The sequence below is a fragment of the Ceratotherium simum genome, chromosome 23 (assembly GCF_057802395.1).
Source record: "Ceratotherium simum simum isolate JZ-2026a chromosome 23, ASM5780239v1, whole genome shotgun sequence".
Classification (NCBI taxonomy): Eukaryota; Metazoa; Chordata; class Mammalia; order Perissodactyla; family Rhinocerotidae; genus Ceratotherium; species Ceratotherium simum.
The window spans coordinates 34,937,139-36,055,393 of record NC_141922.1 but is presented as its reverse complement, the minus strand read 5'-3'; the positions used below and the strand labels follow the sequence as shown (position 1 = coordinate 36,055,393).

General features: G+C 37.0%; 8 protein-coding genes, 1 non-coding gene and 1 pseudogene across 23 annotated transcripts; 6 read left to right on the top strand and 4 right to left on the bottom strand.

Annotated features, from left to right (window-relative positions):
* The first annotated feature begins 42,205 nt into the window (after nt 1–42,205).
* FZD6 (frizzled class receptor 6) lies at nt 42,206–72,296 on the top strand. 2 transcript variants are annotated; one of them, XM_087447563.1, is made up of 7 exons: nt 42,206–42,374; nt 43,556–43,640; nt 61,940–62,136; nt 64,106–65,123; nt 67,818–67,966; nt 69,424–69,852; nt 70,864–72,296. In XM_087447563.1, the coding sequence occupies exons 2-7, from the start codon at nt 43,566–43,568 to the stop codon at nt 71,030–71,032; spliced, it is 2,037 nt and encodes a 678-aa protein (XP_087303689.1). In that variant the 5' UTR covers nt 42,206–42,374; nt 43,556–43,565; the 3' UTR covers nt 71,033–72,296. The 2 variants fall into 2 exon arrangements, with proteins under 2 accessions (XP_087303689.1, XP_014643588.1); XM_014788102.2 differs by having other exon boundaries at nt 42,228–42,374; nt 43,309–43,640.
* Nucleotides 72,297–98,777: 26,481 nt separating this feature from the next.
* On the top strand, nt 98,778–109,607 carry CTHRC1 (collagen triple helix repeat containing 1). Its single transcript, XM_004431237.3, has 4 exons — nt 98,778–99,049; nt 102,960–103,181; nt 105,204–105,420; nt 109,450–109,607. Exons 1-4 carry the CDS (start codon nt 98,897–98,899, stop codon nt 109,590–109,592), a joined length of 735 nt encoding a protein of 244 aa, XP_004431294.1. The 5' UTR covers nt 98,778–98,896; the 3' UTR covers nt 109,593–109,607.
* A 9,399-nt stretch (nt 109,608–119,006) lies between these two features.
* SLC25A32 (solute carrier family 25 member 32) lies at nt 119,007–137,467 on the bottom strand. The gene is made up of 7 exons (XM_004431238.3): nt 137,120–137,467; nt 129,001–129,151; nt 127,053–127,138; nt 125,810–125,970; nt 125,333–125,446; nt 124,873–125,018; nt 119,007–120,407 (listed from the first exon to the last, which is right to left on the bottom strand). Exons 1-7 carry the CDS (start codon nt 137,271–137,273, stop codon nt 120,272–120,274), a joined length of 948 nt encoding a protein of 315 aa, XP_004431295.1. The 5' UTR covers nt 137,274–137,467; the 3' UTR covers nt 119,007–120,271.
* A 230-nt stretch (nt 137,468–137,697) lies between these two features.
* On the top strand, nt 137,698–168,543 carry DCAF13 (DDB1 and CUL4 associated factor 13). 2 transcript variants are annotated; one of them, XM_087447562.1, is made up of 12 exons: nt 137,742–137,864; nt 141,150–141,237; nt 142,659–142,858; nt 143,437–143,544; nt 147,305–147,394; nt 148,934–149,089; nt 152,656–152,733; nt 155,103–155,185; nt 159,502–159,666; nt 164,950–165,085; nt 166,555–166,718; nt 167,874–168,543. In XM_087447562.1, the coding sequence occupies exons 3-12, from the start codon at nt 142,712–142,714 to the stop codon at nt 167,959–167,961; spliced, it is 1,215 nt and encodes a 404-aa protein (XP_087303688.1). In that variant the 5' UTR covers nt 137,742–137,864; nt 141,150–141,237; nt 142,659–142,711; the 3' UTR covers nt 167,962–168,543. The 2 variants fall into 2 exon arrangements, with proteins under 2 accessions (XP_004431296.1, XP_087303688.1); XM_004431239.3 differs by lacking the exon at nt 141,150–141,237 and having other exon boundaries at nt 137,698–137,864.
* Nucleotides 168,544–228,232: 59,689 nt separating this feature from the next.
* On the top strand, nt 228,233–845,678 carry RIMS2 (regulating synaptic membrane exocytosis 2). Of its 9 annotated transcripts, XM_087447558.1 has the most exons (31): nt 228,233–229,250; nt 344,295–344,327; nt 344,729–344,815; nt 368,132–368,342; nt 430,262–430,572; nt 523,159–524,084; nt 543,793–544,001; nt 545,509–545,628; nt 548,315–548,414; nt 549,344–549,467; nt 551,135–551,181; nt 554,488–554,600; nt 560,546–560,593; nt 564,310–564,440; nt 568,748–568,919; nt 571,069–571,222; nt 604,208–604,276; nt 609,652–609,808; nt 611,756–611,872; nt 634,726–634,905; nt 635,815–635,924; nt 636,736–636,768; nt 682,623–682,723; nt 705,944–706,116; nt 706,979–707,230; nt 755,162–755,403; nt 836,539–836,680; nt 840,638–840,750; nt 841,078–841,179; nt 842,598–842,737; nt 843,161–845,678. In XM_087447558.1, the coding sequence occupies exons 1-31, from the start codon at nt 229,075–229,077 to the stop codon at nt 843,377–843,379; spliced, it is 5,112 nt and encodes a 1,703-aa protein (XP_087303684.1). In that variant the 5' UTR covers nt 228,233–229,074; the 3' UTR covers nt 843,380–845,678. The 9 variants fall into 9 exon arrangements, with proteins under 9 accessions (XP_087303684.1, XP_014643590.2, XP_087303681.1 ...); XM_014788104.2 differs by lacking the exons at nt 344,295–344,327; nt 344,729–344,815; nt 560,546–560,593 and having other exon boundaries at nt 228,380–229,250; XM_087447555.1 differs by lacking the exons at nt 344,295–344,327; nt 344,729–344,815; nt 543,793–544,001; nt 560,546–560,593 and adding an exon at nt 543,602–543,669 and having other exon boundaries at nt 228,380–229,250.
* Nucleotides 438,055–438,161, top strand: LOC147914003 (U6 spliceosomal RNA). Its single transcript, XR_015555997.1, has one exon. It is a non-coding gene; the product is annotated as a U6 spliceosomal RNA (small nuclear RNA).
* Nucleotides 629,006–629,323, bottom strand: LOC147914002 (ragulator complex protein LAMTOR5 pseudogene; annotated as a pseudogene).
* A 59,341-nt stretch (nt 845,679–905,019) lies between the features above and the next one.
* DCSTAMP (dendrocyte expressed seven transmembrane protein) lies at nt 905,020–912,478 on the top strand. Of its 2 annotated transcripts, XM_004431244.3 has the most exons (3): nt 905,020–906,048; nt 910,783–911,091; nt 912,404–912,478. In XM_004431244.3, exons 1-3 carry the CDS (start codon nt 905,020–905,022, stop codon nt 912,476–912,478), a joined length of 1,413 nt encoding a protein of 470 aa, XP_004431301.2. The 2 variants fall into 2 exon arrangements, with proteins under 2 accessions (XP_004431301.2, XP_087303241.1); XM_087447115.1 differs by lacking the exon at nt 910,783–911,091 and having other exon boundaries at nt 905,020–905,846; nt 912,404–912,428.
* A 24,001-nt stretch (nt 912,479–936,479) lies between these two features.
* On the bottom strand, nt 936,480–1,014,904 carry DPYS (dihydropyrimidinase). 2 transcript variants are annotated; one of them, XM_087447554.1, is made up of 10 exons: nt 1,014,419–1,014,904; nt 999,417–999,575; nt 994,451–994,630; nt 992,762–992,951; nt 981,008–981,164; nt 979,630–979,771; nt 977,159–977,301; nt 947,194–947,401; nt 938,246–938,376; nt 936,480–936,903 (listed from the first exon to the last, which is right to left on the bottom strand). In XM_087447554.1, exons 1-9 carry the CDS (start codon nt 1,014,680–1,014,682, stop codon nt 938,272–938,274), a joined length of 1,548 nt encoding a protein of 515 aa, XP_087303680.1. In that variant the 5' UTR covers nt 1,014,683–1,014,904; the 3' UTR covers nt 936,480–936,903; nt 938,246–938,271. The 2 variants fall into 2 exon arrangements, with proteins under 2 accessions (XP_087303680.1, XP_014643594.1); XM_014788108.2 differs by having other exon boundaries at nt 936,480–937,572; nt 1,014,419–1,014,704.
* Nucleotides 1,014,905–1,032,984: 18,080 nt separating this feature from the next.
* LRP12 (LDL receptor related protein 12) lies at nt 1,032,985–1,114,123 on the bottom strand. Of its 3 annotated transcripts, XM_087447553.1 has the most exons (9): nt 1,113,657–1,114,123; nt 1,070,341–1,070,397; nt 1,068,295–1,068,363; nt 1,052,536–1,052,671; nt 1,045,848–1,046,118; nt 1,043,506–1,043,708; nt 1,040,635–1,041,739; nt 1,038,966–1,039,098; nt 1,032,985–1,035,279 (listed from the first exon to the last, which is right to left on the bottom strand). In XM_087447553.1, exons 5-9 carry the CDS (start codon nt 1,045,916–1,045,918, stop codon nt 1,034,413–1,034,415), a joined length of 2,379 nt encoding a protein of 792 aa, XP_087303679.1. In that variant the 5' UTR covers nt 1,045,919–1,046,118; nt 1,052,536–1,052,671; nt 1,068,295–1,068,363; nt 1,070,341–1,070,397; nt 1,113,657–1,114,123; the 3' UTR covers nt 1,032,985–1,034,412. The 3 variants fall into 3 exon arrangements, with proteins under 3 accessions (XP_087303679.1, XP_004431303.1, XP_004431304.1); XM_004431246.3 differs by lacking the exons at nt 1,045,848–1,046,118; nt 1,068,295–1,068,363 and having other exon boundaries at nt 1,113,657–1,114,122; XM_004431247.3 differs by lacking the exons at nt 1,045,848–1,046,118; nt 1,068,295–1,068,363; nt 1,070,341–1,070,397 and having other exon boundaries at nt 1,113,657–1,114,122.
* Between the last annotated feature and the right edge of the window lie 4,132 nt (nt 1,114,124–1,118,255).

Here is a 1,118,255-nt window from a genome sequence, read left to right as displayed (position 1 = left end):
TGTTGTTTGGAATTTATCAACTTGGGAGCATGTCTCTGTTTAATATAGAAACAGTTTTTCACTTCTGGGGGAGAAGGGAATGAAGGACATATATGATCTTCCCCTCTCCAGAACAATCTGGATTTCTCCACGACAGTGACCAGAAGTTAAACCATGTTACTGGAAATTCATCTGGCAATTTTTTCATGCATATATGATACAGGAACTGATTCTTACTATCCTATTAGCGTAACACTTTCTATTGCAAAGTTTGTGTCAATAAAGTCATCGATTTCAAACATATGGACAGTTACAGAGCATCTTTACTGGAACTTTATATTTGTATGTAGAGCTGCTTAGATTTTAGCTTTTCTTTTAAACAAAGGGTTTTTACATAAGTGATCCCTGTGAATGCTCCAAAAAGCCTTGTGCACTAGGTAAGGAGAATGCTATTAGCTCCCATTCACAGTTATAAGTATTTATAGAGCACTCAACCAGTAAGTGGTGGAGCAGGGATTCAAGGGAAGGAAGTTTACCTGCAAATCCAGTGCTTTTTCCACCATATATCACGGTGCCTTTCCTGGCAAGAAGGTCTAGCGTGGCTGGGAGACTCAGCCATTTGGAGGGGAATAGTCATGGAGCCTGAGACTAGGCCAAGCCCAAGTCTAAGAGGGGGGTGGCAGTGACTAGAGAGGGATGGTGAGCTCTTGGGGAGCTGGGTCTGGCTAGGCTCCCTTATTCCTCCAGAGAGGGGGACCTTGACCTCGTGTGAGAGGACACCTTCAGTGAAGGTCTGAAAGAGGAGAAACTTCACGATTCTGAGGAGATTGAAATTGCACCCTCAGAAGAGCTGCTGAGACCCGAAGGTGAGTGAAGTCATGGCAGCCAAGGACCCCTGTTCTCCCAATGCCCTGAGCACTCAGATACACAGCAAAGGACCGTACCTCCTCACCCTTTCCCCGCTGCCCACCCCTGCCCCCACCTGCCAGGCTCCCTGAACACTCCGCTTTGCACTGTCTAAGCCCTGCTGACCTTCGCCTGTTTATGACCCTCCCTGGCTGCCCGGTCCATGTTTGCTCCTCTAAGCAGGTTCACAAAACCTGCTCTGCTGAACCAGATGGCAGACATGCTTTGTTTGGCTGTCATGGTTTTAAAACTTGAGAATTTCATGGAAAAGTCCCGGTCTGGTAGAGACTTCCAGTTTAGAACTCCAATATCCATTCTCCCCTTCTTCCTCAGATGGGCCCATGCCCACTTAAAATAAAGATTACACTTTCCAGCTTCCTTTGCAGCAAGCAGTGGCTACATGATTAAGTTCTGGCCAATGAAATAAAATGAGTGAGGCATGGAAGCTTCCAGGACATCTCCTGATAAAAGAATGATCGGGCCCTTTCTTTCTCCTTTTTCCTTCCTGCTTTCTAGAATGAGGAGGTAATGGCTAGAGCCACAGCAGTCCATTGAGTCATGAAGTGACCTTGGGAATGCAAGACACGCCATGCTGAGCAACAAGTTAGAAGAAGCCTGGGTGCCTGATTCCATTGAGCCTACATGAGCCCAGGACAGCACACCCCAGACCTCTTTTTGTGGGAGAGAAATACACCTGTGCCTCCTTTAAGCTGCTGTTTCGGGTCATTACTCACAGCCAAACCTAACCCTAATTGATGTACAAACTTTCCATCTTCTTTTGAAAATTTGTAAGATCTTTCACCCCTGGGCCCTCGTTTCTTCTTAGATACAGTCAGCTGGATCTGATAAGCCTGCATTAGCTGAAGCTGGGGGTCTCCAGATTTTGAGGGCCCCCACCACACATTGTGACTTACAGATGGCAGCCTCCCCATTTGTGTTACCTGCTTGAGCCCTGAGACATTCGTGTTTGCAACCCCTGCACCAAATTGTGTTCCCAATATATTGTTTTCATGTTTTTTTCAGGAGTCATTGAAATATAGGAGGTCCTTTTACCCCCTCCCGCCAATCTGGGAAGTCAATCTCAGGAGAATTTTCTGAGTTGGCAAATTACAGATATGACTTAATATTTAAAATTATATATTCACTCTCCCTTTTATTTACTCCATATGTATTTATCAAGAAGCTGCAATGTGTCAGAAGTTGGGATACAGTCAGGAATAAAACAGAGCTGGTCTCTGCCCTCATGGAGCTGGCATTCTAGTGGAGGAGACAGACAATGACCACATAAAGAAATAAATCATCACAATAATTTCAGATGGTGATGAATGCTGAAAAGAACGTTCACAGGAGAATGGACTGGAGGGAGGCAAGAAAGGAAGCAGGAGACCATTTAGGAGCCTATGGCAGCAGCCCTGGGGAGAGATGTTAGCGGCAAGGAATAAGGTAATGGTTGTAAAGATGGATGGAAGTGGATGGATGCTGAGTACGTTTTGGAAAAGAAAACATTAAGATTTGCTGATGGATTGGGTTTACAAAGTGAAGGGAGAAATCAGTGTGATTCCTAAGTTTTTGGTTTGATCACGTTAACCTAAAAATGAAGAGCCGAAATGAGAGGCAGAGAGGTGTTTATTTTGGAATCAAAAAATTACAATTCGGGGAGCACAGATTGAGATAGAAACCCAAATAGTATCCTGCTAGGGCATAAAAGTCAGGGGCAAAGAAGTTAAAGGCAAAGACAGGAGGTTGTATTACAAAGAATTTTAGTTGCACTTGGAGGCAGAAGCTAGTTTTGGCTAAACATTGATTGACTATTGATTCTATCTTCAGAAATTCCACAGTCCTCAGTCTTTGTGGTCAGGATGTCCGTTCTCCTGCTGACTTCTCAAACAGTTGCTTATAAAACAATTGCCATTTTGGCCCAGTCCAAAGGTTTGGCCCAGTCCAGATTCAAGACAGCAAGGCAGTTTCTCTGGAAAGGCAGCTCCAACTCCATTTTAAAATGGCTCCACCAAAGTCAATTTTATCAATCAACAGAGTCCTTGGTAATATAGGTAAGACAGGATGAGAAAAGTTTTTCCGGAGTGGTTCACCCAGGTGGGCTGTATTTCCCAGTCTCCCTTACAGTGAGCTCCTAAACTATTTCAGCAATATTTAATTCCCTTAAATTACTTCAAATTGTTCCCACAAACCATCCCCCATAAAAAACATTAAAAGCCAGCATCGGAAGGACTGTATACATAATTCTCTTGGGAATATGGAACTATTAGAAGATTCTGACATGATCAGAGAGTAGATGGCCCTGATTTTTTAACCCAGCAGAGAGCTGAGTCTGGGCACTTACTGCCAGAGTGAGCTCCACAGTTTTAGTTTCTTAGCAGGCATTCTCCAGGTAGAACTCTACTCTAAAAGGAGAAGGGATAAATATCATTGCCCTTTCTGATCCACATAGCCCTTTTCATAACATTGCCATGTGCCAGAGAGAGAGCTGAAAAGTTTTGTTTGCTTTTTAAATTTTATTTCATTATTTAGAGAATATCTCCTTCTGTTCTAATAGATACATCAGCCATGGGATGCCCTATGAAACGAGAGACAGCCAGGAACAGAGAACCAGGCTTCAGGGGCACAGACAAAGGCTAACCTGGCATCTTATAGCTGTGCGCCAGGGGCAAATCAAGGAGCTGCTCAGAGGCTCACTTGCTGTCAGTGGAAATAATAGCATCTTTCTGTGTTGTGAGGATTAAGTGAGCTAACAAATGTAGATAACGTGGTGTCTGCCACATAATAATAATTACGGCCCTGGGCCAGGCACAGTACGAGGTGCTTGACACATGCTACTTGTAATCAATAGAGCAGTCCTGCCAGGTGGCCTCGTCAGCACCACTTTAGAGATGAGGAAATGGAGACTTAAAGGCCCAAGGCCACGCAACTGCGAAACAGCAGAGCTGGGATTTGAACCCATGTCTGCCTATCTATAAAAACCCACGCTCAGAGGGCCAGCCTGGTGGCATAATGGTTAAGTTTGCATGCTCTGCTTCAGCGGCCGGATCCTGGGTGTGGACCTACACACCACTTGTCAAGCCATGCTGTGGCGGCATCCCTCATATAAAGTAGAGGAAGATTGGCACAGATGTTAGCTCAGGACCATCCTCTTCAAGCAGAAAGAGGAAGATCAGCAGCAGATGTTAGCTCAGGGCCAATCTTCCTCACCTAAAAAAAACCAAAAACAAAAACTATGCTCTGTCCATTGCACCACGAGTAAGTGCTCAACAAATGTTAATTTCTTCCTGTCATGATGGATGGCAAGTGACTTCACAGCCCTTTTTATAGCGTCAGTGTCTCAGCACTTCCAAGTTGTCTGTGCTAGTGCCAGGATCAATGACAGTACCCCAGATACAAATCTGCGAAATTTCACCTTTGTTTCTTTTAACTTTTTTTCTTAACAGCAACAAAGGCAGTAGCTGTCTTTTGATTTGTGCCACAGTATTAAAATTCCTTTGAAGGTAATACTAATAAACTTTTTGAGTCTTTCTAAAATATATTGCAAACCTAAGTATTACAGATAGTAATCCTCCTTCCTCTTTGTTCCAGAATAGGAAACTGAAGGCCTAGGCTAGTTGGGTCCCCAAGGAGAAAGGACATGCCAGTGCAGAGGGCCCCACTGTGCCTTGTACCCAGCGGCCTCTCAACCACTGCTTGTGGAAAGGAACGAAACGGAATAGAATTGTTTTCTAGTTTTAAAAAATTAACAGATGGAAAGAATTATGATTGCTCAGCACGATGGTTGGCAATATGGCTGCACACTGGAATTACCTGGGGCCTGGTCCCACCCCCAGAAATTGTGGCTCAATTGGTCTAGGGTGCAACCTGGACTTGAAGAGGTTTCAAAACTCCCCGGAGGGTTCTAATGCACAGCCAGGGTTGGGAACCACTGGCTTAGCAGATCACAGAATTAGTGTCTCCAGAATTCTCTGAGAGGGGTCTTAAATCAGAATCCCTGGGTTCAAATCCCAGTGTCACCACTTACTAGTTTTGTGACCTCGGAAAAGTCATTTAACCTCTTCATGCCCCAGTTTGGCCATTTATAAAATGGGGCTAATCGTGTCTCATGGTAGCAGGAGGATTTCATAAGGATATATGTGTAAAGCACTTAGCACAGTGCCCAGCATATGAAGATAAACACAAGGTTGTTTATTATTGTCCAACTGTGATCCAGCCCTGAAATTTCCAGGACGTGGGCAAAGCCTGGCATATAAAATTCAGCTCTCAAGCGTAAATGTACCAGACAGCTGGCTCCTCATTTAAGTACTTTGTTTCTTCTCACACACCACAAATGTACCTTTTTTCAAGATAAGCACTTCTTATCCAATACAAAATGTACCTTGGGCACCCTGGGATGAGGAGCACAACCATCTTCAGAAATCTTCCTGAGGAGCATGTGCTCAGCTCTGGGCAGAAGCACCGACTCAGGATATCACGGAGGAAGAAAACTTGCTTAGTTGGTTTTGAGCTCTAGAAACTTTATGATGTCCCTTTAAACTTCTCCGAGCTTTCATTTGCAAGCTCTCTGGAGGGCAGTTTTCCCCAAATTGGTAACTAGCAAGTGAGATGATTTTAGATGTAAAGGGGTCCCATGGGAGGAGCTGTATGGCAATGAATTCGGGGTTTCCACATTTTTCTTTTGCACCAATATCATCCAGAACCTGCCATTAACTAGGCAGCGCTATTCTCCAGGAAGGGAGAACTCAGTTCCAGCACATCTGACTAAGCTGGCACCCCCTGCAGACCCACTGCAGGCGCATTTGGTTCTCCTCGTCTGTTGAAGACATCTCAGTTTTCTCCCCGTCTGGGACAACCAGGACAGACAGAGTAAATACGTATTCAAATACTTCACTTACGTGGACAGAGAAAATTCAATCCTCCTAAAGAGGAGCTCCTCCTACAACAGCTTTGAGATGCCTGGAAGAGGAAGAATAGGGAAAACTCACCTACTGATTCTTGAACAAAATCAAGGCTAGTTTTTGCCTCTGGACAAGGAAGACCGAGTGGATGAGACTGGTGATCCTACACTCACTATTGAAACCTCGATCACATTTACAGCCTCAGGCCAGGGGCCTGGGATTCTGACGGCTGGGCTCAGTTTTAGGCTGGGCTACTGTCAATCTGAGCAGCACAGTGGGTGGCACAGCTCGTGGGTCATGATCGAAATAGGGCTTTATTTTTGTCTCTAACTGTCCCTTTAAAGTGTATTTCATAAGGGAAGGGTTTCCTCTGCCATCGTCAACAGCCCTAAGACTTTTCTGGACACTTTTAGATAACAAAAAGCCCTATAGTCACTGAAAGTTGCAAACATGGTCTCAATTCAGGAATGAGAATGGCAAGTCCTAGGAATGTATCAACATGTCAATCAATCTTCACTCAAAGGTGAGATTTCTCCCCCTCTTGCCCCTTGTCAGGGCCTGTAGGAAGTGGTTAACCTGCCACAGGGACGGGGTTGTGATCAGCTCCTATCCCTTCTTTGCTCACCGATTCTCTCCTCCATTCTGGAGTTTGCCAAAGCATGAAAAGAAAAAGAATCAAGAGTTCTTACTGGACAGTTAGAAGCTTGCTTCCAGTTTCCAGGGTCTTCTGATGCTTAAAGTTCTTATTTATTTGTTTCTTTGGTGGTTTTGTTTTGTTTTGCTTTTTGCCTGGGAATTTTCTGTGTCCTCATAAACTCCCTTGCTGGGCTTCTCCAACAGCAATTCCTATGCTGGGGGCCACATGGCTGCCGTTCCCCACTCTGCCCTGGTTCCAGTGTCCACTGGGTACAGATTCCCTCTGTTGAAGCCCATCACCCTCCCACGCTGACCTCTTGCTCACCTGGGCAGCTTCTGCCCCAGCACACGGTGGGTGGTCAGAGGGGGGCCTCTGTGCAGAGGGAACATTTGAGGCAAGACCTGAGTGACCAGAAGGAGCCAGATGCATGAAGAACTGGGCAGAGAGGAGTACAAGCAAAGTGAGGGACAAGTGCAAAGGCTCTGAGAACAGCTGAGGCTCAGGAAAGGCCAGTGTGGCCGGAGCAGAGGGAGAAAGCAGCAAGGGGTGGGAGGTGAGAAGGGAGAGCAGGGCAGAGGCCAGATTGGGAGGGTCTCAGGGGCGTAGCAAGGAGTTGGGAAAGGACCCTCTGGCTACTCTTCGGAGAATTAGATGGATTTGGATATGTTTTAGAGGTTGAGCCCATAGAACTTGTTTTGGGGGGGCCTAGAATTGGGACAGATAACAAGTGAGGAAATCAAAGATGATTCCTAGATTTTTGGTTTGAGCAATTGGCTGGTTGATGGTGTCATTTACTGAGAAAGAGACGACAGGGGAAGAACGGGTTTGGGAGAGAAAATCAAGAGTTCCGTTGGGCCTTTAGGTGTTCAGTGCCTATTAAACATTTGAATGGAGATGTTGAGTAGGCAGTTAGATTTTTCAAATCTGTAGCCTGGGGTGGAAGAAGATAGTCAGGCCTGGAGACACAAATTTTGGAGTCATTGGTTCCAATATGTGGGGTTTTCTTCACACCACCAAGCAATTCTTTGAAACCAGCTAAGTGTCCTTCAGTGACACCAACTGGGTGTAATTCAACTCAATTCTGACACTACCTACTTGGAGATAGCATCAGACCCTACAGATTAAGGGTTCAGTCCCACAAGACTGCTCCCCCGACCAGCACCACCATTTCAGATGCCAATCGCAAGTCCAGGTTGTCACCTGTGCTTCTGACAGACTGGCTATAGATCAGAGATTCCCAGCATCCCCTCCTTGAGTTTGATTAATTTGCTACAGTAACTCACAGAACTCAGAGAAACATTTTATTTACTAGATCACTGGTTTATTAAAAAAGGATATAACTATGGAATAGCCAGGTGGAAGAGATGCATAGGGCAAGGTATGTGGGAAGGGTGTAGATCTTCCTTGCCCTCTCAGAGCACACCACTCTCCCCACATCTCCATGTGTTCACCAACCAGGAAGCTCTCCAAACCCCATCCTTTTGGATTTTTATGGAGGCTTCATTACACAGGCAGATTGGTTAAATCATTGGCCATTAGTAATTGAACTCAATCTCCATCCCCTCTCCCCTCCCAGGAGATCGATGGCTAGGACTGAAAATTCCAACCCTCTAATCATAAGGTTGGTTCCCCTGACAACCAACCCCCCTCCTTAGGTTTCCCAGGGGCTTTCCAAAAGCCGCCTCATTCACATAACAAAAGACACCTTTATTGCTCTCATCACTTAAGAAATTCCAAGGGTTTTAGGAGATCTGTGCCAGGAACAGGACGAAGACCAAATATATATTTCTTATTATAAATCGCAATATCACATTGGCAATACGTGATATTTAAATTCATGGGACTGCATGAGCTCACCTCACCAGAGAATGTTCAAAGAGAAGATTTTCCCCTCATTTTATGGATGTGTTGATGCAAATAATCCATAATCAATCTATAAATCAAAATTGGGGTGAGTTTATTATGAGCCAACCCTAAGGACCATATAGCCCAGGAGAGTACCTTCACACCCCACTCCAAATAAGTGGGGTGTACAGAGTGGTTATATACCGTGTTAGAACAAAGAGCATATATCACATATGATAGGAACTCAGCAGGTCAGTGGTCACAAGGTAAACACAGCAGGTCAGTAATTAATCCTCAATCTCTAGGAAGAGATGCTTATCCTTAAGGAAGTACCAATGCAGGGGGAAGCTACATCCCTATCTTTAAGGGCGTCATTCTTGTCTTTGGAACATTGTAAATGTTTAAAGCAGATGTACAATGCCTGCTCAACAGGCCATGTCAGGCCTTTTTGGGAAAAAAAGGTCAGGCCAAATTAGTTTTAAACCAAATGGCTTCCTTATGTACTCCAATATATCCTATTGCTTTTCATTTATTTATCATTTATTTATTCATCAGATGAGAAACCTATGCCCAGGAAAGCTGTGTTCCAAATTTTCATAGCCAATCAGCAATAGAATCCAGATTAGAATCCAAGCCTAATTCCTGGATTGGGTGACCACTGAAGGATTCTGGGATGTGGGACTTTCAGTGCTAAAACCGTGAAAATCTCAGGCAACCCAGGATGAGTTGATCCCCTTATTCCTGGACCAATGATCATCTAGCCATTTTCTTCTTCAGTATCAGCAGCTGAGAAGGAAGTGACTTTGTTTATTCTTGTCTTCAAAGGAAGATTGTTTTCATTCTGTTCAATTTTTTTCTATGTCAGTGAAATATTATGTTCATTTGAAGGAGATTTAGCTTTTCCTGAGAGGAAATTGTGGAACAGTAATTACCATGTTTTTCTGCTCCTCCTGGAATAATCAGAGGAGGAAAGAGAACCTTTCTGATGGTACCACATGATTAGCCCTCAAGACAGTGTTGAAATCTAAGCTGGTGGGAGAGGGGCTGGAGAGAATAAAGTTGCCCAGACAGAGCTCAGCCTCTCCCCTAACTCAGTTACTCCTCCTAAGCAGCTACTTCTCCTGACCAGCTACTCCTCCCTACTCTTCTGCTTATATTGCTGTCACATGCTTTCTCTCCCATCTTTTACCTTTATCTCTCCCTAATACTACTTCCTAGCTCTATAAATTTGTCCTCATCAATGTACCTTGCATCTCACAGTCAACGGCCCACTCTCCACCAAACTGCTCAAAACAGAAACTCTGGAGTCACCTTTGGCTATTCCCTCCTCCTCTGTTAGTGAATCCTGTTTCATCCACTTGCCAAATGTCTCTCACATCTACCTTTTCCACTCATGCCTCACAACCACCACCTTCGCCCAGGCCACTACACCTCCTGAATTTCTGGAGAAGTCTCATTACCTCCTTGCCTCCCAATTTGCCTCTAATCCAGACTCCACACTGCTGACAAAATTACCTTTCTAAAATGCAAATCTGAATTCAGCACTTACTGCCCTCAAGACTTAAACTCCAATAAGACTGGTTTGAGATGGATTGACTCCATAAAGGGAGCCATAGGCATGAGTCTACAGAAGCTGAGTGGGGCTGTTGAGGACAGGACATTGGGAACATCACTCATTTATAGGGTCCCTAGGAGTTGGAGTTGACTTGACAGCATGTAACAACAACAGGACGGGCTTACTAAATATTTGCTTCAAAATCTGGCTCCTTCTATCACCTTTAGTCAGTTTCTATATTCAGATCAGAAAATCCTTTTGCATCTTCTCATTGGGAAGATGGGTGATCATCTGATGTTTGAGATTGCTTTATACGTGGCAGTGATTCACTGGAGGAATGTATGGGGAACATCCCTTATTTTCTCTCAGCTACTATCCCAAGCTTCAGTCTCTCTCCCTCCAGTCCAGCCTACCTTGCTGCACAGTGAATCTGCCAAAGGAGTGGCTGTGTGTGGTGGGAGGATCAAGGGACCTCGGTAGAATTCCCTCTCTACCACTTTCAATCCGGGCAAGTCATTTAATCTGTCTGAGCCTCATTTGCCTAATCTATAAAATGAGGGCACTCCATAAACGTTAACTAAATCAGAACCTTCCCTGTTCTAAATTTTCAGTCGCTCTCATTGCCTGACTTGAGAACCAATTTCTCAGTCTGGCTGGTTTTCAAAGCCCTCCCTGTCTTTGTAGCTCTAACCAACTTGCACATATTTTGTGCTTCCAACCAGGCTACTTGCAGCCCTCTGAATGCCCATTACACTTTCTGCCTTTGGTGCAAATCTCCACCAGAGCATCCTCTCTCCACTGCTGTTGGAATCTTGTTCATCTTCCGAGGTTCAGTTCCAGTGCCACCTCATTCCTCTGAAAATTTCTTAATGCTCTTAACCAAATGTAACATCTCCCTCCCCCGGATGCCCAGCGCTCTCTCTATAGCTTCTGGCACCAGTCTATCCATGTTATTGATGTTCTTGTGCTCGTCTATAAAGTGGTTAGGATACTTCACTTTATTGTAAGGGTCTTGGCTCACAGAACATACTGTGTTGAGCATTCTACAGGCTCAGCAAATGTTTATTAGATCGAAAGCACTCATGGGACATAAGGTATTAGCAAAGTCTACACCCTAGATGCTTACTTAGGAATCCATTACTTCATTTGTTCATTTATTAAGCATTTACTGGTGCTTTTTAAGTCCTGGGGATATAGAGAGAATTTTAGACAGAGTTCCAACTCTGAATGATCTCATATCATAATCAGACAGCTAAAATATAATATGATAAATATATAACAGGAAATCAGAAGATAAATAAACACAAGTATAAATACTTTATTATTACTGACTACAATGAAATGCCTTAAAAGATTCTATTTGAGTCTGTAAAATCCTAGCATTTAGATACGTAAACCTCACCATATCAGCTTAGAAAGGGGAGCAAGGGATTATTACTTGCTGAATGCCTACTAAGTGCCAGGCAATATATATAGAATCTCATTGTCAGAGATATTGTGGGATATTACTATTATCCCCATTTTATAGATGAGGAACCTAGATTAAGAGTTGCTGCATAACTTGGATAAGGTCATACAAGTAGAAGTCCTCAGCCAATTTTTAAACCCAGGACTCTGATATCGACTGGCCTGTGATATCAACTTCCCAGGCAACAGACAGCTACCTGAAGGCCTGTGGATAGTCTGTACTTTGTGCAGGTGTCTGTTCTAGGGACTTGAACTATTGATACGGAGCTGTGGGGATTTGTGTCTCGGCCAGAAGACTTAGACATCAAAGGAACCGGGGTTATTTGGCCTGGTGACGATAAGACCTAAAGGAATCATTCAGCCAGGAGAGGTAAGATATTCCAGGTGGCAGCTCAGGAAAGAATGGCCATTTTGAAGCCGGAACGCAAAGTGCCCTCCCTGAAAACCTTTGAAAACCCCCCGTCTTTGGAAGCACCACCCAGGGCTCTCAGGAAGGAGTCGAGGCCTGTTCCTGGTGTTAGTTCTTATCCACTAACCGCAGCTTCCAGCCAACTACTAGAACAAGAGAACACAGGGGAACCTCCCGTAAGCACGGGATCATGCAGTTTGGAGTCCTGTTGAGAGAAACATGCTGTGACTTTAAAGAATTTAGAAAGAGAAACAGAAGCTAAACATTCTCAAGACTTTGTGGAAAGATTATGAAGATCGTTTTCTGGAAATAAAATGTAATCATTCCTAAAGCAGATGTTTTTACCATCAAATAGACAGAAACAAATTATATGATGTGAAAAGGTTTTCACATTTGTGTATAAAAATGTGAGGCGGTAAAGAGCAGACTTTGTATTTCTGCCTTTACCCAAAGACCTCTAAATTCCACTATAGGTATGTTTTCCCTTGCAGGGAGGGGAGGGCAGTGGCTGGACGGGCTCAGTCTGAGTTCACGTGGAACGTGGTGAGCACTGTGCCTATTACTGCAGCTGGTATGAACATCATTCCACAAACTTAGGTGTTCAAGAGATAAAACAAAATCATTTTTTAGTTCTATTTTCTACTATAGTCCTCTTTCCTCCAGGTGCAAGAAATGTAATATCAGTCTTTTCAAGGTTCTCACCTTTCCTAAGAGATAGCTGCATACCAGGAAGGCCAAAACGCTGGGTGGGGGTGTGTGTGCACAAGAGAGCCTGTGGATGTCTGTCATTATCTACGCTCATCGACATCTACCGAGGTGTTCATCGCTGCGTCTGGACTTTGGCCTGCGTGATTCCTCATTCCAGTCTGAAAGGTCCTTTCTTACCCAGTGGTGTTCTTACATTCTCTTGGGTGCACAGGAAACATTTTGTGGCTTCTAAGCCATACTGGGCCCAGGAAAGCAACTCTGCGCTGCTAAGTTCCTACACGCTTCTGTGCAGTATGGGGGCCTAAGAGGTGATTCCATTGCTCTATGCTATGCTGGGTTCAGTAGCCTCAGTGCGGCTATTCAGGGCCTTGGGCCCAGTCAGATCATGCTGCCCCTCCTCCATCACTGTCTTCCCTCCCTTCTGGGGACTCGGGAAAGAGCCCTCACCCTCTCACTCCAATCATACAAATCTATCTTGGGTTTCTCTTGACCCCCCTCTTTCTCTGGACTGCACCTTTAAATTTCAAAGCCAGGAAGATACTGTGTGATGGGGTGTGGAGGTTGCAGGGTATCAGAATATACTGGGGGAAAAGACTACCCCAAAATGGACTCACAGTTTTCTGTTTTGTTGTTGAGTCTAAATGCCCCTCCTTCTAAAAACGAACAAACAAACAACAGTAGGGTTTTTTTCAATTACAGAGACATATTTCAAAATGTTTATACCCAATTTATTTAACTTTTATTATTTATCATATTTCTGACAGTTACAAATACTAATTTTCTCTCCAGGAAATCAAGATGCTCTGAGTTGTTGGGATGTTTTATGTTGAGATATTGGTGGGGGGCAACTTATCATGTGGGAACACAAACCTAGAGAGGGGAGGCACATTTTCTTGCCCTCTGAGACAGGGTGAACGGCTGTAATTTGGCTAGCACACCTGGATGTCAGCCCTTTCTTGACCCAGGCTTTGGCGTGATGCCTCTCGAGAGAGGGGAAGACAGCAGCCCCATGGCCTTAATCTGGTAACAGACCTGGCTGTACAAAGAAGCAAAGCAGGTGATCCCATTTACATGATTTGAGGGCAGTTCGGAGCCCCTGCCTGCCTCAGACATCTTCCTCACCAGCCCGCTGCTGTCTGGCTCTCCCCTTCCTCTGAGGAAGCTTTGTTTCATCAGAGCTACTTCTCTGGTTTAGAAGGCATATGTTGGAGGACCCTGCCTTTACTTCATGTGGAGAGAAAGCCCTTCCAAACGCTTCTTGTCTCTTGTTGGCATCTGCAGACTGAAGTGCAATCAAAGGAACTGGGATTCTTGCAGAGTGTTCTCTATTCCTTCAGAAAGAATATTCTCTCTCCTCTTCCATTTTCCCATAATAATTCCTCTTCTAAGCCCCCATTGCCTGATGTCTCCATGCTGCAGGGCTGTCTCACCACAAGGGTCTTTGACTTCTATATCCTGACACCTTTGGAAAATCCTGAGGAAGAAACATGACATATGAGAAACTTCCTGCCTTCCTTCCTGCCTCTGAGGATTCGTGCACAGCATAATGGGTTTTCCTGCAACAAGCTTTCAACTCTAGGCATTCAAAGTTGGTAGAACTTGTTAGCTCTTTCTTCCTTGTTGACAAATTTTAGCTGCAAGCTGGGGCATTATTTCCTTAGCTTTTATTGTCTTTCAGAAACATGGGTGCTGAAACAAAGTGCTGAAGATATTTTCTACTTTTCATTGGGAAGCAATTTCTGACTTGCTCCAGTTTTATGATGTGTTTGCCCATGGTGCTTCGGAGTTGAGCTGCTAGACCACTCTGAGCAATGGTCAGCAGAAGTAGTGGGGTTCCTGGGATTACACAAAAGGCAGGAAATTCTCTTATTCTTCTACCAAATTCTCCATTTACTACTGAGGCAACCTGGAGAAAATAGTTGGAGTTTTTGTGCTTAGTTTCCTACTCTGGATTCAAGTTGGAGAAAACAATGCTGATTACATTTCTAGCAGCAGCAAATAAAATTGTAAGTAAAGCTATTTTGGTATAAGTGTCGAAATAATTTTTTATCATAATTAATGGGTTGTCACACATTAATTATTCATAGTTTAGGATCTATAATAATTTGTTCATTTTCCAACCTGGACATTTAATGTTACATTTAGTGTAGAGCAGAGATTTTCAACCTTTGCTACACATTAGAATAATCTGAAGAGCTTTAAAAAATACTCAGACCAGGCTCAATCTCAGAGATTCTGATTTAATTGGGGTGGGGTCGGGCTAATGTATTAGTATTTTTTTAAAAGCTCCCCAGGTGACTGTGGTCTGAAGCTGGGTTGGGAACCACTGATGGAGGAGAAAGAACACGGGTTTTGGGGTTAGACAGACTTTGGTTCAAATCCTGGCTCTACCATTTACTGGTTGTGGGACTTGGGGTGAATTACTGAATGATTTTAAGCCTAAATTTCCTCCTCTCTCAAAAGGAAGATGAGGTGGAGTTTAATGCGCTTGTATTGAAGATTAAGTGAGGTAACGACATGTAAAATGTGAAATTGCCTGACAGAGTCAGTATGTTATAAATATTTGTGCTCTTCCTCTTTTTTATAATTGATAGTTTTTAACAGATTCCAGTGATAATGCTTTAGAGAAAGAGAGGCAAACCCTGAAGACCTTCTGTTTAGAATGGAAGTGAGGGCAGATTTGGTGCTCATCAGGGTAAATAGCGAGGGAAGATGAGGTCAAATCTCAGTTTGCTCTGTGATGGGTATCATATAAGGGGTGCAGATCACAGCTCCATAATCACAGCTCTCAGAACATTCTGTTGTTTTTTTTTTTAATTAAATCTTATAGCACCACACTATAGAATCTATATTTTAAATTAAATATTTAACAAACTTCTGTGTTTTTAGATATCATAAAGTGCTTGGATTTTCTACTCCATGTACTTTTTATTTGCTTGTTCTCTGATGGTGGCTGTCAGTAAGAAGTTTACAACTTTAAAGACAAAGCAATATTTGAAAATACCCAGTAGAACAAGAAAACTTTAGTTTTTTTATTTTGACAAAAGGTAATTTATCTGATACTCCACCTGTTCCCCTAAACTCCTGTTTTGCCCCCCTAACTGTAAACAGCCTTGAGATTGCTCTCTAAGTGTCTTGAAATGAAAGCTATGTAGGAGGATGATGCTACCCAGGCCATCAGTAGACAACAAGAGCTCTGCAAGCCAGAGCAGGACTCACGCTCCATGTTACGTCTTTGAGGGCTCAATGTGACCTTCTCTGGCAGTGAACACGAGACACCAGAAAAACCCCGGACAGGCTGAGGACAGGAGGAACAAGGAATTCACAGGGCAGAGGAATGAGGAAGAGCTGGTTTGGGGAGAGAAGTGGAAGGAGAATAATCCAATCTTGAGATAAATCCGATAAAGTGGAACATGGCCCAGCCGATTGTTTTTGAATAACCTTGTAGAAACTTTGTTGGAAATCGGTTGAGCCGAGAGTCAAACAAGTTGGTGACTCTGGGACAGATCTGTTTCCTCTCAACACCAAAGAATGAGGAGCTAGTCTGGCTCAGGGAATGACCCCTTGTCACATTGCTTTCCCTCCCGCTTGTTAAAGGACATGGATATTAGGTACTACAGGGACAAAAGCAATCATGTAGCTAGAAGAGAACCTGGGTCATCTGGTCTAGACTTTCTCTCAGCAGAGCAATGCTCAACTCATAAGAAATAAATCCCCAATTCATATCTTTTAAAAGAAAGGAGGTTAAAACGTTTTTATAGGGGCTGGCCTGGTGGCGTAGCACTTAAGTTTGTGTGCTCCGCTTTGGCGGCCCAGGGTTCACCGGTTTGGATCCTGGGCGTGGACATACGCACTGCTCATCAAGCCATGCTGAGGCGGCGTCCCACATAGAGCAACTAGAAGGATGTACAATTACAACATACAACTATCTACTGGGGCTTTGGGGAGAAAAAAGGAAAAAAGGAGGAAGATTGGCAACAGACATTAGCTCAGGGCCAATCTTCCTCAAAAAAAACATTTTTATAAAAGCTATGTACATACAAGTATATATTTTATGTCACAGAGCGTGGTCTAAGAGCTTGGGCTCAGGAGGAGGACGGAGGTCTCTTCAAATCCCAGCTCCCCAGTTACTAGCTAGGTTGCTATCATGCTAAGCCTCGGCTTCCTCATCTATGGAATGAGAATAACAATACCGCAAATCTACATCAGAGATTTGACGTGAGGATGCAGTGCTGATGCTGGGCACAAAGCGGTCACTCCAAGTGAACCATTGATGTTGAATCTGTGGGAAAAATTGCATATTCAGAATTGATGACGTACGGTCTGCAAAGCACTTAGAACAGTGTCTGGCACGTAGTAGGTGTTGATTAAACCTCAGCCATTGTCATCAGTGTCATCGCCCTCCTCCCTGTCACCACCATACTAGCCTGGATTTCATTACCTGTGATGATTAGTCCCAAATTAAGTTATTCTTGTGATACTTTTCTTTCTTTTCCCTCTAGTTGCCACTGAATTCCTCCTAACATGAATTTATCCCATTATTTCCCAAAATGACTCAAAAAAGTGTTAATCGGCTCCACGTGATCATGAGACAATATTGGATTCATGGTAAATATTCAATGTATATTTGTTAATTAATATTTCAAAATGTTATCTCTATATACATCAATATATCCATGGTTTGACAATGGGACAGAACACTTAGAATTGAGACTTCCCAAAATCATCATGACTATATACTGTGATATAGAAGTTTATTGGAGTTGACCAAGCTTTGTCATCAAAATTGTTTCCTAATCAAATTCTGGCCTAGGAACACCATAGCATGCCTCTGCTTAAAGATGAGATGGGTCTCCTCTTGGAGAAAGTCCTGGTAGGGTCCTCATTGGTGCAATAGGATGCCAGCTTTCCTCCTGCTGGTCTGCTTCCTAGAGTATTTGCTCTCAAACAATATCTCTACCTGCCAGTATTCCAGAGCCTTGTAAGAGTGGATAGCATCAGTCTGATCTTTTGCTTCTAATTAAGCCCCAATGAGAAAAGGGATATTTACTAGTCATTGGCTGAAGAATGTGTGCTTCACTCTTCCAGGTACTCTAAATGCTAGAGTTGTATCACACTGAATCCAAGGCTATACATGAATATTATTAACTGATGTTTATTGAACGCTAACTAGTACTAGGCATTATGTAAGCACTCCACATTCATTATCTTACTTAATTCTCAAAATAATGCTTTGAAGGAGAGTCTCTTATTATTCCCCTATGACCAACACTGTGAATTGCCTACTCAAAAGTAATTTACATCCCTTTCCTCCTTCTACATGACTGAAATGCTGATGTGAGGATGAGGGTTCAGCAGTCATTTTGCAACTATGAGGCAACAAGCATGAAGACAGAGGCCTCCATGCTAAGGATGTCAAAGCAGAAAGAGAGAGCCTGGACCCAGACAACATTCATGATCAGCTGCATTGGCCCTTGGATGGCCCAACCTTGGACTTGTTATTATATTAGAAAAATAAACCCTTAAATGACAGATCCTATTGTTCCTTGAGCCAAACATGTTTCTAATTAATGCACCTTATTTTATGAATGAGGAAACTAAAACTCAGTGAGTTTGGGTAACTTTTTCAAAGTTATGCAACCATAGGTGTCAGAGACAGGATTTGTATCCAAATCTGCCCAACACCAATGCACATGCTCTTAATCACAAAAACAGCTGCCCCGTCCTCTCATCAGTGTATTTCCCTGTTTACCACGGCTCATCCTTTCCAAACTACGTATCACAGAACTTGGAGATTATTCATAGATGAATCTCAGAAGAAAAGCTTCAGTTAAAATAAGAAACACTGCAACACGTAGTCCTTTTTTTTTTTTTGGAGAACCACAGTACACATCAATATATCAAAGTTTCTGAGAAATCCTGCAACAGAGAAACCTGCTTGACTTTGACTAAGTCAGTGGTTCCCAAACGTATTTGACATTGGAACACATTTTTTAAATGACACTCCTATTAATATCCTTCAGAACACTGTTCCCTAGAACACCAATTTGAGAGGTCATTCACTGAATTTTAATTGTTATTTCCTCAGCTTTGGTTTAAAGTAAAAAAAAAAAAAGTGAATCACAAACAATTTGCTACTTTGTGAATATTCTTAAGGATTTTGTCAACTATGCAACTCAGAGTCCCCTATAAAGTCCCAAATGATAAATTTCTTTGAGAATTTGGTGCTAGGACAAAATATGTGCCTCCTGAGGAAGTTGTCTGCTTCCTTTTTTCCATTAATGAGAATTATGTGACTTACCGTGCCTTCTCTTTTGCTTTGGCTTTCCGGAAGCTCAGAGACAAATGGGCTTGACAATTGCTGGCTCAGGTTCCTGTGTTTTACGTATTTACGTTTTCTTTTATCTGACCTTGATTTTCCTCTTTATTTTCCTTGGTCCTGATTCTGTATTTGAATTTTGTAGGTATTATTGTATATGTTCTTGTGAGTGATGTTATATTCTTTGTGGAATGGGGTGGAGTATAAACAAATTAATTAAACAAAAATCAAGACTGTCCTCAAAAAATATGTCACATGGCCTCCTTGTCAACATGGTCATGCCTGTGGTGCCTGATCAAAGAATCAAGTTAATTTATTTAAATGAATACTATAAAACTTAGGGCCGGCCCCGTGGCTTGGTGGTTAAGTGCGTGCGCTCCGCTGCTGGCGGCCCGGGTTCGGATCCCGGGCGCGCACTGACGCACCGCTTCTCCGGCCATGCTGGGGCTGCGTCCCACATACAGCAACTAGAAGGATGTGCAACTATGACATACAACTATCTACTGGGGCTTTGGGGAAAAAAATAAATAAAATCTTTAAAACTTAAAGTTAATGTCTTAAAAATATCTAATAAAAGGAAGGGAGTAAATCTTCAAAGGGGGGGATATATTCTTAGAGATGAAACATAAATGCCTTTACTTTTATTTGAATATATTCTAATATAAATTGAATTTTTATTGGAATTAATTCCACTTCTCTAGATTGCCAAGCTAAATCAATGTCAATTCCACCAAATTAGGTAACCAAATTAATAACAACCTTGCAGAAAAATAAAATTAAGAAAGACAGACATGCCCTGTGATGTATACCTGTTTCAGGACACTTAATTTAGTTAACTTGGTTGAATAACCCTTACTTCCTTAAGAAGGAATAGAATTTGCTACAATTGTCAACACAGAGAGCAGTAAGTTATTCATGAAGTTGGTGACTTGTGCCTTTCATTGAAGGGGCAATCTGACAAGCCCCACATCAATAAGGAAATGTTAACTAAGGGCATACTGTGAAATTCAGTAGGAGATACAAAGAAATATGATACAGATATTGACTCCTCAACTGTTGAGGGGACAGTGCTCAAGTGTTGAGTACCAGCGGGGAGTGGCAGTTCAGAATATGTTATTTGCAGCCACTGTTTTCAAACAAACTCCTGTAGAGCCTCTTTCAGACGTTATCAAATGTATTGATAAATTTCATTGCTCTGTATGGCTTCTCTTAGATCTTTAAAGCTCTAAATTCTAGACTTTAATCCAAGGCCTGGTGACTGCTTGGATAAATTTCATGTGTGAAGATAATATTCTGAAATATTGACGTTTGCTTCTTTCTCCCTACTCTTTCAGGCAGCAAGATGTCCTCCTTATGGCTCTCTTACAATATAAGTGCAAAGAAACAAAAGGAGTCTGATTTTAGCTTTTGAGTTTCAATGTAGTCCTTCGAAACATAGGACAGAGAAAAAAGTTTGAGAGAAAAGGATTTTCAAGAACAAAAGCCAAATCCCTTGTTAGAGTTAGTTAAGCTGCATAAAACAGAAAACGAAAAGGCTTAAATAAAGGAGTTTATTTCTCTTTCTTATAAAAGAAGTCTGGTAGTGTAGAGCTGGCACTGTCATCAGATACTCAGACTCCATCTGTATTTCAGTTCCCTCCTGATACCGGCTTGCAGCTGCAAGATTACCTCCTAGTAAAAGATGGTTACTAGAGGCTGGCCCAGTGGCGTAGTGGTTAAGTTCACATGCTCCGCTTCGGTGGCCCAGCGTTTGTGGGTTGGAATCCCGGATCCCGGGCACAGACCTATGCACTGCTTATCAAGCTATGCTGTGGCAAGTGTCCCAAAAATAAAGTAGAGGAAGATGGGCACGGATGTTAGCCCAGGGCCAATCTTCCTCAGCAAAAAGAGGAGGATTGAAAACAGATGTTAGATGTTAGCTCAGGGCTAATCTTCCTCACCAGAAAAAAAAAAAAAGAAGATGGTTGCTAGAACTCCAACCATTATATCCACACCTGAGGCAATAGGAACTAGGGAAAGGCAAAGAATATTCCTTCCCACTGAGTCAGCTCACTTATACAGCCATCTCAGAAGTCCCACACAACACTTATGCTTATATTTCATTTGCCAGAATTTAGTCACATGGCCGTGCTTAGCTGCAAGGGAGCCTGGAATATATAATCTTTCGTAGGGTACACAGCTGACCTAAATAAAATCAGCACTCTGTTACTAAAGTAGAAAGGGAGAATGGATATAGGGTTGCAAATAGCAGTCTCTGCCACATCCCTGAAGAACTCAAGGTGTAAAGTTGAAACCATAAATAAAAATAGAAAATAGGTCTTGATTATGCAAGTGCAAGTTTTCTCACCCCAGATGAGATAAGCATCCTTTGGGCTGGGTGATGTGAGGAGGAACTGAAAGGAAGAGAGGAGCAAATAGATGTTGTGGGTCCCTGAGCAGGTTCCTGTGCCCTAAGATTCATCACCGGATCCTCCAGGGAAACTTAGATAGAATGAGGGTTCCAAAAGCAAGAGTTCTGTGCCTAGCTCCCTGGTGAAGACCCAAGAGGTCACAAGCCTCATGGAATTGCCCCAGACCTGTGGGGTGCAGTATCTGTAATAGAAATGGCAGCCTGACACGTCTATGCAGGCAGAGCCTGAGACAACTGTATGAGATCTCATATAACGTTGGAGTAGCAAGGAAGAGCATCCAAAATGTATGTCCCCAAGCCCTTCTCACTCCATTATGAGGGGTTCAAAAATAGCTGAGAGAGGCCAGCAGCCCTGAAGATGCTTTAAGACTGAGACGAGAGGGATGCAGGGTGACTTTCTTGGACCAACTACCAGAGACCAGATGGAGAGCCCAGATGTCCTAGGAATTTCCTGTGGGGATGATGTGCATCTCCATAGATGCTGGCAGGAACAAATGCCTCCCCCTCCTCCAACACTGTGGCTCTCTGAAAACTCTCCAGAATTTAGACATAATCCAGGGAATGGGAGGTGGTAGTGAAAACCCTGAATTGACTGAAAAAAACAAATCCTGATTTGACTGAGTTTTCTCTAAAATGGCTAGGATTAAGTTCTGCTACCAGGCAGAATGGGGGCTTGAGATTAAAATTAAGTTCAGTTATATAAAAAAAAATTTTTGTACCACTAAGTGTATGACTTGCGAAAATTCATCTGCAACGTGTGCTTTCTCAGATTGTCGTCTCTCACTCTCGAAAGTCGTTCCGCTCAGAATGTTTCCTTCTTCAATGGTGTATGAAAAGTAGTGACAAATGAGCATTTTGCTGTTTCAACCCAAGTTATATTGAGTGAGTAGAATTTTGCCATCATGTTGCTTCAATAACGTTGAACCTCACATCTATGACTCAGAAACATCCTCCCCATTCTCCACCAAGCAAATACACAGATGGCCTAAGATGTATTTCCCAAACTTGGGCTGCATCTAAGGTGAACAATTTGCCCTGGCTTGCCCAGGGCTTCTCAAGTTTCAGCAATGCAAGTCCTGGGGCCCAGGAATCCTTTCAACAGTCCCAGGCAAACCAGGAAGGTTGGTCACCCTTGCTGTAGCAGAATCACCTGGAGGGCTGGTTAAACACCAGTTCCTGGGCTCCACCCCAGAGCTGCTAATTCAGCAGGGGTGGGAGCGGAGGCACAAGATTTTGCGTTTGTAACGAGCTGCGTGGGATTTGATGCTGCAGGTCTGTAGACCTCGTTGCATTGGCCTAAGAGGTCGCAGTTTTTTCCCAATATTAACATAATAAAGCAATTATGTTGATCCGTGTATTTTATCAGTGACAAATTCATGGCAAAAGCTTTGACCAACATCTTAAGTTTTTCTTGTCTTCTTTTACAGCAATTCCCTGACCAGGTCTGCTCTGTGGGGCTGAACTAGAGCTAATCCCTGGGGGGCTTAGCCTAGAACCTGCCCTTCTAGTCCTTCCAGAAGTTCTATAAGCCCCTAATTTTTATATTAAATGCTTTTGTGCTAAAATCAGTGAAAGAGTGTTCTGTTATCTGTAACTGAATCCTGAGAGATAAATCACAGGACACCAGAACACAGGGCTTGAGAAACAGTAAAGAAAAGGGGAAAGGAGTTTGTGCACATTTCAGGGAGCAGGGGAGAAGGAAAAGTAGAGATTTTCTGTGAGTGCAAAAGCCTGTCTAGGCAAAGAGGCCCCTGCACACCTCCACCATTTACGAGCAAAACACTTATAAACCCAGCTGTAGAAAACCATATCAATAGTACATTCCTGAACAATTACTATAGTCAGCAGAGAAATGACATCATTGTCCTCTCAACCAGAACAATAAGCCTGGCTCTAACTCTGTATACAACAAAAGAAAAATCTGTTTCTCTAACAGGTGGAAATAAACATGCTTAAAGCTTATGGTGATCATTCTGTGGCCTAACTAGCCTCCCCCACTACAATATCTTACCCTAGAAGATTACAGATCTGAACACTAGACACAGTGTTCACCTGAGCCGAGGGAAGTTTGCTAGAACCAGACACCCAGGTCCTGCCATACTATGAGGCTTAAGCACAATCCGGAAGAAAGGAGTCCCCAAATTCTCACACATCTCCAAAGAAATCAACTTCAAAGCCATGCCTTTTGAGTTTTTATTTAAGCCTTAAAAATTTAATTCATCACACCAGGTAGAAAGGAAAAAGAGATGGTAGATATACTGTCAACTACGAGGTCACTAATTTGCTAAATCAAGCATGGAGGGGGAAAAATAAACCATGAAATCTCAATGTAGACAGCCCTCGATATTAACTCAAATGTGCCAATTAAATTCTTGAAATTGGATTATGTATGTAGAAGGACCCGGTGTTAGATATCATAGTTAATATTTCTCCTGATAAAGCAGCACTTCTGCTAGGACTCGGTGAGTTGGTCAGCACACACTGACAGCCCCATCCGTCAGCAGCTGCGTTGATACACTCTGGAAAGTATTGCACATTTTTTCCATTTTATTTTATTTTATTTCTAAATTTCATTTTACTTTCCAGTTTTATTGAGATATAATTGACACAACATTATGTAAGTTTAAGATGTACAACGTGATGATTTGATACACATATATATTTCAAGATGATTACCACAATAAGGTTAGTTACCACATCCTTCACCTCATATAGTTACCTGTTTTGTGTGTGTAGTGCGAACACTTAAGATCTACTCTCTTAGCAAATTTCAGGTATATAATACAGTCTTGCTACCTATAGGCACCATGCTGTGCATTAGATCCCGGAAGGGCTGCACATGGCGTTAGCCTAACTCTCTTATGCCATTGTAGGCACCTGACACTGCCATCTTTGACTCATTTTAAAAAATCCTTTTCTGACTTGAAAAATAATTGCAACTGACCCTTTTTATGTAAACTTGATTACTATTCTGTAAGGTCCCATTCTCATAAGACCAAAGAATCAGCATAATCGTTTTTTTAACCCTCTCAAAACTTGACTTCTTATCCCAATAGAAACTTTCCCCCCACAGGGCTATATATAAGATATAAAATCATCATATGTTGCAGTGTTTACATTTTTACTTCTGTTTTTCTCTCCTGCTGCACTTGCAATGAACTTACTGTAATAATTTCATCCATTTATTGGAAGGCACTTGATATACAACAACTCTTTAAGTTATGGGGCAAGAGCAGAAGGGTGGTTGAGCATGTAATGACTTGTTTCTACTCTTGCATATCTCCGATCCTTCCTCAACACAGCAGCAGGGCCTTTGCAAAATTTACACCCAATCATGTCTCTTCCGCCTAAAATCGCTCAACGGTTTCCCATTGCACTCAGAATAAAAACAAACCCCTTTATATGGCCCACAATAACGGGCCTCTTGTCTACAGTTTTATGTCAGTTAATAAGTGTATGCTGTGCTGGCACAAAGCAAGTGCTCGGTAAATCTTAGCTATCCTTCCCCCTTCCCTCCTCACTCTCTTCCCCCTCCTCACTCTTCTATGACAAGGCTTTCTGTGATCTGTCCCTTGCCTCACTCTTCACTCTAGCCACCTTCTCCCTCCTTCAGTATGCTACATCCACATTCATCATCTTTCAGATACTTGAGCACATCAAGCTTTCTCCCTTTTCAGAACCTTCCCCCAAATTGTCCCCTCCCTTTCTTCTAGGTGGTTCCTTCTCATCTTTTAAGCCTGATGGCTCCTCCTTAGAAAAGCTTCTATAAACCAACCAGACATAACAGACATGGATGAATCTCGAAAATATTATGCTAAGTGAATGCTGGACACAAAAGGATACATATTGAATGATTTCATTTATAGACATTGTTCAGAATAGGCTAATCCATAGAAACAGAAAGTATATTAGTAGTTTCTAGGAGATGTGGGGAGAGAAAAGTGGGGAGTGACTGCTTATGGGTACAGAATTTCTTTTTAGAATGATGAAAATATTCTAGAATTAGATAATCGTGATGTTTGCACAACATTCTAGATATAGTAAAACTGACTGAATTGTATAATTTAAGTAGGTGAATCATGGTATGTGATTTAAATCTCAATTAATAAAAATTATATTGGGTTGAGAGTTAATAATTTTGTGCCTTAATCCACCTTCAGCTATTTTCACTTGAGAATTATCTAGAAATGTACCATAAATCCTCCAAGATGCCTAAGTCATACATTACCAATTCATGTCTTTATATTAAATATTGCCATGTCCCTGGGTCCTCTTTTAAAACATCTATGAATTGCTTCAAGGGTAGTTGCCACATGGAGTCTCTAACACCTCATGTGAGTGAATTGTCAGACCCTAGAGAATGGGCAAAGAATGGGACGCCACCTTTTCCTGACTTATGACTCTTGAGTTGGGAGGGGAGAGGAAAGGTAAACATTCCTGTCTGGGATCCTATTATCAGATAACTCTATCTGCTTAGAAATGAGTTTTAACCTTTCTAGTATTTCCTTCTAATTTTCTAAGTGAAACTAATATTAATTGCCATTCACGCATCACTGGAGTTTTGTTAAGATTTATGACATATTAAGTCTGAGCCAATCAAGCTGGGAAAGGCAGCAATGGGGCCCAGGAGGAGGTATGAGGAATGGGAAAGAAGGAGAGGAGAATTCCTGTCTCTTCATTCACAAAATAACACTTGTTTGGCCCCCATCATAGGGCTATTGCAAGGATCAAAGGATGCCATGTCTGTGCAAGTGCTTTGTATCCACAGCACACCGTATAAATGAAAGGAATCATTACTGTTTAATGAGCCAGAGAGACAGTTCACTAAATTATTAGTGGTCTGAGTTGCTGTTCAGTTCTCATGTGTAGAGAATTTTCCATAGAAAATTTTGGTCTTTGAAAGATTGATGTGTTACAAATATAAACTAATAGTACAGTCATTGACTGGCATAAATTATCCTGCAACTGTGACTAAATGACATGTCAACAAAAATCTAAAGTACGTAATAAAATTTTCTCGCTACTTTGACAGAATTTGAGACAGAACTGAGAATTGAGACAAGGATATGAAAGCACTTTGTTAACTGGAAAGTGCCAGATAAATGCCAGTTATTATTATAAATTGAACCAAGGAAGTTTTGTTCTTTTTGCTTTTTTTTTTTTTAAGTTCATGTTGAAAAACATCAACCAATTTCTAATTCAGTCCCATGACAGTATTTATTGGTGCCATCGCTGGAAGGTCCTGAAAAATTGATGACATTAAGATGAACCAAGTGATAAACAGCCCAGCACATTGTATTTTAAGTACATGTATTCCTCACATGTTAAAATTAATGTAGGTAAACTTCCTGGTATGCATTTCTTGTCTTAAAATTTGCTATGTGAAACATTTTGATGCTGAATAAATGAATACGTTTCATAAACTGTAACATTCATTCATTCCTTCATTCATTCATTCGACCAATAGATTTTGAGCTCTTGCTGTCTGCCAGGCACTGTGATAAGAACTAGGGATGCAGGGAGGTGTAAGTAACTCTCCCTGCTCACAAGGGGTGGGGTCCTCCATTTAGTGGGGGAGGTGGCAGATCCACAACTACATGTGACACTTGGGCTACGCAAACACTCCATGGGAGGAACTGAGGAGGGGACCTTCCCAAACCCGGAAGTGGTGGTCTTTTCTACCGTTGTTGCAGGGGTGGAAAAGAGAAGGAAGAATTACAGAAGAAAAACCAAACTTAAGAAAGTGAAGCCATCAGGCAAGTAGAGGAAAGAATTTCAAAAACCAAGCTCTCTCCAATCCCGGGAAACATCACAGGTGTCAAGTGGTCTCCATGAACACTGAGTTTGATTTAAGTTAATCTAGCCTTTTGTCTATTAAATGCACCATGGATTTCAATAGAGTGTATATACTCTGCAGACCCAATATGTTTATCATAAAACTCCAACATAATTTGCCCTACAGTGAATTCAGACATAGCACAACTGTATGAGCTCTCAATCTCCTCAGCAGACTCATCCCAATCAGTTCATTAATCCCACACAATAATGCAACCCTGCATTTTACATGACTGAAATTTTTGGACCCCACTTACGGGACTTTAGGGGGATTTACAGCTATGGGTAATGAAAGTTGTCTTTAGACTAGTGGTTCTCAAACTTTAGTGTGCATCAAAATCACCTGGAGGGCCCCTTAAACCACAGATTGCTGGGTCCCACCCCAGAGTTTCATATTCAGGAGGTCCTGGCCAGGGTCTGATAATTTGCATTTCTAACAAGTTCCTAGGTGATGCCGATCTGCTGGTCCAGGGACCACTCTTTGAGAACCACTGCTTTAGACTATGATAACATAAACTTAAAAGAAATAAAGGCAAAGTATTCATCAGTTTTTATAAGCATTTTAAAATAACTTATAATGATTTGTTCTAATTTAAAAAACAGTGCAGGGCACATTGAAAGAATTGAAAAATGGAGATAATTACAAAGAAGAAAATATAAATCACTTAAAGTCTCAAACCCGGAAATAACCACTGTAAATGTTTGATATCTTTCCTTCCATATTTCTTTTGATATGTGTGTATATGTGTATACATGTGCACATAATTGAAATCATTCTGTATATACAATTTTATATCTGATTTTTTTTCTTTTGGTATTCTATTTTGACCATTTTCCACATTATTTAAAAATTAGCTTATATAAGGCACGTTAATAATCAGGTTATTGCTGTGAGCAACTAGGGGTCAAAATGACCAGTTATATTGCTATTTTTCTGGGGAAAGGGTCCACTGAGCTCCTTACTCCATCATTTTGGAAGTTCTGCCTTATCCTTCTTTACTTTTTTTATCCCTGATCATCAGTTGGTGGGAGGAGCATGAGTAAGTATTTGGTCAACAATCAAATGCCTTCCTTTTGTGGAAAGGTTCTCTTGAGCAAATAATAGGAGAGTTCACATTCCAGGATCTTCCTATCCTCTGTATCCCCAATGCCTCTAACCATTAGTGAATAGTATTAACTTTGAATAAGTACAGTAGGTGTAAGTTATCATTATTGTTGAGGCTAAGATCAACTTATTAATCACAGAATTGGCCTAACTAATTGTTTTAGCATTCCTAAGGAATCTGGTTTTAGGTTGGTGGATAAAAATTTAGGGTGAGAGTAAAGTTTAACGGCAGATCTACAACTTCAGAAATTTTTAAAAATGTGTATTAATTATGTAAGTAATGATGCCTATCATAGAAAAAAGAACTATATCTTTCCTTCCCAAACAAATTATTGTCATTATTTAGGCACTCACTCTGGTTAATAATCACTCTAGTTTTGGTCTAGATAACAATCACTCTGCTTTTGGTTAAATTCTAACTCTTTTCATTTCCTTTCCACTATAGCTTACTAGTTAAGAATTTAGACTCAGAGTCGAAGTCTAGTCAGAAACACTCTAGGTATTTCAAGTAGAGCATTTAAATACTCCTAAATCCTCTAGGATTTAGCTGTGTAACTAATCCTTACAGTTACAGGATAGTTACTGTAAAGGAATAGTTACAAAGTGTTGGAAGGAATAGTTACAAAGTGTTGGAAGGGCTGAAGGAGCAAAAGGGGACAGTGAGATAACGGAGAGATTAGTAACTACAGGAACCTGCTACCACCCTGAGGCCAAAGAAGAAAAGAAGAAAGTGGTGTTACCAGCCCCATCAGGCATTCATCACTGTCACTGCTGAGGCTTACTATTGCGGGAACCACTGACACCATTGAGGCCTACTGCTGCCACAGCTGCCACCCACTGGCCAGCAGCAGCTGAGGCCCACTGCCACTGCTGCTAAAACTGCCAAAGGACACTGCAGTCTGGGCCATCAGAGGCTTCCCCCTTCTCCCACCTCCCCCCAGTGCCTCCCATCGGCACTGGGAGTTTATTGAAAAGAAATATAGTTTTCAGGACCTAGAATTCAGCGCTGTCCAGTAGGACCTTCTGCAGTGATGAAAATGTTCTATAATCTGTGCTGTCTGATACAATCGCCACTAGCCACATGGGAACTATCAAGTGCTTGAAATGTGGCTTCTACGACTAAGGAACTGAATTTTAAATTTTATTTAATTTTAAATTAATGTAATTTGAAGAGCCACATGTGGCTAGTGGTTTCCATATTGGAGAGCACAGATTTAACACCCTGCAAGGCAGAGCAGATCATGGAATGGCTGGATTGGAGCTGGGAGCAAACAGGCAAATGACTGGCAGAGGGTCAAAGGTCAGAGAGACTTGGGTTCCCATTCTGGCTCTCTCACGTACTTGTTGAGTAACCCTGGGCAAGTTACTCACCTCTAGACGCCATCTGTAAAAATGACAATGATAATAATACCTGCCTCCTAGGGTTATAGAGTTATTGGCAAAACCAAACGAGATGCTGCAACCATTCAGCAAATGCCTGACTCATGGTAAGTACCCAATAAACGTTCATGATAATTATCATCTAAAATAAATCTTTCCAAAACTTTTATCATGGGGGGCGGGGTAAGATGCAGGAAGTCTACAGAGCAATGGCAGTCTAATTTCCCTCCCAATGTTTCTTTTAGCTATAATTCTGCGAATATATTTGCTGAACATTTTCTCTCTCTTTCTATGTTATTCTTTGTCTCTGTCTAGCAAGCGATTTCAGTCCTTCTATTCTTCTTATAGGAGAGACTAGTTTTTTTTACTTGACTGACTTAATTTTCATACTATTTAAAGCCATACTATTATGGAAAACTGACTTAATTATCACATAGGATAGAAGTTCACAATTATGTCAAAATAATGTATGTAGGACCTGACACAGTGATATCAGTTTTCTTGCTATTTACTGTTTTGTTCCCAGGGCTGATTTTTCTCGCACCACTATGACATGCTAGGAGGCTTTAACCATAACACTTTGCACTAACATTTTTTTTTTTTTTAAAGATTTTATTTATTTATTTATTTTCCCCCCAGAGCCCCAGTAGATAGTTGTATGTCATAGCTGCACAGCCTTCTAGTTGCTGTATGTGGGACGCGGCCTCAGCATGGCCGGAGAAGTGGTGCGTCGGTGCGCACCCGGGATCCGAACCCGGGCTGCCAGCAGCTGAGTGCTCGCACTTAACCGCTAAGCCACGGGGCCGCCCCCTGCACTAACTTTTTATGTTTATGTCTAACTTTTCCTTATCATATTCTTAAAGATAAGATTTGTAAATGTTTTATAATAGTTCTAATACATTGTGGGGCTTAATTTATTACAAAATACATTATTTGTGCCAAAACTATTTCTCCCACAATCTCTTCTGCTCTTTTGGTGGTTTAGGAGAGCCGACTAGCATCTGATAACTTATTTTTTACACAAATAACATTGATATGGCCTATATATTGTCAGCTGCTTAGAGAACAATATTTCAATTGAAAATGACAGGAATTTCACGAGGCATAACCATCCTTGCCAACCGCATTGAAGGAGCATCTTATCTTGGTTCAAGTCAGAAACGGTGCTAAGGAGACACAACTTGGAGTGAAATGATTCTATCATGAGGGTGAAAAAAATATATTTTTTTTTCACCGCTCAACTACATTGTTAAACCTAGTACATTTCTTAGATAATTTACAAGGGAGCCTTTTGAGGAAAGGCTAAACATAAAGGGAATGTTAAGCCTTAAATGGAACCTGACCCAACAACAACAAGATTAGCCTGCATGCAGCTGCAGTGGGCTGCTATTAGTATTATGTGATGACATGGCCATAGGCACATCAGACCTTTCACTTAAGCCAGCCAAAGTCATGTATTGTTATGAATTTTTCCTGTGGATATGCTATTAACACTAGTGGGAGCTCTTTATGTTAAGTAAAGAAAAAAAATCACAAGGCCCACGTTTGTTCTGCCATCCTCTTCTTCTCATATGAGATCTAGTCCCCATATCTGGGAGAGTTACCCTTAAGGATGTCGTGTGCCAAGACTTGGATCCATTTTTTTTAAAGCATCCTAAGGCACTAGAATGTGGAAGGAAATAATTTGCTACAATCTTCCTTTCTAACTCTGAACCATATTTAAACCAATGATAGGGGCTGGCCCGGTGGCGCAAGCGGTTATTAAGTGTGTGCGCTCTGCGGCGGCGGCCCAGGGTTTGCCGGTTCGGATACCGGGCGTGCACCAACGCACCGCTTGTCAAGCCATGCTGTGGCGGTGTCCCATATAAAGTGGAGGAAGATGGGCATGGATGTTAACCCAGGGCCAGTCTTTCTCAGCAAAAAGAGGAGGACTGGCAGATGTTAGCTCAGGGCCGATTTTCCTCACCAAAAAAAACCATAAACCATTGATGGGAAATCAGCCCCCGCTCATTAGTTAGTGCTATCTTTCAATTTTAAGTGATTTCCGCACTGGTTATGCATACGAGACTGTCACTTGAAGAGGATCACAAGAAAGCACATGAGAAGGTTCAGATGAAGAGGCAAACAGTTGTTTTCCTACACTTTAGAGGACACAGAAAGGGAAATGTAAGAAAAGCAATAAAACTTATTAAGCATTTACCTGTTAACATTTGACAGTGCTATTCCTGCTTTCCAAACAGACTCTATCACATTGCCTGTCCCCTCAGTTACAGCTGCTGTGACACCCTGGATTCTATTTAGCACCATATGAAACTCCTGGCATAATACCTGGACAAAAGAGGGCAATTTCTGTCTAACTTTGGCTTTCCAGACCATAATACTCGATTATCAACAAGAGGATGGCCTGGCACATTCTCGGGGAACAGAGACTCACAATATGGGATTATTTAATCTTGAAGGGCTTTGAATTTCCACTTTCTTGCACTCTCTACAGTCCCCAACACTCCTACATAATTCTATTTCTGATAAAAGGAGTAAGAGAAAGTGGAGGCAGTGAATCACGGGATATTGCAGCTGCAAGCTGTCCTGGGAACCACAGAATCAAGCCCCTGCCTTACACATTGAAGGGAAGATTCCAAGAGCTGGAGTGACTTGGCCCAAGTTTTCTTCTGATTCTTTCCATGACACTGTGCTATACACCATGAAAATGCATTGGAAAAAATTCATGGTTTCCATCTGGTAGAGAATGGGTAGCGGAGGGACTGTCAGGCACCATCCTAAGGGTTTTATGTACATTCTCTCATATAATCCTCATACCAAATCTATGAATTATTATTATTCTCATTTTTCAAATTTATAAACTGAGGCTTCGAGAGTTTAAATCACAGAGTTAGTAAATAGCTGAGCCAGGATTCAAACCCAGATATTTCCGACTGAAAAGGCCATGTATTCAAACCACTATGCTATACTATATTGTCTATGTATAATATTACTCATTCTAAACAAGGAAGCATTGTCAAGACATGGAGAGTAATTTGAGGCCCCCGGGGATAGTGAGATCCCAGGAAACATATCTAGATCAGGAATCATCTCTTAGTAATATTAATAATAATAGTGATAGCTACCATTAACTGAGTGCCTACTAAAAGCCAGGCACTTTATATTTGTTATTTCATTTAATTATCACAACCACCCTATGAGGTAGGAATAGTTATACCCACTTTTCACATGAGGGCACTGAGAATTAGGGAAATTAAATAACTTTCCCAAGTGGCACAGTTGGCAAGTGGTAGAATGAGACTTAGAGTTAAATCTAAGTGACTTGAAACACCATGCTCTCCCTCATCTAAGACGAGTGCCTGGCCCATGGAATCTGCTTAATAGATACTGAATGCATGAATAAATGAATGAAAAAAATGAATGAATGGGAACTGGAATGGAGTATGTATCTGTTATGTATTGTCCAAGTAGGCCTTGATAAGAAGCTCTTAAAAACAAATTAGTAATAAATACATAATGTTTTGCTTAGCTCCAAAAGGTAAAACCGGGACAAATCAGTGGAAATTGCAGACTTCCTCTGGCTTCCTGTACAGGAACCCGGCTGCAAAAAGTTCATTGCCTAGATGACCTTCAATTCTATGATTCAAAGATTCTAAGAGAGTCAGTGTCTCTATAGAGGCATAATGAAGAACATTCCAACAATGAGAGCTGCCTCGTAAAGCAGTGACCCGCCCATCTTTGAAGGTGTTCCAACTACATGACCACCTGCCGGAAATGCTGTAGAAGAAATTATTAAATTGGGTGGTGTAGAAGATTGTTTGCAAAAATGGCTGCAGTTATTCCCTTCTCTCTATCCATTCTCCTTTACAAGATGACTTTGAAGCTCCTGCCATTGAGAGAGATTCCTTGAATCTGGGCTAGACTTGTGACTCATTTTACCCAAGACAATGCAACAGAAGCAATATTATGCCAGTTCTGAGTCTAGGCCTCAAAAAGCTTTACATAGCTTCACTCTCCTTCTAGAAACCCTAAGACCCATGTGAACAAACCCTAGCTAGACTAGCCTGCTGGAGAATGCCAGAGTATACAGAGAAGTGCCACAGCCAATAGCCATTCAACCTCTAGAAGCAGAGCCACCTAGCTGACCTGGAGCTGACCACAGATGCATGAGAGAGCTTACCTGAGACCAGAAGAACCACCCAGTTAACTTGTAAATTCCTGGGCAATAGTAAATGGTTGCTGTGTGATTCTCAAATGCACCTCCTGAGATGAAGGGAAGAGATAGGGAACGCCTGACATCCCAGTCAGAATAGGTCATGCCACCATCATCTGTCTGTATTCCAGAAGGCTTCCGGGGACTTTCCTCAATGGACTTAGTAGGCAGCATTAACTGGGCATCTTACAACTTGCCAGGCAACAGCTTTAATGCTTTATGTAAATTAATTCTTAAGCCTCAGTGAGAATGTATTACTATTATTGAACTGATTTAACAGATAGAAACCATGGCAGAGAACCAAAGGAATTGATCTAAGGTACAGAGTTAGTAAATGTCCAGCCCAGGTTTTGAACCCAGGAAATCTAAACCTACAGCCCTTGCCGTTAGCCACATTACACTGCCTCTTGCTAGCCGATGTAAAGGGAAGATAGTCTTCAGGGACTATGCTTATCTTCACAAAACCTAGTAGCTGTAAGTATTCCTCCAGTGCCCTTCGCTAGGCTCTTTTTACAGAGCCTGGGATGTCATCAAATACCTCATTTATTTTCCATGCTTTGCCCACCTCAAAGTTGTTTCTCTTAGCTCCTGTTTCTAAGGAACTTCACTTATTATACTTGAAGTTTAGAACTATGATCAGGAGAAATGTTTAGGGCCGGCCCCGTGGCTTAGTGGTTAGGTGCGCGCGCTCCGCTGCTGGCGACCCGGGTTCGGATCCCGGGCGCGCACCGACTCACTGCTTCTCCGGCCATGCTGAGGCCGCGTCCCACATACAGCAACTAGAAGGATGTGCAACTATGACATACAGCTATCTACTGGGGCTTTGGGGGAAAAAAAAAAATAAATAAAATTATAAAAAAAAAAAAAAGGAGAAATGTTTAAAAAGATTCATTACCAAAAGCATGGGAGCAATAAAAAAAAAAAAAACACTCCTTGTCCAAAAGAGAATCAATTTTCCCATATGAGAGTTTCCATCCTACCCAGAAATAGAAATGTGCATAAATTAGGTCTAGAAAAATATATGAGATGGCCTAAGGCAAAAGGCTTAAGCAGGGAATCTTATGCTAAATAAAATTATAAAAGCAGATCTAATAATCATACCTAATGTACAAGATCTGTCGTTTTTTCCGCCCTGCAGCTCACGATAGTTGCAAAATGTCTCAAGTCACTGTTTTTCTTGTTGAATACAATGGACTGCCAACACTTGAACCATCGTTAAACCAGTCCAACAGGAAAAAAGCCAAGGAATGTATCCATTCCAACATTTTCTCCAGTCTGGTAGTGTATAGCTCTCTGCTGTAAAATCTCTTAAGTGGGGACTCCAATTGCCAAACTGGATGAAACATGACCAAGACATAGACACTTTTCTAGAAATTTCCTCTGCCTTATCTAATTTCTCCATTAGAGCAGGCAGTATCACTCATTTCCCTTCCATTGTATGTGGGGGTTTTTCTGACACCTCTTGAGGCCCTGACGCAGCACTCTCCACCTCCCCCCACCGACACACACACAGTTAATGTGGGACAGTGGGCATCCCCTATTACCCCCAGCCCCATTCTATTCTAGGGATTTGACCACTGCTTCTAGGAATAGTAGTGTAAACACCTGTGTGTCTACTTACAGACCTTCCTTTTATCTCACCCATTTGTCTAATTATTCTAGAGCATTCCTGTAATCTCAACTCCTTCTTTCCTATAGCTTTTTAAGGCCCTGATACGGACCCCTAACTTCTCCCAGCTCTTTAAATTAACCATCAGGCTCTCAAAAGTAAGATGCCAGTCTTGTTCTTAGAAGTTTTCATGGAACCCTTTCTTTTTCTTTCTTTCTTCTTCTTTTTTTTTTTTAATGGACTTGATATTTCAGAGCAGTTTTAGGTTCACAGCAAAATTGAGTGGGAAGTACAGAGTTCCCACTTACCCTCTTCCCTGACAGATACACAGCATCCCCCACTATCAATATCCCCCATCAGAGTGGTACATTTGTTACAACTGATGAACCTACATTGACACATCATTATCACCCACAGTTCATACTTTACATTAGGGTTCACTCTTGGTGTTGTATATTCTATGGATTTTGATAGATATGTAATAATATATATCCACCACTATAGTATTATATGTAATAGTTTCTCTGCCCTAAAAATTCTCTGTGTTCTGCCCATTCACCCCTCCTCCACCACCCACTGGTGGCAACCACCGATCTTTTTTATCATCTCCATAGTTTTGCCTTTTCACAAGTGTCATATAGCTGGAATCATACTACATAGTGTGTAGCCTTTTTAGATTGGCTTCTTTCACTTAGTAATATGCATTTAAATTTCCTCCATGTCTTTTCATGACTTGATAACTCATTTCTTTCTAGTGCTGAATAATATTCCACTGTATGGATTTACCACAATTTATTTATTCATTCACTTACTGTCTCAGTCAGCTTGGGCTGCTATAACAAAATACCATAGGCTGGGTGGCTCAAACAACAAACATTCATTCCTCGCAGTTCTGGAGGCTGAGAAGTCTAAAATCAAGGTGCCGGCAGATTTGGTTTTTTGTGAGGGTCCTCTCCCTGGCTTTCAGATGGCAACCTTCTTGCTGTACCCTCACATGGCAGATAAAAATAAAGCTCTGGTGTCCTTCTTTTTATAATGACACTAATCCCAAAATGGGGGCTCCATCCTCATGACCTCATCTAAACCTAATTACCCCCCAAAGACCCCCACCACCTAATACCATCACATTGGTGGTTAGGGCTTCAACATATTAATTTGGGGGGTGGGGACACAAACATTCAGTCCATAACACCTACTGAAGGACATCTTGGTTGCTTCCAAGTTTTGGCAATTATGAATAGAGTTGCTATAAACTTCAGTGTGTGGGTTTTTGCATGGATATACATTTTCAACTCATTTGGATAAATACCAAGGAGTGTGATTGCTGGATTGGATGGTAGTATGGCAAGAGTATGTTTAGTTTTGTAAGAACCTGCCACACTGTCTTCCAAAGTGGCAGTACCATCTTGCATTCCCACCAGCGCTGAATGAGAGTTCCTGTTACTCCACATCCTTGTCAGCATTGGTATTGTCAGCGTTCTGGATTTTGGCTTTTCCAACAGGTGTATGGTGGTATCACATTGTTGTTTCTAGCATTGTGTTTTAATTTCATTTTTGTCCTTTTCTGTTGTATATACACTACATTGTGAGGTTTTCCTTCAAAATGTTTTTATAAAAGTAATACTCACTCGATAAGAGTCCCCTTTGCACATCAGCCTTTGCCTTAGACTCTACTTAATCCAATCGGCCACAAGGGACCTAACATTAACAGTTTCTTATACCTCCTCAAAATGTATCTTTCTATCTCTCCTTTTCATCTCTGTCCCTCCCACCATATTCTGGTCTCACCCAACTGAAGCCTAGACCTGCCAATTGTGGGGTTTTTTTGTGAGGAAGATTAGCCCTGAGCTAACATCCGTTGCCAATCCTCCTCTTTTTGCTGAGGAAGATTGGCCCTGGGCTAACATCCATGCCCATCTTCCTCTACTTTATATGGGACGCCACCACAGCACGGCTTAACAAGCGGTTCATCGGATCCAACCAGCGAAACCCCGGGCTGCCTAAACAGAGCGAGCAAACTCAACCGCTACACCACCAGGCTGGCCCCTAAAGCAATTTTTAAAATCACATAGTCATTAGCAGCCCATCATGCACAATGAGGTGTAAAGTTGGTTTTGCATATCAAAGGAAATTAATTTAGTTATTATCTAAATCAGTAAATTTGAGGCAAGAAGCCCTTTTCTAGATGCTAAAAAGCTTTAGGGAAAACACTAGTTCTAATATTTGACTTAATGGCTGCTTTGCTGGAAAAAAGGACAAAATATTAAATATTAAAGATGACCAGATGATAGGTATTAAAGCCACTAAACACAAAACCAAGTAGGGTAAACTCACAGACACAAAATGTAACTCAGAGCATTAGCAGAGCTGAAGCTGTTTTTCTTTAGCATTATGAATCTCTTTATTTGCAAATGACAATACCAGAGCTCCAAGGAGACAATCTTATACATTAAACTGTCATTAAAATATGTGGCTCTTTCCTGCAGTGTCATGTTACTACTGCACTGAAATTTTTATTTTCCAGTAATACTGGAGGTAGTAATTAGAAGGTGTATTATTTCTAGCCAACCATAATGGATACAACCACAGTGAAAGGTTAATCGCCATGTTACAAACACTGCAGCAATTAGCTTTTAGAGCAGGGAGCGACAGTTAATGTACTTCAAGTGAAAGTTAGTTTTTAAATAAAGGCTATCCTCTGTATTGTGTTCATAGACTCCCCTAAATAAAGTCAATAAGCCATCAAATTCATACATGTCACTTGGAGGGACTAGAGCGATAGGTAGAGCTTTCAAGGTCTAGGCAAAGAAGAGTTTGGGAGAGAACTTCAGGCAGGAAGAGCCATGCAGCCCAAGTTCCTCTCTTTCCTTGCATTCTCTTCTGTGTCTCTGCTCAGCCCAGCCTGCTCCAGCTGAAGTCTCCTCACTGCTGTTTGCTCCTCAAGCCCCCACTGCCTAGGCATCAGGTCAGTGGTCACAAGCAGGTTACCCCCCTTATATGTGCAGGACCCAGGCAAGAAGAGTACAAAGGAAGACACCATACTATATGTCTACATAGTTAAAAGTCATAAATCAAACTAAACAAACTGTTAAATAAAATATGTCTGTCCTCCTACCTTTATCTCAAGATAAAATTTCTTTAACTGTGTAAAGCTATATTTTAATGAGTATGGGCAAACTATCAAAGATGAATAACTTTATTATTGTGTGTGTCTGAATAGTCTGGTGACAGCTGGAAAGGTTTGGATAAGCAATAAAAACTTACACAATATATAAATTATATAATTACTCCATAAAATTTATTTTCTTCCCTTTGTTTTGGCAAAATCACTTAATTATGTTGTCATAGTCAAGATTTTCATATAATCAGTGTTCTATTAACAATAATGCCAAGTTACATAACATTCCTGAATTATTGTAGCTCTTGGAATTTTATTTACTTATTTTTTTGATGAGGAAGATTGGCCCTGAACTAACATCTGTGCCCATCTTCCTCCATTTTTCGTTTTTTGTACGCGCGATGCCACCACAGCATGGCTTAACTAGCGGTGCGTAGGTCCACACCCGGGATCCGAACCTGCGAACCCAGGGCCGCCGAAGCGGAGCTGAAGAACTTAACCACTACACCCCCGGGCTGGCCCCTGTAGCTCTTGGAATTTTTAAACTTCATTTTAACTTGGAGAAACTTTGCTCAGCTAAGGCAGTAGCAACTGGAATTGTCAAAAAAATTCTTAATGCAATATTTATTTAAAAAATGAGAAATTGGAGTTTCTGGTCTTACATGTAAAGAGCTTAAAAGTTGTCACTCTGTCCTAACAAATAAAAAGCTGAACAAACTGAAAATCAACAACTCTTCTTAGATCCATCAGAGAATTGAGGTCACAGGTCTCCATTGGAGAAACAGACAGACAGATACAGAGAAGCACAATTGACCACAGCAGAAACCTCCGGGGGAACCAGGAGAGGGTAGGAAAAACTGAACTGTAATTGAGGAATTGCTGAAGGCTCAGTGTGGACAAGTCTGAAAGTTAAAAACTCCACGGAGAACCAGTGTCCTGGGGCGAGGCGGGGAGGGGGCGGGGAGTGGTGGTGTCGCTACCCTTCTGTGAGTTTTACTTCCTGAAGCTCTACCTGGTTCTTACAGTGAATATCAGAGAAAAATCCCCTCATGTTTCTGGCAGGGGGAGGGGAAAAGGAAGCATTTTGAAATAACGCCAGAGCATTCTGTTCTACTTAACAAGGCCTGCCCTCTGGAGAAATTATTTTACCAGAGCCTAACTTATTATGGTTTTATCAGAGCAGAAAAAGCATTTGATGAAATCCAACACCCATTCATGATAAAAACTCTCAGCAAACTAGGAATAGAGGGGAAGTGCCTCAATTTGCTAAAGAACATCCACAAAAACCCTACAGCTAACATCATATTAATGGTGAGAAACTAAAAGTTTTCCTGCTAAGATCAGGAACAAGGCAAGGATGTCCCTTCTCACCATTCCTTTTCAACATCACACTGGGAGTCCTAGCTAAGAAAAGAAGACAAGAAGAGGAAGTAAAAGGTATACAGATTGGGAAGGAAGAAATAAAATTGTTTTTGTTCATAGATGACATGATTGTCTAGGTAGAAAATCTGAAAGAACCAACTAAAAAAACTCCTGGAACTAACAAGTGATTATAGCAAGGTTGTAAGCTACAAGGTTAACATAAAAAGTCAGTCGCTTTCCTATATATCAGAAATGAACAAGTGGAAGTTAAAATTAAAAACACAATACTATTTACATTAGCATCCCACAAAATGAAATATGTATAAATCTAACAAAATATATACAAGATCTGTATGAGGAAAACCACAAAACTCCAATGAGCGAAATCAAAGAATAACTAAATAAATGGAGAGATATTCGATGCTCATGGATAGAAAGACTCAATATTGTCAAGATGTCAGTGCTTCCCAACTTGATCTATAGATTCAATGCAATCCCAATCAAAATCACAGCAAGTTATTTTGTAGATATTGACAAAATCCCCAGAAGAGCCAATACAACATTGAAGAGGAACTAAGTTGGGCACTGACACTATCCGACTTAAAGACTCACTATTAAGCTACAGTAATCAAAACAATGTGGTGTTGGCAAAAGAATAGACAAATAGATCAACGGAACATAATAGACAGCCCAGAAATAGACCCAAATAAATATAGGCAACTCATCTTTGACAAAGGAGCAAAGGCAATACAATGGAGAGAAGATCGTCTTTTCAACAAATGGTGCTCAAACAACTGGACATCCACATGCAAAAAAATGAATCTGGACACACACTTTACACCCTTCACAAAAATTAATTTAAAATGGATCATAGACCTAAATGTAAAACACAAAACTATAAAACTCCTAGAAGATAACAGGAAAAAATCTAGAAGTCCTTGGGGTTGGTGATGACTTTTTAGATACAACACCAAAGGTATAATCCATGAAAAAATATAACTGATAACCTAGACCTCATTAAAATTAAAGACTTCTGCTGCAAAAGACAATGTCAAGAGAATTAGAAGATAAGCCACAGACTGGGAGAAAATATTTGGAAAAGACATATATCTGATAAAGGATTGTTATCCAAAACATGCAAAGGAACACTTAAAATTCAACCACAAGAAAACAAATAACCTGATTAAAAAATAGGCCAAAGATCTTAACAGACACCTCATCAAAGAAGATATACAGATGCAAATAAGCACATGAGAAGATGCTCACATCATATGTCATCAGGGAAATGCAAATTAAAACAACAATGAGACACCACTACACACCTATTAGAATGGCCAAAATCCAGAACACTGACAACACCAAATGCTGGTGAGGATGTGGAGCAACAGGAACGCTCAAACATTGCTGGTGGGAATGAAAATGGTACAGCCACTTTGGAAGACAGTTTTGGCAGTTTCTTATAAAACTGAACATACTCATACCATATGATCCAGCAATCAAAGTCCTTGGTATTCAGCCAGAGGAGTTGAAAACTTAAGTCCACCCAAAAACCTGCACAAATGTTTATAGCAGTTTTATTCATAATTGCCAAAACTTAGAATCAACCAAGATATCCTGCAGTAGATGAATGGATGAACAAATTATGGTACATCCAGACAATGGAATATTATTCAGCACTAAAAAGAAATGAGCTATCAAGCCATGAGAAGATGTGGAGGACTATTACCAAGTGAAAGAGGGCAATCTGAAAAGGCTACCAACTATGTGATTCCAACTATATGACATTCTGGAAAAGGCAAAACTATGGGGACAGTAAAAAGGTCGTGGCTGTCAGGCGTTAGGAGGGAAGGAAGGATGAATAATAGGCTGAGCACATGAAATGATGTGTAGCAGAGTTGGTACTAAAATCTAGGTTGACTTCTAAGGCAGTTTAACTTTCTATTGCAGTTTCGCATCAATAAAACTATAGGACCTTCCAGGGCTGGAATCCCATTGCCGCCTGTGCCTCAAGTTGGTGGCCAGACTCCCCGAATTAATAAAAGCGGTTTTTTTGGAACAGTTATCCAGGAAGTTACTCATTTTTCAAGTAAGGTCACTTGGGCAATTGACAGAGCAAATTGGCCCCGTTTAAGAATTCTTGGCTCCTGAAATCCGAAATGAAGTGGGTTCTTTTAAAGGAAGCTGCATTGAGGGGAGTCGCCAGAGCTTCAAAAAGTCCTTCTAGGCTGCACCCCTCCGGAGGGGACAACGAGATAGGGCCCAGCCCTGTGCTTCAAGCTCCATAACAGACGGCAAGGTGGAGGGGACTTCCCGGCCCCACAGCCGGACCCCGGCACCCAACACCGTTCACCCGGCCCCGCCCGGGTCAGCCCCGAGCCGGGGCGGGCGGGCGCGGCGCGGGCGGGGCGCGGGCAGAGGGCCAGGCCCGCCGCCGCCTCGAGCCCGGACCTGCCCGCCCGACCTGGCGGCGGAGTCTCGCGGGATCGCTCAGCTCTCGCTCCCCGTGCGGCTCCCGAGGCGGCCGGAGTCCCGGACACTCCCCGGAGCCGTCTCAGGTCGCTGGGGGCCGGTGGGCTGCACGGGGACGGGAGGGAGAGCTGCCTGTGACCACCGCCCGAGGTGAGGCTCTTCGGCCACGACTGGGCGGCCGGCGGGTCCCGGGGCGAGCGGGGGCCTCGAGGGGTGCGGGGCGGGCTGCGGGCGCGCGCTCGGGGCCGCAGGTGCGGGGATGGCGGCGGCGGGACAGTCCGCAGCGCCCAAAGTTTACGGAAGTTGGGGCCAGCTCCTGCAAGGCGAGGCGGGTCCCCGCGGCGCCGAGCGGGCAGGGGCGCTGCTGCCGGGCTCTAGGCCTGGGGCAGGTGCCCGGCGCTGGAAACCTGGGCACCGGTGTGTGGAGGGGCGGGGGTGCGCTTATTCGTGACTCAGGGCCCACAGCCTCCCTCCCACAGGCACTCCGTCGTCCTCCCGGGACAGACGTGCTCGTTGTCCCTTTCAGAGAGATCACTGCTCCCCCCAGCCCATGAAAACTAGTTTCGCTCCTCCGCAGGAAGAATCCTAGAAGCTTCCCCCTAGTTGGCCTTTTGAAAAACAGAAAAGTATATCCCCAGTAGACCGCCACAAAAACGGGCTCTTTAGAGTCTTTAAAGAATGTAAGAACTCCTTAGGTCTTAAGGAATTTCCCTGGGACGCAGTTTTCCTGTGCGTAATAAGATATCCAACAGGGGCCCTTAGAGTTTATGATTCTATTCATCCTTTTTAACTTATTCTCGATCCCCAGCATTACTTTTTTCTCCATCTCACTCAATCCAATGCCCTCTTTTTACCGTGTTGCATAGAGCACAGAGCTTCGATCATCGGTTCCCTAGAGATGAGACTTCCTCAGCAAATGATATATTCTGTGCCAAGGCAGGTGGAAAAGTATCTCGACAGGACGGAATTTTCCGTCGTTTTTCCAGCGTTAGTTACCTAGGGTGAAAATCGTAACTCCACTTGGATGTCCGCATTTGAGTTTATGACAGGTGTTACTGATACACCCTCTTGGTTGTTTTTACAGTAATTGACCCAGAACTCATATTCAGGAAGAGAACTTCCTTCAAAATTGTAAAATGATGAAATGAGGAATTTGAACATTTTGTCATTGGGTGGAAGTCTGAGAAAGAAAAATGCGATTAATCCAAGCCATGTGGTAAAATCAGGAATTTGAAGAAAATGGAAATGTTTCCATTCTTGTGGACATGTATTTTTCTGCCCCTCATAAGAGGGCACAGTCTTTTCACCTGTGAACCCATTACTGTTCCCAGATGTGTGAAAATGGCCTACAACATGACATTTTTCCCGAATCTGATGGGTCACTATGACCAGAGTACTGCTGCTGTGGAAATGGAGGTGAGTAGTTCTTCATACCTTTACAGAAAAATAGTTGATGTTCTGTTCTGGAATAAAGTATAAATGTGACTTTTTAATAAAAAACACATAAGGGATTGTTTGAGTTGTGTACAAGCCGTATTTTGGATAAATCCTTTTGAAAATTAAATCCCCCTACGAAGTTTTGTTTTGTGTACGTTTCTGGCCCTGTTTAATGGGTTTGCTTAAAATAGGGTTTGTTTTATATGAAATATAGTTATGAATGATTTCGAATATCTTGCACCTGGCAAATATTTTGCCTTCCTGAATCAATTATGGTAGTTCCTCTAATAATGTGAATTCTGAATTTTTCCTAATTAACTGAACATATAATCTATATTGCCTTGACTAAAAGTGTCTGGACTACATATATTTTCATAAGTAATTGTAATGTTCACTTGGCACAGTTTTCTGAAGCAAATCAATTATTGGAAGATTTGGGGGCTGTAGATAGTGTTTTGCTACAAAGTGACTCTTTTAAAAGCATAACATTTAAGTATTGTTTGTAAGATACTTGTTAAAAGAAACCACATGTCAGAGGAGAAGCAGAGTGATGCTAAAGATTGCCTTAGGTGCCTCAGTGACTTGCCTCTGGTTTAGAGATATGCAGATTGCTGGGGAGGTGTGAGAAGAAAGTTACCTGTAGAGACAGGAACCTGCCCTCCTGTGCAGATCTCTTAGGTTGATAAGCCTCATGAAGGAAAGAAGACAAATGTTTTTGTGGTTTTTCTCTAGAAAAGCTGTCCCAGGATGGTAAAGGCTTTTTTCTCTCAGATTGTTCCTAAGAGATGAAACCCTATAATTTTAATATAGACACTACTTTAAAAACTGACTCAATTTGATTTTGCAGCTTCAAAAGTCTTCCACTGTTGTTTAGTTGAATAGTTGTCCAACTACCTTATTGTAGACTCATGTCTAAAATAGGAGGGTTTTTAAATACTAAGTAGATGTAGTTTAAAAGGATATTACAAATTATATTATTGTAATCTTGCAGTGGATTTTTTAAACCAGTGCAAGATGTTATTTTGAACACTGAGCAGATGATGCAGTGAGGATTTCATTGATTAATCAGAACCATTTTGATGGTTTAATCTGATTAAAATAAAGTATGTCCTGAGAATGCCTTCAAGGAATAATTATATCATTCATTCACGTTTTCTCTGATATATGTTTCTCTAATATATGTTTTATAACTCATATCTTACAGAGTTCTTAAAAATGTTTTTTTTTTTAATCTGGTTTCCTTTCTGTATAGTAGGTACATACATTTTAAGTTTGAATGCTAACATGACCTTATAAATTCAGATCATTTAGAGTTCATTATCATAGAGTTCCATTATAAAGACAGGGGAGGGATGCATCCCTGCTATTCAATCCTATAATTGTAAGATGATGAGAACCAGTTTTTGTTCCACACGTCTTTTTAAAACCAATTGTTTCTGACAAAAAAAAAAAGTTATTTTTTAATTACCTAGCTTTTTTTCCCAGGTAATTTTGTGTCGACATTATCAAGAAGGCCTTTTTGTTCTTACCTCCTTTATTTGATTGCTAACATTACCAATCTTTTCATTATATAATCTTCCTTATACACTGAACTTTCTCATAGCCTTTACTGTTAAGTTTTCTTCTATAAATCATACTTCAGTAGGTTTAAGGATATAAAAGAAGAGAGCCATCAAATAGTCATTTAATACCAGCATTAACCTAAGTCTACAAAAGAAGAAAGGGAAATGGAGAGGCGAAATAATACCAACATGAGTCAGACTTTAAATCCCTATATATGATCTTTTGGTCTATGGTATTGTGCTTTTCCTATTGCCCCATCTTTATTTGTCCTTAGCCAGTGACGTGTCCAAAATCCTGTAATTTGAGAGTTGTAAGTGACCCTAAATATCATGCAGAACTTCTTAACCTCTTTTATGCCATTGACCCCTTCTCAGAATAAGAGAATGTTTTAAAGTTTAAATAAATAAAATGATTAGGATTACAAAGGAAACCAGTTATATAGAAATAAACTTCTATTTATAGCCTAGCTTAAGAACCCTGAACCCTTCATTTTACAGGTGAAGAAACTAAAGCCCAGAGAAGTTATGATTTATCCAGGGCCTGAGCACTGTAATCTGATACAGTCTTCTCTGTCAACATGGACCATAATGTCATCTTTAACTGTTTTTTTGTTGTTGTTTTTACCCTTGACCTTAATGGATAAAAAAGAAAATATATTCTAAGATTCAGAATGTGGTGTGTTGATTTAAGTCCTTGCTGCTGCTTTGCAAACTTCATTTCGATAAAAATTAAACTGGGAGATTATTTTTTGACCTCCATTCAGCTGTATAGGTATATAATATATAATATCCCTCTGTTCTCTTTCTCCCTCTCATCTGTGCCTTGAATACAAATTCACATCAGAATTTTTAGATCAACAATAAAATCTTTAGCCTTCAGTCTCTCCCCTCTGGTGATTTTATTAAAATGCAAATCCACTCAGTCCACTTTGGGGTTAAAATTCTTCACCATTTCCCTAAAGCTGGAAGAATAAAGTGTGGCACCCAGGATTCTTCATGTGGGACCCTGCCTTCCTGTCCAGCTTCCCATTTCATCCCTTCCCACGTTACACACTCTGCTTCAGCCAAACCGACCTGTTTGTAGAACACAAACCCATATTACTCTCTCCCCTCTGTACCTGTGCACATGGTTGTATCCACTGCCTCCTGAACTCTCCACCTACCTTTCTTCATCTGCTCAGTTTCTTCAGGTCTCAATTAAAACAGTAACTCGGTGCTTAGTGAAGACTTCTTTCAGCTTTCTCCTAAGCATGTTTAATCAGCTCACTCTCTCCACTCTGATAGTACTTAATATATACGACTGTTCTTATACTGATCATGCTGTATTGCAGTTATTTACATGGCTGTCTCACCAGATTGCAACTTGTTGAGTAGAGATGGTGTTTATTCGTTTCTATCCCTAATGCCTGGTATAGTGCCTCTGAGCATGGTAGATGCTCACTGGAGGCTAAATGAAGAAAACATTTCCTGTCCTAATAAATCAGCAAATAGAATTTTCCCTCCAAATCTTTACCTTCCACCTCTATCTTCTTTGGTATTTAAGTGCAGGACAGTATAATATTTTTAAGTGGTTTACATATCATCCACTTTTGTTCTGCCTGAGCCTAGTTCTAATAAAATATATCAGTTGATATCCTCTATATTCTTTCCCATATTAGCTTGACACGTTTGTTAGAATTTATTTAAAGAATTTGATTTTTAACCATTGATATTTATTTATATGGAGTGAAGGAATTCATCTTCCGTTTGGACCATTTTATTATAAACTATATGTGTCAGATTTTTTTCCAACCATTGTACTTTAGTCCTTGAGTTTATAGTCCAGTCAAGTACTAACTTATAACAGCATATAGCTTGGCTTTTACTATAAAAAAGTGTTTTATCGCTTTTCTAGGTTGGGTTTTATACCTCCAATCCAACCTCCTTTGTTTCCTGCTGGTCCCTATTGAATCTCCAGTGTTCACTATGAATCAATGTTAGGATAAGGAGCTGAAGAATTATCTGATGATTGTAGCGACCAATTGTGCTTTCTTAGCTACCACTAATTCCATATAAGTCAAGAGCTCTCAGTCCTCTTTTATGCCTTAGTTTTCATTTTGTGTGATGGCTATCCTGTCTTATAGAATTTATAGCATTTGTGGTTATTGCTGATCTGTGATTATATGAGATGGTTTATAGCAGTGGTTCTCAAAGTTTAGTTCGTAGACCAGCAATTTGTGAGCTTGTTAGAAATGCACGTTCGTGGACCCCATCCCAACCTACTGAATCATGATCTGTGAAGATAGAGCCCAGGAAATTGTGTTTTAACAAACTGTCCAGGTTTTTCTTGTGAATGTTAAAGTTTGAGACCTACTGGTTTAGAGCAGGGAATGCAAAACTTTTTCTGTAAAGGGCCAAATAAATATTTTTGGTTTTGCAAACCATACAGTCTCTGTCACAGCTATTCAACTCTGCTATTGTAGCAAAAAAAGCAGCCATAGACGATACGTAAACAAGTGAATGTGGATGTGTTTCGATAAAAATTTATTTACAAAAACTGGCCCACAGGCTGTAGTTTGCTGAACCCTGGTTTACAGTACTTGAAAGTATTCTTAAGGATTACACATGTATAGCATGTAACAAATAAACATTGTGCATTCTATTTTTATTTTTTAATTGAAGTATAGTTGACATACAATATTGTATTAGTTCATTCTTTTTAATAGGTTACCTGAGTTATATGTTATTTATATTTTATGATTTATATGAATTGTATTTATTTTCCACATAAATTTTTTAAGTCACATTTATCACAAACAAAAAGGATTCGACTGGGATATCCTGGTTCTTTCGTTTTGTTTCAGAGAGTGCTTGAAACAAGGGATTCAGTTTTTTTCTTATTTTATTATCTGAAGCTGAAGTCATTTGTGTTACTAAGAGTTAATTTACAATTCTGAGTAGCAACTTGGCTTTGTAATGAAAAGGATGTTGTACAGTCTAACTCTCCCAAGTGGAAAACAAATGGCTGCTGGTTTTCCATTGTGTTCCTTTTTGTTTCATATCTAGAGCATTGTTTCTCAAATTGTGAGATTGATGTCCCTTGAGAGACTGATTTCATCCAGAAAGAGCTGAGACTGATCTAGGGAAAATGGAAACAGGAATATTGTATTTTTCTTTTTGAATTGCCTTCACTGAGGTCTAGACAAAAGCAAAGTCATGTATTGTGTTTGGAATAGCATGTGGTCGTTCCACTTGTGAACAGTCTAAAAGGAAGTGAGCCAAAAAAAATCATTTCCTTTTCACCTGTTAATATGCACTACTAAAATGTCTATTCAATTGAAAATCTAAAGGGATGGAGAAAAACTGTATAAACAAACTTTTAAGAAAGGATGTATTTCTATTGGGCAGTGATTTAAACATTTTCATTTTTCTACTTTTAGAAGAGTCTAGTGGACCCCTTCCTTTCCTTCTTATTCTCTACTGTTACACCCCATACACAAGGAAAGAAATATGTAGTGTGACTAACCTCTTTATTTTTCAGGGAAGACTTTCTGAAGGTAGCTGTAACTATTCTGAAAGTAAGCTAATGAGTCATTTAAAATGAAATACATATTGAAGAGTGTTCCAAGTCACTTGTGTGTATTATGGCTACTGTTGTGTTTTAAATGTAGAAACCACAAGCTTACCTTCCTTTGTCATGTTGTGTTGCAGTAGTAGAGAAAGTACCTTCTCTGCTTCTGAGTCTACAAAATCAGGGTTAGACCTGTATGTGAACAGAGGACAATATTTCTCCTGGGAGGCTCTGCTGATAGGCACAAGATTCCTACAGGACCATTCGTTGATATTCCATTGTCTAGGATATTATTAGTTATGCCTTCAGGAGAGCCTGTTCACAAAGGGACGTGGTTCTTTCAGACCATGTGAAGACTGTTGTGTTGTGATTATTTCCTTTCCTTGAGAATGTGGCATGTAGATAGTGAAGCCTTATTACCCTAGTTTGTACATTTGTCACATATTCATTCATTAACATTTCTAGAATGTGCACCTGGCTATGTAGCTGCCCCACAATTATAGTTTTTCAAGTTAGAAGTTTTAAATTAAAAATGAATAGACTCTTCATTGGACAGATTATTTTTAATGCCAACCAGTTACTATGTATATTTGTCTAATTTCCAAAGGAAAGCTCTTTTGGAGAAATCATTTGAAGTTTGTAATGCTATCTGTTAGAAATATTTCAAAAATAACAAGTTTTCCATTATGGAAATAATGCACATTCCTGCTTTTTATTCTTCTCTTGTACTCCAGACTCCGCTTTGCATTTTTTAAAGAAGCTGACTTGCCTGAGATTGGTCACATTCATGAAAATAGGTGGCAGACTGCACGCCACTTTATTATACAGTAGTTCATTAACATCCTCAGAGAATTTACTCAAGACCCTTGTAACCACTTTGACAGTATTTGCTCTGTGAGGTGTACACATTTAGGACCGCCTTAGATCTTTAGTGATTCGGTTGTCTAGCTAAGGTCCATCACTTTTTTTTTCCAATCACTTTTTAGACTTCTTTACTTTCTTTCAATTTTCATTACCATCACCAGAAGTTGGCTTTCTTTTTGGTGCCGTTTAAAGTTAGAGATGAAATGAAGCTTTTATCACTTCTTGAGAGTTACTGCATATGCCACGATGAGTAGAAAGCGTAAATCATGAGCTGAGAATTAGATGCTTAGAAGTCACTTGGCCTTGTCCACTGATGAAGTGGCTTACTTCTCTGTACCAGTGGGATTCTGATTCATGCTTCAGAAAAGTGACAAATGTTTAAATATCCTGTGTCTTTAGTACTGAGAGAGGCAAGGCACAGCCAAGATACTGCCACAAGATCACTCTGCTTAGGCTTAGCTTTACATATTTTTTAAAAAATCAAAATATCTTTCTTCTTTTGATTCTTCTCTGTTAGAATTCTAACCTAGACTGTCTCTTTAGGATCTTACAGCGCCACCAACCCCAGGCCCGTATTAGATTCCTTCCATTATCATGTCATTATAGCATGGGGAGCTAGCTGGTGTGTTTCAAGGAAAAGGTGGTAGTATGGCAGAAGTAGGCATTCTGAGAGTGTGAGCAATATGCTTATGCCTCTTTCCCATGTCTTTAAGATCTGCTCAGGCCACTTGAAGATGGAATGCTTTTGGGTACACCTGAGTCATGAGTAAGTGAATTATAGATAACACCCAGTTCAGGAGAGCTATCTTGGGTTGATTATCTCTAGATGTCCCATAGTTGTGTCCAGTCTCTAGCAGGAACTATTAGCAAAACCAAGGTGGGAAGTCCGTTTTACTTATGTGAGGTTGATCTCCTCATTGCCACATATCTATGGCCTCGTCAGCTTTAATGTCCTAAATATGATGGGCCAGTGTGATGTCCTGTAAAATAGTGATATGGTTAGAGTCTCTGATAATGAAATTGAGGCACAGAGCCGAAAAGCTGATGTTACTCTAAGGTAGTGCTTCTCAGACTTTGGTGTGCATCATAATCATCTGAAAGCTTGTTAAAACACAGATCACTGACTCCACCTCCGGAATTCCTGAATCAGTAGGTCTGAGGTGGGATGGAGAATTTACATTTCTAACAAGTTCCCAGGGGATCCTGTTGTTGCTGATTCAGGAACCACTCTTTGAGAACCACTGCTCTAAGGCAAGTTGGTGAAGATGTGTTGCTGTCCTTGCTGAGGGAAAGTAAATTGCTTTTGGAGAAATTAGAGCTGCATATGAGGTACCAAGGCTATACTGATCACAAGACTGTAAAGAGACCACATCTGGAAAAGCACCTTAGCCGTTTGGTTAAGAGTGCTTAAGACAATCTATTAATAACATATCTAGTTGTACTGGAGAGTTAAAATGGACAGGTGCTAAGAATTACTACCTCTGAATATCTTTTTGATGGTGTCACTAATCTCTGAAAGCCCCCTGGTCTGCAGTATTACTTTTGATTTTTCTATCATGGCAGAGGGAGACCTCTAATGGTTTTCGTTTGGTTCCTTCTACCGTAATAATGTTTATCCAGGAAGCCAGTATGGTGATTATGCTATTGCTAAATACAGCTGTTTAAAGTATACAAGCATGGACTTGGGAAATTACAGTGGGTTGGGTTTGGGGTCCCACTGAGCCCCTGTCAAAAGGCTATTTATCATCTGACCTCCAAAAGCCTGGTTTCTGAGGCTAGCACATTGAATCTAGAACCAGTGCACCCATATCAGTATATCTTAGCCCCATCTAAAATTGTCTTCTTTCCTCCTTAATCCAGTACCCTCAGAAACGAATATAAATGAACAGTGTCTTACAAGTAATGTATAATCCATTTTTTTCAGATTTTATTTTTGACTTGACCCTCCCGGAGCATCCTGGGGTAGAATTCTACTTATAGGTTGAGACATTGAAGAGTGGTGGGGATGGTGTATGAGGCTATTTATTTTCTTCTTACAAAGTAAATCTCTCAGATGAGGAGTGTCTGCTTCAACAGACAAGGGATGAGGGTCTACTTTGAGGATTTTGGGTTCAGAGCACTATGTGAGTACTCTGAACCTTATCATGTATCCTCACTTCAGATCTCAGGGTCCCACTGCTTCCTTATCACAATATCACTATATCTCTTATGTGAAAGTGAAGTAAATATAACTGATATAATTTGGCAACCTGCAGGATCAAACTGTGCATTTGGTTTTCAACTTCTTAAGCCTGAAGTCCTTTTAATCCTGTGTTCCACTCCACACGTCGACCCAAGAATTCAGGGATGCCAGTTTGTCACTCTCTTCCTAAGCCAGACAGTGCCACTAGAAGCACTTACTTCAGCCCATAATCCTTGAATACTTTATGCTCTTCACACTGTTTTCTGCTTCTCTGGCAGCAGCCACTCAGCCTTGCCTTCACTGGGTACATCATTCTAAGATGTTCTTGGAATCTAAGTGATTATAAAGATAATGCAATTAGCTGTTTTTCTATTGTATGCCATGGGGCTGCCAGGTTTCTGTCTCTGCTGACAAAATGTTCTCTGCTTTTGGCCCCAGTTAGGCCAGAAAAGCAGTTCTAGAATTCCTCTCATTCACTGAGGTCACTTACAAACCATTCTTTATATAATTGGTGTTCCAGTTGATCTTCTTGGTTTCAAACAATAGAAATAAACTTTGACTAACTGAAGCAGAAAATGGATGGATATTCGACAGCTTGTCGAATCAATGGGGAGGCTGGAGAACCAGGTTCAGGATTTGGGAGGAACAAAGGGAACCAGGACACAGCTAAGATCATGCTACAGGATCAGTCTGTCACTGATGCCAATGGCATTGGACTCTTCTTGAACCATTGTCCCTGGACACTTATTTTGGCACTGTGGGCATTATTGATCTCACTGCAGTTGCCTCAAATAATCTAACTATATCTATTGTTTTGTACAACCCTCTCCCCAAGAATTACAGTACCTAGAGCATCCAAATGGCGAAGCTTAGATTGTGTTCCTGTGTTTTTGTTCTCAGGTTGCATCCCTGCATCCCTTCTTAAGCTTCTGTAGCATCCCACCTACTTTGGGATTCCCCAAAATAAGACTGCTGGGGAGAGAGAAATGATAAATGGTTACTCCAGAGCTCAGTGCAAGACAGAATTACCTACCAAGGAGAAAATTTCATTGTTGTTCCTATAGTTGTTTTGAAATTTATGTTCAGCTCTGATACTTAAGTCTTTGTTACCCTCTTCATAAACTTTTTGAGCCATAAAGTGTCCTTAGAGATCATCCAGTAGTTCATCACTCTCATTTTACTGATGAATGCTCTGAGACACAAAGAAAATTACCTGCCAAAGATGGCACCAGCAGTTAATGGCAGAGCTAGAACCAGAATTACACTGCTGGCATTATTTCCAGCAAAGGGATAATATAAAATACTCCATGTATTTTGGTTCTTGTTGTCTGTTTATCATAGTTTGGCTTTGGCTATTTTTCAGAATGGAAATATGAGTTGCCTTCTTAATTACTCTCATTTTCTTCATCCTTGCTAATACTAACTGCCACACAATTTCTGCCAGGGACTTAAAGAGCCTACCTTTTATTTCTCTGAGCGTTAAAACTGTAATCAACAGGACTATTTTAGTTATTATTGGATGCTAGAATCTCAAAGCATTATTGATATTTTATATTGTGGTTAGTTATTGGATGAGTTTCTGTGCCGCCTTTAAGAATGAAATTTAAAAGGAGAAATTCATGAGCAAGACCATGAAGGCACTTAGGTTACTGAGAGAGTTGAAGGTGTGTCACGAAGAGGGAAGAGAGGGAATAGACTGTAGAGACTAGAAAGTTTGAATCCGTTCAGTTCACAGGTTTACATAGCACTCACTGTGCTAAATACTAGTTTAATAATATGATGGAATTCCAAGTATAAGATTAAGGACATGAGAAATGTCACAGTGAGTCAAGTTAGTAGACTTTCCATCTCAAGGTTTGGTTTCTGAGAGTAATACCCAAGATATTTTGTGGGAGAACATAAAAGATTCCTACCAAGATTTTTACTTCAAAGGATTAGGGAAATATGCTCATTCTGTTTATGTTTTCAACCAATTGGGATGAGTTCAGTAACAAGCTGACTACCCATTATTTAAAGTGCTATTATTTGTTCTAAAATTTTTTGTTCCAGAATTACCTGCTTAAGGAGGTACATGCATCATCTGGAATGTGATAAACATAGTTTGACATTTTATAGTCTTTATGTGTCCTGTGAACATTTATTTTCTCAAACTAAGGAGTTTTGTTTCATGTAGAAGATTCCCGATCCTCCTTTGGTATCTTTTTCTCCTTTATCTTTATTGGCATCTTGCTCTTGTGTTTTGGGAAAGGTGATTTTCAGGGAGATTTGGGTGGCAGCATAGTGTCAGGATTAAAGAGGGCATACTCTGGAGTCATCTGGACCCAGGTTCATATCCTGATTGCCACTTACTACTTACGTGACTCTATAAAAGGTGCTCTTAGAGCCTCAGTTTCCTCGTCTGCAAGGTGGAGTTAAGAACATCTCTCTCATAGGATTGTTGTAAAAAGAATTGGTATAAGAAAAAACACAGTGCCTAGTTTATGTAAGTGCTGAATAAATCAAAGCTCTGATTTATTATCAGTAGCCATTGGATTGGTAAAAGTATCATTAGATCAGGAATAAAGGCATTTAAATTCTAATTCAGACTAGATTTGGAGATTTCAATAACAATTTCGGTAAGAAATTGGGTTCTGTTTTCTTGCTTGTCGTCTGAGAGTTTGGATTAGGCTGGTGGTTTTCAAACTGTGATCTCTGGAGGTGCTTTGAGGTCACTGGTAGGGACAGGGAACAGTGAGAGATATCTCAGAGGGAGGGCTTCCTTTTCAGCCAGAGCAGCTATGCTTTTATTTATTTAATATATCGAGCTTCTTTGTAACCTCTTATTTAAAGAAAGTGTTCCTTGTCAAAATATACACACACACACACACACACTCTGACACTTTGAAAATAATAGACTTAAGAGTCCTCTCACGTCCCTTCCAAGTCTAAAATTCTTTAAGTCTGTCAGTCTGCAACAGAACTTAAAAGTTGGTGGCCCGTACTGGATCTGACCTGAAGACGTGTTTTGTTTGTCCTGCACAGTGTTTTAAAAGTTTAAAGTGCCAAAATTTAAAATTTGGGAGATTTCCCGTAAAAATCCAGATTCTGTTTTCTTGTGAAAAATTCATATATCTGACAATTTTGTGCCCAAATTCCCAAATAAAAGTCTGCTGGAGTTGAGTAGCAGCTGCTACCCAGCTACTCTCTCTATAGTCTTATACCCCTTTACTTAACCTACACTCTGAAGGTATTTGAGTTTTCAGCATCTGATTCATCCTCTGCAGACTGCATGAATAGCAACATTATTGGGTTGACCCATGTTGGTACTCTAGAAGAATTAAACAAGGGATGTAACTTGCCATGTTTGCTGTGTAAGAAAATTGTTTTAATATAGTAAAAATAAGTGTTACTTTCATTTTGCCTGGATTATAAATCCAGTTGTTTTGTGCTGACCATCAATTTGGCATAGCTGTTGCAGAATGTCTTCTGAGTTAGAAGAATTAAACACTGTGTTTTAATTCTTTCCACCATAGGATCTGATTACTAGAAACTCAGAAATTTTAGGAGCTAGGCTTATTTGAGACAGTAAACAAAGAAGTAAATGCTACCAGTTGCCTATGCCTCCCCTTCTTCCACCTCAGTCCCAGAGGAGGATACTCACGCAGTCTAGGCATTCTCCTCCTTGGGAGAGAGAAAATTGAGAACAGTACTCTGCCGTTTGCTCGCCAACAAGCTCCTGTTAGATGGCAAAGCGTCAGGTCTCAGCATCATTCAATTAAGGGAGATACAGTATACCAACTCTGGTGGCCCTGTCTTTGCTCAGTCACTTTGCCCCATCAGGACAGGGTGAACTCTCCACCAGTCCGATGTCCTCCAAGGCTATTGTCCTCTAATTGTTAGGTGTGGGTTCTGTATGTGCCCTTTAAATCAGACTTGTTAATTTTAGTTTGTGATCACATCTCATATTTACTTATTAATATTTTTGTCTGCTTGGCTTTTCATTTACTAAGAAATATACATTGAAATTTCTCATTATGATCATGGAATTGTTCATTTCTCCTTGTAGTTTTGTTGCTTTTTACTTTATATATTTTATGCTGTTTTATGTTATACAGTGTTCAGCAATGTATTTTAAAGTAAATTTGTTGCAGTTTATCCAGAATCTGAATGTTTTGTGGCAGGAGATATTTAGTTGGTCATGCTGATAAAAGTAGAAGTCGTCATTCCTTCTTTTTATCTTTCAGACATTTCTCAAAGTTTATAGTTCACTGAGGAGACCTTTCCCTGTTTTTTTGTGTAGCTATAGATTTTGTTTTTTTATTTTTAAACTTTTTTTCTCATTTCAATGGCATTCAGAGAGGAAGGAGATGTTAATATGTAAGTTCAGTGCATTCCCCTTGAATCAGAATTTTCATCTTCTCTTACTCTACATGTTCTCTTTAGGTAATTTTATTCAGTTATTTCAATTACCATTTCTATAATGATGACTTCCAAATCTATACCTTTAACATAAAGTCTTTCACCTGCATAGCTCTATTTAACTGCCTGCTGGTAGATATCCACACTCAGATGTCCCATGGGCACTTCAAACTGTCCATCAACAGGTGAATGGATAACAAACTATAGTATAGCCATACAATGGAATACTACTCAGCAATGAAAAAGAAGGCCCTGTTGATACACAGAACAACGTGGATGAATCTCAGAATAATGATGCTGAGTGAAAGAAGCCAGACAAAAAAGAGTACATACTATATGATTCTGTTTAAGTAAAATTCTAGAAAATACCACTCTCTAGTGAAAGAAAGCAGATCAGTGGTTGCCAGAGGTGGGAGGTTACTGGGGGGATGGTGGTTAGAGGGCAGATAGGAGGGAGGGATTACAAAGGGGCAAGAGGAAACTTTTGGTGGTGATGGATATATTTATTACCTTGGTTGTAGTAATAGTTCCAAAGCCCATCAAAGTGTACACTTTATACGTGTTCAATTTATTGTGTGTCAGTTATACCTGAAAAAAATAAACCCTCAATATTAAAGGCTTTTAACAGAAAATCGACAGTCCCTGCTCACCCTTTTCCACATCCACCGCGGTCCTCCTCCCCAAAGGAAGCCACTGTGAACTCCTTTGGGTGTTCTGATACATAGGCCATACTCTAACTAATATGCTTTGTCTGTTATTTATTGATTCATCAGTTTACAACTTTAGGTAGTGTCTGTTTTTTTTCCTCTTATGGTAGTTGATAACTCATTTCTCTTACTCCACCACTTTTACTTCTGCTCCCAACCTCCTGATACAGTTTTTGTTTAAATCAGTAGTCAGTGCTAGCATTACTAGGAATATTAAGTATTGTATACTGCTGAGTCAGGTAGTATACTTTGATTGCATTAATTTCTTTAACATCTTACCCTCCATAGTTAATACAGTAATTGACTTTTCCCCCATTTGCTTTGTTTTCTATGTACCTATGGCTAATTTTTTTCACATGTCCCAACAGACTTGTCAGACACCTAGCAGCAATTTTCCCAGATGCTCAAAATATCATATAATCTGTCAGTTCAAATCCCCCATTCCTGTCCCCTTGGAGACTTTCCTTCTTCACTGTCTGTCCTCCTATCAATATGCCGTGATTGCTTTCTGGACCAGATACATAGCTGTCACACTGAGGCTTCCTTTTGCCATTCTCCAGTATTGGATCAACTAATTCCTGAGTCCCATATAATTTTCTTTCCTGCTTTATTCATATATTTCTTCAGTTTGTTTCAGGAATAGTACATCCTCTAGTTGCTTCCTAAAAAGAAATACTTGAAAGTTAAAATTTTTGATTCTTTATGAGGCCACAAAGGTCATTATATTATCTTCACTTGAATGTTTGGTTGGGTATAGAACTCTAGGTCAACAGCAGTATTCCTTCAGAATTTGAGTTATTTCTTCCTTGTCTTCTAGAATCTGATATTATCAAATATTCAGAATTTAATTCCTTTACGTGTGACTTGTTTTTTTCTATCTGGAAACATTTATGACCTTCTCTTTATCTTGATGCTCTGAAATTTTTTATCAACATGCCTTGTCATTGTTCATTCATTGCTCTGGATATTCATTCATTTACTCAATAAATATTTGTAGAGAAATCACTGCACACACACACACACAAACACACACACTGTTCTAGGCACTGGGGATATAGCAGTGAACAAAATAGACAAAATCCCTTCCTCTCATTGAAATTTACATTCTAGTGATGAAGGCAGGAATTAAGAAATAACCTAGTATATAATGAAATATCAGATAGTGATAAGGACTAAAAAGAAATACAAAACAGAATAATGGAACAGAGAATGACAGGATAATTTTTTCAGTAGGGTAGGCAGGGAATGCCTCTCTGAAGTGGTGGTTGAGCAGAGACCCAAATGAATGAGAACACAAGCCATGTGACTATCTGGAGGAAGAGTGTTCTAGGTGAAGGGAACAGCAATACAAAGATTCTGAAGCAGAAATATGCAAGCGATGATGAGGAGCAAAAGGCCAGTTTGGTGGCAGTGGAGTGAATAAGAGAAAGAGTGGTAGGAAATGAAATTGGAGACGTAGCCAGGGGCCAGGAAATTTAAGGCCTTGGTAAGGACTTCGGAATTTATTTTATTGGAGTCTTTTGAACAAGGACAAACTTATATTTTAAAGAACCCCCTTGTGGGAGTATGGATCGGTATGGAAATTGACTGTAAAATTAGCAAGAGTGGTAAGTAGTGAGACCTCTTGGTAGGCTATTTCAATAGTCTAGGTGAAAGATGCAGTGGCTTAGATGTAGTAGCTTAGTAATAGTGATAAATGGTCAGATTTGAAATATATTTTCAAAAGAGAGCCAACGGAATATGCTGATGGATTGTTTAGGGGTGAGAGGAAGAGACGAGTAAAGAATCAATCTTTAGATTCTTGGCCTGAGCAAGTTGGTGAATGGTGGCACCACCTTACTGAGATGGGGAAGACTGAAGGAGTGTTTGGGAGATAGGGTGCGGTGGGATTTAGTTGTGTTTTGGACGTGTTGAATTCGAGCCTAGAGAAGTTGTCCAGGAGGCAGATGGTCATCCGAGTCTAGGGTTCATAGGAGAGATGGAGGCCAGAGATAAATTTGAGAATCCTTTGTGTATCATTGGTGTTTAACATCCTGGTTCTGGATGAGTTTCCCCTGATGCGTGAGTATAGATAGGTAGAGGTCTGAGGATTGAACTCTGGAGCACTTCAGTATTTAGAATTGGAAAATGGAAGAGGATCAGAAAAGGAACAGCCAGTGAGATAGGTAGAAATCCAGGAGAATTCATATTCTAGAAGCCAACTAAAAAAAGTGTCTCAGGAGGAGGACAGGATCCACTGTGTCACGTATTGTTAAGGGTTGAGTAGGATGAAGACTCAGAATTAATCATTGGATTTGACAATGTAGAGTTTATTGATGACTCTGACAAGCAGTTTCACTGGAGTATGGGGACAAAACCTGATTGGAGAGTGGGCTCAGGAAGGAATGGGAAGAGCAGAATTGAAGAAAGTGAGTAAATACAACTATTTTGAGGAGTTTTTCTATAAAAGAGAACAGAAAAATGGAACAATGGCTGGATGGGGATGGAGAAAGTTAAGGAAAGATACTGTTCTTTTTTTTATGGTGAGAGGTAATAGAGTAAGTTTGTATGATGAGGAAATCACTGTAGCATAGGGGGGAAATTAATTGGAAGAACAGGAGACAATTGCAGGAGCAAAGTCCTTAACTAGTCAACTGGAGAGGGATCCAGTGTACAAATGGAGGACTTGGTTGATTAGGAGTTCAAGCTATTCATCCACTGAAATAATGAAGGCAGAGAATGTGAATAAGCTATAGGTAGGTTGGTACATTTGGTCAGAGGATAAGGAAATTATTTTCTGGTTCTCTTTTCTCAGTGAACTAGGAACAAAATCATGAACTGGGAGGGTGGGGCGTGGAATTGGGGGTTTGAAAAGAGAGCAGAATGTGAGAGAGATTCTGTAAAAGAGAGTTAATTGACTGAAGTTTTAGCCCAGAAATGTTTTAGTAGTAAAACTGTAAAGTATGATGCCAGCCTTTTCAACCTCCATTTTCCCTGTTGTTTCTTTCTGAAACTCTTTTAGTCAGGTTTGGACACTTGGACTGATCCTCTGATTGGGAGGAATTTCTCTCTGATTGTCCCTCTCTTCCCTCAGCTTTATCTTCTAATCCTTCTATAGAGGTTTTTTTTTTAATTTCAGCTGTCATATTATTTTAATTTTCCATAGCATCCTATTCTTGTTTAATGGATGCAATAGCTTCTCATTTAAGATATTAAAATTTTTGTTTGTTTTGTGATTTATTTTGTTTTGTTTTCTTCTGTTCCCTGCATAATCTCTGTTGCCTCCAAATTTCCTTTTATCTGCTTGTTTGTTTTGGTCTCTTTTATGAGGCTTTCTTCAAATGCCTGATGATCCTTGGTTGCTCATTTATATTTGTGTAGGACAGTCACACAAATATAGTATTCGACACTGAAAAGCTCCATGTGCGTGAGTGGGGCTTGTTCCTGGTGGGCTTCATAATAAGGTGAGCTTGAGGTCGACTAGCTTTTTCATTGTCAGTATGTAAAGGTCTTTTCTCCAAGACTGTTGAGTTTTTGAGGAGTTGGTGGGTATTTACCTGTCTGCTGAGCTTTTGGGGAAGGAAGCAGGAAAAGGAAGGTGAGGGCTTCACGTTTCCGTAGCTAGACTGTTACTCATTCTCCCTCTTGTCAGTCTGCACTGTATTCCTGCCCTGCTCTGTGCCTGATATCCCAAGTGTAGAACATCTCTAGCTCCTTTTCTCCTGGAAACAACCCTGGTGGGGTGCAGTGGTCATCTGGCTGCCTATTGGGGCGGGGAAGAGGGGTGGTGACAGAGAGAGGAACTGACTTGTAAACGTTACTCCAATTTTAGCCTTTTTTGCTAAAGGTACCAGCTTTTGGTACCTGGAAGAACTGAGACTCTCAGATTCTTTAGGGCAAATCAAATTCTCATCTGAATCCCTCCACTCCTACTTTGTAATCCACCCCATGTCCCAGTAAGTCACTTAGCACTCCTCTAATAGCTTTCTGTCTCTCCAAGTTTGGGGCTTTTTTAGTTGTTTTGTTTTGTTTTTGTTCTTTGGAAAGCTCAAATACGCTAATGGAGTCTCCTATTCACTTACTAATGGATTAGTACCTTTTTTTAAAATTGTCATTTTAGTGAGGAAACAAGGAGATAAAACACATGTGATCAATCTACCATGTTTATCTAGAACCTATCTGTACACTCTCAAGTGTAATCATCACAGGAACTGACAATTATAGAGTGCTTACTGTATGCCAGACACTGTTCTAAGTGCTTTACATTTGTTAACTTAGTATTCACAACAGTCTTATGAGACAGGTACTATTATTATGGCCGTTTTACAGGTGAAGAAACCAAGACACAGAGAAGTTAAGTAACTTGCCAAAGTTACACCAGCCAGTAGGTGTGGGACTAGGATTCAGACTCAGCTGTCAGACTCTAGAGAGATTTCCTGATTAAAACTTGCCAATAGTATCCCATTCCTTTATTTTAAAATCCAAGCAACTTAGCATGTCATTTGTGCTCTCCATGATCAGGTCCAGCGTACCTCTCCAGGCTCATCTCTCTCTACTCTGCCCTTGACTTCACCCTTTTGACCTTGTATTCTAGTCACATTGAACTTCTTGCTCTGAAATCACTATGTTCTCGAGATCCTTATGCCTTTTTCATGCTGATCCCTCTGCCCTAAATATTCCTTTATTCTCCTGAACTCTTTGTACAGTGTTAAGATATTTCAGCATATGCTTATAAATTGAATATTTGTATAATTTATTTCACCTAGCAATCAACTAATGCTTTTGATTTCTTTTGATTTAGTGTCTTCTTAAAAAATGTATAATTGAATAAAATAATAATATTTCATTGTGTATGAAGGTTCCAAAGTCTAACAGACTAAACAAGATTATGTAATCAAAATTTGATTGTATTGAGAGTGATACTTAAAGATTCTTTTGGAGCATAAGTGAAAAACTATATACTTTAAACAGTAAATGAATTAATTTCAGTCATTTGTTATTAAAATGTTTTATAACCTTGCTGTTTTTCTTAATAGCTTTTTCTTCCTCTTGCAAATCTGGAATGTTCACCAAATGTTGAAACTTTCCTTTGCAAAGCTTTTGTACCAACCTGCACAGAGCAAATTCATGTGGTTCCACCATGTCGTAAATTTTGTGAGAAAGTATATTCTGATTGCAAAAAACTAATTGACACTTTTGGAATCCAATGGCCTGAGGAACTTGAATGTGACAGGTAAATTATGTTTTCTACTGAAGGGTACTAATGATATTTTAATATTGGTGTTAGTTTTCCAGAATGTTAGTGATAGGCTTTCATTGTTTAAGTCACAGATGTTTATTGCACACTTACTATATGCTAGGTGCTGTGGTGGTAAGTGCTGTGGACACAATGGTGAGCAAAACAGACTTGATTCTTGTTCTCAGGGAACTTACAAATGGGCTGGGAGGAACGGAGAGTAATCAAATAGTTATACAAATAAAGGCAAAATTATGACTGTGCTACGTACAACAAAGGAGAGAACATGTAATGGTGTGTTTTTGACCTAAACCCGGAGGGCGGGGGGTGCAGGGCAGGGGAATGAGTCTTATTATCAATTCACTGACCTTTTAACTTTTTAACCTTTTAACTTGATTAATTACTTTTGTCTCCTATTCTCTAGTGGTTGGGGGCTTGTAATTTGGAATATTTGAGACCTCATGTAATATATCTGAGGAGGAAGCTGTCTACTTTTTTGTTTCTTTATCGGTAGCTTGAAGAAACTATAGAACCTTTGTGGAACTATACACTTCTGGTAGATGCATAATCATTTTCAAGAACAATTGAGTAATATATAGTATGGGAAATCCCCTTCTATATAAACTTTTATACAAACAAGGAATCATGCACAAGAATATTGATTGTAGCATTATTCCTAATTTTTTAAAAATGGGAAAAAGTCTGAAAGTCCATTGTAAGAATGATTAGTAAATTGTGATGTACTTACACACTAGAATATTACCATACAATTGATAAAATGAATGTAGTTGACCCACATCTGTCAATATAGATAAATTGAAAAACTATAGTGTTAAGTAAAAAAAGAAAATTGCAGTATGATATATATAGCATGATGTCATTTACATAAAGTTAAAAACCTGTGAAACAGTACTGTGTAACATAGTTCGAAAATAACATAGTAAAAATATTTAAAAATGCATGAGGAAAATAAAAACTGAACTTGTGGTAATGAATATTTCTGGGGAGAGAGAAAAGAGAATAGGACCAGAAAGGGGTCTCAACTGTATCTGTAACATTATATTGCTTTATTTAAAAAGATATAAAGCAAAACTGACATAATATTAAGTTGAAAAAGCTGGCAGATACATGAGTGTTCTTTTTATGGGCATACACTTTATTATTTTCTGTTCTTATCTAAAACATATTTATAATGCCTGCTCATTAAAAACCCCCACTAATTTTTACACCATACAAAATCCTCCAAAATAATACCTGTAGGTAGAAACTCAACTAGTGGTAAAATTCTGTACAAAACAGAAATATGTCTGTGTGGCACTCAGGTCTGCCCATAAACCAGGGAGACAAACAGCCAAACTGAAATAAAATGGTGATGTGAGTTAACCTGGTCCTCAGCCTGCCCTTGGTGATCTTCTTGCCCTTCTCTAAGAACTTAGAGATCACTTGAACTCGACCCTGTCAGGCCAGGAAAGGATCTCATTTCAGTCATTTTAGTTGTCATCACCTTACTCACGTTGTTGATCTACTTGGCTCGTGGGCATTAGAAAATAAAAATTAATTTCCCCATGACTTGTATTTCGTATGCTATAAACAGACAAGCCAGCACTTTTTTGTCTGGAGAGTACCAATCAAGATAAATTCTTTCTTAAATATTTAGTCTTGAAAGCAGAAATTATTTTAAAATTATTAATTGATTAATTGTTTTCCAAGTACAGGAATTTTCATATTCACTTGCCTTGTATTTAATATATATTTTGGTATGTCGAGACCTCATTAACAACCACAAGTTTTTAGTCAACTTCAAAAAACTTTCTACTCAACTCTAACCTGTAATCTATTTAGGTTTGTATGTCTTCCCATGAGTTATGAATGCATAAGGCAATATTTTATAGTTGGAAAGCGTAGCATTAAAAGTGACTCATTAAAAATGTTGACTTCCTATATTTAATTTTTATAATCTTTACAGATTACAATACTGTGATGAGACTGTTCCTGTAACTTTTGATCCACACACAGAGTTTCTTGATCCTCAGAAGAAAACAGAGCAAGTCCAAAGAGACATTGGATTTTGGTGTCCAAGGCATCTTAAGACTTCTGGGGGACAAGGATATAAGTTTCTGGGAATTGACCAGTGTGCACCTCCATGCCCCAACATGTATTTTAAAAGTGATGAGCTAGAGTTTGCAAAAAGTTTTATTGGAATAGTTTCAATATTTTGTCTTTGTGCAACCCTGTTCACATTCCTTACTTTTTTAATTGATGTTAAAAGATTCAGATACCCAGAAAGACCAATTATATACTACTCTGTCTGTTACAGCATTGTATCTCTTATGTACTTTATTGGATTCTTGCTAGGCAATAGCACAGCCTGCAATAAGGCAGATGAGAAGCTAGAACTTGGTGACACAGTTGTTCTAGGCTCTCAAAATAAGGCTTGCACCGTTTTGTTTATGTTTTTGTATTTCTTCACAATGGCTGGCACTGTGTGGTGGGTGATTCTTACCATTACTTGGTTCTTAGCTGCAGGAAGAAAATGGAGTTGTGAAGCCATTGAACAAAAAGCAGTGTGGTTTCATGCTGTTGCATGGGGAATACCAGGTTTTCTGACTGTTATGCTTCTTGCTATGAACAAAGTGGAAGGAGACAACATTAGTGGAGTTTGCTTTGTCGGCCTTTATGACCTGGATGCTTCTCGCTACTTTGTCCTTTTGCCACTGTGCCTTTGTGTGTTTGTTGGACTGTCTCTTCTTTTAGCTGGCATTATTTCCTTAAATCACGTTCGACAAGTTATACAACATGATGGCCGGAACCAAGAGAAACTAAAGAAATTTATGATTCGAATTGGAGTCTTCAGTGGCCTGTACCTTGTGCCATTGGTGACGCTTCTTGGCTGTTATGTGTATGAGCAAGTGAACAGGATTACCTGGGAGATAACTTGGGTCTCTGACCATTGTCGTCAGTACCATATCCCATGTCCTTATCAGGTAAAAGCTATCATTTGTATTGTTTCACTATTTAATTTTAACATAGAAAATGTTCCCTGGAAATATACTTGAATTAGTCATGACCATAAAATTAGATTTGAGGTGAGAAAATCCAATAGACATAAGGAATGATTCCCCATCATTGCTGAAACTGGAGTAAGTGTCTTAAAAGTTCTTTCCTCAAGTTTTAGCTTCAGTTACAATAGTAAAGTGCCTCCTCTGGCTGTTCTTTTAAAAAATAAATTGGGTTGCAAAGGCAGATTAATAGTAATAAAGAACAGAGTCAGAAGAACAGATCTTGTCATAGGGAGAAAAAGAGAAGTAACTTCTAGTGAATTGGGAGTTGTTTTAAATTATTCAGTGCTAGTAGGGAAAAACCTTATTTGAGCATATTTAATTTGATCATATTATCTTATCATTTTTTGCATATATGCTTATAAAAACAGAACTTGATTTTTGCCTAAACCATCCTGTCGTTTCTTAACTGAAAAAAGCACAATTAAAACAAAATATGTTTCGGGGCCAGCCCTTTGGCCAAGTGGTTAAAGTTCCACGTGCTCCGCTTCGATGGCCCAGGTTTGCGGGTTCAGATCCTGGGCACCGACCTATATCACTCACCAGCCATGCTGTGGTGGCATCCCACATACAAAGTAGAGGAACATTGGCACAGATGTTAGCTCAGGGCTAATCTTCCTCAAGTGAAAATAAAGGGAGATTGGCAACAGATGTTAGCACAAGGTGACTCTTCCTCAGCAAAAAAAAAGTTTCATATGTTTCTGATGTTTATGATTAGTATAAAGGTGGTGCTTTTAAGATTAAAAAAGTAAATTTCTGAAAAGAGAAAATTTCTTAAAGGGTTTTAGTTGAGGTTTTTTTAATAGAAATTTTGTTTTTTAATAGAGTTTATACATTTTTCTTGAATGTTTATATATGGCGTTAATTAGTTATATTGATTGTGAGTGCTGTCACCATGGTATATCAAATCAAGCAATGTGTGGGCTGAATTATTTTACATAATAATTTATACTCTAGAAAGTTACTGCATTATAACATAGTGGAACCTATTTTATATACTGATATGTGGGGATAATAGTTTTACTTGCCTTACATATTGTCCAGTCTGTTATCCACAGTCTGTTTTTACTATATACTTAATAAGGGAGCTGTGTCTTTAAGTGATCTTGCTATATGAAGTGTCTCATATATACCTCAGTATTTTTGGCAAACAACTATTACATACTACTAAAAAAGTTTAAGATCTGTGATTTTTAAAAATTATGTTTCATGTAAAGAAAGAAACTATAAAGTATTAAAAGATAAAATGAGAAAATTCAAATCTTAAAGTGGACAAGGACTTTGTAAGTCTGAAATAAAATTCATGAACTATAAAAAAAAAAGATTGCTAAATTTGACTAAGTAAAAAAAATTTTTTAGAGATTCTGCATGGCAAAACAACCCACCGTAATCAAACTCAGAAGACGAACTGGGAGAATTTATTCACACATCACATCATAGTTGAAGAGCTAATTTTCTTAATTTCTAAAGAATTCCTGTAGATCAATAAGAGAAAAACCTGACAATCTGATATAAAAATGAGAAGAGAATATGAAGAGGGATCACAGAAAGGAAAATCAAAAAGCTATTCTTACATATGTGAAAAATGTTATAAAGAAATGCAAATTAAAATTACAATAAAATTATATTCCTACTTACAACATGGCAAACATCTAAAGGTTTTATAACCACTATGTTGGTGAAACTGGCAAAATATGCATTCTCAGACTCTGCTGTTCAGTCAGTTCAGCCTTCTGTGGAAAGCAGTCTGACAGTATCACCTGCACATACTCTTTGATCCTGCCCTTCTGGAAATGTGTCGACAGATCTGCTCACAAATGTGAGAGATTACACACACAAAGATAGTCACTGCAACATTATTTGCAATGGCAATAGGTTGGAAATAACCTAAATATCCATTAATAGGAGTCATTGAATAAGTTATATTCATGCACACAATGCTACAGCCTTCAAAAATAAATGAAGACCTCTGTTTGTGCTGATATAGAATGGTCTCCAAGAAATATTAGTAAGTGCAAAAATCAAGCTATAATACAGACTGTGTAGTATTTTGATACTTGTGCAACATTTAAAAAATAATATTTGAAAGTTTATGCTTGAAAGAAAAGTATGAATTTTCATGAAATTTCCACATTTTACTGATGTTTATTTTGCTCTAACCAACCATGTTTTTATAACATAAACATCAACAATACATAAAGTCTCTAAAATAGTATGTTGTTATAATGAGTTTAAATGTGTTTTTTATGGTGGATTAAAGTGAAGGAAAATAGATAAATATTTAGAGGCAAATAATTTGGCAATTATAAGAGGCTGCTGTACTTATAGGAAAAAAAGGTGTCGGGAAATCAAGCCAAGATTTAGGATATGCTTCCTAAATTTATTTGGTTTTCCCTTTCTACCTATATATTTTGATACACAGATACAAGTTCTTTGTTCAGAACTTTGGTAAAGAAGGTATTACACTTAAAGCATTATTCATTATATTATATCAAACATTTTATAATAAAACAGACTGAAGATTTATATTTTTTGTTCATTTTATATTTACCATATAGACTTTTCTCCACTTTAAATGTATCACTGACATTTTTGTTATTCACTGTTTTTTTTTTATAGGCAAAAACAGAAACTCGACCAGAATTGGCTTTATTTATGATAAAATATCTGATGACATTAATTGTTGGCATCTCTGCTGTCTTCTGGGTTGGAAGCAAAAAGACATGCACAGAATGGGCTGGGTTTTTTAAACGAAATCGCAAGAAAGAGTAAGAACCTATTGAATTATATGACATTGTTTTAAAATAAATAGATCAAATAACAAGGACCTCTTCAAATCATCATTGTACGAGTGTTTTATTATATCAACTGTTGTTTCAAGTTTTGAAATCTTTTTCGTAGAGAGATATGCTTTATTTTGGCATTGTTATAGTCTTTGACATATACTATTCTACTGAAATATGAATGAAAGATTTGTAAAATGTGCATTTGCTTTCCATAGCTTATAATATATCCAATATTAGTACTGCTTTCATTGGATTCATTATTTTGGGCATAGCATTTTCAATAATTTTATCCTTTTTTATCAATGATAAAAGATTAAATGGACTCAAATGCATGTAAGGAAATCTATAAAGTATGATTTAAGTGTGACGTGTTATGATCATTATTTACTACATTTAAATTTTATTACATATAGTACTGACTTAAAATTTCCTTGCCAATTTGCCTTGCCTACGATGGTAAAAATTCAAACTTACGGAATATTCTGTAACAATATAGTTGATTTACATTTATGAGTAAATAGTTCATCTTAGTTATTTATGTATGTTGTATACTATGTACTATCAACAATGTACTATAGAGTTTTTTAAACTGTTTCCCATTGGTTTGATTAATGATTTTTTTGTGGTAAAAGTTTCAGAACTGTAGTTAAAAATAAGTTTTTAAAGTCTGAAGAATTGTGCTTAACCAGACTTTAATTTTTTTGCACTATTATTGTATGTCTATCCCATATTTATGTACGCACACTAACTTCAGTATAACTTGAATGCTAAGTTTAGTGTTAGAAGGCAAACAATTAAATTTAACAAAGACCACTAATTATATTCTATGTCTTTTCTCTTCTGGTTTACTTTTACATTGGATATATTTATATATGATACCCATACAGATAGTCCCTACTTTATGTTGGCTTAAGTTTCCTTATCCTCCCTTATCCTTTGATTTCGCCTATGTAATTTCTTTTTTTGTTGTTTTAATTTTTTTTATTTATTTATTTTTCTCCCCCAAAGCCCCAGTAGATAGTTGTATGTCATAGTTGCACAGCCTTCTAGTTGCTGTATGTGGGACGTGGCCTCAGCATGGCCGGAGAAGCGGTGCGTCGGTGCGCGCCCGGGATCCGAACCTGGGCCGCCAGTAGCAGAGCGCGCGCACTTAACCGCTAAGCCACGGGGCCGGCCCTCACCTATTTAATTTCTTAGCAGTCTACTATTTATGCTGACAAAGCAACTAACAGTGTATGCACAAAAGATTTCACTTCGTGTCAATCTACTTACATCTCATAGTATTTATAATCTCAGATTTTATAAATAATATAAATCATATAGAATTTCTAACTTTAATGAATAAGGATTTCTGGCACAAGATATGTGATATGCTTTGTGGCTTCTACTATAACGCTTAAGATTTATCAAGTAAATCTTCTCCTTGGATTTTCTTACAGTCCAATCAGTGAAAGTCGAAGAGTTCTACAGGAGTCATGTGAGTTCTTCTTAAAGCACAATTCTAAAGTTAAACACAAGAAGAAGCACTACAAACCAAGTTCACATAAGCTGAAGGTCATTTCCAAATCCATGGGAACCAGCACAGGAGCTACAGCAAATCATGGCACCTCTGCAGTAGCAATCACTAACCATGATTACTTAGGACAGGACACTTTGACAGAAATCCAAACCTCGCCAGAAACATCAGTGAGAGAGGTGAGAGCAGACGGAGCGAGCACCCCTAAATCAAGAGAACAGGACTGTGGGGAACCTGCCTCCCCAGCAGCATCCAGCTCCAAACTCTGTGGGGAGCAGGCCGACAGGAAAGGCCGGGCAGGCCGCGTGAACGATAAGAGCAGTGTATCTGAAAGTGCGCGGAGTGAAGGAAGGTGAGCTTTGATTTTGTTCTCTGAATCATGACTATTTTGAATACTGCGTTATACATTTTTATTAAAACGTAACATCTGGAAAGAAAGCATTCTGTGAGATGACATCTATACCCTTAATCCAAGAAAGTTTGGGTTCAGCCTATAAATATGTCATTTTCTAGTTTAATTCTTAGCTTTGAGAACTTTCACGTATGTTGTTCACGTAGAACAGTGACGTTCATTTCTGTGGTAATTGTTAAGAGTTATGTGTATATTTAGGTAAGTGTTTAAGATTCATCTGGAATACAGGCTGAGTTTTAATTGGTACTGCATTATGGTACTGTCTAAAAGGTATTTGTTAGTTTACACAAAGATGATTATAAAATGTTTTTATTTTCTGAACATGAAAGGATATTAGCATTACCTTTAATGAATTTTCCAGATGGTCATAGTTGCTCCAAACACAGGTAAACATCAAATTAACCAGAATGCTGACCACTGACTACTTTAAGGTCTCAAGGTTGTCTTACCTCACCCTCCCAAACTAGGCCAAATGCACCCTCTCTCTGTTTCTCTAACAGCTTTTGCGTACCTGGATTGTAATTAGATACGTGCTTTTATCCTCCACTAGATTTGTAAACTCCAGAAAGGCAGAGCTGAGGTCTTACTCATCTTTGTGTTCCCATCCTCTTATACAGTGTCTGATCTATGGTGGGAAATCAATAAAATATTTCTTAAACCGAGGGCAGAAATCCTGTCTTATTAATTGTGTTCACCGTGAGACATTGTCCTCAGTCCATGCATGGGTGGTGCTTGACAAAGTTTCCAAAGTTAGCAAAAATTGTATTTGAAATAAATTATTTGTATTTTGAGGTATTAGAGTATACATAAAGAGTTTTAGTTAATTATCCTCTGATAAAGGTGGACATTGGTTGCGAGTAAAAGTCATGAGAAGTGGATAGCAGTTACAAGGACATTTGGCATCTGTGCTTTGGTATGTATATATGTCAGCTTTTCTTCTTCTACCTATAGGATAACTCCAAAAAGTGGTGTTACCGAAACTGGCCCGGCGCAGAGCAACAACTTGCAGGTCCCCAGCTCTTTAGAGCCAAGCAGCCTGAAAGGCTCCACATCACTGCTCGTTCACGCGGCCTCAGGAGTTAGAAAAGAGCAGGGCGCTGGCAGTCACTCAGATACTTGAAAACCAGGTTATCCCATTTCTTTGAAGCGGCTTTGTGTTCCACTGGAGGTGACCAATACACTGTCTTGTAAGAATCACTGTTTTCTTCTTCTTTTGCACTTAAAGCTACATTGCCTGCTGTTACACTGGAAAGAACAATATACCTGAAAAACAGAAATGTTCAGGTTAATAATATTTTTTAAATTGTGTGGGAGGAGAGAGTTAGAGGAATCTTCCTTTTTTATTTATGAAGATTCTACTCTTGTTAAAAGTATTTTAAGATGTACTATGCTATTTCACTTTTATGATATAAAATTAAGATTTTTCTTTGCTGAAGTATTTAAAACTTATCCTTTTATCTTTTTTTATGTATTTGAAAATAAATTTATATGTATTTGAACTTTTTTTAGAAATCCTGGAAGATCTATTCAAATATTTTTATTATCTTATTCTGATATTTTAGCACTACTTTGGTAGCTTTTACACTGAATTTCTAAGAAAATTGAGAAATAGTTTTCTTTTATAGTATAAAAAATAGTTGACACACCAAAAGGTGTTATAATGGGAATTCAACTAAAAACACTTACTCTACCTTATCATCTTCAATGTGTGCATTTTATAAGGTCTCATTATTTTAGGAATTTCACAGATCTATTATGCAACTAAGGTGCGTACTGAAAGAGTGTCCACTGTTGGTCATCTCCTGCTGCTCGCTGATCCTGAAGAGTTAGTAGATGAAATGTTACTCTTTCATAAATTAAGCCAAGTGCAATTGATCTTGTTTTTTAATGTTTCATGACCACCCAAGATCATTATTATGACCATTTACAGTTGCTTGTACTTTTGTTTTAACTTGTTTTTTAACATTATAATTCTACAAACGCTTTGTGTTTGTGTAGTATCTTTTCCAAACATTGTGTAGAATTCATTTCTGCAGCTAAATAGGATTTTGTTCAACATTCAAAGGTGTGTTAGCAATATTAGTGCCAATGAAGTGGAAAAAAATGTAGTCCTGATAAACCAAATGAAATGTGTTTTGTATAACATACTTTAAAATGTTAGAATTTTCTTAATTTGTTTCCAATTAAGTATTATTCCTTGAACAAGGTTTTCTGATGCTTTTGGTTTTTTTCTGTATTTAGCATTCTGTTAAAGCATAAAAAGAAAATTATCATGTACTGTATGGAAAATGTTGTAAATATTAACTTTTCCACATTTGTTAACTTTGTATACAAAACTTTGTTTTATGTGATCTTTTCAGTAATAAAATTTTCTCTATATAAGAGATTTGAGAGTATTCTGTGGTTGTATATAGTGCTCCCGGCCCAGAAGCGGTGTAATTTTTCAGATCAGTGGCTCCATGACTAATAAGTCAGAAGCTTCTTTTTAAATGGAGAAGAAGAAGACAGGACTCTCTCTTTTTAATTTGTCACAATTTCTTTGCAAAGAATAAATTAGACAGCCATATTTACCATAACTGTTAAAGCCAGTGGGAGACCTGGGGTGTGGGGTGAAGCAAAGGGAACCCAGGATCCTGCTTTCACTCCTGACAGTGGGAAATAAAACAATATCATCCTCAAGACACTAAAAAAAAACCTGAAAAGATAGTGAGAAATTGCCAGGCTATGATCTGGGAGAAGAAAAATTCACACTGCCAACAAGCCCAACATTTGGAGCTTCTTTTGTCCGGGGAGCATTTGATGATTTGGAAAAGGTGGCTGAGAGGTTGAACAGTGCCATTAACAAAGTCTGGAGGACAAGGGGAAGGGGGTGCTGCACACCACACTACACTCAGAATTGTGACCTCAAAGGAGTGTATCTTAGGAGTAAGGGTGAACTGTAAGGAAAGCAACCCTGCTTCAAGTTACCTGGGTGGACTAGAAAAACCTCTGACCCTGGAATTAGAATAAGCTCTGGATTGCGTACCCTCAGGCACCAGGCGGAAGCAAATGAAAATCTTCTCTGGAGGAAGTAAGTGTCATTCTACATACTCTACAAATACTTTTAAAATACAATGTTTATCATATAATCAAACATAATCAGGCATGCAAAAAAACAATGCATGAACAAGAATTGGCATAAACATCACATGAGAGAAAGATCCAGACGTACTCCTGAATTACCAGGCATAGATTTGTCACTTAAAAAGATCAGCAAGGAAAACAACGAGATACCACTACACACCTATTAGAATGGTTAAAATCCAAAAAAGTGACAATACAAATTTCTGGTGAGGATGCGGAACAACGGGAACTCTCCTTCATTGCTGATGGAAATGCAAAATGGTACAGCCACCTTGGAAAATAGTTGGGCCGTTTCTTACACAGCTAAACATGGTCTTACCATATGATCCAACAATCATGCTCCTAGGTGTTTATCCAAGTGATTTATGTAGATACTCCACCCTTGAGGTGCAGTATAACTATCTACTCCTTAAGTCTGGGCAGCACATAGTGACTTCCTTCCAAAGAATACAGTAGAGCAAGGGGCTGGGGAAGAGTCACTTTTACAATGGAGAAACTTGACAAATACTACCTCAGGCAGGTGATGGAGGTCAGCAGCAACAGTAATAAGTCACATTGAGAGTATGTACCCTTCATATGATGTGATGAAGATGGCGCTTGACCACTGTGACCTTCCTCCCCCAAATCCATAATCTCAGTCTAGTCATGAGAAAAACATCAGACAAATCCTGACAGACGGACGTTTTACAAAATACCTGACCAGTACTCCTCAAAACTATCAAGATCATCAAAAACAAAGTCTAAGAAACTGTTACAGCCAACGGGAGCCCAAGGAGACATGATGACTAAATGTAATATGGTATCCTAGAAAAGAAAAAGCACATTAGATAAAAACTAAGGAAATCTGAATAAAGCATGGGCTTTAGTCATTCAGTTCAGTGAAAATTTCTTTAATTATGTGTGTGATAATTTCCTCCCCTCTGCTTGCTCTTTTTCATTGAAATTTCTTTTAATTAGAAGACATCCTGGATGGATCGTCTAATTTTCTCATTTTTCCTCTCCTTTTGTCGATCTCTTTGAATTTTTGTTCTCTTTATAAGAAAATTTCTCAAACTTCTAAATTTCTATTGAATTTTTATTTTGGCTATCATTTTTTGATTTCACAGAGCATTTTTATCTCTGTTCTTTTTAAATAGCATCTTTTTGTTTTATGATTCTTTTACATATGTTTGAAGATATATAATTGACTTTTTAAAGGCCATATAGAAAACTTTAATTTTTAATATTTATTTTGTAAGAGATGACTTTATTATAGTCCTTAATCGCTCAAATAATTTTGTAGTTGATTTTTCCTGGTGGGTGATCTTTTCATCTCAAACAATGGTAATTTCATTTCTCATCTATTAGCTAGAATTTGGAACCAGTAATCATTAACAGTGGTAGCAGCAGACATCTTTGTCTTGTTTATTTTAATGAAAATGCCTATACTACTTCATCATTAAGAACAATGTTGGCATTTGATATGAGAGATATTTTTTAACAAGTTAATAAAGAATCCTATTCCATTTGACAATTTTTTAAAAATTAGCAGTAGGTGTTTTATCAAATGGCTTTTTGCTATCAGGATTAGTCAAGGTAGGCTAACTGCTGTAATAAACAATCCTCAAAATCTTAATAGCTTAAGAAACTGTTATCATTCATGTGACAGTTAGGTGCAAATGTTTTTGAGGTAGCCTTCCAAGTGATTACTCATGGACCCACCACTTGTGACTCTGCCATCTTGTGACTCTGCCATCTTGTGACTCTGCTGTTAGGGCTTCAGATTCTTCTGCAGATTTTTCTGCACCCAGCCGGCAGGCGGAAGAAGCGAGAGTATACGATTGCACACGAAAAATGTTATGAGTCGGAGTGGGAAGTGGCACACATAATTTCCAGCTACATTTCGTTTGCCAGAACTCAGGCATAGACCCATACCTAACTGCAAGGGAGGCTGGGAAATGTAGTCTAGATGTGTGCCTGGGAGGGAGAAGAAACAAGCTTAGTGAGCAATCTGCCAGCAACGTTTCAACCTACAAATGTGAGGTAGTCAATACATTTCCTAATATAATGCCATCCTTTCATTATTTGAATAACCCTAATTGATCACAATGTATCATTTATTATACTGCTGGATTTGATTTGTTAGTGATTTATTTAGAATAAACATACGCATCTAGATCCACCTATGTTCTAAGTGATTTCTCAACCACGGGCATAATATTTGTAATCCGCAAGCTTGGATTTTAAAAGTATTCACTTTTAATAGCAAACTACAAAACCGTCATTTAACTCAAAAGAAAACAGCAGTTTTTCTTTTTCATGGGACCAGAGTCTTTGATGCAAAAAGAGCCTGCTATTTCAGAGTTGGTGGTATTAATTTTTATAAGAATTACGTAGCATTTTTTAACCGAGAAAATTGACCTAAATTACATAATATATTTACATTTACAATAACAAGGTTGGCATGAGTAATGTGCAGCTAAACTCAACAGCAGTAAAGATATGATAAGGCAGCATTTCACTTTGAAAGTCGGCCACAAATCCTCAACAGAACTTTGTGGAATGCTATCTTTCAAAAAGATTCAGTATATCCATTGGGATCCATCACTGCTGTGCTATTCATGGTACCGAAGGAATCTTCTCTAGACTTTTGTCCGAAAACTAGACCGAAAACAGCTTGTAATTGCCACCCATCATCAAAATCACAGTTTTAATGCTTCCTTACTTCTCAGAAATGTGCCATTGGTGGGCGTTTCCAGTTACTACTGCTGGAAAGTTTTAACATTGCCCAGGCAGGCACTGGTACTCTCAGGAAATGAAAGACATAATTTTTAATAACCACAAGAAGCCCTGCTGTTACTTTTCTGCATGGAAAGCATAATCTTTAATACCTCACTTATGCCCACAGCACAAGTCAAAGACTGAAATTCCAGATGCTGAAGATTTTAACAGTGGCCACTGTGATCTGTCATGTGCAGAAGAATCAAACTTTCATTAACTCATAATGGCAGTGTGTCAACAAAGAGAAAAGAGAAGAAAAGGTTAAAAGGTGAATCCAAAATTATCCAAAGACATTGGGACCTGGAGCTCAACAGTAGTGGAAAGTGGCACAGTAAAGTTGTCATGGACATAGCCGGAGAAGTGGAAACAAAAAGGAGCAAGGTGATGAGAAGTGTGATAAAGAAAGGAGGCCTGGAAGTGGTAAATACTAACTAGAAATGAAAATAAATGAAAAAATAGTTACTAAAATGAATAAATTTTAGCAGCCAAATCTGAAGTTTTTATTTTCCATCCCTAGATGGAAAAAAGGGAAAATCAGAAAAAACTTTTAAGAAGAGGTTTTCTCATTTTCCTCTACAAAAAGAGAGGGTGAGAGAGGGCAAATGTACCTAAGTTTTGATAGAAACATCTTAGAGAAAGGTCTTCAAATAAATCATTTTCCAAACGCATGGGGTAGGTCATCTTCATTTACACACAACACAGTTTAAATATTTCCTACTCACTTGGTTTCACTTATACTGGGTTTTAGCATACCTAAGTGGAAAGAGTCTATTAAACCCTACCTTTAATACTTATGTTTATAAATACACTAGTACATATCATTACATTTAGAATATGTTGAGAAAAGAGGCACAAAATCAACAGAGATTAAGGAAAAGTTTTTCCTAAATGCAAAAGAAAATAAAATATCTTCTCCATCTTATTTTTCAGAATGCTAACTAAAGTTAAACTGCCTAGTTTGTGGGTTTATTTCCTTAGGCGCCTATTCTAGGATCTAATTAGTTTCACTGTCAGGAAATATATAAATCTGAACATATAGACTCCAGACTTTATCTGGAAAAATTCACCAGCAAAGTAGGAGCTCCCCTAGTGATTTTAGTCCTTCCTAATGGCCAGTCCAGTGGTCTCCATGAACACTTTCATAAAAAGAAACCTCCAGAGCCCATAAATAAAGTTGACCACTGGCAAAACCCTTGCTGGCATTTTCAACCTCTTAACTGCCACCCCTAGTAGTGCAGCCTCCCAGTGAAGGAGAATGGCACGCTGTGTTTCTAGAACTGACCTTGTTGGCAGGCTGTGGGCAAATAAAAAGTTCAGTAAAACAAAACAGAGGACTGTGTTTCTTCAACTGACAGCCATCACTGCCTCTTTGTCACTGGTCCTCAGACTCTGGGAAGGGTTTTCCAGGCTTGCCCAGCAAACACTGAGAGGTCCAAAGACTTTCTTTATGAAAGAAAGACCAGGAAAGGGGCGCACAACACATCCAAAACAGGGAGGAGGGTGCCTCGGGGACTTCAGAGGCAGGGCAGAGTCTGGCTACCCTGGACACCCCTGAAGAGACCAAGAACAACATAAAAATCTGTTCTCTCCACTCAACAAGTGTTCAGAGTGATGGAGGAGACCGAGTCCACACATGTAAGAGGTAAGAATATCTAAAGAATTAGCAGTTAAAAAGAATGAAACCTAAATGCACTGACATGGAAGCCTTCCAAGATATTGTAACACACAAAAAAACAAGTTGCAAAACTACACTTACACGATAATATCATGTATGGAAACAACCCCCAACCCACAGAATGGTACTATATGTTTTCTGTTGTTACGTATATATGTATGTAAGTGCATAATGATAGCATGTATGTAAACAACCCCTACCCCACAGAATAATGCTATATGTTTTCTATAGTCACATATTTTTGTATGTGAATGGATAGGAGAAGACTCTGGAAAATGTGGTAATATGGGTTATCTCTGTGGAGGGGATCAGCATTGCAGGTGCTGATCAAAGCACACTTTAGCCTGATCTATAATGTTTAAATTTTTATAAGGAGAGTCTATTAATATATTGCATGGTATGATATAAAAAAACGTCTGAGCACATATCTAGCTAATGATGACACAGTGGGCCCAGACACATCTGCCTGAGAGGGTCTGGCTGAGTGCAGTCATTGCTTCACTGGATGTGAGCCGCACACCTGCAGGCCAGGGAGGGGCAGCCCACACCACTGAGACCCGGAAAGTCCACCAGTTCATCCAGTTCAAACTCCCTTTGTTTTCTCCCTTCTGTGCTTCTCTCTGTCCCCAAAACCACTTTCTCTTTAGTTGGCAATCACCACATGTATTTTGGGAACCTCTGTACCTACTTCTTTTTCTTCTGTCCCTTCCCAAGACTCTACTCCCATCTTCACAAATAAAGCCCAGGCCTGCCCACTTGATTCCAGCACCAGGAGACAGAGGAGGCCAGAGGACCAGCCCCCGAGGGTGTGATATGGGGGCACACGAGGGAATGAAGAGAGGCTACAGTAGGCTGAATTCAGCAGAACACCCACGATGGCAAATTCCTTCCAGCCACCCCCTGGCCTCCCCTGACACACACAGACCACCACCACCTCAAGTGCCCCCAGCAGTGGGTAATTCATCACTACAGTTTGCTTCTATATTCATCTCTTTCAGGCTGAGAAGCTGCAAGAGTCTGAGGTCTGAAGGCCAGGGAGAGTCTAAGGCGTGCATGGCTTTCTGCAGAAGGCGGACCCCTGTTCTCGGGAGACTCCCTCAGTGTATTCACCCACAACCCTTAGAGAGATGCAGTTGGCCCAGGCTCCTGAGTTCTGGACTGAGGGATAGGAACCCAAGGATCTGAGAAGGAAGTTGGCTGTTTATAGTTGGCTCTGTCCTAGTAGCCAGGGCTAGGGTTTCTCTGGGACCACCCAGTTCTGATCAATAGTTTCCACCTGGCTGGGTAGTTCCAAACTTAGGCTGAACTGCAAAGGGAATATGTTTCTTGTCTGTACCTGCCCACTGCCTAAACTGCTAAGAGATTAGGTCTTGATTTTAGAATTTGACCTAGTCCTTTTCCTCAGGCCAGGTGAGTCGACTCTTCCTCTTAACATGTTTGCCAAGAGCGAAAATAACATTCTTAACCACCTGATGCTTAAACCAAAGATTCATTATTTTTAACCAAGAGGGCAAACTGTTCCAATAGGAATACTGTATACATCAGCCTAAGGCAAGGCCCAGCTGTCCTGGGAGCTACCAGCACCTGCCAGAGCAATTCTTCTCTCACTACTAGACCTGCTATTCACTTCTAGGATACAATCAAGACGAAAATGTAAGTTATATTTCGGCAAGATAGCATACACACTATAGACCCAGAACTCAGTAACTCCTGATAGCTATTTTATTTGTATATTTTGGGTTAGTTTTACGGTTTCTGCAGAACTAGAGGCTGGTGTCCAAATTGTATTGTGTTCCTCCTATGAGCTGAAGCACCTGCTACAGTCCCTCCTTATCATTTTCTAGGGGTGGGGGTGAGGTCATAAAGTCAGCTATTGTCTGTAATTCAGGCCGCAGGCAAGGTCCTCACAGGATGGAACTTTATACCGAGGAGTTAAAATTTTGTGTTTCATACGAAGAACAGAGGCCTATGACAACAATACAACCTTGTTTTTTTTTAATATATATTTTACTGAGGTACCTATTCCATATTGCTTTGGACTTGGAAACAGGGCCTTTTCCTGGTTATAAAGGCCTACTTACTAAGGCAAACTGAAGGATGTACTTGGTATTCTAGGTTTCAAAATGCATAAGTATCGAACGTGCACTTTGGGGGAGAGTGGCTGTAAGCTTTTGAAACACCACTTAGGAACCTCTAAGGAAACCCCACATGAAGGCCCCATCATGCCCACTCAGGTAAAGGCGTCTCTTCTGGAAACTCCCATTTTCCCTTGGGTGACCTGTTCTAAGGTCTAAACTCTGGAGGAGTAGGAGAAGGAGCACCAGCAAGCCCACGTGCCTCTCACATTAAGCCACATTCTCCAGTAGCAGGTTTAACATTAACAAAAGCAGAATTTTTGTCTTCACCTGTCTGACTTCTGCGTCAATCTCTCATTGCTCTCTGACTTAAGTATCATTTATTAGGAACCTCAAACACAAAAATTTAGCATGCGGTCTCAAAAATTAGGGAGGTAAAACTAAACAAGGAACCACTCATATAGCATAGAGATTTCTGGTAAATCTAGTGGTAAATCAAATGGAAAAAGACAGATTTTGCTGTCTTCCCAACCCTGTGTTGCTAATTACAGTTTGGTTGGGTAAAAGTAAAGATTGAAAAAACTCACACACTTCAACAAATGGTGCTGGAACAACTGGACATCCACATGCAAAAAAATGAGTCTAGACACAGACCTTACACCATTCACAAAAATTAACTCAAAATGGATCACAGAACTACATGTAAAACACAAAACTATAAAACATCTAGAAGATAACATAGAAGAAAGCCTACATGCCCTTGCATATGCCGATGACTTTTTAGATACAACACCGAAGGCACAATCCATGAAAGAAAGAATTGATAAGCTGAACTTCATTAAAATTAAAAACTTCTGTCCTATGACAGACAATGTCAAGAGAATTAGAAGACAAGCCACAGACTGGGAGAAAATATTTGCTAAGGATACATCTGATAAAGAATTGTTGACCAAAATATACAAAGAACTCTTAAAACTCAACAATAAGAAAACAACCAACCAAATTAATAAATGAGCAAGAGACCTTAACAGGCACCTCACTGAGAAAGATATACAGATGGCAAGTTAGCCATCAGATCCTACCAGGAGCAAAGGGGTCCAGGGATGTGAGTGACAGAATGTGTCCTGGCTCCCTACCCACCCCATACGGCCAGATAAGTTGCAAAGGGTCGGGGTGGAATTCCTGAGACCTGAATGGGTTCCTAATTTTCAAATTGTGAAGATTTCAAGGTCTTAGAGAAGTAGAATCTCCAAAAAGGCACTACTTAGGCAGGAAGGAGTTCTAAGTGGCTCAGCAAGAAGGCCAGGCAGGGAGAGGGCCAGAAGTAGCCACCTCACCCCAAGTTGCCCTTGGATCATGGAAAGGATCTAGAAATATCCAAGTGCTCCCAGTAATAAGAACGAGTGATATTATTTGTCAGATACTGTCCCAGGTGCTAAGGATACAATGGAGAGTAAGAGAAAAGGCCCCTGCTTTCACAGAGCTTATATTGCAGGGGGTGTCAGACAATAAGCAAGTAACTACATATACAAAGAAGATAAACACATGAATTCAGATAGGGATTAGCATTATACTAGAATATTAGTCAGTGATATTAATTGAAGCATCATTTATTATAGAAACTTAAGTGTCTACAAATACATGACTAGTTATATAATTTATCCCATTCAATGGAATACGGTGAAAATATTATAAAGGACAAGGAAGAACTATAAATGTTCATAGAGAAAGATGTCTGGGAAGTATCGTTAGTGAAAAAAAGCAGGTTATAGCATAATACGTTCCAACGTGTGTGTTTTTTTCAACAGCACCAAGCATTTAACTCAATTCTGACACTATCATCTATCTGGAGATCCCACAGGTTAAGGGTTCAGTCCCAGAAGACTGCCCCCCACTTCAGATGCCAACTGCAAGACCAAGTTGTCACCAGTGTTTCTGACCCACTGCTATAGATCAGAGGTTCCCACAAGTACCTCCTCAGGTTTGATTAATTTGGTAGAGTGGCTCACAGAACTCAGAAAAACATTTACTTACCTTTACCAGTTTATTGTAAAGGACAGTATAAAAGATTCAGATAAATAGCCAGATGAAGAGGTACATACAGCCAAGTATGGAGAAAGAGACTGGAGTGTCCATGCTCTCTGAGCGGCCACTCTTCCAGCATCTCCACGTGTTCACCAACCCAGAAGCTCTTCAACCTCCGTCCTTTTGGTTTTTTATGAAGGCTTTATTACCTAGTCATGATTGAGGAAATCATTGGCCATTGGCGATTGATTGAACCTCCAGCCCAGCTTCCTTCCTCAGAGGTCAGGGGAGTGGGAGTGAAAGTTCCAACCCTCTAATCACATTGTCAGTTCCCCTGGCAACCAGCCCTGTTCTTTGGAGCTTTCTAAAAGTACCTCATTAATATAAACTTAGGTGTGGGGTTTGTTATCAACATCAAGATAACTTTATCTTCCTCATCACTTCAGAAATTCCAAGGATTGTCAGAGCTCTGTGCCAGAAATATGGACAAAGACCAAATAAATATTTATTATAAATCACAATATCACATATGTATACAATAATCTTATTTAATTTATATTCATATACTGTTGGGTGTGTATATTTAATGACTAGAAACTATGGACAATGGTTCTTTTGGAGAAGTGAGATTATGGTTAGGGTTAGTAACAGGGAGACTGTTTACTTTCTGCTTTATATACTATATTGTTTGATTTATGAGTATATGCTATTCCCCATCCACCTCCAAAACTGGAGGGGGGAGGGGAGTGCCCAAAGTGGTAAGAAAGAACATCCTCTTTTGCAAACTTCTATTACTTGATTTGTTTGATTTGACATTTCAGCTAAGGCATATTGCAGTTCAAGATATACATCAACATGAAGATAAGCAGCTTTATGAATTTCATTATCTTCAATATTATCCTAGAATTTTCAAAATTATTGCTCAACAAATAAATACTTCCTTTTTTTCAATTTTGAAAAAAACGCAATATGCTTGTTCCTACATGTAAAACAATATCTACATGACAGGTAAAATTTTATTCATTCCATATATGATATTAATGCATATAATACATAGTTGGTTTTACCTCCTACTGTAACTTGGTCTGCAACTTAACTTTGATGAGTGATCTGTGTCTTTGGATAGAGATCCTGGAAATATTTGACATGTTTTAGTCCTATACTGAATTCTAAGTTAAATATTTCAAGATGGCTTTGGTCAGCCAAGCCTGACTGCTGGTATGCAGACATGAGCAAATCACCAAGAAAAACAATTAAAACACTTACTTTGGATGTGCAGCTTGGAAACCAGCATATCTGTTGAGCTTATTAACCATGACTCACAACCACATGTGTTAAATATACTGACGAATTAAATGTTTAGCTCATAGTTCTGGATGTGCTGAGATCTAGGATTATTATAATTCCAAGAGAAAATTGGAATTGAATTAGATATACTGGACTGGACTCCTAACTTCAAGGCCAAGAGTTTGCTAATAATGCACCCTGCTGGGCTCAGACGGGAGGGGAACCTCCCTGTCTCCTTCTGCCTTCTTTTTTCCAGAACTCTGTCAGGCAAGAGGGGAAAAATATCTTTGCAGCAGCCTGTGGTGTAACTTGGATTCTTGCTTCTGATGCAAAGTCCAAGAAACTTAGAACAAAAGCAGTCCTGGTGACGAGTTATCAGGGGAGGAAAATCTGCACTTCCTTGCCTTCTTAGGGAATCCCCAGCATCCCCCAGGACAATTCTACTGGACTCTGGGCCCCCTCCAGCAGTGGAAGCAGCAGAGGGAGTGCTCACTGGCACACTGTCATCTTCTCTCAGCACATTCCTGGCCTTGGGGGTCATCCCTCTGCAGTGGGAGTGCCCCAGAGCTCCAGGCCACCGCAGCCAAACCTTGCTCTCCAGAAAGGAGCTAGTACACTTGCTCACTCTAAACTGTAAATAGTGATGGGGTATAGTCTTCTCAGATAAATGGATAAACAAACTATGGAATTTTGCTATGGAAAAGAAACTATGGAAAGAAACAAACTAATGATACTTGCAATAATGGATGGATCTCAAAAACATTACATTCAGCAAAGGAAACCAGACACAAATGAGTACACAAGGAGTATATAGTCTAGAAGTGGGTGAGTGATGAGGCTAGACCTGCTAAGGGGTCAAAGTTTGTATAGGCATGTCTAGCATCTCTTCGTAGAATATGTGGGTATATGTCATCTACTTGGGATGATCCAAAGTTCTGAGTAAAAAGAAACAGTCATCTTTAAGATCCTGTTATACACGTCTGTATCCTCAACCAGAAGCTGTTGGTTACCAACCCAGCATTCATCCTCTCATCCTTTTTCATTACAGAAGCCCAGTTTACTCAAGCAGCAATTCTATTCTACATGGAGTTTCTTCTTGATTCGCTTAACTCCTTCATGGTTATCTCCTTCCTCTGGTTAAGGATTATTTTAGGGTTGGGTATGTGACCCCCTTCTGCCAATGAGATGTAAAAGGGCAGGGGGCTGCTAGGAAAGATTCTCTTCATCTTAACCACAAGAGATGGTCCTCTTCTTTTCTAGCCATTGTTGCATCCATCAGGGACACCTGGACTGACTGTCTCCAAGGGGGGATAATGATGTGGGGACAAAGCCAAAATCCTAAGAGTGGCAGAACATAAAGATGGAAAAAATCTGAATCCTTGATGATGTGATTGAGTCACTGAATTAATCAACTCTGCAGCAACCCTCCCTCTGAACTTCATGTTAAAACAGAAAATACATTTCCTTATTGTTTAAGCCACATTGAGTTGAATTTTCTGTTACTTGCTGCTGAAAGCATCTTAACTGGTATGACAACATAGCCCCCAGTAGAGAGTGTCTGTCACATAAAAGCCACTCAATAAATGTTTGTTGAAATATTATAAGAACGTATATCTCAGACCCTCTGATCACTTCATTGGAGTTGCATCATTTCATGCAAGTAAACCTGAATTTGAGCTTGTTTATACTGCAAAATGAGTAGCACAGTAAGAGGACAGGGCAGGATTTATGTGGAGTGAATACATCTGGGAATCGCTGGTGGTCAGGAGTCAGCAGGGAATGCCGCAGTAACCATCTGGCTGGGGAAATGTGACTTATGCCTACAGGGAGTTCAACCTTCAGTATGAAATCCTTGAAAATTCTGCTATAAACATGGGGAATGCTGGCAGAGTAGGAAAACAGTGATAAGCTGAAAGCTTTTCCCAATCCGAGATCTGGTGAAGACAAATGAAACACATAGCCTCTAGAACAAAAGGTTTAAAGCTTTTGGATACCCCCTGAGTTACTGCACTCTTTTGTACTTAGAGAAATGCCACTCCATACGGATCTGCTTTGCATATTGCCTTAGCCAAAGTGATTTTTACAGTGAGGGAAATGGCGATTCTCAGAAACCTTTGTTCAAACAATGACCCAGAGCCATGACTTCATGGGGACCTTAGTCAACACTGTACTATTCCACCCAATTATACCCAACATTTTTTTAAACAGACTTTATTTTGTAGAGCAGTTTTAAGTTCACAGTAAAATTGAATAGAAGGTACAGAGATTTCCCGTATACCTTCTGCCCCCCACACACATAACCTTCCCCATTATCACCATTGCTCACCTTTGTTACAATTGATGAACCTATATTGATATATCATTACCCCAAGTCTATACTTTACCTAAGGGTTCACTCTTGGTGTTGTACTTTCTATGGGTTTACAAATGTATGATGACATGTATCCACCATTATAGTATCGTACAGAATAGTTTCACTGCCCTAAAAATCCTCTGCCTATTCATCCCTCCCCCACCACTCCTGACAACCACTGATCTTTTTACTATCTCCATAGTTTTGCCTTTTCCAGAATGTCATATAGTTGGAATCATACTATAGTATGTAGCCTTTTCAGATTGACTTCTTTCACTTAGTAATATGCATTTAACTTTCCTCCGTGTCCTTTCATAGCTTGATAGCTTATTTCTTTTTAGTGCTGAATAATATTCCATTGTATGGATGTACCACAGTTTATTTATCCATCTACCTACTAAAGGATATCTCAGTTGCTTCCACTTTTTGACAATACGAATAAGCTGCTATAAAACATCTATGTGCAGGTTTTTGTGTGGACATAAGTTTTAAATTTGTTTCAACTCATGTAAATACTAAAGAGCATAATTGCTGGATTGATATGGTAAGAGTATGTTTAGTTTTGTGAGAAACCACCAAATTGTCTTCCAAAGTGGCTGTACCATTTGCATTCCTACCGGCAATGAATGAGAGTTCCTGTTGCTCCACATCCTCGTTAGCATTTGGTGGTGTCAGTATTCTGGATTTTGGCCATTTTAATAGGTATGCCATGGCATCTCATTGTTGTTCTAATTTGCAATTCCGTAATGACATATAATGTGGATCACACCTTCATATGCTTATTTGCCATCTGTATATCTTCTTTGGTGAGGTATCTGTTCAGGTCTTTGGCCCATTTTTTAATCAGATTGTTTGTTTTCTTATTGTTGAGCCGAATTTTTAACTTCATTTTGGTGACAGATTTCAAAAGAGATTGATCCTCTTCCCAATCCGAGTCTATCCATCTCTTCTAGATGCTCTGAAACTCCTATGAAGGCAAGGCTAGAATTTCAGTTCAATGTGATACGAATTATTTAACATCTATTATGTGCCCAACACATTGTTTTAAGAATTATGGAAGATAAAGGAAATGTCAGGTACAGTCCCTGCCATCTCGGCAATTTTTGGGGAAACCAAAAATATGGCAATGAAAAAAATTAAACAACAATAAAGGACGTAAATTGTTAATTATCAAATGTGTGGTATCCCCTCTAAGTACTTCCATACGAAACTTTAAAAAATCTAATTGAAACTCAAATTTTCTATATAAATACATTTAAAAGTTATTTTATGAAAGGTGATGATCAATTAGTCAAGTCAAGTATTTTACTGAGAACTATTAATCTATAAACTTAGAAACAGTATATACATTTCCTTTTTACTGGTACACTAAACTACAGCAGGCAGAATAGAAGAGAGAATGGAACAATTGTCTTATTACACCTCTTTCAAATAGATAAATTGGTGGAGAACCTGTAAGTGGAGAAAATGTATCACAAGGACACATACTTTCTTCTTGGGGGTGGAAATAAAGCAACCAGTGAGCTAAAGTGTAATAATGATCATTAAAATGGAAGTATGATAGCAATCATTAATAGCAATTTGGAAATAAATGCCTAATAATTGAGTTTCTGCCAATGGACCAATTCTTCAGGAACCTGAAGACTATACTGAGTTCAAGAAAGAATATAAGCATTAAGAGAGAGCCTAAGTTTCATCTGAAGAATTATCAAGAGATAACAAAACGCCTGTGGAAAAATGACTGACCACAAAATACAGCTTCTCAGTGACGTTTCTCAGACTTGCACAAGGCTCCTCAGTGAGTGGGGCCCCACAAATGATCACCACAGGAAGGAAAAAAAGCACATTCCATTGAGATTAGAATCCCTAGGAAGGCAGGAAGCAAATATTACAGACAAGACTCTGAGTAAGCAGGGAAATTTGTGTAAGCTTCTTGGACTTTGCATAAAACACTTATGAAAATGGATCTTCTCAGGAACATTCCACTGCAACCACACTGAAATGGGGCTATTTCCCTAAAAATAGAACTGGGTTTTCTCACTAGCCTTTGTGTACTAGAAAAACTACCAGTACAAGAAGAGAGTAGGTATCATGGGTTAATGTCTATGAATGGAACTTTGTGATACATCTTTTGAATTTAGGGTTCACTTGCCCTGGTGCTTTATCCTAAGCCTGCCTCCTGGAGGTCTCCCATTTCCAAAAGATACCCAGAACTACTGATGATAGGTTGGACAAACAAACCAGGACTTTCTTGTGGTTGACAGGAATGGGGAAATGGTGAGATTATCACTACTGAGAAAGACAGTATTTTGTGGCAGACACTCTCAGCTGTCTACCCAATAGTCAACCAGGTACACCTGCCACTCATCCTTCTTCCTTGCTAATAAAACCCAAATGTTGTTCGCTGTCCTCCAAGCAGCCGTGTCCTTCAAGGGAGGCACAGTCTCTTTCTTGCCCCATGGGGCTAATGTCTCTTGCCAAGTGATTTGTTTTAGGCAACAGGCATGTGCCACAATCCTGGCCAATGAGACAGGAGGGAAGTGTGCAGGGAAGACTCTGGAAAGAATTTTCTTACTCTCGAAAGAGAACACACGACAGGGTCATTTCATGTTTCTGCCTCTGGAGGAATGCTAATCTATATTTATTTATTCATTTAATAAATGTTTATTGCTCGGCATGTGTCCTGAAATCCAAAGTCTATCTGTTCTTGAACTGGAAAGGAATGGCTTTAAAAATATAAGTGAGTTTCAAAGGCACTTTCTAATAAAATCCTGTTCTTTAAAAATAGAGTGGAAATGTAAAGGAAATAGCAGACCAGAAGAAGTAAGGGCTGGGTCTCTAGCTAGAGAGTTCTGAAGACCTAGGTCGGTGGAAAGGTCAGGGAGAGGAAATGCATGCTGTGGACAAAGGCTAACGGCAAGGAGATAGGAAGTGGAAGAGCAGCACCAGGGTTCCAGGAAGATCAACCAACTCCCAAACCCAGGAGGTCACCAAGGATTCATAGGAAGAGGTAGTGCCAAAGTCCCGGGCTGGGGCGCAGAACCAACAGTCCAAGAACCTGGGAAGACCAACGCGTGCTTGAACAGGGTGAGACTTCTAATCTCATAATAAGAGTGTTTGCTCTGCTGTGGTTTTAACTTCCCCGCTGCACAGGCATGTGTGTGCTCATCCATGTGCATGTGGTGAAAGGGAGCCTGAGTCCAACCCAGCTGGGTGGATCCTCATTACAGCACCGACCAAAGTTCTGCTCCTGTCACAGGGGCCTCTCCTGGATTCCTCCTAGTTCTCCGGCCTCTTCCGTGGGGCTCTTGCTTCTTCTGCCCCTCCTGTAAATCGTCTGTTCTCAAAGTGTGGTCCAGGAAACTTTGGGGGTCCCTGATACACTCTCAGGGAAAATGTGCTATTAAAACTATTTTCATAATAATAATAAGATGTTATTTGCTTTTTTCACTCTCATTCTGTCGTGCGTGCACCGTGGAGTTTTCCAGAGGCTACATGATGTGTGATATGGCAACAGATTGAATATAGAAGCAAATACGAGAATCTAGCTGCAAAGAGATTTGCAAAACTGCAAAATAATGCCACTCTCCTCATTAATTTTTTTGTTTTAGAAAATATAGCTATTTTTCATTAAAATGCATTATTTATTCTAGCATATAATGGGTTAATTATTGTAATTTTTAAATAAATTAATAAAAAATATTTTAAAAATTTCTCAGTTTCAATTTCTAACGTGCGGTGCCTGGACCAACAGCCTCAGAGCTTATTAGAAATGAAGATTCCTGGGCCCCTCCCCAGACATATCGACTCAGAAGCTCTGGAGGTGGGACCCAGCAATCGGGGTTTGACAAGCCCTCCAGATGATGCTCATGCTCATGGAAGCTTGAGAGCCACTGCTCTAATATATCCATCCCCATCATCTTTCCCAGGTGAGCTGAAACGCGTGCTGAGTCTTCTGAATGTGAGTCTGGAGAGGTTGTGGTTCCTGCTCTGGGTTAGGCACCTGTCTTAGTCTGCTAGGGCCACCACAACAAAATACCACAGGCTGAGTGGCTTAAACAACAGAAACTAATTTTCACACCGTCCTGGAGGACAGAAGTCTGAGATCTAGGTGTCAGCAGGTCTGGTTTCTCCTGAGGCCTGCCTCCTTGCTTGCAGATGGCCACCTTCTCACTGAGTCGTCACATGGTCTTTCCTCTGTGCGCCCTGAAAACTGTTCCTCTGCTGTACTTTCTGTCCCAGTTGAGGGCATCCCAACCCGTGAGTTGTCACCAAAGCTAGAAGTGCTGGTGGCAGATCGTTGTAATCTTCTCACTCTCTCCAGCCACCCCCTAAGACCAGTCAATCACTAAATCCTCCAACTGCATCGCCTAGATTTTTCTTGTCATCATCTCCTCCTCACCAACCCAGCTATTGCTGTGCAAGTTCAGATCCTCGTCATCTCTCACCTACACCAGCAGGCCCCATCTTTTTCCCTTTGAGGAAAATATTTTTGTTGTTAGTGCTGTCCAGTCGATTCTGACTCCTAGTGACCCTGTGTACAGCAGAGCAGAACCCTGCCCAGTCTTTTTGCACCATCCTCTGACCTTCCGGCACTATATCAGATAATGCTATGCTGCTATTCATAGGGTTTTCACGGCCAATTTTTTCGGAAGTGGGTGGCCAGGTCCTTCTTCCTAGTCTGGAAGCTCCACTGAAACCTGTCTACCATGGGTGACCCTACTGGTATTTGAAGTACCAGTGGCATAGCTTTCAGCATCACAGCAACACACAGCAGCCACAGTGTGACAACCGACAGTGAGTGGTGTGGTTCCTTGACCAGAGATGAACCCAGGCTGCAGTGATGAGAGCGCCGAATCTTAACCACTAGACCACCAGGGCTGGCTGAGAATGATATACTCATATATAATGCACAGGACACTCCCTCGGCTATGGGCATGCAGCACAGATGAAACAGGCTCCAGACCCTGGGCAGTTTCCTGGCCCCCAGCAGGAACCAGAGACGGTCCTCAGATTGGTCAGGACACAGCACTATCGCTGAGAGCCTCTGGCCTGCATGACAGCAATGGCCTTATAGAAGATCTTCTGGATACAACTGGATCCCTCAAGTCCAGCCTCTACATGCCGCGGGAAGGTTCCGCCTAAACACCTGGACCAGGCCAGTCCGGGACAAACCATCTGAACCTTCTCACTGACTACAGGACAAAACCCAATTACCTTCACAAGGAACACAGACCTCCCCATGCTCCAACCCCTGCTGGCCTCTCCAGCCTCATTTCCGGACACTCTGAGCCTTGCACCATAAGCTCTGGCAACCGCAGCTCTGCAGTTCCCTGAACACGGGCTGTTCCTTATCTCTATGCCAGTCCACATGCAGCCACCTTGACTGACACTCTTCTTTCATTACTCTCTGTGCCACACTCTTTATAACAGACAGATGTCACCTCCTCCAGGAAGGCTTCCATGGCAGTGCCTCTTCCTCTCTTCCTGCTCCCCATCTCAGGCAACCTCTACTCACCTCTACCACGGCATTCACCACCCTGTTCTACACTCATGTCTTCAGAAATCTGTCTTTCTCCCTAGACTCAGAGCTCTTTGAGGACAGAGACCATGTCTTTTTCTTAGTTTTATTCCCAGTGTCTAGCACAGGATCCTAATTCATGGTAGATGCTCCAGAAACGTTAGTCGAGTGAACGAATGACTTCCTGGAATAATGGAGCTAACTAACTCAAGTGGCTCAAGAGTCAGAGAGAATCCACAGGGCAGGAGGGGATTGGCACAGTTGCTGGGCAAGGCAGGGCTGGGTGGGATATCTTCCAAATGAAAAGTCCTGAGATAAAGTGGAGAGGAAAATGGTGTGCCTGAGCCCTGCCGTTTAAAGCCTGAGGTCTGTCCCCCTACAGCTTCGCTCTCTTACGCTGGCTGTGCTTCAAGACTCTTTCAAGAGCAGGTGTCCAATTTCAGTCCCCGAGACATGCACTACCTATTAAGCTCAGTTTTGGGGATTTAGACATTGCCAATTCATAGCCTATTTCTGGAATGTAATCTTTGTCTTCTAGAATCAGCTGCAATTGCCCTTTGCAAACTACCCCAAATAGGAGGCCTCACAGGTACCACTGCACATTCTGACAGTACCTCTGCTCCCACGTACTCACCGCCAGAGCAACTGGACTATTATTAATGCAAACATCATCCTCGATGATTGTTTCCACTCTTAGCACTTCCTGAAATGCAGCAGATAACAGCAGAGAGGTTTAGACCATCCTCTTGAGCACAGTAGACCAAGGCTCCTCTCTCCCTTTTGTGACAGCCCTTCAGATTTTGGCATCTTGTCTGCTCTTAGCCACCCTGCTCCAATTTTTCAACTGTTCCTTCTTTGAGATGGTTTCTAAACTTCCTCAGGGTCATGCTCACTTTGCTTAGAATCACTCCTGTGCTATCTTGGCCAATGTTCCCTTAAAACATGTGGCCTGGAATAGAACACAGTATTCCAGCAGTGTTCTTAACCACTCAGGGCAGTTTATGTCTTTCAACGCACTTATTTCTTACAGTGGTTACGACATCACTAAGATTACCTTGGTTTTCAGTAGCCATATCATCCTGGCCTTGATAATTGTGGAATCTGGAGCAATATAACTATAATCAGAGCCGAAACGCAGGACTTGGCCTTTGTCTATGTGCATGATTATCGACTGGGGAGGAGAGGTGACGCAGAGATAGCCTAGGGATGTAATATTCCAACCATAACCTTGACATGTCATCAGACACTTAATAAAGGGTTACCAAGAAGCAGAAGTTCCTGGAGACATATTAAGCAGATGCTGAGGATGTGACCTGCTCCTAGAAGAATTTTACCTAAACGAAAGGGGTAACTTCTATGCCAAAATAATTAACTAGGACATGAATACAAATTTCCTGTGATGCCCAAGAGAGCAATCACCTTGAAAATTAAGGCCCATCCCAAGGACTCCAGTTACCTGATGAAGAGATTTCACAATGAAACCATGAAGGGATCAGGCTCCAGGGCCCTCTTATCACCCCTGGTATGGGAGTTACATACAACTAGTGGCAGCATCTAACTGGCGAATTTAAGCTACAAAAGAACCTTTGTATATGGTTGAGATCAGTAGATGTTTGTATCTGTTTAATGAATAAGTGAGTTTTTATTATCTCTTCTTATCAATTTCAGGTGACTTTCTTCTGTATAACAATTCTTTGGTTTCATTTGGCAAGTGGCTAATTCAATATTTGCCCTGCTCCCCCCACCTCCTAGACCTATCCACCCTGATCTTTTTTCTCAGAAACTGCTGCCAAGTGGATCTTTCCCATCTGGCTTTGCTGCAGGCGGCTTGAACTCTCTCTTCCAGCTTTGGGTCATCTATAAGTTGCAAAGCATGCTTTCTATAGAATCCATAAATAAATTAGAGGGTCAACAGTGTCCATAAAAATAAGGATCATTAATCTAGGCAAGAGTTAGAAGGAAAAGGTCATGCAAGGATGTTTCTGATAATACTGATAATTATGTAATACTCATGATTCTGATAATACTGCCGAAGTATCTGATAGTATTTCCAAAGGGTTATTTTCAAATCATGATAAAAAGCACAGGAAGGGAGTTTGCCTAGACTGAATTCTAATTTTCTACAGGGTGATGAGCAAGCCTTACAGCTGATAACTTCTATGCCATAACTGACAATGAATTATTCCATTAACTCTTATTTTTTCTTTGGATGGTTACCTTTTTCTATGTTTTGTATCCAAACCTCTTGACCTCTTTCTCCCTCCTGTCACCAGTCCATTCTCATGCCACTGGTTAGCATTCTTTATTGGGCAGTTTGGGCAGAGGCGCAACTGCATTCAGCTTGCTTTGTCATTTGCTAAAACTCTGGTAGGTGAGGGAGGAGATGAATATTATTGGCTTGTTTCAATTTCCATTGCAATGACCTGACTTTACATCAACAAAGCAATCACATCCATAACTGTCAGGAGGAGCTGGGGGGAAGGTAACCAGAAATCATGGTTTAGCTGATGGGGCTAGAGATCTGTTGGAGATCTGAAGGAAGACCTGGGTGTATTTTGTAAACCTAAATGTTTTGAGATGTAATTCCAAATATCCTGCTTACTTTGGCTTTCTTTTATCATAAAACAGGCAGTTCTTTGTGCCTTGAAAGAGACACACAGGCTGCAAAGAGTCATCTGAACTGCCCAGAAATGTCTTTAATCTCGACCATTTTCAAACACAGATCTCCATGGTGAACAATTTTGAGGAATTCTTACAATGCAGAGTCTGTTCAGAGGATGCTGATTTGAAAACCTCTGTGCACAGGGCATAATGAAGAGGGGAAGAAATTGTACAGCTTCGGGTAACTTAAGAAAGAGGAAAAGGAAGAAAATTTGATGGAAAACGGAAGACTACCCAAGTAGAAAGCATATCACATGCTATGATTCAGAATAAATAAAATGTTAACTCTTCCAGGTCTAACATAGACCAGTGCTTGCCCTCAGCACTGCAAAGGATGCCATTTACCAGTAGTATAAATATGCACAAATAAAAAAGTATACATGTGAAATGTACTTACGGTGCTTGCAGGCAAGATTGCAAGCAAGGGACTTTCACTCATCTTTCATCAATGATTTAGGTTCCACAGTTTTCCCATCAACTTTTATTCTCTTGGAACTATAAAAATTCCAGTCATTCATGAGCTGGTAAGGGTGCTGCATACTTAATGTTTATCAGTGCAGGATGTGGATGGATTAACCATTTAATACCAACCCAAACAGTCTGGTAATGGAAGTATTTAGGAATGCGGATGAAGCCACTACATTGTTGTGGATTTTATGACCAACTGTGCGTGCATGTGTGAACATGAGCCAGTGGAGGGAGGAATTCAGTCCCCCCTTTCTAGACTAATCAGTGCTGTTTGCCCTCAGATCCATTCTTCATACTTCTGTTCTGCTGTGTAACGCAGGAGGCTGACCTCTACAGGCTCTTTCCCAGGCTCCTGTTTGTGGGGCCTCTAGCTGGGTTTGGCCAATCAGAGATTGGAGGGTGGGAAGAGGGGAGAAGCCAGAGTATTGCTCATCTTCCTTCTCTGGCAGTGGCTTCCTCTCTTTCATGGCTCCAGCTTCCAATGGATGAGCCAACATGATTCCGGCTTTGACTGGTCACTCTATGTCTCTCCAGCTTAGCAGTGGCAGCAGCTTACAGCTATGGCCAATTTGGGGTTGCTTCAGCGTTCCCTGTTGAGCTTCTAGCCTTTGTGGTCAATTTTCTACATTAAATTCCTTATGCTTTAAATACTCAGAGTGGTTTCTGTTTCTTAATTGGATCCTGAATGACACAACTGATGTACAGGTTAAGTGTCATCTATTGAATTATGGCTTCCTTTAATTTTATATAGAACCCTCTACTTTTATAATAAAAACAATAATAGCTAATATATATTGAGCACTTTATAAGTACCAGGTAAAAGTACCTACTAATTGGGGCCAGCCCAGTGGCATAGCAGTTAAGTTCACATGCTCTGCTTCTGGTGGCCTGGGGTTCACAAGTCTGGATCCTGGGCACAGTTCTATGCCCTGCTCATCAAGCCAGGCTGTGCAGGTGCCCCACATAAAGTAGAAGAAGATGGGCACGGATGTTAGCCCAGGGCCAGTCTTCCTCAGCAAAAGAGAGGAAACCTCACCTCCCCCAGAAACACCTCTTTTTTTTTGGGGTTCCGGCCCTGAAGGAGTGGTAGCTGCTTCTTCAGTAATCGATCTGGTTTCCCTAAGCCTTCTAGCTTTCCAACATCTGGGTAACCAGTCTCCTGTATTAAATCTCCGGTTGAAATATCTAGCATGGTTTATGTTACTCTGACTAGACCTTAACTGATACAAGGGTTCTTCTACCTTAATTCCAGTAAGTTTCCCATGGGTTCTAAAAAATTGACACTTTAGCCCATTTATTTCTATATTTATTTCCGCTATACTGTTTATGAGATCTTATCATTAATATCACTGCTTTTCATTTCCTTTTTTTTGCTCTTTTTAAGAAAATATACAAAAATTGTCAAATAATTGCACAAATACTGTTTACAAAGATAGAAATGCTGCTGAAAGGGAATTTTTGACTGGCGGGCAGTGATTATGTGATGCTTTGAAACGTTCATCATCAGCTGATTCATGAAGATACACGGCATGCGAAGAATGATTGAGAGATATGTGACGCTTAACAATCTAGAAGTGGAGAACCTCCCGTATTTGCTTTCCTGCAAAGGAAATATAGAACTCTGCTGGCTGACTCCTACACTAGTGTGATTAGAATATTTTTTTGACAATTCTGTCAAAAAATGGTGACATTTTGACATTCTTGTCACCTGCCAGACTGGTTATATTATATTTTTATGATATAATATTATAAAATTTATATTATAAAATATGCAGCTTATATTATAAGGAGGCAAGTGATGAAAATCAAAAGCTTCCAGCTATCATCTGTTGATATATGTGGTAGAGAGACTTCTAAGATGGCCCTCTAAGATGTCTGCCCTGTGGTGTATAATCCCCTCCCCTTGAGTATGAGAGAACCTGTGAATATGACGGATGTCACTTCCATGATTAAGTTACATTATATGGCAGAAGGGATTTTGCCGGTGTAATTAAGTTCCCTAATCAGTTTACTTTGACTTAATCAAAAAGGAGAATATCTTGGGTGGGCCTGACTTAATCACGTGAGCCCTTAAAGGGGACTGCACCCTTCCTAAAGCCAGAGATTCAAAGTGTGACAGAGAGGACCTATGGCAGAGGGCCACCTGGCATAGACCTGACAGTGGCCTCTAGTAGCTGAGAATGGTCCCCAGACAACAGACAGCAAGAAAGCAGGGATCTCAGCTCTGCAACCACAAGGAAATGAATTCTGCCAACAATCTAAGGAAGCTTGGATGCATCTTTCCCTAGTCAAGCTCCCAGATGAGGACTCACCTGGCTGACACTTTGACTTCAGCTTTCTAATGTACTAACCTGAGCTGGACTCCTGACCCACAAAACTGGGAGGTAATAAACTTGTGTAGTGTTAAGTCACTAAGATCATGGTATTTGTTACATGGTAATAGAAAAATAGTACAATCAATGAGAGGAGGGTCTAGATTTCATTTGCAACAGCAGCAAAATACATAATAGCTACAATAAGAAATATATAAGACCTATATAAAGAAAAATATAAAATTTAACTGATGCATAAAAAAGGATTAAGGATTTGGAAAAATGGGAGACATATTATGTCCCTAAATGGGAAGATTAAATGTTTTAAAGATGTAAATCTTAAAGGAGTTTTTATGACAGATAAGAAATGCATTAACAGTTCAATAGTAAAAAAAAAAAAAAAGTAAAATATTTGAACAGAAAATATGCAGAACATTCGGAAAGCTTCGGGAAAGATCACTGGAAATAGCATCCAGGACCCTAAACTAATCCATAATCTCTAACTGGAACTAAAATCTATAATGGTAGAATGGGCTTAAGTTTTAGACCAAGAAAACTCAACTGGACTGAGACAGTAAATTCCAGAGGTGGTAGGCTAAATGACTTTGCAAACCCACGAAGGTATAGAAGTAAACATGAGACAGTGAAGTTAATCAAACCCACAGTGTGGGTACTTTTGTGAAATTTGAGGACCTGGGAGACAAGATATGTGAAAGCCCTCTGTTTGCTGTAAAGCATTTATGCATTATTACAGATTACCTTTGAAATACAGATATTGATATCTGGTTTACTTATCTTACAGTGTAATTTGATTAATTATGTGGATGTGTAGTTTAAAGAGTGCATCCATACAGGATTAGGTCTTTGCTGAAACCTCAATCTGGACCCCAAATTTACTTAAAGAGGGACCATCTGAAGTCACTGGGTGACAGCAGCAGCAAGGGCAGCAGGAATTGCGATTGGATAGAAGATGGACTCTGGTGGTGCCCTCCCCTCCTCTCCTCTTCACCCTGTGACTGCTGCCACCACAGTGGTTTCACTACATGAGGGCATCAGCTGGGGCCATTTTCAGCTTTACTCAGGGCCAGTTTCACGTGTGAGTGACTACGCGGCTGCACTTAAAAGGGTCCCACCCTTGGGGGGGTACTACTGTTCTGTTGACACTGTCTTGAAATTCTTTTTTTTTTTTTTTTTGTGAGGAAGATTAGCCCTGAGCTAACATCCGTTGCCAATCCTCCTCTTTTTTGCTGAGGAAGATTGGCCCTGGGCTAACATCCGTGCCCATCTTCCTCTACTTTATATGGGACGCCGCCACAGCAAGGCTTGCCAAGCGGTTCGTCTGTGCGCGCCCGGGATCCCAACCTGTGAACCGCGGGCCGCCGAAGCAGAGCGCGCGCACTTAACCGCTACGCCACAGGGCCGGCCCCTTGAAATTCTTAACAATTTTTTAACAAGGAACCCTGCATTTTTATTTTGCACTGGGCTTTGCATATTATGTTGCCAATCCCGGCTTCAGAACCCATTTGGGCTTTGCTTCTTCTGACAGACAGGAATGAAATTTACCTGTAGTTAGGCACTGGACCAGGAGTGAGCATTCTCAGAACTGCCCTGACCTGCCCTTCTCTTTAATATCCATCTGTTGGCCCACTATAACTTCCTGGAACCTGGCTGGTTCTCTAAGGAGAACCCTGCGGAGCTGAATTTGACCTCAGCAGCACTGCCATTCTGACAGCAACCTCCACGTTGTTACAGGTGTGGCAAGACTTCCGTCCTGCCTGATTCCAGCCAGTGGGTATAGAGAAGCTCCTGCTCCAACCTGACCTTACCTGGTGCCTGGCCTGGTCCCTGAGGATGCTTTCTTCCAAAACGGACCAAGGAGGACAGATGAAAGGAGGGACAGAAGAGGTTAGAGAAAGATAATATCAATCAGAGGTCCAGAATGCTTACTCAAAGGTGAACTTCTCCCACTGAATGTTGCTTAACCTCCCTGGGCTTCAGTTTCCTCGCCTGTGAAGGGGCCAAGCAGAGGAGGTACCAACACCCACAGCACTGCGAGAGGACGGAGGGTATGTGTCAAAGACTTTGCGTGGTTCCTGGAGCTTAGTGTTAGCACTGGTTATGAAACACGGGTTCTTCATCGTTTGGGTCATGGGCCCCCGGGAGAACCTGATGATACCTATGGTTCCTCCCCACTCCCCTCAAAAAATGTCACCTCCCAAAAAAGAGCTTGCTGACGGTGCCAGGGTTTGACAAGATTGACACGGTGCCAAGGTTGAATGCGGTTCCTGGACCCAGGTGAAGGCACGGGTCCCTACAATGTTCATTTAGGCGGTGCTGTCTCCACTCTCATCCTCGAAGCCTCCACCTGTGGCGCCCTGACCCCGGCCACCGGGTCCGACTCTGCAGGCGGCTTCTCCGCGCGGTCTGCACAGCCCCTCGAGGGTCCGGGCGGGCTGAGTGGAGGCCGCAGCAGAGGGCGGGCCCTCCTCTCGGCCCGCCCCTTGTCGGGCTCGGGGTGGGGGGTCCGGCCTATTACGGGTGGAAACTGCGGGTGTCCAGGGGGCGGGAGGGAGCGAGGGAGGGAGGGAGGCGCGCGGGTGAAAGGCGCATTGATGCAGCCTGCGGCGGCCTCCGAGCGCGGCGGGCCCAGACTCTGATCACGTCCCGGCGCCCCGGTCTCCTCCTCCTTGTCCTGCTCCGCGCGTCCCGGGGCCGCCGCGCGCCATGCGCCCCCAGAGCCCCGCCGCCGCCTCCGCGCAGCGGCTCCTCGGCCTCCTGCTGCTCCTGCTGCTGCAGCTGCGGGCGCCGTCGAGCGCCTCCGAGGCCCCCAAGGGGAAGCAAAAGGCGCTGCTCCGGCAGAGGGAGGTGGTGGACCTGGTGAGTCCGGTGGCGGGGACAGAGCCGCGGGCCGCCCCGGGAGGGCGTCGGTCCAGCTGTTGGGGGTGGGGGCGGTCTGTGCAGCTGGGTGTCTGTGTCTTGCGTGCGCCTGGGTGTCCCGCTTTGTCTGAGTCTACGTGTAAGGAAGGACCTGGGCTATGCGTGTAGTGGAGTCCTGGAACTCGCAGGGCAGGCCAAAATGAGAGGGACATCGTGGAGCAGAGATGCGACGTGAGTCGGGTGGGACGCCCCAAATTACAGGGAGTCGCCCAATAATTTCTGGCTTCTGTGTCCCCCCGGGGAGGATGGAAAGAATTAGGGCTACAATGAGAGTAGAATGAAGAGCTTGTGTAGGTTAGAACGTGGGCCTGGGAGCTGCCTGGGAGACCCTGGACTCCCTGGTTCCCTGGGTGGGCCTGGGCCAGGGCCCTGCAACGTGTCCTTTGTTGGGGCTGGTGGCCACGTCTGCCAGTAAGAGAGAATAACAGCCCTCACAGAGCATCCGTCCAACTCTTTGTAACTTGAAGACTGTGAGTCATGTTGGGTCATCTTCCTAGGGAGTATGGACTGCAATTTACTTTGTTGGACGACCACAGCTGGGCCAGGAGTGGTTTAGAGGGTTTAAGGCCGGAAATGGAAAATGAAGGGGCCGGGTACCGACCATCCGGGGACCCATTTCATTGTTCTATTTAGACAGACGGGCAGTCAGTCCTTCCAGATGCCCTGGGTCTTCCGCCTGTGGCCACCAGGTAGGAGCATCACAGCTGAGCTAAGGGAGAAGGCAGTTTCTGGGGTAGCAAATCAATAGCCCAAGTGCTTTCTGCCAGGGCTAATCTGTGGGAGGTCTGTCTGCTTACAGCTCTTTCCCTCTGGACGTCAACAGCCCCAGTGGAGGCAGAGCGGTTCTCTGCCCTGTGGCAAGAGTGATCCTTTCACAACTACCATGATCCTTGGCACATAATACTCTTCAATCCTTAAGCCAATCTTATTTGCAGACAAATATGGTTTATCAGTATTGCAAGACCAAAAAGAGGGGAGCATATTTTGATCAAAACTGTTTTGAATTTGTTAAGCTGCCGTTGTAAACTAGGCTAATAAACCAAGCTCCCTGGCAGCTAGTTCTATACCAGATTCAAAAGCTCTGGAAAAAAATTCCTGCACTTTCACACTGCACTTTTTGGTGACATGCTGTGTAATTTTGCTCCACAAAGCAGACTGTGTGTTCAGGACTGCATTTCTAGTTTAAGTGTCGAAATTGTTAAAAACTGTACCAAGTGAGTGTGGTTCATGTGCAGTTTGCATTTTATGAATTTGTAATTATAATACACAAAATATCCCTTTTCCCCATAAAGCTAGCAATTTTTTTATTTCCCTCCAAGGATTTACAGTACCTGCGGTTTCCCACAACGCCAGCCTAACTTGGAAAAGCTTATTGTGCAGCCAGGCTCAGGTGCATCCTGTAGATTGGATTTGGTTTTGCTGGAGAAAAAAGGTCCACATAGTCATTAAAAAGGTTTCAACACATTCTATAAAGCAACTTCTTTGTACAGGATCTTTCAAAGCATTCCTTTCAAGCTTCCAGCAAGCTCTGCCCCCTGGTGGCCAGTGAAAGAAACAGGGGTTCATTCCGCAGACATTTATTGAACCCCTACCTGGTACTAAGCATGCTGAGTTAGCATTTTAAAGTGAAAGAAGACAGATGTAATACCTGTGGAACCGAATTCAGTAAAATTATGTGGTCTCTGAAATGAAGTTTTTAGATAAAAAGCTGAATAAAGATTCTCAACCATGGCAGTGATAACGTTTTTGGACTAGATAATTCTTTGTTGTGGGGACCATCCTATGCATTGTAGGATATTTAGCAGCATCTCTGGCCTCTACCCACTGGATGCCAATAGCAATCTCCCTTTGAAGTTGTGACAACCAAAAATATCTCCAGACATTTGCCAGTGTCCCTTCAGGGACAAAATTGTCCCTGGTTGAGAACTACTGATATATGGGAAAATAAAACTTTGTGTAGCATCTTGCTCTGAGGGGAAAAATAGTGAAAAAGCTCAATACCAGAAGAAGTCTTATTATTTCTCCCTTCCCACTTGAAATCTATGTCCGAGCATTGCATACATCTGCTAGTGAAAGTGAATGAGATTACTAAAATGAAAATTGTCTAAAATAAACCAAACTATTTCAGAATATTTTATACTTGAGCGTGTCTTCAAATACTTTTGCAATTTTGTTAAATACTTTTATTATTATTTCTCTGGCAGTAAATAAATGGCAGTGTCTCTTTTTTTCTTACATATCAGGAAAATGGCAGTAGTCAAAGTCACAAAAATCATTTATCAAAACAAAGATCAAATTGGTGATGTGAGAAGCAAATTGATTGGCAGAAAATTAAATACATAAGGATCCTCCTAGACAGTGTCATTACTGGATTTTATAATATGACCATGTTTATTCCCAGATGTAGAAATGAAAAGATAAGCTTTGAAGTTCTTTTAATATATAAGGAATCTTGTTTTTTTATTCTTACTGGACGGTATATTTATACAGAATGATAGTAGTGAAGAATTTACCCAAACAGAGGAATGTTAAAGTAAAAATTTAAGTGGATTGGGTTTGAGGTTTGGAGGGTCCTAATACATGGACCAATTCAGGGATAGACACAAGAATGAGACAGATGGAGATCAAAATATCACCTTTACCACTGATCCAACCACATTGGTGTGCGTGGCGTATGTGTTAGCTGGCAGGTTTGCTAATGTTCTCTTCCCCAGGCCCGGAGCCTGGTACGGTCCACCCAAGGGAGTGGACATACTTGCCTAGCGTCACTGCCTCACATGGTCTTGGGGGAGTAATGAGAATAACCACGGCTGACATATGCAGTGCTTACTGTGCGTCAGGCACTGTTCTAGGCACGTTTTATATATTATCTCACTTAAATCTCATACAAACCCTACAAGGTAAGAATATTTATTATTTTCCCCATTTTACAGATAAGGAAATAGGCACTGAAATGTTGAATAACTTGCCCTATCTCACATAGCTAATAAGTGGTGGAGCATAGGATTAAAATCCAGAGAATCTGGCTCTAGAATCCATGCTCTTAACTTCTATATAATACTATTGCCGCCCCCCCAACCAAGAAAAACAAAGAGAATCCTAGCGCTTAAGAGGTTTGGTAGAGTACTGCCACCCTATTGAAGACCATTGGTCACCTCAACCAGGTCATTTACTCTGAGGCTGGAGGCCAGAAGTGCTGCCCTAGTGACACTTCCTCCACATAAAAACAGGGAGGAGAAGCAGGAGGTGTGCATATCCAACTTAGAGATACTGGCAGTGTAAGATAATTATTGACTGGTAGATTATTTTATAATCCAGCTCTAGGAATTTATCTTAGGGAAATAATTCAAAAGAAGAAAAAAGCTATATGGATGAAGATTTTCATTTCATTAATATTGATAGAACAAATAGAAATAACCTAAGTATCCCAAAATAGTGCAGTGTTTGCATAAAATTTTAAAAGTATGGTTCTGAAATCCAAGTCCCTTTACAACATATAGGGCTAGAAGAAAAAAGCAGCATATCAAATTATGTCCGCCTTGGAATAAAGCTATGTAAAAATTGCTTTTAATGGGCAGTAGAAAAAAGCAGGCAAATGAAAACATTTTGTCTTCTTCTTTGATGTGTGTGTGTGTAAAGTCTGTGCAATAAAAAGAATAGGAAAGAAATCTCAATATCTTGGAAGTAACTTTAAAATCAATTCTCTATAATAACTTATTTAGAACATGGGCAAGTGGTGTGAAGAGATTCTTGACTCCAAAGGCTCAAAATAGAAGCAATTCTAATCAGATTGAGTCTTTGAATCTTAAATGGTGAGAGATCCCCCCCCCCTTTCCTTTTTTTGCTGTAGTATAATGGAATGTGCTTACAAGGGCCTGCAGGGGTACCTGGGCGAGACGGGAGCCCTGGGGCCAATGGCATTCCTGGTACCCCTGGGATCCCAGGTCGGGATGGATTCAAAGGAGAAAAGGGGGAATGCCTGAGGGAAAGCTTCGAGGAGTCCTGGACACCTAACTACAAGCAGTGTTCGTGGAGTTCGCTGAATTATGGCATAGATCTTGGGAAAATTGCGGTAAGTGAAGTCTGAATTATTTTAAAATTGAAGCAAAACTTAAGGGTTTGCATAGTTGAGTGTTAATTTTTGGTGAGATTTTATTTTATTTTTACTAAAAGACTTTTTTAAAAATTAACAAGTAGGTACCATGTGACTTTTAACTTAAAATTAATGAAAAAAATTGATAACATGTCAGAGTTAATTTTATAAAGGTATTTCTAAGACAAATAAATTACTATATTGTTTTAACCTTAATAATACCTAAAATAACTTACTGTTTTTTGTTTTTTGGTTTTTTTGGTGAGAAAGATTAGCCCTGAGCTAACATCTGTTGCCAATCCTCCTCTTTTTGCTGAGGAATATTGGCCCTGGGCTAACATCCGTGCCCATCTTCCTCTACTTTATATGTGGGATGCCGCCACAGCATGGCTTGACAAGCAGTGTGTAGGTCTGCACCTGGGATCCGAACCTGTGAACCCCAGGCTGTCAAAGCGGAGCACACGAACTTAATCACTACACCACTGGGCCAGCCCCAGCTTACTATTTTTTAAAAAATGCAAACAGAAAGGGAGAGCATAGATGCCTGTGTTGGACAGTAAACAACGTTCCAATCTTGTTCTACAGTGAATTTAAATTTGAATTAGTTTAAGAAATTCTGCTGTGGCTCCAGACATAGAGGTGGGAAGAAATTTCCAAGAAATTACCACATGATAGCAATTATCTAGAAGTGGGAAGTCCATTGGTATTTGTCCTTATTCTGGGTTGCAGGCCCAGCTTAAAACTGCTAAGCTTAAGAGAAGTGGAATGGACCAGAAATGTACTACAGTGACCATTTAAAATTATTCTGCAACATTTAGGGGGAAAAAATTATTTAAAATGACCTGTCTGGCAATGCATTTTGATTAATGATTCAGTCATTTTGAGTAATGTTTGCTTCAAAAGTAACTGGCAAGTCAACTGAGATGGCATCAAGTTGAAGAGGTTTGTGCTATTTCTAAGCCTCTTTGTTCTTTTCTTGACCGACTCTCTACGTGGTTCCATATCTGCAATAAATTGTTACTTAATATTAACCACTACTACCACCAGGCAAATAGAAGGGATTTTATTTTTATAAAACGCTAAGGTTTTAAGATGCAATTTGTGTATTATCCCTGCGCCTCATCTCAGCTCTTTAATGTCTGCTCTATTATCCATTAAAATATTTGAGACTGTCTTGGTTTGATTTTTGTGTGATAGAATTTCCATATAGCTTCCATAATTTTGGTGACTCTGACCATTTTTATTTTCATATGTGATTTCTTAGAAAGCATTTTATTAAAATGTTGCCTCCTTCTTAAACATCTGACATTGACACTAGTTGCTTTTTTATAGTTTGTCAAAAGTTGCTGAGTTCTCTAAAAGCTAGCTCTGTGGACTCTGAATTATTAATATGTTCCTTTTAGCAGTGGTCAGAATGGATTTGGGAGCCTTATGCAAATAAAAGATAGTGGGACCATGAGCCAATAGACAGACAAAATTTTTCAGACCAATTAGAGAAAAAAACCCTGGGCCTTATCATTGTGTCATACAGGTATACTGTTTGCTATTGCTCAAAAAGAAACAGGTCAAGAGTAAATGTACATGCACAGTGCTAGTCTAGGATGTAAGTTTCACGGGGCAGGGATTCTGTTTTGTTTACTGCTGTATCTGTAGCATCCAGCACATAGGGCTCAGGAAATATTTTTGGAATGGATAAAGAAGTAAATATATAGATTGGTTTGGTCTAAAATACTGAAAACTGGCTGGTTTTGGTAAAACTGAAAGATACATTCAATGGGGTGATTAATTCTAAGAATGCCATAATTTGATTTTCTTAGCGTTCCTAATATCAGAGTCTCTTATCTACCTTGCAGAGAATCTCCCTCCCTCTATAAAAGTTAAGCTTTTTAATTGCAGTTTGGGGGAAAAGGATAGTTAAATAAAAATCACAATACAATTTGAAAGCATCTTTTTAATTGAAATTGAAAATGCTAATTAAACCCTGTTTCTGTGTTGTGATAGGAGTGTACATTTACAAAGATGCGTTCGAACAGTGCTCTGCGAGTTTTGTTCAGTGGCTCACTGCGGTTAAAATGCAGAAACGCCTGCTGTCAGCGTTGGTATTTCACTTTCAATGGAGCTGAGTGTTCAGGACCTCTTCCCATTGAAGCCATAATTTATTTGGATCAAGGAAGCCCCGAAATGAATTCAACAATTAATATTCATCGCACTTCTTCTGGTACGTAGAATAGTGACACTGCAGAATGTGCCTCATGTCTTTAGAGACCAAAGATTAGTTTTGCGTCCACTATCATGTCAGGTCATAGCAAGTTTTCTGTCCATAATTCTCCATCCTGGTTGCACTTCAGAATTTCCAATGGATCTTTAAAAAAAAAAAGTAGATGTCTGGATCCCATCTCTGACTGAATCAGAAACTCAGGGGGTAAGACCCCAGCATTTGTATTTTTTAAAAGATCCCCAAGGTTGAAAATAACCGAGTTAGAGGAAATGGCAAAACAGCCAATAATGCCATAGAGCAGTGGTTTTCAACCTTGTCTACACATTGGGCTCATCTGGGGAACTTGAAAACATCCCCGTGCCTAGGTACCACCCCTCCAGGGAGTCTGACTTAGGGGGTCTGGGGGGCAGCCTAGGCACTGGGACTTCCAAAATCTAATGTTCAGCCAGGGTTGAGAACCACTATCTTAGATTGATAAGGAGGCTGTTTTCTCTGCCTTGTCGTTTAAAAGGGTAGATACAGTCTGCTGGATTTGTAAAAGAGAAAATTTCTATATTGTTCCTGCATCCTCTGTTTGTTTCTTCCTAGTATGAGAGAAAAGACGTTTAGTTAAACCAGTGGTCACTTAAGCTGTAAGAAAAAGAAATATTGGTTTGTTTTGTTCTGTTTTAAGGTTCATTTAAGAAAGTTTAGAAGATACCAAAAAGTAGAAGGGGAAAAAAACTACCTATGAGTGTTATAACCCAGAGACACCACTATCAATATTTGGCTGCCAGCCATTTTGGTTTCTTGAGTTGCTGTGGGGGTGACACACATGGCAGCACATGCTGGGAGAATCACTGGCTTCATTTCCCTGATTTCTTGAAGGGATTTCTCACTAATCTTGTACTTAAAAATGGGCAGAGGGAGGGGCCCACCTGGTGGCATAGCGGTTAAGTTCGCTCACTCCGCTTTGGTGGCCCGGGGTTTGCAGTTTCGGATCCCGGGCGTGCAGCGACGCACCGCTTGTCAAGCCATGCTGTGGCGGCGTCCCATATAAAGTGGAGGAAGATGGGCACGGATGTTAGCCCAGGGCCGGTCTTCCTCAGCAGAAAAAGAGGAGGATTGGCAGATGTTAGCTCAGGGCTAATCTTAATCACAATAAATAAATAAATAAATAAAAAATGGCAGAGGGAAGAGAAGAGATCTCCCCTACTGTTAACCAGAGGGAATTATATTTCAGCATTCTTTGGGGGTCCAAGTCAGATACTGAACCTGAAAACTAATATAGCACATTTATCCCTAAGAAATCGAGGGCATCCTTTCAACTTTCTTCCTCAAATCCCCACAATATCCTCGAGATATAAAGAGGGTATTTTAACCCCCTCCCTTTGCACATAGAGAGGCCCAGGGAAATAAAGTGTTTCACCCAGGACAGTGGAATCAGTGCTCAGGAGAGCAGAGATCAGAGCCATGCTCTCTTATCTCCCCAGCCCTCTCTTTGATCAAACTAAGTAGCCTTTTCACTAAGTCCTCAGATACATGTCCTGGAAAGGAAGATGTGCTTTCCATCTGAGAAGCAGTCTTGTCTCTAAAATAAGAAAAATCTAGGTATAAAATATAAAATGTGATTAGGAAGTGATATGTTTAGATCATAGTTGATATAAGCAACTTACCTTCTATTAAGTTATCTTTATGGTGTGTGTGTTAATATCTTGCTCTAACGGAAACCCTAAAGCCCAGGAACTGTAACCTATACATGCATATACTTTATAAATTATTCAACAGAGCATTTCCCAACCATGGTTTTGAAACTTAACAGTTGGGTAGAATGTCAGAAGTAATTTGTCATTCATAACAGTTTTTGTATTAAGATGAATTGAAGGTTACCTCTATAATAAAAGCATTTTCCCTTACACACTGATGCTCTCTCTTGAGGGAAAGGAAGGGGGATGCACTTATAGTTAGCACATCAGAGGATGACTTAAAGCCTTGGGTGTGCCCATGGGAGTTTGACAGACATTTGAATGTCATCCTGTTACCCGGGTCTAGGAGGAAAACAGATTGAGAACCCCTAATCCAACATATTTTAGGTGCTTAATAAGCTGCAATACTACCTTATTGCAGCATAAATGTTCATTCATTCAAAAGACATCATTTCGTTTGTTAAAGACCATGAAGTGACCATTGGACTCTCTCCGTGTAAGGCTGACGCTAGACCTGAGCTTATCTGACGTCCTGCAGGGTGAAGTGAACGTTTCTAGGCTGTGGATGTCAAGACCTCAGAAAACATGAGTATTTCTGGGCATGCTCACCTGGCGTGGTACTGAGAATACTGGATTAAATGGAATTATGGGCACACTGCTTAGTTCTCCCAACTTTGAAAGGGACGTGAACCAGAGCTAGGTCCCTGAATTCTGAGAGACTTGCCTTAGAGTCACTGATGCGACAGCTAATGGAAGCCGACTGCTTCGGGCCTGCATCCCCGAGGCTCTGCTGCAACGCGCTAACCTCAGCCAAATAGGAAACCCAACCAGTCACATGAGGTCATCCCTACACGACTTATATGTCAGCACTCATTTTCTTAAAGAATCGGCCAACCTGTGGTTCCTTTTCTCCCTGATACATCAAAAGGGCTGTATCTTTTTGCCTGTTAAAATGACCAATGGGGGAATTTTTTTTTAATGTAGAACAAGAACCTTGGTAAGATGGACAGCAAGTTGTGTATTAGAATGTGAAAGTCCAGAGGACCTGAGAAAGGGTATATATTTATAAAGCATAAGAACACGGAGGAAAAGCAGGATTTTTGTTTTCTCACTGTGGCGAAATTCTGTGTAAAATGGGATTCCCAGATTGAAGGACTGGCATAATGATTGTGCTAGAATTTCTTTTAATATTATAAAAGTCCTTTCTTCTACTTGAATACCATCAAATGTACAGGTAAGTGTTGGAAAGGGCTTTCTTTAAAAAAAGACTTACATATCAAATCAAAGTCTTTGCTTCTAAAAGTGTAGGCTTCCTTTGTTTAGTCAAATAAATTGCTTTTTGTTTTAGGTTATTTCTGTAACTAAATGAATTCTGGTTTTATGGTTGAAACCTTTAAGAAAACCGCCTGTTAAGCTTATATCATAGAATGGATATTTATACAGATCTTCCTCAGTTTCCGATGGGGTTACGTCCTGATAAACCTGATAAATTGAAAATATCCTAAGTCAAAAATGCATTTAACACATCTCACCTACTGAACATCATAGCTTAGCCTAGCCTACCTTCAGTGTGCTCAGAACACTTACATGAGCCTACAGTTGGGCAAAATCATCTAACGCAAAGCCTATTTTATAATAAAGTGTTGAATATCTCATGTAATTTATTGAATACTGTACTGAAAGTGAAAAACAGAATGATTATATGGGTACAGAGTGGTTGTAAGTGTATCGGTGTTTACCCTCATGATTGCGTGGCTTACTGGGAGCCCAGCATCACAAGAGAGCATCTACAGCATATCACTAGCCTGGGAAAAGATCAAAATTCGAAGTATGGTTTCTACTGAGTGTGTATCGCTTTCCCACCATTGCAAAGTCAACAAATTGTAAGTCAAACCATTGTAAGATGAGGACTGTCTATACATCTTTAAAAAATATTTATGTACTAATTCAGAAAAAGAGAACTTATCTTTATGAAACCCTCATCAAGTATTAGGATTTTTTTTTTTTTTAAAGATTTTATTTATTCATTTTTTTCCCCCCAAAGCCCCAGCAGATAGTTGTATGTCATAGGTTCACATCCTTCTAGTTGCTGTACGTGGGACTCGGCCTCGCGCTGGACGGAGAAGTGGTGCCTTGGGGCGCGCCCGGGATCCGAACCCGGGCCGCCAGCATCAGAGCGCGCGCACTTAACCGCTAAGCCACGGAGCCGGCCCTAGTATTAGGATTTTTAAATCACTGTACATTAAATAGATTTATAATCTAGCTTGCTAAAGTAATAAAATTTAACTAAAAGTTTTTGCTCTTTCTTCTCAAGAGAGATGTAACTTTCATCTTTGTTTTGCAGTGGAAGGACTTTGTGAAGGAATCGGGGCCGGATTAGTGGATATTGCTATCTGGGTTGGTACTTGTTCAGATTACCCAAAAGGAGACGCCTCTACTGGATGGAATTCAGTGTCTCGAATCATTATTGAAGAACTACCAAAATAAATTCTTTAATTTTCATTCCCTACCTCTTTTTTATTATACCTTTGAATGGTTCATTTTAGTGACACTTTATATAATTTTTGTGTATACATCTGAAAGAAAAACAAAACTAACATGTTTACATACCAAAGTGTGATTTCACACTGTATTTAAATCCAGTATTATTCATTTTCCTTCAATCAAAAATGGTTTCAGGATTTTGTAGTTGATTAGAATACTTTCTTCATATTCCCATTCCCTGAACCTATAATTTGGAATGTCATTGTGGTCTTTAAATTTTTCCTATTCTCTTAGTATAGCAATTTTTAAAATATAAAAGCTACCAGTCTTTGTACAAGTTGTAAATGTTCAGAATTGTTTTATATCTGTGAAATAAAACTTATTTCAAACAACTTTAATATCTTTAACCTAGTTGCCACTAAAATTACAGCTTCTAGTACTTTATATCTGAAAAGTTGAGTACAAACCTAATTTTGTATTTATCCATTTAACAATCATTAAATTTTAGTACATGTATAGTACTGTTCCATATTTTGAGGGATACAAAGAGAAAGGGGTAATTATGTGTCAGTAAATACACTAGCACTTTAGGAATTTTATCTTTATTTAACAGAGAGTAAAAAGGCATGGACTCTGGTCCACCAAATTGCATTTGATAAGGAGGCTAAGATACATACAAAAATAACAATAAGGATTAATATGTTGATTGCCATAAAAGTTATTGAAGCGGGTGGTATAATTCAAAGGAAGATCTATCACTCCTGGCTGAAATGATCAGAAAGAATTCATGATGAAGGAAGTACAGATATAAGACTATTAAAGTAAATCCTGGGCTTGAATTGGAAATATCAGTATGAACTCATAAAGTACTTTATCTTAAATAAAGCTATGAAACAATAACAACATAATCTTCTAGCTCTGTGTACTGAGAAGGCCTAGAAACAATGACTGACCTAGTAATGCCCATATTATGATCTCTACATACCATTTCCTACTAAAAGGAACTAAGGTTCTTTGAAGAAATGGGTGATCTCAGCTCTGGGGCAGGACACGTACAATATGAGCCTGCAACACCTTGGCGTACTAGAAAAGAAGGCAACTATGAAAGACAGCTCAAAAGGATCCAAGAGCCAACTTGAATTGGTTTCCACTGGCAAAGATGATGCGATTTAAGCACCAATAAAGATAATAACTGGAATGGTCTGAAACACATCCAATATATTTAAATATATGAGTTCATAATGATATTAAAATAAAATTCATTGGTCAACTTAGAGGATGCCAGCAAATTATTACTTTAAAAGCTGGTAAATAGAAAAAACCAAGCATTTATTCTGCTTTCTCTATATGAACTATATTTCTGGGTAACCAAATTGTTGATGAATGGAAATTTCTCTTTGTAGAAGAGTGTGTGTGTATATGTGTGTCTGTATTTTATAGTAATATCGTATATTAGTATAGATAACAAATGAAGAAAGAGTGATAGAATATCACCCTTTTCCAAACCCTCATAAATTAAGAGATCTAGCAGTGATCGTCAACGGCTGATAACATTCCAAAAAGACAGACCAGACTATGTGCCTCCAAATGAAAGTACATAACACCACTCAAGAAGTTTTGCCAAGAAACAATCAAACTTGGATCTGATTTAGCCTCCAGATATAACCATGAAATTTAAGGAAATACAGGGGATAGAAGAACATGTTAATTGACATAAAGGGTTATAATCAGCAAATCCAGCCTGTGGGAAATTTGAAAGACAACTTAGTTTCTTCAACAAATAAATTGCAAGAAAAGAGAAAGAGAGAAAAAAACATATGGATTAAAAGATGTAGTATCATATCAACCCATTTCAATGTTTGGACTCTATTTGGATGCTTGAGATAGTTGAGGACATTTGAACATGGACTGGATATTTGATATTAAATGATTACATATTTTTTAGGTATGATAATGGTATTATGGTTATTTTTAAATACTGCTTATCTTTTAGAGATACTGAAATATTTAAGATAAAGTGATATGATATCTGGAATTTGCTTCAAAATGATCTGGAAAGGAAAAGTGGGTGAGTGGGGGTCTAGATGAAATAATGTTGCAGATAGGTTGAAGTTAACCATGGGTAAAAATTTTGATAAATGGGCACTGGGATTAAGGAAGTTTTAGGTGGGGACAAGAACATTAGCTAAGACCTCTTTGCGTTGGTGCAGACTGTGAAGATATTTGTGTCCCACGTGAATACCTACCAAAGGGCATCCACTGCAGAGGAGGCTCTCAATAATGAAGTGGACAAAATACCATGCTGTGGATGTCAGTCAGCTTTTTTCCCCAGCCACTCCAGTGCTAGTTCAATGGACCCATGAACAAAGAGGCCACAGTGGCAAGGAAGGAGGTTATGTATGGATTCAACAACATGGAATTTCCCTTACTAAGGCTGGCCTGGCTAGCACTACTGCCAAGTAGAGACCAACATTGAGTCCCTAATATGGCACCATTCCCTGGGAGGACAAGCCAGCCATATTAGACCTCTTCTATCATGGAGGAGCAGAGATTTGTTCTCATGGAAACAGACATATATTCTGAATACAGATTTGCCTTCCCTGCCTGTAACGCTTCTGCCAGCATTACCATCCATGGACTCAGAATGCCTTATCCACGGTCGTGGCATTCACAGCATTGCTTTTGATCAAGAAACTTCATTTCACAGCAAAGAAGTGCAGCAGTGGAGCTCACTCCATGGAATTAACTGGTCTTACCACATACCCCCATTACCTGGAAGTGGCAGGGCTAAAAGAAAGGTGAAATTGCTTATTAAGGACTCATTATGGTACTAGTTGATACATAACATCCTGAAAGAAAGGGGTTCTGTCTTACAGAGTGCAGTATATGCTTTGGGTGAGAAAGCATTATACGGTGTTAGCTCTTCTATAGCCAGAATACAAGCGGTAGAAATGGGAGTGGCTTCTCTCACTATTAAACCTATAACCCACTTGCAGATTTTTTGCTTCGTGTCCTGGCAACTTTGAGCTCTACTGATTTGGAGATCGTAGTATCCAAGAGGGGAATGCTTCCAACAGGAGACACAACAATGGCTCCACTGAAATGGAAGATGAGATTGTGTATTATTTTCATATTGGCTGCATATCAAATTACCACAAATCCAGTGGCTTAAAACAACACAAATTTATTTATCTCATGGTTTCTGTGAGTCAAGGGTCTAGGTACAGGTTAGCTGAATCCTCTGCTCAGGGTATCACCAGGCTGAAATCAAAGCGTTGACTGGGACTGTGATCTCATCTGAGGCTCAGGATCCTCTCCTCACTTCATGTGGCTGTTAGCAGAATTCAATTCCTTGCAGCTGTATTATTCAAGTCCGTTTTCTTGCCGTCAGCTGAGGACTGCTCTCAGATCCCAGAGGTTGCTCTCAGGTCCTTGCCACATGGCCTCTCCTCTTACAACATGGCTGTTTTTCTCCCAGACCAGCAAGAGAACTCTTCTGCTTTTAAAAGACTTGCCTGATTAGGTAGGTTGGACCTACCCAGGATAACCTCCCTGTGGATTATAGTCAACTGATTAGGGACTCTAATTACACTTGCAAAATTCCTTTTGCCATATAACATAATCATGAAGGTGATATCCAGTTGTATTTACAGGTCCCAACAATGCTCAGGGGGAAATTATACAGGGTGTGTACCCCAGGGGACAGGAACCATGGGGTCCATCTTAGAATTCTGCCTACCACAGACTGCCACCTTGCCATTTTGCACTCCTTATACCACTGACCCAACAGGTGAAAAACAGAAGGTTAATCTATTGGCTATAGTGATTGATCCCAATTACCAAGGGAAATTGGTTGCTGCTACAGTGGAAGCAAGGAGGACCATGTCTGGAACCCAGGAGATTTTCTGAGGTTCCTCTTAGTACTTCCAAGGCAACAGTAAAGGTTGATGGAAAACTACAAGAACCAGAAAAAGGCAGGATGATTGAGGATTCAAATGCTTCAGGAAGAAAGGTTTGGATCATTCCACCAGGTAAAGAACCCAGAGCTGTGGGTTCTGGCTGTGGGCAAGGAAAATATGGAATAGGTAAGTGAAGGTGGAAGCCACAGATATCAACCATAATCGTGACAAATGACAGAAACCAGGACTGTGGTAGCTTTGCATATTTTCTCCGTTATATGCATGCATTTATTTATATATGCTAATCCTTTTCTTCCATCCTCGTCTTCCCATTTTTATTTTATATAGAAGTTGGTGGAGGTCAACTTTACAATACAGTCTTTAGTTAACAGAATATTCAGTGGGACCATGACTGAATGTGAGGAGTAATTAATATAGCCAGCAATGGGTTAAGTGACTGTTGGGGCTTTGTGTCTTTTCACTTGTAAGAAGGGCAAGAACTTCACTTATCAGAAGGATAGCTGCATCTTGCTAGGCTAAAATATCGACTTAATTGCTTTGTTGTTATGCAGGAATTCAAATGTTGTAGAAGGGTGCATACGGAAGCTGAGTAGTCAAAGGGGTCGACTGAGCCACTTATCAATTTATTGACCCTCAACTCCAAATTCATCCTTCAGTACCTGCTCTGTGATAATGCACTGGACTCGAAGCATTTCTCCTTTTGAATGAGCATATTAAGTAGAGGATACTGGAGAGACACTGCAGGAGGAAAGAAGCTTCTCTTCCTGGTTTTGGTGTACTGAAATTTGCTTTCTCTTGCTCCTGCTGCATGATGTGTCAGTGGTGTGTGTGTGTTTGTGTGTGTGTGTGGACACCTGGCAGTGCTTTGCTCCAGTTGCACACCCAGAATGCACAGTCTGTCAGCAACCTCACAGCCCCAGCCCAGGTGGCCTGGGATCACCTTACTGCAGTCTTCTTGAGAGGGACACCACATGCTCCTGGCCTCCTGCTTGTAGCAGTGCCCTGGACTCCCCAGCATGCCCACCCAGCCGTCTCAGTTTGCCTTCCCTCTAGAGGGTTATTCCTGAGGCCTTTCCAGTGTGGACAAGGTCTGCTCCTGGCTTTGCACCTGCAGAAACGTCTTAACTCCCTTGGCAACCTGTTCACCAGCCTGGGCTTGCCTGTGTGCCAGAGGATCATTTCCTGTTTATCACATGATTCTAAACCAGCTCTGGCCCAGGCAAACCAGCACTTTCTCACCACCTAGTGTTCTGCAACCACACCCTCTCCAATGAAGTCTGAATGCCAGAGGGGATCCTCTTTCAAGCTCGTCCTTCCTTGGATACTCTCCCTCAGCCCTAGGGTTCCGTTTAGAATTCTCTTAACATATTTACATTACTCTATCCTAGCTGAACAATTCTTTAAGCTTCTCCTGGCTAAATTTCTGTGTGTTCTGTCTCCTGGTTGGACCTAGATTGACAGAGGCGTGATTACTTGATTGATGAGTTTGTGACAAGGAAGTGAGCATGAGTAGCACTTTCTCTCATCTCTCTTTGGGAATAAGCTGCTCACAGAAAGTGTGCATTCTGCCCCATTCTTCCTTGCCACGAGGCAAGGCTGTAAAATAGTCTGGGTCTAGTGTTGTCTGTGGCTGGATGGGTGTGTCTGAATGATTCTGGGGCTTAGTATAAGGAAGCCCACTTTTACACGATATAAGACTCATTCTCTAATTTCAGCCGTATCATTAATAAAGATCATATTTCATGCTCCACTTATCTCTTGTTTTGTCTATTTCTGAATTAGTTTAGAAACTGGGTGGGAAAGAGGTTAATGTGAATTGTTAACAAAAGCAGCCTTTTGACATGTTGAGTGTTAACTGGTTTCATCACTTTCTAGTCTTGAGTAGAATAAGCCTAATGTCATAATTAATATATACTGAAATTTAATATAAACACACAATCCTGTAATATTTGATGTCAGAAAATATACTAGGGACAACTTTCAAATCATCCAACTTTTGTACAGTGGGCCTTCTACATAAGCAGATTTTAGTTATTTTTCTAAGTTTACTGGTGAACCTTCTTTTATGCTTTTCATAGTCAGTTGAATAATCTCTAATTTTTACAAACACTAAATAACTTACTGTTTTTCTGTAAAACTAAAAACATTTTAAAGAACCTATACGACACATGTAAAGGTCCCAAAGTGCTCACTTTTCATAAAGGCGACAGCAATATCCATAGAAACGAGAGTTCACCAACATCATGACAGCTGATGGGAAAGTGATATATAGACTTTAGGGTCTATACAGATTCTGTGTCAGCTAAGAAGCTTTCGGTCGCAGCAAGTAATAGAAAAACCCAATTGAGAATGGCTTAAAAAATAGAGGAAATTTATCCGTTCACTCAATTGAAAACTACAGAGGTACATGTTGCTAGGGGTGAGAATTGATCCAGAATCTCATATAATAAGATTTAGGACCCAGTTTCTTTCTTTCAAATTTTTATTGTCATTTCCTTGGTGTTGACTCCATTTTGGACACACTCACTCCCCTCAATACATGATCCTAAATTGGCTTTGAGGAGCTCTGAGAATTATATGAGTCTTCATTCATGAAACAGCAAAGAGAGAATCTATGTCAGTACACTCAGAAAAAAATGTCTTTAAGAGTCATTCTGACTGGACCAGCTTAGGTAACTGTGCCAATTCCAAACCACTCACTATGAACAGAGATGGCACAGTCAGATTGGCTCTGCTAATTAGGGCCTTCCTCTGGGGCAGGTGAGGCACATTCCATTTAAATCACAAAGGTAAGAATGGAGGGAGGGGTACGTTCTGAAAAGAAATTCAGGCTATTACTCCAAGAAGGAAGAGAAAAAGATGCCGGGCAGCCAATAACTGGTATTCATTAGAGATACTTCCAGACTCTATTTTCTATTTACTCAGAAAGAAATTTAAGACCTTAAGTAACCCAAAACTTCACATATTTTCTGCATGTTACCTAACACTTTTTTAGAAAACAGACATAAAGGTTAAATAAATCATTTCACAGTATTTTATTTAAGTAATTTTATAATCACTAAAGAGACCCTGCAATGAAAGTGGTATTACACACTTTATCTGGAGGATTTTAAATTCAGTAAAGGGTCCACATTCAAAAGAAAATCCTCCCTCTGATAAAACATGAACTCAAACATACTTTTTAGTTGATATCCCTTTTTTAGTGTGGTGTTTAAAAAACAACTTTCTAAAATCGCCAGACCACAAAAGCACATATTGAAACATAACAGCCTTCTTTTCACAAGGCATGGCACCCATCATTATCTTGGATCACATTCTACATGTTCCTTCTCCGGTGCCAAGCTCCAGCAAGCTTTTTTTTTTTGGCCTGTATCTTAATCTTCAAGCATTCTCCCTACAATTATATTCTGGCTTTCCCTTTGCCCACCTCCCCCACTTCTACTCCTTCCTAGACTCCCAGTACTTTTTTTAAGCTCAAGTTCTTTACCTTTCCTTCATCTGCTGAAATCCAAGAGCCTATAGTGAAACGAATACTTGCAGTTTGCCCCGCCTGTTCGGCTGCTTGCAATCTGTCTGCAGCCTCTATAACTTAAAGCCGCTTAAAGTTATCAGTGGCATTAATCTTCATCCTACTGAAGTATTTACATGGTTGATAACCCCTTCTTTTTGAGTTTGCTCCTCTTATCTGGTCTTCTTGTTACCCCTAAGATGTAGCCAAGTCTTTCTGTTCTAGTAATGATTCTCACTTCTCTTTTATCCACCAAACAAAACCCAAACACGTTTAGTAAGGGTCTGAGAATTCTCATTTTCTGGGCCCAATCTTTCAGCTTTCTCTTCTACTTCTTCCTTTCATTACATTGATTGACAACTCACCGCTCGAGACATGTCACATGTGCTTTTTTCTGTGGTTCCCTCAAGGTTCCCTTTCAAATCTCTTCCTTGAAGGCCCAGCTTAAACGTTTTCCCCTCCATGAACTCTGCTCTAGTTCCCCCCAAGCTATAAACTACCTCCAACTCCATCAAGCAAGTCCACACTACCACAGCTCTTGGCTAGATATCTGGGAAAGCTTACTAACTAGTATCCCTGCTTTTTGCCTGTCTCTCTTTTCTCCATACAACCACTAGAATGAGCTCTCATACAGTCTAAACCGCTTACCAGCTAATGCTTACAGACCCAGGGACAGTGCTAAGCACTTTACTTGGATTAATCCACTTAATCCTATCAATAATCCTATGAGCTACGTACTTTTCACATCCTCATTTGTGTAGATGTTGTTGATGATCCACCCAGATGCCTTTCACAGGACTGGTGCAGCCATAGCCCAGCTGCTGCGGGTGTTGGCTACTAACAGCTCACACCTCCGCCTCATTTGGAGGATCGCCTTTGGCTGAGGAGAGGAACCTAGCCACCCCTCCAGCCCCTTCTCCTACCGCAGGTAGTCAATGTGGGAACATAATAGCCCAGCCCCTCACCTCTGGGCAGGACAATCTCTGTGGTCCAATCCACACTGCAGAGCGCACTGTAGGGTCAGGCTGAGGTTGGACTTCTGAAACCTCTTCTTCCCCTGCCATCTCCTGTTTTCTTACTCCATTACAGATTTCTCCTAAGAGCACTCCCTCAATAAATCACTTGCTCAAGAATCCCCATCTCAGGCATTGCTACAAAGGAACTGACCTAAGACACCCTTTTACAGATGAGGAATCTTGAGATAGAGAGGTGAAGTGCTTTGCCTGAGGTCAAACAGAAAATGTGAAAGCTGGAGTATGAAGCCAGACAGTCTGGCTCCCCAACCTGCACCCTCCTGTCACCCTGTAACGGCCACTTCTCCAACCTCCTCTCTGGCCACTCATCCCCTCCAGCCGCCAAGTTAATTCCTGTGTCTTCGTATTTTGTATTTTTTCTGCCTAGAATGTGTTTCCTCCATCTCACTGTGGCTTGCTTCCTCACTTATGTTAAACTGTTTCAAATATTACCCCTCAATGAGACCTTTCCCGACCCCAACTATCCTACTTAACATAGCAACACTATTCCCAACTCTGCCTTAGTTTTTATAGCATTTAATACCTGAAATTATATTATGAATAGATTTGTATGTTTTCTGTCACGCACACTAAAATGAAAATTCCCCAAGGGCAGAAATGTTGTCTTATTTTCTGTTCTACCCTCAATGCCTGGTAACATCCCTGGCACAGAGCAGGAGCTCAGTAACCATTTGTTGTTGAATGAGTAGAATGAGTTCTCTTTTCTCAGCACTCTTACAGGGCTTTGTAAAAATCTTCTTGTGCGTTCTTAATCTAGAACTGTGGTTACTGAAGGCTTATTCTGCAAGCTTGTATTCTCTTAGAGGACAGGAATTATGTCTTATTAATTTGGGGGTACATAGGAGGCATTCGAATAATGGCACTACCTCTAAAACTCCAAATATCAACTGCAGCTTATCTTTCCATACAGGGACTAATATCAGGATTTCATATGAATTATAATACAACCCAGAAGTATGAAAAAATATATCACATTTAATTTATAAAGCATTCCTTGCATGTTACAAGAGATTACAGTGAATACAATTAGGTACTTATTTCATCTTTATTTTTAAAACAATGCCATTTTCAAAATATAAAAAATAGACCTATTTTCAAAGAACCATTTAAATATGGCTTTGAAAACCACAATGCTTTATTTACAACAAATAGATGTAATACAACAGCATTCATAGATGTTGATGATAAATAAAAATATTAGTATCCTTTTGGAGTAGGCCTTTATATTTATAGATATTTACAATGACTCATAAAAGTAAAATCAATAATGGCCCTTAATGTAATTTGTATTTAAGCCTGAATATAAACAACCAATGTAGATTAATCATTTATTTGGGATTTGGACCCATATATTCAAAAACTGAAGTAGGAAGTTCAAGTTTCTCATTTCCATATAGTTTGTCAACAAACACATCCCAATCATTCCAGTATCTGTATAAGGTGCTCTATTAGCAACTCCAATAAGTGATTTATAGCCAAACATGCTAAATAAGAGCTGATATGAGTATCTATGCCAACAAATAATAATAACTGGATCCAGGATTACATTTTAAATTATGGAAGAGCCTCTGGAAAAAAAATTAGCAACAGAATGACAACAGATGTTAGATATTTCTTGAATTAACAGAAGTATATCTCAAATTTCTCTAGTTAGTGCATTCCAATTGAATTAAAACTAAAGCACATTTATAGTGCATTATTTTTTCTCACCCAAATCTCCCAATTCTAGAATGCTCTGGATTTGGGCAATGCCTTTTCCAGCAAATCCTTAAAGTTTAATTTACCCTTGAAACAGCAATGACATTCTTTTAAGAAGCCATTTTCTTGCTACTGCACAGAGGTCAATTTTAAAGCCAATCCAGGCAAATAAGGTCAGAAAAAGCAGCACATTCATCTAATCCACTTAGCAAATGCTGCAAGTCAGCTTCTACTTGAACAACGAAATGGAGAAATTTGTGCAACTCTCCACTTGAGGTCAGTTTTACCATTGTGTAGATGGCAGCCATTTCAGGCAGACGTAGCCAAGTCCCAAACACGTGGGGAAGGCAAAAAGAAGAAAAATATTACCAGGATTTAGCAGTCCTTTGACTTCTAATGATTATAGACCAATGTCGATTATGAGCCATGTTGCTGTGCAGTATTCTTCTGAGTTTTACATCTCAAACACAAGGAAGCATGTTGTTGCCTTTGGTAGATGTACTGGAATTATCTTCTTTTAGCTTACTTTTTCTTTTCTCTAAGGTCAAGTAAAAAATGTGAGACATTTTCATATACCACAAAGGTAATACAGCAGGCTGGAGTCACTCTAATCAAATTGGGGGCAATTCCTTTGTAAAATCCACCGATGCCTTCTTTCCTTTAGAGGGAAAAATAGACACATGCTTAATATCCTACATAGCGAGCCAGAAGATAACAAAAGTTTAACTGACATTGGGCAAGAAGCCAGCAGTCACACCTCACTGTGATTTAAAGTCCATGTTTTCAATGTCCTGAAGTAATGTAGTTTACTACACTATGAACTACATTTGTAGGGGCTTACACCCCTTTTGTGGACTGACTGAGGAAGAGAGGGAAGGGATATCCCAAAACCGAACTGAAAAGTGCTTTAATGATAACCATCTTTCAAATGCCTGTAAATGTATGAACATGCAGGAGTATTAACTGATCTAATGTAGGCATTAAAAATCTCATAGCTTACCAAAGTCAGCAGCAGGAGGGAAATAATAAAAATTAGAGCAGAAATAAATGAAATTGAAAACAAAAAAACAGTAGAAAGGATCAATGAAACAAAGAGTTGGTTCTTTGAGAAGATAAACAAAATTGACAAACCCTTAGCCAGACTCACTAAGAAAAAAAGAGAGAAGGCTCAAATAAATAAAATTAGAAATGCAAGAGGAGAAATTACAATGGATACCACAGAAATACAAAGGATTATAAGAGAATACTATGAAAAACTATATGCCAACAAATTGGACAATCTAGAAGAAATGGACAAATTCTTAGACTCACACACCCTCCCAAAACTGAACCAAGAAGAAATAGAGAATCTGAATAGACCAATCACAAGTAAACAGATTGAAACAGTAATCAAAAGCCTCCCAAATAATAAAAGTCCAGGACCAGATGGCTTCTCTGGAAAATTTTACCACACACTCAAAGAAGATTTAATACCTATCCTTCTCAAAATATTCCAAAAAATAGAGGAAGATGGAACACTTCCTAACACATTCTACGAGGCCAACATCACCCCGATACCAAAGCCAGACAAGGACAACACAAAGAAGGAAAATTACAGGCCAATATTGCTGATGAACATAGATGCCAAAATCCTCAACAAAATACTGGCAAACCAAATACAGCAATACATTAAAAAGATCAGACACCACGATCAAGTGGGATTTATACCAGGGACACAGGGATGGTTCAACATCCACAAATCAATCAATGTGATTACACCACATTAACAAAATGAGGAATAAAAACCACATGATCATCTCAATAGATGCAGAGAAGGCACCTGAAAAGATCCAACATCCATTTATGATAAAAAAAAAACTTTTAAGAAAATGGGTATAGAAGGAAAGTACCTCAACATAATAAAAGCCATACATGACAAACCCACAGCCAACATCATACTCAATAGGGAAAAACTGAAAGCCATTCCTCTGAGAACAGGAACAAGACAACAGTGCCTACTCTCGTCACTCTTATTCAACATAGTACTGGAGGTTTTCGTCAGAGCAATTAGGCCAAAAAAAGGAGAAAAGCAATCCAAACAGGCAATGAAGAAGTGAAACTCTCACTATTTTCAAACGACATGATTTTATATATAGAAAACTGTAAAGAATTCATTGGAAAACTATTAGAAATAATGAACAACCACAGCAAAGTTGCAAGGCACAAAATCAACTTACAAAAATCAGTTGCATTTCTATACTCTAACAATGAACTAACAGAAAGAGAACTCAAGAATACAATCCCATTTACAATCGCAACAAAAAGAATAAAATATCTAGGAATAAATTTAACCAAGGAGGTGAAAGACCTATACAATGAAAGCCATAAGACATTATTGAAAGAAATCGACGATGACAAAGAAATGGAAAGATATCCCATGCACATAGATTGGAAGAATAAACACAGTTAAAATGTCCATATTATCTAAAGCAATCTACAGATTCAATGCAATCCCAATCAGAATCACAATGACATTCTTCATGGAAATAGAACAAAGAATACTAAAATTCATGTGGGGCAACAAAAGACCCCGAATAGCTAAAGCAATCCTGAGAAAAAAAGAACAAAGCTGGAGGCATCAAATACTCTGACTTCAAAATACACTACAAAGCTATAGTAATCAAAATAGCATGGTACTGGTACAAAAACAGACACACAGATCAATGGCATCGAATTGAAAGCCCAGAGACAAACCACACATCTACGGACAGCTAATCTTCGACAAAGGAGCTAAGAACATACAACGGAGAAAGGAAAGTCTCTTCAAAAAACGGTGCTGGGAAAACTGGACAGCCACATGCAAAAGAATGAAAGCAGACCATCTGCTTTTGCCATTCACAAAAATTAACTCAAAATGGATCAAAGACCTAAAGGTGAGACCTGAAACTATAAAACTTCTGGAAGAAAATATAGGCAGTATACTATTTGACATTGGTCATAAAGGGATCTTTTCAAATTCCATGTCTACTCAGACAAGGGAAACAGAAGAAAAAATAAACAAGTGGGACTCCATCAGATTAAAGAGCTTCTACAAGGCAAATCAAACCAGGATCAAAATGAATAGACAACCCACAGGTGGGAGAAAATATCTGCAAATCATATATCCGACAAGGGGTTAATCTCCATAACATATAAAGAACTCACACAACCGAACAACAACAAAACAACCAACCAGGTCAAAAAATGGGCAGAGGATACAAACAGACACTTTCCTAAGGAAGATATACAGATGGCCAATAGGCACATGAAAAGATGTTCAACCTCACTAATCATCAGGGAAATGCAAATCAAAACTACACTAAGATATCACCTTATACCTGTTACAATGGCTATAATCACCAAGACAAAAAACAACAAATGTTGGAGAGGTTGTGGAGAAACGGGAACCCTAATCCACTGCTGGTGGGAATGCAAACTGGCTGCAGCCTCTATGGAAAACAGTATGGAGATTCCTTAAAAAATTAGAAATACCTTATGATCCAGCTATCTCACTACTGGGTATCTATCCAATGAACCTGAAATCAACAATCCAAAGAGGCTTATGCACCCCTATGTTCATTGCAGCATTATTCACTATAGCCAAGAAGTGGAAGCAACCCAGTGTCCTTCGAGTGATGATCGGATAAAGAAGATGTGGTATATATATAAAACGGAATACTACTCAGCCCTAAAAAAAGACAAAACTATCCCATTTGCAACAACATGGATGGACCTGGAGGGTATTATGTTAAGTGAAATAAGCCAGAGAAAGAAAGACAAACACCACATGATTTCACTTATATGTGGAAGATACACTAACACACATACAGAGAACTGTTTGGTGGTTACCAGGGGCACAGGGGTTGAGGGTTGGGCACAAGAGGTGAAGGGAAGCATTTATATGGTGACTTACAAACAATAGTGTACAAGTAAAATTTCACAATGTTTATTAAGACATCAATAAAAAAAATAATTAAAATAAAATAAAATCCAAGATAGGCATTTCTCCTTGAAACATGAAGGCAGGCCCCCATCCATAAAAGGCCCGTGCCAGTGAGCCAGGGGCCTTTGGGGGCCCAAGCCTGCTCTAGTTCTGGCAGGACTCCTGGCCCAGTCTCTGACTCCCCAGGAGGAAGGAGTGAGAACCCTCTGACACCGAGGACACCCGCCAGCTCTTCTTCTCCGTGGGAGACCTTTTAAGCTTGAGTTGGTTTCAAGCTTCAAAAACACTGTTTAGTTAAATTACGTAAGTCAGGAAACAATGGTTAGCCTGAAAAATCAGTGACAGTCTTTTTTTTTTAATAATGATGTCAGCATGAAGTTTCCAGGCTTTCCTTAAAGGTGCAACATATTAACTGTCAACAGAAACAGCCACGGCCCAGGCAGGCAACACTCCCTGGGCTTCGTATGCATTAACTCATTTATCAGTCCTAACAGCCCAGGAGGTTGGTTAAAAAAAAAATCTCATAGATGCTAGACAACTCTAAATACAGCACACACAAAAATAAAACTTTATTTCCATAATGCCTAGAATAGGAATATGGCCTCGAAGCTTGTCACTTAGGTTCTCAATAAATATTTACTGAATTGAACTAATTTAAATATCTTAAACATTCTATTCTGGCTTTTTAGAATTAAAAAGAAATATGAGGATGTCTATCTATTACAGTTTATTCCCATGCTGAAGAACAAGCACCTCTTCCATACATGGAGACAAGTATACGTAAAAGTTATAGTGCCATAGCCCATAGCGGGGCCTTCTTAATTGTATTAAACTAGGTTTTTTATGACTTCCTATATTCAATGCCATTCAAATATTTTATATCTAAGTTTTGTTTTATTAATTTGTCAAAGCACTTTCACAGATCTCATTTGATTTTTCTAACAACCTTGTCAGCCTAGGCATTCTAATTTTCAAATGAAGAAATCAAGCCTCAGAAAGATTAAGTCCATGGCCCTATATGTAGGAAATGGGAAAGCAAGGCCCACCGGCTGTGTTTCCGCCATAGCACGCTAGCCTTTGCTATAAAACTAACATCAACTGGACAGTTTAAGATTTGCAAGATACCTCCTAAGAGCCATTGTGATACACCACATGCTCTCACCTCCATGTCTTTGTGATTACATCCAATACGCCCTTGTAAAACATGTGTTGATCCTGAAGACGAGCTCTCACAACTTGATATGGGTACGTGGCTGCTACAGCAAATATTTTGGATAATGCTGCAACAGATATATATTCTACTGTGCTCTAAAATGACAAGACAAAACATGTTTTTCTTTAGACAGGATTTCTTTAAAAATTATATAGGAAAACATTTAAATGAATCTTTAAGCGAAAAACTCTGTTTACCCTCTTAACACAAGCTCTGTGCAATTAAGGGGTACTATTTTTAACATTCGTGTGTCATTAGCCTATAAAATATTTAACTATAAATTAAATTAGTGGCAGAGTCAGTACTCATTATCATAGCAATACTACCAAAGTAAATGTGACAAAATTTCCATCTATGAAATGGCCATAAAAGTAAATGATACCTTTTTTTTTTTCAAGAATCATCTTACCAGTTGGGCTTCTGGCAATCTATTGATATGCTGGTTGTATTTCAACTTCAACAATTCATATGCCATAAATTGAAGGGCACCATGTGATGTTCCAAACAGCCCAGGAACAAATCCCTAAAAGGGAACAATTAAAAAAAAAAAAAGCTAAACTAAGCAAGTTCCCAAGGGACCACAGCTGCCTGGTAGCGAAGTCAGGAACGGGTGACCTCGATGTGTGACTCAGCGAAATGGTTACTTGACCAAGTTTCAGCCAGTCCTTCTCACACCCACCAGTCTCAGGATGATACGTCTTACGGTAATGAAGACAGCCTAAAGTACAATTTCAATACTTTAAACTAGCTTTCAGTTTTCATTAAATTGTTTCTTGCCTAAGTTTGGCTTCTTTTTAGGACTACAGATCATTCAGAACTTAGACAATAAAGCCAAGGGAAATTACAATTGTTAGTTATTCAAAATATATTGATGATAATTCATTACCTTATACAATCCACGCACACCTTCATACTTATATATTTTCACAAGTGTATCAAACATTCCTTTATACTGTCGCTGTGGGGCGTTAACAACACCATCATACTGTAACATAAGGCGAGTTTTTGTTACCCATAATGGGTTTGTGATGCAGAGGGTCATGGCTCCTAAAATCAGATTAAATAAGATTATTCAGCATACAGGTAACTTTCTCACTTATGACAATACAAATTAAGAACAGTCCATTTATATAAAGAAAGAAGTTGCCCAGGGGCCATACCTACAGGCTCTAATGCACAGTCAAACGGTAGACATAGTTTTTCATAGTGATAAAAAGTTCCTCATGTGGTTAGTGAGAGAGAGAAATGTGAAACACTTTCCCTTTGAGGTGTGAGAACAGTAAAGATACTGTGACTCCTAAACAGTGTAGTGAACAGATGGAAGTCCTGGGAAGCAAACTTTAATAAGGAGATACAGATACTTAGGAGCAGGACACAGTATAACCTCGAGAGGCTGAAGATTAGGGGAAAAGGACCAGGAAGTCAGCACCTCAATAATCTGTGCATGTACACACATATTTCCACCCCAGCTTTACCACAATCTTCCTCAAAGTAGCTGCTATACCTCAAAAATTAAAGAACTAAGCAATGTAATAAATAACATTTTACATTCTTTATAGAAAGTAACAACTTTGTAAAAAAAAAAAAATTCTTCTGGTTAAGTTTCATCATTTGTTGAGTTTCCTACACAGTTCTTTATTCAACAAATATTTATTAAGTCCTGTTGTGATTCAGGTCTCTGTTAGGGGCTAGGTATTCAGTAAACAAGGTATCAAAGTATGAGTTATAAAGACTTACGGGTCCTACTTTGTTTTCCCCTTCTGAATATTATACATACATGAATATTAGACATACATGAGGCAATTAAACAAGGCTACTAAATTGTCTAACATGAAAACTGAAATTATACTTTAACTGAAGAAACACTATACTGAATCATCTTAAACTAGTAGGATTCATAACTTTTCCAAATTTTACTTCCCTTTGTGATAAATAAAATTCTTGAAATCAATCCCAAGTAATCAGTAAGAATACCTGCTTTCTAAGAAATTTCATGTGATAACTGATTAGTATAGTTAGACAAGCATATTTAAACTCTGATGTTCAAAGGAAAAAAGGCAAATAAAATAAAAAACAAAAGTGAAAATCAAGTTGGAAGGTGATGTTTTATATTTCACACACTGCCTTACCAGCTTCGGCAGCTGAGACGAGGTATTCTGTTGCTTCTAAACGTTCAGCTCTTCCTTCTGTCTTATATGATTTGATGGCATTGTAACTAAAAGAATTAAACATGAGCAGCTGGATAAATATTTGAATAGATGTCATAAAGCAGTAAAGCCTGTTTTAAAATGTGTGTAACTTAACAACAGTACCCCAAAAGTAAAAGTCAACACATAATGCAACCACAAAATGAGACCTTTTCAAGGAAAGATTTGCTGGAAATGGTTTACTGTAAGACTATACCACCCCTCCCCCTAAATGTATATGGCTAGCAATACATATGTAAAATATTTTAATCACACACTCATCAATTAATAAAAACAACAGAAAGGAAAACTGGGAGGGGGAAGGGTGGTGCAGTGATTGGGCAGACAACACAAAAGAGAAACAAAAGGCACCTAACAAATACATGCTCAACACCTATGTTCAGGGACTATGGTTGGCAGTTCTGACAGATAAAACACTCATAGATCCTTCCGAGCAGACTGACGAGGACCACAGCAGCACACAAGCAATCACAATAAAAGACAATATAGACATTATCATAAGAGATTCAGAAACTATGACGGAGATCACCAAAGACTTTGTGTAGCGGGTAGCACTGAGCTGGTAGGGAGAGACAGGTACAGTTTCACTAGGGAAACAGATGAGCATGAGCAAAAGTTATAAGAAGGGTGGATGGGAAGACAGAGAAAATTGAGCCCCACTTAAATGATAAACTGACATTTGGGCTTTATTTGGCAGAAAATAGAGAGCCACTAAATGTTTCTCAGCTGGGGAGTCAAATCAGCCTATTCTCTCTGACTTTAATTTCTACTTTCCTCTTGGAAGAAGAAAGCTAAATAAATCCTTCCAAACTTTACCAATACCATTCTAACATGAAACAAGTATATTGTTTTATTATAAGAAATTCTCATCATATAAACCTTATATCCATATGGCTTGTCCTTAGAAACTCTCTTTGGAGAAGGTACACAACTCCGAAATTCATAATAGAATAAATTTTATACATATAGTTTCATCCATCTAAGTACGTCTTAGAACTGAAAATAAGAAAAATATTTAAACAATACTAAGGCCGAATTTTATTTTGCTTGCACTTAAATATTTTAAGATTAGTTTGCTATTCTATGAAAGATAAAGCAAACTATATGATACAAAAGAGAAAAAGGCAAATATACCAGGTACTGATGTTTTCCTAAAAATGCTGTCTATTAAAACCAAGAAAAGCCTCTCCATTATGGATTCAGTTTCAAATATCAGAGGCAGCTCAGGGCAGCAGGTGCTCCTCCACTGAAGTGCAATGATGCTTTTTTCCCACACTCTTGTACACTCAATAAATTGAATGTGCCGGCCACAGGCGCTTTCTGTGGCTTCTTCAGTGAGCATGCAATGGCCCTTTTTCAAATGGTGATGATACCGGACAGGTGAAAGAGTAAAGAAATGAATGAGCTAAGAAGATGATGGAGCAGGTCAAACAAGAGCTAAGAAGGAACATGCCTCAAACTCTCAGCCATGAACTGGCCTTTACTTTCTGTTCCCAACAGGGATCTCCTGTGGTACATGTTCTTATGAAGACCCCAAGACCTGCCCTCTTCTGCTTTTCCAACTTCATTATGAACCAAATGTATTTTGCTAAGACATCCTCCCGAATTCATCTCACAGAAACGGCTTCTGTAAGAGTGTTTCTCTATCTCATCTTTTCACCTTCTTCCTATTAAGAACTTTCTTCCAGACCAAATGCCTCTGCTAATAGCTGACCGAGAATGAAACTGAGATATTTTGCTCTTTCTGACCCTTCCAATTCAGAGAAACTGATTAAATGCCTCATCTTGCTTCATCAAGTGATATGTAAAAAATCACTGAAAACAAAAGTTCCTTTTATTTAATACTGTAAAATCTCCCAGATCTACTCACAAGAAAAAGTAGAGTCCCCAGGATAAACCTGCACCCCACACATTTGGGGTTACTCCTTGGTAAAGTCCTCGTACTCCATCAAGTTTCCAAATGGTGGTCAAGCAATGCAAAATTCCTTTATATTTCGGTCTCAGTTCCAATCCATCACTCACTGCAGTAAAGGTCACATAAAATTAGGTGAGAAAAAAGTTCTAGGTATCACATATAAACATAAGTATTACAAAATCAGTCATACTAAGGAGATAAATTCAGAAGAAAACCTTTTTTAGGTAGAGAAAATTATTTTCCAGGATTATTTAATATGTTAAAATTAATACATTTGTGAATTTATCCAAGTTTTAAGTGCTTAGTATGCCCTCAATAAAAACTTGGATAAAGATGTGAGGAGTGGCAGGAAAGAAAATACGGAGGATGGGGTAAACTTTTTTCCTCGAGATTCTCTTTCTACCCTCCCCACCAACACACACAAACCAAAATCAGAATAGAGAGTAGAAAAAGTATCCTTCCCTTCCATTGTTTTCTTACTCTCAAAGGTTCTAAATTAATAAAATATAATAGGGTAAAGCAAAAACTAAGTTACATTATATACATTTTATGTTTCTTAAGGGAAATTCAAATCTGTTTTGGAAATTGAAGAGATAACACTTACTTGACTAAATAACTTTAAACTTCTATTTCACAAAAGACTCCACAAGGAGATTGAGAAAAAAATATTTGTAGTAGAGAGTTAATATATCTAATATACAAGAAGTATCAGCAAATCAATAAGAAAAGGACAAACAGCCGCTAAGAAAAATTGGCAAATTATATGAACTGTCAATCCACAGAAAAATACAAATAGCCAAGAAGCACTGAAAAGATGTTCAACTTCACGGATAAAATGCAAATTAAAGCCAGTCAGCTTTTTTTTTGCCTTCCAGATTGAAAATGATTTTAAGGTTTGTTAATGCTCAGTGTTGGTGAGGGTGTAGGGAAATGGGCACTTTCATGCCCTTTTTGAAAGCAGTTTAACAGTATCTAATAAAAACTTAAATGTAATACTCTTTGACCCAGCAGTTCCATTTCTAAGAACATCTCCTATAGAAATACTAGCCCAAATCTACAAAGATGCACATAGAAGGATGTTCACTGTAGCATCTTCTGTGACAGCAAAAGTGAAAGTAATCTCAATATCCATCAATAGGGAAATGTTTAAAAATAAACTATGATACGTCTATACTATGGACTACTCTAAACATTTTAAAAGACTGAAATAGGTAGAAAGATGTCTGATTATATTAAAAATGCATATACTAATTATTTTTAAATCATCCTCTGCATCTATATATGTATTTTTATCTATCTTTGGGTATGCGTGGAAAAAAGAATGGACTGAAACATTGCATATGGTTAACAGTAGCTACCTACAGGCAATGAGACTGGCAGAGGGTGGTTGTAGGGGGAGAATGATACAGACAATTCAACAATCCAAATTAGAGGGTGTAAAAAGTAAACAAAGATGACATATGACTTTTGTAATAAAATAAAACAAAGCAGCCATAGGGAAAAGTTTTTTAAATTTCAATTATTTCTGTTATCCCTCACCCAAGAACATTTTCAGATGCTTTACATCTGCAACTGAAATACAACAGAACAAAATTTAAAAATCTTTTTCATGTAATAAATATTAAACTAGCATACAATCGTTAAAAGTGGCTTTTTAAAAAGCAAAACATGCACGCTGTAGAAAATTTACAAAATATAGAAAGAAATGAAGAAAATAAAAATCACCCACAAAGCCACCACTCAGAGATGACTGCCCTTATTGTGGTACAGTTCCTTTCTTTTATCTGTGGATATAAATCCCAGTTCTCTCTCTCTAGACCAGACCTTGCTGCTGATCTTCAGATCTATATAGATACATGCAACTAACAAAAGCTGTAGCTAGATATTTTGCTTGAACATATCCAAAACTGAACCAGTTTTCCTCATCTCTTCTGCAGCTGCTCTTATTCTAGTGTTCTGTATGGCTTAATATACAGCACTACCATCTACACAGATGCACAAGTCAGAAACCTGGGGACCATCCATGAACCCTCCTCCCTCCAAATCCTCTTATCAATTAAGAAGTCCTTTTGATTTTGTTATCCCAAATCTCTCCTGGACCTGTCCACATCTCTCAGTTCGCACTGTCATTATTCTACTTCAGGACACCATAATTTCTCAACTAGCAAGAGAATTTAAATTAGTCTTCTTGCCTCCAGTTTTGATGCTAAGCCTCTGGCTCCACCCCCCCACCCCCCATTTATTACTGTAGGTTGAGTAATCTTTCTCAATACATGCATTTCAATAAATCATTTACCTACTTAAAACTATTCTCTAGCCCATAAGATAAAGAACATATACATAAGTACATAAGACCCTTCATCACTCACTCCTGCCAAGAGTCTCAGTCTCCTCTCTATTCTCTCCCTGCATTCAATGATGCTGCTGTACTGAACTTCCTGCACAGTGCCTGGCTCACTGAAGTCTACACTTTAAAACATTTGATGAAAACTGCTAGCATGTTCAACAACTTTCAGTTCTCATACAGTCTCTGACCTTAAAGCTTACGCACAGGTTATTTTGTCTCCCATGAATGTTCTCTGTCTCTCACTCACCTACTCCTTCACACAGCTAACTCTGATTCCTCTTTCAGGTCTCGAGTTTAATAATCACTTCCTTTGGGGATCCCTTTCCTATCCCCTAGATGAGGTCAGGTTTCTTTGCTTCCATGGCATACCATACTTTCTCTACCATAATAAAACACTCTTTATTGCAATTATTAGTTTTTTGTTCAATTATTCTGGCTTCCCAATAGGAAGACACTCTGTGAGGGCAGAGACTACTACTTCTTCATTGTAATATTTCTACTTCTATCACAGTGCTTTGTACATGGTAGGCTCTCAATATATATGTGTTCAAAAATTTTTTTTAAAAAAAGCAAGATTGGCACAGATGTTAGCTCAGGGCAAATCTTCCACAGCAAAAAAAAAAAAAAAAAAATCAATACATATTTGTTCACTTAATATATCCTGAATATCTTCTGTTTCCTTTCCAGGTCCACTGTCTACCCCTCTCTACCATGTTCTGCCCCAGAAGCCTGACCTTGCCTTCCAGCTTCTAGTTGAGTTGGATTAGTGGGGAGCCCTAGCAGGAGATCAGAGGGATGGAAGAGAACAGATGCAGGTATTTATTCTTCCAGTCCCTTTCCTATGAGGTTGCCTTGGGCAGGCTGCATTCCTCTATTAAAGGTCACAGCTCCTCTCAGGGTGGCCCTTTCTCTATGACTCTCTCCCCTTGTCCTTTGGCCCTTCAGGTGGCAACTGTTTCTAGCCCCAGAATAATGCAGTATCCTCGTGGTTTTCCTATAAAAATGTGAGCAACATTTTTGTTAACAGTCCTTTTAAGCACCACCTCCACCACCACCACCACACCCCAGAATTATCTTATTTTGAATGTGCTGTTTCCTACAGGGAAACAGAACGAAAGAGAACACCAAATTTATAATCTAGATTATATTTTTATAAAATTTGTATTTTACTATACATAGTTTGTATACACACAAACTCAAGAGCATATTTCCAAGAGTATATTTTCCCCACTCAAGAGTATATTGTGAGCATTCCTCCGTTATTAAACAGGCTTCCAAAAAATAAGATTTAAAAAAATTGATGATGGTTTTCTCTCTCATAGATATCCTACCGTTTGTGCAACCATCCCCATAGCTGATATGTGAATTGTTTCTCATTTTTTTGCTATTACTAACAGGTCTCTAGAGCATATTCTGTACAACAATTTGTACAAATTATTATATCACTAGAATTAACTATTAGAAGGGGGAATTAATATGGGTCAAAAGGTATAAATTTAAGGTTACAAATTCATACTGAAACTGCCTCACAGAAAGTTTCTACAGATTACAGTCCACTAGTCATACACAAGCATGCCCAGTTCACTGTCTCCTTGCTACTACTTTAATGGAGCCTGGCAAAGAAGAATCACTGACTGTTTACTATTGCCAAGCAAAGGAGGAAAACTCAATCTCCTTCATCATTAACCTAACAAGGTTACACCATGAAATGAGATTAAAGCACACCGGGCTTTGTCAGAAGACCTGGGTTTGAAATCTTCCCTAATTAGCTATACAGTCACAATCTTTCTGAGGTTCAGCATCCTCATGTATAAAATAGGGATAAAGATCACCTATGTCACAGGTTGTTATGAAGTTTATACAAGGTAAGTTTCAGAGCAAGTAACATTTCTCTCAAGAAATGTTTTGCTGTGTACTTTACAATCTTTCTGATGCTTCCCGCCCCCGACAATTCCTATGTCCAAGCCCTAAGCAGGGCCTCCCTATCACTTAAGCTTCTGGTAGAGAGAACTACAATCTCAGCAGGGGCTTTCTCACCTCCACTGCGCCTCAATCCATTGCAGTCTGGTTTGGACATCCACCCATTACTGCAAGTGCCCTAGTTAAAGACCTCAGAGTGTACTCGGGGAGTCCTCTCTTCCTTACTAACCCTTGAGGAGCACCTGACATTGTTTACCTCCTATAACACTCTTCTTTGGGCTAGTTTCACACCACAGTCTCCTGATTTTCCTTTTACTTCTTTGGCTACGAAATTTCCTTTGCAACCTCCTTCTCTTCTGCCCATCCTTTAAATGCTGATTTTTACAGGCAATCTGTCCCAATAGGGGAAGTCTCTCGATCACTAAGTAGCTGCAATCACGTCCCTGCACTATAGTTTTTACATCTTTAGTCCTGATCTTATTCCTAACATCTAGACCTGGCCTCATTTTTACATGGCATAAAAGATGTGTCAATCTGGCAGCTTCTTAACTTTCTGGAATCATTTTCATTTCTACCTCTAGCATTTTACCCTTTAGCTATACCAAACTACCTACTTACGGTTTCACGCTAAGAGCATATGCTATGGAATCAGACTTCCTGGGTTTGAATCCCAATTCTAACACTTAACTGTGTGACCCTGAGTCAGTTACTTGATTACTCCGTGCCTGAGTTTTCTGATCCATAAAATGGGAAAAATAGAACCTAACTAAAAATCACAAACAGTTAAGTGAGTTAATACATAAAAAGCCCTTAAAATCATGCCTGGCACATAGCAAGCATTCAATAAGTATTAGTTTATTTATGTTACTGGGTCTTGCAAAACTATATACATACAAAACTGGACTGTAGGCTATTCTTGTTACCGGACTCGACACTTTGGTTCCTCGATTAACTTATGGATTATTAGGTTTTCAGATTATTTTATTTAAAAAAAAATTTTTTTTTTACTGAGGTCACTTTGGTTTATAACATTGTGTAAATTTCAGGTTATTTTAGAAAATCACTACTTTTACACCTCAGTCACGTTCTTTGTTGGGGCTCTCTCTCATCATTCTTGATGATTTAGAATTATATCTGAAAGTCAGAAGAAGCCTCAATGATCACGTAATCCCACCTTTCCACCCAATACAGGAATATCTTCTAACCTCTGTCATCCAATTTCTGAACCACTTCCAGTCATCACCAGTTTCATTTCTGAGCACCAACACTTTGCCAGGTCAAAATCTGCTTCCCTGTAATTTCCACCCAACCTCTCTCTGCCCTTTAGATCAACCCACAATAAGGCAGTTTCCTTTCCCACATGGCTGATCTCTAAACACCTTAAGTCCCACTCCACCTCCCATGCTAAACTAGCTCCTCCAGTCATTTCTCACATGAAATGATTTGTTTTTGTTTTTTTTTGTGAGGAAGATCAGCCCTGAGCTAACATGCATGCTAATCCTCCTCTTTTTTTTTTGCTGAAGCAGACAGGCTCTGAGCTAACATCTATTGCCAATCCTCCTCTTTCCCCCCGCCCCAAAGCCCCAGTAGATAGTTGTATGTCATAGTTGCACATCCTTCTAGTTGCTGTATGTGGGACGTGGCCTCAGCATGGCCGGAGAAGCGGTGCATCGGTGCGCACCTGGGATCCTAACCCGGGCCACCAGTAGCGGAGCGCGCACTCAACCGCTAAGCCACGAGGCCAGCCCTGACATGAAATGATTTCTAATCTTTCTATCACTCTGGACACCTCTGAGTTCCAATTTGAACTGAACTCACTGAAATATTCCAGGTTTGGTTTAACAGTACATTCAAGACTAACAACCCCTGTCACTAGATATTACAATTTTATTACAAGGGCTTAAATTTTATGAAAGTATAAAAACTTTAGCATTAATGCTGATGGCCAATCAACTATTTTGATTTCAGTTATTCATCTTCCTAAATTTTCCTCTTTTCTATCACCATTTCACAGCCACACTTTATGATTACAAAGCCCTGCTTTGACTCCTAGATCTTTAATTTTGTCTTCCCATCCAATCTCAATCAACTTATCTGTCACTTCAGCCCTAATACTCTCCCCATTTCATCAAGATTACCAATCTTCTCAGGAACCAAGAATTCTCTTTCTTCAGGCATGGTGTGCTTCACAGCACTGTTTAAACTCATCAGGCCAACCCCATTATTCCTCAGTGATCATCTCAACTGTCCCCCCTTCTGCTCCTAGACAAAACGCTGAAGAGAGACACCAAGTCATATAGGTCTGCATCTGCAGCCAAGTCCAGAATTCTTTTCTTCATGTTCAAGCCATTGTATACTAGGGATTTCTAGAGGTAGTATGGTGAGTGATTAAGTGCCACAGGGTTCTAGAGTTAGACTGCCTGGGTTCAAATCCTAGATCCGTCTTTACAAACTTGTGACTTGGGCCAGTTAGTCAATTTCTATTATCCTCATCTGTGCAACAGGGATAATAAATTCACAGGTTTGTTCAGAACAGTAAATTAGATAACGCATCTAAAGCTCTTAGTGCATTGCCTTGCTCCTAGTAAATGCTCAATGAATGTTACTTATCATAATTTTTATTTGTGCATGCATCATAAACTCCATGGAAATTATATGCCTTTGTGGGTTTTCTTCTAGGGATAATACTCCATAATTTTCACTGATTTTCCTTCATAGAATGGCTTCTCGCCTCCTCTCTGTCAAAATATTAGTCTTTCTACGGGGAATCTCAAGATCTGATGGAACCATCAGCAATTTATAATTTTGATAGTCTACCACTACTCATATTTTGGTATTTGGATTTATTTCATTTTGCCCTTGATTTTATGTCGTCTAGAATTATCTTTTATATGACTAAGTCTCAAGCCTCCAATTAGACTCTAAGTTCCCTGAGAGCAAGAACTTTGCTTAATGCTTCAGTATCTCACACAGCAGTCTAGAAATATTAAGAGAACAAAATATTGGGGAATAGAATTAATCTGACTCTTTAAGATAAACCACTTCTGCAGATCTAATCCTCAAGGCAGAACTTAACTTGTAGTAATAAGAAAACTGACATGCCAGAAGACAGTTTCCAAGTAAAATTATCAGACCTTTGAAACTATCTTTTCCAGAATTTAGTGCTGAATTTATTCTAAACTACTTTGTTAATTTCAATATACTTAATTCACTTAACTCAGTGCACTTAATTCAATAAGCCTAAATAAAAAGCAAAATAGTATTTGGATTCCAGTGACTTATTCCTTCACAGGACCTTGTACCACACTATAAACGCCAAAAACAAACCTTCAAGGGAATCCTATCCCAAACCTACTCCCAACCACCTGCTGAAGATTACACCCTACCCCTGGCACTTGCCTTTTCCTCTCAGCCGCGCTGCCAAACACGTGGCTCCCCTAAGATTTCAAAGTACCCTCAAGGGTGAACGATTTGCACGTGTGAGGGCTAAGCCCTAAAATGTGACAATCCCTTTCTTATTTTACAAATCAGGCTCGGAATCCTACATTCTACACCAATAAGGACTTTTCTCAGACTTCTCTCTCCATCCCTTAGTCTTGGGGAACCGGGGCGACGGCGGCCACACCTCTTTACCAGGCTCCCCTTCCTCAAATCTAGTGCCAGGTGAGCCCGGACAAACAGCATCTTCTTCAACTCTTGCTTGGTTAGTATGAAGAGACAGGGGAGACCAAGGCTTCCTTTTGCGTCTTTATCCCCCAAATCGGGGTGGCAGCAAGGAGGAGCGCAGGGTCCTGAGCGGGCTCTTACCGGCGAAGCGGATCTTCACCAGGTCGAGCGGGTGCAGCGCGAGGTTGGACAGGACTCCGCCGCTCACGCCCGCTACCAGGTTCTCGTACCGGACGTGGCGGAATATCGTGCTCCACGCCGACGACCCGGACGCCGACTGGCCCTGACCCGTCATAGGCTCGGGGCCCGCTGATACCACCGCGCCTAGGGCCGCGGAGGTGGGACCAGATGCAGTGGCCGCCACCGTGAGGACGGTCCCCGCCCTGAAGCAGGAGACGCGGGACGCGAACCCACTTCCGGGAGCGGTGCGCGGCCTCAGACGCCGGGGCACCGTCAAGAAGCCGAGAGCCCCTGGAGCAGCGGAGCATGAGAGGCGCGCAGGCGTAGGTCACGCCGGCAGACAGCGAAGGAGGCGGGGCGCCCGCCTCTGCCGAGGCCCCGCCCCGCCCACAGCTGCGGCCCGCTCGGGCGGAGGGACGCCGATGAGAAAGCACCGCTGGAGAACCGCCCCCGGCCAACCTGCGCAAAACTACGAAGCGCCGCAGGGTCCAACTGGATCGACGGGTTTCCACTCCGGGGAAGTCACGTGACAGGAAGTAGTCTAGAAGAAGCGGATGTGGCATGTGCCCGAGGAGGCGGAGGTAACCCGAACGCTGAGGGCGAGGCTGGTGGAGTCGGGGAGAACCAGCAGCAAAGATGAAAGTAAAGATGCTGAGCCGGAACCCGGACAACTACGTCCGCGAAACCAAGTTGGATTTACAGCGAGGTGAGACTAGTTAGTAGGGAGGCCTCCAGCCTTGGGTCTGGCCTCAGCTTCCACCGAGTAAAGCTGGGGGGAGGCTGGCTCTCCAGGCTCGTTCTTTTCGCCAGGGCTGACTTTGTGTGAATAAGGCCGTTGCGCGACTCGGTAGCAGACTTGTCTTCAAGTCCTTTTTCTAAGAACTTTCTCTAGTGGTACGTGGGAAAGTTGGCTCTATGGCGAACGCTTCCGCCTCCCTCCTTCCAGGTGCTGCTTTCTGATTGTTCTTGGGTTCCATTATTGAGAAGTGGAACTTGAATGAGCCAAACTCGTGGATTGAAGGATTTAACAGTTAAATAGGCTTCTTGAAGCCTTCCTGCTGCTCTAACTTCCGGCCACTTTACTACTTAAAATTACGTATTTCGGGATGTGGAAAGAGACAAAGATGAAACTTAAAGCCATCAGTTTTCTCTTATCAACAGCTGTTGGAATTGGGAATGGATAAAATGAAATTGAGTTTTATTTATCCGTTACTGGTCTGTTCCGCCATTAACATGCTGACTGCTTATGAATTATAGTTTATGATATCTGAATGACAAGGGACCAACCATATATGAACAGAGTATTCTAAGTGAAGGGTATAACAAGTTCAAAGGCCTTAAGGCAAGTATGACTTAAGGCATAAAAGAAGGGCCATGTCGTCAGTTTGAGTAAGTGATAGAAGACGAACGAGGCTGGAACAATATTTCGCTGTTTTGATTGAGTAGTAGTTATCAACATATATGTGAGCATAGCTAAGAAGTAAATATATGGCCTCTACTCAAAAGATGTTTACAGGTTAAGTAACAAGACAGTAACGTTTCTAACATATAAATTAGGTTGTGTCACTTGGACTTGACATCATCCCTACTCCTTGAACCTGGTCCCATCTTCCTCTCTGGTTTCACCAGTCACTACTTTTCCCGCAAGTAGCTCACATTTACTCTCGCGAATCTGAGTGCATTTCAGGCATTTTCTTTCAGGCATCCTGTGGCGCTCACCCTTACCCAATTTCTCTCCTTCCTCTGGGAAGCTTTCTCTGAACAATAACCTTTCCATACTTATCTCCTGCGGATACCCCCCCTCATTTAAGCACCCCTCCTCTATGTTTTTATCACGTGTTTTTGTACTGATATCAGAGTGTTTATCACATTGTCTCATGGTTATTATTTTGATTATCAGTCTTTTCCATCAGACAGCCTGCGGAGAGGAGTAGAATCATATTTCTTTCTATATCCGCTGTGTTTAGACAGCACCTGGCACATAGTAGTTGCTTTATAAATGTCTATATGAGGGAATGAGTGAGTGACTGGCTGGTCATAGAATCCCAATGTTAGAAGGTTATTAGTCATCTGATCTTGTTAAGGGTCTTATTTTCTATAACATCTTCCTATTCTTTATCTTTCTGAGGAAAGGTTAATGGATAGCAAAATGGAACAATAGAAGTAGTGGAACTCTTTAAATCATAAAATTAAAAAGACATTTGTTGTCTTCCTTTGTTTTTTCATTCTTGTTTAGGTTTTATTTCCTTGTAAATTTTGTGCAGTATTCAAATATTTATTTGAGTATTCTGATTCATAAACCCAGGGTAGGCATCAGGGAAACTGTATTTTTAAAACTCCCTTGGCAATTCTGACGTAGGTCGTTAACATACAGATCTGTGAGAACAGCCTACATAAGTACATGCCATCAGTTTGTTAGCTGTGGTATCCTCGTAGCCTTGTGACGTATTGCAGGTGTTCCATATATATTTATTGAATGTTTATTGTTGACTGAGTGTATGAATTTAGAGGGAGGCGTGGTTGTGGTGATTTGAAAAACTTGATAGAAGACATGAGATTTAAGCTGAATATTTTTAAAGGATTCATGGGTTTCAGATAGGTTAGGATGAATGTTGGTGTATGTTCTTATTGGAAGAAATGGCTTCTGCAAGGATTCAAGAGCGGGAAAGTGCTAGGCAGTTTTAGGTGACAGTGAATAAACCAGTTTGGCTGTAGCTGAGTTTCAGCAAGTACTACTTGGAGCTGAAGAGGTAGGTTGAGACCAGATTGTGGAAGACCAGAAAGGAGCTTGAACTTCATTGCATTGGTCAGAGGTCTCTAAAATGGAGGTACTAGGCTACCCATTGCAGAGTGGCGAAAAACAATTAAAACTTCAATTTATATTTCTTATATTAAAAAAATAATGTTTACTTTAATAAAACTTACACTGACACTGACATCCTTGTTTCGGCTCTATGTTAAATACGTAATCACATGCTTTATGTGGTACTTCAGGTATCCCAAGAAAAGACTGGAGGGTTGACAAAGGTGTGCCTGCTTCTGCCTTCAGAATATTGTAGCATATCACAGTTTACATTTATTGGGGGATTCTGTTATTTTAAATCATAGAATCTTTATAATAATTTGTAAAGTGTTGGAGAGGGACCATGAAAATCTTTTTTCCTGCAGAGGTAATATCCTTGTAAAGTTCTTAGAAGAGCTGTGGAGCATGACCATGAATTAAGCATTTTTAAAATTAGCTAAACTTTTTGTGGCTGTGAAGACTGGGTAGCAGTTTTTATTTTGAAAATAAAAAATACATAACCTGCAACTTTAAGGTCCATTTTAGTGATTAATTTTCAAAAAATCTTGTGCTATGATCATTTTGAAAATGTATATTTGGAAATGTTTCCATCATTTAAAAAATTTTGTACTGAAAATGATGGAAGTGTCATGTATAAGAATTCATTTTTGCCAACATGAAAAAATTGGTAAAAAGAATGATCTACGTTGTTGTTTTTTTGGGTTTTTTTGGTGAGGAAGATTAGCCCTGAGCTAACATCTGTTGCCAGTCCTCTTTTTGCTGAGGAAGATTGGCCATGGGCTAACATCCGTGCCCGTCTTCCTCTGCTTTATATATGGGATGCCTGCCACAGCATGGCTTGATAAGGTCCGTGCCCAGGATCCCAACCTGCAAACCCCGGGCCGCTGAAGCCGAGTGCACAAACTTAACTGCTATGCCACCAGTCCAGCCCCCTTGTTTTTTTTTTTAACTGTTAAAATTATTAAAATGCTGAATAGTTGTAGGAACGGTTATTGACATCAGAGTAGATGGAAATTTTCCAGACATACTTCAGAAATAACCTTTGCAAAACTGGTAGATAGGACTGAAAATTAAATATAGTAAATAAACATAGCCAACTATGGATGTCTTCTCTTTGGATCTGCTTGTACCGGCAGTCCTCACTTTGCATAGTACGCTGTTAACTGAACCAGTCCCGCTCTTTGACAGGTTCACAGTGACTGAAGTCACAGCTGTTACCACAAAACCGTGCAAAACAAGGAATTGGTTCCAGTATGCCTGTGGTCCCAGTGACACGGTACTGTGCAAAGCGAGTTCTGCCTGTATCTTTTCAACTATGGTAGTGATTAAAACCAAACATTGAAATAAACTAAAGTTCAAACCTTTGAGTCGCTCTGTCATACTGTTAAATTGAGATTTTTTTTAAACAAGCATCTTTAATAATGTGCTGTCACTAAATAAGTATACATATGTTGAGGAGGAGAGACCTGCTCAAAAACTCTGTTACTAATGGGGCACACAATCAAAGGAGTTTGAAGACTACCACTATAGGGAGGCTTTGGAAGTTTTTGAGCATGGGAGTGACATGTAAAAAGCTGTTTTAAGATGATTAATCTGAAAATAGTGTAAACTGCCACCAAATAGAGTAAGGATGATATTACAGTAGTCCAAATATAAAGTAATAAAGGCCAAAACTAAGTTACTAGAGGTAGGAAAAGAAGGGAAAGAATGAATAAGAACTATTTCAAAGATAGTGGAAGCAGGACTTTAAGTTTTGGCATTGGGGAATGTGGAGGATGGAATACGTAAGAATGACTGACATTTGAGCTTGATTGAATGTGGGATATAGTGCCGTTGACAGGGAGTGAGAAAGAAGAGACAACAGGATGAAGTCATGGGGTAAGAAGATGCGTTTACTTTTAGACATTGAGGGTTTTTTAGACATGTGGGCTTAGAATTATATCCTAAGTGTAATTGTTAACTGAGACAACATGTTTGGCAGCATAGCATAATAGTTAAGAACATGGGTTCTGGAGCCAGACTGCCTTGGTTTGAATCTGTCACTTCATAGGCAAATTACTTCTCTGTGCCTCAGTTTCCCAATCTGTAAAGTGGGAGATAGTAATAGAACTTAACCCATAGAGTGCTGTGGAGATTAAATGAGTTAATATATTTGGAAGAGTGCCCAGCACATGGTAAACTCTGTGTTTTTTAAGTAAACAAACATGGAAAGTGCTCAATAAATAATAGCTGTAATGGTAATCACCACACTGTGTGCCTATCAGTGCAGTATTGTTATCACTGGAGATTAATAGTGTTCCCTGCCCCACGGGGAACTTCGGGTTCAGTCGGGCAAACATTTATGGTGCCCTTGTTTTGTGCCAGGCGCTGTGCTAGGCAGGAGGAGTACAAATGAAGAATGTAGTGGAAGCCCTGCCCATGAAAGCTTACAACCCAGTTGAAGAGTGTAGTAGGACACAGAAAACGAAAAGTTGTGTGTGTATATAGAGTCTCATTATTTTGCAAGATGTATGCATTCCATGGTTTTCTGGTAACTTTAGAAAGGTTTCTGGACAAAAGGTCTTCTACTTTTGTATTCTTCACAGTATTAGGAATAGAACAGTGTCTTATAAAGGATTATTGAATGATTAGCTGAGGAAGACCACAGAAAATATTAAATGTGAATTGTTTTATTAAGAGGAGTCATTCTTATTTCAGTTCCAAGAAACTATGATCCTACCTTACATCCTTTTGAGGTCCCACGAGAATACATGAGAGCTTTAAATGCTACCAAACTGGAACGGGTATTTGCAAAGCCATTCCTTGCGTCTCTGGATGGTCACCGAGATGGAGTCAATTGCTTGGCAAAGCATCCCAAGAGCCTGGCTACTGTCCTTTCCGGGGCATGTGATGGCGAGGCAAGTGTCACTCTAAACGTTGATATTTTAAACTAAAAATAGTTGTATATTACAGATGTTCTTCCTTTAGTTTTAGTTGCTCTGGGTTTTAATTGGTTTGATTTCATTTTTCTGTATCTTATTTTCTTTTAATTCTCAAAACTAAATTCTGTTTGAATTAGTAATTCATTAGTTTCTTATCTAAACCTAAGAAATTAAAACAGTAGTAACTTAAGGCTCAATTTGACAGTAAATAATAAATGATGTTTACAATAAAGATATTTAAGTGCGAGTTTTTTCCACAGAGAATGTTATTGATGATTCAACATTTATTTCCTACTCCAGCAAGGAAAGAAAGCTTTGAAACACTTTATACTAGAATCAGTGGAGTATTTAACAGATTGAATTTTCTACTTGTTGATATACTTATCCATATGCATTGCATTATTTTGATCCAGAGCATTTTGTTTTTAGCTGTCTGGTAGAGTGATTCGTAGCTTTTTGAGTGTTGAATTTATTTTTCTTGGAATGTAGTACACCTGTGCCTGAATATTTTATATTTACAGTTCACTGAAATTTCCTGGTATGCTTTATCATAGGTTAGAATTTGGAACTTGACTAAACGAAAATGTATCCGTGCAGTACAAGCCCATGAGGGTTTTGTACGAGGAATATGTACTCGCTTTTGTGGGACTTCTTTTTTTACTGTAAGTATAATGCAATTAAATCATTAACTCTTTTCAACATGTATAAGACTGATCTAGTTGAATATCTTCTGAGTTCATTTATTTGTTCCAAGGCCCTTTTGGAGTTTCACAATGCAAAATAACTTACTAAAACCTTGAAAAGTCCTAGTTTTCTTTATGTAATCCAGCTTTTCCCATACTTTTTTATTTTTTATAAAAATTTCTTAACATATTATTGAACTGATATTTATAGAACACTGAGAAGTAGGATTAATGAAAAATGAGGCTAGAAAGATAGTTTGCCCTGCTCTGGAGGATTGTCAGTGCTAAGGATGAATAATTTGTGCTTCCTTTTTCAGATAGTATTAAATCATTTAAGGAGCTGTGTGTGTGTGGTAAAATATACATAACATAAAATTTACCATTCTAACCATTTTTAAATGTACATTTCAGTGGCATTAAGTACATTCACATCATTATGCAACCATTACTACTGTCTATCTCCAGAACTTTTTCATCTTCCAAAACGGAAACTATCCATTGTACAATAACTCCCTGTTCCCCCTAGCCCCTAGCCCCTGGTAACCACTGTCCTATTTTCTGTCTCTATGTATTTTGACATTCTAGGTACCCCATAGAAGTGGAATCATTAAATATTTGCCCTTTTGTGTGTGACTTATTTCGCTTAGCGTAATATCCTCAAAGTTCATCCACATTGTAGCTTGTGTCAGAATTTCTTTCCTTTTTAAGGCTGAATAATAATATTCCATTGTATATATATACCACATTTTGTTTATCCATTCATCCATCAATGGACTTTTGGGTTGTTTTCTATGTTTTGACTTTTGTGAATAATGCTGCTATGAACATTGGTGTACAAATATCTGTTCGAGTTCAGTGAAAGTTTTTTAACGGGGGAATGACGGAATCTAGTCTGGGCTTTGAGATGATTAATTTGACAAGAGTAAGTTTGGAGGTTTGGATCGGTTTGGAGGCTGGGTAATCTGGGTAAGCAATAATAAGAGTCAACACTGGGGAGTGAAAACAGTGGAAAGTAGTTGTTAGGTTTGGAAGCATTTTGGAGGTTTGACAGGCTTGACAACTGAGGAGTGCCTAGGAAGATGGTGGTTCTGTTACAGAAATGAGGAAGTCAGGAGTATCAGCAAGTTTAGAGGAGAGTGGAAATGGAAAGGATTTGGTGTGATCAGCGGGTCTGCCACTGGGCTATTGGAGTGAAGACGTCTGTCAGACCTTTACAGATGCGGGTCTGGAGCTCAGGAGGGAAGTCAGAGCTAAACTTGGCATCATCAATACAGAATAATGATTGAAGTCATGGTATGGCATCAGTGGGGGGAAGTGAGGGGAAAATGTAGAAATACAGAGATGTCAGGGAAATAGCCTTGGGGAATGCCTCCACTCTAGGAATTGGGAAAACTCAGAGAGTAGCTAGAGAGCTGGAAGAGCTACTGGGGATTCTTTTAAAGAACAGGTTGAGTAGCATGCTGGGTGCGAGAGCCAGATTGCAAGAGAATAAGGAAGGGAAGGGGTGACTTTTGGGAAACCTGATAGCCACCTTTAAATATTTGAAAGATTGTCATGTGAAAGAGGAAATAGACTTTGTTGTTGTTCCCTATAGGAGCATTAGGAATAGATGTTAATGTTAAAAGATTTGATTTTGGTGTAAGGAAAAACCTATTTGCTGTCAAAAACCAAAGTAGGCTACTTTGCATAGTCTTTAGTTGCTTTTCACTAGGGGCTCAGACAGGCTTCGTGACTCAGACAGGCTTCGTGACTCTGTACTGTATGTTGTGGAAGGTGTTGGGTGGGAAGTGGGAGCAGACTGCAGCTAAACTTCTTCCCGTTGCTGCTGCTTCTGGTTATAGCCCAACCAGAGGATTTTCTATTGTTTTTTTTTTTTTTTTTTACTGCTTATAGTGAATGAAGGCTGAAAATGTTTCTTGCTCACTATTCATTTCTCATTTTCTTCAGATAGTTTTAAGTAATGTTTGCTTGGGTAAAGATAAGACACATGTGAAAACTACTTGCTGGCATAATTTCATCACTTAATGTTTTAAAAAATGTTTAGTACACAATGTTGCAAAAGATAAACCTTTATTACCTAAATTTCTTAGTATCTATGATATCCCAATTTGTGGTCCATTCAGGTTCTTCTTCAGCTTACTCAGCCTAAAGGAGAGAGAGAGTCTAGCCAGGCACATATTCTTGTTTGGCTCTTCATTTCTACAAAATGTTGAACCTTTCTCAGGATTGATGGTCTAGTAAGGCTTATACTCAATAGACTGTGTAGAGCAGCTTAGTCATTTACAGGGAAGTTCAGTCTTGAGCTTGCAGACGTTATTTATCAGAAGCTTGATTGAAAGAGTCTTCACAGAGGGCATGCTCAATGACAGTTTATCCTGTCTTCCAAAAATGCTAACATATTTCATTGAGTCAAGCCAGATCAGCCAAGACCTCAGTACCTAGATTACATCTTCCTGGCTCCCAGTAGAATTGTTTCCAGAATTGAGTTTGGTATGATACCAGTAGCTCAGATTCAGAGTTATTAATAAGATAAAGCCCTATTTAATACTTTTTGTCTATCATAAAGATGTTGTTAAGGGTTCTGTTTATTAGCATCTTCAACAAAAGAAATTCCTGTCTGACCCTAGTACCAAAATTTCTCTCCTAATCACTTATCTGTTTTAATATCATGGCCACTGTGGATTGTTTTGCAGGAAAGGCTTCTCTTTTTTAATTTTCTGCAACAAGGGAGCTAAATTTACACTCCTCCCATAGATAAATACATATCTTTGTTAATATTTTTATTTAAAATGTGGATGTGGATTGTATATAATATAGAAATCTACAAAAAAACAGAAAATTAATGTACCCTGTAATTCTACTTTCGGTTAAAACCAGCGGTTTGGTATGTCTATAGTTGTTCAGCATCACATACATGATTATTTTATGTTTTTAACTCCAAACCGGGTTATATTATGTATTCTATTTTGCAACTTATTTCACCCAGTATTTTGAACATATCTGCCACATACCCAAGTCTGAATGACCATAGTTTATTGCCTCGCCTTGATTTGGGCTAAGATGCCACCAGTTCTACCCTCCATTGCTTTTTTACCATCTGTGCAGCTGTCAGCACAGTGAAAAGGCAGATGATGTCTATGAAAATAGTTTTGACCTCGTGGTGCCCTGAAGTTCTCAGGGTCCTTCAGAGGTCTGTAGTTCACAGTTTGAAAACCACCAATTTGATAGTTTCTGGAGTTTTGTCATGCGAAGAAGGACTTTATCCATGCCAAGATTATAAAAATGCCTTCTCTAATATTTTCATGTTTTTTATTTCATTTTTTACATTTAACATTATCTGGAATTTTATTTTTATGTCAGGTGTCAGATTGGTTCAACTTTTTAAATGACTAACCTGATATTACAATACCATTGTATTGCAACCCATTTTTCTCCCTAATTTGAAATGCCATCCTTATTGCAATATGTATTTTTTGCTGTATTTATGACCTAACTTTAGTCCTACTCTTTATTTTTCTTTTGCTCTACTCATAGTATTTTATTTTTAATTTTATGTACTGTATGTATTTGTCACAAACCTTAACTATAACAACGTAAGATATAAATGCGTCAATAAATATACTGAAAGAGTACAGTATGTGTTATTTTTAAAACTGAAGATGTTTATTATTTGTATATGTTGGCAAGTTTATAATTTATAACTGTTGTTCATTATCATCATCATCATAAATATTTCTAGGTTGGTGATGACAAAACTGTGAAGCAGTGGAAAATGGATGGACCAGGCTTTGGAGAAGAAGAAGAACCATTGCATACAATATTAGGAAAGGTAGAAAAATAAATTGACACATACTTTGTCTATTAAAATTCTTCTCTTTTACTTAAAATTATTTTATAATTTTTATTTCCAAAAAAGATGAAAATAAGAAATCAAAGACTTTAGGCTGTAATTATTGACCTAATTTAAGCAATACTTAATGCAATTAAGGTCTTTTGCAGCTAAAGAATTTGAACAGTTCTTTGGTGTTCATGGTAGTAGTGTTTGATTTCTGTCTTTAGCTAAAGGATGCAATGAAACATTTCCTATATAGCAAGACCATGGGAAGAAGTCTGTAAGGTAAAACATCAGAAAAAACAGTGCATCAGCTTCTGTCTGATTTATATCGTCATAGATCTCACACAAAGCTCAGAATTTCTTACTTGAAAGAATCCTTTAGGAAATGAAGAAATGTAATAATATGATGCTTTTTATAACTCTCATATACATTTCTTACAACATTATTCTGCAAATCAGATGATGTGGTTTAGTTATAGTTTAAGTATAATTCAGAACATTTGGCCTACCCAGGTTTTATAATGCTTACATTTTAATATTAAGCAAAATTCAAAAATTAGATTTAATCTTTAAATATATGCATTTTCCAAAGCACTTTGTCATTTCAGTATTTTAGTATATATTTAGGTTCTACTTTTTAGGTTTCAGAAGTTCTAAATGTTCTTAAAGGGACATGGAGGGTGGGGTATGAGTATGAGATAGAAATAGTTTGCAGGTGGTAAAAAATTAGTAATTCCTAAAACAAAATTGGTTTCATTCTTGTAAAATGTCTTTTCTCTAGGTGTTCCAAAAGATTGTTGAAATATTTAGCCTTACCCCTATCTCTGTGTTATTGGGGATTAATTCTTACTGTGGAAAAGTTTATAGGACTTGCCCTTATGAATAGAAAATAGTAGAAACCTGCAGATGCTGCTAAGAGTTCTTAAAAGCTTAAAGTATTGGCTAAATATTTCCCTTTAATTTGCTTTGCAAACATTTTTTTCCCATATGGTCCAAAGGCAGACTATATTCTGGACTTGAATGGATTAATCACATATTTTAAGTGAATAATGCCAAATTTATGAGATTATATTTCTTTTAACAATATTAGCAGCCACTCTCACCAATTTTATTTCTCCCTCTAAATTTTAATCCAGTTGTTGGTATCTATGTTTCTGTCCTGGGAATCAGTACTTCATGTGTTAAATGTGGAAGGATGTTTTTTAGAAATTGCCTTTGCATTTCATTAGTTGGTTCCAAGATCCTTCAATACCCAATGATGATTTAAAAATTACTTCAATGATATGTATTCAGACTTAATTAAATACATCCCACGTTACCATTTTTCTTTATTCCCAGAATGTATGATAAGAAACATCACTCCTTATGGTACTGTTTTCTCCTTTAAGTAAGGGCTTCAAAGAAGTTTCTTCGTGAACAGAGATTTTCTCAGAAAAAAAATGAGAGTGGAGATAAATATATTTGAAATGTTATTATGTAGATTTGAAGTATTAACGAGAAGACCCATCTATAACAACCTCTTTGCTTTTAAAGACAGTGTATACAGGAATTGATCATCACTGGAAAGAAGCTGTTTTTGCCACATGTGGACAGCAAGTAGATATTTGGGATGAACAAAGAACCAATCCTATATGTTCAATGACCTGGGGATTTGACAGTATAAGTAGTGTTAAATTTAACCCAATTGAGGTAATGTTCCTTTTTGAAATATTTTCTGCTTGTTTCCTTATTATTTAATAATTTCAGTTCTGTTTAGGAAACTTTTGAATGTGATATAAGAATTTTCTGAGTTTTAATGGTGTTCTGGCATTTGGTCAATTTTTAGATTCTATCTGAGTTCTGATACCTTTGGTCAAATCTTGACATATTTGCCCACAGTTTAGTCCCAGATACCAGAGTTAAGCAGTGTCAGAGGAGGGTGTGTGCATGTGCTCGTGGGGGTAGAATTGAAGCAAATACTGTACTGTGCAACTTGAGTTTTACTCATGCCTTCAACACTCATGTTCCACAGATGACATAATTGTATCTTTAGGAAAATGTTAACTCTCCTGGAGGTCAGAAGGATCATTGAGCACTGTTTTCTCTAATTATTTGTAAGTGACAAGGGCACTGATGCTTTTTAATAATCTGCTTGATTATATTGTACCTCATGATAATTAGTTACAGTTATATTTTTCTTTGCTCAGAACTCTGAATTGTGGTTCCTGTTTCTTCCAAGTCTAAGGGAGAGTTGGAGATTGACCACTACTTATCGTTTATTCAGGTCTGAACTTAGGAAAGGAGGCTGCCCCGAAGGCTAAGCTAGCCCTTGAACTGCAGATCTTTCCCAGAGCTTTTTCCGAATACATAACAATAGGTGAACTCATTGTTCAGAAGACTCAGCAGAGGTGCCTTTTCTTGCAGAAAGAACGGGAGATTTTGCTGCATGTATAAGCTGATTTTAGAAGTTATCATGAGAGTATCATGTTAGGTGGTATAAAAGAAAATCCTGCTATTCAAGTTTTACGTTCTCAGAGACCTAAGCTGGTAAAAGGAGAGAAGAAAGGCCAAGTCAAAGTAGCAGGGTATAAAAATACAGAAATCGTGTGATGTGTTGGAACATGAGGTCCTCCAGTGCAACCTGGAGGTTGGCCTTGTGCTGCTGAGAAGTCAGTCAGAGACACCCTGCCCCAGCACATTCCTGCATGAACACTTCTCAGGGGAGGCTACAGCTCTAGAGCCGGGGGTGGCAAACAATGGTCTGTGAGCCCACTGCCTGTTTTATTTTATAAGTAAAGTTTTACTAGAACACAGCCACGGCCTTTTGCTTACATATTATTTGTAGCTGCCTTGGCAATACAACTGCAGAGTTGAGTAAACGCTATAGAGACCATATGGCCCACAAAGTCTAAAATACGTACTCTCTGGCCTTTACAGGAAAAGTTTGCTGATCCCTAGTCTAGAGTATCTATCTCTACTATATCTTCCTCACTCCATCCTCCATCTCCGTTCCCTCTGTTCCCCTTGGTTGTCAAAGTGAGATATGGCATGAAGCGGCAAGCCAGTTTTGCAGGGCCAGGCCAAGGTGACACTAGGCTACAAACACAAGCGCTTTGTGGGAATATTGTATGTCCTGCTTGGTGTGGAGCTAAGCTGGAACTATATTTCCTGCCCGTGTGCTTTTGCACGTGCTTTTGACCTTATACAAGTCACACTTTCTCTATACTTGTTTGTTTCTTTCCTTCTTTATTTTATGAATTTTTTTTGTGTGTCTGAGGAATATCAGCCCTGAGCTAACATCCATGCCAATCCTCCTCTTTTTGCTGAGGAAGACCAGCCCTGAGCTAACATCTATTGCCAGTCCTCCCCCGCCTTTTTTTTTTTCACCTTTTTCTCCCCAAAGCCCCAGTAGATAGTTGTATGTCATAGTTGCAGATCCTGCTAGTTACTGTACGTGGGACGCAGCATCAGCATGGCCTGACAAGCAGTGCTTTGGTGCGCGCCTGGGATCTGAACCCGGGCCGCCAGTAGCGGAGCACACACACTTAACCACTAAGCCACAGGGCCGGCCCCTGTTGCTTTATTTTTAAAAAGAGATTGTCTTTCGGTGTACTTCATAGGTTTGTTGTGAGTGTGAAAGGTGATAATATATGTGAATATTTTTAAAAGGCACTACCCAAATTTAAGATGATGATGTTACTATTTAAAAAAAACAAAAGAAACAGACAGATATTTATTCCTACCTCTCTGAGGGAGAAACAAGATCATTTGCTTCTCTATTTTGGTGACACCTGTGTCAGAAGAGCTGATGGCCACTTCTAAAATCATAATTAATTATTAGTGATAACCTAGCGACCATATATTTCAAATTTGCCTGTGTAACAACTGTATTTGTTCGGCTTTTTTTTTTTTTTTAACCTTATGAACTGACTTAATGGTAAAGACAAATGGTGTGCATATCTCTTATCCTATGTGAGACTTACTAGAAAGGGCATGTTGCTGTGAACAAGTGGAGTGTATTTGTCTCCTCTAATCATTAATGATTAATTTTCTGTTAAAATATTGAAGCCTAGAATTCTGATAAAGCCAGAAGTTTATGCTGAGTATTGCCACATTTTTCAGTGTGAAAGTCGGCTTTCAGTCTAGGTAGAATTTTTTGTTTTGCTCAGATCAAAGTCTTTATTTTAAGAAATGGAACCTGGTCAGACCTTGAGGTGACATAGTGAGAAACTAAGAAAGGTTGAGAGGAATCACTAACTAGGGGAAAGTCTCAGGAAGTGATTTAAAAAGGAAGGTTTTGGAAAGGATTGAGAAGAGATCACAATTATGGCATTAGCTCTGTGATGTTTTATTTGAACTTTGTACAGACATGTACTAGGAGTTAGCTGGCCATACAGCTGTTTAGCAAATAACACTTCTTGTTCCTCCTCCATTTGCAGTAGGAAGTAATTAGTAGGCAGAAGCCAAGAGTTAGTCAGGAACCATGAGTGAGGAGGAACGGTGCTACAAAGGGTGGGATTCAGGGCTCTACTGGTAGCTAGAGGGCTTATTTTCATGTAATGCCAAAGGTTATCTAAGTACCTTGCACATTTATAACTGACTTACAAATAAATTAAATATTTGAAACATCTTGAAACTGTTAGACAAAAGACAGGCTTAATTTATACAGAATTAATAAACAAAAGGAAATGTTTAACTACTAATAAGGTAACAATTTATGTAATTAGGAAATATTGCCATACAGATACTAACTTTTAAAGGACACTACCTAATGCTGCTCAGTTGCAGTAAAATTGACGTATTCCCACATTGCAGTGGGTGTTGGTACAACTCTTTGGAAAACACTTAGCCCTGAATATCAAATGCCATAAATTTGTTCATACTTTCTGATTTGGTAATGCTACTACTGAAATTTTATCCTTAGAAAAAGAAGAACTAAATGTATGAAAATGTTTATTGATGTGTTATTTATAATACTGAAAAACAAAACAGGTCCAAGTTGAAGAATTGATAAGTAAAATATGTTCTGTTATAAAATAGAACACAATTGTACACTGTCATCACTGGCATCTAAAATACGTGCATGGGGATTTAACAATGAAAATGCGTGACTTAGGTTGCTGAGGTTGTGATTAATTGTACCCTCTTAAAATGGACTTTATGGTTATACCTTGCATCTTAAACATTAAAGGTAATTAAATCATCTGTTCACTGCATGAATGAGGTTTGCTGCCAAACCTGGCTTTTAACCTGGTGACTCTCATACTTATTTTTAGACATTTCTCTTGGGAAGTTGTGCTTCTGACAGGAATATAGTACTGTATGATATGAGGCAAGCTACTCCTCTGAAAAAGGTGAGTTTCAGTTTCTTTTCTGCTTTATACAGTTGTTAATGCAGTCCTCTGTAAATCGAGTGACTGAAAATATGAAGCAAATGTTTTTTCAGAATTAAAATTTTTTTTTTTTCATAGAGATGTTCTTAGACCCCGAAGTGATCATAATGGCATTCTCTCGGCTCCCTGTTGCTTTTTAGAGACCCTTACATTTCCACTAGGTACTATATCTAGTCTTCTTTGTGTCTTTCAAAATGCCAGTAAATTTTAGGTATCTAGTTAGTACTTATTGAATTGAAAGTTTGTGAATTAAAAAGTACAGTCATGCACTGCATTCAATGTTTCAGTTGACAATGGACTGCATATATGGCAGTGGTCCCATAAGATTAGTACCACATAGCCTAGGTGTGTAGTAGGCTATACCATCTAGGTTTGTGTAAGTACACTTTATGATGGTCGCACGATGACAAAACTGCCTGACACATTTCTCGCGATGTATCCCCATTGTTAAGTGACCCATGGTTGTATTGCATTCCATTATTTCAGGCCTCATGATTATCATATACATGTACAGTACCTTATTCCAGAAAGTTTTATAACTTATTCACATAACCAGTTTTGTTTAGTTCCATGCTGATGGGTACTGGTCTGACATTTCCTTCAGACAAACACTTTCCTGTTCAAGGTGCCAGATTTCCCATTAGTTCTCAGGCCATCATTCCAGGACTTACGTATCAAAGCTAATACAACCGTCAGCTGACTCTAACGAGGGAGAGAAATATTGTCGGTAAAGAGAGGAGTGCCGTTATAAAGAAAAGGATATAAAGTTGATTTCAGATGTTAAAATTGTGAGTACAGAAAGGGCTAGACATCATTCATGTACCACAAGTCCATTGTCATAGTCCACATGTGAAAGAAATGCTTTTTAATATTTTTGTTTCCACATCATTTTTATAACGTAATAAATTCAGAAATATTAAAAGTAGAGTATATTCATTGAAGTGTGGACTAGATAAATATGATAATCTTTTCAAAGTACCACTTTAATCATTTCACTTATTTATGTGATAATAGTGGTAGGATCCTACATGAACTTCGGTGTTAGACTTTAAGCAGGTAACCTAATCTGTGTTTTTCCTCTAAAATGGTGATATTAATAACTACCTTGCAGCACATTGGTGAGAATAAAACATGATACTTTAAGCATTTAGCAGAATGCTAACCTGAAGTACTAGTTTAACAAACAGTAGTTTCTGCCCCGTCTGCCTCTCCATTCTCAGTTTTGTTTTTTTTGGTGAGGAAGATCTGCCCTGAGCTAACATCTGCGAATCCTCCTCTTTTTGCTGAGGAAGACTGGCCCTGGGCTACCATCCATGCCCATCTTCCTCCACTTTATATGGGACGCCTGCCACCGCCTAGCCTGACAAGCAGTGCGTCGGTGCGTGCCTGGGATCTGAACTGGCGGAGCACGAGCACTTAACCACTTGCACGACCAGGCCGGCCCCTCTCCATTCTCAGTTTTTAATGGCGCTCCATTACATCTAAGCTGAAGAAAAGAACCGTAGCCTGCCTGATTTTCAAGGCCCTCCAGAATCTCGTCCTGATTTGTATTATATTCATTCATTTGTTTCAGTTAGTAAGGCAACATTTTAAATAGGGTTTGTCACCTGCAAGTCTTGATGGATGCAGAGATGCTATTTTTTATTATTTCTTTGTTCTATCCACTAGACTTGCAGTGTTTCTTCTGTCTCTTCTTTCCTAAATGTAGTAGTTCTCAATTAGGGGTTGTACTCCTCCCACCAGGTGTATTTTGGGGAATGTGGGAGGGGCGTTTTAGAGACTACTACTGGCATTTAATGGACAGGTGCCTGAGAGGCTAAACATCCTATAGTGGACAGTCACACACAACAAAAGGTTATCCTACCCAAAATGTCCCTTTTGAGAAACACCGTAATCTACTGTCCTTCACAGGTCAACTCAAATCATGCTTGTCTTTTGAAATCTTTCTTCTCCATGTTAACCCTAAGCTCACCATTAATTTTGCCCCTAATTTGATACTTAATCACTTACTGCTTCATTGTTTATATTTTAACTTTTCTTATATATGTCTCATTTTCCTGACTGAACTATAAGCTATTTGAGGTCAAGGGACCATTTATTAAGCACTTTTATATTTTTGATATTTACCACTCTGCCTGTGTATTCAGGAAACAATTATTGATTGATTTCCTATTCACCAAGTGAAGTACTCTGCACATAATAGGTGTTTACTAAATAAATATTTGCTTAAATCAATGAGAAAAGAAGGAAAGGAAATGAAGTAGGAAGTTTATTCATTTTAGAGAGAATTAATTTCATAGTAATGGGTTAGTGTGTGCTTCTTTTATCAGGTCATCTTAGATATGAGAACTAATACAATTTGTTGGAACCCTATGGAAGCTTTCATTTTTACTGCAGCAAATGAAGATTACAAGTAAGTTTTCCTGTTTTTAAAACTTACTTATTCTATCAGAAATGGCTCAGTTGTATAAGTCTCACTAATGAAATATGTTTTCCTAGGTAGTATTCCTTCATATATGTTAGAAAACTGTCATTTGTTTTGCTGAAAAAAATATTTTCCAAATTGGAGAAGAGCTTCTTAGAAGAATATTCTGTTTTCAAAATAATATAGACCAGTAAACTATGACCCATGGACGAAATCCTGTCTGCTGCCTGTTTTTGTAAAGTTTTATTGGAATATAGCCACACTCATTTATGCATTGAATATGGCTGCTGTTGTGCTGTAATGCCCGAGTTGAGTAGTTACAACACAGACCACATGACCCACAAAGCCAAAAATGTTTGTTATCTGGCCCTTTACAGAAAATGTTGGCTGATCTCTGATGTAGATCATATAAATAATGACTGAACCGTATGTGTTTTAATAGAAACTAAAAATATCTGCCTTCAAAATTTGTAGCTCTTCAGGTGGCTGATACTCATGTAGTCATGTTATCAGCTATCACTCCTACTTCAGTAAGACAAAAGAAAAAATATAGTTTCAATCTTTACCTTAATATTTGCAATATATTATTCTGTGACTCCATGTAAAGGTGACTTAGCAGCCTTATGTTCTTGATCTAGATGGAATTTTAGACTCCTTATATATTGCTTTTCACATTGGCTATCTTATTTTATCTTTTCAGTATCCCTGTAAGGTGGATAGGACATGTATGTTATCCCCTTTTTAGAGATGAGGCTATTAAAGTAGGAGTTTTAATCTCCTGGTGAGGAAAGAGTGTTTTATTCATCTTGTTTGTGTGTGTGTGTGAAAGATTAGCCCTGAGCTAATATCTGTTGCCAGTCCTCCTCTTTTTGCTGAGGAAGATTGGCCCTGGCCTACCATCCGTGCCCATCTTCCTCTATTTTATGTGGGATGCCTGCTGCCGCATGGCTTGACAAGCAGTGCATAGGTTTGCACCCAGGATCCGAACCCACCAACCCCACGCCACCGAAGTGGAGCGCAGGAACTCAACCACTACGCCACCAGGCTGGCCGTTATTCATCTCTTTTATCCAAAGCATTTATTGTAGTGCTTTGGGTATGGTAGATTCTTAGTACGTGTTTTTTTGAGAAGGTGGAAGTTTGTTTTGGATTGAACTTTAGATCTTCTGTGTTTAAATTCTGTGTTCTATTATTTATGAAAGCATAAATTAGCTCAGAAATAGGATTTATAATATGATGTTTTAGTGGTACCAACTGAAAACATCTATTATGAATTTCTATACTGAAAAGAAGCTCAGTTGGACTCTCATTAACTAGCAGTACCAAACCAAATTAATTGAAATCCTTTTAGCCTTTATTGACATTTTGAAATTAAATGGCCTTGTTCAAGTTAAAGGCAATAAAATAATGGCCTGCTGACCAACCTTGTTAAGGTTTCTAAAGTTTGTTCTAATTAGCTATTTTGGCAAGATATCTTTTTTTAGAGTATCCCTGCCATTCCTCATTTCTTGCATTGGGAAGAATTACATATGGCACCTGAAACAAAGAGCATATCCTTTGTAAGGAGCGACTGTTAGATAGATTACCATAATTATTCTTACTTGAGAGTGATCTTGCTGTGGTATCCTTTTTCTATGTTTTTAATATTTTCTTTCTTTTATTACCCTTTAAATAGTCTAATCATTATGAGTTAGAAACCCAAGTTCAAGTCTTGACCCAACCAGTAACTACTGTAGAAATTGGAACAAGTCATGGGAACTAGCTCTGTGCTATAGTTTCATTAACTGTAAGATAAGAGAGTTGGTGGGCCAGCCCCGTGGTGTAGTGGTTAAGTGCACGTGCTCCGCTGCTGGCATCGTGGGTTTGGATCCCGGGTGCGCACCGAGGCACCGTTTGTCAGGCCATGCTGTGGCGGCACCCCATATAAAGTAGAGGAAGATGGGCACGGATGTTAGCCCAGGGCCAATCTTCCTCAGCAAAAAGAGGAGGATTGGCATGGATGTTAGCTCAGGGCTGATCTTCCTCACAAAAAAAAAAAAAGAGAGAGTTGGAATAGGTGATCCCTAAAAAGTCTTGTAACTCTTGAAACTTTGTTTATGTAAACATTTTTCATCCACATGGGTTGATTTGCTTGGGATTTGAATAAATTTTTAAACTTTTTCTCATGTAGAAATTAAAACAGTTTATTAAAAAAACAGATTTTTTAGAGCCAGCCCTGATGGCCTAGTGGCTAAAGTTCAGAACACTCTGCCTTGGTGGCCCAGGTTCGATACCCGGGTGCAGAACCACACCACTCATCTGTCAGTAGCCATGCTGTGTGGCAGCTCACGTAGAAGAACTAGGACTTAACAACTACAATATAGAACTGTGTACTGGGGCTTTGGAGAGGGAAAAAAAAAGAGAGGAGATTGGCAACAGATGTTAGCTCAGGGCAAATCTTTCCCAGCAAAAAAACAACAGATTTTTAAAAAACAAAACAAACCTAGTTGAGAACCACTGCTCTAGACAGGAACTGTCAAGTAGTTGTCAACTCAGAAATTTAACCTCAAAGATCAGTATGACCTTGGCTGACAATCCTGCGCTATGTTGGAAGATTTTAAAAAAGAACAGTGAGTTGTCTCTCGATGAGAATTTCATGGTATTTGGGTTATTTTATATTAACATCAAAGACCTTTCGTAGTAATGGTATTAAAAAATACTCTTTTTGAAGTGTTAGGTTTTTTAAACATTTTATTTTGAAATAATTTTAGACTTACTAAAAGGTTGCAAAAATAGTACCTGTCAGCCAACTTCCCCTAATGTTAATGTCTTACATAACCACAGTTTAATTAGCAAAACCAAGAAATTAACATTGGTACAGTACTATTAACTAAACTATAGACTTGATTCCATCACCAGTCTGTCCACTGATGTTCTTTTCCTGTTCTAGAATCCAACGCAGGATCCCACGTTGCATTTGATTGTCATATCTCCTTAGTCTGCTCAGTCTGTGACTGTTCCTCAGTCTTCCCTTGTCTTTCACGACCTTAGCACTTTTGGAAAGGGCTTAACTTGTTAGTTATTTTGTAAACTGCCCTTAATTTGGGCTTAACTGATGTTTTCTCATTATTAGATTGAGATTATGCATTTTTGGCAAAAATACTACAAAACTGATATGCCCTTTTTGACACATCAGATCGAGTACATGATGTCAATATGTTTTATTACTGGTGATGTTAACCTTGATCACTTCGTTAAGGAGGTATCTGCAGGGTTTCTCCACTATAAAGTTACAATTTTTTCATTTTGTAATTAATACATATCTTTGGGGAAAATACTTTGAAATTATGTAGATATCCTGTTTCTCTTCAAACGTTTTCTCGCTAATTTTATCATCTTGAAGTGTTTTGATGTTAGGAACTTGGTCCCAGTAATGCTGTATTACTATTGTCCACTGTCTGTGGTGGCTCATTTGAAGCACTCTTCTTTTGGCTGTTGGTTAAGAATTTTTAAACCTTGAAAATTGTGAAGTCATTGTTTTTACCAATTGTGCACAAGGTATAGTTTTCTAATTTTAGTACACCCTTTGAAAAGCTGTGCTCGCTCTTATATATCACTGACAGGGGTATAAATTAGTGCAACTTTGTTGAAATGATTTGTCAACTCGAAAGCCTTAAAAATGCTCATGCCTTTGGACTTAATAGTCCTACTTGTAGGAATCTGTCCAGATTTCATTGAATCTGTCCCACTCAATTAAAGATTAAATGTCAAAAATTGAAATATCAGTTTCATTTAAGAATTATTTATAATAATAGTTTCCAATTTTTTATTAATAAATTATTTAAATAAGTTATTTTAACTCATATTTAAATATGTAGCCATTAAAATATTTTCAAAGATTATTTAATGGGTAAATGCCCATAATATGCAACATGAAATATCAGAATACAGAGCTCTATACATTGTTATCTCAATTTTATTAAAAGTATATATTTAAATAGCAGAGTGAAAACATTAGAGATAATTACACTGTGCTGACTTCCTCTGGGGGATGGAATTAAAGGTAAGTTTTGTACTCTTTGTACTTTTCTGAAATTTCTACATTTTCTACAATGAGATTTATAAGGATGAAAGTATGTAAGTATAATCTTAAGGAATAATAAAAGCTGTTGATATTTTTCCTATCTCCTACCTGCTGTGAAAAGAATTGAGCTGTTTATTTACATGTGCATTATTTAGCCAACGGCCTTACTTTCACTAGTGTCTTAGTACTGCATATGCTTCTATATAGAAATTTGTATCAAATAATTAAAAATCCTTTTACAGCTTATATACTTTTGATATGCGTGCACTGGACACTCCTGTAATGGTACATATGGATCATGTGTCTGCGGTGCTTGATGTGGATTACTCTCCCACTGGGAAAGAGTTTGTGTCTGCTAGTTTTGATAAATCTATTCGCATCTTTCCCATGGACAAAGGTAGAAGCAGGTATGTTACTACCAATAAACCATTTGTTTTTGTTTGATTTTTCCTTGTCTTGATCATCATTTATCTTTTTTGAAAGGTTATTTGGTTGTGTGTATATGATCGGCTCATAACCAGGCATTGTGACTTGGGGTACCAACTTCTACTGTATCATCTAGGGGCAAAACATCAGCCTACTGGGCAGTTTCTTTTATGGAACAGGGTATTATCTTTATATAATTTGTTGATATGAAATCTTAGTGTTTGCCTTAGAGCAAAGCCTTTTATTTTAGAATTATTTTTAAGTGTTCTATAGTAAACTTTTCTTTTTTTTTTTTTTTCTTTTTTTCTCTTTTTTTTTCCCAGAAGGTCTGGGAAGTTATTTTTTATTTATTTATTTATTTTTATTTATTTATTTATTTTTTTTGTGAGGGACATCAGCCCTGAGCTAATATCCGTGCTAATCCTCCTCTTTTTGCTGAGGAAGACTGGCTCTGAGCTAACAACCATTGCTTAATCCTCCTTCTTTTTTTTTCCCCCCAAAGCCCCCCAGTAGATAGTTGTACGTCATAGTTGCACATCCTTCTAGTTGCTGTATGTGGGACGTGGCCTCAGCATGGCCGGAGAAGCGGTGCGTCAGTGCGCGCCCGGGATCTGAACCCGGGCCGCCAGTAGCGGAGCGCACGCACTTAACTGCCAAGCCACGGGGCTGGCCCCTATAGTAAACTTTTCTTAAATAAAGACTTTATTTTTTTTAGAGCAGTTTCAGGTTTACAACAAAATTGAGAGGAATAGAGTTTTCCCATATATCCCCTGCCTCTACATATGCATAGCCTATCGTGTTATCAACATCACTCACCAGAATGGTACTTTTGTTACCAAGGATGAACCTGCACTGACACATCATAATCACCCAAAATCCATAGTTTCCCTTTGGGTTTACTCTTGGTGTTGTATATTCTGTGAGTTTGAACAAGTGTATAATGATGTGTATCCATCATGGTAATATCATACAGAGTATATTCACTGCTCTAAAATAGGATGAACTTTTAAAAATTTTAATTTGATAATGAAGAACTTATATAAGTTTTTCCCCAATACAACTTAAGAGCAACTAATAACAATAATACCTTACATTTGTTATTTCTTACTTATTCAAATTCATTTCTTATACCCTAAGGCAAAAATTAAAAAGAAAAATAACAGTTTAAATTGTCAGGACCATTGTCCGTCCATTCCACTTAGGTATCTGACCTGGAATGATGAAGAGGTGAGAGAGAGGAATACTCAGCTTTCCTGTTCTCTGTTTGTGTGTGTCTCATCCTATAAGCACACTGAGTGTAATTGTAGTGTTTAAGACATGTGTTGTTTTGTACAGCTTGGCCCTCTACTACATATTATACATTACTGAATATGGTATAGAATTATACGTCTATATTGTATTATATCATATATAATTGTATTGAGGTAGTTTACAGAAAACTATGGCATTTTAAGATTTTCAAGGGTAATTTTGACTGTGTTTAATTTTTTGCTTTACAGGCTGATTTTAAAACCTAACTCCTGTGGAAAATACAGCCTCTCGTAATAGCATACTATGGTTTACAGAGCACTTTCATACACATTCTTGTTCCTTAGTAAGGCTTTATATGTATTCCTGGAAACATATTCAAAGCAAATCCAAGTAAACTGGAAGAAATTTTCCTATAAAACTAAAATGCAGTATAATATATATATAAACAATAAATGCATGCATATGCATATATATATATATATATACACACACACACATATATACATACTTGATTGAGTGGCCTAGTCTTGCTTGATGGAATTCTAGTTCATTGGGGAGAAGATGGAGTTGGTGAAAGATAACAGGGAATGATTGGTGGTGGTAGAAAAGGAAAGGAGACAAGTGAGTAGAATCAGAGAAAGGAAGGAACAGAGAACCTGTGTAATGAGGGTGGGAGGTGATGATCTGTGCTGGACAACAACAGTGTGGAGCTGGTAAAGCAGTTTACCCAGCTTCATAAAGATTGATGATAGCAGAGAATTTTTCTGGGACCCTTCCTTCACTTAAAAATCTGTAGAACGTACAATTTGGTGTTGTAACTACCACAGAGTGAAGAAATCTCACCATTTTCTGCAATAATGAGAATTTTGATCCTTACTCTTAATGATAACTATCCTAGTTTCTACAGTGCTGAAGGTTTCTGAACCTTCTGAAAGAATGATGTTCGTTTTTAAAGGCATATCATGACCTTCTCCTGGCTCACTGCCTTTCTGTTCCAGCAGGACCAGGACTAGGGTGCACCTAAGTGAGGTGCCTAGGGTGCAGAATTCAAGGAGTTACTCATCTCAGGGTAGTGCAAGTACCAGCCCTGCATCGGCACCACCCTGAGAGTGAGAGCCTCCTTAAAGTTGACACTGTAGGCGCCTCACTTGCCTCACTCTAGTCCCAGCCCTGTGTTTACAACCGAAAGATCTTTCAGACAGAGCCTCCTCCTGAGAGTTGGTCAACTCGTCCATTTTTGGTCATGGCCAACCTGCTTGTCTAACTCTCTGGTGTTTTTACTTGTGATAGTTGCGTCTTTCTCCCCTCTAATTTCAGGAAGCTGTATAAATTCCTAACCCATCATTTATTGCCAGCAAATAATTGTCATCGTCACAATCAATCAAAAAGGTGTTGGAATCAAAAGCATACTGACTGGAGTGTTCTGATGACTTAGATCTTCATTCCATCATCTCCATTGTAGAACTCATGGTGCTGGTTCCTATATGGCTGTTGCAACTAACTTGATATTCTCCAAACTGTCACGAATGGTTTGTTGGGGTTATTCAGTCATGCCCAAGGCAAGGCTGATAGTTTCCATTCTTCTCACCTCTCTGGAAAATATTAAGAATCAGGAGAATGTGGCCCTCCATCATTTCTTGGCGCCAGAACCTCCAAAGGTAGTAGGACAATACTCTTCTAATATGGTACAGAAGCAGACACATAGCATGGGAAAAGAACAAAGAAAGAGTAAGAGAAATGGAATGTATAGGCACCTTTGTTCCCAAGGGCCCAGCAGCTTAGTTCAAGCTGAATTATTCCAAAGCCAATGTGGGCAACTACATGCAAGTCTAGCTAAGAAGCTCAAATTATTCAAAAATTGTATGAAGTGTGGAGTTCTTACCATTTCTGGGGAATTCTCTCCTGATATCACTTGGAGATTCTGTAATCACAGTCTAAATATGTGTTACTTCCTTTTGGGTTTAGATATAAGTGGTGTTCCCTCTGACCTTTGCCTTTGTCTGCTTGAAAGCTAGTTCTAGTTTGTTTCTGTGGTCTGCTCTAGTTTCCTATCATTGCAAACATCGAATAACATAGGCAGTGCTTTGAATGATCTGTATTTTTAAAATATTTTCTTTTGAAACACCTTAAAATGGCTATAGTATTTTCAAAATAAATTTTGAGTAGATTTTTAAAAACTACAGTTGAATCAGTATTTGAAAGTAAGCTTCTATGGGATTTCATTCCATATTTACTAAGCAAACAAGTAAATCAATTGCGTTCACATAGAACAATTATTTTGACTATGTATGTAAAGAATTTAAGATTGAAAATGTGTTTATCTCCCAATAGTATAACTTGTAGTGAGCTTTATGTATCCATCATGTGTGCAAGCATAAACATATCGAGAAGTTAAGAGCTCTGCATAGTTTACCATTAAGGAGGAGTCTAAGTTGATTAAGTGACTAAACCGTTGGATTTGACTGGTCTAATACACGAACAGGTGATTTTTAATGGTTACCAAAGCCTGATTGAATTTCCTAGTATTTAAATTTATTGTGTTGCCATGGGAAAAAAGAGGCCTTTAAATAGGTAGAGATTATAAGAATTGAGTCTTGCAAAAGCAGAGCATTGAGAGAAGAAAAAGCAGTCTTTGTCTCATCTACTTTTCATTTTAATAGGACATTCTTTCTAAGCATCCTCCTCCTTTTAGAAATAAATTTCTTATGGTTTATCTACATGTTCATTCTGGAGCTCAAAACGTATCTGTTAGAAACAGTGTAAAAAGTACACTTTTGTGAGTGTACTTCAGAGAGATGTTTGGGTTTTTTTTGTTTTTTTGTGTGTGTGAGGAAGATCAGCCCTGAGGTAATATCCGTGCTAATCCTCCTCTTTTTGCTGAGGAAGACCAGCTCAGAGCTAACATCTATTGCCAGTCCTCCTCCTTTTTTTCCCCCAAAGCCTCCGTAGATAGTTGTATGTCATAGTTGCACATTCTTCTAGTTGCTGTATGTGGGACGCGGCCGCAGCATGGCCGGAGAAGTGGTGCGTCGGTGCGCGCCTGGGATCCGAACCCGGCCCGCCAGTAGCGGAGCGCGCGCACTTAACCACTAAGCCACCGGGCCGGCCCCAGAGAGATGTTTTATAGATACGAATCCTCTTTGGTTTGGTCATCATCTGTGGGTTTTCTTTTACTGGACAGAGTTTGCAGAGCTTGTTTTCTTTCTCTCAAGTAGTCTGCATTTTGAATCATTTAATCCAGGTATGGAAAATTTATTTCTCCAGAAGTCTGCTCTTTTTATTTTTTCTGACCTTGTCTTTTGCTTGCTTTTTAATGCTCTTCTTAACACTTCCCAATATAGTATCTTCTGTGAATTCACTTAGCATGTTTCACAGCCTTTTCAACTAGGTATGATATTTGACATCTCCATTTATTAAATGATTCTTACCTCAACTCATCAGACAATTCTGTAGCCTTCTCTTTCTTTTCACACATGTAAATCATCAGGTCTCACTTCTTAAGCTTTTTAAAGTTTGGACAAAACAAAAATCAGACATTAGAATCAACATACCAGCACGTGCTCTTTGAATGCCATTGCATTTATTTTATTTTCCAGTAACATAAAAAAAAAAAGTGTAGTGGTTGACCTGAATTGATTTGGAGGGGGGAGGCTTATTAAAAGCAATCCGTTTCTTATTGTTACAAAATTACTCCAGCTTCAACATATTTTATTTGTATTATATGCCTTCAGTTATTTTGTGAACTTTTCTGGGCATCTAGTTTTGCTTAGTATACTTGTATTGTTTTTCTTATTGGATTGTAACTTCTCTGAGAGCAGGAATTTTTTTAATTCCCCAGGACTTAGCATAGAAGCTTGTTGATTTGGTTCAATAAAAATACATTTAAATGAATTTGAATTCTCTTTTATACTCTCTTAAGACTCAAAAATGGTATCCTGATACTTGATAGGCAGTGGTTAAAGAAAATCTGTATCAAAATCTGAAGGGTTTTAACTTTAATTCCTCTTCTATAGGGAAGTCTATCACACAAAGAGAATGCAACATGTCATCTGTGTGAAATGGACTTCCGACAGCAAGTACATTATGTGTGGATCTGATGAAATGAACATTCGTCTGTGGAAAGCTAATGCTTCTGAGAAATTGGGTGTGGTAAGAGACCCCATTTTGTTTCATTGTCATAAAGCCAGTTTCTAATTTTATTGGATATCATTATATTGTAAAGAGAATTTATTTGAAGTGCTTTAGATATTTTGATAAAATTGGCATTGTTGTGATACAAAAAAATAAGTTAGCAACAAAACGGACACTGCTGTATTTAGATTTACTTTTCTCGTGTCATAGGCACCTTTAGAGGCCTTTGTTAATTCAGATGTTTGGTGATATTTGAACCTTCTTAATTCCTGATGTTTTCCTCAAGGTAGGGAGAGAAGATGTAGGGACTAGAAGCTTAGAACACCTATTTCTTCTGTTACAGGAATAGTAATCAGGCAGATCAAAGGCTGCAAGTCCCTGTCTTTAATATCAAAGACACAGTGAAACACTTAACTTTAAAAAAAAAATGCAGGGCCGGCCCCGTGGCTTAGTGGTTAAGTGCGCGCGCTCCATTACTGGCGGCCCGGGCTTGGATCCTGGGTGCGCCCCGACGCACCGCTTCTCCGGCCATGCTGTGGCCGCGTCCCACATACAGCAACTAGAAGGATGTGCAGCTATGACACACAACTATCTACTGGGACTCTGGGGGCAAAAAAGGAGGAGGATTGGCAATAGATGTTAGCTCTGAGCTGGTCTTCCTCAGCAAAAAGAGGAGGGATTAGCGTGGATGTTAGCTCAGGGCTGATCTTCCTCACAAAAAAAAAAAATGCAAAAGGCTTCAGACTTTATAAAAGATTCAATGGAGATAAAACAAATATTATCATTGGCTAGCTACCTCTGGGTTGTGGGGTTATGGTTGATTTTTGTTTTGTTCTTGATGTTTTTCTGAATGTCTCGTGTTTTCTTTAATAAACTTATAGAGTGCTTATATCAGAAACAAATATTAAGTTTAAGAAGGAAAGGCTTAGTGTGAGTTATTTTATACTTAGCCCCAGTAGGAAAATCAAGATATGATAAGCAGTAAAGACAATTCTGTTTTAAGTTTAATGATTGGTAAGCATTACACTATGTCTAGGTTTCAGTTCATCATTAAATGTTCCTGTAAATCACATCATCCTTAACATTTGTTAAACAAAGCCTAGTTATTACAGAATTGAAGCCTTTTTCTTTTCTGTTTCAGTAGTTATTTTTACAGAATAAAAATTCGAGTGATTAATTTAGGTGCTTATTCTATGTTATTTATGCCTAGGTAAGGTCCAGCTCAGTGGTCCGCCTAGCCCTACTCCCTCAGCACAGCTGTTCTTCGTTTGGTGGCATCTATCTGCATTGTAGGCGTGCTGCCTAAAAGGAAATTTAGTGCTCGCAGAGCTGGTATTACTAATGTAACCTTGTAAAGGGTAGAATTACATTTGGTTGCATGTCATAAAATTTTAGTTTTGGGGGGAAAGGGTGCTTCCTAGCTTTGTTATACTGAAGCAAAACAAAGAACACACCATTCATTAAAATATCAAAATGCATTTTTTCAGCTCACATCACGAGAAAAAGCAGCCAAAGATTATAACCAGAAGTTGAAGGAAAAATTTCAACATCATCCTCATATAAAACGTATTGCTCGACACCGACATCTACCAAAATCTATCTACAGCCAGATTCAGGAACAGCGCATCATGAGGGAAGCTCGGCGACGAAAGTATGTTTGGGGGCGTTTGACTCTATCTCAGTACTCTTTTCTAACTTACCACTCTCATCTCACCAAAAACAAACAAACACCTGCCTTTCAAGGGAATAGTTTATGTGCTGTTGTACATTAGAGGTGTTTTTGAAGACTTTGCTGGGCTTTTTTCTTTTTCTTGATAAAATGGGGAGCAGTGATCATTTAAGATTGTGACAATTTCCATTGAGAATATATTTAAAAGACAAACAGTGAAAATAACTTGGATCAAAATGAGAAAATGCTTCCGCTCATACTAAAAAAAACTGTTGTAAATATATAATGCTTAAAAGATGATTTCTAGGGGCCGACCCAGTAGCATAGTGGTTAAGTTTGCGTGCTCTGCTTCAGCGGCCCAGGGTTTGCAGATTTGGATCCCGGGAGCGGACCTAAGCACGGTTCCTCAAGTGATGCTGTGGTGGCGTCCTATATACAAACTAGAGGAAGACAGTCACAGCTGTAAGCTGAGGGCTAATCTTCCTCAGCAAAAAGAGCAAGATTGGCAACGGATGTTAGCTCAGAGCCAATCAAAACAATAAATAAATAAAAAATAATTTCTAATGTAGCTTGAACTAAGGGGGTATTGTGTTTTTTCCAAATTAGAGAATGCAAAGAGCTCCTTGTACACATTTCTTAAATAAAAATTTTTCTAATATGCTTCATCATAACATTTGGAACCTAACATTTTGGCTCTAAAGCAGAGCTCCCCACCACTGCCACCACCATTTCCCCTGTGAAATAGTCTCTTCTTTGCAATCCTTGAATTCGTGCAAAGTATTATAGAAATTCTAAGGCAGAGCTCTTTTTTTTTTTTTTTTTAATTAGACTATACAAATGATTATTATTTTGCTGCCTTTGGGAAGATACGGGGTTGAGTCACTTGAATGTTTTAATAACTGTTGCAGGCTTTTAAACTTAGTTAAGGACACTGATGTCTTAGAAGAAGCAATTAAATAAGTTAACAAATTTGATTTCTAGCTACTTTTTACCTAATCTCATGGTGAAAACCTTTTTTTCAGTTGGTAGTTTTCCAGTGAAAGAAAACACTTTGTGATTTTTCTGAGAAAGTTTTCTTTGGCTAAGGTGATTCCTCATAAACTTGCTTATATCTTGTATATTTTATTTTATTTCTAGGGAAGTGAATCGTCTCAAACATAGCAAGCCTGGATCTGTGCCAATTGTGTCAGAGAAGAAGAAACACATAGTGGCAGTTGTGAAATAATATTTGATATTCCTACCAATGCTGATGTATAATTATTTGTTACATTTTAATTTGCGAACTCTAAAAATAAAAATACTGGCTCTAGCATAACGAACGGTTTAGTCAAATGTGTAGAGCTTTGTCGTTGGTCATTTTAGCTACCCTGAAAAATTACCTTTAAATAAGGTGGCCTGGCTGATAAGACTATGCACCGTTTTATGTGTGATCTGCTTTCTTATTTCGTTGAAGAATACAGTATTGCAAACTAACTGATTTTTTGCTGTTAGAAGTTTCAGCTGTACCTTCGCTCTGATCTATTGTTATAGACACTGTACATTTGAATTTACATTTCAGACCGGACATCTCCTTTGTTACCTTTAATATTATTTTGGGCAATTATTGCAGTGCTTCTTCCTACAATTCCACATAACATGTAAAAGAATTATGTCAAAAGTTTTTTTAATTGCATTTGTTTTTTGTGTTCTATTTATGTTGTGTTTTTGAGACTGTAAAGATCATCAGCCTGCATTTATATAACTTTTATAAATAGTAATAATTGTAGTTTATGGTCAAGTCAAGATAATAAAACATCCTTTTTCTCAACATTGTAGCTTTGATCCATTTCTGCTAAATAATTTCTCTTCAATCTCACTAAATTGTAAGTAGTTCTGTGTGACATAGCTTTGGTTTTTGTGTTTTTAAAATCATTATATATACTCTATTATATATATAAACCTAAATTTTAGGACATTTTCAGTGAAGAAAAGATTTTAAAAATCCAAAGAAAAAATACGTTTAAGAATACATATATTTGTAGTAAAAACATAAAGAAATACACAGGGATGATAAAGATCAGAATTTGGAGAGTGGGAGGAGGATACAGTCAGGGTGGGATACACAGGAGACACCAGCTCTTTTAGTAAGATTATTTCTTAAGCTGTGTTTAATTCTATTATTTTTTGTGCTTTCTTGGATATCTTAAATATTTCATTATATTTTTCTTAAGGCTAAGAAGAGATCAGTCATCTACCTTGTAATCCTTATGATCTATTGTAGGCCTCAGATTACTTGATTTTCAAGGTGAACCAAGTTCTCTTGTGTGCCTATACTGCTGTTAGTTTGGGTGTGGTTTCAAAGAAAATACACAAATACTGATCCATGAACATGAGCTTTTGTGTCACTGAGTCCTTCAAGAAGCATGTGCAAGAGATTTATGGGAGGGAACTGTCTGTGAAGGATGAAGAGGAGGGAGCAGGAGCAGGTGGGGAGAGCCTTCTGTCTCTACAGTAGGCTTGACTCCTGTGATAGGAGAGGGGGAAGGAAGGAGGACTGGGTAGAAAGAGACTCAGACTGTAGTGCAGTTCTAAAAAAGGTTGGGCCAGGCTGATGGGGAGTCAGTCTCATGTTGTGCAAGAATGGGCCAGCGCTAGTACCCTCCCCATGCTCAGTCAGTGGCAGGGAGCAGCCCTGGGGAAGCATGGCCTTGCCGTGAACGCAGTGGTGAGTCCAGAGGTCTGGCAGCTAGCACCCCTCAGCTAGGACTCGGTCAGCTGTGCTTCCTGCAGCCAGTTCTCTTGGAGGAATTCTGAACAGAGTATATCTATAGCTGCACCCATTGTACCACACAGATCTACTTCTCACAGGTTTGGGGAGCAACTCCATGATTCCCATGTACCTCTCTTAGAAGAGGGAGTTTGGTTGGATGATTGGTATCCCCTGTCACTGAAGGACCACAACTAGTACTCATCCTCTCTGTCTTCCATCATCCATTTAAAATTTTCCTCATCCACAGCTACCACCTTAGCAGGTCTTGGTGGCCTACCTACGGGTGTGACCCAAGCCTTCATTCGTGAGGGGTCTGAACCCTTGGTAATCATAGCTTTCTCAGGCTGGGGTTGTTACATATATCCATTCACAGTTGCAGTGGAGCAAGGGAATACCAATAGGCACCAAATGGATGGCCTGTGTTCTGCATGTATTTGCCCATCTCCCCCACTCCTGCTGATCAAAGTTGATTACTTCTGCCAGGAGGATGACTGCTCTAGCCTGCTGGTCCCTGGACATAAGAAATGCAAAGTACCTTGGTGACAGTCATGGCATGTACTTCAGTAGGATTTTTGCTGTGTTCCCTAGCAAGAGTGTACCCACTTTGGCAACCAGTACTTCCAACCCTACAGAGCCCAGAGTTTTAGGAATGCGAAGCAGAGTCCTCCAGTGGGTCAGTGGGAGTGATGGTAATTGATTCTTTCCCTTGGTTCTCGGACCCATATAAAGGTTTGTGACTTGATGCATATACTGCATCCTGAAGGATGTTGTGTCCTTTCAGCATGTCATATCTGAGCTGGTGCTTACCTTATGTCGTTAGTAGGCCATTCTAGTGATCGATGAGGCTGTATTTCAGGGTAGTGTGTATGTGGGACAACTAGTGGGTCTTACGGTTGGCCCCACTCTCTCGCCTCCTTTGCTTTGAAGTAGGTTCCCTGGATGAACACTATACTGTGTGGGATTCATGCCTGTGAGTTAGGCATTCCATAAATGCCCAGGTGATGGTGCTGGCTGAAGTTTATGGCTCTGGTATCTAGGGACACCAGAATAGGTATCCCTGTAAAGATGATTTGCTGACCCTTCTGGAATCGGAGGGATCCAATGTAGGCAAGTAGACACCAAGTGGCCTGTTGTTCTCTTCTAGGAATAGTGCCGTACTGGGGCACAGCATTAGTGTCTGTTGCCGACATCTGGGACAGTCACAGACCTAGTAGCTAGATCAGCTTTGGTAAATGGGAGTTCATCTATTGAGGTCGTTCATAGCCTCTTTATCTGCCACAAGCCATTCCATCCATGTGCCCATTGTGCCTCTTCCAGGCTGGCTGATGTCAACTGATGGAGTCATTTTGTCGACTTGGTGGTTCAGTGCTTCTTCCATGGTAGATGCTTTCAGGTGGACGTTACCATGTTATACAAAAGTATTTACTCTTGATGCCCACTCCCTCATGTCCATCCACATACCTCTACCCCAAACTTCCTCGTCTGATCTAGCCCTTTTCCTTCCACACTTTGACCAGAGGGCCAGACATTGACCACTGCCCAGGAATCTCACCTAAGGCCACTTCTACATAAAATGACCAGTTACCTTGCTCGCAGATCTGCCCATTGGGAAGATTTTCCCGCACTACCATCTTTCAAGGCTACCTCTTTTTATGCATATATTGCAGCCGTGGTCCATTTGTGTCTTACACTCACAATTTGAGCCAAGCCAACCCATCAGTAAACTAAGCTTGGGCATTCTCTTCCTCCTCCAGCTGGTTGTACCCCCTCCCCATATGGCTGTAGGTGCAAGTGGGAGGAAGGCACTGATGCAACTGTGCTGGGTGACGTGGAGTTCTGTGTTACTTGCTTACTTGAGCATCTTACTTGTGCCCTCTGGTCCCGCTTGGACTCAATCTCAGATGTACCTTTTTTGTCTTCTGATAGGCTGCTGCTGAGTTTATACAATTTTATGTCTTGGTGGGTCTGACTAAACTCACCTTATAATGGGCAGTTCTGGACACATGTTTACTTGGTGCTCATGATCAAGATGCTCAGTAACATGCTAGGAACTATTTCTCAAAAGATATAATTCTCTGCTGCAGATGGCATGGCCTTGCTCTGGAACCCTAGAGTCTTGTGTTGTGATTCTCCCATTGGAGAATTGCCGTAAACTCCACACTACGCCTTTTCCCAGCACTGATGCTTTCTACACTGTAAAGTTTGCTGGATCTTGTGGTCCAAGCTTCAGGACTGCTTGCATCACAGCCTAGACCTGCTGCAGAGCTATTGCCTGCTCTGGGCCCCATGCAAAGCTGGTAGCCTTCAGTATTACCTAACATATGAGCCAGAGCAGTCAGCCTAGGTGTGGAATGTGTTGCCTGTAGAACTCGGAGGGGCCTACCAAGCACAGTGCTTCCTTCCAGTGCAGCAGTTATACTTTGGAAGAGATATCATGGCATGATCCTGGACCTCTAAAAAGTTGCTGGTGTGGCAAATGGCTGAACCTTCGTAGGATTACTGTCTCACCTTTTTGACCGCGTGTACCTTACCAAGGCTTCCAGCGTACTAGCCATCTCTTGCTTGTCCAGTCCAATTAGCAGGAAATCATCAATGTAATGGATAAATGTAATGTTTTGTGGGATGTCCAGTCTGTCTAGATCTCTTTGGACTATGAGAGAGTGCAAGAGAGTTAACAGCCCTGGGGGAAAATTAGATGAATATTGTTCATTCCATGTGAAATTGAGCTGTTTCTGATCCTTTTTTCTAACCAGAACAGAAAATGCATTTGCCAAATCGATAGCTGCATATCCTGTACCTGAGGCCTAGCAACGTATCTGCTCTAGCAAAGATACGATGTCCAGCACAGCAATTAATCAAGGCTACTACTTTTGACCACTTGTGGTGGTCTACATTACAGTCATTCTCCAGAATCCATCTGGTTTGTGCAGAGGTCAGACTGGCAAATTAAACTGAGATGTGAGAAAGACCACACCTGCTCCCCCATTTTTTAGGTCCTTAATGGTGGTGCTAATCTCCCCACCCCTAAGGCAATATTATTTTTGATTTACTATCTTGGTGGGGAGATGGAGTGAGATTTAAGAGGTTTTTATTTGGCTTTTCTCACTATCACAGCTCTTCCCTGCAGATCAAGGACCAAATATGGTGGTTACTCCAACTATATCATTCCCAACTATGCACTTGGGAACTGAGGAAATGACAACTTAATAGGTCCAGAGACCCATGGACCTACTATAAGTTAGACTTTAGATAGATCTCCATTTATTAAATGACCCCCATAAGCTGCCGTTCTAACGGGGTTGTGATGACTCTTCAGGTCTTTGGGAATCAAATGTCAACTCAGACTTTGGGTCCAATAGTCTTTGAAATATCTGGGTATTTCCTTTTCCCCAGTGCACAGGTACCTGAGTAAATGGCCATAGGTCCTTTTGAGGAACTATTATAGCATATACTCGCTGTGGGTTTGTGAGATCCTTCCCCCTAAGGAACAGCCACCTCTTCAGTCAGTGGTTCCAGAGATGAAAATTGACTCAGGTCTGGCAACTGAGCAAGAGATTGTGCCTTTTTGTTCTGACTACACTCGGCCCCTACTCCTCCATTCTTGCCTTTTTCTGGTTGTAGATGTCAAGGAGTATCCTCATTGGATGCCCATGTATTTTGCCTCAAGGACACTATGCTTCGTTTCCACAAATCCCTGCAGATTAAAGCTATTTGGCTGCTTCTCCAAACCATTATGGCCTCCTGGCTTCTAATGGTTAAGCACCACCACCTGGCCCCTATTACTGGTATGTGTTTAGGGGCAAGGGCATGAGCACTATGGAATTTAAAGAGCCCAGCTCTGTGACTGCCTCTCCTACCATTAGCTCTGGCCTACAGAGGAGAACCAGCACTGAACGTTTGGGTGATGTTAGTGCTCCTCTCTCCAGCACATTCCTGTTGACCTTGGTGAATGATGTGTCTTCTAGGCTTTCCCATGGAACATAATCTGGTAGTCTTCTGGCCTTACATAATATATCCCTCCAGCATGCCAACTCCCCTCAGCTCTTTATTTCTTCCTTTACTGGCTTCCAGGGCAACACAGATGTTTCCACTTTGCTCAATATTGACCAGCACTTTCTCCAGGCTTCTAAGAGCCACCCTAGCAGTGAGTTTGCCCCATCCCTTAGGGTCCTTGCCAGGGTGCTAAAACCCATGACATAAGAAAGTGCCCCCAATTTGATGCATTCTTCCTTTTTCAGTGTTATGTTCCTGTCCCTTGATCAAGTACCCTCAAAATCCAATCCCACCAGTACTCCCCTGGCTCCTGCCAGTATACGCAAGCTAATTCTCGCAGCTCCTTTGGTGTGTAATCTCATTCCTCTCTTGTCAGGCCCAACATATCTCCAACCAAGAAATGCTGGAATTTAACTCTAGTTATTAGCTGGGCTGCCCAGAGTGTAGATGGGGAGTGCTTCACGCCTGTTGCCTCCACATCCTCAGAGATCTCCCACCTCATGTGTCAAAGTCCTGTGTTTTCCCTACCAGAGCTCTGTCCTTAGCAAAACAGACTTACATTGGCTGAGCATTTAAATGTCTCAGGAACTCTGCAATTCTTGTTATCAAATCCTCTCTCTGCTCCTCAGGTCTGTCTGCACTTTCACTGTAAGAGATAAGGGCTTCTCTGTAAGCTAGCAAAGACTGGTCTCTGGCTCCCTGCTTAGCCTTTAATTGTTAATGTCAGTTTCTCATCATTCCTCTGCAGGGCACCAATACAATTTAATAACCAGTGACGCTGTGGTCCTTATAAACGTTGCACCGCTCATATCTTTCAAATGCTGAATCATCACACCTAGAAGGGAAGTTTCTTCCATCAGGACATTTTCCTAGGTCATGACCCCTGAAATCTTCAGCAATTGGGCCGCTTAGAATGGGGCCATTTTTATCTGCCAGGCAGTGAGTGAGCCTATCTCCAAACTCCATCTTACTGCCTATTTTCTTGACCGACCCCTACTACGACCTAGGTCTATTCAGGTTCTCAGAAACAGACGCCAAAACAGGCTTAGACAAGCAAGAGATTTATTGGAGGGAACTGTCCGTGAAGGATAAAGAGAAGAGAGCAGGAGTAGGCAGGGAGAAACTTCTGACTGTATTGTAGCCTTGACATCTGTGACAGGAAATTGGAAAAGAAGAAGAATTGGGTAGGAAGAGCCTGAGACTGCAGTGCAGTTCTAAGAAAGCTTTAGCCAAGCCAATAGGTAGTCCTTGAGCCAAAGTTGCCTATTAGAGAAGTCCTAAATCCCACAGGAATGGGCCAGCACTAAGACCCCCGCGGTGCTCAGTCATTGTCTGGGAACAGCTGAGGAAAGTGTAGCCTTGGTGGGAGCCTGTGGTGGATCTAGGGGGGTTGCAGTTGGGGTTCTTAGTCAACTATGCTCCCCACTGCCAATTCTGTTGAAGGAGACTTGAGTGGCACATTTCCGTGGCTGCCACAGCTACCCACTTTTATACCCATTGTCATTATGATTTAGTCTCTATTTGTATTTCTATATAGGAAATCTCAGATCATTTACTAAGTGCACAGTAATTTTTTACTTATCCTAAACTTAATGTAAGTGACAGTGCATTTCATCTGCAAAGTGCTATTTAAAATATTGGTCTCAAGTGATATTAACTTAATATTGGTCTTAAGTGATATTAACTGTCATGGAATTAGACGTGACCAAGGGAAAGAAAGGAGCCAAGTTCAACACTTAGCACTTGGCACATAGAGGGTGCTCATTAAGTGTTTGTTGACATAAAATAAAACCCAGACTCATGTTCGTGGTAGAATATTTACTATATATTTTTTTGACTTAACCCTTTTCTCCTAATTCCTTTGTCCTCCATGAGCCTGGGAATGCAGAATATCCCTATTTAAGGAGAGTGCCTTGTTAAAATATACCTTGTCCTGAAATATTAAAAAATATATTGTCCATATGCATGAACAAAAATGTGACAATTTTCATGGTGCTAATATCAAAAAATTTATTTGATAAAATAAATAGTTAATTAAATTCAAGCCATTGAATTCTGCATCATAACTGGTTAAATTCACCTTTATGAAAATATTCAAGCTATTTTTTGTCATCTATACCTTCCCTCAATTTGAATCAATTAATTAAAATAATTAATTAAAATCCTTGAAAATATATCCATACACAAAAAGGCACTCAAATATCTAAATTGGGCCAAATGGCTGTTACAAAATATCTTTCTGATTTTGTTGTTTTGTTGAAGAATAATCACTATAACTAAAGCAGGCCCCAACCATGATTCTTTTTTTTGTGTGTGTGTGGAAGATCATCCCTGAGCTAACATCTGCCAATCCTCCTCTTTTTGCTGAGGAAGACTGGCCGGGGGCTAACATTCACGCGCATCTTCCTCCACTTTATGTGGGACACCGCCACAGCATGGGGGCTAACATTCATGCGCATCTTCCTCCACTTTATATGGGATGCCGCCACAGCATGGCTTGCCAAGAGGGGCATCAGTGCACGCCTGGGATCCGAACCGGCGAACCCCGGGCCGCCGCAGCGGAGCGTGCGCACTTAACCGCTTGCGCCAGCAGGCCAGCCCCCCAACCATGATTCTTAAGGCATGGGGAGAATGCGTGTATCAGATGGTGCACTTAAGAAACAAAGCCCTAGTTTTCCCCCTTGCCTTATTTCTTTCTCACTATGGTATTTTTTTTCTTTAATTTTACAAAATGTAAGGAGGACCGCACATTTCTCTACTTATTGAAGAGAATGGGCAAGAGTTTTCAGTGGTGGAAAAACGCTATTACAGAGTCATCCACAAGCCATCTGACCACTTTTGAAAGTTTAGATATTTGCCATCTTCCTTTTTCATTTTTACTTGAGGAGAGTGCTGAGGGGAATGATGGAAGGTGAATGGTCACAGAGCTTACTGTCGTGTATGATGACTGAGTTCTCAACTTGAAATCAAAGGAAGATGGCGATAAAGTCGATATATAGGATAAGTATCTTTTGAGATATAATTGACATATAACATACTATTTCCAGGTGTACAACATAATGATTCCATATTTGTATATATTGCAAAATGATCACCACAATACGTCTAGTTAACATCCATCACCATACATAATTACAGTTTTTTTTCTTGTAATGAGAACTTTTGAGATCTCCTCTTTTAGCAACTTTCAAATATGCAATACACTATTATTAACTATAGCCACCATGCTGTAAATTACATTCACAGGACTTATTGATTTTACAACTGGAAGTTTGTACCTTTTTAAATTTTATTTTATTGAGGCCATATTGGTTTATAGCATTGTATAAATTTCAGGGGTACATTATTATATATCAGTTTCTATATCAACTGCATCGTGTTCACCACCAATAGTCTAGTTTTTGTCTGTCACTGTGCATATGTGCCCCTTTACCCCTTTCACCCTCCCCCCACCCCCTTCCCCTCTGATAACCTCTAGTCTGTTCTCCTTATCTGTGTGTTCATCTTCCACATATGAGTGAAATCATATGGTGTTTGTCTTTCTCTGTCTGGCTTATTTCACTTAGCATAATACCCTCACATTCCATCCATGTTATTGCAAATGGCCCGATTTTGTCTTTTTTTATGGCTGAGTAGTGTTCCATTGTATATATACCACATCTTCTTTATCCATTCATCCACTGATGGGCACTTGGATTGCTTCCACATCTTGGTTATTGAAAATAATGCTGGGATGAATATAGCGATGCATAAATCTCTTTGAATTGTTGATTTCATGTTCTTTGGATAAATACCCAGTAGTGGGATAGCTGGATCATATGGTATTTATATTTTTAATTTTTTGAGAAGTCTCTTTATTGTTTTCCATAGTGGCTGCACCAATTTGCATTCCCACCAGCAGTGTATGAGGGTTCCCTTTTTTCCACAGCCTTTCCAACACTTGTTATTTCTTGTCTTTTTAATAATAGCCATTCTAATGGATGTAAGGTGATATCTCATTGTAGTTTTGATTTGCATTTCCCTAATAATTAGTGATGTTGAACATCTTTTCATGTGCCTGTTGACCATCTGTATATCTTCTTTGGAAAACTGTTCAAATCCTCTGCCCATGATTGCGTTGTTTGTTTTATTGTTGTTGAGTTGTATGAGTTCTTTATACACTTTGGAAATTAACTCCTTGTTGGATATATGATTTGCAAATATTTTCTCCCAGTTGGTGGGTTGTCTTTTCTTTTTGTTCCTGGTTTTCTTTACCTTGCAGAAACTTTTTAATCCGATGTAGTCCCGTTTATTTATCTTTTCTTTTGCTTCCCTTGCTTGAGTAGACATGGTATTTGAAAGATACTGCTAAGACCAATGTCAAAGACTGTACTGCCTATATTTTCTTCTAGGAGTTTTATGGTTTCAGGTCTCGCATTCAAGTCTTTTACCCATCTTGAGTTAATTTTGTGTATGATGTAAGATAGTGGTCTAGTTTCATTCTTTTGCATGTAGCTGTCCAGTTTTCCTAGTACAATTTATTGAAGAGACTGTCCTTTCCCCATTTCATATTCTTGACTCCTTTGTCCTAAATCATATATCCAACAAGGAGTCAATTTCCAAAATATAGAAAGGAGTCAAGGAGTCATATACTCCTTGTCATGTGTATGCATGTGTTTACTTCTGGGCTGTCTCTTCTGTTTCATGGATCCACGTGTCTGTTTTTATGCCAATACCATATTGTTTTGATTACCATGGCTTTGTAGTATAGTTTGAAATCAGGGAATATGATGCCCAACTTTGTTCAACTTTGTTCTTTTTTCTCAAGATTGCTTTGGCTATTTGGGGTCTTTTGTGTTTCCACACAAATTTTAGAATCGTTTGTTCTATTTCTGTGAAAAATGTCATTGGAATTTTGATAGAGATTGCATTGAATCTGTAGATTGGTTTGGGTAGTATGGACATTTTGACAATATTCATTCTTTTAATCCACAAACACAGAAAACTTTCCATTTGTTTGTGTCTTCTTCAATTTTTTTCAACAATGTCTTATAGTTTTCAGTGTACAAGTCTTTCACCTCCTTAGTTAAATTTATTTCTAGATATTTTATTCTTTTTGATGCAATTATAAATGGGATTGCTTTCTTAATTTCTCTTTCTGATAGTTTGTTGTTAGCGTATAGAAATGCAACCAATTTTTGTATATTGATATTGTATCCTGCAAATTTACTGAATTTATTAGTTCTAATAGTTTTTTTGATGGCATCTTTAGGGTTTTCTATATATAATATCATGTCATCTAGCATTTTTTAGAGAACAGTATAAAATAATGTTAAAAAAATAAGAACACTTGGTGCATATATTGCAAATATCCAGGAAGGGGAAACACTTCTGAAATGAGTCTTATTCCTCTGGCGTTGAAGCTTAAAATTTCAATAAAAAACTTAATTTTTTTCTCAAAAATATTTAAGAAGAGTCTGGATTCACAGGTCCCAGTTACCTGGGAGCAGGGCTTTTTACCTTTAGTCCTGTGATTCTCAACAGGGGTCAGTTTTGTCTTCCTAGGGACATTTGAAAATGTCTGGAGACACTCTTTACTGTTATGACCAGGTGGGGCTGGGGGCTTGTTATAGGCATCTAGTGGGTAGAAGCCAGGGAGGGATGCTGCTAAACATCCTACAATGCGTAGGACAGCACCCCCACAACTAAGAATTATCCAGTCCAACATGTCAATAGTGCCATTGTTGAGAAACCTTGCTTTAGTCAAATTTAGCCAAGCCACTGCAGAAATAACAACAGGGATCCTTCTCTTTTTAAATCAGAATTCAAAACCGCAAATTTTAAGAGGTTTGTAATTCATTAAGAAAATAAAATTTCCAGGTAGGAAAGCTGTTTCATTATCTAGCAATATCTTACTCTTACAGGCAATAAGAATGAGTCTAACAGGAAAGAGCATCCTTCCCTTACAGCCTCCCTCTGGGTAATCAATTCCAGTCACTGAGGTCAACTTTTAAGTGATTTCCAAAGTTGAGTACAATGGAAGTTTACTTAATAGTTTTTTCTTTGTCTTTCACTGCTTGACTCTAGTCTTTCTCTTTTGCTGTTTTCCCTGCTCGTGTTTTGGCTGATCTAAAATTTGGTTGCACCTTAGCCCGGTGAATGTCAATGTATATACCACCTAAAATACAAAACAACCCTAGTATGGTGTTTGCCTGGCATCTTGTCAGGGCATTGGGTACTATTGACTTGAAGTACCACCTGCTGAGTCATTGGCACTACCTCCTTCTACAACCTGTGGTTTCCATAGTGATGTCTCAGTGAATTGCACTCAACCAAACCTGACGGGTTAAAGACATGAGCAATTTCCTATAATTTGAGCTTTTTACTAATCTAGAAATGGAACATGATTTTGACCATTTTGAAACGTAACTTTACCAGTCAAAATCTTTTGGAATAAAATGGACAGATATGTTTTAAGAAGTGAGGTTGTTAGGGTAGAACCCTGAAGAAGGAAGTAAGGATGGTGGTGATATGAAAGGGTTGCTTCAGGAGACAGAGAAACATTAGTAAATACAAAGGATTTATAGTAGCCCCTTAGGAAAGAGAAGTTGCATCAAATGCTTTGTTATTAAGTCTTACCACTTGGTCACTGCTACAACTATTATCTTTGATAGAACCAGAGAAAGCAGATTGTTATTCAACTTATTTTTTTTTAAATAATCCCAACTCATCTTATTTTCAGAAAAGAGGAAGGGAAAAGAGCAATTGATTTCCCCCACCTGTACCTATCTAGTGATGTGGACATAGAACGGTCTTTTTCTCTTTTCCTTCCTTCCTTTCTTCTTTCCTTCCTTCCTCCTTCCCCTCCTCCACTTCCTCGTCCTTCTCCTCCTCCTTCTTCTTTCATTTTCTTCTACATTTTTACGTTTACAGAACAGATTAGGAATATTTTTCAAAGTTAGCGTGACATCCATATACTAGGGAAACTTAAGGACTATGTCATAGGCAAGAAGGGATACTCAGGAAGTCAGGCTTCTTAAGTCCTTAGAGAACATTCATGGTCAGCTTAGATGTTTGAGCAATAAATCCAAAATTGGTTGCAACCCAGTGAACATTGGTGATTTATACAGGGCCATACAGGTCCATATTAGAAGGTACTAAATAAGTATTTGATTATTTGGTGAGAGGGATTTAAAAACATCTAATAGATCAATGTTTTCCAGTTTTTTGGTATTATGACACTCGTAATAGCGCTAATGGTGCATACATTTTAAAGTAAACTTTGATCCTTTCCCTTAAAGTTATTGAATAGCTAGAGTTAAATCAGGGCCAAGAACTCTTTCATTAAATGAATGAATGACTTATTGAATGAGCATTCTTTCATTTAGTCAGCGTTTATTGAGTCCCAGCTATGGGTTTATATGTTTTTAAGTCAGCTTCATGCCTGGGTCTCTTCACAAGCGCTGAAGCTAATGTCCAAAAATGAAGTTAGTATTTTGCTCCAACTCCCAAATTTCATCTCCTTCTGCATTCCCTGTTTCTACGTGGCACATCACCCACAAAGATACCCAGACAAATCCAGGTGTGAGGAAGCAAATTATATTATTAATAATAATAGTAACAATAGCTGCTAATATTTACTGAACACTTGCAACACTGCAAATGCTTTGCATGCACTTAATTTAAATTAATTTACTTTTAATTCTCATAAGAACCCCAAAAGGAAGGCTCTATTATAACCCATATTTAGTCTGTGTACTCTGCGCTCAGTCTATAAAAGATTCTGAAAGGAGCTCAGTCCAAAGGAGATAGACATGAAAACAGGTAATTGCACTACATTATGAAGCCCGAGCAGGAGACTAGAGCAGCCCCCGAGAGGAAAAGGCTAACTTCCTGCTGGGAAAGAAGAAGCCCTCCAGAGGTGAATGATGTTTATCATATGCCAGCTAGTTCTGGCTTATTGCACCGGTGAGTAGAAATACAGCAAAGTAAATTGTGATCCTTCTTTCAGATACATCACTATTAATGAAAGAAACTGTTGCAGCAATGCTATATCATCAGAAACTTATTACCCTAGGTCTAATAATATGCACGGTTTGGGCTAATGTTCTCCAGAGAGATAAGAAAGTTTTGGGATAGCAGTTTCATTAAGTACTAAAGATTAATGGATCAGAAAGAACGACAAATATATCTAAGGTTCTTAGGGCACAGGGCTGACAGGGTAAGTGTTAGTAAAGATAAAGGCTGGTGTGAGAAGCGGAGGCGCTGAGCCAGAGCAGGGCGTGCTGCAGATCCTGGTGGACAGGCCCATGACAAGATCAGCCTGAGGCGACAGAAAATAGGCTTCCAGCAGGTGCACACACGTGCTGGTGCATACACAAAGCAGTGGAGAGAAGGCTGGCAGCAGCAAAAAGGGAAGACATCTCTTCTGACCTTTACACCCATAATTCACCTAAAACAAAGGAGAGGCTCAGTTTTACTTTTAGGTCCAGCTTTAAAAATAGGCCTGAATGATTTTGTGATTCTCCTTCTCCTGCTCCCACTGAATAAAACATCTGTTTATTGCAACTAAACATAAAGATTAAAAATACAGTGACAGGTTGAATTCATGCATTGATTTGAGCACACTATAGTTTTATTGTAGATTGGGGATCATTTTGTTGCAAGGAACAATATTTTTCTCAAGGCAGTTCAAGAAATTTGTGAGGAGGACTCTCATAGAAACCCAAGGACAGGAACCCGGTACAGCTGAGCCAGATGCCCAGGGCTCTGGAACCAGGAGCCGGAGGGCCACAAGGAGACGAGACTCCTTCTGCATCTGCTCTGTGTGCTCTCAACCAACTGGCCTCTTCTCCTTGAGGGTAATTTCTACTCTTTCCATAACTTTAGCTCTTCATGTCCCTAAACGGCTGTCCCAGCCTGACTCAACATAATATTTCAGTTCCAATACCCCATCAATTGGCTGCTTACTTCTATATCTTTCAATTTAAGTTCCCCAGAAAGGAAAACCCTTAGCTGGGATCACCTATTTGGGGGCAGAGGCTTTTGTGGTAGAGTCACTCAGAGGCCCTGGTTAGCCAGTCTGCCCTTAACCACTCACATAGCATGGGCTAGAGGTGGGACATCTTCAAAATGAGCTCTGGGTGGGCAGCCCCCAAAATGCTTAGTAAATTTCAGTTAGTCATCAAAATAAGTAGCAATATCATATCAGTCTACTGATCAATAGCAAAATCATATCATACCTACTTTTGTTAGGGGCAAGGAGGTGAAGGAAACAAGAAGGACTTGGGAGTCTGAAGTAGGTGACAGGTCACTCCTGAGTTGATAAAAGGGCACAGAAAGAGGAGGCTGATGTCAACCTTAATTCATTTTGACTGCTTCTGTTTTCCTACCTCCTCAATTCCAGGTCTCCTGATGCTCACCCATACACCTCCTAGGCTCAGTCTCGCCTCTTAGCTTGGAATCAGTTGTGCTCCCTAGACTCACAGTATCTCCCTGGGTCTGGGTATAGATACCAACTGCCATCCTTTCTCCATGTGGCTCCACCCTGGGCCCCGTGGTGAGTAGTGCCATGGAAACCTAACTAGCTCCTACCACATTGGCTTCCCTGTGACTGGATCCAGCTAGTACGTGCCCTGCCTGCTGGCATAATGGACACTTTGGTAAGTGCCTTTTCTGGCTCCTAAACTGAACCACCACTCAGAAACCCTCCCTCTGTGCTCTGACCAACCACTGATTAGCCCCAGGATTCTGCCCAGGTTTACTAAACCACAGCACTGCTGAGTGCACTGCGGCCATTATCAGCCGGTGGAGCCCCTATTTTGCCAAGCCAGAGCTTCTCTCTTGCTGCAGAGGTCCAGTATGCCTTGCACCCAAGAAGAACACGAAGTTTGCAGACTTCATAATTACCTCGAAGGGAATTTTATCTTCACCTTAGCAGGGATAAAATAGAAGCTCTGTACAGAGGTGGTGTTGTCTTGCTAACACATTCAAAAAGCCTCACTTTGCATGATTTACGAAGCTTTTTGTTGGCTTTAACACCTTGAACTTCCTCGTGAAGAAACTTATTTCCCCAAGGATTCCTTAATCAAAACAGCACAACAGTAGATTGTGAAAAGTTACCTTAAACAATTAGAATTGGTAGAGAATATAAGCCCAAATATTAAGTTTGGTGTGATGGTAATAGACGTTCCCCAAAACTTTTGTTCTCAATATTAGTAATTTTAATTTAAAATTCATTTGGACTTACATGTGTTATCACAGTACATAGAATCCCAAATATAAAAGTTTCAAGCTCAAATATAGCAACTAAGTAACTAGAACCAATATATTTGAGTCTAGTTTAAATTCTATAAGGAAATAGGTAAGGAAATTAATTTATAAAAAGCGATCTTGTTAATTAGATTCATTGTGAAGCTTTGAATAGCATTGTCCATTCTGATTTATAATTAATGAACTCAATTTCTCTTGTAATGAAGAAATTTCCTATTCATCCGTCAGGGACTTTCAAATCACAATCATTCATTTTATGAGGAAAAAATGAGAAATATTTCCTAGAGGAAACTATATTTTAAAATAATTTTACTAATCATGTTTTGCTTAAATTGGAGTAAATAAGGTAGGAGAAATTAATTATTCCAAATCTGTTTATATTCCATAATAACTAATGATGCCTGTAGTATGTGACTATAAGCAAAACACTTATCCTCTCTGGGACTCGTTATGTAAAATGGGTATATTAAGATGGGTATACCTACACCTTCACAGAGCTGAGGGTTTCTAACAAGACAATGCCACACCCTAGACAAACAGCAATCTTGACAAAGATGCTTGCTTCAATATCTAAGAATCAAAGCAAAGGGTAAACTTGGGTGGTGTTTTTTATTTGAGTCGGCCAGTGGAGGTAACTCTTGGGCATTTTTCTGCTGCCCTTAAAAACATTTCTGAAATCCTTGGCTGAAATCCTACCTCTTCATTAAAATAACACTTTAGTAAATTATCATAAGCACTGCGCACTGGGCGTGTGTCCTTTTTGTGGCTGCCCAGTATCTACTTTGATGGAATCTGCACTGTGTGATTCTTGGAAGTGATGGAGCTGGACACTTGCTCTCCCCATTCCGTTATGGGCAAAGCCAATTGGATGCTCCTGCCCAGTGCTTTGAGTCTGGGGTTAGTGAAGCTATTATGCAGGGACGCTTTTGAACTGATACATGGATGTGCATGTGGGAGCAGCCGAGGGCAGCTGTGGCAGTCATGTCCATTGAGATATCCCAAACAGACCATTCCTGTAGTGGGACTTTGGCCTGGTTCCTGCTCCCTAACCTTCCCTGGCTCCCATCAAATTTCCAGCCTTGGAGTCCAGCCTTCCTATCCAATCTGTGATCTAACCTATACCTGTCCAACAAATTCCTTTTCTGCTGAAGTTAGCAATAGTCAGTGACTGTCTGTTTTCAAGAACAAGCATATAGCTCCTGGCCTAATTCATTAGGAACAATTTCATTAGGAAATTACTTTTGGTACTTACATTAGAAAGGATTCTAATTTATTAGCTTTCTTAAGTAAATTTTGCCTTTCTGACCATTATTTTTCTTTAAAAAAACAGTCAAGTGGAAGCTCTACAAAGAATGGTGAACCCTGTACAGTCTATCTATCTGGGTGTCTTGCTTATGAACTGCCTCCTCTTCTGGCTTTGATGGGGACATTTTTCTCCTATTGGGGCAGTACAGTTCCCTCTCTCTTTTCCTTTGTTACCCTGTCTTGCTCTTTGCAAGACCATTTTTTTCTCATCTCTCAATTTGTGCCCCACCACCAAATTCCTGCCGCTGATCCACTGGTTGGTCAAGGAAGGAGGATTCCATAGGAAGAAGGAACACAATGGAAGGGGAAACTGCGGCCACCATCTGGGAAGGGGAGAAGGGACAGGAAGGAAAGCTTATCGCATTTCTACTTTTGTAAACTTCACCCTTTTATATTCCCTGTGCAGTTCCTGTTTTCCACTCTTGGGGTAGAGAAATGAGAAAGAGGTAAAGGTAGAAGAGGAAAGAATGCCTTCTTGTCACAACTTCCTATTCTCAGCCCCGTATTTCCAACTAGACTGCAAAGGACTTTGTGTTGTTTATTGTTGATGTCTCAGCACATAAACAGAATCTATTATATCATAGATGCTTGATTGAGTTTGTTGAATAAAAGTGATGGATCTCTTCGACATAATTTAGATAGATTCTTATTCTAGCTGTATTAAGGCTTAAAATAAATTTTTATGAGCTGGTTTGGGAACTTATCCACAATCTGTAACTTGTTCTATTAGAAATTATATTCCAAGAGTCAAACAGTGGTCTTACAAGTAAACTTTTGAAAAGCACTTTCAGGTGGGCTAGGGACCGCCCTTCTAGTGGAGGAGTGCTGTTAGCAGTGCTGACTTAATTAGTAAAGGATATTTGAGCTCAAAGTTGGAGTTGATAAAGAAAATATTAACTTAATATATGAATTGACTAATAACTGTTCTCTGTTTAAAAAAATTTGTTCAAATTCTGTCTTAGCAGTAAATCTTTACCAGGTAGCTAAAGTGAATTTTAGTAAAATATCTAAGAAGTGTTTTTGAAAGTGCCAAAGAAGCTTCAGGGGCCTCCACAGCTTGAAGATTGTCCACAACCACGAACACTCCTCTTCCTACCATCGTTCTAGACATCAATTCCTGCCTTCTCCTCTAGCTGCCATACCATCGTCCCACATCCCAGCGCTCAGCTTCTTCCACCTTCCCTGCAACATGCTAGCATTGCTCCTCAAATTAGTTTGATAATTACCCAGACACTAGACTTTGCTTTTGGAGGTCCTTGGCTCCTCCCTGTCCTTCCATCGGTCATCAAGTCTTAAATATCTCCTGATTGTCTTTGAATCTTCCCTCTCTTCTTCATTACCCACTGCCAACACGCCAATCTAGCCCACCATTATCCCTCACTCAGACTATAGCAATGGCATTCTAATGAGTCTTTTACATAAATTTCTCCCTCTTTTCGTTTGTTCTCTACTCTTTGGCCATAGTAATCTTTTTAAAAAGCTAATTTAACCACGACTCTCCTGTGCTTAAAAGCCTTTCAATAGCTTACTATTGCCATCAGAATAAAGTCCAAAGTTCTTAACATGGCTCACAAGGCTCTACATGGTCTGTTCTCTCAATCAACATCACATCCCTACCTCATACCACACTCCTCCTCCACCTCTCTGCTCAGCCAACTGGACTTCTCTCAGTTCTTTGATCACACTGTGATTTCTCCCACCTCAAGACCTTCCACAAATTGTTCCGTCTGCCCTCAAGGTTTGTCCCACATTATTCAGGTCTTCTCACACATGATTTCCCCAGAGGAAACTTTCCTGACCCCACAGTGCAGGTAGATCACTTGTTACATAATCCCTGAGCGCTTCTCTGCTAACTACGAGCTCTAAGAGGATGTGGACCACACCTATCTTATCCTGGGGTGTATTGTCAGCTCCCTGACCTCTCTGCTTTGTCATATCCCCCAAAACTCTCCTTTTCCCTATATCATGAGGAATAGATGTTATTTGTTTCACTATTTTCTCATTTTGAACTCTCTCTTAGAGAAATGTATCCAGCAGTTAACATCGCACCAGCCTGGGGTCAATGAGAGATGTCTCTAATCAACTATTTCGATAAGCAATTTTAGAGAGAAAGAATGGTAGAGTAGTTAAGATCGTGGTCCCTCAAGTTAGACTGCTTGGGTTCAAATCCTGACTTTGCCAGTCACAAGGAGGGCAACCTTGGGTAAATTACTCAACTTCTAGCCTTGACTGAGTTTCCTCATCTGTAAAATGGTAGTAATACCTTAAAGGGTTGTTGGGAGAATTAAATGAATTAATATACATCAAACATTCAGAATGTGCCTGGTATATAACACATGCTGTGCAAGTATTTGCTGTTAGCACTTCTTGAACATGGACTCTGTGCCCCATGAGACTAGCAAAGTTAACCCTGTGAGGGTACGGCTTGTGTTGCTCTTCTTTATTTTGGCTTGCCCAATGACTCGCACAGTGCCTAGCACTAAGTAGTTGTACACTAAATATTTGGAGCATGAAATCAAGGATGACTGACAGAATAGTCATCATTTGTTAGACATCATCATAGTGGAGAGTAGCAGAGATGGGACCTAACCTTTACTGAGCGATTTCCATAAACCTCCCCTCCTTATCTGAGAATGGCAGAATAATTAGCTTTTTCTCAGGACTGTTGTGAGATTTTAGTGACAATAAAGTATATAACATACTTAACGCAGAGCCCAGCACACTAAGCTCACCAATTATCACTCTCTGAACTTAGAAGCTAGTAGGTCTAACTTTTGCTTTTTCTGGGTTCCAACATTAGGTTCTCAGTTCTGCCTTCTTGGCTGTCCTCCTTTATTATGGTGGTTCAACAGGAAGATCTGTCTTCTCAATCTCTGATCTTTGTTATAAAATGTCTATGAAAGGCCAGCAGACGTCTCTGCTTTCAATATTAGCTAACACTTTCCCTGTCGAGAGCTTACTCCATCCCTACGGATATTGAGAAGATAAATGGAAATGATTACAATGTACTTTCCAAATATAAAACATTGTACTATAGGAGTTTGCCAAAGGGATTAATACAACCAGATATCTGTAGAGGAACTTTATGAAGACCCTGTGTCTCTCTCAACCTTAATGTCTAAGATTGTAGATATGATAGAAATCTGTAAATACCATGTAGAAGCAAATATATTAAAGTCTAGGATAACTGCATTACCCAGCTATACACAGTGTGTTCTTTCTTCAGACGCTATGATAAACGAAAAAAATGGTTGCCATAGAGATAGTTAAACTATGCCCTTTGGCTAGCAGATTTGAAGTCCATTTCAACCTAGGAGAAGAGAATGTATTTTGCCTTTAAGTGATATTTGCAGATAATTTCTATCACAGTTGCAACATGAGTTATTAAAGCTCAAATGTTAAACCTATAAACATTGCACTTTATGAAGCCTTTTGTTCTTTTGGTAAAACTTATTTTAACATTTATGTGCTAACCTTAAAAGCTACTAACTTTTTGCCTTGGAAAATATAGTTTTAAAGTTCTTCCCCTAAGATACTATAAAAATCTTCCTTGAAATCTATTCTACCACACAGTTGACTTCATTTTCTTTGCAGCTCATATTTTACTTTTGAATCATTTGTCAGGGGCAATATGTAGTATTGCAAAGGGTGTACCAGTACAGGAAATGCTTATGAAACATGGAAACCCATTTAATAATAACTCGTAGTAATCAGTTAGCAGAAAAATTTGTGGATGGTAATATTCAGATCTTTGTGTAGTCACTTAACCTGTTCTTCAAAATTCAGAAAGTAATTACAAATCCACAGCCAGGAAAATCTGCCAGTTGATGCAAGCATTTGCTCCAGGGAGAAATTTGTCAAGGTTAAGCTTATTTTGCCTGGTTGGGTAAGATAGGTTCTGTGGATAACAAAGAGGAAGCTGGATTTTTTTTTGTAAATTGAATGAATTTTATGTCATCATAAATCTGACCACTGTTCCCTGAAAGATTACTGCATAAATCCATTTTTCAGGTGTGATAACTTAAAAGAGACTTTTATTCCCTAGGGAAATAATATTTTCCCTTTTTTCCTGGCATTGGGGATTCGGTCATGACCTTCCTTTGCCCAGGCCAAGGTTTAGATAATTGCTTCCTTCCTCTATGCTGGTGGTGACTATTTACATCAGTGTATGTGTGTGTGTGTGTGTGTGTGTGTGTGTAAGTGTATGTGTTTAATTGGGCAATTAAAGAGAGCAAGAATAGTAGAGAAAAAGTACCTTGCCAAATATCCTAAACTCCTAACCAGGATCCCTTAAAACTCTAAATTTGGCTGAGTAAATGATCATATAGCTTTTTCCCCATCTTCCCTCAGTCCCCAACCTCCAATGTCTTTCTGTTAAATGTAGTAAAATCAAATGAGTCAATATGGATGAAGATCTTTTAGGAGCTGAAAAGGAAGGCCATGAATCATTTAAGGTAGGATATCAGTTTTCTTTTTCTCTGAGATGAAGTGAAAACTTAAGCAATTATACACTTCCTAGGTTAAGAGATTGAAATAGGAGTCATACATTTTTCATGTTCTTGTTTATTATGCATAAAATCAGTTATTTTATTTCTTCATCTAAGAATCTCTTTAATGTTTGTACAAGGAAAAGCATGGCAAACAGTGAAAATTGACTAACCTAAAACCCATTTCCCACCCTCTTCTCCATTCCTAACCCTCCATTAAAGAGGCCGGAAATGCTGAATATTTTCTTTCTACCTCCCTTACAGCTAGGGTTGGTCGTGTGAATCTGTTCTGGCCAATATGGCATAAGGAGAAGTCTACTATGATCTTTCTGGGAAAAGCTTTCTTTCCTAATAAAGGGACAGATGTGATTGGTGTTACCTCTTCTTCCTCCTCCCTTCCCCTCTTCCCTCTTTATGCCTTAAATGTGAACATGATGTCTGGTATTGTGGTGGCCATGTTGTGGCAATGAGTCCAAAGTGTGAGGCTAAAGATGGCGGAATAGAAAGATAGAGGGCCGGCCCCGTGGCTTAGCCGTTAAGTGCTGCGCGCTCCGCTACTGGCGGCCTGGGTTTGGATCCCGGGCGCGCACTGATGCACCGCTTCTCCGACTATGCTAAGGCCGTGTCCCACATACAGCAACTAGAAGGATGTGCAACTATGACATACAACTATTTACTGGGGCTTTGGGGGAAAAAAAGGAGGAGGATTGGCAATAGATGTTAGCTCAGAGCCGGTCTTCCTCAGCAAAAAGAGGAGGATTAGCATGGATGTTAGCTCAGGGCTGATCTTCCTCACAAAAACAAAAGAAAAAAGAAAGATAGAAAAGACCAGAGTCTTTGACGAAATCATTCAGCAGGAGATCCAACCTCCCATCATCTTCTAATTACATGAGACAAATAAATCCCTATTGGTTTAAGCTACTGTTAGTTTGATTTTCTCAATACTTATAGCCAAGAAAAGATCCTAACTAATAAAAAATTTGGTTTGAGTTTCAGTCTGAGAACCATCCCTACCCCAAAGGAAAAGTTAATACTTTCTGTTTTATTTCTTATCTATTTTAGGTGAGATTATTCCAACTGTAGTAATCATTATAAGCTTTTTTCAATTCAGTAACCAAGCTGGACCTTTCCAAAGACTGGAAGAAAAGTGATAAGTTTGGTGTTATGCAAACATTAGCACATTATCAAGATGTGCATGTAACACACTACAAGAATCAATCTTAGGGTGATAATACTTTTAACCAGTTTGAGAAATGAGGCCAATTACAGACTAGGAAGGAGCAAATTTAAAGTTAATCCCTTTTAATCAGAGGTTCAGGTGGCTTATATCAAGGCATTTTCTGAGAAAGTTTAGGACACTGTCTTCCACAAAGTAGAAAGCATATCTTCCCTGTAAAGATTCTTAGTTTTTCTACCCCAATTCTGTATCTCTGGGAATAGAACATACTCTCTTGGCATACTCATCTGTTTTCAGTAGAACGATGTACAACTCTTCTAAAGCGCCTCTCCTGTCAGCTCCCCCTGGTCCTAATTAGTACTCCACAGAATGGTAGATATAATTCTAGAGTTTCTAAGCTGTCAGCTGCAATGCCAGGTATCTATCAGCTTCATCATCTGATGCTATCAAGTTCCCCATGATCTCCCCGTCACTTCAGATAGCCAGTCATGTTCAAGTTAATGTCACTCATTCTGAACCAATTTTCCGTCAGTTATGGGAAAACAAAGCTAAATAGTTTATACTACTATTTAACAGATATCAGCTAAACTTTGAGTATATACACTCATAAAAAGGACTCCCCTAACAAGATAGCCTTTTATGCTTCTTTGAAAAATTATTTCAATTCAATGGGCTATATACATCATCAAAATGGGCTATATACATCATGGATACATCAGTGTTGATTCTGGCTTCAAGTTTGTGTGTCAGATCATTCAATAACAATTATCAACTGCTTTTGTTTTAAATTGAAGTTAAATTCACATAACATAAAATTAGCCAGTTTAAAGTGTACAATTCAACAGCGTTTGTTATATTCACAATGTTGTGCAACCACCACCTCTATCAAGTTCCAAAACATTTTCATCACTCCAAAAGAAAACCTCATACCCATTAAGCAGTCACTCACCATTCTCTCCTTCCAGCCTGAGACAATCACCAATCTGCTTTTGGTCTTTATGGACTTACTTAGTCTGGATATTTCATATAAATGGAATCATACAATATGTGACATTTTGTGTCTGGCTTCTTTCACTTAGTATACTATTTTTGAGGTTCATCCATATCATAGTATGTATCAGTACTTTATTTCTTTTTATGGCTGAATAAATAGTCCATTGTACTTATATACCACATTTTCTTTATCCATTCATCCATTGATGAACATTTGGGTTGTTTCCACCTTTGGGCTATTGTGAATAGTGCTGCTATAGACATTTATGTACAAGTATTTGTTTGAGTACCTGTTTTAAACTCTTTTGGCTATGTACCTTGGAGTGGAATTGCTAGGTCATATGGTAATTTTATGTGTAGCTTTTTGAGGAACCACCGCACTATTTTCTGCAGCAGCTGCACCATTTTAGATACCTACCAGCAATGTACAAGAGTTCCAATTTGTTCATATCCTTACTAACACTTGTTGTTTACTTTTTTTTTTTTATTACAGCCATCCTAGTGGGTGTAAAGTAGCATCTCATTGTGGTTTTAACTTGGATTTCTCTAATAATTAATAAGGTTGAGCATCTTTTCATGTGCTTGTTGGCCATTTGCATATCTTCTTTAGAAAAATGTCTATACAAGTTCTTTGCCCATTTTTTAATTGGGTTGTTTGTCTTTCTGTTGTTGAGTTGTGAGAGTTCTTTATATATTTTGGGTATGCGTCCCCTCTTGGACATGTGATTTGCAAATATCTTTCCAGGTATACGGGTTGTCTTTTCAGTTTTTTGATAATGTCCTTTGAAGCATGAAAATTTTTAATTTTGATGAAGTCCAATTTATCTATTTTTCCTTTTGTTGGTTGTGCTTTTGGTGTCATATCTCTAAGAATCCATTGCCAAATCCAAGGTCATGAAGATTTACCACTATGTTTTTTTCTAAGAGTTTTAGGGCATCAAATGTTTTTTGTGAAGTTAGCACAGCATGACTGCTGAAAAGAAAAATAAAAAGGAATAATATTTATGTACTAATCTGCTCCAGAGAGAGCTTATTTAATGTCAAAGACATTTTGTTTTCAGTTCTGTATAATTAGAAGTTGGTCCTGGATTCTGCTATCTAGACATCACATTGTCCTCTTAGCATCTAATTAACTGAGATTGTTAACTGGTGAGCTAAGGGAGAAAAAGACAACTTACCGAGAAGGTCAGCATACCCCTCGGAAGACAGGCAGAGGATTCGGTGACAAGACACCAAGCTTCTTACCAAATGAAGGCTTAACGGCACAAATCAATCTTTGCTATGGTTCAAAATATTTTACCTAACACATAAATTTATTTCATTTCTTAAACAGCTCCATTAGTGAGTATCTTTCATTGACTATCAAGGCAGAGCCTCCACCAGTAAGATGTTAGCAACAGCTTTGAAATGAGTAGTAGGATGTCCTCATAATGCTAGCCCACAGGCAGGGCCAGCCTTTGGAAAACTGGACTAGAGATTAAGTTTGTGTTTAGTACCTATTGTACCTACTAAGATTTCAAAGAAAGATAGGACAGCCTTTTGACCAACGTGGGCCCCAAATATGAATGATTTTCTTGGTAGAGTCTCCATAGATTTTTAGCTTTGCAGGTTAAGAAATTATTTTTATTTTTACTTTTTTTTGTGAGGAAGATCAGCCCTGAGCTAACACCTGCCAATCCTTCTCTTTTTGTTTGCTGAGGAAAACTGGCCCTGGGCTAACATCCATGCCCATCTTCCTCTACTTTATATGGGATGCCGCCACAGCATGGCTCGACAAGTGGTGTGTGTGCACGCGCCTGGGATCCGAACCGGCGAACCCGGGCCGCCGCAGCAGAGCGCGCCTGCTTAACCGCTTCCGCCACCGGGCCGGCCCCAAGAAACTATTTTTTTACTTACAAAATTGTTCAAGTTTAAGGGGAACTCATTCATTCTGACAACTCACAAGAGGCTGCTTTATAAGTTCGGATGTTAATTTCAGAATTTACAGTGGGCAGAATTTATATCTGCCCAGATGCCAACATTGGCTATTTGCTTCAACTTCTCTCTCTTTATGGTAAGTCCACTTGGGAGAACAAATTGTTCGTGCTGCATTTTGGTAGAAATTCAGTAAAAGTGTGTGTGGTGAGTCCAGGTAGTATGGATTTTTATCTGGCCCTCTCCACTCACGCTATGAGGGAACTTACGTATAAATATTAGTGATTTTCCCCAAAGACATTCTGTCTTTCAACAGGTACATTGTTCATTCCCGTATGCAGCTTTTCTCTTTGGTGAGTTCTAGCATGGATAAAACCATATTCAGAGTATCCAGGAACATCACTCATTCACATCTCTCTACCTTCTATAGCAGGGGAGAGCTTGCTCTCCTATTAATCTAAAGCCCTCTTACCACATGGCTACCCCCTGGCTTACACTTTGAGTAATCCAGTAGTTTCAGTAACTTAAAGATAATCCTCTGAGCCACTCACGTAGGAGGAAGTTAATGGTGTTATTTTATCCTGCTTTTTTCTCTCAAAAAGCAAGAAGGAGACTGAAAAAAAGGTGAGTGCTTTTAGCACTTCCTTTCTTGGACACCAAACCACAATGTTACTGTGGACAAACACTATATATTTAGGGTTTCTCAGAATGGGCTCAGTGTATCACCAATAGTACACAGGTTGATTTCAACCGTCACCAGAGAGCTTTTATTTATACACTTATGTTAATGTGTGTTAGAAAAAGATCTAACTAGCTATCAAACTCATGGTGTCATAAATACTACTGCTTAGGATGAAGCTAAATTGTGAAAATTTTTTTTTAATTAATTGTTTTAAAGAATTACATTAAACAGATAAGAATATAGTTGGTATGAGGATATGACAAAGATGGTAAAGTTAATACCCAAAAAATAAAATTTGGGAAACACTGAATTTATTTCTTATCTTATATTAAGTAACAAAGTTTCAGCAGCATAAATGCAATATATCTTGACAGCTGACTTAATACATCCAACTAATCACATCCTATTCCGTCTTCTACTTTGACTGGCTATAAATGCTTTTCGCTTACCCCTCAACTGCTTGACATTACAAAGTATCAACTTCATTTGGAAAAATGCTTACTACGGCAAGCTCGACATGGGACAACTTCTCCCAATTTTCCTTTTCATCCAAGCATTCAGATTCAGCATTTATCTGTAAATGCACTCCCTTGTGATTATGCCTTGTCCCAACTCTCTCTTATCAGTAGGTTAGCCTTGCCTTTCTCCTTGTCTTTCTATCTGTTCACCCACTCCTGAGCTGCATCTCTCTTGAAACTTCCATTTAGCAATTTATTTTCCTATCTGACACTAAATCTACATTCTTTTCCTCATCCATGACATTCCTATCCACTCCTCTTCCTAGTTCTTTCTGCCTACTGCAACAGTTGGTGAAAATAATGACAACAAAAATAGTTTGATGTAATTACTGGCTATTTTTGTAAAATTAAGTGTAGCTTACCCCTGCTTTATTCTAGGTATATTCTAATTAAGTAATTGACATTGGTCCTCTAAAGTGAAAGTGTCCTTCCGTCTGGGGAGGCTGGATAAACTAATAGCACCTAGCTCTCTTGCCTTCCTTTTCTTAGGTCTGAGGCAGACTTCCAATCCTCCTTCTGTCATGACAGCACAACAATAATCAGAGGCATTTGACAATACCACTGAGTAGGCTACAGTTTTTTGACAAACCCAGTGACTTTCTTAATTGAACTAAGAGACAATGGCTGCATTTGAGACATGATTATAAACCACTTAAAGTGAGTCATTTCTGCAGATGCAGCCTTTCCAATTTTTATTAGTTTTAAGATCAGAAGCTAAGCTTTCCTTGAACTCATCCTAACATTTTGGAGTTATGTCCTATTTGGAGCCTGAATGGATTACTGTGGTCTTCCACGTGATTCCTCAGCATCTCCACATTCATGCGCTAGTCTATGTCCTGTGATGGGCCCTCCTCTCTTACTCAGGTGCCCAAACGGAAAGTAACCTTGGCTAACAAGATTTTTATTGATTAAAACTTGTCACTAAAAAAGATAACCCTTCCCCAATGAATGTGCGGATTTAAGAGTCTAGTACTCCTGTCCATAGGGAGGCAAGAATAATTGAAATGTAAATGCACTTTATGTTGTATCAAGTGGGGTAGGATGAAGGTTCTAGAAGTACTGGAGGTATAACTATGAGAGACAAAGATAGATCAAATGAAATGTAGAAGTTAAAGAGACACTTGGGGAAAGTTCCAGAAACATGGGAAACTAGAGCAGGATAGGAGATTGTAAGGATGCTAGGAGAGTCCGATGGGAGAAGTACATTAGCTTTGTACAGATAAGTTATTTAGAAAAGGCTTGGAAAGAGGAAGCAGCAGCTTAAATCACTGCATCTGAACAGACAGAGGAGATCTTAAGATGAGAAATTTGATGAAGAGATTTAGAATGGATTCCAAATAGAACTGCTCAAGCAGTATCTGAAAGTTGCAGAGAAAAAGCTATCTTCAACTGGGACCAAGACAGTACCTGGTGGCTAGAACTGAGCTGAATCACCAGCTGACCTGGCAGTGAATTTTGAGTAACAGTCTGTAAAAATTGGGTTTAATGAGTTAAGAAGCATCAAGCTGATTTAAGCAGACAAACTGTATTCCTGTCACTCTGGATAATTTGTATCCTGAAATTTCCCCACTGCAGAACAAAGCTATGTTGAAACCTAAGTAACTGACTGACTGGGCTGAGATAACAAGACCCAGAAAGGAAAGGAAACTAGAGACAAAAAAAATAAAAGGAAAAACCATAGTCCATATGGGAGGTGGTGATGGGGAAACTTACCAGTCATGGCATTCTAGAAAGATTCTCTCTGGGGGTTGCTCTGATATATTTTTGTCCCAAGGTATAAAAAGGATTATTTTGGAGTATGAGATCTTTTTAGTACCCTTCAAATCCTGCCACATGTAGTCCTGAGAATGAACTGAGGTGGGTCAAAATGCACTTTTTTTTTTCCACTGCACACTGAAATCCAATGTGTAACTGAAGCATAAGTGAAATACTTTTAGGTACATTTTCCTTCAAATCAAATTTTCCCTGGGTCAGAAGTTAAACCAAAGAAACACATGGCCAAATTCTTTATTCTCTATTTTTCTACCACATTTGCTCCATTCTTCCCTACAGGTAAAAGTTCATATTGGCATTTAAGTTTGGTGAGCAATGAGATGTTTTTGATTGCCTAATTCAAGTTACTTTTAAATTATTTTGTTTGGGATGTGATAAAACTCCAAACAAATTTTTCTTAGAGTTCTTCCCTGCTCCCCCAAGACCAATTCTATTTTATTTTTTTTTGCTTGAGGACGATTGTCACTGAGCTAACATCTGTGCCAATCTTCCTGTTTTTTTTATATGCGGGATGCCACCATAGCACGGCTTGATGAGTGGTGCGTCGGTCCACGGCCGGCATCTGAACCCGTGAACCCTAGGCTTCCGAAGCGGAGCGCGTGAACTTAACCACTATGCCACCAGGCCGGCCCCCCAATTCTATTTTAAAATAGATTTTTTTGTAGGCTTGTTTTTAAAACAAAGCTGCTAATTGAATCCAGTGGTTAACATAGGCAGTGCAAAATTTTGATTTTAGAATGTGGAAAAGATTTGGAAGTTTATTAAAATGAAGTGACTTGGGTGGTAGAATCAGACCTCTAAGTGAACAAAGAAAAACAGGGCATTTGACACTGTGCTATCTCAGAAATGGGAGACCCGTGTCAAGTGTCAGTAATGGATGGCACCTGGCTCACGGACAGCCATCAACCAGATACGGCAAACCCGAGGATACTCTGTGGGGTTCTTTCTTTAGTGCCCTGCCCCAGGTACTATGGTGGGATAAAAAAACAGAGGGGGCAGTCAGACAAGGGGAGAAAGAGACGATCCACACTGCAGGTAAAAAGATGAGAATTTCATAAACACGCACTTGTGCCAGAAGTGTAGGCAGAATTTGACATTTGCACATACAAGCCTGAGGGAGCAGGTGGGATGGGTAGGGGTTACGCGTAAGGCTTTTTTTGAGAAGGGAACATAAAAAGCTGCCACACGTTGTCTTCCTTCTCTACTGTTCCTTAGTCTTGCTTTCACACTGCTTCCTCTACATCTTCCCCTCATGGTATTAACAACTGCCACGTCTCACGTTAGGAAATTGTTGAAAAGGAGCCACACTATGGTTGATACCCAAAACTCTTCATCTCCAAGGCAAATTAAGTGAGAATTCATGTCCTCCTCCTGCCTCCTCCATCTTCCTTCCCAAACACAAGCACCTAGGTGCGCATGATATTCAGGCTGATTGTAATCCTCTGTGACTTTCTTTCCCACCAAGGTGTCCCTGATGCCTTTCTAAATGTTTCCTGTCCCTGTAGAACGGCCCTGTTCAGACACCATATTCTCTCCACTACACCCATTATATACACTCAGTGGATACTCATGGAGAAGATCCTGTAAGTGCGTGTAATCTCCCCTGTGTCTGCAGCTTCCAGGGATTCTAAACTCTCTCACTAGCCCACACTCAGCCTATAGCAATTCACTAAAGGAATTAGTTGTATTTTTCTTACCTGTTTGTATGGTACCTGGAGTTTCTTCCTCCTATGCTCAAGCACAAGTAAGCCAATGTTCTCAACCTATCTCTCTTTGGAAATTTCTGTCTTTCCTTGGATTTCAATGTACTTTGTTGCCCTGTGATATCAGCTCTCTGATGGATTTAAGAAAAGGTATTTGGATTTTGGATTATGTTGATTATCCTGCTTTTTCTTTTTATTAGGGTGGAAACAATATTCTTTCCAGCGTTCTACATCCTAGATAGAAGTGGAATTATGTTCACTTTTAAATATATTGGATTGGGCTGATGGCAAAATAAGCATGCAGATATTTCTAAGATATAATAATTGCAAATGTGAGACACAGACATGAAAATTCAGATGTCATCTGTAGATGTGATCATCAAAGCTGATAGAATAGGTGATATTTTAGGGGAAGAATAAACTGGAAAAAAAGAGCTGATGGTTAGAGACAGAATGAAATCATTGAACTTACTGTAAAAAGGATAATGTTTGTGTACATGTGTGTGTTTGATGGGAAGCAGATGGTTGAACAAAATAATAATTATGCTTTCTTTATTGTCTGCTGTCATTCCAGTTTTATATATGATTTCCTTTTGCCTGTGCCTTTTAGTTAAGCAGAACTGCTCCTAGAGAATCATCTGAAAGTTTTTCCTCTCTTCTTTCTCAGCTAGTTAATATTGATACATTCTGGCTTTATCAGCAAAGAAAGAAGTCACTATTTCTTTTATGTTTTCTTTCAAATTACTTTAATTATTTAAAGTGACGCTGCTCCAAATAGCTAAAGTCTAATTTTAAAAAACTAATGATGATTCACTCATTTCCTCTGCCAGAGCCACATCTCAGCCCAAAGGCTCAGGATGGCAGCAGCCTGAGGTTAATTCTGGAATCACAGGCTGCTTGCTTGAGAACGGTTAGTTTCACTGCTCGTCTCTTCTAGGTGGGGAGCTCCCACTGATTGCATGTACAGAATGACAGAGGAGAATTAGGCTTTCGGTTTGGGAGTTAGGTATTTTGAGCAAAATTAAGGATGGTGAAGGTAGGGTGGATTAGGTTGAAATAAACCCTGTTCTGACAAAGCCCTTAAAATATACACGCATATACGCACGTACTAGATAACAAAGCCAGTATCCACCCTTGAGAAAAAGGTAAATCACCAAACATCTGCAGTGTCCTACTCATTTTCTGGCAGCGTAGTGTGATAATTAAAGTAATTAAAGCTGTAGACTTTGAGTTATGTCCCAGCTGCATCATTCACTAGCTGCGTAACCTTGAAAAGTTATTTGATCTCCCCAAGTTTCAGTTTCCTCTCATGTTATATGGGGATTAATTAACATCACTAACATTTGTTGATATATGCTACGCACACAGTGTTTATTCACTTTATTTATTTATTTATTATTTTGAGAGGTCATAAAATTATTTAGAATAATAAAGCATATGTATATATCTTATCTATTTTTGATTTAGTAAGCTGGAAAAAGGGTCAGAAGAAAATATGTGGACTTAAGCACAAAAAGAGGATGGAAAACACAGAAAAGAGAGTAAAAGATAAATGGGACACAGTGAGTAGGCTTTACACATGTAGCTGGAGTCCCAGGAAAGGAGAGAGAATGGGGAGAAGCTTATTATTGCCAGACACTGCTCTGAGCACTTTACAGATATAACTTATTTAATCCTCATGAAAACTCTATGAGGTAGGGGATATTCTTGCCACACCTGTGTTACAGGGAAACCAAGCACTGAGAAGTTAGCTAGTTGCTCCAGGCCACACGGCTCATAAGTGGGGGAGCTGGGATATAACTCCAAACAGTCTGGCTTCGCAGTCCACATTCTAAGCCAGTCCTATTCTGAGGACTTTACATGTATTAACTCATTAAATGCTCACCAAAAAACCTATGAAATAAGTATAATCACTATCCTCATCTATAGGTGAGAGAGGTTAGGCAATTTGCCCAAAATTACACAGTTATTTAATGACAGAGCCGGGATACAATCCCAGCAAGTCTAGCTCTAAAGCCCACAGTCATAATGATTCTGCTGTAACCGCTTTCAGTAACAGTACGTACATCATAGAGTTCTTGTGAGAATTAAATGGGATATGACATTTAAAGCACTTAGCCCAGTGCCTGGCACACACTCAGATAGTGTTGTTACTATTACTATTATTACTATTACTGATGATCATCTGATGGCTTGTGGCTTCCTAAGAGCACAAGTAGCAATTGAAGTGAGGTGGGAGTAGCAGGAATATGTAGAACACTGCCTGAAATAGGCCGCCATTGCTTTCTTGCTGTCTCTTCCTAAGAAGAGGGCGCTTGCTGGAGAATCCTCATGTCCTGTTCATTTACCCCCATTGCATACCTGCAATACAGCAGGTGACTGGATGCCAGAAAAACTGTAGAGAAAGAAAAAGGGCCATAAACCTTTTGCTGGGAGTTGTAAAATTTGATAAAATTCCAATCTGTCTAAACCAAGGGCAAGCTAACACAGAATACCACTTCATACTCCCCAAATGATCCTAAGGCATTTATAATAGTAGGAGATTTTTCATAACCTTTACTCTGTGCCAAGTACTTTTCTAAGTGCATACATATTAATTTATGTATTCCTCTGAACAGCCTTATGAGATGAGTGCTATCATTCTGCCAGTTTTACAGATGAGGAAACTGAGGCCCAGTGCCAAGGCCACACAGTCAGTAAGTGGTAGAGCTGGGTTTTGAAACCAGTTTGGCTCCAGAATTCAAGCTCTTACATTCCTCTTACAATGGTTCTAGCTTTAACACTCTTCCCACATTACTGACTGCTCATATATCTTATGAAAGAAACAAAAGATGAAATATATCATTTTGAAGTACAAGGTAGGCATTTTCTTATGAAGTTGTTTTGAAGTCCTTCCAAATTAAGGATGCCTCCCATCTCTCTGCGTTAAATTGCACTTTGATTCTTTTACCTGTAATGCTTTCAACCCTTCACCCTTTCAACCCTTTCAACACTTCAAGGTGAGATTCTTGATTACACAAAAGTTCTAGATCCATCTGGCAGGCTTGCTCGGCATTGGGGTGAATAGAAGTGTCTTCTTGCACCCACAGCCGAGCACTGTGGGGTAGTCAGATGGTAGGAAGTGGTGGGGTGGTGTCCCCCTCTACCTTTTATGATTTTTCCTAGGGTAGAAACTGTTGGTACATACTGGCAACCAATGACAACTTTGTTTCACCTTATTTGAGATCCTGAGAGATTAATTTCTCCTAATTTATTTATGAATAAATATATATAATGTAATACATATATATTTCTATATTCTACATATGATATATAAATTTTATATATATATCTCAAAAGACCAAGCAAACAGGATTTGTAAACAAAGGAGATTTAGGGGATTTGTAGGTCTTACATGTTCTTCTTCCTTAGTGCAGATAGACAGCTTATTCCTTTTTTTGGAAGGGGCACAGAACAATTTAATGTACCTTGTTAAATAGCAGTAGGCAATAGTCATGGTCTGCTAATCCCATCTGCTTCTCATGAGAAGAAAAAAGCTCTACAAGGCACTCGGCCACCACCCCTAAGAGATCTTCCTGAGGGTTTTACATAACCACGTGTTTTGCTTGTTTACTACTTGGTGGTACTGGAGTGAACAATCTATGCTGATGTGTAATACATTGATTAATGTATTTTCCAAACTCATGGCCAGATTGGAATGTTTCTATAGGTTACATGTTATAGCATAATCTATAAATATAAATGTATACTATTTTATAATACTTTTAGAGATATTAGTAAAAGATTTTAAAAAATAAGAAACAGAGAGTATAAAGCTAAAACTTTCTCTTGAAACCAGTTTGACTCCAGAATTCAAGCTCTTACATTCTTCTTTGGATAGTTGTGGTTATTACATATGTGAATTTGTTGATACTACCTTGATGCTAACAGTGAATTCTTTGAAGGCAAGGCTTTTATTTTGTAGCCCACAGAGAGCCTAACATAGTAACTTCCATGTAGTAGATACTTCTTAATATCTTTTGAACATAAGAATGATTAAATAAATAAATACATACAGATGGATAGATTCTATTGGTTCTGTTTCTCTGGAGACCCCTGACTAATACTGGCCCTCATCCCCAGGGTCCAAGGTGGCATTCCATATTTCAGACAGCGGTATGCAGGAAGGCCTGTGGGAAAAGAAGCCAAGGGCAAGCTCCTGCTTTCTTTTAAGAGAGGTTTCCAGAAGCTCCCACAGGGCATTTCCACTTACATTCCATTGGCCAGAACCTAGCCACACCAGCCACATGAGCTGCAAATGGGGCCAGAAAATGTAGTCTTTATGCTGGGAGTAATGTGCCTAGCTGAAAATTCTAATACCATGTAAGCAAGGAAAATGGATATTGGGGACAGCTAGCAAGCTCTTCCACAGTTTTCAAAATGGCATCTTCAAAGTCATTTCAATTAAAAATTTAATTTATTAAAATTTTTGTTTTCTGTGATAATTTTAGAACTTAGCTCTCATGATGATGTAACTCAACTATACAAAATAATTTCTTAGAGTGGAAAACTACTTGGCAAACATATTTTCACCATCACATTACTTTAATTTTCTTCTAATGTACAAGAATGAGAACCCCAACCATGCCTTTCATAACATTATTATCTTCCCTCCAAGCAATATTTAAATGAAAATACAAAATATTAAATTTATTTTTTGAATACAGCAAAATGCCTTTTTTTTCCTTTCCCAGAATACAATCCAAAGTCACCGAATGATAACTTTGTCTCATTTGTTTTTGTTTTATTTTTTTTATTTTATTGAGGTCACATTGCTTTATAACATTGTATAAATTTCAGGTGTACATCATTATACTTCTATTTCTGCGTAGATTACATCATGTTCACCACCCAAATACTAATTACAATCCATCACCACACATATGTGCCTAATCATCCCATTCGTCCTCCTCCCTCCCCCATTCCCCTCTGGTAACCACCAATCCAATCTCTGTCTCTATGTGTTTGTTTGTTGTTGTTATCTTCGACTTATGAGTGAGATCACACGGTATTTGACCTTCTCCCTCTGACTTATTTCGCTTAGCATAATACCCTCAATGTCCATCCACGTTGTCACAAATGGCTGGATTTCATGGTTTCTTATGGCTGAGTAGTATTCCATTGTGTATATATACCACAACCTCTTTATCCGTTCATCATTTGGTGGGCACTTAGGTTGCTCCCAAGTCTTGGCTATTGTGAATAATGCTGTAATGAACACAGGGGTGCATGTATCTTTACACATTGGTGTTTTCATGTTCTTTGGATAAATATCCAGCAGTGGAATAGCTGGATCCTATGGTAGTTCTATCCTTAATTTTTTTGAGGAATCTCCATACTGTTTTCCATAGTGGCTACACCAGTTTACACTCCCACCAGCAGTGTATGAGAGTTCCCTTCTCTCCACATCCTCTCCAACACTTGTTGTTTCCTGTCTTGTTAATTATAGCCATTCCCACAGGTGGGAGGTGAACAGTGTAATTGTTTAAGAAACAGAATATGTTGGAAATAGAATAGAAAAAAAAAATCCAGTGAATTTCATTGTCCCAAAATTCATGATATTAAAAAGATGTATGCAGGGGTTAGGGGAGGGATAAATAGGCAGAGCACAGAGGACTTTTACGGCAGTGAAATTATTCAGTGTGATATTATAATGGTGGATACATGTGTCAAAATCCAGAATGTACAACACCAAGAGTAAACCCTAACGTAAAGTATGGACTTTGGGTAATAGTGATGTGTCAATGTTGGGTCATCATTTGCAGCAACTGGTACCACTTTGGTGTTGATAATGGGATGTTGATAATGGAGGAGGCTATACATGTATGGGGGCAAATGGTATATGGGAAATTTCTGTACTTTCTGTTCAGTGTTGCTGTGAACCTAAAACAGCTCTAAAAAAAAGTCTATTTTTTAAAAAAGTTGTACATAGTGTCAATTTTTGTGAATCCAATAACATTTTTTATTCATTTAACAAATATTTTTTGTTCTCTTACTATGTTCTAGTTATGGCAGAAGATACAAGCATCCTTAGGGACTTTTAGAAACATCTGGGAAATAATCTGTTGAAAGATAAGACTTCCTATGGTCGAGTAGATTGAAGACTCAGGTATTACTATCTAGAAACTGAAGGAACACACTGGTATTTGAAGATAGGAAAGAACAGGCTCATCTTTTATTTTTTAAAAAACTTTAAAAGTCAATATTTGTTTTTAAAATAAAATTTTATTTCTTTCAAAGTAATTTTAAAAAGCTAAATAGTCCTGAATTAGTAGGAGAGAGGCTAAGCTGTTATAACAAAGATAACCCTACATACAATGGCTCAAGTAAAACAGAAATTTATTTTTCTCTCATTTAACAGGCTGAGGTTGTAAGCCAGTCCAGGAGGCTGGGTAGCTCTGCTCCAAAGGGTCATCCAGGGACTCCCAAATCCCCTAAGGTGTTTTTCTTTTCTGTATAGTTGAAACTGGCTCACCACCTATTAACCCTTGTTCCAGCCTGAAGGAAGAGGAAAAGAAGAAATGAACACCAAGCAGCTTTCTTTAAGGACGTAAATTGGAAGTATTGACACATCCCTTTTCACATCCTACTGGCCACTTTAGCTGGAAGGAAGGCTAGGAAATATAGTCATTAACTGAACAGCCACATGGCCAGCAAAAATTTAGGACATTTTATTACCAAAAGGAAAAGGAGAAGAATGGATATTGGGGACAATTATAGTCTCTGTCTCAGGTACTTTGAGGCTTTCCTCGAATGTCTGATGATTCTCGGCCATCCATTAGTATTTAAGAATAAGGAACTAAGGAACTGAATTGAAGATTGATCTGTGATAGTGGGTAGCATTGAGGGAGAATTAGGCTTCACTGTTGGTTCATTCGACAGGTAGCCAGTTTTTTCTTTGTATGTCAATATTTGCAGGTCTTTTCTCTGTGACTGTTCAGTTTTTCCAGAAAAAAGTGCTCCAATTCTGCTTAAGCACAAGTATATGAGTTTTTTTGGGGCTATTGTAGCAAAGTACCACAAATTGGGTGGCTTAAAACAACAGAAATTTGTTCTCTCACAGTTCAGAAGTCAAGCTGTCCTCAGGGCCATGCTCTGAAGGCTCTAGGGAAAGAGCCTTTTTCCTTGTCTCTTCTTGTTTTTAAAATAAACTTTTATTTCTATCACAGTAATTTTAAAAAGCAAAATAGTATTGAATTAGTAGGGGAGAGGCTAAGCTATTGTAACAAAGATACTTGAGTCATCTATCTGATGGCTCCAGGCAGTCCTTGATTGCTTCTGATGGCACCTGGCAATACTTGGCATTCATTGGCTTGCAGCTGCACCACTCCAGTGTCTGCCGCCATCTTCACTTGGCCTTCTCTGTGTGTCCCTATGTGTCCTCTCCTCTTATAAGGACACCAATCATTGGATTTAGAGCCCACTCTAATCCAAAGTATGATCTTCTTAATTACATCTGCAAAGATCCTATTTCCAAATAAGGTCACATTCTAAAGTTCTGGGTGGACATGAACTTTTGGAGGACATTTTTCAGGTATTAGTACCTATGTCTTGGAATCAGGGCACGAGAGGTGGTCCATTAGATTTTCTTAATCTCTTATGTTAGTTTTTTGTCTTCTACTTCACCCTCAAGCCTGGGAACTCAAGTCCAGAGCCTCTTTGATTCAGGGTCCCCATATATGTATGGTATCTTGATGAAAGTGTTTGGGTATATGGTTGGAGAGGAGGATGGGGGATGGGGGATATGGAGTCACAGATTGCATGAGATTGGGGAGGGGACCTAGAGAGTCTAATCATTTTCTGTCCAGATTTTTCAAACAATCCTTCTTTCAGCCCCAAACCTTACCTCTGCCATTTGCTGTATCTTTGGCCTTCAAGTTGAAGCCTTTCCATGGTTCTAGGGTTAAATCTGCTTTGTTGTCTTTAATATCCTACCTCCCTGCCTCCCTTAACTCCACCCCCAGCAAGCACTTAGATTTGGGCCTAATCCACTCTGCTAAGTCTGTTGCCACGTCTCCCTCCTTTCATGGTTAGGCAGATGTTCAAATCATATTAAAAGATACAAGAAAGGTTGAGTTTTATGTGGGCTCATGAGAATCACGAGGTGTCTGAAAGCACTAGGCATAGTAATCGCTATATAGGAAGAATTTGAAAGATATACCTTAAATCTGAATTTCTTGTGAAAGGGGAGTTTTCTGCAGAACAAATTATCATGCCCTAATTTATCTTTTCTGTAAATCTAGATCTTCCTATGTCGCATTTGCATCAAGGAGGCTAATACTAAAATATCCTCTTTCATTTAGAAATATTCTCTTACAAAAAAAAAGGGTAAGTTTTAATATGTTTTAAAGAAGCTTCATTTTTGAACAATAGGGCCCAATAAATTTTACAATATTAATTTGTTTTAAAAAGAAATGCTTGTTTTTAATGTGACATTTGAGAAATATAACTATCTATATTTATTTATTATTAATTAAATATGTTTATTTAATATAACTATTTGGAAAAATATATTGCCTGGAAATTTTCATATGCAAATACAACATTAAAAAGTTGTTCAGTATATTTAAGATTCTTAAGGAATCAGTAAGTTTATATTTCCAGTTAATATAATTATATAGTTACTAATATTTTAAAGATAATAACATTTTAATTTAAAATTTTATTTTAAAATAAATTAAAATCCGAGTAGATATCATTTAAGAAAGAAATATGCAAATAACAGTTATTGTAGTCATTTGAGATTTTTCATCAAATTCTTAGCTTTACTTATGATAACGCATTGGTATGTGTTTAATGAAAAAAATTGCTTCATATAAATTACAAGTCAATTTGGTGTTTAATTAGGAAAACATAGGTTATTTGGACACTTCTCTTGCCTCTTTTGTATATTAGAATTTAACATTTCTGTTCACAATCTTTCTTTAAAGAAAAGTTTTAGAGGAAATATTTGACTTTGGAGTATAATTCATTTCACTCCCACTCCCTCTCTCTGCTTCGGCCAGATAATACTCTTATTCAATCATATGATATAAATCTCTCTCAAACCAATTTGAGCTATTATAGGTTCATTAATCCTATGTATTGGGGCTTTGGGTTTCATATGATAGCAGCAAGAATAGACTTGACAGTTGTAGGGGAACAGCTCGACGACCTTGCATGTATTCACCACATAAGCAAGACTGAATCGCAGCTAGCTTGGCAAATCCTCATGATTTTCCCAGAACATGGGAGCATGAGGGGCTTGCGAGTTGCTGCTACGTGGCCATTTCCCACTCGCCAACCTATCTACCAGGGAGGGTGTCATGACACAGTTTTTCCTCATCTCCTGGGTTCTAACGAGGTATGAGGTTTTCTGCCTTGCCCCACCTCCTACTTAGGGCACAGCTGCAGCCTATAAAACTGCTTAGCTGCAGTGTGGCATTGGCTTCTCAGCAACAGGGTGTCCCATCGTTTGTGCGGCAGTCATCAGGCCGTTTGTGTTTTGGTGTTGCCATGCTCAAGGGCCACAGGGAGCTGGCACCTTGGGATAATCTTCCTTTTGCTGTCTCTGTAAGCAATAAATGGTCTGAATCTAAAAAAGGGCTTACTGTTTCTTTTCTGGCCAAATCTCTTAGTCAGGCCTTGTCTTGTACTTGACGGTAATAAAATAGCTAATAACCAAGTTTGTCAACCTCTATATATACATCTTAATTACGTCAGGAAAAAATGGATTATTCAATAAATCATTTTGGGACAACTGGCTGTTTAGGAAAAAATCTATATCTCTACTTCATTTCTTACAATGTCCCCCTTCCCAATTCATCTAGATAAAATATTTAGTTGAAAAAAAGGAAAGAAACCATGAAAATGCCAATGAGAAATGGGTACATTTTTAAAAATGCTTTTTGAGATGAGAAGGCATTTAGTATGGTACAAAATGCAGACTTTACAGAGCAAAAGAATGATGATAAAATGGATAACATAAAAATTGAAATATTTATATCAGAAAAATATACCATAAAATTTTGCAAAAGAAAAAAGGGCAAACTGGAAAGTATATTCTCAACACAGGTGACAGACAAAAGACCCATTTCCATCGTATGCAAAGAAGTTTTAGAAATCAGTAAGAAAAAGACAAAAAAGGAGAGAAAAAGACATTTTGCAGTAACTCCCCACAAATGGCTGATAAACATTTGTTATTTATAATTAAAGAAATGAAATTTAATAGCATTAAATAACATTAATATAGCAAAAATAAATACCATTACAAATAATATAGTAAAAATAAATAGCATTAAAATAGCAAAAATATTATTTCTGATCTATTAGATTGGCAAAAATTAAAAATAGTTGTAACATCCAGTGCTGGTGAGGATGTAGGGAAACAAGCACTCTTGCACAGTTGAGGGGAGCATAAGTCTGTGCAACCTTCGTTAGAGGACAGCATTTGACAATCATTAAAAATGTAACATGCATCTACCATTTGACCTAGAAATTTTTCTTCTAGGATACACTTGCATGAGTACACAAAAATGTGTAAAAAAGATGTCCATTGTAGCACTGTTTGTAATAGCAAGAAACCTGGAAATAACTTGGAAAACTGGAAATAACTTTAATGCCTATCAACAGGGGATTTGTTTAATAAACTATGGTGCTTGATATAAATGGAAAACTATTTAAAACATTAAGAATGATAGAGCTCTACAGTACTAATATGGAAAGGGTTTCAAGATAGACATATATATATATATATATATATTTTTTTTTTTTTTTGGTGAGGAAGATTTGGTCCTGAGCTAACATCTGTTGCCAATCTTCCTCTTTTTTGATTGAAGAAGAGTGGCCCTGTGCTAACATCTGTGCCAGTCTTCCTCTATTTTGTATATGGGATGCTGCTACAGCGTGGCTTGATAAGCATTGTGTAGGTCCAGGCGCGGGACCAGAATCTCATACCCCAGGCTGCCGAAGTGGTGTATATAAACCCAACCACTATGCCACCAGACCAACCCCCAAGATATATTTTAAAATAAAATTGAAAATTGGCAGAACAGTATGTATATTATCTCATTTGCCTTAATTACACATTGTATATGCATAGTAAATTTCTGAATGATTTTGGAAGAAACTATTAACAAAGTTTACCTCTGTAGAATGGAACCAGGGATAGGGTGGCTGGCCTTTTTTCCCCCCAACAATAATGTTTTTAAAGATTATATATAAAATCTTGGTGCTAAATGTTTTTTTGTTGTTGGTTTAAGTGTACAAATGATTATTACCTACACTCCAACACTAATGTGAACACTTTTCTCAATCCCAACCTTCATTAACCATCAACACCACTAAGGTATAACTAATGTGTTCTTTTTAGAGCAGATATTCCAAATTAACAACATGACTCATCTGGTAGTGTTGCTACAAATAAAGTCTGCAAACTTTAAACCTAAGTGTTCACTTTTGTTTTTAGTACTAATACATCTCAACCTTGTCAGATGCTGGCAAAAGAAAAAGGGGCAAACTTTTGATTTTTTTTTTTTGGTTATGAGTATAGTTTATTTTTAAAAAGCTATTTAATAAAAATTCTAACAACTTACACCACACAAATACTGTGTAAATTTCTAAATCTGTACAAATTCCTAAAGATTTTTCCTAAATCATAATCTTCAAATTTAAATTTCAATTTTTCTGTGAGTCAAAGCATTAAGAATAAACAAAGGCTCAGCTCATTTTATACACTATTGGAGAAAAAAGGAGTTAAAAACATTGTCCAGGTCCTCAAGTAGCTTACAATTTTCCTAATAAAGCATTAAAAAAGGAAATAGTTCTTATCTGCACTAAGTCTAAGGATGGAATGATTTCGAAATAAGAGGCATCTGTGTTGTAAGAGCTAGAGTAACTGGAAAGCACCTCCTTCTGGCAGTGCGACTGGAACAGAACTTTGAAAATGAGATGATTTAAATTTTTTTTTTTTTTTTTTGTGAGGGAGATATGCCCTGAGCTAACATCCGTGCTAATCCTCCTCTTTTTGCTGAGGAAGACAGGCTCTGAGCTAACATCTATTGCCAATCCTCCTCCTTTTTTTTCCCCCAAAGCCCCACTAGATAGTTGTACGTCATAGTTGCACATCCTTCTAGTTGCTGTATGTGGGACGCCACCTCAGCATGGCCGGAGAGGCGGTGCGTCGGTGCGTGCCCAGGATCTGAACCTGGGCTGCCAGTAGCGGAGCGTGCGCACGTAACCGCTAAGCCACCGGGCCGGCCGAAAATGAGACAATTTAGAGGAGAGGGAAGCAGCAAGGTCATTTCAGCAATATACCAGCACTTGCACAGGCATTAAAGCAAGAATGAGCTTTGCATTGTGGGGGATGTCCCTGTCTGAAACAAGTGTATGTTTTAGGCAGTACTGGGAAATACAACTTATACAAGTAGGATGGAGTAGGATTGTGGAGCGCTCTCATTTCTCAGAAAGAGAAGCTTGGCCTTGATACTCTGGGCAATGGAGATTCTTGAGGAGATGAGTAGTGACATGATGAAAATAATTATTAGAAATATTAATCTGATAGCCATATACAAGACAGATTGAAGTAGGGTGAACTGTACTGGGGTAATGACAGTGGAAAAGGAAAGAAAAAAAGTGAAAGTAGAGAAAATAGTTAAATAGAAGGATTTAGGACTGGTATAGATTTAGGGGATGCAGTGACGGAAGGAGTCAAAAACAGTTATTTTTTCTAGCCTACAAGCCTGGTAGAATTGATAAAAGTGCTCTAGGTAACACTGTTAATTGGTTGATTGAAGCTAATGAGAACCATATTTCTCCACCCTTTATGTACCTCCTGGGTATAATCTTCTCTTCCTTTCAAATTCAGGATCATTTTATATACATTAAGACTTTTTCCCCAGCCATTTCTTCTGTCATTTTTTTCTCAATTACATTTGTAAAGACCCAATCTACAATTCCCCCTGATATCAATGCTATTTCTCTTTTATTTTTAACTTCTCTAAGCTTTCTTCTGAGTTTTTATATCTTCTTTTTCTATCTCTCAATATTCTTTCAACTCTGTTAAATCTCATACTCCCAATTATTACTAAACACTTGAAGCCATTAGGGAGTTATCTTTGTACCAGCCCAGCAGAGCATCCTGTGGAGTAGAAGGTAATCATCAGGCACCATGGGGATCTATAATTACATTGATGATTATGGTAATAGTCAAAGATGTCCCCATGTCTTCAGTCTTGTTTTGCTGAGATTTTCCTGTTTTTGATACCTTCTTTTTCAGGAAACCACATGAGTTGACTGCTTAAGAATGATCTTATAGACTTTGTAAAAATATTATATGCTGTGTCACAATAAAATGCCCCTTTCTTGTAAAAGCTAAAACATGAAAACTTCTGAAGTTCATTCTGGAAGGAAAATCTCTAGGAGGAGAAGCCAACTAAACTACCCTAATTCTTTCACCTCCATTTTCATCTTCCCTTGGGAAGATTTGTGCTGTCCCACTTCGAATGATGCTGGGTACCAAACTCTAGTCCAAATGTAAACCTTATTTCATTCCTTGGTTTTTCTTAGGACAGAAGAAATAGGTGGTCATTTTGAAAATGTTACTAAATATTAAGATAGAAGAAAAAATTAAAGAAAATAGCAAACAATAAAGCATAAAAGATATAAGATTTTAATGATGAGATAATAATAACTATACAGCAACCTTAAAGGATTAGTTCAACTTTGCAAGCATGGTGTCCTCCCCTTTCATCTCTCTGCCTCCATATGACAGGGCATCTTATTTACCCTCACAAAAGAGCTGTTTTCTTGACATATTGACTCATTCTTGGACCAAGGTTTAGGAGCCTGCTTTAAATGTCTCAGACTGAGTAGGGTCTTCTCATGAAGTTCAAGTTTCTAGCCTGAGGTATATACCTTATTCATAGTGGATTATTGGAATTATTATAATTCACACAATGAGTTATCCAAACCTTTCTGGCTGAGGTTAACAGATCTGCCAACTTCTCCAGAGTTCTGTGAGGAAGTGATCTAAAGGGTTCTAATCATCATCATCATCATCATCATCTTCATCATCATCATCATCACCACAAAATGACTTTAATCCTATCACTATAACACATACACAATAATGACACAGTAGTCCTCTCATAGAAACATGTAGGGAATGGAAAAGGAAAAACTATCAGTGATCCTGGAGCAGAAAATTATGGCCTCCTATAATCTGAGTTAGAAAAGATTTTAGGAGCCGGCCCCGTGGCTTAGCAGTTAAGTGCGTGAGCTCTGCTACTGGCGGCCCGGGTTCGGATCCTGGGCGCGCACCGACGCACCGCTTCTCCGGCCATGCTGAGGGCGCGTTCCACATACAGCAACTAGAAGGATGTGCAACTATGACATACAACTATCTACTGGGGCTTTAGGAAAAAAAAAGGAGGAGGATTGGCAATAGACGTTAGCTCAGAGCCGGTCTTCCTCAGCAAAAAGAGGATTAGCATGGATGTTAGCTCAGGGCTGATCTTCCCCACAAAAAAAAAAAGAGTTTAATCACTTTTCATTTTTTTCTAAAAAAAAAATTAAATTAAAAATAAATTAAAATTAAAATGAAGGTGAGCTGGAATTTGGAAAAGTGAAGTGATATTTCATCAATTCACCTAACCAGATATATTAAAAATTTTTTCAATACCTATGTTAACAATAAAAGCTAACGGTGAAAGGAAAAAATTCCTCAACATTTTAAATTAAGAAAATCACATTCCTATGCTTAGATGTTTTTCTTTCAAGTGTCAAAATTTTAGAGCAAAACGTTGTCTATTAATTGTTGGTTTATTAGCAGGGCTTATTGATTTTAAATTAAATTCAGTAAATATTCAGTGGGGTAGAAGGCACTATGCTACAAAATAGGCGAATATTAAGAAGAATAAGGCATTTTGCATACCTTCAAGGAGTTCATAATCCAGTGGGGAAGAAAGAGCAATCATTAGGACTATTATCTAGGAATGCATTTTTTAAGATTTGAAAAAGAGAAACTGTAGTAGTTATTTGCATATTTATTGTTTATTGAATCGGTTTTTAGAAATGAGTTTTTTCTTAACACGTCCATAATTCTCGCTTCTATCCTTTGTTTTGTTGCCCTGGTGAATTTAACTGTATAAAGCACCTTCATTTAATTTAGCATTATTAGGAGTACATTTAATGTAGAGAAAAAAGCATTAGCTGAGGGATAATGATCTCAATTTATAAATAAAAGATTGTATCATAATCAGATAGCTGGAGTTGCTTTCTTCTTTTGAAGTGCAATGATTCAAGGAGAATTTTTCTCAGTATTTTAGATCAGTCATATTTGAATTAAAAATGTGAATTAAAAATTAAAATGCCAGCCAGCTGCAAATCAAAGCCACAGTTGCACTGTGAAGCATTTATTATTAGAGACATATTAGATGCCCAAATTTCAAGTCATAACACTTCAGTAAAATACATAATGTGTGGTTTCCATTTATAAAATATTTTGTATAGAAATAGCAAAATATTTTTGTACAAAGTAGTGGGTCTGTCATCACTTCCATTTGCAAAGGACAAAGACTGTCAATAATAGTGCTGTTTGCAAGAACATCTTGGTTTCTTCTAGTTAAGGAAGGAATAAAGAGGTCAAGGGAGCAGTTATGAAATAAATGAATAGAATATGTTTTCCCAGATGCCACTTGAGGGAAAACACTTTGGAAGATCCAAAGGAAATAAGAAACTTAAATTGAGATTGTCAAGGTTAAGAAAGCCACTTGTGGAGGCACAAAATAATCAAGCACAGCTATTAGAAAATCATGTTGGCCTTAAACTCATTCTGAAAGCAGAAATGGGATTCTGTGGGCTCCTTTTTAGGGAGTGAAACTGCCTGAGTTATTTCACCTAGGGATCCATTGCTTAACCTGTTACTCTCTCCCAAGGGCAGTTCTAAGAGCTGTGATACTCTTTTTCACCCACCCCACTTCTTTCAACCACCTAGTTCCACTTTCCAAATAAATGTCACTGAATCCACCATAAAACTATGTTATCCTTCACTGAGTATTCTCCGTATGCAGCTCAGTGCTGAATAGGAATATAATGTCCCTGACTTCAAGGAATTTATAATGTATTTAGGGAGGCAAGACACATATGCATACAAGACACAGTATAAGGCAAGTCAAGGCAGTGTTTATAGAAACTGACATTGTCAAAGAGATGGTCTTCAGGTGGGCCTTAGGGATGGTGGAGTGGACATTCTTGGCTCCAAAATGAATAATCATCACCTCCTTTCCCATTACTAGCAGCATCCAGACTTTAACTTGGATGACATCCTAAATCATAAGCTCAAGTACTTTGGGGGATGCTGATCCCACCTCAAGCTTCAGGAAGAGTTGTGGTTGGTTTATCCAATCATCGGCACATTCCATTTCCCCTGGTCACATCATTGTTTGGTTGAGACTGAGGGTGGGCGATGGGAAGAGGAGGATATGACCCAATCGAGGCGAATTTCTGGACTTTTGTTTGGAATGCTGGGAAGAATCTCTCTCTTCTTCCAACAACAGGGTGCATGGATGTGAAGCCTGGAATCACTTGAGCCGTTTTTCCAGATGGAAGTCAGCCAGAGGGCCAAGGAATTATATAGAGGAGAGCACTGTCAAGAAAACTGCAAAGAAACAGAGGTAGAGCTACTGGAATCAAGCCAATCTGAAACTTGTCTTACCACTGGACCAATATATTTCCTTATTGTTTAGCCTAGTTTAAATTGTTTTTTTTGTTTCACATAGCTGAAAGGCTTCTGATTTAGATGGGTACATTTCAAAGAAGTAGAATAAAGAGGCTGGGATGTTCCAGGCATAAATGATATTAAAGATATACAAATAGGGCCAGCCCCATGGCTTAGCGGTTAAGTGAGCGCGCTCCACTGCTGGCGACCCGGGTTCGGATCCCGGGCGCGCACCGACGCACTGCTTCTCCGGCCATGCTGAGGCCGCGTCCCACATACAGCAACTACAAGGATGTGCAGCTATGACATACAACTATCTACTGGGGCTTTGGGGGGAAAAATAAATAAATAAATAAAATCTTAAAAAAATATATACAAATAAATCAGGAACTCCTTGAAGATAAAGAGTAGATCAATATGTTTGGGGTGGTGGGTCTATAGAATGTAATAGTAAGGGCAAGTGTGAAAAAAGAGTGGTTCAGAGGCAGATGTAGAAAAATTTAAAACTCAGGCTGTGGATTTTGGACTTGTGTTGTGGGCAGGTCATTTAATGTGTTTTTATTGGGAAATGTAAGAATAACAAACACTTATTGAGCACTTACAATGTGCCAGGTATTATACATGTACTGTTCATTTAATTATTGAAATCTTTAGTGAGGTGCCTTTTCCCTGTTTGACAGATGAGGAACATGCTTAGTAACATGGTTGGTAAGTGACAGAGCTGAGATTAGAAGTCTTCCATTCTGACCCTAGAGCTGGCACTCTTAACTATTGTTTTAGTCTGCCTCCTACATGTCATAATAAAAGTGGTGTTTTCAAAAAGGTTAATCTGGTAGCAATACACAGAATGATTTGGAGGGGAAGGGAATATAGTTCTGGCGCAAAATTTTAGAACTGAAGAGAACATAGTGATAATCTTGTCCAATCCTATTCATTTTATAGAGGAATTTGGGGCTCAACGATTGTGATACCTAAAGTAACATAACTAGTTAGTGGTATACTGATTCAAAGTCCAGTGATTTTTCTCCTGCATTTTGCCTAGGATATTGCAATTATTTGAGAGAGACGTTATAATAATCTAGGTTAGAGTGGTAGCAGTGAGAATAATTTAAGGGATATCTCTGAAATATTATAAAGAAATAATTGATAGTGTATAGGGGCTGATTAGATGTAAAAAAAACATAAGAATAATCACAGATGTTTTTGACATTCCTGCCCCAGAAGATTTGGGGGAAATGATGACTCCAGTGACAGAAAAATAGAAGCCAGAAAAGGAACTGTTTTTTTGTTGTTGGGGAAGGGAATAGTTGATAAATTCTGTTTTAGGCATATTAAGTTTGAGGTGGTAGCAGAACCCTCAAGTATAAACGCTTTATAGACAGCTGAGAATGAAGGACTGAAACTAGAGATACAGTTTTAGATATTAGTTTCATTGAGATAGTAGTTGAAACCGTAATTTTATCATTAAACATAAAGTGAGAGTAAAACAAAGCAAGTGCCATGTTATTAATATTATTATTAATCTCCTGCATCCACCTGGGGTTCTTTCAGTTACTTGAAAAAACTTTAGGGGAATAAACTTTCAGTTACTTTGAAAAATCTTTTGTAATGCTTCTACTGGACTTGGATAAAAATCCTCCATTCAACAGTGGAGAAAGGATAAGCAATAACATGCTTGACATTGTACCTTATCATGGTCATCAATTCAATACACATTTGTATATTAGAAACTCTATTTATAAGGCAATTAATTCCTATATGTGTATATTTTAACAGTAGGGTGGCCACAGTCCTTCTGTTTCACTTTTGGTACTGCTTCCATTTTATCAAAGATTCTCATCTATAGTTTTAGGGTAAAATCTGGATATATATCAATCATCTGTGTAATAGCAATTCTCTTTGAGTCTATTTCCCCCACTTTTTGTGTCTGCACTAAAAAAGTAAAATTTACCACCTCATGCCACCATTTTCTTCCTTACGCTGTCTTTAATGTGATTTTCATCTGTGAATCTGAAACAACATCATTTACTAACTTTCACATTTCACAGTGTATTTTCTTACCATGAAAAAAAAATCACTTGACATGTAAAGATTTCAAAAATAAGTTGATATAAATGAAAACTAAAGAATACTCAACATTCTTTTTCTGCTGACATAGTAAATATTATGGTTATTTCCCCAATATCTATTTCACACTTTCTCCATTATGTGGCAACCATGTGGTTTGGGCCAAGCATATCAGGCCCATTCTCTTGCTACAATGATGGATTCAGGTTAATCGGACCTAAGTCATCAGAGCACGGCCTGCCTTGGCCACAGGATGAATGAGAAGTGCTCCAATCAGTACACAGTTTAGAACTTTTGTTGAATGGATATGGGAACAGACTAGCTCAGACACGGAAAGGCCCTAATTGTTTTTGTCAGTCATATTACACCAGTGAAAGGAATGCTTGTTAAAATAAAGTCAACACCATTGGTAGTGAAGTACAGATCCAGAATGAAATTAAGTCCCTGATAAAACATAACTAGACTGCTGGGTCGACCAATTCTGAAAACTTATCTACTTCTGGATTTTCTAGTTAAATGAACCAATAAATTTCCTTATTGTTGGTCAGTTTGTGTTGAATTTTCCTTCGTACATCACTGAAAGCATCCTAAGAGGTAAAGCATTCTTTCTCTATTGGTAAGCTAACTCTTGTTGTGGGGAAAAGTCCTGGAATAGACTCCATCTTTAAACTTCTGTACTCAGTTTTTCCTTCTTGACTAAACTACTCATGGCAATTGCACAAGGCTTTAAAATTGAACATTATTTATCCATTGCTTACATAGGGGAATGTGTCTGTTATCATTCTCATGGACTTACTTACAAATGAGCTCGTTTTCTCAAGGGTGTTATGATCTTGAGACGTCTTCTGGGATTTCCAAACCTGGTGTTGTTTCTCAGGGGAAAATGATGTTGTTGAGTCTGCCAAGATTTCCTCACCTTCAATATAGCTTTCAAACGTTCCCATTTCTTAATTCATTGACTGTCGCATTTTTAAAAAATATTAAAATATCTTACAAGAAGAAAAGGATACATTTTAAAAGAAATAAGATGAAAGACAATGGAATATTTTTCTTAATGTTGACTCCTTGCAATACAGATGCCTAACTGATCCTCTGACAGTGCTGTCCAATAGAAATTTCTTCTAAGATAGAAATGTTCTATATTGGTGCTATGCAAAATAGTAGCCACTAGCCACATATGGCTATTGAGCACTCGAACTGTGACTAGTATAACTGAAGAACTGAATTTTTAATGTTACTTAATTTTAAATAATATAATAAATTAATATAAATTTAAATTTAAATAGCCACATGTGACTAGTGTGGCTATGGCTAGTGGCTACCATATTGAACAACACAGCTCTAGAACAACCTTAGACCATTACAGCGTTAAATAAAACAATGGCAAAATCTGCTGTAGCCAAACAAGTGTATTTTTATAGTCTTTTCTTATCTTTGGGATGCAGTTCAACATTGATTTAATGAGATTCTATTTATTTAAATCAAATTAAGTGAGACTACTGGAACCTTATGTGGACTCTTCTCTCTCTCCCTCATCTGTCACAGCTGATTGGTCACCAAGTCCTACTCATTTTACATCTTAAAAATATCTTAAAGATATCCCCCCCTTTCCATCTCCATTACCACTGTTCAGGTCCTATTTGACCTTTATTATTTTAACAGCTTCCCAACTTTTCTCCTTACTGCCACTCTTGCTTCTCTTCATTTCACTTCCCACCTCTTCACAGAGCAACTTTTCCTAAAAACAATCTCACCATATCGTTTCTCTGCTTAGAATACACTTCACACTCAAAACACTGTCCATGGATCAGTAGTATAGGAGGCATCACTTGGAGCTCATTAGAAATGCAGAATCTCAGTCTCTACCCCAAACTAACCGAATCAGAATCTGCATTTTAATGAAATCTACAAAGGTGATTTTTATGCACATTCAAGTTTGAGAAGACTGTTGAAGCATGAAGTCCAAAATCCTTAGGATATCTTAGAAGTTCCAGGCCAGCTCAATTTCAGCCTCATCTCCAGCAACTACCCCTTCTCAATATCTTAGAACCCATACTCCAAGTCATAGAGATAATTTGAAATTCTGTGTATTCACCTTTGTTTCTCTGCTTAAATAACCTTTTTTCCTGGCCTTCAAAACCCATTTGAAAATTTTCTTGCTATGGTTTCTTGTTAAGAGTTAAGTATATCCTCTTTGGACTCCCACAGAATTTTATAGATATGTCTCTCATAGCATGTACAATGGATTGTAGATATTGTCTATCATACTAGACTGAACTTTTTGAGGTAGTCATTATTTTTTATACAGTTACGTTGTCCTCAATAGTTCCCAATACATGCTGCTGTTCGAATGATATGTTTCAGAAGTGAGTATTAGATAATGGTATTATTTCGCAGAATCATTACATTTGAAAAATAGAAAGAATCTTACTGATGACCCTGTAGAAGATTTTTATTTTACAAGACGAAAACTGAAGCCCCCAAAGTTGAATGACTTTTCCAAAATTATTGGCATGGTGACATTTTTCTGTATGTACTAGGCACCCCATAAAATATTTGGCCCATAAATATGATAAACTTATTTTTCTCTCTCTGGTATTTGGAGGAACTAAATTTCCCTCGCCTAGGTAAGGTAAAGACTCTAATAAACTTGGGTAATTCTTGATGTTTTCTGCTAATCTTTTCTTCACCTTTCTCTTGTGGGAAATGACAGGACTCTTTTCTATTTCCCTTTCAGTTTAGTGTTATATGACGCTAATCAGAAAGATAGTGAAGTAATTAGGAATGCAGCATCATCAGTACACAGCTGATAGTAAGCTTTGCATCTCCTTTCATCAGATCTAGGATGCGGTTTCTTGAATTTCACAGTGTCTGGCAGAGTAAAGGACATGGACGAAGGCAGTTGGATCAGGCACCATCTAGATAAGACTAAAGCAATCCTTGCAGGCAGAGGGAGACATCTGAAGTACACAGCAGCCAGTTCACAATGCGGAAGATAAACCCTCTCCTTTTCTCTGAAAGCCACAATATTGTGGGAAATCTTGGATTGCAGGCTATTCCTAACTGTTACATTTGGGCCAAGACTTCTACAATCACTTCCTATATGCTTTCAAATAAACAACTATGATCTTTTCTTCTAGTTGGAAAGCTTGCTATAACTTTATCTTCTTGCACTGTATTTCAGCCTTTGTTGATGACTTCTATATCAATTACTATGCTTGTCTTACAAATCCTAGGCAGTTTGATTCATTTTTGCCATGAGTCTTCATTAAAAGATGGGCTCAGTATTCTTGGTATTCCTATTAGTAATTTCTGGATTCCAGCTGGGGTCAAAATCTTGTCCTAGGGAAGAATATAATCTAATCAGAGTGATTTACTCTTTTCTTTTTAATTTACTCTTTTCTAATGGAGAATTCATTAACTCTATTTCAACCAAATTTATTAAATGTCTAGCATGTAGTATGTAATTACAAGATGGTTATGACAGACTTTTACTCTAGGAACAAACCATTTGAATTTTATAGATTTTCTAAACCCATTACATATTGTGCATCTGAGCTTAATTCGTATTACACTAAATATAGCATGGCCACAAAATTTGAGGTGCAAATTGGGACACTTTTGAGAGTGAAAGGAGTTGCAATTAATAACTATATCTGATCAACAGATTAAACAAGAATTATCCTGGGCAAACTGGGATAGTGTCAGGCAAATGGGATCATATTGTCACCTTAACTAAACATTCGATTCTGTTGTAATTGTTTTTTTGCATTTTAAATATGATAGTTTTTAGGGAGCAGTTTGGGTTAAATCTAACTATTTTATGATGCCTATTATATTCCAGACACTGCAGTAAAAGCGTACTTAGATTTTAGTCAGGGAAACAGAATATATACATATAACCATATTAAGCAATTATATACAGTGGCATGAATACTGGACACGGAGCCAGGAGACCTAGATTTGAAAATTTGCCTTGAAATTCAGTCTCTTCCTTTGATCAAATCACTTAATCTCTCAGGCTGTTTTCTTACCTATAAAATGGAATGATACTAATTCTTTATAGGGTGGTGTGAGAAGGTGGTAAAAAATGTGAAAGCAGCTAACATAGCTAACATAACAAATAAATGCTTGATAAAGGGTTATCTGAGTTTGTTGATTTCCTAGTTTAATGAAAGGCAGCCAGAGTGGAAGTTAGAGACTCTTATTCTCTTCCTAAAAACTTGTATTATGAAGAATTTTTTACTATCTTCCATGGCCAGTTTTGCCCCATTCATACCCCCATCCATATTGTTTTGAAGCAAATCTCAGATATCACATAATTTCATCCATAGGTATTTTGGTATGTATAACCAAGGATTCTTTATTTTTTAACATCATCACTATATCATTATTAATCTAAAAAACCCCAATAATTCCCTATTATCATCAAGTACCTAGTTACTGTCCACATTTCCAATTCTCTTATAAAAGTTTTTTCCAGTTTGTTTTTCTTTAAATCAAGGTCCAAATGAGGTCTACCAATCCTTGCACTTAGTTGATGTCTTTTAAGTTTCATTTAAATTATAGATTCTCCCTCCATCTCTTTATTTTTTCCTTGCAATACATTTGCTGAAAAAACTGGGTTTTGTCCTGTAGAATGTTCTGTAGAGTGTTCCACATATTGCAATCCTATGGTACAGTTTAATATGTTCCTCTGTTCTCAGTATTTCCTGTAAATTGTAGGTGGATCTAGAAGATGTTCAAATTCAGGTTTGATTTTTTTTCTTTTTTTGGCAAGACAACTTCACAAGTTGTGTTGTGTTCTTCCATCGGAAGCACATAATGCCAGGTTGATTATCTTTTATGATGTTAGCAGCTATTGCTATTTAATTGATATTTAATGCCTAGATCTATTTGTTCATTATGGGTTTTTAATTTATTTCTGATCTCATAAAAGTCACTTTTTTTTTACTTCTGTAAGTGGTCAGAGTTGTAATTAAGACGAAGATGTAATTAAGGAAATAGTAACATTGTTATGTCTATATGTCCCAACCTCTAATATTGTCCTATTTCACTTTAAAGATGTGCTCATTGATTGCTAGGAGGGAACAAAAAATAGAAATAACTTTATAATGCTATAAATGAAAGATGACTAGAATATGGTTTTCCCGGATCCTTTTAATATAAATGGCTCTATGGTTTTTATGACATAATAATTAAAAAATAACATCCTATATTGCTAAATACACAAAAAATAATTAATAAAGCTTATCTACACTAACATCCACTACATTTTTCATTACTTCTTGGCCTCAAATCCCAATAATTAAACTGTACTAATCTCTAGCTTCTTTTCTAGGAACAAACAATGTATTCTTTCTCTGATGCTGTGCTCTTCCGTTATCACTAATGTAACACTGTTATTTTAATTTAAAATGACAGTACAGTCCTATAATCATAGCTAAGCACTTTGAGTTACTTTTCCACTTACACTGAATAACTTTTGATACACCAGTCATAGTCTTCCACCCTGGTCAAGCAATAACACGCTGTCATCTGACAACTGGCAAAGATTAACAGTCAGCTGTGGCCACTGCACTGACTGACTCACCCAGGGATTTAAACCATGACCTTGGCCTCATTATCATGCTGTTATAATCTACTGAGAAAAAGAGCCAGAAAAATAAATTATGAAGACAGGAAGTAAAAAATTCTGCTATTTGTGTCTCCAAGCCTAAAGTACTGCACATCTGTGTCCTTTCAGTAATTCTATTAGCAGGTGTTTTAGATATGGATGGGGAACTAAAGGCAGAATATTCTCCTGAAAATCAAAGCTGATCATGTCAGTTCTCTGGCTAAGAAAACCTCCACTGGCTGTCTAATGACTGTAGGCCAAGTTCAAATTCTTCAGCAAAACATATAAGGTTGTAGCATAATCTTGCCACAACCTATTTCTCCAGGTTTATCTCTTGCTACAACTCCCTTCCTCCCTCTCTTCATACTCCAATAATGGTGATTTTTTTCATTATTTTGTGACTGCTCATGTAATTGTGCAGTGTATATTTATTGAGTCCCTATAATATACAAGACATATGGCCTAGGGGATAGGTCTTGGGCAAACTGGAGTGAAAGGCATATTTCTGGCCCTTAAAGGATTCATGGTCTAGTTGAGGAGACAGACAAGGAAATGAATGGCTACACCACTGTGTGACAAGTGCTATCTGTGAGCAAGGTATGTGCAGTGCTAAGAGAGCCTGGGGCAAACAGATGGAAGGAGGAGAAAGGGAGGGATGAGCATATGGTGGAGAAGACAAAGAAGTTAGCTGACTGAGAGGAAGGTTATGGGAGAGTGAGTAGAAAAGGTGAGCCAAGCTGAGGGAATAGAAAGTCACAGAGATGAGAAACCACACATCCAGTAAAGTGCAAGTAGGTTGTCATGGCTGAAGAGAGAGATGTGATGGTAGGCTGGGTTGGAGATAAGGCTACAGAGGTAGGCAGGAGCTGAATCCTAAAGGAACCTATATCCCTTGACAAAGAGTTTAGATCTCACTTCTCTGCACCTGTGCGTCCCTCTTTTGAGAATGCTTTTTCCTTTTCTCCTGCCCAACTTAAACCAATAATGATGACAAATTCTCTCCCCAGAAATTCATTGAACAAGTATTTGTTGGAACACCTACTATGTGCCATGTACTGTCCTAGGTGCTTGGGATACATTAGTAGAAATCCTGCTCTATGTGCTTATATTCTAGTAGGGTGAAGTTGATGAGTAATAATAAACATAGTAGGTTGGGATATTATTCAACTTGGAGTAAAAGTAAAGTTGTCAGAGAGTGGCAAGTGCAAGGGAAAAAAGAAAAAGTAGGGTAAGGTAAAGGATGTCGGAGTGGGTGGGGCAGGGTGGAGTATTAAATAGGAGGGATAACTGAGCAAAAATTTGAAGGAATATCCAAGTGAATATCTTAGTGAAGAGTGTTCTAGGCAGAGGAAACAGCTAGAGGAAATCCTAAAAGAAAGTAGTAAGAGATGAAGTCAGAGAAATCATGTGAGACTTGTAGGTCATTTAAGGAGGTTAGTTCTGACTGAGTGAAATGGGTAATCACTACAGGATTTTGACCAGTGGAGTGGTATGATCTGACTAATGTTTTAGGAGGCTTGATCTTTACGCTGTGCTGAGAAAAGACTGTAGAGCCACAATGAAAGAAGCGGGGAGATCTGTTACGAGAAACTATAGAAATGCCAACTATCTATGTATATTCATGTGCAGTAGGAGAGTTGCAATGATTCCAAGCCATTGTGAGGCAGCCAGATATCTTAGAAGAGTATTGAGTCCTCAGTAAATTCTAGTGATGTGATTATTTTAGTTTAGATATGTCTCCTATAACGTATTTAGTTGATTACAATTAAGTAGCCCTTACTTACATGTAAAAATGAAAGCCCACAGACTCACAGGCTTCACAAACTTGTGTTCCTGTAGAAACTGAAGAAAGGACTCACATTTTGGAATTACTTTGTGGCCTGTCAAGAAGACCTTGAGAATTCAGTGATGAAGATGGCCAGTTACTTTTAAAGTTAAATAAGAACAATGCAGTTTCAACTCAACTTTAAACGTGTTCATGTATTTGAGGTACATACCCAAGTAAAACAATGCCACACAGAATACAGTGAGATGTGATAAACATTTTAGGTAAAATGCTAAACCAGAACAAACAAAACAAAACACCTCTAAGATTCATATTGTAGTAAAATCAAAAGATAGAGATCTTTTGAAGATATTTCACTTTAGTTCTGAGCATACTATAGAACATAGCAATGCTCAATCAGAGCATTGGTTATCTTACGTTAAATTGGGCCTACTACATTGAAAAGTAGCCCATTTAAAATTCTGTGTGATATATATTCTATCTATAGGATACATAAATACTGTGACAAATTTTTATTTTGAAAAAGTGTATGAATCAGGATGGAAGGTGAATTTAAGATACTTCCACTCCCCAGGCTGGCCGGGCGGTGTAGTGGTTAAGTTCGTGCGCTCCACTTTGGTGACCCGGGGTTCGCAGGTTTGGATCGCAGGCGTGGATAACGCACCACTCATCAAGCCATGCTGTGGCGGGTCCCATATACAAAAATAGAGGAAGATGGGCACAGATGTTAGCTCACAGCTAATCTTCGTCACCAAAAAGAGGAAGATTGACAGAGGTTAGCTCAGGACCAATCTTCCTCACACACACACAAAAAGATACTTCCACTCCTAAAGATTCCCTTTAATAGGAAAAACATGTAGTTGTAGTAAAGAAATGTAAAAAGGAAACACAGTAAGAGTAAGCTCACTCACTTCTGCTTCAATCCTGTAAGAAGTCTGATGTTCCAGTGCTCCCGGCTCATGCACATTGTATTTCATATGCTGGGGCTATCTCCGGGGAGGTGAGAGGCAGTGGGAGTGCCAGGAGACAGAGCCACAGACACCCAGCATGCTATGCAACCGGTAGAAAACAGTGCAGCGTCCAGGACGTGACTCTCCACTGTAAAAGAAGCCAAAATTGTCCACTTTGGACAACCACTTTTAAGTTCACATTTTATGTATGTACTCAAAAGAACTAAGCTATTTTAAACTCAGAGTTTTAGCTTCAGAGTAATGTGTATATTCTGGCTTCTGTTTTTGCCTGAGTTGATAGTTGGCTGGGGGGTGGAGGTGGTGTTACTTCTTCAAATCTGGCTCAGGAATAGTTGAATAAGTTAGAGTGTTCCACCCATCCTTTTTGATTATTTTTAGTTCTGCTCTCCTCTCTTTTAAAGGAGCTCTTAGTGTATTTTAGTAGCACTAAAATAGTAGTAGTAGGGTTTCCTAGGCTAAAGTCTCAGATACATGTATTTACTGGTACCTGTCATTGCACATGAGTGGAAAGGAAAATGTGGATATTATTAGAAAACTCAACATTTCAATTTTAGATAAAAAAAATTCAGTCTCTCTAGAAGTGTTCTTTTTGCTTGTTTTCGACTTCCCAGTTTCTCTTCCATTATCTATTTTGCAGTGCACATAGTGTAGTTCTCAACCTTTGCTATACATTAGTCACTTGGAGAACTTTCAAAACATACCCACCACCAGGGTCCTAACCCCAGAGACTGATTCATTTGATCTAGGATCAGACCCAGGTGATATTTTAAAAAAGTGACCCAGGTAATTTTAATGTGCAGCCAGGGTTGAAAACCGCCATGGTTTCAAATTGGAGTCAAATTATCTAGGTTCTAGTTGCAGTGCTGCCATTTACTAGCTGGCTGATCTTAGTCCTCAATTTCCCATAGAGTGATGAGGTTAGATAAGAGATCTATAAAAATTCTCTAACTCTAAATCAAAATGAAATATATTGGGATTCATATGATCTCATCTAGTTTGCTCAGCTCCAAAGAGATGAAAACCAAATTATTTGGAGTATGTGAGTTTGGTTTGAACCAGGTGAGTAATAATAACAACACAAAATAATAAAAAGAGCTCTTAAGTAAACTTTTCCCTCTTCCCTCTTACCAATTACAAGGTATGGGAGAAAAGAAACATAGAAATTTAAGCTTAGAAATCACAAGGGGCTTGTAGGGCTGCCTTGTGTGTCCCCAGCTCTCTCACATTGGGAGCTAGTCAGATGGTACCTGGGGAACAGACGGAGGACGGAGAGAGCTTACTACACACCAAAAAGGTAAATATAATACAAACCCCAAAGGCCTTACACTACTCATCAGGCCATAATCTGGCTTGGTACTAAGCAGCGCGAGTGTGGAATGCGGGGTAGGGATGTGTACATATATGTACACACACACACACCCCAACTCTTGTCATCCCCTGCGCTTGCCGAGAGCGCCCAGAAGAGGGGGTGATCCCTGGCGAACAGCCCCCAGCCCGGTCCACCCAGGCCTCGCCTCTACCCTGCCCCGCCCCCACCCGGAGGGATGTCTGGGCGGCGCTCAGCCCCACCGCGAGCAGAAGGCGGCGGCGGCGGCCACTGCCGTTCCCCGGGAGCTGATTTTCCGTCTACCCTCTACCTCTTTCACCGAACCCATCTCTGTGCTTGGAAAACCAGACTCCGACTCTAACCCGATCTCCTCGCTTTTTCTGCTTCTTTATGGACTAGGCCCGCCATAAGGGGCCCAAAGGACCGAAGCCCTTGGCCCAAGCGCCGGCTCATCCTCACTCTCCGAATGATTCTTAGTCCTTGCACCCTCACAGCCTCTTGTCTCCTCCTCATCCTCACACTTCACTCAGACAAACCCTAATTCCCCCAATCTCACCTCCCCACTTCTCCACGCTCTCCTACGTGCTCCCCTCGGTCCCTTTCTGCACATTCTTTCCCACCAGTCCTCAGTTTTCCAGAACTTCCACAGCCTGGTGCCCCACGTCCCCTGCCGCCGCGCAGTGTCCCAGGTCCTCCATATCACTTGCTCTCCCCATTTGCTCAGACCTCCCTCTCCCTCCTCTCAGGTAACCCTTTGTGCCCCGCCCCCCAATCCCTGGGGACCCCCCTCTCTCCACACTCACCCTCTGCCTCCTTCCAGGACCCCGCCCACGACACCTCGGGAGCCCCTCAACGCGCTCACTCTTTCATCTCCGTGCCCAGATGTCCCCCCATTGTTCCCTCCTTTCCAAAATCCCCGGCCCCCCCAATCCCCGGTCACACCCCATCTCCGGACCTGACACTCCCCCAACCCGCCCCCCCGCTCCCACTCCTTTACCTCCCGACCTGACCCACAGGGCACTCCGGTCTACCCTGGCTCACAGTCGTTCCCCGCTGCCGCCTCCTCGGGCGCCCCTCACACGCTCACATTCTCCACACCCCCGCCCTTGAAAACTCGCCGCCCCCCTCCCCCCTCACACTCTTCCCTCCAACCCCTCCCCGCCTGGCCCCACCCCACAGATCGCGCCCGGGAGGGGCAGTCGCCGCCCGCGGGGCGCCCGCCGTGCCCGGGCCTGGGCAGCCGAGAGGTGACGCGGCCCCCGCGGGAGGAGCCCAGGAGGCGGAGGAGGCGCGGGCGGCGGCACAGAGTGGCGGCGGCGGCGGCGGCGTACGGCGTGAGCCCTGGGCGCCGACTCCACGGACCCAAGGGGCGGCGGCGGCTGAGGGACCCCGGGCGGGCGCCTGATGAGGAGGGACCAGCGCCCGACCCTGCTACGCGTCGGAGCTCGCTTGGACCGGGGCGTTGGCAGCCGAGGGGCCCTGGCCTCGGGACTCTCCGCCACTGCCCCTTCTCATCCCTTCTCCGCTTTCGCTTCTCCTCTTTAGCTCGGAGGGATCTCTAGGGGCCGGCCTGGGCTCCGCGGCCGTCTCCCCTCGGTTTCTGGAGGGGTCCTCCTCCGCGGCGCCTGGGAGCCCTGTGACGCGTCAGCCGGCGGGACGGCTGAGCTGCTTCTCCGGGAAATTAGCCCCTGCCTCCTCACTTCCCTCTCCGCTCCTGCCTCGGCGCCCCTCCAGCTCGTGGGACGCTGCCTCCGGGCGCTTAGAGCGAGTTCCCGGGACTACCCCCGGGGGCCGGTTCGCAGCTACCCCTCTCCTCTCCCAGGCGGCGCGCGTATCCACCGCCCCCGCCCCCGCCGCGGCCGGACACACTCGCGCTTCGGCCGGCGCGCCGCCCTCCAGCCCGCTCCCTCCAGTCACCCCACCCTTAGCGGGCCGCGCCACCTTACTCCACCACCCTCCCCCGCTGCTCCGCGCACTCCGCATCCCGGCCCGGCCTCCTGCTCCCCCCCGCCCCCCTAAACCCCTCGCTTGCCAGCCCGTCGCCCCCGGGAAGAAGAAACATTTCCCGGAGCGCACTCCTCAGCCCTCCCTCCCCCCGTGCTCGCCCTCCCCTCCCCCCGGTCTTTCTTTCTTGGGGGAGGGGGGCTGTCGCCTCGGATTGAAGGCCATTGATTTGTATGTATTTGTCCCAGCGCCGGAGGCTGCCCCAGCCGCCCGCGCGGGTGCCGCTGCCGCCGCCGCCCGTGGAGTTGCCTCTCTGCTTCCCTAGCGTGGTTAGGCTCCACCAAACATGTCGGCTCCAGTCGGGCCGCGGGGTCGCCCGGCTCCCACCCCGGCGCCCTCTCAGCCGCCTCTGCAGCCGGAGATGCCCGACCTCAGCCACCTCACGGAGGAGGAAAGGAAAATCATCCTGGCCGTCATGGATCGGCAGAAGAAAGAAGAGGAGAAGGAGCAGTCGGTGCTCAAGTAAGGACCCGGCTCCATCTTCCCGCTTCCCTCCCTGCCCTCCGCCCCCTCGGCCGCTGCCCTGCGGCCGCCTGCGCGCCCCGGATCGCCGCCCTCCCTCCCACCGGCGGCGCCTGGGCCACGAGGGCTGCGGCCGGCGCCGGCCGCCGGGGCTGCTTTCTGGGTGTCACAGCGCGGGGGTGTGTGTCGGGGAGGGAGGGCGCCCAGGCCGGCTGAGGTGAGGGTTGAGAGCCTTTGGGCGTTGTAATTTTCCCGGGCGTCCTTCCGGCTTGCCCGGCAGGCCAGTTCGGCTCTGGGGCCGGGTGGGGCTGGGGCTGAACCCGGGCTCAGCGCGTCCGTTCTCCTTTCCCGCCGCCCCCGCGCGGAGCAGTGACTGGGGCAATGAATCCAATATGGCCGTGCACAGGTGCTCCCAGCCCGGGACCTGGCGGAGGCGCGCCGGCCAGGGATGCGGGCGCCGCCGGGGGCCCCTCGTCCCGCGCCTCCGCAGGACGACTCTGCCCGCGACGCGGAGAAGAGCAGAGCTGCCCACGGTCGCCGCGGGCAGGAGGGCGGCGGTGCGGGCAGGGGCCTAAGCTCTGTCGCGTCTGGGGTGGGTGTGAGGCCGCCGCCATCTTCCAGCCCCTCCCCCTCGGCGGGTTCTAACACCCTGCACTCTGCTGCTCTTGCTGTTTGCAACTAGTAAATCTGTTTAATCCTGAAGAGACTGTGAAGAGACTCCAGTTCCTACCATTACTGCAGTTTGGGATGCTTCCTACCCTGTGAAGTTCTACTATTCGCGCTCCTAGTCTAGGCAGCCAGGATTTTGCCAAGGGTGGGAGGGTGAAAGCAGCGCCCAGGCAGCGGTTTAGCGGCCGTGTAACTTCAGCACCAGGGAACTGTCCAAACAGATATCTGTAGCTCGGAGACTCCTTGTCAGTTTAGCAGAGATTTGTTTCTGCAGGTTTGCTTTTAAATGTTTTATAGTTATTTGATTTCTCAGTTACTATGTGAAAGCGATTGTGCAGATGTGTAACTTTTTTGTGTTTTTCCAACTCAACTTTTTTTTTTTTACTTGAAATGAATTAGTCGCTAAGAGATTACCTTGTCCAGTTTGTATGCCAAAGATGGGACGGTTCTTTTGTGTGTTATAAAATATACTTTTCCTATATTCTCCACAGAAACACACAATTGAAAGTGTAGAGTTCCTCTCTGAAGGAACTAACACACTGATATCTTATCATGTAAATTTTAAAAACAGGTTGTTGAATTCAGTATTCTTTAATGAACTTATAAAGAAACGGTTCTCTGTCTCTCTATATTTTCATAGTCTAATGAAAAATACTACTTTAAATAATTTATTATAAGTGTATCAAATATCTGTACATATTTGATAGAAATACTGTTTCTCAAAAAATATTGAGGGACTAGAACAAATGTATTCTGACATATTAACTGAAATAAAGAAGAATTGCTTCTTCAAAGCTAATTTCTGAGTATGAATACTTGTTTGGGAATGTGATTTATTAGTAGGCTTGGGAAATAAAAAAAGGTTAAGAGATTTAAGTAGCTTATTTCAACTAATGGAAGAATAAAGCATTATCTTTAAAAGCTTTTTGAGCATACTCCTAACTTTGCTTAACTTGACTATATATACTAGCAATGCCAAGCTTTTGATGACTTAGAGTTTGGTAATTAGATATATGAATCCGTATTTTTTACTGTAATTGCTGTAAAATTAGTGTTGCCAAAATGAAGCTCAAATAAAATGTAGTTTTATTTCTTTGACCCATGTGTGTATTTAAATATACAATGTGTTTTTCTTCATAATATGCTAAATTGTGGTATTTATTGGCTAGTTCACTATAGTTCCAAGTCTATTTATTGTTCTAATATATAGAAATTTAAATGAACTTTTAAGTATTGAATTAAGAATTACTCAAAATGAACAGTATATTAATATAGGAAAATGTTGTGGAAGGGATTTTCAGGTAGCTACATGTGCATATATTACATTTCTATGTAAACCTACATACTATGCAAATACGTATAATGTTTGTGTGTTCATATTTGCACAGTTTAGGTAGAAACAGACATTCTCTAAACAGATATTCATACAGTTTATGAAATTACATTGATGAAAAATCTATTCATATTTATTTTAAATATTTATTTGTATTTCTACCTAACTTAGTCTTGGAAGGGTTTATACCTCAAAATGGCCTGCATGGTTTCAGAATTATTTTTATATTCATTTAAAAAGAAGTGATTTGGAGGTTAAAGCATGATATATTTGAAAATTTAATTTTGAACATTCTTTAAAAATGCTTTTGGCTTTTGTAATAAGATAGGAGTAGGCAAGGAAAATGAGGAACAGAATAGACTTTATAATGGAATTATAATAGAGACAAATCCTTTTGAAGAATTTGACAATTTATTAAGTAATATATTATCAATATTGGGTATTAAGTTACAAATACTATATGTAAGAAAAAATAGTACTAGTATTCTTCAATGGTTATTATTTCCCATCAAGTTTTAGGGCCCATTTATCTGGTCCTGACTACACTATCTTTTGTTTCTCTTTAGTGATGTACATTTAATTGCATGTTAACATCTATTCTGAGAGAAGGTCATAGGCAGAGAGAAATAAAGTGAAATTCAAATTCATGTCTCCTGCCTTTTAACAACTACTTTAAAAAAGAAGTTTGATGTATGAAAAAATGAAGCTATGGGATGAAAATATTTTTGCATGATCTGTGAGTTTCAATATTTATATCAAGTATTCATAAAAAGTGGAATATGCATGCCTAAGGGCATCAAAGATGATATATTGGAGTACAGGAAGAAAATATTAAAACTTATATTTACATTTCTATTTTTATTTGAAAAAGAAAGAAATTAAGCTTTACTGATACTTAATATATAGATTGACAATATTCAGATGCATTTAATTTATAAATAAATATGCATATATTAAGAGGTTCATGCCTGAGATATTTTTAATGAGATAGGTGAGCCAGCAAAACAGATTGAGACAGCTACAGTAATCTTTCTCTTTAGGAGCCTGAATAATTAAAAACTATTTATATTTAATTATTAGCAATTTCTTCAAAGCCTAGCTGAACATCCACATACCCAGGAAATCTTCTATCACCATCAAATAATACCATTTTACATGTGAGTGAGATACTAGAATTTTGGAAGCATTTCTATATCTCAGTAGGTCCCTCAATAGATCAGTAATTACTTTTTTTATCCTTACATTAATTCCTTTAACAGTTTTAGTTTGGATAACTCAGTCTATCAGTAAAATCTATAATGTCCTTTTACTGATTAATGTTTTTAAGCTTTGTCTTTCAAGACTGTAAGCTTCTTGAGGGCAAGAATAAAAATGTACTCTTCTTTAGTGTTTGTGTTTTGCAGCATCCTTAACACCTGCACACAGTGGGGGGTACCTAATAAGTGATGTTGGTTTGACTTCTGGTAATGTTAATAATGTAGTAATCAATTTTGTTGGAAAAATGAAGAATAATTTTTTTGAAAGAAAAGCATAATTTTTTAAAAGTTTATATTTTCCAGTGAGGGTTTTTTTTGGGGGGGGCGGTGTGGTATTGTGAAAAAAATGTATGCGGAAACCAAACCCACTGAAATCAATAGAAAAATATTAATTCAGTAAATATTTATTGAATTTCTACTGTGTGCATATCATAGTCTTTTAGATGAGGTATTTTTGTAACAAATTAGAACTTATGTGTTTCTTGACATGTAAATTATTTTTTCATTCTCAGCTTAGACTTTCTGTAAATGTCAAAGGCATGATTTGATCTCTAAATAAAGGAAGACAACAAATAAAAATTTCTGTGATAGATCAAGGTAATAATTTAGCTTATATTTAAAAGATAGGTGAGCAGTTCTAAATTTTTTTTACTAACTTAATTTTAAAAGTACTTTCCACAGTCAATTTATAAACATCTTTATTGAATAGGTAATATGTAAATATGGTACAAAATTTCTTAGCTACCTGTTTCCCATAGCCAGGGGCAGCTGCTGTTGCCAATTTATTGTATACTCTTCCAGAAATATTCTATGCATAAGAGTAAGTATAGGTGTATATCAAATATTGTGTGTGTCTTTATATGTGTGTATGTGTGTGCATGTACATGTATGGGTGTATATGTGTAAACATAAAAAACACAAGTGTGTCCTGCAGTTTACTTTTTAGGAGGTCAGTTCCATACTCGTTAATATATTTCTGCCTCATGCATTTTAATGGCTGCATAATATCCTATTTTATGAATGTTCTTTGTTTAACTAGTACCATATTTTGGGACATTTAAGTTGATTCTAATTATTTTGCCGTTAGAAACAATACTGTGATAAATATCTTTGTACCTATATCATTTCCTGCATGTGTGACTATACCCCTGAGATAAATTCCTAGAAATGGAATTGTTTGGTCAAAAGGTCAGTATATTTTAAATTTTAATAAATATTGAGAAATTTACTTTCATAGAGGAAGTATGCATAAGTGATATATACTAGGGAGACTTTGTCACATCCTTGGTGTGTGATAATCTTTGCCAATATATTGGTGAAAAATATGCCATTGTAGATTTAATTGCAATTTTCTTATTATCAGTGAGGTTGAGAGCTTTTTACATTTGTTTAGAGCCTTTTGAATTTCTATTGGTCATTTTTAATGATTTGTAGGAGCTCTTTATATGTCATTTGTTTTATGACCTTGTTTATGCCTTTTTTTTTACTGGGCAGGATTTTTTAAAAATGTATGAATTTATTTTTGTTTTACGGTGTTAGGGTTTGCAGTATACTTAGAATGATCCTCCTTATTCTAATATATAAAAAAGTACTGCCTTTTCTTCTTATAGCCAAATGAAATTTTAAGAATGTGGCACATCAGATAAATGATGCAATTTAATCATGAAAACTTTTAAATAAAAATCATTATTGTGCATATAAATTACCATGGCCATTGCCAAAAATTGAAAACCTATAGTTTTTAGGGATTCAAAATGCATTCTAAAAAATTGATTGGCATTTTATGAGAAGGTACCTAATACATTCTTTATATATAGTTTATATTTTAAAGTAACTAGGACAATTAAATAATATCTTTTTGTTGAAAATATATATTGATAAAGAACTGATTATACTGTATGATGAAGAGAGAGGTAGTGGAGGCAAGTGTGGTGGACCAGATGGATTTTGACTTGAAATCTTACTTTACTAATTAATAACTGTAAGGTGTTGCTTACATTATTAAACTCTCTGAGCCCATGTTTCCTCATCTATGTTATCTGAGTAAGAACACCTACTTTGAAGGATTATTGTGATCAATATAGACTGTTTAAATGTCCTGGCACAAGTGGGTGTGCAATAAATAGTTGTTATTAACTGATTATAGACAGCAGTCTCTTAACCTTAATATTATCATAGCATTCCTGGGTGAAATCTTCTCTGTTTTATATATATATATTTTTTTGTGTGTGAAGAAGATTAGCTCTGAGCTAACATCTATTGCCAATCCTCCTCTTTTTGCTGAGGAAGATTGGCCCTGGGTAACACCCGTGCCCATCTTCTTCTACTTTATATGTGGGACGCCTGCTACAGCATTGCTTGATAGCGGTGCATAGGTCCGTGACCAGGTCCAAACTTGCGAACCCCTGGCGGTGGAAACGGAGTGCTCAAACTTAACCACTACGCCACCAGGCTGGCCCTGCTCTCTCTTTTTTTTAATTGAGAGATTCTTTTCCTTGTCTACTAGGAAGTCAAAATATACCTGGAGGACTTTTCAGTGACTTCACTTTTTATCTAGAAGGCTAGGGATGGCGAAAAGGAATGTGACAAATTGGAAGCAGTTTCCTCAGCAAAAACCATTCTTAGGGAGTCTGATAACTAAGGTGTAGCAGTGAAAATAATACTGACACCGTATTATTGGTTATTGCTAAGATCTTGATTGTTGTAGGTGAATGTGAGGGAACTAATTTGTGGAAATTACTCTGTGATTTTCCTTAGATTGGCCAGGAAACAATTTTTTACTCTTAATAAATCAAAATATGTATTTACTTATTTGTCTTATTCATATTGTATCTGAGAACTCAGAGAATCTTATTAGGTTAATCCAATTCTGAAGTGTGATTATTAGAGCTTAGAATGCTCATCACCTTTGCATTGCCCTAAAATACACACAACCTTTGTATCACTGCCTCTTTCTCATCCTTCTGGCCTTAGCTTCAAATTTGCTTCCTTAGAGAGCTCTTTCCTGACCACACTTTTTTTAGTAGGTTTTCTCCTTTGTTCTTTATCACAACATCTTTAATATTGTCCCAATTATACTTCTCTAAATTTGCAGTGATTTCTTTATTTGTTTATGGGCCGTCTACTCTGCTGGATTATAAATTCCCAGAGAGCAGACACCATGTCTGTCTTGTTCACTCTTTCAGCCTCAGCTTCTCATCTAATACAGTGCCTTACACATAGTAGTACTTAAAAATATTAGTTGGGTGAGTGAATGAAACATTGGGAATAAAACACTATGTTTATTTGGATAGTGCTTGCTTTCAAGATGAAATTCAATAATCTAAAAGAAAAAGATTTGCTTAGGTAATAGTGTCCTTATTTTTGAAATCAAATATAGTTTTTAAACTTATGTCCAATTTTGCTTGTTTTTCTAGAAACAAGCTTGTAGTATTTGTGTGTGATTGCAACGCATCTTTCTTTTGGACTAAGAGCATATCTGTTTTTACTAGAAACCAGAAGAATATTGTGATATATCATTTTTCAATTTAAAGGATATTACAAATTAAGGAATATTTTGCTTTAAAAAATATTACTTGCAAAGCATTTGCAAATTTTCAATGTGTTTAACAGAGCTGAATAGTAAGGAATGTATAGAATGTTTGGACAGAAATAATTCAGTTCCACCAGGGGCAGACAGTCTAAGGCCAACCATAATCATATGAACACAAAAATGTAAAGTGTCATGAAAAAACACCGTAAAGGTGTTTTTAGTACATTATAACCATGGTAGAAAATATGTCAGACTAATCTAGTGAGCAGTTTGTTGTCTCTTTAATATTGTTTGAGGGTGTCAGACAGTTTATCCTTTTAAAATCTCTAGAAATTTTACTCCTAGATATTAAAGATACTAGAGATTAGAGATACTTTTGTATTCTCTAGTCACCTAATGAAATGCAGAAATCTCTGTGTGTTAAAACACTTTTAACCATTATCTGCTAACCCTTAAGAAACTCACTATAAGAAACATGATAAGCCACAATTAAAATATTGCATGATAAGTGCTAGGAGACCACTGTGCACAGTGCATCATCGATATATTCATACAAGAGGATCACCTGATCCAGTCTTAGGGAGATGACATCTAGGCTGAGCCTCAAAGAATGAGTAGATGTTAGCTGGGCAGAGGAAGCTATTCCAAGCAAAAATACTAAAACTCCCAAGTGTCCCTCTCCCCAAACACCTCTCATTTGTAAAAGAGAGGCAGAGCGTGGTCAAGAAGCTCCCTTGAAGTGGTTCAGAAGGTCTGGAGCATAGGATTTAAATGGAGATGAGTCAGTAGAGGAGACTGAAGAGATGGCAAGGGTCAGAGCTTAAAAGACCTTATATGCTATTCTTTTGATTTAGATTTAATCCCAAAGGCAGTAGGGAGTCATAGAGGGATTTTGAACAGTGGCTCAATGTAATCAGACTTTTGTTGAAAAAAACTCCCCACTCTTACAGTATAATGGATTGATGAGACTATGTAATGCTAGAGACCAGGGCAATATTTAGGAGACTCTTATAGTAATCCAGGTGATAAATGATGAAGGTATGAAATAAAGCAGTCATGGTAGAGGTGGAGAGGCAGGACAGATTTTGAAAAGTTTAGGAGCCAAATTGCCAGGATTTGACAACTATGTGTAAAGGGTGAAGTAAGCTCTTATGATGCCTGACTTGCTCAGCTGACTGCTCTGCATAGTATATATCTGTCTTTGTCTGCTCATCTCACTGATAGTCAGCTCTCTGAACTCATTTAGTCTCAGGACCAGTGTTCTCTTGAGAGAGAAGTTGGGAAGCGGCTTCTTTTATTGTATTAGTAATTCTAAAGAGTTTATAACATATTTCTAGTGGGGGATATAGTGGGGGTAGGATGGGAAATAATAGAGCAGTAGTAAAAAGGGCAAAAAGGGAAGAAGAGAAGGCAAAGAAAAAGTGGAGAATGAAAAGATCAGTACTATTTGAATCTTTTCATAATTGGAAGGAGCCCTACTTAATATCTTAGCTTATAAAAGTGTTTTCTACTGGATATATTATATAAATATGTATAACACTGTGTAATCTTTTGAAAATTCCAGGTCTGTCTTCCTTTTATTGAACATTCCTTGCTCCCATTGACAACTTAGTCTCAGTGAATTTTTTACCATCTGGTTTTGTTTCATTCTTGGGGTGTTTTTAACTATTGCACAATCTTTGTTTTATATGTTAGACTTATCTAGGACAAATTGCCTTTTTCGTATATATTCCTACATCACCTCTAAGGGAATTCTGGAAATGTGAGTGTATTTTAGGAAAGTGTAGAGAGGAGATTAGCCATGGAAATGACATGTAGCAGTTGGTGAAGATTCTGTTCCTCTTTATAGTAGCTTATTGAATTATTGCAGGATTTCAGAGAGTGTTTGTATTGTGAAAGACAGATAAATTTTGTTGGATTTGTGATGGGAAGTTCTAGAAATAAGGTTAGAAGTAGGGTTATAGAAAGGGAAAAGTTAAGAACAGTTTTAGACCCAGGAGTGATATAATATTATTTCACTACTTTCTCTCTGGAACTGTTACCAAAAAAATTTGTGGGTAACTAGATAGTATAAATTAGGCTAAGAATGAACAACTTTTATACAGTTTATATATTATGAACATGTATTATATCTATTTTATATATATATATGTCAAAAAGCTCTAATTTGTAATTTCCATACAACATAGTGCTAGCTACATTTTTTTTTCTTTTTTTTTGTGTGAGGAAGATCAGCCCTGAGCTAACATCCATGCTAATCCTCCTCTTTTTGCTGAGGAAGACCAGCTCTGAGCTAACATCTATTGCCAATCCTCCTCCTATTTTTTTCCCCCCAAAGCCCCAATAGATAGTTGTATGTCATAGTTGCACGTCCTTCTAGTTGCTGTATGTGGGACACGGCCTCAGCATGGCCGGAGAAGCGGTGCCTTGGTGCGCGCCCGGGATCCGAACCCGGGCCGCCAGTAGCGCAGCGCGCGCACTTAACCGCTAAGCCACGGGGCCGGGACCTAGCTAAAGTTTTTAAGGCATTTAGAATTAAAAACTTTTATAGAGTTTATACATTATAAATATTTAATATTTTTATGTGACACCCACATAATTTGGTAGGTTCTAGTAAACAGAGGTTCTTGATAAATGCTCCTTTAGGCACAGGAGAAGATGGAATTCTCTCTGCCCTTGAGCATTTTTTCTTCCAACCAAGGAAGAAAAATGTCCTGATGTTCAGCTGGAAGGGAAAACTAATAGTAGTTTTCTGCATCTTGCAGCTAGGCTTCTGGGATGTTAAACTGGGAAAAAAGAATACACTAAACTATATAGCTAGATAGCGGAATAACCACAATGGTGTTTATTGGTATTTGGTGCTTTGGTGTTGTTCAGTTGACAGTTGGAGGTGATGCTTACAGCTGTCTTGTTTTGTTGGCATATGAAGTGTCTATTATAATTTTTGTAATGTCTTGCTTCTCAGGCACATATATGAAAAATCTGTTTTGTCTCACATCACACACACATAATTCCTTTTGACCAAAAGCTGAAAGATTAATTAATGCTTTTATTAGCACAAAAATTTTTTTTGTCAGAAATGAATCTTGTGGTGGAGGTAGCTAGATGTTCATCAAAGAGTTATATTCCTCTTTCATAGAGTTGTTGCTATGCAGCAGTTGCCTAGCCCTAAACTACCTTTTCAAGCTCCCCTTGTATCTAGATGGGTTCGTGTGATTGAGGTCTGGCTGATGACCACCTTCCCCCAATTAGACTTTACAAGAATAAGAGATACATTTCTATGTTAAGTCATTGCGATTTTGGGGATATATCTATTACTCTAGCTAACAACATCTTAACTAATACAAATTGTCTTATGGTTATTATCTGTTACTTGTTTTACTTTCAAAAAGATTTAAAATTCACATCTGTGCACTGGTTGACTCCAGAAGTACCTCCATGGGACTGAATTTTATTACAACAGGCTGATCTCTCTTCAATGACTGTCTGGTCTAAGATTAGTTTAGACTGATATTAAACCAGACTAAGTCTTAACTCAGTCCATAGGATTCCTGAATACAGATTTTTATCATGAAGGGTCTGTTCTGTCTGCTTGGTGACAGCTGAGCTGTATCCCAAGTGTGGATTTGTTGTTGAAGATGCAAGAAAGTACATATACTGAATCTTAACAGAGGTCCTTGTTCTGGAAGCAGATATAGCATACAGACAATGATGAGACAGAAAAATTCGCGATATTAGGGATCCATTTTAGAACACATTGAAGCCTCATGTTAGAAGTTTTGCAGATTGAAGGCTAATGGTTAAACTCCATCTCCAAACTAAAAGTTAGAAAGGTTTACAGAAATAGGAGGTAAATTTGTAAGACCGGAGGGAGCTGTTAGTTGAATGTTGTTGCAAATTATCATTGCATTTTACATATTTTTCCATTCACCCCTCCAGATCTACTCCACTTTTTTCCGCTTTGCTGTGTACTATGGGAGGCTGACCTCTATAGATTGCACCAGGAGGCTCCCTTGTTCTCTGACTTCCACTTGAGTTCTGTCGATGTGAGGCACTGGCAGATTGGAGGGAAGGAGAAGAATGAGGTCAGATTATTTGTTCCCAGGCTTCCTCCATACCAGGCTTTTGCAGTTGGCTGTGTTTTTCTACTGAAAACAACAGTTCCACCTGGTGGCCCTGTTAGTATAGCTGTTTTCTTCTAGTTCTGGAAAATGCTTTCTACTGTTGTTATCGCCCGGTATCACACCATCCCTCTTGGTTTGCTTAAACCCTGTCCACAGCCTTGTAAAATAGTATCTTTATTAAACACTCCTTAGTTACTCAGTTTGAATATGCCATCTATTTCCTGCCAGGACCCAGACTGCTACACTGTGGTCAGTAAAGATTTTTTGGGATTATGAATGTGAATGGACCATGGCTTTAGGTAGTCACAACCCACTTTACCCAATGTATCCTTCAATATAACTAAAGTAATCTTTTTATAAATCTCTCTATATGCCATGTTCTTTAACTCTTTGATTATGCACATGTCCTTACTCTTTACCTGACGATCTGTTTTGTGCTCAACTCCATTGCTGTGAAGAGATACATCTCTTTCATGCATTTCCACCTGTTAGGTGTCTCTCCCTTCAAATTCCATAGCATTTTGTATATAATTATTTTATAATGTTTCTGATACCCAATAGTAGTTACTGATCTCTATGTTCTCTTTAGTATAACTGGTTTCTTTGAAGTCATGGACAAAGTTTTAATCATCTTTTTATGCCCAGGGTAATACCAGGCACATAGTTATCAGTCAATAAACATTTGTTAAATTTGTTAATAAAACCTGGTGGTAGTGGAAGTCATTCTGATTTCCTGCCTCTCCCTCAGCCCTCAAATATAATCAATTACCAAATCTTGTCATTAGTGTCTTCCACATATTTTTGAAATCTGTCTCTTTCTCTCCGTCTTCATTGTCACTGCCTTGGTTCATGCCTTTATTATATTTTCCTTAGTTATTTGTTTCTAAACAGATATCTCCACTTTCAGGCTCACCTCCTCTAATGCAACCTCCACAATAGAACAACACTCTAATACACAAATCTATTTTAAAACCCTTAATATCTTTGGTGCCTCCCCATTGCATTTACCATATAGTCCAAACTTCTGTGTATTTCACAGAAGCCACTTGGTGATGTTTTATAAGTCTTTATATTCTGATAGTCTTTCATGAGCACTGCCTGTTTTGGTTGTATCAAACTATTTTAAATTAGTTCACTTATTTTTTTTTTAAATCTTGCTTCTGTAGTTCGGTATATACTATTCTCTTTGCCTGGAAAGTCCTACCCACTTTTCTCTGGCAAAGTCCTACTCCTTCTTAACTGAGATTCATCTCAGGTTTCCAACTTATTGAAAACTGAGTGGGGTGACTCTCCTTTGTGCTCTCATAACTTATTGCATACCTCTATTAATAACTCTTACTACATTAATACTCAACCAACATTTATTGAATGTTTACTATGGCATTTGTATGCTACATTAGATATGCATTATCTGATTCAGCTCCTACAACAACCTTATGAGATAGTTATTATTATTTTTCCCAGTTTTACAGATGAAAAAAATGAAGACTCAAGTTATGTGCCCAAAGTTTTCAGTAGGGAGCCAGGATTTAAATGTAAGGAGTCATATTCTAGAATTTGCACTCTTAATAACTACATTTTATTATATTATAGCTGTTGACTTCTTTCTCTCTTTTAAAAGATTGTAGAGAAAGGACAGTGTGATCAGAGGGTGGTCCATTGTAAGTGGTTATAAATGTTTTTAAAATAGTGGATAAGTCTGGCACTGCCTAACTGAGTGGATAGTTGCTAATATCTCAAGAAATGATTGAGATTTACTGGTCATATTTGCAAGAAGTTTCATCATTACTTCTGTTGGACATGAGAGCTGTTGGTTATGATGCATAGTATTAATTAAACTAACAAACAGTGAGCAACAAATGAAATCAGTGAGAAGAAAATATATTTGATAAGTATTATTTTTTCCATTTAAGAAACTTTTCATTTAATAAACATTTGTTCAAGGATGTGAAGGATTAAGCCACCTTTTGCTGGTGGTAGACACTGTATTTTTGCTATTGTGTCAAGTATTTTTCTGTTTGAAATAGTACATGTTAGCATTTTAGAAATCACCACCAACCAAAAAATTCTCTGGGTAATAATGGTGGTGGTATTTCAGGGCTAGGAAGCTAAATGGATCTTTAGAGAGAATGTGTGGAATTGGATCATCTTGTAAGTATGCTCCCCAAAAAACCTCAGAAATTTAAAATCAAGGGAACTTGAGCGTAGACATTTAAATGGTCAGCTAGTGCAGAGGGTATGCACCTTTGAGGACAAAGCATCTTTGTTCAGACTAGATGCTGGATGTTTGTTAATGTCTTGAATATAAGGTGGTGAAGTTGATTTCTAGGTCGTAAAGAATTTAAAGAATATTAGCATATGGGCAGTGACCATTCTGCCCATGTTAATAAGAACAAGGTAACATGATAACAAAGTTGAGCAAAAGAATGAACCAGAAGGTGTGTGTAATAGTAAGCTGTTTCATTTGAGGTAATCTGTGGCTAAGATTACCCTAAGTCAAAGAGGCTTTGCTCTGTCTATACCTCATGTGTAATTTCTTTAAAATTGTTTTCCATTACTTTCCTAGTAGTGTTCGTGTAGTAAAATTCCAGTCAGTTTTTGTTATATAATAATGAGAGCTTAGAGTACCCCTAGAGACAGTCTTGTTGTGGTATCATAGGTTATCTTGACTAATATCTGAGAAGGAATATGTGGAACAGAGGAAAGAGAAGTGGAAGTTCAGGAGTTATGAGACTAATCAGTTTTTATCTTAAACCTGTTTCACATAGACTTTTCTATGACTTTGACTATATCTCTAGACTGGTAGCAGGAATTGAAAGAGGCAGCTAACCTTTGTTCAGTGTCTACTATGTGCTAGGATCCAGATCACAAAGCTTATAAGTAGCAGAACACAGATCTTTCTAACTCCAAAACCCATTCTATTTCTATCACATTGCCTTTTAGTCAAATGGAAAATAACTAAGCGCCTAGTGTTTAAACTTCTGGACTCTGGAGGGATACGGTCTTGGGTTTCAATCTGGGCTCTGTTACTTGGTAGCTGTGCACCTTAGTGTGTTTATCTGTAAAATGGGGATAATAACACCTACTTCAGAAGCTGTTATGAGGATTAATTGAGTTTACGTTTGTAAAGTCCTTAGAAAGAGTTCCTAGCACATGATAAACACCATATGTTTGTTATTGTGTTTGTTATGGTATGTTTGTTAACAAACATCAAATGTTTATTAAATAAATAAATCAGATGGGAGTAGAGGAAGGCATTGATATCTATAGAGAATATCAATCTAGTTTATCATCAGAAATACTTTTATGAACCCCAAGTTTTTTAATGCCTATTGAAAGGACCTTGTTACTTTCTTTAATAAATTAAGACCTGGATCTTCCAAGGTTATAAATAGTATTCTTGTATTTTTCTACTACTAACAAATTTAGTGGCTTAAAACAACACAAGTTTATTATCTTATAGTTCTGTAGGTCAGAAGTCTGAGATGGGTCTTACTGGACTAAAATCAAAGGACTGGCTTCATTTCTTTCTGGAAGCTAGAGGGGGGAGGATGTTTCCTTGCTCATTTGGGTTGTTGAAAGAATTCTGTTCCTTGAGGTCATAGGACTGAGGTCCCCATTTCCTTGTTGGCTGTCAGCTGAATGCTGTTCTAACCTCCAATAGGCCTCTTCGGTGCTTACACATAGCTTTCTACATCTCAGAACCAGTAACGCGGTGTTGAATTCTGCTCATGATGTCATCTCTCTGACCCTTCTTCTGTCGTCGTATCTCTCTCTGCCCATAGCTGGGAAGGATTTTTCTCTTTTAAAGACCCATGTGATTAGATTAGGCCTACCCAGATACTCCAGAATAATCTTCCCATCTTAATCACATTTGCAAAATCCCTTTTGCTATGTAAGGATACGTAGTTACAAGTTCCTGGGATTAGAACATGAACATCTTTGGGGGCCCTTATTCTCCTTACATTTCTCTACTGAGTGTCACTAGATATAAGTTTGGATATAGATTTTTTATGAAGTAGATATTGTGCTACTCTTATTTTTTGAAATGTATTTTGTATTCAGAGACACAAATTCCAGAATGGTATCTCTGAATAATATTTTACAATGCACTTTTCCGTGGGTTTATAATACTTTATTGCCCTCAACTTATTGCCAATCTGCTCTTCACTTTTTATTTATTTAACAATTTCTTCCTGAATTAAAATGCTGGTCTAACTGGGGGTGGGGTTGGGAGGTTGAGGACAAGCAATGTAAATTGTTCTGGGCTCTACACATAAAGAGCATGTAAGTACTCTTCCTAAGTAGTCATTTTGGTTAATAATTGGATTTGTTTTTATAGAGGGAGTAATAAATAATTTTGCCATATGACTAACATAGTGAAGAGTCATTAAAATCTTTCCAAATGCAGTATTTTCATTGTCTGATGGTCTTTTTAAAAGACTCAGCATAAACTTTATATTGCAATATGAGTAAATAAAGATTTGGATTTAATCTTATGACAAGAATATGGTTTCTCTTGGTGTGTTTAGTCAAGAGCCATTTCTTACCCCACAATAAGTGTGCTTTCATATATTATTTTTCTCTCTTATAGTTATTAGCCAAGAAGTCTGATTTAATGAAAAGATATAGTGTATATTATGACTTAAACTTTATGTCAGTGTTTAAAATATAATCAGTTTTTTTTTTTTTTTTTTTTTTTTTTTTAAAGATTTTATTTATTTTACTTTTTCCCCCCAAAGCCCCAGTGGATAGTTGTATGTCGTAGCTGCACATCCTTCTAGTTGCTGTATGCGGGACTCGGCCTCAGGATGAACGGAGAAGTGGTGCCTCGATGCGCACCCGGGATCCGAACCCGGGCCACCAGCATCGCAGCGCGTGCACTTAACCACCAAGCCACAGGGCCGGCCGTAATCAGTTGTTTTAAATTAGGTATATAGAAGATTAAAAGTAGCTATGAAATAAATAAGGTTGCAAAAGAAAATAATCCAAGGTTGCCCTTTAAAACTACTAATATAAATTCATGTTGCAGTATATAGTTCTGTATGTTAAGATAGTCTATATATCAAGGTCCAGTCAGGAGACAGAAACTCCAATTGGAACAGGGAAATTTTAATATAAAGGATTATTAACCCGTGGCAGGGAGCAGCTACCTCTTTTAGGGCTGAGGCTGAGTACCCAAGGAAGGAAGAAACTTGAAAGAGGCCTCTTCCCCCATGGCTTATGCTGAGATTCAGCCCTCGTTGGAGGGTGTAGCTGTGGCCCATTGAGCTGCCACAGGCTGGGGCAGGCAAGCAGGAAATCATCTGTGAGGGTGTCGGTGGGCTTGCTGAGAAGCTAGCTGGAGCGCTCAGGAAACTCACTGAGAAGCCATCTCTTGGGGTGTCAGCGAGACTTGTTGGGATACTGCTTGCTGGGGTGCCGCTGAAACTACTGGAAAGATGCCCGCTGGGGTGCTGGTGAAACATGCTAGGAGGGTGAGTGCCACTGGGTGTCCTGTAAGCTCCTAGCAGCCAAGCACAGCAGGAAAAACAAAGCACCCAGGACCAGAGAGAGAGGCCCCTTCTTCCTTTAATGTCACTCTTGCTCCCTCTACTGACAAAGCTTAAGATTGTGCCAACTGGTAAAGGTGACATCGTTACCGAGTCCAGATTCAGTATCACAAAGTAGGACAAAGAAGGGTGGATTTGGAGCTGAGAAGCAATAAATTTATAAATCTATATAGTAGGCTCTGCTGTGCCCAAATATCAGTAGCTTAAAACAACATAGGTTTATTTCTTTTTCATGCTATATGTTTTCTCTGGGTCACTTGGGGTCTCTAACTCCATGTCGTCCTCATTCTGGGAACAGGCTGACAGAGAAGCTATTTGGAACATTCAGAGTAGATGAAAAGAGAGACTGTGGTGAATTGCAAGTTGTCTCTTAAAGTTTCCTCTCAGAAATATGTATACAACTTCTGAAAAATATAACTACCACAAGATTGACAGAATTGGTATTAGAAAATTTGGGAACCCCTAGGGTAATTATTTATAATTCTCCCTTTAAAATTTGGTTTTATTCGCTTTGTAGTTTTTATGAATTTTAGTGAAAAATAGTATCAACATAAAAATTGATAGTGCTCTTAACTTCTGGGTCAGTGACCTCAAACCAGACAGTAAACTTACTCATGTATGTAAAACAGTGAAGCTGAAAACAGATTTAAGCAGCAGGAAATATATTTTTCAAGGGTTAGATACAAACAGACTTTATTTTTTAATTTTGTACTTTAAACATTTTATATTAACTTATGCTTACATGATATTACATGAAATAATGAAATGTCTCTTTATGAAGAAAAAGGTTTTTTTGTTTGTGGTCAGTCTTGGATAGAGGCTAAAAAACAAGATTTAGGGATCTGGACTAGAGTCCTGGCTGCATCATTTATAAACTATGTTATCTTGAAGAAGTCACTTAAATTCCCTAAACTCTGTAAAATGGAGGTTGAAAACACAGGTCCACAACCCCTTAACTGAAAGTTGTGGTGCCAGATGTGTTTTAGAATTTAGGTATTTTGAACTTTAAAAATGTAAAGGCACGTATACCATTTAATATGTAACTTTTATTGAGGTCAGAGCAGCAGCCCTTAAACACATTTATATTTCTCCAGTGAAACATATGAATATTTACAAGTGGATTAAATAAACTATATAAAGCCTCATACTAATTCAGATCAGGAGTTTTGGCCCAGACTTACAAAACCAGTTTTGTTTTCAAAGCTTTTTGGATTTTGGAATTGTGGGTAAGGAACTGTGGGCCTGTGGTATCTTTCTTAGGGTTAAAGCGACACTATGTAAATGAAAGTGCCTATGAGCTATAAATTGCTATAACATGTTAATTATCATAATCACAGTGGCCATTGATGTTATCATTATCACCAGCCATTTGAAATAATATTTAAAGGAAAGAATTGAAAATTAGATTTTGCTGCTGTCAGCTCACTTAACTAGATCAATATTGGGGTCTGTAGCGATCCCAGATCATTTGAATTTTTTTTGTGTGTGTGAGGCAGATTAGCCCTGAGTTAACATCCAATGCCAATCCTCCTCTTTTTGCTGAGGAAGATTGGCCCTGGGCTAACATCCATGCCCATCTTCCTCTACTTTATATGGATGCCGCCACGGCGTGGCTTGATAAGCAGTGTGTCAGTGTGTGCCCAGGATCCGAACCTGTGAACCCTGGGCTGCCTAAGTGGAGTGCACGCGCTTAACTGCTATGCCACTGGGCTGGCCCCTTGAATTTTTATTTAAAACAATTTAAATGGTACTCTTGCCAGAAAGAGCTTTATATGTGAAAAATCTGATCGTGTAACTCTTTTGCTTAAAATATCAGTGTCTCCCCATTGCTAGCTGTGTGCAGCGTTTAACTGGAGTCCCTCCTCTGAACCATGGAACACACAAAATGATGAGTAATTATTTTCTTACTTCTCCCAGGTATGAGTACATAACCAGTACCATTCTAGATGCCTAAGAGATAAATTAATTTATTACATACAGTGGATGATTTAGGACTTTAAAGCTTAATTGTCTTCCAGATCTCTGGTTAGATAAAATTATACAGTTCTTAGCATGGCAGACAAGCACCCTCATGATCTATCCCCTATTTATTTACTATTTGCAGTCTTGTTTTCTCAACCCTTCCACTGTATGTTTTAGCTAAGCAGTTACACTCCTTTAACTTAGTGCTTCCTAACCTTTTTCATGTCATGCCACACACAGAAAATGATAATAGATGTGTATGTCATGGTGGGGTAAACTGGAAAAGATTTGAGGGCATCTATATAGGACTTTGTGAAAAAATAAATCACATTTTCTGTTGTGTAATTATAAGCGAAACAAAATGCTGGGTATTATGGAAGATAGTAAATGGTGAATTGTAAAATCTTTATAATATCTTTTTATTTATTTATTTATTTTTATTGTGGTAACATTGGTTTATAGCATTATATAAATTCTGGGTGTACATCATTATATTTCGATTTCTGTGTAGATTACATCATGTTCACCACCCAAAGACTAATTACAATCCATTACCACACACATGTGCTTAATTACCCCTTTCACCCTGTTCTCTCCCCTCTTCTGCTCTGGTAACCAACAATCCAATCTCTGTATCTATGTGTTTGTTTCTTGTTGTTTTTATCTTCTATTTATAATATATTTTCAACATCTAAAGTGAGAAACTTAGCTGGCTTCTATGAGCATAACTTTTTATCAGGTTTATTTACTTATTTTTGAAACAGATACAATTCCTGATCAAGACTGTTGAATGATGATCTCTTCAAATTCTTTTTGGTCACCATTGACAAGAAACTGTACAAGTAGTTGGTAGCAAATTGCAGGAAAGAACTTTTTCTTTTTCTTTGATTGATGGAAATTCCTTTTATACTATGAGCCAGAATTTTGAAAATTCATTCTCTATAGATTTCACTTCAGTGGTAGTAACATTCTTTAACTGCTCTTCCTCTTCTTTCATTGACAAATGTAATGTTGAAATTTCTTCTGATAATGTGAATGGATTTCAAATCTAGTTGAACTTTTAAAAAATATCAATTATTTAAAAATAATGTTGATCTTCAAGCATATACAGTACTTTACTGGCCTTAATTAGTACAGAAATTATAACGCTGACTATCACTGGCGAATCATTTTAACCTCATTTTTATGAAGCTGAACTATTGCTTTGAATCTATAAACTTTTTCATACTTGTTAATGTACGTTCACAGTATTCCTGGAAATTTTTAAGTTCGTTCAGGTGATCGAAATTGTCAGTTAAATAGGGCATTTTTGAAGCCGATAGCTACCTTTCAGCAAATCTGTAAAGCAAGAATCACTCACGATGTCAATGCTTATTTTTGACCCATAAACTTTAAAATAAAAAGCTTTCACTTTGAGTAGACAACACACTGAAGTATGGAACAACAGAAGTAGTATTCTGAATGCATTTCTTTGTGTAAAGCCAAAAGTAGTTGGTATTGTTGCAGTTTGGGATTAGATTCTGCATTTGAAAACATTATTTAATGTGGAATTCATACCTACAGCCAAGATTTTACATTCTAGAGCTTCTCTGGGAATAAAATATCGTGTTACTTGAATTTCAGTTTTTTTTCAGAGTGAACTGTGGTTGTAGACCCTTTATACTTTCTTGTCATTGCAAATTTGTACAGTATTTCTATAGTATTTTGTTTCAAAATCTTAATTTACCGATTTGAATATTTCATTTTTGGGGATATGTCTTTGCAGGACAAATAATATTTTTTTAGTCATTTCTCTTCAGGGGCTGTAATGTCAGTTATTAACTAGATATTGTTGCTAACTGTAGATTCGTTAATCTGTAATGAAAACTTTAGTTAGTACTCTTCTTGATTAGAGTTGTCTCTGTATCCTCTCACATACCATCAATACATTTACTAATAATATTGTTGAAAGTGTCATTCATTCTCTCTCTCTCTTTTTTTTTTTTTTGGTTCATTGCTTTAAAATATAGTGTTGGCAATTTCCATGTAGACTGGTAAATAAACAGTTCTGCAGTTGTACTTTGTTATTTTTCACTTGCAGACACTTTAAAAAGTTAAAATCTTTTGCTTCCCGGTAGGGTGCTGGCATTGTTTATTTGGCCCTATGGCTTTGGAATAACTTTTTCTTGCAAATAAGGTATTTAGTTTGAGGAAAAGAATTATAATCAGGGTACGGGAATCCAAATTTGAGATCCTTATTACTATTGCTTAACTAGTGATTTGAACTTTGACTTCAATAATTAAAGTTTTGAATAATTCACACTTGCACTCATACTTGATTAAAGATTTTTTTAAAAAGTCTACAGTCTTCTTTACTAACTTTACTTATGTTAAATTATTTTTATTTCTAAAATTAAAATAATCCATTATGAAATTCTGTCATGAATGAATCTCTTGCTAATTGTTAACATCAAAAGCCAGTAAGAAAGAGAAAAAGAAAGAAAGGAGGAAGGAAAGAAGGAAGGACAAACAATAAAACATTAACAAATTTATGTTCTAACAGGGGTGTCTAATATGAAATAATGATAATGCTGATGAGGATAATGATTGCAATCATACATACTTTATATGTTAGAAAAATGTGAAAATAAGGACAAATTAAATTAAAAATAACTATTTTAAGTATATATACAAAATAAAGAACTTTATTGATAATAAACCCCATTGTGGCAAAAGTAATAATTAGATTACCTGGGATGATCCAGTGGGATGTCCAGGGAGAGGTGCTACATAGTCACTTCTACAAAGTTATATATACTCTGTACTCTCTAAAATAATTTAGAAAAAATAGGTATCCTCTTGTACATGTTTAAGTTGACATGTAAAATTTTCCAGTATAGCATACTATATAGAAAATCAAAGATAATGATTGTTTTTGGCTTAGGTATTTATTCATTCTTCTTTTAAATAAATGTATTTTGAGTGTCTGCTGTATACCAGCCACTGTCTCTCATTTAGGAAATAGAGAGGAACAGGACATAGTCTCTACCCTTGAGGTGCTCACAGTCCAGTGGGCAAGAGTCATGTAAATAAATATTTTAAATACATGATATGTGCTTTAAAATAGTTATGTACCAGTTGTTGAGATGAAAAAGAGAAAGGGGCAACTTTATGAACATGGAGGATTTAGAGGGAAGGCTTTGTAACCAAAGAAAACATTCAGACTGGCTTTGCAGGAAAATTATAATTCAGTATGTGGAGGAGAAGGGAATTCTAGATATGTGCAGAACGTGGATTGTGAAAGAACGTAATGTCTTTGGGGAATGGCCGGTATTCTTATATTGCTGGTTGCATGGAAGATGGGAGGAAGGGACAGAGTAGTGGAAGCTAGTTGGTGGGGGTCATTTGTAAAGGGCCTTGTGTACGGGACTGGTATTCAACTGATAATGTACCAGTACTAAGATACTAGTTGTTAAAATATTGAATCACTTTTCATGCAGATTGATAAATTTTATTGAGAGCATAAGTTACCTAATAATGTTGTTCAATGCAATCCAGAGAGGCAAATTATGGGTCTTAGTAACGTTGCTGGTGTGAATTAACATGGTCCTTGTAAGGCACATAATGGCTGGAGTGTCAGTGCCTGCCTGATACTCCAGAGTGTCCTCTTGTATTGGAGACAACGAAGCAGGCTATAGTGCGGGTAGCTTTTGTGGCACCATTTTTTTTGGGGGGGTCTTGAGGCATAGGATTTTCATGCCCTGTGAGAAACACTAGCATCCATATGCTTTTGTAACAATGACATGCAGGCAGCATGCCCAGCTGCCTTCCAGCTGCAACAAAGTGTTGCTAGGTACGAGGGACTAATGACTGTCATTTTAATGAAGAAAATGTTGGGAAAAGCTTGGTATGGTTCTAAATATCAAGTCATGGCCCCACTAAAGAGATTAAATCAACACTTTCTAAAACTCAACAAATAATTTGGAAATTATTAGAATGACTCTGAATAATTTATGCTACAATTCTTTTTACTACACAGTAAGCATATATCTATATATCCACATCTATACTTTATTTGGAAAAAAGAAGGAAATTTATTTTTAATGTTGATTTATATATTGATTTGTATATTAATTTTATATGATTGTATCAGTTATTAAATATCTAGAATCACCTATGCTTGTATACCATGTTAGGAAATTTGAATTTCATATCTCATTGGCATGTTTGATCTGCAGTAAAAGGTTTTGAAATAAGAGCGTGATAGGGCCTGTTAACCTCAATAAATTCTATTGGTTTAGTGTTAGATGTTCTAACTAGTGTGAGAATTCTCACCAGTGTATTTCCACTGGTGCTGCCACTGTCTTGTATTCTGGGATCTTGTGTCTTTATTCTGGATTTGTCCTCTGTGTTACTGCAAAATACCTTCTTAAAAATCAAATTTAAATCATTCATTCCGTAGTTTAAAGACCTCTTTAGGCTTCCTATTGCTTTGGATAAAATTCAAACTCCTTATGTTTGCATGCAAGGTACTTCACAATCTTTCCCCAATCTGTCTTTCCAGCTTCGTCTTCGACTTCTCCCTTTTGTAGATCTTTTCTTTTAGCTATAAGATTTTCGCTGTTTCTGGAGTGTTGAAGTAGGGAAGGGGACCCTCTCATAAGGGGGATATGTATGGAATATATCATTCAGTGAATGAATGTATCATATACCCTATATACCCTGAAATATTTGAAATTGGGACCAAATCAGTGGTGCTTTCATTTAAAAAGTTATGCTAAAATCACCTTTTGAAGAGGCTCAGATACCGTTAAGGACATAAAACTTTCATTACTCATTTTCTTCGACTTCAATAGGAAATCTTATGGAATCATTTTAGAACACATGCTTGCAATCTGCCGCCAGATTTTGCAGCAGAAATTTACATAACCATGCCATAGCTCAAACTGTCTCACAATTTACCATATGCTTCAATATTTCCAATGTTTTCAAACACTCTCCTCTTTCCCACCCTTTCCAGTTCACATTTCTCAGCTTTGTCCTGGCTCTTACCCCACAATTCTCATTCATTTCTGTGATTCATGAATAATCCCTATTATAGCCTTTCAGTTTAGAGTCAATTCTGTATTGGTTCTCTTTCCTGGACCCTTTTCTAGACTAACATAAGCAATGCTTAATCTTCAGGTTAGAACTATCGATTCTTGGCCTAGGTTCAGCATTCAGTGCTTGTTTTTATGGTGATGCTACTTTTGTCTTTTACTCTGTTTAAAGTGACTAGAGTCAGAAACACTATGATTTAGAGTTGGACTGGCTCCTGTAACAATATAAGATAGCAGTACTAGTCAAAATTTCCCTCTTATGAACCATTTTCGTCTGGTTAGAATTTAGGGGAATTTCTATAGTCTAATCAGTTAAGATAGTTTTATATAAGTAGCTGGATCTTTATGACTGCAGATATTGCTTTTTCTGCTTATTTTCCTCCTAATTCTGTGTTTCCTTAGTTGGTTTCAAGGAGTCAAGGCAGTGCAGTGTGTGTACGCAGCATAAAGGAAAGGCTTTGGCATTAGTCAGCTCTAGGTCATATCCTAGTTTGCCAGTTACTAGTTGTGTGACCTTGAGCAGGTCACTTAATTTCTTGGACTCTGTTGCTTTATATGTAAATTGAAGAGTAATTCCTGTTTCATAGGGTTGTGGTAAGATGCAAGTATAATGCACCTGGCATACAGAAGATATACAATAAACATTAATAGGAAGAAATAGGCAGTGTGCATTATAGGTTCCTTTTTCTGCTACTGGTCTTGTGCTTGCCATCTCTATCTGAAGTTAGATTTATTTGTTTATATGAAGGTCAGTCTTGAGGTTAGAGGATGAGACTAGAGTGAGAGGAAGTGAGAAGAACACAGGTGAAATTTATCTGGGTATTTGTCCTTGAACGTTTTCTTCACTAAAGGATGTTTTTAATGTGTGCGAGGAAGATTAGCCCTGAGCTAACATCTGCCAGTCCTCCTCTTTTTGCTGAGGAAGGTTGGCCCTGGGCTAACATCTGTGCCCGTCTTCCTCTACTTTATGTGTGACGCCTGCCACAGCATGGCTTGATAAGCAGTGTGTAGGTCCGTGCCTGGGATCCGACCCTGCGAACCCTGGGCTGCCGAAGCAGGGTGCGCGAACTTAACTGTTATGCCACCAGGCCAGCCCCACAGTAAAGGATTATTGAGATTGTTGATAATAGCAAATTGCCCTCTTAAGGCTGGAAGGAGATTTTTTTTTATTTTTTATAAACAACATGCTGAAAATAGTTAATCAGAATCTCAGCTTTTCTCTATTCTTGCTATTAGTAACCTGACAATTGTATTTTTAAAGTCTTCTCATAACTATTTAAAAAGAAATAGTATTTAAAAATTGTTTCGTTTTTTAAATTCTGCAAACAATTTATCCAAATCTAAGCCCTGCTGTGGACTTATTGTATAGTTTGACAAGTCTGTATTTCAAGGCTATTCATAACTTTTTCAAATTGATCCAAATAGTAGTACTCTTAAATTTATATTAATTCTCTTCTGACCATCCTAGGTATTGAAATCATTATCTTTCAAATACTTTCACCTAGAGCACCAATTATGTTATATAGAAATAGAAAATTCAGAGATTATTCATGTTATCTCAATTATTATAAAACTTAATAATAACAATAATAAACATTTTTAAAAAGACACATTCTGTATACTTTCACCACCCTACAGAACTGTTGATTTTTAGATATTCCCTTATAGTTTTTATCTGTATGCATCATGTGTTTTACATTATGCAATTATGGTATATATACAATTTTATATTGTGCTTAGTACTTTATTATAAATGTTTTTTATTTAATAGGATATCATCAATATTTTTTCCATGAATATATTTTCTCAACCATCTATATCATCACTTGTCGCATGCCAAGCTTATTCAATTGAGTTCTCTTCCATTCTAGTTTTTAATACTTGAAGAACATTTTATTGCAATTACAAGAAAAAAGGTCAACATTTCACTATTCATTTTTGCTGTATGTTTTGACTTTATCTCTGCCCCGGTGTCAAGTCAAATGAGGGACACAGCCCTATTTCCTGGATTCTAAAATTTTCATTTTAGGTAGCCATGTTCATAGCGTTTCTCTGGAGATTTACTGATAATGATGATGAGGTTTCCACACAGTGGATAATTCAAAATTGAGTTAGACTTTCCCATTCTTTCTTTTTTCTTAATTTATTTTTTAATTTTTATTTTTTTAAAAATTAGTTTATTGGGGCTGGCCTGGTGGCGCAAGTGATTAAGTGCATGCACTCCTTTGCGGCAGCCTGGGGTTCGCCGGTTTGGATCCTAGGCATGCACCGACACACCGCTTTGTAAGCCATGCTGTGGCAGCGTCCCGTATAAAGTGGAGGAAGATGGGCACGGATGTTAGCCCAGGGCCAGTCTTCCTCAGCAAAAAAAGAGGATTGGCAGATGTTAGCACAGGGCTGATCTTCATCACACACACAAAAAAATTTAGTTTATTGAGATCACATTGGTTTATAACATTGTGTAAGTTTCAGGTGTACATCATTATATTTTGGCTTTTGTATAGACTGTATCATGTTCACCACCAAAAATCTAAGTTCCATCTGTCGCCATACGTATGTGCCCTTTTACACCTTTTGCCCTCGCCCCACCCACTTCCCCTCTGGTAGCCACCAGTCCATTCTCCTATATATATGTGTGTTTGTTTGTTTATCTTCCACAAATGAGTGAAATCATGTGGTATTTTTATTTCTGTGTCTGATTTATTTTTCTTAGCATGATACCCTCAAGGTCCATCCATGTTGTCCTAAATGGCAAAATTTTGTCTTTTTTTATGGCCGAGTAGTATTCTATTGTATATGTATACACCACATTTTCTTTATCTATTCATCCGTTGATGGGCACTTGGGTTGCTTCCAAGTCTTGGCTATTGTGAATAATGCTGCAGTGAACATAGGGGTGCATATATCTTTTTGAATTAGTGTTTTCATGTTCTTTGGATAAATACCCAGAGTGGAATAGCTGGATCATATGGTATTCCTATTTTTAATTTTTTGAGAAATCTCTGTGCTATTTTCCATAGTGGCTGCACCAGTTTGCATTCCCACCAGCATTGTATGAGGGTTCCCTTTTCTCCACATCCTCTTCAACATTTGTTATTTCTTAATAGCCATTCTGACAGATGTGAGGTGATATCTCATTGTGGTTTTGATTTGCATTTCCCTAATAATTAGTAATGTTGAACATCTTTTCATGTGCCTGTTCGCCATCTGTATATCTTATTTGGAAAAATGTCTGTTCATATCCTCTGCCCATTTTTTGGATTGGGTTGTTCATTTTTTGTTGCTGTTGAGTTGTATGAGTTTTTTATATATTTTGGAAATTAATCCCTCATTGGATATATGATTTGCAAATATTTTCTCCTAGATGTTGGGTTGTCTTTTCTTTCTGTTCATAGTTTCCTTTGCCGGGTAGAAGTTTTCTGTTTGATGTAATCCCATTTGTTTATTTTTTCTTTTGTTTCTCTTGCCTGAGGAGACATGGTATTCAAAAGGATACTGCTAAGACCAATGTCAAAGAGCGTACTGCCTATGTTTTCTTCTAGTAGTTTTATGGTTTCAGGTCTGACATTCAAGTCTTTAATCCATTTTAGGTTAATTTTTGTGTATGGTATAAGATAATGGTCTACTTTCATTCTTTTGCATGTGGCTGTCCAGTTTTCCCAACACCATTTATCGAAGAGACTTTCATTTCTCCATTGTATGTTCTTGGCTCCTTTGTCGAAGATTAACTGTCCATAGATGTGTGGTTTTTTTCTGGGCGCTCAATTTTGTTCCATTGATTTGTGTGTCTGTTCTTCTGCCAGTACCATGCTGTTTTGGTTACTACAGCTTTGTAGTATATTTTGAAGTCAGAGAGTGTGATACCTCCAGCTTTATTCTTTTTTCTCATGATTCCTTTGGCTGTTTGGAGTCTTTTGTTGTTCCATGTAAATTTTAGGCTTCTTTCTTTCTATGTTCTATTTCTGTGAAGAGTGTCATTGGGATTCTAATTGGGATTCCATTGAATCTATAGATTGCTTTATGTAATATGGACATTTTAACTATGTTTATTCTTCTAATCCATGAGCATGGAATATTTTTCCATTTCTTTATGTCTTCAATTTCTTTCAATAATGTCTTATAGTTTTCGGTGTATAGATCTTTTACCTCCTTGGTTAAATTTATTCCTAGGTATTTTATTGTTTTTGTTGTGATCGTAAATGGGATTGTGTTCTTGATTTCTCTTTTTGCTAGTTTGTTGTTAGTGTATAGAAGTGTAACTAATTTTTGTATGTTGATTTTGTAGCCAGCAACTTTACTGTATTCATTAACTATTTCTAGTAGTTTTTTGGTGAATTCTTTAGGGTTTTTTATGTATATAATCATGTCATCTGCAAATAGTGACAGTTTCACTTCTTCCTTTCCAATTTGGATCCCTTTTATGTCTTTTTCTTTCCTAATTGCTTTCGCTAGGACTTCCATTACTATCTTGAGTGAATGGCAAGAGTGGGCATTCTTGTCTTGTTCCTATTCTTAGAGGAATAGCTTTCAGTTTTTTGCTGTTGAGTATGATGTTGGCTGTGGGTTTGTTATAAATTACCTTTATTATGTTGATTTATTTTCCTTCTATACCCATTTCACTGAGAGTTTTTATCATAAATCGATTGGATCTTGTCAAATGCTTTCTCTGTATCTATTGAGATAATCAAGTGATTTTTATTCTTCATTTTGTTAATGTGGTTTTTGACATTGATTGATTTGCAGATGTTGAACCATCCCTGCATCCCTGGAATAAATCCCACTTGATCATAGTGTATGATCCTTTTAATGTACTGTTGTATTTGATTTGCTAATATATATATATATTTTGTGAGGAAGACTGGCCCTGAGCTAACATCTGTGCCACCCTTCCTCTATTTTGTTTGTGGGACGCCGCTAGAGCATGACTTGATGACTGGTGTGTAGGTCCCCGCTTGGGATCTGAACTCATGAACCCCAGGCTGCCAAAGCAGAATGCGTGAACTTAACCACTACGCCACCAGGCTGGCCCCTGATTTGCTAATATTTTGTTGAGGATTTTTGTATCTACGTTCGTCAGTGATATTCGCCTGTAATTTTACTTTTTTGTGTTGTCCTTCTCTGGTTTTGGTATCAGGGTAATGTTGGCCTTGTAAAATGAGTTAGGAAGTGTCCTGTCCTCTTCAATTTTTTGGAAGAGTTTGAGAAGAATAAGTATTAAATCTTCTTTGAATGTTTTGGAGAATTCACCAGAGAAGCTGTCTGGTCCTGGACTTTTGTTTTTTGGGAGGTTTTTGATTATTGCTTCAGTCTCTTGTGATTTGTCTATTCACATTCTCTATTTCTTCTTGATTCAGTTTTGGGAGGTTCTGTGATTCTAAGTGTTTATCCATTTCTTCTAGGTTTTTCATTTTGTTGGTGTATATCTTTTTATAGTATTCTCTTATAATCTTTTGTGTTTCTGTGCTATCTGTTGTAATTTATCCTCTTTCATTTCTGATTTTATTTATTTGAGCCTTCTCTCCTTTTTTCTTAGTGAGTCTGGCTAAGTGTTTGTCAATTTTGTTTATCTTTTCAAAGAACTAGCTCATAGTTTCATTGATTCTTTCTATTATTTTTTTAGTCTCTATTTCATTTATTTCTGCTCTGACTTTTATTATTTCCTTCATTCTACTAACATGGGCTCTGTTTGTTCTTCCTTTTCTAGTTCTTTTAGGTATAGTGTTAAATTGTTTATTTGAAATTTTTCTTGTTTCTTGAGGTATGCTATTGCTGTATTGCTATAAATTTCCTCTCAGTACCACTTTTGCTGCATCTCATAAGTTTTGGTATGTTTTCTTTTCATTTTCATTTATCTTCTGGTATTGTTTCATTTCTCCTTTGATTTCCCTTTGATCCAGTAGTTGTTCAGTAGCATGTTGTTTAGTCTCCACATATTTGTGACTTTTCTAGCTTTATTCTTATAGTTGATTTCTAGTTTCATACCATTGTGGTTAGAAAAGATGTTTGATATGATTTCAATCTTCTTAAATTTATTGAGGCTTATTTTATTTCCCAGCATATGGTCTGTCTTTGAGAATGTTCCGTGTGTGCTTGAGAAGAGGGTGTATTCTGCTGCTTTTGGATGGGATGTTCTATATATATGTGTATCTGTTAAGTCCATCTGGTCTGGTGTTGCATTTAAGGCCACTGTTTCCTTGTTGACTTTCTGTCTGGATGACCTGTTGATTGATGTAAGTGAGGTGTTAAAGTCCCCTACTATTATTGTGTTGCTGTCAATTTATCCCTTTAGGTCTGTTAATAGTGGCTTTATATACTTTGGTGCTCCTATGTTATGTGCATATATATTAATGTGTTATGTCTTCTTGGTGAAATGTCCATTTTATCATTGCATAATGTCCATCTTTTTCTTTTGATATCTTTTTTGGCTTGAAGTCTGCTTTGTCTGGGATAAGTATGGCTACACCCACTTTCTTTTGCTTGCTATTTTCTTGGAGTATCATCTTCCATTCCATCACTCTGAGCCTATGTTTGTCTTCAAAGCTGAGATGGGTCTCCTGGATGCAGCATTTTGTTGGATCTTATTTTTTAATCCATCCAGTCACTCTGTGTCTTTTGCTTGGCGAATTCAATTCATTTACATTTAGAGTGATTATTGATATATGAAGGCTTAATAGTGCCATTTTATCTTTGGTTTTCTGGTTGTTCTATATTTCCATTGTTTTTTTTTTTTCTTATATTTCTGTCTGCCATTTCAGTTTGGTGGTTTTCTGTGATGTTTTTCTCAGTTTTCTCTTTATTTATGATTTGTGACTCTGCTCTGATTTTTTGTTGTTTTGTGGTTACCATGAGGTTTGTATATAAGATGTCATAGATGAGATAGTCCTTTTTCTGCTGATTGCATCCATTAATCTACGCAGGCTCCATCCTCTTCCGCTTCTATGTTTTTGTTGTCACAAATTATCCTTTTTTGTGTTGTGTTTTTGTGACCAAATTGAAGTGGTTATAGTTATTTTTGATGTTTTCTTTACCTTTAGGCTTTATGTTATAATTATTTACTAATCTATTCTGATATAGAGTTGCAATTTTTTGATTCTGTCTATTTATCACCTTGCTCAAAGCTTTGTAAACCTTTGCCTTTTTGTTTCAGGTAGGAGGGTTCCTTTCAACATTTCTTGTAAGGTGGGTCTAGTGACAGTGAACTTCCTCAGCTTTTGTTTGTCTGGGAAAGCTTTTTTCCCCCTTCATTTCTGAAGGATAACTTTGCTGGATAGAGGATTCTTGACTGATAGTTTTTGTCTTTCAATATTTTGAATATTTCATTCCACTGTCTCCTAGCTGGTAGAGTTTCTACTGAGAAATCCGCTGATAGCCTAATGAGGGTTCCTTTGTAAGTTATTTTATTCTTTCTTTGTCATTGACTTTTGACAGTTTTAATATAATATGCCTTGGAGAAGGTCTTTTTGTGTTGAGATAATTAGGAGTTCTATTACCTTCATGTACTTGTATATCCATTTCCTTCCCCAGGTTTGGGAAGTTCTCAGCTATTATTTCTTTGAATAAGGTCTCTGCTTCTTTTTCCCACTCTTTTCTTTCTGGGATACCTATTATCCTTATGTTGCTTTTTCTAATTGAGTCAGATATTTCTCATAGAATTTCTTAATTTTTAAAAAATTTTAGTTCTCTCTCCTCTTCCACCTGAATCATTTCTAGATTTCTGTCTTTGAGCTCACTAATTCTCTCTTCCATATGTTCAGCTCTATTTTCAATGCTTTCTGCTTTATTTTTCCTCTCTTTGTGTTCTTCATCTCCAGGATTTCTATTTGGTTTTTTTTTTTTTGAGTTTCAATCTCTTTGTTGAAGTACTCCTTCTGTTCATGAATTTTATTCCTGAGCTCATTGAACTGTCTTTCTGAGTTTTCTTGTAATTCGTTGAGTTTCTTCATGACAGTTATTTTGAATTCTCTGTTAGTTAGATTATAATCTTCTGTGATTTCAAGTTTGGTTTCTGGAGAGTTGTCATTTTGTTTCTGTTCTGCTATATTACTATAACTCTTCATGGTACTTGATGAGTTGATCCTCTGCCGGTGCATTTGTGGTAGTAAACACCTTTCTCATTTGGTTAAAGCTTTGGTTACTTTGGTTCTGAGCTGCTTCTGGTTGTATTTGAGAACCTGCACTTTGCACCTTCCACTGCCTCTGCCAGAGGCATTGTCAGCACCTTCCTTGTGCTGTTTGTGCCTCTGAGGTTGCTGGTGCCTTGCTGCTTGTGATGTTGCTGCAGTCTCAGGTGTCACCACTGGGGTCACCAGGCTGCAAGCACTTCTGCTGCTTCCGGGGTCACCTAGGTCTTGTGTTCTTCCACTGGCTCTCCATAGGCTTAGGTGCTGCTTCCTTGTGCCCCACCTGTGCTGCTACTCCCAGGTTGTCTGGGGGTGCTGGTAGCTGGTGTCAGGAGTGCTGGGTTCACGGATGTTGCTGTTGCTGCCGGGGCCTGGGGTCTTCTATGCAGCCCCTGCTGCTGGTAGACCGGTTTTGGGGGTGCTGCCATTGGGGGCTGGGTCACGGATTCTGCTGTGGTTCCTGTAGCCTCAGGTCACAGTTGCCACCCACCATTGCTTGGGGGGTGACAGGGGCTAAGCCATGAGTGAATGTTGTTGCTGCTCATGCAGCCTCTGGTTGCTGGCGTGTACTGGTGTACTTTGATACCGCAAGTTAGGGCATCCCTCCCCAGCTGGGAAAATCTGAGTTTTGGATACTGTTCTCACTGCTCGAAAGTCCGGCACCACTGCTGGAGGAGGGGGAAGGGGCTGGGTCACTGTCCTGAGTCTTCAGGGCATGGGTGCCACCCTCCACCACTGGGTTGGGAGCAGGAGCTAAACCGCTAGTGCTGTGTCTGCCACTGCAGCCTCTGTTTGCTGGTGTGTGATGCTGGTGTGAGGATCACATTTTAAATTGCCACTGCCAGGGTTGGGGAGGGGCTGCTCTCCTAGTTCCACTGTCTCCTGGAGGTTCAAAGGATCTCTCCGGCATTCTGGTGTGCTGTGCAGGGAGTCCTTTGTTGATCTATGGATGTCCAACTGGTTGTAACTTAAAAGAGAGAGACAAAGGGAACAACTCACTCTGCCATGATGCTGACGTTACTTTTCTGGATTTTACCATTCTTAAAGAATCTCTGAGTGTTTCTGCCCAGTTGTCCAACTTATGGCCATGTTGTTAACCCTATCTTCTTTTTGCTCTCCTTTTCTTTTCTCCTCCATTTCCTCTCCACTCTCCAATTTCTATAAATTTTTATACGTCCAGTTAGCTATATTTTTGTTTTTTTCTTTCAATCTATTCCCTTGGAGTTCCCCTTCCACTCTGAAGTAGCTTATCAAGGTGTTTTCCTGAATGTACACAGTTTCTTCCTAAAGAAAAAAAGTCACCAATATCACTTGGCAAAGTATTTTTTCTGCATTCAGTTGCCCAGGTTTTTCCATAAACTGTTGTTCAATTGATTTTGGTTGGTGTTTAGAGGATTCCTTTAGACTATAAGTTGACTTGGACCTGAATAATATTAAAATTTGGGTGAGAATTTTCCTGTCTACTTAAGAGAAGGGTTAAGGAACACTTAAGTTGACATTACAATGAAATTTCACCAGTGTTTTTTTAGGTTTATAATGAGTAGAATGATAATCTTGATTAATAAATCTTCTGAGAACATAGCTCCTTTAGAATAGCCTCAGTAAAATAGAAAAAAAAACATCAGTCTTGTGAAACAGGGTTGTGATTCTTGTGGCCTAAAGACAATGTTTTTAATGACAGTGCAGTTTCTATTTATCTGCCCAAGTTTGATGATAAAGAGTGCTTGGCCAAGGTAAAATAGTGAACTTGGTAGAACCTATCTTGTGCTCTTCCTAGTTTTCTCATTTGATACCATTTCCCTATTTGTGAGTGACTTCTTTGAGCATCTACTGCTCTCTTATTCTTGAATCTTCTCTCCTCAATCTCTAGCACATTAGGAAAAGAGTAATCAATCATTTATATTTTCCCAAATGGCAAATAATAATAAAATAACCTTAAATTTTCCAAATGGCTAATAATAAAGTTAAAACCTTAAGCAGATATTTATTTACAGGTTAAGCCAGTTATTAATAAGTTGTGTTTATGTGGAGACTGAGGGCAGGAGTTGTGTGTGATATATCACTTTATTTCTTTTTGAGGTTAGCACAGTGCCTGACACATAGTAGGTGCTCAGCAATGAATTAATGAAGGAATTAAAGACATCTTGTTTAAAGAGTTTCAAGATATTGATAGAAGATATGAAAGAGTACAATGTCAAGGAGTTTTAGAATAGTATTAGGAATACTTTAAAAGCTGACCCTGAAGGTAAACCTGAATTAATCATTTTGGTGTAGCCAGAAATGAGGATGTGGCGTCTGTGTGTGTGTGTGTATGTGTGTGTGTGTGTGTGTGTGTGTGTGAGAGAAAGAGACATACAGAGAGACAGAGAGAAATGGGAGGGAGCACATGAGAGATGGTTTACTCTTCACCACAGAGGAGAAAGAGTAGATGTCTTGAGTCTTCAGTATCCTTTCTATGTTAATGTATTCCCTGCCAAACTGAGCAGGTTCCACCTTCAATTTTGGATTGAGCATCAACTCACTTGCCACCTATTATTTACCTAGGGAAAATGTGATTGGCTTTGATTCCAGACACTTCTCTGGAGGAAGAGGGAGGACAGAAAACAAGAAAGTATGTGGGGAAGATAGACTGCATAGAAGGGTCTTGCCCAAGGACTGAAAGGGACTTTGTGCGTTCCTGTGTACATGTGTGTATGTGCGTGCGTGTGTGTGTGTGTGTGTGTGTGTATGATGAGTTAGGATTGAGTCAATATGTGACCACTGGTTATTTTCCTTATCCCTGTGTCGAATAAGGAAAATAGATAAGTTGAGAATGGACCAGTAGGCTGGAGTCAGATTAGGCAGGGACTTATACGACATAGCAAAGAGTTCAGTTTTATTTTAAATATAATGGCAATTTAAGAGGACATGGTTGAGTGGTATGATGTGCAGGGAAGTGGCGGTGGAAGGTTTTTAGACTGAGGCAAGATAGGTAGCAGGTTTCTGGCTCAAACAAGAGTTCAGTTTTGAATAAATGTGAAATTTGGTTTGTGATCCCAAGTGAATAGATGAAGTTGTGTTTTCCAGACACAGCTTGCAGATGTTTTTTCAGCTTTTCAGATGAGTTAAAATATCTTGACATTGTCTTATGGCTATCTTCTAAAACATGTACTAGGATTTTCTTGTTTACTGTGGGATAATGATGATACATTGGGAGATGATACATGAAATATAACTTAAAACTGTGAATTATAATTTCTCTTTCAATTAAAATTGTTACTTGCCTTGAGTTTTTTGGGATAAGATGATGTTGCCACTCAAGGATGAATTGTGGTAGTGTTTACAGAAAATATTTTCTAGACATTGACAATTGTAATTATAATAAAAATTGGACTTTAATAAAGAGTTATAGTTGCTGAAGAAATTATTGTTTTTGTACTTGAACTGCTGATTATTTAAATTGAAAATGTTCCAACCTCTTTTGTCCTGAAAATGTTGCAACTTCTTTTGTCATAATAATAAATAATGAAATAGATACTGTTGGTATACTCAGGAAATAGGACAAGAAAAAATAAAAAAGGAAATGAAGAGAGAGGATAGAGAAATGGAGTGGATGAATGAGAAAGAGGAAGAGTGGACAAAAAAAACACAAAAATGGAGAAATATTAAAAGAACAGACCCATGTCACTGAAAGTTGTGTAATTAGGAGAACAAAAGCCACTCTAAATATTTCAAACAAAGAGAATTTAATATAGGGAATTAATTACCAAAAGTATTGGTTGGGCTGGAGAAGCAAAAAGTGGATGATGAATTTACCAAAAGATCAGCAACTGCAGGATGCCACTATCACTCCGAGAGCTAGGAGAGGAAAAGTGAAAATGGTGTTAAATAGAGCCCATAAGTCCTATGATGCTAAGATTGTTGGAGTACCACAGTTACCCTTGGAGCTGCTGCTGCTTTGCAGGAAGCCCAGAAGCCTGCGCTTCTAACAATGTAGAAAGCCTATAGCCTTGTTGATGATGCTATACTTAACTCAGAGGATGCTGGAGTCTGCAGTCACCCACTGCTACCCCTACCAGAACTGCACTGCTGTTGCAGTAGCCAGCATTTGCATGATAGTTTTCTGGTGCTACTACTGCTGTTGGAGTCAGAGCCAAGGATCAAACTTCTGCTGAGGTTCCCGGAATACTGCTGCTGCCTCTGCAGGACCTAGAAACAGAAGAAAGGAAGTAGAGTGGTTTAACTTCTCCTGCCATCTAATTTTCACCAGTGTTTCCTAGTGGCAGAACTTGATTGGAAACCAGCTATCAAGGGAGTGTGAGAAACGTAGTCTATGGGCTTCTAGCCCCCTGATGTAAAAGGAGAGCATGGAAGGGCAGGAATGGAGCTGAGAGCCAACAAAGAACCAGCTCAGAGAGAAGTTATAAAATATTGATCTTTAAACATAAGAGAGAAAAGAAGCATTTTGTAACTTTTCTGAGTAATGTCAAGACCCTTTCTTCATTTATTTTCTGGTTGAAAGAAATGATTAAGTTACAGGGACTGGTAGAAAACCTTTGAAAGTGAGATAGTTCTCCATTGAGGTATCAATTAGGGTATTTTAGTTTCAAGCAACAAAAAATTGACCCTGGTTATCTTAAGAAAATAAATTTATTATAAGGGTATTGGATAGCTCTCAGAAAAGTGGAATAAGTAGTCTCTGGAAAAGACAGAAATTGGGGTAGCTCTGGATAGCTAGTTTGCAGAAACTAATGGATGGCCTGTTCAAGGTGCTACTTGATGTTTGTATGGATGAGCTTAACTATTTTCTGCTTAAGGTTCATATTACCAGTAGAGAGGCAGTATGGCCTACCTTTGGTTAGTTGGCCACCCTTGGTCAGAGAAGGACATGGCACCTTGATTGACAGCTACATCAAGATTATTCAGTAGTCGAGGACTAGTTTGTCAAAGGAATTTTGAAGTGTTAGAGGAGAATGAATACTAGGCAGGTAAAACCACAAGATATCTATTAACTGAGCCTTGTTTTGGATTAGTGGTAGGTAGCTCAAGATCATTGCCAAAAATTCTTGAATACTTAGTATATAATAGGCACTCTGATGTCTTGTAATAGTATATTTGAGGAAGTTGTCATTATTATCCTCATTTTACAGATGAGAGAAATTGAGAGGTGCACTTCTGGTGATGGTGGATTAGGCAATTTGGACTAACTCTCCCACTGAGAACAACTAGAAAAGCTGGATCAAATATAAAAATCATCTATTTGAAGGTATCAGAGAGCTAACACATCAGTGAAGACTGTGGAGAGAAGATCTTGGAGAAGAAGGAAACCCAAAGAGGTGAGCTGGGCATATGAGGCTTTTCTCCCTGAGGAGAAACTTGTGCTTTCAGTAGAGGTGGTTGAGAGGCTGAGAAGCTGAGAAGAACTTTTGACACACTCGTGGAATGGGGCTAAGGGAGCAACAGTTTGAGTTCAGAGTCCACCAAGAAGGGAGATTTGCTACTAAATCCCCCAGGCTTTGGGTTGGGACTCTGAAGGTCTATGCCTTAGGAGTAAAGGTGTATCAGAAATAGAATGGTCTACTTATAAAATAAAACCCAGTTTAGAATCCATATCATTGATTAGATTAAGGATATCCAGGATAGTTAATGACTCTAGCCACCTGTTAAAACAGAAGTAAATCCTTTCTGGAGCAAGATAACATCATCCTGGGCCTCAAATAATAATCTACAGTTTTTACATAAAATGTCATACATGCACACAAAAATAACCAGGCATACAGGAGACAAGATCATATGACTGAAACTAAGAGAAACAAAGACCATACATAGCAACAGACTCACAAGGGATTCAGATAATGGAGTTCTCAGACACTCAGTAGATTGAACAGACAAAAAATTAGTTACAATATAGAATATGTGAAGAAAATGGTAATATGCTGTACCTTATGACATATATAGAGCACAGCACCCAACAACTGCAGAATACATATTCTTTTCAAGTGCATATAGAATACCAAAATTGATCACATCCTGGATCATAAAGCAAATTCTTAGCAAAACTCAGACAATTAAAACGTGCGGAGTATGTGGGGCCAGCCCAGTGGTGTAGTGGTTGAGTTCGCACACCCCACTTTGGCAGCTCAGGGTTTCCAGGTTCAGATCCCAGGCGTGGACCTACATACCACTTGTCAAGCCATGCTCTCGTAGGTGTCCCACATATAAAGTAGAGGAAGATGGGCATGGACGTTAGCCCAGGGCCAATCTTCCTCAGCAAAAAGAGGAGGATTGGTGATAGATGTTAGCTCAGGGCTAATCTTCTTCACCAAAAAAAAAAAAAAATGTATGAAGTATGTTCTCTGACCATACTGCTGGAAATCGATAACAAAAAGATAATTAGAAAATTCATATATATTTAGAAATCAAGAAATCCACTTCCAAATAACCCAAGGATTAAAGAAGAAATCACGAGGAAAATTTAAAAATATTTTTACCTGAATGATAATGAAAACACAACTTCTCAGAATTTGTATGATACAGCTAAGGTACTTTGAAGGTAATTAATAGCTTTAAGTGCATATGTCATAAGAGAAGAATGGGTGAAAATTAATGATCTAAGCATTTATCTCAAGAAAGTCAGAACAAAACCCCCAGCAAATTAAGCCTAAAGAAAGCAGAAGCAAGTAAATAACAAAGACAAGAGAGAAATTAGTGAAAGGGAAAGCAAACATAAAATAGAGAAGATCAACAAAGAAAAGATTGAAAAAAGTGGTAAATACCTGCTATCTCTGATGAAAAAAGCAAAAGAGAGAGAAGGCGCAACTAAGCAATATCAGAAATGAAAAAGTGGACATTACTGTAGACCTTACAGACATTAAGAAGTAATTAAAGGATATTATGATCAATCTTATGACAATCCAGTTAAAAATTAATTGATATGGACAAATTTCTCAGGAAATGCAACTTACCAAATTGCTACAAGAAGAAATAGAAAACTTGAACTATCTTGTAACTCTTAATGAAATTGAATCAGTAATTTAAAAACCTTTTCATAAAGAAAATTTTAAGATCAGATAACTTACTAGACACATAAGAAGGAAATAATGCTTATTTTAAACTTAAAGAGTTATATTATAGTGCTTATCTCACTTATTTTTTTTGTGTGCTTATCTCACTTAAAATGAGAACAATATAAAGTTCATTTTATGAGGTCAGCAAAACTTTCATACCAAAACCTGACATTACTATAAAGGAAAAATTATGGACCAAGTTTTACTCAAGAATGTTGATGCAAAAATCATAAAAAAAATTAGCAGAAATCTATCAAGAAATAAAAAAGATAATAGAACATGATTAAATTGATTAATTGATCATGATTAAATTCTAGGAATGTAAGGTTGGTTTAACATTTGAAAATCAATCAATTTAATTCACAACATTGTTACGAGAGGTTCGGGGATTCGATCGGAGATGTAAAAGACACTTTCCACTCCAAACAAATGGACTGAAGGTGTATTTTATTATATAGAGGATAGTAAAGGCGATAGTCTGCAAACAGATCCGAATAGGTCAAATATTAAGAGGGAAAAAACATCAGCCCGACTGTAAAGGGAAAACATCCACATCGGCTGAAGAGAAATGACACAAATCAACCGGAAAGAGAAACACCAGGTTGACCGAAAAGAGAACACATCAAATCAATTACTTCATATCAAATCAATTACTTCACATCAAATCAATTACTCACAACATCCACGCCCCACTGCCGTGAGAGCCCTGTCAATCGACGCGGCTGGGCAAGGATCACACGTCCTGGGCAAGGTGTCCCTTCCACAGGTGGAACTCTCACCAGGTCTCAGCTTCCAGCAGTTTGTATAAGCAGTTACAGAGTTTACAGAGCAAGCATCTAGTGTTCCCATGCACAAAATGGTTATCAGTGGCGTACGTGCACTGAGCCCCCTGGCTAACGTCCCAGCCCAGTAGTTGTGTGCGTGCATTGTTCTCTTTGGTTATCATCTCAGCCCGGCACAGATGGCCAGTCCATTCCGGGCTACGACGCTCCAAGAGCCTTGAAATGTTACAACTTGCAACTCTCTCCGTGGGAGAAAGGCCAGTTCCCGGGAAAAGGCCAGTTGCCACCACACAGAAAGCAGCTTTGTATTTCTTTTTGTGCTGGTGGCTGTAGGTCAATGGAGCGGCCAAACATGGCTGTACTCATGTCAAGACAAATATTAACAGAATAAAGGAGAAAAAAACTGTGATAAAGTTATTAGATGTAGAAAATGTATTTGATAAAATCCATTATCCATTTTGATAAAAAGTCTCAACAAATTAGGAGTTGATAGGAACATCATTAATCTGATAATATTACAAAGACTCTACAGCAGGTATCATATTTATGATAATATGTTGAAACATTTTCTTTGAGATATTGAATGAGAAAAGGATGTCCACTCTTACCGTTTCTATTGAGTCCTAGCCAGTATAATAAGGTAAGGAAAAGAAATACATTGTGTAGGGATTTAGAAGGAAAAAAATAAAACCTTCATTATTTGCAGATGTTGGTATGGAGAGAATGAAAAAACTATATTTACACTTTTAGAATTAACAAGGATTTCAGCAAGATTTCTGGATACAAAGTTAACATACAGGAATCAAGTATATTTCTATATAAATACAACACCAGAAAATCTAAAGTATGATGACTTATATCAAATAACTAGAAATAAATCTAAGGAAAGATATGCAAGGCCTTCACACCAAAAACTATGAAAAATTATTTAGAGAAATTAAATAAGAATGAAATGTTGATAGATTGGAAGTTTCAATGTTATTAAAATGTTAATTCTCCCCAAATTGATCTACAGATTCAGTGCAATCCCAATGAAAATCCCAGCAGTTTATTTTAATTTTTGAGTAAACTGATAGGCTAATTCTGAAATTTATTTGGAAATGCAAAGGTCCAAGAATAGTCAAATACACTCTTTTAGAAGAACAAAGTGAAAGTAATTGCCGTACCAGATATTAAGAATTATTATAATTCTACTATAATTAAAACTTTGAGTTAATGGCATAAAGGTAGACAAATAGATCAATGTAACAGAATAGAGAATCTACAAACCAAAACATAAATATATGGACACTTGGATTTATGACACAAGAAGAGCGCAGCGGAGCAACGTGGAGAGATTGTCTTTTCAAGAAATGGTACAGGGTCAATTGTGATATCCTAGTGGAAAAAAATTTATATTTTCCTTCTATGTTATACTGTACCCAAATATCAATCTCAGATCTAAATGTGAAAGCAGAATAATACAATTTCTAGAAGATAATTTAGGAAAATATCTTCATGACTTTAGGATGGAGAAAGAATTCTTAAATAGGAGAAAAAGAGCAATAACCATACAGCAAATGATTGGTAAATTGTATTATACTGAAAAGTACTTCTGTTCCTCAAAAAATACCATGCAGAGAGTACAAAGCAAGTCAGAGTAGAAGATATTTGAAAATTTGGGTAAAAATCATAATGTGACTAGAAATACAGTCACAGTATCTTTTAAATGTAGGTATAGTGCACATTGTATCAGATACTTTCTCTACATTTCTTATATTCTATAGTACGATTGCTCAAATGGGATCTTACAAGTTCTTTTTTGCTGGTAAAGGATGTTATATTAAATAACTTAATATATTTAGCCTAAAGGGACTGTGTATTTTTCTGTATTCTACTTATGACACTGTAGTAAAGTGATCTATATGTGTCTGTCTCTTCACTAGACTCTGAGCTATTTAAGATATTTGCTCTGTTTTGTATGTTATGTAGTTTGAACCCATTATTGTTTGATGGATAAATGATAGTACTGATTTAGTTGACAATGATACCACTAGTGGCAAGCTATAAACTTGATTATTGTTACAAAAGAGAAATTCAGGACCATTTCTAGTTAGCCAAACTCAATTTACTTACATACTGGAAAGTCAGTTTTTACATTTTTATATAGAAAATAGTGAAGAGTTTATGCAGTCTCCCCTGAGAATTACATAATGGTAAATGAAGAATTCAAGTGAGTGTTGTGCTAGGAGTCAGGTCATCTGAGCTCTAGTCCTGCTTCTGCCATCAGTTAGTTCTGTGGTCTTTAAGTTTCAGACCTTCATTTGAAAAATTCAGAGGCTGGGCTAGATGCTCTCTCTGAGTTTTTCTCACTTTTAATGTGCTATAATTCTATTATTAGAAGAATATTTAATTTTTACTCTCGTTGCATTATGAAGCAAATGAATTTTACTTTAGATTTTTCATGATTATTGAGACATAAAACGTCTAAGAGTTTGAACAGTACATGTCCAATTTCTGCTAATTATTGTAACATTCTCTGTTCTATGGTATGACTTTAAAATTGTATCTGCTACAGAAGATACATTTAGGATCAATACTTAATGTCATTTAAAATTGTTTAAAAACACTAAGAAAAAAATTGATCACATTTGAACAACAGAATATTTACTATAATGTTGATTGCTTTATTGGATTCAGGTAAACAGCATAGGTTTTGGAAGCAGGCAAAGCTGGTTTGGAATATTTCTTCTGCCATCTATTAGTCTGGCTTTTAATAAGTTATTTACCCTGAGGGACTGTAATTTAAGGTAATAATATCTACCTTGTAGGGCTGTGAGAATTAAGTGAGAAAACATATGAAATGCCTAATACAGTGTATAGCCATAGTATTTGCAGTTAATAATTATTTATTTTTTCTTCTGTTCTCTCTTTAACAATACTGCATGGGGCTCTTTAGCTGAGGCTACGTAAAGAGGAGAGTAATAGAAAGGACACACTGTGCAATGTTCAATAATTAACTAAGGTTAATTTAGGCATAAATGTATACAGTAAAGCACAATAATATGCTAATATAACTGTTTTGTGCTTCTACTGTTAATTTCCAATTATTCTTCATTACGTTATGGTGAAATGCTCAGCCAGGTGTGGCTGATGGAAATAGCTTTGTTATGGTCTCAGTCAGATCATCTTTCATTTTATTGGCTCTTCATTGTCCTCAAATATAATCCTCTGTTTCATTCAAATCTACTTCTCCCTTATTACATCACAGAATTATGATTCAGTAGATCTGAAATGTGGTCCTAGGGGTGAAGGAAAAAGTTTTCTAGAATGTTCTGATTTTTACATCTTTCACTTCATTGATGGGTTTTGGCTAAGGGTTAGCAAATTATTGCCCATGGTCCAAATCTGCTCCACTCTCTTTTTGAATGACCTGTGGGTTAAGAATGGTTTTTACATTCTTTTTAAATCTATTTTGGGTGGTTTTTTTTTTTTCTTTTTTTGCTGGGAAAGATTCACCCTGTGCTAACATCTATTGCCAATCTTCCTCTCTCTCTGTTTTCCACCCTGAAGCCCCAGTACATAGTTGTATATACTAGTTTTAAGTCCTTCTAGTTCTTCTATGTGAGCCACTGCCACAGCATGGCTACTGACAGACGAGTGGTGTGGTTCTGCACCTGGGAACTGAACCTGGGCCACCGAAGCAGAGCGTGCTGAACTTTAACTGCTAGGCCATTAGGGTTGGCTTGGTTTTTACATTTTTAAGTGGTTAAAAACAACGAAAAAAGAATATTTTGTGACTCATGAAATTTATATGGAATTCAAATTCCAGTAAAGTTTCATTGGAACACAGACATGCTCATTTGTTTATGTCTTGTCTATGGCTGCTTTTGCACAATAATGGCAGAGTGGAACATTTGAGACAGAGACCATATGTAGTACCCTCTTCACTTTGCACTGCTGCTTGTTCCACTCCAAATTGCAGTGATGCAGTTAAAAACTCAACAGCATTTTGAATGCCATGCATACCACTACACTGTGACATTTAGTTCTATTTATTTTTTACTTACCGGTTCAGACCCATCATGTCAAAACAAGAAGAGAAGAGTGGACTTTAAATGTTGTGCTTTTAAAAAGCACAGTGGAGTGTGGCTTATTTTTTTTTTATCAAATTAGATGATAAAACATTGTGTTTATTATGTATTGACACTATAGTTGTGCTAAAAGAATATAATATATGTTGACAGTACCATACTAAGCCCCCATCACAATATTCCTATCTAGGGAAAATTAGAAAATTTACAATGAAATATTTCATTATCACAGAATTTCTTTACAAGAGTAAAAAATGAAAATGAGGCTTCAATCAAAGAAGGTTTCCAAATGGCTCATTTGTTAGCCAATCCATTTACCATGGTGAGTTAATTAAATCACATTCGATTGCAGCAGCTGAAAAATGTGTCCAGAGAAAATAAACTTGTTTGATTAAGCTTTTTGATGAGAATGGTTCTCAACGAGTTGAGACATTAGTAGCAACATCTTATAGTCAATTAAAAAACAAGGCAAATGATTTTTGAGTGGTTTTCCGTGGCTCTTGCTGAGTTGACAGATGTTATTGATACTCCTCTGTTGTTGTTTATTTGAGGAATCAGTACTGAGTTTGAGGTGACTGAAGAATAAGCCTCTCTGAATAGTCAATATGGAACAACAAAAGGCAAGAACATTTTCAAAGAATTTGAGAAAACACTAATTCAGTATGACCTGAAGTGGAATCAGCTAAGATGTGTTAAAACTGATGTTGGTAAAGATACGTATGGAGTAGAAAAAGGTGTAGCTGGACAAGTTTACGAAGCTTGTGAGAATATAAGTTGTTTAAAACTCGTGGGTAGTCACTGTGTTATTTATGAGTAAGTACTTTCAGAAAATATTTATATCATCATGGATTATTGAATCAGTAGTGTCAACAGTGAACTTCATTCTCTCTTGCGGACTTACCCATCAGTTCTGTGCATTTTTGTCAGAAACAATATCATAACGTGCTCTATCACTTAGAAGTTTGGTGGCTTAGAAGTAGTAAAATTTTGTTACAGTTTTTAGAGGTCAGGGCCAACATTTGAACTGTCTGCATGAGAGAATCACCTAAGCACTGAATGGCTTTGTAAATTTGCTTTTGCTGCAGAATTGATAAAGTTTCTGAGTTCAACCTGTAATTACAAGGCAAAACTGTGCTTATATGTGGAACTTATTATACTGTGGTAAAGTCATTTCAATGACAACTAATATTTATCACAAATATGATTTCAGCTACTTTATATGCTTCCCATGCTGTCAAAAGTTAAAATAAGTAGCAAACTCTTCATTTCCACACAGATCTTCAGTGGATATATTTTCCCAGCTCCAACTGTTTCCAACAGTATTTTTCAGACTTTGATGCAAGGGCCAAAAAATTTACATAGTTAAAGATTCATTTAACTGTGCAATTGAAGGGCTACCACTCAACCTTAATCTGCAATGTAATGACATGCTAAAAGGCAAATACCAAGAGAAGAATCTAATTCAATTCTATAAGTGTCTTCTAAGTGATGAATATGGTCAATTAAAGTCATAGTCTTATGGATTGATATCAACACTTGATATTTCTTATCTGTGTGAAATGACATTTCTAAGATGAAATACATAAAATCATATTACAGATCAGCATTAACAGAAGAGCATTTGCAATTGATTTGTATGATATGTAGTACTAACTTTGAATCCTAAGTAAGTAAAATATTATTCCATCCCACCCCTGCCGCTGAAAGAATTCCACTATATTCTCATTAATAGACCTATATTATTGCACTCAGTTATTTGAATTTTGTCAATAAGAATTTTGTGGAAATGTGTTTCCTCTCTTGTTATGTTAGTAGTACACAGTGTCCTTAATTTTGTCTTTTGATTCACAAAGCCTAAAATATTTACTATCTGGCCCTTTACAGAAAAAATTTGCTGACCTTTGATTTAGACCAATAAACACCAGTGGATACTAGTCTGAAATCTGTACTTTGTATTGGTTTTCTTCCTTGAGAAATCAAGAGGAATTTGTTTCTTTTTAGCTTGAGATACTCAGTTTACTATTGCCTCCTTCTAGCTAAAAGTATGTTTTTTGAGGAACCTTTGAATATAAATTATTTCCAACTTCAGAATGTAATTATATATGGTTGGTCTCAGCATTATCACATCTTTTATTGCATCCTTTGCAAAGTGTGGTCCAGCATGAAACAACTGTATACTGTGGACAGAACTAGAACAACTATCTTCATCATCAGCTCTGAATGTCAGCACACCTTTCTCCCAATGAAATTTTATCCTAGCATAGTGAGAGTTTGCTTCAGTAGAGATTAGGCCAGTGGGAGTAGAGTAGGTATGGAGGGGTAGTATAAATGCTTCCTCCTTCCTTGCTGTGCAGCCTATCACTTCACTCTTAATTACTTCTAAATAGTCTAGCAATGAGCTACACTGCTAGAAAAGCCTTGTCTACACCCATATTCTAAACTTTTGACTCTGATATTAGAAACTACCAAGAGCCTTGTTCATGAATGTTATTATTCATTCCATAAGTGGCACATCAGGCTCAAATATGTCTCTAGGATTTTAATATTATAATGTTTAACCCCATCACTGAGGTGATCACAGCCAAAAGAACTGCCTTGAGTACCTGCAGAGCTTTGCCAGAATTCAACATTAGCTTTTGACTAGGCTCCAGGAGCCAGTGGTGAACCTTGGCCATCTGGTCTGCTTCCGCAATTTCAGTTCTTGCCAAACAGTGAGGCAATAATTTGGTGCATTTTGATTAACGATAGGTTTAGCAAGGGGTGATGAGTTAGGCTTTCAGGTAGCTAAATGTGACAAGATGAACAGGGCTCAACTTTAACAATCTTTTGAATACAATAAGCTTAGAGTGAAAAAGAGAATGTGAAAAGGCATAAGAAGCAAAGTTCAGGAAGGAACTGTAATTTCTAGAGCAGCGGACACTGTGCTAGCTGCTTTACATATATCATTTTATTAAATTACAGCAAAAAATCTCAGAGGAAGGTGCTGATTTTATAGATGAAACTCAGAGATCAAGTAATTCAAACTAGTAAGTAGTGGATTAAAAGCCAAGTCCATCTATCTTCAATACCTGACTCTTATGATACATTTGCCACAAGTAGATATTATAGCAAAAGGAGAAAAGACCAATAATAAAACAGCAGTTTGGGACACCTGTAACTTCAGCTTCATCATATTGTGTTTTATTGGTAAGCCCAAATGTGTTTAATCCAAAGTTCTTTTCTGGGAATGGAACTGCAGAGAATATCCTGATCTCTATTTTGGTTGTTAAGCTCTAGGAAGAAGCTGTCTTGACTTTGCCTTAGTAGAAACACACAAGGGCACTTTTGTGGGTATGAGATTGAAGAAAGATTTTATTTATCTATTTAAATTTTTTGCTGAGGAAGATTCGCCCTGAGCTAACATCTGTGCCAGTCTTCCTCTATTTTGTATATGGGTTGCCGCCACAGCATGGCTGCCAACGAGTGGTGTAGATCTGTGCCTGGGAACCAAACCTCGGCTGCCGAAGTGAAGCGTGCTGCACTTAACCATTAGGCCACAGGGCCGGCCCCAAGAGAGATTTTACATAAGAAAAATTTTCAAGTTTATTCAGATATTTTTATAGATGTACTTTGTGGTAGGGGAGGCTTTAAGAGTCTCCATGGATCTAAGAAAAAACAATAAGAAAGAATTAATAAGAAAGTATTAAAACAGTGTGTAGAAATTGTGAATAATCTAAAGCTAGACGCTGATCAGACTTTGACTGAGTAATGCCTATTTTTGAATTGTAAAGTTTAGAAAAGATAAGAAATCTACCAAGGAAAGCCTCAATAGTTGTCAATAGGCTGTAAAACAAAGCAAACTAACAATTGATTAATTAATTCACTGATGTATTCATCAAACTTTCAGTCTGCTATGTGACAGCATCTTTGCTAGGCATTGGGGAATACAAAAATGAACAAGACATGGTGTTTGTCTTAATCTCTTTAAGTCACAGTTTTCTTCTCCATAAAATCAGTTTATGATACTTAACCTTAAAGGATTTTTGTACGTGTGACGTTTAAATAAGAGAATATATTTAAATTCTTATAAGGCACTTAGCCACAAAATAGGGGCTCAGTTAATACCAGTCTAGTAAAGGAGACTAAGAAGTTATCGATATGTACAAGTGCTGTGAGGACAACTCCTCAGAACAGGTGGCATTGAATCCTGAAGAAGTCTGAACCAAATTGGGAAACTTTGATTTCTGGAAGTAAAAATTTAGAGCAATTGAAAAGGTATCTCACCAAATTCCTACTTTATTCAGAGATACTTCTGAGGATGTGACAGTTTCAATAATTCCTAATATTTTTACGAAACAGTAGTTCTCCACTCTACTAATGCAGTGATTTAAGATCTTGGGATTTGGATTCCAACCCTGGTTTTTAAGCATCTGACCTTGATCAAATTACTTAATTTCTTTTGCCTCAGCCTCATCGTATAAAATGGGGATAATAGACTTACTTCATAGGGTAGTACTTAACATGCTTGAAATGGTAAGTGGTCAGTAAAGGGAAATTATAATTATTATTTTTAATAATGTAGTACTTAGTAGTAGCATTGTAGTCCCTGATTGTTGCTTGATTATAGTCTTTGCCGTGATCTTTTCTTTCTTTAACCTTTCAACTAATGGGGAAATGCAAAGGTTAGATTGCTGTGGTGTATTTTTTCTATCAAATGGTGAAGACGGGAGATGTTTGGCAATATACGAGTAACCCAAGTGCCTCTCCTGTTGGCTGTGTGATATATTGTGGTTACTTGCAAAAAAAGGTAACTTTATAGAAGTTTATGGTCAATGTGGTCAATTTCTGTTTTATAGAGAACATGTGGAATTAGGCTTACTGTAGTCCCATGAAGCAAAGAAAATAATTCTATTCTTACTTTACAGATGAGGGAACTGAGACTTATAAATAAGTTAGGTGACATTCAAAGTCATACTGCAAGAGCCAGGACTTGATGTAGGTCTTTTGAGTTTATATCTGCCTCTTCTTCATAGGAAATTTTATTTATTAGCTTAGCCAGTATATGCTGTGTCCAGATCAAGTTACCCATAAAACTCAGAGAATATTCTGCAAGTCATCATATTTCCTTTATGTTGTTGACAAGCCACTACCAGGCAGTTGGACATGTTCTCAATATTTCTGTGTTTCCTTCATACACTAGATATGTATTTGTAAAAATGTTATTGATAAAGGTTAGGTTCCTAGGATGAACCAAAAAAACTTACCTAACAAATAATGTAATGTTTTTGACAGGATTTCCTACTCTTTTATTCATTGCCAACATTATAGTATTTCAGCTATATTTTAATTTTTGTGGGTCAGCCTGGGGACCTAAAGATACTTCTATAGGATATGCATTCTAGGTTACAAACAATTTAAGAAAGGTAATTTTGGAATATAATCCAATTGGAAGTTGGAGACAGTCTGCATAAATACAGAATTTGGATAAGTGGTACAGGAAATACAAATCAAGATAGAAATATTACCCTATCTTAAAGGGTTGGTGAAGATTACATGAAATAATATGTGTAAAGTACCTAACACAGTGCTTACCTCAAGAATTGCTGGTGGATTCTCAAAAAATGATAGCTCCTGCCTCTCTTCTTTTCACCCATATTACTGATGGGTAATGATTACCAGCACTACTTAATATTATCTCCATTCTGTCTCCTGACTAGGGCAGAACTACCTTATCTCATCACTAGACTGCTAGCCAGTGTGTTGTCAAAAGCCTTTCAGGAATCTTCCTAACTGCCAGCATCAAATGGTCTATTCACTTTGAGTAGGCAGTTAACTCCTGAGAGTTTTATATCCTCATTTGTCTTTCTTGACATTCTCAGTCAGGAAAAACGTCCATGTGTGTTCCTTCTGATTTTCTTTTTCTTTCCTACCTTTAGGCAAAACAAAAAGAGTAAACATAGTTGTGAATATACCAACATAGTTGGTGTCTTTAGATATTGTGATATTTTGAAACATCATGATTTATATATCATTTAACAAATATTTATTTATCACCTACTTTGTTCCAGGAACTGTTCTAGAAATTTGGGACACAGCAGTGAGTGAAACCATCAAATAAACCCATTGAAATTTCTGCCCTTGTGGAGTTTACATTCTACGTCAGTGATGTTTCCCTAAGTAATGACTGTAATAATCTTCTGGCTCCATACATTTTTGCTTTTTTCAACACTTTTAGTTATAATTCAGGCATAACAGGCCACAATTTTGAAAGTGTACATAAATCAAGCATAACAAAACTTTGTTATGCTTGATTTATGCATTGTATTTAGGTATTGTAGAAGGAGAACTGAAAGTGGGTAATCTGTGCTCTAATTCTAACTCTCTAGCTAAATGTGCAACCTTGGGCAGGTTACATAAACTCCTCCAACCATGTGTAAAATTAAAATATAAGATTGGATTGTCTCTAAGGTTCCTTCAGCTGTAAAAAATTTCTATGATTCTAAAGTTTTAAAAAAGGTATATAAAGTAGCTTCTCTATAGGATGTGTTTTTCTAATGATACTGTCAACTCATTGAGGATCCAGAATTCATGTGTTATTCTAAGTTAAAACTGCATCACTTAGCATAGTGCTAAGCACATAGAAGATAGTCAATAAGTACTTATTGAATTGTATTGATTCCTTAGATTGTCAAGAACTGTGAAAAGTCTGAGATTTTACTCTGCTTACAAGATAGCTTGCCAGAGTTTCATGGATGCTGGTAGAAGATGAGACTCTGGGTCAGACATGAAGGACCATTGATTACTTACAGCAATAGCAATGACCAGAGTATCATCATTTGTGCCAATTCTCTGAACTCCTATTCGCAGAGGGTGACATGAAGAGGGCCAGATTATACCTGCGCATGTGGTGGGTTGAGTTATAGGAGAGGAACTTCTGAGCCTAGAGACCCCAAATCTTTTATAAGGTGCATTATCTTTATCTTCCAAGGGTAAAAGCAAATCTGCTCTTGGCTTTGGAGGCAGATTTTATCTTCTAAGTCTATTTCTGTACAAACATCCCTGAGAAGATAGTGCAGAAGAATGAGAAGTCAGTGCTTCTGCTCACAAGACATACTGAAAAAAGAGAGCCATGGAGAATTGTCTCCCAACATAGAGGCTTTATTGGGATTATTGTTATATTAAAGGATGAAAAGGCAAATTTAGATTTCATTGTATCTATCTCTATCCATTAAAATACTAAAAACTGATAAACATGTGACCTTTATATAAAAATCTTCAGAAAAGAGTACTCTGAAAACAATATTTAAGTAAGTTCTTGAATGTTGATGAATACACAGATCAAATATTTGACTACATTTAGTTTTTGAATCAAGGAAGATGGAAAGGCAGCTCATATAATAATTCAAGTGTTTTACATATAAAGTAATGCGGCTGCATGTGGATGTCTCGGGATTTAGAGTGTGTTCAAAAACACAAGATGAACGTAGTGTACAATCATGAAATTTAAGATTTGTTTTAATTCAAAAATAAGTTTTTTTTCAAGACTCTCATTCACTTCATAAATTCCTTAATGAAAAATGAAGCCTCAGATACCATATTTATGTTCTTTTGAGGTTCTGTTAATAAATATAGATGTACTCTTATCTTCTACATCTTATAGATGTTAAGTAGGAATTGATTAGCAACTTGACTAGTATTGCTTACAAATAAACAAATAAACAATCCCCCCAAACCAAAGACCAATGAAAACAAACCAACAATAAAAATTACTATCTGTATCTTTAAATTCTTAAATGTGTTTTGGAATTTGGTTGACAAAGTTAGGTTGGTTTTAACATTTAGCGCAGTGACTCATTTGCAGCTGTTCCAAATAATTGGTCATGAGCTTTTTATACTATCTGGCTTAATTTAACAGAGTACAGCTTCCTGCTGTTTTTTCCTTTCTGTGATCAAGAAGCTGAAATATATACATCTTAAAGGATTATCTCAATTGTTCATACGTAATAATAATCTAGTACTGTATAGGCTTTATGAAGAACAGTTTTCATATACTTTTTACTTTAGATACTTTCATTTGGATAGATAGAAATAATAGGAATTCCAAGTGATCATGTATTTTTAAAATAAGAAACCCCTGTTCATTACATCAATTTAGAAAATTCAGACATATAAAAAGTAGTACTTCTTTCACTTAGAGATAGCTACTTTAGCATTTGGTATATGAGCCAATTACTGTGTCTTGACATCTGATTTATGGCTTCTGTAATGATTAAAATTATCTGTTATGACTATGGTGGAAGTCAGAAGATACATAAACAAACAACAGTCCTGATCCATTGAGAAACATTTCTCTTTAAAAAAACAAAACACTTCCTTACTCCCACTAGCAACATAAGAACAACACAATAGCAACAAAACAAAAAGGTATGCTCCTAATATATCTTGACTTAATAAATATTAGCTACTTGACAACCATAAAAATGAGTTAGTACATACCTGACTGGGTTACTCAACATCTTTATATAGGCAAATGTTTTTTTCGTGGCCAGTTTTTATGGCCTTAAATCACAGTCTATACTGTTGTACTGCAATGTCCAAGTGTGTTGTGTATCCTTGGTCCTACTTTTTCCTGTAGAGAGAAGGAGCATAACTTTTGTAACACAAGCATTAAAGTTAATCTCTGTGTTCAAAGCTCAAGTGTATTTATTTGAAATATGATTATAGGAAAAAATGAACTGCTTTTTAATAAACACATTAGATCGTATACTTTTCAGTGAATATTATCTCTTTTAAAGGAGTCACCTTGGGATACCATGGATTTATTACAACTATCCTTTCATTGCTGTTCACATTTTGTAGAGACTAGGCATGGCCATCCTTTTGTAAGAGTGAGGGGAAGAGAGGGAGAGAGAGCGAGAGATTGGCTGTTATATGATATAGTTCCATCTTCAGACTTTTAGCCACACCTTTAGGGAAGCCTCAATCTGGGGACTCTGGCTGGGTCCTATTTGGGCTCTCATCTGAGACTTGACAGACATATGGGCTAAAGACATGTATGGGTACAAAAGTTCATTGTCTCTCTTTAGGATTTACATTGAGGGTAGGACTACATAGCATCACTGCACTGATGAGGGACAAAATAGTCTAGGTACATTTTCAGAAAGCTACATTCCAGCAGCTCTCTTTAGCTCTAGTGGTCTTTGTTAGATATAAGGGTGCTAAAGTGAAGGAGGGAGAGAGAAGTAAATTTTGATTCTGTGATGATGTTTAGTTTTTCAGCAAATATTTTGACCCTATAGAATTGTAGTAATGTAATTATTTAACTGTGAAAAAGAGCAAATTGAGAAGACTGAAATGTAGACTTTTACTAAGGGTGAAAAAAGGTCAAGAAATAGGTCTGCTATACTGTTAAGACTGGTGTGTAGTCTTTTAGAGCATCAGAAAGCAAGAGGAGGGCTCTCTTTCTCAGTTCTTTGAGGGATACTCCCAAACTTTATCATTCTCCTTAAACTTTCAACTCTTTTCTGATACTCTTCCCTCTTGATTGGTGCCCTGACTTCCTACTTCATTGGGAAAATGGAGTCCATAACATATAAACTCTCTCGTTTTCTATATGTTCTACTTAATACTTGATTGTATATGTTTACCTGTATTTATATTTTGTAGTGAACACTTGTTGTTTACTTCTTCTGGGAAATATTCCTATTCCTCCTATCCAACAGTATCCTAAATTTCCTAGTCATACAGTTTAGGTAGTAATTACTCTAGAACAAGATGTAGAGAATGTTCAAGAACAAAGGTGATCTTGTTCAATACCCTTTTCTATATCCTTGTGCTATATCTTGTTTTAATTATTCCTATCTTTTACTAACCTTAATTTTCCTGGCTAAGTCTTACTCAGTCCTCTCTTTCTGTCTCTCTCTGACTCTCTCTGTCTCCAACTTTATTGAAATATAATTCACGTCATACAATTCACACTTTCAGAATGTACCATTCAATGCTTTTTAAGGTATTCACAGAGTTCAAACATCACCAGAATCTAATTGTAGAACATTGTTGTTCCCCTAAAAGAAACCCTGTACCCATTAGCACTCATTCCTCCCTGTCCCCGACCTAAGCAACCACTAATCTATTTTCTTTTTCTGTGGATTTGCCTATTCTGGACATTTCATATAAATAGGGTCATGCAAATGTTGTCTTTTGTGACTGGTTTCTTTCACTTAGTATAAGTTTTCAAGGGCCATCCATGTTGTAACATGTATCAGTACTTCATTTCTTTTGTTATTGTGGTAAAATGCACATAACATAAAATTTACTATTTTAATCATTTTGAAGTGTACAGTTCAGTGGCATTCAGTACATTCACAAAGTTGTGCAACCATCACCACTATCTAGCTCCATAACATTTTAATCACCCTAAAAGGAAACCCTATACCCATTAAACAGTCTCTTCTTATCACCCCCTCTCCCAGCCACTAATCTGGCAACCACTAATCTGCTTTCTGCCTCTATGAATTTGCCTGTTCTGCATATTTCATATAAATGGAATGATACAATATAAGGTCATTTGTGTCTGGCTTCTTTTACTTAGCATAATGTTTTCAGGGTTCATCCATATCATGACATTAAAGTACTTCATTTTTTATGACCAAGATTTCATTGAATGGATATACCACATTTATCTATTCATCAGTTGCTGGACATTTGGAATGTTTCCACTTTTTGGCTATGATGAATAATGCTGCTATGGACATTTGTGTACACGTTTTTGTGTGGATGTGTGTTTCCATTTCCCTTGGGGATATACCTAGGAGTGGAATTGCTGCGCCATATGGTAATTCTGTGTTTAACTTTTTGAGGAACTGTTTTCCAAAGCAGCTGCACCATTTTACATTCTCACCAGAAATGTGTGAGGGTTTTAGTTTCTCCACATCCTTCACAACACTTGTTATTGTTGTTATTTTTGGTTATATCCATCCTAGTGTGTATGAAGTGGTATTTCATTGTGGTTTTGACTTCATTTCGCTAATGACTCATGATGTTGAGCATCTTTTCATGTTCTCATTGGCCATTTTATATCTTCCTTGAATAAATAAAAGTCTATTCAAATCCTTTGCCCAGTTTTAAATTGAGTTGTCTTTTTATTTATTTATTTGTTTTTACTTTTTAATTTTTTTTAAGTTGGGGTACCTGATGTGGGGTATGAACCTTCGCTGCTCAGGGAGAAGCTCTGGGTTCTTTTTTTTTTTTTTTTTTTGAGGAAGATTGGCCCTAATAATATTGGCTAATATCTGTTGCCAATCTTCCTCTTTTTCTTTTTTTTCATAGTTTCATAGTTTCAAGGTACATAGTTGTATATCCTAGTTGTAGGTCCTTTTAGTTCTTCTTTGTGGGACACTGCCTCAGCATGGCTTGATGAGCCATGAGTAGATCTGCGCCCAGATTCTGAACCAGCAAACCCTAGGCCACTGAAGTGGAACAGGTGAACTTAACTGGTATGCCACTGGGCTGGCCCGTCTTTCTGTTTATTTTAAGAGTTTTAAGAGTTGTATATTTTGCGTACAAGTCCTTTATTGGATGTGTGATTTGCAAATATTTTCTCCCATTCTCTGGATTGTTTTTTCACTTTCTTGATGATGTCCATTGGTGCACAAAAATTTTTCATTATGTTGTAGTCCAATTTATCTTTTTTTTCCTTTTGTTTTGTGTGCTTTAGTGTATATCTATGAAACACTGCCTAACCCAAGGTCATGAAAATTTATTTCTGTGTTTTCTTCTAAGAGTTTTATTATTTTAGGTCTGACATTTAGGTCTTTGATCCATTTTGAGTTAATTTTATATTAGATGACTAGGTGTCTAACTTCATTCTCTTGCATGTGGGTAGACAGTTCTCCCAGCACCATTTTTTGAAAAGACTCTTCATTTCCAGTTGATTTGTCTTGACACTCTTGTTGAAAATCAATTCATCATTGATATAAGGGTTTATTTCTGGAATTTTAATTCTATTCTGTTGCTCTATATGTCTTTCCTTATGCTGGTACCACACTGGTTTGATTCTTGTAGCTTTGTAGTAATTTGTTTTTTTGTTTTTGTGAGGAAGATTGGCCCTGAGCTAACATCTGCCAATCCTCCTCTTTTTTTGCCGAGTAAGACTGGCCCTGGGCTAACATATGCCCATCTTCCTCTACTTTATATGGGACGCTGCCACAGCATGGCCTGACAAGTGGTGCGTCGGTGCGTGCCCGGGATCCGAACCAGCAAACCCCAGGCTGCGGCAGCGGAGCACGCACACTTAAGCGCTTACGCCACCGGGCCTGCCCCTGTAGTAACTTTTGAAATTGGGAAATGAGTAAACTTGTTTATTTTTTTCAACATTGCTTTGGCTACTCTGGGTCCTTTGAATTTCCATCTGAATTTTAGGATTAGCTTGTCAATATCTGCAAAAAAGCCAGCTTGGGTTTTGATAATGATTGCATTGAATCTATAGATCAATTTAGGGAATATTGCCATCTTAATAATGTTAATCTTCTGATCTGTGGGCATGAGATGTCTTTCCATTTGTTTAGGTCTTTAATTCCTTTCAACAATGATTTGTAGTTTTCAGTGTACAACTGTCATACTTCTTTTGTAGATTTATATCTAAGTACTTTATTCTTTTTGATGCTATTTTTTATGCACTTGTTTTCTTAATTTCATTTTTGGACTGTTCATTACTAGTGTATAGAAATACAATTAATTGTTGTATATTAGTCTTGAATCTTGCAATTAGTTCTAATCTACTCAGTTTTTAAGACTCTTCTCAAAGATCATCTTCTCTGGGAAGTTTTCACAGACCTTTCTGGACCAAATTAGGTAACCCTTCTTTATGTTGCTGTAAATCTCTATCCATACCCTTAGTATAAAATGAACTTCTATACTATCATATTGTAGGTTTATTTCTAGACCTCTCATATAATGTTAGATTGACTTTCAGTCCTGGTGTCATAACGTACTTGCGTGCCAAGTTTAGTGAAAAGGTTTATCCCAAATATTTCCTACTAACAAGAGTTTGAAGTACTTAGCTTGTGAGTAATTTACTTACCACTTAATAATAGCTAACATTAAAACTTTGTAAATTCTAACTCTAACAACAAAATAAGATTTATTTTTCTGTCTTTCAGTTGCACTTATTCTCACCGCTTATTTGTAATACCTATAGAGTGGAGTTTTGGGAAAAAAGACCACTTTTGAAAAACTAGAGTTCAGGATCTAAAAAATTATGAGTCCTATTTCTTATTCTTTATTATTTATTTATCCCTGATAAAATGACAATTTTTTAAGTTCTTTAAATGTGTTCCTTAAACGCACATGCATATCAAATGTTTTTATGAGTAACTCTTTCCTACTCCGTTAATTCTCTGATGCTTTATTTCTCTGGACATTTTTTCCAGGACCATGTTTAGAGGTGGAAGAGGTTAAGAATACTCCAGTAGACTATGAGTTCTTTAAGGGCAAGGAATTATGTTTAATATTATTTATTATTAGTACAGTACCTGACACATAATAGTTATCAATAAATTCATTATTGTATTAATGTTTCTACCTGTAAATCTTAAAGATGCGAAAATAACACATTTATTGAGCACCTACTAAGTGCCGGACACTATTCTAGACCCTGGGTTTAAATAGTGATTAGAACTTGCATGGTGCTTATCTTCTAGTAGGAAGAACTTAGACTCATAATTTCCTAGTCAAGCTCATAGTATTTATTGACAAAAGCTATTGCTTTTTATTGTTTTCAAATATCAAAATTGATATCTTGGAGTCCTTTTTGACTGCTCTCGTACTGTCCTAGTGACTAATTGTTCTACTTCTAATTTTTCCTTTTTTTAAATCTATATGTATCTATTCTTAATCCATTTTCTTATCCATTCTTATCTGTCATCAGTGTTATCTTTAAAGAACACAGACCTGATTACTGTATTATAAATTCCACTAAAGCATCTCTCATGTGTATATATATGTTCTAATATAGTGCCTCGCACATAGTAGGTACTCAGTAAGTAATTACTGAATGAATAAATGAATATCACTCATCTTCTTAAAACATGCATCCTTATTTTCAACAGAATAAATTTCAAATTCCTTAATATGACATACAAAGTCCATGATAATCTGATCGATTTACCTTTCCAACCTCATCTGCATTATTCCCCTTTTCCCATCATACTCACACCAGTCTGCCTTTAGTTCCCTGAAAGTACTGTAACAGGACATTAATGAAAACAGGGTATTAATTTGAAGATTGGGCCAAGATTCTAAGGCAACAGATATTACCACCAAGTAGAGTTATATTCTGGGTATATACAGTAAAGCTGCTTTCCTTTTTTTTGTGTGTGTGGCTACTGCAGCAACAAATAATAAAAACCCAACTGTTTGATGTGTGTGTGTATACATTTCCATTCATTTTGTGATTTCTAGATATAAGGTGTTATAGTAGTCAGTACTTTTTTCTTTGATTAAAAATCCTAACTTAAATTAGCTTAAGGAAAAAAAAATTATTGGCTTATATAACTGGGAAGTCCAGTAGGTGATTGGATCCAGGGACTCAAGAATGTCTTTAGGACTCTTCTCCTCTATTCTCTTAGTTCTGCTTCTTTTATTGGTTGGCTTCAAAATTTTTTCTATCTGCTCTGTGACTGACAGAGACAGGCTGCTTGCATATTTAGGCCACATTGTCCAAAGTTAGCAATATCATCATGTATTTATTACACCAATAACAAAAGCAATAGCAGTAGTAATAGTAATGGTATTAATAGCTAATATTAAAATTTATTTAATGCTTTTTATATGCCATTTACTATGCTAAGTTCTTTATGTGTTTTACTATATTTAATCTTCATAATAGCTCTGTGAGGAAGGTATTATTAGTAGCTACATTTTAAAGATGAGGAAATTAAGAGGCAGACTAATTAAGTAACTTGCTTAATCATTCAGCTAGTTAGTGATAGAGCGAAGAATTAAAATCCAGGCAGACTCTTTGTGTTACCACTATGCTATACTGTCTGCCCGGTATCAATCCAGGGAAGAATTCTTTTTTTTTAATTAATTAATTAATTTTTTTTGTGAGGAAGATCAGCCCTGAGCTAACATCCATGCTAATCCTCCTCTTTTTGCTGAGGAAGACCGGCTCTGAGCTAACATCTATTGCCAATCCTCCTCCCTTTTTTTCCCCCAAAGCCCCAGTAGATAGTTGTATGTCATAGTTGCACATCCTTCTAGTTGCTGTATGTGGGACGCGGCCTCAGCATGGCCGGAGAAGTGGTGGGTCGGTGCGCGCCTGGGATCCGAACCCGGGCCGCCAGTAGCGGAGCACGCGCATTTAATCGCTAAGCCACGGGGCCGACCCAATCCAGGAAAGAATTCGTATTTTTGCTTCAGTCACATGCCCATTCTCAGACCAATTACTCTGTGCAGAAAAATAGTGATACTGTGTTTACTCAGAGCTGAGTTATCTACCTGGCCCAGTTGGCAGCCTTATTAGAACCACATAGCATGGGGGAGGGTGATTCCCTAAAGAAAATGATCTTCAGCATATAAAAAGACACATATGTCCACTGAACAAACATTTTGCTGACCATGCTGCTTGGCAACAGAGTTCCATATTAAACATTGAAAGCTCAGTGGCAACTGTCAGAGGCTAACAGTATCATCAGTTTTGATTATAGACTACTTAAATGTGTGTATTTCTTTTACGTAAGACCATTTGCTAGTAGCACATTGTTTGATTAGTTAAATTTGGAAAATCTTAGACTAATGAACTTTTTAAAACAAATCAGTTTGGACAGTTTTGAAATGCTTTAAAGCTATCTATATGTTAAAAACTATTCGATTTATAATAATCTTAAGAAGTTTTAGATGGAAAAAAGGAAAATGAAGCAGACAAAATAATGACAAAAGATAGTTTTCAAAATATTATTTAGCCTTCTTTTAAAAAAAATATTGAAATTCAGTCCAGATAAGACAAAGCTTGTTAAAGCAAATGACTAGAATAATCTTAGTGGTTAAGGTAGGGTTTTGCCTTAAACAGATTGGATTTTAGATATTTGTGTTGTTTTTGCTGGTATGTCAATGTTGTGTTTACTTGTTTCAGGTTTCTGCATTTTTCCCATAATTTTCCTCAATTGGCCATTGACTCCAGTAAACAGTTTGGTTGTTTTTCCCTGTCAAAAAAATCTTCATCTGGTTATTATATGTAGGCTTTGTTCTTTTGTGAAGAGAACTGCTTACTTGCATTGTAATCAATTTGGAACTATCTAAGGGACAACACTTATTGGATACTATTCAAAGACAATTTGGATATCATATTTGCCCTAGGCTTCTCCAGTTTATTAAATAAAAAGATATTTGGACAAAAGGTATTTTTAAAAACCATAGTAATTCTGGTGTGGAGTGCTTTTGTTGTTCTTTTTACAGCAATGAGTCTTCAGACAATGCTTCCCTACACCAGTCTTTCTTCAGGTACTTTCCACTAAGACTTTGTCATATAAAAATAGATATCCCTCAGCCTAATATTGTTCATAGCCTTATCCTGAACTACTTGCCCTAGCTTATTATGGTTGACTTGTTCCTATTTCTAGAGATTCATTTTCCTAATTATTTCTTCATTTTATTCCTTTGATATGTAACTACTGTGATACTGTCATTCTTTGTCTACAGTGTGTGCATCACTGCAATTTCATTCTTTCTTTCTAAGATGTCTTTGATTACCCTGTAAAAATATGCCTCTTGTTCCTGCCTCGTTCCTGGGACTCCCTGGTACTGGCTGGTATACATTTGCTTGAGCTTTAATAATTGTGACTGGCTGGTTACCAGGAAGTCATTACTTTGAAAGATAAATGAATTCTGTTTACCTTACGGGACTCTTTCATTTAAATGTATATTTAGTGTACACTGAATGTATACTTAGTGCTTAGGATCTGCAGAGAATACAAAGGAGAAATTTTTAGCCCTTGCTCTGAAGTACCTTTTAATCTGGACTTTCAGCCATACTACATTGAATGCTTATGATAACAAATCACAATTTCAGCATTGTAGCTATCACAGATTCTTACAAGGAAGGATTCCTAGCAGAGCCACCAGAATGCTTTCTTTTTTACTTTCAAAATGTCCTAATTTATGTGACAATGGACTCATCCAAAATATGTGAACAACTCATACAAGCCAATAAAACAACAACACCCAATTAAACAATAAGTAAGACAGTTTTGAAAGTGCTAGATAAAAGATGTTATACAAATTACCAATAAACATGTGAAAAGTGCTCAACATCACTAGTCACAGTGGGAATACAGATTAAAACCACAATAAAACCCTACTGTGTAACCACCAGAGTGGCTAAAACAATAATAACAAAAATGACAATAGCAAGTGTTGCAAGGATATGGAATAAATGCAATTCAGATACACTCCTTTTGAGAGTTTAAATTAATTCAACTACTGTGAGAAACTGGCAATACATACTAAAATTAAATATGTGATACCCCATGACCCAGCAATTCCATTCCTAAGTCTGTACCCAAAAGAAATGAGTGAATGTACACACAAAAAGAAAAGTCAAGAATGTCCATAGCAACATTATTTATATTTCTGTATTAGTTTCCCATTACTGCTGTAAAAAATTATCACAAACTTAATGGCTTAAAGCAACACGAATTTATTCTCTTATGGTTCTCGAGGTCAAAAGTCTGAAATGGATTTCACTGAGCCAAAATCAAGGTGTTGGCAGGCTGCTTCCGTATGGCGGCTTTAGAGAAGAATCCCTTTCCAGCTTCAACAGGCTGTCCTCATTCCTTGGCTTGTAGCCCCACATTGCATTGCCTTTTCTCCTTTTGCTTCTGTTGTTACATGGCCTTCTTTGACAATCTTGCATCCCTCTTATAAAGACCCTCATGATCAATTTTGGCCCACCTGGATGGTCTAGGTTTATATTCTTATCTCCAAATCCTTAACTTAATCACATCAGTAAAGTTCCTTTTGCCGCATAAATAACAGATTCTCAGGTTCTGAGGATTAGGACATGAATATCTTTGATGGCCTACTACAATCTCCAAGCTGGAAAAAACCCAAAAGTTCACTGAGACTAGAATGGATAAATCCACAGTGGTATATTCATATAATTGAATACTAAATAGTAATACAAATGAAAGAACTAATACTAAACCCAGAAACATGGATAAAATTTCACAAATGTAATATTTACAAAAGAAACCAGAAACAAAAGAATATTTACTTTGTTTACTTTCATATAAAGTTCAAAAACAGGCAGAATTAACCTATAGTTATTGAAGTCTGTAAGTAGTTAACTTTGGGAACTGTTACTGATTGAGAGCACAGAGAGGGCTTTTAGAGTGCTGTTAATAACGTATTTCATGATTTTGGTGCTGATTACACAGGTGTATTCACTTTGTAAAAATTGAGCTGTACATATATGGTTTGTGCACTTTTCTGTAAGTATATTATACTCCAATAAAAAAACTCTGAGTAACTATGACTTCTAATTATAGATGTTTGATTTAGGGGAATTACCACCCCTTTTCCAGTCAACTGGAAACTATGCTTACTTATGACAGGGCAAGGGAAGTGAGTTACATAAAGTAGTGAAATGAAATTCTTGGAAGATGATATTGAGAGAGAGTGCATAGATATGATTCAAGCAGAAAAGCCAGTTTTGATGGCACAGTGGCAGAATAACTAGAGGAGAGCAGTGAAAGAATATCTTAGGTTGGGTTCCCCAGGAAAAAGATTCTCAGATGGAGATTTGTCTGCAGGAAGTTTATTGCAGAACACTCTTGGTAATACCAGGGTTGGAGTGTGGGAAATAGAACTAGGGAGAGGGAGAAGTTGGACTGTGATGCAGTTGCAGCAAAGGCCTAACCAATTCCAAGGGGGGTTCTAGAGGTGGGATGGCCTTTCAGGGTTGCCTTGACTTGAGGCAAAGGCTTTACGTCCTTATCCCTGGGTCATTGGGTGTGGATGCTCCTGGGACAGGCTTATAAACTTGGATGAGGCAGCTCCCTTCAGCTGAGGGCAGTTTATGGGGAGGCATTCCATTGTAAGCTGTCAGCACGCTCTTGACAGTATTGAGGGATTACATGCTTTTGTCCTGAAGAGAAATCTGGGCAGTGCACCACAGTGTCCACTACAAAGAGGTACAGAGTCTGCTTGATTAACAAGCATTTTTAACAGTTCTGGTGAAATACAAGCATTTTTTTAAAAATCAGGTTAACAGGAAGAGAGAATAAGTTAGGGAAATTACATATTGGAGATATCAGCTTTGGAATTGACTAAATTTATGAAGTCAGATATAGTGAGGAAGTTGGCTATATGTTGATATCTCTATTGTAGTTTGGGAAAGAGAGGAAAAAATAAAATCTTAAAGTTGTAAAAGGAGCACTTAAATATATAAAGCAAATATTAACAGACCTGAAGGGAGAAATAGACAGCAATACAATAATAGTAGGGGACTTCAGTATCCCACTTTCAACAATGGATAGATAATCCAGACAGAAAATCAATAAGAAAACATTGGACTTAAACTACATATTAGACCAGATGGACCTAACAGATATTTATAGAACATTCCATCCAATGGCAGTAGAATAAGAATATACATTCTTCTCAAGTGCACATGGAATATTATCCAGGATAAATCATATGGTAGGCCACAAAATAAGTCTCAGCAAATTCAAGAAGATTGAAATCATACCTGGTATCTTTTCTGACCACAATGGTGTGAAACTAGAAGTCAACAACAAGGGAAAAACTGGAAAATTTACAAACACGTGGAAACTAAACAACACACTCCTGAACATCCAGTGGATCGAAGAAATCAAAAGGGAAATCAAAAAATATCTTGAGACAAATGAAAATGGAAACACAATACACAAAAACCTTTGGGATGCTGCAAAAGCAGTTCTTAGAGGGAAGTTTATAGTGATAAATGCATATATTAAGAAAATAGATGTCAAATAAACAACCTGACTTCACACCTCAAGGAATTAGAAAAAGAAGAACAAACTAAGCCCAAATTTAGAAGGAAGGAAATAACAAAGATTAGAGTGGAAATAAATGAAATAGAGACCAAAAAGACAATAGAAAAGATCAATGAAACTAAGAGCTGGCTTCTTGAAAAGGTAAACAAAATTGAGAAACTCTTAGCTAGACTAAGAAAAAAACAGAGAAGACTCAAATAAAATCAGAAATGAAAGAGGAGGCATTACAACTGATACCACACACACACAAAAAATACATAGGATCATAAGAAACTACTATGAATGATGCCAACAAATTGGATAACATAGAAGAAATGGATAAATTCCTTGAAACATACAACCTACCAAGACTTGAATCATGAAGAAATAGAAAACCTGAGGACCAATGAGTAGACTGAGTCAGTAATCAAAAACCTCCCAACACAGAAAAGCCCAGGACCAGACAGTTTCACTGATGAATTCTACCAAACATTTAAAGAAGAATTAACACCAATTCTTCTCAAACTTTTCCAAAAATTGAAGAGGAGGAAGCACTTCCAAACTCATTTTATGAGGCTGGCTTTACCCTGATACCAAAGCCAGATAAGGACACTTCAAGAAAAGAAAACTATAGACCAATATCCCTGATGAATATAGATGCAAAAATTCTCAACAAAATATTAGCACAATTTGACAACACATTAAAAGGATCATACACCATGATCAAGTGGGATTTATTCCAGGGATGCAAGGATGGTTCAACATATGCAAATCAATAAGTGTAAAACACGACATTAATAGAAAGATAGATAAAAATCATATAATCATCTCAATAGACGTAGAAAAAGCATTTGACAAAATACAACATTCTTTCATGATAAAACCCGCAACAAATTGGGAATATAAGGAGCTCCTCAGCATAATAAAGGCCATATGGGACACACGTCAGCTAACATCATAATGGTGAAACATTGAAAAGTTTTCCTCTAAGATCAAGAACAAGCCAAGGGTTCCCACTCTCACCACTCTTATTCTACATAGTACTGGAAGTCCTAGCCAGAGCCATCAGGCAAGATAAAGAAATAAAAGGCATCCCAATCAGAAAGAGAGAAGTAAAATTGTCATTATTTGCAGATGATAATGATCTTATATAGAGAAAATCCTAAAGAATCAACTAAAATGCCGTTGGAACTAAACAACAAATTCAGTAAAGTTACAGGATATAAAATCAACATATAAAAATCAATTGCATTTCTGTACAGTAGCAATAAAATATCTGAACAAGAAATAAAACTATCCCATTCACAATAACATCAAAAACAATAAAATACTTAGAAATAAATTTAACCAAGGAAATGAAAGATCTTTACAGAGAAAACTACAAGATTTTGATGAAAGAAATTGAAAGAGACACAAATGGAAAGATATCCCATGTTCATGGATTGGAAGAATTAATATTGTTAAAACGTCCATACTTACCCAAGACATCTATAGATCCCGTGCAATCCCTATCAAAATTTCAATGGCATTTTTCACAGAAATCGAACAATCTTAAAATTTGTATGAAACCACAAAAGACCCCGAATAGCCAAAGCAATCCTGAGAAAGAAGAACAAAGCTGGAGGCATCACATTTCCTGATTGCAAACTATACTACAAAGGTATAGAAATTAAAATAGTATGATACTGGCATAAAAACAGACACGTAGGTCAATGGAACAGAATACAGAGCCCAGAAATAAACCCCAACATATACAGTTAACTAATATTTGACAAGGGAGCCAAGAATACTCAGTGGGGAAAGGATAGTCTCTTCAAAAAATGGGTGCTGGGAAAACTGGATAACCACATGCAGAAAAATGAAGTTGGACACCTATCTTACACCACTCACAAAAATTAACTTGAAATGGATTAAAGACTTAAATATTAAAGATTGACATTGCAAAACTCCTAGAAGGAAACACAGTGAAGAAGCTCCTTGACATTGGTCTTGGCAATGATTTTTTGGATATGACACCAAAAGCACAAGCAACAAAAGCAAAAATAAAAAGTTGAGACTACATCAAACTAAAAAGCTTCTGCACAGTAAAAGAAACAGTCAACAAAATGAAAAGGCAACCTACGTTATGGCAGAACATATTTGCAAACCATACATTGGATAAGGCGTTAATATCCAAATATATAAAGAACTCATAGAACTCAATAACAAAAATACAAACAATTCAATTAAAAAACGGACAGAGGAACTTAATAGACATTTTTCCAAAGAAGACATACAAATGGTCAACAGGTCCGTGAAAAGGAGCTCAACATCACTAATCATCAGGGAAATGCAAATCAAAACCACAATGAGATATTATCTCACACCTGGTAGAATGTCATCAAAAAGAAAAGATGAACGATTGGGTCAATGAAGAAATGAAAGGAGAAATCAAAAAATTCCTGGAAACAAATGAAAATGAAAATATGACATGACAGCATTTATGGGGTACAGCAAAAGCAGTTCTAAGGGAAGTTTATGGCAATACAGGCCTATCTCAACAAACAAGAAAAATCTCAAATAAACAATCTAACAGTGCACCTAAAGGAACTGGAAAAAGAAGAACAAACAAAGCCCAAAATCAGTAGAAGGAGTGAAATAATAAAAGTCAGAGCAGAAATAAATGAAATAGAGACTAAAAAAACAATAGAAAAAAATTAATGAAACCAAGAGCTGGTTCTTTGAAAGGATAAACAAAATTGACAAACCTTTAGCTAGACTCACCAAGAAAAAAAGAGAAGGCTCAAATAAGTAAAATCAGAAATGAAAGAGGAGAAATTACAACAGGCACCTCAGAAATACAAAAGATTATAAGAGAATACTACAAAAAGCTATATGCCAACAAATTGGATAATCTAGAAGAAATGGATAAATTCTTAGAATCATACAACCTTCCAAAACTGAATCAAGAAGAAATAGACCATTTGAATAGACCAATCACCAGTAAGGAGACTGGAATAGTAATCAAAAACCTCTCCAAAAATAAAAGTCCAGGACCAGATGGCTTCCTTGGTGAATTCTACCAAACATTAAAAGAAGACATAATACCTATCCTTCTCAAACTCTTCCAAAAAATTGAAGAGGAGGGGAATCTTCCTAACTCATTCTACGAAGCCAACATTACCCTGATACCAAAACCAGACAAGGATAACACACACAAAAAATTACAGGCCAGTATTACTGATGAACATCAATGCAAAAATCCTCAACAAAATACCAGCAAATCACATACAACAATAAATTAAAAAGATAGTACACCATGATCAAGTGGGATTTATTCCAGGGATGCAGGGATGGTTTAACGTCTGCAAATCAATCAGTGTGATACAGCACATTAATAAAATGAAGAATAAAAATCACCTGATCATCTCAGTTGATGCAGAGAAAGCATTTGACAAGATACAGCATCCATTTATGATAAAAACTCTGAATAAAATGGGTATAGAAGGAAAGTAACTCAACATCATAAAGGCCATATATTACAAACCCACAGCTAATATCATCCTCAATGGTGGAAAACTGAAAGCTGTCTTTCTAAGAACAAAAGCTAGACAAGGATGCCCACTTTCACCACTCCTATTTAACATAGTATTGAAAGTCCTAGCCAGAGCAATCAGGCAAGAAAAAGAAATAAAAGGGATCCAAATTGGAAAGGAAGAAGTGGAACTGTCACTATTTGCAGATGATGTGATAAAAACAACAACAAACAAACACATAGAAACAGAGATTGGATTGGTGGTTACCACAGGGGAAGCAGGGAGGGAGGAGGGCGAAAGGGATGATTAGGCATCTGTGTGTGGTGATGGATTGTAAATAGTCTTTGGGTGGTGAACATGATGTAATCTATGCAGAAATGGAAGTATAATTGTATACACCTGAAATTTATACAATGTTATAAACCAATGTTACTGCAATTAAAAAAAAAAAAAAAAGAAAAGAGATTACAAGTGTTGGCATGGATGTGCAGAAACGGGAGCCCTTGTGCCCTGTTGATGGGAGTGTATCTTGGTTTAGCTACTATGGAAAACAGTATGGAGGTTCCTCCAAAAACTAAAAATAGAAGTGTACCATATGATCCAGCAACTCCATTTCTGGATGTATATCCAAAGGACATGAAAACAGGATATCAAAGAGATATCTGCACTCTCAGTTTTATTGCAGCATTATTTACAATAGCCAAGATATGGAAACAGTCTATGTATTCGTCAATGGATAAATGGATAAAGAAGATGTGGTGTATATGTATATATATAAACACAATGGATTGTTATTCAGCCATGAGAAAGAAGGAAATCCTGCCTTTTGTGGTAACATGGATGGACCTTGAGGGTATTATGCTAAGTGAGATAAGTCAGACAGGGAAAGACAAATGCTGAATGATATCAATCACTTATATGTGGAATCTAAAAAAAGCCAAACTTGTAGAAACAGAGAGTAGAATGGGGTTACCTGGGGCTGGGCGGTAGGTGAATTGGGGAGATGTTAAAGGGTACAAACTTGCAACTAGAAGATGAATAAGTTCTGCAACAACATTGTATTATATACTTCAAAGATACTAAGAGACTGGATCTTAAATGTTCTCACCACAAAAAAGAAATGATAATTATGTGACATGATACAGATGTTAGCTAATGCTAAGGTTATAATCATATTGCAATATATAAATGTATTAAGTCAACATGTTGTACACCTCAAACTTTCACAATGTTATATGTCAGTTATATCTCAATTAAAAAGCCAAACCCAAACAAAGAAACAAAAATAGACCCTTGTGGCGGAATGAGCTTTCCCGTGAACTCTTCCCCCGATAAGATACAACAAAAGGAACAGTCACAGACCAACAACGGAATCCCAGACAGTGAAAAGCTAGATCGGAAATAGCCACACTGCTGCGCATGTGAGAGTGGAACCTGCTGGGCCCCTGGAGGAAGTGGGGAGAGGTAAGGAGAACTCCTCTCCCTCCCCATCAGATCAGCAATTCCGGTCAGCGCGGCTCCCAGAGAGGGGGGAGGGGCGGCCCTCGGCGGGGAAACCGTAGCTCTTCGGGCTCTCTCAGCCAGTGGGAAACTCCCACACAGAGGACTCAGAAGAGCCACAGGGCTACCATCAACATCTGAGCACCCCAGAGAGCAGATAAAGAGGGGCGAATGAGATGCCCCCCACGTCAAGGAACCCAGAGGGCAAAAGAGAGAGCCCCTCTCCCCGCAAACCGGACCCTGCAGCTCAACCGACCAGACCAGACCAAGCGATCCATGGCAGACCAGATCAAGCGACCCAACCCGCGGATCGCAGTGGAAAAAAACAAACAAACGAACAAACAAACAAACAAACTGCGGATCGCAGCAGAAAAACCGCGGCAGAGTGCAAGGGGCTTAGACTACACAGCCCTTTACCACCACACAGTGGCGGCGGGTGGAAATTGCAGCCAGAGATTTCCAGGATGAGGAAAAACAAAACCAACACAGGAACCACAATGCAAAGGTATATGAAATCACCAGACCAGAAGCAAAATGACAAGCACCCAGAAATCAACCCCGAAGACACAGAAATCCATAATCTAAATGACAGAGATTTCAAAATAGCTATCATAAAAACGCTCAACGAAATACAAGACAACACAGACAAACAATTCAATGAGATTAGGAGTTTCTTCACAACAGAGATTGAAATCATGAAGAAAAACCAATCAGTGCTGATGAAGATGAAGAACACAATGGAGGACATAAAGGAGAATCTGGAATCTTTAAAGAACAGAGCTGACAATATGGAGGAAAGAATTAGCGTTATAGAGGTTAGGAATACAGACATGCTCCAGATGGAAGAGGAGAGAGAACCAGGACTAAAAAGAAATGAAGAAAGACTCCGAGAAATGTCTGACTCTATTAGAAAATGTAACCTAAGAATTATAGGTATTCCTGAGGGAGAAGAGAGGGAAAGAGGAACAGGGAGCCTATTCAAGGAAATAATAGCTGAGAATTTCCCAAATCTGGGGAGGGAGCAGGAAATACCAGTAAGCGAAGCCAACAGGTTACCTAAATATATTAACAGACAAAGGCCCTCTCCACGACACCTAGTGGTAAGGCTAGCCAGAGTCAATGACAAAGAAACAATATTAAGGGCAGCTAGACAAAAACAAAAAATAGCGTAACAAAGGAACTCCCTTCAGGCTCTCAGCGGATTTCTCAACAGAAACTTTACAGGCTAGGAGAGACTGGAATGATATATTCAAAATACTGAAAGACAAAAACTTTCACCCAAGAATACTCTATCCAGCAAAAATATCCTTCAAATATGATGGAGAAATAGTAACTCTCCCAGATAAACAAAAGCTAAGGGTGTTCATGGCCACTAGACCCCCACTACAAGAAATACTCAAGAAGGCCCTCAGGCCTGAAAAAAAGAAGAGAAAGGGAATACAAAGCTTGGAGCAAGGAGAAAAATAGGTAGATAAACTCAGAAAAATAGTAGATCTTTACCGGAATAGGTTAGCAACCACTTAAATACTAAAATCAAAGATCAAAGGAAGAAACTCACCAAAAATAAATTTAACCTCATAACTGTAAACACACAGCCACAACGCAAGATAGAATAAGGTATAACAAGAACAACTTAGAAGGGGAAGAGGAAAGTGATTGAATTGACTTAGTATAAGGAAATAGGAGGCCATCAGATAATGGACTATCTCATACACAAGATTTTTCACCCAAACCTCAAGGTAACCACTAAACAAATAATCAAAAGAAAACCACATACGAGAAACAAAGAGAAAACTAGAAGAGTCATAAGAGAGAACAACCAAACTGAATTGGCAGTCTGAAACAAATGGGACAAGAAACAAAGGAAATGCAAAAGAACCAGAAAATAAGTGACAAAACAGCAACATAAAGCCCTCATATATCAATAATTACCCTAAATGTAAATGGATTGAGCTCTCCAATCAAAAGATACAGAGTGGCAGGATGGATTAAAAAGCAAGACCCAACAATATGCTGCCTTCAGGAAACACATCTTAGCACTAAAGACAAGCACAGGCTCAGAGTGAAAGGATGGAAGACAATACTCCAAGCTAATGGCAAACAAAAGAAGGCAGGTGTTGCCATACTCCTATCAGACAAAGTAGACTTCACGATAAAACAGGTTAAGAAAGACAAAGAAGGGAAATATATAATGATAAAAGGGACACTCCACCAAGAAGACATATCACTTATACATATATATGCACCCAACATACGAGCACCAATGTACATAAAGCAACTATTAACAAACCTAAAAGGAGACATCAACAACAACACAATAATAGTAGGGGATCTTAACACCCCACTTACATCAATGGATAGATCATCCAGACAAAAAGTCAATAAAGAAATAGTAGACTTAAATGAAAAACTGGATGAGATGGACCTAGTAGACATATACAGAGCACTCCATCCAAAAACAGCTGACTACACTTTCTTCTCAAGCGCGCATGGAACATTCTCTAGGATAGACCATGTGTTGGGAAACAAAGCAAGCCTCAATAAATTTAAGAAGATTGAAATCATAACAAGCATCTTTTCAGTCCATAAGGCTTTGAAACTGGAAATGAACCATGAAAACAAAACTGGGAAAGTGACAAAAATGTGGAGATTAAACAACATGCTACTGAACAACCAATGGATCATTGATGAAATTAAAGGAGAAATCAAAAACTACCTGGAAACAAACGAAAATGATAATATGCCATGTCAAACCATATGGGATGCAGCAAAAGCGGTCCTGAGAGGGAAACTCATAGCGATAAAAGCCCACCTTAACAAACAAGAAAAAGCCCAAATAGGCAACCTTAAGTTACACCTAACAGAACTAGAAAAAGAAGAACAAACAAAGCCCAAAGCCAGCAGAAGGAGAGAAATGATAAAAATCAGAGCATAAATAAATGATATTGAGACCAAAAAAACAGTAGAAAGGATTAATGAAACAAAGAGTTGGTTCTTCGAGAAGATAAACAAAATCGACAGACCGTTAGCCAGGCTTACTAAGAAAAAAGAGAAAAGGCTCAAGTAAATAAAATTAGAAATGAAAGAGGAGAAATTACAGCGGATACCACGGAAATACAGAGGATTATAAGAGAATACTATGAGAAATTATATGCCAACAAATTGGACAATCTAGAAGAAATGGATAAATTCTTAGACTCATACAATCTCCCAAAACTGAACCAAGAAGAAATGGAGAATCTGAATAGACCAATCACAAGTAAAGAGATTGAAATAGTAATCAAAAACCTCCCAAAAAATAAAAGTTCAGGACCAGATGGTTTCTCCGGTGAATTATACCAAACTTTCAAAGAAGATTTAATACCCATCCTTCTCAAACTATTCCAAAAAATAGAGGAAGATGGAACATTTCCTAAATCATTCTATGAGGCCAACATCACCCTGATACCAAAGCCAGACAAAGACAATACAAAGAAGGAAAATTACAAGCCAATATCACTGATGAACATTGATGCAAAAATCCTCAACAAAATATTGGCAAACCAAATACAACAATACATTAAAAAGATCATACACCATGATCAAGTGGGATTTATACCAGGGACGCAAGGATGGTTCAACATCCACAGATCAATCAACGTGATACATCACATCAACAAAACAAAGAAGAAAAATCACATGATCATCTCAGTAGACGCAGAGAAGGCATTTGACAAGATACAACATCCATTTATGATAAAAACTCGCAACAAAATGGGAATAGAAGGAAAGTACTTCAACATAATAAAGGCTATTTATGACAAACCCACAGCCAACATCATACTCAACGGGGAAAGACTGAAAGCCATTCCTCTGAGAACAGGAACGAGGCAGGGCTGCCCACTCTCACCACTCCTGTTCAACATACTACTGGAGGTTTTGGCCAGAGCAATTAGGTAAGAAAAAGGAGTAAAAGGAATCCAAATAGGTAACGAAGAAGTGAAACTCTCACTATTTGCAGATGACATGATTGTATATATAGAAAACCCTAAAGAATCTGTTGGAAAACTATTAGAAACAATCAACAACTACAGCAAAGTTGCAGGGTACAAAATCAATCTAAAAAGTCAGTTGCATTTCTGTATGCTAGTAATGAACTAATAGAAAGAGAGCTCAAAAAGATAATACCATTTACAATTACATCAAAAAGAATAAAATACCTAGGAATAAATCTTACCAAGGAGGTGAAGGACCTATACAATGAGAACTACAAGACATTATTGAAAGAAATCCATGATGACATAAAGAAATGGAAAGATATCCCATGCACGTGGATTGGAAGAATAAACATAGTTAAAATGTCTATATTACCTAAAGCAATCTACAGATTCAATGCAATCCCAATCAGAATCCCAATGACATTCTTCACAGAAATAGAAAAAAGAATACTAAAATTTATATGGGGCAACAAAAGACCCCGAATAGCTAAAGAAATGCTAAGAAAAAAGAACAAAGCAGGAGGCATCACAATCCCTGACTTCAAAACATACTACAAAGCAATAGTAATCAAAACAGCAGGGTACTGGTACAAAAACAGACACACAGATCAATGGAACAGAATTGAAAGCCCAGAAATAAAACCACACATATACGGACAGCTAATTTTCGACAAAGGTGCTAAGAACATACAATGGAGAAAGGAAAGTCTCTTCAATAAATGGTGTTGGGGAAACTGGACAGCCACATGCAAAGGAATGAAAGTGGACCATTTGTTATCGCCATTCACAAAAATTACCTCAAGATGGATCAAAGACCTGAAGGTGAGACCTGAAACTATAAAACTCATAGAAGAAAATATAGGTAACACACTATTTGACATTGGTTGTAAAGGAATCTTTTTGGATGACATGCCTACCCAGACTAGGGAAATTAAAGCAAAAATAAACAAGTGGGACTTTATCAGATTAAAGAGCTTCTATAAGACAAATGAAACCAGAATCAAGATGAACAGACAACCAACCAGCTGGGAGAGAATATTTGCAAAACATACATCTGACAAGGGGTTGATCTCCATAATATATAAAGAACTCACACAACTGAACAACAAAAAAACAACCTGATCAAAAAATGGGCAGAGGAAATGAACAGACACTTCTCCAAAGAAGATATACAGATGGCCAATAGGCACATGAAAAGATGTTCAACATCACTAATCATCAGGGAAATGCAAATCAAAACCACACTAAGATACCACCTCACGCCCGTTAGAATGGCTATAATCACCCAGACAAAAAACAACAAGTGTTGGAGAGGATGTGGAGAAACAGGAACCCTTATACACAGCTGGTGGGAATGCAAACTGGTGCAGCCTCTATGGAAAACGGTATGGAGATTCCTCAAAGAATTAAAAATAGAGATGCCCTATGACCCAGCCATCCCACTACTGGGAATCTATCCAACGAACCTGAAATCAACAATCCAAAGAGGCTTATGCACCCCTGTGTTCATTGCAGCATTATTCACCATAGCCAAGAAGTGGAAGCAACCTAAGTGTCCCTTGACTGATGATTGGCTTAAGAAAATGTGGTATATATATACAATGGAATACTACTCAGCCATAAAAAAAGACAAAATCGTCCCATTTGCAACAACATGGATGGGCCTGGAGCGTATTATGTTAAGTGAAATAAGCCAGAAAGAGAAAGACAAACACTGTATGATCTCACTCATATGTGGAATATAAACCAACACATGGACAGAGAAAACTGTACTGTGGTTACCAGGGGCAGTGGGGGTGGGGGCTGGGCACAAGGGGTGAAGGGAGTCATATATATGGTGATGGACAAACAAAAATGCACAACCCAAAATTTCACAATGTTAAAAACCATTAAAACATCAATAAAAAAAATAATTGGAGGTGGTGGTGGTTGTTTTTGGTAACCTATCTCATACTGACAGGTTACTTTCAGTATTTCTCTTTTACAAACCCTGTTGCAGTGAACATGCTTGTACATTCTTGGATTGTAGGGTACTCGCACCTTTTACTCCTTTAGATTTTTCTAAATTGCTGTTCTGAAATTTATCTTTTAATTGAACTTATTTTCATATATTTTCTTCTTTTACAAAAACCTTTTTTTGTAAAAAATTTTGTAATGTCCTACTTAATACGTCAGTTGACTAGGGACAATTTCTAAGTTTAAAATTGTTGAGGATATTATTAATATTATATGAATATTAGTGCTATAAATTTATGAAATATTTCATTATCTAAATTGGTATTTTAAAAAATTCTGTTAACTTGCTTGTTACTGAAATTTGTGAATAATACTTTGCCAATTAATTTAGGTGTTCACCGATTAATATGACAGCAAAACGACATAGGCCTTTTAAAAAATTTATTTTTTGGTACATTTTCTTAATGATGGACTGGATTGAATAGATTTTGGTGAATTACCAGGTGGTGAATTAGCTGTAGCCAGCCCTGGTGGTGTAGTGGTTAAGGTTTGGTGCTCTCACTGGCACAGCTAGCTGGTCAGGGAATCACACCACCCATCTGTTGGTTGTCATACTGCAGTGGCTGTGTGTTGCTGTGATGCTGAAAGCTATGCTACTGATATTTCGTATACTGGCAGGGTCACCCATGGTGGACAGGTTTCAGTGGAGCTTCCAGACTAAGACAGACTAGGAAGAAGGACCTGGCCACCCACTTTTGAAAAAATTGGCCATGAAAACTCTGTGAATAGCAGTCGAACATTGTCTCATATAGCGCTGGAAGGTGAAAGGATGGGGCAAAAAGACTGGGCAGGGTTTTGCTCTGCTGTACACAGGATTGCTAGGAGTAGGAATCCACCCGAGGGCACTAACAACAACGAATTAGCTCTGCTGATAAATGTAAATATCTGACTAATTCTGATAAGTTTAAATGTGACCTCAATTTGAGCTTTCCTTTAATTTGTTGCATAATTACTAATTCTTGTTCTTTTCTAAAAAAATTAAAAAAAGAAAGCAAAAAAAAAAAAGAAAAAATACTCTCCATTTTTCAAAGACACAGTTTAGGTATTGCCAAATGATACTTACTTTGTAGTAATGCATCACTAATTTATTGAACTGTCTTGGAAATAAGTTTTATTAGTAAAGAGTAAGAAAAAGGTAAATAAAAAGGTAGCTCCTAGTAATATGAGTCTTAATGTATTTTTTCACCATAGCATTGTTGTATGCATGAAGTATTAAACTAGGAGATTGGATCTGTGAAGAATTATAATGTGGCAGAAATTAAATTTGATTCTAAATTCTGGCAGTGGAAAATTATCAAATAGGTAAAAAACATATGTTTGTTTACTCACTCAAGCATTTTTAATAAAAATAGGTCAAAATTGTTGGCAGGAAAGAAGTGCTAATTAATAGAGCATAATAAACAAAGACCACATTTTTTTAACTACAGTGAGTTTTAGCCGCATATAAAGTTCTAGTTCTCTGATAGCCTGAGAGAACACACATAATAGCACAGTTCCCTGCCTTTCTGCTCTCATGCATGTGGCAGCCAAATGCTGTCAGCCTTTTTTTCCTTTCTGGCATAACACATTTTCTGTTGGCCTTGTTTCCTCTCGTGTGCCTGTTTCTGCTTTCCCTTCTGCCTCTGGCTCCATTTAGCCTCCTGCTTCAGGTTCTACTTGTTTTCCTGGCTCTGGCTGTGTTTATCTTCCATTCTCTCCAGTAGGTCCCACACTTTCTGCCTGTCTGCCTACTTAATGTTCATTTCCTTTACTCTGCTCGGTGCTTATACTTACCTTCAGCCCTAATAAACCTCCCTCTTCTGACTTACTCTCCTTTGCACTCCTTTACACATAGAATTACAATGATTTGAAACCCATAGGATGACCCAATAGCCTATCACATCTGCATGTATAATAGGGGATTATAAAGGCACTCATGTTGCTTGACACCTGCTCTCCTAAACTTTAGGAATATACTGAAAGTCATGAGGAACTAAGAAGATATGGATTTGGCCTGAGGTTATAAGGTCTAATCTATCTGTAGTTACTGTAGAGGAGTGTTTTCAAACTGTGGGTCATGAAATCAATTTTGTGGGAGTACAACTAGCAATTAAGAACAAAGATGTAAATTGAAAATAATAGATGATAACATTGTGTGTTGTACTTAGTAAGTATTGTTTCATGGAAGTTTATTGTATGCATTTATATAAATGTGTATACTATATGTAAAATGTATTTTTTACTATGCGTCAATTTGTTTGAATGTCATTGTGTAGAAAATTTACTTTTAGCCTGGCTGCTTTCAGATGATACTTATTCAAAGAGACCACTCCGTATAGTTGTGACCAACTTTAGAAGCATACATGCAAAGCCTTGAAAGAGTGGGTCTGAACTAAATCCAGTTTACAGTAGAAGCCCTTGAATTCTATCACAACCTTTGCATGAGTGTCAGAACAACATTACTCTCTCTGAGATGCCTGACTCAGCACTTAATTTGGTGAAGCCACTGTGGATACTGGGATTCCAAAGTGTATTCAGCAGCATATGGGCATTTGAAGCTCTGGTGAAGCACCTTTGATCCTATGCTACAATTGGAAGTGACTAGGCTCAGAGGAACGCACTGAAAGATGCGTAGATATTGAAGTCTTTACTCATCTTCTTATTCATAATCTTACAAAAATTGAATTCATTGAGATAATGATTTTTTTTTGTCAGAAAAATATGCAGTAGAGGATTGTATTGTGTTAGGACCAAATCAAGTGATAGCCAACAAGTTGCCAACAAATTAAGAACAAATAGTGTTAGTAGCAAAACCTTATCCCTATGCTGCATCCTGGTACCAGCACACTTATTTGTCACCTGCCTGAATGGGAGTGTTCTTTGACATTATGATAGAACATGGTTTTCAGTAGTAAGCCATATTCTCAAAATCTTCCAGACCAAGAGCATCTCTTCCATAGTTTAAGGTCCAGAAATCTGGGGTTTCAATAAATATTTGTTCTAAAACTTGAGATAGAGCTTCTTTTTTCAAAAAAGTCCTGGCTTTGACTACAGATGTGCTATATGGTCTGCTTCTATTCAGAAGTGGGATGTCCAAGATAGGATCTTTATTTTTATTTATTTATTGATGTTTTAATAGTTTATAACATTGTGAAATTTTGGGTTGTACATTTTTATTTGTCCATCACCATATATATGTCTCCCTTCACCCCTTGTGCCCACCCCCTACCCCTATTGCCCCTGGTAACCACAATACAGTTTTCTCTGTCCATGTGTTGGTTTATATTCCACATATGAGTGAGATCATACAGTGTTTGTCTTTCTCTTTCTGGCTTATTTCACTTAACATAATACCCTCCAGGCCCATCCATGTTGTTGCAAATGGGACGATTTTGTCTTTTTTTATGGCTGAGCAGTATTCCATTGTATATATATACCACATCTTCTTGAGGATCTTTATTTTTTTACAGTAAATTACTATCTTTACCATCTACCTATCTGGTAGCTAAAATGTATTGATCTTTCAGTTAACATAGAAGACTTAACTGTTCGCCACCTCAGCCTTGAATATTTTGTTCTCTCAATTTTTGCCAAAAGTTAGGGAGAGACAGTTGATATGCAGGTTGTCTCAAAGGCATATAAAAACTCTTCTTCTTCTCCTTTTCTTCTTATTTTCTTCTCCTTAAAAACAGCAACTACTACTATGACCGTTACTACCACCACCACCACTGCCATTGGTGAGCACTTAATATGTAAACCAGGACTTTTCTATCTGTATCATCTGCATTTTGTTCAAATGTCAGCTTTGTGAAGTAGATATTGTTTTTAATTCCCATTTTTACAAATGAGGAAGCTCAGGTTCAGAGAGAGAAGGGAGTTGTCCAAGGTATTACAGGTAGTGGTGAAATCAGGTTATAAACCTAGTGTGCCTGACTCCAGAGCTTGTATTCTTAAATCATGGTGATTATGGCAACTCCTCTTCTTCTCAAGTTTCCAAAATTCATCTCTATAATAAGACAGATTACCAGAAAGCTATATATCTAAGTATAGCTCTCTACCTCCCATAAAACAAATTCAATATTATATTTTTGACAATTGCTGAAGTCCCATAAAATTAACAGCTGTGTCATTTCTACGTGTTTTGGGATAATGTTATTGAGGATCTTGTTTAATATTTGGTTTACTGCTCTTTATATGAAGATCCTTATGACAAATTCTTAACAGAGATTGGGAACTTTTGATTTTACTGGAGAACTGGCATATTATTTTTTTTTTGAGAACTATGTATCTTATAACATTTCTCTCTTTCATATCCACTTAACTAATTAACTCTTGCCTTTTATTTATGTTTATATCTTTTACTCTTCCTGGATAATAGCTGCCATAATAGAACTCTTGTTTGTTATATCGTAGGCACTGAGCTAAGCACTTTTCATGGATTATTTCTCTTAATTCTCACAACAGCCTCAGATATTATCCCTGTTTTTAAGATGACAAAATTCCTGAGTCTCAGAGACATTAAGTAACTTGCCCCAGTGACCTAGAAATGGCAGAGACTGGATAAGAATTTAGGTCTTTTTGACTCCCAATTCTTTTATTTTTGACACCATACTATACTGCTTACTATGTATTATTTTTATTCCTTGCAACCACCTCACAAGGACAATATTATTACCTGTATTTGAAATATGAAACTAAGTTAAATTTTTTCACACAGCTAGAAAGTGTTGGAGGTAGGCTTCTTTCGTCGAACTAAGTGGCCCCAAAGCCTACACTCTTTCCATTAAAGTTTATTATAAACCACTTCAAAGTACTTTTATTTTAAACCAATTTAACACCTTTTTTGAAATAGGTGGAGGCATAAATAAATGTATACATATAAAGCAGGCACATAAGGTAATATATAAGGAAACATTTTCATGTGTGCTCAAAGAATACTTGTTTGATTAATTGAAAAAGGTACTATTGTTGAGTTTTTCTCTTTGAAGTATAGAAGAGCATAAAAAGCAGCCATGAGGTACCAGACATTTGTCTGCCTCCATTAAGCTGCATTCCCCCTCTGACTGTAGGCATCATTAGATTTATTATGATTTTTAAAGTAAGAATTTAAAATATTATTGTGGCACTTGGATGGTCCTAATATAGCTCATATCATAAACCTAGGCTTATATCAGTACATCTGTTCTTATTTTAAATTAGCTTACAGTGGATTTAGAGGTCTAGGGAGCTAAAACCTAATTTTGTACTATTACCAAGATGGCTGTGAATCAGACGTCACTGGTGAAGTCAGCATCAGTCAGGGAGACAGCTTTTCTTAGCTGTATCTATTAGTCTTGGTCATGTAGTAGCCAAGAGTCTTGCTGTTGCTGTTTAACTGATGTTAGAAGACTAGAATTACAGAATGAGTGGATATTAGACACACTTGCTCATGTGTTATAATTTCTTCATTTCTTTCAATTTACATCAAGCAGAGACGGAAATACTCATTTGTGTGTATGTTCCTCAGTTGGTCAATACATAAGAAAAACAGAAGACTTGCCATGTTAGGTCAATCCCATCTCTGTTGAGCCTAAAATATTGTCTTTAACAATGATATCTTTGAATGATTCACTGGAATTGAGAGTTACCGTTCATAATGCCAGTCTCAAAATGTAAGAGATACATGCACCCACCCCCAATTGCTAACATTTCTTACAAGGCCTTAGTCACCTTTTAAAATCCTTATTTTTATGTTTTTCATCATATTTTGAGGGAGGAGTACCTGTGTTTTGTGATTAGAAACTTATTCTTACTTGAACCTCCAACATCTATCTGTAAATAGGGAGAATCCTGCTACAGATTATCATGCAGTGGGATATAGCTGTGACAGGGCCTTCAGTGCCTGTTATTTGTTACTTTTAAACCTTGTGATATAAGGTAATACTTCTTTATGCTTATTCTCAATTTGTTTCCTTAAACTTGAATAGAAGTCCCTTGTCCTCTATTTACTATGTTCATTGTTTTAATAGTTATTTAGATTTTGGTTCTGGCTCCTTTCAGCCTCACTTTTTTCAGACTGAATTTTAAAAATCTGACCTCCAGTTTCAACCCCATTCCCTCACAGATATCGGTTGATCTTGCCTGAATCTTTTATAATTACATATAAAGTCTTTCTTGGGATATAGTGACTGAAAGAATGTAAAATGTTGATTTAAGTATAGAAAAAAAAGGATACCATTTTCCATTTGGTTCTTTTTTATGTCTTTTAGTTCTTTGCTGAGACTTTCTATGATTTTATTTGTTTGAAGAGTGTAATTGCTTGGTGTAGTGTTTTAATGATAAGTACTTTAAAATACTTAGAGTTAGTCAACATTTGTGTCATTTCAGTGTTGACATCTGTTGATTGTGTTTTTTCATTTGAATTGAGATTTTCATAGTTCTGAATATGACAAGTAGTTTTGTTTTGTTCTTTTTTTTGGTGAGGAAGATTGGCCCTGAGCTAACATCTGTTGCCACTCCTCCTCTTTTTGCTGAGGAGGATTGGCCCTGGGCTAACATCCTTGCCCATCTTCCTCTACTTTATATGTGGGACACCTGCCACAGCATGGCTTGACAAGCATTACGTAGGTCTGCACCTGGGATCCGAACCCATGAACCCCGGGCTGCCAATGCAGAGCGTGTGAACTTAACCACTATGCCACTGGGCCGGCCATGACAAGTAGTTTTTGATTGTATCCTGGATCTTTTGTGTATTATTTTATGAGCTTCTGCTTCTTGTTTTTTATCTTAGCATGTATTCAACCTGTTTAGGTTCAATATGCGCATCCTGGCCCACTGTTTTGGCTTGTGGTTAAAATGTCAGTTTAGTTTTCGAAGCCTTTACAATGTTCTTCTGGTTTGCCTTACTTATGTGTTATCCAGGGGCCAATATAAAACCTGGGTGGTATTCCACACCATAGTTAGTTCTCAAAGTTTTTGCTATGTTGATCTGGTCAGTTTTATGCACTGGGTGCTTATAGATCTGCCCAGGACTTCATATGCAGATTTAGAAAATTCCTTTCTCCAGCTCTCTACTCTCAGTAATCCTCCCTCCCCTCTCCAATTGGTAGAGAATAGAGTTCTGCCTCATGATTGCATGATGGAGATGGAGAACAGGGCTCTGTCTAGTCTCTGTGAATGCAGCACCCAGTGGGAGGTGGAAGGGATACCATCTCATTTTGAAGGGCACGGATGTGAGACAGGCTCTCCTCAGAGTCTATAGCTGAGGAGAGGGACCTATTTTATTGTTACAGCGTGATGGTAGAAGACAGGGCTCATCCCACAGTTCTCACAGTTGGGGAGTGGGTATTGTCTTGTTATTCAGGGTGCAGATGCTGGACATGGCTCATAATAGCTGCAGCTGTAGCAGGGAGGAGATGGAGTCTATCTTTTTTCATGCAGTTTGCCTGGATTAGGGCAGGTACAGTCAAAATGTTTGTTCTGCTGAACTGCCCTTTTCCTGGTCCTTTGACCAGAGATAGTAAGCTTTTCTTGGGACTTTTTTTGGCTGTGTCTGTTAGTGTTTCTAGGTTGTGGGTCTCTAGTGCTTATGTTAGGATATATAGGAGGCAAAACAAATAAAAGGACTCAGGGATCTCACGGAGGTTTTTCCTTGAATCTCAAGGTCCCTATCCAGTCCTCTTTCTTTTCTTTGTCTTTTAGTGTCTTCTGTCAGTTGCTTTTTGAATTTTATTGAGAGTTTAAAAACTGTAGTAGTAGGAGAAATAGGGTGGAGTGTGTTTACTCCATCTTGTCTGGAATTAGACAGTTTTCTGCTTGCTTAATCTTTTATTTTCTCACTATTTTTTTCCCCCAATGCATTTGCATTCTGTATATAAAGTACATAATTTGGCAATCATATTGGATTAATTACAAAGAAGACAAGTAGTACTGGAATATGAAATTGTTAGATGGGTATAGTTAGTATGTATCCAGTCTCTCTGTAACTTTGGAGAGCCAGTACCCATGAAGAGTTGCAAATTAGGTACCCAGTTATATATAGGAGCCATTGCATTTAGGTTTTGAAAGGCACTAGATTAGCATAAAGTTAAGGTATCTAAAGTATGCTTTATCTAAACTTAAAGCATGAAAAAGTATAAATAATTACTTTTCTACACTGAATAAAATCATCTTAACTGATTACTATTTTCTATTTTAAGTTGGCTATCATTATTGTATAATAAGTGAAGTCAGTAGTTCTCCATTGTAAAATTGAAAACTTCTTTTTATTTTTTTAATGAACTGCTAAAGGACATCAATATTTTTTATATTATTATATTGATATGTGCTTTATTTAAAATCATTCAACTGTATCTTTATTTGAAATAACTATTTGGAATGATTTTAAACTCGTTTGTAGTTTTTTATATTGTATGCTATATAAAAAACTACAGCACACCGTATAAAAATTCTAATTCTAATTCATGTCCACATTTTTGCAGTTGCAGTTCTTTATTTGCCTGGCAGACTTCGTTGTTGTTATTATTATTATTATTATTATCCTTCTTGGCTTCTGCTAGTGTATTGCTTCTTTTTCAATGACTGTGCTATTAATTTCCTACACAGATCAAAGGAAAACTGGCAAGAGAGAATGATTGTAATTAGTTGGTAAGAGAAGAGGGTGACAGCTTTACAATCATGCTTTCTTATGAATTGATTACCTTCAATCTATGAATCAAAATTCAGGTATTAAACAATCAGCAATTCCTTTAATAAAAATATGTGAAAGAAACATCCTCATGAGACTTAACATATATATTTAATTTAAATCTACTGCCTATGTTTCTGGTAATGTGCCATCTAAAGTATCAAAAATATAATTCACTCATTTGTTTAACATTTATTTAATACTTATTATATGGCAGACATTGTGTTGGGTCACAAAAATGAGTAAGATATGGTTTCTGTTCTTAAGGAGTTCGTACCCTAGTGAGGAATATAAATATATGAACAATCAACTCTAATAGTCTAATTAATAACTCTAATTTACTCACTCAGTAAATATTTGTACACTCAATAAATATTTGGTAAATGTTAACTGAATTAGTATAGATAATTTTCACTCATTTTCCTTAGTTGATCATTATACCTATCATTAAAACTGTGATCTTGAAGATGTCATTTAAACTACAGATGGTCCTTGACTTATGATGGTTCAACTTATGATTTCTGAACTTTAGATGGTGTGAAAGTGATAAGCATTCAGTAGAAAACGTACTTTGAATTTTGATCCTTGCTCAGGCTAGTGATATGCGGTAGGATACTCTCTTGTGATGCTGAGCAGTGGCAGTGAGCCGCAGCTCCCAGTCAGCCACACAATCACGAGGGTGAACAACCGATACACTGACAACCATTCTGTACCCATATGGTCATTCTGTTTTTCACTTTCAGTATAGTATTCAATAAATTACTTGAGATATTCAACACTTTATTATAAAATAGGCTTTATGTTAGATGATTTTGCCCAACTGTAGGCTAATGTAAGCGATCTGAGCACAGTTAAGGTAGGCTAAGCTAAGGTGTGATGTTTAGTAGACTAGGTGTATTAAATGCATTTTCGACTTACGATATTTTCAATTTACGGTGAGTTTATCGGACGTAATCCCATTGTAAGTCGAGGAAGATCTGTATATGAGCTTTAGTTCTCAATATGTTAAGTTGAGCTTTGTCAGAAATAATTCTGCCTCCGTATGTTGTTGTGAGGATTAAACGAATTGATGCATGGGAGAGCATTTTATAGACATTAAGGTACTATGTTAGTTAATGTAAAGAATCCTATCCTCGACTTTTATGCTGTTATATGAATACAAAGGCAAACAAAAGCAAGTGTCCTGGTTTTTTTTTTTTTTTTATAATTTGTTTTGCTCCTCATCAGCTCTTGGATCTTCAGCAAGTTATTTCCTATCAGACTTTTTTCATGATGCCTGGAATAGCAGGGAGCCTCCAGGAAACTTTTTTTTTTTTTTTTGTGAGGAAGATTAGCCCTGAGCTAACATCCATGCTAATCCTCCTCTTTTTACTGAGGAAGACCGGCTCTGAGCTAACATCTATTGCCAATCCTCCTCCTTTTTTTTCCCCCAAAGCCCCAGTAGATAGTTGTATGTCATAGTTGCACATCCTTCTAGTTGCTGTATGTGGGACACGGCTTCAGCATGGCTGGAGAAGCGTGCGTCAGTGTGCGGGCCGGGATCCGAACCCGGGCTGCCAGTTAGCGGAGCGCACGCACTTAACCACTAAGCCATGGTTGGGCCCACAAAGTGTCCTATTTTAAATCCATTTTCTTTTTCTTTGTTTTTTTTTCAGAGAAAGAGTCACCCTGAGCTAACATCTGTTGCCACTCTTCCTCTTTTTTTTTTCCCCGCCCCAAAGCCCCAGTACATGGTTGTATATCCTAGTTGCAGATGCTTCTACTTCTTCTATGTGAGCCACATAGAAGCGGCTCCACAGCATGGCAACCGACAGACGGATAGTGTGGTTCCATGACTGGAAAATAAACCTGGGCCACCGAAGCGGTGAGAGTGCTGAACTTTAACGACTAGGCTAAGAGGGCTGGCTCAAAATCCGTTTTCTTATTTCTGTGTTAGCAGTGTTCTACTTTAGAATGTAGCTCTTGAACTAGAAAGTGAGCTCTTTGAAGGCAGGATATTCTGAGTCTTTATCTGTCCTGGCTACTACTCTACCCTTATTGCCTAGAACTATGCCTGAAATAGTAGGTGCTTAAAAAAATTTGTTGATGGACAGCTTTGCTTTGAGGTTAGAAGGTTTCATTATGCTCTGAAACAAACAAACAAACAAAACCCTTCAGTTCTTTACATACCTGTCTCTTCCCCCTGAAAAACATTATGTATATTAATAGCAGGATGAATAAGAAAGATAGCAGATTGAAGCAGTAAATATATATTAATTAGATAAAAGAGTCTGACAAAGTATAAACTCAACTTCCATTGAAATAAGTAAAAATATTGCCTTTAGGTATTGCATTTGAGTGCTTTACTTTTCTTGATCCCTCCACATTCCTCTCCCTGAAAAGGGCACAGTACTTTTCTGTACACCATTTTATTTATATTTGTGTATATATGTATGTATAGATATACATTGCTTAAAAATTAGAAAATAGGTAAGTATAAAGATGAAAACCACTCATAAGACTCATCTTTAATTACAGGATAGTAATACTGCCTATCTTAGAGAATTAAGAGGATTAAATGAGTTAAGATTTGTAAATTACTTAGAATAGTGCCTGGTACATAGTGAATCACTACGTAGATGTTTATGTACTAAAATAGAATAAAATCCCACAAGTGAATGACATCCACTATTTGTGTTATACACACACACATATACACTAGACGTTAGATTTTTCCTTCAAGAATTTTCACAGTGAGCGTAAGGAGAAGAACTTCTGATAATGAAACTTGTTAAACAATGAAGCAGAAACATAATCATCCACTTGTTATTTAGAGAGTAAATAACAGTATTCAAATATAATTGGATTTCCTTTCATTTTGTTGATTTGTAGGAATTCTTTGAATAGTCTAGAACTTGAATGCCTTTTAATGTTGCAGGTATCTTCTTGCAGTGTGTTACCTACCTGTTATGGTAGGTGTCCTATGGTGTCCTTCATTAAACAGACACTTTTAATTTTAATGTAGTCAAATGCATAATTTTTTACTTCATTTTGATTATAAAAAATCTTTATTCACACCAAGATGTCAATGAGATATTTTTCTTTATTTTCTTATGTTGTTTAGTTTTATCTTTCACATTTAGTACTTTAATCCAATTTGAGTTTTTTCATTTTTTAAAGTGGTGTGAAGCAGGGCTTGTCAAACTACAGCCTGTAGTCCAAATATGGCCCAAATCTGGCTTAATTTTTATACAGTCCATGAGCTAAGAAAGATTTTATATTTTTAAATGATTAAAAAAATTAAATAATACTACTACTTTGTGATATGTGAAAATTATATGAAATTCAGTTTTCAATATTCATAAATAAAGCTTTATTGGAACACAACCATGTTCATTTGTTTATTGTCTATGTATTGTTTATGGCTGCTTTTGTGCTAAAATGGCAGAGTTGAGTAGTTGCAACAGAGACTGTATAGCTTGCAAAGCATAAAATATTTACTATCTGGCCCTTTACAGAAAAATTTGCTGACCCCTGGTGTAAAGTAAGGATAGAACTTCACTTTTCTCCTTGCAGTGAGTTAGTTTCTATGATCTCATCAACCAAAAAATGAATTTTTTTTTCCCACTGATTTGTGATACTACCTATTCTACCGGTTTTGTTTGTTTGTTTTAATCACTATGGTATTGTAAGTTTCACCATTTAAACCACAGGGGTCCTTAGAAGCAGGTTCCCTTTTACAATCAGCATCAACTTTGTCTATTTTGAATTTAATTGATCATTATTTTCCTATTCATGATTCTTTTCTCTTCAGCACTCCTTGTGCTGAAAGTCATCAGATAATGTTTATTTAATGTCATAAATCTGCCTGGAGGTATAGGGTGAACTTGGTGACCTCCTCTAGTCCCTTCCTTTTTTTTTTTTAAGCTAAAAAAACTCTGGTTTAATTCTCCTGTCTGTAACAAGGAAATGAGTCAACATTTATTGAGAGCGTGTCATGTGCCACTCATTGTACTATGTGTTTTTATAACATTCCGAACATGTGGAAAAGTTTAGAGAGTAATAACACACGCAGCATGAATTTTCACCCATTACTTTGCTTAATACTAACTACCACTCTATGAGGTAGCTATTTTAGTTCCCTTGTTTTTTTTTTTTTGTGAGGAAGATCAGCCCTGAGCTAACATCTGCCAATCCTCCTCTTTTTTTAGCTGAGGAAGACTGGCCCTGGGCTAACATGCATGCCCATCTTTTCTCCACTTTATATGGGATGCCGCCACAGCATGGCTTGTCAAGCGGTGCACTGGTGTGCACCTAAGATCCCAACCGGCAAACCCCGGGCTGCTGCAATGGAGCCCGTGCACCCAACAGCTTGCGCCACCAGGCCGGCCTCTTAGTTCCCATTTTTACAAATGGATTGTAAAATGGTTAAGTAACTGGCCAAGTAGTGAACATTGGAGCCAGTATTCAAACCCCAGTCTGCTTGAATCCAAAGCCCATACTCTTCCATATAAAAACTGAAAAATTAAATTGGGAGATCATGTTGTTTCCTTATTAACCTCCAATATGTCAGATCAAATTCCTCATCATCCTCGTTTTCTTTGAAAGTATCTTGTGGAAGGAATCAGATACTTAATGTCTTTCTTTATTCATTTTAAGTTTTTTCTGAAAAACCTCATTATTTTAAGTGCTTTCATATGTTGTGACAGCAGGTTCCTTTGTCAGCCATCCTGTTCAGAATAAATAACCTGTGCTATGCCAGCATGATTTATTGCTGCTATTTCCTTTCTTTGTTTTGAGTAATTTTATCATAAAAGGATATAAAGTGTTGTAGACATGTGCAAATGCTTGAGTGACTAGAGCAGTTCACCTGGCTGCTTGGCTAACTGCCTGTGGACAGTGCTCCATTTAATAGTAGAAGAGAGAAGGTAGGAGAGCAGATTAGTTTTCTTAAACAAGATTGGTATACTGAATTATATCACCATTTCTTCTCTAATGACTCCCACAGAGAACTGCCAAAAGATTTCAAAAGATCAGAGAACACATACATACAATTTATTTCTGTTTGTGATGTGGGCAGAAAGAACTCGTTTAGCAAGTTCCCTTTCTAAACAGGTGGTGCTCATTTTAAATCCCCTTTCTTGGGGACTTTGAAAATAGATTTTACATCTGTATGTATAAGATTGTTTAATCTTTAAACTGCTTATAAGCATAGGGTGCACTGGATGGTTTCTTCTTTTTTAAATCAGATGGTATCTTAAAAATTTTATATATATTTAATTATGAAAAAATATAATTACACTAGAGAAAATTTGGAAAATAAAGGCAGGAAGAATAAAATCGCCCATAACCTTGCCACTCTAAGAAAAATACTAATAATATTTTGATATATTTTGTTCTTGTCTTTTTTTAATCTTATGCATTTAAAAAAACCTTAGAGCTGATCTTCTGTATAATATCTTAACATCTCTTCTGGACCCAAGGCTATATGAGTTATTGTGGTGATGCCAAGGAATTTCAAAATGTGTATGTTGGTGTCATTCTGTGTATTCGTTTAATCAGATATAGATACTCTTCTAACATGGACTATTTTGTTGCCTTGTCCACTTTGAATTATTAATTCTTGTACTCTACTATGGAAAGATAGTTTTTCATTCTTCATGATTTACTTGGATTTCACAGTTGTAAAAAGTAATGACCCTATTCTTTGTGAGAAATTTTTAGATTTTTGAGAAATGTATTTTTCTCTATAAATCTCTAGAAATTAATGATAGTTTTTTTCCTAATGTTTGATGCTATGACAAATCACCATATATTTTGGATTGTGCCTCTATTTACGGACATTAAATGTATCATTTGGGGATTAATTATTTTTGGTTTCCCTGATAGCACAGTTAATTGCTTTTTATACTCAAATTCTATTATGTAATTTAGGTATCTAGAAACTAAAGAGAGCCATTTTCAATCTTATTTTTGCTACCATATAAATGTGACCAAAATGTACCTGGAAGTCTCAGCCATGCATCCATTCCTCCTGATGTTTTTGCATGTTTACTATGTGCCTAGCATTGCTCAAAATTCTTGGGTCCAGAGATGAATAAGACGTAATCCCTGCTTTCAGGGGGCTCACTTACATAAAATTATTAGGACTTTATGTGCTACATTTATTTGGTTAATATTTTTGGATACATTGGCTTACTATTTTTATTTAAATCTTATTCATTTATTTTCAAATGTATAATACAAAAGTTACAAAAAATAGGAAAAGTTTCTTTTCCAAATCTTTTTCCCATCCACCTCTTGTCCTCCATTAGGAGAATATATTCACAGAAATGAAATGTAAATTTTTTAAAGGCAGGAATAGTTAAAATTTTTGAATTTAGTTTTGAAAAGGAAATTCAGTTTTAAAAAGGGTACTTTCATTTGTTAAGTAACCACTGTATGCCAGGCACTGGCCAAATATCTTATTTAATCCTCTTAATATCCTTTATCTAGTATTATCACAATTTTGTTAATTACAGACAGAGGCTCAATGAAATCAAATAAGTCGCCCATGGTCACATAAATACAAAGTAACATAGCTAAGAAATAGAAACTAGGTCCATCTAAATTCTCCTGAGCCCATTCTCTTTTCATCAACTGTCCTACGTAAAATCAATGCTTTGATTCAATTGAGTTTACATTAAAAGGTTATTATTGTTTTTCCCTCAGAGAATGGTTAGGAAATAGATTTTTACCCCAAACTGATAATGATAAACTTGAGTAACTAGTGAAAGAAATTTGGGAAAAGATATATGAAGGAAAGATTATAGTTTTTAAACGATACACTCAATATTTAGTTGCTCATGTTAATATAAAAGAAGAATTAAAAATCATTTTGTCTTGAATTTACATTCCATTATGGATTTATTGTCATATATATATTTAACTTAGAAAAAATTTAAGCTTGCATTCCCTGGGCAAATACCATCTGGCAGTGAAGGAACATCTTTTGTGTCAGGGGGAAGACAATTTGGCCTTGAAAAGTTGCCACATATATAATCCAGATTGATTATGTAACATTTGTTGACTAACTCTAATATGGAAAAGACTTCAGCATTCATCGACAACCACTTTATTGACTAACAGTTTGACAAATGTTCTCTTCCATTGTTTGTAAGTATAGTGTCTCATTCTCATAGGCAAAGGTCTAAACAGCTAGAGTTTAGGAGCCATAATTTCTAAAACACTGATCTGTTTGCTGTGAGTGAAATGCAAAAACTCAGTCCATTTATCGATGTATACAAATGTTAAAATATTTGGAATTATATAGGAAATGATGTGGTCGTTAATGGAAATGTTCGTATTTTCCCTCTGAATATGTCTAGATATTTACATGGATCTTGTGGCAGAAAGGGGCATGGCCCTTTTTAGGAACTAAAAGAAAGCCAAAGTGACTGAAGTACAGTTTAAACAGGGATCTTGAACAGATGTGGGCAGGTGGTAGTAGTAGCTTCAAGAACTACTACGTAGAGGTAGAGGGAGCGAGAAAGTGTTTGGTTTCTCTTCTGTCTTACTCTTTCATTTATGTTTACATATATATTAGAGAAGAGAAGTCTTTCATCACGTGGTCTGTTTTCTTCACCTCTTCTCCTCTTTTTTGTCGTTCTGGTATTACACATGTTTGGTGCCTTAGTTTTATTTTAATATCTTTTCATAATATCCTTAGCCTCATCTTTCTTTAGATATTGGTTCCCTACTAAGATCCAACAATAACATAGTCTGCGATATAGCTTGGCTGCTTCCTTGGGGAGCACAGTTCTTTTCTCTTGAGCTAGTTAGATTTCCTAGAGCAGAATCTTTCAGACTTCATGCCCTTCATAGAGGGCATATGCCTGGCTGCTAGTGCTCTGGGGACCATGTTGGAGAAAAAAGCTAGAGTCTTAACATTCATTATATAAGATTTCACTTAATTTCTCTATGTTCAGTATATTGCCCCTGCCCTTATCTCTGCCTGGTATCCACCAGTTTAGTCATTCTCTGTTTTACTCTCTCCAGAGAAGATGCAGTCAAGCTTCTGCTGAGGTTAGGGAGAGGCATGAAGTGAGTGAGGGAATCTGAGTCCTAATCTTGTTCTTAAAGAGACTTTCAACTTGTTTTTAGTCCCACTTTTACTCTTTACTTCTAGAGTACCTGCCAATTCTTGGTACTGCCAATTCTTAAGCCTTCTGGGGTTCTATGATATTAGTTTGCTTCTTGGTTTTCTTCACTGCTGGCTTAGGATTCAGCTTTTTCAGGACTGCTGGAGTCAGTTACCACTTGTCTGTCTGCTTTGCAACTCACTAAATTTTGCTGCCATTGGATCCTAACCCATTCTCTTGATACACAAACAAACAAATAAATAAAACACTACCGTTGTTTCTTTGGGGGAGTTTTTGGGAGACAATGAAACCAAATACTTGTATTCATAACTCCACTCTTGGTTAATCTAATAATTTGAGTATAATAGCTCTGGTTTACTAATTATATTGTGTAAGTTTTATGTATCTATCTGCCTACCTACGTATCTACCTACCTACCTATCATCTATCTTCATCGTCATCTTTATCTCTCCCTCTCTGTTTCCCTCTATCCCTTTATCTCTTTATCTTTCTATCATCTATCTATTTTTGTCTGCTTGTTTTAGCAGTTTCTGAGATGGCTGTATTTACATTTTCAGTTATAATTGTTGATTTTTCTGTTTATTCCTGCAGGTTTGTCTGTTGTTTGATCTACCTGGGTACATATATAGATATGATGGATACATCTTCTTTTGTTGTTTCTTTTACAGATAAAGATAAACCATTATTTGTCCCCCTAGCTATTTCGTCAGCTTATCAGTCAGGGTCCAAGAGGAGATAAACAAAAATTTCATCAGGGAAGGTTTCATATAAAGAGTGAACTGTTTATAAGAAATTAAGTGCTAAAGAGGGATAAAAGAGAATACCCTAGTGCTGAAGGAGTACTCAAGGAAGGGATAAACTTGAAAACCAGGACCCCACCTCAGGCTGGGATTCAGAACTTGTTGGAGAGGGTGTATCATAGCCCATTGGAGAATGGAGAGAAATTTGTTATGTTGCCCTGGGCCAGAGCTGGTCTGCTGTCTACAGAGAGAGCATGGTAGGAAGAGAACCACAGTCTCAGGCTGGCAAGTTGGAAGCTTTCTACTGGAGTGCTGGCAGGTTGGGGATGGTAAGCCGGTTACCAAGGGCCAGCACATTTTTAGGCAAGAAACCCTCCACTGGAGCCTTCTGGGCGGGAAACTGCCTGCTATGGTGTTGATGAAATTCACCAAAAAACTGCTTGTGCAGAGTACTGTTGAACACTCTGGGGAGTAGGCTGCGGCACTGGCTGACTTGCTGGAAAGCTGCTAGGAAGTCACCTGTCGGAAGTGCTGTTGAATTCTGTGGGAAACTGAATGGACATCCTCAGAACTCACTGGAAATCCACTGATGGTTGTTGCTTGCTTAACTCACCACTGAGAAGCCAGTGGGGTTCCTGTGGACCTTGTCGGGAAGCTGCCTATGGGAGTGCTGCTGAACTCTAGATTTGTTCTTAGAGTGTTTACTCTTATCCTAAGACCCATGGTCATGTCTATTTATATCTCTTAACTTAAATATATCAATATCTACATAATCTTTCTAATAAGACAAGTATCTTAACATACCGTCTCGTTCCTTTGGTGTAAAATCCCTTCTCACTGACCCACAATATTGATATCGTCTAGAATTTTAGTTTTTTAAAATATGCTTTTGCTTTTTTTAATTGATGTTGTAACAGTTTATAACTGTGAAATTTTAGTTTTACATTATTCTTTGTCAGTCATCATATAAATGTGTCCCTTCACCCCTTGTGTCCACCCCCCCAACTCCCTTCCCCTGGTAACCAGCAAACTGTTCTCTCTTTCCATGTGTTAGTTTATCTTCCACATATGAGTGAAATCATGCGGTGTTTGTCTTTCTCTGTCTGGCTTATTTCACTTAACATAATACCCTCCAGGTCCATCCCTGTTGTTGCAAATGGGAGGATTTTGTCTTTTTTTTTATGGCTGAGTAGTATTCCATTGTGTATGTATACCACATCTTTATCCAGTCATCAGTCGAGGGACACTTGGGTTGCTTCCACTTCTGGGCTATAGTGCGTAATGCTGCAATGAGCATAGGGGTGCATAAGCCTCTTTGGATTGTTGATTCAGATTCACTGGATAGATACCCAGTAGTGGGTACAGCTGGATCCTAGGGTATTTCTATTTTTAATTTTTTGAGGAATTGCTGTACTGCACCAGTTTGCATTCCCACCAGCAGTGAATGAGGGTTCCTGTTTCTCCAAAACCTCTTCAACATTTGTTGTTTTTGTCTTGGTGGTTATAGCCATTCTAACAGGTGTAAGGTGATATCTTAGTGTAGTTTTTGATTTGCATTTCCCTGATGATTAGTGATGTTGAGCATCTTTTCATGTGCCTGTTGGCCATCTGTATATCTTCCTTGAGAAAGTATCTGTTCATCTCCTCTGCCCATTTTTTGATCGGGTTGTTTGTCTTTTTGTTGTTCAGTTGTGTGAGTTCTTTATATATTATGGAGATTAACCCCTTGTCAGATATATGATTTGCAAATATTTTCTCCCAGCTGGTAGGTTGGCTGTTCATTTTGATCCTGGTTTCATTTGCCTTGTAGAAGCTCTTTAATCTGATGAAGTCCCACTTGTTTATTTTTTCTTTAGTTTCTCTTGTCTGAGTAGACATGGTATCCGAAAAGATTCCTTTATGACCAATGTCAAATAGGGTACTGCCTATATTTTCTCCTAGGAGTTTTATAGTTTCACGTCTCACCTTCAGGTCTTGGATCTGAATTTTTGTGAATGGCTTTCATTCTTTGCGTGTGCCTGTCCACTTTTCTCAGCACCATTTATTGAAGAGACTTGCCTTTCTCCATTGTATGTTTTTAGCTCCTTTGTGGAAGATTAGCTGTCCCTAGATTTGTGGTTTTATTTCTGGGCTTTCACTTCTGTTCCATTGATCTGTGTGACTGTTTTTGTACCAGTACCATGCTGTTTTGATTACTATTGCTTTGTAGTATGTTTTGAAGTCAGGGATTGTGATGCCTCCAGCTTTGTTCTTTTTTCTCAAGATTGCTTTAGCTATTCAGGGTCTTTTGTTGCCCCATATGAATTTTAGTATTCTTTGTTCTATTTCTGTGAAGAATGTCATTGGGATTCTGATTGGGTTTGCATGGAATCTGTAGATTGCTTTAGGTAGTATGGACATTTTAACTATGTTTATTCTTCCAGTCCATGTGCGTGGGATATCATTCCATTTCTTTATGTCATCATTGATGTCTTTCAATAGTGTCTTATAGTTTTCATTGTATAGGTCTTTCACCTCCTTGGTTAAATTTATTCCTAGATATTTTATTCTTTTTGTTGCGAGTGTAAATGGGATTGTCTTCTTGAGTTCTCTTTCTGTTAGTTCGTTATTGGAGTATAGAAATGCAACGGATTTTTGTAACTTGATTTTGTACTTGCAACTTTGCTGTGGTTGCTAATTATTTCTAATAGTTTTCCAATTGATTCTTTTTCTGTATATAAAATCATGTCATCTGCAAACAGCAAGAGTTATCACTTCTTCATTGCCTATTTGTATTCCTTTATTCCTTTTTCTCGCCTAATTCCTCTGGCCAAAACATCCAGTACTATGTTGAATAAGAGTGGCCAGAGTGGGCATGCTTGTCTTATTCCTGTTCTCAGAGGAATGGCTTTCGGTTCTTCCCTGTTGAGTATGATGTTGGCTGTGGGTTTGTCATGTATGGCTTTTATTATGTTGAGGTACTTTCCTTCTATACCCATTTTCTTAAAAGTTTTTTTTTTTTTTTATCACAAATGGATGTTGGATCTTGTCAAATGCTTTCTCTGCATCTATTGAGATGATCATGTGGTTTTTATTCCTCATTTTGTTAATGTGGTGTATCACATTGATTGATTGGCAGATGTTAAACCATCCCTATGTCCCTGGTATAAATCCCACTTGATCATGGTGTATGATCTTTTTAATGTATTGCTGTATTTGGGTTGCCAATATTTTGTTGAGGATTTTTGCATCTGTGTTCATCAGTGATATTGGCCTGTAATTTTCCTTCTTTGTATTGTCCTTATATGGCTTTGGTATCAGGGTGATGTTGGCCTCATAGAATGTGTTAGGAAGTGTTCTATCTTCCTCTATTTTTTGGAGTAGTTTGAGACGGATAGGTATTAAATCTTCTTTGAATGTTTGGTAAAATTCTCGAGAGAAGCCATCTGGTCCTGGACTTTTATTTTTGGGGAGGCTTTTGATTACTGTTTCAATCTCTTTACTTGTGATTGATCTATTCAGATTCTCTATTTCTTTTTGGTTCAGTTTTGAGAGGTTGTATGAGTCTAAGAATTTATCCATTTCTTGTAGATTGTCCAATTTGTGGGCATATAGTTTTTCATAGTATTCTCTTATAATCCTTTGTATTTCTGTGGTATCCATTGTAATTTCTCCTCTTTCATTTCTAATTGTATTTATTTGAGCCTTTTCTCTTTTTTTCTTAGTGAGTCTGGCTTAAAAGGGTTTGTCAGTTTTGTTTATCTTCTCAAAGAACCAGCTGTTTGTTTCATTGATCCTTTCTACTGTTTTTTTCTTGTTTCAATTTCATTTATTTCTGCTCTAATTTTTATTATTTCTCTCCTTCTGCTGACTTTGGGCTTTATTTGTTCTTCTTTTTCTAATTCTGTTAGGTGTAGTTTAAGGTTGCTTATTTGAGATTTTTCTTGTTTGTTAATGTGGGCCTGTATTGCTATGAGTTTCCCTCTCAGGACCACTTTTGCTGCATCCCATATTAGTTGGTGTGGTGTATTTTCATTTTCATTTTTCTTCAGATACTTTTTGATTTCTCCTTTAATTTCTTCAATGATCCATTGGTTGTTCAGTAGCATGTTGTTTAGTCTTCACATCTTTGTCACTTTCCCAGTTTTTTCTTGTAGTTGATTTCCAATTTCATAGCATTATGGTCGGAAAAGATGCTTGTTATGATTTCAATCTTCTTAAATTTATAGAGGCTTGCCTTGTTCCCCAACATTTGGTCTATCCTTGAGAATGTTCCATGCATGCTTAAGAAGAATGTGTAATCTGCTGTGTTTGGATGGAGTGCTCTATCTATATCTATTAAGTCCATCTCATCTAGTTTTTTGTTTAAGTCCACTATTTCCTTATTGGCTTTCCGTCTGGATGATCTATCCTTTGATGTAAGTGGAGTCTTAAGATCCCTTACTATTATTGTGTTGTTGTTAATATCTCCTTTTAGGTTTGTTAATAGTTGCTTTATGTACTTTGGTGTTCCTGTGTTGGGTGCATATATATTTATAAGTGATATGTGTTCTTGGTGGAGTGTCCCTTTTATCACTCTATATTGCCCCTCTTTGTCTCTCATTACCTGTTTTATCTTGAAGTCTACTTTGTCTGATATAAGTATGGCAACAGTTCCTTTCTTTTGTTTGCCATTAGCTTGGAGTATTGTCTTCTATCCTTTCACTCTGAGCCTGTGTTTGTCTTTAGAGCTCAGATGTGTTTCCTGGAGGCAGCATATTGTTGGATCTTGTTTTTTAATCCATCCTGCCACTCTGTGTCTTTTGATTGGAGAATTCAATCCATTTACATTTAGAATGATTATTGATATATGAGGCCTTGCTGTTGCTATTTTGTCACTATTTTCTGGTTCTTTTGCATTTCCTTGGTTTCTTGTCCCATGTGTTTCAGACTACCAGTTCACTTTGGTAGTTCTGTATGATGGTTTTCTTAGTTTTCTCTGTATTTATTGTATGTGTCTCTTTATGATTATTTGTTTAGTGGTTACCATGATGTTTGTATACAAAAATCTCACGGATGAGGTAGTCCCTTTTCTGATGGCCTATTTCCTTTGACTAAGTCGATTCCATCCCTTCGCTCTTCCCCTTCTAAGTTATTATTGTCACAACTTATTCTATCTTGTGTTTTGAGTTTGTGTTTAAAGTGATGAGGTTATATTTATTTTTGGTGTTTTGCTTCCCTTAATCCTTGATGTTATAATTATTTGCTAACCTATTCTGATAGAGAGCTGCAGTTCTTTTGATTTTGTCTACCTATTTTTCTCACTGCTCAAAACTTTGTATCCACTTTCTCTCTTTTTTTTTTCATGCATCCGGCCCTTCTTGAGCATTTCTTGTCGTGGAGGTCTTGTGGCAATGAATTCCTTTAGCTTTTGTTTATCTGGGGTAGTTATTATTTCTCCATCATATCTGAAGGATATTTTCACTGGATAGAGTATTCTCGGCTGAAAGTTTTTGTCTTTCAGAATTTTGAATACATCATGCCACTCTCTCCTAAAGTTTCTGCCGAGACATCGGATGAGACCCTGATAGGAATTCCTTTATATGTTATTATTATTTTTTTTTTTTTGGCTTACTGCCCTTAATATTTTTTCTTTGTCATTGACTTTTGCCAGCTTTACTACTGTATGCCTTGGAGAGGGTCTTTTCATGTTTATGTATTTAGGAGATCTATTCACTTCATTCGCTTGTATTTCCAGCTCCTTCCCCAGGTTTGGGAAGTTCTCAGCTATTATTTCTTTGAACAAGCTCTCTGCTCCTTTTTATTCTCTTCTCCCTATGGAATACCTATAATCCTTAAGTTGCATTTCCTAATTGAGTCGGATATTTCTCAGAGATTTTCGTTTCATTTTAGTCTTAGTTCTCCTCCTCCATCGGGAGGATTTCTGCATTCCTGTCCTCAATATTGCTAATTCTTTCCTCCATATCGTCAGCTCAGTTTTTTAAAGATTTTAGATTTTTCTTTGTCTCCTCCATTGTGTTTTTCATCTCCAATATTTCTGATTGGTTTTTCTTTATAATTTCAATCTCTTTGTGAAGAAGTTCCTGATTTCATTGAATTGTCTATCTGTATTTTCTTGTAATTCGTTGAGCTTTTTTATGATAGCTATTTTGAATTCTCTGTCATTCAGGTTATAAATTTCTATGCCTTCAGGATTGATTTCTGGGTGCTTGTCATTTTCCTTCTGGTCTGGAGATTTAATATATTTTTGCATACTGCTTGAGGGCATGGGCTTACTTTTCCTCATGCTGAAAATATCTAGTTGTGGCTTCTACCTGCCTCCACTGGGTGGGGGTTAAGAGCTGTGTGTTCTGAGCCTGCCATGATCCATGGGCTCTCTGGCCGACCAGCTGTGCTGAAGCACCAGGCAGGGGGAGGGGCTCTTTCTTTCGCCTGCCTGATCCTGGGGGCCTCTCGCTCTTCCCTCACTATCTGCTCTCCAGTGCTAACTTGATGAAGACACACCCACAACAGTTCAGTCCCCTCTGTATGGGAATTTCCCACAGGCTGTGAGAGAACTTGGAGAGTGACAGTTTTCCCACGGAGGACTGCCCCTCCCTCTCTCTATCTATCTGAGAGCTGTGCAGTCCTGGTCCCAAGGTCCCTGTCGTTGGGGAAGGAGAGGAGTTCTCCTTACCTCCTTCCACTTCCTCCAGGGGTTCCAGCACCTCCACCTTCAGGTGTAAGGCTGCGTGGGTCTCTCAGATGTCTTTTGTGTTGTGTGAATGTCCTCTGTTGGTATATGAATGTCCTTTCTGTTGTATCTTGTGGGAGGGGGCGGGTCTAAGGGGGAAAGCTCTCTTCGCCATGATGCTGCCATCACCTACTTTTTTTTTTTTTTTTTTTTTTGTGAAGAAGATTGTCCCTGAGCTAACATCTGCCAATCCTCCTCTTTTTTTTGTTGAGGAAGACTGGCCCTGGCCTAACATCTGTGCCCATCTTCCTCTACTTTATATGGGACGCCATCACAGCATGGCTCAACAAGTGGTGTGTTGGTGCACACCCGGGATCCGAACCGGCGAACCCCGGGCCGCTGCAGCAGAGCGTGCGTACTTAACTGCTTGCGCCACCGGGCCGGCCCCTTGGTTTTTTTTAATAGACAGTTTTAACAAAATAGACAGTAATAAATTTTACTAAGATATTTGATCACCCTTACTCCACATACTTCTTACCATATCTCCTGGTTTTGATTCTCTTGTTATTTAAGAGTGTTTTTCCAAGTACTCACTGTTTTTAATTTAGGTCTTTGTGTAGCAGCCCTTCTGTGATCTTGTATAACAGAATATTTTAATTATATGCTCCCATTTGAATGAAAGTTTGGATATAAACATTCTGAATTTAAAATTTATTTTCTTCAATAATTAAAAAACTTTTGTTCTGGGCCGGCCTGGTGGTGCAGCGGTTAAGTGCATGCGCTCCGCTGTGGCGGCCCGGGGTTCACAGGTTCAGATCCTGGGTGCACACCAATGCACCACTTGCTAAGCCACGCTGTGGCGGCATCCCATATAAAGTAGAGGAGCATGGGCACAGATGTTAGCCCAGGGCCAATCTTCCTCAAGAAAAGGGGGAGGATTGGCATTGGATATTAGCTCAGGGCTAGTCCTCCTCACAAAAAAACAAGAAAACAAAAAAACTATTGTTCCTTTGACTTGTTTTCAAGACATCTGATGTGTCTGGTTGTTTTTTCTTTGTAGATGATCTGTTCTTTCTTGCTGTAATCTTGTAGAATTTTTTCCTGACTTTTGTATTCTTTAAAATTTATTAAAATTTGAGTTAGTGTGAACTCTTTATCTCATCTGTTTGGAAAACTATAGATCTTTTTAAGCTGAGGCATTTCATCTTTAGTTCTCGTAAATTTATCTCCTTTATTTCTTCAAATGTTTTCTCCCCTCATTGAAAAATTTTCTCTTTTCTGTTATTCTTGTTGGCTGAATGTTTTCACCTTTACTTTTATCCTCCAGAGTTTTAATTTTTCTTTTATATTTTCTTTCTTTTTATCCTTTCCTGATGACTTCTGAGACAGTTCTTCAATCTGAGCTTTAAATTAACTGATTTGTTCTTTAGCTGCTAGGTTTTTTTGGTCTAATCTTTCCATGTGATCTTTTTCTTTTTGTTTTTGGTTTGTATTCCTAATATCTTTCTTTCCTTAAGTTGTTTATCATGGTTATTTAAAAAATGTTATCTTTGTATCAGTAATGGTCCAGTCAGCAGACAGAAGCCACACCTGTAATTTGAATATAGAAAAAGTAGTGTAAAGAATTAAGTAGAGTTGCATGTAATTGAAAAGCCAAAAAGAGAATGCTAAATTATCAGGGAAATAGCAATTGCTGGAAGTTGTTTCTACCTCTAGGACTGGAGAAATAAAGAGAAGAGGTTGGAATTATCAAATCTTAGAAGCTTGGAGGATGGGCCCCATGTGGCTGGATCTCTGAAAAGGAGCACTAACTAGCTGGTGCTGGTGCGTCAGCAAATGTTGGAAAAAGTGCAAAGGCAATTCAGGTACTGATATGGAGAGGATCTACTACTATCAGGGTGAAGAGATGTTATTAGTGTTGATACTGAACCTCTTAATCTCACGTTTGTGTGCCTGATGTGCAGTAAGCCAAACACTGAGACATCAGTGCTTGGAGATGGAGAAAGGTTTGTTTGAATTGGCTGAGATGAGAAGGCAGGAGCGTGGGTTCTCTCAAATCTGCCTTAACAAGAGAAGAAGGCAGGGCATTTTATAGAATTTAAGGGGTGAGGTAAGAGGAGTTTCCAAGAAACAAAAGGGTAATCCATGTTTCTTTCACTCTTGATAAGCCCCTGGGCAATCTGACTTCTGGGCATCAATGGCAGCTGCGGGGCTGGTTATCTGGTGATCCTTGAAGGCATTCTTTCTTTTGTAAAACAAGCTCATAAATCCTTGTGACCCTTGAGTTACCCCTCAAGTTAAACAGGAAAACAGCAAATTGAGAAGATTAACTTCTTCTCATAACAAGGTCGAAAAGTAATCTTATTGAATATTTATAGTAACCCTCAGGTACCTGACTTCAGTATGTTGCTCACAAGAACATGAAGCATGAGGAAAACACACATGAGAAAACAGGCAGGAACAAGTTCTTTCTTTCTCCTCCAGCCTTGCATTCTCCCACTAACACTTCCTATTGGCAGAGCCTAACATGGAGCCAGCTGGCAAAGCAGAAGTGTGATGGGTAATGTCCCAGCACCGGAGTTGGAGAGTCAAGTGTAGGTTGGGTTTGGAGCTGAGAAATAATAACTCAATAACTGGCACATCTTATTTATTTCAAAACTGTGCTCAGAGGGTACATGTTTTTCATTTTGTTGTTGTTCTTTTCAGGTTGTAGGCCATTGTAGATTCAGCCCACCACAGTCATGATGTGTTACCCTTTTTATATATTGCTGGATTCGGTTTGCTAATGGATTAAGGATTTTTGCATCTCTTTTCATGGGTGATATTAATAAGTAGTTTTCTTTTCTTGAATTGACTTTTTCTAGTTTTGGTATTAGAGTAATAATGCTGGCTTCACAAAATGAGATGGAATGTGTTGCCTCCCCTTCTATTATTTGAAGGATAAGTGTGAGTTTATAAAATAAAAATATCTGTGAAAGAGAAGTACTATTTAGTCCTTAAATTTTTGATAGAATTCACCATTGAAGCCGTATGGGCTGGATTTTTCTTTGTGGGAAGGTTTTTTTTCAAATTTTCATTTTGAAGTATTTTTTATTTACAGACAAGTTGCAAAGATAGTACAGAGAGTTGCCGTATCCCCTTCAATAGTACCAGTCAGCTATTTTATAGAATGTCCCTCAGCTTGTGTTTGTTTTGATACTTTCTCATGATTAGACTACAGTTATGAATTTTGGGAGGAATTCCACAGTGATCTCACATCATATCGGGGGGGTTAACTTTGATCACATGGTTGGTTAGAAGTGAGTCACTAATTCCGGTCCCCATTTAAGGGGAGAGGAATTAAACTCCACTAACTTTAATAGAGGAATATCAAAGAGTTTGTGGACATATATTAAAACCACAATGATTAACAAATATTTTGAGGGAGATACTTTGAGGCTATCCAAATATCCTCTTTCTCCTTTAAGTTTTGTCTTATCTGCAGCAATTATTACTGTCATGTTCTAGTGGTGATTTTCTATTTCCCTCATACCTTTTCTGTTTTTTTTTGTGTCTGTGTGTGAGGAAGATCAGCCCTGTGCTAACATCTGCCAATCCTCCTCTTTTTTTTGCTGAGGGAGACTGGCCCTGGGCTAACATCCGTGCTCATCTTCCTCCACTTTATATGGGACACCGCCACAGCATGGCTTGCCAAGCGGTGCGTCGGTGCACACCCGGGATCTCAACCGGCGAACCCCGGGCCACTGCAGCGGAGCGCGCACACTTAACCACTTGCTCCACCGGGCTGGCCCCCCTTTTATGTTTATTATTTGGAATTCTTCTGTAAGGAAAGTATGTCCCTTCTCCTCTATTTATTTGTATCAGTATGGATTCATGGATATTTATTTTTGGGGTTGGTTATAATCAATATTATTATTTATTTTGTCCTCAAATTGTTCCAGCTTTGGCCATTGGGAGCTCTGTCAGATTGGCTTTTTGTCTTTTTGTTATGCTCCATATTTTTTTTCTTTTTTGAGTACTTCCTAACTTTCTGGAATTATAAGATAATCTAGGTTCATTTTATATTTTTCCTGCCCAGCTGGAAAATCAGCCATTTCTCCGAATAGCCTTGGTTCCTTTGATTGGAAAATGGTATTTAGAAACCAAGATCTGGTGCTAGTGATACTGAGCAATGGGCTCGCTTTGCTCGCCACAATCTGAGCCTGTTAATCACAATGAGTTAGAGATCAAGAAACGAAGTTTAATTAGATTAGCTGGCAAATTGGAAGACGGGTGACTAATGTCTCAAAAACCGATCCTCAAAGATTACAGAATTTTCAGGTAGTTATATAGGAAAAATGGGCAGTAAGGAGGGCGTTCAGAGCTACATGATGGACTCCAGGACCTCTCACTGTTCTTTTCTTCTGTCAATGATGATGAATATCTATAGATGCTCTTGCTTCCTGGAGGCCTTCTCATTCCCTGGGAAAATTCATTAAAATTATTAAGAACAAAGCTATCAAAGTACCTCAGCAGGGGTTATGTGCACAGGATCAGGGCCAGAGAATCATGAAAGCGTGTAGCAATTTATAATGATCACATGCTAGAGAGGTTTCAACTAAGAAGGGGTTATTTAGTATAATAAGATGGCCTCACTTATGTTCAGTTACAAGATGGCCTTATGTATGTTCATTTACACTAGGTATGCTCATTGCTACTGGCGTGTCACTGTTTTTAGGCCCTTTCAGGCCTAAAACAAGGAAGTATATGTAGGTATACTAACTTAATAACACTTATCTATATTTCTGCCTGCCTATCTATCTATCTATCTATCTATCTATCTATCTATCTATCTATCTATATCATCTGTCATCTCTATGTATAACATGTAAGTATGCATGACTTCAGACTAATATCTTTGACTCTAAATCCAGCACTGCAGGCAGGGTTCATTCTAGCCTCCTCTCTTTGCTTATTTGTAACTTCTTTCTCTGACAGTGAGAAAACTGGCTCACATTATCTACAATTTATTTAATTATTGTTCAGTGGTATACATGTGTTATAGTTTCAGAATTACTAACCTGTGCAGTGTGAAAACAAATTTACCAGTTAGAGTACAATGTTTACTTATAGTTCTTGTTTTTTCTTTAGCTTTACAATTATCTAGTTAAAATATCCTTTCCCAATGTTACTTAAGGTAGCAACTTTTTTCCCCATACCTGTCAGTGAGGGTATGTTATACATTTTCCATACAGAGTTGGATTCATTTGTCACATTCTGCATTTCATCCTAGGATTCCTCTTGCCCTTCTGGTTGATTTTTAAAAAATTTATATACATTAAGGTTTACTGCTTATGATGCATATAGTTCTGTGGGTTTTGACAAATACATATGGTCATGTATCCATCAACACAGTTATCATATAGAACAGTTCCAAGACCCTAAAAATTCCCTTGTGTGACCTCTTTGTAGTCAACTCCTCCCCCATCTTAGGGGGAAAGCTTTTAGTTTCCTATCATTAAGTATGATGTTAGCTGTAGGTGTTTTGTCTATCAAATTGAGGAAATTTTCTCAATTCCTAGTGTGTTGAGAGTTTTTATCATAAATGTTTGCTGGATTTTGTCAAATGCCTTTTCTGCACCTATTGATACAATTGTATGATTTTTCTTCTTTAGCCTGTTGATATGATGGATATGATTTTAGAATATTGAACCAGCATCCCTGGGATAAATCCAACCTGGTCATGGTGTACAATTGTTTTTATACATTGTTAGATTTGATTTGCTAATACATTGTTGAATATATTTGCATTTGCCTTCATGAGAGATATTTGTCTGTAATTTTCATTTCTTTTAATGACGTTGTCTGGTTTTCATATTAAGCTGATGCTGCTCTAAGCGAATGAGTTAGAAAGTGTTCACTTGTCTTCCTTTTCTGGGAGATTATAGAGGATTGGTATCAATTCCTCTTTAAATGTTTGGTAGAATTCACAAATGGAACCATTTGGACCTTGGCGATTTATATTTTGGAAGGTTATTGACTATTTTTTCAATTTCTTTAATAGATGTAGACCTATTCAGATTATCTATTTCTCCTTGTGTGAACTTTTGCAGATTGGGTCTTTCAAGGAAATGGTCCATTTCATCAAAGTTATTAAATTTCTGGCATTGAGTTATTCTTAATATTTCTTTATGATCTTTTTAACATCATGGAATCAGTAGAGATAGACTGTCTTTCATTTCTGATATTAGTAATTTGCGTTTTCTCTTTTTCTTGACTAGTCTAACTAGGGGTTTATCATTTTATTGGTCTTTACAAAGAAGCAGCTTTTGGTTTTGTTGATTTTGTCTATTGATTTCCTGTTTTAAATTTCATTGATTTTTGCTCTAATTTTTGTTAGTTCTTTTCTTCTGCTCGCTTTAGATTTAATTTTCTCTTCTTTTTCTATTTTCTTAAGATGGAAGCTTAGTTTATGGATTTTAGATATTTTTCCCCCTGGGATACGCATCCAATGCTAGAAATTTCCATCTAAGCACTGACTTAGCTGCATGTCCCAAATTTTGATAGGTTGTTTTTCGTTTTCACTTAGTTCAAAATATTTCAGATTTCTCTTGAGACTTCTTTGACCCATGTGTTATTTAGAGGTGTGTTGTTTAATCTCGAGATATTTTTGGATTTTCCACTACAGTTCTGTTATTGATTTCTAGTTTATTTTCATTGTGAACTCAAGGCATACTTTGTATAATTTGTATTCTTTTAGATTTGTTAAAGAGTCTGTTATGACCCAGAATGTTGTCTATCTTGGGCAATGTTCCATGTGAGCTTGAGAATAATGTGTATTCTGCTATTAGTGGATGAAGTATTATAGAATGTCAGTTAGATCCATTTTATTGATGATGCTATTCATCCATATGTTGGCTATATCCTTACTGATTTTCTGCTTGCTGGATCTGTCAATTACTGATTGAAGTGTGAAGTCTTTAACTGTAACAATGGATTTGTCTTTTTCTTGTGGCAGATCTATCAATTTTTGCCTTTCATTTTTTGACACTTTTTAGGTTCATACACGTTAAGAATTGTTATGTGTTCTTGGAGAATTCACCCATTTATCATTATAGAATGCTTTATCTTTTACTTGAAGTTGACTGTCTGACTAGCTTTCTTTCTATTAGTGTTAGAATGGTATATTTTTCTTCATCCCTTTACATTTTTTTTAAATTGAGGTAATATTGCTTTATAACATTCTATAAATTTCAAGTATGCGTCATTATAGTTTGATTTCTGTGTAGACTACATCATGTTCACCACCCAAAGACTAATTATCATCCATCACTGTACACATGCCCTTTTATCCCTTTCACTCTCATCCCTTTACGTTTAATCTATCTGTCTTTATATTTAAACTGAGTTTCTCGTAGACAACACATAGTTGGCTCTTATTTTTTTTAGTCTACTTTTGACAGTATCTACCTTTTAATTGATGTGTTTAGACCATTCACATTTAAAGTGATTATTGATATAATTGGCTTAATGGCTGCCATATTTGTAACTGTTCCATTTCATTGTCTTTATTTCCTTCTTTTTTTTTGTCTTGTACTATTTCTCTCTCTTCTCTGTTTTAAATTCAACATTTTATATGATTTCATTCCATTTTCTCTACTCTCTTAGCATATGAATTATACTTCTTTTTAAAAAATGTTTTTTAGTGGTTGCTAAATAGTTTGCAATATAATTTACAATTAATCCAAGTCACTTTCAGATAACATTATACCACCTCAGGGGTAATCATACACATGTTTTATGTATAAATCATACAGTATTTTATAGCAGAGTATCCCCAGTTCCTTCCTCCTATACCTTAAAAATTGCTGTCATTCATTTCACTTATCCATAAGCTATAATCACCAAATACAATGTTACTATTATTATTTTGGACAAACTTATCTGTTAGATCAATTAAGAATAAGAAAAATAAAGATTTTATTTTACTCTCATTTGTTCCTTTTCTAATGCTGTTCCTGTTTTTATGTAGATGTGAATTTCCAACCTGTAACATTTTCTTCTCCCTTCTTAACATTCCTTGCCAGGCAGATCTACTGATGACAAATACCCTCAATTTTTGTTTGTCTGAGAAAGTATTTATTTCTCCTCCACTTTTTGAGAGTAATTTTACTGGATATAGAATTCTAGGTTGGTGAATTTTTTCTTTCAATACTTTGAATATTTCACTTCTCTTTCTTCTTGCTTGCATGGTTTCTGAAGAGAAGTTCAATGTAGTTCTTATATTTGTTTCTCTGCGGGTGAGGTGTTTGTTTTCTTTCTGGCTTATTTCAAAATTTCCTCTTTGTCTTTGGTTTTCTGCAGTTTGAATAGTATTTGGCTAGGAGTAAGTTTTTTTTTTTAAATCATGCTTGGTGTTCCTTCTGCTTCCTGGATCTGTGGTTTGGTGTTTGTCATTAATTTTGGGAAATTCTCAGTCATTATTACTTCAAATATTTCTTCTATTCATTTCTGTCTTTCTTCTTCTGATATTCCTATTACACTTATGTTATACCTTTTCCACAGTTCTTGGACATTTTATTCTGTCTTTTTCTTTCTTTTCTCTCTTTGCTTTTCATTTTTGGAAGATTTTATTGATGTATCTTGAAGCTCACTGACTCTTTCCTTGGCTGAGTGCAGTCTCCTGCTGAGTCCATCAAAGGCATTCTTTTATTCTGTTACAATGTTATTGATTTTAGCATTTCCTTTTTATTCTTTCTTAAACTTTCTCTCTTTCTGCTCATACTATCCATCATTTCATGCATGTTGTCCACTTCTTCCATTAGACCTCTTAACATATTAACTACAGTTATTTTTCCCAATCAGATAATTCTAAAATCTCTGCTATAGCTGAGTCTGGTTCTGATGCATGCTTTGTCTCTTCAGATTGTGTTTTTTCTCAGCTTTTAGAATACTTGTATTTTTTGTTGAAAGCTACACAAGGTTTATTGGGTTAAAGGAATGTAGGTAGATAGCCCTTTAGTGTCAGGTTTTATATTTATCTGGCTAGGAGTTGGGCTGTGTTTGCTGTTTGGTGTAGCTATGGTGTCAGAGGCTAAAATTTCTCCTCTACTGTCCTTACATTTAAAAAAATTTTTTTATCGTGATGAAGTAAACACAAAATGTACCATCTTGACTACTTGTAAATACATACAGTTCAGTGATATTAGATATGTTCATAATTTGCCATCATTACTACCATCCATCTCAAGAATGTTTTTCATGTTGTAAAACTGAAACTGTATACCCATTAAACAATAACTCCCTATTTCCCCCTTTCATCAGCACCTGGCAACCACCATTCTACTTTCTGTCTCTATGATTTCAATTACTCTAAGTACATCATATAAGTGGAATCATACAGTGTTTGTCTTTTTGTGACAGGCTTATTTCACTTAGCATAATGTCCTTGAGTTTCATCCATTTGTAGCATATGTCAGAATTTCCCTCCTTTTTAATGCTGCATAGTATTCACTTATATGTATATACCACATTTTGTTTACCATTCATCCATTGATGGACTCTTAGGGTGTGTCTAACTGTAGCTATTGTGAATAATGCTGCTCTGAACATTGGCATACAAATATCTCATCTCCTCGTGGCCTGCTTTCAGTTCTTTTGGGTATATACCCAGAAGTGGAATTGCTGCATCATATGGTAATTTTTAATTTTTTAAGGAACTGCCATACTGTTTTCCATAGTGACTGTACCATTTTGCATTCCAACCAACAGTGCACAAGGATTCCAGTTTCTCCACATCCTCGCCAACACTTTTTATTTTCTGGTTTTTGATAGTAGCCATCCTAATGGGTGTGAGGTGGTATCTCACAGTATTGATTTGCATTTCCCTAATGATTAGTGAGGTTGAGCATGTTTTCATGTGCTTATTGGCCATTTGTATATCTTATCTGGGGAAATGTCTACTCAAGTCCTTTGCCCATTTTTGAATTAAGTTTAGAAGTTCTCTATATATCCTGGATATTAATCACTTATCAGATATATGATTTGCAAATATTTTCTCCCATTCTGTGGGATGCGTTTTTACTCTGTTAATAGTGTCTTTTGAAGCAGAAAATTTTTAAATTTTTGTGATGTCCAATTTATCTATTTTTTTCTTTTGTTGCTTGTGCCTTTGGTGTCATATGCAAGAAATCATTGCCAAGTCCAATGTTATACAGCTTTTGCCCCATGTTATCTTCTAAGAATTTTATAGGTTTAGGTCTTACGTTTAGGTCTTTGATCCATTTTGAGTTAATTTTTGCATGTGGTATTAAGTAAGGGTTCAACTTCATTCTTTTGCATGTGGATATCCAGTTTTCCCAGCACCATTTCTTGACAAACTGTCCTTTCCCCATGGAGTTATCTTGGCACCCTTGTCAAAAACCATTTGGCTATATATGTGAGGGTTTATTTCTGGGCTTTCTATTCTATTCTGTTGGTCTATGTCTGTCTTTATGCTACTACTACACTGATTACTGTAGCTTTGTAGTAAGTGTTGAAATCAGGAAGTGTGAGTCCTTCAGCTTTGAGGAAGCTTGGCCCTGAGCTAACATCTGCTGCCAATCCTCCTCTTTTTTTTGCTGAGGAAAATTGGCTCTGAGTTAACATCTGTGCCCATCTTCCTCTATTTTGTATGTGGGACACCGCCACAGCATGGCTTGATGAGCAGTGTGTCAGTCCATGCCTGGGATTCGAATCTGCAAACCCTGGGCAGCTCAAGCGGAGCACATGAACTTAACCACTGCACCACTAGACTGGGCCCTGTTCTTCTTTTTCAAGATTATTTTGGCTATTCGGGGTCCCCTGATATTTCATATGAATTTAGGATGGTTTTTTGTATTTCTGCAAAAAACATTATGGGGATTTTGATAGGGATTGTGTCGAATCTGTAGATTGCTTTGGGTATTTGGATATTGGTCTGTAGTTTTCTTGTAGTGTCTTTGTCTGGTTTTGGTATGGTATGGTATAGTATGGTAATGGTGCCCTCAAAGACTGCATTAGGAAGTGTTTCTTCCTCTGGAATTTTTGCAGAGTTAGAGAGGTTGGTATTAGTTCATATTTAAATGTTTGCTGGAATTCACCAGTGAAGGCCTCAGGTTCAGGGCTTTTCTTTCTCTGGAGATTTTTGATTAATGATTCACTCTCCTTAATAGTTATAGGTCTATTCAGATTTTCTATTTCTTCATGATTTCCTGGTAGGTTATGTATTTCTAGGAATTTGTCCATTTAATCTAGGTTGTCCAATTTGTTGGCATGCAGTTGTTCATAGTACTCTCATATTCCTTTTTATTGCCGTAGAAGAGTAGTAATGTCTCCACTTTCATTTACAATTTTAGTAATTAGAGTTTTCTCTCTTTTTTTCTTAGTTCATCTAACTAAAGTTTTGTCAATTTTGTTGATCTTTTCAAAGAGCCAATTTTTAGTTTCATTGATTTTTTTTCTGTTGTTTTTCTGTTCTCTGTTTCATTTATCTCTGCTCTAGTATTTATTATTTCCTTCCTTCTGGTGGCTTTGAGTTAATTTGTTTTTCTTTTTCTAAAAGTTTCCCAAGTTGTAAAGTTAGGTTATTGATTTGAGATCTTTCTTATTTTTTATGTAAGTATTTATAGCTATAAATTTCTTGCTTAGCACTGCATTAGCTGCATCCCATAAGTTTTGGTAGATTGCTTTTTTTGTTTTTATTTGTCTCTGAGTATTTTCTAATTTTCCTTGTATTTTCTTTGATCCATTGTTTTTTAAAGACTATGTTATTTAGTTTCTACAAATTTGTGAATTTCCTAGGTTTCTTCTGTTATCAATATCTCACTTCATCTTGTGGTCGGAGAAGATGCTTTATATGATTTTTATATTTTAAAATCTATTGAGACTTAATTTGTGGCCTAACATATGATCTTTCCTGAAAAATATCCCATGTGCACTTGAGAAGAATGTGTATGCTGTTCTTGTTGGGTAGAGTATTCTGTGCATGTTTGTTTTAGCTGGTTTATTGTGTCTCAGTTTGAGTCTTTTTGATTTCATCTTACTTGTAGTTTGTTGATCTTCTTGAATGTTTTTATTAATGTCTTTCATCAAATTTTAGAAATTTTCAGCCATTATTTCTTCCAATATTCCTTCTGCCTACTTCTCTCTCTCTCTTCTCATTCTGGAATTCCCACTTCAAGCCTGTGTTGTTGGTCTGCTTGATGGTGTCCCACAAGTACCTTAGATTCTGTTCACTTTTCTTCAATCTTTTTTCTTTCTATTCCTCAGATTCAATAATTTCCATGGTTTCCTCTTTAAGTTTGCTGATTCTTTCTTCTTCCTCCTCAAATCTACCTTTGAATCCCTCTAGTGAATTTTTCATGTCAGTTATTGTACTTTCAGCTCCAGAATTACTTTTTGGTTTCTTTTTAGTTTTTCTGTCTCTTTGTTGATATTTCCATTTTGTTCACCCATGGTTTTCCTGACTTTCTCCACATCTTCCTTTAGTCTTTTGAGCATCTTTAAGATTTTTTTTTTAAGTCTTTGTCTAGTCGACCTGCCATCAGGTCTTCTTTGGGATAGTTTTTGTTGATCATTTTTTCTTTTGAAGGTCCGTACTTTCCTATTTCTCTGTATGCCTTGTGATTTTTTGTTGAAAAATTTGAATCTAATAATGCAGTAGCTCTGGAAATCAGATTCTTTCCAGATTTTCACCGGGTTTTGTTGTTTTCTGTTACTGTTTTTGTTTATTTATTTATTTTTATTATAGGCTGTCTCTTTGCTGAGCATTAGCCTGTATTATAAACTTAAGGTCTTCTCAGGTCTTTTCCGAGCCTGTGCCTTTCCCTGGGCATGTGTGGTGACTTTCTGTTTTCTCTTATATATGCAGTTGGCTGGCTCCCAAAAGGGGAAAAATTGAGAAACAAAGTGGGGGGAATATACTGGCCCTTTAAATGTCCTGGAAGTTACTTTAACCAGAGGGGGAGAGGCTTGCAACAATGGGGAGAGTTGCAGCAACAATGGCCATCCACCTCTTTGTCTGCACCACTGAGATGAGAAGCAGTAATCAGCTATTAGAGCACCGATCTCTGATATTTGAAGGACAGGGTCCTTTTTACCCACCCTGCCTCCTGCAAGCTGTGTGTAGGTTGCTCCCGGAGCAGGTGCACAGCTATCTGCCATGAGACTAAGGGGTTGGGGCTGAGTAGTTGTTACTATGCTCACAGCTCAAATTGACTAAAATTAACTACAGTGTACAGTTCAAGCCTCATCCTGAAGTTGAATGCCTTCAGTAGACTCCAGATTTCCAAAATGCTTACATTAGATAGAATCTGCCATTGTTGTCTAGGTGGAGAGACAGATTTCTGTTGCTTTCTACTCCATCATCTTTCCAGAATTCTCTCTTCTATTTTCTTTATTTTTGTCTTCCTTTCTGTTTTTTGTTTCCGTAGACTCCTTACTAAATAATTTCTGAAGTTTGCAGTTCTTTTAGTTGTAACTCTCTGTTATTATTCAGGAACTCTACTGATTTGGTGGTAAGGTGTTGATACAAGAGAAGCATTCAGTAGTCCTATAATTAGGTCTGTCTCTGTCTTTTAGTGAGCCTGAGTTGAGTATTTTCCTTTCCCCATGGTGAAGGCTAGAAAGGGCTATAGTTTGGTTTTTTCTTTCTCCCATATTGAAGGCTAGAGGACGATGTGATTGGGTATTTGCCTTCCTCAGGCTTGTTTGGTTTTGGTGAAACTTCGGTTGGTTATGCTCTGGTAAAATATTTTCCCTTGAGTTTAGGATTGTTAAGGAGAGTAGAGAGCTCTGAGAGTGTTTCAAAATGGTTATTTTCCCTTCCTTCTGCTGAATGCAGGAGGAGATTTTCCTCTATCTTCACAGTAAGCAACTGGTAAGGCTCCTGGAGGTAAAATTTATGGAAATGTGGTGGTGTGCCTAAGACTGGGACCCCTTGGAATTTTAAACTCTCAATTCAGTCCACATGGAGTCTTCAGCGATTAGTCAGTTATAGTTAAAAGTGTTCCTGTAGTTACTGGCTCCAGGTGTGGCCTTCTGCTCTTGGGCCTGTACTCTTGGTAAACTGTGATGTTCTGTATCTGCTTGTCTATTTCTCTAGTTTTCAGGGCAATGGTTTGCCCGGAAATTTTTTGATGGCTCTAAGAAGAGTTGTTGATTTTTAGTTTGTTGAGCTTTTTTTCTTACAAGGATGGGAGTGATATTTTCCAAGCTCTTTTATGTATCAGATTGGAAACTGGAAGCCCCTCATACACTTTTTGGAATGCAGGGATGTAGGAGTTCATTGTCAATAATGTTAGTGTATTGTCAAAGAAATAGGTGATATAATTGTTTTTTTATATTACCAGTTCTTAAATTACTATCTCAACATGAATTTTATTTATGATCAGATACTTGGAGGTTTAATTTTATCTAAAATATTGGAAAAAAGGAGAATAATTTTATACTTTTGATTGTTATTTAAAGACAGGGTAAATATTTATTCTGCTGTATTGTGATACATATTTCATTTGGGAAGCTGATGCAAATGATTTTATATTTTATATATAGATATTTTACAAAGCCCAGAAATAATTCCTGAATTGGTTATTAAAATTTTTATGTCTATTGATTTTTTCAAGTAAAGATTTTGAAATTGGAAACTGATTTGTAAATTAATATCAATTTGTTTATGATAAAATCTTTTGTCACAAATTAACAGCAACAGGAGTCCTTCCAGAGTATCAGCAAGACTTCTATAACAAATATCTTCTCCTGATTTACAAATTTATTTCAATATTTGTAGTTTTTAACATATGTATTATTTGGTGAAGGGTAATCTTGAATTGTTCTTCATTTTGGTGAGCTGGTATGGTAATCTTTCTTTGTCATTATCTATATGGAATCTGTTTTGTTCTAAAATGTTAAGAGATTTTTGTCTTATTCTCAAAGGAATATAGTGATAAGTTTTCTAGGTAGAATTCGATGTCACTATAGTTTGCTTGTGTTTGTTTATATGCTATTTGGTGCTAAATACAATCTTTTGTTGTTAATCCATTATATGACTATATTTAAATACTAAATGATGTGGCTTTAGCTCTAGGCTAAAATGATTATACTTTTTGAAGTTTATGCAGAAAACACAGGATATTCTTTTTTGGTTAATATAGAGATATATACTTACCAATTATATTTATTCACTGGGACACAAAAATGTATAAAAGGGTATTCCTTTTCTTTATTGCTTATATCATTAAAAATAGGAACACCCTGGAAAAGAAAACTAGTCTGATCTAAAGAGAATTTAATTTCCAGTGTTAGTATAATTTCCCAATGAAAGTTCTAGATTTTGGTGATTAATTTTAATTACCAATTCTAACCTTTCTTTGGGAAAGTAAAAGCTCATTAACTACTTACTGAGTCACAGGTTTCTTTCTCAGGACCAGTCCTAGGCAAAGTGTGGAAAGCCAAATTTCAGAGGCATCACTACCCTTGTGTATGATCTTTCTCTACTTTTTAAGTATCCAGTGCTATTTCAGTGAAGCACTAACTTGATTATGGTTTAAATGCATTTTAACTCTGTTATAGTTATATGAGTAATTTACTTTAGCTCATGATTATTTTAAATTTAATATACGTAGTTATTTTAGTAGCTATTTTTAGGTATATTGGATACATAACCCTCCAAATCCTTTATCTGCTCCTTTAAGCAGTAAATTAATTCATTTGTAAGGCTTTTAAAATACATTTATAAAACCCTACCTTTTATTTAAAACATTTATGCCTTTACTTCAATTTATATTAAGGAAGAAAAAAAAAAAGAGGAAATCTATTTATCTTCAGCAAACCAAATGTAACTGTGTTTAATATAGTACTTTAAAATAATTATTTTAAAAACATCAATATCAATAAAAATATACAGAAAACAACGATTAAATCTGAAACATTAGAATAGCAGTAGAGTTTTAATATCAGTCCTCTATTAAGAACGAATGTTTCTGGGGCCGGCCCGGTGGTGTAGTGGTTAAGTTCACATGCTCCACTTCAGCAGCCTGGGGTTCGTGGGTTTGGATCTGGGGCGTGGACCTACAATCGCTCATCGAGCCATGCTGTGGCAATGTCCCACAAACAAAATAGAGGAGAATTAGCACAGATGTTAGCTCAGCGCCAATCTTCCTCAAGCAAAAAAAAAAAAAGAACGAATGATTTAACTTCTATTTTTCTTGTCTCAAATTAATTCAAATGTATAATTCCAATACATAGCAAAGCACTAAGCTTTTCTATGTAATAAACCTCATTTTTCATTTTTATATAACCACAAATCTGTAGATAGAAATTTATTCCTAGTACAGTGCACTCAGTTGTGCAAACTTATCTTTTTAGGGTCAAAGAAGAACACAAACCACAACTGACACAGTAAGTAAATGTATTAAGAGTGCAGTAGGCTTGACTCCTGTACCTTTGCCACATTCTGCTTTCTGCACCTTGGATGGTATTAGCTTAAACTAATACTGGATAGGCTGCAGCTAGTGTGTCTTCTGCTTTCTGACTCTCTGGCTTGTAAGAGAGCTGCCTGCAGCTTCTTACTTCATCCACATACTGACTGGATGTAGTTTTTTGCTGCCTGCTTGTGGATTGGTTAAGTGTTCAAAGTTAGTTTCCCTACATTCTAACTGCCTGGATGATAATTGGAGCTCACATTTCCATTGGCTGTAGCTTTTGTGCCTGTGTATTTTTATTATTATGGATAAGAAAACATTTGACCTACATTGTTATTCATTTGGTTATTCAGTCACATTATTTGCTTATTTAAACAGGTGGTTTCCCTTTAGTGGGATCACTGAACTGGTAAATAACGTTCTTCAGCCCCAGCAAAAACAACAAAATGAAAAGGAGCCCCAGACGTAAGTAAGCTGATCTGTATAGACTAAATATTATCTTTGATAGTATAATATACTAAAGAGTATGTACTAAAATATTGTCCTTGGAATAGTATTCCTCAGAAACAAAAATTGTCAGATTATGAGTTTGATACTTTCACCTTTAATTATCCCATGGAAATTAAACAGAAAACAAGGATAATTTATAGGGTAGTGAAAACGAGGAGGTGATTTCTCCCACTAATTTTATTATAAATAATGTGAACTGTATTTATCCAGTAAAATATCTTTCTCCAATAATGCAATGTATTCCAAAGTGTGTTTCTTTCAAAAGTAATTCCAGAGAATATTAAGAGGTATTAACCCCCAAATTCAATCTTTGGTCAAATAGTTTTAGAAAGGTTCTTTTAAAAAAGGTTAAGCAGGTTTTTTTATTGCAATACTTCTGAGTGTCTACATATGCTCCAAAGGTGTTAGAATGTATGATGTATATTAAGCTTATTTGACTTTTGAATCCTGTTTTCACTGAATGTTTCATTAGGTTTTGAAACATAATTTGGGAAATGCAACAATTTATTCTCACATTGACCTGAAACATTAAAAAAAAGTCAATTCCATTTATTTTAGTTGTTAGCAGATTAAAAAACATTCTTTAAAAAGTTGTTCATACCTGTATCTTTTGAACTTTGTGCAAGCAATATTATTTATATTGTGAAGTGGAAGTAACACTGAAAATGTAAGAAAGACTATATCTATTTAAATTTCAGTCTCCCCATGATGACTGCCGTCTTACTCAGAAATGCTCTTACCACTCAGACTCTGCGCTTTTTTTTTTGTAAGGAAGATCGGCCCTGAGCTAACATCTACTAATCCTCCTCTTTTTTTTTTGCTGAGGAAGACTGGCCTTGGGCTAACATCCATGCCCATCTTCCTCACTTTACATGGGAGGCCACCACAGCATGGCTCAACAAGCAGTGCGTCGGTGCGCGCCCGGGATCCGAACTGGAGAACCCCGGGCCTCTGCAGTGGAGCGCGCGCACTTAACTGCTTGCGCCACTGGGCCGGCCCCCTCTGTGCTTTTTTAAAGTAGGAGTTATGTCTATGGAGAAGATGGTTTGGTTATACGAATGGGCAGATTGAGAAGTGACGCACACCCTAGGAAGGAGCGAGAATGACTCCTGGGAGCCCTAAGATGAAATATTCAGAAAAACATTCACATTTTGCCTTTAATACAAACTAGAAGATAAACATCTTTTTTGTCTTGTTATTGATGAGGGTAGTCCCTTCATCCATTTTATGTTACCTTTTATGCATTTTATTTTAAATTTTGTCAGTGTTTCAGTTTCAACTGAAGTAAAACTATGTTGTGATATACTACTCCTAATAGTTGTCATGTAGTTCTAAAATTGGAACTGTTGCTGTATTTAAGCTTGTTCAAGTCAAGACTTGTGTTTGTCTTGTCTACTCTTTTATGCTTGGCATTTAGCAAATGCCTGATCCATAGTAGGAACTCAGTAAATATTTCTTCACAACTGATTTTATATGTTTTATCCTTTTATGATATAAGAATACTGTGTCACAAGGAATAGAAATATATTTAATAATCCCTTTTCTAATCAGAAAAATTGTATTAAAATGGCACATAATGTCATTGTTTTGTTGATTTTTCTCTAAGGCACTGAAACTTATAATAAAATAGTAAAATCAATAGCAAAATATAATTGGATGCAACTTTAATTTTAAATGAATTCAGTTGCCTAACTTGTTTGTGAGTTTTAGAAAATAATCAAGATTAAGTTATATTACTTAGTAGATTACAATGAGCATTAAATAAAATAGATATTTTGTTAGTAACTTTAAAAAAGTGATCTCTAATTATTGAAACAAAATGACATTTGATTAGTATAAACAAAGATCAGGACAAATTTGAAAAGAAATAGCTTCACTGCAATAATAAATATAATTATATTTAATTAATTTAATTGTATATATATAATTCAGTTTGCTTTGATTTTTGGATAGGAAGATGGTAGGAGAAAAGAGTAGTACTTTCAAATGTTTTAAAAATTAATTCTTGATTAATAGGTATTATTTCTATTAAAATTTCTTGGACAACTAATTCATTCTTGTTGCTCCATGATTTATACAGTTTTAAAAATTCAGAATTAAGAGATTCTCTCAGTAGTAATCTTCATCTTACCTTCTTGTTATGCTGAAGATTTTTGGCATATAATTTTCTAGGAGCTATCCTTTTATCTTTCTGATCCACAGACCAGGGTTACTTCTGAATCCTCTCTTTTAAATCTTCTCTTCGAGCAACATTCTCAGATTTCTTTCTGAGTCCTCTCATTTGTTTATCTCTTGGACTACTGTTTGAATAGGATAACTTCCTATCTGCTTACTTTCTATTCGTTCATCCATAAAACTACCTCTAAGAGTTGAATTCCAGGTATTCACTTTAATTTATAAAAAGTATAAAAGTATTTGTTAAACTGTAAAAGTATTTGTTAAAAAGTAGGACTTATGTTTTTTCATATTCTGTATAAACATTTTCATAGTACAATAACTAAATCAATATTCTATCAGATAGTGTTAAATATCTAATATTTCCTGAACAGTAATTTAATTTTAATGAATTTATATAAATCTCATTTTGTGGTTACTCAAAGCTATAATAATGTAGGTTTCTTGAGGTCTGTATTTTTGGAATTTGTTTATTTCATAGTTCTTTAATGTAACAGGAAGATTTATTAATTTTGATTTGGGTAATTCGTGTGAAATTGTTGGCTTACCAACAAGATGGAAGCAGCCTGGATCCCTGAGCTGCCACTTGGAAGAGAAGCATTCTACAATGCTATAAATAAGTCTCAGTCTTTTAGTGGGCCTATGCCCCTGGGCTTGTGTAAGTAGACCAATGTATTCAACTTTGATTTTCCGTAAGTTTTGAGGCATAGAAAATTGATTGAGCCGTTTGTTTCCGTTGTCAGTTTATTCAGCCTTTGCATTAACTGCTTAATATACAAATGAACTAATTTTAATTTTACTTTTTCTTCTTTCTTTCACTATTTTTTGCATCAGCATCAAAATGAGAAAAAGTTATATATAAAGACAATATAATATAGGTTATATGTAAAGTGTAAAACAAATCCTTGGAGAATTAATTAAGGATGAGCATACTAGGAAAAAATGGTAAATGCTCTGTAATGCAACTGTTATTTTAACTTTGTATTTCCAATATCTAGCGTAATATCAAAAGTAAGAAAACTTTTTAAAACAAATTAATTAAACTAATCAATGGGATTAGTTTGTTTTGAATTTTCGTATAATAACAGTTTTATTCATGTTGTGACATGATAAATAATAAACATACTTTTGAAATACTAGGGAAATCTAAAATTTGAATCATTGGAATCAGACAACCACTTAATATAGTAATCCTCTTTGATTATGAGGTCTTTTAATAGGATAAAAATGCCAAGGGAAAGAGTATTTTAAGCATAGGAAACATCATATGTGAAAGTCTTTAGGTAGCAAAGGCTTCGAGGGACACAAAGAAGACTTGTGTGGCTGTAATATGGTGGACAAGAGGGAGTGTGGCAGGGGATGAGGTTCCAGAGGTAGTATAAAAACACCGTTCCAGATAGGGCAGTGTTTTTATAGAGAATGATAAGGAATTTGGATTTGAGTCTCAGTATAAAGGGAAGATATTGAAAAGTTTTAAAAATGGTAGTGACATGATTTAATTTATCTATAAAGATTAATCTGACTGCTCTGTGAGTAGAGTGAGTGAGAATAAAAGTGGAGAGAGCAATGAGGCTTTTGTGAAGGACTCTGCTAGAGATCATAATGACTTGGAATAGGCTGATTACAGTGAAGAATGAGAGAAGTGGATTGGGGCTATATTTGGAGGTTGAAATGATGTGATCTGTTAGTGGAGTAGATTTGGAGAAGTTAGTAAGGAAGAGAAAAGAACCAAAGATGACTGTCAGATTGGGTGATGATGCCATTAACTATGATCAAGAAGGGGAAAGGATGAACAGGTTAGGAGTAGAAACTAAAACTTAAGTTGTAAACTTTTTAAGTTTAAGATGACTATAAATGAGCCAATTTTGAAGGAGAGATATGGATTGACTAGAGATATAACTTTCGGAGTTGTCAATGTGGTACATGAAGCTAGAAGAATATATAAGATAAGCTAGAGAGACAGTGTCTAATGAATAGCAGATAAGAAAGTCCATGATTGAGCCCTAAAGAATCCTCACACTGTGCAGGGTACTAGGAATCCAGAGATAAAGGACTATGGTTCCTGCTCTTAAATATTTCACATTCAAATGAGAAAAAGACATGCTGATAGGCAATTAAAAACAATATTGTGGAGACTTCTGGTTTCCTCTTTGACATGTAAAGAGTTTGGAAGTTGTTACTCCCATCCTCACAACAAGAAAAAAGCTGAACAAACTGAAAACCAACAACTCTTTTTAGATCCATCAGAAAATTGAGGTCGTAGGGCAAATCAATGCCCTGACAACTAGAGAGAGAAGCAAATAAAAAGAATGACAGCTTACTGGGAGCAGAAACCACTGGAGCTAGGATCTGGTAGGAAAACTTAAACTATAATTGAACTATTGAAGGATGAGTGTGGACTAACATAAGTGTTAAAGATTCCTGGGAGCCCAGACTTAGGGAACCCCTCCCCTGCAGTTTTGTGAGTTTTACCTCCAGGAAGGTACCCACCAGGTTCTCAAGGTGAAGATCAGTGAAAAATTCTCTCATACTTCCAGCAGGGGAAGGAGAAAAATAACCATTCTGAAATATTCCCAGAGCTTTTTGTTCTCAAAGGAAACTATTTTACCAAAGCCTAACCAACATGAGAGAAGGGGAATACCCTACCCAAGTGCGGTTCCCTCTAGCCTTCTTGTCTCACTGAAAGGGGAAAAGAAGCTGAGAAACGCTTCTGAAGGTCACAGTCCAGGGGCATAGGCCCACTAAAAGACTGAAGCTTATTTATTGGATTATAGAATGCTTCTCTTCAAGTGGCAACTCAGGGATTCAGGTTGCTTGCATCTTGTTGGTAAGCCAACTGGAACATATAGCTACAAGGGTTGCTGCATCAGAGGAAGAGAGAGAATGGATAACTCACACTTATTCTTAACTGTGTAAGACAAAAGTGACATAGGGCACTGTTGATCATAGCTCATTGCCCAAAGCTTGTCACAGGCTCTTAACTAACTGCAAGGAAGTCTAGAAAGTCTGTCCATGTGATCATAAAGAGAGTTGACTCTATATAATAAGCAATAGGAACATCTACTAGAGTTAGTTTACATTTGATTCTCATTTATTGCAATGAGATGGAAATTTCAGGATGCCAAAAGATAAAGATTTGTCAAAAGAATGCTACTGTAGCAAGGATAACTCCAATATTTGTAGTCCTCACTCCTGGTTCTGTTGGTTCTACTAAAGCTGCTGTAATGACTTGGCATCAAGGTTTAATTTTTACGAGACTGAAGCTTAGAGTTAATAATATGAAGAAAATTCAAATACAAAAGTGTCTTCTGGAAGGAAGGAAATTTGCCATATGTAGTGTTTCAAGGAACACCTATTAAATTTTGTCAATGGGATTACAGGGAGATTTTTGCATTCTCTTAGTTGGCAGTGAAAGACTGAAGGAGAGTAAAAGTGTGAAAACTGAAAATATATGAAAGCATACTGAGAAACCTTTAGTTGATCATTAGAGATGCCAAAGTACAATAATAAATAAAGTAAAGAGTAAACAAAATAATTTTAAAAAAGAGGAGCGGCCTGTGGCGTAGCGGTTAAGTGCGCGCGCTCTGCTGCTGGCGGCCCGGTGTTCGGATCCCGGGCGCGCACCGACACACCGCTTGTCGGGTCATGCTGAGGCTGCGTCCCACATACAGCAACTAGAAGGATGTGAAACTATGATGTACAACTATCTACTGGCGCTTTGGGGGAAAAATAAATAAATAAAATTATAAAAAATAAAATAAAAAGGAGGAGCAGAAAATCACTCTTTTTCTGTTCTTTGGTGGAAGCTGTCTACTTTGGTTTGTCATCTGCTTGATCCAAAAGTTGTTGGTTAGCTGTTTCTATCCAAAGATCGTTTGCTTCTGGAGAATTCTTAAGACTCTTCTATTTAAGGTCTCTTGATTGAACAGATTTCCAACAGTCTAGGAAAAACTGTTTGTGTCTTTTTAGTTGCAAAATACGAATCCAAGAATCCATTTTGAGGCTTTTATTGAAGTGCTAATTGTTAACATGACTTATTACAGTCTTTTCAATCAAGACTCCAGGAGCAGTTTTTCTCTCCTATCTCTTCCAGAAGACTATATCTTTAGGTTTCACGTCATAGAGAATTCCTTAGAAGGGTGTTTTGGAAAGACTGCTTGTACCTGTTGATGATAAGACTGAGTGTATCACATGATTCCTTTGCTGTACTCAATCATGTTAACTTGCGATAAAGCTGAGTCTTGGATCAGAGATGAAATTTCTAAATGCATGGGCAGCTTATTATTAACTCATAAGGGGGAACTGATGGATCCCCAAGAGTTGATTTTATTGTTTTGAAGGCTGATGGCAATGGAAATTGAAGGGTCCTTGAGAATCTTTTTTATTTAATTTTACTTTAAAAATTCCACTTGTTCTTTCTACTTTTCCTGAAGTCTGAGGATGATATGGACAAAAACGTTTTCATGTACTTCTTATTTGTGCTTGACTGGTCAAAGCAGTTGATATGGAGTTGTGAAATGATGAAGGCACTTCCTGCACATAGGTGTGTTTCCAGGTCCAACACAGATATTCTTCAATCTGAATAAAAATTGAGTGCATCTGTCACCTACCTTAGAACCACCTTAAATTCCTTTTGGCTCAAGAAATGGATAAATAAATAAAGAAAAATTACGAATGATAGTTCAGAAAAGGCATTTAGAAGAATTGATAAAAGTAGCAAAGTGCTTATTGCCAAGTAAAGTTTTTATTAAAATGTAACATATGTAGTGAAAAGTGCACAAATTGAAATCTACATCTCATTGAATTGCCAGACAGTGAACATATCTGGAAACCATCACCGAGAGCAAGAAGCAGAATATTACCATCCCTCCAGGATCTCCTCCTCATGCTCCCTTCCAGGGAGGACTACCTCCCACCCCAAAAGATCATAACTTTGATCTTGTCTTCTATCTAGCACCACAGATTATTTTTGGCTATTTATATTTAGACTTTATACAAATAGAATCATGCAGTATGTATTCTATTGGGTCTGTATTATTTTGTTCAACATTAACATCATTAATCATCATGGAAATGCAAATCAAAACCACAGTGAGGTATCACCTCACATCTGTTAAAATGGCTATTATCTAAAAGGCTAGAAATAACAAGTATTGGTGGGGTTGTGAAGAAAAGGGAACCCTTGTGCACTGTTGGTGGGATTGTAAATTGGTACAGCCACTATGGAAAACAGAATGGAGGTTCCTCAAAAAATTAAAAATAGAATTACCATATAATCCATTTCTGGATATTCCATTTCTGGGTATTTATCTGAAGAAAATGAAAACACTAACTTGAAAAGATATATGCAGCATGTTCCCTGCAGCATTATTTACAATAGCCAAGATATGGAAACAACCTCAGTGACCACTGATGGATGAATGGATAAAGAAATTGTGGTGTGTGTGTATATATATATATCTATAGATATAGATATATAGATATATAGATATATAGATATAGATATAGATATATAGATATAGATATATATATACACACACACATACACATACATATATACATATACAATGGAATATTATTCAATCATAAAAAAGAATGAAGTCTTGTCCCATTTGCAACAACATGGATGGACCTGGAGGGTATTATGTTAAGTGAAACAAGCCAGACAGAGCAAGACAAACACTGTTTGACCTCTCTCATATGTAAACCAACACATGGACAGAGAGGTTGGTTTGGTGGTTACCAGGGGAACGGGTGGGCACAAGGGGTGAAGGGGCACATTTATATGGTGACTGATAAATAATCATGTACAACCGGAATCTCACAATGTGTATAAACTATTATGACATCAATTAAAAAAAAAAGAATGAAGTCTTGCCGTTTGCAGCAACATGGATAGACCTCAAGGGCATTATGCTAAGTGAAATAAGTTAGACAGAGCAAGATAAATATCATATGATCTCTCTTATATGTGGAATCTAAAAACAAAACAAAACAACCAACCTCATAGATACAGAGAACAGATTGGTGGCTGCCAGAGGCAGGAGGTGGGAGGTAGGAGAAATGGGTGAACTGTTTTTGTTTTTGTTTTTCAGTTTAAATAAATTGATTTAAAAAAACATAATGTTTGTGAGATTCATCCATATGATTGCATGTAGTTGTATTTCATTCATTATCATGGCTGTATGTCTAGTATCTGAATATACTACAGTTTATTTATCTGTTTTACTATTGATATATATTTGGGATTGTTTCCAGTTTTTGGCTATTAGGAATAGTGCTGCTATATACATTCTGATGCCATTATTTTTTTCCTATTATTTTGGAGGAGAATTTTGTGAAAGTGAAGTACCTCAGCTATTTCAAAACATTTTCAAAAAGTAAAGCTAGTTACTATGTTGGGGTCTGTAGTCTCCAGTGTCCCATTTATTTATTTGGTAGTGCTATAGGGACTATTTCTTGAGCATGCCCTACTGTATGATGTTTCAGTGCCTCTGCGGCTGCCCAAGAAAGGGAGAAAAGGCATTCCAGGCAGAGAAACAGCACATAAGATGATATCATCTGATTTGTATTTTAGAACAAACATAGAGTTATAACAGTCACTTAGGGAGCTATTTAGAAGTTCAGATGAGAAAGCTGCTAAGTGACTGGGATGGCCATCTATATGGTGTATGTCCTTTTATCATAACAGAATGTTAGTCCTTTCTCTCAGCTGATTAGTAAAGAAGTGCCTTTCATACTTTTTTTTTAAGTTCCATTCATAAAAAGAAATATATTTTTCACTATAACCCAATATACACATACCTACATACAAATATATATATGTGTAATAGAAACAAGATTTGCATAAAATGCTTACTTGCATTCTTTCCAATGCTCTGATCTATTCTATTTCATTAAAAAATTGTGTGTCTTGGCCAGCTAATTTGATTTTGTGTCCTAGTATTGGGTTGCACTCTGCAGTTTGAAAAGCACTATAAAAGAAGTATGCGACAGCATTTAATGATAACATTCCACAACTGCATGCCATGAACTTGTAGAAAGCACTACTTCAAATTCATTCTCTGAGGAAAATCAGTGTTAAAATGATATTTATTTGAATGCTTCAGTTTTGTTGGTAATCAAGTCATACATTAAGGTTAAAGAGTTTCACAGATTTGGACTGTTAAAGAAAAAGCTTTATAATATCTGATCAACTTAAACCTTGGAATAATAATCATAGTTAAGAAGACTGAGAATATAAAAATATAGTTTTCTATTTGATTAGTCGATATATAATTTTAGTTTCTTTAAAGATAAAAAGGATAAACACTCAGACAATACTAAAACTTTGTAGAACACGGGGACAGATGCTTCTTCTATAAGGAGAAGAGCCAAGTCTAAGCCCAGATATGAAGAACACATAAATGAGAAGAGAGAATGGGGAAACAGTGAGCTAGGTTGCCTTTATATGTTATCTTACTTAGTTGTCATAGTAACTCTATGCAGTCTGTATTAAAATCCCAACTTGACAGATGATGACACTGGTACTAAGGCTAAGTAACTTGCCAGCAGTCATGTAGCTAATAGGTAGTGAAACCAGGACTCAGAACATGTTTTAAAGATAAATCTTTATTTTTCCCTGCAATAGATTTCCTTGAAATAACTGAACTTTTCTTGCTTATTTAAAATGCTTCAACTCAGTTTAAAATAAGGCACGTATTAATTACCCAGTGTGTGTCAGAAACTGTGCTAGGCAAAAGATGAATGGTCCTAGGTAGACAATATACATAATAATAATTACAATATAATATATTGTTCAGAGGTATGACATAAGAGTGAATGTTTGGCTCTGCTTGGTGGGGATCAGACAGGGTTGTTGAAATCTGAGCTAGGTCTTGAATGCTGAAAAAGAGTGTACTACCTGAAAAAAAAAGTAAATTATATTCTAGTTGATGAAACAGCGTGTGCAAAGGTATGAAAGAGCATGATGTGCTTGGAGAACTGTAGGAGAATGTTATTGTTGTAGTGTAGATGTTAGAGGAGGAGCAGCCATAGATTAAGCTATAGAGCAAAGTAGGGTTCAAATCATGAGTGATTCTGTATGCTAGTAGTTCTGAGAACCATCTGGGAGCTTCTTAAAAATTTAGATTCTTGGGTCCCTACTCCAGAGATTAAAATTCAGTAGGTTTGGGGTGAATTCAGAGAATCTGCATTATTAAAAAAAAAAAAGCCCTCCAGGTAATTCTGGTGATCAGTAAGATTTAGGAACCAGTGTAAAATGTCGTGCAAATATTTTTTACTAGTTTTCAGCTTGCAATTTACGTGCAACTTTTAAAATTATGTTCTTATATATTTATTTATATTAGTTATTATTAATTATTATTCTGATATCTTAGTTGACAGCAAGATAAATAGCAATTGTGCTACTACATCATGCAGCAAGCAGTTCAAGGTTTACAGTTATGTACCCCAATCTGAGATTAAATGCATTTAAGTTCACACAAATTGTAAAAAATGTAAATAGTGTGATCAGGGTTTTCTTTTTCTTTTTATTATTATTTTTTTAGATGATGAGCACATGGTGTTTTACTCAGGCAGCAGTGCGTAAAAGTATTTTACTACTTAATGTCTTTTTCAAGGAGGTACTTTATTTTGGTTAAGCAGAAAGAAGTTGAAGGTAGAATATTTATAATGGTCTTGAAATGGTTCTTATATTTATCATTATCTTTTTCAGAATTGAGTTTGTTAAATACTTTTCTTTAAGAAACAAATTTCAGAGAAGCAATGAAACACACTTTCCTCTTGGCATCAGAGAGGGCTATCTGTGTATTGAGGATGAATCATTTCCTAGTGTCAATAATAGGCTATGAGTGTACTTTTACCTATTTTAAATCTCGCTCTCTTAACATCAAGATTATTTAATCTTGTGAATGGAATAATCATTTTAATTCCAAAGGTTATATAAAAGTTTTTTTTTTTTGAAGAAATAGGCCTTCTGAATTTCATTGCCTTTTGGATATTGGTTATGGTGGCATCCTGAAATAGAAGCAAACCATTTGTATTAAAAATATATATTAAAGATAAAGGATTAATATTATCTAAAGAACTTCATGTGAATTCACATGTGTTTCAATGTTTTTTTTTTTTTTTGTGCAATAGTTGCAAAATGTTTTGGAGAAATATTGTTAGCCTAAAAAGACTGAACCACATATCTGATTTATTTGAGATAGTTTTATAAGATTTCTCAGCTTTGTCTTCCTGATTTCTGTAACTTCTGATATCACAAACTAAGTTGGATATCAGGTAATATGGGAAGTAACCTTTAGTGTGGAATTCAAGATATTCTTCCCCAAGCTGCCTTTCTAGCTTCTTCTATTGCATTTCTCTTCCTGATCTTCCCTCACATACCCTTTATGCCAAATGAGAATACTTTCAACTTACTGAATTCTCCATCTGTTTTCATGCTTTGCATGTGAAATACTTCAGGTTGAATCGTTCTTCATTTTCTACCTATCACAATTTTGCATATCCTTCAAGTCCAGGATGTGCGGGGTGTTTAAAAACTAAAAAATGTCTCACTTCTGTGAAGTCATGCCAACACCATTCACAATGAATGGCTCTTTGTGCTCTAGTACCGTTTTTCCTATGTATTTATTTAGTATATGTTTGATTTTGCCTTGTATTATAGTTTGTTTACATCCATTCATATCTATACTTGTCCATATATGTCTATCCTATCTTACTGATGACAGGACTGGGTCATATTCAACTTTACATTATATTTTTGCTCCATCACTTATTAAATAGTATACACACAATACACATTTGTTTATTCATCATTAATTCAACCACTGGTAAATATTTATTGAGAAATTGGCTATGGGCCATGCATTATGCCAGTCAATGGGATAAAATGTAGAGCAGAAGCAGACAAAACAATCCTTGTGGATTATATTTTCTAATTAGAAAGATAGGCATTAATCAGATAATCATGTGTATGAATAAAAGGTACAACTGTGGAAATGCAATATTCTATAGTGCTTTGAAAATATTTGACTGAGGGATTTGACATAATCAGGGATGTTAAAGAATACCTTCCCAAGGAAGTGATACTGGAAGTGCAGTGAGAATAATGAGGAGTTGTGGAAGTGAAGAGTAGAAAGTATCATGGTTATATTGGCTTCATGAAATTGTTGGAGAACTTGCTTTTACTTTTTTTATGAAGCAACATATAGAACCTGAGACTATCTTATAGAGGTTCTTAATCTGTTTTTTTATATGGATGCCTTTGACAAGTTGGTGAATCCTATAGACTCCATCTCAAAATAATATTTTTAAATGCATAAAATATAATACAAGCAATTACAAGGGGAGACAATTGAATTGAAATACAGGTCTATCCATGGACTTCTTTGGGGTGGATTGCAAGTTAAGGCGGAAAAATTAGAGTTAAAAAAATCACCTGTAAAGCCATATAGGTGGTTACCATTTTTTGAGGATTGGCAATAAATGAACTCACCCTGTTTGCAGGAGAGAAGACTCAACATTGTAAAGATGTCAGTTCTCCTAAAACTAATCTATAAATGTGGTGCAATTTCAATGAAGATTACACCAGGATTTTCAAGATAACTGGATAAAAGGATTAAAATATTTATAGGAAGAAAAATGTTTTACAAATAGTCAAACAATTTTCAAAAAGGAGAACAAAGAGGAGGATTCATTTTGTCAGGCATCAAAACAAGTTACAAAGCCAAAGTACTGTATGTTCTGGAAAATATGGATATATGGAGTTTTTTTTTTTTTTTCCCTGAAATCATCCTTCTAACAAAAGGAAGTTGCTTTATTTTGAGTTCTTATAAAATCTGTCTTATTATGAGAAACCCTCAGTTTCTTTAGTTTGAACTACAAAATACTGCTTGGAGAAGACACATTATCCTGAAAGGACCTTAAACAAACACATCTGTAACTATAGAGATTACCTGATGGAATTTGTGAAAGGGAAGATAAAGAAATTAGCATCCATCTAGAAATACCCAGGGGTATGACCTCACAATGGCTAGTTTTGGAAGTTGTAGTAAACAGGCCTTTTAAAGATTACTTTAAAACAGGAGTAATGTTAAGTGATTAGCTTATAGAGATCGTGAAAGCACACCTATAAGACAAATGGGAAAACAGCAACAGCGACAAAATCCTCTGTGGCTGGGCATAAAATCACCAGGAACAGCAGGATTACCAGGAAAATTAATGGATTGAAAAAGTTACATTTTCTCAAAGAACATTTTCCAGAAGTAAAAAAAATTTACTTTGGAGAATACTCAGTTTGATGAGTTGCTTTAGTGTTGATGGAGACATTGATGTAGAAAACACACATGAAACATTTGGATTAAATAGCTTTATGAAATAAGAAATTAGAAAAGCAGTATTTCTAAATTGATATATTATTGTATATGTCTTTTAAATATTTACTTGTAATAAAAGTTTTGAATTAAATATGAATATATCTTTGACTCTTTTTATCAGGGATCTTCAAAATATGGCCTGCAGATCAAATCCTGCCTGCTACCCCTTTCTGTAAATAAAGTTTTATTGGACAACAGTCAAGCTCATTTGTTTACACATTATCTATGGCTGTTCTCGCATCCCAATGGCAAAGTTCAGTAGTTGTGACAGAGACCCTGTGGCCCACAAGGCCTGAAATATCTAATATCTGGCCCTTTACAGAAAAAGTTTGCTGACTTCTGATTTACATCATTGGAAAGTTATATATTCAAGTTTATATATTTAAGATTTTTTTAGATCTTTCACTATATTTGGAGTTTTGTTCTGAGAGTGTTGTTCTGGAGTAAGAACAAACACAAAAACCAATGAAATAGAATACAGAGTCCATAAATAGATCTATGCACATGTGGGAACCTAGTATATGATAGATTGCCATCACAAATCAGTGGAAGAAAGGATGGACTATTTAATGGTGCTGGGAAAATGGAATCTCTTTATGGAGAAGATTGAAATCAAATTCTTGCATCCTATCACAAATAAAAATAAACTTTAGATTGATTAAAAGCGTAAATGTAAGAAGCAAAATTATAAAGCTATTAGAAGAAACTGTAGAATTTTTGTGACTGACTTAGGAGTAAGTAAGGATTTTTCATAGCCAGCCACCAAAACCACAAACCATGAAGGTTGAAATCGATCTATTTGACTCCATCAAAATTAAAGATTTCTATTTAACAAAGGGCACCATGTATAAAATTAACAGTCTGTTGTCAGACTAGGATATTTGCTATGCTTAACTTATAAAGGATTAACATATAGGCTACTGCTATAAATCAGTAAGAAAAATACAAGAAATCCTATAGAGTATTGGTAAAGTATGGAGTGAATACGCAGTTCATAGGAGAGGCAGTCCATTTTGCTGCACTTCATTAGGATTCAGAAAAATGTAAACTTAAAAAAAAGTGAAACATCAATTCATGTTTATCAAAGCTACAAAAATTTAAAGAGTTGAGTAATATCACACATTGGAAAGGACAAGAGAAAAGTGGAACCTTCATACCCTGCTTGCAGGTGTGCTAACTGGGTTAAACCATTGGGGAGTGCAGTTTAGAAATATTCAGTGAACTTGAGTATGTGTATTATATTTCTTCATACATATTCCAGAGAAAACTGTATATGGGTTATAAATATGTCATTACAGAAATATTATATAGTAATGAATTATAAAGGACCAACTTTTAAAAAATAAATGGATGAATAAAATGTAGTTTATGTAAACAGGGAATATTATACAGCCATTAAAATCCATGAACAAGATATAAAAACTATAGTGCTTAAGAGCATGGATTCTGGAGGAACACTGAGTTTGGATATGGCATTAACCATTTACCAGCTGTGTGACCATGAGCAAAATAACTACTCTGCAGAATAGGAATAATAATAATATGGTCATGCGTCACTTAATGATGGGGATATGTTCTGAGAAATGCATCGTTAGGAGATTTCGTCATTGTGTGAACATCATAGAGTGTACTTACACAAACCTAGATGGTATAGCCTACTACACACCTAGGCTATGTGGTACTAATCTTAGGGGACCACTGTTGTATATTCGGTCCATCGTAGACTGAAATGTTGTTATGTGGGGCATGGCTGTAGTACCTGTCTACTTGATACACAGTAAGCACCATATGCATTAGCTATAGTTTACCTATTTAGATTTTAATATAAAAATATAAGTTGAGTGACAAATATAAGAAGCAGAAAAAAGTAAATGGCTAAATGCCATTTATGTAAATATACAAGACTGGTTACCTGAGGGAAGGGAAATCGCATTGAGGAAGGGAAAATAATTAAGTAAAATAGGAGTCAAGCATGGATCAATGCTACCCAGCTTATGATCAATTCTATTCTGGATACCTAAGGTTTAAAAAAGAGAAAGAAAGAAAGAAAAAAGTGTGCACTGTACTCCATTCTAGGCAGAGGCAAGAGCATGTATAAAATACAAAGACCCTGTAAATGAGATGCACCATGGTGAGTCTAAAGGATGAAAGAAAGCCTGAATGGCTTTAGCAGAAAGAAGGGAAAGAAACAGTGCAACAAATGAGGTTGAAGAGGTGAATGTGTGCCAGAGCATTCAAGGCTTTGTAGGTATTCATAAGAAGTTTTTTCTTCTTCTTAAGAGCTGTTAGATGCCATTAGAGTATTTTAAGCAGTGAGGTGACAATTAATTTGTTTTAGGAAGGATGATTTTTCTGCAGTGCACAGAATAGATTGAAGAGGAGAAGTGTGGATGCGAGTAGGCCAGCTAGGAGACTAGGTGGGAATTAATGGTAACAAGGCCTATAGTATTGGCAGTGGATATGGAGACAAGTGGAAGGATTCAAGACATATGTAGGAAGTAAAATTGAAAGGACTTAATGATAGATAAACTATGCATTTGAGAGAGAGCTATTTCCAGAATAATTGTAGATTTCAGGTCTGTGTAATTGAATGGTAGCACCATTTACTGAAATAGGGAACATTGGAAGGGAATCTGGTTTGTATAAGAAAATTATGAGTTCAGTTTTGCACATATTGAATTTCAGGTGGCATTGAGACTTTCTACTTGTCAAATTGAATATTGAATATTGAAGCTAGGCAATTGAATATTGAACCTCAGAAAAGCAGTCTGAGCTGAGGACTTACATTTATAACTAATTTATATATTGGTAGAAATTGAAGCCTTAGGTATGGGTAAGACTGCCTAAAAAAGCCTATAGAATGAAAAGACAAGAGGGCCTCAGTCTTGACCTTCAAAGGAGAAAGAAAATGAAAGGCCATAGGTACAGAAAGAAAACCAGGAGAGCGTTATGAAAGCCAAGAGGGCAGTGAACATAATTGAAGATAATTTTGAATATTGTTGAGAACTCAGCAAGATAGACACTAAAAAATTTGTCCACTAACTTTAGGTACAGGGAGACCCATTGGTAAACTTTGTGAGAATTAGGAGGTAGAATGGAAACTAGATTAGATTGGTTGAGGAGTGACTGGGGTGAGGAAGCAGAGAATTTTGCTTATTTTTATAAATGGGAAGGGAAGATATGCTCTTCCTGGCAAGGAATGTAATTTAGCTTCTGACTCTACCTGTACACCACCACATATATTAGTTTCTCATTTTATAGGACTGGAAGAATGAATATACAAAATATCTCTAAAAGTCTTCTCTTATTACCTCAAACTATTGTAGTCAGGTCCTGCCTGGAGTGTGGCTTTTTTATCTCTTTTCTTCCCACAATTGGGACCATTTGATCCCATCCTGCAGTCTTAATAATGCTGTGGTCTCTTGGATTACTACAGTTCTTATGCAAGAGGATTTTAAATAGTTCTAATCTACCACTTTGGGATACATAATTACTAATTTTGCTATTAATGCAACTGGCCTCTCCATGTGTGACATGAGGCTCCACTTCCCTTGAGGCACTATACTATAGCACTGTTCACTTAACTAGACTTCTGCTTTTTGTTCCAGTGTGCCTTGGTAACTTGTCTAGTACTGCAGTGCTTCTAGAATTGGAACAAAGCATTGCTCTTTCTAATTTTCCTCTTCCTCCCTTCTTTCTCTTTCTTCCAGTGAGGTTCACCCATTTACTGAGAGGTATGCCAGAGATCATAAGTGTATCAACAGGTGTACAGTAGAAATGTACAATATATCTCTCATATAGAAAGATAATTCTTCTAAATGGTAAGAGAAGCTCTGATGCAGAGCTCATTCAGTGGTCCACTTGAAATTATACCTGTTCTGGTACATGTTTTATAAGCTTGAACCTCCTATAGTGGAGCTTGTTTTGTATTAGCAGAGCTTCAGTTAAGCCTGATGGGAGATTATCAGGGAAAAATATTGTATTATCTGAAATTTCAGAAAAAGTTAATAAAACTGGCATAGCTATTTGAATTTATTGGTACTAGGTGTGGAAAAGGGAAGTATGCTTTTGTAATTAAGTAGATATAAGGACTCACTCATAGAGCTCTATTTTTAATTTACCTACTGACTTTAGGTTAGCACTTTGAGACTAACTTTTTTTAAAGTCAGTTTTTTTGAGATATAATTTATTTACAGTAAAATTCACTCCTTTGAGGTATATGCTTCAGTGAATTTTGAAAAACAAATCTGGCTCACTACATGTTTTTGTATAACTAGTGAGTTAAGAATGGTTTTTACATTTTAAATGATTGAAAAAAGTATTTAAATGATAATATTTTGTAACTATAAAAATGACATGAAATTCGGGGCCTGCCTGGTGGCGCAAGTGGTTAAGTGCGTGCACTCCACTGCGGCTGCCCGGGGTTCGCTGGTTCGGATGCACCGCTTGTCAGGCCATGCTGTGGCAGGCATCCCATATAAAAGTGGAGGAAGATGGGCGTGGATGTTAGCCCAGGGCCAGTCTTCCTCAGCAAAAAAAGAGGAGGATTGGCAGATGTTAGCTCAGGGTCGATCTTCCTCACCAAAAAAAAAAAAAAAAAAAAAAAGACATGAAATTCAAATTTCAGTGTCCATAAATAGTTTTATTGGAACACAGCCATACTCATTCATTTATATATTATATATTGCTACTCTGTGGTTCATACTTTTTATATCCTATTGCAGAAATACTTGCTAACCTACCTAAGAAGTCTTTGTTTAACCAAAGGCCACAATTTTCTTCATTTTTTTCCTCTAGAAGTTTTATAGTTTTAGTCGTTATATTTAGTCCTGTAATCTATTATATTTAGTTCTGTAATCCATTAGTTACAGTTCTGTAATCCATTGAATTAATTTTTGTGTAAGGTGTGAGGTATGAGTTGAGGCTCATTTTTTTCACACATGGATTTCCAATTACATTTCTTACACATGAATTTCCCATTGCTTAAGAGACTATTCTTTCTCTTTCGAATTACCTTGGTACTTTAAAAAAAATTAATTACCATTTAAGAATTGAACTATTTCTGGACTTTATTCTGTTCCATTGGTATATGTGTTTATCCTTTGCCAATACCATATTGACTTGACTACTTCTGTAGCTTTTATAGTAAGTCTCGGAATCAGGTAGTGTGAGTCTTTCAACCTTCTTCTTTTTCAAAATATTTTGCCTATTCTAGGAATTTTGCTTTTCCATATACATTTTAGAATTGGCTTGTCAATTTCTTAAAAAAAATCGTGCTGATATTTTGATTGAAATGACATTGACTTGATAGATCAGTTTGGAGAGAATTGCTATTAACAATTAACAATATTGAGTCTTCTCATTGACAGTATATTTCTCCTATTATTTAGATCTCTTTTGATTTTTTTATCAGTGTTTTATAGTTTTCACCATAGAAAGCCTGTACGTATTTGCTAGATTTATACCTGAGTCTTTTCTTTTTTTTTGATACCATTGCAGATTACTTGTTAAAATTTTGATTTCCAATTATCCATTGCTAGTATATAAAAATACAATTGTTTTTTGTATATTGAGCTTGTATTTTGTGACTTTTCTAAACTCATTTATTTATTATAGATTTTTTTCTAGTTTCTGTGGGATTTTATACATAGACAGTTATGCCGTATGCACACAGTTTTTTGTTTTCCTTTCCAATCTCTATGCTTTTTATTTTTCTTGCTTTTTCTTGCTTTAATGCACTGGCTAGAATTTCTAGTCCAATGTCAATTAGGAGTGGTGAGAGAGGACACCTTGCTTTGTTCGTGATTTTAGGCGGAAAGCATTCAGTCTTTCACAATACAGTATGATGTTAGCTGTAGGCGTTTTTGTAAATCCCCTGTTGCATTAAGGAAGTTTCTGTCTATTCTTAGTTTGCAGAGTCAAGTCTTTCTTAGCATATTTTGACAAAATCATATGTTTCTTTCTCCTTAATCTGTTAATATGGTGAATTTATCTGTTAATATGCTTAAATTTAGGATATGGAACCAGCCTTGCATTCCTAGGATAAACATTACCTGTTTGTGATGCATTATTCTTTAACATATTTCTGGATTTGGCTTGCTAATGTTGTGTTGAGAATTTTTGCAGCTTCTCATGAGGAATATTGGTCTATAATTTTCATTTCTTGTTATATTTTTGTATGGTTTTGGTATCAGAGTAATGCTGGTATTAGGAAATTAGTTAGGAAATGGTCCCTGCTCTTCTATTTTCTGGATGAGATTATGTAGAATTGGTATTATTTCTTCCTTAGATATTTGGTGGAATTCACCAATGAAGCCATCTAGAACTAGAGTTTTATTTTTGAAAGGTTTTCAAACTATGAATTAAATTTCTTTACTAGATATAGGACTTCTCAGGCTATCTATTTTTTCTCGAGTGAGGTGTGCCAGTTTCTGTCTTTCAAGGAAATGGTTTATTGCTCATGTAAGTTGTAGAATTTATGGGCATAGATTGTTTGCAGTATTCTTTTATAACCTTTTATATTTAATTTTGTTTAACTGTGGAGTCTGTAGTGGTGATGGTCCTCTATCATTTTTGCTGTACGTAATTTTTAGCTTCTCTCTTTTTTGTGATCATTTTGGCTAGAGGTTTATCAATTTTATTGATTTTTTTTTTTTAAGAACCAGCATTTGGTTTCACTGATTTCTTCTCTAATCTTTTTTATTTTCTTTCTTCTACGTTCCTTGGGTTTAACTTTATCTTCTTTTTCTTTTTTGGAAACTGATTTGAGACTTTTTTTCTTTTTAATATAAACATTATTTCTATGTGTAGGTCCAGGTTTCCATATGATACTTCCAAGGAATATCATACTCCTGCCTGAAGAACTTACTTTAAATTCCTTGCAGTTAAGGTCTTCTGACAATGAATTCTTTCAACATTTCTTTGCTTGGAAAGTCTTTATTTTGCCTTCATTTTTTGGAAGCATAATTTCACAGCCTATGGGATTTTGGGTTGACAATTTTTTTCTGTCAATATGTTATATAGATGTCACTCCAAAGTCTTCTAGCTTGCATGGTTTCTGAGGAATAAATCTTTTGTGATTCTTACCATTGGTTCTCAAATAATGTGTCATTTCTTTGGCTGCTTTCAGTTTTCTCTTTGGATTTTAGAAGTTTGGCTATGATGTGTCTAGGTGTGTGTATATATATGTATTTGGTATTTGTTCTACAAAGGACTCTCTGAGGTTCATGTGTCTGTGATTTGGTGCCTTTCATTAGTTTTGGAAAATTCATGGTCATTATCCCTTCAGATATTTCCTGTTCTGTTTTCTCTTTCTTCTTCTTCTGGGACTCCAATTTCACATGTTAGATCAGTTTAGGTCTTGGTTGCTCTGTTTTTGTTTTTGTTTCCCTTCTTCTCCTACTCTTTTTTTGTTTTGCTCTGTTTCAGTTTGGATAAGTTTTATTCATTTATTTTCAAGTTTAGTGACCTTTCCCTCAGTTCTTTCATGCCTACTCATGAGCCCATCAAAGAAATTCTTCATCTCTGATTGCATATTTTTTATTTCCAGCATTTCTGTTTGACTCTTACAGTTTCCATCTTTCTGTTTCAATATCCTATCTATTCATGCATGTTGTCTGCCTTTTTCTATGTATCTTTTACCTTAATAGTTTTAATCATTTTAAAGTCTGTGTCTGATAATCCCATCATTCTTATCATCTCTGAATCTAATTGATTATGCACTGATTATTTTTTCTCTTGACAATGGATTATTTCTTGTTATTTTTCCCTGAGTCATGGTTTTGAATTGTATTTATGCCTTAAAGTGGGCATGCCTTTTCTGTCAGACCATTAGTGTTAGGGATTAAATCACCAATTGGGTCAGGAGTTCAGATAGGTTTGGATTTTGTTGTTACTATCATTATCTTTAGTGCACCACAGTCTTCAAATTCCTCTAACGGTGGGCTGCTGTTGCCCTGTGCTTAGGATGTATGCAGGAGTACCAGAAGTTATTTTTTTTCAGTGTTTTGCTACCCCCTCAGCCATTCCTTTCCATTTGTGCCACAGAGGGGGAGTCTCTGCCCATGTTCTTGCCCCTTCCCCAGTGGCAGACTATTGATGCTTATTTCTTCATGCTAGGCCTGTGGTAGGGGCAAGGGTGTTCTATTCTGTTTTCCCACCCTCCATCTTTGATAGGCCCTGTCCACCTGAGCCTTACAGATAAGCTTGCTCAGAGTTCTTAGCCCCTCCTTCCCATGAAAGCAAATCTGCCTTGTGTCTCTGAGTGGCTTGGGGAAGGAGTTTCTACCCCTCCTCTAGTGATAAAAGGCCTTTGATTTGTGGGTAGGATCTTGGCTGATGATGGTTTCCTGTCCCTCTTTCATAGGTATACAGGGTTTTTTCCTTCAACCTTTTCCCTAGCTGCAGTGGATCTTTGCCTTTGCCCTGGGGATGACAGAATTTAATTCTTCTCCCTGTGGCTTATAGCTTTGGCTTTTTTGGGATAGAGAGTCTGGGAAATTGTGCCTGTGCCCCAGCAGCCACTATTCACCTCTTTTACATCTGCACATGTACACCTCAAAGGGTTATTTGTTCTTATGCCCTGCTCACAATCTTCTTCATGAGCAACCAGTGGAGGCCTGTGGAAAAATGCTTGCAAGTAAGGGTAAACTTCTCTTAAGTCTGGGCTCCTAGCTATTCCAAAGTGTCATGTTAGCCCACATCTGGCCTTTTACAATTTGTTAAAGTTTTAACAAATTTTCTTTTACCTGCCTGCATGGTGGCCACCTCTTTCCTGTGCCCTCCCTAAGGTGAACAATGTGTCCTGTTTCTCTTTGGTGGGGTTTATTGCTCTTTGGAGTTCAGATTATTTGTTTGCCTTATAACCTCAACTTTCTGATGGGCTCCAGAAAGTTATGCTTTTGTAAATTGTTTAGACTTTTTTCGTTTTTAGGATGGGAGTAACATTATTTACAGCTTTGTAAGTCCTAAGCTGAACTAATTATAGTTTTAAAATATTTTAGATTTTTCTTATAAAGGCAACGGAAGTGAAAAGTTTTATCACTTTTTATTTTTAACTAGAGTAAATAAAACTCTTTTCTAGGCATCTTTTTTCTTATCCTTTTATTTTATTTTTAAAGTAAAACTTGGCCTTTTATTTGTACAACCTTGTTTGGTAGGCACCTAATATTTCACAATGTTTTTGCAGCCAACTAATGCCCAGACTGTTGAACAGATTTAAGCAATTGGTAAGAGCACTCATCCAGTGTTTTTCCCTCTGTTTGGATCCTTAAGATCACTCCAGTTGAGATTCTGTCTCAGTGCTTTGAAGTTCATAGGTTTTGGCTTCGCTGTAAGCCAAATTAGCTCAGCCTATTCCTGAAGCTAAACTGCTGAAAAATAATATTGTAGATATTTTAGGACATATAATTGAAAATATACTGCAAATGGTAGGTAGAAATTTTATGGTTATAACTCAAAGAAATATCTCTATAAACATACATTATATTAATTGGTTCTTAAATTAACATGTATATTAGAAGGCAGAATTAGTTGTAATACTTTTATGATGTGATATGCCATATTAGATTTTATTCTAAAATCAGAAAATTAAATTTTTATTCTTTATTCTGATCCTATGGATTTTTTGGATATGAAATCGTGTCTATAAATTGTGGTAATTATTATTTTTGAGACCATCAGGAAATCAAATTTTTCTTATCTGTTTTCTCTGCAGAAAACTTCATCAGCAGTTCGAAATGTATAAGGAACAGGTAAAGAAGATGGGAGACGAATCACAGCAGCAGCAAGAACAGAAGGGTGATGCCCCAACCTGTGGTATCTGCCACAAAACAAAGTTTGCTGATGGATGTGGCCATAATTGTTCATATTGCCAAACAAAGTTCTGTGCTCGTTGTGGAGGTCGAGTGTCATTACGCTCAAACAAGGTACAGAATGAAAATTACGTATAATGATTCTTTGATAGTTAAACTTTACTGTGAATAAAATGAAGGAAACAAGTGAAATTAATATTCAGGTTAATCAATGAGAAAAACCCTTCTCTAGTGTCTTCATTTTAGATAAAAGAAATTTAAAATTTTTTCCTCTGAATTAAAAAGATATTTATCTCATTGTTTATGTCCTTTAGCTTATGACTGTTTAGAATCAGAGGATCTTATACTTTCAAAGATGATGAAGAGAATTTAGAGATCAACTGGTCTAACTCCTTTATTTTACAGGTGTAAAAAAACTCAGATCCAGAGACACTAAAGTTCATTCTTAAAGTCGCACAACTGATTAATGTTAGAATCGAGACACAGCTTTTCCTATTACTACACATAGTTGTACAAACTTTGTAGATCTGCTCTTCCTTTGGCCCCTGTTTTGTTACCTTTTGAAAGAGGCTTTTTCTAGCTTTGAGATTCTGTGTCATAATTATAGCTTTAGAAGCTGCATTACCCTTTATTTTTGTTTTTAACATTAATTAAATTAACATTAGACTATGGAATTTAAAGAAGAAATGTTAAGGATGTGTTTCAATATTCACACCTTTACTAGATTCTATCCACTTTAGGGAATATGTTAATGCTACCCAAAGAATGCTCTGTTGAAATTAGCAAAAGCAGTATTTTAAAATGTTTGTCTCGGTAAGTTCTTTAAAATTTGCATTTATCTCTTCACTAGTATTTTATTACTAGTTCTTTACTTACTTTAAAGTAGGAAGCTGATGTCTTTATATATGTTACTTAGACATCCTTATCCTTATGGTAATTTGTTCTTCTGTGTGATTTTGTTTCTCCATTTTCTCATTATTCCCCTTTTTTTATTGTTTTTTTTTGCTTGGAACTAATAACTTTCCTTTGTTTTTCCTAATCTTTCCCCCTGGCTTACCTGATTATTTTCCTTTTCCTTGACTAGTTGCATTGGCTAGAAACTCCAGTACAATTCTAAATAGAAAAGGTGAAAGCAGACATTCCTGTTTTGTTCTTGATCTTAAGGAGAAAGCATTCAGTCTTTCACTATTAAGTGTTATGTTAGCTGTCAGCTTTTCATAGATATTATCTATTCCTAATTTGCTGGAAGTTTTTTTTTTAACATCAGGAATAGATGTTGGATTTCGCCAAATACTCTTTATCCATCTTTTGATTTTGAGATTGATCGTTTTTTTTCTTTCTTTGTTAATATGGTGCACTACAATGATTGATTTTGAAATGTTAAACCAACTCTGTGTTCCAAATAAACCCCATTTGGTAACTATGGATTATCCCTTTTATATTTCAATGGGTTTGATTTGATAAAATTTTGTTTACAATTTTTGCTTCTATGTTTGTGACGGTTGGTATATGTAGTTTTGTTTTCTTATAATACCTTTCTTTGCTTTTAGTATCAGAGTAATGCTGGCCTGATAGAATGAACTGGGAAGTATTTCCTCCCCTCCAATGTTTTAGAAGAGTTGCTGTAGAGTTGGTATTATTTATCCTTTAATGTTTTATAGATTTTACCAGTGAAGCCATCTGGGCATGCAGTTTTATTTTTTGGGAAGGTTTTTAGGTACAGTTTCAACTTCTTTAATAGATATAGGGTTATTCAGGTTATCTGTTTTTTCTTAAATGAGCTTTGGTAGTTTGTGTCTTTCAAGGAATTTGTCGAGTTCCTCATTAAGTTGTAGAATTTATTGGCATTAACTTGTTTATAGTATTCCATTATCATTCTTTTAATATCTGTAGAATCTGTAGTGATGCCACCTCTTTCATTCCTGATATTGGTAATTTGTGTCTTCTGTCTTTTTCCCTGCTCAGTCTGGCTGGATATTTATCCATTTTACTGATCTTCTCAAAGAACCAGTTTTTTGTTTCATTGATTTTCTCTATTGTTGATTTCGTCCTTAATCTTTATTATTTTTTTCTTCTACTTACTTTAAGTTTAATTTTCTCTTCTTTTTCTGGTTTCTTTAGGTGGAAGCTGAGGTCATTGCTTTGAGATGTTTCTTCTTTTCTAACATGAACATCACATTCTGTCAGTTCCCCCTAAGTATAGCTTCAGTGACATCCCCAAAATTCTGATATGTTGTCTTTTCAATTTCATTCAGTTAAAAATACTTTCTAATTTTCCTTTTCTTCTTTGACCCATGAATAATTTAGAAGTATGTTATTTATTTTGCATGTATTGGGGGATTTCCAGAGATCGTTCTGTTAATGATTTTTAATTTAACTCTGTTGTGGTCCTAGATATATTTTGTATGCTTTGAATCCTTTGAAATGTGTTGATACTTATTATACGGCCCAGAATATGGCTTATTTTGGTAAATGTTCTGTGTGTACTTGAAAAGGATGTATATTCAGCTGTTTTTTGACAGAGTCTTTGTAAATGGGTCAAGTTGGTTAATAGAATTGTTCAAGTCTACAGTATCCTTGTTGATTTTCTGCCTATCTGTTCTATCAGTTATGAAGAGAGGAGTGTTGAAATATACAACTGTACTTGAATTTGTCTATTTCTCCTTGCAGTTCTATCAGTTTTTGTTTTACGTATTTTTAGCTGTATTTTTAGCTGCATAAACATTTAAGATTATTATGTCCTATTAATTAATTGGCCCCTTTATAATTATTAAGTGACTTTCTTTATTCCTGGTAATATTCTTTGCTCTGAAATCCACTTTGTATAATCTTAATATAGCGACTCCAATGTATTATTGGGTAGTATTAACATAGTTTATGTTTTCTTTCTTTTACTTTAAACTAATTTGTATCTTCGTATTTAAAGTACTTTTCTTATAGGCAACATATAATTGGGACTTGGTTTGTTATCTAGTCTGACAGTCTCTGCCTTTTAATTGGAGTGTTTAGACAATTTACATTGACAATTATCAATGTCATTATTGATATAGTTAGGTTTGATTATATTGTTTTTTTTTCCTACTTGTACCATCTGATCTTTGTTTCTTTTTTAGTCTTCTTTTGGATTGATCAGTGTTTCTTTGTGACACAGTTTTATGTCCTTTGTTGGCTCATTAGCTTTGTTGACTGTTTTGTAGCTTTGTTGTTATTTTGTTAATTGCTTCAGGATTTGTAGTATGCATCTTTAAATTATCATAGTCAACCTTAACTGATATTATAATGTTTTGTGTATAGTATAGTATAAGAACCTTACGCTAGTGTATTTTTATTTCTACCTTTCTGGACTTTATGTTATTGGTGTCATGTATTTTACTTTTACCTATTTTATAAACCCCACAATACAATGTTATTCTTTTTTGTTTAAAAAGTTTATCTTTTAAGGAGTTTTAAATAATAAAAGAAATATTGTATATTTACTCTTGTCATTACCATTTCTGGTACCATTCATTTCTTTTCGTAGATCTGTATTTTTATCTGGTGTCATATTTTATCTGCCTGAAGGATTTCCTTCAGTATTTTTCTTAGTGTGGGTCTGCTGGTGATGAATGCTTTCAACTTCTTTTGCTGAAAATTTTGCCTTTGTTTTTTTAAACGATACTTTTGTTGGGTGTAAAATTCTAGGTTGACAGTTATTTTCTTTCAGTATTTTAAGGATGTTGCTTCACTGCCTTCTCACTTTCACTATTTCCAAATAGAAGTGTAATACCATTCTCATCTTTGTTTCTCTGTATATAATGTGTCTTTTTTGTCTGACTGCTTTTAAGATATTCTTTTTGTCACTGGTTCTGTGCAACTTAATTATGATGTTTCTTGGCATATTTTTCTTCATGTTTCTTGTGTTTGGAGATTTTTTGAGCTTTTGGATCTGTATGTTTATAGTTTTCATAGGGTTTTTGAAAATTTTGGCTATTATTTCTCCAAATATTTTTAGTGACCCATCCTCTCTCTCTTCTTCTTCAGGGATTCCTGTTACCCATACATTAGTTGTCCTACAGCTCACTTATGTTCTTTTCATTAAACTGAATTTTATTTTTCTCCCTATTTTTCATTTTGTATACATTTTATTGCTATGCCTTCAAGTTTACTAATCTTTTCTTCTGCAATGTCAAATCTGCTGTTAATACCATTGAGTGTATTTTTTCATCTCAGACATTATAATTTTTGTGTCTAGGATTCCAATTTTGGACTTTTTCATATCTTCCGTGATCTACTTAACTTTTTGAACATGTAGAATACACACCCTGTAATAACTGTTTTGATGTCCTCCTGTGCTATCCACCATTTCTGTTAGTTTTGGGTGGTTTTGATTGATTATTCTCATTATGGTATGTGTTTTCCTGACTCTTTACATGGCTGGTATCTTATGTTGGATGCCAAGCATTGTAAATTTTACTTTGTTGGGTGCTGGATATTTTTGCTTTCCTATAACTCTTCTTGAGCTTTATTCTGGGAATGCAGTTGAGTTACATGGAAACAATTTAATACTTTTGCATCTTGCTTTTATGATTTGTTAGGTGGTTCTGCAACAGTGTCCAGTTCAACAGTAATTGTTCTCTTCTACTGAGGCAAGACTTTCTTGAGTACTTTAACCAATGCCCTGTGAATCATGAGTTTTTCCAGTCTTGCTGGTGGAAACATCCACTGTTCTCTCTAATCCTTTCAGACAGTTTTTTCCCCTCTTCTGGGTATTTTCTCACATGTGTGCTCACTGATCATTACGAAGCTGAATGCTTGAAGGGACTCTCTGCAGATGTTTGGGGTTCTCTCTCTGTACTGCTTTCTCTTCTCGGATCTCTTGTCCTATGAAATCTAGCTGTGTTGGCCTCCTCAGACTCTCAGTTTGTTCTCTTCAACTCAGGATGTCTGCCAAGCTCCTCTACTGTATTGTTCTGTTGCCTGGAAAGTCTCTCAAAGCAGTAAGCTGGGACAATTGTATAGCTTATCTAGTTTCCCATATTTCAGCTGTCACTGTCCTTTTTGCCTGATGTCCAGTGTCTTGAAAACCATCCTTTCATATATTTTGTCTATTTTATGTTTGTTTGTTTGTTTGTTTGTTTCAGGCAGGTGGAGAAATCTAGTCCTTGCTACCCCATTTAGGCCACAAACAGAAGTCTCTAATGACATCTGATTATAGTTTTCTTGAAAATATATTTTCTGGTTTCTAACATATGGTCCCTTTATGCTGAGCAAAGTTTTAGTCAATAAATTAAGTACAGTGAAAATTTGGAATACTCTTTGAAAAATCTGTTGTGTTGTAATCAACTATAAAGCTCTGTATGTTGTGGATTAGCCTGATGGGGATGGTTTGTGGAAGAAGGAAGGAACCAGAGGGAGTACTTCTTCATTCTTCTTATATCTTTTCTTAGATCTGATGTAAGTGCTATGGGAAGAAAACATAAGAAAAAATAATCTAAATTTTAGCTCAAGGAAGAGAGTCCTGGATTTCTTTTATTAGTATTTTTTTAATATTTTCATTCATAATTTACTTGGGAAAGCGTTCCTTTGTCTGATATATATATAAAGATTGTCTGTTTTCTGAATGAAAAGAGCATTGAGTTCAATTTCCCTTTTCAAAGTGAACAATCCTATGTATGCTCAATTGCCTATGTAATAGAAGCAGGCTTTTGCTCTCAGATGCTGAATACATTTTTAGATTTATCATAGACCCAAAAGATTAAGCTCAGTGAAATTTTTATGAAGTTAAATAATGAGAATACAAATATTTTATAGCTTCAAATTTAATTATAAAACTATTTAAAATTATTTTAGTAATCTCTTAAGAGAACAAGATAAAATAAGCTTTTGTTTTAATTTTGAGGCTCTTTCATGTGGAGCCATCCTTAACAATTAATTAACTCTTTTGAGGTACTTTTAGGATACAGAGAGAATAAGTGAAGTGTAGGACATGTGGAATTACCAGTTGATTTTATGATATATTGCTTTCATTTATTTCCTTTTAAGATGATATCCTTTAATAAATTAAAGCTATATATTTAGTTAAATTTAAAACTAATGACTTTATAAGGGACAAATTATTTTGTAATCATAGAATGGTGACTCTAGTAGGAAAGACATTAAAGGTAATTTACAATGAGGATTATTTTAAGCTTCAAAGTGTGGCAACATTAATTTTTTGTTTCTTTTACTTTTTGGTGGGAAAAATAGATTACCATCTGCTTAACAGGTAATATAATTTGAAAAAATAAAGAATATATATTTTTCAGAATTGTGTTGTTTAATTTACAGACGTAACAGATGTGGATTTTTTCGCTATAAATTTTCAGATTTGAAGCAGAATGAATTATAGCTTTAGAATGGTTATAAAAGAAAGTGATCCTTAAGTAAGTCCCTCAAAATATATTGATATGTATGAGTTTAGTATATCAGATGGTAAGAATGGAATAATATAGACATCCTACTGTATAACCAAGTCATTAAGTATCATTTATAGGAGTGGTTTTAATGGTTAGTATTTAAATTGTGCACTGAGAGATAAAATAATGATTAGAGTATTTCTGCAATCCTCTAGGCGGTTCTTTTTTTTTTTTTTTTAAATTTCAACTCACTGTGATTGCCAACAAGTCTATAGCTAGTGTGCTAGTGCAATACAATTAGTTCCTATACACCCAAGGCAAGCATATTGTATACGAATTTTCTTTTAGACTTCATAGAATTACTACATACCATTATATCAGGAAAAATTCGACAATCTCTAGCAAGAGGGTGGCATAAGTTGAGACAGTTAGGAGAACTAAGTTTTGTTCCTGTCCTGGTATTGTGTGACTTTTGTTTAACATGTCACTTCATGTCTTAGTGCTTCTGTTTTAAAATCTGTAAAATGAAAGCATCAGTCTAAATAATTTCTAAGGTCTCTTCTGAGTTTGATTTTATGATTAATTTAAAAATTTTATGATTTTTAAATTAATACTAGAGTACTCATTTAATTCTTGTAGTACTTGAAAGTATATTCATATAGCCAAATATTTCTACTGCTTAAATAATTTTTAAAAAGGAACTGAGAAGCTTCATTAATTCTGTGTTGCTATATCTAGGATATTGTGTGTTAAGCTTTGGTTTTTATCTCATCCCACATTTGTATAACATGGGAGTGTTGAGGGCATTACTATTTTAGAAAACTATGTTCATAGGCATTTTAGGAATAAGTAAAGCAGGCAAGCTTATCAGAATTATGTAATTTATAGGACCACCATTAAGCAAATATTTGTATCAGGTGAATCCTCAATTTCAAATCTTTAGGCTGAATGACCTAGAATGTGTGAGAATATTATTAGAAAACATTTGTGGGATTTAAAAGGAAGAAAGAATTGTTTCCCCTCATTGATGTCAACCTCCCTAATGGTGCACGATAATGTAGTGACTGTGAGAAACAGTCTAACCTGCAGAGTCTTAGGACATTTTATACCTCATAGTGCATATCAGCATTGTGGAAGGAGGCAAAATAACGTTTCAAATCAAGCATAAAGGAAAACATTTTCACCAAATTTACATGAGCTAACTCCCTCTCCATAGTGCATCTTTTATATAGTTTTCACCTGGTTCAGCCCCCACTTTCATCGCCTGTATAGCATAATTCACTGTGGGTAATGTTACCTACAGAGCAAGTAAGCTTACAAATACTATTGTAGCTACCAATTTGGGGTTGTTTTTCTTTAAGAGTCTCTGGATGATTCTATAGGCTCTTTATACTCTGAAGTATATGGCAGTGGTCTTGAAAGTGAGGTAGTGTACCCCTGCTGTGGAAGGAAGGCTTTCTGGAGAGTAGATGGATGTGAATAACTTCAAGGACAAAGATTTCCATGTGTATTCCTTCATTTTTTCTTAAAATTAATCTACCTGAGAATACTTTTCTGTTTTGTGAATTTTTCTTTTCCAACTCACTTTTACAATTGCCCTTCTAGTCTTTGAAAGAAGAGCATGCTTCTCAACCCTACCTAATCTGACTCTAGTCTTTATATAATATATTGCCTGGGGATGTAAAAATCTCTGGGGCACCAGACAAAGTGACAGTTCAGGAATGCATTGTCCTAAGGGAGAGTTCCATGAGGGCAAAGCTGTGAGAAGTTTTGTAAGAAATATAGAAGGGGGCCGCACCTTATTTCATTAAAGCAACAGACTTCTGGCAAGACTCTGGTGCCTCATCTCTCTTTCTTAGAATTAGAATTTAGATGTGAGATGATTTTCATGGTGACTCATAATAACACATTTATATGAATTTAAAAATGAAGTTGGATTCTTTTTGATAGAAAGTCAGATTTGTCTGATGGTTTGACAATGTGGACTGCTTTGTCAAACAGGTTATATAGTAGACATTTTCCATATATTTAATGAGATAAATCTGCAGCTCCAAGATTTGATAAAAATATAATTAAAGCACACCTACAATACACAATATGTCTGAAAATGTATCCTTTACAACTATTTAAACTTAAAATTTAAATGCTATCTTCAAAATGTGTGAGAGGTACCTGGTTCTAGAGATTTATTTTAGAGAAAAGAAAAAATATTTGTAGACTACTGATATATAGCAGATGCAAGGTATGCTTGGTTATTGGCATATGTGCATTTGAAAGTTGCCTTTTTTTTTTTTTAAAAGATTTTATTTATTTATTTTTTCCCCCAAAGCCTCAGCAGATAGTTGTATGTCATAGCTGCACATCCCTCTAGTTGCTGTATGTGGGACGCTGCCTCAGCATGGCCGGAGAAGCGGTGCGTCGGTGCACGCCCGGGATCTGAACCCGGGCCACCAGCAGCGGAGCGCGTGCACTTAACCGCTAAGCCACCGGGCCGGCCCGAAAGTTGCCTTTGGTATCTACTTGCTCCTAACCTCCTGGTGGCAAGGATACTGCTCAGTACCTAATGTCCTCATCTATAGATAAAGAGAGCTCCTTGTCAGTGGATAAGATGACCACCAGATTAAATAGATTTTACCTAGCATATATGGGGAAGATTAATAATAGCATCAACAATGAATTCTAATTGTAATAGGAGACTATATAATAGTTTAATAAATAAGGGAACTCAGGATATCACCAAAACTGCAGCGTGGTAAAACAGACAGTAGCAGGGCAGCACAAAGGAAATGGGATGCAGGCCAGATGTGAGAGGAGGGTTAGACATAGTCATGAATTCCTTTGCCATTTTTAAATGGAGTACCCAATTCCCTTTCAAGCATTCCTAATAAAAATATTTAACTTCAAACAGAAGCAAAAAAATAAATGAACTCTTACCTGAAACAATTTTTTCTTAAGTTAAAAAATTATTCTCATCCCTAGAAAGAATAGAACGTTAAGAGGACACAAGGAAACTTTGGAAGTGACAGGTATGTCTGTTACCTTGATTGTGGTGATGGTTTCATGGATGTATGCATATGTTCAAACTCATAAAATTGTATACACAGATATATGCAGTTTTTTGTATTTCCAAGTAAATAAATAAATGGCTCAATTAAAAAAAGACATAAGATTCTTCTTTTGAAGTCTTGTCTTTGTAACTCCCTTTTAATAAATATATTAGAATACCACTGAATTTCACTTAAGCCAGAACAGACTATGTATTTTTTATTTCTGAAACAACCCTAGATCTACTCCTCCTGTAATTTTCAACCTTTTGAATGGCACCGCTATCCACTCTGTCACCTAAACCAGAAAGCCAGGAGTCATCTCAGGTTTCTGTCCTTCACCACTCTTTCCCCACAATTTTTGAATTTTCTCATTTCCTCTCTATCTAAATAAACTACTAATTACTGTCCTATTTAGGCTCTCATCTTCCAGCACCTGGACTAACGTTAGTCTTCTAACTGGTCTCTGTGCTCCAGTCTCGATTCCTCAGACACATCCATCATATGCTGCTATAGTGATATTTATAAAATGCAAACCTGATTATTTTATCTTCTGCTTAAAAACTATTCAGTGACTCCTTATCTCCTGAGTGAGGTTTCTAATGGCATAAAGAGCCCTTTCCTGTGATTTATTCCCTGCATAACTCGAGACAGAAGCTTCACTCCATTCTGTATGCCCCAACCAAAGTATACTACTTGCACTTCTCTTAAATTATCACTGCCTATTATCTCTTATGCTTTTGCTTACCCTGCTACTTTAATTTGAAATGTACCTCTGCTTCCCCCTAGACCCCATCCCTACCCACAACCCTTACCCACTTGATGAACACTTACTCTTTTTTCTGGATTTAAGCATCGTCTCCTCCATGATGCTTTCTTTGGGTACCCCATTTGCATTAACCACTCATTCCTTTGTGCCTCAATGGATTCTATAGACTTCAGTCTAGTACTCAACATTATTCCTTTATTTATTTATTTTTAATGATAGTAACAGCATTTACTATTTTTTTTTCCTCCCCAAAGCCCCAGTGCATGGTTGTATATCCTAGAAGTAACTTGTTCTAGTTCTTCTGTGTGAGCCACCGCCACAGCATGGCAACTGACAGATGGGTTGTGTCTGTCTGCAACTGGCCGGTGAGCCCTGGGCCACTGGAGCAGTGAGAGTGCTGAACTTTAACCTCTAGGCCATCAGGGCTGGCTCTCAACATTTTATTATTATTAATTGATTACATCTTTCTGACTCCTTTTATTTACTTTAGGTTTCTATGTGTTTGGCATGTAATAGGTCAGTAGTATAAATACTTGTTGAGTGTATTGAGTGAATGAACAGGAGAAAGAACTCTAGTATACTTATCATGGGCATATTATCCTGGGATAGACATTGTCTTTTGATCCAGCTCTTTGCTGCAGCTCAGCACTGTGATAATGTTTTCTTGAAGATGGCAGTCCAAACTTGTAGATGAATAAAAAAGATAAACTGTATAGGCAGTATGTAATTGCTGCAGTTCTTGTAAAAAGAGGCCAGGCTTGAGAGAGAAGATGGAGTAATGTTGTAGTGATGTGAAAGAGAGGTGGTTTTGGATTGATTACAGAGAAAGAAGGCAAGAAGAGAGAGACAAGTGATGGCAGTTTAACTATGGAAAGTATACAGCATTGATATAGAGGGAGGGATCTTTCTTTTTGGCAACACAGAGGAGGAAGTAGTCAGAGGAAGATTGAATATCTAGAGGAGGAGTCTGAGGGGAACTGATATTAATTTCCTAGGTCACTGGGGAACTAGTAATGGAAAGTTGCATAAAGAATAGCTGTTGGCAGATGAAATTGCCAAATTTGGTCTGAAATGGTGCTATGACTATCAAGAGGAAATAACAGAGAGGAAAGAGAATAATAGAATCAATGATATAAGTAATAATGTGAAGGTCTATAACAGTTAAATTGATCTTGGGGAGAGGCAGTGTGATTGGTTATCAGCAGAAGTGGTAAGGCAGTAGGATGGCCATCGGGAGAGTTGATTATAAGGAAAAAATGGTGAGTATAAAATTATTTTAGAAAATAAAATAAAATAAATTTTTAATAACTATTTAAAAGAAATTTTAGATGTATATATTTGTACTATTAAATTTTTAATAAATACTTTTGGACATACTCTAAATTATTACTAGAGTTTTCAAGTCTAGTAATTATGACCTAAAATAATTGATCAATTAAATTATAGAAAAGATGTATAAAGCCGACAGAGGACACTGGCATTATATAGAGGCAGCATTATGTAGTGGCTCCAGCACAAGTTCTGAAGTGAGACTAAGTTTGATTTCCAGCTTTATCACTTACTAGCTATGTGACCTTGTACAAGATGCTTAATCTCTCTGCTTCAGTTTCTTCATCTGTAAAAGAAATAATAATAGTACCTATCTCACAAGGTTAATGTGAATATAAAATGAATTAATATTTGTGAAGCACTTAGACATACACCTGGCACACAGTGAGTGCTATAAAAGTGTTTTGCAATAACTTTTATGCTACTAGATTTCTTCTCATCTACTATATATGTCAGGTACCGTGAGAGATGCTTTCACATATGTTTTCTTAATCAGTTAGATAATCGTATTTGTAGATTGGGTTGGGTATTCCTTATTGCATACAAAAACTGAGTCTGCCATAATGAATATGTATGTAAAATATATAAAGCAATTTTAATCTTTAATCTTTGAATTGAATCATTTAGTCATTTTTTTAAACACAAAGTGTAAAGCTGAAGTAAATATCCGAATGATTCAGGTGAAAATTCACTTTTAAAGAACATTTTAAATCCAAATTATCCATATGATTAAAATAAAAATATTCCTCTATAGCAGGTTATTTTTTATATTTCATATGAGCTTTTAATCAGTCTTTGTCTTAAAGTCCTTGATAGTATTTTATGTTTATATATTACCTTTGATTTTCAAGCAACTCAATTCCAGTTTGATTATTAGTGAGATTATTATCACTTTTGACAAATACAGTGAACTTCTGACTTAATTTTATTACTAAAATCTGTTTAGAAGACATAGCCAATCCTTTTAAGTTTCTTTTCTTTGGAAGGCTTGCCAGTTCAAAGGGAAGAACCATTTTGATTAGAGGTCATCATCCTCATTCTTCGCTTTTCCTTTAATGATTTACTTGGGAGAGTTTATTCACTCCTATAGCTTCAAATACTGTATATATGCTGATGACTTACAGATTTGATTTCACTAGCCAATTTATTCTTTGGAGCTCCAGATTCACCTATACAGCTGCTTACTGAAAATCTCTAGATGTATTATTAGGCACCTCAAATTCACCTTGTCTATACCCCGATTCATTCTTTTTCCCTGAATTTGCTTCTGATGTGTTTTTTTCTTTCAAAAAATTGTCCTCTTATCTTCCCAGTTGCCCAAGCCAGACTCTGGAAGTCCTCCTCTACTCTTCCTCTTCCTCAGTCAAGTCTTAAGGAGCCTTAACTCCTCTTGTTTGGTTCTCTCAATATGTCCTAAATCAATCTACTTCTCTCCATTTCTCTTGCTACTAAGGTAGTTCATACCATTCTCACATTTGTTTCTTACTCAAAATGTTGCGACAACTTCCTAATTGTTCTCCCTTTTTCCAGACTTATCCCCTGCCAATCAGTCTGCACATTGTAACATGGTAAACGCTCAATAAATAGTAGCTAATAAGACTATACCTTATTTATAAATCATATGATAGATCTTGTGTTTTTTATTCGTATTGAAAGATAATAAAGATATGATGGCAGTAATATTTCATATATATATTATAGCTAAGTTTTTCATGTATATGTTATAGCTAAAATTGAACTTGTTTTATCTGTTAAGAGGGATTAACTATTAGCAAATTCATTAGTTATGACTTCATTTTGTTTCTTTCTTTTTTTTAAATTTCCTCAATGTGAGTTATCTTGTGAAAGTATTAGCTTCTAAGTTTTTGCCAGATATTAATGTCATTAACCGTGGAGACTTTAGTTCAAGCTTATCAGTTATAATCCAGTCATTTCCAACTATTTGTATTTCAAATATGCCAGTCTTGTTTGTGCTTTTGTGCTTTTCGCATATTCCATTTTCTTTGCATAAAATCTTCTCCCTCACTGGTCTGGCTGACATTCTCTTCATTATTCTTTGAAGACCTGCTTACATCTCAGAAAATTAAGTCCTGTTATCTCCGTAATCATTTGTGTTTCCATAGTCCTTGTTATGCTCTTATTTTCATAACATCTCTGTGTTCTGCAGTGATTTGTTTATATTTTCTCTCACTACATTTAGTTAGTTCCTTGATGGCAGGAGCTGTCTTACTCATTTTTTACGTCTCAGAAATGTGGTCTAGTGCCTGATACCCATGTAATGAGTGCTCCATAAATGATTTTTGTTGGACTAAATGATTGGCAATAGATGTCCTTGACTGTGTACAATAGCTTTTATATGATCTTTAGTTTTAACATTTGTAACAAATGAAGCAGTCAAGAACACAGTAATGCAAAGGGTGCAGTCCTATCCCTTCTATGCAATATCCTATGTGTTAATAGATATAGAACTATGTGCCAGGCACTGTATTGAGAGCTTTTCATGTTATTTTATTTAATTCTCAGAAATCCTTATAAAGTAAATAATTCCGTTTTTCAGATAAGGAAGTAAAGACTTAGAGAGCTTAAGAAAATTGCACAAGATATACAGCTAAAAGTCTTATTTAAAAAAGGTGTAATTTTAAGATAAGTCTGTCTAATTGCAAAATCCTCCCTCTTAGTTACAAGTATTATGCATTGCCACCCATATTTTAGAGAAACAGTGATACCTCAAAACACATGATTTAAATTTTTAATTTCTTGTAGTATATCAGATCATTATTACATTATCATTTTTACTATTATTATCAATAGTTTATATTTAAGTAAAGAGAAATGCAACAATTTTTAATTTTAGCATATCTAAGTATGTTCTCTTGACCAAATCATGTATCTTATTTTTCGACATTTATAATATTGGGAAACTATGACCCAAAATTACCAATTGTTATCAATAATATTTTATCTTTAATGGCTTTTTCTAATTAAATTTTTTCTTTTTAGCTATAAAGTTTAGAAGACTTCTAAATTAATAGGACAGAAATAACTTTTAGAAGCAATATGCATAATTCATATTAAATTACATTTTGTCTACTTTTGATAGTATATGATGAAATTAAGATAAACAGTGATGCTGTGTTTTATTGTCTTTGTACATAAAAGCTTTTTTCATTAACATTTTTCACTTTCTCACTTTGAGTTAATTGAATGTTTATTTAGGATTTTATGGTAGAAAGAGAGTTCTCCTTTTTCTGATGTTTGGGTATTTAACGGCTTTTATAGAAATTATTCTGTTCATATATTTTAATATATTCTTGCACATAGCATGCTCTTGCTTGAAATGTATGAAAAAAATTTTTCTCTTATAAGGTTTATATTTCAGTCAAAATGTAATTTAGACTTTTTCAGAATTTTTATTCCACTAATAAACTCTTAAAAACTCTTATTTGTTTTAAGAATGGAATTAATTATTTCTTTTTGTTTTGTCTTTTCTGTCTTTTCTAACTTGCTTTCGTGGATATTCACACCAGGAGGACAAAGTGGTTAGAGTCTTTTTTCTGTCTAATATTTTTTTTCTTATTGTTATTGCTAATTTTAATTTTATAGTTGTATTTAATTTATATACCTCTAAGTGTTTTGTTACAGTTGTAGTGCATGATAATTGCTAAACATTAAGATATATTTTAAGCATGCTATCTGATTTTACTGAAAAACACTTACATTTTATTATATTATAGATGAAAATTTGATTATTCAATTCTTTTTTTTTTTTTTGAGCCTCTATTATTTATTTATTTATTTATTTATTTATTTTTTTTTTATTTAAAGCTAATATTTTTTGTTTATTGCAGTAACATTGGTTTATAACATTGTAAAAATTTCAGGTGTACATCATTGTACTTCTATTTCTGCATAGATTACATCATGTTCACCACCAAAATACTAATTACAACCCATCACCACACACATGTACCCAATTATCCCTTTCACCCTCCTCCCTCCCCCCTTCCCCTCTGGTAACCACCAATCCAATCTCTGTCCCTATGTGTTTGTTTATTGTTGTTATTATCTACTACTTAATGAAGGAAATCATATGGTATTTGACCTTCTCCCTCTGACTTATTTCACTTTGCATCATGCCCTCAATGTCCATCCATGTTGTCACAAATGGCTGGATTTCATCGTTTCTTATGGCTGAGTAGTATTCCATTGTGTATATATACCACAGCTTTTTTATCCATTCGTCCCTTGATGGGCACTTAGGTTGCTTCCAAGTCTTGGCTATCGTGAATAAGGCTGCAATGAACACAGGGGTGCATGTACTTTTGCAAATTGGTGTTTTCAAGTTCTTTGGATAAATACCCAACAGTGGAATAGCTGGATCATATGGTAGTTCTATCGTTGATTTTTTGAGGAATCTCCATACTGTTTTCCATAATGGCTGCACCAGTTTGCACTCCCACCAGCAGTGTATGAGAGTTCCCTTCTCTCCACAACCTCTCCAACACATGTTGTTTCCTGTCTTTATATGGAACAACAAAAGACCCCGAATAGCTAAAGGAATCCTGAGAAAAAAGAACAAAGCTGGAGGTATCACACTCCCTGATTTCAAAATATACTACAAAGCTGTAGTAACCAAAACAGCATGGTACTGGCACAAAAACAGACACACAGATCAATGGAATAGAATCGAAAGCCCAGAAATAAACCCACACATCTATGGACAGCTAATCTTCGACAAAGGAGCCAAGAACATACAATGGGGAAAAGAAAGTCTCTTCAACAAATGGTGTTGGGAAAACTGGATAGCCATATGCAAAAAAATGAAAGTAGACTCTTACCTTACACCATACACAAAAATTAACTCCAAATGGATTAAAGACTTGAATGTAAGACCTGAAACTGTGAAAGTTCTAGAAGAAAACATAGGCAGTACGCTCTTCGACATCAGTCTTAGCAACATCTTTTCAAACACCACATCTGACCGGGCAAGAGAAACAATAGAAAAAATAAACAAATGGGACTACATCAAACTAAAAAGCTTCTGCACAGCAAAGGAAACCATCAACAAAACGAAAAGACAACCTAACAATTGGGAGAAGATATTTGCAAACCATACATCTGATAAGGGCTTAATCTCCAAAATATATAAAGAACTCATGCATCTCAACAACAAAAAAACTACCAACCCAATTAAAAAATGGGCAAAAGACCTGAACAGACATTTCTCCAAAGAAGATATACAGATGGCCAACAGACACATGAAAAGATGTTCAAAATCACTAACTATCAGGGAAATGCAAATCAAAACTACAATGAGATATCACCTCACGCCCGTCAGAATGGCTATGATTATTCAATTCTTAAAGAGGCTTGCCTCTTTAGAATTTTTTTTTTTAAAGGGGATCTTATAGAGTTTCTTAGTGTGATAAGATTCCTTTAATCTTATTTTATTTCCCTAAATTCATCATTGTAATGGTCAGAGTTTTTAAAAGAAACTTAACTCTTTAAAAGAGTTAGTATAAAGATTCTATCTTTGTAATAACGAGTCACAATAACATTGAACGTGGATTTTCCGAAGTATATATTTACAGTTGCTTTAAGTATTTAATATATTTTTGTTTTTCTTAATAATACGTTTTATAGATTGGTAAGATGTCTATCTTATATTCTCATGTTGAATATTACATATATTTATAATTTAAAAATACTCAGTTATATAGAATTTGACTACAGGCTAGGTTTTAATAATCTGCTAATGTCTGCCTTTAGAAGTGATTTGGGTTTGAATCCGCTCTGGAGACTGATGACATCCTGCAAACATAGATAAAATCCTTCTATTCTGATTCTTTCTGATGAGTCAGACTAAAACTTGAGGTCTTTTCAAGTTTTCCAAATTAAATTGGCATAAAACCCAAAGAGAACATCCTTTAGCTGAGATCTTCTAAAGAGTGCCTTCTTTTTTGCCAGTTGGAACCTATGTATTCTCTTCAGTTACTAGGTTGGGGATAATGTAGGTGTTGGCAAATATTGATGTTGGTTTAGAATAAAATCTCTGAGCAGAAGAAAAGATACTGTGATTACCTTCTTCTTTTTCTTTTCTTTTTTTTTTTTTACGTATAGGAATTCTACTAAACGGTCAAGGCAGTTTTGAAGATGTTCAGGTCAATTACTGTAGACATGTCCCAGACTGTGCATCATCCTCAATTCAGGGCAGGTTCCCTAGAAAACCTACCAGCTTTCTACCAGCCAACTTTATTAACTAAGTAATGTAATTCAGGCAATTCAAGTAGTGTAATTCAGGCAATTCAAAGCCTTTAGAATCTCTAGTGCTACTTTTGTGTCCACAATTAACACAGGATACGTAATGATTTGATTATTGTTTGTAGTTTTCATAATGAATTCTGACACATATCCTGGAGATGAGACACTTAGTGATAACTCAACTATAGAAATGACTTTCATGTATTGACAAGATTTCATAATGTGACAGTCTATATTTTAAACCATGGCTTGACTGACAGATAAAAGTATGCTAATTTTATGTGTATTTGGAACATTACAAATAAAATTCAACAGGCCTTTTTATGACACTCTTTATGAAGCACTGTTCAATGGAACTTTCACCAATGATGAAAATGTTTTATATCTTCACCATCCAGTACAGTAGGCTCTAGTCACATGTAGCTATTGAACATTTAAAATGTGGCTAGTGTGACTGAAGAATTGAATTTTTAATTCTAATTAAATTTAAATAGCCATGTGTGGCTGGTGGCTAAAGAAACCCCAAGCCTGGATAGCAAACATTCTGACTATTCAACCTCTAAGGCAATACCCTACGCTCATAGTAGCAGTATGATGTGTATAATAGCAATGGAGATAAAAGCTGTACAGAACGCAAGAAGGGTACACCTGCTAATGCCAATCTCATATATAGCCAAGGAGGATAATGAACAAGGGACATCCTCCCGAAGGGCAGAACCAGGGAATATGAATGACAACAGTCAGGGGAGAACATCCTAGATGGCTTAATCAGGGGCTGCCAGATAGGATAACCAAGGAAATTAAGGTACTGTTCATGTAGGGATTGTTGTGTGCTATGGACAGTTGGCCACTGTGTATTTCTCATTCTTCCTGTTTTTGAATGAGAGTTTTTGTTGCAGTTACCCTGTTCTTTCTCTATCATTGTGTCTTAGGTGTACTAGGAACAGATAACTTGTCTTTCAGTGTATAGGTCAGTGGTTCACAATGATCCACACGCAGCAATGGTGGAAGGAGTTGAGTTGCTCTACCTCAGAGAACCTAGATTCAGAGCTAGATTTTATAACTAGATGGGACTTTGGGATTATCTCCCTTAGGGAGGGAGTGAATGTGTTACATGTAAAATATATATATGGAATGTTGAGTAGTTGAAAGGGCAGACTGTTCTAGACCCTTTTCAATGGCTATCCTAACAATGGTTTCCAACTTCCTTCTCTCTTGCAATTCCCAATAGAGGGACTTGAAAAATATAAAATTGTTTAGCTTTCCTTGCAACCGAGAATGGCTCTGTGACACAGTTCTAGCAAATGAGATGTAAAAAAATTTATGAGAGCTTCTAAGTCATGATAAAAAACAAAGACGTAACTGGCACTGCCTTTTAATGCAAAAGTGATGTCTTGAGCTTCACCAGCCATTTGTGAGGATGAGGGAAGAGCCAAGAATATTTGAGTCATTAGTCATGACATTGTTGAGCCACTGATTCAAAACCATCAGAAACCTTTCTCCAGTGTGAGAAAAATACCCAGCCCCAATTTGTTTCTGCCACTAGTAGTCAGATTTTCTGTCGCTTATAGCCAAAAGCATTCCTAAAGGAAATATTAGTGGAGATGCAGTGTGCAGGAGGGAAACCATACAAACATCTAGAGCTGTTCTGAGTATTTCTATATTCAGAAATATAGAAGTGGAATAAAGAAGTGCATGTTTGGATCATTGCCCAGATACTCATCCGTCTGCTTTTGTCTCTATACATGTTTGAAGAATTAGGATCGCTTAACACACCTGCTCATATATTACCTAAAAATTACCTGAGGTTGCAGACAGTAAATTAATATGAATATGTTGGTCTTAGAGATTGAATATTTCCTTAAATATGAATATATTCTATTTCATGTAGAATCAAAGCAAAGGGGATTGAGTTATTTTTTATGTAATTTGGATGTTTCTCAGACTTTTTAGGATGTGTGGAACAAATAAGTAAACTAAACTTTCATGGTAAATTATTTCCTGTAGATTAGAACATATATTTTACTGTTCATCTTTTGGTAAGTACTGACCTGCTCATATCTAGTGAGAACATAGTGAAATTATAGTTTTGGGAACAAAATGATGCTCATTTCACTGTCTAGAGACAATATTATCTATTTATACAAAGACCACTTTAATGAGGATCTTAAATTATTCCTCTCTCTTTTTTTTTTTTTAAAGATTTTATTTATTTATTTTTCCCCAAAGCCCCAGTACATAGTTGTCTGTCATAGCTGCACATCCTTCTAGTTGCTGTATGTGGGACGCGGCCTCAGCATGGCTGGAGGAGTGGTGCCTCGGTGCGCACCCGGGATCCGAACCCGGGCCGCCGGCAGCAGAGCGCACGCACTTAACCACCAAGCCACGGGGCCGGCCCTCCTCTCTCCTTTTACAACAGTTATTAGTTCTCTTAGGATGACAGTATCTCTTGAGACAATAATAAATAAAAATTTTATTGACAGGTTATTAACTTTTATTGTGAAAAAATAATGTTATGAATGGTGTGTTATCGAAATGAAAGGTGTGGAAGGATGATATATGACCTATAGTATTTCTCACATTTCAGAAGCATAAAGGTTAAGGTTATCTGTTGAGTTGCAGCTGCAGCTATGATATTCAGAGCAAGATGCTCTTTGTTTTCACTGCAATCTGATGCTTTTTCTGATTTAAGCGCATTATTCAGGCTTCCGTACCCTATGTGTTTATCTAGTTACCCACTGTTCTCATACGGAGTTGCAATTTAGCATAGACTTAAAAGCATTTTCAAATTAAAGTATGTTTGATTGTTCCGTTTCATCTGGGTATTAGGTGTGTGGAGCTGCATTCCGGTAAATACTCTCTTAACAGTGGTAGATTAATTTATTTGCTTTTGCATTTCTATTTAATAATACGGTAACATGTATATGACCTTAGTAAAATTGTTCTAGAAACTGAATATAACAGCTCTGTCAGGGCCAACTCTTATAATAAAATCACAAGTTTAAATACTACTACTACTATTCTGCCTCTTTTATTATGAGGCTGACAAAGGCCAGAATTCTTACATTGTTTAGTAGGAAAACAATACACACATCCAGAGTTTCTTGTCAGCAGTATAGAAGTATTTTGCATATATTATTTAGACAACATACCATTCAAAAAGAATACAGAAGGAAATACATCTAGAAGGCAGGAAGAGTTTTGAGTAAATCAAAAGACAGAGAGGGACTGCTGAATATTTGTTTGAATATATTATACATTCTAAGTTTGGTGAAAATTTATCATTTTAAAAATCAATCACCTGGTTATTTGCATATTTTGAGTAAACGCACAAGTGAACTTTGAAAATCTGATTTGTCTCTTATAAAAATGGATTAAAAACTCACACTGTGAAAATTCTGTGAAATAAAATATCTGTAAAATGAAATATCCTACAAGGAAATTATAAAAAATATACATGACAAGTGAAAATAATGATAAAGATAATATGTTGAAGTTTTATAGAAGTTTATGTTACTAATAAGAACTGATTTAAAATGACTATCAGTTTGGCTACGATAGAGTTCAGAGGAAGTTGGAGAGACTACAAAGTACGATGCAGCATAGCTAACTTCTTGAGAGCAGGGACAGGTCACACATTTTGATTATATATTGCTACTTTTCCATCTTTTGGATAACTTGCTTTGATCAAGTTATTCCAGTTGTATATACTATTCCATCCAATCTATAATTGAAAATGAGATCTATTTATTTATTCTCTATGGGATTCCCATAACTACAGTAGTCCCCCGTTATCTGTGGGGATGTACCAAGACCCCTAGAGGATGCCTGAAACTGTGGATAGGTACTGAACCCTGTATATACTATGTTGTTTCCTATACATACTTGCCTACAATAAAGTTTAATTTATAAATTAGGCACAGTAAGAGATTAACAACAATAACTAATAATAAAATAGAACAATTATAACAATATACTGTAATAAAAGTTATCGTAGATCTTAGCAACCTTAGCATATGATTTTTTTCTTTCCTTATTGAGTCAAGAACTTTTACCTTTTCACTAGAAGCACTTTACGGCTTCTCTTTGGTGTATTCGAATTGCCAGCATCACTACTCTTGCACTTTGTGGCCATTATTGAGTAAAATAAGGGTTACTTGAACACAAGCACTGGGATACTGCAATAGTCATCAGATAACCAAGATGGCTACTAAGTGACTAGTGGGAAGGTAGCATATACAGTGTGGTTACCTGGACAAAGGGGTGATTCATGTCCTGGGCAGGATGGAGTGGGACACTGGGAGATTTCATCACACTACTCAGAATGGCATGCAATTTAGGGGCCCGCCCAGTAGCGTAGTGGTTAAGTTCGCCTGCTTGGCTTTGGTGCCTCGGGTTCGCGGGTTTGGATCCCGGGTGTGGACCTACACACTGCTCATCAAGCCATGCTGTGGTGGCGTCCCACATACAAAATAGAGGAAGATTGGCACAGATAGTTAGCTCAGGGACAATCTTCCTCAACCAAAAAAAATAAATAAAAAATAAAAATGGCACACAATTTAAAACTTATGAATTGTTTATATCTGGAGTTTTTCATTTAATATTTTCGGACCATGATTAACCATGGGTAAATGAAACTGTGGAAGGCAAAACCATGGATAAGGAGGGACTATTGTACTAAACGTCACAGGTGAGAGTTTATGAGCTCCTGAAACAGGAGAAAGCGTCAGTGGTTGTATGGGGTCATAGATTTGAGAGTTGAGAGTTAAAACTGAGAAGTTTGGTGGTTGAATAAAGAGCTGGGATGACGACTAGATTTTTGCATTGAGTGAGGATATTTATGCTGAAGCCAGCATATGGAAGATAGAGGGCATATTTGAGGCAGGGAGGGAAGGCAGTGATTTTAATTGTGGCGATAGTGAGTTGAAAGAGCTTTTAGGAAGCCAAGAAAGAGATGTTTATTAATAATGACACCTAACATTTATTAAACAATCATTATATGTAAAGAGCACTGTCATAAACTTTTTAACATGTATTATTTCATTTCATTCTCATGACAACTTCCATCTAACAGTCAGCTGTGGGAGAAGGCCTAATAGGGGCTGAGGTGGGATGCAACATGAAATGGTTAGCAACACAAACTCGGCTCTCAGAATGCCTGAGTTTGAAGTCAGGCTCTATCACTTTGTTAACTATAGTATTTGGGCCAATTACACTATCACTTTAAGCCTCACTTTCCTTTTCTCTAAAAAGGAGATGATAAATAAGTATACAACTCGTGGGATTGTTGTGTTTGATTATTGATTCCTTCCTCAGAACTCTGGGGACGCTCTTTCCTAAGTGCTGAAAAGGAAAGTATAACCCACCATCATGTTCCAAAAATGAACAAGAGAATTTATTATATTTTAACAGAAAAGATAAAATAGAACAATGTATGGTATTGGCTTGGTGATTGTCCTATGATGCTCTTAGTCGTTGGGTCCAGTGGTGATCTAACAGTTCCTGGATTTATTCTTCCCCTGTTGGCTCTGCTTGATCTCTCCAAGGCCTTGGTTTAATTTGTCTGACCAGGACAGAGCCAGGAGAGAACTCGTTATGGTCCAGTTCTTTTTTGTATGGAGCTGTTTGTGAGTCCTCATCCCTGGCAGAATAAGTTCATTTCTTATTTTCATGATCCCTCTCTCCATTTTCTTCTTCTCTTATAGCAGTCTCTGCTCTCAATGCCCCTTCATCCAAATGGCACTTTCAGTTCCCTTAACTTCTTGCTCTGGTCCCATCCTATCCTCCAATTCCTATGTCTCTCTAGAATATAGTTCTTCATCACTGCCATGTTGGAGTATATACAAAATATTTATACTTATTTTAAGGACGATTATTATGTATTTGGGTGGGTAATATAGGGACGTGGTACAAAATTCAAAAGATACAAAAGTATATATAGTGAAAACCAAGTTTCTTCTCCATCCCTGGCTTTCAGTCCCCCATTTTCCCAGTTCCTCAGTTCTTTTCCCCACAGGCAACCAGTTATCATTTTCTTTTATATATTCTGAGAGATATTATATAGATGTACAGTTTTTACACAAATGTTTTGCACCTTAATTTTATTTCTTACTTGTATGTCTTGGGAATTTTTCTATATTGATATAGAATTATCACATTTATCTCAATGAATTCATTATTACCTTGTATGGATATGCCACAATTTATTTAACCAGATTATACCTAGTCTTTTGCTATTATAAACATATGTTTGTCATATGTTACATTGCATATCTGCAAGTAAACCTGTAGGATAAATTCCTTGAGGTGGAATTGCACAACTTCAAATTTTGATCAGTGTGCCAAATTGCTCTCTCTAACGGTTGTAATAATTTATATTTCCACTAACAGCATGTGAGAATGCTTGTTTCCACATCCTTGAAAACACGATGTATCCAACTTTTTTATCTTTACCAATTTCATTATAATTTTAATTTGCAATTATCTTAACTATGACTGACGTTGAACATCTTTTCATGTTTAGAATCCATTTGTGTATCCTTTTCTTTGTACTGTCTGTTCATGCTTTCAAAGAAGAACAAAGCTTTGCATTGTGTTCAGGTTCTGAAATCATCAAAAGTACTTTTATTAATATGTTCTCATTGAAGCAAGATGCTTTATCAAGCACTAGAAGTTTCACTATATTTTTAAACGGTGAGTTGGAGAACAAAGGGGCTAGAATAAGGCAGAAAAGGAAAGAAAAACCTCCATAGTTGCACTCCCTTTTCAAAACTTTTATGATAATTTTGCATGTTTATTTTTCCACATGACCATTTAGAAACAGTTTGTTTAGCAAGTTCACTGCAAAGTAATTTGTCTTAAATGATAAGTAAAATTTATGAACCATCACTGTTAGCCTTTTGCTATTATAAACATATTTTTTCATAAAAACATGTTCTTATGAAAATCATTTCATAAAAACTATGTTTTATGATGTCATGTGTTTATTTTCAAAATCTTGTTTTAAATGTTTCTAAAAACTTAAAGTATATACAAATGTAGAGATGGGATTTATATTTTTAAAGATAAAGACGGGTTCTGTAGTACATCTGAAAGCTGTTTTCTTCTTTGATACTAAGTGTCAGGAAACACAGGGAGGATGAAACCCATGATGGAAGTAGAGTAGAGGAAAATCCAATTTGAAGTGACGTATTTGATTTTAGTCTAATGAGTTCAAATAAGGGATCTTTGTAACTGATGAGGCATTTACTAAAAGTTCAAGTGACTGCTTCATAGATTCCCTTTAACCAAAATTCTATTCCTTTAGTAATGAGAGACTTTAGTTCTGATTTCATGTTTTTCCTTATCATGTAGGGGCTTGCATTTTTCTTACTCTGTATTATTCTGTGCTCATTTGTATTAGTGTTTTAGTGTATTAGTGTATTAGAGTCCTTTATGTGTTAAAGAATATAATTCTTTATGACATATGCTGCAAATATCCCACGTATTCATTTTTCTTTTTCTTTTATTTATTTATTTATATGTAAGAATGTTTAATTGCCCTTTAGTCAAATTTATCAGTCTTTTTTAGCATCTGGATTTTATATCACACATAATAAAACGTTTACTCAAAGATTACAAAAACAAATTCTTCCATATTCTATCATGACTTTTTTGGGAGGGGTATTCAATTTTTTAGAATATTTAGGACTTTGACTTATTCAGAATATATTTTGGTGTAGGTTATAAGGTACAGATCCAACTTTATTTCATATTGTTACCATTTGTCATAATGCTATTTATTGAATAATTCATTTTTTTTTTTTGGTGAGAAAGATCAGCCCTGAGCTGACATCCATGCCAATCCTCCTGTTTTTTGCTGAGGAAGACCAGCTCTGAGCTAACATCTATTGCCAATCCTCCTCCTTTTTTTTTTCCTCCCAAAGCCCCAGTAGACAGTTGTATGTGATAGTTGCACATCCTTCTGGTTGCTGTATGTGGGACGCGGCCTCAGCATGGCTGGAGAAGCGGTGCGTCAGTGCGCGCCCGGGATCCAAACCCGTGGCGCACGCACTTAACCACTAAGCCAGGGTGCCGGCCCTCAATAATTCATTCACTAATGTGCACAGCCACTTTTTTTGCATATGTAATTCCCATACTTGTTGTGGTCCATTTCTGATCTCTTTAATCTGCACATTGATTTTTCTATTCTTGAGCTGGTACCAACTACTACATAGTTTAATGACTGTATCTTTTTAATATGTGTTACTAGTACCTTGTAGTGCTGCTCAGTGGCATATTAGGGAGTGGTGGTGGGAGTGGGCTACCCTGGCCTTGGGCAAAATGGGGAGGGGGGATGTATTGTCTGTAGAGAATATTAAAAAAAAATAATAAAATTAACTAAAAATTGACCTGCTTATTATTATCTCTAAATGCAGGCAGTCTAAACCATTTGATGATAAAATACTCCTCCCCATTGGGGCAGATTACATCAAATCCCTGCACTCCTCCATTGTTACGTCACTGGAGCTAGTTTCCTCACATTGCTCTTCTTTTCTTTTCAAAAATTTCCTGGCTATTCTCTTTTATTTCCTTAAAAAAAAAATTGAAGTGTAACTTACAGTAAAATGCACAAGATTTAAGTATAGTTTGATGAGTTTTGAAAAATATGTATTCCCTTGTAACCATCACTCTCATTAAGATATGTATTATTCCCATCATCCTAGGAAGTTCACTCATGCCCTTTCCCTGTCAGTTCCTCACCCGCCTCTCCCAAGAGGCAGTCACTCTTCTTTCACCCGCCTCTCCCAAGAGGCAATCACTCTTCTGACTTCTATTACTATAGATAGTTTGGCCTGTTCTTGAATGTCATATAAATAGAGTCATATAGTAAGTACTGTCTTCTTTCTCTCAATTCAAAGTCTATGAGATTAATCCACATTGTTGCCTATATCAGGTTTGTTCCTTTTTATTCCTGACTGTTACTGTACTGTGTGAATATGCCACAATTTGTTTACCCACTCTCCTGTTGCAGGACATACGGGTTGTCTCCTTTTTTTGGCTAGAATAAATAAAGTTGCTATAAACATTTGTGTTACAGGTCTTTTGTGGGGCATATATTTTCATTTCTCTTTGATAAGAAATACCTAAGAGTAGAATTGCTGGGACAAGAAGTTAGGTATATGTTTAATTACAAACAGTTTTCCAAAGTTCATGTGCAATTTTATACTTCCATTGGTAATATATGAAAGTTCTAGTTGCTCCACAACCTCACCAGCATTTGGTGTTGTCAGTCTTTTCATTTAAGTTATTTTAGTGAGTGTGAAGTGGTTTGGATTTTATTTCCATTTCCAATGATTAATGATGTTTAGCATTATTAGTGTCTATTGCCCATTCACATTACTTCTCTTCTGAAATGTCTGCTTAAATGTTTGCCTATTTTAAAATTTCTTTTTTGTCTTTTTTTTTTTGCGGGGAAGATCAGCCCTGAGCTAACATCCGTGCTAATCCTCCTCTTTTTGCTGAGGAAGACCGGCTCTGAGCTAACATCCATCACCTAATCCTCCTCCTTTTTTTCCCCCCAAAGCCCCCCAGTAGATAGTTCTATGTCATAGTTGCACATCCTTCTAGTTGCTGTATGTGGCACAGGGCCTCAGCATGGCTGGAGAAGTGGTGCATCGGTGCGTGCCCAGGATCCGAACCTGGGCCGCCATTAGCAGAGCACGTGCACTTAACTGCCAAGCCATGGGGCTGGCCCCTCTTTTTTGTCTTTTTATTATTGATTTGCATTGATTGATTTGTTCTCCCTATATATATTCTGAATACAAGTATCAGATATTTGTATTGAGACTATTTTCTCCCAATCTGTGGCTTGCCTTTTCATTTCTTAATGGTGTATTTTGGAGAACAGAAAATTTTAATTTTGATTAAGTCCAATTTATTAACTTTTTCTTTTATGGTTACTGCTTTTTGTAACCTAAGTTATCTCTGCTTACCCCAGAGTTGCAAAGATATTATTTTTGCTATACTTGCTTGTTTATAGAATCAATTTATTTAGTCCTAAATAAATCATATAGGTATTTTTTTACTGGGGTCATATTTAATGATGCATAAATTTGGGAAGATTTGTCATTTTTATGATATTAAGTCTTCATATTCAAAATTAGAATATGGTTCTTTTTTTTTTTTTTTTTTTTTTGGTGAGGAAGATTTGCCCTGAGCTAATATCCATTGCCAATCTTCCTCTTTTTGCTAGAGGAAGATTTGCCCTGAGCTAACATTCGTGCCAGTCTTCCTCTATTTTGTATGTGGGTCGCTGCCACAGCATGGCTGCTGGCAAGTGGTGTAGGTCTGCACCCGGGAACCGGACCCGGGCCGCCAGAGTGTAGCATGCTGAACTTAACCACTAGGCCATGGGGCCAGCCCCTAGAATGTGGCTTTTGATTTATTCATCCTCCTTTATATCCCTCAATAGCATTATTTATATTAATTTAGCATATTTCTCAATAATTTATTTTAAAATTATAAATGAAATATTTTATTTTTCTACTTATTTTTATTTAGGAATATATTGATTTCTGTGTGTTAATATTGTACACAGTCACCTTTCTAAATTATATTGTTTATCAGAATTTTTCAGTTGTTTCTTTTGAGTTTTAACAGTATGAAACCATATGACCTGAAAATAATAATGATTTACCTCCTCCTTTCTCATTTATTTCTCTTTTTTAATTGTGTTAGCCAGAACCTTCAGAACAACCTGAAATAAAAATATATTCACTTATATAATTAAAATAATCTATATAACTTGTCATTTTGTTATATTTTAAAATTTACTTTGCAATTGTATAATTACTTTCAAGTTTTTTCTCTTTCCCCACCTCCCCCGTGCAAGCATATTTTCCATTTCTGTTGCAGATTTATCCCAGTTTTGCTTAGAGGTTTCTTGATATACTAATTTCCTACTTCTTGGTCTTTAAAGGTTGTAAAGCATTCAACTGTCTTTGGCCAGTTCCTTTCTTTGGCCAGTTCCACTTCTAAGGACAGTCACTGAGACATACTAGTTATAGAAATTTTTGACTACTTAATGGTGAAGTCGTTAAGATAGGGTTGAAGTATGGGATAAAAAGGCAGATAATTTTTTTTTTTATCTGATGTAAAATTCATGTAGAGACAAAGACAATGAAAAGAAATCACAAAATATTTTTCTTATTGGTTTTGCCTTTCTTTAGGATTTTTTTTCTTCATCTATTGACATCATCGCATGATTTTTCTCCTTTAATCTGTTATGTGGTAAATCAAAATCTTTGATTTTCTTAAACAGCTTTGCATCTTTGGGATAAAACTTACTTGGTTATGATATAATATTCTTAAATATATCTATATATATTTCTGAATTTGATTTACTAGTATTTTGTTAAAGATTTCTCCATCTATGTTCATGAAGGATATTGGTCTGTAATTTTCTGTTCTTCTATATTTTTTTCTGGTTTTGGTTTTAAGGTTATGCTGACCTCATAAAATGAATGGTTTTATTCCTTCTCCATTTTTCTGAAAGAGTTTATATTATTTCTTTCTTAGGCATATGATAGAATTCACTAGTGAGGCCGAGTCTAGAGTTCTCTGTGGGAAGTTCTAAAATTATGTGTTCAATTTTTTAAAGGTATATAGAACTATTCAGATTATTTCTTGTGTGTTTCTGTTAAGTTGTTTTTGAGGGAATTTGTCCATTTTATCTAAGCTGTTGAATGTATTGCCATTAAGCTATTCATTATATCCACTTATTAACCATTAATATTGATATGGTCCATAGAGATGTCCCTTCTTTCATGCTTGATATTGATAATTTTTGTTTTCTCTCTCTCTCCACAATCAGTGATTGGTAGGAATGAATCAATTTTGGTTTTATTGGGTTTTTCTGTTTACTTTTGTTTTAGTTGTTTACTATTCTTATCTTCATTATTTCCTTCCTTCTACTTTGGGTTTATTTTGTTTCATTATCTAGCATCTTAAAGTGGAAGCATACCTTATTAATTTTATACTGTTCTTTTCTGACACAGACATTTTAAACTATAAATTTCCCATTAAGATCTGCTTTAAGCATGTAAATTTTGATATATGTGCCTACATTTTGTCATCAGGTTAAACTATTTAGATAATTTCCCTTGTTGGTTTTTTAATTTGACCTATGGGTTATTTTAAAATGTGTTGCTTTATTTCCAGATATTTGGGTATTTTTTTAGATATCATCGATTTCTAATTTAATGCCATTACAGTCAGAGAACATACTCTTGAGATTTTGATCCCTTGGGATTTATTGAGGCAGCATGTGGTCTTTCTTGGTGAATGTTCCACGTGCACTGGAGAAGAATGTAATTTCTGATGTTGTTGAATGTATTATTTCAGACATATCAATTAGATCAAGTTGGTTAATGGCATGGTTCAAGACTTCTAAATCCTTACCAATTTTTGTGTGTGCTTGTTTTATAAGTTACTGAGAGAGAGATGTTAAAATCTCCTTACTCCTTACTCTTATTCCTACTCCTTACTCTCCTTACTCTGTACTTGAATACTTTCAATTTTGCTTCATTTGTTTGAGAGCTTTATTATTAGGTTACTCACATTATCATGAAGTGCTTCTCTTTATGTTTGCTCTTAATTTTGATGTTTACTTTGTCTGATGTTGATATTTGACACCAGTTTCCTTATGCTTAATGTTTTCCTGGTAAATCTTTTGCCATCTTTTTACTTTCAACCTGTCTTTGTCTTTATTGAAAGTTTTAAAGAGAAAAGTAGACAAATCCACAATCAGAATTAGGACACTTTAACACCCCCGCTCAGTAACTGATAAAACAAGTGTACAAGTACCCCAGAGGTCTTATGTTTAAAATGAATTTCCTATAAAAAACATCTAGTTGGGTCTTGCTTTTTGTATCTTGTCTGACAATCTCTGCTTTTAATGAGTCTGTTAACATTTAATGTAATTGTTGATATGTTTAAGTCTACCAGCTTTGGTATTTTTTTCTATTTGTACTCTCTGTTCTTTGTTCCTGTGTTTCTCCTTTCCTGTCTTCTTTGGGTAGAAGCAAGTTTTTTCTTTTCTTTTTTTTTTTTATAGTTTGTTTCATCTCATCTATCGACTTTTTAGTTATTTCTCTTTCTGTTATTTTTGTTGTGGATTGCTCAAGAGATTACAATATAGTACATCTTTAACTTGTCACAGTCCACTTTCAAAATATTCTTTACTTCATGAGTAACGTAAGGATCTTACATCAAGTCACTTCCAGTGACCACCCTCCTGCTTTCTGTGCTCTACATACTTTATATATGCTAGAAACCCCACATTACATTGTTATTAAAAATAACTGTAAGCAGTCAACAGTTTTTTAAAATAGATTTATATGTATCTGTGTACGTGTTTATAAATAAGTTTAAACAACAATCCTTTAGTAACATATTTATTCTTTCTGGTGTTCTTTGTTCCTTCTTGTAGAACCAGATATCATTTTCCTTCAGCCAAAAACTTCTTTTAATACTTCTTGTAGTACAGGTCTGCTGGAGATGAAATATTTCAGTTTTTATGAGTCTGAAAATGTCCTTATTTGTTCCAAATTTTTGAAGGATACATTTACTGGATTAAGAATTTGGGTTGAATAGTTTTTTTTCTTTTAGCACTTTAAACATTTAACATCTTTAGTTATTCTATTGTCTTCTGGACTCCATTGTTTCTTATGTGAAACAGTAGACAGCTGCTGCTTGTTATTCATTGTAAGGCCTGGATTATCTGCAAGTTTTCTCTCAATTCTCCTGTCCTGCTCTTACACCTCAACAGGTACTATATGCTTGCTCCTCAGAGGGATCTCTCTACACTTTCCTGCCTTTCCTCCAGTTGCAGATAGTAACACCTTCCTACTAAGTGCAAGTCCTGATGTGTCTGCAGTGTTCCTCAAATCTCTTTCTTCATCCTCAGGCTTTGGTAGACCTCATGGTGTGCTTGTTCCTTGTTGGGCAGCGGTCTCCCTCAGGTCCCGTGCTCATTTCTCAGTGATAATGCTTACTGTCTGCCACCTAGCATAAGGCTTGAAATACTGTGAAGTTCTTTTCTGAGTTCTTTAGCCTCAATGCTGTGTCACAGAAGGGCTGTCTCTCAGTTTTCCTATCCTGCCATCAATCTCTTTTGTGAGCAATTGGTAATGGATTGTGAAAGAGTTTCTACGTGGGCTCAGACTCCCATTGTGTCAGGGGCTGGTAGGGATATTAACACTGCTACACCAACCAACACTCAGTCTTTAAACGTTTGTTATAAGTTCAGCTTATATCTTCTCACCTACATCTGTGGAGGCTTCCTCCTCTTCTCTCTGCTCTGCCCCGTGTTCCTCTTCCCAGCTGCCTTGCTTTTTCCTCATAGAGGCTTGTTACTTTTGGGTGTTTATGTTCAATAGGTTTCTTTTTGACCTCAGTTCTTTGAAGGGCTTAAAGAAACTAGGATTTTGTAGGTTATCTGGATCATTCTCATCGTTAAGGTGGGAGCGACATTCTCTTGTAACTTTCTACGTCAGAAGCAGAAGCAAATGTGTCTTAATGACCATATTTTTGATTTTTAGAAATTCTCTTTTGTTTCATGTATATTTAATCCTTAGAGTGTTTTTATTCATTCCTTTATGTCTTTAATAATTTTAAATATCTATATAATCTCTAGCAGATTATTATTTTATATGAAATTCTTTAGGTTTTGATTGTGTTTTTGTGACTGCTCATCATTCATGGTCGAGTTTTCCTCATGTGGTTTGTAATTTTGACCAGTGAACTTATTTTCCGGGACCTTAATCCATGGGAATCTTTTGCAGCTGTTGTTGATGGTGTGCCTCTCAAGCAGTTTAAAATTTATCTTCTTCCAAGTGTTTTTGTGAAATTTCTGTCCTGGCATCAATTTTCTTGATAACTTCTGGGCTTATGGGTTCCTGGATCATGCTGCAAATTATAAACCTGTGTGAAGTGCAGGACGATGTTTTGAATTTTCAGGCGATACTTTTTTTTTGTTAGTCCAGAGTATAAGCAGAGACGTACTTCCTTGTACTTTACTTTGTCGGTGGATGAAATATTCCTAGTTTACCTTTTCACTAAAGGTATAGAGTTTTCACTATCCTGGATCATGCATCATTGTAGATTCAACTCTTCAGCCTGTATAGGACTCAGGCTTTATTTTTTTAATCCTTGTGTTGTCCCTGCGTTGGCATTAAAATCTTAAACTACACAGTTTTGAGCCTACCACTCTGTTTTGTAACTCCATCTTCCTTTTTGGGACCTCAGCTTTTCCTTCTTTCTGAGCTTAGCTTTGCAATTAAAATAATTTGTTGGGGGCTGGCCTGGTGGCATAGTGGTTAAGTTTATGCGCTCTGCTTCGGCGGTCTGAGGTTCGCAGATTCGGATCCCGGGTGTGGACCTATGTACCACTTGTCAAGCCATACTGTGGTGGTGTCCCACATATAAAGTAGAGGAAGATGGGCATGGATGTTAGCCCAGGGCCAATCTTCCTCAGCAAAAAGAGGAAGATTGGCAACAGATGTTAGCTTAGGGCTAATCTTCCTCACCAAAACAAACAACAACAACAAAAAATTATTATTTTTTATACATTATTGTCTAGACAGACTAATTTTCAGATTATTTTAATGTGCCATCATACTAGTTTTAATATGAGTTTTGACTTGAGTTCCTTGAGATAACTTGTGGCGATTAGAATATTTTTGGAGTTTTAATATCTATTATATTGTAGTCAAGGTGGAATTCTACAAAACAGTGGATAATATAGACTTTTTTTACATCAAAGACTTGCTACTCATAAAGCCATATTTTAAAGAAGAGAACAGTCCAACAACAAATAGTTTGTTCCATTTTATCACTAGCATAAATAGACCTGGCCAGTTTACTAGCTTTGAAATTACGCTTGTCATGAGTCTAGTCATTTATGAGAAATCACTTATCCAAGTTCTTTAACAATGTGAAGAAATGCAAAACTATATTCTGGTATTGAAGAGAATGTGGTTTTGGTGTCTTTTATCCCTTACCTTGAACTAATTTTGACCTATCGTGAGCAATTATGAATTGACTGGAATGAATCTGAGAAACCTATTTTTCTTAAGAGTTACACAGGGTTTTGCTCAGTTTTAGTTCTTGACTGATTTTAATTTAAGAATTGGTTTTTCTATGGAAACAACATTTTGGTATGCTTTTGGGAGGGCTTACGGGATTCTTGAAGCATAATATAATGACCTCAAATGGAGTTTTGTCACTAAAAATGACTCCTCTTCTATGAAGGTTTTTTTTGTTTTTTCCTTTTTCTTTATTTTATATTGGGGTGATATTTAGCTAGAACAGAATCTTATAGGCCTTTGTGAACAAGAAGGTATTATGAATTATTTGGCTTGTTTTCTTTAGATCATCTCTCCATTCACCTATAGGATCAACTGAATGTAAACCAAATTCTAAGGATAAGAGAGTAGAATATGGGACACTCGAATGGCTTTAAATTTCATCTATATACTAATGTCTTAGCCTATCTGTGCTGCTATAACAAAATACCATAGACTAGGTGGTTTATAAACAACAGAAATTTATTTCTCACAGTTCTGAAGGCTGGGAAGTCTAAGATCAAGGTGCTGGCAGATTCTGTGTCTGGAGAGGTCTCACTTTCTGGTTCATAGATGGTGTCTTTTCGCTGTGTCCTCACATGGTGGAAGGGGTGAGGGCTCTCTCTGGAGTCTCTTTTATAAGAGCACTAATCCCATTCATGAAGTCTCTGCCCTCATGAGTTAACATGCCCTACCTCCTAATATCATCGACTTAGGGGTTAGGATTTCAATATGTGAATTTTGAGGAGACACAGATATTTAGTCCATAGCAACTAATGTTTTCTAAATGTATATTTTAGTCCTGACCTGCAGTCTAGAGTCATACATCCAGCTCTCTACTTGATGTCTCTCCTTGGGTATGTGATAGGCATCTCAAACTTAATATGTTTCCCCCAAAATAGCATCACTGGATCCCTGTTCCTTGAACCAAAAACTTAGGCATAATACTTTATTCTTTCTTTTCCTTACTCAACAATTTGAATTTATCGCCAAGTCCTGTTGGCTTCTCCCTTTAAAACGTATCTTTCCATTTCTATTGCTATCATTTTACTCTAAACCACTATTGTCTCTCAGCTGGTTTCCTGAAATAGCTTCCTAATAGTCTCTCTGCTTCTTTTCTCCAACCCAATCTCCATACATCTGCTAGGGTCATCTTTTTCAAAATGCAATCAGACTATATCATTCCTCTGTCTAAATCCCTGAAGTGCTTTCTCACACAACTTCTTACTAGGGCATAAACAGAAAGTGATACATGATCTGGCTTCTGACTATTTCTTTAACGTCATCCCTTTCCATTCTTCCCCTCCTCGCTTTTTTTCTCAAGTATTTCCATCCCTGAAGTCACCAAACCCTTTCCTACCTATCGGCATTTACATTTGTTGTTTCTTCTACCTGGAATGCATTTCACTAGCTTTTCACATGGAGAGCTCATTCTCATCTTTGGTATCAGCTCACCTGTCATCACTTCAGAGATGCCTTCTCTGACTACTCTCTGTAGGGTGTTACTCCCGTTCAACACCACTTACTCTCTATCATATCACTCTATTAATTGTCTCCAAAGCACACATGTATAGTTATCTTACTTATGTATTTGTTTACTGGTTTATTATCTATGTCCCCCACTAGACTGTAAGCCCCACGAGAAACTATATATCTAATAAGTAGCATAGAGCTTGGCACATAGTAGTAAGTATTCAGTAACTATTTGTGAATATGTGAATAATTAAGTGATTAAATAGATATTTCCTGATATCGTTAAATTTTCCCTGCCCTCAACCCAAAGTGAGCAGATGAAATAATAAAAAAGATATAAAATGAGATAATTATTTTATTATTTTTAATAAATAACAGCATCAAAAACCAAAATCAAAGTGGAAAGATTTTCAGTTTTTAAATCACTTTAAGCTTTAATATTATTTAAAATTTTAAAAATTGTGTCAGGTATATCAAATGAATCTAGATAAAACTGGCTGCATCAGGCCAGGTGATTCTTCCTCTATTAATATCAGTTTTTCATTTTGGTCCAGTCATTTGGTATTAAGAGAAATTAGAAAATAAAAGTGAACAGTTCAATTAGATATTGTGACAGTCATCTCTTTATTATGAATTCCTCACTCTTCAGTGTGCATTACAAGGGATTTCTTTATCTGTGTCTCAGGGACTGGAGGTCTTCAGGAACAAAACATAGTACTTTCCTTAAGTCTAATAGAGGGACTTACTGGCTCGGAGTCTATTTCTTTATATCACAGACTAGGTCTTTAAGTGCCATAATTATATATCTTGGAGTCTGTTCCACTTTTGAGGATTGTTCTTATTATATCGGATGGTGGAACTAGATTAAAATGGTCATAGATGAGAAAGGTGTGCTCTGGTCTGGAGCCTTGTGCTTCATTGCAACAGACTCTCTGGATCCAGGCTATCTGAGAGCCCACCGGAGTGTAGTCAACCTGGGAGCTGACCAAATTGGATCTCTAAGAATAGCTCTGCATTAGCTCTAGCCATCCACAGAGTAACTGACCTGGGCTTTCAGTGAATAGGTAGTGATTCCTTAGGGACTTGTGTCTGCTAGGTGGGATGTGCATTGGTAGCTGGCTTAACTTTTTGTCTGGAATTTATTTTTAGGTATTTATCATAAGAGAATTTGCTGAGTTGTTTGTGTGCCTTTGAAAATGTGAGCACATTGAGCTTCTTGGAACTGAGGGTAGGCTTATTTAGTTGAAGATGGCACCAAGTGAGGCTAGTGTTAATCTAATAGCATAGTATTAGAATTTATTGTGATGTTGAAAAAGCAGTGAAATGGCCAATTAAAAGTTAGATAATGTTCACTAGGAATACACTAAAAGTAGCCCATACAAGAGCCAGAGTCCACAAAAATCCAAGAATCATTGACTTGATTAAATATATTTGGTTTGGGGAGAGGACAAGGATAGAGAGAAAGCTAATAATTACTATTGGGATTTAGTTACCATGGCATATAGACCATTCATCATTGGGATTTTTTTTTTTTCTGTTCTGTCCCTCTTAAAAAAATTTTTTTTTATTGTTGCAAACTACACAAACATAAAATTTACCATCTTAACCATTTTTAAGTGTACAGTTTAGTGGTATTAAATACATTCATGATGTTGTACAGCCATTGCCATTATTCTTGTTATCTTGTAAAACTGAAACTCTGTACCCATTAAACAGTTACTCCCCTATTTCCTCCCTCCTCCGGCCCCTGACAACCACAAGTCTACTTTCTGTCTCTATGATTTTGACTACTCTAAGTACCCCATATAAGTGGAACTGTACAGTATTTTTTGTGACTGGCTTCATTTAGTATAATGTCCTCAAGGTTTATCCATGTTGTAGTGTATGGCAGAATTTCCTTCCTTTTTAAGGCAGAATAATATTCCCTTGTAGGTATATATCACATTTTGCTTATCCACTCATTTGTTGATGGACCCTTGGGTTGTTGTCTATGTTTTAGCTATTGTGAATGATGAACATGGGTATACAAATATCTCCTTGAGGCCTTGCTTTCAATTCTTTAGGTATATATCCAAGAGTGGCATTGCTGGAACATATGATAATTCTATTTTTAATATTTTGGAGAATTGCCGTACTGTTTTCCACAGTGACTTACCATTTTACATTCCCACCAGTAGTGCGCGAGGGTTCCAATTTCTCCACATCCTTACTAACACTTGTTATTTTCTGTTGTTTTTTTTTTATTTGGTAACCATATTAATGGGTGTGAGGTGCTATCTCATAGTAGTTTTGATTGGCATTTCCCTAATGATTAGTGAAGTTGAGTGTGATTTCATGTGCTTATTGGCCATTTGTATGTCTTCTTTGGAGAAATATGTATTCAAGTCCATTTTGCCCACTTAGAATTGATTTGTTTGTTTTTCTGTTGTTGACTTTTAGGAGTTCACTATATGTTCTGTGTATTAATCATTTATCAGATATATGATTTGGGAACATTTTCTCCCATTCTGTGGGTTGCCTTTTTACTCTGTTGATAGTTTCTTTTGATGCACAAAATTTTAAAGTTTTTGTGAAGTCCAATTTGTCTGCTTTTTTCTTTTATAGCCTATGCTTTTGATGTCTTATCCAAGAAATCATTGCCAAGTCCACTGTTGTTCAGCTTTTGCCCTATGTTATCTTCTAAGAATTTTATAGTTTCAGGTCTTACATTGTCTTTAATCCATTTTGAGTTAATTTTTGTGTATGGTGTTAGATAAGGGTTCAACTTCATTCTTTTGCATGTGGATATCCAGTTTTCCCAGCACCATTTGTTGAAAAGACTGTCCTTTCCCCAGAGAATGATTTTGACACCCTTCCAAAAACCATTTGGCTATATATATGAGGGTTTATTTCTGGGCTGTCTATTCTATTTCATTGGTCTATGTCTGTCTTTATGCTAATACCACACTGTTGGACTGTAGGTTTGTAGTAAGTTTGGAAATCAGGAAGTGTGAATCCTCCAGCTTTGTTGTTCTTTTTCAAGATTATTTTGCTATTTGGGGTTCCTTGAGATTCCATATGAATTTTGGGATGGGTTTTGTATTTCTGCAAAAAACGTCATCAGGCTTTTGTTAGGAATTGCATTGACTCTGTAGATCTCTTTGGGTAGTATCGGGATATTTATCTGTAGTTCTTTTCTTGTAGTGTCTTTGTCTGGTTTTGGTATCATGGTATTTGTGGCCTCAAAGAATAACTTAGGAAGTGTTCCTTCCTCTTCAATTTTTGGGGAAAGTTTGACATCGTAATAATATTAAGTCTTCTAATCCATGAACATGGGATGGGTTTCCATTTATTTACATCTTCTTTAATTTCCTTCAGCAATGTTTTGTAGTTTTCATTTTACAAGTCTTTCACCTTGTTGGTTAAGTTAATTCTTAAGTATTTTATTGTTTTTGATGCTATTATAAATGGAATTGTTTTTGTAATTTCATTTTCAAATTGTTCATTGTTAGTGCATAGAAATGCAACTGATTTTGTGTTGACTTTGTATCCTGCTACTTTGCTGAATTCATTTATTAGGTTAATATGTTTTTTGGTGGAATCTTTAGGGTTTTCTGCATAAAAGAACCACATCATCTGTGAACAGAGATAATTTTACTTCTTCCTTTCCAGTTTGGATGCCTTTTATTCTCTTTCTTGCCTAATTACTCTGGACAGAACTTCCAGTACTATGTTGAATAGAAGTAGTGAAAGTGGACATGCTTGCCTTGTTCCTGTCTTAGAGGAAAAGCTTTCAGTTTTTCACCATTGAGTATGATGTTCACTCTGGGTTTTTCATATGTGGCTTTTATTATGCTGAGGTAGTTTTCTTCTATTCCTTGTTGGTGAGTGTTTTTTTCATGAAAGGATGTTGAATTTTGTCAAATACTTTTTATGCATCAATTGAGATGATCATGTGGTTTTTTTCCTTCATTCTGCTAATGCAGCGTATTATATTGATCCATTTTCACATGTTGAACAATCCTTACATTCCAGGAAAAGACCTCAGTTAATGATAGTGTATAATCCTTTTAATATGCTGCTGAATTCGGTTTGCTGGTATTTTGTTGAGGAATTTTTCATCAATGTTCATAAGAGATATTGGTCTGTAGGTTTCTTTTCTTGTAATGTCTTTGTCTGGCTTTGGTATCAGGTTAATGCTGGCTTCATAAAATGACTTAGGAAATGTCCCTTCCGCTTTAATTTTTGGGAAAAATTTGAAAAGAATTGGTATTAGTTCTTTAAACATTAGATGGAATTCAGAAGTGAAGCCATCTGGTCCAGGGCTTTTATTTGTTGTGATATTTTTGATTCCTGATTCAATCTCCTTACTAGTTATAGGTCTATTCAGATTTTATTAGGTATGTTTCTAGGAATTTGTCCATTTCATCTAGGTTGTCCTGTTTGTCGGCATTCAGTTGTTCATAGTACTCTCTCATATCCTTTTATTTCTGTAGAATCAGTAGTAGTGTCCCCACTTTCGTTTATGATTTTAGTAATTTGAGTCTTCTGTCTTTTTAAGGAGACACAAAAATCTTTAATGCTTCTGTGCCTTTTTTACACGTTATTTCCTCTGTCTAGAGTCCCCTTCTCTAATTTGCCCATTTAACAATCTCACACAGATTCTTTCAAATCCAGCCTAGATATTTCTTCCTTCATAAATTCTAATAGGCTTTATCAGTCCTTGCTCAGTATCTTCTATATGTTGTTATTACTGTCCTTATCAGATTGTACTGTGATTTATTCATTTACCTATACGTCTTACCTATTGGTTTCCTGAAGGCAGAGATTGCGTTTTATTAGTTTCTTTATCATAAGCATTTAACACAATTACTAAGAGATAGGAGATACTTACACAGTTGATATTTAAATTATTTAACAATCAGCAGGCCCTAGACACCAATCAATCAGAATATATGACTGCCTAATCAGAATAGACAATGGCTGTTTTTCCGTACTTTCATATACGAGCTGGGTATTAGTCCCAGGTGCTTAGTCAGTGCGTGTAGACTGAATGAATGATGAACGGGCAAGAGCTTTTTTCCTTTTTTCTCTTTTTTATGTAGTGATTATGAATGATTATTGCTTCTCCTGCATTAATAAAAGATATTGTCAGTCTTCCCTAATACTGTTTTAAAGTTAGTGGAAAAGAATAAACTGAGAGAAATAATTTTCTTTACTTCTATAGAAAATATTTTATTTTAATTTCTCAATTTCTTATTTTTCTCTTTGTGTATTTATTTTTATAAATTATTGTGCTCTATAGGAGCTGTGAGGGAAAGAGGTTTAATGTTGCCATCTTTATTTTGACTTGACCATTTTTAAAGTCATCTTACACAATTGACAAACAGAATTGGGCTGGCCCGTGGCTTAGTGGTTAAGTGCGCGCGCTCCGCTACTGGCGACCGAGGTTCCGATCCCGGGTGCGCATCGATGCACCGCTTCTCTGGCCATGCTGAGGCCGCGTCCCACATACAGCAACTAGAAGAATGTGCAACTAAGACATACAACTATCTACTGGGGCTTTGGGGAAAAAAAAAAGGAGGAGGATTGGCAATAGACGTTAGCTCAGAGCCAGTCTTCCTCAGCAAAAAGAGGAGGATTAGCATGGATGTTAGCTCAGGGCTGATCTTCCTCACAAAAAGACAAAAAACAAAAAAAAAACGAGAATAAAGACTAAACATATAACTGCCTCATCATGCCAGATAGATAGCCACCTTTGGGAGCAAAAGCATGGCCCCATGTAGGCTTGCAGCCTTTCTAAGGAATGAGAGATGTTAAGCATGAAAGCTGATGTGAGAAAGCTAAGTTATTTTCTGGCTTATCCATAAAGTTGTCCCATTGTCTCTGCATTAAATATTACTACTAGAATTCATTTCAGGTGGATGCAATATGAATTTTTATGTATTTTTCATGGCATCAAATTCTTGCTTAGTAGAAGCAATTTAGGATTGTTAATAAAAAATGAAAATTTATTTAATAATATTCTATACTTTTTGTATTAAATGAATAGTATTAATACCAAATATACATTTTCAAGTTGCATACCACAGGTACCTCTGAAAAGATAAAAAAGGATATATTCTTAAGAACTATCTTCAAAGCAGAATTGCATATATTAAGTGATTTTCTAGTTGTTTTCCCTAAAAATGAAAGATGTATTTCCATTTTTAGAGGTCCTAAATGTTGTAGTTCTTATAATCAATACTGCCACAGACCATCTGCTTGTATTAACACACACGGTTGCTGCACTCATGTACCAGTTGATGAGCATTGGCAGGTGAGATCATCAGAGAAATAAATTTTTGTAATTGAGAACTTGATGCTATGTATTTAAAATTATATTCCATGAATTTTAAATTCCCAAATAATATGCAGCTATTTCTTAATAGAAATTTATATACCCCTTATTGAATATTGAATTTACTTGTATTTAAGGATATACTGAATTTATAAGTATTGAATCTACTTGTATTTAAGGATACCTAGTGCGATATATCAACAACACTTATTTAGAAGCTGATAATGACCAGGTACTGTGCCCAGGGATTACACAGCTGGATAAAACAGAGTCTTTTCTCCTCAAGAACTCAGTTATCTGCATTTTTTAATATAGAAAACAGAGGCTCAGATAGATTAAATAATTTTCCCAAAGTCCCCCAACAAATAAGTGTCATATCTGGCATGATTCTCAGGAGTTCCCTGATGTTTGTCCTTCAGTTGGTTTTACCAGAATTATCTGGAGGAGCTTTTAAAAAATATTGCACATTTCCATGTACATTGAACTGACTAAATCAGAATATCTGAGGGTGATGCCCAGGATGTTTATTTTTATATAATTAGTCACATGATTCTAATGCATAGTCAGGATTAGATACCTCTAAATTCTCTGACTCTAAATATAATTCCTTTTAAAACTTGAAGCACTGCCTTTCTCTCAGTGTTAACATATTCAGAAATCAGTATGTCATGAATCCTAGATTTCCAAAGATAGAGTATGTGTGAAGAATAAAATTATGTACAGACAGCCTGTGGCTTAAATCTTTAAGCAAGAAATGATTCATAAATATGAACCTTGTTTCTGACCCAGAGAGCCTATCTGCCCTTTGTACCTTAACTCAGAATGGATGGGAAATGATTGAGTTAGATAGATATTGTTTTATGTCAACATGAGAAGTTAACATTCTGTTAGTGTTCAGGAATATGCAGCTTTTCACCTCTTGTCATAATAGTTACCACTATTAAGATTGTGGGGCATTGAAGCAAAAGAAGGGGAAAAATGTATATTGTTTACAGGCCAAATTGGAACTTAAAATGTATTTTCTCACAGAAACAATTTTATAAGTGGTGATTAAATAGAATATTAGTGGGTATTACTGCATAAGCCATGCTGACTTAGCCTAGATGCCTGCTGGCTTCTTGGCAGTCAGCTGGTGGGGAAGGGAAGAAATGCTTTAATAGGCAAGGCTTGGCTTCTAGGGATTGTCGTAGAGGATGGTGATCTACAGTCTACATGACTCTGCTCAGAAAATATTGTACACTTTAGCTCAATGTAACATGGCTGTAGATTGGGGAACTTGCTTAGTCTGAGATTTGGGAGTGGAGGAGACTGAACGTTATAAGGAGTAGCTGAGATGGCAGTTCACACATTGATCTTGAAATGTGTTTATTTCAAGTCCTTAATTTTTAAAAACTTTTTACCTCATCACATATTTTTAAGATGACATCTGACATTTTCATCATATGTTTAAATGGTTGCAAAGGGTATAATTTCTGGCATATTATTAATACTGACATTTTACAGTAAAACTGCTATTGCTCCTTTAAAAATGCATGCTGTGGATTCTAAATAGTGTATCAGTTTGATAACTTCCATTATTCTTAAAAATCAAACCAACAATGAACAAACTCATTTTTAACAGTTGAAAGTTTTCCTTCCATGATTTCCCTTGAAAATGTATTCACATTTCACTTCCCTCATAGTATTTTATCCTCATGTAATATATTTTTCACTAGAAATCTTTTAAAAATCACTTTTTTATACTCTGTTCCAATAAAATACATAGATTAAATTATATATTTAAAACATTTCAATGGCCATAAGGCTTAAAGTTTTAAAAAATTTCTAATGGATTGAGTTTAATTATTAATGGTAATAGTAAACTATCATAAAAAATTATTTTAAATTACATAGTAATTTAGGTCATTTAGGTCATTATTAACTCACAATTAGTTAAAATAACATAAATACAAATTTTGATTAGAAATTATTAAATATAAGAAAATTTTACTAGAAATTCATTTTTTAATAAGATAGATGGGACTGGTTTTCTTTTAAACTTTGTTCATAAACTCATGTATGAATATTACTTATTACAGACTGAGACAGAATTCAGCATCAATTTGATTTCTATTTTTTTATTTTTACAGATGCAAGTACTAACATGAACCATTGTTCATGTTAATGGTTAGATGTCAATAACTGTTTGATTATAACTCACTCAATTCTTTGAACTCTGTCCAAGTTATGTGACAAAAAGCAGAGCAATCTATCATCAAAAATTATTTTGTTATATATCAGCTGACCATTCATTTAGGTTTTCCTTCAGTTTGTTCAAAGTGAAGAATTGAAAACACTGGGCTCACAAAATGATTTGTTACCCAGTGAGTGATTCAGTCTGTCAGTTTCTGGGAGTTATACCAAAAAGGCTTTACCAAAACTTATCAAATGACTATTTATTCTTATTACTTTTTCACTTAAGGCACCTTGTTTTTGTTTTTTTTTTTTAATTTTTTTTTGTGAGGAAGATCAGTCCTGAGCTAACATCCATGCCAATCCTCCACTTTTTGCTCAGGAATATTGGCCCTGAGCTAACATCCGTGCCCATCTTCCTCCACTTTATGTCGGACGCCGCCACAGCATGGCCGGACAAGCGGTGCGTCAGTGCGCACCCAGGATCTGAACCCGGGCTGCCAACAGCGGAGCGCGCACTTAACTTAACCGCTACGTTGCCGGGCTGGCCCCACAGGTACCTTGTTTAAACCAGTATACTGAAAAGGAGTTGGAAAGTGTTAATTTTAGTACCCCTTGTGATTACTATTTGTATTAAGATTATTTTGCCTTTTCACGTGTTTTAAATTATTCTTATAATATCTTAGAACTGCGTATTTAGCTTTTTCAGTAGATAGAAAATGTGGAACATATGAGCTAATAGGCAAAATTAGTTCTTGTCATCAAACCAATTAGCCAAATGAAACTTTCTGAAAAAGTCTCACTTTACTTTTCAATTTAAATAGACATATTAATATACATCTTTTGATAATCTTAATGTGATTTCTTAATGTGACAAAAGCTATGTATGAGTGGACCACATTTACTCACACGTCACTTAAAAAATTTAATGTTATATATTAATATTATAGTAATAATATTTCCCATTTTAATGATAGCATCTGATACTCAAATAAGGCCTCAACTTTTTAGGAACAGTTTCTTTATCAATACGAGTGTTCCTAATGTAGGGTTTAAAGTACAGGTATTAATCATAAGGCTATTTCTTGTGATTACTTACTGAATCAACTCCATTCATGGAGATCTTCATATACATTGCCAGCTAAGCCCAAAGCAACATGAATATTGGTATTCACAGTTTTGAAATCTCTTCACCAGTTGATTCCTGGGCAAGTCTCTGTATGCCATAATTTCCTCAGTTATGCTGTTTTCAGTATAACTGGGAATGATTGTAAATGTCCGTAATCAGTCTGTAAATAACGTATTCTGTCTACCACATTTCTTCCCACAATCTGCTGAACAATACCTCCTGTAATTTTATGAAGTCTACAAAGTATGGTGGTATCCATAAAACTTTAATAATATTGCGCTGGTGGACTTACCAGCTAACATCCTTTTAGCTATTCACTTGTGAAGCAGAGTAATAACTTTTTTTTTGTCATATGAGGTTTCCTAGCTTTAGCAGTGAACGATATTAATTTGTAAAAGTTTTCCAAAGCCAGTCTTGATTACTGCTTGTAAGTTGCTCATACCCTGAGTTTTCTTCTTATAACAGTAATAGCTTTCTTTAGGGTTTGAATGTTTTGCAAATAAAGGATGCTGCAAGAGAGATGGTTTTATAGTGTTGTTTGACAATAATGTGTCAAGAGCAGAGTCTCTCTGGAGCAATGCATTCTTTCACAGTTTGGAGTCACTTTCCCACAAGGGCTATATATGCGAAGGCATTTTCTTGTATATTCCCATACCTCCCTTCTTAACTCTGTATGGATTTTAACAAATTGCAAGTTATTACATAGCATTAGTTTATTATTGAATAGCATATCACAAACAGGCTTTTTAAGTATGATCTACTTTATTAGCAAGTAAGATATTTTTATAAAGAACAATGCCAGTTAAAAATGATAATTTTAGCTGCTTCTTATCCTCAAATTATGTTTTTCAGTATTATTGCAATCAGAATTAGATTCTTGCTATGCCTTTTTTCAAAGTTTGTTTAGCTAGTACTTTGTTTCATCATGGGTATACAGCTGTAGCATCCCTAATGTTCTCTGAACACAGAAGAAAACTCTGCACAGATAAGCAAGTATTGGTGTTAGCTGTTGACATAATTCCACTTATATCAGTATCTCATCTATAAGTGTATTGTATATATCATGTATATATAACAGGAAGTAGCCACATATTTCTTTCTTCTCAAGCTACTTGTCAATTATCTATAATGAATACTTTATGGATGTATTGAGAAACTAAGTTAAGAAATTCGTGATTACATGCAGAATAAGACTGCTAGATGAATTTGTTCATCTGCAGTTTCTATTCCATTGAGGCGATGCTAGTGTCTGATTTGAGAATATTTTCTAAAAATTGGTAACTCTAGATTATTGACATGAAAAAAACCCACATTTAGTTTATTTACAACTTATCTAGTTATCAAGATCATTAACAACATGACATAACTGAACCAAAGTGTCACTTCTGTCATCTCCTATAAACAATCAGCATCTATATTTCTGGATTATTTGTCTTATGATTTTGTTGACATCTCAGATTCTTTACTTTTATTTTGCAAAAATATACCTACTTTTTGCTCTAAGGAAGTGTTTGAGAAATTACAGTTTTATGTGGTAAGACGGATCCAAAGCTTCTCCATTTAGTATGACCTTTGCTGAGGGTTTTTGAATTATAATCTTTACCAACCTAAGGAAATGCCCTTTTATTCCTACTTTTATTACCAAGTTAAAGAAATGCTAGTTTTTCCAAGAGTTACTTTAGTATTCCTAGTTTTCTAAGAGTTACTGTAAACCATAAAATTGTATTGAATTTTATTAAATGCTTTTCTTTATTGAGATAATCATATGATTTTTCTTCTTTAATCTGTTATATTGATTACATGATTAGATTATCTGATGTTGCAGTATCCTTACATTCCTGAGGTTAAATTGTGATTGATAGTCATATAACATGTTTTTTAGTTGTCTTGGATTTTGTGATTTAAGATTTAGTTTATGTTTTGGCTCTACATATATGTGAGTGAAATTGGTTTGTGATTTTCTTGTCTTACATCAAATTGCATTTGTTCATAAAATAAACTGTATGGCTTTTGTTCCTTTTTAAATTTACTTTTATGGAACAATTTTTATAGGATATGAGTTAACGGTCCCTTAAAAGTTTGGTAGAATTCACCTGTAAAATTGTAGCAATTGCTGTAGGTACTCTACTCATATGCCTTCAGCCCATCCTAGATGACACCTACAAAATGGAACAAATGGTTCCTGAACATACCAGTAGCTTCCTGCATCTCTCTGCCTAAGGGCATTTTATGGCCAAGGGAATAGGCTTAACCTGAAAGAGAGGGACAGAAGCGCCAATGAGCTAATACATAAATACCCCAGCCTCCTTGCCCCTGAGTAAGATGATTCTGAGAGGGTTCATCAAGACCAAGCTCCATTTGCCCCCAGAAGGAACCTACTATTGAATTGACCATTTATTGGCTTTGCTTCCTTCCATGTTTCACTGTACTTTTTGGGATCATCTGTCAAATAAACAAACTACTTTGCATTCAGATCTTTGGCTGAGGATCTGACTGTGGAGAAACTCAAAGTAAGACAAAAACCATCTGGGCCTGGAATTTTCTGTAGAAGAGGTATTTTTTTTTAATTTTTAAATGGAGATAAAATTCACATAACATAAAATTCACCATTTTCAAGTGGTTTTTAGTATATTCACAATGTTCTGCAACTATCACCATTATCTAATTCCAGAACATTTCCATCACCCTGGAAAGAAACCCTGTACTCATTAGCAATCCTTCCCATCTCCCCCCACACCAAGGCAACCACTAATCTACTTTCTTTCTCTATGGATTTGCCTATTCTGGACATTTTATATAAATGAATTTATACAATACATCGCCTTTTGTGTCTGGCTTCTTTCATTTAGCGTAATGCTTTTTTTTTTTTTTTTTTTTTTTTTTTTTTTTTTGGTGAGGAAGATGGCCCTGAGTTAACATCTATTGCCAATCTTCCTCTTTTTGCTTGAGGAAGATTGTCACCGAGCTAACATCTGTGCCAATCTTCCTCTATTTTGTATGTGGGACACTGTCACAGCATGGCTTGATGAGTGATGTGTAGGCCTGTGCCCAGGATCTGAACCTACAAACCTGGGGCCGGCAAAGTGGAGCATGTGAACTTAACCACTGAACCACCAGGCTGGCCCCTAGCATAATGCTTTTAAGGTTCATCTATGCTATAGCAAGAATTAGTATTTCATTCCTTTATATGGTTGAATGATATTCCATTGTATGGATATACCACATGTTGTTTATTTGCTCACCAATTGAAGGACATTTGGGTTGTTTATACTTTTTGGGTATTATGAATAATGCTTTTAGGAACATACACTTACAAGTTGTTATGTGAACACATGTTTTCAATTATCTTGGGTATTACCTAGTAGTGGAATTGCTGGGTCATATGGTAATTCTATGTTTAAGTTTTTGAAGAACTGCCAAACTGTTTTCCACAGTGACTGCACCATTTTATATGCCTACCATCAAAGTACAAGGGTTACAATATCTCCACGTCCTCCCAACACTTGTTACTTTCCATTGAAAAAAGAATTATATCCATCCCAGTGGGTGTGAAGTTCTTTTGAGTTCAGTTGCTGCCACCGCTGTCCACCACAGCTATGGCTGAAATCAGATGTGAGCCAAGGAGATTTGACATTGGCTACCAAAATCATGAGGCTTAAGATGGACTTCATGTGAAAAATCTAGTGTCCCTAAGAGACTGGAGTTTGAATTCTGGCTGCATTACTTACCAGCTGGAAGACCTTGTCTATGTGACTTAACCTTTTAAATCTTCAGTTTCTTCATCCGTATACTGAGAAGAATCACTGTGGATTAAATGAGATGATAAATATATGAAAATTAGAAGAGTGCCTGGAGCATAGTGAGAACTCAAAAAATGCTATTTATTGTTGTTTTTAGTAGCAGTAGCAGTAGCAGTGGTGGCAGTAGTGGTTGTGGTAGTGTTATTAGTAATAGTGCGAGGGTTTGGGCTACAGCCTAGAGCTTTACTTGCAATCCAGTCTAATCTAGAGCCCTGCTTTGCAAAGTATGGTCTGCAGATCAGCATCACCTGGGAGATTTTTAAAAATTCAGAATCCTCACTCCTCTTCCCCCAGACCTAGGGATCAGAATCTGCCTTTTTTTTTGGTTTTTTTTTGTGAGGAAGATCAGCCCTGTGCTAACATCTGCCAATCCTCCCCTTTTTTTGCTGAGGAAGACTGGCCAAGGGCAAACATCCATGCCCATCTTCCTCCACTTGATATGGGACGCTGCGACAGCATGACCTGCCAAGCGGTGTGTTGGTGCGCGCCCGGGATCCGAACCAGCGAACCCTGGGCTGCTGCAGCAGAACGCGTGCACTTAACCACTTGTGCCACCTAGCCGGCCCCCAGAATCTGCATTTTAACAAGATCTCCTGGTGATTGGAATGCACATTACATTTTGAGCAGCGCTGGTCTTGTACATCATTTTGCCATTCTCAACTTATCAGATTCATCATATGGGCAATTTCCACAGTTTTGTTTTGAATTTTTTGTTTGTTTGTTTGTGAGGAAGATCAGCCCTGGGCTAACATCCATGCTAATGCTCCTCTTTTTGCTGAGGAAGACTGGCTCAGAGCTTAACATCTATTGCCAATCCTCCTCCTTTTTTTTCCCCCCAAAGCCCCAGTAGATAGTTGTATGTCATAGTTGCACATCCTTCTAGTTGCTGTATGTGGGACTCGGCCTCAGCATGGCCGGAGAAGCGGTGCGTTGGTGCGCACCCGGGATCCAAACCCAGGCCGCCAGTAGCAGAGCGTGCGCACTTAACCGCTAAGCCACGGGGCCAGCCCTGTTTTGAATCTTTTAACAGCTTTTTGAGGTGTGATTGTTATACAACAAACCGCATATATTTATTGTGTACAATTTGATGGCTTTTATAATATGCATACACCCGTGAAACCATCACCAATCAAGGTGATAAAGATATCTATCACCTCCAAAACAAACAAACAAATGAATAAATAAATCTGATCTCCCCCTCCCCAAATAAAAAACTTAGTAACATTCTAAAATCGTTTGGGTTACATCAGAAGTAGGACCTTGATTGAGCAAGTTTAGAAACCTGTGAGGTAAGCTATACATATTTTACTTTTGTTTAAATATTTAAGCAATCTTAGTCCACATAAAAATAATCTTAAAATACTTTGTACATTTTGAATTTTACTAAACAAATATTTTTATCAGAAAAAATATATTTCATAATAGTACTTGAATTTGGAAAGTTCTAAAGTGTTGTTTTATTTTTTCTTAAAGACAATTTCATGAAAGTGCGTGATATTTGAATTGTAGAAATTTACTAAGCAAACAGATTATTTTTAATTAATTATTTTATTGAGGTCACAGTGGTTTATACATTGTATAAATTTCAGGTGTACATTATTACATTTCATCTTCTGTATAGACTGCATCTTGTTCATCACCAAAAGTCTAGTTTCCATCTGTCATCATATGTATGTGCCCCTTTACCCCTTTCAACCCTCACCTTGCCCCCTTACCTTCTGGTAACCACCAATCTGTTCTCCTTCTCTATGTGTTTGTTTATCTTCCACATATGAGTGAAATCATATGATATTTGTCTTTCTCTGACTTATTTCGCTTAGCATAATTCCCTCAAAGTCCATCCATGTTGTTGCAAATGGCACGGTTTTGTCTTTTTTATGGCTGAGTAGTATACCATTGTGTATATACACCACATCTTCTTTATCCATTCATCTGTTGATGGGCACTTGGGTTACTTCCATGTCTTGGCTATTGTGAATAATGCTGCAGTGAACGTAGGGGTGCATATGTCTTTTGAATTAGTGTTTTCATGTTCTTTGGATAAATACCCAGAAGTGGAATAGCTGGATCATATGGTATTTGTATTTTTAATTTTTTGAGAAATCTCTGTACTGTTTTCGATAGTGGCTGTACCAGTTTGCATTCCCACCAACAGTGTACGAGGTTTCCCTTTTCTCCACATCCTCTCCAACACTTATTTCTTGTCTTTCTAATAATAGACATTCTGATGGGTGTGAGGTGATATCTTATTGTAGTTTTGATTTGCGTTTTGCTAATAATTAGTGATGTTGAACATCTTTTCATGTGTCTATTGGCCGTCTGTATATCTTCTTAGGAAAAATGTCTATTCATATCCCCTGCCCATTTTTTTGATCGGGTTGTTCGTTTTTTTTGTTGTTGAGTTGTATGAGTTTTTTATATATTTTGGAAATTAACCCCTTATTGGATGTATTATTTCCAAATATTTCCTCCCAGTTGGCAGGTTGTCTTTCATTTTGTTGATGGTTTCCTTTGTCATGCAGAAGCTTTTTAGTTGGATGTAGTCCCATTTGTTTATTTTTTCTTTTGTTTCCCTTGCCAGAGGAGACATGATAATAAAAAAGATACTAAGCAAACAGATTTTAAAGAAAGTAATGTATAACAGTTCTATACTTATTGTTAATATATTAATTCACTCATTCATTGAACACATCTTGGTGTTTTCTCGGCACTTGGGATATAGCAGTGAACTAAAATAGACAAATGTATCTTACCTTCCTGGAGAATGTATTCTAATTAGGAGTTGCACACAACAAATGAGATGAATAAGTATTAGAATGTGTAAGCACCCTGGAGACAATTAAATCTAGATACTTAATTTTGGGTGGTGTTGGAATTTTAATTTGGATGGCCTTGAAAAGTGACAATTGAGCAGTGACTGGAAAGAGATGAGGGAGTTAGCATTGCAGATATTTAGGGGAAAAGCAGTAATAGCAAATACAAAGGTCCTGTGGTAGGGGCATATGTTGGAGGAAGAGCAAGGAAGTCAGTGTGGCTGGAGCGGAGCAAGGGGGAGAGAATAGTGAGACACAAGATTAGAGAAGGAGATTGCAGAAGACCTTTGGAATCATTGTAAGGACTTTGGCATTTATTCTCAGCAAAATGGGGAGTATTAAAATAATTCTGACTAGAAAAGTGATGTGGTATAACTTACATTGTAAAACATTTAAAGGGTTTACTTTGACTGTTTTGTTGAGATAGATTCATGAGGAGAGTGAGAAAAGAAAGGAACTTGGGAGACCAGTTATGAAGTTATTCCGATGATTTGGGCAGGTGATAGTGGTGACTTAGATGAAGGTGGTTGTGGTGGAGGCGGTGAGATGTCATCTCTGTAGATATGTTTTAAAAGTAGAACCAAAAAGATTTTCTGGTGAAATGTATGTGGGATATGAGAGAAAAACATTATTCCAAGATTTTTGGCCCAAGGCAAAGTGTAGGGATGGAGAGTTGTCATTAACTGCTATAAGATTGTGGATGGAGAAATTTTGGGGTGAAGGTCTGGAATTCAGTTTTGGCCTTGTTAAGTTTGAGATGAATCAAAATACAAATGCACTGAAGCTAAATATAACTCTGTGCTTTTAATTTTGTACTGTGATAGTGTTGTGATACTGTTTATCTTCTTAGAATAGTAAATCTCCCTTGGGAGGGCCACGTTGGACTTGCCTTACATTGAACTCTGCTTTGAAGTAGGTCAGACGACTGTATGTGATTAGTGATGTTATTGCCTTTTAGCATTTATAGGAGCAAGAAGGACAATTTGCAAAAGGAAGTCCATATAGTAGTGCATGGCTTCTGGAAATTTACTTGCAAGGATCCTAAATAATTTTGTCCATTAACCTTAAAGTTTTAAAGAATTACTAGTGAGAATCTGAGAAACAGGTAAATGAAGCTTTATACTTTGAACTTATTTCTCTGAATTAATACCCCTTCCTTAAGAATTTCTCCTCCCCGAGTGTTCTAGTGATTTTCATATTACTATATTTTGTTAGTATTTTGTTAGTGTTGCCTCTAGTCTTACACCTTCAATTCTCTTCAATTTGGGTAAAGCATTGTATTCTTTACCATCTGTTAACCTTAAAATAATTATGTTCTGGACCCCTTCCTTTTATAAGATGTCCTCTTCAGAAATTGTCTTGTCTGTTCTCCATTTTAAATGAAACCTTCTAGGTGATTATCTGTTCTATTTTAAGAAAAATTAAACTTGCTTTCCCCCATTTTTAAACCATAGTTTTACTTTAAATTTATTGAAATGATTTTGTAGTTCTATAATTTATACATCATAACTTTTAAGTTCTTTTAAATTATGGAAAAGAAAACTGTCAGTTGATAGTATGTTTGAATTTACTCTATTGAATCTTTGTCAATATGGAAATAGTTATTCCATATAACTATTTTTCCGTGGAAAATAGTTATTCTAATTAATATCATCACATTTTGTCATGTGGTGTAAAATTTAGAATAATGATACTTTCAACTTATTTTTTTATTTTATTAAAATTACTATATTTTAACTGAAACTTGATTTATTTTTAGGGAAAAAGTAGGTTAACAGTGCAGTACTAATATGCCAAGAATCCAGTGGGTCCAGATTGAACAAAGTGCTATAGCACAGACTAGTGGGAAAACTTAATCACTGCAGAAATGTTCACTTTCCTTAATCTTGCTGGATACTGTTTCAAGAGTTGTCTTTTCTTAACCGCTAAGCCAGGGGGCCGGCCCCTAAAAGTTTTCACTGTAGTTTCTTCTCTTCTCTCTCTCTCCCTTCCTTCTTTCCCCTGAGCTTATCCCCTCCTTATTAACAATTTTGTGATGGCCTTCATGCAGTGTCTAGGCTCTCCAGTGCAGAACCAGCTCTTCAGTAGTAAGCCTGCCTCCATCTTGATATTTAGTGATATTGTAAATTAATATATTAGTGATATTTTAAATTAGTGATCTTGCAAATTCATGTATGCAACCACCAATACTGTGGTTAGCTTTGTTTAGTGTCTTATTATAAGACTGTGTCCCACTTGCCTAAGCCCTTAGCTCCATGGAATCTTAGCTTGGGCAGCTCTCTACAGCATTTTCTAAGCTCCTTTTATTAATAAAGAAGGCCCTGGGCATCAAGAAGTGAACCTGACTCCAGATTCTCATTTTACATGGAGTACTTTTAGTTCTGTTATTCCAAAAGAGCTATTCTCTCAGCCACTGGTGCCTGCTTTTTGGCTGGGTGCACAGTGGGCCTGAGGCTTCCGCTCTGTTCATCTCCCTTCATTTCTTTTCTGTTTTATTTTTATTTTAATTTAATTAATTTATTTGTATTTTTATTTATAAACTAAAATTTGGGGTGCAGAAGCAAAAATCTTTCTATAAAAGCCATGTCTATTTTAGCAGAAAAATGTTGAAAGGTAAGATTTATATCATGGCATAAAACAAATTACTTTAAAATGTAGAGATAAAATATAGAGTTTAGGGAAAATAGAAAGTGGGGTAAAGGTTTAAGTTTAGGCAGAGTGGTAGAGCTCACTGTAATTTTTAATTCTCTGTAATTTCTCTGAGGCTTTGAGTGTCAGTTAAATTTCATTCTTTTTTTTTTTTTTTAATTGTGTGTTTTGTTTGATAAAAAGTAGAGTAGATATCTAAAATTTTTAGCAATGTTTACTGTATGGCAATACAATAAATGATTGTATTTTCAACTTAATTGTCTTTCATTTTCATTACCATTTCATCTTTTTTAATTAATATTTGGCATCTCAAATTGCCAAAACATGGGAGATGGACCCATCATATTATGAGTATTATAAAGCGGTTGAAATTGCTACTCAATTATCTGATAGTCTCAGTATTCTAATTGGTTATTTGTTGTAAGGTCATAGGAATTAATATTCAATGATCTAACTACCTCAGTTCTCTAATTTAATTAGTTGAAACCAGTTTTCGTTTCACTTGATAACTCTCTTTTTGGAGCATACTCACAAAGTGAATGAATTCCTCAATATTTATGATACTGCCCTGTTTCTTTTCGAAGGAGCTAGCTTACTACTAACATGCTATAAATAGCATGTTGAAGTTCAACCATAGGCAGTATTGGTTTTTTTTTCAGCAATCACACAGATTGTTCCTTTTGACTTTCCAAATTGACTCTGTTCTCTAATTTCTGATATTTACCTCAGGCCCTCCTACCTTTGATGTTTTGTGCTATTTCTTTGGATTACTGATTTCAGTTTATTTTGATATATTCAAAACTTGGCACTTTTAGAATTGTTTCTTTAACTAACATCAACTCTGACTAGTATTGTCATCTTCCCTAAAGACCCACCTTGGCTGGACTAGATTCTGTTTCTGTCCTCTCCGGCCTCCCATCCCACAACTCTTGCCCAGAGCAGAGGAATCAGCCATTTTACAAGAAATCTGAAGCTCCCAGGACTTCTCTGTCTAGGTGTAGATCTGTTCCATACTTTGTGTTTAGGCAAATATTAATCTCTGAACATAGCTGACAATGTTCAAATCACAGTGAAGAGGTGTATTATATTTGAAGTCCCTCTCAGTTTAAAATTATTATCAGTAAGCCAGCTTCTTTTTTCCTTTTTGGCATTAAGGCTATAGATGGGTTAAAGGAAGCTATGAAAGGATGAAATGGGAAACCTGAAGCTTGTTACTTCAACCCTGAAGGTACTTGGGGAAAGTGTTAGGTATATGGAAAAGGGAAGTCAAGGAAAAGCCTACTTCTTCTATCCTTTTAATTTTGGGGAAGGAGAAAGAAGACAGATGACAGAGGTAAGGCCAGTAAATGATCAGAGGTATGTTCTAACCTCTTCTTTCCAGGATTCGACCCAGGAGGAGGATGCGTATTGGTTAAATTGAAGGGCAGCTTTTTTTTTTTTTTTTTTTTTTTTGGTGAGGAAGACTAGCCCTGAGCTAGCATCCATTGCCAATCTTCCTCTTTTTGCTGAGGAAGATTGGCCCTGAGCTAACATCTGTGCCCATCTTCCTCTATTTTTATATGTGGGACACCTGCCACAGCACGGCTTGTCGAGCAGTGCATAGGGCCACGCCCAGGATCAGAACCCATGAACACTGGGCTGCCGAAGTGGAGCATGCAAACTTAACCACTATGCCACTGGGCTAGCCCCTGAAGGGTGGCTTTTACCTTTCTTAATATTTGAGGTTCTTGGAAGAGATTACCTTTCAGGATACCCTAGCACCCACCTTGGGCATAGGTACGTCAGAGTGAACTCGGCAGTGCATCATGGTTAGGCTAAGAAAGGGCCAGCATTAGTTTTCTAAAACTATCCTTAGTTCCATGGTAGCATGGAGGGCACAAAAGTAGCTGCGTGTCCCTGTCATGACACTCCCCCCATAGAGAGGGATGAGGGATGAGGTGATTTTATAGAAAAGGCTGCAGAACAGATAGCTTGGGCTGCACCTGAACAGAGGATTATTCAGGGACTAAGAGGAGTCAGCAGTGCCTTGGGAGCTGAAGTGAGATCAGGTCAATAGTGGAGCACAATCCTGCATAAATTGAGAAAAACCAGACTGTGAATTAGATGAGCTGCAGATTTCAGCAGCAGAAGTCGCACAGAAAACCTAGACCCTTTCTTGGAAAACAGCAGGGAAAGGGGTAGAAATATCAGAAATAGAGAATTTATCCAAAGGAGCTATTTAGCAGACTAAAATTTAGTGGGTGGCCTTAAAAAAATTTGGCTAGTATGCTGTTGAGGAAAATTAGATCAAAAACAGAGAAATAAACAAACTACATTTCTTTGCAAGTAATTTTTCAAAGCCACAACAATAGCCAACAGAGAAGAGTTTGTAACAACTAAGACTTGGAGATGTTCCAGGTTAAAGCTTTTTCTGTCCTGCTGCTGTCTCCTGAGAGACTTATGGAAGACACTCTCAAACATTCCTGCTTCAGCCTGCAAATGTGGCTCTGGCTAGAGGAGCTGTGTTTGCACTTCATGGGAAATCTGGGAAAGTCTTGCTGTTGGTCTTGGGGTATCAGATGAAGCAAAATTTCTGATTTTTGTTTTGTAATCCAGAAGCCTATTTTGTAGAGATTACAGTGATCTTTTAATTGCTTAAGGAACATATTTGAAAACCTTAACCCCCTAGGACATGAGCCAGTACTTCAACTTTCCAAGTTTCAACTTTCCAACAGTGCTGAGGAAGGGGCTTGTGGGTTAGTAGCCCAAAATACCACTGAATTCTGCCTTTTGAGAGACAGAGATAACTTGGGTCTGATGATGGGAACACTTTAGGGTAATGCTGTGATTGAGCCTCTCTGGGTTTCCAGGACTCTTGTAGATCTCTGCATCCTTGTTTTTTCCCAAACATAGCCTGGGCCTGGGGAGAGGAAGGCATCAAGAGATCTGTGGTGTGAATGCACTCCTTTTGTAGCATTTATCATAATTGTAATATAAACAATATTTGTGCAATTATTTGTTTGCTTATTGTCTCCCCCACAACACTTTAAACTCCACAGCAAAATCTATGTCTGCTGAGCTGTATTCACCAGCTCTTGGCACAGTGTTTGGCATATACTAGGCATTTAGTGAATATTGTATGAATGAATAAATAACTAATGAATTAGTGTTAATAGTTATTTGTCCATCTGTAAACAAATTGGAATTTTATGGTCTGAATTAGTTTTTATGGTAAATTACAGCTTCATCCAAGTTTATCTACTAATACTGAATGTAATATTAATCTTTTAGGAGAATATAGTAGATACGTTATATTCAGTGGTGTGCTGGTAAATGCTAACAACTGGTTCTCTATAGAAAAAAGTCCTGATTTGTGGCATTTTCCAATTTCTGTTGTCTAAATACATGCACCAGGGCTCGTTTCAGGCTTACTCATATTACTTCATTGAATGTGGAGCTGGGAAGAAATGTGCACAACTGGTTCTTGTGAACCAGTTCTTATGAACCAGTGAAAGCTGGCTCCAGAGCAACACTGAAGCACTTTTATATGCGAGTTTTAGCAATGCATTGTTCTTCACGTACAAAGATTGTGCTGGTGATACACATTCACTACAACATGTACTTTAAAAAGATTTTGGATTAGTAAAGGTAATGCTATCAACTATGAAAGAGAAACTCAGAAAGTTTCTGTAGCTCAACAGAATAGAAGTTTATTTCTCACCTATGTGAAATCCAGACTGATGTGGCTGGTCAGCAGAGGGCTCTCTTCCAAGTGCTCATTTAGGTTCCCAGGCTTCTTTTTTTGTGTGTGTGGCTTTTTTATCCCCTAGGGTCTTGAATGAAGAGCATGCTGGTAGCATATGAGAGTTTTTTAATGGTCAGGAAAATGGCACACATCATTCCACTTATAATCCATTGGCCAGAGTATAGTCATATGGCCATGGCCATCTCTACCTACAAGGGAGATTAGGAAATATAGTGTTCTAAGAGAAAAAAGAAGTAAGTTTAATAGCTAGCCAGGATCTTTTATGGTTTTTTAGTCATGTGATAGGTTAAACTCATCAATTTACACTCTTCTCTGACTAATGCCACACATTTATAAGCAGGCTGGCGATGATCAGAGGTGGAGTCTAATAAATTCTTTTATCTGTGCAGAGTTAGCTAGATCTTATGAGCTTGGCCTATGGTCTCATTAACACCAGTCTCTAACCTATAATCCTTCCCTTCTCTGAATTACTCTTTTATTTATTATCCCTATTTAGATGAAAAGCCAGAGTTTTGCAGAGGTTTACCTTTCTGTAATTTATTGTACACACTTAACACAATTTTGTTTTTTGCTTTCTTTGACTATTCAGTTTAGCTATTGCATTTACCATTTTTATGGTTTTAAAGAGATATTCCATTTTCCTTAGTTTTTTCCTCCCTTTCAACTCTACCAAGGATGTTTGTGGAACGGAACATATGGTGATAAGTGACAAATTTGGGTCATTAGAGAATATTCCATTTCTTAGTATTGCTATATTACTTTGAAAAATTTAAATTTGGCATATTTAGAACTGAAGGTAATAATACCTTATAATTTTGAATCCTGTATGTCTTCGTATTCTCAGATCCTAGATGTTTTTGATAATTATGAGGACCAGCAAAACTAATAGGCTCTAACCATGGTGATTTACAGGCATATATATTACTAAGATATCTTTAACAGCATTCATCATAAGATACATTTGCTGGTTAACTTAATGGGTTAAAGGGTTCCATTAATAAAAGTCCTGTGGTTTTATTCCCAAATGAGTTAAATTTTGTTCCATGGTCACAGAATTTACCTCTAATAGACATTAATCATTTCATAGCCAATTAGTGGAAAGTCATCTCATAGCATGTATGTGTGTATGCGTTTGTGAGACGTAGTTCAGTATCATCAATTTATAAATTAAGTTGCTATGTGTATAAAGGGCTTCAAGTGAAAGTATCAGTCCCTGGTACTACTTGAAGTGAGTGGATTTAGGCTTCCTGAGCTTTAACGATTACTAAACTATTAATCTAAGAGTAGGAGGAAATAGTCAAAGAAGAAAAGGAAAGTGAATTGGATGTTAGGATTTGAGGATACTAGGAGCTAGCAGTGTACGAGGGAACATAGGATATAGTCAGAAAAATAGCAACCAATGTGGATAGCCCAGAGAATGCAGGAAGGGCAAAATACTGAATCTTTAATAAGAATCAGACATCATCCTTCATGCCTTATACTCATTTATTTTATATTAATATCCACTGGGTGTTAACAGATGAGGAAAATGAAGCCCATAGTGCTTCCAGCTCTTTTTCTCACTGTGGGCTATGGAGAAGTGATACTATTACTCTTCGTATGGTGAATAGTTCACACTGGGGTAAATTGGCAAGGCTCATGGCCTATGGAGTCACTCTGAGGAGCATACATGTAACCCATTCAACATATTGAATTGAGAATTTCTGCTCTAACCAGTATTTCTCTAACTTTATCAAGCATCAGAATCACTTGTAGGATTTGGCAAAAAAAAAAAAATCAGAGATATCTGGGTCCCATCCCAGAAATTCTGATTCAGTAGCTCTGGAGTGGGGCCTGTGAATTTGCACTTCTCACGAGATTCTAGGTGATACTGTTAGTGCTGTCTCAGGGATAGTCTTTGGGAATCTCTGCTCTAGAAGAGGTTAAATAACCTGCTTACCTTGTGACAATTAATAAAGCAACAATAGGTTGTTTCTGCAGATGATTGTGATTGGATAATTATCTGTCATAAATTCTCATTTCTGTTTCATTGTCAATTACCAGGCACAAAAGGATGTTATTCTTCAATGCTCTTGAGTTTGACTTATTCCAGATAAATTTACACCACAGAATCATATGTCATATATTATCACTGTACCATGAATAGTAATTTGTTTAAAATAAAACAGAAAAGTTTAAATTCAAACAATTTTTTAACATTATTTTGTGTATCTGTCTCTTTTAAAAGAGACCTGCAATACCTACATTTGTCACAAGATGGCATCAAAAGCCTGAAGATTTTGGTTGAAATTCGACTTTTGAGACTACTGATGGGTTAGATATATTTATATTTCATGTATATTCAAACAAAAAAAATTTGAACTATGAGCTATTTTTTAAAAATTTGAGTGAGATTTTTGTATTTTCATATCAGAAATACTTTCTTTTTTACTTATAAAAATAAAATAGTCACTTATATTGACATTATTGATGACTAATTATTGGAAATCAATGAAAGGTAAATCTCAGTGCAATAATATCAAATATCTTATTATCATATTTCCCCCCAAAGGAGGAGTTCAAGTTAATTCAAGTCACTAAGTATTTAGAAGGTCTTACCATTCTATGAGTTATAAGGACTTATTACGCAAATAAAAGATATAGACTTTACCCCCAAGAAGCTTTGAATTTAGTTGGGGAAAAAAGAAATGTGTATGCAATTCAAAGAGAACAAACTGATAAAAAATGTCAAGTACAATGTTGTGTGATGTGGACTATACAAACAATATAAACTGGAATAATGGGCAATTAAGCAAAAAATGTAAATGGCATTTTACAAAAACATCCTTGTATCAGTTGAAAATACCATGTTGAATCTTTTACTGCAGTTATCTATATTATTATAATTTGTTTAAACTATGAGAAAATGTTTAGCAATCTGGAGAGCTGTGTAAGATTCAGTATTTGACATAAACAAAACATCAGAAAACACTCACTTGAAATATAAACTCACCTTTTGTTTCATGAATATATGATTTTATTTTTTTCTGATTAATTGAAAAAGATTTTTCAGAAAAGGGTGAAGGTTTTCTGGCCACAAAGATATTAGTTATAATATTCTTAGATTCCTGGAGTCTGAAAAATGTATCTATTAAAAAATCGAGTATAGAACGGTGGTTACCAGGGGCTTGAGGGAGGGAGGAAAGGGGGTTTGCTGTTTAATGGGCATAGATTTTGAGTTTGCAAGATGAACAAGTTTTGGAGATATGTTTCACAACAATGTGACTATGCTTAACACTACTGAACTATGCACTTAAAAATGGTTAAAATGGGAAATTTTATGTTTCTTTACCACAATTAAAAAAACCCGTGTCCTCCTACAAATTATGAGCAATTAATAGGTTTTTACTGAGATTCAACAATGTCCCTAGCTTTATTTTAGCCATTAGGAGCTGCTTAAAAGAAATAAAAACTCCCTCAAAAAGCCTATAGTATAATGGGTGATAGATTAATCTAATATTAGTAAATAATCTACTGGAAGTCTAACATATACCAGGCATTATGCTAGAAATTTTATATAGATTATTTGTAATCTTCCATCTTCAAAACAATACAGGAAAGTAAGTATTATCATCTCTATTTCTCTATTTTATCATTAAAGAAACTAAGTTTTATAGATATGAAGGTTCAGTATTTTGTTGAAAGTTGCAAAGTTTCTAATCTTGGAGTTCGTATTTAAACCCACGTCTCTCTAGCTTCAAAATCCAGTTTCTGTATACTACACTATGTCCCTAATTTAAATAAAAAATAATTAAAGAATACAAATAAACAACTAGTAATTTGGCAGTCTAGTTTGGTATTTCTACTGCCAGAAAACACTGTCTATTTCATTATAATTATTGGATAAAATTAAAAGAAAGGATGTATGATTTAATTAATGGTAGCAGTTAATCTGTATTTCATTTGTAAAGGATAACCATATAATCTTTTTGTTGGCTTGAATCTTTGTCTCTCTTTTTCTTTTTAATTTTTGGAAACACTAATTTCTTTTCCCTATGTATTCATGTGCAGGTTATGTGGGTATGTAATTTGTGCCGAAAACAACAAGAAATCCTCACTAAATCAGGAGCATGGTTTTATAATAGTGGATCTAATACACCACAGCAACCTGATCAAAAGGTTCTCCGAGGACTGCGGAATGAAGAGGCGCCTCAGGAGAAGAAAGCAAAACTACATGAGCAGGCCCATTTCCAAGGACCCTCAGGTGACTTATCTGTACCTGCAGTGGAGAAAAGTCGATCTCATGGGCTCACAAGACAGGATTCTATTAAGAATGGGTCAGGAGTGAAGCACCAAATTGCCAGTGACGTAGCTTCAGACAGGTAAACATTTTGCTCAATCTTTAGGTAAACATATTATTTTTAATCTTCATTCCAAACAGAAATAAAAATACATGAAATGCTTAGGCAACAAGTTGTCCAAATGTAATGCAGATGTCCATGTGTTTTATATAAATGCTGAAAGTGATGTTCAGGACTTGAGCTATTATAGGTTTGAACAATCTTAGGTTTGATGAGGGAGTGTCAGATTATCAGATTTTCCAGAATAAAGAAGTGAAACAGAACAGGGAACTTAGATAGGAGGTTATTGTCATAGGAAAGTCAAAGTGGGCTAAGAGCAATGGACTGAAGAATAGATGGTTTTTAAGACACTTTAGAGAGGCTGGATTGATGGAACTAACTGGAAGTGGGAGTTAAGAAAATGGGGAAGGTTAACAATGTCTCCAAAGGTTCTGCCTCGGGCTGAAGGGTGAGATGGTTTTCCAAGCAGGTAATTACAGATGAAAGAGTTTCATGAGTTTGATGTATCCGTGGGCTAACTCTGTTATTACTATTTTGGCTCAATTCTATGGGCTTCTCCATGTTCAAAGTGTTAGACTTTTAAAAATAGTGTTTATGGTTCTTATATTTCCTACCTTTGGAAGGGGGAGAAGGAAAATTTTCATGGGAAGATTATTTTTCTGTACTATATTCCTCTGTTTGAACTGAAAATTAAGAAGAAAAACTCTTGTTTATACTATTTCTGTTGTCTGGAAGTGGCAGATACATTTCTGTGTGAACAAGTATAAAATCATGCATTTGTGGGAAAACAAATCAAAATTTTACTTACAGGATGATGGGTTCTGAACATTCAGTTATAACAGGTAAGATAACTGGGAGTCACTTTAGATGGTGCGTAAAGCCATCACCCTGCTGTGTCGCTATGTCTTGGGAGAATAATAAAATGATGGCTTTACTAATTCTTTTGAAAACTAGCAAAAATGAAACAGACAATGTATCCTATCTTTGGGTAAAACAATGGTGATTTCATGGCTGGAATGCTATGAACACATCTCGGTGCAAAATCTCGGGAACCCAAGAATTTTAAGGTTAGAGGACTATCTTAGATTGAGGTCCACCTTAAGCACACAAAGATTTGAGTGCAAATAGTTTATTTGGAAGGCAATCCTAGGCACCATCTGTAGGGGAGAGGGAAATGATCCAGTTAAGAGAAATAACAGAATACTAGGCTTATTCAAGAGCAAGTTACCTCTTTTGGCAATTGTGTCTCAATCTTACTGGGACTTCTGGGAGACAGGTTATAATGACCTCAGAGTTATCTTACGTGATGGGCAAGGAGGCTGGGGTATTTATCCATAACTCTCTTTGTAATTAGTCTAGCGCTGTTCCTGCGGGGATGTTAACCCTGCAACTCAATGGCCAAGCATGTTCCCAGGCCAGAGAAAGCACTCAGGCAGAGAATTACAAGTACAGTAAGAAGACACTGCTGTGTAGGGAATGGTGAATGATGAGGCAATGTGGGTGGGACAGTAGCAGTGTCTACCACACAAGGACTTTAGGAATCAAGAAAGTCTGTAAAATGAGGACTAGAATGGTCAAGGTATATGAGCTTGGATGAAAAAAATAGAGGATAACCAATGGAGATAGGATTTGAAATGAATGAATGAATGACTAAATAAAATGAATAATGGGAACATAGACACCTTCAAAAACTAGATAGCTGCGTGAGATAGTCTCCTTTGGAGCTTAGAAAGGTAGGTTTAGGAAGAATGAAAGGAAATACTAAAGGTCTGGCCCAGTGGCATAGTGGTTAGGTTCGCGTGCTCCACTTCGGCGGTCCGGGGAGTGCAGGTTTGGATCCTGGGTGCGGACCTATGCATCGCTTGTCAAGCCATGCTGTGGCGGTGTCCCACATATAAAGTAGAGGAAGATGGGCACGGATGTTAGCCCAGGGCCAATCTTCCTCAGCAAAAAGAGGAGGATTGGCAACGGATGTTAGCTTAGAGCTAATTTTCCTCAAACACACAAAAAAGGAAATACTAAAACACTGAGTCACATAATAGATAATTAAGTTTTGGAATGCATATCATCAGAAAGTTGTGAATGTTAAAAATAAATCCAACAAATTTATGAGTAGTTAACTCATCATTGTAGGGAAGCTGGAAGCATGTGTCTCATCTTTGAAGAGGATAATAAGAACAAACATATCACTTTCAATATTATCTCTTAATGCTTCTTTCATTGACAAAGTACTAGCCTGAATAAACAGCAGAATCTGACCCATTGTGGGGAAGCAAGATGAAGTAGTTCCTTTTTTTTCTTTTCTCTCTTGCCTGGTGCCTTTGGCTGTCATTACTAGTAAATGCATACTTTAATGATTCAAAGTATCCTGTAATTATATCCTTTCTTTCTGAACCTCGTGTAAGTCAAACCAATAGCTCTTTTTGTTTATAAGAATTACTTTTAGTCAGGGAAGACGTCAGAATTTAATATCAGATTTGGTAGTTATGCCTAGAAAATGAAATTGGTTGTAATTTCTATAAACTTTTATTTGGAAAATATTTTCTCCTCAAAAATAATTCAATTCCCCTTATCATAAGCAAAAAAGAACATTTGTTTTATTATTTTTAAATGCAGATTCTACAGTAATGTATTAGGCATGTATCTATGAACCCTTTGAATTCTTTCTCCTAGAGCAAGGGGTCAGCAAACTATGCCCCTGGGGCCATCTGGCTTGCCACCTGTTTTTTATATATAAAGTTTTATTGGAACGCAGCCACACATATTCATTTACTTATTGTCTATGGCTGCTTTCAGCTGCAACACCAGAGCTGAGTAGTTGCAAGAGACCATATGGCCCTCATAGCCTAAAATATTTACTCTCTGACCCCTTACAGAAAAAGTTTGCCAACTCCTGCCCTAGAGAGTAGTTAGTCCTGTTAGTGCTATTAAATTTTCTTCTCTCTTTGCTCATTTTCTTTTGCTACTATTTAAATTATTTCTGTTAAGGCTGTTTTCTTGTTCCCCTCCCTCCCTCTCTCTCGGTCTTCTCTCTCCCTCCCACCTGCTTCTCTGCCTTTCTCTCTCCACATGTCTCTCCTTTCTTACCAGAGTCTTTTAGCAGTATTTGAGTTGGACAGTGAAATGGAGCTACTGATAAGGAATGTAACACCAGTTTAAAGTATTATTAGTAATTTGTTTCTTAAATACCATTCAGAAACCAGTGGCCTCAAGAAGAGAAGCTTTGGTTCAATTAAATTTAAATCTCTATAGACCTAGAACTATGTTTGAGAGATAGAAAAGTATGTTACGTTTCCTTTTTTTTTTTTTTTTTGGCTTGAGGAAGATTGGCCCTGAGCTAACATCGGTGCCAATCTTCCTGCACTTTATATGTGTGTGGCCAAGCATGGCTTACTGAATGGTGTAGGTCTACACCCAGGATCTGAACCTGTGAACTGGGCCGCTGAGGTGGAATGTGCAGAACTTAACCACTACACCACTGGGCCAGCTCCATTCGTTTCCTTCTTTTAAGGAGCTTTAATTTAATCTTTAACTACAGGCTGCAGTAATTTTGACCTGTTTTATGATTTTTTACTTCTTTCACAGATCTTAGCACAGTGCTTTACACATAGAGTCTTAGTATTTATTGAATGAATGAATACCAAGTTGGCCCCAGACCTTAGCTTTGAGTTAGTGAGTATTTACTTAATTCATTTATTCACAAAAATGGAAAATGTTTAGTATCAACCTAGATGCAAAACATTGTTAGAGGTTTTCAAATATGTTTTTCATTTCAAAATGAGTTTTGAAATAACCATTTTTAAAATTATGTGCAATTTGCTTGCCCTCTCCCTTACTATGTCCCCTAAGAGTGCCCAGTGGCTTTTCAGCCTTTAATTTACATACATGAAACCTGGCGATCTTATTAGAATATAGATTTGAATTCAGTGGGTCTGAGGTAGGACCTGAGAATCTGTATTTCCAGCAAACGTCCAAGTGATGCCAATACTGCTAGAGCAGACCAGTAGCAAGGCACAAAGGCATCTAGAAATATATTAGGGAGGGAAAACCAGCATCCTTTAATGGCTCAGTGGCAGTTGTCCTCTGTAGCACTACCACTGGGAGGCATAAGACTTAGTGAATCTTTGTGATTCTTGGAGGCAACATAATTCCACATTTGAGTATACTATTCTGACACATTTATTGAGTAGGGGACAGAAGGTGGAAGCCAGCTACCTGGTGGCAGTTTGACTATATTCATGTAGCTGTGAGCATCTGACGACTTTAACATGACATCTAGAGTCGTTGTGCCTGAGCACTTCCTTACTTATATATATTTTATTTTTTATAAATTGCTCATTTATTTCCCCTTTATTATATAGTTATGAATATATATATCTATCTTAAAATTATGTGTATGGTTAGGACATTTTACCTCTGGATTTCATTTTCAGGGTAGTAAAGGGGATGTTACAATATATTTGTTTTACTAAGAGACCTTGGGGTGGAAGAGAATTGTGAACCACTGGATTAGAGGATCTAAGGTGGGATCTAGAGGAGGATGGGTGAAATAACCATTTTTAAAACTATATTTTTTGTTAAGAAAAATTTCAGAAAAATGAAAGTAAAACTGTATTAGTTGATGTTTTTTACATTTGAAATTATTTAAAAATTAGATGCTTCATAATTTTCGTAGTTGAAAATTAGTGAAATTTAGGAAACAATGATTTTTTTCTTTTATGTAAAATTTTGCTATTTATTTAGCACTTTCCAGAACATTGGGAGAAGTTAAAAAGTAAGAAATATTATGGCTAATTTGTATGGTGGAAGAAAGAGAAAAACTGGAAGTCAGAAGATACAGGTCCGTTGTCACTTCTTGCCGTTACTGTTATCATTGGTAGATGTATATCTTTTCTCTATGTCTCAGTTTTCTCATCTCTGAAATAGGAAAGGCAGTGTACAAGATCTCAAAAAGACTTTCAGTTCTAAAATTCTTTGTTATGTTGTATTTTAAGGTCCTCTGCCATGGTATAAACTTGAAAGCATTCTCTTCCATTATTTTTTTTCTCTCCTCTAATTGGTAGTTAAATTAATAGAGAATTATCTTTATTCATGTTATAACAACTTACTATTACAACTCATTCATTCAACAAATATTTATTGAATTTCAATATAGATATGACTTGTTACCACATGGGTCTAATAATTTCACTATGATTCATATTTAAAACTGCATATATTTGTCGTATTAAGTTAAATCTTCAATAGGGACATTGTGACTCTGGTCTTTTAGTTATATTACTGTGTAATATTTCTTACTCTGTTTTTTCTTACTTCGTTATTCTATTGTGAAGCAAAAATTAACAAGTGATCGGAAACAGTAACAGAGTTACCATCTTCTAATGGACTATGAAGCATTTTAAGAAGCATATCTTTAAAGAAATAATATTTTATAGGCATTACAGATTCTTAATTATTTGTTTCTACATTTTAGTGCCTAAATAATGACACTTAATGAAAGTACTGAGAAACTTCATTATGATTTTGTCTGGAATTTTAATTAGGCAAGAGTGGAAAACTAAAAAGTGTCATATGACTCAATTACATCTCAGTGCATTTTGTTAGATGGTAAAAAATGCTACCAGGTGAAAGTGATGACAAGAGAATAATACAAAAATATAAAGCAATTATTTTGGATCTGAAATGTAAAGTTTTAAGGCAAGTTATTTATAATGAATATTTAACAGTTTGATAATCACCATCATTTTTTTAATTGTCTATTACTTATGACTTTCCAAATGTCTTTGTGACATTTGATTATTTTAAAGTAAAAGTAATAATTAAAATATATGCTTAAGACTTCTGCTTCCAGTATAGATGGAGTAATAGGGCCTGGATTTACCCTTCTGCCAGAAACATCTGGAAAAAACAGACAAAAAAATATTTGAATCAATGGTTTTTAAGAAATTGGGCATGAGGCAATGAAGGAGAGTAACAGCTGAGAGATGGGAAATAAGGAAAGTGAGCCCTGTGATTGCCCTAGCATACTGCCTTGAGAGAGTTTCCAGGCTCCTGCACAGGGAGAGGAATATAGGCAGAGCCCAGATGTCTTCCTGAGTTGAAGAGGCAGTTCTTAGGGTTTGAGGAAACCAAGGCAGCTGGCGTTTGCCAGACAGAGCACCAAAGAGGAGAGAGCTGAGCAGCAAGATACCTTGGAGATCTACAGAGAGTTCTTCTTGTGTATTCAGAGCAATAATGATTGGTACATGCATGTGAAGAAACTGGTTAAGGCCAGGGAAAGAATCATCCAAAATGATTAGGGGGAACGCTGGCCTGTATTCACACGGGACCAAGAATAGTTTCTGTTTCCAGCAGGCAGACTAGAAAACCTCAAGATTCCTGGAACACTGGGTAGAGTATTTTATAAAGTCTTGCCTCAGCATTGCAGAATAATTAATGTTAACCTGGGTAGTGCTCTGGGACAGAATAACAAATCATAAAAGAAAGACCTGAAAGGATCAGACCATTTGTAAGTAGTTTAAGTGCCTCCCAGAAGAAAGTTCAAGAAGATTTATAGGAATACAAAAATATCCAGCACCCAACAAAGTAAAATTCACAGTATTTGGCATCCAATCAAAGATAACCAGTCATACAAAACAGCAGGACAACACAATTAATTATGAGAAAGTAATTAGACACTGAACACCAACCCAGAAGTGACACAGATATTTGAATGAGCAGGCAAGAACATTAAAATAGTTATTATAATTGTATTTCTTATAATTTAAAAAGTTAAGTAGAGATATGTAAAATATAAAATAAACACTAACTTGAACTTCTAGAGGTGAGAATTACAATATCTCAAAAAATACACTTGATGGGGATAATGGAAAATTAGGTACTGAAGAGGAAAAGATTAGTGAATTTGAAGACAAATTAATAGAAATGATCCAAAATGAAACACAGAGTAAAAAATGAATAAAATAATTAAAAAAGTGAAAGGGCATCATGAGCTCTGGAACAATATCAAGTACTTAATATAAAGGTACTTGGAGTCCTTGAAGGGGAGGAGAACATGGAGAGCACTAAGAAAAATTTGAAGAAATAATGGCCAATTTTTTTTCTGATTTCATGAAAATTATAAAACCATAGCTCCAAGAAGCTCTACAAACTCCAAATACAAGAAACATGAACAAAACTACACCAAGGCACATCATAATCAAATTGCTTAAAACTAGCGATAAAGAGGCAATCTTATAATCAGTCAGAGAAAAAAGACACGTTTAGGCATAGAGGTGTTTACAAAGATGAAGATGAAAGCAGATTTCTTCTTGGAAACAAAGCCAGAGAGAAGAGAGTGGAGCAAACACCGTTCAGGTACTGAAAAATTAAAAACCCACCAGTCACTATTCTATACCTGGTGAAAATATCTTTTGAAAATGCAGGGAATAAAGAATTTCCCAGATATAGAAATACTGAAAAAATTTATCACCAGCATAACTACACTATAAGAAATGTTAAACAGTGCTCGCTTCGGCAGCACATATACTAAAATTGGAACGATACAGAGAAGATTAGCATGGCCCCTGCGCAAGGATGACACGCAAATTCGTGAAGCGTTCCATATTTTTAATTAGTATTTTGGTGGTGAACATGATGTAATCTATGCAGAAATAGAAGTACAATGATGTACACCTGAAATTTTTACAATGTTATAAACCAATGTTACTGCAATAAACAAAAAATTAAAAAAAAAAAAAAAAAAAAAAAAAAAAAAAAAAAAGAAATGTTAAACAGAGTCCTCTAGGCAGAAGGAAAATTGTACCAGATGGAAATATGTATGTATACCAAGAAATGAAGAGCAATGGAAGTGATAAATACAGGAGTAAATATATAATCTTTTTTCTTATTATTTTAAATATCTTTAGAAGATAATTATTTATTTATTTATTTATTTGTTTGTTTGTTTTTTTGTGAGGAGGACTAGCCCTGAGCTAACATCTGATGCCAATCCTCCCCTTTTTTCTTGAGGAAGATTGGCCCTGAGCTAAGATCTATGCCCATCTTCCTCTACTTTATATAGGACGCTGCCACAGCACGGCTTAACAAGCGGTGCATTGGTGCGCACCTGGGATCCGAACCCGCGAACCCCGGGCCGCCGCAGCAGAGCGCGTACACTTAACCGCTTGTGCCACCGGGCCGGCCCCTATTTATTTGTTTTTGAAGATTGACCCTGATCTAACATCTGTTGCCAATCCTCCTCTTTTTGCTGAGGAAGTTTAGCCCTGAGCTAACATCCTTGCCTATCTTCCTCTATTTTATATGTGGGATGCTTGCCAAAGCATGGCTTGATGAGCGGCGCATAGAGATTACATTTCTCTAAACATAAAACCTGCAAGTATAAAACTTCTAGAAGAAAATATAGAAGAAAATTGTTGTGACCTTAGTTTAGGCTAAAACTATAAAACTTCTAGGAAGAACTAGAGGAGACTATCTTCACGACTTGAGGGTAGGCAATGATTTCTTAGACAAACACAGAAAGCACTAATCCTAAAAGGAAAAAAATGACGTTAGACATCGTCAAAATAAAAACTTATTCATCAAAAGATACTAAGAAAATGTATAACCAAGTTATATTTCAAGAAATTTCAAAAGAAAATATTTGCAATACATGTAACTTAAAGAATAAAAAGAAAACTTACATTTAAATAATAAAAATAAAACTAAAAAGTGCAAAAAATTGGAATAGACTCTTTATAAGAGAAAATACGCAAATGGCTAATAAACACACAAACAATGTCCTATGTCTTTAGTCATTTGGGAGATGCAAGTCAAGACTTAATACAGTGAGATACTTTGATGCACTCACTAGTAAGGCTACAATTTAAAACAACAACAAACACCCTAACATCACAACATTTGTCAGGATTCGGAGCAATTGGACCTCTAATACTTTCCTAGTGAGAGTGTAAAACATGTAAAATGGTACAAGCATTTTGGAAAGTGTTTGACAGTTTCTTACAAAATGAAATATACACCTACCCTGTGACTCAGTAATTCTACTTCTAGTTATTTACCTAAGAAAAATGAAATCACATGTCTACTAAAATACTTGCATAATAATGTTTATAGAACCTTTATTCTTAGTAGCCCCCAAACAGAAACTTCCCATATGTCCGTGAACCAGGGGAACGGATAAACAAATCATGGTATATTCAAATAAAAGTGTTATTCATTAATAAAGTGAGGGAACTCTTTACATGCACAGAAACATGGATAAGTCTCAAAACTGTTGTGCTAAGTGAAAGAAGCCAGACACAAAAGAGTACATATTATATGATTCCATTTATATGAAATTCAAGAAGAGACAAAACAAGGCTATAGTAGGAGAAATCATAACACCGCTTTTGTTGAGGGAACTTTCTGGAGTAAAAGAAATATTCTGTATGTTGACAGGGATATGGATTACTAGTTGTATATACTCGTCAATAGGTAGTATAGTGTTACACTTAAGATTTGTATACTTTTTACTGAATGTAAATTATATTTCAATAAAAAAAGGGAATTATGTGCAAAATTGCTACAGTAAAATTAAAAAAAATTTTCCCCAATTTTATTGAGATATAATTGACATATAACATTGCATTAGTGTGTGTACATTATAATGATTTGATTTATGTATATATTGCAAAATGATTACCACGAAAAGTTTAGTTAACATCTGTCACCTCACATAGTAACAATTTTTTTTTCTGGTGATGAGAAGTTTTAAGATCTCACGTTTGCTGTGTTTTTAAATTGCTGTTTCATTGAAATTTTATTGGTACAGTTATACGTCACTTGACAATGGGGATATGTTCTGAGAAAGGTGTTGTTAGGTGATTTCATCCTTGTGCGAGCATCATAGAGTCTACTTACACAAACCTAGATGGTATAGCCTACTGAAGACCTAGGCTATATGTTACTAATCTTATAGGACTGCCGTTGTATGTTTGGCCCGTTATTGACTGAAATGTTGTTATGCGGTACATGTCTGTACTGAATGGTTTAAGATTTATTGTGAAATTGGATCAGAAATAATCAATTTTTCTTCATAGTCAACCTTTCAACAATGGCTCTTTTCAAGATTCAGAGATGCCTATAGTTACAGAATTCTGTTAGTTGACCTAGAACCAACCAGTTGTATTTAGAATTTACTAAGTGTGGATTATATATGACTTACAGACTATGTAGCCTATTTCTGTGGGCTCTCCTATGAAACTGACATAATTCTCATGAATCTTATTCAAAATGGTTATTTGAGATATGTGGTGATGAGAGAAAGAAGATAAAAAGATGTAGAGGGAAATAATTTTTAAAAGGGAATCGAAGTGTAGTTGAGAAAGAGATTAAACTATAAAGAACTAAGGAACTAGAAAAGATAAAACTCTGATGGTTACCATAGGAGAAAAAAGAATCTTAACTGAAGCCAAGTGGCCTCATTTATCTAAGAATAAATTAGATATTTCTTCTTATACTTTTAAGGATATCAGATGAAACAAAAGGGCAACAAAGATGGCTGTCTATTTGGTGCCACTTCCAGTGATTTATGCACATTCAGTAAGTGCTTGGTGCAGATGATGAATGAGAGCAAACTGTAATACTAATGTCTTTGATGTGACTGATGTCATTTCTGTAGCATCTTTGTCTTTTATTGGCAGAATGATCAGCCAGTAGACTTGAAGATATGTAATGATATGTTTTCATATAGCCAATGCTTAAGATTCTTTATTTTTAAGAATATATGAGCTCTAGGGGCCGGCCCAGTGGCGCAGCAGCAAGTTCGTGCCCTCTGCTTTGAGGGCCTGGGGTTCACGGGTTCAGATCCTGGTTGCGGACCGGTGCACTGCTTGTCAACCACGCTGTGGCAGCATCCCATATAAAGTAGAGGAAGATGCGCATGTATGTTAGCTCAGGGCCAATCTTCCTCAGCAAAAAAATGGAGGATTGGCAACGGATGTTAGCTCAGGGCTAATCTTCCTCACACACGCACAAAATACATAGATATGAGCTCTGAAAGACAAATTATGTCTTTTTTAAAAAAAAGAATGTTTAACATATTATAATTGGTTTGACTGTGTAGAAGTCAGATAGTCTCTTTTGGAATAAATAACTTTAATAATTTTAATGTCAATATTTAGGTGAAAAAAGAAAATCTTTATTCTTGTCTTCAACTGAATTAAACTTGAACCATTCTCAAGTTTCCTTCAGTTAAGTGACCTATAAATAGAATTGCAATATGTACCAGTTTGCCTAGAACAGTCCCAGTTTACACCTGCTCTCCTGGAAGCCTGCAAAGCTTGGCATTCGTCCTGTATTTTTGATATGAAATATTTCATTAAGAGATGCATTAAAGTACGCTGGGGTGAGGTTGGTAGGTCTCCACCTTGTACTTAAAGCTCCTGACATGATTTCATTCTGTGTGGGATGCATGTGCAGTGAACAGTTCTCATCTGAAATACAATCAGCAATAATCCATGTTTTCCCCAACTTTTCAGACACAAGATAGCTATCATTTCTCTTTTAAGGACGGGATGCAAGGTACTCGCTGACAAAACGCAGTGTGATTGAAAGCTCTCTGGTGGTGGTGGAGAAGTATTTGACACTGCTGTCCCACTTGTCCTTTGGTGTGTAGGCCGGTTTTGTTATGGCTCATTCTTTAGCATTTGAGATGCAGGAAGCAAGATCTGGGGGAGACTTTGGAAATTATAGATTAGGCGTATGTGAAACACAGGCAGGAAATAGAGGCTAAACAATTTTGTTGTAGAATATATAGAAAGTAGTCTGGATGTTTTTCCTACAGTGGTATTGTCATTTATTGTATAGTGTAAACCTATAAATATTTATGTATTTTATTATTTGGTAATTTTCAAAAACTTTACTATAAATATTTCATCAGCAAGGTGCTAAAAAATGAAAATGCGTTTCTATTGATGAATGTGTAACTTTCACAAAATTTTTGTTTCATTTACCATCCACTAGAGGAGAAGGCTGATAGTCACTGAACACATGAATTCAAAAATGATACTAAGGTCTGGTGAAGAAGCAACAACATCTATTTCAAAAGTTGGTACAGTTACTTAAGAAGACCCAAAGATGACAAAACAATACTCACAGATACAGAAGTTGTATTTCACATGTCACTCTGTGAAGCATGACTTTTCTTTAACATCAAATGATGGTTCTTTAAAATTAATTTTAGCCATTTTCAATTCCAGGGTTTTTTTGTGTGTGTGTGAGGAATATTGGCCCTGAGCTAATATCTGTTGCCAATCTTCCTGTTTTTGCATGAGGAAGATTGACCCTAAGCTAACATCTGTGCCAGTCTTCCTCTATTTTGTATGTGGGACGCCACCACAGCATGGCTTGATGAGCGGTGTGTAGGTCCATGCCCAGGATCTGAACCTGCAAACCCCGGGCCACTGAAGCAGAGGGCGTGAACTTAACCACTGTGCCACTGGGCCAGCACCTCCAAGTTTTTTTGGTACACTCAAAAAGTAAATTGTTAACTCCATTAACAGAAGAACTTCATTGATATTTTAAGAAGCGTTTTAAAAGCAGTGCTTATCACCTGTAAGACATTGAAAATTTTCTCTACAAAAGTAAGGGAGGAATTGAACAAATTGAACAAATTAAACAAAGTTCATGATGCAAGAGTCGTGTATCTTCTTCATCAATGTATTCCTAGCACCTCACGTAGTAATTGCTATATAGTGGTGCTCAGTGAATAGTTGTTGAAATACTGAATGAATGGAATAATGAAATAGCTTAAGGAAAAAGGGGGATGAATTATAAGGATATTGGAGTGTCTAACAGAACCCCAGGAAAAGAATGAGGATAGGCCTTATGAACAATTGGAGTTATGGACTCAAATACTATGAGCCTATCTGTTCTACTCTTGTGTCTCTTCAAAATAGTTTACGCTGCTTGGCTATTCTCCATAGTGGGAAAAAATCACCATCAATAGAAATTTGTTGAATAAATGAATGAAAAGAGTTTCATATTGAAATCAGTACATTATTGGCATATGTATTGTACATAATGATTGGGAATTTATATGATAAGTTAATTTAAAAGCTGTATGGAGAGATTCAGTAGTCAAGAAACGAAACTTGACTATGAAAATATAGTGAAGGTCCAAGATAGTTGAACTAGGATTTATGCTACTTAGCGTTGAGGTAGACAGAACATGAGTTAAATTCTGCCATTTGAAAACTATTATCTCACCATTTGACTTTATGATGGTACATATTTAAAGAGTATTTTAGGATGGGCTGTATGCATTTTGGTCTGATATTGAAAACTGATATTGTCAGTGGACCATAAAAACATCACCCTGTCTAAAAAAGGATATAAACAGAATTTTATGTTGCATGCTTCTTAAACTGGGGACAGGGCAAGAGTAACAACGTCTGAACTCATTCATAGCGTAGAATTCTGAGTTACCCTTTCTTTTCTAATATTAAAGCTTACTACAACTTTGATATTTTTAAAAAGTTTCTTAGCTTTCTTCATAGGTTAGAAGTTAAAAAATGAAATAACGTGAAAAGTACATATTTTTAGTAAAATTTGATTAAATTAATTTTTTCATCAGCAAATGTTAGAAGTTATTTTGTTCAAAATGACTTAGTATTATTGCTATAAAGATGACTTGATAGTTACTTGAAAAATCACTATGCTGATTCAAAGTATGGTTTAAGATCTTGTTCCATAATTACGGAAAGTTTTTTATTTACACCTTCTTTTGAATTCTTCTTTTTGGAGTAAATTTTAAGACCTCTGAGCTCATGGAGAAGGATTTTCTTATGCCTCAAGGTGTATTTCTTCTTCTGTGTATTATCTCCCTATTCTGTATACCTACTTCATACCCTAGCTGCTCAGTTTTTTTTCTTCCTCAACCACTGGTACTATTTTTGTTTGTTTTTTAGAGATACTCTTTGCAAATATAGGAATATATATACATATATATTTATTCCTTTAAAATGATAGCATATAGATAGTATTTTATCTTTTTTTTCATTCAATAATTTGTGTCAGTGATCTTTCTTTACCAGTACATAATGAGTGTGCTTCATCATTATTTTTAATGGCTGTGTCAAAATTATTTAGTCTCTGTTGATGGACACTTAAGTTATTGCCAAATTTTTTTGCTATTACAAACTGTTATAATAAATAATCTCATATATATGTGTATACATATATATGTACATATTTATAATTTTGTATAAGAGCAAATCTGTAAAATAAACTAAAATTTCCAGAAGTGGAATCACTTGGTCAGAGAGTATGTGCAGTTTTAATTTTTTGCAGGCGTTGCCAAATTGCTTAGCATAGAGAGTGTACCAATTTATACTTCTATCAACAATTATTAGTTCCTATTTTCTAACTCTTTAGCCAACACAATGTTATAAAACTTGTGACGTTTACCAGTCTGATTGGTGGAAAACAATACTCCATTGTACTTTTAATCTTTCTGTCTTACATCATAAATGAGTCAAATTGAGTATTTCTGCATATGTTTAAGAACATTTATATTTCTTTTTTCTTTTTGAACTTTCTGTTCATACATCTTTTGCCTTTTTCTATTGAGTTGATAGTCCTTATCTAACTGGATTTTTAGCATCTCCATTTATATTATAGAAAATAACCTTTTGTGGAATGAATTGTGTATTAGCTTTCTATAGCTGTGTAACAAATACCACAAACCTAGTGGCTTAAAACAACATAAATTCATTATCTCACAGTTTCCGTGGGTCAAGATCAGGCTAGAGGTTAGCTGGATCCTCGGCTCAGAGTCTCACTAGGCTGAAATCAAGGTGTTGGCTGGGGCTGCCATCTCATCTGATGCTCAGGGTCTTTTTCTAAGCTCACTGGTTGTTGGCAAAATTCAGTGCCTTGCAGTTGTATGACTGTGGCCCTCAGCTCTTAGAGGCCACCCACTGTTTTCTGCCAAGTGTCCCTCCCCACAAGATGACAGTTTTTTATCTTCAAAACCAACAGAAGAATGTCTATACTGCTTGAATCTCTCTGACTTCTGTCTCTGACCTCTATAAACTCTCTTTTAGGGGCTAACCTGCTTGATCAGGCCCTCCTATGATAATTTTCCTTTTGATTAACTTGAAGTCAACTGAGTAGGGACCTTAATCATAACCACAAAATCACCTCACTTTTGTCATTTAATGTAACCTAATCATGGGAATGATATCCTGTCATATTCACAGGTCCAGCCCATACTCAAAGGGAGGAAATAACACAAGGTGTATATACCATGTGGTGAGAGCGAAGGGGTCATTTTAGAATTCTGCTTACCTCGGATTGCAAATATGTAGATATATATTTTTTTTTGGTGAGGAAGATTGGCCCTGAGCTAACATCTATGCCAGTCTTCCTTTATTTTGTATGTGGGACGCTGCCACAGCATGGCTTGATGAACAGTGTGTAAGTCTAAGCCCGGGATCCGAACTTGTGAACCCCGGGCCACCGAAGCAGAACACGCGAACTTAACCACTGTGCCACTGGGCTGGCCCCTTGATTGCAAATATTTTTTGCTAGTTTGTTGTTATATTTTGACTTTGCTTATATGGTTCTTTTTCCAATGCATAAACATAAACATGTCTTTTACTGTGATGGAATTTTTTTTTTTATGACTCTTCATTTTTTAAAAACGGGGATATAATTCACTTGCCAAAAAATTCACCCTTTTAAATTATACAATTCAGTGGGTTTTAGTATATTTATGAATTTTTGCAACCATCACCACTATCTAATTCTAGAACACATCCGTCACCCCAAAAAGAAACTCTGTACCTATTAGCAGTCACTCGCCATTCTCCCCTACTCTCAGCTCCCTGGCAACCACTAATCTACTTTATATCTCTATGGATTTGTCTATTCTGGACATTTCATAAAAATGGAATCATACAGTATGTGGCTTTTTTTGTCTGGCTTCTTTCACTGAGCATGTTTTCAAGGTTCATCCATGTTGTAACATGAATCAGTAATTTATTGATTTTTATGGCTGAATAATATTTAGTTGTATGGGTATACCACATTTACCCATTTATCAATTGATGTACATTTGAATTGTTTCCACTTTTTGTCTATTATTAATAATGCTATTATGCAAGTTTTCGTGTGGACATGTTTTCAATTCTCTTGTCTTTTTAGTTATAGTCATCGCTGTGAATGTGAAGTTTAATCTTGTTGTGGTTTTGATTTGCATTTTTCTAAAGATTAATGATATTGATCGTCTTTTCTTGTGCTTATTGGCCATTTGTATATCTTAAATGGAGAAATGTCTAGTCTAGTCCTTTCTGTGGACCTCTCCTCACTAAGATTAAAGAATATTCCTGTGATTTCTTCTAATACTATTATGATTTTACTTTTACACTGTAAAACAATGATCTATCTGAACTTACTAGAGTATGGTGTCAAGTGCAGATCCAACCTTACTTTTTTTACCTGATTATCCCTTTGTCCCACAATTATTTATTGAGTGATTAATATTTTCTTCCCACTGATTTGAGGTGCCATTTTTATCAAATATTGAATTATTGAATGTTAGGATTTATTTATAGATGTTTTATACTGGTTTATTGATCAATCTGTTCAAAGTATGTATCTAGTTTCAAAAAATTCATTTCCATTACTTGAGCAATCCATACTATTAGTTGTTGAAAGCAAGAAACTTGGCAACATGAGCTTTATTAATACCTTTAATTTCATAGTTATTTAACTGTCTTGTGGTATATATTGGGTTATGCAATGAGTGAATTATGAAGAAGTGGGAAGGTCCTGGAGGGTGGGAAAGATATGTTTTTACCAATAATACTTCTTCCAATTAAATAGTTTGAATGTATTAGTGGCCAGAGTAAAAAGTGAGATGAGAAATAGCAATATCATAGAAATGAAGAATGGAAGATCCTTTCCCTGTAATATATTACTGGAAATGGCATTGATAAGCCAAATGACAAGTAAGGGTTCATTTCAGCTTTTGAATGATCAAAAATAAACCTGTATTTATCGTTTTTGCCACCAGATGGCGAAGATGCATCTCCAAAGCAAAATGATTTACTCCTGTGTGATTCTTCCATCTGAACTAGTTGCAGAGCTGATAGACTAGTAAGTGGATTAGGTCAGCGTTTGAGATTGTGAAAAACAGGACTTCTCATGTCATTGCCTTTTGTATTCAAATATGATATTTGTTCCCACATGTTTATTTCTAGTTTGAAATCTCCGTATACCAGACTTGTATTTACAACTGCACGTTGTACAGTCTTACCTTTTGTTCCACAAATACTTCAAAATCAAAATTTCTGAATCTAAATGTCTATTCCCTCCCAAAGTAGCAGCTTTTTTGTCATTCTCTAGTTCTGCTGATTCCATCATCAGTCATCCTCCTGCCCAAGTTGAGATACTTAGGTATTATTTTCTAATCCACTTCCTCTTGATTTTCATATTCAGTGAATATTTATTTAAGTTTTTGGTCAATTCCTTATCTATTATATTTCTTGTATTCAACACGTCTTTTCCAATATGGATATTGTCACTGCCCTCGTTAGGCTTTAACTATGTTTTACTTTCTTTCTGGCTTCCTGCTTCTAAGTTTGTTTGCTTTTCTCTGTATTCTACTTTGTTTCCAGAAATATGATTTTTAAGTATGGATATGACGAAGTCATTCATTTGCTCACTTTTGATACCATGCCGTTTTGTAGCTAAAGTTCAAATCCTAAGTTTTCTAAGGGAAACTAACGTTTATTGAGTACGCGCTATGTTCTAGGCTCTGTCAGAAAAAGTTTATGGCATTTAATTTTAATTTCCCTAATGATGTTGTAAGGGGGGCTTTAAGATGCCCTTTTTTATATTTAAATTATTTCTTAAGATTCCAAAATTAGAGATAGAGTTTCAATTGAAATATAAGCTTTTCTGACTCAAAATTCTATCATTCTACTTTTTGAGGCTCACTATTATCTGTCCTTTCTAACCTTATCTCCCACCACTTTTTTCCTTTCCCACATGCAACCTATAATCTAGCCACAGCAGATAACTAATGAGTTAAAAAGCAACTTTCATTCTTAAAATTTTAAGTATTTGCTCATTCTATTCCTCTTTTCTAGAATTCTGTTCTAGCTTTGCATACATTAATTCAAGAAATATTTGTTGAGTGTTGATCATGTGCCAGACAGATTTCTAGGTGCTGAGGGTAGAGCAGTGAACAAAATCAATAAAATCCCTCATGGAGATTGCTTTTTAGTTGGGGAAGACAAAGAAATAAGAAATAACTAGTACACTGGATAGCAGTATAACTTGAGGCCAGTGTATTTGACTGTACAGGCTGTGCAGAGCAGAACTCCAGGGGGCGCTTTTCACTTAGATGTGAGTGGCACAACCTGGCATTGGCACCTCCCAGGCCCTGGTGACAAGTGCTGTGGAGGAAAATAATACAGAGGAAGAGAGAGAGGGATTTTGTGTGTGTGTGTTTGGGAATGATCATCAATTTTAAATTAGGGGTTAGGGAAGGCCTTAGCACTGAGTTAAAACTTGAAGGAGGTGAAGAAGTCAGTTGTGTGGATATCTCAGGGAGGAACACTCCAGGCAGAGAAATAGTAAGCGCCAAGGTCCTTAAGTGAGGGTGTACCTTGGCATTTCTGCCTAACTCTCACTTTTTTTTCAAAACCCAGTTAAAGTGTCCCTACTTACATGAAGACTTCCTTTTTTTTTTTCCAGCAGGAATTATGTTTTTTGCTTATAAAGGTGGTACCTTTATTATAGCACTGACCACCGTCCGACCTTCAGGACATTTGTTATCAATGTTTCTTTCTCTCTTACTAAACTTTGAGCAACTTGAATGCATACTGTATTTTACATCTTTGTGTCCATACATGCCTAATTTAGGTTCTAGAAATAGTGGGCACTTATTGAATATTAATTGAATTAAAATAAATGGAACCACTGAAAAGAGAAGTAGATAGCCAGTTATCTTTTCCATACCTTTTACCTGTTACAATTATGCGGTGTTTGCAAAAATAGAATTTTTTATGGAATCCAGTACTGTATTTTTCTCTGCCTCTTAGACTCATTTTTTTCATAAGATCTTTGTAAAAACATGTTAACTTGCATAAAAGAACTAAACTACTTGTTGCTACATAGAAGATTGATCTCTAGAATTCTGTTGTTTCTTAGACACCTGCAATGATGATGGGACATTTTAAATGCTTTAACATATTTTTAAAGCAATTCTTAGGCCTGTTTGCTTTGGCCCTGTCACATTTTACCTTTATTTTAAAGAATTCAATTCAGTATCTTGCTGTTTTCTGTGGTCTTGAATCTATTTTCGGCTAGGGTGACCTATGTCCTGGTTTATCAGGGCCAGTCCTGGCTTATACCTGTTGTCCCAGCATAATTATTAAGACAAACCATTTCACTCTCAAAAGTGTCTTAGTGTGGACAATAAATTATGTGATCTCCCTATTCTTCTTGGAGGGTTTCTATGTGGTATCTAGTGAAAATATTGCACAGTAGTCCTTAGATGTATGGAAAGTTCTCAGTGGAACTATATTGTGGCAAATATCACTTCAGGTACTTAGCCTACAATATGTATTGAATATATACTTTATTTATAATGCTAGTTTATATAGAGAAATACAAAGACAGTAGAAAATGCTCTGTGCCATAAGAATTTATAATCTAATAAGTAAGTCGGGACTAATGATGTAGTTATATAAACATAAATATTTAAAACTGGTAAAAAGAAGTGTAACCATATAACTTAGACATATATGGAAGTAGTCAGAGAATTAAATGAACACATTTAAATGATGGAGCCAAGTAGGGCAGTTTGGGGAGGTTTTGTAGATTTGTTAAAACTTCAACAGAATTTTAAAGACAGAAGAAGATACAGCATGACATAAAAATTGTAGGAAAGCAGATTGCGTAGTATAGATATTCCTAGATCATCAGTGTTTCTTCTGCCACTCTTTATTTTATTTTGGTTCTCAAATGTAATAAGTTTTGTTAATCATATTTATCAGTTTATGGCACTTCAGTGATCTGTGTAGGGCTCCCCTATTGTGTTTTTTTTCCACCAAAGTATGTATGTTTGAATTACAAAAAATCTTGCATTTTGTCTGTATGTGTTTTAAATTACATAAATGATATGGTGCTTTAGATCTTACATTTTAAAAGATTTATTCATGTAGGAGTATTAGTTCGTTGCTCCAGACTGCTGCATTATACTTTGTGGTGGACAGAATAATGTTCTCCAAAGATGTCCACATCCTGATCCCTGGAACTTGTGAATATGTTACCCTAAATGGCAAAAAGGACTTTGCAGATGTGCTTAACGTTATGGACCTTGAGATGGGGAGATTATCCAGAATTATCTAGGTGAGTTTATTCTAATCATATGAGTCCTTAAAAGTGGAGCCTTTTCTGATTGGGTCAAAGAGATGAGATGCAAGAAGGAAGAGGAGAGATTCAAAGCATAAGACGAACTCAACTGGCCATTGTTGAGTTTGAAGATGGAGGAAGGGGGCCATGAGTCAATTCAGCAGCCTCTAGAAGCTGGGATCTACTCTCAGTTTACAGCCAGCAAGAAAATGGTGACCTTGGTCCTACAACCACAAGGAACTGAATTCTGCCAACAACCTGAATGAGCAAAAAAATGGATTCTCCCCTGGAATCTCCAAAAGGGAATTCAGCTGGCACCTTGGTTTTAGTCCGTTGAGGCTTCTACCAGACTTCTGACCTACAGAACTGTAAGACAATAAACTGGTGTTGTTTTACACCTCAGTAAATTAGAGGTAATTTGTTATGGCAGCAGTAGAAAACTAAAGCATATTTCCTAGTATATATCCACCATATTTTATTTGACAGTCCATTAGTAGTAGACAATCTAGGCTATGTGAAAACTCCTCTTACTACAAACAGTGAATCAATGAACATCTTTGTAACATGTCTCCTCATGGACCTATGCAAGACTTTCTCTGTAGTCGGTATATCTAGATGTGGAATTAATGTGACATAGGGTAAGTATACTTTATTTCACTAGTTCTGTTCTCAAGAATGGCTCTGTCCATATTCCTGCTTGCAGTGCTTGAGGGTTTGTGATTCCCCACATCATTGCTAATATTTATATTATTCAGACTTTTGCTTTTTGCCAGTCTGGTGGATATTAGGAGTATTTTTGTTTTAATTTGCAATTTTCTGGTTACATTGAAGCCAAGCATTCCTTCATATACTTGTTAGCTATTTGGGTTGCTGATACTGTGAGTTGTTTACTTATATCATTTGCCCCTTTGAAAAAAATTGGCTTTCCATCATTCTTGTCTATGGTGTCTTTATTGGACAGGCATTCTTATTTTGATGTAGTAAAATTCGTTACATTTTTTGCTTTATAGTTTGTGATATTTTAGTTGTGATTAAGAAGTCAGACTTCAAGACCCTAAAAATACTCTTTTACACTTTGTACTATTAGCTCTTAGTTCTACCTTTCTCATATATGTCTATAATGAACCTGGAGTTCACTTGTGGGTATGGCGAAGTATGAATTCAAGTTTATTTTTTCCGTATAGTGAGCCAGTGTTCCTAACAGCAGCTATTAAGCAATCCGTTTGCACACTGGCTTTTGGTGCAACCTCTGTTTATAACACATTCCCAAAATAGTTGGGCTATTTTTGAGTTCCCTATTCTGTCCTATTGGTCTCTTTATCTATCCTGTGACAGTACTACATTATTTTTTTTTAACATTCTTTCAGATTTTTTACATAGATGATTATGTCACCTGTAAAAAAGACAGCTTTATTTCTTACTTTTCAGTTTGTAAGCCATTTATTTCCATTTCTTGTACTATTTTACTGACTAGTGCCTACACTATAATGTTAAATAGACGTAGTGAGAGTAACATCTTTGCCTCATTCCCAATCTTAGGGTAAATGCTTTGGGTCTTTCACAATCAAATGTGATGTTAATTGTAGGTTTTTTGTAGGTATCCTTCATGAGGTGGAGGAAATTCTTTTCTATTACTAGTTTGCTGAGAATTTTTTATCATGAATGGCTGTGGAATTTTGTAAATTGCTTTTTTCTGCCTCTATTGAGTTGACGATATGATTTTTCTTCTTTAGTCTATTTATATAATGAATTACACTGGTTATTTTCAAACGTTGTACCAACCTTGCATTCCTGGGATACCTCTTTTGGTCGTGATGGTATTATTCTATTTATATATTCCTGGATTTTATTTACTAATATTTTGCTAGAGAATTTTTAATTTATGTTCATAAAGGATATTGGTGTGTAGTTTCCTTTCTTTGTAACATTGTTGGTTTTGGTTTCAGGTGAATGCTGGCCTCATAAGATGAATTAGGAAGTGATCTTCTATCTTCAGTTCTCTGCAAGAGTTTGTGTAGAACTGTTATTATTTATTCTCTAAATGTTTGGTAGAGTTTGCCTCTGATGCCAAGTGCCTGGAGTTTTCATGTGGCTAGGTTTTTTAAAACTATAGATGCAGTTTCTTCAATAGATATAGAACTGTCCAGGTTACTTATTTATTCTTAAGCATAGGGATTTTTTTTTATTTTTAATTTTATTTACTTATGTTTTTTTGAGGAAGATTAGCCCTGAGCTAACATCTGTTGCCAATCCTCCTCTGTTTTGCTGAGGAAAATTGGCCCTGGGTTAACATCTGTGCCATCTTCCTCTACGTTATATGGGACGCCTGCCACAGCATGGCTTGATAAGTGGTGTGTAGGTCTGCACCTGGGATCCGAACCTGCGAACCCTGGGCCACCAAAGTGGAGCGTGTGAACTTAACCTCTACGCCACTGGGCAGGCTCCAAGCATATGGATACTTTTACAGTCTAGTTTTATAAGCCATGGCAGCTGTATTCATTCTGGGGATGTCTCATTAATCATTTGAAAATCATTCTATCTTCTTCCTTTTAAAATGCTGGAGACAGAATAAGACATGTTGATAGACTACTTCTTTCCAACTTAACACTTTTCATGTTCCATACTGATCTATATCTTAGAACTATAGTTATTCTGATTTCACCTCACCTTTATATCTGCCAGTATCTCTGGGATAATTTCACTTACTTTGGCTGGATTTGGTGACTTTTTACTTTTCATGCAGAGACATTCAATCACAGTTATTTTCCTTTGCCTTATAGAAGTTTTGCCTTTTAGTCTACTATCCACTTGTTTTGTCCTTCTTATTTAAAGTCTAGGGAACTTTAGAGTATGACTTTAGAGTATGAGTTAGAGTATGACTTTAGAGTATGACTTAGAGTATGACTTTACTATATTTGTCACTTTTGAAGTAGTTGCTTTTCAGTCATACTTCAAATATTATAAGCTAATATCCATTCTCCTAATCAGTGACACTTAACTGACTGAGCCTCTACTTATTACTTACTATTTCTTGAAAGTATCTATAAATTCATTTTTAACAAGCTTCTTTTGAGAACCATATGTTCACTTGTAAAATATAGTTTTGTTTTGGTATTTTTTTATAGATATATTGGCAGTAGAAGTATATGTGTGAGTCTGCACAGTGAACTTTGGGAGTATATCACTTCTAGTCTGGCTTTTATGGCAATATTAATGTTGTGTACTGACTTCTTGGGGATCTCACCCACCTCTCCCCTTACCCTTTCACTCTCTCGATATACACTAAGTGAAGCAGTCCTGATACTGGTCAAGGAGGTACTGGATAAGGGCTATAAAATTGGACTGCTATACTGAGGTGGGCAAAGGTGAGGGTTGGTGAATGTAGAAGTGTTTTTTAGATCTTTTAGTAAAGTGAATAAAATGGTAATAAATGAAACTAGTTTGAGGTAAATGCCTACTTCCATTTTTTTCGCTGTATATTTTCATCTCTTATAGCTGAATTGATAAGACAGGCCTGGGAAAGTACACTTTGGAAGATTGAAGGGGAAGAAGGGTGAGACCCGAGAGCCAGCCACTAGATTTGTCTCATTGAGTACTGAAGCTTAAGGAGCAAGAATAATCTTTTCAAAGATACTCCACGCAAATGGCAATGAAAAGAAAGCTGGGGTAGCAGTACTCATATCAGACAAAATAGACTTTAAAACAAAAACTGTAAAACGAGACAAAGAAGGGCATTACATAATGATCAAGGGAACAATCCAACAAGAGGATATAACACTTGTAAATATCTACGCACCCAATGTAGGTGCACCTAAATATATAAAGCAATTATTAACAGACATAAAAACAGAAATAGACAGTAACACAATAATAGTAGGGGACTTTAACACTCCACTTACACCAACGGATAGATCATCCAAACAGAAGATCAATAAGGAAACATTGGCCTTAAACGACACACTAGAACAGATGGACCTAGTAGATATATACAGAGCATTCCATCCAAAAACCGAAGAATACACGTTCTTTTCAAATGCACATGGAACGTTCTCCAGGATTGATCACATATTAGGCCACAAAACGAGTCTCCATAAATTTAAGAAGATTGAAATAATACCAAGCATCTTTTCTGACCACAAAGGTATGAAACTAGAAATCAACTATAGGAAGAAAATCAGAAAAGCCACAAATACATGGAGATTAAACAAAATGCTACTGAACAACGACTGGGTTAATGAAGAAATCAAAGAAGAAATCAAAAATACCTGGAGACAAATGAAAATGAAAATACGACATGCCAGAATTTATGGGATACAGCAAAAGCGGTTCTAAGAGGGAAGTTTATAGCATTACAGGCCTATCTCAACAAACAAGAAAAATCTCAAATAAACAATCTAACAATGCACCTAAAGGAACTGGAAAAAGAAGAACAAACAAAGCCCAAAATCAGTAGAAGAAGGGAAATAATAAAAATCAGAGCAGAAATAAATGAAATAGAGACCAAAAAAACAATAGAAAAAATTAATAAAACCAAGAGCTGGTTCTTTGAAAAGATCAACAAAATAGACAAACCTTTAGCTAGACTCACCAAGAAAAAAAGAGAGAAGGCACAAATAAGTAAAATCAGAAATGAAAGAGGAGTGGTTACAACAGACACCTCAGAAATACAAAAGATTATAAGAGAATACTATGAAAAACTATATGCCAACCAATTCGACAATCTGGAAGAAATGGATAAATTCTTAGAATCATACAACCTTCCAAAACTGGATCAAGAAGAAGTAGAGAATTTGAATAGACCAATCACCAGTAAGGAGATCGAAACAGTAATCACAAACCTCCCCAAAAATAAAAGTCCAGGACCAGACGGCTTCCCTGGTGAATTCTACCAAACATTCAAAGAAGACTTAATACCTATCCTTCTCAAACTCTTCCAAAAAATTGAGGAGGGGGGGAAGCTCCCTAACTCATTCTACGAAGCTGACATTACCCTGATACCAAAACCAGACAAGGACAACACAAAAAAAGAAAATTACAGGCCAATATCACTGATGAACATCGATGCAAAAATCCTCAACAAAATACTAGCAAATCGCATACAACAATACATTAAAAAGATTATACACCATGATCAAGTGGGATTTATTCCAGGTATGCAGGGATGGTTTAACATTCGCAAATCAATCAACGTAATACACCACATTAATAAAATGAAGAACAAAAATCACATGATCATCTCAATAGATGCAGAGAAAGCATTTGACAAGATCCAGCATCCATTTATGATAAAAACTCTGAATAAAATGGGTATAGAAGGAAAGTACCTCAACATAATAAAGACAATATATGAGAAACCCACAGCTAATATCATCCTCAATGGTGAAAAACTGAAAGCCATCCCTCTAAGAACAGGAACCAGACAAGGATGCCCACTGTCACCACTCCTATTTAACATAGTATTGGAAGTCCTAGCCAGAGCAATCAGGCAAGAGAAAGAAATAAAAGGGATCCAAATTGGAAAGGAAGAAGTGAAACTGTCACTATTTGCAGATGACATGATTTTATATATAGAAAACCCTAAAGAATCCACCAGAAAACTTTTAGAAGTAATAAACGAATATGGGAAAGTTGCAGGATACAAAATCAACATACAAAAATCAGTTGCATTTCTGTACACTAACAACGAAGTAGCAGAAAGAGAAATTCAGAATACCATCCCATTTACAATTGCAACAAAAAGAATAAAATACCTAGGAATAAACTTAACCAAAGAGGTGAAAGATCTGTACACGGAAAACTATAAAACATTTCTGAAAGAAATTGAAGAAGACACAAAGAAATGGAAAGATATTCCGTGCTCTTGGATTGGAAGAATTAACATAGTTAAGATGTCCATACTTCCTAAAGCCATCTATAGATTCAATGCAATCCCTATCAAAGTTCCAACAACATTTTTCACAGAAATAGAACAAAGAATCCTAAAATTTATATGGAACAACAAAAGACCCGAATAGCTAAAGGAATCCTGAGAAAAAGAACAAAGCTGGAGGTATCACACTCCCTGATTTCAAAATATACTACAAAGCTATAGTAACCAAAACAGCATGGTACTGGCACAAAAACAGACACACAGATCAATGGAATAGAATCGAAAGCCCAGAAATAAACCCACACATCTATGGACAGCTAATCTTTGACAAAGGAGCCAAGAACATACAATGGGGAAAAGAAAGTCTCTTCAACAAATGGTGTTGGGAAAACTGGATAGCCATATGCAAAAAAATGAAAGTAGACCCTTACCTTACACCATACACAAAAATTAACTCCAAATGGATTAAAGACTTGAATGTAAGACCTGAAACTGTGAAAGTTCTAGAAGAAAACATAGGCAGTACGCTCTTCGACATCAGTCTTAGCAACATCTTTTCAAACACCACATCTGACCGGGCAAGAGAAACAATAGAAAAAATAAACAAATGGGACTATATCAAACTAAAAAGCTTCTGCACAGCAAAGGAAACTATCAACAAAACGAAAAGACAACCTAACAATTGGGAGAAGATATTCGCAAACCATACATCTGATAAGGGCTTAATCTCCAAAATATATAAAGAACTCATGCATCTCAACAACAAAAAAACTACCAACCCAATTAAAAAATGGGCAAAAGACCTGAACAGACATTTCTCCAAAGAAGATATACAGATGGCCAACAGACACATGAAAAGATGTTCAAAATCACTAACTATCAGGGAAATGCAAATCAAAACTACAATGAGATATCACCTCACGCCCGTCAGAATGGCTATAATTAACAAGACAGGAAACAACATGTGTTGGAGAGGTTGTGGAGAGAAGGGAACTCTCATACACTGCTGGTGGGAGTGCAAACTGGTGCAGCCACTATGGAAAACAGTATGGAGATTCCTCAAAAAATCAACGATAGAACTACCATATGATCCAGCTATTCCACTGTTGGGTATTTATCCAAAGAACTTGAAAACACCAATTTGCAAAGGTACATGCACCCCTGTGTTCATTGCAGCCTTATTCACGATAGCCAAGACTTGGAAGCAACCTAAGTGCCCATCAAGGTACGAATGGATAAAAAAGCTGTGGTATATATATACAATGGAATACTACTCAGCCATAAGAAACGATGAAATCCAGCCATTTGTGACAACATGGATGGACATTGAGGGCATGATGCAAAGTGAAATAAGTCAGAGGGAGAAGGTCAAATACCGTATGATTTCCTTCATTAAGTAGTAGATAATAACAACAATAAACACATAGGGACAGAGATTGGATTGGTGGTTACCAGAGGGGAAGGGGGGAGGGAGGAGGGTGAAAGGGATAATTGGGTACATGTGTGTGGTGATGGGTTGTAATTAGTATTTTGGTGGTGAACATGATGTAATCTATGCAGAAATAGAAGTACAATGATGTACACCTGAAATTTTTACAATGTTATAAACCAATGTTACTGCAATAAACAAAAAATTAAAAAAAAAAAAAAAAAATAATCTTTTCAAGACTAATACAAGGTCTAGTGTATCTTACTAGAGTTAAGAAATAGGGAATTTGAGTCAAAGCTTTAAATAAAGATAAAGATACATTTTCCTATTTGGTATCTTTAATTGTTCAAGGATTCAGGCATCTAAATTTATCAATCCATAATAACATGAATAGTAGTAGTCAGCATCATGGTGAAGCCTTTGAGTTCTTTTATACTCATTTACACTAAAGCATCTGCGCATATTCTCTGCATGTTACTAGAGATAAACAATCCTTGTTCTAGTTATGCATAGAACCTGCCTGTTTTTATCTAGTCGAGAACATAGTTCCTGTAATTCCCTGAAATTGTGAAAGTATGGGATTGGGTGGGGAATATTTAAACATTTACAAAAATAAATGATTATAGTTAAAATTTTCAAGCTAAATGATATGAAAGCTGAATAACTTGAGTAATTTCATCAATTTAAAATTTTATTTTATATTGGGAGCATGACTATTGCTTATTTGTTTTAAAATAGGAACACTACTTACGGAAAGTAAACCTTCTTATCTTTTTATCATGTGTCAAATATAAGAGGCAGCTTAGATTAAAGCAGTGCTTCTCAAACATTTTGGTCTTGGGACATCTTTACAATCTTAAAAATGATTGAGGACCTCAAAGAACTTTTGTTTAGATGGGTTATATTTATTAATATTTACCATATTAGAAATATAAAAACTGAGAAGAAATTAAGATGTATCTTTATTAATTGCAAAATGACAATAAAATTACTGCATGTTAACTAACCATATGGAATAGACAGAATTCTAAGTTGACCTACAATGAGTTTTACCCTTCCCTTGAGTGAGTACAGACCCTGTGACTTGCTTCTAGCTAACAGAGTATGGCAGAGATGATAGGATAGTCACTTCTGTGATTACATTATGTTATGTGAGACTATGATTTAGTCTGAAGTTAGAGACTCTTCTGCTGGCTTTGAAGAAGTAAGCCACCATGTTGTGAAAGGGCTGTGAGAGGACCATGTGGCTTGGATCTGCAGGGGTGTCGCTAAGAGCTGAGAGCATCTCCTGGCTGACAGCCAGCAAGAAAACAAGACCTCAATCTTAGAGCCACAAGAAACTGAGTTCTCCCAACAATTACATGTGCTTAGAAAAGGATCCTGAGCTGCAGAAAGAAACGTGGCCCAGCCAACACCTTCATTATACCCTTTAAACTGTGCTTGGACTCTTGACCTATAGAAATTGTAAGATAATAAATGTATGTTTTTTAAGCCACTGAGATTGTGGTGATTTGTTTTGTAGCAATAGAAAACTAATATAGTGTATTTCAAAAACAAAGAAAACTTTAGTGAGAAAATTGGCATTATTTTACGTTTTTGCAAATCTCTTTAATATCTGATTTAGTGGAAGTCAGCTGGATTCTTTCATCACCTTTTGTATTCAGTATCTTGAGATATCACACATAATGTAGCCTCTGGAAATGTCCACTGTACATCAATGAGAGAATGAGAGTCCAGAGGCAAATAACATTTTAGTTATTATCATGAATATAAGTTTGACTTTGCAGATCCTCTCAAAGAGTTTTGGGGACCCCCTCTGAGGTCACTAGACTATACTTTTGAGAATTTCTAGATTAGAGATTAAATGTTTAGCAGTCTCCTCCTCCATCACCAATAGAGTATTTAATTGTATATGGACAGGACTATATAAGATAACCTAAACTATACTAACTCTCAGCTTCCTTGCCTGTTTTTCACTTGATTTCTGGTTTTGTCCTTGAGTTTGTCCATGTAGTATATTTCCTCTGCTTCTCTTGGTAAGCAAATGCAAAAGATCTTTGCTGATTTTAGTTTCTAGGAGGAATAGGTAGGAATATGATTAATATGTAGTGGATTGGGACAGAGTTTTTCGTGAAATGATCCTGGCATCTTTTGACTATAAACTTTACCTGCAAAGGTGCTGTAGCTGTTGAGAGATTTGGTTTAAAACTTAGGAGGAGTTTTAAAAATGTATTCTTTTCATTTATAAGGAATAATAGAAATTATCTCATTTTAGTTTTAATTACGTATATCCATTTTTATGTGTGTACATTACTTAATAACAGTATTAGTGCATATTTTTCTTAAGTGTTTTTGTTTTCATTTTGTAGGTTCTCTTTTATCCCTAGGAATCCTGAAGAATGAATTAGTCTCATGCATCTCAAGATAGCTCAATATGTGATAAATTGCTGTTGTCCTAGGATTTGGGATACAGTTTGTTGTTAGGAACATTAATATAGAATCATGTGGATTTTTTCTTTAGGAATCTACGGTTACTGTAGTTTTTTCAAACAAATAATGCAGCAAAAATAAATACTATATTGAATCAAAATTGTTGTTACCTATAATCAACTATTTTTATTTCTATAATATATACCTGAGAGCTGCTTGTATTTATTATTTGACACACTTGGAAGTTTTGAGGTATGAATTGGAGCTGTTTGTCTGGAAAGAAGGTCTTTCGAGGTTGGTTTGAAGGTTATTGGTGGAACAGTTCTCGCAGTGCTTACCTAATTACACAGTGTTTGAACTAGAAAATTAAACTTAAGGGTGACCTCCCCCTCTCTACTGATGCAACCCCCTTCCATTTTTTTCTTCTCAGTTCTTCTTTCTTTTATTGTATTTTCACCTGAGCATTTTTTTTTGGTCTATTTCTTAGATGTTAGTTTTCAACTTATTTTTCCTCAGTATTATTTTCAAATTCTTACTGAGTTTTCTATTTATCCAGTCTCTTTAACTATTTTAGTCTTCCTTTTCTCTACATGAGAACTGATTTGTGTTGACAGAGCAGGATTGACAAATTTTAGTTACGTCTTTCAGAAAAAGTTTATATTTTTCATACAACCAAGACTGCAAGACTACAGAATATATGGACTCAAAATTGTTGTGATGTAAAATAATGTTTTTCACTTTTGTTTTTCAGTTTCATTTTATGAAAGTCACTAGTATAAAGTACTCGACATGGTTGAAAGTTTTGAGGTATGATTTAAAATCCCTGTCTGGAAAGTGGTAAGAAACATGTTTCTTCTGGTCAACTTTGCTTAATAAGAATTAGAGTCACGTGAGTGGGGAGGATTACAAAAATTTGATTTTTTTCATTCCATTATTTCCACGTTCTACCTGAATATATTTTGATCCAGTGCTTTGGGCATCTTTGTGTTTTATTCTCTCAAAAAATATGAGATTTAGGAGTTATGTCTATGTCCAAGGCCTAAATTGGTCTTTTTATTTGTATTTTCACATCATCTTTTCTTTTTTACATTCTGGGGACACACAAACTGTAAAATTAGGTTACATTTTACATAACAGCATCCATAAAGAGTTGCTGAATGACAAAGACTTGGTAGTACTATGTAAGGAGCACTGAACTGTGAGTAAGGAGATGTGGATGCTCATTTTAATTTTGTCACCAACCACTTTGAAAAAATGCATCTCACTTCTTTTCTGTAAATTGAGGGAGTTTAGATTCTATTTTAAATATAATAGGATACCATTGTAGGGTTTAAAATGGAAGGGACGTGATATTATTTCTGTTTTTGTATGGTCATTCTGTTGTGTGGAGAATGGTTTGTAGGGGACAAGAATTGATGCAGAGAGAAGTTAGGAGGCTATTGAAGTAGTCTAGAAAAGAGATGTTGGTAGCTTGAACTAGAATTGTGGTAGCAAGATGGAAATGTTGATAGATTTGTTCCATTTGGAAGGTGGAATTGACAGAACCTACTACTAATAGATTAGATATGTGGTGCAGTGTGAAAGAAAGAGAGATATCAAGGATAACTCCTAGATAAATCATGGTGTTGTTCCAAGATAGAAAAACTGATGAGGAACAGGTTTGGGTGAGGAAATCAGGAATTCTGTTTGGCCACGTTATGTTTGAGATGACCTTTTGGTTTCCATTTGGGGATGTCAGGTTGACCGACAGTTATATGAGTTTCGAGTTCAAGGGGAAGAGAAGGGCAAAGGTATAACATATAGAAGATATTTAAAGCCATGGATCTAAGTCACCTCGAGAGACCGTCTAAATTAAAGAACAGAAGAGGTCTACAACATAGCCACAATAGACCCTTGGACATTCCCAATGTTTAGAGATCTAGGAGAAGAGTAAGGGCCAGCAAAAGACACTGAGAAAAAATTGCCACTGAGCAAGAAGGAAATCAGGAGTATACGTCTCAGAAACAAAGGGCAAAAACAGTTTAAGAGCCAGGGACAGCGAAGCAGCAGTGTCCAATGCTGGAGGGAAGTCATGTTAAAAAAAGAGCAGAGAATTGTCGTTGAATTTGGCAACTGGTCATTGGTGAGAGCAAACTCAGGAGAGTATTAGAGATGGAATCTTTATTAATGTGAAAGGAGGAAGTAGATATAACAACTATAGACAAGTTCTTCAAGAAATTTTGCTGTGAAAAGGAGTATAAAAATGGGGCAGTACCTAGAAGGGAATGTGGGATCAAGGGAAGTTCTTTTAAGATATGGAATAATATAGTAATCAAATCACTGGTGACTTGATTCATGCATGAAATAAATGTTATTCATTTATTGTTACAATTACCATTAGAATCAAGAGGCTTCTAAAATAGATTCAATAATAGGTCTTGTTTACATTATACTTTCCTTTCCTTTCTTTTCTACTTTCAAATCTGATGCTTAATCATCTTCACTCATAAGTAGCTGGGTTTTCTGATTAATCTTGATCTCTGTCCATTTCTAAAGGCCAGGCATGTCTGATTGTATTTTTTAAGTTTTTAGGCTATGTTGTAGACCTCTTCTGTTCTTTAATTTAGATGGTCTCCTGACATGTATCAAAATACATGTAGATTTGCATGAGTTTGTTTGCATAATAAATAAACCTGCTTTGGCTGAACCTAAGACTAAAAATTTTGTTTGCTTACCTTTCACCAAGGGAGGTTGATGAAGGAAGCTTAGAAGATGCCTGCTCCCAGTCCGTATTCATAGGCTAGATCTGGGTTCTATAGAGTGAGTGATTTTAGGCTAAAAGAGCTATTTTCAGGAGAACTGTTTTGAAGCACAGGGTCACAAGTGGCAATTCTTCAAATTGCAGATGACAGAATATATAACACAGAGTTGATCATACCATTCTTCTTAAAACATTATCTTTTATTGGCTTTTAGGCCACCACACTCGCCTTATTTCCCTCCTCCCTCTGTGGGTGTTTCTCTTCTTCCTTCTTTACTTATTACTTTACCTGATGACTTAATGTGGAACTTAATTCCCTTAGACCTCTTTAGTTTTTTGTTTTTCATTTTGAACTTTCTTTCTGGGTGATCTCAGCTACTCGCTTGGTTGAAATCCTTGCTAACATGCTGATGCTTCCTGAATTTATGTCTTCAGCTGAGAACTCTTTTCTGAACTCCAGAGTGGCATATCCAATTGCTTACTTATCTGTCTTTGTAGCTATCTTACATGCTTCTTAAATTCAACAACTCATCATCTTCCCGTTCCTTCTCCCTCAGTCTGCTCCTCCTTTAGTATTCTCTGTCTCAGCAAGTTTTAAGACTATCTGCTTGGTTTCTTTCTTCTTCTTTTTTATTTTTTTGTGAGGAAGATCAGCCCTGAGCTAACATCCATGTTAATCCTCCTCTTTTTGCTGAGGAAGACTGGCTCTGAACTAACATCTATTGCCAATCCTCCTCCTTTTTTTTTTCCTCCCAAAGCCCCAGTGGATAGTTGTATGTCACAGTTGCACATCCTTCTAGTTGCTGTATGTGGGACACAGCCTCAGCATGGCCGGAGAAGCGGTGCGTCGGTGCGCGCCCGGGATCCGAACCCCGGGCCGCCAGTAGCGGAGCGCGCGCACTTAACCGCAAAGCCACGGGGCCGGCCTTCTGCTTGGTTTCTTAAGAGAGAAATCTAAGAGTCATGTTTGACTCCTCTCTTGACCTTCATACACTACCTCCCACCCCTGTGACAATCGATCATTGTGTCTTGTTGATTCAACATCTAACTTTTTAGTCATCCTTTGTCTCCATTTTCTGTGATCACTTTAATCCGAGCCAACTAATATCTTACTTTGACTACTGCATTAGCTTTCTAATTGATCTCCCTGCATCCACACATAGTGAGATAATATTTTGGTGTATTTATGATGTCTCTACTCCCCTCTTTTTTAATGATGTAATGAGTAGAAAGAAAGGAATTGTGGATGGGAACTCTTGGAGGCCAGTATTACCACATAGTATTTCATTTGTTCCCATATTTGCTAAAACACGTTTATAGTTGTGCCAATGATTGTTATTTCTAATTTTAATATTATATTGAAATATGAAATACATATATGTTTCATATATTTCATATATATTGAAAATATATTGAAAAATATATTTCATATTGTTATTTCTAATTTTCAGTCAGTATTTCTTTTCAGAAGAATCTAGAGACACTTGGAAATTACTAGATAGCAGAGGCAGTTTGCAAGCTTAGGTGTGAACGCTTGGAGTCCAAGGCTATAAACATTCCTTATACTGTGGTTCCTGGTGAATGTAGCTATTAGAGATGGAGTTGGATCTTATTCATATTGATATAGCTCCCTAAAATTGTAGTGTTGCTTCCTGTGGTTCTCCTGATAGCTATCAAGGGAATTTATACTTGGAGCTAGCAGTCTTAACACTGGAGAGACTTACCAAATTGTGTTTTCAGAGATCTTGGTTCTCTTTCCTCTAACAGGTAGAATCTCTAGGTGTCAAAGCAGATAATCACTCTGGACATTTTCATTTTGGAGCTTAAATCTAGGATCGGTACTCTACAGCCTGATTCTTGTATCCAATGGGGAAGATATTCCTGCTGTTGCCAGGTTGTAGGTGTGTGAACTGCTGTGGTAGCAGCTGCTCTGGCACTGGACATTTGAAGCAATCCTGTAATACCTCTCATTATAATGCAGCTTGAGCCAAAGCACAGTAAGATTAGCCCTCATATTTCTGGCCTAGAAAGAGGAGTGAGAGAGACAATCTAAGGGTGGTGGGGCTTCAGACATTTGTGGAGGCTTTCACTATGCTCCCCCTTTCCTTTCTGAATTAGATGGTAGAAACTGTTAGAAGTCTGTTCTGCAGCAATGGTCAATACTAGGGACAGACAGATACAGATTTCAAGCCCTAGGAAATACTACAGAAGTTTTTTCTACACCAGAAAACAACTGAGCATTAGTACATTTTTAAAAACTTGTGAAAACTGCTGTAGGTATTTTGAACTAAACTTTTTAAATTTTTATCTGGAATCTTTAAATTTGTAGTGTGCTTATCTAGGTCTGGGCTATTCTTCCTCTCTTCCATCCATGGACATACTGTATGGTCCACCCTAAGTTGAAGCACAGGCCAGTTAACCTTTTTGAATGCCTTTTCTTTCCTCCTTTCGTTAGAAATTTCATCTGCCTTTTATTTCTTGTCCCTGAGGTGAATAGTTCTATGCTCTTGCTTCAGGGAAATACTTACATTGCAAGATTTCGATTTGGAAAACATGTGAAGACACCTTGTTCTCTGGACTGTCTGTTTTATAACCCTTAGATTTTTATCAGTCAGATGCTTCGGATAGTCGATGGAACAAGAATAATGCAATAGAAGAGAGAGTGCAGTTGTTGCAATTATATAGATGGAACTACTGATGTATGTTTTAAGAAAAAGAAAAATTCCTTTAGCATTTCAGGGATTTTTGTTATGGATTATACATATTATATTTCTTATGGTTCCATTAATGATTAGCTGTGTTTAGATATTTGCGTGTATGGAGCATTTTAATAGAAATACTTTGATACTCTTAAAAATTCAAAATAAATCCAGACATCTTTAAAACTGTAACATTTAAATAAGCCGTGAGTGATCGTGCCTTATCAAGTAGGAGTCTTGTGTTGTTATTCATTTAGAAGAGCATAATTTCCCAATTTTTATTCTTTCATTTAATTTTTGAGTTTGTGTTAAATTTCTTAAGACATTTAGCTTATAGCCACTAGGCATTTGTAAACTAAGATTCTTAAATAATTTTAATTTGAGCTAATACTTCAATTATTTTTGAGGATGATGTAAAGAAGTTAGTGCTAAGTTTTGCTTTCTCATCTCATTTGGATGTTTTATAGTACTGATTAAACAGTTTGAGTTCTTACAGAATTTTAGGAACTTATTGATAAAGAAGAGGATACTATTGCTACTGGATATAGCTAATCATGTAAAAACTAGTAATCTAGTATTTGATTTACTTGAGCATTGCTAAGCAAAAATTCATGGGCCAACATCATGTTTATTATGTTATGGTTTATGATTCCATTGTAACTGTAGAGTTCACTGTAGGTAGGTTAAACTTTGGACTTTCCTTGTGGCTAGTGTATCAAAAGGTATAATGGAAAAAAGATCTGTAATGTTCTCACCCAGAGATAATTAATATTAACATTTGATGTTTATTCTTCTAATGTTCTCTCAGATTTTGAACATTTTTCAAGTTTTTGCTACGTTACTAAATATTTCTCAAAAAGGTTCTACCAGTGTACGCTCCTACGAATAAATATGAGAGTGCCCATTCTCTGACTCTCTGGCCAATACTTTGCTGATTTAATAGGCAAAAATGCGTTCCATTATTATTATTTTTATTTGAGTTCTCTTAATTACTTTTAGATTGAACATTTTCAAGTGTTGATTGGCTTTTTAGATATCTTCTTTAATGAAATTGATTTTGCTGCTAAAAGTTTCTTAACACCTCTTCTTCCTTGAGAACTCTGGTTAGCATTGTCATTCCTAGTGAGTTGCTAAATATTTTAATAGAATGGCCATAGGGAAATCAATTGCCATCATCTACAACATTTGTGAGAGTTCATGCCTCTCTGCTGGACTCAGTGTAAGTATGGAGCTGACCTTACTTGGAGGACATTCTGAGTTTATCTGATATTCCCAGAAAGGAGTAAGTACAAGCATTACATCCTGTTGGCATCTAACAGACAGAGAATAGAGCCTTGCACAAAGAAATTCTATAAATATTTGTTGCATTAATAAATATGATAAATAAAAGATACTTGAACATAATTGTTAGAATCCTGGTTCCAATAATTCAATTCCTTAGATAGTTCATAGTGAGGTTACTTCCAAGTACTGTGTACTTTGGAGTTTATTAAATGCATTTATGTATGTAACATGCTGTAATACAATAATACCCCAGGAGGTAAGTGATGTAGCTTATTTTGCATTTGAAGAACCCATAGCTCAGATATGTAAAGTGAACATCGTAAGGTATTATGGCTAGTTAGGGTTGGAGTCAGTACTTAAATCTAGGTGATTTGACTCCAAGTGCCATGTTCTGTCTCTCTTCATAAAAGTCTCCAATATTTATGTTGCTTGTGAGCCTACAGTATATAGAAAACTTAAAACAAATATTAGCTATAAGCATTCTTTATAATATTCCAGATGTTCATAAAAATTTACAAAGTCCATCCAAAGCACAATGTTTTTGATTGCAAATATTGGTCGCTTTTGTCTTTATGAACCTTATGACATGATGTGGTAGGCTAAAACAAACAAACACAGAAACTAAGAGCCAAATTAAGCCCTGAGTGGTTTCCTGTCCTACTTATGGGATGTGACTAAAAAAAAAAATTAACTTTTCAATAAAATTTAGGCATCTATTCATTCACAAATATTTATTGAGCACCTACTGTGTACTAGGTACTGTGCTAGATGAATAAAAACAAATGTGAGTCTTAACCTCATGGAACTGAGGGTGAAAGACATTAAACATTTTTTCAGGTAAATATATAGTTATACTTTTATCAAATGCTTTGAAGAACAAGTACAGGGTACGAGAGTGCATAATGGGGGACCTAATCTAGGTCAAAGAAAGTCTTCTTGAGAAAGTGACATTTGAGCCCTTAGGGATGAGTAGGAGCCGGTGAAAGGCGGTAATGGGGTGGGATAGTGGAAGAAATCACTTCTGGGATATTGAGGGAACTAAAAGAAAGCTGACCAGTAGTGTGTGTTGTATAGTGAGAGCTGGAAAATAGGGATCTGAGGAAAGCAGTTGCTATATTGTGTACTCTTTCAAAGAAGGCATTTTAAGGCTCATTCCAGTGATGTTTTCATTTTTAGAAACTTAGACCATTTTTGAAGCTCTTCCTATGACCTTGCCTTCAGATCCAATTAAGAAACTTTTTTTAACTAGGAGTATTTTGCAGTGCAATCACCTTCTTATTTAATAGACTTGCTTCAAAAGGGCTTTTGATTAATTATAAAAATTGAATCTACCCACAAGGGGAAATGTGTATATATATATATATTTCATCACAGATAGTATGAGCTTTGAAATTAAGAATTTTAAAAATGTATATATTTCCGCTTATAGAAAAAGACCTATAAGATGTGAAAAATCAACTTATGATCAGAGGCTTAAAAATTTGAAGGATATGAAGTTGCTTCTGTTTGAGTTAAATGGAAGAAGCCCCTTTAAAGTTACTTGTGAGTTTAAAAATTTGAGATATTTGCTCCTATTCCTCTAGAGAGACTGATCTATTCACAAATAGTTGTGCGTATTTGTGTGTGTGTTTGTGCCCGTGTGTACATATATATATATAAGGAAGATAGAATGATAGGGAAGGAGCATGTGAAATGGAGTACAAGGCAAAGACCTTCATTCAGATACTCTGCCTTTTACAGGCTGTGTGATCTTTAAACCCTTAAAGCCTCAGTTTCTTTTTGTCTGTAAAACAATAGTAACATTACCACCTACTCACAATGTTTTCTGGATATTAAAAAAATAAATTTAGAAGTACTTTATAAGCCAAAAAATACTTTATGATTATCGTATGTTTCATATAGATTAGTGTGTACCTATAAAAATCTAAAATCATAAATAATAAGCAAAATAGAGACACTCTTAGTTGAGGACAAACCCATAACTGAACATCTTAGTTTATAAATGGAATAAGTTAATTGTTTAAAATTTTATATTATTGAATGTTTATTTTGTGTCATTTAAAAATTTATATCATCACATGTTTATTTTGTGTCGTCCTTTTGTGACATGTTTATTCACGTCAAAAAAGAATTCACCAGTTTTTTAAAAACTTCTTAGTGTATATAAGTGCGTATTTATCAATAGTGGTGTGTGTGTGGAAGGTGATAGAGGGGATTAGGGCTAAAAGTTCAGGTAAAAATGGGCTAAAATTGATGTATGTATTAAAGAAATGTCATGATTTAGGGGCAACTAAAGATCAGTAAATATATTAATCATCTCTGTAAGTGAGTTGATTTTTAAAATTTGGTTTACATACTACTTTTAAAGCATCTTTTGGAGAAAGATGGACGCACTTGGATATAGAATAATCTAAGATTTTATCTAAACCAGAAGTATTCATTGAGAATGAATGGTGATCTAGGGTACTCTAAGACTATTGGAGCCTTCAGGAAATATCCTCTTCTGAAAAATGCTGTGCCCACCATTATTGAAATAAAAATAGTCGATAAAGTCTCTCTGGCCTTGGTTGTATTTTTTTGATTTGTGGGCAAGTTCATATTTAATGTGTGCTATTTAAGTGAACTTTAATTGATAGCCTATAATTTTTTTCTAAAATTGCATGAATAATCATGTAGTCACTATGTTTGGGGACATTTAGAAAGGGACCAGATTGAACATTATTCACTTTTCTTTAAAAATAAATAAATAAATAAATGAAGACATTTTAAAATTAAATGAGACATTAAGGCGACTAAGTCCATGTTTTTCAAATGTCTCTTTAGAAGTATGGCATTGTAAATGCAGACAATAGAAGTCCTATTGTCTGACATATTTTTATTGCTTAATGATATCAAAAGAAGGATATACAACTTATTTTTAGAGTGTTCTGTTTCTATGCAGCAGCCTGCACATTGAAGAGACCTATATACTCTGTTGCTGTAGTTATTCATTTTTCAGGGAAAGAAAAAAGGGTTAGGGGATGCATAATTTCTCTCCTCTTACCCAACAGTAACATTGAGAAGATACCTTGTCCCTATTTTTATTACTTCTGAGATTTCATTGCTGGCAGCCAGATGTGCTAAAACTCCCGACGACAGCATCTATTCATTGCGCGATTTTAATAGGCTTAGAGAAATATGAGTAGAGTACATGAAAGCAGCTCAGCTTCACACTTCAGCTGGGAATGCCCAAAAAGCTTACTGCTGTTTAGAATTCTTGCTACAGTCAGGAGAAAGCTGAAAGCCGCACGGGTACTGAATCTTCTACGACTGAATTAGAAGAATAATGACTGTACAATTAACTATCAACCTCTGCTCATTTAAGCACAGTTTTTACAGAGCTCAGGAGAAATATGGAACTTGATTGGCATGTTTTTATTTGATGGTGTCTGCAAATAGATGACTTTAAAGACAGGTGGTAAGGAAAAATAAGAGAAGAAAAAAAAAAGAAAGAAAATGCAATTTGAGACATTGCGCCAGGTCTGCAATTCTGTTTTATCTCATTTTCATGGGGTTTTTTCATCCCCACCAAATATTTTACAAAATGAGCTTTTTGGACAAACACTGAACAATGCAAGGTGAGTAAAGCTAAACTATATTTTTTTTAGTACTGATATTTTCAGAATAATAATCTTATATGTCTGTATTGAATTGTTAGTTCTGTATTGAAATTTTAGTATTATAAGGATGTTGTCTTTTTATCATAAATATAAAATTTTATGTATTGTTCTTCCTAATTGATTTGAAGAAGGAAAATAAGCTTACTAATCAAAGCATAAAAAGCATCTTAAATTTAACTAGCTTGACCTCTGAAACATAATACAGGCTGTTTCATGATTTCATTTTCTGATAAATAAAATGATTAACTTAAAATACCTGATAGATTTTTTTCTTTGTGATCATGGCAGGGATTACATTGCATATATAGGGATGGTGCTATATAATCATATGTGATTTGTTGGAAAATATGAATTAGCAATCATGCATGCTCTTTGTAAAACATGCGGAAGATGTTTTCTAGGTCTAAGACATTTCTCTATGCAGGGTAGATCAATAATCACTTTTAAGCAAGCTGTATTATGGAACTGCTAATAATACTTAGTATTAGGTTGGCTAGTTTGGAAGGATGCTTTGTTATAAATTCCTATTGCTTTTTCAAGCTGATTTTTTTTTTGTGATGAAGGTTGTTAAATTATGAACATATGTTCTGGATGGTTTCTCTGGCTTACACTAAAAGAGATAGCCTATTAAAGAATGCTGTTGTATCACCCAGTTCTTCCCTTGTTTAAGTTGTTTGCCTTTTGAGAATTTCTAATGTTATATAGAAAATATAGAAAAGACCCCATTTTAACTAAATATATGTGGAGAAAGACTGAGAAAGGAATTCTGTGAACATGATAATGCACTGAAACCTTCTGGAAATTGAGGGAGAACTAATAGTGCATAGAATATTGAATGGTTTTGCTGGTCTCTTCCTTTTAGGATCTCTGAACAATGTGAGGCAGCCTATTTTAGAGATTAAAAAAAATAGCTATTACACAGTATATATCGTAATTTAGCAAGTGAAAAGGAGGCTTTTAAAATTTGTTGGCATTTAAAATGTTTACTGATGATGAATATTTCTATGACCTTTTCTTTGAATATAGAATAACATATCTATTTTTTGTAAAATTTCACTTTTCCTCAGTGCAGTTCTGTTCAATTAACTAATTTGATATTTTTGTATTTAGTTTTTGGACTAATTTAAAATATGTAAAATTATATGAAATGTTATGATATTCTATAATAGGCTATTTATTTTGACACTGTTTTTTTAAAATTTAGTAATACATCACTTGAGTGTCAGTAATTTATGATAAAAAATAATCTGTATTGCATGTTATATTTAAATAAAAGAGGCAGTATGGCTTTCTTAAAAATTCCGTGACTGGAAATTACCAGAGTTTTAGGATTTGTACTTGTCCTTTATAAATATTTTCCTGGTTTGATTTCTCTCTTTTTTTTAAAGCCAAGAATTTATGTGTTTTAAAGTATTAATATTAGGGCTGGGTGTATATTCACTTTAGAAGTGTGCTATTAACAGCATGGTATGGAATTAGTTTTAAAGTAGATGTTATTAGTTTTAAAATATGAGAATATCTGTTTTTTGGAAGGAATTGTGTACACCCACCCCTATCACCATGCTTTTGCTTTGGCTTCAAGTTTCTCTTATTGTTGGCATGCTTATAATTGCAATGCTCTCATTATTAAAAATCTGGAATTTTATGCTGCTGCAATTAAACATTACATTGTGAAGTTTTTAATGCCTCTGTAAAACCAGTCTTATTTAACATATTTTGATATTTTATCTAAAATTATCCGAAACTACCAATTAATCAATAAAGAATTTATTCTGTTTTAGGGGAAAAAACAATCCCTGTCTTTGTATGTTCTTAACTTTTTAGTCTTCAAAAAACGACATTTTTTCACATATAGATCTATTGATCTTTGCAAATAATCAACTACTTGATTTACTTTTAAAATCAGTCAAAACCAGTTATACAAATAGGTATTATTTTAGAAGTATAAAGAGTGAAAATAAGTTTATATCAACTCACAATTAATGCCTCCACGTATGTTCAAATGAGGTACAATGGTCTTTTAACAATCTTATTCTGCTTAGATTCTTTAAAAAAATACAAGTACCGAGGCATCAACATTTCAGTTAACATTGAATCAGAAAGTAAGATGTAGACTAAAAAATCATTCTTGAAGAAAAAGATCATGCAAAAAGAATGACCTGAGTATGTCATCTGAAGATGTGATCTTACAACAACTTTAAAAATGTTTCAAAATAATGACCCTTTCAACTTCGTGGACATTAATGCTCTTGAGATTTGAAGCATCAGTTATATAACTATCACCTCCGGAAAGAACAGTTTTGGTTGTTATTACGTGAATAGTAATCATTTAATTGTTTGGACTAGTTGAAATGGAATGTTCAGTATTTGTATTGTGACATTAACTGTGATTTTTAAACTGATCGAAAAATAACATCATAGGGACAATTAGATTATATTTTATTCTGAATTGCTTTCTAGGAGAAATTACTAAAATAGTGATATGCATCATTTGTAGACAAAATATTATGAAAAGGGGACCCATTCAAGGAGTTTTCTTGAGATTTTTCCTAGGTAACTAATCTTATTCCTAAATCTGCAATTCAACTTTCATCAGGTTTTCAGATGGTAGGGCAGTTTACTTCTATGACATATTAGCAATAAAAGGTTAAAAGATGAAAATCTCCCGTAATAATTACTCCAAAAATGTTTCCAAGTTCAGCTTATCAAAGGAGCAAAGATTTTAAAAACATCAATAATATTTTAAGTTATCATAAATCATTAAACCGGAGATTAATATAGATTGTTAAAGTATTTTATTATCCAATGAATAGTTGAAATTTATGAGTGAAAATCATTAGAATGTTATAGACAGACTTTTTGTTGGAAACCATATAGCACGACCCTTATGTTTCAAACTGCAAGTTCTTAGCTTTTTCTCTTATCATTGTGGTTCTTGAGTACCATTTTAGTGCATAAAGGAGGTGGCAGGATAGCCTCTCTTTTCACAGCTAATGAAATGATTAAAGGTCCAGTAAGAAAAAAAAATCAATGTCTGCATCCTTTGGAAATCCACTTGATAGGTTTTGATGAAATCCCACTTAAACTTAAATTGTTACCAAGTTTTCTTACCGTAAACCCGTTTTTTCCTAAATTAAATTAATCAGGCTACAAAGATAATTGCTTTTGTCGCCAGTAAAAACGTCCTCAAGTACTAAATTCATTATGAAATCTAAATTTTGTGATCTTGTCTTTGGAAGCAAACATAAATATTGGGATGCTAGAAGGTATATTTTTAACAGATTTCACTGCGTTTAGTAATCAATTGCTTTGAGCAATGTTCAAATGAACATGATAAAGATGACTATCTTTTGTGATAAAAATGTGGAAAAATGTACTTAGTATCATCTAAGCTTTCCATTTACTGATTTTTAGTAATCTTTCTTGTACAGTGAAGAAATATGTATTTTCCTCCAGATGTAATTATTTCTTTGTTTCTTTGTCACCAAATATGTGACAGTGAATTTGCTGTGCCGGCTGGCCACACAGGGGCATAATAGGACTAGAATTTATTCAGAAAAGATATTAAAAACAGTGTTTCTCTCCCTTCCATATACATATAATGAGATAAGCAGAATTTCATATTTAAAAGTAAGATTAAAAAAATTTAGTAGACCAAAGAATTTTGGATTTTTTGGTGTTTTTAACTACAAGTACATTAACTGTATAATCTGGTTTGCCTGGACCAGTCCCAGTTTATGCCTGATAATAACTAGTGTCCTCCACTAGTTATTATCAGTACCATTTTTCTCTCTCAAAAGTGGTTGACAGTGAATTACAGGGCTGCTCTAATTATAAAAATGAAATGTAAAACTTGACTTCACCTAGTGTAAATGGATTCTTTTCCACTGAAACATCCCCACAGTTCTAAAACATTAATATTATTTTAAATAAAATTTGGTTTTGTAAAATGTGTTTAATTATTTAGTCTGGTAGTGTTTTTTGATCAGAAGTATTTAGTCTTTTACATAGCATTTACTGTTGCTTTGGTTTACAATGAAGCCATCAATTTGTGTTCAAGATTTTTGGCACAGACACCTGTTATTCATCATGGCACATTAATGACTACTTTGACATTGAAAGAACAGCATGCTTACTTTTCATAGCTCTAAGAGTGCAATCTGCACAGCGTGCATTGTTTGGAGTTGGTGTGAGCACAGCGCAATCGATTTTTCATGATAGGAACATATTTCGTGAACAGCCTGTGTTCTGAAGTATAAAGCACCCAATAGTCTAATACACACACACATGCACACACATACATGCATATATTTATGAACATATATAAACCTTGTTAAATATATATAATAACTGTTATAAAACAATAATTATATGTTATAGACATAAAAGCCTATCTTAACAATTTGTCTCTTTATATTTCCAATGAAAATGACTTTTGATTCATAGATGTGTATCATTAATGTTTTTACCAGAGTATTTACTGTGGACCTTAGCTATATACCACAATTGTTAATATAGATACTTAATCTGATACTGATGTACAGTCTTCAAGAATTTTATCGAAAGAGCTTTTTATAAAGCTGTTGCTTTTGTTGATGACTGACAAGTAAATGTTAACTAGACTTTTTTATTATCAACTTCTATATGATCATAAAGGCTCCTAGAAAACTCAAAGAAGATAATTACTGGTAAACTTCTTTCTGTTTAATTCTGGCACTATTCACTGAATAGTAAAATGGATATGTTTCATATGTGCTATGGGCTATCTTCATATCCATTTATGAATTACTTACAAAGATTCATATACCTAACAAAAGAATGCCTAGGACTGATCCACAATTTGAAGTTAGCTTCTGAATTTGGGGAGTTTTAACTATCTCAGAAACGTGTGTGAACACTTCTTTTTGGGCAAAATGGAAAAAGCCATTGCACTTTAAAATTGTAGTATCTTAAAACATGAGGGCTTTTTATTTTGCCTGGTGTTTTTCAAACTATACTTTTTGTTTGTTTATTTTTTTGTGTTTTAGCAAAGAACACTTCCTTCAGAATCTAAATCTGTAAACCAGGTAAAAGTGGAGCAGCTCTGGTTTAGAAAGTGGGACATGGGACCCACATTAGGGTCGAAGAAACACAATTTTCAGCTGCTAATTTAAATAAAACTCAGGACTTCTCACTTAAACTTGTTTAAACTTTCCATCTCATTTTGTGACCTTTGAAATGTCAGAGCTAGACGTAATAGAAAATGGCAAGAAGAGCTGCCATGTTTAATTAAACACTGATTTGCGCCTGACTTTTCTACAACTGTTATGGTAGCTTTACATTGTGTAGTGTTGAACACAGGAGTTGTGTTCATATTTTGGGTCTGCTACTTACTGGCTATGTGATATTTGTAGTGTCATTATACTGTGAGCTTCTTGATTTAGGGACTATATGTTGATTAACCTCTGAATTCCCGATCTTATCATATCCCTCATGCTTCTTTCCAGTCAATACCGGCTCCCCTCAGGCTCCAGAACCAAATATTGTCTGGGTTTTTTTGCCTAGTATAGATTAGCTTTGTCTGTTCTAAAACTTCAGGTACTTGAAATCATATAGAATATACTCTTTTATAAAAGACTTATAATCAGCATAATTTTTAAAAATTCATCCATATTGTTGCATGTATGAGTAGTTTTCCTTTTTATTGCTGAGTAATATTCCATTTTATGAATATACCGCACTCTCATATACAATCAGTCATTTTGTGGACATATATTTTTATTTCTCTTGGATGAATACCTACAATAGGAAATCTTGGGTCACAGGGTAGGTGTGTGTAGTCAGACCATTTTATTTGATTTATTTGTTTTTTTGTGAGGGAGATCAGCCCTGAGCTACCATCCTATGCTGATCCTCCTCTTTTTTTTTTTTGCCGAGGAAGATTGGCCCTGAGCTAACTTCTGTGCCCATCTTCCTCTACTTTATATGGGACGCTGCCACAGCATGGCGTGATAAGTGGTATGTAGGTGCACGCCTGGGATCCCAACCCACGAACCCCAGGCTGCCAAAGCGGAGCACCCGCACTTAACCACTTGATCCACTGGGCCAGCCCCAGTCAGACCGTTTTAAAAAAGAGTTGTACATTTTAAACTCCCACCAAATATGTTTGAGAGTTCAGGTGGTTCCACACACTTTCCAGGATTTGATGATATAAGTCATTTTACGTTTTGTCATTTTGGTGAGTTTATAATGGCATCTCGTTATGATATTATTTTGTGTTTGCCTGATGACTAACAGTGTCAAGCACTTTTTCATATGCTCATTGGCCATTTGTACATCTTCCTTTGTCAAGTGTCTTTTCAAATTAAAAAAAAAATTAGGTTTTTGTTTTTATAAGTGAGTTGTATACGTTCCTTGTCTATCCTGGATAGCAGTCATTTGTCAGATATATATTTCGTCAGTATTTTTTCCCAGTCTCTGGCTTGCCTGTTTATTTTCTTAACAGTGCCTTTAGATGAGCAGAAGTTTTAATTTTGATGAAATCTAATTTATCAATTTTTTTCTCTTATGGTTTTTGTTTTCTGTATGCTGTCTAAAAATCCTTTGCCAGTCTCTAACTCATGAAACTGTCCTCCTTTGTATCTTCCAGAAACTTTAGAGTTGTGGCTTTTCAGTTTAGGTATACAATCTATCACATTAATTTTTGTGTATATAGTGTGAGGTAGAGGTCAAGATTCATGTTTTTCCAGATGAATATCCAGTGTTTCAGCAGTGTTTGCTGAAAAGACTTAACGACTTCTACTTCCAATTGGATTGCTTTGTCACCTTTGTAGAGAATTAAACAATTGTATAGGTGTGGTTAAATTTCTGGGCTATCCTTTTCCATTGAGCTATTTGTCTATCTTTATGCAATACCCCAATAGTAATCTTGAAGTTAGATAATGTAAGTTCTCCACTTTTATTCTTTTTTAAGATATGCTGAATATTCTAGGTCCTTTGCATTTTCATATATGTATTATAATCAGCTTGTTAATTTTGATGTAAAAGTTTGCTAGTATTAAGTCTGAGATTGCTTTGTATTTCTGTAGATTGATTTGGGGAGAATTAACATCTTAACAACATTGAGTCTTCCAGTGGTATATCTCTTCATTTATTTAGGTCTTCTTTAATTTATCTAAGAATGTTTTATAGTTTTAAGGGTAGAGGTCTTGAATGACTTTTGTTAATTTTTTCATACGTATTTAAATTTTTTTATCTTACTATAAATGGAATTATTTTTTAAATTTTAGTTTCTAGTTGTTTTCTGCTAGTATGTAAATATTTAATTTATTTTTAATATTATCATTGTATCTTTTGACCTTGCCAAATTTACTTATTAGTTCTAATAGTTGTCTTGTAGATTTGTTATGATATCCTGTGTAAACAATCATGTCTTCTGTAAATTGAGACGGTTATACTTCTTTTCCAACATTTATACTTTTTATTTCTTTTTCTTGTCTTATAATGCTTAGGACCAATAGTACAATGTTAAACAGAAGTTGTGAGAGTCCATTGGTTTATTAACAGTTTTTAAAAAAGTCATGAATGAGTTTGCATTTTGTGAAATGCTTTTTCTGCAGTTATTTTTAAATGATCGTGATTCTTGTCCCTTATTCTATTAGTATTGCTAATTATATTAGTTGAGTTTTGAATATTAACTCAACTTTGCATTTCTGGATTAAATCCCACTTGGTTGTGGGATATTATCTATTTTGTATATTGCTGGTTTAGATTTTATACTATTTTGATAAGGATTTTTTCATCTGTGTTCATGAGAGCAATTGTGTCATTTTCTTTTATTGAAAAGTCATTGACAGATTTTGGCGTTAGGGTTTTTCTACCTCATAACACTAGTTGAGATTTTTTTACTTCTACTCTATTTTGTCAACAATTGGTGTAAGATTGGTGTTATTTCTTCCTTGAATATGTGATAGAATTCACCAGTGAAACCATTTGGACGTGAAGTTTTCTTTGTGTGAAAGTTTTGATAAAGAATTCTATTTCTTTTAGGTAAATAGGGCTATTTAGATTTTCTTTAATCTTTGTTGTGGTAAGTTGTGTTTTTCAAGAAATTGGCCATTTTATCTAAGTTGATTAATTTGTTGTTATAAATTTTATAATTTTCCTTTTTTTTTTAATGTCTGTGGAATCTATAGTGATAATCCTTCTTTTTGATATTGGTATTTTGTAATTTGTGATCTTTCTCTTGTTTGCTTGATCAGTTTACATAGGAGTTTATCTATATATTATTTTTCAGCTTTGTTGATTTTCTCTATTGTTTGTCTACTATTTCACTGACTACTGTTCTTATCTTATTCTTTGTCTTACCATTTTAATTGTTTTTCTTCCTGAAGATCCAAGTTTCCATTTGATATACCTTTCCTCAGCCTGGAGAACTTCCTTTAGCATTTCTTGAAGTGCAGCTATCCACTTCCATTTACTCTTATCTGAAAAAGAATCTTTATTTAGTCTTCATTATTTGTGAATATTTTTGCTGGATATAGAATTCTGTGTTGACCATCTTTTTTTGTTTTTAAATTTTTGCAGTTTAAAGAGGCTTCCATAGTTTCTGATGAAAAGCAAGAAATTTATGGTGACAAGTCAGTGGTACTTTAAATCGTTGTTCTTTGTACTTAACGTGTTGTTTTTCTCAGCTGGCTTTCAAAATTTTCTGCTAATTTTTAGCAGTTTTGCTGCGATGTCCCTATATGTGGTTTTTTTTTTTTTTTTGGTGAGGAAGATCAGCCCTGAGCTAACATCTGTGCTAATCCTCCTCTTTTTGCTGAGGAAGACTGGCTCTGAGCTAACATCTATTGCCAATCCTCCTCCTTATTTTTCCCCAAAGCCCCAGTAGATAGTTGTATGTCCTAGTTGCACATCCTTTTAGTTGCTGTATGTGGGACGCAGCCTCAGCATGGCCAGAGAAGCGGTGCATCGGTGCACGTCCGGGATCCGAACCCAGGCCGCCAGTAGCAGGGCGCGCGCACTTAACCGCTAAGCCACGGGGCCGGCCTATGTGGTTTTTATTGTATTTATCTTCTTTGGGTTTGCTCTGTTTCTTAAGTCTGTAAATTTATATATTGTACCTAATTTGATAGGTTCTAGCATTTTTTTCTATCCCCCTTTCTGTCTCTTTTCCTTCTGATTCCTCAATTATTTATATATTAGGCCTTTTATAAATGATACCAGAAATTCTTGTAATTTTTTCAATTTTTCTCTTTTCTTCAGATTAAGTAATTTTTTAATTCATTGATTCTTTCTTTCATAATCTGCTATCAGTTAAAAAGCTTATGTAGGGAATTTTTTATTTCAGACACATACTTTTTTTGTTCTAAAATTTCCATTTGGTTATTTTTTATAGTCACTATTTCTCTGTCAAGATTTCCTAACTTTTCACTCATTATGAGCATATTACCTTTACTTCCTTTAAAATAGTTATTATAGTAGCCTTAAAATCCTTTTCTGCTAATTTTTAACATCTAGATTATCTCTCAGTCAGTCTCCATTGATTGTTTTTTCTCTTGGGTATGGATCATATTTTCTTATTTCTTAATATATCAAGTAATTTTTAATTACATCTTGGACATGGTTAACAATACTTTATATAGACTCTGAAATCTGTTGTGAAGAGTGCTGATTATTTTTAAAGCAGGAAGTTAACTTGGCTGAGCTTGAGCTACAGACTTTGTTTCCTTTGAGGTACAGCAGCTGAAATTTTAGTTTAATTATTTTAATTTTAGCTTAGCTGATTGAAGTCTTCCTGTGCTTGCATAAGATTTGGGCAGTGTTTATTATACTCAGAATTTTATTTTTCCTTTCTGTAGCTTTCTTTTTGTCATTTGTCTCACTTTCCACCTTTTGTATTTGCTCAAAGTCTTTCCTTTCGTTTTCAAGATCGTAAGACTCTGAGTTTTCTAACATAGATTTAGCCTCCAGGCATTGACTGGATTTGGCAAAAAGTCATAAAATTGGGAAACTCACCCAGTGTCATTCCCTTTTTCCAAATGTCAATTGTACCCTAGCGTCTGTCTGCTTTTCGGTATTCTCTAGGGCCTTCAATTAGTTTGTTGTTTATATTTTGTCCAGAACTTATTATCTTTGGGAGGGTTAGTTCAATGGGAGCTGCTTGGCCATTATCAAAAGAAGAATCTGTTCATTAATATTTTAAATTGTGTTTGTTAAACACTATGCTGGCAGAAATTATGTCTGTAGCTTCTTTTGTAGTCCCAACTTCATTCTCTGTAAGTTGTTGTGCTTTTCCAAATGTCATTGGATAGCCAGCTGTCCAATGGCTGTTTGGGAACCTCATGTTCTAATTAAATTCTGTGTATCATCTGAATATATAGAGAATATGTAACTTTTAAATATTCTTTATTTACCACTATTTTATCTACATTCTAATAAATATTGCTAATGGTAAAATATGAGCAACATGTGCACAGGCTTTCTTCACGGAAAACGCAAGATTGATGTAACTGATCTAACTATAAGAGAAAATGTCTGATAAGATATAATGAAGAGACAAAAGCTATCATATTTATTATTCACCTTTCAGTTGGATGGGCATCCATTTCAAAGATAATTTCACAGGAAAATTTTAAAGGAAATTTGATAATGTTTGTGATGAGAATGAGTAGGCTAAAGAAAAAATTCCACTTTCTGAGAGTAGTCACCAATTGATTCTTCAACTGGTATCAATCACAGTATAAGAAATAAACAGTGTGTGCTGAAAATTTGACGATAATTATTTGTAATCATGGCCCATCTTTTAAATTAATAGATTCTCCAATGCCACAATGTATTTTTTGCAATGAATTTCTGACATTAGTTCTTTGGGTTTTGCTGGTTATATCTTAATTTTGAAACAAAATTTGGTGAAATAGGATACATTACCTTTTCTCAAGAAATTAAACAGCTGTTATAAAACTATTTGCACAAAATGTAAATCTGATGATAAAAATACACTTAGACCAATGTGTGCTTCAAAGAATATTACTGTATTTCCCATGAAGCCCACAGAGCTAAGGAAATGCTTATTATATCCTTTGCCACTGGATTACAACAAATATATAGATGAGCAGTTTCCATGAAAAGTGGTACTGCAATTTGATAATACAGTCCAAAGATTATATGGAATTCTTCACCTGCATGAGCATGTGAATCTTTTAATTTTCTCTTTCTAATAATTTTTGTTCATGTTGGCTTATATAAAGAAGATTCATTACTTTATAAAGTGCATCGTATATTAGTTTACTATTATGACAAGCTTAGTGGGTTAAAACAATATCTGTTTTTTATCCTGGGGTTTTATAGGTCAGAAGTCCAGGCAGGCTAATCTTGAGTTCTCTGCTTAGGGTCTCATAAGGTTGAATCAAAGTGTTGCACAGCCTGGGCTTTTAACTGGAAGGTCATGGGAAGAATCCACTTCCAAGTTCATTAAGATTGTTGGCAGAACCCAGTTCTTTGTGGTTGTAGACTGAGGTCTGTGTTTCCTTGCTAGCTGTCAGCTGGGGGCTGCTCTCAGCTTCTAGAGGCCTCTTGCATTCCTTGGTTCATGGTTATATTTTAATTTTCTAACTTTTATTTTTATATAGTAATTCTTTTTTAAACGGAGATGCAATTGACATATAACATTGTATTAGTTGTAGGAATACAACGTAATGTTTTGATATATATATATATATCAAAATGATTACTAAAATAAGTTAACATCCATCACCACACATAGTTACAAATTTTTTTATCTTGTAATGAGAACTTTTTAAGATTTACTCTCTTAGCAACTTTCAAATATAGAATACAGTATTGTTAACTATAGTAACCACACTGTACATTACATCCGTAGTATTTATTTATGTATTTATTTATTTATTTATTTATTTTTATAATTTTATTTATTTTTTCCCCCCAAAGCCCCAGTAGATAGTTGTTTGTCATAGCTGCACATCCTTCTATTTGTTGTATGTGGGACGCGGCCTCAGCGTGGCCGGAGAAGCGGTGCGTCAGTGTGCACCCAGGATCCGAACCCGGGCCGCCAGCAGCAGAGCGCGCGCACCTAACTCCTAAGCCACGGGGCCGGCCCCTTATTTATCTCATAACTGCAAATTTGTACCTTTTGACCACCTTTACCCATTCCCCTCCCCCACCTCTGACACCCACCCATTTGTTCTCATATCTATGAGTTCATGTTTTTTCCTCTTTTTTAGATTCACATATAAGTGAGATCATACAGTATTTGTCTTTCTTTGTCTGACTTATTTCACTTAGCATAATGCCCTCAAAGTCCATCCATGTTGTTGTAAGTGGTAGAATTTCCTTCTTTTTTGTTGCCGAATAATATTCCATTGTGTATGTGTATGTGTATCACATATATATTATATATATCTATATCTATATATATCACATTTTCTTTATCCACTCATCCATCGGTTGACACTTAGGTTGCTTCTGTCTTGTATTGTAAATAATGCTGCAGTGAACATGGGGGTGTGGATATGTTTTCAAGTTAGTGTTTTCATTTCCTTCGGATAAATACTCAGAAGTGGAATTGCTAGATCATACAGTAGTTCTATTTTTAACTTTTTGAGGAACCTCCATACTGTTTTCCATAACAGCTGAACCAATTTACGTTCCCACCAACCGTACACAAGGGTTTCCTTTTCTCCACATCCTCAGCAACACTTGTTCTTTCTTGTGTTTTATTTTATTTTATGATTTTATTTATTTATTTATTTATTCCCCCAAAGCCCCAGTAGATAGTTGTATGTCATAGCTGCACATCCCTCTAGTTGCTGTATGTGGGATGCAGCCCCAGCATGGCTGGAGAAGCGGTGCATCGGTGCGTGCCCGGGATCCGAACCTGGGCCACCAGCAGCGGAGCACGTGCCCCTAACCGCTAAGCCACAGTGCCGGCCGGTTTCTTGTGTTTTAATAATAGCCATTCTACCAGGTATAAGGTGATACCTCTTTATGGTTTTGATTTGCATTTCCCTGATGATTAGTGATGTTAAGCACACTGTGTGGACCTGTTGGCCATTTTTGTCTTCTTTGGAAAAATGTCTATTCATATCCTCTGCCCATTTTTTAATTGGATTGTGTATATTTTTGTCACTGAGTTGTATGACTTCTTTATATATTTTGGATATTAACACCTTATCAGATATATGATTTGAAAATATTTTCTCCCATTCCATAGGCTGCCTTTTCATTTTGTTGATGGTTTCCATTGTTTTACAGAAGCTTTAGTTTGATGTAGTCCCACTTGTTTATTTTTGCTTTCATTGCTTTTGCTTTTGTTGTCAAATCCGAAAAGTCATCACCAAGATTGATGTCAAGGAGCTTACCACCTGTGTTTTCTTCTAGGACTTTTATGGTTTCAGGTCTTACATTCAAGTCTATAATCCGTTTGAGTTGATTTTTGTGTACAATGTAAGATAGTGGTCCAGTTTCATTCTTTTGTATGTGGCTGTCCAGTTTTCCCAACACTATTTATTGAAGAGACTACTCTTTCCCCATTGCATATTCTTGGCTCCTTTGTCATAAATTAATTGACTAAATATGCATAGGTTTATTTCTGGGCTGTACGTTCTGTTCCATTAATCTGTGTGTCTGTTTTTATGCCAATGCCATACTCTTTTGATTACTATAGCTTTGTAATACAGTTTGAAATCAGGATGCGTGATGCCCCCAGCTTTGTTCTTTCTCAAGATTGCTTTGGTTATTCGGGGGTCTTTGGTGGTTTTATGCAAATTTTAGGATTGTTTGTTCTACTTCTGTAAAAAATGCCATTGGAATTTTGATAGGCTTGCGTTGAATCTGTAGATGGCTTTAGGTAGTGTGGACATTTTAACAATGTTACTTCTTCCATTCCATGAGCAGGGAATGTCTTTCCATTTATTTGTGTCTCTTTCAATTTCTTTTATCAGTGTTTTATAGTTTCAAATGTATAGGTCTTTCACTTCTGTGGTCAAATTTACTCCTAGGTATTTTATTCTTTTTGATGCAATTGTAAATGGGATTTTCTTCTTAATTTCTCTTTTTGATAGTTTGTTACTACTGTATAGAAATGGAACTGATTTTTGAATATTGATTTTCTATGCTGCAACTTCGCTGAATTTGTTTATTATTTCTAACAGTTTTTTGGTGGAGTCTTTAGGATTTTCTATATATAATATTATGTCTTCTGCAAATAGAGGCAATTTTACTTCTTTCTTTCCAATTGGATGCCTTTATTTCTTTTTCTTGCCTAATTGCTCGGACTAGGACTTCCAGTACAGTGTTGAATAAAAGTGGCAGGAGTAGGCTTCATTTTCTTTTTTCTGATCTGAGAGGAAAAGCTTTCAGTTTTTCACTGTCAGTTGTGGTGTTAGCTGTGGGCTTGTCGTTTATGGCCTTTATTATGTTGAGGTATGTTCTCTCTATACTCACTTTCTTGAGAGTTTTTGTCATGAAATCGGTGTTGTACTTTGTCCAATGCTTTCCTCCATCTATTGAGATGATTGTATGTTTTTTATTCTTCATTTTGTTAATGTGTTGTATCGTTTTGATTGGTTTGTAGATGTTGAACCATCCTTGCATCCCTGGAATAAATCCTGCTTGAGCATGGTGTATGATCTTTGTAATGTATTGTTGAATTCAGTTTGCTAATACTTTGTTGAGGATTTTTGCTTGTATGCTCATCAGGGATATTGGCTTGTAATTTTCTTTTCTTATGGTCTCAAATTTTCTATATTCCTATTAATTTTTGTCTTCTTTCTATCATTTACTGAGAAAAGAGTGTTAAAAATCCATCTATGATTGTATATTTGTCTGTTTCTTATTTTAGTCTACCATTTTTTATTTCATGTATTTTGTTGCTCTGTTATTGAATACATAAATTTTATAATTATTATGGTTTTTTATAAATATAACCTTTATTGTTGTGAAATTTCCCTCTTTAACTTGGGTAATGTTTTTTTCTTGGATTATATTTTGTGTAATATTATTGTAGCTGTGCTGGCTTTTTTATGATGAGTATTTGTGTAGAATATCCTTTCCCATTTTTTAACCTATTGGTTTCCTTATATATAAAGGGGTGTGTGTGTGTGTGTGTATGTGTATGTATGTATTTGAAACAGCATATGAGAGCATCCTGATTTTTCTCTAGTCTCACTGCTTTTTGATTGGATTGCTCAATCCATGTACATTTCATGTAATTACTGATGTAGTGGGACTTTATCAGCTTGCTGTTTTCTTTCTCTCTTTTTTTCCATTGGTTCATTTATTTTTTTGTATCCTTTGATTTGATTTATTAATAAGTTTTTGGCATTTCATTTTATCTCCTCTAATAGGTTTTTAAATGTAACTTTTTTGGGGGTGGAGGAAGATCAGCCCTGAGATAACATCTAATGCCAATCCTCCTCTTTTTGCTGAGGAGGATTGGCCCTGGGCTAACATCCATGACCATCTTCCTCTACTTTTTGTGGGATGCTGCCACAGCATGGCTTGACAAGCGGTGCGTCGGTGCACGCTTGGGGTCCAAACCTGCGAACCCTCGGCCGCTGAATTCAGTGGAGCACACGCACTTAACCGCTATGCCCCCTGGCCGGCCCCATAACTGTAACTTTTTTTAAAGTGTTGATTTTGGGGTTATAATATGCATTCTTAATTTGTAATTCTACCATGAATTGATATTATAACATTCATATGCCATAAATAAATGTTGTGACAGTATAATTTCATTTTTACCTTCCTTGCCCTTTGTACTATTATCATTATATATTTTACTCTATGCAAATATTATAAACTTTAGCATACAGTATTGTTAATTTTGCATTAAATTATCAACTTTTTTGATTTGCAAAAAGAGCCTTTTATAATTACCTACATATTTACTGGTTTTCATTATCTTCATTCCTCTCTCCAGATATGGGCCTCTTTTTGGCTTCTACTTGAAGAACTTCTATTAGTATTTTATGTTGATTGCGTCTACTAGTGTTGAATTGTTTCAGCCTTGTAGGTTAAAAAAATCTTTATTTTTGCTTTCATTTCTTGGAAGTGTATTTAATTACAGATTAGATATAGATTTAGGTGAATTTTTTTTTTTTTCAGCACTTAAGATATGTCATTCAGTTGTCTTCTGGCCTCCACTGTTTGTGGAGAGAAGTCAGTTGTAATTTTTATTGTTTTTATCCTGTAGGTATTGTGTCCTTTTTCTCTGGTTGCCTTTAATATATCTCTTTGTCTTTTGTTTTCAGCAATTTGAATTTGAAGTATTTAGGTGTGTTTTTCTTTATATTTATTCTCATTGTGGTTCACTGAGTTGCTTGGATTTATGGGTTGATATTAGTCATCAATTTTGAAAAACGTTGATCATTATCTCTTTAAATATTTCCTCTGCCCCAGCTGTTTCCCCCTTCCCTCTATGACTCCAATTGCATATATGTTTGACTGTTTGGTATTGCCCACCAATCTCACATGCTCTGTTCTGTTTTCTTCATTTTTTCTCTTCCTGTGCTCAGTCTGTACTTTCTGATAATATGTTTTGAGTTCACTCTCTACTGTTTTTATTCCATTCTGTTGTTAAACATGTGCAATGTATTCCAAACCTCTCTTCATGCAACTTCTCTTCATGCAACTTTATTGCATGTTTCAGTTCTAGAATTGACGCTTGGCTTGTTTTTTTTTCAAGCTTCCATTAATCTGCTGAAATTTCCCCTGTGTTTCCCTACCATATCCACCTCTCCACTAAATTCTTTGACATATTCATTGTAGTTATCTTGAAGTTCCTGTCTGCTAATTGCAATATCCTGGTCGTCTGTAGGACTACTGTTGACTTTTAGTTCTTTTGGTTATGGATTCATTTTCTTGCCTCTTTGCATGTCTTTTAATACTTCATTGTATGCTCAACATTATAAATGACACATTATGGAGATTCTACGTTATGTTTTCATCTAAAGAATGCTTATTTTTTTGGTCAGGCTGTTAAATTAAGGAGGATCACCTTGATCTTGTCAGAGCTTGGTCTTAGGCTTGCTTGGACAGTCCTGTTTACTTTTTACCTTTGTCATAGGGCACAGCTCTTACTCCTAGGGTATGGTTTCTTACTCTTAATGCATGACCTTTCTGGGGTCTCAACTGAATGTCTTGAGATTTTCACAAATATCTCTCCAAGCCTGCTTGATCAGAGAGTTTCATAATACTATGTGACTACTGAAATTTCTCTTCATCTCTCAGGCCTCAGCTGGTGCAGTCTACCAGGCTCCAGAAAGGCTGCCATTTGTATAGCTTGGGATATGGGCAGGAACTTGAGTAAAAACTCTATGCTTATTTCTGGAGTTTCTTCTTAGTTCCCTTCTCTCTAGTAACTTGCATCACAAGTTCCCACTGCATTAGCAAACTAGAATTCTAATCTCTGTTTTTAACAACAGACTGTTTCTTATGCTCTGTAAGCCCTGTGCTGTATGCCTAGGCTCAAATTCCTCATGCTACAGTTGTGAAATTGTTTCTAGGCAGAAGCCTAGTGTGAAGCTTACATTATATGCTTTTTCTTTCTCAAGACTCTCCACCTTGTGTCGTGTCCAGTGCTTTAAAGTGATTGTTTTATCTATTCTGCCCAGTTTTGTAGTTGTTTATGGCAGTAAGGAAAACCTTATACTAGCTATTTAGGGACCTGTTAATTATTTTATAATAATTTAATAATCACACATGAAGCTACCATCCCAAACAAAAGCTGGAACCTTGGCGATAATTTACATCTAATCATTTTCTTACCTCATCCCATTTCCCTGTCTCCTCTAGTTTGTGGCAGTTATTATATTGAACCCATGTTCATCTTCCTTTGCTTTCTTTTTTTATATGTTTCTTATATATGTCTGTATTCCTAAAAAGCATTAGTTTTATCTGTATCTTTGTGAAACTTTATTGTTCAGTTTTTTCCACTTAATTTTACATTGCAACATATTGTTATGGGTTGTGGTAGTTCATTTATTTTGACTGCTGTATGCTATTCCATAGTGTGACTATATCACAATTTTTAATCCACTCTCCCACTGATGGGCATTTGGATTGTTTCTAAATTTTTGCTATTGTGAAAATGCTTCTAAGAACATTCTTGTATATATCTCCTGTTGTACATACGTAGGAGTTGCTCTTAAATATATTCCATTCATATGTTCAACTTTAAGAGATAATGCCAAAGTATTTTCACCAAGTTTTTTAGGCAGTGACAGTTCAATGCATTCATAAGTGGGAATGAAATGATTCAAGAGCAAAACCTTAATAAAAAAAGTTGAACAATCTTAACCATAGCTGCTGCTGGGAGGTGCATGTGTTAATTTGACAAAAACAATTATAGAATAAGTGTATTTTAAACAAGTATGCTCATACCAGAAGTTTGTTTCTTCCCTCCTTTCTCTCCCTCCCTCCCTCTCTTCCTCCCTTCCTTTATCCTTCCTTCCTTTCCCCCATCCTTCCTTTCTTTCCTCTGTCCTCCCTCCCTCCATCCCTCCCTTCTTTCCCTCCTTCCTTCTTTCAACTAGGTATAAAACTTCCCTATATCAGTGAAGGAAATAGGCAGGAGTACCAGGTGTAGCATAGGCCTTAAAAAATACAAGGTCTGGTGCTGGCCCTGTGGTGTAGCGGTTAAGTGCACGCACTCCGCTTCGGTGGCCTTGGGTTCACAGGTTCGGATCCCACGCGCGGACCAACGCAGTGCTTGTCAAGCCGTGCTGTGGCAGAGTCCCATATAAAATGAAGGAAGATGGGCAGGGATGTTAGCCCAGGGCTAATCTTCCTCACAAAGAAAAGAAACTAAACCAAAACACAGGGTCTAGCATTTTCATGGATAAAGTCTCCAGATTGCTGAGAAAAACTGCATTGTCTGTAGTAATATTAAATTAGGCTATCTGGGCTCATCTAGGTCCTTAATGCTGTTTCTTGGGAATTATTTATTCTCAATCAGTTACCACAATTTCTCCCTCCTCTACACACTCCTCTATCAGGAAATGAATTTCTTCTTGATTTTTATCTCTAGAAACAATAAATGCTAAATCTCTAAAATTTGTTTCCACATCTGAAATTGTTGCCTTCTTTCTTACTAACTCTGAAGAATGTTTCCTTACTTTTTTCTCCCTCATACATGATGCTACTTTATGAATTGTCTCTTTTATTTGGTGTTTATCATTAAACACTGAAAAAGCTAGACTTTACAATTTTCTCTTGGTATAAATCTCCATTATCAGCAACAAGATGCAAGCAAGTGAATCAGAGTAAGATTTTTAATCCTCACAGCCTGATGGTGTTCTATCTCATTGCCTCTAGCTGCAGAAATGCAGGTGAGCCTTATTACCCCAATCAGCTAGACATCTTCATCAAATCTTACAGATGGTTCAGATGTTTCAGAAGTCTCTTAGCATCTGTTTAAAATTCTCAAACTGCTTTCACCAAATTTGTTTGAATCCTATTTGTGGTTACACTTGATTATACATCTGCAGACATTTGACGATTGGCATTAAGAAATAGCTTTATGTCTTATTGGATGCTAACATTACTTATAGTACAGCTATAATTGAAGTGGAAAATAAACAAAAACAAAGCCAAAAAATGTATGAGATTAGGGTAGTCAAAGAAATAGAGCTTAACTTCGTTTTTTTTTTTTTTTATTTATTCGTTTATTTTTTCCCCCAAAGCCCCAGCAGATAGCCGTATGTCAGTTGCACATCGTTCTAGCTGCTGCATGTGGGACGCGGCCCCAGCATGGCCGGAGAAGTGGCGCGTCAGTGCGCGCCCGGGACCCGAACCCAGGCCGCCAGCAGCGGAGCGCGCGCACTCAACCGCTAAGCCATGGGGCCGGCCCTTAACTTCCTTTTATGTGGGTTCATATAAATCTTGCATATTAAACATAATCCTGGTTTTCTGTTGACTTTCATTATACTTTCATTTGATAATGGAATAATGCTTTTTGTTTTTTTTTTTTTTAAAGATTTTATTTATTTATTTATTTTTCCCCCAAAGCCCCGGTAGATAGTTGTGTGTCGTAGTTGCACATCCATTCTAGTTGCTGTATGTGGGTCGCGGCCTCAGCATGGCCGGAGAAGCGGTGTGTCGGTGCTCGCCCGGAATCCGAACCCGGGCCGCCAGCAGCAGAGCGCGCGCACTTAACCGCTAAGCCACGGGCCGGCCCGAATAATGCTTTTTGACTTCCTTCACCCGTCAAGTGAAAAAAAGAACATAGATGTGGTTTTTGTTTTTATTTTTTTAAAAAGAAAAATAAGCATAGAAAAAAGAATTGAAGAAAATATACCAAAATATTAACAGCAAATGCCTTGGGTTTTATAATTTTAAACATAACTATAAAATAAATAATGTGACAATAAGTTTTATGAAAATTAAATTAGCTAAATTATGTAAAGCATTTAGAATATAGCCTGACAAATAATAAACACTAAGTAAATAATAATAATTGTTATTAATTATATATTTTTTTCTATTCAGAATTTCACTCTGAAAGATTCTCTGAAGTCCAATTACTAGGTCAAAAGCTATCAACTTTCTGAGGCTCCTATTATTGCCAAATTGCTTTCCTAAAATGTTAAGCTAATTATGTTTCCACAATGAACACGTGAAATTGCTTTTCATAATTGGCATTGATTGCTTTCATATTGTCTTATTTTTAATTCATTGGTTGTTATATAAGTTCTAAAAATATATAAAAAGACATTTATTCATCTGAATTAGTTTGCTAGGGCTGCCATAACAAAGTACCACAGACTAGGTGGCTTAAACAACAGACATTTTTTTCTCGCAGCCTGGAGGCTAGAAGTCCAAGATCAAAGTGTCGACAGGGGTGATATCTTCTGTAGCCTCTTTCCTTGGATTGCAGATGGCTGCTTTCCGACTCTGACATCACATGGTCTTTCCTCTGTGCATGTGCATCCCTGTGCATGCATCTCTCTGTGTGTCCAAGTTTTCTCTTATAAGGACACCAGTCAGATTGGATTAGGGCCCTATTCCTAATTGAGACATTTCTACTATGGCAGACACTCTTGGCGAGCGTGTTGATAGTGGAATAAGGCTGGCCAGAAGGGAACATAATCGTTAGTTAAGTGAAAGACGAGTAGGTAGATAATGTGGATCTGAATATACAGACTGCAGAAAAAAACAAAAATGCAAGAAAGAGCAAGCAGGGTCATAGAGAAGAATTCATAGCCTTTGCAAGGATGTTTGATAATTGTTTTCCTGCTTTTAACTGGATATTTCTATGGGCCTGGGCCCCAAATATGGGTCCATTATAGCAAGAAGAGTAACAGAGGGATTTGATCAAATCAACTGGCATAAATGTTACCTGCACTTCATCTCAAAGTGTTTATATTTTTGATACTTTCTCTCAGTTTATCATTTACTGCATTGCTCCTTTTCCTGTTATTCCTGATTTATCTTATACACTGAAATGTTACCTAGCGTTTTCCTTCCACAACTCCTTTTTTTTTTTTTAATTTTATTTATTTATTTTTCCCCCCAAAGCCCCAGGAGATAGTTGTATGTCATAGCTGCACATCCTTCTAGTTGCTGTATGTGGGACGCGGCCTCAGCATGGCCGGAGAAGCAGTGTGTCGGTGCACGCCCGGGATCCGAACCCGGGCTGCCAGCAGCGAGCGCGAGCGCTTAACCGCTAAGCCACGGGGCCGGCCCCACAACTCCTTTTATGCAGATTTTTCTCTGTTTTTTCACCTTTGTTGAGACTTGCACAACCTTAGACAAAACTTAGCGATATCCTTTAATTTTAATCTGGAATCTTGACCCTGGTGTAGGCCTTAAATTTTGCTAAGTTCTTTTCTAGGAAACTGAGTGTACATCATTTTCTTCCCACAACAAGATAAAAAACATCTATTTTAAACAAAGGCAGCCATCAAGTACTTTTTATTTATTCTTTCAACTAATATTTGTTAAGTACCTGCAGTTCGCCGAGTGCTTTATAGGCACTGAGGGGAAAGTTGATGGAAAAGATAGTCAGTCTCCAACGTCTCTATCGTTGGAGAACTTATACGTGACACGTCAACTCACTACAAGGAAAACTTGGGTTCAAAAGAACCATTCTTAAACTAGGTGTTTTGTCTCACCTTGATTCTGCTCTAATTGAAAAGTTACTTACAGATGACTGACTCTCTTCCTTTTCAGTTTGTGTGGAATTTAGGCCTAAGGACTAGAAGTCAGAATCTCGATATTTAGTTAATATTAATCTTAACATCTACTTTCTTCTTGCTGCCTTGCATTTGAAAAGTTCAGTTGGTTAGAATTTATGCTAGGGGTTCTAAAAAGAAAAAGAGAAGTATCTTACTGCAAGTTGCCTAGAAACAGAGCCTGACAGGAATTCAGGTGTATATGCTTTATTAAGCGAGTGCTCTTCAGGAAAAAACTATAAGGGAATGAGTGAAGCAGGATGGGGAAGAGCTAGTCCAGGATGTGGTCTCAGGTTAGGTCTAGTCATGGGTGAGGGGTCAACTTTTGAGCGTGAATCATTCCTCAGAGTTGTTCCTTCTATCTCTATACCCCTGTCTCAGTCACTCAGTGGTTAAGAGCTATCCTAGGAATGGGGGTAACCTCCTGGGTGAGATGGCTGTCATCATTTGAGGGCATTTCTTTCGCCAATAGGGATAGTTGTGAGCAATTAGCAGTCAACACTCACAGCAGCTGGACGGTGGGTGCATTGGTCTGACAAAAGGTGTTTGGGTGGACCACCAACAATGTATACTTTAGTGTATCCTTTGCACTGTTTGGAGCCAATTGCCTCTGACAATTAAGTTTACTGCATTCAGGCACAGGTCCTCCAGGATTCTGTGTTCACAATTTCTGTAAATCTTATACGAGGAGGACTATGTCCCCTACCACTGCAGTTGACCCTGTGGCTGTAATTGACACTTATCATCTCCTTTTTTTCCCCCACTTCTGTTTGTCTAAGTGACTTCCCTGGTAGGTAGACTCTGATCCTCAGCCCTGCAGAGTCTAAGCCCCTTGTCATCAAGTCCTTATGATGGTTTCCCATTAATAGTGGCAGCGTGTTTTGTGTATAGCAAGAGACACTCCAGTGGATAACCTGAATGACAGACATATGCTCCTGCCCCCATTTTGTAGCAGCCATCGTACCTCCTCACAATGATCAGGGTCAATTACTCTTGTGTGGTTTTTCTTTTCTGGCACAAGGAGCACAAAGTGACCAGGCAGTAGCTATAGCTTTAGTTATGTGTCCCTGATGAAGCATTCCCTGCTTTGGGAACCAGGATCTCTAGACCCATAGAACCTGAAGCAGCAGCATATTACAAATTTCCCAAGTGGATAGCTGGTGGTAGTGGTTAGTGGGCCACTCATTTCTACTGGTTGATTCCTGGCCTGTGTATTCTACTTATTGGGGCACAGCAACATATGCTAGCCAGTGATTTGGGGAGTAAACTATATCCTAAAAGATAGTGTCCCTTCTTTGTAGGGTGTCCACTAGAAGCTGGAGTCTCAGCTATATATTTAACTGGACATTACTACCCTGTTAGACTGAAAGGTTCTGGATGCCACAGTGGGTGGATTCCATGATTGATGTCCTCATTGCATTACCACTAGAAAGGACATATATTTCCTTTGCTCCGTCTGAAGTATGTTATGTGGTATCCCATGTAGGTAAAGCAGGCACTCTATGAGCGCATGTATAGCGGTACTTGCTGAGGCACTTTGGGCAGGAAAGGCAAATCCATACCTGAATGCCATCTATGCCTGTTTGAATGAATTACTGGCCTTTACAGGATGGAAGGTGTCCAGTGCAGCCAACTTATTACCAGTTGGTCTCTTTGAAGGATGGAATAATATTGGGGCGTTCTGTAATTGACAGGTCAAACATTCAGCAGAAGCAGTAGCTTTATCAGTCTTGGTAAGAGTAGAATTTCCTGTTAGGCACATGAATAGCTTACATATCTGCCACCATGGCTTTATTTCATTTATGGAGGTGGGTGGGGTTGGTGAGGATAGAGGCTGGCTGACATCTCAGGACCAATTCATTGGTCTATGTGGTTATTTATTGCCTCTTGTAGCAGGTGTTCCCTGGTACACATAATGTGCAACACAAATTTCCACACACCTTCAGCCCACTCCCATAGGTCCATCCACATGCCTCTTTATTGGAACTCCTTGTCCCTGATCTTCCAATCTTGCTTTTTCTCTGGCCCCTGATCAATCAGCTAAGCTATCCATCCCTACCAATGAGTCCATATATGTTTTTTTTCCTTCACACAAAGTGGATAACCAGGTGTACTCCCTGAAGTTCTGCCTATTGAGAGAATTTCCCCTTATTACTGCTTTTCAGGGCCAACCTTGTATGGGCTGAGGTCCAGCAGCACTCCATTTTTAGCTTATACTCACATACTGAGCTGGCCTATTCATTATCCAGGCTCAGCCTTTTTCTTTCTTCTTCAGCTGATTGTAAGTGAATGTGAACTTCAGAGGATACGTTGATGCAATAGTGTTAAATGACTTGGTATCCTGGGCCACCTGTTTGGGTAACTTGTGTCCTCTGGACCTGCTCAACCCCAATCCCAGATAGGGAATGCTGCTGAGCCTGTCTGACCTTATGGTTTGGTGGTCTCATGATGCGCTCTTCTGGATGCATGGTTACTTGATGTTCCAAGGTCAGATGTTCCATCTCTATCAGGACCCAGCAGCATGACAGAAGCAATTTTTATAATGGTTCTCTGCTTTAGATAGCCTGGGCTTGTTCCAGAATCCTATGGATTTATGTTGCAGTTCTCCTGTTGGGGCTTTCCAGAGACTCCACATGGCTTATTTTTCTAGCTATCTCTAGTACCGTGGGTTATGTGGGATTGTATAGCAGCCTGGATCCATTGCAGATCTCTTTTTTTGCTCTGGGCCCTACAGAAAACACGCAGCCTTTTTTTTGTCTGCCGAAATGAGTCAGAGGAGTATAGTCATGTGTTGCTTAATGACAGAGATATGTTCTGAGAAATGCATCCTTAGGCGATTTCATCTTTGTGTGAACATCATGGAGTGTACTTATACAAACCTACATGGTACAGCCTACTACACACCTAGGCTGTATGGTACTAATCTTATGGAACCACCGAGGTATATGTGGGCCGTCATTGACTGAAACATCGTTATGCAGTGCATGACTATATTCTCAAGTGCAGAATATGTTACCTTCAAAACCCAAAGGGTCATAACAAATTTTAGACTTTTTTCTTAGTGTTTGAAGGTACAAAGACAAACAACATTACTTTATGTTGGAGATTATTCTGGCATGTTTCATACTACTGAAATCCTAAAAACTTAAACTTGTTTAGATTTCTCTCTCACTTCACCTTCTGGAGTGCATGTGGCTTATTCTCAGATTGCTGTTCTGCTTCAGTTAACGTGCTGTTATCAATATAGTGGACCAAAGTGATGTTCTGTGGAACATTTAGATAGCAAGTTTCCTTTTGACTGTATTATGTCGGAAAGCAGGAGAATTAACATATCCTTAGGGCAAGTCTGTGAATATTACAGTTGTTTGCCCTATGTGAATGTGAATCGCTTCTAATCCTCCTTTCTGATGGTGAAAGAATACTTTCACCAAATGAATAACAACACATCACATATTCAAGACTGTGTTCATCAACTCTAGTCAAGATACCACGTTTGGCTCAGCAGTTGCAGCTGGGGCAACTACTTGGTGATATTTACAGTAGTAGATTATCATCTTCTATGGTCCATTTGGATTTATAAAGGCCAGACTGGTGAATTAAATGGGGATATTATAAAGACCACCAATGTGGTACCATTTAAGTGTTTGAGGGTGGCACTAATCACTGACATTTCCCTCAGAATGAAAATTGTTTTTTATTTACTATCTTGGTGATGGTGGTGGGGTGACAGTTACTCTCCAGGTTAAAAAAACCAAGGTTATGGTTCTGCCAGTTGCTAAGTATGTCCATTCTGATTATACATTTGGGAATGAGGGAAATAATCCCTGGTGGGTCTACTGTGAGATAGATATGGGCTGGGACTCCATTTAATATCTGACACTGTATGCCCCTACTCTAATTGGGAGTGGGGGCCCACGATGGCACTTTAGGTCCCTGGATATTAGTGTCCACTTAGATTCTGTATCCAACTCTCAAAAGATCTGGATATTCCCCTTTCCTGTCATCCCCATTGATACTAGGGAGCCCAGTTTTCTAATAGCATCTTCTACCCTTAGCCTAGGCTTACAAAGGACAGCCACCACTAGCTTTTCAGCTATGCTTATGTGCCTCTCACCAGAATATTTGTACCAACTTGGTAAATGAAATGTCTCCTGAGTTCTCCTGAGGAACAGTCAGCCAGTGTGTTTTTCAGTCTTATATAACAGAACTATTCTAGCATACGCACTTCACTAAGTCTTTTGATCCCTCCCTTCACAACCTTCCAGGGCAGTACTGGCATCTCTATGTCATTTAATGTAGACCATCACTTTATAAGCTTTCGGGAGCTATCTAGCTGCGTATAAATACTGTCTGCTGTGGCCCTTGAAAGAGTGTTAAAATCCTGGAGGTGACTCCTGTTAGTTGAGGAGGGCAGTTTCCTGAAGGGGGGAAGTGCGTGCCAACACTCACAGCAGCTGAGGAAAGGATTCATAAGCCTGGTAAAAGGGATCTGGAAAGGACACTAACAGTGTCTACCATAAGGAGAAACAAAAATTATGTATATCATCTTGGAATAAAGAGACTTAGGAACTGTCTATAGATTTCAGTATTTTACCATATCATAAGAATTAGCTGTTTTGTCTAGAGAAGGAGGAATCTATATATTTCATAGAGAAGTTAGTGAGGAAAAATGTTGAAAAGAAAAATGATCTAAATATAAGTGTTAGTGCTAAAGAAGGTGAATGTAAAAAAAAACAATTATTGAATGGATTCCATACTGTAAAGATAGCAATAGTTTAATTTTGGGAAATTTGCCGATATCTTAATAAGGTATTAATATTTTTTCTTTCCACTCACTTTTCCAGAAATTTTTCTTTATACTTGAAGATAATATTACTGATGGAGTGCTCACTGTTTAAATGTAGTTATTCAATCATGTATGACTACATACCACACAAATGGAAAATTTTCCTAGATTTGCATATGTAACTTCTATTTGTAGAGCAAAAGAATAAAATACTATCTCATTTTCAGAAAACATTTTTTATGAAATGGATATTTAATTTTAAAATGTGACATATACTTGGTATTGATAATAAATTGTCAGATAAAATTCTCATCCCGTCATACTCAGGGTCTCTAAGTCATTGACAGCTCAGTAGATTTCCTCTAGTGCATGTGCCATTTGGAGTCCTGTTACAGAGGCTGCTAAGTACGCTATCTTGGAGGAAGGATCATCTTCTAATGTAGCTCCCTGATGCCTGTTTAGTTCTCCAATGAATGCCAAAGACCAGATGCTCTGGTTTTTGGTTGAGGTGAAGAAACTGGAGGCACCCTAGTTCTGATCTTTTTATCTTTTGTAAACAACTATTCTTTCTGCATGACTATGATTATCTAGTTTTATACTTATATTTCCTGTTAACAACTCTAAGGAAGCAGAGCTAAGAAAGTAGGCTTGGGTTTAGTAGGTAAGTCATATATTTTTAATGTGAATGATTGAAATGTACTGGATCTGCCCTGTTGCACATGATCTTCTTATCTGCAAGTATATTTAGAATCCTATATTCCTTTTTATTCAGTATCTACTACTGGATAAGACAGCTAATTCTTGAGTATAAAATGTACTAGTTATATGATTTTCTATATTAAATCTATGATGTCTTTGAGTAGGGCAAGCTTTGGTAACTTTTAGATAACTGTTAAAGAATATCCTAGTTATTTATTCAGTTTGTCAGAGTTTTGGAAAATTAATTTTTAAACTCTCATTGTACTTTATAGTTTTATATTATAAATTGTTTACTGTCACACCTGTGCAAATTTTTATGTTCAGGCATGAAGGGAAAGGTATTTAGAGAAGAACTCTTTTAATATTCTTTGAAAGTTTTCTTCTTTGTGAAGTAATACGGTAGATCAAAAGGAAATAAAAAGTGCTTAGTCACAGTCAAATAGTTATATGTCAGTTTTCTTATTAATATTTTTTAGAGCCAAGGAAATTGGTTTTAAAATGGTTGTAAATTTTCTGTTGGTATGTGTATTTTTAATAAGAATTATAGGCTACTTGTTGTTATATGTTTTGCTAGTTATCTGTAAAGTTGTCCTATAATTTTGATAATCCAAAAATATTCATAATGTCCATAAAATATGAAAAAATCTGATGATATTATGGGGATGATTCCTTGAAATGAGTGGTTTAAATAATCTAAGAAAAATAATGTAAATAAAAAAGTTGTATTCTACATAGTTAGAACAATGAGCTTTCAAATATGTGACTAACAGTTGAGTATATTTTCTTCATGTTCAGAAAATAGTTTGATTTTAGTATTCTTACAATTGCTAATTGCAGATCAATAGTGTATTTATATGTGCATATGCCTGTGTACATATGATGTATGTGTGTATACACACACATACACACACACACATACACACAAACATAACCCAAAAGCTGAAGATTAAAAGAAGATTAAAAGACATAGTTTTGGTCTTAAATAAAGCCAAAGAAATTATTTACAGTGATGTACAAAATGGAACTTAATTTTTATTATGATTTCATTTTCTGTATCTATTATTGATTGTACTATAAGGACAAATAAAACATGAAAATGTAATTGCGCTTTTAGGAAAATCATTAATTATTTCATGATTCAGCACCACAAAAAGCCAAGAAAAGATCAGAGACATCTGGATGATAGCTCTTTGTCCCTCCTGTGTAGATGCTGCAAGTGATATTCAGGGAGATGGGTATTTAGAGTAGTCTTCCACTGCTGTTTCTATATCCTTCTCCCTTACTCCAAGATAGGAAAGATATTAATGGCTTTTTCCCCCCAAAACATTATCCTAGACAGTGAAGAGGCTACTTTGACAGTAGGACCGTGGTTGCAACTTCCAGCGAGATTGGATGCTGTTTTTTTCCTTATGCCATAGTAGCTGGTTTGCATGAGGGGAATTAGCACCAATAGAACTAAGAAACACAACAAGTGACAAACAGAATATAGTATGGAATATAGTATATACAGAATATAGTAATAGTAATAGACATGTAGGAAATTGGGAAGTAATTTTGGCAGTTTATCAGTAAATTAAATACACACAAGATGTTTTTCTTTCTTTGAACTTTGAAAGTAAAATCATAGATAATATTACATAATAAAATTTAAATTTTGCAGTTTACAAAGCATTTTTACATACAAGCTTTAACTTACTAACATGGCACCTAGTAATACAAAACTGTGTTTTATCCATGACTTTTGCATTAGAAAGCCATTCCAAAACATTTTTTATTTAGAAGAAATTGTCATGTCTGCTTCACAATAATAATTTCCAGTTGTAACATTAATTTGTTAGGAACAAGTTCACATGGGAATTTGAAAAGAGGGGATAAAAAAGGGGACAAGAAAAGAAGAAAGTTGAACATCTTTTACAATTTATCAGAATATGTTTAAAAGCATTCATTTTTAGATAACCAAAACACTGATACTACTTATGATAAATATGGCATATATCTAATACTAGCTACAATAAACATTAATTAAATATTTCCATTAATAGTTTGTTTGATTTACCATCTTTAAGTTGGTTGCATAGTATAGATGACTCAGGTCTCTTTAAAAAGCTTTCCAAAGAAGTTTAAGCTGAGTCTTTTTTCCCTTTAGATAATCATATAATAGGTAGAGACATTCAATATCATTACATTAAACTTGGAGTTTTTTCCCATTCAAACCTGCAGACTCTTTTCTTAGAAGTTTGATAATAGCTTACAAAGTACTTTAAACTGTTGTATAAAATTTTATTCAGGAGAATTCCTGAATATTGATTTTGTTACCAAAGTTGATAGGTAAGAAATCAGGTAAGGAGTTATTTATTAATATATAAATCCAAGCTTACATATACACTGCATCTAATGAAGACTCTGAGGGTGTGGCTAGTGCCTCAGAATCTTTTATTGAGCCATTTTCTTATTTTGAAATGGATATTTTGAAAAGGACACTTCTGATTTGTTGAAATGCTTCTTCAATCATGTATAACCATAGTAACTTCTTTTCATATTTGTTATTACTGTTAAGCAACTTTCTGTTTGTATGTATTATAGTAAAATTGTTTCTTAACACTTAACTCGATATTTAATATAATACTTATCTTAAAGGTCTTCGTTTACCAGTTTTTTTGAGCCATGAAGCTTAAGTTTTGCCTTGGGATCTATTGGTTTATTTTAAGATGTATGTTTATATGAGATTGTGTATTTTGGCCTTTAGTTTCATTTCATAGTATTTGATGAACATCAATTCCTCACCTAGATGTCTGAATGTTTACTATTTTTAATTTTACTATAAAATTATTATTATTATATTCTATTCTATTTATTATTTTTAGAGTTACACTTAATTCAAAAACAAAATAGGGGCCAGCCCAGTGGTGCAAGCGGTTAAGTGTGCACACTCTGCTGCGGTGGCCCGGGGTTCGCTGGTTCGGATCCTGGGCGTACACCGAAGCACCGCTTGTCAAGCCATGCTGTGGTGGTGTCCCATATAAAGTGGAGGAAGATTGGCATGGATGTTAGCCCAGGGCCAGTCTTCCTCAGCAAAAAAAAAAGAGGAGGATTGGCAGATATTAGCTCAGGGCAGATCTTCCTCACACAAAAAAAATAATAGTCAACAGATCACAGGGTGTGTAGATACTCTCTGTGATCTTGCTAAGTGTTCACTACAACTCTTGTCTCTACAACTGTAGATTCTTCTCTACTACAGAAGCTGTGAAATGAAAAGCTCATCTTTTCATTGTAGCATCAGGTGGCCTTGTGACTCAGTTCTGGACAAAGAGAACATGGTCTACTAGTGCAGCCTCTGGCTTCTCCCTTTTTCCTTCCTGGCACGTGCAGGAAATGCTTGAGCTGCAGTATTCAAAGTCCAGGATTGTAGAGCAATACGTTACAGAGAGTCTGGTGCCTTGTCGGTGTCATTTAGTGCTGTACCAGCCCTGGACTGACTTCTTGTTGTGCAAGACAAATAAATACTTCTCCTCTTAAAAATGCTGTTTGATGGATTTTCTGGGGCTTGCAGCCAAAGGCAGTACGAACTGATTATTAGATTAGCTTTTAGAGATGAGCTTCAAAAATGTTTGCACATTATTGCTAAAACAGGAATGAGACATTGTCCTGGGTAGTTCTGTGTAACCTTTTTATCTATATCCTCAGAAAACATTAAGAGATACAGTGAATACTATTTTATTAACATTTTTAATCCCAGTCATGTCTAGCATAATGCTTTGTGGCAATAAGAAGTTAAGATGTGTGTGAAGGAATAAAAAATTGAGTGAAACAGTATTTAAATTATTGGGTGCTACTTATAATAAATTTTGTTAATATATACTTGCTGATTTTAATTTTTAACATTAAGGGTATATTTTGCCTTTATAATTTTTTACTCAGATTAAACTACATGAATTTTTTGAATGAAATTATTTTATACATTAAAAAAATTAGTGTTAAGAAAGAAACTTAAAGGCTTGCTAATTAAATTACTAAATATTCCTACCTTAAGCTAGACAGTTTATTTTATTGCACTGCTATTTTATCAGAAAAATTAGAACTGAAAATTTTCAATGCTTGTTAATAGTCTGTATTTAAGGAACAAAAGGCCTCATTGAGTGATTAAGCACAAAATCTACCAATTTCTAGTATTTCATTCAGCTTTCAAGAAATCTAGCCAATGTATGAAAACTAAGAAGGAAAAACTATGAGGATTTATTAAGAGGGAGGGGTTAAATCTAATCTCTATTTTTGAAGAATCAAAAAGTTGTATATTGTATTCAGTCAGTTCTATTAAATTCTTAGTATAGATTTATATTGGGAAAATAAGTATCATTGATATATTATTTATATATGTGTATATTCTTATATAAAATACTATTAATGAGCAATTTAAAATTCTGGAAGAGTACATTAGAAAACTCAAATAACATACTCTTTTCATATTTGGGTAATTACGTTTTTTTTCTAGAAGACCAAAAAATTCAAGACCCTATTATTTCAGCACAGCCAGGAGAATATTAGTTTATAAAATTGTCAAACCCTACAGTCAAATGTACAGAAATCCCCGAACAAATGAAAATTGCTGCTCACATTATGATGTTTATCAATTATTAATGTTAATTAACCACCTTTCTTTAGTTTGTGTTATGTATTTATAAAATTTGATATTTATTTTGGTAGTAGTCATTGGATCCTGTGTACCTTTATTCAATCATAAAGGAAAATGCTCCTTAAATTTTAAATATTAAAGTAAAAAGTGAACTTTCCAATTCGTTTTAATGTTGGTAATCAGAAAAGCATTGGATTATCATGTAAAATTAGGAGAAATAAGTTAAGGAGAACCTTAGCATAGAGATTAGCTGGGCTCACCTTAACTCAGAACCTGGTTACCTAAAGTTATCATGATATATTTCGCCTAGCTGGGTAGTGTAGTAAAAATTCTACAACAATGTATATGGTATTGTAGGATCATAATTTACAACAATGTAGTATATAGTATTATATGATTATAGTAGGGTAGAACTAGAGGGGATCTTCATTTTCTAGTCTGAATCATGCATTTTACAGAGAAGAGAAAATAGAAGCCGTCTAGAAGGGTATTTTTGTCATTCATACATGTGTATGAGTGGGTTCAATTTGAGTTGTTCTTTATAATGTACAGTTGAAATAGGTAATTGTGGCTTGAAGAAATTTTCAGTATTGAATAAGCCTAAATAAGTACTACAAATAATAGCTTGGGATAACATGAGGCACTGAATAATTGTAATAGGCTATGGAGTGGGTCTTTTCTGGTTGCTTTGGAATTAGAGATTGAAGCTTAATGTGGACACAAAAGCATTAAGTACCCCATCATTAAACAAAAGTCCTGCCAGTAATTGGGACCCAACATTTCTCTCAGGGTTTTCTAAAAGTAGATAAATTTCAGCCATCACCCTAGTGGAATCTTCACTTTCGATAATATAAAAGAGGACTGGGAAGAGAGAAGAGGGAATAGAGCAACTTGAATAATGAATCTGGAGCCTCCTGGGGAGTGCAGTGGCCTTCTCCTCCCTTTTCTACTACTTTGGAAAGGAATATACTATTCCTCTCTATCAAAAATCAAGTGAAGGGACTCTGAGTTACTTGTAGTGATTAGAGGCTGTAACAGGAAGGGGATAGCATTCTGTTCCCTGGTTAGCCATCTACTGAGTCAGTAGAGTTATTGATCCATCTATCTTTGTGCCTATTTCAACAGAGGAAAAGGTAATTGGAAAGGGAGTGGGAGTAGGGGATGCATGGGTAGGGAGCAGCCTGTATTTCCATGTGTGGAGTAGGAAGGAATGTGTAAGTATGTTATTCATGAATGGCAAGACTATGTAGCAATAACAAGCAACTCTAAAATCGCAATGCTTAATGTACAAAAAAAGTTACTTCTTGCTCATATGTTGTGTGGTATATTGTGGTACTGTGGGTAAGGGTGACTCTCTAGAGCAATTGCCTCCATACGGTTCAGCTATACCAACTCTATCATCTTTCAGCTGCACTATGGGCAGAGGAAGAGAGACTGGAGAATTGGGCATGGTTTTTTTTTTTTACCACCTCAGCCCAGAAATGATACACTTTCCCTCAGAACTCATTGGACGGGATCAATAACTTGGCCTCTTCCATTTGGAAGGGGAATGAGAAGTACAGTCTTCTGTGTGCCCAGAAGGGAAGGAAAATTTGATATCACAAGATTCTAGCAAAATCTAACATGATGAATTTCCTATAGGCGAAAACGACATCATGGAAGGTGGCTACACTTGAGCTATTCTAGGTGTCTTTATGGAATGGGAAAGATAGTTGAATACACTGATTGGAGAAAAATAACAACATTTTCGTATTTATTCCCTGGCAAGCTGAGACAGCTCACTAAACTGTACACATAAAGGACTGGAGGGTTTTAAGAGTATACAGGTTCTAGAGTAAAATAAACTGGGCTCAAATTCAGGCTCTGTCACTCCCTAATTGTTTTCTTTTATTTAAGGTCTCTAAGTTTCACTTTCCTTATTTGTACAAAGGGTATTATAATAGAACCTTTTTCATAGAGTGTTTGTTAGAAGTAAATTCGATAGTGGAGTAAATCACCATGCATAGTATTTAGCAGATAGGAAGTATTCAGTAAATGTTAAAGGCCATTGTTGTTGTTAGGCATTTGGGGGCTTAGGGAAAGGATGCACTAGGAAGTAAACTAGGGATAAAGAAAAAGATGTGGGAGAATGTGCTTGACAAATTTTTTTTAATTCAACATCTCTTCTAGGTTTAAGTAAAGGAAAGAAAATTTGCTTTTCATACAATTGGCCTCTGCATTCCCAGTAAGCAGAAATATCCAAAAATAATACCTTTCATCATTGAGCACTTATTGTCTGCCAGGCATTGTGTTAAGTACTGAACATATATTATCTCATTTAATGTTTATCACATTTCTTATTCCCATTAATAGATCAGGAAACTGAGGTCACACAACTACTAATCACAGAGCTAAGTTTAAAACTGAGTCTGCCTATTATCTAGTTAAAGTGGTGATCAGATTTTCTTTCTTTATAAGCAGCTATGAATATAGTACAGTTCTATTGTGGAATAAGACATAAAGTAATGTAATATATAACATCCCATGCATTATAATTATTAATTGGGCATATAGGTTAAGCACTTAACTGCAAGTGCTTACTTTTTGTAACCAAATCTGTTGTTTTTTAGTTTTCAAAATTTGTTTGTTAATTTGCCCAGCTCTTTCATTGGCTCTAAGATTTACAGTTTTCTGATATCATGTACCTTTCACGTATGAGGAGTGTTCACATATAGCATAGTATTTAAGAGCTTAAGCCTTGGAGCCTGAAGAGCTAGTGTTGATGTCCACCAGCCAAAGACGACCAGGAACACATCTCTAGTCAAACAAAGCTGAGTTTTATTATTTGCTACAGCAAGGGAGGCCACACACCTTGTGAAATTGCCAGGCATCTCAGCAAGATAAGGTTAAGGGAAGCCTTTTATAGGACTTGGGCCGGTAATAGGTGATTTGGGGGAGGATTCAAAGAAATAGGGGGCTATGTTGAGTTGGATGCTGTTAGAAAGCTGGGGCAGTGTGAATATCTTAATTTTTATCTAGGAGGTGAGAGAGACAGAACAGCACTAGAGCTGTTACTAGAGAAGAAGCAATAGTCACTTTTGCAGCTAGGGGAGGGAAATGTTTGGTTATTTTGCTTGCCCAGTGTCTTTGCTTTTATCTCTGTTCAGACTTGATGATGGAGTGGTATTGTTTTACCTTATTCCATAATAGTCACAGAGAGTCCTTATCTGGCGTTGATATTCTGTGAAATTGTTTACATTTACCAGGATGATACCAGAGCAACTAGGCCAGCTACAAGCTGATAGGGCAGCTTTTTCTCTTACTACTTTTAAATTCTTCCTCTACCGTTTACCAGCTGTGTTATTTTAGGCGGGGTAAATAACTTTGCACTCAGTTTACACATCTGAAAAATGGGGTGATGAAGTAATAGTACTTTCTTCATAGGATTATTTTGAAAGATGAATGAGTAGATATATGTAAAATGTCCAGAACACTACCTGGTATATAGTCAGTGCTCAGTTTAGTTTAACCACCACCACTACCACCACAATACTAATAGTAATAATAAAAACAATAATTCATAAAACTCTTCATCACACATGTTAACTTATGGCATAATGTGTTCAAGCATTTATATCCACTATAGAAATATAGTCTATCAAGTGGACAAAGATACTCATGTTGGCTAGTCAGGGCATCTTTTGTTCGGTGATGGAGAAACACTGCCAGATTCTTACTGTTTAGTGTCATTTATTAAATATTGGACAATAGGACAAATATTTTCCTATAAACGTATATTTGTAGGAAAAACATATATTTGCAGGAACATATCTTTCTTCTATTCTAAATCTTATTCATTTAGTCCCTCAAGAAAAAAATTCATAGTCAACTTTTGTTTCTTTCTTTTTCCTTACCTCCTATATCTAATCTGTCACAAAGTTTCACAGGTTTAACCTCCCAGATGTATGTTGTTTCATTTTCTTCTTTCTGCCTTAGTTCTAAGGACCTCACAATTTCTTACGAGGATCATTGGAATAATCCAGTTGATCGTCCTCCCACTAGACTTGTTCCTGTCCCTTGGTTTAACCAGACTATTGCATGAGTTCACTTGCTAACACAAACCATCTGATGACCTCTTCTTTGTCTACAAAGATAAAAGCCCAAAATGCTTACCATGTTACGTGAGCCCTTTTTAATCTTCACCCTGCTTTCATTTCTGGTTTTCCTGATTTTCTGTTTCTACTTAACTCTTCTCTATATTTTATATTTTGTGTCATTTCAAATTCTTTGTGCAAAGAATTATAGTATAAATATTTCCAATAAATAAAATAATTTAAAAGGGATTTTGCATAATATAGAAATCTAGAATAATGAAAAAATGAGAATAATTCTTTATTGTGGATACCTCAAGATATAGATTCGGTTATATAATCTAGTGCTACCTAGTGGTAACTACCTTCAGTTTTTTCTCTATGTGACCCACTGGGGAACTTTAAATGCAGTTTGACACCTTCTTTCCCTGCCTACTGTCATTACACTAACCACTGGACCTTTGGAAATCGTAATTACTAAGATTTTTTAAAGCTCCAACATGTTCTGATTTCATAAATACATTTAAACTCTGGCACAACATGAAACTCAAACAAAAGAGGCTAGGATTGGGGGTGGAATGCCATATTCAAAGAATTGCAGAGATTTTCGGGTGCTTTTAAATTAAAACTGGAGGCGTTTATTTTCCTATTTTTAGTTCTTTTGAAATGTAAAATTAGCTCTATAGTTATCAATGACTGAGAAAGAATTCTTTCTTCCTCTCTTACTCTCTTCCTTTCTCAAACAGTCAGCCTTTACATTAGGTATTCTTTGCACTAATGAACTGAAGTCTCCAGATGAAAAATGATGGCTGTTTGGCTAATCATTGCACTTTTTTTCTAGGCTCTTGTTTAGCTGAACAGTGGGAAATCAGCAGTGATGTGCTGGTAAATATTTGACAATCAGCTCTCTAAAGAAAAAATACTGATTTATAGCATTTGCCAATTTTCATGATGGCAATATTCCCAATATGGCTAATTTTAAGTTACCAGTATGACATCACTGAACACAGAGTTGGGGGGAGATGCTTACAATAGGTCTTGGCTCTGTCGTGCCCCTGAATAAGAAAGTATGACCTGTGCTATAGTATTCTGCCTCTTTTATTTGAAATCACTCTCTACTTGGCTTATACTTCATTAGACAACTTGCATGTATTTTCTGTTCCTAGACTTTTTTCACTTATGGTAGCCTCTTATTTACTTTTTCATTTTCTGCTGAAATAGCAGCCAGGTTACTAGTGACCCAGATGCCTTAGAATTCTCACTAGAGACAAGTCTCTCTCTGGCCTCACTTAGCATTGTGTTTAGCTATATGTTATAAGTCTCATAACCACAATGCTTAAATAAAGAAGGATTTTATGTTTTTCTCACGTAAAAACAAGTCTGGAGATAAATAGCTCAAGGATTATACAACTACTCAAAGAAGTCAATGGAGACCTCTGCTCTTTTTTGCTTACCGTCCTGCTACCCCCGGTGTGTGGCTTTCAAACTCGTGGTTAAAAGAGAGATGTTGAGTCATAGGCAGCAGGACCACATTCCAGTCAAAAAGGAGGAAGGGCAAAGTATGACAGATATATGCCAGCTGGGTCTGTTTCTTTTCATTAGGAATACATAGCTTTCGTAGAAGCTCTACCAAGTGAACTTTTATCCAAATCTTATTGGCCTGAACTATGGGCACATCATTGCTCTGAATAAAATTAGAATTCTATTTGTAAGAAAGAAAAGAGATTAGATATTCAGTAGTCAACCAACTGTGTCTGCCACATTCTCTTTTGCCTTTGGTTGACTCAATCCTATGAATGCTATATAGCTATAATTCCTTACTACTATCTCATCAACTTACAGTTTAAACAAAGTGTTATTTTGAACTCTAAATCATGAAGTCCTGTGTTCACTAGAGCTGCTTTAACTTAACACAATTCTAGACTTAAATTCTAGTTCTAGAGTTTTGGTAGGATACCCTTCTTCCTTACTCCTATGTTTCCTTCCATGTGGAGAGAGCTGCTTTAGACGAATATTCCTGGTTTCCCTGTACTCCCTGTTCTACTCTGCCCTTGAGGATAAGGAAGTGAGCAGAAGTAGCACTTTCTTTTTCTCTCCTGTTTTTCTTGGGAACAAGCTGCTCACAGAGAACATGCATTCTCTCTTGTTCCTTCCTTAAGCTTTACAGGGACAGGCTGTAAAATAAATAGTCTTAGACCAGTGTTGTGTGTGCCTGATAGGTGTGATGATTCTGAGGCTTAGTATTAGGAAGCCCACTTTTACACAGATAACAGGACAATTCTCCAATTTCAGGTTTACCAGTAACAGAAGTAACATTTTACGTGCTAACTCTTTTGTGTATTTCCAAATTAGCTTAGAAATTGGGTGGGGGATAGTTTAATGTGAATTACTCTAAAAAAGCAGCTTGTTGCTGTTGCTTGAGACATATTGAGTGTGATTTGTTTTTATCACTTTCTAGCCTTCAATAGAACAAGTCAAATATCATAATTATCATATTAAATTTAATATTAAACATGCAATCTTGTAATTTTTGATCTCAGCAAAGAATTTGATCTCATTAAATGACTGCTTTTAGTGTAAAACTGGAAATACTTTAAAGAAATCTTATGGGTTTCATCCATAAGGGTCCCAGAGTACTTACTTTTCACAAAGGAAAAACCAATTTCCATAGAAACTGAGTTCATAAACATCATGACAGCTGATGAAAAAGTAACATACAGACTATTTAGAGTCTGTTTCACAGATTCTGTGTTAGCCAAGTTTTTAGTTGCAAATAATAGAAAACCCAACTGAGACTGGCTTAAAAAATAAAGGGAATTTATTGTTTTACCTGATTGAAAACTCCAGAGGTACATGTTGCATCAGGTGAGGACTGATCCTGAATCTCATATAACGTGACTCAGGACCTAATCTCTTTCTTTCTATTTTTATTGTCATTAAGTGGATATTGACTCCATTTTGAGAAGATTCCTCCAACTCATGACCCTAAATTGACTTCCAGTAGCTCTGAGAGTTACACAAATCCTCTATCATAAAACCGGAAACCTGTGTCTCAGCACTGTCAGATGAATGTCCTTAGGAGTCACTGTGATTGGACCAGCTTAGGTCATTGTGCTAGTCATTATGCATAGGGATGGTACTTGCAGGGATAGTACTCTGTTAATCATAGCTCACCTCTAGGGCAAGTGAGGCCAAGTCAATCCAAACCACAAAGCTGAGAATAGAGGAGACATTCCTTCCCTTCCAAGAAAGAAGAAAAATAGAAGATAGAGGACCAATCAACAAATAATCATTACAGTTGTTTCCAGAGTACATTTCCTATTTTCTTCATTCAGAAGACTTTAAATAATACAAAAATTCACCTATCTTTAGCTTGTTACCTAACAGATTTTTAGAGAATCGGCATAAATTAAAGGTTAAGTAAGTAATTTCACAGTATGATATTATTTTCTGTCACTTTTAAGATTGGTAAGGAAACTTTCCTATAAAAGTGTTAAAAAAGCATTAATTATCTGGGGGAATTTGTATTAAAAAACACGTCCAGGGGCCGGCCCTGTGGCTTAGCCGTTAAGTGCATGCGCTCCGCTGCTGGCAGCCTAGGTTCGGATCCCAGGCGCGCACCACACACCGCTTGTCTGGCCGTGCTGAGGCGGCGTCCCACATACAGCAACTAGAAGGATGTGCAACTATCTACTGGGGCTCTGGGGAGCAAAAGGGAAAAAAAAAAAAGAGGAGGATTGGCAATAGATGTTAGCTCAGGGCCTGTCTTCCTCAGCAAAAAGAAGAGGATTGGCATGGATGTTAGCTCAGGGCTGATCTTCCTCACAAAAAAACAAAACAAAACAAAACAAAAAACATGTCCACATTAGAAAGAAAGTCCTAACTCCAGTGTCTAATCTGGTGTCTCGTCATCCTCATGTCTCAGACATGCCTCTTTGTTGATATCCTTCTTTTAATGTTGAGTTTAAAAGAGAGCATCATGTTTTAAATATTATCAAACCACACAAAAACAATTGTTGAAATTTAACAGCCTTCTTTCACAAAGCTCAGCCCTCCCAGTGTCTTCCATCACATTCTGTGTCTACTTACTCGAGGCCTAGCTCTAGCAAGCATCATATTTTTTTTTCCTGGCTATAACAGATCACTGGCGAAGGAAATTTGTAGAAGACTGTGAGGGGAAAGCTGGTAAGAAGCTAAGAGGGCTTTATTGAAGGGAGAATTACTTCAAGGAAAAGAGCAGAATTATTAAATTATTAATTTAAATAATTATTGAATTATTAATTAAAAGGAGAATGATTTATGGAAGTTTTGCCATGTGGGGTACAATGCTATCTTCTCTACCTCCTCAGTAAACTTTCCTTAAAATTTCTGTCATGTTTTAATGCTTTTGTAGTGTAGATATATGGATTTTGGGCAGACTTTCTGAGGCTGGGAATGGAGTGAAAACAATGGTACCCCAAGGTGTAATTGTATATATACCACTTTTGAAGACAATCTCCTAGAGTGCACTTTACTGTATTTTCCTGGTCTTAAAGAATTAGCAAGAGTATTTATCTTGAAGGGAGTACACTGCATCTGTAAACAGTGGGGCTGATTGATGCCTAATGTGCAGCAATGCAGTATTGGCATAGATAGCTAAGGAACACCAGCATATCATGCTGGCATGCAGATGTTAGTTGCTGTTTTCTGAGTTTGGGAAAGAAAATTCTGTTAACTGGAAGCTAAATTGGGTTTCTTTAATTGATCTAATTGAGTCAGATCTGAATGTGCAGATCATGTAGAAATAATTTATGTCAGTTCCTTCAGCTTTGTATGGAGATACATAACATGCTGTGTGTCTGCTTATTGGCATGTAAACGTACAGGAGTTGTACAGGAAGAATTCTATTACTGCAAATACTGGTAATGATAGTTCCCACATTTAAATAAAATATACTTTGTTTTTTGTTTTTGTTTTGTCTTGGTAGTTGCTTCAAACAGTACTGTATTGATTTGGTTATCATGAATTCTTTTCCAAGAAACATCTTGTTTAGCAAGTGCTTTCTTTGTACCTGTCACCTCTGAAATAATTTGATTGAGTTGTATTCTCATGCAGATTAGTGGCAGGGTAATTGACAGAGCTGTAGCTCTATTTTTCAAAGATTCTTTCTTTTCTGCTACTAAGAAACAGCTTTTCTTTAACTCCTCACCTCTCCCTATCTCAAGCAATGCAGTTTTCTCCACATCTCTGAAAAAAACCACTTAAATTCCCCAATCGCTCTTAAAAATCAACAAAATAGCACAAAAAAGATTCAGTAGTTGGGAGAGTTAAGAGGTTGACATTCTCAACACTCATGCACTGAAGGCTCGTTTTTTGCTTCTTTACTTGAGAGTAGTATTTTGGGTAATTTGTGAGTTTATTTTTCAAAGTAAAATACAAATAAAGAAAACAACTAGTGTAAGTTTTGGCTAATTCTATCAAGTTTGTATTGTAGATAGGTGGTCTAATTGGGCAAATGAAATTTGTTTTTAACACAGTGTAAAAAAATACCTTGCTTATGTAGCTTTATTTTCTTATTCAATAAATATTTATTGAGTATCTACCGTGTGCCAGGCATTTGGAAATAAAGTGACCAAAACAGAGATCGCTGCCTGTAAAATTTACAAATGAGGCGACAGAGAGTAAACATGACCAATAAAAAATATACCATAATTAGAAGGTGATAAATGTTATGTAAAAGATAAAAAAGTAAAGCAGGTGAATGGGATAGGAATTAGGGGTGCTGGGGGTGGAGGCGGAGATTGAAGTATTAAGTAGGGTGGTCAAGGTAGGCCTCGTTGAGAAAGTGAGATTTGAGGGAAGACTTGAAGAAGGTCTCTACTGACTGGAAGACTAGAAAGTACCTCTACTGTACTGATCTGGAGGAACAGCATTCCAAGCAGAGGGAGTTGCCAGAGCAATGGTCCTAAAGTAAGAGCTTGCAGGAAAGCCACTGTGGCTGGATCTGAGTGAGCCAGAGGCAAGCAGTAGGGGAGGAGGCCAGAGAGTACTGGGTGCCAGATCTCATAGGAAATGGGGAGTGAAGGGATTCAAACATATTAGTGATACAATCTGACTTACATTCTTGCTGCTGTGTTGAGACTGAGCTGTAGGAGGATAGAGTAGAAGCAAGGAGACCATTTAGGAAGGTTGTGCAGTAATTCACATGAGAAATGATGGTGACTTCGCCAGGCTTGTACTAGTGGAGGTGGTGAGAAGTGTTTGGGTTCTGAGTATATTCTGAAGATAGATCCAGCAGAATTTTCTCATGGGTTGGTATGAGCGACTGGATGGAAAGAATTGCCATTAACTGAGATGGAAAACGCTGCTGCTACTTAAACCCACTTATTTGTATTTTCCATATTTTAAAGCACTGTATGATTCTTTTTCCTAATAAGGAAATAAACACTTAAGATGAAAATTAATTATATACGTTTGGTTTGCAGATAAGCAGCATCTATTTTTTTCTTTGGTATATACCTCTAGATGTGTTTGTTTTCTTTTATAGGAAGAGATTTCTCTTCTCTGAATAGCTGTGGTTTTAGGTCCTAGCCAAAAATCTGTTAAGTTATCTCCTTGGAGAATATAGAAAAAGGAGGAATGAATGGAATAGGTGTATTAAACCAGTCACTGGAGTTCAGTAAAGGAACTATAATATTAAAAGGATATAAAGGGTTTCAGGGGAGAATGGAATAAAATGGTTCTTTCTGGGGGCTTTCACTGATGATTATGGAAGGTAATTGTTAGCTGAACTTGTTTATACTTTTTTTCCTCTTCTATTTCTTCCATCTTACTCATTGTACTTCTTTATATTGTTTTCAATAAATCTTTCTTTATTGTAGGATTGTTTCTAAGGCTGCCCTAGACTCAGATAGAGCACCTTAAAGAAGGGAATAAAATCACTACAGGTTTAAATTATCTTCTAGTATAGAATGGTTCCCTGTCTTGGTGACTGTTTCTGACATGGCAATTTGGGGAGGGATAGTGGGGAGGGCGGAGTGCCACAGTGAGTTCCTATAAGAGAACATCATGTGCACCATTTTCTAGAGATTTGAATATACAAGGTCTTCATCTTTCAAATATAAGTTGAAAATCTTGTCATGAATAAAAAAATTGATTTAAACTGGTAATTGGTTCATAGAATCATTTTGTTATTTTGTACTTCTGAAGAAGTCAATGGATTCTAAAGTTACAATTGTTCTCATGAAAACTTTTTAAACCCCAAATTGGGTCTTCATAATTTTCAGTGCATGGGAAACACTTACCTAGGGAATTAAAAAAGTGTAAAAGTAAAGAGTTGAAAAAGGGGAAAATAGTCCTAAAAGGACAACGTAACTCTTGAAGGGTAGGGAGGAGGAAATTGGAGACCTAGACAGATTGGTAGAGAGTAAGGGAAAGCAGTAGTGACATTAGAAATTACATGAATAGAAGTCTGGGGTGGGCAAGTAAGAGGCACTAGAAACAAGGTTAATGGTAGAGGAGAGGCTTGACAGCAGAGTGTGCATTATAGTTGGCAGAACACTGCCAAGAGAACTTAGTGAGGTGGTAAAAGTGAATGGAAGGAAAAGTCAAGAAGAAGGTTTGCTATCGTAGCATCAACTGTAATATTGTTTCTGAAATCTTCTGGACTTATCAGCTTGGAAGAATCAAAATATTCTGTGAATTTTTTATTCAGCTTGATGTGAACTGTGGGGTCTAAGTGGTTGAATTTTATTATTGGTTAGCATTGCTATGAAAATTAGTTATCTTGAGTTTTTATTTCATTTCTGTTTGAATTCTCAAGTCTTTATTAGGAATCTCAGATGGTAAAAATGATTTTATTTGTCCCTGCTCCCCGCCCCCCCACCCAATCTCTGCAAGATCTGTACTTAATTCTAGGAGAGAATTCTGTAGATGAATACTGCACGAATAGTTGAATGGTGCTAGCACGTATTCCTAGATATTCATTTAAACTTAAAATTCAGGAGACCAAAAAACAGCACAGTACTTTTGCATGTCTCCCCACTCTTCAAACATAGGCCTTTTCTCAATTTTATGTAAGTTTATTTGGAATCACTTAAATATAATTCTCAGAAGTGTAATATTAACATCTAGGTAATTGGCTTTGGTAGAAAGGAATCTGTGGTGTTATCTTCTTCCCTATTTTTTATTTTTTTGGATGACTGAATAGAGGTATTGAAAAGTTAAGTGATAAAGTATGGAAAGCTTGATTTAAACTCAGTGTCTAACCAACATGGAACACATTATTTTTTAATTAAATTTCTACAGAAACTGCTACGTCCTGTCCATTATACCTTTGGGGAAGCAGTCTCTTTTTAGTAAAGATTAAGAAACTTCTTATTGAATAATTGAAAAGAAATTATAGAATAGACCTGTTAAACCATCACGTTTTATTATCACTGTACATTCTATAGTGAAAGCAGTGCAGTAGACTTATCAGTAACAAGCACAATCAATTTTGTCATTTTAGCAATCCTGTGCTTCGTATAGGAGAATGTGGTTTACAAATTTCCTAATCTATCCGTTTTAAGTATAGTGCCCAGAAATGGCTTGTATGTAGGATGCATTTGGTGTTCAGTATTGTGAGGCACTAATCAGCTAAGTACCATAATCCTCCTTACAGGGTACATTCTTACTTGACCTGGAGCTATATACAGCCACATAGTAACAGCATTAAAGAATAACTTTTTTCTTAACAGGCCTATCACTAGGGGATTTTATGACTCCATCTGTGAATGAGTGTTGTTTTATGTGTAACTTTTTAGTAATTGTGTTTTGAAATAAAATGATTGTAAGCAAGTAGAGACTTTCAAATCATCTGATTACGGATGGCTCCTATGATTTTGCTGGAGCTAGAAGGATTAAATGAAAGCACTGCCTGGCACAGTGTTGATGTATTTTTGTCAACATGATGCTTCATGCTGGACAGCTGTGCACTGTTTGAGCAAAAGGTAAAACTATAAAAATGTGTTAAATATTGTGATATATAAAAAAAGATTGATCTTTTTTATGTTTTTTTGATGAATATAAATTGTTTGATTTGTTAAAAGCTTTTTGTAGCAGTTATAGGAATGAAACCTGTGTATTTCATGTTTTACAGGATCGTATACTTCTGTTAAATCCTGATTTAATGTGTCTTAACAGCTTCAAATTTCAGAATTTGTTTGCAGTGTTATGTTTAAACTATACGGTTAGCATTCTGTAATTGAGTTAATGAAGTGTCATTTTAATTTATTTAGCAATACCCATGCTTTATAAAGCTTTTTAAAAGATGGAGGGCTTTTTTTTCAGATTATTGTATTCAAGTGTCATTTTTATTCTTTTATTTTTAAAATGACAATTATTTAATGATCTCTACTAATAAAGATTATGAGTAAAAGATTTGAATTTATAGAATTAGTAATCTTTACATTGTTCACTCTACTTTCAGTGTTATTATGATTCTTAAAAATTGCATGGGTCTTAAGAGTTAAAAATATATGAATATTAAAACTTAATTTTCCATATAACCTTTCTCTGTCCTTATAGATGTTTTCAAATGTTTACTGGATTATGTTTTCAGAGACTTGATGATTATTTTATAGTATATATGGTCAGTATTACAAGTGGTATAATAACACAAACCACACAGGATGGTAAAGGTTGTAAATATTAAAATAGAAACATGATGGTAAAACATAGTAAAAACATGATGAATTAATATACAACATCTAAATTGAGACTGCCTTTGGGAAATTTTTGAAAGTGACTTTAATTGGGAAAGAATCTTTTTATTTGGAGTTTTCCTATCAGTAAGTTTGATTTTTAGACACGGAATTTTAAAGAGAATTGGTAGTTTCTTACTCAAACTCTTATGCCTAATTAGAATAACATTTATAATGGAGTATCAAGTGTGAATATACAGCTAGAATATTTAGAAATAGGTTGAATAGTTAGTACATATGACAAAAATTTATAAGCAATAAACAGAAATGCTACTGATTAAAGTAGACTTAGGATATTTCTGTATGTGAGTTTTTATAACTGGCTCCAATTGAGACCACTATAAAAAGGTGAAAGAGAAAATGATTGCTAACAACCTAGGTTTCAATAAAGAGAAGTAAGATGAACAGATATTAGGTAAAGATAAAGTGAATATAAATATATAGTGGTATTGTTATATCAGAAATAGGGATTGATTGATGTATAGGAGGACAAATTAAGGCACTACATACTGTCACAAATACATTTTATTCTAGAGAAAGGCATAATTTTGGATTCTGCCTCTTAATTTCTCAGAGTCTTTCAAGGATTAAGTGAAATATAACATCTTAGATGAATTGCTCCATTGTTTTGAATGGTAACTTATGGGTTAAGTACTATTAAATGCTTTATGATTGTTTAGAGTAGAGCAGTCTGTAAATTATCATTATATTCTTTTGTGTATTAAATGGTTTCCATCCAATAATAATGCATGCTAAGGCTTACTTATAAAGGCCAGTAGTGAAGATAGAGATTAGAGATATAGTACTTGAATTTTCATGGGTTTTCTTCAGTTCCTGAAAAATTATAGTGTCTAAGAAATATACCAGCTTTAATTTAAAGGAGAGTATATATGAAATAATTCATGATATAGTTGGTAAAAATTGTTTTGACAGAATATTTTAATATTTTGGAGTAATTGATAGCAGATTCTTCATTGTTTGGTAAGAGCATTCTTAGAATAAAATCTTGCCTTGCTTCTAGTATAGCTTTAATATACTATGAGTACTATACCTTAAAGTGTGTTTTTAAAAACCTAATTCCATGTTAAATAATGACAATAGTCATCCCAATTTCAGAAATCATGACCACTGTTCTATTTTTACTTAAATCCAGTACAAATCAGCATCTACAGTATGATTCACATGCTTCAGGCAAATTTCGTAATCTCTAGAACAAAGTGATTCCTGGATTTAATACTGAATTTGATTTTCCTAAGGTATGATTTTTAAAAAGCACTTTGATGGCTTGCTAAGGGCTAATTAATAATAGACTTTCTTTTGCAACTGAAGTCTATAATAAATAAATATTCTTATTTTTCAATAAAATAGAATATACTTCCTGTGTATTAAAGGCACGCTATATTCACTTTATTTATACCCTACTTACTTTCAAAAATTTGTGTTAATTCCTCAGAGAATGAAGTGTTTCTTTTCTCCCCCTACCTCTGACCTGTAATACCCAGTGTGATGTTAAATCCCTGTTACTAGAAATCCCTAGTTTACAAAGAGGTTTTGTTCTAAATGTTTATTTCTAAAGTGATTGACACTCAAAATACATTTTGTCAAAGAAGTCATTTTATAAGCAATAGTTGGATTCTAAAGCCCAACAACAAAAGCCAAATTAACATATGATAGAGCTAAATTACACTACTAATACAAGTAGTTCCTTCCTTGCAGTTAAGGTGCTATTACTGCCATGGGAACAGTAGGGGAAAGAGAAGGACTAGACTATTTTAGCAAATCAGTGGGTTTGAGTATAGAAGAAAAGAGCAAGCCATGAAAAGTAGAGATAATCTAAAGGAGAATTAATCAGTTCTTTAATTAAACAGATGTTTATTGAGCACCTACTCTGTGCCAGCCTCCTTAGATCCAGGTTGCCGGTCCTCATGAAACTTAACATTTTAAAGAGTATTATAGACACTCCTGGATAGAAATGGATAAGATCACCTAGCAAAGAAGTGCAGTGAGGAAGAAGGTCATTGGTAGTTTGAACTGCCTTCAAAATATCTAGTTTCTCCCTTAACATTTTCTGAAAGTTTTTACTTCACTTTCTTGAATGGCCTTAAGTTTCACAGTTTAGAGATTAATTTGTTAACAATCTTAAGGCATGTAAGTATTTTGATAATATTATAAAAGCAGTATCCATCCATTCTGATTTAATCTGCTTGTTTTTCTTTTGACTCCCAGCTGAGATTAAGTATAATGGGGAATTGGAATTTACCAGTTTGGGATCATGAAATCTTTCGAAAGGGAGGAGTATGTGAAAAAGACTTAGTGGACTGCTTTTAGGTGGGTTCTGGAGAGGAACTTGGAAAATCCTTGATTTAATAAAACAACAATTAAGAATTCAGCAGATTTCTGTGTTATATAATAGCTCTGAGTAAAAGAAAAAAGAAAGAAAAGAATAGCAACTCAATGAGAATATTCAAAATATTTCCTTTATTGTATATTTTATATAAATGGGCTACATTCCATGTGACTACCTTATTCAGGTCTTAGTTCAAAAGTACCCTTTCAGAAAGACCTTCATTTTCAAAAGTAGGTTTCCTCAGTCACTTTTCATAATTTTACCCTGTTTCAATTTTCTTTCATAGTACTTATCACTATATGAAATTACCTTAATTTATTTGTTTATATGCTTACTGTCTGTCTCCCTTACTAGAAGGAAAGCTGCTTGAGGGCAAGGACCTTATGTGTCTTTTCTTTGTTGTATTTCCAGCAACCAAAATCATATCTGGCACATAGTAAGTCCTAAATAAATATTTGATGAATGAATGAATAAATACTGGAGCTACAAAGGTATATTAGACACAGTCCTTTCTGGTTCAAAATTTAAAGTCTACTGGGATGGTACAGAACACTAACTAGATAATTGTAAATAGGATGAATAATATTATGCTGGGAAAATACAAAGGCACAAAAGTGAACTTCAGCTGATGAGCTGTCTTACTGATCTATGGGAATGAGGTAATACTGCTTTCATTTAACAAATCACATTTTACTTCCTTTTTGTGTTTCCAAAATTCATGTACTTATATATAGCTATAAAATTTCTATTTAGTCCACATTGAATTTTAGGGAAATTAGAATTTATTTAATTAAACAATCTCTAAATGAAATTTAAAAGAAATTGTTTTCTTATGTACCATATACATTTGAGAAACACTAGAATCTGACTCTTGGAACAATATCAATTTCCTGATATTAAATTAAGTTTATGAATAACTGTTATCATTTTAGAGATAAATATATTAATTAACTTAGATTGGAAAAAGTTGTTATATCATTTTTAACATACCAAAATGTATTTGAATTCCTAACATAAAGTCTGCATCTATTGGAGGTTAGATGGTCAGTTTGAGAAGAAACTGATTTAATTGCTTATTTGTTAGAGTTCCCTAGAGAAATTCTCATTTATCTCAGTTTTTTTTTTTTTTGGTACAATAAAGTAGGTATAAGTAGCCAGTTAATGAGATGTGAGTATGTTGAAAATTGGCACCAGTCAGTTAATTACTTCTTGACAGGAGTATCCTCATTATTTTTTGCTATGCTTTAAGCTTTCATTCAGGCATATTAACTTGATGAAGTTGTGGTATCCATATTATAAGATCATAGTCCCTAAGAAATGAAAGAGAGTTTTAGAATCAGACAGCTTCTTTAAAATCAAGGGTTGTCTCTTACTCATTTCTGTATTCCTAGTCTATATTATGGTGTGTGGCATTTAGTTCTTACCTAATACATATTTGTTAAAATAATATATGAGTTAATATGTATAATCTATGTCTCTCACTTTAAAGCATAGACCCTCAAAGATTAAATGGCTATATGGGGCCAAATAACTGGTTAATAGCAAAAGTAAGACTAAGAAACTCAGATCCCTTAACTTTAGTGGTCTTTTCATGGTGCATTGCTACCATGTCAGAGTATTTTTTTCTTTAGTCGCATGTATAAAAAGAATGACAAAAAAGTAAAATAAATTATGTATAACAGACACACATATATAGGATGTTATGTAGGTTAATACTATAAAATTTATTCTGAGTGCTCTGTTTTGATTGTGTACTTTAAACTGTAGGAGTCTACGGTTTTATGTAACAATCGTAACCTAAAAGATTTGAATTGTCTTAAATGTTTTCTATGTAAATGTAATGATATAAATGTAAAAAAAAAATCCCATCCACTTGCTTAATCACAAAACATGTAGGGGAACAGACCAGTTCCTTCATTCACTGCAATACTTTTCCTTTTGTGGTTCTAGCTTAGAGTCTACCCTGGCAATGTGCTTGTGTGAGATTTGAAAGGTGGAGGAGTTACAGAAGTCATTATTTTCAGGCAGCAGTTGTTGGCAGGCAGATGGGCAGATGTGCAAGTGTTAGAGTGTCCTGGACAAGCTCCTGGTAATGACCACCCTAATGCTATAGGCAGCTGAGATAACTGATGGCCAATTCCCAAAGACTCTTGAGATTCACAGCAGCTTCCTAGAGACCATATTGAGAATCTTTGTTTTTGGTTCTTTAGGCTAAGAACAGCAGCATTAACTTTTCTAGCCTTCATTCCTTAGCTGGTTCAACAGTTGTGTAGCTTTTGCTTCCTGTATTAAAACCTTTACTACCTGGAAAACCTAGAGTGACTTCTGGTTTCCTTAACAAACCCTAATTAATGCATTGTCAGACTGTATTCCAGATATGGGGGAAAGGGATTCGGTGACACAGAGGAGACTTTAGAGGTGAATGATGATGTTGCTGGGTTGGGTCATTCCACATGTATCCTTTCTCTGCTCTTGCTTTTGGGCCAAATAAAATATTGTCTAAGAAATTCACAACTGAGCTGTCTAATCTTGGTCATCTTTAACTTCAACCGACCCCTTTCTTTCATTATCTCCTGTTCATGTGTCCTTGCAAAATCACCATAACAGGTATTCTAAACCTTTTGTGTCATCTTCAGGATTCCAGTCCCGTTGCTTCTCATAGCTAGTGGTTGACATTATCTGAGTTTGTGGGAAAGAAGAGGACAGTGAATATTTTGTTGACAAAGAGTATTATGTGTGATTGCAAGGTCCACCGGGTTGTACCAGTGTTAGAGGGATAGTTTGAGAACTTGTAGAGTCTCTTCCTCTGAGGCTGTAAGGAATTATGAAGGGTCAGATGTGAAGACAGAGAAGAGAAGTGTCATCGAGCAGGCCTTAATCTTAATGAAGATGGAGTAAAAATAGCAGTCCTTTCTGACTTCTAGAAAGACTTGCTTCTTTTTGTGATGAATAAATCATTATTGTTGGTATTTATTTAAATTGCTTATCTCAAGTTAGAGCAGTAAAGGATTGGAGATATAATGTTAAGATGAAGATTTAGATGAACCAATACCAGGAGTATTCTAGGTAGATGATGAATGAAAAATGATTTTTAACAGCCAACACTTAGTTTTAGTCAGAAAGTATTCAACTCTTAAGCCAAGTCAGTTTGGCTTTATTATGTTTTCAAGTAACTTGCATATCAAGGTGTCAGGAATAGAGAGAATGGAAGGTGGAATTTTTCTAAGCTTGTGTGTAACAGTTGGAAGATAGGTGAAGTGTATTAAGCTAAGCAAAGAAATTACAATAAAGGCTATTTTGCAGCAGCAGAATATGGTGTTGATTATCTAATTTCAGGGCATAAGTATATTCCATATGTAGTGTGTCAGGCGTTTAATAACCATATCAGTAACCAAACCATATCAACCATATCAAATAATCATATCAATCATATGGTTGATATCAACCATATCAACCATTTAATAACCATATCAACTTCTTATTGGAACTGAATAAAAGTAACCTTTGCTAAAAATTTTGTTATGGCATGACTTTAAAATGAAATTTAAAAAAAAGAAGCCAAAGAACTATTTGAATTTATCCATCACCCCACCAGTGAATCAGTAAAATGTGAAATTGTTTGAATGTTCCTCTTCTCATTATTCTTTTTCTTTGGTTACTTAGGAAAAGAAGTCCATCAGTCTCCAGAGATCAGAATAGAAGATACGACCAAAGAGAAGAAAGAGAGGAATATTCACAGTATGCTACTTCAGATAGCGCAATGCCTAGATCTCCATCAGATTATGCTGATAGGAGGTCTCAACGTGAACCTCAGTTTTATGAAGAATCTGATCATATAAACTATAGGGACTCCAACAGGAGAAGTCGTAGGCATTCCAAAGAATATATTGTAGATGATGAGGATGTGGAGAGCAGAGATGAATATGAAAGACAAAGGAGAGAGGAGGAATACCAGGCACGTTATCGAAGTGATCCAAATTTGGCCCGTTATCCAGTAAAGCCACAGCCCTATGAAGAACAAATGCGTATTCATGCTGAAGTGTCTCGAGCAAGGCATGAGAGAAGGCATAGTGATGTTTCTTTGGCAAATGCTGAACTGGAAGATTCCAGGATTTCTATGCTAAGGATGGAACGACCATCAAGGCAAAGATCTATATCTGAACGTAGAGCTGCCTTGGAAAATCAGCGATCTTATTCAATGGAAAGAACTCGAGAGGCTCAGGGACCAAGTTCTTATCCACAAAGGACCACAAACCATAGTCCTCCTACCCCCCGGAGGAGTCCAATACCCATTGATAGACCAGACATGAGACGTACTGACTCACTAAGGAAACAACACCACTTAGATCCTAGCTCAGCTGTAAGGAAAACGAAACGGGAAAAGATGGAGACAATGTTAAGGAATGATTCTCTCAGTTCCGACCAGTCAGAGTCAGTGAGACCTCCACCACCAAAGCCTCACAAATCAAAGAAAGGAGGTAAAATGCGCCAGGTTTCATTGAGCAGTTCAGAGGAGGAATTGGCTTCCACGCCTGAATATACAAGTTGTGATGATGTTGAGATTGAAAGTGAGAGTGTAAGTGAAAAAGGTAAGCACTATATTCTAATCGCACATTTCCCTGTAATTGATTAGATGAGGGTGTTCTTTTTAGGTTGTATTTCTGAGTAAACATTAGTAGTTAGATATTACTACCTTTATTTTAAAAGATTTTTAATGGTGCTGGCTGTGTGAAGAAATTTCAAGTTATAAAAAGTGAAAATCTTCTGTTGTTCAGGTAGAAAACAAGTCTATTGATTTTTTTTTTTTTAGAATTGTATTTTGCTTTGTTCGTGAAAATTTTCTTGCATTGCTTGTTGGCATATTTTGAAAATACCTATCAGCTATAGTTGTAAAAATGCCATTTACTTTTTGTGTTTCCTTTTAAAAGTAACAATATGTTTACTATAGAACATCTGAAAAATTTCTCAAAGGGTAAAGAATGAAATATAAGCTATCCATAATCCTTTCCCTCAAATATAACCATTGTTAACATTCTGTTGTATTTTGTTCCCTTTTTCCTATGCATATGTATTTTATATATTTATAAATTTGGTATCATACTATATATAATATTGTATTCTGATTTTTCAATTGATATCATGTCATTAGCTTTTTTCCAAGCCATTAGATGTTCTTCAGAAATATGTTTTAAATGGCTGCACTAATATTCTATCATAAGGATGTACCGCAAACTATTCCTTTATTTGGGGGCATTGCAGTTGCTTCCAATTACTAGTATAAATAATAATATAATGTTTATCTTTATACATTTTTTTTACCTATATCTCTGAGTATTTCACAAATACATATTTGTGCTTGGATTCTTTTAAGCTTTTGATTCCGATTACCAACCTGCTTTCCAGAGAGGTTATGACACTCCACACTCCTGTCAGATGTGCTTGAGCTTTCAGTCTTGATGCACCAAATCTTTGTCAGTTGAATAGGCCACAAAAAATACTATCTCTTTGTCATTTTGATTTGAATTTGATTGTGAAGTTGAATGTTTTGTATGTTTATTGGTGTTTGATATCTTTTTTATATGAATTATCTGTTCATTCCTTTTATTTCTTCTGCCCATGTTCCTACTGGGTATTAATTAGTTTTTCCTCTTATTGATTTATGAGCTTTTTATATGGTTAAGATTATACCCATTTAACTGTCATCCGTTCCAAATGTATTTCCCATTTTGATGTTTATCTACTAATTTTCTTTGGTCATTTGGAACTATTGAATTTGATATAGCTAAGTCTTTGCATCATTGGTGACTTTTTTCCATCCCTTTTATCCTTAGAAATTGTTTATTCATCCCCAAATCAGTTAAATATTTAACTGTATATTTTCTCATGTTTTTATAAATTGTTTTTATAACCTTTAACTTTTTAATTTTTCTGTAATTTATATTTATTTATTTATTTATTTATTTTGATGAGGGAGATCAGCCCTGAGCTAACATCCATGCTAAGCCTCCTCTTTTTGCTGAGAAAGACTGGCTCTGAGCTAACATCTATTGCCAATCCTCCTCCGTTTTTTTTTACCCAAAGCCCCAGTAGATAGTTGTATGTCATAGTTGCACATCCTTCCAGTTGCTGCATGTGGGACGCTGCCCCAGCATGGCCAGAGAAGCGGTGCGTCAGTGCGCGCCTGGCATCCAAACCTGGGCCACCAGTAGCGGAGCACGTGCACTTAACTGCTAAGCCACAGGGCCGGCCCCTCTGTAGTTTATTTTGGTGTACGTCAAAATATACCAGACAGGTGAGTATCTAACATGAATCCCTTGTACCAATGCCGCTCGCCCCACCACCCACACGCAATTTTCAGACACCATTTGATGAACAGGTTTCTTGTTCCTAAGAATCAAGAGAAATCAATAAAAATTCAAGAAGGCAGCTAGATATAAAATTAACATAGAATTATTTTATACTGTACCAAAAATAATTGGTTAGAAAATACAAATAAAAGGCAGTTCCTGTTCTGAACTAAAAATAGAAAATGTGACTTAAAAATAGCTAATAAGAAATGAGGGGGCCTACATGAAGAAAGCTACAAAACTTTACTGAGTAACATAAAGGAAGATGTGAGTAGAGATTCATTTCATGTTCCTAATTGAGAAGGCTAAATACTATGCAGGTTTTTTCCAAACAATCTCTTGGGGTTAATAACATTCTAATCATAATCCCAATTGGTTCCTTGGAGTATCCTATTTCTAAAGTTAATCTGGAAGGTATAGAGAAGGAAAAACTTAACTCTTTTTTTCTCTCTGTGCATTTTAGGTTCATTGGCTGGGGCCCTGTACATTAGACTGACAAAAGACAGATTAACAAGAGAAAAACAAACAGAAGTTTGTTATCATGTGCATTATGCATACATATGGGAGCACTCAAAGGGGTGGTTACAATTTGGGCTTTCATAGCATTTTAACAAAAGAACAATAACTTTTTAGAGAGATGACAAGACAAAGGCAAAGGACTTTAAATTTCTAGGGAAGCAAATTGTGGGAAGGTAAATGTATAGGGGAACTAATGGAAAATTTGGCCTAGCTAGTAAAGTTTGTTATGTGCACTCCTCTGGAGCCATCTCTGGGCTGATAAAGAGTAATTAACTTCTGTCCTTCCTGGTAGAGAGCGTTGGGGGGACACCTTTACAAATTTATACCCTGTTTTCAGGCAGATAGGAGGAGGGCAGAGACCTTTTATTGTATCTGCTTCTTCTCAGTTGCCTTCAGCTCAAAATAATCCTTATGCCAAAGTGGCATATTAAAACAAATTACAAAAACATAGAAAGCACCACAAACCAAGGAGGAAGAGATAAATTATTTAACAAATGGCTTGGGGAAAGTGTGTATACAGTTAAAAAAAATTGAGTTAGAAGCTCATTTCATACAAGTTGCATTTCAATTATAAATAATAAGAAAATTGTGTTTATTGAAATATAAAGATTACGAAGAGAAACTGTAGATCTTAATTTTATCATGGAGCATATAGAAAATTTATTTCCCAGAAGCTGTAATAGTTCCTTAAGTATATGTAACTTCAGTTTGGTCATTTTCCATATTTGCCTGAGTGTATCATAAAACTGAAAAAAAGAGAAAGATAGTTTTGTTATCCTTAGTGGTTTGGTTTAGATTCTATTACATACTTCTATTATTCTTTGCTGAAGTAATGCCTTCACTTTTACCACATAAAGATGTAAAAAAACAACAACCCAGAAATGCATCAAACCAATGCTTGAAAGTTTGGTATCCTTCCAAGGGCCTATACTTTGTTTCAGGAGTTTGAAGTATACACTTATAAAAATCTCACGTAAATAAAAAGCTATGTATGAGTTATATTAAAAATCCTATGTAATACTATTTAGCAAAACTAAAACATTGATCAAATATGGAAAGAAACTACGTCACTCACATCTGTATTCTCCCCTAACTTGAACTCCTAGTAGACACTATTAGAGATAGTCCTCCTTCTCATGTATCAGTAATTTTTTTCACAGAGTATGTAGTTTCTGCCAACATGTATTTCCAGTGGACAATCGTAATTTAAATTCAGCTTTGGAGGAAGAAATCTAAATAAAATAACCCTTTCTTGTTTGATATTACCCCCGATAGTAGTATTCAGTGAGAAGTAGCTTTTGAAAGACTGGAAAAGTGTGGGGAAAGAGAATAGCATTTTTGATTATTTGTGGGAAAAGTGTCAATCTGATTTGGGAAGAAGCTACTTTTAAAGGTATCTAACATTGTGATTCATAGCCATCCTTGGTAGTTAACTAATGTTTGAAAATTCTTCCTAATAATTAAAGAAGTTTTATTAGTGGTATTTTTTCCTGTATATTTATATGTGGATATGTGATTCCGGTGAGAATCAACCAATTTGTAAAAGATAGTCATCCTTTTGCTTTGTTATCCCTAGGCTAAATAACTGCAGAGAGTGTGTTTTACAACTGAGACATCTTTCTCATTATCTTTACTTTTCTGTCCATTTTCATTCTTGTATGCAACCTTTCAAAAATTTGCAAAAAGCAAATTTGGATCAAGTAATCTAAAGTGTTAACCAACACTGTAGAAATAGCACCGGGCAACATTATCATTGCAGAATGATTCTTTTTTTTTTGTTTTATTATATTTAATTTTTTTTTGTGAGGTAACATCTAATGCCAATCCTCCTCTTTTTTTTGCTGAGGAAGATTGGCCCTGGGCTAACATCCATGCCCATCTTCCTCTACCTTACATGGGACGCCACCACAGCATGGCTTGAGAAGCAGTGTATCTGTGCACACCCAGGATCGGAACCCGTGAACCCCGGGCCGCCGAAGCGGGAGCACACGCACTTAACCTCTACACCACCAGGCCGGCCTGTGGAATGATTCTTTGTAGGCCTTTGTATGTTATGTTATAGCTTCTACTACGTAGCAGGATCTTTCCTGATCTTTAAATAATAAAATTCCATTGATAATCCACAGCAAGCTTATAGTTTATTCTAGTTAAATTTTTTTCTCTGCTGTCCTATTGGCTAGTCTTTTTTTTTTAATCTTCAGCTTTATTTTGCTTTGGTGTCTTTGGCTCTTCTCTTAGACATTTGGATAGATCTTATTATTTTAAATATACAGAATTTCACCCAAATTTGTAGTAGATGTCATTTCACTCACTATGTTCTGTTAAATGATGCTGGTAATACAATCCATGAGTGATTGGACCATTATTTGTATAACAGTAACAGGGAAGTTTTATGGGAAGAGCATGGGTTTTGGAGTCAAAGACGAGCTCAAATGCTGACTGTGTTTTTCACTAACTGCATGATCTTGTCTTACCTATTTAAGCACTCTAGGTCTGTTTTCTTAAGTAGTGTGTTCATTGTTTGGTAATTGTAGAGATCAATATATATATATACTTGTCAAACAGTAGGCAGTATAAAACATTTTTAGATTACTTATTTAACGTTCTACGATAGTCAAGGATAGTCAAGACTTCTGCAAGACAACTTCCAAGAGATTTGGATGAAAGTATAGTCCTGGTCACATGGTTTGTGGTCATTTGTGTTGGTTTCTCCTCTTCCAGGATCTGCCTCATGCTGAAGTAGGCTTGTATTTCCAGGCTAAGAAGACTATACTTTTTAACTTGTTGAAATATAATTTTGAGATGTAATCCAATGTCTCACTAAATACTAGACACTTGTTTACTCCTTTTTCTGTCAGATACTTTTTTAGTGCCTGTTACTTGCAAGGTGTTGGCTTGGACCCACTGGAAAATGCAGACATCAATAAGACATTCTTTCTACCCTCAAGAAATTGAGAGTCTAGGGGCCGGCCGGCTGGTGGTGCAGTGGTTAAGTGCGCGCGCTCCGTTTTGATGGCCCGAGGGTTTGCAGGTTCGGATCCCGGGCGCGCACCAACGTACCACTTGTCAAGCCATGCTGTGGTGGTGTCCCATATAAAGTAGAGGAAGATGGGCACGGATGTTAGCCCAAGGCCAATCTTCTTCAGCAAAAAGAGGAGGATTGGCATTGGATGTTAGCTCAGGGCTGATCTTCCTCACCAAAAAAAAAAAAAAAAAGAAATTGCGAGTCTAAAGTAACTAACAATATAAGCCCATTGTACTGTAAGTACTATAGGACTTCAGAAGAGAGGCATTGGTCATCTCCACTGATTTTGGGTGATTTGTATGTTTTGTAACACCTATCTCTTACACTCAGTATGATATAGTTTGCTTTTCACAATGGTATATCGATTGCTTCCCCGTATTTTGTGTTGGGTTAGAAAATTGCAAACTGAGTTTTCTCTTATTTTGTCTTTGGATTATGAAAAGAAATGTCTTAGATTGCTGATGTCTTGTTATCTCTAAATTTAAATGTTGGGCATCTGTCTCAAAGTTTAAAATATATTTTTTCATAAGCTTTATAAAGTACTGACTTTCCAATTTTATCTATGATTTCCTTATTAAATAATCTAGAACAGGTTTCTCAATCTCAGCACTCTTGACATTTGGGGCTGGATAATTGTTTGTTTTGTGGGACTATCTCATGTATTATAAGGTATTTAGTAGCATCCCTGGCCTCTACCCACTAGATGCTAATAGCATCCCCACCTCTAGTTGTGACAACCTAAAATATCTCCAGACAATACCAAATATCCTTTGTGGGCAAAATCTCCCATTGCCACCTCCTGTGCTCCATCCCCAGCCCCTCCACTTATTCTCCTTCCCTCCTCACTTTCAGAACCAATTGAGAGAGTCATGACCAGTATTAAAAAAAAGAGGAAGACAGGAATAGGATAGAGTAGAAAATATCAGAATGAAGCACACAGAAGAAGGGTAATTGATCTATAAAACATTTTTTTTAGTGTTGTGTGTGTGCTCTGTAGGATCACAATGTAAAATACAGATTTGTTACTATGGATCATGGCCAAAAATGTTTTAAAGCTACTCTCTTATATTAGAATATTGTGACTCACTTGATACTAGTGTGTCCTGCCTCCCCATCACCTTCTAGACCTGGAGAAAGGTCTAGAGATGATGTTCAGTGGCTAATTGATATATTGTAGACAGTATACTTTTTCTTGTTCAATATATTTTAATCTTAATATTATAATGCAACATTTTTTTTTCACTTTAATTAAATAGTCATGTTGTCAACCATTTGCCCAACTGCACTAAATATATCCAGTTTGATCTTTTTAAGCACTAAGATCAATTGTGGAGAGTTTTAGTTTCCCCTGTTTCCAGGTCCTAACCTGACTGATTTTACCTGGTTGTTGCAGGTCTCTTTTGTTTCTCTGTAAAAACTTGAGAAATTAGGCTAGTAAATACAAGAATACATGTGTGTGGCATCCTCCTAAGCTATAAAGTGTGAAATGTTAGATTCAATTATTAGCTTCTTGAAAGTAGCACAATATACTGCTTCCTTTTACTTATTTTGGGAAGAGGGTGAATGGAGGTGTGAAGGTGGGGCAATTTGGAAAACAGACCTAGAATAGGAAGAAGGGAAGATAGGCTGCAAACCTCCAGCTAGAAGCATGGATCTTAGAGTATTAAAAACAAACCCTAAAGGTGGCAGCTTTATCTATGTCTGAATTTAGGTGTCAGTTTCAATAGTGAAATTTATCCCCTTGTATAATCTCAAGTTTCTTATAATTTTTAAGTAATATACTATATACGTTTATAAAGAAAATAGGCTGTTGAAGAGATAGACAATATACATAAAATGTTGATTTATGGTATTTGAGATAAATTAAACATGTAAAGAATTCTGAACCAAGTGGACTAAAAAATATTTAGACAAATTGTAACAATGGGAATATTTAAAAAATTTTCGGTTAGCTATTTTATTACTAAGACTTTCACAAGTAAAATTTTTTCATGTCAAAGATTGATTACTTTCTTGTGTATTCACCCCATCTATTGGTAAAATAATTTTATGCTTAATAATTATTCGTATTGTAACATGAGTTTTAGAGCTTCACTATGTATTGAAAAGAACTCAATCTCATCAAAGTAACATGAATATAATTAATTACTCTGTTTCTATATTAGGTAACATTACAAAATTATTTTATCATGTCTTTTCTAAAAATAGGATACTTTACATGGGATGAGAAATCAAGTTGCAAATACATATTGTGAAGCTGATTTCAGACTTGAAATTATATGACATAAATGTAAGCAGATTTAGAAGCTAAACTAACTCAAAGTTAATTTGTAAAGTGCATAGCCAGAAGGTGGATTTACAAATGAGAATAAAGGAAAATTTTTTGTTTTCTGACAAAATGCAGCATATAAAATGTTTAAGATGGTAAATCCTTCTGTTTGCAAATATATTTCTTTTTAAATTATGGATGAAACACTATGCTAAGCATTTGTCTAAAGAAAAAGGATTGTTTTTAATGAAAAACTTAGTACCCAAGAAAAGTACCAAGTAGGTATTAAGAAAAATATCTTACAGATTTTAGTTTGTGGGGTATTTGAGAGGTTGTTTAGCTAGTTCAATGAAAAATTAAAAGCAAAATTAAATTATAGACTAGTTGTTGAAGTTAGTTTGGAATATAGAAAATGTTAACTTTTAACTTAAAATGAAGTCTCTGTTATGTTCGGTTAGAATTCAGTAGATGATGCTGGGATATTGATATTTAGTACAGCTTTAAAAATTTGATGATGAAATTTGTCCAATGGATAGAAAAATAAAAAGCTTGGTGAAGAACATATTGTTATTAATTGATAAGAGGCATATCAGAGCAAATACCCTAAAGGTATTATAAATGTTGTACAAGCTAATTATTTGAGTTAAAAGAATTGAAATAGCAGAAAAGTTGGGGCTAAGACTAATTCAGTATTTCAAGAAGTATACAGTAGATTGATTCATTCATTCTTTATTTCATTCAACTAAAATATATTCAATATCAATAATCGATAGCAGTAGAGTATGAAACATGAAATATGAAAGCATGTTCTATCACCCCATAATTGCAGCTTTGTAGAACATGAGTAAAAACTCGCTCTGTAAATCTGACTGCATTTATGCTGGCTGACTCATCCAAGAAAATTGTACATCGGATGGACTTTCATTTTTGTTAACTTGTGCTAGAAGCTGCCTGTCAGTTCTCTTTTCTAGGATGTATCTATGAGAAGGGCTTTTTGAGGAAATATTTGGGGTATGGGGAGATGTGTTTCAAAGCAGAAGTGCAGCTCAAATTATTGCCATCCATAACCCCATTCTCCGAGGAACTGCTTATCTGCCTCTTTGTGTAGGACTTAGCTTGGTTAAGAACATTTTCAGGAGCAAATAAAGTGAGCCTGACATAGTAAATTTCAAGCATAGACTCCTACAATACAAGACTGCTGTTAATTCTTTTTTTCTTTATTGAGGTCATAATAGTTTATAACATTGTGAAATTTCGGTTGTACATTATTGTTTGTCAGTCACCATGTAAATGTGCCCCTTCACCCCTTGTGCCTTCCACCCCAACCTCCTTCCCCCCTGGTAACTGTTAAACTGTTCTCTTTGTCCATGTGTTTGTTTATCTTCCACATATGATTGAAATCATACGGTGGTTGTCTTTCTCTGTCTGCCTTATTTCGCTTAACATTATACTTTCAAGGTCCATCCATGTTGTTGCAAATGGGACGATTTTGTCTTTTTTTATGGCTGAGTAGTATTCCATTGTGAATATGTACCACATCTTCTTTATCCAATCATCAGTCCACGGGCCCTTGCGTTGCTTCCACTTCTTGGCTATAGTGAATAATGCTGCAGGGAACACAGGGGTGCGTAAGTCTCTTTGAATTATTGATTTCAAGTTCTTTGGATAAATACCCAGAAGTGGGATAGCTGGATCATATGGTATTTCTATTTTTAATTTTTTGAGAAACCTCCATACTGTTTTCCACAATGGCCACACCAGTTTGCATTCCCACCAGCAGTGTATGATGGTTCCCTTTTCTCCACATCCTCTCCAAATTTGTTATTTTTTGTCTTGGTGATTATAGCCATTCTAACGGGTGTAAGGTGATATCTTAGTGTAGTTTTGTTTTGCATTTCCCTGATGATTAGTGATGTTGAACATCTTTTCATGTGCCTATTGGCCATCTGTATATCTTCTTTGGAAGAATGTATGTTCATATCCTCTGCCCATTTTTTGATCAGACTGTTTTTTTGTTGTTCAGTTGTGTGAGTTCTTTATATATTATGGAGATTAACCCCTTCTCAGATATATGATTTGCAAATATTTTCTCCCAGTTGGTGGGTTGTCTTTTCATTTTGTTTCTGGTTTCCTTTGCCTTGCAGAAGCTCTTTAGTCTGAGGAAGTCCTACATGCTTATTTTTTCTTTTGTTTGCCTTGTCCAAGTAGACATGGTATTCGAAAAGATCCTTCTAAGACTGATGTCAAAGAGTGTCCTGCCTATATTTTCTTCTGGAAGGTTTATGGGTTCAGATCTTACATTCAAGTCTTTGATCCATTTTGAGTTAATTTTTGTGCATAGTGAAAGATAATGGTCTACTTTTATTCTTTTGCATGTGGCTTAGACTGCTGTGAATTCTTTTAACAGAGGACCTAATGAAATATAAGTAAAGGTTTAATTTTATAGGAATCTTAGATGCTCCTGATACTTACCTTTTGTCCAAATCTTGAAATATATAATTATATTAATTAATTTGTGGAATGGACTGTTGAATAAAATAGTAGGATCTATGAAAATCATGAACTCTAATGAATGACCAAGGTGATAAGAACAAGTTAGATCATGTGTAAGATGAGGGACATCAAAGAAAGAAATTAACTAAAAGAGAATAAAAGGAAGTTAAAATTCTGGGTTAAGAATAAATAGGTAAGAATGGAATACTTTGCACTCTCTTCAAGCCAAATGCATTTTAGGTATGATTACAAAACAGTATACATATTCAGCTGTGTGTGTGTGTGTGTGTGTGCACCTTGTTGAAAGAGTCAGCAGATCGAGTTTTAAGTTTTATTCTTACAGATAATTGTACAAGCCACTTTATTTAAGCACATCCTGCTCTGTACGTATTGGCATTTTTTAAAGAAATAATGTATTTCCCATGGGACTACTGACTTTTGCTTTGTAATTAAGGATTTGATTTGATTAACTTAAGAATTTGGGTCTCATATCCTATTCTTGAGATAGTAGAATGTGGCAACTCTCCAACTTTTACTGAGGAAACAAGAAATATATGTTTCTGATTTTGAACTTTTTCCCAAAGAAATAATGTTATAAATGACAATAAATTAAATACCTTTTTATACATTTGATTTTGCAAATTTAAGGAGCCAGTTGCAGCCACTAAGCTAGGTACTTGGATCCTGTAGTGTAAAAGACTTATTTCTCAGGTTTTGTTTTGTTTTGTTTTAATCTGAAAAACAGTTTGGTTTTGTTTTAATCTGGGGAATCTTTTTATTTCACCTTCATTTTCGGAGGATAATTTCTTTGGATATAGAATTCTTGGTTGACAGTTTATTTTTTTCCTCTTTCAGCACTTTGTATATGTCATTCCATTTTTTTCTGGAGATAAGTCTTATCTCTTGCTGTTTTCAATATCTTCTCTTTGTCTTTGGATTTCAGCAGTTTGGCTATCATGTGTTAGGTTTAGTCTCTTGTGTATATCCTACTTAGGAATCACTGCACTTCTTGAATCTGTAGATTAATGTTTTTCCTTACATTTGGGAAGTTTTCAGCCATTATTTCTTCAACTAATTTTCCTGCCTCTTTTTTCTCCCAGGAATCCCATTATGTTTATGTTCATATGCTTGATATTTTCTTACATACCCCTGATGTTCTTTTCATTTTTTTTCAGTATTTTTTCTCTCTGTTCTTCAGAGTGGATAATTTATACTGCTGTCTGTTAGAGTATACTGATTATTTTGTTTGCCATCTCAAATCTGCTGTTGAGTTAATGTAGTGAATATTTCGTTTTGGCTATTGTATTTTTCAACTCTAGAATTGTCACTTCTTACTGTATACAGTTTTATTCCTCTATTGAGAATCTCTATTTATTGTCATTGGCATCATATTTTCCTGTAATTCTTTGACATGGGTTTTGTTCATTATTTGAACATATTTATAATAGCTGCTTTAAAATCTTTATAATAGCTGCTAAATCCAACATCTGGGTTCACTCAGAATCAGAAGACTGCTCTTTTTTCCTGGGTATAGGTCACATTTTCCTCTTTCTTTGCATGTCATAATTTTTGGTTGAAAACTGGACATTTTAGATGATATAGTGTAATAGCTCTGGTTTCTTACTTTTTTTTCAGAGGATTGTCTTGTCTTGTCTTTCTCTTTTCTTTTCTTTTTTAGTAAGTTACCTGGACTTAAAGTGTCGAATCTGTCCCCTCCTGTGGTATATGTCCACTGATAGCTCTGCTCAGTTTGTTTTATTCAAATATGTATATATCTACCTTTCTATGGGTCCTTCCTGTGTCTACATAGACTAATTGTCAGCCAAAGATTTGGGCAGAAATTGTGCTCAGATATTTTGAGCTTGTAAGGCTTCCACCCTCTGCCAGTCAATGTGTGTGCAGTGTTGGGGACACATTGAAAGTTCAGCCAGTTCTGAAGTCACTCTTGGGCTTTACTTTCTACGAGGCTGTCTTGGGATCTCCTCTGAACATGGTATAGTTTCCTAGTCAGACTGATGTGTGGAGTGATTATCTAGCTTTTTTCTGTGGATCTCTCATTTCCAAGGTCTCCCTGTCAGAAAAAATTTCTGGATGGTCTGCCATACACCCTATGTGGGACTGCAATCTTTGGCTAGCAAAAGTGCTGGTTTTCTCTCTTTATTTCCTATTGAGTTTGCCTCTTCAAGCTGACAAAGCTATGGGTTTTCATCCCCACCCCAAATCAAGTAGCAAAGATGCTGGTAGCAAAGCTGCTGGTTTTCCCAGCCAGCTCCACAATGCTAAAACTATTGATCCTTTCTGTAGAGCCCTTCCCTTGTTTGTACTGTGCCAGAAGAGGGTTATGGGAGCAACCCCAGGTGAGAAGGTAACAGACTTCTGTTGTTTTTATCTGAAGCTTTAGCAGTTTTTTTCAATTTTTTATGCGACTTTGTTTGCTTTCCACAGTCATGCTATTATTGTTTTTGACAATTTCATCCAGGCTTATACTTGGTTTTTGTGAAGAGAACTAGTTGACACTTCATGCCACTAAGCCAGAAGTCCTTCTTTTCTCATGATTTTGTGAGTCTGGAATTCAGGCAGGGTTCAGTTGGGTAAGTTTTCTTCTACATATGGTGTTATTAAGGTTAATTGGTGGAATTTAACTGGTAAGATGGGCTGTTCTGGAGGATTCAAGATGCTTTCTCTTGCATATCTGGTGAGAGATTTAGAATGAAAGTTATGATTATTTTAATAATGATCAAGATGATAATGATACAGTGAACACTGGGATGATTCCTCAGTTTGAAAAGCACTTTCATGACCATTATCTTGTTTAAATCTCTCAACAATCTGTGAAATATTGCAATTAATCTCTTTTTAGACAGATGAGTAAATGAGGCCTAATGTATTATTATCTGACTTGCTGAAGTCATAAAATTAATAAGAAGTGGAGCCAATACTTTAACATACGTTTTGTGGCTCCAGCTATAAAGCTCTTTCTGTTGTAACATGCTGTGGCTTTATAAACATGGTTAAATTAAAAATGAGGATATTGAAGAATACCTTTGTGTAGTATGTGATTTAATTGCAATGCCTTTATTAACTTAAAGTAATGAAAAACAGTGACATAAAACAGTTAAACTCTTGCATTCATTTAATGACTATAGAAAAATGTAATAAATAGAATATCTGAACTTTTTTTCTCTATGTAGTAAACACACACACACACACACACACCCCCCTACACCCACGAACACACAAACTATTGAGTTAGTGTATATTTTACAGTAGAGATAATTGAAGGAGAAATCTTAGCCTAAGAAGTGAATTTTTTGATTATTTTTAACCAGATTTCGTATTTAAATATGTTTAACTTGCACTAATAGAATCATTGAATGTCAGAGTTGGATAGGATTTAGTGTGCTTTTAGTGTAACTTCCTAACTGAAGTACTGATTTTCTCTACATTATGCTGATGAGTGGTATGCCAGCCTTTTCTTTGAATACTCCCAGTGATAGGATGATCAATACCAATGAAGACAGCAACACATTATTTTTAATTTTGAAATAATTATAGATTTGCAGGAAGTTACAAAGATAGAACAGAGAAATCCCATGTGCCCTTCACCTTGTTTCCCCCAAAGGTTACATTTTGTATAATTATAACAAATATTGATACAAATACAATGATATTGCATAACAATATCAAAACCATGAAATTGACATTAGAACAACTTGTTTAGATAGTTCTGTGACATCTTATCACAGATATGGATTCCTGTAACCGTCACTATTACAAAGGTACAGAACTACTATACCACAATTATCTTCCTTATGTTGTACCCCTTTATAGTAACACCTTCCTCTCTCCCGTCCCTCTGCTAACCACTAATTTATTCTCGATCTCTATCATTTTTTCATTTAGAGAATGTTATATGAATGGAATCATATGGTATGTGATATTTTGTGATTTTTTTTTCTGTTCACCATATTGCACTTGAGGTCCATCTGTTTTATGTATCAATAGTTTTATCCTTTAGCTGTTTACCTGTTGAAGGACATTTTGGTTGTTTCCACTTTTTGGCTATTACAAATAAAGATATCCTTTTTGGTGAAATTTCTCTTCTTATAAAGCATTTAGCCTTTTACCATTAAGTATGGTCTTAGCTGTAGGTTTTGGTCGATGTCCTTTATTTATTTGAGCAAGTTCTCCTCTATTCCTTGTTTTCTGAGAGATTTTTTGTTTTTTTTTTTATCATGAATGTCTTTTCTGCATCAATGAATAGAATCATGTGTTTTTTCTCCTTTAACTTGTAAATATGATAGGTTACATTGATTTTCAATATTCTACCATCCTTGCATTCCAGCAATAAATCCCATTTGGTCAGAGTGTATAAATCTTTTTATATGTTGCTGAGTTATATTTGCTAATATTTTGTTAAGAATTTCTATGTCTATATTCATGAGGGATATTGGTCAGCATTTTCTTATTGTTTGCCATTTTCTTTTTTGTTTTCTCTCTGTTCCTTCTGTTTTTTATTTCTCTCTTTTCTTTTTCTTGACTTCCTATGGGTTATTTGGACATTTTTTTAGAATTGCATTTTGATTCATTTGTAGTGTTTTTGAATGTATTTCTTTGCAAAGTTTTTTTTTTTTTTTGGTTGCTCTAAGTCATATATTACGTATGCACAACTTAATCGCATCCGACTGGTGTTGATATTTTACTAGTTAGAGTGAAATGTAGAAACCTTACATACTTTAAATTCTTTTACCTTTCCCTGTTTTTAATGTAATTGTCTTAAATATTTCTGTGTATGTCGAAAAGCACATGAGACAATGTATACTTTTTGCTTAAAACATCAAACATAAGTTAGAAAACTCAAGAGGAAAAGGAAAGTCTATTGTATTTACCCATATTTTTGCTTACCATGTTCTTTATTCCTTCTTGATATTTCAGGTTCCTTCTTTTTTCTTTCCTTTTTGTTTTTAGAACTTCCTTCAGTCATTCTTTTAGGGTAGGTCTGCTGGTGACAAATTCTCTTAGTTTCCTTTTTTCTGAGAATGTCTTTTTCAGTCATTCCTGAAAGAAAATTTCACCATATTTGAAATTCAGGGTTGACATTTCTTTTATTTCAGCAATTGAAAAATATTGTGTCACTTCTTTCTGGCCTCCAAGGTTTCTGATGAGAAATCCACAGTCATTCAAATTGTTTTTTCCCATTAGGTAAGGTCTTGTTTCTTTCTTTCTGCTTTCAAGACAGTTTGTCTTTCGTTTTTAGTTTGATTATGATGTGTCTTGGAACAGATTTCTTTGCGTATTTTTTCATTGGGGGTTTATCTAGTTTCTTAAATCAGTTGGCTTACTTATGTGCTTTGTAAATTTGGGAAACCTTCAGTCATTATTTCTTCAAATACTTTTTCAGCCCCATCTCCTTTCTCCTTTCCTTCTGGGACTGCAATAACTTTTGTTATAATCCGTCAAGCTCCCGAGGCTCTGTTCATTTTATTTTATTTTTTAGTCTATTTTCTCTCTGTTTTTCAGATTGGGTAATTTCTGTTGTTCTTTTTCAAGTTCATTGTCATTCCTCTGTCCTCTCCATTCTGTAGTTGAACCCATCTGTTTGCTGTTTTAATTTCAGTTATTTTTCAAAAAGATCTAAAATTTTCATTTAGTTCTTTTTGTGTCTTCTATTTCTTTTTTTTTTTTTTAACATAAATTTGTTTGACTTTATTATCATATATTTAACAGTAATTTAATACATAGGTCTACCCATCCCTTATTTTATCTCTTCTTAATGGTCACTTGGGGGCATATTTATTATTAAGGTTTAATATTTTAACCTACTGTACCATATCAATCTAAAAAAGAATCAGGATTTGTACCTCCCTTAATGATTTGATGATTAAATGAAAATCTATCACTTTGTTACATTTGGCAAATTTTTTGAAGAATTTTTTTAATCCTCCTATGAATGTGTCTTCTATTTCTTGTTCTAGAAATAGAAAGCCCAGCAATACATTTTTGTACTGCTACTAACAGAAGGATATTTTATTATCCTAGTTCTGCCTTTTGATGCCACACAAAATAAGAATATTAAGTGATAAGTGTTATTATCTACATACTAATATAGTCCTAGAAGTTTAGGACTATTTTCTATATGTTTTACATTGATTACCTTATTTAATTCTTATATTAACACTAATGTTTACTCATTCAACAAATGTTTACTGAGTGCCTACTATATATGACACTCTTTTTTTGTCAGTCAAATATTTTCGCTTTAGTTTCAAATGGTTAAACATCTGATTTCCTTTATTTATGGAGGAAAGAACTACATTACCACTTTTTTTGTAGGCTGCAGGCATAGGAGGAGAAGAGAGATTTTGAGGTGAAATCTCATAATTTCACATAACCTAGCCAAGAATTTTCATTTACAGTCTCCATACTATATTTTATCCAATTCAGAGATTTATCAATGCTTTGTTGTGGAACAATAATGTATTTTGAAAGCGTTACACGTTTTCTGAGCTACAAATACTCTCAGCTTTTTGGGTAGCCATAAAATTATAATTGTCTGTGCCATGAAGAACATTGAGAAGCACTTCTTTAGTTCACAGGTTAAAAATTGGTGTTTTTTCCCCTACAAATTGAATTTTGTGTGTGTTAGCACAGCTTCATCATCTTTCACAAACAAACTTCTTAAAAGAATTGTTTCCAGTGGTTCTCAAACATTAGTGAGATCATAATGACTTGGTGGGCTTGTTAAAACACAGATTGCTAGGCCTCACCTACAGAATTTCTGATTAATTAAGTCTAGGGTGGTGCCTAAGAATTTGCATTTCTAACAAGTTTCCAGATGATGTTGATTATGCTATTTTGGGGATTTCACTTTGTGAACTCTTCATCTACACACAATTTTTCTACTTCCTGTCTCCCTCTGACTCTTCAGTTACTTCAGTCTGATTTTAATTTTCATCATTCTATCCAGAGTGCAGTTTCTAACATCCTTCCTGATCTTCGTGTTGCCAAATCAAATGCACACTTTTCAGTTCCTTATCTTACCTGATTTGTAGAAATCATTCAATACAGTTGATTTCTTCTCCTGTTTAGGAAACTCTCCTCTATTTGGTTTGGAGACCCCATCTCCCTCCCTCTTTCTATTCTTTCTCTGCATGCTCTATCTCAGTCTTTCTCTCTCTCTCTTTTTTTTTTCAAATCAAACTCTAAATGTTAGAATTCATTCTGATTCCTCTTCATATCTTACTTTACCTTCTGTTCCTAAATGATCTACTTACTCCTGTCTGTATGTTAATAATTCCCAATTTATGTCTCCAGCTCAGACCTTCCTCCTAAGCTTTATTACAGTTTAACCAATTGATTTCTTATATGCTCACTTGAATAACTTATAGGTATTTCAAATAATGTATCCAAAATCAATCACCATATTTAATAAATTCTAAGGTGCATATTTTTATCATTTTGATATCTGTGAATCTTACAGTCAGTGACATCTTAGATTCTATGAAATAGAGTAATTCCTTCCTACTCCTTCCTTAATAAAAGGTGCTCTTTCTCCAGTCTTCTCCCTCTCATAAATGGTCTTTCCTTCTAGTCTTTTGTTAATCCGAGAAACCTGGGAATTATCCTTGACTCTTCAGCCTTTTTTTGTGTGTGAGGAGATCAGCCCTGTGCTAACATCTGCCAATCCTCCTCTTTTTTTGCTGAGGAAGACTGGCCCTGGGCTAACATCCGTGCCCATCTTCCTCCACTTTATATGGGACGCTGCCACAGCATGGCTTGCCAAGCAGTGCGTCGGTGCGCGCCCAGAATCCGAACCGTGAACCCCAGGCTGCCACAGCGGAGCACGCGCATTTAATGGCTTGCGCCACCAGGCCGGCCCTCTTCAGTCTTTTTGAACATTCTTATTTCTACCTCCAAAATATCTCTCAGTTTCCTCTTTTCTTACCATGTCTATTGCCATCACCTTCGTTCAAGCCATAATCTCCCGTCCCATGGATTGTTGCAAATGCCTTTTAACTCTTGGTATCTTCCCACTCAATCTCTATTTAGTACTTAGATTCATCTTTTAAAAATGTAAATCAATTCATGTCACCGTCTTGCTTAAAATCCTTCAGTGAATGAAATTCATAATCTTTAATATGGCATAAAAAGGCCTCTCTAACCTGGTTTGTGCTGCCTCACCAGTCTCATTTAGCATTTATCTTCTTCCTCTTATAAGCTGTCTGTTTCTACTGATTTCCAACCCAGAGCCAATTTTTATTGATATTTCAAATACACTGTAAAAGAACTGATGAAACACTAGTGTGTCTGAACCTAAAAGAATGAGGAAGAAGCAACTAGAAGGATGTGCAACTATGACATACAACTATCTACTGGGGCTTTGGGGAGAAAAAGGAGGAGGACTGGCAATAGATGTTAGCTCAGGGCAAATCTTCCTTAGCAAAAAGAGGAGGATTGGCATGGATGTTAGCTCAGAGCTGATCTTCCTCACAAAAGAACAAAACAAAAACAAAAACAAAATTGTTAATTCATTTTATTCCATATATTTCTTCCTAAATTGCAGTGAATTATACTCAGTTGTAGTTCAGTTAATATTAACTAATTATTCCTATGTTTGATTCTGAAAATTAAATATATAGATATTATGGACCTATGCCCTTAGGTTAATATTTAAAAGCTTTCTTGGCTTGATAAACTTTAATAGTAATAATTAATATTACTGACTATAATTATTATTATTGAAATCTTATAGAGTGCCAGGCCCTGTACTAAATGTTGGTATATTGCTTTACTTAATCTTATTATAACAAAAAATAATTTTAAGTAATTCAGGATATTTAAGTACAGTTTATTTTATTTTTACTAGTAGAAATTGAATGAATCTGTTTTGTCATTTTTATACAAAATTTATCTTTTGTGTAACCAATTCTTTTTTTTTAACCACCTGAATTTTTTTGGAGGTTTCAACGTTTATAAAGAACATTATACTACATTCCAGGAACAACAATTTAATTAACTTGGCTTTTTATTAAAGTGGTTATTGGCAAGCTGCTGTTTAATTTTTAAAATATTCTTTAATCTTTGGAGAACAAACTCATGTCTGTAGGCAAGCATGAAAAAAAAAGCATGAGTAACAGACATAGCTGATAGTCTTTTTCTTTTTCAGAATGTATAATTTTTTCATTTCTATTCCTGTTTATTGTTAGCCGTTTCTCTTCTTGCAGGACTTTTGTTCTCTAGGGTCTGTCTGAAGTACATGTACTTTATATTCTGCATTCTATAAATTTTACTCATTTGGAATCTTAGCTTTCTCTTGGCGTATATAGTGAATGCTACAGATGAAGTTCTTGAAACCAGACAGGATCACGCAGTTTAAAATGTTTATAATGTCTTTGTCTGTCCTTTCTTTTGCTGTCTCCTTTACTACACTCTTTGTCTGTCTGACTCTCACAGGAGACATGGATTACAACTGGTTGGACCATACGTCTTGGCATAGCAGTGAGGCATCCCCAATGTCTTTGGTGAGACATGTGGAGCCTTACTATTTAATTTCCGTTATCATTTCACTTTTCCTTTTTTTATTTACACTTTTGCATGTTTTCTTTTTTGTATCTTTTTTTTTTTTTTTTATCCCACACCTGTAGGGGACAGTCAAAAGGGAAAAAGAAAAACTAGTGAGCAGGCAGTTTTGTCGGACTCTAACACCAGGTCTGAAAGACAAAAGAAAATGATGTACTTTGGTGGCCACTCTTTGGAAGAGGATTTGGAATGGTCTGAGCCTCAGATTAAGGACTCTGGGGTAGATACGTGTAGTAGCACAACCCTTAACGAGGAGCATAGCCATAGTGATAAGGTACTGAGATCGTGGAGCCTGCCTTTTAACCTGCTCATTTGGTCTTCGTTTGCTCTCTGTCACTCATTCAAACAGAACATAATTAAAGGACAGGGCATTTCAAGGGTCACTGTAGCATTTCCTAAGGTGCAGAAAAGAAAAACAAAACCAAAACAAACAAACCAAAATACTTCTTGCTTGCTTTGCTGTTTCTGTTATTTGACGGCATACCAAAAAAAAAAAAAAGAAATAAAAAATTAGGAACAAAGGAATGTTTTGTCTATGGTCGCATGAGAGAACTTTGTAATGTTATTATAAATCACAAATATAAAGAATTTTTTGGATTGGCTTATTTGATTGCTTGCATATATTTTCCTTGGGATGAAAATTAAATTATTAATAGTTTGAATCCCAGGCAAAAGGGAGATAATTGGGTCTGTTTGCACAGAAAAAGTTGTTTTTCTTTTTTCCCTTTCACTGTCATTTTGCTCTTTTGTTTTATCATCATAGCATTATAATGTAGCATTAATTAGTATTAGAACCATTGCCATTTGCTTTGGTGTTTATTATTTTTGCTTTTAGTGTAGTGAGACTTTTGAAGTCTTTTTGCCATATGGATGTGATTGACTGGAACATGTCTTTTGCCTGCTAAATTTTGCATGAAGATGTGCATGTTACTTTTAGATAACTGTGAAACTATGATTACACAAATCATTTACTTTGTTATTTGACATATAATTCATAATGGAATGGTATCATGAGTTATAAAGGGCTTGGTTTTGCCCTAAGAAAGAGATAAATCCTAATATTTTCAAAGTTATTTAACAATGACTACCATTGAATTATCTAATAAAATTAATTTACTAAATAGATCAAAGACCTGAAAGAATCAATGAACTTCCAAAAAGTCGAAAATGTAATCTTTCCTCACTTGCAATTAGGCCTATTTCTCCCATACAGATTCAACTGGAAAGTTATTGGGGTTTATGTATTTTTTTTTATAATTTTAATCTAGAAACCCATTTCAAGAAAGCTCTCATCATAGATTCAAATTTCATGTTTTAACATAATTTGACCTTTTAACTTTTACTCTAATAAAGTCTGTCAAAGTCTTCCACAAGTGTTTGAAGATTAAATTCTCATTTTTAAATGAGTTCAGTTGCTTAGAATTTCAATCTGTGTTTTCTGCATGTGAATTTTTAATTAATCTCCAGCATGTAGATAATTAAATTAGAATTTGCATATATTTTCAGGATTTCTCAGATTTTGTAGCATTACATATATAACTTCAGTATTATGTCAGAGCACTGTAAGAATTTGAAATATTTGGATTTTGAAAAAACTTGAGATTATAAAATTGAGGTTATAAGCATAATGTAGTAAGCCTTTTTGATCAATGTTTTGAATGTAAACTGGTTTGTGTAATCATAACACTTTGGAAATCTGAAGTTTAGAGAGATTGTACAATAAGGAGTCATTTGTCATAAAAGAATATTGATTTTTTTTCTTTGTTGATGCAATATGTCAGCACCCTGTGACGTGGCAGCCATCTAAAGATGGAGACCGTTTAATTGGTCGGATTTTATTAAATAAGCGTCTGAAAGATGGAAGTGTAACTCGAGATTCAGGAGCAATGCTTGGCTTGAAGGTATGTGATAAAATATATGAGATTTTGGCTCTATACACCTTTGCGATTTATCAGAAAAGCAAAAGATATAATAACTCTTTCTACTATACCACTTTAGTGAGGTTTCTTTTCATTTTCAAGAATTCCCAAATATTTGCACTCATTATCCAAAACTTTTTCATTTTCCAAATATTATTTAAGAAGTTGCCGTTATTCTGCAATAATACTTGTATATATAATTTTGGAAAATATAAATTGAATTATATACTTGAATCCTAAATACATCTCTCAAACTCATTTTACCTATACAGTTTGTCCTTTAAGTCTCTATCTGTTTATATTCCATCAAAATCATAGTTTTATTCAATTACTGAATATGCAAACTTGCAAAATGTAATATATGTATTACATAGGAATATAATTTTTGTATTAGTGTAGCAAAATGTGTGTCTGTGTGTGTATTTGTGTGTATGTGTGTATGTGAGAGATAAAGAGAGAGAAAACTGTTTGAAGTCTGGAAACTCAAAAATACTTATGTGAGGAGATTTAACATAAATGTTGATTTATAGTTTACTGTACAACACCAGACAATTATTTGGTAAGTACACCAAATAGAGCTCTGTTTGTTTTTTGTGCATCCGTATGGGGAATCAAAAACTGAAATGAGAAAAGAGTAAATGTTTTCGAGTTAAGCCATTGCTACAGAAGTTGTCCTGTAGAATATAGTAAGTGAGAGACATTAGAAAACTTTTGGGGCCGGCTCCGTGGCTTAGCGGTTAAGTGCGCGCGCTCTGATGCTGGCGGCCCGGGTTCGGATCCCAGGCGCGCCCCAAGGCACCACTTCTCCGACCAACCCGAGGCCGAGTCCCACGTACAGCAACTAGAAGGATGTGAACCTATGACATACAACTATCTACTGGGGCTTTGGGGGGAAAAAATGAATAAATAAAAAAAAATCTTTAAAAAAAAAAGAAAACTTTTGGTGTAAATGGAATTGGGCAATTAACCTTTATTGAGTGGCTGCCATGTGTCTGGCACTTATCTGAGCATTTTATATCTATTGTCTTAACACTCACAACAGATAAGAAATAGGCTGCAAGAAGTGTTATAACTTGTCCACAGTAACAAGGATGGTGATGAAGGTGGGACTTAAATCCAGATGTGTCCAGTAGAGTGTTAGAGCAGTGTAGTATAAAGGTTAGGAAGTCTTGGTTTGATTTCTAGTTAGAGAAGTTTAGACTTTTCTTAGCCTCAGACTCCTCATCTGTGCAGTGGAGATAATAATACTTACTGAATTGTTATAATAAGATTAAGTAAAGCAATATACCAACATTTAGTACAGGGCCTGGCACTCTATAAGATTTCAATAATAATAATTATAGTCAGTAATATTAATTATTATTATTAAAGTTTATCAAGCCAAGAAAGCTTTTAAATATTAACCTAAGGGCATAGGTCCATAATATCTATATATTTAATTTTCAGAATCAAACATAGGAATAATTAGTTAATATTAACTGAACTACAACTGAGTATAATTCACTGCAATTTAGGAAGAAATATATGGAATAAAATGAATTAACAATTTTGTTTTTGTTTTTGTTTTGTTCTTTTGTGAGGAAGATCAGCTCTGAGCTAACATCCATGCCAATCCTCCTCTTTTTGCTAAGGAAGATTTGCCCTGAGCTAACATCTATTGCCAGTCCTCCTCCTTTTTCTCCCCAAAGCCCCAGTAGATAGTTGTATGTCATAGTTGCACATCCTTCTAGTTGCTGTATGTGGGACGGCGCCTCAGCATGGCCGGACAAGCGGTGCGTCGGTGCGCGCCCGGCATCCGAACCTGGGCTGCCAGTAGCAGAGCATGCGCACTTAACCTCTAAGCCACGGGGCGGCCCCGGAATTAACAATTTTTCAATTCAGATATCTTTCACTCAATTTAGAAGAGAAAAAAACTATTTTAGTCAATGAAGTTAGTTGCTATTATTTGCTTAACTTGCTATAAAGTTGATGTATTTATTAAATGGCAGTTGATGAGAATAAAAGCATTAATTTTGTGAGAGGCCAGTCTTAACAGGTACACATATGACTCCATAGCATTATTTTGAACATTTGTTTTTTCTTTTTCTGAAAGATATATATTAATAGAAACATAAAAATAGAAAAATTGGGATGCACATGGTCTAAAGTTTACATTAATTCTGATGAAATTAATTAAATTTTGTAATTTTCTCAGGAAAACAATCCATCATTATCATGCACATTATCAATGTGACTAAAAGATTTCTAAGGAAATTTTAGTAGGATATCATTATAGTAAAAGTAACAAGTATTTGTATTTTTTTGATATTTGAAATCTCTGACTAGAAGTTTTAATATAACTATATAATACTGTAATAACATGTTTTTAGAAATGACAGAAGAATTCTGTAATAAATATAAAAATTACAAATTAAGTTGTTTCTAAGCTATGCAAAATTTTCAGCAAATAATGGATTAAATTATAAAACATTTGGAATATGCAAAGAATTCACTCTTGGAACATGTACTCAGTTCCTAATAATAACACTATATTATTAAAAAAGGTTATTTTTAGTATGTTAAATTATAGTTTTAAAAGCTGCAAAGTGTCTAGTTATTTTTTACTTGAATCTTCAACTATGTTCATTTTAACAATATGCCTGTTTTAACACTTTCCTCTTTTAAACAGGTTGTAGGAGGAAAGATGACTGAATCAGGTCGGCTCTGTGCATTTATTACCAAAGTAAAAAAAGGAAGTTTAGCTGACACTGTAGGACATCTTAGACCAGGTACGTTTCTATCTTTGATTATTTACATTTGAACTGTTAAACCTGAGTTGATATGAAAAGTTATCCTCATTTAGAAGTGATTTGACCAGCAACAAAGAGGTCATTTAACTTAAATTATAGCTTTATTCATTAATGGAAAGTTGTAACTATTATTTCTTGAATCACATTAGATAAAAAGATTTTTATATTTATTGATCTTATTTTTTTGGCAGGTGAATGTTCCTAGTCTGTATCTAGTATTAACCTATTTTGTTTCCCATAAGCCTTCATTTTTCTTTTGAAAAAATTCCAACATAATTTAGGAAACAAATTTTATGGATAAATACATATTTCCTAAAATATATCTCTCCTTATTTCTTTGCTAATGGATACTAGTGGAGAGATCTTTGAGTGCCTTGGAGAGGAATTCGTTGAGATGCTAAGTATTAAGTTTTTTACAAGAGAGTTTAGACAAGGTGCTCAGCTGCATAGATATTGAGAAACCTAGAATAAAATCTTCAAAGTCATAAAATCTTCAAAGAGGCAGCTGATCTTGATAGTTTCCAGAATTAGAATTTTTATTAAGAAATCACAGAGACAGAAGTGACGCCACCAAGATGGCCACATAGGTTGTTCCTAACTTGGCTCCCCCTCACAAGAACAACTAACAACTATTCGTGGACAAGACATCACTGAGAAAATCGTAGAAACCACAGAAGATAACTTTTATGTAAATTTTCCTCTGACACTTGCCTTTTTGGGTGAAATATACTAATCATACTGGTCATCAAATTTTATGCCACTGGAGCTGTTCTTCAGTATGCTTCTTATTCCATAATGGTGATTTTATTCTATGGAGTTCATTGCAGTTTAAGATTGTTTTTGTTTTTTGTGCAGTTTCTGGGATTAGTTTTTCTTTCTAAGATTATCATTACTGACATACACAATAGGTGATGAAGTGTTAGAATGGAATGGAAAGCTATTGCAAGGAGCCACATTTGAAGAAGTATATAACATCATTCTGGAATCCAAACCTGAACCACAAGTGGAGCTTGTTGTTTCAAGGCCTATTGGGTGAGTTGGTTTCATACATGTGTAAAGTTGACTAGTGTTAAATGATTTGTAATGTGCAATCCAAAAGTGTCTGATTGCTGTATAAAAATAAATTATTTTGAGGACAATTTTGAGGACAACACCTCACCAAAAATCATGACATCTCTTTATCTGATCGTGCTAGAATATACAGTTAATTACAAAAGAAGAAGAAATAATTAGGTGTTTATTATTTTTATTATTTTCATAGCTTAGTAGATGGCTAAAAGCCTTAGTAGAAGGGGACTATAGTAACAATTACTTTCAAAGAAAGTGTTGTGAACTATTGGTTCTCTACATTGTAAAAATGAGGATGAACTATATTCTATGAATTTTACATATTCTTTTCAAAATGAAGATTTCAACATAGGAAGGAGAAGGCCTAATGGCATACTATTCCCAAATAGAGGGAACAATTTAAGGAAAAATGTAACGTCTTTAAGGAAACAGACAAAAAATAAGCAAATGCCAATTACTCTTTGGCTTTTATAATTTGGTACAAAATTTATTGACAATTTTCAAAAGTTGGCCATAAATATAATCCTTTGTTCCTGTATTATGAGAATTATACATTAAATATCACAGCAGTATTTCCTTTATAGAAGCTGTGTAAAAGATAAGCCAATGTAAAAGATACACTTATAACTAAACAAAGCAATAAAAATATAAACTGACAGTGAATTATTAAATGTATGTTCGGGATAAGAGCATTCTAGAGTGGAGGCTATAAAAATTATTCTTTGTTGTAGAATACTAATGCCCAGTATTCAGTCATTTAGGAAATGATTGGACTGTATTATTTTGATCTCTGTTTATGCTGGAGAAATTGACTAAAGATGATAACTTAGTTTTTGAAATGTTCCTTTCAAAAGTAATGAATCTGGTTCATGAAATTGTGTCTATTTTTGATTTTGTCTTCTCATAGTTTTGTAATATGATAAAACTGTACTGTATCAGCTTAGTGTATTAATCAAATATATTTCTTGGTATTAAAGGATCCACTAACATATTTTTATTTAATATGTTAAATATTCTTTTATGTAATTCTCTGTATGATCTTAACCATTAATATCTACCCCTCCTGGCAAATCTCAAAAAAAAAGTACATATTTTTTGTCATAAATGAAGCTTCTAGGTAATTTTGTAAGTCCCAGCAAGAAACATGTTTGCATTTTTCTCTGGAGTTATTACATTAAAAAAATTTCAGTCACAATCTGAATATTTTAATTTTTGTTTTGTTGATATTTTATTTGCATTTTAATGTTATTGATTTAGAACAACAGCAGGTAAAAATAATAAGTAGAATAGAATTAAAATACATCTATAAAACTTATCTTGTTGAATACAGAAATTTGTTAGAATGGATAATTGTTTAGTGAGGCACATAGAAAATAAAGTATATGTTTTTACAAGTCTGCTGTAGATGCATATGAATTTTAGTGCAATTTAAGTAGTTGGGGTTAGCCCAGAACACTTTTATTAGCAATAAAGTACTATCGCTTGTTTTTTTCTTATTTATATAATGCTCCTGTCGCATCCAATTTTGTTCATTTTATACTGTCCTGTTATAGTATAGGTTGATAATGATCAAAATAGCAGTTGTGTTAATTATTGAAACCATTTCTTGTTTTCTTTTTCTGTCATTTTAGGGATATACCTAGGATACCTGATAGCACACATGCACAACTGGAGTCTAGTAAGTTTCATTTATTCTAGAAGAAAATGTTATTAATAATGTCATTCATCGGGGTCAAATGAAGTGTTTTATCTATTAATACAAAGTAATAAATATAATGGTCTTATTATTAAATATATAATCATATGAAGATGAAAAATTTGGCATTATTTCATGTCATTGTGAGAAAAAGTACAAAAATCTATAATATTTTAAGATAATTTTTTTAATCACACGGTCTTAACTACTATGTATCTTTAGATAGCTTTATTAAGGTATACTGCAATAAACTGTACATATTTAAAATGCACACATAGATAAGTTTTGACATACATGTGAAACCATCATCACAATTAAAAATAATGAACGTAGATAGCATCACTCTCCAAAGTTTCACCCTCTTCCCCACCAAAATTTCCCCTGATTTTAAAATGTACTACTTTGTAACCTAACCTTCAGTTAAGTTAGGGAATACTTGGGACAATCTAGTGAATAATTATGTATATTCTAATTTATATTTTTCAAACATTGGATAATTGTTCTGATTTAACATCAGAGCTGTAATGGAACAATAGACAGATAAGTTTAAATAATGTTAGATACATAAATACTTTTTATTACTTGTGTTTGAATGCTATTTCAGATGTTAAACAAATGAATTTTTTCCAGTGAACCAAGTTTCTTGATTGATTGAGAGTAGTGGGTTGCAATTTGAAATATGTTGATCAGGATAGACCATATTGAGAAGGAAGGATTGGAGCAAAGATTTGAAGGAGCGGCTACCTGGCGAAAATCTTGCCTGGTTCAGGGACCAGCTGTGCAGTGGCTCTAAGGCAGGAAAGCCTAAGATGCATTTAAGGAAAAGGAAGGAGGCCAGGGTGATTGCAATAGAGTGACCAAGGGGGAGAATGGTAGGTAGGAGGATAGAGGGTAATGGGCAGCCAAATTGTGTAGACTTTATAAGCCACTGTAAAGACTTTGGCTTTTGCTCTGACGGAAACCAAGAGCTACATATGATGGTTTTGAGGAAAGACTTATGTTTTAAAATCTGGTTACTATGTTGAAAATAGATTAAATGGAGTTGAGTGAAAGCAGAGAGACCAGTGAGAGAACTGTTTTAGCATTTTTGTTGTGAGATGATGGTGACTTAGACCATGGTGGTAGCAATAAAGGTGTTGAGAAGTGGTCAGACTCTCTATACACACAATAATTGAGAATATATTATTAAAATAGATGTTTTGTTACTTTTATATTACAATTATGAGTATAAATTTTTAAAACATCTTTACTAGAGAGGTGAAATCCTTTTGTAATGGCATAGCTCTTTACTTTAAAATATCATCATATGGCCTATTTGATTTAGTACCTTTGGCTAAATGATATAGGTGCTAAATCATTTTATCCAAAACAATATTATGATCTCATGAAACTCTGACATAATAAATACAAGTATAATGATGATAATCTTTATATATAATGATATTATCATCATCATTGCTCCCGTTTTATTGAGTCCTGGAACTGTCCTTGATGTTGAACCTACATTATCACACTTAGTTCTTACAATAATCCTATGATGTAGGTAAAATTTTTATTCACTTATATTACAGCACTCAGATATTGTGCGAGCAGTGTGGAACCCTTTATCTTATTATAGCTGTTTAAGAAGCCCTTAGGCTACAATTCCAAAAACTGTTCCTGAGGAGACAGGGGTCCTTTCTCAAATTAGATTCAATCCTTTGTTCTTTAAATGTTGAAGAATAGGTTTCCCCAAGGCCCAATTCTTAACTCTCTGTCCTTAATTCCTCAATAAATTCTTCTCTTCGTATGGTTTTAATTGCCATATGACTTCTAAGTTTACATTATCAAAATGCTCTATTATTGTCCCTTCATCCCTGAATTTTTAAAGAATATGTTCTGTTAAGTGTCTTCCTGTTACTTGAAGCTTAACATGTATAAAACTGAGCTAATTTCTTACCATAATGTCCGCATTCTTTCCATTTCTAAATACTGTAAAAGGTATCACCATTACTTCTGATCCCAAGACTTGGAGCTTCCCCTTTCATTTTACACTATACTATACTGTCTTTAGAGGTGAATTGTATCCTTGCGCCTCCAGTTAGGGAGACACTTGACAGTTTAATTTCTAACAGTAATGTCTACTCAACATTTTATCTCATCCATATGTCCAGTTACCTGCTTTACATCTTCCCCTTGGAGGTGTCACAGGATCACTGAGTTCCAAGTTAATTTCTCCACCCCTTCCCTCTAACATAAGACTTCTCTCCAGTATTCTATATCCCACGGAATGTCAGCACTGTCCAGTGCACAGAACAAGACAGACACTTAGGGGACTTTCTCGACCCCATGTCTGGTTACAAGACTTGAAATCTTAATGTTTTCCCCTCTCTTCCCTTTGTCTCTCATATCTAGTTAGTTTCTGAGTCTTCATTTTCTTATTTTGTGATATCGTCTGAATTCTTTCTTTCCATTCCGTTTTTGCAACTTTTCCTATTATTATTTTATTGAATTCCACTTGTTCTTAACTGTTTTCCATCTTGCTCAATTCAATCTATACTTCATCTTCCTCATATGCAATTTTATTACCTCACTCATAAGAGCTTAGCATAGATACTTTATTAATGCCAAAATGCATAGCACAGAATTCCAGGCACTTAATTCCCCCAGTATCCCAGTAGCCCTGTTTTTCTTCATGTTACAATTTGTCCCTTCCCCTCCATAGAAATAAATTCATACATATAACTTCTGGGTACTGTGGTTCTGCTTTTTCTGCTCTTCTGCATCTTTTTTCATAGCTCCTCACTTTCTACCTTTCTAATTTATTATATTCTTTCAGATATGGTTAAAAAGTCACTTCCTGAAAACATTTCATAATTAACATTCTAGTACTTATGTTTTTAGCATTACAAGTTTATACCATCTTCAAGTTGCTTTATTGATTTAGATTTTGTTTTTTCTTCTCTAAGTTTTTATTTTAAAATTTTCTTAATATATTATTGCAAGATACGAGTTTATCACACGTAACAGACAAAGTAGCTAAGTCCCGAGGTAGAGTTCTATCTCTACTATAATTGGCATAGAAAATGAGAAAATGATTCACCCTTGGTCTTAAGAGAATCCCTAACCCCCATTTAGCTTAAAATAAAAACGCTCTAAGTATATTTGGAACATTGTGGCTAAGAAAATGGTTTATATAATGACGTTTTGTGGACATTTAAAAAATAATTTAAAAGATATATGATGAATATTATTAGATACTAGTGAAGAGCCATTGTTATTATTCTTTATGTATAATTACCATTTCAGGTTCTAGCTCATTTGAATCTCAAAAAATGGATCGTCCTTCTATTTCTGTTACCTCTCCCATGAGTCCTGGCGCGTTGAGGGATGTTCCACAGTTCTTATCTGGACAACTTTCAGTATGTAATCACTAAATTAATTTCTCTTTTTGGAATATCAAGTAGTGTTTTTACCATGTGATGCCAGTTTTTTATAAACAAGTTCTTCTTAGAATATACTTGTGCTTTTAACCATCAACTTTCTCATTCTTAGTACTTTTAATTCATTGAAATTCAATTTTAATTACTTAGCATAGTGCTTTCTTTATTAGAGTTAGGTTTTCTGGAATTTAATGAGAGTTAGAATTTGTAAACGTATCTAAAACCTTTTTTATGTTAGTAATTTTATTCCAAAATTCAAGGTCATGATTTTTGCTCAATACCTTAAAATGACTATAGTTTGTCATAGACTTTTAAGAGAAAAATGCTGCACTGTACAAAGATGGTATATTTAAGATAAAAGTAAATATTTATATATTCTTCCCTGCTTTTCAACCTTAAGGAAATTTGGGGTGAATTTCATAGTACTCATTGGGTGTGAATATTGCTCTGAAATGTAGTGATACTTGAAATGCTTTTGTCAACAGGCAAAAGTAAATGGGGAAATATATAATAGATTACTGAGTACACGAGATAATTTCATATTAAGTGATCCCTAATTTGAACATTTTATAATGAAAGTTAAATTTCAGTTATGCATTTTACGTCCATATTGGAAGAGCTTTGCAAATTTAAGCCTTCACTTTTTATTAATTTCTTCAGTTGCCATTCCCCTTTTAAACCACTTTAAAATGTTAAAATTTTAAAATTTATCCAGTTACATTTTAGAAATATGCAGGTTAATATTGACAATAATGCCAATGAATTGCTAAACTTGAAAATTTATGAGTGTTAAGACATATTTAGATTCTCAAAATTCAGACATTGAATTTTGGATAAAAAATGTTATAATTAAAAACTAAACTATTCTTGGGCTAATATTTTAAGAGTAATAGAAAAAGCTTTTTGTTAAATCAGGTATGAAATTTCTCCTTTCTTGGGAGCGGGGAAGAGGAGGTATTTGATTTTTACTAAAGGACTTTTGTTAATTAAAAAGAGATATAGGAAGTATATGCAAAATTAACATTTTAAAAATTACTGAAAAAGTCATTAGCCATGTTTGTTCTAGCACTATTTTGATCACAAAGGTGACGATAACAGAAATGTTATGCAAGAAAGAGGATGAAATATTATTAGGAGATTGTAAATGTCTTACTAAAATAAGTTTCTTCTCTTTATTATTTTCTTTTCCTTTCTCTTTCATAAACAGAGTGAACTTTTTCATTTGAGGACAGTGGTCTTTTTTCCATTTTCCACAATAAGTAGTGTCTTTCTACTTATTCTCTTACATATATTGACAGCACAGATGTTGTCATTTATGGTTACAAATGTGTATGTATTTTCTTCCACCATTTTAGAAAGTACTAATAATAGTTAGCTGTTTTTTTTTTTATGGCTCTATTTAATTAGTTTATCTTTAAATAATGCTCTGGGAGGCTGAATGATGCTTGTACATAAATCTGTGTGTGTGTGTGTGTGTGTGTGTAGTCGGCTTCAGTTGGAAGAGGGAGTGGGAGACTAATTATTATTAGACTTCTGTAATAAGTAAGTACCACTTTGTTACCTCATTTGGAATCCCAAGGCCCTGTTAGAAATGGGACTAGGAGGGGAGGGTGAGGAGCATAGTGCAGGCATTTAGATAAATTTCAGATTGAACTGTTTTTCCTCATGGTTCAAAATGAATATGGTAGAAAGGTAAGACTGTTAGATATTTTGGGGGAAATATAAACTTAAAAGTTTCACTTCTAAATGTGTGTGTAATCGTATAAAGTTATAATATTTAGATTTATAAATTATGTTGGTTTAAAATCCATGTAATTGTAATTTAAAATGTGTAGCATTTTACCATTTTCTTATGACTTGGAAGGGATATGTTCCAGTAAGATAATATTTATAAATATAATGTATATTCATTGTGGTAAATCTAGAGTGTACAGATAAAAATAGAAATCACCTATAATCCTGAGATGAAAATATAACCATTCACATACATCTAAATTTTTAACAAAACTGTAATAAATCTGTGTATGCTTTTTCACTTAGTAATATATTGTACTTTTTTCTTTAAACTTTTTCTTTAAAAATTTCTTTAACAATAGCTATTTAATACTCCATTTTAGCATAATTTGCTATTATAGGATATCTTGCTTGTTTCTAATTTATATTATTGTAGATAATGATGCCATGGAAATCCTTGAATATAAATCTTGCATATTTTCTTAGAACAAAATTCTTTTGTGAGGATAACTTTCCAGAAGTAAAATTACAATATAAAAGAAAAAAGAATAAGTTTAAGATTCTTGAAATCTGTTGCCCAAGTTTTCCTTCAAAATGTTTTTACCAAATTAAACTCCAATTATTTATTCAAGAAATAGATGTTAAGTTCTGACCCCAGGTCAGCCATAATACTAGTAGCTGGGAATTCAACAGCGAATAAGATAGACATAGATTTTATCCTCATGAAACTTAATTTTATATTCATTCATTCTTTGCATGCAGGAAAACATGAGCAAGATATGCTTCTGGATACAGTATTTCCTCTTATATTTAAATATTTAACCCTATTTCTGCCAACTAGAGACAATTTTGGTTTGCTCTAATGATGTAGAGGTTGAAAAAATACGTGTCCACATATATCACCCTTCAGGAAAGCCCGTAGGGAGTCGCAAGGCAACATTACAATTCCCGTAGCCTTCTGTTTTATCTTTGGGCAGTTTTGCTTTTGGTGAGATTTACCTGGGCCCATAACTCACTTGCAAAATCATGACATTTCTAATGCTGAGAACAAAGACAATTTGTATAGTGTGTGAGCTGACCTTCGTAGTATATTTATGTCGGTTCATGGACTGATATTTTCGCAAATAGAAAATACGCATATAATGCAAATTGTTGGTTAAACTTTCATGCTCAAGGCTATTGATGATTTTAAAAAATTTATCCAATCTATTTCCTCTCCATGCTTGAATTGTGCTGCTCCTTGTTATTATTCTAGGGCATAACTATGAAAGTTCCATTAATGTTTTTGGTGAGAAAACCGGTATGAGCTCAGGTTTATGACACCTGGACTGTATGTTAGCCTTTTCAGTGTCACCACTCCCACATTTTGATTCTTTTTTAAATTTGTGTTTTTCCATAGTTTAGCAGTTTCCTTCTTTAGAGAATTACTTCTGTAATCCTCTTAATATTTTAAAATTATTTTGCAGTCTTTGGCTAGTTTTTTGATAGAATGTTAAAATAAAATATAACCTTTAACTCTTCTAAAAGTGAGAAATAGCTCAGAATTCTTTCTATCTATAGGAACACATTGATCCTTACTGACAGTCATGTTTTATTTTACTTCAGAGTCTATGGTTGATTTATGGTTGCAATGTTTCCCTAAGTTACTTTGTTTTAATATTCTTCTAACTCCATTTTTAGTGATGAGTTTGTAAATATTGTACATATCCATTTTATATGCCCATTTAAGGGGAATGAGTAACTGAAGAATAGGTATGTATCCTTTATATCTCCTTAGAAACTCTATAACCTTCTTAAAACTTTTGTAAATGAAAGTTTTTTCTTTGAGCTTTTATCTTTTATACCTCATTGTCACAACCTTGTTATTCCAGAAGCATTGCATAAAAGGAATGTCCTAAAAGGAGTAGTGCAGCATATAGTGGGAAGTGACATTAAAAATGCAAAATAAATTGCAGTGTACAAATTCAAATTCTTCATTTGTATGAGGCTTATGTTATAGATATTATCAGATATTTCATGCTTAAAATAAATGAATTAATATTAACTACAAATTGCAATGAGATACACAATACTTCACCTTTCCTATATGAAATATCCAAAATCCATAAAGACAGAAAGCAGCTTAGTAGTTGCCAGGAGCTGGGGCAATAGGGGAATGGGGAGTGATTACTTAATAGGGACTAGGGTGATGAAAAAGTTTTGAAACTAGAGAGAGGTGGTGGTTGCACAGCATTGTGAATACCCTAAAAGCCACCGAATTGTGCACTTGAAAATGCTAATTGTACGTTATTTGAATCTCACCTCAATTAAAAAAAACTAATAAAAATATGTTTTTATAGCCAAATTTAATGTATAAACTTATAGGTGAAAATTACGTTTAAATTGCCATAGATTTTAGACAATTGATTTCAGAAATCTGTGAGTTGTTCATTTGAGATCATTTTAGAAGATAGAAAAATGTTTGCCTTTAAGGATTAATTTATTTCAAAGTACTATTCTTTTTAGAGTAAATCTTTATTTTATGAAGTCATATTTACTTGCAAAAATCTTCCATTACCTTGACATTTTTGGTCTAAAACAGTAGAACAGGTGAGAGGGCAAGGAAAATAAAATTTATTTCTAAATGGTGTCCCTTCTTTCAGTATGCCTAGTTAATCTCTGTGAGTTTCATACCTCCTTTCACCATTTGCCAGAAAATTTTCCACCTAGGATTATGCAGACAGATCTCAGTAGCACATGCCATATCTAAGCATTTCTGTCTTCCTTTGGAAATGTCTCAACACAAAAAGGAAGACAGCTTAGATTTGAGACTGCTTTGGTTTTTGGAGAGAGAGAAAGATGACTCATATGATTGAACGATAGTCTGCTTTTAAGATCTGCTTTCCTTTGGGTTTTAGTTTTATGTCTTAAACAGTGTCTGTCTGATGATGGTTGAATTGGGCAACAGTCCTCCTAGTACCTATTACCTGTTTCCATATAGCAGTGGAAAAGTCTGAAGCCTTTAACCATCTACAACTCTTTGAATTAGACAGGGGAGACATCCACGAGAAATGTGAGGAATGGAATGGAATCTTGGTGAAAGAAGTAGAGTTAAATACCTTGAAGTCCATTTCCACACCCAGAGATATGCATCTGATTTTGTTCCTGATTTAACTGTTGGCAGGCCTTACTAAAAGCACAGAATTCTGATTATTGTGGTGTCTTTTGGAAACTGTTTCAAAATGAAAACAAAATAAGTCAGAAGAGAGAGGAAATTTGATTTGATTCTAAGAATTTGAAATTTAATTAGATTTGATTTGATTTAATCAGAACTGAGCTCTATTTTCTACTTCTTTACTATCTTTTTGTTTGAGCTCGCAAGTGTAGCTAGTGTTTTTTTATGTCTCTGTTGCTTCATCTACAAATTGGAGATAATAGCAGCCACCTCCTAGCATTGTTGGAGGCAATAAACTTGCAATAAACTGTCAATAAAGGCTTGGAAAAATATAAAGAAATGAGATGTTGTCATTAATAAGTGTGATTAGCAATAAACAGTGTTAACTCAAATGGTACATAATAAATGTCTGAAAATGCTGTTTAAATACTAGAATCTGGTATAGATTCTTAAAGTATGAATCAACTAATTAATCCAGTACATTCCCGCACACTTTTATTTTACTGTGTTTATTCTTTTAAGAAAGGCTAAAGCCGGCTTAGCTAATGTTTTTTAGACTTTTGTTAGACATCATTTTGGAGAAGTCACACAATTACTTCTACAGATGACTTTTCACTAATAATTCCATAATGCATTTTCATCTAACTTCTTCTTGGACTATCATTTTTTTCTATGTAGTGTGTTTAAGGTGAAACCTGAAATTTCTTGACTCTTGGGTTATGTTTACACTCATTCTTTCAGAATGTATGAGCCCAAATATGTTATTTTACCTTTGGTCTTAATTCCTCTTACATTGATTACTTAAAATCTGGTTTAAAATTTCTAAGATTTTATATAGTTTTTATCTATTTTAGCATTTTGGCAAAATTACTTTATTCATTACATTGAAGTACTTAATTTAGATATGTATTGTCATGGAAAAATAATATTTAAGGGATAGTTATATGTGTCTGTTTTTACTTTTGGTCTTTTAGTTCCAGCGTGTTGTCCTTTTTGGTTTTGTTTTATTGCTTTTTTCTTTAATTTTGCTTACCAGAGCCAAAGCCTTAGTAGAAGAACAACGCCTTTTGTTCCTAGGGTTCAGGTAAAGGCCTTGTCTGCCTGATAGAAACTAAAGTTGTGTTTTAACCCTAATTTGTATGTTTTTGGAAAATGCGTAGTAGGAAAACGTTTTTTTGGTATGTTGTTCCAAACCATATTATTGACTATCAAATCATTTTATGAGCCAGCTTGTAAAATTTTGCATGGGGATTAAAATGCAATAAAAATTTAAAGAGACAATCTTTGTTAGTGATTTTATATGATGAACTGAGTACTAAAACTCATAGGTTTCAGAGTGGCATTTAATGTAGATTCTACTTTTATATGTAGATTCTACTTTTGTATGTAACATTGACAGAAATAGCTAAGTTTATTGTTGATATCTTCCTTTATTACACTAAGGTTGCTGTCTCTTTAAATCATTCATTATATCACTTAACGTCTACATTCTCTTGCATTTTCCAAGCAATAACTCCTTGAGGAGATTGGCAAATAAATTTGTACCTTATCTAAAATATGAATTTTATGCATATTATATATAAGGTTCAACTTTTGGAAAGTATATTACTTTGAAAGAACAAAATCACAATCCAAATAGAATGTGTTGGGTTTGTTTACATTTTGTAATTACAATTCCATTTGATTTTACTTTCATACTTGGGTACAAGTTGTTTGCCTCTTTTCATTAGGAAACCCTTCTATGGTAAAGTAATGTCAATATAGTTTTTATTTTTAAAAGTAGTATTATGCTTTCCTTGCTTTGCTGCATGGTTTTTTTTGTTGTTGGTTTTGAATAACACTAATTTAGTTTAAATTTTAAAAATTAAAGTTGGTCTAGTTAATATATAGTGTAAACTATTTCCTTGTGCTGCTCAGGTTATGCTTAGGAAATTTAAAAATGGTTACATCATAAAGCTGTAGTGATAATTATATTAAAATAGTTAAAATGATACCAAGATTTTTATTGATGAAATTGAGGTAAAATAAGAAGTATGTCATATCTAGAATTGTGGAAATACATTTGTTATATTTTGGAGAATCAGCAGATATTTAACCATTTGTTTAAAAAGCACAGATAAGAAATTTAGGAATGTGGCAAAATAATCTAGCTAATAAAATAATTCTGTTTTGATAATGTGAACTGGATATCTATTAAAAACTTCAATGCCATTCCTGTAATATAAAATGAAAATTAGAGCTATTGATCAAATGACCAGTTTAAGACAGTTTATTAAAAAGTGTAATTTTGGTTGAAAAGTAAGTAAAATTAAAATGTACCTGTTTCATAGCTATATTATTATAACTTTTATATATTTGTAAATTATAATTTAATAAACTGTAAAGTATTATTGTGAAAATTTGAAAGCCATATGCCTAAGATGTTTGTGTGAGAAATGAATATTATTAATAAGTGATATTTTTGGTTTTCCATGGCATAAGAAAATCTAAAAAGAATACTCCTTATCAAGCATTTGAAATATATATCTCAATTATTTAGCTGTAATGATTTTTATTAAAGGAGCAAAAATATTGCCTGTGGAGATGACAAGTGGTTAGTCTCAATCCCTCAAAAAAACTCACAGAAATCAATAATTTGCTCCAAAAATTAGGAGCTTAGTCTAATAGTAATAATTATTGTTTCTTTGTTTCTCAAGTGTAAAGTTTATTGGAAAAAAATTGTTTCAGCCTTTCAGAATCCTTTTCTCTTTGAAGTGCCTAATATTCATGTCATGACCCTCAGAGAGGATTTTTAATATCATGGAAAAATAAAGCCATAAGCTTTTTTATTGCTATAGAAAACAGAGAATATCAGAAATTAATCTAGTTTTAGTCACACATTTTAGAGGAACCGTGATGCTATCTGACATCTCCATTTCATACTGTATAGGAGACACTCTTGTATTTCTTACTTTTTTCTGTCTTCCCCTCATGTTTTTTGCCAGAAGAATAGTTTAGTCTATTTTTTTCCACTTATCCTCATCTGTATCTGTGTTCTAATATTGCTAGGCAAGCAAATATCTGAACTTTTTTCCCATTCAAATGTTAGAAGCTTTTTTTTCATGTTGTTGATCCCCTGGTCTAAGGAAAGTGGTTCTCAAACTTTAGTGCCCTTTGAGAATCACCTGAAAACTTGTTAAAATGCAAATTCCCGGACCCTTTTCTGATTCAGTAGGTGAGAAGTGGGCCACAGCAATTTGTAACTTTTTGACAAATAAGCCAGATAAGACTGATGCAGGAGGTTTGTGAACCACAGTTTAAGAAACACGTGTTTAGAGTCTGTTTGTACTTAGCAGCTCTAATAGGAAAGCTTTTTGTTACAGCAAGATAATACCTGCATTAAACGTAAAGACTTAACATAAAGAGTAGTAATAATAATTTTAAAAATTTAAATATTTCTTACTATTATTTTTATAAGAGGGCAAATTCCATATGACAAAAAAGAAAAGCATATAAATAATTTTATATACTCTTCTGGCCATTAGTCTTCCTCTTCTGACTCAAAAGTCTCGCTCAGCCTCTCATTCTACAAAGATACAAAGTGACAGACTTATCAAAGCCATGTTAGAATTGGAACTGAACTACCAGTATATCATATGTAAACATTTATTTATGTGATTTTTATGTGTTTGATATATATTTATTTATATATCCCTGGAGCCTGGCCCAGACCTGACTGTCTGCTTTGGAGAGGAGAGGGAAAGACTGATGTGAGATGTATGTTTAAATTTTTTAAACTGCTGCTAAATTTTTAAAATGTACAGATATTGTACACCCAAATTAAAGGAAAAAATTAAACCACTAAAATATATGTATAAACCATAAATATATATATTATATAAATACAATTTTATTTCCAAATTCCAAATTTCTGATTCAGTTTTGGTTTTCAGATAGTGATCAGAGATGTGCTGAGTTCTTAACCAAAATGTGAGTCAGAGCCATAGTTATCATAGATCCTGACATGGTAGAGTCAACTAGCTAGGTGTGGGAGTGTGAGGTATGTGTGTGGGAGGTGACAGTTGTTAAATCAAATGAATTCAACAGCTGGATGTGAAGTTCCAATCCCTAATTATGGCATAGGGAAGTTATTCACCTTTTCTCATCTCAAATTATAAAATAGACCCTTATTATTTTAAGGATGTGATACATTTGCTTCACAAACGAAAAAGAGACTTTTATGTCTGTGTAAGAAAAATTTTAAAAGATGAATTTATTATAGTTTTAAATACAAACTTAAGGAGTCTGTTGACTAAAGCAATTAATAATTGTCCCTTGCTTATAATCTTTGAAATGTTTTTGGCTGTGGAGTAACATAAAGCATTTGCTTAAAAATTCCCTATCAATGCCATATAAACAAGTTATCTATTTGATGCATTTTAAGCACTTATTCTGAACTCACTATTGTAGGGGAACCAAAATGAATTACAGTGATTCTTGCATAAAGACAGACACAGAGCAATCATTGTGGGTAAAGTCTTTAGTTATGACAGTGCAATTATTATGTGCATGTTAATAAGCAATCAGATTAGGATAACAAACAGCTCAAGTGATTTATCAATCAAACAAAATATCTGAATTAATTCCTCTATTCATTGAAGTTATTATAGTATATCCTTTTATTTTAACCATAATTTACTAAGTGAAATTTATATTCTTTGCTAATATTAGTGTAAGAGAATGGGGCAAAGATTGGGAATGTAAACAATATATTGTGGTAGTAAATGTTTAAGCTGATAAATGAATATTTTTGCTTTTCAGATAAAACTATGGTTTGACAAGGTTGGTCACCAATTAATAGTTACAATTTTGGGAGCAAAGGATCTCCCTTCCAGGGAAGATGGGAGGCCAAGGAATCCTTATGTTAAAATTTACTTTCTTCCAGACAGAAGGTAGGGATATGAAAACAAAAATAAATGTTATTGAAAACAAATGAGAAATGTTAATAGCAGTGGGTGTTTCAGTTTTGTATCATTTATTTTTATGTATCATACCAGTCATATACTTAGGAAGTTTAACATAAGCACAATGATTCTTAAGAATCAAAATAGTGACAGGAAATACTTTTAAAATTTATATCAAATGTTCATAATATAAATTATTTTATTGAATATTTATTTTATGTGGACTATTTCTCAAATAATATATGTTTTCATTTATCAAAGTCGTTAAAAATTATGCTCCTTTAAATCAAATGCGTTTTTAACACAAACTACAGAGGCAAAAAGCTGGAAATGGTGCTAAAAGGTACTCATCCTATTCCTCTACAATTTCTACCTCTTCTTACTAAGATATTATTTCTCTATATTCTGTAAAATTAATGACTATGCTTTATATTTCATCATTCCATATCATCAAAGAGACTATACCACTGGGCCCAGAATCAGCTTCTTAAGCATCATTTACTTTGTGTTGTCTTTTGGAGAGGGATACACTTTGAACTGCAAGGGAGGAAGAGGATATCCATAACTAGAGTGTTAAATCTAGCTTAAACTTCAGTTGGATGACGGATATCACAGCTATATTACCCTACCATCCTGGAGTGACCTCCAGTCACTTAGCTTCTGAGACCACACATGGGTTACTAGTCTAAGCACCATTAGAATGCCATCATAAAAACCTGCAGGAAATGCTGCATTCCCATCTATGCTTTTATGCACACACATAACTTAGGTTTCTGCTTACTCAAACCTTTGAAGAAAAATACTTACTTTCTTTTTTTTTTGTGAGGAAGACTAGCCCTAAGCTAACATCCATGCCAATCCTCCTCTTTTTGCTGAGGAAGACTGGCCCTGGGCTAACATTGGTGCCCATCTTCCTCTACTTTACATGGGAGGCCGCCACAGCATGGCTTGATAAGTGGTGCATCGGTGCACGCCCCGTATCCGAACCCACGAACCCCAGGCCACTAAAGCGGAACACATATACTTAACTGCTGCGCCACCAGGCCAGCCCCCCAAAATACTTAACTTTTTAAGATGATAAAAGTCTCTCAAATTATTGAATTTATTTCTTGATTGACTATTTTTGTTTAATTTTATTTTATTTACCTCCCCCAACTTTCTGAGCTGATAGAGCTAAAATGGAAGGGAAGGTCCCCTTAACCACTCCTTTATGTTCCAGATTTAGTGTTTTTATCTTTCCTCAACACCAAAGAATGTGAGAAACATTTGAGTATTTTATTCTCAGATTATTTCTCAGCTGAGCTTCCTGGCCAGTTATCAGGAATTTGAAGAATATTTAAGCAAGTTTGTAGCTTACTTTATTGATAGAGTTGTGTTGGAGTTTTATCTTTAATAGAGAAAAGAATTCTCTGGTTAACTCAGAAAAGGCTACACTATCATCTCAACAATTTTTTTGTTGTTTTTTTTTTTGCTGTTGACAAGTTTTTACACATGAATAAAAAACTTGATGCTTTTGGAATTAATGATTTCATTTTTCTTGACAATTTTTCTGGGAGAAAAACTACTTGAATAAGTGAACGTAGAAAACGATAGACGCCTTTTTACTGATAAGAATTCCTGGAGGGGCAAGTGAGGCTACATAGAGAGGTTGAGTCTAGAAGGTTGGTGTGTCAGTTAAGCCATTGAAAACATTGTTTTCTCAATAATGTACTATGTGCTCTAAGAAATAGCTAGCTGTGCTTTATACTCTTTTTTATATCTTGAAGTAAAGTTGGTTACCAATCAAAATATATTTCTTTCTTTCATTTTGAGTAAAAATATCAAGTCTTGACATCCTGTTACTAAGTTAAATTACATGGAAACCGACAGTACTGGTAACATGAAAATAAATAGAAAAAGTTTTAGGTTAGATTTTATTTTTAAAAGAAGTAACTACATTCTCAACAATGTAATGATGCTGTTATAGATCAATTATTTATTTCATTATCATTAGGCTGCTATTTAAAAAATATCTCTATACAATGCTTATTGATCTTAGTTTTTAAATACTTTTAGCAACTTTTCAGTGTTTGACTTATACAGCATGATCTTATTTTGAAGGCTTTAGTTATGCTTCTAGAAAAAAATAAGACTCATTTACCTTTTCTTAACTCGCTGAAGATAAAATCATTTTTCATGGTTATTTTCATGTATTGGTGCTTTGATATATACTAAATTGCCTTATTAAATTGTAATCGTATATGGTGGGTTTGCAAGGAACTTCAGAGAATATCTAGTCTCCCTCCTACCCAATATAGAAATCATTTCTAACATAGTCATTCTTTGAGAACTTTTTTCACTCCTTGTGAGGAAGTCCAGGCGTATTCTTCTGTTCCCTTTCAGATTGCAGTATAGAGCATTCTTGCATTAGACAGCAAGGCTCCTGCTAAATTCTTTCTTCCTGTCCTTCACGGAAGGAATGTTATCTCTTGACAGGGTCTCCTAATTCGTTCTTTAATAGATGGAATATAAGTAGTAGAAGCTTTATAAATATTTGTTAAAATTTTAGATGAAGGGAGGGAGTGACAGAGTCATAAATCATAGTCCTTGTTATTATTTCTATTATTTAGTTATTTTTATTTACAGTACCACTTTTCCATCAATTTGTTTAGAGATTAAATCTCCTACATGGGCTTCCAAAGTTATTTTCCTACCAAGGCCTTAGAAATTAATAAAGATACATTGCTTTAAGGTGGCTTTCTGCCACCTTATGTGGTCTGAAAACGTATGTGCTTACGATTACTTAAGGCAAATCTACATTAAACATTAAGCTCTATGTTCACCTAGGAGAAGAAGTTGCATAGCCTCCCCAATTCAAAGACACTCTATCCCTTCTTAGTTCTCCCTGCTTCCTATTTCCCAATGAAGGGGAGGAAAACTATCCTCTACCCACTCTGGGTCCTTTCTGGCTGGGCTACAAATTAAATTGACATGAGATTGAAAGGCAGGAGAAAATCAAATAAAGTTTAATAACATGTATACATGGGAGAAACCAGGGAAGCTGAGTTTCTCAACAAGTGATACAGGTTTTCACCTTAAATAGATTTAGATAAAGACAAAGGAAGATGTTGGGGGTAGGGGAAGAGGCAGCTATGGGGGATTACCAGATAGTGCAGCAATCAAGAGTAGCAGATTTAAGTCCTTTCCTTCCATATAGATAAGAATTTCCAGAGATAAGGGCATCCCCCCTCTTCCCAGTACAGAGAGGGAGATACCTTTACAAATGTAAATGTTTGGTAAACAGAACTTTGATAAGAATGGGCTTAGCAAGGACCCTGCAAGTCTAGCCATCCACAGAGTTAAATTTGTTTAGGCAGTTAGTGGGGGAAGTCAAATGTCCCTCAGAGAAAAAGTCAAGGTAAAGAGATATCTTTTGAGGTGGCCAATTTTGATCTCCCACACCAACACTTCTTAGAACTTTGCTGTGCTGAGAGAATTTGTAGCAGTTAATATACTTTCACTTGGAGTTCATTGTCCACTTCTCACTTCGAATAGGCTCTCTAGATAGCTTAAAATTTCCTTCCTAGATGATTTTCTTTATTCCTATTCAGCCACTGATGCTCTCTAATAAGCTAGAGTACTGATCTCCAAAAAGAATGGATGTACTGGGGGGATATGTAAAACACAATCCATTGGCGTTCAGGACAAAATATTTGAATTTTTATTTAACTTTTAATTTCTATTTTTGAATATTTACCAATGTACACAATATATTAGTACAGCAGTATAGTAATACATGTATATGATCCATAAATATATATGCATATAATGGGATGCAAAGTCAAAAACATTCATTTGATAGAGATACGCAGTCAAAAAAGTATGGAAGCCTCTGAGTTGGAAGTCCTATCTATCAGGATGGCCAGCTTGCATTTCTAGCCCACATTATAGTGGGCTAGAATAATTGCCATTTTGAAGGTTTCCAATAGGGCAATATGTTAAACAAATTTTAGAGTTAAGATTCTTCAGTCTGGTTATATTTAGATTTTGAGAAAGATGTCAGTTTTTAATTACCTATCATGGAAAAATTTCAGATTTGTTGAAATACTGCTATTATTAAGTCATACTTATAAAGTGATATAATTATATACCTTATAAGTTTTAATAATAATTCTAAAGATTATAATATTTGTAATGTATAATAAATTTGTGGTAAAACTTCACTTCTTTCCTGAGAAATTTTAAATTAATAATTTTTAGGGCAAAACTTAAAAAAAGGCTTATGTAAGTTCATATATTCTTATTTTTTTTCATAGTGATAAAAACAAGAGAAGAACTAAAACAGTAAAGAAAACGTTGGAACCCAAATGGAACCAAACATTCATTTATTCTCCAGTGCACCGAAGAGAATTTCGGGAACGAATGCTGGAGATTACCCTATGGGATCAAGCTCGCGTTCGAGAGGAAGAAAGTGAATTCTTAGGAGAGGTATCTGGAATTATTTTAAAACTTGGACTATTCATATCACCGTGAATACTTTTGTTTATGTGACTATCAGTAAAATTTTATAGTTTGAATATCTGAAAAAGTAAACATAATTTCTTTAACAGAATGAACTTAGCTACTGCTTTAAGATAAAATTTTGATGCCATTAAAAACAATGGTTCTGAATACTCTATGACAAGTTTTACATCTTTATTCCTATAGAAATCTCAACGTTGAATGATAAAAGGTTGGTTTGTATTTCATAAATATGTTGCTGTGTTTTATAGTGTGTATATGTCATTTTATTTTACTGAACCAACTGTACCACTAGTAGTTCAATCATTTATTCATGGATTATTTTTTAAGCCCTGTAATGTACCTGTAATATGCTAGGGACTGAGGCTTCAAAGGTGAATAAGGCATATTACTTCTTTCAAGGAATTTATAATCCATTGGAGATATACACAAGTGAATAGGCAATTATAACATAGTATGGCGTTTGTTGTTACAGGGAAAATGCAATAGGAATACACACACATGCTGTGCAGGGGAGGGGAAGTGGTCCAGGGAAGGCTCCACAGAAAAAGTAGAATTTAACGAAGTCAAGGAGAGTGAATTTCCTGCAGAGGGGATAACACGATACTAGAGTTGAGGGGGTCTTGGAGCTTTGAAATTGGAAGGGAAAGTGGTAAGAAGTGAGACTTGATGGTTAAACTGATACCAGATCATGTCCCTTAATATATCATATTAAGAAGTTTGGATTTTATCCTGTGGATAATGGGAACAAATGATAGATTTTAAAAAGAGAATGGCTTTATTGCATTTGTACTTGAGAAAAGTATTTCCAGCTGTGATGTGGAGAATAAGTTGGAGAGGGGCAAGATGAGAGGCAGTTCTCCAGCTATTAATGCACTAAGTTAGTTTCTTTCACCTTTTTTAAGTGTGGTTGGTTTTCCTGCGTAAATTAAGTGGTAATCTCCTGGGAAAAACAACAATCCATAGAAATATTGAACTGAGTGTTGTTAGATAAGGAACCAAAGAATGGTAAACCAGTTGGGTAGAAGGGTAACATAGTTGTTAAAAGCAGAGACTGGCACCAGCTGCCTAAGTCTGCATTCCTGACACTACCACTTCCTAGCTTTGTGTCCTTGAGCAAGCTGTTTATTCTCTTTGTGCTTAAGTTTCCTCTTCAACTAAGTGGGAATAATAGTAGTATGCAACTCAGGGCTAATATGAGAATTAAATATGTGTGTATGTGTATATGTAAACATTTGGAACACAGTGTCTGTAATTTTGAAAATGACTGGGGCAAATCTAGGAAGAATGAAAGAATAGCTTAGCTGTTCTGTTTCTTTACCTCCCATAGCTAAACAGTGATTTATTGGTATATAGCCCTTCTCATACACATAAACACAAACACTGTCATATTTGCACATGACCCTAAAAGAAAATAAAAAGAGTCTTTTATTTCTATGGACTGATTTCCTTTGTATGTTTATTAAATATTCATATTATAAAATCCGTATTATCATATGGTTCATATTAAAAATCCATTCTTTTTGTTTCTTTCTTTTTTGAATCCTTAGCAGCCTGATATGTTGAACACAGAGATTTAAGCAAGACAGACTTTGTTTTAGACTTGGTATCCTTATCTGTAAAAGTTGAATAATAAAATCAAACTAGTAGTTTTTTTGTGAGAATTAAGATAACATATTACATAGTTCTTAACACACAGTAGGCACTTCTAATTTGTTTTTCTCTCCCCATTTAAGAGTTTTTGTAAAGGTTAAATCAATGAATATGAGTGAAAATGCTTTTTAAATTATAAAATTATATATATATTAGTTACTATTACAGATTTTTAGTAATAAGTGTTATTTCGATAATGGCAAATTTAACAGCCTCTAGTAGGTGGGTGGTCAAGGGTCTACAAAATAAATGTCTTAGATATTTGAAACTATTAAATCAGTAATAAGTTTATTTATCTTTTATTTAATTATTGTTAAAATATATGGACAATTTTGCAGCATGACCTTGCTTTTGACCTAACAGCATTACTATTACAAATATCATTATTATAAAAGTTATGAGACCATTTAAGAGAATTCTATATTATTGGTATATAATAGTCCTTTGTCTCTTGGCTTTGTAGATTTTAATTGAATTAGAAACAGCATTATTAGATGATGAGCCACATTGGTACAAACTTCAGACCCATGATGTCTCTTCGTTACCACTTCCCCACCCTTCTCCATATATGCCACGGCGACAGCTCCATGGCGAGAGCCCAACACGCAGGTTGCAAAGTAAGTTTTCAGTAAAATTTCTCACATCTTTATTGAATTATCTTGAATGATATATATGACATAGAATTTGAAGATACTATTATGTTAATACTCATAAGAGTATCTTCATAGGTGTTTTCATAGGTGTTATTGAAGCTTTTAAATTGTTTGATACACTAAAATGAGGTTATACCCATGGCATTCACTCATCACAGTATGACCCCAAATGAAGCACAGTTTTGTTTTAATTTTAGCTCTTAGAATCTTCAATATAGGCATGAGATAGCTAATGTAGTAGAATTTGGTCATGTAGCTGTAAATATCTGAAATTATGATTTCTACCTTCATTATGCCAAGTACTTTATGAATATGTACGATAGCAAGGATAGCAAAGTGCTTAAAACCATGACCATAAACATTCCTCAGACAAACCTGAGTTTAAATTTTGATTCTCTCACTTAAGAGCTATATGACTTGAGGTAGGTCATTTCTCTATGCTTCACTTTCTCCATTTAGAAACTGGAAATAATAATACCTACGTTATAGGGTGGTTATAAGAGTTAAATAATCTCAGGAGTATAAACCGATGTTATTTTTGTTGTTTTGTTGTTGTTGTTGTTAATGTTATTATTAGTGTTTGCATTTTACTCTGAATTATACATAGTCCAAACTATAAAATAGAATTAGATCAATTCAGAGAATCTTAAAGAAAACTCAAAAATGATTTCCAGATTGAAAAGTGGCATTGTTGGCTTGTTCCTCCTACAACTCAAGTTTGTTTTCCCGATGAATCTTTTATTGAAAGGTGAGGTGTCTGCTTGCTGCTTTGGATAGTATTCATGGGCTAATTTTATCTTCATGGAGTTAGCATGTTCCAGGTTTAGCAACATTTTTGTCACGTAATGGAAAACTGATAGACATTACCCAAATTTCAGAAGTGTAAATTTATAAGCACAAATACCATGTCATTTATCAATCATGGGAAGTATATTTGGCAACATAACAAACACTTGTTATCTATGTGGATCATACCTTTCCTGCTGAATAGAGAACTAAATTATATATCAGACGGCTGTTTGATGAATACAGAATAAGAGCAAAGGATTGGTCCTATGGGACATTTAGTCATAGGAAGGCCTAGAGAATTATCTTCACTCCTTTTTAAAATATTCTCTCCCTAATGACTGGAACTTGATTTCTATTAGATACAGTCTCTTACACTTGGATGGTATTAATTGAACACTAATTTTACAGCACTCACTTTTTTGGCCTCCCCACAGAGTAAACACCCACTCACCCTTACTTGGAATTGCCATTACAACAACCTATGTTGTAATAATTGCATTACCATGAATTTTATGTAGATTCATTTTAGAGTGCTCTTTCAGGCCACTGTAATCTACTCAGTACATTCCCTCTAAATCACAATGTAAGATGATGGGTTACTACATGAAGGTTACTAATATAATTCATTGTGTACTAATTATTATAGTTTAAGTTTATAAACTAAACTAATGCTAGCCACCATTGCCCTTTCTTACAGGATTGGCCTTTTCTCCATTTACTCCAGTTGTTATTGCAATAGGAGTAGGTTTGACAGTTCTCAATATCTGAAACTCTTAAATCTACCAATAATTTTCATTACATTTTTTCTCCCTAGCTAATTAAGAATAGTATCTGTGAGGAACAATTAGAATAGAGTACTTTCTAGTTAGCTGTATGTATCATGGATTTTCATGCAATCAATTTAATTTAATCAATTTTGTGATTTTTAGTATTTTCCCATCCCCCAAATGGCTCTTCTGTTACTTAATCATTTACAATATTAAATTTACCCATGGGTAATATAATGGCTCCATGTTGTATCATGTCTTCTCACTACCTACCAACTAACCTCTAATACAATTAATTTTCAATATTTTTACATATGGCTAAAATTGGTGTTTTGTACCTAAAATGTTATCATAATTTATTAGCAATGTGTAAGCCTGAAGATAAGTAAAAACACTTACATATGCATAAAAGAAACAAAGATTAAGAAATAACATTTAAGAATAGTCAGAAAGTTACAGACATTACCACTGGCTAAGGATATATTGCTAGTGGTAGGTTCAAATTAGGGTATGTATAAATAAATGTATTAATTATTTAAAAAATTTATTTATGACAAGAATGACCTCCTTTAGGGTTTTTCTCCATGGAGAGGGTAAATAGACATTTATTTATAAGTATGTTTTATATTGTCAAAGGTCGTGATCATTAATATATTTGATGGAACTTACACATGAACAGTTATCATCAAAAAATGTAATGTCTCATTTATTCTCTACATCCACATAATAAGGTGTTTTGGTAATTCAGTCTCTGAGGTTGTGAACATCATTCTGATGCTATGAGCTTATTGAATATACATGGATATTTACTGATATTTAAAGTGAATAAATGATATCATTGGAATTCTGTTCTCTCCACTCATGATTTCCTATTTTAAATTTGTAGGTTCAAATGATTTAAAGCAGTACCTCATTTACATGGACATTAGTAATTTATAATTTTAAACATATAAGGAAATATGTTAAAACCATTCTAAAATTAATTTCGTATATCTTGTAGTTAACTTAAATATCTTTAAAAAGTCTTTTTGAGATGGGAGTCCAGACAACTTTGATTATAAGCTTTGAATGGTTTCCCAAATAAAGAGATTGGTAAAAATATTTGAAGTAGATGACTTCTTCTTATACCAGTATTTCTGCATGCAAAATAAGAAGGTTCTATTTATTAAAACATCTATAGAAAGGGCCACATGCTTATTGCTCAAAAGTCTGAAAGAAATTAGGCTATGAGAAATTAAAATTTTAATGAGGAAGTAATATTTCCTATAACACTTTAACTTCAGGCTACTCTTACCCTCTCCCACCCCAAATGTTATTTTGACATTACCAAATGATGTGAGGAGCAGTGCCTATTTCAAAGAGTGATTGATTAAACATTTTTTAAAATGTATAAGCAAGACAGGCGCTATGGGTTCACCATAATTAAAATGCACCAGTACAGAAGTGAGATTGGTTTTTTAGATGGCGAAGTGTCTCACATATTAACATAATTTTATTTTTGATTCATTGATGAGAAACCTTATATTCATTACTTTCCTGAAACATAAAGAGATTGTTTTTGAAAGTGTATTTTGATGTATAATTTTTTATTTTCATATATTCTTTTACTACTATTTAGTTAAAGTTTCATAGATCTTAAGGGAAAAATCTTCCTTTTTAGCATGACAGAAGTTATTTACTAATTTGCTTATTACTTGATCTCCTATTAACTATTCTCATCACAATTTGAACTGTAAAGATCCAATCAGAGTTTTCTTTTTTTTTGATCTTTCATTCTTGTTTTAGTCTTATATCAACCAGATTCCTCTCTCCGACTTCTCAAAGGTTAATTCTTTGCTTAGTAAAATGTAATGTTATCACCCCTTTCACTTTTTAAAATAGAAAATATCATATCTACTATATTTTCATTCATCCTCATGACCACAAGTCTCCAAAGAAAAGTGAATAGAAATAAATCGTTGAGACTAAACTAAAATGATGCTGTTGAGAGGTGTAAAATAAAAGAAGCATGATTTCATAATTAAAGTTTCTCAGGATTTCAACTATTTAGGGGGATTTTTTGGTCAATATTTCTTCTAATTCTCTACCCCATTCTCTTACTTCTCTCTTTTTTGGACTGCAGTTACATGTATAAAGACCTCTTGACATTGTTCCATAGCTTATTGAGTCTCTGTTTACTTTTTAATCTTTTTTTCTTTTCCTCAGTTTTGATTATTTTTAATCATCTGTCTTCAAGGTGACTGATATTTTCTTCTACAGTGTCCAATTTTCCGTGAAAACCATAATATGAATTGTCTTATGAAAGATGTTGTTCATTTTAAGGTTTACATTTGGTTTTCTTAGAAGTTTTTATGTCCTTCCTGAAATTTCCCTTCTTTTATTATATCTGTGTATGTATAAACATATATATGTGTATAAATCTAAATATATTAAAGAATTTACAGGATTATATATATACATATACATACATTATATGTATATATTACAATACATATACATTATATGTATATACATACATTATATGTATACATTATATGTATATGTATATATGTATGTATATGTATATACATACATTATATGTATGTATATGTATATATATAATCCTGTAAATTCTTTAATATATTTATAGGATTTATTTTAAAGTCTGATAATTCCAACAACTTAGTCTTCTGTGGGTCTACTTATATTTCTGTTTTTTCTTTTGATTATGGATCACATTCTGCGTGTTTTATATATCTATGAATTTTTCTTGTGTACTAGACTGTGTTTAATACATTTTAGAAACTCTGAATTTGGAAGAATGTTGCATTTTATATTAGCAGACAATTAAATTACTGAAAGATCGCCTACAACCTATGGAAGATATATTAGAGCAGTTCTATTTTGATTCCTCCATAGTCCTAAGGCATAGTCCTTAGTCTGGTTTGTGGTTCTTATTTCTAAGGTGTGGACTTGCTAGGCAAAGTCCAAGATGTTGGCCAAAATCCTATAATATAATGAGACAAACTCCAAACTCTGCGTCCTATCCATCAGAAAGTTGCTGAAATCCCCTTGCAGCTCTTTTAGCCTTTCAGCTGTGGCTCCCCGGTGGGTTTCTTCTTGTTTTTCCCTCTGCAGTTTGCAGTTCAGGCAAGGATTTGAGGGGCTGTTGTGTATAATTTTGGCTCTCTTCCTTCTCTGGCTCTCTACTTTCCAGGATTTCCCTTGCAATTCTAGCTGCTCTAACAACTCCGAATTCTGACCTCTTGGTTCCTGAGCCTTGTAAGACTGAGGCTTTTTGCTTGCGCTATAACTTGTCTGCAGTGTTCCAAATTGGGAAGGCCCCTAAGGAGAAAGCTGTTTGAATATGTGCTTTTCTTATTTCAAGAGTCATATCACCAATTTCTGCCTGCATTTGTTTGTTCTCTGGTGTCTTTAAACAGTTTTTTTTTAACTAAAAATATTTTATCAAGATTTTATAATTATTACAGGCAGGAGATATAAGCTATAGTTCGATATAAGCTGCTCTACCATTCTCAGAAGCAGAAGTCTACATTTTTAAGTAAACTTTTTACTAAAGTATAGTATTTATACAGAAACGTGTATAAATCATAAATATAAAACCAGGGGAATTTTCACAAAGTAATCACATCATGTAACTAGCACTCACGTCTAGAAATAGAACATCAGCCTTCCTCTTACTGTGTTCCAGTAATTATTCCCTCTGCTAAGGTGACAGACAGCTATGCTGACTTCAAATACCATAGAATAGTTTTGCTTATTTTTTAACTTCATATGAATGAAATACACACATATGAATTTTATAGAAATGAAATTACACAATATATTACTCTTTCACGTCTGGCTTTTTTTTCTTACCAGTGTGTTTGTGAGATTCATCAATATTGTTGCATATAATTACAGTTTATTTATTTTCATTGCTGTATACAATTCTTTTCTATAAATATACAAAAATTTATACATCATCTACAGTTGATTAATGGTTTGCTTTCAGATTTTGACTCTTCCTAAGACTGTTGCAATGAACTTGCCTTTTGGAAATCAGATGTGTTCATTTTTGTTTTACCTAGTAGTAGAATAGATAGATAATAGGCTATGCGTATGTTCTATTGCAGTAGATATTGATAAACAGTTTCCAAAACTGTACCAATTTGTACTTCTTACAGCAGTGAATGAGGGTTTGAGTTTCTCTACATCTTGACTTATTTTTGGTATTTTTAGTGCTTTTCACCCACCCATCCAGGTGGATGTGCAGTGCTATCTCTTTATGACTTTAATTTGCATTTCTCTAATAACCTTTTCATAGCTTAATTGACCATTTCTACATCCTCTTTTATGAAGAGCCTCGTCAAATTTCTAGCCCACTTTTCTTTTGGATTCCATCTTCTTTTATAGATTTATGAGTGTTTTCTTTTTTTAAATTATAGATTTGAGTTATTTATAGGATATATGAATTGAAAATATATTCTACTCTATGGCTTGCTATTCCACTCTTTAATGAGATCTTTTTGATCAAGAGAAGTTTTTAATGTTAATGTATTTTAGTTTTCAATTTTTTCTTTAGAGTTAATGCTTTTTTGATGTGATCTGTATAAAAAATCTTTATCTTCTTCGAGGTCATAATGATATGTTCCTATGTTTTCTTCTGCAATAGGGCTTTACTCTTCTCATTAAATCTACACTTCATTTGGAATTGATTTTTGTATTTTGTTCAAGGTAGGGATCAAAATTCATTCTTAACCCTATGTATGTCCGCTTGATCCAGCACATTTATTGAAAAGGCCACATACATGTGGTTAAGTTTCTGAACTCTATTTCTTTCGATTAGACGACTTTTCTATTCTTGTGCCAATACCAAAGTGTCTTAATTACTATAGCTGTATAATAAATTGTGATATCTGGTAGTTTAATTAACCCAGCTTTGTTCTTCTTCAGGATTGTTGTTACTATTCTTAACCTTTTGCACTTACAGATAAATTGCGTATCAATGATTATTTTCCACAAATACCCTTCTTGGATCTTGATTCAAATTACGTTGATCAGTTTGGGGAGAACTGAAATTTTTCTGTGGAGTGGAAAGAATTTGTCTCTATGAATCTGATATATCTCTAAATAATATTTTAATAGGCTTCAAGGTAGAGGTTTTGTATCTTACTTGATTTATAACTAGGAATTTGGTTTAAATTGATGCTGGTATACTGAAATAAAATTTATTATTTATTATTATTCAATGAATCCTAATAACATTTCCATACATTATTTTGAGTTGTGATGTACAATATTGTGTCATTTGTGATTAATGACAATTTCTCCTCTTTCTTTCAAATTGTTATACCTTGCTGTTCTTTGTCTTACTTAATGCTTTGGCTAGCTCCTATGATAAAATGTTGGGTGTAAGTAACATTGTTGAGTAGAAGTTGGCATCCATGTTTTGTTTCCCATTCCTTGAGAAAAGCTTTAAATATTTCCCCATTATATTTGATATTTGCTGTAAGATTTTTGTGCTAAGATTCAGGAAGGTCTCTTTTCTTCCTAGTTTGATGAAAGTTTTTAATCATCAATGGATGTTGAATTGTATTATTTTTTTTTCTGTATATAAGTATATAACCATATATTTCTCTGTTGTTCTATTATGTGGTAAATTGCATTGATTTTCAAATGTTAAAGTAATCTAGAATTCCTGTAATAAACTCAGCTAACTCATGATGCATAACTTTTCATCTCTGGATTCAATTTGCTGATATTATGTGTAGAATTTTAGCATCTATATTCATGACAGAGAGAGAAAGATTGTCTTTAATTAGCTTTTGTTATCAATGTTATACTGGCTTCATAAAAAGTATTAGGAAATTTTCTTCTTTATCTATTTGATGTCTTTTATTTTTCTTTCTTGTAATATCTTTGCCAAGTTTTGATTTCAATGTTATGCTGGCCTCATAAAAAGTTTTCGGGAGTATACCCTCATTTTCTATTGTTTGAAAGAATTTGTACATTATTGGTATTATTTCTTCTTTAAACGTTTAGAAGTATTCTTCATTTAAGTCATCAGGGTTAGTAATTTCTGTATGTGTAAGTTTTAAATTACAATTTCAATTTTTCTACGATATTTAGAACTATTCAGAATTCTATGTCCCCTTGTGTAAGCCTTGTTCTGTTGGATTTTTCTTGGAATTTGAACATTTCTCCTAATTTTTAAAATATGTATTTGTATAAAATTGTTCAGAGTAACATCTTATTATCTATTAACGTCTATGGATGTGTAGTGATGTCCTCTTTTCCCCGATATTGGTAATTTGTTCCTTCTGTTTTTTATCTTGGTCAGACTTTACTAATGACCTATCAATTTTAAGTCTTTAAAAAAATTATTTTTTGTTTTGTTTGTTTTCTAGGTTGTATGTTTGTTATTCTTCTCCATTAATGTTTCTTTTTCTTTTTATTATTTCTCTTTTTTACTTTGTTAGGTTTAATGTATTTGTTTCTTCTCATTTCTTCGAAAGGATACTTAGGTTATTTTTAACGTGGTGCTTTCATTTACTTGTGGATTATTTAGGAGTGTTTTGTTAAATTTCCAAACTCTAGGGATTTTCTATGATTTTTTTAATATTTATGTCTAGCGTTATTCCTCTCTTGTAAGAGTATATACTCTGAATAATTTGGAATCCTTTAAATTAATCATTTGCTTTATGGTGCTGCATGTAATCAATTTTGGTAAATGTTCTTAAAAAGAATGTTTATTTTGTCATAGTTCAGTATGTGTTCTACATAGGTCAAGTTCACCAGACTTATTAATTTTGTGGTTCAAATCTTTGGTTTTTGCTTATTTTTTGTTGGATTATTCCATCTGTCGTTGAGAGAAGTATGTTAAAATCTCCGTGTATGATTGTGGACATTTCTTTTAATTTTGTCACTTTTTGCTTTATATATTTTGAAGTTATGTTACAGATCTAGAATTGTTATATTTTTCCTAGTAGACTGATAATTTTATCATTACATAATGTCTCTCTTTATATCTAGGAATGCTTTTTCCCTAAGACCTACTGTGTTTAATGTTAACTATTGCTGCTTCTGCTTTTTTTGGGGTTAATGTTTTTTGTATGGTCTACCTCTCTCAATCCTTTTACTTTCTACCTCTCTGTGCCCTTATATTTAAGGTTGGTCTATTGAAAACAGTGTAAACTTGATCTTCTTAAATCCATTCTGATAAGATTTATCTTTTATTGGGGTAATTCATACATTTACATTTAATGTAATTTCTTATAAATTTTGCTTAATATTTTACACAGCATTGTTTATTTTTGGTTTTTCTTTCTTTTGAAATCCACATTATTTTAATTATATCAACAAGTATTTAGTTACCTGTTATGTTTATGGTGCTGATACTGTGATTGGTCCGAAGATACATTATACTTGGGTGGCAAGTACAAGCAAGTAAAACTTTTATTTACAAACTGGCATGTGCAATACCCTTTTTTCCCCCCCAAATTTTACTTAATCTGACTCTTAGGTACCTTTGTTCCCAGTCAAATATCCTTCTCCTTACTATTCCTACCTCTCAACAGCAATTCTAGGAAGCCCTAAAAAAGGACAATATCAAAGAAAGACGCATTAATTTTTAATCCTTATTGAGCTTCACTGACATGTCCCAGTGTGCAATGGTTACTTGAGGCCAGGTCTACATATAGCAGGTTTTACTAATTCTGGTTGCTCTGGTGCTTAGCATCTCGCCTTCTGAGCTGTAACATGGAACTGGTATCCTAGAATCCTAAAGTATCACTGGACTCTGGAGAGGTCCTGAAGCCTGGGTCTCTATTATTCACAAGGCTCTCTAACCACTGTCTCCTTACTAATTCTGAGGAATCTTGACCTTTAGCAGTGTTTGCCTCCTCATTCTGCCCTCTCTATACTCCTCTCTTTTCTCTCTTCTAGGATAATCTCATTAATAAGCTTAGAGTATGGAAAGTAAAGTGTCCATATCTCACTTTGCTTTCAATCCTAAAACGTAAGTCTTCCTGATTCAGAAGACTTGCTACCTCTTTACAGTGTGGAAGGGAAAAATATAAGGATAATAAAACACAATTAATATCCTAGTACATGATCATGCCATACTTAATCTTTGACTTTGTATAATTTTTTTTATCATATATATGAAAGAGTTGTAAAAATTAAAATTATAAGTTTATGTAGAGTGCTGCAGTAATTTAGAAGTATGAGAGAATAGTACAAGCTTTGATGAGTATTTTGGCTAGAACTAAAAAGAATAAGTAAGATTTCAATAAATGGAGGTAAAAAAGTAAATAGTAAGTTCGAGAAGATAAAGACATAAAATCTAAATAGTATGAAGAGACATTGCAGAAAGGATTGAGTGCCAGATTAGGAGATTTATCATTTTAAAATAGAGCTTGAGGGGGCTGGCCCAGTGGCACAAGCGGTTAAGTGCGCGCACTCTGCTGTGGCGGCCCGGGCTTCACCGGTTCGGATCCCAGGCGCGCACCAATGCACTGCTTGTTAAGCCATGCTGTGGCTGCGTCCCATATAAAGTAGAGGAAGATGGGTACGGATGTTAGCCCAGGGCCACTCTTCCTCAGCAAAAAAGAGGAGGATTGGCATTGGATGTTAGCTCAGGGCTGGTCCTCCTCACATGCACACAAAATAAATAAATAAAATAAAATAGAACTTGAGGATAGAAGTCTTAAAGAAATAGCACAATAACATCTTAACATGATATATTGTCTCTCCTTGATGTGCTGTAACCTAAAAATAAATGTTTTGAGGGGAGGGATTTCCCTTCTTTATACCATATAAACAAACGCCTACCTTGCTTACAAATGAAGTCTCATGTATTTTGGAATTGAAGAAAGTTAAATGTAGTAAATATTAGGGAAAGCAGCAAACTGCAGTGAAAAAAATTAGGGGGAAAATGGCTTTGCTTTCATTTAGATTACACGTTCTTATTAGGCAATGACCATAATGGTCTCCAATTGGTAAATGTCACAATACGTAAATTATTCTCTACCTCTGTTCATAAAAATCCCTTTCAATGATTTTCAACATCACGGTTTGGACCAAAATATGTACATTGTTTTAAATATATATATATATATATATATATATAATATGTATAATATATATTATGTATATAAAATATTATATATGTCTGGGATATATTTTCAATAATTATTACTAAAATCTCTGCAATAAAAATTTAAGCTTTAATTAGTAGCTTGCAACATTTTAACACCTAACTTTTTTTATCATTTAAAACTATTTTTATAAATTATGAATTTTTAATAATGAACAGAAATTTTAGTTTTAAAAGACAAAAGAACTATATCCTTGATGGAAAACACCCATATTCACTCTCTTGTCTCATTTTAAAATATTAGGTACTTTACAATATCTGTGGAGAAAGAGTTTGAAAAGTTTAGTGTCCTTTGTTCTATATTGATTATAGTGATGCCATTCTTACAGTTTTAAGAAATAGTGTAATTCTTTGACTATTAATCTCAAACTCATTAAAATGTCTTGTTCTGAATTCTGGCAGTGAAAACCTGCACTGCTGATTTAAACCTTCTACTTCTTGGTGGTAGTACTGATTATTTCACTTTACGTTCTTTTCCCAAGGGTATATTTATTAGACAATGTGATAAAAAGGAAAACCACACATGACTACCTGTGACTATAAAATTGATATAATGATATAAATGACTTCCAAAAAAACCATTTGCGGGGGCCAGCCCAGTGGGATAGTGGTTAAGTTCACATGCTCCGCTTTGGCTGCCCAGGGCTCAGGGGTCCAGAACCTAGGTGCAGACCTACACACTGCTTATCAGGCCATGCTGTGGCAGGCATCCCACATACAAAGTAGAGGAAGATGGGCACAGATGTTAGCTCAGGGCCAATCTCCCTCAGCAAAAAGAGGAGGATTGGCAACGGATGTTAGCTCGGGGCAAATCTTCCTCGCCAAAAAAAAAAAAAACCACCATTTGGAGGTCTGCTTAACAACATTGTGTTTTGCAGAAAATCTTCAAATAATCCCTTCCAAATAGGAAAAAAGCATAATAAACTTAGATTAGTTAAACCTATCATTAAACTATAATGTTCAGATCATTCATGATGTAAAAAGAGCATGAAATTATACTTTTATCCTGCTGTTCTTAAAAAAGAAAGGCATTGAATGTATTATAATGTCAATATGGGGCATATACTCAGTTTTACTGAAGATGTACAGTTAAATGTGGAAATACTTCCCAAGAATGAAGTTTCATGATACAGAGTTACTGTTAAAGAACATAAACAGTAGAATGACATAAAGTAGGAAGAACACAACAGAAATATTTCCTTTACTAAATATATATCCATTCTAAATTCTAGAGTTTGGATATGTTATATTAGCATGAATTTGCATATGTGGGTAAATCAATATGGATATGAATATCATCATCCTAAGTATTTTAATAAATAGTATTTAATGTGATACAAAGATGTCTACAAAGAATTTTAATGCTACTAAAATGTTAATTGTTTCAGCATGTAAAATACTGTTTCAGTATAGATATTTACTTAGATTTACAATTATGTTCAGTGTTTTCACTTAAGGAAATCTTTATATAACAGTTCATCAATATTACAATTTTAAAATTATATACACTATAGCAATTAAATCTTTTTTTAAAGTAACATGATATTTTTACTTATTAACTGTGTAGCACACCTCTATTACACTTTTTCCTATAATTTTTTGCTGCATACTTTGTGATCACCTCTTCATATGACAATTTTGTATTATCAGTTATTTACATGTGTGCTATATTGATTGTACAAATTGTTTTTCTTTATATTACTTTTATCTGCTTTTTTTTTTCTTGTTTAGAAAGATTGTTGTAACTTTGTTTATCTCTTCTTTTCTTATTTTCTTTGTTTTGATTTGTTGGATATTGAGATTCTTCATTATTGTTACTCTCAGAGTTTGTTTTTACTTTGTGATATAATTAGAGTTTTTGACATTTTGAAGCATCATCAGTCTTTTCACTTTCCGTTTGTGTTTGTAACTTTCACTAGGATCATTACTTCCTATTATGTTTTAATTTTGGTATGGTCCATAATTCTTATCCAGGGGCCAGGCCCGTGGCGCAAGCGCTTAAGTGCGTGCGCTCCGCTGCGGCAGCCCGGGGTTCGCCGGTTCGGATCCCGGGCGCGCACCGACGCACCGCTTGGCAAGCCAAGCTGTGGTGGCGTCCCATATAAAAAGTGAAGGAAAATGGGCCTAGATGTTAGCCCACGGCCAGTCTTCCTCAGCGAAAAGAGGAGGATTGGCAGATGTTAGCTCAGGACCAATCTTCCTCAAAAAAAAAAATAATAATAATTCTTATCCAAAGGTACACTGGAGCTAGAGCCATTTGTGTAAATCTCTTTGCTTCATATTCAGTGACCTTGATAGCTTGAAATTGGCTGTATGGGAGTATTTACATTATGGAAATTGGCAAATGTTACAAATCAAGGCTTTTTTCCCCCCAGAGAGGTAATTGTTAAACCTTTACCAGCAAACCACTGCCTTACGTCATGTACCAAAATTAGTTTCAGATTTAATGAAATTTAAATGTAAAAAGTTAAAATGTTAAAGGGTTATAAAAACATAAATGAGTGTTTAACCAAGCTCTATATAAAAGCAATGGAAGGAAACTGAGAGAAGAGTATCAATAGATTTTTAAAAAATATAATGAATATATTAAATCTATTTTAAATGAAACTTTTGCGAGGTAAGTTTGCAACCTGATAATTTGAGAGAAAGTGTTGATCAAACATGATAATTAGAGTTTGTGTTGATTTTTTTTTTAAATCCTAGTTTAATCTAGTTGATTCAATTTATCTTTAATTTATGAAAATACATCCTGGATATGGCATCGGCCCTGTGGCCTAGTGGTTAAGCTCAGTGTGCTCCGCTTCAGTGGCCCAGGTTCTCGGGTTTGGATCTCAGGCGCGGACCTACACGACTCATCAGCCATGCTGTGGCAGTGACCCACATACAAAATAGAGGAAGATTGCCACAGATGTTAGCTCAGGGCGAATCTTCCTCAAGCAAACAGAGGAAGATTGGCAACAGATGTTAGCTTAGGGCAAATCTTCCTCAGCAAAAACAAACAAAAAAAATATGTCCCAGATAAAATGTTATAATACTTAGAAAATTATTAAACTCTACTATATTTTCTAATTTCTGCAATTTTATACTTACGTCTTTATGAAATTCCTATATAGTGGCCAGAATAAAGTTCTTTTTTCCCTCAAAGTACTCTATATAATTCCATCACTGTGTAGATCACTAATGGGACAGATCAATCATGTAAGATAACGCCAAGCATACTATTTCTCTATTTGTTAAATAAAGTTCAGAATCATATCATTCAAATTTTAAATCTTTTAATTGATCATTGGAAACTAAGCTTCTATAAATAACCTGTGAATCTTTTTTTTCCCTGTGATTTATTATCTTTGGCTAAAACTTAGATATGTCAAGAGAAATATTTATATTTTTCCAGGTCTCATGGCATCTTTTCACTACTGTGGCATTTTTGTGGCATGGTAGTTCTATATTCCTTTAAATTTCTATTGTATATTCAGATGATAATTTACTCATCTTTCAATGTGAAAAAATGATTTAATCTTTCATTATTATTATGCTCTCCCTTAAAACTTTGTAAATATTTATACATAGAAAACCCTAGCTAATTTGTATTCTGCTAACTTACTTGTGATAATTTATATATATATATATATTTTTTTTTTAACAAGTGAGCATGTCAAAATAACTTATTCCCTATAAATTTTCAGTTTTCCTCTTCCAAAAGGAAATAATTTTTTTTTTTTGAGGAAGATTAGCCCTGAGCTAACATCTGTTACCAATCCTCCTCTTTTTTGCTGAGGAAGATTGGCCCTGGGCTAACATCTGTGCCCATCCTCCTCTACTTTATATGGGACACCGCCACAGCATGGCTTGATAAGTGGTCGTAGGTCCACGCCTGGGATCCGAACCTGCGAACCCCGGGCTGCCAAAGCAGAGCACACGAACTTAACCACTGTGCCACTGGGCCAGGAAATAAATTTTAAAGTATACTTTTTCCAAAATCAGGAATTCCAAAATTAATAATGTTTTTCTAAGATCCCTTCCCTTAGGTTCATTAGTTGCTTCTTGCATGCTAAATTTCTGTGGGTAACAATTATCTCTTACATTTCATGGTATGTTATATAATCATGTATTATAAAATAGAATTGATAACTATTAGTATGCAGGGCAGGTCTGTTATTAGTTTTTTATTTTATGTATCTTCTCTTACTAATTTGTACTCTCTCTTAGCCTATAATTATTTCCTTTAATCAGAGTTTCTACTAACATAATTTATAGTTTGAATTGTTGACTAATTCTGATATGATGTAGCTTCCTTTCTTATTTTATTCTGAATTAGTATGGCCTTTTTAACTTTTAAATAAAAGTGTTAAACTACAGTCTGTACTGTAAAGCAGAAATTAGATTGCAATATCCCTATTACATGTAAAGATTTTCAAATGCATTTTTGACATCATTTTAACATTTTTTTCCAGCTAAAGCCTTATGTGCATATCATTCAGGTAAATTTTAGCATGCACAGTGTTTAATGCGTGTATTCATATGCACAGTTTAATTGGTTTTGTTGTTTTGTGCTTTGTCTGCCTATTGTGCATGTGTTAAATTCCTAAACAAAATGTCAGTAAGCTTCCCCTTTCTGCCTACAGTACTTTTCCAGTATCTCCATGTTACATCTTTATTATTTTCATATTAAAAAATTTGTTGAAATACAGTGATTTATGATTTAAGTGTGTCTAATATTGTCTCCCTTAGTATTGTACTATTTCATCAGTGACATATGTTTTAGTATATACTGTGTTATTATGTGCACTGTTTCAGAAAATTTGAATTTATATGGATACAATTTTCAATGTTTTTGACTTATGGATAATGTTAAAAATTCTAAGTATGTTGAATTAAAACATAATTAAAACTACAACGTTGGTTGTAGTTTTCATCATTTTAGCCATTTTGTCATATCTTGCAAGGAAAGCTGAAATGATTTAGTTTTATTATTCCAGTGTATTATGACTTTTAAATTCACACATGCACAGAGTATATGTCAAGATATTTTAAACTGGTGTTAAATGTTTTAACTGGTCCCTGGGACTTCTCTTAGTTTTAACAATTTTAATTGGAAAATATTTTTAAATAATAATAAAATATATTTAAAATATATATAATGAACTTTTATATTTTTAAAAGTTATCTTTTGAGTAAGATTGGAAAGTAATTATAAAATGTCTCAGGAATGGCACACCAAAGTTTCAGATCAGAAGAAGGCTACCACTTGCAACCAAGGTGGAGCAGAAGGGGCTGGACTTACCTTCCCACCTCAAACAACAACAAAAGTGGCCAAATATATGAAGCAATTGTTTGACTAGCACTGGGTATCAGGCAACTGAGGACAGTAATTGCTAAGAGAAGGGAAACAAATGAATTCAACCCTAAAATTGCCCTAGGCTACCACTTTAAGAAAGCTTCCTGCACACAGCATAGAGGGAAAGAACCCAGTTGGAGCCTAAGGACTCCCTGAGCTAAGGAGATGGAGCTGAGAGTACGAGAGCAAAGTGGCTAGAGTTCACAGAACAGACTACTGCAGAGGAAAGAACTATACAGAAAGAGAATTGCAAAGACCTGCAGAGGGTCCCTCTCAAGTGTTCAGCTGAGTATTGATCAGTGCATGAATGGAGGAATCTACCCAAGGCTGGGGAGAAGAACCACCCAAAAGGATTAGAAGTAACAGTGCCTGAGAATGGTGTCTGTTTTTCTCAGTGATACTAGAGAACATCAAATTTCAAAGGACATTGTGTTGAGTACACAGAAGTGTCTGGCCTCAGGAGAGTGGAGAATAATTAGCCCTAGACTGAACACTGTAGCACATACAAAAAGCTTAAAAGCAAGAACTGAACAAATCAAAATGTTTCTATAAGCAGAAGAAAGCCCAGCGATACTTAAAGGAATACAAAAAGATCCAACACACAACAATGTAAAATTCACAGTGGCTGGCATCTAATAAAAAATTGCCAGCCATGCAAAAAAAGAAAAAAATGATGCATAAAAAGGATATAAATCAATCAAAACTAAACAAGAACAGGTACAGATGTTATAATTAGTAGACAGGATATTAAGCAATTATATAAGTATATTCCATATTTTCAAAATGTTAAGTAGAGACATGGAAGATATAAATTGATCCAAGTCAAACATGTAGAAATGAAAACTACATTGTCTGAAATAAAATATACCGAATGGGATTAATAACAGTAAACATTGCAGAGAAAAACATTAGTGAACTTGAAGATACAGCAATATAAACTATCCAAAATGAAGCATAAATAGGACAGAGAATTAAAAAAAAATAAGAGTGTGAGCTATGGACAACTTGAAGCTACCTAATACACAGGTAATTAAAGTCCCTACAGGAGCAGAGAGGAGAAAGGATAAAAATATTTGAAGAAATAATGGCTGAAAATTTTCCAAATTTGATGAAAACTATAAACCCTTGTATCCAGGAAGCTCAGTCAACTTGAAGCGCAAGACACATAAATAAGAATATAGCAAGGCACATCATAATTAAATTCTTTAAAACCAATAATAAATAGAAAATCTTAAAGCATCCAGAGAAAACAGACTACATACCAGAGGAATAAAGATAAAGATTACTGCAGAGCTTTCGTTGGAAATAGTTGCACATACTCAAAGAAAAATGTATCAATCTAGAATTCCATGGCCATTCCTATTTCTTTGAAAAATAAAGACAAAATAAAAACTTTTTCAAACATACAACTGCTAAAAGAACTCATCACCAGAAGACATGCACTACAACAAATGTTAAAGGGAGTCCTTCAGGCAGAATAATAATGATACCAGTTGGAAATATAGAATATGGATGTATATAAAGGAAGGGGAACACCAGAAATGGTAACTACATGTAAGACTTTTTCTTACTGTTTAGATAACTTTAAATTATAACTGGCTGTTAAAACAAATAGCAATGGTAGTATAGGGTTTGCAACATACGTAAAAGGAAAATATATGACAATAGGAACACAAAGGTTAGGAAAGGAAAAATAGAAATATATGGCTGAAATGTTTTTATACTATACTATATGATAAGTAGTATGATATCACTTGAAAGGAGATTGTAATACGTTAAATATGTATACTTTAAGCCATAAAACCACAAAAGAAAGGGTTATAGCAAATAAGCCAATAGAAAAGATAAAATGGAAACAAAAATATCCATTTCATTCAAAAGATTACAGAAAAAGAAGAAAAATGGAACGAAGAACAGATGGGACAAATAGAAAATAAATAGCAAGTTGATAGATGTAAACCAACCAAATCAATGAGCACATTAAATGTAAATAGTCAAAATACCCCAATTAAAAGGCAAAGATTGACAGTGGATTTTTTAAAAAGGCAAAATCCAGCTATGTACTGCCTACAAGAAACCCATTTTAAGTGTAAAAACACAAAGAAGTTGAATGGAAAAGATATATACCACACTAACACTAATTAAAAGAAATATGGAGTACCTATATTAATATCAAACAAATTAGATTTTAGAGCAAAGAATATTAGAAGGGATAAAGGAGGTAATTTTATAATAATAAAAGGATAAATTGATCAAGAGAACATATCAGTCTTAAACAGTTAATCACGCAATAATAGAGCTTCAAATTACACAGAGAAAAATTTATAGAGAGATTTTCAGACTGGATTTAAAAGAAAAACAAGAAAGATTCAACTGTGGCGCTTTGAAAAGCTCAACAAAATTGACAAACATTTAACTAGTCTGACCAAGAGAAAAGACACAAATTACCAAAATCAATAATGCATTGGAAACAACTAACAATTTAACGGAAATTAAAAGGATTATTATGGGAATACTACTTGTGGAATCACATGGGAATACAACGAACACCTTTATGCCATGAAATGAAACAACACAGATGAAATGGACAAATTTCTAGCCACAAATTACAGAAACTGATCCAGAAAATATAAAATATCTGAATAAACACAGAAAAAAGTTGAATTAGTAATGAAAATTTTCCCACAAAGAAAAGCCTAGGGCCAGTGGCTTCTCTGATGAATTCTATCAAACATATGAAAAGAAATACCAATCCTTCACAAGTTCTTTGAGGAATAAAAGAGAAGGAAATAATCTCTAATTCATTCTATGAGGTCAATATTATCCTGATACCAAACCCCAACATATCACAAGAAAAGAACAGTACAGACCAATATCTCTCATGAACATAAACACAGAAATCCTCCATAAAATATTAGAAAATCAAATCCAGCAATATGTGAAAAAGATTATACTCTATAACCAAGAGGGATTATTCCAGTAATGTAGAGTTGGTTGACTAAGTAAAAATAAATTAATGTAATTCAGCATATTAATAGAAAAAAAGGACAAAACTAGATGATCATATGAAGAGATGAAGAAAAAGCTGTGACAAAATCCAATACCCATTCACAATAAAAACTGTCAACAAAGTAGAATGGAAGGGAACTTCCTAAACCCGATAAAGAGGACCAACAAAAACTTTCAGCTGACACCATTTTTAATTATAAAAGACTGAATGCTTTCCCCTTAATTGGGTACTAGGCAAGGATGTCTGCTCTCACCATTTCTATTCGACAGTGCACTGGAGATTCTAGTTAGGGCAGTCAGGCAAGAAAAATAAAAGGCATTCAAAATGGAATGAAAGAAGTGAAACTGTCTTTATTCATAGACAACATGATTCTATATGTAGGAAATTCTAAAGAATTTTCAAAAAACTACTAGAAGTAATAAACAATGTCAGCAAGGTCCCAAGATACACAAACAATATTTAAAATAAATTATGTTTTATATACTAGCCACTAACATTTTGAAAATTAAGAAAATGTATTCATTCACAATGATATCAAAAATTTTTAAATACTTATGAATAAATTTCACAGAATAAGTGCAAACTTGCATACTAAATAAATCATAAAACATTGCTGAAGGAAATTAAAGGAAGATCTAAATAAATGAAGAGATATTCCAAATTCATAGAATGAAAGAGTCAATAGTATTAAGATGGCAGTGTTCCCTTAAATTTGTCTACAGATTCAATACAATCCCTATAAAAATCTAAGCAGGATTTTTTGGTGAAATTAATAAGCTGATCTTAAAATTTATATGGAAATGCATAGGCTCCAGAAGCCAAAAAAGAACAAATTTGGAAGACTTATACTTCCTGATTTCAAAACTTACTATGAAGCTACAATATCACAACATTGTGGTACTGGCATAATGATAGACCTATAGATAAATGCAACCTAATTCAGAATTCAAAAATAAACCCTCTTTTTTTTTTTGAGGAAGATCAGCCCTGAGCTAACATCCGTGCCCATCTTCCCCTACTTTATGTGGGACACCGCCACAGCATGGCTTGACAAGTGGTGCGTCGGTGCGTGCCCGGGATCCGAACCTGCGAACCCAAGGCCACCAAAGCAGAGCGTGCACACTTAACCACTATGCCAACAGGCCAGCCCCACCCCCCCACAAAAAATAAACCCTTTTATATATGGTCGATTGATTTTCAACAAAGGTGCCAGAGCAATTCAATGGGGGAAAAATCATCCTTTTAAACTAATAATGCTTAAACAATTGAATATCCATATGCCAAAGATTAATTTAGAACTACCTCACACCATCCACAAAAATTAACTTAAAAATGGATCATAGATCTAACTGTAAGAGCTAAAACTATAAAACTCTTAGAAGAAAACACAGGAGAAAATTTTCATTACCTTGGGTTAGGCAGAGGTTTCTTCAATACAAAGCAAAAGCATGATTAATAAAAGAACAAAGTGATAAATTGGACTTCATCAAAATTTAAAATATTTGTGATTCAAACACACCATTAAGAAGGTAAAAGACAAGTCACAGACTGGGAGAAAATATTTGCAAATCGCATAATTGACAAAAGACTTACATCCAGAATATATAAAGAACTCTTAAAATTCAATAATGAGAGGACAAACAATGCAATCAGAAAGTGGACAAGGGGCCGGCACGGTGGCATAGTGGTTAAGTTCATGTGCTCCACTTCAGCAGCTCGGGGTTCGCCAGTTCAGATCCTGGGCACAGACGTACACACCACTCTTCAAGCCATGCTGAGGCAGCATCCCACATAGAGCAACGAGAAGGATGTACAACTATGACATACATCTATCTGCTGGGTTTGGGGGGAAAAAAAGGAGGAAAATTGGCAACAGATGTTAGCTCAGGGCCAATCTTCCTCAAAAAAAAAGAAAGAAAAAAAGGAAGAAAGAAAGTGAGTGAGCCAGCCCTAATGGCCTAGTGGTTAAAGTTCTGTGCACTCTGCTTTGGTGGCCCAGGTTTGGTTCCCGGTCACAGAACCACACTGCTTGTCTGTCAGTAGCCATGCTGTGGCAGTGGCTCACATAGAAGAACTAGAAGGACTTAACAAGTAGAATATACAACTATTTGCTGGGGCTTTGGGGTGGGAAAAAAAAAAGAGAGGAAGATTGGCAACAGATGTTAGCTCAGGGTGAATCTTTCCCTGCAAAAAAAAATAAAAAGAAAAAAGAAATTAGGCAAAATATTAGAACAGTCAATTCACTGAAGAAGATATATGGATGGCAAATAAGCACATGAAAAGATGCCCAACATCATTAGTTATTAGTGAAATGCAAATTATAACAATGAGATATCACTTCATATCCACTGGAATGAATGTTAAAGATGGACAATAACAATTTTTTTTGGTAAGGATGTTAAGAAATTGGAACCCTCATACATTTGCTGATGGAAATGTGAAATAATATAGCCCTTTGGAGAACAGTTTGATGGTTTGTTAAAAAGTTAAAAATAAATTTACCATGTGACATAGCAAGTCTCTCCTAGGTATATACCCAAGTGATATGAAAACAAATGTCCTCTCAAAGACTTGTACGTGAATGTTTACAGCAGCATTATTCATAATGGTCAAAAAATGGAAATAGTCCAAATATCCATCAACTGGTGAATGGATAAATAAAATGTGGCATCCATACAGTGAATTACTACAAATAATAAGGAACAAAGTACTGATACATACTATAACATGGTTTAACCTAAAAAATATTATGCTAAATAAAAAATGCCAGATGCAAAAGGCCACGTGTTGTATGATTCCATTTATGTATCATGTACAGAAAAGGCAAATCTGTAGAGCCAAAGATTAGATTTGTAGTTGCCTGACTGGGGGTAAGAGTGGGGAGTGACTGAAAATGGATGTGAGGAATCTTTTTGGGATGATGGAAATGTTCTAAAATTGGATTGTGGTGATATTTACACAACTCTTAAAATTTACTAAAAATTATTGAGTTACATACTTAAGAAAATTAAATTTATGTTATATAAAATATACTTCAATTTTGAAAATACGGTGATGAAACTACAGAAGAAATAGATAAAATTTCAACTACAGTCAGATTTTAATATCCCTTTCTTAATATTTCATAGAACAAGTTGAGAAAGGAAGTAATACCAGAAGGACTTGAACAATGCTATCAGCTAACTTGACCTAATTAACATTTACAAAATACTCCACATAACAACAGCAGACTACACATTCTTTTCAAGTGTATTCAGAACATTTACCAAGGTAGACCATATTCTGGCCAAAAATAGTCTCCAGAAATGTAAAGATATTCAAGTCACACAAAATGTGTTATCTGACCATAATAAAATTAAATTAGAAATCAATAACAGAAACATCTCTGGAAGATCTGCGAATGTTTAGAAACTAAATAAACACCCTTTTAAATAACCATGAGTCAAAGGAGAAGTCAAATGGGAAATTAAAATGTATTTTGAACTGAATGAAATGAAAACACAACATATCAAAATTCATGGGGTGAAACTAAAGCAGAACATAGGAGGAAATTTATAGCACTGAACATATATATTACAGAAAAAGAAATGTCTCAAATCAATAACTTATTTTCACCTTAACAAAATACAAAAAAGAGAGCAAATGAAACCCAAATTAAATAGAAGACAGGGAATAGTGAAAGAACAGAAATCAATGAAATAAAAACAGAAAAGCAATAGAGAAAATTAATGAAGCCAAAGATTGACTCTGTGAGATCAATAAAATTGACCAACTTTTAGGCAGAATGATCAGCATAAAAAGAGAAGATAGACATTACCAATAACAGAAAATAGACAACTGATATCACTACAGATTTTACAAACATTAAATGGTTAGTAAGGAAAAGTTATGAATAACTTTATGCTGATACACTTGACAACTTAGAAGAAATAGAAAATTTCCTTAAAAGACAGAGACTTGAGGCTCACTCAAAAATTGTCTATAGACTCAATTCCATTCAAAAATCCAAACAGGCTTTTTTGTATAAATTGACAAACTGACTCTAAAATTTATTTGAAAATGCAAAGTACCTCGATTTGCTAAAAGCAACTTTGATGAAAGAAGATCAAAGTTGGAAGCCTTACACTACTTGATTTCAAAACTTATTAGAAATCTGCAGTAATCAAGACATTGTGATAAAAATAGACAAATGTATCAATAGAACCGTATAAAGAATACAGATATAGACCCACAGATATATAGATAACTGATCTCCTACAAAGGTGCAAAGGCAATTCAGTGGTGAAAGGATAGTCTTTTCAACAAATGGTCTTAGAGCTTGTGAATATCCATAAGGAAAAAAAAAAAAAAAAGAATTCTATTCACACTATATACAAAAGTTAACTCAAAATGGATCAATGTAAACCCTAAAATTATGAAACTCCTAGGCAAAAACTTTGTCACCTTTGGTTAGGCAAACATTTCTTAGATAGGTCACCAAAATGCTGTTCCATTAAATAACAAATAGGTAAATTGGACTTCCTCAAAATAAAAATCTTTTTTTTTTTTAAAGATACTGTTAAGATACTGAAAAGCCAAACCACCAACTAGAAGAAATATTTGCAGATCATATATCTGATAAAGGATTTTTATTCAAAATATAGAGAACTGTCAAAACTCATGAATAAGAAAACAGATTAATAAAAAATGGACATAAGATTTGAAAGATCATTGAAGAAGATATACAGATGGAAAATAGACACATGAAAAGATGTTCAACATTAGTTTTTAGGGAAGTATAAATGAGATACTTTTAGATACTTATTTGGATGGCTAAAATGGAGACGACTGTCCATACCAAGCATTGGGGAGGATGGGAAATGGCTAAAACTCTCATACACTGCTGGTGGGCATGTAAAATGTTATAGCCTCTTTAGAAAACACTTTGGCAGTTTTTCTTAAAAAGTTAAACATATAACTACATCTACCCTGTAATCTAGCCATTCCACTTATGGTGTTTACCAAAGAGAAGTCAAAGCATATGTCCATACAACAACTTGTACATGAATGTTCAGTGTAACTTGATTTGTAATAATCAAACAGCCCAAATGCCCCTCAACTGGGTAATGGATAAGCAAACTGTAATACAGCCATAAAATAGAATATCATTCAGCAATAAAGAAGAATGATCTATTGATATATGCTACAACATGGATGAATCTAAAAATAATTGTACTGAGTGAAAGAAGACAAACAAAAAGAATGCATACTGTATGATTCTATTTATATACAGTTCCAAGAAATGCAAACTAATGAAATAGAAAACTAACAAAGAATAGGCAAAATTCTGAAAACTCTGACATGATCAAAAATAGATTAGGCACAGATAAATAATATGGATTTAAAAGAGGAGATCATTTCAGTTAAAGTAGATATTAAAGTACTGTAGTTCCCCTTGTCTGAGGAGGGATATGTTCCAAGACTCCCAGTGGATGCCTGAAACCATGGATAATACCAAACCCTTAAATATACTATGTTTTTTCAAATACATATATACCTATGATAACGTTTAATTGATAAATTAGGCACAGAAAGAGATTTACAACAATAACTAATAATAAAATGGAACAATTATAACAGTATACTGTAATAAAAGTTACCGTAGATCTTAGCAACTTAATTTTTTTTCTTTCCTTGTTAAGTTGGGAATTTTCACCTTTTCACTTAGAGGAAGCACTTTTTGGCCTCTCTTTGGCATATCCCAATTGTCAACATCACTACTCTTGTGCTTTGGAGCCATTATTAAGTAAAATAAGGGTTACTTGAACTCAAGCACTGTGATACCATGACAGTTGATCTGATAATGGAGATGGCTACTAAGTGAGTAATGGGCAGGTAGTGTATACAGCATGGATACCTAGACAAGGGATGATCCACGTCCCAGGAGGGACAGATCAGGATGGTGCAGGATTTCATCACGCTACTCAAAATGGAGCAAAATTTAAAACATGAGTTTTTTTTTTTTTGAGGAAGATTAGCCCTGAGCTAACATCTGTTGCCAATCCTCCTCTTTTTTGCTGAGGAAGATTGGCCATGGGCCAAACATCCATGCCCATCTTCCTCTACTTTATAAGAGTCACTGCCACAGCATGGCTAGATAAGCAGTCCTTAGGTCTGTGCCTGGGATTCGAACCCAGGAACCCTGGGCCACCAAAGCCGAGCACATGAACTTAACTGCTATGCCACTGGGCCGGCCCGAAACGTGAATTTTTTATTTCTGGAATTTTCCATTTAGTATTTTCAGACCACGTAGTTGACCATGGGTAACTGAAACAGCAGAAAGCAAAGCCGCAGATGGGGGGACTACTGTAAGTTCAACTCAATTAATGGAACTCCATCTGCAAGTATATGCCTGTAACTTTGAAAATATTGATAATATGGACAAATTCTTAGAAAAATAATATTTATGAGAACTGACTCAATAAGAAATAAAGTGCTTGAACATTCCTATAACTACAAGTATTATTAACATGTTGAAAGTTCAAGTAAAACTTTTTTTTACAAAGAAAACACTAGACCCAGACATTTTTTACAGGTAATTTATACTAAATCTTAACGTATTATCTCAAGTTAATAAAACTATTGCATAATTTATATGTAGAAGAAATATTTCCAAGCTCATTTACAAGGAAAACATAAGTTTTATACCAAAAGTTTACAAAGCCATTCTAAAAAGGAAATTTATAGGCTCATTTCACTCCTAAATATAAACGACAAAAAAAGCTATATAAAATAGCAAATCAAATCCTATAGCTTTATAAAAATCTATAAATGTGATTTAAAGCATTTACAGATTAAAGGAGAAAAACTATGTTCATTTTTCAATAACTAAAAAATTTGATAGAATTCAACAAATTCATAATGATGTCTGTTAGCAAATTATGAGTTAGAAAGGAACTTCCTCACTCTGATAGAATGTCTATTAAAAACCTACAGGAAATCTCATTTTAAATGGCCAATAATAGAATTATTTCTTTAAAAAAAGACAAGAACAAGAGAATGATTGTAATGAAGATCTTAGTGCAATAAGACAAGAAGAATTTAGAAACATTAAGGATTCAAAGGAAGAAGTAAAACTGTCATTATTTCAGATGATATAATTGTTTACTTCAAAATCTGAAAGCAATCTATAGGTAAATTATGGTTTACCAAGATGTCTAGATATAAGATTAATATGTAAAAGTCAATTGCATTTCTATAGACCAGTAACAGACATAATTTATAATAGTAACAGAGAATGTCAAATACCTGGGAATAAATCTAACAAAAGTTGTGTAAAACTACTATAGGCAAAAATTATAAAGTTTTATTAGGAAACATTAAAGAACACCTAAATAAGTGGTTATATGCCATAACCATTCATAGGAAGGCTCAAGATTATAAACTGTCAATTTCCCCTATTTGACCTATAGATTCCATTCAATTCCAATCCTATCAGATATCTTAACGGAAACTGTTGAGCAGATTCTAAGTATGTAGAGGGCTAAATGGCCAAAAAAGGCTAGAAAGCTTCTTATGAGAGCAGAGAAGAGAGAATTTCTTTATCAGATATCACCATTTACTGTTTTTGACACAGAGTGCAACTGGCATGAGAATAAATCTGTCAATGGAATAAGGCAGAGAGCCCAGAAGCAGACTCTGTTATAGAAGACTGTCTTGTATAAGTATCTGAGGTAACATGTCAGACCAAGAGGGGACAAAAAGGCAATTTAATAAATGAACTGAAAAAAAATATCAGTATGGAAAAAAAAAATAGATGAAAGTAATCCCTGCCTTGCAACATGTACAAGAAAAAAAGAAACTCTAGGTGGATTAAGGATTTAAATATTATTTAAGTTAAGGTTCAGTCAGGAGGCTGAAGCACTTTTAGATATATGGAATAATAAATTTATTATAAAGATTAAACTTGACAAAATTGTAGGAGTAGCTGGGACTTCTTTGTAAGAAGGTTTGTAAGAGAATGGTTGAAGAATCTGAGAAAAGTCACTTGTCAGAGACCACAAAGGGGAGCTAGTGAAAAAGTATGGAAGGCTGTTGCTCCCTCATCCAATAGTGGTCCTCAAGTCACCATAGATCATAAGGACAGGTCGGGAAGGAAAAATGCATGCAAAACAAGGAAGTCAAGGAAAGCTAGAACCCATGATAAACTGTAATGTATGTCTGTCTCTCATCTCCTCTAACCCTGATTTTGTGGGTGACATGCAGAAGAAGATTGTAGATCCTTTGTTATAGATCTACAGATATCCTTGGCACAGAACTGGGGGAAGCTGTGGAATGAGATCCAGCAGGAGCCAGAGGAACATCTAAAATCCTAGACTTGGTTATATCATACCTATTTTAAAAACCAGGAAGAATTGAAAAGAGAAAGTGAAAAACTGCAATCATAGTAACAATCTCTCAGAAATGTGAACCACAAAGTTGACAAATTTGGATTAATAAAACGTTCTCCCAGCAAATAGAGAATATATATTCTCTTCATCCTCAAATGAAACACTTGTAAAATTTTGCTATTAATTTTTAATTAAGTAATACATTCATCAGGTATAAATTTAAAAGTATATATAGTAAAAAAATCTTCCACCCCTATTTCTCAAACATCTAGTTCTCTTTCCTCAAATAAACCACTGTTACCAGTTTCTGTATTTTTGCAGAGATATTCTATACATACACAAATAAATGCATATATCTTTTCTTTTTTCTAACATAAATAGTGACATACTATCATTATTCTGTGCACTCTGCTTATTTTTAATCTCTGTTCTTTTAGTAGTTACTATTGAAATTATAACATGCACACTTAACAAAATAACATTAATTAATAGCTCTACCTTTTTTCCAAAACCATATAAAAATTTTAATATCTGGTTCATACCCTTGCCCTTAACATTTAACATATTACTACCAGATTTTTACCTCTGCCTCCAAATTAGTAGTTATTATAATTATTGTCATTTTGTTCATTCAGAGTTTGTTTAGATTTACCTAATTTTTATCACTTTCTTTTCTTTTTCTTCTTTTTTTTTTTTTGCACTTCGTCCCTTCCTTCTGGGGTAAATTTCTCTATATTTTTACAGTACATATTTTTTAGAAGTTCTTTCAGTGAAGAACTGGAAACACACTTTGTTTTTCTGAATATGTCTTTATTTCTTCATTCCTGATGGAAAGTTTAGCTATATATAAAATTCTAGAATTACTTTTCTCTCAGCACTCTGACAATGTTATTTCAATAATTTCTGGCTTCCAACTTTGCAGAAAAGTCTCTCCATTTACATAAGTTTTCTTTAATTTGTTAGTAGTTATGAGTTGAATTGTGTCCCCCCAAAATTATACAGGTTCTGTCCCCCGGTACCTCAGGATGTGACCTTATTTGGAAATGGATTCTCTACAGAGGTAATCAAATTTTCATTATTGAGGTCATTAAGGGAGGCCCTAATCCAATATGAATGGTATCCTTATAAAAAGAGGAAATTTGGACACAGAGATAGACATGCACAGGGGGAAGACAATATGAAGACATTCAGGGAGAAGATGGTCATGTGACTGGAGTGATGTATCTACACGTGAAAGAATGCCAAGAATTGCTAGCAACCATCAGAAGCTAGAAGAGACAAAGGTTCTTCCCTAGAGCCATCAGAGAGAGCATGGCACTGCTAACACCCTGATTTTGGACTTGTACCTTCCAGAACTGTGAGACAATAAATTTCTGTTGTTTTAAGCTACCCAGTTTTTGGTGGCTTGTTGTAGCAGCCTTAGGAAACTAATACAGCAGTGTTTTGTGGTTTTGGAGGTACATGTTTCACACATTTTTTGTTAAATGTATCTTAAGTATTTCATGTGTTTGGATATTCTTATGATAGTGGTTTTGAAATTAATTTTCTAATTGTTCATTGCTATTGTTTAAGAAATATAATTCATTTTTGTATGTTGACTAGGTATCCTGCAATCTTGCTAAATTGTTAGTCTTAAGTTTTTTATAGCTTCCTTAGGATTTTTAATTTACTGATCATGTTACTTCTTGCTTTCCAATCATATGCCTTTCATTTTTGTTGCTGTATTTTACTGTCGTGCAAGTACAGTATTGAATAGAAGGAATTGGTATGGACATTCCTGGCTTATTCTTTGTCTTAGGGGCAATGCATTCTATATTTCATAATTAAGTGTGATGTTAGCAGTAGATTTTTTCTAGATGCACTTTCTCAGTTTGAGGAAGTTTCCTTCTTACTAGTTTGCTGAGACATTTTATCATGAATGGAGGGTAAACATTTTCAAATGATTTTTCTACATATATTGAAATAATTTTAAACTTGCATGTGTAAATGAAACAACTTACCTATACATCAAGTAAAACTAGAGAGAAAAACTAACAAATTTGCCACCATTGAAGGAGATTCCAATATAAATCTCTCTCAATCATTGCTAGGTCAAGCAAACAAAAATTTAGGGAAGATAAAAAAGAATCAAATCACACAATTAACAAGTTTAATCTCATGGTCAAATAAAGAACTCTACACCTAATAATTAATGAATTCATATTCCTCTGCTTTATCCATGAAACATTTATAAGAATTATTAATATACTATTCAACAACTCATTTTTGACAAATTTCAAAGAATTGACAAATATAGGCTTTTTTTTGGACTACAGTGTTCCTATGTCAATTTTTAAAAAAAACAATAAATTATACCTATACATTTGAAAATTTTCAAAAATAGACGCTTTTACTCTAATGAAAAAGATCTATTCTCTTGCAATTGTCATGCATTATTCAATCAGTGGTGTCTTAGATTTAATGAATTATGGTAAATATCTTATAGACCCAAGAATAAAATACCTAGACCTGAACTTTAATGAATATACTACATATAAATATTTGAGTAATGCAAACAAGTAATTAGAGGAAGAGTGCTTATTTTAGTAAAGATTAAAAGGCTGAAAATTATGATATACTCATCCAATTTAAGAGTTTAGGAAAAGAATAGTCAAATAAATTTGAAGTAGAAGCATAAAAATAAGAGTAGAAATCAATAAAGTAAGAAACAAATTTCTAGTTGATGGGATTATGGAACCCAGAAGTTAATCCTTTGAAATGAATTGCAAAATAAACGTTTAGTGAGGGGCCGGCCCAATGACGTAGCGGTTAAGTTCATGTGCTCCCCTTTGGTGGCCTGGGGTTTGCAGGTTCGGATCCTGGGCTCAGACCTGCGAACTGCTTGTCATGCCATGCTGTGGCGGTGTACCATATAAAGTAGAGGAAGGTGGGCACAGATGTTAGCCTACGGCTGATCTTCCTCAGCAAAAAGAGGAGGATTGGCATCAGATGTTATCTCAGGGCTAGTCCTCCTCACACACACACACACACATAAAAACCCCAAAAACTTTTAGTGAAATTTATTGGTGGAATAAAAAGAAGGTACAGGATTCAAGTGGAGCCATAATAGATACATCGGAAAATAAATAGATAAGATAAAATGATGAACATTGTGGCAAACACTTTGAAAACTCAGACAAAGTGAACAAATTCCTATGAAAAATATAACTTACTAAACCTTGAATCAAGAAGACATTCTACATCTACTGAAAAATGGATTAATAATTTAAAATAGTCCCCAAAAGGAAACACCAAACCTTGATAGTTTTATAGATGGGTTCCATCAACATTTCAAAGAACAGATTTTTTTATAATCCTACACAAATTCTTCCTGAGAATTAAAAAAGGACTAATTCTCAATATTTATTGGGCCAGTATAACCTTGAACCTAAACCAAATGGTTAATACAACAAGGGAAACTTAACAGGCCAGATTCACTTGTAAATAAAAATGCGAAAATCCTTACTAAAGTATTAGTGAATTTAAAAGAGACCTTCCTCAACCTCATAAAATGTAACTTCAGCAGATATCATTTTTTTGGTTTTTTTTTGGTGAGGAAGATTGCTCCTGAGCTAACATCTGTGCCCATGTTCCTCTATTTTGTATGTGGGTCACCACCACAGCATGGCTTGATGAGTGGTGTAGGTCTGCGCCTGGGATCTGAACCCGCGAACCCTGGGCCACCAAAGCAGAGTGCACGAACTTAACCACTAGGCCACCAGGCTGGCCCCCAGATATCATTTTTAATGGTGAAATATTAGAAAAATTCTGTTTAAAATCAGAATTTAAAAACGAATGAAAACGTCTCTGCTTCTTTCCAGTATTGTGCTTATCAGCATAGAAAGACAAGAAAAAGAAAGAAAAAAAGCATTAGGATTGGGAAGAAAGATTGTGTACATAGAAAAATCCAAATTAAACCACAATCAATTTATTAGATGAAAGAGAGAGACTTTAACAAGGTAGTTGGTTAACATTATTTTACAATAAAATTGCATTTCTATATATGAACAATTAGGTTAGGAAACATAATTTTAACAGTATTTCATATGGCAATGGAAATTATAAGATACAAAGGATAAATCCAACAAATGTGGAAAATTTGAGCGGCCAAAGTTAAAAGTTTCATAGAAATTTAAATGGAGAGAAAGTCATGTTCATGGTTAGTAAAACAATGCTATAATACTTGCCAATTTTCCCTAAATTGATTCATTGCAATTCAAATTAAAATCCCAATAAGATGTTTTTGTGCAGTTTGATAACCTGAATCTAAACTCTATCTGGAAGAGCAAAGGGGAAAGATCCAAGATATGATGGATTTGCTTTTCAATATAAAATGTTAGAATAACAAAGACAGTGAGTTGTTGATTTATGGATAGATAGCCTGTACAAGTCAAAAAAAATAGAGCACCAAACAGATCCTAGTGGATAGTATACATTTATTTATGACGGAGGTGACATCTCAGATCATTGGGGGAAAGGTGGAAATATTAAGTCAGCAATGCAGAGATATGTGTTGGAAAAAGCAAAGTTGCATCCATATCTCATATCATAAAATAAACTCAATTCAAGATGGATGAGGATGTAAATGCTAAAAGCAAAATTTTTAAACTTTCATAAAAAAAATATGAGACTATCTCTCTGCTCATAAGCTCAGGAAAGATTTCTGAAACAAGACACTAACAACACTACTTTGAAAAGAGAAAATTGGTACATTCAATGACCTTAAACTTAAGTACTTGAATTCATCAGAATGTCAAAAGACAAGACCCAAGTAGAGACAACATAATTGCGAGTATTTAACCTCTGTAGAATTAATAGCAAAATAGATCAAGACTTTCATCAGGGAAGTAATCAATAACATTTGGAAGGAAGCAACATTTACAAACCACATATACCCCCTTCCCCTCAACCCCAAGCACACACTCAGGCAGGACCGCTCACAAAAGCTGATAGAATGAACTTCATTTCTTGCTGGAGTCATTCTTATCTTACACCAGACACGGATCTGATTCTTGACCAACACCAAAATCATATAATCTTTATGCTCTGTAATGGATAATGTACCAGGCACATTAAACTAATCACTCCCCTGTCCTTGAGTATTTGCAAGGTGAAATCTCGTTACATGCTAAGTAGCAATTCTTAACTCTGACCTCATTAGCTTCATCTGTGTATATCCCTCCTCTCTCCCAAGTCCATTTAGAATGTATGTCCTAATTCTAGAAATGCTTTTGTGCCCAGTCTGTTGGGATTTTGTCAGATAATTGTAGTTGCCATATCAATTGGGGTTATAAGAGCCTCAAATTTGATTGGGTCTAAAGTTTTATGAAATATGTGTGAAAGTAAGTGTTTGTGAGCTCATAATGACTTTCCTTCTCTCTAAATTATTTATTCTCAAGTGTTTCATTCAAAATCCTTTCATTTATTTTTCAGGTTGGTGAGGGTTTTTTTCCCTTAATAATCAGCAATTTTAATTATTGTTATTGTTTGCTTCATAGGGTCAAAGAGAATAAGTGATAGTGAAGTCTCTGACTATGACTGTGATGATGGAATTGGTGTAGTATCAGGTAAGAATTTCAGAATTATTTTATAGTAATAAGAAGGAAGTGTAATTCATCATTATTTTCCAATAGATTGGTAGGTAAATAAATTAAATAAATAAATAAATGAGAGAGAAATAACTTGCCTCCTTATCCCCTTAAAAACAACCTTATGGCAATTTAAACTGCTGAATAATTCCAGTTACTGGAACATCTATACCAATTGTTAGATTGAATATTCTTATTAAAAGATGCCAGATAAGTGAATACTTATAAATTTTCTATTTTAAACTACTAAGTAATAAGGATTTCTCTGTAAATTTGAGAGGTTATTGTATAATTAAAACTTCTTTATATACTGCACTAACAGTGTGAAAAAAAATAAAATCTTTTTGACATCACCAACATACCCAAATAACTCAAATATTTGAAGGAGCTTTTTTGAAATTTTTTTCGTTGTTGTTGTGTTAAGTATCAGGTGCAGCTACGTTTTGAAATTATGATATTGTAGTTTAAAATATTGCCTAATTTATGGTTTGAAATTTATCTGATGATTTAATATTTTAGGTAAGTAGCTATTTTTTAAATAAATTCTGGAAAAAATGTTTGTATTTATATATACATTATATTCTTAGTATTATAAAAATGTTTGATTCTCTTCTTGAACAAAATTAATAAACAAAATATGTTCTATTTTATGTAAGACATGCTGCAGTTGCATCAATGACTGCTATTCTGACTGAATTTTTGTTTGACAGTTTTTGTTAAGTATGGGTCAGTTAGCATGCTATTAATGTACTACTTTTTGAAAACTCAATATCTGTTAGCCTTTATTTTTCGCGTTAAGGGTGAACAATATATTAATTTAGTAAGACTGCAAAAATATTTTCCGTGTTTTATTATTTGTGAATTAAACCTCAATAAATTGGTTTTGAAAAATATTTCCCATGGTCTCTTGCTTGGAGATCATTACAGTTTTTTTCTATTTGTATTCTACTCCTTGGATAATTGACTTTTCTACTTCTTCTCTTTACTAGATATATAGCTACATCAGGTTTCTTCATCCAAAATATTTTCCTTCAGGTCATTAAAGCCTTTCATCTTGAGGCCATTTTTGGCACATCTTAATTCTTTCATTTTCTATTTTCAGGGTGGCAAAAATATCATAATTTTATTATTTTTTCCATTCTGTTAAAGGGATTATATCTTTTGAAAAAAAACTTTATGCGAATCTTTCCTTATTTGGGTTAATATATTTGGGAATAAATTTTTTGCTATTACAGAATAGTATTTGGAAAACCGACACAATTCAAAATATTTACCCTGGGTTCATTATTTTTCAGCATCACAAAAAATCACCTTTTCTTGTCTCAACATTATTTTTTTTGCCTATGTAGAGACTACATAGTGAATCATTTAATAATTATTGAGGAGAAAAGATTGCTGTATAATGTTCTATATTTTGCTATTTTAAAATCCAATATGATTTTGAGACATAGTTTTTTCATCATCTTCTCAGGGAGGCAGTACCAGGCATGGATTTTGGCCCCCATGGTATACTGAGTCAGGAGAACCAGAATGATTATAAACGAACCATTCTTTGAACCAACTGACTCACCCTACAACATGAATAAATGGAATATATCTATATAAAACATTAATCATAGCCACATAAAATTTTAGTATTATTTTCTACTCTGACCTGAAGCCATATACAAACAAATGTAAATAATTTATTTTACATTGGGAAGGTAGAGAGATGTTTCAATAATTAGCTCTTAAATGTCACCTATAATTTTCTAATTTCCTAAATCAATTATCTATCCCCAGGACTCATTTTTTATCACTTCTAAGTAGCACTTTGCGTTATTAATCATGAATATTTTCTTAAAAATCTGTGCTTCTTGTGAATCTCCATGTGACTGCGTTATTTGAATTTTCTTCTTGTAGTATCTCTTGCCTTTTTTCTCAATAGTCTCCCTTAAACTCAGTAGTCAGATCTCTTTTCTCTGTATATATTCTTACCTTGAATTTCAATAATGTTCTTTTTATAAATGACTCTGAAATCTTTATCAATAGTTATAATGCCTTTCCTAAGATTCTTTTCCGCATATGTAACTGTTTGCCTACATGCCTGAAAATATTGCTATCTTCCTCTTTCCAAACTGGTAAACCTTGCTCAATTTCTCTTACTCTTTGTAGTATACTCTTAACTTCCTAATGGGCTAATCAAAAGTTGACTCATTTATTTCTTCCCCTTTTTTGTTCCTGTATCTAATTACAACATGTTATTGATTCATATTAAAGTGCCCCCAGACTCCATCTTTGGACTTTTTCTTTATCTACACTCACTCCCCTAGTGAGCTCATCTGTTTAAAGTCCCATGCCTTTAAATAGCCTCTATATGCTAAAACTCCCAAATGTCCAGTCAAGAGCACTTATTTGTACCCTAAATTTTTATTTTCTACTGCCTTCTTAGACATCTCCACTTGGAAATATAATAGAAATCATCAACTTAAGGTGCCCAAAAATGAACTCCTGATCCTTCCCACCAAACCGTGTCTTTTGATAGCAACTCTATTCTTTTCTTTACTTGAATTAAAATTTTAGATTTGTTCTTGTCTTTTTCTTTTATGTCTAACATCAAATCTTTCACAAAATCATTCTAGTGGCTCTACTTTCAAAATCTATTGGTATCTGACTACTTCCCATCATCTCCATTGCTATCACCCTAGTTAAAACTACTTTTATCTCTTGCCTGACTTTATTGCCCTGTCTCCTTTTAATTTATGCTCAGCATAGCAACTGTAGTGATCCTGTTTAAGGAAAAGATAGATCATGTCCATTTCTGCTCAAAATCCTCCAATGGGTTAAAGTCACTCAGATTAAATGCCAGAAATCTTTACAATACAAGGCCCTACATGATCTCCCCCCTTCCTCCAAATCTCTCTGATCTCTTGTCTTCATCACTTGCTCAACTCCGAGCACCCTATTGTCGTTGCTGTTCTGTGAACATGTCACACGCACTCAGGCATTTCGATCTCCCTTACCTTGTTCTGTTTTCCCCATAGCACCTAATCACCTTCAAACATATCATATAATTATTTTTTGGGCTTTTTATTGTCTCTATCACTCTTCAACTAGAATTTAAGCTCCACAAGGGTAAGGCTTTTTGTTTGTTTTACTCACTGCAACACATAGAGTAATATCTAGCATGCACATACACTCATAAATATTAGTTGAATGAGTGAATGTATTGATTCTTTCGGTGTAGTCTGTTCTAAGTTTTATAAGAGCAATTAATCTCACTGCAATCTCTCTAACCTTTAGTTTGAATTGTACACTGCTGTCAGCTTCATCTTCCTAAATTACTGTTTCGATCATGAGAGCAGAATGTAGTATTAGAACATAGCGAGCGCATTCAAGTCAGATAGATCTTATTTTAAATATCAGCCCTAGTATTTGACATTTAATGTAAATTTCAGATTCCTCAAAAGTAAAATGGGGATAATAATATCTTCTTTGCAGAAGTGTTTCTATTACATCATCTATGTATTCCTGAAAAAACCTTGTGCTCTGCAAAAACATGGACTAAAAAACAACGGGGTGTCTTGGAAAACCGGGTTAGAAGACCATTCAAAACCCATGTAGCTTTGTAATCAGAACACTAAAAATAAAAATACAAGCACAATTAAAAAGTCATGTTAAATTTTAAGCAATAAAAAATATTAAATGTAAGACTTAAAAAAAAAAAGAAGGTATATATCTAGATGGAAAGGAGGATAAGTCTGCAAAGTTATGATGTCAAGAGAAATATTCACAAACACCAGAAGAACTCACGCAATGAGTACCTCTAAGATAGAGTTTGTGATGAAAGTGAGCCAAGAGGAAGAACATGGATGAATGAGCATCACGAACGGTTCTGTATTTTTCTGGCTTGCTGCATCCAGCTGTGTTAGTGTACTTTGCATTCAACTGCTATCATTTGATAGTTGGTGCCCTACCCATATCCCCTTTACCTCAGCTGGTTTACCCGTCCCCAGATACCGTGAATGTTGGTTGCTAACATCTCACAACTGCCCTCTTCTTCAGAGAATTGGCCTTAGACAAATGGAAATCACCTGTGTCATCAGGAAGTTAAGCACCTCACCTACTTCCCACTGGCAGTCTTCAGCCAGTGACTGGCTAACATAGGGATACAAAAGTCCAGGACCCTTTCCTCAAAGTTGGAGCAACTCTGGTGCAATTCAAGTTCCAGAGACTCCAGTAGGATTGGGCTGAGGTCACATTCTTGCTTAGTTTCTTCTCATGCCGTATTATGCTCTTCTAATTCCTTTCTCCTGAGAGCACTCCTTCAATTATCCTTGTGCACCCTAATCTTTGTCTTTTGCTCTATTTCTAAGAAACCTAACCTAAGATGATACTGCAAAATGTCAACATGTTGCGGAAAATCACATATGAACCAATAATTTTTCTGAGTTACTTCTGAAACAGTGTTGTAGCAGAACACTGTGTAAAGTGCCTAACAGAGTTCCTAGCACATAGTGAAAGGTCGGTTAATAGTAGCCATGATGAGCATGATGAAGATAATAGTGGTGGTAATATCACTTTCTGCTCAGAAATTTTCAGGTTCTTTCCATTACAAACCTCATGACGTTTAAATGTATACAACTTGGATCAAACTTACCTTTACTGCTTATTCCCCTACTGCTGCCCTACACTGAACTGCTGTTTTGCTACCAACTTAAAATTCCTTCTACTTTTCTCCCCCTCTGTCAAATATCACTTGTTTTCTAGGACTCATTTAGGTAAGACCACTTCTAATACACTTTGTCTAAGTGTGTCAAATTGTTGGGCTATTTCCCCGCCTCCAATTTGTCGTATTTTTATTCTCAGTCTTCTATTGTATGTCAGCCCTATCAAATACTATAAGAAAAGCAGCTTACATAGGTATATCAAATGGTATTGAGTGCCTTCTAATATTGTTTATCTCTTAAAGAAATAACTATAGACTTTTAGGAACTTTTTGAAGGTTAATCATTCTAAATATTTATAATTGTTGAGAAATATTTGAAGCTCTTCTAGGTCAATGAAGAGATGAAAATCTTTTAGAACGAACTTGAGTCTTTTATTGAAGATAATTAACTCTATATAAAAGTGTACTCCACCTAGCACAGTGCCTTGGACGTGGTAGCTATCTAAATATTTGAGTATTTGTCATTTCTTTTTAATTTAAGTGTTTACAATGTATTATTTTGTCTTGGTATTATGCTTTATTAATTATGCTTTACATTTAATATATTCAGAGCCTTTCAACTTCATCATTTTATGTTTTTCAGTAAAGTACAAAATACAAAAAGACAGTGTGTAGATAACTATAATCTTAATCTTTTCGCCTTTAGATTATCGACACAATGGTCGAGATCTTCAAAGCTCAACGTTATCAGTGCCAGAAGAAGTAATGTCATCAAACCATTGTTCACCATCAGGGTCTCCTCACCGAGTAGATGTTATAGGAAGGACTAGATCATGGTCACCCAGTGTCCCTCCTCCACAAAGGTAAGATAGCGTATATATTTTATTTGTAGGATGGTATTATAAGCCTATTAATCACAAAGTATCATTAATAATCTCTAAAAATAATAAATTCTTGTGGAAAAAAGTTACTTAAGGAAAAACAAAGATGCTATTCAATAACTTATCTAATGAAAGTAATATGAAATATAGGCTACTTTGTAACTTTGGATGACCTATATATTATTTTATTGTAAGAAATAAAAATCATAAAGAAGATCCAGCTTTCAATCACATATCAGTATTGAGCAGATCTAGTTAGAATCAACTAATTATACTCATGAATGATATAGATGTTGATAATTTAAAAAGTAGGGGGGCCGGCCCGGTGGCGCAAGCGGTTGGGTGCGCGCGCTCCGCTGCGGCGGCCCGGGGTTCGCTGGTTCGGATCCCGGGCGCGCACCGACGCACTGCTTTGGCAAGCCATGCTGTGGCGGCGTCCCATATAAAGTGGAGGAGGATGGGCACGGATGTTAGCCCAGGGCCGTCTTCCTCGGCAAAAAAAGAGGAGGATTGGCGGATGTTAGCAGAGGGCTGATCTCCTCAACAACAACAAAAAAAAAAAGTAGGAAAAATAAACATCTGTTGGGACTTTAAAATTATGAACAATCATGCAAAGAATGAAAAGGAAAGCATGAGTGGTGGGAAGAACGGCTCAGAAAATCTGCAGCTCCGGGTCTTATGTCTAGTGGAAAACTGATCAATCCAGTTAAGTACAGAAAGGCTTAATGGAGTAAGAGCCATGGAAATAATATGTTTTCTAACAAGAAATATGTGCATAATTCACATACTGCAGACTGGCAGTGTTTAAGAAAATCGGAACTGTTAGAATGATAGTCTTATAATGCCTATTTTAAATGAATAATTGAGTTAGTTTTATATTTAGAATTTTTAATTGTAATCTTAATTTTATACATGGTATTTGGACCATCTAAGAGGACTTAAGATTTATTATATTTATAAACTTAACTTAATTTGTAAGGATATTAAGCACTTAAAAAGTATTTACTTAATTTAGACAATTGAAGTAATTAAAAAGAAAATCTAAAATGTTAAGTTTATAAATACACTTTGAAATGTTTGAAGATGTTGAATTAACTTAAGTTTGTAAATGGGACTAAAATTATTAAAAGTCTTCTAAAGAGTAATTGCTTAAATGTGGTAGACCTATCAATAGACTAATAAGATTTGAAATCTGAAATTTAAAGTTTAAGAGAGAGCTGGATTTTGAATTTGTAACTTTAATAAATTAAGCCCTTCCTCATTAAAAAAAAAAGGAATGCTTGACTTTTATCAGGGAAAGAATATTTGAGTACACCAATAGAAAATGGGCATAGGTTTTAGATTAGATTCAGGTGCACATAAGAGAAAGCCCACAATAACAGGAGCTTACATAAAAGGTTTATTCTATCATGAAAAATATGTAAGTAGACAACTTGGGTCAAGAATGGTAGCCAAAAAAAAAAAAAACCATCATTGGTCAATTATCAAGACTTCAGTTTAGATTTTAAAAAACAAGTCACAATCATTATCCCTAAAACAAGATCCACCAATATATTGTCTATAAGCAACACGCTGAGCTCATTTTCTCCACACAAAACTATTCCTCCTCCTGTATTTCATATATCATTAAGTATCACTACTAGAGAGTTGGGAGTCACCCATTAATAGTTTTGGATTGATGTCCCCATTGATATTAGCATAATTTTATGTCGTATCTCTGTTTTGCAGCAATTTCCTAACTTCGCTGTCAAGCTCAAGTTGTAATTTATACCATTGCAGAGGTGCAGTTAGTTAAAATAAAACAAAAAACTTGGACTTGACATTACAGTGGTTTTTGTCTTTTTATACAATCTTCATTAATAAACTCATTTCTTAGTGTAGTATATGATTATGGTTTATTAAGATATTTAATGGATCTTCCTATTTCAGTCGGAATGTGGAACAGGGACTTCGAGGGACACGGTCTACTACCGGACATTATAATACAATTAGCCGAATAGATAGACATCGTGTCGTGGATGACCGTTATTCTCCAGATAGGGACAGGTAAATATGATAAATACTATTAGACCTTATTCTAATCACTGCCTTCAGGAAGAAGATGTTACCATAAAATGTTTTCATCCTGAACTTGGGTATTTCTTATCTTAGTTTCTAAAACCTTATGTTTCCTTTACAATACCTACATTCATTCTTATGACCACCACATCATTAAAAGAAAAAGAAAACAAACAAAGCAACCTTTCTTTGGTAAGAAAAAAAATAAAATCATCTTGCTCTTGCAATTTTGGTCGTTTGCTACATCAAACCAGTTATCATAACCAATCATTATGTATAAAAATATTTTCATGAGATAAATTCATTAGGGAAATCAATGTTACTTTTTATATAATATTGAGACAAGTCTAGTTTGTTTTGGAAACAAACACAAAAACTAATTCATGAAGAGGTTTTTCCTCATGGCTTTCAGTAAACGTTTTAAGCATCTTAAAGAGTCATGCTTGTTGATTTCTGTATTTGGAAGAATTCTCTGAATTTGCTCCATTAAATGTGACATACTTGGAAATAACATGGTATATTTCAATGTATACATTGATTATTACGAATTTTTTTTAAGTTAAGCAAATTGATTAACCCTCTAATTTATGGTTTGGTTATATATAAAATGAAAAATGCTATTATATTTCCCCCCAACTATCAAATGGGTTTGAGATAAGAATTAGGAAAGAAAGCTTAATGCACTATTCAGAGAATATTATGATAAAATAAGGGAACTCAGAAGTCTCTTTGTATGCATCGTAAACCAATTTTAGTAAAAACACTTGGGGGCTTTTAAATCAGTTGAAATGAGAAGTTGCTGTCAATATTTATAAATTTAATTGTTTTGTCTAAATCTAGAGTTATACTCACTTTGTGCTTATAATTTCATTGTGTTTGAGAACACTTTTCCAAAAGAAAAAATAAGGAATATCTTAGTCTTCAATACTGTCAAACAAATATTGGCTTTTGTGTCCGAGATCTAAGAAGAAATAGGAAGTTATTAAATTAATATCTTTATTTGTGTTGAATGAAAGTTAATGTAGTATTTTATTTCTTTTTGTTTGACTTTTTCATAGTGATCTGTCTCTTTAGACGTAATTATAGGCATGCCACCTATAGAAATTGATGCTTATCAAGTGCAATAATAATAAAAGAAAGATAACTATATTGTCATGATTAGGAGTTGGCAGGAGTCATATTAGGGTAGGTGAATGAGTACTTTTGTTACCTAATAGAGTTTTAATGAGTTTGATCATTTCTAGAAATGATTTATAAAGCAATTCATAAATTCCTTGTTCATTTAAGATTTTTTAAGGAAATGGTGAGAGAGAAAAGTCTGGAATAACTTTAACTCCTTTAAGTTTATGTAGAGTTTTTCTTTTAATGAAAAACAGAGTTGATATTTTTTCTGAGAACAATAAGGTCTAAATCTTGCAGAGAATAATAGAATAAAATTAACCTGCAGAATTATACTCAAGAACAAGAATAATCTTATATCAAACATATTTATCAATATTTTAAGGCAAATGGCGCTGGGGTTAATGACAAAAAATTTGCTGTTAAATCCTTGTTGACTAATCCTTGGTAACAGCTAATATAGTCATAATTGAAATGTCATTATATTTTTCTTGTTTATTTTATAACTTTATGGCTCTTTTAATTTAGCCAAAAAGTTCAAGTGATTCAAAAGTTTTGGGGAAAATTGACCCATGTGGTTTCATTACTCTTTTAGAGTGTTGTAGATTATCAGATCATAATTACTCTTAATTGTGAGCTGTTTTGAATCCTTTTTGAAATAAATAAAATAGAATTTCAATTAAATAGGACTATAAAGCCATTTCTAATATATTATTTTTGAGTTATCTGTGTAATCATTATTTATTAACACGAGGAATCAAAAATCAAGAAGTACAGTATTATCTACGTAGGTAGTCTATCACATTATTAAACAAGTGAGTCCTAAATTTCTGTTTTATTCTAATATTCTAAAAGAGTTTTAGTATTAGAATGTGTGTGAAGGCATTGCAATTTTATGTACTATTTAGAAGATAAGAATACTCTAGAACTCTTACAGTGAATTTTTATGAACAGCATTTTATTGAATCAATAATACTGTTGATTAAAAAGCTTAAAAGAGAATTTCCCTTGAGATAGTAAGTAAAATTTAGGTATTTTGAGTGGTACACAACACTGGACCAGAACAGTATTATATATGCTCTTTTTCATAGGATTTGGAACCAAATGGCATTAAGTTTGAATTGAGGCTTTTTACTAGTTACTAGCCACGTATCTTTGGGAAGATTAAACCTCTTTGACACTTGATTTCTTTATGTACAAAATTAGAATATTAGTACCAGCTTTAAAGGGTTTTTGTGTAGATAAAAGGACACTGTGCCTCCAGTTGCATAGTATGTACTCAAATTGTGCCTTACTCATAACATTTTAAAAAGATCTTTTGACTTACAAGTAATTTACGTTTTAATGTGCCTATCAGTAAAGCCGAAAAAAGAGAAATCAGTCAATTCAAGTGTTTCTTTAAAAGCTATATAGAGAATGTAGGACATGAGTTAGACCTTGAAAAAACAGCATGTTTATTCGGGCAAGAACAAGAGCAAAGATAGAGAGGCAGAACACACATGTACAACAGAAAGGGTGAAGGACTTGGGGACATATTGGAAAGTTGTGCATGAAGATAATGGTTTTTACATTCGCCACATTGGGGGAGAAGTGATGCTATTTGACATTAATTTCTAGTACCTGGTTAAATTTAAGTGGTGTAAGAAGGAGATATAGTATTCATATCCTTTTCTTATAGGTAATGTAAAAGAACTATATATCAAGATTTGATTGGGTCTTTATTTCTCTGCACATCTCACTCTATTGTCATTAGTCAAAATCATCTTCTGTTTTGAAAAGAAAATAAGTTCTTTACAAGTCGTTTAGAAACTTGGATGCAGGGATATTAAGCTAAAATGATGACTTTTAACGGACATCTTTTATCTTTCTTTCTCTCTCTCCTACTTTTTGTACCATCGTTTCTCTGGGAAATCCTGGTAACTACTACAACTAGGAACGTAATTTTCCTGGGGCAAACCATGTGGCTTTAGTATTAGAAATCGTTTCAAGAGTTTATTTGTTTACATGAGTTAATTTACTATTAGAATAAGTATAGAGTACTAGATAATATTTCTGTAACATGTCAGAGATATCCCATAGTGTACATTTTTATGTCTATCCTAGAGACCAAAATATACTGGGTGCACTTAATTCCATGGAGTATACTTTTAGCATAATAAGAAAAAAATGTAATTAACACTGGTAAAGATATATTACTTCATAAACTTCTTTCTTCTGTGCATTCAACTAATAAATTTATATTTTAGAAAGAAAAATGCCCTATTAAATGGATCCCTGGGTTACTTCACACACTTATGCCATTTCTCTCTTCTTTATCAGGCAACCAGTTACCAGTAAGTGTCAAATATACCCATATGTATAGTTCTTTTGGTCTTTTCAGTTATCAACTATGAGGGAAAAACATATCTGAAAGTTTGAATATGGAGAAAGTAAATGAAAAAAGAGACTTCACTTTACGAAAATAATACAACATTTTATTTATTACATTTCAGGAATATATTTTAACATAGTTAAGTCATACTGAGTACATTTTAGGAACTATAAAGTAGCAAAACATTAACAATATTAAAGACAGAGCAGAAAGTTTTGTATTAAGTTGATATTGTTGGAAACTTAGCTTTCAAAAACTGCAGGTTGCTTAAGGATGAGATATTTTGTCTCACCTTTTTTGTAGTCTTTTTTGTGTGTATGGTGGTTCCTAAAAGGAGGCATTCAAGCTAATTTAATATAATGGAAGGATAATTCATTACAAATATAATTTTGTTCTGTCTTTAAAGATTATATTAATAAGAATCAAAGTGTGTCTAGAAATTGCATCAGTAATCCAGTTCAGTTCTTTGAATAGTGATATTTTTTATGATGATTTTAGAATTTGTCACTTCATTTTTTTCACTTTTTAAAATTTTGTAAAGTTTTTTGGTTTTCTATTTTCTGTTTTACAGTGAATTACTACTCTGCTTAATTTTTTAAAAAATTTCAAGCAGATTGGATTAAATGCAATTTTTAATATAACTTTGTTTAATTCCTGATGTATTTCAAGACATTATTTATTGCTTAGATTTTATAATGTCCATTAATTTTGGAAGAAAAGTAAACATGGTTTAACGGAGAAGTATAAACAAAATGTTTTTAAGTTGTACCAAGTGGATGCAGCAAAGGACCTTGGAGCGTCTCTGGATCTTGGGTGGATTTTAGGAGACTTACTAAAACAGTATGGTTAATTTTGTGTAATATTCATAGATGCATTTTTATAATTTGCAACAGAATCTCGAGGGGAACATGACCAGATTAGGTTAAGAAGTATAACACGACCATAAAAAAGTATATGGTCAAGATTTTCCAGAGAAACCAAACCAGTAGGATAAATAGACAGGTAGGTAGGTAGGTAGGTAGGTAGGTAGATAGATAGATAGATAGATAGATAGATAGATAGATAGATAGATAGATAGATGGAGGCTGAAAAGTCTTAAATCTGCTGTTTGTAAGCTGGAGATCCATGAAATGGTGGTGTAATTCAGTCTGAGTCCGAAGGCCTGAGAACCAGGGGAGCCCATAGTGTACATTCCAGTCTCATGGCCAGAGAGATATGAGATGTCCAGCTCAAAAGAGAAGCAGGAAAAAAGGGAGAAATTCCTCCTTCTTCATATTTTTGTTCTCTTCAGGCCATCACCAGGTGCCCGCTCACGTTGAGGAGGGCAAGCTACTGAGTCCAGTGATTCAAATGCTAATCTCATCCGGAAACACCTTCACAGCCAGAAATAACATTTAATGTGGGCACCCCTTGGCTAGTTGACACCAAAATTAACTATCACAAAGAGAGAAATAAAACAAACTTCTGCTTGATGAAGGTGATTCTTGCTTAATGTTTTCTTTGGCTTTGTAGAGACAAAATTAATTATAAGGCTCTTCAAGGAAAATATTAGAAATTGGATGATTATATATTTACATTATATGAATTGGAAAATTTTAACAAGCTTTCAAGTTTACACATTTTTGTTACTCTTAAGTAATTTTCAGAGAAAATCTTTTCCTTTCTAATGCAACAAATCCCAACATCACAACGTTTGGGTATTATTTCTACTCATTGTAAAGCCAGGAATGCCTTTTTTGGATACTATTTTCCTTATTTTCTTCTACTACATAGGTTTATATTCTTCTGTTTACATTTCTAGAATGTTTCTATGATTATGTGAACCACTGATCTCTTTGGAAAGTAGGTTCACCATGAAAGTAGTGTAATTCTGTTTTTACTTTTTAACTTAATCCAAAATGCATTTATTGAGTGGGTCAGCCATTGTTCACAAAAATTTAAAGTAGATATTATCCTCGTCTAGATAAACAGATGATCCAACTAATTATAACAGCTAATAATATATAGCGGTTAATTATAAAATGTAGAAGACTGTGAGGCATAAGCATAATATTATTGGAACAGATTGGAGAAAAAATTACTTGCATGGGTCTATTGGAAAAAGCTTCAGAGAGAAGTTGGACTTTAAAGATTGAGTTGAATTTTGAAAGGCAATAAAGTGATGTCAGAAGGCGATGATGGGCATGCTTGGCAGAGTGATGAGGGTGGACAAAGTCTTGGAGTCAGGAAAGTATGGGATATACTTAAAGAATCTTAGGTAGTCCGGTATACCTACATAAAAAGTTGTGGTATGGGAGATGGGAAGTGATAAGAGATGAAGATTGAAAGTAGTTTAGAACTTAATTTGCATGCCATTTTAAGGAACATGTGCTTGTTTTTTGGTATGAGAACCCACTGAAGGATTTTGAGCAAGGTACCTACATGATCAGAAGCATAATTTGCAAATATACTTCTGTAGAGAGGGTGGAGAATGGATTGGATCAGGAGAGGGTTGGGACCTGAAGAAAGGGAGACCTAATAAAAGGTTATTTCATTAGACATGGTAAGCCCGATTAAAGATAGTGGCAGGATAAAAGGAAAAGAAGGGATAAGTCTGAGTTATTTAGGCATAGAACCAGCAGAGTTTTTAAATCAATTGAATGTGGAAAATAAGTAAAATGGAGAAATTAAATTCTGAGATTTAAAAACTTGGTTTATTAAGTAAATATTTAAATCTTTCATTGAAACTGGGATTACAAGAAGAGGAATAGCTGAGGTATTATATTAAGTTACAAAGGGGGATTAAAGCGTTATTTTTGAAACTGGAAGGGCCTTTAGAGATTATGGAGTCCTAGGATCTGAAGAGAGACTTTAGCCAGAGTCATTCTAATATTATTGGATTCCTATATATTAGTTTTACATAAATTTGGTTTGATAAAACAAATGGGTCTTCTGCTCAAAAAGAAAGTTTAACTACTGCTCCAGCCCCCTCATTTTACAAATGTAGCACCAGATGTCCCAAAAGGCAAGTATCTTGCTCAAGCCGCGCAGTTAACGTGTGTTTTTCTGAAGTGTCTACATGACACTCAAGCAGCCATGCAGAGAGCCCAGAGGCGGATGGAATTATGCTGTGAAACACAAATAAAAATCAAGACTAAAGCAAAATGAGAATTTACACTATAAAAACAAATAGTATTATCCAAAAAGAATGTATTGGAATATAAAGAAGGTCCAGGAACAAATCTTGGGAAAGCACTGCCCTAAGGAATACAGAGAAAAGGAATCCAGTAAATGAAACAGATAAAGAAGCAGCTAGATAGGTGGGAGGCCAGGCCATATGTCTAAATCTTAAGAGCCTGAACTGTGGATTAAGAAAGGCCAAAGTTTGAAAATCATTCCTGCTACTTACAATATGGCTGTGGGCAAACAGTCACAGCCTCAGTTTCTCCACCTGTGGGAATACTAGAACCTACCTCAAAGAGTTGTTGTGACAACTAAATGAGATAAAGTAGACAAAGCTTTAATGGAGTAATTGGCACATAGTTAAGGTTAAATAAAGACTGTTTTTAATAGCCAAAGAGAATAGTTTTTCAGAAACCAGTGGAGGAGAGAGTGTGAAGAAATAGAGGCTGAAAATCAGTGTCTAATACCATAGATAATTGTAGTATGATGAAGATCAAGAGGAGATTAAAGGATTTTTTTAGGATTCCACAGATAACATTGACAAGATAGCCTCACAGAATGGTAGAGGTAGAAGTCAAATTACAATAAGCTTAAAGCATGAACGAAAAATCAGAAAGTGGTGGCAAGAATTGTAAATATGTCTTTTAAGATGTTTTATGATGAAAGGGAAGTCAGAGATACAATGGCTTGAGAGGAAGGCAAGGTCAGTAAAGGTTTTATTTTTAGGATTAAGTGCAGTTGAGGAAGGGATGGCATGAGACAATAATGAGTGAAGTAAGGTCATGTGGGAAGCAGGATTACAAGTAGAGGAATTTCTTCCTTTGGTGCAAATGAAAAGGACAAGTGAAGATAAAAATACATATTTCTCTATATTTAAAGGTAGAAGTATGGAAGTTGAGAGAGTTCAAGGTTGGTTTCCATTTTTTGATGAAACATGATAATCATCTGCCAAAATTAAGTGTTATAATATGAAGAGTTTTAAGGAAATAGAAAATTTTAATTTAGTGCAATGGAAAGAAGAGAATCAACTACAGATGGGTGTGCTCCTTTGATGGCTTATGGCAGTCATGACGCATGAAATGAGCAGAGCCAATAGCATGTAGTAAACATATAATAAACATAGTAAATGGAAAAATGAATAGCATTCAATAAATTTAATAAATAGAATTAATAATCAAGTAAAAATAATTTGAATCAGTTTGTCCCTTGCTAAATGGAATTCTTAAAGCCCTTTTAGTTATTTTTAATTCTTAATGATTGAAAAAGAAATAATTACCTTATAAAATCTCCTAAGTATAATAAGTTTTACAAGTTACCTTTTTTATTATTTTCTTCTTGAACTTTCTGGTTATTTTATTGTTTTTCTCTTCTTATCTTTCCACCTGAAAAATGGGAAAGTGTCTATATTGTATAACATTTTATAGATGGTGCTGAAGATGTTTGAGTGATAAGATTTTTTTGAAATATGATTTGTTTAAATCTCAATTTGTTATATTTTTGTTGTTTTATTTTAGAATACTTACACTATTTTAACCTTTAGCACTGCCATATTGCAATGGACCTTGGGAGGAAAGAACAAGCTTTCCAGTAATGATTTTCATTTGCTTTGCTTACTATCTGCTTATCTCTTTTGAATCTCACATTTTAAAATTAAACTATTCCTTTTTCATTTCTTTCTTGAGTCTCATTTATATTCTTGTTTCTGCCATGCTTGCAGTCATTTTCTTACTCTACCTCGCTCCAGAAACAGTCAGACCATTGAACACCATCACAGGGATGGCAGGTATATTTTTCTTACAATTGAGTCTGTTCATAGAATTGCATGTGCCTGTCTATTGATATGATATAATTCACTTCTATTTCTGTTTTTTATATATACATATATGGTTATTAATGAAATATAGAAATATTATCCTTATAAAATAGTAGAAAATAAAGCATATTTAAAAACTTTAATTGTAGTAGGATGTCAAAAATATGGCTTCCCTTTAATTTGCTAGGATCACCTCTTTGATGATTCTAAAAATTTAGTTCACCAGAAATTACAGTTAACTCTTGATTACCTATAAAGATAGAAAAACAGTATTTTAAAAAATTAATTGCAGTTTACTGCCCACCTTCCTCAGTGGAGTTCCTAATTAGATATTTAAACAGTACCGGTTGATTTATACATAGCTTAACGACCCACTTCCTTCCACAGTCCAGGAGTCAGTCTTTGAAGTACTCAGGCTGAACTGTTCGGCTTATGGTTACCTTGTGAAAGGTGACTGTGATCTACTCCTTGGTCATAGTAGATGATCCTGGATCCATGGAGAATACTGGGTCTCTGGAAAAATCCTTGTTCATTTCTACCACCATTCCCCTTATAGTGAAGGGGAATATCAATAACTTGGCATTTAACAGAAAGGACGATTAACTAGAAAGAGAAGGGAAAGAAGATCTCTCAAGTTTGCAGTTTCTCGAGGCTATATTTAGCATTAGAGATTTGAGCCAGTTCAGTGACAGCATTTTGAGGCCCTGTAGGCAGAGAAGAGAAAGGCAGTGATAATGTGGTGGTGGTTTCAGCTAGTATAGGTAAGGAATTGTGTCCTGTACTCACTCTGACTATTGTTTCAAAGTGATTTGGGTTATATGTGACCACTTTTATCCTATTAATTTAGTTAACTAAGAGTTGAGAATAAAAGAGTTTAGAAAAAAAATGAAACAGACAAATTCCTAAGGATTGGATTCATGTAGATAAATGTGGAAGGAAATGTAAGAGAGAACATCAACAATAAATTCCTAATAATTCAAAAGTTTTGTGATATCTTTTAGTAAATATAATTGAAATTTAGTTCCTTCTAGTTTATTATATGATAGTAGTTATTGCTATATTTAATATTCTTTTGCATTTTCTCAGTCTTTTCTGTTATTTTGCTTCAATACTAATAATTCTTACTTTTTTGTTATGTCTTTTATTTTTACTATTGCTGTGTATTACATTAGGACTATTTTTTGGTTGCAGTGATTATACATTTACCTTGCAAAAATGTGAAAAAGTAATTATGTAACTGGCCTTATAATTGGCTAAGACCTTTCTTAAGGTGGTTGATGTGAATGAGACCCATTCCTGATTATAGGCTTATTCTACTTACCCTGGTATCTCTTCATTTCAGTGTAAGTTAAAATCACATTAGTTTTTTAATACTCTGTATTTTTCTTAGTCTTAGTTATCAATAAGTAGATTGTCTGCTTCATATTATTTATTCTTTCAATAAATGAATGTAGATAGTTCTTGATCAGCTCTAGGTTGGTTTTCAATTTCATACACTTACCCAAATTCTCAATCTCAGCCTAGCTGGCCTATTCTGAAGAGTACATTTCTGAACTGCCTATGATTTGGTGCCATGATTTGGTTTGTGGTCAGGAAACACAACATCATTGATGTTTATATTAAAGTAAAACACAGGAAAATCAGTTATCAAATATCTTACTGTAAGATTTGACATCACTTAAATGATTCAAATTTGTTAGTCTAGCATATACCAACTCCTAGAAAAATTGAGTAGAGTAGATTTTGTACGGAAGAAGTTCTTGAGATGCATTTTAAAATGTTATCTTTTCTCATTATCACTTTGATACATACAAAATTATGTATATGCATTTCAAAGCATAATAATAAAATGAACACCCATGAATCTACTACCCAAACTGAGAACCAGAACATATGGTTATATACCTTGCATCTACCTGTAGGCTCCAAGCCTCTTGCATCCATATGCCTCTTCCACAGAGGTAGTAAATGCTGTGCTGAATTTTCAGTTTAACTTTCTCTTCCTTTGCTTTTTTTTAAGTGACTGATCATTTGTTTTCACTTTGCTAACTTTCTGAGTTACTCATTCCCTCTAACCCCCACCTCAATCCACCATGAGATTCTAGGATTGTTGAAGATATAAAAGCTTGTCTAGTCATCTGTCCATTCTCCTTTATTTATTACCATAACGTGGTTATGCTTCTTGTCATTAATTTAACCACTGTACCTTCATATGTAATACAACTGAGCACAACCACTCATTACCCTTCCATGTTGATATCATCTGTTGGTCTCTTGGTTATGCCATTTAATTCAGTCAAGATTTTAGCAGCTGGCTCTAGTCTTCCTCTTCATCACAATTCCTGCCATCAGCCTGAATGATGTTAGCATTCACCTGAATGATCTATTCAGCACCCGCTTACTTCCTTGACTGTCTCAAATTGGAGTTAGTGAAATTCACCCCTGATTCTGCTTCAGTCACTCCCATGGCCATACTCGGAATCTTATCATCATTTGAAATTGTTCTACCTTTGAAATCTTAATTCAAATACTCCACTCTTGGACCAGAACTGCACATAGTTCTTTCTTATTCTTTCATTGAGTTACTTCTACCTCACTAGTTCTTTTATCTCAATAGAGAACTCTACTCTCTTGACCCCTTTACCTTTCCTGATTAGTCTCCACTTTTCTTTATATACTTACATATCCAGAGGTTGAATGCATTCTCAGAAATATCCTCAGGTCCCTTGCTACATTGTTCTTGAGTCAAAATAACTCAACACTTAGAGGAAAAGTGACCTCCTTATTGAGGGTTGTGGGGGAAAAAAAAAAAGAAAGTGACACCAACTCTCTAAGTGTCCAGTTTCCCAGCCCAGATTTCAAGGTGGCATTTACTGTCATGGTCTGAGAATTTCCCTTCTGGGAATAAATATGTGTTAATAGCTCCAAGTGGGCCATAGTTTGGCTATATGAAATCTGGAATTTTCTGAATGGAATGAATGTGGTAAACTCAACATAGCATCCTGAGTGTGAAGAATCAGAATCATTGGTCTCTACCCCAAGGCTGTAAAATGAAACATTATGAGTCTCTCTCTTTGGAACAAGTGAATAGAGGCTTATATAATATTTGCTTAAGTTATTTTATATTACTTCAGAAGACGAATATTAGCTAATATTAGGAATCAAAACTCTTTTTCTTCTGGCTAGTTTATACTGACCATTACAAAGTTATCCCTGATTCATTGTGTATTTTAAAACATAGTCAACATTTAGACAAAAATATTTAGAATGGATATCATGTTAGCATTTATTAATATTCCTTTATTAAGATATATCCTTTATTTTAATAAATATACCTTTTATATTTAAAAATTTGCCACCTTACCATACGTTTTTCCTAATATTTATCTCTACTTAAAGCCACACACAGGATATTAAGGAATCACTGACATTGATGGTGGACAGCATGGTTGGTGGACTTTTATGTAAAAATGTCACGGAGGAGACAACAACTGGGCTATATCTTAAAGGAGGAATGGGAATTATTTAGTTTTATATGAAGGTAAGGTAGGATGTCAGTGGAATTTTAAAGAAATGTATGAGCAAATTCGCTAAAATAATAATAAACACCATGTTTTAGTACTGTTGGGGCATTATCCACAAGGTAGGGAGTAGCAGGAAATGAATCTGGAATGATAGAGATGGTCCTAATTACGAATGACCTTGTATGCTCTGTTAAGGAACTTAGATCTAACTTATGATCCAAGTGATAGAGGTACTTTGAAGAGTTTTAATTACAGTTTATAATATATTTATTCACTCTAGAATAATTACTCTAAAGATGTGGATGATTGCTTTGAGAGAAAATTATGTGAGAAAAAAAAAGCACGTATTTGCCTTGGTCTAGGACAGCAGGTCTTTGAGGGCCTGAACTAAGTAAGGTAGTGGATAGAGAGAGATACAGAGAAGATGAGACACTTAATCAGTTAAAATCAATAATACTTGGTAAATAATAGGATTTGGAAGTTGAGGGGGAGCAAAGAGTCAAGAAATACTTCTAGTCTTATAGCTTGGGTAACTGGATGCATGTGGTACCTTAACAAAGGTGGGGGGGGTTGTTAAGGGAGGAGTCGGTTAGGTGAGAGACAAGTTCAGTTTTGGAATTACTGAGAGGGCTAAGGGGAAACCTCTAGCAAGGAGTAAAATGAATAATTTTAAAGCTTACAGAAGAAGTTTAGGCACCATAGAGCAATCTGGGAGTAAATTCCCCACTAATGGGAAGTGGCCACAAAAATGAAAGCGAAATGAACCAGAGAAACAACCCATGAAATGAGGACCAAGGAGTTTTCCTCTGCCCTGGGAAAGATTAACATTTAAGTGGTAGACAGAGGAAAAGAAGCTTCTGAAAGACATAGAGAAGGAAGCATGAGAGGAGTAAGAATAGAGCTAAAAGAATAGAGAGTTTTAAGAAGGAAGAAATAATGTCAACAGTATAAATAATAAGTAAAAAATGCCCATTAGATTTGTCGAGTGAGGAGTCAATGGTGATTTTAGATAGGGTGATTTCAGAAGGGTGCTGAGGGAAAAAAAGCATATTGTGGTGGCCTGAGGTGTGACTCAGGAATAAGAAAATAAATACAGCAAAAGAGTGTAGAGGAGAGATATTGGATAGGGCTATATGATATCAAAGTAGGTTACTTTCTTTTAGAATAAGAAATACATCGTGTGTTTATAGGCTGGAGGAAAGGATCTTTTAGGAAAAGATAGCTTGAAAATACAGAAAAAAGAGAGGATGACTGGAAGGTCTTAGGACAAGGGATTGGGCTAAACACACAGATGGAGTTTGTAAACAGAAAGAAGCTCTTATTTACCATCAAGACAGGAAGAAAACAGATGACAGAGTTGGAACTAAGTAAATTTTTAAGAAAAAGGATGTTAAATTGAAGGTAATTATGATTGAGAATCTCAATTTTGTTGGTGCTGTAATTGAGATTATAGCAGTTGTTTTTGAGACAAATTTCTGAAGGTGCAGGCCTGGAGGTTGAATATGATATCTGATTAAAAATGAGAAAGTTTAAAATAGTTGTTTGGTAAAAAGTGATGGGAGCTGATTAAGTATAAGTAAAAAGATTGTTGGTGATACCAGCATAGCAGAAGTTGGAAACCATGAATTTGCAATGTATCAACCTGTATGAATGTCTGCTTTGCTTAAGCAATACCCAGTTGCCTAGATGTAGAGAAATCAGCTTATGGCATTGGACCAGTTTTAGGTTCTGATGGATGTTTGGAAGATTTGTGTTAAAAAGGAATCTGAGTGTTGGTATGGGAATGGTTCAGATGATCAATCATAGAGTATAGAATGGATAAGGAAGGAAAAAAGGCTAAGAGGGTGATATATATGGGCAGGAATTAGTGAGACCAAAGAAGGAAAAGTATCAAATGAAGATCAAGTAAAGTAGTAGCGAAATTATGAGATACCTGACAGAATTAACGATTGTAATCACCAGAGATATTCTGATTTTCTATTTCTGAGTTTGACTATTTCATTGGATTCTAAGATCCACGGTATTTCCCCAGAAAGGGGGTGCTGATGCAGGAAAAGTGAGGATCATTGAAGTTATGAAGGGGTTGTAGTTCAAGATTATTGTTCAGTTATAATTTTCTGCATGTGCGTTGAAATCTCCTAGCCTTACCGTAAGAATTAGGGTAAAGAAGATGGCCTTCAACCAATTCCCAAAGTTACCAATGCCTAAGGGATAGTGATTGGAAGTTGAATAGATATTAGCAACCTGAATTAATAATGGATATTACAGCCAAGTGATATGCTTAATAGAAATAAGGACATGCACATTGTGGTGGGAGAGTAATGAGTGTCTCTAGGGAGCCAACCTCTCTTGAGTCCATGGCCTATGAAATGTGAAAGAATAAGTAGCTTCTACAGATGAGAGCTACAGTGGAAGCAGAGTCTACAAGGTTGAACTAAATGTTATTTAAGGTAGGGATGTGCAGAAACCATTCTGCAGAAAGGTTGACAATATAAGGAAGTTTGCTAACAATGGATAAGGATTCTTGAAAATACAGCTAGAGGAGATTAAATTGGTACAGAAGAGAGTACAGGAGATGAAGAATTTAGAGAGAAGAAGACGTCAGTCAGGAGGCATTTGAGCTTGCCCTTTGCTTGATAACTAAGAATTACAAAGATAAGATGTTTGAATAGAAGTGATTTACCTCAAATATGCTAAGTTTATCCCAGGTTGTTTTGGTGCCAGAAGTGGGAACTGTTTTGGTGCTAGATCTGCATAAGCTTCTGGGAAGGGTCTGACCTGGGTCTGTCGTAGTGCTGGGGGATGCCATGGAGTTTGAAGAGAGGCAGTGAATGGTCTTTTCTCAAGGTATCTGGGGCCATGAATAGGATCCTGATTAGAGAAAGGATTCTGACAAATCTAGTCGAGTCACGAGAGGATGAGATTCCTGTGTGGCGTGTAGACTGTTTTCTTATACACGCCCTATCTGGGAAGTAGTACTGAGAACCCTTAATAAATGGGTTCAAATCCAAGTAACACACTTCCTGAACTACTCTCCTTTTTACCTTAATTTCTTTGCTTTGTTACCAGTCTTCTCCTTCCCTCTTACAAGTATTTTCTTCTCCATCACAGCTAATCTTCTATTTATGTTTCTGACTGCAATATCCCTTAATTTCTCTGGAATTTTCCTCCATTAATTATTTATTGTTTCTCTGGCATTTCAATCTCTCTCACTTTAATGATTTTGTTTCTCCTCAAATTACTGTTGAAGTCTCCTTAATAATACCTTCTTTCTATTCTGCCATACCTTCAAGCTACCTTGAAAATGACTCATTTCTCTCTCTCTCTCTCACTTAGTCATGTTTCTTGAGTCTGTATTTTTACATAGCTTTCTACACTCCTTCATCAGCTCCTAAGCTTTAACCCTCTACAGTTTGACCTCTTCTCTGGCACTTTATTTTAAACAACTTTCTCCATGGTTATTATTTGTCAAATCTTTTATACATGTTTATCCTTGTTGCCTCTTTGCATCGGCCATTATTAATCACTTCTTTTTTTAGCTTCTCTAATGCAGTACTATCCTGATTCTCACTCTACCTCTTGACTGCTCTTCTGTCTCCTTCACTTTTTTCCATTTCTCATGTCCTCAACTTTTTGACCATATGTTGTCCTATGTCCTGTCATCTCTGTGGCTTTGAGCAAAACTTCTAATACCTAGTATAGTGCCTGCCACATAATATGAACACGATAAATAGTATTGAAAGAATGAATGAATCAATGGATAGTGAACTATTAATACTATACAATTACTTCTCAAACTATATCTCCAGTATAACTCTATCCTTTGAAGGCCAGATTTCTCTGTCTAATTGACATCTGTACAAGAATATTCTTGCAACACTTCACAAATTTAAGTCCAAACCTGAAATTACTATCGTTCCTCCCAAGAATTCTTCTATTTCTGTTAATAGATCATCATTTCATTTTGGAGGCTGGGAATTTCAGGGTTTTTCTTTGGTCTATTGATTTCTACATTTAATTCATAAGGTGGTTTATCAAATATTATTGAGTGAAAAAAAACCATCCCTGCTGTCGAAGAATTCACAGTTCAGTGAAGTTAACAGGCTTTAGAATCAAGAAAACTCAATTCAAGTTCCAGCTCAGAAAATATCTAATTGTGTCACATTGTCCGAGTGTCTTGTGAGCCTTAGTTTGCTTATTTCTAAAATGAAAGAGATTAGATTATATGACTTCTGAGATCCTTCTAACCCTAACAATCTGTTTGTATAATTCTGTGTATTGTATATTTTGTACATTGTTATTTATATTGTTTCTCATCCATATTTTCTTCTCTGTTTCACCCCTATTACTACAAGTCAGCTTTTTCTTACTCTAATTCATTTCATACACTACTACTGAATTCATCTTCTAAATTCATTACTTAAAAATTAGCTTTGTTCAGAAGCTTTTGGTCACTCTCATTGAAAATTGAACTCTTTCTAAACCCCTAACTAAGCAGTTAAGATCGCCATAAACTGACTTCAAGCTAATTTTCTAACTAACATTTTGCCATATTCTACTTTGTTATTTCTAGCATTTCCATTTGACTCTTTTTTTCCCCATTCAACTGGATTTATTGAACATAACAAAATTCTGTATACAAAGTAACCTAGACCTGCTGCTTCAAAACATTATCCTTTGGAGCCAGCCCTGATGGCCTAGTGGTTAAAGTTCAGTGCTCACCGCTCTGGTGGCCTGAGATTGCTTCCAGGTCGTGGAACCACACCCCCTGTCTGTCAGTTGCCATGCTGTGGCGGTGGTTCACATAGAAAGAACTAGAATGACTTACAACTAGGATATACAGCCATGTACTGGGGTTTGGTGAGGAAAAAAAAAAAGAGGAAGATTGGCCACAGATGTTAGCTCAGAGTGAATCTTTCCCTGCAAAAGAAAACGACATTATCCTTTCTTACTGATATTTTGATGTCAGTCCATTGAGTGTCAAAAAACAGCTTACTCTAAAATCCATTAAAAAATGCCCAATGCACATTAAATGAATGGCCTAACTACTGGAATTTAATAGCTCTTTAGGATAATTAATATAGTTAGAATCAAGTCCCTATGACAAGCTGTTGGAGAACTGATATGAAACATCAAGGAGCCATTTTGTGCACTGTCAGTGTGATGCCATTGTGTTCTGGATAATAATATTCCCATTATCTGATTCGAGACACACCACAGAAATATTAAGTGGGGTCAGAGGTTAGCTTAACTGCTTGCTGGGCTAGAACATATATCAGCCCAGCATGCTCATCTGACGGGGTCCCATGGCAGCCCAGATTAAGTCCCTTTGAATCTATGCATAGGACCTCAACAATGGACGGATTCTTCATTGTGTACTCCAAGTGCTGCTCCAAAGTCGCCTTCTTCCTGCCCACTTGTCCGTCCTGGCCCAAGACCCCACAGCACATCCCGTCCTTCTCTGCCACAGGACTCCCATTTGACTCTTATGGTTTCCATCTGTCTGCTGAAATTTCTCCAGCTTTTCATGCATGTTGTCCATATTTTCTACTATAGTTTTTAACATATTTTAAATTCCCTATCTGATAGTTCCAACATCTGTGTCATTTCTGAGTTTGACTCTATTAATTGCTTTCTTGACAGTGGGCCTTATTTTTCTTGCTTTTTGTGTTTCTAGTAATTTTTTAATGACTGTTAGACGTCACATCATCAGTAGTGACTGAGGCAGATAGTATTTATGCCTGAAAATGTGCACACCTCTTGTTCTGTTAGACTATGTATGTTTTGGGAGGATTAATCAGTCCCCTGTCTGCCACCTCTGACTATGTGATTTGGACTGACCTTATGAAGTGACAGCTAAGGGCGGCAGGCAGCAGTGTATATGAGGAATTTGCACTATACTCATACCACTATACGTGTAAAGCTAGCAAAGCAAAAGGAAGGCTAATGAATTGTTCAAAGTTGATCAGTGAAACTGTTGAACACACCACTGAGACATTATAGTGTGAGCACCATGCCTCATCGCATTTACTCATGTAGTGTAATAACAATACATAAATCGAATGTTTAGAGATACATCTTTAAAATGTTTGTTTTTTTATGAAATCTTTGAGGACCTGGGAAGGGAAAATATAGGGCCAATACCTTGGTGGAATAACTTGAATTTCTTGCAAGTGACAAAACTTTGCTAAACTTTAATATCCACTGAAAATGGAAACTATTTAATTAGTAAAATAATTTTATAGATGGAAGGTGGTAATTATATTATCTCTCAGGATTTTGTAAATATATATTTTAAAGATGTATTAATTTGCTACACGTTAATTGTTGCTGGGTACGTAATCCTGCCTGTTTTTGATTTTGTTTCTGTTACGTTTTGAGGTAAAAATTAAATAACAATGAAAATTATAAATATTTAATAAAATACTCAACATATCCTCAAATCATTTGCCTCTTATATGTTTCTATGTGTGCATATTTAATAATATATCTTTATTGTTCAGTATTGTATTCGTCTCTAATATTCTTGAGGAAATTGGGATATTTAATCTTTTCTTCTTTCTGTTTCCAGTAATGACAAAAAAAATACTTTTCTAGACATGAGAACACTTTACTTCACTTTTTTATGATAAAATAGGCTTATAGGCAGTAGTAATATGTTTTTCTACATTCAGGGTGTCTTGCTTTCTCTCATCAATATATGTATTATTACCATTTTCACATTTTAGATTGTTATTAACTTGGCTGACCTTAGATATTGCTGTTATTTTTGAATGAGCTCATTTACTTTTAACTAACATACCAAATTTATGTTTAACTGAACAGAAATGTTCTGTATAGAAATGCTATCATGCCCAAAGATAAATTTATCTTTCTCCAAAATAATAAAATATTTCTGTTTGTACACAATACTTATTTACCATGATTTCCATGGTGAGTATTTTGTGTCTTGCAATTCTCTTAACTTTGGAAGCAATGAAAAATAATATAAACTAGAGTTTTTAAAAAGTTAAACTTGTGCCTTGCACATTATGATAAACATGAAAATTATAGAATTGAGTTATATAATTACTTTAAATTATTTGTTTTAGTATACAAATATGTATATATGTTATAAATTAACCTGAAATGTCTCATTTTTAAATTTATCATGTATTTATTTCTTCAATTATGCAGCTAATGCTCAGAAAATCTCTAGGCATTCAAGTTATTTTATCAAAAATATAATGCTTCTGCTGTTAATCAGCTTACTATAGTACACAGTATTGGTACAGGGAAGGCATTTCTTGCCCAAAACCAGAGATTGTACTTGTCCTTCAGAGATACATCCAAAAGATTTTTTTAAGATTTCAGCTTTATAAAGAAATAATTTCTTTATAAAAAGAAAGAATAATTCTTAAATAGCTTTAATTTTTATAAGTTCATTTTTCAAGAAAACCTATTACATTTACTTACGATATCTTTACAATATAAACATGAAATAAGTCTGTCTGCTTTAACATGGACTATAAGGTTTGTCATTCTAGGACAATTTTTTGAATATTAGCTTGAAACTTTACATCGTGCTGGTTGTTTTTTATTTTTTTTTAGTATTCTTAGTATTTTTCTATCATATCTAGAGAGATGCTCTACATTGATCTTATGTTGCTCTGGAGTTCTGTCATTGTGATGGCTTAATATAAGTGGTTATAGAAAAGAAAGCCCACTGGCCTATTCTCTATTATACTGCATAACTCCCTCGTACTTTGACTATAGGGGAAGTAGGTAGCAAAGGTGATGAAATAAGTAGGAAGTTGTGCCAGATACTTGGAAATTTAAAAAATCTTTTAAGAGCAACTATAGCCCCTCCACAAGCAGAAGGGCTGTTAAACTGTATTTCCGCAAATGCTTGCTGTTTAAATAGAAGCCATTAAATCATGCAGAACAGTAATCTGTATCTATCCCGGTAAATGACACATACAAAAACTGAACTATTTTAAACACATATTAGAAAATATAAACAATTTATTAAAAAAATAGAACAATGACAGATATTAAATCACTTTAAAAGATAACCAAGTTATTTGCCTAAGAAAGCATTAAATTTACAGGTGAGTGGTTCCTAGCTTTTTATATGGATTGCCCTTTGGCAGTCTTGTAAAACCTATGGCCACTTTTTTAAAAATAGTGTTTTAAAATGCATGAAGAAAAATAAAGTAAATAAGTAGAGTTATAAAGTAAACTGCTTATGTTGAAATACAGACCTGAAGTTAAGAACCCCGGGTAGGCACTAAAATATTTTATGCCTTGCAAATGATTATCTGTTATTTCCCAGGTCTCAGTTGCTACTAATCAAAATTAATTATTTATAAGTTCACATCTTAAACTCAAAATACCCTAAGAATTTAGGTGGAAGTTGTCAAGTTTTGTATTTCAATCCCTTAAACAGCCTGCTGTGAGATTGGGTATTATATATGAGACTTAGGCATTGCTGCTTTCAATTTTCTCATCAGTAATCTTAGTTCTTACCTATTAAAACCTATTCTTATCTGATTGTGGGAGCAAGAGCCTAGCTTGACCTTCTATTGTGTTATCCAAATTTAAAATATGGTAGCTTCCCATTCCCCTTAACCATGGTGGCACATTTCAGCAAATTTCTACCTTCTACTGTAGTTCTTCTCGTGTTTAATTTATTAACTGATTTTCATTTCGCACTATGGAAATCATATAATTCATATTATTTGTGAATATGGAGAAAAAATATAAATAAAATTTAAAACCTTGACTACAGTCTTTAAACAACTTTTTCACTAAAGAAATATTTTTTAAGGGATATTTCCTAAGGAGTAACCTTGTTTGCTTTATAAATAATAGCATTCTTTTAGGGACCTAGAACATAGCACAGTTGAAATAATTCTCTAGATTTCATTCACAATTATATTTTTCAATTATTAAAAATATAGTGTCCAAGAAGTGAAAGTGTATACCCTAACATTTCATTTTCTACTTGGAAAAGTTGCTTAATGGAATAAGAATAAATCAATTTTTGCATAAATACATGAAATATTAGCCTAATTTTCTGTTGGATAGTCATAAATATTCCACAAAGTTTTGTTACCACATGTTACATAATGAGATATGTTTATTATTAGCTTAAGACAATAGGAAATCTGCAAATATTGTAAAGATTGGTACTCTCCAAAAATAGATTTTAAGGAATCTAAGATATATATCTCCAAAAATAGATTTTAAGGAATCTAAGATATATATATCCCTTTGATTCTGGTTATCTATTGTGATGAAGATATTCAAAGATATGTACACCAAAAACATTTAACAAAGTATTGGGCATATTTATTTCTAAAGAGAAGTGTTCTCTCTAAAATAGCTTTTCAGGAACAAAAATAGAATTATGATTTTTTACACTATCAGGTTGCCTTTTTCATTTCTCTCTTTGACAAATAATTGAATATTGTATGTGTATTTACATTTAATGTCAGCTTTTTTGACATATTCTAGATACACTTATACAAAAATTATAAACTTATCTTAGGAATTCAACCATATTATGGTACATGGACTTAAAAATATTTTAAAATTATTTCACTTATATGTTACCCTATGAATTGAAAGTGTAAGATAATCACAAGACATGTTGTAGAATAAACCCAGTATTCACTTCCTAAAGTTGTCTAATCTAATGTCTACTGGTCCAAAATTGTATGGCATATAATCAATTACATTTGAGAAATTGTGTCCTTTCTTTTCTTATTTTTCTTTAATTGCTTGTATTTTTCATTATCAAAAATAAGATTGAGAGAATTTATAGGTAAAGTGGAAGTCCTTGATACATTAGTCTTGAGGGAGACTAATGCTTGCTTTACTATCTATAATAATAGAAGCATTTCCATTTTGGTTACAACTAGGTGGCGAGGTAATAGTTTAATTTGACACATACTTTGGAGTATGCCTTACTTTGGAGTTCTAGAGCCAAAGCTAGTGTTTTTAAAGTTGTCTCACAGATAGTGGGGCTGGTGTTAGAAAACATTTTTTGATCACATGTTAGGTGTAAAATTATTATGCTAGACTCCTGAGATGCAAAAATCAATAATAATAGGTTATTTAAATTTAAGTATACTTGTTTCAACAAGGATTAGGTTTTGATATTGGATTTATATGTGGTCAAAGAAATCACATTGTTTCAGAACCATTATTATTAAAATCAGTTAATACCTACTCTGAATTGTATTGGTGGGCATTGCTAAAGTGCTCTGAGATAGATGGCATAGATTGGCTGATTAAACAGTTTTCTGTACAGTGGTTTTTCTTGTGGACCATGTTTAAATATGGCTACAGACTGCAAAGTTGCACTGTTTTCTTATAATACTTTGATTCTTCTGTTTGAATGTGCAGGTGCATCAGTACACTAAGATTGTGCTGAAAGCCTTTTTATATCTTAGTTGGTATGCTAGTAAGCCTTAGGGGCTTGAGAATTAGTGCTTATGTGCTTTTCTTCACTCTTTTGAAAATGTTAAGAAAAATCATTGAATTCTTTTAAAATAGAGTACTTCACATATTTCACATGTTCCATTTAGAGGATTTATTTTGGAAAGGAGATAGTTTTGTTTGTCATTGATTATAACTGAGCAACTCCTGTTATCTTGACTGGGAATTGCTATTAAAGGCAGATTCGGGGTCCTTAGAAATTCTTAAGAAGTTTAGTGAGAATTTGCTCAAAATATGTTGGGGAAGAGAAATTTTTTTACTTACGCAATAATTTTAAACAATTTTTCAAAATCAGTTTGATGCATCATAACCAAGTAGCAGAAGGGCACTAAAGATCAACTGAGCTGCTTTTTGACTAACGTTTCAGGGATTGTGAAGCAGCAGATAGACAGCCATATCACAGATCCAGATCAACAGAACAACGGCCTCTCCCAGAGCGGACCACCACCCGCTCCAGATCCACTGAACGTCCTGATACAAACCTCATGAGGTCGATGCCTTCATTAATGACTGGAAGATCTGCCCCTCCTTCACCTGCCTTATCGAGGTGAAAGATACATCAATCAGACTAACTTCCCCTTTGCCCCACCAGCACACCATTTTATTTTTCCAGCTACTAAATGGTCTCTTCTATCATCCTTGGCTGATCACTAATAACAATCAATACTAACCTTTTCAGTGTAAGCACACTATTTATATTCAGCGGATATAATAGTGTGTGGCTACCATTGTAATTTGTTTATTAACTGTCCTGATTGCATTTGTTTTGTGATTTCTCATTTATCAGGAGTCCTGGGTCAATCCCCACATAATGCACCTCATAACTATCATGTTCTTCTCCTACAGAATGAGAAATTGTTTGTTGTCCATTAGACATCCCTTTTGGAATAATCATCCTAATGACAATAAATAAAACTAGATTTTTAGTTTCTTTCTATCAATACTAATATCATGTATTAACCAGTATCTTCTTTAGCTGAATTTTGAATTGTTCAGGGGTTTATTTATAGTTTCATGAGATATTTTCTAACAAAGGGATATCTACTATAAGCCTGAGTAAAAATCTCTTTGGATCAAGGGAGGGAGGTTAGTGTTAAGAATTTGGAATCTGGTAGAAAGAAATGTAAAGCATAATCTTTTATTTTTTGAGCTGCAGAATTCTCCTCTTGCTTTCATATGGATAGCATACTAATTTACATTAATAATTCCATGGATTTTACTGTAGGATTTTGTGTGCATGTATCTGTGTATGTATGCATATTACACAAAAATATGAACATCTTTTGCTATTCAAATAATCATTCAAATATCCATATTTTGTCCTACTTTCCTAACCTTTTAACCAGCAGCTAAACTTCTCTTAAAATTGAACTTATACAGCTATCATATGAACCAAATGTATTGAAAGCATTTAACTCATTCTATTGAAAATGAATATTAATGGTCTATCTCGTAGATCTCATCCTCGTACTGGGTCTGTCCAAACCAGTCCATTAAGTACTCCAGTGGCAGGACGAAGGGGCCGACAACTTCCACAACTTCCACCAAAGGGGACACTGGAGAGAAGTAAGTTTTATTTCTAATTATGTCATATAGGAAATACACATGGAAACTAAGGTGAAGCTAGATTTTTTTTTACTACCTTAGTGTTAGTTTTCTTCTTTTGTTAATTGAATCCCTTAGCTGCATTTGCTAGTAGTTATATTTACAAATGTATTTATAAAAATTATATACTTTGTATTTAAAGTTAGTAATATTTGAAGATAAAATAACCTACCATTATTGCTCTTGCACATTTTTCAAATTTGAATAAATGCATTTTAAAAAGTAAACTTAATCCTATTAAATAAGCAGTTGGATGATATTTCTTTGCTACAACTAAGTTTATGTAATTGTTGATAGTTACGTAAAGTTTATTAGTAACTAGCCAAATCAATTTTCACACACTGCAAAGGACTGGTTAGCTGATGCACAACAATGGTGATCCTTCTCAAAACTGGAGTACCAGAAAAAGGTAATCATAAATATACAAAGAAAGATGCATGTTGTACTGATATTTTTAATACTTTCAAATTTTTATATAAGAAGCACTATTTGCTTACACATAGATGAACACACTCCCCAAACATCTGTAAATTCTTGGATAAAGGACCTGTGAAAGCATGGATGATAGACTATAATAATTTTTAGCCTCATTTTTCAAATGATCCCTTTATTTGATGACTGGAAATGCTTTGCCAAAAAAATATATATATTTAAATAATCATTTAACTCTTCTTTAATAGATGATACGTTCTGTGCCTTTGGAAATTTCTGTTGTTTTTAACCCCTGTGCTTTGGTTCCCTTTTTTGTTTGTTTTTATTTTGTTTTTCCTAGACAATGGAGTCAAGGAGATAGAACCTTATGAAGGTCTGTACATAAAGGAGGGTTTGTTTTGTGCTGACAGCCTTTTTGGGGGGCTATGTAAGCAAAAATAAACCCAACTGCAATTGATGTCCCTCCATTGTATAGACTTTTATATACAGTAAAATTATTTTGTTTTATGATTTCTAATAAAGTATTTGACTTTTGTTTTACTTGCAAATTATGCCAAGGAGTTAAATTTCTTTTATTTAGTCAGGTAAGAATGCAGAGTTTCTTGTTTTAAATGACAAAATAAAATTTCCTCTTTTTAAAAAATTTAATTTACATTTTAAGTGGAATTCTATGTTTTGTGCAAGACTTTAACCAAAGATATCAATTGCAGTCTGTGTTTATGTCGTTGAGGATGTATACTTAGTTTAGTTGTATTTATCATCATATATTTCATTTTGTATTTATGATGATCTTTTAATGATTAAATTTGGCTTTCTAGAAAAGAAAGTTTTTTAATTAGATGGTGATTATGGTTTGTATTTCCCACATCATTTTTCATGTTGTAGCAACACTGCTTATAGTATAGGAAAGTTAAATATGTAGTTTTATGACACAAGAAAAAATATTGAGTCGTGATATATGGAGTGTCATACCTTTTACAGGACAATAAAAATACCTCTGCTAATTTTAGAATTCTGAAATTGACTTTGTAACTTTAAAGGATCGTTAACTGTCTTTTTTATTTACTGATAAATCTCCAGCATATAGAATAATGCCTGGCACATTATGGGCCCTCAATAAATATTTGTTGAATGAATGCATGAAATATTTATTTAAAAACTGAAAGGCTACTTCAAATAGTGTATAAAGTACCACTAAGATAATCTTATCTTTCTATATATGTTTATATTGATTTTCATATTTCTATAACCTATTTGTAAGAAATTTCTAAGTGCATTGCATTTGGGCAGCAGTACTTTCATTGCCTTATATAACTAGGAACAAGTTGTGTTTGTGTTGGTTGTAGTTGAATGATTATTAACTTCTATTTTGTGGTCCTTTCTATTTACTATGTACTGTGATTTTAAGCAACTTAGTGCTCTTGTGACTAATGGTCTGTTATGCTGCCTGATATAAAGATTTCCCAGCATTTCTATAGTTCTCAATTATTTGCATAAGAATGAGGATATATAATTTTAAAAGTACTTTCGTAAGGAAAGTTCTGTAGTCCATATGGAATTTTTTGTCTCTCCAAGACTTTTTGTTGTTTTTGTTGTTGTTGTGAGGAAGATGGGCCCTGAGCTAACATCTGCCAATCCTCCTCTTTTTGCTGAGGAAGACTGGCCCTGGGCTAACATGCATGCCCATCTTCCTCCACTTTATATGGGACGCCGCCACAACATGGCTTGACAAGCAGTGCGTCGGTGCGCGCCGGGGATCCAAACCGGCAAACCCCAGGCCCCTGCAGCGGGAGCGCGTGCACTTAACCTCTTGCGCCACCAGGCCAGCCCCATCCAAGATTTTTAAACATAGAATTTTGACATCATTTGTTGGCATGAGAAGTCAGAAACATAGTTTATGTCACAATTTTTTAAAAATTCAATTTTAATATCTTTTATAGCAATAGTCTATTGGGACATGAGTACCTCCATTCTTTATAATAATAAATATACCAGAAAACTGACATAGAGCTGTTACTGAAAGTCAGGATTGAGGAAATTTTTAATGAGCTTGTCAAGAAACATTCTTTTTACTATCTGTTTTTTACCCTGTAGAGTCTATTAAAACCACAGTTTTCCTTTAGTGTCCCCAATTGTGACTTTTCCATTTTTATAAATGAAAGAGAGGAGAGCCAAAACCTCCCTTATCCTTTCCAGTATGAAGTAAAAGGGTTTTTTGGTTTTTGTTGGTTTTGTTTTGCTTAAAAGTATGGATGATTTTAACAGTGTTTTCATAAATGTTGATATGAAGACTTCAGTAGATACGTAATTGTGTAATTCTCTTTAGATTTAAAGGAGATTTATAATATCTCTTTTAGAAATCTTCAACTTCTAACTGAAATTAAAAGTACATAACCCAAAATTGATGGTCTAAATCAAATTATGTTTGGATTATCTCCTAAAAATTTGTCAGAAGCAATAATTTAATGGCATTATTTTAGAATCAAAGTAATAATGTGTTTATTTTCTAATCCTGTTCAACAGCTAAAAAATGAGCAAGTCCTAATTTAATTCCTTTTGATTTTGGTGATGTTGTATTTTAGTCTGTTAATTAAATGAAACCTTATATATGTTGGTCTTGATAGCAGTACAGTATTAGCCATCTTCTCTCTGTCTGAGAACCAGAGACAATAGGAGCAATGTAAGGAAAGTGCAATGTACTGAACAACTGTGAGGCATGATTATTATTGTTTTATTTTCCCCTAATTTTGATGTACTGGACTTTTTAAAAATAAAAGAGTTTATAACATTATTTTTTGTTTCTCTAGGAGAAAAGTTATATAACATTATTTTTCTAAGAATATACCAAGTTTGTAGACAAAGTATTTTGCCTGCTTTACACAGTTATCACATATTGCAATATTTTGGGGGGCTACAATTTCTTTTACAAATTGAAGCCATCATAAAAGGAAAAGATGTGATAATTTATTAATAGTATACTCATTTGCTTCCATAACATGTCAGAAACTCATGAAAAATAATCTATTAGTCTCCTTATAATCACTCATTATATCATGACTAACTTGAAATTTTTTGTTTTGTTTCACTTAAGAGTAACAACTATGTACATCTGGTCTTATCTTTTTCCTTACTTTTACTTTGAAAATACAGAAGTCGATGAAGGAACTGGGCACGTGGAAGAGCAGGGGGCAGAAAAGCGGGGTGAAAAGGTCGAGGCGGGTGTGTGTCTAAAATCATCATGGAATGTTGTAGATGCATGACTTTTCAGTTTCACACAAGACTTGAGACTCCAAATTGATAAACGCACAATGAAGAGCAGATTGTTTTTCAGTACTAATTTTAAAATAAATTACCTAATTTTATTAATAGAGAGATATTACATAAGCTGTCTAGGTAACTTATCAGAATATTTAATTCACCTATTTGAAATTTTCCTTAATGTTTAAATCAAACTAGAATTATAGACAATGCCTCTGACCAAGATTTGTACTTATCTTTAGCCAGCTTTACATTGTTCATTTATTTATTGAAAAATGTTTATTGAGTACCTACTAGAACGCTATATTTTACCATGTGTTACCTGAATAACAGTATGTTGAAGTCCTAGCCTCTTCTCTCAATAATTTTGATTTTGTAGAGGCAAATTACAAGTAAATATAGAGCTGAATATAAATCCCCAAATTTTAATTCTTTAGACTTTCAGAGACTATCATCATTTTATCCATAAAATTATTTTCCTAAAATAAGAATAATTAACTATCGGTTCCTCTTCTTCATCCCAGCTCAATATTTCTCTAGTATTTATTATTTCTCCCCAAAGAGACCTCCCTCTAAATGGTATGGAGATCCTTCGTTGTAATGTTTTTTATGTCCCTATTATGTTTATGTATCATGATTTTTGCTACTTTCTGTGTCAGAATATTTATGAAAGGATTTTAAAACTTAAAATATTATGTAATCAGTAAATATATTCATACACTTCTTTTATCAGATTTTCTCTTGAAACTCAGAATTGAATCTTAATTTATCATAGCTGTCAGTTTTTAAAAAATTTAAATTTCTTTGAACAATGCAGAATAACTTTAGATCTAATTTTATCATGTTTAACTCATCATCATTTTTTATGCATGAATAGTAGAGTGTACTTTATGTGCCTTTTGTTCTCTCCTTTACCATTGTATGAAAGCATGCCATTATGTATATTGTGCATGAGATGTATTCTCATGGCTACATTCTCTCAGTGGTGTTTGTACTTTAAGATAGAAGACTCTTAAGCTGCAGTTGCTAATTTTCAGTAACTATTTCTAATGTCATAAAGATGAGAAAAATCATCAGAGTGCATCTAATAATGAAAGTGAAGACCAGTTTAGATGCATATTTATAGAAATATATAACTATCTCTGTTCTGAATATCTAGTATACTAAATACTAGAATGTCGCACATTTTCCATTTTCCTGAAATGCGATAAGAATAACATTTTCATGAAATACTGTAAGAATGAATTTCATTTTGATTTAGCTGTACAGTTAATGTTTTCCTATTTGCCCATTCCTATATATTGTCATTCTAGTCCATACGAGTACTTAACGGCTTTCACACTGTTCGTGAATTGGCTTCCACAGTAGTCATTTTTTAGGATATCGTTAGCTTGGGGACTTCAGCAGTAGTCAATATCAATTTTATTTATTTTTAACTTCATTAAGACAAAGAAGGCCATTAATTGAACCAGTTTGTCGCCTACGGTTTATTCTCAAAATTCACCTAATGAGTGAATTACAACAATTCTTAAATTAGCATAAAACCATAAATACAATCTTTCTAACTTATTATAAAATGACTCATTTTATATCCATTATTCCTCATTTTATTTTTGTTTTTATTACTTTTCTTATAGGATAGGAAGGATATACTTTACTCTTGTGTTCATTAATGTGAAGTGTCATGTTTAGTGCATGGATTTGTTTCCCGTGTGTGATGTCATCTTTTGTGGTGTGCTTGGTTTTTATTTGGGTTGTTAATGACCTTAGTTATTAATCACTATTGTCTGTTTTCACTGTTACAAAGACAATGAGGGAGAAACACCAAGCCCACCTAATAATGGGAAAAAAGGCAAGTTTAATATGAAGTTAATAGTGCCTTTCTATATATTAGACATTCAGTATTGACATTTGTGACGTGTGTGAATATGCTTTCTTAAATTAAATAAGCATAAATATAAATATTAGTCCCAATTTAAGTTATCCAATATTTAAAGCATCTTCTCTTTTTAAAATATATTTCTGAATATGAAATTTGTCTTTAAAATACTTACCTTATTGTTGGATCCTGGTACAATTCTATTCGATTGAAATGCATGGCATTAAAATCAGAAGTTTTGCTTTTTGGTCATGTTAAGGAGTAAGATTCTGAGGAAAATAGTGATGGTCATGTTATCATGCATTTAGAAAAAGGTCATGTTATCATGCATTTAGAAAAACACAACATAGATATTTTTCAATCCAGAAATTGTTTTAAAATTGAACTATTTAAAAATATTTTAAAGCAAAATTTTAAAGTAGAAAATGAACTGAATTATGAGTTCAACAATATTAAACGAACATTTATAATATTTGTAGATTTTTCATGCTTCTATACACGTGAATTAATATATTACCTAGGCTAGTAAAAAAAGATGATTGATTTTAATACTTAGATTTAGTTTTTCTATAATAATTGGTGACTTAATTCTGAAACCCACCACAACTATGTTCTGTCAAAAACAGTAGGATTGTATATATGTTTTGTAGTAATTGATAATCAAATACGTATAGCTACACATGTTGATTTAGAACGTCAGCATTTTAAAATAGTTACATAAAAAAAGTCAACATTCTAAAATTTCTCTATATCGTAACAATTTTGCCTTGTTATTGGGCCAAATTAAGAAATGAATAGTTTTGTGCTTCAGTGATTTAGTTAGACCTAATTAACACTAAAATAATTTTTTTGTTTTGTTTTTATGAAAGATAACTTTATTTTCCAAAACAAACAAGAAAAATAAGCAAGAAGAGTGGTTTTGTTTTACATTATTGCAAATCTTTTTACTATGTGGCCTCACAGAAGACTCCAGAAGACAGCTGGATTTTCATGCCTGCTTTTTCGTTCACCCATTTAAACTGTGCTATTCAGTGTTTTAAGTGTATTCACGGAGCTGAGCGTCCATCACCACAATCAATTTTAGAATATTTTCATCACCCCAAAAGAAGCCTCATACCTGTTAGCAGTCACTCCCCATTCCCTGCTTCCCAGCCCCTGGTGGCCAGCAATCTGCATGTGTCAGTACTTCATTCCTTTTTATGGCTGAATCAGATCCATTGTGTGGATAGGCCACACTTTATCTATTCACCAGTTGAAGGACCTTTGGATTGCTTCTACTTTTTGGCTATTATGAATCATGCTACTGTAAACATTTGTGTACGAGTTTTTGTGTACATAATTGTTTTCACTTTTCTTGTGTATATTCCTAGGAGTGGAATTGCTGAGTCATATCGTAATTATGTTTAATCATTAGCGGAACTGTCAGACTGTTTTCCAAAGTGGCTGCACCATTTTCCATTCCCCCTGGCAGTAAACAAGGGGACCGCTTTCTCCACATCCTCGCCAACACTTATTTTATCAGACATTTTGATCCAGCCATCCTAACACTCCAATAGTTTTATAATTTTTCTTGCTGTGGAGAGTTAATTATTCATTAACACCACTCCAAGGAAAAAATTCTTAAAATATGCTAGGATATTATAAAAAAGTGAAAATAATGTCACAAAATAAATAAAACTGTCAACTATTGTAAAATATGAATAGTCTTCATAAAACAGTAAAAATTTAAATGAGCTCTCAGTCCATATTTACATATTTGTCATTTTTATCTATTTCTTGATCTCCATTATTTTTGCTTAGCTATGAAGGTATATGTTCATATGTACTTAAATATATGTCAGTGATCTGAAAGAGTAAATACATCTTCTTAAATGTTCAGTCAATTATTAGGATGCAACAAGTTTTAAGAACATTTAATGCCATTTTGTATTTAAGTGCATTTAAATGTATCAGGATAGTATCTGCTTCACATGAAGTCACTAAGCTAAAAATTTTAACTGAGAAGTACTCTCAGCAGGCTTTTTTAATTTCCTAATCTCTAGTTGGCCCTGCATACTATTAAATCTTTCACCTCTAGGCTCTTCTGCTTTCTTATTTCCTTTGATCTTGCAAGTAAAGGTTGTACTCACAATGATTATTGGGACCTCACTCACACTCATTATTAGTTTATTTTTTATCGTTTATATAAAAATCCTTTCCACTGCAAAACATCACTATTGTAATGTAGACCAATCCTGCATATGATATAGTTGGACCTAGAAAGAAGTTAATGTATAAAAATTTGAAAGATGAGAACTCTGTATATTTTACATATGCTAACTCTTGTTTTCATTTAGTTTAACTTTTGGTGGTCTACCTGTAATTATGGTCTAGGTATCTAATATTTCCTTTTGCTGTTTTCTTTTGGGAGAGACAAAAGAATATGTATACTCTTATATATTCAGAATGAATAAAAAAGGTAACTATGAATTCCAACTGTAACCATGTGTTGGAAATGCCCAAGGATTGAGTTGAGTAGTGGATTTATCCACATCTTCTCTGCTGATTTAAAATGCAAAGGGAGGAAATAACGAAGATAGCTTTGTTCTACATCTTGCTATGGAGTGCCCACGTATCATTTTGGAAAAGACATAGTGTACATTGCCCTTCAATTAGTGAGCTATGTGATCCGTCAGCCAGAGCTTCTCTGTTAACCCTGTATTAAGGTCAAATTCTTTAGTACATGGAATTGGTTCTGAGTTCTCAAATGACTGTTTACCTAAGCCAATCCCTTTTAATACATTGGTTCTTCATACCTCTAATGAGTTAAAATGAGACTGTGCTTTTTCCATAGCATAGCACTATAAATTAAAACTCAAAGAACAGCATAATTGGTAAGTTCTAGCTACTTATATATTTTTTTAATTTATTTATTCATTCTTTCTGTCAGTAATTTTTGAGTACCTACTATGTTCCAGTCTCTGTTCTGGGTGCTGGAGATATACTAGTATACATGTCAAACAAGCTTCCTGCCTTCATAATCTTTACGTTTATTGAGGGAAGCAAACCATAAATAAAAGAACATACCATGTAATTTCAGACAAGTACAAAGAAGAAAAATAATCAGGATAATGGGATAGATAGTGTTCAAGAGAGTAGGGTAAATGATTCTTGATAATGTATTCTGAGAAGCAGTCTCACCTGGGTAATATTTGAGCAGAGACCTGAATAAAGTGACAGAATTACCACGTGAAGATCTGGGAAATAAGTGTGTTTCTGACAGAGGGAACAGCAAGTGTGAAGGCTCTGTAATGGGAGCAAGCTTGTATTGTTGAGTGTGACAGAGTGAGCAAGGTGGAGAATGGTTGTAGGTGTAGCCAGAAAGAGAGTGGGGGTGACTCGTATATGACCTATAGATCAATCTTAAGATTTTGTTTTTTACTGAGTGTAATGGGAAGATTTTGATTAAAGTGACACAATACCATTTATTTCTTAATAAGATCAATTTAATTGCTATGTTGAGAATAACCTGAAAGAATTAAGATTGGAAACAGGGAGAACTGTTAGGAGGCTTTTGCAATAACCCTGGAAAGAGGTGATGGTGGCTTAGACCAGAGTGATAGGAGTAGTTGGATTCTGGCTAGGTATTAAAGATAGAGCCAACAGAATTACCTGACAAGGAGAAAGAGAGAGATTCAATGATGACATCCAAGTTTTTGGCCTGAATAACTGGAAAAATATGGAATTTCTAGTAACTGATGTAGGGAAAAGCTTGAGAAGAATAGATTTGTGGGAATATCAGGTGCTCAGTTTTGGATATGATAAGTTAGAGATGCTATTAGACATCTAAGATAAGATGTCAAATAGGCAGTTTGAAATATGATCTGGATTTCAGGTTAGACATTTGGACTGTAGATACAAGTTTGGGAGTCATCCTTATAAAAAGAGAGATTTAAAACCATGAGACTGGTTGAGATCACCAAGAAAACAAGTGTAGAAGCTAGACGACGAGGTCCGAGGACTGTGAGTTGAACTAGTCTAATATTTAGAAGTTGAGGAGATGAAGCAGCAAGAGACTGAGAAAGAGTAGGAGGAGAGATAAGAGGACAACCATGGAATACAGTGTCTTTGAATGCAAGTAAAGCAAGTACTTGAAGCAGGAGAGAATTATCAAGAGTGCGAAATGATCCCTAGTTTTAGCAAGTAGGAAATCATTGTGTTACCCTTCATTAACAGCAGTTTTGATGGAATGATAGGGGGTAAAAGGCCGATTAGAGTGGATTTAAAGAAGGAGAGCAGTGGAGACAGTGAATATAGACACCTTTGAAAGAGTTTGGCTGTAAAGGGAAGAAAAGAAATAAAAATCTCGAGTCGAGAGGAAAGTTGAGGGGAAGAGAATACATGAAGGATGTGTGGGAAACTTTGTGTTCAGTCTTTGTCTTCTAAATCTAAATCTGCCAATTGGCTATGTGGAGCCATCTGGGCCTGAACCATCTGCCTATAGTTTACCAAGATATCTGTTCGTTTTCTGTGGCTTGACTCCTAGATTTAGCATCAAGACTTTTAGATTTGGAAGGAACCTTATAAATCTTTTATTAAAACTGCTTTTCTTTACTGATAATGGAGCAGAATTCTAGAGGATAATTAGCTTTCTTTTTTTCTTTTTTTTTTTTTTTTTGGTGAGGAAGATCAGCCCTGAGCTAATATCCGATGCCAATCCTCCTCTTTTTGTTTGCTAAGGAAGATCGGCCCTGAGCTTACATCCGTGCCCATCTTCCTCTACTTTATATGGGATGCCGTCACAGCATGGCTTGGCAAGCAGTGCGACGGTGCATGCCCTGGATCCGAACCTGTGAACCCCGGGCCGCCGCAGTGGAGTGCGTGCACTTAACTGCTTGCACCACTGGGCAGCCCCCGATAATTAGCTTTCGTCAGTCCACATAGTAGCAGATCTCTAGTCTGACTTCCACTCTCGTGCATTTGTATACTACACCTCTTCAGGTGAATGACACTCTCCTTGCATGGGTTTCAACCATTTGTTTTATTTTAGACGTTAGCTGACTGTTTCATTCAATTCAACCAATATCTGCTATTTTCAGTGTGTTGTACTGGGTGGTCACTGAGGATGCAACGATGAGTAAGATATATTCCTCGCTTTGAGGGAGCTCCTAAGAAAAAAATAATAATATAATGATAATAACAAATAAAACATAGCTGGTAAGTTATTTTATATCATGTCACTACATAAAAGGTCTTAGGATTGTTATACATATAAAGAAGAGCTAAGTTTTGAGGGGTTCTGAGTAGATTTTTAACCCTGACTATTTCTCCCACTACTTGCCATAGTATGTCATATTATGATAGTGTCTAATGGCTTAATTAATAATATAAAGCTTTCAGGCTTTCCAGAACACTGGAAAATGTAAATATTCCTGAGGGTACGGTCCTGAGCTATTATCACATACAAATCTTCATAGGAAGCAAGTTAGAGCCTGTGAGTGGAGAAAGTCGGATGTGGGAAGAGAGATGCTGAAAAATGTTGTAGAGCACTTGATAACCTTGGAAGGGTGGTAATGGCGAACTCTGCCTTGAAGTAGCCCCAAGTCTATTCTAAAAAACATTACTTGCTATGTAGATACACTATAAATTTACTTTCTTAAGTAATTTGATATATTTAAATTGCTTAGAACAATACTTGTCACATAATAAGTACCAGGTAAGTGTTGGCTATTATTACTATTATTTCTTAGTGACGTCTTGCTATAATTTTGTTTTTTCAGCACACAATCTGAAAACTTCAGATTTCAAGTAAAATTAAGCCTGATTATGATCATCGCCTTGAACCAATTACTCAGTACATATTGTTTAGTAGTTTTTAGGAAATTAGTAATCTTGATGCTGTTCTTGATCACATAACTTGCATAAGAAACAATACCAAGGGGAAATAAATCAGATTGGATTGCAGCATAAGTTATTGCGTAAGTTGCTAATAATATATTTGTACATGTTTCAGTCCATGTGTAAAAGTCAATATGCAAATATTTAGAATCCATTTCTCTAAGTCAGTGAACTATTTAAACCACTAGGACTTTTCAAGTTTCATAGTGATTAGAGAACTCTATTGGAAGTTCTATCCCAAGCATATGACCTCTGGCAAGGCTTTTAATTTCTCTGGACCTTGGTTTCCTCTTCTGTAAAATAAAGGATCCTATAAGGATTTTTATCAGAAACTGTATATTTTGGAGATGTGGCTGATATAGTTTAAAGTCTCAAATAGTTTTGTTTCCAATTTATTGTTTGTGTTGTTACTGTTGTTTGTTAATTTTGTTTGTTTTTGGAAACTTAACAGATACAACCTCCTAATTGGCTGTTAGTGAGTCATTCACTGTTGTTGAGATTATAGACTAACCCCTACCATACTACCTTAAAAAGTCACATCCCTAAAGGTACATGAGATGGAAGGAAAAATATTTTGTTTCTTTGAGCCTTCTCAATATATAGTTGCTTACTTTATTTATTTCCAATATAGATAACCTTATAGGTAAGAAAGAAATGAAGAAAGGAAGGAAGGAAAGGAGGAGGAAGAGGGGAAAAAAACAAAAACACGTTACAAAGGAACCAAAAATAAAATAATTTTGACAGTCTGTAGGCATTCTAGGAATTGGATAGCATTTAGGGTGACAGAGTGTGGACAGGCTTTGCTTTGTTGCCTCTGTGTATTCTCATGAATGCTTCTAGGGTCCCAGTACTCATGTCTTAGTTTCCAAATTTGATTCATATCTGGATAGGAATGAATTTTATAGTGGCATTGGTGAATATTTCCTAAATATAGCATTCCTTACCAACTTAGATGAATGACTAATTGACCAAAATTAATATGGGGGAAATTCAGGGATACTTTAAAATAGCAAGGAATTTATCATATGTTTTTGAGCAGGGTGAGCATTCAATCACATCTGTATTATAGAGTAGTAACTCGGTGACAATGAGTAAGATGGGCTTGGAAGAGAAAAGACTGAGGGCATAGGACCATTTAGGGTGTTTCAGTCATCCACCATATGATCGCCCTAACCAGAGCAGAGACTGCAACCAAGAGGAATAAATGCATTTAAAGGTTCCCTTTCCATTCAAATCCACAAGTCTAAGTGAATCAGTTGTAGAAATTAAGTACTTGTAAACAAATATTTTCTAATATCTTTTTCTAACCTTTCCTTTCCTTCCTGGAGGCCATTTCTCCTTATTTTACTTTTCTTCCCCTTTTGCTCATTTTATTTCCACTATACTTCCAAAGTCTCAATTTACTAATCACATTTAGGAAAGAACCCCCTTCCACCTCATACCTTTCTGCAAACTTCAGCCATTGTTCAAGCCATATCATTGTTGATTTCCTAAATACTATCCTAAGGCCATCTTCTGTTTGTTGTTGAAAATAACGTAATCTCAGGAAGGTGACATGGTAGCAGAGAAAGAGCACAGATTTGGGAGCCCTGGCTCATGGCCTGCCTTTATTATGTACCAACTGTGTGACTCTAGGCCCTTAACCCAAGTTAGTTCATCTGAGAAGAGGAAATCTTAGCGTATTTCTTTCGTTCCCAATATGCTGCTTTGAGAATCAAATGAAGTAATACATGTGGAATTGTTTGTAAACCAGGATAACTGTTCAGTTCTTATCCTTGTTAGTCAGGTCTGTGTTTTCTTATCTGTAGAAACTACCTGAAAGAAGGTCCTTTCTGTGTTTCGTAGAATCAAATATAAATATTATGCTATAACGTGAAATCACATTGAAACATATAGTGTTATACAAATACAACCTTGCTAATATAGGAATTTGTGCTCTTTCAGTCATAGTGTTGATATAGGATTGGCTACATGGTGCGATGAAGACAGCTGGAATATAGTTCTTTTATAGACGTGTGGATTTCTTATATCTCTTAAAAAACTCACCTCATAGTTAAGTTTTCATGAGTAAAAGCATTCTTCGAATTATCTAATACTTATTAAATCAATCTCTAAGCTTTCACATCTACAAAGTAAATTGACAACTGAATATTTGCTTGATACAATTTTAAAAAATAAAAGTATTGGTGAAAAAAAATTTTTCTCCTTAGAACAAACTTTTTTCTGTGCTTGAATAGATTGCTAGTTTGCATCTGAGCAATTTGACATATGTTCTTTCAAAGTAATAACTGCCAATTATGTATCTTTGATTTTCAGTTTTTACTCTTTCATAGTAGATAGCACAATATCATGGGCTAGCACTTTGTACTTAAATTTCATTTTAAGATCTTTATCATTTAACGTTAAGAAGACTTTTATTTTTAAATTGCCACAATAGTTCTTTAATAGAAAAGACTATCATTAAGGTGTTACATGCTCAGCGATATTTTTGCTGTTTTTGTTTAGTGTAACTAAAACAACTTTCAAACAATTTGAACATTTTCCTGATATAAAACTAGTTTGCTTTTAATTACTTTAAATGTTTCATTTTAATTATATGATCTATAAATTCAAGGAGAGCTAGGTGTGGGTAATTCTTAGCATTGTTTTTTGGGTGATATGTGAATTAATGAGTTGGTAGTCAATTCCATTCTTTTTATGACTTTAATTTTGTTTTAAAATAGACAGAGGTTTCAATATAGAGTTTAATAATAGCCACATTTAGAACTTGTGGAAAATCTTATAAATCTCAGTGTCATCTCTGGTATAGGTAATCTTCCACAAAATCTGACTAATCAGTCATAGGAAACAAGAGCAATTCTGTAATCTTAGAGCTGGAAATAACCTTAGAAATTTTCAGGACCAGCTTTCTCACTTCAAATTTAACAAATTAGAGGCCTAAGGTTATACACCTTAGTTGCCTAAGGTTAGACTTGCCTAAGGTTATACACCTGATAAATGGCAGAAATGTTTTTAAAAGCTACCTTTCCTGGCCCGTTTCAGTAACATATCTATTATCTCTTCTGTCAATCTTTGATAGCTTTGATCTAGGTCCTCTTTCATTGTTGTATTAGCTGATGTTTATAAATTTATGGTTATGGGACGTTTTTCATTACTGGCGTATAATAGATTTTCAACAAATACTTGCTAATTTCACTCTGTCAACACAAGACAAATGACTATAAACAATTTATCTTCAACTAAAATGTTTGTCAACTCAAAGAAAGTGTTTAAAAATTAAACATGTTACGTATTAAGATTTTTTCCTGCACACTTAAGAAGATGCTTTCTGCCAATTTACGGATAGGCTGAACCATTTTCAAAACAACCATTTCTACTTCTACACATTCAATCTTACTTCAAAAGGTAGCGTGTGTTCTGTTTATGGAACATCACAAAATTTATCAAATGGTGAAAGGTGAAACAACTTTTTAGAATGACAAATGTGTAGGATTTTAGAAAATTTGATTTTAGGAACAACTCTGCAATGCTTGTAAAATCTTTCATATTGTTTATTGGTAGATAACCAAAAATGCAGATCATTCAAAATCAAGAAATACTTTATTATTAATGAGCTTATTATATTCCCCAACATGAGGAAATTAGTCTGTTGTTTTTTGTGTTCCTATAGACTAAATTTGACGAAGGAGCGTAATGGTTTCTTTGTTCGTATCAGTAAAGAGGACTTAAATCCTGGAATTTATAAGAAAATTTGTATGTTCTTTAAAAGTTTAAAGATTTCTCTTTCCACTAACAGTTGATTGAAATATAGCATCTTTATCCAGATTGTTTACCATTTGGGAATCCCTATTGCCTCTTTATCAGATTTTTTACCAATTAGAAAATCAGGGGATCAACCACACACCTCAGTGTAACTTTAATACTCTAAAGCAAGGAGTTTGTTTCCTTGCAGTAGCTGATTTATGTTGGACCAGAATAAAATGTTTTATTATTAATAGCATTTATTTCAGGTCTAGGAACTAGAAAACCCTTACACTTAATGCAGTCAATTCTAGCAGTATAAGTAACCAAAAATAGTAGTGTATCCAAAAACACCTATATTTGAAGTTGCAGTATAGTATAGTTTTAGAAACATGTGAATAAAAAGAAAAGCGTGCATATACTTAAGTGTTTATGAATGCTACTATGAGATTAAGATTAAATATTGACCAGTGGATCTTTTGATACATGACCTACAAGGCCCTACATGATCTGTACGCCCCCTACTTCCCAGTCCATAACCTCTTTAACCTCATTTTCTACTACTTTCTCCTCTCTTCACTCTGCTCCAGCCACAGGGACCTCTGTGCTTTTCTAGATCATGTCACACATGCTTCTGCCTCAGGAAATTTGCACGTGCTGTTCTTCTGCCTGTAATGCCCTCTCCCTAAATAACCCTATGGCTAACTGCCTTACTTCCTTAAGTTCTTTACTCACAACTTACCTTCTTAATGAAGGTTGCTATGACTACCCTATTCAGACTTTCCTCACACCCTGGACATTTCATTTACTTTTTACCTGCTTCGTTTTTTCTTCTTAGCACTTATCAATATCTAAGTCACAAAATATTTTACACATTTATCTTGGTTATAATCTGTTTCTCCCGCTAGAATATAAACTTTATGAGAGCATGGATTTTTGTCTATTTTGTTTGCTGTTATATCCCCAGTGCCTAGACATACCTGGATTATAGTAGGTGCTGAAAATATATTTGTTGAATGAATAAATATTATACCACAATACAAATAATTCTAAATAATCTTAGACAAGCCAGGTAACTCATATTCAATGATACTAAACCGTTACCAATTTTAATTGAAATAATATCCTATAGCACATAAATTTTTCTGTCATTTAATGAAAGGACTAGATTAGGTAGTAAAATAAATAACCATTTTTTCTTATTGTATATTAAAATGTCTTTATGGATTTTCTTTTAATATGTATGAAAATCTCTGCCTTTTAATTCTATATAAACATTTCATTTCACCACAATAAAACTATGTTGAGCAAAATGTTTATTTCTGAAATAAATTAATATTATTTAAAATCAACTAAGAAAAAAAACTATTTGTCAATCCGGTTTAATTATCGTTTTCTTCAAAACTTGGCTCCATTTATTTTATTGAAAATAAATTTTGGCATTTACTGGAGATAAATTTTAGTGCTTTGGATTTTGAGATCTATAAAAAAATCAAATGTCCCATTCCTATATTTAAAACATTAACTACATATTACTGAAGTTTATGGAGAATTTAGGGGAAAAAATTTAGATCCTTGAAGTATTTTCAGGTTCTTAGTATGCAAATTATCTAATGTTTCTGACAAGCTCTGATTATTTTTTTTGATTTATACTAGAAGTTACATGGGAAGACCAGCAGAAAAAGGTGAATGGTACAATAAGTGATGCCAAACCATTGCCGAAAAAGAAACACCAATCTGAGCCAGGTTTGTCAGGGTTTGGAAAACCACTGAAAGCATGAGACCCTGAGCATTGCATTTCATGCTTTTTGAATACGTGTGTGCTTGTTGTACCTCATTTTTCTCATTTTGGTGTGAACTTCACAGTGTGTAGAGCCTATTTAGATTAGAGTGGTGAACACTTTATTTCAAGATTTGTTTAGAAAACTAATTCTACATATTCTGGAGAAAAAGAACAATTATTTTGTTATTAAGATTACTTCTTTAGGAAAAAAATGGACTAATTTAAGCACAAATAGTCATTTATATATAACATATAACATTTGGTTCTTTTGACCCAAATTAAAGTACCTTAATGGAGAGATACTTGCTTCCCTAAAAAGTACTACAGAAAGCTCACTATGTTATTTAAAGTTTGTCTTTGTAGACCATTCCTTATTTTTAATTGCAAACACTATTGAGGTATTATACCATATATTGGTAATAATTTATTTACAACTTTTGAAACTAAAAATATTGCCAACAACAACAAAGAATGATAGCATAGTATATGAATTCAATAAAGAGTCTCTTCAAACCATTAATTCTACCAATGAATTGAAATGAAGTGATTTTATTTTCTTCTGTCTTTCTTCTCTTTTTTGGAGAGATATGATTAACTAAGTAGAAGACAAAAACTTAAGCCAGGAGTAAAAGGAAGAGAAGCAAAGTGCAGAGATAATCAATCAACTGAATAATCAGTACTACTTTTAATCAGTAATTAGATGAGAATACATTGAAAATTTCATTCAAAATTTTAGAATGCAGGCCAGCGCCAGTGGCCTGGTGGTTAAGTTTGGCATGTTCCGCTTCATCGGCCTGGGTTCAGTTCCCAGGCACGGATTTATACCACTCATCGGTGCCCATGCTGTGGTGGCGGCCCACGTACAAAATAGAGAAAGATTGGCAACGGATGTTAGCTCAGGGTGAATCTTCCTCAGCAAAAAAAAAACCAACTTTGAATGCAAATGGAGTTTTTGATAATATATCATAAAATGGCTGTGTCTATAGTAACAGTGTTAATGTATTTTTATTTGGTGATTCATTTCATGTTAGAGCTCTAAAATCTATATTTTTAAATATGCCAATGTATAAATTAATTTATTAATAAATATGCATTGCTATCTTGTATGCCGGGCATTGCGGTTGGCACTGAGTTATTGGGGTAGACAAGACAGATGCAGCAATTGCCCTCATCAAGCTTATATTCTGGCAAAACTACATAAATTAAAAATAATTATACTAAAGTTATTACAATTGTGATTAAGTGCTATTAAGGAGAATAGGGTGCTTTGAGATAAAAGTGTTACGTTCTATAAGTCTGGAGGGCAAGGAAAAACGCCATAGTTCAAATGACTTAATCTGTGAATTCTCTTTTAGTAAAACAATTATGTAATGAAAATTTAATAAAATAAACTGGAATTCACATTGGGAATTTAAACATATTCATAAAGTTGTAAGAAAAATATCACATTTTTTTCAGATTTTCAACTAGGAATCAGTTTATTTGGAAAATAATAATTAGCTTAATATATTTAAAGGGATTTAAAAAAATAAAGTATAAAATTAGTTTTATATTATGATATATGTAGCAAAAATTGTTACGGTAAAAATCTCTCCTTGCTATATTGTGTGATGTGGATTATCCTTGGTCATAAACTATTATTTATTTGTTTTGTTTGCCATCATGTCTGATTACATGAATATGTTTGTGGCCATATATATCTATGTAAATAATTTACATTGTCTATTAAAATCATGAAACGATGCAATATTTGTATAAAAAATATTTTAAATTCTCACAAACATAATTTTAAAAGTCTCCTTTAATATTATTAATTTGTGTATTCCATATATAGTATATATAATTTTTATCACTTAAGCCCTCTGAATATAAACTATGCACGCAGTAGAGGAAAATTAATGTAATTAGAATGCATTAATGTCATGGTTTAAAATGTTTATGGATTTTTCTATTTTGGAAATTGTTCATTTTCCTATATACTAAGAAATTCTCGGAAATTCAAACCCTAAATTTCATGAGTAAGTATGCAGTATGCTAAGGCGGTAAATGCTATGTTAAATTTTAGTGTTCCATAAATATTTTTATTTGTTTGTTTCTAAAAGAAAAGTAGGATATGTAGAGGATATTTTTAATTATTGAAACTTTGGAGTGATGTAATAGGAGGAAAATAGTGGGATATCAGGTGGGGCTAATTACTTTTCAATAACATGTTTATGAGCCTGGGCTTTACAGAAGACATGTTTGGAGACATTCTTTATTGTATATTTGAGTACATCTATGATGTTAATAATCTATTAATTGTAATGAGTGCTTAACACAATTTTTATTCACTGAAATCTAAGAGATCATCTTCCATTAATTGTCAAAGATTCTTTATCAGAAGATTATTTCTGTAAACTTGTGGCATTAGAAAAAGCTTGTAAGGACTTGAACCCAAACCTGCGATGCAAAGTTGGCTGCGTATCAGTAGCACATATTGTTACCTTTTTCTATTGCTGTTTTATAAAAGTCTATACAAGAACAATACCTGGGAATTTTGCCATTTTTAGGATGTATAATAACAATAAAAAAATCACTTGGAATTTTTAAATATAAGACTATAGAACTAGAGGACTAAATGACATTATATAGATTAGAAAATGAGTTAAATATTTGGATGAACTTTAAGTATTATGGACTAGTACCTGCTTTTTTTCAAGAAGAATCTTGCCATCTTTGAACTAGCCTGTCCTGAGAGAATTGTCAGCAAAAAGGATGATGTATTTAGAGTATCTCTAACTTAATTGACAGCAGTATAGATGAAGATCCCTGGGAAATATAATAATACTTATCATATTGATATCTTTGATGTAAGCATAAAATATAAGAATCTTACAAATGATTTTAAACTCCAGGTTTTATCGATAATGTTTAGAGTAAATCACTAAATGCCTTCCTCATGTGGAATGTGGGTTAGATTTTGTTTAGGCCATAAAGTTAACAAAACATTCTTAATGCAAAATTAAGGATATATTAGCATGGAAAATCTGTTGTTTATTTTTTCAATGAACAATCTGATTCTAGACTAGAATACTATGGTCTGTAATAATGCAGTGTTATTAAACATCGAAAACAAACTTTAATCTACTGAACTTTATTATTTTCACTTTGTGAGTTTATCTGTTCTTCTAGTAATTAGAAATGTATTTGATAAAAGAACATCTTTTTATATAACATATTTTATCTCATATTTTACTTAAACTTATACCACAAAAAAGTCTGGTGGGAAAGCTAACTTCAGTTAGACTGAATGGATGTTTTAGAACTGATACAGTTTCTCAGTTTCTCCAAATGAGAAACTCTTGAACTTAAATAGTTTAGAATCTACTTCAAGATATAATTTTAAATGATTTCTGAAATGTTTGATGATTAATTGATACTATTCACGAAAGGATTATCTGTCTTGATTTGCTATTTTCTAAGTGCAAGGTATGCTCTATTTAGAAAAATCTTGAGTTGACTTAGCTACCCTTACTGTAATTACCCTGAAACCATGACAATGCTACTTATCTTGCTGTATCTTATCTGGAAAATAAGTCTATGTTTTTCTGGAAAAATGACAACAATGAAAGACTTTGCTGGGTTACTGTATGATTATACAATATTTTGGAAATTGAAAATATTCAAAGTAACAAGTTGTGTTTTACTACTTACTATAACATCTTGCATGCATAAACCCCAAGTTTCAGCATTATGTGATTTAGTTAATATATTAACCTTTAATTTTTTCAACATGGACATTTCCATATTGTATTCTTTATTGATTTATAACTGTGGTGAAGGTAGGGATTTTTTTTTTACTTAGTTCTACTTTTGGAATTATGCTTTATAAAATTTATCTTAAGGACAAGTAAATATTCAAAGGTGTATTTTTTTAGTGAATTTTATACTTAAAAAATTTTTATTGAGTATTTTGATGTTATGGACTTTTATTTCCTTTTATTCTTGAATAGTTTGACATTTCTTAAAAGTATAAACAATTTGTTTCAGTCTAAATCGATATTCTAAGTTAGTTTTCTGATTAGATGCTAGTCTAATCCACCTAATCTGGAGAAAAGAATCAAGGTTGTGTTCTTCGTCAATATTAGCAGGTTGGCAATTTCTAATTATTTCTGGATTGTTATAGAATGAATGTATTTTATTTTTGACAGAAAAAAAGTGATGTAAAACAAGCTAGGTAAATATTTTCTACAATACAAACCAACTGATGGAATTTTGGAATTAAATACTACTGACACCCTCAGACGTAAATGTAGCATTCTTTGTTCATAAGCATGTTTTCCTGTAAATAAGTGTAATTTCATGATTTATGATTTTAGTTGCTCATTTAAAGTTGGTTCAATTTCCTCTGAATATGCAGATAAGTTTATAAGGCCAAACCTGTACGTCAATGACTGTCTTTTTTGTGATATAGTGTGCTATAGTTTGAAAATTAGTTATTTTAAACTCCCTCAGTACATACCCTTAAGTATATTTTTCTTCTGCATTTAAAATTGCATTAAATATGATCTCCCTCATTAAGTAGTAGATAATAACAACAACAAACAAACACATAGAGACAGAGATTGGATTGGTGGTTACCAGAGGGGCAGGGGGGAGGGAGGAGGGCGAAAGGGATAATTTAGCGCATGTGTATGGTGATGGGTTGTAATTAGTATTTGGGTGGTGAACATGATGTAATCTATGCAGAAATAGAAGTATAATGATGTACACCTGAAATTTGTACAATGTTATAAACCAATGTTACTGCAATAAACAAAAAATTTAAAAAAGATTGCATTAAATATCAGATTTTAAGGGTAGAATCAGAAAAAAGCAGCACCGCTAGGAATAGAAGACATTTAAAAGATAAACATTTTTTGTTAGTGAGCTTTTAAAAATAGCAAAATATTTTAAAAGATTGTATCTTGCTTATTTTAATAGGTAGAAGTTACTGTGAATATTCAATAATTTTATCATTGTTGACAAAATTGTGAAAAGTAACAATTAGTTAAAAAAAATAAATTCAAATCACTTGAATTGATGAATTTTTCAATGCGATTTTTGTCACAGTGGAGAAGTTTTAGTCTGAAATCTGTCAACTTAGTGAATATTTTGTTTTCATATTCTAGGTCCATCCTGACCTTTGTATTGTTGAGGCTGTCTTACTAAGTAGATGCTTATGTAGGGTTCATTTTGAAAGATATCTCCCCTGCCACCAAAGGAAACATTCTAAGACTCCTATGACCTTTTAAAAGCCCTTATACTATGATTAGCTTTTGATTATGTGGAAGTTCTAATACACACTTGAAGTCTTGAGGCTTCTGTTTCGTTGTTAGGAATCTTTTTAATGGACTGGTTGCTCCTATAGGACATATGTTCACTCAAGTACAGTTAAATCTGATAGTAAGACCAATATTATGTCTTTTGTAAATGGTGATAAATGAGAACATTAGCCAGTCAACAAAGTTTCAAATAGATATCATACACCCTTGGTAAAACTGCATTTCTGGAAAATAGGCCCCATGTATATGCCTTTTTTAATTAAGTTGATTACAGATTATTCTTTCTGTTTGAATTCGAAATATGTTCAGTTGAAATATAATAGTTAATACATTATACTGAGAAGGGAAAATTTTTTAAATTGCACAAAATTTTACATAAAAGCTGACTTTATAATCATTCTCATGAACTTACTTTTTTACCAAATAACTTAATGAAAATGATTATTTTATGTATCAATTTATCTTCAGTAGATTTTTTTAATTTTAAGGACCAATACAGACAGCTTTAGTATATATATATATAAATATTTTGTACTACTTTGCTTGATTAAAAGCCCATCCTTTTGATAGTTTGCACTTTGATGATACCTTAAATTAAAAATATTTGTTCAGGGCTGGCCTGGCGGCGTAGTGGTTAAGTTCTCATGCTCTGCTTTGGCGGCCTGGGGTTTGCAGGTTGGGATCCCGGGTGTGGACCTACACACTGCTCATCAAGCCATGTGGCGGAGTCCCACATACAAAATAGAGGAAGACTGGCACAGATGTTAGCTCAGTGACAATCTTCCTCAAGCAAAAAGAGGAAGATTGAGGAAGATACTCAGGGCCAATCTTCCTCACCAAAAATAATAATGATAATTTATCATAAGTGATGAAATGGTGTTTATGAGTCATTCATTATATTTTATAAATGTGGTCTATTTCAATATAATATTGAAAATATTTTATTTCTCTTTTGTTAGTTCATATGATGAAATGAACCAAAAAAAAATTACTGTACATTCTCTTTACAAAGGCTTTATATTTTCTAAGTCTGAAACTAAGATCCAGCCACAGTTGTGACAGTAACACCACTCAGGTGAATAAGAGAGGGTATACTGTTACTATCCTTAATCACTCTAACTGGTTATTGGTTAAATGAAGTGTTGGAAAGAGTTTTCATTAGAACTGCCATTAACAGAACTGAAAAGTAGAATGTTTGAGTGTGGCAAAGTAATGATTAAAGGAAAAGTAGGGAGATAGGAAGAGTGGAGGGGGTACTCTTAGTTTCTTCAAGGTTCACTGAAGTCTGCAATTCATGACAATAATATATGTGGAAGGAGTATTTATAGTTTGTTACCATTTAAATTAAACACGGCTGTTTAAATGATATAGTTGACTATAGGTTTCTCTTTTAAAATGAGGCTGTTTTAATACAAGTAGTGTGTAATAAAAACCACAAGGAAGACATGAAAGCCAAAAATTTTTTAAAATTTGGTATAACTGTAAGTTGAGATTTTTATTATTTAAATGAGTATTCTGCTAATTAAAGTTGTGATTTTTTTATATAAGGTTAGTTATGATCTATTTATTAATGGATCATATTCACATAAATGATGGAAAAAGGATTTAATGATTTCATGATTTCAGTTAGTAGTGAGATCACTGTCAAAATCTTTCATTTTCATCCTTTTATGTAATATAAATTTTATATAATTTTCTAAAAAAAACTAAATTATTGGAGGTAAGATAAGTGTTACCATTTTCCTCACAAGAGTAGAAGCATTGGTGAATTACTTGCATAGTTGTAGCATGTACCTCTTTTTAAAAATGTTCTAATTAAATACTGTATAATAAAATGCCCAGTTCAGGTTCACCATGAGAAGGTTTTTTTGTTTTGTCCTTGTTCGACTTTTTATTTCACACGTCTTTAATGGGTCATATAGCATCTAGTAGAAGGAAAATTGACCTGGTAATCAGGAGACCTCCGATCTGTTTCTGGTTCTGCCACTGAACTTGTTTTGTGACCTTGGGTAAGTCACTTGAACTCTGTGTGCCTCACTTATTCTCTATAATAATTTAATGAATGGATTGAGAAGAATTTTGAATGTTTTGAATCCATATAATTTGGAAAACATTGCCTCAATGCCATTATAAAATAATCCAAGATACAAGAAAATACTAGATAGAGAAAGAAGCTTCATTTATTTATGTGTTTTTATGTTTTCTGCAAAAATATAAAATGTTTTCTTAGAGATGGAATATACTTAAGCAGTTATTTCATCCAGTTCATACCAATTTCATTTTAACAAGTGAGGAAACTATTTTAGTATTGTGGTAAATATATATATAGGGATAATTTGTGTATAAGAAATCATGCAAGATATGATATAATTCAGAATTAACTTATGATATTTATATATCTCTGACTTTTATCTTCTTTGAGAAATGGGTGGACTGGGGATGGAAAAGAAAATATGGCATATATCATATTAATGTATGAGTATATTTCAGGAGAACAGTACTTATGGTCAATCCTATTGGCAGAGTTTGGTTTGCAATATAATTATGATGAGATTTAGTGTCTAATTTTGACTAGGTCAAAGATGCACTCATAATAATCACAGTGATATTGTTAAGTTTCAAAATGTGTCATTCCTTTTTCAGTTCTCTATAATTCATACTAGGAATTCTCTTTTTTATAAGAAAGAAAGTTTTGGACATGTTAGCACTTTTTTCCTATGGAAAGCTTTCATTTTCTCACTATTCAGAAAAAAAGATAAATTTGTTATGGGGAGAATCCTCTCAAGAGTTATAATTGTAATATATAGATCTTCTAAGTGTATTTTGATATACTATGTTTTTCTATAAATCACTCAAAAACTATGATACAACTATTGCAGAAGTGAATGTGGTGTTTTGATTGAAAAATTTTGTGGTACCTGATTCAAAGTAAAGTAGGTAATTAAAATAGGAGATTGTGGTTTTGTGTTATATTGTTTATCTGTGTCATTCATACTAATACTCACTCACTAATGTCTTTGGAAGAAATTTTTTCTTCGAATGCTGAGTTTAGCAAACATTTTCTGCTTTTAATCACTGTATAAATGTCTTCTGAACTTCTCCACTAGCCATGGGGAAAGAAGTGTTTCCAAAATGTGTGCTGTATCTGTTACAGTAGATGTTGGATTTGGAGGGGCAAATTTAAATAGAAATATCAATGATCTGTTATGTGGTGTCTGCAAGAATTTTCTTAACAAGTGGTTATTATAAGGGAATATGATCAAAGAAAATTTGTCTAAATTGAAGGTTAATTTGAATTTTTAATATTTAAATAAATTCATATATTTCAGCTACTCTTCTTGTAATGAGTTTTATTATATTTGTGATTCTCCATAATAGTTTTATATGATAATATTTTGCTGTACTGAAGTAATTTAATGAAATATTGGCTTGATGGCCATACTTTATTTTCATGTGTGCATTGATCAATTTGAGAAACCTAAAAGGCATAGAAATCTGTTGGAACTATTTTTATTGCTCTTTTTGAAAATTATTCAATTAAATTCTTTTCTTTAGATGATAACTAAAAATTCTGAAAGCATTTTCACAGATCTTAAATAGACTCAATAATGTCTTGAACAATATGGTCATACAAGTAACATTGTTTTTACTAACGGCATCTTTCTTCAGCATCAGTGTTCAGGATTGGCTGTCCATAAATAATTGTAAACTTCTGAATCCTCTTTATTTCTATGCTAACTTTATTCTTCTGATTTTGCTAACCCATAGTAGCTTAACCAATTCACCATCAGTTCTTCTGTATTCTTTTTTGTTGTTGTTAAATATCGTATGTATTTGATTATATTTCCCTACAACTGTGCACAGGATTCTTTCTCAAAATGATTTGGGGCCCTTTCCTTCAATGTCACTTTTTACCTTTTGAGTACATCCACTCACACCCATCTCCTTTGTCTATGTCTGTCCATTACACGATGTGATCACAGAAGAAGTGGACTCCACACGGAGAAGACATGCAGGTCTGTCTCTTTTACTGCTTTTCTTTGTTATTTTTTCATTTATCTAATTTGTCTTAGAAGTTTTTTACTATTTTTTATTCATTTCATAATTTTTCATTCTCCCCTAATATAACAAAATGTTAAATCTTGCAGGCATTTTAATTTTAGGTAATTGTGTATTCAGCTTTTAACAGGAACTGCTCCAATTAAATGGATAAAAATAAAATGATTAATTTTTATGTAATATATATATATCTATGTATTTTTTCCATAACTACCTCCAGATCCAAATATATGTATATGTATATATAGAGTCAGCTAGATTAAATCAACATATTAATCATAATTTGTTCTTCAACTTATTTTAGACTTAAAACTTATTTTCAACTTCTTTTACTTAATTCTAAAAGTATTTTATTTCTATCATGAATTTAGCAATGTACTATACTGTGGAAAATACTAAAGACCTAATACATGCCCTAAACAAGCAATCAGTATCACCGAGGAGTTAAACATGTGCCAATATGGATAACTCTAAGAATATGTTCTACAAAGCTATAAAATGTTTCAACTAGATGGGCAGAAAAGGCTTCATGGAAGAAGTAACACTTGCACTAAAACTTGAACATTCATTTAACACTCATTTGTTAAGCACATGCTGTGTTGTAGTGTTCTAGGTGCTGGATATAACAGGACACACAGAATAGCCCCCTATCCTCGCAGGGTTTTTCTGGTGTGAGTCTAACAAGTAAACACAATAATATTAAAGGTGCTATGAGAAATCTATATATATAGAATACAATGGAATCACAAAGTATTGTGTGATCCTTTCTACTTGAGAAGGATGGATATTAGTTCAAGAAAGACTTCATAGAAGAGATGACCCTTGAGCTGGACGTTAAAAACCAGAAAAATGTTGGCCTCATGTAGAGAGCATTTCAGGCAGAGGAAATGATATGGGCAAAATGGCTTCAAACAAGTTTAGGCAAAAGTAGGCAGGGTAGGGTTTCTGAAGATCATATAGGTTCTTAAAGCATGTAAAGCAAGAGAGAAACAAGATCAGATATTTGTTTCTAGAAAGTTGACTTTGGAAGCTATGTAAAAAATGGACTGGAGCAATATAGGCAGAAAGATCATTTATGAGGATATTGCATAGATAAGTTAAGAGATGATAATGGGCTGAATTAAGGTATCAATAGAGGCAATTGATACTTGAGAAGTTATTTAAAAATATAGAATCTATAAGACTTAGTTACCGATTGGATATTATTGATGCAGGAAAAGGAGGAATAAGATGATAATCTCAGGTGACTGAAATGTTTGGATAGATGGTGGTACATTTTCTCAAGATAAGGAATATAGGTTGAACAAGTTTTAGGGGAAAAATAAAGAGCTCAGTTTGGGGATGGGTTGAGTTTGAGGTTTCTTTGGAGTATTCGGGTAGTATTCAGGTATAAATACCCAGTACAGGTGAGTGGATGTATGGGTCTGGAACTTAGGAGAGAAGTCTGGGCTAGAGACATAGATTAGAATACCAGCATTTAATTGATTCCATTGGAATGACTGGAATTGCCAGAAGCATATGAAGAATAAGTAGAGTGCCAAGAATCAAAATTCTGGGACCACCAACATTTATTTACATTAGCAATGAATGAAAGAACAAGAGCCAGAAAACTATGTTGAAAAGAATCATTCAAAGATAGTAGGATATCCAGGAAAGGACAGAATCCAAGAAAGGAAAGTATTTCAAGAAGGGTATACTCAACAGAGAAAAATTCCAGAGAAAGACAAATGATGTTGTTAAATGATAAAACTAATCAATAATGATCTTTTCCTTATTGGTTTCAGTGAAGTTGTGGAAGGTGGAAGCCAGATTGAAGAGAAGGAAAGAGAGATCTAAAAGAAAGTAAAATGAAGATGAATGTAGACTAGGCTTCCTGATGGCTTGGGGAAATTATAAAATTAAGAGTGGCTACCATGGGGGATGGGAGAGGGATATGTGTGGTTGGTTTGTTAGCACACAGATGTAATTGTGAGGATCTAAGGTTGGAAGTTTGTGAGCAGTTAGAGTAGAAAGAAAAAAAAGATGAAGATGTTAAGGGTGACTGGCAAGGAAAGTGGTTGAAATGACGACCAAGATAGATTAGGAAAGATGTTAGTCATGTTAAATCATGTTGTCTTGTTAAATCAAGTTTAGATGCAGAGTTTTCCATGAACTGGGAGAGAAGGGATTCAATGAAAGAACTGAAAGTTGTGGAGATATAGAAGGCTAATGGAAGCAAATGGAGAAGATTATTTTCAGAGACTGAATTAATAATGTTTAGAATTTCCATATATTAGACAATTCCAAATAAAGTAAAGATACAAGATTTGGTCCTGGGAGTGGGTTTTTGAGATGGAGCATGGATTAAAGTTTGGGAAGGCAAGGAAAGCAATAAACTTTGGTGCTAGGATTTTTGTCTAGGCATTGAAGTTACTGAAGGCCTAAGGTTGTAGAAAATGGATGAAGAAAATTGCCTGAGAAGTAGACGATAACAGCAAGGAAGTGTAATGGTATGCACATAAAAGGAGTAGATGTTACATGAAATTAGAAAAGTAAACATGTGGAGGCAGCAATGCAGACCTAGAAGAATGCTGATACCGCTTCCGGGCTTTGATACTGTTTAAGATTTTGAGCAGTTTCGCCTCAAAATGTTTCTGAGGGAGGTAGTATTCTTGTTGAAGGGTCAACCTTCCATTCAGGCTAAGAAGTAAAATGATCATTCTGTGATGATGCTGAAGATGTATAAGATTTAAGTAAAAGGAATCAAGTTTCAGAATCCACTGTGGAAAAGACTAGGATGTCTCTAAGCAATGTGGGAGGAATTAGAGAAAGAACTCAGGATAGGTACAGGTGACAGTACAGATTGGAACATGTTAAGAAAATAATAGATGCTAGGAAAAGGGAGTAATGAACTATTTAATTTGGTAGGGGAGAAAACAAGGAGAAAAATAAGGTATTTAAGCTAAGCTGGGAGGAGTGCAATTCAACAGATTAAACAAAGGAATCTTCATGATACACATAAAGGCAAAGTACTTAGTTGAGAGAGTTTAAATATTAGGAAAAAGAGAAGATTAATAATGGAAGTAACCTTTCTTAAGAAAAAAATAAGTGATACTTAGGACATATGTGGAATGGTTGAATTTATAGAGGAAAGAGAATTTTATTGTAACCAATTATTAGGTCCTAAATTACTTTTAATTGTTAACTAAACATAATTTGAAGTCTTTCTTAGCTTAAACTTGAAAACTGCGGTTGTAGCTGTAACCCTATAACACTTCCTTTCTTCCTGGCGTGAGGAAGCTGAAGAGCGAGCTTTCTGGGTTCTAGCTGTGGGCCTAAGTGCTGTGAGTGGGAGCTTGGTCTGGATGTGTTAACTACCACTGAGTTTAGGATTCCACAAACTCACCTAAGCCTATAGATAAACCAGGACTAGTGCATTCTGTTCCAAATGGAGTAACAGTAGATAGGGAATGATAGAGAAGGCAATAAGAAGAGCTTCCGAGAAAAAGGAAATAATTTTAGAAGAGAAAGCAGTAAATTTTATAACAAGCAATTCAGAATGGATTTCACCTGTTTAATAAAAGTTAGATGAAGTTAATTCTTTTCAAAAACTGACTGCACTGTGTGACCAATAAAACGTAATTAACCTATCGCGTATATATCTAATGAATATGTAAGTTGGTTATTTTTCTGTCAGCACTACCTATTAATACTTCAACGCAAAATGTGATGGAAAAATAATTTCATAAGGCTAGTCATTTCCCTGCCGTATTAGATTGAAATGTATGTTTCATGTTTTACACCACAATCATAGGACCTTCCTTTGTGTTAATAGGTCCAAGTATAGTCACTGCAGTGTAATTCTACACAGTGAATGGAGGGATGGAGTTGAGCACACATTTTGAAGCAGTAAAAAAAACATTGATTTTAGCCCTTGCAAATCGTAATGAAGTTTCTTTTAAACGAGAAGTACTGAGCTGTATTAGGGTTTACACTTTTTCTTCTTATGAATTTCATATGACAATTCTATTTTTTTAAATAATTGTAAAACAAGTCTTAGAGACCATTTGAAAGAGAGCTAATGATACAAAAGAGATTTTAAAAATACTATCTGGTAAGTTCCATAAAACAACATCTGCTCGTGTTTTTAAATTCAAGTTTCAACCTCACAAATTTTCAGAATTACTTCCAGACCTGGTCTAGAGCATCTGATGATCTTAGTGCTTGTGTAATATATCAGTTTTATTCATAAGGAGATCTCAAAAACAAAAGATGTTTTGTCAGCCATATTTCTTACTAATTCTTTAGAAAAATTATATCATAATACCAATTATTATATTATTATGTTAATTAATTAGTATTATTTGGTTTTGTACTATGTTAAGAGTTTACGAAAATATGTAAAAAAATTGCTGTTTCAGACTGGACCATTGGTCTGCCAGGTACGAATGTTAATTTGAAAAGCTTAAGAATTCAAATTGAATAGATTTCAAATACTTCTTTATAAAAATACAATTGGGAATCAGTAACATAGACTTTGTATTATAATTATAATTCTTTTTAAATTTTTTAAAATTTATTTTTGATTCTTTTTCATTTTTCCAGCTTTTTTGAGATATAATTGACATATAACATTGTATTAGTTTAAGATGTACAACATAATGATGTGAATATGTATATATTGTGAAATGGTTACCACAATAAGTTTAGTTAACATCCTATAATTCTTAATAAAATTATTACTTCACTTCCTGTTAGAGTTAGCTGAGGGAAATTTTTCAAAATTAATACAATTACAGTATTCTTTTTAGCATGAAGACAGTTCCTCTTTTTTGTTTTATTTCTCTGATTATTCTGAATATTGCCCATTGAAATGTATTATTTCAATTTGCACTTCAATTCTTATCAGATTTGCTTGACATATTTACCAAGTTTTGAGTGCTATGTACTTTCACTTGACATTTAGTTTTACTTGTGTTATGTCCTAAAAAGTAAAGAGAAGTAACATTCATTGTAAGGGAAATTTAACATATGTGTATATATGTACACATATAAACATACATATAAGCTGTTACTGAAATTTCTCCAAATCTTTCAAATATTGATTTATCATCAATCTTATTACACAGTCTACCCATTTTATAGGTATTCTCTGTGCATTGATTATGTTCTGTATTTAATGGACTCAATATTATTGATGAAAATCTAAGACACAGATACTCAAGATTTGCTCAGTCATGAAAACCATAACCCTAGTACTCTGAAATCTTACTAGAAAACATAAATCACTCAGTTCATAAGGAGGCATGGGGTGTCAACTCTATGTTCAGTACTGTGCTAGATAGCTTAGATGTTATAAGAGACACAGTAGCTTAGAGGAATATTTTGTTTGAGTTTAAGCTTAACATTTTGTTAAGTAATATTGTGATATTTTAACCAAAAAGTGTCAAATGAAACATGTATATGTGCGTATATATATAAATAAACATATCACATCTTATATGAAGGCTCCTGTTGATAAAGTATAATACTTAAGCTTAATTCTCTAAAGCCTATAAATACTTAAATATAAGTGAAGAGAGTTAAGAAAGTTCTTGGAACTTGGAATAGTAGGAATACCCAAACATGGAATAAATGTGGTCTTGAGCATTTCTTTTTATGTGAATGGTGTAGAGGAAATTGGAAAGATTATTAGGAGTCAGGAGACTTAGTTTTAGCCCTAGTCTTGCTGCTGACCTGTGTGATCCTAGACATCATTTAATGTCTTTGCGTTTCAGCTATCTCATATTTAAAATAGGAGTTTGGAATACATTGTTTTTTAGTTCTTTATGGATATAAAATTCCATCTGCATTGGAAGATACACCCTGAATTTAAGATGTTACTACTAAATTCTCAAAATATTATTCATGCACTGTGAATACTGTAACATTTCACCTAGGCATATTGTTCACCTTTATTCCCTTTCCTAAAAATTTCAGCTCTTGGGGAAAATATTTTTTCCTGTAAGAAATGTTAGTCTGAGAAGCAGTGTTAGAGCTCAGACTCTGGAACTAGACTACCTGATCAGTCCCACCACTTATTTGCTGTGTGCTCCTGAGAAAGTTACTTTTTGTGCCTCAGATTCCTCATCTATAAAATGGGGACAATAATACTACCACGTCAAAGATTTATTGCAAGGATTAAATCAGTTAATGTATAATATGGAAAGCACCTAAAAAACAATGTCTGGTACATAGTAAGCACTATATAAGTGAAGCTATTATTTTATTATTTTATAAAATATACTAAATTATTTTTTATTTTGAATCAGCTATATTGAAGCCCATGCATTTTGATGTGCAGGCATTCTTTCTATGATATAGAATTAATTCTTTTTTATATACGCGTTACAAATATCTTATACCAGTTTGTGGCTTCTAGTTTAGGAGATAGCTGTCTTACCAACCCCTGCATCAGGACAGCTGCACCTGTACTCGTAATAAATGCCTTATCATTTCTAAGGCAACAGAGCTGGGTAGAACAGCAAGAACGTTGAAATAAGTAGGTCTGAATTCTAATCCAGTTTCTGTCACCCACTAGGGATATGATTTGAGGCTGCTTGCTTAACGCTTCCTATTAAATAAAATGAACTACAGTTAGATTAAGGGGTGAATTATGTTTTAATGAAAGTATAAAAGAGCTTTTCTCTGAAAAGAGAAAGGCTTTCTAAGAATAAAAGCAATGAAATAAATTTAAAAAGAGAGACGACTACAATGTGGCAGGTATAAACTTCAGAATATCAAAATCAGCATAAACAACTTAAAAGTCAAACAACAAATTGGGAAACATATTTGCAGCATCTCAGATAGAGTATTAAGAGCCTTAACACCTAAATTACTTTGACAAATAAATTATATATTCTATAAAAGGCTAATAGAAAAATGGGCAAAAACATGTACAGACATTCCACTAAACAAGAAATTCAGTGGTCGCTAAATACATAAAAAGACCATTTTTTATTTCAATCATAACCAAATAGGTGACTTTTTAAAAAAATGAGATACTATGTTTTACCTATTTAAAAAACAACATTTTAATGCTAGTGAGAGTGTGGAAAAAGAGTGGCAACATAATTTAGTATCATCTTTCTAGAAAGCAATTTTTCAATATAAATCAAGAGCCTTAAAAATATTGACAGACTTTTGACCTGGTGGAAATAGAGATCCAGGTAAAAATGCATGTACAAAAGTTTCACTAAAGCATTATTGGTAGCAATGAAAAGGATGTTACCATGAATGTTAAATAGTGGGGGAATGAATAAATAAATTATGATACATATGCTGCCATTTAATTGAATAATTTTATTGACATAGAAATTAGAAACAATTTTTTCTATATTTTTTGTAATTTGAAAAAAACTGATAGCTCATTAATTATTACTACTAAAACAAATTACACCAAAGGTTATTTTTTCAGACAGATATATTTATTTTTTAGCTCTTTACTTATGTTTTATGTTTGTTATTATCAAAATCATGGGTTTTGCAATAGGGTTTTGACTCTAAGTTTAATATATCAATAATCTATAAACAATGAACTAGTAAGGAGTTCAGATAATATACCCATCTCTAGGACTGTTTAAAAATAGAAAAAAATTTTTAATAGTAGAGCTGAGCATTGGACTATACTGATTGACCAGTTTAGTTGTTCATCTCTAGCACTAGAAACAAGACAGACTACTTAATTTTAGATATTTTTAAAAAACAAATAATCATGCTTCCTTTAAGGAACAAAGAAACAAATAATGTTTTATTCTCTTTTGCCCTATAAGGAAGCATGTTGTTGTAGCGGTCAAGTATGAGATTTGAAGGCCTATGTGATCTTAGGAATTTTAACCTCTTCGAGTTCCATTTTACTCATTGATAAAAGAGAGCTGATAATTTGTGTGAGTGTGGGTGTGCTTGCGTGCACGTGTGTATGCGTATACTTTCAATCAACAAAAGATTAAAAACAAATGACTAGCCAAAATGAAAAACTTTCCATTTTGAGAGTAAGCAAATAAGTACAAACAAAGAAAACAAACAAAAAACCATGAGCTACCACTTTTCTCATACAAGATTGAAGTGTTGTTTTAAAGATCAGAGAAATTTTTTGTAAAGTGTCTTGCAGGTAGCCAAAAGGATATTTTTAAAATTAATACATATCATGAATTATTCAAACTATTCAAATTCCGTCTCTTAATATTTTTATAACCCAAAATATATATTTTGTGCTCAGAATTGTAGTAAATTCTAGGTTTAATGTGTAAATCATGAAAATAAGTCTCTATTAAGATATGAATAAAAATCCAAAGCAGAAACTATCAAAATCTCCTTATAAAAAAGCCAAATAATCTGCAAGATTGACTCTGCTAGACTCAAATCATTCTTTAGGTATCATAATGGCATATTAAACTATCATATAACACGACTGGCTTTTATCAAGAAGAGATTATTCCTGAAATTCTTACTTCGGTGATATAAAGGTACTTCACGTCCTAAAAATTCATTTGTTAGACAAATATCTGCTAAACATTTATTATATGCCAGGGTTTATTCTAGGTATTGGGAACATAACAGTGACAAAGACAGACAAGATCTCTCCCGTTATGGAAATTATATTCTTGGGAGAGAAAATAGTCACTAACCAAGATAAGTTTAGATAGTTATAAGTGCTATTGAAAAACCTTATGTAACCTAGTGCGACTGGGATGGGAAAGGATTTATTTTAGATGGGATAATCCAGGAAGTCTTGTCCGTAGTGGTGATATTTGAACTAAACCAGAAGAGTAAGAAGAAACCAGCTATGCAAAGGAGCCAAGAGATATGTATGTAATTAGAATCAATAAACAGAAGATAAGGTAAGGACATTTAAAGTTCAGGAGAATAATTTTTACTATAAAATTTTTTTCTGAAAAGGCATTTAAGTGTCAGTGATGGGTGAGAGAGTTTTAAATATTTAAGATTTTCAGGGAGATGAATGAAAAACTGTAGCTCTGGATGGTAGTTATGATTAAAATATATTTTTTAAATTCAGTTGAAAGGAAAGAATACATATGTAATAAGTTAGTAATCAAGTTATTTCATGAATATTAACGTGTACACAATACTTAGTAAGTACTCATTAGGACATGGTAAAAATAAGTTATGATTGTTTTCAGATCACTTGCTTCCTCTTTGCTAATTTAAAGCTCTATACTTTTATATCTATAATGAAAATACTGTAATACAAAAGGGTTGGCATGAAAAATAAATAGGTTTCATATGAAAGGGTGTAAGTTGGTATGAATAACGCTGTGTTGGAGATAATTTCCAAGGGAATTTAAATTAGGTTATAATTTAACTGAAAAGAAGGATGTTACTTGACAGATGACAGTTTCTTTTTATCAGCCTGTATAAAGGCATGAGGGGATGGGGTATGAGCTATGAGGGTAAGGATTAGGAAAGGAACTAATAGTGGGAAAGGCAAAGTTTAATGGAAAGCAAAATGATAATAAGTAAAAGTAACTGGATTAATTAATTATGTGACATAACTGATGGGAGAGAACATAGTTACAGATTATAAGGTCATGCAAAATGTGAAGGAGGTTGATAGACCAAAGTAAAGGCATGAGAATCAGAAGCAATCTCTAAAAAGAAGATTACATCTCTAAAATGAAGACTACAGATTAAAAACGACTATATTATAGTCTAAAATTGGGCTCATAGAGAAATAAGTTGAAGCATTACCAAAAAAAGTTAGCCAAAAAGGAGATGCAGCTAGAAAAGAAAAAGGGGGAAATGTTAAAAGGGAGGACATTGGAAAAAGACAAAAGAATTAAACAAGAGTGGTGTGTGTGTGTGTGTGTGTGTGTGTGTGTGTGTGTGTGAGAAAGAGAGAGAGACAAGAGAACAGAAAGTCATTTCATGACTAAATTATTTCAGATCATAAGTGTTAGAGGACAGACCAGTCTCAGCCACCTACTAGTTATATGACCTTGTACAAATTTTCTAAGTAAAATTGAGAAAATAGTAAGTCCTATCACATACAGTTGTTCTAATTAAGTGACATAATCATAATACATGCAAAGCTCTTAGCACAATTCCTGGCATGTACAAAGTATTATTAATGTTAATAACTTAATTGTGCAGGAACATTAGTATCAAATTCTAGAACATCAGATTTTAACTGTGTACTTTTTAAACCTTTGTTACATTTAATTTTCTATGCCTCAATCAAGTAAAATTTTAGTCTAAAAACATTATTGAACAAAAATAAAAAGCCAGACAGAAATCTGATCAGTGGTTATCTGGGCTGGCGAGGAGGGGATTGACAACAAAGCAGCACCAGGGAAGTTTTTAGAGTGATAGAAATATTCAGTATCTTGATTGTGGGGCGGTTGCGTGACTATACACATTTGTCAAATGTCATAGAACTTTGCACCTACATATTGCACCTAAATGAATTTTTTTATCTATTACCCAAATAGTACTAAATATTTGCTAATCGAAAATTTCACTTAACCTAACACATCCCAAAGAAATTAAAAGCCAAGTACCCTCCCAAAATAGAGTTCCAGTGGGGCATGGTAATGGGTGGGGTTGGCTTACAGCTTCAGAACACAGAGAGAAGAGATGGCAATAGTGGATGAGCTAGAAAACAAAGAAAAGACTAAAGCTTTGAGTCTAAAGCAGTGGTCAATGAACCAAGAAAGATCAAGAAAAGGATTTAGGGTTGACAGGCAGTTCTAAGAACAGGCAAGGCAGTTAACAAAGAAATAGATTCTGGATACTCTAGATATTCATTGATAATAAGTAAAGGAAGAAGAACATATCTGAGAAGTAATTTTAACTTCTGTTTTGGACAAGCTGAGTTTTAGGTGCTGATGGGGTATCCATTTGGGGATGGCTAGGTAGGAGACAGCTAAAACTGTGAGTCTTAAGCTTACAGAAAAGGTAGGAGCTGAAGGTAGGAGCCTTCAGCATTGAAGTGACAATTGAAGCTATGGACTTAGCTAAAATCACTTAGGGATAGGATAGAAAAGAAAGTTAATAACAACACTTTAGGAAATGTATATATTTGAAAGATGGGCTGAGAAAGATGAGCCAATAAAATAGTCTGCTAAAGAGTGAACTGAAGGAGTTTCAGAAAAGTGCTGCACCAAACAGTTGAAGGAAAGAAGATCAATGATAGTATAAAATGCTGCATTGAGGTCCGGTAGAATGGTGCCGAGGAATAATCACTGGATTTGGCGAATAGGCCATTTTTGGTAACCTTCGAGACATAAGTTTCACATTATCAAACTTAACTTAGACACATTACTCAGTAATGTTTTTCTTTGAGTAAAGTCACCATGAAGTAAGAGAGCCCCAAGCAGAGGAAGTTCTTATTAAATGAACTAGTGGTGAGCAAATAACATGTTGCACTTGACTCAATATTGGAGATACAGTAAGAGGCTCTCCACGTTTAGGTATTCTTGCTTTATAGCACAAATATAAAAGGCTCATTTGTACAAGCACAAGAGCTCAAGTCATGTAAAAACCCATTGTTTTTATACTAGATATAGTGGGGCCCACTTACAAAATTTAAAGTGGTGATGAATAACTGATGACTAGAATGTTAATTCCACATCTTCCAGATTTTACTCTTGGGAGACCCAGTATAAGAACTAGCTCAGACTAGGGGATTGGAAGGGTTTTAGTTGGAGTAAGTGCAGAGAACTCAGTGATCAAAACCTATTTTTACCTTGCATTTCCTTAATCAGAGGTTTCTTTGGGTTAATAAATCCTTCTTTTAAAATGCAGTCAACATTTTGCATGATTCAGAGTAAGAATTTCTAGAAAACTTTATCTATTATTAATGAAATAGGTATGGCAATATAAAAGAACACTTAGGCATCATTTGGCTTCAAAATTAACCAACTGGAGAGTTATATAGCAGAAGGAATCATAAATTGTATCTGGTCCAAAACTATTCATTTTACAGATGATGAATTATATGCCCATAAAGATGAAATGAAGTGCTTACTGTTATAGATCTTGTGAAATCAAGACTCAAACCCAAGTCTTGTAAGCATCTTTTAAACCAGTGCTGTTTTTAAGATTTTCTTCAATCCTATATATCATAAATATACCCGTTACCCTAAATCTGGGCAGTTCCAAAGCCCCATCAGCTCTGTAATGGTTACCTCCACTGCACTCTCCATGCACAAAACCCTGATCTTCCCCATGAACCAACTACATCCTGATTTTAAATGTTGAAGCCTAAAATGGTGCTAAAATCCAAGTCCTCTGAATGATAAAATCTCAGTAAATCTGTTCGTTCTGGAATTTAGATGTCAAAAACAGATATACTTTATTTCTTTAGATCACTAGGTCACTCCTAATAAGTTATGTCCTAAAGTAGTTTGAATATCAGTTTATTTTGACTATAGTGAAAGGAGCCTGTGAAATTTGTCTATAGCATCTTCTCCAAAGTATTATTTAGTGAAGATGGCAGGGAGTTAATAGAGAAACAACAGACAAGTACACAGAGAGAGTAACAGGTAACCTAAATATCTAAAATAGATTGTTAAGGTTTAGAACATAAATCAAAAGAATATAGGTCATAACTACGAGCCTCAAGGTAGTACAACAGTTTTATAAGTTTCTAGAGCTTTCATATTTCATTTACTTCTGTATTTCACATAAGCACATATGAAGTTCCGTTTTTCTACATTCCTGGAGCAAAGGAAAGATCATTTTATAAGCAAACACATTATAAACAAAATCAAATTATCTTTTCTTTCATTTCAAATGTGTCAGTTCGTAGTGATCATGGTAGAAAAATGCTCAAAATTGATTGATTTGGAAGTGTTTCTCAAAGCTTGTGTATCTTAGTTGCACAGTTAAGATTACGTTTGTTTACACTTTAAAAGAAAATGCTTCTGTTTGACCCAGTACTAATATGGAAGTAATTTGGTACATAATTTATCATTTTTTTACAATAATTATTTCCATGCCTTTTCTCAATTTAAATTGTTACAATATTTGTTATTCTCTGCATCACATCTATTTTTAACAAATAATTCAGCTAACAAAAGTGTACTTTTTATGAGGTTCTATTATATAATAAAGTTTTAGTATAAAAAATATCAGAAAATTCAATATAGGCAAGTGATTGCGAAAAATCATTTTAAAGTAACTTTTAAAACTTTTGTTGTGTAGTTTAAGTCCCACATTTGAAAAAAATAATGTGGAAAATTTTAAAACATGCCAGATCACTTTATGTATTAATATTCATAAAAATTGGAAAGATCTACACTTTATTGCATTTGGAAGTATTTCTTATTATATACCACTTTCAGTCAATGCACCCAAATGCTTTTATTTAACAAATAAATATAAGTCCCTAAGATAAATTAAGTATTGAATAATTGCACATTTGCATTTTAAAAATTATTTAACATTTATTTCCAAAGCATTTTTATCAAATCATGACAAAAATACAAGGTTTTCCAACTGGATAATTTCTCCTTTTTTACATAAACGTTTTACTTTGTGTTTTTTTAAAAATAACATTTTTCGGGGCCAGCCCCGTGGCTTAGTGGTTAAGTGCGTGTGCTCCGCTACTGGCGGCCGGGGTTCAGATCCTGGGCGCGCACTGACGCACTGCTTCTCCAGCCATGCTGAGGCCGTGCCCCTTCTACAGCAACTAGAAGGATGTGCAACTATGACCTACAACTATCTACTGGGGCTTTGGGGGAAAAAAAAAAAGGAGGAGGATCGGCAATAGATGTTAGCTCAGAACCGGTCTTCCTCAGCAAAAACAAAAATGAGGAGGATTAGCACGGATGTTAGCTCAGGGCTGATCTTCCTCACAAAAAACAACAACAACAACAACAACAAAAATAAATAAATAAATAAAAATAACATTTTTCTTCTGTTTAATGTATAGTCATTGTGGATATTTTATAAACTATATATTTCCAAATGAAAAAACAATAGCACTTATACTTACTTCCAATAACTAGTGATAACTGCTAACACTCTGATGTATAAATCTTAAATCTTTTTCATTCCATCTCTGTCTTGTGTATAGGTTATGTGCATATTTGTTTTTATGAATATATATAGTTTTTTAAATTATAGTTTATAAACTATAGTACTATATCTACCATTTAATCTATTTTATAATTCCTAATTGCAGTGCAAACCATATTCATCATTTTTCATGGATCAGTAGTATTCTGTAGATATACCATAAATGCAGTTAACTAATCCCCTATTGTTGGACGTTTAGAGTTTCTTTTCCCAGGGCTTCACAACAACGGTGCAATGAATATACTTGAATGTACGTCTTTGCATGTTGATTTATTTCTTTAGGAAAGATCCCAGGAAGTGGAATTTCACTTTCAAAAATATGACCGTTGTAAAGCCTTTTGATACACAGTACCAAATATGTTGTATTTTTCAGTAATTTTTATTGTTGTACATCAGGTACTTTGGAAAACATTCATATAAATGAACATTAATTTTTTGTCCATGGCTAGTATATGACTGTCAATCTGAAAAGTAAGTTTTTTCACAGTTATTATATATTGTAAGAATAGTTAAAATATTCAGTAAAATCAAGGACAATATTTTTTTTGAATTGCACTGCCTTTGAAAATAAAATTATAACGTGACAAAATATTACATATTCTTATTTATCTCAAGAGTCATTTTAATAATTTCTATTCTTACTCCTTTGACTAGTGAAAGACATCAATAATTTGTTTTTGTAGTCTGTGCTACTGAATCAAAAAATAAACATAAATAGCCATGCTTTCTGCTGTGTAATTTTCACCTTGAAGTGAGCAAATAGCACCATACATTGATTATACCTTTTTCTTTATTGCTCTTAATTTGGTACATACTTAAATGGTGATTGTAGCATTTAGAGATTACATAAATTTGGACCTTTAATTTTGTTCATTTGGAGTATGTTATTTCTGTCACTCTCATCATTATTGTCTGTAATCTTCTTTTGTTTTATGCCTCTTCCACATTGTTTATATTTTCTTAGAAGAAAAGTTTGTAAACTAAGATTCAATAAGATAGTTATCAAAAGTAATTTTTTTTCCTCTCCTCAGTGGTTTGGCAAAATATAGTTAATTTGAAAAATATGTTTCTACTATGTAAGTAATATACTTCTTTAGCCTCAATTAGAGAAATGCTTTAGATAACATTTTGTTTTATATTCAGATTACATTTATTATATCTCTATACATATTTTTTGAAAATCAATTAGACATGTTAAAGCTATACTTTATCTATGTTGTTTAAATTATTTGGATAGGTTCAACAGAAAACAGTTTTCTTAGTAATGCTTCACTATTAATTAAAATGATATTGCACAGATACCTTTAATTCTTAAATTTAACTGGAAAACAAATTTAACATGTACCTTCTAAAAGGATAAAATTTAGAATAAATCCAATTATAAAATGCAGACGTTTAATGATCATTCCACAAGTTCTTGGTATATTATTTTGTTAAAAATATGAACAATATAAATTTGTTTTCTGGCCTCAGATTATTTAAAGGTACATCTTAGTTTTGTGAAGACATATAATAATCAAAAAGGAATTACAGATGTGATTATTTTTATCAGAAATCCTCCAGAAACAGCCACTTAGTGAAATTTTTTTAATCTCAATTAAAGAAGACTTTTTTTAACCTGAAGCCAAATATTTATATAGATATAAAAGAAAGAGATAGGGTGGGGAGGAGGAAGGATGCTTAAAAAGTATTAAATTAGCCATAAGAATTTGGGGAACAAACCGATGCAGTTTCTGGATTTAAATAAGATTAATAATCTTAGAATTCCATGATGTCTGTAATCATACGGTCTCTCATTTTTTCCTGAGTTTTGGGGTTCTTTCTTTGAGCTTTGATATTGGGCTTAAGAGTTTTCCCTCTTAAGACCCCCAGATTTGAGCATTTCATTTAAGATCACAAATGGATCACTGAGTCGGCAGCTGTGTCATATTCTGATCACTGTTCAGCTGCATTGTGAATTGCGTTACTGCCAAACTTGTGTCCCTACTTCAGTCATAGAAGTTTGGAGTATGAAGCTGTGTTGGGACCCCAAGAGTTGTGTGTGCATGTGTGTGTGTGGTGTGTGTATGTGTGTTTGGCAAACCAAACTTAAAACTATTACTGTTTGAAGTGCACTACAAAAATCACTGAATGCCCTACTGCCAATTAATCTGGCCATTTTAGCTACATCTCTGGATACACCACCACTTATAACTTAACTTTTTTTAACTTGATTGCCATACCAACATTGTAAATAAGATTTTAACTTTCTGAACACATTAAGTAGTCTTTTTTAAGTTCAAAATAATCACAAAAATTAGTTTATTGATTTAAGAACAAGTAAACTTCTTAAATGGCTTATATCAAAATAAATAGCTTACAGAATATGTGATATCATTTTAGGAAACACATTAAATCAGGATCAACAAAATATTGGGTTTTTAAAATTAAGTGACTGAGAATGGACCAGGAGCTCCCAATTTGAGAAAAACAAATACTTTGAGCTATTTATGAATTCCAGTACATCTACACTTGACTTTTCTTTTTGTTCTCTGCCTTAAAATTTTTAGAGTGGAAAAAAACCCCTTGTATAATTTAAATGCATTATTGGGAAAATCAATGAGACAAGCTTTGATAAAAATGTCATTTGTCAAATAGAAATTCCAAAATTGATGGTATTCAGGAGGATTTGTTTACACATGTCCAAAACAGGGCTACTTCCAGCATAATTTAAATCAACCCTCTTATTTATGAAACAAGATATTAATGAAACTAGAAGTCATATTTTCTTAGTTTACTTAGTTAATGAATTACCTTACACCAAAAAGAATTAGAGACAGTTTGAATATTATAGTTTAATACACTTAGATTATCTCTTCAGTAAATAGACACAAACATATGTAAACTTTTGTTGTAAATGTGTTTGTCCAAGAAAACTGATTGTCCCATTAACCTCTTAATCAACTTTTATTATAATTTGAAAATGCTTTGATATTCTATTTGATTTTGAACATATAATGACTAATTTTTTCAGCATACTCAAATTACAAAATCAAATCAAACCACTAAGATGTCTTCTGTAATAAGCATAGTGTCTTCACATTTAAGAGTATGAATCTTAGAGATTCCTAGATAAATTTTCCTTCTAAAGCCAGCATTTCCCCAAATGTATTTTTGAGAATATTTCAGCGAGACATTAACAGGTAATAGGTGGGGGGGGGGTGATTTCTGTGATCAAATAATTATTCTTTATTGCAGAATTTTCACTGTTTATATGCAGATTTGTAGTGTAAATCTGAAAGAGAGAGAGAAGATTGAACAAAAGCTGCCTCTTTAACACTTTCACTTATTTTCCTTTTATAGAGTACAGCATTGGACATCAGAGTGGAAAGAATGTTTAGAAATTACATGTTCTGTTCCCCAAGCAGATAGTGAACAGCAGCTCTTCTACTTGCATTGATTCCTCTAAATTGTTTTTCATTCCATGGGGAAAGAAAATAAAAGACTGAGCTTGGTTGAAACCGAAATAATCTATTGAAAATATTATTTCTGAGTTATTTTCCTTAGAGAAAAGGACCAGCAAAGAAAAGTCAACTTGCTGGTGAAGAATCCCCTACGGTGGATCTCTTTATCACTAGGATACTTACCTCTCTAAGGATGCTATTATCTGTGGAGTGTTTGGTTTTTTTTTTGTTTTTTTTTTTTGTAAGACTAGATTGATAAAAATGTAGAAAGGAATGGAAGACTTCGTATGAGCCAAATAATTTGAGAGAGAGGCATGTCTGGTTACTGTTTGTCCTAAGGATTAGCCTCCTAGGAGAATTTAAAATTATAAGTTAAAAGTATATTTACCCCAAGTTTGTTGACTGTGTATCCGCTAAGATGGTCCCTTGAGGTTTCATTGGTTAAGAATCTAACAAAGAATTTTTCCATTTAGGGACCATCTATAGATGATGATTGAGTCTGGAGATAAGAGATGTGTTTGCAACTGGAATTTAGTTGATAACATATTTAAATGGTGGTATCACTCTCTCTATTTGCATCTTTGTTTGCTTATAGCAAATACAGATTGATATCCTTCTTAGATCCCTCCAGTGATCTGTTAAATATAAAGGATGTTCCATAAACCTGATTCTACAAAATCTTTAAACCATTACTAAGGAGAAAGGCTCCTTTGCAAGGCAATATTAAACCAATATGCTTTAACACAGGCAAACTATGGCCCATGGACCAAATCCAGCCCACTGCTTTTTTGTAAATAAGGTTTTATTAGAATAGCCACATTCATTTTTGAATGCATTGTCTGTAGCTCCCTTCATGTTACAATGGCAGAGTTGCAGCTGAGACCGTACCGTCTGCAAAGCTTAAGATATTTACTATCAGGCAAAAATTTGGCAACTTCTGCCAGTATATATCCCATTACTACCTAGTAATTAGAAAGAATTTAGTGTAGCTACATAGGGAGTTGATGTCCAGAAAATAATCTAAATATTAGAAAATGCATATCTATGTATGTATGTGTATATATCTATATGTATGTGTATATATGTATTTATATATATATGTATATATAAAATGTGTTTAAAATTCTTTGTCTGTTAGTGCTATTCATATTTAAAATACTATTTTGCTACTATGATATCAAAATGAAACTTTTTTAAAGAAACTTTCCAAACAGTCAATTTAGCTAATTTTTTGATGCTGGGATACCTTTTTTGTTCCCTTGCCCTTGGAGAAAATAAACATATTTACCTGAGAATATCTCTTGAGGTACAAACAATTCCAAAATTGTATTTTAATAGACTAATAGACATTTATACTTGACTGTATTTCACATTCATATCATGGAGGCACTCACTTGATTTTGTATATCATTCAATTTATATTAACATTATATTTATTTTCCCCATTTTATAATTTGGCACAGAATCAATTAATCAAATCATACTTAAATTTTGACTCAAACAAATTGCCTCACTTTATTGAAGAGTTGATTTAAATTTGCTGTTATACTTAGAGGTCATATAATGTAAGCTCTTTATACATTCTTTTATTCAAAATTTTCTTACTCCTTTTTGAAATTTTTTCTTCCCTTTTTATGTTATTTTAATTAATCAATTTTTACTTAAAATTTTTTACTAACAAGAGTTATCAGATTTACAGGGATATTTTCTTCAAGATAAGTATTAAAATACCTATTTTTGAATAGGTACACTTGTGACTAGATATCTTTACTGCAGTTGTAAAGTTATGGTCTTAAGCAAGGGGTATGTATGTGTGTGTTTACATTTCTACCAACACCCAGTGCTTGTGAATTTACATGACAACATTGTGTTATAGATACCCCCTTGAGCCCGCTAAGCTATGATTGTTTTTCCCAGTTTGTACAATAGATATTTTGTTTTTCCATTATGCATGAGAAATGCAATTTTCTTATAAAGTCTCTTCAATAAAATTCATAAATATACTTTTAAAGCACTTTTTCATGTTTGCTAAGATTTGCTACATGAATTTAGTTCTTGTTCTAAACAAAGTTTTTCAAGACCCTCTTGATATCTATAAGTGGTGTGTTTTGAGGTAGCACCTGTTATAGAGAACATTGATCTCATTTTGTGATAGCCTTATCATCTCACTTTTCACCCCCTACATTCTTTTCTTTTTTTTTTTCTGAAATGATTTCAGTAATAATTTGTGCCTTTAGTGGTATGGTATGTTCTCAGAAGTATTTTCCAAGTACCTCTTTCTTGATCCTAGCTCTAGAAAATGCAAGTTCAAAAGATCTTGATAACTGCCTCTACATGTATGCTGGGACAACCTGCTTTCATACATGGGCTAATTTTGTGATAATAGTTTCTAAATGCAAATGTAAAATTGTATTTGAAACTAATTAGACATAATTTTTTTCCAGTAAATAAATCAAATCTTGATGAATTACAAATCAAAGTTCTTATAATATTACTATTGTCAAATTTATGTGCTGTCAAATATATTCTCCTGGACGTACATGTACCAGAAAATGTTTTCTATCTAACAAAGATTTGTTGTCTTCTGTTTAAATTTGTTTAGATTTTATTCAGATTAAAATTATTTTACATATTTAATAATCATGCTTTTATTCACCAAATTGCATACTTTAAATAAATCTAAAAAATAATATGACGTTTAATTTGGGTATACTACCTTGAATGAAGGTAATATATCAGCCTAGCATTTCTTCTTTTATACATCCTGTAAGTAGGGCTCAGATAAGAACTGAACATTAATTTTATGGGTTTTTTTCTACTCGATAGGTGCTATGGATATAGAGGAGAGAAATCGCCAAATGAAAATTAACAAATACAAACAGGTAGCCGGATCAGATTCCAGACTGGAACAAGATTACCATTTGAAGGCAAGACATTTTTCTTTTTAAAAGTTGTAAAATGATCAATTAATCATATGAAACCATTAGATTCTCTTAAACTGCTGAATGCAGATTAGTCAGACACAAACATATAATGCGATGGCCCCATAATATTATTAAATGCTAAAATTTATAATGTGTTTACATACCAACTTTTAGGTATGGAATTTGCCTTATTAAAAAAATGGTTATATTAGGTAGGAGATTAAAGAAATAAAATTCAGAAATGGTCTGAAGAACAAATCTTTTAGAATTTTTCATTTTATAAAATCTATAAATGTCCTAACACCCTCAAAAATGTTTAGGAAGAACTTCTATTATCTTCTTATGGGTTTCCTACATATAGAATTTTTTTATTTTTTAATATTCTAGTTGAATGTGGTTTACTAATGAGTTATTAGAACAAAATACATATTCATGAGGTGTTGTAAGGAGTTCAAAAGGTTTTTAGTCAGAATCTTTTTGAACTACTTTTTGCAAATAAGTTAAAGTATGAGTGTTATTTCGTTGTTCTTGCCCTTCATTGCCTTTATATTTTAAAAACGTTTTTAGTTTCATGAGATTATTCATGGCCAAAATTGTGAAAAGACTTTGTCCTGGTGTACTTATTTCAGCTTTAATAAAAGAATGAAAATAGTAAAACTTACTCATAGCATTTAGTTATTATGTGCTCTCTGACTTAGTGATTTAATCATTGAAATCAAGTAATATTTGTGGTCTGTGTATCTGTGTGTTAGAGAAAAGCAGTCTGGATTTTTATATACTTAGGTCTATTTTGTCCTTACCTACTAAACCTTCAGTTTCTCCCTCTCATATTCCATTCTTCAGTACAGTCAGGATTCGTTAAATAAACTGTAACTGGTTATGTGGGGTATACACAGGTGGTAGGTAGCATAGGTTTCTAGTTTCTCCACTATACAACCCAAAGGAGGCAGAGGTTCTTACATCAGTATCATCTTCCAAACCACCAATCTCTTCCCCAAATTACATAAGTACTGACATGGTGACTATAGAACTGTCCATCACAGAATTCTAGTGTACTGCAAATGACACAGGTCTAAAGCCAAGAGAAAGGTAAATTTAAGACAAGCGAAAATAGCCTTGCTTTTCTCTGCGGGTTCTAAACTTCTAGAAATTTTTCTCTAAAATGAGAATGTAAATAGCTTCAAATAGGTTCAGCGAATATCGTAGAAAATAGTTCTGTAATGATATAATATTTCAGATACATCCCTACCCTTTTGAACTTGATATCAGAAGTGATATCTCTGCCTTCCCAAGCACTTGTTTGGTATTTCTGCCTAGGGCTAAATAGGTGGACCTGATCTTTTGTGGCATCTGTTATGCTCTAATCTCTCAGCTATTCATTTTATATAATCCAAAGACCAAGGCATAAAGTCCTAATAAAATAGGATATTAAAACGTCTGTAAACATGTCTTCAGATGACACAAATTTGTTTTGTTTGTTTATGTCCCACTATACTTCAGGAAGGAATGTAGATATTTTTTAAAAAATACATATAATACTCTCAATAATATTGTCAATGAAGAAATGAGTATCAAGGGAAAAACGAAGTCAAGACAAAACAAGGTAACACCAGAAGTAAAGTTTGTGAACAAAATGCGCAGTGTGAGCTTCTACACACCTGCTACATGTGGGGCATATAGTTTGACCGAGAGCTTCCTAATGAGCAGCAAAGGCAGAAAGGGAAACTGAGTCAATTGTATGATTTGCATTCTTCATACGATAAAAACAAGTTCCTTAGGTATAATACCAATGATTCTTGTTATGGATACCTGGCAGAAATTTGTTATAGGAGGACAGACCAAAGGAATACTATAGACATGACTCAAAATTTTTTTTCAGAAAAACAAGTTTTGATTTCATTCCAATAACTTTGACACCAATTATTTTAGGTTAGAAAAACTTAAGTCTTGGCAAAAGACTAATTATAGTAAGCAATTTAATTTCCTAGGTATTCTCTAAGGTAGTGTTTTTCAAAGTTAGTCCCAGACCAGTAGCAGGAAGATCACCTGAAAACTTTTGGAAATGCAATTCTCTGGCCCTTCCAGACCTACTTAAAACTCTGGGTTTTTTTTCCCAGGCCCTGCTGGAGTTATGCATGCAGCTGAACCAAAAATGTAATCAAATCATTAAGATACAACATCTTTTCCCCATCATCCCTAGCTTGGTCTTGCTCTGTCATGGGTCAAAGAGAAAATTACAGAGGATTCTTTTTCAGTCAAGGGCATATACAGATTTAGTTATCATTAATTTCCATACTAACAGTTCCTTAGATTAAAATTTTCAACAGCATCTCTCTCTTTTTAATTAGGGATATTTAGCTTATATTTCCATTCTTTCCTTCCTGATTTCAATAACAAGATGCCAATTAAAGGCTTGCTATTGAGCTATGTGCTTTAATACATTAAATCTAATTCTTGAAAAAAATCATTTAGCATATGAGAGAACCAGGATATATAGAAAGGTTAAGTAATTTACCCAAGTTCATGTAGCCACTAAGTCATGGGAAGTATTCTTTGGAGCTAATCTGGTTTTCAAATTTGAGATAACTGAGATTAAATCCAAAGCCTCAGACATATGGAGCAGGTGCTGTACTTCTATATTCCTGAAATTCCTGTGAAGATATTAAGAAGCTTTGATGGAATCTAATTCAGTATTAGTGGAGTTTTTTTTAAACTACACATTCCACATTTTAAAGGGCATTGCCTCCCTGAATTTCTCAAACCTTTTGCACTGATAGCTGTAAACAATTCTTAGTAATTTTAAAAAAATCTCCTTAGTAACTCACTTTGAAAGCATCTGTAGAGCAATGCCTATTAAGTTATTATCTTTCTAAGAATATTTTAAGTATACTAGGAAATTTGAAAGTAGAGTCTATATTTAATAAGAGCAGGAAAAGACACGTGCAGACATGATTTCTATTTAATCAGTGGATGATTTCTCAAGGGTTTTTCCCTCAAAACAGAATTTAACTATGTAGCCAGTGCACCCTTTCATGCCTATTGCATTCTCTTCATCCCAGCTTAAATGTGATTCATCTATTTTACTCTTGGCAAAAATTTAAGGATCAACTTTTATTTTTTCTATGAAACTAATATTCTCTGCTGTTCATTGGTTCAGAAAAATGTGATTTGTCTGTTAAATTCAACAGTGCAAATTATAATTCAGCATAGGCCAACCATCCTGTGAGTTATATGGTGATTAATTAACATAATTAGCAAGAATTGAAAATCAAACAATATGCATATATATATAGGAAAATTAATATGGAGAATTTGATAATGTTTATTTAAATATATGATGTTTATTTTTTAAATTAGACATATTTTATATTTTAAAATGATCCCAGGAGATATTTTTTAAAAGGGTAGTCCATCATATTTCAACAGAGAATGCCATACAGTTCATTGGTACAGTATTTATTTGGAACTCAAAGGTTATTTCTTTGTAGAAACAATGCTCTTATTTATTTATTTATTTATTCATTTTTTTGTGAGGAAGATCAGCCCTGAGCTAACATCCAATGCCAATCCTCCTTTTTTTTTTTTTTTGCTGAGGAAGATTGGCCCTGGGCTAACATCTGTACCCATATTCCTCTACTTTACATGGGATGCTACCACAGCATGGCTTGACAAGCGGTGTGTCTGTGTGCGCCCAGGATCTGAACCTGCGAACCCTGGGCTGCCGAAGTGGAGCGTGTGCACTTAACTGCTGTGCCACTGAGCTAGCCCCAACAACGCTCTTTTTTAAATGGTGGTAATGTTCCCACAAAATCATCACAAAAATATCTTACCCCTATTGTTACTGCACAAAGGGCACTATCTGCTCACTGCAAGACAAAAGCCGATTGTCAAGAGGCAAGGTGGAAAAGAAAGGGCAGTTTATTAGAGTTTGCTAGCAAGGATGAAGATGGCCAACTAATGTCTGAAAGAACCATCTTAAGGGGGCACAAAATTTTACAGCAGTTATATAGGCTGGTGGGTGATAGGGGAGGGGGTTAGGAATGTTGACCTTCTGGTGTTACAGACCGGGAGTCGCCACACCAGATCTTTCAGTTTTCATTGATGCTGGCTATCAGCATAGACTCTCTGTTCGGGGGTCATCACATTCCTAAGGAACTCAAAAGAACAAAGTTATCATCTTATCGCAGCTGGGAGGTACTTGCACAAGGAGGGGTCATAAAATCTGCAGAGCAGTTAGATCTCCTGGAGGGCGCAGATCCAGCTGGGTTAGTTTGTCAGAGGTCATTCAGAATTACAATAGGGCTTCTTTTCTACAATATGGCTTCCCGCATGTCAACCTAGTGTTGGGCCGGTATCACTACTATAGCACATATTTATATTATATTACAATTTTCTTTTTTCTTATTTATCTCTCTAGAATTAAGTAATATAGCCCATAAGTTGCCCAGAATTTTTCAAATGTGGACCAGAAGTCAATACTAATCCATTTAACCCAGAATCTGATAGACTGAGTTAGTGTTCTGGCAACAGAGGACAATGTGGGAAAAGAAAGAGTTTTTTCCCATTCATCGTGCATGCCTGATCCTAGGTACTTGTCACCTTTTCTCCCAGGCTTCTTGTCTTTTAAGGACCCATTCACCAATATCAAAGAGACATATTGGGAGGAAAGCAATCCAACTGAAGTAATTTACCTTATAATATGAATAACACAACACAGAAATACTTTCATTTTTTAAAGAAAGCCCTATAAATACAAACTCACATGATGGAATTGTAAGCAATATCAATATAAAAAGTTCCAGAAAGTTGAAGACAAAGTATTTTTGGCAAGTAGATTGCCACTGTTAACTACATCATTCCCTTTATTAAAGGTTATTCTGTTCTCAACACTGAGAATACGCATTCAATGCCAGGCTTAAGTGTTTTAAATTGACTTTCAAGAGTCAGGCAATAGGGACAACAGAAGAGGAGAGACAGGCTGGGGCTGGTTAGGAGTGGCCAGATATGGGCTGTTTATGTTTGATGTTTGTAAGTCAGGAGTACTTGAAGACTCCACATACCAAATGTGGCAGCAGTACATGAGTATAGTGTGGTAGATGACAACACAGCCTGGAGTCAAGCAAGCTCTACCTGGGTGACTTTGAGTAGGTTAGTTAACCTCTTATTCTCAGTTTCTTTATTTGTTAAACAGGACTTTGAGATCTATTTCATAGGGCAATGATTAGTATGAAATGAGATGATGTATATAAATTTAGTAAAATGCTCAATAAATGGTGCAGATAATATTCGTTAGCATTTAGTAAAATGTCTAATAAGTGATGCAGATAATATTCATTATAATTATTATTTTTATAATAACAACAGCAAAGGTAGTCATAGCCAAAAATAAATATGATGAGGTCAAAAAGAATGGTAAAGAAATAATTGAGCTAATGAAAAGGATTTTAGTGTAACTCAAATATCATTGAGTGTTCCCTTTATTCTCAAATAAAGAGATTCAATCAGCAGAGATCTAAAAGGCAAACTCAGATTTAGGGGGATATAATTTGTGAATTTCAAAGGATATGGAGATAAAAAAAATAAAAAGAGATTGGAACATAGTATGTGATGAGAAATAACAAACTAATTACTGAAATTAAGAAATTAGGAGCTGACCTGGTGCCGTAGTGCTTAAGTTCTTGCATTCCACTTCAGCAGCCCAGGGTTTGCCGGTTTGGGTCCTGGGCACAGACCTACTCACCGCTCATCAAGCCATGCTGAGGCAGCGTCCCATATAGAAGAGCTACAACTCTACAACTATGATACACAACTATGTACTGGCACTTTGGGGAGAAAAAAGAAAAGAAAAAAGAAGATTGGCAACAGATGTTAGCGCAGGCCAATCTTCCTCAAAAAAAAAAAAGAAGAAAGAAAGAAATTATGTTATCAAGCTTGATGTTAAATGAGCCTGGCCCTTGAGAAGTGATTAACAGGTACACGTATGGATACGGGTATTTAAAAAGAAATAGTCCTTAATAGCAGTAACATAAACGAATCTGAAAACTGAAAGACTAAATTTATAAAAAGCAAATTTTAAAATTAGATTAGGTGGCCTTGTACAAATTACTAAGAGACAGGAAAATTCATGTATTTATTACAAGTGAAGAAATGAAAGATATGTTTTAATTTTATAGCAGTGATTGCAATAAAATGCTAGGGAAAAAATTTTTTTTTGCTTGAGCAGAAAAGTCAAGTTGCTGGTAGCATATACCACAGCCCAGTGAGAACACAGTTGACTTAGGCCTTGTGCCCACTGGGGAGAGCTGCTGCAGCATCAGTTCTCAAGCTACCAAGAGAACCCAGCGTTCACATAAAGCAGACGCCATTGTGCCGGGGCTAGATGGAATCATCTGGTGAACAGAGAGGAGAATTCTAATAGGAGTGATCTCAGTAACCCAAACTCTACCCTGCAAGTCCTCAAGGAGCTGGTTAAGATGTCCTGTAGGAAGTAATGAAGCATCCTTTCTTGAAGTAAGCAGTCAACTCTTTCATGAACAGATTTAGGATTCCGATTTTCAAAAAATTCCTGCTAGGGTTAGTCTATCCAGACATCCAGCAGAATGATTTCATTTTTTAAAATCAGAATTAAGGTCACCTACTCAGTTTCCATCCCAACTCAGGTTAAGAAATGTTACCACTCACTGATGAAGATGCCAGAGAGAATGCCAGTGGCTGCGCCTGGATTTCTTCAACAAAACACACCATTTCTCTAAACTTCTATTCTACTTTGTCAAAGTTTTCTATTGTTGTGTTCATTTCTACATAACCCTACAGTCAGATAGCTTCCTGTTCTGTAGAAAAATCCCAAGAGAAACTTCTGGAAATCAGTGAAATTGCTGATACGGGAGCATAAGGAGAAAAAAAGACAAGTTACATTACCTGGAAGCAATCCTTCTGCCAGACTTAGCCTACAAGGCTCTGAGGGAGTATCCTGAGTGCTGCTGCCACCTCTTCCATTCCCACCTCTCCTCCACGAGCTGATAGATTTTGACCAAGTATTGCAGACTTTGTTTTTTTTTCTTGGTCAGAAAGATTGGCCCTGAGCTAACATCTGCCAATCCTCCTCTTTTTTTCTTTCTTTTTTTTTTTTTTTTTTTGCTGAGGAAGACTGGCCCTGGGCTAACATCCATGCCCATCTTCCTCCACTTTATATGGGACGCCGCCACAGCATGGCTTGACAAGAGGCGTGTCGGTGTGCACCCGGGATCTGAACTGGTGAACCCCGGGCTGCCTCAGCAGAGCGCACGCACTTACCTGCTTGCGTCACTGGGCCGGCCCAGTATTGCAGACTTTGGATTGTTTCCTGACCCCAAACCAGGCCACACCCCTCTATTCTGTCTGGCTGCTTGTCCAAACCAGCGAGCCTCCAAGCCTTTAATTAGTCACCTGCTGTGTACTTTTTTACATCACTCTATGGTTGTTTCTTTATGAAGTATATTTATGAAGAAAAATAAAACTAGACTTTAAAATCTAGATTATTAAACTAGCAAGTAAGAGCAGCAATATACAATATGGCCCTAGAAGTGCAAGAGATATTAGTGGTAATCTTCTTAAGGCCTGATTAAAAATAAACTTCTATCTCACCTACAAAATTGACAAATAGCTATATAGCTTAATTAAAAGAGAGTTGTAGATTGAAATGACAAAGAAACTAAATAAAATCATATTTGAAAAGCCTTTATATCCTATTTTCTCTCTTCTATGCTCTCTTCTCATTCATGTTCATGAGGGTAGATTTTGAACATCCACCAAACTAGAATTTAAAAGTAGCTAAGAAATTTCTATATATGTTTATATAATTTCTTCCTTTATTTTTGAGATAAATAAATGAAGGGATGATCAATATGAGCCATTGGATAGCTTCTTGCTATTGGTGTGCATTGTCAGTAACCACAGTAGCAGCCACGTTCACAGCACAACTTCTGAGGTCTTGATTACAGTAATAGAGATATATAGGCAATTTTATTAATCACTCTTCAATTTATTTTTAGTAATTATGATTACATATAGACTACAGACTAGTATTAAAAGTGTGGACTCCAGAATCAGATGGCCTGGGTTCAAATCCTACCTCTGTCACTATTCCTATGACCTTGGGCAAGTTAATTAACATCCTTGTGCCTAAGTTTCTTATTCTGTAAGGTGTCCTAATAATAGTACCTACCTCATAGGATTGTTTTCAAGATTAAATCTATTTATATATGTATAACTCTTAAACAGAGTTTGGAACATAATAAGGAATAAGTAAATGTTAGCTGTGATATGATGATGGTGATGATGATGATGCTGCTGCTGATGCTGCTGATGATGATAGGGAAGAAGGAGAAAAAGAAGAATCGTTTACAACAGATAACTTGCTCTTACCAAAGCCCTTCGGGATTCAGGTCTATATTTGTTGCCATCAACAATCTACTAGATATAAATAAGTATGTCTTTAAGGTAATTCTAAAACTATGTGGATAGGAAGGGAGGAAAAGTGTAAAAATTAATGATAATTTAAAAAGTCTAAAAATTGATATGGATTGTCTTATTTTTATAAGTTTAGTCAAATTTTTATTTACCTGAAATTATTTTTCTTACCATTTCTACTCCCTAGCAAGCCGGATGTACTTCAACTTTAATTTAAAGGTAGAGAGAGAGAGATAAAATTATATTTACATGTAATTTATCTATATCTACACACATGCACACACACACACATCCTAAAGCTCTGAGCCAAAGGAGAATTTCTCTCCTCCATATTTTAGTGATGGAAGCAACAACTGTTCATTTCTTCCTTGTCTCATAGGTACAAATACACCTCATTTTATGTAAAAGATCTACAGTTAAAAACTTAATGGTAATGGTAAATAATTTTAATGGAATTTTAGAAATTTTGAATTTTTATCTGTGATTAATTTTTGAATTTAGAAGTTTCCAACTTTAGGTTCCTTTTTTTCTTAAAATCTTATATTAATTTGCTAGGGCTGCTGTAACAAAATGCTATGGACTAGGTAGCTTAAACAACAGAAATTAGTTTTCTCATAACTCTGGAGGCTAGAAGTCCAAGATCAAAGTGTTGGCAGGTTTGGTTTCTTCTGAGACCTCCTTGGCTTGCAGATAGCCATCTTCTTGCTGTGTCTTCACATGGTCATTCCTCTGTGTGTGTCTCTGTCCAAATTTTCTCTTCTTATGAGGACACCAGTCATATGGGATTTGGACCCACCCATATGACCTCATTTTACCTTAATTACCTCTTTCAAGACCCTATCCCCAAATATTGTCACACACTGAGGTACTAGGAGTTAAGATTACAGCCTATGAATTTTGGGGATACTCAGTTTAGCCATAACATATCTCTACACAGTAATTAATGGTTTTTAAAATTATCACTTTAATGCATTATGAAAGCATATTTCGTTATAATGTGAATACAGATGTTAAGGCAGCTAACTGTAGCTATTTTATTTCGAACTTTTTGATTTCTTAAAATTTTGTTGCTTTTCTCTTTCTATTTTGCCAACTACTTTATCACATTCTAGGAGATAAAATATTTTGTTTTTGTGTTTGCAAGTTCATTTTTAAAATTATTTTTCTTAGTCATAAAACCACATTTAAATTTAAATATGGTTTTCTTAGCCATCATTTCATGCTGACATTCAAGCATATGCCCCTTTTCTTTACAAGAATTTGAGAATTGTGACCTCCTACTATATAATCACATGTCAAGCCAGGAAATGTGAAAAGGATATTTTTTAATTATGAAGAAGTCATTTGAGATGATTAAGACAGCAACTTACATGTTATAGAACACTATAAAATTACAGAAGAATTGTAATTTCTCCCTTTTTAGTAAATATAGTATTGCTAAAAACTGACAAAAGAAAGAATTTTAAATAAATTGCATCCAGCTAACTGCTGCTAAAAGGATCAACTATGGACAATAACTGCTATTGCCAAGAGCATAATTTCTTCCTGTATATTGCCTAAGAACACACAGGGGAAACATTTTTCTTTTACCTTCAGGGAAAAAAAAAAATGCATTCATTTTTGCCTCATCAAGCCTTCAGAGTTACTGGCTTGCTAACAACTAGAATACCCTACAGGGGATACAAGGGATGAATGATAATGGGTCACCAAGGGGAAAGAGATCTTGCTTTATAGAATCAAGGAGGATATGGGAAATAAGAAAGGAAGAAAATGTGATAAATAGGGCAGAAACATTCTTTCCAACTCAGATTTCATGTGATCTAAAAGGGTTAAGTATGGACATATAAAAAATTACAAATATAAGAATATTCAAAACAACAGAGATGCGAAAACATATATATCTTCTGAACCAACCATGGCATTTATCACCTCCTAAAATACATATATTCTGTCTTATATGGTGATTATTTGCTTATTTCTTCTCTATGTTAAACCATACGCTTCTTGAGAATGGGCACTATATTTTATTCATCTTTGTAGTCTCTCCAGTGGCAAGTACTTTGCTTTGGCTATAATAAGCACTCAGTGGGATTTTTTTGTGTGAATGAATAAGGACATGGGTGCTGAGTGGAAGCTAGAATGACAGGGGTGGTGTATGCTTGGAAAAGATTTTAGAGGAGGTGATTGTTAAGCATTTTGTATCAAGATAAGGACAAGATATGAACTTCAGGAGACAGTATGTGTAGATTATTGAATAAAAGTCAAAAGCAAATTTTCTAATAGGCATATGTTTATTAATTGCTGTCTAGAGTTAATCATACTAGAAATAATATGGAGAAAGAATTGGAAGATTTCAGTTCTAATTTTGATTCTATTATTGATAAGACTTAGGATAAATTGCCCAATCATCTCCACAACCCAACGTTTTTTCTGTGTACAAATTGAGGAAACCTTGTAATTTATAAAGTGTCACACAAATATATGGTACTTTGGAGGCTGCATTAAAAAAAAAATCACTATATATTAACCCTTGGGTTTTAGGCAACTTCATCGTTAATTAAGCAAATCATTTAATCTTATAGTCTAATCTTTAAAATTAGGTTTGAACTAGGTTTTCTATATTTCATTTCTTTCATCAAATGTTTCCTTCGTTGATTCTGTAATCTCTGATCACTCTCAGGCTCTCTACTAGATATATTCTCACAAACGATTGAATCTATACATTTTTGAGTTAACTTATGGCATAGTAATTATGATTTAGAGAAAAAATTTATATGTACAGTGTTTTTGCCTGTTACTTCACATGAAATAATTGATAGCTAAGTTTGAATTGACACTTAAGTCAGAACCTTTAGTCAATTAGGGCAATCAGTCAACTAGGGCAGCATGGAACCATCCACACCTATAATTTCAGTTTAATTTGGTTGATCTAATTTGAACATATCTACAGTTTTATTATGTAATAACTTTGTTCATGAACACAAAAATTAGTTGTAGTTTTTCTTCAAATGGAAGTATTACAGATATTATTTATTGGCAAAATAAATTTGCTAATGTTTTCCTAAACATGTAATTTTAATTATTTCTATTTTATTAATTTTAAAGATTGTAGAATAATACTCCAGTCTGGAAATAATATAACTAACCTTGAAGTATGTCTCATATGAGAGTAGGAAATTTTGGCTGGGTGGTAACTTCAGGAGGTAGAAATATTGTATGTAAAAGGATGTAGAACGCAGCCTGGCACATGGGAGTACCTAATAAAGGTAGTTATTTTTATTATTTATTGTAACATGTGAAGTAGGGATAATAAAAAAACCTTGCAGTTGAACTTCATTCTGATGGATGAACCAAAACCCACCAGCTCAGTACAACTTCTTGACTGACAAAGAAAATGGCTATGATTTTCTGATTGGCCCTTTTCAGGTCATTTTTGTGACTGGGAATACTCGCAGCAAGGCTATCAGTCTTCAGGGTCCAGTCGTATAAGAACATGTTACTTCTTAAGCTCCTTTACATTTTCTGCAAAAAAAAAAAATTACCTGATTTTTAAATGGGATGTAAAGGAGTTATTTTAATAGGACATAAAACATTTTTTTAATTCAGTTTAGTTTGTATGATAGTGTTTTTTTTATTATTTTAAAGTTTTACTTCTTTAAAATCCATCCAGTTATAGTTATAGATAGTGTGGTATTGTAGTGTTACAATTGTAGTGTTATTTTCATGCTGTTTTTGTATTCTGATTATACATGTCATTTTAGATAGAATCTTCAAAATTTCAGAAAAGGAAAAAAATCTTTATTTTATAGTGTTATAAACATTTCAAAAAGAAATGACTTAGGTTCTAAATATGCTTGCGTAGTATCCCATTAAAAGTGAAATTATAGTTTACAAATTTTTTTTTTTTTTGGTGAGGAAGATTCACCTTGAGCTGACATCTGTGCCAGTCTTCCTCTATTTGGTATGTGGGTCACTGCCTTAGCATGGCTGACCAGTGGTGTAGGTCTGCACTGGGGATCCAAACCCACGAATCCGGGCCGCTGAAGCGGACTGTGCTGAACTTAACACTACACCACGGGGCCAGCCCTACACAAAAATTTTAAATGAAAAGAAATAGAAAAACTTTAATACTAACAAGTTGAATAATCTTAGTCAATTCACTTTACTTCTCTGTCTCTCAATTTTCTCATCTATAAAATGAGGAAGCTAGATGACACCCTCTTTGAGGTCACTTTTAGTTTTTTGAATGACTCAGTAATGAGCGAATAGCTAAAAGTATGTTTCAGCACCAAGTAACTTTCTTGGGCTTTTTGCTTAAACAGTGATTATAGAAGTCCTCTTTTCTATATCTGAACATATTTTGTAATCCTGGGGAACATTTAGTAACTTTCTCTTTTCTGCAACTCAGAACTGCACGCCTGGGTTGTCTCTACAGCTGATCAACTGGAATTCTGGATCTGGTTCTGCAACGTTAAAAGAAAAACAATTGCCAGAAAAACAATCAAGCAAATAACAGTAAAATGAAGGACTGAGTGAATGAGGAAGGAATAAAGGAAAGAAGGGATGAAGGGACGGAGAAATGAGAAAAAGAAGAGAGAGGATTAAAGGAAAGGAAGGAGAGTGGGAGGAAAGGAGAGAGGCAGCCGAGCATAATCCTTCCAGAATAGGAGCTCATAATCAAATTAGTGAAAAACATGTACATAAGTAATGCTCACACAAAATAGGCTGTGTTAAGTGACATAATAAAAGTAAACTGTGAAAAGGAAGCATAAAAAGAGAAATATTCATTTGGCTTGGAGAAATCTGGGAATACACTGTAGAATAATACATGAGGTGAAGGACATGTCAGGCAGAGGGGAGAGCTTAAGCAAAGTTATAGAAGCATATGAGCACAAGCCATGTTTAACGAATAGCTAGGTGTCCTTTAGAATGGAAATATACAACAAATTGGGGAACATATTAGGAACTAAGAATGGGAAAGTTGGCTAGGATCACATTGTCGAGGGCTTTGAATTACTCAGTTAAAAATCTAGAATGTTGTTCTTTGCAATCACGGGCTTTGAAGATTTTTGACGAGGTCACCAATATGAACAAATTTGTACTTTTATAAGATATCTCTAATGGTATACTTAAGATGTATTTGAAAAGGAGATTAATGACAAGGAATCCCAGTCAGAGGCTTTTGCTGTAGTCCAAGAAAGATGTAATTGTTATTCCTTGCCATGTTTTGACTGTTCACTCCACCTCAATTGGTCTTAATGCAAACCCAGCTGATGCTGCTCTAACTTCTCACACAAAGAATAAGAGTAGTGGCTCTCTTCCCAATTTTCATCATCGTGTAATTATACCTGCCCTATGTGTGAATTTGAGGGGTCAGAGCAATGCTCAGGCCCTTTCAGGTATTTCAACACTATATGGTTATTCAGGCTATTATTTAGCCCTGATTCTCTTAGATACAAGTACCTTGAGTTACTCTGTTACTTTCTAAGGTACAAATATTTGAAAAGGAGTCCCATTTCATATCCCTAATCCATTAAATTTTGTTGTGTTTCTGCCTGCTTTAGATTCCCAGGACCTTGGTCCTACTGCTGTATTCTCGTCTCATTTCTGTTGCAACTTTTGGGATGCTAGCTTGCCACTCAATATCTGTAATGTATCCACCCCATATCCTAATAAAAGATGTAAATATTCTCTAAAAAGTACAAAAATCATATAATAAGCCATGTAATATTTAAAGATATTACAAAGGACCAAGTATCAGGAATTCTTATGACTAAGGAGAGTTTCTTTATCATATTTCTTAATTCTAGCTAGATCTTACAGGTTTCTAACCTGAGGGCTTGGAGAAGCATTTAGTCATAATGATGCCATAAGTGCTTTAACAATGAGTCTTCTCTCTTCTAGAAAAATGATGGGCTCATTGGTTTGGACTATCAGCAGGCATTCTGTTCTGTCTCTGGGCTTGGATATAAATGAAATGTTGTATATATCAGAATGAGAGATTGTTATTAATACGTTTAAGGGTCTGGGAAGATCAGACTTTGAGAACACTTCTTGATTGAGGCAGAAATTTTAGATGACATTTGTTTGAAATAACAAAGGGCATAAAAATAAATCTAAGACTCACTAAAGCTGTTGAAAAAGAAAAAATCATTTAACTTATGTGGATATATATAAATCAATAAATGACTAAGTCTTAATACATATTATCTGTAAATTTAAAAAATAATAGGTGTCTTAGATGTTGGGGAAAAGAAAACTGATATATAAAATACTTGAAAATTTTTTGTAAACCATAAAAATTATTCCAATTTTAGCCAAATTTAGATTATAGCCAAATGATGATGAAAATTGAGTACCATAATCTAGAGCTTCCTTAATTTCATCATAGACTACACCTAATTATTGTCATGATAAATATTTACTATATATTAAGATCTGTCATCTCATTTAAAGCTCACCTCAGGCTCAGAGAAGTTAAGAGACTTGCCCAAGCTACCAGTAAGTGGGAGAGCAGTTACATATCCATATCTTTCAACTCTGTATCCCATGGTCATTACGATATACTGCCTCTTCTCATCAAAATTAGATGACTACATTATGGTTTTCATCAATGTTGTTGGTTAAAGAATGTACCCTTATACCATAAACTCAGAAAATATTTTTCTGTCACAGAACAGGATGAGTGGTATATCATTTGGGTTTGCATTCAGATGTTCATAACAAAAAACCTGACAAAATTATCTGAATAAATAAGGATTTTTTTTTTTTTCACAAACAAGGGATTCAAACAGCAGCCCAGGGCTGGTACTACTGTTTAAGAGCTGTTCTTAGAGCTTATCTTCCTGTTCCCTGTTCTTCGAGTAAGACATTCATCCCCATTGTCACAGAATGACTACTGCACCTCTAGGCTCATGTTTAAACTTCAATCAAAAAGAAAAGCGAAAAGAGAAGGGCAGATGTCCATACCAGCTGAGTCAGCCCACTGTAATCAGAAAAGTAATAGCTCTCTCCAAACCCCACCCCCTAGATTCTTGCTTCTATCTCAGAGGCTAAACTCAAGTCAAATGATCATCCTCACTACAAGGGATCCTGGAAAATGAAGTTGTTTTATTTTGTTGTTGTCGACCACCAAAATAAATCTGGATTCTTTTAGTAAAGAACAAAGGGGGAAAAAGAATATTGGTAGGCATTCAGCAGGAACTGCAGTAAATAAATAGGTGTAATAGACTCTAGTTACCAACATGAAAGACCAAGGACCCATTCATAAGCCCCAAATAGCTAAATATTGAGATATTTATTTCCATAAAGTGAGTAAGCCATATTTCTTGAATAATTAGAGTGGAGAGTATTAGAGAAGGAGAAGTCAAAGATAACTCACAAATTTTCTAGATTTTAGTTGGATAGTGAGTCTATTAAATAATGCCAGGAGTATAGGAGATACAAGAACAGCTGGTTTGGGGTGAAAGAGAATAAATTTGGTTTTGGCCACATTGAATTTGATGTACCTGCAAAACAACATATGGGAGATGTCCTGTTAGCATCTGGAAATACAGATCTGAAGCTTGGGAGAAAGGTGAGGGCAAAAGATAAGGATTTATTAGTCATTACATGGTGGTTAATATGAATAGATAATAGATTAGATCATCCTGGAAGAATATGTATAGTGAAAAGAAAAGAGGGCTAAAGATTAAAATTTTGGGAAGATATAATTTAAAAGCAGGTCAGGGAACGTGAAGCCAGTGAAGGAGATTAAGAAAGATAGTCAGGGAGATGGGGGAGAAACCATGAGTGACATTATCTGGGAGCCATTGTGGAAAAGTTTCAGGAAGAGAGAGGACTTCAACAATATTAGATGTAATCGCAAAATCAAGAAAGAAAAAAACTAAAAAAACACTACTGGCTGGTAAATTAGAATATTATTGGTGTTTTTTGTTTGCTTTTTACAACAGTTTCAGTAAATGACAGACTAGAATGGGTGAAGAGTTATGGATTCTGCGGAGGAAAGTGATAAATGCATTTGTTAAGGGCAGAAGCATGAGCTGTGCAGCTACTTGAGCTCTCTAAACCTAGGATTTTGTTGCAGAACTGGCATTTCCATCTCTGAAAATTGTGAGGAATTGATGCGAGTAGATAAAGGATGCTGTTTCTCAAGGAGCAGCTGATTACTAATAGACAGAGTTCCCGCAGAGCCAAGCCTTTGGGAAAGTTATAATTGACTACTAGCGATAATTTCTCCTTTACAAACTCCAGGAGAAATCATTAACCTTATAAATTTCCTTCAGACCAAGAGACAGTTGGCTCTTTGGTAAGTTTGGCCTATAGGCTAATGGTCACCCTTTCTCCCATTGTGGGTTCACCTTAACCTGTTCTTGCTGTTCCATCTTTCACAAGATTTCTGGATGAGTAATTCACAGATACGATATCTTATTGCCCTTTACTCATTGTCTCCTATCGAGCCTTAGTGAATCCTTCAAACAATGCATATATTCCTAAACCCCATGCCCAGAGGTGTGCACCAACTCTGTGTTTGGTGACCACTTGGTAACTTGAAATCAGCCATGGTGGGAGTATTTATTGCTCAGAAATCAGCAAACACTAACTCAGAACTTTTTCCCCTTGGGTAGCTGGTTGTTAAACATATACCAGCACACCATTGCCTATACCCACCACAGAGAAGGAAAGGATTAAGTGATTAAACTCCATTCAGCTATCATCACAGTATTTTATACTCTGATTTGATACTTCATACTGGAGATAATACTCCAGTATATAGCCCAGATAAAACAACCATTCCATTCATTTCAATTTATTAAACATTCATTGAGTTCTTACTACCTTCCAGGCACTGATCTAGATAATGGGAATACTAAAATAAATAAGACCATCATTATCCTCAGGGAGCTTATAATCTAGCAGGATGGATAGGTAGGTAGGTAGGTAGATAGATAGATAGATAGATAGATAGATAGATAGATAGATAGATAGATAGATATAGATAAGAGAGAGAAATACACGTGATGAAATTATAAGAAAGGCGTTAATAAAGTAGTTCAGGAACACTCAAGGCAGTGATTGATGATTCTTGAAGGAATTAAGAAAGACTTTTCTAGCTGGGATTTCGTGTGCAGAATATTGTTTACAAGGCTAAATCTTAAATTAGCCCTCAATTTTCTGTGGCCTTTCCTCTCGTCTTCTGCCTCCCAAGTAGAGAACTTATCACACAAAACCCTCTTTAGGAGTTCTGTCTAAACAAATTATCTCTGACAAACAGATTTTTGCCGAGTACAGCATTCAAATCAGGTACTGATAAGAGCTTTGGCTACCACACAGAAAAAGTTATCTGGAAGCATCTCCTCAGAGAGGGAGTACCTGCAATTGCGGTGCTATCAAAAGACGACAGCTACTTTCTTTGAATTATGTTATGAAATAAAAATAGGATAGCAAAAATGAGAGCATCTTCTTACTCACATGATTATTTAATTGACTCCAGTGCCAAGACTCGCTCTGCTCTCTTCTTGTCTCCTCTACACACCCAGGCTGATACCAAGAGCCCTGCCCAGGACCTCAGCTTCTCCTTTCTTTTCCCAAGATTGTTTGCCCTAAGTTTTTTCCTCTCTTTTGATCTACTCATTGTGTTTTCTCTCTGAATATGATGAATATTCCTCCAAGTACTTCTTAGTGGCATGAAACTTGTTTTTCTTCAAACGTGGGCTTTCTTACTGCCCAGTATTTTGCAGTAACCAATTCTTAGACTAGAGTTGTAGACAGCAAATTGCAGTTTTCTGGTGAGATTTATTAAATTGAAGACAAACAGTGCTTAAGGGAACTCTTGTAATCCCACCCACACGTTTTGTCGGAGAAGTTCATGTACAAGGCTCAAATAACCTGAGTTGCTAAGACGCTGTAGAGAAATCAAACTAGGAAATTATCTAACTTCAAATGAGTATACTGGAAAAAATGAAAATTTTATTTTACAAATTTGAATTCACTTTTTTATCAGGAATATTATTCTAAAATTTTAATAATAACTTTCCTTTCAATAGAGCTTTGCAGATATGCTGTTACTTTCCACTAATGTTAGATAAGTAGAGAGAGCATTAACTTTTCCAGGCCACTTAAGAACTCTTTAGAGTCTGGAACATCCTGAAGAATAATAATTTCCTGTAAATTTTTCTAGTTCATGATCTGCTTAATAGTAATGTACAAAACATCAAAATGTTGTTAGGAAAAGCTTCCTCACTCTTTTCCAAGATTTTAATGATCTCCAAACAGCAGTTTTCAGCTGAGATAGTGTAATCTTATGCAATAAGTCCTTTTTGTTTTTGTTCCATTCAAGAAAATGATGAACATTGTTCATCTGTCAGCTATAAACTAATATGTACTAATTGTTTAAAACAGTGTTTACTGTATAGTGCCAAGACAACACCTGGATCATTTCCTAAATAAATGAACTTACGTATTCACATTCATAACTCATTTCCTTGGTATAATAATAATTTAGCTGCTTCTGTCTCACTGTTTATATAACTTTTGTTTATTATACTTTAGGAAAAGCAAAAATACATTTATGAAATGCTAAAAAAGAAACCATTTAAAATGTAAACTCCAGTATTAGGTCATTTATTACTTTGATTTCTGGGTTTTTTGTGAGTTGTATGTGTGAAGGTATTATATTCTAAATATATTCAAAATATGTTCTTCTGAAGTTTTATTGATAAAAATATTTTTCTATTATTTCTCACTTTCCAGATTTCTCATTCTGTTTATCGTGTGTCTGTTTGTAATGGAACCTGAGCTATGTCCCAAAGGTAAACATGCTCAGTTGTTTGGAAGTAGACAGACAAATGCACTTGGTGCAAGCTGAGTAGATAGCAGAAGCAGCAGCAAACTAGAGCTTTCAGCTAATTTTGTTTTCTTTATACAAACTATTCCGTTCAGTGTCGTTTTATTTATGATCTGCCTTAGGCTCTGGAAATGAGCAACAGCCGTGTGCTAAGCACACTCTTGGGTATTTTGAAAATATTGTTTCTCTTACTCTTCATGAGAATCCTTAAAATGGGATTTATCCTTATCTTACTGGTATGAAAGCTAAACCTCAGAGTTTAAATTAAAGTAAAGTAAAGTAAATCTTTGACTCTTAGGTGCTAAGAGAGTTACAAAGATAAGGGAGATATTGTCCTGGCCTTTTGGACAGGGTTTGAAAATTAAACATAAACACACACACACACCCCCCTATAACAAGAAGTAGCATGTGATGAATTATATAAAAGGCATAAAACTATGGTATGTGGAATCTTATCTTTCTTAAATTTTGCATATTCAAAATTTTAGCTCAGCAAACTAGACTATCTGAGAGGTCTTAGCCAAAGATATGTGCCATTTATACCATATATGTTTTAAAAAACAAAAAGTTTTAAATCTTAAGCCTTCGGCTAGCCTGTGTACACCTATGAATCATAGCAACAAGATCAAAAATCATGACGACCTAAAAAGACAAAGGCTAGAGTATGCAAAGTCTGAATCCTAAATACTGAAATTCAAAAGTCAAGTAAACAGTTAGGATTCAGAAATGAAGGCAAAGCAAATCAGACAAGAACCAGTCAAGGAGAATGAGATACACAGGTGCCAGGCAGCTTTGGATATCAAGATAAAGTACCAGAGACAAAAGTTTAAAATGAGACATCTTCTGTGTCAGCCAACAAGTGTCATATGTTTCCTGCTGAGATAAAGCTATCCCTCATTCTGCAGCTGGGAATCAGTAATCCCAGATAAGGTGATGAGATATGGATGAACCTGGCCAAATAGGGAATGTGAGGCCTGAGGACATACTAGGACTCAGTAGAAAGTTTGGTTTAATATTTAAATTTTGCTTTATAAACATGTTTTCTGAAACAAATCTATTGGATATGTGTAGAAATAATTATATTTTTATTCTATCTTAGAGCAGTCCTAAAATAATATATTTAACATTGAGTATTTCTTCCTAATATTTCTTTTGGTAAAGATATTCCTAGAATTGATACTAAGCCAGTATTCAGCTACTGTCTAATGTAGTCATCATCATCATCATTGTCGTCATCATCGTCATTTATGAAACACTTGTTTTGTGTCTGATATTGTGCTAAGTGCTTTACATACATTATCTTATTTAGTCCTTGCAGCAAACCTAGGAGATGGGTACCATTGTTATCTGCATTTTAAGAGATGAAAAGCTGGAACTCACAGAAGCAATTAGCCCACAATCACAAACCTAATAATTTATGTAGCCAGAATTCAGACCAATGATTCAGTCTCACTTCAGAGCACGTGATCTTATTGATTACATTATTACCCCTACTCCCTCTTAGAGTTAAAACTTATGGTTTTTCATTTGAATTTAGATGATATAATAATCCCATGAGCAAAAGCAAAGAAAAAAATATAATCCCAAAACTGCTTTTCTATTCAATGATGAATTATTTTAAAAGATGTAATAGCAGACTGCTTCTTTTTTTTATTATAAATTATAAGAATGAGAATTATAAAGTCCTCTAAATATAGTACAGTATGTATCTAATCCTCTAATACAGTACAGTACAGTCTCTATTGAAGAGGTTAATAGTTCTGAAAATTTTCTTAAAACATCCATTTTTCACATAAAGGAAATGTCCAAAAAGTATATAAATAAAATAAAATACTTCCATTTATGTCATGACTTGAAGTTAAATTTACTTTTAATAAATTTGGTGAAACATATATAAATATCCAATGTATTATACATGTATGTGCAGATATTCTCTTAACCCACACTGGCTAACATAGTAATGTTGGATCTACCCATTGAAATGCTGTTCTAGGCAATGGCTGAAGACATTGCCAGTTAAGATAAATTGTTTTTGATATTTTAAAATGAGTTTAGCTTAAAAAAGATATCATGAGGGCCGGCCCCGTGTCTTAGCTGTTAAGTGCACGTGCTTCGCTACTGGCGGCCCGGGTTCAGATCCCGGGCGTGCACTGACGCACCGCTTGTCCGGCCATGCTGAGGCCGTGTCCCACATACAGCAACTAGAAGGATGTGCAGCTATGACATACAACTATCTACTGGGGCTTTGGGGGAAAAAATAAATAAAAACAAAACAAAACAAAAAGATGTCATGAACTAAATGTTCTCTAAATAAATCCACTGTAAATAAATAATCTTCCCTTTAAAAGCAACATGCGGATTCTATTTACAAAGATATTTCCTGAAAAGAAGGCAGCAATTTTTTGAAGAATTTATTTGTATTCTTTTTGATAATTGAGAGTTTATCCATTAAAGTGAAAAGGTAAAGTGGGCTAAGAAAGGCCAATATCTCACCTAATTTGAATGTATATTTCTAGATTAAGGTTTTGATTATTAAAATTTTATGGAGCCTTAGAAATAATCCTTTTATTTTATATTTGAAGAAAAGGATTAGTTATTAACTCAGAAATATATAACTAGTTACTGGGATATCCTGGGGGAAAAACCCAGATAATTTGAATCTGATCGAATATTTATACTATACCCTATTACCATTCATTTTATCTTAGCCAAATGTTTATATCTAGCTAATATTTGCAGTGAATTGTTATTCATACAGGGACTATTTATTAGGTGATGATTCTTCAAGTCACAGTAAATGGTTTATATAAGATAATCATCTTTCCAAGACTTTGTGAACTTTGCCAGAATCTATGATTAGAAAAATCTCCATTATAAAATTGATTAGATAAGGATGTTTCAGTATTATGTTTGAAGTGCATACAAACAAAGAAAAATCTATTAGCAGATATTCTTTTAACCCAGTAATAGCCATCAGGTAGTAATGATACAGTAATAATACTGGGTGCATTTGTTTATATTATGCCAGATACCAGACGTGTATTATTTCTAATTTTCAAAACAACCCTGCAAGGAAGGTATTATTATCCCTATTATTTTATAAACAGGCTTTTAAAGGTTAAATAACTTGCTCAAGTTTACCCAGCTAGTAAGTTTGCCTTACTCCAGGTTTTCCAGACTCCAAAATCTATTCTTTTTTACATCCCAAATGTCATTAACATAAAACATTTATGATGGTTTTCAGTTGACCAGAATATTTGAACACCTAGAACACCCTGCACCCTGGCTGTGCCAGATAACTATCTGATTATTTCAATTCCAGGAAGTTGAACCTATTGTAAATAATAATGACTTTTTCTAATATTTCTAGGATTCATCAAAATTCCAGCAACCATTCAGAAATTAAACTTTCTCTTTTCTCTTGGCTTTTCTAAAAAATGTTAGTGTTTTAATAATTAGGTTTTGTGTTATCTCTAGGTTTTCAGTGAAGCATACTGGATTAAAGAGAAAACTGATGGCTGCTAAAATTGGTTTTTAAAAGTTACAACGGCAACTTTTATCATACTTTTTTTTCCAAATTTTATTAAGAAACAAAATAAATTCTACTTCCTAATGTTAAGCCAAATGTTTATTTCCCAGATTTTACCTAAATATTCTTCTCTGAGGCCATTGCTGTTGTGAAACTATTTTAATGGCCTTCATTGGGGTGTGGTGAAAATGCTCTAATTGCCTTTGCTAAAAACAAAGGTTTCATATAAACTGAATTTTTCTTTTAGGATAATTGCCATGCACTTTTGTTTTATATGCAACTGAGTGGGGTTCTGCAGTATCCTCTGTGGACAGTTAAAGTGCTGAAATAGGAGAAGCTAATAATTGCTCTGTGTGGTAATACTGACAACTTCTGCGTATTTGTCAATCTGTGTCAACAGTATCGATCAGGATGGGATCCTCATAGAGGGGCAGATAATATTTCCACTAAATCTTCGGACAGTGATGTAAGTGATATATCTGCGGTTTCAAGGACTAGTAGTGCTTCTCGTTTCAGCAGCACAAGCTACATGTCTGTCCAATCAGAACGGCCAAGAGGAAACAAGAAAATCAGGTGAGTAAGGGGCCTTGAGCAGGAAACTCCTCTAAATATGTTTTAGAAGGTCTTTATTTTTCATAGATCAACATAAAAGCCTTTATTTCTAAGAGGTTAATATATGTCAATGAGAACTTCTGTATATATTACTTTTTATTTTGTTTTGATCTACTTTTCAAACTTCTTGCCAGAAAAGTTTTATAGAACTTATAACAATTCTCTTACAAGATTACTTGAAATAGTCATTAGTTATTTTTTCATGTTTGCTATTTAAAAAGTAATTCGGTTATTATTATATTTTTACTGAAATTAAAGTGATGGTTAAGTGAAGATATGAATTATTTAATGTTCCATGGAATGTGAAAAATAATATTTTGGAGGGTTTTTTTCCTAGCTGAATACATTTCAGTGATTCAGAAAACATAAGAATATTACTTTTTAGTAGAATGCTCTCCCATCCTCCTGAAACTTTTATAAATGTGTGGAAAAGTCCTCAGCTTCCCAAGAAAATTGATAAATCTAATATATGTTAGTATAAATTTGCATTTATCACTTGACCTATAGATTTTATGGGTACTTGAGCTAAATTATTTTTTTTACTCCTATTGGATCAAAAAAAACCTATAATGGAAAGACCACGATTATTTTCCATGAGACTTTTGTAACAGGAAAATATGACTTAAAAAAAATTATGATTAAGTGGTGCTTACACACTGCTCTGGTATACACTGGAAAAAGGTTTTCAATGTTTAAAAGATGTAATTTTTATGTTTTAGTAGTTTTCATTACCTTTCTGTTTAATTTCATATGTAGTTTTTCTTGACTTTTTCTTTCTTTTTTGTGTTTATTTGCATGCCCTCAATTTGTGTTGCTTTCAAAGGCCGAAGGGAATAGAAGAGGGAGGGAAAGAAGGGGATAAGCATGAAGAGATAGTTCATGAGGAGGAAGAGGTAAAGGAAGAAAGAATTAATGAGAATGGGAAAGAGAAAGAGATTACAAAAACATGTAATAAGGAGAAAAACAGAGAGTCAGGAGATGAGGAAAAAACCCAAGACATACCTGAGCAAGGGAAAGAAAAAGAACAGTGGAATAAAGAGGATTTGCAGAGGCGATTCTCACAAGATGATGACAGGTAAAATATGCTTTTTTTTGTAGACATTTCCCATTAGTAATGTAGTCTTTTCTTCCTACTCCTAAAAACTATTTTGCCATTTACATTTGGTTTATTTTCTTGTGTTTATTTAGCTTTTAATACAACTAAGTAATATGTTGGCAAATTACTATCAAATCGACTGATTTATTAAAGTCTTTAATTTTTATCTGCTACCTCTGAGAGTCTGATTTGGTTTTCAAGTTCTTCATAACTAGCTGAATCAAACTTAAATTTCCCTTCAGTTGTTTTAGCATGAATTACTGTATATCTTCCTCATTTGTAGAGTCAAAACCATTAAAATGAGGTTCTGAAGAGACTGAAAAAATTTAGCCTACCTTAGAAGAAATATTACATACTGGAAATGAATTTTTAAAAGTGGCAAAATAGCTAACAAAAAGTAAGCTTTATTCAGTCTCTGGCTCCCTTGCCTCCTAGTTTTTTGGTGGGTTCTGATGGCAATCTTGAGTCCTGAGGAAGATCGTGAAGCAGGGACAGTGCTCTTTGATAGTCTGAAAAGAAAGTGTAGATGCCCCAGGGCTTATTAGAAGGCAAACAATTGGGTTACGCCCCTCTTGAAATTCATTTAGCTAGAGAAAGTGCCGGAGAAGGGAGTTTGAACAGAGAAAGGCAGGGAAAAAAGCACGAGCAACAAGCCATAAAAACGAGTATGTTTTCATTTTCATAACACAAGGCACTAAATATGAAGCTATCTTGACGGTGCTGTACAGAAAGTCAAATCAGCGCAGGTATGCAAAAGGACTGCATCCTTCTGCCTGAGGAGATGAGGTTTCTCTAAATACATTTATCTGAGATGGAGAATTGCAAATCATGTACATTTTGGAGGAACTGGATTTTCTAATAGTCCATAATCTGATTTTGTGTTAGTACAAAGTCTGCTTGATAAGCATACCCTATTATAGGCCAAAGTTTGCATTATTATTTCTAAACCCATTCTCAATTTGTGCTTTACTCATAATTAATGAGAAAGATAATTGGGACCGATGTTTACCCCTTTACAATTCAGTGGTTTAGTCTATGATACTTCACTTTTTGTCTCAGATTGGTGTGTTTACCTATATCTATGCTCTATGAAAGTTTATGTATAACAGACTTTAAAGCTAAAAATGAATCTTAAGTTAGGCATATTTTGTGATTTGAGTCTAAACTAGTAATTTCAAGTCAATTTATCCAACTTTTGATAATTACATTAGTTTATTAATGAAGACCTTTTTTTTGATTTGTTGGGCATAGGATCCTTTCATCAATTCACAGAGAAAAGCTTCCAAGGTTTCCTTGGAAAGAGACATAGAGTTTCCTTTCTTCCAAAAGCGGAGCAAAATGTGCTTCTAATGTGTTTTCTTTTGTATGTACTGTATATAAATGAGAACACATGAGTCCATTGGTGTTTGCCTGGTGCCCAAAGCCTATGCCAGCTTACCTGGCTTGGTGGACAGAGGTTTAGAGCAGACTATAACCTTAAGTTCCCAGTTTTTTTGTTTTTTTTTTGTGTGTGTGTGTGTGAGGAGGATCGGCCCTGAGCTAACATCTGCCAATCCTCCTCTTTTTGCTGAGGAAGACTGGCCCTGGGCTCACATCCATGCCCATCTTCCTCCACTTTATATGGGACTCCACCACAGCATGGCTTGACACGCGGTGCGTCGGTGCGCGCCCAGGATCCGAACCAGCGAACCCTGGGCCACCGCAGTGGAGCTCGCGCACCTAATCGCTTGTGCCACCGGGCCAGCCCCTAAGTTCCCAGTTTTTAATATTACTTTCTTCATCATGTTCTTCGGGAAAAGAGCACATTATTTTACAGGGAAAGGGAAAGGTGGTATATTCCTAGCAATCTGAATCATCAAGGCACTATACTTAGCTTAAGTGACTATAGAATACTTCTGGAACTGTAAACTAAAGAAGGCCAGGCTGATCTCGCCAGGGAACATATATTCCACAAGATGGCAAGAAGTATCAGCTGCAATTATTTATAAGAAAATGTTGGTGTCCCTAATTAATTATTGCAACATAAGATCTTGAATTTGCTTTCATTTTTTAGAATAAAACTAACAATCTTTATTTTGAGAGAAAATATGTCTGAGTACTACCAGTGTCATTTTTTTGGTACTTGATGAACACAATCATAGATTAAATGCTAAAAACAGCAAATGTGCTTATACAACATTACTGGAAATAATTTTATTCTATGAAACACCATTGACATTTTATGCCTTTTGTTTGTAATCTAAGTTTTATAAGCGAAAAATATTTTCTGACTTCAGAGTTTAAGTATTTGTAGCAATACTAGTACTTAAAATTAACACAGTGACTGCAATGAACAAAATCCATTATAGTTGCTATTTTCATTACAGTAATTGGATCTCATTGCATGGTACAGAATTATGTTGTTTCTGTTATAGTAGTTTTCATTAAACTATGTCTTTTGAGTGTACAAGTACGAAATGAATAGCAAAAAGTAAATTCAGGGGCTGGCCTGGTAGCGTAGCGGTTAGGTACACACTCCACTGCAGCAACCCTGGGTTTGGATCCTGGACACACACCGACACACCACTTGTCAAGCCATGCTGTGGCGATGTCCCATATAAAGTAGAGGAAGATGGGCACAGATGTTAGCCCAGGGCCAGTCTTCCTCAGCAAAAAGAGGAGGATTGGCGACAGACGTTAGCTCAGGGCTAGTTTTCCTCACACACACACAAAAAAAGCAAATTCAAAAAAGTTCATTAAATGTTTGAGTATAATATTTTTTCCATGTTGATTAATAAATGATATATTCCTATTTAGCTATTTATATTTACATACACATATATAGGTCTGGTAAAATGCTCCTGTATCGTTAATGATGACATGGTAAACTCTAGAAAATCCAAAATTATATTTACCCTTTAAAAAATTTTTTCACACTCTGTGTACATGTATTTTAAATTTGACATCTATTTACATTTGCTGATTATATATCAAATTATGCGGTAAGCTGGCCCAGAAAGGAGAAATCATTCATTCAACCAATATTTATTAGAAAGTTTCTCAGACATTGTACTAAGAACTGGAGATAGAAATGAAATTAAACATTTCCAAACTCTAAGCCTGAGAGTGAAAGCAGTTTCTTAGCCTTGTGTGGATGGATGTTTAAGGAGAGCTTCATATCCAAAACATGTCATCAAGATACCTAAACAAATTTACAAGGATATTTGACAAAAGAATTTGACACGGAAAGGAGAGATCTTAAGCAAATCCGCTATGGAAGATAGAAAAAACAAATACTGAAAAGTACAATATTGTCAAAGCCAACAATGTTGATAGCTTTGTGATCAAACTAGACTCATTCATTCTTCCAAGCTCTGTTCTGGAGACATAAGACAAAAGACTAAAATTCAAGAAACTCGTTCTCTATAAATTTTTAGTTCTCAGGAATTTCTGTAAATGCTATGGAATTATAATTTCTCTTTTTAAAGAGAATGTCCTTAAGAAAGGGAAATTTTTAAAGGAAAAAGATGACATGAGTTCAAATTTTCATGAATAGCTGTTTTTTTTTGTTTGTTTTTGTGAGGAAGATCAGCCCTGAGCTAACATCCATGCTAATCCTCCTCTTTTTTGCTGAGGAAGACTGGCTCTGAGCTAACATCTATTGCCAATCCTCATCTTTTTTTTTTCCCCAAAGCCCCAGTAGATAGTTGCATGTCATAGTTGCACATCCTTCTAGTTGCTGTATGTGGGACGTGGCCTCAGCATGGTCAGAGAAGCGGTGTGTCGGTGCGCGCCCGGGATCCGAACCCGGGCTGCCAGTAGTGGAGCACGCGCACTTAACCACTAAGCCATGGGGCCCTCCCCATGAATAGCTGTTTTTAAGAGGCTGAAACCATTTGAATTATCTAATAGCAAAACATTTTTATAATCTTTAGAAGGGCAAGCAGAGTAATTGTTAATGAAATGTTTATTGCTGCTAACATATTAGTTTTAGATCAGAGTTAAAAATGTGAAAACACATTTTTGTGACTATGCAATATAGCTTGATGCATACAGCATATGTATGCCTGTGTTATAGACTTCTAAAGGGGAAGCAGTATGTCTCATGAAATTAATTGTGACTTAGGAATCTAAGATACCTGGATTCTCATCCTGACTCTGAAACATGTACCTACCCACTTTATCTGTCTGGGCTTTTCTGCTGTAGAATAGAAGAATGGATTCCTCATACTCCCTGCCGTAGTTTAGCTGAACAGAGAACACAGAGAACATGAAAGTAAGCATCTTCTGTTATACTGATGATTTGCCTTTATTATCATGAACTCAAGAGATAGTTGGTTCTGTGACAACAGAACTTTTTCTCCACTAGGAGAAAAACAGCTCAACATAAGTTTCTGTCATTTGGCAGATGTTTCCAAAATTTAGACAGCCAGTGTTTAATACTCCATTGATCAGGTTGTGTGTTTTGGTTTTCTGGAGTATGTTTCAGTGCTAACTCATCTCAGAGGTCATGTGGACAGACTGTGCTCTTCCACTGACGTATTACTGACAGCCTGTGTGTTTTCTTTTCTTTCTTTCTTTCTTTCCTCTCATTGAGGCTATCTTCTAGATAATACCACTGAAAATCTTACAAGCTCAAGTAACTTCTCATCTGTTTTATGATTGTGCATGAAAAGGGAACTTTTAAAAAGCACTTGAACACCACTCTTAGATTTGTGATTCTGCAAGTTTGGGATGGGGCCCAGGAATTTGCATTTTTAAAACAAACATCCCACGTGATTATGATGTAGGTGGTTATGATGCCATCCATTTTCTCTTTTGGGTTGCTCATATTTCCCAATGCATTTTAAGGTCAACTTGTCAATTTTTGGGAAAAAATTAAAAGGCAGCAGAGATTTTGCTAGAGATTTGTTCAATTAGATCAACTTGGGAATTATTGCCATCTTAAATATTGTCAGGCCGGCCCAGTGGCATAGCGGTTTAAGTTTGTGCGCTCTGCTTTGGTGGCCCCGGGGTTCCCAGGTTGGGATCCCGGGTGCGGACCCATGCACTGCTTGTCAAGCCATGCTGTGGCGGCCTCCCACATAAAGCAGAGGAAGACGGGCACGGATGTTAGCTCAAGGCTAATCTTCCTCACAAAAAAAATATGTTGTCTTCTAATCCATGAACATGAGATATTATATTTATTTATGTTTTCTTTCTTTCAACGATGTTTTGTAGTTTTTTGCGTACACATCTTGCACTTCTTTTGTTAAATTTATTCTAAGTATTTTATTTTTTTGATGCTACTGTAAATGGAATTGTTTTATTAATTTCATTTTTGGATTGTTCATTGCTAGTGTATAGAAATACAATTGATTTTTGTGTATTGATCTTGTATCCTATAAGCTTGCTGTATTCATTTATTAGCTCTAAAAGGTGGTGTGGTTTTTTTTTTTTTTTGTGAGGAAGATCAACCCTGAGCTAATATCCATGCCAATCCTCCTCTTTTTGCTGAGGAAGACTGGCCCTGGGCTAACATCTGTGCCCATCTTCCTCCACTTTATATGGGATGCCGCCACATTATGGCCTGACAAGCGGTGCGTCTGTGCTCGCCCGGGATCCGAACCGGGCTGCCAGCAGCGGAGCGCGCGTACTTAACCGCTATGCCATGGGGCCGGCCCCAGCTCTAAAAGCTTTTTGTTAGTTCTTTAGGACATTCTGTATACGAAGCCATCTGTGATTAAAGATAGTTTTACTTCCTTCTCTCCAATCTGAATGCCTTTTTTCTTTTTCTTGCCTAATTGACCTGGCTAAAACCTCCACTACAATGTTAAATAGAAATAGCTCATGGAAAGTTCTTAAAAGAAACAGCCACATAGATTTCTGTGCATTAGCTATAAAAGCATTTTTGAGGATATTGTCTCCTGTGCCACTCATCTGTTTTAAAATAGTCTACGTAAACTTTCTTTTGAAATTTTATGATATCTCTCTTAAAGAATATATCTGCTTCACTGAAAACAAAACAATGTAACTCATTGTATTTTCTCTTTTATCTAGTCTATCAAGAAGTTCAAGTTCAGATCCAAAACCATACTAATTTCATTCAGTTTCTTGTACTACATTAAATTAAAATCATTATATATAAAAATTGACATTTTCTCTTCTGCCTCCTTTTTGAGGCTTTGCTTTTCTACTTCTATTTTATTACAATTGTGAGTTATGTAGCTTTTTGTTAAAATTGCCTCAAATCATATATGCTGCTAAATTTAGTTAACAGTTTTCATATTTTAACATGCAAACTTTATTTAGAATTTGACCCCATTACCATTCTCTTCTTGAAATGCTTTTTTATCTGAACTTTTGTGATTGTATACTCCCTTGGTTCTCCATCCATCTCTCTGGTCACCTCCATCTTCTCTGTGAGCTTTCTATATGCCCATTCTTTTCTAGGATCCCATCCTAGGCCCTCTTTTATTTGCTCTACACATTCTATCTTGATGGTGCATTCTGTTCCATGGCTTCCAGTAGCATCTATATGTTGATGATTTCCAAATCTATATTTCCAGCCCAGATATCTTTCCTAATTATCTCCCAGATCTATCCAGTCCTTTTCTGGCCATCTTCTTGTCTGTTCCAGGGACATAGCAAACTCAGCATGTAAAACTAAATTCATCACACCCCTTACCAAACAAACAACTAAAATGAATAACCTGCTCCTCCTTTGGTGCTCTCTTCCTCAGTGCATGGCACCACTATCCTCACACTTGCCCCAACCAGAAACCTGGGCATCACTTTTTACTGGTACTTCTCCTCTGAGCACAATTCCCTCCCTCCAGTCACCAAGTCTTCTTGATTCTAATGCTTAATTATCTCTGAAATATGTCTGTTTCTCCTAACCCCATTTCTACTTTCCTAATTTAAGTTATTATCTCTTAGGAAGATTAGTTTAGTAGGAAATTATTATTTTTAAAAATAGTAACCCATAAATCTGAGCTCCATATGATAATAGTGTAAAAAATGAGTAGTCAGTTTCTCTGAAGTAGTTTATTTGTGAATTGTATACTTTAAAAGGATGAATTTTATGATATGTGAGTTATATATTTTGAAAAATGCTCAAAAGAAAGTCTCTAAAAACAAAGGAAATCTATAATCTCTGTTGCTTCTTCAATAAATATTAGAATAGTGGTGATAAAATACAGACGATATTTTCTTTAGGGTTTAGTTTGTCAAGCATCTTTTCTTCCATTCCAATACTCCTTAAGAGCCACCTTTCCCTAAATGTTCATTCATCTCTCTCTTTTTTTTAATTCTTGCATATATTTTTAATATCACCAGGATGCTGAAGATGAATAAAACACAAACTTTTATCTCAAGAAAAGGTGATGATTTTTTTCCTTTTTTTGCAGTCCAAAATTTATCCTTTGCACATAAATATAGTTGTTTGCCTAAAACTGTAAACTCTCCATATATTGAAGATTCTCAGTTAATAATTAAATAGGCTATTCTCATGAAAATTTAGGAAAATTACTGGATTAAGTGTTGGTTCTCCATCATGTTATTTTCCCTGTGTGGTAAAGTGTGCTTGTGACTTCACACTTTCCACATAGGATCAATGAAAGTGAAAGATTTGAGATTTAATCATGTATGTGGTCTGAAGAGAAGGAACATTTGAAGGTAGAATACTGTGAAGGCATAGATACCAGAGTAAGAACCTGAAGATAGAGGAGGGGTTGGGGTCAGAAGCATATGTAGATGGATTGCCTCAAACCAGAGGAAAGATAGATATGAAAATAGTTAAGTTATTAGACGGGGAATTGGGGAGTTTGTTGTCACTGCCTGATGGCCTTAATTTTCTCAAACACATAAAAGGCAATAATATAAGAGTTTGGAAATTGAACTAGATATTTGATTTGAAGATTTAGAATAATCACTGAAAAAAATAGGAAAAGTAGCTGACCAAGGACAAATTAAAGGGCTGATAAATATTTCTGCAGATCCATCTGAGGGTTGGAGACCAACAACTTCGATACACACCAATGTGGGAGAGCAGTGTGATCTTTTCTAGCAGCACTGAGCCAATCCAAGTGTAGAAACAGAGAAGTCAGATAATAGCATTTGTTGAGGAGTGGGAGTTTTGATGCATGGGGTTGTTGGAAAAATAGCAGTGGAAAGAAATTGAGGATGCTTGTGTAAATGTCAGTGCTAGATAAGAAGGAAGAAAAGTTCAGACAAGAACTGATAGAGTAGGAGAATATAAAGAAAATCCAAGAATTGGAAAACAGTATGATGAAGTAAAAAAGCAAGGTTAGGGTGCTAGTAGGGTAAGAGGTTTTAGAGTATGGTATTGAAATGTAAGATTTTGTGGTGGAGTTATTAGTTGACAAATTCTAAGACATAAGTATTGGAGTGAATAGAGGGAATGGAAAGAATAAATATGAAGGTTACTGGAGATATGTAGGTTTTGGAATTATGAGACAGTTGGTTAGTCTTAATGAATACTTGAGGTCTCATAGGATGGGGTAAGATTGAGAATTGAAAAGAAGACTAAGCCAGCTCAGTGAATAAGTCAGTGACCATGAGGTCATCAGCTGTTAGGAAGAAAGGGGGAAGAAAGGAGAAGTATATGTTGGCATAGCCAGAAGTCATAAGCTATAAAGAAATTTAAACTTTTGAATAAAAGTAGAAGAGAAATATTCAAGAAAAAGTAATCAGTAGTCAGAAATATACAGCCTGTGAAGAAGGATAATTTGTCTATTTGTCACTAGAGAGGACTTCAGGGGAAGCAGTGTGTTTAAGGCAGCACCAGGTTTTGTTAAGACAAGATATAGATTGAGTGTTTCATTGAAGTGAAAAGGGTTAGGAATGAGTAGTAAGAGTATAACTTTGTAATAGAGCCAAGTGGCTTTCACTTTGCTGTTGGTGTCATCACATTTTCAGGGTGGTCTTTCCAGCAAACTCATAATATTTCTACTTTAATACCACATCTATATTCTTTGACATGAAATTTGAGATCAGTGTTAATTAAAATTTACTCTTATATCTTACATAAATTTTAAAAGACTTATACAATTTAATTGACTTCATGATGTAATCATTATTAGTAATTTCTATTAATTTGTATTTCTGTAGTGACTCATTCTATCCTGTCACAGAAAAACTTATTCAGAGATGCCTACACAGATACATTTTTACTGATTAATTATATTATGGATATAATAGCGATTTAGGATTATATATATTTAAAATGTCCATTAGCATTCATTTACATATTGAACTTTTGTTTTCTGGTGTTACCACTACTGATCAATATATAGGTAACTAACATTTCTATAGAATTGTCTGCTATAATGGCTAAAATTCATATTTATACAAATTATATACATATTTATATTTATACATATAAATATATACATATTTATACAAGTTTATTACAAATAAATGTGAAAAAAGCATAGATATAAATCATGCTGAATTGTGAATTTCCCCACTGGTTGTGTGTTAGAGAGTAAAATAAATTTAGTATGAAAGTAGAGAAATAGTTCCGTTGGAATGACTTCTACCATACAAAACAATAGCAGTAGATAAAACTGCTACAGTAGCTTCTATCATATTCAATATTTATTTTTACAAGCCAATAAGGACTCTTAATCTACAGGTGTTATTCTAAACTAAATGCAATATTCTGACCAGTGACTCCTAATAGAACTACAAGTATCCCTCATGATGAACAAATTTAACATATAGAAGTTTGGTTTTTATAGAAATAATAAAAGTAAGATTAAGTTTGAAGTCAAAAGATTTTTGTGCATGAATATTATTGGGTTAGATGCCAGTATATCAGTATAGTGCAGTACTACTGTAATATGGCTTCATTTTCAAATTCTAATTCTCCATGTAGAAAAATGGGATCTAATCTTAAAGAAGCAAAAGTAACAAAAAAAAATTCACATACACCTGGCCTGAACCTTAATGACACTTTAGAACCTGAATGACACAATTCCAGTCTTTATTTTTTAGCCTAATCTTGACTTCAGTCTCTCACACGTACTGACCCTTCCTTACAGGCTCTTGAATTTATTCCGTTGTGTGCACGTTCACATTGATTCTTGTGCCTAAAGTGTGGTTTTCTTCTTTCTCTTTGTGAGTAAAGTACCTACCCATCCTTTAATACCCAAGTCAAATATAAATTTCTAGAAATACCTTCTCTTGTCTTCTTCCACAATTTCTCTAATATTCTTTTACAATAACAGGTGCTCTTGTGGCACTCATTTTTCTCCCCTGTGATATATAGCTATTTGATTATATGGTTAATCTACCATGATTGACCATTAGTTAGCCTTTTGAGGATAGAGTATCTATCATTTTTATCTTTTTATTATTTTGATTTCCAATATCTACAATACCTCACATATAGTAGGCACTCAATAAAAGTTTGTGTATGAATATATGAATAAGTGAGATTGTAATAAAACAGTGAAAGTGTAAATGTTTGAAGAGCTTTCAACATAGTGCTTCTGGCATAGGGCAACACCCAATATGCTCATTTCTGTCTTCTCTGATGAAAGTTTTTAGATAGTCCAGGAGGTCATTTTTTCCCAATGGAAATAAACCTCCTATTTATTTCAGAAATCAGTGGAATTTACTTCATAGGGATTTGTTTTATGACCCACATGTATTCCATTTAGGTAAGATTTAGTTTGTTGGTTGGTTGGTTTATTGATTTGATGTGTGATGAATAGTCATTTCTCTCATCTTTGTACCTTTCAATAGGGTTTTAGAATTAATTGTACACTATTATTTTGAGGCACATTAGATTGGTATGAGATTGTCTAATCTTTAAATACTGCCTAATGAACTCTTTTGTTATCTTTTCTTATGTTTTTCTCCCACTCTTGTTAGATTGTTAAATCTTGTGTTATAAGATTTTTACATATAAAATAATGATTATCATTTGGGGATGGCAAAAATAAGAAAAGTTGTAAGTCAGTCTTCTGAGACTTTCTTTCAAAATATTTTGAATAGATGATACATAAGACTTACTATTGAAGTTGTCTGAAGACAACTGCATATTTTCAGGACACTCTATGAATTAACCAGCTTTATTTTACTATTTCTCATGGAGTATGAATTACTACCTTACATGGGCTACCTGTCATGTTTAGAGACTTAGCCTCCAGTCTGGCACATTGGGATTTCAGCTGGCTTGCTTTGCAAAGTTATGAATAAGAATTTGATGCCATGTTACACTGACTCATAGTAAGCAGAATATCACTTATCATCATCCAAAATTTGTTTTTAGCGTTATAATAAATAATGCCTAAGTCCTCCAAAAATATGCATGAGAGATAATACAGCATAATGGTTACAAGTTAGCTCTGGATTCAGACAGAACTGGATTGAATCCTTGTTCTGCCAGTTCCTAACAGTATAAACTGGGGCAAATAAAAACCACTTTTTTCACCTGTGTTTTGAGGATAATAGTAGTAACTTTCTCACAAAAGTTGTCATGAAAATTCAATGAGATTACATCCTTAAATCTCTTACACCGTTCCTGGCACATGGTAAGCATTTGATAAATAGTAGAGATTGATAAAGAAAGAAAAAGGAAAGGGAAAATAAATTTATAAAATTCTCACCTTTCTTCAGCTTTTTAGAACGGCATGTTTCATAGAAACTTTCCTATAACATTTTGCCAAATGACAATTCAGAGTAAGATAGATCCATCTTATATTTTGTACCAGAGAAAATAATTTCTGCAATACCAAGAAGATTTCATTATGAGATACTTTCACAAAGTAATATGGTAGAGATTCTGGGAAAATGTTTATAAGGTTTGTTTCATAGTTTGATATGGTTGACCTTTAATGGTCTTGGAATTAAAATTATTTTATTCCTTGTATTACCTTCCTTTACTCAGCAATTGTTTCTGAACATCTTCCATATGCCAGATCCTGTGCTAAAATACATGAAATAGTGGTTAACAAGACCTAGTCCCTTCCCTCAAAGAGCTAAAAGTCTAGAGGGGAGATAGAGAGGTAAATAAATGATTACAATATAGAGTGAAAGTGTAAAAAGTAATTATAATATGTTGATTCAATAGTAATATTTCCCCTTAGTAAAACATTTTAATAAACCACTTAATATATCATTTAAAACTCTGTACTAACTTTGAAGTGCAGGTGTATGGAAAATTGAAGTTATAAGAGGTTATCTAAATTGCCCAGTATTAATTAATTTAAGTGCCAAAGTGTTGATAGAAATCATATCTTTTGACACCAAAATTCAGTGTTCTTCCTATTTCACTATAGAATGCCTTTAGAATAAATAAACTGAGGCGAGAAGAAACAAATGACTCTCAGCATTGTACAAGGTAGGAAAACATTCTCAGAAGAAAATTCATGACTTCTTATACTCTAAACATTAAATAATCTTTCTCTGAATTAATAGCTTAAGAACATATTTGAGAAGGTTTTGTGTGTGTGTGAGGAAGATTGGCCCTGAGCTAACATCTGCCAATCCTCCTCTTTTTGCTGAGGAAGACTGGCCCTGGGCTAACATCCAGGCTCATCTTTCTCTGCTTTATATGGGATGCCGCCACAGCATGGCTTGACAAGCGGTGCGTCGGTGAGCGCCCGGGATCCGAACCGGCAAACCCCGGGCCGCCACAGGGGAGCACGCGCACTTAACCGCTTGCGCCAACAGGCCGGCCCCGAGAAAGTTTTGTTAAACAGTTGATCTTAGTTCTGATACAAACCAAGCATAAAACTTTTAAAATCTAAAAAATACAATAATTAAAACATTATATATTGTTTTGCACTTGAGTCTTTTAGGTTCTCTGGTTCAGTCTTTTTTTTAATCTTTCTGCCATGTAAATCTGAACGGATCTCTAGCTAGAACAGTCAGTGAGGTGAGACTATGAAGTTTAAATACTTAGAAATATAATTTTAAATCAGTGCTTTCTAAGTGTCTTTCCAGAAAATTAATCCCATGAGCTGATGCTTAAAAATAATGGTTTTATCGTCAATAAATTTGGGAACTACTACACCTAGTATCCTTCCTTCGAAATTCATAGCATATGTCAACAATCTGAGAAGTCTAGTAATAAAGTTGTGTTTAAACCAGCATTTCTCAAACTTTATGATGGACTCTTTTAGTGTAATACTTTCAAAATTTATTGTGGAAAACATGCTTTAAACTCAATGACATGCTTTAATTTTCATTTCTAACTTTGGCTTTCATTCTCTCTCTCTTTCATTCTCTCTTTTTATTTTAAAAATAAAAATTTTTATCTTGCTGAGCTTAAGCATAGAATTATGGTGCAAAATTTGGGAATGACAGAAGAGGTCACTAGAGCTGAGAGAACTTACTATAGGGATTGATCTTGTCCCTAAAGAAGCAGACAGGTGGGACTAGGAAAAGAAGTGTAAAATCAAGTAAGAGTTAGAAAATCTGACCAAGAGGAAAAGTATTATCCAAGGAATATGAAATAAGATTTATCTTTCAAGTTAGGACACTAATAAAGGGGATACATAAAAAATAGCTTATATAATTCAACAAATATCATGAACATTGATAATTTTTGCCGACTTTTCATGTACATTTTAAAATTTAATTCACTCTGTCTATTAATTATTTAGGTAATCACTTCAAACAAAGCAGTTAAACCATAGTGTAAAGAGATGTCGTTGATGAATGGCCTGTGTTCTATCTTTTTTATACTTCTAATAACACATTGGCTTGGGACCATTAGTTGCTGAGATCAAGGGATATTACAGCTCCAGAGCTCCATTTGTGTCATGTGTGTGCATGCGTGTGTGTGTGTGTGTGTGTGTGTGTGTGTATATGCCATACTCTAATCTAGCACATGCTTAGGAGAAGAGTCTCTATTTCCCAATTTCCTTCTAACTTGATGCCTTCCTATTTCTAATTTTCTAGACTTCCAGAGTTGGTTTTATATTGTTATTTGGTGGTTATGTGGTTCATAACTCCGTTATCTAATATTTTAACACATCATTAAACTTTACTATATCTACCATTCATTGGAATACACCGTCTTCATTATAAGAATTAATTCTACATATTATATAGAAGAAGCAAGCAAATCCTCTTACATTTAAGGATATGTAAAATATTCATCAAGGTCTATCAATATAACAATGAGTGCATATTATACGGGAGATATTTATAGACTTTTGTTAGTTTAATATGTGGCTACTTCATTGTCCTGTTATGCTTTCAAAATCTTCACCACTTTATTTTCATCATTGTCTTAGTAAGTAGTAATGTTAGTATCATCTTTGTAGAGTGCTTTACTGGTTGAAAACTGATTTTATATATCATACAAACATACAAATATTATATATGTATATATTTATATATACTATAATATAGTATATTCATATACCGTATGTATATTTATATATTATATATAGATGTACATATATATATATACACAAATATATATGTATATATATGGGATTTTAACAGTAAGTGAGAGGTTGACACAGCAGGTTTTTATTATTTACATTTTGAGATGAGGATTCAATTGGTTTAAGATTCTGATGCTGCTCTAATAAATTTAGAATTTAGGTTCAATCTGTACAAATGGTTATCGCTACAAAAATAGAAGGAACCTGTGATTTAGGCATGCTCCTCTCAGAAAACAATGATATTTAGGGGGTACTGAAATTTCCACTTCATTCGAGCAGAGTCTTCACCTGTTCTGGCACTGCAGTATCCCCAGTGCCTAGAACACTGCCAAGCATAGCGTAGGTCCTCAACAAATAGTTGTTGAAAAATGAATGGATGAATGAATGCCTATTTCAGTAATTTTTTAAAATGTGATTTTTTCATTAAAATAGCTGAACTTAGACAATAAATGAGAAAGACAACGCTACAGAATCAAGTTTTAAAACCAAATAATTAGTGGAGGCCAGCCTGGTGGTGTAGTGCTTAAGTTCGCGTGCTCCACTTTGGCGGCCTGGGATTCGCAGGTTCGGATCCCTGACACCGACCTATGTACCGCTCATCAAGCCATACTGTGGTGGCATCCCACATAACGAAAAATAGAGGAAGATCGGCACAGATGTTAGCTTAGGGCTAATCTTCCTCAGCAAAAAGAGGAAGATTGGCAATGTATGTTAGCTCAGGGCCAGTCTCCCTCACAAAAACAAACAAGCAAACAAAAAACAAATGATTAGATAAAATTGAGTGCCTTTTCTAGTAATCCTTTAATGGATATGAAATATTATAATCATCATATTCCCTCTTCTTGACTGTAATTTTTCTTGTTAATGATTCACTCAAAATCTGAATGTGGTGCTGCTTTCTCATAGTTAGATTAATATACACAGAAAGCCACAGGCCGTTATTGGAAGGGACTTTAGAAGTTATCAAATACTGAACTACAGTAGAACTCCTCCTATATCCGTGATTCCCAACGAAGCTCATAAATCACTGGGGGAGCTTTTTAAAAATATAAATTCTCGGGGCCAGCCAGGTGTAGTAGCCGTTAAGTTCACGTGCTCTGCTTTGGCGGCCCAGAGTTCGCAGGTTTGGATCCTGGGCGCGGACCTCCATAACGCTTGTCAAGCCATGCTGTGGCGGCATCCCTTATAAAGCAGAGGAAGATGGGCACAGATGTTAGCCCAGGGCCAGTCTTCCTCAGCAAAAAGAGGAGGATAGGCGACAGATGTTAGCTCAGGGCTAATCTTCCTCACACACACACAAATATATATATATATATATTTGTATATATATGTATATATATAAATTCTCTGCCCTTGACATGAGAATTCTATTTCAGTATATCTAGATGTGATGATTTGTAACCCTATACAATATCACTGATAGTTGATTGTCCAATCTGTCTGAAGAATTCAGAGCTCTCTACCTAATGAAGTAGTCTATTATATTCTTGGACATTTGGAACTATTAGAAAGATTTTTCTCAATTGAGCCAAATCCTACCTGCCTATAACTTAAAAAAAAAAGTCCAATGTGTTAACCTGGAGACTGATTATAAAGGTATTCACTTTATAATTATCCTTTTTTTTTTTTTTTTTGTGAGGAAGATCAGCCCTAGCTAACATCCATGCTAATCCTCCTCTTTTTGCTGAGGAAGACCGACTCTGAGCTAACATCTATTACCAATCCTCCTCCTTTTTTTTTCCCCAAAGCCCCAGTAGATAGTTGTATGTCATAGCTGCACATCCTTCTAGTTGCTGTATGTGGGACGCGACCTCAGCATGGCCAGAGAAGCGGTGCGTCGGTGCGCGCCCGGGATCCGATCCCGGGCCGCCAGTAGCGGAGCGCATGCACTTAGCTGCTAAGCCACCGGGCCAGTCCTATAATTATCCTTTAATTGAGCTTATATATGGCTTATGCACTCCTTTGTATTTATGATATATTTCACAACTTGAAGAACATGACAACAGGATTGGAAGCAAGAGTTGTGTCAGGGACTGTTGTCTCAGAATTGAACCAAGGTGTATATATATGTATATAAGCACACACATAGTATATATAGTATAGTATATGTACTATGTAGTATATTATATATATATATATAAAATTTGTGGGATATATATAACCGGTGTGTTAAAAAAATATATATAGTTTATTTCTACTAGAAAGTAATTTTCATGTTCTCCAAGTGTATTTAAAATATTCTTACTGTTATTTTTAAATTATTATTTACCTTTAAGACAAAAACAACACACACCTAAGAGAAACTTTATCTTGGCATTTTAAATAGTATTTTTTCCACATGAAAGGTTTATCATGTTCCATTTTTCTCTACTACATTTATATCTGCATTTCACCTACTATATACTTGCAAATGGTTTCTCCGTTTGAGGTTATTGTACAATTTGATATTAAATCAATACATCGTACATCTTGTATTGAAATAACTTCAAAATAGTGAAAATTTACCTCTTTAGCACAGTTTTAAAACATTGTAAGTTTTTAACAATGATATTAAAAAAACACAGAAAAAGTAAGTTCAAAGATGAAGAAAAGAACAAAAGGATATTGAACGGATTAGTTAATGTATTTTTTAAGAAATATATAAATTATACTATAAAGCCTTTTTTTAGTGTTTTGAATAAAATCAAATCTAGTCATTAGTAGTATTTAAACCCCTTAGAAATTTGCTCATAAATGTTAATAGCTAATATTCTTGTTAGCCAAAGTAAGAATCTAGGACTAAACTGTTTATTTTGAAAAATCTGACAATTCCCTTTTTTCTGAGTTGATGGATTGGATAGTCATACCTTAAGCATCGGCAGAGTTGCCGTGGAAAATAATAGACTAGAAACTCAATATTCCTACAATGCTTTAATTGTTCAATTTTGTTTTATTCTTTTTTTAATCATTTACAATTTTCATTTGCATAAATTTATAAGAAAAATATGTAAGCCCTGATAGCTTTTTAAGCTTGTATTGAAGAATTGAAAATTTTTAAACTCTAATAACTATGAGAACACCTGTGAGTCAACATTTCTTTATGAATTGAAAATAACTAGATGCAGTGTCTCAGAATATTACTACACAATAGTTTACAATAATTATTCTGCAATGACAAAATGTTAATAGTAGTGCTCTGAAGGTGAGACTATAAATGTATTTAAATTTGCGTTCAATTTATTATAAGTCCTAAAATATAATATTAATAATGGGGATTAAATTCTTAAACTTTTAGCAAAATATATTGCATAGGAATAATAGCTGACCCTCATTTCTTTTTATTTCAGAAATAGTTGTCTATTCAAGATGTTTGTTCATTAAGTCAAGGGTTCAGTTTCTTCAGTGCTGGATTGACAATAGCATGCTTGATATCTTTAAATTTGTGTATTTATGATAAAAATCACATGCAAAAATATGCCTTAATGATCTTTTAGATGGTTCAGTGAGGAGGCTAGGATTTTTAACTGGATTAGAACAAAATCTTTAACTATTCCTCCTAACAATATAGAAATAATTGCTCAGTGTACCTGATATTGACCAGCTAGAAAGAAACTAACTAGAATTGTTATTAACCATATTTTACTCCCATGCTTTACCAGAGATAGGAAAGTGACCATAGAAGCTACCTCCACCAAGATAACTGCGATGTGTACTAAAGGCAACTTTCACAGAATTTTCTCCAGACTTATTAAGTTTAATTTCAGTGACTCCTACAGTTACAGTGTTCTAGTACTAGTCTGGGGATCTCAAACTCAAAGTCAGTTTTTAATCAGTTATAACTGATTAAACTCAGATTTAAGGACTAGGTAGTGTTGGGAGCTGTGGCCAACTGGAGAGCACATGCTCCCTTTGCAGGGAGAAACTGCTACTCAGCTTCTGCTAGTCGTTGCCATACAGGAATGCAGGCAAGATCTGATGTTTCAGGAGACCAGAGACCAAAGCCCCGATTCTTCTGTTAACTTTGTAAACAACTCTTCTGGCCAAAGAAAATATGTCAGTGGGCCACATCCACTGGGTGGGTCACCAGTTGGCAGCTGAAATAGTAAATATTGTTGGAATAATGACCTTGAATTATTAAAAGTTCCAAAGGATCGAAAAAGGAATAAATTGTATTCTTCATATCATTCTAAGTCAGAAAACTGCTCACGTATTTTAGAACATTCTTTAATAATGTAAGTACAAACAGACTAATCAGAATATTGCATTTCTAAAATATTCTTGTTAATAATTATCTAGATAGATAATTATCTAGATAGATGATAGATACATGGATGTTAGAAACAAATTAAACTTTGGCTCTGCCTCATTTTCCTCAGATAACGAGCAAAATAGTAGGAAGTTGTATGGAGTTAGGTAGAATACTATAAAGCCCTTAATGGATACAAAAAGTACTATGATGAATTTTAAATATCTAGGTGTGGAGCTAATTATAGAAATGCTGACTAAGTATAAATGAGTGATGTTGCCCATGTGGAAAACTGTTTTCTATATTTTATAATATGACCACCTAGGTTAAGCGGACATTAAATTAAACTTTATTGGGTTTGCTAGAAAATAGAAAACAGCTAAGTTGGTTCAAAAAAAATGAATTTAATAAAAAAAGGTCTTTAAAATGCAAAATTAAATAACGATTCCTGATTGGTTTAGGGTTCACATGGTATACAGAGAGTTAGATTGAATTTTATACTTTCAGCTAGTAGTTGGGGAATTTTGGAAATACTGTTTAATTTACCATGAAAGAAGATGGTTTCAATTTTGTTTTTAACTCTGATCAAGTATGTGTCTAAAACCAAATCAGCGTGGCATTATTATATCATAATTATTATAATTATAATATAGTAATTGTTATTATTTGTAAAGATAGGTAAGATTTCTTTAAAAAAAAAGCACCTTTATCTATCGGTTTAACTTAAGTGTAAATAGTAGTCGTACTTCTCAGATTTATTTTTTAAATGATAAAGAGTTTTTCTTATATCACTCTAAGTAAAGTATTGTGTGAATTTGGAATAATTCTATATATGGTGAGTAACATCAATAACAATGCTTTGGAAATCTGCTCACATCTTTGCCTTCTTTTTCTGATCTAGTAACTCAGAAATTTATTTGTACACGTTTAATTCAGCTTTGTCCAAAATTCATCACACTGTACATATTAATATTTAAATTATATAAATGATGTATATGAGCATACAGTATGTATATTGACATATATTCTGTATTTCATGGATATCTTATAATCTGTTGTATTCAAACAGGTTTACAGTTTTAGGGTAATGGAACTTTAAAATTTGTGTAGGAATATATACTTTTGAAAGAAAATTTATCTTTGAGAATTTCCAGAGAATGTTATTATAAGAAAAATGATCTTTACATTTTCTTGATTGGTTATGTGGAATATTGTCTTCTGCTTTAATCAACAAAACTCAGTATCTTAAGATAAGTATTTGGGAAATTTTGTCTTCTCTCTTCTTATACTGAGTTCTGAGATATCTACATAGCCTTATCAAATTTCTGATTGCCCTCAGACTGCCCAATAGATGTATTTAAGTATTTAAATGTATAAAAGAATTAAAGGAATTCTTAAGCCATTGAATTGATTTCTTACTAGGACATTTATATTATGATCACAAATATTATTTAGAATCATATTAAGGACACAATAAATAGAAATGACAGCAGTTCTGGACAGAATATGCTATGAACTTCCATTGGCATTGGCTACTGAAAATTTCAGCAGAGGATATAAATTACCAGAAGGAAATAAAAATATGTCCAATAACTAAGAAAGTTATCCCAATGATAGAGGAGTTTCCTTTTTTTAACTCTATTTTACCTGTTTATTATGATAGATAATAAATATAAACATTTTAGAATTCTTTATGTAGTCTGAGAGATACGGATTAAGGAAGAACTTCATAAGAAAGAGGTTTATGAGAATTTCACAAAAAACCTGAAAAAAGGATTCATTCTAGGGGGCCGGCCCCGTGGTGCAGAGGTTAAGTGCGCATGCTCCACTGCTGTGGCCCGGGGTTCGCAGGTTCAGATCCCGGAGGCACACCGACGCACATGCTGTGGCGGCGTCCAATATAGAGTAGAGGAATATGGGCATGGATGTTAGCCCAGGGCCAACCTTCCTCAGCAAAAAAGAGGAGGATTGGCATTGGATGTTAGCTCAGGGCTGATCTTACTCACACACAAAAAAAAAAGATTCATTCTATTTCCGGTTGTTAATTATAAATTGTTAGGTTAAAGTTTCATAGTTAGTGTGCATAATACATGTTCTTTTAAATTATTGTATAGAACCAGAACTTAGTATGTGATTATAGTACTTTAGGCATGCTGTAAATCTAGATTTATTTTAATCTATATCTATATATCGATATAGATATCATAGTTATATCAATATAGATATAGATATTGTAGTTAAAGAAAAATGCTTTGCAAAATACACTTTGCCCATAAATTTGAAGAGTGAAATTTTCAAATAAGGTCAGAATGTCCCAGTGTTCACTTATTTGTTAGAGTAAGATTGTCTAAATGTTAATTAAAAATATTATTTTTAAGTTAAAAAATTATGATATGCTCTTCATTTTTGTTTACTTCTAAATTTGATTTCTCAGTGTTCTCTCTGAAACAAAATTTATAATACAAATAAAGCATGTCTGTTCTGGCAATGAACTTCTACCTGATTGGTGCCTATGAATCAGTTGCTCCCAGGATGAAGCTTAATAAGGGCAATTTAACCCTTCTTGGCTGTCATATTGCTGCAGTCACTCTCAAAATAAAACCCATGATGACTGAAAAATTACAGTGTCCTAGAGCTTGCAAAAGTGATATACCCTTATCTGTTGCTTGAACAGCAAAAGCAAATGCAGGTATGGATAGAAATTTTTATTGAGATTTATTCTGTCATGTTTAATAAAAGATTTCAGAACTCTATTTTTACTTAAGCATAGTAAAGCTCTTGTATTTTTAGACAAATGTAGAGCACATTGTGATAAGCAGAGTTAATGTCCAATAATATTCCTAGCATACTTCCATGTTATAGTAGAAATATCACTCAGTTGGATAGATTCTAATTCCATTTGGCTAGTAGCACTCTGGGAGACCTGGGGGAAATATTTTTATTTCTTCAGATTTTTCACTCATATAGAGAGCAAACCAAATGATCTTCAAGTCTCTTTCACCTATACGATTCAGATTGAGATCATCATAATTTTAGCATTTAGTAACATTTAATGTAAACATTTAACATTTAATCTAAACTCCAAAGAATATGAGCTAGGTCATAATTTTTAACTTTGAAAAATGAATACTTAATATTTTTTGCTTTTTACCCAAAAATATAAAGCATATTTATGTTATTATTTGAACGAGCCATTTAATTCTTGAAGTTAGTTATTGACATTGCCTTGAAAAAGTATCCAGTAACATTTTCATCTATGTTTTCTTCCTTCATGAGCTAATTTTGAGATGTGTTTCTAGACTGTGATCTTCATGAAGGTGAAGACTATGTGTTAGTTATTTCTGTATCCATCAACCAAAAATAGTTAATTCATTCTCATTGAGAATTTTGTGTTGCCTTAGATTAAATAAATAACTCATTAGCTAGAAAAGTTAAAGGCTATTCTTATTCACTATTTTGGTTCATTTTATAACACACAGTGTATAATTAAATTAAGCAATGATTTTTATTTGAAACTTTTTAAACAAGTTTTCTAGGAAAAATATTGGGTTATTAGTCTTACAATAGGCTGCAACAGTATTATAAAACTAAAATACCAAAAAGAGGAGGAAAAAAGGAAAAGATCTGAAGGAATCACATTTTTCAGTGTCAAGACATAATTAATTCTATTGCACTGTGGGGGAAATATACTGTATATAGATATGTAAAAGATCCAGTCCGGTAGATATCCACCTCTAGTCACCACTGAAATATAGAAAGAAATGAACATGTAGATTAACTAAGTGGCCTCTCTCCTTAGCAGTGTTTGACAGGCGAATGTACTTACTAACTTATTCCTTCTTTCTTTCTATCTTCTCTCATGCTCTCTTCTCTTCCCCTCCCTTTCTTTCTCTAACCATTTTTTCAGCTGCTACCTTTGGCAATTGTGATAGTTCTTAGAGAGATACTGAGATGAATGAAAAACAGTTCTTGCCTTGAGGAGGTCAAAACTAGTGGAGGACGTGGACATTTAGATAATTCGCATTCCTGATTCCACCATATTCCAGCATACGATATTTCGTCTCAGAGTGTTATTAACTATTCCAATTAATCTGAAAATTAAGTTATTTTAGTTTGGTTGTAATAAGGTGCTGGACTAGAGAAATAGCAAGAAGGGACAAGAAAGGGAAAAATCCAAGACTGTTACAAAGAATGAATCAATAGGTTTTGATGATTAATTGAATTACTTTATTCATTTATTCAGCAAGCATTTATTGAATGCTTATTAAGTGCCAGGCCCTATTCTATATGCCTGGGATACAGCAATGAACTAACAGACAATACTACTGCCATCGTGGAGCTTATATTCTGATGAAGGAGACTGACAATGAAGTAAAATATATTGGGCGTAAGATGATGAGAGTAGAGAAGGTCAGTAGTGTGTGCCAGAGTCAGAGGACGTGGAAACATTGCCCAGAGAGCAGAATGAGGATTTGAATCTAGGTTGTAAGTGGAGATTTAAGAATTATGAGCTTTGTGTGGTAACCAAAATTAGCAGGGATAAAGGGAATAGATAATGAGATTAGTCCTGATAGTCTCAAAGCAGATAATGAAGGTGAAGCTGTGTTTGCTGGAGTTGGGATTTCTTACCAGGAGCACACAGTTCTAGGGCCCACTTCCCTCAAGCATGTGGTGATGGAAGGGTGACCTTACATAAAGCAATTGAAGCTCAGGGGTTCCCTCTTGACCTGAAAATAGAGAGCAAAGGGAAAGGAAGAGGTAGAAAACCTCTGCTCCTCTTTTTGGTAACGATGGCTTGTTGAAAGAAAATTGGGAAGTTGAAAAGGTTAGGAGTTTTAAGCAGATGAAGAGTAAAAGATTTTTAAAATTTTGAATTTTTAAAAGTAAAGCATGAAATTGGCCTGAAGCTAATTGGAGAGTGGATCTGCATGTTTCTGTTTAGATTCATACTTGTAATCCCTTGAAAGGAATAAGAACAATCCATGTTATTGTTACTATCTACTGAAATAGATATTAACTTCATGTTTAACTTTGGTTTTTAAAACTATGGTAATAAAAAATAAGGTATTACTTATACTCCCTTGAGATTATTTTAAACTATTTCCTCCACAAACATTTACATTTCCTATTACCCTATATACTTTCTGGATAGGGTACTTGACAATCAACAAATTACTCTTTTCCTTTCAGAATCTCAAGAAACATGAATCCAAAGAAAGTTTCTTGTACTGTGAATAAAGGAAAGAATACGTGATTTACCAAATGACACTATATTTTGGTATCTTAATTTTCAATTTGCTAAGGTCATTGCATTGTTGCCCTATTATTTTTGTATAATTTTAATCTTCTAAAAATGTTCAATAAATTAGAGTGAGCTGGAATGACAGTTTTAAGCAAAGAAAATATTGCATTTTAATATGGGAGTGCCTAGATTTTTGCCATCTGAAAAAAGATATTTAATTACGTTTTATAAAACATGTTTATTTTATAATGCTACCTTTCATTCAATTTGTATATTTCTTGATTTTCTTTAATGTAGTATCATAGAAAGTGAAGAGTCTAATGATATTTTAACAATTCTAAAAAGCTTTTATTATAATTATTATAGGCAATAATTCTGAAAAGTCTGGGTCACAGAAAAATCGTCTCTATCCTTCAGTTTAATAAGGAATGCCCCAGATCATTCTACTTAGGCAACATTTCTCCCATTTAAAAAGTAAAAATCTCTAAGAATAAAATTTTACACTAGTCATAAAATAGTTTTTAAGAATTGATGAGTATAACAGGTGTTATTTGCACTAAATTTTTTGTTATGTGAATCAAGGGAGGACAGTAGTTTGAAGTATAACAGTAGATGATTTTTAAAAAATAACATATCGATATGCAAAGTAGATCTTTCTGTTATTTCTTATGCACATTCCATGTAGGAATAGGATATGGCCAAATGTAAAACATCAGTGGATTACAAAAAAAAATTGCAAATGATGGTTAACTTGTATTTTTTTAACCAATTTTAGTATATAGGCCCAAGGATGCTTCATAGTGATTTAAAATTATTTTCAAAGCTCAAAATGGAAATGGTCAAATATTTAAAATCTTCTGTGGTCAAAAATTATTTTAAATCTTACATGAAAATAAGAGACTAGTAAAGTCAAAAATTTAATAATGTAAGAGAATAAAGTAAAATTAGCTAATTTCCAAATAAAATTTTCTATACATAAACACATGAAAAAAATGCCAAAGTTGATTTTCCTGTATGTGGAATTAGCAACCAAAGTGGACCTGTACAATTATATCAACTGCTATACCGAAAATAACATTTTATTTTTCTCAAAATTTAAAATCAGCCAGTGTAAAAAAAAAAAAAAAAGAAAAGAAAAATTAATGATATACAATCATATCTATACATGAGAGAAAAACAAACACTTTTTCCCCAAATCCTTCTTAGGTGTATGCTAATTAGAAAAACATGAAGAAGCATCTAACATGATTCCAGATATACGAAAAACTACTTAAAGATAATATAGATCATCCTTTAGCTAAATGGCTCCCAAAATGCAGGTAACTGGGGCTAGACTTAGATAGAAATTTAACTATAAAATTCCATCTAAGCTTAGAAAAGGCAAAACTAACCAAATAAAATGTTTTAATAAGGTCACTTTTGATTAACCTACAAAAGAATTTCTTATTTGGTTTTTGTATGTCACTTGCATTAGAATAACCAGAGAAATTTCAAAATGCAAATTTCTGGCTCTCATGCCAGAAGTAGCATCTTAAAATCCCTGAGGCTAAGGCTGCAAACTGTATTCTTGAAAAGCTCTTCAGGTGGTTCTGGTGAACCCTTAAATTTGAAAACTACTCTTCTAATTCACCTAGAAATTGTGTACTTCATATACTCTTCCAATTGAACAATATTTATAATTCAAGGACAAAACTCACTGCTTGGCTCTTTGCCCAGCTGACTTGGGGGATCTTCGGGTTTCTGGGATTATCCCCAAAAGCTTTGCCAGAAGAGAAGCAGACTTGTCCAACCTGCAATAAAAGAAGCTAAACATCAAAGATTACAGTCAACATCCTGTGATGTCAGTTTGCCCCATGGAGAGCAAGGAATACTTTGACTTACTGGTCATGTCTATAAATGTTTTGTCACTAAATATGAAAAACAAGATGTGACGGGTTGTCCCTCTGGGTCATACTGCCTTTGTTTGAGATGTTCCCAACACCTTCCTCAAGTTTTATGACTTCTCTATTTTCCCATCCTTAATTGGGATAATAAGAGTACTTACATCATAGATTCTTTATGAGGTTTAAATTAGTTAATATATGTAAAGCACTTAGAACAGTGTCTAGCAAATAATAAGTGGTGGTTGTTGTTATCATTATTACTGTTCAAACTAAGAGACAAAATTAGATATCTTGAGTAAAATGTCAGCAAATCATAAAGCTTTGGAGGGGTGCCGTGGCATTGCAAATAATACTTCTATTAACACAGGAAATCTCCTGAACAATCTTAGAGAACTGATAACAGTATTACAACACATAATGAAGTCCAACTTCCACCATGATACAGGTCAGTAAATTAGGTGTTTCCAGCTCAAAAACAAGTAAGAATTGACTCTCTGTTCTTAAATGTTAGTTAATCTTGGTGTCAGAAAATTATAATCATAGACCTTTCAAAAGGTCGCACATATTTAACCATTCTAAAAATGCAAGCTAAATCTTTTATATCTGTGGGGAAAAGCATTCAGAACTCCAGAATATTTGATGTATAAATAAATAGCTGTTGATTCTGAGGATCTCTTCCAACTTTGTGAAAAGTGAAATTGTAATAAGAGGCTCATCTTTGCTGCCCTTCTTTGTGTTTATAAAGTTTCTCCTCAGAAGCAAGGTTTAGTGTTGGCTAATTTAGGTATTCCTATGCTTGAAACTAGGAGGTAGACTAGATGACAGTGAAATTTATTTCAGTGCTATAACACTAGTATTTTCCTAGTAAAAACCAATTTCTGTATACTCCTAACCCTCCAGATCCAGAGGCTCCTTCCTCCCTAACAGGGAGGAATTGGAATTTTGGCCAATTTTTGATTCTTTTCCTAATGTCTTACATGGCTGGAAAAGGGCAAGTCCACTCTAACTTTATTTACTTACTGAAAAGTAATAGTAGTATGGAAGCTGAGAAATTATTGTCAAACTGTAAAATAAAAGATTGGCCAAATAAAAATAATAACAATTATCATAAGCTAATACATAAATGGAAAACAGTGTTTCACTGGTTCTTTTACCTTTTTGCAACTTCAGTAAAACATAATTTCCAAACTCGCTTGAGGATATCAAAACTCTTCGACGGCTAGAGAGCAAATAGTGCCAATGAAATCAAGTGATGGGTACAAACTGATTTTAAAAATAACCTATGGGGCAATGAAATGTGTTGAGGTTTTGTTAATGGGTACATTAGACCTGCAATATAGTACAGTGCTCAAGCAAATGGTCTCTAGAACCAGGTAAACTTGGGTTTAAATCAAAACCACTCATCAGCTTGTGACCTTTGAACAAGTTACTTCCCAAATAATCAGTTTCTTTATCAGCAAAATGGGGATAATTAACTACCTTAAAGATTGTTATGAATGTGCAATGAGATAAAATATATGTGAGGTTCTTAACACAATGGCTAGCATGGAGTAAGAATTTAATACATGTTAGACAATGTTAGAAGCTATTGTTTTTAAAGTAGTGTGATAAAGATATTTTGAATGGACCTGAAAACCCAAAGCACATTGATGGCATTAATGAAAATTATGATTTTTAAAAAAAAAATGCAAGAGGGTCTGGCCCGCTGGCATAGTGGTTAAGCTCGCATGCTCTGCTTCGGCAGCCTGGGGTTTGCAGGTTCAGACCCCAGGTGCGGACCTATGCGCTGCTCATTAAGCCATGCTGTTGCGGCATCCCACATAGAAAATAGAGGAAAATGGGCACGGATGTTAGCTCGGGGCCAATCTTCCTCACAAAAAAAATAAATAAATAAAATAAATAAATAAGTAGATAAAGGCAAGAAATAGCCTTCAATAAAGCTGCTTTGGTCTGTGATTTCCTCAGTTATTTTCAAGAGAGGAAATCCGTACACCTACACTTGCCTCCAGGGATCAGGGTTCAAAGAGGACGTGCAAGTTTTCAAGTAGTTTTCATCATGGCCCCTATAATTAATTCAACAAACATCTTCTAAGTATCCTACTCATCTTTGCCCACTGCCAGTGTTCAGCCCAGAGCTGGTATATATATTAAGTTAGAAAGAATGAATGAATTTGAGTAAATGAATGAAAGAATAATGTGTATAGAATATAACATTGTATTTAAGAATGCAGGCTCTGGAACCTGACAGTTGGGTTTGAATCCTGGCTCTTTCACTTAACTGTCTTGTGTGTGTGGATGACTTTGGACAAGTTACTTAGCCTCTCTGTGCCCAGTTTTCTCATCTATGAAATTGTGATGATAATAATAGTTTCCTCATTGGATTGTTTGAGGATTAAGTAAATTAAAACTAACAAAGCCTTTGTAACAGTTGTCACGTAGTGAGTACTGGTAAACTTTGCTAAAATAAACTCAATAAAAAAGAAATATTAACTACAACTTTAAAGACAAAACTTATATGTGAAATGCCATCACTTACGAAGTCGTGTACTACTAATTTAAAATTTCTAGGAATGAAGTCTGAATTGATAATTCATCTGTAGCCAACTGATACTGACTCTGCCCATATTCCTCATGTACAGGCCTTGCTCTCACAGGTTGGTGACTTGGGAAAAAGGGGAGGGTATTTGAATCTAGTCTAGAGTAACTTTCAGGCATTGCTACATCAGATCATATCTTAGCCCATGTAGCCCAAGATTCTATAAGCAACAAATAAATATTTTTGTCTCATAAATTTAAAAGATATTTAGCCACTCTATTTAAAATAGGTGGAACAAGAAGGTTCTTCTGAGTCTAATGAAATGACAGCTCATTGGTCATACCTGGGGAGATCGCTAGATGCGCCTGTTTTAGGAGTGGTAATGATCTAGCGTTAGCACTAAATTTATATTCTCCCAATTACTGTCTGATCAGCAGGGTCATACAACTAACGTCGGCAAGAATGTGTTTATCCAATTTTGTGGAGGGTATTTAGAAGTTCCTCTGTGCTGGTGAGTTGGAGATTTGAGTATCAAGCAATTTCTAAGGGCATTTCCAAGAGTGATGGCTTTTCAAAATGTGACCAAAAGACTACATTTTAAATACTCAAATAATAAATCATTTTATCTTCTAATCTTTGAGGAATTAAGATATAAAAATAATCTATCTCATATAACAGAATAAGCAATACGGGTTAGCCAGCTGTGCCCTGTTTCATTAAAATTTTGATTTCTTTGATATGCTAAACTAAATTTAAATAAATATAATTTTGCCTGTTTTAAATAGAGTGGCTAAATGTCTTCAATTTGTAAGAGAATAAAAAATTTGTTGTTTATAGAATCTTGGGCTAGGTGGGCTAAAATGTGATCTGATGTAGCAATTCTTGAAGGTTACTATAGACTAGATTCAAATATGATTTCTTCCTTAAGTTATGCCTTACATCCCTACTTTAAAAAGCAACTGAACAACAACTGAATTGTTGAAGATATAACCTAAATAAATATAATGTGTTGCTTCTGGAAGGTGGAAAGATTAGCTTAAGTGGAAGAAAGAAGGAAGCTGCTGCAAATAAGTGCGATGCTTTCTGTATCAGTAGAGAAGCAAAATTGAGTGCAGCATTAGGCCACTGCATGGCCCACAAGGGATGGAGGGCTGTTGTGAAGTGTACAGGTGGACAGAGGAGATTAGTGGCATTCCTTAGTTTATTTTCTGAAATTCTTTATTATTTGATGTCGTTAGCATTTACTTGACACTTATACCATGTTTTGCCTTGGGTAATATTTTGTCTTTATGCTTCATTTAGCAAACTGGGTTATAAGTGGTTTTAGAACAAATGCCATGTCTTGTATATTTTTATAATTGGCATAGCATTGACTCCAGTGTCTTGTACATGGTAGATGTACAAAAAATATTTGTTAATTGATTGACATCTATAAATTTCTAAAATATTTATGAGGAAGTTTTGTTTTCTTTATCATTAGCAAATATTTATTGAGTACTAAAATGATTTATGAAACTTACAAGATGCAGCTTAAACATTAGTATTTAATTATCCCTATATTACCAGGAGCATTCATTTATGTAATGAATTTATTGAATTCACTTAATAAATTCTTTCTTTAGAGCTATTTAGTGCAAAGTATCAGGTATTCGCTGCTGAAGTACACTGACAAAGTGAACTATCCACGTTCCGTGAGAAGAGAGTAAACAATTGCAATAGAATTTCTATAATGGAGATATAATAAGACTCTGAGAAAACACTATAATTGGCATCCAAAGATTCATGATGTCAAATGTAATATTGCCATATGGTGAGGTTCATGAAATGATCTGGGTGAACCTGTATAGCCGCCAGTCTTGCTGCAGGAGCCCAGCTGCCCGGATTCCATCTGCAATTTGGCGCCACTGGCGGCAGTTGTCTACTCTAGTGAAAATACCAAAAATGAAGGTGATTCTGTATCCTGTGGCTGACTCAGACTTTCAGTACCGTGGCAGAGTCCAAGTATCTCCTTGTTGGTTTTCCCAGCCCATGGCAGAGGGTTGGGGGACTACCTTCCACCTCCCTGCTTTTCAAAATGAGCTTGAGAGCCTTGCGAATCCCATCACATGCCCCTGCCTGAAGATAAGAATTTTAACCCACCCCTGTTTGCCAACAGTTGCTAACCAGAAGATGGGAGAAAACTGGCAAACATGTTATATCTAATTTCACGTTATTATGGAATATGTTATTTCAAGGTTTTACTGTTTATACAGTTGACATAAGGGAAGGCACATCAAAGTTATCCAAGCTGGTGGGAGGAAGATTAGGGGAGTTTTCACAGAGGAACTCTTGTTCAAGCAGACACTTAAAAGAAATATAGTGGCTTGCCAAGTGGCTGTGTGGAAGAAGGGTGTTTATGAGAGAGAAGAAAACTGGATGTCAGGGCACAGAAAACTGAAAGTATGTAGGTATTTCAGAGAACTACATGTAGTTATGTATTTCTAGAGCATAAAGTTTGAGAGTGAAGGGGAAGATGAAGTTGGAATGTTAGGCATGAGTCAGAACATAATTTGTTTTATAGCCATGTAACCGAGTTTTTGTCTTATTCTATAGATGAAGGCGCCATTAAAGAAATTTTTGCAGAAATTTTATTTGTAAAAGATCACTATAAAACTCAGTTTTCTGTTCTGTGAAATAGAGACAATAGTATTACTTCATAGGGTTGTGTGCGTTAGAGAGAAAATACCTGAAGTATTTTGCATAGAGTTCAGTGCAAAGTAAGTATTAGATAAGTGGTAGCTATTAGTATTTTTATATTACTATTAATGTTTCTATAATTAATGATTGGAGGGAGCAAGGCTAGAGGCTTGTAGCTAGTAATTTTCTAAATTCATAAACACATATATTTTCTGTTTCAGTGACAGTCAAATCCATATATACATTCAAGTAATTTTGAAAGCTATTCATTTTTCTTTTCTATTTTGCATGTTAATATAATTAGAACTAAGATAAAAGCATCTTAGTATATTTGGTGTTTTCTTAGATGGAATATTCATGTTCTATATTACTCTAAGCTTATTAGCCTTAATAAAAGATTCTGCTTTGTAAACTTTCTCTTTGAATTATTTTACAATTTCTGTCTTTAATAGAATTATATTACATTCCATAATATTCATTCCTTTAAGTTTACAGTTGAAGAACTGAGGCCAGAGAGATCAAATCACTTGTCTAAAGGCATATGCTATCTAGTCCTAAAGTCAGAACTCCAGTCTCATGATCCTAGGTTCTTGCTTATTAACCTAATTTTGCTAATAATTTAAAAGCATAGAAGTATTCTCTAATGAGCAAAATACTTGAATTTCCACCCTACCTTTTTTCTCACCTACTATTATAGGAAGACATAAAAGCAAAAATGTTGACTGGCTAGGCAGAGATAAAATAAACCTCTCATTGTGGGCTTTGTAAAATCCCTGACTAAGGCATGTAGGAGAATGATTAAGCACAGTTCCCACAATGTAGCCTGATGCCTGTAAGGCGAGGTAAAGGAGCAGTTACTTGTAGGTAGGAAGTAATTCCAAGTCTGAAAGAATTGAGCAAAACAAAAGGAGTGACCGGAATGTTGTTTACCAAACAGCAAATGAAAGCTTACTATCTTTTCACACGGGATATAGTTGTTCTATATAAGTCTCAGCCGCTGATTCTCAAAATATGGTTGCTCAATCTGCAGCATCAACGTCATCTGGGAACTTGTTAGCAATGCAAATTTTCAGGCACCACCCCAGACCTATTGAATCAAAAACTCTGGGAATGGGGCAGAGTAATCTGTGTTTTAACAAGCACTCCAGATTTCCTGATGCAGTTTAAAGTTTGCCAACTCTGCTCTAAGCTAAGTAGAATTTGTTTTCATTTCCTTGCAGTACTGGTAAAGTGTGGTGGCTAAGAGCATGAATTCTAGAATCAGACTGCTGGGGTCAAACACCAGCTTCATGACTTACTAGCAGTAAGACCTTGGGCAAACTCCATAACCCTTCTGCACTGCACATTCTTCGTCTGTGCTTATAATAGTTCCTATCTTGTAAGGTTAGTCTGAGGAGTATTTCAAGTGGGGTACAATATATGTGAAGGTTCTGAGGTGGAAACGTGCTTGACATTTTTTAGGAACTTAAAAGAGGCTGCTGTGGATGAAAAGTAGCTTATAAAGAAAAATGAGATGAGGTGAAAGAGAAAGGCAGGGGCCAGATCTTGCAAAGTCCTGTAGGACTTTGGAGAAAGAGAGTGGGATCTGGAGCTCCCGTGGAGGAATTGGTATTTGCAAGGAGGAGGGGCTTTTCTTTTGTTATGGGAGGGAAAAAGAGAAAACAGTAGGCAGAAGTAATTAGGTTTATAGACTGATAGCTGGAAGATAAGGAAATTTCTTCTGATAGCTTCTATTTTATGGATTTTGGATTTTTTCCAAGTACCATGAGACGATATTGAAGAATTTTAGCAGAAGAGTGACATAACCTAATTTATGTCTTAGAAAAAAATCACTCTGGCTGCCTTGTGGAAAATGGAATATGAGCAGTTAGCTGTTGCTGTAGAACAGACACAGGATATGACAAACTTGTTGGGTCCCAAACTGAACTTCATCTTTTTCCTCAAATATATTCCTCTTTCAGTCTTCCTTGTTTCAGTCAAGAGTATAACTATTCACCAAGTTGCTTAAGTTGGAAATCCAAGAGGCACCCTTGATTTCTCCCTTTCCTTCATCCCCACACCTAAGCTGTCACTAGGTCTTAACAGATTCTACCTCTAAAATATGTACATATCTCTCCATTTCTTCCCATCCTGACTTTTCCACTCAAGTCCATACTTGTCTATTCAACTGCATAGAATTTCCATATGAGGAGGAATACTCATTGAGGCTCTTTCCAAAAGAGTGGTTGAAATGATGGACTATAGAATCTAAGTTAGTTAAGTGTAAATAAAGATGAGGGGGCTGATAAGTGGAGAAAAAGGGGGGAATTGAAATTCCCATAATATTGAAGAGTAAGGATACCTGATTAAATTAGCTAGAAAGAAAGGAGATAGAAAGCCTTCTGGCAACTTTCTGAATAAGGTTGGGGTGTTACTATCCCCAGTTTATGTAATAGGGCGGCTGAGGCACAAAGTGCTCTGATGACTCAGTTACAGCGTGAGTAGTGCAGCTGCCTCTTGAATGTGAGTCTCCTGATTAAATTCAAGTGGCTTCCCAGTAGATAATTATTTTTCTTACTAGATATGCAAATCACAGATATACTCTGTTCAAGATTAGGAATCACTGCCCTTAACAAAGTGGAAATACTTATGTCCAAATAACTATTAAAATAGAAAAATAGATTGTTCATTTTAGAGCATGTGTCTGCCTTATCATTGTAATATTTATTTGCTAAATCTTCTTTTACTGCTTTATATTTTCACTTTCAATGTACTTATTTTATGTCTTATTTTGAGTGTCAATTGTATTATAGTTATTTTTAGTATTAAGCTTAATGTTTTGTCAATGATATCATTTGATGCCTTTGTAAGATTTTTGCATTAGTTAATTTTATTCACAGAACAATAATTTCGTAATTAATATCAAAAAGGGAAATGATAATTTATGTAAGAAAATACATTTTATGTCAAACATTTTTACTTTAATCTATCTATGCCATTTTAAACCAGTTATCCAGAGCAGCATTGTCCAATAAAAATATAACGTGAGCCATGTATGTAAATTTAAATATTTTAGTAGGCACATTAAAAAAATAAAAAGGAACAGGTAAAATTAATTTAGTAATACCTTTTATTTAACCCAATATATCCAAAATAGTCTCATTTCACATATAAAAAGATTAATGATATATTTTATTCTTTTTTATGAGAAAGTGTACTAAGACTTCTAGACTCGAGTTTATATCACATTTACAGTGCATCTCAATTTGGACGAGGCACATTTCAAGTGTTCATTAACCACTTGTTGCTAGTGCCCGTGGTCCTGGACAGTGCAACTATGGAGACTTCTTCATAAAGTATAATGCAACAAAATAAAACGCTCAAAGTCAGACTCTTTGTCTTTTTCTCTTGAGAAAAGCATGGTTTAAGAAATCGTAGCTAGTGAAGTTACATATTTGTTGGAAAAAATAAAGAAAGGATACTAGTTGTTTTTAAAGTAAATAGACTATGAAATTGGTACGAAGTTCTAGTCTTCTTTTAGTACAACAATTTAATTGGTAATCCTATCTTTTAAATCCATAATTTTTTTCATTAAACTTTTATATGACTACCTGCAAAAAATATATATATATATATGGCATAATTGTGTTTATTTATGTAAATTTGACTTTAAATGATGAATGATTAATCTTGGGTAATTTGATAGTTTCATTGTGTAATAAACTATGACATAATTATTCAAAAATTTCTGAGGATTTATAATTTCCATTTTTGAAACATAAGAATTTTAAAATGTAAGGATTTAATTGTGTAGAATTTAATAAACGTTACATTTTTAAGTTAAAAATTAGGGTCTCCACTTAATATCAATTAGCAGAATTATTGGTTTCAACATTTTAAATCAAAATCCTATTATAAAATAAATATCCAGTGCAATATAAAGCATAATATCAACACTTATGCTTGTTATATGCTTATAGTTAAATACTGTTAGAAATGTCAAGGTGAAGAAAAATATCTTGTATTTGTATTTGCATTTGTACATGCAATTCATTATTCACTCATTCAAACATTAGTTTAAGAGAAGTGGCAGGTTCAGCAACTAGAAGGATGTGCAGCTATGACAGACAACTATGTACTGGGGCTTTGGGGGAAAAATAAATAAATAAAATCTTTAAAAAAAAAAAAAAAAAAGAGAAGTGGCAGGTTATGTTCATTAAAGAAAAGAATTAATGATAGGTAAATATTCATGAAGGCAGAAGTAGCCTATAAATGTACCACAAGAGAATGTTTGAGACACGACATTTACAATTTGCTTAAATTCTGTTTATCTTTATTATTTAATTATAATGAATAGATATTTTTTATCTTCATTATTTTCTGGCCTTTGGCATCTCAAAATTCATTTGAAAATGGAAATGTATTAGTTTCATAAAGTGGCAAAGTGGCTAACTGTAATGGAAGTAATAATATCCTTGAATTAATTTTGCTGTTAGTTTTCAACACAAACTTGAGAAAATAATAGTTTAATGTTTCATGTGAACACTTTTGGAACAGTGTGCCCAGGTTACAGTGGAGATTCCTTTGTGATGAGCTCTTCATTGTCTATCATTATGTCTCTAATCTCATAATTAATGAGCATTTTTATCCAGTCTTAATAACATTTAGCTAAAAGCGATAATACAGCTCCTAAATTGGCATTCTTTCTAGGCAAAAAGGGCCTTATGGAAAAGTCAGAGTTTTGGAGTTTGGGAGTGTTTTCAGGAGGATGATCTATAGAGTAAAGAGAATTTCCCATTTTAATCATTATTTACTAACAATAGTAGGTTTATTCGCATGGACTGTGTATACCATTTCATTTAGTGCCAAAAATATGTAACTTTTCATTCAACACCAACCATAGGGTCTGACGTTTTATAGATACTCAATAAATGTCTGTTAAATTAATTGAATTTAGTTGTATATACATTATTAATTGTTAGTCATCTGTGTAATAAGATCATCTTATAAATATTTTCATTGAAACACATCTTTTCAAGTTTGAAATGACTGAAGATTTGGAAATTATTTACTTATATGAAACCTGAGGAACCATTTCTTCGAGGCCACAGAACCTCTCTGTTTATGTAAAATAGCTGCTTCTTCAAATAAATCTAGCAAATTTGTTTCTATTCTTAGTAAAGCCTCAATGTCCCCATGTAATTGTAAATATATATAATAATTAGAGCAAACGTACCTTAACTGTATTTTAGATATTGTGCTAAATGTTGTATATATGTATTTAATTTATTCTCATCAAAACCTTGTGAGAGAGTTATTATTTTTGTTAGATTAACTAACTCATTTATTCAGCAAATATTTACTGAACACTTACCAGGTGGCAGACATCATTTTAAAACCTGGGGTTTAGCAGTGAACAAAAGAGGTAAAGTCCTTGCCCCAGGCAGCTTACATTCAAGTAGAAAGGTATATAATAAACAGATGAGAAAATTAAAGCTCAGAACAGGTTAAGAAATCTGCTCAAGGTCATGAACTATTACATGATAGAACGAAGATAGAAACCCGTGTCTGGCTGACTTTGAACCTAAACTTAGGTTTCACCTCTTGATAAAATTACCAGATTTTGTTGCCTTGATTAAATCATATAATATTGTTGAACTACGTATCTACCTACGAATCGAATATAAAGCTTTCTCTGTAAGAGACCATGCCCTAAGCTTAAGAGAATCTGAGAAGTGGAATTACCTCATTACCCCAATATGAAGAATTAGGCCCATTTCAAATCTAATTTGTTTCTCTTTGAAGCATGTTGAACAGTAACTCTTAAAATACCTTTTTGGGGGGCAAAAAAAAAATGTAAAAAAACCTATTAAGTCATTTTGTTGATTACTCCAACCAAAGAAAATTAAAAATATTGATGCTTAGAGAAGCATAATTTTATTCTCCACATTCTCACTGTATATTTTGCTTTGTTCGCTTGTTTCATGAGGTCAAAGAATACCTAATGCCTCACATCTTAGAAATTCTGAATGTTAGGGAAAATATGCTTTAGCTCCAGAAAAATCTGTCAGTGCTTCTTTTTTGTATATTGCATGGTTTTCTCACGTTGTTCTTTATATCAGATTTATAATAATATTAAGAAAATTCCAAAAAACAGGCACTAGACTAAAAACTGGTTCGCTTAACTTCCCTATTTCACCTCCAATTCCAGTGGACTTCCTAACCTTGAAAGAGTAGCGTTGTGCATGCTGAGACGTCATTCCAGAGCAGAAATTCACAATCTCTGCAAGACTGATTGACTTAGAATCTGAGAAGAAAAAAAAGTTTAGATTTCTAACAAGCTGAAGGCCTTCTTTTAAGTAGTTCCAAGGAAGATTCAGTATATGTGACCAAGGACATCTTGTCAAAATATTACTGTCATTATAATCATTGAAGGAGATTATAGTCCTTCTGCTCATGGTGATTTCTGAGTAACAAATAAAACAAACTTATACTTGGGTGATGATGACCAGACCATTGTCTACTGCACAAATGCAAGCTAAGAAAATATTATAAATCAAATCAGATATTTGCATGTTTTTACATGTAAAAACAATAGTATTTTCTTTAGGGGTGACTAAAGGGATAATCTTGGGAATGGTAATACATTGAATTTTTTAATAGTAGATTTAGTCAAAGAGAAATTACCAGTATTCATCCAATGAGGCAAGGAAAGTATATTTTAACAAAAAATAAGGGATTACCTTTATAAAAAGTATTCTGTTTTCCACATGAAATGCCTAAATTCAGTTTAAAATATGCACATTTAAATCTTAACATAGATACCATACTATACTTCACAAAGTAGTTTACACAGTAAAGCTCCCTGGGAGTTTTTTTTGCTTCAAAGCCCCTCTGATTTATTGTTTTGTTTTTCTAAATTTATTAACTAGGGCTATAAACCATTTCCCTTGACAAGAAGTAGTCTTTTGTACACATATATAAATATACACATACTGTTCTATGTTCTATGTGATGGTCAGTCAGGTACAGCCACAAGAAGAGACATAAGAGAGGCCCAGGAAAACAAAGCTTATTACACTAATAGGTCCTAGGAAACAGGAGGCACACAACCACACACAGAGCCATGTGGGAAGGCAACAATGTAGGTCAGGAGGCAGAAGGGGCAGGAGTAAGGGGAAAGTCTGGACCAGAGCCTTTACTGGGGACTAGAAAGACAAGCTAGGGCAGAGCAAACAGTTTACGACTGGCTAGTTTGAATAATTCCTAGAGGCTGGGCTTTGAGCTATAGGGGTGGTCTCTAGGTGCCTGGTACCAGGCCCTGGAATAAGTTAGGGCAGGGGAGATGTTGGCTTGGTGTGAATGGGCCAGATGAAGGAGGTATGGCTCTGGATTGGTTACATTTTTCTTCTTTTGGAAATTATTTTATTTTATATAACAAAGGCTCATGCCGTGCTTATTATGAGCCAGGATTCAAACTCAGAAAGTCTGGCTTCAGGGTCTCTACTCTTAAATACGACACGGTGCTATCTCTCAGAATACGTTAAAACATAAAATTAGGATCAAAGTTAATCCTCATTCAAGAAATGTGTATTACCAAAAGAGGTTATTTTAGAGTTAATTCGCTCTATTCTTTTTATTGAGATGACATTGGTTTACATTATATAAATTTCAGGTATACATCATTATATTTCAATTTCTGTGTAGATTACATCATGTTCACCACCCAAAGACTAATTACAATCCATCACCACACACATGTGCGAGTCACCCCTGTCACCCTCTTCCCTCCCCTCTTTCCCTCTGGTAACCGACAATCCAATCTCTGTCTCTATGTGTTTGTTTGTTGTTGTTTTTATCTTCTATATATAAGTGAGATGATACGGTATTTGACTTTCTCCCTCTGACTTATTTCGCTTAGCATAATACCCTCAAGGTCCATCGATGTTGTTGCAAATGGCAAGATTTCATCTTTTTTTATGGCTGAGTAGTATTCTATTGTGTATATAGACCACATATTTTTTATCTATTCATCCGATGATGGGCACCTAAGTTGCTTCCAAGACTTGGCTATTGTGAATAATGCCGCAATGAACATAGGGATGCATATATCTTTATGCATTCGTGTTTTCATGTTCTTTGGATAAATACCCAGCAGTGGAATAGTTGGATGGTAGTTCTATTCTTAATTTTTTGAGGAATCGCCATACTGTTTCTATAGTGACTGCACCAGTTTGCACTCCCATCGGCAGTGTATGAGTTCCCTTCTCTCCACATCTTCTCCAACGCTTGTTATTTCCTGTCTTGTTAATTATAGTCATTCTGACAGGTGGGAAGTGATATCTCATTGTAGTTTTGATTTGCATTTCCCTGATAATTAGTGATGTTGAACATCTTTTCACGTGCCTGTTGGTCATCTGTGTATCTTCTTTGCGAAAATGTTTGGTCAGATCCTCTGCCCATTTTTTACTGGGTTGTTACTTTTTTTGTTGTTGAGATGTATGCATTCTTTATATACTTTGGATATTAACCCCTTATCAGATATATGCTTTGCAAATATCTTCTCCCAATTGTTAGATTGTCTTTGCTTTTTGTTGATGGTTTCCTTTGCTGTGCAGAAGCTTTTTACTTTGATGTAGTCCCATTTGTTTATTTTTTCAATTGTTTCCCTTGCCTGGTCAGACATGGTACTTGAAAATATGCTGCTAAGACTGATGTCGACGAGTGTACTGCCTATGTTTTCTTCCAGAATTTGTGTGGTTTCAGGTATTACATTCAAGTCTTTAATCCATTTTGAGTTAATTTTTGTGTATGGTGTAAAATAATTGTCTACTTTCATTCTTTTGCATGTGGCTTGTGTATGGTATAAGATAATAGTTTACTTTCATTCCTTTGTGTGTGGCTGTCCAGTTTTCCCAACACCATTTATTGAAGAGACTTTCTTTTCTCCATTGTATGTTCTTGTCTCCATTGTCGAAAATTAGCTGTCTATAGATGTGTGAGTTTATTTCTGGGCTCTCAATTCTGTTCCATTGATCTCTGTGTCTGTTTTTGTGCCAGTACCATTTGGTTACTATAGCTTTGTAGTATATTTTTAAATCAAGGAGTTTGATGCCTCCACTTTGTTCTTTTTTCTCAGGATTCCTTTGGCTATTCGGGGTCTTTTCTTATTCCATGTAAATTTTAGGATTCTTTGTTCTATTTCTGTGAAAAATGTCATTGGAACTTTGATAGGGATTGCATTGAATCTGTAGATTGCTTTTGCATATCAAACCCATGCTTCTGGCTGAGCCCTTTGCTATCTCTGAGAATTGGCTAGCCCAGGAGGGTCAGTCTCTCCCCAGTCAGGACTGTTTTTAAGATGTCAGAACATAATATACTGAAAGTAAAAAATATAAATGATACACATACATACACGTGCATACACAGACATATAGTCTTTAGACATTAATTTTGTAATGCCCACTAAAATTGAATTAAGAAATATAAAAAAATCCTCACTTGGAGCTTTGTTGTTTAGATATTTTAAAATTTCTGTAATCGTTGTCCTGTCAATGTGTGCTACTGGTGGAAAGACCCTTTCTTCGTTTTTTATTTCTAAGCCCAAAACCCTAATTTTCTGCTAAGCAAGCGAAGGAGCTGATGACTGATAACAACACTGTCTGAGAAAGCACAGTGTGCTCCTTCTCTTCACTGACATTTCCAAGTCCTAAGGCCCAGTCTCTTGATCCTGGCTATCTGTTAAAGAGGATTGATGGGAAAAAATGGCTCTTTTTTCCAAAAAGAAAGCCTTTACTAGAGCAATAATGCAAAGCTCACTAAGATGAATAATGTGACATATTACCACAAATTCCAGGAACTTGGAACAGTGGAAGTTAATTCTAGTGAATTCTACAGATCATTTTACCTGACTAACAGAATGCTAAGAAAGGTAAAAGGACAAGAAACTACTTCTCTTTGCTTAGTTATTGTCAGGCAAATATAAGGAAACATATACAACTCCAATCAAAGTATCTTTGTTTCCAAATATAAAGGAATAATGTATGGATAATACATATTTGGCCTCTTGGGAAAAAATCCTAGAATGAGTTTTTGTTTTTTTTAAATCTCCTGAGGCTCCAGAAATTCTGGTAGATTCTTCTATGTTAAGTTTTAAAAATTGATTTTAATTAGATATGGGAGTTGTATAGCTCATAAATAGATTTCATCAAGATATATAAGTTTAAAGCATGTTCTCAGTCTCTGAAATGATGTGATTACACAAAAGTAGAGATTTTTTAGAAAATTTGATTTGATTTGTAATCAAGTTTTCAAAAAAAATCAGAGTATCCACTATTTTCCAAAATATGGGATTAATTTATTTTGTACTTTGTAGCTTGAAGAATTAACGTCTTTAATATATACCCATTTATACATTTTTATACACTTTGAAACACAAATTCTAGTGATTTTATATGGGCAAAAGTTATAGTCCAAGAATATTTTCATATTATGTGATTGTATATGGGTAAGTTATAGTCTGAGAATATTTTCATATTATGGTTTAGGTTTCAGTATTATTTTTGGAGACATAATGTGAATTTTTATTTAATGTAATGATTTTAATAGTGCAGAATATTCATCATTTATTCAATAATCTACAAATTTGATACACTGATTATAGAGTAGGATGATTAGCAAGAATAAAGCAAAGCTCTCAGTTTATTTTTTTATTTTCACAAAATCTTAACGCTTAGTGTTCCTTTGATATTAGTAATCATGGTAAAAATGTAAATTGACGCTTAGAGTTATAGGCCAGTGAGCATACCTTCTGATAATTTGTCATGGACCTTTCTATGTTACTGGAAATACTATGTAAAATCAGAGGAAACTGAAATGAAAATGAGTTAGAGGGAAGTCTATTCCTGTCTAAAATATTTACATGTGGAAGTAATCAGGTTTAGTTGAAAAGTACAGATGAAACAATAGAAAAATTTAAGGGGATTATGCACACATTGTATTGCCGGGTTAGAATTATGTAGTTTATTCTGGAAACTTGTGAAGGGAAAGATGATATTGCCTAAAAATCATGGATTGAGGAAAATTGTGGGGAACAATAGGCAAAGCTGGATTAAAAAGAAAGAGAAAAAGAACCATGAAAATTTGAAAGGAATTAATTTTTAAAAAATAAATCAACAACAGTATTATATTTATAAAAATTTGGAGGTAAGGGGCTGACCCGGTGGGTAGTGGTTAAGTTTGCGCACTCCACTTCAGTGGCCCAGGGTTCGCGAGTTCAGACCCCAGTGCAGACCTACACGCCACCCATCATGCCATGCTTTGGAGGTGTCCCACATACAAAGTAGAGGAAGATTGGCACAGATGTTAGCTCAGTGACAATCTTCCTCAAGCAAAAAGAGGAAGATTGGCAACAGATGTTAGCTCAGGGCCAATCTTCCTCACCAAAAAAAAAAAAGAAAAATTGGAGGTAAAAGTACCTTAACAATGATCTCTAACCTCCTCATATACTAGCTTAGGAAGATGAGACCCAATGAGGAAAAGAAACTTTTCTGGTAAACCATTAGCAATGTAGTTTTGGGTCTAGAAATTGTGATAGTATGGTGGAATTTTAGGCTGTTGGGAAGGGAATTTTGGAGATTACAGGCCTTCCTGGAGCTCCTTAAACTATCTTAACTAAGCAGTGATGGACTCTGGAACCACTGAGGCACTGCTTGCAACCAGAGATCCAAGGGCTAAGAACCTTAAACATAGCTTCATTACTAATGGCTCTAATCAAGAAAGATGTTTCTGACTGAAAATACTTTGTTAGTTAGCTAAATATTCCTCCCTAACTCTCGGTATCAACTTTGTAGCATAGACACACACACACCCTCCAATATATTTAGATACTATGCTAATGCATTATAGTATATTAATAGAATGTATTTGTATAGAGTACCTGTAGTAATGTTAAAAATACTAAATTTTAAGTTTCAGTTATCTCCAGAAATCAAAGAATTAGCGTGAGAAGCTCAGTTTTTACATACTCTTCAGAGAGAGGTGTTTTCTTGAATGTTTAACTTAGAGTTTCTTGATATTAGAGTTGATCATTGGAATTTCGATTATAAACTAAGACCATGTTCTTATGCAGCCATATTTTCATATCCCCATCTTTGTGAGGATAGATATTCAATAAATGTTGGTTGAATAAGTGATTAGTACTTTACTAGGCTGAAATGGTAGATGGTCATTTGAGCAAGTGAAATAAAGCTTATTAAATCATAAATTAGGGTAATAATTTCAAGTTTCACATTTTAGGAAAGGAAGAGTATTTAATATTGAGAAATTTTTTAATTAGGGGAACTTTAGACAGGGAACAGAGTTTGTTACTCCCCTCGCCCCCTCCTCCACAAGGAATATACCAGAATTCAAGAAATGGCACTCTGAAATCCAGACATCTGCCCAATGACTGGCAACTGGTACAAGCAAGTATGAATTTTCACAGTGGTATTCAGTTAGCTCTTGGCACCTGTCTCCAGGAACACAACAGTGGGAAGGAAAAGGAATAAAGTCTTTCAAGGTGACATAATGTTTGGGAGCTTGGCCAATCTCACCGGGGTTTTTTCTACTCTACCATTGTTACTATTGTCTTCTAACTTTTGAGCCCTACAAGGCCTTTCTAGCACCACTTCCTAGCCCAAATGTTATAAATACTTCTACTTCTAGAGTTATCTCTACTTCCTATCCTTAAGTGTCTTTTCTCTTCCTGGGCTGCAGTCCCATACTCCATTGTATTAGCTGCTGGTCCCTCTCTGTTTCTATCCACAAAATCCTAAATCACTCCAACCTCTAGTTTCTTGGGTAAGTTGTTGCCTAACCACCTTCCCAACTCTCAATATGATGAAATGTTTGTCTTGACATTACTATGTATTTTATTTACAATGCTACTCTTATGCCCATACTCTCACAAACTCAGAATTTGTCTTTGTCCTGTGTTTGCTATTTATCTCAAGAGCCAATCACTTAGCTCTCTTTATTCAAACCTATTAAGTAATACTTTTGGCCATATGGCCTATAAACCTCATTTAATTTAATCACATACTCCTATAACCCCTAATATGCTATTTAATTCTTAGGGGAATATTTACAAATATTTCACTTGCCTTTCATTGCCTTTCTCCTAACAATTGGCCTAGATTTGCCTTTTTAAAAATCTTTCAGTATACAACTTTCAACAACTGTAATTATGTCCTAAAATAGATCACTTGTATTGGCAATTTTACATATTTTACTTTGAGAATACTATATATATAAAGTTTCTCAAAAGCCAAAAATTAAACATGCATAAAACAATATTTAGAAGTGTAGGAACACTATGTCTCTTTTTGGAACTGAGCATCCTATATCAATACCCAATATTATTGTGTAGTGATCTCCTAGGATTAGCTTGAAAGCCATGCTAAACCTTTAGCCCATGGAATGAACTATGTGGATTGAATAATTTGAGCTATGTCAAAGAAAAAGAAATGTTAGTCCTTGATGGCTCTTTTCATTTGTCTGTTTTACATTTTTTCTTATTGCCAATACCTTTTTTCTTCATTTTGGAATAAATAAAATAGAAAAGAAAATTTTTTAAAAAACATAGATACCAACCAGAGAAAATTAAAACTACTTTTTGCACACTTTTGACAGTATATCCTTCTAGATCTTTTGCTCTGTGCGTTTATACTTTTTTCTCTAAGAACAGAAACTTTCTGAACTTACAATTTTATTTTTCTTCCTATTCCCTTTATTCCCCTCTTATGCAGGTGACAGGTAGATCATCTCATGAATCTGGGTTTCCCAAACTACCTAGTTTAGCAGGAGATGTTTCTCTATTTCTTTTTATATGAATTTCTTTTGTTTTTGTTTTTTCTTTTTTGTTTTCTGTTTGTGACACTGGATAACCTTTGGGGTTTGAATTTGTCTGTGTCCCCCATAGTAGGATGAATCCGTGTTTGGTATGTGTGCCGGCCAAAGCTAAGCTGCAAATATCTGCTTCCTCTCTTCCTTCCCCCCATATCAGGAACATATTTTATGTCAATAAATATTTATTTACAGCAGCATTTTCAAAGGTACAGTCTATTTTATTGATGAACATAACATATGTAAACACCCTCTACTGTTGAACATTTATGGGGTTTTCCCTTGTGTGTGTGTGTTTTGCTATTATAATCAATTCTGCAATAAATATCATTCTTGCTAAATCTGTACATATTGCTAGGTTTTCCCTTAGGATAAATTCTTTTTTTTTTTTTGTAATTTTTTATTTATTTATTTTTTCCCCCAAAGCCCCAGTAGATAGTTGTATGTCATAGCTGCACATCCTTCTAGTTGCTGTATGTGGGACGCGGCCTCAGCATGGCCAAAGAAGTGGTGCGTCGGTGCGCGCCCTGGATCCGAACCAGGGCCGCCAGCAGCAGAGCGCACGCACTTAACCGCTAAGCCACGGGGCCGGCCCTGGATAAATTCTAAAAGTAGAATTAATAGGTTAAAAGGTAGGCTTTCTTTTTTTAGGGCTTTGATACATATTGCCAAATTACCCATCAGAAATCTAGCATTGAGACTCCTGCCAGCAATACTGGAAATTTACCATAGTACCAGACTCTTACAAATTTTTTCCTTTAAAGTAATTGATAATGTAATGGATCTTGGCTTTCTAACTACACTGAGCGTCCCAAATGATCACCCATGTTTACAGATTCTTTACTACAATGTATTCCATAAATCAAGAGTCACAAAACTTTAAAAATGTTGGTTGATAGCTTGTTTGCTTGCAACGTTATTTGCCTGTAGCTTTAGGTGACGTCCGGTGAGGAGAATAAAGGAAACTAGTGGTGATACCCTAGCCTCAGTCTCCCTCCCCTCAAAACACAGCACTCGAGGGCAACTATTTATAAACTCATCTCTGGTGATCTTTCATAGTTAAAGAAGAAGACTTTATAGATATTCCAGTTCAAGATGATTAATGGATGCTTAATGGGTGATGATGCTGGTGGTGGTGATAATAATAATAAGGAGAAAGAGGAAGAGAATAATTTTTGGAGCTCTTATGTGCCTGGCATTCTGCTTAGGGCTTTAGTTACATTTTCTCATTTATTAAATGAAGAAACTAAATTCCTGAAAGGGAAACAACTTTCCTAAGATCAGTCAGTAAAGCCAAAGATCACACTCAGATTTCCTGACTCTCAGTACAAATCTACTCTCCATTATATAATGCTGGCTATATGAAAACCATTTTAAACATTTTAATCCCAAAAATTTCCACTTTAAATTTATAATTACAAACATCATTTCTATTGGTGCTGTTAAGTATTTATATAATGCATGTTGAAGGGCTTTAACCTTACTTTATCTATCTATATTCCCTAATAATAATTGTTATTATTTCAGTTTGCTGAATTGTTACTTTAGACATATTATCTTTATTCTTAAAAATAAGAGAGGAAAGTAAAATATTCTCATTTTATAAATGAGGAACCTGAGGCTCAGATGGAGCAATTAGCTCTTCTCAAGGAAGTCAGATAAGTAGTAGTAAAGCTGGGATTCAAGCCCATGTCTGTTTGCCTCCAAAACTCTTTTGTTCTGTTGTTGCTTATTAAAGAATAGAAAAATCAAACAAGCTTGAAAATGATTGATTTGGGGTTTGTAGAAGCATATACACCTTTCTCTCTGTTCTGTCTGATTCTTTTGGCCTATTTATGCCTCATTTCTTCTTGAAACTGACGTGAGGGATAAAATAGTACACTTTACTCTGTTTAAAAAAATTTCACACTGAGCCTTTCCCCTCTTAAATACTTGGAAAAAAATTTTTTTAGGAAGACCAAGAAATTGAATTAGAGATAAGAGATAACCTCAATAGGTCAATTTTCTAATTCTCATCCTTTCAATGACATATAAATGTATTTCTAATGTTTTTTGATTTCTATTCTTTTCTTTCATTTCTATAATTATGTGTTATACACTTAGATTATCAGAACTAAATTAAAGCATAAACTATGACTTTCTAATACTGAGTCAATAATTGGTGATAGGTAAACAAGTCTTCCCATTCCTGCAAAGCAGGTTATTTCCTTCACATTCCTTCAGGTGTATAGGGCCAGCTGGATAGCCTGCTTCCAGATTCTTTACCCCCTACTCTGTCTCCTACCACACCCAGTAATTGCAGAAAAATCCAAGGTCCTTTCTTTAATTATTCCCATTCACAGTGTTAGTCTAGCAGTAGATCATCAATGAGCTCACGTGCGTCATTGACTCATTGATTGCTTTCTGACAATATTGTCTGGAAAACTGGTATTGCTTTTCTTTCTTTCAAATGAGTACAAGAGGGAAATCTTTCTTTATTTTTGTAATAGAGACATATCAATAAATATGAAATTATGTAAAGTGAAATAAATTATTTTTAATTCACAGCTAATAAAAACATCATTCCCTGCTAGAAAATTTAACTATTATTAGATAAATCTTATTAGGTTTTCCATAAAATGACAAAAACTTATTTTAAAGGGCCATTCTTAGCAATGGATGCTGTAATTTTTGCCATTTTTTTGTAAAATTTTCCCACTCATCTAATTTCTTTTTGAAGGCAATAGTAAAGCAAAGTAGAGAAGAATGCCTTGGGGAACATCTTCCATATGTTATATGGCTGCCTTAAAGCATATTTGCACTTGCAGGACAGCATATTCTCTTAAATGAGCCCAGTGATATTTTGTGAATATTTTTTTTCCTATGGTGATGTAATCTAGTGTCTTCTTAGACCTCAGAAATGAAATTGTCTGATTTTCTATAGTTTCGTTAAGGTTGGCCCTGAATAGTAAAGCTCATTGAAAATTTTTAGAATCTAAAAATATGCCCCATAAATGATATAATTTAATTACACTCCAGATGTTTCATCTAAAATGCCTTTTCTGTCTTTTCCTTTTTACTCTTGCCCTCACTTTTAATGATCCATCGGCCTACAGTGTCTTTACGTCCAAAATGCAAAGCAGACAAATGGGCATCTCAGGGAAGAACATGACTAAAAGCACCAGCATCAGCGGAGACATGTGCTCGCTGGAGAAGAATGATGGCAGCCAGTCTGACACTGCAGTGGGCGCCTTGGGCTCCAGCAGCAAAAAGCGGCGCTCTAGCATTGGGGCCAAAATGGTAGCTATCGTTGGTCTCTCCCGGAAAAGTCGCAGCGCTTCTCAGCTCAGCCAAACGGGTAGGAATTTTTATGTTACTTTTGAATTCACATTTGAGTTGTAATTAAAATACATATTCTTTTCTCCTACTCATTTTATTGCAGTAATGTGTGGATGATGACATGTTCCAGAGGGAAAGAGGCATTTTAAACTAGTCAACCTTTCCGAAAATATAACAGTGACTTTGTTTTTCAGCAATGAGTGAACCTGCTTCAAAGTGAACCTTAGCCACTGTTCTTGAAATGCATTTAATGTCTTTCCTCCTCAGGGAGGAGTTACGCTGTGGTCTCCATGATTGCCAGTTGCTGATCCTTTGTAAAGGTACTCTGATCTGTGAGATATTTGCTTTGCTTTAGGTTCCTCAAGTTGGAACCTGCCAAATTAATTTTCATGCCCAGCAAGTTATGGTGATGAAGATGACACCTCATATTTTGTGTGAATAATGTAGTTCTTTTATTACTGACAACCTAACTTCTTTTTCAGTTTGTAAGCAGCATTTACCAGTAGTATCAATTTTCTTACTGCAGTTTTTATTTCCCTGTTAAAACTTCAAGCAACAATATTCTCCAGCAGCAGGGATGGAGGAATTTTCTGCTGACAGTGAAGATATTCAAAGCTCTGCTACTTTAAAATTCAGTTGCTAAATCACATCTGCAAAAATAAATTAGATACAACACTCCTACTCAGAAAAGCCACTGTTAGCAATTAAGAAATTTGTGAGTCAAAGAAATGTCTTTTTTCAAATGAGTGTTGATAATTAAACACTAAATCACTGGTATCTTGGAAATAATAGCATATCTTCTACTTAACAAACAAAAGCATATAATATGGTGTTTCTTTTACAGCAAATAAATTATAAGCAAATGGATTAAATCTCATTTATGTGTGAATACTAGGGTTCTTGTACACAAAAGTCAAGACATAAATCTACAACACAAAAGAATTTTGTGATTAATTCTGGACCCGGCTAATCTTGATGTTACAAACTATAACAGTGATTCTAGAATTTGAGCCTTTATAACAATATTATATTGAAATAGTTATTTGATGGTATTCTTTATACCCTGGTTGTAACTCCCTATATTTAATGTGATTATTGTTATAGGAATTTTTTTATTTGGTGTTTTAAAATATTATTTTGCATTTTAATATAGAAATAGAAATTTGATTTATTGACATAGAGATCATAGTTAAATGATTTTTTAAATTACTAATATTTATACATAATTAACTGTGTTGTGCTAATACAATAAATGTTGGCCCTTTGAAATTGAATTTTTTTATTATTTCTCTGGCAGTTAGAACTTTATTGCATTTTTCTCTTTAAAACTTATAAACATCTGTAACCCTAAAACTGCTCTAAAAGTAAATTTTATTAATTTAAAAACATTAAGAACTTAAAACAGACATTAATAAGACTACAAGTTAGAGAATATGTGGTGTTAAACTAAATAATTAACTCCATTCGTTCAGCATTTTTTGATAAATATTGAGCACTTACTATGTGCCAGTCACATGGAGAACAAAGATGAGTAAGAAATCATTTATAACCTGAGTTGCTTATAATCTAGTAGAAGATGGATACTTAAACAGATTGCCTCAATGTAATATGTCAGTGGTAAAACTAGAATTACATAGAAAGTGTGCTGGATGCTGAGAGGAAGCCCACTTGACTCCACCTGGAGTTCAGGAATGAATACCTGGAGGAGATGATACCTGAACTAAGGCCTGAAAGAAGAGTAACTGCTAACCAGGTAAAGAACAATTAGAAAGATGTTCCAGATAGAAACCATAATGAGCAAAGGCGTGGAGGCATGATTTCTACAGGAATGGTAGGTAGTTAGGTGTAATTTTAACATAAAATGTTGGGCTGAATGTGGCTAGAGATGAGGCTGTTATGTAAGTAGAGACCAGATCATGGAGAGTCCTATAGATTATATTAATTTATAGGTGTAAGAAGTTTTAAAAGGTTTTCAATAGAAGATTGATTTGATCAGATTTGTATAATACATAATTTGTAGGACATTCAGGCTGCCATTTATTTAACTAACAAGTATTTTTGGAGCATCTGCCATATGCCAGGGACTATCCTAAAGAAAACATAACCAAGATAAGACATCCTTCTCTTATAGCTTAGGTTCTAGGGGGGCTGCAATAAAGAAGTAAACTTAAGTCAGCATCTGGTAAAGAATATTTTAGGATGAATTAGCAGAGTAGTACAATAATTCAGGCAAGAGATAAGAACCTGAATTAAGTCAGTTGCAGTAAAGATAGAGAGAAGGTGATAGAGTCAGGGAATGTTTATAGAGCAAATTTAGTAGTCAGTCATCCGATTTAGTGACTGGTTGGATATGGGGAGGTGAAGGAGTAAGGAGTCTAAGATGATTTCTCTATCTCTGGCATACATCACTGGTGGATGGTCATAGTGCTGTTAATGGATATTGGAAGTACAGAAGAAGGAGGGAGAGGGATGAGTCCTGAGCCCATGAAGGAGATCGAGAAGGAATGATCATGAAGAAAGGACAAAAGCTATGAGAGAATAGTGTCACAGAAGCTAAGAGTATGGAAGATTTCAAGAACAGAATGGTCAATATTTCTCAATGATCAACTTCATATCTTTACAGTTTTGGCATAAATATCCCATATATCTTTCTTTGACAATATTTTTATTAAAAAAGTATGGATCTGTTGACCATACACTGAGATTCTGTGACAACATTGATTTAGTTTTCATGTATGAGTAGTTACAGGTTTTTTTCTTCAAAAGCATTGTGATGTTGGCAAATTTAAAAAGTAGTCTTGTTCCTTATTATATCGTATAACTCCTTCCTCTATATATAGCATAACAGGAAATAACATATTCCTTTTTGTCATTTTCATTAATATTCAATGACATTATAATAGCTAAAATTTTAAACATTCTTAAAATGTGCAATTATTCCTACCTATCTACTTAATAACTTTGACCTATTCACAATAGAATTCAGAATCTCTCTCATTTTAAAACCCAAGTTTAACTAGAGAATAGCCAACAGCAATTGTTTTGCAATTACTGGACTCCAAACTTTCAATGGGTTTCTAAATTCTATAATGGCGCATATATGTGTATGTGTTTCAAGTAAGATTTTTGTTTTCTTTTCTTAAGAAAAGAATTCAATCACAAGATCCAATAATATTTAAAACTCAAATCTTCAAATTTAATATCTAGACTATTTGATCATATGATAACATTATCTAAAATAATGAATTCATTTTATGATGTTGGATCTACAATAGATGCTTTGTTTAGACATAAATATATAAGATGTATGGAGTAACTTACCTAAAACCAAGAAATACATTTTCAAGTAGCATGTATGCATTTTCAAAAATTCATTTAGTATTCTCTTGATTTTCCTGACCTCTAAGGGAGATCTTCATGTAATGAAGTTACAGAGTTATCATTTAATGAATGATATACTATAATGTTTTCAATTTTGTGTGTGTATGTGAGAGGAAGATTCACCCTGGGCTAATATCTATTGCCAATCTTCCTCTTTTTTTTTTGCTTGAGGAAAATTAGCCCTGAATGTTTGTGCCAGTCTTCTATTTTGTATGTGGGTCACCACCTCAGCCTGGCTGATGAGTGGTGTATGTCCGTGCCCGGGATTCGAACCCACGAACCCGGGCCACCGAAGCAGAGCATGCTGAACTTAACCACTATGCCATGGAGCCAGCCCTGGTAGTGTTTTCAGTTTTTTAAGATGGAATTTATCATTGTAAAAATAAATATCATTGCACCGGTATGGATTTCAAGTCCAGACAAGACTGCTTACTTGTCTTCTGAAGAGTAGAAAACTGAGCAAAAGGAGATCTTTCTGAAGAATAGTGAAATTATTCTGGATGATATCATAGTAATCATATGTAAACAATAACCTGCAAAGGGGAAACCATTTATAAAGGTGTGTTGGCCAATACACATGGTAGCTAAGTTACATATCTTTTCTTCTGCCATGCTATTTTATATGCTTCTTTTTCTATTAATTGGAAACTCACCTTCAAAGTCACCATTTCTAAAGATTAAATATGACCTGCTAGGCATCATAACTAGTAGAAAGCGTATAGAGAGAATAAGGAGACTTGGATTCTATTGCTTACTCTGGGTTATATAAGATATCAACTGTAGCCTCTTTAAAAACCTACCCAGGGGCCGGCCCGGTGGCTTGGCTGCTGGGTGCGCGCGCTCCGCTGCTGGCAGCCTGGGTTCGGATTCCCGGGCACGCACCGACGCACCGCTTCTCCGGCTGTGCTGGGGCCGCGTCCCACATACAGCAACTGGAAGGATGTGCAACTATGACATACAACTATCTACTGGGGCTTTGGGGAAGAAAAAAATAAAGGAGGAGGATTGGCAATAGATGTTAGCTCAGAGCCGGTCTTCCTCAGCAAAAAGAGGAGGATTAGCACGGATGTTAGCTCAGGGCTGATCTCCCTCACAAAAATAAATAAATAAATAAATAAACCTACCCAGCATATCTGAGTCACAGAATGGTCATCTGATGGAAGGAATTAACACCTGCTCTCCTAACAGGATTTTTATAAAGATAATATTTAAAAATATGTAAGAAAATGCTTTGAAAACTTAAAAATCACTTTGTAGATGTAAGATATCAATAGATTCCGCATGGTGGAATCAAGAATTCTATTTTAGACATTGATTTTGAGATGCCTGTTAGACATCTAAGTGCAGTTGTTATATGGTTAATTGGATATGAGTCTGGAGCCTAGTCGGTTAAGACGAAAGATGTAATTTGGGAGTGATCAGCAGGTAGTGTTTAAAGCCATGGCACTGGATAAGATTACTTAGGGTAACTTGAATCAAGAAGAAAACTAAAGACTGAGCCCTTGGATATTCCAACAGTCAGACATCAGGAAGAGAATCCATCAAAGAAAACTTGAGAGAGAGCAGGCATTAAAGAAAAAGAAAGAAGAATATGGTATCTTGGAAACCAAATGACTTTAAGAAAGATGATCAACTGTGTCAAGTGCTTCAGATAGGTCAAGTAAGATGAAAACTGAGAATTGACCATTGGATTTGGCAAGATGGAAGAATTGGTAAACCTTGACAAATCTTGCATTAGTGGACAAAGCCTGACTGGAGTAGGTTAAAAAAAATGGGAGGTGAAGTAAGAGTCAGTGAGAATAAATAGCAAGAATAAAAATAAGAACACCTAATATTTATTGAGCATTTTTTACGTGCTAGGCACTATTCTAAGCACTTCACGTGTAAATTATTTAAACCTCTCAACAATGTTATGAAGCAAGAATTAATTACTATTATCCTTATTTTACAGGTGAGTAAACCAAAGTATATAGAGGGGGAATAAATTCCCCAAGTTTACCCAGCTAGTAAGGGTAGAAGTTGGGATTTGAATCCAGGCAGTATGGATCTAGAGACTTCACTCTAAACTATTGTTATAGTCTAGACCAGCACTGTCCAATAGAACTTTTGGCAATGATGGCAATATTCTGTATCTGCGCTGTCCAATACAATATGGTAGTACCAGCCACATGTGACTATTGAGCACTTGAAATGTGGCTAGTGTGACTGAGTAACTGAATTTTTAATTTTTTTGTATTTTTAATTAAATTAATCTAAATTTAAATACGCACATATGACTAGTGACTACTGTGTTGGACAGTACAGATAAAAACTCTTTCTGAGATTTTTGATAAAATAGTAAATAAATAAGACTGTAGCTTGGGGGAGATGGAGTCAAATAAGAGCTGTTGTTGTTTTTTAACGAGAAATGGGACACTTGTGGGAACAACTGAATAGGTGAAAGAGCTTCGGATCCAGAGCTTGAGTTGAGATCAGCTGTTATGACCTGTGGTCACTTAGGAATCTACGCTCTTTTCATCTTGTAGTAATTTCTAAGCTCACACAGTACTTCACATTTACTCTATTTCTAACAATTAGTAACTGCAATCATTTATTTATTTGTCTATCTCCTGGCTATACTCTTTCTTATTTTTCCTTCTCAGTGTCTGGAATAATTTCAAATATAGTGATCCTCAGTGAAAGGCCCATGTACTCCTTGGGGTGCATGATTAAGTTCTATGGGGAGTGGAAAGAAATGGTAGAACTTACTTTTATTTTTTAATCTAAAAGGCAAAAAAGAAATTAAGCATTACTAATATTTAATATATGGCTTTACCCTGGTGTTCTCAGTTGGTCTGATGTCAGATGGTCATGTGTTGCCTGCCTTTCTGGAGATGTTAGTTAGTTTAGACAACCATCAGAAAATGGGTGAGTGGTTTACAAAGATTCCTGCAAGGAAAATGTGGATTGAGTGTGGTACTAATATTACAATTACACAGGAAAGGTAGACCTGAAACCTGTACTCCTAGTGAAGCTCTTCATCAGCACTGATGAAGTAGATATAGTGGCACTCCAAGATCTAACAAGAAGCTCACCAGAAAGTTCCAAGTTATCAGGAAGATTAATAAAATGTAGCTTTACATCCACTACTCTTAACAATGAACCTTACCCTGCGTTTGTACTTTATATGGTCTACAGTGTCTTTGTGCTGTTTCTTTTTCAACTATAACATCATTAAAACTAAGTATGAGAAAACTGAATTTGGAAGCAGACCTTCGTGAGCTCTATTTATTAGCTAACATAATGCCAGTGCCTATAATATATAAACTTCGAAAACTTTAATACAGAAGAAGTTTATTTACGGAGCTAATATCAGTCCAGTGCAGTTATTCCCAGTGAGCTGGTGGCCTTCCTTATGGTCATTCAGGGTTTGAGGCTCTTTTCATCTCCTGTCTTCACTGTCTTCTAGGGCCTTGGAGGCCTCTCCATCCAGCCAGCACATGGAAAGATTTTATGGGCAAGAGTTGGAAATAGTAAAGTCATTTCTGCTTATATTTCACTGGCTACAGCTAAGTCACAAGGCTGATGCTGGAAAATGGGAAGTTGGGAAACGTAGTCTAGGAGTGCTCAGGAAAAAGAGGAAGCAGGTTTGGTGTGCAAACCAGTATTTTTGAAAATTATAACGCACATTGCTTCAAACATTTTTCTTGAGAGCATAAAGTCTTATTTTACCGTTAGAAATAATGATTTGCAAATATTTATTGCATTTTTTTCTTTTAAAACATTTGTTTATGTTTTATGTATTGTAAAAGTATAGTAGAATGTGTGTATCATTTATAAATAATTTTTTTTTTCTGAAATGAAGGTGATATTTTAAAAGATTTAAAATAACTGGTCTAGTATGTAATGCTGAAAGGCTTAAAACCACTATTCTAGTATGTGACAGTTCTAAGTGAATGTTTACTGAATTCACAGGTCTATTAACAGAGAACTTTGTAATAATGAAAAATAATAGAGATGTTAAGTAGTAGTATTGTCTTTTCACGTCATTAGAAAACTCAAACTAACACTACAGGGTATGTAACATGTCAAGGATTCTAATAAAGACCGTGCCTTTAACAAATAAATTTAGGCATATTTCTCACTTTTGAAATTATAATAATGTTTTAGCACTTACAATACTATCAGCCATTATTAATTAAAAATATCGTTAGTCTTCCCACTATTTGTCATTTGCTCATAAGTTCAAGTGGTTCAAACATCATAGGTGAAATAAACAAGGTATTTCTTATAAGTGAAAGCTATTATTAACATATTATTCATTGTGTTAAAGTATTTCTATAGCAGGCTAGGATCAGCAAGTAGCTGAGAAATACAGCAATTTTATTGTTAATGGAAATTAATTTAGCATTTGTTAAATTTGAATTAAATTTCATATTGTTTGTTCTAAAAAAACCTTTAAATTGTGATAAAATATATATAACATAAAATTTACCACCTTAACCATTTTCGGGTGTAAAGTTCAGTGGTGTTAAGTACCTTCACATTGTTGTGCAATCATCACCGCCATCCATCTCTAGAACTCCTTTTATCTTGCAAAACTGAAACTGTAGCCATTAAACAACAACTTTCCATTTGCCCTTTTCTCCACCTTCTGGCAGCCGCCATTTTATTTTATGTCTCTGTGAATTTGACTACTCTAGGTACCTCATATAAGTGGAATCATATAATATTCGTCCTTTTGTAACTGGGTTATTTCACTTATCTTAATGTCCTTAAGGTTCATGCATGTTGTAGCATGTGTCAGAATTTCTTTCCTTTTTAAGGATGACTAATATTCTATTGTGTGTGTATATATATATATATATATATATATATATACACACACCACATTTTTTTTAGCCATTCATCTGTCATTGGACATTTGAGTTGCTTTTGCCTTTTAGCAATTGAATAATGCTGCTATGAACATAGGTGTACAAATATGTTTTTGAGACCCTGCTTTCAGTTCTTTTGGGCATATACCCACAATGGAATTACTGGATCATATGGTAATTGTATTTTTAATTTTTTGAGGAACTGCCATACTGTTTTCCATAGTAGCGGCACCATTTTACATTCCCGCCAGCAGTAAACTAGAGTTGCAGTCTCTCCACATCCTTTCCAACACTTGTTATTTTTTGATAATAGCCATCCTAAGGGGTATGAGATGGTATCTCATTGTGGTTTAGATTTGCATTTCCCTAATGATTAGTGATGTTGAGCATTTTCTCATGTGCTTATTGGCCGTTTGTATATGTACTTTGGAGAAATGTCTATTTGAGTCTTTTGCCCATTTTTCTAATTGAGTTGTTTGTTTTGTTGTCGTTGAGTTGAAAAATTTTTTTTTATAATAGAAAATAGAAGTTTGTTTTTCAGATTCTTAAGGGTCATCTGTGCATGTTGTATTTTTATTTATTTGTATTTGTCTGAATCTCATTAGACTGTAAAGTCCTTGAGGGGAGGAACTATATCTCATTCATTTTAATATTATCTGGTACTTAAGATAATAGTTGATATCTACTAAATACTCAATATTTGTTAGAATGAATGAACAATTCAGTTCATCTCTGATATAGACAAGATAACCTAAAACTGTGTTCCTCAAGATGTTAAACTGGTACATTGAAGTTTTAAAATCTACAAATGATCTTATAAGTGGATGTCAAATATTTCTTATCATCTCATATTCTAGTGTTTTGTTATTATAATTTATAGAAAGAATAAACAGAACCCTTGAAAGCTATTGCCCAAGGAACTATACGTTTACATCCAAAAATACGAATCATCTTGCATTATCCTATCCCAAACATAAAGGTTACACTCATAATCAAATTGCTAAAAATTTACTAATGAATTCTTATGGTATTTTAATCATTTCCTTGTAGCACAAACATTACCATACATTTATTCATCTCATTAAGTAAATATTTTTTATCAACTACACTATTTACAAGGAAGGCGTTTTGGTAGATTCTATGGAAACAAAATTTGACATGACAGTCTCTACTCTCTCATAGCTTTTATACTCAAGGATCTTAAAATCTGTTAGAAGAAATGAGTTGTAGGCTTGAGTAAACATAAAACAAGGTGGAACATGATGAAGACAAGCAAGAGGTACAAAGAATATTCTGTAAGGAAGTGTAGCAGAATGGGGAAAACAGATTTTAGAGTTTTAGAGTTCAGATCCCAGCTCTGCTAAGTGGACAAGTTACTTAACCTCTCTAAACCTTCATTTCCTCAGCTGTAAAATAATGGAATCTATCCTCCTACCTTAGGAGGTTGTTATGAGCACTTACGAAAGCACTTAAAACTTGTCCAACATGGCAGCTGCTATTGTTAATATTATTATTAGCACTGGTTTAGCTGTTATGGTTAATATTATTATTATATTATCATTACTGTAGCAGTAGAAATGATCACTTCTGACACTGATACCAAGATAACAGTTGATCTGAGCCTTGAATTATGGATAATGTTTAAACTGTGAAGATGCTGAGAAAGGCCTGGACATTTGAGACATGGGCAATATTAGACTCAGAGGTATGGAAATGCAGTTTATATATGAGCAGAGCAGAGAGTATTTGACACATAGTGAGAGATGAGACTAGCAGTAGAGGTTGAGGCCAGATTACAAATAACTTAATTTCAGGCCAAGGAGTTAGAACCATAGAGTTGGCAGTAGGGAGCTATTGCAGGATTTGGAGCAGGGTCATAACAGTAAGAGCTAGAAAGATTTTTGTCAATAAGAAAGTCTAGAGATCAAGAATAAAAGACAATTTTATTAGTTTAGGACAGAGATGATGAGGGTCTGGTGAGTGGTGTATTAGTTTTCTATTGCTGCCATAACAAATTAGCACAGACTGAGCAACTTAGAACAGTGTAAATTTACCATTCTGTCAGAAGTCTGGGTGAGCTTAGCTGGTTTCTCTGCTCTTTGTCTCACAAGAACAAAATCAAAGTGTCATCAAGGCTGGCTTTTATATGAAGGCTCAAGGGAAGACTCCATTTCCATGTTCATTCAGGTTGTTGGCAGAATTTAGTTCCTTGCCTCAGTAGGACTGAGGCCCCGTTTTCTTTGACACATAGTGCCCTTTGTCTTCAAGCTAATGGTGGCACGTTGAATCTTTCTTGTGCTTCTAATTTCTCTGAGTACCTATTCTCCTGCATCTCTCCAGCCAGAGCAAGTTCTCTGCTTTTAAGGGCTCACGTGGTTAGATTGGGCCCATTCAGATGATCCATGATATTCTCTCTGTTTTAAGGTCCTTAACCTTAATTATATCTGCAAAGTGCCTTTTGCCATCTAATATAACATATTTCCAGATTCCAAAAAATAGTGCATGGACATCTTTGGGGATGATTCTACCTACCGCAAATGATAATAGTAGATGGAGATGGAAAAGTGAGGAGATTCAAGAAATATTGTAGGTATGCTTTATAAAAATTATTATCTACCTCCTATATGCTTCCTGGTAGTCAATGCAAGTGAAAATAAAAATTAATTTTCACAATTTACACTATCTGACCAAAGAACATATACCAGTTATTAAAATATAAGCTTGTTTTCTAATATGAAATTCAGAAAAGAATTTATCAGCTGTTAAAAAATGTAATTAGAAATAGTGTGAGTTTGTTCATTTTAGTTTTCACAACTTGAGATGTGTGCATTATCATCTCCATTTCACATATTAGAAAACTGAGACTCAGAAGTTTCATGGTGGTCAGATACACTCCAAAGCTGGCGCTCTTTAGGTAACCCCACTGTTGCTAACAGTATGTTTTTATAATTAGTTCTTTTCATATCATTAGGGGGGAAAAACTTTCTGTTCAAAATAAAAATTTCTCAGGGAACTGCTTTTAATTTAATATAGGATTTATTTAATTTAATTGGACATAATTTTAAGATGTAAATAGCCAAAGGCATTGTACATGCTAGTAATCAGTAAAGGCGTAGTAACTAAATACCTAAACCATAAAGAGTTTAATTGTAAGTTGAGAAGTGCATACTGAGGAAGTCTTTTAGTTTCATTAAAATTAAATGCTTTAGGGTTTTTAAGCATCAGAATATAAACAGAAATGCAATTTTATGGTAAAGGCCCTTTTTAGTGAAATCCTCATACACTCGGAATAGGTATATGGAGCTACTAGATGCTTTTTGTTCAATTGAGCCCTGTTGCTGTTACCTACTAGGAAGACTTCCAAAGAGACAGTAGCAGGTATTCGTTGTAACTGTTAATAAAGCCCTCGCTAAGCAGTGTAAAATTCTACTAGGAGTAATGATAGCTTGTTCTTCCAACATATGGAAAAAGGTAGGAGTATTGGCTCGCTGTACCCTTGGGCTTTGAAAATTATTTGCTATCGCAGACTTTGTAGAATGGAAAACACTAAGGCAGAAACCATTTTTCCTCTCTGATGCTGCTCTAAGTGGACAGATCCCTCTAACTTTTTATTGTAAGATGAAGTTTTTTTTTAACTGACACTTTTATTCACTACCTTATAACATTTATTGTTATTCAGTAAACATTTATTGAATTTCTACTCTGTGACAGACACCATGGTATGTATTAACTGGGGTCTTCCTCATATGGTATTTATGTTCCAGTGGGAGAGACAGGCCTTAACAAATATATAATAATTAGTCAAAATTACAGAGCTTGCCTTGATGGAAAAGGACCAAGTGACATGAAAGTGTATCACAGAAGATACTAACCTAGTCTGGCTTATCTTTCCATCTACCCCGGCTCTTGTTGGATACTTTGCACATATACCATTCAACAAATGCTTGTTGAATGGTATAAAATGTTGCAAGTGTGTACAGTGCCCTTCTGCCTTTGTGTTTGATTTGTTTGGCAATCGCTGCATTTATGAATATGGTCCACAAATAATCTCCCTGTGGGGTCAGTGTGTGTGTGCGTGTATGTGTGTTTTCTGTTAAAAACAATTGAAAGCCAAATGACCTTTTGAAAGGGATTTAAATTTAACTGTATAGGATCTGAATTTATATACTGTGTATAATATGAGAGAGAGGGGCAATAGATTCTAGTTAACCTGGATATATGCTTGAAGTTGAAATAGTGGGAAAGTGGATCTAGTATACTTCTCTTAGGCATTAAAGCTCAGCACAGGCATAAGAATGTAATTTCTGTAGCTTTTAGTCTAAAGAGTGGTTTTGGTTTGGTTTTATTCTGGTGTGTGAGGAATTCATTGCTTGTTATCTGAACCTTCATGATTGCTTAGAAAATGAGAGCAAGACAAGAGCTAATATAGGTGTATGAGATGAGGTGGGAAAATATCCTGAGAGGAAATTGATGGTGAGGCGACGTCTAATGCAGAAGTATAAGAAAGAATAGAAAGGTATAGAGACAGGGAAATAATCACAGAAAACCACAGAGAACCTGGCGGGGACTGTGTTCATAACTGAGGCATTTCTACTTCAACACCTTTCAACCAAACCCTCCTTTCCAAAAGAAACATGGTAGCAAAAGGTACGCGCACAGCAGCCACCGGCCTCCTATTATATCCCTCCCAGTCCCGTTGATGTTTGAAGTATCTCAATTCCTTGTCCTCTTTTGTTTTCCTCCTCATTCTGCCAGAAGTCATTTTATCCTGGAATTAGAGCTATCTGTGTCAAAGGGAGGATGGATGACCAAAGGTTTCTGATTTGCCGTAAGCCAAACTGAGTTGTTCTCCATTTAACCAGTCGGTTGTAAAATTATTTTACTGGGAATGACAATTGGATAGAGTTCTACTTCAATATGTTAAAAAAGGTCTCTGAAAAAAATACACAAGCTATTTAAGAATCTGTGTTCATTTGACTTATTTCATTTGGAAAATTTTTCCCCCAAAAATAAGGACAGTAAAAATTGTTTTACACAAATTAAAATACTGTGTTTTAAAAACAAAGTAGTAAGTGGAATGAACAATGAGAAAGACAGCATATCATATAACTAAATACATATAACTATATGTTTGAAAGTCCCATTTCTTATTTCTAACTGAAATGGAAAAGTGAAGTTTATTTGCTTCCTTAATGAAGTGTAATATTTCTTTCTTCTAAATCACACAGCTCAATGCACAACTTTAAAGCTACACAGGGCCCTCTTGCTGAATCATATTCTAGAATTTAATCCCACTTATAGTCACATCTTCTTTGTTTTACATTTTATAGTGAAATGTATTCACCATGTATAGTGAAATTTTATATGAAAACCAAGTGGCTCACATTCTTTGTATATTTGAATAATCTTTCATATATTTAGATATGAATTAGCCTTATTATGAGTTACACAATCTCAGCTTCAGTAAAATTTCTCACAGATTTTTCATATTGAATTATTCCTCTTCTGAATCCTTTTAGTCATATTTAGTATTCTCTAGGTGTGTATTTATTTTGCATTTATCTTAATATGTAGAAACTTAAACTGGAAAAAATTATAAAGATGTCATATAAAGACATTTATTTGTTTCCTGGCTTTTTCATGGAATATTTGTGTGTGTCAGTAAAATCTTATGATGTCTCTTTGCTTCATTTTGAATAAGAGAACTGTGTAGGTCCATTTAGTTTTAATCTGCTTTATCTTCTTGGTTTTTTATGGTTGTTCAATCACTCTTTCTTTATCTGTTCTCGGTGTAATTTGCTTTTTGTTCTTAAAATCCCCACTAAGCTTCATTCTGTTTCCAATGAGACATTTTAATATACTAAGGTCAGTTAAAATTCCATTGCATTTAAATATTGCTTAAAATTTTAAATAGACTATCAAACTAGCACTAAGCACTTTGATTTTTAAAAAGTATTATAAATTTAAAATATTTAATCAATATGATTAACTGTTTCTAATAAAGGGTGTTGTGCAAGTACTATAGAATATTAAAAATTGTACAAATTATAGAAAAATTATACAAATCACAGACATTCTCAAAAGCTTAAAATGTATTAGGGAAGATATGTTAGATAGCATGTCAGTAGCACAAAATACTGTAAGATGTCAGAAAAATCACTTCTGACTGGAATGAGATTTTGGATGGCTTCTTTGAAGGTTTATGATTTGAGCCAGAATTTGAAGATTAAGTAGCATTTCAATGAAATCATATAGGAGTGCATGTCAAGCTTAGGAAACTTTAGTAGTATAGGGTAAGTTCAGAAAAACATGGAGTATGTATCAGAGAAAGATCAATGATCTAATTTTGCTAAAGTATTGGTTTTCAAACTTTTTTCTAAGCAATTGGAGCCCTTTTAATATTTGGAAGAATCAGACAGTGCAGTCTGGAAGGATGTTCAGAGGGGACAAGGAACTGAACTATGTTCAGTGTACCTGAAGCATAGAGCACATAGAGTTGAGATATAAGGCTGGAGAGTTGTCCAGAGGACAGATCATGGAATATCTTAAAAGTCATGTTCAGGATGTTGAATTTTATCCTAAGACTATTGACAGGTTTGCCAAAGGGAGAAAGATTAGAGGCAGGGAGAGGCTGCTGGAGAGCTTTGCAGTGATTTTTCCAGAGAGGGTAGTGGCCTGGACTACCAAGTAGTAATAGGGAGGGAGAGACATGGGTGGATATGATAGAAAGAATCAATGGGACTAGGTGGTAGGTTAGAGGTGAGGGAGAGAGAAGAATCAAAGCTGATTTCTGAAAGTCTGGCTTGAGCAACTGGGTGACAAGTGTTTTGCTATTTATTGTGTTATCTATTAATCATCTTTAATGCATTACCTAACTTAATTCTGAATAAATATTAGCTTTTAAAATGTGAAGAAGGCCAAATCCTCAGGGCTTAAGGAGGAATAGGTGGTAGAAATTGGAAGTAGCAGCTGTGGAACAGCAAAGGGAAAAAAGCTCTAGTTCTGAGGTGGGCAAACTATGGACCACAGGCCAAATTTGATCATGCTGCTGTTTTTTCTTGATAAATAATTTTTTTATTTGATAAAGTTTTATTGGAACACAGCCAAGTTTATTTGTTTATGTATTGTCTATGATTACTTTTGTGCTACAGTGGCTCAGCTGAGTGGTTGCCAGAGAAAATCATATGACACAGAAAGTCTAAAATATTTACCATCTGGCCCTTTACAGAAAAAGTTTGCCAAGCCCTATTCTAGTTTGATGCACGTGGGGATCCAAACACAACTTTACTCTCCAAGATGAGAAAAATTGTTTTATGTGTGGACATAAAGGGAAGGGAGTAATTGAAGATATAAGAGAGGAAATGACCATGTGTGGAAATAGACTTCCATTGGACAATTTTAAAATCTCCAAATATAAGAAAGACTTGAAATGTCACTTAGTCCAGCCAGCCTTCTACCTCATGCTTAATTTTCAGTTCTTTCCAAACTTGAAAAGCAATTCTCTGCTCTAGCTAAACTGATCACATCAAGATTATCCAGTCAAGAAGCTTTACTCCATTGTTGTGAGAGAGTGGAGTTTTCCACTAAAATAGACTTGAAATTTTATGTGTCCGTTTATTTGCTGTCTAGCACACTTTTGTACTCTCTGCATAAAATGACAGCTGTCCTGTTTACCACCTCTGCTTTTGGTTTGCTGAACAATGCTTCCTCTCATCTTTGGTCTTCTTGTTTTATATCTTTTGATTAATATAGCATAGGTATTTAAGACATATGACATAAGTATTGAAGTATTGTAAAACAAGTATAACAGATTTAATACTCATACATCAAAAGAAAAATTCTTCGCAATGAGTATTCATTATCATTTCTCCACTTTATCCAAAAAGCTATTGGAAGACCCTTATTTCTTACCCTATAACTTACAATTACTCTTTCTGTGTTTTGGCATTCGTTGAGAAAAACGACATGATTATGGCAGGTAGGCCGTGCTTCTTCCAGACATGTGCAGTCTGGGAAGTTTTGTTCTCTGTGGATAATTCTGGGTTAAGGTTGACTGCTATTGTTTATTTTAATGAACATCAGCTTATGTTAGTGAAGTAATATTCAGTACTTTTTCTTATGGATTTGGTCATGAGAGTTTCTATAATGTTAAGAAAAAAAAACCTCTGTTTTATACAAAAGAAAAAGATACAGCTATTTCTTTCTTAAAATCTTTACTGCTATAACTTTTCTGAATTTTTAAATTGAATCTGATTCTAGGATTTAGAGTCTCATGGTCTGGAGATAAAGGGTAACATCAAAGGAACATTTTAGCCATTACTAGAAATGTTTGGGCAAAAGGATTAGAATAAGTGACACTTAAAGCAGACCCTTGGGCTAGTTGGTAATAGGTTCCTAAAATCTTTTTGTGAGGATGGAGATTAAATGGCAAGTTGAAAGATTCTGGGCTTAAAATGGCACATAGGGCTTAAAAAAAAAAAGTTCTGGAGTAATGCTAATACATCATCTTCTTGATATTTGTTTATTTACTGTCATATTCATTGAGGGAAAAAATGCTTTTTTTCTTAAGCCAAATAAAACAGAGACAGGAGACACAGCAGGAGAGTAATGGACATTTACTGGAGCGCCAGCTGTGTTCTAACTGATTAATTCTTTTAATCCCCATATTTGCTCTTTGAAGTGGGGATTATAATCCCTACTTTTCATTTCTTACATGAGGAAACTGAAAAAAGCAATGGAAAGAAGGGCAATCTGGAGAGGAGGGAAGGAGAGGAAACAATGCTTTGAGCAAGTGCTACTCAAAATTGTGAAGTAGGTGAATTTTCTCTGGTAGTCTCTATGTCCTATTCTCTTTGAATGGGCTCCCTTCTTTTCTATAGCTGATCCCCCTTAAGTATTTCCAGATTCTTTCATCCTTTTCTTTTCTCAGGAAATAATTGACTAACTCATTCCCCTTAACATGTAGAATAGTTGGAAATGCTTAAATATCCTCTACAAGTATTTGTATTTTCAGAATTGGAAAGTCTTAAACCAAAATAGTGAAGCTATAATGGTGAGATTTCAGGCATCAGCAAGTGGAGAGAAAAGTTTGGAGAGGCAGAGGGTCTTCCTTTATCTCCAAAATCACCCCATGATGATTATATAATCTTTCTTTTCCATACTCAAGTGCACCTTTGAAGAGCTGCCATTTTTGTTAAAACAAAAGATGTTACCTTCTAAAGTATCGTGTTTTAGCATAATGACTTTTTAGTAACTTTTAAGTTGCAGTAACAAGTCCAAAGATTTCTCTATTCATATTTTTGGAAATTGAATCTCTCCCAAATGCATGGAAACTTATTGTTCATAAAGATGGATTTTGAAGAACAGAGATACAAAGAGAAAGAACAAGTAGAGAAAAGTGCATCATCATTAGTCAGATAAAGCTTTCACACCTTGGAGAAGTTCTTTCTGCAAAGATTGAAGAAATAACATCTGAAGCGTCGCTAAACATGCCCAGTAATCTCTATAGACCCAGGTTGTGGCACAGTTTCTAGAAGTGGCCAGTCACTGATGTGTGTTCTCTTCTTTCACTCTGTTTTCTCCCAAAGAGCAAAAAGAACTGAGCCAAGCTGCGTACTCCTCTTTATTTCAGAACAGGTATTAAATTCGTAGCTATGATTCAAAACCAGTCCAGTTTCTCAGGCTGGTGAATTCATTCTTTCGTCTCTGTCTCTGTCTCTCATATTGTTCTATCTACAGTTCCATCTGAGGCAGGAATTATATCAATCTCAAGAGTCCCTGGCCCCATTGTTGCATATCTGTTATTCTAACTTGCTTACATCTGTACTCTCTTGCATTGATTCCTGGCAACATGTGCTCCCTTACTTCTGGCTTCTTGGCCAGTACTAATTCATGACCTTGCCTATATCTCCAGCTCTCTAACTCTCACCTCTTTTCCTGTCTTTCATTCTAAACTCATCCAAAGAACTAAAGTAATGTGTAGATTCCCTAAGCATTTCTCTTCTGCTGAATAACAAACAATGTAGAAACCTTCTCTGATTGGATTATAACGTTGGCCACCTACCACCACCATTGCTACCACCACCATCATCATACTTGCCAGTCTGTTCCTGCACGCTAGCCCTGGCCTGGCTTTAGATCGTAACGAGCTTGATTCCATTCTCTCAGGCTTTAATTCTGGTGCTTTAAACTGTTGGTTTATTTCTTCTCTCCTCCCTGCTGTGAAATTATAGAAACTGTTTCCATAGTAACGGTAATAGTAACTTCATAGCTATGGAGAGACAAGTTAAGCCCCTTTCCGTAGTGAAGAAAAGGAAAGATACATAAACATTATATGATAATTTTCTTTTTAAAGAAAAAAATTAAACAGAAATAATTGAATGACCATCATATTACTTCCACCAGGCTTTCTCAATATTTCTGTACTATATAGAAGTTATGTATACTTTTCAACTTGTATCAGAAGAAGAGAAGCAGAACATGGTTTTATGTATTTTGCTCCTATTTTATCATTAGCAACCTTTACAAATATTTACTTACCACAAGCAGTATGGTTAATTAACATATGTAAAACATGTAACAAATTTAGCAAGTAAATTGATATTGAAATATGAAAGGCCAATATACACATGTGCATAGAACAGTTCCATATGTTAGTCAATTATAATATGTTTAAATATAATTCACTATATTTATGATTAATAATATATTGTATTTCATTTACATCTAAAGTAGGTAACCACATTTTTTAAAAAGTTGAATTACTTTTCTCACTTAGAATAAGACGGGTGGTAAAATCATTTCATGAATGTGAAATCGAAGCAAAAAATGTTAAATGACTTTCTCGAGGTCTCATAGTAATATTAATAATTAAGCAAAGATAAAACCTAGTTCATTGTTTAATAATGTGATCATGCTGCCTTTGTACTAGGAAAATTTCTTTTTAAATTCATAGCTATTTTCATAGAGAGCACATTAGGATGGCAAATTTATATACCTTATACGTAATATTTTTACTTTTTTCAAAACTAAGCTGACTCTTTGCTTAATAAGATCTCACAAATATATGCTCAATTTCCAGCTTTTACTTGTCAATCAAGATGAAGTGCTACTGAAAAATTTTCCTAATGTAAATGATTATAAAGGTGAAATAAATATAAATGCTTAAAGATGGTCTCTTCAAATTAGTAACACATGCAAAGAAGGAAGAAGCACACACATTGGGTACATGGATATAAGGTAGTTACAGACCAAGGCAAAGTGATATTTAGTGATAGTATCTCCATAATGCATTTCTATTTGGGCTTTGCTTTTTTGGTTCTAGACTTAAAGGAAGATATCAGAACTGCAGATAAGGAGCTTGAATGATTATGGTGTTGACCATATGGAAGCAGGTGAGAAATGAGGATGGATTAGCATCTGGGAGATTATATTAGTTTTCAATTGCTACTGTAACAAATTACCACAAATTTAGGGGCTTAAAACAACATGAATTTATTATCTCACACTTTCTCTAGCTAGGAGTCCAGACACAGCGTGGTTTAGCCGGTTCCCTGCTTACAGTCTCACAAGGCCAAAATCAAGGCATTGGCAGGACGTGTTCCTTTCTGGTGGCTCTGGGGATGAATCCTCTTCCAAGCTCATTCAGGTTGTTGGCAGAATTCCATTCCATGCAGTTATGGGACTGATGTCCCCACTTCTTTGTTGACTGTCAGCTGTGTATCATTCTCAGCTTCTAGAGCCTGCATTCCTTGGTTCGTGGGTCCCTTCTTCCATTTTCAAAGCCAGCAATGTCCAGTCAGGTTCTTCTCTTGCTTCCAAGCTCTCTTACTTCTTCTGCCTCATCTCTCCTCTGCTTCCCTCTTCTGCTTCAACTCTGTAACTGACTCTTCCATCTTCCTCTTCTGCTTTTAAGGGCTCACTTAATTACATTGGGCCCGTGTGGATAATCCAGGACAATCTCCCAGTTGTAACATCAATGCTTGGATTAGTGTTTGATTGAGTAGCCACAGAATGGGAATCTTGGGGGGATATCATTAGAATTCTGCCTACCACACACACACACACAATGGAATACTACTCAGCCATAGAAAGAGACAAAATCGTCCCATCTGCAACAACATGGATGGACCTTGAGGGTATTATGTTAAGTGAAATAAGCCAGACAAAGACAAACACTGCATTATTTTACTCATTTTTAGAAGATAAACAAGCACATGGACAGAAATCTGTCCTCTGTAAAGAGAACAGATTAGTGGTTACCAGAGGGCAGGGGGTTAGGGGGTGGGCAAAAGGGGTAAAGGGGGCACATATATATGGTGACTCATAAATAATAATGTGCACCTGAAATTTCATAATGTTATAAACTATTATGATCTCAATAAAGTAATAAAAGAAAAAAAAAGAATTCTGCCTATCACAAAACCCTAGAAACAGTAAGCCATATTATATAAATGAGATTATATAGTTTCATATTAAAATCTAGATTTTTTTGTTGTTGATATTACAAACCTTAGGTCATATTTAACTGTTCAATCATCTCTCTACTGTGCGTCGGGCAGTTATACACTCAACCATATGTACTTAAAACAGAGTTAGAGGAGGAGTGTACCAACGTGGTGGTGGCAATAGCAGTTAGCAGAAAAATCTCAAAGAAGTTCTTGGATAATAAGAGAAACTATGCTCAAGATGCACCTCTCAGTGTGGAAGTTCTTACACCATTGCCAGCTTGGGAAAATCGAGATTTTATTTTATTAAGGAGAATGAGTGTCTTTGCAGTTGCTAAAGAATACCAAGATAAATAGTAATTCTTAGACATTTCCCTGAATTGACTTTCTTGATAGTTGACTCATAGTCCTGGTATGGTCAGAGCAAGTGGCCTTTATTTATTTGCTGATATGTCATTGGACCTAGGGAGCCTGGGCATAACAATAACCCATAAAACCCTGAAATAGTTGTCTCCTACTAATGAAGAATCAGAATCTTCTGATTATCTTCTTATTTCAAGGACAACAAATGTGCATTTTAATAGTTTGGTAATAGTGACTGTGTATGAAATATCAGTGCAATGATTTCTATAATAAGCTTCTGGAAATCACTTGGTTCTTCATGCTCAGGTTTATTATTTTATTGAAGCAGATTCTAAGAAAATGTTTTCTGGATTTGTACTGGAAAATTTGACTTCTCCTTTGCTCTGAGTAGCCTTTCCTAATAATGCACAGGAGAGTCAACTTTCACTTGATAAAATAAAATATGGTATTTATGCAGACTTTTGTATAACCACTAATTACTACACAAAACTTTCTCCTTTGAAATTTGTATATCTATTTTGTTGCTAAGTAAACTGAGCCATTAAAGTTAAGTGGCTTGGCTAGGAAAATGTAATAAAATAATAGCAAATTATTTTCAAATTGTAAATCTCTGATGAATATACATCTACTGTTTAAGTATAATCATCTCCTTATCTTTCCAGGAAAACATGTCAAAAATATTTGCTTTTCTGTGTTCATAGTTTTTCTTTCAATTTTTTTCTTTTTCTTTTTTTTTAATTTATAAAACCAATATCTGCTTTTCTTTTTTAAGAAACAAAATAGTACAAACACCTATAATAGAAAATAAAAGTTGCTTCCTCACTTACTCACCTCCTCCCCTTTGATCTCATGTCCCAGAGATAACCACTATTAACATTTTGTTGTGTGATCTAATCAACCAAGTTTCATGCATGCATATTTCAGTACACTTTTGACACATTCTATTGCAATTTGCTTTTTGTTTTTCCCTTAAAAATATGTTTTGGAATCTTTACATGTCAGTATAGATAGATCTGTCTCATCTTATGGGGAATTCTATTGAATACTCTATCTCATAGATTTTAGGCTTTTTCTGTACAATGCTACACTAAACACCCTTCTACTGATCCTGGTGTATGTATGTATGACTTATTTGTAGAATAATTTCTGCAAGTAGAATAACTAGCTGAAAGGGCATGTTCATTTTTAATTTTGAAATACATTGCAAATTACCCTCTAACAGCCTTGCACCATTTACATCCTCTTTAAGAGAATATGAGAGAGCTCATTTTTACCCACTCTTGACCATACTAGTACTAATTTTTTTTCATCTTTGCCATTCTAGTATAAATTTTTATTTTCCTTTTATTCAGTACTCAACAAACACTTACAGAATGCATTCTTTGATTATTGAAGTTAATATTTCCATGTACTTACTGGTTTATTAACCAATTTTCTTTTCTTTTCCTGTGAAATACTGTTCATAATCTTTGCCCATTTTCCTAGTTCTGTCATATTTAATAAACCCTTTTCCTCTCCAATACTATAAAGGATATCATATTTTATTCTCATATGTGTATAAAGTTTTTATGAGTTTTGATAGTAGATGCATCTGGAATTTCTTTTGTAGGTGGTGAAAAGTAAAGATCTAAATATATCTTTTCCAAGTAGATAGTTAGTTAGACCTAGATAATTCATTGAATAACCCAAACTTTATCTATTTATTTAAAATGCCATTCTTTGTATATATTAAATTGTCCTTATTTTTGTTGTTCCTGGATTTTCTATTCTGTTCTATCAACTTCAGGAGTTAAAACCATACCATAATGTTTTAAATAGTTATCTAGCTTTATGATTCATTTTACTAACTTGTAGGTCAAGACTACCCTCATTATTCATCTTCAAAATTCTCTTGGCTAAACTCTCATATTTTCTTTTCTTGGTATAATGTAAAGTTAAAATTGTGTTAAAATTTAGACTAGTTTGGGGAGAATTAGCATCTTTGTACTATTGATTCTTCCTATTCAGTCTCATAGTATGTTTCTCCATTGATTCAGGCCTTCTTTTATGTCCTTCAGTAATATTTTGTAATTTTCATCATGTATCTTCTGGACATAGCTTGTTAATTTTATTCCTAGGTATTTTGCAACTTGTATTAGTATTGTAAATACCATATTTTTTCTATTAAATTTTCTAACTGGTTATTTTTGGTATTTATTTATTAAAATTATTGATTTAAGCAGTGTTTTAGATCTTGTATCAAGCCACGTTATTGAACTCTGATTAATTCTAATACTTTTTTTCTCATTAAGTCTACTAGTTTTCCCTTTAGATTTTCTAAATACAACCTCAGATCTCCTGAAATAATAATTTTCTCCCTCCCTCCAAGTGTACCTTCAAGGTGCATCTGCTCAAAGCTATCACAGATTAATTGGAGTAGTGACTTGAGATATGTTCAGAAATGATATTGCGTTTGTTCCCTGCTACTCTAGAAGAGGGATCAGTATGACTCTGCTTTTTAAAAAACGGAGGGAGGAGAAGCAATATTTTTTTCCTTCCCAACCCCAAATCTGCATTATATAAGTCATGTTGTCAAATAAGAAAGCAAAATTAAGTTTTCATTTGTACTGTGTCGTCTGTAGTTCTTTGAAGTATAGGCTTTAATCTATGATTCATTGCTTTTTAAGGTCATTGCACTATTTAATGTATTGATATGACATTGGGTCTTTGGCCAATCTAAGATCTACTTCCAGCTATCAATATTTTCAAAAGCATGAAAAAGTAAATTTTAAAAATGAATTAACAAAGTGACAGGAACAAGGGCAAAAGTAATCAGAAACAATATTTATTAAGGGCTTCTATGCCTGTGGTGTTGTAACGTTCCTCATTTAACTGTGTTACTGGTTAAAAATGGACAATATCAGGCATCGTGAAAATGGAAACTTTTTTCATCTAAAGTAGCATTTCCCAAAGTGTATCCCATAGTACAGTAGGTCTTTGGATGCCAACAGATGTTAAGCAGAAACATAGGATTTCATGATCAAGTAAGTGTAGAAAATGTGTGTTAAACAGTTTTAATAAATGGTTTTTTTAATTGCAGGACTTCATAAAGTTCTTTGTTATGTTTATGTGCTTTGTGACTTTCCAAAAGAAAGATAGAATATGCAGCTTCTCCATGGCTCACTTTGACCAAATAACCCTTTGTTTCTGAAGCATTGGAATTAATATCCCTTGGAATACTTTGGAAAACACATAAACATTCTCAAATTTAAATTGCAGCATATGTTTTTAAGAAAACAGAGTTAAAAAAAAGTAGACAAAAAACTTTTCTCTGATTATCTAGTTGCATATCTAGTTGGTATCTAGTTGCATATCTCTAGTTGCATTTTTCATTAAATGGATTGACTGAGGACTAAAATGGCCTTCTTAGCTGTTTTTTGCATCTCTGCTCGATTCTGTAACTGAATGATGAAGACACCATTAGGTACTAGCTCCGAGGTGAGAGGTGTGGTAGGAAGAAGAAAGATGCAATGATAGAGAAAAGGAGTCAGGTGGGATAAATGTGCAGTGATCTAGCCAGAGATGACTTGGTTAATCTAAAGTGGTACCTATGGCATTAAAGGGGCTTGTAGATTTGAAACACATTGTGATGATAAAACATGGTATGGATATTATGATCATTTTCAAATGTCTCTAATGTTGTTTATGTAGAACAGGGGGGCTAAATTTGAGGGACATAGAGTAAGGTTTCTACCACAGATGGTGAAAGCTGCAACTACTAAAGGCAACCATTGAGAGAGTTTTACTAAAAGGGTTATTTATTTACGAAATTATTAATATGCACGTTAAGGGTACAGGATATCAGGAAAGAGTTAAATAGGGCTCTAAGATTTAGTTTAGACAGGTGTGTCCAAAAAATATATAATGTGAGTCACATCTGTAGATTTAAATTTTCTAGCAGTCCCATTAAAAAAAGGAAAACAGGGGCTGGCCCCATGGTGTAGCGGTTAAGTGCACGCGCTTCGCTGCTGGTGGCCCAGGTTCGGATCCCGGGCGTGCACCGACACACCGCTTGTCAGACCATGCTGTGGCGGCATCCCATGTAAAGTAGAGGAAGATGGGCATGGATGTTAGCCTCAGGGCCAATCTTCCTCAGCAAAAAGAGGAGGATTGGCAGGGATGTTAACTCAGGGCTGATCTTCTTCACAAAAAAAAATTAAAAAAAAGAAAAACAAAACAGCTGAAATTAATTTTAATATATTTTATTTAACCCACTATATCCAAAATATTATTTCAACGTGTAGTCAATAAAAATTATTAATGAGATATTTTGCATTCAGTTTTTCATACCAAGTATTTGAAACCTAGAGTGCATTTTATATTTATAGCACATCTCAGTTCAGACCAGCCACATTGCAAGTGCTCAGTTGCCACGTGTGGCTTGTGCCTGCCATATCGGACAGCGCAGGTTTAGACTCTGCCACTTTGTAGAAGTGCATCTTCTTGAGCCATGGCTTCCTCATCTGTACAAGGCAGATAATATCCATTTCAATATGTTACTATGAGGACAAATTATAAGGTGTATGTGAAGGTACTTTGTAAATTGTTTAGAAACATTGATGATTATTTACCTACAAGTCATGGAACAGTTGTAGCTGTTTCAGAGATGTAGCTAAAAGCATATTCTTCCTTTAAGCCTCAGAAAAAATGAAATAAAGGAAGGCATTAAAAATGAATCCATGAGTATGTTGAAGTAACTACAACTTTTACCCCACCTTTGCTGCTCTATAAGCTGCTCTGTCTAAACAAAATGAACCCTTTCACACACTAGCTTTCCAAAGAATTAAATTATCAAAAGGATTGCTTTCTATGGAAAAATTGAAATATTTTTTCTGTCTCATTATTTAATTCTGTGTTCCTTATGACTTTGGCTGCCAAGAAGTTCAAAGTTAAATTTGAAGTTCAACTATAGCAAAATACGACTATATAGTAGTATATTTCTATTCATTTACATTTTAATTATTTTTATGCTTTTTTCTACTTTATCTTACCATTATTTTTTCCACTTATCCTGCTTAAGTAAACTCATACTTTGTAAAACCAGTATTGTAAATAAACAGAAACAAAGATCAAGCTATTTTATAGATTTTTAAGGTTAATAATATTGACATTAAAATTAGATAATTCTGAATACTAAAATATTCACACCAGAATGCAGAAGTTCCAGAACACCATGAAATAAAAATGAACATTATTTTGAAAATAAACTTTGACTTTTTTTTAAAGAGAGAAAAATTTGAGTTATCAAGGAATATAGAGCTGAAATTGTTAGAAAATGCTACAGATATTCCTTTTAAAAAACTAAATTCTGGGGCTGGCCTGGTGGCACAGTGGATAAGCTCTCATGCTCCACTTCCGTGGCCCAGGGTTCGCAGGTTCAAATCCCAGGTGCGGACCTACACACTGCTCATTAAGCCATGCTGTGGCAGTGTCCCATATCCAAAATGGAGGAAGATGGGCACAGATGTTAGCTCAGGGTCAATCTTCCTCACCAAAAAAAAACTAAGTTCTGAACAGCTCATCAGACTATAAAAGAACACGATTTTATTGGAGCTGAGATCCACAACTTTTACCATAACTAAGTTTAATGAGGTGTAATAGAATTAAATCTATAATTTATATTTAATAGTCTCATTAATTATATGTATTTTCACCATTAGAGACCTTTTGGGGAAAGCAGTAAGTCGTCTAAGTTCTGCAGATATAGATATTTTTTTGAAGTCTGCTTAGAGTTAAAAACTGTGAGAGCAACATATTTTTGGTAAAACTTTCTGTTACACTCAATAGCAGTCTTCAGTTATGGGGATCTATGAGGAGAAAACTATTGTTTCTTTTGTTGGTATTGATGTATCTTTTCGGTATGGGCATGATCTATAAAGATTATGTAAACATGGAAAGTGTCCAAAAAAAAAAAGAAAGAAACAATGTGCTATGTCGTAACTTGTACTCTACCTCAGTTATGTAGGAAATGTATATAATGTGAGCTTTTTTAAACAAATCATCTATGCACCAGAGACAAACGAGGTAACAATGCTATGACACAAAATTTAGGCACAGAGTATTTCTGTGGCCTGGTGTTTTCTCAAGGTCATCATGTCTACACTCTCCTTAGATTGCTCATACTAAATCTCAAGAGCAAAGACTTTTTTTCTATAAACTACTATTATTCTTAAAGCATCTACACTCAACCTCTTGAGTAATTATATTTTGTAATTCAAATTACTAGTTAAAAACTAGTACATTAAAAACTACTAGAGAGAAAACTCCTCTCTAGTATCAAGTGAAAGTATCAACTATCAAGATACTCGATAGTGTCAAGATGAAGGCTCTCACTGACTGTAGTCCTAAGTCTCTATGATTTTTATTTTAATATCTAGGTTTTGAACTGTTTCCAAATAGATCAATGCAGTTTTCAGTGGTTATTAGCAGATGCTATTGAATGACTCTTTTATTTTATTTTGTTTTTGTTAATCCTAAAAGATGCAGTAAACAAATAAGATAATGTGATGTACTTCCTAGAAATCCCTAGTAAATCAAAAACTGATTTGTGGAGGTAATAAAGAACAAGTTCATTGAGACTCATCTGCCTCCTTTTAGTATATATGTACGTATATACGGATCATGGTAAGAAGTCAGATTCTAGCAAAAGTTTATAATAGAAAGGAAAAAAACAGAAAATTTATGGTCTATGGAATGGTTTTTGTTTTACTTCTGTTATTTTGGGTCTACCAATAGTTCTAGCTAGCATCTGTTCTGACTGGTGTGTTGTAAAATATTTTCAGTGTTAACCCTGGTTTCTGTGAAGTGTAATTGCCTTGATTATATCTTTCTGTACATATGGATAAATGAAAATGTGTTTAACTTTCTCCAGTTACATTTACATTTCACGCCAGGAACCTAATTTCAACTCAATAACTCCTGAGAATAAAGCATAAAATCTTGCTTAAGCCAGTAATTAATTACATTTCATAAACAAAAATGATTCATTAAACTTTTATGTTTTTCGTTCCTGGTAATAGTGGGTTACATGTAAATTTTTAAGTATCTCAGATTTTTGTAACCTTTCAAAGCTGTCATTTTAAGTCTTCATTTATTTTCTGATTAAAAGGAAGAGCCATTCCACATGTTTAAATAATATATAGATGTTGTTTCCAAAGGGCCAAAGGCCATTCGTTCTTTCTAAGTTTGCCTGGATTAGTGTTATGTGTAGCCCAAAATTCTGAAAAAAATGCACTAATGCAAATAACAGACTTTATACTAAAAGAGAGCCTTCAGCTGTGGAGATATAAATAGAATTTTTAAAGATTTGTCATTAAACTGCAAATAATGTAACCAACATCTAAAGATTCAACACAAGTTCATTGTTTTCTCCCTCACTAAAGATCTCCTTAGTTATAATTGTTTCTACTCTCTTTACTATCAGGGGTCTGACTTCCAGTATTTGCCATGGTGGGGAGTAGGGGGTGCAGAAAAAGTTGGGGAGAATTAGTAATTCTCTTTGTCTTTAGGTCTGACTACCAATATTACTCCATTCTCAGAACTCCAAGGACTTCATGGCCTCTCATGTTAATATTCAAGCCTGTGGCCTGCTGTGTTAATGCCTTCCACCAGCTGCATCCTTTTGTTCTTTTAGGCCTCATCTACTCGTAGATCGCTGAGTTGCAGTGCCGAAAGTTTCTCCAGATAAGACCAGATTGTTTGCCGTATCTATATTAGAGAATATTTGATATTCCATCTCCTTGGCCTTTTACCTATTCCAGGACCAAGTCAGGATCCAAAAAAGCTCTTGTAGCCTGAAAAGGCCATACCCCTGGCATGATTCCAGCAATCTGCTGGTTTTCCCAAAATGCAGGAAAGGATATTATTCAAAGGAAAATACATCTTGAAGGAAAATAAAAGAATGAACCTATTTCCACAGGGAGGTCTGAGGAAAAGAAAGAAAGGATGGGAAGAAATAGTATTGACAGACTGAGAAATGAAACAAAACCATAATGCTAGTCTCAATTCTCAAGTTATGTGATTTTAATATACTTTCTCTTTGTTGTCGTTAGTGCCATTGAGTCAATTCCGACTCCTAGTGACCCTGTGTACAGCAGAGCGGAACCCTGCCTGCCCTTTTTGCACCATCCTCTCACCTTCTGACACTCTATCAGACATGCTCCACTGCTATTCACAGGGTTTTTATGGCCAGTCTTTTGGAAGTGGGTGGCCAGGTCCTTCTCCCTAGTCTGTCTTAGTCTGGAAGCTCCGCTGGAACCTGTCCACCATGGGTGACCCTGCTGGTGTTTGAAATACTGGCGGCAGAGCTTTCAGCATCACAGCAACACAGCAACACACAGCCACCACAGTAAAACTGGAAACGAACTCAGGCCATCGCGGTGAGAGCACCAAATCTTAACCACTAGACCACCAATGCTTTCTTAGAGGAAGTCAAATGGTTGCCTTTGGATAAAAGGTAATCTAGGCAAAAGTCATTATATGACTCTTGCCTTTTCTTTCATAGATTTCGTAAGGCAAACTCTTTGCAGAAATATAAGTGTAGAAAATATGTTCTTGTAAATTCCAAAAGAATTCAGTGTAGGCACTTAGTCCTTTGGTTAGTTGTTTGGGATTAGTTCCTCTCCACTGTGAGAATTTCTGTTCATTGCTTATAGTATGAACAATATAATGATGATAATCTATAGTGTATTTAAGAATAAATCTCAAGGAATATGGTAATGCGACAGGCAAATAGTTTCCTGCTGCTGGTGAAATATCAATGCAGAGTTAAAATAGCCTTAAAAAATAAATCTGTAGGTGAAACTGAATTGTTTCAAAGCTGGAGTCTTTTATTCTATCAGTATGTTCAGATCTAGCATAGAAATGTAACTCTATTATTATTTAGATGTACTTGAAAACTAAATGACTTGCTTTTAACATTAAAAGCAACATATTGTGTATTTTTTAAAGTTTTATTTGGAGGCATGAAATTCATTTTGTTTGGCCGAAGATTTTTCTTTTATTCCTGTATTTTTATTGAATGATTTTAAATAATTTTATGAATAATTAAGGAAGTAAAATGTAATCATATTTTAGGTATATTATTTATTATTTAGAAATCATGAGATTTTGTAGAAGTAAGATCAGCTAGACTCTTTAAGACTTCACTTTGATAAAATTTATCAGGCTTGAATACAAAATTTATCAGGCTTGAATACAAAATGATTCTCTTAACAGTAAATACCTTCCAACATCATACACACTTCTTTGTCAGAATTCTTATTACTAGAAGTTGAAATAATACAGAAGGTGTGTTTTTTTTTAACTTTTTTATCGTGAAATAATTATAAAGTCACAGGAAGTTGCAAAAATAATACAAAGTGTCTCATGTATCCTTCATCCAGCTTCCCCCAGTGGTAATATCTTCTATAAATATAGTATAATATCAAAACCAAGAAATTTAAATTGGTATGATAATGTTAACTAGACTACAGACTTAGATGTGATGAGTGAACATGAGGGGGAGTCTAGAAAGTTTTCCATATTTGAGACTTACAGAAAGATTTAGTGGTTGTCTTAGTCTACTCAGGCTGCCATAACAAAATACCATAGACTGGGAGGCTTAAACAACAGGAATATATTTCTCATAGTTACGGAGGCTGGGAAGTCCAAAATCAAGATGCCAGCCGATTTGGTTCTCCAGTGAGGGCTCTCTTCCTGGCTTGCAGACAGCCACCTTCTTGCTTTATCCTCTAATGTATAAGCCAGAGAAAGAGGAAGCAAGCTTTCTGGTGTCTCTTCTTATAAGGGTGTCCCATCATGAGAACCTTACTCTCATCTAAACCTAATTACCTCCCAAATGCCCTATGTCCAAATACTATCACATTGGGGGTTAGTGTTTCAACATATGAATTTGAAGGAGGGACACAATTTAGTTCATAGTGGTGGTAGAAACATTTATCAAAATAGGGAATACAGATGATGAGAGAAATGCCATTTTCATCTTGAGAATTATGATTTTTGAAACACCTGTGGAGATAGCTAGAAGGCAACTGATTTACCAGTCTAAAGTTTAGGGGATTGGATTGGGCTGCAGATATAATATGGGAGATCTAGGAGTCATCAAGAATGATAGTATTTATAGGATGGGAATTGATAAGAGCCTAACACATATGTTCAAGAGGACAATACTTACTGGTTGGTAATGAAAGTTACAGATAGGAGAGTTCAGCTGGGGTACTCCGTTTTTCATGGAAGATTTCATTAAAAATGTAAGACTTTGAGTGGTTTGTTTAGATAGAAAGGATGTGTGTCTGTGTGCATGTATAAAATCATCTAAGTATAGAGTTGATCTATCTAATTTTTTATCTGGAGCTATCCTGAGCTAAAAATTCCTCAAGATTCCCAATATCCATTTCAGGATTTTTCTTTTAATCAGTAGGTTGATTTTAATTGGTATGTATTCAATTCACAAAGAGTAAATAAGAAACCTGTCTAGTGTCCATTATGTATCAGGCATTCTAGAAGTCCTACATAGTTCAATATAAATAAGATTTATACATTTCCTATGCATGAAATACTCAAAATCTAGTAAGTCAGATATAATGTGTGCTCAATCTGAGAGGTATGAAATAGTCAACACTTTAGTAGGCATTGTGGAGAGATGTGGTATCCAAATGAGAGTTTGCTCTCTGTACATGGGAAAAGGCTCACAATACGTAAGTTTAAAAAAAAGGACACAAAATTATAGAGTATGATTCAATTTTCATTATATTTAATTACAGATAGTGAATATACAAAAATATAGTTTCCTTCAATCAGGTAGTGAAAGTAGGAGGATTTTTTTTCATTAGATTTTTCAGTAGTTTCTAAGTGTTCTACAATAAACATATCATACTTTTAAAATTATACATTCTTTTATATTCTTAAAAGAAAAAAAACAGCAGTTATATGGACTGGGACTACTAGTCAGCATGACCAGTCTTGTAAATTGTAAATATTGGCCTTTTGTAAGTACTCGTCCACGGGTTTGCCCATGTCTACAAATTGCTCAATCTTCCTTCACTTTAATTGCTCTTTGTAAATTAAATTTTGTCTTTGTCTTCCAAAAGGTAAATTGTGAATTGGCTTCTTAATAATTATTTTAAGAACAGTAAACAGCTAGACTTTTCCAAAAGTTATCCTTCAGGATAGTCGTTTCTATGAGAATCAAAGAAAGAAAAAAGAAGCCTTCAGTGAGTTTTCAAAAGAAGAAATGGGAAGAAGGAACTGGAAAAGAGCATCTTCTCTCTTCTTAAAACGTTTAAAGCTTTTGGCATTAGAGAAACGTTCCAGCACCTAAGTGTTTAGGTCTCTGATGGAGCATAAATCATTAGGCTTTTGTCATCAGGTCATTGGTCCACCTTTCTGACCTGGGGATGACACCGAGCTGTGCACTCACTTAGGTGTTTTCCTTACCTCTGATTCCCTCTTACTGTTGAATTGAACCTGTTATTTCTCTAGAGGTCCAAAAGAATGAAATCACCAGAAGATCCTAGCATAAACTCTGGAAAGTCTTGGCTAAATGGCTAAATGTCAACATGGAAAGCAAGTTATATATATATATATATATATATATATATATATATATATATATATATATATACACACACACACTTAAATTATACATATTTTCCCAAAAATGCTGAATAATGGCTACAAAATTATAATTTGAGGTAGTATATATTTTTATTAATTATTAAATTATGAAACAAGCCAATTTTTAATCTGAATCTCTGTAGATAAAGAAAAAACTCATTAATCACTTTGCTTCAGAGATTATAGAATACCAGAGGAAGGGACCATCTAATCCAACTATCCATTTGTTTCTTGAATCTTCTCATATCATCTTCCAGGGTCGTTGGCCTATGCTAAACACCTCCAGTGACAGGGATTTCACTACTTAAAGACAAGGATACTTACTCCATCTTTCCAAGAGCTTTGATCATGATTTGTATCTGGCTCGCTGTGACTTCCATCCATTGGTCTAGTTCTACTCTTTGGACTCATGTAACTCTTATATCATGGTTTTTCATATTTTTAAAGGAAATTCTTATGTCCTACCTGAGTTTCCTTTTTAGTGTTTACCCTTTTGTCTTTACTATTCAAATTGCCAGATACTTTGATTCATCTCCTCCAAATGTATTCAAGTTTGCCTATATTTCTCCTTAAGTTTACCACTGAAAAGTGAGTGAGGTTCTGAGTGTACAGTGACTGCATTGATGCAGAATGGGCCATCACTTCCTTTCCTCTAGATCTGAGAATATACATCTATTTTGGTAGTCCAAGAGCACATTGACTTTGTGGGTAACTACTTAACAGTCTTACCATTTCACAAGTAATTTAACACCATCAAAAATAAAAACGATGTAGTTGCCACTGTCAGGTTTTGAGTTGTTGTAGTGAGTTGCAACTATTTTAAACGCCTGTTCCTCCAACATCTCACTTTCTCAAATATTTGAGGAATATTATAATTAATCTTTCTCTTTTCTGTTTGTGAGTTTGTTTTAATCTCTTCCTTTTCTGGGATGGGAAACAGTAGGGAGAGGTGGTAATATATAGGATCAAGCAAAAATATACAATCATGTCTTAAGAAGGACCAGAGGAAACAAAGAGTTTGTTACCTAAAATGTTCTGCTTTTTTGGAGTCTCTCTTTCAGCAGGATCTAATTTTCATTATTTGCTACCTAAAAAAAAAAAATTTAATCTGTAAATTGAAACACAGTCTCTATGCCTGTGGGATTTATGATGGGCTTTTTAAGACAGTGATTATCAAACCTATTATTTCAAGTCTTATTTTTGTAAAGATTGTGCTATGGCTTCTGCCTATGAAATGAATAGACTGTAAAAAATATAGCTATTTGTAAATTCTTGTATTTGTGAATCAGCACACACTACCTAATAGGTATTTTTGTGGTGAAAACAATCTTCTTCTAATTCACCTATTTCACATATATGGGTCTCAGGACCCTGGTTTATCAGATCAGATAAAAGTGAGGCACTATGCATACAGAGTGACTACTGTGCTTTTCCAAAAAACAATTGAACTTAACACCAAAAGATAAAGAGGTTTAGAAGGAAGTGTATTGAAAATAATGCATGACTTACAAGCCAAAAGAGATCATTTAGAAGCTTTAGCAGTTCCAAAGAAACTGTTATCTAAGTGTGAATTATCTTGCATTAACCAGTCTTTAACCCTATAATATTTGGCTGTTTCTAATCTGTAACAAGCAATCAAATGGTGCAATGAAGATTTGTTAGTTTAGAGTTGATCAGCATAGCCCTATGGCAAAATTCTATTTAAGTAAATTATCCTGTGTCCTAGAAAATAAATTCATTTCCCAAGAAGAGCAGTTATCCTAGAAAAATGTTTGCTCCCAGAAGAATTAAGCCAATTGAAAATTTTCGTTATAATATGTATGAGTCCCCCCCAAAATGTAGTTTTACTGCAAAAGAGAAGCTAGGGTGCTGATGCAGTTAAAAGGTTCTTTTTTTGGCAAGTTAATTAATTGGTAAGAGTTCTTTTAATTGCAGGCAGTAGTGAATGGGCATTTACGAATTCTGGTGGGAAAATCAAGGATCAACAGTATGTGCATTGAAAGGACAGCCATTTATTCGGTACAATATAGTATCTCTCCGGCAGTGCATTATTTACTGCTAAGTGAAATACTTTGAAAATGCATACTTTGTGAAATGGACAGGTAAATTGCTATTGTGAATCATTTTGTAATGTTACATTACAAACTGAAGGAAAACTCCCAACTACCATTTGTTACTAAGAAATTCCAATATAAGAGAGCCTAAAAATCCTGTTTTGATAGGAAAATTATAATATGCATACTTTAAATTTTAAAAGAGAAAAACATTTCTTGCTATTTGAACAATAGTGTCTTTGTCTTTCTGATATAAAAAAAGCTAAAGATAAAAATCTTTATTCTCTCCATTTTAAATGTATTGTCTAATACAAAAATGGTTCAGCTAGTGCCACATATGAGTATCATTGAAAACAAAATTGCTGCTCTATCTATTTCACTTCAATGAAATAGAAGGATTATCTTTCTAGAGATTGAAACCTGAATTTAACACTGAAAAGAGCCATGTGAAATTTTTTTTCAGGGTCTTAAGTTCAGCTTTTGGTCTTCTTTCTTTTAGCATGAATCAGCCCAATATAAAATTGTGCATTTATTCATTCCTTCAACAAATGTTCCTTAAATACCTACTGTGTGCAAGCACAGTACCAGGTACTGAGGCTACAGCAATGAAATAAGACAGATACACGGTACCCACCATCATGTGGCTTATGACCTAGCTGTAAAGACACTGAACGTATAATCACACTCTTGGTGGAGTGGTTGAAAGGAGACAGCACTTAGGAAACACTTAGAGAAACAGGATACAGAGTTGAGAGGCGTCGCAGGTCCACACTGAGAGAAGAGTCTCTCTCTCTCTCTTCCCTGCTACTTATTTAATCCTCTTTAATTCCCACTCTCCTCCCTCCATCTGTTAGAATGGTTATTTTAAGATGTTTAATGTGTACATTCAGGGTATGTATCTGCTCTTGTAAAATGTGCATTGTTGTTTTATATGTACATATATGTATTTATGTATGCATTCTCTTTTTACTTTTCTCATCGAGCATTATGGTTTTCAGAGCATCTGTGTGTACATTTCGTCCTGTATTTCCAATTGCTGCATAGTACTCCATGGTATGAATTTGCCACATTTTTCCTCTCTGTTCTTGCAATACTGGACATCCAGATATACTCCAGCTCCTGCCACCACAAATAACACTGAGATGAATATCCTCACATATCTCTCCTTTTGAGCCTGGGGGCTTTTCTTTTACGTATATCTGTGTATACCCAGAACTAGATTTATCAAGATGTTCAGTGTGTGTCTAATTAATTTGGCCAGGTTCTGCCAGCTTCTTCGCCAGATTGCCTGCTGTAGTCTACTTTCCCACCAGCAGTGCATAAAAGTCTTTATATCCATGCCAACAATTGGCATTACTCCCTAATATTTAATATGGTAATACCAGTATTTCTGATATTAGCATGGGTGATTAGCATGAATAATATTAGCAGTGAGTGAATTCTCATTGTTGTATTAACTTGCATTTCTCTAGTAACTAATGAGTTTGAAAATCTTTTCATATCCATCAATCATTTTTGTTTGCTCTTATGTAAATTGCCTCTTCCTAACTGTTGCTCATTTTTTTGTTGGGGTTTCTATCTTTAATTTTTGGTTTTCAATAGTTTCTAATCCCTTCTTTGGTTTGAGATGTTACAAAAATCTTCTCCGTATCTGTTATCTGGAAGATTTTTTTGTTGTTATGAATGTGGTGGGGTAAAATCTGGAAGAATCCAGAACCCCTCAAAGCAAGACTCTTAACCATTAGGCATAGTGCTTAGAGCCTGCGAAGATCTTTATATGGCCTTTTACACAGTGGTTGCATTATTTTCCAGCCTTCTTAGAATCAATTTCCAAAGCAAATATCAATATTATGAGAGTTTTATTTTTCATTTTATTTATTTTTTGTGTGTGTGAGGAAGATCAGCCCTGAGCTAACATCTGATGCCAATCCTCCTCTTTTTTTCTGAGGAAGCTTGGCCTTGAGCTAACATCAGGGCCCATCTTCCTCTACTTTATACGGGACGCCGCCACAGCATGGCTCGACAAGCAGTGCGTTGGTACACGCCCAAGATCCGAGCCTGCGAACTCCAGGCCGCCGCAGCGGAGCCTGCGCACTTAACTGCTTGCGCCACCGGGCCGGCCCCAAGAGCTTTCTTTGTTTTCAAATTGCCAAAATGCTCCTATATTCCACTTTTGTGGTTGTTTCTTTGTTGCATATGACTCCTTTGTAACCTTCAGACATTACGGCTCCAAAATTCATGTTTTGGAGCAAGCTTTCTGCAAATGGTTTACCGAAATTATGAGCAGTTAAGATTTCAGAGTTTACAATATTAGTGGGCATTATTTACACTATATGATCATATAACTTTTCAATATCTTTCTGGTAATTTATAATCAATGATAATTTTTTCTCAAAAACATCATTATATCAAGACTGAATTAAAATTAAAGCAAACAAAAATGTTTTGAGCTATTACTACACATAAAATATTGTGTTATACATAGTGTGGAGACATGAGGAGAATGGAAATAAATTGAAATAAATAAAATACAGTGGTGTTCCTCTTAAAGTTCATCTGACTATATTCACTCATTCATTATGAAAAATCATTTGTTGAATATCTAGTATATAGCACAGTGTCTGACCCATCATAGATATTCAGTAACTACTTGATGGATCAATGAATGAAAGAATGAACATAATTATAACATACCTTTTAATACTGTGTGGTAGAGACAGACTCCAGATGCTATGGCATCTCAGAGAAGGGGGATCTACTCCAACCTGAGGAGATTAGGAATTGTTCCCAGGGAGATACCTGAACGTATAAATAGAAAATATCTGGGTATAGAGAAAAGGAGGGAGGAAGACATTCCAGGTACCCCACCTTCACATACATGTGGGAGGTAAGAAGTAGCCTGGAATGTGCAGGGCGACTCACACAATCCAGTATTGCTGGAGGTAGGAGTAAGAGACAGGGAGAAGCAAGAGCTAAAGAAGGATAGTAGGCGTGCCTTTTAGCTCAAGGGAAGAGGAACCACTAAAAAGTTTTTAAGGAAAGCAGTGACGTGGACTAACTTGCTGTTTAAATAGATCATCTGGCTTCATGAAGGATAGATTGGAAAGTATTTAGACTGAAGATAGAGCAACAAATTAGGAATATTTTAAATAACAGAAGTGAGAGATTGTGAGGCCCTGAGCTAGGGATGAAGAAGAATCAGTTTGATAAATATTTAGAAGGTATGAATTAGGGCTTGATAATTGATTGGATATGGATGGGGGGTGAAGAAGAGGTAGAAGTCAAAGATGACCCCAGTTTTCTACCTTGGGTGACTGAGTGAATGAATGGTGCTGTCACCTACTAAGAGAGGGAATGCAGAATTAGGAGCAAGTTTGGCAGAGAATTAAGCATTTTTGGGTATTTTGAGGATTTTATACCCCTGGAACTTGCAAGCAAAGATGTGCAATAGGCAGTTGAATAAGAAAAGTTCACTAATAATGCAGGTAGACCCAGGTGATAAGTACCCAAAGAGTGAATGAGATAAAGAGATTTCAGAGAAAGAAGGCATCACCATGGTCCAGGGGATTCAGAGAGTTGGTGGAATAAAGTGAATCTTGAAGGATGGGCAGTATATCAATAAGCAGAGATGCAGGAGAGCATTCTGTGACCAGCACACAATGGTGTCTTTAACAGACTCTGTATTTGCAAGGCTGCTGGGACCTTAAATTCATAAGCCTAGGGTTAGGAGGAAGGAAATTTGAACTGGGTGGTGCTGGAGGTGCTGTAGAGCTGGGCCCCCTTCCTGAGGACCCTAACTCACAGTCTAAAGTGTGCCTTAAAGAGGGATGTGATGCACCTAGATCCTACTTGGTGAAAGGAAGTGGGGTGGGCATGACACCTAGAAATGGCAATATTCAGAGTCAGACTAGAAGCTGTCTCATGGTGCTGAGGATCCAGAGGCTAAGAGTATGGGGAATGAAATAGCTTCCAGCCCCAGGATAAAGAAACAAGTCAGGGTAGCACTTCTCTCTGGCATAGCAGACAGGAGGCTTTGGACAGGAAGACACATTCCACACCCTACTAATGGACCCACATGAAAGAAAATAAGAAATGAGAAGCCAAGAGGTGCACTGGGGGTGGGGGTGGGGGTGGGGCCAGTGAATAGAGTAGCGAAGATTTATTAAAGCTGTATGTGTTTGAAAAGTGGGAATAAAATAGGGACAGTCTTTTGATTGGAAGCCCTGAATTCCAAGATTGGTAGATTAGATTTTATCCTATCAACTTACCGAGAGTTTGTTTCTCTGTTGTTTTCCTTAGAAAGAGAGTTGATAAAAAATCTATTCTAGGAAAATAAACCTGGCAAAAATGTCGAGGATGGATTGAAAGGAAGGGACTGGAGGCAGGAATGCCCACGAGTGGTCTATGAAAAGATTCAGACACAAGATAAAAAGGGCTGGGGCCAGGGCATGGGGCCGGAAACCGGAAAGAAGAAACATTTACCATATGTATGTTTAAATCTGAGTTGGTACCAGCGTCAATAGTCATCTTTATCTTAAAACTATGCCAATGTGTACTGAAACAAAGTTTTTGATCATAACATAGGAATTAATTTTTTAAATAATTTCAGGAACATAATTAGATATATTTGCTTTGTTTTTTTATATATATATGTCATAGATTTAGGATCATAAATACATACTTAGATTTATGAGAATTTTGAATTGCTACGTAGACCAGTGCTTTCCAACACTAATTTAGTAACAACATTTAAGGTTTCTATATTCTTCCAGAACTTTCACAAAATTCTCAAAATATTCTCAAAATAAACATTAACTCACTTCAATTTAATATATGTCATTAGTGATATCTAGGAGAAAGAGATGGTCATGAAAGCAAATGAACAATTAAGGGATATAAAGAATTCAACATCACATTTTAGAAATGCAAGATTTTACATTTCTATTATATTTAATTAAGTAGCTAGAAAAATGACACAGTTAATTTTTAATATATTAAGTGCTTAAAAATTTAGCCAGGCTTCTAGTACTGAACACTTCAGATGATGAAAGTGAGAAACACAATTCACTTTTGATTTGCTTCCTAATAAGTGAAAGTATAAAAGATGTGTTCAGGGCATCCATTTACTTTGGTGAATTGGATAAGTTATAATTGCATTTTGTAGAGCTTTCTGAATATCAAAAAATGAATTTGTAAGTATTGACTTAGAATATTAATGAAGAAAAATCAATTCCAAAAGCCACAATCCACAGTAATAGTAGTCAGATGATTCATTCACGTTCACCACAGAAGCTAGTATTAGCAGTTTTAATTTTAAAATCTTTTATTTAAAAGAATGATGAAATAAGAATTAGAGTATGCCGGGGGGCCAGCCCCATGGCTTAGCGGTTAAGTGCGCACGCTCCGCTACTGGCGGCCTGGGTTCGGATCCCAGGCGCGCACCGACGCACCGCTTGTCCGGCCATGCTGAGGCGGTGTCCCACGTACAGCAACTAGAAGAATGTACAGCTATGACATACAAGTATGGGGCTTTGGGGAAAAAAAAAAAGAAAGAGGAAGATTGGCAATAGGTGTTAGCTCAGGGCTGGTCTTTCTCAGCAAAAAAAAAAAGAGGAGGATTGGCATGGATGTTAGCTCAGGGCTGATCTTCCTCAAAAAAAAAAAAGAATTAGAGTGTGCGTGTTGGTAATGACAAGCTCCTTTATCAGAATTTATTTAGATAAAATAGTGTCCTTAGAAGCAAATCAGTGAGCTAGGCCCTGATCATTGTGGTAGGCCCTGGGAATTTGAATAATATCATCAATAAAATACAATTTCTGCCCTTAAGAAACTTAAAAGTCTTATGTATGTAAAAATGTAGTGCCAAGTGTGTTTTACAGGAGACTATATAAACTGTTTAAACTGGAAGCCAAATATCTACCACTAATATAGAAACACCAGTTTTTAAAACAGCAGAAATAATTAGAAGATACCACTAGATTTGTGGAAATTCCCTTTACTGCTAAATTTTTATTATACGAAGAGACATGGTCTATTGGGACAGCAAAATTGTGTAAGATGTTAAAAATTTTTAGAATAGATCTAAGTAATGCTAAATAAATTACTTATGTTTTTAGAAAACAGACTGGTGAAAGCTTTTGAAAGCACTGTAAGGTTAAAGATTATAGGAGACTTAATTTATCTCAAAACATGTATTACTTTGCTAGGGCTGCTATAATAAAATACTATAGCCTGGGTGGCTTAAACAACAGACATTTATTTTCTCACAGTTCTGGAGGTTGTAAGTCCTGTCTCTTTGACTTGTAGATGGCCACCCTCTTGCTGCCTATTCACATGATCTTTTCTCTGTGCATGCACATCTCTGGTGTCTCTTTGTATGTCCAAATTTCTTCTTACAAGGACACCAGTCATACTGGATTGGGGTCCCACACTAACAGCCTCATTTTAACTTAATTACCTCTTTAAAGATCTTATCTTCAAATACAGTTACATGCTGAGGTACTAGGGGTTGGGACTTCAACATATGAATTTTGAGGGAACACAATTCAGCCATAACACCTATGAAGTGGTATTATATACAAAAGATATGACTCACAATACATTTTCTTCAATTTGCTAGGAATAAGTATGGAATGAAATGTAAAGTATAATGTCTCTACTTTGACACTTCCATGACCCTGGAAGTACAAGAGATTGGGAATCGTCTTTCCCAAATATTTAGAAGATAAATGTAATTGATTGCCTTCATGTAAAGTTGTACTTATAGACAGAGATTATACCAGTACCTTCTCAAGACATTTTCAAATCTTCAAGATATTATCATTCTTCCCAATCCCCCAAATACAGAATGATTTATCAGGCCTAGAAATAGAACACATTTATAGTAGTTACACACTTAATATAAGAGAGTTATCCGGTTCTTTTACCAGAAACAAATTAATTTGGGGAATAGAAAATTACATACAGTTTTTAATACCACAAAACTTCATTCTGTAATATATGGCAATTATTATATTCAGAAAATAATTTTATTAGAGAAGATGTGTGAAAGGGTTTTTAAAATAGTAAATTTCTTAAACTATTAGTTATATAATATCTCATAAATCTATTATGGTCCAAATGCAGAAACCTAGTTAAATGATCACATGGACTCTAAGTCAAGAGAGCAACATAACTCTCTAGGACCGTGCAAAAGCAATTGCATTTTCAACATAAGTTTTAAAAGAATTATTTTTCATGCAACTAGAATCTGTACTTTTTATTTTAATTACACACTTCAAAATGAAATAATTGAAGCAATTAATCTATTAGAAACTACTTCTGAAGCATTCAAACTCTGAATTTTTGCTTTGGTGACTTAGAGAATCGCGATAGCTACTTAGTTGAGTAAGGGAAGAGGCAAAGCCAATAGTTTGAATATTTTAAATTGACACTTCCTATGTCTACAAAGTTGTTCCACAGTCAATATGGTAGGAGTAGTTGATGCAGAAGGAGTCGCTGCCTCCCATTTCACCCGCAATAAAATGCTAGATAAAACATAGCAAAATCATTTGGGGACATAAATTTATCCTGAGTCCATCTGGCCACTTGAATAAAATAAAACCTGTGAGCAGTTATTCACATATGGACTTACATTAAAATATACATAAATATAGTATACAGTATCCTGTATTATGAACCTGTCTATATATACAATGTTAGGGGAAAATTCTGAACTTTCGTAAATACATGTTACATTTTAATAATGTTTGTAATGCTCACATAGTCATGAAGTAAAATGCACACTACGTGATAAACTTATGTCCTAAAGTAGAATTGAGATGACAGCTTTGTGAAGCTTGGTTTTACTTAATCACAAAATTGTCTTGTCTAACATGATGCTGTTATATTAATGTGTAATATTTGTGTATGGTGTTCTCCCTCTGCCTCAGAGGATTGTTGCACAGAGGCTCATGTTAAATTTCTATGGACAGTGTTAATGAACTTTTTAATATATTAAAATTATACACACAGATGTCTCTAACATACAAATGCCTGACTGAAAAATTGGCCTCAACCCCTCAACCTCTATCTCTAGAACACCTGATTAAAAAAAAAAATCATTACTTGGCCTTTTAGCAAATCTATGTTCAATTTTAGAGGAAAGGGAGTAGCTATAACAAAGCTAGAACTCAGGAGAATTGAGCCCAAAGAAGAATCTTAGGAGAGGCTTGTTTGTATGTGAGAAAATTTACCAGTTCCAAATTATAAACCCCCCATAAATTTACCTAGATATCTTTAAAAATCACTTTTAACACTGCCTGAAATTTCACTGATTAGTTAAGGATGTTATTTGAAAATAAAAGTATCTCTGAAAGATAAATCCATTCCACCAATTTATTTTCTTCCTAAAACCAGGCTGAGATTAGCAATACTTCAAGATTGGAAGTCTTAATTGGAGAAAGGAGGATATGCAGCTGATGATTTGGAATTTCTGAGCTTCATATTCACTATTAAATGAGATAATTCTTACAATAACCTACAAGGTCATTACTATTTTTATCTCCCATTTACAGATGAGAAAACTGAGACATAGAGAGTTTAAGTAATTGCCCAAGGTCATACAGCTAGGAAATGGAAGTACTGGGATATAGACTCAGCCTGTCTAATTCCAGAGTTCACACCATTAACCATTGGGCCTTCATGTCTCCTGAGTAAGGATAAGTAAACATCTGACCAGGCTATTTGGAGGATGCCCCAAGGAGTAAGGAGGCCCAGCTTCCAAACAGTTACATGTATTCCTGTTCCTTTCAAGGGTGGGGATGGAGAGTGGGGACTGTCTTAGTGCTGTATGGAACATAGCAGAAAATCTAAAACTGCAAACTATTAGAGAGTTTAGTTTAGCTCCCTCCCAAACTGGAAGGGAGCTCAGTGACCTTGTACAGACAGTATAGAGAAGTTATCTGACCTCTTTTTAGAAAAGAAACAGAGGAAGGAACAGAGAAATTAAATGTCTTGCCTAAAATCTCACATCTGTTAAAAATATATGTAGTTAATGATAGTCTCAGAATAAAAAACAGACTTCTTTTTGATATATGAGACTTAAAACGTCTGCCAAAGACCCAAAAGAAGAGACGGAGGCTGTATGTTGCATAGTTTCTCTTGTCTGAAGAAGAAGAGCTGGGCCTGCTGGACCGGCTGTCTTCCAGACCCAGCCCATCTTTTCCTCGTGGATGACCAAGGTCTTGGTCTAGCCGCAGAGCTAGCAAACAGGAACTGGCAGGTTTTACTGGGGGGACATAAGAGGTGAAATTAAAAATAAATTTTTAAATTATAAAACCTGTCTAAAATTTGTTAGTGGAATGGCTAATGGCTATATAAGTGGAATCAAATAATATAATAGTAATATTAAATTATTAAATGGCTAAATAATGATAATAAATAATATTTGACTGCCTCTATCATGGTCCTGTGGTTCTGAGCCTACCCCCACTTTTTTTCATCATAGGAATATGATACATTCTCGTCAGTAATAGCAGCTCACTGCATAAATGAGTCACAGAGTCTTCAGGGAGGCAGGTGTAAGTTTTAAAGCCCTCTTCCAAGTGATTGTTGTATTAAATAATCATCAAATTATGATGCTGCTGTGAAGAATTCCTGACCAGAGATACAGTACATTTCATGAGACCTGGGAACATATGTTTGGTAGGAATTGGCTGACCTTTACATAGTTCTCTTTAAACTGAAATATGAGAAGTAAGGAGAAAAAGGTCTATTTAAAATTGAAGAATATTTTCTGTGGTAGGTATTGATGCCGGCCAACAAGAAAAACCACAGTGGAGAAAGGTGCTCAATGATTTGTTGGAGTAAATAACAGAAACTGGATACCACAGGGAAGTCCTATGGGGTAATAAATAAGGAAGAACTGGAATTTGAACATGAAGAGGTAATTATAATTTTAGAGGGAAAGCTGAGGCTTGGAGGGATGGAATTTGGGACTGAAATATCAGGAAACAGTGTATCTTCCTCAACATAAACAGATGTAAAAAGAAAAATGAGAAAGAGATACCATTTGACGAAAAGATTTTTAAGTGGACCTGAAATTCCATGACCTAGACAGAGCATTAAAGTGAAACTGAAAAGAAAAATAAGTTATATAATTTTCAGATTTAGTACAGTCAAGAGGATAAGATGCTTCAGATCATAAAACTATTACAGAAGTAAGATGGAGTAGTTAGAAAGCTTCAAGTATCTGAACATTAGCAGAAGTCTTTTTCAGGATAATTAGGATAACTGCCCTTCTGGACTCATTTGAACAACAAAGAAGAACTGATGAAGAAGAGCAAGTATTGGAAATCTTGGTATTTTCTTAGAGTTGAAAAACCATACTTTGCAATTCTGAGGTTTGTATCCACACCTTCATTGTAACACTTAACTCATAGGGATGTCTGTTTCACAGTTCTGCTCCCACTAGACCGTGAGCTAATAACGGAAATAGTCTCTCAGGGATCTTTGAATCTCCAGGACTTATAGTACCTCACACATTGTAGGTACTCAATAAATCTGTAGGAAGAAGATAATAATAAAATAAAGGAAGGGACGGCATTAGGCTCAGAAGGACAAGAGAACCACCTGCAAGACTTTGCTCAAACAAATCACTTTCTTGCTGAGGACCACCCTGACTGTCACCTCCAACCACTGTTGATCCTCCTTAATCTACTCCCTTACCGTGCTGTACTGTTGCTTTTCAATAACACTTATCATCTTTTAAGTTACTGTGTAATTTACTAATTTCTTATGTTTGTTATTTATTAACTGTCTCCCCCTGCTAAAATGTGAGCTTCGAGGGGCAAGGATCTTTGTTTTGGGTACTAATGCATCTGAGGTGCTTAAGGTAGTAAGCGCCTAAAAAATGCTGGTTAGGTAAATGAAATATCTGAAAGACTGTCTCATAGAAGAGGAATTAAACTTCTTGCATATCTATCTGAAAGGCACAAACTGGGAATATGTGGAAGTTACAACTATACTGATTTTGACTCAATGACTCAATAATTAGACTTAAGAGGAGTGAGAGAGGCTTAGAAATACAATTTTAACAGTGGAATAAATAATGGACTTGATTCTGATCTTTAAAAACTGAGGGGAGAGGATATATAAGAAACCGTTTTAGGCTGAGCAGGGAGCTTCTGATAAGTACATATTTTAAAACACCAAAGAATGAAGGAGAAATAGAGTAAAATACAAAGAAAGATGCAGGCAGATTATGAAGGGAAGTGGTGTAGAACTCTAAGTATAATACTGGAAAGACTAACAACAGTCCAAATGACCTGCAGATTTCTCGTATAGGTGGAGCCACAAGGAAAAAAAGACAGAAGGAGAGAGACTAGATCTGGAAAACAGAAGGCTGTGGAAGAAAGTAATAGCTGTCTTTTGAATATTTCAAGGCTTCACAGTGGAAGAGGACATTTTCTGTACCAATACAGAAGGCACAACTAGAACCAATTTTTGGAGGCTGTTTTTAACATTATACTAGGAGTAATTATTAAATAATAAAAACTGCAATTCGCCATCACTGTAAGTGTTCAAAGAGTTTGTAGGTAGAAATTCTGCACTGCATAGAATGTTAAATTGTATCTATCACCTCTACTGTACCTTGGAATTTCACCGGGCCTTTGAATGAGGGTCCTGTAGTTTGAGAGAGAGTGCTCTGGAGGAAAATTAAAGGAAATTCTTTTAAATTAAAAAAGGTATTTATGCAAAGGATTTATTCCACTCTTGATCCCACATACACACACCTCTATTTTTCTTTAATATGGCTGGAATTGTCCCATAAAATTCAGAAGGCTCACATTTGCCCGTGGACTTTTGGGTTGTTGTGTGGAAATGCAGCACACAGGGCCTTTCCATCTGGCCTTTGCACAGTGACAGGCTGCTTCCCATTTGTTTTTCTACTCCAAGTTCTACTCCTTTCATTAAAATTGACCTTTCAAGGCCAGTGACAATTGGTACAACCTGAAGCAATATGTCCTAATATTTTAAATAACTTACAAGGAGCTCAGTTCAATTACGTATGGACAAAAGGCAGCTCTGACTTAGACATTCTTTGGATCAGGAGTAAATTGATTGACTTTGCAATCACATGTCTGTTGAAATAAAATTCCCATTATAGGCTTTAAAACTTAAGAAATCCTTCCTCTGGATATTTGATATTATGCCACTTAATATGGGGAACTAGATTTTAAGCTAGTTCAAAACTGGAAACTCACAGAAAAATTTTATTTTATTTTACCACATTAACTCAACAAGATTACATGTCTCCTAAGTTTTAGGCACTGGATAGGGAGAGAGTGTGCAGTGGTGAATAAAACAGAGATAATCTTTGTTCTAATAGAGGATTCAGTTGAGTAGAGATGAGAAGAGAATAAAATATAAACAAATACATTTATAAATATACCTTTGGAATAATATTATGAAGAAAAAGAAAAGGATACCATGAGAGAGAATAAAAATGGCCTCCTACTTTAGATTGGATAGCCAGGAAAGGCCTTTTAGGCGGAATCCAAGAAATGAGAAGTCAGCCGGGACAAAAGACCATGAGGCAGAAAAGATTTTGGCCTGTTTGAGAAACAAACCAGCGTGATTTCAGCCTAGTGATCAATGGGGAGTGTGGCTTGTGATAAAGTCAGAGAAACATGCAGACCTTCGAAGTCATGCTGTATGTCTGTATTTTATTGTAATTGCAGTGAGAGGACATTGAAGGGTTTTGAGGAGGGTAGTGACACGACCCAACATATATTTTTAAAAGATAATCCTGGCTGCTTTATGAATAAGGTTTTGAGGGCAAGAGTGAAAGTGACTTGGAATAGGATTAAGAGAAATGGATAGATATAAGACTTCTTTTAGAGGTAGAATCAATACAATTTGATGATGAATGGATGAGAGGAGGCATACAGTAAGGGAAATAAGGAATAAAAGAGGATGTCCAGATTTTTGGTTTGAGCAACTATGTGTCTGATGCTGTCATTTATTAAGAGAGGCAAAATAAGAGAAGCAGATTTCTGTGGCAAAGAAAGAGTACGGTTTGAGGGGTCTATGAGATATTCTAGTGGTGATGTCAAGCAGACAGTTAGCAGCTCTGAAACTCAAATGAGAGGTCTGCACTCGATAATAAATTTGAGTGAATGTATACGGTTTTTTAAACTGGAAATGAAATTGATCATCTAGGGGAAAGTATAATGAGAGAAGGGGGCCCAGGATTGAACGATGTGTTAAAGATGTCAAAGATACAAATTTGACAGAAGAAGTGAAGTCAGCTAAGAGGGTGGGTGAGGAGATGCCAGAGAAATAGGAGGAAAACTGTAAGAACGGGATCTAATGGAAGTCAAGAGGAGATAATGCTTTCTGATTGAAAGAGTGGTCAGCTCTGTAGAATGCTGCTCAGGAAGCCAGTAAGATGAGGACTTGAAAGGCCCATTGGATGTGACAACATGATAGTCATTTTAGACTTTCTCAAGAGCAGTTTTATTTTCAATTTATTATATTTTTTTTGGTTTAGTCTTTTCTGAGTCATTTTATGCTTCTATAATTTAATAATTTTGCGTGTGTGATAACCAAAGTAATTTATTTCCAGATTTCCCCTTTAGTTCTATTTTCCTATTGAATACTGTGTTTTTCCAAAATTGTGTGTTAGAATGTGATAGTCCTACAATTTTTAAAATTAATGTCCCATGACCTTGAAAGTGTGGCGTTATTATGGTCAAAACAGGAGTAGTTAAGCTGTCTTTATTTTGCTTTGGTGCTGATATCTTAAATGCTTTTGAGTTGCATACACATGTACCAAATACATGCTGGTCCATTATTATCTCTTTATTTTTAATTACATAGCATTACTTGATCTATTTCCTTAGCTTTTCTATATTTATCAATTAAATAATAATTAATGAGTGAAAGTAATAGATTTAACCAATGGTCAGTTAATTAATAAATGATACTAGCTACTACTACTGCTTAGCACTGTACATGAACATGGTAGCATTGAATAAATATTTATTTAATATTTTTAATAATGAATGGTTGAATGGTCAATTAGTTCTACTAAGCTAACAATCAGTTGTCTTTGTTAAACACTTTCAAAAGATTACCGTTTGATGGGAATATATTCATTGACCCTTCACATATATTTTTTAAACAATTATTCAATGTGCAGAAATGTAAAAAAGTTTTAAACCCACAGTTTAACTATCTAGGCTTCACCAGATCCTACCACTAATGGATGTGTAGCCTTTTATCTTCTTCATACTTTAGCACATATGAAATGGGGACTAGTACTGACTGATTTCATAGATCTGTTTTAGAGATGAATGTATAGGTTTTAAAAAAATACTTGAGAGAAAGTCACTGCACAAAACAAAATTATTATGCATTAGACAGACATAACATCTAAAAACATGGGAAAAATTAAACCATGGAAAATGCCTAGTGTAGAAGCCAGAAAAATTTTTATAGGAATTCTTATGGTATGTTAAACACTGTTGTTGACACAACTGTCAATAATTGTTTCATTGGCATAAATATTTTAAATTGGCACACACACACAGATTACGTTATAGAAAGCATATAACTTGGAGATTTTTCTTATAGTTATTGTGATCATTATAGTAAGAAATACATGTTGATAATAGATTCTCAGAGGATTATTTAGTTTCCAATGTTGTTTTACATTTTTCTTAATGGACTCCACTATGGAAAAAAATATGATCTTTCTCTCTCACTAAAATTTGTATTAAAAGGAGTGATATAATGGGTGGAAGCAAAGAGGAACTTCAGTTATGGATGACATTTCCCTCTTGTCATTCAGGTCAAAAGTTCAACCACAGAGAAATGTAAGCAAAGGAGACATGATGGTTTGATAAATCCTGGGTAATCACAGGATCAGAGCAATAATCAAAGTGAGATTGAGAGTCAAGTTGGGATAAGACTATGTATGGAAGTAGGACACAGATCTAAGAATAGGGAGGTCAGTGGAACTCTAGCTCTGCAAGGGACTGGGACAAAATGTGTCTTAGAAGGTTGACAAGGGGCTGTTCACCTCATGCTATGACTATGTTATTTACTTCAGAATGCTAAGGGTTCTGTGACGAGCACTTTCTAAGTGGCTATACAAGGCAGAAAACTTACCCTTTGTCACCTGATCTTAAGCTATAATCTAAAGTTGAGAATAAAAATGAATCTTTTGTGTGTGTGTGTGTGTGAGGAAGATCAGCCCTGAGCTAAAATCCATGCTAATCCTCCTCTTTTTGCTGAGGAAGACTGGCTCTGAGCTAACATCTATTGCCAATCCTCCTCCTTTTTTTTTTTTCCCCAAAGCCCCAGTAGATAGTTGTATGTCATAGTTGCACATCCTTCTAGTTGCTGTATGTGGGACGCGGCCTCAGCATGGCTGGAGAAGCAGTGGGTCCGTGCGCACCCAGGATCCAAACCCCGGGCCGCCAGTAGCGGAGTGCGTGCACTTAACTGCTAAGCCATTTCATTAATCATTTTTGATTAATGAAATTAGAAAAATGGAAGAAATACAAAAAAAATTTTATATTCTGTTTTAAAATTGCAATTACTTTCAATTGTGATAAAATGTGTAATAATTACATTTTTTAAGATCATTGTTCTTGAAAAGTGTCTTCAGTGTTTATTCAGATAAAATATAAGATTTATTAAGATATAAATAAAGGTTTTATTTTTGCCTCACCCAGAGAACCTGTAAAATGCTGCCCTCATATTGTGTGAAATACAGTATTATTTGAAATGAAATTAGTAGCTTGTAACAGTGAATCATAAAGCAACGACTTTTTTCTAGATGTTAGATCAATGCCAGATAATCACAAAAAAATAAATAATGCATAACGGAAAATAAAAGAACTCAGAAGTTCTATGCCACAGTTTTTCTATGTCCAAATGCTGATAAATGGTGGCTATTCTATAAATAAACATTTTCAGAAAAGCTTTCTGAATAGTCTTGCCAAATTTAATATACATATGTATATGTATATATTTATACATCTGCATATTTGGTTACTTTTTAGGCTGTAAATCATGCATCAAGACCTGTGGCTCCTCCCCAAATACTTTTCACAATTTGTTGTCAAGTATGGGAAAGGAGGTTGGGATTTGAAACACTGTTCCATTAGGTGCTTGAGTTGCAGAAGGAGCCACCAAGCAGAAGAATCCAAGTTATCAAGTAGTGGTCAAGGAGGATTACAGAATATTCCCTTAAGTAGAACACATATTGATTTGCCTCCCTTTATAATTACTTATATTTATTAAAGAGTTTCTGTATGACACCACAAATTTACCTCATACTGAGACTATTTTCCCTGGGGAACAGTCATCTGTCTTGTTAGTCCTGAGCTTCTTACCTTATAGTGGGAGTATAAATAAAGCACATTAGATGGAACCATTTTGAATTGAATTTTAGGAGGGAATCATTTAATCTGTATTGTTATTTCCTATTATGAAGTTTCATATCAACAAGACAGACAAGCTGTTGCTTAAAGACATCTTGAACACAGAGTGCCTTAAGTGGGAGTCAGCTGATGATGAGTTGCTTAGTTTGGTTTCTAAGTTGCCCACTTTGCACACAGTCTTCACTGTTTACCCAATGTACTGAGCTACGAATAGAACTACCTTCAGGCAGCAGTTCACTTATGCCCAATCTAGGTGATGTTTGACCTGGATCTGTATAACATGAATGTTTTTCATGTTTTTTTTGTCTTGCAATATGTTATTAAAAATTCTGCAATTTTCAATGCTTTGACAGAATCCTCATTTTTCTCTACTGCCTTTGGGTTTAACAACTTTAAATGACTTTGTTGTAAATCTTACGCTTTCATATATAATGAAAAATAATTAAGGTGCCTGCAATTTAAAAGTCCATTGGATAGTTAAGTCAAAATATCCATGAAAAATGTTAAATTTTCTATTTTTATGTTAGCATGGTATAAAGCAGTATAAACAATGTATAATTATATCCAACCATATGTGATTCAGTTAAACAAAACGGTAATCATAGAAAGTCTTTACTGCCGGGATGTTGAAGGGAATACATGAAGCTTAGCAAGTAAAGAAAAAGAAGGAACAGGAACAAGTAGGAACTAGACTTACTTGTGATTAAGGGAATCCCTCTATTTTCCATGCATATCTAATATTATTCTCATCACACTGTGAGTAAGGAATAAATGAATAATGAGTAAATGAGTAGTGAATGAATAAACTGACAATGAATGAATAAGGCAGTTTAAATGCACACACTTCATATAAATACTGTGTAGTTTTTGGCACTGGTGGCTGAAACTTAAACTTTTTAGATCTTGCTGCATATTTATGCAGAATGTTTACACTCGCAAAATCTTAAGATGCTGTTGATCTCATAATGATATGAGAAGTTGCCAGGTGATGTTCATCTAGAATTCCAAGGGAATTATAATAGAAGAAATGTTTCTTCTTTTCTCTCAAACGTTTGAGAACGTTCTTCTAACATCACTATGAAGACTTTGTATAAATTTATCACAAAGCCAGAGCATTGATTGGAATACTGGAACAGAATACTGGAGCAGGGAGTTTCTCAGACTTGGAAACTATCTTTGCCACTACTACTGCCCTAAAGGTCTGGGAAAAGGAGAGGCCCTCATGACGAGCCCCAACCCTTAGTCATGTCCAAAGATCAAAAAGAGGCATGTTTAGTAGTTATTATGGTCAGGATAGGGAGACTTCTGTGTTCAGTCTCTTTCACCCATGCTTTTTGCTTACCAAACAGCCTTCAAGATGCAGCTCAGGTATCACTTCTTCTGTGAAGCCTTCTTTGACCCATCTAAGTAGAGTTGGTCACTTTTTATTTTATGTCACCAGAGTGCTTAGAACCTATCACAAATATACTACTTACTCCACTATATTGCATTTATTTGCTTTTCTTATCTGTTATCCTCCTACTCTCTACCGCCAGAATTTGAGCTCCTTGAGAGCCAAACTCATCTTTTGTATGTATCTTACACAAAGATTCTAGAAAAGGGTCTTACATATGGTGCTCAATGAATATCTGAATGAGTGAGGAAATGAAGGAAAGTGTGAAGGCCATCATACATTAGAAAGAAAACTATCTGAATGATTTAAACATAGTGGTATTTCATGCACCTCTCTTTTCCCTGGTCCTAAACAAGTTTCTCTAAATGTCACTCTTTCTAGTCTACCTATGGATCTTTACTTATCATTGGATCATGCTTAATCTTAGTGAAATAAAGTGTTTCCTTTTTATATGAATATTTTTGTTTTTCTTTGAAAGTGTATTTCACATTACTGTTTCAAAACTTGTATAGATGATATATAGAAGGTATGAACATTCTTTTTCTAAATTTTGGTGTTATTTATCCAAAACGTTTGGAGTATTTTTGACTCCATTTCATTTTGGGAAATATACTTTCAGGGGTGGCCAAATACCAATAAATAACAAATCTAATGAATCTATATTTCCTGTTTTCTCTAGAGGCTGAGTTCATGTGGTTCTGTCTGAAGTAATACCTGTACACTGATTCCTAAAACTTCTTGAAGACATTTAGTAAGAATTTTTGATTCCTGGTGATAGCTAAACGAAGATTTACCTAAATATGCCATATAATAAAACAGAACTACTGTGCTAAAGTTCTTTGTTACGGATGGAAAAAACAGTTGTTATTGGTAGTCCCGTTGTCTCATTGTTGATTTCAGTGGGTTCTCTTAAGCAGTGTCACTTAGCAGTTAAGAGTACAGATTATAGAGTCACAAAGCTCGGATTTGGATCCTGGGTTTGCTACTTATGACAATGGACGAATGACTTTACAACACTGTACGTCAAACATCTTGGGCTCAAATCCTGGTTTCGTTTCTTAATAACCTATGCAACCTTGGGCAGGAGACTTACCCGCAGTGTGCCTCAGTTTTCTCATCTATATAAAGAAATATTAGTAATAATATCTCCATGATAGGGTTGTATATTTATTATATGAGTTAATGTGCTGGCATGTAAAGTTGTTTAGAAAAAGTCCTGGCATATAGTAAGTGGAGTATAAGTGTTAGATTATTCCACTAGAGTGTGAGCTCCATGCGGGTAGAGGTCTTTGTCCATTTTTCTTCACTGCTGTATCCCTAGTGACTAGAATAGTGCCTGGCATGGGGTAGGCACTCGACATATATTTATTGAATGAATATGCATCACTTTTCTTGTCTGTCAAATGATAAAAATGAGAATAGCTACCTTATAGAGTGTTTATGAAGATTAAATGAAGTAATGTATATGAAGAACATGACATTAGCTATTATCATCATTATTATTATACGTAAGGGCCATGATTAGTATTAGAGTCCAAATATTTGTTCTTTCTCTGTATTGTCTAGCTATTCTGATTTTATGACTCATAACTTTGATCTTGAGAGTTTTTTCCCTTCATTCCTCAGTTAAATTTTATCACTATTTTTTAGCCTAATCAATAAATTAATTTGCTTACATCCATGAACATTTTCTAAGATAAATACAAATATTATCGTAAATCTTATTACAGAAATAATGAAAATGCTGATCATTTAATATTTCTTTTTTATCTTCTCATACCCAAAACATCTTTTGATTTCATCAACCTTTGTGAAAGTTTTGGATTGACAAAGTACTAAAGTTTAACTGCTGGTATTCACTTTCAAAATCTGCTGAGTAAACACCAAAAATACTTTGAAAACTGAAATCATAAAAGCTTATAATTTATTTGTACCATATTGACATTAACTTGGGGATGGGAGAAAAAATTATGTATTTTGGATTTCATATTCAAGCCAAGGATAATTGCCCAAGACTATTAAATACTTTTGGCAATTTGAAGTCAGTATAAAAATGTTGACTATGTGGATTTTCTCTCTCATGACTTAGATGCAAAGATATTTTGTTACAGCAAAATATATATATTTATTTTAGGATTCTGAGAGTTGGGTTTGAATAAAACAAACCAAAATATATCCACAAATATTTCTATTTAGCATATAATTATTTCCTGTAGAGAAGAATGGTCCAAAGTGGCAAAGGTAATTGACATCAATTGTGAAGACTGAGGTAGAGATGAATCCCCATATTACCAAAAGCAAATGTATATCAAGAGGAAAGATGTTAGTTCAGCCTGAATCACAGCTCTATAACCTATCATGAGCAATTCCTATCTCTTCCAGCAACCAGCCATTTCTGGATTGCCTGGAAAACGCTAAATAGTGACAGAGTAGCAAGAAGAGTCCTTTTTCTGTTTCTTTTTAGTATATCCACCTCTGGGCCTTACTGCTTGTTTTTTTTTCACTACTTAGCAGAGGGACTTACTTTCTCTTCCCTTCCCTTTGTTAGTAGTTTGCATTCTTATCATCATCACTTACGTCATTTCTAGCATAGAAAAGGGCAAGGCTGCCAAAGGCGTGACTGTGTTCCTGATCAAACTAATCCGTGGTCTAGACACTATACAATTCCTACGCATAGTAACCTTTTTATGTATTCACTTAAGTGACCAAGCCTCTATTTCAAGAATAAACTAATTTAACGTACTTTAAAATTTTGATCATTTTTTTTGAGAAACTATTACAAAAATTGATACATAAATGACATGTAACCTTCTAGCCCTGTTAGAATGGATGGACTGAAATACCTATATGGCTATGTAATATTGATATGTTTTGATAAAAAAGGCAAATATAGATTTAACATTGATATGTAGTTAGAATAAACATTATGATTTTAAAGACTTATTTTCAATATTTAGTTTATTTTGACCCAAATAATTTACTGTACAGTTCATATTATATCTATCATCTATATTTTGTGTATATGGTGTGAGACACGTGTCATATAGTATACAGGGCACTGAACTGGAAATCTGATTTTGAGTCCTGCTCTGCCACTTTCTAATTAAACAAGTCACTTAATATTATTGAGTTTTATTAACTCATCTATAAAGAAGAAATAATGATGACACTCTCAGGGTTGAGGTAAGAATTAAGTGGCTTAATTAGTGTGATATGTTTCATATTCATCAAATAGAATGCTATGAGAGTATTGCAATATCTGATTATCTTTGGATGAATAAGAAAGTTATAGGGGCTGGCCAGTGGCAGAGTGGTTAAGTTCACTCGCTCTGCTTCAATGGCCCAGGGTTCGCGGGTTCGGATCCTGGGTGCGAACATACGCACGGCTCATCAAGCCATGCTGTGGCGGCATCCCACAAGCAAAATAGAGCAGGATCGGCACGGATGTTACCTCAGGGTCAATCTTTCTCAGCAAAAAGAGGAAAGATTGGCAACAGACATTAGCTCAGAACCAGTCTTCCTCACATACACACACACAAAAAGTTATAAATAATTTGAATACTGGATTATAATGACTCAGGAATTACACTTAGTTTTATATAATGAATACATATAGTGGTCCATCATTTGAGAACTATATCCAAAGCCATTTGAATGTATCTTCTGGTATGGAAGAATGACATTTCCAATCTTTGATCAGTAGTTTATTTTTTATGTAAATTTTTAAATTCATTTGGGGGTGGTAGTACTTATATCAGAATGGAATAAGGAATAACAAATCAACTTGTTAAAAATATATAAACCAGAAATATTATTTATATAATATTTATTATACATGAGAAAACAATTGAGTATAGGACAAAAAAAAGTAGAATTGTAAATTTTCTCCATAAGTTCAGTATATTCCACAAGTTATCATTCAAGACTAGAGGTCTCTGGCTATTATTGTGGTTTGTCTCTCTGATACCTGTGGGCCAACACTCTTCTTTTTCCTTAAAGCTTTCTTCCCTGAAGTAAGGTGTTTTTCTTTTTTCTTCTTTAGGTCTCCCTACTCCTCCTGTGCTATTCTTTATCACTTATCTATATCTCCAAGATCCTAACTGTAGGAAAAAATATCAAAAAGCTTCCCAGGACAACCTTGTTCTGAAACTGCAAGAGAGAAATGATACTCATGTAGAAATAGATGCATCTGGACTATTCCACACTAACCTCTTTCTTGGTGCATAAAGCCAGGTCATTAACACAGATAAGGCAGGGCCCAAGCAACTCAGGCATGATTCAGTTCTTAGATTCCCTGTCCTCATGCAATCACTAGTAGAAACCCAAGATATTCCCTTCCAAAGTGACTTTCAACTATCATTATGATATCCCTGTGTTACTGCCCAAAAGGGGGTTCATCTGCCCACCGCAAGACATGCCAATAGTCAAGAGGCAAGGTAGTAGGAGAAAAAGGACTTTTTATTACAGCTTGCTAGCAAGAAGGAAGATGGCCGACTCATGTCCAAAAGAACCATCTTAAGGGGGCACAAAATCTTACACCAGTTATATAGGCCGGTGGGTTAGAGGGGAGGGAGTTAGGAGTGTTGACCTTCTGGTGTTACAGACTGGGAGTTGCCACACCAGATCTTTCAGTTTTCATTGATGATGGCTATCAGCATAGGCTCTCTGTTCGGGGGTCATCACATTCCTAAGGAACTCAAAAGAACAAATTTATCATCTTATCGCAGCTGGGAGGTACATGCACAAGCAGGGGTTGTAATATCCACAGAGGGCTGAGATCTCCTGGAGGGTGCATATCCAGCTGGGTTAGTTTGTCAGAGGTCATTCAAAGTTACAATAGGGTTTCTTTTCTACAGTGGCTTCCCTCTTGTCAACCTTCAGCTGGTATCACCCGGATGCCAAAATAAAAGATTTCCACCCCTGGCCAATGTATTTTCCTAGAATTTCTCTACTCAATCCCTCTTCCTTGATACTTTTCTCTTTATCATGACTCAGTACACACATGCGTGCACAGACATACACATTCACACACACACAAACATATTCATGAAATAATATTGCAATTGATGCAATAACTACATGGCTACACTGTGATATTTATTTCATTTTATTTTTTAGAATACTGATCAAAACCTAATAAGTTGGGGCCGGCCCGGTGGCGCAAGCGGTTAAGTGCGCGCTGCGGTGGCCCTGGGTTCGACAGTTCGGATCCTGGGCGTGCACTGACGCACAGCCATGCTGTGGCGGCGTCCCACATAAAGTGGAGGAAGATGGGCATGATGTTAGCCCAGGGCCAGTCTTCCTCAGCAAAAAGAGGAGGATTGGCAGATGTTAGCTCAGGGCTGATCTTCCTCACACACACACACAAAAAACCTAATAAGTTATTTTCATGACTCACTAAAAATTTGTGACACATAGTTTAAAAAAAACAGTAGATGACTTTCAATAGTCCTTTCAGTTTCCAAAATTCTGTGATTCTCTTTATTCTTATAGTGAAAATTTCATTTAATAAAAAAGTTTCCATTCTCTGAATAAAAGCAATATGGTATGAAAAAGTGCTCATAGAGGTCCTGGTTTTAACAGTGTTCTATTGAAATGCTGATATTTTAGGAAGGTGAATAATGAACAGGAAATTGAACTAAGAGAGAGTTGGAGGAATATTAATGAGAAAGGACAAAAGCCTATCAGAAAAACAGAAGAAAGAAACCTGGATGATCCTAAGTCTAAGCAACTAAAAGTTGTTACTATGTCATGGCACTCTTATTTGTACTGAAAGTTTCCTAATTTTTAGAAAGATTTGAAAGGATTATTACTTGAATGCATTTTTTGTACCTTCTAAATTGTGATGTCCAATGGGCAAAGTCGTTAACCTACCTAGAAGGCCCTGTGTGATCTGTCCCCTTCTCTGCCTCATCTCTCTGGCACTTTCCTTTCCACTCACTCACTCCACTCCAGCTACCGTGGCCTCTTTGCTGTTCCATGGACAAACCAGGACATCACGCTTTAGAGCCTTTGCCCTGGAGGTTCTCTGCCTCAGCCTTACTCTCTTCCTCACATATCTGAATGGCAAACTTCCTCATCTTCTTCAAATCTCTGTTCAAATGTCACCTTGTCAATGAGGCCCACTCTGACGCCCTTTTTTAAGTTGCAGACTCTCCTATACTCCTTAACTTTATTTTTTTCCATTTGCATTTATCCCCCTTTTAACACTATATAATTTACTGATTTATTGTGTCTCTCTCCCCCTACTAGAATGTAAGCTCTGGAAGAGTAGGGATTTCTATCTGCTTTGATCACTATTGTGTCCTAAATGTTTACAAAGGTACCTGGCATATACTAGGAGCTCAATTAATAATAATCGAATGAATGTTTGAATCTCCCAGAACATCAAGCAAAGAACTTGTGCATATATACTCAGGAAATATTTATTGTATGAAAGTACCATTTTAGATTGTATAATTTACATTTTACAAAACATTTTTGAAATCCCCTGTTACACATACCCAACAATCAAGCTGTGACATGGTTAGGACTGGAATCATTGTACCCTACCTTCCCACCCGCCTAGATAGGGAAACTGAGAGATTGAGTGGCTTCTCTAAGGTTACAAAAAGTGGGGCAGTCTTCTGACTCTATTAAAATGGAATTATGGTTGCTTTGTGTTCAGGATAGAGATTTGCAGTTTGTGGAATGCTATGTGTTATTTCACTTATAAACTGTTTTGTTTCTAGTATGTCTGTGTTGCTTTCAAATTTATGTTAAGAGGATGTTACCTTTTATTTAGATGTTAAAACCTTAAAGTGTTTATTGTCATTCTTAGCAACAATAGGTAGCAGATTATTTAATGTGGAGAAAGACAACATTAAAAATTCCTGAAATTAAAGCAAAGACGCTAAACATCATAGTACTTTTTTGGTGTTGGTGGTTTTTAGGCTCTTGATTTTTTTTAGCCTTTTTTTTCCCTCTCTTAACTTTTTAGCTTTTTGATAAAGAAAGAAAGTAAAAGAGAAAGCTTTAATTCTAGGCTTTCGTGGAACCTGTTAAAAATTGAGGAGTCTTTGTGTTATGATTTGGAGAAAATTTCAATATTTCTTGTCTATCCTTGAGGAGTGTTAACAAATTTAGGCGAAGCTGAGGAAAGGGAAAGTGAGTACCCAAAATTTGCCTGATATATTACCCATCTGCGATGCCTAATGTATTGCATCTAATTAATCACCATTCTCTGGCCTTAACCACATAGTGGGGGCTGGGGGGCAGCGGGGGGACTAGCAGGAGCTACTCTGGGTTAGAGTTGCCCAGAACCTGAGGGGTGCACTCAGGCGCTGTCAGCCCGCCGAGGTGCAGCGGCCGCCGCCGCCTCCCTCTCCGACTGCTGATTGGCGGGGACCACAGCGGCGGCAGCGGCAGCAGCATCTTCCTGCGAGGGGAGGGCGGCGAGACTCGAGCAGCCACAGTCTCCGGGATCCTCAGCTCCCTCCTTCAGAGACCTCGGACTTGGACTGCGAGCAGCCGCGTCTCTGCCAGCCGCTGCCTCGAACCCTTCCTCCTGGCCCCTCCCCAACAAAGTGGAGTTCTCGGCGGCCAGGAAAGCCACGGCTGGTCCGGGGCGGGTCAGGGGGGCAGGGGCCAGAACCCGAGGGTCCCGCGGCACCATCTCGGCCCCCGAAGCGCTGCGGTCGCCGCGCCCCAGCCGCCAAGACGCCTCGTATCTTGTACCGCGGAAAAAGCGGGTCTTCGTCCAAGATGGGCCGGCAGGGCTTGGGGGGCGCCGGCGCTGCGGGACGCTCCATGCAGCGCTCCCAGAGCCGGAGCAGCCTCTCCGCCTCCTTCGAGGCACTGGCCGGCTACTTTCCCTGCATGAACTCCCTGGAGGAGGAAGAAGGAGGTGAGACTGTCTGTAGTTGGCGTTTCTGTTTACGTCTCGCATCTCGGAAAGTCGGTGGTTGGAGGGTTGGCGGGGGGAAAGAGAACTCCAAGTAGCAGTGTCCCTACCACCTCCGGACTCTGCTGGGGGCGAGAGACCCCAGAGCGCGCCAGCGGAGCCAAGGAGAACTTCTGTTTATTGGTTATTTGGAGAGCTCCATAGGCGCTGACTTGGGAAACGGCTCTCCTAGTGAAGTTGAATTGTCAAGTGCTTGGAAGCTGAATGAGCATGTAGACGGGTGGGAGGCAAGGCGGCGCCTGTTCGGTGCACCCCACTCTATTTGTTTTTGTTTACTCCCGCAGTCTCAGTATGAGCATTTTGGCCTCGAGGACAGAAATACTGAAAAATTAAAGGGAAAATAGCAGCAAAACTTTGAAACAGAAATCTCAGCCTGTAAAAAGTCAAGATCTGGATGAAGGGAAGAGGTGACAATGGAGAGACAGGTTGAGGATTGACAGTACTAAAGGCGGGTTTGTGCTGTGGACACTTGGAACCTTGTTCACAGGGCACAATACTATAAATCAGACTATTGCTTGTCTATCTTGGTGTTTGAGTGATGCCATTGTAATTAAGCTAACGAGAAAAACAGGGAAGGGGATTCACTGTTTTAAACTTTTCGCCAAGTGGTTTCAAATCCTTCATAAAGTTTGGAATAACAGAGTATATGTTTTCTTTATGAGGAACTTTCCTATAAGATTTAACAACTAACACTGAAAATATAATTTGTAAATCAAAGAATTGACTGCTAATTAATAGCATCCCAACACTTGAAATACTGTTTATTAATTTATTGATATGCTAGTTGCAAACTGTGTTCATCTTTAGATGTATATCCAGAGTAGGTTAGTTATCGTCATGTTAACTTTATTCTTGTATGTAGTAGGATTGTTTTGCTTTTATTCCATAACAATCAATGACCTCTTACTAGGAAATCTGTAGTAAGCCCTGATTTAGTACCTGCTCTAAGAACAGGTTGAAATAAATTTTTTGCCAATATTTCCTGGTGGGGGTTAGGGAGGTGGAAGATGGAGGATTAATCATATGTCTGGAAAGTGCTCTTCAGAGTAATTCTCTAGTTAGAACAATCCAGATTTCTTCTAGCTTATTGTTACAGTAGCAGTTTTCTATAGATCAATACAGAGGTTTAATAGTAGGGTACTTCCCTATATAAACAGGACTTTTCATTTTTATACTAATCCTTTGCTGTTCTTGTTTGTACATTTACATTTCACTTGTTTTCTATAATTAAATGTTTAAAACCTCAGGAAATGTAAACAAGTCAAGAAATTAGCAAATCAAATTGGGTAAATGAATGATCATAATTGTAGGTAAAATTTTCAGTATTTAATATTAGCCAGGCACTGTTCTAAGAACTTGACATGTATTTGCTCTTTTAGGCCCACAACAACTTTATGAGGCAGTACTTTTATTATCCCCATTTACGAATGAGGAAACTAAGGCAGAGAGAGGTTCAGAAACTTGCCCAGGGTCACCCAGATAGTAGGTAATAGAGTTAGCATATGGACCCAGGCAGTCCACAGCACAACCCATGCGCTCATCTCCAGGCTATACTAGATTATTATACTCTGACCTGGTAAGTGGTGAAGCTAGAACTCAAACCCAGTTTCAGTTTTCTCAAACTGAAAATATATTAAATAAAACAACATTATTGTAGATTTATTTCTCAATTTTTAATTTTACGCCAAATTTTTAGTCTTGGGTTTGCTTCAAATAAACTATCATCATTCTTAAGTTGTAACTAAAATTGTTGGATTTACAAAATACCATCCTAAACGCCTTTTTGAGGCAAGAAAACCTTCTATAAATGTGAAAATTTTCAAAATTTAAAGTACATTTGCTTAACCTTGGCTTATACAGACTAGTCCCAAAGGAAATTCCTACACATGGGAAATTGGAACAGATTTCTGTCCCGTAATATGGCTTCTCAAGTTGCCAAAACAAAGTGTTCCATGAGGAAGCCAGCGTTTTTAAAGTGAAACATATAGTTCTCTGCTACTAACTAGAGAGGAGGCACTCCCCATTAATGAGAGGTCTTTCCACTGGATTATGGTCATTTTATAGCCAAGAGAAAAATTCCTAACTTTCTTCTTGGTTTTTGCAGTACTCCTACCACCTTGAAAGTCCTGAGATTTTTGAGGCTATTTCAACATACCCTACAGAGTTGTAACTGTTAAAAATCACTGGCCTAGAGCAGTGTTTCTCCACAATTTTTTTTGTTGTTCTTGAGACACCCACACAGGGCACATGAAGTTCATGTGGATAACATACTCTCATGAGCTTACTCTGGAATACGTTTATAGTCATAACTGTGAAACCATTCTAATTTATGAAGAAAAGTGAATCCATCGCAACATATAATTTTCACACTAGTTGAGAACAACTTGTCTTAAGAGGACAGTGGTCTACTAACCAGTGTGATTTGACTAAATCAGTTCAGTAAGCTAGTCTGATTTTAAAGCTAAACTTTTTTGTGTGTGTCTTTTCAGAAGCAGTGCAATAACTAAATAATCTCAAATATATTGTCTTCTGGTACCATCTTCTCATTTCATTCTTATACAGCGTATCCAGACATGACCATTCTACACAAGAAGCACCAAGCCTTTGGAGAGCCTATATTGTTTTCATTCATTCATTCAAAAATATTCATTGAGGCTATTTGATGTGTTAGTTGCTATGGTAGTCTCTCAATTACAGTGGTATATAGCTCCCTACCCTCTTAGAGCTTACAGTTTAATGGAGATAGATAGACATTAATATAAATAACTATGTAATTATAACTGGGACAAGTGTTAGGAAGGTGAAGTACAGAGTGCAATAAGAGATATAAGAAAACCTAATTTAGGGGTTAGAGAAGGGTGTCCTGAAAAAGTGAGGGTTAAACATGGATTCAGGTGTCAGCAGTAGTTCTCAGTCTCTCACGACCTGGTATCAGAGGCCTCCCACACACCTTTGAAAACAATCTGCCCAGAGTCCACAGCTAGTAAGTGGTAGAGCTGGGATCCAAACCCATAATCTGGTTCTGGAGTTTATAATCCTAACTATTCTATGTATTGTTTCTTCACTACTGTACTGCGTTTTCTTGTAATATGCTATAGTCTTGAAAACCAACTATAATAATAATAATTACCATTTATTGAGCACCTTCTATGTGCCACATTCCTTTAATTTCACAATAATTCTTCAAGGAAGTTATTATTTTCATCATTTTACACATGCAAAGACTGAGACTTAGAGAAGTTAAACAGCTTGGCCACAGATTGTAAATCTCACTGGGGCTGACTTCAGTAAGGATGAAAAGGGCATTCCTAGAAGCAAAATAAGTTTAGATTGTTGACTGGCCTTTGTAGTGTCTTTTTCGTATGCTTGCAGTTCTTTTTTATTTTATTTTATTTTGTTTTATTTATTTTATTTTATTTTAATCTTATTTTATTTACTTATTTTTTTGCTGAGGAAGAGTCACTCTGAGCTAACATCTGTTGCCAATCTTCCTTTTTTTTGGCTTGTGGAAGATTAGCCCACATCTGTGCCAGTCTTCCTTCATTTTGTATGTGCGTTTGCTGCCACAGCATGGTTGACGAGTGGTGTAGGTCAGCGCCTGGGATCTGAACCTGTGAACCTGGGCCACCAAAACAGAGTGCATCAAACTTAACCACTATGCCACGGGGCTGGCCCCTTTATTTTATTTTTTGTTTCCTTGTCCCTGGTTATATTCTAGATAAGTGTTCTCCAAATCTCTGAGTGGTTTTTCTGTTTAAAGTAAAAGTAGTGACGATAGTACCTGACATGTTATTTAACAGTTTATAAATTATGTTTATTTATTTTATCGTTGAACCCTATGAGATAAGTATTACCTTCACTATGTAAACTACTTGGCCCCAACATTGAGTCTATCTCTCTAATGTAGATATTACTGTTTGTATAATTTTTAAACATTACGGGTAATTCTAAGAAAGAAGGAACCATTTCAAAGAAAAGTTACCGTTCTTGGTAGAAGCAACCCCACAACTTCCCACCCATAGATTCAAGGGCAAATGGTTATAGTCTTATAATGTAGAAAAATGGCACATTTCCTAATACTTGGTAGACCCGGTTTCTCAGAGGCTATCTAAATGTTACCTGTGGTTCTGGGCTAGTGATTCTTGTTCAGTTATGTACATATAATATGTGATTAATTTGATTTGCTTGATTTTATGGCCTGCCTTTGTTGGTCAAAATATGGCTTGGCAATAGTACAGAAAAGAACTTAATACTATTTAACTGAATAAATTAACTCATTTAATTTCTTTTGCATGCTACTAGCTTGAAAATTAAATTACAGGAAAACCATTTAAGAATTAAGAATAGTTTAAAAATCACCAGAAAAACTGAGGAAAGTCTCTTTACATGTAATAGTGAAGCTGTGAGGAATTAACAGAAAAGGAACTAAAAGACTGCAATAGAAAGACCTATTTAATTCTCGCCTGCTCTTTAAGAGGCCATGCAACTGATAAGAGTATAAAAGATATTGTCTTATTCTAATCTTTGTGATGGTAAATAATACACTTAATTCTTAATAAGCAGTCCCACTTGGTTAAAATGGAGCTTAGTACTTTGCCCACGCTGCATTGGGATAAAAAATTCTCCATAGACTTAAATGTAATCCTCCTAAGTACAGACATCTTGCCTAGCATAGTAGGTATCCAATAAGGGTCTATTACTAATAACAGTATATAGTTCTACTATTTTTTTCAAGCTGAATATTAGTATAAGTGACTGCTATCCATTATATTTATACTGTTTTTAAATTGTAATATGTCATCTAGACTGTTTAAAATTCAGTGGTCATAGTTTTTGCACGTCTTCACAACACCAATATTAGGGGCAGGATATGGATAGACAGTTATAGTCTAAATATGTATCTTATCTTAGGGGATATCACCTTTCCTAGATTATGATTGATTACGTACAACAAATCATTTCATAAATGAGTCCATACCATATTCAACAATAGCACAATATTTTTATATTAGATTTACATTCTAGGCAGATAAGGTGAAGGAAAAGATTTGGACTAAAAAAAATAAAGAACAGTTCCACTCAGAGTACTTATCAAATATTACCTTTTTAATTTAACATCCAGAATCTTTCACTGTTGTGTCCAAACATTACCCTTAAAGTAATTTAAAACTTGAATACAAAAGTCAAGTTAAACACCAGTTTGCTTTCATCCTTCAGTAGGTTCACTAAATTCAAAACTAGTAATGGGGATCAGCTTCCCTATGGAGACAACTTGTATATAATGACTTACAAAAGAAACCCACTAGAAAATTGTAATGGCAGCATCCCACTGCTGCCAAGAACTATGGTTTAATGAAAATACTCTCTGCTGTTCTTAAGTAGGCCCTTATTATTCATCAGACAAACATTCTACATATTTGTTCTACCTCATATTGTAATGGTGTTTGATTGGAGAGGAAGGGGATTTTCTTAATGCTATGTATATATAATACTATTTGAACAATTGAAGAAAAAGCTAACAAAAATGATAGTATCAATTTTAGTTTTGAAGTATCATTTCTTAAGATTTAGATTTTGCCTAATAAGAGTAAAATGAAAGGACCATTTATTTTAGCTAACCTGCTCTCTCCACCTTCTGCATCTCCCCGCTCCAGTCTAACTTCATTGCTCCTGTATCAATTCTTCTAAATGTCATCTTGATCTTGACACTACTCTTCCCCCAAAAATGTCAGTAGATTCCCATCTCCTACTAAATTATCCTAGCTATTTCAGTGATCAGTTGTTCCCTCATTATTCCTATAAATCAGAGGCCGGGAAGGTAACATACATCAGTGAATTAGGCCAGATGTAATATGAAGAGAAAAGGCAAGGACTCTGAAAAGCTAGAGAAAGCTTACCCATTCAAAAAGAATGGTAAATGCTCAGTTCTAGCTAATTGATGCCAAATTGAGTATCAACCCAGGGTTGACAAATTTACTTTTCTTTTTTCCCTAAGCGAAGCTATAAATCCGGATGTTTACTTAAAATCTTTACATTTTAAAATGTTGGCACCTAAATGAAAAAATGTAAACCTTATTTGGGTCAAACAAAACTTACATGTTGACCAAATGTGTGCCACCAGTTGGCAACTTCTGCCAAGGAAATGCTTTCTTCCCAACTTTTCTCAGTTGTATTTCTTTGTTGCCATTCTCATTGTCACCTTGATAGTTTGGGACCACATTAGCTCACCTTTAAAATCATCTGAGAGTCTCCCAACCTGCTCTCTCCACCTTCTGCATCTCCCCGCTCCAGTCTAACTTCATTGCTCCTGTATCAATTCTTCTAAATGTCATCTTGATCTTGACACTACTCTTCCCCCAAAAATGTCAGTAGATTCCCATCTCCTACTAAATAAAGCCTTTTCTCCTGACATTCAAAGTCTTTAACAATCCCGTTTTTACATACAATTTAGCTTCCCTGCCTTCCAAGCCCCTTTAGGAACCTAGCGATTCAATAAAACTAGGGCTTCTTGCTCTTTGCCTCCAAATTTTTGTTCATGCCTTTCTTTCTATTTTTCCTCTACCACTGTACGGACATGTCTAATTGCCCTTCAAAGCTCAGCTCATATCCCATCTATTCTATGAAGCCTTCAGAAGCTAAAGAAGCTTCTGTAGGTAAAGGAAAAAGTGAACAGGCATGGAGTTAGACCTAGGTTTGAGATATTAGCTCCACGTTTTCCTAGTTGTGTAAACCAGCAAGATACTTAATTTCTTTGAGCTTTAGTTTCCTCATTTTTATGTGAAATGTATATAATAATACTTATCTTGGAGAGATGTTAAGAACTAGTGTTATTATGGTTATTATTCCCCTGTGATCCCATTTCAAAATATTTTTACCTTTTTTCTGAACCTCTAGATCTGTGCTGTCCAATGCCGGAAGCACTAGTCACATATGACTATTTAAATTTAAATCAAATTAAATTAAATTTTATTTAATTAAAGAAATTAAAATCAAATTAAATTAAAAATTAGTTCCTCTGTCACATTAGCTACATTTCAAGTGCTCAGTTGCTACACATGGCTAGTGACTACCTTATTGGACAGTATAGAATTATAGAACGTTTCCATCATTCACACAAAGTTCTATTGGACAGCACAGCTCTAGATAACTTAATATCACTCATATAGTGCTTAGAATATATTGCCTTGGGTTGTCATTATTTATTTACTATCTTACCTCGCCTACTAAACTGTAAAATCATATAATCAAGAATTATATGATCCAATGTAGCATATATTTATCTCACACAGTGCCTTACACCAAGTAAGTACTTAGCAAATATATAGTGAATGAATAAGTGGACGTGAATGAATAAGTGGACAAGTATCTGATTGGTGTCTGTGATCATACAATGGAATAGAAAGAAGCTATTAGAGCTGGAAGGGACAAAATTGATTACATAACTTTCCATTCTTGCAGGTACAAGAGTGCTTGAACGTCGTGTATTCTTTGTGCTACACCTAGAAGTTGGGTATACTTAGCTCCGTATAAATGAGGAATGTATTTTTCTATTACAAATTATAAAACGCATATGCAATATATTTCATTTAGGGTGCCTAGCTGCAGTCAACAGAAACCGATTCTAGCAATTTAGATAGAAAAGGTCTTGCTAAGGGATATTGGATAGGTCACAGAATCTCTAGGAAGACTGGAGATCCTGGGCTAGAAGTTAGGAATGTTGCCCCAAACCATACTGCAAAACTAGCCCTACCGAACTACCACTGCTGCTTGGCACAGATGTCACAGCTTACACCAGTGTCAAAATTGATGTTGAATCACTGCATACTGCTGTAGGACTACTCGAGGAAATTATGTACTGTGGCCACCACGCTCGTTAGAATGGGAGCCTGTAGTGTCTCTGCTTCTTTACTTCAGTAGCTTCAGATTCAAATTTTGGGGCAGTGGTGTCTCAGCAGAACCTTGGCCATGTGCTCATGCCGTAATTGCCAGGCAGAGTGGAAAAATGACACTTGACAGTTTTAGCTTCTGCAATTGAAGAATGCATTATTTCTCATCTATAGGAAGAAGGTTTAAAGGCTGGTGAGCCAAAAGTATTAAGAAATATCCACTTAATAATATTAAATAATTACCAGTGGGAAAAAACGGTTAGGCGCAGCCTAATTCCCTATTTTTAATTCTTTAAAATACTGGTTTGCTATTTGGATATTTTCCTCTTTGCTCAATAAACATAAGCAGACAGGAAAAGAAAAAAATCTATGGAAGAAACCCAAGGTAAAGAATCTGGCTCTCTTAATTTTAACTTTTTCTCAGATTTGGCCACCAAAATATCCATGCACACTCGTATTTTGCATATAGAACATAGTCTCTCCCCAGAAATTTCACCTTAAAATGTCATCCATTTACTACATGTAGGATCTTTGAGTGATGTGTAGTTTTCTCCCTTATATCCACATGTGGCTTTTCATATGATAGTGACCTGTAAACCTAAAGACAAGTTATCTGCCTCCAGTACATCCAATTGAAATGGTACAGTAGTAACAGGATAACCAAAATAAAGATTCTCTTTTTGAAAGGAGAGAATAGGAAACACAAAGCATCAATCATCCACAGGAATTATCAAATCCCACTCAGAAGGAATGGCAAAGATTGACAGTAGAATACATTTGTCGATTTACTCATCTGGCAACCTTGGTTCTGTTTTCTGGAAAGTGTTTCTTTGTCCTTTTTTCTTCATGGCACAAAGGTTTGCGTTAAGAGGAGGCTTCATAGCCTGCTTCTTGCTAGTGCAGATTAGGAAACTCAGTAGTTAAACAGGGGTTAAACAAACTTGTAAGTGGGCTAGTAATTATTTTTTTCTATACAGGTCCTTCAAAAATTCAGTAGGCTTACAGTCTGTTTGATTCCAGTCAGTTTCAAGTGTAACTCCAACTAAACATCTCATTGGACAGAGATTTTTAAATCTCCTGATTCTGTTCTTTTAGTTTCTAGCCTCTATGCCCTGCCACTGGATGTCCAGTTGTTCCAGCACCATTTGTTGAAGACACTATCTTCGCTCCACTGTATTGCCTTTGCTCCTTTGTCAAACATCATGACTATATTTATGTGGGTCTATTTCTGGGCTCTGTATTCTGTTCCATTGATCTATTTGTCTATTCTTTCACCAGTACCACATTCTCTTGATTACTGTAGCTTTATAGTAACTCTTGAAGTTGGGTACTGTCAGTCCTCCAACGTTTTCTTTTCCTTCAATATTGTGTTGGCTATTCTGGGTCTTTTTCTCTCCATATAAACTTTAGAATCAGTTTGTCAGTATCTACAAAATAACTTGCTAGAATTTTGATTGGGATTGCATTGAACCTATAGATCAAATTGGGAAGAATTGATATCTCAACAATATCGAGTCTTCCTATCCATGAACATGGAATATCTCTCCATTTATTTAGTTCTTTGATTTCATTCATCAGTTTTGTAGTTTTCCTCTTATAGATCTTGTACATATTTTGTTAGATTTATACCCAAGTATTTCATTTTTTTGGATGCTAATGTAAGTGATATTGTGTTTTTAATTTCAAATTCCACTTGTTCATTGCTGGTATATAGGAAAGCATTTGACTTCTGTGTACTAGCCTTGTGTCCTGAAACTTTGCTATTTATCATGTATTAGTTCCAGGAGTTTTCATGTTGATTTTTTCAGATTTTCTACATAGACAATCATGCCATCTGTGAACAAAGATAGTTTTATTTCTTCCTTCTCAATCTGTATGCCTTTTATTTCATTTTCTTGTCTCATTGAATTAGCTAGAACTTCCAGTATGATGTTGAAAGGAGTGGTGAGAAGGAACATTCTTGCTTGGTGCCTGATCTTGGTGGGAAAGCTTCAAGTTTCTCACTATTAAGTATGATGTTAGCTGTAAGTTTTTTTATAGATATTCTTTATCAAGGTGAGGAAGCTCTCCTCTATTCCTAGTTTACTGAGAGTTTTTATCATGAATAGGTGTTGGATTTTGTCACATGCTTTTTCTACACCTATTGATATGATCATGTGATTTTTCTTTTCTAGCCTGTTGATGTGATGGATTATATTAATTGATTTTCGAATGTTTAACCAGCATTGCATAACTGGGATAAATCCCACTTTGTCGTGGTATATAATTCTTTTTATACATTGTTGGGTTTAATTTGCTAATATTTTGTGGAAGATTTTGCATCTGTGCTCATGTGATATTGGTCTGTAATCTTCTGTTCTTGTAGTGGCCCTGTTGTTTTACAGATGAGTATCAAGACACAAAAATGTCAAGGTCCTTTTCAACTCCACATGCTGGCAAATCCACAATTTTTTACAATGTATTTAATACTATTTGACTGCTGTGGCATCATTTGATGAAATCTCCACTTTTTGGTGTGGATAGGTCTAAAATGACATGCTGATAGGTAGAAATGCGTGTGTATATAGCTATTTCTGGCACATTTGTTTGAATTTTATCATAAATATATGTTGCCATTATGCTCATGAAGTCAGAATTTAGTAATGAAATTGACATTTTCCCATTTTTCCTGAGAGAACAAGAAAGCATGAAAGATCAGAATTTCAACAGTGTCCATAAAACAGTTTATTTTAAGTTTATTTTGATATGCAGGGAGAACATGAGGTTCCAAGTCACTGATTACTCTGGAATTAGAAATTAGTGTCCAAAATACTAAGTGAAGATGGAAACCAGCATGCTTTGAGAAACAAACATAGGCTTTGACATTGCTGGGATTTGGGTTCAAGTCTCATCTATATCACTTGCCAGCTGTGTGACTTAGGCAGTTTTGCTCATATAGAAAGTGATAGTAATAATAACCACCATACAACACTCTTATGAGGACTGGAGATAAATGGATTTTATAACCAAAGCATCTCCACATGTAGTAAGTCAAGAAACAATAGCTCTTTGCTTCCTCTGTTTTAAATTTAGTAATTGAATTTTTCCCAGCTTTTATTGTGAAATACTTTATACATACAAAAAAGGAGTAGCACAATGAACATCCACTAGACAGATTGACCAATTTTTAATTGACTTTATTCTTCCTATCTCTCTCCCCCACTTCACACCCATACATAACACACACACACACACACACACACACACACACAGTGTGTATTTTTGCGGAACATTTGAGAGTAAGGTAAGTTGCAGACATCATGATACTTCACCCTTAAGTACTTCAGCATGCATCCATGCATCTCCTAATTTAAAAAAAAAACTACATAAATAATAAAATTTTTTTAAAATCTCTGTCATCTAATATTCCTTCCATATTCAGTTTTCTTTAATTGAGCTAAAAGTGTTTTTAAAACCTGTTATTGCCTGTTTTTCTCCTCAATCCAGGATCTAGTCAAGGCTCATTCATTGTATTTGATTATTATGCTTAATCTAAAACAGTATTTACACTTTTTTTTCATGGCACTAACTTTCCAAGAGTCCAGACAAAGTTGTCTGGTAGAATGTTCAACAATCTGGATTTGTCTGATCATTTTCTCTATTCCTTGTGTTTCCTGTAAACTGGACAATGGGTCTAGAGACATGACTAGATTCAAGTAAAATGTCATAGGTGATATAAACTTCATACATCCATCAGTAGATATAATGTCAAGATTTCTCTTAGACATGCTAAATTTGATCACTTGGTTAAGAGGTAGCTGCCAGTTTCTCTCTATGAAAGAGATATATTCTTCCTTTTATGATTACTAAGTAAACTCGAGGGTGATTCTTTGGTACCATCTAAATATCCTGTTTCCCAAAAACCTCTCATCCAATGATTTTAGCATCTGGTGTTGATCCTTACCTGAATCAGTTGTTACATAAGGAGTGGTGATTTTAACTGAATTTTTATCTGAAACATAAACTTATTTTAATAAGCAATTTAAAAATATTTATATTAACTCTGTCCCTTTGCATTATGCCATACAGTATAAATTAATTTAGTATTGATAAAATTTTCATACTTTCAGCATTTTTCACTCATGACATGAAATATTTTCTATTCTTCTATAGACGAATATTTTCAACTTATATATTGTTTTTACTAACGTGGTTTCGTTAATGGGTATATTTATACTACAATGATTTATCATACTGCATATTAATTTCACATACAAAGAGCAGACTAAAAGGAGTTACAAATAAAAAAGAATGTTAGGAATTAGAGACCTTAAAAATCTATCTCCAACGGGAGCCTAAGGAGACACAATGACTAAATGTAATGACATCATGGATCAGAAAAAAAACTTCAGGTAAAAACTAAGGCAATCTAAATAAAGTAGAGACTTTAGTCAATAGTCATGTATCAATATTACTTCATTAATTGTGACAAATGTACCATAGCCACGTAAGATGTTAATAACAAGAAATTGCATGTAGGGTATACTGGAATTTTCTCTACTATCATCACAACTTTCCTGTAAATCTAAAACTATTTTAAAATTAAAAATTTATTAAAATTATTTTAATGTATTTAAAATATGAATCTCAAGTTCAAAAAGAATGATTAAAATTTCTCTAAGCGTACTTATAAGACAAAAGCCATGAAAGCAGTTATAGAATAGAATATCAAATGCAGAATTTTTATTGAGAGCTATATTCAAAGTGGTCAATATATTTTAATGATGTTGAAAAAAGGAAAAAAAATACAAAAGTTTATAACCTCTTAGATACAAGAAAATGGAATACTGTCTATGGCTATGGTATGTCTATCTGTCACAATTATGGTAGACGTTAGGATGTTTAAATATATTCACTTTTCCCTTCACCTCTGAAGTTAGATGTGATCATGTGACTTGCTTAGCCAATGAAATGTGAGCAAAACTGGCCCGTACAACATCAGGGCAGAAGCTTCAAGAGCTGATACGTGACTCACCATGTCCCCCCTCCTCTATGTGGAAGCAGATAGCAACAAGTGTCTCCCATCAGCCTGGGTCCCTGCGTACAGCCACAAGTATGACTTTCAATGGGCATGTAGCAGGAGTGAGACACAAATTTTTTGTGTTAAGCAACCAATAATTTTGAGTCATCTGTTATTATTAGCTCTTGAAGCTTCTGCCCTGAAGTTATACGGGCCAGTTTTGCTCATATTTCATTAGCCAAGCAAGTCACGTGATCACATCTAACTTCAGAGGTGGGAGGAAAAGGGAATATATTTAAACATCCTACTGTCTACCATAATTGTGACCTCTGCTTGTAGCTCATTGTATTGTAGCTATTAACTACGTAACTTTCATAATAGTTGTGACAAAGCTGTTGGAGTAGTTGTGTTAAACTCTGAAACAATTTTGGAAATCAAATGTTAATTTCTGTTTTATTTTAGTTGTTAATGCAGATCCTGGATTAGCCCAAAAGAAATGGTTAGATATTTGTCCTTATTGTGTTTAGACTTTGAGATTTGAATTATATTCATTATAGTGAGTATTATAGTAAGAAGCCCTGACAAATATAAATATAAGTGCACAAGCTTTTATACACAAATATAGTTATTGACTCACGAGTGTCCCCATACTGAGGGATCAAATAGGTAAATAAATCATTCTCTTTTGTGTCTTGATATAAAATCCGCTGATGGGAAGTTACGTCCACAGTGGCCACCATGGAGGTTGGGGAGAGTGCTGGAAGCAACTCTTGTACTCGAAAGTTTGAGAAATTAGAGGAGCAAGATGGAAGAGAGTTAAAGTGAAATTTGAAATTAGTACAGCTTTTTAAAGATGAAAATCTTCTACTAAAGAGGGACTAGCCACTCTGGACCTCAGCTTTCTCATTGCCACAATAAAGGAGTACATAAACTACAAAGGTACCCTCGATCCATAAGATAGCTTCTGAAATTCTGTGAATAGTAATTTTAGAAATTTTAATTTTTAATGCATTTTAAAATTTCTTTAAATGTAATGCAAATGGCTTCTCCAAATTATACTCACTCTGGAAAATGGTAATTTTGAATAAAATGTAAAAATAGTGCCTTATGAACTCAAAGCATATAAATTGTGATCAGAATTAAAGTCAGTTTTCAGAATCTACCAACCTGTCTTCAACCTGTTCCCATAAATCATTTCCCACGTTACCATCAAGAAAACTCTGACTGTAAAGTAAGTCTGTCTGCAATAGGAGATGAGGCCTTCTAGGTGAGAGCAAGCAGGAATGGGTTCTGTGGACACAAGATTTGGAAAGATGTCACCATGATGTTAAGTTTTGCATTTCATTGTGAGCCTCATCTTGGGGCTTAGGACAGTTTCCAAATCAGTAGCAGAGAAGACCTTTTGATTTTTGTTGTCAAGTCACTCAAAGGATTTTCTGGTTTTCGGATATTTTTAGGAGAAACTGACCCTTTGGTCCGTTTTATTTAATCCAGTGGCTTTCTTTGAATATAGAGGGTGCCAAGTAAATGAGTCATCAGACTAAGCAGACCAGAATAACACCTCCTGTGTTCTGCTTTCTGCCTGTGATGTTTTGCAATTCAAGAACTTGATTTTCACCTGCGGCATCTTCTCCAAATGCACTTTGGCTTAAAATATCTAACATCAGAGCAAGTAGTTTAAGGGTTCTACAACAACATAATTTGGGCTTTAGTGCTATAGTTTGCTGCCTGAGTATTTTTAAACATCTCCATACACACATACATATATATTATACATATATATGTATATGTGTGTAGCATATATATGTATATATACATTATGTATACATTTATATGTATATATACTTTTTTTTAAATATACACTTTTTTTTACTTACAAATAATTTTAGTTGATCCACTCCTATGGTCACAATAGGTTATTTTTATAGATCTCTTCATTAAAAAAATTATCTAAAAAATTACCTATTGTGCAGGATAGGCCTGGTGGCCTAGTGGTTAAGTTGGTGTGCTCCACTTCAGTGGCTCAGGATTTGCGGGTTCGGATCCCAGGCACGGACCGATGCACTGCTTATCAAGCCATGCTGTGGCGACATCCCATATAAAGTAGAGGAAGATGGGCACCAATGTTAGGCCAGGGCCAATTTTCCTCAGCAAAAAGAGGAGGATTGGCAACAGATGTTAGCTCAGGGCTAATCTTCCTCACACACACACACACAAATTACCTATTGCTGCTTAGCAATTACCACAAGTTTAGCAGCTTAAAACAACACCCATTTATTAGTTCACAGTTCTGTAGGTCACGGGTCTGGCATGGCATGGCTGCATTTTCTGCTTAGGGTAATACACATGGCTGAAATCAAGGTGTTGGCTGGGCCGAGTTCTTATCTGGAGGCTCTGGGGAAAATCTGCTTCCAGGGTCATTCAGGTTGTTGGCAGAATCCAGTTCCTTGCAGTTGTAGGCCTGGGGTCCGCATTTTGCTGCCTGTCAGCCAAGTATCGCTCTTGGCAGCTGGAGACTGATCTCAGGTCCTTTCCACATGGTCCCCTCCGTCTTCAAGCCAGCAAACGTACACTGAATCCTTCTTGTGCTTCAGCTCTCCCTAACTGACTCTTCTGGAACCAACCAGAGAAAGCACTCTGCTTTTAAAGGGCTCCTGTGGGTATGTTAGGCCCCCTCAGATAATCTTCCTATCTTTAAGTAAACAGATTAGCAACCTTATTTACATATGCAAAACCCCTTTTGCCTCATAAAGTAACGTAATCATGGGGGCCATCTTAGAATTCTGCTTACCACACTTACTTCATATACATATTCACTGTTATATAGATTCAGTTTTTAGGTCGAATAACATGGCAGAGCATTTGGAACATTAAATGTGAATCACCATCGTGAATTATATTTAGGTTAAATTAGTATTATTGTGAATGTGATGCAAAGGTTTTGTGGTACTGAAAAATACATTTGTTTTTTAAATAAGTCTGTAAATGTGTCAGATAAAAGTACATTTAAAAAGGGCCGGCCTGGTGGCGCAAGTGGTTAAGTGCATGCGCTCCACTTTGGTGGCCCAGGGTTCCCAGGTTTGGACCCTGGGCGTGCACCGATGCACCGCTTGTCAAGCTGTGCTGTGGCGGTGTCCCATATAAAATAGAGGAAGATGGGCACAGATGTTAGCCCAGGGCCAATCTTCCTCAGCAAAAAGAGGAGGATTGGCATCGGATGTTAGCCCAGCGCTAATTTTCTTCACACACAAAAAAAGACATTTTAGGGGCCAGCCCAGTGGTGTAGTGGTTAACTTTACACACTCCACTTCGGCACCCTGGGGTTTGCAGGTTCGGATCCCAGGCCTGGACCTACATACCTCTCATCAAGCCATGCTGTGGTGGCATCCCACATATAAAGTAGAGGAAGATGGGCACAGATGTTAGCCCAGGGCCAATCTTCCTCAGCAAAAAGAGGAGGATTGGCAACAGATGTTAGCTCAGGGCTACTCTTCCTCACCAAAAAAAAAAAAAAACAAAACAAAATTTAAAGAGCTGTCATAAATGCTCAGCATATTACCTAGAATTCCTTGATTCCATCAGATGACAATGAGTAGCACTATCTCCTCAGTGTATGCTGTTAATCATGGTCTTGGTCACACACTAATGACACAAACTCATAGACTTTAGAGCTAAAAGAGATCAGAGATCATCTTTCACCCTCCCCCCTCCTGTCTTTTTCATAAATGAACAGCCAGAAACTCAGAGAGAGAATATGATTCAGAGAAGGCCACAGAGCCAGCTAGTTAGTGGTAGAGACTGGCCTAGAATACATGTTTTCTGATTTCCTATCTGATAGTAATAATAATAACAGTATCATTAGTTGAAGATTTTCTATATATCAGGCACTATCCTAAGCACTTTAAATATATTGTTTTCCTTAATCCTCGCAAAAATCATATGAGGTAGGCATTATTATTATCATTGCCATTTCACAGTTTGAGAAAACTGAGTAACAGAGAGGGTAAAGGAACTTGCGCAGTGTCACCCAGCTTGTACATGGTAGAGTGGGGAATCAAAGAGAAGCAGTCTGACTCCACAGCCTGACCTCTTCACTGTGCTCTGCCCTTTCCACCCACCAGCTGCTGCTAACAGGGCCTGCTGTATGCAGTTGACAGCTAGTATAGACAGCTGCGCAATAGCACTGGTTATATTCTGACAACAGATCAGTGACTAGCAAAGAATTTGGAGTCAGGGAACTGTGTACACTCTGGTTCTGTCACTTTCTGTGTGGCTTCAGGGAACTGTGTAACCTGCGGGGTCCTTGGGTGTTGTATGCATAACATGGGGATTGTTAGAGTTGTTCTGAAGAGGATGCCTGTAAAAAGCAATCTGTAAACAAGAGGATTACATGCTCGTTGTATTGTTATTCTTTGACAAATGGTGGCTGGTTCTCATCACCCCATCACCCAAAATCACTTGAAAAGTGATTTTCAAGTCACTTTTGCTGTGATAGAATCAGACATTAAATGAAAAACAATAGATCTTTGACATTGCAAAGACTATGTCCTGAGACCTTTAGGAATCTCATTTTCTTTGAAAATCATATGTTTCCTGTACATGTCCTCATTCCACATATTCACATTTCACTGAAATTGTATGTCTCACTTGATGGTTATTTTTCACATGGGCATTCTTCACAGGAAGTGAACAGTAGAGCTGCATGGAAACACCAGGACTCAGCCATTGGCCTGTCTCCCTCACACCAGCCTAGCACCTTCCATGATTCCAGTTCACACCTGGACAAAATTTTATTACTTTTTGATGTGGCCATTTGGGGATTATTCTCATATAAAATCATAAATATTAAATTTATGAGTACCAAGTTCTACTCTTCATCCCCATCTTTTTTTTTTTTAACATTTTTATCCTGTTTGTTTTATGTAGTTGTGTGCTTTTTGCTATAAGATTTGAAAATAAGTTGCAGACAATATAACATTTCAGATCTAAATACTTCAACATGTTTCTCCTAATGATAAGGAAAAATTTTTTATAATACATGCCATTATCTACCTAGGAAAATTAACAATTTTCGTATCCCATCTAATATCCAGTCTATCTTCAAATTTTTCCTTCTTGTCCTAAAATTACTTTTAGAGTATTTTGCTTTTAGAATTTGTTTGTTTTTTCCCAGAAAGAAACCGGTCAGGGCCGGCTCCGTGGCTTAGCGGTTAAGTGCGTGCGCTCTGATGCTGGCGGCCTGGGTTCGGATCCCGGGAGCGCCCCGAGGCACCACTTCTCCGTCCAACGCGAGGCCGAGTCCCACGTACAGCAACTAGAAGGATGTGAACCTATGACATACAACTATCTACTGGGGCTTTGGGGGGAAAAAACTGAATAAATAAAATCTTTAAAAAAAAAAAAAAGAAAGAAACCGGTCAAAGTACACTCATAGTATTTAATAATGATTAAATTCCACATCTCTGGAATATTTTTTTAATCTGGGACAGTTCCCCCACCTTGTTAGTTTATTTGTTTGTTTTCATATTAACTTTTTTAAGAGACTAGACCAATTCTCTTGAGCAAAGTCCCAAGTTCTGGGTTTGTCTGAATTTTTTTTATTGTGTCATTTATCTCGTTACTCCATCCTCTGTATTTTTGAAAACTAGAAGTTGCTTCCAAAGGCCTGATTAAAAATAACGGGATATTTTTGTCCAGAACAACTTGATAGGTGATACTGTGCATTTTATATTGCGGGGTACATATGATTGCCCCACTATTAGTGCTACTAAGTTTGATCACTTGATTAAGATGGTGATCGCCAGGTCTCCCAGTGTTGAAGTACATGTTTTCTTTTAACAAGTAGAACCAATTTGTAGAATGATTTTTTCAATCATTTGAATATCCTTTTATCTAATGATGGAAGCATTCATTGATGTACCTTATTTAAATCATTTATTCCATTGGAGGTTGCAAATTGGTAATTTAAAAATTTTATCATTCCTTTTACATTCATTAAGTAACATTCCTCTGTGAAGAAGAGCTTTCCCTCACCATTGGGGGATGCTTTACATTGTCTTATAGTTCATATCAGTACAACATGTTTGTTATCTAAAATATTAGCCTTAGATTGTAGAACTGAGTTGTAGGTCAGTCATAACTTATACTTTACATATACTTTTTTAAAGAAATTTGATGTACATTGAAGTTGAAAGTGGAGAATAGATGAAATTTAAAGCAGTGTTTCAAAATGGTGAGCAAATATTTTAAGAGGCTTGGTGAAAGGGATTTCGACAAGTCACTGGCAATATCAGCAAATATTTATTGATCTAAAGTTAAATTATTGGGGCCGGCCTGGTGGCGAAAGCGGTTAAGTGCGCGTGCTCCCCTGCGGCGGCCCGGGGTTTGCAGGTTCGGATCCCAGGCACGTACCAACGCACCGCTTGTCAAGCCATGCTGTGGCGGCGCCCCATATAAAGTAGAGGAAGATGGGCACGGATATTAGCCCAGGGCCAGTCTTCCTCAGCAAAATTGAGGAGGATTGGCAGATGTTAGCACAGGGGCTGATCTCCTCACACAAAAAATTAATTAATTAATTATTTAAAATTTTAATTCCAGGCACTAAAAGAGCTTACCATATCCCCAAAAGCTAATAACATGCATGGTCAATGTATATAAATATTTAGGCCTACCAAGAAGTAAATTAATACAAATAGTTTGGGACTATCACCCTGTTGCTCCAGCTTTAGCAGTCTCTCAACTCCACATTCCAACATGTAAGGCCCTTTATATTTTGAGCTCAGTTTCTTATCTGACTCACTCCCACCATTACTCCTCCATATGTGTTGATTATTTGCACCATCCCTCAACTGCTCATGGTCATTCCTATCTTCACGCCTGTGCCTATGCTCCTTCCCTCGCCAAAAACACTCTCTTCTTGCCTCTTCTTGGGTCCCAATCTGCTGATTTTTCAAGCCCAGCTGAAATCCTACTGCCTCTCTGAAGCTCCTTCCTCCTTGACCTCTCTAGATAGCACTTCTGACTCCGTCACATTTGCAGTACTTGACTCAGTTTTCAGTTCTTCTAACTGACTTCTTTAAGTAAACCTCATATCCAAATTGTTGAAGATCCTGGACGTGACTATCCAGGATCAAAAATTAAAAAGCTCATTTCACATGGCATTGCTGGGTTTTTCATTCCCTCTGAGAATCTCTCTGAAAGTTACCAATAAATGTGAAACTATTATCAAACAGGGCTATCTCCTTTTTATAGTTTTCTTTGCCTTCTAATATCAATCACCCTACAAAAACAGGTTTTCATGTGAAAGTTAAGGCTAGAGTTGCAGATTACTCACCACCTGTTCTTTGGAAATAATGTGAAGGCCTAGTTCTTTCACTATGACAGAAAGAAAGAAAAAGAAAAAGACAGGCATAAATTAACCTTGCATTCAAATATTACAATGAAAACAAAGCTTATTTTATTTTCCTTCGGTTGAACCTTTTTGTTCCTTTTGTTACCAATTTGAACACTGTTTTAAATGGAAATAAAACAATGGTATTTTGTGCTTCTTGAAGATTTTTTAGAAAATTTTCATCCCACTCCACAAGACGTTGTTTGAAATACATTTTCTCTCTGTCTCCTTAATAAGAGCACTTTGTATCCATGCAGTTCTCTTCGTCTGAGGACCTCAAAGGCTGGGCTGATATTCTTTGTAAACAGATGGTGACGACAAAGCTATCACCCCTTTTGTTTTTGTCTGTGCAGAAGCGGGAGGTAAAAAGCTACGGAGCACTGTCCAGAGAAGCACCGAAACAGGCCTGGCTGTGGAAATGAGGAACTGGATGACTCGACAGGCAAGCCGAGAATCTACGGATGGCAGCATGAACAGCTACAGCTCAGAAGGAAAGTGAGTGAGGCTGCTGGGATGGGTGGGTGTCTCTTCCGTGCCTTGCCGAGACCATCTTCTCTGTCTCTCTCTGCTTTCACAAAAGCTGACTCGCACTCGACAGCACCATTTTAATTTTCACTGGCTGATTTGCTGTGAAGAGAACTTTTGCTCGCCTGCCACTGAGCAATGTGTCATATCTGACTTTTTATATCAAGGAAAATAGGTTTGGGGATAAAATGTTTCACTTCAATGGCAAGATGCTAAAATGTGACTGTCACAATACATGCAAATAAAATAGTTTGCCCTAGCTAGAAATAATACATAAAAGCACAAAAATAACAAGCACTCATGCCACACCACATGAACAATGCTAATTTTTAAAATCTTTGCTCTAAGAGTTCTTACTAAAAAATATAGAATACTGATACATACTTAGTTCCATGCAGTGACAAACAGTTCAGATAAATGTGATGGCCAAAAAGAAATGCCGCAAAGAAAGTTGGTGAGCCTTTCCTTTTTGGAGTTATAACATAGCTTTCCCTTGAATCAACTGCATCTGAGATATCTTTAAAGTATTTGTAAAGATTGTATAGCCCTATCATCATCAACAAAATAACAGTAGTTAGCAACTGCAGACGGGTAGGTGAATGTGTAAAGGACATTAATAGAGGACACGGGGGTTTACTGACCTCGCTCTGTCATCACCATGGAAGCATCAGATGTTTAGACGACATTGTGTAGCCGGTTTACAGATGTGAGGCCATAGGAGCTGCTGGCAGAGTATTGATGGTATGCCCTAAAGATAATTTGTCTAGCACAATTGTATAAATACAAGAGGTGTATATGGTTTCCATACATTTATAAATCAGGTTATATGGGATACTTATGGAAACATTAACATGTTTGGATTAACTGAATATTTGGGGATTAAGTTTGAGGAAAGAAATAGATTTGATATTAATCAAGGAAGTCTTAAAAGAAATGGAGAATCAAGTGAAAAATGTGCATTAAGCACTTATCATTGCAAAGCACTATATTAGATACTGTTAGGGCTACAAAAATGTTTAAACTGTGGCCCCTGCACTCCAGATGTTTATAGTCTCACTGGAGAAATGAGATGAATACTCACAAATTCAGTCAATAAATATTCCCATACCTTCTAGTGTTCTTGGCAGTGTGCTATGAGTTGGGGATATAAGTCATAGAGCAGAGCCAAAATCAGTTGGTGGTTATGACCATGGGCTTTAGAAGCATGTAGGCTTAAGTTCTTATCTGCTTTTTGGTACTATAGAACCTTGGGCAAGTTATTTAATTGTTCTAAGCTTTGTTTTAATTAATTGATTAGCTTGACAAGCATTCATTGAGTGCTTACAATATTCCAGGCAGGGCTCTGGGTGCTGGAGATGTGTCAGCGAACAAAACAGAAACAAAGACAAAAAACCTATTCTCACCAAACTTACAGTCCAGTAGATAAACTAGACAATAAACACAAGAAATTGTTAGGGGGCTGGCCAAGTGGCATAGCGGTTAAGTTTGCGTGTTCCAGTTCAGCGGCCTGGGGTTCACCAGCTCAGATCCTGGGCGCAGACCTACTCACCGCTCTTCAAGCCATACTGAGGCAGCACCCCACATAGAAGAGCCACACTCTACAACTGTGATACACAACTGTGTACTGCGGCTTTGGGGAGAAAAAAGAAAAAGAGGAATGTTGGCAACAGATGTTAGCACAGGGCCAATCTTCCTCAAAAAAAAAATAGTTAAAATGTATAGACTAGAAGAATTAGTAAAATATATAGTAGATTAGGCAGTACAAGTGCTAGGGAGAAAAATAAAGGAAGAGAGAGGATAGAGGGTAAGGGTAGAGTTTTATGTAGGGTAGATAGGGAAAAGGACACATTTTGGGTAAAGATCTGAAGGGAGTTAGTGAGCATATGGATATGTGAGGGAAGAACATTCCAGGCTGAAGCGATGTGGAAGCCCTGAGGCAGGAGCTTGCCTGCATCAGCAGTGGGAAGGGCAGCACAGGAGTGGGGTAAGGGCAGGAGTAGTAACAGACTAGGAGTTAAGCTATGGGGGATGGGGGGGGTCAGGGAGGAACAGCTTGCATCGTCTTTACATATCGTCGTAAGGACTTTGCTTTTACTCTGAGAGGGATGAGAAACCATTGAAGGATTTTGAGCAGAGGCCTAACATTATCTGACTTCAGTTTTAACAGATTACTGTGATTGCTGTGGGGGTGGAAAGTAAAGGGGACAACAGGGAGATCATTCAGAAGGCTGTTGCAGTAATACAGAAGATAGAAAATGATGGCAGCCTTAGTGAGGTCAGATTCTGGATGTATTTTGACAGTAGAGCCAATAAGATTTATTGATGCATTTGATGTGAGTAATGAGAGAAAGAGAGTGTATTAGTTTGCTAGGGTTGCCATAACAAAATACCACAGACTGGGCCGCTTAAACAACAGAAAATTATTTTCTCATAGTTCTGCAGGCTAGAAGTCCAAGATCAAAGTGTCAGGAGATTTGGTTTCTCCAGAGGCCTCTCTCCTTGGCTTGCAGACGTCCACCTTCTCACTGTGTCCTCACATGGCCTTTCCTCTGTGCATGCATACCCCTGGTGTCTCTTCCTCTTCTTATAAGGACACCAGTCGCCTTAGATTAGGGCCCCACTATTATGACCTCATTTAACCTTAATTACTTCTTTAAAGGCCCTATCTCCAAATACAGTCATCCTGAGGGTTAAGTTTTCGACATAGGAATTTGGGAGGGACACAGTTCAGTCCCTAACAAAGAGGAAAGAGGAAAGACAACTGCAAAGTTGAGCAACTGAAAGAATAAAGTTGCCATTTATTAAGATGGGAATCTTCTGACAGGAACAGAGTTTGGTTTTTTGTTCGTTTGGGCATTGGGAGTCATATTGGGACGCGTTAAGTTACAAGTGCCTGTTAGACATCCAAGCAGATATGTAGACTAAGCAGTAAGAATATAAGTCTGTGGCCCAACGGAGAGGTCCAAGCTGGAGAGGTCAATCTAGGTAATATCATGGATGGCATTTAAAATCACGAGACTAGATGGGATTACCAGGGGAATTCAGACAAATGACAAGATAAGAGGTCAAATGGTTGAGCTCCTAACATTTAGTGGCAGAATTAGCAAAGGAGGCTGAGGTAGATTGGCAAAAGAGGAAAACTAGGAGACTAGAAAGTTTGGGAAGCAAATGGAGAAAGTGTTTCAAGGAAGAGCGAGGGATCAATTGTGTCAAATGATGTAATAGGTTACATTAGATGAGTTCTGAGTATTAATAGTTGGATTTACTACTGTGGCCATTAGGTAACTTTGATCAGAGAAATTTTGGTGGAGTGGAGAAAAATAAAGCAAGGAAGAGAGCAAAGAAAAACTGATTAGTTTCAAGAGAGAATGAGAGGAAAGAAATTGAAGATAGCACATAGAGACAACTCTTTCAAGGAGTTTCAAGGAGAGAAATGGGGTGGTAGCTGGAGAAGGAAGTGGGGTTAGGAAAGGGATTTTTTTTGAAGTGGAAGAAAATAACAGCATGTTTGCATGCTGATAGAAATGATCTGAAAGAGTTTCTTCATCTATAAATAATAGAATCTATCTCATAGTGCAGCTAAGAGGATTCAGTATGACCGTGCCTTTCATGGAGTGGGTGCTCAATATGTCCTGAGTGCTGTTGATAGAAATCACAGTCCCTGCCTCCAGACCAAGGAAGAGAAAGACACGTAAATAGCAGCCTGCAGTACAGTGTGATAGCTGCTTCTGGTGGCATACATGAGCTGCTAGGGAACATAGATGGAGAGCCACGGGAGGTGGAGTGCCGTGTTGGGATCCAATTAATATAAGTGGCAAAATAGTGGTCCCAACTTTCCTGCCGCTGGAAGAGGGCTAGAGGGAAGCCTGGCTACTTGAAAGTTAACAGGGGTTGAGTGTTTAATCTCATATGTTATTTTGCTTTTAGTCTGATTTTCCCTGGTGTCCGCTTGGCCTCTGATAGCCAATTCAGCGATTTTCTGGATGGTCTTGGCCCTGCCCAGCTAGTGGGGCGCCAGACTCTGGCTACACCTGCAATGGGTAAGAATTTGTCACGTGATTTCATTGTTTTTCTTTTAGATAATTGAAAATTATGTTCTCTAACTTGCATGGGATCTTTAATAGTATTATCAGCAAGAATGAGTATCTTAGATTTTAACAAGAAAAAATCTTCAACTAATTTTTTTCCATCTTAATTTATGTGCTTTTTGAAGTAAGATATCGCTGATAAAATTTTAAATATATTTGAATTTAGGAAAATATATGGGAAATGATGTAATGATGTTAAACCGAGGTCTTTGGCATAAGCATTTTTTCCACTGCATTTGTATATTAAGACCTGTTTGTTTCTTCCCCACACACCATTAGGTGACATTCAGGTAGGAATGATGGACAAAAAGGGACAGTTGGAGGTGGAAATCATTCGCGCCCGTGGCCTTGTTGTAAAACCAGGTTCCAAGACACTGCCAGGTAAAAACAGAAGAGATTCTACTATTATTGTTCACAATCCACACTTTTCAATTTAGAAACTTTGTTTTTAATTAGATGCTGAAAACTTAGTTTTCAGATAATCAAGAATACTAATAAATGAGTCAATTATCTGTAGTAGTTGTATGTTTACCCTGAGTGAGCATTCAACGACAGAAGTCTGGTGGGGATGATAGAAGTAGTTAAGTACATAATAAGTACATAAATAGTAGAAACCACTGCAAAATAAAAACTGCCACACTTAGAGAATTCATTTTGTACAACATATACATAAGAAGTTCTTTTCCTTATTAGCTGGTGTTTTGTGTTATTCTTCAGTTCATCTGGAGTTTCAAAATTCTCCTTGGGAATCCTTAAAGCTCTGGAATTAGAATAAAAATAGATACAAGCCCCCAAAGTAGCATAAGCCTATGTATGCAGGACATGCTAATTATAAAGACTTTTCCTTCCTGTATTGTATATGGAAAGAGAGGCACTGTTATAAATTTTTATCATGATGTCACATATTTTGTACTGAAATGCCATTATAGTCTAAAGTGCTTGGAGCCATGGAAACTGCCACAAATTCCAGATGCATTGTGCAGAGATGTATAGAACATCTGCTCTGATGTATAGTATAGAACAACTACTGAGGATTCTGAAACTTGGTTTCTACCTTGAGCACCCCCACTGACTGAATTGTAATTTTGAATCTCTTAAGCACTCTATCCTTGCAGAAGTTCTAAATTATAATATATATTGCCTATTGTACAACCTTGCAGTAGTGATTAAGACAATTGTGTTTATAAAGGTCTTGGAGCTAGTCAACCACTCTGTTATAAAGAATATCATAATTTGTATATGCGTTGAGTGCTTTTATGAAGAGTCTGTCAGATAAATTTCAAGCCATGGAATTCATAATTAGTTGCCTTTTCCTAGCTAATTTGAACATATGACATAAAACCCCACTGTGTCTTGTACCCACACCACCACCAATAAACAAACCCTTTAGTGATAAATAAATGATTTGTGGGGATGAGTGAGTAAAACAATATAGTTTCAAGCATGTTTAATTAGATTTAAGTATTGATAAATGAAAACCTGAGTAAGACATCTCTCTTGAATATTTTTAACGACTGGAAGCATTTTACCTTATTTAATGCAGTGTTCAAATCTACATAACCAGTTGATGGCAAAGTAGTGATCAGCTCAAAGGCTATGTCCACATTGCCTAAAACTACCTGAACGGCTGATAGTTCTCTGTTGTTTGTCTAATGGTTTTGACGTTATGTGGAAAGGCCATGATTTGGATTGCTAGCTCTTTCAGCCTAAAACTAAGCTGTTGCAGATGTCACCCCTGAGTTGGGCATTCCCTAACCATCGCTCATCACCTGCCTCTCCTCTGTCTTTTCTTTCCCAAGCACCATATGTAAAGGTGTATCTATTAGATAATGGAGTCTGCATAGCCAAAAAGAAAACAAAAGTGGCAAGAAAAACGCTGGAACCACTTTACCAGCAGCTATTATCTTTCGAAGAGAGTCCCCAAGGAAAGGTTTTACAGGTATTTACTGAATTGTTTATCCCCTACCTGAGAAAGTATTTTCATGGAGTCAAACCTTGTACTCAGCTTCTTTTCTTATCCCATTCTTTTCTGTTCTCCGCCACTGAAGTTCTTACGAAACTTCAAAGCGGTGGCCAGTGCTATAAAGCTATAGACACTGTTGTTTCCTTTGAATTGAGTTATAGACTTGCAAACCCCCATCACATATAAACTCCAGTCTCCTTGCACTGCTTATGATCTTAATTAACACTCCAGTACGGTTCTCCTAATGTACCTTTGGAGTCGTAAAGACAACTATCGCAGTAATTAAATACAACTGTTTTGCTTGATGGTTGATGTCAGCACATTAACTGAATGTATTTTAGCTTACAAGTTTTTATGTACCTGATTATACTGACATTACTCTTTTTATTTTGCCAACAGATCATTGTCTGGGGAGATTATGGCCGCATGGATCACAAATCCTTTATGGGAGTGGCCCAGATACTTTTAGATGAACTGGAGCTATCCAATATGGTGATTGGATGGTTCAAACTTTTCCCCCCTTCCTCCCTAGTAGATCCAACCTTGGCTCCTCTGACGAGAAGAGCTTCCCAGTCATCTCTGGAAAGTTCAACCGGACCTTCTTACTCTCGTTCATAGCAGCTGTAAAACTGTTGTCATAGCAACCAGCGTTACAAAAAAAAAAAATCACAGGTCGCAAACCCTGGTAACACTGCATGCTTAATGTTGTGTCTTCTGAGCCTGTTTCTAGGGATACAAAGCGATCCTGTGTTCTCAGAGGAAGTTGCACACATTGTGCCCTCAAGGAGGCCCTCAGGTGAAAGCGCAGAGCTGTGAAGAACTAGCAGGTTTGAAGTTCATTAACACTCGAGTCTGGTCCAATCTGAAGCCATGGATTAATCTCAAAGAGTCAGTCAGTTTCATGCAACAAAAGCCCTTTTCAATGGCACCTTTATATTTTTATTGTTCCTTTTTCTTCGTTTCTCTGACCCCAGAGCCCTGTTATGCCACAGAAATGGAGCTATACAGCCATTAAGCCATGTTACGAGTCAAGGAGTGAAGTCCTAGGAAGCATCAGGTGAAAAGCAAGAGACCAAAGAAGTGGTCCAGGACAAAACCTCAGCCCTGCTCTGGCCGGTGAGCAGGGGCAGCCAGTCCACCGTGAGCAGCGGCGGACTACGGAGCCCCAGCAGGCACGGCATTCACTAATGCCGAGATGTGTTGGACTCTGAAAAACAAAATTCTGTGGCTACACTGTACTGAACGAAATTAAAGAAACTTTTTTTGCATGGACACAGATTAGCTGAATATTTAAATTATTTTCTTGAGGCTGCAACTTGCAAAAAAAAAAAAGAATAAAAATCAGCCATTTTCAACAATTTATATTATTTTTAAAAATAAATTTCACTAGTGCATGGTTTTACAAGGGGGAGAGAATGCAACAGGGTGATACAAAGACGCACCATGTTTATTCTTTAATCATAGTCTGTGTTTTGGCAGACATTACAAGTGAAAATACTTTCTAGAAGATACTTAAAATCTCTTTATGTGACAAATAAGTATAACATTCAAATTATTTCCATGTTAAACATACAAATCTTACGAAGTTCAATATGTGCAAATTGTTCACATCTTTCTTCCTCTTCTCTATCTCACTCTTCCTCCTCTCCCTCTTTTAATCTTTTATTTATTTCTCCCTCCCAAAGTGAACATTATACTAAAAAATTACGAGTTTTTGACCTGATACTCTCTTATACCCCATGTTTGATTCAGAGCTCTAGATGCTTCTGAATTTATGAATTTCTCAAGGGGAAAAAAATACTATTTATGAGCTTTCTTTATTTCAAGCATGTTGAAAAGGATTTTGCAACATGACTTGGGAGTACGTTAAAGTAAGTCAGCATGTATTTGATAAAGAAGATATTTGAACTTTTGCATTTTATTGTACAGTGCATGGTAATTTTATTTTCACCTTCAAAGTTCAGTTTACAAGAAAATCCTAAAATCATGTGGCCATTGTAATGTCTAATAAATTTGTTTTTAGCACCAGCATTATTCATACAGGGGTTAAAGTATTATTTCTAGAAGGTCTTAGGTTTTGTTTTTTAATTAATTAAAACAGTTTCTTTAGTCAATTTCCATTTACTATGTGAATAGAAACACTGCTAAAAATTTGGAGCCCTGAAACACAGGGATGTTTATTAATTCATTTTTCTGTAGTAAAATTCAATTTTTCACAAATTATATTTCTAAAGAAATATAGTAAACATAAATTTGCAACAAATAATTTTAAAGCTCCAATTTTTAGGTGACTCAAAGAAGGTCAATCTACCTATTAACTGTTCTTCGATGCCATCACCAAAAGTCTACACACAAATCCCCTACAGTCAAACCCCTGCCTTTGGTTTTACAGACAGTTGTTACCATTTGGTGGTGCTGCGAGGTCAAATTTCTCTTAAGTTCCCCTATTTAGAGGAAAAGTCACTGGTTAATGTAATACACCACACATACTTTCTGTTTCTTTATGTACACATTGATAACACATTCTTATAGATTGATTTTAATTTCTTATAATAACTTGTGAAATCCACATACATATCATTCGTTTAAACTAAGGCCATGCAGAGAAGTTGCTTTCTTTTTTTTTTTTCCTTTTAAACTCAGTACTGACCGTTAAAAACTATCATGCCTGCTATGGTGCAAAAGTTAAAATGAGTATCACTAAAAATGCCTTCTCTTTATGTGGTGCAATATGAAATACACCAAGACCCTGTCTTGACGTTCTGAGATCTATGATGGACCCAGGTAAAGTTGTTAAAAGAACGAATAAAACCTTATGGAAATAATTTAGACACTTGTGTACCAGCAACAATTGATTTAATAGACCTATAGTGTCTATACTTAGCCCTTAGAATAAACGTTTACCATTTTCCTGATACTAAGATGCAGTCCTATAATCTTTTGTGCATATTCCTATATAAATTATTTCTAATTTTAATAAGAAGGACATGACTGTATGGAATATTTGTACATACTTGTCATTATGCAGTATTTATTTAAAAGTTGGTGTATTTTTTTTTTATTTTCACATGTCTGCACCTCGACTTGTGGTTTAGTCATGTAAATAGCACTATTCCAGTGACCATTGCTGCCCTGTACATAGTATGTTTTAAAAGTAAAGGGAATTCCAGTTGGAAAAAAAAGGGCAGATTAGTTCTGTAATGAACACCAACTAATGTAAATCAAATTCATTCTGGTGATGGTATTTAACACTTTAAATAAAACATTTTCTTTACAGACGTCGTATGCACAGCTTTCTCTGACTTCTCCCCACACATTGCAAGCCTGCTGCAACTCGTTCCCTGAATGCACACATCATTTAAAGACAAGAAAATAATCTTTTTCTCCCTCTCCATAACAGAAGTGGACTGCTGGTCCTAGCAAATAGCCCTCAGTAGAGCATTTCTTTGAAGTGCCAAAGGATTTCTGCTCACATCATTAAAAGTTACTGCTTTTTAAAAAGGTTGTTATTCTGGATTGAGGTACTTTCTGATTAAATGACTCAGCAGCTTGCAGATTTTACGAGTGAACTAAGTGAGATTTCTGAGTCGGTTGGCCTCCACTGATAGCAGAGTCACAGAGAATCAGGCACAAGCTCTTCCATTCCCTGGCTGAAGATGGCGAGGGCGACAGTTGGCTTTAGGCTACGTTTCCACTGACGTGGCAGTTCAGCTTTGTGGAGGTGGGGGTGCACTTGCAGTTGGGGAGACACATGTAACAACCTCTGCAGAGACTGGCTTCTATCGTGTAAAAGTGAATGGGTGAGAAGGTTTCTCCATATCCTTCTAGCGCAGTTCCTCAAACTTCGAGAAAGAACCCCAGCAGAGTTCCAACAAGAGCCCTCCCCGGCTCTAAATTTAAGAGCTAGTTTGAATTAATTAGAAATCCAAACCTAGTTCTCTCTCCATTCTTGGAAACAGCCATTTCTCCCATTTCCAGGGACTCCATTCCAGCACAGTCCCCCAATACCTATCACATATTATTTTTCATTATTCAGTGTACAGCCTGCTCTAGTGAGCTATTTCTCTGCTGTTCACACACTCCTTTTATAAAAATTCCCTTGCCTTTCTTATACACCCTCTCCTGAAAAGCTCTTCTATTTTCTCAGAAATGATCCATGTCAGCCCCTTCCTGCAGCTCCCTGCTCAGGACTGAACTCTGCGTTAGCAGTTCCTGACTAAACCCTAACAACACGGCTGCCCACACCCACACCCTCACTTTCCTGGGAACTCCAGACGCCAAGGCTCCACGAGCAACAGCAAAGGACGTGATGATCACTCTTGTAGGGGCTGTGAGAGAATCGGTCAGGAAATCACCAAAGCTGACTGCCTGTACTGCCTTACCATTCTGTGCACATAAAAATCATGTGCTCTACATGTCTGTCTCCACTCACTCAGCTCACGATGCCCTCAGTGTCCTGCGGGTGGTCATGGACTGAATAAACAGAAGTTCACACACCTACCTGTGATTTGCAAAATACGTATTGGGAAAAAGTATGCAACAGGGAATTAAAAAACAACAATCTGTGCCACTCACATTCTCTGTATGGCTTGACTCAAGTCACTTAATCTCTCTGGCATTCATTTTTTGACCTGAGAAATAAGGGGTTTGAGGCGGATACTCTTCTATCGTTAAATCAACACTTTGGCTAACATGTAGCTCTTTCAAGGAAGGGACCACGTCTATTTTTTTTTCCTTCTTTTGTATCTTCAGTGCCAAGAACAATGCTGAACACACAGATGCTCAATAAATATCTGCCAAATTTTCGTTTTGGCTATTTTTGAGACACTATTCTAGGCATCGTAGTGAATAAAACACACATGACCTTGTCCTCATGGGGCTCTCACTCTACTAAAGAAGACACATATTGGGTAAAAAATTACAAGTTTGATAACTTTCCAAAAGGGAAGCCCCCAGGATGCTGTGGGAGCTTATAGCAAAGTGTTTTAACCCAGTCAAGAGAGTCAAGGAAGGCTGATATCCGAAAATATGGACAGGAGTTAAATAGAAGGAGATGATTGCAATGAGGGGTGGGAGTGAGATGAAGAATATTTCAGGCAGAAAGAACAGCAGTTAAGAAATTTGAGGGAAGGGGACTGTGACTCGACCACTTTTCTTACCTCATAGAGTGTCTAAAGCAATGGTGAGTACGTAAGCAGTGCTTGTTAGTGAATAAATGAATAAACAAGTGAATACAGATTTCTTCAGCCTGGGCTATTTCTGAACCATCAAGAATTTTGTTGAGAAGCTAGTTTTAAACTTGATGTGAGATGTATTTGTAAATGAGATCATTGATAAGGGCTAATCGTCTATATAATTATATTTTAAATGGTTTTCAGAATGCTACTCAATCCTTAATCTCGTTCAACTGTTAGGTCTTTGAACATAGGAACCATGGCCAGTAGTTATTCTGTACCCAGCAAAGCAGCTAGCTCAGAGCTGAGCATATTATAGGTGCCAAATACTCAGCCTTTCAAATATTCTCAGAAAGGTTACTGTCATCAACATGGAATATTCTTGAGTCCTGAAATTTATGTTCATACTTTGTATATGGTTGAGTCAAAAAGACTTTAGACCTGTGGTGTTCTTAATGCCTTTTGAGTACCTGCTTCCTGTCATTTTGCTTTGGGGCAGGGGACCACTTTGTTTAGTATACTTCCTTTTCTGATCCCCATATTGTTCCCAGAGACCTGCCATTTTCTAACTAACTCCATTTTCCTGGTCCCAACTGAATATGATATAGGCAGTGCAGACTCTTAAACTGGGCCAATCTACAGATTGCCTGTGAAGATTTGTTGTTTTGTTTCGTTTTGTTCTGCCTTAATACCAAAGAGGCAGTCCATCGCCAGTGGGAGAAACTATTAGATGAAATAAAAGGTCAGGAGCTGCCAATGAATGTTTTTTCTGATATACGATGGAAGCTGGATTAAGATGAGAGAGAAGAAAATCAACAAAGCCAAGTGGAGGCAAAAATTGAAACGGAGTCCTGCAGAGTTCATGTTCCTGATTCCATTATGACCCAGGATCAGCTGCCTTCTTGCTCTTCCAAGAAAGCCCATATTCTAGCTGTAGTTAGTTGGATCCCTGCTGTTTGAAGTCATGAGTCCTAATTAATACATTTGGGTAAGAAGAAGTCTAATGGAATTATAGAATCTTGAAGGAGTTGTTGAGGTTACTTAGGACAATCACATAGCACTGAGGGAAAACCTAAGAGGCGGCCATCCAATCTCTGCTTGGCAAGTGGCTGGAGAAACAAACTGCATTTCAACCAATTCCATAGTATCTAACAGTTAGACTCGTCTTCCTAACACTTAGCCTAAATCTCTCTTCTAGAATTTTACACTTCCTGGGACTAGCACTACCTTCTAGAACTATATAACAAAGAGCTGATCCCTCTTCTACATGATAGTTCTTCAAATATTTTAAGTTAGCTATCTTACTTTCCCCAACTCTTACAAAGCAGCATAGCAAGTTGGATAAAAGTACCTGTTCTAGATAAGAATGCCTGAGTTCAAATATACGCTCCCTCATTTCCCAGCTATATAACCGTGAGTGAGCAATTTATCCTCTCTCAGTCTGCTTTATCATCTATAAAATGGAGAAGCAGGGATAACAATAGTAGCTACCTCACACAGCTGTGGAGAGGATTAAATGAAGTAACATAGATCAAGGACAATACTAGACAAAAGTACCCAATAAGTATTTGCTATTGCTGTGGTGGTGGTATTGCAATTATTACTACCACTATTTATTCTTCTCTTTCCAGGTACTTCTAATGCCTTCAACCCTTTGTCACGTACTAGAAACCTGGTCATCTTGCTTCTCCTCTATATATCCTCCCTAGAATTAAGCAAATGACTCCAGATGACTACTGGCCCAACAAGAGTACTATGCTATGGACTCGACTTCTATAAACACAACCTATAATTCTGTTGCCTTCTTCTGTAGCCACCTCATGTAGCTCTTTCAGACCGGGCTGGAGGTTGACCAAATCTCCCAGAACCTCCCTCACACGAACGGCTTCCTCATTCTGTCCTTGTGGAATTTTGTTTTTAGCCAAACACAGATATAAAATTTTATCCTTGCTAAATTTTTTTCTTGTTGGTTTTGTCCAATATTCCAGCCCGCCAAAATCGTTACGACTGTCCTAGCTCTAGCATAAACCGAGTTATTAAGACTCATCAAACATAGTAGCTTTCACTGCCAGCTCTGTATCACCTGCAAATCTAATAAAAGTGTTTCTTCTATCTTCATCCATGTCTTTGATAAAATGTTGAGGAAAATAGGGTCAAGATCAAAGCTTTGGGGGCCGGCCCAGTGGCGCAAGAGGTTAAGTGCGCGCACTCCACTGTGGCGGCCCGGGGTTCGCCAGTTCGGATCCCGGGCGCGCACCGACGCACTGCTTGGCAAGCCATGCTGTGGCGGCCTCCCATGTAAAGTGGAGGAAGGTGGGCACGGATGTTAGCCCAGGGCCAGTCTTCCTCAGCAAAAAAAGAGGAGGATTGGCAGATGTTAGCACAGGGCTGATCTTCCCCACAAAAAAAAATAAAAAAAGATCAAAGCTTTGTAACTCTCTACTGGTAATATTAATTGGTATCAATAGTAGTTAAGTCACGTAATACATTATAATTTACAAAATGACTTTAATATACGTGATTTAACTTAATCCTTATGACTACCTTATGAGGTAAGTAGTAGTATTCCCTTTATTTTACAGATAACTGTAGTTTAGAGAGTTTAAATAATGGGAACAAGGTCCCTCATCTGATAAGTGGCATATCCACGTGCAAACCTGAGTCCTCTGACAACAAATTGGGTTGTTCAATCAATCATGAAACCACTTCATCTTATCCTCAACTGCCATACATTTCCCCACTTTATCCTCAGGGAATTCATTAGGGCCTTTCTCAGATGACTTGCTAAAATATAGATTTACTACCTTTACTATATTTTCCTCCTACTGCAATCTAGGTGCTAGCAAAGCATGAGGGTGGGGATGGGGGTGAGATGGGGAAGGAAAAAGAGGTTGCTGGTTATAATACCTACCTTTCTGAGTTATTATTGGGATTTGATCAGAAAATGGATACGGTCTTGGCATAAAATGGATAATGACACTAATGGCAGTTCTTTTTCTTATCCTGGGCATCAGCTCTTGTTCTTTAGTTTAGTTTGTTTGTTTTACCATTTCCAGTTGAAGCCTCTTGCAGCTGCAGACAAGAGAAGCAAGAGGGAATTAGAAAATACTTTAGCATTTTTTCCACCATTACTGCAATGGATCTTCCTCTCCTTTGACAACTCCTTGGCCCCAAAAGAACTAAAAGGACCATTTTTATTACCTTCAGCATTTTTCCAGCCTCACTGTATTCTAATCTTCAGCCTCCTGCCACTCTTCCTACAAGACGTGCCCTGGTCCTATGGGTCCTCACTGTGGGCCCCGCCACCTCCTTTGCTCATCACTACTCATCAGAGCTCATCAGTGGGAGCCTCTCTCTAATCAGACTATTTTTATTTGTATATTTGTTTCCCATATTTCTGTTTTGCCTGCCTTTCCCTTTCTTATCACTGGAATATTAGAATGATTATTTTTTCCTAGATTCTTGCATACCTCTTTAGCCATTACCACTCCTGCCAGAGAATCATCCTTATATCCTCTGAATTTTTCAATACATCGGTTAAAAACTCTAGGACAAATGCCCGATAATGATCAATATCTCCTTTCCTCACCATCATGACTATAAAATGAAATGGCGACTTACTCCCATGAGTGTAAGTGGCTAACTTCTACATCACAAACCAGTTTTGGGTTTTTTTTTTTTTTTAATTATCTCTATTGATGGTTCCTGGCTCTGCCACTTACTCAGTGTTCAGCCTTGACGATGTCATTTATATTTTGAGTCTCACTACCCATCTGCAAAATAGGAATAGTAAAACTATCTAATTCATTGGATTATCATAGGAATTAAATGAGATAATGTATATAGAATGCAGAGCACTATGAGTGGTATAAAATAGTGCTCACAAATACTAACTATTACGAGCATATGTAATTGATTAGAATGTCTTGAAAACCATTTCATTCTGTGCTGGTCTGTCTCATCGAAAGTATAAGTTCTCCTAAGGAAACAAACAGTTCCCTCTGGACATTCAGGGCCAAGCTGGGGCATCAGCTGCAGGATTTGGAGGTAGTTCTGCTGAGCTCCCTAATAGCAGACATTGTCTAATCTTCCCTGGGGATGAATGTACTCCCAATGGATCCAGCAGTCCACTGTCAGGGCTGCATAAAGGAAGGAGGAATCTCAGACAGCAAGGCAGCTCAGTGCCTTCTCAGAAGGGAGCAGCTGGGTAGACAGAGCCAGGCAGTCATCCAAAAGATAGGACCTTAAAAATACCCTGGGAGAGTTCACTCCATATGGGCTGGCTCTCTGTGTCCTGGATTGTTGGCAATGGAAGAGGAAGTCCCAGCCCCTGGAAGATAACACTAGATGGGAGCAGGGTGACCTCAGAATCCTGGTAGGCAGATCCTTGAGTTCCTTATCACGCAGCTTCTCTGGCTGTTTCCTAAGCAGGAAATAGGTCTGGCTCTTCTCTGGTTCTCACCTCCAGCGTCTAGCCTCCCTTCTGTCATAGGTCTGGCTGGCGGGCTGCCAGGGACAACAGACTTCTTGGGTGGCCACCCAAGGACAGCAGAGCTCCTGCAGACTACAATGAGGCCCAGACAATCTGCTGGGGTACCCAAACTCTGAGCCACTGACAACTCGGGCCCTATCCGGGAGTGATGAACAGCGTGGCAACAAGAAACTATCTGTTCGATAATCATAAGCCTTTCTTAGCAGATCTCAAGCTCTTGCTGGAGAAATATGGGAAATTGTGGGAAAAGGTTTATGTTACCTAGTACATTCTTGGTTTGTTGTAGCCAGGAACTTTGTGCTGACACCATGAAGCTTATGTAAGCTGTTTGTGACCGAGTGAAAAAAACAAGCAAACAAAAATAAAAATAAAATAACCCCAATGCTTTGGTGGTATGGGGGGAGTGGGGTGGGGGTTGACTCATCCTGAATGCCCTGAGCTCGGACGAGTGCTGAGTGCTCATGTTGACAATCCAGTCAACTTTTAGGTACAAACCTGGTGCCTGAAGACTGTTAGAGAAATAATCCCACACTCACAAAACCAAAACTCTAGTTCCCCAGGGCTTTCTCAGAGAGGAGAAGTGATAGGGAACAACAAACCAGCCTCACGTCTTAGAATCATCCCTAAGTCGGTCTCTCAAAATATTTGGGATCGTTTTACTTCCAAGTGGACTGGGCCTTCCTTCACTAGCCACCTCTAGACACTAATAGGCACATCTTTTCTGTCTTATATCTTTTCTGTTGTCACCATAAATCACATTTTGGTCCTCAGGTGTAAATATTGTGGGCTCTTCACTCAAAACGGAACCTCAAGCCCTATCGCTCTTTCTTCATGGTGTGAAAGAGGAAATGGGGGTAGAGGAAGGAGAAGAGAAGAGTGTGGGAAAGGAGGGAACCAGAGAGAAAAGGCCTCAGACAACCTAGCCCTTAGCTAGAATTGGGTCTGTGTACCCCATGTAGACTTGAATCCCTGTGTTCTCTCATCTCCTGGCTCAGAGTAAGGCAGGAGAGCAGGTGAGGGTGAGTGAGCACCAGAAACAGAATGGGAAGAAAAACTAACACTTGGGGGCTCTTTTAATTATAAAATTATATCTGGAGTCTCCCTCAAGAGCTGAGTGTGCCTTGAATGTGAAGGACAGGGGTCACAGCTTTTAAGAGGACACTCAGAGACAGCCACGCCCATGGGTAGAGATAAGTTTGGGGGAGGACAAACCACTCCAACAGAGAGAGGACCACAGCAGCACTGCAACGGGAGGGTCTTCGCCTTGGAACACAATAAGCAGCAATGGGGTGTCTATTGCAAAATACAATTGTCCATTAGTTTTCCTTTCTCTTCTTTTAATATGGAAATATCGGAGTACCAGTCTACCTAGCCAGGGGTATTTTTCTTATCTGTTGGGTTGGGTAGTTTATTGGCTAGATTTCAAACACAGCATCTTGCATTTAGGAAACAGAAGCCGAGGGCATAAAACACAGGGTAGGGCTCAAGTCCAAGGAACGTGAGGGTATGCATCAGCAAGCAGCAGTCCTGGCGGGAGACCGCGTACTACAGGACTTTTCAGTCCCTGCTATCTCAGTGGTGAAACTCTCTACGGTAGTCCCCTCTTATCAGCAGTGTCATTTTCCACAGTTTCGCTCACGCATGGTCAACCCTGGTCCGAAAATATTAAAAGGAAAATTCCAGAAATAAGCAATTCCTAACTTTTAAATTGTGCACTGCTCTGAGTAGCGTGATGAAATCTCGTGCCATCCCGATCCCTCCCACTGGGACGTGAATCATCCCTTTGTCCAGGTATCCATCTGTATGCGCTACCCGCCCGTTAGTCACTCAGTAGCCGTCTCTGTCATCAGATCGACTGTCTCGGTATGGCAGGGCTTGTGTTCAAGTAACCCTTATTTTACCTAATCATGGCCCTAAGGCGCAGGAGTAGTGATGCTGGCAATTCGGATACACCAAAGAGAAGTTATCTTTGTTAATTTGTTACTGAGCCTAATTTATAAATTAAACTTCATCTTAGGTGTGTATGCATAGGAAAAAACAGTATATACAGGGCTCAGTACTATCCATGGTTTCAGGCATCCACTGGGGGTCTTGGGATGTATCCCCCATGGATAAGGGGGGCCTACGGTACTGATTGTCACTTGCTCTTGACTCCACTACATAACTGGTCTTCTTAATAACGACAACTCCAGAGAATATACTGCAAGACAGTATATTCCCTAAATTTTATTTTAAAAAAATATTGTTTTATATTTATATATTTTAAAAAATTCTGTTCAAGCACTAGCAATGCCATGGTGAATAAGACATCATTCCAGACTGCAAAGGGCCTCCCTGAATATGACCAGAGTGTATGCTTCTATACCTAAAATATATGTCAGTTGTTAGATAAGATATATACTAGACAGGAGCATAGAGGAAGAATTGTTTAATTTTCTTTAGGAAGGCTGCCTAAAGGAGGTGACATTTTCTGTTTACTGTTTACTTATTCTTTTTCAGTTTACTCATCTGTAAACAGAGGAGCATAATGCCCAATTCAAAGGGCTTTGAGAGTTTAAATGACGAAATGACCACATCCAACACAGTCCAGTATATAAGAACTCAACCAAAGTTATTTCTTGTATTAATCAGGAATTGCGTTCAGCCATTAACCCAGTAAAAGTAGCTTAAAAATATAGAGGCTCATTTTTCCTTCAAGGTTACCTCCTGGTTACAAGATGGTAGCTCCAGCTGCTGCCATCATGTCTACATTCTAGGAAAGAAGAAAGAGGAAGAGGGAAGAGCAAAGGGCACCAATCAGGTGGTGAACTATCTTTAAAGCTTTCCTGGAAGTCCTGCCCAAGACTTCCAGACTTAGGGGGGACGTTTTCAATATTTAACCATTAAGCATGATGCTAGCTGTAGGATTTTTGTAGATGCTCTTTATCGTATTGAGAAAGTTCTCTTTTATTCTTAATTTGCTGAGAGCTTTTGTCATGAATGTGTGTTAAATTTTGTCAAATGTGTTGTCTGCTTCTATTGAGATATTTATATGCTTTTTCTCCTACACTCTGTTGATATGATGAATTTCATTGATTGATTCTCCATTGTTAAGCCATTCGAAAACTTGGAGAGAAACTTAACTTGATCATGATCTATTATCTTCTTTGTATATTAATGGATTCAATTTGATAATATTTTGTTAAGGATTTCAGCATTTATATTCACGACAGATCTTGGTCTTTAATTTGTTTTCTTTGTAACGTGTTTGTCCAGTTGGTATCTGGGTTATGATGGCCTCAGGAAAAACACTAGTTGGGGAGTGTTCTCTTCTCCTCTATTTTCTGAATGAACTTGTGTAAAACTGATATTATTTCTTTCTTGCATATTTGATAGAATTCATCAGTGAAACCATGTAGGCCTAGAGTTTTCTTTGTGGGAAAATTTTGACTGTACATTAAATTTCTTTAATAAATAAAAGTCTACCAGAGTGTCTGTCTATTTTCACTGTGTTTTTCAAGAAATTTGTTGATTTTGTTAAGCTGCCAAATTTATCGTTATAAAGGTATTTTTAATATTTTTTATCGTCCTTTTAACATCCGTAGAATCTGAAATAATGACCCCTCGTTTACTCCTGATATTGATGATTTTCTCTTTTTCTTGATCTGTCTTGGTAGGGGGTTATCAGTTTTGCTGATCTTTTCAACATACCAATTTTTGCCTTTGTTACATTTCTCTATTCTTTGTTCTCTGTTTCATTGATTTCTGCTCTTTATTATTTCCTATCTTCTAATTACTTTGATTTGTTCTTTTTCTAGTTTCTCATGGTGGAAGCTTAGATCATGGATTCTTTCTTCTTTTCTCGAATGATCTTCATAGTTATAAATTTCCTTGTACACACAGCTGTAGCTGCAGCCCACAAACGTTGACTTACAGCTTCATTGTCACTCAGCCACCATGTTTGTCACACCTTGTGATTGCTGTTTGCATCCATGGGCTATTTAGATGTGCACTAACTCTAAATATTTAGGAATTTTCTAGATGTTTGTTATTGTTCTAATTTAATTCTATTTTGGCCAGGAAACAAACACTGCAAGATTTTGATCTTTTGATATTTATTGGGCTTCTTTTATTGCCCAGCATATTGCTTACCTTGGTGAACGTTCCCGGTGCACTTGAAAAGAAAGTGCAATCTGTAGTTGTTGGTGCAGTGTTGGTGTTCTACGCATATTAGTTAATCAAGTTGGTGGAAATTATTGTTAAAATCTTCTACATCCTTATTGAATGTCTAGTTATTCTATCAGTTATGGAGAGAGAGGTAATAAAATCTGCAACCACATGTAGGTATGTCTATTTCTCCCTTCAATTCTGTCAGTTTTTTTCCTCCATGTATTCTGAGCCTCTGTTATTAATTGCATAACATATATGATTGTTATATCTTCCTGATGAATTAAACTATTTGTCATTATGCCGTGCCCTTTTATCACTGATAATATTCCTTATCTGGAATTTTATTTCGTGTTGATATCCTTACACCAGCCGTCTTATGCCTACTGTCTCCATCCTTCTATTCCTAACCCACCTGTGCTAGCTTATTTAAATCATGGCTCTGTCTTTTTCAGGCAACATATGGTTGGCTTTTGCTCTTTAACCTAGTCTGATAGTTTTGGCTTTTTAGTTAGAATGTTTAATTCTTTTACATTTAGTGCTATTATTAATATGGTTGGGTTGAAGTGTACCATTTCAGTATTTATTTCCAAATTATCCTACCTGCTTTTGTTTATTTGTTCTTTTCCTGTCTTTTGGGTTAATGTATTTTTTAATATTTCATTTTAATTCCTCTATTTGTTTTGCATTGATTTTTTATGATTGCTTCCACATAGATTACAAATGCATCCTTAACGGTGTGGGAGATCAAAATTTGGCCACCCTGGAATATGTCTCTTTACCTTGATTATTCTCTCTGATGGACATTTGACCTCCCCCACTAGCTGCATAAAGGAATTTAACTCTGGTATGGACAGACTGGCAGTGTCCTCACTAAGCCCATTCTTTTCAAAGTTCTGTTTACCAAATATTTACATTTGTAAAGTTATCTCCCTCTGTGTAGTGGAAAGAGGGGGGATGACCTTATCTGTGAAAACTCTTATCAGGACGAAAGAAGACTTAAATGTACATACTCTTAATTACTAAAATTCCTGTCTCTCCAGCCACATTCTCTATGGGTGGCCCTGCAAAGCATTGTCTGACAAATATTTACATTTCCCTCTTCATGTAAATTGTCTTCTTCCCCTCTGAAATCCCAAAAACACCACCCACCCCCAACATCCTCCTTTGTCTTTAGCTGAAGATAGTATTTAAGATGAGAATCTCTGCCATTTTGTTGAGAAACTCAGTGTCCCTGGTTTCTCCCATGTATACATGTTATTAAACTTGGTATTATTTTCTCCTGCTAACCTGTCTTGTTAATTATTTGGCCAGCCAGAAGAACATTAAGGGAAAGGGCAGAGGGGGATTCTGCCTCTTCCCCCACAACTTATTACTGTCAACTTACAGTTACTATTTTACACATAAAATATAAGAACTTTATAACAGCAAAATTCTATTTACCCTGCTTATTCTTTCTGCTACTGTTTTATTTATTTTGTGTACATAAGTAATAAAACACCATAATGCAATGTATTATTTTTGCTTTAAATAGTCAGTTGTCTTTCAAAAAAATTAAGGAATAATATAAATATAATATTTGTATCATAAATAATGTAAATATTATATTTGTATCATAAATAATATAAATATTATATTTGTATCATAAATAATATAAATATAACAGAATATCTTTATATTTTCCCATAATATTTACTATTCTGGTTCTCTCATTCTTTCCTATAGATCCAAGTTTCTATCTAGTGTCATTTTTTTTCTTTTGCCTGAAGAATTTCCCTTACTGTTTCTTATATAACAGTTTTGCTGTCAACAATTTCTCTAGGCTTTTGTTCTTCTGAAAATATCTCTATTTCACCCTAATTTTTGAAGTATATTTTTACTGGATAAAGAATTCTGTGTTGAGTTTTTTTTTCCTCTTGCAGAACTTTAAAGGTGTCATTTCATTGTCTTCTGGCCTCCATTGTTTCTGGGGAGAAGTCAGCCATAATTCATATGTTTCTTTCTCTTTTTGTAGTTTTTTTTTTTTTTTTTTTAAAGATTTTATTTAGTTATTTTTTCCCCCCAAAGCCCCAGTAGATAGCTGTATGTCATAGCTGCACATCCTTCTAGTTGCTGCATGTGGGACCCGGCCTCAGGATGAACGGAGAAGTGGTGCCTCGGTGCACGCCCGGGATCCGAACCCGGGCCACCAGCATCGGAGTGCGTGCACTTAACCACCAAGCCATGGGGCCGGCCCTGTAGTTTTTTAAATATGGCTGCTGGTAAGATTTTCTCTTCTTCTTTGGTTATCAGCAGTTTGACGACATTGTACCTGGGTGTGCTTCTCTTTGTATTTAAATTACTATTAAGTGACTGGTGGATTCTTCTGGTCCTGTCAGGCTTGTTTTGCTCTTTGTTAGGGCAGGTCTGTTTCAGTGTTGGGTTTAGTCATAGAGTGTGGCCCTCATCCCTAAGGCATGGTCTTCCTGTTGTCACAACTGAAGGTGTGAAGTGCTCAGTGAGGTGTCACCACTCTGCCTGGTCTAGAATTCCAACATGTCCCAGCATCAGCTTTCACCCAATATCTTCAAAACACCTGATCTCTGGAGTCTAGCCCTTTCATATGCAGGCCAGCCCTCAGCCAAGGAATTGAGGTGCATTCTTGTGCTGATTTCTGCCTTTTCTCAGATACCCTGGCCCACAAATTCCAGCTGCTTCAGCAGCCCGGAACTCTTCTCCCTGACTCCTTATCTCAGCAGGATGACAGCTCTGCTTGGTTTGCACCCCCCTATGCTGAGCCAGGGAAGTGTCCCGAGACAGAAAGCCAGAGTGTCCATGGGCTCACTTCCTGAGTTTCCTCCGCTCAAGCTCACAGTCCCGCACTGAGTGCTGTTTCATGCCTGAAAACAACTGCTTCATACATATTTCCCAGTTTTATAGTTGTTTTCAGCAGAAAAGTAAGTCCAGTACTTACTTTTATGACTAGAAGCAGAAATCTACTGCCAAAAAGTTTGTTTATTTATCTTAGTGGTAACACTACTAACTGTAACACAATAACATCAACTCTTTTCTGTTTTATAAAGATAAGTTTTAAAATATTTTAATCTTTAAATTAAAAAAACATACAAAGAATTATATTACCAGGTGGAACTTTTCTCTAACTCCTCCTTGTACCCCTAAGGCAACTACTATCCTGTATTGATGTTTATCATTTTTGTGACTGTCTTTGTACTTTTCCTACTAATGAACATATCCTCAAACAGGAAACAGATAAGTGACTGGAATACTTAAACACTGGAATAGAGAGATGCTTTGAAGGGAGTACAGAAGTTGTATTGGAAAGAAAGATTCTAGAGGCAGGAAGATGAATTAGAATGTTGTTGAAACGGTCCATGTGAATGTTGGTGAGGCATGGGGTTAGGGCCAGAGGAATAGACAAGGAGATTCAAAGGCCATTTATAAGGAAGGAGCAACACATAAAATTTGATTTAGAGCTTGGATTTTAAGTCTATTTATTGGTATTATTTAAATATTTAGAAATATAATTTTCTGGGGCCTTCCCAGTGGTGTAGTGGTTAAGTTCTCATGCTCCGCTTCGGTGGCCTGTGGCTCGCAGGTTCAGATCCTGGGTGCTGACTGACACATCGCTCATCAAGCCATGCTGAGGCAGGCTTCCCACATACAAAATAGAGGAAGATGGGCACAGACGTTAGCTCAGTGCCAATCTTCCTCAGCAAAAAAGAGGAAGATTGATAACAGATGTTAGCTCAGGGCCAGTCTTCTTTACAAAAAAGAAAGGAAGAAATATAGTTTTCTAAAGTATGCCCTGTTAAACATTTAATGAGTGTCTACTATGTGCCAGGCACAGTGCTGAGCTCTGTGGATGTGATGTTGAGCAAAAAACCCCATAGTTTCTGCTTACATGAATCTTTTTGCCATGCCCAAATCCCTTCTGAAGGAACAAATCTGCACCACCATTTTTTCAGCCTGATATTCAGCAGGTGTGCTCTGGTATGGCCATGCCAGGTGTGTGCAGTCAGTGCCCATTCTAATTGGTCAGCACCCTGTTTATTCAGTTGACTTCCCTTTCTGATTGGTTGATGTCTGTGTTGCATCAGTTGGTAAATACTTGACTATCAATCACCAAAAATGACCAATAATGTGACACCCAAAAGGTAAGCTGGACCTATTATACTCTCTCTCTCAAGAGAAAAACATTGAAAGAATTAGCCCTGCACCCCAAAATTATGAAGCCTCAGAAACATGATTAAACACAGGAAGTTAGTTGATAGACGGATAAAAAAAGCAGACATCTAAGACTGTAATCACGTCACAATCATGGTGTAGCATAAAAGCTCCTCCAGGATGCCTTACCAGTCCTGAACTCAGAACCGTCCTTCAGCTACAGACTGTGTGAGGCCCCACACTATTTAAATCACCTCTTCTTAGATATCCAAGGGATTCTCCTGTTCATTTCATGTGATTCCTCACGTTAAACCTCTCCCCTATTTAAACTGCCTTGAGTGGGTGTCTATTTCACCAAAGAGACAAGCTAAAACTGCAACATAATGTATAATTCATAATATTTGTTAAGCCATGACACCAATATATTCATTAAAAAAAAACAAAAAACAAAACTTGTGTCAATGCAGGCATAGGCCTAATATATTAAGAACAGATAAGCAACCTGAAGCCCAGAGACATTTTCTGATCATACTGGGTAATGGAATTTACTCAGTTCTCTTGACTTTAGCTCTTAACAGATGATATAGAGCAGTGATTCTCAAACTTAAGTGCACATCAGAATCACCAAGAAGGCCTTGTTAAAATTCAAGTGTCTGGGCCCCATTGCTAGAGCTTCTGATTTGGTAGGTCTGAGAAAGGACTCGAGACTTTGCATTTCCAGTAAGTGTCCAGGTACTGCTGCTGCTGCTGGTCTGGGGGCTTCAGAACCACTGGCGTGGAGAGGCCTCAGAGCAAGTCCACGTTGATGTTAGTCTGTATTTCTGTTTCCCACCTTTAGAGCGTCATCAGCTCGGTGGTCACTCATTACTTTACAACATTATATCATCCATATTCCCAGGATTATATGGGTGAGGTGGGAAGCTGATATCCAAGAGCAAAGAGAAGGTTATAAAGGAGCCATTTCAATAATAATGATTTGTTATTCGTGGAAGAAATGACAGCAGGGAGATTTGAGGATTTCCAGTTATTTCTGCAGTACTTACTGTGCTTTGAAGAAACAGTCATAAGTAAATAATTGGGGTCTGGCAGTACTTCTTTAATATACTATACTGGGAAAAGCTAATGATGGTGAACTACAGATGTTTCTAATATTTAGGTGGTTATTATCATCAGCAGTACATCTCCAACTCACAGAAAATGAAATTTCATAACCCAATGATGGACCATTTTTTATTGGTTGCAAAAGTAAGAAGCAGCAATAATAATGCTAATTATTGCCTAGGGTTGCTATAGCTCTGTTTGTCAAAATGTGAGATTCCCACATGAAATCTTTGTGCTTAGTTACACAACTTTTCTGTGAATTGAGGCGATGTCCTAGTGCTTCTTCACTCAACTAATGTCTATGGAAAAACAACAAAAGTTAGGAACTGTGTTCTGTGGTGAAGCCAAAGGAGTTCAGGATATGGGGACTCCATGGATAAAAGCTTACTGTAGGGGAGATGAGACTTCTGCAGAAATTACCGTGACAACAAGAAGCAGAGCAGAGCAAGTACCCGAGGGGTCAGAGGACAGTGGAGTTGCTTTTGGTTGGAGTGATCAGAGAGGGTTCTATGAAGAAAGTGGCATCTCAGCAGGATTTTGAAAGGGGACTTGGGTTTTGACAGGTGTATGTGGAAAGAAAAGCAGAGACAGGTAATTAATTCTAACAGCACCAGAGGCAAACTAGCTCAGGGAACATCCCGTTTACAGTGAGTTAAGTGGTTTAGTGCTCATGTAAGATCCACAAAGGAGGAGTGGGAAGGAGATTAGAGGTGAGAGAAAAGGGGGTCTTAAATGCCAGATCAAAGATTGAAAGTTTGTTTAGTAGACAGTGGGGATACATGGAAGTTTTTGAGCAAAGGAATAATATGATCTAGATATTTCCCTTTGCCACATTCATGAATGGCCAATGACAAATGAAGAATAGTTGATCATAAAGTGAAAAGAATAGAAGCAGTGAGGTGACTCAAGATGTGACCTAGTCTAGGAATGAAGGGACCAAGGCCAGACCCAGGAGGCACCCATGAGAACAACAAAGCAAGGCTGTAAGTAAATCAGGGACAAAATGTGGTACCTGATTGTATAAAGTTTAGTTTTTAGAAGAGTGTTGGTTCCATTAACCAAAATAGAAAAGTCAGGGGGAGAGGTATGTTTCAGGGTTGGGGAGGAAAATGATGAATACAGGTATAAATATGTTGGGCTTATATTTCTGTAAGTAAAGTCAGATAGAAATCTTGAAGGCAATTAGAGAATTGGAGCTTGACCTTGAGAAAAAAGTCAGACTGGGCTGTTGTATCAGTCAGGATGGGCCAGGTTATGCTGCGATAACAAGCTGCACTAAAATCCCAGTGGCCTGAAACAATGATGCTTATTTGTAACTCACACTCCCTGGCCACTGCAGTTCCTCAAGCAGACTCCGTTCATCCTAATTCCTCAGGGACTCAGTTTAATGGAGGCCCCATCTCAACATATTCTCGGTGATCACAGAGACTGAGAAAGGGGAACATGGCAAACCCAGCACTGGCTCATTAAACTACTGCCCGGAAGTGACACATGACATTTTTTTCTCACATTTCATTGGCAAGAGTAAGTCACGTGATTATTCCTGAGATCAAGTGAATGCAGAAAAATAATCCTACATGTGCATAGGGCAAAAGAACTGCCATTTGTGAACCGTTGTTCTGACTCCTGTGTGTATCATTCAGGTGAGAGATGATGAAGACTGGGCAGGAGATGCAATCTTTGATGTAAAGAGGAGAGAGAGTGAAAGGCAACACTCTAAGGACAGAACCTTAAGGAAGAATACATGACTAAGGAGGCAAAATAAGAACACAGCACAAAGCAAAGGGCTCAGTTTACTAGGATCACATCCGTGAGAAGCCTCTCAGGAAGGTTCCTCACCGCCAAATCTGGAGATAAGTCAAAGACACTGAGGCCAAGCACAGGCCACTGGGTCCGACCTTAGGGGAGGCAGAGTTGACCTTCAAGAGAGCTGCTTCAGGAAGGCAGTGGGGCCGGATACGAAGCCAGACTGAGGAAGGAGTGATTAAAAGTGAAGACAGAACACTGGACTGTGGGTAAAGGAAGGGAAATAAGGTGGTTGCTTGAGATAGCAGCCAAATCAAAGTCGCTTTGCTAAATGAAATCTGACAGCTTTTCATTCGTTCATTCAGTAAATCTTTATTGAGCATTTACTCTTGCCAAACCTTGTTTTAGGAGCTGAGGAGCGAGTGAGCAAGATAAGTTTTCTGTTCCCATGGAGCTTAGCTTCCATTGGAGGCAGACACATAACAAACAAGCCAGCAGAGAAATGAATGAGTGAAAAGATAATTTCCATTTATATTTAGTTCTGATAAAACTAAATAAATTATATTCAGTTCTTCCTTTCCTTCTGAAAGGACCTGACGGGGTGGGTGGGGAGGGTGGGTGTATCCTAGACCAGTCAGGAACGGCCTCTCAGGAGGGGGTGACATCCAAGCTGACTCCCAGAGGACGAGAAACATCGGCCAAGCAAAGATTTGGAGCTTGAGTGCTCCAGGGTAGGCAGACTCTCTGGAGGCAAGTTCTCATAAAAAATAGGGATTAGAAGGAAAATTAAAAATAACTGTGTGTGTGTATGTGTGTGCATGCATGCGTGCGTGCGTGCGTACGTGCGTGTGTGTGTGTGTATGTGTGTGTTTGTGCGTAAATATCTAGGAGGAGGTTGCTTCTCCGTGCACAGGATTGATTAGTTTAGAAGCTAACGCCTTCCCCTTCATGTAATCCTGCCGCAGAACCAGCTCAGAGGTCTGGGGAAGATTGCTGCAGGGTAGGGATCTGTGGAAGCAGATTCTTCTTCTCAGTGTTTTTATATTGCGCAGACTGTTTCTTTTTAAGTCTTTGAACCAGCCCTTACCGGTTTACCGTGAAATGCCTTTTATACTTGCATTCTCCCTTGTTTCAGATTTGCAGAATTTAGCCAAACATTTGCAGAAGGTCAACCTTTCTCACACATTACTGGGCGTGTGGGGCAGATTTTCCAGGGCCTCCTCTTCTACCCACGTGGGTTTTTAAAAGAAGCTTAAACTGGGCCGGCCCCATGGCTTAGCAGTTAAGTGCGCACGCTCCGCTGCTGGCGGCCCGGGTCCGGATCCCGGGTGTGTGCACTGACGCACCACTTCTCCGGCCATGCTGGTGCCACGTCCCACATACAGCAACTGGAAGGATGTGCAACTGTGACATACAACTATCTACTGGGGCTTTGGGGGAAAAATAAATAAATAAAATTATAAAAAAAAAAAAAAAAGAAGCTTAAACCAATCTCCGCAGAACTCTACGACCAGCCCTGCGGCCTTAGGAGACCAGGGCAGTCATTATGGCCATTATGTTCTGAATTCAACTGCCACTGGGAAAAAGGACATATTTTAAATTGGGGGTATGCCAGTGTGATGGGATAATCTGCTAAAAGATTAATTTGTGTTAACTTATTTCTATTTATTCATAATATTTGTTGACTGTCCCCACTGCCCTCCCCTGCTGTCACACAAGCTGCACGAGGGCAGGAACAGCTGTGTGCTGCACTGGTGTATCCCTGATTCCTAGACAGTGCCCCACACGGGGGGTGGGGGGGTGCTCACTATAAACTGAGTGAATTCATGTTTCCTCTCCTTGTGGCGGGACTCCGGCGGGAAGGAAGGCTTTCTCTTAGTGCTGGAAGGCAGCTAAGCTCCGGTTTGAGCTATAAGGCTGGTCTCTGGACTTAAAGACATCCTTCTGTTGGCCTGAAAAGCCTTCGTCCTGACATCCAGAGAAACGCCTGCACTCAGAGAAGCAGAGGAGACCAAGGAGGACAGCGGTGTGGGGACAGGGTTGTGAGGACAGAGATCAGACTTTCCCTGAGCCTTTGAGCACCAGAGAAAGAGGGGCGTCTCTTGCAGGATGCCAAGGAGGGGCCCCTACCACATTCTGAGAGGGGAGAGTTAGAATTAGTCTATGTATTATTCTGATTTACATAAATTCAAAAATTCCAAACAATATCTTAAAGGCCAAAATGGGATGACAAGGTGGGGAACGTGGCCACAGCCGACACACACTTTCTCAGCACGTGCTACGTGTGGGGCGACCCAGAAGTGCTCTGCAGCCATTTTGTCACCCAGTTTCCAAACCACCTGGAGGCAGGGACGAGTAGAATCCTCATTTCACACACAAGGTGACTGCAGTTTAGAGGATGGTTTCATCGGGGGTTGGTGGTGGCTAGCGTGACCTGCAGAGGAAGGACTGGGACCAAGCAAGGGTCACCGGCAGGCTCTCAGAGCTTGGGAGACCCATCCCAGGGGCAGACAGGATGGCCAGCAGTAACGAGTGGGGACAGCAGAGGGCGTGGCTAGGAGAGACAAAGGAGGGGCAGGTCACCTAGTCGTTGGCTGTGTCCTCCCAGCCACGCGCTTGATTTTTCACACAGGGGCTTTGCTTTAATATACCAGCAATTTAGGAAAATCTTGAGCCAGGAGGTTTCAGAAGGCAAATTCTGCTTTCAATGCCTGTTGAGGGAGGGCAGTGGGCTCCGAGCAGAGCTCAGCAAGGGCAAGAAGGAGCAGGGCAGAGAAGCCGGCCCGCTCAGCTGTTGCTAGTTCTCGCCCCCCACTCGGCTCCAAATTCCCAATAAGAAAGGAGGGAAAACAGATGAGGATAAGTGATCGTCAAAAGCCGCTCTGCTAAATCTAATTTAAAGCAAAAAAATTACGAATGGTCATTTTGGAAATGAGACCCTTTCCCTGCAGGGCTGGGTGGAGTCAAGAACACGCTTCAGGAGAGAGGAAAACGGTCCTGGCCTCCGAGGAGCATCCTCCCGCCCCGGGGAGGCAAGGAGGTTTTCTGGTTTTCCACCTTTCTGCTCCAACAGGCTGGATGCACGGTTCTCCTGGGCAGAGAGGACGCAGAGGAGCCTGGACCGCACGGACCTGTGTGCTCCAGGCCAATGCCACAGCCACGCTCTCTTTGTCCCCCTGTCCTAATGTCCCGGGAAATGCGCCAGGCAAATTCAAGGGGCTCTGACTCAGGCTACGGGCTGGGGTCCATTCTTTTGTCTTCAGCATCTTTGTCCCCCTCAGTGCTGACTTGAGGGTCAGCATCTTCAGGGCCAGCTGTGTCCCTCCCGGGCTTGGGCGGACAGCCTGCTGCTGTGTGGTGACGGACACAAGCACTGGCGCTGGGAGAAGCGGTCAGGCTCAGCCCCGCCCGGGGTCGGCCGAGGGTGTTTTGTGTCTCTGCGCTGTGAGCACAGTGTGTACTCACAGAGCTAATGCCCTGCGACAGATGGGCTCTGGGCGCGGCGTCACGCTCGGCTGCTCGCTCCTGCAGAGAGGAGAGTCAGCAGGGAGGTGGCTCCCAGAGAATTTATTCCCACGGGTCTGAAAAGCTACGGGGCTCTGGGAGCAGTTGAAGACCGATGATGGAGGGACATCAACATCACGTTTGCAGCTTTTCAATTCCCTCCCAGACAACCTGAACTAATGTGTGAGAATAGAGAAAATTGGTTCCAAGGGAGTCAGTCCTCAGGGGCAGCTGAACCTGGCGGGCCCTCCCTCCTCCTTCCATCTCTCCAAATCCTCAGGGCCAGCACAACGCCGCCTCTAGGAAAGCCCCCGCCCTGTGTTAATTACGAAGATTTCTCTCTTCTCTCAGTTCCGATGCCACCTACTACTCCAGTTCCATTCAACTGACATTTACCACTCCCATACTCGGTTGCAGGCAAGTGAAAATGACAATGACACCGTTCTACCCCCTTGGGAACTTGGAGGGGAGACGGGCACTCATTGAAGCGCTTATAGTGCATTAACATATACTGCCCTAGAGTGTTGATTCACCTATCTGCATGTGTATGTATTTTTATGTTAATTATATACGTACAGTCGTCCCTCGTTATCCACGGGGGTTGGTTCCAGGAATCCCTGCGGAGACCAAAATCGGCGGTTGCTCAAGTCCCTTATATAAAATGGCCTAGTACTATGAGCACGGTCAGCCCTCCCACAGTCGCGGATCCCGCAGTCACAGATCCCGAGCGCCGCCTGTGTATGCAGTGTATGTATATGTGTATGTATATGTGAATGAATTGGTTTTCCCATAAGACTATAAATACTTTCAGCACAGGGCTGTATCTTGTGTGATAATTCCTGGGGTGCAGAGTATAAAGCAAATGTATAATAATTCCTTTTGAAATTGAAAGGAAATGCATTTGGGGTGCAAGAGTGCTGCGGTCAGAGCCTCTTCTGCAAGAAAAACAGCAAGGGGTTCATGTTTGTTACAGCTAAGCATTCGCGGTTGGCTTCACTTGCACTTTTTCCACCTGAACATAACCCACCATTTGTGCAGCTGGAACAGAACAGAACCCTACTGCTGATCTCAGGAGTACATTGTAGGCTGATAATTTCCAGGCATATCTTTTCAAGCCAGCCAAACAGGCCAGTAAGAAGCAATGAGGGATATTCATAAAGGAAAAAAAAAATTAAGTTGGATCCCTATCTCATACCATACACAAAAATAAATTTCAGATGGATCAAAGATCGAGATATAAAAAGAAAACCTTGATAATTAGAATATTTCTTTGTAATCTTGAGATAAGAAAGGCCTTCCTAAACAAGATAAAACAAAACCCCCCAAAACCAGAAGGCATAAAGAAAACGATTGACAGATTTGAGCATATAAAAGTTAAAACTTCTCTAGTAAAGACAGCAAAAGTTTTTTTTTTAAAGCTACCAAGTAGGAGAATATTATCCACACTAGATAGAGATCAGTAAGAAAGGTGAGTTTTTTAAAAAGGTAATCTATAAGATAAAAGGATTTAAAAAATAACATAAACAGAAAATTTACAGAAGAATACAAATAACCAATAAGGGGTACTTTTAATTATGGCTCTTAAGGTAAGCCTGTGTTTTTTATTGCCTTTAGCTGTTTTCGTCTCCATTATAGCAAAATTCGTTTTGTTATGTGATTTCATAAAAGAAGGCACCATTCTCTGATTAAAATCTTTTGGAAAGAAGTAAAGAATTTTATCCTTTTGAGATATTTTATCTCTTTGCAGTCATCTAGACTCCAGATTTCCTCATCATGACCTAAAAATGAGAGGAAAAGTTCACCAGGACCTCAGCTTTGAGGAGCCATCAATGGAAGATAAAAGCCGTGGATCATCATCACCACAGCAGAGCCTCCTATTCACTGCCAATGGCGAAGCCTCTGATTGTCACAGGGATCCAGCATTCTCAACGGTGATGAGCTAAATGTGTGTTCCTCGGTGGCTTGAAGTAAACAAAGTTTACAGTGATGTTTCAGACCTTCCTCATTCAAAGGCAAGCTGACTTCAAATCACGCCTATTTTCTCCATAAATAAAGATATGATGTCACTGTATCCCCAGGAGTTAGAGGCTTAAACACACTCAGTTATCCTGTCAGCAGCTTTCCTCTCCTCGGACCCCATTTCAGGGGTAGGTAGCCTCTTCCACAGCCATAAGCTGCCTTGTTCAGCTGGGCACACAGAGCTGAGGAAGAAGTAGGAGAAATACATTTATATATCTATGAAAAAGGCTGTTAGAAGAGCTGGGAAGAGAGGTTCTGAGCATCAGAGAATGACTTTGAGAGGAACAGGAAGAATGGTAACTCAGATAATTAGCTATAAAGGTAAAAGCACACCTTTTGCTAAGTGTGCCTGGAAAGAAAGCTAGGAATCGGATTAAGAAGTGTCTGGGAATGTTTGTTAGTCACGTGCCTGAGGTTGCTAACATCACCTTTTAGTTCACTTCTCGTCAGGGCTCAATTGCCTGCAGAGTCGTCGGTAGTGTAGGGAAGCTGCCCTACCTTCCTCCCAGCCTTTCTCTTCCCTCCCTTGTGTGCAACCTGGCATCCAAATTTATTGCTGGCATATTTGGAATTTCTCAATGAAAGTTTTCTCTTCTTATTGACTGTAACAAGGTGTCGAATGCTCACAGGTGTCCCACTCATGCTCCTACCTCATTAATGTAAACATATTGGACAAATCGTTGCCTCTCTTATTTTGCATGTTGCTTGCCATTGTACGAATGAACTTATCCTTCTTTCCTTCTTAATCCATACCCTCTTCAGCATAACATTAATAATTGCTCAATTATATATATTCCTAAACATGTATATACGTGTATATAATATGTTATTTAAATATGTACATTTTATATATATAATTATATATTTTAGGGGATGTTTTGTAATAAATATAAAATATATACATTAAATATGGTTTAGAGAGCATTGTGGTGATAGTCAGGAAGGTAAGTCAGCACAGCACAGAAGCAACTAAACCCTGGGGGCATTGTGTGGCCTAACACATCAGGGCCCAGAGAGATGGACTCAAAGTGGGGAGGCAGATCCAAGGCCACCACAAGTACTTCTAGGTTTTAAAAAGAGTTACACCCACAGAGAAGGGGGAATTAGAAAAACAAAAACCACCACTGCACTCAGAGACAGACAACAGGGACAACTGTCTGTCTTGGATGTGGCCAAGTAACCCCCCCAACCCAAGTGTTGTCATTTAAGGTGGCTCTTGTCTGTGGTACCCTATTTAGCATAAACAAACATTAGTCACACCCCCAGCCCAGGCCTCAAACAATTTCCACTGATAGAGATGCAGCAAATATGCATTTACAAAGAAAAAAAATCACAGAACAGAAAATGAAACAATATTTCATGAACAAGAGTCAGAATAAAAAATAAACAACAGAACTACAAAGGCTTCAGATATTGGGATTATCAAATATAGAATACAACATGTTTAAAGAAACAAAATGGGAATTAAAAACACAAGTAAGGAGCAGCAGACTATCAAAGTGACAATATCCAAATTAAATTTGAAAAATATTCAAATAGAACTTATAGAAATGAAAACTATAATGAATGAAATATAAAAGATTAATCAATGAGTTAAACAGCAGTTTGGACACAGCTGAAGAGAGAATTGGTGAGCTGGAAGATAGATCTAAATAAATTACATGGAAGGACAGGGATCAAAAGAGATGGAAAATATGAAAGTAGTTAAGAAACATTAAAGATAGAGTAAAAAACATTTAAGATAGAGTTATAGAAGAAGAGAACAGAGAGAATTGGTGAGAAGCAGAACTTTTAAAAAGAATGAGAATGTACCCTACTAATGTAAACTGTTAATAATAGGGGAAATTGAGTGTGGGATATATGTACTACCTTCTATATTTGCACTGTCTTTGTGCTTCTGTAAATCTAAAATTGTTCTAAAATAAAAAGTTTATTAGCACACCTCCCCCCAACAAACAAAGAAAAGAGAGAGAGAGAAATTTTCCAAATATTGTGAATGACAAAAATCGTCAGATTCAGGGAGTCCTATGACTTCCAAGAAGAATAAATAAAAGAAGGTAGACAAAAGAAGGTACTTAGACATATCATAGCAAAACTGCAGAAATCAGAGTCAAAGACATCTCTAAGACAGCCAGTGACAAAGGAAAGATAACTACAAACAGGTGATAATTAGACTGACAGCTGACTTAGCAGGAACAATGGAAGTTAGAAAACAGTAAGAAAATATCTTCAAAATGCTGAGATAAAATAACTGTCAACTTAGATTGATATACTTAGCAGAACTACCTCTCAAGAACAAGGGCAGAATAAAGACATTTTCAGATAAACACTGAGGAAGTTGACCTCCAAACTCTCACTAATGGAAATTCTATAGGCTGTACTATAAAGAGAGAGAGAGGAAAAAAATGATACAAGAAGCTAGATCTGAAACACAAGAAAGAAGAGTAAGTTGTTAAAAATTCTAAATTTGGAAAAATCTAACATTGATGTTATAAAAAAATAATATCTAAACTGTGAGGTCAAAAAAAGAGCTAATGTTCCCTTTGAAAACTGTAGGGGAATCCTTCCCTGCCTCTCCCTAGCTTCTGATGGTTTCCTGGCAATCTTTGGCATTCCTTGGCTCGTAGATCCATCCCTCTAATCCTCCATGTTCACCTCATGTTCCTTCTCTATGTGTTTCCCTGTATACAAATTTCTCCTTTTTATAGGGATACCAGTCAAATTTGATTAGGATCCACCCTAATTAACTTGATTACCTGTATAAAGACTCTATTTCCAAACAAGGTCACATTCTGAGGTACTGGAGGTTAGGATTTCAACGTATCTTTTTGGGTGGGAGGGGAGGCATAATTAAACCCATAACACAACCTCAATTCTAATGGATGGTTTTAAACTCCAGACCTCACCCTTGGTTCTAACTGCTACTGCATCTCTCCTTTCCACCTCCCATCCTTGAAAACCTCCAAAGCCAATGGTGCCCATGGTTCTATGCTCCTACACTGCTTATTTTGGGTTGAATTGTGTCCTCTCAAAATTCATTGTTGAAACCTTAATCCTTAATACTTCAGAATGTGACTGTATTTGGAGATAGAGCCTTTAAAGAGGTGATCAAGTTAAAATGAGGCCGTTAGAGTGGGCTGTAATCCCATATAACTGGTGTCCTTATAAAATGAGGAAATTTGGACACACAGAGAGACACCAGGGATGCACACTCACAGAGGAAAGACCTTGTGAGGACGTGGTGAGAAGGCGGCCATCTGCAAGCCACGGAGAGAGGCCTCAGGAGAAACCAAAGCTGCCAGTACCTCGATCTTGGACCTCTAGCCTGCAGAGCTATGAGTCAATAAATTTCTGTTGTTTAAGCCATTGAGTCTGTGGCATTTTGTTGTGCACGCTGAGCACAATAACCCACTGCTCAAAGGCCATCCAGCTGCAGCGGGGAGTGCTCCTGAGCACCGCCCCAGGCCTCATGCCCTCTTCCCCTATGTGGGCTCCTCCTCGACAACGTCTCTGAAGGTCAACGTGTGCAGTCCAGGTAGCCATCTCTCAGCTTAGGTAGGTGGGCGTGGACGCCCACAGAGAGTTCGCTATGCTCCCGACAGCTTCTAGTGTGGCCTCTGATGCCACAGCCCCTGCGGCTGTGATGAGCGGCACTGGGAGCAGAGGGAGGCACGGATTCCACAGCTGGTTTGAGACCATTCCCATTGAGAATGGGCAAGAGGATCACGTGAACATCAGGCAGCTCACTGAAGGAAAAGCCTGACTGAAAAGCTCAGTTGAGACTTGAAATTCTTGTTTATTCTTGTGGTCCAGCAATGGAGAAAGGAGGAAGCCGCCCTTCCTAACCGTCTTCTGCCTCCATATTATCACTCAGGCTTTGGACTTTTCTCTTCTTGGACTTCTCCTGGAAACAGCTTTCTCTCCTCAGTGGATATCCAGATGTTCCCCTGCCCTATGGGGCTTTCCTTCCTCTTCTCCACTTCTTTCCTGGCCTTTCCCAAGTAAGAGGAGTTAACTCTGCAACTCACTGTTCAACACAGTGTTGAAAGACTCGCTGTTCTGGGCTCTGTGGCCACAGCTGTGGTTGAGATTGACTTCAGGAGTTTCTATTCTTGTGCTCTGGAGACCGAAGATAAACGACAGACAAGAAAACTATCAGAGAGTAATGTGCTGAGCATTAGAATGGGGACATGAGATTGCAATGGCTTTCCATTGGGTGGCCTTTGGTGTGGCTCTTTGGGGCAGGGAGCCGCTGACAATTTATGATCTATAACACTATTAATCAGGCTGTGAAAGCACCAGATACAGCACAGAGTTCTGCCGCCTGGCTCTAAATTACAAAAAAGTAAATAAATTTGCTTATCTATACCAGACAGGGGGTATAACCAGATCTTATTAGAAAATAAATAAAAAGTGCTCCCAGGTCCCATTTCCTCTGTCTACCTAGGATTTTTAGCCGGCACAAAGCTTTCTTATCGGACCTTTGATAAGGAAATGGGATGTTACGAAAGGCTGTTACCTAAGAAAACAAAACCACCAGATACATATTTAACCTACCCTGGGGTCTTCTTTAAGTCTCAGACATGCAGGGACATTTGAAAGTGACTTGGAATCCCAAAGCCAAGCACTGCCCTTTAGGCCCCAGCTGAGTCCAGGGGAGCCCTTTTAGGTGGGCACACCTTTGTCAAGGGGCCCAGGGCCAGGGGGATACAGCACCCCAGGTCTTGGACGTGAGCCTTGTGGGGCTCTGTGGCAGCACTTCTTGGGAGGGACGCATGGCAGGGAGGGCTGGGGGGATGTGGGGAGCAGAGGTGATGCCAGGAGCAGATGGAGCCTGAAAACCTCCCCCCGCCCTGCCCCGAAAATGGCAGGAGAAATGGTTTGGCTCTTATCGTTGATGTTCCTTCCAGGGCCAACACACTGACCTTCAGCTCAGGAAGTAACTTCTCGGTCAGTTGCTGCTTTTGAGGGGCCTGCCAGGATTTGAAATGAAGCAGCAGTTCTTAGAACATCCAGTCATAAATCTAAATCTTTTATTTTTAACCCAAGCAAAATAGTGAGATAACTTGACATTTTGCATGCTTAAATTTAGAACAGATTACAGAAATTGAATACCCACGTCATAAGCGGCTTCATTTAAGCACAGCACACATACCCCAGCTCAGTTGCATGTGATTTGTATCTCCAGAGTGCTTCCTCTTCAGCCAAAATTTTAAAATCTTGAGGTGGCTGATGAATAGCAGCCTGAGAACAAGGCAACCTGACCTCCAGTCCTGGCCCTCGCCTGGCTGAGCAAAGGTGTCCCTCTGGGCCTCAGCGAACCCCTCTCTAAGATTCCATGGTGTGTGTGCACACACGGTGTGGTGTGCAATGCCCGGCTCTTGTGGCCAAAGGGCGTAACCCCAGATGACCACAGATAGTGGTCAGGACACCTCAGTATCTGGGATGATGTGAGTAGGCAGATCGATGAGATTACCTTAGAATCTGTGCCTAATAATGTTTACTAATAATAGATTCCACTCACTGAGTACTTCCAATGTGCTGGACACTGTTGGAAGCATGCTTTATTTGTCTTAATTCTAATTCTCATTATAACCTTATGAGGTATCACCAGTTTACCAATGAGGAAGCTGAAGCTCAGAGAGTTGAAGTAACTTGCCCAAGCTCACACAGCTCTAAGTGAGGAGCCAGGATACAAATCCAGGCATCTGAGTGCACCCTCTTGCCTCGCAGCCTTTGGGTATCAGCCCTGAGATCTTCCCACGGTCACTGACATGGAGGGATGAGAATGGGACGGAGCTAGCAATTCTGACCCAGAGATGGCTCCTCATGGCGGTGGTTGTCTCTGGGTCTGTCTCACAGCTGGGGAGAGAGGGATTTGTCTGGAGGCAGAGGAATGGATAGAATATAAAACGGTTGATTCAATTTAGAAAAAAAAATCATTGCCCCATTACCATGAGCAAGGTGCAGTGTTTAAAAAGTTCCCTTTCAAGAAAATTGCTGTTGATCTTAGAAAAGTGAATCTAATAGAAGGAAAAAAGAAAGGCAAAGGGATCCCAATGATTTGAGTAGGAATATTCAAGTTTAAAGCATCTTTTCCTCTCTAAATACAACCTTGTACTCACCTTGGTGGAAAGTCCTGTTCTTTAGGATCCTCTCGACTCTCACTCCAGGGCTGGCTGGGATTGTCAGGCAGAACCATCTGTGCCCGAATGAGCTTTCTTCCAAAGATCTGATTTTGATTTTCTAGGAGCTATACATGACATCATCCACTTTAAAGAGGAACTTCTTTACTTTGCTTGCCTCTTCCCTTCCTGCCCAAACAGGTGCCTGTCTGTTCCTCTACAGGCAGGACGGCGGGAGATGGGTTATTGGATAAACTGTTTCCCTGACCTGGGACACAGGTGCAGAGGCCGGGAAGTGCAAAGACTCAGCCAGACCTGTGTGCTGGCTTTGCCGCGGACGAAACATCCAGACCACAGTGGACAGTTTAATCAAAACCAGCAGGGCTGGTCCTTCCAACCCTCTCTTCATTCTCTCCACTCAAAAGTTGTTATAATAAATTCATTCAGCTTTTTGTGGGTTTTCCTGTGGATATTTGTTTGTACTGACTGAATTAATACACATGTATACCAGCAGTTTCAACCCTTTTGTCACCTAATGTCACTCCAATCTATGAATACGTACAAGGTGGGTGCCATGGAGATGAGGAAAGGGGAGAGGTTTGGCATCACAGAGAAATATGAGAGTCGCTGAAGTCCGGAGGCCTGCATTCAAATTAAGTAACCATCTAGTGTTTACATAGGTCAATAAACAAATCAAGTACAAGTGAGTCATCCCTGCTGTTGGAGCGGGACCATTAGATAAGAGTGAACTACAGAATATTATTGTTAATAATAATAGTAACGGCACCACTTATTGAGCATCTACTATCTGCCTGGCAGCAACGCCGTGCGGGAGTTACCATCCCCATTTGGATGACGGAACAGCAGACTCTGTGCAGCACTGAGGTCACGGGGTGGGTCGTGGCAGAGCCACAGGTCTGAGTCCAGTGCTGTGCTCACGGTGCCCCCTGATGAGGAAGCCAAGGCACAGACTGGTGGTGTGACTCACCCACGTGTGGATGCAAAACTTGCTAATGAGTACAGCAAAATGGTGTAACAGGAAGAGTGGAGTCCAGGGACTTGGGTTGAGTCCTTTCGGCAACTTATGACTACTATGACTTTAGGAACACTGTATAATGACTCTTTGTGCCTCAGTTGCCTCGTTTCTTCCAATTTTCACACTACTAACCAACTCCTGTGAGTGTTGGACAGGAAAATACACATGGAGGGTCTTGGTTAAGTCCTCCTCGTTGTATGAGTACCATACAAACTAATGACGCCTATTTTAACTGCTGGTGAAACAAGGCCTATTGTAACTACTGGTGAACCGAGATATAATGCTCCTAGGAGGTGGCATAAAATAGCATCAGCTTTAGCCTTTGTATCCGGCAAACAAGATCTGCATCTCGGTCCCTGGACTGGTGGCTCCTTCGTCCTCTGATGCCGTTCTGGTAGGATGCAGAGCAATACTACGAACTCCAGCAGAAATCATTTCACAGAGGCCCAGGAATGAAGCTGTTATTTCTGGCTCTCTGGAGCAGAGCTCTGTCTTCCCCATCGTTTTCTCCCTTAAATCACAGGGGACAACAGTGAGATTTACATGACCCATAGAACAGAGTTCCTCTGTGAGTAGAAAGAGATTCACACAGAAATCGTAAGACACCTTGCTCGCTTGCCTCCCTTCACTGACAAGGGCCCCAGACCACTGCAGGAAGATTCATAAAGTGAATTGCTGGTGCTTCAGAGCCGGTGTGGCCACCAGCGACCCCGGACATCTCAGTCTCGCCTCCCGTGCCAGCAAGGGCCCCTGTGTCCGTTCCTCTCTGCTTAACTGGCCCACATCTGCGGCTGAGCCCCAGGGGCTGTGGTGGTGTCGAGTTTCATAAAGCAGGCACCCTGTCAAAGAATTCCAAAGAATCTCTAAGCTGTCTTTCAGACGAGATCGGGCGCGTTCAGGGTGGTATGGCCGTAGACTGAGCTGTCTTTCAGAAGAGGTATTAAGCACCTCTGTGCCCCAAGCCATGCTCCTCACAGCCTGGCAGCCCTAACGTTCCAGGAGTAAGAGCTGCTGCTGTGCGTTGAGTACTTCCTCTGCACCTGGCTCTGTGCTTGGTGCTTTTCCAGTGCCCTCTCCTGTCCTCCCCGGTAGCCGGCAGGGAAGGCTCTATCCTCATTGCACAGGTAAACGAATTCAGGGGCAAAGATGTAAGGCTCTGCCCAACTGGACAGCGGTGGGATTCGAACCCAGGCCTACTCTTTCTGCTGAACTTTATTCCAGCTCAGCTAGGCTGAGACTGGGATTGATTAGCACCTGAAAGTGCCAGAGCACTGGGGGGGTCCAGTCCATGTCTCTAATAGTGACAGCTACCCTTCGTCAGACTCTTGCTGTATGTCTGACTGTATTGCATTAATTTTCATAACAACCCAATGGTATCAGTACCAATGTAATCCCCATTTTAGGAAGCGAGGGCTCTGGGAACTCAAGTAACTTACCCACAGGCCACAGCTGTAAGGGGCTGAACCAAGATTCAAACCCAGGCCTGTCTGACCGTGCTCGGAACCGGTGTGCTCCACTGCCTCGGCAAATGGTTCCCTGACTTTCACCTTAGGAGCTCTTCAAGCCTGGGCTGCGCCCCATGGCAGGCAGGAGAGCTTGAAGACAGGCAGGGAAAGGGCAAGGGGTTTGGGGAAGGCCAGCTTGGACCTGAGCTCTGCCATCTGTCCCTGTTGGTGTGATTGGGGTCCAGCTGTGACAGCATGTGCCAGGCGCTGGGATGGCGCTTTCACATTTATTGTATTGCTTAACTCTCAGAACAACTGTGTTGAGTGGGTGCTACTATCTCCATTTTACAAATGAGGAACTTAAGTCTACCTAGATTAGTCACTCTCCTGTGGTCACATAACACGCAAGTGGCAGAGCCTGGGTGGGAATCCTGGCTCTAGAAAGTGTTTGAGAAATGGTTCTTCTGGCAGACACTACTTGCTGACTGACTTGACAGATAACCCCACTCCCCTATCCTTGGCACCTCCATTATAAAGGGCAACTGCTGCCTTTCTCAGTCCCTGGTATGGCCACATGACACAGTTCTGGTCAACAGGATGTCAGCAGAAGTCCACTAGGAGCTTCCGAGGGGGTTCTTTCTAATGAAAGGGGTGGATGCTGTTGACTCCGCCTCTTGGTTTAACGGGGCCACGTGTCTTGGGTAGCATCACCCATCTTGCAATCTTGTAAGAAAGGGAAAGAGCAGCTGGCCCTGACTTCACGAGTCAATGGCCCAACATGATCAGCTATATAGCCAGAAACTTCTTGGTATGTGCAACAAATACACCCCTTTGTGTTTAATCCTCTGTAAGTCTGGTTTTCTGTCACTTGCAGCTTATCATACTCTTGACTGATGCAGGTCTCTGTAGGTCAGACTGAAGCCGCGGCATGCCTCGGGATGCCCTGGTCATGTCGCATCCATTGATTAGTAAGTACCAGGGTATGAATTCATATATTCACCAGGAATGAAGCTCTTGGATGTAATTATGAAACTTTTGGAATGACTAGACTCTTGTAAATATGATGTTTCATTTCCCCAAACTAAAATATGTGAAGGGCAGATCGATGGCCAAGCACAGAACATGAACAAAAATTGATGGGCTTTCAGGGAGCAAAGCTGTCAGGGGCTGCGGTTCCTCTCTGTGACCCCTCTAGAGCCCATCAAACCCTGGTAGAAATCTTCCTGAGAAGCGTGAAAGGAAGGGCAGTTGAGAGGGGGCAGAAGTCAAAGTTGGAGACCCCAAGAGATATTTCCCAGCGAGAGCCAAGAAATGTGGGGATTTTGGTGACTCTGCCTCCTTGTTCCTCCATTCTCTCTCCATCATTTGGGTGTATAATTGGCAATTTAATGCAGAAGCTGAGTGTAGGCTTCAGAATACAATTCCAATCATGACACTTACTCTCCACATGACACTACATAAGTTAGTTAAGCTCTCTAAGCCTCTACTTCTTCATCTACAAAATGGGCTAATAATGCTTAATTCAAAGCGTTGTCATGAGGCTTACACAAGATAAGCCAAGTTATGTGCTTAACTCAGGACGTGGCATCTGGTATATAATTGATAATGTTAGTTATTCTTAGGGTCTTCAGTAAGGGCAGGTGGCTGTTTCTCCCGGGTGCTTTTCTTGACCTTTTATTCCCACTGAGAAGGCCACCTTGCCTCCAACTCCACTGCTCTCTGCAAGAGTCCTGCTGTGTCAGCCATTATGATCTTATACTGTTCACTCACCTTGAGGCCAGAGACGCAGGTGGCGGGGGATGGAAGGCAGTCAGGACCTTGGCAACATGTTAGTTGAAGGTGCTGGCCAGTGGCCTTGACTTTGCCAGTACTGACCTTTTTATACCCAACAAGGCAAAGTTCCATGGGTCAGGTCGAGGCAAGAGCAGGGGTGCGAGGAGAGGCCAGCTCATGAAGCGGGAACAGGGGTAGGCCAGGTACCCTCTGGGGGGTCCCTTTCAGCCTTATGATTTGATATTGACATAAAATTGGATGCAATAAATTTAACTCAACTGAGACAACATAGACCTCACCTCCCCACCTAAGTCTGGGCAGTCTTCCTATTGGTCAAGAGAACAAGCCATAAATCTCCCTGTGGACATGAGTGCTGGGCACACAAAACAGTCCGCTGTCTCTCCTGTTTCCAGAAAGGGTTGATGGATCTTTCCCTTCACATTTATTTCAGCCATTAATATGGCACAGTAGAATTCCAACAAGACAGAAATAGAAGACAGAAAGGTTGGTCCTGTCAAAAGCTCTTAATATAATTATGAGAGTCCAACCTCCACACGCACCCCCACTCCAAGAATAATTAGGCTGCAAAACGCTGGGAACTGAACTGAGGTGGGGGAGGGAAGGGACGGCAGTCTGAGGCCATCGTGATTAGAGCAATGGCTGCTGCTTCTCTGCAGGAGGATGCGGGGATGCCGCAGCCCTGCGGGCTCCCTGGGGTTTCTGCAGGTTCCTGAAAGCCCCAGTTGGAGCTTGGAGCATCCAGGCAGCAATTAGTGGCTCTAATAGTTTCAGCTGATGCTTTATGGCTGCTCCCACCACCACTCCCTTCGCTGAAGGTTAGCTACATAGAAAGATGCCCTCATCACCCCCAACCCCCACAGCATCTGTAGAAGGTGGCCGGAGACATCTAGGCCGTGACACCAGGCTTCAGGGCTGATGGAGGCCTCAGAGGCAGGCCCAGGCTGGAACATCCAGGCTACCAGCAGGAAAGCAGAGTCCTTCTTCTCTTGAACATTTGCTTTATGTTTGGTGTTTAATTTTCTCTCTGAAAGGCAATCTATGGAATGAAAAAAAGCAGTCCCCAAAGTCCATTCGAGCTGTCTCTTCTCCAACTTAGTTTCCACTCTAATGTTTATGTAGCTCCCACTGCGCGTTAGGCATTCGTTATTCTAATTCTGCTGCCATTCTCCCCAGGGTTTGCTGTTTTGTCAGGGGCCTGTGCTGTTCCATTTCAGGATTTGGAGCAGAATTACAGAGCTCAGGTGTCGATGGAGGGGCTCAAGAGGCGCCCAACACCCAGGGAATGAGCTCCTCATGGCTTCTTCCCTCCCAGCCCCAGAGGCAGGCTGCCCTTTAGCTCTGCTGGCTGCCACCTGGGCTCTGGAGCATCCATTCTACACTGGCGGCTGAGTGACAGAGCCCTGTGCTCTGCACACGGAACAGACTTGGGTCCCAGAAATCTGCTCCTCCACGATTCTGCGCAATCTCTGTCAACAGCGGTGCTGTCTGCATCTTTAGGAGGCACCTCAGTTTAACCCTTAAAAGCTTAACTCTCTCAGCCAAGCTGGATTGTTTTGGGTTTGAATCTCAGAACTGCCACTTACCAACTGTGTGACCTTGTGCAAGTTCTTTAACCTCTCTGTGCCTCAGTTTCATCATCTATAAAATTGGTTACCAGCAGTACAGGGCTGTTATTAGCATTAAATGAGTTAATAGATATAAATTGCCTGGAAGAGTGCCAGGCACAGTCAACATCAGCAGGTGGTGGCTGTAATCATTATTAACTGTTATTAGTCCCACCTGGGCTGGCCTGGATGCAGAGGCTGGAGCTGTAGTCCCTAGTGTGCCCAGCAGGGTGTGCCCTGCACCTCAGTGGCACAGTATGTGAATGGAGAGGCCTTCACTGCAGGGTCCACTGGATGCCAACTGCATGGTACCCACATATTGGATTCTGTTGGACTAGTGGGTGCTTCCATCCCTTCATAGACTCCATCCTTATCCGTCCAAGCCACCTGGCCTGGTGACTCCTGAAATATGACTTGTTTGAGGAGGGCAGGCAGGGAGGAAACCATAGGAATTCTGATTCTCATCCTCAGGGGGTTCAGTCACTGAGCCAAGGCCACTGGGCTAGCAAGTGGCATCGCAGCGGTTCCCTGCAATGACACCCAAGGGCATACTTGCCTACTAGGCCCCTTGGGGTGACGACCTTTTCGCTCTGTGCCATTCTAGGCTGTGGAGTGGTGAGCTGTCTGGATGATTCCACCAACAAATCTCTGAAAACAGAAGTAAGGCTGTTTCATAACCTCCAAAGGTTGGAGGCATTCCAGGAGAGAGAAGCTGGCCTACTTTAAAGACTTCAGAGAAGGAAATTCCCAACCTCTCCAGACTCAGGATGAGCTGCCACCTTCAGGCCACGTGTGGATGACAGGGCCTCTTCCTAAAATGCTCAGCCACCAGTTTGATCTTCGTGGGACCTAACACCCCACAAATCTGTGCCCCTGCCCGTGGCAAGGGCCCCCAGGATCAAACCAGAGCCTGTGCCCTGCTGACTGCCTAAGTGGCCTCGCTCCCGGGTGTGTATGGATAAACCCGCTGCCCCCACCAAATGAGGTCCCAGGCAGGAGGACACACAACTGTGTCAGCCACCCCTCCCCTTTTCCAACCTTGCTTTGCGGGCACGTTGCCAGCTGCCTGTTAGTGGCTGCTCCACACTGTAGAAATGCCAATCGCAGGTCTGTGCCCTGCAGTGCTCCAGGCTGCACTTGGCCTCCAGCAAGCCCGGCAGGGTCTGGTGAACCCCAGGAGTGTGGGTCCCCTGAAGGCCGGGCTTGGGCCTTGGAGTGGGCAGACCACCGTGTCTGCAACCTGCCACCCAGCCCCTCCTAGGGCCTTCCGTGCCCTGGACTCCCCCGTCAAAGAGACCAGGCCCTCTGCCTGCCCACGATTCTCTCTCTGTTCAGGCTCTGGTTACATCACCTGGGAGCGGCTCTGTTAGGCTGAATCTCCCTAGATCGAGGGTACACCAGGGTTGTTCCTGGGGTACACCAGGGTTGTTCCTGACAGACCAGGCAGCCCCAGGTTGATCTGAGAAGCTGCCAGAGTCTTTGGTGTTCATCACTTCCCAGCCACAGTATCCTCAGGTCCTGGCTTCCTGCAATCCCTGCCTGCCAATCTTGGCAATGGTCAAGGATCTGGGCCCCTAGTCATTCCCTGCCATTCTGGAGCCTTCACTGCCCCTGTTAAGAGATCATTCTTCCTGAGGCCCCTACAGAAGAGAAGGGGTGAGGCGTTGGGGACAGAGCCCAGCCTTGGGGCCAGATCTGGGCTCTGGAACTTGGGTGCTATGTGGCCCTTTGCAGGGCATAACTCTCCTCCTCAGCATGCTCCCTGCATAGCGGGGAGAGCGGGAGCTCCGTTAACCTTCATTTTGTGAGCGAGTGATAACACAGGGGGCCCCGCAGCCCAGGACCTTGCACACATTCAGTACTCCTTAGCTGCTTGCTAAATGGTTTACTTTTAAGCCCAGGACACCCACGGTGCTTGGCGAGCATGGCTGCTGGCTGGGCATGAGGCCCTGCTGAAGGAAGGCTGGGCTTGTTTGAGTCTGGGAGAAAGGAAAAGAGTTCCCTTGAGCTTAGGCACCGCCTGAAAAAGCAACAAAATCCAGAGCTCCCCAGAGTGGAAACGGAGGCATTGAAGGGCATTTGGGAAAGAAAGTGGAGAGGAGATAGCAAGGGTGCCATAAACGACTTGCCTATTTTGCCATTTTGCCAAAGATGGCTCATCCTCAGGCAGAGTCCAGGTTCTGGAGTTTTCTGCCCACTCACCCCCTGCAGCCCTAGGCCCCCCACTTTGCAGCCCACGCATGTCCCATTGCCTCAAGGCCTTGCTCTTTGCAGGGAAGGCTGATTCCTTCCACTGATCCCTCAGAGTGTAAACTCTTCTACTTTTTAGGAGGCAGAAAGATGTGGCCTGCTCAAGCCACTATGGAGGGCCTAAGGGTTGGGAATCCTATGGAAGAATGTGGAGAGGGGGGCAGGCAGAACTTTCAGTTAACAGGGCTCCTGGGGCACCTTGAATCCCACCACAGGCCTCTCTGCTGGCACAGTTGACAACCAGAAAAAAAGTAAGAAGATGGACAGAGATGGGTGTGACTGAAAGATCAGGCCGTTGGATGCATGGATTCATCTTCTTGGATCTTGGAAGGTCTGCTGGCTGCAAGAGAGCTTGGTCCCACAGAACAGCCTGGTCCGTCAAGTGTCCATCTGGCTGTGGGGCCAATGCTGCCTCCCTCAGGGCCACCTACAGAAGGGAAGGGAGTGTCTTGAGGAACAAGATGCATGAGCCGGGCAGGCATGCAGGGCAGTGGGCAGGGCTGGACTTCTTCTGTCTCAGGGCAGGCTCACAAGGAACTAGCACCCCCTACCCCAATTCTGCCCATGAGAGCATCACAAATAGAATCATAGAAGAGGCATGCTGGTGTATTTTCAATGCTACAGACATACATCAGGCAATTTCCCTGATACCTGAACTCCCCCACATGCCATTTGATTTAATTATTCATAACCACCATCAGTAACTACTGATTTTCAAGGCGATGAATGAAGCTGCTCGAGGGTCTGCTGAAGGAGGTGAATGGGCATACTGCCCCAGCCGGAGACCCTTCTGACCTGTCAGGCGCCACTTCCCCCGTTAGTACTCAAAGCACAAATCCCTCCCATCAGCCATTTCTGTCCTTATCTTATCGATCCTTTTAATAACAGACAGCGACAATTTATTAACAATTTTCCAGAGTCTCTCCTCCTGGCTAGATCTTTTTCCATCTTAAGAGCTGAATTAATATTTCTTCTAAGTCTGGCTCTCTTCAAGGCACTAAGGGAGGCCAGTCTGAGCGAGCCAGGGATGCCTATGGGGAAAGAACAATTCAATGCAGACATTTCCATTTTTTCTGCTGCTTCTTTGTAAACAAAAATAATTTAGTGGTTTCAAGTGAACAACTGTGCGTGTGTGTGTGTAGGGAAGGGACCTACTGAGATCAGGTGAAGAACGACTTATCTCTTACCTCACTCTTTTTGTTTCTCCTTACAGAGTTAGATTTTTAAAAGCGAGGAAGGGGGTGAGAGAACAGAGGGCGCAGGTCCTCGGGAGGTTGCTGGTGGGTGGGTGGGGGCTGGAATTCCCTGCAGCCCAGCCTCCCTGCCCTGCACTTGTGACTCAGACTTTGGGTGCCTCGGTTTTACCCAGGAGCAAAGCAGGGGGAAGAAGAAGCCACTTCCCTATCGCATGACCCACGAGCTGACTCACGACCCCTCTCCTTGGGGATGAAGAAAGCAGGAAGGGCGCTGCCATGTCTTCACCGCGCTCCGGACTGTGGGAAGGGGGGCAATTCGGCCATGGGGAAGGGGCCCAGGCAGCAGGTCTGGCTTCTCAATTGCCCGCCCGAGCCAGGAAGCCTTTAGGGACTCGGCCTGGGCAGGCGTCTGGGGCTGTGTAAAGTCAGTGTTTATCCTGTCGATGATGGCCGAAAGGAACTGAGGCCAAGATGAGGCCAAGGACTAAGAAAGCCCCTGAGAGGGATGAGCGCTGCAGGCTTTCAGGATCACCTCTTCCTTAGGAGCCGGAACGACTGCTCACCAAAGGAGGGGCTTTACTCGCCCCAGGAGAGCCCTGCTCTGTGACCCTCTGGTCCTCGGCCCATCTCTCCCGACAGCAGGTCACGGAGCTGATACTGACACCGGCTACCTGCACTGCGTGCTGTGCCAGCCCCTGTGCGGACAGTCCACCAGCCTCTCTAAACTGCGCGACAATAATAGATGTCATTGTGCTCAGAGCAAAACACAGGCTCAGAAAGATAAATAAATGACTTGTCCAAGACTGCACTGCTAGAAACCGGCTTCAAATGCAGGTCCATCTGCTTTATTATTTACTTATTATTTTTCCAGTGTTTATATTATAGTAAGTATTGGCTTATATATTTATATAAATATATTCATATAATTAACATAGAACTATAATATAGTTATAAAATCATATAATATATTAAATTATTATTTAATAGTTTATTATTTTTATTATTATTGTTGGGGTTTTTATGTTGTTTTTTGAATAGGTAATAGTGCATGCAATTCAAAATTCAAAATATACCAAAGGAATGCAGTGAAAAGTCCCCTCCTCGACCTTTGTCCTTCAGCCACCCAGGTCCCTCGTCAGGAGCAATGGCACTTAGTTTGTTGTGTATCCTTTCAGAAACAACGGTATAGCTAAAAATGATATGCCTATATATTCTCTTTTATCCCTTTCTGTACAAATGGTGCATACAGTACATCTCATTCTGCTCCTCATTTTTTTTTTTCCAATCAGTATTTCTTGGAGATCATTCCATTTCAGTATATAAAGAGCTGCTTCATTTCTATTTATGGCTCCATGATATGAAGACACCACATTAAATTATGTATTAATCTCAGGAGGCAAATGCTTTTCCATTCTCCTGTTTTATGCATTTATTTTAAAATTTCCATCTTCCATCTAACTGAACTTTCCACTTTGAACCAAGATCTTCTAGTCTGGAGTGAATTTCCAGCACTGGGGAGCAAGTTGGTTCTTGCTGGAGAATAATCAGAGGTGGGGTGGTGGACCCCAGGGCTGACCCTACATGACCTGCTCTTTGGCTGGGTCCCCGCTCAGCCTCAGTCTGGCGCACTCCACAAACTGGAGTCCCAACCTTCTGCAGTGAAGTCTCCTTGGCCCACACCATGGGATTGGGTCCATCGCTGCCTGTGTCTGTAATTACGGAGCATTTCTAGGATTATCTCACCCAGCAAAGAGCCCATGTTCTCCGGAGTCAACGATGTTCGAGATCACAAGCCTTATGTGTTTAGGCAGAAGATATTGGGAAATGCTATAACTTTTGGTGTACTGAAAGCCATATATTTGATGATTTTTCAGTAATAGGGATTATGGTATAACAGAATTTTTAAAAACAGGTTTTATTTTTTAGAGCAGTTTTAGGTTCACAGTGAAGTTGAATGGAAATTACAGAGTTCCCATATACCCCCTGCACACATGCACAGCTTCCCCCACTATCAACATCCCCCACCAGAGTGGAGAATTTGTTACAATCTATGAAGCTATGTTGACACGTCATAATCACCTGAAGTCCATGGTTTGCATTAGGGTTCACTCTTGGGGTTGTACATCCTATTGAACAATGTTGAACAAATGTATAATGACATACACCCACTGGTACAGTATCGTACAGAGTAGTTTCACAGCCCTATAAAATCTTCTGTGCTCCACCTAGTCCTGCTTTCCTCCTCCCTAACCCCTGGCAACCACTGGTCTTTTTACTGTCTCTATAGTTTTGCCTTTGTCAGAATGTCATATCATTGGAATCATCAGGATGGCTTCTTTCACTTAGTAATACACATTTAAGTTTCCTCCATGTCTTTTCGTGGTTTTATAGCTCATTTCTTTTTAGTGCTGAATAATATTCCATTGTCTGGATGTACCACAGTTTATTTATGCATTCACCTACTGAAGGATATCTTGATTGCTTCCAGGTTTTGCCAATTATGAATAAAGCTGCTATAAACACTTGTGTGCAGGTGTTTGTGTGGACATAAGTTTTCAACTCCTTTGGGTAAATACCAAGGAGTATAATTGCTGGATTGTACGGTAAGAGTGTATTAGTTTTGTAAGAGACTGCCAAACTGTCTTCCAAAGTGGCTGTACCATTTTGCATTCCCACCAGCAATGAGTGAGAGTTGGTATAATAGAATTTTAAGGCTAGAAATGACTCTAGAGGTCATCTGGTTTTACCCTGCCATATTATAAATGAAGAACAGAAGCACAGAATAGTCAAGTGACTTGCTTGAGAACACACAGTTAACAGTCAGTGGCAGAGGTATCTGTGATGACTAGAAAAACAATTACAGCATTTCCTACCCTGGCTGCTGGACATGATGCCTCCAGGCAGCTGATGGGACTGAGGATCAAATACCAGGCGGCCTCTCAGTGTGAGCTCGGGATATTCATGGCAATTTCACCAACCACCACTGTAAGATATTATCCTTACAGTCAAATGCCATAAGGACACTGCAATTTTAATAGATTCTGCTATTTGATAAAATGAATAACATGGTGATTCTTAACAAATGCTAACGCAATGGAAGCATCAAGAAAGATAAACAAGTAAGCACCTCTGGTGGGTGAGCTAAAACCTGCCTTTATCACAACAGCTATCTCTCTGTACTAAAATTCTCATTTTACGTATTTGAGTTCTCCACCAGATTGGGAACGCCTCAAAGTTAGAGATGGCGGCTTATTTCTTCTATAGCCTGAGTGACTAGCTTGGCATTTGGTGTATCATTTGTTCACAATAAATATTTGTTGAGCTGAAACTGGGTAGCATCAAAATATGGCTCCTTATTCTTCACAGCGGGAGGTGGATTCCTATTGTTGCACATCTCATAGGTCTCATATTTTCACTTCAGCATCTGTTTAGAAGGTGGTACTCTTACACAGCTGTGTCATCTGCCAGTTAGACAAGTCACTGTGTCACTAGATTCCCCAGCCCCGGCTGGATCCCAGCGGGCCTGCAGACATGGTAGGCAATGAGGCTAAGAAGAGAGGCAGGAGTGGGTCACGGAGGTCTTGAGAGTTGTGGGAAGGATTTTGAACCTGTAGCAACAGGGACCAGGTGTTCATTAGATAGTGTGTTCTGCTGACTAGAGGAACAGAACAGAAAGTTCTGAAGTAAATATATATCTCACATGAATTTCTTATATGATGAAGCTAACTAATATTTCCAATCAGTGGAGAAATTGTGGGTTGATTGTTTAGTAAATAATATTGGGCCAACTGGTGAACCATTAAAAAGCAATATTAGACCCTGTGGTAGACAGAATAATGCCCCACCACCACCACCACCAGAGGTTCATGTCCTAATCCCTGGAACCTGTGAGTGGGTTACTTTACATGGCAAACAGATGTGATTAAACTAAGGATTTTGAGACTGGGGGAAAAGCCTGGTTTATCGAGGTAGGCCCGATGTAATCACAATGGTTATAAGAGGGAGGCAGGAGGGTCAAATTTGGAGAAGCAAAAGTGATGATGGAAGGAGAGGTTGGAGGATGTGATTGCTGTCTTCAAAGATCAAGGGGAAGACTAGCCAAAGAGTGTGGGCAGCCTCTAGAAGCCGCAAACAGCGAGGACACAGATTCCTCGCTAGAGCCTCCAGAAAGAAAATCAGCCCTGTGGACATCTTGATTTTAACCCTGTAAGACCCATTTCAGACTATGACCTCCAGAACTGTAAGATAAGACATTTGCGTTGTTTTAAACCACTAAGTTTGTGGCAAGTTGTTACAACATCAATAAGAAACTAATACACGGCTTCCTAGTTTATAACTTATCAAATAAATATTAGATAGATTAAATATCTAAGTGGGAACACCACACAAACAAAAAAAAAACAACAAAACTTGTGGGGAGAGTAGAATTTTCTAAGTATGGCTTCAAAGACAAAGAGTGATAGCATTTTTTAAAACCTCTCTATAAAAAAAACCATATAAATCAAATTAAAATGAAAATTACAAGCTGGAAAAATATTTGAAGTACATAAAATGGACAGAGAATTATCTTGGAACGGTAAAGGGTGATTTTTGACAATGAAAGAGTTTTATTTATTTGTAAAGAGGATACGTAATTGAACAGAAAGAAATTCTGTTACTGTGCCAGTCGTATTAAAAATGAATTAAAGACAGTTATGGGCATTTCACCAAAGATGATACAGGGATGGCAAGGATGGCAATTAGTACATGAAAAGATGCTCCACATCGTTAGTCACTAGACAAATGCAAATTAAAAGTACAATGATACAGCACTGCACACCTATTAGAGTGGGTTAAATTAAAAAGACTGACCATACCAAGTGTTGGCAAGGACTTGAAGCAACTGGAACTCTCACATTCTGCTGGAGAGAATGGGAAATGGTACAACCACTTTGTGGTTTGGCCAAAGAAAAGTTTGGCCATTTCTTAAAAGTTAAACATACATATATCCACCATATGATCCAGCCATTCTACTCTTAGACATTTTCCCAAAAGAAATGAAATTATGTGCCCATACAAAGACTTGTATTCAAATGTTCATAGCAGTTTTATTTTTAATAGTCCCAAAGTAGAAACAACCCAAATGTCCATCAACAGGTTTATGGATAAACAAATTGTAGTATGTCCATTATGTTGGAATACTACTCACCACTAAAAATGAATGAACTATTGATACAAGCAACAACATGGATAAATCTCAAAATAATCATACTGTATGAAAAAATCCAGACCAGAGGAAAGAAAGAGTACATACTGTATGGTTCCATCTATAAAATTCTAGAAAATACAACTAATCTATAGTGGCAGATAGCAGATTAGTGGTGACCTGAGGATGGGGGAGAGTGAGGAGGGAGAGGGGGAGGGGAGAGGTCACAATGGTGCACCAGGAAATTTCTAGTAAATATGGATATGTTTACTGTCTTGATTGTGATGATGGTTTCCAGGGTATACACATAAGTCTAAACTTATCAAATTATGCATTTTAAATATGTGAAGTTTATTGTATGTCAATTATACCTTAACAAAGTGGTATTTAAAAGTGGCTTGACCTTGAAAAGGGATGAAAGAAACTTAAGTGTATATTACTAAGTGAAAGAAGCCAATCTTAAAAGGCTATGTACTGTATGATTCCATCTATATGACATTCTGGAAAAAGCAAAACTGCGGAGACAGTAAAAAGATCAGTGGTTGTCCAGGGTTGGGGAGAGGAGAGGGATCAAAAGGCTGAGCACAGAGGATTTTTACGGCAGTGAAACTACTCTGTATGACTGAATGTCCACTATAATGGTGAACACAAGTCATTACACATTTGTCCAAACCCAATGAATATACAACACCAAGAGTGATTTGTAATATAAACTATGGACTTCGGGTGATTATGATGTGTCAACGTAGGTTCATCAATTATAATAAATTTTCCACTTTAGTGGAGGTTGTTTATAGTGGGGACATTGTGCATGTGTGGGACAGGGAGTATGAGAAATCTCTACCTTCTGCTCAATTTTGCTGTAAACCTAAAAATGCTCTACAAAAATAAAGTTTATTAAAAATAAAGTGGCTTGAACAATTGGGATATTTATTGTCTTTCATATCAGGGGTCTGGGGGGCAGAAGGGATAGAGGGTTTGTTCAGAGGCTACAGATGCCACTGAGGACCCAGATGCTTCCTATCTTTCAGCTCTGTCTTCCTTCATGTTACAAAGCTCGTTGCAGCCCTTCTAGAAGTCACATGCAGGGCACAACCATGTCTAGTAAAGATGAGCTTATTTCTTCCTATGCATGTCTTTTTAAGAGAGAGGAGAGCTCTCCCACGAGTTTCTCATAGACTTCCCCTTGGGTCCCATTGGCCAGGGTTGAGTCACATATCCATGTTCTGATTGCAGGGAAGGCTGGGCAAAAGGAAGGGCAAGGGCTGCTGGGTGAGCATCCACCAGCGCCATACACTGGCACTCCCAGGGCTCTGTGGCTTTGCTCGTGCCCTTCCCACTTTCTCCAACTGGTGAACTCAGCCTCATCCTCTCTCTTCCCTCGGGCTTTCCCTTACTCCACCCTCTACGTCCGAGAGGGTTCAGTGAGCCTCACTGGGTTTCCTTCATTGTCCACAATTAGACTTCCTTAATTGTGCATCTGTCTTAACAGCCAGATATGAGCTTCTGGAATCAGGGTTGCCTGGGGACCTAGCATAGGCCTGGTGCACAGTTCTGCTTGAAAAGTGGACTTGAACAGGAGAAAAAGCTAATGGAGCTAGAAAAGATCCTGGAGAGGACAAAAAGGCAAAGGGGGTGGTGGGGAGCAGCTTCAGTACAGAAGCGAGTGAGAAACACTGGAAGGCTTCGTACTGAAAGAGCAGAAATGACCCAGATCTTTCATTGTAAGGGATATGACTTGGATGATCTCAGAAAAATAAACCTGGGACTATCTCTCTGAAATTAAAAGGAGAGGGTTTTAGAGTAGAGATGATACAACTGGACTCATGAGACAGAATGTGCTCATTGTTCATTCAACATATGAAACTTGTTACCCCTAATAGGTTGTTTAGGAAAGAGTACAACAATTTTTTGTGTGTGTGTGAGGAAGATCAGCCCTGAGCTAACATCCATGACAATCCTCCTCTTTTTGCTGAGGAAGACCAGCCCTGAGCTAACATCTATTGCCAATCCCCCTCCTTTTTTTTCCTCCCAAATCCCCAGTAGATAGTTGTATGTCATAGTTGCACATCCTTCTAGGTGCTGTATGTGGGACGCCACCTTAGCATGGCTGGACAAGCGGTGGGTCGGTACGCGCCCGGGCTCCGAACCTGGGCCACCAGTAGCGGAGCACGTGCACTTAACCGCTAAGCCACAGGGCCGGCCCCAGAGTACAACAATTTTTAAGGGGCTTAAAACTACTAAATGGACAAAATGACAACACTTGTCTACACCAGGCCTTGCAGCCTCACAAAACACCCTCTCCCTATCTCAGTTCTCCAGAGGGATCCCTGGGCTGGGTGAGTCACAAGTCTGAAGTGAGCCTCGTATGATCCATGCTTCATGACTCATCAAATCGAAAATCACCTCTGTGGGGCAGAGGTTCCTGATGGCAGGAGAAAGAACAGAAAAGGCTCCTGACCCCAGGATCATATAGTAACTTCAGCACTGACTGACTGCTCCTTGCCAGCCACCTCAGGCAGAATCCTAGAGATGCCCCAGAAATTCAGGCCCCAACTTCAGTTGGCTGGTGGCCACCAGGCCCTGGCAGTGAAATCAGGATGGTTCCTGCACATCAGCTCTCTCAACTGTTGCTGTTTTGAAGCTATTTATCTGAGGAGTACAGACACTCTCGAAGAGTCCAGCCCACTAACTGCAGATTTTCAAAGTCCTTAAGGAACAATTGAGCTGAATCAGGTTAAAATTCCCAGCTGAGCATAGCTTTTCCATTCTCCAAGTTCACTGCAAGCCCAGGAAAGGAATCTCGCAGCAACAGCTGAATCTCACCTGCCCCACCCCAGCCCCTCCACCTGAAGCCGCACACACTTTTAGGAGACTCCAAGGTCCAAACCCAACTGGCCATTTTCTCCCACTCCTAAGCTTGGGCACTGCGTGGGGGCTTTGAAAATCATGCTCACTGGCGCCCCTTGATGGCCCGTGGGGCTGGGGAGCCTTCTTCTCCCAATGTTTCTTCTAGAAGCTGCTCCCAGATTTGCTCTCCATGAGCCAGCAACCTCTATCTCCCCTCCCTTCTCTTTGACAGAAGCCCCTCTCTCCTCCATCCCCAGGAGGGCTGAGACCATGCCCAGGAGCTTCCCTCCTTTTCTTTTCATCTTATCTCCTCCTATGCTCATTTTCTTTTGTGAAGTTGATACGCTGAATTTTCTCGGTTCTTCCAAAAACCAAAACCATTGCTTCTCTACTACTGCCTGCTCCCTCTCCGTTTCCATCCCCAACACTACTCCGAAGTAAGCATTGGCTTGCCCCTCTCCCTCTCACCTCCGGCTCACTGCCAGCCCCCTACTGAAATGGCCCTTCCCAGAGCACCAGTGACCTCCTAATTGCCAAAGTCGAGGGCCACTTCCTGGGCCTCATTCTTCTTCCCCAGCCTGCCTCCGACTCTCTGTTCCCTGACTCTTCCCCTTCTTGGGCCTCCTTTATCGCTTCTGGCTCACCCAATGAGGCATCCACACTGCAGTCTGGACCCTCTAATGAAAACATCTTGCTTCAACGGCTCTCTTCTCCTTCGGGACTAAGTCAGCCCCCTGACACGAAGGGCTGTCAAGGACGTGGCCCTGACAGTGCTACCGGCATCATTTCTTTTTTTTTTTTTTTTTTTTTTTTTATTGCAGTAACATTGGTTTATAACATTGCAAAAATTTCAGGTGTACATCATTGTACTTCTATTTCTGCATGGACTACATCATGTTCACCACCAACATACTAATTACAACCCATCACCACACACATGTACCGAATTATCCCTTTCACCCTCCACCCTCCCCCCTTCCCCTCTGGTAACCACCAATCCAATCTCTGTCCCTATGTGTTTGTTTATTGTTGTTATTATCTACTACTTAATGAAGGAAATCATACGGTATTTGACCTTCTCCCTCTGACTTATTTCACTTTGCATTATACCCTCAATGTCCATCCATGTTGTCACAAATGGCTGGATTTCGTCGTTTCTTATGGCTGAGTAGTATTCCATTGTGTATATATACCACAGCTTCTTTATCCATTCGTCCCTTGATGGGCACTTAGGTTGCTTCCAAGTCTTGGCTATCGTGAATAAGGCTGCAATGAACACAGGGGTGCATGTACCTTTGCAAATTGGTGTTTTCAAGTTCTTTGGATAAATACCCAACAGTGGAATAGCTGGATCATATGGTAGTTCTATCGTTGAGGTTTTGTGGAATCTCCATACTGGTTTCCATAGTGGCTGCACCAGTTTGCACTCCCACCAGCAGTGTATGAGAGTTCCCTTCTCCACATCCTCTCCAACACATGTTGTTTCCTGTCTTGTTAATTATAGCCATTCTGACAGGTGTGAGGTGATATCTCATTGTAGTTTTGATTTGCATTTCCCTGATAGTTAGTGATTTTGAACATCTTTTCATGTGTCTGTTGGCCATCTGTATATCTTCTTTGGAGAAATGTCTGTTCAGGTCTTTTGCCCATTTTTTAATTGGGTTGGTAGTTTTTTTGTTGTTGAGATGCATGAGTTCTTTATATATTTTGGAGATTAAGCCCTTATCAGATGTATGGTTTGCAAATATCTTCTCCCAATTGTTAGGTTGTCTTTTCGTTTTGTTGATGGTTTCCTTTGCTGTGCAGAAGCTTTTTAGTTTGATGTAGTCCCATTTGTTTATTTTTTCTATTGTTTCTCTTGCCCGGTCAGATGTGGTGTTTGAAAAGATGTTGCTAAGACCGATGTCGAAGAGCGTACTGCCTATGTTTTCTTCTAGAACTTTCACAGTTTCAGGTCTTACATTCAAGTCTTTAATCCATTTGGAGTTAATTTTTGTGTATGGTGTAAGGTAAGGATCTACTTTCATTTTTTTGCATATGGCTATCCAGTTTTCCCAACACCATTTGTTGAAGAGACTTTCTTTTCCCCATTGTATGTTCTTGGCTCCTTTGTCAAAGATTAGCTGTCCATAGATGTGTGGGTTTATTTCTGGGCTTTCGATTCTATTCCATTGATCTGTGTGTCTGTTTTTGTGCCAGTACCATGCTGTTTTGGTTACTATAGCTTTGTAGTATATTTTGATATCAGGGAGTGTGATACCTCCAGCTTTGTTCTTTTTTCTCAGGATTCCTTTAGCTATTCGGGGTCTTTTGTTGTTCCATATAAATTTTAGGATTCTTTGTTCTATTTCTGTGAAAAATGTTGTTGGAACTTTGATAGGGATTGCATTGAATCTATAGATGGCTTTAGGAAGTATGGACATCTTAACTATGTTAATTCTTGCTACCGGCATCATTTCTGACCACTTGTCCCCAGCACGTTACACTTCAGTTGCATCCAGATTTTTGCAATTGTCTCCTTGGTCTCCATGCATTTGCAGGTGCTGTTTCCTCTGATTGGAATGCCTCCCTTCCCACCCCACCCCCCTCCCAAGGCCAGGACTCTTCTCTCCACCTCCCTGGAGGCAACCATGCTCCCGAAGCTTTCCCTGAATGTGTTCTATGAGCTTGATCACTCAGCAGTAGCCCTAGCCCTTTGAGTGCCAGGAACGTACCCTGTCGCCCAGGACAGGATAAACCGAGATCCTCATTCTTATGCTCTTCTCTCTATACCGTATCCCTCTGAAAATCTATTCTGTCTCAGAGTTTCAACTTGCAACTCAATTCAACAGATATGCTCTGGATGCTATGCTGCAGGCTCACGTCTGGCTAATGCTCAGCTCTCTGTCTTTGTACCTCACATCTTCTAAGCCCAGGCTCATGTTCCTGACAGATCACAGGATGGATATTTCTGTCCGGACATCTATCTGGGACCTTATTTCTCCAGCCGCATTTACTATAAGCCATTGCCTCCATGCTCTTCATGGTTCAGGTGGAAAGTTCTGATCATCACTGATTCCTTTCCTTTCTCCTCCCAACTACCAAATTCTGTCCATTTGCTCTTCACAGCCTAAACAAACAAACAAAGCCGTATGTTTTGTCTTTCTATTACTCAAATTTGGTTGTGATGGTTAATTTTCTGTGTTAATTTGGCTAGGTCACAATACCCAGATATTTGGTCAAACACTAATCTAGATGTTAAGATGAAGGTATTTTTCAGATGAGATTAACATTTAAATCAGTAGACTGAGTAAAGCAGATTATCCTCTATAAGGGTGGGCCTCATCCAAGCAGTTGAAGGGCTTAAGAGCAAAGACTGAGGTTACCCCTTAAAAGAGGGAGTTCTGCCTGCAATCCACCTTTGGACTCAAGGTGCAACATCAACTCTTCCCTGAGTCTCCCACCTGCTGGCCCACCGTGCAGATTTTGGACTTGCCAGCCGCCACAGTCATATAAGTCAATTCCTTAAAATAAACCTCTCTCTCTCTCCACACACACACACCCTATTGGATCTGTTTCTCTGGAGAATCCTGACTAATATACTGGTTCTACTTCCTACTTCAGCCCCCTGCCCCTGTACTCACTCCCCTGCAACCTACTCCAGTGATGATCACTGATTTTTTTGTAATGTTAATTTGCTCACAACATTCACTGGATCCCTATTGTTTATTGATTGACAGTTGTGTCTCCCAAACATCAGACATTTGTGTATCTTCACCGTGATGTTTGATATGAGTTTTCAGTGTTCCATCTTTACAGTTATTGATTTCATCTTTTTCTTTATATCAACCTCTCTCAGGGATATTTGCGTTTTGACAGGAATCCATGAATTTTAAGATAAAAGCTCTTGCAGTTATATTATGAGTCTCAATCAAAAGGTGAAGAACAATTTTGTAGTAGGGGTTTGAGGCTTTCCTAATTCCCTGAAACCACAAAAGCTGGTCCTCTTGGGTTGGAAGGTAAATTTCTAAGATGGAAAGTCTCACGCAAGATCGAGAGGCATGACACAGATTGTTACACCCCTCTTGGGTCATCAATGCAGAGGTGGCTCCTTTATGCAACCTGCCTCTTCGACTGTGGATGGGAGCAGGGATGGTGGGTGTTGGTTGTGGCCCCATTGCTGGGGGTGGGAGTGGGGAGTATGAGAGTAAGGGGAAAAGAGGAAGAGGGAAAGAGACTGTCCAAGTTTTCATAACTCACTCCCTGATGTTTAAAAATATCCTATTTCATTATTTTCTAGAATAGATTTCAGCAACATCTATTCTGAGGAAAATACTGGAAAGAACTATGTAGTTCCTTTGCATCAATTATTCCCTTTGTCAATATTAAATGACTTAGTCACTTTGTGGGGGAAATAAAGAGGTTGATTCATGGCAACGTGACCCTCTTTGTCACTTGTGGTTCCTTTTTCCCTGTTCTATATCAAGACTCAGAGCCCTTGGGAAGGGCATTTTTGTGCTCGAAGAAGAACCTAAGAGGAACCTGTAAGTAAACATTTGGAATAATCTTGTTTTTTACATGGCTTTTCTTTCAAGAAAAAATTAGGTGTTAGTAAATTGAAATAAACAGTTGAGACCAGAGGATACTTAAGTGGCCCCTCCTCTGCCCCCCAACAATTTAAATACATGCAGAAATATCAGAAAGGAAGTCTTCGTTAATGTTGGCCTGAGGGATCTGAACACCCTCGCCTCAGGGAAGCCCATGGCATGAACGTCCTCTCAACAGAGCAGCTTGTAGGAACTCATGCCAGTCCCTAGCTTTTGAAGAACTGATCCCTCTTGTGCAAGCCTCGGGGCGGTGGCAAGGAGCGCGGCGGCCGGGTCCGGCAGGTGGGGCTGCCAGGCCTCAGTGACAGAGCCAGCCACCAGGAGGGACTGAATTGTTCCCTTAATGCTCCTCCGTTTGCCCCGTAGCTTTTGTTAATCTTTCTCGGGTGAAGGTTGCCTTCGCAGAGGAAGGCATGCGCTGGCTTTCCCAAGGCAATACGATTAAACAAAATTATGAGGACTTCATTCCTCCTCCAAGGGAGGCCCCGGCGCCTGCACCCGCTATTTTGGCAGGCTGAGAGAACACTGTGTTCCGAACCAAATTATAAGTTTGCAAGAGTTTAAAAAAAAAAAGAAAGAAAAAGAGAAAAGGACAAGAAACACTCCTTCTTCTGTCCCAGTTACAGGCGTGAGGCTACTGCAAAACGCAGCAGCCAGAGCCAGCTCCGCTGCTCCTCTTTGCCTTTGTTTCAGAGACTGTTGGGCTGGCAGGAAACGCAGAACAGGGCCAGCCTCGGGGGCTGCGGTCCCGAGAGGGGAAGTGACCTGTCCAAGGTCACACAGCCCGTTTTCAGAGCCTGGAGGCAGGCTAGACCACAGATCTCCTGTCTCCCTGCCCAGGGCTCTTTTCTACTCCACTCTGCCCTTTGTCTGAATTTCCTTTAAAAAGAGATTCCCATCAAGTCCTGAAGACTGAGAGGGGCTGGCGGGCTCAGACCAGGTTGCCGCGGGGATTAGCAGAGCTGGTTGGAGGAGGACCGGGAGAATAGAGGGACAGTCAGTAAGGGTTTATTTTTGCCTGGAAATAAACGAACCCTATCTGGGCTTGTGGAGCATAAGCCGTTGCCTGCTGCACGGGGAGCAGGGTCAGAATGAGCTGGTCTCACTTAATGGAAATTTCGGGATATCAGACAAGACGAGTGCTGCACAAGTGGGGGAAAAGGGACGCAATAGGACAGCTCCCGAGCTCCTCGTCTCCAGGTCCTTCTCCGAAGAAGGCCACATTGATTTCTCCTGCACTTGCAAAAGCAGTGAGCCTGTGGGATTCTGTTTGCCAGCCCGGAGTGGCACTGGTGATGTCCTCTTCAGTATTCCCCCATCTAGAAATCTCCTAGGGTGGACCATTCATCTGGAGGCTCTAATTATTATTTTATAGCTCCATTTGTCATGGCTGCTGACCGGGCCTTGTATCTGAAGCAAGGATGTGTTCTTTGCACTTCAAGCGTTGATCTGTGCTCAGAAATGTTGGTCTCCATGACTCACCAACAAAGCAGGTGAATAGGGTTCTGGGGGTCAGGGGGCTGGGAGCCCGTGCCCTCCACGCCAGGGCTCTTGCTACTGCCACTGACATTTAATACCTGCCAGGGAAAACAACTGAACCACCGTGTATGCACTTGCAGCCCATGTTTGCTAGTGTGTGTAGAGTTGATGGAGAAGCCTGGCTGCTTCTGTTTCCCATGGCAACAGCTCAGCTCTGAGTGAAAGCAGATAAGTGTGGGCTCAGGCTGGTTACACAGACTGCGCGGTTCTGCATGCCTCCCGGCTTGGACCAGGGGCTCCTCCTCACCACCCCTGGTCCTTTCCTTGCTCCCTCCCAGCCAGCCACACACAAAAGTTGCTGTAACCCCGTGAAAGAGACGTGGGGCCTCGGTGATACTCTCCTGTGGACACCAGCTGTGGTTCCCTGGCCTGGGGTGTAGTTTAGGGATAAAGGCAGGAGCGTGGTCATTACTCTTGGGATATTGCTGTTGGTAAAAGCAAGAAGCAGGTACTCCATCCTGGGGAGAAAGGATGGTGAGTCAGGCAATAAACATTCTTGATAATGGAGGCAGAATGAAGAAAAATTGCAGGCTAAAGGGATCAGATTAGCCTTTTAGAAGCTGCTGGAAGAAGCGACGGAGAGAGTGAGGGAAGAGCTCAATCCAGTAGCACAAGAGAAGGGAATAAAATAGAGTTTGAGATCTTTGGGCAAAAATAAATATTCCCAACGCATAGAGAAAACCTTTATGCACGAGACTGGAAACTGGCCTACAGCATGATTTTAAAATGTCCCAGGGGATAAAAATCAGGAAAGATAATTCAGATGAGTGGAGAAGAGGAAGCATACGTGAGGAGGGAGGCAGAGCAGAGAGACGAGGAGGAAGCAATGGGAGGTTCCCCCAAAGGCAGACTGACTACCGGTGGCCAACGTCAGCCAGCCAGAGTGTTTAAAAATAATTCGAGCCAATTTTTTTTGAACCAGGAGATGTGACCCAAAGAAATCTAGATTTCCAGCTTCTCTTGAAAAAAATCAGAAACTCTGGCCACACTGGGTCTCCCTACAGCCGTGAAGAAAATCTGCCTGGCGGGGGGCTGCTTGCGGCTCTTGCAGCTTAAACCGGGGCACGGGCCCTCCAGCCCCCAAGACCCACGCCCATTGCCCCGTAAAGCACATACATCTCCTGATTCCCATCACTCTTTACAGTGCTTGTCTGACCCCTGCAGGAACCTGAAATGCCGAGCGTTGCCTGCCCTGATTTTCTAGTGCCGGAAGGGCCCTCACCTTGACCCCCAGCTCTTCAGAGAAGGTGGGGACCAGCACTGAAAGTACCTCTCACCCCTGACTCTGGGAGGGGTGGCTCAGTTGAGAATGAGGGCCGTACAGCCTGGACCTCAGCCCAGCATGGGCCTGACACCAGGATGGAGAGCTAGTCAGCTCTGGAGGGCTCAGTAAGGCTGTGCTGGCAGAGGACGTGGAGGACGCTCGAGGCAGACGACAATGTAAGGAGAGAGACTGGCATTGTTGAATTTGCATTTCAGGATGCATGCATGGTTGGGAATATATTTCAACCAAATTCAGAAGCTATTCTTCAAACATCATATTAAAGAGGGTCTGAGAAGCGGCCCATCTTGAATCCTCAATGTCACTAAAACCCGGATATGAGTGCTGGCTCTTCTGCTTATTTGCTCTGTAACCTTGGGCAAGTCCTGTCACCTCTCTGAGCCTTGGTTTCCTCATCTAAAAATATAGGTATAATAGTACAGAGCTGCCCTGAGAAATAATGTGTATCAGATGCCATAAGAGTGGCCAGGCACTTGGAAACAACTTGATACTATTATCTGTTATTATTACTATTTCGCTAAGTCTCAGGTAAGAGGCACAGGCTATAGTTTGTCCACTTCTCTAATTATGTATTTTGTGGTGCCTGAAGGCACACTGAGTGTGTGAGAAATTTCAACTCCATTACCCAGGAACCCTGGTAAGGATTTAAAAATGGGGTTCATGAAAAGTCAGAGATGAGATGTTGATGTGATGGGAAATGTGTCACTGAGTGGTGGAAGACTGGGGTCTCACTCTCAGCTCTGCCCCCAAGGGCAGGATGGCCTCAACAAGCCCCTCAGCCTTTTTGGATTTTCATTTCCTCATATGTGGAAACCAGCTGGCTGGGTGTCAATCATCTAGAGCTGTTCTTCTCAGTACATAGACACCAGCACATGTGACTATTTAAATTTAAATTAATTAAAATTAAATAAACTTAAAAGTTCAACTCCTCAGCAGCACTAGCCCTATTTCAACAGCTTAATAATCACACACGTCCAGTGCCTACTGTGTAGGACAGCACAGATATAGAACATTTCCATCATCACAGACAGTGCTGAATTCTAGAGCTTGCTACTCAGTGTCTGGTTCTCAGATGAGCAGCATCAGCACTGCCTGGGAACTTATTAAGAATGCAAAATCTCAGGTGCCACTCTAGACCTTTGGAATCAAAATGTGCACTTTAACAAGATTCCCCCAGTGATTACATACTCCAGTTTAAGAAGCTCTGATCTGTAAGATTCCTTCTAGCTCCAAAAATAAAATTTAAGAGTCTGGGTACCTGCTTGACAAAGTCTTTGGGAAAGAAACAAGCAACCGGCTTGTCCAAATCCTGATTCACTGATTTGTCTAGAAGGAAAGAACTGGGGCTCTCTGAAGAAAGATCAGCAGAACCACTGCCCTTCTGCAGGAGCAAGATGAAAGAACTCAGCAGACCTCTGGAGGAGACGTGGAAAACATCAGTGCTGGGAAGGTGGTGCAATCCAGCTCCTGTCTCTAAGACTCCCACCAATTTGGGGCATTCAGTCCTTGCCTAAAGATCTTCGGGGAAAGGAAGGTCTCAATTTTCTGTGGCAGCAAAGAAACAAGAAGAAATGGCTTGCATTTACTGGGTATCTTATCTCCAGGGTGGCTCCCCTCATCAAACCTCACCAGGAGGGAGCTCAGGCAGGTCTTACATTCCAGCAGAGAAACAGAGAACAGGAGGAAATCAGGGTCGCGCTCAACAGTGACAGGAAGGACAGACTGGAACACCAGCCTCTGGGCTCGTGATGCAAAGCTCTCCCCTGCCGCTCAAGCTATAAAGCAGGAGAGAATGCATTCAGTCCTCCTGCGGCAGAAAGTTTTGTTGTCTTTTGGTGACGTGCTGTTTTCAGCACAAAAACAAGGAGGATAATATTAGATCTGTTGCTTGTTAAGAAAACATGTGCCTCTTACAGGACAAAATTGCAGTCATATATCTTATTTAATTGATATTACATTTTATTGCCAAATGTTAAAATTTTAATGTGTCCATAAATCTGTTTTGTATTCTTAGAGAAATATCTGTATTAAGGACACACTGTACAAGGATGAAGGCAAGACAAGGGAAAAATGAATCCAAAATATACATTATTAATTTTCTTAGGAAGCAAGCAAAATGGTGCCTTGAAAAGGATGTTAGAAAAAAATAAAACAGCTGGCATTTCTGATTTGCTCTAGAGAGAGCTGATCTGAGACACAGCCTTACGGGGTCAACTATTTTGAAGCAGGGAAAAAAATGAGCAGAGAGAAATGGGTTTGTGATATACAGGTCAGCTCTTAAACAGTCACTGGCAGAAAGTGTAATGTGTTTCCAGCAAAGACAGTGAGCTGAGTGTCCTATCACATAACCCAGGGTCAGAGACTCTGGCAATGGCGCAGGGAGCAGGGAGCTGGCCAAGGAGTCAGGGAGACCTGGTCTGAATCCCACTGTACCATCTATCCTCCGTGTGATGGCTGACACATATCAGTGGGCACTCTGAGCCTCAGTTTCCACTGTGTGCAATGCAAAGAGCATCTCCAGAGGCTTCAGGGAGGATGTAGAGATACTTTATGTTAAGCACGTAGAACATAACAGGCAATTAATCCCTATTAGTGAATCAATTAGTCAGATAATGGTTTGGGGTCAAATCTAAAGCCATGACAAAGAAAGCGAATGGGGACACGCAGGAAGAGAGGCAGTACTTCTGACCTGCTCTGCTGCTGGGTGTCCTGCCCCCTGCCTGCCTGCTCGCTGCTGACAGCTCACGTCTCCCGCCCAGGCCACTAGGCAGCTCTGACTCGGGCTGGCAAAGCTGGGAAGGTTCAGGAGCACAGGGGCCCATCAGTGACTTCTGGGGGTCAGAGTGGAGTGTGAGTGGGGACATGCATGGGCGCACTGCCAACCTTCAAACCAACCTCCGATTCTGAAAGGAAGCATGCTGGCAGGAAAAAAGAGCTACGTCTTTTTACTGGTCCCCATTCTAATGGCCATTGCAATTCCCTTTCCTCCTGATAGATTAAGAACATCCTCTAATGTGGGATCTTGCATCTCTGATAAGGCCGGTCCCACATGGTAATGACCCTTCTTTAACACTTAATTTCTCCCCATATCTCCTTTCTGTGCTGAGCATTTCCATTCAGATTACCTGACAGGAGCTACAAGCCCTCCATATTACTGCAGGAGAAATTACCACAGGTTTGTTCCTAACCTGCCTATTTCCCCACCTCATTTCTGCCCTGCATTAACCTCATTCGGCCTGAACACAGAAAGAGAGTGGTTTCCTCACCTCGGGCTGCTCAGTTCACGCCCTCTAGCCAATGTCTGCACACTTCTCCCACACTGTGATCCAGGGCTCACTGGCTGGAACAGTATTAAGCTACTCCATAAATCGAGCTCCATCATATTTGATGTGAGAAGAGATTTATTCGAGAGTGTTTAAAAACTGATCAATGTCTTCATTAAAATCCCACACATGTGGTATAATGCTTGTTAGATATTCTCTTGTCAATCAAGAGAGAAACATCTTAAATTGATTTCATATCATTCCAAATGAACCCAAGACTCTCTGGGCGCATCACAGACCTAAATCTGCATGACTGACAGGGCGGTAGCAACCCCATAGCACCTTCATTTTAATTATGCCAGATCTGGGAAAAAAGAAAAGATAATTAACTCAGTGACAAATTATTCTTGTTTTCCCTATAAGATTCTCAGGAGAGAACTGCACTCAGAGGGTAAGGGTGGGTTGCGGGCGGGGGAGGCACAACGGTTACAGAACAGAGATACAATGGCCTCAATCCAATGCCACGTTTAAGTTTGGATGCCTTTGGTATGCTTTCTGGTCTATAAAATTAGAGCATGAGAAAATAGATGACTATCAAAAAGTGATCTTACATAATGCAGTTTACTGAAATTTCAGCCTGTCTGTCCATCAGCCTAGGGTTTGTTTCAACTATTAAGACCCATGATACAGTATTGCTGCTTTTATCAATTAACAATTACTGCCTAACAAAGCAGCATAGAATTCAGTGGCTTAGAACAAATAAACATTTATTATTACTAAAGTATCTGCCATCAGCTAGTGGGCTGGCTGGGGACCAGCTGGTCTAGGATGGCCTCCTTCGCATGTCCAGCAGTTGGCCGTCTATAGTTGAGTTGATAGAATTGACTGGTCGCGTGCCTTTTGTCACCCAGCAGCCCAACTGTGTGTGATAGGCTGAATAATGCCCCCCTCCCTCAAAATGTCCATGTCCTAATGCTCAGAACCTGTGACTATGTTACCTTACGTGGTAAAAGGGACTCTACCTATGTGATTAAGTTAAAGATCTTGAGATGGAGAGATTCTCCTGGATTATCTGAGTAGGGTCCTTATACAAGGGAGGCAGGAGGATCAGAGTCATAGAGAAGATATAAGGATGGAAGCAGAGGCCAGAGAGAAAATCAGATGCAACATTGCTGGCTTTGAAATGTAGGAGAGTCTATGAGCCAAGGAACATAGGCAGCCTCTAGAAGCTGGAAAAGGCAAGGAAATGGATTCTTCCCTAGAGCCTCCAGAAGGAACGCAGCCCTCTGGACCCATTTTGGACTTCTCACATCCCGAACTGTAAGAGAATAAATATATGTTTCTATGAGCCACTAAGTGTGTGGTGATTTGCTACAGCAGCAATAGGAGACTCACACACCTGGACTTGTTAAAAAGTTAGTAATAGGGTTCTGCAAGAGACAGGAGTGAGCCATAGACTTAGGATTGGCACACTGTCACTTCTGCCACACTCTATTGGCCGAAGGCGTCACAAGGCCATCCCAAATTCAAAGCCTGGAGAAATACACCTCACCTCTTGATGGGGTCTATTTCTCTCACCTCTCCAGGGGAGATACTGTAAAGTCATATGGCAAGGGGATGTGGAGACCAAGAAGGGTAAAGAATTACAGCCATTTTTTGCAATCAATCTACCACCATGCCATTTACAAAGTGACAGAGGACAGTCACAAGCAACGTCTGACCCTGGTTTCTTTTTCATTTCCAGGGACACAGGGAGCATGGGTGTCTGGACCTCAAGCACCAATATCTTCCTAAGTCTTTGGGGGATGTATGTGTCTCCAAGAAGCCCTGGATGGATGGACTTTATCCCACATTTGGGAGTTTGCTGTTTCATTGCTCTCATTTCAGTGGGCCTCCTCTCTGTGGCCTTCAACTGGTTTCTGTCCTCATTCACAGTGTTCACCACCTGCTGGATGGTCGCTTGTTTGCTGCTGTGCTGCTCCAGACACTCGCGATGTTTCCTTCTTCTCTTCTTCCTCTCATGTGGCCTGCGCGAGGGCAGGAATGCTTTGATTGCAGCTGGCACAGGGATCGTCATCTTTGGACACGTGGAAAATATTTTTCACAACTTGAAAGGTCTCCTGGACAGTATGACTTGCAACCTCAGGGCAAAGAGCTTTTCCGTACATTTGCCGCTTTTGGAAAAATACATTGAAGCAATTCAGTGGATTTACGGCCTCGCCACCCACCTAAGTCTATTTGATGACCTCGTGTCTTGGAACCAGACCCTGGCAGTCTCTCTTTCCAGTCCCAGCCAAGCCCTGGAGGCACAGCTCAATGACACGAAAGGCAAAGTCCTGGGGGTCTTGTACCAGATGGTGACGGCGACAGAGGTGCTGTCCTCCCTGGGACGGCAGCTGCTTGCCCTCGCAGGCCTTCTGCTGGTGCTCCTCGGCACTGGCCTCTTCATGAAGCGATTCTTGGACACTTGTGGGTGGAAGTTTGAAAATATCTACATCACCAGAGAGTTCGTTCAGTTTGACGAAAGGGAGAGGCATCAGCAGAGGCCCTGTGTCCTTCCACTGAACAAGAAGGAAAGGAGGAAGTATGTTGTCATCCCCTCTTTCTGGCTGACTCCTAAAGAAAGGAAGAACCTGGCACTGTTTTTCCTCCCCATTCTTACCCATCTCTACATCTGGGTGCTGTTTGCAGCTGTCGATTATCTGCTGTATCGGCTCATTTTCTCCGTGAGCAAACATTTCCAAAGCTTGCCAGGGCTGGAGGTTCACTTGAAACTGCACAGAGAGGTAGGTGCTCACAGACGTTTCTCACGGTGTATCCTGCCTCTTTGCTGGTCTGCTTGCTAAAGATCATGACGGTCCCAAGGCAGGGCAGTGTCTTCTTCACCTCTAGACCCCCGGTGCCTGGCACAGTGCCTGGCATGTAGAAGGAGCCCAACCAACATGGGTTAAGTTGAATTAAAGTCCCGATGTTAGAGTATATTATCATTCTGCAAATCTTTGGTCATTGTGTGAGTTTCCTGTGGCTGCTGTAACAAATTACCACAAACTGAGTGGTTTAAAACAACAGAAATTTATTCTCTTATAGTTCTGGGGGCAAGAGTTCGAAATCAGTATCAGTGGGCCAAAATCAAGGTGTTGTTGGCAGAGCCACACTCCCTTCGTACTCTGGGTGAGAATCCAGTCTTCACTTCTTCCAGCTTCTGGGGGCTGCTGGCCTTCCTTGGCTTGTGGCCGCATCCCTGCATCTTTGTTTCTGTCTTTACGTTGCCTTCTCCTCAGTGTACGTAAAATCCCTCATAAAGGATGCCCGTTATTGCGTTAGGGCTTGCCAGGATAATCCAGAGTAATCTTTCCATCTCAAGATCCTTAATGAGTCACATCTGCAAAGTCCCTTTTTTCCAAATAAAGTAACATTCAGAAATTTGGGGGATTAAATCTTATATCTTTGGGGGGCCATTTTGCAGCCTCCTACACTCAGCAAACACTGACATGTGGGATTAGGTGTCTCTCATGTTAAACACAAAGCTGATTCTGTACGTGGCATGAAACCAAGAGGCCACATTTAGGGCCTGACTTCCTCTCTCCCCAGGCTTGTGCGAGTAGACTTTGAGCACCTTCTCTGAATGAGAACTTCTTTTCTATGCATCCCGAGTCCTTATCAAACATAGGAGGGCTCCCAATGCATCAACACAGTGTTTAAGAGGATGGTCATTGAAAAAGAGCTCCTAAGTAACCAAATAATACGGCTGGTGCTAGTACTTGGTAACACCCACTAAAAAATGGAACCAGCTACAGTTTGGTTTTTTTAGACAATTTAGGTCAGTGGTTTCAACCTCAAGTGTGTGTTAAGAGTTTCTTGGGGTGGATGCAGTCTCAGGCCTCAATTTACAGAGATTTGTTTTAAACAGGAGAGCACTTTTAATAAGCACTTGGTGTGCTTTCAAAGTAGGTGGTCCATGGACCACATTTTGAAAAACTCTAGCTCAGGTGCTAGAAAGCAAGAGCTTTCTTAACCAGTGGTCCTTGACCACAGCTGCACAAGTATCTCTGCAGACCTGAGCAAGCAAACTAGCAAACTAGGAGACAAACCTGTTGCTTTGTTCTGGCCCCCAGGGCTTTGAGTTTAATTGGACTGAGTGAAGCATGGGTGAAGGATTTTTAAAAACTCCCCAAGTAATTCTAATGTGTGGTCAAGATTGAGAACCACTGTTCTAAACCCACCACTCAAAGGACGGAGCCGAAGTTTAACCTTTAAAGGCCATTGGGTAGAGCCATGAAAATCTTGATTAGCCAAGACAGTGTGTTTCTCCAAGCTGGTGCCTCCTGGGTCTCGGGGAATCTGCCTTTCGCTCCTCTATTCTCCTTCCTCCCGGCAGCCGTGTCCCTACAGAGCAGACTGTGGTTTTTGTGTATCCCATCTTTTCTTCTTCCCATTTTTCCCCATAGAAATTTGTGATTATGTGGACATTTCAGAGGATCTGGATATTGTCAGATACTTGTCTTATTTTTTTTTAAACCCAGAGATTGTGAAGCTGAGCCAGGTGGGACGTGTGTGTGCACACGTGAGAATGTATAGTGTGTGCATGGATGTGTGTGCATAAGTGTGTGTGTGTGTGTTTGTGAGTGTCATGCATGCTGCAGTGGAGTGCACTAGCCCAGGCTTGTGAAAACACCAACAGCTGTTTCCACGTGTCTGATTTTCCCTCCTCTTTATCAAGCTACAGTAGGTTGTGCTGGCTGCTGGGAAAATCTTAGAGGGGAACGGCAGAAAGCGTGCCTGTAAACTCTCCCTGGAAACCCCACGCTCCATTTCTCTCTCTCTCTCTCTCTCTCTCTCTCTCTCTCGGGCCGGGGATGCTCTTGCTGCATCCACATTTTCCCTCCCCTGTTCTTCTGGCTCAGCGGACACATCCGGGCCCCTACCCCCTCTAATCCTGGGCTACTTCTCAGAGTTGATTACTCTGAGCCCTCTGCTTCCCCTGAAGAATTCAGTTAATTACAAGAACGCTGTTGCTCTAGATATCTGGAGCGGGGTGAATAATGGGAGCAGTGTTTCAAGTGAAAGCCAAACAAGATTTTCAGACAGGCTTGCTCCTGGGGGCTGGCTAGTAAAACGGCCTCTCTCCTGCCCACAACCCATTCTCCTCCTGGATTCTCTTTTTTGGTTTTCCCCTCTCGGTTCTTCCTCTCCTTTCTCTTTTTGCTTTTCTCTCATTTATTTCTCTCTCAGCCATACCCGTGCCTGTTTTGTGAATTCTCACTGTTTTAGACAGAATGAAAATAAAAAAAGCAAGTTCTGCCTTCCAAAAAAAGCCCAGAAGCTTTCCAATGACAATGTCCTGACAAATACATTTTTGGGTGTTGCGGGGTCCTGGGGATGCAAAGACGTCTAGACCGTGATGGCTGCCATGGAGGGTCTCACGTCCTGGAGGGGGAGGCCACCATGTACTCTCACGATGACAGCAGGGCAGTGGGCGCTGGAACAGCTGTGAGTACGAGACTGCTGTGGGAGCTCCTCTCAAACTCTCCTGCCACGCTGGGAGACTGCACCGCCAGCAGCCAGCTTCCGCGTGACTGGCAGTGCCCTGTCCTTACCCCAGGATGCCCTTGGAGGCTCCTGGTCTCTCCCATGCTGCAGATCTGCAAAGGAGAAGATGAGCAGGAAGACAATCATCGGCTCAAGGTTTTGCCAATATTTCTCTCCCACTTTCACATGATTTTAAATAAAGAAGTAAGATGGGAAATGACCCGAATTGAGGTTGCTAGAGGGTGGGCATTGTAAGTAAAAATAGCCATCCTCGCTACTTATTGAGCACCTACTATTTGCACAGCATTTGTCAGCATTAACTTTTCAGGACTGTCTGACACCAGAGCGGGTCCTCTGTCTGTTACTGAATGCCGTCTTGGCAAATTATTTACTTAAGAGAGGTAAGCGCATTTTAAAACATCAGGGTACCATTTGGTATATTGCTCAGTGTTTTGAGAGAGCTCATTTGTCTTCCACATTACCCTCCACCAACCTCAAACAGCAATGTTGACTCAACCTTTATGAAGCCCTGATGCCCAACTACAAAATCCCTGGTTAGATTCCTAGACTAAAGAACTTCCTCCCAGACCCGACACCCACTGCTTCCTTATTGCAGAATTTCTCATCACTGACTCAATCGATGTGTTTGTTTCTTCAATAGTGTTATAAAGAGAGCATTCTTTTGCTCTGGGGACCGAGATCTCTCTATTTAATTGTAAGCAAACTGTCTTTTTAATAAGAGAAAAGGAGAGGCAACACCAATGTTTTTCATTGCTTAGCCATGGTGCTGGGGAAATTACAGATTTGACTTGACATTTGTATAGAGGTCCCAGGTTTGGGGTTTCCAGATTCTTCACAGGTATTAGGGTAGATCCAAGGTTCTTGGTGTTTTCTGGGTGTGGTTGGGTTCTGTTTGAGAAATCATTTACCTCTTCCTGGCCCCAGGGCTCTAGGGTGCTGGGGTGATAATAACTGACTAAGTACTCCAGTCTGTAAGATTAATGCTCCATCCCCAAGGTGCTTAATTTACACTGGGAGTAGTTTATTCATGGGCAGGGTCTGGTCCATTAATTCCCATTTTACCAAATTAGAAAACAAACCCACCGAGAGAGTAAATGACTTTCTTAGGTCAGGGAATAGAAAGAGCTGAATCAGCACACACTTCTCTTGCTGGTGGCTCGGCTGGGTGGCTCAGTGTCATCTTCTGCCCACTGTGTCAGTTTGCTGAGGGCAACTGGTTTGTTCTGCCTTCAAGCAGGACAGAATGTACCCCTCCAGAGCACTCAAGAGAGATGAAACAGTGTCTGATTTTGAGACTTCTACAAATATGATTTTAGAGCCACCTTCAGTAAATACTATTCTTAGCATTCTTATACAAGAATAATCCCCCCTCCCCCCTCTCCAAGCTCTAGAAGTTTGGCTTAGAACATAAGTTAATGCCTTCACATCTTTGTGACCTTGTGGTCTGCTGACAGAGTATTTGTCAAGATGGGGAGGATACGACTGGGTCTTAAGGAGCTGTGCTCCAAAATAGCTTCTCCCCCAGTTGAACGAAAACCATTTTTCATTAGTCCCACATGGCCTAAAGCGTAGGAACAGGTGTTTCATAAAAATGGGTTATGTGGTCAAATTTGTTAGAACTGCTGGCTGAAGTTAAACAGATTTCTCTGCCTTCTTCTCAGAGCCTTCAATAGTCTCATGGCCTCGTGACTCTCCAAAGAAAGGACAGAATAGACAAACTTATCTGATACCCTTCTTTCAAGGAAATCTTTGTTTCCACAATTCCACTTTGGAAAACACTGCAATACCTAAAAATAAGACTTGTCTTTTCTCCTTCACTCCACACACAAAAGGAGCTACAATAGCTCCTTCAGCCAGAGCTCCCTGCATGTTTTAAGATAAATGCTATGTGTTGCAGGGCAGTACTGAGAAAGATAAGGATTGAGTATGAAAATGGCATGGATCTTGATAATTTTATTCTTTCATTTTAGGAGCAAGGAACTCAAGGCATCATCCATGATTCTGCCTTTAATATATCTCTGTTTGAACCCAGCTGCATCCCCAAACCAAAGCTCCTTCTGTCTAAGACCTGGATTCCTCTCAGTATTATTCTTGTGATACTAGTGATGCTAGGACTGTTATCCTCCATCCTGATGCAACTTAAAATCCTGGTGTCGGCATCCTTCTACCCAAGTGTGCAGAGGCAGCGCGTCCAATACCTCCATGCGAAGCTGCTGAAGAAAAGATCAAAGCAGCCAGTGGGAGAAGTAAAAAGGAAACTGAGTCTGTACTCTACAAAGGTAAGGACAAGATGGGGGTAAAATCTGTAATTAAGGAAGTTAGAGTTTGAAGGGCAAATGGAATTTCAAAGCACTCTTCAACTTCACATTAGGGCTTATATCCACAGCAATAGATGGGGCACTGGGGCGGGAGGTTAACAGATGTACATGGCTAAGGCTCTTAGCGTTGTGATTTTGAATGCTGGTCCAGAGGACTCTACAAGATATCCTTCAAAACAGTGATTTCAAGTGAGTACGTTCAGTCATATCACAGAGAGGCTACTGGGAAGGCCCTCTGTAAGGGCTATTAAAGAACAATGCCCAGTAAGTGTTACTTTACCAGGTCAAGGATAAATAGGTAACAGAGAGGGAAATGTCTACTACAGCTTGGTAAGCTCCAAAGAATTTGCTCATCCTCCAGCATTCGAATATATGTGTGGGGGCCCGCCCTGTGGTTTAGCAGTTAAGTGCGCGTGCTCCGCTACTGGAGGCCTGGGGTTCGGATCCCGGGCGCACACCAACGCACCGCTTCTCCAGCCATGCTGAGGCTGCGTCCCACATACAGCAACTAGAAGGATGTGCAACTATGACATACAACTATCTACTGGGGCTTTGGGGAAAAAAAAAGGAGGAGGATGGGCAATAGATGTCAGCTCAGAGCTGGTCTTCCTCAGCAAAAAGAGGAGGATTAGCATGGATGTTAGCTAAGGGCTGATCTTCCTGACAAAATTAAATAAATAAACAAATAAAATATATATGTGATATATATATGATGATATATAATATATATGTATATTTATACATGTATATGGTAACATAATCACTTTCATACACATATAAAATGAATGCTTGTCAAAGATTTTACTTAACTTATTAATTAAAGAGGGCATACTAAGAAATTCCAACCAACTCAAAGAACAATTCAAAGCATACACATATATAGGCCATTGGGAATACCAAAATGAATTTGCTTAATAGATGCAAAACTGGTTTCTTCCACAAGTGTGGATGGGAGGATCAATTGTGCTCTACAGGGTGAAATTCATTTGCATGTCCATGGACAAGAATCATTTATGTTGTTGCTATCAGCTATCTACAACTTGATAGTTGATAGCAACAACAGAAACAGAAAATGGAAAATAGCAGAAATGGAAATGGAAAATAGCTCATAGACAGTGAAAGACTAAGACAATATCTACAAGGATAAGTTTATCTGGTCATTTCAAAGTCTTTTGCATTTTTACCAACACCAGTAGCCCCACAATGAAAAGTTTATGTCAGAGGCATTTGAAATGACTCTAATGCTCATTCATCTACCTTTTTGTCTCTTCAGATTTATTTCTGGCTTCCAGTCCTGAAAATGATTAGGAAGAAACAAATTGACTTTGCAGGTGAAGACAATCCGTGAGAGGCCCCGCGTAGCTCCTCGGCCACACTGAACCAGCAACTCTCCTCAGGTCTACTGGTGGTGGTCACTATTTCTGCCCAACAACAGAGAGCTTCCTTCATGGTCCCTCAGAGGCCCGAGTTTGCAGGACGAAACTACTTTTCTTCATAAGACCAAAGGGCTACCAGCTAAAGGGTTATGTGCTTGTCTTCCAAACAAGGCACGTGATGGGGCTGTGTCACAGAGTAACAGGACTATAACCCGGCCCTTTGAGGATGAATCTCAACATTGAGTAAGAGTCAAAGAAAAAAAAAAAGAAAAAAATCAAAAAAATCAAAATCTCTGCTGCAGGCTCACAAGCAAACGCCAAGGAGAACATACACGTATAAAGCCAGTAAAATATCTTTAAACTCTTTTATCCCTTCTTTGCCCTTCTTAATTTCTTTCATAGCTATTGCCTAGCCCAACAACTGTCTCTCTTCCCCCTGTCCCCTTATTCGAAAACCAAGAACTCTTCCTGAAACCGTCTCCAGCCGCTCCTAATTTCTTTTCACCACCACTTCTGTTCCCACCCTCTACCTTCCTGGATCTCTTTTGTTTTTTCACCTACCAAATCCTCTATGTGGTATTTGTGACAGGGTTGCCAAGGGACCACACGTATCCAAATCATATGATACGCTTGTTAAAATGTGCATACTGGGCCTTTTTCTCACTCTATTCAATATGTACTATTGTATATAATAGGGACTATTTCCCCTTTACTCAAAATAGCGAGGAGAGAGAAAAACTTCCTTGAATACTGATTCTATTATCTCTAAAGTCCCAGAATGGGGAAGAAATGCAGAAACGTTAATTTTCTTTTAATTTTTTAACTTGTCATTTTGAAAAATTTTCAGACTTACAAAAAAGTTGCAAAACAGTACAGAGTTCCATTTCCCCTTCGCCCATCATCCCCAAATGTTAACATCTTGTATAACCATAGCACAGTCATCACACATTGCATTTAGTTGTCACGGTTCCTTAGTCTCCTCCAATCAGGGATAGTTCCTTAGTCTGTCTGTCTTTTTCTTTCATGACTTTGATACTTTTGAAGAGTACTGGAGAGTTATTTTGTAAAAAATATCCCTTGATTTGGGTTTGTCTCATGTTTCCTTGTAAGTAAACCCAGATGATGTATTTTTTGGCAAGAATACTACAGAAGCCATGATGTGCTCTTCTCAGTGCCTGATATCAGGAGTACAGGATGTTGACATGTCTCTTTACTGGTGAGGTTACTTTTCATCACTTGGTTAAGATGGGGTCTGCCACATTCTTCTACTGTTAAAATTACTATTTTTCCCTTTGTAATCAATAAGTGTATTGTGGGGAAATACTTTAAGACTATGCAAACATGCTCTTTTTTTTTTTTTTTTGTGAGGACGATCAGCCCTGAGCTAACATCCACGCTAATCCTCCTCTTTTTGCTGAGGAAGATCAGCTCTGAGCTAACATCCATTGCCAGTCCTACTCCTTTTTTTTCCCCCCATAGCCCCAGTAGATAGTTGTATGTCATAGTTGCACATGCTTCTAGTTGCTGTATGTGGGACACGGCCTCAGCATGGCCGGAGAAGTGGTGCGTCGGTGCGCGCCCGGGATCCGAACCCAGGCCACCAGTAGCGGAGCGTGTGCACTTAACCACTAAGCCATGGGGCCGGCCCAAACAAACATGCTCTTTTTCATCATAGATTTACCCTCTAATTTTAGCATCCATGGGTGCAAAACCATGGCAGCCAAATAGTGATTTTCTATTTTCATATTATCTTCTACACTTCGTAATTGAAATTGTACACTATCCCCAGAAAGAAACATTTTTTTCAAAGACTAAACTTTGTTTTTGGCACCAGAGTAGGCAGTTTGCACATATGACCTCATTTATGTTTCATGACAACCCTGTGAGGTAGGTATTATTACTTCCATTTTATAGGTCAGAATACTCACCCTCAAAGAGACTGACTCAGCTGGCTTGGAGTGGCGCCTGGGAATCTACGTGTTTAAAGCTCCTGGGTGATTCTAATGGGCAGCCAGGATGGAGAACCACCATTCCAGGACGTTTTACAGAATCGCAGGTCTTTCAGTTCAGGTCTTCAATGATGAAATTTCTGTAACAGAAAGAGCCTACATTAGAAATGTGTCTGGTTTAACATTTCCCATAGTGTGTTCCTCAGACCCTTAGTTGTTCCATAAAAAGAGTTATGTGATGTTGGTAATTCCATACTATCTGCCTTCCAATCTTGAAGATTCATAAAGCATTTTGGCATAATATGAAAACTTTGAGAAATCCTATAATAAAGAAATCTTTTTTAACTTTGTTTCACCCAGCCTTTCCCCAGATTATTAAACCATGGAATAGTTTTATCTGAAATAACTATTAGCATCATGTAGGATCAGTTCTGCAGCCAATACTCAGGAAAATGCTGATATAATTGGCATGACTTCCAACCAAAAAAGGATTTGAGAAGGTGAAGATGCCTTTGTAGTTTTGGCTTGTTTAAATATTCTGATGATTTTATACTTTGTTTTGTTTTCTAAATAAGCAAATGTATATATTAATAAACTGATACAATGTTTGAATTTTTGTATTCATTTCACATTTTATTCCTCCCGCAGAGAAGGGATCTGTTCCATTTTAGCTAAGGCAAAGAATGAACTGCTCAAGTTTTAGAGGGCATTGGATGCTTTTGCACTTCCAAATTCTATTAATTAACTAACTTCCTTATCCACCTAGCGACATCACCAAGATCTACAGTAAACACTGGAATGGGCCACATAGAAGGTGCTGGTGATGCCCAGACAGTTTGCCTTCATCCCTGCCTTTGGGATGCTTGCAATCTAGTCAGGAAGACAGACGGATACTTAGACAACAAATAACAATATATAATAGGTTTTAGTAAGTGCCAAGGGCATGGGGCAGGCGATGCCTTTAGACAACCACGGCCAGGTTCTCTGCCCTCGCCTACTGCAAATGCCCAGTTTGCCTCTCTTCTCTGTGAGAAGGGCACTAGGAGGTTAGTAAAGGGCTCTTAATTCCCTTGAAATCAAAACTACCTTTCTGAAGTAACAAAATCTCTGATGTTTCCAACAGATTGTGACTTTCAACTGTTCATGAGGCTTCTGGAGAAGGTCTTGCTGTCTTTATCTGTTAGGCACGCATGCCCTTCCTCTGAAGTGCATGTCCCTATTGGAAGGACAGGCCGGCAAGGAGCTGCTGTCACAAAAGGCAGTTTTGATTCTGAAAACAAGATTAGATGTGCTCATTAGGGCCAGCCTAACTTGGGACATAAAATGCTTATGTAATTGCAGCTTATCCACCTTAGATTTAAATGAATGGTTAGCTAAATTTCTTGAGACATCTATTGTGAACTGTGCTCTGTTAATCTTGTAGAGGCAGAAAGATACTGCCCAAGGTAATTCAATAGAGCTTCCTTTTTCACCTCTAATTTTAATGGCTTATAAAAATATATTGCATTATAGTCTAAGTCATCACTATTTCTCATCTCACAAATTCCAACTTGGTGGCCACATTTTGTTAGGGTCTTTCAAGCATCATTCTGATGTCCTCATTGACTCCATGCTTGTTGTCAGTTACATTTCTGTTTGACAGTAAGATGCAGTAATTCTGAACACCTTCATAGTAATAAATCTCTTCTATTGCTCTATTCAGGATGTTAAACCTCATCTTTCCTCTTCTTAGATTCTATATCTGCTGCTTTCTCTGTTAGGACCTAATCAATCATAACTATAATACGTGATATGTTAATGTCTCCACACATCATACGTTTTTGTCTTAATTCACCTAAAAGAAAGAAATAAACATATCTCATCCTAAGGGAGTAAGAACTAGCTTTCTCACCTAAAGTCAGTAATCATGATTCTCAACAAGTAACAAAGACCATTGAGGTCATTTATTTCATTTAATTTATACTATGGAAGAGAGAGGAACTGGTTGAAAAAATGAATGTGAGTTGAGTGTGGTTATATACCAATATTTAAAAGCCTGTTATACTAGGCTAATATAACCCCCACACAGTGAGGAAGAAAGATGTAAACTAATGGGCAGCTGAGACCACCAAATTTTCAGGGTTCAAAGTCTCTTTTGGTTATACGCCCTAATGATTGCAGTGACATTTTTAAAAGCAAGAAAAGAAAGAGAGATGAATAACAGAGTGCAGGGGACAATAGCCTTTATCATCTGAATTCTGAGGGTCCATGAACCTCACTTTTGTTGTCAGAAAGCAGAAGAAATCAGAGCTGGATTTGTCATTTGAGGAATTTGTGCAAATGCAAACAGAAAGCAAAAAAGACAATGACAGAAATAAAAGCAAAACTAACCACAGTAACTGCAATTAAGGCAGAAAGTGTTTGCACTACTTTGCTGGATGCTGAGGAAATACAGAGTGTGCTGTGTGGAGTGCCCCCTCCCCCAGCCTCATTCAGCAAAGACAAGGAACAAGGTGCCCAGTGACCACAGCATGGGACTCAGGCAGAGGACCGGCATAGAGGACATAAGGGAGGACCCAGAGGGACTGAGACAAAGACAAAGATGTCCATCCGCTCAGTACCCAGTGCAATGGTTCCCAAAGCTGGCTGATGATCAGAATCGCCTTCAGAGGATAAAAAATAAAATAAAATTACAGATTCCCAAACCTAAACCCAGCTATACTGACTAGAGAGTTGTGGGAGGGTCCTGGGAATCTGTATTCTAAGGGATTTTGTGGGTGATTCAGATGATTAGGCAAATTTGGTAATCACTGCTTTAGAGAATTGTAGCGAGCCTTAGAGAGGAGGGGTTGTTGATTAAATAAACACATCTATGTGGTATCTATGTAACTAGTTGTATGGACATACACACAGGACTTCCATTCTGCCTGTTCCTGAAGGAGGTATTAATCCATCAAGTTTCTCCAATCACGTAAAATGTTAATTCTCAAAAAATGTATTGTTCTCATCTTCTGCAGTTCAACTCACTCACTTATTTAAATGAGCACTCAAACAAAAACAAAACCAATGGCATCATGAATTAGACAATTTTCCCTGTAGTTAACTATTTATCACTCATGATTTGGTACCCAATATTATTTTTTAATTAAACGATTTCAATTTAGGGGATGGAATATCACAGTTTTTAAAAATAGAACGTAACCTTGACTATGACAATCATGTGATCTAGTGGAAAGAACAGAGATTTTTAGAATGGAGAAGGCTGGATTCAAATCCTGTTCTGCTAATTATTAGTGACATGAATTTAGGTGACTTAGCTCTTACCTCTCTGAGCTTCAGTTTCCTTATTTACAGAAGGGAGCTTAAAATACCAATCTGATAGCATCTTTTTGAGAATTAAATGTGATGACACATATAAAGTCCCCCCACATTAAATAAATAAATGTTAGCTCTTTATTCTTTCCTGTTTCCCATCTTTCCCTGCCCAACCCCACTTTCTCCAACTTTTGACAATAGGGCCTGATACAATAAGAATAAAAACAAAAAAGAGAATTTCAACCAGGCTTGATACACAACAGGGGTTGGCAACCTTTTTCTGTGAAGTGACAGATAGTGAATATTTTAGGTTCTGCAGCCATGTGGTGCAATTCTTCACCTCTGCCTCTGTAGCCAGAAAGCAACCATAGACAATGAGTAAATGACTGAGCATGGCTGTGTTTCAGTAAAACCTTACTTGAAAAACAAGCAGCAAACTGGATCTGTCCTGCCTGATAATGCAGAATGGATTTCAGAAATCCATGAGGCGATGCAAGACATTGTGCAATGCAAACTCAAAGTCAGGGAAAAAATGGGTTCATAATTCCTCTTTACCACCAACTGGCTGGATGACTTTGCAAAAGTCACTTCACCTTTCTCAGCTTAATTTTCTCAACTATAAAGATAACAGCGCTGGGCGACAGGATCCCTGAGGAAGCTACCATCTCTGTAAGTCTATGATTCTTTGGGAGACTACAGTCTCCTGGAGAGAATCACCAATAGATTGCCACCCAAGTGTCAGCATTTGATTTGTTTGCTTGTTCATGGTTGATCAATGAATCATAAATAACAACAGAAGCTCTTGGGTCATAAGTATGATTCATTTGATGAAAAGGGGAAAAGATAACATTTGGTCAAAATAAACGTTATTTTCTCACAGACACAAAGAAGCAATCAGGATAGTTATTAAATTCCAAGTGTCATATTAATTTCATACGGTTTAAAGTCAGGCTGCGATGTCAGTGGTTGAAGACCTGAAAATTGAAAGTCTTCCTTTTTCCAGGTGAGCAGTGCACTCACTCTAAATGTGACATATTAATTAGAGTGAAAGAAATCGATGAAAATTGTTTTTTTTCCCAAAAGGACACCATTGTGAAAGTATGTTTGTACCAAAAGAATAAGGGTGCTATGTCTTACAAGTGGAAATGCTAATACATACCAGAAAATAAATAATACAGTATTTGAAAACATGATACAATGAAAGAAAAAGAGTGTTGAAGTAGAAATTATAAGAACTGACTTCTAATTCTGGCTCTGCTACTAACTAGCTTAGCCAAGGTTAATTCAGTCCTTCATAGAAAACATCATAATAGCTATTATTTATTGAGCTCTTATTAGGTACCAGACACTCTTTTTGGTATATTATTTCCATTAATCCTCACCAAAATCTCATGAGAGAAGTTCTAATGCTATTGCTGTTTTATAGATGAAGAAACTGAGGCACAGAGAGGCTAACTTGTCCACAATGTGTTCCAGAAGCAATATTTGAACATATTTACTCTCTACTATGCTGCCTCCTGGAGCATGGTTTTCATGTGTGCTTTCCCAGCTTAGAGATCTGGATCCCCACGTCCTGGTGATTTAGCATTCTCCCCACTGGGAATTCAAGCTCCCCTCCAAGCTGACCCCAGCCTATTTCCCCACCTTATTCCTCACTCTCCCTCTGCCTGAACCCTCCTGTTAGTCAAAAAGCTCTTCCCACCTGGTCCTGGGAAGAGCCACCTGCATTTGCCTTCACATCTTTGCTCTCCTGGACCTCCCCATTTGTAAAGCTCTCCCCCATCCTCCCTCCCCAGTCACGTTCTCTGGTCCTTCATGGTCCTGGCCACGTCTCGCCTCCTCTGGAAGAGAGCACAGTGGGAAGAGCATGGGTGGCAGTTATGTGAATGGGGCCTTGTCCTGGCTTTGTCACAAACTGCTTGTGGGAACTGGGAAATGTCATTTAATCTCTCTGGGTCTCAATTTCTTGATCAATTGAGTGTTGGACTCAATTTGAAATTTTCAAACTTCTTAACTATTATTCGTTTAAGCAGTAGACTCCTTCCTCTAATTCACTCTGTAGATCACCAATTCCCAGCCCAACAAAGATACAGTTGCCCTGCTTGAAATAGAGATGGGTGCCCTGAAACCAGCTTTCCTTTGTCTTCTCCACCTTGGCAGTTCCTGAGGCAGCTGAGAATCTGCCAAACAAAGCAGGAGGACACCAGACTAACTGCAGTCTTGCACACACAACCTCCACAATTTTTTATCACATTGGCGTAGGTTGTTCTCTATAATTTACTTAAATGTTCTATAAATCAAATCAGCATTTTTACTTAAATGAGTTCATTCTAAAAGGAAACTTTATAACACTGTCATAAATGGAAAAACAGTATTACCTTCCATAAATGGAAAGTAATATACATATATAAACATCATATATACATTATTTATAATGTATACATATTATACACATATACATTATGCACACAGGGTATAGACTTTATATATACATATATAAATTATACATACTACACACACACTGAAAACAAAACAACATTATTACATTATTAACTTCTGGCGAGATAGTCACCTGCCAAAGCCTGCAGCCTACCCTCTCTGCATGTTAAACAGCTGGTAGAACCCATGCCTAGGGGTTAACGCGATGAAGAGTGTGGGACTGGGGCATTTATATACTGACTCCTGCCAGTCACTGACTGTGGGCTGCTGCTGCTTCTGGGTGGTGTTTATTCCCAGGCACATCTGGTTTTCCTCGGTTGTGATAAAAGCTCCCAGGTAAAGAGAGGCAGAGACTGGCAGCTGGGAGCCAGCTGGAGCTCAATAGTGAGGTTGGGGGTTGGAGCAGGGCCCCCACAGCATCAGCAATAGCTCCATTTCCCTCTGAGTAAAATGGGAAGGGGCTGCAATCCATGATCGCTGAGGTCTCCACCAACCTTCAAGCACTGCTGTGGTCACGACGTGCTTCTCGCCTATAAACCATTGAAAACACCTTGCTCTCATTCCTGATTCCTTCTCTCCAAAACAAATACCTATTCCTGGTGTTGGGATATTTATACAACTAGAAAATAGTTTTGTTGAAAAATCTGCGCAATTTTCCATGTTATCTACTGAAAAACAGTTGTCACGATACTTTGGAGTGCAAAACAGTCACGGGATCATTAATTCAGCTTAAATAAATGAACGACTTCTCTTTGAATGTCTGCATCATTCAACCACGAAATCCTAGACAACTTCCAGAAAGCTGTGGCCCAGAACACTCAATCCCACTCAGAACACTATTTATAAAAATGCCCTGTGTGCTGTAGTCTTTACAGGCTTTTTTTTCTTCTCAAAAGTTCTCTAGCCTGTGTAGATGGCATTTATGCAATTCAGAGAAAGGCGTCTCACCAGGATTAGTCAGCAAGCCAGTCCTCTGACGCAGCTTCTGTGATCTAGTTAAAAATAGGAAAGAGGATGTTTTGCATAAGTCATCACCATTGTGCAGTATTGGGGAATTGACCACTATTTTGGTTTCCACATCCTGTTACTTTATCTAAAAGTAGATGAAAACTCTGTCCCTGAATTTTTGGACAAGACCTTTGCTTCTGTGACCTAGGCTCTCTGGTCCTTCCTTTCATCCTTCCTTCCTTTGCTGGCTTCCCTTCACCCCTGCCATTTACAACCCCAATTCCCAGCCTTGGGCTTGGGGCTCTGCCTTTCTTCCCCCTCCCAGGCTCCAGTGCCTACTAGGGCCAGGTAGATGATATAAGTCAGTGAAGCCAGCCAGGTGGATGTGGCAAACCAGCCTTGTGCACGCCCCACCTGAAAACAGGGCAACTCTTACCCGGTTTCTCACAGATCGGCTGACTTTACCCAGAGCAGCCAGACGCCCAGAGTTTCATGGGAACTTGGCTACTCTTTAAAGTCAGAAATGAATTCAAATATCAATTTTTTAAAATAGAGTAGAGTTCAAACCATGAGCTTGTTTCCTTTGGGAAACATGTGTGTTACCAGCTATAAAGTGGATTTCTACAAAACCTACATGCTTAGGTCCCAAATCCTTCCACTTTTTCTAGTTCTTGATTTGGAAAGAGTACAGGATTCCGATAGGAGTCCTGGATTCTGATTTTGGCTCTGTCCTTTGCTAGCCATAGAATTTTGTTTGAGTAGCTTCACCTCTCTGGGCCTCAGTTGCCCCATCTGTAAAAGGTGGCACTTGGAGTCAATGAATTTGAGAGCCCTACCAAGCTCTATTGCCTGTGAGTCTGATAGATCCTCATCCTCATGCCCCCTTTCTTGCCTGTCTTAATCTCAAAGATCAACTCCCCACCACAACCAGTGACCCAAATATTTTCCAGATTTTCTCAGCTCAGGAGTCAGCTTTATCTGTAACTCTGCTTCTATCCGACATCCAATGGATTCTATTGCTGCAGCATCCCTTAAATCTCATTTCATTTTTCCCCAGTGTTGACTTCCACCGTCACTTCCTTACCAAACCACTGCACTTGCTTCCATCCTTGCTCCAGCTTCCCCATCACCCTTCAGCTCTAGAATTCTTTCTCCTAAAACAAAACATAATTTAAAAAGCACTTCGTTCTGAGATTTTCCTTGAGAGAGAATTCACAATGGCCATTTATAACCCCCATTACTTATCCCATCCAACGCCATGTTGCCTGCTGTCCTTGAAGTTTAATGAGTCAACTCAGGCAGTCATGTTTAATTCACTAGCTGGGCGAGGGGAGGGTCCAAAGTGTGCAGCATGGTCAGGATGGCTCTCAAGTAGCCTCTGATCAGGATATCAGACATTCGTACTCTAGGAGGAGCTGTAAATATTTAGGCAGTATCTCAACTATAAGTGTCTAATGCATTGTGTTAATGTGTCTAATGGCTAATAATGTTACCAATGTCAGGGGAGGAAAGAATCTCTATATTTTTTTCTCATATCCCAAAGTACAGAAAGTACTGTCATCCAAGAAACAAACTCAGCAAATTCCCACTTATTCTTGGTGGAACTTAACCTTGGAGGCAGGACACAATTCTAGAGATTTAAACTTCTCACCTTTATCTAGTTTTCCAGCTGGTGAATATATTGGTTTCCTAAGGTTGCTTTAACAAATTCCCACAAACTGGGTACCTTAAACAACAGAAATTTATGCTCTCACAGTTCTGGAGTCTGGGAGCTGAATTCAGGGTGTTGGCAAGGCCATGTTCTCTAAAGTCTGTGGGGAAGAATCTTCCCTTGTCTCCACCTTCTGGTGGTTGCTGGCAATCCTTCACGTTCCTTGGCTTATGGCAGCATAACTCCAATTTCTGCCTCTGTCTTCATATGACTGTCTTCCTTCTGTGTCCAATATTCTCTCTTCTTATAAGAATGGCAGTCATTGGATTGGGGCCCACCCTAATCCAATATAACCTCATCTTAATTTGATTACATTTGCAAAAACCCTATTTCCCCTATGTACACTATGCAGAACCAATCTTTAGAAAATATCTTTTACTGGGTCATGGCATAGCTGCACAGTGACGATGAACTTCACACATCCTCTGGTTCACTTTAGTTCTAAATGCAGGCATGAAAAGGGGAGGAGAAATCAAAATTGGATTTTTGATACATAGTCAGAGGGAAGTTACTCTAAGAAACTTGGAATTTTTCCTTAGCTGCAATAAATGGTCTGCTACGTAGAGGTTCATTAAGGATAGAGGAAAGGATCTAGATGAACGATCTCAGCAATATATTGAGCTGAGCCATGAGAGGCCTTATAAGTAAGAGATATCAAATGTGGGAATCCATATAGTGCTTTATGGGAAGGCAAGGAACGGTGGTAAAGGGCCCCCAAGTGAGGAACAGGATTAGCCGATGGACCAAGGACAAATCTACCCACACTGGCTGCAAGTGGCAAGTGTGGGGCAGACAGTTCTGCCAGCAGATGTGAAAATCCACCTTGAAAAGAAAAGATGAGGTGATCCTGAACCAGCATTAGTGGGCCCCATCTGAGTGTTTCTTAAAAGTGTTACAAGTTTACAGCTGAGAAAGAGACTATGGTCAAGACATACTCTATGAGTGGAGCAAGATGGATTCCAAGAATGGATTAGCTAGATCCTTCTTCATTAAATTGATGAAAACCATGTCAGGAGCCTTAAAAACACAAATGGACCAATCTAATAAAAATGACACAATAAAATAAAATAAAATGTGCTCTGTGACTCTTGTGCCTAAATTTTTATGACACAATGTTCAGATCTTCTTCAGTATTGAGGGCAAGACTGCTGGCGGTCTGACCATGACACTGACCGGCAGGGGGTAGAGTCCACAGACGTAGGTGGACGTTTGAGAGCCAGACATTATTTTGGGAGCTAAATGCTTCTCTTGGAGAGACTGTTTCCAGGGCTGGCGTACAATGTGCGTGGAGAAAACAGTTTTGAAAAGAGTCAATGAAAACGGCTGACAAGGAAACTTATTTTTGGGCAAGGAAGTTGTGGAGAAATTTTATATTTCTAGTTGAAAAAGTGCCATAATGTGTTTAAGTGCATTTTTAAAGTTAATTTCTGAGAAGACGATGTTCCATTAACATAAGACATTCTGTATCAGGACAGGATGTAAACATGGCTGGGAACTGACTAAGGTTGGGCAATGCCTGGCAACTAGAGGCAGGCTGGGTATGGCATAATGAAGGAGCCAGTTTCTGTGGAAACAAGCCACTAAGTGGAACTCGACCATCTTGAGTGCATACATCATATAAAGGGAAGGGAAGGAGATCAGGGACACGCTAGTTGGCCAGGTGTTCTCGGGAGGGACAGGGAAGGTGGGTTTGGCATTAGCTCTCTGGCACTAGAAAGAAAGTCAAACGCTGTCAAAAGCCACCAAAAAGGGAAATAAAATTCAAAGCTTGCTGGATATTTTGAATTTGGCCTCATTCATTTGTTGGTTCAGTCCAATGAACACTGCCTGAGTACCTTCTGTACGTCAGGCACTGTGCTAGGCAGTAAGGCTACAGAGAGGAATGAGACATAGTTCCAGGTCTCGAGGAGCCTGCTGTCCCTAATTGCTCTCTGGAGGAGCAAGACCTAAACACAGTCCTCGTGTCTCACTCCTGGGAATCAAACCTTCCTTTGCCCTGCAGGGCTGGTCCCATTCCAGGGTACCTGCCAGGTTTCCTTCCTGCCAAGTGGCATCCTTGCCACTCTACCTAGGATGCCAGCTCCTTCAGAACTGGTCTCCTTGGCCTCCAACCCCATCCCTGTGGCAGGTCCTTACTCCTGCTGTCAGCCCTCTCTGCCCAGACATCTGTGTCCTTCTTCTGATTTCCCAGGGCCTTCTGCTTGGCTTTTTCAGAACTTGCCTGGAGTGTCCAACTCATCTCACCCTCCTGGTCCTCCCGGCCCAGTGCATCTTCTCCACAGGATCTCGAGCGCAGTCCTAGCCTCAGCCTGACATGCCTCTTCCTGGCTCTTTTTGCAGGTGACCCTCAATGTAGATGGGACAATGACTCACAGAAAATGCTCACATCATAAGCTGTTCCTCAACCCCATTCCTCTGCATGTCAGTGAACAAAACTTCCAGCTTCCTCCAGTGGGACCCAGCAACACCCCTCCTTCTCTGTCACCACTGCTAAACTTCCCACTCAGATCCCACTTATTTTCTCCATTTCTTGACACCCTCCCCTCAAAATGCCCTTCTGTTAATACTGTGATCTCACCAATCTATTTTTAAATCTCCATGGCCTTTACAATCTCTCTCAGTCTGAACCATTTTTTACTACAAACTACCTTTCCAGAGTAACAGACTTTTTGAGCATGACATTGATATAATCATATTTTCCTCATTACATTTGTATTGTTTTATTGTTCACAAACTTTATTTCATTTGATTCTTTTGGCAATGCAGTGAAGTAAGCAGGGCATGTATTATTTCTATTTCATAGATCAAGAAACCAAGGTTAAAAGAGGTTACGGACTTTGCCCAGGCCACACGCTGAGAAGTGATGGAAGCCACCTTCTCTCTCCAAGGCCCAGGCTCCTTGCCTTTGTCATGTTCCTTTGGTGTGTGAGGCACTGCCCTGCAGGGCTCTGAGTCTTTGCCCACTCCATGCCTCACTTGTATTCTAGGGTGCTTCCTTCTTAGTGTTAAGCCAGTGTCCTCCAAAGAATTTCAACAAACAGAAACACCAAGTCATGCCTTCATTTTCCCCTTTCCCATTAGTTCCAGTGGCATAATTGTAGATTCTAGGATTCTACAACTAAGACTCAGGAAGCTCCATTTTCCCTCTGTTGCCTACCAAAAAAAAAAAAAAAAAAGAAAGAAAGAAAAAACCAAACCAAACAAACAAACACACCAAACAAAAAAACCACAATAAGAAAATACTTTTTTCAGGAACTCTTGATATCCCAGCACTGCATGCATAGGCTCCATGCCTACACTCCCAAGAAGCGTAGTAATTTTTAGACTCCTCTCCCTGTAATGTTTTTATTATAAGCTCCCTGAGGGCTGTGTCTACATCTTCTTAATGTGCTGTGAACCTCTCTACTTCTCAGCAGACTTGTGCAAAGCCAGTAAATATTGATTGGCGGGGGTGCGGCGTGTTCTTTCAGAAAGGAGAAAGCAAGCCGTCTTGTCACTGGAATTCCCAAGACAAGAGAATTATGTACAGTGAGATTGGCCATAAGCTGTAAAGCAACTCAGAGTCTTGTAAACCACTTAAGAAAAGAACAAAGAAGAATAAAGAACTCCCAAGGTGTCTGTCTGCAGTGCTGGGAGAGGAGTCTAGAAAGCTCCTGGCATGGGGACCAGAGGAGAAGCAGGCTGGAGTCAGCTGTGAGCCCCGCACACCACCTGGGCAGCTCATTCAGCCCGAGGGGCTGCACAGCTCTGGGGGGCTGCACCCACAGGGGATGAGTCAGTGACAGGCCCAGTCGGAATCTCCTGGGAGATGAAGAGGACAGGCACGAAACACGATGTGTGTGGGAGGATGCACTGACTGTCTTCTTTCCTGCAGTCCCCTTCCAGGGCCCTACGGTGACTCAGGGAAATGGCACTGGCTGGAAAACTTGCAGTAGCTGTCATTTACCTGTTGCTTGCTCCCCTCCAGCTCTGTGCTGGTCGCTTCCTGTGCTCCGTTTCATCTGAACCTCACAACAAACACCTGAGGACAGTGCTATTGCCCCCGCTTCCCGAGGAGGAACCTGAAGCTCAGAGTGGTTCAGTCTCTTGCCCACGGTCTCCCAGATGGTGAACACTGCTTGTTTGACGCCAAAAGCTGTACCCTTAACCCACTCTAAAAATACACTGTCTCTTACCTGTATCTGGCATCTGATAGGTTTCAAAGCAATTTCATGACTTTATCTCATGCGTGCCTCACAACAACCCTGTGAGTAGACTGGGTGAATGTTATCACCTCCAGTTGAAACTGAAGTTCAGAGAGGTTGAGTGACTTGCCTGAGGCCACACAGCTAGAAAGGGGCAGAGGAGGGCATACAGCACAGGTCCCTAGACACTGATCTCAGGAGCCTGTTCACCGCAAATCTAACTCCTTGGCATGTCTCATGACCATGAGCCAAGTCACTTCTCAGAGGTCCCATCCCACAGGGTTTCAGCCTGGGGACTGAGCGGAGTATACAAGTAGGTGACCACAGAGACAGTAAGGATGGAGCATGTGGGGTACAAAGGCTGACACAGAGAGGTGATCCCAAGGTTCTTGTTGAATTAACAAGTGAATTTGATCTGGGCAAGTGAGTGCTCAGGGACGGCGACTTCAGTATAACAAAACTGTTTCCATAGCCAGCTCTGGTTCTAATAGTGTTTGCACAGTCACTGCTGCTGAGTCCTCATCTCTGACCATTTCGTGGTCCCTCTCTGATCATCTGGAGGGACTTGGTTTTTTAACTCTGGGAAGAGAGCTGGGGGGCGTTGCAGCTGGGCCCCTTAAAGTGTGTTATTGTCGTTAGGAGACATTCACTTTTCAAATCCCCTCTCTCCATCTCCCCTTCAATCTTTCCAACCACCTAAACTCCCAAACCCCTCACTTACATTAATCAACTTATTTTAAAATGGTTATGAGTGCCTATTCTTCTTCTTTTTGTTTTTTTTAGTTTCTGATTGTGGTAAAATATATAGAACATAAGACTTACCATTGTAACCACTTTAAGTGGCTTTTCACACATTCACAGTGCTGTGCCACCTTACCACTCTCTAGTTTCAGAATATATCTTATCATCCCCAAAAGAAATCCAGTACCCATTAAGAAGCCCCTCCCCATTCCTCCCTTGCTGCAGCCCCTGGCAACCACTAATCTACTTTCTGTCTCTATGGATTTACCTATTCTGGATATTTCATATAAATAGAATCATACAATATGTGGCTTTTTGTGTCTGGCTTCTTTTACTTAGCATGTTTTCAAGGTTCATCCATGTTGTAGCATGTTTCAGTACTTCAATTCTTTTTTTATAAGTGAGTAATATTCCATTATATGGACATACCGCATTTTGTTTATGCGTTCAATGGCTGATGGACGTTTGGGTTGTTTCCACCTTTTGGCTACCGTGAATAATGTTGCTATAAACTGTTTATTATTTGAATACCTATTCTCAATTATTTGGGGTACTTACCTAGGAGTGGAATTGCTGTATCATAGAATAATTCTATGTTTAACTTACTGAAGAACCTCCAGACTGTCTTCCATAGCTGTGCCTATTCTTGGCCTGGCCTCATGCTAGGCATCGGAGATGCTAAGATGAATAAGGCATGGACCCTAACTGGAGGAATTCATAGCCCAGTTTGGGAGAGTGGCATGTGGTAGGGGCAATAACAAGAGTGTGTAACTAGTGACTTTCTGCTCAGACTCAACCCTTTTAGAGGCTCTGTCAAGGCAAGGATTATTAGGGGGACAGTGCTGTGGATATTAGAACTCCAAACTCTCCCAGAATGTTTATGGTTGTCAGAACTATGTACTATATGCCTTAGAAGCTCAGAGTACACACTGTGAAAGTCAAGAATTGCTTTGGGGCTTGGAATAGACATAGAAATGGGAAAAAGGTAACACTTACCACTGATTTATTGCTGTGCCCCCCCATACCATCTTTCCATCCCCAAAGCACTACAAAACATAGAAGGACCCAACTTCAGAGAGGGAAGAGTTGATTCCATCCTCAAGAGGTCTAAAAATATTCTGTTAATTGCAGCAGTTCTGTTTCATTATGATTCACTGTTGACATGTGTTTCTTCAACAAGCTTTTTCTGACTGCCTACTATGTGCCATGTGCTGTATTAGACACTTGGGAACAGTGAAGAATTTACCCATCAAGGTGCTGTTTGCGATGAGGGATAAAAAGAAAGCAAAAGATCTGGTTCTTGACAATGAGGAGATTCTATTGAGAACACAACCCCAGCATGTGCAAAATAATCACTGTGACAAATATAAGCGTCCTTCTGGGGGCGGGGGAGGGACTAGAACCGCACAGGAGTTGCAGGAGCTGGAGGAAGATTCAGGAGGGAGGGCAGAAGAAGAGAGGTGGGCAAAGAAGAAGGAGTTGTTGGAGATACAGGGGGATCTTTGATTGGCATCCTCCCTCTCTGTTCCCAAAGCACGCTGCCACTGCTGTGGCCCTTACCACACTGGTTTCCTTACCTGTCTAGTCTCAGGGACTTTGAGCTGGCCCTTCATTGTTCTATCCCTGGCACCCAGCTCAGTGCCTGGCACATGTCACCAAAAGACACCACCGCTTTCTGCAGCGAGAGGACTGAACGTGTTCTCTCCTATTTTATAGCTCGAGCCACAGGGCAGAGCTTGGGACCAGGAGCCCAGAGGAGGGTGCTCCAGTCTGCCCTTCCTGTCACTGCTGAGTGTGACCTTGATTTCTTCCCTGTTCTCTGTTTCTCATTTTCCCTACTTGAATAAAAGACCTGTCTGAGCTCCTTCCTGTGAGATTTAACAAAGAGAACCTCTCCCGCTCTCTCTCTCTCGTTCTCTCTCTCTCTCTCTTCCACCAGACACTTAAGCCTTCATTCTCTTACTCATGCTTACAGGCCCTCACCCTCCCCATCCCCAGCCGCACACACTGTTCTCTGCAGGAAGACTTTTCCTGCCCTCCCTTGCCTGGGTATCTCCTACTCATTCTTCAGGTCTCAGCTCATACATCAACTCCTCTGGGAAGCCCTCCCTGACCATTCCCCAAATCATCAAGTCTTTTCTCTTAGGTTCTTGTTTCATTCTATCTCTCTTCTTTGTAGCACTTGAAACAGTTATAAATTTAGGCTGGCTTCTGATTATTTGATCAATGTCTGTTTTTCCCAGGAGGGCAGGGACCATAACTGCTTTCGTTCACAATTTCATCTCTGATGCCAATCCCTGGCATGTAATTAACACTCAATAAATATGAGTAGCTCAGGGGCATGAGCTAGTAGTGAATAGTGGAACCAGGGGCGGAACCCAGGGCAGTACAGCCTCTGGGCCTCCATTTCCTCATCTCTCCCACATGGGGCTAAGGCCGTTCTAGCCTTAACTCTCCATGAGGCTCTCATTTCCCGTCTGAAAGATGTTTGTCTGGTCCCCGTTTGAATGTAATGAAGACTTCATCCAGCAATCAACCCGCTCTCTCTTTCTATTCTAATACAAGTTTTGAGGCATAAACCCCCACAGTTTAAGTTTGGTTATTTGTGAAAATAAAATTTCAAAACACTTATGACTTTGAAAGAATTGGTTGCAGAAATGTTTTAATTCTGTTTATTCTGCAATAATTAACTCAAGTAATATATTTTATGAGACTGAAAGAACTTATGTTTAGTTGGCTCATGAGAAAATTTGAAAACAGCGAAGTCTGTTTCTGTAAATTACCAGGCAAGACGATGTGCTTCCTGCACCTCAGTGGCTCATAACGTGATCACTTTTAAATCAGAGGACTAACAAGCAGGAAGTAGGAAGATGATAGTCAGTCAATCACTTCTTTTGCAGAAGGGTTTGCTTTGTCTTTTAGTTTAGTTTTGTGTCTATACCATGGAGCAACAATGGCTATAAACTGTGACTCAGAAAGTTCCTAAGGTGGCATTTGATGGCTTCACTCTTCCTCAGTGTAAACAATAAAGCAGTCAAGGTCAAAGACATAACAGTAGCTAATGTGGATTGAGGGCTTACTTTGCGCTCAGCACAGTGTTCAGTGCTTATGCCTCATCCCATTTAATTCACCCCCAAACCCTAGAGATAAGTGTTAGTATTCCCCCATTTTACAGATGGGGCGTACGAGGCTGGGAGAGTTTAAGTAATTTGCCTAAGTTACACAGGTGACCACAGAGGCAAGTTTCGAACCCAGTCAATTTGATTCCAGAACCCCTGCTAGTGTGTGCTTCCCTGCACAGCCTGCCACAACGCCTCCTTGGGAAGACGAGGACAAGGAGGCTCTGAGCAGAGCTATGACTTGCGGGAGCCACACGAGCAAATGGCACAGAGCTGGTACTGATTCCGGGTTTCTGGAGTCAACCCCACTCTACATCATGAGCGGTATCCCAGGGCAAGAGGGCTGAGCGATGTGAGGAAGTCCAGGAATAGCAGTGCCAGACTGACGCCGCGTCAAGTTCATTTCCCTGGAGGCTGGAGGGGCTGGCCACAACCGGGCTCCCACTGGTCCCCGGCGCTGGCTCTGCAGCAGAGCAGCCTCCCCCCGGACACGCAGCCCACTCAGAGGCCCTTTGTGCCGTGAGTCCTTCCCACCCACCACTCGCCAGCCTGTGTTTCCCACCCGTGCTCTTGACTTCAGGTTCAAGGGGGAAAAGCAGTAAATCTGGATTCAATTCTCTTTAATAAAATGCATAAAAGAAAGATAACCCAACCTTCAAGCTACTTCAAGAGAAATGTCCTTACCTGAATGCTAGATTTCTTAGAATCGAATCTAATTCCATGAGAACTGCCATCCATTTCAGAAACCACGTCTGAGCTCCTCCTGTGTTATGGATTGCTAGCTGGAGACGGTGTCCAGCAAGGCTATAGACATGAGATGATGCACTTTCTTGGGTGGTTCAGAAACTGTTTACTAGAAGGCTTAATATACCGTGGAAACCCCCTTCCAGGTCCTATTGTCACATTTCTGTGACAATATCTGGGGTCTGGGAAGTTACAATTAATGTACCTCTCTGTGTCTCAGTTTCACCATGTAGAAAATGGGGGTAATCACGGTCCCCACATCATGGTGTTGTTGGAAGCACGGCATGAACTAGTACTTGGAAAGCACGGAGGGCCTTACTAGGTAAGCTCTCAATGACTCTCAGCTGCTGGGATTTTTTCTGACCGTAAATGATGTCAAGGCAACTGTACATTATTCAGGAGTGAGTTCCTTCAAAAGTCTTGACTAAGGAATCTACTAGAGTGGTCAAGTGGAATCAAATGGACCAGTATTCACATCCTGGGTCACTCACTGACCAGCTGACTGCTTTTGGGCAATGACTTAACTTCTCTCAGCCTTTGTTTTCTCCTGTGTTTAATCAGAATAATAATAATATCTATCTCATGGGGCTGCAGAGAGAATTAAATGACAGTGTCTCTACAGTTTAGCACTAGTCCAGACACCTAATAAGGGCCTAATAAATGTTATATTGATAATCTATTGAGCACATTTATAGGATTCATTAAGGAAAATGCCAAAGGTCCTGTGTTCTTCTGGAGACTACTATTCTAAGGCAAAAAGCAATGATTGAAAAAGCCCTGTTAATGCTTCCTTACTCCAACAGCTTGTTATATAAGTGGCCATTGGCTGACAGAGCCACACTGCCTGTCACCAGGACACCTCCGTGGCTGACGGCCCTGGCTGAGCTGACCTGTCCTTTTGTTGTGCTATCCCCCTTCCTAAAAATGTAGTTCTTTCTCTTTTCTGCCAGGTGTGAGTACCTTTATCAAATAGGATTTTAAATCCTTTTTCTTCAGAAAGCCTTTCCAAATTCAGACATTTTCCTCTAACTCCTTTCAGTCATGATACATTAATTTCAACTCACCAAGCCCCTCGGGAAGGTCTACTCCGTGTAAATCACGGTGCTGGGTTGTTTGGGGCACAACTGTTAAGAAACTGTCCCTGCCCTCAAGGAACGAACAGTTAAAATGCAGTTGCAAATATTTTGCATAATAAATATAACAATTATTTTATCATGTTAGATTGTTGTAAGTTTGAGCCAAAACATGGGCAAATATATTTCTAAATTGGCCATTTATATTTTATGCACCCCTGACACACTGTGGATAGCTCCCGAGACAAATGCAGTCCTGACCCCTGAACACAAACAATGATTTGCTGTCATGTTAATTTTCATTCGTGAATTATTTCTCTCCTCCTCCTTCATCATCATCATCTTCCTCTATTTCCAAGATTAATTCATGGAGTACTTCTCTATGCCACTCACTGTGCCTTTGAGGGACAGTGGCAGGCAAAATGAAGGGGTTTGGTTCCGTGTTCCATAAACAGTAGGTGTTTAATAAATGCCAGATCCACTGCTTTTTGTTTTCTTTTTAAACGTGTTCACAGCTATTCTCCAAAAAGAAGGAAAGAGAGAGAGTGGGTTTGACAAAAAGAAATCTAATTAATCTATCTAGGCCTTCAGGGAGCTGGGTGGTAGGCAGAAGGGAAAGAAGGCAAAGGAGAGAGTAAAAGCTGGTGTGGGGGAGGGGCGACGAGAAGAGGGCAAATCTGACCTTCCACAGGTGGAGAGCTGGGGGCTTAACACGCGTCATCTCAATCCTTCAACTCTCCTGTGCAAAGGAGGTGTTGTCAATTATTCCCACCTCACCAATGGAGAAACTGAGGCTGAGGAAGGTTAAATATCTTGCTCAGTTGGTTGAAATTCAGCTTTTGTGACTCTAAAGCCTGTGACAGGATCTCCCACAGGATGCTGCCTCCTGTGCAGAGGGCGGGGAGAGGGAAGAGAAAGCACTGAGAGAAGAGGGTCCAGCTGTAGCTGACAGATGCTGACATTGGGACCTGCTGGACCTGCAGAGGGCACTTGACAGCCAGGCTCCAGCCAGCCCCATATTTCAGCTTGTGCCCCTGCTCAGACTGCTCACATAGCACCAGGCCCCCGAGCCGCCAGGCCCACTGACCTCAGATCCCTCTCTAGGCTATGCTCTCACCCTGGGCTCGCTCTCTCCCCGCCCCTCCAGTCCTGGCTTCCATGCTCCTGTAGCTGCCAAAGGAGCTGGCACTCCCAAGCCTGGTGAGCTTCCCCACAGAAAGGGAAGAACAGCCAAGACTTGGGCAGTCTCTGGGTAGTACATAGTTTATTAATTCGTTGTGTTGCTATCAGCACAGTAATCCTAGCTGGTGTGTGCTGACCACGCAGCACGGTCTTCATAACCCTCACGGCATCCTCATGTACTAGCTAGATAGTACTGTTATTCTCATCTTATAAATGAAGAAATGGACGCTTAGTAAGACCAATTAAACTGCAAAATGAAAAGGAGCTCAGCTTCATCAGCACTCAGGAAAATGCAAATTAAAACTCCAATAAGATACCTTTTTCAAGAATCAGATTGGCAAAATTAATAAATTGGACAATATCTAATGTTGGTGAGAATGTGGAGCAATGGAAACTCCTACATTCTGTTATTAAGGGCATAACATCACTTTGGAGAGCTATTTGCTCATATCTAAGTGTGGGGAGAATACGCACACCGTAGGACCCATCAGTCCAACTCCTCTATACTGAAGGCATCTCCCCTAGAGAAACCCTCACAGCGTACACGAGGAGAAATGCTTACAGCAGCGTTGGTTGTGACGGCAAGATGATGGAAACAACCTAAATGTGTATCAACAGGAAAATGGGTAAGTAGATTATGGCATGGTTATAGAATGGAATACTATGTAGCCATAAAATGGATAATTGGAGCTAGACCTACCAACACAAATAACTCCCAAACATGTTGACCGCAAAAAAGCAGGAAGCAAAACAAGACATACTAAAAAAGCCCAACACATACTATATAATGGTTTTATAAGATTTGACCACATACAGAACAATGCTTAGAGATATGTACATACACAGCAAACGTATAAAAGATGTGCGTGGGAATAAAATACCAGATCTAGGACACTGGTTATCTTGGGGGAGGAAGAGGAAATGAACAGGGAGAAGAGCACAGGGCATTTCAACTGTGCTGGTGAAGTTTTATTTCTTGAATAGGATGATAGGTACATAGGTGTGATTCTGTTAATTTTTTGGCTTTTTGTATGTTTTGATAAACTCATTTTAACTAAAACAATTGCTCAAGGCCTCACAGCTAGTAAAGAGGAGTTTAGAGCCCACACTTTTTTGCTTCCCAGTGCATCATGCTGCCCATGGGAGGAAGCAGGCAAATGAGGGTAAATATCGAGAAGGAATGCTGCTCATTCCATCTATGCTTTGTACAGACCTTGAGAAGACAATTGTTTAGTGACAAAGGGACCTTACTTTGTATACCAGAGGCAATCCTGAAAACATGCTATTAAATATTAGTAGCTTGAATCATGTTTTCCCATTATCTTATGTTATTTAGAACTATGTTTCTACACAAATATTTGTGACAATGCGGAATAAAAGCAACAAAGGGGTCCCCACATTCATTTCAAATGACCTTGTCGATGCAGAAACCTATAGCTATTTCATTCTCCCAAACAGATCTATCAAATAGATAATGAATCTGTGCTCTTCATTTAAAGCACTCTTACACTAAAATACTCTACAAAGTTTGTCCCTATTTTGTTGAGAGTTCTCACTAACGTCATCTGTAATCATCTAGGAACTTAGCAGGGACTCCTTCGCTTCCTCCTTTATTTAAAAATTAATAAACATCCATTGAATGCCCATCAATTGCAGGCCACTCTGGTAGATGCCGGGGAAATGATGGGGAACCAGACAGGCCCTGCCCTGAATGAGCTTTCAGTTCCTGGAGGAGGCAGAGAAGTGAGGCAAGTAATCATGATACAATGAGATGTGGTGCTGTGATGGGCACATGCTGGGTCCCACCAGGGAGGAGCGTAAGAGAGGGACCTAACCTTGTCAGGTCGAATCTGGGGGAGCCTCTGAGAGGGGTGATATTTAAGCTGAACACTAAAGGATGAGTGGGAATTGGCTTGTGGATAAGAAGGCTATTTAATTATTTCTTTTCAGAGGATTTAGTCACCTTATTGTGGAGTTTCTATTGTCAACCAAAGTGGAGGAGAAAAATAATAATATGTTTTAAGGTATCTTTTACTTGAGAAAAAAGAGCTGTGATCCTTCTTCAGATGTAGTTCACTGTCCTTTTTTCTGTGTTCAAAACAAATCACAACTGAGTAAACTAGATTCCTACCACCCTTTGTCAAAGGTGCGAATTCACCTCTGATCTAAGTGAGTAAGCTGGGGGCAGGTGTACCTGCGATGAGAGCATAATTGCCCTGATTTTACTCCACGGTTTTAAATCCCTGTTGTTGTAGGAGAAGAAATACAAGCTCAGTTTCTCTGCACAGTCCAGACCAGGAAGCGGAGTGGAGGGAAGGTACCACTGCAGTATCTTGCACCATGCTGATTCCATTTCATTCCCTCAGACTCTGAGTTCATCAGTGTGATTGAATAATTTGCCCCGGAGTTACTCTAAGGTTGAGTATCCAGTTTGATTACATGGGGTTTGCTGAGGGACCTGATTTCCAGGAGTTGCTAAAACAGATGTTGCACAGGAAATTATGCTTTTGAATCAAAACCAACCTCCCAGAGTCCCAATCTTACTAGCTGGAAGAAGACACACATAACTCAGATAACAGGATATAAAATGAAATCTAAATATTTATTAATCATATGAAGATCTAAATGTTTATGAATTATAATGGAATGTAAAATCACAGAGTTAGCTATTTTTAAACACACGCAGCCATTAAAAAAACTTTAAACAAGGAAGTGATTTTTAAAAACTCAAAGTAAGAAATCTAGTACAAGCCCAGATGACTTTTTAAAGTATCATCAATGAATTTTCACACAGCCCTTCCATCACAATAATATTCATTTATATCTTCAATCTTACACAGCAACAAAGTCATAGTGAGAAAGACAGCAATTGCTTCTGAAAGGAAATCAAAGAGGCCTAGAGCGATTATTCTTTCAAAAGGATCTTGGGGAGTTGAAATAAGGCCTGCTTCTCCACGGGCTGATGACATTTAACTGTGATGGGAACAGCAGCATCCTTTTCTCTGATTTTTACCTTTGAACACAATAAAAGGAACTTAGCGTTAACGTTCTCCCTCACAAAGAGATGCAGAACTCAAGTCTAACCTCCAAGAAATGCTATAATCAAAGTAAACACTAATCCTGCTCCTACAAACGCTGTTAATAGCATGTTATAGCATTCAATAGATTTCTTCCTCTTGCTAATCTTCCTCTGAATTTTTAATACGATCTTCCTGGATTGGAAGAATAATGCCAATAGTCAGGAAATAACAAAAAACCTGAAACTTTTGGCTCTATAGCATTGATAAAGACTCACAACATTCAACAATGAAAGAGAGCACAGCACTGAGTACACGGGGCCTCATTATTCAAGTCACGGGGTTTATGCGGGGAAGCACAGGTTATCATAATGTGAAAATGTGCAGTGCCTAACTGGGTATAAAACTAGTCCTCTGACAAACAGTGTCCCTAATGAACACAAACACCTATCCCCATCCATCATGTCAACCTCTTGTGCGAGTCTTTTGTAGATGCTATGTGTTGAAACATCTGGAAACGTATCACAAATTTTAAAAAATTTAGAGTCTAGTGAAATTGCAAAACTGGCAAAACGTAGATTTAATGAAGTCATGGAAGTGATGTCAGAGAGATGCTCAAGTCATAGCAAAGCCACTGTCAAGTAGGCATCTGGACCAGAAGACAACTGAAAAAAAGAAAATTGACAAGAATGATACTAATAGGTGCTTCAAAAAAGAAAGATCTGAATGTCAAAAGACTAAGAGAAAACTGATGAAGCACTCAAATATTTTTGAAAAATGATCATATCTATAACATTATTCCAAAAACTAAGTGTGGAATAAAGTACATCAAATACTATCAAATAATGTTCCTGAAAAATTATACCCCCAAAAGCAACATTTGATTCATTTTTCATTCATTCTAAGTTCTAGAACATAGTTGCATTTACAATACCAAGACTTGTTTTCCCAGATAAAGTCCTAATCAAACAATTTATGTATTTTGACCATGAAACTATACTCTCTGTTTTAAGTGGTGCCAACTTTCCTCGATCACAGGTCCCTCTGTATGTTACCAGCCTACTCGCCTCTTGCTCAGATTTGATTCTTCAAGGCTCTGCTGTTTCCTGACATCTCAGAGAATAAATCTGTAGCTAGCCCAAAGCCTGCCTCCATCTGGAGGCTCATCTAAGTGTTCTGCATCAGAAGGTTTTTTATCAGTCTTCCCTTGGCTAAACTGTTCTTGAGTCTTATGTCACTTTGACCTTGAGCTTGGATTCTTCAAACGCTTTTGAAGAGAGAGATGCTAATTTCATATGTTGTCATGCAGGAATACTTTCATTGCCCACCGTCTCTTACCAACAGCACCCAGCTCAGGAGTGAGCCTATTTCGTGGTCTCTGCTGTGGAGTCTTCTTTTGTCCCTCTGGATTTCAGTGTGACGACTTCTCCTTTATAGGGCTCCCGCTCCACGGGGGTAGGTGTGCAAGTCTGAAACAGAACATTTCATTTCTCTCTTGTGGTTTATTGACTTCTTGAATTCAAAGCTAAGTGCAGCTCCCTTAATGAACTGTGCGAGCAAAAAAGAATCTTGTGGATTTATCATGTTCCTCCCACCCCCGTGCCCTTTCACAGCAATTCCTGGCAACCTTGGGTACCTGCGTTGCCCCGCTCTTTGCTGGTGTTAATCTGTGTCAGACAGAGGCCCAGGGAACGTCTTCCAATGATCATTCTCTCCACTGCAACTTAAATTGGGGCCTCTGCCATATCCTCCCACTCTTCTGAGTTCTATTACCATCTTACAGTCCTTTCAAACATTCTACCTTTCTTCTAGTTTCAATCCTAGATGTGTGGATCCCTAGACTGCTTTGTAGTACCTCTCCTGAGACTCAGCATTTTGGTTCAGATTCCGGCAATTTGTGTGTGCTTTTTCTCATTTTCTATTGCCTCTGTGTAACAGGCTTCCACAGAATCTCACATCTCTAACTACACCTCTTTGGTGGCCAACTGTGCAGCAGATCTCTGGGCTGGATTCAGCTAGAGTTACTTCAGTGCTTGAGCAGAGATTCAAAATCTAGTCTTTGTAAACTAAGGAAGTCACAAGAAGTAACTGAATCATACTGTCTGTAAACGTGGACACAAATTCACTGACAAGTCAAGAGGCAGCAAACCACAGTGATCACATTGCCTGGGCATGTTACTCAGCAGTGTGCTTCCGTTCCCTCGGCCGTCAACTGGGGATAATGGCAGCACCTACTTCATAGGGTGTGCTTCATAGGGTGTGAGGATTACATGTTGAGAGGATTAAATATAAGTAAAACATGTAGAATAATGCCTAGCATATAACAAACTCTTAACAAATAAATAAATATGTGTGTCTACACATACACACACAAATAATAACATTTATCTTATTTTGACCACCAAAACTAATATATTGTAGTGATCAACAATGTGTGCTTTGGAGTAAGACAGATCTAAGCGTGAATTCTAGCTCTGCCATTTGCTAGTTGTAGGAAACTGGCAAGTTAATAAATCCCTCTGCGCCTACTCACTCACCTATGAAATGGAGGGAATAAAACCCCTCTCCCAGGCACATGAGATCTCCCAAACACAAAGCATTTCCTTCTTTCATTCAGTAGATATTTATTGAGCACACACAGCCCCAGATGTTTTGCCAGGCACGAGGATAAAGTAAAGAACAAGACAGAGCATCCCTACAGCTGTGGAGCTTGAAGCATGGTGTTAGGCGCACAGCAAGCACTCAGTCAACGGCAGGACCCTGCCCTCCGCTCACCAGTCTAGCCTCTGTCCTCTTTCTGTGTCTGGTTAGATGCTTTGCTGGACTTCCATTTTGGCTCACTATTGACTCAGGCCTTTTCTTCACCCTAGATCCCATCATCACCTTGAGGAACATCGACACCAGGAAATGGAGTACCAGCCTCCCATTGCTGCCACCCAGCCCTGGACATTGTGGTCACCTGGAGCCAATCGACATCTGGAAATTTAAACTCAATACCCCACTCTCTGACCACATCCTCCCTTTCAGGTCTTCGGTCTCCGGGTTTTTTCCTCTCCTGGTTTACTTTCCAAGCCAGGCTGAATGATATATCACTTAAACCTAGGGCGACCGTATAATTTATCATCCAAACTGGAACACTTCTGAGAATGTAAAGGGCACTAAACACAATTAACAGGCATAATCCAGGACTGGCCAAGCAAACCAGGATTTATTTCCACCTCCCCTCAACCACTCTCTTGCCTGCAATCTAAAGGGTCTTGCCTTTCTCTCTTTTCCTTTCGGCATTTGCACTCAGCAAAACCTGTGGCATATTTCAGTTCAATCATCAGCCTTTTCCACAGCCAAGAGCCCCCGGAGAAATGACATAAGTGGGCAGATCTTTGTGTCACCTGCCTTGTGCTGTGTGTCCCTCATCAGCTCCCACTCCATCTCGCTTTTTCCTCAACAGTTCCTTCGAAACTTCAGTGCTTGTGGTTTTTAGCTGCTACTTTTTTGTCTCTCCTGGACTCCTCCTTGGGCACTGATGGCCAACATCAATGATTTAGGCGGGACCATCAAGGCCAAGCCCCTTCCTCCTCACTCAGGGCTGGGCTTGCCCCACAAGCTGGATGGTCCCTCGGAGGGTCCTTCCCTGAACCCAGCTGCAGGCTCAGGGACTGCAGTACATGACTCAAACCAGGCGAATCAGTCTCCTTCCCACATCTTTCTGCCAGGGCCACGCCTTTGCATGCTGGCATGCCCCTCTCCTTTTTGCCTAAATAGCTCTGATTTATCCTTTATAACTCAGCCCAGGCAATCATCAGTCCAGGAAGCCTTAGCCCTCCCTGCCACATCCACTACCTCGCTTACCACATTTTCTGTAATTATCTGTTCACCTGTCTTTCCTCCAGCAGACTTGGGGCTGGTTCACTGCTGTTTCTCCATAACAAGTACTCAATAAATAGTTGATCAATTTCTACCAAGAGTGGAAGGGTGTAGGGGGAGGAGATGCCCATCTGAGCTTTCTTTCCTCTTTGTGTAGGTTGTCCTGGCCTGGGCTGCCTGTTTCCCTCACACTCCCTTGTTGTGCTTCACCATTTGTCTGTTCTCCAGGCTGCACTTTCTCTCTGGCTGGCTGCCTTCTGTGGCACGTCTCAACTCACCTGGTTGTCTAAGAACCCCTTCTACCTGTTCAGTCACTGCACTAGCAATGCCACAAGGCACCTCTTAACCTGGCTGGTCACACTGGTCACACTGACCACCATCAATCTCTGACCTGACCAGCCAGGTCTCATCTGCACACAGTCTCCCTCTTGATCTCCTCTGAGGCTCTGGGTGGGCAGGGACAGGTTTCTGCCAGAATGGCCATCGGATATTAACCACTCCTGCCCACCCTGCCACCTAGGAAACAAACAGCCCTCACTGGGGAGGCTTTGCTGTCCTACACTCTACAATCTTCCCCACTGATAGACAGGTTGACAGGAATCAAAGACAATTTAAGCTCCAATCTCAAGTCTCCCAGTACTTTTAACCTTTTAATATTTTCTAGTGTCCTGAGAACACACCTTCAGAAGGCTGATCTGTGTTGAGGCAACAGTGGCTGCAACACCCACACAAAGCTGGTCAGAATTAGAGGATCACAGCCCCCAGTAGTTCTTTCCATCTGGATGGTATTACTGTCAATAGAATGGCTGGAGGGTAAAGTGTGTGAGAGGCTCTCCTAAGTAATACAGAAAGCATAGATGGCACGGTGGCCAGCAGGGTGCTGGTGGTTTACTTTGGTAGATGAGAGTTCAATGTCAGTTCACAGTATTTAATGATGATTGTCATTGTGATGAGTTAATAGAAAGACAAAAATGAGAATTATATCACAATATGCAGTGCTATGAATAAATATTAATTGTAATCATCATTACATACGCATAATTGTAGAAATGCTTTTTGGTTAGCTGATCAGGAGAAAGAGGAAAATTTAACCGTATGCGTGCAGAGAGTGGAGTGCTGGGATGCTAGATGTTCTGAGACTAGCAAAACCAATAGAGAATTCTGGACCTCACAGGACTTACTGAAACCACACAGCTCACAGAGGCTAAAAAACTAAAATAGCAATAAAGACAACAGAACTTCCAAATACCAAACAGCAGACACTGGCCCAACACCAAACAGTCCTGACCAGTGACTCCCCAGAATGAAATCCATGCCTGGCTAGTGAACTGAGAATGTATACAGAGCACTCGGTACTCACTGAGCTAAGCTCTCCAGGCGACTAGAACGTGAGTAAACCCTAGGTTTAATACAGAGGATCTATAACAGTGAAAACTTGCATTTTGATAATGTTTTACAATCTACCAAGTATTTCCATTTGATCCTTGAAATACTCTGTGAGCTATTTCTCAAAGACAATGTGACAAAGCTGAGCCCTCTCATTTCAGGGCTGACTCCTCTGGGCTTGCCAGTCTAAGGGTAACTGAACCCTATGCGCAGCAGGGAAGACTGGAGGGGTTGATACCCTGAGGCTGGGGCAGGTGGCTGTGTGCTTGAGTAGGGATTAAACTATGATTAGCATGCCGCAGCGGTAGAGGTTAAAGGAACTGGCTTTGGAGGTAGAAAAATCTGGATTTGAGTTTTGATGCTGCCACTCACTAACTATGTGACCTCTCCAAGCCTCAATTTCTTAATCTATGAAATAGGGATGCTACTATTTACCCCAAGGTGTTTAAACTATGCCTGGTACGTAATTGGTCATCAATAAATATTTACTGAATGAATGTTGAACGGTTAGCTAAAACAGGAAAAAAGTAATTAGTATAATGTGTAAATGTTGACAACCAAGCTCTACTTCCCTTTTTCTTACCACCCCTAAAGCCCTGATTTTTAGCACTTGTCTATTTCTGTGGTGTAAATACTCCATGGCTGATTTTGAGCTACTAAAGTGACATCACTGAATGAGGAGTTGGGAAGAGATACACACAAGTGTTTCTCATGAGCCAAAATGAGCTGACTCCAACATATGTATCACCTTTTATAATTATTAGCAATCAATCTGAGAAAGTTATAGCAGTTGATGACATGTCTGAAATTATTTTCTCTGAGCTACCGCATTGAGAAAGACATTGACAAACTATTATTTCACAAATAGAGAACACCCATTTCAAGGACTAGATCAGCCATCCACTCAATTTTTTCTTATCTAAAAGGCAAATTATGCTTATAATTGCAAAGGTACAATGCAGTTTAAAAGCTTTGGCGCAGTCTTCTGAAACCATGCATTACTCCATGAAGCTTTTCCTGTTCTTCTATAAAATGCAATGTGACCCTTATTTTCCAGAATAGATTGGGTTGCTTATTATTGAAAAAAGAGAAAAAGAGATGACTTAAAGAAAGTCTGTACTTGCAAATTGTGGTGAAAATTATAACACTCTTAACACAAAAATTCTAAAAATAGTAACCCATTTGAGTGTAAAAAGCTATATTTTTTGGTAAAGAATTAACAGTACGTAAGTTGATTTTCTTCTTTCAAGATGCTCTTGAACATCTAAATTGTTGTTACTCTTTTTTCTTCCCCCTTTATTTCTCCTTCCTGCATCCCCCAAACCTTTTCCTTAAGACACTTTTATATATAATTGAAATATCTATTTTATTATTTTATATTTAGCAAATAAAGTTTGATGTCTCATTTTCTTAATTTTTTTTCCCCTTAAGGATCAGTTGCTTATGTGTTAAAATACATAAAGTAGCAATTCCCCAAAGCTGTCAAATTGGATAAAAATGTCATTTCTTTCCTTTGAAATTGCTCACAATATCTGATAATAGTGACAGCTACATAGCATGATGCTGATAAGTTTTATTCATCATGGACGAGAATCAAGCTCACAGATAACCCCACTATTTGGGATGAGTAGGGGGCAATCTTCTGAGTAACTTCATATAAATTTCTTTCTATGACCTAGGAAACTATAGTCTTTGCTCCTTCCATTTGCAGTTAGTTTAGTTATCAAATGCCTACTATGTACCAAGCACTGGGCATAAAAATATAGGTTGCTGCTTCAAGGAACCAACACTCTAGCCAGGAGACCAGCCGAGTTCTGGAGCTGGCAGACGCTGATGTGTCTCTACAATCTGTGCTTTGGGAGTCCAGAATGGTCAGTGATTAATTTTCTTGGGAAGGATAACAGGTGAGCAGGAGAAATGGTATGGGCCATTCCTGCTTGCCTTCAAACTCTTATCACAAAGAAATCTGAGTATTTTAAATGAAATCCAAAGCAACTGCTCTAATAACTTCATGTGAAATTGAAATCTAGAATTCCTAACAACTCTTTTTCTTAATCTTAGTATGATATTTTTCTTCTATAAAATTATCTTTGCCTAATGGAGAGAAAAAAATGTTTGAAATATCTTGAGACAACCCCCAAACCTCATTTTAGACTCTGGTAATTATACTCTGGGTCGTGAACACGATGTAGTCTACACAGAAATCGAAATATAATGATGTACACCTGAAATTTATATAATGTTATAAGCCAAATTTACATAATGTTATATACCTCAATAAAAATAAGTAATTAAAATAAAGGCCTGAAATACAGTATATAAAGAATTGTAGGATTCTGAGAATTTAAAGCATTCTAGAGCACTTGTTTACTTACTCAAAGCTTTAGGAAGTATTAAAAAAATGGATAATGATAATATCTACCATATGGCTTGTTGTGCAGATGAAGTAAAATAATGAATATAAACCACCTAGTACAGTGCCTGGCAGATAGTAAGTGCTCAGAACAACATATCTTAATAATGATAACTATTACTTATTGTTATTGCAAAAACAAGAATGCACTAGAATGCCTAAAAGGTTGATAATATCAGAAGAAAATAATAAGGAACTAAAATAACTCACAAAATTCATAGTGAACTCTTAAAAAAAGAAGTTGACATTAATTTAGCCCACAAAATATACAACAATTTGAAGAGGAGAACTGAAGAAGCCAGTCATTTGGTGATCTTTGCTGCCTCACACATTTTCCCTACAAGAGGAAGACTCAGGCAAAGTCAGTCATTTAAATACAGTCCATCAGGTGTTTCCAGTTAGTGTAGCATCCTTGCTGGTGAGCAACTGGAACTGACTACCAGGAGCAGCCCTGCCTTGGATCCACTTCAAGGGTCACATCATCTATCACCCAGTTCTGTTGATTCCACCTCCTCATCATTTCCTAAGTCTACTCCTTTCTGTTCATCCCTTGGATATTCCATGAACGAACTAGCTGCCTTCAGTGCCTCCAATTCAGAGTAATTTTTTTTGAGAGACTATTATTTCCCAAATCTAGCGTTGAGTAATTTACCTCCCATTAACTCATTTAATCCAATCTTTATGATATACAGTATTGTTTATTGCTTAAGTATATGGTTTTTGGAGTCAGATAATCACAGTTTATGTTTTGGTCCTGCCATATACGAGCTGTGTGACTTGGATAAGTTTCTTAATTTCTTGAAGCTTCAGTTTTCTAATCTTTAAAATGAGGAAAATAATACTTCCATCCCTCACAGGGTTGTTACAGTGTCAGAACCCTTAGCATAATGCCTTGCATTCAGTAAGCAGTCAGTAATTGTTAGTGTTGCTGTTATCTACCCCATAAATGTTTAGAAACACATACGATTCTTACAGTCACTACTTACCTGTCACCTGTCAGTGTCAACACTTACAAAGTAACCCTCAGCAAAATAAACTGTAACCTTAAACATTCTGAGTGAAGTATATATATATATATATATATATAAAGAATTCTAGCATCCTGAGAATTTAAAGCATTCTAGAGCAATTGTTTACTTAATCAAAGCTTTAGGAAGTGTTAAAAAAAAAAAAAAGGATAAATCTTCTATAATGGACTCTGAGAATCCACAGTAAAAATTTTTTACAAGACATTAGAGGAGAAATCAAACAGACTACCAGACCCAAATGAAATGAATCAAAAAACAGCCAGAGAACTTTAGAAAAAGAGAAGTATATTTTAAAATGGAAAAAAGATAAAGAAGCCTTAGAATCCAAGGGTTGTCAACTCTAATGTCTACACGGCCAGGTAAGGAACATTAATGAGTGAAGCCTGCTGGGTGAAAACCAGAAAGGCAGCCTCCAAAGGGCTTGACCATCCAGCTCGGGCCTCCTCTCCCCATGTGGCATTGAGGGCACAGATTGCCTCCCCCCAGCCCCAAATCCAGCAATTTAGATGGTTTTAATCTGAAGTTTTCCAACATGTTAGTGTATTTAGTGAAGTGAATTTTTAAAACACTGTGTGAAGTAAACAAAGGTGTGAAAGCCCAAAATAAATTAAGAACAAGTATCTCTTTTATAATAACAGAGTTACTTTAAAGACTGGAAGGAACTGTTTATACATTTGGTCATCAAAAGAGGAAAGCAAAGAGGCAGAATTAACATTTATTAACCTTGTGCCTTACATTTAAAAATCTCATTTGATTCTTACAACTTGTTAAGGAGGAAACGTTGTCGTCATTTCCTAGACGAGGCAACTGAGCCCAAGGAAAAGAGAGAAACTTACTCTTGGCCACACAGCTAAGAAATGGGAGGGCAAGGTAGAATTCACATTTAGATCTACCTGACCCCAAAGCACTATCATTGCTCTGGCGGTCATTAGACTGCACCTCCAGACATTCAGCTACAGGGAGCATAATTTTTCAAAGGGCAGTTGCTGAACTTGAACTCCGCCCCTTTGTTTGCACGGAGGCCACGCCTACCACTGCTGCTCCCAGCCAATGACAGCACGCCACGTAGCTGGTTGACAGGAGACTGGGCTCAAGGGCTGTCCCAACGCCTTGCTCAACCTATCTTAGACTGTATGGCAGTGTAGAAGGTTTCCATCCCTTTTTCTCTCCCTCTCTCCTTCACTGGGGTCAGACTTGAATTGCAGTCTGAGGCTCTCCCAGCCTTTCCTGGCTCCCTCCCATTTTCTCTCACAGGTGTTTCCCCTAATAAAAACGTCGCATCTTTATCCATCTGGGTGACTGCTTCTCAGAGGACCCTGACTAACCCAATTGCCAAAAGACCCCAGAGGCCCTGAACTTGCCTGGGAAAACCTGACTTGGTTCATCAGGAAACCCTGAATAGACACCAATCTGCAAGGAATGCATCCATCCAACAATGATTCTCTCTTTGAAAACTGGTATTTGCTGGAACCTCTAGTGTCGATTCTGACATCGCAGGAATGTGTAAACCGAGTCCATGTGGCAAGAACACCAACAGCATCCAGGAGCGGGTGACGGTCCAGCCCGTGGTAACAGCCCGCTCCGGTACGACTCACCTGGTCCTGCTGCTGGATCCGCTTGTAAATAGATTCAGCAAATGGCTTGCGAGGAATAAACTTCCCATCTCCTGCCGTGACATTGAAAACTCCAGCTTCATATACCACTTTGCCTCTGGAAATAGTCACGAGGGGCACCCCGTGGCAAACCATGCCCTCAAAGATGTTGAAGTTAACAGCCTGATGATGCGTTTTTGCGGAAATAGTCCTGTTTGTAAAAACAGAAGCTCCAGATTATCCCCAGCTCATCTGACAAATATAAAATATTAAAAGAATGACTTAGAAGAAAATTTAGCAACTCTATTAAGCCATAGCTTCATCACTGGAATAACTGACTTTCAGAATAGAACATAGCATTAACATTTCATTACAAAGTAATTACATTTTCTGAGAGAAAAACTCAGTAGATCACTCTTTACAGTGATTAATGAGGATGGAGTGGGTGGAAAGAGGGCATTGTCTCCCATGTTCAGATGTTTAAATTATTTTTTATTTATCTGTTTAAAGAACAAAATATTGACTGTAAAACACTTTCAACACAGATGGGTCTGATGAACACACTGACCCAACACCCAGCTCTACAGAATTTTAACTTCTCGCAGCTGCACATGAGGCTTCCTTAGTACTTCTTCCCAAATGCCATCCCTCCCTTTCCCAGAGGGAATCACCATTTGATAGTTATCAAATTGAATTTGATCAATTATCAAGGAAAATTATATCTTGAATGTCTTTCCCTTGTCTGCAGCAAAACCAGATATTTGAAGATAATAAAAATAACAAAGTATATTAGAACATAATCTCTTAGCATATTTTATGTCATGCGTTTGCATATTCATTCTCACTCTCAGTGGTTTATTAATACTTTCAATCTTACACAATATGATTAATGACTTCCAGGCTGGATATTTGGAAATGTTGGATGTCTCCTTTCCCTAAGTTTCATTAAATGGAAAAACACAGGAAGGTATCTGGCAGCAGTGAATAATATGAGCATAATCTGAATTCTGGTAGAAGTTTCTGCAAACCCTCTGAGGAATGGATTGAAGAGAGGTACTTTGCTAAAAACCCCAAGGCTGGGTCAAAGAAGAGCAAACAAAAGCTCCACCAATCCTAATCTGGAAGGGCAGAACTGGGAGATTGTGTGCTGCAGTCCTAGAAATGAACGCGACAATGTTGGCCTGGTCCTGGGCTCCAGAATCCTACACCCAACTACCTACTAGGTTTCCTAACATGCCCAAATAGAATTCTTGATTCTCAATGCCTATCACAACCCACCCACTCGAGTTTGCTCTTCCCTTGAGTTTCTCATCTCAGTAAATGACACCACCATCCACCCTTCCTCACCCCTCAAACCATCATCAAGCCTGTTGGATCTACCTTCAAAAAAAAAACCATCCCAAACCTGCCCACTTCTCTCCCTCCCCATTGCTCCACACCACTATCATCTCTCATCTGGATGACCCCAACGCCTCTCACTGACCTCTTTGTTCCCACTCTCACCCTCCTACACTCCTCACCACTCTCCACAAAGCTGCTCAAATGATCTTTTAAAAATAAAAATCATGTCATGTCACTTTCCTGCTTGAAACTCTCAATGGCTCCAGTCTGTTCCCAAGAGCCAAATAACTGTAAAAAAACACAGATCTGCTCCCCAAAAGAAATGTCAGTATGGGAAAAAAAGAATCTGCTCCCAAAGAGAAATATCAGCATGGAAAAGAAAAAGAGGAGCCTCCTGAATCTCAGGTAGATACTTTATAACACCTTATTTCACCTTTATAACACCTCTTCACCGTAGCGAGTATTTTCTATACTTTATAGGTAAATAAGTTGAAATTTGGAGAGGTTAAGTAACTTTGTCAAAGGATATGTGACTAATTGGATGAAACCGGGATCTTTTTATATTTTTAAAATTAACATACAATAAATGTGACTTTTTAAGTGTATAGTTCTATGAATTTTGACACATGTATAGATTTGTTGTCATCACAACAACCAGGACACAGAATAATTCCATTACCCCCCAAAACTCTCACTTCCCTTTGTAGTCACACCCTCCCCACCCATAACTCCTGGAAACCATTGATGTGTTCTCTATCACAACAGCTTTCTCTTTTCAAGAATGTCATATAAATGGAATCATAGAGTACGTAACCTTTTGAGACTGACTTCTTTCATTCGGCATAACTATTTTGAGATTTATTCAAATTGTTGTGTGTATCAATAGTTCATCCCTTTTTAATTGTTGAGTTGTATTCCACTGTATGGATGTACCACAGAGTGTCTATCCATTCACCTCTTCACCTGTTGAAGGACACTTGGGTTGTTTCAAGTCTTTAATGATTATGGATAGAGCTGTCATGAACATTCACGTACATGTTTTGTGTGAACACTTCTCTAGTGTAAATACCCAGGAGTGGAATTGCTGGGGCACATGGCTGGTGTACGCTGTAATAGGGGAGCTTTCAGTGGCCTTAGGAACCAAAATACTGATATAAAGAAAAGTTTAAAAGATCAGGAGGTAGGTACAAATACAATAACAATAATTTCAAAAGGAAGAGGGAAGGGTACTGATCAATAGCAAGTAATGTCACTAAAATAGGAAAATCAATAAAATATTTAAACGGTTACTGAGTATCGAATGAGTTATGAAGAGTTACGCGTTGGTGGTGAAAGATACAAACTCAAAGAAAATAAATCTTGGAAACAATACAGAGGAGCTTCAGACCTTCAGGTTAAAGTGACTTTTATGACCATCATAATCTCTCTGCGATATTTCCATCGTCTGGGCTACTGCTTTCCCACACATCACAGTTAGACTGGTGGAAGAAACTCTAGGGCTTCTTTGTAGAATGTTACATAAACATATCTGAACTGATGTATTAGTAAGGCTGCTCTCTGGAGAAAGTAAAATGCATAAAAATTCATGCTGAAATGGTTACTGAAGTACAAGATTGGGAGGCAAAAAAGGGAAAACTTTAAATCATAAAACTCTATTTTTCCTAATGGGAAATTAAGGGTTACTGACGCTCTTAGGAAAATATTCTGACAGAAGAAATGAGCTCTCTACAAAAAGATTGTGATTATGATATTGTCTAAACTATTGAAAAACTGAAGTATAACAATTTTCCAATGACTATTCAGTGAACTATTGGGCATCCATGAAAGACTAGAATTAAGAATACGCTGGGGAAGCAAAGAAAAGGATAATTATATAACATTAAATGGAAAAAAGTTATAGAAAGTATGTGCACTATATCTACAAGGAAAACATATATGCATGTAGACAAATACAAAAGGAAACATACAAAGTAATGTGTTTTGTGGGCTAGGAAAACATGAATACAAGAAAACAAATAGGAAAACAAAGGTCTATGACAGCAACATATCAAATCCGATTTCTCTGCCTCAGCCAAATAAAGGTCATTACCTTGGCTTTCTCAGCCTTGGGGTTAGCAAGAGAAAGAAGACAATTAGGCAATATCTAAGTGATTCTTTATAATAAGGCATTATGTAAATGAGGTCAAATTAACACAAAATGTAAATGCTAGGCATTATCACCAGCAGCAAAAAGAAATGTGTATCCGCTTTCACATTTGAAGGCGTCTGACAAGGTGTCATTCCTCACCCAGCTTCTTCCTTCCAGCCAGAGCTGCAATTTTCCAATTCTTGAGGAGCTTTCACACTTCCAAGTCTTTGCAGAGGCAGTTCTCTTTACCCCAAATGCCCTCCTCACTGCTCACGTCTGCCCCGTCCCTTCCCTAAGACTCCACTCAAGGGTCCTGGTCCCATGTCAATTATATCCCAATAAAGCTAGAAAGAAAAGAAAAAGAATCCTGATTCCTAGAAGCCGACCCTGAGGACCTAGGGCAAAAGTGAGCATCTTTCCTCTGTGGTTTAGCATTATCTGAATTGATTGTAATGGTCTCTTGATAAGTCCCTCTTTCTCTACTTGGTGCACACTTTAAGACAGAGACCACATTGTTTTATCCCCAGCACACAGTAAATGCTTAATAAATATTTATGAAATGAACAAAAAAGAATCACACAATTTTCCTCCTGTCGGTTTTATTTCCTGCCTCCACTGTCCTCTGGGATGTGGCTGTGTTTTGGAAACAGAATACTGAATTAAATGGGATGTAAACACCCAATCCCAAAGTTCTGTTGTATACTTAACATTTCTGGCGAGCTGTACAAATTCATTAGTAATAAATAAATAACTAAAGTAAAATTGTTATAATTATCATTCTTGGTTGCATCTTATCAAGTTATATGAAACACTTCCTCACCAATACCGAGCAATACTTAGCAATACCAATATTGTCAAAACTAATAAGTATGCGGCTATTATTACCCCATATCCCAGATGATAATGCTGAAATGGAGCTGTGTAAGACCTTGCCCAAGGTTCATACAATTTGATATTGAATGAACCTCCAAGAGGTCGCATCACTTTCACTTCTTGAGAATACTGGTATATTGGTAACTCTGTCATAAGAAGGTTAAAAAAATTGTGATACATTTTCAATATTTAATTAAGAGCTTTAAACAAAAAAAGAATGAAATATCATCACAAGATTTATAAAATTATTATAAAATGTATTTAAAATCTATTCATTACTAGTGCAGTTTGGGAAATTCCATTAATGGAATGAATACAAGTTCAAAGTCAAACAATTGCCTTTGTAAGACACCTGTTGTTCCTTTGAACACGCTTCCTCCAAGGCAGAGCCTTCTGTGCCAAGGCAGAAGCCAGGAATGTGCCTTCCCAGCTTCCTTTGCGGCTGGGGCACAGGCACATGACCTGGGCTCCTCCAAAATGGTGCCATATGCCAGACTTTGCCAGGCAAGCTGGTGACTCAGGAAACAGATGCCCCAGTAATCCATGTTGGTGAGAGTGGAGACGGATAAATCCTGCTTTTAGGGCCAGTGACAGAAGTTTAGCAGTATGATCCAAGCCCGCTGCAGTGAAGCCATCCAGGGTACCTGTGCCCAGGAACAGCCCTGAGGCTCTCTGCTGCCCTGTGGCGGGCCTGGGGCCTTGGTCCTGGCTACATGCCTCTCAGCCTAGTCGTCTGGCCCTCCTGGAGATTCTCTGAGCCACCAGTGTCTTTAATATATTCCCCTTTGTTTGATAACCTAGAGTTGATTTCTCTTGGTTGCAGCTAAGAATCCTGCCTGATACATCTTCTTTCAATACTTGCCGTATATCTCTGGGACTTTTTGAAGAATCTCTTTTTGCGATAATCTCAAAAGTATAAATTTGGGGCCTTTCTTGAGCATGAAGCCTGAACCCAACTGCCCTCCAGGCCTAGTCCTTAGGGTAAGCCCTGGACAGAGGTGAGGGTTAAGCGCCATCTCTTAACTAGGGCCACTGTCATGGAGCATGCAGGAGCAGACCCATCCTTCTCAGAACTTTAGGGAAAAATAATGAAACATCCCCCAAATTTTCATAAGTTGTTCAAAGGGGCTCCCTCTGATTTGGCACAGGTCCAGGTGTGAAGGTCATAATCAGGCTCACAGAACCTCCTCTGCAGAGCAGGTGGGCCTCACGTCATCGGGGAGCTGGCAGTGCTTTGAATGCTGGCAGCCCATCTTGGAAGAAAGCAAGAACACACGCCCAGGCTCTGACTAAACGAGAGATTCAGTCGGTGGACTAACACACCATCGTTGTCCTAAGACTCAGCCACACTGTGAGATAAACTGGAGCAGGCGTCATGGATATTTGCAGTGGATTTTAGCTCTTAAATGAGCCACACACGTGAGCCCATCCTGAGAAACGGAGGGTCACAAGCACTGTAGTTTTGTCTCTTGGCATTCATTCTCCCTTCCTCTGGTGTCAGCATCCCAATTTTTCTTTAAGAAACTTCTCTCCCCCATTGGAGATAATCTAGCAAGACCGTTAGGTACGGTGCCCTGTTCTTCCCTAACCAAGAGATGGGCAATTGCATTCTGTTTCCCAGGAATTTGAATCTTTGTCAGAGTGACAAAAAAAGCTAGAAGTGATTGGAGGATGCCTCCCTGAACACAGACCAATTCCTGCTGCAGGCAGCCCATGGCTGCCCCGGGCTCTGCCCTTCCAAAGCCTGAGCATTAACTGTTCTTTTGGTCTGTGAGCTTCCCGTGGCCTTCCTATAGAGTGTGTTTTTGCTTAAGTGAGTGAAAGTTGGTTACTATGATTTGCAGCCAAAGACCCTGATTGACAAAGACCTTGTCCTTCGGAGAGTAACTCCCTTAATGAAGAGCCCATAGATGTCTCTGAGGCTGAGTTTAAAAGGTCTGTGATTCAAAAAGAACCTAGAAGCTATTTTCAATCAAATCTGTCTGCAGAACAGATGTAAATGTAGGGTGATGCTCCGCTTCATTTGTAAGCAAAACCGGAGAGCTGTAAGATTCACTATAAAATATTTTTCAAATTTAACAATATGTAAGTCAGCTCAGGAGAGTGGCATTTATGAGAAATACCTTCTCTCTAACTACTGATTGGGTGGCTAGGCTGTTGGCCTGTCCAGGTGGTGACAGGAAGGATAGGAATGATTAAAGCCTTTCCATCTGGTGAGTGAGGCTGGAGTTCCCGGGGCCACTGACTCTTCATTAGCAGATTCACAGGAAGGGTGTTCTCAGTGGTCACTCTGCCCCAAGGGAAAAGCTGCTCTTTGTCAAGCTCGCTTTGAGCCTGTATCAAACGGGCACGTCTCTCTGCAGAGGGGTGTCAAGCTTGTCCTTCTTAATCCCAATTACACACATCTCTACAGCTCAAGCTGACGGAAGCAGAAGCCCTGAAGACAACATTAAGCTATTTTCCAACTTAGTCAATAACTTTGATACCACTCACATCACAGCTGCAGAAAAACATTCTGTCCCTTTGCAAATAGCTTTCCATCAAAGAGCTGCGTGCTCTGATAGATGGGAGCATCACCGAAGCCAAGCCCGCAGGAGACTGCAACACCGCCCACGAGCATTCAGAGAGAATGCTGTGCAGAGGAAGAGCATTTCTGAGAGCAGTGTGGGTCTTCCTGACCCCAGAGAATGACTTGCTTAGATATTTTGTTATATGTTCTCCAACTCGGCCACTTTGTCCATGACACAGATGGATTCTTACCTGGTTGCCATGAGGACCAAAAACAGTTAACAGAACCATGACAGGGCTATTAGTGGCATCTTCAAAAATATACCTCATCTCTCTATATTGTGTTATATGACGCCTTGTATAGTCAACACGAAAGAATAATCATCATTAAATCTTCCCAACAACCCTATGAGGTAGGTACTATTATTACTCTCATGTAAGAGATGGAGACGATGAGACACCAAAAGTTAATAACTGACCCCATGTTTCAGAACTAGTAAGTTCACATAGCTCAGGTGAGATAAGACACTAGACAATATTGCCCCTTGAAAGTTCTATGGGAAGCTACCTGGAAAACATTCAGTCAATGAAAACATTCTTCATCCACCAGAAAACAAATGGGAAACAGCTTGTTCCATACCTTCTGATGTCTCTTAGTCTGTTTTCTGTTTAGCAGGAAGGAATTTAGGATGCTATTAGAAATGCCTTACACTAAAATTGGTCATTCTCCATGTGCTCACGATAGAAGATATTTTTTTGACGTGTTCCAATTGTCTATTTCAAACTACCTCTCTCGTCATTTCTTGGATGTGACAAGTTATATAAGTGGGGAGCAAAGCAGCCACATCTCTGGAAATGCGAAATGGTGCTACTTCAAGTACATTGTAATTATTAAGCAAAGTTGCTGCTCACTGCACCCATCAATCTTCCACCCTCTATTCAGACTTCAACACTCGCCTCCCACAGAAGAGAAAATGGGAATTGCTTCAGCCACGTTATTAAATCTAAATTGGACAATAACTTGGAACTCTATTGGTGCTCAGTGGATGACAAGACATTTAATGCAGGTTCATAAAAATGCTGCCCAAACATTGACTTGAAGAAATAAATGAGTCAGGTAACCCTGCTATTTTGTCCTTGGAGCTACATCATATAGGTCATGGATGGGGGCATAGATCATGGTTGAATAAACTAGATTTAGACACTAGAAAGCTGACCTTGAAAGTAGGTACCACATCCTTCACCTGCTGTGCCTCACACAGCACTGAGCAAATAGAAGGCATTTTATGCACATATTTGTTTATCTGAAGCTAAGTTATTAGCAAATTTCTGGATTACTGCCTAACATAAATATTGCATGTTCTATACACTAGTTTTCAGAAAGTGGGGAACTAAAAATAATTTAGTGTCTTGAAGGAATAGGAACCGAATGTGAATCAGCAAAAGCTTGCATGATACCAGGACGTATGTCTTATACATATTAAACAGATCAGTACTTATAGGTCAGGAAGGATTATTAGCTTTTGGGAGGCAAGGCTGTCGGCCTGACATATTGGTAAGAGTTAGAAATCACTTCTAAGGTGGTGTGTGCACTTGGCCTTGTAATTATGTTGTTACCCTTCCTGGGGAACTGCCTTGTCTTTGGCAAGATAACATTGTCTGACAGACTATCTACGGGTGCAACTGGGCAGAAAAAGATGTCAGTTTTCTACACAGGTATACAATGGGTAAAATTCACACAACAACCTTCCTAAAAGTTTAGAGTAGGCCAGGTAGTTATTATTATGTTCAGTTCTAATACCACATTTAGGAAGAAAAAGGAATGACTGGAATTTGAAGGGAAGACAGTAGGGTTCTCAACTAAAGGGATGGAAAAGAGAAAGTTGGGTAACAGGAATGTCTGGGGGACTTTTAACTTTACTCTTTTTTTGGAAAGGAAGAAGATGACCTATTTTCCCTCCATCCCTACTGAGGGGAATAAAAAGAGGTAGTAAGCACAAATGCTGGCAGATGAAATGTAGTTTGACACTGGAAAATAACTTCTTGACAACCAGGGAGTGAGGTGTTAGTGAAGGAGAAAAGCCAAGTCTGTTTCCAGTTAAAGAACCATAAAAGCAGACTACTCAAGAATTGGGTGAAATCCACCAAGATGGGCTGCAGCACCCCATCAAAAGTCAAGAGAGAATTTCTAGCTCTGTGATCCTAAGAATGGAGGCCTGGCCTCCAGCATTCCTGAGAAGGTGATGAGGCAAGCATAACGTTGTATGATTCTATTCCCAAGTCACAACTGAAGGGGCTCTCAGAAACTCCAAAATCATCAAAAACATTTTCTTACATTAACCATAAGAAATGTTTATGAACTGCTTGCTCTGTGATAAACATTAAAAGCATTATCTCATTTAATTCTCACAGTAAACCTATGATATCAATATTATTATCATCCCTATTTTACAGATGAGAAAACCAAGGCTGGAGGCTAAAATGCCTAGGATACAGCCAAACTAGCATGTGGCATAGCTGGATCTTGAACTTAGGTCTGTGAAGTAAAAAGGCTTCTTCCCTTTAATGATGAAAAACAGCTCATTTTAACCACAGTGAAGGGTCTACAAGGTCTTTTGGAAGCGGCCTGAGACAATCAGTCAATAACTATGCAACGGGCACAGTCTGAGCACCGTGTTTATGTATTCTGCCATGGCTAGCAAATTTTACCTAATACTGACTGCTCAAAAACCACTAGTCAGTTTTGAATTGATGGAGCCACTTATGATCCAAGTGTCTAAATGGAATTTCTTTAGAATCTTCTAGATTTGAATGGTATTGTTGTGAATAACAAAGTAACCTTTTCCAATCACTTCTTGGTTCACCATCTAAAGACTGTGCTGTGGAAAAATATGGACCAAGAGCCATTGAGCACCAAAGGCTTCCTCAGTGTCATAGTGTGAATTGGAGATCCAGGATGACAATCAGGGGACCTGACCTTGGATGCTCAATGAGAGAGTCTGTCATCTCCAAAACTCTAAATCAGGAGTTGGGAAACTATAGCTTGCAGGTCAACTCAGCCCACAGCTTGTTTTTGTAAATAAAGTTTTATTGGAACACAGCCATGTTCATTCATTTACGTATCATCCATGGCTGCTTTTGTACTCCAACGATAGAGTTGAATAGTAGCAACAGAGACCCTATGGCCCATAAAGCCTAAAACATTTACTATCTGGCCCTTTACAAGAGGAGTTTGCTGACCCTGCTCTAAATGCCTCCAGTGGCAGAAAAAACACAAGGCTTTGAGGGGATTAGAAGACCTAAAACCTTGACAAGGGAGAGAGCCACAACAAGAAAAAATGAAAGTCCAGAGAGAAGGAGAGAAAGAAAAGGAGGAGGAGTAAAGAAAAACAAAGAAATAATAAAAGAGTGCAAAGGAGGACAAGTGACCCAACAGTTGTGAGGTGGAGGGAACTGTGACCACCCCAGCAACTTCCAGGTATGGTCATTGTCCATTAAGAATCTGCTGTATTCCAGGTGCTTCCATGTGCGTCTCCTCACCTAATCTCAGCAACCTGTATTATTATTTCCACTTAACAGATGAGGAAATGGAGACCGAGAGAGGTGGAGTAACCTGCCCAAGTTGCCCAGTAAGTAAGTGGCGGGCCAGAAATGAAACACAAGCAAGCCGACCCCTCACTCCATTCTTCCTCCTCCACAGTGACCAGCCCCCTGCCCGAGGGATGAAAGCACTATGTTCTTTGCTCATTGGAAAAGTAACTGGAACACTTGGAATTTTAGTAGTAATTCTTGGCTTTCCATCTGGGCAAGAACTGAACATCTATTTCTGTCGCGGTGTGCTCTAGCCTTCCATCGACCCTCCTAAAATAGAGCATTTGGAGGCCGTGTCAGAGTTAGAAGCACAGCCCCAGAGTCCCAATTAGCAATAAAGTTGTATAGTTCCAACTGGACCTGACCCAAAAGGCACCTGCTTCGAGGAAGCACTGTGGAGCCACAGAGGCAGGTGCTGGGGGTAATGCAGCCACTGCAACACCTCCTCTGTCCTCCTGGAGCCGGAACGAGGCTCAGAGTCCTAGGTGGTGATGCTGAAAAGTTGCGGAAATGCAGCTGGCGAAACTGACTCAGCTACACCACGGAGCATGCCTAAGGGCAAACTCATCCATAATGGAGGTGGGGAAAGGGAACACACTCAATGAGGGCCTGACAAGCTATCTGCTACAGCAGATGTGTGGAAACTTGCTGACTTGAGCAAACTGGGTAATGACTGCCAACATTCACTGGGTGCACAAAGCCCTGGGCACTGTTACAAAGAATTTGCAAATATTAAAGCCCTGACTCTACATAGCAGCCTTTGATATGGGTATTTTAACCATGCCCATTTGACAGACGGGAAAATTGAGGCAGACCAAGGATAAGTAACTCACCCAAGGTTACATTGTCAGTAAGTGGAGAAGCCAGATATGAACCCAGGAGGTCTGGCTCCAGAGACCAAGTCTTAACTCTGTGCTGTAGGTGCCCCTTCCTTCCTTTCCTGCCCTTCTGGGAAGCTGTAACTTTGCAGTGTTTAAGAGATTAGACACTGAAGTCAACCAGGCCTGCTCTGAATCCCAGCTCTGCCCTTTCCAGCTGTGAGATTTGGGGCAAATGACTAACCTCTCTGAACCTCAGTGTCTTCGTCCTTAAAATGGATACCCACACTGGTAATGGCATCTACGCCTCAGAGGGTGGAGGTGGAAGTGGAAGTGAAGCAGCCACCAATTTGCATCTCAAATTATCTGCTGGCTCATCTCGTGGTGTGAGGAGCCATGGGGGCTGCGCCTGCTCTGTTGTCCCCTGGATCCTCCTTCAGCTGCTCTGACTCCTGGGCCAGGTGTGTGTTTGGCCCCGTGACAAAGGCAGATACACCACCATCACCAAGGGCAGAGGCAACAAGAACTGGCACAAGTTCCACTCTGTCCCCGTGGGGCTCCAACTCATGCCTGTGGTTCCACCTTGTCCCTGCTCTTCCCACTTTACCCCCATCTTCCCTTCCTGATAGCTTGCCCACTGGACTTCAAGCTCCAGCACCACAGGCAAAGACAGCAGCCTTGCAGACACTGCTTAACCAGCTCCTACAACAGTAGAAGGTCAAATCATACACATATGTGAATGTGTATGTGCGTGCACACACACACATAGGTATACGTGTACATATATGTATATTGCACACATGTGTATGTGTATGTGTATATGTGTATATATACCTATCTCTATCTCTATCTCTATCTCTATCTATCTCTATCATCTCTATATCTCTATCTCTATCTCTATCATCTCTATCTCTATCTCTATCTCTATCTATCTCTATCTCTATCATCTCTATCTCTATCTCTATCTCTATCATCTCTATCTCTATCTCTATCTCTATCTCTATCTCTATCTCTATCATCTCTATATCTCTATCTCTATCATCTCTATCATCTCTATCTCTATCATCTCTATCTCTATCTCTATCTCTATCATCTCTATCTCTATCTCTATCTCTATCATCTCTATCTCTATCTCTATCTCTATCTCTACCTCTACCTCTACCTCTACCTCTACCTCTACCTCTACCTCTACCTCTACCTCTACCTCTACCTCTATCTCTATCTCTATCTCTATCTCGGTATCCAAGAGGCTCTACTTCTTTGTTTGAACCTTGACTGATGTATCCTGTATGGGTTAGTTCTGGGATAGTTTCTTGCAGGGGTCTCTCTTTCCTTGTCTTTTGTCATCCACAAGCCTGCACCTTTGACGTTCTCACTTTCTTTTCTTACATTTACTAATAGCACCTCAGTGACTGAAAGCCACGGCCAAGTCATCTATGATGAACGTGGAGATGGTAAATAATAATATTCAGTGGCAGCTTCCATTTACTCCATGCTTCTATGTCAAAACCTATGCTAGAATCTTTTCATAATTATTTTATTTAATCCTCCTTACAACCCTACGGAAGCAGGGTTTTTTAAAATATCTATTTTATAAACGAAGAAATTGAGGCTCGAGGAAGCTGAGTAACTCACCTAAGATCATAAAGGAGTCCATGTGACTCAAATACTAAGTGCTTGCCCACTATAAATATTGCCTCCCACTGCAAGTGATCCATCCAGAATGTAAGTCTGGAGTAAAACGCACATTATATGAAATTTTACCCCATCTTCTTCCAGAAATACTAAGCACCTTAAAAGGAAACCATAACACAAGGTAGAATAATTAGGGATAAAAACAGAACAGAAAACTTCTAGAAAAGAAGATGGTACCAGGCACCTGTGAGTAGCTGAATTTAGGTCTATACAGGAGATTCTACTCATCAGCATAAATTTCTATGCAAAACCTTTCCCCAAAAATAGACAACCAAAGAATGAATCAATTTTAAAGCATATCGTCACATTTTCTTTTAGCCCTTGTGTACAATTTATTCTCATAGGTGCTAGAAAACAACAAATGAGGCATAGGAAGAGTAGGAGGTTTGCCATATATTTAGGAATTAGAAATGCTGGTATATTAGAAACAAAACAACTTGGGTCTTTTATCATGTTGCTGAGAGTCATGCTTGCATCATTAAACTCTTCTTGTCTCTGGTTTATTGCTTAAATAAATGAGGTAGAATTACTAATTAGGTTGACAATGTTACCGTAAAGAAAGTTAGGTTCTAAGAAATGAGTTTCCTCAGTTCAGAATTTTAAGACCATTATTGCACAGCTCTGGCCTACCAGCTATAGACAACTCTATTCATTTCTGGCTTGAGGCAAAAAAGAAAATGAAATGAAGCAGTCATCTTGGTGGAACACCGTAGAGCATCCCTGTCTGTCTATGGGTTGATCCTACACTCATGCATTTAGTGTTTATTTATTGATCACCTGATCCAGGCCACGCTCTGTTTTAGGCACTGGGGATGAGCAGTGAGTAAAACAGACAAAACTCCCCTCCTGAGAGAAGCTCACACTCCAGTCACACCTACTTCTGAATGTTCAAGGACCTCTTTGTTATAACGTGATTCTAACGTATGAACAAAGTCAAATTTTCAATAATACTAGCATGCATATAGTGCTCTACAATTTATGCAAAACACTGTCATGCAACTATAGTATTTATTCCTCCAAAGAACCTTGGGGAATTTGCAAGAAATATGACAGATGATTTTTTGTGTGTGTGAGGAGGACTAGCCCTGAGCTAACATCTGATGCCAATCCTCCCCTTTTTTCTTGAGGAAGATTGGCCCTGAGCTAAGATCTATGCCCATCTTCCTCTACTTTATATAGGACGCTGCCACAGCACGGCTTAACAAGCGGTGCCTCGGTGCGCGCCCGGGATCCGAACCTGTGAACCCTGGGCCGCTGAAGTGGAGCGCGTGCACTTAACTGCTTGCGCCACCGGGCCGGCCCAGACAGACGATTTTTTTTTTAAAAAAGACAAATAATATTATGTTACCAAAAGAAAAATGCCCAAAGGGCGTGAACAGATATTTCTTTATAAGAAAAAAAACCCCAATGACTAATACACAGGAAAAACTATTCAACTTCCTTAGTGCTCAAATATATGCAATTTATAGCTGAAAGGTAACAATTTTTACCTGCAAAAGTATGGAAAGTCAAGGAAAAATAAAAAGATTGTGCCCAGAGCTGGTAGGGAACCATGAGGTGGTAACCACATACTCAGAGAGCCCTTGAATGTGCATACTCTTTCATTCATAATTCCACGTTTAGTATCCACCCAATGGAAATAATCCGAAATTTGGATTCAGCAAAAAATTTTAAAAACTGTAAAAGTTACCCATTACTATGTAATCTGAATGAAGGACCTAACACAAAGAAATGATATAGACAGCCTTCCCTGGAACCATAGTTACGCACTGTCACACGTCCAAAAGTGTTTTAACATCCCTGTGAGATGCAATGTCCAAGGAGCATTCTACTGAAATTGCAGTTACAATTGTGCGCCATTGATGCACCAATTACAAATACATGTGCAGAAGAGGATATGTATAAACAGACGTGAAACTATGATTCACAAAACAAACTGGAATTCTGGAACTATTGTTGATTTATCTAAGCTTTTTCTCTAGGATCCCACATTATAAAAGTCATTTACGTTGATACCTCCCTGCTAGTTCATAAATCTCTAGTGTCTTACCATTTTGTGCGTGATAATGATAACAATGATATTAATTTGCTTAAAGTTTTACTATGTGCCGTGCACCATATTGAAGGTATTATCTCCTTCCAAGGACCCTCAGCGGTTGGTACTATTATTAGCATATCTACATTTTACCGAGAGGAAACTGAGCTTCGGACAGGTGAGTAACTTCCCAAGATAGTTAGTATAGGCAGCTAGTTGGGGCTTGAATCCAGTGACCCAGTCCTGCTCTAAATCCCATGCCCCTTAACCACTGGGCCACACATCCTGATCTTTTACCTTATATTACAATTATTTGGAGTATGTTTTTATCTGTCCAATTAGATCCTAAGTTAGGGGAAGACATTTCTCACTCAACTCTGAGTACAATGTATTGCACCCAGTTGGCACTCAATAAATGCTTGGGTCATCAATGAACAAAGCTGCCATTGTTGTGAAATCACTTCTGACTCCTCTGCCTCACTCAATTTCCAATCTTTCCCCAAGTTGTCAAGGAGGATTTTTCTTCCCAGAAGAAAAAAAAAGGCTCTGGAATCAATTCCTTTTTTTCATTTTCTATTCCATCATCTTGCCTGAGTTCTTATCCCCTCAAGCCAGACTCCACCAATAGCCTCCTGACCATTCTCCCTGACTCCAATCCATCCTGCACCCTCATCACTCTAACATACCATTTAATCAGAGTTTCCCAACTGAGGATCCCAGATGCAAGATCAAAACTCTCAGATCCCAGGGTGACCAGGTGTGGGTAGAGCCCCTTGACTAGTCACCTTTGACCAAAAGCATCCTCCCAGGCGACAAGCAGTCCTGGTGTAGGCTTAGATTGAAGGATTTGTCTGGACACAGGACTTCTGCTGCTTAACCCAGGAAAATTCTGGGCAAACCAGGACAAGTTGGTTATGCTACATTCTCCTCCCAGGCTCCAAATCTCCTTCTCTTTACTGCCATGCACTCTCCAAATAACATCATTTTCTGCTTGTGCCATGTAAAGATTGGGAACCCCAAATTTAGATCAATTCAAACCCTCACGCAAAGACATTCAATAGCTCATGCCGCCTTACAGAAAATCTTCTATGCTTAAACTAACATTCAAAGTCTTGGCAGTCTGGCCAGGACTAATCTTGTCTCCAACTGCCTGCCATCCTGATCCCTCTGCTCCAGGCTTTCCAGTCTCTTGATCGCCCCTTGGATGTATCTTTCTCATTTTCCCTGATTTACCTGACTTCTCCATCTGAATGGCTTTACTGCCCCCTCTCTACTTATCCAGAGCCACCCTCAAGGATCCAGTTACTTCACAGCCCTTTCCCAAGCCCACCCCAGTCTCTGTGAAGTCTTGATGACTTCAGCTCAGGACAATTATTTGGATCACTCATTTGTCAAGGAGTCAAGCACACGAGACCCTCCCCATCTCTTGTACTGATATGCGGAACTGTTATTATTTTCTTCTTCCAAGAGTTATTTACCCTTTCCCAGGTTTATGTCTTGTCTGTCCAACCGTCCAATGCAGGCTCTTTTTTTTTTTTTTTTTGTGAGGAAGATCAGCCCTGAGCTAACATCCATGCCAATCCTCCTCTTTTTGCTGAGGAAGACTGGCCCTGAGCTAACATCTATTGCCAATCCTCCTCCATTTTTTTTTCCCCTTTTTCTCCCCAAAGCCCCAGTAGATAGTTGTATGTCATAGTTGCACATCCTTCTAGTTGCTGTATGTGGGACGCTGCCTCAGCATGGCCGGACAAGCGGTGCGTCGGTGCACGCCTGGGATCCGAACCTGGGCCGCCAGTAGTAGAGTGTGCACACTTAACTGCTAAGCCATGGGGCCGGCCCCGAATGCAGCCTCTTTGATGGCAGGTATTACACCACATATTCATGTCCCCCACAGCACTCAGCTATGTGGGGGACATAAATGTGAAGAATTCAGATACCCTTCTGCACAGATAAATGCTCCAATTTCTTTTCTTGTGGGCAAATTGCCTTCTCATTATTCTGCCTCCAGAATCTTAGCTTTCCTTAAATGTCTGGGAGGAGAACAGAACCGAGAGCAAAGTATGAACATTTCCCTCCCCTGGGGATGAGAAAAGGGCAGAATCACAGTAGGGGTCGGGAAGAGGGGAAGACAGCAAGAAAATATTATAACAGAAATGTAAAGAAACCACCTTTAAGAAATTTTGGAGAGGCAGAGGGCATTCCAAATACAGAAAAAGACGCAGAGAAAAGGGCTTCATGGGAAAGAAAAAAAATAAACCGAAGTTGTCTGTATTAGAGTATGGGCCGAAAAACGTGCAAAAAGTCCCAGCACAAATGCCAAGCTCTGCCCTGAGAGGGCAGCCTGTTTGACCCCCTCCAGAAGGGCGCTCTCGGTGGGCTCCGTGCAGATGGCAGCCTCACGTGCATATTTGGGGAGGCCCCTGGTTGCCCAGACAGCACGCAGCCCCGATGACAGGACTGAAGGCAGGCACAGTGAACGATGGAAAATTTCCTTCAGGCAACATAATCTCAGCAAAGAAAACAATATTGATCCATTTGCCTCCCGGCCAAAGAGAAATCATGTTAGACAAAGGAAATTAGGCAATAGGTTTAATGCGACTCCAAGTGCAGCTGCAAAATAAACCTCATGTACCCTGACTCTCCCCCTCAAGCTCTCTCTGGTTTGCACAGGCCACTCTTCCGGGAGGGCGCTGACTAGGAGTTCCGCAGGCACACAACATCTTTTCAACGAAGACGTCAACTGCCCTCTGGTGTCCAGAGAATCCCACTGCCGGCAGGATGTGCTGGGAAGTGACATCCAGGAGCGCGGGCCGATTTGCAGGGACCCATGCCACACCCCGGCCAAGTGCACACTTGTCACAAGGACAGAGCGTGTGATCTGCTGCCCTGCAGCGCAGCGGGGAAGCTCTGACCTTGGCTTCACGGGCAGCTGCTCAGCACCCCAACTCCTGGCTCCACATGAACCTATAGATGCAAATTCTTCAATCTCAGCTTATATGTGATGAGAGTTGGGAAATCAAGCGCCAACATGTGTGCTTGTGCAAAATCTGTGTGGCTGTAACCAGAGGCCCTGATTAATAGGGGAACAGTTTTATGTCTGTGCGCATGTGTCTTGGGTGGGTGCCAACATTCTATAAGTCAAAGATCGGGTATGCAGGTAGAACAACAAAATAGGTACAGACCCAGGTCTAAAGGTGAATATTTGCAGAGACACTCCAGGGACGGGAAGGGGTCCTGAGCCTCAGTTGTCTAACTCCACTGCCTTCCCACCCACATCCAAGCTCCACATCCCATCTCGCTCTGGCAGTGAGAGCTAACACCTGAAATGTCAGGCTCACAATCCAAAACACAATGACTGGAGCGAAAAGCAAGAGCCACACCTTTCCACTAGCCCTGCCCCTGCCACCCTGGGTAAAGAGTGGGTTAGCCTTACTCACTTTTGTCTTCAACCACCTACTGCGGTCTCTGGCACATGGCACGGGCCCAATATATGATTTTTTAATGACTGAATAAAAGAATATGGGACAAGTTAAAATGTAATAGAGACAAACGTAAAGTTCTGCATTAATTACAAAAATCAAGCATTTTTATATGTTTCCACAGGGGAAAAATTTGACAGCATTTGGTATAAAACAAATCAGGGACTAGATGGATGTTCCAGAGAAACTCTCCCACATGTATACAAGGATGTACACAGTGTATGAAATACTGAAAGATTAAAACAATATAAATGTCTACTAGCAAAGAGTATATAATAAATTATACTATATTCATAAAATAGAATACTATATAGCAGTGAAAATGAGTGAAAAAACCTACACATTTCAACATGGATAAGTCCCACAAACATAATATTGAGAAAGTTGCACAATAATCCGTATAGTACAATCCAATTCATATCAAGCAAAAAATACACAAAATTTTATATGTGTGTGTATGTGTGTGGATAGATAGATGGATTAGATAGATACAGATATAGATGGCTTGGGAATGCATTCATATATATAGTACAAATAGAATGAAATGCATGGGGTAATAAACATCAAACCCAGGATCCACGATAGCTGTTGTGGTGAGGAAAGGAGATGGGCTTGGGAAGGTTAATGCACAAGTGTTAACTGCATTATTCCTTGTACGTTTTGTTTATATTAAATATTGCATCTTTTAAAAATTATGGACATTGTAAATTACTGTCTACTCAAGTGGATTTAAAAGTGTGATGTAGAAAAGCAACCATTTAGTATACTCCTAGTCATCTTAACATAAACATCAGAGATGAAGACCTAATACAAGTTTTCAAATTATTGACTGAACTAATGTGATAAGATATTAGAACCTCATGCAATCACTCACATTTCACTGTTTTTAACCTACAAACAGCAATTTCATAAGGTGCATCCTAGAAAATGTAATAAAGGAAATGCAAAGTTCTACATTTAGTTATGAAACTAATTGGCCTCCCATGTTCTTGCTTTGGTGGTGTTACAGGCAGAATCATGTCCAGTTCTTGGACTCACACCTTCTTAGGATATAGACAAGTGTGTCAAGAGAAGGGTGAGCAGAAGAATGGTCAGGACACGGGGATTCTGCTAATCATGGACCGAAGGCACCCTTGAGGGATCTGAGAATGCTTCTCTGGTGATGGGACGGCCTGGTGGGGGCCAATGACTTTCTTCAAGAAAGGACTGTCATATGAGAGTGTGGATATTTTCTGCAAAGCTCCAGAGGGCAAACATGTTAGAAGTGGGAAGGAGGTAAATTTTAATGCAACAAAAGGAAGAACACCCTAGCAATTACAGCCATCCAGAAAGGACGGAACTGTTTGGTTAGGTAGTAAGCTCCCTAAAACTAGTAGTAATCAAGCAAGGCTACAGAGAACTCTGGACTTTATGAGTTCCAAAGTCTTATCTAACTCTGTAACTCTAAACCAGTGGTTCTCAAACTGGAGTGTGCGTCAGAGTCCCCTGGAAGGGCTTGTTAAAACACAGATCACTGAGCTCCACCCACAGACTTTCTGAGGCAGCAGATCTGGGGTGGTGCCTGAGAATTTGCATTTCTAATAAATTCCTAGATGCTGCTGCTGTTGCTGGCCCAGGGATCATACTTTGAGAGCCTTCTGCTCTTTAAAAAAAAATGTAAGTCAGCTTACATTCAGTTTTTTGTTTTGTTCAGGCTATTAAAAAAGATTGCCCTTCCCTAAATTACTCACTGCCTCCAAACAGACTTCCGCTGGGAGCCTCTTCTGAGGGAAAGGTGCACTTGCACTGACGCCTTTCCCCAAGGCCTTCATAGGAGGCCATGGCTCTTTGCTGTGCTGGAAGAATATAAAGACCCGGGATTCTTTTCAGGTACCGATATTAAACGTCATTTGATCCATTTTCACTCCATCTGCTGTTTCCTCCATAACCAAGGGCCTGTGTTTTTAATAACTGGCCAGAATTAAGAGTGAGTCTGAGGCCAAAACCAGAGCTATTGATCCACAAAAAGATCCAACCTGGCTTAAGCCACATTCATGGCCAGGTCTGGCAATGCTACCAGCCACTGACTCCGGAATGTGTCTTTCTCAAGCATTGCTTTGGGGACAAAGAAGGTAGAAGTACCAAGATTTTTTTTTTTTTTAATTCAAAGGGAAAAATGTAAACCCTGGATCTTGAAGCAGTTCCAGGAGGAGATAAAGCCCAATCGAAATTTTTAAATCACACATTTGTTCACTGGCCCAAGACTATTGGTATCTGTTTTACCCACTCAACAAGTAATTATTGAGCTCCCATGTGTACCTGGCTCTGTGTTGGAACCTAGGGCTACAGCTGTAAATAAGACAGGCAATGCCAAAGACAGGAAAATATGTAATACATGTGAGGTAGCAAGAAAAAAATCTAGCAGGTGCTTGGTTAGAAAATCCTATGCCTTTCACCAACCACCTCCCCTTCGTGCTTATTTTTTGCCCAAATCCTAATGCTGAAAATAAACTGTGCTGACTCTGGCAATGGCAAATGATCAACGATAGGATGGGTTACTGTGATCTATTCCTAAGCTGTTTTTCTTTTATAATTTGAAAAAAAAAATGCAGCTATTAGTAGTCACGTCCCTGGAAATCATTTCTAGTTCACTTGCAAGGTTCAGTTGCAACTGAACTGCAAATAATTTTGCAAAGGAGTCAGTTCTGGTGGCATTTAAGAGTTCTGATTTAATCAAGTTATCTTAGGCAAAAAGAATCCATCCAAGCTTCTCAGTTTTAGTCATTCTTGGTGAAAATTAGAGGTGTACAAGAAACACGGGAGATGCAGCTTTTTTATGATATAAAATTCTAGTGACATTGGTCCTGTCTGAATTAAGTCATTACTGCGAGGACATCTGAATCACAACTATTGCTAATCATAGCTCCCACTTACTTGATAAATTGACCACCTACTGCCGCTGACCACCTTCTACTACTAACTGAGCACCTACTGCATGTCAAGCACTGGTGAACATTAATTATGCACCAAGCATTTCACGAACACTATCTTAAACACTCACAGCAATGCTATGAAATAAATACCATCATTATCCCTGTTTTACAAATAAAGAAATTGAAATTCAGAACAATTAAGTAATATTCCCAAGGTCACACCTACCTAGTAAGTGGCAGAGCAGGAATTTAACCCAAAGCCTTTCTCTTTACACTGTGGTTCTGCTCCTGCCCCCAGCAGCCCAGATGGCAGGTTGGATTTTGTGTGGATTAGCAAAAGACTTATTTCTCAAGATACTCTGCTATCATCTGCCAGAACATTGTCCTGATTACTATATAAATCTATGGTAACTCCTATGCAAAAGGTGCCCCTGAAGCTGTGCAAAAATACAACATGGACAACCTTAAATGTTGTCCTGACACCACAAGACCCTGACGCCACGTTGCCTCCATGAACATACACAAGACAGCACAGTGAAAGGTCATGGTTCCACCCAGGCATCTGGTACAAGGCCTAGGTCTCCCATCCCCTCCTCCCACAGTGTACACTGCAATAGTGTGGCTTTGGGGACTCGGGCAGGAGTTAATTATAAAGACTCTTAGACCCAGGCATTAAAAGCAGAGTCTTCAGGCTGACCAACTTTTATAAGCAGAAACGCGGCTGCTGTGCTTCTGTGCATGTGTGTGAGTGTGTGCAAGTACGTGTGCGTGCATATGCTTCTTTTGAGAAGGAGGAAGATTATAGTGTACAAATTAGTCAAATGTTACACAGTGTGCAACTGCAAGGGAAAATGCCCAGTAGCTCCTGTGAAATAGCCACTGATAATACAGCTATAATAACAAGCCATAATTATCACTCTTTGCCAAAGGGCACCTTTACTTTTATTTCTTCTTTTTCCCCACACCCCACAGTCCCCACTACCCAAGGATGAAATAATCATTCTTCCACTGCTTTCTTTCACACACAAGGCTCGTCTACAATCCAGAGGGGCACTTTCATAAGCTGCAAGTCATTACTCTTCACTGAATACAAAGTTAAATTCATTTATCTCTATCTTCAATGAGAAAGGGAAGGAAATTAAGCAGGAAAGACGGCACAATGCCTTCCAGAATGGTGTATTCAAGGTCAAAGCCTGCCATAATTGAGTTAAAAAATCATAAACGAAAATAACTGTGAGAAAAATCTGCCTGCTCTGCAGAATACAGTCTGGCTAGCAGTCTTCATTAAATGTTCCAGTGCACACAATGTAGTAGCCATGTGTTTGCGTGTTTGAGATTCTGGGAGATACCCTGTAGCTCATAAATACTGGAAAAGGATAGTTGCCATAGTAACTAAGTGCTATTTAATGAATACCAAAGAATTGAAGCTCATAGGACAGTCTTAAATTGCCAGAACATGAGTTACTGCTGCTGCTATGGGCTTGCAAGCAACTTACACGCCATCCTCTCTAATAAGATTTTTAACAAGTTGGATGATTTGGCCGGTCTTTGTCTTGACCATGTGATACCACAAGATTTTGTCCTGATACCGCATGAAAATCATACTCTGGATTTCTTCCCCCTGACTCTTAGATCTTCCACAGACATGGGCCAACCATTTAGATAGGGAATGTGTCCTTAAATTTGAAGCTTTGACCCAAGTAGTGAAGCGTTAGGACGCATACCTCTGTCACAAGCAATAGACATTGGCTCAATGAGCCGTCAAGCTGAATCCAGCAGACTCTTTACTTCTGAAAAAGGTGGATGCTCCATAAGCACCAAATGCAGTTTGTTGTTATTGTGCAACGACGCAGAGGAGCTACTGCAGCTGATTTTTGCAGGAACTTTTTACAGGCTGGTAACGTCTTAGGTAATCTTTCATCGGGATGTCCAAACCTTCTCGACAGACTCCCACGCCCAATTCTCTCTCACCATCCATCACCACATGTCAGACTCCTCACCCTGGAATCATCCAGCCTTTTACAGGTTTAAAAGAAAAACAGCATGGCTGCAGTGCTCTTCTTCCCCCTAGTCTCCCTCAGTACTTTAATGCAGTCTATTTTTAAGGTTACAGACGGTGTTACAAGCATACTTACTTCTACATGCCATTAATAAGTAACGAGAACAACTGGAAAAAAAAAAAAAAAAGAAAACATCTATGTACCATGAAGCCGAAAATCATTAGCAAATGCATCCATTCTCCAGAGGCTGGCTTGTTCTTGCATAACCAGCAGCTCCAATGGCCTCATTGGGGCCCTTAGCTCAGTGTGGGCTGTGGGAGCCCCCTGCAGGGTCTGGGGAGAAATGCATGTTGCTCTCATTTGAGATACTAAGTCATCAGCTGAGCAATATTTTTGCTAAAAACTTTCAGGAAATTTCCAAGGAAACTTTTGGCCAACCTTTAATGGTGTGGTCAGACAGAAAGCCTTCACATCACCAGCCCTCAGCTAATATTAAAATCAGGTAGGTAAAATAAAAGGGAATATTTTGCAAGAAAAAATCCCTATTGATATATCCATTTATTCATTTGATTAAACAATGCTTCCCAACTAGATGAGCTCTGTTTAAAATTGTTTCTGTCTGTAATAAACAACATTAAAACTGGCAAGAGGCAGCCCATGACCTCCTCACCTTCCCGCTCCCTTCCACGTCTGAACCTGTTCTTTCTCTCATGTAATCCCAGGCCTTAACTGTTTCCTCCCAGATCCTCCCATCCCTGCCTCCATTTACCTCGCCTCCATGTTTAGTCAGGGCCACACGGCTCATTTACTCTCCTCTCTAATGTGGGCCTATGCCGAGGACCGTGCTAATACAAGAATGACCTTTCTTCTTTGAACGTCAATGGCATGTTGCTTCTGGCTTTCACGTGATATTCCTAACATATTCTTTATCTCATCTCCTTTATATCTCCTCTGCTCTCCCTAGACTGTCAGCTTCCTAAAGGCAAGACCTGGATCTTGTACAAACTTGACCCTCACGCCTGGCTCACAGCGTTGCCCCCGAGCTGAGTGAATGCGTGAATGAAGGAGCATAAGAAGGCTTCATTTTCTTCTTTATAAGAGCTGTGTAATAAGCTGATTGCTCCCCAACCTCAAGAATGAAGGGGGCACAAAGAAAATCAGACCAGTAAAGCTGTTCTTCCTGCTCTCCTTGGAAAACCTTTCAACTTACATTCATCTTTATTCATTCATCCTTTCAACAATTATTTATTGATAACTTCAATAAGTTAAAAGCATGAGATGAAGAAATGCTATTCTTAATTTTCCTCTCATCATAATTGTTGCTGAGTAAAATCTTTCCAGTTTTCCTTTATGCTGTTTCTTTCCTTTTCCCCAGCTTTATTGAGAAATAATTGACATATAACATTGTGCAAGTTTAGGGAGCACAACATGTTGGTTTGATACACTTACATATTGAAAAATGATTACCACCGTAGCGTTAGCTAACGCCTCCATCAAGTCACATAATTGCTATTTCTTTTCTGTGGTGAGAACATTTAAGATTTACTCTCTTAGCAACTTTCAAGTATATAATATAGTTTATGCCATTTCTTGATCACATGAGTCTTCCATGTAGTGTGGAAGGCTGTATCCTCTTCACTCACTTGTTCAACATTTAATGTGTTTCTACTCTGTGCTGAACTGGGCCATGTCCTGGGGATATGGAATCAATTAAAACATAAATCTAGAGCATAATTCCCCACTCCTTAAGTGTGGGCTGTACACAGTGACTTCCTTCTAACATGTACAATATGGAAAGGGGAGGAAATGAGTAACTGTACAGTGGAGAAACCCGACAAACTCTACCTCAGCCAGCCGATCCAGGTCACATCAACAGTCATGTGGATAGCATGTGCTCTTGAAAGGATGGGATGAAAATGGTACTTTACCTCTATGACCTTCCTCCCCAAACCCATAATCCTAGGCTGATAACGAGAAAAACACCAAAAAAATCATAATAGAGGGACGTTCTACAAAATGCCTGACCAATAACCCTCAAAACTGTCAAGGTCATCAGAAACAAAGAAAGTAAGAGAAACGCTCATAGACCAGAGTCGCCTTAGGAAACATGACAACTAAGTGTAAGGTGGTATCCTGGATGAGATACTGGATGGGATCCTGGAACAGAAAAAGAACACTAGGTAAAATATAAGAAAATCTGAATAAAGTATGGACTCTAGTTAGTAATAACATATCAATATTGGTTCATTCATTGTAACAAATGTACCACAGTAATGTCAGAGGGTAATAATGGAAACTGAGTATGGGGCATATGGGAACTCTGTACTATCTTTGCAAGTTTTCTATGAATCTAAAACTTTTCTGAAATAAAAATAAAAAATGGAATTAGACTTGAAGAATGTTAACGAGGGAGAAAGACAGTGAATAAAGACTGTGGCAGGGTATTGTCCAGCAGTGAATAGAACTCAGTCTGCAGGGCGAGAAGAGGCCGGCTGTGATGGTGGTGGGGAGTGCCTAAAGACAGTGGGAAGCTATGGATGACGTACGGACACTTAGAGAAGGCTAAAAATATTATCGCACATCAGAAAGGTCTAGTTGAGGTCATTAGCATAAATTTTGATCAGGAACAGCCAGCCCGGATGAGCAACTTTCTCATAACAACCAAGAATAGACAAAGGTGGTGCTGTGACCGACCTAGATAAGGAACCAGCATACAGTTTCTGCAAAATTCTCTCTCTTTTAGTATGAACCATGATAAACGCACTTTCTCCTTGTTCAGATATTCTTTCGGATTCATTATTCTATGAAGTCTCCTCTTCAACTGCCCCTCCTCTCCTGTTTCCCACATTCTGCAATTTTCACATTGAAAAAGATGAATAATGATAGAAAGAAATTCCTACAGTGGCTTAGAGAAATTCTTAAATTAAAGGGTTGGAAAAGCAAGGTGCAGAATAAGTCAAAGAAATCCAAAGGGAGCTAGATCATCTCAATAAATCTTGCCAAGTAAAGATAAGATTTCTCCATTTTTCAAAAGGACAGTAAAAAAAGAAAAGAAAAATGAAAAGGTCTCTAGTGTTTTTAAAGAATCTGAGGGTCAGAGAAATGGAACCCTATGGTTCATCTGCCTCCCTGGTCACCACAGGTAAACAGCTGAGAACACCTAAAAATGAAATGTACTGCAAAGAATGACACCAGCCAAACTAGATAAATAGAAAATAACCGGGCCAGCCCCGTGGCTTAGCGGTTAAGTGTGCGCGCTCTGCTACTGGCGGCCCGGGTTCGGATCCCGGGCGCGCACTGACTCACTGCTTCTCCGGCCATGCTGAGGCCGCATCCCACATACAGCAACTAGAAGGATGTGCAACTATGACATACAACTATCTACTGGGGCTTTGGGAAGAAAAAAGAAGGAGGAGGATTGGCAATAGATGTTACCTCAGAGCCGGTCTTCCTCAGCAAAAAGAGGAGGATTAGCATGGATGTTAGCTCAGGGCTGATCTTCCTCACAAAAAAAAAAAAAAAAATAGAAAATAACCATAATAATACGTATCTTGTCTTTGTGTAACACTTTCTTAGTTTACAAAGCATTTTCACCTACATTATCTCATTGGATTCTAAGAAAAACCTAATGAGGTAGGCATAACAATTATTAATAACCTTATTTTACATATGAGGTTGGATGAGAGAGAGATATTCAGAGACCTTGTATGACCTGCCTGGGTCCCTGAGCTTGGCATCAATGGAGCTGGGACCAGAACCCATACTTCAGGCTCTTGAGCTGTCTGGATTTTCATTATGCTTAGCGTCTAGGTGTGTACAATAAACAGATGTAGATAAAGCAGACTTAGTGCTAATAATTAAATGCCAATTTGTATCTTTACCACAAAAGACATATATATGAAAATGTAAATATTTAATTTTCTTTTATCATTACTGTTATAAAGTGAAGGACAGGTATTATATAAGAAATTTTAAGGAGCTGATGAGAGAAAGAAATAGAAAGAAACTTAGAAGCACAGGAACTTTTTAGTTTGACCTTAAGTTAGTTATTCTTAGACTAGAAATGAAGGATATTAAGCAGGTAATATATAGATCTTAAAAAAAAAGAAAAAGTAAACATCTGGATCATTATGTGCTATTCTGAAACAACTGAACAGGAAAGGAAGGACAAAACAACGTTATAGAAATCAGCAGCTAATACTTGTGAGAAAGTGGTCTAAATTTATACAGCCTAAGCACATGACTCAAAGAGACATAATCACAGCCTATAAATAGCCTCCAAGCAACAATATATGTGGTAAATAGAGTAAGTGAATTATTCACAACCTTAGGTTCGGGTCATTTCTCTTTGTCCAGTTGTCTAAGGAAGACAACGCTTTACCCCTGAGATGATGTCGTCCTTAGAAATTAAAACAGCTGAGGAGATGCGAAAGGTTGGGTGCTGCTGTTGATGCTTGGGTGCAGGGTTACAAAGAAGAACCACAGGAATGGCCTCCCGAGGCTCTCCACATTATGAGGAGTTAGACTAGAGAGTCACATCACTCAGTAGAGTATTTTCATTTCTCCCTCACCTTTGAAAAAAGAAAAACAGAGAATAGAATCAAATCCAAAAAAGCTTTTAGTTACTGGCCCACTTGATGGGAAGAAAAAGTGGAAAGTGGACAATCAAGTAGAATATAAAGTGCTCTGCTTTGATGTGAGGAGACAGCATGCTACTGAATCTCATGAAAAGCATTTGAGCTTGCGAAGTCAAAGACATGGATCAGGGTTCTTCTATCAAACCCGTCACACAGGCTGTTGTGCTATAGTTTTCTCATCGCCGTAAGGTGATCATGTTTGTCTCACCATGTAAGTCACATTTTAAACACCAAAGCATTTTAAAAAACCACTAAGAGCTGTACAAATGCAAATTATTACTAATTATTATCATTATTATGACTCTCCCAGGTGTTATGCTTCAAAAACACTATTTTTCACAAATATTTCTTCTGCATGATAGTTTTCTCCCTTTTTAAATTTTCTGGGTATTCTGATTAAGTATCATAATCTCCTTAAGCCACAAGTTATTTCAAAAGACCTAAACCTTAGGACAGCCTAGACTGCTTGAATTGCAATGGAGATGACTCTGGGCAGGGCCCTGCTGAGCATACAACAGCCCAGGTAGAGGGATATTTAAAACATCAGGAGCTCTGTCAACAGAGCATGCTCAATTCATCCACGGACCAATCCAAATCCAAGCAATTTTTTCCCATTGTCTTCCCAAGGGCAATTTTTCTAGCCTAGTAGAGAAGCTGCTCACATTTAGTTTGACCTGTCTTCTTTTCTTACGCAGGGAAGGGGGTCTAGACTATTTGACAACCAGATATTTAGCCCTTAAATGGGCAATAGTTTCTTGTTAACATAATAACAAAGACCCTGAGTTGTGTCTTGTTGGTATCTTGGGACATTTATGTAAATAGGATGTTCCTACCACCCTGTACTGCATCGCATGGATCGTAAACCAAAGACGAGGTGATACATGTTCACTAAAAGCTACTTGCAATGACCGTGGATGGCCAACTATGTGAACTGGTCACTGAGTTGGGACAGTGAGTGCCCAGAGGAGGGTGTCAAGCTCAAAAAGACAGGTATTTCTAAGGGAATATCTGGGGCTTGTTTTTAAGCACATGGCAATGGTAGCCATGTGCTTCTTGAATGGTCTTCTTTTCCCCATAGGGTAGCCCAGGAGCGCCTCAGTTGAAACTGGGTCTTTGTGACAATATCACCCCCAAGAAACTATAAACTTTTGCTTACTACAATGAAAAACCTAAGAGACTTTGAATAAATGCCTATTCAATGAAGGTAGAAGGTCTTATTGCATCCCTGTTTACACATGTATGCGTGCATGCACACAAACACACACAGTGTCAAAGTGTGCAGGACTTTCTCTATTACAACTGCACTGTTTATAGAAAAACACAAATCAGGATGCAGATGTTGTCTCTGCTAACATCCTATAAGGAGAAATTAACAGAGCTTCAGCCTCTTTTGAATGCTTTCTGAGTTGGTGGAATTTGCCAAACCTGCAATATTAACATAAATTTATGGAAATTGGAAACAAAACCTGAAGTCTACTGGGAATGATACGCTCAAGATGAACTCAGCTGGAAAATTTGGCTAACTAAAAGTGACATCCTTTGTGCTGAAATTTTTCTATCTGAAAGGTTTAAAAAGGCTGTAATTATTTTGAGTTTTCAATTCAGCCCTTTTCAAACCAAACCTTTTATTTTCTTCATTGCTCTGTACCTTTCCTTCATGTGAACTCAGGCGTCAGCCAAGCACTGAAGTGGTAACTCCGTATTGGTTTTATACACATATCCATTTCCAGGGAATGGCAAGCAACACAACTTTTGCATCCTTTATGCCAAGGAAAACAAAGGAATATTCGCACATCAAAACATTAATCTTGTGCATAGGCTCGAAATACCTGAGCATGGCTAAATAAGTCACCTAATAAGAAATGGCTGATTAAGGCCAATGAAGACTTTCTTTGCAAGTTAGTGCTTTTTCTCCACGGGGAAGCCAAGGAATACAAGAACTTAGACTCACCTTGTGGCTTTTGGGTCCCAAATCACAATGTCAGCATCTGATCCCACAGCTATTTTTCCTTTTCTTGGATAGAGATTAAAGATTTTAGCTGCATTTGTGCTGGTGACTGCCACAAATCGGTTTTCATCCATTTTACCACTATGCTGTAAAACAAGTCAAGGAAGAGAATGTATTTGTTCTAATGATCAAATACTAAAAATCTCCTATCAATAAACGTATAAGACTTGTATCTCTTAAAGCCAAATAGAACTGCACTTAATTTTTTATATTGTGAAGTGGAACACAGCTGTGGATGCTGGTAAGTCTTAAACAATCATAATGATAATGATGGGGATGATGGGGTACCATATGGAGGTCTGAAGATAACTTTTCAAAAACCTATCAGCTTAAAAAACACCCCCGCTAATTTTTCCCATCCTTCCCAGAATCACACAGACAACAGCTAAATGTTGGCAATAGTATTTTCAATTCCTGTTTAAAGTTTACTACCACCATCTACTACATTTATGATCTGGTTTATTTATTGCAGACCTAAGATATATGAGATGATCATGGAGACATTAGATGGAATTTTATAGAGTTAAAATAAGATAGACCTTAAATCAGGTAACAACGCTTTTAGAAAGAGGAAAATCAACTCAAGAGGTTCAATTTTGCGCTATTGAAATTTACATGAACCAACAATCATGGATAGTCTATTGCAAGAGATTTTGATATGGACAAACTTTGAAGGGATGTGATCCTCCTAAAATGATTTTTTAAAAAATGCTGAGAGTTTATCCCTATGTACATTTATATGACAAGAACATCCTTAAGGTTTATTTAATTATCAAATGATCCCTGTCTCAAAAAATGATTAAGAACCTATCCTGAAAGTAATATTCCCATAAGTAAACCATCTTAAAGTTTCAGAAAATAACATAATTTCCTTTATGTTATTAAGAAATATTTGATTACTTTAAAGCCATTTATGCACTTTATATATTATGAAGATCTGCTGTAATGAAGATACTCATTATAATAACACAAATTCAAAGAGAAAGGCTGCACTGTTATCAAGAAAATCTAGGGGGCTGGCCCCATGGCATAGTGCTTAACTCCGGCATGCTCCGCTTCGGTGGCCCAGGCTCGTGGGTTCGGATCTCAAGCTTGGACCTATACCACTCGTCAAGCCACGCTGTGGCGGCAACCCACATACAAAATAGAGGAAGACTGGCACAGAGGTTAGCTCAGGGCTAATCTTCCTCAAGCGAAAAAAGAGGAAGACTGGCAACAGATCTTAGCTCAGAGAGATTCTTCCTCACCAAAAAAAAAAAAAAAGATATCTAAGCAAAGAGAAAGAGAAGAGAAGTCATCTGGGATACTTAGAGTTACGGTAGAGGAAAAGGGGGTGAAGAGGATGATTAGCAGAAGACAGGACTATAGATATTTTGAAGATCTTTAAATGTAAATTAATTGTTCAAATATCATCCTATAAGTAATGGAGAAAACTGAAAGGTTTTAGGGAGGAAAGCAGTATGAACAGACCTTCATTTTTGAAAGGTGACTCTGGTACTGGAGTATAGAATAGACTGTAGCAAGTGAGAGACTGGAGGCACAGGTACCAGCTATGAGACTACTGCAACGGTCCAAACAAGAGATGGGCCTCAAACTAGAGTGGTAGACATGAAGACAGAAATAAGGAGGAATTTTGGAAATAAAATTGACAAGACCTGGTAAATAATTAGAGTTAGAAATGTGTGGGGGATTCTGAGGTGTGAGATATGATTAACATGCCACCTAAGGGAGGGTTTCTGAGAGATGGGTGAGAACGTCATGTCAATGGGGACCTCAGGTCTAACCAGGCAAGTCTCCAGCTGCTGATCTTTACAACTACACATGCCAACTGGCTAGACAGGTTAACATATGAATATTTACTCATTTATTCTTCTCCATTCTCATGCAGAAATTTTTAAATCATGGAAAGTCTTTTTCTAGACTTTGGATTATTTATGTGACCTCATACAGCAGTTTTTAAAATATGATAAAAGGGATATCTACAAAGATTTCATCAAAAGGAGGTATGAACATAATAAAAATCCTTCATGTATTTTCAATCATTCCATGTATTCATATCAGTGACCCATGAGGAACTGGGATTCAAGAACACGAGAAATCAGGTAGAAGGACTATAACATTTCAAAGACTTCAAGAATAATCCTTTTGGTAGCCAATTTAAATTCATCCCCTACTGTCTGCAAAATGGTGCAATACATCCTCTAAACTAAACTATGCAGAGAAGAAAATTATTTCTTTGCTGAAATTATCCTGGAGGATGGGTGATGGTGGTGGTGGTGTTGCACTCCCAGTCTCCACTCTAGTAAAAACAATCAAAAATTTTCTCTATGAAGGTTTGTGGTTCTCTGGTCCTAAAATGGGCTAGATCCTGGCTGAAGAATTAGGCAAAACAGGCTGGATCCTGCAAAACTCACCACGCCTTTTTGCCATATTACTGACATCCGGTCTTCAACACCATTCACTCCGTTGGGAATCTTAGTAAAATCATCCTTCCCAACAGCTTTCTGGCAGGTGTTGAAAGTGCAGTGGTCAGTCCCTGTTGTGGTTAGATCATCACTGTAAAAGAAAAACACACGAGAGTGATGAGGGTGAGTAGACAGAATATGTCAGAAGGAAACTACCATAACCTTTCCTAACCTCCTGACCCCCTGAAAGTCAGAAAACTGCAATGCAGAATGAGTAGCTTTTTCAAGTACATATTTCACCCATCCCCATCTCTATTCTAGGAAGCACTTTTGGAGAATACTCTTACAAGAAGCATGATGATAAGTTCTAGGCTCAGCTCCATCACTTACTGGTTCTGTGATTATGAGCTTCTCCAATGCTCAGTTTCTCATCTAGAAATTGATAATTACATGTACTTGATGATGATTATTTCAGGATCACTGGCAATAATGTAAGTGAAAATTCCTTGTGAGTAGAGTACTACATGAAGAGAACCATGGTGAACGCACATGAACAGAGGCAGCCCCTGGCCAAATGGCAATGTTGGGATGAGCAGAAATGTGACACTGGCTGAGGATATTGATGTCACCAGCAACAGGAATTCTGCTTTGGCTTGTGAATAATCTCTGGGATATAAAAGTGTGAAGGAGGGAGGAGGCTGAAAGGAAAGGGCAAGTGATCTCTTGTACAGTCTGTTATGAAAACCTCTTTAACATGAACCTAAGTATCTGTGAATAGGAGTGTCAAGATGTCCAAGAATGGTATAATTTTCAAGAAAAACGATCATAACATGCCAAAAAGTTGTGTCTCTGAAAATAGTTTGGATGGCTTTTCATTAAGATAGTCTCCACAAGGGCAGGATTTTGCCTTTCACTCCTACAGTGGCTCTGCCCTAGATCATAACCCATTATACCTACACAACAGGCACATCTGGTTCTCAGGTTACATCAGTACAGGAAAAAAATTCAAGAATATTCTGAATGATAAAAATAAGGCATAATGAAGAGACCTGCTCTAGGCAACAACAGATAGAAAAGAGAAGGAAAAAATGAGAAATGAGTAAAATTTCAGTAGAAACGACCTGATTTCTCTGTGTCTATGAAAGGTTTTGATACCATATCATAAAATAATTAAGTGAATGCTCTTTGGTCTCCAGATGAGGGCCTCCCAGGGCCTGTCAGGTCAAGTAGAACAGAGAGGAATAGGAACAGAACAGAAGAGGTCAAGTAGAACAGGACGTCAATGGAAGGTGCAGATGGTAGGACAGAATCTCCTACACTCAAACCTGAGACTCATAAAACACCTTATTTTGACAAAAGACTTCACAATCATCTGCTAAATGATTACTTAGCCAATAGATTCATGAGGAAGTCAGGTGTTGAAGGGTCCGGGCGCAGGGGTGGACCCATCACGTGGTGGGCTGCATGGTGCCATTCTTTACTCCAGTAGTGAGTGCCGTCGGTGCCGAGACTTGCCGCTATGGGCTCTCCATAGACCACCTTCCCTGGAAAGTTCAAAGGAAGCATTCAGTACCTTAATTTGCCCTTAAGTGAATCATCTGACAAACACATAAATATTAGTCTTCTCAGTCCTAGAAAAGGATAACATGAATCTCAAACTATAATTTATCTTTTATGAACAGGATTTAAAAACCAAAACTGTTGATTGAGTTCCAGTCAATGTGCATTGCATGTTGTGGTAGATGACTGTACCCATTCACTGATGTTAGCCTTGGCCACGTGGCTTACTTTGGCCAATTAATATGAATGGAAGTGACATGTGCTGCTTCCAAGCAGGAATTGTTAAAACCACAATGAGTTCTGCCATCCCCATTTTCCCTCTGTCATGAGACTGATAGAGGCTGTTCCCTCAGTTGTGTCTCAGAAGGAAGAGAATATGGAGCAGAGGCAGAGCCAACTCATGATGGACATGAGTATCAATGAGAAATACACCTCCGTAGTTGAAAGCCATTGATAATTTAGATTCATTTCTTACTGCAGCATAACCTAGTGAAAACTGGCTGACACATGTGCCATTCTAATGGAATCTTCTCAAAAATCCTATCTGGTAGATGCCATTATTATCTCCATTAAAAGATGAGGATGAAGCTTATGGGGTTAAATAACTTCTCTACAATTACATTCCATGCACTCAACATAGAAGGGGTGGAAAAGTGGGATTTGAATCCAGGCATTTTGACTCCAGTGGTCCTAACTTCCATGCTATAGTACCCTGATAACAATTATCATATGGTCATATGAAGTTCAATCACAGTATATCTCTGTTGCAAATAGACTGATAATCTTTTCACACTCTAAAGAAAAAAAAGTCTAAGAACTTATACTAAATAAAAGAACACTCAGATAATAAAATTATAGCCAGAAATGCATATTTTAAAAATCATGCAAATGAGGCCATCAAAAGCACACAATGTTAGAAAAGTTAATAGTGCATAGTGAATTTGAATTTAAAATCAGACTCCTGTCTCTGATTAGCATTTGTCAGAATAATAGATTCCCTGGCATCAACCTGATCATATCCATGCAGTCATAAAGGAGAGTGCACAGAAGAGAGATGCTGGCATACCAAATTAGTTCACTCTGGTTAACCAGATGCCAAATTTTAGTTAAAATCCTGATATATAACTGCAGTTAACTGATTTCCTCAGAGAGTACTGACAGTGAATGGCCACCAGCTGTCTGAGTCATATTAAATTGGAATGTAGCACCCTATTATCTCACAGATCATTTCTTCCCCAAACTAGCCACCTTCCTCTGGCTCGCCTAGGAATTTGAAAAACCATGAAAGCAAGGTTATTGAAGCCTAAGAGACTCCACTTCTTAAGTAACCAAGTATCAGGCTGTGGTCAATAAAATTATCCCCCAAGGACTTTGCCACTATTAAGATCCTTCACCTTCACGATGCGCTTACCCTAAGTGAATCCCATCCCCCTCCTGTTTCTTGTGGTCCTAGTCCCAGAAAAGAGGAAATGCTGTTCCTATCTTGTTGTGGTCTGTAGAACAAGAAGCAATCATTTTTAATTTGAGCTAAGAGGTAATGTACTCTTTACTGGCGAGATAACAGGATGGACACGATATTTTATTTGCAGGTATGAAGAGACCTTCCTATTCCAAGAGAACTTCTTACAGATGCTTGGACAATGAGAAACTGAGAGACTTGATCTGCAGTCACTTTACAAATTGCCAACTCAGGATTTTCCGTGGTGCTTCATCATAGAGGAAAGATTCTTATCACGTGTTCTATTCAATCATTTGGCCCATCAAGGCGATATGGGAATACAGTTCTAAAGTTCTACAATTTTAATAGCTCTCAGGAAAAATTAAAAGTGTCAGCATCTACCAGGAGTCTGCCAGGACTGTTTCAAAACCAGATGACAGGTCATTTCCTCAGAAGGCCTTAGTGCTTTTAAAATGTGACAGGCCACTTTTTTGGTATATACAACAAGCTCTTCATTATCTGGGCTATTATCAACTGTTTCCCCATTAAGCATCTGTAAATATCAAAAAATATATATATTTTTGCAATGAAAAAGTAAAAATTCCTAAGTATTCTTTCTCCTGTTTCACAATGGTTCTAAGATATTTTCAAAGAATTAAACAGCATTTAAGAGTAAAAAGGGGAAAGAATACAAGTAATCTGGATAATCTATAAACTGGAAAATCAAACTGGATAATTCAGCATAATTGTGGGTTCTGTTAGATTTGGGCCAAAAATAAAGTAATAATAAAAATAGCTAACATAAGTAGAGCACTCTATAGTTTGCAAATATAGCTTAAAGGTCATATCTCATTTGACCTTCAAGGCTACCTTCTTGCTGCTTTGACAGATAAACTGACGTTCAATGAGACTAATTTGCCCAAGACATATGAGTAGTAAGTGGTACACTAGAATTAGAACCCTAGTACTCTGCACGTTACTAGGAAAAGTGTTATTTTTCATTTCTTGGTAAAAAGCATGTATTTTTAAATGTTTAAGTCAACCACAAGCTATTTGTGGATGTGGCTGAACAATTTTCCAATTTCACTTACTGGTTTCATTATCTACGCTTGGCAGGTTGGTAATAAAAGTGCTATATCCATCCTAGTCTGGTACTCTCCTGATTGCATTCAAGACCAGATGGTTTCACCAACTCTTGGGAGATCGTCCATCTTCATCATTAATCTCCTCCCACCGTCTCAGCAAGATTCACATTACTTTGTACCCTGTCCACCTATAAGTGTTCTCTCCTTATTTCTCCATCCTTTGGCTCAAAACCCAAAAAGACTCTGCACGTAGGATGCAATCTCTCACTTAAAGGAGTTTTGCTCTTGGAGAAATTCTAAAGATTTCCAAATAATGAAACACATCAAACCAATCCAAACTCCCCCCAACCAGACAACTCGCTTATTAGATGAAAGTAACAGAGCGGATGTTAACACCTGATGTGGATTTGGGAGCAGCAGTTAACTGAGTCACAGGGTCTGCTAGAGAAGGTTGAAAGATGCAGAGAAGCTGGCATAGGTGCCCAGGAGTGCAGGCATTGGCTGCCAAACAGAAAGCCAAACACATTTATAAAAATAATTTTTCCTAGCTAGAAGGATAGAGTAGAACCTTCCTGGGCTCTGTTTTGATTAAAAGTATTACATTTACAAAGGAAGAAAATAATTGAGAAGGAAAATACACAGAAGCAGCATAACAGAGTAGATCACACAGATTTAGATTCAAGTCTTGATTTTGCTACTTTTTAGTCGATGACCTTGCATAAGATGAGTCCTTGCTCTTAATCTCAGTTTTTCTCATCTATGAAATGAGATCACAGTGTTCCTCTAGTGTGGCAATTTTGTGAAGATCAAATAAATTAGTGTATATGAAAGTACCTCGCATCTTCCTAGGACCTTGGAGTCACTTCATGTTATGGGCTGAATTGTGTCCCTTGCCAAAATTCAGATGTTAAAGTCCTAAACCCCAGTATCTCAGAATGTGACTGTATTTGGAGAAAGGGTCTTTTACAGAGGTAATTAAGTTAAAATGAGGTCATTAGGGTGAGCCCTAATCCAATGTGTTTGGGACCCTTATAAGAAGGGGAAATTTGGACATAGACACACCCAGAGGAAACACACAGGGAGAAGACAGTTGTCTACAAACTAGGGGGAAAGGCCTGGAACACATCTTCCTTCACTGCCCCCAGAAAGAACCAACCCTGCCAACACTTTGATCTTAGATTTCTGGGCTCCAGAATTGTGAGAAAATAAATTTCCCGTCGTTTAAGCCACCTAGTCTGTGGTAATGTGTTACAGCAGCCCCAGCAAACTAATACATTCCACAAATGTCAGTTTCCTTATGGGTACGTTCTACTTTAAAAAATGTTTTTAAATGGCCAGTTTTCAACCGCTTTGCAACTAGACATAAGGTAAATCCTCTTGTTCTAAATTTCAAGGACAGGAGGGGTGGTCAGATGATCACATATAAGAAAGAACAAAGAAAGCCTGAGATTCAAATCCACCTGGACTCAGCCACACATTAATCCTTTCTTAGGAACAGCACTGGTTACCAAGCATCAGGTCATCATACTCGTGTAAAGGAGATCTGTTTTACAAAACAAATCTATTCAGCACTGACAAGCAGTGGTCAGTGCGACCACATGGAGAAAGAACAGCCACTGAGTGGACCCTTCTCCTCCTTATTCCCCAAACACAACAGGAACATACAGAGCCAGAGTTTAAATAAAATGGAAAATAGGACATCTAAAACCACTCTGTAAGAGAAGTTTACATTTTACAGCAATAAGCCTGGAAAATAAAGCTTTCTCCGATAAGGGAAAACCAAAACCCAAACCAAATCAAACAAACAGAACCCCAACCACAATGGAGCCGAGTTCACTGTAAGCTACCTGAGACCCAAAATTATCTTAATCATCTTTGCAACTCCAGTGCCTAGCACCTATTTGGTGTCCAATAACTTGTTTTTTTATGAAAAGTATAAAGAAAATATTTTATTAATAAGTTCAAATGAGAGTCATATTTATACCCTAAAGAAAGGAATATGGATATAAAAATAGAGTTGAACTTTATTAATAGACAAGTTCAACTGGAAACTGAAAAAAAAAAGCTTTGAAAAATTTCAGTCATAACTGGGAAACAAATTATAACACATATATAGCAAGTAGAGCATCAAGTAAGTTGCTGAGAGAAATCACCACCATTCTAAGCAAAGTACCAGAAAAATAGTGAATTCATGTATCCATGTGCATGCAAGTTCTGCTGGGAGGTGGGGAGGAGAGGTGAGCAATGTATTTTTTAAAAGACTATTAACAATTCCACGTGCCAACACGTGGCAGAAAAGGAACATGTATAATCAAAGCTACTCAAACCAAAATAAAGTGTCACTGAAGCCAATGGCACATATTGACACCTATAGTATTTGACAAAGACTAGACTGCGCTGGGTGAAAGAGGTCTGGGCTGGGCAGACTGGAACTCCCATACGAGACACGATTGCAGCTAGTTTGTCCCACTTTACACTTGGGGTATGCAGCAAGGGAGGCAGACTCTGCTTCTGGAAGGAAAGGATAACACCATAGGCACAGCCTTCTGATTCCCTTGCCTCATTTTTGCAAAGTGGCTTCTCACAGGAAGGATGCAAACTAACCTAGTTCTAGTTACTCACTTTAGATTAACTAAAACTTAAAATAAGCATGAAATTGAAATGCCTTGCAAACTGTCAAAGGCAACTCAGTTTTTAATGGCTTGAATGTGAATGTTTTATTCTTTTTCCTGTAACCTGCTTTTCACTTTTTATCACAGGTGCTAAATGCTAAAAGAAAATATCAGGGTATGAACTAAGGGAAACCTCAGGCTCCAAATCAAAGTTGGCAGACTGGATGTGCATTCCCATCTCTGCCTTCCCCGTTCACATCAAAACCCTGATGAAGACGGACAAAAGACGAACAATATCCATGGCTGCGTTGAGAATGAAAGAGGAACCATGGCTGACCAGACGTTTTGATTGATTTTAGGAAGACAGAAAGCAGATGGGACGGCAACAGCTAATGAAGGCAAGTAGAGGGAGCTACAACTGAACTCAAAGGAGTAGGCAGTGCCATGAAGAACATTCTTCCTAGGGTGGAAAGGGCAGTAACAGCGAAGGGAAGGGGACAAGTGGGGGCAGTTAGCACCCACCCTCACCGCTGCCTGGGGAACAAAGCTTCCTAAGGTGGTGCTGACGTTACAGAGAGAAGCCTCCACACCTGAAACTGAAGCTCCCCAGTGACCACGCCCCACCTACATTCACAATGCTCTCAGTCATTGCTCTCATTCAGGGCCGGGGCCTGCTCAGGAAACAGACTTGGACAGCAGCAGAGGAGAGCCACACCAGCTCCCTAGTCTAATCACCTGAACTGTCCAGTCACGAATATGGAAAGCCCAGGATGACCAGACACTTGAAGAAAAATCAAACACAAAAAGAAGTGCAGGGCCAAGATGTTAAAAAACTGAAGAACTGACTCAGCAAGAAACAGAGATTATCCAGAAAATAGAAGAGTTTTAAAAAATCTTCACTAGTATTCTTACAGAGATAAAGAAGATAATGTATCTATTGAAATAAAAAAATAAGTAACTGTGGATAAAAAGAGCTATTGGAGAACAAAAAATGTTTTCTTGGAAATAAAAATATGATCACCAAAACAAAAGTTTATTAGAAGGGCAGAAAAAGTAAACAAAAACCTTCTCCAAAATGTAGAACAAAAATTCAGATTTTTTTTTTTAAAAAGATGAAAATAGGTAAAGGACACGGAGGATTAACTCAAGAGGTCTGATGAGGGAGGATTCAGGGAAGGAACAGAGAAAACTAACATGAAAGAAAGAATAGAAGAAAAATTTTCAGAATCAAAGATCAGTCTTTAGGTTGAAACATTCGTCTGTACATGAGGGTGAATTTTTAAAAGGCATGCTGCTAAATATATTGTTAACGAAATTTCTGGACTTCTAAAATGAAGAGGAAAAACAAAAATCTTCCAGATGGTGAAAAAACTGAGTGACCAAGAACAAGAATTTTATTGGCATTTGCCTGTTCATCAGTAACACTGGATGCCAGAAGAGAGTGAAATGGTACCCTTATAATTCAGACGGAAATAATTCTGAACCTAGAATTCTATGCCCATTCAAATTGCCAAACACGCCTGAGGACAAGGAATCATAAAATTTACCTTCCAACACTCTTATTTTAAAAATTACCTGAGAATCTTCAAGATACTTCAAGGAAAGGGGAGATGTGGGAACCAGGAAACAGTACATCCAACCTAGGACGCTGTGAAAAGAAATCCTAGGAAGACATCTCTACAGTGGGCTTGGAAAGTAACCATCAAAAATAAAACAGAAAGACAAAAGATTCTTCTTCTAAGAAAGAACCTTTGCAAAAGAATCTCTGTAAGAAGAGCTGATCTCATTCACTAGAAGCTGATTCCACTCAATAGAAGGTATGATGAAGCAGCTGGAAAATCTTCATGATATAGTAAAGAAGACACGTCACTTTTCTGAACCTATTTTAAAAAGAGCTAATTGGAAAAATCCCAAGGGGAAAAAAAAGGCTTTACAAGACAATAATGGTCTAAATATGCAGCAAACTAAAATAAGGCACGCTTTTAATCTCCTTGGAGGGCTGGAAAGGAAACCCACTTGACCCTGACACTTGGCAGTTGCTTTTCTGAGAGTTAATTTGAATGACACTAGCTTGCACTCCAAGGCAGTGACATAAATTTCTCTGAGGTTCTCTTCTCACTAATTGTTTCTACAGAGAAGACTATTTCCACACTCTTACATTGTCACAGTTCTAAATTTTGGACAACCTATAGACAAAGCATGGGAGACCTAATGGTAGCTACAGAGCCAACTGAAAAGGCTGTAATCCCTGACCGTGTAAAGATGATAACACAGTTGACAGAAGTCAGGAGGAGGCAGAGAGGGTGATGCAGGGCCTCTAAACTCATTTCCAATCTAGCAGAGAATGAAGAGATACAACTAAAAATCATAGTCAAAACACGTAAATTCAAGTATATTATTTGAAGTGACAATTATTACTAACAAAACTCATGAGGTGACAGGTAAGATTTACATGAATTAAATTGCTCATTTTTCATAGTTGAGAGTCAACGGATACTGTTAAAAATTATAAGTTACTACTTACAAAGTTATGGTTTAGAATTTTGGAGATAACCACCAAAAAACTGAAGACATATGGTTAAAAATCTCTAGTTCCAAGGACTGAGTTGAGGGAGACAGAGGATGTTTTACTTTCTATTTAATACATTCTTGATCATTTCCATTCGTGGCATGTTTTTCTTTTAATAATGATTTAAAAATAACAAAATGATAACGTTTTAAATAAGTTTTTAAACATGTAAGGCCCAAAACAAAACCAATTAGGTATAAACTTGCTATCCACATTTCTCAATTCTGAAGCCAATTTCCCCTTGAACAGAGTGGAGAGTAGTGGAAAAAATTGGGGCTTTGGGGTCAGAGGGACTTGGGCTTGAATTCCAGGTTTGACACTTACTAGTAAAGGGAACTTGGGCTTAATTTACCAAACTTTTCCAAGCCTCAATTTCATCAGTCACAAAACAGTGATACAATTTAGCTTGAAGCATTGTTATGACATTTTAAAAGATAATGTATATTAAAATGCACATTGATGAGATAATATATAATAAAACCTGAAACGATATAAGGTATATTAAAATATGTGCCAGGCACATATTAAGCCATCAACAATGTTGGTTGTTATAATCACTAACCCTCATGTTGCTTTCCTCTGGGTATATAGTTGGCAATTCAACAATAAAACCACACTTAATAGCATTGCATTTCTAGGCCACTGCAATAAAGACAATTAACAACTGGATATCTTTTGTGCCTCCTGGAGCAGTGCTTCTCAAACTTTAATATGCATATGAATCACCTGGGGTTCTAGTTACAAGTGCACACTCTGATTCAGGGGGTCTGGGATGGGGTCCAAGGCTCTGCAGTTCTAATGAGCTCTCAAGAGATGCTGAGGCTGCATTCTCAGGACCACAGTCTGAATGGCAAGGCCCTAGATGATAGAATGGGCTGGCAAAAGTATTTACAGATTGGAAATATTCATGTTATAATCTGTAAGGCTGAATTGTTTCTTATTTAAACAAGATAATAATAGACTTGTATTGCTCTTTTATGTTAAGAAATTATGTTAGATAATAAACGATTACAGACAGAGTAGATGGATCTTCTGTAAAACATCAGTGTGGCCCACCAGCTCTCGTCTCTCTGCACTCTCCTGGGATCGGTCTCTGGGTTGCTGATGATACTGTCACCACGGGAACGATTTGGCACTGTTTATGTTCCACCCTCCCTGCTGCTCCCTTCCTGTTCCTGCTGGATCGCGTGCCTTGATCACATGCTGGGGTGGGAAGTCTCTCATGTTAATCGATTCTGGAGCTCTGCTGCCTCTTTCACAATCATGCACTAGAGTATTTTCACAAGTGTTATTACAGTAAGTCTGACTCAACTAGAACATTTGGGGTGACATTTTAAATATTCCAAATTTACAATCCCTTTGGAAAGAAATTTAGCAATATCCAAAAAGCACATATGCATTTACCCTTTGAACCAGCAGTCTCACTTCTGGGACTCTACCCTGAGGATACCCTCTTGTGGTAGGCAGAATAATGGTGCCCCAAAGATGTCCATGTCCTAATCCCCATAACCTGTGAATATGTTACCCTACATGGGAAAAGGTATTTCACAGGTGTGATTAAATCCAGGACTTGAGATGAGGTGATTATCCTGGATTAATCAGGTGGGCTCAATGTAACACCAGGGTCCTTAAAGGAGAAGAGAGAGGCAGAAGAGGAGATACTGCAAAGTTCTCAACCCACCATCATTGGCTTTGAAGATGAAGGAAGGGTACACGAACAAAGGAGTGTGGGTGGTCTCTAGAAGCTGGAAAAGGCAAGGAAAGGGATTCTCCCTAGAGCCTCCAGAAAGGAACACAGCCCCGGTGACACCTTGGTTTTAGCCCAGTGTCAGCCTTCTGACTTCCAGAACTATAAGATAATAAATTTGTATTGTTTTAAGCCACTAAGTTTGTAATAATTCACTACAGCAGCAATAGAGAACTAATACACCTTCCACATATGAAATAGCATATGCATAAGGCCATCACTAAAGTTTTATTCGTAACAGCCAAAGATTGGAAACAACCCAAATGTCCATCAGTAGGGGACTAGCTGAACAAATACAGTGGCATACTCTGTAGAAAAGAATGAGGAAACTCCCTATACCTAATATGAGCTGACTTTTGGGACATACTTTCAAGTAGAAAAAAAGCAAGATACAGAACACTATGTATAGTATTTTACCTTTCATGTAAGAGAGAGAATATACATATATTCTGTTTTTGTGCAGAGAAACACTATAAAGATAGGCCAAAAATAAATTATAATTACTTATGGGGTGTGGAATGAAGGAGCTAGGGAAGGAATAAGACTTCTCTGAGAACACATTTTTTAACACACAATTTTGATTTTTGGACCATGTAAATGTTTTACATGGTCCAAAAATAAAATTAAATTTTAAAACAAAATTAAAATGTCCACACTTAAGTTTAATAGTTTTCTGCCTATGATTTGCATTCTAAAACCTTCTCTAGATTTTTACTCTGCTCCTAATGGAATTTTATCCCAGTGCAAAATAAATACCCAAGATCAAGAAACTGTTTCCTGACAGAACTATCAAAATTGTAGCTCGCTGGTGGGTTAAGATCGCCCATTTCTGCTGATTTTGTTGTTTCTTAAATCATATTCTGACACTATGGACCTGACTGACAGGCTGTAGGACATGGTATACGACATAACGGTGCAGGCAATTATAGAACCAATTTCACAGAGTTAGCAACAGCGCCATCTGGTGGCAAAAGTCTAATACTATAACTTTAAAATGGCATTTTCTTTTTGAAGTGCTGTGCTTTTATATCTTCTGAAATTGATGTGGGGGAAAAGGCAACCAGAAATGGTTGGTGAAGACCTTATTAACTCCTATGTGAAACTGAGTTTACTCTTAACATAAGGTATTGATGGATTACATTTTAAAAATCCATTCAGTTTGCACAAACTCCTTATTAAAGTTTCATGCAACAATAAGCAATTCTGAAAAAATTTATTTTAGTGTCAATTATAGAATGCAAAATCTATTTTCATAGTTTGTATAACCCATATTATAAAAATGCAGCCAGTTTCAGTTTAAACAAACAAACAAACAAACAGCCAGGATGATTTACAAGACTATTTCTAATTATCCGGGTTCCTAAAAGTGAGACGATAAAAACTACTAGCACATCCCAGGAGGGTCTACAGTCAATGATTAAAATGCACCGTATTCATTTTTTGTCCTTCCTTTATAAATACTGCAAATGAATGAAATTATTTCTCTGCCCAATTCTTATCGAAAATAGAAGATTTTCTCTTTCTTTTAAGATATTTACATATTAAATGGAACTAAATAACTGAGGCAATTAGGCAATTTGGGGTAAAAATAACTTTGGTTTTAAAATCTTAAAATAACTGTCATGAAAATACTATTTGGATAATTGCTTCAATTGTGCCAACACCCAAGTTGCTATCAGACAAATCCGTTCAACTCAAAAGAAATTAGTTGAGCACCTACCATGTGCCCTGCCCTACCCTGATCCAGGTTCTGGAGGGACAGAGGAGATGCCTAAGAGATAGGGAAGCCTTTTTAAAATTAACTGGAGACTTAATTTTAGCCATCAGATTAAAAATCGAGCTGCTGCTGGTGTTCAGGGTGGGGACTTGTGACTGCAGGAAATGCCTTGAGGTTCCAAAGATGGCAAAAAAATAACCTGAAGGAAGAGAAGCAGTCACAAAGGTGAGCAAAAAGGACAAAAACAGACATGCAGGAGGAATGAAAACAGAAAGGATGCCAATAAAAAGGGAGGAAGAAAAGTTGTGGAAATTCACATGCAACTTTCCCACAAGCAACAGCAGAGGATGCAGTGCCCTGACGTCACTCCTTAGCTAACGCTGAGCCATCTGAGGGGAGAGCTCAGGAATTACCATCTCTCCTCGCATCGGCGATCACCTTTGCCGCAGACTTGCTCATCACGTGCACGATGTAGAGAGGGCAGTTCACAGCGCTGGCTATGGTGATGGCTCTCAGCGTGGCCTCGGCCTCCACCGCTTCCGGGCGGCACAGCTCGTGGCCCTCGGGGCCTGTTATCCCCAGTGCCAACATCTTTTTCACTCCCTAAAAAGGCAGCAGGAACATACATGCATGCAAGAAAGGTTTACTAACAACAAATGCCATTATTTTATTGTAAAATAAATATGCTGCTAGGCTTTTAGATCTGTAAAGTATAGGTGTGTGAATGTGTGCGTGTACACAGTGTGCTAATACTCTGATAGCATCCGTCAATGCTTCGTATACGTATTTCACAATTAAATTACTTTGATTGAAAAGGTGAAAAAGATATGGGGTTAGTTCTAGTCCCATTCTTTGAAAAGCGGTGTCCATATTAAGACATTATTCGGGCTGGCGCCGTGGCTTAGCAGTTAAGCTCTCGCGCTCCGCTGCTGGCGCCCCGGGTTTGGATCCCGGGCGCGCACCGACGCACCGCTTCTCCGGCCATGCTGAGGCCGCGTCCCACATACAGCAACTAGAAGGATGTGCAACTATGACATACAACTGTCTACTGGGGCTTTGCGGAAGGAGGAGGACTGGCAATAGATGTTAGCTCAGAGCTGGTCTTCCTCAGCAAAAAGAGCAGGATTAGCATGGATGTTAGCTCAGGGCTGATCTTCCTCACAAAAAAAAAAAAAAAGACTTATTATTGGTTCAGAACAAACAAAATATTCTAGCCCCAGTGTTAGCTGTAGAGACTCTTGGGATTATATTATGTGGTTAGTTCTACTTTTTACTGAATCATAGTCTTCAGTGCCCTCTCCCCCAACCCACCGAGTGATATTAGACCAGTTATTTCCCCTCTCCATGTTATTTCTTCCTCACAAAAAAGGCAGGGAGTCAGGACTCAGAGTGTTGAAATGCCTTGCTGGTATCATCACACAGCTAGGAAGTGGAAGTCAAGTTTAAACCCTGGTCTGTTGAAGATGACTGCTCGTGCTCCTTTCTCATTACCCCCAATGCCTCCTGGCCACTGAGCCTCAATCTCCCTGACTTTAATGGGAACTGAGCCTAGGGAGAGAAAAAAATCAGCTAAGATAAAGGGTAAGAGACAGCTCTTTAAATCTTGCATCTGGTATACCCCTTGGGCATTAATAATGAAACTAACACGAGAAATAAATATCATCTAAATTCCTCCAGAGCACATTTTAATACCCAGTTTCTGAAGATTGAGGCTTTAAACAGCTACCTGATACACTGTTTAAGTCATCAGATTCCACTGACGTCCACGTATCGGCATTCTGAGCCAACAGCCTGAGCTACTAAAAAGAAAGTGCTGGGGACACAAAGAAAAATATTTGTGTTTTTATAAGAAAACATGTTTGAGATCTAATAGCTGGTTTGAAAAACGGAAATCCTTATTCAAATGCATATACCACCTGAATAAAACTCAGAGCAGGCAATCAAGGAATCCGAGTCAAAGGTTTCCAAGTCAGAGAAAATTAGTTTCTGGATTTCCATTCTTCCAATGCATTAAATGAGGTTACCTACTTGGGGCCAGTCATCTCCACCTGAAGCTATGGCCGTTTTCATTCCTGGAAAAGCTCTGGAGTGCGAATGCTTACCTCTGCAATCAGGTCTCCGTTTTCCGCGTGGACCAGAGCAATTGCTCCGAGGTCCTTGCACTGAGAGAAGGCCGCGTACAGCTCCACGTCTCTCACCATGTACAGATCTTTATAGGCCATAAACATCTTGAAAGAGTTCACACCTTTATCCCGGGTCAGGATTTTCATTTCTTCTTTAACCTAAAAGCGAAGAACAACCACACCAAAATGTCACTCTTCAATTTAAAGATAATTTCAGCATTCTCCAAAATGTTGCATTTGGAAGAGAATTAAGTAAAATAAGGACATCAGTTTAGTTCCAGAAAAATGCAACTAAGGTCCTGATCTTTCCCCCAGGTTAGACCCCATTGCATCTGATGAATTGTTGCTGCTATGCTACTTTTAAATCATGAAAGAGTTAATAGTTTCCCCCAAAGTACTTCATTTCTATACTTAGATATAAAGTTTTCAGCATTTGTCTCCCAACGTGAGGAAATTATTCTAGAAAATGAAAACACAGTCATTTGGCAGCAACAGAAGCAATCATGTCTCTAGAACAAATCAAAGCAAATGTGAGGTAAAGGTTTGGGCTCAAATCCAAAACCCACAGGATGAGTTCTTAGATGTTGGAAGTAGAAGATGTACCTTGACCCATCGGCAGCTCCTAGGAGGTGAGAGACTCTGGACCAGTGGAAATCCTCAAGAGCCTTCAGGGTTGCCAACTAAAAGGTTCTGGTGACCAATTCCAATGTGTGTGTGCTGGGGGTGGGGGGGTGGGGGCGGGGGGTAGTTTCCCCACACCATGAAGCGATTCTCCAGACACCAGCTGGGTATCGTACAATTCAGTTAAATTCTGGCACTATCTATCTGGAGATAGCTTCAGTTTCCACAGGTTAAGGGTTCAGTCCTACAAGACTGCATTAGCACCCTGATGCCCCTTCCTCACTCTTTCGAATGCCAGTTGCAAGCCCAGGTAATTACTTGTGCTTCTGACTGAAGGCCACAGATTGGAGGTTCCAACAACCCCCTCCTTGGGTTTGATTAATTTGTAGAGTGGCTCACAGAACTCAGAGAAACATTTTACTTACTGGATTACCGGTTTACTATAAAACGATATAATTAAGGATACAGATGACAGACATCCAGATAGAAGGGATGCGTAGGGCAAGGTATGGGGAAGGGCATGGAGTTTCCATGCTCTCTCCAAGCACGCCACTCTCCCCAAAGCTACACGTGTTCACCAACTCAGAAGCTCTCTGAACCCAATCCTTTCTGGTTTTTATGGAGGCTTTATTACATAGGCATGAGTGATTAAATCATTGGCCATTGGTGATTGACTCAACCTCCAGCCCCTCTCCACTCCCTGGAGGTTGGGGGGTGGGACTGAAAGTTCTAACCCTCTAATCACACGGTTGGCTCCTCTGGCAACCAGACTCCATCTTTAGGTGGGGTCCAAAAGTCTCTCAATTAACATAACAAACGACACCTTTGTCTCTGTCATCACTTAGAAAATTCCAAGCGTTTTAGGAGCTCTGTGCCAGAAACAGGGATGAAGACCAAACATATATTTCTTATAGATGGCAATATCATGCCAACGGTAAGGGACAAGTTAAGATCAAAACTGGCTTAGTAATTGCCCTTGCAGGTCTAACTCCTGCCTCAATAAAGACTAAAAACTTCAAAGGAAAATTCATGGGCCGGCCCTGTGGCTTAGCAGTTAAGTGCATACACTCTGCTACTGGCGGCCCAGGGTTCGGATCCTGGGCTCGCACCGACACACCGCTTTTCCAGCCATGCTGAGGCCGAGTCCCACATACAGCAACTAGAAGGATGTGCAACTATGACATACAGCTATCTACTGGGGCTTTGGGGGAAAAACAAAAAGGAGGAGGATTGGCAATAGATGTTAGCTTAGAGCTGGTCTTCCTCAGCAAAAAGAGGAGGATTAGCACGGATGTTAGCTCAGGGCTGATCTTCCTCACAAATAAAAAAAAAATTAGAAGATTTGACCATATAAAATTGTTTGAACTTCCATATGCTAAAATGCGCACATACGCACCAAATAAAAAATATATAAAAATATAAAATATAAAACAAAAATATATAACAAAAATATAAAAAAATATATATATATACAGAAGGCATAGGATTATTGCTCTTAGTTGGTAAAAGCTCTTACAACTTGATAAGAAAAACCCTAACATTCCAGGTGAGAAATCTTACCAACAATTCAAACAGTAAATACAAATGACTGACAAATATGAAAAAATGTTAACCTTCCTACTGATTAAAAAGTGCAAAATAAAACAATGCAGTTTTTTTCTACTGAATCAGCAAAGGTTAAAAATGACAATATAACATGTTAAGTTACTCACTTCCATCACTATCTATTCCCTTACTATCACCTGGCACATTATAAATTTACTTGTTCATGGCCTGCCTCCTCCACTAGAATTTCAGCCCCATGAGAGCAGGGGCTTTGTATGGTTTGTCCTTTATATCCTAGAACAGTGCCTGGTGTATAGTGGGCATACAATGACTATTTGCTGAATGAATGAATGAATAGAGAGAGAGAGAGAAAAAGGAGTGAAAAAACACCAGAATGTTGACAGTGGTCATCACCAAAATGAAAGAATGAGCTCTACGATATGTTAAGTGACAAGGCAAGGGCAGAATTTGATATAGTGATATAGGACTCGACACAGTTTTGTTGTTTTTTTTTTTTTTACTTTTCTATAATTTCAAATTTTCTACCACAAGTATATTATTTTTATAGTCAAAAAAAATGCTTTAAATATTGTTAACATATTCACATGATGGGCTTCCCAAAGGCGATTATGATCTGTGTTGCTCAGATGAATGCCTATTACTGCCTTTGTGGAAGAGGCTTTCCGAGGGCGACCCCATTGATCATCCCTCTCGTCCACAGCCATGGGTAAGTCCCATTACACTGCTCCCAGGCACAGTAGCTTAAGTCTTGCTACTCCAAAGCGTGGTACCCGGACCAGCAGCATCAGCATCACCTGGGAGCTTGCCAGAAATGCAGAATCTCAGGCCCCGGCCCAGACTTGCTGTTACGGGTTGACTTGTGTTCCCCCCCAGACTCATACTATAAAGCCCTAACCCCCCAGTACCAAATGTGACCTTTACTTGGAAATAGGGGCATTGCAGATGTAATTAACTAAGATGAGGTCAGTAGGGTCATAATCCAGTGTGATTGGTGTTGATAAAAAGGGGAAAGTTGGACACAGACACACACAGGGAGCACGCCACGTGAAGACGGAGACAGGGAGTGGGGTGATGCTTCTGTAAATCAGGAACACCCAAGATCGTCAGCAAACCACCAGAAGCTGCTGAGAGGCATGGAACAGATTCTTCCTCAAGGCTCTCAGAAGGAACAACCCCGCCAAACTGGATCTTGAAGTTCTAGCCTCCAGAACCGTGGGACAATAAATTTCTGTTTTAAGCCCCCCAGTTTGTGGGTCTTTGTTACAGCAACTTGAGCAAAATATCACACTTACTGAACATAATCTATATTTTATGTTCACCAGGTAACAATTAGCACACTGAAGCATGAGAAACACTGGTAAGGGAAAACATCATCACCTTGCTCTACCTTATAAAATAAGAGAGAGGAAGGAAGGGAGGGAGGAAGAAGGGAAGGCAGGAAGACCCTAAAAGCACAAAGAGATCAGCTGCAGCACTTAGAACGGCATTCTGGAGAAAAAGCAACTTCAGCTGTGGACTATGAACCTTGCTATTGTTTGCTGAACTATCTGTTCAAGATGGATCATTCGTTTTATATTAACTTGGTGTCTAAAGCCCAATTTTTAGGGGGAAGTAGGGGCATAAGTTGCATGGTAACTTCAAATAAAGTCACCCTTAGTGAACTCTTTCTGGTAAAAAGATTTCTGAATTAAGTCCAATAAGGAAAAATATGTTCTTGATTTAAATCACAAGTAAAAATTTCTTCCAAAGTACACACACACATTTTTATGGGGAGAAATGAACACATATTTTAACATGTCTCACAACTGTCTTTTCCATCTGAATCGTGTTATCATTTCTGCTCTGGCCTAAGTAATTAGCGGACATGGAAGGTTATTAGCTAAGCTCTATCGTGAAATGATTTGACCAGATGTTGATATTAGCAGAGCAGTGTAGGAAGAACACCAGGTTACCACACAGCTGGAGAAGGCCTTGAAAATGTTCCCAGTCTGTTCCCTCCTTGGTTTTTCTCCAGGTATGAAACATTTCTAATTGAAGTTCTTCTTTTTTTTTTTTTGTGAGGAAGATCAGCCCTGAGCTAACATCCATGCTAATCCTCCTCTTTTTGCTGAGAAAGACTGGCTCTGAGCTAACGTCTATTGCCAATCCTCCTCCTTTTTTTTTTTTCCCCAAAGCCCCAGTAGATAGTTGTATGTCATAGTTGCACATCCTTCTAGTTGCTGTATGTGGGACGCAGCCCCAGCATGGCCGGAGAAGCGGTGCGTCGGTGTGCGCCCAGGATCCGAACCCGGGCCGCCAGTAGCGGAGCGCGCGCACTTAACCGCTAAACCACGGTGCCGGCCCTCTAATTGAAGTTCTAATCTGAGGAAAAATACTATTTAAAAGAGTCTGAAGTTGTTGATGTTGAGAAAAAGGGAGATCAGTACTTTTTAAAATTACATTTAAAATATTTACAATTCATGAATTAAATATTAGGAAAGGCTATTGTGAATGAGTGTAAAGGATTTATCCCATCATCTTTATATGATCTTTTTTTAATTTTAGTGTTTAAAATTGATGATACTTCACAGGATTCAAAATTCAAAAGGTACAAAAGAAAATGCAATGGAAAGTCTTCCCTCCAGTTCTGATTTCTAGTCATCCAGATAGCAACCAACATCACCAGTTTCTTACGTTTTGACATTACCAGTTTCTTGATCTGGTACAGAGCAAGGACTAGGGAACTAAAAGGAAGAAATCGGACCCCCAGATGGTTCACCTGGTCACTCCACCACGTCACGGCCACATGAAGGCTGTAGTCGCAGCAGACTTTGGGGTCAGCCCAGCTTCGCCAGGTCTCGAAGGCCGCGAGGAGGGAGCCGCCTTTATGAGGGATGGCAAAATCGATGATCATGGTGGTGCCTCCTGCCAGGGCAGCCTGGAATCACAAGAGGGTTTCAACAGGTTAGTCATCCATTTGCTAGTTAAGTCATTTATCTCCTCGAACAATATGCATTTGCAAGCACTTGGGCAAACTCAATGGGTCCGGGAAATTGACAAAGATGCTGCCTGTTTAAAAGACACAGAGGGACCTGAATAGACTTTCCATAAATTAGAGTTTGAAGTATTAAAACTGCTGGAATTGCTTCTGTAGAAAGAATGACATAGCTGATGAAATGAAAATGGCTTTGACCCAAAGAAAACAGAATGAGGACTGCAAAGAAAAAACGAAATGGAAAAATGGAGAAGATTGAAAAATTTTCCTTCTCAGGGAAACTCTATTCATTATTGTAAAATCCCATTTCATTAGAATTAATCTTGGTGAATTGTTCCCCAACTACTCTGTGATCCCCTCAGAATCCTGGAGACTCACGTGATTCCCACCTCACCTTCATTCCCCACAACCAACTGGCGACTCCCTCAATCTTTCCCTCATTCCTGTCTGTCCCCTCTGCTCCATTCCCACTGCTCTGGTCTTGGGTCAGACTCTTCTCATCTCTCACCTTGATCTGTGTGTCTCCAGTTTACTCCCATTGCCTCCAATACAAACCCCTCACTGCAACTGGAGAGATATTCCAAAGCACAAATGTGACTCCTTGATGCCAAAGCTTAAAACCGAACGCTTCTCACTGCCTCTGGAAGAAAGTTGAACTTTCCTAACGCGATCTATGAGGCCCCGCACGATCCACCTCAACTCTTACGTTCTCCTTAGCAAATTATATTACCTTACATTACAACTAATTTAAAAACTAAGTTACTAAATCAAGTGTCTTTTGACTACCTATTGGCAATGATTTTATTTAAACTAAAATAACAAGGTGTTTAATGTGCTTTTAACTATTGTATTCAAACAATGTAGGTGAAGAAAACAAACACAGGCAGAAAGGTATGGTGCGCAGTGGTTAAGGGCACCAGCTGAGGAGGCTTACTGGCTCCAGGCACAAAGCACAGATCCAGCATTTATCAGCTGTGGTACCTGAGCAATTTCTTTCTTTATTTCCTTCTCTCTCTTTTTTTGTTTTTTGGTGAGGAAGATTAGCCCTGAGCTAACATCTGTTGCCAATCCTCCTCTTTTTGCTGAGGAAGATTGGCCCTGGACTAACATCCATGCCCATCTTCCTCTATTTTATATAGGACACCCACCACAGCATGGCTTGATAAGCAGTGCGCAGGTCCGTGCCCGGGATCCGAACCTGCAAACCCCAGGCCACCGAAGAAGAGAGCTTGAACTTAACCACTATGCCACCAGGCTGGCCCCTGAGTTTGGCTTTTTTAGATTCCACATACAAGTGACATTATACAGTATTTGTCTTTCTCTATTTGGCTTATTTCACTTAGCACAATGTCTTCAAGGTCCATCCATGTTTTTGCAAATGGCAGGATTTCCTTCTTTTTCGTGGCTGAATAATATTCCATTGCATATATACATACATATACAATTTTCTTTATCCATTCCTCTGTCGATGGACACTTAGTTTGTTTCCATGATGTCTTGGCTACTGTGAATAATCTTGCAATGAACATGGGAGTGCAGATAGCAATTTGTTAACCTCTGTGTGCCTTCGATTCCTTATCTCTAAAGTGAGGACAATTGTACCTAAACCATAGAGTTGTTAGGAGGATAAATTGAGGTGATGTATATAAACTGCTTAATACAGTGTTTCAGTCATGGTAAGTGCTTTATAAGCTTTAGCTCACAATGTGCCATGAGCTGTCACACCACTGCTTTAGAAGGAGGCATTTTTCCACTTTTCGTGCATTGTCTCATCTCACCTCCAGAAATGTGGTCCTGTTACAACACAGAAAGGGGTGCCACCTGCCTCTCCCAGGTCCCTCCAACTGCACCCCCACCCTCCACCCTCCACAGCTGCTCAGACGCATGAGTGCTCCTGCGTCCCCCCTGCGCTATTCTACCTCCTTTATCTTACTTCAACAAATTTTTATTTTCTCTTAAGTCACTTGGCCCCACTCCAATTCTTTTTGCTTTCAAAAATCTCACTTTTTGTACAGGATCCTGTACTTTGTCTCTACCTTTAGATAACATCACCTTATTCACAGCAAAACAATACATATTTGCATTTCTTAAGAAATCGCTATTGGTGTAACGACAAGACTAGAAAGAATTCCCCAGGCTCTGTATTTTTATTTGAACGCAAATTAATCTTCCCACCTTCTTCTTTCTTAAAGTGTCTTCCCAATGCCACACAGACATCCCTGGAGGATGAAGGGCATTTTTCTAATAGCAAGTGCTGTTAATTAAAGTGTTAGAAGAAAGTACTTTTTTAGTGTCCATTGAACTAGAAGATCAAGCTTAAAGAACTACTCTTTCCATTCTTTCCATATTAAAAGTATAAAACTTGAGGCTGTGGGGAAACTAGACACACTGCTGGTGGAAATATAAACAGAATGGTGCAGCCCCTTTGGAAAACAGCTTGGCAGTTCCTCAGAAAGCGAAATGTAGAGTTACCATATGAACCAGCAAGTCCACTCCCGGGTACGTATCTAAGAGAAATTAAGACATGTCCACACAAAAACTAGTACACAAATATTCAGAGCAGCATTATTCATAATGGCCAAAAAGTGGTTCGAAATAAACTTCCAGGCCCAAGAAGGAGCTTCTCCTGCCCAGCACGCCATGTCAGCAAACCAAAACCTAGACGACTTTCTTGTCCTCGAAAACGCTCCACTTGACCAGAAATGCAGTATATCCAGTCAGCCAAGCCCCAAACACCAAGTCAGCTCTGGGCTCCATGCTTAATGCCTTGTTCCTTCTCACCCCAAAGAAGGTTGACTTGTGACTCCAGCCAATTAGATATTTTCTATTTTTCTCCTCCTTCTTCTTTCTTCTTTATCTTATAAAAGCTTCCTGCCTTCCACCCCATTTTGCAGATCTCCAAAAGGAGACTGTCTGCTTCATAAGGTGTTACAATTTGTTCGTATCACCTAAATTGTCTTCTTTAATCACTTTTTTAAACAGTGGAAACAATCCGAATGTCCATCAACTGATGAATGGATAAACAAAGTGTGGTATATTCATACAATGAAATATTATTTGGCCATAAAAAAGAAAGGAAGTTCTGACACATTCTATAACATGGACGGACCTTGAAAACATTACGCTAAATGAATGAAGCCAGTCATAAAAGATCACGTATTATATGATTCCATTTACATGAAACGTCCAGAAGGGGCAAATCCATAGAGTCATAGAGTAGACTAGTGGTTGCGTAGAATAGTGTAGAGCAGAGAAGAATAGTGGTTGCCTGGGGCTGGAGGGAGTGGGGAGAGTCAGGGGTGATAGCTAAAGGGTACAGAGTTTCTTTTTGGGATGACAAAAATGCCCTAAAATTGATTGTGGTGATGGTCGCACAACTTTGTGAATATACTAAAAACCATCGAACTATGCACTTTAAAGGCTGAATTGTATTATATATGAATTACATCTTAATGAAATTGTTACCAAAATAAAAGTCTACCACATGCAAGCCATTACATGGAGTGAGGGGGCTGGGAGGACACACAAATAATCAGACAAAGATTCTGCCCTCAGGGTGTTTACAGTCTAAAAGGGGAGATGGAAAAATGAATGAATAATTAAAATATTCAGATTGTAATAATAAGTAGCAAGTTTACTTCTACAATAAATGGTAGTATGGAAATTGCGAGAGAGTTAAAAATTGCTAAGCTCCCTGGAAGAGGTCCAGGGAAAAGAACGCAGGGACTTCAGAGGAGGGAAAGATCAACTCAGAGACCAGAGGAGGCTGGGGTTTAAATTAGCATGGGGACATGCACGTGAAGTTGCCAATAAGACAATACTATCTAACTTGTAGTGAGTGTGCTTATGACGTGTCAGGAACTACTCTGATGTTCTAGATGTTTTCACCGTTGTAATCATCTCACCAGCTCTGCAGCAGGTCGTATCGTTAACCTCGTTTTAGAGTTGAGGAAACTGGACACAGCACCATCAAACAACTTGCCCCAAGTCTCACAGCCGCGAGTGACCAACGCACTCGGGAGCGTTGGTGACCAAGTGACCCGAGTGACCGAGTGACCAAGCACAGGGAGCCTGTGCTTTTAGGAACAGCCAACAGCCCGGGGGGAAGCTCTGAGGAAGGGGCCCATGAGGACGAGCCAGCAGCTGAGCAGAAAGTGGTCAAGGGTGGAATTAAGATGACTGGGGACGGTGCAAAGCGATGGTTCCCAGAGGAGGAAGGCAGGGCGGTGGCTATCTGTCTGCAGGGGCGATGGGAGTCCTCCGTGAGCTGATTTTGACTGAGAGGGTGGCAGAGGAGGGGACAGAGGAGAGGAGTAGACTGGCGTTTAGAGGGAGCGTGAGTTCAGTGTGGAACATCCTGAGCGTGAGGTGCTCCGACACACGTCCACTCTGTGTATCTGCAGACAGACAGAAAGACACGCAGACCTGGCGCTGGAGAGCAATCGAGGGCAGGAGAAAGATGTGGCAGTCCCCTTGGAGAGGATGCCAAAGGGGTCCCGAGGTTGGCGGAAATGACAAGGGAGAGGGAAGTGAGACATGATAATATGAGTCACAGTAACATGTTCCAGAACATACCAACACTTAGCATGAAAAAAGACCAGTACTAAGCCAAGACAAAACATTTACAGTGGCTGTTTCTGGGTGGCATGATTATAGGTTGTTTTAATGTTCCTCTGGTTAAATTTTACTTTCAATATTTGCTAAATTTTCCATAATAAAGCATAACTTTTATAAGAAGAAAAAAAGATTTTACAGATATATGATACAAATACACGTATATGCTATATAAATTGACTACACAGACCGTTGATGGCCTTCTTACTAGACTGGAGATGTGATGGCTAAAGGGTCATTTTCTAAAACTACAGATCAAAATTCCCGGGGCTGCAATTTGAAAGTTCCTGAATAAGGATTTATCACAAATGCTCCAACACCCTAAAGAGGCAGGAGAGGAGAGGACAGGAACAGCCACTTTTCTTTTCTTTCTTTCTTCTCGTTCTGTTTCTCCTCCCCACTCTCTCCTCTCCTCACCCTCAAAATGGAAACTGATTTAGAGAAACTGTAGTGAATGGGAGAGGATGGTCTGGGCCAGCGTGGGCAAATGGATGAAAAATGGAATCTGCCTTTTTCTAAATTACTGGGGCATTAGCCACCCGCTGCAGGGACCCCGGCCGCTACCCCGGGCCCTGGCGGACAGTCGCCGAGCATGGTCTGCTCCCCAGCCTCCTTCGAACCTCTTTGTTCCTCCTGCCTCATCTTGTCTCTCAGGTCACCCAGGCTCCTTTCCGTGCCCAAAGTTATCTCAAAGCCCCAAATATTATTTCAACATCTGAAATGTTCCCTTCTTTCTACTGGATCCAGGGGGCCATGTCCCAGAGCTGCAGATCTGCAATCCCAATTAGAGTGGACCCCCCAAAGTTGTGAAGGTGACCTGCTCCTCCTGGGAGGTATTTGCCTTGAAAGAGGAGCTTGCTTAAACGCCCAGTCCTAGGTTAAGCATCCTATACACACATTAGCTCCTTTAAGTAATCCTTGCTACAGCCCTGAGAGGCAGGAATTGCTTTTCTTATTTCACAGTTGAAGATACTGAGGCTCAGAGATGTCAAATGACTCTCCAAGGTCACACAGCTGGTAAATTCTCATTGGTAACATGGAGGAAGACACAACTTCGAGCAAGAGGTCTTACATTCAGCCTGCTCTGGGCCTCAATCCCATGCAGGCCATTCCCCTTCAGCCGTCTTCCAAATCTCAGGCCTGATTTCCAGCCTGTTGCCCCAGGGCATCAGTGAATCATTGCTTTGAGAAATGCATAGGTTGGTAAAACGAACCAAGCATCTAGGAAACCAAAAGCCATACAAAACATAACAAATGCCATCTAACTATAAATTGTAAATTCACAAATGAAACGCAATTTTATTAAGATCCCTTGATGTTCATCCTTGTGACAATCGCTATTGAAATAATGTGCCCCTAAAAGAGTTACAAAGAAGAGCCCTATAATAGTTTCTTCATCTTCACACACCTATTATCCATGGGATAGTCGACTGTACCCAGCAAACCGACTGATCAGAACACCACATGCCTAGCCCACCTTAGATATTTTCAGCATTCATTTAATTGCTTTTAATATCAGATGCTTCTAGATTCACTTCCCAAAATGTTCATCAAGATTTACCTAACATTTGAAGAGCAAAGGGAGGATAGGGATGGGAGGGAGAACTAGTAAAAGGTGAAAATTTCTTTCATATTTCTATATAAAACCTAATTGTTTCCTTTGTTTTTACTGCTGATGGATTTCACTCCACTTGTATTTATCAGTTAGCCAAACAAAATGCATTTACCGTTTCTAATCTTGGCTCAGTTCTTTCAGCTTCTAATTACTTTGGCTGTTCTCCCTTGAAAACCATTCAATTTATCTAAAACCTTCTTTTGGGGGCAGGCGAGCATGCCCTGTCTCAGGTGCGAATGTGATAGAACATAATTGAGATAAACTCTCACCAACAGTGGGGTCATAATATTACATAACACAAGATTTTATTTCAGAATGTATTAGGTCGTAAATCATTACTGAAAGCATCCCAAGCGTTTTCTTCCCTTTTATGGAGTCACTGAACTTTCATTTCTAAGCTCATCTTGGAACGAGTGACTTTGTTTCACTAAAATCAATCACAGGACCTGCTCCACTCAAGTAAAACAAAGAGAAATCCAACAGTACACTTGAGCCTTAGGGAGAAAAACACTTGGCTCAATTTTCAGCTTTCTCATTGTCACTAAGACTTATGAAAACAAACTTCATGTTCCAACTCCAGAAGCACATCCAGCTTTGTTAAAGATGTTCTCCATGTTGCCTCTCCACACTTGTCCCCTTGCCTCTCCACGTGTGAAACAGTAATCACACCACCATTCTTCCAGCTGTGCAAATCTCAGACTCAAAGGTCACCCGCAACATCTGCCTCTTTTCTTCCGTACATCCCCAAATCCAATCCAGCAACAGCCTTCCCCCACCACTCCCCCAGGCCACCTCCTAGACACTCCATGAGTCTCTTCACTTCCTGCAGCCGCGCCTCCACTGCTCAGTGCCACCTTCATCTGACTGGAGAAGAGCCTCTTGCTTGTCACCTCGTCCCCAGCCATGCTAGCCACTTCCAGTCTTTCATTGACTTTTCTTTGCTCTTAGGGTGAAGAGAAAACAATTATTACACAGTCCATAAAGGCTTGCGCGATCTGAACTCTAGCTGCAGCTTTCTATTGACTCATCCCCGTCCCAACTCATTCACCCCACTCTAGTGACACTGTCACCCCCTCTCTTTGGAGAGCTCTGAGTTCCTCTCCACCTCAGAGAGACACGTCACCCATGCTCTTCCCTCCCCAGGCCCCTCCTCTACCTACTCCAGTGATTCTTTTTTTTTTTTTTTTTGTGAGGAAGATCAGCCCTGAGCTAACATCCATGCTAATCCTCCTCTTTTTGCTGAGGAAGACTGGCCCTGAGCTAACATCTATTGCCAATCCTCCTCCATTTTTTCCCCAAAGCCCCAGTAGATAGTTGTATGTCATAGCTGCACATCCTTCTAGTTGCTGCATGTGGGACGCGGCCTCAGCATGGCTGGAGAAGCGGTGCGTCGGTGCGCGCCCAGGATCCGAACCCGGGCCACCAGTAGCGGATCGCGCGCACTTAACCACTAAGCCACGGGGCCGGCCCCCCTAGTCCAGTGATTCTTAATCCTGGCTGCACACTAGCATCCTCTAGGGAACTTTTATCCCATCCCCCAGAGATCCTGATTTAACTCATGTAGTTTCATCTCTGTATGCTCTGTGCCTGTTACAGTGCCTGGTACCTCAATATTCTTCAAATGTTTAATGGAGAAAAGAAGAGAGAGACCAATGAATTTCTCCCAGAAGTTATGAGAGAGAATAATTATGATGGTTCACTTTTCCAACAGCAAAATGGGAAAGCTGTGCAAGTTGCATGTTAATGTGAGATTTCATTTCTCAAAAATATTGGTAGCCCTGGCCATGCAGTTTCCTAGATCCTTCTATGAAAATTTTAATACGGAATGTGGACTCTGAGTACATTTGAAAGCTGACTGCTCAGTTTTGTCCCAAGCCCATTACCCAATCAGTGTTAACGAGGACTTTTAACAAAACAGAATTATAGTCTATTTCTATATCTATGCCTCAGATAATTTCTTGTTTTAAAAAAAGGTGACATTTTGTTTTATTTTAAGCTAATTTTTAAGGTCCTTGCTTTTATGTATGAACAGATCCTCGGGGCTCAGGAACTCACGACTATCGCTATAATATGCAATTGCTCTATTAGATGCAAAGAAACATCCTGAAAAATTGAAGTGTCCTCCCTCAATTCATTACTTGACACGTGCAAAGAAGAGCACAAAGTGGTGTTGAGGCGCAGACGCTGGGCAGTTGCCAAGTCTTATTTATAAGCCAGATAACCTGCTCGGAAACACGGCTCAGTGACGCAAGCCACTATGGGCCGTGACTCTGCAAAAGGGACGATGCCAGGCCTCCAGCGTTCACTCAAAAGCAGTCCCAATCATCAGAGTGAAGTCTGTAAGTCCACAAGTCCCCCGTATATAATTCAGTATCAAAGCCAGGATAAATTAGTGGCTCCTATGCCTCTAGTTTGTCTGCCATTGAAAACAAAGACCATGGTTTTCGTCTCTATAACCCCAACCACAATGCCTGGCCCTTAGTGGGTTTCCAAGAAATATTTGTGGACTGAATTAAGGAAACCTAACCATCAACTTGAAAAATCCTTACCTTAGGGTTATTCCATATTAGGTGGCATTAACAGGGTCTAGAATGTGCCACTGTGGCATAAAAATCATTTTGAGCTGAAGGCATTTGAGAATAGGCTTTTTTGTCTGAACTTCTTTACCTGCCCAAAAGCACAGTCTCCTCAAAGAACTCAATTGTCATAAATCCCCTTCCAGGAAGACGACTCTAATCACCTGAGACTAGAAGCCTGTGCCACACCTAAACAGACCTTGTCATAGAGCTATCATATCTTCTCTCCATCCTCCTAAGGACTCATTTGCCTTTTCTCATAAATGCCCTTTCTACTCCCTCTCCTTCTCCTATTAAGAAGTCATTTGTTTTTCCACAAGTGTCCTTCTCCTCTTCTTCCCCTGTTAAGGTGGTATATAAGCCCCAAATTCTAACCACCTCCTTGAGCTACATTTTTCTGTAAACTTGCAGGAATGTATGTGAATTTAAAAAATCTATCTTTTCTCTTGCTAGTCTGTCTTTTGTCAGTTTAATTTGCAGGACCCCATGACTAAACATAAGAGGTTAGAGGAAAAGTTTTTCCCTTTACAGCATCTTGAAGGAAACCTTGATTTCTAGACTGCTGTCAGACATTGAAAAAACTCAGTCCAGACAAATGAGGGAGAAAACAAGCGGTGGGAGTGAAAAGCATTGAGAATTCAAGTATGAAAACTGAAAGAAGGCAAGCCCCAGATTGTATAAAGTTCAGTGAAAGTATTCCTAACACACAACACCCTCCATATGGCGAAAACCTATTTAATATCAAGTGGTTTCAAATCAACCTTTGAGACGTTTTTTTTCTTCCTCTGATTAGTGCCAAGATTAACTTTGTAATCAGTAAACAGCCATTGAAGGAAATCATAGAATTACAAACTCTAAGAGCTGAGCACACAGGCTATCAACACAACAAGAGCGTTCAAAGCTCAGCCTCACCAACAATTAGAGAAAGGCTCATTTAAAAACATTAAGAAGTTCTATGTTTTTTTCCTATTAAATTGGCACAGTTTTTTTTAAGTCAATATCCATAATTAGCTAGGATGCAGTGAAATGGGAATTATTTATTTTTTTGTGAGGAAGATCAGCCCTGGGCTAACATCCGTGCCCATCTTCCTCCACTTTATATGGGACGCCGCCACAGCATGGCTTGCCAAGCAGTGCGTCAGTGTGCTCCCGGGAACCGGGATCCGAACCGGCGAACCCTAGGCTGCCGCAGCAAAGCGCACGCACTTAACCGCTTGCGCCCCCGGGCCGGCCCCGAAATGGGAATTATAATGTATCGCTGGTGGAAGCGTAAAGTGAAGAGCAGCCTGGATGTATGTATTCAACTCCTGTACAATGTATCTAATCCTCGTCGGCCCAGGCACTTCACTCTGAGGTGTCACTTCCAAGTCAATCGTCAAGAATCTGAATGATGATTTACATCACAACATTGTTATACACACACCAAAAACAAAAAATGAAACTGGAAATCACCAAAACCTCCAACACAGAGAGGACGAGGGTGGAGCTGTTAACGGTCTGAGAAACGGGGGGAAATGGGTTGTGCAATGGGAGGGAAGGACAAATTTGGTTTGGATCATTCTGAGTTTGAGGTGCTTCTGGGACATCCAGCTTATGATGTCACCAGACAGGCAGAAATGGCAGCCTGATGCCTAAGAGATACCAGAACCAGAGAAAAAGATCTGGAACTCCGCCTTGAAGAGGATAATGGGGCGGTGGCAATCGCTTTCTCCAATGATAGTTAAGGTCGTGGGGAAATGTTTAATGAACAAGGCTGACTCCAAAGAGGATGCACAACTTGTTAGTAGAGGGAACAAACGTTTATACGCCCCCCATTTAACCCCCAAAAGAAAAACTTGAAAGGATGGGAAGCAAAATGCTAAAACTATAGGTAATTTAAATATTATTTTTTTATACTCTTCTGTATTTTCCTTTTTTTAAAAAAGCAGTTTCTTCATTCAACTAACATACATTGAGCAACTATAAATGCTCCAGCCTTTTCCTGGATGACGAATATATACAGCTTTCACTATTTTTAAAAATGTTTTTTACCTGAAATTATGCTAACCATCACCTTGTTTCACCGATAAGGAAATGCTGACAACCCGGAGAGAGGAAATGACTCGCCCAAGGTCACACAGTCAGCGCACACAGCATCTAAAGCCCAGCCAGGGACTCTGGTCAGCACCAGAAAGAGGGATTTGGTTTGCAACCAAGTTTTGTGAAGCACAGTCTTCCACGAGGTGAGGACACTCTATAAATACAACCATAAATGTGGGCTTAATCACACACCTTCCACTGCTGTATAATAAGTAATCACCTTGATGGCATCTTCCCAAAAAGTTCCAGAGCAAAGTATAATTTCCTTTCTTGATAAGTTGGAGGGCTTTTTGTCCTTTACTAAGAAAAGTGTTCTGCCTGTTTTCCCAATTTAAAAAAAAAGATCCTTCTGCTAGCTACAGATGCTGCCAGGCTTTTAATGTGAGTCCACCCACTCCAAGCTGCATATATGTCTGAATATAAATATATATATTTGAAAACTGGCCGAGCTCTTGTGATTCATTCTCTTATCACAGGATATAGTAAAAGCAAAGTCATAATGCCTTCAAGTTTATCTAATTCACAATATCCATTTGAATAAAAAAATCCCATTGTCTTTCCTCACAGATACTGAATTATTGGAAGACCACTCTACCTCTAGTATAGACCAACAAAGTGAAATATGATTTCCTTAAAGCAGAACATTATTTCCATTAGTTACATCAGATAGAAAGCTTTTACCTATAATTAAGTAAATCAATTATAGGCTTTAAATCAACCTCTGACATGAATTAGGTTTACAAAACACGTAACCATTGGTTGACCTATATTTCATTTTTAAAATTGGACTCCATCACAATCTAGTGATCAATACAGTACATAGAATACCACAAAGAGTCTGCCTTCTATCTGTCAGGTATTATAAATGCTCAGCCTGGTGGATGCAGAAAGCAAACAGCTCTTGGTCTAATCTTTTGGGGCCCGTCTCCTGAGAGCATAATAAATCATTTTACTTTATGGCTTTCAGTACTTAAGGTACCCATTTCTGGACCCTTAGAGATGATGCGGCTATAAATGCACAAACAAAGGCCTCACAAACCTCATCCCTATAATGTATATTTATGCTGATGACCTTCACTGCCTCCAGTGTTGGGAAGGTATTTCTTAAAGATGACTCTATTTTTGAGAAAAGCCATCTTGCATTAGCATGCAACTTACACAGCTTTTTCATCCATCACTTCCCACCCTGACAAAACTAAACATTAGATGTTTTTTCAATAGTCATTTCAGAAAGGTAAGAGCTCAAGCGACAGCAGGCAGAACTGAATTTGAAGAGCCACTTGGTCACTTACTAGGTGTGTGACCTCAGGCAAGTGACTTAAGTTTCGGTTTCCTCAACTGCAAAGAGTGGATAATGGCACCTGGGGTTGTTGGAAGACAACGCACAGCTTAGCACAGGGCCTGGTACATGGCAAGTGCTTGATAAAATAAATGTTACTTAACAGTATTAATAAGATGTTTTTCAGGTTTAATATATAACACAACCAGCATTTACAAAAGACTTCTTTGTCCTTATTTCCCCAAACCAGAAACTCCACCAACACTGCCTTGGGAGTTATCGTGAAGACTCTAGAAAAGAGGACAAAATAACTCCATAATGCCCTCCTTTCAGAACTCAGGCCAATACTTTAATGCTCACGTTTATCTATATTTTATCTATATTTACCCATCTGCTTCCCCTTATGGAGCCTCATCTGTTTCTGGGAGTGGGAGCGGTTATTTCCTGGGATCCAAGCTGCCAATTTTGAAGTAGACTTTTGTGACTTTGCCCCCTTGTGAATACTGTTTAATATTCATCATGAATTTAGTATTTGCTAAATCTTTGACCTTAATATCTCTGACCATATTGTTTCCTGCTTAAGATCCTAGGCTCACGAAGAACATATTTTTGTTTAGCGTTTGACAACCTTTAAGTACAGAAACGCCTTGAGAATCAGCTGGCCGATACGTTCTTTCTGCTGTGGACAACAGACTGTTGCTACAAAGACTTCGCAATATAGAACTGTAAACCTCTCCATGCTAAGAATCTCAGAATGGCCAAGAAACAGATAGAAAACCAAGAGCCACCTCCCAGGGCCTTGGGGCACGCACAGACAATCTCCAGAAAGGGAGGGAATGTCCCTCCCCAACAGCATTCCAACCCCTCTTGACTGATTCTTCTAGAACCCTGATGAAAGAAGGGGAAATGATGCTAGTGGGCTGGCAACTGACGGTCAGCAACAGCGGCTCCCCAACTAGAAAAGGGGGGTGTCAGTGGAAAGCCCTGCCACTAACTTTGTTAACGACGAGTCTGTGATAAGTGTGTGTATTCTAACTGAAAACAGCAGGCTACAAGATTTTATATACATGTATGCACACGCACTCATCACACATGCACGATACACCTCAATTATGTAAAATAAAGCAGATTAAAAAGCATAAAGGCAATACACCAAAACATTGGTTGTCATTGAGTAGGAGATTATGGATAATATTTTTCTTCTTTCTACTTTCCTATTTTTTCCAATTTTCTATAATCATATATCACTTTGCTATCTGAAAATTTTGTTTAAAATGTAAAAATAAGTTCATCAAATTGAGCAAATTTCACCTTTTTGCAAAACAAGTAATGATCTGTCCTACAAAACACTTTGACCATTGCCCTGATGATAAAGGTTGATAATTAGTAACTAGACGAAGCTTTCCAAATGTTGATGTGAGAAGCCTGCCCCAGACCCTTCTCTCTGGGTCAAACGGTTCTTTTTTTCTGTTGAACATTCTGGTCAATCATAAAGGATTGGGCAACGTGGAGGGGGGAGGTGAAGGGAGAGTAAAAATCGGTTTAAAAAAATGTTAGAAACCCGTAGAGTAAAGGATAGATCGTCAAAACTGCTTTGAAAGCCTGCACGGTCTATACCCGGACTAAACAGCCCGATTTGTTCCTCACACATCAAGGCCGGTCGTCAGGGAAAGCGTCGCGCACGTCCCTCAGTGAGGAGCTTAGCCTTGAAGATGTCAGTTCTTTCACTTTGCAAGGAGCCATTTCTCTCACCACAACCCCAAATGCAAGCCTCGAAGAGGGTGTGTGGGTTTGGCTGTAGCCCAAGTGCTGAGAGGGGAGTTTTAACTCTATGTTTCCGTAAAGCTACCCTGTTCATCTTCTGATCTTGTTTTCAGGAGCTTTGGAGAAACGTTTAAGCTTCTTTTCAATGACCTGAGCCTCTAGGCCTTTGTAGCTAGAGAAATCCAAGCCTCCCTCACCTGGGGACCAGTGATCTGATCCTCCTACACCACCAGCGAAGCTTCAGGAAGAATCAAGATCTGCATTTGATGTCCCCACGGGACCAGGTCGCCTTGGTGGAGTGTGAATGCTGGGAGGCCATTTCTGGAATATTTTTTCTCATGGAGGGTGGAGGCAAAGGTTGTGGACATGGTGGGCTGGAAGCCCACTTCTCATCACCCACCACACACTGCTCACTTTGAGTTAAGGCGGTATCCACTAGGTGAATGGGCTTCTCATTTGGTTTTGGCTGGGGATGGAGGATGGGGAGAAAGGCTGGGAGTGCCGACTTAACAAAGAGATTCTGCAGATGGTATGGAAGACGTGTGGGCTTCCAAGTCCAAGAACACCAGTGAAAATGGGGGGTCTGGGTGTAGAGACATAAGGGCAATGGAATAGGTTGCCTTAAGCTTGCCAAATTACTCAAGGGAGAAGTAGGGGCCTGCGGCTTAGTGAGAGCCGGGCTGATGCCACGGAGATGAGTCCCTAGACGAAGGGAGCTCAGCGCGGGGAACGCTAATCCCAGCCCCACGCCCGTCCGTCGCCGCGGCTCGCTGCAGGCGCGAGGTGGCGGGGCTTCGGCTCCGGGGAGGTGGCCGAGGGCCCCGCGGGGCCCCCCGGAGCGGAGGGCGGGGGTGGCTACCTTGGTGCCCGTGTGGAAGTCGTCGACGGATCGTAAGCCCATGAAGGGGAACTGCATGTGCGTGTGCGTGTCGATGCCGCCGGGCAGGACGAGCTTGCCGGCGGCGTCGAGGACCCGCAGCCCGGCGGGGGCGCCCGCCGGCGGCAGCAGGTCGCGCCCGAGCGCGCGCACCACGCCGTCCTCCACCAGCACGTCCGCCTCCTGCGACCAGTCGGCGTTGACCACGCGGCCCCCGCGGATCAGGAGCCGCGACGGCGCCGCCATGGCGAGGGCCCGCGGCCGCACGGTCCCCGAGGACAGCCCCAGACTCCGGCTGCGGCGGCAAACGGCGGGCGAGCCCGAGCTCAAGTGTTCCCGCCGGGTGTGTGAACCGGCCTGGGAATGCCGGCTCCGCCCCCTGGAGGGCTGGCCCGGCCCGACAGCCTGGGGCAGGACAGGTTCAGACCGCGAATGCTCTGGTGCTCGGAATCCACGGCACACCCAGGGCTCTGAGTCGTTGGAAGGGGGAAGCTCTTGGAGTTTTGCAAGTGAGACGTTTGTTTTCCGTTATAAGAAAAGGCGCTTGGGGGAAAGAAATCCACTTCCTCCCTTCCCTTGATGAGAAGTGTGTCTGTCGCAAAAGACAGAGAGAAAGGGAGGGAGGGGGAGAGAGAGAGAAGGCGTGAGAGAGAGAGAGAGAGAAGCTGGGGTTGCCCAACCACCACCACCAGCAGCAACAGTGAAAACACTTACGCCAGAATGAACCAGTTGGTCTGGATTTCCTTTAAATATTCTTTAACTATACGAGGAGCAGATCATGATACAATCCCAGTAATTGGCAGACGCAGTGTGCAAGTTCAGAGTGAAATATTTAATCTATTTGAAAGTAAAACAATTTGGTATCAACTATCCTCCAGGTTTTAATGATAGAATACACACCAGCAAGTTTTTCTTGGAAAATAGCAGGTAATGTAACTCTAAGGATCTAAGTTTTTGCTCCCAGCTTTTTCAAAGAACTCGCTTAGGGTCTTCAGGTTAAATCTTTGATCCTCTTGGTTCTTCAGTTTTCTGATGTATAAAGCTGAGGTAATACTTGTTCTTCCCTTCCAGATTTGCTTTGAGAAGCAAATATGCTGATGGATGTGAATGCACTTTAATAAAATGGGAAGCACCATACAAATTTATTTGACAAATACTAGCTTTATAAGGACTGGCCATGGAAGGGAACTGGATAGAGGAGTTAAGTGATAAAGATAATATTCTTGCCCTCAAGGAGCTAAGAGCCAATGGTGACACACGTACATATTTCAATATATAACAGAATATATAAAACAGAAAATCCTCTTTGAGAGAGGATAATAAGAGTTTAGAGGAAAGGGAAAGTTTATTTCTGCCGTGGAGAAAATTAGATATGGAAGATTGACAAAGAGATATTTCACAGGATATAGAGGACGTGAACACGTAGGGATGACAGGTGGGAGGCGAGATGACGTTACAGGTCAAGGGAACAGGGTGGGTAAGGCACAGAGGAGGTGGTGGCAAGTGAGTCTGAACTCTGTGCGGTTAAGCTGGGGGGGGTAGGGCTAGACAACCGTGGACCCCCCTTTCCTCACAGGGGAGGAGGAGGAAGAGGAGACAGAGGAGGAGCAGTCAGAGAAGGGACGCCCGGGAGCACTGTGTGAGGGAAGGAGGGATGCGGGATTTCAAGAAGGGCACCAAGACTGAATGCTGTAGAAAGGTTGGAGAGTACGGGGGGCACCTGCTGTTCCAGCACCTGTTCTCCTGCTTATTCTGGTAACAGTCACTGGAGTTTCTTTGGCGGGAAATCCTCCGCCTGTGTTCTCAGAACACTTGCCTTGGTGGAACTGATGGGACCCCTGGCTCTGGGACTGACCTGCTCACTGAGGCTCTGCCAGTCACGGCAGGAAATCCTCACAGCCACGCTGGTGGGCTCAGGGATGGGCACCTGTCCCAAGCCGACTAATTGTGCTCAATGAGAGCAGAGCCCGAGACCCTTGTTAGGTCTAGCAGATGGGAGCTTGTGTTTTCCTGCTTGCCTTGAATCCGGGAGGGTGTAAACGAGAGGCTCTGGAAGCCGTCTAGACAACACAGGGAAACAGTCCTTCTGTGAGCAGAGCTGCCGCAGAGAACAGGAAGGAGAGATGGAGAGAGACTGGGTTCTAACCACACTGGTGGAACTCCTGAAAACAGCCATGCCTAGAGCCCCCTCTCCTAGATTTTCCACTGTTTGCTGAAGCTGGTTTACTTTGGGTCTTTGTCATTTTCAACTGTCGACTCACAGAGCCTGGGAAGATACCTTCAAATTCGGAGACTAGGGAGTCACATGTGACCTCAAGATGGCATTTTCAATAGTGGAATGTAAAGTATTATTATGGCCAGACTTCCTCAAACCTCAGATTACACAAACCACAAAATGATTAAAAATTAGAAAGCATCAATAATTTCAAGTTCTGTAGATTTGGCTGTCAAGCCAGGAATAAGAAACCCAAGAAGGTTGTGCAATTATTGTTCAAAAGACCATTGTATAAAGGTGAAAGGAGTAATTATGAATACAGTGAAACTCCTACTAGTAAGCACCTCCCTAGGAAAATAGGATTGGCTGTCAGGGCAGTTGTGACCTCCTTCCTGCAACTGTCCAGATGAATGATTTCAAAGGTTTCTCTATCTTAGACACTGTATATCATGAAATGCCCTGCAACACAACACAACACAAACTTTCCACATTTAATTAACTCAAAGTTTTCTCAGAAAAAGGTGTTTGTAGAATGTCACTGAGGCAGGAGGAAATGGCTCCTTGAGATTTACTGGCAGCAACAGAAGAGAGCGGTGGGTAAGTTTAAGGGGAGAAACGCCGGCTCGCAGGAGGGGTCTTCTCCCATTCTGGCCATCTATGTCTCGTGCCAGCTTGCCGAGCGGGAGGCTGAGCCTGGGCACACACGCTCAGAGGGGAAATGAGAAACGTGTCCTCAGAACACCCTCACCTCTCTTTTCTTTGCCCTCCTCAGCCACCTCCTTACCCAGACACTCAGGCCCTAGGTGGACAGAAACAATGATTACTGAGACGTGATGATGATGTTGGCAGCGGGAAGGAGGGTGGGAAGGAAGACTCTGCTGTTTTGCATTCTTCTCACTGGAGAAAGAATCAGTTCGTGTGTCTGAGAACATTACTGCTCAGAGGCCTAATTGTGAAGGAAGATTACAAAGATTCTTAATGCTTACCCTACAGTAACAGACCAACTACTTTGAAGCGTAGGTGAGAGCGATTCGGCAGGAAGGCCTTCCCAGCCCTGGCTGGTGGTCTAAAATGACAGGAAGGTGGAGAGGTGAACAGTGACTTCCTTCCCTGAGCGGCTCGGGTTTTTTGGGAAACAAACCCGCCAGGCCCAGAGGATGGGACAGAGCTGGGCGTCTCCAGACCGCACACCTGAGCTGCGGTCTGTGGGAAGCACCATCCCCTGGCCCACGCCGGGCCTGAAGTCCCTGGCAGGGTAATGAAGTTATACCTGAATCAGCAATAGAAGATGGGGGTAGACAGCGTCGAAGGGTCAAAAAAAAGGGAAATCAAATGAGAAACTGGAATTAGAAGTTCAATCCTGGCTCTGATGCCAACTTCTGGTGTGAGCTGTGGCAAGTCACTTATTCTCAGGGCCTCCGTCTCCTCAACTGAAAAATGAGGAGCTAGGTTGTCAAGAGCTTGTAAGACTCGCCCTTCGTGCTTTTACAGTTTTGTGATTCTATGAACGAGGACAAGAAGCCCATTCAGAGAGTGCCTGGCGTGTCCTAGAGTTAAATTCTTCTCAGGTCAAGATAAGTGAATTGGAGACCAAGTAGGACTTGCCTTCTAGATTCAGGACTATTTTATTTCTGGTCCCTCCAGTGAGGCAGAGGGGATCTGCATGGAAGGGTGCTGCACACAGAGTGGAAACCCTGCCGTCATCGGGGACGATGCTTGGCAGGCCTGATCTGGAAGTCCTTGCACTGATAGGCTGGGACAAATTTTTCTCACATTTCTCGGTAACAGTTTCTCAATAACACGTGAGACAGGTGGGAGTGGTCCCCCAACTGCAGGGCCAGATTGAGAGCCGGCCACACACAGCTCCAGAGGGCACTCCTCCCTGAAGCACCACTCCTGGGCAGGAGGAGGAGATGGTTTCTCTGAGTAACAACACCAGCAGTGGCAGCTAAGATTTATTGAGCACTTGCGTCAAGTCAGCACTGAGCCAAATTCCTTTTTTTTTTTTTTTTGAGGAAGATTAGCCCTGAGCTAACATCTGTTGCCAATCCTCCTCTTTTTTGTTGAGGAAGATTGGCCCTGGGCTAACATCCATGCCCATCTTCCTCTACTTTATATGGGACACCGCCACAGCATGGCTTTGATAAGCGGTGTATAAGTCCGCACCCGGGATCCGAACCCGAGAGCCCCAGGCCACCGAAGCGGAGCACACGCACTTAACCACCTCCCACCAGGCCGGCCCCGAGCCCGATTCTTGACATGCATTATTTTACCTCATCCTCACAACTCTTTGAGCTAAGTACTATTTTTCCCTTTAACAGATAAGCCTTTGAGGTCAGTTGATTTGGCCAAGGTCACATAGCAGTAAATGTTGGAGATAAGTCTTTCATTTCGTAACCTGTAATTTACCCATTATGTGAGTCCAAACTCTAAAGCCAGGTTCAAATCTTGGCTGCACTTGGGCCTCAGGTTGTATAAACAGATAAACGATGATCCCAGAATGAAATTCTACATCCCTGACATGTACTTCAGACCACTAGCACTTCTGACATGCTGCTCCAAAGCCACTTCATATCATCATCTAAATATTGTGGAGCTAGTCTGTGTTTTTGCTCAGATAACTAATGTCATGAGTGTTAAAAAAATTATAAAGCTGTCCATCTTGTAACAAATTTACAAATTTGGTGGGACCAGATCCAACATACCAACACTGACCTGACTTTGGAGAAAACCTTCAGGACATACTATTGTGCAACTCCAAGAAACTCAAGGAAATGCTTTTTGAAAGTTATCTCCCGTACAGTTTGGTATTACAAGTTTTTTGCGTGTGTTTGTTTGCTTGTTTTTTGTTTGTTAACAATACTCTGATGCTAAGCTGGAAGTTTCAAGTCCATCTTGAAAAAGATGGCTCTTGCAGTGTGTACTAGTTTCCTGTGGCTGCTGTAACAAATTACCACAAATTTGGCGGCTGGAAAGAACACAGATTTATTCTCTTACAGTTATCGGGGCCAGAAGTCTGAAATCAGTTTCACTGGGCTAAAGTCAAGGTGTTGGTAGGGCTGATTCTTCCTGGGGGCTGTGAGGGGAGAAGTTGGTTTCTTGCCTCTTCCAGCATTCACTGATTGCCAGCATTCACGGGCTGTGGCTGCATTACTCTAGTCCTTGCCTCCATAATCACACTGCCTCCTCTTCTGTGTCAAATCCCCCTCAACCTCCCTCTTATGAGGGCACTTGTGACTACAGTCAGGGATCACCTGGATAATCCAGGATAATCTCCCCATTTCAAAATCCTTAACTTCATCACATCTGCAAAGTCCCTTTTGCCGTATAAGACAACATTCACAAGTTCCAGGGGCTAGAAAGATATCTGGGTATCCTTGGGGTCCATGATTCACTATGATAGTGCCTGTCATTTCTCCTTGGACCGAAAGACGCTGCCTTCTCAAGTGATGGTGTAGAACACCAGGCTCGGCTCGAAGTTTCTTCTGCCCCTTCTGCCGACAGCACTAATGTGTGCTTCCAGAAACTCTCCTGCTCCTTTAACTCACTCATGCTGTGCCACGGTTTCCAAGTTATTTTGAGCTTTCTTAGCAAAATATATTCCAGCAATATAATAATACTTAAGGAAATAATGACAGTGCTCCCTTGATTAGAAAGAATATAATAAAGTAAAATAAAATAAATAAATAAGCTTGCACTTTGGAGTCTAACTGATCTGGATTTGAGTTCTAGCTTTACCACCCATCATCTGTGGATTCTTGGCTACGTTTTTAACCGTTCTAAGCTTCTCGCTTCCTTTGAGTGGTGGTACCAACCCATAGAGGGCTGTATACTTTAAACGAGATAATTCATGTTAAGCTTATAGCATAGTGCTTGTTAGATATTATTAGCAAAACCAACTGTTTCATTTCTCTATTCTATAAACTTTTTCTTATTAATAGTTTTACTTTTTTAACATGAGATCCACAAGCTTATAAAATAAATGCTTTTACTGGTCTTGAGAAGAATTTTTTCCAGATTTATTGAGATATAATTGACATATAACGTGTCAGTTTAAGGTGTACAATGCAATGATTTGATATATATATTGCAAAGTGTTTACCACAATAAGGTAAAGTTAACACATCCATCACCTCACACAGTTACAATTTTTGTGTGTGTATAGTGAGAACTTTTAAAATTTACTCTCTTGTTAACTTTCAAGTATACAGTATCGTGTTGTTCATCTTACAACTGGAATTTTGTACCTTTTGACCACCTTCACCCATTTACACATCCCCCCCGAGCACCGTGCCCCCAAATCCTCTGTTCGTGGCACCGATCTGTTCTCTGTTTCTGTGAGTTTGGCTTTCCTTGATTCTTCGTATAAGTGAGATCACACAGTACTGTATTTGTCTTTCTCCATCTGATTTATTTCACTTAGCATAATGCCCTCAAGATCCATCCATGTTGTCACAAATGGCAGGATTTCATTTTTTATGGGTGAATAATATTCCATTGTGTGTGTGTGTGTGTGTGTGTGTGTGTGTGTGTATCACATTTTCTTTAGCCATTCATCTTTCAATAGACACTTCCATGTGTTGGCTATTGTAAATAATGCTTCAGTGAATATGGGGGTGCAGATATCTCTTCAAGATAGTGATTTCATTTTGAGAAGAATTTTTTGTAAGAAGCAAGGGCAAATCATTAAAAAAAAATTACTCATCTCAGTGTTATTCACAATAGGCAAGATGTGGAAGCAGCCAAGTGCTCATCAACAGATGAGTGGATAAAGAAGATGTGGTATATATATAATGGAATACTAGTCAGCCGCAAAAAAGACAAAATCATGCCATTTGCGACAACATGGATGGACCTTGAGGGTATTATGCTAAGCAAAATGTCAGACCGAGAAAGGTAAATACCATATGATTTCACTCATATGTGGAAGATAAACAAACACACACAGATAAGGAGAACTGATTAGTGGTTACAAAAGGAAAAGGGGGTGCGGGGGGCAAAAGGGGAAAAGGGCACATGTGTAAAGTGATGGATAAAAACTGTGCTGTTGGTGGTGAACACAAAGCAGTCTATACAGAAACTGAAATATAATAATGCACACCTGAAATTTAGACAATGTTAAAAGCTAATATGACAATAAAAAAAAATTACTCAGACTTTTGCTATATAGACCAAATAGGCTTTGAGTATTGCATTTTATATATTTTTAAATTTTTAATAAAAATATAGTAAAATTAATCTTTTTAAGCATACAGTACTATGAATTCTGACAAAGACATGCAGTCATGTAACCACTACCACAATCAAGATAGAGACTATCTCCTTCACCCCAAAAAGCTTCCTCCTGCTCCTTGCAGTCAATCCTCTCCCCCCAGCCCTGGCCCCTGGCAACCACTGATCTTGCTGTTCTTTGTATTTTGTTGACTTTAGACTTGGATGCAAAGTGAGCTGCAGGGTGTCTGCAGGACAGTTTACCTACTTCAGTTCTAAAAGTCCTTTGCACGTTAGTGGCACTCTTCCTGTGCCCTACATCTAAAGCAAAAGCCCTGGCTGCTGTCAAGGTCTAAGGCAAAAGGGATTCCGAGGCAGACCTCACTGCGATTTACTGCAACTTTTTCGGGAATCCTGGGAGGCCCCGGGCCGGGCCACAGCTGGGTGCTATTCTGGACCCCTCACAACATTGTTTGAAGTGATGTGGACATGACAGTGTTGCAACTGGTGCCCCAGATGTTGGAGGAATCAGTGTAAAAGCAAGAGCATGAGACACAGAGAGACAGCAGTCAAGGTGTGGCGCCTTTACATGCACTCGTCCCACCCAGGCCCACGCCCTCTGAACTAGAACCCTCCTATCTTTGCACTGTCTATGCCGTCTAATTTTACACTTTTATTTCTCTATTATAACTAGAAGGTAATAGAGTTGTATATCTTCCTTCTTCATTAAAAATGGTGTTCATCTTAAAAAAAACACTTCTTGGGAGAAAACTACTCTTTTGATGTAAGAGGTGTTTTGTACCAGACGAGGTAAACAGTGAAAATGTTGAAGGTCAAGGAAATACCACCTAACTACCCACCCGTCACATAACTGTGTACCTAGGGGCACTAACCTGTGAGCTTCTGGAAAATGCAAACTGCATGATATTTACCTTTGTATTCAAAGATCTATCTCAGAGCACGGTGGTGCATAAGAAGAGCTCACTAGCTTCATTTACACCTTGTCAACATCACAGTATGGGACTCTGCAGAGGGGCTTTTTAGCATTTGGTCTGTATTAATAAGAACACAGTTAAAAGTTCATTTGAGTGTTACGAAAAACAAGTATTGAACTATTTGTGTTGCAAAATAAATAACTGTAATGCTGAAATAAACCCCCAGATGGCTTCTTAAAAAGACCAACTGTTCCTTTGGTTTGCTCAGCAATTTGCTGTAAACAGTAAGCCACTCCTTATATCTCTATTGATATATAGATGTTATCCTTTCTTTAAAACCGGAAAGGAGAATAGCTTGTTTTTTTGTTCCCTTGAATATGACTAATGCATTGTTTTGTGGACATTTATAATGTACAAGTACAATTTCATATTATAAAATTATGACTTTCTAGATTTATAAAATATATTCTTCACATTAAACAAAGTTTCACATAATGATTTAAACAGCAGATAGATTGAGCATGATTCCTGAGCATATAGTAGTCCCTCCATAAATATTTATGGAGTAATTAGTTGTTGAATTTGAATACACTAGGCACTATGCTAAGGCCCTTGTATATGTTATCTCATCTCTACAGGAACTCTGTGAGGTAGGAAGTATTACTTCCATTTTACAGATCTAAAAAGTATGGCTTAGACAGGTTAATTGCCAAAGTAACAGTTAGTTGATCAGATTTCAAGGCCAGTGGCACACACATCCACTACATTATACTGCCAGGTAGATGAAGCCAGTATTTTCTGTCTTTAATTTGATAAAACAACTACTTTTCTCCTGCAGAATAAGAAAGATTATTTAGAACAATAGCTTAGACCCAATTCTAAAAGCAAATAGGAAAAAAGGGAATATTATTTGTGTTTTTGTTCTCTAATCTTTATTGAGACATAATTTATATATCACAAAGTCCACTTATTTGAAGTGTTCAATTCAATGGTTTTTAATATATTTACAGTTTTGCAATGTTCACATAATCTAATTTCAGAATACGTTTATCAGTCCCAAAAGAAACCTGTACCCTTTAGTAGTCACCAATCTTAACCACTCCCCCATTCCCTAGCCTTAGGCAATCAATAATCTACTTTCTGTCCTTATAGATTTGTCTATTCAGGACATTTCATATAAATAGGATCATACAATTTGTGGTCCTTTTGTGACTGGCTTCTTTGACTTAGCATATGTTTTCAAAGTTCATTCCTGTTGTAGTATCTTTTGGCACTTTATTCCTTTTTATTGCCTAATAATATTTCATTGCACAGATATATCACACTGTGTTTATCCATTTATCAAATGATGTACATTTGGGTTGTTTCTACTTTTTGGCTATTATGAATAATGCTACTATGAACATTCATGTATGAGTTTCATGCAGATGTAGGTTTTCATTTCTTTGGGGTATATACCTAGGAGTGGAATTTCTGAGTCATATGGCAACTCTACATTTAACCTTTGAGGAACTGCCAAACCACTTTCCAAAGCAGCTGCACCATTTGACATTCCCCCCGCCGTGTATGAGGGTTCCAATTCTCCACAGCCTCGCCAACACTTGTTATTCCCTCCCTGTCTGTTTGATTATAGCCATCCTGGTGATTGTGAAGTGGTTGTTTTCCAATCTTTTTATGTTATATTTTTTATAAAGCAAATATGGTTCCAAAATAAAACAGAAATCCTTACCATGTGGCTGTAATAAAATCTTAAATATAAAATAAAATCTCTCCATTATTCTCTGTGTGAAAATATAACACAGTAAAGAATTAGTTCAAGTTCCAAGAATTATACTGCTTCCAATCCCAATAACAAAGGCTTTATTGATGCTTCTGTTGATATTTGAGAGGCTCACATCTATCACACAGATTTGTTCTGAGGATTAGAATGAAGTATGTATGGCATCTAGTACTTGAGTACTTCCTGATATTCAGGAAGTACTCAATACATGGATGCTTATTTTCATTCCAAATCAAGAAAATGGTTACAAAGAATTGCTTTGCACACTTGGCTAACAACTCTAATGGCAACTCATGAGCTAGAGAAATGGAAATTATGTTACATGGGGAAATCGCAATAAAAAACAGCAATAATGCAAACAAAGCCCAACCGATGGAAACTAATAGGAACACAACGAAGTTAAAATTCACATGACGCACAATAACAAATACAAAATCTATACAGTCATGTGCTGTATAACGACACTTCAGTCAATGATGGAATGCATATACAGCTGTGGTCCCATAAGATTAGTACCATATAGCCTAGGTGTGTAGCAGGCAATACCATCTAGGTTTGTGTAAGCATACTCTGGATGTTCACACAACAGTGAAATCACCTAATGACATATTTCTCAGAACACATCCCCATCGATAAGCGACACATAACTGTATTTAAACTAAATCAGATTTAGGAAAACTAAATCTAATAGATTAGCCAAATTAGATAAGGAATTTCTATGTTCCTTGAAATCAGAGCTCAGCAGATAAGATAGAAATGTATAAAATATTCAGGTAAAACTTGATCCTCCTGTAGTAAAATTGAGAAAAGTTTTTGAATAGGTTTGTATGTTGCTTTTTACCATAATTTTGAATAGAAATAACTTCTCTGTATTTCTGTTATTTATACTCACTCAACATATGTTACTAAGCCCATAGCACATCTTTCCTGTTCTGGGGCTCTATGGCAGTTCTTCATTTGGGCCTTTTTATAATAAAATAAAGAAATCTGTGCCAAGATACCCACTTCCTTTGTTTTGTGAATCTACTTTTCATTGAGATAGAGCCATAAGTTGCCTTATGATCAAGAAAACAGGACAATGACTGTTATAAGAAATCTGCTTTTTCAGAAAGCGCTACTAATATACAAAATGCATAACACATGGTGGAAGGAAGCTCAAAAAAAGATGGTTTTAATTTGGAAAATGAACCATTAATGTTGACAATTAAAATTTATTTTCAATCTCTTATGTTTAAGGCTCTGGGAAAGGCGTCTGCAGAGTCTTTTTTTTTCCCCCCATTTAATCCTTACAGTAACCCCTAAGGGTAGGTGTTATCCCATTTTCCAGATGAGACAACAAGGCTTAGTGAGATCACGTGATTTAGTCACAGTTATAAAACTCTTAAAGCAGTGGAAACAGGGTTCAAATTGTTACATGTCTGACTCCAAAGCCCGTGCTTTTCCATCTTACTCTATTACTTCTCCTTAGTAAAGCTTCCACGTCACTTTTAGGAGGATTTTAAACTTCTTTAGGCTTGATCCTCCCTCCAGCACATGGGAAAATCCACTCTAATTGACATCTCAGTATCTTTACTTGAAATCACTCTTAGTAAATTCTTCAAAAGATATTTCATTATCAATAAACCATGTGTGCCCTAGGTTAGCACAGGGTGACTTAGTCTTGTATGTTCTAGCACTGGTTTCCAAATTTTATTAATTCTCAAAACCCTTGGTTCAAATGAGATCTTATACGGAAGTCCGAGATATGAACAGAGCTGCTGTTGGAAGAGAGCAGCGTGAGCAGTTTATTGATAACCCGACCATCAACTATAGCTACATTTACTGAGTACTTAACCATCACTGTTCTAACTGGTTTATATACATTGTCTCATTTAATCCTCCAAACTACAGTTATTATTCCCAATTTAAGAAGCCACTCGTTGAGTTAGGAATGTATTACTCTGTGGGGAGCTGAGAAGTCTACTACAGTTGCTTCACGTAACCATAGTTGAGGTAGCCACGCCAAGGCTGGTGCTGTTGCTCGGAGATATCAGGCTTTTTCTCTTCCTTTCCCCAAACCCTTAAAACGAGGCCTCTCTCCTCCTGGACATTGGGTATGCAACTAGCAGTGTTTGCTGAGATGAGGGAACTAAGTGGACTGAAAATCACTAGGTTCTAGGAGTCTTGTAAGGACCTCTCCAGATTTCGTCACTAAGGTGACTTCCTTGGGCCTTGAGCTCAGCGGGATCCTGTCTCCTCGGTCTTGGAATTCCCTTCAACTCATCACAGTTGGGCTGCTACAGTTTCTTCTCCCTTTTTGACTTTTATTCTGGGTTGCAACTCACTTCCATGATCCGAGGGGAAGTGGCTGCACTCAGAAGCACTGGGCGTAAGCACACTTTCAGGATCTTCAGAAACCACAACTCTTTTTGGACTTTTCACATACCTTATCTCATTTCACTCAAGCTTCAGAGACATTCTGTCTAACATCCAGACAATGACAGTAACAACAACTTACATAGCGCTTACTATACACCAGGCACTGCTCCAAGAGCTTTATGTCTATTGATTTATTTAATCCTCCAACAGTCCTATCATCCTCATTTACAGGTGAAGAACTGAAGTACAGAGTGATTAACTTGCTGAAGATCACATGTTAGTAAGGAGCAGGACAGGATCAAAATCCAGGCAATCTGGGGCCGGCCTGGTGATGTAGTGGTTAAGTGTGCGCACTCCACTTCAGCGGCCTGGGGTTTGCAGGTTGGATCCCAGGCATGCGCCAACGCACCGCTTGTCAAGCCATGCTGAGGTGGCATCCCATAGCATCCCACATAAAGTTGAGGAAGATGCACACGAATGTTAGCCCAGGGCCAATCTTCCTCAGCAAAAAAAAAGAGAGGCTTGCCATCAGATGTTAGCTCACGGCTAATCTTCCTCACACACACAAACACACACACATACACAAAATCAAGGCAATCTGGCTCCAGATTTTTACCATGTTGCCTCTAATAAATTTAAAAATAAAAATTTTATAGGTTATGATAACATGTTGAAATAGAAGTTATTTCAAACGTAGTTGAAAAATAACTAATTGTTAACATTTACCAACTGCCTTAAATATGTTTATTTAAATTTGCATCAATGCTATGATTTTTGACTCAAATAATATGCTAAGGCAAATTGCTTTATAATAATCTGTAATAAATATGACATGCACAATTAACATACTTGACGTATGACAAGGAGCTGAGTTAATTTGATATTCTTTTAGCAAATCAGCTTCTTACTGGGACTGTAAAACTGTTTTTCTGCTTAAAATATTAATACTGGCAATTTAGTGTTTCTTATGTATCAGGTACTGTGCTGTGATAGATTATAGATGTCACAAATTCTTTGCTATGTCTACTATTGAGAGTGGAGTCTGTTTCTCTTTCTATTGAATCTAGGTTGGCCTCAGTGATTTGTTTGAACAATAGAATGTGGCAGAAGTGACATTCAGGGCCTCCTGAGACTAGGTCATGAGAAGCCTTGCAGCTTCTGCAGAAGTGTCTTGGAATGCTCACTCCTGGATCCCAGCTGCTGTACTGTAAGGAAACACAAGCACCATGGAGAGGCCCACATGGAGAGGATCCCAAGTCCTGACAGCACAGACTTGCCAACCATGCAGGTGAGCTCTTTTGGGAGTATATCCTCCAGCCCCAGCAGATGCCAAGAGTAGGATGAGCTGATTCCACTGAGCTCTGCCCAAATTATTGATTTGTGAGCAAACTGAGACAGTGGTTGCTTTAAGCATAAAGTTTAGGAGAAGTTTATTACACAGCAAGAGATGGCCAGAACATGTGCTACAGCCTTTACAAATGTCTTAATTTATTCCTCACAATCATCTTATAAAGGAGCTATTAATATCCTGATTTTAAGATGAGGACGCTGAGGCTCAGAGAGTTTGCATAATAATCCAGGTCTGTTGGCTCCAATTTGATGGATATTTCTCCTGACTGATAACATTACTTCACTTTATGATCCATCTCATTCACAAGACAACTGTGAGTCAGACAAGGCTAAGGTCAATTCTTAGTTTTGCCCTTATTGGCTGTATGCCCTTGGGCAAACAGAAGATGTGGGTTACATGTTATACGACTGTGAAGATTCCAAAGATACATATACAGGACTTGGCAGATGGTAGGCACTCAACAATGAGTAAATATTATTTGCTTTGAGAATTCTTTCCTGCGATGAACAAGTAGCTGGCAGTAAAGGACTCTCAGAAATGGTCTTTGATAGTGTGAACATGGGATACACACTCACGTTTAGGGTCAGGTATGTGTCAAAATGTCCGAAGAATTTACCTGACTTTTTTTTTTTTTTTTTTGTGAGGAAGACCAGCCCTGAGCTAACATCCGATGCCAATCCTCCTCTTTTTTGCTGAGGAAGACTGGCCCTGGGCTAACATCCGTGCCCACATTCCTCTACTTTATATGGGACGCCGCCACAGCATGGTTTAACAAGTGGTGCGTGGTGTGCGCCCAGGATCCGAAACGGCGAACCCTGGGCCGCCGCAGCGGAGCACGCGCACTTAACCGCTTGCGTCACCAGGCCGGCCTCTTTACCTAATGTTTTAAAGAAAAAATCCTGCTAACATCACATAATGATAAACTATGTATGCATATATGGCTTCTGTTACATGGTGCATAATACAGATTTCTTTGAAGTTGAGGACATTCCTGATTCATCAGCTGTGTTTTACTATCTCGGTTTTAAAGATTCCTTCCAGCTCTAAAATTCTGTTAATTTTACTTTGCCTCATTCTACCACCTTGAATGTGGAGTACCTTAGAAAAAAATGCAATCAGCCAACTTATGACCCATGCCATTAACTACATGCAATTTGTAATTTGTATGCTATTCCTGAACAAGCTATTCTGAGAACCTCTCTCTATTGCTTGCTTCCATCAATTTTTAAACAGAGACTCACTTGAGTAAAACAGGTCCTATCAAGCTGCTATCATCTTCTCCCTTGGAATCCAGGAGAAAGAGTGTGAGGAATGACTGAGCAGCTTGCATGGAGAGCAGCAGGAAGGCACGCGGCCATCAACACCACTGGGTCTAGAGTAAGCACTCAATAAATACCTTGAGAATTGAATCTACTCTTTTTCCCTTTATCCTTTTAACCTGTCTTACCCATTTATTTCCGCTTAACAGTGGATGATGGTGGTAGGCAGTAGTAGCAACTAAAACCACAACAGCTGGTAGAAAGAGTGATCCCCCCCACCCCCCGACTCCTGCTTCATGCTGTGCTACGTTCTCAGTCCTAGCCTATGGCATGAGCTCCGGCTGGGGCTGGCGGCCCACAGAGCTTCTAATCCCAGTCCCTTTTGTTTCTGTTCTCTTTCATACTAATATTGGGGATCTGACTGACAGGCTGATAGGACAAGACAAAGTACCACGGAGAAGATCTAAACGACGTACGATAAATCTGAGTAATATCTACTAAAATCTGTACCCTGTAAACAAAGAATACACTTTTTTAAGGTGCTCCTGAAACATCTGAAAAATTGAGGAAAGACAATAAACTCCCCAAAGCAGATTTAATACACCCAACATTCTCTGATCTTGATGCCATAAAAATAAAAATTAATAAAAGAATCAGAAAACAAAACTACTGCCCACACCAAAAATCCCTTTATCTGGGGGAAAATACAGTGAAGAAAAGAAAAAAGGAAAAAGCCTTCTTTTATACAACTTTTGAGTTAAAGAGGAAATAAAAACAGAAATTTCAGAACACCTAGAATATAAAAGTAATGGCAACACTAATACATCTAAGTGATTCACCTTAAGCAGTGCTCAGAATTGAGTGCACACCTTAAATCTCATATTAATAATTAAGAAAAAATAAAAATGAATGAATGAAGTGCTAACTCAAAGAGTTAGGGGAAAATCCAACAAAATAAATTAAGCACAACACACAATAAGCAGAACAGAGCTATGAGCACAGAAGAGGAGAAGATAACTTTGCTCAACTCTAGGCAAATAAATTTGAAAACTTGGGTGAAATGATTTATGATCCCAGCTAAGATATAAAAACTACAGACCCAGCACCGTAAAAGACACCAACAAAGTTGTCACAGAGCTACTTGCCCAACATCCACTAGACTCAGGTAATTCTACTGAAATTTTAAGGAACAGAAAATTCCAATGCTATTTATTTTTTTTAATCTTTTTAATTTTTTTTTTGTGAGGAAGATCAGCCCTGAGCTAACATCCATGCTAATCCTCCTCTTTTTGCTGAGGAAGACCTACTCTGAGCTAACATCTATTGCCAATCCTCCTCCTTTTTTTTCCCCCCAAAGCCCCAGGAGATCGTTGTATGCCATAGTGGCACATCCTTCTAGTTGCTGTATGTGGGACGCGGCCTCAGCATGGCTGGAAAAGCGGTGCTTTGGTGCGCACCCGGATCCGAACCCGGGCCACCAGTAGCGGAGCGCGTGCACTTAACCGCTAAGACACGGGGCCGGCCCTCCAATGCTATTTAAACTGCTCCAGAGCATAGGAAAAGGAGGAAGTTTCTAAATTCCCCAGGATAAAATTACTAACAAAACTGCTTAAAGATAGCACACACAAAAAAACTACAGACTAATCTCACTGATGAATACAGATGCAAGTATCCTAAATAAAGTATGAAACATAACCTAGCAATATTAAAAGAATAATACACATGGCCAAGTAGAGTTTATTTCAGGAATGTAAGGATGGTTCAAAATTACAAAATATATTAACGAAATTCATCATATTAAAAAATCAAAGGAGAAAAATCATATGATCATCTCCATAGATAATGAAAAAGCATGTGATAAAATTCAACATGCATTCTTAATTAAAAATTTTTTTAAAATGGGCATCAACGGATACTCCTTAACATGATTAAGTGTATCTATCTCAACCCAATTCATTATAGCCAATATATTTAACCTTATTCTAGTAGTACTAGACAACGCAATTGAGACATAAAGAGATATGCAAATTGGAAGACATGACTGTGTAACTGGAAAATACAAAGGAATTAATTGAAACTCTATTATAAACTAGAAGAAAATGGAAGTCTGGTAGCTGGGTAGAAAATTAACATAAATAAATCATTAGCCCTCACCTATACTAAAATCAGACTATACTATAAACAGAAAGGATTTCTTTAATAGCAACAAAAATCAGGAGATTCCTAAGAATAAACTCTTGAAAAATGTACAATATCTCTGTAAACTAAAATGGGAAATGTGTCTGAAGGAAACAACAACAACAAAAGACTTGAACAAATGGAAACCATTTTTAGATAGGGCACCATGATTTAGACAGAAGCTTTAATATGATAATGATGTCAAATTTCCCTAAGTTAATCTATAAAACTGTCCAAAAAAAAGTACTAATGGATTTGTTTTGTGAAATTCAATAAGTTGATTTTAAAGTTCAAATGGAAAAATAAGAATACTTGAACATTTAAAAATTATAGTTATTAAAAGACTGAACAGTACAAAAAAGAAAGGCAGATCAATTGAAGAAAACAGAGCCTAGAAACATATCCAAATAATATGAAACTTAACAATATGATAAAGGGGCCATTTCCAATAGTAAAGAAAGGATAGATTATGTAATAAACATAGGGTAACTATGGTAATTACCTTGGAAAAAAAGTGTAGCCTTCAATTTAGGATAGATCAATGATTTAAATGTGAAAAATCAAATAACAGAAATGCCCAATTTTACTTTTAATGTTCAAACTCTGATATATTTTTTTCCCTTGAAAAACCATGCCGAAAAAGTATGCATAGTATGTTAAAATTTGCGTTACTATATACGGCATTTATATATATGGATACATTATGTATCTATGCATTATCTCTGGAGGGTGTGTAAGAATCTGGTATTGGTATCTGTCTCTCTGAAATGGAATGAAAAGATGGGCATCAGGGGTAGGAAAGAGCCTTACTTTTTACTGTTTGACCCAGAAAGATGTATGTGTTAATTAAAAAAAATAAATAAATAAAACATATGCCAGAAAACCAAAAAACCTCTATATGATTGTATATTACTAGTAGGACCTAACAAGATTAATTTGGGAAGCCAAAATCTGCCAGTAGAATAATCTATAGGAGTCTGTAATGTATCTGAAAATAATACAAAAAGATAACTGATTGCGTGACTGTATCTTACAAGATATATCAACTAAGAGGAAGTTTTCTCAAAAGCAAAATATTATTCAGGTCCTTAAGGATTTTCACCCTCGAGTGCTGGTATAAGCTACTACTTTACTATAAAGTAATTAAGAAACAATAACCTCCTCTTAATTTTTCTTCTAGATATAACTGCATATTTTGTGACCTGAATTTGTATATAGACCAAAATGAAACAAAAATAAAGAGCAATTTTGATTTAAAAAGTACCTCAAGACAATACAAAAAAAGTCATTTTAATTTTTGATACTTATTAAAACATTTCAGTCAGTTCTTCCTGACAGCATAACACGACAAATACACAAGACCTCAAACATGCTTTAAAATGACATTCAGCAAAGTATTTAAAATTTAATAAATAGCAATAATCACACACAAATACATTTTTCATACTCAATCATCAAGCTACTAAAACAGACAGCTAAAGAATAAATAAACAGGAATTGACAATAAAAAAATGCAGGTTTTGCAATTCTTACTTAAAAAGGGGGGTGATCTGAATGATTTCTGAATTTGCTTTTCAATAATGTAGCACGATCCCCCCATGAATAAAATATATTGAAAAAATCACTTTCGTACAACAATGTAGTCTTTAAATACAACAAATAAATATGAAACGAGCAAAGCAATTTCAAGTTGTAATAAAAATGCTCCCCCTTACCACCCAAAAGCTATGGAAATATATAGTCATTATGATAGCAAATAATAGTATTTAAAGTGATAGTGCTTGTGCACTAAACTCATCTGAGACCTTGATATGATTTTAGTGCAAATCCCTAGGGTCCAATACAAGCATAACCCTGCATCAGGGAAAGACATTACTAGTTGGAACTTATCTTGTACAATTTTTGTACATATTTTATAAAGTTCAAGATTTAATGCATAGTAGAGTATCTTCATCTGCTTAATTCTGTCCTTAAATAGAGATGAAAAAAGAAATGATTTTGGATTTTACCATTTGGTTTGTACCATATTAGAGTATTAAAGTCAACATTAGAAAATCTATAAAAGTTTTGTTTTTTGCCATTAATTTATCTAACTCTATCTAAATTTCACATCACTGCATGTTAAACAGAAGAGAAAAATTTTTAGACAAAGTGTTTTTCCCTCTGACAAGTTCATATTATGATGAAATCCAATAATATTTAGACAAATGTTATACAAATAAAAACACAGGTGAATATAAGGTTTTTTTTTTGTATATTAACAACCTTAACATCTAGTATATTAAGTTACAAGATGTATTGGCAAAAGCATAAAGGTTCAATTAAAAGAAGGAATTATTTTGTACAAACAAACGTTTTAACATAAGATAGGATAAACTGACAAATGAGTTTCAGCAGCCGTATTTCTACCGTGAACTACAGTACCAGGATAAAAACAATTAGAAACAGATGAAAGAACATTACTGAACAATAGGAATACATAATGCATTTTTAGCTGCTAAAATAGTGAACTCTCAAGTTCATAGAGTTACAAGTTGTTTAATTTAACCATGCAGGCTAACATATAACAATAAGAAATCACCCTGCATCTTTTTTCTTTTTAAATTAAACCTAGTTTAATTGTGAAGTTAAAAGACAATGAATGGATATTGCTCCAACTTGTATACAACCTCCCTCATGTGATTTGTACCTAACAAAGTAACAAAGCCTCATCATCACTCATTTCATTTTTCAGTGTTGCTTCCAAGCAAGTGTCCGGTACCTGGGCTGTGTGGACAATACCACAGCGCTCACAAGGGCCATCTCGATTACTTGGCCTCACCCCAGGGTCTGTTGCACTACAGGGTGGTCTAAACCCTTGTCCTTGATCTGAGGCGAGATCAAGAAGAGGTCTGGAGCAGTCACTCACGTCCAAGTCTGAAGCTCCATCAGAAACTGGAATTAGCATTTCGACATCATCGTCATCTTCTCTTCCATTTATCCCATTATCAAGTTGTCTCAAAGGGCTCTGGTTCTGGTTTACAGAGCTTGATCGCCCCAATGTAAAACGTACCCAACGCAGCCCCTGAGTCATACGACTTAGTGCACTTGTGAGCTGGTGACGTGCTGGACTCACACTTGGGGGGTCCACACTTGTCACATCCCTTCCATTATCTGTGTGACCACCTCGGGTACTCTGAGCAGAGGAACTTCCACTTGCTCCCACTGTTGCTTCTACCGCTGTTATGGGAGGGACTTTTTGCGGCAAGGGAGCTGCAACCCCACCAGATGCTCCTGCCGTATCTCTTCTTTCATTTTCTGTGTCTGTGTCGTCAGACTCCACGGAAAACAAACTTCTGTGAGTATGATTTCTTTCAGGTTCTCTGCTGGTACTCTGACTAGGGCCAACCTCATCTCCATCTGCTGAGACCAAAGCCAATGACCCTGAATGACGCGATCTTGCAAAATTAAAAATACGATTCCAAATGTTGCTGGATCTGCCTGCCATAGGAAGCCTGATTGAAGTAAATCCAAGCTGGGATCGCACGGCTAGCCTCAGGTTTTCCAAAACAGAAGCCTACAAAAATAAGAAAAGAAGATAGCTAACAACGAGGTATTGAGATGGAAAACACCTTTCTATTAAGAATGTGTTGTGGCTAAAAATTCTATTACTCATTGTTAGGGTCTAAGGAGGATGAATTAAATTCTCTTGTCTACACAGGTTCACCCCACTACAGAATCTAATCTGTAACTTGAACCACTGCTCACTGTGTTTAAGATTTTCTTGACACTTCATTTTATATATGCAACTTTAAAATTATATTTAATGTCAATTATAACAGCTATTTTATTTCAAACACAAGTGTACCAAAGCTGGAAAATAAAATTATTTGATACTTCTTTAGCTAGGAAGGTAGAAGAATCTCCACCATAATTCACTAAATGACCTAAAGCAGTGTGAAAACCAGGCTCTTTATCTGTTTTTTGTTTGTTGAAACACAGAACAAGTTAGACTTGATTTACAAGGCTGAAACTTTTCAAAACATGTGCAAATTATATTTCACAGTTGATCTCAGGGATTTGTTGAATGAATGGATACTGAGGACTTATTTATATTGTCATAAATAAAGGAATTAATATGTTTGTAATACAGAACAGGAAACAAACAAGCCAAAGAAATTAATGCATTTATAGCACTACACAATGGTATCTGAGACATCCAGATTCCTTTCCAATCTTTAAAGATTAAGTTTTATTTTCTACAGCTTAGTGTTAAGCATAAATTATCATATCCTTATTCTTTGATAATTGGTGATTTTTCTTAGTGTATATGGGAGGTGACTATATTGCCCAACTGAAAGAAAAATCTACTCTTTTTTCTAGATGAATGAGTTTACAGATCATTTTAAAAATGTACAGCATTTATATAAAACAGTCTTTAAGCTCCATCTAGTGGTTATAAAAAGAAGTATTCACACTTGGAACAGACACAGCTTTTATCAATCTGGCATTCAGTATTTAAATTACAGTATTTCCAGGAAACAATGGTGACTCGATACACTCCCTTACACTCCCTTGCAAATGATGATACAGTTTCCCTCTGCCAAAAGGAAGGGCTTACACTCCCTTGCAAATGATGATACAGTTTCCCTCTGCCAAAAGGAAGGGCTCTTGCCTTTCCCCACAGAAAAAAAGAGGGGAGGAGAAAAAGGAAGATGTGATAGCATATGTTCTTCATCTCTCTTCGTGACTGGTATTGAATCTATTTGTGATTTCCATATAGGCCTTTTGAACATAATCCCTGGAATGTAATTCACAGAAAGCTAAGAAGTTACTATCATAGGAATATTTCATAGTCTATCCTTGGTAAAGCACAGACTGTCAGTAAGAAATATGGATATCAGCACACACAGATTTGCTACACAAATGAGTAAGATTTTTCACCAATTAAGAAGTACCCAACTATAAATTAAAAAAAAAAAAAAAAAAAGTGGTTCACATCCCTATGAACTTGTCCATAGATCTGGCCCTCACCATTTAGCATGCAGACTCTAAGGCTTGGTGTGAGCACTGTTATTACAGTCAGCAGTGCACAAACGGCTCTTCAGATATCCTTCCCTTTCATGGAGCTACCATCCATCAAGATCAACAATACCCTTAGCACACCTGAACGCTGACTTTCACCTTACAGTCTATCATGGTGAGGTGCAGCTCTCGACTTAGCTCAGAATGTTTAATTAAAGGACTGCCATTTTAACATTAGATACTATGAGGGGATCTCATGAATGTTTTAGAAATAATTTTATACACTTCTTCAGTTTATGAAGCAAAAGAAAGCATTCCTCAGAAAGCATTTCCATTTTGAATGCGATGGTAATTTAGAAGATTATTTTTCTTTTTAAAAACTGCTATGGAATTTTGATAATTTGTTACCCAAAGTTTCAAATTTGAGTTTCATCTCATTAACTGAATAAAGTTTAGTTTACCATTGATAAACATGTTTTATCTTAAAACTTTGTTGAAGTAGAATTCCATCACAAGGGTAAATTATAACCCTAGAGAATGGTGTAGTATGTAATAAAGATGTAAACCTTACCCAAAGTGAGGTCTGACCTTTGCCCTTTATTTTGGGATATGATCTCAGTCCTTGGAATGTCATCTCTGATGGAAGTGTCACTGCCTGGAGCCTTAGGCCACCCAGATAGTGACAGTGTGTTTTAGGCGGAGGCTCTGAGCCACACCAACACTGTGATGTAGGTGGGGGGGGGTGCTCTGGGTCAGCAGTACCAGCCAACCTCTGGAGGGGCTCGAGACTGAGATCAGCCACTTTTGCTCACGTGATGGAGCCCCAATATGGAGCCCCAATCCTGCTTATGTGATGGAGCCCCAATAAAAACTCTGGACACTGAGTCTTGGGTGAGCCTCCCTAACTGGCAATATTTTGTGCATACTGTCACACATCTGTGTCGGAAGAGTAACACTGTCCTGACTTTACAAGGAAAAGACAACTGGGAGGTCTGTGTTTGGTACCCTCCCGAACCCTGTCCTAATGTGTCTTTCTTTGGCTGATTTAATCTGGGTTCTTTCCCTGTAATAAAAGGCAACTGTGAGTATAACAGCTTTCAATGAGTTTTCGAGTCCTTCTAGTGAATTACCAAACCTTAGGATGGTTCTGGGAACCCCTGAACTTGCAATTGGTGTTAGAAGTGAGGGCTGTCATGTGTGGATTGTGCTCCCTCTAATCTCACAATTGGCTAAACTCCTGAAGGTAGCCTCAAGGTGCAGGGGTGGTGGGGGGTAGATGGTAGAGTGTGTGAACGGAATTAACCATCGTCTGAATTCCCACCTAAAAATAAACCTTACCCATGGCCAGACCACAAAGTAGGTTTTTTCTCTATTTTGCACATAAAATTCCAACCAGTGGAACTTCTCAATTATTTACTTATTAGCAAATTACATCCAGAGAAATGTTTTAAAACTACAGATTCTCACCAAAGATTTCCTAAATAAGGCAACAGACTCTAATCAGAAATCTCATTTACCAAAAAGGAAATGGTCTTCTATTTTGAACAGAATTAAATCACTGTTTATCAATTTTTCTTAATTCTAATACTGGGAACAATTTTATTAAATGTTTCTGGATGAATTTACATTTTAAATTTATAAACCCTATGCCCTTAGGAACCTTGGCACCATCTTAAGCATTACAAAAGAAATTAAAAAAGAATCACCAACAGAAATTTAAAGAATTCAGAAACATTAAAGAATGAGTGACTATTTAAAGAAAATAGTGTGAATTCTTAAGCACTGTAAAATCCAGCTGAAGAAGTTTTCCCCCAAGTCCGGTGAAAATGTTAACTTAATTTCAACTACTTTTACTTATAACTAGTTAATCTAGCATGCTACTAATATAGTACTAGCACATTAATTTTAGTATTCATTCTTAAATCTTCTGAATGTTCAGTTCAAGTAGAAAATAATTTGCCAAACTTTACTTTTGAATTTTAATGCACTAAATTATCCTATACAGTAAAATGCTTAAGAATCACATAACCTAATTGGAAGTAAAGAATGAAAAGTATACTTTTATATTCTGTAGTATTTGTTAAAATACAATGAAACCATTGTAATTTCAAATCCTCCATATATTTAATCCTTGACTTGACCGCAAAAATTCTGACAGTCAAGGATGCTTTACCATACATGCAGGTATAGGTTTCAGTTTAAGAGGCACTGAAATAGAAATCATAAATTGCAACATACCTGATTAGGGGAACAAACAGGGAAATCCTCAACCGGTGGAATTAAACCCTGAGCAATCAACTGTCCGTAAGAGGGAGGGGCTTCTCTTCTTAACAGTTCTGCTTCCACTCTTGACAACTGTGTCTCAAATGACCTTGGAGAGGAAACAGGGATAAAAAGGGTTAAAAAAAAGGCAAGCCAAAACATTTTTTTTTTATTACCAACAATTAAAACAATCTGAATTTTAATATAGCTGATCATTTTTAAAGCTTAGTCAACCAACATTTACTGAATATCTATACCACCCGTACGCTGAGAATACACAGATGAAGTAGAGAGTCTGTCTTCACCGGGCTTTACACTAGGAGCCTGGATCACTAAGTTTTAATAAACTAGAAATACCTGTAAAAGGTAAAGGTATTAGATCTTTAAACCCCTAAGATCACAGGGGGCTCGAGACTTTAGGTCAAAGTACTTGAAAGCTCTTAGAAAACACATAAAGTGTCATCAAGTCCAACACATTTATTTTTCAGATTAGGAAAAGAGTGAAATGAGTCACCAATACACTTTCTGGAATGTGAACTCAAGACCTCTGACTCTTCATTGTGCTCTCATGTTGCATGTCATAAAAAGTTTTCTGGCCATTTATACTCATCCAAAGAAAAGACAAAGCATGGTTATTGTGATTCTGTGCATCTGTGTGCATCCATTCTCAGCTGTCTGGTATGTGAAGTGCTTTGCTGAATCTATTGTTTGTGACTCTCCTGGGACTGGGAGGTTCATTGTCTCTCCAACACCCTAGGGGGCCTTTGCCATCAACTTACCCCAGGTCCAGTCTATCCTCTACCACATGGAAGACAATGCAACCATTTCTTACTTAACTGAGAACTCTGATGCATGGCTTTCACCAAGCTCCACAACAGGACACTAGCCCTCAGGTTCCAGTCTTATCTCCTATTAGTCCTTCATATGTGTCTTAGGCTCTAGACAAATAGAACTATGTACTTACTCTCCGAGCAATGCTGGGCATTCCTACTTCTATGTGTTTTCCTAGGCTATTTTTTTCAACTATAATACCTTTACCCTTTCTACATTCTACTCATAGATTTCAAGCGGCACTTCAATGAAAAGTCTTTCACCCCCTCCTCCCAACAGATTAGGCATCTTTTGACTTTTATACCATTTTGTTTTATAGCTCTTACAACACTTATATTTTTTGTCCTCTTGTTCCACCCACCAATTCCTTCTTTCTAGCTGTAAACTGCCTGTAACATAACACCTTACTCATTTTTCTATTCATCTGTACAGTGTTTTGAACATAGTAGTTTCTCAAAATATCTGGAATTGTCGAATTAATATTTATAAAAACCCAGGTTAAAAAACTGCAACTGAGAGTTGCAGCTTGCAAAATTCCTATGAAACAGATTAATCTGAAAACAGGAACTGTAAATATGGTTTGGCTTTTCTCACATCATAACTCTAGGTATTTATCTGTTTTTTAATGTGTTTAGCCTTTTGAGTTGTAGGCTTTTCACAGTAATTTCATAAATCATAAACAATATTTATCTATTTCTAAAATAGTATAAAACAAAAATATACTGCTAATCACATTAAAGTACTTGTTGCAAATATTCGGGCCATGTTTTTATTGTGGAGAGCATAACCACTGTAGTTCTGTCTTGACACTGACCTTCGTTCAAACATTCTCAGAGAGTAAAGCTTACAGGTGCATCCCAGCGCTATGACCAGTAAGAGGCCACAGATAAGGCTCCCTATGACGGCCGCAGTTATGACTCTGGTAGGCACAATCACTGGGCAATTCTCCTCATCGCTGCCATCTCCGCAGTCGTCTTGAGAATCACACACCCAGCTTTCAAACACACAACGATTGTTTTTACAATGAAAATTTCCTGGCTGGCAAAAAAAGCAGTTTTTTTCATCTGAGCCATTTGGGCAATGATTCTGATAGTTGCAACGATCAGAACGAGGATAACAGACACCGTTTCGGGAACATGGGAATTCTTCCTTTTGGCACATGGTACAATTGATTTCGTCCCTTCCATTTGGACAATGCCAGTACCCATCACATCGCTGCTGCTCAGTATAACACCCCCAGTTACCTCCACAGGGTATTTCCCACGGCAAACAGAAGCCATCTACTTGGTAAGTAGCATTAAATCCCCTTGCAGCATTCACTTTATCGGCACAAAAATGTACCCTTATCTGTCCAGAAGAAGAAACAACTGTGAGAGGCGCATGAGAATCAAAAGCAGTTAACACACGCAAAAGCTTGTGTGGATTCTCCTCTAATCCATCGTATATTTTGACATAATCACCATAACCAGTACCATCCAGTTTAAAGTCAGTGAAGCGTAAAATGACTTTACGGTGATCACCAGTGTCTATTAACCAGGTGCAATTGCTTCCAGGAGGATAAAAGTCTGGATAATTGGGAGAATTAAAAGTACCATAAAAATATTTTAACCACTGCCCACAAGTTGGCACATCACAGTCTATCTCATCCCCTAGGTCAAGGCAGTCAATGTTCCCATCGCATTTTAAAGATTCCGGGAGGCAAGTGTAAACTTTGGTAAATCGGGACAGACACTGGAACTGGTTGTAAGCACAGGGTTGAAAAGAAGCAGACGGTGGAGGATTAGCTTCTCGGGCACAGATCTCTTCATCAGAACTGTCTCCACATTCATCCATGTTATTACATTTCCAGGCTTCCGGTATACACTTCCCATTACCACAACGAAACTGATCACAAGCACAGTGTGGTTCCTCAGATTTCCCTGGAAGGACATGCGGAGGAGGGAGATGCAGAGGGAAGGAGAAAAAAACATACTCTTTAAAAGATTATATAACAGCAAGTGATATTTTTATAACAAATGTGGATTTGCCCAAGTGACAGGGGTTTAAAAGGTCTTGTTTTAAAAATAAGTTAAGGTCTGGGGCCGGCCCGGTGGCACAAGCGGTTAAGTGCGTGGGCTCCACTGCAGTGGCCCGGGGTTCGCTGGTTTGGATCCTGGGCGCACACCGACACACCGCTTGTCAAGCCATGCTGTGGCGGTGTCCCATATAAAGTGGAGGAAGATGGGCATGGATGTTAGCCCAGGGCCAGTCTTCCTCAGCAAAAAGAGAAGGATTGGCAGATGTTAGCTCAGGGCCGATCTTCCTTACAAAAAAAATAATAATAAGTTAAGGTCTGATGGCAAATTAATATTGGCTCATTAATTACTCAACAATTCAATTTATTAAACACACATGATGTGTTCCATGAAGATCTTTACAGTTTGATCTAAAGAAAAGGGACCAATTCTGTTTTTGCAGAGAGCTATTTTACTGCAGAACATTTAGTAAAATGACATAAGACATATGAGCCAAGAGGATATACTGCCTAAGAATTTTAAATAACCTACTGTATAAACATCATTAAAATAACAGACATTTTGAAATGAAGAAAAATTCATCCACAATAATGACCTTTTCAAATCCATTTTTTTCATGTTCTTTTCTAGTTGTTTATATATATACAATACTTTGCTATGTATATCATAGCATATTTCATAAGCCCATTATTTAGATTCAAATTTTTGCTAAGATTATCATAAGGTTAACTTGATACTGTTCATAATGTTTCATGTAACCATAAAACAGTACTTTCATTTTATAATTTCTATTGTTTTTAACACAACTGGAAAATATTGCATGAATCTGAGCTAAAGGTATAAATTTATTCATCAAAATAGTAGAGGGAAGGAGAAAAAAAATGAAATGCTTATAGAATTCTAATTATCTTAGTGTACCATCCAAATAGGTAACAATAATAAGGTGGGGAAAGAAACTAAACTTTAGATCCCTACAGTCCCCAAACTGACAATGTTGGGCCAATGCTTACTTCTCCATTAACAACTAATTATTGGTAAACAGATGACAGAAAATGTGCTTCAGAAGCTAAATAAATATTACAAAGACTGTGTTTTTAAGAAAAAAGAAAAAAGCAGCATGTTTGCTAAGTGAAATCATGTAATTTCAGAAGACGTAAAACGATTTTCAGCAAAAAGTATACATAATTCTAAGGCTCTTAGTTATTCACATTTGTATGATCTAGTCACTCTTTTTGAACAAAGTTTAAGAATACCAACAGAAGACTTCTGAAACTACAAACTATGAAGGTGAAATTAGTTATGTCTTTTTTTGAAGGTGTAAAGACAATGGTAATTTATACCTTATACAAAAATATATTCCGAAGTAACTTTCAGGATATGGGTAAGCACTTGAGGGAGAAAAAGTTACATGTACAATAAATGTATTTAAAATATTTTAAAAGACAGTTGACCTTAGTTTATAAAATTAATTTTATTAGGATTATACAAAACACCTTTCTGAGACCCAGCTCAGGGCATCTGAACCTTTAGCTTCTAATTCCTCAATCTCAGCAGCCTTGAGGACTTAGTCACAATTAAATGGACGTTGTTTAGAAGACTAGCTCAAAGTGACTGAGCACTTAACACTACAGAATTCTGTTCAATATTTTTCTTCTTATTTAAAAACACACCTGAAAAATATGACAGTCTGAAACCCTTTCTAGAGATACTGTCATCGGAATGGAACCTGATCCAGACGTGGTCTTGTGAAGAAATATATGGTGGTGGAATTGTGGAACCACACACTCTGTAACTTTCAATATTGTTGTATGTTTCTATTGTCAGCCAGTCCAAACTGCATCTTCTGGATCCTTGAATATCAAAATCCTGAAAACTACAAATAAGATGTCAGAAAATACATTAAAAAAGGTAATTTTGGAAAAAAATTTCATAATAATACAATGTAACTGAGGACTTTATTATAAGCCTCCATATATTCATTGATTCTCCTGGGTTTTCCAAGCATACAACCAATCATCAGCACATAATAATACTGCTTCTATGTTCCCAATATTTGTATCTCTTTCCCAGATTCCAGAACAATACTTCTTCATTAGCAACACCAGATTCCAAAATGATGCTAAAAAAAAAGGTGATAGTTGGCATCTTTTTTCTTTTCCTTCTCTGTGTGTTTGTGTTTAGGAATGACCACTTCTAATTCAGAACATCCTAAACTGTTCTGCGTTTGAAGCAGAAACACCACTCCATAATCTGATGAAGTGAAGTACACACAGAAGTCAGCCTTCTCTCAGATTAGACTGCTTCATATGCTTGCTTAATGAAGTTTATAGCTTACATTTTCAGGACAGCAAAAAGCACAAATCTCAGCAAAGTAAAAAAATTTAAAATGAACAAAAAATTTTTTGAAAAGTCCCTGAATTTGGGAATACATTTTTTATACAAATTACTTTATAGCTAAACATTATCTTGTACATCATAACATATGAGCATGAGTAAAGGGCAATAAAGTCAAATAAATAAAAGCACATACAAAATTAGCCACTGCTATGAAAAAAAAGAAACCAAAATATCATTCTCCAATAATATGTCTCACCAAAAAGTGAAGATCTGACTTTATTGCCTTCCCTCTGCCTTAAACTAAGTGATAATCAAATTAATTATCCAATGATTATATCAGGATATCACCTCTTTATTCTGAAAAACAATAACAAAGGTCGACAATTTGTTTCCAGTTTTTCACTGTTATGAACAACGCTTTAAAGAATCCTTATACGTGTATCTCTCTATATACACATGAGCAAGTTATTTCTTCAGGACAAATATTTCTAGAAGTATAATTGCTAGGTCAAAAGAAACAATTCCACCAAGAGTGTATGCAAGTACCTTATATCCCACAACTCTGGCAAAAATGATACACTATTTTTAAAAAATTTGTTGCCAATTAGGTGGATAAAAAAGATTTATCCTTGTGCTATTTTGCATTTCCTTATTTACTGAGATTGAAACACTTTTTCCTATGTTTATTGGCTATTTCTATTTCTATTCCCGTGAATTGTCTTGTTATATCCTTCATCCATTACAAGTTTTTCTTATTTATTTAAGAGCTCCTTATAGAGTATAAACACATACTGTTCTGTCTGGCATGTCTGTTATGTGCACACACCCACACCCACACTCTCTCCAGTAGTTGGCGCTGTCAGTCTTTGCAATTTTAGTCAGTAGCGGGCATGTAATGGCATCTGTCTTTGTGGTTTTGTGTGCACTTCCTTGAAGACTAAGGACATTGAACATCTTTTCACGTGTTTACTGGCCTTTCTTACAACTTCTGCAAAGTGTCTGTTCAAGTCTTTTCCCTATTTAAAAAAACTGGGCTGTCTTCTTGAGTTATAAAAATTCTTTTCATATTCTAGATTCAAGTCCTTTGTTAGATATATGTATTGCTAATATCTTCTTCTAGTCTATAGATCATCTTTTCATTTTCTCAAGGGTATCTCTTAATGAGCAGAAGTTTTTACTTTTAGTTCTGATGAAGTCTAATTTATTTATTATTTTTTCTTTCTGTCTAGTGCTTTTAGTGTCCTTTCCAAGATATCTTTGCTTACCCCAAGATCCAAAAGATATGCAACCATGTTTTCTTTTAATATTTTAGAGTTTTAGCTTTTACGCTCATAGCTAGGATTTATCTTGAATTAATTATCGGGTGTTCTCAGGGATAGGTTGAGAGTCCTATACTAATTTTTTGTTCTATCATGCTGTTAAATTACTGTCTGATCACCCTGAACTTGTGGAGGTTTGGTTTTACACTTTGTTAGTGAGTTTGGTTCAGCTTTGCTCTAAGTCTTAGGTGAGCTCTTAATTTTTAGACATTGTCTTTTCTTATAAAGTATGACATTTCTGGGATGCCAATAAAAATTCCAAGGTATTTACCAAGCCCCTAAACTCAGCAAGTTTCAAACTCCAAACTCTGTGTCCCCTGTGATGGACAGGATTCCAACTCCAAATTCTTCCTCACCTGCAGTACACAAGCAGCTGAAATCCTTGCACAGCTTTTCCTACGGGGTTCCTTGGAGTCTCTTTAAGCATGCACAGTTCAGGGGTCAGCCAAGGATTTGAGAAGAATTTACGTGCAGATATAAGGGCTTTCTACTTTGTGGCTCTCTCCTTTCCAGATGTGCCTTTTCAATTTCCAGCCACTCTGACAGCCTCAACTCCATCCTCTGACACCTCCAGCTGACAAGACTGCGGTGATCTGCTTGAGTTCTAGTCTCTCCATTCTGCACGGACTGGGGAGCAAAGAGGAAACAAACACATCTCACCCAGTGTGGTTCTCTTCTTTCAAGGGTTGAATTCCCTCCAGTTTCTGCCAGCTTTTGATTACTCTCCACTGCCTTCAAATAGTTTTTTAAAAAAATTTTATCCGAACTTGATAATTGTTGTTTATGGGAGGGCTAGTTCAACTCAAGCTAGGGAATCCCTTAACATACTTTTAATCCACTAAAATCTTTAAGATTTATGAAAGCAAAGACCTTGTCCAGAACAAAAGAAATAACCAATCAATCAATCTTTATTCACGTATACAGTATGGGATCTGGTTTGCTAATATTTCATTTAGGATTTTAAAAATACACTTATAAGTGGAAATACTTTTCAGTCTTTCTTTTTTTATGCTTGATCAGTATTTCCAAAGCTTATCTTTGTTAGTTTATGTAACAAAGACACTGTTCACATACCTGTGCCTTTTGCCTCTTTAGAGTGTAGATTTAGGGTAGATATTTTCAATTTCTTCATGTTTTTGGTTTAATCAGCTTTTCCTAAACTTTAATTGAGTCAATTTGGATAATTTAAATTTTCTTAGAAATTATCATTGTATCTTGATAGTAAAACATTATTATAAAGCTGTACATAGAACTTCTGTACAATTTTAAAAATTTTCTTATCTGTGATCTTTAAATTGCTTGGATTTTTTATGTAGATAAGCACAGTATTGGCAAATAAGGAGAGTTTCACCTCTTCCTTCTCACTGCTTTATCACAAATTTCTATTTCTTGTCCTGTTGCATTTACTGAGGCTCTAGCACAGGCTGTGAAAAGCGTGCACATCCTTGTCTTGGCCTTTGGTGCTAAATAACTTCCATATAAGTTTGATTTAAAAATGTTTTTTAACAGATACTTTTTATCAGGTTAAGGAAATTCCTTTTCTATTCATTTGGTAAAACTTGCTTGTAAAAGTATCTGGGTGTAGAATTTTATTTTGAATGTCGATCCAATTTCTTTAATGGCTATGGATTTAATCAGTTTTCTAATTCTTTTTGAATCAATTTTGGTAATATATGTTTTCTAGAAAATGATCCAATTCATCTAATTGTATAAAAGGATTAACATAAACCATTCATAGTACTCTCTTATGACTTTTAAAATCTCTTTTACTGTATTTATAATTATAGACATTTTTACTCTTGTTTTTATTTATTTGTACCTTTTCTCTTTTTTTTCAGTCTTGCCTTAAGATTTGTCTTTGTCTATTTTCCCCAGTTTTTCAGAAAGCCAGTTTTTTGTTTTATTTAATCTGAATGTTTATTTTTTCTATTATTTTTTGAACTTATCTTCATTTTTTCTACTGGAGATTTACCCTGTAGTTCTTCTAAACTCTTGAGTAAATGCTGTGCTTGTTTATTTCCCATCTTACTAATTTTTAAATCAATGCATTAAAGCTGTAAAATTTTCTCTAAGTACTCTTTCAATGTGTTCCAGCAGGTTTAATATATAATACTTTCATTATGGTTATTTTCAAAATATTTTATGAGTTCCACTGTGATTTCCATCTTTAACGCAGGTTATTTAGGAATATGCTTCCAAACAAATGGGTTTTGTTATTTTTCCCCCTCATTTTTTATTGTTGGTTTCTAATTTAATTGCATTGTGGTTAGAGAACACAATCTAATGATGTAAAATCTTGGAAATGCATTCAGAATTTCTTTGTGATTTAATACATGATCAATTTTTTATAAATGTTCCACATCTTTGAAAAGAAAGCATATTCTCTATTCATTGAAATAGGAATAAACATTACATACATATATAATACATACTCCTACTGGATCAAGCTTGTCAATTTTGTTTATCAAATCTTCTGCATCTTTACTAATTTTTTTCTGTTTAATCTATTAAATTCTGATTAAAGGTATATTTATAATTTTCCACTATAACTGTGGATTAGTTAAACTTGCTCGGTAATTCCCCACATTTTGCTTTGTCATATATTTCAGGCTGTGTTGTCAGGTACACAAAGTTTACCATGATTATATCTTCGTGGTGGATTATTCCATTTATTACTAATATTTCATGTCTTAAGCTCAATTATATCTAACGTTAATCTTCCTACACTAGCTTTCCCTTGGTCAGTATTTCCAAAGCTTATCTTTTTCCATTCCCCTTTTTTAGACTTTCTGTGTTAGTTTTGTTTTACATATGTTCTTATAAGACCTTTATAGGGGATCATACCAATCAACCAACCAATAAACCCAATCAGATAATCTGTCTTTTAAAGGTTAGATGAGTTTTTTATTGAATAGCCTTTCTATTTGGGGGAAAGTTCCCATTTTCTTCCCTTCCCATCTTCTTTTGTATTGATAGATTTTTGGCTTTTTTAAAAGTTTCTTCTCCTTTACTAGATGCTTAAGATTGCTAATTCTATTTTTTTTAGTAGTTATCTTTAGATGTTGTAATTCAAACACTAAAACACACTTTCATTCTAATAAAGTCCAAGTAAGAGTATTCATTGTTTCTATTCTCCTCTCAAATTCTCAAAATCAGTGGAAAAATTTATCAGTTTATTTTCACTAATCTTGAAGTAAAATTTAGCATTTCTTTCACTTATAAAGAACAAACTATGATAATATTTACAGTACCTGTCACCCTATCATCAATAGAAATCACAGATTTCACATTACATTTCAGTTTTAATAGATATCCAGAATAACTATTTACATTCAAAACCACTTTGAAATTATAGTAGCTGTTAGAACCATTGCTTGCTCACTAATATGTTAATAAATGAGCATATATTACAGTCATGTACCACATAACAGACATTTTGGTCAATGATGGACCGCATCCATGACAGTAGTCCCATGAGATTAGTATCATATAGCTTAGGTGTGTAGTAGGCTATACCATCTAGGTTTGTGTAAGTACACTCTATGATGTTCACACAATGACGAAATCACCTGACGCATTTATCAGAACGTATCCCTGTCATTAAGTGATGCATGACTGTCCTATGTTATAAATTTTAAAAAATATCTGATAGCTATATTTCAATATAATTGGTTCCCTTTGTAATGCTATGTATTTTATTTTACGAATTTAAAAACATTATTCTCAGAAAACATCTATAAGTTTCACCAAACTACCAAAGCGTTCATGGCATAAAGAAGGCTAAGAAGAAAAAAATCCCAATATAATAAAGTTTATAATGTTTGGAGTAAATTTGTCTTGCAACTTGATTTTGTTGGCTGTTTTTGTTAGCATTAAATTTTTTCATACATTCCGGAAATTTGGGTTGCAGGCTTATTTTGCAGAAGGTTTTTTGGTTCTCTCTCTTTAATCCTCTCCCTCTATATTTCCCCACTGCGACAGTTTTGTAGCTACATCCGCCTGGGTCTCCATTCCAGAACCAGTCTTAACATGGTGGTTCAGGGTATTACAGACCCTGTCATGGAAACAACAGGTGGCTTAAATTTCTATCTGTTAGGGTATGTTCTTCCATCTCTCTAACCTCTCAGCCCCATACAAGTTCAAGCAGTGGTTCATGGATGTTTTTTTTCAGAGCAGTATCCTGAGGTGTGGGTGGGGCCTAATACAACTGTTTTGGGTACATTTCTTTTAGGTCTGTTGATAGAGTTGCTCCTTTCTTGAGCAAAATATCCTGACCCAGTGGTTGGCTTCAAGCCAGGAACCAGAACCCAACCCTCTATCTCCATGGATAAGGTGGCCTTTGTTGATTTTGCTAGGTTTCAAGGGAGAGAACTGAAGGAAAAATGCCTTTATATCACCATCTTTAACCAGTTTATTAGGAGAGCCAAAAGTATTGTTTATAGTCTGTAATTTTAGTTTCCCTCTTTTATCTAGATTTTAATTCTATTTTATTTATTTATTTTTGTGAGGAAGATCAGCCCTGAGCTAACATCTGATGCCAATCCTCCTCATTTTTCTGAGGAAGCTTGGCCCTAAGCTAACATCCGTGCCCATCTTCCTCTACTTTATATGGGATGCAGCCACAGCATGGCTCTACAAGCGGTGCGTCGGTGCGTGCCCGGGATCTGAACCAGCGAACCCTGGGCCACAGCAGCGGAGCGCGCGAACTTAACCACTTGCGCCACTGGGCCGGCCCCAATTTAATTCTATTTTAAACTTGGGAATGAACAGTGATTTTCTTTTTACCAAAATGCTTTAAAACATCTGTCTATTCTAGATAATCATATACTTTTTCTTTGACTTTTTTTTTTTCGTGAGGAAGATTAGCCCTGAGCTAACATCTGTTCCCAATCCTCCTCTTTTGGCTGAGGAAGATTGGCCCTGGGCTAACATCTGTGCCCATCTTCCTCTACCTTATATGGGATGCCGCCACAGCAAGGCTTGACAAGTGGTGCATCAGTGTGAGCCTGGGATCTGAACCTGCAAATCCCGGGCCGCTGCAGCGGAGCACATGCACCTGGCCGGCCCCCATCTTCTTTGACTTCTTAATATGGTAAATTAATTTAAAAATTTCCTAATATTGACTCATTTGTATGCATAATTAGCTGCATCTGATGATAGTATAAAGTTCTTTTAAACAACTTATTTAAGATTTTACATCAATATTCACAAGTGAAATTTGACTGTTTTTGTGTATACGTGTGTGTCATCTTTTTAAAGTTTGGTATTACCATGATAATGATTTCAATAAGAACTAGGAAAACTACTAAAATCACTTTCTGATTGTATTAGGCTATGTAAATCCAAATTCATTAACTCCTTCTAGAATTCAGGAAATCTTCCTTTAGATGTGAGGCTCACTTCTAATTTTGTTCTGCATTTCAGTATTGTGCTTGGTTTTTAGTGTAGCTTACTTTGTGAAATCTCAAAGATCCAATATATGATCAGAACCAGATAGCAGTATTCCATGTAACCTCCTCTGAGCTGGCAAGAACTTCCAAGTTTTATATGACTCAGCTGGTAGTCTGCGAATTTAATTTTGGGGTTGGCTTTTGACGTTAAAAGATAAAACTCTTCAAAAATCTAGTTTTATGTTGAAAAACCCCCAATATTTGGAATCCTTATGATAAAAATGCTACTTTGTAAACACATTTATACTTAGTCATATTACAAGTAACAGAAAATAGGCCTATTGTTCAGATTCCAACATTGGTACTGTTGTAGAAGGATAACCTTAATGGCACATCCTAACAATCCATCAGGCAAGAGAATCATACTTCTCACGGGGGAGTGGAACAGCTTCTACACAAGCTCAGCTCCAGTGTTCCAGAAGATGCGGCCTGGGGCCGAGGGGACCAAAGGAAAACAAACTACATGGTCCCCATTTTATGGCTTCCACAGAAAAAAGGGGAAAGACTACAGTTGTGTTTCTCAAGTGACTGGTTCTCTCATTAGTTAATGGATATAAAAAAGGAAGACGGAAAGATTCAAAAGTAGTTAAATTTGCAATCTCATTTTTTTAAAATGTAAAATGAAGGGATTTGAGTCTGTGATCTGCCAAGTCTCTTCTAAATCTAAAATTCCATGATTCTTACCTATAAAAATGTTATTAATGAAAGAATGTTGAACATGCCTTTGTGCGGGTGCAGAAAGCTGTCTCTGTGATAGGAATGGCATTCTTATTTGTGCTTCAGTTCCAACTATAGTTCTTTATGTAGGCACACTATTCTTTTTTTCTGCCCTTCAGGTAAAATTTTTTTTCTAATAGCCTTGATATAATTTCCTTAAGCAAGCAATACCTAGTTCCACTGAATATTTTCTCCTTAATACCTTATTCCCGCAGTTTTTCTCTGCAGTGTTAAATATTTTTAAAATGAATCTTAATCTTCCTTATTTATACCATATTTATTCTTAGAATCTTAAACTTATGGTTATTTCCCCCAGGAATAACTTTCACTTTGTATTCTTAACAAATGTTCCTTTGTTTCATTGTTATGAAAACAGATTTTTCTAGACACAGTATTTATCCATTAGCAGCTTATTTCAACTTATTATATATACATACACATATACAGACACACCCTACAATCATGTTTTAACTCATTAAGGTAGAGGACTCTACTAATGAGACCAAGGTTACGGACTAGATCTCCAAGCAGATTAGTGAGTTTTGTTTATTTGTTCCACGGCTGAAGATTACTCTTGATCCTAATATGCCATGTTGTGAATGTGTTCCTTTTGTTAAAAAGTGGCCTGGAAAAATATGGATGGCCCAGTGCAAATCTATGACCACAATTAGAAAATATTTGAAACACATGCCCTAATAGTAGGGGAAGGATGGGCCATTATTCCTACCCTTTAAGCTGGTACTGATAACTATAATTTATTACATTTTCTGAAAATTGTCTTTTTATGTTACCGCATGTTGAATGGTGATACTTGGAAACTGAATTTATATTTTGTAATGAAATATTATAGAATACCACAGAAAGGCATCAGAATTACCTTATAGTAATGATTTCCCCTGGGTTTGCCCTTATGAACCAGCTACAGTTGATTTTGGCAGGATATTCAGAAGGCCAGCCTGGGCTCGTGATTATACCACTAGGTGCTCGAATTTGTTCTGGAGTCTCTCCACAAGCTGGAAGATAGCCAAAGCAATCTTAGGTAATTATTATACTTTCAAACAAAGCATTAAGTAAATCAGTGTTTATTTAAAAAAAAAAAACACTTCAGACATCAAATCATATGCAATAAAATATGGTATTATCAACCTTAAAAAGCTTTTATTTTTCTAATGAGATATTTTATTTTCCTCCCTTTTAGTCAAAGTATCCCATTGTAACTAAGTACATGTTTTCAAATTGGATCTTCGAATTAGTTTGTCAGGACTGCTAGCTTTAGCCACAGAGACTGATGGATCTCTCAATTCATCCCATCCATCCATCTGTCCATCCACTCATCTACCCATCCATCATCTATCTTTTTTCAAAACTCACCTCTTAAAATTTATTTTCTTTATTATAAACTACCTAAAATTCAATATTTACTGAATTACTATGTTTAGATCCTTAGGAGCACCATGTTGCATTTGGGACACTTTAAATAAAATATTACATAGTTTTCTGAACAAAACAATTAAGGGAGAGCACTAAAAAGCACTAATAAACATTATAGTAAGATGCTGGATTGTTAAGAAGTTAGTGGATGATTGGATAAAGCAAAACATTACTTCAAAATTACTGCAAAGTAGTTCTGCAATTTGTTCCATTAATACTTCCAAATTTCATTACAGGGTCATCAATGAATCCTAAATTATTTAAAAAATAAAGGCTTGAAATAGTGATTAAAATGTCATTACACAAGAGACATCTGACTATCACAGAAGAATAAATTCATACTACTACCACCACTTTCCTTGATTGTTCTCCTTGCATTACCTTGAACTCTCACAGTAATACCTTAACATCTTACCTACCCAGAACTCAGCTGATAATCTGATGACTTATTCTCCCTCAATTTAAAAAATAGTCACGGGGCCGGCCCGGTGGCACAAGCAGTTAAGTGTGCGTGCTCCACTGCGTCGGCCCGGGGTTCACTGGTTCCGATGCCGGGTGCGCACCGACGCACTGCTTGGCAAGCCATGCTGTGGCGGCGTCCCATATAAAGTGGAGGAAGATGGGCACGGATGTTAGCCCAGGGCTGATCTCCTCACAAAAATAAATAAATAAATAAAAAATAGTCACAGGACCAGCCCGGTGGCGCAGAGGTTAAGTGCGTGCACTCCGCTTCGCGGCCCAGGGTTCACAGGTTCAGATCCCAGGCTCGCACCAACGCACGGCTTGTTAAGCCATGTGTGGTGGCGTCCCATATAAAGTAGAGGAAGATGGGCATGGATGTTAGCCCAGGGCCAATATTCCTCAGCAAAAAGAGGAGGATTGGCATCAGATGTTTGCTCAGGGCCGATGTTCCTCACAAAAAAAAACAAATAAAAAATAAAAAATAGTCACTGGGCTCCAAAAAAATGTGACGAATGTGTAAACCTTCAGTAGAATTTAAAATCCTAGAACTTCTTATTCGATACAATTTTGACAAATTTGATTATCTGATTTTTAAAGCAACAGCAGATTAGAAGCAGCAAATTAGAAGCTGGGAGAGTAGCTGCCAGGGGTACAAAGATAGTTATCAGAGTGATGGGGGTAATTTTCAGAAAAATAATAAAAAGTATGTGCTGAACTCAAAAAACACGAGAGCTCAGAACATGTGCAATACTGCCCATCTTCTAAAAGGTAAGAGAAGATTCTCATTATATCATAATAACTGATTAACGGTTATACCTAGCTAAAAGAGTTGTTGAACAAATAAATGAATCATTGCAAGCAAAATGCCTGGTACGATATGTGGCCTGAACTTCTATGCTTTCTGAGTTCTGCTGTTAGTTTAAAAACTAGATAACCCCATTTATAGATAGGCAAGTCTCCCTAGTACAATTATAATTTGGAAAAATGACCTTTTTTTTTGTAATAGAGGTTACAGTCTGTTCAATTTAGGTTAAGAATGCTAGGAAGTATACTATATAATTTTAAAAAGTTTTTGTTCATAAGGATCAAAATAAAGCACGCTAAATTGCTTAAAGAGTCATTTTAGAGTCATTGCTTAAAGAGTTATTTCTACAGAATAACCCATCCCCTGAAGAAAACATGCAATCAAGGTTTTAAAAATATATTTAACTGCAGAAGAAATGTTCATGCCTAAAATGGGTCTACCCTGGAATTAGGGTACATTGCAAAAGGATCTTGTTTTCAATCACTTTTAGATCGTAGAGATTAAAGGCACATAACACAAGGATATAATATATCAAGGGCCTAGCATACATCTTATTGTCTATCCACAGTCAAAGCTTCCAATTTTTTTTTAAGTTTCATTAAGAGTAAAATTTCCCTTACAAAAATTTTTTAAATTTTAATGAATGACACTTCAGAAAAAGACTAAATTTATCCAAATGTAATTCTATTTTAAGAACTTATTAACAATGAAGTACCAGAATTTTGCTTCCAATTTTGCTCTAATGAGTTATCACCACAATAATTAATGAAAAGATACCCTAAGTCATTTATAAGAACTTGTTCTTTCTTCATTATCTTTTGCCAAAGCATTCGGGAGTAGTATATTGAAGGAATTCTAAAGTTCATGAAGCTACAAACAAACATACAAATAAACAGGCAAAAACTACCCCTACTCCAGAATGTAGAAAATTGTTCATTTTCATTAAAAGATTCATCTACATTAAAGAGAATAATACAATTTTGAGTTCAATTATATTAACTTAGTATTATAATATTGTACTGCCATCTAAGTACTCAAATACTTACTAGCTGATTTAACAGCAGTGGGATATATCCATAAACTAGGTCAAAATGATTTATGACAAAGCAGATAATTGTTAACCTTTAAATAAATGGATGGACTAGCTACAGGGAAAAACTAGAAAGAATTTTATTAGGTTTTGTTTAAAATTTTTTTCCCAAATATCTGAGAAACCCATAGGTGGTGCTCTTCTACCAAAAACTAAATAAGTTATGTTCTGCTATGGATGCTCAAAAATACTGTTGTGAATATTTTATATTCATACAACTGCCTAAGGATAAGACACACCACACATAAATAAGAATGGTTAAGAGTCAGTATTTTACATTTCTAATTCAATAAGTACTAAAACCAAAACTATAGTATCATGTTTCTCCCTTAATTGGTTATGAATACATATTTTAATTTTGCACATTTGCAACATGACTGAGTTTGGCATTTTGTTTCAGATCCAGCCAGTGGCTTTTTACTAACACATTTTTACAAGTACAACACATTGGGCATGTAGATAAATATACTCTAGCACAACCCTAACTTATTCCCTTCTATATCGGAGAAGGAATAAATTCAAATGCCGAAAGAGTAAGATTAACATTAGAACCCATTAAAAAAATTTCCCTCCCTTTTTGGCTAAGAATTTGCATAAATATACACACGGGTAGATTTGGAATCAGAAAACCTAGATGCTGTCTGTCCTACCCACCACTTACTGGCTTTGCTATAGAGCAAACTACTAACACTTCTTGGTCTTGGTTTCCACATGTGTTAAAATAATGAGTTGCTATTTGAATATCTCTAAGGTCTATTTCAGCCCTAAATCATGCCCCCTGTCTCATCATCATGATATATTTCCACTATATTTCTGATAGCTCATCAGGATGCATTGATAAATTTTTCATTATTTTCTCACTTTGCCTTTTCTCTTTGACCCAATGAAATCAGACATCCAATTCCTAACTCCATAAAAACCTTGCTAGCAAGCAAAGGCCATCACTGACCTCACTGCCAAATCCAATGGACCCTCAGTTCCCATGGTACTTGATCTCTCTGAATTACTTGACAGTGATTTCTTTTTTTCTTCTTGATACTGTACCACCTTGGCTTCGCTGACAACACCTGCTCTGGTTCTCCTAATTCTGACTGCTCTGTCTTAGTTCTCTAGCCCTAGAGCCTCCTTCCTCAGTCAGCTCCTGGTACGCTGGTGTCCACGGTTCATTCCCAAACCTTCTGCTCGTCTCACTCTCTATGGAAGATCTCATTCACTCCTACCGTTTTCAGCTATGGTCTATGGTTCATGGGTTTAAAGTCTCTAACCTAGAGATTTTGCACAGTCAAATGCCCACTGGACATTCCAACCTCAAATTCAACATGATCAGAACTGTGTGTTTCCCAATCCTTCTCTTTATCTTATAGTCTGAATCTTTATTGTATTAGGCATCATTTGGTTAAAAGAATACTCACTTCACCTAATTCAAATAAATAGGAAATTTACTTTAAGACTACCACAATCTCAAGGATTTTCAAGCACAAGAAATAAGCAAAGTCAGGTCTCACAGTGACTAAAACTAGAAATTTCAAAGTCAGAAATTGAGCCTGCCTTCATCACATCTTAGGGAATTCAAGGCCTATTTTATCTCCTAACATCTGCTCCAATATCCCAATTGGCTTCCTCTGAGACCGCTTATGTTTTTGTTATTTCAGTGTCTTCTAATGATTTCCCATTCCGAACTCATCATAACCCTTCAGCTCAAGCACCTACCATCAACTGTAATTTCATTTTTCTCCTAGTTTATTATATTTATACTGTATTAATTATACATACTATACTATATTATAATATAGTTTATTATAATAAAAGTATAATATATTATACCTTTTTATATAAAAGATTTGAAATGATTTATTGTTGCAATCAATTTGATAATACTTAAGCCTCCATTTCCTCACTCGTAAATGAGGATTAAAACACTACCTACCACAAAGAGTACTGCAAGGATTAAATACAATTATTTTGGTAAAGGACTTAGCACACTGCTTGGATTACAGTCAATTGTCAACAAATAACGGCATATGATAATGCCTGAAATGCCATATTGAGATGGCTACTAAGGCTGTGTTCAGACTAAGTGGGAAAGCAGGCAGTGACTGTTCATTTCATATGTACTGGGCACCACTATGCTCTGGAAAGAATGAGAAATTACGCCACAATTAACTGGTTATCTGATACAGTAGAAGCCAGGGTAATAATGGGGTTGGGATACGTACAACAGATTGCTACAGGAACAAATCTTATTGTTTTAAACTAAAGTGTTTATATGATTTTGCTAGTTTGAACCTCATCTTTCTAGATTTTGACTATACTCTCAACTTAGGATATACCAAATCTGACATTCTTTTACCTACATTTATTCTACCCATACCTTCTCTATTGCGTATACATAATTATTTTAGCCACAGTCTGATTAGTTCTTCAATGAGAATTAGTTTATGTGTAATTGGCAAATAGAGGAATCTTGTCAGTATAATGCAAAGCTGTGAAAAATTTTATTCCCAGCATATTAATGATTTGAAGTAACAAGAGACAGGAGTTTTCACAGTTTAAGAAAAAATATAAAAACTCTACAGAGTGGCCTTCTTTTATTACAAGAAGTGGTTACTTTACTAGCTTAAAGAACTGCTTGACTTTCCTCTATATAAAGCTATCTTCTGAGGCTGCAGATATAGATGGAGAAGACATTTCCCTGCTATAAAAACAAAACAAAACAAATTAATTGATGAAGGATATCTCTAAATTATATTTTAATTGATTAAACTGGTCTCCATTAGAAGCAAATGTCTTTAAGAGGAAGTATGAACCCCAGAGTATATGGCTGCAAAGTATGGACTGATTCTAGGTGTAAATATCGGGATATTTGACTGGGCGAGTATTTGGATTGATGTTTTGTTTATTAGGGCTATACCTACAAAGGCACATAGTTGTGAGTGATCTGTACCAACACTACTTTTCTCATGAGCCCTGTTAGTTTAGTGTTCGATTTTGCAGAATGTGAGATTTTCCAGGAACATATACATGGCATTATGGCAGAAATGACTATATTTTAGTCTTTGTTCCTTTTCCTTTCTTTTTTATCTCTAATAACCAGTATCAACTTTTTGTTCTTGGAATACAAAAATCTCCAAAAAAACCATATCTATTTAATTTACTTCATTTATATCTTTAGATGTAAACAAACATTCAAGTATTTTGGAGGATGATGATACATATCTCTACTTTTGATAAATTTCCCATAACTCCAGAAATAGAAACCCCCAAATTAAAGGGGTTCCAAATGTTTATTCAAAAGACAGCAACTTTCAACTTGGACAGCATCTTCTTCATAGAAGAACACAGTAATTAGGTTATCTGATTTAAAAAGGCTATTTAATACCTAGTGGTTCTAGTGCACAGGACATCTAGAATGAAAAATAAAAGAAAATGGTATTATTACAATGTTAGTGGTTAAGCTACACTAAAAGGAGAACCTAAATACATACAGTTTTTAATTTATCCTGTATAGTGTCAATTAAGAGAGGGAGAATTAACTGAAGAATGAATAGGTAGAGATTTTCTGATGGAGTCCTTCATAAAACTTTGATATTAGTGTCCGGTTTAAAATACAAAGATCTCACTGTATAGTTTAGAAAAAGGACAAAACTGATGGAGAAATACTCAATACTTCTTCAAGTTTATCCTGATACTGTTTCAGTAATCTCAAAGAAAAGCAAAGAACTATAGTTTTAAACTAGATTAATGCATCATAACTATTATCTTTAAAGAAATCACTTAAAAAATAGAAGTGTTCAAACAACCTCTATTTTAGAGGACACAGGGAGAAGAGAGGATGACTTCCAAATAATGTCAAATAAACTGCCCTTCGATTTGAGATTTCATGTTTTAAAGCCTGAAAAAAAGAGGAAGGCAAGGAAATTTATTAGAGCTGAACTACTTGTAAAAGAAAAAAAAGTATAATTTCCTGTTCTAAAGATGAAGAACTGGATTTCTTTTCAAAACTGAGAAAGGTTGACTCTTTATGACTACAAGCAGTGGAGACTAAAAGTGACATGAAATCTTTGGGCTTTTGGTTTTAATAAATCACAAAACTGAAATGCAAGAAAAAACCAGCTATGCTTACTGACCACCTAAGAACATAAGATACATATAAAAGGCACAAAAGAAGAGCATGAAGAGAATTCATAATGTCATAAAAATTGTAGTTTTGTAATGAGATATGTTTTTAACTGAATCCAAGAAACATATAAACACTTATGAGAGTATACAACACAATACAGTACTAAATGATACAAGGCATATTTAAAGTAATTTTAAACAATGTATCAAAAGGGCATATGGTATTATTAAACAGAAACAAAGCCCCTCCCAAAACAGCATTATGTAAGTATAGAACAGGGAAGGTTTACCTGACTATTAACATAGGATTTCTTTCATAGAACAGAAGCATATAGAGCCAGAATAAAGAGCATATTCCCAATTATACGAATTTAATGACTCAATTCCAGAGACACTAGTCAAGCCAAGGTGGGCTACTATGAAAAGAAGTGATACGATGCAAATATTTTGTAAAGATTACTTTGCAATGCTATATCCTGTGGGGAAAAAAAACCAGGGAGGTAAAGAAATCAGGCAAAACGCAAAAACAGAAGCTCCTCTACCTGCAAAATTTTAACTACAAAAGTTTCACTATCTAACAAAAGCACACTCAACCTGTTTATAAGCAAAGGACAGCATTTATAGTCCACGGTGGTCACTATCGTTTGGCTATCTCATTTTTCAGAGCATAGAGTGATTTATAAATATTAACTCCTTAATGGCTGATGAATACAAAAGAAATTCCAAATGTTGAAAACACGAGTAAGAAGGGTTTGATTCCAACGGAAATAAATGTACTTAAAAAAAATACCATTTCCAAAATAAAAATTAGTAAGCAAGTATGATCGTTGAATAGCTACATGGGATGAGAGTAAGAATGATTCTGAAGGGTAACAAGTGAATCATGCAATTCATGGAAAATATTGTGCCTATGCAAGCAATAAAAGGCACTGAGACATGGAAAAATTAGAATATGTAGACATGATTAGCATGAAAACCAGACACCTACTGGCCCACTGTTAATTAGGAGAAGGATAGCAGTTTGAAAACTTAAAAGCTAAGTACGGTGCACAGTGCTGAAGATGAGATTTCTGTGGCAAGGTAGAAGTTTATGGTTCATGAGTTCAAGGCCTGTGATATAATCCAACTGAGGACTGTGTGGTCAGGCCTGTGGATCCCATGGCTGATGATGTTACCACCTGTCAGGTACTTCCTTTTCTCATGTCTTTTCTTATTTAATTCTTCGTATTATTATCCCTATTTAAGAGATGAGGAAAAAACGGAGGCAGAGAGAAATTAAGCAATTTTCCTAAGATCACAAAAAAGCTAAAAGTGTCACAACTGGGATTGGAAGCCACGCAACAGGCTCAGAAGCTACACTCTTAACCACCAAGGCACACTACTGCCCAGTGGGGAGCTCCCTATGACACTGGATAATTAGCGGGGAGAGCTGCCTGAATAGAATTGCAATAAGGGTAAAAGCGATCTATTTTGGAAAAAAGATCTCTAGTCCTATATTAACATGGAAAGCAAAGACACAGAATTGATGATAACATAGAAAAAGAGAGTTTACTTAGTTTTAAAGCTTCTAAAGACTGATTTCTATTTGCTACAAAGCTATATAGGGACTACAGGCAGGACTAAACTGCTTCTTAGTCTCTCTGGAATTAAACAAGACTTTATGAACATACTCTAGAACCTACCTTTAATAATAAGGAAAATGTACATATATACATTAATTATAGGTAAGATGGTTAGAGCATGGGGTAGAATAGTAGCAACAAGGGGATGCAGTGAAGGCTGAGGGAGATATTGGAAAAGAAACAGGAATAGAGAAGGAGAAAAGAAGAGAAGGCTGGGTGATAATGAAAGGTGGTAGTATTCTTAAAGATGGTTAATATTGGACAGAGAGTCAGAGCTTAGAAAGCAAACACGTTGATTATGAAGTCTGTGGCCCACTGAGAACACAGGGCAAGTATCAAGTGAGTGTTAGAATCTGCAAGATGAATGAAGTTAAGTACAAGAGTGGCCCTCTGTCAGACTGTCCCATGTGACACAGCTAAGCCCGGCAATCTTAACAGGAAGCATAAGTCCAGGGCTAGGAAGAAACGACTTCAGTTTGAAAGGCCTCTTTTCTTGCAACTTGACTGGGTTTGTCGCCCATACTCAGCGCCTTGATTTCTTTGACCCTTTGTTGTTCAGACTCCTTGAATACCTCTGAGCTCTGACATAATGGAAACGTCAGAACTGGCAACACACTGAGGATGGACAGAGCTGGAAGAAGACACTGTACGTGAGTCGTATTCCCTTAGAATTACTCCAAATTTCATTCCAATTTTTTCAAGAAGTCAGAAAATTGACCTTCTCTTTTTACAGAAACAATTACTTATAGCAATATTTACTGGTCGAAGATGGGGAAGCTTTTAATTATCATTTAAAAGGTAAGAATCAGTGCAAGCAGAAAAATTTATATTAATCTATCACTCACACTCAGCACTCTCTCTCATTGCTCTCAGACCTGTTACCAGAAATCACATATTTCTATGGCAAGCAGGAAATCCTACATCCAGCTGCTTATAATTAAATGAATATTCCTCCACATTAGCACAGATACTTGTAAGAATGAATGCAGCAATATATTTATTCCTATTATTTAGTGATGTTTTTTAAGGACCAAAATATTTCACTTGGTCATTAGCTCTAGTCAAGGCAGGTAATTCCTTCATTTGTTGAAGGTCGCCAAGGTCCAGAACAAACAAATAATAATCAGGGGCTACACAGCAGTAAAATAAAGTATTTTTAAAAAGTCAAAAGAGGCACAAAATATGGAAAAAGACAGAAGAAAAATAGAAAAAACATACAGTTTTTCTAGTTCCAGTAGGACACAGCACAATCTGAACAAGATGAGGAGAGAATTTTTAATGGAACTATCTAACTAGCTTTACCCTAAAATTTCTAACAAGTAAGAATAACTTTGAATTTTGCTAGCAAAGCATAAAATAAGATGAATACAGAAGGTTCAACCTTTTATGTTTTTTTTTTAAGGGCATAAAGGGCAATTTTTTCCTGTAAGGGCATAAAAACTATTGATATCTGGTACCTACATTTTCTAATTTTAAGCACTACAGAAGACTAAAATGCTAATAAGCAAGCTACTACTTCTATTTCCTGAATGGTAAAAAAACTATTAATTTTTGAAGTTTACTGTGATTCTTGCTGGAAGCACAGAATAAGTAAGGCAGAAATCAGCACCTGAGCAAAGATAAATTGGCCTTGGAGCTCACCATTTTCTAAGCCAACTCTATCAGCTTTGACACGGTTTTTAGGATACATCTTCTGAGTGTGGTCCAGTCTTAGTGTCTTCTGTCAAGGGTGGTATCCAGAAATAAACACAATACTCAGAGTGTGTTTAGGGGAGGAGTAGAGAACAACTATCACTTCCTTTGTTCTGGATGTTGTATTTCCAGTAGCGCAGTTTAAGATCAAGTCACCCCATAACTTAGATCAGGCTACTAGTCAACTGAACACCAAGGTGCAGTCTGCTCACCTGCTGAGTGACTGGCTTCTGCACAAGAGCTGTACAGGGCATCCAATTCAAATTCACGCCTTAGCAAAGCTACAAACAACATGATATCGCACTGAAGAATTATTCTCAAGGTGAAAAAGGATTATTCTCAAAGTTATAGAGTGAAAAGGAAAATGCTAAATGTCTGAATGTAACTTGTTTTTAAACCTGCACTGGCTCTGGCCCACTCACGTGAGCGGATGAACTTCACTTCTACCATCTAAGTGTCACACACTTCTGTCACATTACAACCTGTTCTGTCTGTGTTCCTGGTACTCAGGTTTACTGTTCTAACGCTGAATGTACTTACTGTTTATTATAATAATGCAATATAAAATTACAAGATATAATAATCTTATTATAAAAATATAATTGTTCAATAAATATTTGATAATACATGAAATGTTATGATTATGTAATAGAGAAATATGCTTCACATAAAATATTATTGAACAATACACTATAAATAAGATTTAATTCTATATCATATAATATTATATATAAAAGTATAATATATAAAAATTATAATTCTACCATTATTTTCTTTTCTAAAACTTACAGGGAGTGCTCTACTCCAAAAGCTTAAGTGTCTCATAAACAAACTCTCTGAAGGCAGGCAATGCCTCTAAAAATTAATAGTATCCTAAACTAACGTATGTGTTCTTTTTTTAAAAATGTACTTTGTCTTGTATTCTCCACTCACTTTCTTCACCTGAAGGATAGTTTCGTGGGTTCACACTAAGTTCTATTTCTATATCCTGAAATCCTAAAAACCCTAATGAATTCATTATCACCTAAAATACAATAAGCTTTCCTTCCTTTCTTCATTTGAAACATGGACAAAAGACACACCACATAATATCAGTCAAAAGAACTCGTGAAATTCTTTTTAGTAAGTTTAGCAAGAGGTCCAGGTATTGATTAAATAATTGAAAATAATATTAAAATCATATAGGAAAGGTACAAAAGACCACTTGTACCTGCTGCTTTATTCATGCAACTTTTCTGTATTTAAAAAATAATTATAAACTGTATAAAATAATTATAGTTTAAGCTTTATTTCCTTCCAGATTCTTTATTTGGAAGATCTGCAAAGTCTAGAATAATAAAAGTGTTATCAGATTAGATATTCTTCAGGGAAACGTCAAAATACCATATTATAGTATTTAAGCCTCAAACTGTGGTTAGAACAAAAGCCATTTTATTATAGTGCTCTAAACTACTGTAAAATGTTGCTAATTTGTAAGAAAATTAATTGCAATTTAGAAAAAAATATCCTAATTAAAAAGGCCACAACTAAATTATTAGTTTTAAAAGGCTTATAGGACCAGCTAGGCCTTTGAGTACTAGAAAAGGAACTATAAAATGCAGATACACAAAAGCAAGAAAGGGTGATGATTTTGATGGAATAAAAATTCTGACAATAAAGGAGAACACTTAAAAACTACTTGAAATCCATTTTATATACTCTGCTAATTCAGTTAATATGAACAAAGATTAAGAAAGAAACTTCCTAAACAGACATTCTCTTTCTCAGCTCTCAGAAATGTCAGCTTTGCCTGACAAAAGATTCCAAGTCAAATGTAAAGTAGACTCAAGATCAAGCTAACCTCAGATAGAGCTTTTAGCTACGGATGTTATAAGGTAGGAACATTTAGAAGCTGTATCATTGGTGAATTGGGAGTAATGTGTTAAACCTCATATGTTCTACTTGAGAAAGCAGCAAGCCCCAATATCTGTTCCTAGTAGCAACCAGAAAATCTTTTTTTTATATTTCAGGGTAGTTTTTGCCTAACTATAAAGGAAAGCCAATCTCATTCTCCTATTCTTTGCGACGTTATAACTCCAGGTCATGAATCAAGAAGACAGGTAAATAGTTACATTTCTGAACAGTCTGGGGAAAATAAAAGGTTGGGACTTTAATACATACACGATAAGAAAAAAGTTAAATAGGAAAAACATGATCATACCCTACGTTAAGTGCTCTCATTTGTTGCAGACAGCTGTAAAAATTGGTACAATCCTTTTTGAAAGCAATCTGTCAAAAGGTTTCTAGAATCATTAAATTATTTATGACCTTTGATACAGTAATTCCACTTCTAGAAATCTATGCTAAAGAAATAGCCTTAGAAATAAAAAAGGGCTAGATATACATTAATATGTCCCAGGCAACATGACCCAGACTATAGAGAACCCATTGGAAAAAATTCATTGATATGTTTAAGAACATTATAATACAGCTACAGGATGGCAATTTTATACAAGTATTAAAACAATGATAATGAAAAAAATGTATTCTATAAAATGTTAAACAGAAGGAGCAGGAGACAAAATTAGTTATAATTTAAATGAACATACAATTATTTTCAAGGTATGCACGGAAAAAGGACAAATAAAAAATTAAAATACTATTATTAATTAATACTAAGAATTCAGGGTTAATGAGTAATTTTCTTAATCTTTTTGTTCTTTTTCCAATTTTTATAAATGTCTAATAAAACTTATATAATGAATAAACAACTTAATTTGGAAGTAATAATTAAGAGTAGGGAGGGCATAATCAAATTATTTCTAGAATTATTCTGATTCAAATAAATATCATAGACCATAGAGTAAAATTCAATTTAAAAGTAGATATATCTAAAAAGTCAAATATATTTCTTTAATGTGTGCAAAGGTCTTGTTATAAATCAATTTGACCTAAAAAAGTTTCATTCTATGTAGCAGATGAGCAGTAAAACTTAGCTATTTTAAAAATTTAGACATTTAAAAAAGAAACATGAGACATTTAACTTAGACACTTTTAAAAAAGAATATTAAAATGGCCTTCCTACCCTCTCATACATACAATTAAATTACTTGACAGTTTCTATGATATAATTTCACAATGATTTTCACATACTATTAGATTTACAAAAATATCGTTTGTCTTTTCTCCTTTCTCTATTGCATATAAAAAACTAGATTTAAAATTCTGGACCATGAAAAGTCTCAACTAAAGGAAAAAATATAAAAAATAAGCATTTATCCAATAATTCTTTTCTATTATATAGTCACTACATATACACTTTTTGATAATTGACGTTTTCTTATGCCAATACCTGTAGCATAAGAACCAGAAAAAAGACAAAGATTTACCTCTCTTTGCAAAGGTTTGAGGAAGAAGATGAAAATAGAATATTAGACATAGAACAAATTACCCCAAGCATAAGAACCCAAACTATATTGTCGATCAGAAATTAACGATTCTCATAAAAATTCACCTGGATAAGCAAAACTAAGCATTTAGTACTATTCATAATGAATAAGAAAAATATTAAGTCATTGACTACTCACCAGACATTGTAACTAGGCCTTTTATAAATCTATCTAACTTAATATGCTCATTATTTACCACAGGATTTACTACATTAAGACCACATTATAGGTATATTTTGCACATGTCTATTTCCTTCATTAAATGGTAAGTTCCTTGAGACAAGAATATTTTACTCATTGCTTACTCTCAACTCTTTTTGACACAAGGTCCATATCTGGTGCTTAATACATGCTAAATGAATTTAATTCATTACAGATAGGGTGATTATACATCCTGAATTGTCTGAGACAGTCCTAGTTTTGTCTGTGGCGGTCAGCATAATTAAAAACAGTGTACCCTTTTACTTTCAAAGTGTCCTGATTTGGACAATAAATTACGTGAAAACACTAACTGGAGACAAGTTAAAATTCTTTCTAAAACTGCCACTAAAATTTCCAGAATGCAAAACATGAATGGCCTACGGCACTGACCTCTATCGAATGGAGTAGCAGAGGTGAAAAGGGCAGGTGAGGAGCCGAAACAGGTAGCACCACAGAACACTGAACTACCTCACCACTTCTGCTGCTTGGTCTCAAAAGAAAGCAAGTCCTACATGTAGAGATTCTTTCAAAGTCTAGGTCTCCATTTAGACCAGCACTGAAGGGGCTCTCGTTTCAACTGGGAATGCAAGGAATCCAGAAGGCTTATACTGTATCAAGCATTACATCTTCTATAGCTCCATATAGACCAAAGAAAAACTGCGATGGATCTATATATCCAAAAGCACCTTTTGAGACAGCATCCACTTATTTTTTTCATGGTATAATTGGAATAGATTTCATATTATACTTCTCTTTCCACAGAAGAAAGATTTTATAGGACCAACCTTCAGGAAAAAAAATAAGTCATTAATAAGGTTCCATTGACCTCTGAAATTAAGTATTTTATTGATGGATAAATACCCTGAATTAAAACACACATTTTGTTATGGGCTGAACTGTGTCAGTCCCAAAACTCTTATGTCAAACTCCTATTATTCAGTACCTCAGAATGTGACTGGATTTGGAGACAGCATCTTTAAAGAGGTAATTAAAATGAGGTCGGATGAGGGGGCCCTATCCAATAGGACTGGTGTCCTTATAAGAGATTAGGACACAGACATACACAGAGAGAAGACCACGTGAAGACACAGGGAGAAGACAGCCATCTACAGGCCAAAGAGAGAGGCCTCAGAAGATACCAATCCTGCCAACACCTTGATTTCCGACTGCTAGCCTCCAGAACTGTGAGAAAATAAAACTACATTGTTTAAGTCACCTGGTCTATGGTGCTTCGTTATGGCAGCCCTAGCAAACTAATACACATTTCTAAATATATGTTTGAAATACAGAAGTAGAAAATAAGCAAGAGTAAAGAAAATAAGATTAAAATATGCAAAACATGTTTTACATATTCTAAGTGATGACTTTTTAAACTGCTGAATTTTTTTCAAATAGGAATTTAAGGGTAATTTCAGTGCTCAACAAGAGCAACATAGTCTAACTTCAAGCAAACAGATAAATATAAGTAGAATCTAATCTTGATGAGTTAAAGCAAAATTCAGAATTTAAGCAAATTCTGGATCTGTCCAAATTTCCAGTTATTATACTCCATATAATAAGTTTTATGCGTAACTCAGAAAAACAATATTTTGCAAATAACTAATGTATATCACAAAATGATGCATGGTAAAAAAGAAATCCATTCAAAGGGCAAGAAAGGCCATTGGATTTTTACATAACAGAGAATAAAGTGTTCACTCACATGGTTGCAGAGTCCACTTGCAACTAACCTTTAAGAAACTACCACTTGTTGAGTTTTGGTATCGTATCAAAGAAGAATACTCACAATTATCTGAAAAGGCTATTAAAATACTTCTCTCTTTTCAAATTGTCCATCAGTATGAGGCTGGATTGTCTTCATATATGTCAAACAAAGCAACATGTTACAAAAGACTGAGTGCAGAAACAGATGTGAGAATCCAGCTATCTTCTTTTAATCCAATCTTTAAAAGTTTCACAAAATTACAAAACAATGCCATTCTTCTTATTGATGTTTTTGTTTTGGAAAATACATTTTTTCACAAAATTATGTTATTGGTGTAACCATGCAATAGATTTGTTACTGTTATTTGCAAATGAATTAAGTTTTTAAGCAATTTCTCAGTTTTAATTTCTAATGTAGTAAATATCAGTAGCTATAACCTACATCAACAAAAACTCTTTGAAATCCTTGTTATGGACTGAACTGTGTCCCCCTCCAAACCTATTTGCTGAAGCCCTAACCCCCAATATGACGGTATTTGGAAGATAGGGCCTTTCAGGAGATAACTCAGGTTAAATGAGGTCACAAGGGTGGAGCCTTAATCCTATACGACTAGCGTCCTTATAAGAAGAGGAAGAGACATCCGAGACTTTCTCTCTCAGAGCACAAAGAGGAAAGGTCATGTGAGGACACAGCAAGAGGGTGGCCATCTGCAAGCCAGGAAAAGATATCTCAGCAGAAACCAACCCTGCCAGCTCCTTGATCTTGGACTTCTAGCCCCCAGAACTGTGAGAAAATAAATATCTATTATTTAAGCCACTCAGTTATGGTATTTTCTAACGGCAGCCCTAGCAGACTATACAGTCCTCAATATTTTTAAAAGCTTAAAAGGGATCATGAGACCAAAAATTCTGAAAAATCATTGCATTAGACAATAACCATTTGGTTGTGTAAATTAAAACGTTTGTAAACAGTCTTCTTACTTCATAGTTACAACATGGGAAAGTAACCATAATTATTATTAGCTATTCAAAATAGAAAATTAAGGTTATCTTTAAAACAATCTTATTTTTCCTTGATGTATATAATCATATACCATTTGAAAGCATATGAAAATGGTGAAACAAACTGTGAAAGAATTAACACAGGCTACCAAGGCACCTGCTTTTCATTTTCAGGAAAACAGGCTTACCAATTTGTTAGGCTAGTGCCTACTAACACTTAGAGTATTTGTTAAGTCTATTAATTTTCTGAATATAAAATCAGACATAAAACAAAAGAGGAAACTTTCAGTTTTGCTTCATGAAAATAAACAAGCAAATTACAAGATGACATGAAGAAGATGACACGAAGAAATCAATCAGTAGACTGATAAATGCACTAAGCGCAATTTTTTAAACCACATAAAACTTATCAAGAATATATGGAAATAATAAAATAACGGTAAGAAACTCTATTTCAGTATATGCAAAAATAAAATATTCTGCTCTCCTAGTAACTGTAGCTGATACAGCAAAAATGGTAACAAAGCCATGGAAGTCACCTAAGAAGGAAAATTTTAATAGTTATGGGCCTTTAAGTAATTATTAAGTTATAAAAGCTTATATGAATGAAAAAAACGCATTTACCTCAAGGAGTTTTTGAATTTCATGGACACAAATATATTGTTGGGTTGTTTTTCAATAGCATATAAATTGTGCACTCAAGTACTACCGTTTTATGTATAGTAGTACTCTAATCTAAAAATCAAGCAAAATGCTTAATTTCTAAGGCTCTAATATTAGGAACAGCATTCAAAATTACATTTTAATAAATTTCATTTCATAAAAAACTTTGTATGGAAAGAAAATACAAATTCAACTTGAGCTAACTTTTCTCTTGGTTCAATGTTTGCATGAAAAATAATTATGCAGTCCATTTGGAAAAGTATAACCAATCCATGGGCATGCAAGTATCAATTTTATCTTATGAGAATTTCTCCATGTTCCAGTTACTTCATTCCTTATTACATGCTGCAAAAAGCAGTAATAATTTTTATAGCCAAATATCACTTCGTAAGATACCAGGTGGCTTTCAATATTTACCATATAAGTCATGCATGAAATTTAAACATTACAAAAAATGACTTACCAGTTGACACTCCTGAAATATGCACATTTTCAGAATGTTCTGCAAGAGCACCATTTCCTAAAATTAAACATAATGAATAAACTAATTTCCAAGATAAAATTTTTAAAAATTTTTCAGATTCTCCCTTTACAAGAAAAACAACTATAGAGAGCCACTTGTAATATTCAGAAACTAAATTAAAGTCCCTTACAGTAATCTTCAAAACAATACTATGAAGAGCAAAATTATAGTCATAGTAAGGAAAACAAAACATTTTGGAAATCACAACAATGTAGGGTAATATATAAAGGTCAAATATATAGATCTGAATCATACCAGAAAGAATTTTCTATCAAGTGAATAGTCAAAAGAGAACTCAATACTATTACTAGAAAAGAGAGAATCATATACTTTTTAAAAACAGCATTCCTCTAAGAGCATGCTCCATCAGTCCACAATGTGCTTTCTGCTAGGGTCACACATGTTGGTACTTAAAAAAAAAATAATGTCTTGCATTATCTTCTAAATCTTTCAAACTTTGCTCATCAACAACTCTTAACAGTCTCAAGAGTAGGGACAGAATTATACCCTATTTTGGTAGCCCCTGATTTTCTATACCTCTTATCACAAAGTTGGACACATGCAAGTATTCAAATAACTTACTGAAATGAGTTACTGAGTGTCACCTAATAAAATAAAAGTGTTGTATTAAAAAGACTCCCATTTAAAGTACTGAGGATATTTACTCCTTCAAATTAACGTTAACAGTGTCCCTTCAGGCATTCTTTTTTGAGGATGATTAGCCCTGAGCTAACATCTATTGCCAATCCTCCTCTTTTCTACTGAGGAAGATTGGCCCTGGGCTAACATTCGTGCCCATCTTCCTCTACTTTATATGGGACGCCGCCACAGCATGGCTTTGATAAGCGGTGTGTAGGTCCATGCCTGGGATCTGAACCCATGAACCCAGGGCTGCCAAAGCAGAGAACATGAACTTAACTGCTACGCCACAGGGCCAGCCCCCAGGTATTCTTTTTTTTTTTTTAATTTACTTTTATTATATAATAATTATTTCATCTACTTCTGTTCTTTCTTTTCTTGTATAAATTGCTCATCTTTACTTCTGAAATTTTGTCTCTCTCTACTCATTAGGTTGATTTGCTCAGGAATCCAGCTGACAGAAAAAGAATTCTCCTTGGATGGGTTAGGGGAGGAAGCTAGGTGGGAGAAGCTTAGAGGGCAAAAGCAGAATTCTCTTTGACGGTTGAAAGAAGAGAGACAATAGCAAATATTATAATTAACAATTTTTCTTTTACAACCATCACACTTGTATGATTGCTTGCTTATTATATAGCATCCCCCAAATGTACTAAGCTCTAGGAGAGCAGAATCATTGTATGCACCGTTCCTAGAAAAGAGCAGGTGCTCAAAGAGGTGATGAATGAATAAATGAGGGAGGTCATGATGATTAAATGAAATCATGCCAATTAAAGCACTTGATACAGTACCTGGCACATAGTACTGAACACGTATTCATTTTTGTAACTGTGTAAAATATATTATTAATATTACTAAAAAATAAAATAATAGTGACAAAGCAACCTTTTTTGTTCAACTACAGCTATAGCCTTCAGAATGAAAAGAAATGTTATGTTTCTCTCCATTAACAACGATACAGTGGAAATGGTGACATAGTTGTGTAAGCCGTATTTAGCACAAAAAGAGATATGATTATAGTTAGGTGCTGTACCTTAATACCAGAGAAAACAAGATTTATTTTTTTCCAGCAATTTTAAATGCTACAGACATAAAATTGAAATTACTAGAAAGCCCCCACTTATTTAACACACACAACTTATAAAAACTGATAGCATAAACAAAATAAGAAACTGATTCAACAAAACAACTAACAAGATTTTCCAAAGGTCAGTATAAATTGCCTAAACCTTTGCTACTCACAAGTTGGATCAGCAGTACTGGCATCACCAGGAGCTCATTAGCAGTGCAGACTCTCAGGCCCTACCCCAGATTATTGAATCAGAATCTACATTTTAACAAGATCCTCCCCTACTCCCAGTGATCTGAATGCATATTAACATTTGAGAAGCACTGGCTTAAACCTTCTACTTCTATATTAGATACAACTACAAATTATAGTTGTGTAATTTGTGACCCTAAAGTTTCCAATATCCTTAAGGTAGCATATTAAATTATCCTCAGGAGAGTTTTAATATTAGATATATTTTATACATTAAAATATTTTTCCAACTCAGTAAACAGAGTAAAGGTCGGCAGAAGGAAAACAGTAACATAACATAGTATTTAAGACTGTGCGTTTCAATACCAGCCCCACCACTTACTTGCTGTGCAATTTAGGGCAAATTACCTAACCTCTTTGTGTCTTAATTTCATCTCTAAAATGGAGAAGATAATACCTATCTTACAGGGGTTAGTGGAATTCTTTATAATAGAAAAAAATAGAATTTAATCAAAATCTCCATCAGCATACAAATGAATAAACTTACACAGACTTATACTAAAATATTCAACAAACTGAATTAAGTAAATCTATATGTACTAAAAAAGATATGCACACTAAGTTAAATATATTTCTGAATAACACTGGAATATGATCTAATTTTAACTTTAAAATGATATATGTATAGTTAATATGCATGTTTAGATAAGCATATGATATATGTATGTATATGTATTTATATAAAAATTGACAAGTCCAAGGGTATAAGAAATTGTGAAAGAAAACCTTTGGAACTGGAATTAAAGAGGAAGACTTGTTTTGTATTCTTCAGCATTGACTGAATTTGTTACAACAGGTGCAGATTTCTTTAAAAACTTTATTCATATTACCAAAAAAAAATAGGTGAAGAGAATATAGTTCATTTTCCACCATTCTGAATAAACAAAAGTCTGATAAATATTGTGCAAAACGTTATAAAACATTATAATTCAAGAAAAGTATTAATGATTTTTAAAACTGATGAACAATACCTTAAAACATAAAATATGATACTGCTAATTTCCCATACATTGACCCTAACTTAAAAACAATCCTATTTAGAAGTTAAAAAAATCAATGATAATTTCTGTTAACATTAAATAACCACCCCTTTTTTTGGTTACATTAGATATTTCTTATTCTGAGTATCACGTGAAGTTAGTGGGCCACTTAACTTACATGTATTGCCATTCTAAAAAGTATTTTTACAAAGATGCCACTTATATAACACGATTATTTTCATGTTATAAGCAGCTAGCCCCCCCAAATTGCTTTGTTGATACAAAGCTAATTACATTCTCCCTAATGCCCCTCCCCCAACATCCAAGAGAAGACGACCCCATTAATATAATATACACACACCACCTCCTTACTATAACTGCAGTGCAGCGAAATTAGATTTCTCATAGAAGTCACCCTTTAGAGGTAGCACATACTGGAAAAATATAGTCTGATAAAACACTACTTCTATAACTATACATTAACAGCTGACTAATCAGTCAATGGACCAGCTAAGTAACTAGAACTCCAAAAAAATAGTTTTCAAGTAAGAAAAAGTTTCATTATCATCTAAATCAGGAAATAATTTTTATGGCTTAATTTTTTTTTTCAGTCCCACTAACCAAATACCAAAGGTGATTAATCGTCCCCATTCTTTTTGCCAAGCTGAGACATGGTGTCACAAATTTTGAGAGCAATGTAAGAGAGAAAGAATCTTCCAAGAGATACTGTTTTAGGAACCCTAGTTTTATTATTTATTTAGTCATGAACCTTAATTATACTACTTCTCTTAAGTTGGTTTACTCACCTGAATAATCAGGGCGTCATCATTAAGAGAAGATCTAAATTTATGGTCTCTGCATCTTCACTGCTTTGTATCTGTTTTATATCTGTTTTTTTATTTAAGGACTAAAATTCTTAAAGAATAGCTAATAAATACAGCTAAGATCTGATAGATATGTGCCAGCCGAATCCTAAGTGCCTTACAAGCCTTCCCTCAGCTCATCCTTAAAACAACAGTTCATTTTACAGCTGAGAAAACCAAAGCTTCTAGCAATTTAGTAATTTTTTTCAAAGAGCTAGTAATCGGATGGATTGAAAATTCAAATCCACAGTCATTAAGAAGTTTGTGTTCTTTACTTTTAAGAAAGAATTCAGATCCTATAGCAATTCCCATGGCATTAAGAAGTCTGTGTTCCTTATTTTTTAAAGAATTTGGAAATGAATATGTTTCTTGCTTATAAAAGAAAGAGTACTTAGCTTTCAGAGTTAAAATCCATCTGCCACAACTATTCCAATTTGTAAAGGAATTGGTTTACATGTTAATGAGCAGTGGTTACAAGTAAGTTATATGCTCAGCAGTCTACAATCTCATTTTCACTGTGCAGTGAGAACAGTTATCAAACATAAATACGTACATACATATATACACCCAAAAGCAAACATCGTTCTATTTTACTAACTTAAGGAAAAAGTTCAAAATCCTAATAGGGCTTACCAAACTCTCTACGGTCTGGTTCTTCCTAACTACTTCAAAAGCTCCATCTCTTGTGATCCACTTTTCCACTTTATCTCTTCTCTCCAGAAATATTGGATTTCTTTCAGAAAAGTGTCAGCTGTCTCTCTCGCCTTTGGATTTTCCTTTAATATTACTTCTTTAGGGAGGCATCTCCTGATTCCCCCATATTAGGTTAGGTCATTCTGTTACAGGCTTCTATGGTATCCAACACTGTCACTTTTTGAAAATTTATCACACTTGTGTTATCTGTGTAATGTCTATATTTCCCACAAGCTCTTAATCTTGGTGGGGGAAAGGAGGGTGATGTGATGGGACATAGCTGGGTTTGTTTTGTTTTGCAACCCAGTGACCAGCACAGAACATAGCACATAATAGGAGATACTTAGTCCATATCTGCTCAAGTAAATGAATGAATGGTAAGTCGATACATAAGTAAGAGGTACAGTCCCTGCTCCCAAAGAGTTGACAAAATTGAGAATGGAACACATGGGGTCCACTATAGTTACTAATATTAGCCAATGCAATTAGACAAGAAAAAAATTATAGGCATAAAAATTAGAAAAGAAGAGGCAAAACTGTATCTATCTGTAGATGATATGATTGTATATCTATTTGGAAAACCCAAGACAGTCAACAGGAAAACAATTATAAACAATATGAAAATTTGGTAAAGTAGCAGGATATAAAATAAGCATATAGAAATCAAAAGCCTTTGTAAATACAAACAATAGCCAGTCAGATGATACAGCAAAAGACCTCATTTGTATAGTAACAAAAAAAGATTTTTAAAAACTCAGACATAGAACTCCTGCTGTTGGTCATGACAGAGTAACCAGTAATGGAACAGCAATTCTGCTACAGGCAACTAAAAAAGCTGGAAAAAATATGTGAAAAAAAATTCAGACACTGGACAACAAGCAGTGTGAGACTGTGGTCTCTGGGAAAAGGGAAATAAATTAAGATGAGCCCTGTTATTGCACTGGCTTTCTGCCTGGAGATCTTCTGGACCCTAGCACATGGAGGAAGAACCTAAGTTCCTGACAAGGTGAGGAGACAGAAACTGGAGTTCAGAGAGGCTGAGGCAGCTGAAATGTTCAGAGTTTTAGGGAGGGATGAACCTCATAAAAAAAAATCTCCAAAATCTGCATCAAGGTTCTAGTCTCAGGCTGAATGCTAAGCTGCACACGTATAAGGTGAGACTTCACAAGGACAGGCAAAGAACAACTACTAGAAGCTGGAAGCTTAAAAACTTCAATCTCACAGAGTTGGAAAATGCTGAAGTTCCGACCAGCAACAGCAGAAAGAAATCCAAAGTGGACTTACTACTGCCATTTTATTAATTGTTTTCTGGCTGTTTTACAAAATTCCTTTGTTCCTTTTTTCTCTTGCTCTCTTTCTTTGTGATTTGATGATTTTCTGTAGCAGTATGACTAGATTTCTTTCTCTTCATCTTTTATGTATCTACTTTTTTTGCTTTGTGGGTATCATGAGGCTTACATAAAACATACTTATAACACTATTTTAAGCTGATAACAACTTTGAATGCATACTAAAGCTCTACATTTTTACTTTCCCCACTATTTCGTTTCTAATGTCACAATATCTTTTTATTTTGCATATCTATAAAAAATGTATAGTTGTTTTTAATACTTTTGTCTTTTAACCTTCATACTAGAGTTATAAGTGATTTACCCACCACCATTATTTTGAATTTAACTATATATTTAACCTTTACCAGTGAGATTTATACTTTCATGTGTTTCCTTATTAGCATCCTTTCATTTCAGCTTGAAGAAGTCCCCTTAACACTTCTTGTAAGGCTGGTCTAGTGGTGATGAACTCCTTCAGCTTTTGCTTGTCTGGAAAACTCTTTCTTCTTCCTTCAATTGTGAAGGACAACTTTGCCAGGTAAACTATTCTTGGTTGGAAGTGTTTTTTCTTTCAGCTCTTCAAATATATCATGCTACTGCAAAGTTTCTGCTGAAAAATCTGCTAATAATCTTATGCAGGGGTTCCCTTGTACATAAGTTGTTTTTCTCTTGCTGCTTTTAAGATTCTCTCCTTGGCTTTAACTTTTGATGATGTAATTATAACGCATATATTGGTCTGCTTGATGTTGTCCCATAAGTCCGTTAAACTATCTTCACTCTTTCTCATTTAGATTCCGTTTTTGTGTGTTATTCATTAAAGGATGCAAAATGTTGACGGTAGGAATTTAAAAGAAGCAGTCGTTTCTAGTTAGGTTGGCTACTGTATTAGACATTCTTCTAGCACCCAGACCAAATTTTTCTAAATTGTGCAAAGGGTATAAAACAACTTGTAAAACCCTTGTAGAAGCTAATATGCATTTGTCTCCAACATTTCTACCACTTTGAGTATCAATCTACAAAGGAAATAAGGTTTCTATAACATTATAATTACCAAATTCATATGGCTTACAGATTTATTTCCTCTCCCAGGTCTTCCTAAACCACTTTATTCTCTATTTATAATCTTCCCTAGAGCCATCACCACTAACGGTTGGTTTGTGGAATTCTCATCCCTCCTGCCCTGTTTTGGAAAATCAAAATTGCATTTCCTGTTTCCAGTCATCTGACCTTTCTTTCTTTCTCTCATTCCTTGGAAGTATTTTAGTACCTAAGTCAGAACTCTTCAAGTTGTTCAGAATACCTGAATAATCTTTGCACCCACCTTCTTCAAGAAGGTTTTCAGAAATGGTTAATCTTATCCTTTGAGTTTGAAGAGTATGTTTGACAGGGGGAACATAAATATTACTCTATATGCCCAAGGAACAACCCTATACACCTGTTATTCTTTATTCTACAAATAAATGTTTCAAAGACCAATTTTGTTGTCCTTGGTATTTTTGCTCAACTCAATCTTGAGTTTTCTCTATATTAGTAATATTTATAATTTATCCTTGGTTAAATATGCTTTCTATCTTGGGAATATGCTCTTCATTAGTCTGAAGTCATTGGACAATCACTTAATTTCTTTAGATTTCTCCACCATTCATTCCTTTTTGGGATTGTTTGTGGTTTTAATAACCAGAAATCATTTTTGAGATTTTTTTTTTTTTGGTGAGGAAGACCAGCTCTGAGCTAATATCTAATGCCAATACTCCTCTTTTTGCTGAGGAAGATTGGCCCTGGGCTAACATCTGTGCCCAGATTCCTCTACTTTATATGGGACAAGGCCACAGCATGGCTTGACAAGCAGTGCGTTGGTGTGCACCCAGGACCCGAACCTGCGAACCCTGGGCTGCCGAAGCGGAGGGCACACACTTAACCGCTGCGCCACTGGGCTGGCCCCCATTTTTGAGATCTTAATAACCTCTGTCGACGGTGTTTCTTTCCAGATTTTCATGTTGTTGAGGCATATTAATATTTTGTTTTGTAAATTACTTTTGAATCTATAGGTCTTAAGCTCTGATTGTGCCCATTCTCATCTTTTTTTGTTTTTAAGTGATTATAATATAGCTATTTCTGTCTGGTCAAAATAAGGTATAGAGTAGCACACTGTTATGGACTGAATTGTGTCACCGAAAAATTCATATGTTGTAGCGCTAACCCCCAATATGACTATATTTGGAGACAGGACCTTTAAGGGGGTAAGGAAGTCATAAAGGTAGGGACCTAATTTGATAAGACTGGTTTCCTTAAGAAGAGATATCAGAAATCTCTCTCTCCACCTGTGCACAGAGAAGATGCCATGTGAGGACTCAGCGAGAAGGACAATGCAAGCCAGGAAGAGAGACCTCATCAGAAACCAACCCTGATGGCACCTTAATTTTGGACTTCTATTCTCTAGAACTATGAGGAAATAAGTTTGTGTTGTTTAAGCCACCCAGTCTGTGGTATTCTCTCATGGCAGCCCAAGCCGACTAATACGCACACTTTTCCCTGGTTACAGCTGAAACAAGATGTGTGTGAATCCCTTGAAAGTGTATGAAACATTCAGTACATTCTTCTGAAGAGTGGTTCTACAGTACCTAACAAATATCTATAATGAGATGTTTCATGCATAAAAAGGTTAAGAAATCCCTGGGAGATAGAGTTTATTTTCCTGCTTTATTTAATTACTGGTATTCTAAAAGTATTATTTCTACAGCTCTTTAATTGCAGCCATTCATTATGGATTTAATAGACTTTTATGAACTGACCTGAATCTACCTGCCACTTAAAATAATAGTAATGATAATTTGTAATATTCCTTTTCATAGAAATACACATTCTAATTTTCAAACCACATTTTTAAGAGACATTGGGAGTTCAATGTTTTTGTATGTTTAGACTTCCTGTAGTGTATTATGTTCCAAAGATTTTACGTTTGAAATGTCTTCAAGTAAGGGTATGATGACAATGAACTATTACTCAAAGTACAAACACTAAACAAACACAAGTTCCCAGTATTCAGAGAATGAATCATATCCTTTAAAGAACATGCAGGTATGAATTCTACTACTGAGCACCTCAATGACAGTGTTCAAGCAGACAGAAATAATTTTCTTTATTCTAAAACAACTCGAACCACTAATGTAAGAACTCACAAATAAATTAGAAAGGACTAAAGACTACGAGTTCAAAGGTTCCTATCTATGACTCCTCTGGTTCACAAGATTAAATATGAAGGTTTGAAGGGATTCAAAACTCCAGAAAAAAGGAAGAAATTACATACTTATATTTCCCATAAGAGATTTATTGATATATACTTCATATACCATAAAACTTGCCTATTTATTTTTTTGCTGGGGAAGATTCGCCCTGAGCTAACGTCTGTCGCCAATCTTACTCTTTTTTATGTGAGCCGCCACCACAGCATGGCCACTGACAGACGAGTGGTATGGTTCCGGGCCTGGGAACTGAATCTAGGCCACCAAAGCAGGATGCACTGAACTTTAACCACTAGGCCATCAGGGCTGGCCCAAAATTCACCTTTTTAAAGTGTACAATCCAGCAGTTTTTACTATGTTCAAAAAGTTGTGCAACCATCACCACCAGTTTTCATCAACTCCAAAAGAAAGCTTGTACCTATTAGCAGTTATTCCTCTTTCTGTCCTCCTCAAGCCCAGAGCAACAACTAATTTAGTTTCTCTCTATGGGTTTGCCTATTCTAAACAATTCATATAAATGGAATCATACAATATGTGTCCTTTGTGTCTGGCTTCTTTCACTTAGCATAATGTTTTCATGGTTCATTCATGCTGTACCAAGAATCAATACTTCATTCCTTTTACAGGTGAATAGTATTCCATTGTATGGATAAACCACATTATATTTATCCACTCATCAGTTGACAGACATTTGGGTTGTTTCCACTTTCTATGAATAAAGCTGCTATGAATTTTTGTGTACAAGTCTTTGTGTGGACATACATTTTCAATTCTCTTGAGGATATACAAAGAGTGGAATTGTTGGGTCTTGGCAACTCTTTTCTGAGGAAATGTCAAACTGTTTTCCAAACGGCTATATAATTTTACATTCCCATAGGCAATGTGTAGGGGTTCCAATTTCTCTACATCCTCACCAACACTTGTTATTTTCTGTCTTTTTATTACAGCCATCCTAGTGGATGTGAAGTGGTATCTCATTGTGGTTTTGCTGTGCATTTCCCTAATGAGTAAGGATGTTGAGGTTCTTTTCATGTGTTTATTGGCCATTAAGTATATTCTTTGGAGAAATGTCTATTCAAATTTTCTGCCCATTTCTTAATTGGTTGGATTGTCTTTTTGTTGTTCTTAAGTTGTAAGTGTTCTTTATATATTGTGGATATTAACCCCTTATCAGATATACTATTCACAAATATTTTCTCCTATAGTTTTATTTTTCACTTTCTTGATGGTGTCCTTTGAAGTACAAGTGTTTTTTGATGTTGCGACAGTCCAATTTACCTATTTTTTGTTGTTGTTGCCTGTGCTTTGAACAGAAGTAGTGAGAGCAGACATCCTTGTCTTGTTCCTGATGTTAGAAAGCTTTCAGTCTTTCACCATTAGGTATGATGTTGGTTGTGGGTTTTTCACAGGTGCTCTTTATCAGGCTGAGGAAGTTCTCTTCTATTCCTAGTGTGTTGAGTGTTTTTATTATGAAATGGTGTTGGCTCCTGTCAAGTGCTCTCCCTGCATCTATTAAGATGACTCTGGGTTTTTGTCCTTTATTCTATCATACGGTGTATCACATTGATTGACAGTCCTATGTTGAACCTCACATTCCTGGGAAGAATTTCATTTGCTCATAGTTTATAATCTCATTTATATATTCCTGGATTTGGTTTGCCAGTATTTTGTTAGAGAATTTTTGCATCTATATACATAAGTGTAATTGGTCTGTAGTTTTTTCCTGATATCAGGGTAATACTGGCCTTATAGTATGAGTTGGCATGAGTTTGTAAAGGATATATATGTACACACACACTCAAATATATACACATACCCATAAATATACACAAATATATAAAAATACATGCACACACTGTGTACTGTTACTTATATATTTTATTCTCATTTAAAGAAATATCAAGTATATTGTTTTTGCTTCTAATTTTTCTTCTTGGCTTATTAAACTTCATAGCTTACCACTGAACAGCAGGTAATTAGCTTGATGATTACATCATAACATTTCCGGAAAATGGCTAGTGGCCTGATTTACTCAATGATGTACCAGGCACAGTACCCAAACAGGTAAATTCAGTACATGGTCAGCTTAGCATAGGAGAAAAGTGTGACAGACAAACAAAGGTAGTTTTTCTTTCTTGTTTCCCAACAGGCAAAATCTTTCACAATGTGGGGGCCTGTGACTGGGGTTGGGAAAGGACAGTAGGAGAAGCCTGGTGACAAAAATGTTAGAAACCTTTCATGTCAACTCTATTTTAATAGCTGATGAAACTGAAGTACAGAGAGAAGGGAAAGGCAGTTATCTTTTTAAAATCAGCTTTGTTGAGGAATAAATTACATGCAAAAAATTCATTAATTCTAAGTATACAGTTCGATGAGTTCTAACAAACGCATAGAGCCCTGCAACCACCACTACAATCAAGACTCACATTTCCATCACTCAAACACGCCCTCTGGGCCCCTTTGCAGTCAATATCCTTCCCACACTCCTAAAGCCAGACAACTACTGATCATAGACAGTCATTATAATTTATAATTTATAAGCATTATGCATTGTATTGAACTCGTGCTGTATTATTTAATCTTCCTTCTAAAGTCATAAGAATAGATATTGTTATCCCCATGTTAACGGATGAGGAAACTGACTCAGATTAAATAAATTGCACAAGATTCTTTAGGTAGTAAGTAGCATCCAGATCTACCTAATTCCAACATTAAAAATTGAGACTTTTCACCTAAAAACACAGAATTTCTTGGCTTCCCTTGAAAAAAATTGAATGTCTACATGTATTCGTGCACGCAAATCTACTGAGCTGATCTCTTTTAGGAGAAGTATGCATTTTTTTTAGGTGTCCCACAGCCCGACTACCAAATATTGTCATTCTGACCTGATGCTGACACCATGCCCTCTTAGTTCATTTGTGTTACCTTCCTGGTCTTTGTCAGCATTTGAATTTGTGACCTCTGGTGTATTTTGTAAGTTCAAGTTACACGAATAGAAAAATGTATGGGAGGATACAAAATAAACAGCTAACACTGTTTACTTCCTAAGACAGGAAGAAGGAGGGAAAGAAATGATTAACTTCTGTTCTTGATGCATTTCTATGTTTGACTTATTAAAGTATATATTGCTTTCGTAAGTTAATTCATGTGGATTGAATATTACATTGAATATTATGTACTGGAATGCTACCTTCAGAAAAAAATTAACATGACATTAAATTCTGTAGCTACGTAGTTTCAAGTTTTTCTTTATAACATTATAATTGAAAAATGATTATAGGTGATGTCTTTTTTCTTAATATTATTGATGAATTGGTACAAGAACTATCATTTGATATAAATACTAAAATATATGCATTACCCTCAGCAACAGGTCACTTTAAAAAATGTTCTTATACATGAGATTCAATAACAAAACTAATGTGTGGCTGCAACTTTCCCATTCTTGCTGACATCACTAATAACACTACGGTGTGTATGCACAGACTAAAGTAAACAAACAGAAACAGTGTTGGCTTTTGTAATAACAAAGATAAATGATTCTCAATGTAGTAGACTGCAGGGAAACAGCCATTTAGAGGTAGAATTATAAAGAAAGCAGAATTTAAAAATCAGTAACCATCTAAATTTTTAAAGTATACTTTTAACGATATTAAAAGAAATTACTACATTGTTAAAATCATAGTCAATACCATTTGTAGATTTAAGTTTTACTCGACATTAACCCTATTGTTTTCTTTTTTCCACCAAATGTCCACACTGTTGTCTTTTTCCTATTATTATTTATGAAAGATGAGACAGTAGTCTGTTTCTGCTTCTAGTAGTATCTATGACCAGAGAACAGGAAATTATGAAGGTAAGTATTTCACTGATAGGGAAGACTGTTCTCAAGTTTATCAGAGGCTCTATCATGGCAGGCAGGGACAGGGTAAGTCTAAAATCTCTCTGGATCCTGGAGTCATTCATTAGTCCCTCTCTCTTTCCTTTCCCTTCAGACCTTTCCTCTCTGCTGGTTCCTTTGTCTCTTCTTGATATTCTCAGGTCTTAACAAAGAAAACCTTTCTTACCAGCGCACTGCTCTGTTTCTGCTTTCCGAACCTGGTCTTTCCTTTCTCAGCCAACTTTTTTGAAAGAAGACTCTACACTCGGTAATGGAGCTTCCTTACCTATCATTAGCTCCTGAACCTGCCACAGTCTAGTTTTCACCCCTCGCACATTTCTGAAACTCATATGGCAAAGATTACCAATGACCTACCTATCAAACACTTTATCCTCAAAAATATCAACTCTGAATCCAGTTTTCTGATTCAGAAACTTCAGAAACTCCAACTTTCTGATAGTTGGAGAAAATCATATGAGGAACAGTGTTATTATAAATTCATAGTTTCAACTCATCTGGATACTCAATGCCGGAGTATAATCTTTTAATAAAGCCTTATTCGGCTCTATCTCCAATTCCCTCAAAAACTACATTAGTCCTTCATTATTCTCTTTCAGCCTCCAAACAACTTCCTTGGCCAATACTCTTGGTAAGTTATCTCCTTTGCCAACCATTGAGAGATCTTTCGGCATATTATCTTCTCCCTGTAAGTCATTCCAGGTTTCTTCTTTACCATTCCCTTCTTTCCTTCATGCACTACATATTAAGTTGTCTTGCTTCTTTCCAAACCTACTACTATTTCCTTCCTTCATGTCACTGATATTTCTTCCCAGTTTTAATGCATTAAATATAAGCCCCACAAAGACAGAAGCATAGAATACCGCCTGGCCCATAGCAGACATTTGATAAACATTTGCTCAATGTATGAATAACTGAATTAGCTTGTAAGCTTCCTACCTTTGGTCTTGCAGCTCTCTGATCCATTCTTTACAATGCTACTCGAGATCTTTTTTAAAGGCATATCCGACACCAATCTTCAGCTTATAAAACTGTAACTGATTCAGCTCTTCATATGTATTAAAAGCGTCTAAGCCCCATCACAATCTGGCTCTTCTCTATCTCTTCACCCTTAACTTTTACTGCTCCTCATCTGCTCTTATCTTATACATATATTCTGATTTTAGCATTGCTGAAGTACATACAGTTTCTGAAATTGTGATGCTCTTGAACGTGATGTTCTCTCTGCCGAGAACAGTCTAGTGTACTGCCACCAGTTACCCGCCTAACTCCTTCAACTCAGCTCAGAAAAGAGATCTCCATCCATCTCAGGATGTTAGGAGCCCTCCTCAAGGTTCCTACAGTATATCGTACTGGTAGTGAGTTATGAGCATATTACTACCACAGTCCTTATCATCCTGTTTAGGGTTATTAATTTAACTGCCCATCTCCCATGCCAAATTTTGAGTGTCTGAAGGGCAAAGAAAGTCTTTCCCCCTCTCTGTCCTCTTTCCTCCTCTTTTTCTTTCTCTTTTTCACTCTTTCTCCCTGCCTTCCTACTCCCTAGCAACTATCCCTCAGTTCCTGACAGAGTGAGATGTCAGTAAACGTTTGTTGATTTAATGAATCAAAATCATCAGATTTTGAATTAAGCATGAAACACCTTCTGTATAATTAACAATCTGGTTTCATGTTATAGTTTGTTCAGAGAGAAAGAGGAAAGAAGGAAAAGGATGGAGAAATATAAAGAGGAAGACAGGCATTCTTTCATTAGTGAATGAAGTTAGAAACCCACAAGAGGAAAGAGATTTCAGATTCAATTGTTCACCTGAATTATAGGCTTTAGAGAGCTATTTCTTATCACTGCCTTCAAAATGTAAAATATCTGGTAAATGACCGTTCAAAGCTCTTGAGCAGCTTCAGTCTTTAGATTGCAAGGGTCTCTACCCTGCATTAGCTTGAGCAACTTGCTGGGGGGAGAGGATGCTGAGCCAAAGGCATAATGCTTTTACTGTTTTTGATCTTCAATGACTCCTGGGTCCTTAATAGCTTATAGCTCATCAATCTAACAAATATATTTAAAGAGTTCTTTTTTTCTCTCTGAGCAAACGGCTAGCTTTTCACTTACTTCTACTGAGGCTCATCTCATAACTTACCTACTCTTTCACAGAATCTTAAAGTAGTATCTTGCAGTTTATCCTGTCAACTTGGTATTTTCCTATAGAAGTATCATATATGAAGTTGAAGATTATTTTCTTCACATAACTTTAAAAAATTATCCAATGTAAATATATCTATCCCTGCTATACAGGTGTTTCCTCAAGTGAACAAAGAAAAAGTATTTATCTACCTAGTATGTATTTTGCTATACTACGTAGTTTCACAAATTTTAATTTACTTAATCATCAGAACAAATATTTGAGGTAGATAGTCTCTAGTTTACAAAGGAAGAAACTAAACTTTAGAAATAGTATATAACTTGCTCAAGGCGACACGGCTAAGAAATAGTATCAAAACCTACGTCTATCTTATTACAAAAGTCACGCATTTAATTCCCTTAGTGTACTTTTCAAAATATAAATGGGTTCTATTTTAGATAATAATTTCATCATGCACAAAACACTTCCCTAAGACATATCCTTAACTTTAAAACAATCCCAGGAGTAACTGATATTCCCACTTTAAGGACCAGAAAGTTGAGACTCAGCAATTAAATTGACAGGACTAAATCTCATAGCTGTTGAAAAGCAGAATCAAGTATGGAATACCAGGCTCCTCTGCTACTAAGATCAGAAGATGTAGATCCATCCTTGACAGATGCTCCTCTCTTAATGATGTCTAGATATAATGGAATAGGAGAAAACCAAGGGTGTACTTACATTGACAAGGATTCCAAGAGATGAGGGAACTTGAAGAAGCTAGGTCAGTAGTTGGTAAAAGTAATGCAGAAGGCAATACTAAAATCTACCATAGATAGTATATGATGGCAAGATGATACAGTGGAAAGCATACATAGAGCCTTGACATCAAAGAGTCTTGAGTTTGACTCTTGCCTTTGCTACTTATTTTCTTTTTCTTTTTGTTTTTTGTGAGGTATGTTAAAGTATATGCCATGTATCATTTCACCTCTGTACACTTCAATATGCATCTGTAAAAACACAGACAGACATTCTCTTACCTAACTAGGGTCAGCAAACTTTTTCTTAAAAGGGCCAGATAGTAAATATGGTAAGTTTTGTGGGCCATACTGTCCCTGTCACAACTACTCAACTCTGACACTCTAACACGAAAGCAGCCAGAAACAATACTCAAACACATCAGAGTGGCTGTGTTTCAATAAAACATTATGAAAAAACAAAAAACAGGCAGTGGGCTGGACTTGGCTCAAATGCCATAGTTCTCAACCATTGCTGTAGAAGCTGGATTGACACAGGTTCAACATTTTGGGCTGGAATACTTGAGAGCTGGTGCTGAATGCTTTGTATGTATCACAGCAGGAGGCACACACTATCTGCTTGCCCTACTTTTCATAAGACTGAGATTAATCAATAGGTCCAGGTAGGGCAGCCTGATCTCTCCAGTGTAAAGTTCCCACATCATCGTTTGTCTAACAGTTTCATCTACTGATGATCACAGCCTGAATAAATTATTTCATTAGGGGTTGCAAAATGATTTTCTAATCCTGCCATTCTTTATACATTGATTAACTCAAATTCTGCAAAGAACTTTCCCTCAACAAACGTTATTTGCTTACCCTGAAACACAGTTCACACAGAAAAAGGGAGGATAAATGATTAATTCTTTCCTTATAATTGCTTATTTACAGAGTATGGAGTTAGTGCCCTATTTATTACCACTGGTATCCAGTAACTTGTTGTTGTAGTGGTGTGTGTTTCTTATTACAAGTCTGTTGTTATGAACCAAGTTCTATATTCAGTGAATTTCAACCAATTGTCTTCATTACTCTTTTTGATACTTAAGTTCTCTCATCTTTGGCCAATGGGAACCCGTTTATATTGGCCTCTGTGTCCTTTTGGCACGAATCACTAGTCTTTGAGAGTTTCCTTGCTTTCTGATACAACAGAATGTCCTAGGCTCATCTTTCATATTTTCTGCCCCAGACTGGAATCAGCCATTCATCCATGACCCTTGGATCCTTTTAATGAGGAATAGCATTTAGAGATGATAATTAGGGTTCTAGTTGTGCTCACTGCTATTGTGTTGTTTTTACAACATTTCACTGATGAAGGTATAAAAAGATACATAATCTTAAATTTCATCAGCAGAAGCTTAAAGTACACTGCCTCTAACAGTGTAACCTTAAGAAATTATTTAATTCCTCTATGAGTTTTCTGTAAAATGGAGTTAAAATAGGGCCCATCTCAGAGTTCTGATACAAAGATTTAAATGAATTAAAAATATATACATACATAACACATTTAATGCAATGACTAGCGTATGGCAAGCACTCAACAAAAATCAGGTATTATTTCTATTATTTTTATTTATTTATTTTTGGTGTGGAACACTAGCCCTGAGCTAACATCTGTTGCCAATCCTCCTCATTTTGCTGAGGAAGATTGGCCTTGGGCTAACATCTGTGCCCATCTTCCTCTACTTTATATGTGGGATGCCTGCCACAGAATGGCTTGATAAGTGGTACGTCCAGGATCCGAACCTGCAAACCCCGGGCCGCTGAAGCAAAGCACATGAACTTAACCACGACACCACCAGGCCAGCCCCTTATTTTTATTTTTATTGAGAGTTTTGAAAATACTCCAACTTTTGACCTAGTAATTCTACTTTTACGACTTAATCACAAGGAAAATAATAAAAAATTAAGATAAAAATTAATAAAAGCAGGTCAATTACAGTATTCATAAATGTGAACAAAACTGTAAACAATCTAATATTCAACACCAGGGAAACAGTTCATGAAGAAAAAGTATATATGGAAAAATGCCTAAGACATGTCAAGTAATACCAATAAACCCATCAGTCAAAGATTACCATTTCTACTAGTCAAGTATGAACGCTCATTGCATGGCACCCTAACCGTTTTTTGATTTTTGTGTCTTTATTGAACATTTTGAACACTTTAAAAGAACAGCTTGATTTTTACTTATTTACTAAATTAAATTAGTATGTGGTATTTATTTGCATTTCTTTGTGAAGTTAATTTTTGTTCCTAACTTTATTAGCCATCCAACTACTGTTTCTATAAATTATCTTTTGTCCCTCTACTGAGGAAGAAAAATTAACGTTTTATGTAGAAAGTATTTGCATAAGTTATTCAATAGCCTCACAACAAACCTTGTGGGTAGGTAGCATAAAATTCAATAATCTAGCATCTTGCTATTTAGGAATCTCAATTAATAGCAAACCAAAATTAATTCAGAAAACACTAATGATCTGGCATCTGTGGCTCATCTATCAGCACTACAAGCAGATGAGTTCTAGTATGAATTTAAAAGAGCAAATGTATCAGGAATTAATCAGTTTGCGTATAAGCTGCATTGGGTTTAGGGAAGCCTCTAAATAAAGCTACAAAGAAGAAGTATAGTATAATGGTCACGAGCACCGATTCCAGAGCCACGCTATCTGGGTTCACATCCTGGCTCTTCCACTTACTAACTGTGTGACCTTGGCTAATACATTTCACTTCTCTGTGTCTCAGGTTCCTCATTTGTAAAGTGGAAATAGTAATAGCATCTAGGCTGATAGGGTTGTTACGAGAAGAAAATGAGTGTGTGTGTATACACATACATATATACACATATACATACACAAATAAAGTGATTAGAACACTGCCTAGCACACAGTAACTACTATGTAAAGTGTCTGCTATTGATACAAAAATGAGTTTATAAATAGTCCCTCGTCTCCTGCTACTTTATATAGTATAGCTTGCTATTCAAATATTATATTGTATTGCAACTATTTCAAAATATTTCTATTTTAATTACTCATGCACAATTTGGGTGATCAAGGTATGATTTTTTTTTTAAAGTGCTCCTGATGATATGCCAGATATGGTATCTAAAAAAAAAAAAGGGGGGGGACAGCAATATAGATCACATACACCACAACACCCCAGAGGTTTCTAACTTCCTACAGCACTTCTCAAACTTGAATATGAAAGAAATCAAGTGGGGATCTTGTTGAAATGGAGATTCTAATTCAGTGTCTGGGGCAAGGCCTGAGATTCTGCATTTCTAACCACCACCCAGGTAGTACCAATGCATAAGAACAGCACTATTAGGGGTCATGAATGAGCTTTAAGAATTCTGAAATCACATGATATTATATACAATTTTCTGTGAATGTGCATATGTGGATTATTTTCTGAGGAAAAGACCTATAGTTCTTGCCATATTCTCAGGGATAGGGTGTGAGCAGTGGAAAAGGCAGGTAGGGAGTAAGAGAACTCACAGGAGAGGTGAGAAAGACAAATCAGTTCCATAACTAATTGAAAACAAGAAAATTGTCACTACAAAAAAGGAAAATTATTTGTAAAGACAAATATTTTATATTTGTACAATAAACATTTGTAACTTAAAAGACTAAACTGAAGAATTTTTAAATCTAGAATAAAAAGACAAGGATATAAAACTCTAAGAGGCAAAAAAGACAAGATATCTAATATTTACTTAACAGGAGTTTAAAAGTAGAAAATTTATAGGATAAAAGAGAGTTAAAACATATATACATATGTATACATACATACACACAGTATATACATATGTGTGTGTATATATTCACACATATATACACACACATACATATTTTAGAAAAATATCTTTAGAACATACATCTAGATTATGTTCAGATAAAATACCCACCAAATACCAACGAGTAATAATGACAAGATATACACATAAACATATACTGGTGAAAACTGTAAACTCCAAAGATAAAAAGGAAATTATTATAAGCTTCCAAAGGAACAAAGGAATGAGAACAAAAATGGCAACTTAAAGTTACAAGACGATCAAGTAACATACACAGAATTCTGAACAGAAAATACTGGAACTTGGAATTCCACACCCAGCCAAACTATTATTCAAGTGTGAGGGCAAAATAAAGAAACATTTGCAGCTGTTTATAGCTAAGAATAAATACAACCAATATATATTTCTTACTGAGAGAGAGAATACAATTTAAGAATGCACATTAGGAAAACAAAAAAATCAATCTAATTAAAGACTTCAAAAAAAGGATAGAGGACAAAAAAATGGTAAGGGAGAAGGAAAGAAAACATAAAATCAAAATAATTGCTGAGAATGGGGATGAAATTTTAATGTAATTAATTTGAAGAAATATCTTAATACCTTTTTCTGGCTTTATTATGTAAAATTTCATATATGTACAAAATAGAGAGAACAGTATACAGTAAGTCCTTACGTATCATCCTCCCATCCTCCCAGCTTCAAAAATGACATGCTTTAAGACATCTGCTTTAAAGGTGATTATAAAAATACGGATATCTGCTCTCGCCACTTCTATTCAACGCTGTATTAGAGATCCTGGAAAGGGCAATTAAGGCAAGAAAAAAAATAATAAAGGGCATCTATATCCAAAAGGAAGCATTAAAACCATCTCTGTCTGCAGATATAACATGATCTTAGAATTCTGTAAAATTCTAAGGAATCCACACACACAAAAAAGAGGTAATAAGCTCAGCAAGGCTGCAGGATGTAAGAAAAATTGTATTCCCATACTCCAGCAATGAACAATCTAAAAATCGAATTGAGAAAACAATTACATTTACAATAGCACAAAAAATACGAATAGATTTAACAAAAGAAGTACAAAACTTATATTCTGAAACTATAAAATATTGTGGAAAAAATTAAAGAAGGCCTACATAACTTGAAAGACATTTCATGTTCGTGGATCAGAAGACTACAATTGCTAAGATAGCAATACTTCCCAAACTGATCTACAGACTCAATGCAATCCCTATCAAAATCCCAGCTGCCCCCTTTTCCCCCAGAATTTGACAACCTAATCCTAAAATTCATACAGAAATTCAAGAAATCTAGAAGAGCAAAAACAATTGTGACAAATTTGGAGGTTTCACATTTCCTGATTTCAAAACATACTTCAAAGCTAAAATAATGTAGACAGTGTGCTACTGGCATAGGGATAGACAGTTAAATCAAAGAAATAGAATTAAGAGTCCAAAAATAAACCCTTACATTTACAGGCAATTGGTTTTCAACAAGAGTGACAGGATAATTCAATGAGGAACAAATAATCTTTTCATCAAATTGTGTTGAGACAAATGGTTATCCACATGCAAAACAATGAAATTTGACCCCTTCTTCATACTGTATACAACAATTCACTCAAAATGGACCAGAGACCAAATATAAACGCTAAAGAAGATACCACTTCAAACTCACTAGGATGGCTGTAATAAAAAGACGGACAATAACAAGCGTTGGTGAGGATGTAGAGACACTGGAACTCTTACACATTGCTGGCGGGAATGTAAAATTGTACAGCCATTTGGAAAACAGTTTGGCATTTCCTCAGAAAGGTAAAAACACAGAGTTACCATATGACCCGGCAATTCCATTCTATGTATATCCTCAGGAGAATTGAAACATATGTCCACACAAAGACATGTACACAAATATTTATAGAGTATTACTCACAAAAAGTAGAAACAACCCAAATGTCTGTCAACTGATGAGTGGATAAACATAATGTGGTCTATCCATACAATGCAATATTATTTGGCCATTTTTACATAATGAAGTACTGATTCATGGTACAACATGGATGCACCATGGAAACATAACCCTAGGTGAAAGAAACCAGACACATAAGGTCACATATTATATGATTCCATTTCTATGAAATGTCCAGAATAGTCAAATCCCTAGTGATACAAAGTTAATCAGTGGTTGCTAAGGGATGGGGGAAGGGAAAATGGGTAGTGATTGTTAAAATGTACAGGGTTTCCTTTAGCTGATAAAAATATTCTAGAATCAGACAGTGGTGGTAGGTGGAATGCTCTATGAATACACAAAAAAAACAACTGAATTATACGCTTAAAAAGGTTGAACTTCACTATATAAAACTGTTATTTTTAAAAAGGCATAACACGTTATGACCAAGTAGTTTACCCCAAGATGAAACGCTAAATAGTCAAAAGTCAATCAATGTAATTCACTATACTAAAAATCGAAAAAAAAAAAATCACAAAATAACATCAATAGATGCAGAAAAGCATTTTTCAAAATGCAACAGCCACTCATGATAAAGGAATAGAGAGGAACTTTCTCAACTTGATAAAGGGAGTCTACAAAAAACCTACAGTTAATGTTCTTAAAGGTGGAAACTGAATACTTTCACTCTGTGATGAGAAACAAGGGAAGCATTCTCATCACTCCTACTGGATATATACTGGAAGTTTTAGCCAATGCAATAAGGCAAGAAAAAGAAATAAAAGGCATGTAGTTTAGAAAGACAAAAATAAAACTTTCCCTATTCCCAAATGCCATAATTATGTAGAAAATCCCAGAAAAATCTACATAAATATTCCTAGAACTAACAAATGAGTTTAGTTAGGTTGCAGGATACAAGGTCAACAAACAAATGTCAATCACATATCATATATACAAGCAAAGAACAACCAGAAACTAAAACTTAAAAAATACCATTTTCAACAGCTCAAAAAAAAAATACACAGAAATCTTACAAAACATATGAAAGATCTATATGCTGAAAACTACAAAGCACTAATGAAAGAAATCAAAGACCTAACCAAATGGAGAGATCCTGCATTCATGGATTAGAAAACTCAATGTAGTGAAGATGTTAATTCCTCCCAAAGTGATCTATAAATTTAACACAATACCAAAATCCCAGCAGGATATTTTGTAGATAGAAACAAGATGATTCTAAAATTTATAATGGAAGGGTAAAGGAATTAGGGTAGTTAAGACGATTTTGAAAAAGTATAAAGTTAGAAGAATCACACTACCCAATTTTAAGACTTACTATAAAAGGTACAGTAATCAAGACAGTGTGGTAACAGTAAAGTGATACACACAGATCAATGGAACCAAATAAAGTCTAGAAATAGATCCATGCAAATATGACCATCTGATCTTTGATGAAGGTGCAAAAACAGCTCTATGGAGAAAGGACAGTCTTTTCAACAAATTGTGTTTGAACTGGTTATCTGTATGCAAAAAATGGAGCCTCTTCTTAAACTTTACATCTTATAAAAAGATAAACTCAAAATGGATTTTAGATCTAAATGTATAATATAAAACTCCAAAACTTTTAAAGAAAAAATAGGAGGAAATCTTCATGATTTGGGATTAGGTGAAGAGTTTTTAGAAATGATGTGAAAAACATAACTCACAAAATAAAAAATTGATAAACTGAATTTCATCAATTAAAAAACGTGCTTTGCCAATGGCACTGTCAAGAGAATAAAAAGACAAGCTACAGACCTGTGGGAGATATATATCTATATCTATATAGATATAAAAACTCTCAAAACTCAACAGTAAAAAAACAAACTAAAAATGGTTAATGGACTTAAACACTTCACCCAAGAAGATACAAAGATAGCAAAAAAGTATATGAAAAGATGTTGAACATCATTAGTCATTAAAGAAATGCAAATTCAAATCAGATGAGATAGTACTACATACTTATTAGAAAAAAAATAAAAAGTATTGACAATACGAAGTGCTAGCAAGGATGAAGAGCAACTGGATCTCTGACACATCACTCAACAGAATGCAAACTGTCACAGCCACTGTGGAAAATGGTTTGGCAGTTTCTTATAAAGTTAAGCATACATGTATAACTTATGACCCAATAATCCCACTCCTAAGTATTTACTGTGGAGAAATAAAACATAACCACAGAAAAACCTGTACATGTGTGTTTATAGCAGCTTTATTTATAATAGTCAAAAAGTGTAAACAACTCAAATGTCCTTCACCAGATGAAATGACAAACTGCAGTATATCCATACAATGGCATACTGATCAACAATAATAAACTATTGATCTATGCAACTATGTGGATGATCTCAAAGGCATTATACTGAGCAAAAGAAGCCAGTCCCAAAAGGTTACATATTGTGCAATTCCATTTATACAACATTCTCAAAAACACAAAACTATAGCGATGAAAAATTGATGAGTGGTTATCAGAGATTATGGGTGGAGAGAGTGTGTGACTATAAGGGAATAGCAATGGGAGTTTTCTCAGGTGATGTATCCTGATTTTGGTGGTAGCTACACAAATCTGTACACGTGTTAACATTCAGAGAACTGTATGCTAAAAGGAAAAAGACTCGATTTTTATAATATGATAATTTAAAAAATTAAAAAAATAAACAATCAGCTTAAAAGCTAGAAAAACAGGCCCGGCCCCATGGCTTAGCAGTTAAGTGCGCGTGTTCCGCTGCTGGCGGCCCAGGTTCGGATCCCGGGTGCGCACCGAGGCACCACTTCTCCGGCCATGCTGAGGCCGCGTCCCACATACAGCAACTAGAAGGCTGTGCAACTATGACATACAACTATCTACTGGGGCTTTGGGGGAAAAAATAATTAAAAAAAAAAAAAAAGCTAGAAAAACAAAATAAACCAAAAAAAAGATTAAGTTAAAAGAAGAAATTAATAAAACAGAAAACAGAAGGGAGGTCAAGGTGGCAGCATAGGTGGACCCTGAACTCACCTCCTCCCACGGACACAACAAATTTACAACTACTCTTGGAACAATTACCCCTGAGAGAGAACTGAAAACTGGATAAAAAGAACCCCCACAACAAGGGACAGTCCTGACTGAGGTGGAAGAGGCAGAAATTCCTTTCTGGAAAGAAAAAAAAGCCACCTTCACAAACTGCAGTGCTTCACGGCCACCAGGGAACAATCCAAAAGTATGCAGCCTTCCCTGGAGGAGTGAGGGACCTGAGCGGGGGAGCACTACCCCTATAAGCGTCCTTTGGACTCAGCACAACAGACACGAGTGTCATAATATCTGGCTTTGCTAGCTACTAACAACAATGATGAATACCCCCAGAAAAGCTATTGGACATAAGGGAAAAAAATCTGACTCTTAAAGGGTCCATGCACAAATTCACCCATTTCAGAAATTAACCTAAAATCACCAGAAAGGTGGCCAATCTTTTGATGAAAAGAGACTCACCTGATAGGCTCTGGGTGCATCTCACTGAGAGGTGAGACCTCTCCAGGGAGTGAGATGTTGGCAACAGCCATTATTGTGACCTAGTACAGGCGTGCTGACACAGACGCTGGCAGACAGACGCCAATGGAGTTCTTCCCCTGGCCTGTTAGCCCAGGGTCTGCCCCACCCACTAGAGCACTGATTTAATCCAGCTCAGACAGGGCAGGAAGTCCACCCTAGGGACCAGCCCCACCCAACAGTAAGCCCTCGGGCAACTTGTGGGCCTGCAAAAGCTGGGTACCTGGCAACTCTGCACCCGGGTGAGTGGGTCCATCTCTGTGGGGCAGGGTGTGCACGAGGAGAGGGTGCAGTGTGTGGGGTGTTGGTGGAGTGTGTGGGGCCTCAGCACTGGGGCGACTGGGTCCACTTCAGGGGGTCGGGGCGCGTGCATGGGGCAGGACTGTGTTGACGATGTGTGTGGCCCTGTGGGCAGTGGGGCTTGTCAGCTGCAGAAGACTTGTGCTTCTCAAATAGCCACATAGGGGATCGGCCCCACCTTCCAAAGCCTGAAACCACTGGGAGCTCCCGTGCCTAGGGCCAGCACCACTCAGGTGCAATCCTGAGAGAGCTGACAAGAGCCTTGTAGGCTGGAGGCCCACAGCAGTTGTAAGCCCTTGAGCCTAGCAACCAGCCATGCTGGGGTCTTCTTCACTTAACAGAAAAGCTACAATAGGAATGTACTATTAGACCTTGCAGCCAACTGTGTTGGGGCTCCCCACACCTGATAAAGTGACTGAAGGGTCCACATCAGCCACACGCAGTGGAGCATTAAAACCAGCCGGCCAGGGGGACAGCCCAGCCTCCCTGGGCACCTGCAGCAAGAGCGACTCTGCCACAGTGGAAGGACACACGCAGCCCACACAGGGGTCACTCCTGGAACATCTGGAACTGGTGATGAGAGAGAAGCACACTGCTGGGCCTCATAAGGCATCTCTTACATAAAGCCACCTCTCCAAGATCAGGAGGCACAGCTGACCTACCTAATACACAGATATAAGCACAGAGAAAGAGGCAAAATGAGGAGGCAAAGGAATAAGCTCCAAGTAAGGGAACAGGAGAAAACCCCAGAAAAAAACTAAATGAAACAGAAATGAGCAATCTACCTGACAAGAGTTCAAACAGAAAGTCACAGGAATGCTCACTGATCTTGGGAGAAGAATGGATGAACTCAGTGAGAACATCAACAAAGAATTGGAAAACATAAAAAAGAACCAACTAGGAACAAAAAATACAATACTGGAAATGAAAAATTCTCCAGAGGGACTCAAAAGCAGAGTAGATGATATAGAAGAACAGATCAGCAAGCTGGACGAAAGATGAGAGGAAATCACCCAAGCTGAACAGATAAAAGAAAAAAGAATTAAAAAGAACAAGGACAGTCTAAGGAACCTCTGGGACAACATCAAGCACGCTAACATCCATGTTATAGGTGTCCCAGAAGGAGAAGAGCAGGATAAAGGGGCAGAGAATCTATTTGAAGAAATAATAGCTGAAAACTCCCCTAACCTAAGGAAGGAAACAGACATCCAGGTACAGGAAGCACAGAGAGCACCAAACAAGATAAACCCAAAGAGGCCCACACCAAGACACATCATAATTAAAAGGCCAAGAATTAAAGATAAAGAAAGAATCCTAAAAGCCACAAGAGAAAGGCAACAAGTTACATACAAAGGAAACCCCATAAGGCTGTCAGCTGATTTCTTAGCAGAAACCTTACAGGCTAGAAGGGGGTGGCATGATATATTTAAAGGGCTGAAAGGAAAAAACTTACAGCCAAGAATACTCTATCCGGCAAGGTTATCATTCAGAATGGAAGGAGAGAGAAAGAGTTTCCCAGACAAGCAAAAATTAAAGGAGTTTATCACCAAGAAACCAGTCTTACAAGAAACGCTAAACGGACTTATTTAAGGGGGAAAGAGAAAACCACAAATAGGAATAAGAAAATGCTCAAAAAAAACAAAAAAGTAATAAAATCACTGGTAAAAGCAAAAGTACAGTAAAGGTAGCAGATCAACCACCTAAAAAGACAATATGAAGGCCAAAAGGCAAAAGTACTAAAATCACCTATTTCCATGATAAGAGGGTAACGGATACACACACACACAAAAGAGATTAGATATGATACCAAAACCATAAAATGTGGGAGGAGGGGAGTGAAAGAATAGAGCTTTTAGAAAGAGATCAAACTAAAGAGACCATCAACTTAATGCAGATTGCTATATACATGGATTATTATATATATGAACCTCATGGTAATCACAAACTAGAAACCTATAATAAATACACAAAAAAGTAAGAGAAAGGATCCCAAACATAATACTAAAGAAAGCCATCAAACCACAAGGGAAGAGAGCAAGATAAGAAGAAATGAACAGAGGAGAACTACTAAAACACCCAGAAAAAAAGTGAAAAAATGGCAGTAAATACATACTTATCAATAGCCACTTTAAAATGTCAATGGACTAAATGCTCCAATCAAAAGGCATAGGGTGGCTGATTGGATAAAAAAACAAGACCCATATATATGCTGCATACAACAGACACACTTCAGATCTAACGACACTCACTAACTGAAAGTGAAGGGATGGAAAAAGATACTCCATGCAAATGGCAATGAAAAGAAAGCTGGGGTAGCAATACTTATATCCAACAAAATAGACTTTAAAACAAAAAGTGTAACAAGAGACAAAGAAGGGCACTACATAATGATAAAGGGAACAGGAGGATATAACACTTATAAATATCTATGCACCCAACATAGGAGCACCCAAATATACAAGGCAATTATTAACAGACATAAAAGGAGAAATAGACAGTAACAATAATAGTAGCAGACTTAACACTCCACTTACACCAATGGATAGATCATGCAAACAGAAGATCAACAAGGAAGCAATGGTCTTAAATGACACATTATACCAGATGGACTTAGTACATATATACAGATCATTCCATCAAAAAACCAAAGAATACACATTCTTTTCAAATGCACATAGAACATTCTCCAGGACTGATCACATATTAGGCCACAAAACAAGTCTCCATAAATTTAAGAAGACTGAAACAATACCAAGAATATTTTCTGACCACAACGGTATGAAACTAGAAATCAACTACAGGAAGAAAATCAGAAAAGCCACAAATATGTGGAGATTAAACAAAATGTTACTGAACAACGACTGGATCAATGAAGAAATCAAAGGAGAAATCAAAAAATACCCTGAGGCAAATGAAAATGCAAATTTGACATGCCAAAATTTATAGGATACAGCAAATGCAGTTCTAAGAGGGAAGTTTATAGCAATAAAGGCCTACTTCAACAAAGAAGAAAAGTCTCAAATAAACAATCTAACAGTGCACCTAAAGGAACTGGAAAAAGAAGAACAAGGCCCAAAATCAGAAGAAGCAAGGAAATAATAAAAATCAGAGCAGAAATAAATGAAATAGAGACTAAAAAAAAAAAAAAAATAGGAAAAAGAATCAATGAAACCAAAAGCTGGTTCTTTGAAAAGATAAACGAAATTGACAAACCTTTAGCTAGATTCACCAAGAAAAAAAGAGAAGGCTCAAATAAATAAAATCAGAAATGAAGGAGGAGAAACTACAACAGACACCTCAGAAATACAAAAGATTGTAAGAGAATATTATGAAAAGCTATATGCCAACAAACTGGATAATCTAGAAGAAATGGATAAATTCTTAGAATTATACAAGCTTCCAAAACTGGATCAAGAAGAAATAGAGAATTTGAATAGACCAATCACCAGTAAGGAGATCGAAACAGTAATCCAAAACCTCCCAAAAAATTAAAGTCCAAGACCAGACAGCTTCCCTGGTGAATCTACCAAACATTCAAAGAAGACTTAATACTTATCTTTCACAAACTCTTCCATAAAATTGAAGAGGAGGGGAAGCCTCCTAACTCATTCTGTAAAGCCAACATTACCCTATCAAAGCCAGACAAGGACAACATAAAAAAAAGAAAATTACAGGGCAATATCACTGATGAACATCAATGTAACAATCCTCATCAAAATACTAGCAAATCGAACACAACAATACATTAAAAAGATCCCACCATGATCAAGTGGGATTTATTCCAGGGATGCAGGGATGGTTCAACATCCTCAAAACAATCAACGTGATACACTACATTAACAAAATGAAGAATAAAAATCACATGATCATCTCAATAGATGCAGGGAAAGCATTTGACAAGATACAGCATCCATTTATGACAAAAACTCTGAGTAAAATGGGTATAGAAGAAAAGTACCTCAACATAATAAAGGCCATATATGACAAACCCACAGCTAATATCATTCTCAATGGTGAAAAACTGAAAGCCATCCCTCTAAGAACAGGAACCAGACAAGGATGTCCACTTTCACCACTCTTATTTAATATAGTACTAGAAGTTCTAGCCAGAGCAATCAGGCAAGAAAAAGAAATGAAAGGGATCCAAATTGGAAAGGAAGAAGTGACACTGTCACTATTTGTAGATGACAATATTTTATATATAGAAAGCCCTAAAGAATCCACCAAAAAACTTTTAGAAATAATAAATGAATACGGTACAGTTGCATGATACAAAATCAACATACAAAAATCAATTGCGTTTCTATACACTAACAACGAAGTAGCAGAAAGAGAAATTAAGAATACAATCCGATTTATAATTGTAACAAAAAGAACAAAATATCTAGGAATAAACTTAACCAAAGAGATGAAAGATCTGTACACTGAAAACTATAAAACATTGTTGAAAGAAACTGAAGATGACACAAAGAAATGGATAGATATTCCATGCTCCTGGATTGGAAGAATTAACACAGTTAAAATGTCCACACTTCCTAAAGCAATCTATAGATTCAACGCAATCCTTATCAAAGTTCCAACAACATTTTTCACAGAAATAGAACAAAGAATCCTAAAACTTATATGGAACAGCAAAAGACCCCAAACAGCCAAAGGAATCCTGAGAAAAAAGAACAAAGCTAGAGGCATCACACTCCCTGATTTCAAAATATACTACAAAGCTATAGTAACCAAAACAGCATGGTACTGGCACAAAAACAGACACAGAGATCCATGGAACAGAATTGAGAACCCAGAAAGAAACCCACACATCTATGGACAGCTAATTTTTGACAAGGGAGCCAAGAACATACAATGAGAAAGGCAAGTCTCTTCAATAAATGGTGCTGGGAAAACTGGACAGCCACATGCAAAAGAATGAAAGTAGACCATTATCTTACACCATACACAAAAATTAACTCAAAATGGATTAAAGACTTGAATGTAAGACCTGAAACCATGAAACTTCTAGAAGAAAACACAGGCAGTACGCTCTTCAACATCGGTCTTAGCAACATATTTTCAAGTACCATGTCTGACCGGGCAAGGGAAACAATAGAAAAAACACACAAATGGGACTACATCAAACTAAAAAGCTTCTCCACAGCAAAGGAAACCATCAACAAAACAAAAAGACAACCTAACAATTGGGAGAAGACATTTGCAAACCACATATCTGATAAGGGGTTAATCTCCAAAATATACAAAGAACTCATACATCTCAACAACAAAAAAACTAACAACCCAATTAAAAAATGGGCAAAAGATCTGAACAGACATTTCTCCAAAGAAGATACACAGATGGCCAACAGGTGCATGAAAAGATGTTCAACATCATTAACTATCAGGGAAATGCAAATCAAAACTACAATGAGCTATCACCTCACTCCAGTCAGAATGGCTATAATTAACAACACAGGAAACAAGTGTTGGAGAGGATGTGGAGAGAAGAGAACTCTCAGGCACTGCTGGTGGGAGGGCAAACTGGTGCAGCTACTATGGAAAACAGTATGGAGATTCCTCAAAAATTTAAGAACAGATTACGATCCAGCTATTCCACTGCTGGGTATTTATCCAAAGAACATGAAAACACCAATGTGTAAAGATACATGCACCCCTCTGTTCACTGCAGTATTATTCACAATAGCCAAGACTTGGAAGCAACCTAGATGACCATCAAGGGATGAACATATAAAAAAGATGTGGTATATATACACAATGGAATACTACTCAGTCATAAGAAACAAGGAAATCCAGCCATTTGTGACAACATGGACGGACCTTGAGGGTATTATGCTAAGCAAAATAAGTCAGAGGGAGAAAGTCAAATACCATATGATCTCACTCATAAGTAGGAGTTAAAAACAACAATCACATAGAGACAGAGATTGGACTGGTGGTTACCAGGGGGTAAGTGGGGAGAGAGGAGGGAGAAAGGGATGATTAGGCAAATGTGTGTGGTGATGGATTGTAATTAGTTTTTGGGTGGTGAACATGATGTAATCTACACAGAAATTGAAATTAAATGATGTACACCTGAAATTTATATTGTGTTATAAACCCATGTTACCACAATAAAAAAATAAATTAAAATAAAAATAAAGTAAAATAAAATAAAACAGAAAACAGAGAAATCAGTAGACCACAAAACCAAGAGCTGATAATCTGGGAAAACCTAAATAGAGAAACATGTGACAAGTTTGCTCAAGAAAAGAATGACAGGTATTAGGAATGACAACAGTGATATAATCACACATGTAGAAAATATTTTTGAGAGCACCTAACTTATAATTTGAAAGTAAATATGGAAATACAGATGAAATTACAATATTCTAGGAAAATATAACTTAGCATGCTAGCAAAATTGACTCAAAAAGGTAGAAATTGAAAAGATAGAGTTACTCCACCAAAGCACAATGCCCTTGTAGTTTTAGGGTAGAGTTCTAACAAACCTTTAAGAAACATAACTTCTGTTATTTCCAATTTTACTGTATCTAGCCCCCTACTTAGGTCAGGGAATAAAAGAATGAATGAATAAATAAATAACAAAATAAATAAAAAGCAGGGATAAACCATGTATTCTAATTCAAATTCTCTGTAAGACACTCACGTATGTCAATCAAATCACTCAGTCCTTTATTGTAATGCAGTGGAAAAAATTAACATGGAATTGAATCTTATTCAGATTTAATTTATGCAATGTTATCTATATGTACTCACTCATACTTTTCTTATAGCCCCTAAATACAACCATTTTATCTGGAGCTCAAAAAACCCTCTCTACCAATGCTAGAGCAAAAACTGGATGTTTCGTACTTAATGAAAGTATGCTATTCAGCACTGAATATACAAAAATGTATATTGTACTTGAAGATGATTTAAGGGATTTTTAAAAGAACTATATTTTATCCTTACTCATTGACATCAGAACCTGAACTCTGTGTAGTGATTCCACTCCAATAGCACCAAGAGCAAGTTCCCCCTTAATCTCCCATCCTTTGTACTAGGGTGAATATTCTCACATACAAGTAATCATGTTAGTGACACAGCTAGGCCATGGCTTAGACAGTACTGGGGCCACATTTGGTTAATTCTATGGCTGCTACCTTTTGAGCAAATAAGTTTGGTCTTAAAGTGTCATCCTCAACAGACTAGAAGTACTCAACTGACAGAATACAGCAGTCCTACCCCGACTTGAGCTCAACCTTCATTTAGTATCTCTGTTTTTTCCCTACAGATCCTTCCTTCAGATGTGAATTCCACTTCTCATGGGACCAGTCCATCTCCACTAAGGTATCTTATTGGCTTATTTGGTCGTAAGGCCCATTCATAAGAAGGGATCTACTTCTTTTTTTTTTTTTTTGGAAGGGATCTACTTCTTATAGGCTCATCTCTGTTATCCCACTTAACGCAACAAAGTTTAACCACACTAGGGATGAAAACATTTCCCCTGTCAGCAGGACAAAGCTGTTAATTTTTGCTTTCCTATCATAGTACCTATACAGTTCATAAACACTTACTCTCCTTTCTTAATCTTAAAGGCAAAATAATCAAAATTGGAACACTAAAATCTTTTCATTGTTCCTGACCAACGAAATCAACAAGAAAAGGTTACAAGAGTATCTAAAAGAATGGATTAATAGATATGAAAATCAGGCAGAGGAGAGGGGAGGGGAGGTTACAGGAGAGAGAGAGAAAGAAAAGGGGTGGAGGGACCAAGAAAGCTAGGACTGACAAGAGACTGATCCCATCAATATAAACACAAAGTCTTTAAAAGAAACGAGTAAATGTATTCCAGCAGATTTTAAAAGATAATATATCATTACCAACTTGTTATGGCCTATAGTTCAACATTACCAATCACATGAATGTAATTGACTCCATCCATGGATAAATGAATCCATTTATTCACCAATGTCTGGCATTATGCTAGGTATGTTTCACTCACATAACTCTGGCCCTCATAAATACCTTATGATCATCTTGGAAATGAAAAACTTATGTGACAAAATTAAATACCTATTCTCAAAAACTTAATAATATAGGAATTTAAGGAACATCTCCAATTTGATTAAGAATATCAGAAACCTATAGCAAATATCACACTTAAAATTTAAAAAGAAAGAAAAAAAGGGAGTCGGGAATCATTAAATTAAAGACAACACATATCAACAATTGCAGAGTATGGACCTTATCTGGATCCTGATTCAAACAGTTCCTAAAAATTCACGTTTATATGACCATCAGGACAATATGTACATGGCTGGATATTTGATGCTAATTAGAAATTGTTAACTTTTTAAGTATGATAATGGTATCTGGCTTAAATTTTTTTTTTTTTTTAAAGTTCTCATATCTTAGAGATACACACTGAAATATTACTGGATTAGATGTCTGGGATTTGCTTCAAAATCATTTGCGTTTAGGGAGTAGGTGGAAGTCTAGATAAAACAAGGCTGGCTATATAAGGATCACTTGTTGAAGCTGGATGTTGGGTATATCAGGTTAATTACACTAGTATCTCTACTTTTGAATTTGTTTGAAATTTTCCAAAGTACAAAGTTTTAAAATTGTTTTCAATTATCAAACACAAAGAAACAAAATCAAACAAGAACAAAAACAAAAAGCAAAATACTAGAGAGAATCTGTATTATTGGAAAAGCTATGGGTACTGTTATTGAACACTGTCCTATTAAAATTAAAAATTATTACTTAATAACTTTTAATTGAAATATACATACAAGTTATCACCAAAAAAAACCTTATCTGTGTAAACCACCATCTAGGTCAAGAAATAGAATACGACCAGCAGCCCAAAAGCTAACCTGGTACCCATCTCATCACTACCCCTCTCCCTCCCTCCTCCATAGGTAAACTATTCTCCTGCATTCTAACTTCTTAGACTATAATCATGCAGTATCTATAATTTTGTGTCTCACTTCTTTTGATCACTATGTGAAATTCACCCATGCTACCAGTAGCAGTGGTTTTTTCTTTTTCTTTTTTTTCAGTTTGTTCTTTTTCATTACCATGTAGCAAGTGATTCTGGAAAGTGTGGTCAGTGGACTCCTGGAAATCCCCAAGACCCTTTCAGAGTTTAACAGAATACGAAACGTTCGTTGACACGGTTTTAGACTCCATGTTGCAACTAAACTTTAAAAAAAACGACTACCTGTCGAGTTCTGGTGCAGCATCAAAGAATATTCCCATTTATCTGAAAAGGCTATTAAAATACTTCTCCCTTTACAATGACATATCTACGTGAAGCCAGATTTTCTTCCTGTATACTTCAACCAAAACATGTCACAACAGACTTGACTGTGGAAGCAGACATGAGAAATCAGCTGTCTTCTATTAAGCCAGATATTACGGTAATTTGCAAAAATGTAAAGCAATGCCACACTTATCACTAAATTTTTTTTGTTTTGGAAAATATAGTTGTAATTTTACATAATTTTATTTAACATATACTATTTACGGTCACATGTAATGGTTTCTTATTGTCATTTTAACCGAGTTAAATATTTTAACAATTTCTCAACTTTAATTTCTAATATCATTTAAAAACATATATCTCCCATATAAAAAATATTCTTTGGATTCCTCAATAATTATGGAGTCCTGAGACCCAAAAGTTTGCTAATTGCTGCTGTACAGTATTCCTTATGCTAATACATGATAATTTATTCATCCACTCTATTGCTGATGGACATAGAGGCTGTTTCTAGCCTGGGACTATAACAAATACAGATGCTATGACTATTCTTGTACATGTCTTTTGGCGCACATTATGTCCATACTTCTGTTGAGTTTATACCTAGGAGTAGAATTGCTAGAAATCACTAGATCACAGTGCATGTTTACATTCAGCTTTAACAATGTTTTCCAAAGTGGCTGTTAAGCATGTGACATATGGTTAATCTAATTGAGAGGGGCTATAAGTATAAAATTTACACTGAATTCAAAGACTTAGTATAAAAAAATGCAGAAAACCTCATTAATAATTATTTTCTATTGACTACATGTCAAAATGATAATATTTTAGATATACTGGGTTAAATATATTATTCACATTAATCTCACCTGTTTCTTTTTCTTTTATAATGTGACTACTAGAAAATATAAAACTATATGTATGACTTACACTTGAGGCTCACATTATATATCTATCGGACAGAACTGCTCCAGGGAGAAAAAGAGAAGTAAAACAGGCCAATACTAATACTGCAGATAAGAACAGTCTGAGATGCTTATGAGAAGGGCACCTAGTTTTGAGAAACCAGGAAAGACTTCCCAGAGGAGGTAACATCTAAAGGAAAGCTGAAGGACAGGCAAGAGTTAGCCTAGTGAAGAAAGCGGTGGAGGAAGGAAGACAAAGCGAGGCAGAGGGAACAGTGTGTGCAAAGACCATGAGAGAAGAGAAACGTGTTCAGTGTGGCAGGAACCTGGTGCAGCGGAGGGGAGTGGTGAAGGGGAGTGACAAGAGACAAGAAAGGTAAAAACCAGCCAGATCATGAAGGGCCTAGTGAGTTATGTTTGTATTTTATGAATAGGGAACTACCGTTGGATTTTAAGCAAGAAAGTTACATAATCCTATCTGTACTTTAGGAACATCACACTGGCTGCTGCTATGTATGATATGACTAGTCAAGATTAGTTGGGGGCTGTTCCAACAGTGTAGACAAAAAATAATGGGTCCGTACACAAAGAGAACAGCAGTAGAGATGTGAACCTAAGGCAAAATCACTACTCGGAAAGCTTCGGTTTCTTCTAATAATAATATCTACCTCAGAGAGTGATTTTGAGGACTTAAGCAAGGCATGTTTTTATAAAAGCATTCTGTATTCTAACTCTTGGTAAAAAGTTTTAATGCCACTAGTACAGGCAATAATAATCTCAAAAAACTGAATTCTATTTCAGAATATACCATATACAAAGATTCACCTTTTCTACATCTTACTAACTTAAAACCTCAAAGATGCTTTAATAACCAATGAAATTAAGTCAGATAATAAAAGGCTTACTTTCTTACTTATATTTGAGAAGTAAATCCCAATTACTAAACGTCATACTATGTCCTATTTAATCTCAATATTAAAAGATTAGCACCATTTCCCATTTCTCTAAAAACTGAAATATAAGTGAATTAAAAGGTAGATAGCAAGTTACTCTCATTCAATGGTAAGAACATGAGTGTAAAACAATTTCATTTCTTCACCAAACTGATACTGGCACAGCAGTGAGTTATCAAGTATTTAAGAGAAAACTAGAAAACTGTTCTGTCAGCTTCAATTTATTTTGAAGTTTAGGGACATTCTAACGTTATGTCTTCTGTAAATAAACTATACAATCCAGGAGATAAAAGGTCACTTTTTCTAAAAATTTCTGAAATTCTCTAAGCTACCAATATAGTCTTGAGTCTTCTAAGACATAAAGCAATCTTTATCCATCACTTAGTATCAAGCATTTAACTTGGGCAAAAAGGTACCTGAAATCTAACTTCTGTCCCACTCTTTGCTTCGTGCCTGAAATACTCTTAAAACACTGTAGAAAGTTATATTCTGTACTTATTTCCTTGACAAAAATGATAGTCCTTAGAATTGAGTTCTCCACAGACCCCCTTCTTAAACTTCTCCCCTTGTAACTTATATCCTCACCCTTTCTTGTCACGTGTTGTACAACAACAGTCGGCCCTCATTACCCGAGGGCTCCACATCCATGGATTCAATGAACCAGGGATCGCAAGGCCTATGACGGCTGCGTCTCTACTGAACATGTACAGACCTTTTTTTCTTGTCATTATTCCCTAAACAATACAGTATAACAACTATTTACACAGCATTTACTTTATATTAGGTATTGTAAGTAATCTAGAGATGATTTAAAGAATATGGGAGGATGTGCATAGGTTACGTGCAAATACTACAGCGTTTCACTGTACGTAAGGAACTTGAGCACCCCTGAATTTTGGTATCTGGGGGAGGGATGTGTGTGTGTGTCCTGGAACCAATTCCCGGCAGGTACCAAGGGACAATTATATGCACCACAATGTCCTTTCGTGCCCTGAATGTTCTTAGCTTTCTCTTTTTCAGATTAAATAATAGACACAACTTCCTATAGATATAAACTGCTCTACTGAATTGTGGAAACAGAAATCCCCCTCAGCCTCTCAGCACTCCTCTTCAGTCTCACGTCTTATTACTTGGAGAAATCTCCATCTTCCCACCCGAAAACCTACAGACCTAGGTACACTTGCACCAATTTTCCTCCTCCCTCTTGTGACAAGATAGGAAGTACCCTTTTTTTCCTGATCTAAAGGGCAATCCATACTCTTCTTTCTTTCTCCACCATTACTACCTTGGTCCAAGCTCTCGTCTCTCTCACCTGCATTACAGCCAAAACCTCCTAACTGATCATCCCATCTCTACTCTTGCCTAGTTCACAACAATACAACACACAGTGGCCAAAGCGACTGCTTCAAAACATAAATCATATGTCACTTAAACCCCGTCAATAGTTACATGTAAAATAAAACCCAAACTCTTTACCACGGTTTCCAAAGCCCTGAGTTCCTGCCTGTCATTCTAACCTCACCTCGTCACTCTCCCTCATGACCACTGTGCTCTAGCTACACTGCTTTTATCCATTTACCTGCAACACACCAGTTCTTTCACATTAACTTATTCCTGATTCTGGGTCTTTCACGTGTTGTTCCCAGGTGCAAAGCTCTTTTATCCCCGTCGTAAAGTGGTTAGCTATTAAGTCTTATAAACCTCTCCTTGACAAAGAAGCCTTCCTCTAATTACTCTGTTACTCACTACCTCTGCCCTTTGTTTCCGTCAGAGCACTTATTACAACTTATTCACTAGACTGTAAGCTCCATGAGGCAGAAACTATGTCTATCAGGGTGTTATGCCTTACACAGTGTCAGACAGAAGCAAGTGCTCAAGGAGTATTTGCTAAACGAAAGAACGAGTGAAGAGAGAGACAGGATTAGGCTGCAATCCCCGCTCTACTACCTCCTAGTGGTTTGATTTTAGATAAGCTACAACTTGTCTGAGCTTCAATTTTCTCTTCTATAAAAAAGGAATAAATACCTTCTAGGATTGCTAAATGAGACATAATGAAGATTAACTGTAATTAAATAAAGACCAAGCACAGTATCTGAACTTAATTTCATAAAAGTTATAAACAATTTAATAAATGTCTCATTTCCTTTCCTTCCTTCTATAGCTTAGATAGTGAGAATTCCCTCAGCTAATTCAGTATTGGAACTATATATAGAGATAGATAGACCTATTTATATATACATCTATTGTTGCATCTATTTAGAAAGACTGATGACAGGCATCTGAACAGATAGATTGGGAACCTGTACTTGCAGGATCTAATCCTATACCTCAGAAAGTGGGAATGAGTAGTGTACATCTATTACTCACCCCTCCCAAAATGGAGGAGGGGCAGTGAGGAGAAATAGGAAGGAAAGGTAACCTTAGAAATTAGAAATCATGACTTCAACTTCAATTCCTAAGTTTAGAACAACCTTCATTTATCCACAAAGATTTGCAACAATAACAGGAGTAATACTCATTCTAAATTTCTAAAATAAAAAAAAAAAAAGATTTTCTATTTGCTTAAATTCATGTAAGTCTCATCTATATTAAATGTATTTACCTTCTTTTTACCTTTCATTCTTTAAACTGTAATATCACTGATAAAACATAAATAAAAACAACAAAAAAACCCCAACCACCATAAAAACACCTCATCAGAAACACAAAAAGGTCTCACTGTTCCCTTAATTTCTTGATAAGCTTTAAATTTTCTAACCACGAAAGTGCATATTTTCTTTCCAAACATTTTCGTTAACTACTGCTCACTTTTCAGCCTGACACCACTTTTATGTTTTCTTCAGAGATTTTACTTTCTAGGAATCTTCTAAATCATTTACCACACATCATTCAAATCTCCTCCATACTCTTCCTGGAACGCAGTACCCCTCTGAAAGTGGTCATTTAATACCTTCTGCCAGATAACCACTTTGATTTTGTGGAATGTGCTACATACCTTCATATTCTCCCTAGGATATGGATATAATTTAGATTTTAAACCCAAGGAAGGGCTTATGTTAAGCAATTAATTCAGTTTTATTCAACATATTTTATGTAATCAAGCTTGACTTTTTTAGAAGGAATTGGAATCTGGTTTAGATTTTTTTCCTCATGTTCCAGTTATTTCTACAACCTTTCTAAAATTGGAACTTCTAGTCTATCCTTAAACTGGAAATTTATAAAATGCTGCTGAAAGTTCCATAAAATTCATGGGAAAAGATTTACCCATTAGATATAAAATCCAAGAGTAAAAAGAATATTTTGTACTACCACAAAATCTAGAACAGTACACTGTGCAGAGCAGACTCTTGAATATAATAAGCTGAAAACCAGTTTAAAGATGAATTCTATCACAGGTCAGTCAATACATGCCAGTAAGAGTTCTCACTAACACCAAATGCTCTGGCAGCAAGTAACCAAAAACTAACCACCTGGAAATTGTAAAATGATATACAAATACAACAAACATTCCAAATTACATTTTAAGGCTTCATCTAGGGCAGTTTTTTTCAAACTACAGACTGCAATCTATTACTGGGTCCAAAATTAATTTAATGAGTCCAGACCAGCAAACGAAGAAAGGGTGAAACAAGGGAGGATAAACAGAATATAAAATGTCAGAGGGCCCACAGGTAGAAGGGTATTATTTCATGAAGAGGTAGTATTATTTCATGAACTCTGTTTTGTTCTGTATACCGGGAGTAATTTATAATGTATTTTAAGGATGGGTTTGCTTAAGGATGTTCTTATCCCTTCAAACTTCCAAAGGCAGAGGTCAATCTTGACTGTCTTCTAACCCGCAGGAACATTCAATGCAGTTAAGATACAGCAGCTCCTGAAACATAATTACTCGTCCTTGAACAACTACTTCTAGAAAACATTAACTGTATTCCACATCACAATTCAGAGTTTAAAATAAGGCTATGGCATTCAGAAAAGTAACTTGGAAGTACAACAGTCACACTCTTCTACTGAAATGGTCACGTGTTTAATAGTCACACAGTCCACTAAAATAGTCATGTGAAGAGAATAAACACCAAAATAAAGATTTTTTTAAAAAGGTATATGAAATGTTTCAAAGATTCAAGGCACAACCTGAAGCCATTTAATATTTCAGTTAATAGATAAGAAAGGGTCACTCTGAATAGTTAGTACTGGAACTGCCTAAATATTGGCCAATCATCCTGCATTTCTTCACTGGGTCTATGTTAAGAGTTACTCTGAACACTCAGAGTTACTCTGAACACTCAGTTGTTTTAACAGAGCTTTCTAATTATTTTTGAAGCCACTTAAAAAAAAAAAAGAACACTTTTTGATGTATGAGGGACAGTTTCATAAATTACAGCCAATATCTGTTCTAAAGGCCCAAGGTAATGGGTATTTCTCAGGGTGCATCCACTACTCATCACAACTACTGTATATTCAAGTCAAACAAACCCCACTATTGTTACGGAAGCACATCCCCCCACACTACTGTTATAGCTTTTTTTCCCTCTAATATAAACCCGCACATGGTTGGAGAAACAGAAGAGGACAAAAAGTGCAGCTGTAACAAGAATTTCCCCAGTTGCAGAGCGAAGGGTGCCTTTAATCACTGCTCACACGGTTTAATGTTCTGCCTGGCTCACTACCTCCTTTCTTCTTATACTTTGAAACTTGCTGTGGCTTGAGATATCAACCCTTGGCATAATCACTGGCTACTTTTATAATCTGGTCCCATGTTGCTGGAAAAAAGGAGCTGCAGTCTTTGTCTACTAACAATTCCTCATTAAACACAAATTCCAAAAACATAAATCTTTGATAAGCACCTACCAGAAAGTCATTTTGTGTGCAAGTACAAAAGAATGCACCAAGACAAATTACGGAGTTCACAGCCTCTTATTCCTAGAGGCAAAAAGACTTTTAGTTCAAACACTAATGACATGGGTTTTAATGAAAGAAGAGCAAAAGAACCCATTTATTTATCCATTCTGATCAGAAATCACTAAAATTCAATTCTCATTATAGTAGAGGACAAAGCTGGACACTCCTAATCACCCTAGATTAAAGATGCCTCTCACTTTTTTCTCTTTTTTGGGCCATTACACCAAACCTACTGCAGAACTATACCCACCTTCAGGCTAGAAGAAACAACATAATAGCTTATTGATCTCTGGTGTAGACCCAAAACCACAAGTCATCAGGCAAGCAGGGATCACAGCCACTTGATGCAACTAACAATCAAAAGTCATGCACTGGGTTTTCTGGTCACACACAAGCACACCATCAGCAATGACCACATCAAATGTGGACCAACCACCCTCCCCACTCCCAGCCCCAAACAAACAAAAATAATATATTAATCAGGTCAGGGCTCAATGCATTCTGAATCACACCGAAAAACTATTTCTTGGCTGTCAGTAAGTTTCAATTTAAGTTCATTAAATTCTTCATTTAGTGTAATTTTTCAGGTTTTAAAAGTTACCATCACATTCAAATCCACAGATAAATGCTTTCAAAAAAGATAATACTTGCTCATGAATTACATGTTGACTGAACTCCATCACCACCACCGTTACTGGAATAGTGTTTGTCGCAAATTTAAGTAAAATGCACCAAAGCATGGTAACTTCTAATTATTTTCTTCTGAAGAAATCAAAGCACCACTCCAAAAAGCAAAGGTTAAGTTAACCGTGTTCTCCGAAACACCTATTCAATGTGTTTCACTGATAAACTAAGAACGGTGAAGTCAGAAGTGGAACTAAAGTCTCACACGATGAGACTTTCCAATTAATTCCATTTAGCTTTTGCTCGGATCCCAACGTAATATACAGCTTAGTCCTCACACACAGCCTTCAGCCTTCTCTTAACCTCAAAGGAATACAGGTAACGCAATCCGTAGAATGGAATAAAGCAACAGTTACAACATAAGCAGACAATGACGGATGAAATGACAAACGAACGAGGACTCGGGGCAGACACGAACGCCCTAAGACGGAGAGACTGAGGTGGGGCTGGAAACTATTCTCTGGCCTTGTCGCGCGTGCTGCTCCTGGGGGAGGCACGGGACCCTGCCCGCCCGGGATCACAGAGCCTCGGCCCCCGAGGTGCAGGGATGGGAAGCAAGCAGCGGGCCGCTTTCTCAGGGAGTGGGGAAGGTGGGGGGTAGGTGCAGTGGGCATTTCACTGGGGAGAGAACTTCTTGACCCCGGAAGGCTTGCGGTGGCAGGACCGTCCCGGCAGCGGCGGGGGCGACCTCCCCTTCTTTCTCACACAGTCATACATCTTGGTGTGTGTGGGTTGTGCAACAGACTATGAGTCCTCCAGGAGCCGGCCGCGGGGGCCCTCCAGTCCAGGTCGGGGAGTCCGCCCGCCACCCCTTGCTACACCGGGGCTCCCCCCGGCCGGGATGCCCAAGCCCCTCTCCAACACCCCGAGGGCCTGGAGGGGGGCGAGTGGACGAAAGCATCTTCGAGTGGGGACGCCCCCTCCGCTGCATCCACCCCTCGCCGGGTCTTTGTCCCGCCGGTGGCCGGGGTCTCTCGCCAGTTCTCCCGGGGAACCCCTGTCCTGGAGGCCTCGGGGCCCGGGGTCGCCCCAGCTTTGTTAGGTCAGCGGGGCGCGGAGACGCGGACACTTACCGTACACCCCAGCGAGGAAAAGCAAGACCAACGCAGACCTCCACCGCGGAGACTCTTTTGTGCTCCAGCGACGGGCCATAACCACGGCAGATGGAGGGAGAGAGGAGGAGACGGAGGAGGAGGAGGAGGAGGAGCCGGGGCCAGACACCGCCGCTACCGAGCCGCCGGCTGCTCCCTGCGCTCTCCGCGGCGGCGGCAGGGGGAGGGGAGGGGAGGGGCCGCCGCCGCCCGCGCGCGCTCCCTCCCTCCCTCCGGCCCTCCCTCAGCAGCTCGCCCGCTCCCACCTCAGGCGGCGCGAGAGCCCTACGCTGGGCGGCCCTCCCGGGGGCGAGGGCAGGGGCAGGTAACGCGCGCGCCGGCGCGAGGCGAGCCGGTGGCAGACGCGCCACTCGGCCCCCGCGCTGCACAGACCGGCCGGCGCCGCCAGCCGCCAGACAGAGCGCGAGGCGGCACTCGCGCTCATCCGTGCGATCGGCAATCCCCTGGCCCGCCTGCCTTGGTTCCCGCCCCGCGCTCCGCCGGACTTTCCAAGTCTCGGGACCGGTTTCCTCGCGACTGGAGCCGGAGGAGCAAGGCAGTGCCAGTCGATGAGCGAGCGCGCGAACGCCGGACGCTGGGCTCCCTCGGCTGGGGAGCGGGGGCCGGTTGCGGCGCTCGTTCGCAGTCCAGGGCCTCGGTGCTGCCCCCGCGGGGATGTGAGGGCCAGGTGGGAGGCTGAGGGTAGCTGCGTGTGTGGAGAGAGTGGGTGGTCGGAAGCTGTGATCTTGGGAGTTTCTCTGCCCTACCCGTACATGTCTCCGCTTAATATCGGCGCGGAGCTCCGGGCGGGTGGGCACAGGTTAGGGCGGCCGATCCCGGCCACGGGTCGGTGTGGGGGCCTGCTGGGGAGCTCGGGCTGGACGCCACGCTTAAGGTGCCCGGATGAGTCGGTCAAGGCTGGAGTGTGGAGCTTCTCCAGTCTGGTGTGGAAGCCGGGCCAGGCGGTTTGACATCGCGCGGGGTCGGGGAGGTAGTTGGAGCTGGGCCGGGATGCTCGGCTGGAACTGTCTTTGGGGACGAGAAGTAGGGGGCGGAGGTTCATTCAGCACTTCTTAATTTCCCTAAACATCTTCCCCCATCCCAACAAGTGTAACTCCTCCTTCCCTTAGATCTAGCACTTTGTAATACATTTGTAGTGACACTGGCACGTCAGACCTTCGCCTTATGTTTTTAGTGTTTGTCTGCACGTCTTATCTCCCTACTGGATTTGTCATTGGTCTTCACACGCACTCTCCCGGCTATTCACTGAAGACCTACAATGCACTATGCTGTCCTATTGACAGAGATTATCTGTTTTTAATCTCTAACAACCTTGTGAGATAAATATTATCCACATTTTATAGATAAGAAAATAAGACTCAGAGAGGTTAAATTACCCAAAATGATATGGCAAGTGAATGGTTTGAAACAATTTTTCTCACTCCAAATTCAAGACTATTTTCCCTGTACCACAGCATACTCTGTAGTAGCACGATGCTTAGTGTATAGTAGGTAACTGTTAAATTTTAAGACATACTTTTTTGAAGGTACATTGAGTCTATCCCCTACCGATGTGTCCCATTTAAAATTTTTTTCCAGGAAACGGTATTCCAAAAGATAAAAAATTTGTTAACAAACAACGCAAAATCCAATAATTAACAAATCTTGTATCATCTGGCAAAAAAAAAAAAAAGGAAAACCCAGAACTCCAAAAATGTTTTCCACTCTCATTGGAGAAAAGGAGCAGCTTCATAGTTCTTCATTAAACAATCTCCAGTCGTCTTTCCTAGTTTTAGTATTCTAGGCTCTGCTTGCTTGTGTCTTGAGATCTCTTTAGAGAAATTGTGCTGCCCACGACTGCTGTGTTTAGGACAGGCCACAAACAAAATGAGGGGAGACTGTGGACTGCATCTTCCCCTCTCCCCTTTTAGTACCACTTGAGGAATCCTATCCCAGAGACAAGACACACAGTGCCCTCAACAGTCCCTTGGCTGATGCATTCATGCCCTTCTCACCCCTACACTTGCTCATCCACCCAGACTTGTCTTCTGGGACTCAGCAAGTTCTCAAACGTTTTGGTCTCAGAGTCCCTTTAAAAACACTTAAAATTTGGTAAGGACTCCAAGGAGCTTTTGTTTATGTGGGTCATGTCTATCGATTTACCATTTAGAAATTAAACCAAAATTTTAAAATAATTGTAAATTTGTTTAGAATAAAAACTGCATGACAAGTTAACTCTCTTTTCCCAAACAAAAAATTTAGTGAGAAGTGTAGCATTGTTTCCATCTTTGTAAATCTCTTTAATATCTGGCTTAATAGAAGACAGCTGGATTCTGCTGTCTGCTTCTGCCTCCAATCTGTTGCACTATGTTGTTTTGGTTGAAGTATATGAAGAAAACCTAACCTTACACAAGGTAGAGGGAGGTATATAATAAATGGCAAAGGGAGGACCTTCTGTACCTCCCCCTGGTCCTCAGATAAAACTTGGAGGACTGTTGTTTTAGGTGTCTATCTTAACGCCTTCAAAACCTAAGCATTTTGTTTCTTGTTGGAAAGAATCTAATAAATATTTATTCTAAGGTATTAGCAGCTGAGCACTTCAGTGTTAACCAGCCAGGGATATTTATGTTTCATGATGGAGCATTTTTATTTATACAAAATTTAATTAGAATAGAATTAAGTATCAGACATTGGTAAGCAACATGGCACAGAATAGGTATTCAGTATCACCCTTTTTCTTAGAAGATGTCTACTTCTGGGCTAATGTATCAAGTAACTCATATAGGAGAAAGCACTTAGAAATCTGTAAAAACTATATATATAAAGTTGTTAGTATTGGTAACAGTTCTGTTGCAGTTGGCTGCTGATTTAACTTGGCCAGTGTTCAGACTTGCTCCCTATAAAGCATAAAGCGATTTCCTGAGACTTGTGTGGTTTTTAATCTGGGTCCCTGAATCCATAGATGGGCTTCAAAGGTTCTCTTAAGCCTTCTGAAATTGTATGACAATTTTGTGCTCATGTATTTTTATAGGCAGAAGATTCGTTATTTTTCAGCAGATTGTTGAAGGGCTGTGTCAACCATTAAAAAAAAAAGTTTAAGAAAGATTGAATGAGGCAACTGTTTGAGCTGCTTCTTATTCTTAATATTTTTCCAAATGATTCTTTTTTTTTTTTTTTGGTGAGAGAATTGGGCCCTAAGCTATCTGTTGCCAATCTTCCTGTTTTTGCTGAGGAAGATTAGCCCTGAGCTACCATCTTTGCCCATCTTCCCCTATTTTGTATATAGGATGCCACCACAGCATGGCTTGATGAGCGGTGCGTAGGTCCACGCCCAGGATCCAAACCTGCGAACCCTGGGCTGCTGAAGCAGGGCGCGTGAACTTAACCACTGTGCCACCAGGCTGGCCCTATCCAAATGATTCTTAAACTCCTCAAATATATGCATTTGGGAGTGGAGAAGTACATGGACTGCTTCTTTTTCCCTTGACATCTTCTGAAAACGGCCACTATCCTCCACTTTATGAAAACATGCCCTTAATAATCCTTTTGTTTTGGTTTTAAACTTCTCTTTCCTCCTCGTTTGGTTATTACCACATATAATGGTTTAATTTTTACTGTTGTCATCAACAAAAATTCGCTTTTCCCTGGTGTAGACCCTGCTCCATTTAGTAGCGTTTGAGAATCTCATCAACACTATGAGGTTAGACTGGGAATTTAAGTCTACCACTCTGAGCATCATCTTTTATTGGAAAGAAAATTGATGATAGTGATTCTTCTACTTGGCATGCTACCAGGCAAAGCTAAATCTTTTAACTTCCCCTTAAAGAAATATTATGTTTAAAAAGGAAAAACAAACTTGATGAACACATATAAATAACTAGAAGAGAAAGAGAAAAAAATTTTTTAAAGATGGAAGTTAAATAAATGAGATATCTTTGCAAGCAAATTGTAATTTCCACTGGAACTGAGTAATGTAGGGTAGCAAATGAGATTCATCAATCTAGGCAACTTCTATACCAGCTCCCTAGCACATTTATCGTGGTTATTATTTATTATGGTCTGCGCTCTGACAGGATACCCAGCATTGTACCAAGTAGTCAAAGACATAATCCTGGCTCTAAATTAAATAGCCCCAATTCACATAGATTTAGTTTTGCCCTCATAAACTCAACTTCTTTTTAATAATTTTTATTTATTTATTTATTTTTCCCCCAAAGCCCCAGTAGACAGTTGTATGTCATAGCTGCACATCCTTCTAATTGCTGTATGTGGGACGCGGCCTCAGCATGGCCGGAGAAGCGGTGCGTGGGTGCGTGCTCAGGATCCGAACCCGGGCCGCCAGCAGCAGAGCGCGCGCACCCAAGCGCCAAGCCACGGGGCCGGCCCTAAACTCAACTTCTTAATTGCAAAACCTGACCAAAGAGCATGCGTGAATTTACAGTGCTAATAATATCTGTCTCTTGTAGCCGTATGAAACAGTTGCCCCTACCAAGAAAACGAGAAGAAGGAATGTTAGACGTTGGTATTTATAAAGAGATACTCTGAGCATTTTTGTTGTTGAAGTGCGAAGTTTCAAAATGC

Bases quoted from the DNA above. Each gene is read 5' to 3' on its own strand.
- RIMS2 (XM_087447558.1), top strand. From the start codon at position 229,075: ATGTCGGCTCCAGTCGGGCCGCGGGGTCGCCCGGCTCCCACCCCGGCG. The intron at 634,906-635,814 runs GTGAAAGATACA...TCTATCTCGTAG, and splicing joins CCTTCACCTGCCTTATCGAG to ATCTCATCCTCGTACTGGGT. The intron at 706,117-706,978 runs GTGAGTAAGGGG...TTGCTTTCAAAG, and splicing joins AGAGGAAACAAGAAAATCAG to GCCGAAGGGAATAGAAGAGG.
- CTHRC1 (XM_004431237.3), top strand. From the start codon at position 98,897: ATGCGCCCCCAGAGCCCCGCCGCCGCCTCCGCGCAGCGGCTCCTCGGC. The intron at 99,050-102,959 runs GTGAGTCCGGTG...TTTTTGCTGTAG, and splicing joins AGAGGGAGGTGGTGGACCTG to TATAATGGAATGTGCTTACA. The intron at 105,421-109,449 runs GTACGTAGAATA...TTTGTTTTGCAG, and splicing joins TATTCATCGCACTTCTTCTG to TGGAAGGACTTTGTGAAGGA.
- DCAF13 (XM_004431239.3), top strand. From the start codon at position 137,795: ATGAAAGTAAAGATGCTGAGCCGGAACCCGGACAACTACGTCCGCGAA. The intron at 149,090-152,655 runs GTAATGTTCCTT...ACTTATTTTTAG, and splicing joins TTAAATTTAACCCAATTGAG to ACATTTCTCTTGGGAAGTTG. The intron at 159,667-164,949 runs GTATGTTACTAC...CCTCTTCTATAG, and splicing joins ATGGACAAAGGTAGAAGCAG to GGAAGTCTATCACACAAAGA.
- FZD6 (XM_014788102.2), top strand. From the start codon at position 43,464: ATGGAAATGTTTCCATTCTTGTGGACATGTATTTTTCTGCCCCTCATA. The intron at 62,137-64,105 runs GTAAATTATGTT...TAATCTTTACAG, and splicing joins GAGGAACTTGAATGTGACAG to ATTACAATACTGTGATGAGA. The intron at 67,967-69,423 runs GTAAGAACCTAT...ATTTTCTTACAG, and splicing joins AAACGAAATCGCAAGAAAGA to TCCAATCAGTGAAAGTCGAA.
- SLC25A32 (XM_004431238.3), bottom strand. From the start codon at position 137,273: ATGACGGGTCAGGGCCAGTCGGCGTCCGGGTCGTCGGCGTGGAGCACG. The intron at 129,152-137,119 runs GTAAGAGCCCGC...CCTTTACTGCAG, and splicing joins GGTGAAGATCCGCTTCGCCG to TGAGTGATGGATTGGAACTG. The intron at 125,019-125,332 runs GTAAGATGATTC...TTGTCATTTTAG, and splicing joins GATTGCCAGAAGCCCAACTG to AGCACAGTAGAATATATATC.
- LRP12 (XM_004431246.3), bottom strand. From the start codon at position 1,113,735: ATGGCCCGTCGCTGGAGCACAAAAGAGTCTCCGCGGTGGAGGTCTGCG. The intron at 1,052,672-1,070,340 runs GTAAGTCATTTT...GCTATCTTCCAG, and splicing joins TATTTCAGGAGTGTCAACTG to CTTGTGGAGAGACTCCAGAA. The intron at 1,043,709-1,052,535 runs GTAATTCTGATG...TCTTATTTGTAG, and splicing joins GGGGAAATCATTACTATAAG to TTTTCAGGATTTTGATATTC.
- DPYS (XM_087447554.1), bottom strand. From the start codon at position 1,014,682: ATGGCGGCGCCGTCGCGGCTCCTGATCCGCGGGGGCCGCGTGGTCAAC. The intron at 992,952-994,450 runs GTAAGCATTCGC...CTGCCTTTTTAG, and splicing joins ACGGAGACCTGATTGCAGAG to GGAGTGAAAAAGATGTTGGC. The intron at 977,302-979,629 runs GTGAGTTTTGCA...CTTGTTTTACAG, and splicing joins TAATATGGCAAAAAGGCGTG to CATAGTGGTAAAATGGATGA.
- DCSTAMP (XM_004431244.3), top strand. From the start codon at position 905,020: ATGGGTGTCTGGACCTCAAGCACCAATATCTTCCTAAGTCTTTGGGGG. The intron at 906,049-910,782 runs GTAGGTGCTCAC...CTTTCATTTTAG, and splicing joins ACTTGAAACTGCACAGAGAG to GAGCAAGGAACTCAAGGCAT. The intron at 911,092-912,403 runs GTAAGGACAAGA...TTGTCTCTTCAG, and splicing joins TGAGTCTGTACTCTACAAAG to ATTTATTTCTGGCTTCCAGT.